This window comes from Pipistrellus kuhlii, unplaced genomic scaffold (assembly GCF_014108245.1).
Source record: "Pipistrellus kuhlii isolate mPipKuh1 unplaced genomic scaffold, mPipKuh1.p scaffold_m20_p_11, whole genome shotgun sequence".
NCBI classification, from domain to species: Eukaryota; Metazoa; Chordata; class Mammalia; order Chiroptera; family Vespertilionidae; genus Pipistrellus; species Pipistrellus kuhlii.
Window position 1 is genome coordinate 14,151,609 of NW_023425416.1, and position 969,405 is coordinate 15,121,013.

The 969,405-nt window shown below is 43.8% G+C and overlaps 2 protein-coding genes, 1 non-coding gene and 1 pseudogene across 5 annotated transcripts; 3 read left to right on the forward strand and 1 right to left on the reverse strand.

Moving 5' to 3' along the window:
• Positions 1-12,735: 12,735 nt before the first annotated feature.
• On the reverse strand, positions 12,736-786,400 carry CACNA2D3 (calcium voltage-gated channel auxiliary subunit alpha2delta 3). Of its 3 annotated transcripts, none has more exons than XR_004986777.2 (38): positions 786,118-786,400; positions 785,369-785,450; positions 626,602-626,718; positions 563,044-563,103; positions 492,168-492,330; positions 451,696-451,827; positions 441,952-442,012; positions 441,708-441,858; positions 429,209-429,283; positions 395,169-395,258; positions 386,593-386,706; positions 306,332-306,410; positions 296,492-296,625; positions 248,687-248,704; positions 228,142-228,213; positions 226,073-226,153; positions 218,041-218,115; positions 193,594-193,677; positions 185,948-186,019; positions 185,621-185,682; positions 184,181-184,248; positions 180,300-180,345; positions 180,046-180,143; positions 177,334-177,427; positions 173,744-173,839; positions 172,102-172,223; positions 169,005-169,085; positions 110,019-110,080; positions 109,007-109,051; positions 100,803-100,865; positions 95,252-95,322; positions 81,289-81,364; positions 78,009-78,061; positions 76,402-76,457; positions 70,354-70,465; positions 15,495-15,605; positions 15,214-15,279; positions 12,736-13,145 (listed from the first exon to the last, which is right to left on the reverse strand). XR_004986777.2 is itself a non-coding variant. In XM_036430833.2 (38 exons), exons 1-38 carry the CDS (start codon positions 786,240-786,242, stop codon positions 13,053-13,055), a joined length of 3,279 nt encoding a protein of 1,092 aa, XP_036286726.1. In that variant the 5' UTR covers positions 786,243-786,399; the 3' UTR covers positions 12,736-13,052. The 3 variants fall into 3 exon arrangements, 2 of the variants coding, with proteins under 2 accessions (XP_036286726.1, XP_036286728.1); XM_036430833.2 differs by having other exon boundaries at positions 15,214-15,296; positions 15,493-15,605; positions 786,118-786,399; XM_036430835.2 differs by lacking the exon at positions 248,687-248,704 and having other exon boundaries at positions 15,214-15,296; positions 15,493-15,605.
• On the forward strand, positions 145,321-154,596 carry LRTM1 (leucine rich repeats and transmembrane domains 1). Its single transcript, XM_036430836.2, has 3 exons — positions 145,321-146,005; positions 148,098-148,694; positions 154,000-154,596. Exons 1-3 carry the CDS (start codon positions 145,918-145,920, stop codon positions 154,431-154,433), a joined length of 1,119 nt encoding a protein of 372 aa, XP_036286729.1. The 5' UTR covers positions 145,321-145,917; the 3' UTR covers positions 154,434-154,596.
• A 72,145-nt stretch (positions 786,401-858,545) lies between the features above and the next one.
• On the forward strand, positions 858,546-899,098 carry LOC118715730 (annotated as a pseudogene).
• On the forward strand, positions 859,634-859,767 carry LOC118715858. Its single transcript, XR_004986997.1, has one exon. It is a non-coding gene; the product is annotated as a small nucleolar RNA SNORA8 (small nucleolar RNA).
• Positions 899,099-969,405: the final 70,307 nt, after the last annotated feature.

The window sequence follows — 969,405 nt, forward strand, 5'->3', positions numbered from 1 at the left end:
CTTCAATTTCCCCTTCAATTTTGAATGATAGCCTTGCTGGATAGAATATTCTTGGATTCAGTCCCTTGCATTGCATCACTTTTTTTATTGTAGTTAATTTCTAATATTATACCATTGTGATCTGAAAAGATGTTTGATATTATTTCAGTCTTATTGAATTTGTAGAGATTTAGGGTGTGTCCTAATAAGTGGTCTATCTTTGAAAATATCCCTTGTGCACTTGAGAAGACTATATATCCCATAGCTTTGGGGTGAAATGTTCTGAAGATGTCAATTAAGTCCATCTGATCTAGTGAATCATTTAGAATTGCTGTTCCTTCATTGATTTTTTTTTTTTTGTCTTAAAGATTTATCCAATGATGTCAATTGAGGTATTAAAGTCCCCTACTATGATTGTGTTGCTGTTGATCTCTCCCTTGATCTTACAGAAGTTGGTTTTTTGTTTGTTTGTTTGTTTGTTTTTAATGTATTTGGGTGCTCCTACATTGGGAACATATATGTTTACCAGAGATTTATCCTCTTGTCTTATTGATCCCTTTAATGTTATGAAATGGCCTTCTTATCTCTTATTATGGCCTTCACTTTGAAGTCTATTTTGTCAGATATAACTTTTTTCATTTCTGTTTGCCTAAAAAAATATTTTTCCATCCCTTCACTTTCAGTTTGTGTGATTCCCTTGTTCTGAGGTAGGTCTCTTGTAGACAGCTTATATATGGGTCATGTCTTCTTATCCAGTTAACCACCCAATGTATTTTGATTGGAGCATTTAACCCATTTACATTTAAGGTGATTATTGATAAGTACTTGTTTGTAGCCATTTTTATTCTTTATGCCTGTGTTCCTTTCCTTTCTAATTTTTTTTTTTTTTTTGCAACAGTCCCTTTAGCATTTCTCGCATGGTAATGATAAACTCCCTTAGCCTTTTTATGTCTGCAAAGCTCCTGATTTCCCCTTCAATTTTGAATGATAGCCTTGCTGAATAGAATATTCTTGGATTCAGTCTCTTGCATTGCATCACTTTGTATACTTCATTCCATTTCCTTCTGTCCTGATGTATTTCTGTTGAGAAATCATTTGATAATATAATGGGATTTCCCTTGTAGATAACTCTCTGCCTCTCTCTTGTGGCCCTTAAGATTCTCTCTTTGTTATTAATATTTGCCATTATGACATGTCTTAGTTGGTTTATCTTGTTTGGGACTCTCTGTGCTTGTGTGATCTTTTTCTTCCCCAAATCAAAGAAGTTTCTGTCATTATTTCTTCAAATAGGTTTTCTAATCCTTACTTCTCTTCTTATCCTTCTGGCATCCCTATTACGTATATGGATTTTACTTTGTTACATGTTGTCCCAAAAGTCCCTTAAGTTTTCCTGCTTTCTATTTTTTTTTCCCCCTCCAATTGCTGTTTCGATTGGGTGTGTTTTCTATCCTGTCTTCTAACTCACTAATTCGGTCCTCTGCTTCTTCTGATCTACTGTTGAAACATTCTATTGTGTTTATTATTTTAACTATATCATTCTTCATTTCTTTTTAATTCTGAATATATTGGTAACTTTCTGATCTAATCGACCCTTTTATATGGCCCTTATTCTGAATTCTTTCTTTGACATACTGCTTGCCTCCATGTCATTTCGTTACTTTTCTGGTGATTCCTCCTTTTCTTTCTTTTGGGGGTTTATTTGCCCATTTCCTCCTCTTTTTGGCACTGGGCTCCTTGCTTGAGGTTCCAGGAGTTGAAGCCCCTAGTAGTCAATGATCTGGGACTTGCTAGATGGGATGTTGGGTCTGCCTCTAGTTTCACACTATTTTGAGTTGTATTCCCTTCTCCCACTGGTTCTAGTCCCTCCATTGTCCACTTCAGATTCTTAGGGTCGATAGCGATGCATACACAGTTTCTATGGTGTGCAATTCCCTGTGAGGGCTGGGAACCCTCTGGAATCCAATTTACTGTGCAGCCCTGGCACCCAAGGCAGCGCACATCCAGCATGTTTCTGTGACCGATGGCTGGGCACACCAGGTTTTACAAGCAGCTCTAGCATGGGCTGGGGATAGTGTATGCACCAGACTGAAGACTCTGACTGTGTGGGCAGGTGGGAGCCCATGCTAGCCCAAAGACTCTTTTCCTGTCATGAGGCAGAGCCTATGTCAGCTGAAGGCTATGTCTGTGCCTGAAGCAGAGAGAGCACTGGTCTGTGGCTCTGTACTGGGACAGGGGTTTGGGTAGGAGTGGGGTGTAGTTCTCTTTATATAACAATTTAATCCTCACACAGCTCTATGAAATAGGAACTATTATCATTCCTTATTTTACAGATGCAAAATTTAGGAACAGAGGTTAAAAGGAAGATCCAGGATTTAAATTAGGAAAGTTGGGTTCAGAACTAGTACTTATTACCATTAGTCTGTAGTGTCTCATGGAAGTGCCATCATTCTTTTAGCATTTTGAAGGGCTGGACTAAAGGCAAGGGTATGAATTATGCTGTTGAAAGAGTCCAGAAGATGCAGGATTAAAACATGACCTTGGCTTTGATAGTGGATTGATCAGGATTTCAAAGGTCTGGATGCATACAGAAATGAAACATTGCTTAGTTTTTAACAAAACCTGAGGTAGATGATAAGAAGAGAGAAAATTTAAGAAGAGTTGGTGTCTGCCTTGGTTGACCAGTTGGCTGACTTGAAAATACTTACAATTATAAAGTGAATCTGGTATAGAGTAAAAGTGGATACAAAATTTAGTTTTGGATTCAAGAGGTTTAAAATTCTTGGAAACATCCACAGAGAAATGTGAAAAATTTTGTAAGCTAGATAGATGCCAGGAATTCTAGGGAGGAAGCAACATAGTTTACCATTTAACAAACAAACAAAATAGACAACCCACAGAATGCACAAAAATATTTGCAAATTATGTATCTGAGAAGGCACTTATAACTAGTATTATACAGTACTGATACAATCCAACAATAAAAAACCAAATAGCCCAATTTTTAAAAATTGGCAAAGGATCCAAATAGACATTTCTCTAAAGAAAATATACCAACAGCCAATAAGCACATGAAAAGATGCTCAGCATTATTAGCCATCAGGGAAAAGCTAATCAAAGCCACAATGAGATACTACTTCACACCCACTAGGATGGCTATAATAAAAAGAACACAGTAATAAGTATTGACAAGGCACTGGAGAAATGGAAATACTCATAACAATGGAGACAATAAGTTCCACCCTATGATTTTTCCAAATGAATTGTTTAAAAAAACTCATGAATGGTATCTAGAATTACAGAAAAAGCTCCAACTCTCATAAAAATTGCTGGCAACCAGCAAGCAAATGAATCAAATTAATTTTAAACTGGCAATTTCAAATATTTACAAAGTCTGTCTAACTCGCATTGTGTTTGAAAGTGGTATGCTGAAGGACTTACTGAGTCATGATTGCATAATGGATTCAAGTGGTAGGTTAATGGTAACTGGAAAGGACTCAACTCAAATTAATCTAAACCCATAATTGTAGGAGTTTACAAACAAAGGTCGCACTGTAATTCTGGTGGGCTTAAACGTTCTATTCCAAAGACCTGTCCTTTCATGAATAGCAGCATCTTCCCCTTCCGCACACCAAGCTAATTTTCTACCATCAGCTCTTAGAATAATTTCTTTCTTTCTTAAACCAAAAAACGGTCTCATGTCCAAACTGCAATTCATTAGGAGAGGTTTCGTGGTGGTTGTCAGGCCTCCTGCCACGTGCTTTCACTGAAATGGGTTTCATACGCTTCCATGGGGTAATGGTCTGCATTCACTTAAAATGCCCAAATGTGGCTGGGAATTTTTATTTGAGATTTGGAAAGGGAGGAATGTGAGGTTCAGGCAAGGACCTCTGTGTTCATATTGTGTCTGTGGGTAGCATGGATAGAATGCCCAAGAGCTGGTTCTCGTGTGAATCCTGGGAGGATATGGTGAGTCAGAGCATGACCACAAGCTAAGATCTTTGAGCTTTTTTTGTGTGTGTGTGGACATGGGGGAGCCCCTTGAGATGTTTAAACAGAACAATGGAATAATCCAAGATGACTGTTATTTGATTGTATAAAATCGATTTGAATAATGGATTATTTTAGTGAGCACTTCCTGTGTGCCAGGCACCACCTTTACACTTGACCTACATGACATTTCCTTGCTATACTTGCCCTTGTAAGGATGCCTTTTATTATACCTGTTTCCAGGTGAGAAGACCACATTTCAGATAGGTTAAGACAATAACCTAAAAATATGGAGTTTACTCAGTAAACAGCAAAGCCAGGACTCAAATTCCCGCCAATATAACTCAAAGCTTTACTTTGCACATCCTTGCTCCTCCATAGATGGAGCTGAGGCAGCTTGGCTGGGAGGCTGTCCCTTCAGTGAGGAGTGACAACAGCTTGAAGCACATGGTAAAGAGGGACTGGTGTGTAGGACATAAAGAAAGGTGGATGGGACTAGGTGATTAACTCAAGGGACCTTGCATTCTTTCACTCTGCCCCCAGCCACTGTGTGAGCAATGGGACATAAACCATGGGTCTCTCCTCGCCTCAAGGACTTCCTCTCTAGTCCTGGGATGGGACCCACACACTCAGATATCAGGGCTAGGCTTGCTGCATGATTGGCACAAATGCTTAGGAGAGATGGCAAAAGCTGGAAGGAAGGTCAGGGTTCCTCCTGTCAAGTTGGTTTCAGAGATGGGTAAGAGGGAGGGTTTTGACACCAGATCAAGTAATTCTACCCTACACTTGCCTCTATAGCAGCCATTGTGAACCAAGTGCTAGTGACAGGCAGGGGACATTATAAGCACATAATAAATGTTGCTTCCTGGTTTCTTCTTATTGCTCCCATCACTATTATCACTCCTTGTCCTTGGTCTGGGCAGGTTGACTTCTTCTGGTTGGCTTTAACCCAGAGCTGTCCTTTAAATCTTTTGGATTGACTGAATACTAAACCCTACTAAGAAAAAACTTTCATTTAAGACAAAATCTTGGAGAGTTGGGGCTCCCACGTCTTCTTTATCCATTCATTGGTAGACTTATACTTAGGTTTTTTCCTTGTCCTGGCTATTGTAAAAATGTTGCATTAAAGATGAAGTACAGATATCTCTTTGAGGTAGTGATTTCCAAAAAGCTATTTTGAATGCAAGCCCTGGAATAGCTCAATAATGACGTAGGCATTGATATATTTGCTTTAGAAATAAGGTGACTGAGGCTATGGAAGTTAAGCTCCATGTGTATAATGAGGATATGTTTCTATCTACTTCACAGTGATTGTTGTAACAATTTCTCAATCACAGACAGACATTTTAATGAGTACTGGGGCATGAGAGTTGAGACATCAAATTCCTGTTTTTATTTTTATTTATTTATTGTTAATCTTTACCCGAGGATATTTTCCCATTGATTTTTAGGGAGAGTGGAAGAGAGAGAGAAAAACAGAGAGAAACATTGATGTGAGAGAAACATATCAATTGGTTGCCTCCTACATGCACCCTGACCAGGGCCTGGGCCAGGGAGGAGCCTGCAACCAAGGTGTGTGCTCTGGACCAGAATCAAACCCGGTATCTTTTAGTCTGCAGGCTGCAGGCCCACGCTTTATCCACTGAGCCAAATTGGCCAGAGGCAAATTCCTGTTTATAATAGAACATATTTTGATCAGTGAAGATAGACAATGAAGGAAACAGAACAGAGTAGGTAATGATAAGGGCTCCAATGAAAATAAAATAGAGTTACATGATAGGCACTTACTGGGTGAATATTTAGTTTCAATGGCCAAGAAAGGCCTATCTTAGATGGTAAGACATCAACTGAGACCTGAATGATAAAAAAGATGCCAGCTACAAGAAGACCCTAGGGAAGAGGTAATCCTAATACCGCAGTTGTGTGTTTCGGGCTCTTAGCTAGATTAAGGGAGAAGTGAAGACAGAGCAGCGCAAATGGACAGCAGAGGGGCCTGGGGGTGGAAGGACAGAAATAGCAGCAGGTAGGTAAGCTGACCATCTTGAATGTCCGTGGATGGGTCATGCTGAGGTGTAGCAATACAAGATTGTTGCTCATTCTTCATTCATTCGATTGGCTGAGTACCCAGACTTTGTAGCCAACTAGCCTGGGCTCAAATTCCAGTTCTGCCACTTTGACCTTGGGAAAGGGACTTTCTCTCCTTGTGCCCTTGTTGCTCTTGTTTCTTAACCCGCAATCACATCCAGTCCCTAGGTTTGTTGTGTGGGTCACAGGGGTTAATCAGACAAGCACGTTATTCTATTCTATTCTATTCTATTCTATTCTATTCTATTCTGTTCTGTTCTGTTCTATTCTGTTCTATTTATTTTAATGGAAGACAAATGTGTTTATTATCTTTACAATTTCATTGTTATCCATTTAAAGGAGAATTGTGAGCATGAAAAACATTTTGAGAGTACTTTCCACTCAGTTATGTTTTGTGCCTAAACTCTAAAAAATAAAGCTTGTTATTTAAAGAAATGAATAAATAAAACATAGTTAAACCAATATTAGCCTAAGCCTCTTGAGAAATAATTACATTATTAGGTAAAATAATTTGTTGTAATCTATATTTTAGTTAAGGCTATCCATGCTACCTAAAAGGAAACATAGCCTGGCCATCTTCTTCTTCTTTTTTTCTTTAAGAATTCTTTATTGTTGGAAGTATTACATATGTCCCTTTATCTCCCCTATCCCCACCCCGCCTCCCCGCCCCAGACTTTCAGCGTCCTATTGTCTGTTTCCATGGGTTATGCATTCAAGGTGTGTGGTTGATTACCTCCCACCCACTCTCCCTGCCTTCCTTCTGAGATTCCGCACTCTGTTCCATGCTTCCATGTCTCTGGGTCCATTCCATTCATCAGTTTATTTTGTTACTAAGATTCCACATATGACTGTGATCATGTGATATTTGTCATTCTCTGACTGACTTATTTCACTTAGCATGATACTCTCTAGGAGGTCCTCAAAGGGTAAGATATTATTCTTTTTTACTGCTGCATAGTATTCCATGGTATAAATGTACACAGCTTTTTTATCCCCGCATCTACTGATGGGCACTTGGGCTGTTTCCAGATCTTAGCTATTGTAAAGTGTACTGCTGTAAACATAGGGATGCATATATTTTTTCTGATTGGTGTTTCAGGTTTCTTAGGATATATTCCTAGATGTGGGATCACTGGGTCAAATGGCAGATTCATATTTAATTTTTTGAGGAAACTCCATACTGTTTTCCATAGTGGCTGCACCAGTCTGCATTCCCACCAGCAGTGTACCAGGGTTTCCTTTTCTCTACATCCAGCACTTGTCATTTGGTGATTTACTGATGGTAGCCATTCTGACAGGTGTCAGATAGTATCTAATTGTTTTTATTTGCATCTTTCGAATGATTAGTGACTTTGAGCATTTTTTCATATGTCTCTTGGCAATCTATATGTCCTCTTTGGAGAAGTGTCTATTTTGGTTCTTTTCCCATTTTTTAATTGGGTTGTCTTCCTTTTGTTAAGTTGTATGACTTTCTTATATATTTTGGATATTAATCTTTTATCAGATGTATCATTGCCAAATATGTTCTCCCAATACAGTGGGCTCTCTTTTCGTTTTGTTTATGGTTTCTTTTGCTGTGCAGAAACTTTTTATTTTGATGCAGCCCCATTTGTTTATTTTTTCCTTAGTTTCCTTTGTCTTATGAGATGTATCTATAAACATATTGCTCTAAGATAGGGGTGTCGAACTCAATCAGAGAAGGGGCCAAAATCTAAAATCCAGCCTAAATCGAGGGCCGAATGGTTTACTGAACAGTCATAAACTGTCATTGTGATGGAAACGCAGCGGAGTGCAGTGATGACAGCGCGGCGCGGGCCACATTGCAAGGCCTGGTGGGACGGATTTGGCCCTCGGGCCTTGTGTTTGACACATGTGCTCTAAGAGATGTCTTAGATTTTGTTGCGTTTGGTGTCTTCTAGGATTTTTATGGGTTAACGAGTAAAATTTAAGTCTTTTATCCATTTTGAATTTATTCTTGTGTATGGTGTAAGTTTGTGATATAGTTTCATTTTTTGCAAGTATCTGTCTAATTTTTCAACACCATTTATTGAAAAGACTCTCTTGACTCCATTATATGCTCTTGCCACTTTTGTCAAATATTAATTGAGCATAATGTCTTGGGTCAATTTCTGGGTTCTCTGTTCTATTCCATTGATCTATATGCCTGTTCTTGTGCCAGTACCAGGCTGTTTTGATTACCGTGGCTTTGTAATATAACTTAAAATCTGGTATTGTGGTTCCTCCAACTTTTTCTTCTCAAAATTGCTGCAGCAATTCATAGTCTTTTTTTATTATTATATAGAAATTTTTGAAGTATTTGTTCTAGCTCTGTGAAATATGCCATTTGTATTTTAATAGGGATTGCATTGAATCTGTAGATTTCCTTGGGTAGTATGGGCATTTTAATGATTTGATTCTACCAAGCTGTGAATATAGTATACACTGAGTGGCCAGATTATTATGGTCTCTGCACACATAATAATCTGACCACTCAGTGTATATCCTATATAATAAAAGGCTAATATGCAAATTTCCCCCTTGACCAGGAGTTCAGCCAGCAGGCAGGCCGGCCAATTGCCCATGTCCCCTCTCCCTGGCCAGGCTGGCCGGGCCCTACCCATGCACAAATTCATGCACCAGGCTACACACACACACACACACTCATTGAGTGGCCAGATTATTATGTGTTCAGACATCATAATAATCTGTCCACTCAGTGTATTCTTCCACTGGTTTATATCTTCTTCTATCACTTTTTTCCAGGTTCTGTAGTTTTCTGAGTATAGGTCTATTGCCTCCTTGGTTAAGTTTATTCCTAAGTATCTTATTTTGTTGTTGCTGTTGCAATGGTAAATGGGATTGTTTGTTTAGTGTCTCTTTCTGAGAATTCATTATCAGTGTATTATAAAGCCATCGATTTTTTTTTCATATATATTTTTTATTGATTTTGTACAGAGGGGAAGGGAGAGAGATAGAGAGTTAGAAACATCGATGAGAGAGAGTCATCGACCAGCTGCCTCTTGCACACCCCCTACTGGGGATATGCCCGCAACCAACGTACATGCCCTTGACCGGAATCGAACCCGGGACCCTTCAGTTCCCAAGCCGACGCTCTATCCATTGAGCCAAACCGGTCTTGGCAAGCCATCGATTTTTTAGTGTTGATTTTGTATCCTGTTACATTTCTAAATTCATTTAATAAATCTGGTAGATTTTTGGTGGGTGTTTTCTATGTACATTAATATGTCATCTGTGAATAATTAGAGTTTTATTTCCTCTTTTTCAATTTTATTTCTTCTTGTCTAATTGCTGTGGCTAGAACTTCCAATACTATGTTGAATAAGTGTGGTGAAAATGGATATCCCTGTCTTGTTCCTGTTCTTAGGGGAAATGATTTTAGTTTTTGCCCACTGAGTATGATGTTGGCTGTAGGTTTGTTATACATGGTCTTTATCATGTTGATATATGCTCCCTCTATTTCCACTTTGCTGAGAGTTTTTATCAAAAATGGGCATGGGTTTTGTCAAATATTTTTCTTTATCTATTGATATGATTAGTGTGATTTTTGTCTTTTAATTTATATATGTGATGTATCATGTTTATTGATTTGTGAATATTGTACCAGCCTTGCATCCTTGGAATAAATCCAACTTGGTCATGGTGTATGATCTTTTTAATATATTGCTAGATGTGATTTGTTGAGGATTTTAGTATTTATGTTCACCAGAGATATTGGCCTGTAATTATCTTTCTTTGTAGTATCTTTATCTGATTTTGGAATTAGGATAATGCTGGCCTCATAAAAAGAGTTTGGAAATGTTCCTTCCTCTTAGATTTTTCTGAAATAGTTTGAGGAGTATAGGTGTTAGTTCTTTTTTGAATGTTTGGTAAAACTCCCCTGTGAAACCATCAGGACCTGGGCTTTTGTTTGCTGGGAGTTTTTTGATTACTGCTTCTATTTCATCCATCATTGTTTTTTTATTACTGCTTCTATTTCATTCATAATTATTGGCCTATTCAGGTTTTCTGATTTCTTCTGATTCAGTTTTGGGAGATTGTATTTTTTCCAGGAATTTGTCCATTTCATCTACATTGTCCAGCTTGTTGGCATATAGCTATTCATAGTATTTTCTTACTATCCTTTATATTTCTGTGGTGTTGGTGGTTACTTCTCCACTTTTGTTTCTGATTTTATTTGGGTCCTCTTTCTTTGTTTCTTGATGAGTCTGGCTAATGGTTTACCAATTTTGTTTATCCTTTCAAAGAACCAGCTCTTGGTTTCATTGTTTTTTTTTTGTGTTATTTCTTTAGTCTCTGTGTTTTAATTTCTGCTCTAGTTTTTATTATTTCCTTCCTTCTACTTCGGGCTTTTCTTATTTTCTTTCTAGTTCCTTAAGTTGTAGGGTTAAATAGTTTATTGCTGATTTTTCTCGTTTTTTGAGATATACCTGTAACACTATGAGCTTCCCTCTTGGGACTGTTTTTGCTGTGTCCCAGAGATTTGAGTTTATTGTGTGTGCATTTTTATTTGTTTCCAGAAAGTTTTTTATTTCTTTCTTGATCTCAATGGTAACCCATTCATTGTTTAATAACATGCTATTTAGCCTCCATATGTTTGAATGTTTTGGGGTGGTTTTACTGTAGTTTTCTGTTCTGTGATCTGAAATGATGCTTGATATGATTTCAATCTTCTTGCACTTGTAGAGACTTGTTTTGTGTCCTTACATGTGGTCTATCTTTGTGAATGATCCATATGCACTTGAGAAGAATGTATATCCTGCTGCTTTGGGGTGAATAAATGTCAATTAAATCCAGTGTATCCTTTGAAATTCTGTTTCCTTGTTAAGTTTTGGTCTGAAAGACCCAGATTAGTCAGCAAGGTGTTAAAGTCTCCCCTACTATGACTGTATTGTTGTTGATTTCTCTGTTAGAGTCCTCTAGAAGTTTTTTGTATATATTTAGGTGTTCCTATATTGGGTGCATATATGTTTACCATGGTTATATCCTCTTGTTGGATCGATCTCATTAGTATTCTGTAGTGACCTTTGTTCTCTCTTATGATGAGCTTCATATGAAAGTCTATTTTGTCAGACACGAGTATTGTTACTTCAGCTTTTATTTCTTTTCCATTTGCATGGAAATTTTTTCCCTATCCCTTCTCTTTCATCCTGTGTGTATCTTTTGTTCTGAAGTGGGTCTCTTGTAAACAGCATATAGTTGGGTCATCCATTGAGCTCATAAGACTCCCTGTACAGTGGGCTGAGGGGAAAACTCGGAGGAGGGCAGCTTCAGGGTTTTGGTTTGAGAAGCTGAGTCAGTAGGAAGAAAAGAGTATAGTAGAGAGAGATCAAGGTTTCTGCTTTTGGCACAATTCAATAGAGTGGCCAGTTGTTTGAAGTCATTGAGGAAACATTGAGGTACTGTGCAGGGGGGTCATTTACATGATGGTGATGTTTGACAATGTCCTGGTCAACAGTGTGACTCAACTATGCTGTCTTTATGTCACAAAGATTGTACTCAAAATGATGCCATTCCACTCTTTAGAATGTGATAGGGAGTGAAATTATAAATATTCATGTTGCACAGATTTTACACCATTAACATGAAATTATGGGCATTATAATGTAATGTACTTGACTTATTGTTGCCAGTACTTTGGAATTTTAATGGAGAATGGTCATGAAATGTTATTTTTGTAAAAACATTACTTTATAATTGGTTAGTGCAAATATTGTGCATTTTAAAATTTGTGTGAGCAACATGAATTCATTCATTTATTTAGTGCATGGAAGTGAACAATATTAATGACCACAGTGGTCACAGTATCAGGGCCCCATTGTTGTTAAATTTTGGCAGCTTGGCAAGTGATAGCATTGTCATATTATTAATTTAAAGAAGTACCACAATGTAGTATTCATATTCCTATAAATATTGGCATCATTTTAGTATAAAGTAGTATGATCACATCAATTTTTCTAAAATATCAAAGGCATAATGTGTTTAAAAAAAAAAAAGGTTTAAGGGGTGTTTTCCACATGGCTTTTAGATGTCTGTCCTACAAAGCAAAGCATCTCCATCCTACCTCTGCACGGAAATTATTTCACTTTATTTGGTAACCGTGATACAATGGAATCTATTTTCTTTGGTCCAGGATGCAGGTTTTAAGGAATGCTTACAGGTCTGGGTAGTTTCACATCTTGTAATATTTGAGATCTAATTTCATCTCTTGTTTATGGGAAAAGCCAGAAGCCAAATGCTCAAGCAATAAGCTTGGGAGTCATTTGTAGTCATTGTTCCTTTCCTTCTTCAAGCCTTCTCACAATGAATTCCTAGGATTTATGACTTCTTTATTCCCAATGCCAAATAGTTCAAAACTTGCATATTATGAGAGCATGTGTTCTCATCCATATTATGATTTCTATTGAAGTTCAGTTCAATAAAATTCAGGATTCTATGTCATAAATTTTCCCATGTAGATGATATTTTTATTTCCTTCTGTAAATATTTTTATAACCGAGATTGGAGCATCAAAACAATTGTTAAATATTTGCCTAGAATCTGCTTTAGAGCAAAGTTTCTGCCAACAACCACGTTTCCTGGTGTCTGGAATGGGTAACTTTTTCATACACTTTGCAGTCTGTGTCCTCGGTGATAGAGTGTTGATAAAACCCAAGCAAGGAGGTAATGATTTTAATATACTTTATTTAAAAAGTACACAGTTTTAAATTGGTTTCAATGGGTCTCAAGCAGAAGGTCACTGCCTACTGGCAGCCCTGTTTCTGATGAAGGGTGGTTATCATGTAGCAAACTCACATTTACATGACTGGCAAAGTAAAAAGATAACAGTTTTGTCAACATGTCTTTAAGAGTTTATATCACACACAGTTTAAAATCATGAGATGCTGATGGTTGGACTATATTTCATGTCTCCTATGTCGCACCATATTTTGGTTCACAGTTTATCCATTATTTAGCATGCCAGGAGAACATCTTGATCAGTGTCACCTTAAGAAGAGCAGCAGAAGCAGAGGGGACAGGATAAGGACCATCTTGGCCTGAAGGCTGGGTGCACCCCCACATTCCCTCGCATTTTCCTGCAGGGAAAGGCAGGGCAGGCGGGTCAGAGAAGAGACAGTCCTAGATGGGTTAAACTGGGCAAGCTATTTCGAGTCCCCACTCTTCAAGTGTTTGAACAAAGTCTCTTAGGACCTAGATAATTCAGGGAAATTCACAAGTCTAAATTTCATCAAGTTAGCGATGGGAATCTGATTACAGCTGTAAATGTATAACATATTAAAATTTACTCTTTGCATACTATTATGTAGAATATTCAAGGGGTAAAGAACTATTTATTGGTACAGATGTCTATTGGGATCATATTATAAAGGCAAAATATTGGCTTTCTAATCTCCCCCCACCCCCACCCCATCAGAATGTAAGTTAAAAAAAAAAAAAAATCACATCTTTGGCTCTGAAAGGTTTTGTTTCTGAAAGGTTTTGTTTCCTCTTTTTATTTGGGGGAAGGAAGGCTCTGTTTTACAAAATGAAATAATATTATTACTTTCTGTAGCGTGCTTTTTATCCAGTGACTGATGAAAGTTTCTTAGAAACTCCATTATTCTATTTCATTCAGCTATTTTCTTATTGATGGGCATTCATTTTCTCATCTGTTCTTGCTGCTACAAAGAATGCTGACTGTGGGTCCTCAACAGACGGTGATATGTGCCCCCGCCTGTGGTAGAGATGCCAGGTCTTGGAACTGCAGACCTAACAGGTATTTTTGCCTTTCATGGCTATAGCTAGATATCTCATTGTTACCGTATATTCAAATCACCCACTGACTTGTATCTTTCTCGTTCATGGTTTATTTTTATATTTGTTTGACTTAGAAATCAAATTTTAAAGAGCACTTTTAAATTTATAAGTATATTTTTCAAGTTCTATAAATTGGCTACTGACTTCAATCTTTTTCCATAGAAAAGTTATAATTTTTACATAGTTAAATAAATCTGATTTTCTTCCATTGCTTTCTTATCTCATATAGGAAGTACTCTACAATCCCTAGGATTTCTTGTGAAACTCTTACTTCACTACTTAAGTCTAATTTATATTCTTCCTTTTGAATCAAACCTTTGTCATATATGAGTTTCTATTCTGTTCTATTGACCTCATCTTACTACACCCAGAAACTTACAGAAAAAAAATACTGATTTTTGAAAATGTCTTGTATCAAGTAACCAAAGCAAATTATCTTATTAACAACTCTATACTTAGACAACTAGAGGCATGAGAGTAAAATCATCTAGAATTCTGATTTTGACTGAAGTGATTTTAGTGTTTGGGGAACTATTGTGTGTGTTTGCATAGAGCTTTTATCATGGGTGATCACTGAATTTTACCAAAGGCCTTTCTAGCATATGTAGGTATAATATGTTGCTATTGAACTTCAACTCCCATTTGAATATAGAAGCAAACATTCTCAATAAGTTCTCCCAAGTTCTTATTGGTGCTATACTTTAAAATCTATGCTACATGCTTAAGTCTTTCCTGGGATTTAGATAGTTTAATAACATTAAACTCACTTGCTATTTAAAGTTGAGATTAACACTCAACTGGCATTTTAAAAAACTAGTTTTCCAGTTTCCATATACTAATTTGTCTAGGCACGCTTTTCATATTTTCAGGGTGTGTGAACTTAATTTAAAAAAATATTTTTGTTAAAGTTTTTGCTCACAGTATTGCAGGAGGTATATAGTGCCTTTATAGTCATGCCTCCATATGGCTAGGGGTTTAGAGGCTTGTCACCCCCCTCCATACACTGGGACCCTCTGTCGGGTATAAACATTGCCATGTTTGCTTTGTGTAAAGTACTTGTAAATATAAGCTGGGGGAATAATTCTCACCACAAGTAAACTAAGATTATCAGAGCTACTTCATAATAGGTGATAATATGACAGCCCTTCCATGGGAAGGAGGCTCCTGAATATATCATGGACATGAGAACAGGCAATTTGCCCAGACAGAGAAGGCACTGAGGGCCGAGAGCCAGCAGCCTTCCTAGACGCTTCTTTGATTCACCTGAAAGAGATGGTTTTCTCTCGGGTAAACATTTTAGCTATAATGAAATTCTCATGGCAAATCCGAGTGCGAAATCAGACTGACCTCAGGATGGAAGCCATGGCAAGATTCCGGACGCCTTCTGATCTTCTGGGCCTTTAAACGCTCACACTTAAGAGATTCGTTATGTTGACTGTAGTTAAGGCAAATTTCCAAAATGGTACTTCCCCTTATTCTGCATCAGCATTGTGCGTTGGCACTAAAACCCCTAGACAGTTTCTTTCTCTCCAACAGTGGGAAGTTATCATTTACTCCTCACCCAGGTTTCCCGACTATTGATCTCCTTACCAGCAGCAGAAGCTGGGCCTGCACACGGAAGGATATACCTGATCTCGATGGGCGCCATGGTGATGGGGGCCACGGACTCGCAGAGGCAGCTGCTGTCCACCACCACCATGAACAGGTTGCTGCTTGGGATTTGCTGGATGACAAAAGACCTGGGGGAACAAGAGGCACAGACATGGTGGGGTCATTTACCTTTCCTCCTGCAAGAAGCCATGAGGAAAACTTTTTCCGGGGGTAACTACTATATTTTAGAAAACAAGGTTCCTAAAGTTGCCTTTCTCATTGGCTTTTCACATTCAAACACCGAGTTTCACTAAGAAGACAATAGCCTATTTGTATAGCCATGCACAGCTCACCTTGGGAAGACTGAATTTTATGTGTACAAAATATCAAGGTCAGATTTGGCTAATTTACCTCCATTTCCAAGGTCTAAGAAGTTAGGCTTTTCCTTAAGCCTGCTTTCCTTCCTAAACATTATCAACAGTTGCATTTGATCTTCTAAGTTGTTTTTCTCTCCTTTCCTCAGAGATAGACTGAAGCTGTGTCACATGGATGACAAAAGAGGAAGTAAACTTCCTAACCCCTTCGAGGTACCGCTCTGTGTGATGTTTGCTCACAACAGAGGCATGGTGTTTGGAGGGAATGAATGCTGGCCCCCAGTGCCTCACCACCATTAACAAACCCCACCCTTCTCAAGTCCACACTGTGCAGGCCCCACAGCGGCTCCGACATTCTGGGTCCATCGGTACAGCTTACAGACTGACACTGCTTCTTCATTGCCCACCACAGGGGAATGCCAAAGCAACGCCGCTGTAAAAACACTCCTTTCACAAGAAACAGTGATTCTTTGGATGAGTAACAACTTAGAGACCCAAATCCCACATTCTTTCAGAGCCAACAGGGTAGGTAAGTATTTAAACCCAGGCCTAGAATCCCGGTCACTTAACTTTTCATATTTCATCCAATTCAATTTAGCAAGATGAAAGAAACTATAAAGAAACTATAATATAACCTAACAAAATGTTCAATTCCTCCATGAATTTTACTTTCATCTTTCAGAAAATTTGTTGTGTTTTCTAGAGCAGTGGTCACCAGCCGGTGGTCTGTGAGGTCTGAAAGGTTGGCGACTGCTATTCTAAAGTGTATTCCCACGCTTTACAAAAAGCGTTCAATGAAGAGGCATCCTGCTGTTTTGAGGGAAATTAGAAAGAAGGGGATGGATCCCGGTTACCATCTCATATGTTGTAATACCCAAGAATGCCTCTGAGATGACAACACAACCAGCTTCTTTTCTACATATGCCCAGTGCCTGTTCATTGTTTATTTTTTCCCACCATAGCAGGGAGCAGGGGACACCACTGTTCAGCACTGTTCCCCCCAATGCCTAACCATCATCCACTCTCTGGGATAATTGCTCTCTGCCCTTTCTGTTCTCCACAACTACAGCTGGCCTGGGGGGAGGGGGGAGGGAACTAAACCGTGCTAACTATCTCAATAAAACTTTAAAAATACCAAAAATATCTGCTTTACATCCCTCTTTTAGCACCAGGTGTCTTCTCACCTATGCAAATATATTGCTTTAGCAGCTGGCCTCCGTAATGGATTGTGCCTTTGAGGATTAAAATAGCCTACCTGAGGTGACTCCCATCAAATGATTTCCAGGTTGGAGGAAAGGTAACAGACTCAGAACAATGCAAAATTAAGATCACACAATTCTTTAAAGGACAAATGGTTGACTTAAAAATTAAGCCAAATGAATCGACCAGATGTGCAGTAAAGGAGAAAGAGATGTAAACATGAAATAGAAGTTCCAAAGGGAAAGAATGTTTTCCAATTGATTTTTTTTTCATAGAAAGGGCTCAGCATGAATGAAACTTCAAATTATTAAAGCTATAAACCAATCCTAATATCTTCTCTAGAAACAAATTACTCAAAGAGGAATGAGGATGACAGCAACTTCTCCCTGGGAATACTTAAGATGAAGAAAACAGAGTAGAGTAACATGAAGTAAAATGTATGTCAGGTCCAGGGGAAAATTGATTCTAGGTAACTGTAGATAATGATAGAAAATTATTTTTTAGAATTTAAGGATAATAGCTAAAAATAGCATGGTAAGTAATATATACATATACAGAAAAAATTGACAATATTAGTCTAAAATTACCAATCGCAACAAATGTGAGGTGATTAGATTCACAGAGTAAAAGGCAGAAACTCTTAAATTGCTTTGACAAAACATCAGCATTATGATGTTTGCAACAGACACTCCTAAACCAGAATGACGTGGAAAAGATGTCAGATGAGATGTTAAATGACAGGAAAAGTTTCCCAGGAACATGCTAACAACACAAGAGAGAAACAGGTTAATATTATAATGCAAATATTCAGATGCAATAAAAAATAGTTTATATGATCTGAGTAATTTTTCATATTAAAATAGTATAGCAAGGAATGACATGGACTTTTATGATAATAGTGTTCATACTGATTAGAAATACCCAAGTGATTGATGAATGCATGATCTATTAAAATGTGGAACAAAATCCCTTGAGATCTAAATGTAGAATTTATTTTATTTATTGGGGTGACACTGGTTAATATTATTTGGGTTTCAAGTGTACGTTTCTATGATGCATAATCTGCCTATTGCATTGTGTGCCGACTACCCAAAGTCAAATCATCTTCCATCACTATATATTTGGCCCCCTATGTTATTTTCAAACACTGGAAACCTCAACAAATCCCGAAGAGCAGAACGCGTCACCTGCATATCCTTCTTCATGGTATGGTAAAATTATAAATGAATAGCAAAAAGATATAAGCGATGGAAGTTGAGGTTAAAAAATATATTCAATTAATGCTTGAGAATTTGAGAGCAACCCAGACTGAAATCTGTGCAGTTTGATCTTAAGTCCTTCTATGGGGAAAAGAAATTTGCAAATAAATGAACTCCATTTTTTTCATTGAGAAGCTGGCAAAATAAAGACAGAAGCTGCACCTGTGCCCTACTACCTGGCCTTCCCTCTGTACCCTGGGCTCAGTGTTGATGCCCTTCTCCAAGGTTGGTCCCGGATACACAGGAGGTGACTGATAGGAGGCGATAATTGCACAGATAGCCCCCTTTGTTTACTAGCCATGCCCTTCAGGTTACAAACATGCCATCCCATCTCCCATCTCAGGAAAACCAAAACTTCCTCTTAACCTTACCTCTAGCTACTGCCCTGTTTCTCTGTCCTTTATTGTAAAAATCCTAAAAAGAATAATCCACCATGTCCCTCTCTATACTCTCATTTCTCTCTAATAAGACTGGAGTCCTTACCACACCACTTGGTTCTCAACCTTTTTTCCCCTCTGCCTGCTCCTTCCTTGCTGACTGCCCCCTCACAACAGACTGGTTTCCGGAGGTGGAAGGCTGCAGCTGTCTGCCATGGTTATCCATTATCCCCAGCACCTACAGTTGTGCCTGGGACACGAAGCCTCTCAGTAAATACTTACAGAATTAAAGGCAGAATAAACTTATAAAGATAAAAGCAGAAGAATAAAATGCACATTAAAATATGAAGGTAGCTGAAAGAACTGGACTCTGGTTTAATAAAGAACATTGGCATAAACCAACTTTTGATGTTCCTGATCAGGAAGTCACAAAGTCATATTAAAACTTGGAAGATAGACTAGACATTTAAAACATTTTAAGTGACTATTATGTATATTATTGCAAACAATTTGAAAACTAGAGCGAACACACTTTTAGGGGTAAAATATAAACTTTCAACATTTGGCCAAGCTGTAAAAAACACAGACCCATAGCCATAAAAAAACTGAAATGCTCATTGAAAAAATGCCCACAAGTGAATCCTACCAAATCAAAGAACAGATACTATGTTAATAGAAAACTCCTGTGAACTCACTGACCAACTGTTAGAATAAAAGAACTCAGCAAGCTGACCAGTTACATAATCAGAGTATAGAACCATAGCCTTTCCCTGACACTGATAATGCCCAATGAAAAAATATGAAAAAATATGAGATAAAGAACCAATGACAATAACCAATGACAATATCAGTAATCACTAGGAAATGCACAAAGTTAACTCTAGTAAAAGACACCTCTTTTTGAAGAAAATGACCAAACTTTACTGCTTTACTGAACATAAAAAATGAACTAATAATTGGAAGTACAAAGGTTGTGAAAATACACACACACACACACACACACACACACACATATATATATATATATATATATATATATATATATATATATATATCACTAAAGAGAAATATAAAATAAAATGCACTCTTCACAAGCAGATTGGCTAAATTTTAAGTCTGTCTTACTATCACATGGAGGAGAGTCTGAAGAAGTGATTATTGGACACTGCTGGTGGGAATGTGACTTTTTATGGCCATTTGTATTATATTATAATGGAAATTATTTACATCTTTAGATCCTATTTTTTTTTTCAGTAGTTTTAAATAAGAGAAACTCTTGCTCATGACCCCAAAAAGCCATGTGGAAAGATGGTCTTGATAGCCTTGTTCTTTGAGAAACAAAAAAATATGAAACCCACCTGCAAGCCCACCAATAGGGGGAGGATTGAATAAGCAACACTATGTGGCTCTGGTCTTCTCAGCACCAGATGAAGGATCAAGGGTAAAGCAGATCTCTACTTACTATCAAGAAAGGGCTAACCGAAACACAGTAAATAGAAAAAGTATGTTGTAAAATTAATAATAAGGTATGGCTATTTAAGCATATGTAATTCTGTTCCAGAGAAGGAGAAAAAGAGACGGGATGGGTAACTTATCAGATGTTTTGGGACTAGAAACCAACCAGTAAGCATTCCATGACCTATGTTACACATAGAAAGAATAAATGCACTAAACAATAGGAGGTAAGGTAGTTGAACACACATACAAAGGAACATAAGAAGCATCTTCCAAAAGGTAAGAAATTGAAGTGACACTTAATATTTATAAAGCACAGACTATGTCTTCTCCTAACTGATAGGTCTCACCTACATCATCCTTAAATCCAGCACTGGCCACCACCCTTCCCTGCCCGACACACACAGATAAAGCCATGGCTGCTCAGAGGGTGAGGGGCAAGCTACAAACGCACCCCAGCATCTTTCAGCAAAGCCAGCTTGTATGGGCTCCAGGCACCTTCTGCCTGCTGAGCCCCCATCCCCACCCTCAAGTCTGATCCTTCCACAGCATCATCAGTGGAAGAGCAAAGGTGAGGGGTGAGGTAGGGGAGTAGGCAGGAGACTGAGGCAGTGGAAGGGAGAGAAGACTGGAAGAATACCGGTAATTGTCAAGGGACACTTGAACTGAATCTGTAATGCTGAGGTTCTTTGGAGAACTAGAGGCCTGGTGCACGAAATTCGGGCAAGGGGCTCACTCCTCCACTACTCAACCCCCCTGCAGTTTCACCGGGGAGGACATCCGGTCTAACTATCATATTACGCTTTTATTATAGATATGTTCATGTATTCTTAGAACATTTAGAAATGGAACATTATGCTAAAGGCAAAAAGTATCAATGTTCTCATGTTACTAACAAAAACACTGGGACTCAGAGAGGATAAGTACTCTTAACAGAAGCTATATGAATAAGACATGGTTGTGCCCATTTTAGAGATGGGGAAAAGAGAGATGAGTAACTTCCTCGAGTAATAGGGGCAGAGCTCAAGCCCCTGGCACCCAGGCCAGGACAGACCTCTGTCTGTCCTGGAGGGCAGATCTAAGGAGATGCTGAGCCACTGAGCCATGGGGAGGGGGGGGTTGGGGGGCGCAAGGGGGGTTTTGATAACCAATAACCACCATTCGAAGCACATGCCCCCTCTGGGTGGAAGGCTCCCCAAGGGTTGACAGCAAACTCCTCTGTATTTCCCTAAACCCTCGGAGATGAAAAGCCCTGCCTGCAGCAATACTGAAGCAAAGGAAAACAACCCCCGACAAAGGATTTGCCAGCGGAAAGATTAACTGCTTTTCCATATTTTAAAGACTTACTGTCTGCTTATTAACATGGTGCTGCGGCGGGGTCTGGGCAATGTTAGCTGTACATTTATGTGCACAACGTATATTTATGGCCCAGGGTGCAGGGTTGAACTTCATAAAACACACCTCCATCCAGCTGGGCCCCGCAGCCAGGCTGACGTCACCTGGGGAAGAGCCGTGGCCTGGAGGGTTTGCCTGGGGGGCCAGCACCGGCCGGAGGGAAACGCTTCCAGGCAGCACCTCAGCGGTCACTGCTAAGCAGGGAGGGGTCAAGATGCGTGAAATAAATTAGGCCCTCCGGGGAGAGAGGAGGGATGAGGGAAGCAATTGTGATGAGTCCATTGCCAGAACTGAAATAACCCAGTCCTCCCTTCCCTGCTCACTGCAGGCTGAGAAAGACTGCAGGGGAAATGATGGGATTTCAAGACAGCCTCCCTGGCTGGGGAGAGCAGTTGCCTCGTGCTATCTACTGAGAGGGGCTCTGTGGTCCAGAAGAGGACATAGACCAGGCCGCTCCCTTAATGCCTCCCCAGAAAAGCACATGCGATGGGAGGGACCCACGGACAAGATTCCCAGAGGACCCCAGGACACACATTTGGGGGACTCGGTTGGCTGACTTTTCATTGATTGGGTACAAAACTGTGGCTTGAAAACATTGTCAGGGCAGGACAGAACCTTAAAACATTTGGGAATCCTTTTGTTCCCGGGTTTCGGCACCAAAAAAAAAAAAAAAAAAAAAAAAAAAATTGGGAATCTTTGGCCCTTTACAGATTTTCACTGTTTGTAAAATGTCCAGGTGTTACCCTGGGCACTGATCCTGTTCTAGATGCTACTGGATTCCAGAGTAGGGAGGGTGGGTACCTCACCATCACCGTGGATCTCCAACAGGATCTGATTTTCTCTGAAGGTGGGGACAGCCTGTCCTCCCCCAACGCGCCCCAAAATGCATTACATTGACCCAGGCCCAAAGTTGTGAAGAGTGAACATTTGGTGAAGAGTTGTTTAAATTCAAACTAGAAGTTAAATATTGAGGCTGTCTCGTAGCATAATTCTACAGCCATGCCATGGACCAGCATGAGGGAGCGAGGGGAGCAGCGGCTTGGCCCAAACCAGGTGAAGACAGAGTAGGGCCTCACCTACTCTCCATGAAGGTTGGCAGGCCTGGGGACTTCACGTCAACACTGAAACTGTTTCAGAGCACAGGGAAAGAAGAAAATATTCCAAGTGTCTTTTATGAAGGACCCTGATCGAAAACCAAGACTATGTATATGAAAAAGCTGTGGAATAATATCTTTTTATGAATATTGAGGCACAGATATGGAATAATCCCTTTTTTATGAATGTTGGCGCAAAGATCTTAAATGAAAGACAATAAACAGACTTCACCAGGATATTGCAATAGTAACACAACAGGCCCCAGCGAGGAATGACCTAGAAATTCAAACGAACAAGCTTACTGAGCTGTCTCAGCTTAATAGAAATAGAAACACGAAACAATTCTTTTTTTCCCCAGTCTCTGTTTTCCACTCTCCCGTGCTGAATTCTGCTTTCTCATCTCTAAATGGTATCTCTGTAGAGATTCCGTAACTTCCTGACAACTTCAGGTTAATAAAACCTGTCAGGTCTAGTTTAATACTCGAATCTCATATCTCCTTCAAAGCTCTGTGCTCCCTCTTCTTCCTTCTAGCTTCCGGGTTCTCGCTTCCTCAGTAACGTGTTTCCCCGAAAATAAGACATCCTCTGAAAATAAGACCTACTTACAGGTTTCCTTCTGAGTGAAATATAAGGCATCCCCCCGAAAATAAGGCCCCCCCTAGGCTAAACATAAGAGATTTGGTCCACTGATTCTGAAAGAGATGGAATCACAAGAAATTCACCAGGAAATTCAGGAATTGGATTGTTATGATGATGTTCCAGAAGATGATGTCATGATTGTCATTGAATGAGTAAATTCTTGATACTGTATAATTCACAGTTTGTCTGGTTTGTGTTGACAACTACCGTACTACTGTACCGTATACAGGTAATAAATTTCCTTTATTTTCATTTAACAATAAATGTGTACTGTATTTTTCTTCATGGAAAAATAAGACATCCCCTGAAAATAAGACCTAGCGCATCTTTGGGAGCAAAAATTAATATAAGACACTGTCTTATTTTCGGGGAAAAAGGGTAGTTTGGGAAGTGGGGCAGCGAAGAGGTAGGTTTTCTGTGTACCAGGCCACGGTGAGATTCTTGGCCACATTTTCTATGTATGGGGGTGGGAGGCAGTGGAATTCTCTGGCCACGTTTCCTATGTATGGGGGGAGGGCCACAGTGGGATTCTTGGCCACGGCTTGTTTCCTTACAACACAGATTGGTCTATGATATCCTGCATGTGGCTCAGCATCCCTGAGGTTTCCTTGTGAGGTTATCACGGATTCTTCAGAGGACATGATACTCCTCAACACAGCCCCACCTCCATGACCATGCAGCTCCGGCCCTCAGAAGTCACTCTCCACAGTCCTTTGCCCTCGGGTGGAGAGCCTCCCCTGGAGAGCCGCCCTCTTGTTGGGTTTAGGCAAGATGACAGCCATCTTCCATCTTCCCTTTTGTCCACCTGACCCTGAGAAGCATGCACCTTTGCTGGCCCAGCCACAGGCCACTTCAGTGCAGCCCCTTCTCTAAACCCTGACCTCTCCCCCCAGGTCCCTTTGTCCCGCTGAGAGAGGCCAGGAATAGATGGCTGCCTAGCAGATACTTCTACAGAGCTGGACTTTCCTTCTATCAAGCGCTCCTGAAAAGATTTTATCAATTCTGTTCTTTACAGGAAAGCGTCTCTAGGAGCGTCCTCCACTGCCCCTCAGGCTCCCAGCAGGAACACCACCCTGGAGGGATGAACCTCTTTCCATAAACCCCATCTCTTCTAGGTTAGGCCCCCTCACCAGTCACCAGTCTTCACATGGCAGACTAAAAGTGGGCCAGCTGTCTACCCTCAAATAAGCTTGGGGGAGGGGTGGGGAAGGGGTGTTGCAGGGAAGGTTTCCAACTCTAAATCGGTGCCTGCTAAAAGGCTGTTCTCTTTAGAACCTGTGGTGCCTAGTGTCCTTTTGTCCTCGCCTCAATCTGGGACTACACGGGAACTCCTACTTGACAACTGTTCTGTCCTCCCAGTCAATGGATTCATGTAAGACGCCCTATACCTGGCTGGGATCTGTTCAATAGGGGCCCCAATGACAAAAATCCCATCCCTGAAAACAGTCCTGAAGAGGATAGAAATGGGCTCTTGATTCTGAACCCAGTTTAGCATCAGGCTTCAGAATGAGACACAGAGTTAATTAGAGTCAGAAGTGGAGGCTCACAACCCCTCTGTTATTCCTCATTGTTCAGAAGGTGCCAGCCTGTGCAATTAGACCAGAGAAAAGAGGGGTGATTAAGTATTGGAACAAAGGAAGTATTCACAGGTACCTAAACCATGCCCTGCCCCCACTCCCAGTACTCGTTTCCCCCTTTCCCTGTACCTCTTAGCGGAGTCACCTTCTATTGAATGACACAAGCAGAGAGCTTGAAGTCATTATCCACACTCCTCTTTGACATCAACCTGTCCTGATGTGACCGTCTCTTCAACCCCTTTCCTGTCCATCCCTCCATCTCCTTTCCTCGGGCAGCTGTGTGGCCGGGCACTAATGCAGTCACAGGGGACATACTCTCAAAAGTTTGTATTGGGCATTTACAGCTCTGCAGGCTGGATCGGCTTGAAATTTTTAATTTTATCTTTGATTTTGTGTTTTTAAGTGAAGTCCAAGGGACAAAGAGCATGTGTGGGGGAAGGTGGAGGGAAGAGGTTCTGAACTGCATGGCTGCTGCCCCAGCCCAGCAAACCCACGACCCTCCAGCCCTGGCTTCAGGCATGGCAGCAGTGAATCCAAGGGTCCTATGATTTTGGTTAAATTTAGTTTTAAACCCTAGCTCTAAAATCATCTTGCTCTTTATATATCTATCTATGTCTATGTCTATGTCTATGTCTATGTCTATGTCTATATCTATAGGGTATGTCTATATCTATGTCTATGTCTATGTCTAGGTCTAGGTCTAGGTCTAGGTCTAGGTCTATATCTATATCTATATCTATATCTATGTCTATCTCCCTCTCTGTCTATATCTCTCCCTCTCCCTCTCTATCTCTATACCTATCTATATCTAGATATCCCTCAGAGACCCAGCCTTTCCCCTGGATAACCAGAAACCCTCAAGGCAGCAGAAGACAGTAGCCCAGACCTCGCTAATGGTCACAGGCTAGGATCTATGGCACAATAAAGATGACATCCTGATCTAAGCTCTAAGTCCTAAGGTGGAATGAGCCCTGGCTACTTTCCCCTGGTATCAAACAGAGGGACATGGGGACAGACCTCAGAACTGTCCTCAAGATCCTAAGAAAGGCTTCATCACCTGCAGCCAATCTGCTCCTAGCACAACCCAAACCCCTAACCCAGGATGTCTTGTGATTCTGCCCTCTGCAATCTGGAACCCACACCCATCTGGAGTTGAGTCTTTAGGCTACACTCCCATCTCCATATTGGCCAATTCAAAATTAAACTATCCTGCGAACTCCTGTTTGGGCACTTCTTTGGACCAGTGCTACCAAGGTGGGTGACCTCAGAAAAAAACATAGGGGTTCAGGAAACAGCAGCTGGCAGAACCCCAACACATGCAGCCTGTGACCCAGCAGGTACCAATGTGACCTGGTGCTAAGATGGAAATCCTTTGTCAAGTGGCTGTCCACCATGAGCTGAGGTGGTGAGCCTGTGGGAAGGGGAGATTGAGTCCACCCCTTTAAGCAGGACATGGACCTCAGCATCATGGTAGAAGAAGCTGCACACCCCACTGAGCAATGGGGGCAGGACCCAGGGGTGCCTTTGAGGGTCTGTATTGACCCAGTAAGTGTCCCTGCAGTGGAGGAACAGAGTGTTAAATAGAAAAAGTATATAGATACAGATTTGTACATGTACGGCAGGTCAGGAGAGGCCACGGAGGCCATCTTGAAGTGGGGAGAGGCTGTTATTAGAAGCCTAAAAATCCAGGGAATCTACACCACCACCCAGTGAACAGCTGTGAACCCAGGAACACTGGTCCCCAAGCAACGTGAACATACAGATTTGGGGGAGTTCTAGACCTTCTCAAGGAAAATTCAGATTTCACGTAGGCCAGTGGTCAGAAAACTCAGCCAAATATAAACAGTAGAAAGATTGAAATTTCTATTGAGAGCTAAATTTTTTAAACTTAAATTTATTCTAATGCCACCTCTTCAAAATAGATTCACCCAGCCCTTGGTATTTTGTGAAAGAGGCCAAAGAGTCGCATGTGGCTTGAGAGCTGCAGTTTGCTGACCACTGGTCTAGGATAAGGTGAGGTCTGTCTGTGATCAAGGCAGGAGAGAGAAACGTGCACAATGGGAGCTAAAGGATCTGGCGAAGTTTGCCCACAACAAAATCCATGGCTGTTGCCCTAACTGGTTTGGCTCAATGGATAGAGCGTCAGCCTGCAGACTGAAAGGCCCCAGGTTCGATTCCGGTCAAGAGCATGTACCTTGGTTGCAGGCACATCCCCAGTAGGGGGTATGCAGGAGGCAACTGATGGATGTTTCTCTCTCATTGATGTTTCTAACTCTCTATTCCTCTTCCTTCCTCTGTGTAAAAAAAATAAAATTATATATATATTGTATATAAAATTTAAAAAATAAAAACCTTCAGCTTTTGGGGCTAGCATGATCCACAAATGTGGAAGGGGATCCGCAGGGCTGCTAACAGAAGGAAACTCAAAAAAGCAACCCATAGCTGAATTGGGCACAAAGGGCAGCCTAAAAATTTTAACAGTGTGCCAGCTGATTCAGACCAAGGGGAAAAAAACTGCACAGACTTGCATGCAGGGCCGAAATTCACACACTCTGGCACATTTTTTTTTTTTTTTTTTTTTTTTTTTTTTTGTCTCTCTAAATCCTTGCTATTGATTACTAAACCCAATACATAGGATCATCCAATTGGGGACACTCTAAGTCTAAGAGACCGCAGAGGAAAGTTGTTTTTATAGAACTTGGGGACCAGAGTGGGGATAATGATCAGAGAACCATCTTTGGGGCAGCCCATTCCCCCAAACCAATATTAAGTGCCACAGGAAAAACAAAATCTAAAAACTAGTTAGAGAAGACCTATAGACCCACAGGTCAATCCAGAAACACTTCCACTCAGGGGTTGAATCTCAAATTGACTCTTGTGTAAACACAAAGGAGTATAAGCAGCAAAGAAGGACTGCCTGCTTGAAAATCAGAACTGTGGTTTCCAACACTGTCAATATTGTCCTGAGTAGGAGACAGGTGTGACAGAGAGAACAGCAGAGGAAGTGAAGGAACTTCACTACTGCACATTTTTATTTTTTTCAACTTTTACTTAAGAAACTATTTTTCTTTTCTTTTTTCCTCACTTGATTTTACCTTTTTAATGATTACATTTTTATTTTTAATCAGTATTATTACTACTACTATTTCATCTTTTTTAAAGAAGTGTCATTTTCTCTTTATTTTACTTTGGGATTAGTGTTCTACATTCTATTTTCTTCTTTACTTTAGCATCATTTTACTCTATCTCAACTTTGCCTTTATGCCAACACCCTCTTCCTCACTTTTCCCCTTTTGTTGTCTTATTTCTCACCCCTTAGTCCTGCTTTAGATTTTTGTTATTCCTTCTTTTTACCCTCTAGTAAAATTTTACCCTACTTATATATCTAATTTCCAATCCATATACACCTCTCTCTTCTCTTTCTTCACTATCCAAATTTTTTCTCTCTCTGCCTTTTGCTATGAGCTTGATTATTGGTTATATTGTTTTTTTATGCTTAGTGAGATTGTTTTGCTTTTTTTAAAAATTTTTTGTTTTGTTTTATGCTTTTATTTTCCCTCACCTTGTTTAATATTACTTGTTTGTAGTTTGCATTCATTTCTAGGTAATTGTTGCTTGCATTTGTTGAGATTAGTGGCTGTTCTATTGGGGTTTTCTCCTCATATAGTTTTTCCCCCTTTTAAAAATATATATTTTATTGATTTTTTTTACAGAGAGGAAGGGAGAGGGATAGACAGTTAGAAACATCAATGAGAGAGAAACATCAATCAGCTGTCTCCTGCACACTCCCTACTGGGGATGTGCCTGCAACCAAGGACCATGCCCTGGACCGGAATTGAACCTGGGACCTTTCAGTCTGCAGGCTGATGCTCTATCCACTGAGCCAAAGCAGTTTTTGCCCCCTCTTCTTTTTTTTCCTTCTTTTTCTTTTATCTTTTACTTGTGTTTTCCTTTTCCAAATATAATTTTTGCACTCTTTTTTTTTTCCTTTTTCTTCTTTCATTCTTATCCCCTAATTCTCTTTTCTCTGATGGTCACCTTCATTTGGGGTCATTAGGATCATGAATACATTTGTGTTCAGTGCCTTGTGTTGTATTTTGTGCCTTTAAATCAACGCAGGAGAGAACTACATAACCAGACACATGGAGAAGAGAGATCATGGGGAGACAAAGAAAAAGCTCACATATGAAAGAAAAGGGGCATCACCAAAAAAGGAATTAAATGAAATGGAGGCAAGCAATCTGTCAGGGAAAGAATTCAGAGAAATCGTCATAAGGTGCTGAAAATAATAGAAGAAAAATTCAACAATATGTGTAAGAACCAAGAGAAAATGAAGAACAAAGAATAAATGAAAAATGACATCGCTGCTATAAAGAACTCAATAGAAAGCATCAACAGTAGGCTAGAAGAAGCAGTAAGGTAGAAGACAAGGTAGGGAAAAATACCCAAGCAGAGCAGCTTCTAGAAAAAAAAAAAAAATTAAAAAGCAGGAAGAGAGCCTAAGGGAACTTTGGGACAACACAAAACGAAACAACATCTGCATAATAGGGGTGCCAGAAGGAGAGGAAACTGAGTAAGGAGTAGAAAACCTGTTTGAAGAAATAATGATAGAAAACTTCCCTGATATAGGGAAGGAAAAACCCACACAAATCCAGAATCCCAAATCCAGCTAACAGAATCCCAAGCAAAATGAACCACAAAATCCTACACCAGGGACATTGTAATTAAATTGGCAAACACCAACTACAAAGTAAGAATCTTAAAAGCAGCCAGGGAGAGGCAGAAAGTTACCTATGAAGCATCCCCCATAAGAATAACAACTGATTTTTCAACAGAAACACATCAGGCCTGAAGGGAATGAAATGAAATATACAAAGTCATGCTAAAATAAAGGGTCTGAATCCAAGAATACTGTACCCAACAAGGCTATCAATCAAAATTGAGGGTGAAATTAGGAGCTTCACAGACAAAAAAGGATGAAGGGAGTTTATTACCACCAAACCAGCAATGTAAGAAATGCTAAAGGGTCTTCTGTAAAAAGAAAAATAGGAAGTGAAGAAGGAACACAGGGGTAAAGAATAAAAATGGGGACAAACAAGTACCTTTCAATAATAACTTCAAATGTAAATGGATTAAATGCCCCCATCAAAAGACATAGGGTAACTGATTTGATAAGAAAACATGACCTATATATATGCTGTCTATAGGAAACCCACCTCAGAAAAAATGACACACACAGACTGAGGGTAAAGGGATGGAAAAGGTTTTTCAGGTGAATGGAAATGAATAAAAGCTGGAGAAGCAATACTTATAGCTGACAAAGTAGATATCAAAGTGAAAGACAAAAAGAGAGATAAGGAAGGTTATTTCATAATACTAAAGGGAGCAATCCAACAAGAAATAACAACTCTGGTAAACATATACACACCCAATATAGGAGCACCCAATACAGAAGCACCCAAACTATAAAAAAAACTTCTGGAGGATATCAAGAAAGAGATTGACAGCAATCAATCATAGTAGGGAACTTTAATACTCCACTATCACCATTGGACAAATCCTCTAAACAAAAAATCAGCAAAGAAACATCAATCCTAAATGACTTGCTAGATCAGATGGAAGTAATTGACATCATCAGAACATTTCACCCCAAAGCCAAAGAATATTCATTCTTCTCAAGTGCACATGGGTAATTTTCAAAGATAGACCATATATTGGGTCACAGGCAAAGTCTCTTCAAATTTAAGAAGATAGAAATCATATCAAGCATCTTCTCAGATCACTGTGGCATAAAACTGGAAACCAACTACAATAAAAATAATCCAAAAAAATCAAACACATGGGGACTAAATAGCATGCTATTAAACAATAACTGGGTTACCAGAAAGATCGAAGAAGAAATAAAAAACATCATGGCAACAAACAACAATGAAAACAAAATAATCCAAAACTTATCGGACACAGCAGAAGCAGTCTTGAATGGGAAGTTAATAGCTCTACAAGCCTACTGCAAAAAAACAAGAAATAATGATAATAAATTATCTAACCCTACAACTCAAAGAGTTAGAAAAAGAGCAACAAGAAAAGCCCAGTGTAAGCAGAAGGAAGGAAATAAAGATCAGAGGGGAGATAAGCAACAGAGACAAAAAAAAAAAAAAAAAAAAAAAATCAACAAAACCAAGAGCTGGTTCTTTGAAAGGATAAAGAAGATTGATGAACCTCTAGCCAGGCTCACCAAGAAGCAAAAAGAGAGGACCCAAATAAATAAAATCAGAAATGAAAGAGTAGAAATAAACAACAGACCCCACAGAAATACAAAGTATTGTTAAAAAATACTATGAACCACTCTATTCCAACAAACTGGACAACCTGGAGGAAATGGACATATTCATAGAAAAATATAACCTTTCAAAACTCAATCAGGAAGAATCTAAAAATCTCAATAGGCCAATAACTATGGGAGAAATTGAAGCAGTCATCAAAAAGCCTCCAGCAAACAAAAGCCAGGAGCCAGACAGCTTCACAGGGGAGTTTTACCAAACATTCAAAAAAGATCTAAAACCTATCCTTCTCAGACTATTCAAAAAAATTCAAGATGAAGGAACACTTGCAAGCTCATTGAAGCCAGTGTCACCCTAATACCAAAACCAGATATAGACAACATAATGAAAGAGAATCACAGGCCAATATCCCTCATGAACATAGATGCCAAAAGTCAACAAAATTCTAGCAAATCAGATCCAGCAGTACATCAGAAAGACCATACACCAGGACCAAGGAGGATTTATCCCAGGGATGCAAGGATGGTATGATATCCGCAGATCAATAAATGTGATACATCACAAACAAATTGAGAGATAAAAACCAAATAGTCATATCAGTTGATGCAGAAAAAGCATTTGACAAAATCTAAGACCCTTTCTTTATAAAAACTCTCAGCAAGGTAGGAATAGAAGGATCATACTTCAATATAATAAAGCCATTTATGACAAACCCACAGCCAACATCATACTCAATGGGCAAAAATTAAAACCATTTCACCTAAGAAGAGGAACATTTGACATAGTACTGGAAGTATTAGCCATTGCAATTAGACAAGAAGAAGAAACAAAAGACATCCAAAATAGGAAAGAAGTAAAGCTGTCCTTATTTGCAGATGACATGATACTGTACATAAAAAAAACCCTAAAGACTCCATTAAAAAAACTATCCTACCTAATAAGAGTAATATGCAAATTAACCATCACTCTGCTATACCCACCAGCCAATCAGGAGCAATTATGCAAATTATCCCAACCAAGATGGCTACAGCCATGGAGAGAGCAGGAGGGAGGCTTGGGTTTCTCTGATAATGTAGGAAGCCAAGCTTTATGCAAACCCTGGCTGGCCCAGGCCTCCGCTTAAGGCTATAAAGTTTCAATAATAGAAGATAAAACTCAAGAAAAATGGTGGCAGCCATGGAGCAAACAGAGCACTTGGCTCCACTCCAGGCTATAAAGTTTCAATTGTAGAAGGTAAGTATATCCCAGATACCAGGGCCTCTGCTTGGGTTGCCGGGGGCATGGCCAGCCTGCAAACCACCACAGGCCCCTCGCTCAGGCCGCTCCATGCCCCAAGGGAACCCCTACACTGATCTGAGACACCCTTCAGGGCAAACCATACGGCCCCCATCCATGTGCCAGGCCTCTATTCTAACTAATAAAAGAGTAAAATGCAGATTGACCATCACTTCAACACACAAGATCAAGATTGCTGCCCCCATGTGCTCAAAGTTCCTGCTCCCATATGGACACAAGATGGCCACCATAAGATGGCCAGCAGGGGAGGGCAGTTGGGGGTGATTAAGCCTGCAGGGGAGGGCAGTTAGGGGTGACCAGGCCGGCAGAGGAGGGAAGTTGGGGGCAAAAAGGCTGGCAGGGAAGCAGTTAGACATCAATCAGGCTGGCAGGGGAGTGGATAGGGGATGATCATGCTGCCATGTAGAAGTGGTTAGGGGCAATCAGGAAGGCAGGCAGGTGAGCAGTTGGAAGTCGCAGTCCTGGTTTGTGAGAGGGATGTCCGACTATACAGTTAGGGCAGTCAGACATCCCTGGAGGGGTCCCAGCTTGGAGAGGATGCAGGCTGGGCTGAGGGACACCCCCCTCCCTGTGCATGAATTTCTTGCACTGGGCCTCTAGTTAAACTTAATAAATGAATTTGGCAATGTAGCAGGATACCAAGAAATCTATGGCATTTCTGTACACCAATAGTGAACTTACAGAAATAGAGACTAAAAATGAAATCCCATTTACCATCACACCAAAAAAAATAAATTAAGATGCCATGGAATAAACTTAACTAAGGAGGTAAAAGATTTATATGAGGAAATCTAAAGGACACTGAAAAAAGAGATAGAGGGAGACATATACAGGTGGAGGAATATACCATGTTCATGGGTTGGTAGAATCAAAATCATTAAAATGTCCATACTACCCAAAACAATTTAAGATTCAATGGACTCCCTATTAAAATAACAAAGGCATATTTCACAGACATAGATAGAACTCTACAAAAATTTATCTGGAATTAAAAAAAAAGACCCTTAATAGCTGCAGCAATCGTGACAAAGAACAATGTAGGTGGGATCTCAATACCAGATTTCAAGCTCTATTACAAAGCCACTGTTCTCAAAACTGCCTGGTACTGGCACAAGAACAGACATATAGATCAATGGGATAGAATAGAGAACCCAGAAATCAACCCAAACCATTATGCTCAATTAATATTCAACAAAGGAGGCATGAACATACAATGGAGTCAAGACTGTCTCTTCAATAAATGGTGTTGGGAAAATTGGACAGATAAATGAAAAAAAAAAAAAAAAAAGGAAACTAGATCACCAACTTATACCATACACAAAAATAAACTCAAAATGGATCAATGACTTATACATAAGACAGGAAATCATAAAAATACTAGAGGAATCCACAGGCAGTGAAATCTCAGACATATGCCAAAGCAATTTCTTCACCAATAACACTCCTACATCAATGGAAACTAAAGAGAAAATAAACAAATTGGACTACATCAAAATAAAAAGCTTTTGCACAGCAAAAGAAACCATCAACAAAACAACAAGAAAGCTCAATGTTATCGCCGATAAAGGTTTAATCTCCAACATTTATAGGGAACTCATACAACTTAATAAAAGGAAGATAAATGATCTAATAAAAAAAAATGAGCAATGAACTTAAAAAGATACTTTTTGAAAGAAGACAGAAGGAAGTCCAAGAGACATATGAAAACATGCTCAAAGTCACTAATTATCTGAGAGATGCAAATCAAAATGACAATGCAATACCATCTCACAGCTGTCAACAAATCAACAAACAAGTGCTGGCGAGGATGCAGAGAAAAAGGAACCCTCCTGCACCGCTGATAGGAATGCAGACTGCTGCAGCCACTGTGGAGAACAGTATGGAATTTCCTCAAAAAACTAAAAATGGAACTCCCATCTGACCCAGTAACCCCACTTCTAGGAATATATAACAAGAAACTAAAAACACCAATCAGAAAGGATATATGCACCCCTATGTTCATAGGAGCACAATTCACCATAGCTAATAATTGGAACCAGCCTATATGCCCATCAGCAGATGAGTGGATTAGAAAACTATGGTACATCTACACAGTGGAATACTACACTACTGTAAAAATAGAAACAACTCTTAACATTCACAACAGCATGGATGGAACTGGAGAGCATTATGCTAAGTGAAATACGCCAAGCAATAAAGAAAAATACCACATGATCTCACTCATTTATGGAAAATAAAGAACATTATAACCTGATTTAAAAAAAAAGATAGATAGATACAGAGGCATTAAAGCATCGAACAGATTGTCAAATTACAGTGGAAAGTCTGGGGAGTGTTGGGGAGGGGGAAAGAGATCAACCAAAGGACTTGCATGCATGCATGCATATAAGTGCAACCAATGGACACAAGACACTGGGGGGTGGGATAAGGGCATGCGACAGGGGTAGGGGAGGCTGGGGAAAGGTCAATGGGGGGAAAAAAGATATATGTACTACTATTTGTAATACTTTAAACAATAAAATTATTTTTTTTTTTTTTAAGAGAGAGGAACAGGAAGGAAAAGAGTGTTTTACCTATCAGTACCATTAATGAAACTTTTCCCTGCTTCTTAAATTAGCAGCCCACATGTTCATTTTGCAGCGGGCCCACAAATTGCATGGCTGGCTGTGCCATCCTGCTTCATTTCTGACATCTCTTCCAACTGGTTTCCCTACTGTGGCCCATCTCTCTTCCTGAGGTGCTCTAGCTCTTCCCAAGTTCAAGACTGATCATTCCAGCTCCATTTTCACACATTTCCACGACCTCCTTATACTCTACCAGGGGCTGCACCTGAGGGCGCACACCAGGCCCTGTGTGACCAGCAGGCTCTCTTCCCCGCTGATGCCTTCACCCGTCCACACACTAAGCCACCTTCCTCCCTGAGGACCAGGCATGAGGGCCTACCTTGGGCTCCTGAATGCCTCACGCTGCTTCTCCTTCCATGCTCAGATCCAGACTGAGCTCTGTTTCTAAGCCTGGGCTGCTCACTGGAATCCCCTGGGGAGCTTTTTCTATTATTTCATTCACCTGTGTTTGGGCCCCACCTAAAACCCATCATTAGATTCCCTGGATGTAGGGCCAAGCCTTCTGCAGTTAGTTGCTTTGTGATGGATTCCAATGTGCTGCCAAGGTGGACACCTACTGGTCCAGGGAGCGTTCCACAGACCTAAGGCACTTACAAATGACCGAGGGTCTAGTTGGCATGTACTGCTGTTCAGGGGGTCTAGAGTGGGGCCAGTTTGTCTGTCTTTCTCACCTGCTCCCAGATAATTCTCACACTGCTGGTGCCAAGACCACCTCTTCCCAACCCTTTGAGAGTCCCAATTTGATTCTAAAAGGCTTGTTGAATGTTCCTTTCTCCAGGAAGCACACTCTCACTAAGGAAGAGTGTGGCATGTTGCAGGTACCTACGTTACCCACTTAAAACACGTTCACTTCTAAAGGCGTGTGGATAAAATTCTGATAGCTGTTCCCACCCTGGTACTATCTACTGCAATGGCTCTCAACCTTTCTAATGCTGCAACCCTTTAATACAGTTCCTCATGTTGTGGTGACCCCCAACCATAAAATTATTTTCATTGCTACTTCATAACTAGTTTTGCTACTGTTAATGAATCGTAATATAAATATCTGTATTTTCTGATGATCTTAGGCTCTACAGCAGCAATTCTCAACTTGTGGGTCGTGACTCACAGGTTGAGAACCGCTAGCAGGGTCGCCTAAGACCATCGGCGGTCACCACAACATGAGGAACTGTTTTAAAGGGTCGCGGCATTAGAAAGGTTGAGAACCACTGATCTATTGTCTAAGGACGGAAGGATAGTCACCCACACTCCAGGTCTGAGAATTGTGAGCTATGAAACCTGTAGAAAGTTCTCCATGGCCTCTCAGAGGAGCACTTACAACAATTATCCTCTAATGCAATAAACATGGGGCTCAACAACTGGCCCCTCTGGATGTCAGCGAGGAGGCGCAGGTCACACTCGATGAGACCATGAACAGAACAAAGAAAACAAATCTTGAGCTCAACACAGAAGTCAAGAGGGCAGATGCTTCCCATTGCAGTTGATAGGACACTAAGCTGCTGTTCTCCCAGGAGTTGCTTGTTTTAAGGTTGGTGGTGGTAGAGGCTGTTTACTCAACAAAGCAATACAATACAGCGAGTAAGCTGTGACTTCTCTTCGTCCCTCCTTTCCTCCCCACCCTTCTCTAGATAACCAGACAGAGAGCTATTTCATTTTTAAATTTGAGTAATTTTGTCTCCTACCGGGCTTCTGAGAGCAAGGCGCAGGCCTTTTATATATATCAGCTCAGAACTTAAGCTTCTTGAATGACAGTGGGACATGAGTGAAAGTTAAAATTATAATTCAGAAAAGCAGAAGCTCCCTGGCAAATAAATTGTACAGAATATAGTACAAGAATGAATCAGCCCAGAACCCTTTACCCTGACATCTTTTCAAGATCTAAACCTCTTTGGTGCTGGTTGAGTTCAGAAAAAAAGAGGGCCCTGCCCTCTACATTGGTTTCCTTTGATAACCATCTCCCTTCTCTTGCTCCCAGTAACCTACTCTTTGTTCAGGAATCCACCCTTCCTCCAGGCAGCCCAGGTGCTTCTAAAGGCCTGGCCCTGCACAGGCATGCCACTTGGGCTTAAGCGATGGGTCTAATTCCTTCCACTAGAGAAAGCAACTGTTTCAGAGATGGGCATTGGACCTGTTATTCCAATCAGACTGAAACCCAGAACTCTTTCTCTTACTGCCAGCATATAAAATCACGGACACTTTCAGCCTTTCAAGCCACCGGGAGCCTTTCTGTGCTCATGCATGGAAATGCTGCTGAAAAATGCACGTAGACACCCACCCCTTCTCACCCTCTCCCCCACACCCCCCACCCACCCCATCTTGGTCCTAATCTTTGGGACATGAGACTAAGCCTTCCCTGAGACCTGTATTTCATCTTTTCTCTTTATTGCTCACACTTGAGATGAGCCTTCTGTTATTTGTAATGAAAGGGGACTAGGTGACGCGTTCCTAGATTCCTTATGCAAGCCACCATGTTATCTGATCAAAGTGCAGCAGGAAAACGTAGGCTTTAGGGACCTGAGCCCTAGAAGCCAGCAGCACTGTGCCTACGGGGTACACCTCGGCAGGACTGCCAGGCACCAGGTGGGTGCAGGCCTCTCCTGCCCCACATCTCCAGCGTGGGAAATGCGCCATGTTTTCACAGCTAAGAGCTGAGATTAAATGGGATGAGCATGTTTTCTTTGTTATTCTTACTTATTCAAAAATGTATACAATGGACACATTATAGCCTTCCATTTGTGGCTCCATTTGTGCCTCGGTGATGGGGAGAGGACACAAAAAGCTCCCGCGATGCTTTGTCTGCGGGGCCCAGTGTCCTGCGGTGGAGTTTATTATATGGCAGACAGAGTGGAAATGGGCCATCATAATGACTTCCACTCATCCTCGGCCCCACCAAGGATTTGCTGAGATTGACGGTGTGGACCCAGAGCTTGACAGCAACTTGGGCAGGAAGTTCTTTGGCATATTAGCCCAAGGCAGGTGGTAATAAATGTTATGTTATTTTGTATTTGAAATATGGGGCGGGTGGGGGGAGGAGGGGGTAGACAGAGCCCCATACAATGAAAAGCAAGAGGGACCTAGTTTTCTTTCTCATCTCAGAAAAAGAAAATCTCCAAAGAGCTGACAACAAAAGATATTTTCAATACTTGGCTATTATTTTAGCTTTTTAAAGTTTTTTTTGTTTTTGTTTTTTTTTTGTACTAGGGTTTTCAATAAATCCTTTTAATTATGACATAAACCATTTTCTTCTAAGCCCTTAAGAAAAGTCAGGAATTTGTTAAATAGTTTCACTGGAACTATTAGTATCTTTTCTTATAAATAATGAGAAGAAGAGCTAACATTTATGGTGTGTTTACTCAGCGCCAAGCACTTTTCTAAGCAGTTCCTCTTTAATCTTCACACCAACTCAGAGAATTACCATCTTCCTTGTACAGATGAAAACATTCAAGCTTTGAGAAGTTAAACAAGTTTTCCAAATCCTAACACCCATCAAGTATCAAAACTCAACAAAACCAGGCATATTTCATCCTAAGCTCTTCTTTTTAACCATTATGCTATAACTAATCACCATCATCATCACCACCCCCCTCATCATCCGCACCATCAGTCATTCACTGAGCACTTGCCACATGCAGTCATTGTATGAGGTCTTTTACCTAAATCTTAACTCATTTCACAACTCTAGAAGGTAGGTAGCATCATTCCTAAATTATAGAAGGAACACCTGAGGCTTAGAGAACTTGAGTTATTTGGTCCCATCTTGATTTGAGGTAGCACAGGTGATAGATATCAGAACCACGGTCTGGATTTAAGCTGTCAGACTTTACAGCCTGCCATCTTATCCATTAAACAATAAAATTCCATGTGGAAAAGTGTTTGGGCAGTAGTAATGCAACAATGCACGGATAAACTGAGACCAGAGAATTTGTTCCTGGATTAAAGGGGGAAAATTGACATAGCCTTGGACTTAGTTGCAATTTCCCACTTTCTAGTGTTACACTTTCGTCCACCATCCCCATGTGAATTGTAAGGTTTATTCAGCAGATTAGAATAGCATTGTAACAAACCATCAGGCGGCCTGAACAGACATTAACATACAAAGAATTCATGGAGGAATTAGAAATCTTATTTTAGCCCTGGCCTGTGTGGCTCAATTGGATGAGTGTCATCCCATGCACCAAAGATCACCAGTTTAGGGCACATGCCTCGGTTCTGGGCTTGATCCCCAGTAGGAGGCCTGCAGGATGCAGCCCATCGATGTTTCTCTCTCACATCAATGCTTCTCTCTCTCTCCTCCCTTCCTCTCTTTTTACAATCAATAAAAACCATATTTTTAAAAATTTTATTTAAATGACCTGGACAAGTCAGATTCTGACCATCAATAATTGCTTTCTAAAAGGTTGCAACATCTTTCATTACATGAAAAATTATTTTATCCACCTTACTATGCTCATGGGAAGAAAACAATTTAGGCTTAGCCTGAGGCCAGTTTTGCATAGGAAAAAAAAAAAAAAAAAAAAAAAAAAAAAAAAAAAAAAAAAAGGACTGAAAGGAAATACAATCATTTACATACTTCTACTTATCACCCATTTTACAGATAACTTGCAGGAAGTTATGAAACTAATGAGACCTGAGCTGGGCTTCAAACACAGGCCACCTGGCTTTAGACATAAGTATGCAAACTCCCTGCCTCAGTCCTGAGATTGCATCTGCTTTTTATTTTTTTCTTTGTACATTTTTCTATTAAATTTTCTACAATTATTAGGAATTACATTTTAGTAAGGACCAAAAACCATGGAATGATAACTTTCTATTCTTTAGACTATAGACATACATTATTTGTAAAACTAAATCTAAGTGACCATATTTTAAAAAAATAAACTTTTATTGATTTTAGAGATATAATACTATGGAAAACCCTAAAGACTCCACCAAAATACTATTAGAACTGACTAAAGTTGTAGGATTCAAACATAATATACAGAAATAAATTATGGCATTTCTATATATTAATAATAATTAGGTCAAGATATCAATAATCTCATCTACAGTAACATCAAAAATAATAAAATACCCAGGAATAAATGCCATTCTTATAGATTGGAAGAATTAATTTTTTTTAAATGTCCCTATTACTCAAATAGACCTACAAATTCAACACAATCCCTATCAAAATATCAATGGCATTTTTTTTTCACAGAACTAGAACAAATAATCCTGAAACTTACATAGAACCACAAAAATCCCAATTGTCAAAGCAATCTTTGGAAAGAAGAAAAAGCTGGTATTGGGAATACAGGACAGATAAAAAAAAAAAAAAAAAAAAAAAAAAAAAAAAAAAAAAAAAAAAAAAAAAAAAGAAAAGAAAGAAAGAAAGAAAGAAAGAAAGAAAAAAGAAAGGAAGAAAGAAACTGGACTATTTTCTTATATCGTATACAGAAATAAACTCAAATGGATGCAAGACTTAAATATAAAGCCTGAAATCATTAAACTTCTTGAAGAAAACATAGGCAATAAACTTTTGGATATTTCTTAGCAATATTTTTCTGCATATGTCTCCTCAGATAAGGGCAACAAAAGCAAAAAAAACAAATGGGAATACAATAAGATAAAAAGCTTTTGCACAGTGAAGAAAAGCATCAACAAAAATGAAAAGAAAACCTCCTAATGGAAAAAGATATTTGTAAATGATATATTCTATAAGTAGTTATAATATCCAAAATGTTTAGTATATATAAAAAAATTTGTACAACTCAACAATAACAACCCAATTCAATATATCATCTCACATCATTCAGATTGGCTATCCTACCTAATAAAAGAGTAATATGCAAATTGACCATCACTCCAAGACACAAGATAGCTGCCCCATGTGGTCAAAGATGGCTGCCCCCGTGTGGACACAAGATGGCCTGTAAGGGAGGGCAATTAGGGGTGACCAGGCCAGCAGAGGAGGGCAGTTAGCGGCAATCGGGCTGGCTGGGGAGCAGTTAAGTGTTGATCAGACTGGCAGGGAAATGGTTAGGGGGTGACCAGGCTGGCAGGCAGAACTGTTAGGGGCAATTAGGCAGAGGCAGGTGAGTGATTGGGAGCCATCAGTGCTGGATTGTGAGAGGGATGTCCGACTGCCTGTTTAGGCCTGAACTCACTAAACAAGCAGTTGGACATCCCTCTAGGGTCCCAGATTGGAGAGTGTGCAGGCTGGGCTGAGGGAACTCCTCCCTTCCCCGCCCCGCCACCCGCCCCATGCACGAATCTAATGCATGAGGCCTCTAGTTGTAAAAGAAGTCAACAAATAACAAATGTTTAGGAGGATGTGGAGAAATGGGAACCCTTGTTGGGATTGCAAATTGGTTCGGTCACTATGAAAACCAGTATAAGATTCCTAAATAAATAAATAAATAAATGGAACTACCATACAATCAAGCAATTCCACTTCTGGATATTTATCAAAAGAATATAAAAATCACTAATTTGCAAAGATATATGCACCTCTATGTTCATTGCAGCAAGTAACTTAGGTGTCCATCAGTAGAAGAATGGGTAAAGAACATGTGGTACATATGACGATTCTCAGGGAAAAGGGGAGTGGGGGTGCGGAAAGAGACTGAACAAAAACTGTGCACCTATGGATGAGGACAGTGGGGAATGGGGAAAGGACAGAGGGTGGGGTGGGAACCTGGTGAAGGGGAGCAATTGAGGGGGGGAAGAGGATCACATTTGTAATAATCTGAACAATAAAGATTTATTAAAAAAAAAAAAAAGAATAAAATCTTCCATTTGAGACAATTGGAGAGTATTATCCTAAGTGAAAAAATTCAGACAGAGAAAGGCAAATAGTGTAGGATTTCATTTATATATAGAACATGTAAAAAAGAAAACAGACTCATAGATACAGAGAACTAACTTATGGATACCAGAGTGGAGGGAAGTTAGAAGATTGGTGAAAAAAGTGAAGGAAATTAAAAAGGTATAAACCTTCAGTTATAAAAATAACAGTAAATCATGGATATGTGATGCAAATCATAGGAAAATAGTCAATGTTATCATATTAACTTTGTATGGTTACAGATGATTAATAGACTTATTGTGGTGATCACATAATAAAGAATATAGCCCTGGCTGATTTGGTTCAGTAGATAGAGCATCAGCCTGTGGACTGAAGGGTCCTGGGTTCAATTCCAGTCAAGGGTACATACCAGGGTTGTGGGCTCGATCCCCAGTAGGGGTGTGCAGAAGGCAGCTGATTAATGATTCTCTTTCATCATTGATGTTTCTAACTCTCTCTCCCTCTCATTTCCTCTCTGAAATCAATAAGGGTATTATAAAAAAAATGAATATAAATACCTCTATATTTAGTGACCCTAAAACTATATTGTATGTCAACTACACTTTATATTTTAAAATTCTGAATGTTAAATTAACCTAGGTTGACACCCGTATTACCCCTTCCAACTAGTGCATAGAAATTCTATACATAATTAGTATAAACATTTTTTAGGTATAAATACTTTATCTCTGATCTAGGGGCAAAAATGAAGCACTCAATTACTAAAGCCTAAAACCAAGCCACCAAATGAGCAAGGAACTTTACTTGTAATTTAAATGTATTGTACAATAAAACCTAATATTCTTCAGAGGAAGATAACATTCAGGGTATCTACGCTGTACCACTCACAGTAAAACATATACAAAAATTACTGTGTGTGAAGAAATAGTAAAATATGACAGTCAGAATAAAAATGTCACTAAAAACAGACCAATATAAGACCCAGATAATATATTCTATAAGTGGTTAATATTGTAGATGATAGTTTGAATTGGGTTGTTATTTTATTGTTGAGTTGCACAAATTTTTACAAATTTTTTGGATATTAGAATTATTAGATGAGATTTATGTGTGTTTCTGTGTGTTATTAATAAGCCTAATAAACCTAACCCATGTATATATTGAACAAACAGGTGTAGTAATTTCAGCAGAAATCTGGAAACTAAATAAAATAAGCAAATGCAAATTCTAGAAAGAAAAAGTATAAAATACTTGAAATCTAAAATTCATTGATTGGTATTAAAATCAGACTATATACAATAGAAGAAATGACCAATAATCTTGAAGCCAACTCAATAGCTACTACTATGCAAACTGAAGAGAAAAATAGAAAAAAAAAAAAAAGATTGAAATGAAAATGAACAAAACTCCAATAAGCAATGACACAGTACCAAGCAGTCAAACATGACACAGTACCAAACAGTCAAACATATACTTGGAATTCCAGAGTTGAGTCAAGAGAGACTGGGCCAGAAAACAACAGAAGAAATACTGATTGGCCTAAATTGGAAGAGAGGAATTGGGAGCATATAATCATAAGATATGCAAACTACACATGAAATAATACAATATTATTTTAAAGTTTACCATGAGAAATTAAAGACGTATGTTGTAAACTTTATTATAACCATTTACAAAATCTTTTTTTAAAAAGTATTAAAAATATGCCTGTAGCAGGAAAAAAAAATTGGAATTGCAAAACACTCAATATACAAGAAGGTAGTAGAAAAAGAGGGAAAAAAATAAACAAAGAAGCAACAGAAAACAACCACACCAAAAAAAAAAAAAAAAAAAAAAAAAAGGTTGATTTTAAGCCAAACATAGCAATGACTATTTTTAAATATATGGCCTAAACATGCCAATTATAAGATAGAGATTGACATCCTGGATAAGACAAAGTCTGCTCCAACTCCATCCTGCCTAGGAGGAACCCTATAATTACGAACACAGAGATAAGCTCAAGGTAAAAAGACTGAGAGAAAATATACCATAAAAATATAATTCAAAAGGAAGTCTGGGTGAGCAAAAATAGGTTTACAGTTGTGTGTAACAGAACATAGTTTATTCTTGCATTACTATTTATAATTAATTATTGCATTTTTTCCATATAAACAACTATAAGCCTACTTTGCCTATCTTTGTATTAATATCAGATAAAGTACACGTACGACCAAAGAATATTACAAGTATAAAGAGGGATATCACAAAACATTTAAGGAGTCAATTCACCAAAAAGTCTTAACAATACTAAATATGTATGTACCTAACAACCAAATATCTAAATAATGAAGCAAAAACTAATACACACTTAAAGAAAAAAAATGGGCAAATCAACAATTGTACCCCACGCTATATATAAATTATAGTTGAAAACTGCAACAGTCTATTTTTGGTCATCAATAGAATAAAGAGAACAAGTAGAAAATTGTTAAGGATTTAGAAACAAGTTGCTTAATTGATATGTATAGAACACTCTAATCAACAACAGTACAATATACATTTTCTTCAAGTGCATGTGAAACATTCATCAAATTAGATCTTGTTATAGAACCTAAAGAAAACCTTTGTAAATTAAAAAAAATAAAATTATACAAGAATGTTCCCAAACAATAATGAAATTAAACCTAAAATCAATGACAGAAAGATTTCTGGAAACTCCCCAAATATTTTGAAATTGAACAACATGCTTCTAAATAACCCTAAAGTCAAAGAGGAAATTGTGAGGAAAATGAGAAAATATTTTGAAAATACTATTTATTAAAAAATAAAAAACAATTCAGATAAAAAATTTATGGGATGCAATTAAAGAGTGCTTCAAAGAAGATTTCTAGTATTACAGTCTTATATTACAAAAGAAAAAAATGTTGCAAATCAACAATATAAGTTTTCACCATTAAAAATAAAACTAGAAAAATAAGAGGAAAATTCAAACAAGGATAACAAAGAAAGTAATAAAGCTAAGAGAAAAACAATAAACTTGAGAATAAAAATCAATAGAGAAGTCAATAAAAGTTGGCTCTTTAAAATGATCAACAAAACCAATAAACTTCTAGTCTGTTTTTCCTATTACCAAGTATAAAAGAGAGATGACTCAAACTATTGCTCATAGATATGAAAATGATAATAGGGAATAAAAAACAAAAAGCAGTATGTCTATAAATGTGACAACTCAGATGAACTGCACAAATTCCTTGAGAGACATAATCTACCAAAGCTTACCCAAGAAGAACTAGGTTAACCTCAATAATCTTATATCAATTAAGGGTCTTAAATTTGTAGTTAAAATTTTTTCCACAAAGAAATCTCCTAGCCCAGTAGTCTCCACTGGGGAATTCTAGTACAGATTTAAGGAAGAAATAATAGATTCTACACAAAAGCTTCTAGAATATAAGAGAAGAGAAAGATTTAGTTTATCTTTTTAGAAGGCCAGATTATCTTAATACCCAAATGAGACAACAATATTACAAGAAAAGAACATATTACATATAAATAGACCATGTTAACACAGAGCAAAAATGCCACAACATAATATTAGCAATCTGAATACAGCAATATATGACAAATCCAGGAATGCAAGAGAGTTCAACATTTAAAATCCAATGTAATACACTATGTCAATACTAGTGTAATAAAACCATATGATTAACAAAAAGATTTTTAAAAAAATGTTTGACAAACTTTTGTATCCTTCCATAAGAAATCCTATTGAATAAAAGAGTAATATGCAAGTTGACCATCACTTCAACACACAAGATGACTGCCCCCATGTGGACACAAGATGGCCAGCATAAGATGGCCAGCAGGGAAGGGCTATTGGGAGGGACCAGGCCTGCAGGGAGGGTAGTTGGGGGCAATCAAGCCTGTAGGAGAGGGCAGTTAGGGGTGAGTAGAATGGCAGAGGAGGGAAGTTGGGGGCAAACAGGCTGGCAGGGGAGCAGTTAGACATCAATCAGGCTGGCATGGGAGTGGTTAGGGAGTGATCAGGCTGACAGGTAGAAACTGTTAGGGGCAAACAGGAAGGCATATAAGTGAGCAGTTGGGAGCCAGTAGTCCTGGATTGTGAGACAATCAAAGGGGTCCCAGATTGGAGAGGGTGCAGACTGGGCTGAGGGATACCACCCCCCCCCCCCCGTGCACGAATTTCATGCACTGGGCCTCTAAGTACATATATAAATAAATAACTATAGCTCAATTAGGAAAAATAAGAAATGTCCTTAACCAAATAAAGGGCATCTAAAAAACAAACAAACAACAAAAAAACTAATAGCTAACACTAGACATAATAATAATTCCAAGTGCTTTCTCTCTCTGATTGAGAACATGGCAAAGCTGTCTGCTCAAGGTTTCCTAGTAAACATCTCCCTGAAGGTACCAGTAAGTGCAATAAGGCCAGAAAAGAAAGAAAGATTGTTCAGTAGAAAGAAAAAGTATAATAACTATTTCTGTGTACATATGACACTATTTGTCTACATGTAACATCTCTGAGTAGCTATAGGAAAAATAAGTAAGATTAATAAGTCAGAGTCATAGGTAACAGAATATACGATCAATATAGAAAAAGTCAATCATATTTCTATATACTAGCAATGAACTGTTGGAAATCAAAATGAAAAAGTATCATTTAAAATAGAAGCAAAGAAACAACAAATAGTTAGGAATAACTTTTAAAATATTTGAAAAACTTGTAAGCTGAAAACTATGAAACATTGATGAAAGAAAAAAAAAAAAAAAAGACCAAAATAACTGGAAAGACATAGCTTGTCTACACATTGAAAGACTCATTAGTTTTACGATGTTTATTCTCCAAAGTGAGCTATATAGTCATTCCCGTTTCAAGCAAAATCTCAGCACAAATTTTTATATAAATTGACAAGCTTATTCCAAAATTTACATGGAAAGGTAAATTTACTAGGATAGACAAAGTAATTTTGAAGAATAAAAAAGTTAGATTTTTAATGCCTGATTTCCAAAAGTAATAGAATGCTACAATAATAACGATGGCATGATATTAGAGAAAAGATACATAAATTCACTGAATAATATAAGGTCTAGACACAGATAGACACTCATATGGTCATGTGATTTTTTAACAAAAGTACAAAGGCAACTAAGTGAAGAATGGTCTTTACAACAAATGATAGTAAAATAACAAAATATTTGTATGCCAAAAAAATCAATTTGGTCTCCATATCATATATGAAAAAAATTCTAAATGAATCACAAATGTAAATATATAAAAGAGTAAAAAAAAATTAACATAAAGTATAGAAAAAAAGTACTGGTAACCTTGGGATAGGCAAAGATTTCTTAGAAATTAAACAAAATATGTTGCATGAAAAAAAAATCAATGAATGAGATCTGAATAAAATTAACTGATTTGAATAAAATTAACTGATTTCTGCTCTGTGAAAGATACTACTAAGAGAATAAAAAGACAAGCCACAAGCTTGAAGAATATATTTTCAAATCACAAATACCTATAGAATACATGTACCTAGATATGCAAAAAAAAAAAAAATACTACCACTTAAAATACTTAATTAAGAAACAATTTTTATAAAATGGGCAAAACATAACGCAAAACCAAACAACCTGTTTTCACAAAAATAGGCAAAGGAACTAAATACGCACTTTTTGAAAGAATACATAAGCTATATGGCTATTAGGTACATGAAAAGGCACTCGATATTACTAATCATCAGGAAAATGCAGAAAATAGGGCATTCTATAAAGGCAATTTCGTTCTACTTCAAACAAATAAAAAATGAAAACACTTGGAGACATTTGGAGAATTTTGAATATACTAGTAGATAGGGTATAAGAGAATATGCATAAATTTCTATTAATCTTGCAGGGTGTGATGATGGTGATTAAATTTTTTTTCAAGTCCTTATCTGTTAAGAGATGGACTCTAAACTATTTACAGATTGAAAAATATAGCCCAGCCGGTATGGCTCAGTGGTTGAGCATTGACCCATGACATGTACCAGGAGGTCAGGGTTAGATTCCTGGTCAGCACACAAGTCCAGGTTTTGTGTTCAATCCCCAGTTGGAGAGGGGGGATGCGGGGAGGGGGGGTGTGCAGGAAGCAGCTGGTAATGATTATCATCATTGATGTTTCTGTCTCTCTCCCTATCCTTGCTCTAAAATCAATTAATTAAACAATCAAAATATATGTTGTCAGGGATCTGCATTAAAATGCTCTAGGAAAATAATAATAGTATTACTACTAATGATTTCATAATTATAAGAAGAATGTAGCTGGGGTTAATATAAGACAAGTTTGGTAAAATGCTGACAATTGTGGAAGATGTGTCATTGGCACAGAAGTCCATTATACTATTTTTCTTAATTTTGTATTTTTATTGCATTACCATAAAAAAGTTAAAAAATGAATCTTCTATGGTGTCTATTAAAAGATCAAAAAGAAATTTATGTGTCAAGTTTTTCTCTGAATTCTGTCCCTTTTTATATATTTCCCTTTGTCGATTTCCAAACGATCACCTGTGATAGAAAAAAGAATACCAGAGTAGAGCAGGCGCGGGTGTGTTCTGAGAATGAACATTATTGCAAAGGTCTGACCACAGTTCTTTGGATCCTAGGATCCTAAGGAAGAAGAAAGGAGCCCTTATACTTCTTTTAAGTTTCTCTGTGGTTCTACTTTTAAGAAATGTATTGAGAAGGTGCTAGAATAATCTCCTGTATAGCCAATGTGTCCTTTGTTTTTGTGTGTTTTTTTTAACTGAACAGATGAGGGCAGCGACTCTAATTCACATATCAGACAGACAGTTGCTGCCTCCCTTCCCTATGGCAAAAGGCTCTAGTCTAGTCTGTCCAACTAAACTTCCTAGCTAAATAAATGCACCTATAGATTAGTATTTATATACTTAATATATCTATACCTGTATAGATAGACATAGGTATAGATATAATTATAGATATAGATATAGATTTTATATATATAATTATGGATACACCCAGCATCCTGGCTCCTTCATATATCTTAGCATTATGCCCAAGGCATGTAATAGCTTATAAATATCTCGAGAGTCATGATGGACTTCTCATTCAATCTGTAATTGAAATCATTAGCCTAACAGAGTGCTTCTCAAGACGGGTATTATGAAACTATTCTGCCAAACATTGATGAATGTTTGGTGAATTTCTGGTTAAAATGAGCTCAACAGGCTTGTTTATCAAAGGACTTCCCAGAAACTTTAACAGGTTAATATGAATTCTAACTTTCTAAGAGGAATGAGGAATAAGAAGGAATAAAAGCCTTTTCTAGTTGTGAATTCATAATAATCTATGCATATACCACATTTCATATCTGTGAATATCATCAAACACATGCAGCACTTTATTTTATGCCTATAGATGTATATTCATATATCAACACATAACATTTTATTGAATTCTTGTTGATGGATATTTGCATGTGCATATATAGCATCTCATGCCATAACCTGTGACTACATCTTCATGCAGCACTTCTCAATCTCTGTGGACAAACATGGCTTCAAGAAACCCAAGCTATGTCTCCAGCATGAAATTTTTACAATGAAAATTTCACCTTAATAACTTAAGGGGGACAAAAATAAAGTTTAAAAATAAAATGAACACACTCAAGGACCTTCCCATGCATTTCCCTCTGTTTCTTCTAGGTAGCATGACCAAAATTTCCAATCTGAATGGAGTTGGGTTGCTTGAGGTTTTCATGTCTATTTGGACAAAACAGCCTGACTTTGAGAAGCAACTACGTACCTCATTATGGATATTAGTGAGAGGGAAGGAGAGTCTTAGAAATTAGGCAAAACAGGTTGTTATGGGGATGCAATGACTCCTCAGGAAATTCATACAACTAGATTATAAGCTTAAAGGCAAGAGCCCAATTTATATGATTTTTAATGCCTGGTGCTTACCACTGTGTCTGTCACCACGTTTACTTTCTCTCTTTCTAAATTAAAGGTGATACATCCTGGCTTTGGTCTGTAGTGGGCACACCCCACTGCAGGGAGGTATTACCTGTTTTCTCCAAGATCCTAGGACACTAGTTCTGAACTGCTTCCTCCCCAAAGAGCCACTAACAGATTCTGTCCGGGTCTTTCCAAAGCGCTGCTTCACAGCTCATTTAAGGTCACTCATTCCTTTTTAACTGCCACTCATTTTCCATAAACTCAGCTTTAAACACTAGGTTGTCCATCTTTCTCCGAGCCGGGTGCATGTATACCAACACCTTCAACACACAATCGTGGGACATCACTACACTCATCATCTGAACCTTTGGGGAGGCTGAGTTGCCGATGAAACTTTTGGCATTGCTTTACCCTTGGTTAATTTTAATATTTCCCCCTTAGTTAATTCTGGCTTCTTCCTAGTTTATGCCAATAAGAAAAAAAGTGAGAGAATCAAGCTTTTGGCAACGAAGTCCAGGAAAAGTACTGTCACTTCCTATTGTGTTATATCCTTGGAGATCCTGCAGAAGTCTCCCAGCCTGACTGTTCATCAGAAACACCTGGGGAACTTGGCCAAAATACAGATTCCCAGACCCAACCCCTGGAGACCAGGAATCAATTGGTCCAGGGCGAGGCCCAGGAACATACATTTCTACATGAGTGTCCTCCTGTGCTTGAGAACTACCGACAAATATTCTGAAAAAGAAAAAAAAAATGTGGAATATGACATTACTTTAAAAAGTGAAAAGTGAAATCCCTTTGCTCTTGGTGACCATCTTAAAAAGAAATCACAAGGGGATATTCTAATAATATCAAGATAGGAGATAATCACAGGATGGCTAACTGGCTTATTATTTGCTTAATAGTCTAAGCAAATAGTCTCATGAGACTGCATACAGGTACAGATGCCCCCAGAGGAACAGCCATCATTTTGATCTTGTCCAATTCTACTTTTTAAAACAAGTTGAGACCACTGTTGAGGAAACAGCTGATGGAATTGTTGTATTCACAACAGCCAAGTTAAGTGGAGAAGTGAAACTAATTTCATTCAATGCCTTTCCCTTGACTCATCTCCATCACTGGGGCCAGTTTATTTTAATCTCTACTCTAGCCCATGAATTATTAGGTGCTTACCAGAATTTATTCATATAACATGCAAAGGCAAAGTTTGAAAGCATTTCTAGAATTATCCTAAACACTAACCATTCAACCCTCCTTTTCTAGTCTGCAATTTCCAAACACAGAAAACAATGTTGCATATTATGTGTTTTGCCTCCTTTCCCAAGAACCAGTTCTGTTTTTAGGGTGGAATAGGCATGCATTTGAAGCCAGAGCTTTTTATAATGGAGCAATGACATAAGAATAGATGAATAGGCCAGTCAGGAAATGGCTGGAATCAATAGCATTAGCATAATTCATTTGAGAGATTTACTGTAGACTGAAGTAAGCATTCTGGAACCCACAGGCCTGCTCTGAAAACTGTGTGACTTTTTATAAACACTGAGCACTTCATCCTGTTTTAATCAGGGCTCATTAATCCCAACAATTTTTCATGTTGCTTTAATTTTCCTGATTAGTTGTACTTATAGCCATGCTCACACATTCAAAAATTGTTTCTGAAGCTCATTTTTTCTGTGACCCCCTCAACACGCCTGTGTAATGTCATTTTAATGTTGCTTATTATTAACTTGAAATAATTAGCTTGGCACCGTGCTAAAAGTCAATACCTTTTCTTAAAACTGGACTTAAGAACAATAATGTAAGGAGATTTATAAATAATTACTAACAAAAGCATTAAGTGTATAAACCTGTCTATCATTGCTGAATTTCCTATTTTTCTTACATCTTGGGCTAAATTACAAACAGGCATCTCCCATCACCTTAACATGAGAAGTAGCAGCTCACACCACTTGCACTTTCATACTCAGTCGGCACAATATTTTCCTGGGGAAGTTGGTCAGGAAAACAACTTCTACCTACTGTCTCCTGTGCCTGTAAGTCATTTCTTATGCCCACAAATGAGCAAAACAGAAAGGAATCAAAAGAAAAATCAACATTTAATATCTATACTGTGTAACTAACCCTTTCAAGATTCATCTTAATAAAGAATTATTCCCAACTATTTTACTAATCGGAACAGATACTAAAAATATCATTGCATGGCCAAAGCCGGTTTGGCTCAGTGGTAGAGTGTCGGTCTGTGGACTGAAAGGTCCCAGGTTCGATTCCGGTCAGGGGCATGTACATTGGTTGCGGGCACATCCCCGGTAGGGGGTGTGCAAGAGGCAGCTGGTAGATGTTTCTCTCTCATCGATGTTTCTAGCTCTCTATCTCTCCCCTTCCTCTCTGTAAGAAATCAATAAAATATATTTTTAAAAAATATCATTGCATGAATACACAGCTTTAGGAGTATGATGGCATTACTTATATAGCAAATATTACAAACAGCTTAATTGAGGTTAAAGAAACAAGGAAATATGCATACGATGTGGTTATTTTTTTAATGTTTATTTTTTGATTAGAGAGAGAGAGAAACATTGATATGAGAGAGAATAGAAAGCACTGATTGGTCACATTCTCTACATGCCTGACTAGTGATTGAACCTGCTCCTTTGAGTGTATAGGACAATGCTTCAACCAACTGAGCTATGTAGGCCAGCGCTATTGTTTCAGTTATTTATGCATCCACTGGTTGGTTCTGAGCTACCTGGCCAGGGCCCAGTGTGGTTATTTTTAAAAATTATGTTGTGGAAATATTTAAGGGCAATGAAATATGCTTATGACATTTCAAGTTAAAAGAGGGCATATTATAAAACAACATTTATAATATTGTGCCAATTTTGAAAAACAAAACAGAAAACAAGAATGGAAGCAAATACACCGAATGTCATCAGTAGTTTTACTTCCAGATATAAATAGTAGAGACTAGAGATAATCGTCTACCATTTTCATAATAGCCATTTATTGTCTTTATAATTAAAAAAATAGTTATAATAAACTATTCTTCTAATGCAATAAATAGGAAAATAGTTTTCTTATTACATTAGGTCAATATAAAAGTCTAAATCCTTAAAAAAAAAAAAGAGAGAGAGAGAGACTAACAACGGAAGAGAAAAATGGAGGAAAGCTATAATTAGAGAGTACACCAAAAGAGAAATAAATATCAAATATAATATATTTAACCATAGTCATGAAAAGTTAAGACAACAATGATTTCCCTTTTTCATCTACCAGATTGGCAAAGGGCAAAATATTCTGGTAAGGCATTGTATTTGTAAGAGTAGAACTATCATATATTCTCATAAATTTGTAGAAGATCAAATCAATTTAATATCTTCAGAACATATTGGTAGCCTCTGTCAATATTAAAAACATGCATACCTTTTAGCCCATCAATTCTTCCAGCAATTTATCAAATGCATAAATTACACATTACACAAGGATATTAACTTCTATTTTGTTTCAAGTAGCCAACATTTTGAAACAAAAAACGTCCAATTTGTGTTAAATGAAAACATCCTCCAAAGTGGAATTGCAGGTAAAAATAAGTAAATAAGTAAATAAATAAATAAATAAATAAGGCAAACCTATGTAATGATGTGAAGATAGTTTCAGATATATCAAGTGTGTATAATATGCTATCATTTCTGTAAAAAAAAAAAAAAAAAAAAAAAAAAAAAAGTGGTGAAACATTCAATGGTCCTGTATGCTTATATTAGCATAAGGCATCCCTAGGGACTCGACTAGGACTGGACACAAGCTCTGTTCCTCTGGAGAAGTTGCAGGATCATGGGTGAGGGGAGAATAAATTCACATAGTACATATTCTTATGTACTATGCATCCAAATTATTTACCATGTGTGTGTATCAGTATATAATATAGGTAGGGCAAAAGTAGGTTTACAGCTATTCCTATGGAAAATAATACAATAATTAATAGGTAATAACCTAAGAATAAGCTCTGTGTTTCGTGTACTTACAACTGTAAGTCTCTTTTTGTCCCATCCTGTATTTATTTATGTATTGCTTTCCTTAACTGATAGTTATTTAAAATACTATCGGCTATGCCAGAGAAGCAGTGATACAGAAACAGATTCCTGAATGGCAGGCTGCCTGCTGAGCCTGGGGTCTGGCATCAGCAGTTCCTTCCCTCTGGGGCCTCAGACAAGCACCCTCCCCACCCCCTTCCCAGGACCACCTTCTCTTTTCCTAAGGAAAATCACCAAGTTCTCTTTTGGCTCTTGGGAATCGGAGCTTCTAGTTGTTTTCAAAACAGATACTTGTTTTCAAATATCACACTAAATAGCAGGTGTCTCAGCTACTTGAATTACACACGCACACCCTCCCCTGTGGCTCACACTTTGCAAGGTTATGATTCTCTTGGGAAACTTTACCTCAATCAACAATTTCCTGACCACTATTTTATATACAAGGCCCTGTGTTAAGTGCTAGGAATAGAGGAATTAAACATGACATGTCCCCATCTACAAAGAATTCAATATCTGACTCTGACTATGCCTCCGCCCCCTCCCCAGCCCCCAGCTATTGAGTAACAGCTAAATGCCAGATGTTGGAAGAAGCCTTTTTTTTTTATAATTGTACCTTGTGATGCGCACATCAACCCAACCCCCTGCAGGTACTATTAGCATCTTCTTTTTACAGTCAAACAGTTGACAACTAGGAGGAGTAAGTTCCTTACAGGCAAAGATGGCCCAATGAGGAAGTGATGGCATGAAGAATGCAAACCCAGGTTTATATGACACCAAAGCCAGAACTACTTTAGCCACTGTGCCAGCCTATTTCACCTGCTTCAGTGAGGGAAGAAGACAAATAAACAGATGCTTCATCCGAGGAAGCAAGTGCTGCCAGAGAACCCCCTAGCAAGTCTGATAGACATTTGCACGAAACTGACAATCAGGAACTGCATGGCTCTTGCCAAACTGGATGTTTGTAGATTTCTTCCCATAGGTCAAGTGAATGGCAGAATTGTCAGTTTCCAAAGCAAACCCTGATAGTGAGATGAACCCAGTCTGATGTGTGTCTACATATTAGGTGACTTGGTATCATGACAGAGAAGCATCTAACTGATGCCATAGGAAGTCGACCAGGTTTCAGAGTCAGGCAGACCTTGACCCAATTCAGATCATGCACTTAGTAGCTCTGGTCAAGGGACTGAACTTCTTCAATCCTCACGTTGCTACATGGTAAATGCAGATGAATTGAAAAATGTGGAAAGAAAAATAAATGTGGAGATAGACACGAAGTTCTTGGTAAAAAGCAGGCATTCTATAAATGGATATCACAGATGAATTCTCATGTAAGCTTGGAGCCACCAAAATAACCCAAAGTTGCAGGGGCAACCTACTCCAGTAGAAATGGAATCACTCATGAAATATATAATTTGTTTTCTAAACGTCAGTGTGGTCTCTGATACGATGATTCGAGCCTGAGAATTTCTCCCACATCCTTCTCACTTTGATCATGCACACCTCTAATTACTGTGGCTCACGGGTGACTCTGATCCTCATTTCGTACCCTCTCCACCCACTTTTCTTCCAAATGCACAAAGACCTTGGTCATCAGCCAGGAGCTGATGTGTTTGTTCAGGTTCCGGGGCCACGTCTTCCTAGGCATGAAAACTGGATTGAGATTTAATGCCTGCCTCTGCCCTAGGCTGCCAAGGGGATTCTTGTCAAGATCATGAGTTATCCTAAAGAGGTGGGAGTGGAGGTCACCTGAAGAAAGAGAGAAACTCCAGACACCAAAGAAATGCTGATCACTAAAAAATGAATTTCCTTCTCGAGTATACAAAAATGCCCCGTGAAAAAGTGGTCTGTGTCTAGAGATTTTATGTCTATATTCAATATGCTGCATTTCAAGCAGCATTCTGCTTTGATCCTTTGAGCTCCTTTAATACATCAGATGGGTTTTTAATACCCATAGGAATACAGAAGCTCTTTCCAAGCTAAACAAATGGAGGGCAAGCTGGAGAGTTAATAAACACACATCTATAGGGTCTTGGCAACTTGCTAAGCCACTTCAGGTGCAGCCCAGGGCAGCCCACGGGAGGAATACAGACTGCTCTTTGAGGTAGGAATGGTGGGCGTCGCAGCACAAGCAGCCATTGGGACGAAGACAATACACCGCAGAAATGCAGCTAGCAAACGTCAATAGTGTGGGTACAGCTCTGCACCCCTCCACTCCACATGCAAATAAACATTCCAAAAATACCCTCCAGCATGGAAGAGGAAAGCCTCCCTGGGTTGTGAGCCCAGCCAAACTCACTTGGGCTCCCACCTCGCTTTCCCACACATTAAGAAACGTACAAATGGGAAATTGTTTGCGAGACTAATTCATGGCAGGTAGAGACCTGCCTAGTCATTATAGACATGCGCCCCTCTCATTTTGCATCATGGATTCGTGAGGGAAAACAGTAATTTACATTTCCTGTACTAAAACCTCTCCAAACACTGCTTATCAAAGGGCCCATAAAGATAGCAACACTCACACAACAACGGCCATTCTATGTGGAACCTCAAAGTGGTAATCATCCTTGGGACTAGAAATAAGGGCCCTGTTTCCCCCTGAGCATCTAAGAGAAAATCAGGGAAGTCCAGTCTCTCGCAAAGCGCTCCATTGATCCATTGGATTGAGATTGAGAATTGGTCCGAAAGTCAAAAGGTTTTCATCCCAATTATTTTCACACGTTTGGAATACGTTTTCGCCTCTGACACTATTTCAACAGCTCAGAATAAAACTCCAAAGAGAAGTATTTACCTTTCCTTGCCTTTTTTAGCTACCACCAGCATACAGCCCTAACTAGGCTGTTCACTGTAAGAGCATAGTATTATTCAAACCTAGCTCCGGATCCACAATATACAAAGGAAGTAACCCGGATGAGTGGCATGTCCTGAATGTTATAGGACACATAGTTGAAAAGCTTTTACGTTTGATAGTCATATTTTAAATGTTTTGTCATGGAAAGAAATCACTTTCAGCATCCAGTCGTTATTCCTACCATCTTCCAAGATGCAGGACAGGAAGGAACAACATGGAGCACATGTGTCAAACACAAGGCCCGCGGGCCAAATCCGTCCCACCAGGCCTTGCAATGTGGCCCACACCTCGCTGTCATCACTGCACTCTGCTGCGTTTCCATCACAATGACAGTTTATGACTGTTCAGTAAACCATTCGGCCCGCGATTTAGGCTGGATTTTAGATTTTGGCCCCTTCTCTGATTGAGTTCGACACCCCTAACAGAGGAAGAAGGAGGATGTTTCCCCCACCGCATGGGCAGGATGCAGTGTAACATGATTTGGGTGACCCACTGCTCTGCCATCACCAGCCTCCACCAGAAGGTGCAAGGGAGTGAGTGATACCCATGGGAACCCGGAGGAGAATATAAACACAGAGCCCTCACACTCCAAAAGGAAGAATTTGAACCTTGGTGTTCATCTTATCGGAGAGTGGAAAGTTGAGTTGTTTGAAAGTGAACTAAGCCCATTTGAAAGGGCCAATGATTATTTCATGGGAAATTGAATCACATTTATTTACATGTTTTAAACAAGATTGAGTACAGTAGTTTGGCAAGAATCTACGGAGCAGGAGATACAAAAATATTTCAACAAATTAGCGTATACTTGCAGATTAAGTGGTTAAAAACTGTTATATTTTAACGCCTACAAATTATATTATTCATGACATGAATGCACACCCACTGGCAAACTCCATATGTAATTTGCGTAATGAAGTATCTGATCTCTGTTAAATGTGCAGTCCCTAATTTAGAATTCCAATTTATTTATTTTTTTATGAACCAAGAGCTCAAGTAGATCTAGGAAGTGGTAAAAATCCAAGATCTACTTTATCTAGGACAGTTTCCTTGGAGCAGAAAACCTCACCAACTACTTTTCCTGATTGAAACCATTAGTTTTACCCTCCAGGCTAAGAAATCTTGCAGAGGGGACTGAATGGAGTCGTGTGGTTTTCTTCCATCCTAGTCAACATAGATGGGTTTGTGAATTGTGCTCTGTAAAAATAACTCCCATTTCTCAGGCATTTACTCTGTGCCTAGCACTGTGCTAAGTACAAGAATTATACTTTTTTTTTTTTTTTTTAACCCACACATAGATCTCATGAGACAGGTATTATGTCCCTTGCAGAGATGAGCAGACTCCATCCCAAAATGTTAGAATAGCTAGTTAAAATATTTGCATTGTCACCCTAGCCAGTTTGGCTCAGTGGATAAAGTGTCAGCCTGTACATCTGTGGTCTGAAGGGTCCCAGGTTCGATTCCGATCAAGGGCATCTAACTTGATTACAGGCTCCTCCCCGGTTTGGGCCCTGGTGAGGCAACCAATGGATATGTTTCTCTCACATCAATACTTCTCTCTTTCTCTCTATCTTTCCCTCTCTCTCCCACTCTCCCTAAAACAACCAATGAAAAAATATCCTCAGGTGAGGATTAAAAAAAAAAAAAAAATCTTTGTATTGTGAAGTGTGGTAATCCAGAGCCCACCTTCTCAACCTTTACTCAAGGAAGACACCATGTCCCCGCTGCTCAGTGGGTCCATTTTCCAGGTCCTTTCCAGAAGGCCCACTTGGTAAGAACACCTGCAGGACATTGCCGAGAACAGTCTGAAGACTTGTGGTAAATGGCCCACCCAGCGTGAGACCTCAACAGGAAACGGGAGTAGTTTGGAGGAAAATGGAATCCCTGAACTATGGTTCTCTGAACTGGAGCCCACGAAATATGTCAACACAGCTTCGAGACCAATTACTTTCTTTCCGCTTAGCGGGTAAATGAAAGGCGCTCGGGGAGAAGTGATGAGAGAAGAGAAGTGAAGCCACAGCTTTGGGGGCTTCCAGAAAGATGAGCAAAACTTGTGTTCAGATCCCAAAGTGAAACTGATGGCAGCATAATTCATGTAAGAAGTGATGAGTGATACTACCAAAACAAGAGACACACTGAAAAAACCCACAGATTTGTCTTAGAAATTAATATCTTGTCAGCATTGAAATGTGACAAGATTTTTAAAGCTCTAGCATGGCACATGTTATACATTTGATTGATTGGTTAAGTTTTTTTTTAATTGGCTATAAGTATTTATCTCGGTAATTGATTTTCATTACAAAGAAACATTTGTAGCCCCTTTTCTCAGCAGAGGTTGAAGGGGTATCGAGAAGAAGAGTAATGTATTGGAAAATAGTAAAACATTAAATTACATTCTTTTTAGATATCCAGTTTTGGTAACTTGTTGACAGTCACAAATGCCCAGAAAATATGGGCTGAGTTGTTTTTGATTGCTCTTTGAATAGCAGATTAATTTAATAATCAGTGGGATATTGAATGACGAAAATGATTGGTTAAAGCAGCCAAGCCACCAACCCTAATGACATTCTTATGTAAATTCGTATTTTCTTTTAGGCTCCTGCATTCTTAATGAACCCTATATTTTTGAAAATCCTTTTTTAAACATTGCATACTGTCCCTCTGTTATATCTTTCCATAATATAGACAGATAAATGTCCACTTTTGGACTTGCCAATTTGAAGGTTTCTATTTAGAGCCCCTGAGTCACCTCTTGATGTATTTTCCACAGAAAACCATCAATGAATTCTGGAAATAGGACACAGAAATGGAGTTGGGAGCAGCTAGTCTTCAAAGATCATTGGAGACCAAGAAGACTTTGACTATACTCTAGGCTAGAACCATATGACTCCGTTTCCTGAATTCTAGCCAGGTGTTCAGGCACCCAGGTCATCAGACTCCTCTAGGAGTTGGGAAGACAGTTAAGGGCCGTCCCAAGAGCACTGAGACTGTTCCCGTGGGAAGCAGTTCTTTGGGATGGTTGCTTTCTGGTTGGCCATCACTTGTGGAGGAAAGTAATCGCTGCCTTGAGGATGGTTTGTAATGGCCATCACTTTGTATGTTCCATTGCGGGAGGCGAGATGTTTTTCTTTGAAAGAGATCTTAGTGCGTAATTTCTGAAATACTATAATTTTCACCAAACTCAGTTTCCAACTCACCCCTAGCCAAATGCTGTAGAACTGTGTTATTTTTGAATGTCACTGCCCCTGGCCTGAAGTTACCTATAATACAAAGTTAGTCAGAAATTAGTAACTGTCTTAGAGAACTGGTTCTGCAATGGTTGACAAATTTCTACCAGATTCAGATGTAAAGGATGCAAATTTGGATTTCTGGTTTCTATCAAACATAATGGCTATTATATTGAAAAAATCAACTGGCCATTGAGAAAAGAGAGATGACAAAGTCAGTATTTTTCTCCTTACTATATTACATTCTAAGAATACAAAGATCACACAGAATGCAAAATGTTATCTTCATAAATACTTTCCCAAATACTCAGATATATTTTCTAATATATTTATTTCATAAAATGGAGCAAAGAAAAAACAGAAAGGGATATGCAAAAGATAAGAAGCAGAGGGCTCCATCCTTCTCAAGCCTCCAAAAAGACTATTTGTTATATCCTAATGTCCAATATCTGATAGGCAATTGAGAATATTCACTGAAGGCTTCTAATCAAGATCTTGGAGTAAGTAAATACTGTGCTTTCCTCCTCTCAAGACAACAAGATTACAACTACTGAACAAGCATCATTGAAAATCACCTGAAGTCTAGCTGAACAGAAGTCCTATAACTAAGAATATACAGAAGAAATCATATTAAGATTGGTAGGAAGGGCAGAGAGATGAACAAGCTAGTCCCAAACCCAGGAATGGTGAATAAAAATCAGGAGGGAGCCTAACAGCAGTGGGTTAGTGCTTAAGCACCAAGCTATGAACCAAGAAATAAAGGTTAAATTCCCAGTTAGGACATATGCCTGGGTTCAGAACTTGATTCCCAGTGTGGGGTATGCAGGAGGCAGCTAATCAATGATTCTCTCTCATCATTGGTGTTTCTCTCTCTCTCTCACTATTCCTTCCTCTCTGACATCAATAAAAAAATATTTTTAAAAAAAATCAGGAGGGACATCTCAGCTTTAGAGGTCCCCCCTGAGGAGCTCAGTGCCCCAGCCCCACACCAGGTCCTCCAGCGTAGTTCCAGCAATGAGAAGAGAAGTCTCCATAACTTCTGGCTGTGAAAACCAGTGGGGATTGTGACTGAGATGTAGGACTGCTGGAGTCAAAAGCATTCCTTTTAAAGGGCCAGTGACAAACTTACTTGGACTCCCTTGCTCTGAATTCCAGCACTGGGACAGCAGGTCTAAAGGTACCAGGGACAACCAGGAGAAACTGAATTTTCTGACATCAGGGAAAGGAAGGGAGAGGCAGCTTTTTTCCCAGACAGAAGTGCAGACAGCTGCCATTGCTCCTTTGCTGAGCCCTCTTTCCACCCAGCCTGCACAGGTGTGCACCATATCTGAGTCTCTATCAACCTGGCTAACACCATTCACCCCTCCCTACTGATTCCCTGAAGCTTTCCCCAACCCAACTTGCAGATGAACCCAAGCCACTGCCAGTAGCAAATGGCCTATCTGGCTCATGCTTCAGAATTTCCTAAACTTTCTCAAAGGCTCACAAACCCCAAATAAGCAGCATCTTGCCTTGGGGTGCCCTTTACCTCTTGCTAAGCAGTCCCAAACCCAGTACAAGTAGAAAAATCTGCAGGTCACTTTGAAGCTCAAAGTGGCTCCAGGATGGGCACAGACAGTGGCTGACCTTAACCTGCACCAATGCTCCTCCCAAGAGGCCCCAGAACCAACATATCCAATGGCCAGCTACAGACCACACCAGAGCACCACTCAACCACCTCCACAATTGACACACCCAAATGGCAGACTTGGTTGGTACAGAGTCCCACCAAAGTGAATCCTTCTCCATAGAGTGAGCCTCTATACAACAGCTTCTCCACTACAGTCACAGCTAGTCCTTACACCCAATCAGCCTGAGGGTCAGTCCCTCCCATTGACATACTAAGAGAAATCAAGGCTCTTACAATAAGAAGGCACACACAACTCATACAAGAGACACACCTGGAGTACCAGGTTCAGGTGACCAGGGAGACTGTATCACTGGATCTTATAAAACACCTACTACATAAGGCCACTTTAACAATAGCAGGAGTTGTAGTAGCTCTACTTAGTACATAGAAACAAACACAAGGAGGTGGTTAAAATGAGGAAACAAAGGAACATTTCTCAAATAAAAGAACAGAATAAAACTCCAGAAAAAGAATTAAACAACATGGAGACAATCTACCCGATGCAGAGTTCAAAACACTGGTTATAAGAATGCTCAGTGAACTTAGTGAGAACCTCAAGAGAGATAGGAAAAATAAAAATAGACATGTAAAATATAAAAAAGAACCAGTTAAAAATATAGAATATAATAATTAAAATGAAGATACATCAGAGGGAATCAACAATAGATTAATAAAGCAGAGAATCAAATCAGCACTTGGAAAACAAGGTAGTAGAAAACATCCAGTCAGAACAGTAAAAAGAAAAAAGAATACAAAAAAATGAGAATAGTTTAAGAGGTCTCTGGAGCAATTTCAAATATAACAACTTTCACATCATAGGGTAGGAGAAAAAGAGAGCAAGAAATGAAAAACTTTTTGAAGAAATAATGATGAAAGACTTCCCTAACCTAATGAAGAATATAGCCATACAAATCCAGAAAGCACAGAGAGTCCCAAACAAGATGAACCCAAAGAGGCCCACACCAAGATATAGTTAAAATGTGAAGGGCTAAAGACAGACAATCTTAAAAGCAGCAAGAGTAAAGCAGTTATCTACAAGGGAGCACCCATAAGACTGTCAGGTGATTTCTCAGCATCAACCTTCCAGGCCAGAGTGATTGTCCAGAAATAGTCAAAGTGATAAAAATCAAAATTATCATTCAGAATTAAAGATCAGATAAACAGCTTCCAGACATCAAAAAGCTAAAGGATCTCATCACCACCAAACCAGCATTATGAGAAATGTTAAAGGGACTTCTTTAAGAAAAAGAAGAAGAAAGATTAAAAAAATATATATGAATAATTGCCCTGGCCAGATAGCTCAGTCAGAGCAGTGTCAAGATACACCAAGGTTGTGGGTTTAATCTCTGGTCAGGACACATACAGGAAGAAACTAATGTATGGATGGATTAATGGAACAAGAAATCAATGTTCCTCACTCTTTCTCTCCCTTCCTCTCTCTAAAAATCAATAAATGAAAATTTTAAAAATATGTGGATAATAAAATAGGAATAACTGTGTACTATCAAAAACTACTTTAAATGCAAATGGTTTAAATGTTCCAATCAAAAGACACAGGGAGGCTGAATGGATAAGAAAACAAAACCTGCCGAAACCAGTTTGGCTCAGTGGTAGAGCATTGGTCTGCGGACTGAAAGGTCCCAGGTTCGATTCTGGTCAGGGGCATGTACATTGGTTGTGGGCACATCCCTGGTGGGGGAGGCAGCTGGTCGATGTTTCTCTCTCATTGATGTTTCTAGCTCTCTCTCTCCCTTCCTCTCTGTAAAAAAATCAATAAAATATATTTTAAACAAAACAAAACAAAACAAAACCCTTACATATCTGTCTATAAGAGGTTCACTGTAGATATAAAGACACACAGACTGAAAGTAAAGGGACAAAAAAGGTAATTTATGAAAATGAAAAACATAAGCCAGGGTAGCAATATTTATATCAGACAAAATAGACTTTAACACAAAAGCTATAACAAAAGATAAGAGAATCTAGAAATACCACTTCTAGTCATTTATCTAATTAAACCCAAAACACTAATTCAAACAGACATATGAATCCACATGTTCAATGCAGCATTATTTACAATAGCCAAGTTGTGGAAGCAACCTGATGTCCAGCAATAGATGAATTTGTGCCTATATACAATGGAATATTACTCAGCTATAAAAAAATCTTGCCATCTGCAACAACCTGGATGGATCCTTGCTAAGTGAAATAAGTCAGACAGACAAAGACAAATACCATATGTTTCACTTATATATAGAATCTCTAACACAAAATAAATAAAACAGAATCAAACTCACAGACACAGAGAACATTTTGATGGTTGCCATATGGGAGGGAATTGGAGGATGGGTAAAAAGGGGGAAGGGATCAAGAAATACAAACTGATAGTTACAAAACAGTCGTGGGTATGTAAAGTATAGCATTGAATATAGTCAATGATAATGTAATAACTATGTGTCCTGCCAGGTGGATGTTAAACTTATTGAGGCGATCACTTTGTAAGCTATATAACTGTCTAATTATATGTCGTATGCCTGAAGCTAATATTATATTGTATGTCAACTATAAATGAAAAATAAAAAAAATCATTTAAAAAACCAGTAATGTTCACCAAAGTCCTAAATTATGTTTAATTTTTTTCCTCAAGGCCCTATCTTGTTTTCCAAGTGAACTCCTTAGAAACCTCCCTCTGTCAATAATATATCAGCTCTCCTGTCTTATTAACCAAATTGCCATCTTACAAGTTGACACTGGAAACAGGTAAAACCAACTGTGATATAAGAAATCAAGGGTGGTAATCTTATGGCAGGTGGGGCAGTACCTAGAAGGGGGCAGGTGGGGGGGCTTGAATGTTCTCTCAGTTCTTAGCCTGAGTGTACATTATTTAGACATGTCCACCTTGTGAAAGTTCATCAAGCTGCAAACTTATGGTTTGTACACTTTTCTGTATGTGCTAAACAGAGCTTGTTTAAAAAAAAAGGGAAAGCATAGTCCCTCTCCTCTCCCCACTCAGACCCCTGAGCTGTTATTGTTTTGCTTCTGTAGTGCCTGACTGAGCTGCTGGGTGGTGGTCTGGAGATAAAGCTTGGAAAGGACAATCCTTCAAAGCCTGCAGTGCCTTTTCCCTGGGGCCAGCAGCACGTGGTAGCAGGCCTCACTCAACTCCCCAGCCTCCTGGGAGTCTTCAAGCCAGCGTGGAATTTTAGGTCTGAGACAGGCTGGTCAGGTGGTGCAAACACCTTCAACAGCACCTTTCTATCGTGGTTGTCCTTGCATTGCCCAAGGCTCCAGCGATTTCTGGCCACAGCAGGAATGCAGCGACCTCCCACTGAATGTCCGGTAGTCTTCTCATTAGTATGAAATCATTAGGTCACTTCTTCTAATTAAACTGCACCCATGTCAGTTTCTAATTACGAGTCAACAAGGAAACATGTGACTTGCCCTAATAGTTATCTGTCTTGGTTTATATGTTTTCTCATTTAGAACGGAAATAAGAAATCTAACAATCTACTCAATATGATCACCTATCACTAAGAGACACTGGCCACCTGATGGAGTTTGTAGCTATGATGACTGGGAATATGATATCCACATTACAACAAGCTTATGCTATGCTCGCTATTATTAAGCATAATAATAAGCATAATAATATGCTTAATATTATTATACTTTAAAATATTAAGTTATATTATATTATTTAATAACAATATTTAAATTATTCAATTTAAATACTTATTTAAATAAATTATTTAAATATATTTAAGTATTTTAAAACATAAGGCCCAAGTTTCCCAGGAGAGGCTGAGACTCAGAGCAGTTAGATTCTTGCTGGAGTTCACACAGTCAGCAAGGCTAGAGCTCAGACCCCATGGCTCCTGCACTGAAGAACTACCTCCCTGCTTGCTGAGGCTGCTCGCAGAAGTCCACAGTGAGAAGGGAACTGTGACGTGGAGTTTTGGCAGGTGTGGAAGCCATTCTGTTCTAAACACTTCGACGTGCAGGATGGAATAGTAAAACTAAAAATGCATATTTAAATAAAAAATAAAATGCTTACAAGAGAAGATACTAAAAGCCAACTTGTACATTTATAGCTAAGTGGTGCTGTCTGGGGCTCTGCTATTAGCATGAGAAATCAAACGTTATGCCTAAAGTACATGCTGCCTAGGAAAAATATTTACTGTAATTATATGATACACAAACTCCTAAATGCAGAAGCTTACATAACAATGATTCCCAGGCACAGTCAATACCAATAGGATACATGATTGAAGCCCAGATATAAACCTCTCATGAAGAGAAACTTAAACTCTATTCTGTTCCCACAACAATAATAATTAATAGTAAAGATCAGTTTACAGTCAAAAATGACAAAACACATGGGCAAAATCTGCCATTAAAGACAGCAGACACAAGAAATAAGAGACTGGTGCCCTAAAAGTTTAAACTGCTAAAATAACCTTAAGAGTTCTTTATAATTAAGTATAGGGCATTTAATAATAGGACTCTACATAAAAGAATACACATATTTTTAAAAGAAGCAAATGAACCTTCTAGAATAAAAGGAAAGACATCTATATTAAAAACGCAATGCAGCAGACTAGACACAATTAAGTGGAAATTAATGAACTCTAACATAAGTTGAAGGATATTATCCAGGATAAAGTACTCACACACACACACACACAAAAACAAAACAAAACAAAAAAAACACAACCAAAAAACACCCAGAAATGAATTTATATCTAGATATAGTTTAGTGTAACTTCAGAACATTAAAGAGAGGGTAATGCTTTAAAAGCCATCAGAGAGGGAAAACCCAGCCTATTTATAAAGGTGCAAAACTAAAAGTCAGAAGACAATGGAATAGTATCTTTAAAATTTTCAATTTAGATAGTAGATAGTATGAAGTTAAATTATCTCTGCAGAGTACCTATGAAATAAGGTGTTTTAAACAAAGAGTGAGAGAATGTATCACTCCCAGAACATTCTTGGAAAAAACTTCCAAAATACTCTAAAACAAACAAAAAAAAAGCAATGGGAAAGAAAAAAAAAAAAAGCAATGGTGAGTAAACAAATTGTAAACATTCTATTGGAAGAAGAAGAAAGAGGAGGAGGAAGAGGAGAGCAAAGAAAAAGAATGAAGAATAGAGAGCATATAAAACGGAAATAAATCCAGACTTAAATCTACCAACAATAGACAGGTATTTCAAATCCAGCTATATTCTATTTATAAGACAAATCCTAATGCAAAATGACAAAAAATAATAATAATTGAAAATGGAGGGAAGGGGGTGGGAAATATGCCTAGGAAATGTTACCAAAAGAAAAACTACTATGCCTATGCTATTAGCAAATGAAATAGACATTAAAGCATAAAGCACTTTCATATAGAAGGCTTTACATAATGATAAAAGGAATGATTTATTAGAAAGCTGTACCAATCCTGAACAGAGATGTCCATAGCAACACTGCTTCAAAATATAGAAAGCAAAATAAATTGAATGACAAGAATGAGTTGAAAAATCCCTAAGTCTGGCAAGAGACTAATTGCCATCCAAAACAGATGCTCCCTAAATATTGAATGTGAACTCTAATTGAAAATAATTAAAATTAAAATAAAATAGACACCATTTAAAAAACTTTGAAACAAAGTAATACATCTGAGCCAATAGTTACTTATTAACATTTGTACCCAGCTATCTGAGAATGAAACTTGCTTTCAAAAATACATGGATAAGTAATAGAATACAAAGCAAGTCTCCACATATTCTAAAAAACACGTGTTATGCAGATCACAATGCCATTTAATTAAACATCAATAATGATAAAAAGCCTCAAATCACACTTGTTAGGATATCTAAAAATATTTTAAAATGTATTAATATTAATAAAAATTGTGAAAATTATAACATTGCTAGAGTTAAATAATAATGAAAGCTTTATATTACATTTATGGAGATAAACTGGAATGAAGAAAGAAATTATATATATTTGGATGAAGCTGATAAAGGTAGGCAGCAATCAGAACATGTTAGAAGAAAAAGGGTAAACTCCCAGAACACAGAAGAAAGGTAATAATACAGATAAAAAGCAAAATAAATACAATAAAAATTCAAAGAAACAGCAGAAAGAATCAAACAATCTAAATGATTGTTCTTTGAAAAGAGTAACAAAACAAACATGAAACATGGGTGGGGAGGGCTTTAGCAAGAGAGAGAGAGAGAAGAGAAGAAAAGTGGGAAGAGGAGAGAAAAGAAAGAGGTTGATTTAAAAGGGGGAAAATCAGCAATAAGATAGCATTTTTAATCAAATGATAATACTATGACCAAATGCATGCAATAACCTTGGAAAGTGAGATGAAATAGGCAATTTTCTAAGAAATATAATCACCAAAGTCATTTAAAAAAGAAACAGAAATTCCAGAGAGATAGCTAACCACTAAAGAAACAAATGCAGTAGTTGAAAATGTACTCACACAAAAGCAATGAACAAACAAAAAACCACCAGTCACTGATAGTTTCATGAGTTTTACCAAACCTACCAGAAAATGATAACTTGGTCTTACACGAAATGTTAAGATATTCGAAAGGGAAAATTCTCCAAGTAATTTTGTGATGATAAAATGAAAGTAAGAGCAGTACAAGAAAGGAACAGTGTAACCTGCTCTCCTTTTTGAGCACAGATGCAAAAGTTCACCATCTAATATGAGCAGATAAATCTTGAAATATGGTGTTGGTTTTTGTAATCCTGACAATGAAAGTCCATCATGGGAAAATAAGTAGATTTTTATATTCACCAACCCATCTACTATTGAAGATATCTATGGTATATATGTGTCATGATTAAAAAAAATAATTATATCCGTGTAAGTCAACATATTACAAATTAAAATTATTTTAGTAATGTATGTAGAATTTTTTAAATAAAATTCAATATCCATTCAAGTTTCATGTAAAAACACCAGCAGCACCAGACACTCTTGAAGAGGTCTTTTTTAACTTAATAAGTGGTTATCTACCAAAAACCTACAGTAATTTGGGAATGGATAACAGTTGTGGGTACACAACACTGTGAGTTACTTAATGCACTTGAATTGTACACTTAAAAATGGCTACAGTGGTAAACTTTATATTATTTATATTTTACTACAACTTTAAAAACCCTCTAGCAAACATTATACTTAACATGGATTATTAGGAGCAATTCCTTTAAATTAGAAATAAGGCATGGTCACCTACTCTCATTGCTTCTATGTATCAGAATTCTGATGTAATAAAACAAATAATTAAGTATAATGATTAGGAAGAAAAATTTTCACAGGTGATATTACTTTCTATGCAGAGAGCCCAAGAAAATCTATACACAAACTGTCAGCTCTTAAACAGCATCTAGTAATTTGTGGGACATAAGATACTCAATGTGCAGAAATCAGTGATATCCTCATATGCTAGCAATTATCAATTAGAAAATGTAGTTTCAAATATGTACCATTTATGTTAGCAAGAAAAACTCTAAGCTAAGTATAAATCTAACATAAAATTATAAAACTGTATTGAAAGGCACAGAAAGAGACATATAAATAAGTAGATATATTTAGTTTATAAGGGGAAAGGAAGGTCCAATATAAAAGATAGCAATTATCTTCAAATAAGTATATAACATAGCAAATTTAATTGAAACCTTAGCATAAGTCATGGAAATTAACGAGCTGATTCCAAAATTAATATGAAAGAGTAAAGAGGGAAAAATAGCCAAGATGATTATGAAGAAGAATGAAATGATATTTGTTCTAGAAAACAAGTCATATTATAAAGCCATAATAATTAAACAGACAGGGTCCTGACAGAGGTATTGACAAACCATAAAACCTGGGCCAGATCTGCATATAGATGGGAACTCAGCCATGGCACAGGTGTTATAATAAATCTATTGGAAAATAAAAATTATTCAATATAAAGTGCTGGTTACAAAGCCAAGTACATAGAAAAGACCAAAGTAGACTCTACCTCATGCCCCTATTCATCCTCTTCATCCTCTCTCTCTCTCTCTCACTTCCCCCCCGCCACGCAAAGGGTTTAAAGTCCTAAATGTGAAAGGCAGCCCTTTACAAGCATGCAGAATAAAAAAATGTAGGAATAGCATTATAACATTAGGGCAGAGACTAATTTTTAAAACAAGATACAAAATAGAGAAATCATAGAAGAACTAATAAATTAGACTACAATAAAATAAAAGTAAAATAAAATTTCTGTTCATCTAATGCCATCCATAAATGTGAAGAGCCAGACCCAGGAATAGGAAGACACATACAAACCATATAACCAAAAAAAAAAAAAAAGGATGTCCAAAACATAGAAAGAAAACCAAAATCAGTATAAATACATATGACCAATAAAGCTGTTTCAAAAACAGGCCCACCATATCAGTAATCAGAGAAACCCATAGTAAACCACCAAATATCACTTTCAATCCATCAGACTTCAGTGAATCTGAAGATTCTGTGCTTTTGGTAAAGACACCTGGAACAGGTTGCTGAAATTGCCAACTGTCAGTTAGGGAAACACCAATTAGGACTTCTTCCAACCATCAACAAACAGAATTAAAACCTCCCATACTCCAGGATGCATTCTGAACGCTTCCCAAACTCTTAGCCATCTTTCTAATAAAACCAAGAGACGTTTCTTCCAAGCTGATGGAAATACTCCCTCGCACAAGAGGGCAGCCATGTTTTCTTCTCTTACTGGGGAATCCTGGGCATGCCCCTCGCAGCAGCCCATCTGGGGAGGTTCTCACTGAGCAGAGGTGGGGGCTTACTTGGAGCAATCTTCACAAGCAATGTTCCCTGAGGTCTCCTTGATGGTGCGCTCAGAGACAAATGCTGGGTACTCAGTATCACAAGGCTCCAGGGTCTGTTTCAATTTCTGGGCTGTAGGGATAAGGAAAAAAGGGAGGAAGAAAGATAAGGAACACAAGGCACAGGCTTTATTGTGACTGTTATCCCATAGGAACTCAGAATGCTGCTCAACTCCCACGGCTCTGAGAGTTTTCTAGGCACAGCATAATGCATTATTTTCTAATTAGTCCGGTGATTTCATCTGCCAAGCAACTCTATAAGCTATAATTCTTCAAGCAGTTGCCTTGGCCTGATCAGCTATCATTTATGCATCGTAATAATTCTACTTTTCTGGGACAACATCAGTCAACTGAACTCAGCCTCACTTGAACTTAGCAACAAACACATATGCATATCTAAATAAAGGTCTAAAATATAAGTTACACCATATTATTTGGGGTGAGACCCAGGTCATGATACAATTGCATGGTTTTATTACAGAAACAAAATTGAAATATGGACTAGTAAAATGCGTAATGCCTTTGAACCAAAGCCACGAGCCTAATCCTACTATTATGAAGTGCCTTGTCCAGTAATATGGCACTAAATAACCCTGTACATAAATGAGTTCATAGTAGGCACTTGGTGAAGGCCCTGTGGTTGATTAAATTATCTAAGGAAGTTATGTCCAGTGGGCAAGTGCCCAAACCTCTCTAAGTCTCAATTTTTTAAACATGTTAGTTGGGGATAATATAGGTTTTATCAGAGGTTGATGTGAGAAGTAAATGATACCATGTTTCCCCGAAAATAAGACATCCTCCAAAAATAAGACCTACTTACAGGTTTCCTTCTGAGCGAAATATAAGGCATCCCCCCGAAAATAAGGCCCCCCTAGGCTAAACATGAGAGATTTGGTCCACTGATTCTGAAAGAAATGGAGTCACAAGAAATTCACTAGGAAATTCAGGAATTGGATTGTTATGATGATGTTCCAGAAGACGATGTCATGATTGTCATTGAATAAATGAGTAAATTCTTGATACTGTAGGATTCACAGTTTGTCTGGTTTGTGTTGACAACTATCGTACTACTGTACAGTATACAGGTAATAAATTTCCTTTATTTTCATTTACAATAAATGTGTACCGTATTCTTCTTCATGGAAAAATAAGACATCCCCTGAAAATAAGACCTAGCACATCATTGGGAGCAAAAATTAATATAAGACACTTTCTTATTTTCGGGGAAACAGGGTATGTGTGGAGTATTTAGTGCAGTACCTGGAACATCATGAATGCTAGGTAAGTGTCAGTTAATTATAACAGTAGTAATAGTGAATAATAACAAAACAATGCTAGCATTCCAGTGAGGCCATTGTGATATAAAAATAAGGATGGCAGAGTTTATAACAGCAAAGATATGGAAGCAACTGAAGTGTCCATCAATATATGAATGGATAAAGAAGTGGTGCATATATACAGTGGAATATGATTCAGCTATAAAAAAGAATGAAATCTTGCCCTCTGCAACAACAGGGATAGACCTCAAGAGTATTATGCTGAGTGAAATAAGTCAGACAGACAAATGCCAGATGACTTCACTTAGGTGGGATCCACAAAACAAAATAAACGAATAAGCAGAACAGAAACAGACTCCTAAATACAGAGAACATTTTGACACTTGCCAGAGAGGAGAAGAGATTTGGGAGGATGGCAAAAATGGTGAAGGAATTTGGAAGTACAAATTGATAGCTACAGAATAATCATCGGCATAGGGAATATAGTCAATAATATTGTAGTAACTATGTATGGTGTCCAATGGGTACTAGGTTTATCAGGGTGATGACTTCATTTATATATATATATAAAACCCTACTATGCAGATAGACCAAACGACAGAACAACCAAACAACTGGCCACTATGACATTTGCTGACCACCTGGGGGTGCATGCAGAACATGCTGGGCATTGGCTGCTGCAGGATGGTGGAGCAGGCGAGTGGTCCAGAGCCATTCATGGCGGGGCTCCAGAGCCACTGCTTGCACCTACTGCCAGTGCTGGCCCCACTCGCACCCTCAGCTGGTGCCAGAGCTGCCACTTGCTTATTGCCACTGTGTTTTGTTGAATCCTTCAGTGAGAAAAGGCAAGCAGCCGGCTGTCTCCCTGAGTCCTGACTCCACTAAAGGTGAAGCGCTGATAGCTGCTGTGGCCCTCAGAGAATGCTCACCTTGATCAATGATCACTATTGACTTCAACAGCAAAATCACTGCCACCTTCACAGCCAACACTCACTAAGTGCTCACTACGTGCCAAACACCACACTGGGCCCTGTGCCTTGACGGGGCCATCACACAGTGAGCAAAGCCTGCTGCTCTCCTGTTTACAGACCAAGAACCTGGAGCTCAGAGAAATGCGGACAGACGCTTGCCCCAGTCACACTGCTGGAAGCAACGGGGGCCAAATACCCACTCTGCCACATCCTGGAGCCTGCTACACTCTTCGCCATCACACCCTCTCCCTCCCACCCCACTTACACTGGACATCTATAGCCGAGGCCGCCATGACCCATCCCTCACTCACAATGAAGCCCCCACACAACTGAATATCTTTAATTTCCCCTTAGCAACAAGTGTCCCTGATGAGAATAACCGACTCGAGTTCACAGTAATTACATGCAGACAATCCGGAATGAATAGAGTTGCTATGTGAAAAGCTTTCCTCTCCCTTTGTCTCTGCAGGCACACCCCCATTCAGAACTGGGTGCTGGCAAGCCCCTTCTCTTTGTGCAGCTTTGCCCAAATGATACCTTTGTGATACTCGGCAGAAATGGTTTCCACAGCCCCCTCATTAAGGAAGTGAAGCAGATGAACAGTGCAATTATGGATTCCATTTTTAGCAGGACAAAGAGGTACGTCTCTCAGCTCAGGGGCCTTCGCTAGGGAGCGGATGGTACGTTCTGAACGAAGAGACCTTGCCAGTCAATGTAGGATGTGCTCAACACTTTTCTCTCCTTACACTGGGTCTAAGAATTACATTTAACAAAGATATCCATATGATAGCAGCTCCACAGAGGAGTTTACCCTCATTTGATGACGTTTCTTCAATTCTAAAATGGAAGTCACAGCCATGCCCAGCAGAGGGCTATAAGGCCTGAATGCAACAGTTCCTGAGCAGCAGCTAAGGTGGCCAGGGGCCCTATCTCGCTCTGCTGTCTGGCAGAGGTGGCAGGTCTTGGGTGAGATCTGAGCCCATTCTCTCTGAGCTGTCTGACGTGGGTGCCTTCGGGACAGATCTAGCAGCCCCCACCTCTCAGGTATGTTGAAGGGTCTGAAGATACTCCGATGTCAGCATTCTGCTAACGGAGCAGCACTATTCATCCCAACATGCATCCACAATGTGATTACTGGACAAGGTCTTCCTCTCGATTTTGTGGGGAAAGGTCTCAGGGTGTGGCAATGGAGTGAGGTAACTTGGAGGTATTTATTAAGGACCTTTTTTATAAAGCTTCCTGAAACAGAAGCAGAGAGCTGACGCGTAGCTGTATTCCTCTGAGCGGAAATGCTACCCACAGTGAGTCCTGTTGCGCAGGGAAGCAGGGGAGAGGGCAGGTGACACAGAACCTGCACACATTTTGTAAGCATCATGGGTGCAAAGCTTGCCGGCCCCTACCCGACACTCCTTGGTCTGCACTAGGGTTTCTCAACAGTGATCCCCCCTTATCTGCGATTTCAGTTACCCACGGTCAACCACAGTCCGAAGATGTTAAATGAAAACTCCCAGAAATAAACAATTCATAAGTTTAACTTGCACAGCATTCTGAGCGGTGTGATGAAATCGCACCCATTTAGTAGGTTTCTTCTCATCTCTCTTTCCCAAATCATGTGCCATATTTTTTATGGCACATTTTTCTCTGGGGGGGGGGGGCAAGAAAAATGTGCCATAAATTTCAATTCATATCTTGGTCTCTGCTCATTGGCTCACCATTGGCATACTGACTGTTGGTCCTAGTTAACCCTACCCTCTCCTCTCCCACTACCAAATGTTTTTGGGGGTATATACAGTTTTTGTATGTAATTTTTGTTATATTAATTAATCTCATGAGCATTTTCAAACCTGGTAAAATTTTCAGGAACAGGATCTTTTAAAAAGTTTTTATACCTTCCTGCCGAAACCAGTTTGGCTCAGTGGTAGAGCATCGGTCTGCGGACTGAAGGGTCCCAGGTTTGATTCCGGTCAAGGGCATGTACATTGGTTGTGGGCACATCCCCGGTAGGGGGTGTGCAAGGGCCAACTGGTCGATGTTTCTCTCTCATGGACGCTTCTAGCTCGCGCTCGCTCGCGGGCGCTCTCTCTCTTTCTCTCTCTCTCTCTCTCCCTACCTCTCTGTAAAAAATCAATATATATAAAAAATAATAATAAAAATAAATAAAAATAAAAAGTTTTTATACCTTCCTGTGAATGAGTTGTAATTTAGCTTATAATGTCCCGTAGCCCTAGCTGGTTTGGCTCAGTGGATAGAAGGTCCACCCTAGGATTGAAGAGTCCCAGGTATGATTCCAGTCAAAGGCACATACCTTTGTTTCAGGTTCAGTCCCTGGCCTTGGTCAAGGCCTCTGGAGGAGGCAACCAATCAATATGTCTCTCTCCATCCCTTTCATTCTCTCTAAAAATCAATGGAAAAAAATAACCCCAGGTGAGGATTAATAACAACAAAATGTCCCTATTGTTCATCATTTAAAGAGTTGCTGGTATTTGCAGTCCAAATTCCCTGATGATCATCCTACATAGAATCCTTTGTTCCCACCTCAGTTTATTTCCTTAAGGCTATGTTTGTAGAAGTGGGACTACGGGCACTCGCTGTCATTTGAAGATGGTACCAACCCAGCAGGAAGGGGCAAGTACCAAGCCCATGACCAAAGTGTCATCAGATAGTGTGTGTGTGGATGAAGGCAGAGCATCTGGGCCTGGTCCACGGGGTTGTCAGCTTCCCAGGACAGAGCCGATCTGAACACACATGGATCACATTCATTGTTATTCATGCTGGTATATCCATGCATCAAACTCTGCATATGTTGCTGCATCTCATACTCTAACAAGCACTTAGTGAGTTTCTGAATTTAGGAAAAATGGGCTAAGTGTAATTTACAAAGCTATGATGACAGTGTCTATAATGGTTATACCTGGCCAAAAAAGAAAAAAAAAAATAGGGTATGTAGTAAGCAAAGATTGAGCACCAACTATTTTTCTTACTGTGAGGAAACTGAACCTTACCCAGATCAGCCAGCTTGTCAAATGCCAACCTTGGAGCCAGAACTCAAGTGCATACTGACCTAACTCCACAATTCATGCCTGTAAGAGCTTCTACTAATTACCACTCAAATCATTAAAGGTTTGGGGGCAGGGCAAGTATATGATTAGATTTATATTTTATGAAGGTAATTAAAACAAAACAGAGCAGTTATCTCTCCATTCAGCCTGAGAAGTCACCGTGTCTGTCTCCCTCAGATTTCAGCACTGCCCAGCAGCTTCTTGATGATGTCACCTGTGCAATTATGGCCTCTAAGCCTTGGTAAAGGACATGGGTCAAAGTGCGTATTCCACCTGGGCTGAATGAGGGCTGTGGAATTTTTTTAAAAAAACATTTTTTAATATATTTTATTGATTTTTTACAGAGAGGAAGAGAGAGGGATAGAGAGTTAGAAACATCGATGAGAAAGAATCATCGATCAGCTATCTCTTGCACACCCCCTACTGGTGATGTGCCTGCAACCAAGGTGCATGCCCTTGACTGGAATCGAACCTGGGACCTTTCAGTACGCAGGCTGAGGCTCTATCCACTGAGCCAAACCGGTTTTGGCTTTTGTCAAACTGGATGGCATTGCACTCAGCACAAAGGGTGCCTTTGCTGCCAGTGCCAAAACTCGTCACTTTGTCCTGAACATTTTGAGCGAGCGCATCCCTGATGAAAAGCAGCCAGTGGACTCAGGGTTCACCACTCTGAGCGGGAAAGCAGAGGCCAGTGCTGCTTACCTTTAGCTGTCAGATCCGAGTGCCACCAGCTGCAGAGGTTAAACTCCACCAGGAACCTAAAAGCGACAGAGAAGCCCAATGTTACTTGGCCATCCACACCCTGAATGGAGAGGGACATGTGCTTCCCAGCACGGCTCACCTGCTTGGAAAGAGGGCATCGCAATCTGGAGACAGCGACATGGCTGGTTAGTGACTGCCCCACTATCACCGGCTTTACCCCGTATGGGAAAGGCTATTTTATCACCAATGCCAACCAGACCCAGGGATCAGGTTTTCCTAGACTCGAGGACTCTGCTGAGAAATATTCTGCTTTCTAGGCAAAATAGTTTCTGGTTGTAGTCTGAGTCCATAGAAAAAAGTCAACTTCTAAAGGGCTCCCCCTGCCTGATCTCAGAAATACAAATAAAATATTCTATAATAGACTATGATCTGCAGCAATAAAGGAAGCTTTCAAAATTTATACTGCAATGCAAGCTTGTTCAGCCACGTGTGTGTGACGTGTGTCTGAGAGACATTTGTGTGTGTGTGCAAGATGTGCATGGGTGTGTGTGTGTGTGTGTGTGTGTGTGTGTGTTTAGGGACAGATGGGGCAAATTTCTCTTTATGAAATTAGACCACAATGAAAATTTTAAAAAATTGAAATTTCTCAAATGCTCATAAAGAAAGCAAAAGTTATATATATATATATATCCTCCTCCAAAATGAATGGTCACAGACCATTTCTTTTTCAGGCACATAGCTAGTATCTCCAGCAACTTACTCTCAATAAAAATCCTGCTGTTGTCTGTTACAGCATTTTTTATCTCCTTTGTACATGCAGAGCTTACTTCCCACTTGAATTTATAAATTGTTCAATTAATGTAGGTTACATGAAAGCAATAGAGAAGATAATGTCTGTTCACCAAATGGCAAGAAGTCCGCCTAAATCCACAGAACTGGAACCTTAGAGGAAAATAAGAATAAGCGAGTTTGGTGTAGCTTTCCAGATCTGGCCTCCATGCTGTCCATGAATTCCTCTTACTGTGAGATGCAGTGTTTTTGTAATGTATCCATCATCTCATCTGGAAGTCAAGCCTTTCACCCCTGTGCCATTTCACCCTGACCTGGGTCACGGAAGCATCCTCCAAACAGGATGGCAATTTGACAGGGTCAACAATTAAATCACACCTGAGAAAAGCCCCCAGCCCGTGGCCCCTGACTGCACTGGCCCCATCCCTATCTGTGGCTATCCAAGGCAAGGCATCCGAGTAGCGCAGTGGGCAGCCTTGGCAATTTGTCCTTCAGCCCACAGCCCACCCAGGCTGCGTTAACAGCAGTCAGACATCTATGTTAAATTTCACAGTGACCACAATAAATACATTTGTTTTGTGCATTGCAAGCTGTTCGTCTGCTAAACAATGATATAAGGGCATGAGCAGTGACCGTGAATAACTTAATAAAAGGTAATTTTTGGTCTTAGCTTTCGGTACTTCGAGGTTTTCAATGAGATTACCTCAAAGTATTATGAATCTAATGGTCATGGAAAGCATGAAGTGGAGTCTCCCAATTCACATAATAATACACAAGAAAAGCAGTCATATTCTTTTAAATGTAGCAATTGTACTTACAAGACAAGTTCTGTCATTATCCATTTTACTGCAGCAAGGAAAGCATTATAAGGCTAAAGAGAAGAATTCAGGTCATTCCAAAAAAAAGTATATCACACATAAAATTCGCAGTTTAACCTAAGGCTTTACATCAAGACAATGCTATTCTGCTATTCTTTGAGAGAGATTGATACTGATATCAGGTGAAGAACCAGTGGTGCTCTAGCTAAAAAAAAAGAAAAAAAAAAGAAAAGAAAATAGTATCCCATTTTAAAACTTTGAACTCCCCTGTAGTGAGAGGTGATTTACTAGTAAAATAAACGTGATCTAATACCTGGGTTATCTCTGGGAGGAAGAAGGAAGTTCAGCAAAGGATGCTTAAACCTTTACCCTTTAGGGACTAATATTGCACAGCCTACTGCTGAGGCACTGGAATCACAGGACTGATTTCAAATTTACGCATCTGCTCTCAGAAAGGTGATTCCCCACTGTATGTCATTCATGGAAACAAGCAAAAATTGCATATACTTGACTTTAATGCTGCCCATGAATTATGTAGGATTTAAGCTGCCTTTTCTCACACTTACATATTTGGACTTGAAAAAAAAAAAAAAAGATAACCATATAAACATGTGATTTTATCCTTGCAGAAAATCCCCTTCACTCTATAAAAGAAGGCATTGACAGCCTAATCTTTATTTCAGAATATTTTAATTAAAAAAAGCAGTTGGGTTGTTTACTCTGAGAAATTTCCTATGTGGATAATTCAATTTCCTGGATTCTGGAAAGTACTATGTCTCCCCGTCAGTCAGTTCTTTGTACCCAGGTATGTCAGATATGTGAGTGGTGGGCAGATTTGAAAGACAGGCAAAGACACTGGCAAAGCCTGGGCTCCAGATGGCAGGTCTGGAAAAATCTCAGAATCCTTTGTGGTTGCATTTAGATATCATCGAATTGAAATTCCAAATCCTGCTTTCCTCAGTGAGGTCTGTTTAATCCTACTTTCTGAGCATTTTGATGATAAAGACTAGAACTAGGCATGGGGGGATTATCTGGTTTTACATAAAACAAGAACCAATTTATATATCCCCAAACCATTCTTGAAACTTCCCTATTTCAAACCAACCAGGAAATAAACAGAACAAGGAAAACCTACTGGGGTCGCTCCCCAGCCCACTCAGATTTCAGACAGCATCTCTGGCTCTGATTTGACAGTGTCTCAGCGTCATTTCCTGAATCGCAGAGCCCTCAGGATAAGGGTCAGATAAGGATAAGAACCATTAACTATTTCCTCAAACCAAATGCAACCCTGCAGTCCTGTGGTTTTGCCGTTACAATTCTTGGGGCTTGAAAAAAATAATCATCTTTCTTTCAAAAGTCCCAGGTCACCTGACCATGGGACAGTTCTGTCTCTGGACGTGCTGGGATGGATAGTGAGTGACCTTTCAGAGGTCCTTGGTAGTGTGGTCCAGGAGGAGAGAAGGAAGAAAAGGATTAGGAGGCTTTGGAGGAGAGGAAGGGTGGGGGGGGGGGGGGATCACCCTGAGGCCAGGGGGAGGAACACTCAAGCATTTCCTGCCAGACACTGGTTCAATGAGGGGGAAAGGGATGGATTATGTAAATACGGGATTAAAACATTAAAATGCACATTATCATTCAGAAGAGTAAAGCCATTGAGCTTTTAAGCCTAATGATGAAAATATATCTTGGGAACTTTCTAAGTCTGGAAATAGTCATGCTAAGGTTAGGGAAGTTGAGTTTGGAAAGAAAGGCTGATTCTCACTGAAAAGCAGTGTTTCCAAAATGTCCAAATCTTAGTTCCTAGTGGCCTCTTGAAAATTTTCTAGCTTCGAATCATTTCCTGTGCCCTGAGTGTTTGAGAACCATGTTAAATATTTAGTTTTTAAATAATCCCCTGGCAAGATTGTACATCTGCAAATGAGAAGGCGTGTATTTATATTTTAAAACCAAAATGACTCTTAAATTTTGTGCTTCAAACAAAATTCTAGGTTAATTTTTGGAATTTACAAAATAATAACATACAAGGGTTATGTTTATATACATATGCTAGGCTATATTGAAGTATCTATATCTGGGTGTTGGGGTTTTTTTGTATGTGTGTTTTTAAGTTATTGGTGGCCAAACTTACATTGCTTGCACATTATAAATTATATTTTAAAACTGGGAGTAGCCCTGGCCTGGGTGGCTTGGTTGGTTTGAGTGTCGTCCTGTGCACCAAAAGGTCACAGCTTTGATTCCTGATCAGAACACATGCCTAGGTTTAAAGTTTGATCTCTGGTGGGAGTGTGTGTGGGAAGTAACTGATCAATGTTCCTCTCTCACATTGATGTTTCTCATTCCCTCTCTCTCTCTCTCTCTCTTTCTTTCTCTCTCTCTCTCTCTCTCTCTCTCTCTCTCTCTCTCTCTCTCTCTCTCTTATAAAGTCAATAAAAACATATTCTCTGGTGAGGATTTAAAAGAAAAAAAAAGAAAAGAAAGAAAAAAGCAACAAACTGGGAGTAAATTATAGCAGTAATTTCCGCAGTCAGAAAGCCATTTTCTAATGCTACAATAGCTACAGTGATTGATCCTCAACATCAGCCATGGAAACAGCACCAGGGAAACAGCACCAGGGAACTGATGGTGAAGGTCAGTGGCAGCGTGATTACGGGTGAGGATCTATTTTAAAAATGTGAACTTGGCCCTGGCTACAGTGGCTCAGTGTTCAGAGTATCAGTCTACGGTTCGATTCCCAGTCAAGGGCACTTACCTGGGTTCGATCCCCACCCCACCCACCCCCTACAGTTGAGGTGCCTGTGGGATGCAACTGTTCCATGTGTCTCTCCCACATGGATGTTTTTCTCTCTCTCCCTCCCTCCCTTCTACTCTCTCTAAAAATCAATGGGGAAAAAAATGTCTTTTGGTGAGGATTCAAAGGGAACAAAAAGTGGATTTGTTCGTAGGCTAACAGCTCTATCACAAACTAAAAGCAAGATTTCCTTTGAACCAAACCAAATTCTCTTTTATATCATAATAAGAAAATCCTCAAAACTTCTCCCCTTTCCTACCCACCAAAAGGGGGCTGCTGCAGTCATCCATCCAAGACTTTAGATGTGTTTGTCATTTGTGTAATCACTGAATTTGGCTTTAAACAGAAGTGACTTTGCTCAACCAGGAAAACCAGCAAATACATTCAAACATTGCTGGTTTGGAAAAGATAGCTGATTACCCCAACGGAAAAGGTCGGCTGGGCTGGAGGCAGCCGGGTGCAGCTGCTGGCTGGGTGACTGGCTGTACTTACATCCAGGAGGCCCCGGGCGGCGTCGCTGCTCTCCTTGTTGGCCCTGCACATGGCCTGGTAGTCATAGAGGGTAATTCTGCAGGAGAGAACGGAAAGGAGCTTCAGGAAGTGGGAAAACACAGGAACCACGTGATGCTGTGCTCGGCAAGGTGAACTGTCACTCACACTACCTCAGGATAGCAGTGACAAACGCCCATCTGTGCAGGCCTAGCAAGGACGACAGGCCAGTGAAAGGGACCGAGTTTTGCCACCCCACCATGTGCTTTTGGGGATATTGATTTTAAGCTGTTTCTTAAGGAACAAAAGACTCAGAACCTTTGACCCTGCTTTTTCCTGCCCAAGGGAATTCAGATGGAAAGGCCGGCTTCGGGAAGGGCATCAGCATTCTTGCCTTAGCGTGTGTGCACTGAGTAACAAAGACAGGACGGATCCGGGCAACAGCTGTTCTGCTGGGGAGACCTCTGTCCCCTTGTTCCTGGGTTGCCTAGCAGGAATGTGTTTGCCCTGTGTCCTCCTTTTCCCCTCTTCCTGTCCATTACCCACCTTCCCTTGGAATTCACAAACCCCTGCCCCCTTCACTGTGAAGAATGGCACATAAACCTCAACTGTCCAATGCGCTTTGGATCACATTCTTATAGACTCCCGGATGTACACGCATAGAATAAACTTTGAACATTTTCTCCTGTGAATCTGCTTCTGATCATTTGGTTATTAGCCCAGCTAGAAGGAGGTGGAGGAACGTTATATTTTTTTCAGCCCTCACACCAGAAACGTGGCAACTTCCAGGACTGGAGATACAGGCATGTGCTCTTGTATAACCACAGAACCAGCTCAAGATGCTCCTTCTCTATGTAATGAGATGCTGAGTTGCTTTTCAGAGACAACAGACACATCATGCAGGCGAAGCAAGCACAGAGAAGAGAACATTGGCCTCCAGCTGCACTAGAACCAAAGCCCCACCCCTGCTACCCCAGCCCCATCTCCCAAGAAACCAAAGGGCCAGGACATAACCGCAACTTGCACACCAGAACTCTTTCAGAAGCAGAGGGTCCGCTGTCTAGGAACGTTCCCTACTGATGCCCCTCACTAGACGTGGCCAAGCTCCAAGGTCCTCCAAAAGAAACTTGCTCTCATTCCCTTAAAAACCCACTTCGGACCCTCGAGTTTGTGCTTCTGTTTTCCTGGGTGGCACCATTCATAATAAACCCGCCCATCTTTCTCTACTGCAATTCTCAGTGTTTAGTGTTTGCCCCTCCTAGTGCTGGGTGGACAAACTCGTTTTGGTCTGTGACACTTGGAAATTGAAGAAGACAGGGACTAAAGGTATTGGGGCAGTGAGGGGATAGGAGAACCCCCAACACTGATGGGACAGTCATTCTGGGTTGTCAAGGATGCTGTGTATAAACCAGGATACCCACCAGGGAATAGGCTGCTCTGAACTGCATTCTGAGCCCCGGATGGAATCCCTTTTGGCCACATCTCCAAGGTGGAGGGGAGCTGGGAAGGGCCAGCTTGGATTAAGGAACATTGAGATCCTCTGTCGCTCTCAATCACCAGGAGACATGCCTGGACCAACACCAGCCCATCACGTTGACAATGTGGTGCAAACCATCTGGCTCATTGGTTGTAATTCCCACCCTAACAGTGAGGATATTCTTACTTTTGAAATCAGTGCTATTTATGACATAAGAAAATGGACATTTTTTTCCCCTCCACTGATGAAAAAAGTATAGCTTTTGTCCCAATTATGACCTGTCCTCAGAATTTCTACTTTATAATTGCCTCAGATATTTTAATTTCCCACCAACAATTCTACAAAGCACAGGATAATGACAGTTTCTAGTAGCAAGTTAACTGCTATTAGATGTAGCAAATTACCCTCTCCCCAAGGAGGAGGTGCGGCCCATTCTCCCCGCAGGTCCCCTCCCCCATCCTCTCAGGAGCGACACTTAAAGTCCAGGCTGGGTTACACAGCAGCTGCCTGATGACACGTTAGCACCGCAATGCCAAGTGAACTTCTACGTGACTGCAAGGCATTCGCCTCACAGGAATCCTTTTCCAAAGTAATGCAATGTTTTATGCGGAGCATACTCAGTGCTGTGCTGGCAGCAAACCGCCAGCTTAGTCTCCGGCTTGGGGAAGTCCCAAACTTCTCACAGCCATCACCAGCAGCCCTGAGGGTAACCCAGCCACAGAATCTAACTGATCCCTGCCTGGCCCACCGTGCCACAGTCAGCAGACTCGCCCATGGGATTCTATAGGATTTTGCAATAATCACCATTGGCTTCATCCTTCTCCTTGGCCCAATTTTGTCTATAGGATGGAGACTTGGGCAGGAGCTGGGGTGCGAGGTAACAGAGGTTGAGTGGAGCGTGCGAGGGCCTGGGCCTTGGTTTTAGAGGTTGCTTCTGCCATTTTTCCAGGGTGGGATCTTGAGTAGGTTGCTTACCCTCTTCTGGGGCTTCATCTTCTCTTATGAAATGACTGTGGAGCTATTCCAGGATTTAAATGCTCAGGCACGAGGAAGTATACTGAAATGTGGTGACCTGGGCCTGTGATGATCCTTTGGACAGAGGCCTATTTTTTTTTCTTTGTTAGCATTTGGGCTCTTAAAACTCCTTTAAGATGGAGCAAACAGCTTCTGATTCCCAAAGTCCCAGGTGAGAGCAGTGTGGCCTAATTGTTAAAATGCCAGCTTTGAAGTCAGTGACACCAGAGTTCCGAATCCTAACTTATCTACTTATCACAATGTTTTGTGTGTGTGTGTGTATGTGTGTGTGGTTTTTATACCTTTTTGGTGCCTCAGTTTCCTCATCTGTTAAGGCTGAGAATCATGGCTACCTCTCAGGGTGGTGCCAATGATTCACTGAGTTACAGGCCCTGCAATTAGCACAGGGCATGATGCAGAGGAATCGCCTGGCCGAGGGCAGGGCTGCTGTCACGTGTGTGGTGTTCACTGCCATTATTAATTACGGGGCTGGTGTTTAATGCAATGGGAATTGACTCAGGCTTTTCCCAGCTGGTGGGAAGATGGACAGGCCTCCTCATTTTCCTAGCTCATTGGCACACATGTCAGGGTGTAAAATTCACACATCCTTGCAGTGCCAGGCACCCCGAGAAGCTGTGTGGGGTCACTAAGAGGTGACACAGGAACTTCTGCTCCTGGGCTTCTTAGCTGAGGGCTAGGACAGTGGTCAGCAAACTCATTAGTCAACAGAGCCAAATATCAACAGGACAACGATTGAAATTTCTTTGGAGAGCCACATTTTTTAAACTTAAACTCTTCTAACACCACTTCTTCAAAATAGACTCGCCCAGGCCGTGGTATTTTGTGGAAGAGCCACACTCAGGGGGCCACAGAGCCTCATGTGGCTAGCAAGCCGCAGTTTGTTGACAATGGGGCTAGGAGAACAACAGCCAGTAGCTTTTGAGCCTCTATTGAGAAAACACGAGCGAGGTAGTCTAAACCCTGCAAGACAGCTTCCTAACTGGCCCATTTCTCAGAGGTGCAAGCCAAACCTCAGCCAGCCTAGCCACGAGCCGGGGTTCACATACCTCACTTGTGGCAGGGCCAGAATCAGATAGGGGCCACGCTGTACCCACCTCGCTCTGCTCAGCAGCAGGCTCTGACAGGTTCCAGGAAATGCCTGGAATTCTGTGCCCCATCCCAGAGCCTCTTTGGAATGTCACAGGAAGTGCTGCCCAAGATAAGGTCTCCTTTCCAATGTCCAGAGTCAACTTTCAAACCCCAGCTGAGGTGCTGTGGTGGGGTCACTGGGCCAGGCCGGACCAGCTGGCCTGCCGGCGAGAGCCCTTGCCATGGCAACCGCCCTGACCGCCAGATGGCAGGAATCTCAGGGTCCTCCGGGGATCACTTTCAAAGGTCGTAGTTTACATGTCGGGCCAAAGGCAATTGCTGGGGGGCAGCCTCCCGGGCCAGGGTTCCCACCTTTCATTTCTCCAGGCAGCTCTCCGATCCCAGACTCCGTGGCCATCGCGGAGGTCACAAAACCAGCCTCCTCTGCCTTCTCCACACTTAGCCAGCTTTAACTAGATGTTACCGAAAGAGAGACTTCCAGATTATTACCCTTTTTGAAGTGACTTTGTTACTGTTTTAAATAACTCCATTTTGTGGCTACCTGTATCCTGTTCGGCTGATTATAGTTAAAGAACATGATAATTGCCTGCTTTCATTTGGCTCTAAAATAAGCCTGGAGCGTTGGGCCCAGCCCAAGCTTGGTGCTGCTTTGCTGCCCTCAGCAGGGGGAGTTTATCCTCAGACAGATAACATGCCTGCATCCCCATGACCTCACCGGCAGCCCCAGCAACCTCAGCCTGCAGCCCCAGCCCTTATCACCAGCATCACTCGGCTCCCCAGCCGGCTTGCTTTGCAACTTTGACGGGAGGCAGATATGGTCTGTGAAGGAGAAACTCAAACCCAGGCAAACAGCCTGGGCACCCAGTGCTCCGGCTCTGGCACCAGGTGAGCCTCAGGTGATGGTCCACGGCCTTAGGACTTGCTTTAAACTCCTTTGCTGATTCCGCTCTTTCCCAACTAGACAAATACAGCCACCAAGAAAAACATTTCTTCTAAGAATTAGAAGGTTGAGTTCCAAAAGCATGAGCTCAGGCTACTGTAAGCTTGATAGTAACTGTGGGAACTGGTATTTATGAAACACCTACTGTGTGCCCAGGAGGCCAGGTACTTTACCTGCAGCGACTCAGGGAGTTAGCTCACGTTGGCTCACTGATTACCAAAACCCCAATCTGGAATTAGCTTTGTGTTTGCAAATACAGCCCTAAAAGCAGGACAGGGAGGCATCTGACATAAGAGACCCACCGTGGGGCGAGTTTAAGCCATTCGGAATCTAAGGTTATGAGAAGCAAAGTGCCTCAGTAGGGTAGCATGTGAAACTACGTATTCTTTGTCGAGCCGTGACATGTGTTCTCTGGGGCTGCTTTCGACTTACCAGTAGGTGGGCATGGAGCAGGAGCAGGACGTTCTTAACAAAGGGGCTGGGGCCAGGGAAGCCTTCTTGCTCTTGACCTCTCTGAAAGCCAGGGGAGTGGGAAGCCCAGTCTTGTGATTCGAGGGCCAAGCAGCTGCTCTGCCTGCTCCCCTTCTGGCAGCGGTCACCACGTCCTCAGAGCTCACCCTGTCCTTGAGGACCAGCAGAGCACGGCCGGCAGTGGAGGTGCTGAGTGTGCACCGCCGGCCCCGCTGCCATGAACGTGGAGACTGGAAATCACTAAAACAAATCTGGTGTGAGCACCTGTCATTAGCAGCGAATTAGCGTCACGTGGCTGCATGGCCAGGTGCCCACGCACAGGGTGCTGGGGTCACTCAGGGTCCATGCAAAACCCCTGAGAGGGGGCCCGTGAGAAAAGCCTCACTCGTTCTGAAGATTAAGCAGAGGGTCTATCAGCACCACGTGTTTTTCATCGGCAGGTGCTGATAATATTAAAAAAACAAAATAGTTGCAGATACTGATCACGTCAGCGACTCACTCAGGTAATAAAAGCAGCAACACTAAGATATGAGCAATTACTTTCTGCATTCGCTCTGATGTCAGGGGCATGGTTATGTTTCATAGGCGAGGACGTGAGGCTCAGGAAGGTGAGGTCACTGCTCCAAGGTTATTCCCGCACTGCTAAGTGGGGCAGCTGGGATTTCGCTGTAGGTCTCTTGTTCTTTAACGCTGTGCATGTAAACTGCTTCTCAAGCAAGGATCCTCACAGGACAACCTAAGAGTCTCATGTGAACAGGTCTCAGCCGAAGAGTCTAGAAAATGGGATGTACACTCACTCTCCATTTCCAAGGCCACTTTGCAAACCTACTGGTTGCCTTTGTTTACAATAGCAACTCTCAAACCTGTCTGCCCTTTAGAATCACCTGGAAATGCATTTAAAAAAAGAAAGGAAAAAAAAAAAGTATATACACGCTGGTACCCAGGCACCACCCTTCCCCAAGATTTCATTGGTCAGGGTTAGGGACTTGGTATCAGTTGTTTGTCTGTTTATTTGTTCGTTTGTTTTTTAAACGTCCCAAAGACGTTGAGAGCTGTAACTTTTAGAATGGGATGCACCCACTTGCTGCTAATTATTTCTCCTGGGTGTGTTTTTCCTCCTCTTATAGGCAGAAACTGGAACTCATATGAACCGGCAACTCCTCCCAGGGCTGGGTACCAGTCTGGACATAGGTAGGGGTGTGTTATGAGCTGCACTGTGTCCCTTAGAAAGTAGAAGTTGAATTTCTAACCCCCACTACCCGAGAATGAGGCTGCTTTTGGAGACAAGGTCTTAAGAAATGTGATTACATTAAAAGGAGGCCCTTAAGGTAGAATCTACTCTGATTTGACTGGAGTCCTTATAAGAAGAAAACATTTGGATATAAAGACCATCTTGTCCCGGACAGAAGCCTCGGGGGAAACCAGACTTGTTGACACATTAATATTGGACTTCCAGGCTCTGGAACTGTGAGAAAATAAATAGGCCACCCAATATTTTGTTATGGCAGCCCTAGCAGACTAACACAGGTACATGCTTCACTCACCAACTAGATCGGTGCCAACTGCGGACCTCAGGGGTGAACAGAATTTCTAATCACCCTTGAGGGTAGCAGTGATTTGATAAACAAATGCGAGTCCCCCAGAGCCAAGACCAGAGTGTCCTCTGAAATAACATGGCCCTGGAGAGCCCACGAAGCCTCCAGAATCCTGGGTCAAAGGATAACATGCATGCAGGCCCAGGAGGTGCACCCAGCCAGCAGCTTGTTTGCTCATTCACCTGTCCCTTCCATGAAAATTAGCTTTGCTTGTTAAAGAGAAGGGGAAAATGGAATCATGATTAATCCCACAAAGAAAGGATTAAATTTCTTTTGCTTCTTTAAGAAGTAGAAAGAAACAGTTGAAGTCTGCTTGGGGAATGAGTTCATGCAAAGCCCATTTGAGGCTATAAACTTGGGTGCTGGGGGAGCTTTCATAGGCTCTGCCAAGTTCATGAAGCCTTATCTACATTTCTCAGCAACTACACCGCACTAATGCCTATGCTGCACTGAGCACAGTGTGTTGCTCATACCTGAGGCTCAATACCTCAGTACCTAGGAGTGTTGGTGTTGCCATTAATATTATAAGTGAAACCCAATAGGCATTATTGAGTGAATCTGCTTTCATTGTTTGGGACTGAGCATCATGGACAGAAGAGCTAGAAGTTGGCTAAAACCATTTGTGTTTAGGACTATGCTGGGCATGTGGGGTGTGAGGGAATCTAGAAGTTGTGAACACAGCCTCAACTCTGGAAGCTTTTCAGAGTGGACATCACAGTAAGTCAGATGCAATATGTAAAGGACTTGTGTGGTCTGGAACAAATTGGGGCAGGCTGACTGGCAGAGATGATCATGGTTTGTCAATATCCATTCACGTCTTTGTCAAGCTGAGCTCTGACTTTTCAATATGCACATGTTCCAGGTTCCTGTGTAGCTAGGTGAGGCCATGAGATCAAGCAGATGTATTGTATGGGAGTAAATATTTTAATAAATATACCTTTCATTAATAAACAAAATATATTTGTTAAAATCGATTTTAATAATGAATTTTACTTGGTCTTTTGGACCTCCCTAAATCCTCCTTCTGCCAACCTAGGGTGCAGATGTGATGGCTGGTTCTCAGTAGCTCTCTTGGACCATGAAGTAATCTTGAAATTAAAAGCCAACTTGGAGGAAAATAGAGAAAAAAAGATGTAATCATACATCCATGATGACTACATGAAGCCCCCAAATTAGTATTTTCAGACTATCTTCACATAAAAGAGGAAAAGACTCCTATGTTCAAATCTCAGAGTCTCTGCACTCCAGAAGGATTGGTATTTTGTGATTTCCTATCATTTCTAGTAGAACCAGCCATTAATTGATCCATTGGACTCCACATTTTGTTGAGAAACTTTCTTTCACTATTTCCTGAAGCCAAACAAGCCTGACTGTGAATAACTGTCTCTGCAGAAGCCTGACTGTGAATAACTGTCTGCTCCAACAATGGGAGGGATAAATAGTGATGAACCAACTATGGTCTAGAATCTGGAATCCAAGAGACATGAATTCAAACTCCATCTCCCTCCCTCACTACTGTATGTGAACTTGGACAAGTTACTAAAATGCTTGGAGCCTCTACTTCCAGTTCCTCTTTTGCAAGTGGATATAATGGTAGAAGTTATTTCATGGAGTGATTATGGGATTAATTGAGGCAATGCTTGGAAATGCTGGAATACTGCTTTGCCTGTAGATAGTATTCAATGCATCAGACATGCTGTCATTCTGAGGAAGATGAGGGCAGCCATTGTTTTGCAGTAATCGGGCATTCTCAAGCAGCAGCGTTAGGATGTTAAAGAGCGATGCATGGAAATCTCAGAGTCTCTGCACTCCAGAAGGCTTGGCCCAGAAATACAGTTGTCCAAGCCAATCTGTCTTCTTGTCCCTTCGACACCACCTTTGACAAAGCATACTTCTGTGGCCACGGTCAGGTCAACAGGAAGCCAAAAAGCCATTACATTCATTACATGAGTTGTTGAGTATTAGACATCAGCAGGGCAGTCGGCATTAAAGGAAAGCAGACATCCAAACATAACAGACTTCTCTTTTAACACTCTCTAGACTCCAAGGCCAGGGCATTTGCTGAATTGTAATGTAATTACCCAGGACAGGGAAAGCTCCCAAGTCACCATCTGTCACTGAACCGAGGCAGCTCCATCATGTAGAGACTGGGTAGAACTGGTCCAAACTTTGAATTCTACCTGATGGGCCACCTTCCTAGGAAGGCAATGGAAATAGCAGAAGGAGCCACCCTAGGGAATTCTATACAAGCCAACTCCATTAATGAAAGTGTGGAGGGCAAGGTGAGGAGGACATTCCCCAGACCCACAGGGAACGTATGAATGTCTCATGAGGGTGAAAGCCTAGGCATGATACACCAAGGACATAAAACAAAATGGGGAAAGACACAGCCGAGAGAGACAGGAACCATCAGTAGATCCCAAGGCAAAAACAAAGTATTAGCAAGCAGTTCCTTTCTCCGCAAGCCCAAGGTCAGGTGGGCCCAATTCGCCTTTCCTTCCTCAAGCTTAATTAGGTACACAAAGAACAAGGGAAGACCCCTTGGCGGAAACCACAAGAATGTTTGTTAAATGCATGCATTATGACATTTCAGTTCCCTGTTGCTACAGAGAACATTGAAATGTAGTGAGTTAAAGTTGCCCAAATTCAAGCAGCTCTGAAGTGGCCAGCATCTAGACTAGGGGTGTCGAACTCAATCAGAGAAGGGGCCAAAATCTAAAATCCAGCCTAAATCGCGGGCCGAATGGTTTACTGAACAGTCATAAACTGTCATTGTGATGGAAATGCAGCGGAGTGCGGTGATGACAGCGCGGTGCGGGCCACATTGCAAGGCCTGGCGGGACAGATTTGGCCCGCGGGCCTTGTGTTTGACACATGTGATCTAGACTAATAACCGGGTATCTTCAACTTAGTATTTCTTGATCATGCCTGCACATGGGAATCACGTGGGTGCTTTTATAAAGCATCGACACCTGGGCTTCATCCCCTGAACTAAACATGAATTTCCTGGATGCAGCCCGGCATAGGTGTGTTTGAAAACCTTCTAGAAGAGCTTGGCAGAGGCCAAGGCCATACGCCCACCCTGAATGCTGTGCTGTGGAGGTAACTGTTGTGCAGTGACCACCTTTGTCGGGGAGGGAAGGGTCATTAATGACAAAAAAAAAAAGAAAAAAAAAGAAGTTCTCAGATTTTGGGAACTCTTATCCAGAAGCTGATCTGACCTCCTGTTTGCAAAGCTTTCTAATTTGCATGGCATTTTCAGGTCTTGTTTTGGTTGACAAAACCACCCTTCCCCAGTCCATATGTTGGTGACAAGGAAACCAGAGGCTCAAAGAGACTGAAGAATCTGTTCGAGTCCTCATGGTGGTGATTCTGGTGCTCGATCTGAGTCTTATTTCAAGTCCAGGTATCACCAAGGCCCTATCAGGAGCCTTGGATTCTCTCCTGCGACTGGCTATGTCCATTTCTCCACTTTCCCTACACATCTCACATGGAATTTGCATCATTCCAGGCAAGGAAATGAGGAGGAGTAAATGAATTACAATAAAAGTATTTTGAAGCATGATAACTAGATTTTCTCTCAGTAGTTGTCAGAAGGGAGATGCCACTGCCGATGACATGAAGGGAATCACAGTGTGTGCATTCTGAGAAACATAAATGTAAGGCACTTGCTAGACATGAACATGTGTGAAAACGCAAAACAGCTAAAATGAAAAGCCCTCAATGAGTCACCACTCAGGGAGTTCACTTACTTTCCATGATAAGGAGGAAGGAGTATTTTGAAGCTCTCTGTTTGAAACACAAAAAGCTGACCAGGCATACAGTATCTTATGAGAAAATGCGTGAACCCTGGGAATATGGCTTGGGTCAGTGTTTTGTCAGCTTCAGCTAGAAGAAATCTGGGGGATCACATCACTCAGCGGGCCCCCCATCCTGAGAGCTCTGCTTGCCCAGATAAGACACTGCTGAAACAGCATCCTCCTAGGCCATCCTCCACTTCCCAGAGAAGCTCAAGGAAGCTACAGGCGCTAATTTTACATAGTACCAGGACAAGGATGGAAGTTAGAAATTTCTCTCTGTGCTCAGACCACAGAATGTTTGAATCTAGCTCAGGTACACAGAGACTTAGGGCAAGTTCTTAACCTGTCCAAACCTCATTATTTCCATCTATAAAATGGGTATATTTATACCCAGAGCTGGCTAAATGGGCACACTGGCCTGTGTCACTGCATAGAACCCTCACTGAGAAGGGCCCTGTGCTTGGTTCAATGCCTTGCTGTCACTGTCTTGAAATTCTTGACACTTTGGGAACATAGGGCCCACCTGGTCATTTTGCATTGTGTCCCTTTGATTGTGCAGCCGGTCCTATCTAGACCGATCTCACAGGGTTATTGGAAAGGACTGTAAGTGGTAAGATCTCTCAGGTGCCATCCAAGCCTGTGGAAGGTGCTCAGGGAAGGTCGCCGTGGTGGTGCTGAAGCGCCTGGTATATTATTTGGCCCCTGGATGCTATGTCATATGCCAGCTGGAGGCGGCCAGAGTCATGTCAGAGACCCAGCTAAATGACCAACAGTGACCATCGTGTCTGCTAGACTGTTTACACATACTTCCTCAAGTTGATTGTTTGCTCAAGCAAGTCGGTGGCTTCTCTTTCTTCTATAGGGGCCTGCAGACACGGAAGTGGGTGCCCTTTCCTGCCCCTTTCCTGGTGGCACTTTCCTGCCCTTTCCTGGTGGCACTGCTAGATATAATGGGCACCAGGTCACCAGGCAAGTGGCCAAACATTCCAGGAAACAGTGCACTGCCACATGGGCAAGCATCAGGGAGAGGCAGCACATAGGGGCCAGAGGAGGTCACAGATGGGAGGTTGGTAAAGGGAAAGGGTGCTCTTCTCTTTGAGCGCTCTTTCTGAAAACGATAGTTTGTAGGGTTCTTGTATATGGAACTCATTTGTTTAAGACTGGGCATGAGCAGATCAAAGGAAAAACTTAGTGCCAGCTGGGCACTGGTCAACATGCTAAGATCAAAGGTCACCTCAGAGACCTATTCCTGAGCTTTATCTGGGCCCGGCCACGTCGCCAGAGCAACTCTGCCTCCATGTGCACTAGTCTGGGGTGGGGGTGGGTCTCAGATTAACATGTGCACGACCTCTGTACCAGACCACTGATGGTTATTTGCAGCTACATCTTGTAAGTTGGTTCATAGGTGTTGCTTCTGAAACACAGGTCTCCTAATGCAGGGGCTGTCCACCTGTGCTGTGTGTAAGCACTGTGTGCTGCAAAGGGCCAGGGCGGGGATGTCTGATTTCAAGGACTGCAGGGCACCGACATGGGAGACGCCATCCCAGGGGTGGTGGGAAGCCTGTTGTGAGGCGTGTGGATGCAGAGGAAGCATCACCTGAGGCCAAGGCTGAGCCAAGATCCATAGCGACCAAGGTCATAGCAACAGCCAGCAATTATAGAGCCCTGATGTATGCCAGGCACCGTGTCAGAACCTTATGCTTATCATTACCTTATTAACTCGGACAGCAACCCGTGGAAGTAATTAGCATTATCATCTCCATGCTCCCCATAAGGAAACCAAAGCTTGGCGGGGTTATGTGTTCTAAGTCATGCAGCTAGTCATGAAGCCTGGATTCAAACCCAACCCATCAACTCCTAATCCCAAATTCTCCTGGTCCCCAGGAGGGGCCCCTTCCAATAGGCTTAGGAGTCTGTCAGCTCACTCCCAGATGATAGCAGTTGCTGTTAACAATGAAAAAAAGTCCCCAGCCCTTCCCTTTTTACAAATACATTAGTTACTCTCTCATAGTGAGAGAATGTTCTAGATTCATGTCAACCACACTTCACCCACATTAAGGAGAAGACTAGGAATTCAGAATTCCACTCTACAACCATTCTTTCTCCGACCAAACCGTGTGAAAGACATATCCAAGAGGAAAAAGAAAAAAACAGATTTTGTTAAAGAAGTTGAAAAACTCTGCTTTCAGATGAGAAACGGGTATGTGATTACTCTTCCTCTTTGGTCTCCCCCGACTCCCAAGCTGAAAACATGCTAACACGATACAAATGTACACACCCACATAAAGACAGCAACACCAGCGGTGCCCTGGGCGGCAGACACTCCAGGAGTGCCCTGGACGCTTTAAGACATCCAGAGAAACTCCATAGCAACCCAGCCCGGCTCCCAGCAGTTTTCACGCATGTGCACCCTGACTCCTGGCACCCCAGGTAAAGCCTGTTCTTGAATTCCAGAGAAGCATGAGCGGAGTGAGTCAGAGATTGCAGAGATTGTGGGCCTGGGAGCAAGTGTGTCAGAGATTGTAGAAGGGCTGGACTTGGGCCAATTTCTGTATCATTTCTTTTCCCCCTCTTTCTGGCACAAACAAGCTATGGAATCTCAACAACTGGGCCATCACTTTTGAATTCCCTGCTTTCAGCAGAGTGCTCAGATGGTCCTATTGACTGGTTTCAAAGTCTGACTTCCTGAGCTAACACTTCCTGGCCATTCAGCTGCAGGAGTGTGACCCACGGGGAGACTGCCCTCCCTGCCAGCAGCCACTGGTGCGTTGAGGCCCATCCTTGTATTTCCTGCAATTCAACAGCACCAAATATGCCCATGAAGGCATCCCTCCAGAGGCCTGGGAGGCCAAGGGAAGAGATACAGTTTGACTCCTGGGGGACATTCCTAGCACCCTGATCTCTTGGAGGTGATGGCTTTTCCCACAGGCTTTGGTGCCCCAAGAGCAGGGCTGGCCATCCTAGGACAGACTGTGAGGAAGCTTCACTCAGGTCCCTGAGTGCTCTCCGGACCCAGTTGCGTAGTACATGCCGCCAGCGGAATGTGGCACCATCTGGGTTTGCTTCTAGCAGCAGATTTAAACTTACCTCCAGCTGGGAGCAAGTGTTGAGACCTTTCACTTGATTTCATACAATTATATCATCAACTCTCTAAATATCACTTTCCATCCCTGAGGTCCAGCTCTCCCTGGCTTGTCAATTGGAGACAAAATGCACCCCTTTTTGACCAGGTGAAAATGTTTCCTACTTTTTTTTTTTTTTTTTTTTTCCAATCACTTGTTTGAGACTGATATACTTGAGTCCCAGTGCAGGCTCCAACTTCAATATTGGCCTCCAATAAACTCTGGGCTGGGTGAACAGGAAACTCATTGTGAGCTGAGTTTCTGAGACTCTTAACACTCGCGAAGAGGCATCGGGTTTCAGCGAGATCTTCTGGAGCATGAACACAAGTGCAGAGCAGCCACGGGGTCAGTCCAGGCTTGCTTTATTTGACCTTGGTTTGTTTTATTTTATTTAGGCAAACTTTCTCCGGGGGGCGCAGGGGGTCATAAAATCTTACCTTTTAAAGGAGCCCATTGTTAACAATTTGTGCATCACAGCTCCCTCGATCTCACCAAAAAAGTCCCCAGTCTGCGAGGAAGAAAAGAAGACCCATGAGGAAGCATAGAGAAATAAGGGGCCCACACACCAGAGAAGGAAGAAAAATGGACACAGTCTGCATCCTGGAACTGACAGGAGCAAAAGGCAGGTTTTCAGGGTTTTACATAAAAGTGGGAAAGGTCTTCATAGTCACAAGATGGTGTGAGCAAACTAGTAAGCAGATGTGAATGGTCTGCAGTGTGTGGCAGGGACGGGGTGGGGGGTGTTGTATTGCATAGCACATGCTGAATGCTGGGATTACACACAATACACACATACACACCAACTACCCTGGATAGAGGAAGCATTAATCTGCAGGCAATCCCTTGTGATTAAAACACTACTTCATACAGATAGAAACAGGCTGTGAAAAGGCTTCCTAAGCATTAATAAAAGAATTGTTTATAATTCCTGGATGACCTGTTTAGGGAAATATAGCAGTTCTCTTCATCGGCCCTCTACCATTTCCAATAGCTGAGAACATGCCCTTTCTCAACATCACTTTCTGAGAAACTCTCTTTCTGTCCATGGGCAGGCAGTGCATATGTGGATAAAATAGGAGTCAGCCCCTTGAGGAGACAGCTTGGCAGTCAGATTCCAGTGGCCTACCCTCCCCCTACCTGGGGCTGTCTTCAGGGCCTCTGAGGCCCAGCAATCCTTCCCACCCCAAGTTGACGCTTTCAAAAATCTAGTTGTTGATTGAGATTCCCTAACTTTGAATGAAGGTCAATGTCCTCCCGCAGCCCTCATCCCTCCAGTGTCCCTCAGGGGAGGGGCATGCAATATGGCAGACCAGCCTTTCCCAGCCCTGGCACCAGCCAGTGTCCACCAGGAGAGAACCCTTCTTTTTACTGTGGCTGCTCCGAGGATTTATAGCTTCTGTGTGGTTGTGTGGAGGGCATTACTCTAGGACAGTGGTCAGCAAACTCATTAGTCAAACAGAGCCAAATATCAACAGTACAATGATTGAAATTTCTTTTGAGAGCCGACAACCGACTTCTGCGCATAGGCCACGAAGTTTCAATTGCACTGTACATGCGCACCCACACATGGTATTTTGTGGAAGAGCCACACTCAAGGGGCCAAAGAACTGCATGTGGCTCGAGAGCCGCCGTTTGCCAACCACTGCTCTAGGAGGCTGAATTAATATGGTCCATAGGCTTTGTGTTAACTTAATCCCGATTCCTTTCGCAACTGAGTGACCTCAACATACTCCTCAGAGTTTTCAGACAGAAAAGCCTACGTGCACTTTACCAAAGAGTCAGGAGAGGAGGAGACAGAAATAGGAAACATTTCTCTGCCTGAATATTGAGCACTGCCTTTTCACTAAGGCACATGTGTCAAACACAAGGCCCGCGGGCCAAATCCGTCCCGCCAGGCCTTGCAATGTGGCCCGCACCGCGCTGTCATCACTGCACTCCGCTGCGTTTCCATCACAATGACAGTTTATGACTATTCAGTAAACCATTCGGCCCGCGATTTAGGCTGAATTTTAGATTTTGGCCCCTTCTCTGATTGAGTTGGACACCCCTACACTAAGGGACACTTGGTGAACTGGCATGTGAGGCCGCTAGCAGCGAGAGGACTTTGGTGTAACATGTGTGTACGTGGGCCAGTGCCAATGGAACTGGTTCCTAGTTGAAGAAGAATTATCCTGCCGGAACTGGTTTGGCTCAGTGGATAAAGCGTCGGCCTGTGGACTGAAAGGTCCCGGGTTCGATTCTGGTCAAGGGCATGTACCTTGGCTGTGGGCACATCCCCAGTGGGGAGTGTGTAAGAGGCAGCTGATCGGTGATTCTCTCTCATTGATGTTTCCAACTCTCTATCCCTCTCTCTTCCTCTCTGTAAAAAATCAATAAAAAATATATTTAAAAAAAGAAGAAGAAGAAGAAGAAGAATTATCCTAATTGGGGTGCAGGAAAGCAGACAACATCCAACAAGCTCAGGTAGAGGCAGGCTCCCAGGACAGGGCTGCAGGCCTCCTCCCCGGAGAGATCCTGCTGGGAGCAGAGCCCATGGGTAAAGCCATGGCTCTGCTAGTCACTATTTCATGGTTTACGTTGTTGGCTGGTCCAGGACTCACACTGGAAGACACCCCACCCCCTCCATCCCCCAGGATCAGGCTCCTGTCTTGGCCCTTCATGATTCTGGCAGAAGGACAGAGCTCCTCCTCACTGGTTATTAATTTGGGTTCTTGTTCTATCAATGACTCTTAAAAAAAAATAAAATTGTGCTAACATTGGTTCATAACATGTAAGTTTCAGGTATACACCTGTTGGGGAGTATGAGAGACTTAGTTGGAAAGTTGTAAGGAGGACATTCTCAGAAAAGGGAAGTGTGTGGAAGGCTGTCTGCCCCGTTTATTGGAATTCCAACTTAGGGGAGACTTAGGGGAGTGTCGAAGGTGGTATCCCTAATTATTCCTTGACCTTTCCAAACAAGTCTGTGTATGTGCAGACCCCCAGGTGTTTACTGGAATCCTTCATCTTCATCTTTGGGTGCCCTTGCTTAAAGGAAACTGCAAACACATGTGCCTCCCAAGATTACTTCCCCTACTGACTGTATCTTAAAGATATTGTAGCTGTTACAATAAAAAGCTAATGAGGCAGGCAATAAATACTGCTTGGCCCCTTGAGCCAGGCAATCCCTTAGCCCTCTCTTTCATAGTGAAATAGTGAGGGAGTAATCTGTTCATCCATTATTCAGGGGCTGCTAGTCAGCCCTGGCATACACCATTATAATATAGTATCTGTAACTAGAGACCCGGTGCACAAAATTCGTGCACGGGGTGTGTGTTCCTTAGTCCAGCCTGCACCCTCTCCAATCTGGGACCCCTCGAGGAATATCTGACTGCCAGTTTAGGCCCGATACCAATAGGAATCCCTCTCACAATCCAGGACTGCTGGCTTCCAACTGCTCACCTGCCTGCCTTCCTGATTGCCCCTAACCACTTTTGCCTGCCAGCCTGATTGCCCCTAACTGTCCTCCCCTGCAGGCCTGGTCACCCATAACTTCCCTCTCCTGCAAGCCTGGTCCCCCCAAGTGCCCTCTCCTGCAGGCCTAGTCCCCCCCAACTGCTGTCCTCTGCAGGCGTGAGTCCCCCACAATTGCCTTTCCCTGCAGGCCTGGTTATCCTCAACTTCCCTTCTCTGCTGGCCTGGTCACCCCTAACTGCTCTCCCTGCAGTCTTGGTCCCTCCCAACTGCCTTCCTCTGCTGGCCAGATCACCCACAACTGTCCTCCCTTGCAGGCCTGGTCCCTCCTAACTGCCCTCCTCTACTGGCCATCTTATGGCGGCCATCTTGTGTCCACATTGGGGCAGTCATCTTTGATCACATGAGGGAAGCCATCTTGTGTGGTTGAGTGATGGTCATTTTGCATATTACTCTTTTATTAGATAGGATAGAGGCTGGGTGCACTAGTGGGGGCCAGCTAGTTTGCCCTGAAGGGTGGCCTGGATCAGGATAGGGGTTCCCTTCGGGTGTGGGGCAGCCTGGGTGAGGGGCCTATGGTGGTTTGCAGGCTGGCCATGCCCCCTGGCGACCCAAGTGGAGGCTTTGAGATCTGGGATTTATTTATCTTCTATAATTGAAACTCTGTAGCTTTCAGTGAAGGCCTGGGCCTGCCAGGGTGTGCAGAAAGCTTTGCTTCTTCCATTGCCTGGGAAACCGAGCCTCCTGCTTGCTCCATGGCTGTAGCCATCTTGATTGGGTTAATTTGCATACTCATTCCTGATTGGCTGGTGGGCATGGCTTGTGGGTGTAGCAGAACGATGGTTAATTTGTATATTATTCTTTTATTAGATAGGATGCTATAGCATGCTCACCACCAAAGTCTAGTTTCTGTGCATCACTATACATTGAATATCTAACTGTTTCTCCTCCCAGCATAATGGGTGTATTACCACAAGCCTATGGACTTCCAGCTCCCTCTGAGACTGACCTTATTTTGTGGGCTTATTCTTCTCCTCTTATATAATAGCCATTAACTAGCCAATGTCCAATGATGTTCAGCCTCTGAGGAGATGGGGTGTGGGCAGTTTGAGTGTCAACAGTATGAGTTTTCACCCATCAAAGGTGTATTTAAAAATCCCACAGTAATCTCATGGATGGAAAAGAAGAAAGCACAATTCTACACGCTATCTATGGCCTGTATTTATACATTAACTAGCATTAAGCTCTGACCTTACGAAGCCACACTTAAGGACAATTAATTAATGTATTAAGCAATAATGGGTCTACTGTATTGTTGGCTACTAAAGAATTTCAAATTATTTAAATGGGAATTCATTATAAAATGTCAGCATCCTCAATATTAGAGTTAGAAGAAACCAGATGTAGTCAACCATCCTCCTTTCACCGAGCCCACCAGGAGGTACAGGTAGGTTCGGTGATGTACACAAGTTCTCAAACCTAGTTAAGGAAGAGAGGTCTCACCAGGACCTTTACCTGTACATTGCACAGCACTGCTACCCCTGTCTGTATTGTATCTTCTTATAATATATAATAATATGCTAATTTTACTTCTAATTGCAAAAAAAAATAAATAAAAATAATGCACAAAATTTTAATGCCATGAATTTTAACTTTTATTTTGATTTCTGAATACACTGGAGACTTCTGTGCTCAGCCCCATAGCTTGTTTGTTTCTTTGTTTTTCTATCTCTTTCCCTCCAGCCCCTGCACTGCACATGGTTCCCTCAAATGAAGAACATTCTTTGTCTACCCGTATTTTCCGGCGTATAAGATGACTCCCTAATTTTACAGTTAAAACATATGTTTAGGCCTATATTCGCTGTATAAGACTACCCCCCCACTTCAAAGAAAGGACTTACTTTGCCGTCAAGATCTGCAGGTAATTTTTGTGCAATTTTGGTCTTTTGCCCCCGATTTTCGGTTGACTTTTTTTCCGTTTCAAAAGTCGTCTTATACGCCTGAAAATATGGTATCTCTGGATCCTTGTCCCTCAGTGTTGAGAGTGCAAGTTAATCCTTGAACTCAGATTACTGATTTTTAAAAAGCAAAAACCAGAAAAGAAAGCTATAAAGAATAATTATGTTGGAATATATATGTATATATCGGTGTCTGTGTGTATATATAAATTATATATATATATGAAGATAAAATATCAAAAGGAGGAAACCTCCTTAAAATTGCCCAAACTTTTTAAGGCACCTCTACCCTTGAGGCATGGAGTTCTATAAATTGAACATTTTATGAGTGAGTGAGCAGACCTTGGGCTCTGCACCGCCCCCATCCACCCCCAGACCCCCCACTGGGAGGTAAAAACTCTTTGGGGCCTGCTGAGAAGTGGGCTGTGACATTCTTAGAGGGATGGAAATAAGGGTTTATAATCTCCTGCTATTACCTCTTAAATATAGATCATTGTCTCAAAGTTTTAACGCCATAATTTGCATTCCCTGACTCAAGCACATCCGAGCTCCTTACCCTCAGCTGATAGGAATTTCTCACCTGTGTGTAGTCTTCAGACACCAGAATAAATCCATTATTGTCTATGAGGTAACAGTTCACGGTCTAGAAAACAAAAATACCACAATTTCAACTCTGTGTCCTTGGACTGCGTTCGCACAAAAGGACGCACTTGCAATGGGAGAGAAACCCATTTTGGGTTGTGGTGGGCGAGTGGGAAAGGCCTGCTGATTCTAGGAGTTAAGGCCATGGTTTATATAACCCCGGTGTTTACTTTGCAAAACCCAAAAACAAAAATTAAACACCAAGCAAGCCTGGACATCCCAGATTAGGAGAAAAAGAAGACGCATTAAACATTAATGAATTACAGCTTGCCTTCCATTTTTTCTTTATGTGGATAATACTTCCCAAGAACAAAGTGTGCAGAGGCCCCGAGCCTGTACTCATAGTGGTTGAAGTGCAGGCTGGTTTGAAAGCAAAACACCAGCACAATGTCATTACTCTAATGATGTATTAATGAAAACACCGTGTCAGCTCAGAAGACCATCAGGGGACCAGGCAATATTTTTTAATTTGTTCATAGACTTGGGCAGGGGTGGGGGAAGGAGCAGACTTCTGTTAAAGGGGCCCCTCAGGCCTCCTAAAGGTTTTCAAACTGTGTTTTTAATTGGGAGCTGGATTTGGGGGCAGGGCTGTTAGCTTTTGGTAGCTTAGACTTATAAATTGTGGAAAGCAAGGTAAGCCCAAACCTCTGCTTCCCCCACACTACTTTAATCTCAAGTGAATGATTTGCTACAGGCTAAGTTTTAATTACAGTGCTGTGGAGTTTAAACTTAAGGTTTAATTCCGTCCTTGATGTAACTCAGTTTCTATTTATTGCAGCTTTACATACCAACTGCAGCATTTAATTTGTAACATATCTTTACCCTGAGCTGAGTTCCCCTCGCTGCAGGCCACCGCAGGGCTGGTGTTTTCAGGGACGTTTACCTATCCATGGGGTTGGTTTCCATCAGGAACAAAAAGGTGCAGCACCAAGCTGCTCAGAGAGACTCATCCCTGATGATGTGGCAGTGATGGGGAATTAGCAGAAAATGAGAAGCTTGTAAGCACCTTCTATGAAAGAGTGGGTGGCTCTGGTGAGCAGTGGGGTTTCTTTCCATTACTCAGAGGGGCCAGATGAATGGCTTGGGTAACCTGGTCACACTCCTGCTATTTGAAGAAGCTCTTAGCTGCATGGATATTACTCTGGCCCTGCTGGGAAGCTTGACCAACTTTGTCCTTTTATTTTTTTGTAGACAACATTATGGAAGCCACCTCATAGAGCTGTGCTGTCCAATATGAGCTACATGCAGATTTAATCTAATGGTAAGCTAACGAATTAAAATGAAAAATCCAGTTCCTCGGTTGCACTAGTCACATTTCAAATGTTTCATACCAGCTATAGCTAATGAGTCTACTTTTGGACATCCATCACTGTAAAAAGTTTTTTAGGCAGCAAAGTTTTTTTTCAATAAATAAATTCATTTTCTTTTTTTAAATATTTTTATTCATTTCAGAGAAGAGGGGAGAGGAGAAAGAGATAGAAACATCAATGATGAGATAGAATCATCGATTGGCTGCCTTCTACACACGCCATCCTGGGGATTGAGCTTGCAATCAGGGCATGTGCCCTGACTGGGGATTAAACCGTAACCTCCTGGTTCAGAGATCGACACTCAACCACTGAACCACACTGGGCCTGTGTGTTCATCAATCGTTTATGTTATTGGGAAGGCTTCTGATCAACGATAGGTTGGGGATCGAACCCGAAACCCAGGCATATGCCCTGACCTAGAATCAAACTTGTGACTTCTTGGTTCGTGGGTTGTTGCTCAACCACTGAACCACACCGGCCAGGCAACACACACTTTTTGAGTTAATATCTGAAAACAAACAGATATTAACTGTTTGATTTCTGATTTGGACTTTGTCCAAACTGAGCTGAGGGGGGTTTTTTGTGCATCCCTACCACTTGTAAAGGAATAATCTAGGAAAGAAAAAGAGCCCATTATAGGCTAGAGTTTAAAAATATACTTGATGATCCACCCAATTTGGTCCAATTGGTATACATCCTACTAGTTGGTGATGGGAAGAGGAACAGGAGGAGTGCTGGCTCCGGAGGACAATGTGCCTAAGCTTCCCTGTGCTCCAAAGGACCTTGCGTCTGGCTCCAGCATAGCAGGCACGCTCTCCTTGGTAAGGGCTGGGGTGTCACATTAGCTTTACACTGACTACCAATTGGTGCTCACTTCTTGGACCATACTTCCATTCAACATTATTTTTAAATTCATATCCACCCTCCTTAAATTAGGTTTCCATGACAGGAAGAAATGGCAGAGAAGAAACCATACTGTTTATGAGTAAGTTTGTATTTCAAGGTTACACCGATTATTAATAGACTTGGCCCCACTATTAACCAAGAAACAGATACTGCCAATGTTTCCATTTACAAATCACTCAGAAAATCACAGGTCAAAAGTAAGGATGCTGTGTCACTGATGCAGACCTGGGTCGCTGACTCTGACAGGTGCTATTACATTTCGTAAGCAACGCTTTCATGTTAGGTAAATTGAGTCACCACCATGACTTCCTGAACAGACCTCCCTTCCAACAACCACTTGGATATAATTGTTATTGGGAAGTGCGGTGGAGTGAAATAAGCTCACTGGAACCAGGGGAGCAGGATGCTGGGTTTTGGAATAGTTGGTACAAAATCAGCCAGATTCCAGTCTGACCAATTGCTTCCTCTATGTCTCTTTACAATAAATAATAGTCAGTGGACTTTTCCATATCCCTCCCCAACAAAAGGAAATAGAGGAGACATTTTCTTAGCCTTCCCTCACTAGGCTACTTTCCCCCTAAAATTAAGCCAAGTATCTTGGAAGGTGTCTGGCCATCTCCCTGTCCAAGCTGAAATCGGAGAAATTTAGCTCTAAGTTTTGACAGATATTGTGAGCACCTACTCCAGAGGTGAGGTTGTTTGGAAAATACAAAGATAAAGACAGAGAGGAAGAGAGGCAAAGAGAAGTTTTTTTTGTTTTTTTGTTTTTTTTAGGGCATCTTTCTTCAATTATTTGGTGACTCAGTATTGCTCAGAGGAATCCGATTCCAGGGCACAAAGGCAGATGAGTCAGAACCTGAGGATGAAGCCTGGAACAAGGCCATGTTCACTGGGTAAAATCACAGAGAGTGAGGAAAGCTGGTGAGGAAGGGGCCTGGGCTGAGAAGCAGCACTGAGCTTGTGTGGGATTAGCCCCCGGAGGCTCAAGTGCTAGCTGGAGAATCATAGACTCTAACATTTGGTATCTGTAACCTTGAGCAAAATCTGTTAATACTAAGTCTTAGTTTTCTTATCTGAAAGATGGAGATAGCAACACCTATTTCCTGGGGTTGCTGAGAAGATTAAGTGGGAGGGGAGTGCCCAGTGCTGAGCACCTGTGAAGAGCAGAGTGCATAGGAAGCCCTCAAAGAACTTGTGCCCATAGGCATTCAGCAAATGATGTTTATTGGTCACCTACTGTGTGCCATCAAGTGTCTTAATGCTATACACTTAGAAAGGGAATTTGCTCCATAGTTCATAGCAAGATGCCTTGGAGGCTGGTTGGTTGAGCTTGGTTGCTTTTTTTTCTGTCTTTTGTTGCGGGGGAGGAGGGTGGTGGTGATGGGGTTGACTTCTCTTTGCTTTGATTGGTGCAGGCTGAGTAATGATTGCTTGCCAGCATTATACTGGCTGTTGTTTTAATTTGTAAAGAGAGAGAGGTAGGGGAGAGGGAAGGGGAGGGAAGGAGAGGGGAAGAGAGGGAAGGGAAGAAAAAAGGGAAAGGGGAAGGGAGAAGGTTGGGCTCTTACATCTGAGGATGGGGCCTGAATCTTTGCATTTCAGCCACCTAAGGTGACATTTCTTACTACCTTTTGTCCAGGTCTCACAACCTGACCCCTAATATATTGAGTGTGGAACAGACTGACAACTTTCTTCCTATCACTTGAGGTATCTTTTCCTCATAGGTCAACTATATATCAAAATACTTTCTTTTAAAGATAATTAAAAATGTTTTTCAATTACAGTTGACATACGTACAATATTATTTCTGTTCCACGTGTACAGTATAGTGCTTAGACATTTATATAATTTATGAATTATATAAATTCATAAATAAGTCTAGTACCCATCTGACACCAGGCATACCATGCATAATTATCACAACATTATTGACTATATTCCTATGCTGTACTTTACATCCCTGTGACTATGCTGTAACTACCAATTTGTACTTCTTCATCTCTTCACTTCTTTCACCCAGTCCTTTCACCCCTCTCATCTGGCAACCATGAATCAGTTCTCTGTATCCATGAGTTTGTTTCTTTTTTGTTTGTTCACTTATCAAAATACTGTCTTTTGAAAAATTGATTGCAAAGGGGTCACTTTGAACAGAAGTGCCAGGCGGGAGTTACTGGTGCCCTTGTACTCAATAGCTATTCCACTGGCTGGGTGGGTGGGTGCAGAGATGTAGGCACCTGGATACTTGACTTAGCTTTTTCCCCAGCTTGTCATACATCAAGGAGGTCTTTTAGATTCCAGAGGAAATGTCTAAAAGTCTAGTCATGACTATTCATCTCTGTTCCTTTAGAACAAGAGAAGGTGGCGGCTGATTTTTAATATAAAATATTCTACCTTCTTGCTGCCCTCACACCTTCTGCAAATGCCTCACTAGGAAAGAAACTTCTCATCTTCCAATGTCTTTGCAAAACTGTGCCTTTATCAGGAGATGGTGGAAAGGAGTGGGAGAAGAGAATGAGAGGAGTGAGGAGACAATGGTTTCTATGAATAAAACACACAAATGGGCATGCCCCTCCTTCTCTTTTGTCTGAATGCCAACCTTATTTCCACAGACCGCACTAACCTTTGACCCCTCAGCACCCTGCATGTGGTGAGCTCTGCCTGTAAATGGCTTCTTATGCCTTGAGATGTCATCTCTGTCTTCATATTCAGGTGACTTAAATATTGCACCTCAGAGAAGTCTTCCCTGACCACCCACATTAGTTGAATTCCCAGCACTTGTCACAGTTGATAACCACACATGCTGTCTCCCTGCTAACTAACCAGTGAGCTCCCATGGGATGAGGTTCCATTTCTGATTCTGCTTACCACTGACTCCAAGGGTTAGAGGTAACAGGCACATATGCAGGCTCAGTAAACATGTCTTGAAGGAATGAGTGAGTATATGAATATCACCTCTGTGCGCTCTCTGAAGCTAACATTCACCCTCAGTGGAATAGAGCTCCTTAAAAGTCTCCAGTCAGGCTCAGAGGCAGTCCCTCCAAGGCACATGGCTCAAGCATTGCCTGAACCAACCAAAGATGTATTTCTACAAGACATGGTGATATCTGGTCATCCCGACTCCACCCACCAGCTCAGGGCACTCAGGGAAAGCCCATGGAGTGCACAGAGGGGTGAGACAGAGAGGCGAGAGTGGGTCAGAGGGGTGGGAGTGGGTCTAAGCAAAGCACGGCTATAAGCCCAGGGGGTTAAGCCAGATCTTCAGTGCAGAGAAGAAGCCATAAGCATGTGAACTTAATGAGCCCCCGCAGCTGATTTTATGAAACTGATCACTTGAGGGCAGGTGAGAGAGAAGAGGGATGAAGTCTTGAAGGCTTAATCAAAAGTTATGAAAGGAGGAGGACACATGGGAAGAGTCATCAGAAAGGTTGGAAAGGGGCCTCACTGGCTTTTCCACTTAAAACTAAGTCAACTGGTCTTCTGAAGCCAAAAATCAGAGTCACAATGGGAAATGGATGCTAGTTTCAAAGCCAAATGAGGACATTTGAGCATCAGACCAAGTTTAGAAATCAGAGAAAATGCAATGCTTAGTTTTCAAGCTATGTGAAACTTTAAATGACATTTGAATGTGAGGAGGGCATCTTACCTGTGTTTTTTGGGCCCAGGAGAAATGTTCAGTTGCCTAAAGTGCATGTGCCACTGCTGACTGAGGTTTTAGAATCAGGTGAATAGCTACTTGAGGGCAAGAAGGAAATCGTAGACATTTTTGGTTTATAGTTCACATTTACAAAGTGCTTAGAATTTGCCAGGAGTTGTGTCACACATTTTTTATATATCATCTCATTCACTCCTCACCAGTACTCTGTGAGGTAGCTATTTCTATCCCCAATGCAGAGCTGAGGAAACTGCAGCATAGAGGTTCAAAAATGTGCCCAAGTTCTTGTGGCTTATTACTGTTAGAGTCACAGTTTGAATCCATCCGAACTCCATAGCCTGCTCCTTTAACTGCCACACTCTGCCACCTGTGAATCAGTCACTGGACAAAAAATATATTTTGGATGTTTCTAAGTGGAAATCCATTTCCACTTTAAAAAAAAATATATATGCTATTTCACCTGCCCAGTGTGGCTCACTGGTTGAGCATTGACACACGAACCAGGAGGTCACTGTTTGATTCCTGTCAGGGCACATGCCCTGGTTACAGGCTCATACCCCAGTGGGAGGCATTCAGGAGGCAGCCGATTGATGATTCTCTCTCATCATTGATATTTCTCTCTCTCTCTTTTCTTCTCCCTTCCACTCTTTGAAATCAATAGAAGCATTTAAAAAATAAAAAAAAATATGCTATTTTAATTGTGGATTTGATGACTATTCTAGTTGTTATTTCCACTTGTTTTGCACATTGTCAAAGTGGGTTGTAAGAAAACTACTGTTAGGCTTTTATTAATAAAATTGTTTAACCAACTCTCCATCTACCATCAAAACAACCAACTAGTAATCAACTAATCAACCAACCAAGCAGCAACCCACCCAATGAGCTAACGAATCAATCAACCAACCAAACAACTACGGCCAAACAACCATGCAGTACAGTCAACCAACTAACCAACTGACTGTCCTCAGTTTTCTTACAGCAAACTGAAATTAGTAATTGTATCTACTGAGCAAGTTAACAGTTTAATTAATGTTATTATTGAGCTGTCTTATTTTGAGCTGAGAACTCCAACATGGCATTAAATGTCCCCAAAAAGGGAAGAGGTTTGAGGCCACATGTCTATCCTCTGACTGGGAGTCCCAAACTTACTGAAAGGGTATTGGTCATAAAACATCATAGGAAGCTCTTTGCTATTGGCTATGGGAAAATTCTTTTTTTTTTTTGTTTGTTTGACAGAAAATGTTGGGCTTCTTCTGAAAAGCTGATTGTTTGGCTTTTACTCTTTGACTCACTCACACAATTATGATTCTTTTTTGTTTTGTTTTTTAAACTAGCAGCCACATCTCTGGGGACTGAGCATTGTGTGTTTTAACTTCCTCCCTTCTACAGTTCTCTACTTGTTTTTCCTTTGCCTACGTTTTTTTGAAATGTACTTCTATGTTTTCTGTTCGAAATTCTGTTTGGCTAGGATTTCTTTAATCCTTGTGGTAACCGGCAGGAATATAAATATATGATTATTTATAAGTCCCCGTTTATGTATTGACTAATGTTTAGCTAACACAGGAGACAAAAGCTACCAGAGCCAAAGGGAGAGGCCACTACACATCTGCTTGCTCTAAAGCACGAGGCAGAGGGTGTGTGGGGTTGAACGCTGTAAAAACGTAAGTATGACAGACAGACTTATGGCAGCGGTACACTTTTTTCTTCTATTGCTCATGCGTGGGATTTAAATTCCTCTGAGAGAGAGAGAGAGAGAGAGAGAGAGAGAGAGAGAGAGAGAGAGAGAGATGGGAGGAGAGCTGTAGGAGGGAAGCACTATGCTAGAGTAAAAACTTTGAATTTTCACTTCCTAGGTTTTCAGCTCATTTAGTACATGAAATTAAGCACATCATTTAATTTCTCTGCTCCTCAGTTTCTCCCTCTGCAAAACAGGATAACCATTCCTACCCCTTTCACTGGGTTCTTCGGAAGATAAAAAGAGATGGCACACAGGGGAAAAGGTTTGAGAATTGTAACGTGAGTTTCAAATGGCAGTAATTTGTAGTTTTTCCTATAAAATGCCAGAATTCCAATAGTGCTGCCATGAGACATTTAAAGCACATTTTTCTGGCTCTCATAAATTATCTGATTGGGGGAAGAAAGAAGAAAAAGGAACAAAGCAAGCATCCCTGGGTGTTTTGGAGACTGGCTCAGATCAGTCCCTGAGTCAGGCTGTTTGAGCAGCACTTACTCTGTGAGAAGGGACCCCCCATCACCTCCCGGAGGCCTTCTTACCTCGTCATCGCAGCTGATGGAGCATTTGCCATCCAGAGAGGCGCACTGCGGGAGGGGAAAGCAAGGGGAGATGTGTTACTGTGACACCCCAGGTCCGTTATGACCACTGCGCTACTCAAGGACAGACCACCAAAGTCCTTGCCTATTATACAAACTCCAAATTCCCTCTAAACAGAATTCCCCACACTGAGTCTTATCTGCCCTCTCTTGGATCAATATCAACATACCAACTCCAAGTGGTAATATAAAAGATAATAGGGGGGAGAAGAGAGTGGCTTTTTTTTTTTCATTTTAATCTATGTTGTTATTTAACATGGATATCATCTTAAGAATTCAAACATCTTTGAGTAACAAGAAATATAATTATGTAATTATTTATCTTTAAATGAATGAATCACCAGGGACTTCTTTACAAACGCCCATCTGTGTTCTTAGCCTATAGTTTCCTAAAGTGTCTTCATTTAAGAAAGGATCTGTCATCCAACATTTAGCACAGAGGCCACTTATGTGTTGCCATTTCTGCCAGGTGACTGGACAAATACCACTTGAGGTTAGGCCCAGGAGAGAACACCCCTAGATTCTCCAAGACAGAGGAGCCCTCTGACCCAAGAAGGTAGATGGTGCCTCGCCAAACCCAGTTTATGCAGAGTCCTTCCAAAGCGCAGTAAGGAGTTCACAGGTAAACAGCCAGGTGTGACAAGATTAGAAGGAGACACTGACACTGACAATTCACCAAAGTCCCCGACAGTAAAAGAAAACATGGATCCTCTAGAAGGCCACTCTCCTGCTCTCATGATTATTAATCAATTTTTAGGAGCTAAGTCCCCGCTTCCCAGTGTCTGACATGCGGGCAGCCTTTGGTCCGCAGAGAAATGAACAGTAATCTGAGCAGCTGGCGGTTCATTTTACAAACATTCATCGGAAACCTGGCACCGTGTGGCTGCAGGGACCCACGTGTGAGCACCTGTATCATAGCAGCGCCCCTGAGGCTTCCGTGCCGACCGTAACTCACCTGTCTGCTGGCGGTCCAGAACTTCCTCTGGAAAAATTCGAGTTTCATCTGAATGCCGACAGCTGGGAGCAATTAGAAAGAAAACAGGGCATTAGAGATCCCTGTCCACAACTCTGCAATGCTGTCACTGAGGGAGGAAGTGGATAAAGCACACAGGATAAAACCGAGCACAGACTACATTTACGTGATGTGCACAGCGATGGCATGTAAGGGGTTCCCAAGGGGACCTGCACTCACAGAATTCCTGCTACAGAGCAAACTGAGCATGGGGCAGGTGACTTGAGTATTTCTAAAATTCATCATTTCTTGGTTACCTCTTCCCCAACACAAGCTAAATACAGAAATGGGTGAAATGGCATTCAGAAGATCACTGTTTCTCCAAGAGTTCCCGATTTAGAAACTGGCATTTCTAAAATGTGTACTATCCGCGTGTTAGTGAGATGTGAAGCTTAAAAGCCTTTGTTGTAAGGCTGGTCTCCGGAAGTGAGTCTGCTTCACATCTCAATGATCTCCCCCAGAAACTCCGAGGGAGTCACACATTCTGGTGGTCTGTGCAAAGCTCCCTCCAGCAGCAGGGACTGCCAGGCCTCGCGAGAGGAACAGAAAGGGAAGAAGTGATGTGAAAGTTTGGAAAGTGGAATTGGGTAGAACCTCAGAACTAGGAAAGAAACAAGCTCACACTATTTCTCTCCATGAAGCGAAGACCAAGTACCAACTGCACCATTCCAGAGAGTGCTCAGGTCAGGGCAAAAAGTCTCTTGGAGTGGTGAGAAAGCTTCAAAGGAGTTTGAAAAGAAAAAATGAGACTCGGCTGGGAATACTGGGCTCCCTGTGGGACACCATTTATTCCAGGGCAGTTTTGCAAACTTCAGTCCATTGCAAATAATCCCAGCCTCTCCCCGCACCAACAATTCTGCCATGTCTAAATACTACCAGTATTGTTATCTTTCCATGCTTTTTTTTTCTTTTACTTACATATATGAGGTAACCTCAACCTAAGTAATAATATCTATCTAAAGAATTACACAACTACAAAAAAAAAAAAAAAAAAAGAGTTCACACGATCCTCCTAAAACTTGTGGGACTCCCCACTTGGGTATTCTGGGCTTTGTTGGCTGTGGGGACTGGAAGATTCATGGAGGCCTTGGGCTGTTACCCTTACAACTATCAAGTGCATTGCTGTTTTCTAATCTACTTTTTTTTTTTAAATTGATTTTGTACAGAGAGGGAGAGAGAAGGATAGAGAGTTAGAAACATCAATGAGAGAGAATCATCGATCAGCTGCCTCTTGCATACCCCCTACTGGGGATATGCCCGCAACCAAGGTACATGACCTTGACCAGAATCGAACCCGGGACCCGTCAGTCTCCAAGCCAACGCTCTATCCATTGAGTCAAACCAGTCTCGGCAGCATTGCTGTTTTCTAAAGACATCGTTGAAGGAAGCCCTGAGAGTGATGGCTGGGAGCGACTCGTCCTCTGTCTTTGCACCCAGAATGTCAGGGCTGTGAGTAAGAGGTGAACCCTAGGATCACAGCCACGCACGGCTGCAGCATGCAGAGTGAAAAGTCTCTGAGAGGAGCCATTTCAGACTCCGGCTCCATCCTGCTTTGCCCTGGGTGGCATCTGCCCTCTAGACCAGAAGCTCCCTGAGATCCTGCAGGGTCTCCGGCCTGCCTTGGCACTGACCTTGGCCCTGGGAGACGGCCTTAGAAGTACCCACCTGCTAGGCTTGGAGGGAACCAAGGCAGGCCTGAGACCCTGCAGGTAGTTTAAGAAAAGCACCCCAAGTGACCCGAATGTCACCCGGTGTCCAGCACACCTCTCTACAGGCCTTGGTGTGTTGGCTGTCAACAGCCTAAGTTGTTGGCAAACTGAAGCTCAAGAGTCACATGCGACTTTTGAGCAACGGTTTGCTGCTCTGTTGACTAATGAGTTTGCCAACCACTGGCCTATGGTGATGTCAGACGACACCAGCTGCTTTGCCCAGCCCTGGAAAAAATGCTAGAGAATACCCCAGGGCAGCTGATGCTGGAGGCAGGGGGCTGTTGAATGCTCTTTCAAGTAAATCTTGCCTCCCAAACTGTCTGCCAGGCCCATCCCTGTTGGGAGGAGCCCTCTGAGGAAGCTGTGGGCCAGGGTGCAGGCTGGGCCTGCTGCAGGCAGAGGGGAGGGCGGCCCTGTGCTCTCAGGAGGGGGTTTGGAATGAGTATCTGGGGTTCAACCCAAAACTGGGAGGCCAAAAGCATCCTGGCTTCGGAGCAAAGGGCCTCCACACTGCCCTGGCGTCCAGTCACTGGTCTCTAAGAAGAGGGAGGGACTGTCTCTCTCTCTGTCTGTCCCAGAGGCACCACCCTCCTGCACCCTCTCCAGTCAGTCCTCCCAGCCTGGCAGGCGGGCACTTCTGAGGCCACCTCCCAGGGCTAAGGGCAGCACCAAGGCAGACCTGAGACCCTGCGGGATGAGAGAGAGGGGTCTCTAAAGCAGTCACCCCATGGTGCTTCGAGCTCCAGCAGCCCCACTGCCCCCGGCCCACCCCACATCTGAGTTCCTCCACGGTCACGAGTTCCTTCTCCTGGGATGGAGCCCTGGTTTCACCTCCCCAGTGAAGCCAGTGGCTCCCTCCTGGGTGTTTATCCATCTCATACTTGCAGCCTGCTATCATCTGCCCCTTCCAGTCTGTACCCCAGCTCCGAGGAGCGCTTTAATCTTTCCTCATGAGTCAGTCCCTCCGTCCCATTAATCATGCGGGCTGCTTCCTCTGATCTCACTCCAGCAGGCTGCATCCTCTCCCTGGTCCCGATGCCCTAAACTAGACACGACTTCCCTTGCCCCTGAACTCTCTTGTCTGGGCCGTGAGGTGGATGCCAGCGGGCTCCCAGACGGTCCTGGTGCAATGGGTCCTCTAGGTTCTAACCTGGCTCTGTTTTCGCTCCCTGATCCTCATACCCCCTCAGCCACACTGACCCTGGCTTCCCACCACCTGGCTGGGTTTGCACATTCTCACCTACATGTCACTCTACTTCCCTGTGATTCTGAGACTCACCAGCCCATTGGTGGGTCAACTTCATGACCATTTGTTCAGGGGCCTCTCCAAGCCGAAGTCCAGGCAGGGTACTAGGGAAATGAGAGCACACGCTCCCTCAGCATCTCCCGGGGAGTAGCCACATGGGGAAGGGGACATCAGAGGCCTAGACAGAGCCTGTGGAGGATGGGGGGGAAGGTGTGACCTTGACCTTGGGCAGTGGGTGAGAGCTTTCTGTAAGGAAATGCACTGAGATCCAACCCACATGAAATGTAAGAACAGAGAAAAGATGGTAATTCATGTGCAGAAGCAGCACAGGCAAAAGGGTGAAACCTTTTAAAAGACCTGATACCTTCTGAGGTTTTAAAGAATAGAGGGGGTATGAGGTCATGGTTGTGCAGACCGAGGTCAAATGGCAAGAGGTCTAGAATGCCAGGCCAAGGCATCTGAAGGGATCCTGGAGGCCAGGGGTCAGCTCTAGCCCCCCCCCCCCCCCCGCCTCTTTCTGCAATTGGACTTCTATGGGAACCCAGCCACTCTCACCGGGTCCCGCTGTCTGCGACAAGGCAGAGACCCAGTGGCCACAACGCCTAACATCCTTGCTCTGTGGCCCTTTACAGAAAAGGGTGCTGCCTGCTGTGGTGGGGTCTGAGAGCCACTCGGGCCCTTTACCCGGAGAAGTGGCAGAACCTCAGACTCCGTTTCAGAAAGTCCACGCGGGAAGCCTGGGGAGGATGCATTGAGACACGGCCCAGATGGCGCGGGGCCAGGAGGATGCTATGAGTTTTCGGCAGCCGCAGCCACTTGGGCATTTGGTTAATTACCTCAGCATGAAAACAATGTAAAGTAAAAACCAACAACAATAGAAAAACACCCACCAAAGCAGCCAAAATAAAAATACTCCTTCCCAAACAAACATCCAGGGCTCTATTCCAAAAAAATATAGATGAGCTTCAAGACACAGACAGGTATCTTCCTTTCACTGCTTCCCCACACGGTGTTTTCTTGTCTCATTTTTTTTTTTTAATTTTTTTTTTATTGGGCAAACAATCATGATGATTCCGGCAAGTCCCACTCTCTTCCTCCTCCCCGCTCCAAATGGAACCTGAGGTATTCGTCATGCCCGTTCATTTTGTTCTTTCAACAACATTTCAAGCCATAACAGTACATTCTGGTCCAAGTCAATCTTGCTAATTGAAGAAAGAAAACAAAGACAGAAAATGCCTTCGTAAAACCCAAAGAGAAAGCAGAAAATAAAAACACCATCCCTGGGTCTGAAATGTCTTAGATGGTCCACAAATCATCACCATATTTTCCTGGAGTCAGTGGCGTGCCCCACTTCCCTCTCCTTGAGACCCTCCAAGCTCCCTATGGGGGACCCTCCTCAGGAGGGCAGGGGCAAAGCCCCCTTCCCACAACAGTGCCTGGTGGTACCTCACTCACCTCCCAGGAGCAGGATACACCCTGGAGATCAATCCCCATGTGCCAATACATTCGGGTGATTCTCTTAGGACAGTGACCCTGAAACCCAGCGATGGTCTTTGGAACCCAGCGAAACAGCAGGATCAGTGTTAGGAGAGCTGCCTTCCCCCAAACCCCAGAGCCTTGCAAGTGAAATACTCAGGCACCTGGAACACCAAGGTTTCTTCTGGTAATTCGGGTACCTGTTCCTGTGACTCACGGCAATACTCTAAGATTTTCATCTCTGCAGTCCAGACCACAGGCCCCCCATGAGGTATCTAACTCCCAGACTTCATCTTTCTCCAACTTCCTAACTTCCTTTCCACCGACTTTGGATCTCCTTCTCCTTCCTCCCAGGTTGACCAGAAGCCCAGTATGTGCTGAGTGGTGAGGACATGAGATGAAGACACAAGGGATGCAGCAGCAGGAGTGGGAGCTGGGGAGGGCAGTCCGATCACTGAGGAGAGGTCACACTAAAGCTCTCAGAACTGATGGGGAGGAGCACAGAGCATCACCCAAGCACCAAAGCAGAGAGGCCATTCCATTTGCAGAATGTACTGATCACTGCAGTGGAACTGGGACAGACAGCTGGCCTCAATCACATACTCTGGTCCTGCGCGGCCCAAATTGGTAGCCACTGGCTGCGTGTGGCTACTTAGATGAAGAGGAAATAACATGAATAATTTAGTTCCTGGGTTGCAGGAGTGACATTTTAAGTGCTCAGTAGCCACAGGGGGCTAAGTAGCTATTGCCCTGGACCACACAGATCTAGAACATTTGCTCTGCACCAGGAGTCGTCTCAGACAGTGAGCCATGATAACAACAGGAATGAGAGAGAGGGCCTAGCACTTCCCAAGGATGGAAGGTAACATCTGCATGCTACCCACTCCCTGAAGGTGGGAAAAAGGAGGATGACTTAGGTCTGAGGATGTAGGTCAGATAGACCTGCCCATGTGAGAAGACCTGGATTTGCAAGGGGAAGTTAGTAATTAGCTTGAGAGAAACCCAAAGAAATCAATGCAATATGCTCAATGTGGCTACCACCCCCAAGATTTATTTATTTTGCCTTAGAAAATTTGAGAATACAAATTACATTTCCAGTGCTATTATATTCAAATGTATTCAAGATGAAATCATGCATGCATCTCATATCAGGTTAATAGACATGCATTCGAGTGTAATCCGAGACTCACCAAAGAACAATGCTACATGCAAAATTAGAAATAAAATAACTTTTTCATATTGTATTCATTTAGAAATAATTTTCTGTGGGCTTAGTCCCCAGTTGCAACATACCCCTAGGAGCACAAATCCGGTTTGTAAAATAGTGCTTACCATGTCTGGTACGCAAGCTCACACAAACACCCCCACTTCCATTAGCCCAGCCCCCCAGCCAGCCCAGGTGTGCACATGCCCGTGGAGTACTCAGGCAGGACACTACCACCATCCACACGTTATAACCAGGAACATGTTGCTACCAGGAGAACTGGCTTCAAACCCTTTTTCTAAGGCTCCTGCTCTGGGCTCTTGGATATTAACTCACCTGTCTGTCTGTCTGTCTATACAAAGAGAGTCACACTAGCTTTCCATCTAAACAGAACTTTTGTGGGATGCAGATAAATAATACAAAATAAAATGATGTGTAGTAGGACACGCTAAAGGCTTGATAGAATTGTCAACATCTCAGTTATGATTTGTTCCTAGAACGTTTATCCTTCTTTTCTCATATTTCACCACCAAGTCAACCTTACATGCCAATGTAAGGAGACCGAACTGTAATTCATCCATGAAAAAGTCATACTGTCGACTGCAGGCCACATCCTTCAGGGGGTAAACACTCTACAAAATGATGATAATGAAGAAAGGGGAAACGATGACGTGAACGCTGACCAAATGAGGCAGAAAACGGGAGACGGTTATCTTTTAGCCGAGAAAGCTTTGGGGATGGATGTTTCTCCCCTCTCTGACCAATGGCCAGTGTGCTCCCGCACCCACACCCTACCACTTACCCCATCTGGAACTGTGATCATTCACGAATACTCAGGAAAAGGCTAGGCAGGTCAGCCTAGAGAACCATGAGGATTATTGTCCCAGTACGGGCACCATCAGCTCCGTGTGCTCTGCAGCCAGGCTGCCTGGCCACAAAGCTTCCCACCTGGCTGGCTAGTGCTCCACAGCATGTGGACAATTATTTCACTCCATGCACAGGCAGAGAAACAGGTCCCAGAGCTGCTCTGGGCTGGTGGCCCATAAGCAGGAGGGTTTTCTTCCAACAGAGTCCAGTCCATGGGTAAGGATATGGTAGAGACAATAAAACTATATAATAAGGTAATAAGTAAAATACCTGCTAAGGATTTCTCATGTAATTCATTACTTGGGAGTGGTGCCAGTTTGCCTCAAACCCCGATTCTATAAGTAATTGCTGGCTATACATGGTCTCATGCAGAAAATGAGCTCCTACTGGTCCCCTTTCTCAAGCAGGGTAGGGGCTATTTTCTAGGACACGGTTAATCCCTCCTCCTCTGTCCTCAGGCCCCCTTTGACAGAGCCCCCAGATTTTCCTTCCTTCGTGTACCATGGCAAGGCCCGCTAGCGGTGATAGTAACAAGGCCTGGCATATTTAGATTCCAACTTGCCTTAATTAACGGTCAACTGCAATAGCTGTTAGCCAAGCCACATTTGTTTAAATGTTTCTTCTGTTTGTTTTCAAAACAGTTAATTGCGAGTAGAACTAACAATGCATCTGAATGTCACTCTTTTGGAATATTTCACGATTAGCTGGGGGTTTGGAAGGAGGCCACCGCTCCGGGCCTCGAGGAAAAGAACTCTAACCGTCCTTACATCAAATGGGATGCCATTCCCGAGGTCTGCTAATGTCCAGGATAAATGACTTACCACATGAATAACCATTTAGAACTGTAATGTGAATTATGACATAGCTCATCTGTTAAATATTTCATGTGAAGATTTTAATGAATTGCATGATGGAATGTTGGACAAAAAAAGACAACTGAAACCCTGGGACTAATTTGAGTAAAATTGAGAACAGAGCATCCTCGCGAAGATGGGGGGGGGGGGGGAAGCAAAGGCAGCTGGGCCCATGTCCCTCCTGGGTGTCAGACTGGCGAGGCTGGAGGCTTTCTTAAAGGTTGATAGGGGAGGGAGGATGATCAGCAACCACCTTTTGAAAAATATTGAGATCAAAGCAATATCCGTTGGTTATAATCTCGGTAAAGCCTGAACATTAATCTCCAAGGTATGGTATTATTTCAAAAATTAGGGATGGGGAGGGAGGTGGTGTGCAGAGAAACATTCTCACCGCAGCAGACTCACCTCATATGTTAGCCTCTGCCGGGTGAAGAAATACAATTACAAGAGGGGAGGAGGTAGTTTAAATATAACCCCCTAACCGATTGCATAGTTCACTTCTGAAGTATTCTCTGTGGTATGGGGGGGTGGTAATCTTTCTTGTACATGCTTTTAAGTCACAAAGAGCTCCGTGATCTATGTCTGCGCTGAGAGGAGGGAGGGGAAACAGGCCTCATTATCACTTGATTGACAACTCGATAGCAGAAGATTTTCTTTGAAGATTCACAGCTTCGGAGGCCCATTCTAATCTGAACCCGTCCCCACCCTCTGTCTGGCTTGGGCTTCTGGGGACGTGTGGAGGAAGGCCTGGTCCCGTTCTTTCATAATCACTTGGTGTTTGCCCTGCCAGAGTTCTCGGGGAGCAGTCATCTTGGGTAAAGTATCTTAAAGGACAATTATAATGCTTCCTCCATTTGGGTTCTAATTATTTGATGGAATCAACGTTGAAAAGAATTAGCAGGGCCTCGGGATGGAATAATAATTTTCTTTTCACCCCTGAGCTAATCTGGAAGTGTTTTCCAGGCTTCTTCTGCAGAAACCTATATTCCCTCCGCTTTCCGAGGCCTGTGGAGCTGGCATCAAAACGTTTTTGTCAGATCATTTTATGCTCACAAAACTCTTCAAATAATATTATTTCAATAGGGCTTTCAGAGCCAATACATTTTTTAGAGTCAACTCCCTCGTTCTTTCAGCCTTTCAGAATAAAACATGTAAGCCTCTGGCTTCATTGTATTTTAATCAGGGTTACACCAATCAATGTCCATTAAGAAAATTATAAGCTTCCAAATTATAGCTCCCCTGTTAACAATTTCTTATTAGGTCACCACCTAATAATAATTACCGAAGAAATTATAACCAAATCAAGGTTCGGGTTTCCAAACATTTCAAAACCCATAATGGAATGGTCACGTGTATTTGCCAACACCTCCGTGCTGGATGTGACAGTACGGGAGGCCAAGCAGTGGGTGGCTCCCGGAGCTGGAGGCACGTGTCCAGCACCTCTGACTCTAGAGCTTATTATGTCCCAGGGCACAGAGAAGGAAAGGGACGCATCCACGCACACTCAGCCCACCCAAGGGAGCTGGGCTCCCAGAAGCAGGTCCTCCAGTGGCGAATGAGAAACCGCTCTGGGCTGCTGTAAGGAGAGCAGCTCAGCTCAGCTCAGCTCAGCTCAGCTGATGCTTGGAAGGAATGTAATCTGGATATTGTGAAATATTCTGACACTTCAGGAGAGGTTGAAAATGTTGGTTTAATATATAGACAAGTTATTGTAAAATCCAAAGCACTCCGAGAGGCTGGCCAGATAAAAATGTTCTAATTTGCTAAATCTGGCAACCCTACATGGAGGACCACATGGCAATGACCTGGGGTGACCTCTGTTGCACACTTAACCCTGAAAGCATGGAGATGATTCAGGTCTGCAGCTCCATGTCAGGACTGGTAACCGAGGCTGCCTCCATCAATAGGACTGTACTATTTGTTCCAGGAAAATCTGGCCTAGAAAGCTAAGACTATAAGGTAAAAATACTTCATGATTTCCTTGAGCAACATCCCCCAAACATATTTATTTGAACAACAGACTACCTAGGACAACTGATGGCTCAGCTAGGAAAATTGGCCACTTAACCAAGCAATTGCTGATTTATTAAGACTGGAGAGCTCCACCATTCTTAGAGTAGCCAGATGTCAATCAGATTCCCACACCGGGGAGAGCAGCCCAGACCCAAGGATCCTTTCTGTATCTGTCTGACCTTCCCTTTCTGGGACACCTGACAAGGTAGAGTTCTCCCTCACAGCAGTAGGGAATAAATATAACTATAAATATAACTTTGCTAGAACTATAGAATATTCCGATATATATATATATATATATATATATATATATATATATATATATATATATATATATTTAGACACTTAAAAAAAAGGTCATCGGAATATTCTATATAATATATAATTTTATATAATATATAATATATATTTATTTATTTATTTCAGAGAGGAAGGGAGAGGGAGAGAGAGATAGAAACATCAATGATGAGAGAGAATCATTGATTGGCAGCCTCCTGCATGCCCCCTACTGGGGATCAAGCCCAAAACCCAGGCATGTGCCCTTGACTAGAATTGGACCCTTCAGTCTGCAGGTCTACACTCTATCCACTGAGCCAAACTGGCTAGGGCTGACGACCTTCTTGTCGTTAGTCAAACCTGCTTTATTTTTCTTCAAAGTATTTGTGGATATTAGGCATTAAGTTATATTATAGATTATTTATCTTGTTTCATTCCCACCTGACTAGAGGTAAGATTCTTGATGTCAGAGGCTATTCTGTACCTGTATTCCTTATACCCAGAAAAGTGCCCAGCTCAGGCAGGTGAGTGGTTAGGAGCCAGTAGTCCAGGATTGTGAGAGGGATGTTCAACTGCCAGTTTAGGTCAGAATTGAGCCTAAACCAGCAGTTGAACATCCCCCGAGGGTTCCTGGATTAGAGAGAGTGCAGGCTGGGCTGAATTTCATGCACCAGGCCTCTACTATCACATAATAACAATGGTAGTATTGATAATTACATTTGTTAATACCCTTTATGAACACCTCCCCCCTTCACTATATGCCAGGCATCTGCTAGAAGCTTTAGATACTTTATAGCCAACCTTTACAACTCTGTGCAAGGTGGGCAGCAATCCCCGCCACACTGTATAGAAGAAGACCAAGGATGAGGGGAGGAGTGAGTGACAGGCCTAAACTCTCCCTACTAGGAAGTGATCTTCACCCTTGCTTTTACCTCACAGAGTATAGCCTAGGAGGTTTCCACAGCTGTGAGTTCTAGCAAGCTCTCTGTTGGTTGTTTTTTGTTTTTTCTTCTTCTGTCAAACAAAATGCAGACTGGAGGCTCCAGGATAAGTCATACCTCATTCTCTATTTAAAGGATCCAGAATATTTGCAACATTCATAAGAATATTCAAATTGCTGCTGTCTTTTCCTGATTCTGATGACTGATCTGTTTAGGTGATTGGACCATCACCTTAAGGTGACTCTGAGGACACACTGCCTTTCCTACAGTATAGTTAGGGACCTATTCAATAAAGAGGCAGGACCTGTAGGATGAGTAAGAACTCACGAGGAGCTAGGGACCAGGTGAACAGGGAGGATGAAGAGAGCATTTTAGGCCACATGCAAACCCCCCAGCTGGGAATGAAGTTGGCGAGTGTGAGAACTCTCACAGCTGATAAAAGTGAAGCAGCTGCCCCTGACAAGTCTTTACGGACAGTGGCCAGGACCCAATCAGGAGGTGCAAACAGACACTGCTGACTATTTGGGGGATAGCTCATCACAAGCAGAACTCTCATTCTGATGGTGAGTCATTGAGACCACCAGTCCCAACCTCCATTTCAGATGCCTGTAGAAAGGACAGCAGAAGCAGGCGAGGGACTACCACATGCTGAGTGCACTCAGGCACCAAGGCAGACTGCTAGGCCAGTCCAGCACTCCCCGGCACTGGTCCCCTCTGGCCACCTAGAGATCTATCTCTAAGTCAGACACTTTGGGGGCACACATGGCCCATGGCAGATTCTCCTGGAACAGCTGCAAACAAGGCCATTGTCAGTGGGGAGGGAAAGGGGAGTCGGGGAGCTTTAATGAGAGGGGCAGACAGCATTTTGGAGTAATCAAGCACTTTTTTCCCCCTCCATCTCTTGGAATTTCAGGAGTTTAGAATATTTGGGAATCAGCTTTGGAGTGAAGGATGCCAGTTTTGTCCCATAAATTAATCAGGCAGATGTCAAGGATGGGAAAGCCATCTTCTGTCATTAAGTGATTGCTCCCAAACATGCGCTTGGCAACACGGGACCTCTCATCTGGGCTCCTGAACAGGCTTTCAAATAGGCTGCCCTGGTCAGGTTCCCTGCGTGTGGAGGGTGGGCTTCAGGGCGGGGCAGGAGCTTCCTTGGCTAATTTGGCAGGGAAGTCCAAATCCTTCTCTCAAGGCCCACCCCAGGAGACCTCTCTGTAGGCAGAGGCCTCTGTGGTGAGCCAGGCTGCCTGGCCTCAATGTCTCTCAACTCAGACCCTTATCCTTTCCACAAAGGCTCCTAGGTGCCCAGCAGGCTCTCAAACAAAACTGAATGAAGGGATGAATGAATGAATGAATGAATGAGTGAATGAGCAAATGCACTGCACTCCAGACAATAGGCAGTTAATCAGTTGCCTCTCATGCTTTCTGAGGGATAACAATTTGAAATGCAATTGTTACCAACATCCCTGCCAGACTTTACTGGCACCCCCTGGCTCTTCTCCATTCCCTCAGCTAAAGCATTCCATGCTCAGGGCCTCAGGGAAGGGAGGCACATAGGAACTTGGAGAACAAAGGAGCCAGTGGAGTCTGGATGTCAGAGTCTCAAAAGCTAAGGCCCCTGGGAATCTCAGGACTGGAGGGCGGACTGGGGAACTGCCTGGGTCAGTTCTTACCCTCTTCACCTGACCTCCAGCCTGAAGGAGACTGCACAGGAAGGAAGGCCTGGCTGGAAAAGCAGGGAGCCCAGGGAAGACAAGGTGATGGTGGCTGCCCGAGAGACCCCCGTGCCCATCTTCCTGCTCCTACCTGGGGTCTAAATCCCAGGTCAGGGTGGGTGGGAGGGAGAGCGGATGCCCAGAGCAGAGGGGAATACCCCCCAATACACCGCTCCCGCCAGCAGGCATGGGAAGCTGCAGGGCCCTGGAGCTTGGCTCCTAATAGCCCTGCCAGTGCTGGGAACAGACAGCCTGGTGGAGGCACAGTCAGACCCAGTGAAGCTCCCTGCAGGTTTGTTGAAGTGAGGCCTAGGGACTGGCCAAGGGACTGTGGACTGATCACAGAGGGCCAGAGAGGGCTGCATGACTCGGGAACTGCCACGTCATTGGACCAAATGCCTCCTCCCACCCTTGGCCTCAGGTGGGCCCTGGGGGAGAAGAGAGACACCAGATTCAGGGAACGCTTCTGCTAGGACCCTGGAGGCTCAGGAGAGAAATTCATTGTAGTTCAAATAAAGCTTCATTGATTACCCACTTGAGATGTGAGGACTAAAGTTTGTAGCCCTTTCTCATTTGTGACCCCCCTAACCAAGGTGGGAGACCTCTTGAGTCCGATCCAATGCCTGCCCTAAGCCTCTCCCACAGCCACTCAGGGCCAGTCCTGGCACAGAAACTAGGCACTGGGCTCCATCGCCTCCTCTCCCATGATGCAAACAGCCTTGGGAGCCCTCTCAGAACATCCTGCGGCGCCTGGGTGTCCCAGCAGCTTCCTCCATAGGCCAGGGGGAGCTGTGAACTCCTCAGCTTTATGTTAACTCCACCCCTGATTGGGGAATCAGGCCTTCAGCATCCACCAAAGTCTCCAAATGGAAAAGATGGTGGGGTCCTCTGAGGCCCCCACTGTACTGACCAGTCTCTCCTCTCTACCCATGTCATGAGCCATCTGCTCACCTGTGAGGGGTCTCCATGGTACCCATGACCTTGGCCCAATCCTGTCTGGACCAGGAGTGGGGGGCTTCAGGAGTCCCACCTCTACAGGGGAGGCTCAGCAATCTTATGAGGCCCACTATGTTAGTTTCTTAGTGGCCATCTGTGTTTGTTTCCTTATACTTCCATCCCAATTGAAAAAAATGTCCAGTGAATTTGGGTCTGAGTCCTGCCTGTCTCAATACAGGCCATGTGCCTCCCAGTCAGTGTCCTGACCTGCACAACAGGGCAGGAGTCACATACACCATAAAGGATCATAGTGCAACTTAAATGAGCACATGCGTGTCCGGGGCCTAGCGTAGTGTCAGGCATGTAGTGAGCAGTCAAGAAATGTCACATGTGCACACACATGGGAACAGCAATGTACATTTCAGACATGCTTTGAGTAAACCAGATATCCTGTAGCTGAGTCTCCACCCAGTTTTTCCAAGACTGAGACACTGGGTCACTCAGCCATCTGTCTGCTAGGATGCTGAGGTCCCTCCCGCAGAGGCCCTGGGCTTCACACCGCCGAGGGAGGCTTCGTCTTTTCTCTAAGAGGTAAGCAAGCTAGACCTGGCATAACCCCAACTGCCCAGAACATTCCCCACTCTGCGGGGAGTTTCTGAAAGGGGACATTTGGCAAAATCCTCCCAGGTGGACATTGTCACTGCCACCTCTATCTCAAACCTGAGGGCACGGAGGTTTCTTTTCTTTCTTTTTTTTTTTTAATATATTTTATTGATTTTGTACAGAGAGGAAGAGAGAAGGAGAGTTAGAAACATCGATGAGAGAGAGTAATTGATCAGCTGCCTCTTGCACACCCCCTACTGGGGATATGCCCGTAACCAAGGTACATGCCCTTGACCGGAATTGAACCCGGGACCTTTCAGTCCCTAAGCCGACGCTCTATCCGTTGAGCCAAACCAGTTTTGGAAAGGACACAGGGGTTTCTGAGAAGCCAAGCTGGAAGACTCGTGACAGAAATTTCCGATTTAGAAGTCGGGAGAGATGCTGCGGGAACCAGACCTTCCTGACTTCTAAGTACAAACTAAAAACCAACTGCCTAAAATGTATGGACAAAAAGTCACGTGAAAATTACTTAAAAAAAAAAAAAAAAAGACTATTGTATTTAATAAGACTATCTGTATAGAAAAGGCTAATCTCTACTTATTAGATGAATAAGCCCACATACTAAATTCTCACTCATTTTGCTTTATGTTAAATTTTTTCTTTTCAACTTTTGTGAACTGATCAGTTCCTTGGAGGCCAAAAGGAGCCAGACTGGCACCTTGCAGAGCCTGCAAGCTATGCTTGCTGCCTCTCTCTGAAGGAAGGAGCCAGGAGAAGGTCTTTGGAAACAAAGTGGCAGAGCAAATGAAGCGGGTGCCCCTGGCCAGCGCTGCAGAGCAGAGGCAACAGCCTTTGTCTCTAGGAGACAGGTGACGCCCAGGAGACATGGCCCTGGGCACTCAGGGCTGCAGGTGTGGTCCTAGTCACAGGCAACCCAGGGAGGCACAGTGGGCCAGGCCCTGATCACATATCTCCCACCGGAGCTGCCAGCCATCTCTGGATGAAGGAAATTCTCTCCATTTTCAAGAAAACATGCAGGTAGTTAAGTAACTGAACTGGACGCACAGCTGCTGGGACCTGGTGGAACTGGGATTTGAGCCCACAGCCTGACTCAGAAGCCTGCTGCCCGGTTGGTTTCCCTGTGGTTCTCTGTGGGACTGCATCACCCCCTAGGGGGCTGTTTGGGAAATCTGTAGTTTGTCACAGTGACTGGAAGGCCTCCGGCTCAGGAGATGGAGATGGCTCCCAGCAAAGAGTGGCCCCTTGCTCTCCGGGCTTCAAGGCTCTGCCTTGGAAAGCATGTGCCCCATCTAGGCCTCTGTTTACATTTCAATACAAACTACGTCTTGCACTTGGGATTTTTGAGAAAAGTAACCTCAGGCCAGTGAAAGAGAGATGAGCACATGTTGTTTTGCCTGCAACTTGCCTATTTCAGAGAATCCCCTCAGCCAGGAGGCCTGGTGTGTGGTGGAGATGTCCAAACAGCATCTGGCTACGGCCTTCTGTCTCTCTCATGGCTGTGCCCAAGCGCTCACACACTAAAATATATATTATCCTGCTATAAACGACTCTCCTTTGATTTCTTGCTATTTTGGTTGGAGCAGTCTATAGATCTTTCTCTCGTTTTGTGTTTGGCAGCCTGTGGAGAAACAGGTTATATTTTCCACGGATTTCATTTTGGGATAGTAAAGGGGATATTGCACACTATTATACAGAGGGGCCTTGAGTGGGATGGGGATGAGGACTATCCCGGCTCCAGTTTCCCTCCTGCCCCTGAGTCTGGTGATTCCCCCCCCCCCCCTTTCTCCAACACCCCCGGCCCCCGACTTTGTCTGTGGCTGCCCTGCTCTCATCTTGCCTTGAAAGCATAGATTTGGCTGGGTCCAGCCTCACATGTGGCCATGGCTTCCTCTGTGCTTCCTTTCCCGTTTATTTTGGCTTCCATCAAGGTGTAAGATATTGGTATCTGAGGCTCAGCCCCGCTGATGGATTTCCCATCTCAGAGGCGAACAGTCCCTGAGCAGCACCCTCCGCACCCAGAGCACCGAGGTCCTCGATTAGGAGCTGCGCCTTTTGGGGCTGCTCTGCTGAGCCGAGAGCTGGGCAAGCCAGCTCCCTGTTGCTGCTTTTTTCTTTCATCAAGCCCTATGGTTCTGAATTCCAGGGAAAGGGAAGGGACCCTTGCAAACTGCTTTTCCACGCACAAAGCGTCTTCATTTTAATTATAATCAGCATTCCTGTCACTGCCCAGGGAGACGGAGAAGGGAAGGGGGATGCTCTGCAATGTCACAGAGTACACCAGCTCCCCGGACTGAGGAGGGGGCATGTAGAGACTCAGAGAGCCAGGCACAGAGCCCCCAGTCGACTAAAAGGGCCTTTGTAGTGGCTGCATCTGTACATTAAAATAAATCTCTCCTAGCACTAAAATAACATCTACATTCATTTGGGCCGGTGCCACGTTCAGCATTTAAGAAATCTGACAAAACGCTGCTTGAGCATGTTGAGGTTTGCCAGCTCACAGCAAAACAAGAAAGCTGCCCTGGCCGCATGGAAACACTTCTCCGACTCCCTTCCTTCACTCCCATGTTCCGGCTGCACTTAAAAGAGAAAGGCTGCCCTTTTTTCAGGTGCCAACCACTTAACGTGGCCCTGGAATGGGCAGCAATTGCCCCTGGAGGTGGTAAACTTCAAGAGGAATCTTTTTCGTTTCCCCTAAAGGAAACTGCTCGAGACGCTGCGTGCCTGATAAAGCCTTTAATAGCTGGAGAGGCATTATGCGGGGTGGCCCTCAGGTAGACTAGACATGAATAATGCCTCATAAAAATAATTACTCCTGCCCAGAGCGCCGTATACCAGATGAGTTCGGTGGGGCTGTTTCCAAAAGAATTTTTAGGCAAAAGCAACCGTCCGCCCATGCTCCCGCAGGCTCTGCCTGTCTGTGTCAGGGACCATGGTCACTTCTGGGGCATGTGTCTCTTCACAACCAGTTTTGAATATTTCCGAGTCCCTAACAGACAATGTTGGGAGATTTTTCAGGCCATTTTGATTTGTTTGTTTTGTTTTGTATTACTGCTTTCTGACACAATTTGGCCTGAAATAACTAACCGATCTACCCCACTTGGCTGAGGTGTAGACAGGTTAATGTGCACACATGTAGAGGCGGAAAGGTCAAGTGGACCTAGAACCCACCCTGTTTATTGCACAAACGAGTGACCGGAAGTCCAAAAAGGTGGGCAATTTGACTGGGTTGATGCAGAGATGGCCTGCACTAATTCGGTTGTGCTGGTGTAACAGAGAGCTTTTGCTTTAGCTAGCTGGGCATGCATGCTTTTTTGGGGAGGAGAGGAGATTCGCAGAGCCTTACCCTCTCTTACCCATACCTAATAGTACACCCTTTCCTTTAGGGGGCTGTGCTGCCTTCAATTTCTCTCCATGTGGTTTGTGTGGAGTTTGCCCCCTACGCAGCAGGCACAGGAATGCATCCCCTCCTCTGCCATATGGGCACCTACCGAGCTTTGCCAATGAGAGCCAGGCCCAGGACTTTGAACTGGAAGTCAGGAAGTCAGAGGATTCTTTCCATTGAGTTTACCAAGCCGGTGGATGTGAGCTGGGGACACTGCCGGGAGTGGCCGGCCTGAGAATAAGTCTGACACAGACAAGCGAAGCAAGAACTAAAAACCTGGTGCCCTCAGCTGAGCCCTGTTTCCAGCTGTACCTTCAGCTTTGGACTTTTTACTTACAAAACAGTGAATTTCCACTCACCGCAACCATTTCCATCATGAGACTTCCTTTAATTTGCCTATTTTGCTTAAGCCACATCAAGTTTGGTTTTTTTGCTTGCAATGGATGGTGCCCTGATAAATGCAACTGATGGCTCCTTCCAACAGGGGCTGGGCAACTTAGCTGCATGCCCAGAGACCCATCCTTTAAGCAACTCCTCTCACACAGTCCAACACAATAGCTGAGGCCAGCATTGCATGGGGAAATCTGGGGTGTGTGTGGCCACCTTCCTGACTTTGTGTCAAACATCACTAAGGAAGCCTGGTGCTCCTTCCTGGGGGGCCTTGCCATGGCCCAGGGAAGCTCCCCAGGTAACCATGGCCACCGTCCAGGGGCAGGGCAGCAGGACCATGCTGCTGCTCATGGTAGGAGATTACAGGGAGCATGGTACCTTTTCCCTGACTGGTTGAGCACACAGAGGCCCTTCACTGCTCTCAGATGCCACAATGTGAATAATGAAGAAGGCCAGCACAGGCATCCCCAGGAAGGTTCAGGAGTATTTTCACTTCTTACCATTAACCATTATCAAGAAGTTTTCAATGTTTACTGCAGCAGCATGCGAGTGGATACAGTGAGAGAGCTACTCAGCTTGGTGGGCTCTTGGGCGGTCACCTGGAGTGGACCCGAGGCTCACACCACACCTAAACTTTCCCAGGTAAAAGGTTTCCTGTCTCCCCTTTCACCAAGACAAGCAGAGGAAATGGGGTGGCAGTGGGGCAAACAGAAGGCCATGGTAATTGGATGTCATAGAAAGTCCCAGGTATTTCTGAGTGATATTCGAGTGGACATCATCACCTCCTCCTTAGGAGGCCTGTCTTGCCTTAGGGAAGAGAATCTAGGACTGTATTTCCCAGAGTCCCCCACCCCTGGATGGTTCTAGATTAGAGTTTGCCAAATGAGAGAGCTAGTGCTGGTTTGAGACAGAGGTCATGCTAGTCTGGAGGCAGTTACAGGCAGATGTGCTGGCAGATGTGAAGTCTGGAGAGCTTTCAAGCAAGTTCTTGAGAACCATCTGCATTCATGCTTCCCAACCCACATTCTCCACCCGCCAGTAATTATAAAAGCTTCTGCTTCCCTATATTCAGGCTCTTATTGCTTAGAATATCTAGAGTAGCTTCTGTTCCTAGGTCAAGTTCTGGTCCATAGAGGGTCCTCACATGGTGGAAGGAGCTAGGGATCTCTCTCTCTCTCTCTCTCTCTCTCTCTCTCTCTCTCTCTCTCTCGTTAATCCTCACCTAAGGATATTTTTCTATTGATTTTTAGAGAGAGAGGAAGGGAGGGGGAGAGACAGAGGAGAGAAATATGTATGTGAGAGAGACACATTAATTGTTTGCCTCCTACACACATCCTGACCAGGGCCAGGGGTTGAGCCTGCAACCTAGGTACATACACTTGACTAGAATCAAACCCAGGACCCTTCAGTCTGCAGGCCAACTCTCTATCCACTGAGAAAAACTGGCTAGGCCCCTAGGTCAAGTTCTGATTGATGGGGCAGGATCCCCCGTTTCACTGGGTACAGCCAGAGCAAAACCCGCCATCTAGGGGTTTTGCTAGGTCTCCACCATCTCCACACTGTACATGGATCCTTCCCCAGGGCACCTGGCACCTTGGGGACACCTGGCACTCAGGATGCTGAAGATTGATGCTGGTACTGCATGGACATGATAGTCTCCTGTAGGTCTTTGGCAAAATGGTCCAATGATTCCTGCAGAGTCCTACCTTGCATTGGGAGCCCAAATTGGCTATGAGACTCCCTTCCTTTCTCCCTGTCCAGCAGGTCCTAGCTATAGCTTTTGTATTCCTTGTTTTCTGTTGTTGTTTTTTTGTTTTTGTTTTTTTGTTTGTTTGTTTTTTTTAGGTTTGTCTTAGTACTTTATGAAAGATCGCTCCACCCTTTTTCTGTTCCTTGGTCTACTGAAAAACCCAAGTGGCAGCATGGAGTAATGATGGGCGCAGAATTAGATTTCAGGCTTAACCTTCCTATGCTTGTTTGTAAAAGCTTGACGATAAAGTTGGATCTAGCACAGCGCCTGGCACATAGTGTGAGTTCAATAATTGATAACTTTGGTATAATAATATTCTTCTAGGATGGATGATCACTCTCCTTATGGAGTTCCAGAAAGGATTAAATGTGACCCTTCTGTTGGCCAGATCCACAAAGTCCTCTTGGAGAGTCTCTCTCTCTCTCTCTCTCTCTCTCTCTCTCTCTCTCTCTCTCTCTCTCTCTCCCACCCCCATGCTCCTATAGCAAAACATCAAAATCCTCCTTGAATTGTTGCTATGAGCAGGCAAAAGCAAAGAGCTGCTGATTTCCTCATCTTAAGTGCACTATGGTACAGGGAGATTAATGTCTCACAATGCTTAGCTATTTTTATCAACAGAGTATTGCAACTACTCTCAAGATCATCCACACTTGAGCTCATGCCTTAAGAGTAATCTCAGTTGGGAACTAAATGGTCCCAGGGATTTTTTAAAATAAATTGTTTCTCCTCCCAAAGTTGCATTTCTTACTTTCTTTTTATCTCTTCTTTTTTTCAAGTGTTTAATAAAGGACTGGATTATTTCCATTCAAGGGAGAAGAGAGCAAAGCAGCCTATTTCTCCAGTGTTGGGCAGAATACTCACTCCTCCTGGGTTTGGAGCCTATTCTTGAAGCTCCATGGCCGCTGTTGGTATTGGATATTCTGGAACAAGACATGAAGCAAGTGAGCTTGCTTTTCTTCTATGTTAAATCCAGATCCCAGATGCTGACAGTTGGGCTTATATCCCCCAAGTAAGCTTTAAAGCTATTAACATTTTATAGGCCATGTCTTTAAATTTACTGGGTTGTATTGATTTACCAATAAGTAAGTTCCATTGATAGAGAAATCTTTAATCAACATTTTAGTGCCTCAGTCTTAAGTAAGAACTAAGGCTATACATATTTGTAGAGATCCTTCAACATGACAAAGAAGGATAAAACTCACACACACAAAAATGATCTAGAGTTATCAGCACAGACAACAAGAAAAAAAACAAAAACAATCAATATATTCAGAGAGATCAAAGAAGATATTGTGTCCTCCAAACAAGAACAAGCTGCTCTAAGAAAGGACACTTGGGAACTTAAAAGACTATAGTCACCATAAACAAATAAATTTAAGAGTAAAAACAGTTGGAAAACAAAAATTCCCCCAGAAAATAAAAATAAAAAAATTCTGGAAAAATGACATAAGGAAATTTCCTAGAACTGAAGGAAATACATTTCTAAATCAAAGGAGCTTATAAAATGTCCAGCAAAATAAACAAGGGCCAATGGCATCAAAGAATTTCAGGACACTAGGAATAAGGATTCCATTCTAAAAGCTTCTGAGTTGGAGGTTGGGCAAACCTGCTCATATCAAACAATGTGCTATCAGATTGTTTTACAATAACACTGGAATTCCAAAGACAATGGAATAATGCTTCACGATTCTGAGAGACAATGATCTCCAGCCTAGAATTCTATACCCAGCCACAAGATTTCATGTGTATGAGTGGAATTAAGATATTCTCAAACATACAAGGACAAAAAGATTTTACCTTCCTTTTTTAGAAATCCAAAATGAGGAATAGGCAGGAAAAGAAAGATAGGGTCTAGGGGTGTCGAACTCAATCAGAGAAGGGGCCAAAATCTAAAATCCAGCCTAAATCGCGGGCCGAATGGTTTACTGAACAGTCATAAACTGTCATTGTGATGGAAACGCAGCGGAGTGCAGTGATGACAGCGCGGTGCGGGCCACATTGCAAGGCCTGGCGGGACGGATTTGGCCCGCGGGCCTTGTGTTTGACACACGTGGTCTAGGGGAAAGAAGGCTATGACCACAGCAAGAGGGAGTGAAGGAGAATCTCCGGAACTCAGCTGCCCAACAGGCCTGGAGAGCAATTGTCCAGATGGATAGGATGACAGAGGGTGCAGGGAGCAAGGTCTCGCCAAGAAATGATGAAATAGGCAGAAATACTTAATATTTAGAAAATATTTAATATTTAGAAAATAATAGTAATGAGCATTTTAGATATTTGATTAAACATATAGGGAAAAATAGTAGTGAGTAGAATGAAAACTGAGCAAATAAACACACAATAGCACTCTATGTAACATAGTAGGGAATATACATAGATAATCTGAATAATATAGTCATTGTCTAATTAATCAAAAACTATAACATAGGTATATATTATATAGCTATGTTGGTGATATATATATATATATATGTATATATATACACATATATATATGTATTTATATATATATATATATATATATATACATATATATATATCGAGAGAGAGAGAGAGAGAGAGAGCGCACAAGAAGGGCTGGTGTAAAAAGTCTAAAGCATTCAGGTGTTAAAGAAAGTAAATAAGAAATATTTGAAAATAAATAAAATCTGGTAACCTCAGCTTGCTCATGAAAAAGAGATGCTAAGAATGATAGAAGTGATTGCCTCTAGGTTGCCTATAGAAAACTTTGTAAGCTTTGTAAGTGCTATTTAATTTTTAAAAACCATATTCATATGTTATTTTGCTATATAATTGAGTTAATTAGAAATAAAAAAAATGAATCATTAAAGGGAGCAAATAATCAGCAGATTCAAGCTCCTGACACCAGATTCTGACCTGAACCTATTTCTCTCCTTGTCTGTTTCTTTCTGTACCCAAATCAGAAGGTGTGCACACATGGAAGATGCAGCCATTCTGGTAGGAGGATGGGAGAGCCCAGGGCGGAGTCAGTTTCTGCTCCTTGGGGCAGGGTCTGAATCAATGAGTTCTGTCTTACTCTGCTTAGCATGCTTCTGTCCAGAAGGTGAGCCTCAGACACTCTGTGACCTTAGGACCCATGCCCAAGCACCAGGGAACCTGGGCGATAGAGATATGCAGACAGACCTGTGCAGGGGGACATTCACTTCCAGCTGTCACGCAAGTCTTTCTGCACATGCTCTGGGACGCCATGGCTAAGACACCAATGACTGCCAGGCTCTTGCTAACAGTCACCCAGTAACTATTCTATTTTAAGTTCTTATGTGACTGAGGACATATTTTTACGATACCCAAACTGGTCACACAAATGCCACCTGTGATCTTTTCAAGGTGGAACAGAATTTCAAATAAATCAAGTTGGTTTACCGAAAGACAGCGGTCATTGCCATTCCACAGGCTGAGGTTTATCCCAGGGTGAGCAGTTTCCATTTTTACTGCACTCAGACAGGTGCATACAAACAGAGCCACCGACCAGGGCGGCGGGGAAGCCAGGGCACGACCTTGAGCCTCTGCTGGGGGTTCCAGGGACACTCACCCCGGCTCCTGTTCAATATCCCTCCCTCCAGAGGGCAACGGAATCCACGTGAAACTGCATAGTTAGAATTCTACCAAGATCCCATTAGCAGGGCGAAATTATTATATTCATAAAACTTAATCTTGTAACGTCCCACAAGCCGTTAAATATTATGGGTTATCTTCTCTTGTCACAAAAGACAATGAAAACAATGTGGGTGTTTAGGGGGAGTAGGGATACACACTGAAAACTCCAAATGCCATTACCCACATAGTCCCAGCATTAGAAAGAGGATGAACAATGAAGGGAAGTGGGGGGGTGAGGGGGTGGGGGAACAACACACAGAAACTGGAATCTTAAAGCCCCACCCCCGCACCAGTAAGCAGTTTGAAAGGAGTGCCCGTCAGGACCCATATGTTTTCTGCATGTGTAAGAATACTCTCACACAGGGGGCTTACTTCATAACCGAGATTCTTTTTCATTTAATTCAGTCATATTAGATTATGGGGCTGATTATGATCATATCCACAAATCAGTATTTTAACAGAGTTTCCATGGAAACACTATAGGCCCCTGTTTTTCAACTTTTTGGACAAGGCTTTGCCTGTTTAACAACTTGAACAAGTTTGACGAGGACAACATGTTTTGTTTAAGTTACATTAGCTGGGGCCAATATTTCCTAATTGCATTACCAGGAGAAACATTCGCAGCATTGCTCGTACCATGGAAAACCTCCCCGAGCCCAGCCCTCGCTCTGCTTTAATCACCAGAGAACAGGAAACATACTAGGATCGCCTTGTCTTATCAGGTTTTCAATGTGTTAACTGGTTTTAAATCTATGAAATAATCTCCCTTATTAAATGACAAAGTTAGTCTTGTTAAGAGGATCGGCATTTACAGCTACATCCATTTCTTTCTGAAAATGCAAACAAACCTTTGGCCTCCCTGCTTACAGGGGTGAACTCATTCTGCATAAAGGCATATCCTTTTTTGCTAATGGATTTAAAACATAAATATTCTACTCCTTTAAGTCCCCACCCCCCCAAAAAAATGGTGAGAAATGTACCAAGCACAATACTATCAAGCACAGAATAAATGCAAAAGTGATGTTCAGGAAACATTCTTGTGTAGCATTCTTTGCAAAAAATCACTTTTTTGGATTCACATCCACACAACCAGAGAGATTTGCTTCCAACAGTCCACAATTTGGGAGATACCTGTAGCAAGTTTTTGAAAATGCTGTGCTTAAAAAAAAAGCAAAAAAAAAAAAGCGGGGGATGGGGCTTTAGGGACCAAAGTCAGAGTTCACCCCGACAGCATATAAAACATACGGCCTGAAGCTCTGTAAGATGTCTGAGTCTGAAACGCTGGTGGGACTTCATAAAACATCAGCGAGGAATAGTTTAATTTTACAGCATTGGGCATCGAGGCAGTAATTGGAGGGGGCAAACTGCGTTTTAATACATCAAAGTATACTGCACGACAGGGAAGCTGACTATATTTTTAAAAGACAAGCACCCCCTTTTCAGAATTACTTGATGCAGAAACTTTCCTTTCTGAAGGAGGAGCAGTAGAAAAGTCAGTCTCCTAAGAGCTCCCTGTCTCACTTATTAAATGGTGACTGTATCTCCAAAGCTGGCTGCTTAGTTTCTGGGCCAATGTCTTTTATTCAGGTGTAGAGTTGTGGATGGAGACTGAAAACCCACGTGGCGATTGTGTGGTTCTTTTTTTGGGGGGGAGGGGGTGTGATTTTTTTTGTTTGCTTTTTTTTTTAATCCCCACTTGAGGATATTTTTTCCAAAGGGAGGGGAGAGAAACAGAGAGAAACACTGACGTGAGAGAGACACACTGATTGGTTGCCTCCCACACGCCCCCAACCAGGACCGGGAGCCTGCAACCTAGGTACATGGGACCCTTCAGTCCGCGAGCCAATGCTCTATCCACTAGGCTAAACTGGCTAGGGCCTGTGTTCTTTCCTGCATAGAAGTCCGGCTGTCAGGTGGGATGGCTGTCAGGTGGGCTCAGCCTGTCTACCTCCTGCCCTCTCTTTGAGTGTTTTATCATCTGCTGAGGCCTGAGTTCTGGCATCCTCTTTGCATCGAGAGTTCTTCAGTGCGAAGGAGCTGCCATTCTACATGGATTCCTTCCAGGGCTTGCTCTCTTGAGCCAGGAGGCTCTAAAGCAAACGTGGCCACGGGGCTTTGTTCGTGTGACTGTCCAAACACTCACCCAGGCTGCCGGGCAGGAGCGGGGCCACAAAACGCCATGCTTCTCTTGCTACCGGCCCTGAGATCAAAGGGAGTTCCGCCCTTCCTGCCCAGCTAGGAGGAGAGGGTGGGCCTGTGGGGGCAGCTTCTGAATAAGGGAGCAGCCATGACAAATGTGTCCCAGATCTGACTGATAGCGCGTTCCAGGGATGGACCAGATTAGTGCTAGCTCCATGCACAGAAGGCCCGCTTCCCTCACCTCCGCCCAGAACCCTTTCTACCTGTAGGCACAGCAGCCAGGCGCCAAGCCCTGCTCTTCTCTAGGTGGCTCTGGGCATGGAGAAGTACTGAGCCCAAAGACCTAAGGTCATGGGTAGGGCTGGTAAGGTCATTTCTATTAAGTCTGTTTGTCTGGGCTAAGTCTCTTTCAGGCCTTTCCTTTGTTTTCCCCTGATGAAGGGGAAAAGGCCAGGAAGAATAGGATGAAAGAACAAAGGAGTTAAATGGCTTCGAGATCAGACAGAGGCAGGGTCAAGTTCCCGCCCTATTACTTACAAACTGATCTCTGGTTAGTGACTCATTCTCACCCCTAATCGGGTGTGTTTGTTTTTTTCTTCTTCTGTAAGATGTAAGAAATTATTGTTCCAATCCTGGAATGGCGAAGGATTTCCTGATAGCCTCTGGGTAAAGCACCTGTGTCTGAGCTTTTCTGAGATTTCCATGAGTTTGAGATGTTTTGATTCACCTTGAGAATGTAGGGACTCCGTTAGTCAGAGCAATCTTATTTTCTAGACAGAGAAACTAAACAGAACAAGCTGCTAATTCACCGTGCCAGGTCACCTCAATGTGACAGACGCATAGAGAAATTAATGGGGAGCTAGAACAAGCTGCTAATTCAGTGCCAGGTCACCCCAAATGTGACAGATGGGTGGAGAAATCAATGGGGAGCTAGTTCACAGTTTCCCCTTGGTCCTAGTCTGCCGTCCAACATTTATTACCCTTTCAGACACTTCCGGTTCTTAAGCCCATGACCGTGCTCTGCTGGGCGAGTTTCAGGGAGAAATTACACGAGGCTCAGGGCTAACCCACCCAACCAGCAAACCCTGGTGGGAGCCATGGACATCCTGTGCAAGTGACAGGCCATAACTTAACCCCTTTCGACATGTCCTGCAATTTTGTTTCTTGTTCTGGAAGACCATTTTTAGAAATAAAGAATTAACTTATATATAGAGACAGTAAAGCAACAAGCAGATTGTCAATTACAGCGGGGAGGGGAGGAGGATCTGGGGGAGATAATAGATCAACCGAAGGACTTGTATACATGCATATAAGTACAACCAATGGACATAAAACTATGGGGAGGGAGGGGATATGGGGGAGGGAGGGAGGGGGGCAAAAAAATTATTAAAATATGTAAAAATAAATAAATAAGTAAATTAATTTTAAAAAAAAAAGAATTAACTTATTTTATAACTGGAGGAAAACCACTGTCTCCACGAAGACAAGGAGAAAACACCAAGTTTCCATCAAGATGTAGATGTTGGTGGGTGGCTGGGACTCATAGTAGCTTCCTAGCACATCATTCCAATTCTCCCAAGATGGTCCTTGGCTTTGCATTCCAGATTGCTCAGGGAAATTTGCAAATAAGGAGGATCTACTTCAGGAACAGCTGCTAGGAGGCCAGCAATTGTCTGCCATTGTTTGCAGGGCACACCGGGCTAGAAAGGATTCCAAGGCCCTACTGGGTTTCCTGGGGCTATTGGGTGGGGTCACTAGGCCCCCACAAAGCAGGTAACTGCAGCACCCAAGCACTTATTTGCTACCCTTGGCCTGCTGGCTGTGCTATCCACACTAACATACACTTGAACACTCAACAGGGAAGGTTCTGTCCTAGCAACAGAGCCTCTGAGCCCAGCAGGGTTGGCCCTTCCCGCATGGCACTGGGTCACGCACTGTGCGGGGAGGACAACTCCCTCCTGCCCCTCCCCAGGTACCTGTGGAGTGGACTCGCTCACAACAGCAAACTGTAGGACGAGCTCAGGCTTTGATATACATGTACTGAGATTTTGTACTCCTTCTACATTGCAATCCTCTCTACCCTTATGGAGGGCAGCAAGATGTATCTCCCCACTTACGGGGAGATGGCGGAGCTGCCAAAGGACACTGTAATATTAATAATGCAGTTACAGTGAAAGGTGGGGTGGGAGGCTCAGCAACCGGCTTCCTCACGTCGTCCCCAGCATCTTCTCACCGAGCTCTCCTCACCTTCTGTTAGCCACACTGGACTCCCCGTAGCTCCCAGGGCACTGTGCCATCCCTCTGCCCTCTCAGCCCTCCCCATGCCATGTCTTTACCTGGATGGCCCTTGTCCCTCCCTCTCTCTGCAGTAAATTCTTGCCCATTTTTCCATGGCAGTCAGGTGATAACATCCACCAGACGCTGCCCCGGGCTCCCACATCATATTCCCTGCCTGTCTTCTCCCACGGCACCAGGGGCTCCTCTTCCCCACACTCCCACAACTTGAGTTTTTCTTATTTGGGAGTGGCCACATCATAAATGTCTCCTTGCTAGATTGTAGGTCCATTTGGATTGTAGGTCCATTTATTTTTGGTATAATACTCAGGGGACATTTAAAACACCAACAAGTACACATCGGCACCTACATTGCCCATTCTTGGGGATGCCTCGGTAGGTCTAACCATCCTGGCTCCTGATCACGCAGCAGCAGCAGCGCACAGCTGCCTTCCCAAATGTCTTCATGGGAAGCTCATCGGAGCCATGGATCGAAACTTATAAACATCAGCTGTGGCCGCGGAAAGCCGTGCACTGAGTTTATTTTCTCCTCTGCTCTCATTAGAATCACAAATGAAATGTTGACAACACATGAAGGAGCCTGCTTGTTGAACACAAATGTTTCCACTCCTATCAACCTCGGAACCCTGATAGTCATGCTTCATGATGAAAGCTAAACAGCCCTGGGGAGATGACTACATGCTTTCTTTAATTAGGCGAGGATGGGGAAAGGGCCTCCTACCAGGGAAGGACTGCCTCGGAAAGATCGGTAGGTAAACCTTTAAAATGAACAGTACAGGCACACGGAAGGTGGCCCACGATGGGATTTGTGGGTCAAATGAAAGGATGAGAATGTTCCCAATTGCACCAAAGTGGGAGACTGCCCTTCCAAACTGGGGTGGGGGCTGCATGGAAGTCAACGCAGGGCCTTGACTTTCCTAACAAACGTCCCTCATGAAGGTTCAGTCACATGACACCAAAGGCAAACTTTCTTTTGTTTGTGGAACTGTTTTGATGACAAGCAGAGATACGTAAAGCACAAATTCACTTAGATTCCAGCTGATGCTAGGAAAATACGCATTCCCATGCATGTTTTATAATCCAAAAACCTGGTGAACTCTGTTACACAAGCAAAATGCTCCTTTGCATTTAACTAGCTTGTTTTTCTTCCAAACAGATCAGTGCAAATAGATACAGCCTAAGTGCCTGGTTGATATATGCCATACAGACACAATAATAGAGAGTAAACCAGCTAATATATATTGCTATGTGCAGCGGCATTCTTTTCTCTCTCTCTTTTTTCTTTTTTTTGCTAAGGTTCTTGCATAAAAGTATTTTTAACCCTCCCTACAAATCTGACAGTTTTGCCAGGGTTCCTTTGTACAGCTGATTAATTGAAGATCAGAGGGGTTAAGTAACTTATTCAAGGTCACAGAGCCAGTAAAAATTGGATACAGCATTGAACCTAGATGGTTTCACTTCATATTCCATGCTTTCATATCAGGGACACTGTTCTAACATTAAACAGTGGGTCAGATGAAGGCTGGAATAAGGATTCCTAAAGCTCAGGGTTGGTACTTGGTGGGTCAGAATGTAAGTCCTGCTTGAGATAATTGTGCTGTCCAGAACATTTTTAAGCTAGACATATCAAAGAGCTAACATGGAGCAAACTTTAAAGAGGAAGAGGCAAGACCCAGATTTATTATTGCACCACAATATACATCCACTAAGTTATAATTTGAAAATATGAAAAACACATTGTCATTTGTTTCAGAAACTGAACTATCATGTTATAATAAAAGTACAAAAGCAAATAAAGATTCACCAAGAAGAACTGCGCAAAACATTCATTTTTATGTATAACATGAGCAAACAATCAAACATGAATTTGATTCCAATTTATATTTTGGGGCAGGGACAAAAGTAGTCAATCAAAAGATCTAAGTGAAACGAGTCAGTGTGAGGCCTTGGCCAGGCTTCCTAAGCTGCCATGTTTCTTGCTCCTTTTGTTTCTTTCATTAGCTTAATATCAACCAGCATCTGCCTATGTTTATTCCGCCAGCTGCATGAGCTCACTAATTACCTTTAATCATACTTATCTGAATGCATCTTTATCTTCACATGCATCCTGTATGCACACAAGCTAAGTGCTGGAAGGCTGAGAGGTTGGAGAGAACTTGGAATAGGAAGTCTGTACTTCCTCTAACCTGAACCAAAACAACAACAAACAAAAACCCCCACACAAATCTGCCTCTAAGTCTGCCTCTGCTACCAGCCAAAAGACTTCTGAGACTTAGTTCCAGAGAGTTGGACAGTGTCAGTGTCCAACGAAGTCATATGGTGATGAGATGATCATCACAGAATCTGACACAATCAATAAGAATTGCTAAGTAGCACTCTACAAACTGTTAAGTTCTTTGAAGAGCCAGAGCCGGCATACCATGTCTTTACTAGTTCCCAAAACACCTTGCTCAGCTCTGGGCTCCGTGGACAAGTGTGATTCTGAAAAAGTATCATACATTTTGGCCACTGTCTTCCTTAGCTTTAAGGAGGTTGAAGGCACACATTTCATTACTACCACTCCACTAATTTTATTTGAAATCCACTGTTCTACTAATTTTACCAGCCATCTTGAGGCCAGGTAAAGGGAGTTTAAATTCTACTGAGAGTCATGTAAAGTAAATTTAATGACCAGAGGTGGCCCTTGAACTTGGATTTTTTACCTTAGCAAGAAGGCTAGAAAGAACAGAGAGATGCACATACCCTCCCACCTTCTCTCTAGAGACTTGATTCTCCACTGAACTCAAAAGAAAATGGTATTCTTCTCAGTTAGCTAGAGCTTCTGGATAATTAAATTTGCATCTTACTGTCAAAAAATGTATTGTATATAAAAAGAAGACCTCAAGACATAAAATATATTAAACTATAAGTTCCCTGAATATTGTGCCTAACATGGATACTCACAATCCATGTGTTTGTAATAAATATGCTGGAGACTTTGGGTAAGTTACTTAAATTTTCTGTGTCATTCATTCATTCAGCATTTGTTTTATGAACCAACTATAATGGGAATAAATATAAGAAATCATTGTAAGCTTTGAGCCTACCAAGCTGCTGTCACCTTTAAGTGAGGTAACACTAATAAAATGTGGAGGCAGAGATTACTAATGCTTTGCAACAAGTATGACTCTTCTTCTTCCAAGGCATGCAGCTAGACTACACTTCCCAGACTTCCTAGCTGTTAGATATGGTCATGGGATTTCATTTTGGCCAATGAAATATAAGCAAAAGTAATAAGTACCATTACTAGGGTTGGCCCCATCAGCCAGGCGATGAAGAAAAATCTGAGAACTAAGAGGAAGACCTAGTGACAAGATGGAGAATCTGGGTCCATGAATGATGGCATGGAGTCTGGCCCCCATCCATCTGAAGTGCACTGTGTTAAGGGCAATGAATAAGCTGTTGTTAAGTTAAGCCACTGATATTTGGGTTTTGTTACAGCAGTTACATTAGTTTAATACAAATCCTTAGCAATATTGACCCACTGCAGACACTAAATCAATTATATGTTTATGTTTTAAGATAAATTCTTAGTTCTCTTGCTATATGTTTTATAAGACTAAAGAGGGAGGGAAGAAGGGAGGCAGGGGGAAAGTAGAAAGGAAGAAAGGAAGAAAGAGCTTTTCTTGTAAATAGCTCTTTATAGATTTTATACCTGGTGCCATTTGATCATCCACAATTCTTAGGGAAAAATTTTCCAAATTCCCTATTTCCTCCACAACTAAATGAAATTTCTGTGTGGATCTGTGGTGCCAGGGCTTCCTTCCTACTATCTCGGGCTGCAGCTGTCCCTCAATTTGACAACCTTCCTCACATCAGATCCTCAAAGCACCTGCTTTGGATGGGGCCCAGGGAGAGGGATGGGAAAGCCCTTTGCCATGACTTCACCAAAGCAGATGACAGCACTGGATGACGTGCTTGTGAGCACTATATGGTCTGCTTGCAGGCCCAGATCACTGGGCAGAGAAAGACACACCATCAAGTTCTGGGTATGCTCTGTTTATACCTATAACTCAGCCAATACCTGGAAAATAAGTGATCTCAAATACTCTAGTAAAAAAAAATGCACCTTTACTTGCTACTTAATAGAAGTCAGCTTTTCTTCTTTATGTTTTTAAGATTATAGATGTAATGCATGTTTGCAGTAGCAAGTTGAATATGCAGAGGTAGAAAGAGAATATTTTATTTTTCCTTTCTTCTTCTAAATTATCCCTGCCCACTGGATAATCAGGGTATTTCATCTTCAGACAAGCCAATGCACATTTCCCCCCCAACATAAATGGGATTATACAATATGCATTTCCATTCAAATTGCTTTATTTAACAGAACAATTTATTATGAGTATCCTTCCAGGTGAGTATATCATATTTAACTCTAATATATTCTTTGAAAATAACTGAATAACATTACCTGGGAGGAAATACTATTTGTTGAATATCAAGACATCAACAATTTTAAGAGTTAATAATTGTTGATCCTTTTTTTTTTTAGGGAAGTGTAATGTTAAATAGACCGATTTACAGTAGACAACATTCTTACTTAACATGGGCGAAAGTGTATAGGAAATATATGTCTATATATTATACACATATTGGAAATATAGAGAAGCTAGGAAATTGTGGCAATCTTGGTATCATGGTAACCACAATCTCTGAGGGTGTGTCTGAAGCACGTTTCTGCATGGGAAACAAGGTTCTTGACTAAGTCTTGGTACCAGGAGCACCTCACCCTTCACCGTGGCATCCTCCCCTCTGGGGTATGGCTTGACCTGACCTGACACCTGGCATCTCTCCTACTTTTTTGCATGCAGAGTTGACTTGATACTTCTGGGATCTGGCTGATGGAGGGAAGGAGGGGCGAAGGGAGGAAGGAGAGGAGGGAGGGAGGGAGAGAAGATGCTGCAGGCATTAACATGCAGATCACAACCCTCCCTTTGTTCTCTGGTCTGAGGTCAGATGGAATTAATCACTCAGCCTCTGCATGCAAAGTCCTTCTCCGTCCAAGTGTGCACTGCCCACTTCAAAATCAACAGTTAGAGTCAGCAGGAGCAAAGGAGAACCAAAGGACCTCTTTGAGCAGCACATCACTGCTCCAAGGAACCTGTAGCTGTGGGGGGGCTTTGCATCTTCTCAAAGTCTTCACATTTTAGGTGGGAGCAGCCAGTCTAGACTCTTTGAGGTCCAAGAATACAATTTGCTACTAGAAATGTCCACTTTTGATCATCTGCTGCATAGGTCTCTTCCAGACATAAGTGCACAACCTAAGCTGTGCACTTAATATATATCACTTAATCCTTCCTGATCCTTTATTATTGTTATTATTTATTATATTAAATTTTTATTGATTTCAGAGGAAAGGAAAAGGAAGCAAGAGACAGAAACATCAATGATGAGAGAGAATCATTGATTGGCTGCCTCCTGCACGCCCCACACTGGGAATTGAGCTCACAACCCACATACAGGCAACCCCTTGACTGGAATCGAACCTGGGACCCTTCAGTACAACACTCTATCCACCGTGCAAAACTGGCTAGGGCCTTGCTGGATCCTTTGAGGAAGATATTATTTACATGCTACAGATGAGGAAGCCAAGGCTCAGAGAGATTCTGTGGTTTGTCTAAGACTACACAGCTTTAGGGTATAAGCAGCATGGAAGTGTGCTTCCTCATTTAGCCACCAGCCTGGTATCAACTGCAGGTGTCCCCAGATGTCTGAAGTTAGCCTGCAGGTGCCCTGGCCTCCTGCACCAACTTTGCTGTCCATGTATTCATCTTTCAAGATGTGGACCCTCGTTGGGCCCTGCAGAAGGAAGCTAAATAGCTCTGCTCTAACCCAAAGAGACACTCAAAGTCTTTGTTTGTTCAAACTCCCTGAAGTCTGTAAATACAGGGCCTTTCAAGTCCACTCGGGCATTCTGACCATAATGAAAAGCTTTTACACATAATAGAACCCTAAGGATCATCATCCTCAGACCCTCATTCTATAGATGAGCAGATGGGGTGGGTGACAGGTGATGATGGTGGAGCAGGGACTACATAAAGGACTAGAGCAGGGTTCACAAATCATGGCCTGTGGGGTGACTGGGCCCTCCACCTGACTTGGTAAATATGGTTTTATGGGAACACAGACATGCCCCTTTTTATGGATTGTCTATCATTGGCTTCTCCCTATTTCAAAGTGGAACAGTTACCACAAAGACCGTAATGTATTCTAAATATTTAATGTCTAAATATTTATTTATTTATTTATTTTATTTTATTTTTAAAATATATTTTTATTGATTTTTTACAGAGAGGAAGAGAGAGGGATAGGGAGTTAGAAACATCAATGAGAGAGAGTTATCGATCAGCTGCCTCCTGCACAGCCCCCACTGGGAATGTGCCCACAACCAAGGTGCATGCCCTTGACCGGAATCAAACCCGGGACCTCTCAGTCCGCAGGCCAACACTCTATCTACTGAGCCAAACCGCTCCCGGCTAATATCTAAATATTTATTATTTGGCCCTTTCAAAATATGTTTGCTAACACCTGGAAAAGACAGCAACACACAGGTTGATTTGAGTTATTGGTAACTTTCTAGTTCTTAGAGTGTTAGGTTCACTGGTGTTTGCTATGTTGTGATGAATTAATGACCGAAGGCTATATATGGATCGTCGATAGTCATGTATAACCAAGGAATGATAATTATCAAATTCTCTGCCCCTGAAAATAGACCAGATGGTGGGAAAGAAGGGAGAAAGGATGAGGTCGTTTATCCCACATTAAGATTTTAATGGTTCCTTGTCACCTACACCTGACTTTCCACTGTTGTATCTCCCATGCTCCAAGGTGTAGGAGGACAAAAGGTGTCGGATGAGTAAAGCAGGTGTTTCAGGGTCACAGTGAGCATGTTGGGTTCTATGAGATGGGAAGGGGTTTGGCTGAAGACGAGGCTATTAAGGACAGTCACAGCCCAATTTTTCCACTTCATTCACAAGGGGCCTTTTCCCTGGGTACCTCAGGAGTGGCCTGAGGGGTCAGGGCTCCAGGTCTGTTGTTAAGACCTCCCTCTACCTGTCAAGTCAAGGTTGGCCTTTAAAAGGCAGCAGCATGACGGTCCTGTCAGACATCCCCTTGGGTAATTATGAGCATGAATGAAGGCACTCTGGGCCATGACATGTATTGCTTTAACTCCAAAACAATCTTGTGAAGCGAGGACCACTGCCCTCCCCATGTTACAGATGAGGCTGCGGGGCTCCTGGTGCACAAGTCACTTGCCCAGAGACATAGAGCTGATGAATGATGAAACCAAATTCAAATCCAGACTCATCTGACTCCAAAGCCCACACTCTGCAGCCCCATGACACTGGCTGAGGCCATGCCACCCCAAGAAAAGCACGTTTTCACCATTCCAACTAGTCACCGTGCCTCACAGAGCATTCCAGCATGTTGAAGGGCAGCTTGGGCCATCTCCACCCTGGCAAATGTCAGGGGATTTGCACATTCAAAGAAATGTTCCGGTCCCCAGTGGGAAAGTTCCCAACAGCTTCCATTAGACAACAGTCACAGTTCATTGACCCCCCTGAAGCTCACAGGGGCGGTTTTATTGCTTTATAGGTGAAAAGTCAGGGAAACGTGGAAAGATTGAGAAGTATTTCCAAAGTCACATGAACCAAAAGGTCAATTGAATGGGGGTGGAGGCGGTCGGAGGGGGAGGCGGAGAGCAGGCAGAGAGGCAGCTGAAAAGTATTTGTGGCACCAGGGAGAATAGACTGGGATGTGCACGAAAGGGAACCGTGGCTATGAATTTCAGGGCATCAAGGCCCTGTCAACACAGCTAATCCCCACGGATGTTGGCTGAATAAGCCTCCGATGACCAAACAAGCACACTGTGGAAACCGTGTCAGCCTCCAGCAGGCCAATTTGTCCTCATATTACACACTCTGCTGGCTCTGTTGCCAGACCCCCAGCTCGAGGATCCACGGTGAGCGTCCCCCCAACCCGCCAAGGGTTGACACAGCACAGTTACTAAGTCAACAGCATTCAGAAACCACGACCGGATTAAGCAGGCGGTTTTATTTTGGTGGCCTGGACTTCAAGCAGATTAACTAATCAAAAAGCCCCAGCCATCGGGGTCATGTTTGAATGCTACAGCTGTTCGCCGAGTTGACAAATGTTCTTTCTGTGGCTTGTCATCTGAATGGGACGGGCAGGGATGATCGCGGGGAGGTCGACACTTTCAGAAAGAAGAGGGTCGTAGTCAAAAGACCCCGTAATGGAAAACAATCCCCGCCAGATGGAGACGGGCAGAGGACTGCTTGAATAAGGGTCTCCTGAAAGCCACAACTGTCTCTGCATTGAAGAAAGCACAAGCAGGCAGCGGGAAAAGCGAATGAAAAGCTGGACTGCGAGTTGGCATGTGGATCTGCTAATTAATAGAAGGGCTGCAGGTCAACATAGGACGCCTGCAGTCATGAAAGGTGAGCCATGCTGTGTCCATCCCCTCACCCCTCAGAGAAGTCCCCTGGGGAGGCATGGGATCCCCTCAAAAAGGTGTCGGTGGGAAACCTAGTTTCATGTTGTCTGTCTCTAGAGACCAAACAGAGCAAACAAATGTCTCTGAGGGAGAATGTGTGCTTGCCACATTGGGTCAGAGGCAGGCATGGGGATGAATGTGCCCAGCCATGATCAGACATGCAGATGCCATGCCAATCGCCATTTCATACAAAACACCATGCTTCAAGTTGGGGTCCATAGGTGGGTGGAGTGGGACAAAAGAAAGAATGAACTAACTGGCTGCAATTTTGGAAATATAAGCCTTTCATTAATAGATCAGTGGGTTTTGGGGAAAATGTGTTCTCTTGATGAAGATTTGGTTTCCTACAGCCAGTTAATGCCTGAGACCCACAGCCAAAGTGCAGATTGTTGACTAATCTTGGATGGAAAGATGTTTGGCTTTGAAAGGAATCATTTAGGTTATTTGTAAGAATTAGAAAGGAAAAATGAGGGCTTTGCTCTTTTTTATTTTGGAAGAGGGAAGAGGCCATGATGTCCTGCATCCCCTGAGCTCAACTACACTGAGCAGAACCTCCCCAGACACCTTTCCTTTGCCCCAAAGCACTGCTCACATCCGGAGAGAATTCAAGGGACGGGATGCAAGGCATTTGACAGCCAGGCTTTATTTTCCATAGTTCAGGCCCCAAACAAACAAACAAACCTCTTTCAAGACCACTTTTTATGAGGAGGTAATTATTTTGAGTTTTCAATATAATTGCGTGGCCTTGTGAATTCCTGTACCAATTGAACAAAGTGTCCTTGTCAGATATTTGCCCTATTTTGAAATTCAAATCTCAGCAGAAAAGAAGGGATGATACAGCTACTCTGGAGAAGAATCAGGCAGTACTTAGAAAGCTCCCATCCTCTGAACTTTCTGATTGATTCCCGAGACCCTCTTCCACATTTTTTCACGGCCACATTCCTCACAGGCAGGGAGCTCTGTGCGTAAGTGCTCTTTGCAGCATAATTTCTAACGAGGGAAAAAGTCAATGACTCAAATGCTCATCAGTAAGGGAGGAAATAAATGGTAAAAGACATGGTCCCACCATGGAATATTGTATAGCAGTTAAAAGAAATGAATTAGCGCTCTGTGTATCCATATGAATAGATAACTTTTGAGTGACTAGAGTAAAATGCAGAATGAAACCTGCTGCTGATTATATTTACGTAGGTTATTATAAACCACTATATAAAAAAAACAGTATTATGTATATGCTTTTGTGTGTGTGTTTGTGCGTGTATGTGTATAAGTATTTGACAGGCAACAAAGCACAGCAGGTAAGAACCCTGACAGGCTCTGTAAGCAGAGTGCTTGGGTTCAAATCATGACTCTATTACTTATATGTGTGACCTTGAGCGGTGATTCGAAGCTGTTCTTGAAGCTATTGTCTTTGCCTCAGGTGCCTCACCTTCAAAATGGGGATAATAGTAGAACCGAATGTAAAGGTTAAGAGGGGTATGCATATTCTGGCTGGGTGGGGTCCAGCCAGCCCACGCTGATTGGGGCCAATTGGGGCCTGACTGGCTGGTGGGAGGGGCTGTGGGAGATGGGAGTGTGGTAAGTGATCAGAGCCGCAGTTCAAGTCAAAGCAACCTGTCATTTTGGTTGTTCTGGCCTTATGGTCGCTTGTCATACGAGCGACCATAAGGCCAGAACAACCTTCAGAGAGAAAAGGAGATAAAGAGAGAAATAGAAACATTAATTATAGAGAATCATAGATCAGCTGTCTCCTGCACACCTGCTACTGGAAATCAAATCATAACCTCCTAGTTCCTAGGTCGGAACTCAATCACTGAGCCACACCAGCCAGTCTGTAGGAACATGTTAGACCTGTCCTATCCAATGTGCTACCCATTGGCACCATGTGACTAGTCACATTTAGATTAATTAAAATTAAATGCAAATAAGAATTCAGTTCCTGGGCTACCGTTGTCACCTTGCAGAGCTCAGTGGCCATATACAGCCAGTGGCTACCACACTGGACAGCAGATGTAGGGAGTTTCTGTTTGCCCTAGGTGAGCTGCTCCTGCTCTCCAGTGTGGTTTTCCTGCTCCGGGTGGCTTGTGGATGCCCTGAGAAGTGCCATTGTCAACCGACCTTGAATTCTGTAGACTGCAGCTGCCGGGGTCTGGCTGAAATCCCTCCCGATCTGCCTCCTCAGACTCTCACGCTGCATTTACAAGATAACCAGATACACCAGCTCTCTGCTTCTGCATTCAGGTCAGTGCCACAGCTCATGACCTTGAACTTGGGCAACAATTCGCTTTCCATTCTGGCCCCTGGAGCTTTCCATGGACTTCAGCACTTGCGGGTCTTAAACCTGACCCAGAACTCCCTACATTCCTTGGAAAGCGGACTTTTCCATTCCCTCCCTCAGTTGAGGGAGCTGGATGTGTCATCCAACAACATCAACCACCTTCCAGCCGCCTTGGGTGAGCGCTGGGAGAACCTAACCCTGTTCGCCGTCCAACAAAACCAGCTTCAGCAGCTGGATCGGGTGCTCCTAGAGTCCATGTCCAGCCTGAAGCTTCTCTTTCTCAAGGACAACCTCTGGAAATGCAATTGCCACTTGCTGGGTCTCAAACTCTGGCTGGAGAAATTTCTCTATAAAGGTGAGTAACATCTGTTTGGAAAGCCCAGCTGTGGGTCACTCGCCTGGGGTAAACCTCATCTGTTCTCTGTATTAGAGAGAACCTTGTGGGGTGCACGAGGGGCCCGTAGAAGCTTTGTCCTCATCGGTGTCATGTAACAGTGTGGCAGAGACATGAGTCACTAAAAGAGGTTTACATTCAGGTTTTTTAAGTCATTTTACAAATCCGGTTCATGGAGATAACTTTCCACTTTTTGAGTGACAACAGCATTAAATGATTTATCAGGAAACTGGGGGCCCTTAAAAAGGAGGGAAATTTGGTCTCCATCTGAATAACTGCTGACCTCCAAACTGGAATCACATTCAGTTTTCAAATGTGATCCGCCCGTGGCCTGGTATCTGTCCCTGGGACATCCCCCCTGTGTCTGCCTCCACCCACCGGCAGCTACACATCCTCCCGAAGGCGGTCCCTCTGGTTAGCAAGTACCAGTTACTGAAGTTGGGTGCAACAGGGCCCCTCTCTAAAGTGACTATTTCTTTAACTAGATGTCAAAACCAAAGCAAGCAACCCTAGAATATTAAAGATGAGGGGATCTGGAAATCCCCCAGGGGTCCGCAAGCAACAGCCCGAGGGCCAAATCCAGCCCTCCCCCGTTTTGGTAAAGAAAGACTTTTGGTAAAGAAACACACCACACCCATTTGTTATTTATTCTTTGTGGCTGTTTTGCACTCTAGTCTAAGGGCAAACTTGAATAGTTTTGATAGGATATATACAGCAAAGCTTACCATATTTGCTATTGGCCCTTTAGAGAAAAATTGGTCAATACTAGCTTGTAACCAATGGGAAACAGAAGCCCAGGGAGGCTCAACAACTTGCCCAAGATGACAAACTGGAAGCTCAGAAGAGAAAAGAGTGAATGGAATTGAGTCTTGGCCTTAGGTCCTCCCTCTATACCACAGTGGTTCATTTATTCATCCTTATATTTGAGTGCCTCTTATATGCCTGGCATTTTTCTAAGCACCAAGAAAAGGCAAGTGAACAAGAAAATCCCTATTATCACAGAGTTTATGACCTGGTGGTAGAAACAGATGGTAAATAAGATATCAAATATCCATGTTCAGAAAGCAGTTAGTGCTAGGGAAACTGAGGCAGGGGAAGGGGAGGGAGGGATGGGATGGAGTTCCACTTTAGTTAGGAAGGCCAGGGAAGGCCTCTCCAAGGAGGAGACATGGGCCAGCAGAACCTGCTCAGGAGGCAGGAGCTGTGAGCTAAGTGGAGGAGAGAAGCAGTGCAGAGGGCTTGACTGGGAGTGAGCTTGGTTTGACTAAGGATGAAAGAGTGCTTGGAGGAGAGGAAGGGAGTGAGAGAGAAGACAGAGATAAGATAACACAAGTACTCAGGGGCCATCATGTAGGAACCAGAAGAGTAGGCAGAGGCCTTTGTATTTTATTTTAGGCGAGATAAAAATCTCCTGAATTTTACTTAGAGGAACAATGTGATCTGATTACAATTTAAAAGGTCACTCTGTGGACTCTAGGGAGAGCTGACTGAAAGCTACCAGAGAAGAAACAGGGGAATGAGGGGGACGTAATCAGACATCCTGGGAAGAGGTGGAGGTGGGCCAGACCAGGCTGGTGAGAAGTAATCAATGTTGGGAGACATTTGAAATACTGAACTGACAGAAATTGCTAACAGGTTGGACTGGAAGATGAAGGAGAATAATCAGGGAAAATTCAAATTTTTGTCCTGCAGGAATAACCAGATATAGGATGTCAATAGTTTATAAGGGGCAGACTGGGGAATGGGAAAGGAGGAAGTGGGTGAGTGTGTGTGAGAGAGAATAAATAACACCTGAGTTGGGGGAAGATCAAGTTTGAGATGCACATTTCATGTCCAAGGAAGCTGTTGCATTGGTGGATGTACATTTAAGCCTCTCTGATACAGGAAGAGAGCAGAACTACGGATGTGAATTAGGGACTTAGCCAAGTTGGATGGTGTAGCAGCTAAGAGGACAGAAGGAAGCAGGTTAGAGCTCACCATGAGTTCAAGTACACAATGTCGAGTTGAGACTCCCTCTCAACAATGTAGAAGCAAACAGCTTATCACTAAGCAGCTAATCTTAGAGTTGACCTACAACAGGGACTACATACAGTGGTAAAAATCTTTCTTACATCTAGAGGTGAAGTTGCTTCAGCTATTGTGTTTTAGACTTCATGGTAAACATGAGCCAAACAGCCATAAAAAAGATAGTTTTTATCAAAGAAGAATATTTCTTGACAAAGAAAGAAGATAGTTCCTAGGTTCAGGACACTAGAAGGAACGTGGGAGGGAGGGATGCTCTGCCACAAACTTGCTCATGAGCATTGGACAGCCATGCACCAGCTCTCAGGTCACCAGGTGAAACTGACAGTGCTGAGCCAGGAGCTCCTGAGACCTATTCTGATCCTGATTCCGTGACTCAGTTCAACACCCCCTCATGGCAGAGGTACCTGGCACAGACAACAGCCCTTCTGTAGAAGGTGGAATGGATTTGGGGGTCACAAGATCTGGGGGACCCAAAATAACTAGGAAACTGCCCACCCCCCTCCAAATAGATGCTAAATGTAGGAGACAATCTGACTTATTGATTTAATGAATAAAGGTAAAACGAAGGGCTAGGTACACTGGTCAAGACCTTCTTTACAAAAGAAGCATATATAGACACAAACCCTAGCAGTGTTAGTCAGAACAGGCTGATTGATTGACACCCATCTCAGTGATGCACAGGATAGAAGACATTCGTGTGAGTCCCAGGGAGTTGGGGGAGGAGCTGGGATTGGTGCTTAAGTCCTTCAGGGACTTAAGCCCCTTCCAGCTTTCGACATTTCCAACTTGACCACGTGGCCGCTAAGGTTAACACCAAATGGGAACAAAATGCTTGGAGAATTAAGCAGGGGTTTGGGGGCCTAGAAGTGACATTCGCTGGTTCCAGTGGCTAGAACTCAGTCACACGGCCCCAACCTGACCACAGAGGGTGGGGAAACTTCATCATCCTGTGGGTCTCAGCCAAAACACATGCTGTGGTGAATACTTAATAATGTCTTCCCCACAAAAACATGTGCATAGATTTTGTCATTAGTATTCCTCCCTCTCCATTCATAAGTAACAAATCACTTTTATGCTAATAGCTGTCTGTATTAAACATTTATTCTGGGCTAGGTATTGTGCTAAATACTTGATATAGGTTATTCAACTTGATATATGTTAGTCTTCAGAGCAGTCTTATGGGGTGAATTTCATTATTTCCCCCTTCCACTTTCCAGATGAGCAGGCAGAGCACAGAATGGTCAAATATTTTTCTTAGAATTAACTGCACAGCTAATTGATGATCAGACTCAAGATTTAAATCAAATTTCTTTCAAGACAGTGGTTAAGAGCTACCAGTGGCCAGATGGGGAATAACAAGTGCTTGGCAAGCTGGAGCTTCTTGCCTTGTCAGCTTCCATGAGTCTAGAGGGTGTGGGACTCTCAAGCTGTCAGCAGACATGCCTCCTGGGTGGAAGGCTGGGACGTGAATCTGGGCTGAGGACACAGGTGCACAGGAGGCCATGGGGCTCTTGGTGGCCACAACCCCTGCCTTCCAGGCATGTCCAGGGCTCTAGTGTGTGTATTTCCTCACCACCTGCATATCCGCTCAGAAAGGAGGACATTCCTCTGACACCTGTTTACTTTAGAGTTGGGGCTCTTGGCTCAGGGGGTTACTGATGAAGCCAGGGGGGCGGCCAGGAGGCTAGCAGGTTCAGATTCAGTTTCAAGTAGCGGTAGCAAAAGAGGTGTGGGGTGAATTTTGTCAAAGCTTCTAACCCCGATGTGACCTGGGCCAGATAACCCTTGAATTGCAGAATGTCCCCGTCTACTAATGGGGCCACATAGGACTCGGCTTATAAGGCTCAAATAGAATGATGTGAGAGAAGGCATTCCCCAGTCACTGCAGTGCCATGAAAGGGAAGGTTTGATTCCTACTGAAGTGACTGCCTCCTGCGTGTGACTTTCCGGAGTTATTTCAGAGTTCACCTGTGGCATGCACAAAGAACCTGTGGTCTCCCTTGGCTGAGAGTGGTATCAGGCTTCACAGCCATCCATGGGGGAGGAACAGAAGAGTTCAGGGCAGCCAGGGGAACCGAGTCACTGGTTATGGGGGTGGGACTCAGTCCCAGCAAAGAAAGGCTTTACTGAGGGTCATTGTGTAACTCCGCTGACCTTGGGACACGCCAGGAAGGAGGAAATAGAGAGAAGGAAGGAAGCAGAAACAGAGTATAGTGGGGAAATCTGGGATTAAGGAAGTGAGCTGGGTTTGGATGTTCTGTCCCCTTATGACCTGGGTGACCTTGGACAAGAATGACCATTGTAGCAGAGTTGTGAGGACTAACCTATCAGTGATTCATAAACGATCAAGTTGGATACAAATAGATATTTTCATGGCAAAAGCTGCAGTCAGAGAAGTTGATTCGCCTGAGGTCACATACTAAATTGGTGATCAAGCTTGGCCGGAAGGAACCTGTTAGCCCATTGCTCTTTCTAGAAAAGAATTACTAGGCACGTGGTCTACTTATCTCAGGAAATCAGTCACCTTACAGATAATAGAAACTGAATCTAAAAGCCACTGGAAAGTTCAGTACACCCAGGTCTAAATGTTTCAAAGCAAGGAAGAGACATGTTCATTACCCTTAATCCCATGATTACATTTAACTAATGTAATTACCAAATCTTCAGATATGCAAAACACTCAAAGACCATGACCTCCCATTTGGCAACATGGAAGAGTGTTGCCAGACACATAGGGTCTTTGTAATTAACACATAACATCACAACAAAGGAGGTTTTTTTTGTTTTGTTTTGTTTTTTAAGATGTCCAGTGGGAGTTGGTACAATCGGTTTGGTTGTGCAGAGGGCTTCGTTAGGGGCGTGAGCGCCCTCAGGTTGGCCTCCGGTGCCCCTTCTTGTCAGCTTCGCATTGCTTTGCCTTCGGCGTTTTATAAGGCAAAGGTGACCTGGCTTTTAATGAATTCTTGGTCAGACATAATTGCCAATTTAGTGTGACTTTTTTAACATTTGGCCAATTTAAAAATCCTAAAATCATAAAATGTAGTTGTTAGGTTCTTTGACTTCGGGAGGCGGGGAGGAGGAGGAGGGGAGAGAAAAGATGCTTTATAAATTCCATCTGCCGAAATTTTCACAGGTTGAGGCTTTGGAATTCAGAACTAATCAATTGTGTCAGGCTCTGTTATCATCCTTTGCTTTTTTTTTTTTTTTTTTTTTTTTTTTTTTTTTTTTTTTTTTTTTTAAGGGGGAGTCATGGACAGTGTCATCTGTGCGTCACCAGATACTTGGAAGGGAAAGGACCTCCTTAAAATCCCGCACGAGCTGTACCAGCCCTGCCTTTCTCCCTCTGCAGATCTGGAGTCCTGGCCAGGGCAGCCGCTGAGTCCTGCCCAGCAGGCTGTCCTGAGGCCTCCTAAGAGCCACAGTGTGGAGGAGCAAGACCCGTCCGACTGTGAGCTCAAACCCAAGCCCAGGCCCGCCAATCTGCGTCGCGCCTTGGTCACGGTCATCATCGCTGGGGTTTTGTGCGGGATCCTGTGTCTCATGATGCTGGTGGCCACCATCTATGGCTGCACCTATGCGGCCATCACGGCTCATTATCGGGAGGCACCTGTGGCTCAAACCATCGAGCCTGCGAAGACGGAAGAAAAAGAGCTGCTTGACAACCCACCAGCTTGAGTGCTTTCGTCTCGAATAGGAATAGTCACTTTAGGCCAGAAGATAGTCTCTGAGGAGGGCTGATATGTCCACTGTTCCGGCCCCGTTTTGCTTTTTCCAAAAGAAAACACAAAGGATGTGTCTTTAAAAAAATATTTCGGAGGAGAAATTTATGTTGAGATTTTCAAGTTTTAAATACTGTACATGAACTAGAGATGATACTTGTGTTCTGTGCCTGAGAAGTTTCTTAGACTTATTCTGTGTGGGAGAAGGCCGTGCACAGAGGAACGGGGGCTACCATCTCTTTCAGGTCCTCTTTGGTCCATGAAGTTGCTTTTACAGAGCACGGAAAGGCAAACACGTGTGCCAGTCAGCATTCCTCGGAGCTTTACGGTCCATTGGAAAGCTGCCCGATTGTGAGCGCCTGGGAAGAGGCTGGGGAGCTTACCCAAGGGGCACCGAATGCCTCTATAATTCAAGTTCATGCTAGATCGGTGATACTTTCAGATGTTGTGTATGTTACATATTTAATGGGAGCGTCTGTTGGTCCGGAATTTCGTAGCCTGCCACAAGAGTCAGATTATACTTAATTTTCTAAATTAGAAAACCATTTGGGGCTCTCTAGGCCACAGAGGAAGAAGAGGGTTTCATGTCTGCGTAATGGGACCCGGGCCCAGGGCCTGGGGAAGGTTTTAGATGTGAGGGTAAATAACATATAAACAAACACAAAGAACACGGGGAGCTGGAATCCGGGGCACATCCCATGGAGAGGCCATATCCACCAGGCGAGGGGAACCTTCCATTGGTAACTCACAGCAGGAATGAATTTAGGGTGGGCTGGGAGCGAGGGAAGGGCTTGAGAGTATCTGCATCCACACCAGAGTGCAGGAGTGCGCAGACTTGGGCAGCCACACCCACGCGTAAACACTCGCGGAGCAATCAGTTTACCCGCTAATGAATCGCAGCCGTGGCGTGGTGGAAGCCAGCAGCTATTGACCACCACCCAGATTGTCTACTCAACACTCTGGAAGAGGAAGGAAGAAGGAAGTCTGAAGAGAGTGGGAATTATCAAGAGACTGGAGCTATGTGGCAGCAGCCACCCTGAACAGCATGTAGGCCGTGGTTTAAAACAATCAGGTGGGGCTTGCTTTGCTGCACAGACACGGTCCTGGAGAGTTGCATGCAAAGTGAATTTCTGTAAATTGAATCATCGTTTTAATGCAGTAGGGGAGCTCGCTATTTAAAGGAACCTTTCATGGAATCTTTCTGTAATGACAATAATGAGCTCCAGATTTATGCATTTTGTAAATTTGCATTTTCTCATGCCAGGTTTTCTTAAAGTGGAACCTACCTGCTCTCTCTCCTGATGGCCCGTCTCATACTTAGTCACCTGTTAGTATTAAATAAATCACTTTACACCGAAGAGTGAAAGACACATCAAAAGCACACAATAGCAACTAGAGAGCAAGCTATCCCTTCAGAGACCTTGACAGACATTGCTAATCAATCCCAGCACTCTTCCCAGCTGAGCCTCTATGCACTACAGATGCCTTCTTAAGACAGCACTGTAGGCAACCAGAACTAATCAATTGAAGTTGGTTCAAAGGACAAAATACATTTGCCATTCAGGGTACTGGCTCCACATACACTCCTTCAGGCCATGGAAAAACTGGTTTGAGTCTTAAATCAGTAGTTCATTCCCTGACCTGAAATGTGAATGGGAGGTCTGAACATGCAGGCGCAGTGACTTGTCTGATGTGGCCAGACCTCTACCCAGCAGCATAAGGAGCTGAGGAAAGCAGATGATGAACCTACCACAGCCTACCCTGCAGGACACACACTAACCTGCCCCTAACCATCACAGAGGCCATCTACCTACCCCTGCCCACAGTGCTCCACAGCTAGTGTAGGCTTCACGCACACACACAAGCTAATGATGGACCATCTTTTCGAAGGAGCAATTTTGCTAAATGATTTTTCTGGGGGGGGAAAGTATAAACTTTGATGTTAATTTTCCTGAATATTAAAATAAATCTGGATATGTTTGGATTGAGAAATTAGCATGGATTTTAAGATCAAAAAGAGACCCCAGAGAAAGCCAGCTGTTCCATCCCAGTCCTGGTGCCTCCTTCTGGCTCAGTTGGCAAGGCTGAACATCCGGTTGAAGGATGTGGTGAAAAAAAAATCTTCCTTTCTCTTGCCCTGGAGTGCGAGTCCTTGGACGAGAAAGCAGTACGAGGAAGGAAACTTAGATGATCCTTTTTCATGTCGTCCCCATTTCACCAAATGTTTCCAGAGCTTGCACTATGTACCAGGCATAGTGTGAGGCGTTCTCTCGAGCATCTGTCATGGAATACTGGCAACCACCCTGGGAGATACTTGAACAGATATTACATAAGCTGAGATCTACTGAGGCCAATAATCCATTTCCTCTCGCTGCTGTGATTTCATACTGTCAGTGCTCAGGGCTCTGCCAGAGGTTTGGTGACACTGCAGGCAGGCCTGTCCCCTCTCCACAGTAATCACATGGAGAGCATCCAATACACCACAGAAAACCCTGACTGTGGCTAGATCCTTCATTCGTCAACACCCGTGTCCTCTTAGATTTCTAAGTACAGATGATAACTCAGGCAAACAGATCCCTGCTTTATAAACAGTCTTTAAGAAAAATGATTAAAATGGTGCATACGTACATTCTGATTTATATCTTTTGCCTACGCATCACCACAAACGGCAGTTGGCAATGAAAATAATTACTTACCCTGAAATGTCAACAGCTTCTCAGCACAGAAAAATATAAATCAAATTGTTTAGATTAACAAATGCAGAGTTATCATTTGTTAATATGAGAAATGAAATGTTTCAACCGTAAAAAACATCGCAGATGAAAGACCCAATTTGCAGGGTATTCTGCGAGAACCACAAATTATCTTTTGCAACCACTACAGTGCATGAGGGGTAATTTGCAAACGCCTCACAGATTACTTTCAGCTGTTTATTGCCACTGTCTTGTCATATTCATAGATTCCCCTATAAAAATGGCCTTCCATCAAGAGTCTTGCTGAGGATACGCTGTGAACAAAAAGCACATAGAGTGTTGACTGTTTCTGAGAAAACCATCTACAATAGAATTTTTTCACCATATTTCGTGGAACAGTGTGATTATAGACTGGCAATTTTTGCTTTGCCAGAAATCACAGATTCGTAAGAGCAGGACCCAAGGATGCTTGTAGCTCTCTGAACTGAGGCCAACAGGAGGGAGTATAAAGAATGCACCCTGTCATGGAGATTGTGGAGAAAGGAGACCAAGTATCAAATCTATCCCGAAAAAGCTTTCAAAATTAAGGCAAAGGTCCCTGTCCCTGCAGGCAGAATCTTATGCTTACAATGATAAAATGCCAATGGGCAAATGGAGATTTTCTCTTTCCTTACAAAAATAAAAGACAGAAAAGTGATTCACAGCATCTCTTAAAGATTCATGAAGATCAAATCTCATTACTTGAGTTAACCAAGTTATCCCAGAAATTAGTCACTCTTGTCTTAACTCCTAAATATCAAAGGAAGTGGCTAAATCCATATAAAAGAATTGATATGGAGCACACATTAATACAATTATGTGTTAGAAAGCTATAATGTTCTGTTATAGATCAGTAAATAAATGTTTCCAGTCTGGTCAAACCTACCAGTGTGTCCATTGCTTAATGCTATTAGACAGAAACCTACCAGCAAATGATATTCTAACCCCACAGGGCATGACTGGGCTGTAATGTGCAACTTCAGGGAACTAGACTGTTTTCCCTCCTAATGAAATGCTTTATTATTATTTTTTTAATATATTTTATTGATTTTACACAGAGAGGAATTGAGAGGGACAGAGAGCTGGAAACTTCAATGAGAGAGAAACATCGACCAGCTGCCTTTTGCACACCCCCTACTGGGGATGTGCCCGCAACCAAGGTAATGCCCTTGACCGGAATCGAACCCGGGACCTCTCAGTCCGCAGGCTGACGCTCTATCCACTGAGCCAAACCAGTCCCGGCGCTTTATTATTTTTTTAATGCCCAAATTGCATTGAGGTCTCAAAGAAAACCCCATCCCATTCAAAAAAGCAGCTTCATAATCCACCAGTTTCCTTCACTATCCATACCTATTGTTCACTCTGACAACATTGAATGTTCATTTTGATGAATAAGATGTCACCCAATTACAAAGGTCCATAAATCAGACTCAAAGAAAAGATCAGATGATTGGGAATTAGGAAGGTCTGTTGAAAGCATTTAGTCTACATCTGGCAAATTTTTGGATAGCTATGACTAACCTCCCTACCAATTTCAGACATTGCTAGTAGATGATAGAATGCATATCTACCGAGCCTCGCCAAGGCTTCAGAATCCTTTTAAAACTATTTTATAGGTATCCTCTACTGACTAATTGAAGTCCACATATCAGATTAAACCTACTTGCTACCCCGATGTTCTTATTTTATAAATTAGAGGCCTGGTGCACAAAATTCGTGCATGAGTAGGGTCCCTCGGCTTGGTCAATGATCAAGGCTGATCTGTGGGGAGACTAGAAGGTCAATTAGGGTCTCCACTGGCACCTGCCTTGGCCAGCCTGGCGCTGCCTGTTTGCTGGCCCCATCTCCTGCTGGCTGGGGGCAGCTCCTGCATTGAGCGTCTGTCCCCTGGTGGTCAGTGTGCGTCACGGTGACTGGTCCTTCCATCTTTGGTCGATTTGCATATTAGGCTTTTATTATATAGGATAATAAAAGCATGGAAAAGGAAAGAAAGTTTCCCAAAGTCACACAGATAATTAATCACAGGCCTGGTAAATACAGTTGTAGGAGCATGGAGTTAGTATGGATGGTTCAACTCAGTCCCCGCCATTCTTTATTCATTCTGTGTGAACCACAATGTCAAGTCTATGACAGTATTATATTAACTGTTTGGATGAAGTACTATAATTGTACCACCATAAAAACTGACAAGTACACAATTTTGTGCTGGTTTCCAAGTGTATTACTGTTATTTTTTCTAAGCCTCTTATTGACCAAAACATGAGGGCACTTTGCTGCCAGATAATAGATGAAGAAATACAACTATTGAATTTGGGTCACTTATTCAAAGCACTAGTAAGTAATAAGTAGTGGAATAGGCATTCAGATACGACCTTCCTAAGGCCAAACTCTCTGGGCACTTTAATATACTGATGTAAACAAAGTGAAACACTGAAAATGATACTTTTGGGACAATTATAAATCTCAACACTGACTAAGAAATAGGTAATTAGAAATTATTATTTTAGATGTGGTAAGTGGTATTGCTATATTAAAACACAAAGTTCTTATCCTTTAAATATGTATACTGGTATGTTTATGGATGAATGATTTAATGACCAAGATTTGATTTAAACTAATATGGGGAGGTGTGGGAGTATACTGGGGTTTGAAGGGCACAATGGCCATAAGGTTGAAAGCTCCTGCAACTGGGTAAAAACACATGGAGTTTCTTTTTATGTTTATGTCTACTTTTGAGCATATTCAATGCTACCCAAATAAATCTTAAAAAATGACTCCACGGTCTGTGGACTTATGAATGATTAGATAACTAGAATTACCTAGATCAGCAAGACTGCGGAGGAAGAGCAGAGGTGAGGGTGTAAGTGGAACTGGGACTTCAGCTTGGACTCTATTGCATTTGATAGGCCTATCTGAGAAGGAGTGAAGCTGTTGAGTAGTTCAAAAAGAGTCAAGTTAGAGAGCTCTGGCTTGTCATTTAAATGCCATGAATGGGCCCTCAAGCATTAACAATTAGGGAGATGAGGAACCATCAAAGGAGACCTAGGAGAGGTAAGCAGCCAGGTAGGCAATACCTCAAGGAGAGCATGGCCAACATGGCCAAGAGCTGCTGACAGGCCAAGAAAAACCAATATAGAAAGTTCAATTTTGGATTCGGTTATGTGGAAGCTATTGTTACCCTTGATGAGAAACGTTCCACTGTGGATGAAACCTGATTGGAGCGGGTTCCAGAGAGAATGGGAGACAGGAAGGGGAAAAGTCATTTAGTATAAAAGAGTGACAAATACATAATACAAATAAACTAACATGATAAAAAAGTAATTCTGGCTTAAAAACCTGGATATATCTGCAAAACATCTGGAAGATGGAGGAAGAAGGCTAATAAAGTAAAAGCTTATAAAATGTCCATGCACTACATTTTCATTCTGAAATTCCTTTTTTTTCATTTTTAAAGACAACTGTACACTCCAATGTGCCTGAGCCTGGTCACATTTAATTTGACCTTGAAGTAGAAATGACATGCAGACACTAATCCTGACCTCATGCAGATCATTTCACCCAGAGGAGAACCCAGGGATTCTCGGTGAATGCAAACTTTGGGAGGCCAAGGGAATAGAAAGCATTTGATCAGCTGTCCCTCTCCCAGCACAGACTGGCCAGAGCATTTCTGTGAGCAAGGGAATCTACTCACAGACTGTTGACACGATTATGCTCCTGGTGCAGACTGCTCATGCTGTCCCTCCTTCCCGGGAGGGAAATGCACGCCAGCTCACTTATCCTTTATGGCCTTTCACTTAGCATGAGCCACATATACTCCAATCTTAACTGAGATCAAAATCCCAACAAGGTCACTAGGAGATTTGCCTGGATAGAGGCAGCTAAATCAGCCCCCAAATCTCTCATGAGCCCTGTTAGAAAAAAAAAAAAAAAAAAAATCCAGAAGCTGTTTTCCACTAAAGCATGTGAGGGCATTTCCAATGTTCTACCAAGCATTATGCTGATTACACTGTTCAGAGGTTTATAAACTGGAGCGAAGATTAAGTAAATCACTGTCTTGACTGACAATGAGAGCATGTATTTTTAGAAAGCTCAGGATCTTAGATTGGGATTTCTGTGTAACCACATATACAAAAACAGTAGGCACCACTGATGGACAGCATCGGATACATGAAGCTCTGTCTTCAACATCTACTTACATGGCCTCTGATTAAAATACCCACTTCACTTTGTAAGAGAGAAAGATGGTGAAAGAAGCGAACATGTCAGCGTTTTATGTTTTTATGGACTGTTATGTATTCTCATCTAAAGCAGGATTGGCAAGCGCTTTGCTGTCAAGAGCCAGGTTCTAAATATTTTGGGCTTTGGAGTCCACATAGTCTATCCAACTACCCAGCTCTGCCATTTCAGCAGGAAGGTGCCTATAGACAATGCAGGCATGACTTTCTTTCAATAAAATGTCATTTACAAAATCAACGAACCATTCTTGAGCACTCAACTAGGAGCACTAACCAAATACTTCATATGTGTAAAAGTTTTACTTATATAATGAACATTTGTATCTCTCACCTCTCACCAGCAACTACAGGGGCTCCCTAAATCCAGACCAAATCTGAGTGTAAGAAATATCCCATTATTGGTTAATCATGAAACAAATATCCATCTTTAATACCAGGCTGTTAGAAATCCAAACAAAGCACAATCAATCTCATTTTTCTTTTTCTTTTTATATATGTTATTGATTTTTTACAGAGAGGAAGGGAGAAGGATAGAGAGCTAGAAACATCGATGAGAGAGAGACATCGACCAGCTGCCTCCTGCACAACCCCCAATCTGGATGTACATGCCCTTGACCGGAATCGAACCTGGTACCCTTCAGTCTGCAGACCGATGCTCTATCCACTGAGCCAAAATGGTTTCGGCTCAACCTCATTTTTCAAACCTGAACTCAGGCCCAGAACAAGAGGGAGCAATGGCCCTGTGGTCACTTCTAAATCCTCTCTGTTCCCAGTAATTTTAATGTTCAAATCTCACTGTGACCTCAATAAGAGGGGTCTTAACTTGCCCATATAGAACACACAAGGCAGGAATGAGGAACTGTTACCCTAAAATTCTGCTGATGATCTTTCGGGGAAGGGCTTGTTGAGCCTTTGACTCATGATTATAAAAGGATGGTGACTCTTTGGAGTGAGTGCCCTGGAGAGGGTGCATGGAGGATCCAGTTTCTCAGCACTCTGGACTATTTCTATTCCTGGAGCAGTAATCCTCGCTGTGCTCCTGACCCTGACTACGGTGGTGTGTGGAGCAGCAGATCTACATGGTCAACTAGAATTCAAATTCTAGCTACAGATTTGTAAAACAGCATAATTGGGAGCTGCATCACTCATCCTGGTCCATGAAGATTGCTGTTGTCAGTCCTGCTGGCTTAGACCTCCTTCTGCCCCTGCATTGCACCCATTTGTTAGCTTAATCAAAGAAATGCCAAATACATAAAACCCCCATCTCATAGTTGACATTTAGAGCAAAGATATGCCTTGTGTTCCCCACCTACCCAGGTCACCTGCCATCTGCCCATCAGCCCTGCTTTTAGATCCTAGTAAGTAGTCCCCAAACCTGAGACTCATTTGTGTCTCGGAGTACCCACCTGGAACACAGACACGACATGTATGAAGGATCTTGTTCAAGATTCTTGGAGAAGTCTGATCCCTTTGCCTGGAATGCTCTTCCCACGATCTGTGCATAAAGGCTGCGTCTCATCATTTCAGGACTCTGCTCATGTCACCTCCTTACGGATCCCTTCCCTGAGCCCTTACTCATAATCTGGAGGGACATTGTCTCTGCCGAACACCCAGACAGGGGTATGTGTGAATGTGAGCTTGCATCCTGCCTTTGCCACTGCTGAACACACTTCATCTCTTTATCCTAATCTGTTTTTTATAAAGATTTTACCATTATCGGAAATTCCCTTTCTCTCCTTTCCTCCATTCATGCAATATTTATCCATATCCCATACAAATGGAAGCTCTCCATTGGCAGCCCTGGATCGAACTCAGTGTTGCAGCATTTGGGTGGCATGGTTCTTGGGACAACTGTTACCTCAGCCTCTGGAAATGGGATGGCAATAGTGCCCTCTCATATAACCAACAGTCCCCCCATAGTCCACAGTGTTCCCTGGGGTGCTTGTTTATAGGTGTATCCCCAACACTAGGTTCACAGTAGGTGCTAGATGTGTGTTTACTGAATGACTGAATTACAAAATGAAGAAATGAAACAAGATCTTTCTGTAAAATGAAGAAATGAAACAAGATCTTTCTGTAAATTAAAGGAAACCACTGAATATGAAGGCAGGAATTGGAGTTTGACTGTCCACCTATACAGCATTTCTCAATCTTGCACCTACTGACACTTTGGATGAGATAGTTCTCTGTTGTGGGAGGCTGTCCTGTGCTTTGTAGGATGCTCAATAGCACTCAGACCTCAACCCACTAGATGCCAGCAGCATCCTTCCTAACCAGTTGGAACAATAAAAAATGTGTCTAGATGTTGTCAAATGTCTCCTGCAGGGCAAATTGCTCCTGGTTAAGAACTACTCGTTTCATCAATAAGTATTAATTTCTGCCAAGACAAAAGACCCCTTTTGCTCAGATCTAACTAAGTACTAGTAGAGGTTTATCCATGCACACTGGATACATGATCCTAACGTATTAATTAACTTGTGTATACCAAATATGTAAAACCCCACCAAAGAAATGGTGTCAAGCTGAATGTTTGCCCATACCATTTTGCCAATATTATGTATCCAGTTCTAAATAAGGGTCCATGTTAGTACAGTCAATTTAAACAAGTCATAGCTGACAATAGCTAATTATCAGAGATGTTAATCAATCTCTGTCCTATTTAGCTGGCTAAAACGGAATCTTTTGTCCTATCACCAAGCATTTATCTTTATCACACTGCCTAGAATTATGCAAATGAGACCACAATACTCACTTTTTCAAATTTCCCTCAATGAATGAATTAGTATATCTAATGTGGTCTGTATTTCTTGCAAAAGAACAGACTGGCAGGTCAGAAACATTACCCTTACTCAATTGAGTGTTATACTTAAAACAGGTAAAGAGGTGGCATGCAAATTAAATCTTAATAAATCTGTTTTTAAAATTTTCATTAAAAAAGTAAATGCCTCTAATACTATGATATCTCTCTGATGCTAATGAGATAAGCTGTTTTAAGCATCATGTTTTATGCTTGGACCTCAGAAAAGACATCTGCTAATGCAGAGGTAACTACTGGGTTAACATAATTGTCATTATTAATAAACAGTTTTGTGGGTTTTTTTATTCCTTAAAATACCCAGGTTGGACTATATCATATCACCATGATGAGGATTGGTGTTTTGACTGCTGAGTGCCTTTCTTAGTTATTTTTGAGTTGAGTTCCATAAATTACCCAGATAATGGTATTAATTTTCCACTCTCAATGGAAAGACTGGGCCCCAGTGACTAATAGTCCTGGGCTCTGTTCCATTGGCTGGAGAGTAAATGTCACAAGGTTATGTGCCTACATTCAGCAGGTAAAAATGAGTCCCCTCTTCCAGAGGCATTTGTTCAGCCAATGTTTTTGACAAATCCACTACACATGAGCCCTTGTACTTAGCACTGTGAGTTACAAGTTGATGGGGTCAGTCCTTACCTTTGGAGAGTTTACAATTTGTTTAGGAAATCAAACTGGAACATTTTTAGAAGAGATTTGAGATTTTTATATGTTAAAATTTACATTGTAAAGCACCTGCAAATAATTAGACATTTATTATCTATTATTTTAAAAATCCAGCATTCTGATAACAAAGACTAAGACTGGGTATGTTGCATTTGTCAGAAGGAAGGTCTAGAAGGAGAATAGTGAGGTCAGACAAGCACTTCAGGAAGGGGAGGCAGTTCCCTGCACAGTCAGACCTCCAACCTGGCTAAGTCTCCCCCATCCCCCCACATTTCCTTTTTTCTCCAGGTCATTTCCATCTGAGCATGGAGGAAGCAGAGCCTAGACTGTCACTAGGGCCCAGTCTCTCCATTGAGTGAAGTGGAGAATTAACACCATTATCTAGGTAATTTATGGAACTCAATTCATAATAACTAAGTAAGAGCAGAATAGTTGCTACAAGCTCAATTCAATTAATAGACTTCCTACCAAGGATTGGTCTGCTATGCTTCAGATACCATTGGGTTATGCAGCGAGGGCCACATGATGAAAGGAACAAAGTCTTTGACATCTACAACCTTTTAGATCATTGGTTAGTTTTTCAATTCATTTGCCCTGTGTAGACATGGCTTAAAAAGATAGCGTATTTTAGTCTCTGGGGCAAAGAAGGGTATGTCATTTACAGGGCCTGGTTACAATTTATTTATATCTAGAGTGCCTGGTAAAATCAAGAATTCCAAAAATATTTATTGAATAAATCAATGAATCAATAGATATGCTGTGTATATATAGATAAAAAATGGGTTACCCCAAATCCTTACATTTGTATACATCTTCATAGTCAGGTATTTTCTTGTTCAGTTTCTCATTTTATCCCCAAGTCAACCCAGAGCAAGGTGAGCAAGGCAAAGATTTCTATCTTATTTTAGATTGAACTTCAGAGACCCAAGACTACACATTTAGCAAGTTATAGAGTGAATGACAAATCCATGTGGGCCTTATAGGAATTATAAGCTCTATCCAGCTTAAAATCATTTGGGAACAACAGAAAAATGGGTTAGGGGCCTGACACACACCAAAGGTTCCTGGGCCACAGAGACTTGGTAGGTCAAAGCGAAAGTCCGACCACGTCTCCCTTTGCAGTGGGAAAGCAATTAAGAGAATTCAGCATATTAGTGGCAGCTGGGGAGCTGGCAGATTCCTCAAGAGAAGGACTGTAAGCAATGTCATATAGGCCAAGAAGATGGATGGAGCCCATTTATGCACCGGGGCTGACATAGAAATGGAATCCTGCCCGGTTTGACTGCCTTTTCTTCAAAGATGTCATTGACAGATGAGTATCTAAATGTTTTTGTTTAAAAATGAAAACAAGAAAAAATAAAAAGGAGAATAAAACAAAACAAAACAAGAATCTCTTTCTACTCCAAATAGACACATGTAGCCAGCATGCCTGAGAATGCCCAATGGGATATGGGAGCCATCCAGGCCTTTCAAAGGAGTCCTTGATAATTATTTGCAAAACTGTTCACCTTCCTTTTCAGATAAATTTCAACTTAACGCAAGGGCTTCATGGAAACCCCAGATGACTGCCAGTTGGCTGTATCCCATCTGCTGGTGGGGGACAAGCCTGCTCACAGATGCCACGTTCACCTGCCAAAACAAGGCTTCTTCCCCAATTAAAAAGCCCTTTTTATTTTGAGAGTGGTAAACAATGTCTACTTGATTTGAGGAAAACACGCAGAAGAAAGTGACAGAACCTAATCACACAGTGACATGATGGGTGAGTCAGAGTCGGTGAAACTTGGGTGAGTGCTGGCCGGCCGGGCCCCTCTGCCTGTGGAGACAGAAAGGTCCCCCTGAGGTCATTGCCTTCATGGTGCTGCATCCGTGGCGGCCTTCAAGATCAAACCGAGCAATTCTGTTTTATCTCATGTTTACCAAACACACTATAAGAGGGAAGATTACTAATAATCACCTTTTTTAAAAGGTAAGAACTAAACACAGTTCCTCAGATAACCTTGTGTCTTTATCTTGTTCTGGAATTATCTTTTGAAAATGGGGACACTTATCTTTCGCTCAGTTGACACTTAACTGTGAAGCAATCAGCAGGAGGATGTGTTTTCCACCCACTCAAGGTGGGCCAACCCTGCCTGTGGCCTCCGGCCAGGTGTGAATCTCAACAGCAGATCAGCAAACCTGGAGAAGTCACGTTCTTCTCCAGACTGGATGTGCCATGCCCAGGCCAAGTTCGTGTTTCATCCTTACTCAGCCACACAGACATTTAGGAAATGCAAGGTTTTTAGAAACTTTTTGGGCATAGTTTACGAACTTGGACAGAAGTGGCTTGGATGGGTACAGTCACCTTAGGGTCAACACAGAGCATTCTTTGTGATGACTGAGTGAGAAAACCAAGGAAAGGATTTTTAAAAGAAATTTCAGACAGATAGACAGACAACCTAGGTCAGACCATGTCACTGACAGGTGTTGTATGTGGCACTGGCTGCGGGAGATAACACACCTGGTTCAGCCTGGAGGTTGGCAAGTCTGCCCTTCTTTAAGCACAAGTAAATATTGCTGAGTTAAAATAATGATCCTGTCTCCTACTTTTCTCAAGGAACATGAGATACTAAGTGACAGATTTTGAAGACAGCATCCGTGAATCCTCAGAGTCCTTATCTCCTGGCTGATTAGTTAAAGGTCTGCCTTGTTTGAGATGAGCTACAGGTCAGATACATAAGACTGTCTGCCTTGCTATGCCTAACAATCCATTAACATCAAAGCAACTGTCCCCAAATCTTTCAATGCCTGCTAATATAATCATGATGCATAGGCTAAGCCGGAAACACAGTGGGGGGAGAAAACCCAGTGTTTCCCAGCCAAAGAACAACCACTTCACACATGCCTGCTCTGTTTGCAGTCCTTCCCACAATCCTTTGGGAAGACACAGAAGTTGATGTTCATAGTCACCTTCCAAACTATTGACTCCCTTTGGTATATCTAGCCAATGTCAGGATGATGCTTGGAAGGTTTCACCCATCCATCAACCGATGGATTCAACAATGATTTATCAACAATAGATGATGTGTCATTTTTCTCAGCAGCTGTTCTCCAAGGAGGGCTTGTGGAAAGCCGCAGCCAGCCACAGATACCTACTGACATACCTACCTTGAGAGTGAGAGAGATGGAAAAAGCCAGATACAGGGTTTTTCTTTTTCACTCTTTCTCTCTTTCTCTCTCCCTTTCTTTCTTTCTTTCTTTCTTTCTTTCTTTCTTTCTTTCTTTCTTTCTTTCTTTCTTTCTTTCTTTCTTTCTTTCTTTCTTTCTTTCTTTCTCCTCCCTCCCTCCTTCCTTCCCTCCCTCCTTCCTTCCCTCCCTCCTTCCCTCCCTTCCTTCCTTCCTTCCCTTCCTCTTCTCCTTTCCTTCCTTCCTTCCTTCTTCCTTCCTTCCTTCTCCTTCCTTCCTTCCTCCCTCCCTCTCCCCTCCTCCCTCCCTCCTCCCCTCCCTCCCTCCGTTTCGTTCTTCCTTCCTTCCTCTCTTCCTTCCTTCCTTCCTTCCTTCTTTCTTTCTTTCTTTCTTTCTTTCTTTCTTTCTTTCTTTCTTTCTTTCTTTCTTTCTTTCTTTTTTTCTTTTTTTGACAATTTAAGACTTAATCATAAAATGTCTTGGCTTTTTCAAACGCAGCACCTGCAGATACATTTAACTCTAATTCCTCCAGGGGATTAGGATGATGAAATCTCAGGCTAGCTGGAGAAGGGAATATTTTGGCTTGTATTTGCCACAAACAAACCCACAATCTCCTCGTATGCCCACTGTGATCCTAAGGATGTGGAAGTACGCTTACTTTAAATGCTCATGCGACCTACTGCCAGGAAAGCCTCCGCACAGCCAACAATGTCTTAGGGTTTATGATTACAAGCCCTGTGTTGACATCACATATAACCAGCTGTCAGAACCCTCGGTTGGAGGAGATGACACCGTGGAGTGATTTAAAATTGTTTTTCCTTTGAAAATCAACTTTCTGTCACCCAGAAGTAGTTGAGTGGCCAGAGAACTGGATGCTTCACTTGCTTTATATTCACACATTGAAATCCACTGCTTACCTGCCACCACGGGGGATTTCCGCTCATCCAGGAGCTGGATGGAGGTACTCGCTGTCACCACATTGCTTTTGTTGACTGTTCCTGCAAGAAGAAAAGCCAGAAACGGAGGGAGTTATAGTGCACATGTGAAGAGAGTCATCATCGTAGTGGCTCACAGTCGCCGATTCCGCAGATGCTGCTGGGGCTGGTGCCCCAGAGCCCAGAGCTGGCCTGCTCCCTGCACAGGTGCTGGGCAGCCAATCTGTCCCATAGGAGGCATCAATGCCAAGAGAGTCCTGACCACCTGGACTGGGCTGACTGACCCCTGAGGAGGGGCCACATTTTCTCTCTTTTGTGGTTACTAATTGCAGTGTTTACTTGCATTGGTAATCATATCTATACTGTGCTTCTCTGAATATAGCCACGGAGAGCTGCATGAGATGAAGTTTTAAAATTATTTTTCGAGTTGAGGACTTTATATCTGGTTTAATGGCTGAAACTTGACTGACTTACAATATTCTAACTTTAAGTCCAACTTTTTCTGAGCAAAACCATTCTACACAGGTTTAGAGCTAGATCCAATCCTGACTCCAAAGTCTTCTGACTGTAGTAAGAGTAAGGCATCTGGCCCTAACTGGTTTGGCTCAGTGGATAGAGTGTTGGCCTGCAAACTCAAGGGTCACAGGTTTGAGTCCAGTCAAGGACATGTACCTTAGTTGCAGGCACATCCCCAGTAGGGAGTGTGCAGAAGGCAGCTGATTAATGATCTTCTCGCATTGATGTTTCTAACTCTCTATCCCTGTCCCTTCCTCTCTGTAAAAATAAATCAATAAAATATATTAAAAAAAAAAAAAGAGTAAGGCATTGGTATGAAGAGATTTTCAATCACTCACAATGGTGCAAGCCCATGGAGTAAAAGATGCTGAGCCCACAGCCTTTGCCAGTTCCTGCCTTATAAAAGGTGCTCAATGAATGTCAGCTAAGTGGAATCAACTGACTCGGGAAGCAGGCAGAAGGCAGACCTGAATTTGAACACCCCTATGACCAAAGCAATGGAGAATTTCCCCTGGCACAAGTCTCATCTGTAATGAGAACCAGCTTCCTCCCCAGTGCCCGCAGGTCTTCAACACACAGTCAGAACACGAGAGGAACTCCACTGCAACACTGGTCATGCTTAGCATTTCCCCGGATCTAAAAGGGGCATGACATCTCTGCAGATATTATATCATCCAGAACTTCACCAGGAAAAAGGTAAATCCCTTTGCATTGATGAATTCATTGAAAGTTCAGTGAAAACCCCACTTTCCAAAAGGCAACTAAGCAAAGCCTTCATTAATCAGAGTTAACCGAGCAAACTGAAATGAGAGTCAGTCTCTCTCTCTCTCTCTCTCTCTCTCTCTCTCTCTCTCACACACACACACACACACACACACACACACACACACTTTTGGGGGATGCTCACATCTCCCACAGCTCCCCTCTGTCCAGCTTTGGGCAAAAGCTACTTTGTCACAAAGAATAACTTCGAGATTCCAGTCCAGATTACATAGAAAACCAAATTCTGTGTGTTTTTTCTTGATAGGACCATAAAAAAGAAAGTTTTATGAGACTGAATGATAAAAGGAGACATTATTGGTAGGTGTGCAGCAGAATGAGAGCATCCATGGTCTTAGTTGATATTTTCAGCAATAAACTGTGATGCTGATAACAAAAAGAGAGAGCTCTAGTCATCTGGAAGCTTGTGTTTGAGAACACACATGTGCATGGGTGTGGCTAACACAGGCCTGTCAGCAAAGGAGCCCAGACTCCAAGAATCTCAGTTCAAACGGAACCTAATAGATAGTCTTTGTTGCACAGCAGGGGAGTTTCTATAACAAAATTTCACCTTTTCTTAAATATCTTCATTAATGAGGGACCCTATTTTTACTGAATCCATTCAACTAATTATTAGACAACTCCTGTCAGCATGTCTTATGCAGGCTTCCAGAGAACTTTTTCTGAGGTGTTTTCATTCGTGGAAATGAGGGATTTTGACACTAAGCATTACAGAGCCTCCACTGGGGCTCACTTAGGCACCCTCGCATGAGGTTCATACAGAGGCCCTGATATAAAACATAAGTACTGACTGAATGTCCAGAAACGTCCAAGTTCAAGGAGCTGGCTCACATTCATCTCTGACTTTTCTATGATGCACAGAGCCGCACACTCACACTACTGCATGCTTGAGACAAGAACATGCCAAGGACAATTAGAGAGATTTCTAGATTGGCTTGCTTCTGAGCTGGTTGAAATAAGACAGTGTGCAATCCTTTTTGGTGACCTTATCTTTTTTTTATTTTTATTTTTTATTGCATGATTAAATCCTAGGACTGGAGAAATCATTGGCTACGGGCCCAGCAATGGCCACTGCAGCCTCTGTCAGGAGAGTTGAGGCTGTGCATCCTTACTCCTGCATGTCCACTTACATCAGGGCCCTTCTCCTGGGGAACATGGGCCTCCAGAGGGATGTGACTTGCTAAAGGTGTTTTTTGTTTGTTTGTTTTTTAAATATATTTTATTGATTTTTAAACGAGAAAGGGAGAGAGATAGAGAGTTAGAAATGTCGATGAGAGAGAAACATTGACCAGCTGCCTCTTGCACACTCCCTATTGGGGATGTGCCCGCAACCAAGATACATGCCCTTGACCGGAATCAAACCTGGGACCTTTCAGTCCACAGACCGTAGCTCTATCCACTGAGCCAAACTGGCTTCGGCTTTGCTAAAGGTTTTGACAAAGGATGCTCTGCCTGCTCAAACCTCTCCAAATAGAGCCATGACTGTATTAAACAAAATCTATTGGACAGTTGGCATCCAAATTCCACATGGTACAAAATAACAACTCTGCTTTTGAAACCTGGTTAAGGGGGAAAAAAAGCCTTCATTTTTTATTTTATTTTATTTTATTTTATTTTATTTTATTTTATTTTATTTGGGGCTGTTGCACATATAGAACAGGTCACTGCTTTAGCACTAGGCTGACAGCGTTGGCTCCCAAGGCTGACCTTGCCTCTGCTCAGCATGCAGGCCGATCCCCCATACTCTGCAGGCAATGCCCAGGCCTCCCGCGAGGACATTCACCTGTGCTGAAGGGGATGGAGTAGACGAAGCTCCCCGGAATCTGCTCGGCAGCTCTTCGGTACCAGAGAGGGAAATGGTCTGCATTAAAGATGTTCTCCTTGTCTCCAGCTTGCAGAAAGTCCCTTGAAATGGAAAGGAGGAAGAGCATGCCCACTCAGCAAGGAGAAGCTGGCCATGGGTGCATCCCAACAGCCATTGTTGGAAAAGAACAGCATTGGCCACTGAGAACAGAACTCATAATTGTAGGCATTTCTAGCTTCCCAAGGTAGGGCTTTAATCTATCTTTTTTTTTTTTTTTGCCCTCACAATAACTCAGGGAGATCATTACCCCCATTTCTCAGATGCACAGAGTGAAGGGAATGATGAGACAGCCAGCTGCTCATCCCAGCAGTCCTGAGCTCGTGTGGTCATCTTTCAACTGTCGTGACAGCAGAGGTAACAGACTGGCAAGGTGCCACATTTGGTGGTTGTTATTTTCTTGTTTATTTTCATCTCAAAACAAACATCAGTCTTTCTCTCTGAGCATTATACATTCTTCCCTATTTCCCCCTTTGTCTCTCTGGGTCCTAAAGGGGTATATACATCTGGACACTCATTTCTTTCTAGGAACTTGCCTGCTGCAAAAATACTGTCAAGGGTAAAGGGTGAAAGAGGATTTGGAAAAAGTCAAGTAACAACTATAGTCAACTTCCCAAGTGACAAACTTGAGATGCTGAGGATGAGAGTTCTTGAACAAGAATGAGAAGCAGATTCACAAAACATCTACAGATTGATGGACCTGCCACACAGCAGACTTGGTTTCATAAGGTCATTGGTGGTGTGAGGTTCTCTGGGAACCTCTGAACTCCCACACATGCACATTGCAAACTTTCTGAATCACAGGCTCCATTTGTCTCTGGCTTAATAAGATCTCTTGCTTCAGAGAAAAGAAATGGAGAAAACTTATTAATGGCCTCAGGAATACCATCCCAGGTCCACTCCAGCTCTGGACAAACACCACTTTGAAGAGTTAAGGGCCATGGCTCTCTGGAGACACAGGACAAAGCAGTGATGTTTAGGGAACCTGGGTCCTGGGTTCAGCAAGCCCTACACACTGTCCATCTCGGTGTCTTTGGAAGCACAAGGAAACATGGTCCAACCAAGTGGCACCAGCCTGCCTATTCCTGGCGTGGGGCTCAGAGCAGACTTACAAAGGTCTCCCAAAATGCACACAAACAAATGGGTACTGATTTTCTGACAGACAGGGACAGACAGGAATTCTTCTGCAGAGCTGTGTGCGGAACAGTTGAGCTCCCTGAACCCACTTGTCAGGGAAGAGCGGTCCTCCCTCTGGCTGCCCCCCAGCAGCCACACCACGTCCAGAGTTCCTAATTGACTCACCAGGGTGGGAGAGGGTGCCAGGATGGTGGACAGAAGCCAAGAAGCCTGAGGAACAAAGGGTTATGAAAGGGCCAACAGGCAGGTGAACACACATACTGGGGCCCCCGTGGTGGAACAGAGGCAAAGTATCAATAGGCCTGGGTTGGCCTGAATGTCACTTCAACTAGTGGTGGGATCAGGACATTAAATAAGCTTCCCTTTTAACTTCCTGCCTCAGTGTCTCTATCTCTCTGGGCCCCACAGAGGAACCCCTCCAACTTACTGATTGGTGAGCTGCTCAGCCCCAACAAACAGGTTGATCCGTGAGAGGCCAGTGCGAGTGCCAAGGAAGGCGACCTCCACGCCCTTGTCAGAATTCCTGAAACAGAGCAGCAGGGATCAGGGGTCCTTCCGGATGGTAAACAGATAACCACTTTTGCATTTTAAGACTCATGGACCCTTTTATGAATTAGTACTTTCGCAACCTGAAATTGGAAAAAGAAATTATAGAAACGCACATACCAGCACAGGATGCAAACTCTAATCACTTGTATAAAATAAACGTTTTCATCCTAATTCTTGCAAGAAATCTAAGAACTCCATGACAACAAACACATCATGAGAAAATGCATCCCCAAAGCTAAATAAGCACACCTTTTCCTCAAGTTCCTGGGTGCAAGGTTAGAGATAGCAGGCTCAGAATGGGAGCAGCTCTAAGGAGAGGAAGCAAGTCCTGAAAGCGAGCTTTCTGCATTGACGTTACAAAGTCTCTTTTTGGTCCTGAGACCATTGGTGGGATCTGTCATTAGCAAAAATAAGCAAGTGAGGCACTGAACCAAAACTGCAGCATCCCGCAGATGTCTAGGACTTGAATTCAACACCATCTGGGGGCACCAACTTGTGACTTTTTTTTTTTTTTAATATATTTGATTGATTTTGTACAGAGAGGAAGGGAGAGAGATAGAGAGTTAGAAACATCGATGAGAGAGAGTCATCGATCAGCTGCCTCTTGCACACCCCTACTGGGGATATGCCCGCAACCAAGGTACATGTCCTTGACAGGAATCGAACCCCGTGTCCCTTCAGTTCCCAAGCCGACGCTCTATCCATTGAGCCAAACCGGTTTCGGCTCACCTTGTGACTTTTACCAGAGCAGGGGCCTTATCCTCACCTCCAGCACCAGAGAGATGAGTAAAGAAATGGCCTCTTCAAATAGCCCTGCGGATGCCATTCATAGGACCCGGAAGAATGGCCTTAGCAAGAGAAGTCATGTGAAAAGTCACTGAACATTTATTTTTCAACTTTCAAGTTTATTTTTATGTTTGAACAAGTTCTTGAGGGTATTTGCAATGCATACTCCTTTTGAAAAAACACACAAATGGTTTTCTCAGCCAAGGCATACATTTATTTTCAATAAAAGTAAAAGGAGAACACTGATTATTGATTTTATATCCCTGCCCTAGATGCTAGTAACAATTGGATTGGAAGCTTTATCCATGTCATCTGCAGTATATGATCATTTGGTTACTTGATCTTCGATGGTAGCCAAAGTGGTCAATACTACTTTTAAGTGTTTTAGGGTGAATAAAAAGCAACACAATGCACTTGTTTCTGCTCGTAGCCAATATGGAATTGGAGAGCCAGGCTGCCCGATCAGTTACAGATGTGGACTGCAAAGCAAACTACCATTTTGGAAATCTTTAGCATGTGTGAGGAGTGAATCAGCAGTCTCTGCACAGGATTCTGAGTTTCAGGGAAGCCTAAAGAAACATTTCCATATCCACTAGAGCAGTGGTTCTCAACCTTTCTACTGCCGCAGCCCTTTAATACAGCTCCTCGCATTGTGGTGACCCCCAACGGTAACATTATTTTTGTTGCTACTTCATAATTGTAATTTTGCTACTGTTATGAATCGTAATGTAAATATCTGTGTTTTCCAATGGTCTTAGGTTGACCCTGCTAGCAATCCACAGGTTGAGAACCACTAGCAGGGTCGCCTAAGACCATCGGAAAATACAGATATTTACATTACGATTCATTAACAGTAGAAAATTATAGTTATAAAGTAGCAACGAAAATAATGTTATCGTTGGGGGTCACCGCAACGTGAGGAGCTGTATTAAAGGGCATTAGAAAGGTTGAGAACCACTGCACTAGAGGATGCAATCCCAGGAAGGGCTGTGACGCTCTCCCAATGTTTCCGGGAACAACCCATGTAGGTAATCATTCCAAAAACACCCCAAATCTAACGAGAATGGCCATCTTTCTTTGGCCTTCAGGCTCATGTAAAAAATAAGCTACCTCACATCTCCACTTAGGAGACTTTTAGTCAGTGCAATCTTAAAATGTCTAGAAATGAACTCTGGTCAATCTAGTCCCAAACCTGCTCTGTGTTGTTTCCTGTCCTAGGAAGAGGCACTAAGCTATTCATGTCATACAACTGAAAATGATTCTTGACAGTTCAGCTGCCCGCCCCCCGCCAGCCCCCAAGTGCTGGGGGCCTTACTTCTGAAGCATGCCACCTGGACACCTTCTTCCTGTGCCTGCTGCCACTGCCCAATCTGAGTGGCAAATCCCTGGGAATGCTGTGGAGCCTCTATTGTTCTTACTCCATTACCATCCATTCTCCACACAGCAGTAAAGGGATCTTTAAAAATACAAATCTCATCATGCCCTTATGAAAACCCTTCAATGATTTTCCAATACTCTGAGGATAATAATCCAAAACCTTTAACTTGACTCCCAAGGTCCTGAACTACCTGACCCTCTGCAAACTCATCTGGAGGTGTGTTCCAACTGACCTTCTGTTCACCTTTTTTAAATCCCTCAATGCATCAAGTGCTTTCTTACCTCAGAGCCTTTGCACATGCTGGTCTAATTCCCTTGAATGCTCCCCAAGCAAGCTAGTGCCTGCTCAGAGAAGCCTTTCCTGTCTTCTATCTCTACTCTAGGTCTTGTTACAATTTATTTTTTCTTCAACGGTTATCACAATTCTTCATGATATAGCACACTATATACCACAGGTATCATGATGGCAAGGATCGTGTTTAATGGAGTAACCACCATTTACCAGCACCTGGCCTCATCCCTGACATATAATATAGTCATCAATATTTGATGAATGAATGAATGAATGACTGGAAATGAGAACAGAATGAATAATGAACAAGCTAGAAGAGGATATATAGAAGGAAACACAAAAGAAAAGGAGAAAAAAAAAAGGAAGAGCAGAAAAGGAGAGAGAACTGAATAAAGTATGATGTGAAGATATCAGAAAAAGAAATTATTTCCTTATTATTTTTAATCTTTAAACACCTACTTAAAATAGTAGCAATAATAATAATAATAATAATAATTAATAATAATAAAAATAAACTGCTGAGGCAGTTCTCACCATAGTCTTTGACAACAATTCCCCTTGCTGGCTCCCGTCCCCCGACATCCTGCACTTCGGGAGTAGAGCCACAGGGTTACATCTGACACCCTAATGAAGCAAAGTCCTACTTCCTGTCCCGCTCACCAGCAAACCTGGCCTGAATCCCAACTCCCCAGCCTGCAAAGCAGAGGCAGCCACAGCAGGGCAGGAAGCACAATGCTCCTTCTGCCCCCCGCCCCCTCGGAAGTGTCACCCTACCTCCGCATACTGAATTTCATGTAATGTTCAAACTCAAACAAATTACATGTCAAACCCAGTAGCTTGCCATCCAAGCCCCAGCCGCTAATCTGCTCTAGCTCTTGTGGTTTGGAGCTTTGGGGAAAATTAAAGAACTTTAACACCAAGCTTCTCAAACAGTTTAGTTCTTAAACTATAACCATATTTCGGACTGTTTGTGGGGAAATGGCCATGAAAGGGGGACACGTGCAACCACTTACTCAGATTTGTTGAGGGCAAGGCTGGTCCAATAGGCTTCAATGGGAGCGCTCACCACAGCATCGAAAAGGACCTCCTGGATCAGTTCTTTATCACCTGTTGGGAGGGGCAGGCCTGAGAAGATGTCTCTGGTCGGGTCCCAAACTGGAGTTCAAGAAGCACCCAGCAGCTCATTTTGCAGTATCTGCAGGTCACTTTCTCACACAGTGTGCTGCTTTATATATTACTAACCTCCTATCAGCAGAAACTATGAAACAGTCTGACCCCTGACTTGCCAGAGATCCAGAAGCCCCCTAAGTGTTTGGGTGAGACAATAGTAAATGGAGAGTCTTGGGAATCTCACACTTCTGTGTTCTGTATTCTTTCTCCATCTCCCTCACCCCCCGCCCCACCTAGTACAATAGTTCATAGACCCCAGACGAACCATGGGGTGTGGAGACCAGAAGCCAGCAGTCCTTGGAGAGTTTATTCTTTTCATCCCATTTCTGTCCCCTGTCAAAGCCTGTGGGTCTTCATGGCCCTGATTTCAGTCAGTTGCAAGAAGGGAGAGGGATATGATAACCTCCTAACTCCTGGGACTCTGTTTTGTGATTCTTTTCATTAACCCGCTCTCCCCACTTCATTTTAGAGGGGGAGATAAGTCCCTATGCAAAGGGACTCTCGGCAGAGTTCCAGGGAAAGGACTAAGGAATCAGAGGGATATCCCAAGTCCAGCAGAGGCATCCTAGAGCCCTCCAATCACCTCACAACAGGGACGACTCATTATCACATAAAGCAGGTGAGTCTCATGTAGGCTGGGGGGAGAACAAGGTGGAGCTTGGGGTATGGTCTGGCTAGAAGGGGTCAATGTGGGGAAAGGGAATGGGACATATATAATATTTTCAACAATAAAATTTTTTAAAATTCAAAAGTAAAAATAAGTAAATAATCCATCACCAAAGATGGATAGAAAAACAAACAAACAAAACAGATAAACTAAAAAATTATCATGCAGTGGAATATTATATAGTAATTCAAACAAATGAATAGGAGCTAAATAAGCAACACAAATGCATCTCAAAATCACAATGAGTGACAACACAAGTTGTGGAATAATGCATATAATATTACACAATATATAATATGTATAGTATACCATCTACATAAATTTTAAAGAAAAGAAACATGGAAAAATATATAGGGTGTCCTAAAAATGTATTCGGAAACTTTGAATAGTTACAAAGCCAGTGTTAATTAAAATGAATTTCATTTTCAAAATTGAGCTATCAGCTGTTCAAGTGTGTACACAGTTTTGCATATTTTAACATAGAAAATAATATTTCATATTTTGGAGTTCTTTGAAACAATTTATTTTCATATAATTATTTATTAGTTATTGCATTATTTTCCACTCAAACAACTGTAAACCTACGCCTGCCCCACCCTGTATATAGTTATGGCGTAAAATGTATGGGAAAGATGAACAATACAGGATGGAAATTCTCTCTGGGAAAGAAATAGGACAGGACAGGGGTACTCGGGCTTCAACATTATCTGTTATGATTTATTCCTTAAAAATGTGCAGAAAGAAAGTATGGCAAAATATTGACTTGTAATGTAAATGGTATTAAAATCTAATTTATATACTTTTTAAAATATGTCCTGCAAAAAAGTTAAAGTAAAAAAAAAAAAGGGGGGGTGCTCCTAGGATGTCCATCTGACCCGTTCTCTATCAGAGCCTACCCAGAAAAGTTAACCCATTCCATGAAGATGTGGTTTAGGATCTGGACAATCTCCTTACACTTCCCAGGGCTGCTGTGCTTATTCTATAAGACAACACATGTAAGGGACATTTCACATCACTGCATAAGTGATATCTGTTAAGGGTCAGGGCAGGGTGCCATGCTCAACCTGGACGAGTCTCCCTGTGCCCAGACTGTAGCCACTGCAACTAAGAGTTCAAGAAACATCGATCAGATGGTCAAATCTCAGAGGGAAGGTAGGGGAGGGTGGGAGTAAGAGGGAGAGATCAACCAAGGGACTTGTATGCATGCCTATAGGCCTAACCATTGGATACAGACAACAGGGGGGTGAGGGCATAATGTCGGGGATAAAGACACATATGTAATAACTTAATCAATAAAGAAATTAAAAAAAAAAGATCTGATCTTGCACTTGGTGAGCGCCAGGCCTGCTGCTACTCTCCCTGCCCCTCCCTCTTCACGAGTTGGCTGCCATTTCTGACTCACTGAGCTCCCTTTGAGGGCACCTGGTGGGAGGAGAGGAGCAGCGCATACCCTGACAAGAGACGGCATGTCAGTGTGGCAATCCCTCGCTGGAGAGAATCAGGAGACCTAGATTATGACCTTGAATAAGACAAGTCCTATTTCCAACCCTGCTTTACCATTTATAAAATAAAAGAGCTGGATGAGCAGATATATACAAAACCCTTTCCAGTTGTACCATTTTCCTCTTGTTCAGGTATTTGACTAAATGGTTTGGTATGGGGATAAATCCGGTGTAAAGGGTTAATCTGGGATTGGGAATTCTGCATGACTCTCCATAACTCACACTCCTCTTGTTCCTGCAGGAAGCAGACATTTGGCTGGATTTAATGTGACTGATAGTCTCTGCCAAAGCAAAGTTCCCCTGGAAAACTGAAGCGACCGATGGTTTTGCGTTCACTCCTCACCACCACCACCACATGCACACACCGAGTTTGGAAGCACACTCACATTGGAGCAGAGGTTCTTTGCCTTTGAGGTAGAGCTTAATCGCTTCTAACTGAGACAGATGGCGGTGCTCTGGGTGCAGATCCGTGTTGCAGTAGGACCTACAAACATGACATGGCCCAGACAAGAGCGTGTAAATAGTCACAGCATCACAGTCCTTTGCCTTTAAAACAGGAGAACTGAGCACGAGAATATAGAACACTTGAGAACAAAGCAGGCACCAAATACCAGTACTGATGAAGGATTTTAATTCTTACCATTCATCTGCCAAGGACACATCGGGGTGTTCTAAGTCATGCAGGCCTGGAGGTCAAGGAGAAGACGTTAATGACTAAATGCCATCTATGTGGGGCACTGACCCTCCTCATCCTCTCATGTGCTTCAAATGTCCTTGGGTGGGGCCTTGGGGTGATTAAGGGTAGACATCAACCCCAAAGATATCTGCCTCAGAAAAGGGACTCTCATCAAAGGAAACAAGTTATTTTCTAGGAAAACTTATTCCTCTCTCAGCCACCACCTTCCACAGCTGTGTATCCCAGGAAAGCCTCAACTCCTTGCAGAAAAATGATGCACCAGTGAGTCGTGGGAGAGGAGCTTAGCGTGATGGTGGAAACACTGCCTTTGGATCCCGATGCAGCCTGAGCTGGGGACTGAGCCGGGCCACTTAACTCCTGTGTCACTTTAGCAGGTTACCTTACTTTTCCAAATGTTCTCTCTTCATGTGCAAAGCAGGAATAATGATAACAGTCCCTAACTGATGGGTGGTTGTTAGGGTGAAATTACAAGTTGAATGATATGAAATTGCCAATACTCAACTGACCAGCAAACATGGCTTGTTGTTACAGAATCCTAAGTAAAAATGAGTCATCGGTCTGGAAAGGTAACTAAGAGAGCAGGGGCTAACAGAGAACTTGAGAATTTTCACAGAATGGTCCAGAACATCCCAACTCTGAAATCAGTCTCTTTCCTTGTGTGTTCATGAGACTTGATTTCAGTGCGTCATCAGTTGTGGCCATACTTCTGAGTGATGACCTCAGGGACTCCAATGGTGCCAATAGCCTGTTTTAAAATGTTAGACTTTCTCAAATGACCAGCACTGTCTCACTGCACAAAGGATTCAAATTTTCTCTTCAAATACAAATGTGTAAAATACAGAAAAATACTAGACTGATCAACACACACCCCTGCTTGATTTTCAGGAAGTAGGGGATACATTTGATAGAATATCATTGTTTATTATCCAAGTGACCAAATCCTGGCTCCAGCACCTACTGGTTGAATGATCTTGGGAATATCACTTCAACTCTGAGTTTTATCAGCCAGAAGACACAGGTGAACATGCCTAACAGACTCCAGGAGATGATTAAATGGGATAGTAAGGGTGAATAAAAAGCAACACATTGTCAGGAGGACAATTCTTCCCTTCATTTCATATGTTCACTAGTGAAGTGCTATTCCAGGCCCTAAGAATATAGCAGTGAACAAAACAAAAATCACTTTTCTCCTGATATTTACCTTCCAGTGGCAGGAAAGAGATAAGTAAATAAAATTAAAATACATAGAGTATTAGTTAGTGGTGAGGTCTATGAAGAAAAAGAGATAATGTAACAAGGGTAGGGAGAAACAAGAGCTAGTAAGAGTTGAGAAAGTTTCAGTTACAGCCATGGACTGTCAGGGAAGTCTTCACTGAGAAAATGACTTTTAAGCAAAATCCTGAAGGAGATGAGGGAAAGCCAGGTAGATACCTAGAGAGAGTGCTCCTGGCAGAAGAAATTATGAGTGCGAAGGACCTTATGTGGGATCTTGCCTTCCTGGAATATGGGGTTAATGATGCCAATTCTATCTATTTCTTTCTAGTTTCTCTTCTCATCAGCTTTGATCCACAAAGCCCACTCTGGCTATATTTCATAGGACCTATACATGAAACCCTGAAAGAAAGATCTTTTTTATTTACTGCTTCCTCTTGGAGTTTCTAGGGCACCAAATAAATTGAACAGTTTTTAAAATCTCCCACCTCTTATTTTGGTCCTCCTGACATAATTACACCTACTTGTGATTGCTATTGTTGACAATGAGATAGTCTCTAATTTACTGAACAATCATTATGTACAGTAGATATTAAAGATGTAGAGAAGGTGTCAAGGAGATTCATAAGAGGAGCAATTTCAGCAGGTAGTACTACAGTCCATGACTTCAACCTCAGTAGTGACTCCTTACATTTGGAGCAAAGTTTATGTGTTCACCATCTTTGTAATATTTGCAAAACACATTAAACATGCCTACATTATCTGGGGAAGCATTCCTTATGGAGGATCCTACAGAAGTGAGGTTGTCCTCCCAGGGTTCTTCCTTCTCTGAGAAGGAAACAGCATACCAATCATGCCTTGGCCCTTAGTAATGACAAGAGCCTCTCCTAGTTAGCCCGAAAGGAAGCAGATTTCTCAGGCTCTGTGACTCAGCACAGGTGGCAGGACTGCAAGCCCTTTTATTCACAGAGGACCAACAGAGAGAGGAAGATCTGACCTCATTTTTGTGGATAACCAGACACTTTCCCCCTTGCTGAGGGTTCAAACCAATTCCTTGCATGGTGGTTACAGTTAGTTCTGAAAATATCTCTACCTGACTCTCAGCTTAACAGCTGTGGGACATACAGGGAAAAGATAGTGACTAAAAAAATCATCCAAAAGATCTTGCAAAACAAATTGCAGACCATGTATTGAGGATTTGACTAAGGTAATGGATCCAGGAGAAGCCAATAATCTACTCATAATCTCTCCAATTTTTCTGACCATGAGCAATTTCCTCAGCTTGACTTCAGATGGCTTAAATATGTATTTTCTGGCTTCATAGGTAGTGATATCCACAGAGCTACACATGGCTCATTGAGTCAGAAAATTCTAAAATTAAAAAAATAATAATAATTTTGGAGAATACATCCTATTGAGTATTTTGTCCACATCACAAAGTTGCCCGTTTTCTCTTGCATGTCTCTGGGAAGATTGGGCACGCTCTGTGGGCACGCTCTGAGTTCTGACCAAGCCACTATGACTTCTCTTCCCTCTCCTTCCTATTCCTTGAGATGACATGATTGTTTGGGAGATAAAAACCAGTACCTGTGAAACACAGCACGGAGAATCAGCAGTAAACCAGAAGACTGTCTATAACTAGCATCTCAGGGACAACCAATCTCATGCTTCACTCTCAGCTACATCTGAGCCACAAGGTGGTCCAGCTGCTGGAAATTCTTCTCATTTATTTGTAACCAGCTTTAATTAAAACCCGATTTGAAACAGACCTTCTGCCCTTGGCCATACCCCCTGGGGACACCCACACAGAGCACTGGTTTGGCAACCCAACTCCTTCTGAGTGGAGATGCGAAGCTGAACACCCAGGATGGGAAAGCGCTGCACTCAAGGCCACCACTTTGGGAGTGAAGTCCTTCAGAGGCCAGCCCACCTCTCCCTGTGAGCTGCTGAATCTGAAAGGTAACTTCTCTGAACTATCAGATTGTGGGGAGATGAAAAGGACAGTAAGGGTGTGACAACTATTTTAGTCTTAAAGAGCTATAACAACTGCTACCCATTACTAGGAGTCTACAGTGCTTTCTGAAGACCAGAGGACCTGGGAATCTGTAGGGGCCACTTAGGCCTTCTGACCTGTGGAAATCATTGAAATAAGCACAGTTCCCTTTGAACCTTTTGGACCCAGGCTGCCATGAAACACAAGTGACATTTGTGGCTCAAATGTGTAGGAGACCAAGGCTTGCATATTTTTGTTTTCATTTTTTTCCTTGGCTTGAGTTTTTACACTAATTTATATTTTTCTTGGGACTGATTTTTATGGGTGAGAAGCATATAGTTAGAGCGTGATTCCTATGCGTGGCCTCCACCACTCTGTGGATTGAAGTAGAATATAAATAAAGTCTCAAGGAAGGCCCCACTGGTTGGGGTTCCCACCATTCAAAATCAGTGTAGGAAAGCAGGTGAAGCAGGTGACACCAAGTGGCAATTGGTTGAGTCAAATCTCCACGGATTGGCCAGAGTGTTGGACAGATGCCCAAGTCCTTCAGTGAACCCACAGCAGGCGCCCGGGCTTCCTTCCCACAGTAAGGACAAGACTGTGCACCACGGCATCTTACCTTCTTCGATGGTTACATTTCCTCGGAAGAAATACTTCCCATGGCCCCTGGAGAGCGCCACACCTAGGCTGTGCAGAGAAACAAAGCAGACCTTGAGACCCATGGCATCGACTGGAATAGACTTGTGGGCTAACTTCTTATTTTCCATTTTCATATTGCCATTTCATGTTCTGTAAACAATTTTTCCAACAGTTTATTTTCAAAACCCCACTGATTATAGTTGGTGTTGGTTTTTCTTAGGTTCAATAAGCTGCTTCAAAGTACATCTTTTGATTGGAAGTGCCCGCAGCAATTGGCGGCTCTCGCGTGTTTACAAAGAGGTGTGGCAAGCTGCACAGCCCCCTCGCAAGCCCTTTTCTTGGACACCCTCAAAAGGGTCACTGGCCCTGCTCTTCACTACCACCTTACGCACCCTTGCGTTCAGCCAGAGGCAGGCCTCTCTAGACCTTAGAGTTTGGGACTAGGGCAAATTAACTCCTTCCCAAGGGCAAAAAGGAAAACTTCTACCACCACTTGAGTTTAGCCACAAGGACTGTCCAGTGGGCTTCTTTGCTCCACTCTCTCACTAGCCTAACAGCATTATCACATCCTTATGGGCCTGATGTAAGTTACTTTCTGCATTTGTCGTAAGAGACCATGCTTTGAAAACATCGTCTCCTCATTTGGCAAACACCCTTAGGAGCCTAGTGTTCCCTAGGCTGCTCTGGTTCCAATGGAACCTACTCATGATAACTGCCTGGCCTTATGTGACAGCAATCCATCACTTAGTTTTCAGATTAATCTAAAGCCAGTAAATTCTTTCTCTCCTTAGCCCTGCAAGACAACCATTCGGGAACAGGAAGCAGCCCCACTGAAATCACTTTTGACGTCAGAATGCCACGTACGCATCTGGAAGCAGGCAGGAGGCAAAGCCATTTCCCAGGACTGTTACAAAGAGAAATCACAGGGTTCAAAGGTGGACAAGCACAGAAGGACAGTTCAGAGAAATTAAAATGGAAGTACAGCATGTGGTGATGGGTATGTTACCTCCAGGTTTGAAGGATTCTTTTTTTTTTTTTTTTTTTTTTTTAAATTTTGGGTCATGGAAATAAAAGGTGGAATGAAACTCACTAGGCAGCTCGTCAGATGGTTAAAGACCCTGGTACCCCTCGGAACTTGTCTCTCCCCGCTTAGCTGGGACCCCCAAAGGTTATTGGCTGGATAATGAGATGCAAAAGCCAAGACACTCGAGTGAGTGGCCCTGCGTGAGCCTGAACCATCTCCCCCCTCCTGGAAACCAAAAACCAAAGCAGCCTGGCAGAGGCCCTTCCTCACTCGCTCCAGCCTTTGGGCAGGGTGCCTGGTTATCTTCAGATGATGAGCTCTGAGAGTGCCAGCAGGTTTTGTACAAACACAACTGATGGGTCTGATGGAATGTCCATGTATTATGGTCAGCTCTACCTGAAAGGAGTACCCTTGATGTCTGTATAATAGTAGTCATTTGTCATCACCAAAACCCGTTTCTAGATTGAAAAAAAAAAAAAAAGGACGTAGAGAAAAGAAAACATGGTTAGTCTGCGGGGTGACGTTTTCAGAAATAAATAAAAATAAATGGACACACTGTGATCAGGTTAACAGTACTACATGAATCTTGTTTGAGATAAGTAAAGACAAGAGAAAAATGATCTCGGCGAAAGATATTTATTCCAGATAGAGGCTTTCAAAAGCTAATTTTTCACAGCGGTTTGTTTTAAATTAAGCGGCAAGAATGTTTGAGAAAAAATGTACCCCTTTGTCCACTGTCTTCTTCACCTCCATGGAGAACTTCCCTGTCTTTCGATTCACCATGGCATTTCGCAACTAAAACGATAAAAAGAAACAGTGTTAGTGCTTCCCTGGGTTACCAGGTCCTGGGGACACCTCGCACCCTCCAGCTCGGCGGCACAAGGGAGGCCGGTGCAGAGCAGAGGCAAGATGGATCTGGGCTGCTTCCTGCCACATTGTGGCTGCTTCCCTGGTGAGTCTGCATGTGGCACTCAGACCTCGGAAACAGGGCCTCTGCAGAGTCAACACCCAATGGCTGTTGGTCCAGAGGAGAGAGGCTAACGGCAATAAATAAATAAAGGACTCTTAACTTCCATGTGGGGTGCTGGGGTAAACCTCAGGCAACACCGGCAGAAAAGCCTATGCAATGTTGAGGAGTCCAAGGACAAACCCCCAATACCCTCAAGGAGCAAGGATATCTCCGGGGATAAGTTCCATTCCCCTAAAAGGGGCATCAGTTTGTCATGGAGAAATAACTTTGCAAAATGTGCGTGAAAGGTGTTTTCCTACACAGTAGTTTCAAACACACACACACACACACACATACACATACATACGAGACGCCAACCGCTTGGAAGCCAGGGATTAGCTTTTCATAGCATGAATCATCACCAAATGCTCTTGGACAAATCAGGGCCAATTAATGGCTTCGCTGACACTGACAGGCAGGAAGCCGGGCGACCTTCTATCTGATTTCTGGAGGTCCCCTCGGAGCAGGGAGCCTGGCTCCCTCCCCCGCCCCCGGCTGACCTCTCCTAATTACGTGTGGCCCTTCCGTGAGTTCAGAGAAGGACAGCAGACACAGTGATGAAAGATGTGCTGTCACGGGCACCAATGGGAGACGACAGGGAAGGCTGTTTAGTGGAACAGGAGCAGATGTTGACGTGCCACGGCCTGTCAGGAAAGGCTCCTTCCCTGCCCTGTGCTGGGTTTTCTTTCTGGTTTGCTTTTTGCATCCTTGCCCCACTTTTCTTCGTCGAGAAGCCTGAATAAGATCTAGACGAGAGAAAACTGCAATGCTTGCAGGCAACCTCAGTTTGATTCGGGGCGTCTAGAACCGGGTTCATGCATTCCCATCCTCTGTGAGACTGGGCAAAAGCATAATTTTTATCTGGAGGCATGCATAAAATAAAACATATATATGAATATATATATATATATATATATATATATATATATATATATATATTACTCTAGATATTTTTGAACAACACATAATGGGCATTTCTGGAAATATTTTCCCATTTTAACTTTTGCGGTTTTGGATGGGGAGAGCTGGTCCTCGTTAAGTCTACTTTCTAACTTTTAAGAACGGCTCCATTTATCTTTAACGTGGTTTTCATTTTTCCTCTTTCTGGTGCCTGCCTAAAGCCATTTGGGACCTTCCCCTCTCACATTCCCCAGGCAAGACAGAGATTAGATAAGCGTCCCCACCCTCCATGCTCCCCACCCTCCTGCCTCCCCACCCCACCTCCCTGTAGCACAGAGCGGTGGGCAGGGGCCTGGAGGATCCTGGGTTAGGGTCACGGACACTTTCTGGAGGCAAATGCTTAGACGATTAGTCTGGTCTTCCCCTTTTGTTCAATACAAATGAAAGCAGGTTATACTTGCTGAACACTGCCCTGTGGGGCAGGATAGCACAGTAGCAAAGGGATGGACCCTGGAACAGGCTTTGTGATCCTATACCCATCAACTATCCCCCTGTGCCTCAGTTTCCTTTATTCAAAATGGAATTAGCGACAGCACCCATCTCACAGAGGTTTAGGGAGGGTTAAAGGAGTTAATATTGACGAGAGCGCTTGGTACCCCATTGGCATTCAGTCAACGTTGGTTGCCCTCCATTGACATCAGCAGCATCTTCCTGATCACCCCCTCACTTCCTTTACCGTCAGACCCCTCTCCATCGCATCATGAATCAGAGTACTTGGCACTGATGCCCGTGCTGTAAACCAGTGTTTTCAGCCTTTCTTGGTGGTGAGCCATGTGGGAACTACAGCTTCCCTGACGCAGCCTGCTGTCTCCTGGCCTTACAGATCCCCCATTGCTGCTCCCTGCTGCTCAGGAACAACCTAAGGAGTTTGGTGACCAACCCCTCATTCCTCAGGTTGAGAACTGCTGTTCATAGCCACCTCCAGGTTGGCACCATCTGAAAAGAGCCAGCCACGGGAAAAAGAAGTAACGCAGGACGTCACAGCTCACGTGCCAGGCTTTACCATGACACACACTACTGTCCTGTGACCTCGCTGTGACTCTGGTTCCTGGCTTCATTCATCCCGCCGGAAGTGTTCATAAGTGAGGACCTCCAGACCCCCAGGGGTCCTGCCAGGTGCTGTCTAAACCATGTAGCAGGCTTAGGAGGCTTGGGTGATATGGCAGACACTGAGCTCTTAGTATGTGCAAGGCGCAGGTTTTAAGAGACTCAGAATCATCTCTTAAGGGGTCATTATTCTCCCTGCTTTCCAGGTGGGGAAACCGAGGCACGGCATTACGACACTCACCCACGGCCACACAGGCTCCCTGCCCCCTGAACCCACGCTGTTACTTCTGCTTTTCAAATCAGGAGAGAAAGCATTTGGACAAATTTAAAGCATTAATAGAAAAGTTGTGTAGTATTAATAGAAAAATAATTTACTGCTATTTCTGGCCTTTTTTTATTTATTTTTTAATCAAAGGAAATGTTTTACACATTGACCACGCAGTAAGCTGAGGGCTGGTCCCAGCAGGCTCTCCCACAGGCTGAGGCCCTGCGGCCTGGGGCTGGCGGGAAGCTGGTTTTCCGTCTTCACTGCCAGAGGACGGAGGGGGCTGGTGCTTTTCAATAGGCGGAACAGTGACAGTACAGCCCTGTGCGGCTGGAGCACAGCAATGTCACTTTTCCAGCCTGGGGGATTGAGGCTGCAGAAGGGGACTGACACCCCAGTGCTATGGTAAGTCAGGGGTACACGAGCCCCAGGGTCTGAGTTCCAAGGTGGTACCCAGAGAGGAGGCGAAAGAGGAGGGGAGTGACAGTGCTATCAGTCCTCACCCAGCAGGAAGGGCATGGTCAGCAGTGCTGCCCTGAGTGTCTGATTTCCCTGGACCCACCACCATCTAGATTACAGCAGGAGCAACTAAAGCAATGAAGATGGCATGGTGAGGGAAGCCTCTAAAGGAGTTGGGGTGTGCTCCTCTCAGAGAGTTATGTAGCCATTAAAAAGTCATTTGTGCAGCACTGCCAACATGGCTCAATGGTTAGGCATCAACCTGGTCAGGGCACATGCTTGGGTTGCAGGCTCGATCTTCAGTGGGAGGCAGCCTACCAATGATTCTCTCTCACTACTGATGTTCTATCTCTCTCTTCCTTTCCTTCCTCTCTTAAATCAGTAAAAATATATTTTAAAAAGTCACATGTGCAAATGTTCAACTTGACATACAAAGAAAGGCAAAGTAAAACATCAATGATAATATACTTTATGTTTCCCTATCCGAGAGCCAGCATTTGCTAGTGAGTCCATGCAGTGGGCATTAGAACAGCACTCATCCCAGCATGGTCCATAGGATACAGGACATACCTCTGCAGGCTGAAAACAAGAATCTGGAACCACCCCCTTCCCTGGCCCGGCCTTATCCAAATCAGACGTGCTTCCGGAACCCCAGGTCTGTCTCTTTCACCTGCACCCCGAAGCTGAGGCAACTTTGCTGACCACTCAGCACCCACTTGACTAACAATGACTGGTGGCCACATTTCCAGTTCTACAGGGAGCCTACAGCTTTCCTCTGGTGTCAGAGCTCATTAAGGAAGCTCCCCCCAGAGTCCTGATCACCTCAAGTTTTGTGTTTAATTCTAGAAAGAGAACTCATTCTCCTAATTGGAGGTTCATCATCTGCATCAGAACAGGAGTCTGACCTTTGAGGATGCAGAGGAGGCAAAAGCTTCTGGCCCCAATGGGAGTGAGCCTGGCCAAGGCAACAGCTTCAAGGGGAAGGAAGACAGTGGTTAAACCGGTCTGCTATTCCTGAGCCAGCCTTCAACCGGGAGGTGAAAACAGACTCAGGCACAGAGCACGTGTACGACACAATCCTCTCTCTCCTGCTTCAGCCTGGGCTCTCAGGCATGCTGTGCTGGTTTGGAAGCCCAAGGCTCAACCATGAGCTGAAGAGGTACAGGAATGAGTGTAAAGAACAAACTAAACAGCCAAAGGCCTCAGAGAAGAGGTCACTAGGGCTTTGGAAAGAAAGGTATCAGAGGAATCTTTCCATCAGCATTATGCCAAGTAAGAAATTAGTTTGGGGGTGGGGGAGAGGTAGGGCTTACACTGCAACACAAGGGGTTTCAGCTGGACTCACACCACCAGCAGAACCAGATGGGGCCATACTCCCACCGCCACCGCAGCATTTGTTCAGCAGCTATGCACCAGGCACACCCCATCTTTTCTGCACCCCTTAGGGAAAGATGACACACATAAGGCACTGATACAGGATGTCTCTATGGACTCTTGGATTCAGGGGCTCCTTCTAAGTCATAATAACATGGTCAAGAGCATTGGGGCCAGATGCCTGGCATGGAATCCACACTCAGTGCTCTTGGGCCATTACAGCAGCTCTGCCTGTTTCTTTAGCTGTAAAACGAGGACAGCAATCACATCAACGTCTCAGGATTGTCATGGGGAATAAACAAGTTGGTCCGCACACAGCACTTAGCACAGCACCGGCCTGTAGGGAGAATTCAGTCTGTGGAGTTCCTACTGATATCAGCTTTTTTCTGTTAATAGAAATAATCCTGCTCATGATGGAAAGACTGGGAATGAGTAAAAAATAATAAGAATAAGACAAGATTCTTTCAGAATCTCTGGGGATTTAAAGATACCACTTCATTCTAAGAGGTGATCAGCACCGGGATTCAGTCTGAGGTCTGCATGTGTCATGCTCACTTCTTGGCTCACCGTGCCCACCAGAGCGGTCCCACTCATCGTATCGTTGACATGGTGCCTGGCTCACCCTGGAGCCAGAAGTCTCACTCTCTCCTGTAAATGATTTCTGATCTTAATTTTTTTTTAATGTTATTCAGTCTTATGTTGCATGTGTTTAAATAGTACATGTAAATAAATAAATAATAAATAGTATATGTGGCTCACACCTTTTTTGGAAGTACATAGGATCTGTGTTATAAACGTGGTCATTACATTCAACAAAAGCCTAGTTGCCCAGAGAAGGAGGCTGCCTCTTCCAAGAAGTTCTCTGCAGCCAGGCAGCCTCGTGCTGCTTCTTCCTAAATGGCTTCTGATTGCCTGGTCTTAACCTAAAGCCCGCCTTTTGCTACTTCATGCAAACACCGATGGTAGGCACACGGGCATATGGGACCTTGGTTAGATTTCACAAAGATGCTTGGTGCAGATTCCAGAATTCTCCAATCAGTGGAGTGCAATTTTCTGGGAGAGAAATGGCGACTTGGACTTTTCCACTTGAGCATGTTGACAGTGAAGAAACTCACATTTCAAATGTACTGTCTCACAAGGTGACAAGACAAGACAAGAGACCCAAACCAAAGAGACAACCGAAGACCCATCTGTGCAGAGCAAGAGACTGGACTTTCAGGGGATGCAGGAACTCTTTGGGTGGACTATCAGACCCAGTTGTGAGTTGGATAAAGGTGAAGGACACGCACAGGGATGGGAATCTGACATTCTGCAGCTCCCGTGACAAAGGAGGATGAGGCAAGGAAAGAAAGGCATAGTCCAAACCATCCTTAGTAAAAGGAAATAGCACCTCACTGAAAACTAACTGGGACACAGGTGATGACTAGGGTAAGCCATGTAATAAATTTCCTCAAGTCACAGACCCAGGAGAATGATGCTTCCTGGACATGGGGCTCTGGAGGAAGAACCAGCATCATTAAGTCCACCTCCACCTTCATTAAAGTGGGAATGAGGAAGGGATGGGGAAGCATGTTGTTAAGTTCACACCTTCTAGGAAAGAAAACTTGAAGGTCCAGTGAAGGCACAATGGACAGATGAAGTGAAGGTGGAGGAGAAAGGAAACAATGGGAGGCACGTTTGGAGATTCCTGAGACAGTTTAGCCACTGTAAGTCCACAGGACAATGGCTGCTGAGAAGGTCTCCTGAGGACTGATGATGATGACAATAACAGTGGCTGCCGCTCATAGTGCTCCTCATGCCCACACTTGGGCACTTTCATTTATATGGTTCAACATATCAACACATTTACTATTCAAAACAGCTCTCTGAGGTAGTTACTATTATCACTAGACTCATTTAATGGGACGAAACTGAAGAACAAGAAACAAAGTTGAGGTGCAGACAGGATCATTGCTGACCTCGGGGCCAGCAGCCAGCAAGCAGCAGATATCTGAACCCAGGCTGCGCTCCTCAGGACGGGGCTAGTCTGATTCTTGGGATCACAGGTTGAAAAGAAACAACGTATACATTAGGTGCAGCACAATCCAAAGAACCTGACATGAATCCTGATGACAAAGTGTAAGGATGAGAAAATGTAAAACTCCATCAGGCCACTGACCCCTTGTGTGTGTGCTAAAGAGAACAGATGAGGAAGTCACTTCTTATCAAACAACAAAATCATTTTGTCTGAACCTGGGTTTACAAAGACTTGGTACAGATGTAGAAGAAAATAGGTTACATTATGAAACAGAAATGGTTTTGGCATTTTGTAAGCAAGAAAGAAAATCAGTGATTTATGCTGGATGAGGTGTCCAGGGAGTGAGAACAGGAGAAGAAAGCTACAGCGAGAGAACTACCAGGCCGGCCACATTTCTGGAAACATGAGAACCCAGCCTGCGGACTTCAATGGCTCCCCCAACAGCCCTCTGGAGAGCAAGACAGAGTGAGGGATGGGGACAATGCCAGCCCAATGGTGACACTTAAGAGAGGACCCTGACAAACCGGGGAGGATGCGGGCAGAAGAACATGGCCTTGGCAGAGAGGCAATAGGCAACAATGGGAAGAAGGTGAAGGGCAAGAATGTGGACAGAAACACCAGGTAGCTATGATTTAAATAAGGAGCATCCGCCTGCATTCACATGAGGAAGCCATGTCTAACAAGTCTGACTTAATGAGGACGTATCACAAAGGCTGGCAGGGCTAAGCTGTGGGCCCAGGGAAGTTCTGGATGCAGTACCAGCATCTGAATCGGTATGGGAAATGGGCATGTGGCTTTTGCAATGGCCTGCGAAGGAGGAAAGGCTGATCCTGCCTAGGAAAGGGGGTGGCCCACCAAGCAGAAACATGAAATCCTGACAGGTGAACTCTGACCCTGACTTTGCCCAGGACAGAGTCCCCCACACAGGCTCCCTGACAGGGATGGTCCCACCAAGTGCACTGAAGAGGCCTATGGATTCATCAGCTGCAGAAGGGACCAGAGCCCACCAGGTTGCAGATTGTGCAAAGCAGGCTGGTGGCTGGCCTGTCGGCACCAGTCTGACCAGCGGGAGAGTTATAAACTCCAAACTCAGTACAAGGGCCCATTGTCTCCGCGGCCCTCTGGTGGCCAGGTGGCCCCCCTGGTAGGCCTCTTGCTGGCTTCTGGGGTAGCCTCCAGGTTCAGAAGTGGCTACAGTGGAGCTCCCTCCTCATCAGGCTTGATAACAAATCACTTACCACATCGTCTCTGTCTTCCCACTCGACCTCGGAGAGGTCCACGCTACTGTAATTAGGTTTCCTTCGCTTTTTCCCTTCTTCGTACTAGCAAGGGGAAGAGACAAAAAGAGAAAACACTTCCATGAGATGACCAGGTGGGCAACTTTTTTTTTTTTTTAAATATATTTTATTGATTTTTTTTTATACAGAGAGGAAGTGAGAGGGATAAAGAGCTAGAAGCATTAATGAGAGAGAAGCATCAACCAGCTGCCTCTTACACACCACCTACTGGGGATGTGCCCACAACCAAGGTACGTGCCCTTGACCAGAATCGAACCTGGGACCTTTCAGTCCGCAGACCTCAGTCTATCCACTGAGCCAAACCGGTTTCGGCAGCTGTGCAACTTTTATCCTCCAGAGTCCTGTTCTGAGGATGGGGACCATGAAAGGAGGGATGTCAATGACAGGCCCAGCTGGGTACCAGGCCTAGAAGCTTGAATGGCAGGAAAGTTGAGGCCAGACGTCTATGAACATTGGCTCTGAGCTGGGAGAATATACAAGTCCACTCTTTGCTTGATAGGAATTTACCTAGTGAACCTCATGGCTCTAAATCACTAGGTGCAAATCAGAGTGTCCCCTCCTCAGAGGGCTTGTTGTGAGATGGGAGGGAGTCTTTCCTCCACAGCAAAGCTCTAAAACCACCTGTTTAAAACACAGGAAAGGGCGTCTTACATATGGTACCAAACACCTAGTGTCATCCTTCTGTTTTATGCTTCTCCACTCTACCGCCTATCTCAGTGTACTCCACACTCTTGGCTAGGCTACCAAAGCACCGATCTCCACAGTTGGGTTCAACATCCTAGTCACATTGTGCAGACACACAGAAACTCCTTCCTGCAACCCCAGTGGCCCCGGCAGTCCCAAGCTCAGCACGCTGCCTCCCCCAGCCTGGATGTGGGTGTTGGGAATCGCTGCCAGATCTAAAGCCATTCGGGCATTTCTCTGAAGAAGTGGGCATGAGGTTTCAGGATTTCCCTCCTCAATCACTGGCATTAGTCACCTCCAAGCACACCCTTTTATCAACCGGATGTTCCTGGTCTGGACACTCCTGTCTCTGGTCTTCAGTGTTGGCTGGTGGGCGCTTATAATGTGGGAAAGTCTGCCCTCTACTGCAGGCCTAGGAGAAGCGACCCCTGCACAGTAAGATGTGGCTAACGTCAGACTGGGGAAAATATATGTATGTAGTCTTTTCTTGTTTGCCTTTCTCTCTAAATTGGCCACCTTTGGGTTTAATTGGTAAGATTCTAAGACTCTGAAACCACAAGTTACCATTTTGAACATGGGCTACTGTGGAGACTGAGGGCACATAGGACGTGATGGAGAAAAATCTCTGTCCAGGTGGAACCAGATAGGTCCAACCTGGTCCCAGTGACATCTAATGGAGAGAGACCAGACTGAGAGCTTCTGTGGGGCCCAGCAGGGTCAGGTGGTCCCCTATCCTCTTGCCTTCTTCATTTTGACTGCAATTCTGGAACCCCAAGACATCTCTGGAGATTGCCCACCCCCACATCCGGGAAGGCCACCTTACCTCCAAGGGGCAGGGCCCTGACAAGCCCAGCTCCCAGCCTTCCCACCCTGCCCGCAGGTTTCCAATTAACAGTGTTCACGGTGAGTGCTGTGACATCAGACCCACTCCAGATGAAGGGGAGGGGCAGTGGTTCTCTCAGAAGCTGCTGTAAGCGATAGCAGACTCTCAGTTGGATCCTGTTACTGAAAGTCTGTGTATGCAGGGCAGCTCTGTGCTCAGGAGAGCCAGGCCAGCTGAATGGAAGGAACAGGATGAGGGCAGGGAGCTGTTGCCTGAGTCTGAGAATGGGGTGATGGGGGACTCAGACATTCTTGGACCATTGTTACCTGTGCTAATGGCCCAAGTCCCATTTTAGTAAGAGCCATCACAGAGCCACCAGGCACTCCAGAAATTCATGAAGCCTAGATTCCAGCTGCTAAAGGGGTACCTTCACAATTTCTTGGGTAGCCTAATGCTAAGTCTAAACTGTGTTTTTGATGGAAGTACTTCCTTTGGTCGCTTCAAAATGTCCCTTTATTCAGTAATTCAACCTCCATTATTGGACATTCTTCCCTAAGGACTCCCTGCCAGTTTATCACCTTCTGCCTCTGGAAGATCAAGTCCTTGCCCATTATGCATATAGGAAAATGGGCTCTAACATGTTAAATAACACATCAAATGACAAGATAGATGAGATCATATAGCCAGTACAGGGGAGGCACCCCCACCTACCACAGCCCCTGACCAAAATGTCATGGCTAAACCTCCTGTTATTTCAACCACTGTTAAAGAAAATTAAAAAAAAAAAAAATCCCATGGTCCAGAGCACCAAATGCCCCCTCAGCCTCAGAAAAAGTATCCACCTGTCTTCATTAGAAGAGGGGAGCACAGTGGTCCTGCCCCTTATCAGGCATGTGACTGAGCAAGGTTCCAGCTGCTCCAAGCTCCCTTTTTCTCAGTCACCAATGGGAAACATAAGGGCACTTCCACAGCCAAGGGAGGTTAAGAGGATTAAATAGAGGCTGTATGTGAAGTGGAGAACACATTTCCAGGCACAAAATAAACCTTTAATATATATATCTAGTATGATTCCTAAAAACCCTGGCCTTCTTGGTGAAGACATAGGCTCACTATATGCAACTGGCTAATATTTCATTTCCATGAAATGAAGGAGACCCATGCAACAATTTTGCAGATCACTGTTCTGCAAACCATAGACAGGTTTAGAAGATTTGTTGAAGAGGATAATATCAGATAATCACACACATATGTCTTCACCTGTTGTATGTCTTTTTTTTTTTTTAATATACTTTGATTTTTTTACAGAGAGGAAGAGGGAGGAATAGAGAGTTCGAAACATCTAAGAGAGAGAAACTTTGATTAGCTGCCTCCTACACACCCCCTACTGGGGATATGCGCGCAATCAAGGTACATGCCCTTGACTGAAATTGAACCTGGTACCCTGCAGTCGGTAGGCTAATGCTCTATCCAGTGAGCCAACTGGTTAGGGTCTGGTGTGTATGTTTCAGACCAAGTATTATATACCATGTTGGGACTCATACACTCCTGGTAGAAATATGGGTACTTGTGCTAAAGAACCCAAGTCCTTTTAGATGGCACCTGGCACAAGTGGAACTACAGAGAACCCTGGATTTCTGACCATTCCTAACATGGCTTTTCTTCATTGTCTAAATAACCACTCAAGAAATGCAGTACAATATATTCCTGGCATTTGTGAAACTTGAAGGGATTAGAGTCAAGGGAAGTAAAATTTCCCAGCATAGGGATCAATGAGCCACTATAGTCCAACAAATCTCCATAACTGAATTTCACTGAGCAACAGAGAGGGCTGGGTCTTCCCTCCGGAACCCCATTGTAGGAATGGCCCTCTGCAATGTGTCCTTAACCCGGCACATGTAACAGGTCTGAACCACTTTCCATGTGGGTCTTTAGTAATGCATGAGCTCCTTTGTAATATAGTATGTAACCAGGTGATTAATATGGGTGAGAAAAAGAAAAGACAGTGGTCTGATGCACATATGAAACAGGTTGGGAATGATGAGTAAGCTCTAGCATAATTTGTCATGTTCCCCATTAAGAAACATATTAAATGGCCAGAGATTGGACCTTCGTTAGGAGGACACTTGTGCTATATGTGTCACTTCCATCCCTCTTTCCCCCACATAGATGGTAATCTTTCATTTTTTCCTATAGGAAACCCCTTGACCCTACTCTCAATAAATAAAGTTTTGGTGGAGGTAAGACCTTCTTGGTTCAGAGGTAGGCAAGTGACCTGAGCATGGGAGGAAGACCCAGATCCCTCCAGGACACGGAGACTGGTTCAGAGGCCAACCCAACTGAGACTCTATGTGGGATGCTTTCCTGGATTTGCCCAAGAGGCTCTCCATCTGCCAGCATCACTAAGGTGGGAGGATGTGAACTTGAACTTGTTGTGGTCACTGTGGCCACTACTTCCTAGGAATGATGTCGGGGCAGAGAAAGCAGAGAATAGATATGAAACAAGTCCTGAAACCAGGTATGCACACCTGAATCAAGCTGTGCCTGAAATCCGTATTCTTTCAGATGTTTCATGTACTGACTGATACATTCTCTCCACATGACCTTCCTTACTTTTTTAAAGATTTGTAAAAGCTGGCTTAAATTACAAGCATAGGTAGTCAACAGGGTTCCAACTTGTATAGAGTGTTTCTTAATTTTTTTTTTCTTCTAAAATGAACTACTTTAAAAGTACGCTTTAAGTGAACTGTTCACAAACTTTAATGGTTATTTAGGAACATGTGATTTGGTGTTCCTATAGGGAACCCCTCGATTACATTAATGCTAATCGAGACAAATTACATGTTGAAACAGGCTGATCCTCTGTACCTATTTTCCCCTTGAGAGGACGAATGTGTGTGGCCACAGACAGAGAGAGACAGAAAAAAGAACCAAATTCTCAAATCTCCCAGGCCAGCTCTCCCCTTTCCCATGGGACCGGGCCTGGGACAAACCCCAGGTCCACCAGCCCCTCTCCCTCTTCCCTGCGTGAGGATCTTGTTACTGGAGCTGAGGCACCGTATATGGCATTTGTTAGTGTATCTGTAATCTGTAACTTCCTTTGAAAATGTGATTAACGAATTGCAAACGGTTTCCAAAGGTTTATAAACAGATACTTTGAGAGCCACAGGTAGGTTTGTAGTTTTTGGTGCCTGTTTTTATGAAAAAAATATGTGAGGGAGAATTTAATAAGGAAAGATATTCTGTGCTATGAAATACTTGGAGGTGGAGTTTTAAATAAAGGCCAGATGTGGGGAACACACAAGCCAGCCTGTGGCCTAGGAGGATGGGACCAGAGGGGCACCCATCTGAGGAGGAAGCTGGAGCCATCTGGGGGCGTGCGGAGGGCCAGGCCTTCCTGCGGCGGTGACTGTCTGGATCTGAGTGCCTGTGTTACCTGCAGACCCGCTTGGGAATCACAATGGGATGGGCTACAGTGTTGGTTTGAAAACCCCCAAAATGCCTTTGGTTTTTCTGGGTTCTTTTGGGACGGGCCAGAGGAAATCAGCCACACACATCCATGTAGCCTCTGTGAAACAAATATTGTGTGTGTTAATAATTGGTACACGGTACGTGCTGCGCTGTGCTGCCAACAGGAAGGAAGGAGATGGGGCGGGAGGCCCACAACTGGAGAGGAAGAAGCTTTGCCCAAAGCGAATGCCATCTGCAGAAAGGGTATGGCCATGGGCTGGGAGCCAGCCATTGTCTGGGCAGATGTTTCTCCTCCAGGGCAGCCACGGTCCTCATGGCCAAGATTCGAGCATCCATTTTATTTAGGTCAAGAACAATTACAACATATTGAGTGAGCACAGCGAGCTAAGTATCATGCGAGTCACAAGCCCAATGTACAATGTCTTATTCTAGGACATCTGATGACCAAAACCCAACGCTCGGCTCAGAGAAGCCATGCAGGGCCCGTTGACACCAATTGGGCTTGGGTGTCCATGAAGGTCGTGCTGCCCCTCGTGTGTGGCCCCACAGTGGGCTCCACAGGAGGAGGTGCATGCCTGGGTGACACAGATGGAAGGCCAGGGAGGGAAATGCTGATGATTCTGAATTCGCAGCTGAAGTCCTTCCTGCTCAGAGGGAGATGAGAAGCCCAGATATGGCGGAGGGAAAGCAGGCCACGAGGGTGCGCCCCGAAGCACCCGGAAGGTGGGGGAGAGGCAACGGGGCATGTCCAGACAAGGAGCCTTTTCCTTTTTCTAAAAGGTACCGCACGCTTATTAATTAGTGTTTTTAAGTGTCTCAAAGATGAAACGTCCTTCGTGCTCTTACTGTGATTACAAAACCCTTTTGATCGCTGTAAATCTAAAACAGCTTTGGTATTTTTTAAAGAAACAACAATTAACAGGCTGCTTTGAAAACCCAAATGACCTTTATCTTAAATCAGTGTCCTCCAAGTCCCCGTGAGTCAGAGGCACTGTGTGTGGGGAGGAGGTGGCCGGCCCCACCGCCACTCTGTGGGTCAGACTCGGCTCACTGCTCTGCGGCTGGGTTTCAGTCCCCTTCTCCAAAAGCCAGTCTGCCCTAGGAGAGCCAGTGAGCCACACAAATGAAAACCATGCTGAGGGGGCCAGGTGGGAGGGACTTGTGCCAGCAAAGGGTCCGGGACAGGGACCCTGACGCAGGGAGGAGAGGGGCCTCTGCTGATGGGGCGAAGGGGCGATGAGCTAGTTCTCAGCAGAAAAAGGAAAAGCATGCAGATGCTATATACAAAGTAACGGTGCCTGTGGGCCCTGGAAGCCAGCTCCTCCCATATGATACGTTAGAACACCTTGAGACAAAACCCACTCTAAAGTTTTCCGAGCAAAAGGGGATGTAAGAAAGACAGCCTTCCGAAGGAATGCCGAAGTTTTAAGCAGACTTGCACCCAGTCCTTGAGCACAGACATGTACCATGTGCCAATTGCATTCCCTGATTCATATAAAGATTTCAAATACCACTGCCCTTAGGCCCATGGCCGGCACACTGCGGCTCGCGAGTCACACGTGGCTCTTTGGACCCTTGAGTGTGTCTCTTCCACAAAGTACCACGGCCAGGGTGAGTCTATTTTGAAGAAGTGGTGTTAGAAGAAGTTTAAGTTTAAAAAATTTGGCTCTCCAAAGAAATTTCAATCGTTGTACTGTTGATATTTGGCTCTGTTGACTAATGAGTTTGCCGACCACTGCCTTAGGAGGTTACATCTACGATTTGAGCGTTTGTATCTGACATTAGGCAAGCAACTTTTTATGTGCATTTGCAGAACTTTATTTGACACAATTCCTTTGAGAAACTAACTACGTATCAACAAACAAACAAACAAACAACAACAACAAAAAAAAACACCCTGGAGTATGTGGAAACCGCCAGACAAGTTCTAGTTTAGAAACTGTGAAGACAATGGATTTCCTTTTCACGTGAGTGAAATCAGAAAATAGTATCAACCAACATTGAAACGCCACGTGTCAGCCTTGGAACTTGCTGGAGAGGGAGCCCTCCTGTGGGTGGCTTTCCAGGCAGTTACCTTCCCCGTGCCCCTCCCCAGCCCATCGCTGGGGGAAAACTCGTCTCCCCATCCCGGCTTGTAGGGATGGTGGTCAGAAGAGAGCAGGGAGATCTCTCAGCTTCAAGGTTTTTGTGCTAAATGACAGGAAGGGCAGGAAGCTGGCAATGAATCTGCACGTGAAGTAGGAGGAGAGATGCAAAGAGGGAAAGGGATCCTTCCTCCCAATCCATGATGGGTGGATGCCTATGACAGTATCACCCTATGTCTGAATGCTCTGCCTTCATCAATTAGCTTTATTTTGTTCCCCCATTTTCTGCTACTTTTTTCTAGGTCGTTGTGAAGAAGAGAAGACAGACAGGGATCCATCTTTGAGGCCACGTCCTCCGGGACAGTTTCTCTGATTCTCCCAGCTAGAGTCTCTCTCCCTTCCTCCTGGGGAGGCCCTCACTCTGAACCTTCCCCAGGATACAGGGTTTTGCAGTATACACACGCATGTGACATCCCTTCAAGCCTCCTGCTCTCTGCCCTAGCCACTCCTGACCACCAAACTCAGAAGGCTCTCATCCATCCTGGGTCCATCCAGACCTCTGGACTGGTGACTAAGCAAAAGGTTTCCTTTTGATATTTTTTAATGTGATCCTCAGTTCTACGGATATATCTTAAACACACACATACACACACACACACACACACACACACACGTTTCTGGATGCATGCTAGTCTGACTAAGCCCAAGAGACCTCTGGCATCACTCATGACTCAGAGGAAAACCAAAGGCCCCTGGTAAGGCTGACTGAGTCCTCTGGGACTTATATTTGTCTGTGATCACAGATATGTGGGCAGAGGCTGAAACAGGCCAGTATAATCAGAGAAAAAGGCCAGTGGGTCCTGGCAAAGCAGACGGGATGCAGCAAACTGCCACATTGATTGCTTCTAAGTAAGTGTCTCTTGAAAGTGAATCACATCTCTCCATCCCTCCAGCCATCAGGTAGTGTCAGCCCCATGATTCCTCTCTCCTTGATGGGGGAGTGAATGGTGCTCTGGCCTCTTTCTTACCACTTCCTGCCCCTCCCCATGCTCCCTAGCTACCCTGAGCCAGCTGAGAAAGGTCATTACCATTCTTGCCTTCAGGCCTCTGCACACACTGCTCCATCTATTTCCAACCTCTTCATCTCTACTCAGAAGTCAAGTGGCCCCTCAGGACTCGGGGGAGAAATCAGCTCTCCGGGGAAGCTAGCACTGGCCTATCCTCGGTCAGTTCAGGTCCTCCTGCATCCTCCTCTGCCTCCACACCCACCACACTGCCCTGCTAATTAGGTGCTGACTCACAGTGCCCAGGAGCGTGCTGGCAAAGAGTAGGCTTTCCACAATATCTGATGGATGAGCGAACCGAGTAAATGAACAAATGAGGGTGTGATTCCCTTATCAAACACAGGTATGACACTTACTCTGTGCCTGGCCTGTTCTAGGCATTTTTTTGAACATGAACTCATTTAATCATTACAACCACCCTATGTAGTTCATACTATTTTTGTCCCCATTTTTTCAGCGAAGGAAACTGAGTCCAGGGAGGTTAACGTGTCCAAGATCACACAGTTGACATTAGTAGATGTTGTCCCCAGACACCTATCCTCAGAGATGCCCTGCTCTGTGGAGACCAGGTACCTGCGGACCTGAGGTTGCTCCTGGTGCCTGCCTGAGATGACTCCTGCCAGGGCATGGGAAAAGGATGATGGCAAGGTGACCTATGGTGTCATCAACAATTGCCCTATAATTCCACACTGAGCAGAGCTGAGTTTCAAATGACCTCTCAAAGGAATCTTTCCATTAAAAATTACACACACACACACACACACACACACACACACACACACAGAGTCTAGAGGCCTGGTGCATGAAATTCATGCATGGGGGAAGGGTCCCCTCAGCCCAGCCTGCACCCTCTCCAATCTGGGACCCTTTGAAGGACATCCCTCTCACAATCCTGGACTGCTGGCTCCTAATCGCTCAACTGCCTGCCTGCCTGGTCACCCTTAACTGCCCCCACCACCAGCCTGATCACCCTCCAACTGCCCTCCCTGCTGGTCTGGTTGCTCTTAACTGCCCCCTGCTGCCAGCCTGGTCATCACTTACTGCCCCTTCCTGATGACCTGGTAGCCCCCAATGGCCCCCTCTGCCGGCCTAGTTACTCCTAACTGCCCCCCTGCTGGTCTGGTCACCCCATGCAGCCTGCTTGTTCAGTCAGTCATTTGGTCGTCCCTCAGGAACTCCCCTCTTAGCCTGTTCGTAGGTAGCCATTTTGTGAGGGTGTAAGGGTCAATTTGCATATTACCTCTTTATTATATATAGGATACATATATTTATATACACATACATACATAAAGGAGGGGAAAAGTAGGTTTACAGTTCATATGGAAAATAATACAATCATTAATAAATAACAACACAATAATAAACTGTGTTTCCCATACATACCACTGTAATCCTACTTTTGCCCTTGTGTGTGTGGGGGCGAGGGGGCGGGGAGGAGGGGACTTTGATTTCATAGTCTCTGGCCCCAAAGGGAGAAGTCTGTGTCTATGGCCAATGCCCTCCTGACTTATTCCTCAGGAGATCTCCACCCACCCAGGGAGTGACAGGTACAAAAAGCATTGAATTTCACACTTGGCCCCAGAGCTACCTGGGTGGGGCTGGCAGGGCAGTCTGTCCTTTGGGATTTCTGACCCTGGCCAGCTGGTGCCCAAAAGCATTCAGTCCTGTGAAATCCGCAGCCCCAGGCCAAAGGAGTGCCAGCTACAGAATGACCTCTCAGGCGATCTATTGTGTGTTTGTGTGTGTGTGGGGGGAGGGTGTCATTAGGTCAAGGGCAGGGGTAGAGCCCCTCCCAAGGAGAAAGAGGCAAGTGAGATGGAGAACTTCCAGCTAAAAACCTGACTGGCTTAGCCAAACCACTTTCTCGTGTCAATATTCCAAATGTGCGAGTGCCTCCTTTGCCCGAAGGATGCCACCGAGGATGTGGCAGCGGCACCTGAGAGGTGTGTTTCCAAACACACATGCCTGTGGCAGCTGCTGAGGAGCTCACGGCCAGGCCCCTCCTCGGTGAAGTGCAGTGGGCAGTTCAGGGTGTGGCAGGCGTTCAGCTCTTGGGCCAAAAAGCCACGGTCTCAACCTTTTTATTTGCATTCTTTGGGTCTTATCATTTAGGATTATGTAAAAAATGGCAGCTGCTTATAATTATTTGGAGGTTTGAGCTGCAATAATTAAAAACAGCTGCCTTTATCTTCCCACTACCAGACGTAACCCCGCGAGGTTGGGTCTACTGAACTTCAAAGGAGGAAGCAAGAAATAAAAGAAAACTCCACACATTACTAACAAATTTCTAGTGATTCATTTAAATGGATAACCAGCTATTCCAACAGCCGTCGAACCTTTAATTATCTTTTAAATATATATAATTTGGGACTGCTAATTAGATAGCAATTTAATGCTCTCATGGGGATTCAGATGCACTGTCTTTCCGAAATGTAAACTCCCGGAGGGACAGGCACTGGCATTCCAATGATTGAATTCTTCAGATATTCAAATGAGCTTGGGCATTCACTGTTGGGATCATTGGGATGTGCCCAGTCAGCCCAGACTGAGGGTAAGGTTGGGCTTTCTCCCAGTCCTAGTCCAACCCTCCGGAGAGAACCAAGTCAGGGCCTGGAGACCTAAGCTCCCTCTACAGCTCAGTAGAGCCTCCTCTCAGGTGCAGGTGGCTCTGTTTTCTGGGTTTAAGGAGGAACCCTCTTTCCTGGAGTTTAAAGTTAAGGGAGCTTTAAAGCTCCCGGCTCAGGAGTCCTCCATACTGCTCCCCTTGGGCAGTTGCCGTTTTAATTAATAACTCTCTGTCCCCACAGGCTGCTGCAGACGGAGGAGGTGAGGGCTGCACTCTGCCTCGAGCTTCCATTTCCTGCTTATTCCTGCCCGCTGAGATGGTCCTTTAAATTATATAAAGATGTGTATTGTATCACGTGGAGAAAAGTAATTGATCAATTAGATGACATTGGGCAATGACAGAAGCCAGCGCTCCAGTCTCAGTCTAGTGGCATGGCGAGGGTCTGCATTCCTGAGTGTGTGTGTGTGTGTGTGTGTGTGTGTGTTTGGGGGGGGGACTGGGGTGGGGAGGAGCTAGCAGCTGAGCCTCATTTCCCCCACCAGGGGAAGGAGGTGCAGACAAATCTATAGGAATTTTAAAGAGATCATTACTCAACACATTGCATGTAATTACATTTTGATGAGCTTTTTATTGCTAATTCATCATCCAAGATGGGGCACTCTAGATATGAAATTAATCTAGTGAAACAAAGGTCAGAGTGTGTCCAGTGCAAAGAGGGGCTTTGTCCTCATCAAACTCTTCTGCCAAACAACAAAGCAGCAGAGAATCTTATCTCTAAACCAGATTTCCTTAAAGCGCCTTCTCGGTGATGAATGGCATAGAGATGTGTACTCTCCAAGCAGGCTGGGGTGAGGTGGAAACCAGTGCAGCGGCCTGGGACAGAGTGGCTCATGTGCCTAATGCCGCCGTGTTAATGGGAAGGTCCGAGTGGGTGCATGGAGGCCTGGAGTTGAGGCTCTAGGCCAGAGCAAATCGATTTCTGCAGAGAAATGTGGACACACTGGTGTCTTAGCTTGGCTTCTCTGTGAAGATGGGATCTCAGGAAATGCCTGCAGGGCCATGGCACAGTGACTCAGAGACAGAGAAGGGCAGGCACCCAGCACAAGGAGCAGCCCAAGCACCATAGCACTGGGGGCTCCGGGGGCCAGTGTGGAGCAGCAGCTGGAGCTACCCCACCTGCGCGGTGCCCGTGCTCGCCAGTCTACATGGAGGGACGCTGACCCCACACATCTGGCCTGCTGCTCGCCTGAGAGAAGCGGGCCCCAGGGGCCAGAGAGTGTCTTCCCCAGGTGCTGGCAGCTGCAGGCAGGCTGGCATGGAGGGGAATGGTCGGGACTGAGGGCAGACAGGCAGGCCTCGGGCAGGCATCAGCAGCAGCTGCTTTGCTAAGCATGTTTCCAAATAGAAACGCACCAATAAAACCTCAGGCCGCTCTCCCTCGTCTTTGGAAGTCTGTTCTAAGTCTGCCAGCAGGTTCCAGAGGACACACTGAGCATCCCCACCGCCTCCAGGTTTGCAGACACGGTTCCCTCCGCCGGGACCAGTCTCACGGCCTTGGCACAGCATATTCTCTTCCTTCCCTCGGGAGATTAGGGGTCAGCTTAAAATGTCTCCCAAAGAGACATCCAACTAAGGGGTGCCTCTTCCTACTTTTCAGTTTTCTCAGATCGTGTTTCCTCTGGAAAGTTTATCCAAAATGTGTACAACTATTTGTTTACTGATCAGCTGTAAAAAAACAACAAAACAAAACAAAACGAAACAACAATACATATCTTCCCCATGAGACTGCATACACCCAACCCAGTACAGGGGTAATTCTGCCTGTCTTGTTTCATCATGAGATCCTCAGCATCTAACAGGATGCCTGGCATATGAGAGGAGTTCAATAAATACATGCCAGATAAGTAAAGGGAGTGGGGAAGGGGGGATGAGGGAGGGCAGTAAAGGAAAGAGGGAGGGAGGCAGGAAGCAGTGGGCAGGAGAGCGGGAGGGCTGCAGAGGCACATTCTGGTGCAACCTGGTGTCTGCAGAGTCCTTTGCAGCTCCTGGTAGTGCTGGACTGTGTCACCCACTGTGATCTCCCACTTACAGGCTGCAAACCGGCTCCCTGCAGCCTTCTCAGCCGCCCCTTCCACAGCCAGACACCATGTCCCTTTACAAATGCTACGTTTCTACCCTGGTGCTTAATAACACTCGGTCATTGTGTGGTCAATCTCCTATATGCTGGTGTTCTCTCCCCATTTATTTGTTGTTTCATTTCCTCTACTAGGCACCTTACCAGGCCCTGTGTGCACAGGGTGAACAGACTAACCTGCCCGGAGTCTTCAGATTGCTTGCTGTGAGTGAGGGAATGCCTGTGTCGAGATATTTCTATGATATAGTGAAGCTCAAACTCTAAGGCCTGGGCAAGAGGCCTGGTGGGAGGAGCAGAGACCTCTGGGAGTATTGGGGTGGCTGAGATAGAGAGGGAAGTTTTTGTGAGGGGGAGGGAAGAAGTGCAGACTGCCACACCCAGCAGTGGTTCCCAGATCCATGGGTCCTGAGGGTATATCAGCTAGGCTGCTCCAATTGTAAGCAACAGAGACCAATTCTTTATCCCTTGAACAAACAGGAGGAAATCCTATATAATAAAGTATCCTATATAATAAAAAGCTAATATGCAAATAGACCAAATGGTGGAATGACCTTTCGGTATGATGTGCAATGACCACCAGGGGGGCAGCCACTTAATGCAGGAGCTGTTCCCTGGTGGTGAATGTACTCCCACAAGGGGAGTGCTGCGCAGCCAGAAGCTGGGCTCACAGAGGCAGTGTTGGGAGCCTCTCCCATGTCCGAGGTAACGCTAAGGATGTCTGACTGACGCCTTAAGCCCGCTCCCCATGGGCCTAAGCTGCCAGCCGGACATCCCCTGAGGGCTCCCTGAGAGGGCACAGGCCAGGCTGAGGGACCTTCCTGAGTGCATGTATTCCATGCACTGGGCTTCTAATAAATAAATAAAGGAACTGATAGAGGGCATTTTCCTCTTGCCTTTTCTTTTCCTCCTTCCCTTTCCCTCTCTCTCTCATTTCCTCTTTTACTACCCTTGCCTTTCCTTTCTCCTTCCTCCCATTCATCCTCTTTTCTCTCCTTCTCTCTGGACAGAGAAAAGATTTAAGAAAAACCAGCCTTCCATCTACTCATACCTTTGTATCAGCCAGGGCCCAGCAGGAAGCACACAGCATAGTCAAGCTGGCTAATTAAGGAAAGTTTAATAAAGGGGCTATTATAACGGTGTAGGTAGGGCGTGGAAAGCTACATAAAAATGTGGCAGTGCCCTGGAACTAGAAGCAGTGGGGACCTTGTCCTCCCTATGAAGGGACAAAGAAAGGAGCAGTCCCAGGAGTCCTCAGAGAGCAGGGAGGCTTTGTGGCTTTAGATTGCATGCAGCCAGTCTCAGGGGACACCGGGCTGAATAGATACAGCCCCCACCCTCCCCTCTCCACTTCTTTCGGGTGGCCCCCGGAGCAGTCCTCCCCCCGCCTCACAGCCCAGGGCCAAGGAGCCACTGCCGCGCTCCACACAGGTCTGCAGGTGGGCGGGCCGGAGCCAGGGGAGAACTGGGGGCTGCGGCCAGCCAGGAGGCTCTCCAGCCCAGCTTTCCTCTTGTTAAAGAGCCTGGCACATCCCAGCTTCAGAACTGAGGGAGGTTCCCCCAATTGTATCGGGTTAATCTTATGGAAAACGACAACACCCACAGTCATCTTTTCCCCCTGATGATTGACCTCATTGTACTTTCTAATGGACACCGTCTTGGGCTCAGCATCAGTTCCCATCTCTGAGATAAAACACTAACATTCAGGATGCTGTCAGAACGTAGGAGGCAAAGCACACAGGGTGTTCAGCATTGTATATGAGCCCTAACGCCCGTAGGCACTACTGCTAGCCCTTTACTTGCTAACCCCATCTATGCCCTGAGTGCCTAAGTACACACCCGGCCACAGAATTTGGGGACTGAGAAGCTGTTGAGGTTCACAGCCTGGACAGAAATCCAGGCGCCACACAGGAGGGGTAAGCGTCCCCAGTTCTGGGCAGCGATGCTTCCCCTCAAGTGTTCAGACCCGCGCGGAGCAAACAGTGCCCTCCACAATGTCATCAAGAGGAAGGCATGTGAGGCTCTGTGTTCTCTTTTGCCAAATGATGTATTTCAAAAGGAACAGGCTTGCTACGTGGGGGTCACGCAGTCTTGTTTATTTTCTCTCCGGGAACACGCTCCTCTGAGCAGATACATTTACTAAGCATCCGTTAATTCTTTCTTTTAAATGAAATGGGATGGATTCAGACCAGGCCTGTTCAGAGAATGTGTGCTGGCAGGCACCTCAGCCTCCACACAGGGGCACACGGCGGTGCCCGGGCGCCACCTACTGGGAATCCTCCTTCAGTTCAGCAGCCTGAGCAAAGGGCCTGGAGGCTGGAAAGGGATTTCCAGCATGCAGAGCCCCTGAAAGGTTTGTAAAGGATACCATCCCCACCCCACACACCCGGACAGGCTGGGGCCAGCAGAATGCCTGGTTCTGAGACCAGAGGCAGACGTCATGTCCGATCTGATTGGAGGACAGCCGCCCTGGGGACAGTGTGGGGCCCCTGCTGGGTGGGAAGAAGGGTCTGCCAGAGTGGAGAAAGGATGCAGTTGATGTGCTTGCCACCTCCTCTGGAAGGTCCTCCTGTATCACAGGGTGTCCTTCCTTGAGCAAAGGAGACAGCCCTTTCCCCTGTGAGCCCACAGACCTTCTACCCCTCTGGCTGTCGGGGACTCTGGCTTTGGTGCATTAAACATCTTGTGGGCAAACATCCTTCCACCTGTTTCTGTCCCCATTGGCCAACACAGCGTTCGACCCCAGAAACAGCTGACACTTGCAGGCCATCAGGGAGAGGCCGAAAGAAGAGTGTTTGATATGGACTGTCCATGTAGTATTGACTGACCAAATGCCTTATTTCTGCACCTGAGGTAGCAAGGACTCAAGAAATGTTTCCTGGGCAAACATGTGGCACCTGCACTCCTAATTTATAGTGGGGAATTGGTACCCAGACATCTAATCATCAGCATTCTTCAGATATCATCAGGATCATGCCACGGATATTCACTGACTCTCTTCTGTGCAGAGCCAACTCCCAGGCATTCACAGGGGACAGCAGCGGGTAGTTGAGCATATAGACCTTTCCCAAGTTCCCAAGAGTGATAAGTGAACTAAGGAAACCAAAGCAGGGACATGACAGGGAATGACAGGGGAGGAATGTGGCTCCTTTGGGCAGGGAGCAAGGACACCTCTGTATAGGGGTGACTTCTGAAATGAGATGTGGGGGTGGGAACCAGCCAGTCGCGGTGTATCTGGGTTGAGATTATAGACAGAGGAAAGAGCAGGCACAAGGATTCCACTGGGGAATGGAAAAGGGCCAGAGCTGGCTGGAGCATGGGGGAGAGCAAACAGGCCTGGCAGATCAGGTCATGGAGCCAGATCTAGGGCAGAGCTGGGGTGATGCTGGGAGTTTGTGATTTACTCCAAATGCCAAGGGAAGCACAGCATCCGAGTGATGCCGGAGGAGGACCCTCTGACTGCTGAGTGTATGGTACTGGGGTGGGGTGGGGCAGGTGCCCAGAGAGGACCTGAAAGAAGACTGAAGTCATCTAGGAGGGATGGCAAGTGCCCTGAGCAAGGGGTAGTGACAGAGAGAGAAAAGTGGGCTTGGAGCATTTGGGAGCCAGATTCCAAGTGGACATGAGAGTGGAGGACTTGGGGAGAGGTCCCGGAAAGCCACTGGGGCGGCCACACCCACACCTGTTGAACTCAAAAGAACCCTTAGCCTTTGCATTGAGTGGCTGTGGATGGGCAGAAGAAATGAAGGAAGGTTAACTGAAGCACTGTGAGTTAAAGAATTATACAGCAAAAGAAAACTATTAGGTGTGGAATGGAAGAAGGTCCTTACATAATTGAAGATCTGCATGATGATACAAAAATCACATTTAACCTCGCCTGGTCCATTGTTTGAGCCAATCAGTGGGTTCTGACAAGGATTTTAATAGTGCCCCTACCTTTTAAGCTTCTATTTAAACTTGCATTCAATATGCACTGTCCATGTAGCATTTAACATACATTTACATGTGTCCATAGGAACATCCACTTAATCCATATGAGAGGACAGTGGTGCAGCAATGCTCATTAGCATGTCCACATGTCATTTGTGTATGGACCTTGTGCCAGGGTCCATCTGTAACCCAGTGCGGTTACAAAAGGACATGAAAACACAACTGCCTGGTGTTCCCAAGGACCAAGCAGTGGGAGTGGGATCAGTGTGCCGAGTGAGGCAGGGATAGTCAGGGGGCAACACAAGCGAAGGCAGTGACCCTTGACAAAGCTCAGGCTGTGGAGTGCCCAGGGCTAGACTACCAACAATGCTGACTTCAGGAAGAGAGGGAGGCTCTGGAATGGGTAAAGAAGACAGATGATCCAGGTATCTGCAGAGTGTGAGCCCCTAAAGAGTTAACCTGAGTTTTACAGAACGAGAGAAGTTGTGTGTGTCTCAACATTCCTACTGAACAACATGAAGGCCCAGGCTTACCCTGCCCCCTGGCTTGTGTCACAGAGTTTGGTTAAGGATGCTGACATGGCTTAGGACTGAAATAGTCAGAGAAACATGGCCACCATGGGGAGAGCACCTGCTCATCTGCCCTGGCACTGACTTGATACTCTAAGATCTGGACAACTCTGCTTCCACTCCCAGGAGGCCACAGCCTAAGGCCAGAGGTAGGGATTGGGGGATTGTGAAGAAGGAGGTCACAGTGGAGGAGGCATAGACTACTCAGATGAAATAGTGACCGGTGGTGGTGCCAATGTTTGTTCTCATTCACTTTCAGGAAAGAGGAGCGCCTGTAAAACAGCATCTTGTTCAGAAGGGCCCAAAATATTGTAGCTGGCCATGCTCTAGACCTGTGCTGTCACCCGTGGCTCCTGAGCACTGACATGCGACTGGGTGTAAAATACATACTGGAGCTCAAAGATTAGTATGAAAAAAGGATGTGAACTATCTCATCAATCATTTTCATATTCACTGTATGTTGAAACAATGTGATTTTGAATTTATTGGGTTAAATGAAACATATTTTTCATTTCACCTATTAAATTTTTTAAAATACCCAACAGCTCATCTTTGTGGTTCCCATTATATTCTCACCAACAGCGCCAGTGTAGACAGATTTTAACTATAACAACCCATGATTACCCTGTTGTTCATCCACGTGGCTGTAGAGACCAGGCCTCTAGGTCACTCCCACCCTCCAGCCACTGTGCTTCCCGTCTCCTGAAGCACCAACCCAGGTAGCGGGTGAATGGAGCACATCCTAACTGAGCTGAGTCAGAGCTCTGGGTCCGGCACTTTCTAGTCACTGACCATCTTCTCGTTTATTTAATGCCCACTTCCTGCAGGGAGCCTGTGGTGCCTGCCTGCTTTCTGCACAGAGAAGCCCAGCTCCTCAGCCTGGCCCTCACAGGTGCCTGCAGTCTTTCTCCAAGTGCCTCCTAGATCCATCTTCCTCCCAGGCCTGGCACACACACACCCTTCCCAGGAGCCCTGGGACTCTCCACCCATCCACATCCTAAGCTTGCTATGAAATGAATCACTGATTAAAAGCTTTAACACATGCAAGACACATCAAGCAGTGTATGTCACATAACAAGGAATCAACACATGTTAAAAAGAAAATACTAAGATCAACAATACAAACATACAAAAAATGTTGGTAGTGTCTATAGTGCCTTATTCTCCCCAAGTCTTAAATCTTATCTGTCTGTCAGATTTGGGGTTCTTTGAGGCAGGACACTTCTCTGTAGCCACTCCGAGCAGCTTGCTTAGGCCTGGACCTCCAGCAAATGTTGAAGGAATGAATGAAGGTTTCTCTCCCCAATTTCCACCTCCCGTGTTCTCCACCAGCACACACAGGGGCCCATGCAGTTGGCAAATTTTCAACCAGAACAGAAACCTGCCAGCATCCTTCCCCACCTCCCAGGCTTGCAGACACACAACAGCCTTTGGCGAATGCCCATGGGCCTCCTGGAAGCAGGTCTCAGGCTGTGCCCGCTCCAGGCTCCTCCGTGAGTCCTGCCTGTCCTGGGGCCCCCTTTGTTCTCTCTTGGTGGTGTGAGCAGGCCCACATCCCAGGCCTCCTTGAGGAAGGACATCAACTCAGATGTAATTTCTTCTAAAGGGGGAAAAGAGAGAGGGAGGAGGATCACCAAAATCTCAAAACAAAAAAAATCAGGTCATGATAAAGGTGATACCTTCCCAGTCTTATCTCCCTCAATGCCCTGCTGGGCAAAAGAAAGACATATTCAGGGTTCCACATTTTCAAAAAATCCATTAAGCTCTCAAAAGCATGGGAAGAAGGAAGTGCACAGCGAATCAACCTAGACAGTACTATATGTGACTCTACTATAAAATATTTTTAATCTGAATGTTAGAGTGGTTGAGGCCAAGAAAAAAAATTCCATTTGCTTAATAATGACTCAAAAGCACTCCCTCCACTCCGACTTGAATCCCTCTTGCTGTGCTGTTGTCCTGTTTCCCACCCAGAGGATAAGTAGGGCCCCCACCCGTGGGACGGCCCCCAGCCCACCCGAGGCCACATCAGCCACTAGTCCAACAGAACCCTGCACCCCAGGCACCAGGCAAACTGTCTGTGGAGTCCATGTCAGTCAGCTTACCAGCAGTGACAAACTGGTGGCAGAGCAGAGTGGCTGAGAAATAACTGAGGACAGACTAAGGGTGGCCCAGTTATCAACGGGAAAAGTGTTACTTTAGCAGTTTTGCCAATTAAACCAAAGCGAGTCGGCTGAGTAAGGCTCCTACGTCTGCGCTGTTTTTGGAGACACTTCATGATTCACACCCAAATCACACAAGATTAAAGAAAACATTGGATAAAATCAAGCCAAACATTAAGTTCAGGGGGGAAATCTTATTGGACAAATTAGAAAAATATTGGTATTGTGCTTCAGAGAAACCCACTTCTTTCCTCCAGCTGCAGGGGGGAAACGGCCTTGGTGGCAGAGAGAAAGAGAATATGAGTTGTTTTAAGGGAGTTTGCTCCACCCTCTCATGCTGGCCCCAGCCCCACACTCACAGGCAATGTGCTAATCGGTGGCCTCGGCCAGAACTGAGGGGAACATGCATCTAGAATAAGGATTCTGTTATATGGCTGGGCTCTGGAGAAGGTGCATCAGGTTGGAATGAGGCTTCCTAGCCTAAATCCCGAGCTAGTCAAGGGAGCTGCTGGCCACTGGTTGTCCCCAGCCATGTGTGAGGCTTCTGACCAGGGTGATCATGTCTGGTGCAGATGCTGGTTTCCAGGAGAAGCTCACAAATTACATCATCTGGATAACAAAACATGAGAAATGGTGAAAACAGTAGGTTTGCAGGATGCCTTCATTCACTTCCCTACTATGTGCTGGTGGTGAGGGTGAGAGCAAGGGAACACTTCCAGCTTTTGTTGTTCAGATGGACAAACACACATACACACACACACACACACACAAAAAAAAAACCAAAACAAAACAAAACAAACAAACAAACAAAAAAAACAGAGATGAACCAATGACTTGTATGTGCCAAAGCTGGGAGAAGTCCATCCTTGTAGCCTGACTCTTAGCATCATCTCCTCTTACTGTACCCTTTAGTACTATTCTTATTGCTACTTTAAAGACAAACCACAGCAATCCGCATTTTCATTTCCTCATAAGATAGGGCTCAAATAGAACCTTATACTAGTCATATAGTTGTTGTCTGTCTTTAAGACAAGAATTGGCCAAGAAAACTGAGTGTGTGTGTGTGTGCACCTATGTGAGAGAGAGACATGAAAGACATATAGAGACTGAGAGGGGATTGACAGAAAGTCAGGCACAGACAGGCTTAGCTCAGATTTCCCAGAGGTGATGGCAGACAGAAATGAGGATTGAATCATTGCATGATTCCAGTACTCTGCATCTGTCTGGGTGTGTGTGTATCTGTGTCCACAATCCCTCACCAATCTATAATAATAAAAGCACAATATGCAAATTGACCAAACGACCGAACAGCGCAATGACTGTCCAGACAGCCATCCAGAAGACTATGCCATGACCTGCACTGGCGCCAGGCCAGCCAAGGTAGATGAAATGTGATTGGTTGGGGGGGGGGGGGTCTCTGTGATCTGTCCACCATCACCCCTGCAGAGAGAGGCCCAGGCCACCCTCTATAGTGAGATTGATCGGGAGGGGGCTCAGTGACAGGTCTCCCTGGCAGAAGGAGGTCCAGGCTGCCCAGGTGGCAGCACTGTGGCAGGTGGGCAGGGCCTCCCTCTGCAGGACAACCACTCGCAGGGCTCTTGGACTGTGAGAGGACACAGGCCGGGCTATGGGGATCCCCCCCCCCCACACACACACAGAGTGCACGAGTCTTGTGCACAGGGCCTCTAGTGTTTATCATAATAATCTGATCCAAATGAATAATCAAAAAGTTTTCTTTAGATTCCTCCTTAAGCATCTGCCACCACCATGTCCTCTCAAGCTATTTTCTAGCATCTGAGATCAGATCCATAGAGCCAATAAAACACACACAGGTGCAAGGTTAACTACCGCTGTCCCCACCATTTCCTGGGCCTACTTTGTCACACAGAGCTCTTGGCTGCCATTATCTCATTTTCTCTGACAACCAAGCTGAGATACAGCACTATGGTCATGGCAGGAGTGTAAGAGTAATAGGTGCTACCCTAACTGGCTTGGCTCAATAAATAGAGCGTTGGCCTGCAGACTAAAGGGTCCCAGGTTCAATTCCAGTTAAGGGCATGTACCTTGGTTACGGGCACATCTCCAGTAGGGGGTATGTAAGAGGCAGCACAATGATATTTCTCTCTCATCGATGTTTCTAACTCTCTATCCCTCTCCCTTCCTCTCTGTAAAAAGTAAATAAAATACAATAAAAATTTTTTTTTTAAAGTTCCAACATCAAGAATCAATGGTCTCCCATGAAAGAGAGAGAGAGAGAGAGAGAGAGAGAGAGAGAGAGAGAGAGAGAGAGAGAGAGAGAGAGATAATTGGATGCTTAGAGAGGTGTGTGACTTGCCCAAGGTTGCACAGCTGGGATGTGGCAGGACTAGGAGTCAGGGTAATGTCTGTGTTGCTAAAGTTGAATTCCTTCCACTTCCCTGCTCTCTCTTTCCCAGGATGAAAATGCAAACCTTGAGGCACAGTCAACATCCACATATCGATCCCATGCAGATGGGCATGCTCATGTAATCCTCTAAACCTCCTCTAAAGAGCTCATAGCATTGGGGTCAGAGGTAGACAAATTGCCTGGCCATTCCTTAGGTCCTCATCACAGGTCAACTGCAAATGGTTCATCAGGATTAGGTTTTCACAGGTGAGATTGGGGCATGTGGGTGGGCCACCCCTTCCATGGGAACTTGACCCTGGTTACCACTTTTGGTAAAAACCATTCAGTACATTGTTTCAAAAGCAAGGAGAACAGAAATGGTCTGTGTTTGCACTGTTAGGATGAGATTGGTGCTGGCTGGGTGGCCTGATTTCTGAGAGCCCTTCCACTGACCTCTCAGAGGCCATAGCTCTCCAAAGAGCATCACTGCACTGTTTGCAAACAGACCCTTCACCGCAGGACCAGAGGATGTAAACGAGCAGAAAGACCTGAGGCTGGCTGTGCAGATGGGAGCTGCTGATCCCTGTTGCCACAGAGAGCGCGTAAGTGCCGCGGTGACTTCTGACATCTGGTTCCATTCTGTCCCTTCTTTAAAAGCTGATAAATAGGAAGCTAATTCACTCACTGGCAGAAGATCCAGGTTTGATTGTTTCATTTACTCGATTCCACTCCCACTTGGAATAAATAAGCGGTAGGAGCCAGACTGAGCCGCACCAAACACACAACTCGTCCTGCTCCCCACAGACAATCCCAACTGGGCGGCTCGGAAATGGGCAAAGCTTTTAGGCCTAAATGCTTCCAGACTTAAATATCCTTAGAAAGTTGGTATCTTTTTCAATCAAACTTTTCAATAATTCGGAGTTACATTTGGAACTAGCTAACCAGTGAGCCCAATCTTTTTCTGATAAAAAGATTGTGGAAATCAACTATTACCGTAATTCCCGTCTTAACACATGCATATTGGATCCACATGACGTGGCCATGACTCCATTAATACCAATACCGGGGTGATTAGAGCGAAACCGGATGATGATGGAGCTCAAACATGAACTTTTCTAAACAACGAGTCAAGCAAGGAGCAGACTGGTCCCCACAAGGCTTCACCACAAACATTTGCGTAGCAGGCACTGCCGCTCTTTGCTGATTTTGATGAAAGAGAATGAGAAGACTGGGGAGAATGAGAAGTCCGGGTATGTGTGAATATGTGGGTGTGCATGCATGGATTGCTATAGGAAACAACTTACACTTTCTTAACTTCCAAATGCAGCATTTACTGTATTACTCTTTTATACCTTTATAACTTTCTGTAAAATAAACTAAACCCACAAACCGAAAAGGCTGCCCTTTTTCAACACATTCCAACCAGTCAAAAGATGGCAAAGACATGCCCCTCTCCCTCGCTATCTTTGCCCCATGGTGCCCACAGGAGATGCCACCAGGAGAGTCTAGCAGTCTGGCTGCCCTTCAGAATCCTCCTCAACATAGGCTCCAGGCAGCACTCCCCCTCCTCCCCCCGCACAGCAAAGCCAGGGAGCAGGGAGGACTGTGAACCCCTGATCTGTCCTAACCCCACTCACTGCAGAGAAAGTGAAAATGTTGCTGAAAGAAAATGGTTTACAGGTTGGGTCACCAGCAGTGCTACCAGATATGGCTTCGGCAAGAAATGGAGAAAATCTCAACTGTTTTATGGAATCAAAAAAGGTGTTGTTGAATCCCTTCAACACAGGAGGCGCTGGACTTAGGCAAGGAGTGTGGGGGAAAGTCTTATGGTAATGAATTTCCAGGGATCCGGGGTGTAGTTTATTGTATCAAATGAAACTTGCAACAAGTCTCAGGTTGGAGAATCAGACCATTTGTTGTATAAAGGTAGCCATTGTGATGTGTTTCAAATAGTCCAGAGTTTAAAAATCTCCATATATTTGCATCTGTGAAATAAATGCACTTAGATGCGTATGGATCCTACATAATAAAAGGTTACTATGCAAATGGACCACCGAACTGCGGAGCAACCAGTCATTATGATGTGTGCTGACCATCAGGGGGTAGATGCTTGGTGCAAGAGCTGCCCCCTGGTGGTCAGTGCTCTCCCACAGAGATAGTGCTCTCAGCCAGAAGCCAGGCTCATGGCTGGTAAGCACAGTGGTGGTGGCAGGAGCCTCTCCAACCTCCGCTGCAGGTGGACTGTAAGGAGCGAGGGGTCCCAGACTGCAAGAGGGCACAGGTCATGTTGAGGGACCCTTCCCCCTCCCCCTGACCCCAATGTATGATTTTTACACACCGGGCTTCTAGTTTATATATACAAGCATGAAAGTAACTGTATCTACCCAACATTATTTACTAACTGGGAAAACCACCTTTAGGAGATAATATTATCAACTGAGCTTTTAATGTGAACACAGGGCTGCCAAGTGTCATCCCTACAGCAACAAAGAAAACCTTTTAAAATCATAAAAGGAGAAACACAGAAAGAAGCCTTTTTCTTACCAGTGGTCTGAGTTCTGGATGCGTCAGGATATATCCATTATTTGTGATTGCAAAGGCATAACCGTGAATTCCTAACTGTAAATGGAAGAGAGAGAGAGAAACCTTCATTAGCTTGCTCCCCGGTGCATTCACAAAGCATAAAGCAGCCCGGCGTTTAGTAATTTACAGCTTAAACTTGGCATTCATAACCCTTATCAGCACAATATTTCATTAAAATGAATGCGAGGCGCTGATCCTTGACATTTGGTGGAAATGAAGACCTGTCACAGGAGAAGCTCAGCAAATAGCACAATTTAAAATGTCACACCCCCACAAGCTGGCATCAAAGGCTTTACTTTGATTTATTTAAAACAAAAGACAATTACATTAAAAAAAATAATGGCTAATGTTGGTGGAAAGACCTTTGTCCAAGTGCACAGAATTTTATCACCCTGGGTGTCTTCTCTCTTCTGTGATAAGGAAAGAGGTGACCTCATTCTGATGCTCATGTAGGCTGCCTGCAATTCCACACCCACAGGGGCCACCTCAAGCATGCACTCTCCTAGGCAGTCATTTTTTATCATTCTTCAAGGATAAAAGTGTCCCCCCACCCCCGGCCTGCAGAGGAGCCTGCCAACCCCTTTTATATCCCTTTGTCTTTAAATCGTGAGGTTGCCAAGCTTCTCCATGCACGCTTCCATCCGCACAAAGCCTGGGTAATTTTCTATGCAGAGCCTCGCTTAATTTATGTGTTCTGACTAAATGGGACTATGGGAAATAGTTTGAGAGCAATGAAATGTTTTATTAGCTTTAAAAAGTATGTAATCAAATTTAACACTGCACTTATTTAAATAATAATCCTGGCTTTTTGACAATATTTCTATTACACAGTTGATTGCACCCATTGGCTACAATAAATTTACCTACAAATCATTCACGTATTAAAATGGCCTTTGGCATAAAACCCATACTGATCTCTCTCTCTCTCTCTCTCTCTCTCTCTCTCTCTCTCTCTCAGAAAATGAGCAGTAAAAGGGAAGAAAAAAAAAATCCTACATTTTTTTCCTACAAGTTATTTCATAGTTCTGAGCTCTATTACTTTTCTTTAAAATCCTCTGCTGATCACGTTATTGAATATGATGCTATTAAACAATCCAGACAACAGAGTTTACAAACCAAGAATGACCCAGTCTGCTTCTTAGCTTATTGTCAAAGTGACGTGAAATTGACTTCAGAGAATTTAACACTGGCAATGAAAAGTTTCCTTTGAATTAATTACATAAAGCAAACATGCATGTGGTAGTCAAGGGCAACAGGCATTTTTCTCCTGGACTTACCTTGCACAGCAAGCTTTAATTAGATTCTACTTGAGCCTAATGATAAAAGTATACTTCATTATGCTGAGAAAGATAAACCAGAGATTTCCTATCCTTTGAGATGTATATTGTCTCTTTCATCTTGTCTCTTGGAAAAATGTCAGATACAGTCAACACTGCATTAATTACCATTATTATGCCCCAGTTTAATACGGACTTGAGGGGTCAAAAAGGACTAGGGGAGTCTGACTTTTCCCATTAAAAGCAAAAGTGGTATTTCGTTGGAAATCCGAACTCCAAATTAAGTCCAACAAATGATATTTTATAGTCAGCTAATACAGTCAGTGCCTTCTAATGTACATTCCTTCGGGTCTTGGCTTGCTTGTCAGAACTAATACTAAAAGGAGGATAGAACTCTTTGCATATGCTCCCTTAATGCCCTCTACTTTTCCTGTATTGCACTTATCAAAATGACAATAATCGATCATTGGTGAGTTTGATTATTATTTATCAAGGCATCAGTCAGGGGCTTTGATGATTAATATCTGTCTCCCTAAGGGTTCCATGATGGACAAGGTCACGCCATGTGGGTCAAAATATGTGGAGGCGTGGTTGGAAGGGAGAGAAAGGGAGCAGGGACACCAGGAAGAGTAAAAGGAGGAAGTGGGGGAACAATAGAACTCATTGAATTGAGCACAGATTCTACAAAGCTACCCTAAACTCTCTGCTCTCTCCCCTGGAATGAGGGTCTGAGCTGACCTCCCTACCCAATGTACTACACTTACTGTGTCATGGTTATCTCTTCCTTGTTTTCCATTTATGCCCTGGATGACTGGAATCTGCATCACCCACCAAGATGCCACCAGAAAGCCTTTCCCCACAGTTGCCAATGGCATCCTAATTCTCAAACCTACAGACAGCTCTCTCTTGAATCTTTCTGGTTGTGTTAGTCTAATGTCCCCTCTTCCTTCACAATATTCCCTCAGCTCCCAGGGCCCAGGTTCCTGGGTTTCCTGCTTCTCATCCTCCACCCTGCTCAAGCACTCACTTCCTCTCATTTCTCTCCCAGTGCCCTGGTCTGTTTTAGCTCTCCTTCCCCAATCAGCTCCAGAAACCACCTGGATGCTGTTATCTCCAGATCTGTGCTCCAGACTTGGCCCCTCCCCTCAGTGGCAGATCCACATGCCCAGCTGTGTGTTGGTCATTTCTACCTGGATATCCCTCAGGCACTGCATCAACACCACACCCAGAGTATCTCGGGGATTTCCCCCTTCCTGTGGCTCTTCCTGCCCTTCTCTCTCTGATGGTGGCACCACCACCCATCCCAATGCCCACATTAGACATTAGAGCATCATCCTTAAATTTGTTTCTCTCTTGCACTCCCAACTTGTTGATCCAAGTAATCACTAATTTTTATTCTAGAAATTACCCACTTTCAACTCTGCCTTCCCACCCTCCCACCCATGTAGATTTAATATAGATTTCCACACTTGTCCTAACTATTCTCCTGCCTCAAAGCTTGGTCCCAACCAATTCCCCTCAATACTGATCAAAGGCAACTCTGGCCCCGTTTCTCCCTTTTGTAAAACCCACTAAAGACCTCTTTTTGTGTAAGATGAAACCCATGGGAGTGTCCATCAGGTCTCCCTGGGGTCTGATCCCTACCTACCCACCCAGCCCTGCCTCCTTCCACTCATTGCCTCTCAGAGCACATGGCAGTGACAACAACCCCCTGTGGTTTTTCTCTCCCTCCCAGACCTTTACTCACACAGTGCTAGCGGCCTAGAGCACTACTCCTCCCCATCTCCCCCAACTAATTTTCATCCATGCTGTAAGCTCAGCCTCAGGATCATCATGGCCTATTAAAAGTCTATCCTTACCAGCCAGTATAGCTCAGTGGTTGAGCGTCAACTCATGGACCAGTAGCTCACTGGTTCGATTCCTGGTTAGGACACATGCCCAGATTGTAAGCTCCATCCCCAGTGTGTGTGTGTGTGTGTGGGGGGGATATACAAGAGGCATCTAATAGATGTTTTCTCATCACTGATGATTCTATCTCTCTCCCTCTCCCTTCCTCTATGAAATCAATGATAAATAAATAATAAAATAAAAGTCTCTCCTAACCTGCCCAATTGTTTCCTCCTTTCCAAACCATGTTTCCATAAAACCCTGAGCATTTCTCCCTTGCTACCTTCACCCTTATGCATGAAACTACACCCTTAATGCCCTCTACTTTTCCTGTATTACACTTATCAACATGATAATAACCAATTATTTGTGAGTTTGATTATATATTACCAAGGCATCAGTCAAGGGCTTTGATGATTTAATACCTCCCTCCCAATGTTAACAGGTTCTTTCTCCTTCCTCTGCCCTGTTCCAAATAAGCCAGTGCCTCCCTGTCAGAATGGGCTCTTGGTGGGGAAGGCGCCATCCCTCTCATCTTTGACTTCTGCACCCCCTGGCATTATGTCCTGGCATTATGGTACATAGCAGGTACTCTGGTTAAGGTCTGTGTATACTTAAGATGTTCTTCACTTTTTGACTCAAATATTATCTAATTCACCTTTAAGGTCTAAACAAAAGTTAATGTTAGAAATGAGCTGAAAAGGCAAGGCTGACTTTGGATGGCAGGTGTATACTCCCTCCTTCTCAAGGCTGTTCTTGAGAAGGTCTTCCTGACATTCAGAAACCATCTGGTGAAAATCCTTCCCAGGAAACCAGCCTGGGAGAATAACATCAGAACGCTTTGCTGGTTGGTGGGTGGCGCATGGATAGAACCTAATGTAGATGGACGAAGACAAACTCAGAGGAGCCAATCCCCAAACACCTTCTGTGAGTGAATCTTTCAAAAAACTGAAGGCTTATAATGTCACATGTCCAACATTTGTTTTTGGCCACAAATCAATATACGAATGAAATATCTCATATTTCATCTGAAATAGAACCAGTGTTCCTGTGCAGTCTTATGGAATAACAGAACACAGATAGGCCACAGGCGGTCCGGCACTTGGGGCTGCTCTGGGGGCCTTGCTCCTGAAGCCTCCCTCCTGGAGGCCAGGGGCCTCCATCCTGCAGCCGGAAAGGAGGTGCCTCCCTCCACTCCACGTGCAGGGCTCTGGGCTAACGAAGTGAACCCCATTATAAAATGGCTCGTTACCTTAACAGGCTGCGGTGTCTGGAAACTTTTGCCGGGGGGTCTGAATTCTTCATTAAAAAAATTACAGGAAGTCTGATTACCTTGTGGGAAAATCTACACAGCGAAGGGAAAAGAAAGAATTCTATCTTTGGGGAAAGCCCCACCAGCCAAGCGCTGACTCATCTTTACTAGGACAAGGTGTGGGTCAGGCCGGAAGGTGTGAGCCGCACTCTGCTCCCCCGGAGGGGCCTGTTCCGCCCTGGCTGGGCCTGGCTGACACGCACCGTCTCCCAGAGTGTTTGTGGGAATCAGAGGAGGAATGTCCTGCCTGTGTCTCCTGTTCCCAGCCTACCCCTTGGGAAAGCAAAAAACACATGTGTCCGTATGTCAGGCACCACTACAGCTGACCTTCCTCTAGTCTCCTGCTACACTTTGTTTCATTCATTGCTTACTAGATGAGTTATGTTGAGAAAGTTATTTCACGTTTCACCTAAAAATGGGGCCAAGGTGTACCCACTCCATGGGAGCCTAATAAGGATTCAGTGGGAATCGTGCATATAAATAATTTTTATCATGCCACATAGTAGCAAGTTCAATAAATCTTACATTGTTTTATTTTAGCTATTATTGTTAATGTTATCAACTATTATTTAAACTATGATTACTTATTACTGTCATTTATTATTCTTAATGGCTTTACGGTACTAAATAGTGGGTAAAACCATGTCTCACTAGCCTTGAAAGTTTGCGAGATATTTCCATTTTCTGGGCCTCAGTTTCTTGAGTTGTAACATGAGGGTACAGCAGTGTCTGTCTCTTATTAAGTGAGAACATGTGACAAAGAGTGTAGCACCTTCCCTGGCAGAGGAAGCTTTGAGAAATAAACTCACAGGGTGACTAATATCAGTTTCATATTATGCTCACAGTTTCTTGATTTGTTGGGCATGTATCAAGTCGTTTCCACATCTTGTCATCCTATATAATAAAAGCTTAATATGCTAAGTGCCTGGTCATCCAGTTGTCTGTTCAAGCAATCAAAGTGTAGTATGCTAATGACATGCTAAGGCCACTCAACTGCTCATTATGACGTGCACTGACCACCAGGTGGTAGACAGTCGACCAGTAGGTTAGCTTGCTGCTAATAGCTGTTAGCAGGCTGTTTGGAACTGAGAGGGATGGGCTGGACATGCCCTAGAGCCCTCCCACATTCCTCCCTGGCCCCTATCATGCACCAGTGGGGTCCCTCTGCCTGGCCTGCGCCCTCTCAAAATCTTGGATCCCGAAAGCAGCTTCATGCAGTCAGAATCCCATGTGGAGAAGACTGTATCAGGAGGCTGCCTATCACAACGGTCCCCGTGACCAGTGTGCTATAATTGTTTTCAATTAATGATAGTAGCCAATGCTTCATGCAAGTCTAAAAGCAGGTTCCATTGTTATCACATTGGACAGACAGGAGTTGGAGACCTGTCCACACTCAGCTCCGCAGTGACGGAGGCAGGGCCCTGTGTGTGCCTACCCCAGAGCTCTATGCTGAGCACAGGGAAGGCCCAGGGGCCCCTCACAATGGTGATGAATCAGGTTCAGCAGGAAAGAGGTAGTAAGGAAAGGGGCCCTGCCAGCCAGCCAGCTAGCCAACATTCCTGGCTGAAAAAGCTTGCTTCAGTCCACACGGGGGCAAAGGGAGCCCCTTTCAGTCTATGTCAGGGCCCGAAATGAAGAAGGGGAGCCAATCTTCTGGGTGCTAGGGAAGAGGAGGCAGGTATGGTCTCAACCCTGTGTAGTCAGGGAGTCATGTCGGATCAGTGAACACCCCTCTTTGGACCAGGAGCAGGGTCCTGTCTGCCCCACCCGACCTTCCACGCTCACATGTAGTCCTGAATGGCTGTGATGGGGCTGAGGACCTTGCCTCTTCCCACACTTTGCCCTGCTTTTCTGAGGGGCCCCCACTAGGCACCAGGTGAGAGTTTTCTGTGTGGGCTCAAAGATCTTGGTCATCTTTTTATTTTTTATAAATATATTTTATTGATTTTTTTTATAGAGAGGAAGAGAGAGGGATAGAGAGAAACATTGGTGAGAGAGAAACATGGATCAGCTGCCTCTTGCACACCCCTTACTGGGGATGATATGCCTGCAACCAAGGTACATGCCCTGGACGGGAATCGAACCTGGGACCTTTGAGTCTACAGGCCGACACTCTATCCACTGAGTCAAACCTGTTTCAGCTGGATCATCTGTTTAATAATGAGCCCAGCCATGTCACTCCCCTGGCTAACCTGTGTTTCAGAGAATGGAATGAGCACATCTCCACTTGTGCTTCACATGTGATTGCCAGGCAGAGGTTAGAGGAGATAAGCAAGAGAAATAGTGAGTCTGTTTACATTTAAAAGGACCTGCGCGGTGGCTGTGTGGGCAGCGTGAGGACAGGCAGAGTGTAATGATGGTGAGTGCAGGACTGCAATCTGAACAGCATTGTTCTAAAGGAAGGTGAATGTCAAGTCTGGGGGGAAACCAGGCTCCTGGTGTGGCCATTGCTCTGATTTCATTTGCGTGTTTATTTCACCACAGCAGCATACCTCCCATAGCCAGAGAACATAAATACCAATTAAAGTTATCCCCATGGACCCCAGCATGACTACTGGCACCACATCACCTCCATAGGAACTGGGTGCCCTCTGTAGCCAGCCCCAGAGGCAGAGCAGTTCATCAGCTTTGGGTGGGTTCCTGTGTTGGGCCTATCTGACTCAGACAGAGCAGACACCAATCCACAGACCACTGGGGAGTCCCATGGGAGTCAGGATGCTTGTTCTCATGGGAACTGGAGTAGGTGGCACTGGGACTCATGAGAGCCCTTCTTCTCCCCAAATGTAGTGATGGGAACAGGACGCTGGGCATTCTGTATGGCCAGGCAAGGGGCAAGCATGACTCCTCTCCCTGATGCAGGCTGGCCTCACATACAAAGCTAGGTTCCAGCCTTTCCACCTCCCCTCTTAGAGTCTCTTCCATCTAGTGCCCCTTCTCCATGGCCCCTGCCTTTTAATGCCCCTCATTGTGTTCTAAACTCCCAAAGCAGTGGGCCACCAAGGCCTGTTCAATCTTTGTTCAAAACTACCTATTTCACCCTCCCCAGTTACGTCCAACATTAAAGAAAGCCTTATAATTCCCTGGGGCACGTATTTTAATTTAGCATTAGGAGATGAATATTCAAGATTGCTTGGAAATGAATATACCCCATTGTCTTCTGAGACAGAGGAAACACTCTTTCAATATGGTCAGTGACCATTTTTCCCTGAGCCACACTGGGTTTCTATGAAGAAGTAACAGATCTTAGAGGGTCTTCAGACTGAAGTTAGGACCCTCTCATATCTGTTACTTCTTAGGAAATACCTAGAGAAGTTACATCTGTGGAGAACTGCATAGACTTGTGTAGGTTTCCATAGGCCAGACAAGTCTGGGTGGGCATGCATAAACTGCTTCAGATCTTCCCCTGCAAAGCAAAGCCTTCCAGAAAGAGAAAAGAAGGGCCTCTTTACTCTGTGTTTTAATATGTGAAGTTGTCTTGAACATCTGGCCCTTGACTCTTAAATAAGTGACATGTTACCTTATATTTGGGGATGGTCTTCAGCAGTTCTTTCACTGGGACATCTGTGCCAACCACGCCTAGAAGAATGCCCTTCGATCTCTGTTGAAAAAACATTAAATAATAACAACAGTAAGTTAATTTGGCAGAACTAGAACCTTCTGAGAAGCCACATGCTATAGCTCACTGTCTGATGCCTTCTCCAAAATGATAGAAATTGAGGATTAGCCCAGGTGTCCAAGAGGAACCCTCTTCTATTCCCCATCCCCCACCCAACATGTTACCAGATAAGCCTGGTAGCTTCTCAGGCCAAACATTAACAGCTATAACTCTCAACACACACTCATACCAAGACAACCTCATTCTCTTCCCTCTCCTAAAAATGAAGAATTGATGTGCAGAAGCACTAAAGTTTCAGCAGCTAAGGCCTGTGATCATTAATCAGTTTCTCTTATAGAAGCTTTCTACAGGAAAGACTTATAGTGTGTTAACTGCTTTCTCAATTTACACTACCATCTGGTGCCCAGGAGAGAGAGATTCAATAGCCAGAGAAAAGAGAAATAATCCAAAGACTGTTAAGCAGCCAGTTGAAGTCAAGAACTAAAGTGAAGAAAGAGACTTTTAGGGTCCCCGTTTCCAAGGTCGCTGTGATATGCAGAAACTTTCCAGTGTCAGAAAGGCTTTCCGGAAGAAGATATAAATGGCTACTGCCTGTTGTTTTCCTTAAATACAAGTCCACGCAGAGCCTCACACTGTGACCACATTTGGAAACAGGGTCTTGGCAGGTGTAATCAGTTAACCTTTTAACCGGGCGGGACCTATAAATACATCAAATGTAAACAATATCGGGAATAAGTAGGACATATGAATACGTCCTTGAAATACATGTTGCACCCCGAGAAGAACGGTATATATTTTTGTAATATATATTTTTTTATATTTTATTGATTTTTTACAGAGAGGAAGGAAAGGGGAGGGATAGTTAGAAATATCGATGAGATGAGAGAGAAACATTGATCAGCTGCCTCATGAACACCCGCCACTGGGGATGTGTCAGCAACCAAGGTACATGGTTGATCAGAATCGAACCTGGGACCTTTCAGTCCACAGGCTGACACTCTATCCACTGAGCCAAACCGGTTTTGGCTATTTTTTGTAATCTTTATCACTGTTTGTAAAATTTATAATTTTTTAATTTGACGTGTCCATTTTTTTTTTGTCGGTATTCTTTTCTATTTTTTTTTTGTAATTTTGTATTTTCCTTTGTACTTTATATATATATATATATATATATATATATATATATATATATATATATATAAATATATATATATATATTTCATTTATTTTCATGAAGTATAAATAAAATAAAATAAATGAAATTACGTCCTCCGGGCATGATGTACTGACACGTCCTAGTGAAAGAGTACGCGCCCGTTACAGGTTGTGTCATTAAAAAGGGAACTCCCCGGTTAACAGGTCTCGAGATGAAATCCTGGATTTAGGATGGGCCCTATATCTAATGACCGGTGTCTTTCTAAGAAGAGGAAAGGACATGAGAGAAGAAGGCCATGTGAAGACTGAGGCAAAGGTTGGATTTGTGCTGCTGCAAAGCAAGGAAAGACAGGGCCCAAGGAAGGATTCTTCCCTAGAGCCTTTGGAAAAAGCATGGCCCTGCCAACACCTTGATTTTGGACTTCTGGCCTCCAAAATTGTAAGAATAAACTTCTTTACTCTGAGCCACCCAATTTGTGGGACTTCGTTATCTCAGGCCTAGGAAGCTAATACAAGTTTGGCAACTTCAAATCGGAGACTAGCCATCCACCATAATCAAGGAGTCTTTCTGGGGTTTTCCTTCCTCTGGTCATTTAACACTTAAATGTTGTAAAAGTGCTGCACCCTGTAACGTGGTGCCTGCTTGAATTCCTCCCATCTCTGCTTGATTTCATGATTCTAACAGCAGGATTAAATGTGAGAGAACATGATAAGCCCTCTGTCCTTAAAATAAATCAATTAAGTGAAGACCATCAGAGCTTGAGCCAGAGGGGTCTCAGAAACCAACCCTCCTGGCATCAAGCAGCTGTACTCACGGTTTCATTCTGCTTACTAAACACGGGCATGGCGACTGTGGTCATCAGGACAAGGCCCTGATCATCGGCAAGCTAGATGGAGAGAGAGAAGCCAGTTACCTGAGACTGACCTGGAAGCGCAGGGCAGGAGCCACCTCCGTGGCTGACCCTCCTTCACAGGCCACGGGCGTTGGGAGTGGACGGGCACCCACTCGAGCCCTCAGCCCTGAAGGAAGTGCAGAGCCAGGATTTGGATGAGGATCTGGGCCCCTGGCTGGGGAAACAAAGTCAGTCGCTCCAGATGATCAGTTCACTGCATTACACCATTTGGGTTCAAATAAAGCCTTGTTGAGTCTTAGTGATTCATTTTATTGTATTAACGCAGATTGCTTTTACAATTTTACTTGGTAGACATTTATGTTCAATATGTACAATGTTAAAGCTTCTTGTATTCTGGAAATTGAGGATCAGAAAGCATGAAGGTAAGGGTTCTATACGTGGCCCTGTTGAGAAAAGTGGAATCTGGAAGCATTTACTCTCCCCAGAGTAGTTGAGTTATGGGTATTTTCTGGCGTATAAGACGACCCCCTAATTTTACAGTTAAAACATAGGTTTAGGCCTATATTCGCCGTATAAGACTACCCCCCACTACCGACCGAGGCAACACCAGTTCTTTTTTTAATAGACCGCCTCTCTGATTCTGGCCAATCTGAGCAGGCTTTTTACTAGAACACAGTGTAGCTTCGGGTACAGAACATGTATCAATATAATTTGCATGCATAAAAAGCCTGCTTGGATTGGCTGAGTTAGAGAGGCGGTCTATTAAAAAAAGAACTGGTGTTGCTTCGGAAGTGGGGGGTAGTCTTATACAGAGAATATAGGCCTAAACCTATGTTTTAACTGTAAAATTAGAGGGTTGTCTTATATGCCGGAAAATATGGGGTAAGACCTTTTTGGACTTCTACAGATCTTTGCATGCCAGTCCCAGTTGAAAAGTACACACATACACACACACACACACACACAAAAAAAAAAAAAAACAAAAAAAAAAACACACAAACACCCAAAAACATAGCCATAGCTGGTTTGCCTCAGTGAATAGAGTGTTGACCTGCAGACTGAAGGGTCCCAGGTTTGATTCTTGTCAAGGGCACATGCCTGGGTTATGGCCTCAATCCCCAGTGTAGGGCGTACAAGAGGCAGCCAATCAATGATTATCTCAACATTGATGATTTTTTTCTCTCTCTCTGTCTCCCTTACTCTCTGAAATCAATAAAAATATATTTTAACCACACCCTCCTCCCACCCCCCCGCAAAAAAAACACCCCATAACTTTTGATCATCTGATCCCTGAAATCACTGCTAAGAAGCTAAACATTTCTCCTGAAGGAACAACTCTTCAAATGTGGCAAGAGCATGCTTTGTGACACTCTGATTTGCACACAAATGCAGAGACACACCGCACATCTGCTTCTCACACAGCTGGGAAACAGGCCTTACCACAACACAAATGGAGAAACAGAGTCCTGGACCATAGTAGGCTTTGGTTCAAGAAAGACCTGTTCTAATTCTCAACTTGAGTCTTTATTAACTACATTAGACAACTTCCATGTCCTCAGATAAAATAATGCCAATTATGCCCCAGTTTTGTTGCCATGAAGATAAAATGTGAACAGCCCAGCATGGTACCTGGCATAAAAAGGGGCTCGAAGAATTCCAGTTCCTTCCCCTGCCTTCTAGGCCACATGGCTAGTAAGTAGCAGAGTCCAAAATGAGATCAGGACATGTGGCCCTGCTGATACCGTGTTTCCCCGAAAATAAGACATCCTCCAAAAATAAGACCTAGAGCATGAAAAAATAAGACATTCCCTGAAAATAAGATCTAGCACATCTTGGGGGGGAAAATTAATATATGACACTGTCTTATTTTCTGGGAAACAGGGTAGGAAGCAAAACTGGCAAGGCAAGTCCGGTAGGAGAATGATGATTTCTGGTTTCATAGCCCATTCAAGTCTCAAGTCAGGCAATTTGTGAAGGAGACTCCACTATTTTCATTCTAGAGAGTTTTCTGGCCTTTGGGCACCTCTCTGTAGTTTTAATTCCATAGCAAAATCAGGGTGGGCTTCCTCAGTCTTCTCGGGAAGAGGTTTTATAAAGAGAATATCCTAAAATCTAGAGGCTCCCATGGAGTGATGTCCCTGTAGACTGGCTGTTCTCTTAAGAAAGGGTCATTGAACCCAGCCCATCTTCCATCAGCCCTGTTCTTCCAGTAGATTCTTTGAGCTACAGAACCCCACAATGCCTACTGTGATATAAAGACTAGCGGTATCAGAGTAGCCCCACTCCAGACCTGCTGAATCTGAACCTTTATTTTAGTAATTAGTATGCATATTATCATTCAAGAAGCACTGTGATACAGCAATCCTTTGCATCATCAATAATCATGATGCCAAAGAAATGCTTGTGTCATTGGGACAAACTCCTAATAGGAATGGAGGGGGCCATGTTTTTATTACTTTTACACACATATCAAGATGGGCTTATATTCCCCCATAATAAGCAAGATGAGAAAAGTCTCACAGTCCCTCAAGACTGGGGATTCATGGTATGATGGTTACTTTCATGTGTCAGCTCGGCTAGGCCACAGTGCCAAGTTGTTGGATCAAACACCAGACTAGCCGTGGCTGTGAACAATCTTTTAGACGTGATTAACATTTAAATCAGTAGACTTTAAGAAAGCAGAATACCCTCCACAACACATGTGTCAAACACAAGGCCCGCGGGCCAAATCCGTCCCGCCAGGCCTTGCAATGTGGCCCGCACCGCGCTGTCATCACTGCACTCCGCTGCGTTTCCATCACAATGACAGTTTATGACTGTTCAGTAAACCATTCGGCCCACGATTTAGGCTGGATTTTAGATTTTGGCCCCTTCTCTGATTGAGTTTGACACGCCTACTCCACAACATGGGGATGTTTTCTTCAATCAGTTCAGAGTCTTAAGAGAATAAAACAGATCCCTCAAGGAAGAAGGAATCCTGCTTCCAGACTGGCTTCGGACTCAAACCCTTCCTGGACTCCCAGCCTGAGAACCTGCCCTTCAGGCTTCATTAGTGTCCGCCCACAGTTGTGTGAGGCAGTTCCTTAAAAGAAATCTCTGTCTCTAAATACATACAGGGGGAAAAAATAGAACAATATACATACAGAGTGCCCCAAAAATGTATACACGTTTCTTTCTGATACTCAATAGATGTTTCTTTCTTTTCAGATGTAACCCATTGGAAATGAATTTTTGGGTCACCTTATATGTATCTCCTATGCTTCTGATTCTCTGGAGAACCCTTACTAATACACACGGTAATCCTGTAGTCTATTGTTTGGGGCAGCCTAATTTGGTTGTTAGAATAAGTAAACAAAACATTATCATAATTAATAACTAAATCAAATGGACTATGAGATGATGTTGACAGTTATTATTGCCAATAACCAGGTCAAACAGTTTGTGAAAACTGGGTTCCAACCTCTTGCTAAAAGTAGGGCATGATATTGCTGTCATTGAGGACACACAAGGCCATTTTCGAAGGCAGAACCAACGCACAGTAAACATCTCTCAGAATCAGAAATCTTCCCAAACCCTGAATCCTTAAATAATTCTTAATGCTGTTATAAACTGATATAAGTTGATTCATAATACTGGGGAACTTCCACTTTGCAACTCAAATAAAAATTTCAAGCTATGCTAACATATATACCATGCATGAAATAAAAACATAACATTGGCAATAATGAGAAATGAAACTTTCCCCACCCCTCTGCAACCAGCAAAAATCAATTCTAAATCACTGGTCATTGTTCTGTTACAAACACAAGATCATGAGAACCTAACTTCTCAACATGAAGCCGGAAAACAGTGTCAACTCCATGCAGGGGTTACCGTATTTTTCAGACCATAAGACGCACCGGACCATAAGACGCACCAGTTTTTAGAGAAGGGAAATGAAGAAAAAAAGATTCTGAAACAAATAGTGTCCTAAATTATTTTATGTGCATTAAAACCCAACATTCACAGTCATAAACACATGTAATCAACCCTGTAAACAGCAGCATTTAGAACCATTTTAGAGCCGGGCAAGCACACAGAGACCACACAGAGCCGGGCAAGTAAAAAAACTTTTTTTTTAAAGTATATGTGTAGGCTATATTTGGACCATAAGACGCAGGGACTTTTCCCCCCCACTTCTGGGGGAAAAAAAGTGTGTCTTATGGTTCAAAAAATACGGTAATTCCAAAGGTAACGACTGCATCATCGTTACCTAGAAAGAAATCCCCATATTTTATCTGAAACCACTCATTTGTAACCTACCCCAGGTAAACAGAAGGAATGCAGTGAGCTCAGTCTAGCCACTATGCTCTGAGCTCACCTATTCCTCTCCTAGGGGCAGCTCTGGCCCAAGCTGGGATGCGGTTGGCAAGAACCCTAACTTGGACCTCCCCAGGCTGTAAGCCCATCATATGGCCATGCGGGCTAGCTGGGCCTTGGAAATATCACTTGCATGCTCTTCATGTTATTCTGAACCCACCAGCTCCTTCTTCCCCAGCCTCCACAGGTCTGGCTTTTGTGAATCTTAAACATTTCATGGAGCAGGAACATCAATTTGAAAATTAATTTGCACTGTAAATATTTTATGATAGAAAGGCATTCAGTACTCATACCATAGGAAATAGAAGCCAGTGGCAAAAGTTTTTTTTCCAGACCACCAAGCAGAAGTTAGGCAGCCAACCACAGCCAGACACCCTCTGCCCCCAAACGCTAGGGGGTCCCTGCTTTTCTCTGGCCCTTTAACCTGTAGCAGCTGCTGAGGCAAGAGCTGCTTATGATTCATACGCGTGGCTTCCAAGAAAAACGCAGACGTAGAGTCAACATTCATTTTCCAAAGTGTAGGAATGGGAGAGGGGGGTCACCATGGTCCATCTCAGCAAAATCCCATTAACTCAAGTCCAAGTGGGAACCCTAAAATGAACTACCATTCAATTACACTTGCCTAGGCTTTGAACAGGCCTCCAGAAGGCTTGGTTGTGGGGCTCCGTTGTTTAATACGTGTATATTATTCCATAGCCTTCATTTCCTGTGCTACATAATGGGGACTGTTCTAGTATCAAAGGAAATGATGAATAATAATACTGAACACCTGGTTTATAAAACGCAAGCTTGCTCAACAGATTGACTGCTTCCTGCTAGCTTCCCAAGTTAATCATGCATGTGGTCCATATGAATATGCATTTGGATTCATGTGTGAGGCGCAGGCAGCGATGCCAGGCCTCTGCTCCTCCTGATTTGCTTCCCGTGGGTGACACTGCAGATCACTTTGGGTGTGGCCCGGATAAAACAATGGCACCACAGTTGTGGCCTGACAGTTTTTGCTGCTGGCCTAATTGTTATTATTCATTGATTCCCTTGAGAAACATTCTCTGAGCATCAGCTTTGTGCCAAGTTCTATGCTATGTGCCGGAAGTCAGCTAGGAATGAGACATAGGTCTTATCTTCAGGGAACACAAGTCTGTCAGGGGAGAGCAAGACTAAGGAGACAGAGGGCGAGGAGCCGGCCGGGATGGGCACACTGGCTCTCACTACATGAGCAGGGAAGCTGAAGTAAAATTGTCTGGACTTTAGTGATCCCTGTCAGGCATTGAGTGACAGATTCATCCAGTTGTTTTATACTTAAGATTATTTATGAGTGAAGGAATATATGAAGACCTTTTTAAAAACTGCCCAGCCCCCTTTTCCTCATCTTTTGTAAATATCACCCCCTTCACCCATTCCACCCACAAGTTTCTCTTGGCAGCTAAGCTCTTCCACCCTGCTTGTGACTGGGCATCAGACCCAGGCTGAGCCAACCAGAGCACTACACACACACACACACACACACACACACACACACACAAGCACATACACGTATGCACACATATGCACACACATGCACATTCTCTCTAGGCCACATTGATTGGTTTATTATTAGGCAATAATTCAAGGTGAGCTACCTTGGCTTTTTTTCTTTTTTCCTACCTGGACTAATAGGTAAAAACCTCTACTCCTATTTGTGGACAGTTATAAGAATGTGATACTGACAGCCATGCCCACCTTCCCTCCCCCACAGAACAGCCACTGAGGACACAAAGTCACCCCAGAGAGAGGAGAGATACGAGGGGTGTGTGTGTGTGTGTGTGTGTGTGTGTGTGTGTGGTGTGTTATGGGGGAAAAGGAAAGGGAGAGAGATTAAAACAGGAGAAAGAGAGAGTCCCAGCCCCTGGATGCCCTCCTTCCTAAGGTCAGCTCTCCCCATGCTTTTTGCCATGATTGGGTCATTTGAAGCAGTGTTTTTTTATTTTGTTTTGTTTTGTTGTTTTGCCCAAATGAGTATGGATTGGTTTTGTGACTTGTGACAGAAGAGTCCTGAGTGGTGCAAGTGCCAATATTAGCCATAAATGACCCAGTAAGCTCTAGCTACCCATGGAGGTGGTCCTTCCCACCAGGACATAATGTGAGGACACCCGGGGAAAGGACAGTCAGGGAGACGGGCGCAGCATCACCAGTGTCCAACAGGCCCTTTAGACCAGGGCATCTGCTGTGGTGCCTTTCTCACCTCTCCCCTCAGAGAAAGCTTGCCAGGCCAGTGGCACAGCCCTCGGGTTGTCCTGCAGCTGGAGCCTCCTGCGGGTGCGTGCCAAGCCCCAGGGAAAGAGGGCGAGCTGGGTGCCAGGCCCTAAGAAGGCATTTGAGCAAGTTAAGAGCTGCCAGGTGGTTTTCAGCAGAGCCTTCTGCCAGGTCTGCTCAGCCCTGGAGGCCTTGGCTCAAAGAGGAGGTTGTGCACAAATGGGGAAGCGGCTCAGGAAGGGGCGGGCACTAAGCCAAGATCAAAGGCCAACTCAGTGTCTCTCCTCAAATATCACATTCCTCCTGTACTTTGCTCCTCTTAGGTTTCTATGTTTTCCTTTTTCTTATTAAAGTTGATCAATGTATTGACCATTTTAAGAGTACATCGTGTAAGTGCGGGACATAATACAAACACATTTCATAGACACATGCATGTAGCTGTATTTCTGCAGTGCCTTCCTTCCAGTACCTGAGATGAACGCCAACTTGCGCTCCAGGAAAAGACACTGCCGCTCCCTAGTGGAGGGTTGGGGGAATTGCAGGCACAAGGTCCTGGGAGATAAGCCCTTTTCAGAATATGGCCTTCCCAATAAAAAATGTATTTAAATGACAGCCAATGTCACTTAGTTCCTCTCCAGTGGAGGAAAAGATAGACTGTATCAACTCTTAGTTCTGCCAATAACCCTTGTCTTAATAGGAAAATAAGAGTACTAGGAGGTGGAAAAACACAGTTGTGTACATCTTTCCATAGCAGATGAAATGTTTAGAAAGGACTAACACTGATTCTTCAGGTAAGCAGGACCTGAGAAGGTGACACGGGAGTGCTGGAAATGCAGCTTGAATGAAAGGAAGCCAACTCCTTGGCATTTTCTCTTCTCCTCTCCCCATGAGCTTAAGTCTACCAATGACATGGGAATCCCCAAGGGCCATACTCTGGGCATCATATGCTGAGGGAAGGGCAGTGGGACTGGATGGAAACAGATGGCACCCAAGTCCTCCAGTTTTCACACTCCAGAGCAACTAAGAAGAAAGTCATGGGAAGGACAGTCTGTGCAGATGGGAGCATCAGGGAGAAGAGCTGGGACACATGAACAGAAGAGGTGGCTAGGAAGAAACTCTCTACACATGCAAAAACTCCCTGGGCCTTCCCACCTATCCCTGGACCAAAAAGTCCTCTGTACCTATCCCTTCCATGCCTGCCTACATCTCCTCCCCAACCTCCCACCCCTGCCTTTATCACAGGAGCCCTGATCCTCAGTACTGGGAAGAGATGTCAGGGGGGAATCCCATAAGAACCATCCTCAATGACCTATCCTCACCTGTACTTTCTGTTTTGGGGTATAAGCAGAAGTGCCTTGACTCTGAGGACACCCCCTGGTAGGGAAACAGGCAAGTTCCAGAGAAGAACACAGGTGAAACCCACTGAAACCTGGAAACAAAATCCTACCGGCACATCTTACGTGTGAAAGGGGAGCTCAGGATCATTAACATCACCTGATTGGCTAATGGTAACATTATCTGATCCTGAATGTTAGTCTCCTTGAGATTTCCCCAGCTGATCATGAAACCTGCTGGTCTGTTTTAAAGGAGAGGCTTTACACATGTCTGCAAATGTCAAAATCAGTTTACTCAGTAGCCCAAGAAGTCATTTTAAAATGAGAAGGGTAATCGAAGGTAGGGGAGGGTGGCAGCAAAAGGGAGAGATCAACCAAAAGACATGTGTGCAGGCATATAAGCCTAACCAGTGGTCATGGACAATGGGGGGGAGGGTGGGGAAAATATGTGGGGAGGGGTTTGGGATGGGAATGGGGGGATGAAGACAATTATGTGATACCATAATTAATAAAGAAATTTAAAATAAAATAAAATGAGAAGGGTAAGAAAGAATAGTTTTTTCTACAAAAGACTTCTAAATCATGTATATTTCTGATTAAGTGTTTTATACTTATCTCTTTTTCGTATGATTGAAGTTTTTAATAATAAGAAAATCCCCATAAATACTTATCTACAGAAAGCATTTTATAAATAAAACCACCCAAAAGCATATGCTTGCAATGAATATTAATGCAAAAAAATAATGATGATAATAGTTCTTTTAAAAAAATAAAACAAAACAACAACTCCTTTTTGCATGAAGAACAAAACAGCCCTTTAAAAGAACAACTGTAACACTTTCACATGAAAAAGCTATCAGAATAAAGTTTTGTATTCTTGGTTCAACATATTACATATGACTATCAGTATTTTGGATGCTCTTTATAGCAAGAGGTTTTGAAAAAGCAGGCATTGTTATTTTTAATTGAAGAGCTGGTTCTTTCCATGTAAGCGGTGAAGCGTCTGTCTTTTCTAACACTCCTCAGATGAACTGTTTCTCTTTGAAAATCTAGACAAATTATGGACAACGGACATTATTTAGATTCTCAGTTTGCACTGGCATTTTTCAACATTTTTGCAAAATTCCTGAATCCTCAATAGCAGTGGAGCATAATCATAAACTTGAAATAAATAAACCTTCAAGTGAAATGCTCCCTGCTCTGCCTGTGATTCTCTCGGTAAAGTGTAGTCACTGGGTCCCAGAGAGTGTATGTAAATGTCATCTTTTAAAAAATATATTTTATTGATTTTTTATAGAGAGGAAGGGAGAGGGATAGAGAGTTAGAAACATCAATGAGAGAGAAACATCGATGTGCTGCCTCCTGCACACCCCTTATTGGAGATGTGCCCGCAACCAAGGTACATACCCTTGATCAGAATCCAACCTGGGACCCTTCAGTCCGCAGGCCAACGCTCTATCCTCTGAGCCAAGCCAATTAGGGCCATAAATGTCATCTTGCTTCAGCCAAGGCATTTCTTTGTCTTACTGAGTCACTGCTACTTGCACCTGAGATCTGGAGAGCATGCATTCTTTTTAAGTTTTGAAATTTTTAATAGATTTTATCAGTTATGCTTCAAAACAGTTATATCCATCTTATACCTACACCCTCATCAAAAGCCTCAATTCTCTTTTCTTAAACATTTTTTTTCTTTAGGGAAAGATCTTTAGAAGCAGATTTTTATATGGTCTCTTCATTTCTAATCCAGTTCCTTCCAATCTATTTTTAATTCATCATACAGAATAATATATATTTTAATTTATCTTTATTGTTGAAAGTATTACAAATGTCCCCTTTGTGTTTTGTTGTTGTTGTTGTTATTGTTGTTTTGTTTCCCTTTGTCTCCCTCCACCCAGCACCCACCGCTTCCAGGCCTTCACCACACTATTGTCTGGGTCCATGAGCTATGCATATATGTACCTAAGTTCCTCAGTGGTTAATCTCTACCCATCTCCCACCCCCACCTTCCCTCTGAAATCTGTCAGTCTGTTTCATGCTCTTATGTCTCAGTGGAGATCCTTAATTCTTACAAGATTCACTATGTTTTAAGTTGTCTAAACACAAAAATAAACAGATTTCCCTTTTTGAACTTTACCTGCATCTTGCATGAACTAAGTCCCTGAATTTGTCGGTTCTCTCATTCTCATTTAAACAACCTGAGGACAGCATGGCGGATGATAAGGCTGATGTTGGAACATCTGTGTGAGACTCTCCAAATAACTGTCTTCTAATAAAGTTGTTATTGTTCAGGAAAACGTTTCCTTTGTTTTCTTTCCCCCCCCCCAGGGTTTCTAAGATGTAAGTCATTAGGCAGGGAATGTGCTTATGAGTAAACATGTACATAGAAGAGGATGCTGCCTTTGAGCAGGGACACATATAAGTAAAGGCCTGGCAGGAGGATATGACAGATGAGCATGTCTGAAAGCTGTCTTGGGAAATGGCTGTGTTTGTTTATTAGGGTAGAACATGCTTATTTCAAGAATTCCCCAAAATAATGAACATGAGAATTATCATGGGGCATTAGGCTTTGGCCAGTGTTCACAACGAGCTAGGACACACAACTGATCCCCACCCCCTTCGCGGACAGACATTTATATGTTCACAAACGTGGCGTAGCCACCTCTCCACAATCGATGCCTGGAAACCCAGCCAAGTGTGGAGCTTCGGGGCTGAGACAAAGCCTTCCCCTTGTTTAAAGACCCCCTGAAATGCCGCTTCCTCCATAAACCTTCCCTAACGAAGTGGAAATGGGAACCAGATGCTCTCCAACCTCACTACAAAGATAATCATATTTACTCTACAGCCCAAGATACCATCTAGGACCAGGTCTGTGCAAACTGTTAATGCAGCAAAGTCACTGAACACGCAGCTGGAAGGCAAGCTGGGGTTCAGTGGAGCCTGGGGACCCCAGGGGCAGAAGCTGGGATGCTTTCTCTTTTCACCCGCAGCATTCAGCGTGGAGTTGTTAAATAAGGAGCGCTCAGGAAACACTCTTGGAAGGAATTTACCCCAACCCCATCCTTTTATTTAGCTTAAAAGTGAGGTCCGGAGAGGATGAGGAGTCACAGAGGACTGGGACCAGCATTCTGACAGACTCTAAGGCTACTGCTGCGGCTCTCATGGTGGGCAGCCTCTGTTCCCGCCTTCTCCTTGTGTCTTTGCTTAGTAGGTTCTGGGAAGCTGATGCCTGCATGCAGCTGCCACCCATAGGGCAGAAGGCTTGTGATGTCCAGCTGATGTCACAGAGCTTTTTTTTTTTTTTTTTTTTTTTTTTTTTTTTTTTTAACAGCTTAATTAAACACTGTCATCTCCTTGGAGAGCAGCACAAAAGGAGAAATGGTCTGCAGTAGCACATAGACTGTATAACATCCCAGAGCAGGCTGTTCAAACTGGGGTCATTTTCATCTGTCCATCCTTTTATCCTTCCTTCCTTCCTTCCATCTATTCTTCTATCCATTTATCCTTCCTTCCTTCCTTCCTTCCTTCCTTCCTTCCTTCCTTCCTTCCTTCCTTCCTTCCTTCCTTCCTTCCTTCCTTCCTTCCTTCCTTCTATCTAACCTTCCTTCCATCTATCCATCCACCCACCTATCCATATCTATTGCCAAGTACAGCTTGCTTTAGCCAAACTTTGCTTCAAATGTTTTATATTTACATAGCCTTATTTAACCCTGACACAGACATTGCAAAGGTCTTGCAGGTGAAGATTTTTAAGATAAAAGAGCAAAGTACCTTGCTCCTAGTCACAGAAGTTGGCAGGGTCAGGTTTTGAGCCTTAGGCTGCCTGATTCTAGAGCCCCTGTCCTAATCACACTATCCTCAGCTTCCTGAGTTGGGGGGTATGACATGTCATGTTGTGACAAATGGCATGTGATGATAAAGGCAACCAAGCAAATCACCTGAAAACAGAAAGATCCCCCAGAGTTCTTGGGAGGATAAAGTAGAATTATAGATGTGAAACACCCTAGTACAGTGCCTGGCACATCTGTCAAGTGCAATTAATCTCACAAGGAACATTCTAGGCTTGGGGAGAGAAGTTCACCTCTCCATTCATATTACATAAACAATATAGAATACTATTTCTCCTTTATACCATGATAGAACATCATGGCTTTAGAAAGCAGCCGGGTAGGTGAGAGTTGTGATTGCCAAGAGTAAAGGCGGTGGGAAGGATGCACATTGGGAAGGTCATTGCTGGGGACGGAGAGGGTCACGGAAGAAGAGACAGATGCTTCAGAAGCAGCAGCTCCGAATCATCTCCTGTGTCCCCGGTCTGGGAGAAAGTGTATGGGTCCCATTGACACAAAAAGGGCTCATGATTCAGCCAGTGGTTCGACTGAGTGAGTCATTTCTGGAAAAAGAAAATCCATACCATGGCATTAGTCCCTTGCCTGACATTTTTCTACCTCGTGAAACTAGGGTTGGTCCTCCTCCCTCCCCCAAATCCTTCTTGTTAATTTGAAGGGATAAACATGGAACTCTCTGTTTTTGAACTTCTTAGTAGTGTTGCTATGCATGATTGCTCAACTGCTTCAGTTTACCCAGAGGGTCATTTCAGTTGAATCCTTTGGCAGGAGATGTCTGGAGGCTCACACAGAGCCATCCCTCCAGGGCACTCAGCTACATTTGCGTTTGTAATGAAGACATATCCATTAATTAGGGGTCTGACCAACAAATAATGTGACTGGAAAAAGGATCAGGCACTGAACCAGACCAAGAAATATGTGGATGAGCTTAGGAAGAAAAACCAAAAAGGCAATTGCTTCATTAAAATGACCAATTTCCCAGTTAAAACTTGCAGAGATGATACAAGTAGACAAATTCTGCTGATGAAAATAAAAATTGTTCCTATCCAAAAAAAAAAAAAAAAAAAAAAAACCAAAGAAAGGAGAGGCTACACCTGAGTCACTGGTGCTGTTTACCTATTCCATCTGCCACACAGAAAGTCTCCTCCTGTGAGGACCTGAAAATTCTGACGAAAATTACCAGTGGTGGTTTGACATTGATTTGATATAGACTTGTGTTAGATTTCCATTTTGACATCGATTTGATTGTCAAGTTAGTCTTGGACTTGTATTGACTCTGATTGGTGGTAATGCTATTCTTTGGAAGGAATGCAAATATAGTAATGAAATCAGAAAAAAAATGCATTCTTGACTCAGGATCACATGTTCTGGGTTGCATAGCTCTTTACTTCGTTGAGGTATGCCATGCAGTTATCCTTTAAATGATTTTCTCTTCCAGTGTCTTGACCAATACAGTGTAGATGCGTATACTACTTTTTTTCTGGAAATGTATCTAAGATGCCATGTAATGGATACTGGTGCTCTACATCTATCAACAAATAGAGAGGAGACCTCAAAATGGCAACACAAGTTTGAGTTCAAGGTCACCGTGGGGTCAATAAGAATGACCTATCAGATGACATCCAGAAGCAAGGGAATCAAAAGATGGCCTGTCCTGGGCTGTTTTCCTCAAGACTTCCCCAGAACTTAACATGGGTTATGCTGACATTTGATGTCACACAAGTCATCTGGACTCTTTTGAAATATCTTCTTTCAATTCTCTGCCTTCCTTCCCTTATAAAAGGAAGAAGGATGTATATATTCATTTTGAGATGTAAGAACAATTGTAAATAAACATTTTTTTAAAAAGATTCCACTGCTTTTTTTCAGATTTTTCTTTGACTTTCTAAAGAAAAGGCAGTTTCATTTTAGCAATGTTATGAGTAGCTTCGATTGCTTTAACTCCTCAAGAGAGTCATATTTCTTGGTTTTGCTTGATTTAAAGAAATAGTAGAAAACATTCACATATTTTAAACCATGAGATTTAAAAAAAAGATTTTAAATTCCTAAGACATTAAAAATTAAGCCTGGGACTACAAAGTGCTGGTTCTTTGTCTTTACAAATAACTAGTTATTTTTTTCTAAGAACACCAGGCTATATCGCTGCTTTCAAACAATTTCTGCTTGATCTTTAACCATTTATCTCTAATAAGCAAGGCATAAGCCTATTAGCATCACTGCCTGAACAGCTTCAAGCTGAACACTGGGTATGGATGTCTTGACTGTCTGCTCATGTGCCTTCCTCTCAAGAGAGGCCTGCAAGAGGGATGTTTTCACCCCAAGAGGAACATGAGAACACCAGGGCTAATCATAACAGCATCTGGGCCAGGTTACCAAGGACAGCTGGCAGGGCTGGGCCTCTCCCCTACCTCCAGCTGACCCTGGCATTGGCCTCAGACTACTGGGCTCTCCTGATTACACCATGAGGGTGGACTAGCCCATTTTGTAGTGTGACCATAGTACAGAGGGCTATCCCATGCAGTATGCTATGTAGTGACCACACTCTCAGAATAGCATTGTGGGCAATGCTGTTCTCACCAGCTCCATTTTTCTCAGTTTTAAGCTCAAGGTTGCCTTTACTTCCAGCCAACTCTCCAATGAGGTGTGAGTGGAATAGGCATATTATTAAATCTCCTTTAGGCCCATAATTTTGTACTTGCTTCCTAATATACTATCTCTCGGGACTGCTGTAACTTTTGCCATCCCTTTCCTATTGCTGGGTATGTTGGCTCTTCTTTTTTCTCATAATAAATAAATTTGTAAACCGCTGACCAATTTAGATAAGATTCTCCAAAAGAGAATTATTGGGTTAAAGCATATAAGTATGAATAGTCTTCAAATGTACTGGCAATGTTTTCTTGAAGACTTATTTAAAAACTAATTTTCATTCTTAAGTGTAAAACCTAAAAAAAAAAAAAATATTTTTTTTTCATAATGAAATAGAATCTCTGTAATTTCCTTGCCATTTTCCCTATTATAAGATAGTATATAAGTGTAACAAAATTTAGATAAGATTTAGATAAGATTCTCCAAAAGAGAATTATTGGGTTAAAGCATATAAGTATGAACAGTCTTCAAATGTACTGGCAATGTTTTCTTTTCTTTTTTTTTTTTTTTTTAAATATTTTATTGATTTTGTACAGAGAGGAAGGGAGAGAGATAGAGAGTTAGAAACATCGATGAGAGAGAGTCATCGATCAGTTGCCTCTTGCACACCCCCTACTGGGGATATGCCCGCAACCAAGGTACATGCCCTTGACCGGAATCGAACCCGGGTCCCTTCAGTCCCCAAGCCGACGCTCTATCCATTGAGCTAAACCGGTCTCGGCTGGCAATGTTTTCTTGAAGACTTATTTAAAAATTAATTTTTATTCTTAAGAGTGTAAAACCTAAAAAAAATAAATATTTTTTCATAATGAAATAGAATCTCTGTTATTTCCTTGCCATTTTCCCTATTATAAGATATGATAGTATATAAGTGTAATAAAAGGTCAAATATATATATATAAAATAGGGTAAAACTTGGATATTTTTCATACATACAAGTAGACATACATTATGAGGTTGTTTAAAATTAACAAATTCTTTCCTTTAAATAAAGAATGCCTCCACAGAGAGTTCGTGTTCCCATCCGCCGACGGGCTTCAGCTGGCCTCTGTATACTGTCCGCCGGCCATCCCACCATCAGGAAGCCATGCATCTGAGCCAGAGGGTCTTGCATTCATTTGTTTATGGTCTCAAACACAGAACTGGACAGGGCCATGTGGCCCACACTCACATGAGTAAGAAACTTGCAAAGCTCACTTACTCCTTCAAGAGCAGAGCAGCTTGTCTGGACTATCACAGACACTCTCATACAGAATCATAGCTGAGGACAAAGAACTTGGCACCATTGTATGGTTGAGTACTATGCTGTAACTCCAACTTCCAGCATCCATCCCACTGGCCATGGGAAGAGCTGAGAACTGGACTTGCCTTGGTTTCCAGTTCCCATGCCCAACCACAGAATGAATCTTCTAAATTAAGCTGCAGCCTACTGCTGCCTATGTATTTGATGAAAACATTTAACGATCAGGTGTGTCAATATTTGCGTTATATAAAGTGTTGAAATTCATGGTCCATAAATGATCTTAGAAGTGCTTAAGAGTCACAAGAAAAAGCATCTTCCAGACTTGGAGTCTCATCAAGCTTAGCAGCCCCAGCTTGAGAATGTGTATAAAACATGCCTATATGTGTTCCTATAAAATGGTGCATGATAAGGGGAAAATGGGGTTCTCATAACAAGATGTAATAGTTTACACACAAGTGAAGGTTAAAAACAAATGAGTCCTAAAGCAGAACCAAATGTAAACAGTTACCACCTTAGTCTTGCACTTCATTTAGATCGACTTTGCTGGGAAATGCTAACCTCACTAGACCTTCAGCTCTATGAAAACAGCAGCATTGCGCTTTCAATGTTCTATTTTCAATGATGGTTAACTCAACATTTCAAAGTATAGAAGTTATATGAGGCCAAGAATGATAAATAACACCTCACAATTGCTGAAATCTGATTACACTGAGATAAGGGCAGGCCAAATTCTGCTCAGACAAGTTTACACCTAAAGAACAAGGGAAGGAGAGGGAGAGAGAATAAAAAGGGAAGAAAACTTTAGATTAATGAATGCTTCCAGTTACTCCTCTCGATTTAATATAAACAAGAAAACAAAGAAATGAATTCAGGATCCCATTTGCACAGAGGGGTGGAAATTAATAAAACAGTCCCATCCTGAATGAAAAACTAAAAATTGACTTCCATTTAGGAAGCTAATTTATGCACTCCCATAAGCTAAGCAGCACAGACTGTCCCAGCAGGCGCAGAACAACAGATCTAGAACCCTGCTGTGTTTGTTCAAGAAGCAAGTTAAGCTATTCCTAACAGGAAACAAAACAGGCAGCTGGGCTATTAAGCAGGATCCTTGGCCACACTGGGTGCATCAATTGCTTTTCCAAGCAGGATTGGAGGTGTGGCTGTCTTTAACTCTGGTTTTGAGAAGACTGCAGTGCCTGCTCAAAATTCTCAGGCTGATAGTAACTAATACCAGGCCAGAAACACATAAAGCACCTTCAAAACCTCCAAGAAACTGTCTTTGACAAACTCCAAAAGCATAGGAAAGCAGCACACAATGAAGGCAAGGATACCAGTGTGTGCAAAAATTAACCCCCATAAACAGCCAATGAGTATTTTTGCCTTTCAGTATGCAAGGCCCCACTCGACAGTGATTAAGTTCACCACTGAGTGAATATCTGTTGTTTAGTTTCTACAGACAGAATCTACTTGAATGAATAGGCAGCTTGAAAAATGGGCCGCCCCCCGCCCCACCCCTAGGTATGACTATTGATTATGCCTTTGCAATGGCGCTGGGGAATTCTGCTATATTATTATAATAAAATATGATCATCCAGATATTTTTGTTGAAGTCAAGAAGTACCATGTAAAGAAAAAAAGGGCAAATCTTTCTCACATATAGATGTTTTTTCATTATTGAATTCAAGGGCAATCAATACACTGGAGAAAGCTGTTCAAATTCCACCAAAAAAAGAGATCTGTGATAGCCTGAACGCATCGGGTCTGCACACTACATGATTTTTAACCAACATTTCAGGATGCCGCCTATGTATTTGGTGAAAACATTTAACAATAGATCAGGTGTGTCAACATTTGGGTTATAGAAAGGGTTGAAATTTATGGCCCATAAATGATCTTAGAGGTGCTGAGGAATCACAGGGAAAAGCTAAACAAAACCATTTGTTTGCAAACAATTGTTCCAGAAAATAGTCATAAAGGGCTAGGAGATAAGTTTTGAAAGGTCCTCAAAATATTAGACTCATAAAACCATAACTTATAGACAATATTCATTAGTGGCTGCTACATGTAAGAAGGACATCCAAATAGGACATTTTTAATTGTAGATCAGCAAAGAGATGAAAATAAGCATGTTTATAGAGACATAGCTATTTAAAGTATTTATAGAGGAACAGTTGCAGATGATACAAGATGGCACAAATACAGACACCATATGTCCAATGTACGCACTCATGACCTGGTGTGAAAAGCAGGCCAAAGAGGAAGCAGCTGGAGATGCCTCCCTCTTTTCCCAGAACAATAAACTCCTGAGTTTGGAAGGGGCTCATTATAATCATGTCCACAGATGGGTGAAATCTACAGGTAATGTCAAAAAAGTTAGGAAGAAATCTCTCAAAAACAATTGTCTCTTGAAGCATTTGCTTTGTGGGGTGTCAAACCCAATCAGCATGTCTTTCTGACTGATGTAAAGGGAACAGTCAGGAAATACACAGAGTTTCTAACAAAATAGGAGGAGTCCAGCATATCTTCTAGAATCTTCTCTCATCTCCTGATTATCATCAGGCTTGAGTCAGAACCACAGAACACTGCAGAGGTCCCAGACTTCATTATCACACAAGACTTCTCTCTTGACCTTCTTTAGAGCATCCTTTGACAAGCAAATAGTCACAGGACCTCTAAATTTTGTGAGAGTCCAGCATATGTCAAGCTCTGTGCTAGGCACAAGTGAGAGAAATAACTCTCAAAACCTAACTGCAAAGTTAGTCTATCGCTCCTGTTAAATAAACAAGAATCCTAAGGCTTAGAGAGCTTAAGTTACTTGCTCATGGTCACAAGTGAATGAAGGTGGGAATGGAGCCCACCATATTTCTTTGCAGGGTAAGTGCAAGACAACCTATTTGAGGGGAATTAATGATTGTAAGAACCTCATCTTTCCAGTAAAGGACTCTGCGAGTGTCATTGTGGTAACCCTGGGGAGGGCAAGGAAGGGTGAGAGGGGCAAGGATGCTCAGACACAACCAGTGGATACTGGTGGTCCTGAAGGAGGATGCTTCCATCCGCAGTGGGCCTCCAATCAACAGCCCTCTCCTTCCAGCCCAGATAGCCAGAGGTTTATATTTGGTCTCCTCCAAACTGCAGAATTGCTCAGAAACTACCCCCAAAAAGTTCTGAAACCATTTTAAGCAGGGTTCTTAATAATTTCTAATACTATTTGAACAGAGAAGACAATTTATAGGTGAGCAATGGGAGGAAAAGCTATTTCATGTTATATAGGGCTACAGAACAAGGCCTTGCGTGGCCCAGTAGGTTTTGGAGACAGGAAAGCCACTGGGAATTTTCCATGACTCTGAACTTTGTATGATCACAATAACATGCTTCCCTTCACAGGGCATAGGATGTGAGTCAACGCATGACAACAGAAGAAAAGAGTTCAGTGGACTAAGTGCTGTTGAAGAATCAGATGTCCCAGCAACAATTGTTCTTACCATATCCCGCGTTGGTTTGCTTTGAACTTTGTTTAAACTTCCATGGCTGATGGCAATTCAAATTCACGAGGAATCTTCTACAACAGAATCCTTTTGTATATGGATCAATGGAAAGTTGATGAACAAATGCCAGTAAGTTGGGGCCAGTCCATTTTTAGGCACTGAATTTATTAAATCTCTTTAAAAGAAATCTCAAATGTGGGCAATTAGAAAAGTGTGACCTATCAAAGATGCTAAGTCTTCCAGATACTCTGGAATTCTGACCATATATTTATCCTGGAAGTGGTTGCTCTACTCAAATACTTTTAACTTTTAATGAAGTGTTCAGTCCTTTTGTGATGGCACTGGAGTGTAATCAAACATCACCACAAGCCAAGTCACACACTAGCATGTCTCGCCTTGTTTAAATACTCAAATACATTGTGTAATGATTTCTAGGCCTCTGGTTGTCCATATGGTCTGAACAGACTGTCTTTTGTAGAGCAGTTGTGCCATCTCCCTCAACGAGGAAAAAACAAATTATCTCTTTTCCAAACTGGAGAGTTGGGGAGGTGCTGCTGAAATTTCGGACTGGCACCCTTCCTCAACTCCTGAAACAAAACCACCCTTCATTTGGCCCCCGGAAATGACTGTGTCTCCTGGAAATCTTTCTCAGGTTTGTGAAACAGACAAGAACAAGGCAGCAGGCATCACGTGATATGTTTTCTGCCATAACTGTCTTTAGGATACAATGACATGCCATGGGACGACACAGCAAAGCCAGCACTGCAACCACATGGAGTCTTTCTGGACAGAGAACATTCTAGATGGTGGATCCAGGTCATCTCAGACAGACAATGAGGACCAGTGAAAGGGTCTGGCCATTGGTAAGAACTCTGTTCTAATGTTTTCTGGGTGACAAGACAAGAGAAGGAGCTGTTGATTTTGTAGCTAGTAAAACCCAAGGGGAGTTTGCAGAGATTTGGCTTCAGAGCCCAGAATCTAAACTTGGTCACTGGGCCTTACTAATTTATTCACATGATATGTCTCTCTAGGAAAGTTCCCCAGGGAAGATCTGGAATGCGATGTTTGAAGGAATGTGCCAAACTTTACCCTTGACCTATTATTTGAGAATTCTTAGCAAAATGGTTGGGCAGAGATTTGCTTCCATATCACTGTCTACTACAGGGTTCCTTGGGGGGACTAACAGGATGACAGGGGACAGCTGACTCAGTTGGCCTTTTTGCTCCTGTCCAACTTCAGGCTGCTGAAGTTGTAAGAGGAAAACCATTTCACTGGTCATGAACAGTGCTGAGTGCACAAGACCATGGAAACATGCACAGCTCGTGAGCTCTGGGGATGACTGGAATGCGATGGAAAAGAGTTTACCTTTTGTGCCTGAGGGAGCTGAAAAATAAGGGGAAAACAAAACAAAAAGAAAAAAAGCAATCATTATATAAGAAGTGAAGATTAACTGTAAAACTTTGTTCAGCTGCATTGGCAAATGAAAAGACCATAATTGGGAGAAAAAGAGGAAAATAAAACTAAAGCCAAGTCATTTCCCAAAATAAAGCTTCAGTGCTGATTATTGCATCTGCTGTCTGAATCTGTAGTGTCAACAGATCGTTGTGAGCAGGCATTTTGGGAATCTCCATGCCCAGCCAGTTTGGTAACCTCCCTGCAAAGCTGGACATGAGGTTCTGTTCACTAGCCCAAAACACACACACTTCCAAGACCCAATCCCTTCTTCCTGTAACCATCAGTTCCCACTGGAGGAGGGCTCACCAGACACGTTTGTGGTTGGGAGAGGGAAGGCAGCAAGACCTATTGGTCTCTAGTGGTTACAGATCAGGGCTTAGAATTATCTGGGCCACATGGTGATAGTACCAAAGTTGAGAAACCCTGTTGTATATAAAGGTAAGACTATTAGAAGTACGTTATGCGTTTAAAGCCCATTTCTTTGCTTTGTGGCACATTAACCATTCCCTTTATTGGTGGTTAAGAAAGCATGCACAAGAATTTGTACTTCTGAACTAAAGCTGATATTCTTAGAACAACAAAAAGGCAGTCAGTCAATGCATAATATCCAGCATAATCGCTTTCCCAATGGCATAGGCAAGAAACTGAAGTCATAGACATGCAGAAAGATGAATATTGATAAGATGTGTTTGTCTATTTTTCTACATTGAGACTGTCAGGCTTAATGCCACATTATTTGTGACATTATAGTACACAGTGTTTTAAAAAGCATTTTTCTAATCTGGAGTAGAATTAGTGTTATCTGCATATAATACCAAATCTAAGAATTCATTTTTAAGACAAACTTATTTCTTAGAGATTAACATTTATTGGCTGTGAATTCATCATCAGGCACCATATTAAGCCCTTTCTTTGTATTATCAAATAAAATCACAGCAACCCGATACTAGGCACTCATATTATTCCCATTTTACAAATGACAAATAAAATGAAAATTAGAAGTTATGTAATTGTACAATATCCCATAGACAATAAATTACAAAGCTGGATTGCCTGTCTTTAAAACACACAAATTCAATGAAACTCATACATTAACAAAGGCCACAAACACTTGAAAATTGTGACCACAAACTTCCTGTCTCTAGACTTCAATATGTTTTCTTTTATTATTGACTTTGAGAGAGAGAGAGGAAGGGAGAGAGATAGAGATAGAAACATTAATGATGAGAGAGAATCATTGATCACTGCCTCCTGCATGCCTCCTTCTGGAGATCCAGCCTGAAACCCAGGAATGTACCCTAACCAGAAATCAAACCATGATCTCTTGGTTCCTGGGTCAACAACCCATCACTGAGCCACACCAGTTTGGCCTCTAATGTTTATAACATCAGAAATACTAGAAGGTGCAAGACAACTAAACCAGACATCCTAGGGCCCCCATTTGGATCTTATTTCTTCCCATTCTTTTTGGCTTTGGAAGAATGCTCTCTCTTCCCATGCACCAAGATCAGGGCTTTCTTGAACCCACCCTACAGCCCTGACCCTGTATAGGAGCCCAGCAAAGGGCAGAAGGATAAATCCAGACCAAGATGTCTCAGGTCTCAGAGACTTCTCCAGGATATAGAAGAATGTCCATGAAGGGCACATGTTGAGTGAACCTCCCCAACACATATTTTCCACGCAATTTTATCCTGAAAGGTCTTCCAATTTAAGAAGACAGGAATACAGGCATGCTTTTTGGATTCTTTCCTCCCAGTTAAGGCTGTGACTAGGCAAAAGGAAGTTCACGAGTTCTTCCAGTGCTTCTCAAGAGGTTGGGGAAAATATGTATGGAGAGGTGAGAAATCGAGCTTAAAATGAGGAATCATTTAAAGAAAAGTCTCTTAAATATTAAACATCTTTTCACACAATGGAAAAGAAACCTTGGAGATGCGAACATTAGGGGAATGATGAATGTGTGTTTCCTTAGGAAAGCATTTGCCCTGAATCACAGCTATGTCATATGAAATGCACGGGGGGCTGTGAGGATTACAAATGTTTGAAGAACTATAAAATAAATACCAAAGTTAAGCCCCGTACAAACTGCTGGACTTGACAGGCCTCTCTGGAAGGAGACTTCCCTCTTTCTCTCTCTCTTGCTCTCTTTCTGGAAGTTTGATCTTCATGGAGCAGAAAAGACCACTTTTTGCCTCACCCGGTTGAGAAACTCTGGGAAGGAAAATGAGAGACCAGGCCTCTGTGGTGATGTCCTCTGCTACAGCTGCCCTCAAACTTTCCACAAAACATATATTTTCCTCAAGAAATAACTCATGAGAACAAAGAGCAGCTTTCCTATCGGAGCTTTTAAATAACATAAATTACAGCTTGCAATGCCCTAAACAGGTTGGACCACTGAGAAGGAGCCTTGGAATAGAACATAACAAATTCAGATCAGATCACTGGCAGCCACAGATGCTACTGCTTAGGAGTCAGCCCTGGAGGACATACAGTTCACTCAACATGTGCAAGCAGTATGCAGGGCCCCCCGCTGGGAGCCAGGTCCCAGACCCTGGGTCTGCCTTTGCCTCTGGCTGGAGTCTTGTGGCCCATGCCTTCCAGCCATTGGCCAAGGTGCAGTTCCGTAAAAAGAAATGGTGGAGGGAGGGCTGGGGAATGGGCCACATCTTAGATGGCCAGTAGGTGTTGCCTTGAGGGCCAAGTCTGACTGATTAGTAATGGCTGTCTGGAGGAGATCAACCTTCTCACATGTTGAGAAGGATTCTGAAGTTATGTCTGAGTTTTGTTAGAAAGAATGTAACAACCAATTAGCAATGTCTGTTGTGGGCTAAAAAATGAGGAATAGCAAAAACATATTCCTGGACATGATGATTTCGGAAGGTCTGAGCGCATCTATAACTTTTTATGTAATTATTTGTTTCATGTCTCTCTCCCACGAGATCACGAGCTCCATGAGGGCATGAGGAAGATATCTGCCTTGTATGGAAGTCTCCATGAAGTTCTATAATCTGTGCCTGTGACTGGTATTCGCCTGTTAAAGAAGGCGCCTTATTATTATAGGGCACATGTGTCAAACACAAGGCCCGCGGGCCAAATCCGCCCCGCCAGGCCTTGCAATGTGGCCCGCACCACGCTGTCATCACTGCACTCCGCTGCGTTTCCATCACAATGACAGTTTATGACTGTTCAGTAAACCATTCGGCCCGCGATTTAGGCTGGATTTTAGATTTTGGCCCCTTCTCTGATTGAGTTCGACACCCCTATTATAGGGAATACCCAGGGTGGATGTAAGAGAAAGATAACTGAGGTAACTACCTGGATGTCACAGCCAACTGCACCCCTACACACCATGTCGATAACCCAAGTAGATGGCTTTCAAGAAGAAAACAAACATCTCTGCCACAAGAATAGGTACGAAATGTTTGGACTCCCATATGCCTGGCACAGGCTTCTGCACATATGTTCGCATTGTCTCACCAACCCATGGATGTGTATAAAACCAAGATGGAAAATTCCCCACCACCATTGGGTCTGAGGGGAGGCAACTTCTCTCCCACAAAGACCTCTCCTTCAAGGCCACCTTATCAGGCACTGCCTACCCACGTTTCACTCTCTGGGTCTGTTTCCTCACTACAAAAACAGTCTACACAGGTAACTTCAAGTTCCTTCCAAGTCAAATGTCCCCAGATGGGATGATTCCACACCAACTGTGTACACCCTCCGGTCACTTTTTTTTTTTTTTTTTTTAAAGCGTGAGGAAAGAAGTCAAGGTGTGCTGCTAAAGGAAAGCTGGGTGCAGGATGCATTCATGTGGCACTTCATGTTTGAACACAGATGACTGAGAATGTGTCATTCAAAAAAGAAGGAAGGAGAGGAAAGTGATGAAGATGAAGGTGACAGGAATAATAGAAACAGCCACTCTTCAGTGAATACTCTCAATGAACCAGGCACTTGGCTAAGTGCTTTACCATGGTGAGCAATGCTAGTTCTCACAGCGGACCTCTTGGTTAAATATTAGTATCATCCTCAGTTTATAGATGATGAAATGGATAATACATTTGGCCTTTGAACAACATGGGTTTAAACTGCATGGGTCCGCTTATTTGTGTTTTTTAATAAATGCAGAAAATGTTACTTTTTCTTCTTTATGATTTATTAATAACATTTTCTCACTTACTTCATTGTAAAAATACAATATGTAATAATATGACATATACAAAATAGAATGTGTGTTACTTGAAATTTTATGTTATCAGTAAAGCTCTGGCTGACAGTAGGCTAATAGAAAAATCAAATTTATACGCAGACTGTTACTGTTGACGATGCAGGAGTGGGGCACTTTGGGGTTAATACTCAGGACCCCTGCGCTGTTTAATGGTCAAATGTATTTAGAATGACTAAGTACAAGTTCACCCAGCCAGGAGATGCTTGTGCTAAAGTTAAGTCTGTCTGCAGCCTACCTCCGCTTTAACTGTCAGGATAAGATGCTGCTTCCCATGGAGAACAATGGGGCATGGCCTGAAGCCTCTAAGGAACCTCTCAGGCCATTGCACTGGGCACCTCCCATGTGAGAAAGGTGCAACGAGTAACCCTGGCACCACCTTTTATGGGAGAGTCTGGATGGAGGACAGAGAATCCAGCCTATCAGTTCTCTCAGCCTATCAATTCTCTCATCCACTGTACACTGGATGTACAATGGAGCCTAAATATTCACCACTCCCTCTCCTGTCACAGACAGGGTCACATGCTCTCTCCTCCTCCTGGGACCCTCCCTCCCTCACCCCCTCCCCTAGCAAACACCTTTACTTCTCTGGTAAGTTGTCATTGTCACAGAGAAGCCTTGCCTGACCTCACATATCATATGCCCTGATAATACCATGCTCATCCTATTTACAGTTACTGCCAATTGCAATAACTGACATTCTGCCCCTCCCCCCCTTTTTTTGTAACAGAAATCCAACATTTAGGGAGGCTCAGCTAAATGACTCTATTAAAGCATGCTATGGCTAAGTGATTCAGACATGGCCAATGAGATATCCATGGAAATGGCTATCCGAAATGGTAAAGAAAAGGATTTCCTCCAGCCTACTGCCAGAAAGGGAGTTATGATGGCTGCCATCCTAGTAGCCATTCTGAACTATAAGGTTATCTTGAGGATGGAAACCACACACTAGGATGTTTCGTATAGCAGAAATGACAGCCAACTACTCAATATAATAGCCATCACATGCTATGCAACATTCTAAGTCCTTTACCTATATTAATTTATTGAAAACCCAAAGAAACCTTATTAGGCAAGTACTATTATCATCACACTTTTGCAGAAGTTACAACTGTAAAGTCACAGAGCCAGAGAGCGGCAAAGACAGGATTGGAGAAGGCAGAATAGGGAGAAGGCTATTAAATAACCTAGATGAGTGATAATGGACCAAGGTGCTGGAGTTGGAGGTGGCAGGCAGTGGTGTCTATTTATTTGAGTGTAGAGAGGATGGACTGGATGATAACTGAGAGAAGGAGAGACATCAAGGATGTGTCCAAGGTATGTGGGCCAGGTAAATGCAGGAATGAAACAGCCATTTACTGAGAAGAGAAAAACTACGGGTCAAGGATATTTGAGGGAAAATATACAAAGTTCAGTTCTGTATGAAATTGTCAATTTTAAGATGTTTCTGAAATTTGCAGGCAGAGGTTTATGGTAGGCAGTGTAAGCTTTGTCAGGGGGCGGACAAGGCCACCAAGGGAGGGCGGTGAGAGCCCACATCCAGGAACCGCATCATGGGGGATTCCTCTAGCCGCAGGTCTGCATGCTGAGGTGGCCAGAAAGGAGCTTTGGGGGGCTGCAGGTGAGTAGAAGATCGGAGCACTCTCTGAGTCCCAGAAACTATAAAAAGGTGTCCCAAAAAGAGACAGCACTTCCATGAGGAAAGGGCGTGCTTTGTTTTAACTTCCCTCATTTACTTCGTTTCTACCTCAGAGTTGTACCCAGAGCCATGGGGACAACTGAGAGGACACAAATTGCTCTTTTGCTCAACCCAGTTCTGGGATTGAGTGGACTCCTTTTTAAAAATAAACTCCAATTAAAGATCTATTGATCAAAACAACACATTTCTCTATAAAATATGTAAAGACCAAATGGGAAACAAAGTGTTTTCCTGCCAACTGTGTAGAACAAAAAAAGCCTGGCCTACATATGTTTATCCTATTTGGGAAGCTGGCCCTTTGCCTCAGGCCGTATGAATGAGCAATACACCCCTGCTTGCTGCAAAGGTTCTTTGTGTTCATTTTTTTTTTCTTGTACATGTTTGCATTTATAATCTTCCATTCTTCTTCATTAAGCAATGTGGATAAAATCCCTACTTGTCTATATATAAGAGAAAGTTCCTCTAATCACCTCCAACTCCAAAAACTACGCCAAGCAGGGGAAGGTCTCCAATGAGCTGAGATTTTGGCAGCATAGGTTCTGTCCCACATCCATCCACTCCCACCATCGCACAGCAAGCCACCATTGTTGCCCACCTGCCTCCCTCCAGTCCTTTCTCTTTATTGCATCCAGAATGATCTGGCAATATAAGCCTGTTACTTTCCCAGTCCTGATGCCCAAGCCTCTTTTGCTTGCCTCAAAGCCTTTGTGTGGCTCTCTCTAATTGGTTGATACTCCATCCCTTGGCCATGTCAATTCCCTGATGTCCCTTCCTTCACGGATTCCTACCCATCTATCAGATTTTAGCTCTGATGGCACCTCCTCTAACAAGAGCCCCTATATCAACCTCAAGTGTTTTTCTATGACATCGTCTTGTTTATTCCTGTTTTAGCATTTATTATATTCTGTAATCTTATTTGTTACCTCGCCACCTGAACTCTTAAGATCCATCCAAATGCCATATCTGTCTTATTTAGTTTTTTCACCAGGGACTAGGCATGTGCTGTATCTGGCCCTTGGTAAGAATTTAGTACAAATGAAAGAGGGAAAAAAGAAAAGGAAATGTGGATGAAGAAAGAATGGATGGGGAGAGAAAGAAAGGAAACTAAAAAAAGAGATAAGACAAGAAAACAGGAGGTAGGAAGAAAAGAAGGAAGGAAAAGGAAGGGAGGACAAAAGGAAAGGAAGCAGGAAGGAAGGGATGAAAGAGGGAAGGCCTTGAAGTTTGGTAGGCTAGTTTCAAATCCCACCCTACCACTTTCCAGCTGTGAGGACTTGGGCAGCAACATATCTCTGGCCTCTGAATGTCTCACCTGTCAGACAACAGTAACAACACCATTTCATAGGATTGGTGTGAGGACTAAATGAGATAAATACATGCCCAAGTCTCCTGCCTTCTATTAATCCCCTGGCATGGTGCTGCCAATGCCGGAGGGAAGAATGGGAGCAGTGGCAGAGACAGACAACTTTTAGAGTGCAAGATGAGAACAAAACAGGGTCAATAAAAGAAAATAAATTTAACTGAATTTTCTATTTTAAAATTACTCAATTCCCCATTTAAATTTTTGTTCCATATTCCCTAAGTCAAGTCCTTCAAACCTTGTTAGAAAGACTCAGGTGAGAGAATGGTATGTATGTATAATATTCCAAATTGTCTTGCTTTTGCCAGTTTGGGTGTTATCTTACATGACCATAGACCAGCAATTTTCAACTGCTGTGCTACAAGTATATTTAACAATGCAATACTTGACTATTTAGTCAGGGGCACTGACCTCTTTTCATTTAGACTGCCAAAAAAAAAAAAAAAATACAATAGCCAATATAGCAATAGCCATCCAGTGTGAATGAATCAAAATTATACTTTTTTTTATCAGATGGGCAGAAAATATAATTTTTGGTGTGCCACAGGATTTTAGTAATTACTTTATTTGTGCCATGAGATGAAAAAGTTTGAAAAACACTTCCTTAGACAAGTTATTATTGATTTCTCAACATCTAGTTTGGGGTATAGATGAAACTTTTAACTCATTTTTCCAACATTATATATATAAAACAATATATATCTTTGCAACACCCAGATATTTTAAAGTGTTCTTTTGAAAAAAAAATCTCATAAGCAATGCATGTTACTTGTAGAAAATTACATATAAAAGACAGGCAAAGAAGCCCTTTAATGCCACCTACGATTCTAATATCCATTGCTGACCTTGGGTAACATCATGTTAAATGACTGTACAGTATTCAATTATTTAAATATATAATAAATTGCTGAAACCGGTTTGGCTCAGTGGATAGAGTGTCGGCCTGCGGACTGAAGGGTCCTGGATTCCATTCCGATCAAGGGCATGTACCGTGGTTGCGGGCAATTCCCCAGTAGGAGGTGTGCAAGAGGCAGCTGATTGATGATTCTCTCTCATCGATGTTTTTAACTCTCTATCCCTCTCTCTTCCTCTCTGTAAAAAAAAATCAATAAAATATATTTTAAAAAAACAATAATAAATATATAATAAATTACTTATTGAATTCCTTGTTATTAACTATCTGAATTGTTTTCACCTTGTCACTAACATGAATGACACTGTAATAAATATCCTTGCAATAGATGTCCTCATAGTGAAACTAGAGGCCCAATGTATGAAAATTCATGCACTGGAGGGGGTGGGTCCTTCAGCCTGGCCTACCCCCTCTCACAGTCCAGGAGCCCTCGGGTGGGAGGCGACCCAGTGATTGGGAAGGCAACACCCCATCACACCTCTGCTTCTGCCACTGCCAGCAGAGCAAGCCTAGGCCAGCCCTAGTTATCTGAGCCTCGAGGTGGCCCTGGATGGCTGGGGGACTGAGGGGACTGGGGAACTCCAGAGGCAGGTGCACAGAGTGGAGCCCCCTGGTGAAGCTGAGGGGATTAAGTGTCACCATCTTGTGGCTATGGGCACCGCCACCTTTGAGGGCATGGCAATCAATTAGTATATTCCCTCCTTATTGGCTGTGGGCAATGCCATCTTTGAGGGTGTGGCAGTCAATTACCATATTTCCTCTGTATTGGCTATAGGTGCCACCATGTTTGCGATGGTGTGAGGGTCAAGTCAATTAGCATATTCCCTCTTTATTAAATAGGATTGTTGTATATATTTTCAACTTTTCAAGAAGCTGAGTTACTAGTTAAAGGACATTCTATATTTTAGTTAAATGCCCCAAGAAAAGCTTTCTCAGTTTACATTCTGAACAGGATTCTGTCTTTTTAATATTCATCTCACCATCCCTAAGTCAACACTATATATTATTATTTTAAAAATTCTTCCAGTAATTAAAAGAAAATAAATTATATGGATAGGTCTTTTCCATGGTCCAAATAAGTTACAGACAGAGAGAATACTCAAATTTAAATTTCCTGAACAACTAGTTCTACTGCTTGGCCCACTGCAGAGTAGCTACCACGTGTCATTTAGGAGGAAAGAAGTGGACTGATAACTAAAGATCAGATTTTTTAAAACTTAACTTTGGATGAAAAAAACCTGTTTTGTTTTTTTTTTTTCTTTTTTCTTTTTTTTTCTTTCAGCAGGAGAGCCATGCCTGGATGAAAGGCAAGGCTGCATAGATTACTCACTTAATGGCAGACATTTTTTGGGGATGCTGGAAAATGTGGATTATTAATGGGCAGACCATTAGCTATATGTAACAATTCTCACATTACATACAGCTAAGCCTATCAGCTGGAGGAAAGCCCCAGACATTTTGCTCATTATAATGTTCTGAATATTCTCACAATAAGAAGTCATTTCTCATCAAGCTTGAACTCTGCATTGTATTGGGAATACAATTGTCATTCCTCACCCTTATTTTGGGTGGTCCTTTTGCAGAAAAAATTATCTGGAGTTGGGGAGCCCATGCTCCTGCTTGTTTCCTGTGAGAACACAGGTTGGTATAATAGAATCAAAAGAAATTTGACAAAGTTCAGATGAAACCCCAGCGATGCGTTTGTATTTCCTGCTTGGAAACCACATTGGTTCACTTGGCAGTCCAGGGATCAGTTTACATTAAGGAGAATCTGATTGGAAAGGAAGTTCTTTGCTGCAGGATTCATTTTGGAAATATCTGAACAGGATACAAAACCATTCAGACCTTCTCCTGAACTCCCATCCTACCAGTGTCACTTTTCAACATTGTGACTACTTCCAGTTGAATGCTCTAAGCTTCTGGTTTTAATTAAAACTTAATTTGCAAAAATGTCTCATAATTTATGCATGTCATGTAATTCCTTTGAGACTATAAACTTGGAGCCAACACGGGGACATATAAGGAGACATTTTACTGAGAAGGTTGGGGGAGAAAAAGGAGGTAGTAAGAAAAGTACCAACAGGGGTGCAACAGAGGAAGGTACTACTACTTTTTTTCAGCCTCCCACAACCTAGATCTGAAGCCACCTGGGAGAGACATGGGCCTTGATGTCTAAAAGCAGAGAATACATATGGCATGTCATAGTCTCAGAGAAACAGAAAACTCAGGAATGACTAGAAGGCCCTCCAAGGAAGACCTATCATGGGATATGGTGATCCAAAGAATTTGAAACCCTTCAAAATAGATGAATAAGTTCCCCTCTTCCATAATGGAGGCATAAAAAAACCCTCAGAGGAGGTGCTGGGATCAATGGGAACTCTCTCTGTGGACAGAAGCATTAACTGGCACCATTATTTCTTTTGTTGTGATCTCCTTCTACTTGGCTGGCCCAGTGTGAGCAGGCACCAAATCTGTCCTTCTCCATTATCCTGGCTAACACCATTCACCTCGCCCTGCCATTCCTTGAGATCCAGCCCCAACCATAGCACTGGCCATAGCCTCTTTCAAGTGTCTCCAGACCCCCCAAACATAGCAGCTGGCCTTGATTCTCACCACAGGCTTTCTCAAGTAGTACCAAGCTCAGCAAGAGCATCATATAGTTTCAGCTCACACTACAGCCTTTTTCCAAGTTCAGCATAAGCAGGAGTCTTCCTTGATTCACAATGTAGCCTTTCTAAAGCTGCTCCAAGCCCAGAACAAGTGCCAGCCATCATTGGCCCATACTGGAGCCCCTTCCAAGAAGCTCCAGATGAGAAACACTTCCAAGCCAGCTTTGACCCCCACCAGAGCCCCACCTAAAAAGATCCACAACACTCATACTTTATAGGGGATCTGAATGGCACCAAAACAGCTCTCTCTCTAGAGCCAACTCCACACACCAGATCATCTAGGGTCATCCCCACCTACTGGAACACCAACAGTGATTGCAGTTCTATTATAAGAGGGGGACAAATACAACCCACGAAAGGGACATGCTTGGGGCACCTGGTTCTAGGGAGCCTAGGGCATCCTGCTACCGAGACCCACAAGATGTCCCCTACAAAAGGCCGTTTTTTTCAATACTAAGAGATATAGCAGATCTACCCAATATACATAGTAACAAACACAGAGAGATAGCCAAAATGAAGAGACAAAGGAATAAGGTCAGGACAAAACTCCCAAAACTCCCAAGAAATAACTAAACGAAAATAAATATAAGCAATCTACCAGAAAATAATACAAAGAGATGGTTATAGAAATGCTCAGTGAATTCAGGAGAAAACATGAATTTAGTGAGAACTTCAACAAAGATAGAAAATGTAAAAAAAAAAAAAAAAAAAAAAAAAAAAGGCCAATCAGAATTAAAGAACAAAATAACTGGGAAAAAAATGCATTATAGGAAATCAGCAGCATATGAGATGATGCAGAAGAATGAGTGGATCAGCAATCTTTATGACAATGTAGTAGTCATAAGAACAGCAAAAAGAAAAAGAAAAAGAACAGCAAAAAGAAAAAGAATAAAAATAAAATAAATGAAGATAGATTAATGGAACTCTGTACAACATCAAGCATAACAAAATTCATATTATAAGGGTACCAGAGAAAAGGAAAGAGAGAAAGGGACAAAAGTCCTATTTGAAAAATTCTCTAACCTGGTGAAGAAAACAGCCATCCAAATCCAGGAAGCATAGATAGTTCTAAACAAGGCAAATACAAAGAGTTCCATACCAAGACACATCATAATTAAAATGCCAAAAGTTGAAAACAGAGAGAAACTTAAAAACAGCAAGAGAAAAACAGCTAGTTCAAAATAAGGGATCCCTTCCCCCCAAATTAGGCTATCAGGTGATAAAAGAATAAAATCCACAGCCAAGAATGCGCTAACCAGAAGGGTTATAATTCAGAATTGAAGGAAGGATAAAGAATATCTCAGTTCTAGCTGGTTTGGCTCAGTATATAAAGCATTGGTCAAGGGCACATGCTCAGGTTGTGGGCTCAAAACTTAGTAGTGGGTGTACAGGAGGCAGCCAATCAATGATTCTCTCTCAGCATTGGTGTTTCTATCTCTCTCCCTTCCTCTGAAATCAATACAAATATATTAAAAAGAGAAAATAAATTTCTCAGAAAAGTAAAAGGTAAAAGAGTTCATTACCACCAAACTAGTATTATAATAAATGTTAAAGGAACTCCTTTTTAAGCAGAAAAAAAAGGCCACCACTAAAAATAATAAAATATAGAGAAAAAACAATACCATTGGTAAAAAGGCAAACTTTTATTAAAAATTGTAGATCAATCAATTAAAAAGCTAGCATGAAGGTTAAAATAGCTTCGTGTGTGTACAATAATAAAGAATACACACACAAGCTGTAAAATACATTGCCAAAAACATCCAACATGGTGTGGGATGTGAGTAAAAATATGTATTACATTCAAATATAAGCAACCATCAACTTAAAAATAGACTACTATAAATATAGGTTATAATACATAATTCTGATGGTAACCACAAACCAATAACCTATAATAGACACACACAAAAAATAGAGAAAGAAATCCAGTCATTATCACTAAAGAGTCATCAATGTACAAGAGAATAGAGGAAGAGAAAAAGAAAGGCAGGCACAGAAAATACCAAGATAATAAATGAACAGAGAAAACCTACAAAATTCACCAGAAAACAATTAATAAAATAGCAAAAGTATATACCTATCAATAATTACTTTAGCTGTAATTGACTAAGTGTTCCCATTAAAAGATATAGGGGGAATTAATGCATAAAAAATATGACTTGTGCATATGCTATCTAAAAGAGACTCACTTTTAACTGAAAGACACATAGACTGAAAAGGAAGAGATGGGAAAAGATATTTCATACAAATGGAAACAAAAAGAAATCTGGGGTAAAAATACTTATATCAGACAAAATAGACTTTAAAACAAAGACTAATGTAAGAGACAAAAAAGGGTATTACATAATGATTAAAAGATAAATTCTATAAGAGGATCTAACATTTGTAAACATCTATATACTCAACATAGGAGTATTTAAATACATAAAACAAATATCAATAGACATAAAGGGGGAAATTTATAGTACAAATATTAATGGTATTTAAATAAATTGATAGATCACCCAGGTAGAAAATCAATAAGGAAATATTGTCCTTAAATGATACATTAGATCAGATTAACTTAATCCATGTCTATAGAACACTCCAACCAAAAAACCCCAGAAAACACATTCTTATTAAGTGCACAAGGAATATTCTCCAGGATAGATACAAGTAAGCCACAAAACAAACCTCAATAAATTTAAGGAGATTAAAATAATATCAAACATATTTTCTGATCACAACAGTATGATGCTAGAAATCAATTACAAGAAAACTGGGTGGGGGGAGAGAGAAAGAAATACACAAAAACATGTAAACAGCTAATCATGATACTAAACAACCTATGGGCTAACTATGAAATCAAGGATATAAAAATATCTTAAGACAAATGAAAATTGAAACATAACGATCCAAAAATCAATAGTTGAATGGATACATACATGCAATAAAATATTACTTAGCCATAAAATATTCAATAGAATGAAATCTTGCCATAAGCAATTACATAGATGAACCTAGAGGGTATTGTGCTAAGTGAAATAAGTCAGACAGAGAAATACAAATACCATATGATTTCACTTATATATGGAACCTAAATAAAACAAACAGAGACAGACTCATAGATACAGAGAACAAAGTAATGGTTGCCAGACAGAAGGGAAAGGGATGGTGAAAAAGGTGAAGGGTAATTAGAGATGCAGACCTCCAGTTGAAGAAAAATAGGTCATGGGTATGTAATGTACAGCTAGGGAAGAATAGTATTATCATAATAACTTTGTATTAGGACAGATGGTACTAGACTGTGGTGATCACATGGTAAGGAATATAAATGTCAGATCACTGTGTTGTACACCTGAAACTAATATAATATTGTATGTCAATTTTACTTTAATAATAAAAAAAACCTCAGAAAAAAACTATAATGAAAACTCAAGAGTCTGCAATGAAACCATTACTTCACTCAACAGATGTCTTCAAGAGAAAATTTTCAGATCTGCCAAACTATTGAGACACAAAGAAATCTGTATAGCAACTTAACTAGAAATATTGGACCCCCAAGAAAGATGGCCAGAAAGACCCAACCCTCAACACAAATCTTTTGTTAATTGTAAAATGAATGAATCTCAAGTCACTCTGCAAATCTGCAATAGCAAGAGTATATACATGGACACCATATAACATGGGATAAATTTGGAGGGGCTAATAAAAAGGGGTCAATTTTCTCTTGAAGGTAAAACACACTCCACACAGCCATGATGTCAGAACTATATTTTTTAGTGGCCAACCTAGTAAATTAGATATTTCAGTGTAGATAATCTCTATCTCTACTTCATCTCTTTTTCTATAACTCAGAGTCAATTTGGTCCTTTCATTTTTCTGTCTCCTACAACAGACTTAATAAGCTATGAAATAAAAGCTGAAGGCTACGTAGTTCTTTCACTCATTAAGCCTGTATTTCACATGAGTGAGCACATCATAGATAATCAAGGGTAAAGGTGTGGGCTGTGAGTGACATACAATCCTCTGAAGGGTAAAGGTGTGGGCTGTGAGTGACATACAATCCTCTGTTGGTGTTTTCAATTAAGGGATACTTCAGGAAACTTCCAGTTCTGTGATTCTAGTCTTAGAGTTCTTTTCTATGAAAAACTCTATGAACATTTCCTTCTCTTACATATTGTTTCACCTTGGCCCATCAGCAAATCCACCTTCTGTTCATCTGAACAGAGAAAAAAATGCCAAAGCCATGTGTTGAATATTAGTTCTCTTTTTTGCATCCAAGAATTGTTCAACTCAAGACAGGAGCCTATTTACTAACAATGAGAACTTTCACACGCTAAGTGTTCACTGTAAGCCAGGCCAGTATCTAAGGGAAATCCTTATGATAATCAAGGGGTCAATTGCAATACCTGTATATATTATAAAAATGGAAAAACTGAGACTGACTCCAAACCTTGTTTTTTGACCCAACAGTATAAACAACTCAAATAATCCAATTGGTCCTTTACTAAAAACATAGAATAATCTATTTGTGGATAATGAAGGGAACACAGAGTAAAATAAAGTTGTCTGCTTGCCAGCAGAGGAAGAGAGGACTTTATCCTCCTCTTAAGCCTGCTGACACAATGATTTCCCTACTCCTTCAGACTTGTTTTGGTCATGTCTAGAAAAGAGAAGAAGGTCTATTAATATGCTGGGACTGCTGATCTCTCAAACTACATTTTGCACCCCAACCCCCAAACCTGGGGTTTGGCAATCCTTAAAGCACATTTTGCCAAACACATGTTCCTATAATTTTGAAGTCCATGTGTATTTCCATTGGAATTTTTCTTATGGTCTTGATTAACTTACAATTAAGTCATAAAACAGAGTAACTTTTTTTCTCTTTGTTAAGAAAGTCAGGTCTTAACAGTGACACTTGGGTCCAAATCTCAGAGGCCAATATGCTTCTGAAGTTCTCACTTAAAAACTAGAGGAATCCAAATGCTGAGACCTGAGTATAAAAGTATAAGACTACTTATAATGAATACATAAGTTAGGTACCATGGTTAAACATTTATTTTTTATTTTTTAAAATATATTTTATTCATTTTTTACAGAGAGGAAGAGAGAGGGATAGAGAGTTAGAAACATTGATGAGAGAGAAACATCGATCAGCTGCCTCTTGCACCCCCTCCCCCCCCCACTGGGGATGTGCCCTCAACCAAGGTACATGCCCTTGACCGGAATCGAATCAGGGACCCTTGAGTCCGCAAGCCAATGCTCTATCCACTGAGCCAAACTGGTTTTGGCTGTTAAACATTTTTTAAAAGAGCATAAGAAGAGGGCTATCTCACAGTAAAATTTGACTTAATATAGTATCATATGTAAGTAAATATTATCTCAATGTCATATCTAATAAATTGTCACTGTCTTTAAAAGTTTATTTTTTAAGATCAGCATACTTATCTGGTAAAATTAATTCAAACCCAACATATTTTTAAATGTTGAATATAAATAAACAAATGGAACAATTTCATTAAATAACCTTGAAGATAAACAAACTAATCATCATCATCATTTTATATTTTAAATTTTGATTATGGTCACAGAGGAATAACTAGTATTGGAATAGCCCTTCTGACACAAACAACTTGATATCTGGACACACACACACACAAAAATCCTTTGATATTGGTCAACAATTAGCACAGATTTTGCTTTATAAATGAATGCAAAAAGTGAGGTTAGACTCAAGATCATTGCAATGCTCTCTCTAGAGTTGTTTATAAGACCCTAGAGAAGGGCTGGTGAGCCCAAGCAGAGCTTGGTGGTTGTGCTGACCTGAAAAGGAATGAATCAAAGTTGAAGCCTGAGGTGGCTTTAATTGGCAAGATGGAACACCAGAGAAGAAAAGCTATACAAATAAAGAGATCCATAAATCTACTGAGAGGACCTCTTGAATCTTCAATTTAAATTTAAAATGAGCATATACAGGGTAAGACTCCATGGGGCTGGGCAAAGCGCAATTATTGGAGGGAGGAGAGAAGAACTATTGTAAAGCTGTAAGTGAAAAATAAATATCTACTGGGCCTCAAACATGGCTAGGAACTTACAAGTTTCAACCAGCCAGTACAGATCACTTAGTTAAACACCTGGGGCATTAAATAGAAACCCCTAAAAGTTCATGCCTAGGTTTAGAACTAAGCTTACTCTCAAGTAAAAGATACACCATACATGTTTAACAAAGCCTAAAAACAAGTATTGCGTGGGTTAGTCAGATACATAAGTTAATTGACAGTAGTACTCAACACTTTTTGAAGGAAAACAATAAAATCCAAACACACAACAACATAATGCCCATTATCACCATTGAAAGAGAAAACTATAACTCATAAAAAGAAAAACAGTCAGTAGAAATATACCCAAGAATAATATAATTGGAAAACCTGGACTATAACTCTACTATTAGAAATGTAATCAATAATATAGGTGAAAAATGAACATTATAAAGAGAGAAATAAAAACTAAAATCAATGTAAAAATCAAAACCAAATAGGACTCTTAGAATTGAAAAGTATATATTTAAAATGTCACTGGATAATGCTTAACAACAAGTTAGACATTTGAGAGGAAAAAGCAGTGAACCTGAAGAGAACAATGAAAGTTACTGAAACTGAAATGTAGAGAGAAAAAAGAAAGATGAAGAATTTAAGTAACCATTAGGAAAATATCAAGGGGATAAAAATATATGTGCAATTAAAAGTCCAGAACTGTGTGATATTGGGAAAGTAAAGAAGAATAATTGAAGAAATAATGGCTATATATCTTAAATTTGATAAAACTTAAAAACATGCCAATCTTATAAGTTTAATGAATTTCAAGCAAGATAAACACACACAAAAACAATACGTATTATTTTTATAATACATTATAAAATGTTAGATACATTATAATAAAATTGCTGAACATCATAACAAAATCATAAGGACAAGCAATACAATAACAAGCAGATAGACATAGGGGATGAAAGTTAATTATCACTGATTTCTCATCAGAAAAAATGCAAGAAAGATGATAATAAAGCAATTATTTTTAAGTACTATAATAAAAATATAAATGTAGAATTCTGTATCCAGTGAAAATATCCCACCAAAACAAAGTAAAATAAAATATTTGCAGATAAAACAAAATTCTGAGGAAGTGTTTTAAATCACATATAGAGTAGCACTTTAGAAAATATTAAAAAAGTTCTTCTGGTCAAAGGAAAATGTTTCTAGATGGAAATCTGAATCTATACAAAAGAATAAATAACACCAGAAATGGAAAAAAATGGGGTAAATATGATATTTTTTCTCACTTTTTAATTAATCATTTTAAGCAAAATGAAAAGTACATTGTGTTGGGATGATAATATATATGAAGTAAAAATATAATAATAGCACAGATGATGGAAGGAGGTATGGCATATACTATAGTGAGTTGCTTCCATTACAAAGAAGGTAGACTGTAAAAAATTATAGATGCAAATTGTTACATCAGAGCCACAACTTAAAAGTCACAACTAAGAAGTATAGCTAATAGGCCAATAGTGAATACATATCGCAAGCAACATTAGAAAATAGTTTGAAACAAATGAAAATGAAAACACAACACATCAAAAGTTGTGAGATGTGCCTAAAAATTATTAGGAAGCAACATATACCTTTGAATGCTTATATAGAAAAAGAGAAAAGTTTACTATCAATGCTAAATGCTTCACCTTAAGAAGTGAGAGGGGGGGAAAGGTAAAATTAAACAATATAAACAGAGGGGAGAAAATACTAACTAAATAAATAAATAAATAAGAGCAAAATTAATGCAACACAAAAACAAACTAACAGAAGAGTAAAAACTAAAGGTTCTTTATAAATGGTTTCTAAAAAAAATATGTGATGCTGGCCAACAAGGCTCAGTGGTTGATCACCAACGATCATGGTTCAATTCCTTGTCAGGGCACAATCCTGGGTTGCAGGCTAGATCCCCAGTGTGGGGCATGCAGGAGGCAGCAAATCAATGATTCTCTCTCATCATTGACATTTCTCTCTCTTTCTCCCTTCCTCTCTCTTCCCTCTCTGAAATCAATAAAACACATTAAAAAAAATACCTGAAAAAGTGTACATCTAGACTGATAACAAATTGCCAATATAATCAATAAAAGAGGAGATATCACCATATATCCTAAATACATTAAAAGAATAAGAGAAGATTATGAACATCCTTATGCCAATAAATTCAACAACTTAGATAAAATGGACAAATTCCTTAGAAGGCAAATGAGAAAAGAGGATATAAGAAGAATAAAATCTAAAAAGCCCCATGTCTACAAAAGAAAAATAATTTGGAATTAAAATTTTCTCCCTCAAGAAAGCTCCAGGCCCAATGTTTTCATTAATAAATTCTAACAATATTCAAGGATAAAATCAGCAACCTTACACTAACTTTGTCATAAGATAAAGATGGAAATACTTAACACATTTTATTAGATTAGTATTATCAAACTTGACAAATTAAAAGAAAAAAACAAAAAACCACTACAGATTGAAATCCCTTGTGAATATAGAAACAAAAATCCTTAACAAAATGTTAGCAAACTGAATTTAATATATAAAAAGAAAAAAACAAACATGATCAAATACCGTAGTGTTTATCAGAAGAATGTAAGATTATAATCTCTCTATATATATAAAAGCCTAAGCAACTGAATGACCAAATGACCAGGCAGGCTATGATGCACACTGACCACCAGTGGGCAGACACTCAACACAGGAGCTGCCCCTGGGTGGTCAGTGCACTCCCACAGCCTGCCTCCCAGGGCCAGCCAACCTCCTGCTGTCCCTCCTCATCTGGCTGGCCAACCTCCCACAGTCCCTCCCCTCAGCCAGCCAGCCCTGATTGCCAGTCAGGCTGAGGGACCCCATCTTTGCACAAATTCATGCACCAGGCTTCTGGTATTTTTAAAATTAATATTAATTTGCATAATTTACCAGATATGGAAGATTGCATATTCCAGGGTGAGCCATAGCAATATCTCCCGGGCCATGCTCTATTTACCATGGAATGTTGTCACTCCTATGAAGTACCGGGATCTGTGTCCCCACCTCTTGAAATTGGTAAGACATTTGTGATTGCCTCAATCTAGAGAGTGTGGGGGAACTTCTAGAGATAGATTATAAAATGTGACTTCTAGAGATAGATTATAAACATGTCATGCACTCCTGCCTTGCTCTGGAGACCCAGCCCCCATGCTATGAGGAAACTTAAATTAGTCCATGCAAAGCAACCACATAGAAAGATGATGTAGGTGTGGCAGGTAAATATACAGCTGATAGCTCACCTGATGCCCTAGCCATCAGCCAGTATTAACCACCTGACATGGGCAAAAGGGTGCCTCTGGGTGATACTAGTACCCAGCGATCCATGCACCCTGAGCTTTGTGTCTTCTCAGCTAGGACCCCAGATGTCTTGGAGTGGAGCTTAGTTAACCTCAATGTCTCCTGTCCAGATTACTGTCACAGCATTTGTGAATATCTGAAAGTGGCTGTTTCACACCACTCTATTTTGAAGTATTCTTTAAGCAGCAATAGTAATAGAAAGTAGATACCATAACTTCCATTTTAAATAGGAAACTGTACCTACGTTAGTGTGGGTGGCAAGTATCAGAGCCAAAGTTTCAACTTAGCTTTCTTTGCAAGGTCACCCCACTCTACAGGCCTAGACCAGTGATCGTCAAACTCCTCAGTCAACAGAGCCAAATATCAACAGTACGATGATTGAAATTTCTTTTGAGAGCCAAATTTTTAAAACTCAAACTTCTTCTAATAACACTTCAAAATAGACTCGACTGGGCTGTGGTATTTTGTGGAAGAGCCACACTCAATGGGCCAAAGAGCCACATGTGGCTCATGAGCCGCTGTTTGCTGACCACGGGCCTAGACAATAGGCTCCTGGGTGTGACACCAACTCATTTTATTCAGTTCTAGCTCAGGGCTCATAAACACTTCGTCCTATCATTACCAAGATTATGATCTGGCCCCCTTGTAACCCTGCTTCTCTCAGGAAGACACTTGAAGTCATGGTCTTTCATATATGGGTCACACAGCAAAAACCACCTCACTATTAAGCCTTAGCAAAGACATATCGTCCATGTCTACATTTGCAAAGCTCAAGTAGCTCAATCAGCCATGAATTCTGGGCATTTATACAAAAGTTGGTTGAAACATGAGCTTCAGGAGCTCTTGCCAAACAGCTGCAAAGAGCATAGGAAGCAGAGGAACAAAACCTGTTACAGTCTTGGCTCCCACTTCAGTGCTGCTCAGGAGATATCAGAGGGGGACCAGCGAGTTTTTATGGTAACAGGACAGAAATAATTGATTCATTTCCTTCCTAGAAAGATGACTGTGTTCAGGAGAGATGAAAAGGGTCAGCATTTACTATTTCCTATTGTCTTTTCCTCTGACCTCCCCCCACCCTCCACCCCGAACCTCACATGTCCTTTTTCCCTTTATACAAGCATCAGTTTATTCTCCACAGAAGAACAGGTCCTCTCCCACCAAACTTGAACAAAATCTCCACAGATGCGGAAGGGAAGTAGTAGGATGTGATTAGACTCTGAGGTTGTCAGATGTGGAAGGGAACTAGAGGGAACAGCTGCTTTTTGCCTGAACAGAACCTGCCCCTTCTTTTGGTGGGAGCACTTTGATTCACCTGTGAGACAAAACCTAGCCCCTACTCTCAGGTCTTGTGGTGGGATTCGGGGATGACTCCAGATCTGCCCAGGGCCAATCAGAAACACCCATCCTGCAGATCACTGTGATTAGTTCAGGCAGAGATAAGCTTATAGCTGAAGCCATGAGTCAGCACCAGGGCCTTAGCTAGTACCGCAAGGAGAGAGATTTCTTCTTCTGGAGCAAAGAGCTCCCTCCACTAGTAGGAATTGAGCCTGGTGCAGTTGGGGTAGTCTTGACGTAGCAAAGGGAGAGGAGTTTTACTTGAGAATAAATCCACACAGAGGAAAACAGAGCCGAGAGATGGCTAGAAGCAGATTCCTGACAACATCTGGACACCTGGATCACCTATACAAAGGGATATGCACTCTGACACTTCAGTTTTAGATTCAATAGATTCAGAGGAAAACAGAGCCGAGAGATGGCTAGAAGCAGATTCCTTACAACATCTGGACACCTGGATCGCCTATACAAAGGGATATGCACTCTGACACTTCAGTTTTAGATTCAATAGGTTGTCCCTAAGCACCCAAGTTTGGCTGAGCTGGATTTCCTGCACAACCAAAGAGTCCTGATTCCCTGAGACAATAGGCTGTCCCCTATCTGTACCAGTGGTCCAGGAAATTTGCTTCATGAGCCCCAAATTCTGTGAACCCAAGAGACTGAGCAGCAGGGGCCCAATTTAATCAGAGCTGCTCTTTATTTAACATAAGATGACTGTTAGGATTTCATTTAATAATAGAGCTTTGTTAATTAAGAAGGGGTTGGGGGAAGGCAGCTATTCATTTTAGCCACGTTATTTTAGAGGTCCAGGAAACCTGAGCGGCTTTCACAAAGCAAGCTACGGACAGGAGTATGCCTGGTCTCTCCTGATCCATCCATCAACTCCCCCGCCCCTCTACTCCCCCCTCCACCTCCTCCCCTGCCTCCTGCCAGTTTATCTCCTGGTGCCAAGCTACCCAGGCTGCTCAGGTCACCTTTGGGTCCTGCTTCTGGGATGGAGGCAAGTCCGTGACTTCCAGGCAACTTCACCCCCAGCATGTAGGATGGCCCAACATGGATCTTGGCATTGGTTACCTTCATACCCGTGAGCGCATGCTCTGGGAAAATATCACAGGTGCATTCTTCCCAGAGTGTCATGCATCGCAGATGCCCAGGGAGCCAGCCAGTAAGTAGAAGACAGTAACATCCATGATCATGGTAGGCTTCAGGGAGAGCCCACCGCAGTGAATGGTGAAACCTTCAAAGCACCAAGGAGATACAGTTCCTATCTTTGACTCGTGCTGGCAGGGAGCAAACGTTCTCTGTACCCACTGGCTGTCAGAGAAAAGGGGAGGACTCCTTGTCAGTATTTTCAAATACTGGTTTGATTTTGAAAGGCTATTGGAATTTACCATCTTTAAGTTTTTTTTAAAGAAAAGCAGAATCTGGTCAGCTTTTGAGACAAGTTAATTAAGTTCCATCGGTCTCCACGTGGCTGCCCTCTATTTTGAAGTGGGAAGAAAAGAGAGAGAATCCAAACATGCAATAATGTCCTTTTAATTGAATAAACCAACAGTTTTCTCATCCTAATGAGCATAAACTGTTTGCAGAAAAGATTTTAAATTACCCAGAGTGATTACTTTAAATGCACAGTTTGGTTAAAAGCTACAGTCATAAATAATTAATTTTTCCTTTTAAAAGAATTATGCAAATTTAAGCCATGAGGCTAAAAATGGAAAACGTCTAATCACATGTGAACTGAGCTTGCATTTCTCTTCCTTGCTACTTCATCTCCATTTTTCTGCCTTTGCAACTGTCCTGAATACAATGGATACCTGTCCTCCTTCACCTGGGCCAGGATGGTTCCTATGCCTTCTGACAAGTCTTTACATTCCTACTAAAAACTGAGTGAGACCAGGAGATGGGCCCGAACAGCTTTGCATCCTGCCCCAAATAATGCCATTAGCATGGTCTTATTGGTGGAGGGAAGGCAGCATCAACTGATCAGGACCTGTTTCCTAATCATCTACACTGCACAGCCTTTCTGCTGAGCAAGCAGACCTCAGAGGAACACACTCCTCTCTTTGGTTTTGCTACCTAGGTTAATCTTCACCTGAGTATATTTTCTCCACTGATTGTTAGAGCGAGATGGAGTGGGGATGGGGAGAGAGAAAAAGAAACATTGATGTAAAAGGGACACATTGATTGGTTGCCTCCCACATGTGCCCTGACTGGGGCTGGTGATTGAACCTGCAACCCATGTATGTGCCCTTGACTGGGAATTGAACCCTGAGACACTGTGGTGCATGGGCCAATGCTCTAACCACTGTGCACACCATCCAGAGCAGAACAGACTTCTCTTTAAGGAACTTCATAGACTATCCATAATAGAAAGGCAGATAAAAACATAAGAACAAAGTTTAGACAGTGAAATCTCCAAGTCCCTGGAGGTAGTGGCTGGTTAACAGTACGCAGTGGGAGACACCATAGAGCCCAGGGTTCTGAGTTTGGGGTCAGACAACCTGAGATGCCACAATCTCTTTCACTCTGCATGGCACTGCCTTGCAACAGAGACGCCCCTGAGCATAGCCAAGAAGCAGAAGCCCTTTCTGGATAGGGCTGCTGCCATGAGACCATAGGACACACGGCAGGGCCAACTTCACGGGGAGCGCTTACAGCAGTAGCAAGACCAGGCCCCAGCGGGGTGAGCTCCAGTACAGTGACGCTGAGATTTGTTCCACTGCTATTCTAGCTGGCAGAGACCTTGTGTGCAGGCAGGGAGGTGAGGGGCCTTCAATCACTGAGGAAGACAGAGGTGGATGCTCGAGGCAGGAGGAGAAGGGGCGGAAGGAAAAGGTGTGAATGGTAGAGTCAGACATAGGAGTTTTCAGCCCCAGCAGGTTATCTGTGGTTTCATTTAGTCATCAGCTGTTTTTAAAGGAAAATGAATACCTTTAAATGGTGTGTACATGCTGTAGGTCGCCACATCCCCCCAGCCTCAGGCCCTATTTTCTTTAAAAATATATATATATTTCTTTATTGATTTCAGAGAGGAAGGGAAAGAGATAGAGAGCTAGAAACATCAATGATGAGAGAGAATCATTGATCGGCTGCCTCCTGCACACCCCCTATATGGGATCTAGTCCACAACCCGGGCATATGGCATTGGCCGGAACCGAACCTGGGACCCTTCAGTCCACAGGCTGATGCTCTATCCATTGAGCAAAACCAGTTAGGCTGCCTTATTTTCTTATACTCAGTTCTCCATGTGCTCACTTGGGAACATTCACATTTGCAACCCTGAAATGGGTGGTAAACAGCACGTGGATATGAACGTGTCAGCTTGCAGTAGCAGCAGGCAGCCTGCTGCAAGGGCTGCCACAAAACCTGCCAGTGACAGGGGTGAAGGCAGGTCCCAGGAAGAGGACAGGGCATCAGTTTTCCCTACAATGTCCCAGCAGGGCAAGTCTATCATCATCCCCTTTTATAAGTGATGAAACTGTGAGGGCTGAGCCAACAGTCCCAGGGGGGATACCTGCTAAGTGGAGAGCTTTGGAACCCAGGCCCTCCAGCTCCTGGGCTGTTTCCTTAGCCAGCATGGCGTACCCCCTTCCCTCCCTCCCCCCAATCAGTGACACAAATAACTTATTAGAAAGGAAAGAGAAAACATTCCTCATCATATGAGTTTATTTGACTCTCCCTAAACTCCATCATGCAACCCTTTGGGAGAAGAGAGGAGTGGATCTCAAAACAGAGGAATGGTGCCAGTGCCCACCAGGTCTGCCTGCCTGCCTTCACTCACTCATCCTGACCTGCAGGGCCCTCGGCCCTATCTCTGATCGCTTAGATGTGACTCAAATTGGCCTCGCTGAACGTGTCCATAATTCATTTTGGTTTAGGGGCGCTTTAGAGAAAGCTCTGGCAGCTCATATAGCTAGAACTAAATAGCAGTTTAATGAGTAAATGAATCAGAGGCTCAGATTAAATTTCCATCCAAATAACCATAGGTTTCCCAATTAAGACTGGGGGAGCGGGGTGGGGGTGGGGGAGAGGGCTGCTTGGCCAAACAGTGTGATTTGGCTATTGCCAGGTGGATTTTCCCAGCCTGCTGACTGAACATGCAGGGCACAGAGATCTCGGAGGACTGGGTCACGAATGTGCTTGCAGCCTTATTCGGACCCAAGCCCACAATGACGATTCAGTGTCAGTGTTTCCACTTGGTTATCACATGGGGTTTAGTCTCTCTCACTCTCTGTTCATCTGAAAGCCACCCAGGGTGTTCAGCAACCGAGTGTCCCAAAGCTCAAATACGGGCTGGTTTTATGTTAAAAAAAATGTACATTCTACTGTGGAGAGGACAGTTGTTGTTTTAAAAATCAATTGCCTCAAATGGATACTTGGGAAAGTTGCTCAGCCTTTCATGCCTCAGTTTCATCACCTACAAATGGAGATAATAACATTACCTATTTGTAAGGCTGTTGTACATTTACAGTTAATGCTGAACTTAATTTTATATTTAACTATTTTATATAATAATTTTATATTAATGTTACATTGTTTAGAGGTAGTTTGACCTATAGTTATGTGTCAAGCTCTTTGAACTATGCCTGGCCAATAGTGAGTATTCAATAAATGTGAGTGATATTATTATTATTATTATTATTATTATTGATTGCTCAATCAGTTATTCCATGCACCCAGGAAATATGTATTTTTTCACTCAGAAAAAGCTTATTAAATGTCTCTTACATACCAGACACTGAGAATTGATGGAGAAACCTTTTAGAACTAAGCATCTGGGAATATTTGCAGGGGGCAAATCCAGTCCCCTATTCCTTACTATAATGGCTACCATAATGCTAATGTTTAAAAAATTCACAGTGTCATCACATCAACTTTGTGTTACACATTACAGTTCATGGGGCATCTGACTCTGTAGGTAGGAAACTGATACCTGGAAAGGGAAGTGATTTATATTGGGGTGCATGGCCATGTGGAGCAGAACAGGCTTGGACCTCTGTTTTCAAACTCCAGTGTTTCTCTTCCCAATGTCCGCTCAGTTGTCGAGAGCTCAGAAACCCGGGGGTGGGTAGTCACGGATAGTACAGAGAGACAATGGTCAGTGCCTCAGTATCCCCAGGCTTCCCCTTCTTTAGGACTGAGGGAATTTCAAAAGGGACTTTTTGGAGACATCTCTGTCTGATCCCCTATGGCTACTAAGAGGGAGGCAGTCACTACAGAGACACAGGTAGCCTTGAGGGCACTGAGGTGCGAGTGTACCCTGCAGTGTGCCCAAGTGTTCTCCACACTTAGACACGGAGTTGTACTTTGGCGGTAGCGGGACTTTCCTGAACAATCAGACAAGAGATGTCCCGGCAAAGCTCTGAGTGGGAATCAGCCCAGACTGAGGCATGGTAGACGGTGATTCACCATTGAGGTGATGGAATAACCTTCCTTAGATCATGGATGCCCATCACTGGCACAAAGATAAAAAGGACTTTCAAGCCCATATCCCACAGCTATGTCATGATAGACACAGAGATGAGATGGCTAAAAATTTACAGGGGATAGGGCAGTCGGCAATGGTCGCCATCAGAGACAACAATGAGGCATAGGACTTGCTAAAGAAAAAGAGAACTCTTAATAGCTACCTTCCAGTTTCATATATAGAAAGTATTTGTATTTTTTATCTATTTTTTAAGGGAAAATGAAAATTTGTGATGATTTAATTAAAAAAATTTAATGGTGCCCTAAGTCAATTAATGATAGGTCCTAGAAATATTTTATGAAGCAATGGATTTGGGCTGATGAGGTGGTATAAACCCAAGAAATCAGGTCATATTGTTACTTTGATAGCTCATTACCCATAACAAACTCAAATGAGCTACACCAGAATCCAATTGCTCTGAAACTCAAGGCAATTGTCATTAATGTGTTGTGAGTTTTGTAAACTCATTCAAATATGTGTGCATGAAACACCCACAAGAAGAGACAGGCTCTGAAACAAGTATGTGGCAATGATAAATTTGGTTGTTTTCATCTTCCTTTGTCAATGGAAATTAAAACCCCAGAGTTTTTTCAAATAACAATGCTTCCACATTTCCAAATGGGAAAATCTACTATAATCTAATATAAGATACATTTAAGTCATAGATTCATAAACACATTCACTTAGTCACACAATGAGCATTCATATAAGTATTGGGAATGCCGGCCACATGCAAAGATAAATAATATACATGCTCTTTGAGGTGTCACTGTATATGTCGCCAGTTTAATATTCCATATGTAAAATCAGTCGTGTTTCTTTTTGAACACAAATGGATGAGATGGATGTGAAATTGCTAAGTGTTTATCCACTAGGTTATAATTGAATGACAAGCATCACATTCACACTTTTTTTTTTTTTTTTTTTTTTTTTTTTTTTTTTTTTTAGTTTTGAAAACATCATAACTAATAATATAGTTCTTTGGTAATTACCAACTAAATATCTATTAAGCATCGGCACTGGGGTCAGAGAAAAACAGTGGACATAAGCCTTAGGTATTACTCTGTGCTCTAGTGCTACAAACTGGGAAGACCAAAGAGTAGTATAACTGGGCGATGAAGCCAGAGCAGGGAAGGGACATAGAGACTTGAAGAATTAATGTGCTAAGCAAGTAGATTCAATTACAATAAGGATTGAATCAGGTTCCCCCAAGGAGAGGCTATTTTACCAGGAGGGGGTCAGAATATATGGCTGTAAAATATGCCACTTTGGAATAGGATTGTTTTGACCCTGAAGATAATTGAAAAACAGTAGACTGGGGAAAAGCTCTATACCCTCTCCCTTCCTGCCTAAAGACTGGGTATAACTTTCCCTTTTGGGAGGTGCCCACCTTCCTCTCTCATCACAGGAATAGGAAAATGAGTCCTAATTGTGGGAAATATACTTATCACCCTGGATTCTGCATGCGGTTGAGTCTGCATAACAAACCTTGCTAAAATAACCCTCATCTTCCATTAGTGGCCCCCATATAGTTACCTTCATTCTGTCTGGGAACTACATCTTTACTCCCCTACATGCACACCCATCTTGACCTTCCTAAGAAGGTAGAGTTATAGAAAATTGGAACTTTTCTATGCTTTCACCCCCAAATCCCTTTTCTGATGCCTTGGAGAAAATGTGATGGGCTTTTATAAGGTGTAGGGGGTTACACTGCAGCAGAAAAAATAACATAAAATTTCTAGTAAGTAAGAGTTACTCCTGCCCTTAAGAAGATCAAGTCACCTTGCCCATCTGGAGTCAATCCCCTCTGCCTCCTCCTCCCCCCACCTTGCTAAGGCTGCTGTACCCTCTCTTACCTCAGAAGGCAAGACTGTTTTTCTCACTTGTCCTCTTTTCTTATACAGGGCAACTGTGTTATCCCTCTCTTTCATTCTAGGCACTGCCCTGGGGCCTCTCTTTTACACTTTAATGGCCCCAAATCTCTTCGGAGGAATTCTGATTTGGAAGTGAACATTGGCAGTGATTGGGCATGGAGGGAAGAAGGTAAATTTGACCATCTATTCTTAAAAAAGAGAACCACATCCAATGGAACACTACTCAGCCACAAGAAAAGATGAAACTGCCATTTGCAACAACACCAATGGATCTTGAGAATATTGTGCTAAGTGAAATAAGTCAGAAGGAAAAAGTCAAGAATCATGTGATCTTGCTTACATGTGGGCTATAAAACTGAAAATAACAAATGAACGAACTAGACAAGCAAACACTCACAGACACATCAGTATTGTGGTTATCATAAGGGAAGGATGGGACTGAGGGCAAAAATGGGTAAAGAGGGTCAAGTATATGGTGATTGAAGGAGAATTGACTTTGGGTGGCAAACACACAATGCAACATACAGAAACCTATATAATTTTATCAACCAATGTCACCCCAATAAACTTAAAGACAAGAAAAACAACTATAAGTTGATTATTGGGGGGGTGGGGGAGGGGTGTCAGTAAAATTCGTTAAAAAAAACAAACAAAAAACAAACAAAAAAAAACTCCTGATGACATACATCACTGCTCCCCTCCTGGTCCTTCCACAGCAGTCTTGGAGCAGAGATTCTGAGATATATCAACTCCTAGCCCTAAGGTTAGTTGGAGATCCTCTTGGAAGGCTTGAGCATGAGCACAATCCTGAAATGTGAGGGTTCACCTTCCTTCCCTAAGTTCAAACATCTTGTTGTGGTTGCCTTCAGAACACCTTGGCTTGTTTGATTGCTCATCTGAAGTTTGGATCTACCTTTTAACCTGCTGCTTCACTCGCCTGATTACCCATGAAAGTGGCCAGACTTTCTAAGTCATTCCCAGTGTCCCTAGGAGTTTGATTCAGGACATTCAATTTCCCCCAGGAGAGAAGCTCTGTGTATATCATATCCTGATTCTGACAGAGTGACAGCATTTGGAGCTACATAAATGATAGGATGTGTTTACAGTGTGAGCTGTGATACCACCATCAAAATCCTGTTTGTGATGTATAACACATTCAAAATGCAAATTCCTGGCTTTTTAAAAGCCCATTAAATAGAATTGTTTTGCCTCCAGATTTAAACCCAGGAATGCTGCGGCTTCTTTTACAAGTGCGATGAGCTGCGTTTTCCTTCTGTCATTTAATACAGCACAGAGAGCTCTCCATGGGAGAGGTACATGCTGAGAAATTTAAAGTTTCCTATCTTGGGTTGCCAACACCATGGGGAACATAATTTGGGACAAGTCGAGCTTCAGTGTCTTCACAACACAAAGCAGGCACCATGGGCTTTTCAGAATTCAGTGGAAGCAACGGAACTCAGGCTTGTGGGAATGGCAAGGACATTTCTAAAAGCATACCAGGCATTTTAAAGGCTTTGGCCCTCCATCGTGCAGTCTGGTGGGCTTGCTCCTCAGCAGAGCACAGACATATGTGTCGGGAGACCTTCCCAAGAGCAGCATCACATCAAAGAGCACAGACCGCACACCAGGCAGGCAACCTAGGGCTGAATCCCATTTGTTCTACTAATTATCCTATCTCCTTGGACAAACTCCTCTATAACCCTGGGTCTCGGTTTCTGTGTTTGGAAAATGGAGATAAGAGAAGCTACTTGACAGGGATACAGACACACCTGGCACATGATGTGGTGCATTCTAGCGCCTGGCCTACTGCCCTGGTGGGAGGAATGCTTCTGAAGATCACGGTTTCTGAGTTTTCCTAGCTGAGCCTTTCCCCACAAGCTTCTTGGTTCACACTGGCTGGTCATCAAGATTAGGAAGGTGGCAGAGTCCAGCACAGTGATGATTTCTTACTCTAGTTGTTTCTACAAGATGTAGCCATAAAGACTTCTAAGATAATGGGAGAAAATGACATTGGTAGTTTTTTTCCTTTTTCTTTTTCACTCCCAAGCATGGAATGGAGATTCCAGGCAGGACACACCATGCATTGTAGGTAGCACAGCTGCAAAGAGTGAAGGTGACTCAGGGATGCCTCTCTGTTGGGAAGGAAAATACACACACTTCCTCCTCTCTCCCCATCCTGAGGGTGTGAGTAATAAAAGAGAAAGATGCAAATTGACCGTACCTTGGTGACAACCACCAGCCAATCAGGAATGGGTATGCAAATTCACCCAACAAATATGGCAGGTTAATTTGCATGCACAGGTGCCCAGCAGCTAGGGGTGGGATGCTTGCATTGTCGCCATGGCAGCAGACATCCTGGGCCTCTGGGCAGTGTGGGAAAGTGGAAAGGTGGCTCAGGGCTGGAGCAAAGGTAGAAAAGTGGCTCTGGCCCAAGCGAAGGCAGTGCAGACGGCCCATGTAATAATATTATTTTTAATTTCTAAGTAATAAGGATTACCCTTTATGGAGGACCATATGCCTGGCATGGTGCTAAGCAATAGTGTGTTTTTAAATCTTCACAACTCTATGAGATCAGCAATATTATTATTCCCACTTTACAAAGAAGTACCTTGATTGTAAACAGTTTAATGCTGTTATGTGGCATGTGGTTTATTGTAGACTTCAACATAAATGTGTGCTATACATAATTTTAATCTGTATCTCAGAAGTGGTTAATTGCCCTGATTAGGAATATACATTTCAACTAGTATTCAAACAAAAGCTAACCTACAATATATTATTTACCTGTGACCAATAAAGAGGTTTAGTCAGTTACTCTACTAAACGTAAGACATGATTTTTTTTATCAGTAAATTGGAGGTGCCCACTCTGTGTAGGTTGGTTGAATAGATTGCAGAGTCCCTGCCTTTCTCTGTTTGAACCACATAAGGACTTTGGACTTTGGGGGCTCAGTGGCCTTTATCCTTAGAAACAGTGCCCTCAACCTAAACAGACTTAAGCTGCTGACTTAGGCTTCCAAGTCACCTGCTTCCAAATAGAAGGTAAACTGACTCCTGCAAATAACGCATTTGTTCTGATGCAAGACAAAGAGCTTGGGCTTCCTTAAGCTTACACAACACTTGGCTGGATTTTGTGAATGCTGCTAATAAATGTTTGTGTGAATGGCAGGATTTGTTTGAGACTTCTTTCTACCACATCCTGGTAATAGGACTGTGAGGAAGAGGACATGTAGTTTTCACCACACAATGTTGAAGGCCACTGATATCTACCAAAAATAATATAATAATTTAAAATTATATGATTGGCTTGGATTGTTCACTACAAATTTCCTGAAATTGGAAGCTATGACACCTTAGTGCCCAATGTAGGGACTGGACTTCAGCTTAGTAGGTGTCTGGCCAATAAACTCAGTAACTATACATCTGGTTCCACACATGCCTAGAACAATGACGGCCAACGAATCAACCCTCATGTTTGCTGACAACTAGAGAAGGAGCAATCCAGATGGACAGGAGGGCCTTGAAGTCCATACATTCTGAGTGCTCCTCATTCAACCCTAGGCTGGATTGTCATGGCAAGAGAAATGGGAGATTGACAAACCTGATCTAGATTCCATGAAGTCTGGGGAAATCAACAGACCTTACAAAAATGTGTGGCTCTGCCAATACAGCGAGGGGCTGCTGTGAAGCTTTGTACTGTGGCCAAGGCAGACCTCACTGCCTTTCAGCATTCCCAGCCACTGATTTGCTTTTCCAAGTTTGTTCTTGCTTGCATTCAGTTGTACTGGCCTGCGAATCTGTTCTTAATAATATTAATAGTTAAAATTAAGATTATTTTAACCTCGAAATAACTTATGTTTAAGAAAACCACATTATTTTCTAAGTAAAATGACCCACACATTTCAATAACAAAATTGAAAGTCAGTAATCTCACTTTAAAAGGAGAGCTTTTTCAACACAATACGGTTTCGTTACATGTGTATTGTCATGCAGTGATCAATATTTCTTAACTTGAGAATTCCATGCTTTTACATAACAGAAAACTAAATAAAAAACAGATTGTCAAGAGCTCTGATGGGGAGCAGCTGCCAAAAAATCTCTTATTTCCCCCCTCTTATTCCCTTAGTATTCTATTGCAAAAGTTATCCTGAAACACTAACTCATTAAGAACTTCCCAGTATCTTCTTCAGAAAACACACTCCCATTCTATCATATCAGACTTTCTGGGAATATTCCTTTCCAGTCTGGTCCGCAGTAATTAACTTGGCTTGAATAAGGATGGTAATTAAAAGCAGAAAGCATCTATATTCTGATGGAGAATTGAGTGCTAATTCTAAAGAAGCTCCATGGACCTGAATATTTTCCCGGGCCTCTCCCAATATCAAGTTTCTCTGGAGTCCACCTAAATTATGCTGATGCTCTACCAAAAAAATCACATTCCACTCTACATCCATAAACCATATCTTTAGCAAGAAAACCACTGTTAGGAACTTTTCCATCAGACCTAAGTAATGTAGCATAAACAATGTGCCTTAAGTAATCAACCCTTTCCCCAACATATTGCTTTTAACAACATTCATAGAAAGGGAGCATTGCAAAATCTGCTTCACCCCTGAAAGTTCCCTGTTCTTCCATCTAACATCAGTGACTGCCACTGAGTAGATGAGGTTGGTATTCAAGAAAACCAGTTGCTTCAGACCTGAACTAGACCATTCAGCTGGATTTTAAAAAAAGGAAAGACAGATGAGACAGTTGCATTTCAGGGAAAATATTTTATAATCTATGTTGGTGCCACCACCTTCTTTGTAGCTAATATTATTTATTATTTCTTCCCTAATTGTTTGGTGTCTTGCTGTACCTTTTTCAGAGAAGTATAGTATAGAGTGGGGAAAACATACTCTAGTGAGTAGTAAAAAGAAATTGCTGGTGTGACTAAGAACAAGCCACTTAGCCTCCTTATGTTAATAATGAATGTGTGGTTCTAGGGACCCAGTACTGACTTTGCCTCAGCCCTTACATTATTGTTGGGCAGGCAGACAATAAAGAATTTTTAAAGAGAAAAAAATCAAAGTGCTTAATTGAAATAACTATAAATGACTATAACTTCTATGAAGGAAATTCATAGGGATCTGAGATGGAAAGTCATTGGCACATGAGGGTGACACTTTAGCTGAGAAATGGGAACTGGAAAGGGTCATCTCCCTCAGTAGGGAAGCAGAGTGGGAGAGCCATGTTTCCAGTTCAGAAGGAAAAACATCTTCAAAAGCCTAGAGAAGGGAGAAAGTGTTGGGGTGTTCAAACAACAGGACACTGCTGACCAGCATGACTGAGAGGTAAATAGGAGTCAGGTTATAAAGTGATTCAAATGCTTAGAATTTAGGTTCCCCTGGAGGATTCTGAGCCAGTGGGGATTGCACTTATACTTTATTAGGGGTGTCGAACTCAGTCAGAGAAGGGGCCAAAATCTAAAATCCAGCCTAAATCGCGGGCCGAATGGTTTACTGAACAGTCATAAACTGTCATTGTGATGGAAACGCAGCGGAGTGCAGTGATGACAGCGTGGTGCGGGCCACATTGCAAGGCCTGGCGGGAAGGATTTGGCCCACGGGCCTTGTGTTTGACACATGTGCTTTAGATCCTCTAACTTATTGGTTGATAGTTAAAATGATTAGACCATTTGTGAAGCCCTTTCAAACTGGGCCTTGGGATGTTTTTCAGAAGCAGTCAGAAAGGTCATCTAATTTGGTGTAGTGATGGCCCTGCTCCTGTAAGGTGTGACTGCAGTCCTGCCCATGGGTTCCTTCTATTGGGATACCATGGGGAGATCAATAGATAAACAGTGCGTGTAAATCCTGTCTTCTCTAAGGAAGGACTCTTCAATGGAAACAAATGCTCCTTTACATTGGGCTGAGTGAAGGAGAAACAGAGAGAGGAAGTGAGGGAAAGAGATAGAAACATCAGTGATGAGAGAGAACCACTGATAGGCTGGATGGGTACTCAGCTCTTGCTTCATCTCAGACCATCTTTAATTTAATCTCCTCAGATAGTACCATAATGAATACCATCTCAGAGGAGAGATCAAATAAAAGAGTGTCTAATAGTTGTTCCCATCAATTGGCAAAGATGTTGATGTTCCACATTTTTGGATAAAACATCATGTAAATTGATTTGAAAACCTGTTCCATTTGCCTGAATAAATGATCGCCTTTGCTTTTCCTTTCATTGTTCAGAACAAGAGAGAATTTCCCCCCTGAGGAACTGGTATTGGGAATCTTCAGCAGAATGAGGCTGAAGGAGATTTTTATTGCATATCTCTGATACACAGGTGTGAAAGGCCTTCAAGGAATAATCTTTCCAAGTAAGACAGGCTATTTTATTTTTATTTTTTAAATATATTTTTATTGACTTCAGAGAGGAAGAAAGAGGGAGAGAAAGATAAGAAGGGAGAGATAGAAACATCAATGATGAAAATCATTAATTGGCTGCCTCCTGCACGCCCACCACTGGTACTTGCCCTTGACCAAAATCAAACCAAGAACCCTTTAGCCCCCAGGCCTATGCTCTATCCACTGAGCCAAACTAGCCAGGGCACTAATTTCAAATAGAAGCAGTTTAAGAGCACAAATCAGGTGAAATGTTCTTATCTGTGGTATCTTTGAACCATGGCCCTATGGACAATACATTTATAATTGGCACAGTAATCCTTATGGAATAAGAGTAAAATAATTAACTCTTCTACATGGAGGAAATTCTTTATACAGCAAGAGAAGAGAAACTGGCAGCTGATATCAAACCACAGCTTGATTCTCTGGGATTATTTTAATTATTCTTCATGCTGCTAGTAAAAGGAATGTGTTCTTTCTAGTTTAAACCATGTCAAAGCATGAGAATCAGCTCTAAGAATCTAGGTTGCCCAAATATCTGGGCAGTGAAGGAGAAACAGCAGTACAGCTTTGGCTTTGATGGCCAAAATACCTCCCTTTGTTCTCAGAAGACACAAGAGAAGGATTCCTACCACCCATGTAGCAGAAAGGTGGATGGAGGTCAAAGATGTGGGAGGCAGGGCTAAAAAGAAGCCATGAGCCTAGGTCTCAAAGAAGAAGAAAGAAGACATGCTCCTAAGAGTTATTAGTATTAGAGTCCAGCTTGAAATATAACTTACAGAAGCCATAGATGAAAAGACAGAGGTCTAGAAATGCCAACTCCTACACACTCCAATTTATCCATTTCCTTCTACCATACCCCTTTCTTACAGATTCTGATATTACAAGCCTGGCTGAGCTGCTTTTATCATATTACCTATGTCACATGACCTTTCCCTAACCACAGCTGATTGGTTAAGTGGCAGGCATCTGACCTCAATGGAACCATGGGCTAGGAGTAAGTTATGTAATTTGCTGGTAAATGAGCTCGGATACCAAAACACTGAGTTCATCTCTACTGGGTTTGAACTAGGACACCATGTAAAGTAGACTTGGAGGAGAACATGTGTTCCCCATGACAAGAGAACTGGGCTACAGAGAATTAAAAAAAAAAATACAGCTGCCTGCCTGATATGGCTCAGTGGTTGAGCATTAACCCATGAATCAGGAAGTCATGGTTTCATTCCCAGTGAGAGTACATGCCTAGGTTGTGGGCTTGATTCCTAAAAGGGGGCATGCAAGAGGTAGCCAATCAATGATTCTCTTTCATCATTGATAATACTATGTCTCTCTCCCTCTCACTTACTCTCTCTGAAATAAATAAAAATATATTTAAAGATATATAACTGACATGTTAGAAGACAGGCAGGAGGCTGTGTGGCTCCAGAAAGAAAGAATAGAGAGCAATTACTTGCTCATGATGGCTTCCTACTCTCTTGATGATTCTTGTTCCTGCTGAGGCTGTCCCTGTATCCATCTAATAAATTTCTCCTAAAAAAAGAAATTCCCCTAGTTTAAGTGCGTTCTCTCCCTACAGCCAATGTGTCCTAAGAGGTGGTATAAGTATGGTGATAATAAACTTTTGATTATCTTCAGTAATGAAGATAAATAAGGCAGAAATATTATTATTATAACTTTTTCAATTTGGTTTTCTACTATATCCAAGGATATATCCCCCCAGTCCTTCTACCATATTTCCTAATTGGACCCAGACCAGTACTTGTTGTAAACTTAGGGGCACAGAAGATAACCTACACTAGAGAACACCACCCTGAAATTCAACGATTACCCAGAATACTATCTAGACTCTGCTGTGCCAGGAAGGAGCAATAAAAGTGCTTCAGAGCCTCCCTCAGTACTCACTTTCCAATGTCTACCAGAGCAGCCCTGCCTCTATATGTTTTATACATGAAGGGGCCATGGAAACATTTGACTAGATAAAGGGCTCTGCTGGTTGAAAACATGGTATTATAATGACTACTATACTGATGGGATACATGATCTTTGGCTTGGATGAGTTTTGAGTTCTACAAACAAGTTCTATGTAGGACTCTGTTGCCTCTCAGTCCTCCCAGGATCAATTTTCTTTGGGACTGATTTATTCCCCACTATAAGATTTGGGCCATCAATTAATAACTCCATCTAACTTCTCAATATGGTTTTTTGACCCAAACAGGTCTATCATAGGTTTGATATAGACGCTATAAGAGTAAGGGACTATAAAGATAATGAAAGGTAATGGAAGGTAGAGGCCTTCATTGCCACCCTTTAGGGAGAATATACCTGGGAAGCTAGTATGATTCAAAGGAGAAGTCTAAATAACATGGGATTGGACCATAAATCTAGTCATACCTCAAGACAAAACTACATATGTGTCTTGGTTCTAAGAGTCAACAAATTCCCTTTTTGACCTTGGCTACTTTGAGTAGGGGGCTATCATTTATAAACAAAGAGTGCTAAATGATCTATCATACTAAATGATTATTTAGACTGAATGGTCTCATCCATTTCTATAAGGTCTTAAGTCTATCTCTAGAGGCTGTCCTTTCATTATAGACAACTGCAAATTATTATAATAATACCATAACTAGAGGCCCAGTGCATGAAGATTTGTGCATGGGTAGTGGGTCCCTCAGTCTGACCTGCACCCTGTCCAATCTGGGAGCCCTCAGGGGAGCCCTCTCCAATCCATGAGGTTTTTTTTCTGTCTTTGCAATCATATGAGCAAATTGTCCGAGGCCCCAACCCAGTTTGGTTTGTTGTTCGCAGAATAATAGAGGTTTGTTCTTTTTCTTTGCTTCATTGGTGGATTTTCTGGAAGTTTTAGGATATCTTCCCTTTAATTTTTCCTAGACACTCTGATTTTACTTATGTCTCTCACCTTTGCTTTCCCTCCATCCACAACAGTAACTTGCTCCAGGCTCACTTTGCTATAGTGTCTAGGAGATTCGTCTGCCACCAGAACTATGATTCCCAGAATCCCTGGTGCTCCCTGGGCTCTTGGTTTTCCCTTCCTGCTCTGTCTCTGTTCCATGGCCTCCCACTCTGCCAAGTCCTCCAAGCCGCCAGCTCTCCCTCTCTGCTCTCTGTTTGGTGGCTTGGGAAACAAAGCTCCCCAAGCTGCTCCACTCTCCAATGACTCTCCTACTCTGCTCTCCCCCTGGCACCTGTGTATGCAAATTAACCTGCCATCTTTGTCAGGTTAATTTGCATACTTACTCCTGATTGGTTGGTGAGTGTAGCAGAGGTACAGTCAATTTACATGTTTCTCTTTTGTTATATAGGATAGCAGAGACAACAATAAATCTAAAAATCAGAGGGGGGAAAAATCCCACGTACTTGAAATATATTCTTTTTCATTTTCAGCTTGAAGCTTTTGGATTAATTGACTGTCATCTATACAGGGTGTTAGGACATCTTCCCTGAAGTTAATAATTTTATGCTTTTGATGCATGTTTTATAACACTAACTCATAAAAAAAAAAGGATACTCTTAGGAAAAAAACTAATAGAAAAATATAGAACCAAATGGAAGAGGAAAATAGTTAGATGAATATAAATGGTACCAGAAAACAGGGATGCACTTATTTTTAACATCATCATCTCCTGGCAAAACAAAAAAAATAATTATTACAGTAATCTGTTTCAATGGAAATAAAGTACTGTAATATTTATAGTTTGTGCCAGTTATAATGACTGCAGGGCCAGAAGTGAAGTGTCACAGCATGCTCCACATGTTTTTAACACGGTTTCTAAAGGCTCTGGAGGCTATTAAATTTAATGAACCCATCTGCTATGAAATAGAGGTCCCAGCGTAATCAGCTTCCTCCATGCCATGTGATGCAGATGGCACTCTGTTCCACAGCCCAGCAGGACCGTTTATGTTTCTCTTTACGTGTGTCTTTTTTTGTTTTGACGATTTGAACTTCTTTGATATGCAGCGGTGTCTTGGGAAAATACTGTAAATTTGGTTTCCAACCCCCAACAACTTTTTTATGATGCCTTTGACCCCCTGAGTAATTGCTTCTCAGCAGTAAGATGTAGCTTACAGCAATCACCCAAAAGCCTCCTAAATGACCTAGGTGCTGTTCTTCCTAGATGGGAAAGCAAAACAAATGTGCAATTTATAAAATGCAAAGCATTTTCTCCAACTTGGACTTAGTGGGGGGTGAGAAGGAGGGACACAGGTCCAATTTGCAAATGCAACTAAATTGGTTTGAAAGTTCCTACAAATTGCAGACTGAATTGCATCACCAGCAAAGGGGCGGGGCAGGAGGGCTCCAGTAATGAATTCTCATTATTTTAAACGGTCACATTCCCACTGTTTCTAAAAGATTTCTTTGCTCCTCTTCTGTGTGTCACTGTGGTCTATGCAAACTCCCTGGGAAAGACACGTCCGTCCTCAGTTTAAGGCAGGCTCTGCCCTGCACAGCAAGGTACGAGGCGTTCCCAAGGTGATTAGAATCTAGCTGGAAAGTATAAGCCATTTGCCTGCAAAATGGAACGAATCCCTTTGTTAGCGCTTATTTTGCTCTGCACCTAAGAGATGATGACTGTGTGTGACTTGTATTCAGATAAGAAGCCCATGAATTTCAGAATTCCAGTGTTTGCTCATTTGTCAATGAATACATGAGCTTTATGAGATGAAACATAATTAATGTTGTGAACATCAATTCATATATTTGGGCTTCACCAGGAAAGCAAATTGAATAGAACACCCAGGCAGAAAATAGGATATCTAATCAGACTGGTAGTAGCAAGGAGGGCGAGGGAGGGACGCTGAAGGAAGTCTCCATTCTAGGTCAGACTTGGGTAAACACAGCTCCTGACTCTTCGTGTGCTAGAGTCCAAACTCAGCTTCTGTTCGCAAACGCTTATCTTGAGCTTGTTCAGACCCAGAACTGTATGAATCAATGCATAATTAACAAAAAGGGAAAGCCCTGTACTGGTAGGTCGTCTTAAGCTATTCATTTAAGCATTAAATCACTTACATAATTATATTTGTTGCTGCTGGGTTTTAAGCCACAATCACCGATGAGTCAAGCAAACAGAATTCCTTTTGTCTTTACCACTAAACAAGGAGAAGGAAGACTTGTAAGACCATATTAAGCAAACTTGAGGGAATCAAGTGTCCAAATTCATTAGTCAATGAAGACCTATTTTCTTAGATTTTGGTAGGAATTACATAAATCAGAGGTCTCTTGGTTCCTGGAGGAATCAAAAACCAATTTCAGAGGACACTGCCCCTGAGGGCCATGCCCCTGAGACCCCTGGTGAGTAGAGATGTTCCGACTGAGAGCGCCATGGCCGCCCAGGCAGTGGTGACATTTCCTTCTGGGTTTTCTTTCCCTCTCAGACCACAGCACAGAACTGAGGCTACTGCAGTACATGGAGCTCTAAAACACTCGCTGGATTTCTGCCCCAACGAATATATGTCTCTTAAATCCCCTCCCATGGGATGTCTGATGGAATATCACTCCCATGCTCAGTTCCTATCATTGGCCTCTGAGTTAATGAAAAGAGAGGTTATCCTGGGTCAGCCCGACCTAGTCAGCGGTGCCTTTAAAGGAAGGGGAAGGTCCAATGAGGTGTGTTCTTGGTGGCCTGGAAGAAAGTCAACAGCATTGCCTGAACTGTTCCACGTGGCCAGGAACTTTGGATTATAGGAGCTGAGAACACACCTTGGGGACAGGAACAAGAAAACGGGAACCAAGGTTCCGCGACGAAAAGGGTTGCATCCTGCCAGTGATCTGAAGGGGCCCTGAGGGCAGATGAGAAATGCAGTGCAGCCAACACTTAATGGCAGCCTGTGAGACCCAGAGCTGAGGGCCCAGCTAGCGTGTGCCCAGATTCCCGACCCATGGGAACCATGACACAATATGCTTGTATTGTTTTAAGCAGATAAGTTTGTGGTAATCCGTTTTTGCAACAGAAAACTAACACAGCTGTCCCGGCGATGCTGACCCACACGCAGTGTGTTGGCAGTTCCAGCTGAGAGTCCCAGCTGCTCTCACACCAGGTGGCGGCCCTCCTCCTGGCGTCTGGGAGGGTCACTCTCCTTCACGGAGCACACAGCCTTTGGGTTACCAAGGGCAACAAGACACTGAGCAGAGGCTACCTTAGCCGCCAGGCCTACACCAGCAACCCAGGATGAAACAGACTAAGCAAGGTAAACGACTCTATAGGAAGAAAGAGAGAAAAGAAGAAACAGGAATGAAAGGAGGGAAGGAGGAAGGGAGGGAGGAAGTGGGAAAAGTTAAGTGTCAGTATCCTTGAGTACAGGGAAGACTTTTTCTCCATCTTTCATGATTGCTTTGTCCATACTTAGCACACCGGTAATTTTTCTCTTTCCAAGGCATTTACGTACACAGTCACAGAAGTAACCACTTCCTTTTCACAGCAGCAATTACAGGGTAATGAGCACAATTCAATGGTTTAAGTAATAGCTGATGTATACAGCTAGGCAAAATGACATCTGCCATCAGTAGGTCAGGGATGTAGAGGACTGGCTTCTTCTGAGCATGCAGCTCGGCTGGGGGCACAGCTGTGTGGGAATTTGCGCCAGCGTGGCTTCCAAACCGAATGCCCCGTGTGCTGTGGGCCACAGACTGCTCCAGAGCAGAGAGGACACTGAACCGATTGAGGGGCGGCCAGTTAAAAGGGTTCCTGCCACGTCTCCCTTTCTTTGGGCGAGGCATCCAGCTTTCACCTCTATAAGGCTGGGGGACTCTCCTGGGCTAGTGCAGCAGCACAAGCGGCCTCTCTTAGGGACACTGACCCAGGCACCAACGCCACACATTCATGCCTGACCACAATACGTAATGGCAGCAACAGGAACTCCAGAGGATTCAAGTTTATCTCTAGAAGAACAGTGCTTTCAAGGTGCTCATCATTCTTAAGTCCAAAATTATATTATCTAAACCAAGCATATCAAATTCAATGGCTAACATGGGCCAAATAAACAAGGTTAAGCTTATGTGGCCGCAAAAAAAATCCCAAAAGCTTCAATTTTCATAGAAACGTGGGTTTATTTCAAGTGAGACATACTGAATACAAAGGGCTAAAATAAATGAGTAACCGTTAGAATAAAATAATAGAACATTTTGATAAAATTTAGTATTTTTTCTTGAACATTAACTTACCAGACATTGACTAACTGCACAAATTAATAAGCATAATGCAAATAAACCTATTTTTTTTTTGTTCTCCAAAAGTGAAATATTTCCTGCTTTGCCCACCAAACAAGTCAGTACAAGACTAATGACTTGACATTGGCTGCTAAAATATTCGCTGCTAGTATCAGTGGAGAGAAATGGTGAGCCTGCGAGTAAGGCACATAAGGGAAATGAATGCAACACGATTATTGTAATCAGTCATTAGTGAACACTGTAGTTCGTTATTAATAATTATGTATAACAGAATATTGTAAAAATTAAGTTACAAAATTTTTATTAAAACGTTTCTCACATACCGTGAGAAGCCATATTATAACTACCCTGAAGTTTCTTGGAGACCCAGCTCAAAGGAAGGAGAGTATTTTTTTTTATTAACTTCCGACAACCAAGGAGAAACATTCCCACTGGATTTCCTGAGATTGAGAATGATGATAGGCAGTGTTTATTGCACTTTCTCCATGCAAAGACATTTAATCCTTAGAGTCAACTTAGGGTTGCAAATGAGGAAAGCAATACACGAGAAAGCTAAGTCACTTCCTTACAGTCACAAGGCTGGTATGGCATAGAATTCAAACTGAGGTGTAGAATTCAAACTGACACGATTCTTACTCTAAATGCATGGCTTTAGCTACGATACTAAGGTAGATTTTTAATATGTTGAAATATAAAAAAATCCATAGGTGCTGATCCCACCAGCACATCAAATATTAAAATGGAGTCCGCAGTGCCAATGCCGAGTGCTCCTGCACCTGATCTGATTTCAGGCTGGCTAGACTGTCCTGGCTGTGGCAGGGCAGGCAGGATCTTGCAATTGCTGACCTCCACATCCCATCCCCATCGTTTTCTGAGTTGTTCCCAAGTTGGTGGGTTCATCTTAGAATTCAGACTCTGCAGACAAGTTCAGCATACCAACCCTATTTGGACCCCACATCAATGACAGGGGCCTTTGCCCTTGTCCTGGAAGAATCCAGGCCCAGATGAGGTTCAAGAGATTGTTGCCTTCCAGCCCAGAAACACCTGTGGGAGCAGCAGCTGCCTCTGCTCACTGAGCAGGCTTAGGAAAGAAGGAGGCTAACTCCTATGTGTCCTCACCAACCCAACAGGCTTCTCAAGACCCCCAGGCTCAGAAGGAGCCCTCAAAGCACTCTACAAGAGAGGTGTTTATCAGGCTGCCTGCAAAGGTACACAGAAGCTTAGAAAGCACAGATGTGATGCTGATTTGTCATTTCAGGGACAAACATGGTCTGGGGGTTAGTTTTATGTATGGCAAAGGGTCTGGAAGAGGTGGAATAAAAGAGCTCTGTTACCCTGGCATTCCATTTTACTCAATAATGAGCCATTTAAACCATTATTTTGTCTTAAAGTAAGTAAAGGTGATTATGGCACACAAAGCAAATTTCACGTAAATGTTTAAGATAAAGGACAGGCCTTCAAAGACATTGCTGTTGCAGCTGCGCATCTAGAGCTGCTCCCCATTTCCTTTGCCTCTGCTGTCAAAGTTCATACACGAAAATATGTATGTTTGTATGAATGCAATTAATAAATCTAAAACAACTGATTTAAGTGATTATCATTATCTATAGCAAGACACCATATTAAAACAAAGCCCAGATATAGTGGATCAGGGGTTGAGCATTGGCCTATGAACCAGGAATTCAGGGTTGATTCCTGGTCAAGGGGACATGCCTGGATTCTGGGCTTGATCCTCAGTAGGGGGTGTGCAAGAGGCAGCTGATCAATGATTCTCTCTCATCATTGATGTTTCTATCTTTCTTACCCTTCTTTTCTGAAATCAATTATATAATATATATTAAAGTCTGTTAAAAAACACACAACAACAAAACATAGCTTAATCTGCTTCCTCCAGGAGCTCCAGGTGACATATCCCAGCCAGAATAATCTAGTGATGTGTCACTTTCTGAAAGCACACTCCTCATAAGTGACACTAATTCTGATGATCCACTCAAGATTTTTGTTTTGCCGTATATTGCTTCTCTCCAACTTGTAAAAATATGGAAGATTTTTGGGCGCTGGCCCGGGGCCTGGCGGAACGCTCTGACGTTACGTTGCTCTAACGGGCGGTGGCTCTTGTGTTCTTTTTTAGACATTAAAGAGTACGATTCAAAGATGCCCCTTCTTCCAAGCATCCCCCTAGATTTAGCATCCACTGATGACCTTTGCCCTAACTACTCTTGACCAAAATGGTTGCAAAGTGGTACTTCAATTCTGATACCTTCAATCCAGTCTCATCCCACAGGTCTGCCTTGTCTCCCCCCATTTACACATGTGCTCAATTTACCACACTCACAAAACAAATTCAGAATGGCTATACCCACATTACTACAAATGACACCCAAAGTTTAAAATTTACTTACAGTTCTTTTTTCCCCCCTTAGCCTGAGGTAGGGGGAAAAGTACTTTTTCAAAATGTAATAAAGTGTGCAACTACTATATTCAAAAGGTTGCTTCTTTCTCCTACTTTTTGGGATATATATATATTTTTTTTTTTTTTCTCATTTGAAATGTAGTTGAATTCATTTGCTTCTGTTTGCATTCACTCTTGGTTTTGGCCCATCTTTTTTACTTCTCAATTTTTGGAAAAGGACTTTGTCAAAACTGTGCAAGAAGATAACTCAGATGTCTGTCCCCTCCACTGTCCCTTCTTCGTGGCACTCCTCCCACTTCTTGGGGTAGCCAGTTCTATTGGTTTCTGACTTTTCTTTCTGTGTTTTTTTTTCTTAATAAGCAGATACACATGTCTTCTTATTCCCTCTTCTTTCTTATATGAAAGATAGCACCTTGTTCATAGACTTGCATTCAGCTCATTCTGCTCAGCAATATATCCTAGAAGTCATTCCATATCAACCAATAGAAACCATCCTCATTCTTGTTTCTAGCATGAAGACTCCAATGGAAGTACTACAGTTTATCCATCAATCTCTTATATTTAGGTATTTAGGTAATTTACAGTGTTTTGCAATCATGAGCAATTCTGCAGTGAACAAAATGTATGTGTTTTTATGTTTCTGGGGTTCATCTTCAGGGTTAATTTCTATAATTGGGATTGCTGGGTAATAGTGGGATTGCCCATTCTGTCTTCCAGAGCAACATATGAATGTCCCTTCCCCTCAACCTCACCAATACAGTGTACATACAGTTTTGCTTTTAGTTTTTGCCTGATAGCTGAGAAATGGTATCTCACTACATTTCAATGAGCATTTTTCTTATTGTGAGTGAAGTTGTACATCTTCCATATGTTTAAAAGCCATAATTATTTTTTTTATTAATTTTATTACACACATGTCTTTTGCTCATTTTTTTTTCTATTGGAATTTTGAGATTTTCCCTTCCATTAAAAAAAGTTCTTTACATATTAGGCTTATTAGTTCTGTGTGTGTCCTGTATGCTGCAAATAGTTCCTCCTATTTTGATCATTTGCCTTTGACTTCACTTATAATTGTTTTCAACTTACTAAAAGTTAGATTTTGCTTTGTTTTTATTTTAAGTAGTCAAACTTACTTATCTGTCTTTTTATTACATCTGGATTTTGGAGTCATTGTTAGAAAGCCTTTCTCTGAACTCAGGTCACAGAGGAAGCAACCCATATCTTGTTCTACTGCTTGTATGATTTTATTTTTTACATGTTAGGTCTCTGATCCTTTGGGATTATTTTTTTTTTGGGGGGGGGGGAGTATGATGTTAAGAATAGAACTACTTTTTTTTTTTTTCTAAATGGCTATCTAGTTTTCTCAAAGACATTCAGTGCAAAGCCTATTCTAGCTCCACTGATCTGCAATGCCACATTTATCACACACTACATTTCTATCTTCTATTTCACTGATCTGTCTGTCTATCCAGGTGCAGGTACTGTAATGTTTTAATTATAGAGACTTTGCTTAATATTTTTTAAATTGGTGAACAAATAATGTGACTGATCAAACTGGCTCTTAAGGGTTTCTACACAAAACCACTGGGTGACTTGATGGCTTCGATCCCGGCTAGCCACACCCCTCTTCATGCTCTTTGCCTGCCTTCCTCAGCTGCATGGAAGAAGGGATGAAACCATCACTGTTATTGTTATTGTTATTGTTATTGTTACTATGGTGCCAACATAAATGAGTGGCTTAGTTATGTTATCCAGGATTCTAAATCAAGCTGGTGTCAGACCCTGACAGTGATACAGGCCAAGACCAACTTGTGAACCAGAGAGGATTTTCACCCTTCCCTATGCTCAGCGTGATTCTCCTCAGGAAGGGACACCCCTTCGGCACCATTCATATTCCCATGGTCCCACTGTGACCCGGAGGCCGAGGAGGGACAGGCTGCTGCAGTGCCCCCCGAGCTGGGTTCCCACATGCCGTCCGCAGCCAGCCTCTGCCTGTTGCTGCCAGAAACACCACAGGAATGAGACTCATGGAGAGTAGAGCCGGCCCACAGCAGCCATTGAGACCACTCTGGAGAACAGCTATGTCTGGGTTACAGTGATTAATGTGATGTTAATCCCAACAAAAACGATGGGAGAGAAGCCCTGCGCGAACATTTACAATCAATTAATGAAAAATGCCACTCCCATCAGACCCATTATCACTATGAAAAATCACCCTGAACATATACAAGCAACCGGGCCATGGAGCCATTGTTTGGTGATTGGCAACGTTCCTCCTTTTAAAACTACTTCAGCATCAGAATCCTGTGCTTAGAATTCAGCGTTCGAAGGAGCCTTGGCTGGAGTTCCAAAAGCAATCCCTGGCCTATATCACCGCCACCGAGGCAGATTCTCACTCATCTACAGGAAGAAAACACAGCTGTGGCCTCTGCCGTGGCTCTGATTCACTGGGAGAGCCAAGCTCGGCCACCTTCCCAAGTTCAGATCCAGAGACTGATCCCCAGGACTGGGCCTCTGAGATGGGGGACTGAATCTCACACGCCCACCGTCACTGCTCCAATGACAGCATTTGTAAACACGTGGGAGGAAACAAGTAGCTAGAGAAGACACTCAGAAAGTGAGCTTTGTGTGCTGATCAGACACCTTCCAGAATGCTGGTTACATTTTCACCAACTTTGTCTGCAAACTGTACAACGAAGGAAAATGTCACTGAACCCCATTATAGAGGAAGAGCGACCCAATCATTGCCTTCTGAAATGAACACAGGGACAAACCCTCAGGCGCCCTGGGGCCCGTGACTCACAGTGCTGTCGATGTAAGCTTCAGTCCACACCACGTCGTGCTCCTGGTCGATCACCTTGGGCCGGCTCAGCACGTGGAGGTATTCCATGACGTTTTCCTGCACATCCGCCAACGTGGAGATCTGGGTAAAGAATCCTGCCGAGGGAAAAGCAGGTCAGGAACAGACAGGAAGACTGGCAACCGGGGAGCCCACATCTGCCACACCTTCTCAGCCTCTCACTAATTTCTTCCTCTTCTTTTCCTTTTTATACCTTAGATGTCCCCACTGCCATCACCCGCTTCATGAGTCATGTGTTCATGCTAGAAAATGTCAGCAAGCGAAGGAATACAATTAAGATCAATCATAACCCCCGCTCCCCAGAGGAAGCCCCTGTTGGCCCTGTAGAGCAGCAGTCATCAACCAGTGGTCCGTGGACCACCGATGTCCCGTGAGGACCAAAAGGTTGGCGACCGCTACTTGAGAGCACCTCCCAGACTTTTTCTCTGCATGCACATGCAGACCTTGCCGGCAGGAACGCGCAAGGGTCCTTTTAGATGCCATTTTGTAATCTCTGTCTTTTACGTTGGTGGATTTATTTCCAATGGGAAAATTATACCCCTCAAAATTGCAAGGCTATCCATTTTTATCACTATAACAATAATAGTGATAATTAATCTTTGAGTGCTTACTAAAGGACACAAAACTTGCCACTAAACACTTGAAAGGCTTTGTCCCATTTATTCTTAACAACATGATGAGGTGGGGAAGACTGTGCTCCCTGTCAAGAGAAGACGGAGGCAGACCGTGGGTATGTGTCTCCCCCACATTCCCACAGGTTTCCTGTGGCAAATACAGGAGGTGAGCCCAGGATTGGGAGTCTCTTCATCTGTGCCTTTTGCTTTTACAGATTGTTGCCCTTATGAGTTTGAGGCTGACATGGGGGTTACCAGGCCTGCCTTTTAAATACGCTGGGTGGACCTGGTTGCTAAGCAACAGATATGTCCTAGCCATGCGATTGTCTCCGGCTGGGGATGCCGTTTCGATCTCAAGTTCAGGGCATTGCTGTGTTCCTCTTCAGGATGTGCTCCCGGTGGCCTTCCTGTGGGTGCGTGGGGAGATGTTGGAAGGGAAGGGGTGACCTGGGGCCCTTCACCCAAACCTTTATGGAAGGCTTTGTTGGTGCCTAGCCCTGGAGAAGCAGGGATTCACAGAATGGGCGGGACCCTGCCTCCTGGGCCTGGGGAGTCTGAGTAGAACAACCACAGAATAGCACAGTCAGTGCTGCCCTAAAGCAACGGTCATGAACCTTTCGGACCTCAGGGACCACCGGTGGAGGACCACTGCCCTGAACAAAGCAGAGATAGCCAGGCGCTTGGCAGCCCCACGGAAGGGTCAGCACCACTAACCCTGCAGGTGAGGACCAGCAGCTGGAGGAAGAGGGTTAAAGGGTGTACAGTAAAGCAAGGAGTGTAAATAAAGGTGAAGGGCAGGCTCAGGCCCCTGCTGGGAACTGAAAATGGCTGGAGTGACTGGGGTAAGGAGCTGGGCGGGAAGGCACTGGGTGGTATAAGATCAGAGGAATGCACAGGGCACCTTCACTCAGGACCTTGGGAAGAGCTTAGGCTTCATCCCACAGGCAGGCAGTCATGGAGGATCTTAAGCAGGGACACCGGATGGACATGCCATGTTTCCTCCCTGCCCTTTAAACGAGGACCCTTTAACGAGGCTCATGCCAGCTCCTGGTGCCAACACATCAGAGGGGGAGGGTGCCTCTGGAGCCAGGTCTGTCGCAGCACTGGCTACAGTGTTTACAGACACTGTGGCTAACAGGGCTCAGGTAAGGAAATGCCAGCCCTTCTGTTGTCCAAAGAGGGCTGTACCCTCTAAGGGAATTTCCAAACAAAGCCCAGCTGGTTTGAATTTGGTGTGCCAACCCCAAACCAGGTCAGGACCATGTGGCTTCTGGCTTCCTGATGACAGCTCTGCACAGTGTAATTAACATGCATTGTCACTCCTGTCCACCCCCACCCTCCCTGCCAGGGCCAGGGCCTCACCCATCCCAGGGAAAACAGGGCCCTGAGGAGCAGGCACTGAGCTTCTGTTTTAGTGTGCAGCCCAAGAGTGGGGCCCATGGCACCTTGGCCTCCATCAGAAGTCAGGCACCAATGTCAGGGGACCCACTGGGGCACTCCCAGATGGCTCCTCTTAGAATTCGTTGGAAAGACAAGTTTTAAAGAGAGTCACTGGATGAAAGGGGCATCCATAGTTACTTCTCCAGGCTCAGTGACTGCAATCAGTGTTTGAATAAGAAAGAAAATATTTCATCTTTAGTGGACAAACCATGTTCTGAGGGAAAGGTCTTAGAAAATCAAGGCAAAGAGGACAGTTAAGGGAAGTGTTGCCATGGTGATAAGAGGAGGGGAGAGCTCCACGATTCTGGGCTATTAGAGAACATTGGTTCATGACTCTCGGAGAAGAATTAATTCCTATTTGGGGTTCCTTTGCAAAATGTGCATAAAGACAGCAACTCTCAGGAGGAGTTCTTGGTTGTCTGTCTTTTCTCGATCCTCAAAGCCAACAATAAAAATCCTTGATTTGGATTTTCCAAAACAGGGCCAAGAGAAGAAGGGGAATGAATGTGAGAAGAAGGATGGGAGAGACAGGTCATTAGCATAGAGGGAGTGGAAAGGAAAAACCACCACACACTTGGATGAGGATGGAGCTGAGATCATCCTCACTTGGCACTGCTGGTCACAGTCAACATTCTGAGAAGCTACAAAAAGCTGGCTGCTACCCAGAGCTCCAGACCCACAGCCAACAGTACACCTGACACTTCCACAGGATGACTAACAGCACTCTCAGACTGGACTCCCAAGCCAACTCCTGGTTCCCTCACCAAACGCATTCCTCCCCCGACTGCCTCTTCCCATCTCAGCAAATGGCGCCACTCCCCAGATTAGGCCAGAATCATAAGTGCTATCCTTGACAGTCACCCCTTTCTCACCCCAGCCCATGGCTAATCCACGAGCAAGATCTTCTGGCCCTATCTCAATAACAAATCGGAAACCCACTTCCCCCTCTCCTCTGCCCCAGCCCACTCCTGACTCCAGAGTCTCTCCCCCAGAGTACGGCAGCACCCTCCCCACAGACCCCCTCCTCGTTATCCTGCAGCTGGAGGGATCATCTGAAAGTATAAAGCAGATACTCATCTCTCTGCTAAAGAGTCTAAAACTGGTTCTATTTAGAGTGAGAATAAAATCAAAATGTCTTAGCCACACTGCCAAGACTCCAAGACACTCCTTCAGCTGCCTGCCCCCCACCTAGATGACCTCACTCGCTTTGTTTCCTCACCATTGCTCTCGTTGTTTGGGCTCCCTGGCCTCCCTCCTCCTCTGGTAGGCCAAGTTCATTCCCCTCTCAGGCTTTGGCTCCTGCTGTCCCCTCTGCCTGGCTCTTGTTTATCATGCAGGGTTCAGCTGTCTAAACTCACTTCCTCTCACTTCGCCCTGCCTTCACTTTTTTCGGAAGATTAATCTGGTGCTGAACTCTGACTTGCTTGTTTACTATGTTTTCTTTCACTGGAATATTAGCTCCATGAAATATTACAAAAAACGGGTGCCTGACTTGTCAGGAGCAGAATTCCCAGAGCCCGCATCTGGGTTAGCGATGTAGGACACCCACTGGGGTCTTACTGGCATCCACCTGGCCCCTGTGTGCCTGGGCAACTCATGGACTCCCTGTATCAGGAGGAACCAGAGCAGGGAACTCAGTGACTCGTCCCAGATCAATTCCAACCCAGTTTCATCTGATTCCAGAACCTTTGCTCTTGACCACTGAGGACACTACTTCTTTCTGCTTCAGAAAAGAACAGGCACACGTGGCTGCTCAGAGGTCCTCCCCAGGAGGTCACCCCTAATGGGCTGTCTGTATCTCTGTGGCCAGGACAAGTTGAGGATGGGGTGGGGAAATGCCTGGTTCTCCTTGGGGTTCCTGGGAAATGCTCAATAATTAGCACCAAAGGGCTATTCAAAACCCAGGCCATAGTTCTAATTTATATTTCAAAATATAGACCAGGCATGCAGATGTATAGATTGTAAGAGAAGCCGAGATTATAAAAAATAATATTAATAACGTATACTGCAAAGCTTCGTGCAAATTTAATCATCTAACTCCAACCCATTAAAATCTCCAACCTTTCTGAAAGACTCTTTCTTGCTTTTGAATGTTTTCAGCTAAGTTTTAGTTAACAAATGTACTTTTGATGGATAACAGGAAGTTGCTGAGGGCTGGACGCTTTGGCTGTAACCATAGACGCTTCCCTTGTTTTCCCTCTGCATTCTCTGAACTGGCTCCTTTCCCTCCCGCCCCCCCCCTTTTTTTTTTCTTTTAAATTCTAGCTCTTGAATGTTTATTCTCTTCTTTAATGAGCCTTTTTGGACGTCATATATCATGTAAGAAAACAGAATCAGCAATCATTCGGTAATTACCAAGGAGTAATTAATGCTGTAATTAGCCACCTATTACAAATGGTCTTCTCATTTTTCTACGTAACATCTATTTATGTACTTTATTCCCTTGCAGAGACTCCTGTGAACTCCGGGTTACAACTGCTCCCTGTGATCAACCACACGCAGCCTGGTGCTTTGTATTTCTGAGATTCCACCACCCTCACCTCTACATTTCTTAGGAGTCCCTTGTCTAAGAGGTGCCTGTAGATGCGATGCTCCATCATTCATGACTCCGCTTTGCAATGACGTCAGAATGGAGAGCCCCAGTTGGCTCCTCAGTGGGAGACCCTGGCCATCTATCTCCCACGCCAAGTTCCCATTCACCTTGTCTGTGAGGCACCGCTCCCTTTGCATACACTCCCCTCTGCGTGAGACAAAGCTCAGGTTTCAGTCTCCTCAGGACAGTGGAGGGGGCAGTGAAGTCGATGGTGTGACCTCGTTTGCCTCCTGTCTGGACAACAGTGTTCCCATCTTCCTCCTCCCCGTCAGCACCACATGCTACTGACAAAGCACTTATTTCTGAAAAGAGATACGCAATTTATAAACAATGTCCTACCTCCACCTCCCCTCGGACCTTCGCAGACATGCAGCAAGAGGTCTGGTGGGCCCTGGAGCCCAAGGGCACATGCCCAGTGAGTTAGAAAGAAATGAACATGACGCCAGGGACCTACCCACTGCCTACCAGAGAGTGGGGGTCTCCAGTGTGATGCCATCAGAATCAGCCAGACTCTCAATTCAGAAACAAGCCTTTTCCTTTGTGAATAACGTTACATTTCAAATTTCATGTTAGAAAAGGTCATTTAAAGGATCACATGACGGAGCTAGGAATGCTGGCCTATCTGTAGCTTTGTCGTAGCACCCACACCCCAAACTGCCTCATCTCCTCTCAGAGCCTTAATGTCCCGCTTTGTAAAACATCAGAAACTGAACCACATGCCCACACAAGTGGAGGCAGGGCCGTTTCTGGAACACACACATGCTGGGTAGAAATCCCACTTGGTCTTTATTAGCTGACAAATTCTTTCCTCCGCCTCTACATTCATTTTCCTAGAGTCTCAAACTCTGCAAGAGATATAGGAGTCCTCCATGAAACACCACTGACATCTCCCCAAAGAGAGGTGACCTCACAATCTGGTGAAGTGAGGCTCAGGCTTCGGATCCACTGGGCCAGCCTCCTGGCTCTGCCACCTGCTAGCTGGTAACCTGGGGCAAGGAAACTAGATCTTGTCCAGCCAGTGTTGCTCAGTGGTTGAGCATCCACCTATGAATTAGGAGGTCATGGTTCGAGTCCCTGTCAAGGCATGTATGGGAGATCCAGGAGACAGCCAATGATTCTCTCTCATCATTGATGTTTCTATCTCTCTCTCCCTCTCCCTTCTTCTCTGAAATCAATAAAAATATATTTTTTTTTTTAGGAAAAGAAAACTAGCTCTCATTTTTCTTCCCAAACACCTAATAGAGCTTTAGTGAGGGTCAAGATATATAAGTCACAAAAGTACTGTTGCATTCTACCTGCATAGTTCATCCTTATAACCACTAAGGGTGACACTTCGTTGGTCATCCTTAGTTGTTATAAACAACAGGGGCAACATCTTCATGTTCTAATGGCATGTACACAACTTAAGTGTCCGTCAAAACACACACACACACACACACACACACACACACACACATACACAGTGGCGTATCATTCAACTATGAGAAAGAAGGAAAGTTTGCCATTTGAGACAAGATGGATGGAGCTGCAGGGTATTATGCTATGTGAGGTTAGGCAGACACAAACTAATGCTGAATTAAATCCCTTATAAATAGGAATCCATATGAAACTTAAAAAAGCTGAGCTTATAGACACAGAGAATGAAATGGTGGTTACCAGGGGCTGAGGGTTGGGGGAATTGGGGAGATATTGGTCAAAGGGTACCAAACATATTTCATAAACTTATCTGAACAACTGCCATTTGTGTCTTCTTCCACTTGTTCCAAAATAGTGAAGGTTTGATGGCCACTTTCCCCTACCCTCACCTGCCACCATTCTGGCCTCGAAATGTGAAGCTACCTTTTAGGGGCCAAGACACTTGGAAACAAATGTAATGTGAGGGTAAGAATTTTTTCATGGAAAAAAGGGCTAAGGGTCTGAACTTCTGAGGAGGGCTCAGGCCACTAGCTTGCTTTCAAATAAGGATGGAATGACCATTAACCTATCAGAAAGGGACTAGCAGAACAGACAACCAAGGGACACTTCTGTGGCATGTCCATTTGCCCTAACGATGACTGATGGGTTGAGAGCCCAAACAGTGAGGCCTGCTCTGTTTGCACAGCTGGAAAGCACTCCCTTCACTGATTTCCGAAGGAGACGTGGGCGGTGCTTGTTTAAAATCCTGGCACGCTGAGCATTAGAGAAGGTCATCATGGCTTTATGGCATATCAGGGCGCGTCGGCCCCTCTCTTCAGTTTTCCCAGTTCACTTATTTACCCAATAGTATGAACTCGGAACTGTGTATTCCACCAGCCACTGTACAGTGGCAATGATCACTCTAATGGATTTTAAATGGTGTGCTGCTTTGCCTCATTAGGGCCATTTCCCTCAAGATAGGACCTAGTTGTGCATAAAATGAGACAAACCAATGAGCTCCAGGCTTCTGGTTTTGCTAGTACCGGTAGATCGGAGGAGGCAACGGACTCCTGAAAGGGGCATACACGTCCCCAGATACTCATTTGCAGGGGACATGTCTGAGGTCCAATGGCTGAGAATAGTTTCCATGGCTACCCGACTTGCAAGCAAGAAATTCTGTAGGGAGGATGGCTCCTCGCCCCCTGACCGGGGAAGGTGTGTGGGCCCAGCTCCTGCTCCTCCCCAGGGCCACCTTGGCCAGGCCCGGCCCGGCTGCCTGCAAGCTTCTCTCTGGGCTCCCCTGGGCTCTCCCAGAGTCTGCTCTGGCCCCTGAATGTTAATGACTCATTTCACTGAGGCACTTGTCTGAGTCAGGATGAAAATATGTAAGGGGGGGGGCCCTCTGGACCTCATGTCACTTGAGATGAAAAATGTTATGCTGCCTCCATACTATAACAATCTGAGACTATAAACAATGATTTAATTAATGACCATAGAAGAATACTTGCTCACTGATGTTACGTGGTCTAAAACCCCATAACTGACGCAACACAAAGCCAGTGTTTATATGGGCACAGATGACTGGAACCTAACGTTTTGATGGCAGCTGCTACTTTGAAGAGTGGTAAACAATGACATTTTATTCCCGAGGCCCTTCAGGAGAGAAGCAGAGTGAGGAGGTGAAACTTCTGAGAGGGCCTGGCCCTGGCAGGGGAGGAAATGACTGGATTTAGACAGGAAGGGAAGGAGAATCACTGTGGAATCCAAGGCCAGGCCAGCTCAGCGGCTACTATTACTTTCTTGGATTTTCCAAGTGTCTGTACTCAGAACTTTTCAATATAAAGGGCTGCATGCTATAGCCAGGCCCTGAAATACTCCAAGTTGACTAAACCATCTTCAAAAGGATGCTTCAGAGATTCTTATAAACAATGACTAAAGCTAAATTATGGTGTAATATTAGTTGATTAAGACAAGACTTCAATTCGAGTAATTTTCATCAGCTGGACACAGACAGTGGTAAAAACAATAACCCATGACTAACTGCATCCTAGCCGATGGGAGAACTGCAACTCAACGTGGCAAGAATAACAGCAACATTTAAAAAAATAAATGGAAAAGAACTTTTTTTTTTTTTTTAAGACCGCAGAATAAAGGGGAAAAGAAAAACAGGAAAAGTGGAGCTCACTCAAGATTTGCAAATGTCAACAAAACTCCAAAAATTGTTTCAAGAATAGACCCTTTCCCCCAAGGAAACAGGATGCCTCAGCTTCCACCCCCTCCTGCCCGCGGTCCTCCCCTGTGTCCCCTGAAATGGAGCCAAATGCATTAGCTCTGAGATAATCATATTACTGATACCTATAGTGAGGGGAGCCAGCCAATACACTAAATTAATCATAGAATATGTTATTTATAGCTTCAAGGAAATGTTGACTTCCATGCAGGTCTCCACTTGCTCATTGAGGGAAATGAGACTTGCTTAAAATATTGTTGCAAGAAGAAGCAGATAATTGAAGACAATGCCAAGCAATGGGAAAGATAGGCTGAGGTTCATTTGCCTGGCCATGGCCCTATTCTATGGGAACTTCCTACCCCCACCCAGTTCTGGGCCCCTCAGAGTGCATATGTTTATCTCTGCCCACACCCGAATCAGCATGGCTGAGGGAACCTGGACCAAGCTGGGATCATGATCATTTTTGAGGGGAAATTAGGAGACTTAAAAATCAGAATTTAAGTTGCAGACCAGTCTGAAATGGAGAAGATATAAAATCTTATCTAATATCATATCCTGCTGTGTGCATAGCGTGGGGATATCTGAATATGCCCATGCCATAGCAGAGAAGGTCTACCTACAGAGAGGAAGAATGCACAGAGTGTAGAAAAAAATCAAGAAGGGGGGGAAACAGACACACAAAAAAAAACATAGCTCCCTGGTCCTCCTGGGACACAAGCTTCCTTTCTCTGTCTAGATTCTGAGTCACTCCCCTCTCTCTCCAAAACACTCTTCTTTTTAATTTTAGGGAACCACTTTGGTTGCTTGCAACTAAAATAACTTTGTTTTAACTCAAACTAGACTTAACTGGTTGTGTAGGCTAAGTCATGCTATGGGAACATCGGAAACCGGAAACCCTCGTGGCTCAACACTAAGGTTCCTCACACACACTATGTATGCAGTGTGGGCTGGCCTGTGGCAGGGGGCAGGGGGAGTGGAAAGGCATTCGCTCCATGTGGTGACTCAGGGCCCCAGGCGGATGAAGGCTGTTCCTTTCATGACTATTCCATTATGTAGTTTCAGAGTTCACAAGAGCCAGAGTGTAGATACCACTGCACCAGCTCTTAAACGCATTATTCCAGAAATGACCAGGTTGGTTTTGCTTACAGACTATTGGCCAGAACCAGTGTTGAGGCCCCACTGGGGCTCAAGGGACCAGGAATGCTGAGCAAGCAGGTGGATATTTGGTGCACAGTAAACTGCTCTGCCACAGTAACTCTCCCAAGGCCCCTCCGCTACTGAGCAGTAAAGTCGAGAGGCTCAACCACTCTGCTAGACTATGTCCTCAAACTTTATAAGCATATTTTGGGAGAAGTTGTTACAAGTTTATAAAAAAAATCATTTAGAAACACCCAGACCTTATCTTAGGACTCACAGCCTTTTCCTGGAATTCTCCACTTCCTCGTGACTATCTTGATTTCTGCACATCCAAGGAGAAGGCACTGAGAGCCAGGCCCGACAGAGGGACCTACCTTTGTTGGCACAGGCCATCCACTTGAGGTTGTCTGCAAAAGCAGCCTCCCGTCCAATGAGGTACGTGAAGATACGGACCTGAGGGGAAGGCAAACACACGAATCAGCGTTGTTCCCTTCCCACTGTCCTGCACAGACCACATCCCGGCTCACGCACATGTGGTTTACCTCCTTAATGCCCCATGCTTCCCATCTGGAGGAACATGTTTAAAACATTTGAAGTACAGTCAGCTTGAAATATATTCAGAACTTGGGCCTTTGATCTTTGAAGCCATGTGGCACTGGTGGTGGTTGTTTTTCGGTGTGGAGCTCGCGACAGAGGAGAACAACGTGAAATGGGAGATTGGCAACATTGCCAAACGGGTTTGCTTGCACACATATGGACAAGGAGTATCCAGGTCTGGCCCAGATCTGCACAGGAAATGCAGCGTGTGCTCTTCTTGGGAATAAAAATGCCACTGAAAGACCCTCAACATTTCTCCCCAGTGGCGAGGACAGGCTGCAGACACTCTCTTGCCATCTGTGGTCCTTGGTTTGATCTTAGGAGGTAAATAACTGGGCACAGCCTGCAGCCAGGAGACAAACGGGGACCCTCTCAAGCTTTCCTAAGCTTCGATTTCAACACATGTAAAACCCTGGCTCTGTTCTTTTCTATTGTTTTCCTAACTCTCTCTCATGAGGGCAGAATACGTTGTTTATTTTTTATTATAGTTGGCATACATTATATATTAGTTTCAGGTGTACAACAGTGACTCGACACTATATTTCTCATGATGTGATCATCACAATACTAGTGACCATCGGTCACCATGCAAAGTTTATTACAATAATATTGACTATTTTCCCTATGCTGTACATGTCATCACCATGACTTTTATCTTTAAACTCTTATTCCCTCTCACCCTTCTCACCCATTCTCCTTTTCTCCTCCCCTCTGGCAATCATCAGTTTGTTCTCTGTATCTAAGAGTCTGTTTCTGCTTTGTTTTATTTGTTTTTTGTTTTAGATTTGACACATAAGGGAAATCATATAGTATTTGGAGAAGATGGAGAGAAAGGGGAACCTTTTTGCATTATTGGTGGGACTGTAAATTGGTGCAGCCACTACTGAAAACAGTATGAAGGTCCTTCAAAAATTTAAGAATACAACTACTATCCAAACCAGAAGTTCAACATCTGGGTATTTATCTGAAGAAAACAAAAACATTAATTTGAAAAGATATACAGGGTGGGGCAAAAGTAGGTTTACAGTTGTGAGTACTCAAAGCACAGTTTATTCTAGTATTTTATATTATTTTGTATTATTTTCCAGATGAACAACTTTTGTCCCACCCTTTATGTACCTATATAGCACTGCAGCATTATTTACAATAGACAAGACGAGGAAGCAACCTAGGTATCCATCAATAAGTGAGTAGATAAAGAAGATATGATATGAACAAAGAGAGATAAGATATGGAGAGGAAAGGGGGGGGGAGAAAGAGACAGAAGGGAATATTACTCATCCATAAAAAGAATGAAATCTTGCCATTTGTAACAACATGGATGCACTTAGAGAATACTGTGCTAAGTGAAATAATCAGAGAGAATTATTTTAAATAAACCACAACCCACCTCCCAAAGTGGTACTTGCAGGTTACATAGAAGAAAGACAAAGAATTAAAAGTGTTAAAAATCCTTTCATTCAAATTGAAAGTGAGATGTGGGTCCATACTACATGGTCCAAATAAAACTCCTGGCAGGCCAATTCAGTCCTTCAGTCACAACCAGACCAGGTTGGGCACACCCGCTGCTCCTTTAGAGTCTTTTTTCCACTGTGGTTGACTAATATCTGTGTGGTTACCTCTGTGATACTGATCTCCATCAGACTAACCACTTGATGAGGGGAAAAAGGGGCTAGGTCTCTTGCCCCTGGCCGTGGCCCCATGGAGCACAGTGCTCCTAACATCACAAATCAAGATATGAGTGAATAAAAATACATGAGTGCCAAAAATGAAGATTTTCTTGTAATTAGTTATATGTGCTTAACTGGAAATTACAACTTGAAGACTAGTTTTAAGTGATGTTTTATTTCCAACTAAAAAGGTGTTTAAAAATATACATTATTGTTGTGTAGCCATAGCCTGTCCTCATTTTCCTTTGGTGAGGCAGTCATTCCCCCAGGACAGCTCCTGCGAGGGCGTTTCCTGGTGGAGGAGCCAGCGGGAAGTGTGGCCCCTCTCCACTCTCTTCCCTCCTCCCCCCACTATTACCACTGGGGTCTGTGTAGCCAAGGTGGTTACCACTGACCCTCCAACACAGAGCTGTCCCCTGTTCACTTTGTCTGTTTGCCCACTGCTGGCATTACCTGATGTCTGATTTAGTGGAAACTGAGGCCCATTGAAAGAAAAGGATTTGATTAGTTTCAAATCCTGATCTAATCAGAGTTCTCTCTGAGCCCCGAGGCCTTAAGTCACACTGGGGTCTCCTCTTATCCCCCCTGTAGACGCTGGTTCTGCCAACACAGAAATCCCCACCCAGCTCTGAGGTCCAGAGCCAGCTCCCACAGGAGACCGACTGGACTCCAGGCTCTTAAGACCCAACCCAGGCTGCTTCATAACACTTTGTCATCCATTTCCCACTTAAGCTATTTAAAGGGGAAACCCTAGATTGATAAAAACTTGCATGCCCACTGGCTCTTAACCAAGCAGAAAGCATAATAGATGGATCTTAGGAAATGCAGCTATGAGTTTGTCTTGTAGGCGAAGTGGAAAAGACCCGACACAAAGCAATCCATTTGGTTTTGGCTAAAGGTGCCTGTAAGTGCCAAAACTCCTCTGCTCTCCAGATGAAGAGCCACAGGATAAACTGAGTTTTCTCAAAGGCATAGATAAAACTCCAGAACAATACCGTGAATCACTCCATAATTCCTGATTTTAAAAGATGGCAACTCATTTGGAAAACCAGTAAGATTGTGCCAAACGTCAGACCAGACATGATTGCATTGCTCAAGAATAATTGTGCTAACAATCATCACAATAATGAAAACCAGCCCCCACCCCCTCACCACCACCACCATTGTGGCTTCTACTGTCAGCACCTTCCCCTGGGTCAGGTATGTTGCTAAGGGATTTATGGCAGTGTATTTGTTTTGTTGGCTTGTGAAAGAAAATCAGAATCATCTTTAAAATTTCCATTGATAACCATTCCTTGGCTCCCAGGGGACTGGCCTCCTTATCTGAGTAGAAATGGCGTGGAAAGACTTATTGCATCTCTGCCTATAAAATAAACATAATCAAACGATGCTGGGCTCACACCCTGGACTTCTCACAATTCTGCCTTTCAACTGGCAACAAAAAGGAAAGAGATTTCATCCAAAATAAATATTTTGAAGAGCAATTTAACAATAGCAATTGCATTTTATGGCTATAATGTTTTAGAACCAGTAATTCTACCTCTAGGCATGTATCTGATAGCCTGGATGACAAATGCAATGCCTCTGGGGGCCAAGGTGGTAACAAAGATGACAGGAAGGGGTAGGAGAACTGTAGAGTGCGTGACCTCTGAAAGCCCTGTAGCTCTGTTTTATACATTTTCACAAATATCCTGAAATGATAAAATACAAGAATGTTCAGTGTCATTATTTGTAATGGTCAAAAACTGTTCAAGCTTAAGTATGTCATGATAGCTGATTGGCTAAAAACGTATAGTCTATTCATGCAGGGGAACACCATGCAGCTACGTATTCATGTAGAAAGACATCCATCAGAAATTGGTAAGGGGGTAAGGGGGGAAAAAAGCAGGTTGTAGGTGATATTCTGAAACCTGGAATCCTATTTATTCTATTATATAAAGAGACTTACACTTATTACTTCCAAAATTTCAATTTCATTTGAATGTCTTCACAAATGAATAATTATTGGTTTAATAATTAGAGATTCTGCCTGACTGGTGTGGCTTAGTGTTGAGTCAAGTTGTGAAGCAGGAGGTAGAATTTCTTTCTTTTTTTAAAAAAAATATTTTTTTATTGATTTCAGAGAGGAAGGAAGAGGGAGAGAGAGATAGAAACATCAATGATGAGAGAGAGTCGTTGATTGGCTGCTTCCTACAGGATCCCACTGGGGATTGAGCCCACAACCCAGGCATGTGCCCTTGACTGGGATCAAACTTGGGACTCTTCTGTCCACAGCCAATGCTCTATCCATGGAGCCTAACCAGGTAGGGCACATTTCAATTCCTGGTCAGGGCACATGCCCAGGATTTGTACTCAATCCCAAGTAGGGGGTGTGCAGGAGGGAGCTGATCAATGATTGTATCTCTTCATTGATGTTTCTATCTCTCTCTCCCCCCCGCTCTCTTCCTCTCTGTGAAATCAACAAAAACAATTAAAAAATAATTGGAAACCCCTTAAAATAAAAAGGAAGTAAGGACACCCCTTTTTCGGAACCCATTCTGTAAGGATATAGGAAGCATAAACGTGGAAGCGAACATCAAACACAGAAGAGACGATATGTGTCAATTCAATGTGGCCTCACACCTTCCCGGGTGGGCTGCTCAATTAACTGAGTGTGAAACCTCTGTGTAACAGACTTAAATTGTTCCTCGTTTCCATCACTGACAGATCCTGTTGCCTGATGGATTTTATTTCCAAGGGTTGGAGAGTTTTTCCCCTAGGAAGTGCCATCAAAATAACTTTCACAAGCCTGCCTTGAGTCCGACCACTTTTCTGTTGTGGCAAGTTGCCTTAGCCGATGGAGGGTGGTCCTGAGGGCCAGGTGCGTGCCATGAAAAGGCATCAGGGCACAGTGCAGCCAGGGCCGTTGTCAGGACACACCAGAGTCCCCCGGAGAGCCCGGCCTCAGTGCTCATTGGCTACAGGCACGAAGGCACCACTTTCATTAACCGGCACAAAGGCAGGGCGGAAAAAATGTCTGCACCAACCTATTAGTTCATTTTGATCTTCCATTTAGGTTTGGATGTCTTTAAATGTTCTTTAAACCCAGTTAGGCTTAATAGGATGTTAAGATGTGGACATTTCAGTCACTTAACTTAATCTACTTAGTATAAAAGTTCCCAAATGAAACAAACAAAAACACAACCCAGTTTTCCCAAAAGAATAGATTGATGCTTCTTTCTCATATAGATGCAATTCCCAGCAAAAACTTGAGAGGGCATCATTCCTTTCAACTTTTGGTGAACAGAGGTAGTTTTATTCACAGGGTTTATGGGTCAAATCCTCTTCTTTCTACAACCATTACCATAGGGGAGGTGAAGCAGCTGCCAGTAAAGCTATCAGAAGGCACCGCATAGCCAGAACACAGGCTGCTGCCACTCACAGGTCCCTAGTAATGAGTGGCAGGTCACCAACGCCCATGTTTTCGAGACAGTCCAACAGCAGCAATTCACTATCCATCACAAGGAACTTTAAGCACCTCCTGTGTGTTGGGGATCCAATAAATAAATAAAACAAACTCTGTCTTTGGAGAGTTTGGATTTTTGTGAGAGTGAAACAGCTAATAAATGGCAAATTCACATAGAATGTTTATTTGTTGGATTAAATGCTTATGAAGAAAATAAAACAAGGGAAGGCAATGGAGAGCAATGGGGGCAGCTGTTTTAGGAAAGAAGGCTTCCCTGAGATGGTGATATTTGAGCAGGAATCTGGACCAAATGGGGTGGCGGAGCAAGACATATGGCTTTTAGGGACGAATGTTCCAGGCGAAGGGACCAGATGGTACAAAGTCCTTGAGATGGCGATGCTCAAAGATATGGAAAAAACCAGCAGGGATGAGTGGAGTCAGCTAGAAGAGGCCGTAGGGGATGAACTTAGACAACAGAGGCCAAATCCCGTGAGTCTTTGTGGCAACTGTTAGACAGTGGTTTTTTTGTGTGTGTGTGTGTTTTGTTTGTTTGTTTTTGTTTTGTTTTTTTTTCCTCTAGCAAAAACAGAAACCTCAGGGGGACTAGGCAGAAGCTTGACATGAGCAACATGTAAAATTATAAAAGGCCCTTCTGTCTGCATGTGGAGAATAGCCATGGACCATTGCGATCATCTTGGCAGCCATGGTTTTCCTGTGATGATATAACTCTGAATGCTCAGGTCCCATCTCAGATCAATTAAATCAGGCAAGGCCCGGCATTTAATCTTCTGATGGAGTTGCAATGTGCAGCCAAGTTTGAGAACCACTGCCACAGAGAGATAAGGGTAGAAACAGAGACGCTAAGTGGGAGGCCACTGAAATGTTTCACGTGAGAGGTGAAGGTGGCTCTGGCCAGGGTGAAGAGAGCTGTCAGATTTCTCTGGGCATCAGAATCACTAGGGACTTTCCATCACATGTGAAAGGTGGTGCCCCCAGCACCCACCCTCCAGAGATTCAGATTAAGCCCAGGCATCTAGATTTTCCAAAAGTGCTCCTGGTGGGTCTGACAACATGGTCTAAGTCCAACACATTAAAAAAAAAAATAGTACAAAGAAAAGGAGGCCTAGCAATGGAAAGTGGGACTGGGAATTAGAAATCACTGGAATGTTGACCAATGTCATACAATTGATTTAATCAATCAATCAATCAATAAGAAAAAAAGGAAACACTGGAACCATTCCCAATAAAGATGCTTCTATTGAGTGTCAGCGTCCAGGCTGAAAAAGTCCAGTGGGTGGTTAAAGAAAAAGAGAGGCACTGGCTCAGGATGGCATTTTGAAAGAAGCTTCTGTCAATCCAACCAAACAGGACTATCAGACATCAGCCAGCCTGGGCAAGCAGGAAAAGGCAGACCTGTGCCCGATGCCGTGGCTGCTGAGTTGGTGTTCACACGCAAAGCACTGCATCTTGAGATTATAATAAGCCCACTCTTCCCCCCAGATGCTGGAGAAAGGGCCCGCGCTGGGGCGCTTAGCAGCCTCTGGAATATCCAGAGGCACTTGCAGGCACCCGGGAATCTACTATCCGGTCTTTCCTGAGCTAGGAGTGAGAAACAAGCTTCTATTTTAAAGTAATGTTTAACTATAGACCCAGTATTTCTACCCTTAAAAACCTACAAGGTATATGGGTAAAAGATATAAAGATATAAATGAAATTTGCTCAAAAGAGTCCTCCAGTATCTACAGGTGCCCACGGGTTCTGAATTTTAATTCAGATAAGTGGCAGCTCTGCCAGTGAGCCAGAGGACTTACCTGCACATGACCCTTCTCACCGGCTCCTGACCCTTCCATCTCACTGCCCAAATCAATCATTTCCTAAAATACCTCCAGGATTTCTCAAAAAACGGTGCATGACTTCAGCTTTAGGGAGATGTCTCCTGATGTCGCTATGTTTTAAAGTCAATTTGATGTTGCTCAATACATTCTTCATCTGTATCTTCATAAAATATAGTCCTAACCCACTTCCAGTATTATTTGCTCATTTCTATGATTGCTAGTGCAGGAAAATGTTTCTGAATAGGATCTTTAATCTCTAAGTAGAAGATGAAGGTCAGGCCTCGATTATTCTCCAAAATGCTTGATAAATCACTGCCACCAGGTGTCTTCCTGAAAATGCTGCCCTAGCAGAGGTGGGCTCAGGGAAGGCTGGCACCTTTGGGAACAGTTCTATTGAGCAGGCGGCTTTAATCTGGATGCCATCGTGGCTCGTAATAAAAGGAGAAACATCCTCAGCTGGAGGATGAGGGAGGCAAATAAGATAACGCTGCCCCGAGCAGCAGTGAAATGGGAAAAATTGAATTAAATTACAAAAGTAATAAAATTTCAACAAATGAATATCATAGATCATTATGAAAAATGAACTGTCACTCAGGGACGCTCTGAGAATCTGTAAAATCTCTGCTCGCTTGAGCACAGTCCCTGATACCTCATGTGTGTGGTATTGAAAAGATCCCAAGTCAGAAAAAAAAAATCCCAGCGAGGGGATATGAGTTCAGTTTCATGGTCACGTGTTTGGTCAAAGTGGAGGAGAAGGGGGTCCCTGGGTCACAGAGCCTGTGGCCTGGTTTAGCTTAGGAAAGCAGAGGAGATTACACCATGTAGTGGATTTGTAAGAAGTCAGGCAGCAATGCCCTCAAAGTGGGGGTGATAAAATTCATCCAGGGGGCAGGATCAGTGAGTGCCCTGACCATGTCTTTTTTTTTTTTTTTTTTTTTTTTTTTTTTTTTTTTTTTTGTATCTCTGATGGCCTGCTCTCTGGAGCCATGCTACTGTGGAGGGATCGCCTCTCCCAGGCTGGCTAATCCCTGGGGATAGTAGATTCCCGGGTGCCTGCAAGTGCCCCTAGATATACAAACCAACCAATCCAGAGCCAAAGCCTCCAGCCTCTCAGGTGCTCCCAGCCTGGGCCATTATTCACTTGTCCTCATCACCCGAGGGCCTGGTACCAGGCAACTAGGGGCAGCCCCCACCCCCCAGAGCCCGCCGTTATATTCAATCCTGAACCTGCCTACATTGCTTTGCCTCTTTCTTCTTAGGAGAACCACGGTAAAGTCTTCAGCCCACCAATCCCCCCCCCCCCGCCTCTGTCTATATCTGGCCTTTGTACTGCCATGTGGCTTTTTGTGGTGGGGCATGACCTTGGCTTCTAGGGACCTATGAGTATAATAAATTTCTTTCCTCATGACAGTTGTCCCCATGTCTGCGTGCCTTACCATGTCAGATTAAAACAAACCCTGAGTTACCTTCAAAACAGCCAGGAATCAGGAGACCTGGGTTCCAGGTAGCTCCAACTCCACACTTAGCACTAGCGCAAAGATCTGAGTAAGTTAGTTAAACACTGTGAGCTGTGCTTTATACCTCTAGCAGGTGGATCACTGCCCCCTCCCCATCCCACTTGCTGTAATTAATACTCAGTGAGATAATGGATAAAAAGACGGGTCAGAAGCAATGAATTCCAGTAAGCTAGGGCTGCATTCCACTTGTGTGTCAGATTAATTTTTCTTCAATACCACCACACAAAGTGGGCTGAAGAAAGTTGAATCTCCTGTCCACAGATGCTCTCTCACATTGCCCAGAGGGTTTACTGAAGAGGAAATGGATTTTTGTGGGCTAAGAAGAGGATTTTCTCTAGGGGAGAGTTTTGACAAATCATCACTGGTATTTCTCTTTAACAGGGACAATGGGACTGCCAGTTCCTAACACAATGAGAGGTGGAACAATGACAACTTCTATTAACCTTTGGAGAATCATTAAGATTCACTGAGAACTTGGCCAGGGCTATCTAGGCTCATTATAAGAGGGAATTTCCAATGGTTCTTTTCGCCTGGACCCTAAAGAGAAATTGTATAAGAAAAGAACAAAGAGTGCAAAGCTTGAAGGCATGACTTTCTCTGGACCTGAGCGAAAAGTTCCTTTTTCCTTAGTGTTCCTCACCTCTGAATCTGTCTTTGCCTTCCTCTGCCTCCTGTAGAAGGGTGTGGATCAGGCAACAGAACCTTATTTGCCCTTGGGCACAGATGTGGCCCTTGTGAGTTGCTACTGGGATTTGGGTCAAAGCCCCACAGTAAGAAGCAGCCTGTAGTGGAGTAAGCACTCACTCCCTGCCTGACCTGCTGCATCAGCACAGCAGAAGGTCATAGGTCAAGGATTGGGATTTGGAATTCTCTCCAAATCATTCTCAAATTCATTAAAACCAACAGCTGTTGTGAATTCTAAGCTAGCACATTTGTTTTCTTCCGAGGTTCTTGTCACTTCTATTTTCAGTTTCTGACCTACCACCTTCTGGGGCTCACTGTCAGTAAGATGGTCAAGGACTCATCAGACAACTGCAAGTATATTGTCGAGGACAGTGTTAATTCCATTTACCCGTGATTCTCTAAGACGCAGACAAGTAGGGACATGGCCCTGGGGGGTCGGGGAGGGGGAGGGCTTGTGTATCAGAATAATTGGTGGGGTTTGGTAATCTATAGATTCTCATTTCCTGGACACCAACTTCTGCCCCTTCCAGGGGTCCAGTGTGTTCCCAAGACCTGGAACACCCACTATGGGAGCATGCCCCCTGGGCGAGGGCCCCTATTTTGGCATCTATGAGTAGTAGCCTCAGATGATGGGGCAGGAAGGCACGTGAAAGCTCTGGAGGAACTGGGGAGAACATTATCTTCTCTCTGAGGAATTCCAGGGGAAATTTATACTTAGTCTTCAATCGGGAAGAGTTATCATTTATCCTAAGCAACTGTTATGTGTTAATCCTACAGACTAGGAATCTTATGGCTGTCCAGGACTCCTTTGCATTGGTTATCCTCAAGCAGCAGGCTCAAACACCTTAGATATTGGGTATTTTGGCTCTATGCTTATATCCCTGCATTTGGTATCCCTTTTCCCTCCCAACTGACTTCTGATTTGTGTAACCTTTTGGTTTAATGTTTTCCATCCATCACCTCCTACCTACTCTTCCATCCATCGAGTATTAACTGGGTACCCACTAGATTCTAAACCTCCTTTTCAATGCTAGAGACACATGGGGTGAAAAACCCTACATGGTCTCTACCTTCATGGAACTTGTAAATTTTCTAAACCCATTTTATAGAATAAAGAAGGCAACGATACATAAAGAAATGAAAGAACATAGGGTGAAGGATCTGTTGTTCTGTTATTCACTACCCCAGACTTCTCAAAGGATGCTGGCTGAGATCCCCCCTCAATTTTTTATACTATCTCTGTCCTAACTATGTGACCCGCACTGAGGCTATAGCTTGCTTTCTCTTTGAGAAAGGGGTCTGTCATAGAACCCTAAAGAGTACTCATCTTCCAGAATTGCTTCACACCCATCCCACCAAACAGCCTGGCTTTCTTGAATAGGACACACGCCACTGACAGCTCTGGCTCAAACACCGGTTGACAAGGAGAAACTTGGTGTGTTTTTTTGTCTTCAATCTATAACTTACTAGAGGCCCAATGCATAAAATTTGTATAAAAATGCCACTAGAATTTTGCTATTTTATTAAATATGTAGATTTATTACAGTAACATGGGCATTTCAATAATATTAATTCACCCAATTCACGGAACACAGCATACCTTTCCACTTATTTATGTTTGCAATTTTTTTTGTCCATGTCATAGTTTTGAGTATACAGATTTCTCACCTTCTTAGTGAAATTTATTCCTAAGTATTTTACTGTTTTTATGCTATTGTAGATACCCATATTTTCCGGCGTATAAGACGACCCTCTAATTTTACAGTTAAAACATAGGTTTAGGCCTATATTAGCTGTATAAGACTACCCCCCACTTCCAGTTCTTTTTTTAATAGACCGCCTCTCTGGCTCTGGCCAATCTGAGCAGGCTTTTTTTTTGTTTCAAATAAGCTGGAAAATATGGTGCAATTGTTTTTTTTTCTTTGTCAGATACTTTATTGTCAGTATATAAAAATGCAACAGATGCCAAAACTGGTTTGGCTCAATGGATAGAGCGTCAGTCTGCGGACTGGAAGGTCCCAGGTTTGATTCTGGTCAAGGGCATGTACCTTGGTTGTGGGCACATCCCCAGTGAGGGGTGTGCAAGAGGTAGCTGATCGATGATTCTCTCTCATCAATGTTTCTTACTCTCTATCCCTCTCTCTTCCTCTCTGTAAAAAATCAATAAAATATATTTAAAAATAAAAAAATAAAATAAAAATGCAACAGGTTTTGCTTGTTGATTGGTTATCCTGCAACTTACTGAATTCATTCTATTAGTTCTAATAGTTTTTCAGTGGATCTTTAGAGTTTTCTTTATATAATATCATCTCATCTTCAAACACACAGTTTTAGTTCTTCCTTTCCTACTGGCATGCCTTTATTTCTTTTACAAGCCTTTGTTTCTTCGCTGACTGCTCTGGCTGGGGCTTCCAGTACTATGCTGAAGAGGAGTGGCGAGAGCAGACACCCTGTATTGTTTCTCATTCTATGGGAAAAGCGAACCCTGTGTCCCCAGTGTTAGCTGTGGGTTTTCATATGTGGCTTTATGATGTTCTGGCATGTTCCCTCTAGACCCAATTTATTGAGAGCTTTTACCATGAAAGAGTGTTGGATTTTGTCAAACCTTTATATTATAAAGTCATCATATTCCTTCTCTCAGCTTTGGGCTAGAGCAGGTGTCAGCAACCTGTGGCTCCGGAGCCGCATGCGGCTCTTTTTAAGTGAAAAAATCCTTTCTCTGCACGATCCGGTATATAGCATTAAGGTAAGAAACAATATATGCAGTGTTAGATTTATTTTAAATGTCGCAATGGTTTTGCGGCTCCCAGGTTTTTTTTTTCCTTCGAAAACAGGTCCAAGTGGCTCTTTATGTCTTAAAGGTTGCCGACCCCTGGAGAGCATACTCCAGGCCAAAGGACGCGTTCTTAGAAAGGAACCCTTATTTCTTTTGCTTTTACCCCCTATCCCTCTCTCTTCCTCTCTGTAAAAAAAATCAATAAATATATATTTTTAAAAATCACCTCCCCCAACCCCATGCTCTGGCCTGTTCTACCTCCCACCTCTGGTTGACCCCCATGCCATTGCCAAATTCCCACCCCATCCCCTTCCTCCAAGCTGGTCTTTTTCCGATTTCTTGAACACATGGAGTTCTTCCCTGTCACAGGGCCTTTGCATATGCCACCCTTTCTGCACCAAAACATTTTAGCATGGCTATCTCCTTCCCATCCTGTAGGTTGCATCATAAAACTTTCCACCTCCGAAAGTCCCTCCCTCCTCATGTTATCTAAAATAAGTACCCCTTTTATTTTCTGAGACCCTAGTGATTTACTACATAATATTTGATGCAACTTAAAGTTTTATTTGTCTGTTGCATGGCTATGTTCTGTTTGCTACACACACACACTCACACACTCTCTTACAACACATATGATAGAAAGCGTAAGGTTCATGGTAAAGATACAATAGCAATTGTGTTCACTGCTGTTTCTTTTCCAAACTTCTAATCCAGCACTTGACCCAGAGGAGCTGCCCCCAAATATTTGTCAGGTAAATGAATTAATATGGACATCACTCATTCATAGGGTCACCAGGAGATGCAGCTTACTCAATGGCACATGACATCCATGGTTATTGCAGGAAATTAAAAGGTATAAGCAAAGGCTAAATGGGACAACCCATCACTTAATATGGGTAGGAACATGCTAAAAGAAATAGAGAGGTTAAATGAGTACTCAAACATAAAATTAAGAAGGTGAAGCATTGGCCCATTGCCAGGACCTGCACATGATTGCAATGAGGGGGACATTATCATTATTATCATTTAACAGATAAGAAAGCTGAGACCTAGAAAGGGTAGTAAACTGCCTCAGATCACACAGCAAGTAAGTAGCAGCTATTGAATCCTTTTTTGTTAAGGCACATAGGACTCCAAAGATCATCTTCTTTAACTGCAACACTGACATGATGACATGGTAATACACCAAAGGACATGGACCAGTAGGTCACAGAAAAGAAAATACTCATGTCAACAAAAGCAAACAAACAAAATAATAAAACATTGAAACTTGTTTTTAAGCACAAAGACAAATACAAAGTTAAATAAAAATAAGAGTTTGGGGTATTTTTGTTTGATTTTTGCTATGTACATGAAAATGACTTGTTAATGACAATGGTAATATTGGGAAATAACCCTTCTGCTGGTAGGAACATATATTGTCATAAGCTTTCTAAAGATAACTTGGCCATAACCTTTGATATGGAAATTCCACTTATAGGAAATGACGTCTAGGGAATTGTTTTTATCGCAAAGTTGAAATTTCTTACTTTGCTAAGATGTATAAACAGAACTAATATAACAGTCCATAGTCCATTCTATGGCTTCTAAACATTTATCCATTGATGATTTCCATAAGATGCTATTATCCTTCACAGTTCAAGGAAAGTACAGATGCCTGCTAGTCTATGAAAGTCCAATTTGCCTTCGTTTCTAACCACCAGATTAATTTGTCTTTTCAGAAGTTTTGCCAGATGTTTTCTTGTTTGCTTCTCCATGCTGCCCAAGGAAATTATCATACAGTGAAATAAAGATTTAATATAAAGAATATATGTTGCAGCACTGTTCATATGAGAGAAAAATTGCAACCACTTAAATGTGCCCACAGAAGCAATTTTAAAAAAATATATATTTTATTGATTTTTTACAGAGAGGAGGAGAGAGGAACAGAGAGCTAGAAATGGTGATGAGAGAATCATTGATCAGCCACCTCTTGCACACCCCCAACTGGGGATGTGCCCGCAACCAATGTACATGCCCTTGACCGGAATCGAACCTGGGACCTTTCAGTCCGCAGACCGACGCTCTACCACTGAGCCAAACCAGTTTCGGCCAGAAGCAAATTATAGTACATTCATTCAATGAACATTTATGAAGGCATTGCAAAAATGGTAAAGTTGATCACTTAATGACTTGGAAAGATATCACTAAATGAACAAAATAGATGCCAAAAGGCTATGTACAGTCTTATCCAAGCTATAAAAAAAATCAAAATACACATGCAGAGAAAAATAATGGAAAGATGTATGCAAAAATATATCTAATGCCATACTGTTTGGCAGTTGGTTAATAGGTGATACATATTTCTTTCCTGTTATCTGCTTTTTTAAATCAGTTTTCTATAGTGAATATATATTTTTGTTATAAGAAAATATTATCTTGCCCTAACTGGTTTGGCTCAGTGGATAGAGTGCCGGCCTGTGGACTCAAAGGTCCCAGTTCAATTCTGGTCAAGGGCAACTTTGGTTGTGGGCACATCCCCAGTAGCAGGTGTGCAGCAAGCAGCTGATTGATGTTTCTCTCTCATCAATGTTTCTAACTCTTTCTCCCTCTTCCTTACCTCTGTAAAAAATCAATAAAAAATATATTTTAAAGAAAATACTATTTTCATAAAAAGTCAGTAAAGAAATTTCCATTCAGCAAATACAGAGCATCTATTATATGTCAGGCTCTGTACAAGGAACTAGCATTACAATGTTGATGCAAATAGCTAATTCCACCTACATATCACTCAGGTAGGAAAATATTGTTTAGAACTTAAGCATCACAGAAGTGATATGCTATTAAACAGATCTCACAAGATGTTCCACTGAGAATTAGGAACAGTATCATTCCATAGGACATAAAAAATGGATTCTACAATAGTTACATGAAGGATTGCCCAGAACTGGTGAGGATAGGCAAGCCCTAATTCTTCTGCATGTTTGTAGCTGAAAGCTTATTTCTGTTGGTATTCTGCCATCATTTGCTGTCACGGTTCTCTTCTTTGCACAAATTCTGACCTGAAAGATGCCTCGAGCACAAGGAGACATGTCAACACTAAGCGTGTATGTGGGTGCCTGAGACCTGCAGCAGAGCCTCCCAGAGGCCATAGATCTGAAGGCCCACTGTCCACATTTATTGTCCTAAAGGAATGAGAACAAAATCCAGACTCCACCCTGTTCTATGACCATATAAGACTCCCCAGGCAATAGATCTGCTGATAAGAAATCAGAAAATGAATGAAGCCACTCTCATTTCAGGTCTGCAGTGACTGTGGTTAATGCAGTGCACTCTGATTTTCTTCAGAAGTGAAAGAGCAGAAGAGAAATGCTAGCACGCTTCTTGTCTGTCTCCGTGCTAGTGCAGAGAAGGACCAGAGTACTAGTTCCAACCCGAGCCTTGCATCCCCAGGCCAGAGGCCAGCCTCTGCCTTAGCAGGTAATGAGTTTGGCAATCTCTGATAGTCTTTTCTAAAGGTTAATCCTCATCACAGAACTTCTATAATGCATGATCTAATTTAATACACCTGGCAGACTCACCAGCAGTTCATTCTCTTGTTATGTAATAGCCCAAAGTGAAGTCGAGGGTGGTTAATGCTCTGACAACCAGCTATTATTCCCAATAACAGGCGATTTTCAAAGGATTATTGCCGTCAGAAACCATTTTGTAATAACTGGCAAATGGAAGCCAATGTAGCAAAGTAAGATGGTCTTTGGGAGTTGCCATTTATTTTGTACAGATCTGCTAAAGATGCTTCAAGCACCCCCAAATGGACCAACTGGAAGAGTGGTCGTGTTTCACAGGCTAAGCTAAATCTCCTCACTACAAAAGTGCCAGGGATGCATGCCTCAACGTCACTCTTTGGAATCTTTCTAAATTTATAAAGCTTTTTATCTTCCCGCTCATATTTATCCCTATTCTGGAGTCCTAAGAGCCTGCTTCCAGGTAAGGTACGGAAGTCCTTGGAGCTTTCCATGAACTGATTTCCCTTTAAGATGTTTTGCCTGTGTCCCTGTGTCCGGCACCAAAGGAAGACCAGTCATGGCATTGATTCTGAAGGACTGGCTGATGACATACACATCCTGACTTAGCTGAATCTCACTTTGGGAAGATAATTTGGGTTGGGTTATGACAAGAGAAGAGTAACTTATCATCCTCAGCAAGCAGGCGTTTGGCTACCAGTCTATGGCAAGGTCAGATTTCATTCCACACAATTCTACCCAGTTCCTGATGAGTCCTCTCCCAGGAGAAAGACCTGTGGATGATGCATCTCCTTAGGATAGTTCCCAAACACATTCATATCCTACAAACTCAAAACCCAAATTCTGAAACATCAAGAAGTTGGTGGGTATTTTTTTTATGTCACTGCTATGATAGAAATCATCGAGCTCTTTATACTTGACACAGATGCATAAATCCCAGCTGTATGAACTTGGGAAATGTGTGCAGTGATAAAGTTAAACTGACACCATCTTGCTTTGTCTTGACAGTTCAGACGACTGGAGGCAATTACCTCTCTGGCCATTAGGTTGAGATAGTCAGGACTAAAATCATTATTCTGCCTAAAGTTTACCTTTGATTAAAAATTGAACTTAACTTCCCTTTATCATTTTGCTTCCCCCAACAACATCCACGTGTTCTTCAAGTTCCATCAAGATGGGGGACTAAATATTTAATAACCTGTTCTAATTAGCTACAACGTTACCTGATTTCTCTCTGTAAATGAATGTGAAAGGGCCCGGGAGGCCTAACGTTAACCTTCATCCACTCTCGTTATAAGAGAGAAATTACAGGCTCTAATTAGATGCTTCGAGTTGCAAAGAAATAGAATTTTCATAACCAGCTTATTAAATTCTAAGGCCCCTTTGGGATAGGGCAAATTGCTTCTCCTCTGATCTGCTTATCCTTGTACAACACCATACAGAAGACGCGTGTTGTCTGCCTCACACAGCTCATATTTCTCCCAAATTAATGAGTACTCAAATTATTCCAGCTGCCCTCTTGGCACAAGGAAAAATTGAAAATCTATGGCTGCCAAGTGACGTGGATAACTCAGCTGCTACATAAAATATGCTTAAGGGGACGCAGCTGCTGGGGTGCCTATTTACATTAAAATTACTAAATCCATGAACACAGAACAAATGTCCCAAGACAGCTAAACAGTGTTCAACACTCAGGTTAACCCTTTTATTAGTTCAGGCCCTTGTGGTGAAACTATCCCACATAGAGGGGCAGAAACTTGATGTTTTTACCCAATGATTTATATTTCCCCCAACAGATCCCCAAGTGTTAAAGAGAGAGGAGCAGTGGAGATGGTCCCAAGGAGTCTCCGCTCTCTTGCCTGGCTTTACTTCTGTTGATGTCTTGAACAAGCCAATTAAAGCTCTCATTTCTCCTAAAATTAAGCATAAATTTTAGATTTGCTAAATTTTGACATTTCATACATCTTTAACGAGATTCTCTCTTCTATGTTCTGTCCTCTTAATTGTTTAAAGGGTCCAATAAAGCTCAGATGACTAAGATATGAAAGTCTTAGAAAATGGTGCCCCCCCCCCCCAAAGGTCAGCAGGCAGTGAATGGTATCTCAAATAGAAGTACACAGCCATTCGGTGGTACTTCATAAGGATGCTTCTGAATAACCAATTCCGACTATGGAAAGAACAAGACAGCATAGCCAATAATAAAGAACAAGAACAAAGCATGAAGGTGTGGGGGAAAGTCCAAGTATATATTTATTCATTAGGTTCTCATTGGCATGAAATTAATAACCTTCCATTACTATCTCAAAATTCCAGACACTAAGGAATTTTGTTCAAGTGTCTTCAAAATCCCTATCATTAATGACATCAACTCTTCCATATAAAAATTCTTAACCCAGAGTTCAAAGGCTAACGCCCCTTCCAGACTCATGTCTCAAACACACTCAAATATTTAAGAAACCAAATACCCTCAAAGTCATCTTGGGCCATCAAATAATAGATCAGCAAGAACCACCTTCTCTCGTTAGATTTGTACTACATTAAAAAAAATAATAATCACAAGTTATAGTCTGGGTTCTCTAGCTAATTACAAAAACATGTTCTATTTGCCGTCCTGAACATTCTGCCCTGAACACTTTGCATTGTCCAAATCATGTAAAATTATAGAGTGATGTCATCCAATAGATCAGGCTCAGGGGAGACAGATGAAGATTCTGTAAACATGTTTCACCCTTAAACACGTAGCCTAAACAGAACACTTCCTCTCTCTGCAAGAGAAAGATGGCAACCAACGAGATTTAAAAAACAGAATGGGGACATGTGAACATCAATCCACAAACATTTGAAGATGATTAAGGAGGCACAGACATAAATGAAGATAAGAAGGACAATAATGCTCTCAGAAAGGAAGACAAAAGAGGCAGAAGGAACCCAATCCAAGTCCGTTTCAATTCGATCTATGCCATTGCCATACTTGCTCTTGCTTGTACTGAAGTGTTTGCCTAAACACCCGAGTGACTCCATGGAGGGCATATCTGCTTCTGGACATTCCTGCCTCAGTTAGACTCTGAGAACACAGGCATTTCAACACACGGTCTCAGAGTCCCTGGTCCTACTAAGAAATAAACCCCCGCCCCGTTCCCCCCCAAAAGACAGAATTCTTCCAGGTCCTTTGCTGTCATATGTACCAGGACACTTTTGACTCTTCTGGGACCACTACAACTCCAGGGCATGTTCTGGATCAAATGCAAAATCAGAACACTCACTGTGACCTCAAAGAAAGAGCAGATGTGAACGACTGTGACCTGGAAAAGCATTTTTAGTTTATCTTCCTTTGATACCTTTTAGTATCAATACAACATGGTCTTCAACAACTTTTGGGGTTACATAGAACCTTAAAAAAATAGCTCTGATATAGAGGCTCAGGCAATCCTGCGACACAAGAGTGAGAGAATCCAGTGGCAATAATCCATGCCGATAGCAACAGTGCCATGGGTCAGATAAAACATCACAGGTTCTCAGTGTCTGTTTCATGGTTAGATATGTACATGCAGTCATGCAGATATAGAATTATAGACAATCACAAGACACACTGACATGCAGTCACTGACTAACTCTCTTCAGATTCTTTTATCTTACTTTTTGCCAAGTCGGCTCTTGCAGGATGATAGCCAACCTAGTTCTGTAAGAGATCAAATGGACCCAGCGTCTTTAAAGCATATTTCCCTATCGTTCCATGTGATGACACTGCTAGCTGATCTTTTGACAGTTTCAATTTAGAAAATCAAACCCAAAGATGCATTTAAAGAGAATTTAAATTAATTTTGTTTCTGTGAGGCAGCGATACTTGCTGAAAAGTGTGACAATGTACAGCCAAGAGCCAGACCTCACTGCGGTAAGTTAAATATTCTGTTTCAATCTGATATATTCCCCTGGGGAGGCAAAGCACTCAACAGTGACCATTTCCATTAGATATTCTTTCATCTACAGTCTCTCGCTAGAAAATAGAGTCAATGACCACTGGAAGCAAGAATAAGGCCCAGCAGTTGTCCATAGAGACTAATCTAACTCAGTGTTTCACAAACATGTCATAATAAAAATTCTAAAAACTAAAGGAAAAACCTTGATGTCAGCTAAAAGAATAAAGGCAGTGCACTCTAAGAGAGCAATAAGACTGACAACTCTATTCTCAACAGAAAAAAACAAAAGGCAGAGAGAACAAAATACGTTGGATTCTGGGCTGAAAAATCTGACAAAGGGTCAAAAGAATCTGTGTCAAATTAGAATTTTATACTTAGTAAAAATATCCTTTAAAATGAGAGTAATATTGAAAGTTTTAGATAATTTTATTTTAATCAGCAGAATTCAAAGAAATACTTTAGGAAGACCTCACCTTTTTAACTTTGAAACCTTATAAGTACAATGTAACTGTAAATAACATTATTTATCTTTTTTAAAATATATTTTATTGTTTTTTTTAAAGAAAGAAAGGGAGAGGGACAGAAGAGAATCATCGACCAGCTGCCTCCTGCACACCCCAACTGGCGATGTGCCCGCAACCAACCACTGATGGGAATCGAACCTGGGACCTTTCAGTCCACAGGCCGATGGTCTATTCACTGAGCCAAACTGGTTCTGGCACATTATTTATCTTTTAATAGATGTAATAGTGAAAGGGCTGATTCAAAAGGAAAACATAGCAACCCTGCATCTGTATACTGATAACAAAGTCACAATATATAAAACAAAAACTGACTGAACTAAAAAAAGAAATAGAGAAATACAACATCATAGTTGAGGATTTTTTGTTGTTAATCCTCACCCAAGGATATTTTTTTTCATTGACTTTTAGAGAGATTGGAAGGAAGGGAAGCAGGGAGGGAGCAGGGGAGGGAGAGAGGGGGAGTGGGGGAGAGAGAGAGAAAGAGAGAGAGAGAGGGAGAGAGAGAGAAACATACGTGACAGAGACACATAGATTGGTTGCCTCTGCACACATCCTTGTAGGGACTGGAACTGAACATACAGCCTAGGTATGTGCCCTTGACTGGGAAAGGAAACCATGACTCTTTGGTGTGCAGGCTGACACTCTAACCATCAAGCAACACTGGCCAGGGCATAAGGGAGGATTTTTTTTTTTTTTTTAACACACCTCTTTGTAATGGCTTATTTGTAAAATAAGCAAACAAAGCAATCAGAAGATCTGAATATTACAATTAGTCAGTTTGGCCTACTTATATATAGAACAGTGTAATCATTAACTTTAGAATACATTTTGTTTAAAAGTACCCAAAGATCACTAACCAAAAACAGTCCTAGCTTGTCTATAAAGTAAATCTAACTGTATTTGAGAGAATGAAAACCACACAGTATCTGTTTAATATCTCATTTGCAATAACTTAAAAATCATAAAATATTAACTGGAAAATTTTGAACCCAAATTGCTTTAAAAATATATAATACACTTTAAATAATCCATGGGATGAAGAAGAACTCAAAATGAAAATTAGAAAATAGTTTGAATTCAATGATAATGAAAATATGGTATCTAAAAACATGTGGGATATCACTAACGCACTCAAAGGAAATTAACAGCTCTACATGCATATAATAAAAAAGAAGGCTGAAAATCAACGATCTAAGGATCCACTATAATAAGCTATTAAAATGTCAAATTTAACTCAAAGAATGTGTAAAGAAGGAAATAAAAAGTAAGAATAGAAATCAATGACACAGAAAACAGATGTATGCCAAGAGTTGTTTCTTGAAAGTCTAATAAAATTGATAAATTCTTTAAAAGAAGGATTAATGAAAAATGAGTGAAAACACAAGTTAACCACATTAGAAATGGAAAACAGAAAGTCCTACAGAGCTTTTACATATTAAAAAGAAAACGAGGGGAAACCACACAAAACTTTAGTCCAATAAATAAGGAGAATCTGAAATAAATGAAGAAATTCCTCAAAAAGCACAATGTATCAAAACAGATTCAAGAAGAGATTTAAATATCAGACTATCCTACATCTATTAAAGTGATTAACTTTGTAAGGAAAACCTCCAGGTAGCCCTGGCTGCTGTGACTCAGTTGGTTGAAACATCATCCTATCACTGAAAGGTCTCTGGTTTGATTCCATACCCAGGTTTTAAGTTCAATCTCAGGGCAGGTTGGGGGCAACTGATTGATATTTCTCTCTCACATCCAAAAAACAACAACAACAAAAAAACATGAAAAATGAATAATATTAGGCATGAAGAAAATGCAAATTAAAATGACACTTAGATACTAACACACACACACACACACATATACCAAAATGGCTAAAACTTAAAAAGTTGAGAATATCAAGTGTTGACAGAAGTACAAAAAAACTCTCCTTGTTTCATTCACTGTGGAAAACTTTGGCATACTCATGCCTACCATATGCATAACTTATGAGCCAGTGATTTGGCTCCTAGGTATAGTCCCCACAGAAATGCATACAAAGTGTGCAATACAAGGCACATGGAACAATTTTATAGCAGCATGGTTTGAAGTAGCCAAAATTGGAATAACCTATGTGTCCATTTATAGAAGAAAAAATAAATAAATGACGATCTATCCCTTCTACTGGGTGCAACACAGCGATGATAAGAACAAACCACTGCCACACACAGCAGCCCAAAAGAATCTCACAGATATAACACTGGGCAAAAAGAAGCTAAGCATGAAGAGTATATGGATGGTTCCATTTATAGAAGGGTCGGTAACAGGTAAAACTAATCCATGGTGATGGAAGTCAGAAGAGTAATTGTGTTTGGGGGACATCGTGACTGGAAGAGGCATTTTGAGGGAGAGGTTCTGCAGGTGCTGGGGGTACAGTGTTCGTTCACATTGGGGTGGTCCTTGTTTAAAAACATCAGAGAGCCCCGCACTTAAGTTGTTTTGTACCATATCCCATGTTATAACTGAAACCTCACTATATAAGGTCTTTAAAACGTTAACTGACTATACCTACTTAAGATTGTATCAGTAGGAGAAAGGGTACAAAGGAACACTCTACACTTCATGTTTTTCTTGTGAGTCTAAAATTATTTCAAAATAAAAAGGTTGTTTTTAAGTTAACAGCCTTTATGACAATCCAGTGCTAACATCAGCCTCATGAATATAAGTTTAAATGAGCCATAGCTGATGAACTGGCCTGGTGAGGAAAGAATCTAGGGTTGCAATATACTTGTCAAAAATGTGAATATAACAGGGAACCTGGAAGAGGGGACTGAATCACAGTAGCCCTACCTGAAACCGACTGACTTTACCAATTTCTACTTTCCTTTGCTTTCACTCTTAGAAATCTAAAGAATAGCCCTGGCCAGGTGGCTCAGTGGTTGGAGCATAGTCCCATACACCAAAAGGTTCAGTTCCCAGCCAGGGCACATACCTAGACTGAGGATTCAATCCCTGGCCTGGGCACATACTAGAGATAACCGATCCATGTTTTTCTCACACATCAATCTTCTCTCTCTTTCTCTCAAAGCAATAAAAACATATCCTCAGGTGAGATTTGTTTTTTAAAGAAAGAAATCTAAACAATATGTTGGAATCCTGAATGTGGCTAAGAGGCACAAAAAGGTGATTCTGAGGCTTGTCTAGTGGGTCAGCCATCCTGACAGGACAGCTCGCTCAGAGGCTCAGAGGATGCCTCAGCCGCAGAGCGCAGCATCCCAGCGGCAGTGCATGTGCTGGATAAAAGAAAGAGCTCAGCTTCGATGACTCCTTCAGAGCTTAATCTTGAATAAATAAATGCCATTGCTAATCTTGCACAGATGAACAAAGGCTGTCTGCAAACAATAGCACTCTTGTTTCCAGGCCCGGTGACATTAAAATATCATCTTGTCTTTCATCATCTTTGTCTTTATCTTCAGTTAGTCCCCCGATGGGAGGAAAACAGCACAAGATATTACTCCTGCAATATATTTCTTTCCAACCAAGACATTGGGGCTCTCTGCTGTCTGTCCCTCAGCCCAGTTGCCATAATCCACTTCAACCAACAAAGTCAGCCTCCTCCCTACGAGGAAGATTCAAAAACCATCATCACGTATGTAAAACTTGAACAATGGCTGTATTCATTCTCCAGACCACATTTTCATCTCATAATTACATATGATGCAACCTGGGGAGGGAAGTTTAATGGAATAAACATTTACTTAGATTTAACTACATGAGGATAAAATTTTGAAGATAACACTCATAATCCTTCTAGCTTGGCCTCAGACGAGCAGGAGAATGGCTCTCTCAACTAATTATTTCCAGCGAGGCCCTTAGTGCATAGGAAAGAATCCAGAGCATCACCACCTGACAACCAAGGTGGGGGCCTCTCGGTGCCAAACTCTGGGCTGTGTCTGCTCATCTAGTCTTCATCTCATGTTAAGGTGAGTGCTGTTTTTATCCACATCTGACAAATGAGGAAACTAAGGCTTGGGGTCACCCAACTACTGGGAAGCAAAGGAAGTCCAACTCCTGAGTCTATTATCTTAAGGGCATCCTGGACTCCGGTTCCTTCACCAGATAATACAACCCATCCGGGGCAGCGTGGGTCTTCACCTTCCCACCAGCCACGTCCTGCTTGGATCTTGCCCAGTTTGTGTTATTCTTGTTCTTCATAAAATTGGCTTTGCATCAGCCACATGCTTTCTCTGAAGAATCACATCATTCCAAAGAGATCTCAGACCCTGAGCTTTGGCTTTGAAAGGCAAAGGGCAAGCCCTAAGGAGGAATTGACTTTTATTCTTTTTAAAAATATATATTTATTGATTTTTTTTACAGAGAGGAAGGAAGAGAGACAGAGAGTTAAAAACATCGATGAGAGTCATCAATCAGCTGCCTCTTGCATGCCCCCTACTGGGGATGTGCCTGCAACCAAGGTACATGCCCTTGACCGGAATCGAACCCGGGACCCGTCAGTCCACAGGCCGGTGCTCTATCCACTGAGCCAAACAGGTTTTGTCTTGACTTTTATTCTTCTCTGTGTCCTTTTATCATCACTTCTAGTGTTGAGCAAGGTAGCAAACAGATTCTTCCTCGAGACAGAGGCCAGCAGCCTGTCCCTCTGCAAAACAACTTCATTACTGGTTCGGCGTAATGGGGTCATGTCTGACATTTATCGAGCATGTACTTATGTGACTGGCACTATTCTAAGCCACCAGAGGAGTCACCTTACTTGACAGTCACAACATCCCTGCGGGGTAGTGTGGTAGGCAGCATAATGCTGTCCTTCTCTCCCGACAGGATGTCTACATTCTAATCCCTGGGACTTGTGATTATATTATGTTACGTGACAAAGGGTATTAAAGCCGCAGATGGAATTAAGATGGCTAATCTGCAGACCTTGAACTAGAGAGGCTATTCTGAATGATCCCCCTGGGCCAGTGCAATCACAGGGGCCTTTTAGAGTGGCAGAGGGTGTCAGGATCAGAGCTGTGATGCGAGAAAGACTCCAGGGGCCATTGCTGGCTTTGGAGAAGGAAAGAGACAGGGAGCCAAGAAATGGGGTGGCCTTTAGAAATCTGAAACAAGAAAAGAAATGATCTCCTCGGGTCTCCAGAAAGGAATACGGCCCTGCTGACACTTTGTATTTAACCCAGGGAGCCCAGTGTCAGATTTCTCACCTATGAACTACAAGTTAATAAATTTGAGTTGTTCTAAGCAACTACATTTGTAGTAATTTGTTAGAACAGAAAAAGGAAGCTATTCCAGGTGGGTTTCATTATGATGGTGATCTCTATATTACAGATGAAGAATCCAGCACTGAGAGTTTTAGGATGTTGCATGTGGTCATAAGTAATTGCAGCAGAATTTGACTTTACTGTCCGGAGTTCTCACCATAATATTATGCCTTCTCCCCAAGGCAGCTTCTCCTGCTGTCAAAATTGTCCCTATTATTTCTTTCATTAAAACAAAGGCTTTGTTTGACAAGTTTAATATTCCTTGTGTAGCATTTGAAAGGGAAGGGAGCTCTAGCTGGTTTGGCTCAGTGGATAGAGCGTTGGCCTGTGGACTGAAGGGTCCCAGGTTCGATTCCAGTCAAGGGCATGTTCCTTGGTTGTGGGCACATCCCCAGTAGGGGGTGCGCAGGAGGCGGCTGATCGATGTTTCTCTCTCATCGATGTATCGATGTTTCTAACTTTTTATCCCTCTTCCTTCCTGTCTGTAAAAATAAATAAAATATATTAAAAAAAAAAAAAAGAGAGAGAGAGAAAGAAAAGGGAAAGGAGAAGAGGAAAACAATCTTTAGTTTTCAATGCATAAGTCTTTCACCTTTCACCTCCTTAGTTAAGTTTATTCCTAAGTATTTTATTCTCTTCTGTGTGTATGTGTGTGGGTGTGTGTGTGTGTGTGTGTGTGTGTGTTTTGATTTCAGAGAGGAAGGGAGAGGGAGAGAGAGGTAGAAACATCAATGATGAAAGAATATCATCAATGATGAGAGAGAATATCATTGATCTGCTGCCTCCTGCATACCATCTACTGGGGATTGAGCCCAAAACCCAAGCCCTTGACTAGAATAGGACCCTGGATCCTTCACTCTGCTGACTGATGCTCTATGCACCGAGCCAAACCAGCCATTAGAGTATCATCTCATTTTGATGCTACTACAATATAATGAGGTTGTTTTTCTAATTTTCTTTAGATAGTTCATTGCTAGTGCATAGAAACACAACTGTTTTTGAATATTGATTCTGTATCCTGCAACTTTAATTTATTATTTTTTAATCCTCACTCAACTTTATTATTTTTTTTATTGATTTATAGAGAAGGAATGGGAGGGAGAGAAAAAGAGAGAAACATCAATGTGAGGGTCCTGACCAGGATCAAAATTGCAACTTTTTTGTTGTTGTTGTATAGGACAATGCTCCAACCAACTGAGCACATGACCAGGGTAGTATCCTTCAACTTTATTAAATTTATTTGTTCTAACAGAGTGTGTGTGTGTGTGTGTGTGTCTATGTGTTGGAGTCTTTAGGGTTTTATACACATAAGATTGTATCATATTCAAGAGACATAATTTTATTTCTGCCTTTTATTTCTTTTCTTGCCTAATCGGTTTGGGTAAGGCTTCTAGTATTATGTTGAACAGAATTGGTGATAGTGAACATTATTGCCCTGTTCTTAAAAGCAAAGCTTTCAGTCTTTCCACCATTGTTAGCTGTGAGTTTGTCATATATGGCCTTTATTATGTTCTGTTCCTTCTGTACCCAATTTGTTAACAGTTTGTTTTTTGTTTTGTTTGTTTTTTATCATGACAGGGTATTTAATTTTGACAATGTCTTTTGTCTATCTATTGAGATGATTGTACGTGTTTTATCTTTCACTGACTTGTGTATATTGAACCATCCTTGCATACCAGGGATAGATCTTACTTGATCATAGTTCATGATTGCTTTAAAGTGCTATTGGATTCAGTTTGCTAGGACTTGTTGAGGCTTTTTCATATATTCATCAGAGCTATAGGCCTATAGTTTTCTTTCCTATGGAATCTTGTCTAGTTTTGGTATCAGGGTAATGCTAGCCTCACAAAATAAGTTTGGAAGTGTATCCTCCTCTTTATTTATTTATTTTTTTGGAAGAATTTAAGAAAAACTGACATTAGTTCTTTAAATACTTAATAGAATTCACTAGTGAAACCCTCTGATCCTGGGTTAACAGGTTTTTGATTACTGATTCAATCTACTTACTAGTTACTGCTCTGTTCAGACATTTTACTATGACTCAGTCATGATAGGTTATATGTTTCTAGGAATCTGTTTATTTCTTCAAGGCTACTCAGTTTGATGGTTTATAATTGTTCATAGTACTCTTTTATAATCCTTTTTATTCCCGTGGCATCAGTTGTAATGTCTCCTCTTTCATTTCTGATTTATTTGTCTTCTTTCTTAGTCTAACTAAAATCCAACTTCATTTATCTTTTCCAAAAGCCAATTCTTGGTTTCGTTGATTTTCTCTATTTTCTATTTATTTTATTTGTGTTCTAATCTTTATTATTTCCTTCCTTCTACTAAATTTGAGATTCATTTGTTCTTTTTTTTTTTTCTAGTTCCTTGAGACATAAAGTTTGGTTATTTATTTGAGATTTTCTTTTTAATATAAGTGTTTATCATTACAAACATTTCTTAGTCCTGCTTTTGCTACCCCATAGGTTTTTGCATGTTGTATTTTCATTCGTCTCTAAATATTTTCTAATTTTCCTTTGATTTTTTTTATTTTACCCATTGGTTGTTCAAAAGTGTGTTGTTTAGTTTCCACATATTTGTGAATTTTCCAATGTTCCTTCTGCTATTGATTTCTAGTTTCATTCCTTTGTGGTTGGAAGAGATACTTGGTCTACTTTCAATCTTCTTAAATCTTTTAAGACTTGTGACTAAGCGTTTGCTCTATCCTGAAGAATGTTCCATATGCTCTTGAGAAGAATGTACATTCTGCTAATGCATACATTTAATATTCTAATTACTGTGCTTCTACAGAGATATACTACCAGAGCCTTTGCTCTAAATGAGGTCTTCAACTTAAATCAAGATGTTCACCAATCCATTCCTTCTTTCTGGGCCCTCAGGAGAACTGCATTTCCCAGTCTCACTTGCAGTAAAGTTGGGCCCATGTGGCTAGGTTCTGGCCAATTAAATATAAGCAAAAATGATATACCCACTTTCTAGCAGGCCAAAAATATGACTATGTAATATTCCTTAGTCTTTCTCTTCCTTCTGTCACAGTTATGGAGACCACATTTTGAAGTTGGTGGTACCCAATAATTTAAGGAAGGTGGATAGTCACCTCCTAAGAGAACTAGTCAACCTGCATAATTACAACCTGGAATGTAAGAGGAAATAAACCTTTGCTTTCATGAAGCCATGCACATTTATTACTTGTTATCGCAACATAGTCTAGCCTAACTTTATTAATACAAATCTCTCATAGAGACATTTACTTTTCCTACATTATGTTTACCACAATTTGCTCTAAAATTTGTAATTTAAAGATTTTATATTTACTTCCTGATCCTCACTTACCACAGTGCATCTGTGTTATCCACTAGGTATTAGTTCAATGTCTGATACAAAATAGTTGCTCAACAAATACTTATTCAATGCATGAATAAATGCACGTTTAGCAAACAAACGAATCCACTCTGTGATTTTTGTCTAGCACATCTCTGGCCATTTTTGTCGTTGTTGTTTTTGTTAAAGTCAAAGGCACATTTCTTTTTGGAAGACAGCATCCCTACCATATGCTAGGCACTAAATTTCTTTTTAAAAAAATTAAAAATCCTTCTGCAACTGCAATTAAAAATTGAGGAAAGGTGTGAAGTCAGATTTTAGGGTTATAAATAGATGTAAACAATACTTATTTAAAATCAGTCTCATCTCTTCATACCAAAATCAGTGGAAAACTAAAAAAAAAAACCACATATATTTTCAACTGATGGAGTCATAGAAAAGGAGGGAATCTTAAGATATAACACTAAGAAACCAAACTATGCTTGTGAAAAGTGAACGAGTAACTAAAAGTCTATGTAAGCTTGTTAGGACCTCACTCCTTCACCATGAACTCAGGTGTTGGAGGAAATTCTAGGGTCTCCAGAGGTTTGGGCATTGGAATTATGGCTTAACTTACAAATGTGCATTTAAAAGCATTCTTCTCTAAAAGATTTAGTTATCTGTCTCTTTTCCAAATAGCCCTAGCCCTCTACCTCTCGCATACTTGGGTGAAGGCTGGGGGATATTCAGCTTTCATGAGTCTCTGCTCAATCAACACGCACCTACTATAAACAATCCCAAATCCAGTTTGGCAGTAATCCCAAAGTCTCCAATCAAAAGGATCTTATTCAATTCCATCCTTTGCAAAAAGTGTTTATTTGGGTTATTTTCTGTCACTTTGTCTTTGGAAGCTCTACAGGGTAAACCAGCTATTCATCTGAATCTTAAAACTTATCTCACTGAATGGAAGTTTCCATTTTTTAATATAATATGCAGGCAAAACAGAGGTGGCCCAATATCAAATTAGATAACACATTTGTATATATAATGTGATACCATCCAGCTACTTCTCATTCTCAGAGATTACACATTGGTGAATTTGAGTGGATTATTCTGTTTCAAACCCAGAAAAGTTTCACTTGATTGTTTTATATGTTTGAGTTGAGGTAAGGAATATAAGGCCCCCAGGCTCCTTAAATTATGTCTTCCACATCTCTGACTTTTAGCTTCAAATAAACAATTACCCTTTTCAGGCCATAACCCTTGTCTACTGTTCAATGTGGGCAGTACTTCAAAGCTTTAAATAATGTGTACCTGCAGCCTCTCTGTGGATACAGGTGGACCTGAAGTTACCCACCCAAGCCTTGATTATTATAGTGAGATCCGACTCCAACAGGAAAAAGGGAATGAAAACAGGATTCGGAAGAGCCTTTCCATCAGATGAGTGATCCCTCTGATAGACAAATACAACGTGCTAAGTCCCATGCTCGCTACCCTGCTGAAGCCAGACAAGCAAATGTAAACTCGGGCAGCAGTGTCTCCAGGGGTCCCCTCCCTCCCACCATCCCACACAGTGAAACTCCTGGGTGCGCAGACCATGGGAATGCAATAGGTCAGCAAGAATCCTCTGAAGTGCTGCCCTTACTCAAAGGCTTTTTCATAGCATCGCCTTCAGGTAAGCCTCGGAGGCGTTAGCCACACCTTGGTACTAGGACTGCAAAGAAAGTGCCAGAGATGAAAGACAGGCAAGGTTCTTTTCCAGTCGGTCTTAATCCCATTCACACCCTAGGCTGCTCTGTGAATCCCTCTTATACACCTGAACAAGGTGTAGATAGCTCCTGCCTAGAGGCTTTGGATAGATGGCATGAGGAGCCAGGGTGGGCAAAGTTATCTGATTTTTTCCTAGAAATTAAAAGGCAATGGGCACATCCAACGAATGTAATAAACTTAAATATAACATGTGGAAAACACACATGACAAACTTCAAATCAGATCTCTCCTCTAACCTCCAAAATGCCAAGAATGTCACCCTTAAAACTGGACTGGATTCTGGCTAATTAGGTCTGAATGCATGACATATGTTGGGGGGAATGGGCTTTGGTCTGGACTCAGCCTAATGAATTGCTGGGCCTTCATGGAAATTCTCTAATGACAACATTTTTCAGAAAGTCGCTGGCTCTTGGCTTCTTTCACTTGTTCCCCTTTATACACCGTCTATGCATTGCTTACATGAAGGGCTTTGAAAGGAGGCCTTTGTAAGGGAAGAGCTGGGGCAGCAGAGCAGCAGAGCGTGAAATCCCCATCTGGATGGTTGGCTCCTTCACAAAATGGGACCAAGAATGGAGAAGCCAAAAACGGAGGTAGGGACCAGAGTGATGGAGCTCACAGTAGCTGATGGAAAGTTTCCCAACCATATCATGATGCTTGGCCTGTGCGGGGCTCTAAACAAAAATCCATTATGTAGCCCACAGAGCATGGGATTCTGGCACGGTCTGCACAGAAATGTTCCCCTCTGTGAGCTTTCAGTTTTCCAGCCTCCCATTGCTCTCATTCTGGGAGTGGGGGGCCAAAGTTGAAGAGCATCCGTTCCCACAGTGCTGCCGACCATCAGTCACAAGATGAATTCTAAGGGAACAGAACACAGAGCTTCGGGAAAAGGCACAGTCTCCTGAGGCCTGTCACTCATGGCAGCTGGGCTCAAGGGCATCAGGCTCTGGGTCATGAGGTGATTAGTATCTAACTTTAAATCCAAGCTCCAAAGTCTGAAAACAGGTAATATTTTTAATAAATACAGATAGATTTTGGTCAAACTGCTATCACCAGGCCCACTTGCATTCTAAAGGATGTTCCTGAAATGAAGGGAAAGAGGTGAAGGATGCATAACCCTAGGCAAGCATTGGCACATGCCATATGTGGCAGCATCATGCATTACTTTTTTCATGGTAGAAAATATGATTGAGATTTGCCACTTGTTCAAGAAAAAAAAAAAGTCCTCTTTGGGGGTGAAGCACCCTGTGCCCACCTTCCACTGAAATGTCAACCCCAGGAACAGAGTCCGTATGTGGCCTTACCCAGACTGTATTTTAGCTGAAGAAAATGAAGAACAATATCTCCTTGTGTGGAAAAATAGCTTTGCTTGGATACCATAAAATAATGCATCGTTGGGTCCTGATGGGCACGCTACTAGTCAGAGAAACATTGGGCATGTGGGAGAACTGGACTTAACTCAGAAATGAGGCTCCACATGTGAGTGAGCTAGTGATACTCAAAGGAGGCAGAGAAACCAGAAGAGATCAGGCTGTGCTTTGATGGCAACTGCATGATGGAAAAGGGCACTGTGGTCTTCATCTAGTCACCCTCCATTAAAGACGATCTTCAGTATCACTGACATACTTGTCTATTCTCAGGTCTGAGCAAGACGGAGGACTTCAGCAAATTGCAAGCTCATTGAGCTGGGAGCAGCGCATTATGTGAAGAAACTTACATACTTCTAAGGAGGAAGATGCCCTGCTATTTTACAGTTATGTCAGATAATCCAAACAGAGTCAATTTTAAAGTATTAGTTATAGAAACATTATTTGGAAGGTTCAGACTTTTGAATTAAATAATCACAGCCCTGTTAGAAAACACTCATGGAAAACATTGGTCATTAATGGCAAGAGAGATCTGATATTTGAAAGTCTATCCGAAATGCTTGATTAAATGGAATTTTCAAAAATGGGTCATCCACTCATTCCAAACAAACAAACAAATAAACAAACAATGACAACAATAAACTTGTAGGGACCCACTGCAGCACTCACCATGTCACCAGAAGCTGGGGACAACAAGCTGGAAGAGGCCAAGTTTTTGTTCTCAAATGTGGAGTCTGCAAGGAACTACAAGGAAGTTACCCTGTATAACTGTCATTCAGTAACATACTCCCTAAGACTCTGGTACAAAGAGATATAATTGGACTATGCCAAGAGCTAACTCTGCCTGGAAAAGGAAATAATGTGACACCCCCAGAAGGAGGAAGGAAGTGAGGACCGGTAAAACTATGGCTGAACGATTGAAATAAATATGGCAAAATGGGAGTATTTACTGATTCCAGGTAGCGGGTATTTGGTACATTTAAAATATTTTGCAAATGAAAAACAATGGCTGAATCTTTTGCAGACCGAGCCACTTTTAGAAATAAACAGGTGGGAAGACCAATGCAGGTGACAGTGCAGAGGCTGTGTGGGCCACAGCTCCAGGGTCTCAGTAGCCCTGTGCCCAGCCGGCATGAGAACACTGCGGGGGACAGGAAGTGTGTGTCACCTTGACTTTAATTCACTCTTTACTGTCTACAGTGATGTTTCCCCTTGAATGTATATCCCACTTGGTTCAAGGAAATACAGTTTCTGGAGAGGGGGTTGAGGGATCTGTTATGCACATCGAAGACAAGTGGCTTGGGGTCACTTCTTTCTAAAGGTAGTGAAATAAGAGATTTAAAAATATACATATATATATATATATATATATATATATATATATATATATATATTTATTGATTTATTACAGAGAGGCAGGTAGATGGATAGAGAGTTAGAAACATCGATGAGCTGCCTCCTGCACACCCCCCACTGGGGACATGCCCGCAATCAAGGTACATGTCCTTGACCGGAATTGAACCTTGAACCCTTCAGTCCACAGGCCAATGTTCTATCCACCGAGACAAACCGGTTTCAGTGAAATAAGAGATTTTAAAGAATGGGATGGGAGTCCCACAGTCGATCCATTTCCTCACATTAGGTGAGTGATGCCCATGTCTCAGCCTAAAACACATCCTGATGAAGGGATTCCACCACAGTAAACTGTGTGCTATTTCTGATCCCCAACATCTTCGAGATCGGGAACTGCTCGCTGTGACATCAAAAAGGAAAATTACTAGCTCACAAAATTTTTATCAAGGCACGTAGCCTAGAGAGATCACTGAGGCTGCAGCAAACAACACGGGGGAAAGGCAATTTGCCAGGTATCAAAAATCAGAAAAGAAATGTAAGCAATGGAAACGACTTCTGGACTGGGGACCCAGCAATGCCCCTGGTGGAAGACTTCAGCCGTCCTCCCAAGTCGGTTACAGACGCTCAAGGAACATGCTTGGACTGCAGCATTTCTAATCGGCTGTCACACACAGTTAATGCAGAAAAGATGTATTTTTAAATGATCCGGTTACTCTGAGGGCTTCGGCTTCTAACAGCCTTTTTATTGAGATTCTAAATTCCAGTCTGAATAACCTTTCAATTTGTTCCAGTAATTTCCCCCCCTCTGCATTTGCATTGGCAATACAGCTGGAGCCATTTCAAAGCTGGCCCTGAGCACAGGGCCTTTGTACCCAGTCTCCCCCTTCAGCAGAGATGGCGGGTGCCAGATTTGACATTTCTATGAAGCTGTTTGCACAAGCAAAACCACTTGCCTTTCAAAGGGCAAGATTAAAGTGAGCTTAGGAGAAGAAAGAGCGCATGTAGGGTTTCTCATCACGCTTGTGATTACCTGGGGCTGGAGGTAGGCGTATGGACTGCACATCCAGTAACTGAGAGATTCCTTGAGTAGTTCAAGTGCTGCAAACAAACACGCTCTCTCTGACTCAAGTGCTTCTGAACCTGGAGCGTGAGTAACACTCATCCTGAAACTTCGACTGGGAGACATGAGCAATGTGTAAATTCTATCGCTTTTCAGGTGACATTTACCTCCTAAGTACTGAGGAGAAAAAAACAGGCCCTTGCAGAGATGGGAGTCATGCAGGAGATAGAAAATTCCAACCAGGTAGGAGGATAGAAAATGTTGATAAACCCATGTAATATGTCCAGCATTGAGCTACATGCTTTTAGAAATATTTCGGTCCTAAAGAAAACATCTGAGCAGCAGGCCACCACTCATTGTGGAGACACTATTTTGAAGTGTAATACTATCCCAAATCTTGAAACTACTTTGACATTTAATTTGTTAGATAGGATTAGATCTATAAAATTTTCTAAGATAAACTGTATCACGTGGTTGAAATGAATCGTGGGCCGGTTACTTTGAATAACACCAACTTCATGGCACCTTGTCTAACTTAAATCTTTTCAATGGCCATTTATAGCGAGTCGAAGCTTACTACAGGTATTCACATCTTTAAAGCACTGCCTGTGAGCAGGAGTTAGCTACACTGGGTACAGAGAGATGGGGAGCAAAGTCCGGTAGAATTCCTACTACTTGTCGCAAACAGCTGTTAGGCATCTTTCACATAGTAGGGCTCATTTTATTTTCCTTAAGATCATCCAGGTTTCAAAACCTTGACGACACAACCAGTTTCTCATATAAATGCTTTCTGATCCACTTTCAAACACAAAATGATCATTTTTTTTGGCGGGCTGCACACATTTTTGATTGTAGAGATAAAGAACCAGAGATGATTTTTGAATCCTAGAAGGACATTCCCGTTTGGTTGCCGAGCTGGTTTCTTTCAAGAATCAGAGGCACATTAGCGCAATGAAAAGAACCCCAACTTCTTTCATTAGCTGTGGCCAGTTCCACTGAAAGAACAGAGAACTCTGCTGCCCTGCGGTTAGGTCAGACAGCGCACACTTTCTGAGACCAGGTCCGATAGTGCATACATTCTGTCACCAGGCTGTGATTTTAGGGAAGGCAGTGCAGTGGTTCAGGGCCACCACTCTGGAGTCCAGAAGGTTGGTGTTGGGTCCACATTCCTCCACTGAACAGCTACGAGTCCTAGTGCACGTGGCTTTCCTACCCTCTGAACAGCAGACAAAGCATCTGCCTCTGGGGCTGCTGTAAGAATGACATGAAAAAACTCATGGAAAGCACTTTGCATGGAGTCCAACACATAGAAAGTCAATAATTTCCAAATATAAACTTTTTATAGTATAACTATCATTCTTCTACCAACTGGTTATCCAGTGTCTCATCAGTTACAAAGCCCCAAGAATATAACCTTTATGTCAGGAAAAAGAAAACAGCATCCTGACTGTTACTTATTTGAGGCTTTCTGTGGAGCAGTGCTGGCCGATAGAGCTTTCCACAATGATGAAAATATCACAAATCTGTGCTCACACGGCTGCCAGGCACTAAATGTAACTACTGAACACTTGAAATGTGGCCAGTGTGATTAAAAAAATAAATTTTAAAGTTAAGTTTAACTAACTGCAATGTCAATTTCAGTAGTCCTGTGTGGCTCATGGCCACCACATTGGACAGCACAGTCATCCTGGATTGAGAGAAAAATCACTGAAGAGAATAAATGGACAGATAACTAAATATTCATGGAAAAAGGCTAACTTGAATGTTAGTGATCACTTAGTACTCATCGAGGGAACATCTGAGCTGTCTCATGGGGTTAGGCAGGTGAGGTTGAGTTGGGAGTCAGGCTGTCCTGAGTTTGAATTCCAGATCTACTGCATATGAGCTGAGTGAGTCTGGGCAAATCTGTTAGCTTCTCTAAGCCTTGGTTGTCCTGGCTGTGATGAGGTGATGTGGGTAGATAATTAAGGCCAGGAATGGGCTCTGTTACTTAAGGAAACCCGTTGGTGACACCTTGTGTGTGTCTGAGTCACACACAGATTACCCACACAAACACTCAATTTCACATCATGGTTACTATGAAGGTATGGGTTGGCATATTTGTTTGGTGATTCATTGAACAGGGGAATAAATCATCTAATAAGCACTGTTGCTATGTGGTGTGACCACAGAATAGAGGAAGAACTTAGCTAATGTTGCTTAACACATACTGAGTACTCTCCATGCACCCCCTCGCTTCCTCTCACAGCAGCTCACGATGGAGTCAATACTGTGATCTTCAGTCCATGGAGACTATAAACTGAGGCGCAGCGTGGTCCAATGGCTCACCAAAGGCACTGAACAGAGCAGGAACTAAAATCCAAGTTCATAAAATCTCAATTCAAAAGAACCACTGCTGAGAACTAAGACAATAAAAAGAGCAATTTCTTATAGAAATTGCTATAGTCTATAATAGGGAAGGGAAGACAAACACTAGACAAAGTAGAAGGGAATACACACTGTCACCGGGGAGAAGAGAGAAGGCTGTTTACTGGACAGTTTGGAAGTGGAACAAGTGGCTGAAGGAACAAGCAAGTTGTTTTCCAAAGGAGGGAAGACTCTGGTTCATAAGGACAAGGAAGAGCTCACATCTCGGCTCCTGTCTCTCTCACTCCTCCGCACCTGCCCAGTCCACTCCCTCCTGCTCCTCCACTGCCACTGCCCCTCCCAAGCATCTATCACCCATTCTCTGGCATGAGGTCGAAAGGAAGTAACAAAACTTTGTAAACTGAAAACAGATGCCACCAGTTCCATAAGACACGAATTTCTTTTTCACACTCTTGGGTTTGGCCCCGCATTGATGCCTTTGTCTAAGTTTCATCTTAAGTCCTTTGGTCAAGTTCAGGGTCTTCTATGTTTCTAATGAAGCACAGGGTGGACAGCCAAGAATCTTAAATAACAATAGTAATTGCACCCTTCTTATCCAAACATCTCCTATGGTTTCAATAATCTCTAATTCCAGACTAAAACCTGGGCTGAGCTGCCTGCACTTGCATGGTTCTGAGTGATCTGTACAAGCTCTCAGGCTCTCCAGTGCATCCTTGTACTTGCACAAACTGTTATGTTTGGGAGAAAGCACAGGCTGAGAGAATTCATGCAGGCCATTGTCCACGTGTCAATTTACAAAATGCATCATAAGAGATGAAAAGTGTAAGGCAGACGTACTTATCGTTTCGATGCAGTTAACATTTCCCCAGTCACATTGCATCTCCTTCCCCGAATGTCCTAATCATGTTTTATTCCCACTATTAAGGATTCTGCTTACTCGGCGTTTTCAGCTCCTCTGAGGTGACTGCCAGCAGGAGGCAGAGCTTCTGCAGAATCCTTGGCTCGCCCTCCCCAATGCCAACTGTTTGCATTCAGCATTTCAAAATCAACAGGGACCATGAGCACATCAAAATGAGTATCGGATCGTCCACGGCCGAATATTAAACATGTCTTCTGTTTGTCTAAGGCAACTTTGAAAAACAGGACTGGCAACAAAGCGAGTTGAAAGTTTATGAAAACAGACAACTCTCGCTGTATTCTATTTCCCTTTGTCTGGGAGCCAGCTCTTTTGAAAGAGTTCAAAGGAAGACAGAATTGTGACTCATCTTCTAAACAAACAACGTTATCCCTGTGTGTCAATAAGTTGACCTCCCCCAAGATTCTAATGTCCAAACTTATTCCCCCTAATTTGCTATTCACATTCCTGAGACTACGCCTTGGTTACAAATCTGCTGTGGTTGCTATTAACTCCACATCCTGGGAAGCACCCGTCCTGGGATCCGACAAGTTTGAAGACGTTGTTGGGCTTGCCGTTGATGGTTTTAAATGAAGGTAAGCAGAGAGCAGCAACAGTGACAGCAGACAGCTCTGAGGGGGCAATAAACACGAGTTTCTGTTTGTGGAAAGTGTTCAGATAACATATTGTGCATAATTAAAAAAAAATACCAGTGAATGATAGGCCAAGAATGCAGATCACCATGCCCACCCATGAACTGAGACACTAGAAGAAAAAATGTTAAGTCTGGCTAGGGGAAAAATCAATTCACTGCTAAATACCTTAGAGATATTTAGCAAATATTCTTCTTTCTTCTCTCCCAACCCCTTCCAGGCAGTGTCTTTGGCATCTATTAACAGAATGATTTGAATTCATGGAGGGTAGTCAGGAAAGGGCTAGAAGTCTCCTGCCTGCAGCACTCTTGCTCCAACTCCCTGTCTCTGGAATGCATGAAAAATGAGTTAAGTGTGCACACCGCTCCATCCTTTCCAGCCCTCGGAGTGGGGTGCCCTGTAGGGACATTGCAGGAGAGGGGAAAGCAGTTATAGGAGAGGGGAAAACAGTTACAAGAAAGGTCATGAGCATGGATAAACGTGAGCAGGATTCCCATGCAATTAGATGGAGAGATTTTCCTCCACAAACTCGGAATCTCTACTTGTCGCTTGAAACTGGCGGGATTAGGAAGAGCTGATGCTTACAGCTCCCGAGAGACCACCTTCAAATAGAAGACTGTTTGGCTCCATCTGCTTTGAGGAAATGCAGATGCTATGAGCCTTGCTGGAAGCACAACGACTTATTTTTCCTCTGAGTCTCAGGCGGGAATGCACAGAAGATGCCAACGGATCCCGCTCTCGCAGGAGGTGCCTCCATCACTTGTTAAAAACAGAGCCACTGTCTCCTGTGAGGCCTTTTCTTCCCCAGAGTGGTCTAAGCCCCGCCCAGGTGCAGAGTGGTCTAAGCCCCGCCCAGGTGCAGAGTGGTCTAAGCCCCGCCCAGGTGCAGAGTGGTCTAAGCCCCGCCCAGGTGCAGAGTGGTCTAAGCCCCGCCCAGGTGCAGAGTGGTCTATGTCCAGCCCAGGGAAAGCGCCTGCACTCGCCAGTACAGCTTAATCACGTACCTCTAAATGTGGAAGGGAGGCAGGCAAGAAGAGCCACATGACCTCACCAGAACCATGGCTATTCTCCCACAGGGTCCTCTTATTTCCCCAGTCCCTGCACCTGACCATCCTCCCAGGAGGCCTTAGTGAAGAAGAAAGCAGTCGTGCCACCCACAAACTTCAGAGTGAGACAGAGCTGAGTCTGAGGCTGGTGGGGTCTCCCCCAAGGAGGGGTGTGAGCCTGTTCTTACTTACATTCTCCTCGGGTGTGAAGTGAGGACAGATGAGGAAGAGAGAAAGAGGGAGGGAGAGAGAGAAACATCCATAATGAGAGGGAATCATTGATCAGCTACCTCCTGCATGTCCACACTGGGAATCAAGCCTGCAACCCGGGCATGTGCCCTGACCAGAAATTGCGCTGTGACCTCCTAGTTCTTAGATCAACACTTAACGACTGAGCCACGCCAGCCAGGCAAAGGATGGTTTCTAACATGATACTGCTGGTTAACTGAAGAGACTGTGTCCTTTAAAATACGATCTGCACAGTTTAGTGGGCAGAGTGGGTCTTTCATGAAGGGGAACCACAGGAAAATGGTATTTCCAAGTGACGTGAGAAAGGTGGGTGCATGTAAATCACAGGCTAAATAAAATCACCAGAGAAACAAAACCTTTCCGAAGGAAACATCCAAGGACCAGGAAAAGCAAACAAGGGAAGTAGACAATGAGCTGATGAATGAAGGTAAACATATTTCTGTGCTTTGCAGATAGCATTGTGCCTCAAAGGCATTTGACAACAGCTTTTTAAATTATTGTGGCAGGAAGTAGGCATACCCCCAGCCAACAGAATTCCAGTGCTCCTCAGAAGGAAACCTTCTCACCAACCATCACAAGATGAGCTGTGGAGGCCACAGGAGTCCGCCCCAATCTGGGGAGGCGATGACCCAATACACAGATAGCACAGCTACAATTGAAGCTACTAAGATTTTTTTAAAATCTGATTGTAATTACAGTTACTAGAAGTCAAAAGCCCAGAATGGTGAGGAAACACAATTATCGGAGCAGTAGACAAGTCAAACCAGAGGAAAATAATACCAAACAGAAGCACACCCACTCCTTACCCTGAGTCAGGCTACTTTCTTCTCTCCCAGCCCGTGGACCACAGTGGGGAGAGAAGCAAAGAAAGAAAAGGAAAGAGAGGCAGGAAAAGAAGGGAATAAGAAAGCAAAATCCTTTTGCAGCAACATTAGCCAAAACAGAACTAGACAGGCAATAATTGACCATCCGAATTCACAACATTTAAAAATTTTGACATGTTAATAGCCACCATAAAAATCAGAAGGCAAACAGAAAAAGAGAAAAGTGTGTGTGGATGATGACAGAGTACTGTCCTTATCTATAATAATAAAGGCGTAATACACTAATTTGACTGGACATCCTTCCAGAGGGCCTTCCTGATGAAGCCGGGGCATCGAGGGAAGCCCAGGTCCCGGGTGCCAGAGGGAAGCCAGTGCTGGCAGCCAGGGGAAGGAAGGCCTATTCTTGCACAAATGTCATGCATTAGGACTCGATTATAAAAATAAATCAGTAAGGATTGATACCAATTAACAAGGAAACAATGAATTCATTCTTGATTTAAAACAATGGGAGGCAATAAGTCACTTACAGAGAAGAAAATACAAATGACTATATAAAATCATACTAGTAATGAATGAATTTCTACAATCAGATTGGCCAAGGTATTTATGTTTATTAAGTATAATATAGAAAGAACTACATGCCTTTAATGTGTACAAGTTGAGGAGTTTGAACATAGGCAAACACCCATATACCATCATCACAACCGAGGTGATAAGCAAATGCAACAGCTAAGGTTGTTTTCAAAGTTCCTTCCTAGCTACAGCTAGTGGGCAGGGGGCAGGTGCCACGGCCCCCTGCACAGGGACATGTGCACTTGGAGGACCGTCCCTGAGGCCAATGGGACTTTCAAAGACTCCTCTTCAGAACCAGTCTGTGTATCCTAGAAACAATGAGTGCTGTGCACAAGATGGTAATTTTGTTTAAAAAGCAAAGAGAAAAAGAAAACCTAAAAAATAAAATACAGCTCCTCACTGAAATTATGGGGGTTTTTTTGTTTTGTTTTTGTTTATATTTTTTTATTGGTTTTTCACAGAGAGGAAGGGAGAGGGCTAGAGAGCTAGAAACATCGATGGGAGAGAAACATCGACCAGTTGTCTCCTGCACATCCCCCACCTGGGATGTGCCCGCAACCAATGTACTTGCCTTTGACCGGAATCGAATCTGGGATCTTTCAGTCCGCAGACTGATGCTCTATCCACTGAGCCAAGCTGGTTTCGGCTGAAATTATGTTTTTAAAAAGCATTTCATAGCATGTCAAAGTGGCACTGATACAATAGATAGGTAGAAGTAATCAAAATATAAAAGTATATAGTAGGATCCTCATTTTGTGAGAAGCAGGCATAAAAAAAGGCTACCAAAACGACATTAGATTTTAGCTCTGTGTTCTTTCAGAGAATCATTATAAGAAGGTTTTATTTTTTCCCCTTAGATTTTCCCATCGTTTCCTAAAACAAATATATATATATATATATATATATATATATATATATACACACACAAGTTTTAAAAATATACCAAGAAAGAAAAGAGAGGAATCATCAGGGAAGCAGGCAGGAAGAGGGAGGAAGCACAGGAATGGTCCTCTGGAAGGGAAGGGAGGAACAACCTACAAGTCTTTCTTAAAGCAGCAGCTGATCTTTGGAGTGTGCTGACCAGATAGCATCCACAGCTGTCTGTCATGGGAGCTGAGAGGTGGCTTCCGGGGCCCTCCAACACTGTCAGCAGAGCAGCAGGACTATGAGATCATGTCCTCACCAGTCCCAGGGAAATGAGGAAAATAATAGGCATGTGCTGACTTTCCCATAAAGTCAAATGAGTTTATTTAAGGATTATCTTTTATTCTGAGATAATATCCTGCCTCTATTTTATTTTATTTTATTTTTTGAAATATTTTTTATTAATATCAGAGAGTAAGGGAGAGGGAGAGAGAGAGGGGGAGAGAGAGAGATCAATAAGAGAGAATCGTCCATCAGCTGCCTCCTGCATGGCCCCCACTGGGGATTGAGCCTGCACCCGGCATGTGCCCTGACTGGGAATGGAACTGTAACCTCCTGGTTCGTAGGTCGAGACTCAACCACTGAGCCATGTGTCTGAGCCTGCCTAAATTTTAGTGTTCAAATGTCCAGTATTCTCTAAGATGTTAGATAATGATTATTGTTCTGTTTTGCTTACGTTAACATCCTGACCAACCAAAACACAAATCTGCAACCCTATGCCACCACACACTTCTTTTTTCTCTTGATATTTTACTAGTCCACAAAGTGCAGCAGCCACATCTCCCATCTACAGGCCCTCACTCAGAAAGTGTTGGCGGTTTCATTTGTGGGAACCAGCCCTCAGAGACATTTTACTTCAGGCCGTGGCTGGGTAAATTCTCAGCAGAGGAAGACAGATTACCCGGTTCAAGTGGGACAGGTTTGGCCAGGCACAGACGTCTGTGAAATAAGAGTAACTCTTTTCAAAGAGGCTGTGAGAGACACGGAACCTGCCTGCAGAATGAAAGGAGCTGGTACCTGGGCTGCAGCCCATCCTGGCTGCCGGTGAGTTAAAGCAGGGACGTGGGCTGGAGTCCACCTTGCTTGCTGATGTGTTGCATGCAGGGAGCTGCTAGGAAATGTCAGGAGAACCCAGAGCTGAAATGGAAACTCAGCTTGAATGACTATCTGGAGAGTCATCTGACTCTGACCCGAGAAGAAAGGAAGCCGGGAGCCTGGGAGCCCGGCACGCAGTCCGCCTGCACAGCTGTGCAGCTCCCGCTCCCTCTGCAGGCACAGTGACCGGCCGCAGGTGGGACAAAGGAAAGGGCACTTGTGTGCTGAAATGCTCCCCTCCCTGCACGAGCTGGGTTTAAAGGTAATTCTTAGGAGGGCAGAGAGAAAAACAAACCTGCGCACTGAGTCAGTGTAAATTAAAATTATTAATTTGCCTGATTATCAGCTGTTTGTGATGAAGGACACCATGGCAACTGGTGGGGTATTCACAGAGTCAAAAATAAAAGATAAAGGAAGATGGATGGACCCCTCGATTGCATTCTCACCCAAGAATCAGCTCTCGGGGCTTAAAAACAACCCTGTTAACATGAACACCTTAAGAAGCACACTGAATAAAATAAAAAGTATTCGTGCAGGCAAAGAGAGCAATGCCCACCTCTCACGGGCCCGAGAGAGCCAGCCCCTCTTCATGCCACTGGGGTCTGAAGGAATTCAGCTTTTGCTCAGTTTCATGTTGATAAACTAGGCCCTCTGAGCTAGAGATTACTATCACTGCTTTTCTTTCTAAGCTGTGTGCTGGGAATATACTTCCAGCACCTTCCTGTGGAGTTCTGATAACCTCTTCCCGGCAAGGCAAGCCAAGTATGGCCAGGCTTCCATCACACACCTCTCTTCCCCTTCTCGCTGAACTGACTGTCTCGGCCACATGTGACTGGAAGCTACTCTGGTGTATCCACAGTCTGTCCCTCTGCAGGTCATCCAGGTCGAAGAATTGCTATGGCATCCCAGAGGATCCAGATGTTGCAGCCCCTGAGGGTAGATGGCTAAAACATTTGTAATGCCATCTTTAAACACATTGAAAACCAGAGGAAAGCTACACTGACAAGCTTCAGATTTCCTGGTGTTGATAAGCCACTCAATACCATACAGTAGGATTACTCACAGGGCGATACAACAGGACAACCCCCGCTGAGTGGGGCTTTGCTACATTACCTCCAGAAAGGTATCTCTTCCAGAAGAGTAGCCTGAGTCCTTGCAGGGCCAGCTTAGCGTTCTTCCTTCTTATTTGAGGCACGGTGGAAATGAAAAAGCAACACGAAACCTTCGAATGACACAAAATCTATTCAGCCTGCCCTGATAAATTACACCTATGAGGTCACACTTTTCTAATTTCCCTTATGACTTCAAATGATTCATATTTCTGTCTCAATCAGATACAATCCTTCTATCCAATCACAGGCTGCATTAAAAAAGGGTACTTGGTCCAATTAATCATCTATATAACAATGAAGATTCAATACTCATACCACTAGCCAGATAATCAAATTGTGATTATAATGATTTAACAAATATGTATTGAACATTTATTACGAGTGGGGCCCTGTTCTGAACACCTAGGATTCATCAGTCAGAAAGCTAAAAAGATCTCCGTCCCTGTGCTACCAACATTCTATTGGACAGGAATAAACAACAAACCTTACAAATAAGTTGTTCAATTGTGTAGTATGTGAAAAGGTGAAAAGTGAAAATACTATGAAGGGAAAAAGCTAAAGCAAATTAAGAAGTACCTGGAGTTATCAAACCAGAGTCAGTGGGGAAATGCAATTTAAATAGGGTGGGCACGGGAGGCCATATGGAGAAAGGGAGATCTGGGCAAAGACTTAAAGGAGGAGAGAAAGTCAGAGGGAAAAGTGTCCCAGGCAGAGGGAAGAGACAGTGCAAAGGTCCTGAGGCAGGAAAGTTCTGGCTTACCTCAAAGGAGTGAGGAGGCCAGCCAGGCTGGAGACACAGAAATGAGAGGGGAATGGGAAAAGAAGTCAGGGATGCAGGTGGACAGGGGCAGCAGCGCATGTAGGGATGCAGCTTTTTATAAGAACTTGGCTTCTACTCTGAGACAATGGGAATCTGCAGAGGACCATACGCAGAGGAAACTGACTAATGGTTTCCATGGATTACTCTGGCCACTGTGGGGTGTCAAAGAGGCAGAGAGACCAGGTAGGAGGCTAGCATAGTAGTCAGGTGAGTGGACCAGGGTGCTGGCAGTGGGGGAGGATGTGTGTGTCAGGGCCCAGGAATATCTGAAGTGAATTTCTGATTGACTGGGTGGGGCAGGGGTGAGAGAGGGAACCAGGGACAAGACTCTGAGCTTCTGGCTGTGCAACTAGGCCAGTGTTGCCATCAAACACAGGTGAGGTGGCTGAGAGGAGAGCAGGCTGGGAGGCAAGTGAGGAGCTGAGCTTTGGATAGAAACCTGGGATGCTCATTCGACAACCAGGGAGAGATGTGGGACACAGGTTGGATGTACAGGTCTGAGCATCAGAAAAGATGTACACCCTGGGACTATAGAGGGTGGGCAAAAGTGGTCTATAGTTGTAACACATGGAACATAATACAATAATCAATAAATAAGAATAAACTACGTGCCTGGTCAGTGTGGCTCAGGTGATTGAGCATCAACTGTCAACACGTGAACCAAAAGGTCACAGTTAGATTCCCATTCAGGCCACAGATCTGGGTTTTGGGCTGGATCTCCAGTAGGGGTGTGTGGGAGGCAGCCGGTCAATCATTCTCTCTCATCACTTATGTTTCTCTCTCTCTTTCTCCCTCTCTGAAATCAATAAAAACGTATATATATTTTTTAAAAAAGAACAACTCTTTGCTTTGTATACTCACAACTATAAGCCTATCTTTGCCCCACCCTATACGTTCGGGAGTTGTCAACAGGTACACGGCATTGAGACAAATGAGCCCAGATAAGATCACCTTCCAAGGGAGTGAGCGTAGATAGAGAAGAAAGCACCAAGCACTGGCCCTGGAGCACTGAAGAACAAGGAAAGGAGAGGGAACTGGCAAAAGCTACTGAGGGGGAAAGGCTGGGGAGAGGAGGCAAACAAAGAGACCTGAGCATCCTGGCAGCCAAGTGAAGAGTGGAAACTCCAGGAAGGGGTGAGATCAACTGTGTTAAATACTGCTGCTCGAAAAGCCGGGGAAAGATTGTAAGTCAACTGCAAGATTTAATAACTGTCACTATCATTATTAGCATCAGTGAGGGCACATATGACTTTGGAGCTCTCTGTCAGTATCTATATCAATGGCTGTATGGACATTACATCATTCAGTCTTTCTTGCAGCCCTTTGAGCCCATTTCACTGTCACCATAAAGCAGGCTGGAGACTGAAGACTGGCGAAGTGTAGGCTGCTACGCAGGGGAAATAGGAACAAACATAAACCTCACCCGAGTCCAATGCTCGTGCTCCTAACAGCGGTGCCACTGGGCCTTGTGCTTCCTCTCTGAACTGCCTGGGCATTCATGGGAGGAATAGGGGGTGGAGAAAGACAGAAGGGAAGAAAGGAAGACAAAAAGGAGCAAGTGAGAAAGGTAACAAATTAAAACAATGCCTATGGAGAAGAGGGAGGAGAGAAGGAAATAAATGAAAGTCTCTTTATGGATACAAATGGCTTCTATTTGGCGAACATCAGCAGGTAATTTAGAAGACATAGGATATTTATAACGGGGTTCAGCCAGTTAATGGAAAGAAAGGAAAAAGAGCCCCATGCTCTGGGGAACAAAACAGTCATTCATTAAGGATTTATCTGCTAATCCCTTTCTTCCATTTTTAAAGGCCAGTGTGATTCTTGTAAACAATAAGAAAATATGAACTCTAAGAAGTTGCTCCTACAACATGGGAGAAAATAAAATGGAGAGAGGTATCAGTGCATATCACTGACTAAGAACATTCTGGTTAAAGGCAAAACATTACAGAGTGTTTCTCATGGGTTGGAAAAATCCCTCCCTGGGAAAGGGGTTGAGACAAAGGATGTTGTCAGGCATCTGTATAGGGAAGGATTGATCTCTATAGGAGAGTTTCCAGGGATCATGTGCATCTCATGCAGGGTGACTGCTCTGCAGGAGCAGCTAAAGATCCCCTTTGACAATCAATGCACCCTGTGGGGTGTGGGAGAGATGCACAGCCTTTGGAAGGCCAGGCTGCTTCCTCAAAGTGGCTCCTACAATGCCTCCTGGAAGCACATGCCTTTCTGCTCAGTGGCAGGGCTCCAACATAGAATAAGCATTACATTATTATTGATTGATGGAGCCGAATTCAAGTGACTCCTTTTGGTTTAGATACTCACTCAAAAATGCCGGGGCATCTTAACCAAGTAGTTATGAGTGGACTGATTTCCTGTTTTCCCTTCTATATACCAGAATTTTCGTTTCCTTTAAAGAAGATTTGGAAATGGTTTATGCAAGAAAAAGAAAAGTCCCACTTGACTATCAGAATATACTGAGTGCTTCTTCCTGGCATTCAGATGCCCTGCCATAAAGAGCACAGACCAAAGGTGCCAGACCTTTCCCAGGCCAAAAAACCCACCCATTCTGTTTTTTAAGAAGTTACATCTTAACTTAATAGGCGTTTGAAAAAGTAGTATTTTATACCATCCCTAAACAACCAAATTTACCCCTGATGGACCAGGCACCAGCTCTCAAGCCTTGAAACCAGACTAGAGAGTAACACCCCCATTTCCTGTCCCACATTGATTTTCACATAGCACTTATGCCTTTTCCATCCCAGCCACTGCCCCAAACTCATCCTCACAAAGATGTGACCTCACTGGAGAAAAAGCAGCATGATACAGCAGAACTCACAGTTTCATGCGAGGTCAGTGTTGAGTGTGCTTCCCTTGGACATTTAAAATACAGAGCTGCTGGGATTTTGCTGCCATGCCCTAGGATGCCTTGGTACACAATTTGGGAACTGTAGCCATGTCCCAACCTTAAGTTTTAGTGTGTCTGAAACCCACAGTGAGAACTGGTGAGACATTTAACTTGAACCTAGTCATTGAAACTATCTTGGATGCCCTGTTGGCCTGTAGATTCCATCTGGACATTTCTCTCATGCTTGACCACAGATCTTAAGGGGGAAGACACTTTCTGTCATTGTGCACAGTCTGAGTCATTGTATGAACCCTCTACAGTTTAGTAAGTGTTAGTCTGGGTACTGAGGAAGAGTTAGCCCGGGTCTACCAAGTTCTTCTGTAAATATTTCAGGCTTTGTGGGCCATATGGTCTCTGCTGCAAGAACTCGACTCAGCTTCGTAATGAAAAAGCAGCCACACAGTATGTAAAATGAATGTGCATTGGCTGTGTTCCAATAAAACTTTATTTACAAGAAGAGGTGGAAGGCCAGATTTGGCCAATAGAGTCTACTTTGGAAACCCTGGTCTAGCTGAATAGTCAGTTTGCTCTATCCCTGATTTGAATTAATATAGTGCTGCTATGAGAAACAGGACAATTCAAAACATTTCAGGAAAAAGCATTTCTGACCTCGCCAGATAATTCAGCAAATACTTGCTGGTCACTATCTGGGGGCGGGGGGTAATGGGTTGGGATACAGAGAAGGGAGGGCACTCCTTGCCCTGCAGCATCCCACAACCTACAAGGACGAACAGGTATATGTTAACACTTACAAGATGAAAGCACAGAAGAATGTGATGACTTTCACCTAACAAGGTGGAGAAAGGAATCAAGCAACAGTAACTGAAAAAAACTCCACAAAACACAAAATATCTGTCTGGAGGTGGCCTCTATGAACAGTCTTTCTGCCATTGTTTGTAGTGCTAGCCAGCTGCCAACAGTCCTCATGGAGATATTCTGAGTCAGCCACCATGCTAAGCACCTTATTTTCCCAGAGGAAAAGAGAGGTTAGGCTTACATTGCACCTCAACAACAACAACAGGACTTGAAACTAAGTGTTTTTTTCTCTAGAAGCTGGCTCTTACACACTGTACTATACAGTGTCTAAAAAGAGAGAGAGAGAGAAAGGAATGAGCTTCTAGAATATAAAATGAAATGTAGAAATAGCTTCTAGACACTAGAAGGAAAAAAAAAATCAGATTGACTGACTCATTCCAGGGGTTGGCAAACTATAGCCCATGAGCCAAATCTGGCCCACTGCCTGTTTCTACATATAAAGCTTTATTGGAACCTAGCCATACCCAATTGTGCACATATTGTCTATGGCTGCTTTCATGCTACAATAGCAGAGGAGGCACACTGCAGAAAAAACTTGGAGGACCCCTGATTCATTCATTCCAGGTGTTTCTGCTTGTTTGTTTGCTAGCGTGTTTGCTTTGGTTGTTTTTGTTCTTTGGCATGTTTCGGAGCCAATCCATAGCACTGGGCACTCTCAGAGGCTGAGCAGTCCTGACACAGGCCATGGGCCTTTGCTCTGGAAGGTTGTCGCTTCCCATATTTGGCTCAGATGCTAAGACACACATGCAGGAGTCGACAGAATGTGTAGGTGACATTTCATCCAAGTCAGGGCTTTCTGTCTTCTGGATTTGAAGGTAAGCAGATGTCTCTGCAGATTCCAATACTCCAAGCAGGCTGGATGCATGCAGCCAGCAAACTGAGGGGCTGGAAGGATAAGGCAGCTTTGCAGACCCTCCTCCTATCTGGCTGTGTCTCACCAACCAGCCAGGATCCTTCAACAAACTGACCTCACTGGTCTGCTTCCCCATGGTTGCGATCAGCTGAAAGCTTTTCCACACAGAGAAGTTTACGAACATGTCAAGCATTTAATAACAGTTTCCAAGTTTGTATGCTGTCTCCTGAGCCTCACAGCAAATGAAGAAAGTACGAGTATTCCCTGCCTTTTTGTCAGGTATCTACAAAATTTATTCAACCACAAAACACATCGAGGGAACACAGGACAGAATGAATACCATGAAGAAGTTGCTAACCCAATGCTAGCTATGGGCAGGATCCACTCGCAGATGACAAGGACAAGATATGCAGCTGGCAAAGCAGGCGATGGTAGAAAATGCATCTGACCTGGGATTCAGGCAAGGCTCCCTGGGGGCTAAGATAAAGTCGGTGTTTGTTTGTTGTGGGTTGGATTCTGCAAGGCCCTGATCCCTGTGATTTTGGCCTTAGTTAGAAAAAGGTTGTTTGCACTTGTAATCAAGGTAAAATGAAGCCATACTGGATGGAGGCTGCCCTTAATGCAAAGGCTGTTGTCCTTGTAAGAAGAGGAAAGTCTGGGCACAGACACAGAGAAGGAAGAGGGCCATGAAAAGACAGGTGGAGGTTGGAGTTCTGCTGCCACAAGCCAGAGAACATCAAGGACTGTGGGCAACCACCAGACACAAGAAAGAGACCCTCTCCTGGAGCCTGCAGAGGGAGCGTGGCCCTCCTGACAGTTGACTTCAGACTAAGAGAATGAATATCCGTTCATTTAGACCCCATTCATGGTATTTCACTACAGTAGCCTAAGAAACTAACAGTGGTGGTGAACACAATTGGGAGAAGAGGGAGAACAATTGGTAGCAAACATTGAAGAAAAGCTTCCATGCCCAAGCCCTCTGCTAGATGTACTGTGTGCACTAATTTAACCTCCACCATCCTATTTCCTCATGGAAGATGAAGAAACCCTCCCTAGAGAGCTTGTCCATGGTCTCAGGGCTCCGAAGTAGCAAAGTCTGGATTCAAATGCTGGTCAGACCCCAAATTCATGCTGTGACCACTACTTCGCACTGTTACCCACGTCCACTCGGAAGGGTTTAGTCTGTGTGTGTCTTTATGTGTTTATTTCAGGACCTAGCAAACAGATCCACAGAGAAGCTGGCTCCCAGAGACCTGACCCAGGGAGCAGAAGGTTCAAGGCCCACACAAGTTATCCACCAGAAATTCCAGGCTGCTGGCATCTCCGAAATTCATGTAGAAATCTGACGCGAGTGTTCAGAAATGAACTTCCACCCAGCCGGTGAGGCCCAGGGGTTGAGTGTCTACCTGTGAACCAAGGGGTCATCAGTTCAATTCCCGGTCAGGGCACATGCCCGGGCTGCAGGCTTGTTCCCTGTGTGGGCCGTGAAGGAGACAGCTGATCAATGATTCTCATCATTGATGTTTCTATCTTTCATGCCTCTTCTCTCTCTAAAATAAATAATAACATGCTTTTAAAAATAACTTTAAAAAATGAATTTCCGATTCTTTTTCCTTTTTATTCCTGTCAGTGAGAAACTCTCTAGAGAGAGTGCAAATGGAAAGAACACAATCTATATTGGTTTGTTTATAACCAGATAACCGGGATTCCGTTTTCACTTTTCATACTTCATATTTCGCTTTCCATATTTCATATTTCATTTTTTGTGTTCATATTTCACTGCACTGTCATACAATTTAAGGGACTCTGAAACTAAAGCTCATAGTTCAGCTTCAAAGCCGTCATCTGGGCTGGCCTAGCTGTGCACAGGGCGGTGGGTACTGGTGGGAGCACAGCCAGTCCCCACGGGGTCTACAAGCAGCACACACCCAGCAGGCACCCTGGCTCTGCCCGGCCTGCTGCTTTGGAAGCGCTGTTGATGGCCTTGTGGGAGAAAACAAATCTGCATTTTCAGGTTTCCAGACATGTTTATGAAAAAGGGTATATTGAAAGCCCATTCTGAGACCATTAACATTTCCTTCCTGAACTTAAAATTATTTGACTCTACTCCCTATTGATATCGTTGGCAATGTTCTAAAGAACTCTTAGTCCACACAAACACACTAATTCTGCTTCTCCAATTTCTTCCTCTGTCTTTCGTGAACTACTTTTGTTATCATTACATTATTGGGGTTTTGGTGTGTGTGTGTGTGTGTGTGTGTGTGTGTGTGTGTGTATGAGCACACCTGTGGTGGGGTGTTTTATATAAATGAGACAGTGAGGACACAGCACAACACACAAAAACTTTGCAATTATGCCAATGTTAATTAAAATTCTGAGTTCTAATTTATTAGTTCTGTGGCTTTGGGCAAGTCACCTATTTTCTCTGAGATTAAGCTGGTCACAGATGAAAAGCTTGGAGCATATAGACAATTAAGTGTTAATTCACTTTCTCTTGCCTGTCCAACCTTCCTCCTACTTCACCTTGTGCCTCTGTTTTCTATTTTCACTGTCCTGTGTCTGCACAATGGCGACCTGGTGCCCTAGACGAAAAACCTGAGAAACAGTCAGGACCTCATCTGGTGTTCCCTCTCACCCCTGGGTTGTCTCATATACTGGAATAGAAAGGGGAAATTTCAGATAAGAACTTCCTGTGGCCCTCCTAGCTAGTTTAGCTCAGTGGATAGAGCATCAGCCTGTGGACTGAAGGGTTCCAGGTTTTATTCTGATCAAGAGTTATGGGCTCAATCCCCAGTAGGGGGCATGCAGGAGGCAGTCAATCAATGATTCTCTCTCATTGTTGATATTTCTATCTCTCTCTCCCTCTCCCTTCCTCTCTGAAGTAAATACAAATATATATATATATATATATATATATATATATATATATATATATACATACATACATACATATATACATATATATATATTTAAAAAAAGAATTCCCTATGGCGGTAAGGTTTTGTATAGAAAAGGCCATTTGATAATAATTGAACAAACAAAAAGCTCTCCCAGTTAGAACAGACCAGGGCAACTCCCCCATCCCCTGGGCCATTGTCTACCCCTTCCCACCACTCTCCCCTCGTGGCCAGCACAGCTCCTGGAACACAACACACCTGGGGAGTAACTGAGCCAGAGGAAGGTCTCTCTCACCTCTACCCCCTGTTGATCATAATTCCATTTAAGAAATTTAACAAAATGGTTATAAAGCCCTCAAACCTCCCAAGCATCCCATTCAAAGGTCCCTACTGTCATTGGAAGTAAATGTTCTTCTCTGTAGAAAATGACATAACGGGATGCTCATTGAGGACCACTTTTGCTGGGCCAATCCTTGCCGTCCAAGGGAAACCCATCCAGAGCGAATCCAGCCTCTTGGGGTCCTGCCATTAACTTCACAAAAGCCAGTTCCCCACTTCAGTATTTTAATTACAGTAGCATGTGGGGGCACCGATCAGGGAAGCCCTGAGGATACTAAGACAGTAGAGTATGTTTCCTCAGACGAGACCCAGGCTGGGGGTCAGGGTAAGCTGAAGAAGCTTAAGCACATTTTTTACTATCTGAACGCTACATATAAATTCGGTAAAAATGCCATTCATCAGCACAGCTTCAGAAACTTGCAAACATATAAACACACCCGGAAAAATTGGAAACATCTGTGCAGCCAACAGAACAAAACCTTAAAATAAAAAGGAAACGTTGTTGAGCTGAGCAAGATTATCAGCTTCTCCTTTTCCACAATTAAATGAAGGCGGGTCTTTGGAAGTATCTACACATTTGATCAGGACATAGTTAGTGATCCCCGTCCTTCCCACCCCCCACTAGTAAACAGTTTTTTCACCTCTAAATGAATTTGCAAGCTGTTCTACAACTCCATCCTTACCCAATCATGTCATATGCACCCCTGCTTACAAAATTTGTCTGAGAAAATTATCTTTATTCCCACACAAAAGATGAAGAACTGAAATATTTCTTTCTATTGTTAATAGTGTTCATTAAGTGTAGGTTTTAGAATTTAAATTAAACAGTAGTGAAAAAATTTCACTCTGATTCCCCACACTGGTTGGGACAGGCACATAATCTTAAAGCAGATATTTCTTTAATTATAGCCACTTTACTCTTGGAATCTCCTCCAGCAAAACTGGAAAGGCCATTCGATCCTGGGATTCTCTCTGGCCCCTCCAGCCCCCTGATGTAAGTCCCTAGAACTTTTTTCTCATCCCTCAATTCAGATAATTATATTCAACAGAAATCTTCAAAAACAGAGTCCATCTATAGCTACCTACTTCTATTGCCCCATCTTAAAAAAATCAGCCTATTTGTCCTATGAATCTTTCACCTCTTGCTTCATTTCTCACTCAGTCACCAGGTTATCACTCTAGATTCTAAAGGTAACTCAACTTCCCCTTCTTAATACTATAGTCATTTACCTTTCTCTGTCTCTGATGAACATCTATTTTTAAGACTAAATTTATTCTGTCCTTTCTTCCTATTTCCATGGCTTAAACAATCAAACTCCACTCTTATGGCCACTACAACATGATTTTTAATATTCTCTTTGGTTCAGAAGTTTGAATTTTTTTCTACCCAAATAATGAATCAACTGGGATAAAAAAATTAATATTTCATAATAATAAAACATAATTTATAGCATGTTCTTGGGACAGGAGAATAAAAGAGAAAGCATTTTGGCTACAAAAGACAATTTTTCAAATCCATCAAATTGTTTCAAACCATTACTAATGGAATTTTCATCTATTCACTCTACACCATTCATAATTCGCGCATTGTTTTTGAAGGTATGTTACATCTTGATGCTTATTTGAAGATAATTTAAATCTATTTGTCTTGAAATAGAGGCCAATTCTTTTTATTGAAGATTACCATTTGTAAGCTCAGGTGATGAAAGCAAAATTTTTTGTTAGTTCAAATATCAAATCAATCTTGCCATTTACAGCTCTTGGCCTTGAGAAAAGAAAACTTGGAAGAGATCACATATGTTCAGGTCTGCCCAATCCCCTTTTATTCCCCCACTATCCTATAGAACTACCAAAATCAGGCTTCCTTGTACAAAAGAAGCGATTCCAGCCTTCTAGTAAACGGCTATGAGGCTCATGGGACCAAATACTCTTACCCCTTCCTCTTAAGAACATCCAACATTACAATGATTTTAATTTTAATATGTCAAGTTGCATATTTTGGGATACAAAACCAAACAAAACCAAAACAACACAAGCTTTCAAATAAATTGGATAAATGTTATTCCTGAGACAACATTTATTTATTTAACTGAGTGGGGGGAATCTATGCTTAAGGGCACATATATATATCAACTCCTTTCTGACTCTCAAATACCTCACATCATTTGAGTTTAAAAAATAAATATAAAATTTAAAAAATGCCATAGCTAGCTCCCTAAATATGCAGAACTTTGCAGTGTGGATGTCAGACAACCTACCTGGTACCAAAAATAATTTCTCTGCTTTAGCCATTTTGGGGGTCAAAGTTAAATGCAAGAGAGATGGCCGAAAAAGTCTTAGCTCTGGCCAATCTATTTTCCCCTACTTACAAGAGTAATTCCAGTTGAGGTTTATTTTTAGTTTTAATTAATCCACTCTGCCCTGTCTTTGGCAGGCAGCTGGCAGTGCTCCTCTGACCTTCTTTGGCTAACAGAATGTCAGGAGTACTCCTTAGAGAAAGTGATCTTAGACTCTGCTCCTTGCAAGAACAATCCTGATGACCTAGATATCAAGATGAAGCAGAAGTTTGTTTTCCCAAATTCTGTCCACATGGCTCATTTATCTGAACCCTTCTGTCCTGCCAACAGCCCAGCATGTAGGGCCCATGACGACCACTGTTCACCACCCCACAACATGTACCCTGGTGATGAGGGACTGAGCAATTCAACTGTGCCCAGGAACGAAGTCAGAATCCATCAAGGTCCTACCAAGACTTAGGCACAAGCTGGCAAGGACACCAATGCATCTATTCCAACCTCCATTAACCATTGCTTTGATTGGCTCTGTTATGTGTAAAGAGCATGATTTCTTTAACAGAAGGAGTCTGTGATTTAAGTCCAATGTCAAGCTGCTTGGAAGAGGTGAGGAAAGGGAATAACATTTAATGAGGAGTATCTATAAGCCAAGCATTGAGTCAGGACTTTTATGTGTGTTAGTGCACAGTTCCCACAACCACTCTGCATGATCCATTTATCAAAGGGAAGCCTGGGGAAGTAATGGATGGGAAGCTGGTGGTCACACTGGGATTCAAACCCAGCACTTCCAGGAACATGTTTCAGAGAAGACTACCTCTGCAGAAGATTTATCAGGTTTCTATGAAAGATTAAAAATAAATAAAAAAAGCCATGGAAAATTTATACCATGGAATACTCTGCAGATAAAAAAAAAAAAAGGATCTTTCACCCTTTGAGACAGCATGGAAGGACCTGGAGAGTATTATGCTTAGCAAAATAAGCCAGTCAGAGAAAAATAAGCATCATATAATCTCATTCATATGTGAAATCTAATGAACAAAATAGATCCAGAGATATAGAGGCATGGAACACACTGAAGAATCTCAGAGGGAAGGTGGGGGTGAGGAGTAGGTGGTGAGAGATTAACCTGCGAACTTATATGTATACATGCATAATCCATGGACAGAGACAATGCTGAAGGCCTAGGAGGGTCAGGTCCAGGGTAGAGGGGATCACTGGGGAAAAAGAGGGGGCATCTGTAATATTTTTAATAATAAAGTTACATGTTTTTTATTAAATAAAAATTGATCCAAAATCTAGGATATAATCATGGATGAAGATGTTTGAGATGGACAGAGGACATCACCTTCAGGAGGGATCATATTAAGAAATTAAGCAAGGATGTTGAATGATCCATCTGTGTGGATGTTAGATAAAGAGACAGTGAGCCCAATGCTAAAGTAGCCAGGAGTGGTCAGGAGGTCAGGAGATGGCAGCAACAGGTCACAAAAACTCATTGTCACTGTCAATACTGTTAGCTCCAAATCTCGATCTTCTGCACTCGTTTTCAGACAACCAGCCTATCACCTGCCTCTTATCTTTATTTCCTTCCTTACCCACCTTTGATTCCAAGGCTCATTTCCTGAACCCACTCTCAATTCCATTAATTCTCCTTCCATATGTCTTGTTCTCCACCCCTAGTTAGATACAGCCTCCTACCTCCTCTGCGATGGTACCCAATCAGCTAGTACAGCTGCAGAAAAACACACAACTGTGTTGACCAGTCTACTTTAAATTATAATTTAAAATCTCAAGTGGCCCCTCCCATTGCTAAACATACTCTACATTTCCCTTAATCTATTCTCTGCCTCACTCTCCTAAAACACTAATTGGCACTCATTTCTTTCCTCAAATATCCATCCTCCTTCCCATCTTTACTCTTAACCTCCAACACTCCTCTCCCTCCTTTCATGAATGAATGGCAGGGGCCTGCACTTCGTGGGACCAGTTTGGGAAACTAATGTTCTATGTCATCCAGTAGAAGAAAGGAACATTGGAGACTAGATCTATGTTCCAAGAACAGAGCACATTCTAAGTATTTGCTTGCTAAAAGTTACCCAAAGTTACTGTACAGCATAATTGACCAAAAATATAGTTTCAATGACCTTCAGGGATAACACAAAAGAGAAAGTTATTTATTAACTAGTGGTCTACTGCACAAAATTTGTGCACAGAGGTAGGGTTCCCTCAGCCTAGCCTGCATCCTCTCCAATCTGTGACCCTTCAGGGGATATCTAACCGCCAGTTACCAACTGGCAGTCTGACATTCCTCTCGCAATCTGGGACTGCTGATTCCTAACTGTTCACCTGCCTACCTGCCTGATAATTCCTAACTGCCTCTGCCTGCCAGCCTGATCTTGCCCCCAACTTCCCCTGCTTGCCTGATCACCCTTAACTGCCCTCCCCTACCAACCTGGTCTTGCCCCCAATGGCCCTCCCCTGCCAGCCTGGTTGCCCCAAATGCCCTCCCCTGCTGGCCTGATCTTGCCCCTAACTGCTCTCTCCTGACTGCCTGATTTCCCTAACTGCCTCTGCCTGTCTGATCAGCCCCAACTGCCCTCCCCTGCTGGCCAATTTGTTTCCGATTGGTTGGTTTCTCTGCCAGTCAGTGTCAAAGCTCCACTTTTCAGGCAGCCCTTAGCTCCTTACAGATCACCCATATTTGGTTCTGATTGGTCAGTTTCTATGCCAATCAGAATCTCCAGGCCTATCTCTGGGCCTGATCAGAGAGGTGGGGATGATCAGAAGCTCTGGCAGAGACCTGGAGGCGTGGCTGTTGGTGAAGCAAGGAGAGAAAGAGAGAGGCAATGGCTGATCAACAGCTGCCATGGAGGCTGTGGATCAAACCCTGGCTCTCTCTTTAGGCCTCTCTCTGGGCCTGATCCTCAGCCCCCTTGACAGTCAGTGCTGGATCACTGCACCTTCACCAGCAGCAGTCAGTGCTGGATTGCCACAGCACTGACTGACTTCCGGTGTTTGGTTAGAATTTACCAATGATAAATCAAACCTTCAGATTGCAAGTACCATCAGGCTGCTTCCCTTGTTAACCTCACCTGCATGGGAGACACAGAGGCTGGCCTGGCAAGTGTGAGACATACTGGGGCTTTTCCTTGCCTCTCAGGCATCCTAGACAGGATAACAGGCAACTGGAGTCTAAGGTAGAGAAGGAAGAGTGTCTCTCATCCCACGGGTCCTTGGGAAGTTCAATATTGAGAGAAAAAAGTGTTTTAGCCAAAGAGGAAGCCAAACATACCAGAATGACTCGCAACTGAACCTGGGATCAGAATGAAGGGGTTCTAAATACTAAGGATTACTGTTTCACCAAATATAACATTTGGTATTATTCGAAGTTGTTCCAAGCAATGAAGAATCATCATTTAAATGCACCTTTTAGGTGTGCTTTTTTTTTTGTTTTTTTTTTTTTTTTTTTTTTTTTTTTTATAAGATTTGAAAAATTCATGGTGCAGAGAGGCAGTCATTAAATTATCCGAGTTTTCAAGATTTACAGATTTCAAGACTTTGGAGAGAGAGAAAAAAAATTGGCCCATGGGAATAATCTAGTTTCTCAAAATCCATTCTGTACAACATTAGTTTCACAAGTTGCTATTGTTATAAAAGCAAATGTGTTCATGATCAGGTACATTTGGGAAGAATGTCCCTAATTGGAATTTTTAAGCACATTAAAGGTTCTGACAAGTCCTGTGATAAGGAAATATGTCTTAATTTGTTAAATTAGACAGAGCATTTCCAAAATCTACTCAAATATCATTTTCCCTACTACCAACCCCTTCTACCACCTCCAAGAAAATGATGTGGTCCAACCTTCCCATGTTTCCCAGATTACACAGCTATTTGAGGCAGCAGTGGAATGTTAAGGAGGATAACATACCAATGGCTGCCTAGCAAATTCATGGTGTGTCATCCTCCTTGATTCTATCTCCAAAGGCAAATATCCTTAACTGACTTCAATGTTCTTCACTAAGCCCGTTAGCATTCTCAGAATCTTGCTTAACACAGTCTCCCATTGATAGGACTTGGCAAATGAAATTAAACCTATTTGTCATTTGTAAACTATCATCCTGGTCTTTGGATTCTCCTCCATTCTCCAAGTAACAATATCATTATCATCATGGTCATGACAGCTGTCATCTATTGAGTATGGACTTAGTGCCAACCACAGTGCTATCTTACAGGCATTCTTAGCTTTAATCCTATAAGCAATCCTAAGAGCGAATTAGCAAGACAATCCCTATTTGCACACAGGAGAGCCAGGGCACAGATGAGTTATGCCTCTTGCACAAGGTCATCTAGTTTGAAAGTGGCTTAGCTGGCATCTTGGCGATGCCAAGCATGCAGCTTAGGACAGACCCTCAGTCCTGACTAGGCCATAAATATGCTGCTGAGTTAAGCCTGGGAGAGCACAGACAATTCCCAACAAACTCTTTTTATCTTTCATTTTTCTTCTACAAAACGACCCTCTAAGGCACATGTGTCAAACACAAGGCCCTCGGGCCAAATCCGTCCCGCCAGGCCTTGCAATGTGGCCCATACCGCGCTGTCATCACTGCACTCCGCTGCGTTTCCATCACAATGACAGTTTATGACTGTTCAGTAAACCATTCGGCCCGCGATTTAGGCTGGATTTTAGATTTTGGCCCCTTCTCTGATTGAGTTCGACACCCCTACAAGGGGAGGCTGGAGTGTCCATCAGCAGATTTTAGGGAAGAGAAATGGGGTACATGAACAAGTTCTGGGGTCTGTCCAAAATCTCAGAGGAAGGGAAATGCCTAAGTGGGGTTAGAACATGGTGCCGGGGCAGGGCACTGAACCAAGTGAGATCCCCCTGGCTGCTTCCTCCTTTTGGCCTCATCCCCTGGGACACACAGCACCCCCAGCTTGCTCTCTCTCTAGATCCTCTTACCTAGAACTGCAAAGTGGTCAACCTGATTAAGAAACTCTAACCAGTAACAGCACTATTTGCTCTAGTGCAAAGGTGCAATTACCTTCCAGGGCTCACCCACCTTCAAATAGAAACCTTAAAAAAATAATAAAGCCACTGTGTATTCAACATTCAGAACCAAACGAGCTCTCCGGACACACTCAGCCCTGAGCAAAGTATGACATGGCAGGTGCCTCAGTTGGTGCTGGGACCCTGATAAAGCAGGATGGACAGGACAACTTTCCAGGTACCGGGAAAACCCCTCTGAAGGGCCAATTTTCTTTTCCCTTGGCAGAGCACAATCACTTCAGTCAAGACATTATTGCCCTATCAGGTCTCACTAACCTTCCCATCACAGCCGGGGAGACGGGGAAACCCACCCGTGGCGAAATACTAATTCCTGCAGGATTCTACTTTCTCCCTGAGTCTTGGGGTGCTGGGCCTTGGCAACCCCTAATTTGCAAGCAGCACTTGGCTTTGAGTCTACATTTCCACATTTCCAGGGCTTTTTCAGCTAGGGAGTGACTCTGCCTCCTCCCTCCTTCCTTCTCTCTCTTCTCAGACTTTTGCATAATTCTGCTGGGCGAGAGGCCAAAACCTCCCTGCTGCCTGCCCAGCACAGCTGTATTTCCATGCAGAGTCCGCGACCCTCACCTGGCCACTGGCTGGGGAAACTGGGAGGGAGGTGTCCTATGAACCTGAGAGGAACCCAGGCTGAGAGGGGAGCTCTGCCTTCCCTGACACTCAGGATAAATCACGAACTCCCTTCCCCTCTGCCTTCCGGGCAGCAAAGAGATGGCCGAAGAAGCACCAGGAAAGCCTTTGCGGAATGGAACAGGCACAGCCTCTCTGTAGACACAAACGTGCAGCCAGGGCACCTCCCAGCTCCCAGAGCCCTAGGAAGGGCTGGAGCACAGATCAGCTGCGATGGAGAAGCAGGGAAAGGCAAGATGATTCCTTGGCTTAATTAGATGTAGGTTTTCCTCCAGTGAAATGAGAACCCAGTTACCTGGTCCACAGGAAATGATCAGTATTCGTTGACTTCTAAAATGGGTGATGGGTTTCCTGGTGAAAATGCATAAGCATCCAAAACAAAGTTCTCACTTATTTCCAGGCACTGGTTTTTATAGGATCCCCCTCCCCCTACAACAAACACACACACACATGCACATTCCTCCTTGTTTTTAACATCTGGTAAACCTCCACTAGAGACAAGTTCATTTCCTAGCCAGAATCATACATTTCTGTCCATCACAACATAATTAATAATAATTTCCATATTTACTTGGCTTTCATCACACATCTCTTTGCACTCGTGAGGGAAGGCAGAGAAAGAAAGTGATCCCTGCGCTTCCCCTCTCCCTCCCCCCTGCCTCCCCCACACACACTCTGCTTGGCAACCATTCCCAGTGAGTGGAGAGTGCACCTTATTAAGATAATGGGACGTAAATCAAAGTGAATAGGCCCACAGGCCACGCTGAGGGTGTGTGTCCACTTGCAGTGCCTGCCAGACAGCAAACAGGTCTGGAAATTAAATGTGAAAAATCAGTGAAGACCCAGGGCCCATCACAGGCGGGAGAACAGGGCCCTGACAGCTCAGCTAATGCCTGTAATCACAGTGATAAAGGCTCCTAAATGGCTTCATTCCACCTTGTCACTCACAGCCCTGGCTGCCACCACTCGCTCCTGCTACCTGCAGTGACCTTTGTCACGCTCGAGAAAACAGCTCCCGCTACGTGCTCTCCCTCACAGAGTGGCCAGATGGGGCGGTTTTGCTCCATTATTTGCGCCTGTAAAAGGGAAAACGCCAACAGAAAGATTCATTAGGGCCCAGCCCATCTCCACAAAGCTCCTCTGATTTATTAGGGCATAAACTGCTGTATGGCTGTAATGAGACATATATGTTCTGGAAGGCCTGTGAACTCCTGGAGGAAGCGCCTTGCCATCACACTTCTGTGCACCTAATTTATTAACAGCTTGTGCCGGCATGGCCTGGGGAACCCTGCCAACTCGGCCATCTGCGGCAGTCACCTTTGGGGTGGGCAAGCAAGGGAGAAGGGAGGAAAATGTGTCCAACTCAGAAAGTGACAGAAAACTTATGGGCACGCTGGGCGAAAATAGCCAGGTCTTGCATGTTTCCCAACCCCCTCGGCAGACATTCGTCCAGGGTTCTGTGTGAGCAAGTGATGGATGTTCCAACTGGCCACGCTGTTAGCTGGGTGTTTCCTTGGCCCCGAAGGAGCACTGGGCAAAGCGCTTGTACGAGTTTTTACCTCGAGGAGCCCCAGCCTCTGCTTCTACTGTCTCTGCCATTTGGGAACATTTTCCCCAAGGCAGTGTTCACCCCAGCTTATTACAGCACGCTCTGCAAGATGATTAGCATTTTTGCTCTCTCAACTTCACCCTTTGGGTTCTAAAAATAGGACGAAAAATTAACAACAGACCAGCCCATTTTTATACTTCCTTTTGTACAACCAACTTTCTTTCTTAGATCATAATATGCACGTCTCTTAAATTCAATGTTGGCTGCACGTGCCAAGCTTTCTGAAAAGAATCAGATTAAGTAGTAAGCTGCCAAGAAAATATATAGCATCCTGACTTGAGATTGGGTATTAGGCCCTGTATCCTTCATGCCCTAATGACGGGAAATCATCTTTTTGTCTCCGAAATGCACATTTACACAAGGCTTCTTGAGCCCAGACCAGGTCCTCCAGATCCAACAGGACCAGACATGGCCCCAGACCGACTACATGATTTGTGGGGCCCAGGGCAGCATAAAATTGGTGGGGGACACTGTTCAAAAAGTACTAAGGATTTCAAGACCTAACGGCAGAGCATTAGGCCAGCATTGGGACCTTCTGGACTCGAAACTCTGAGCACAGGGTGGTAGCATGCCCCTGGAGAGGGCCGGACTCTGCCACATGGAACACTTATTGAGCAAAGGAGCCAAACAATAAGATGAAACCACTGAAGAGAAGGTCAGAAACAGACATTAGCCGAAACCAGTTTGGCTCAGTCGATAGAGCATCGGCCTGCTGACTGAAAGGTCCCAGTTTCGATTCTGGTCAAGGGCATGTACCTTAGTTGAGGGCACATCCCCAGTCGGGGGTGTGCAATAGGCAGCTGATCGATGTTTCTCTCTCATCTATGTTTCTCTCTATCCCTCTCTCTTCCTCTCTGTAAAAAAATCAATAAAATATATTTAAAAAAAAGGAAAGAAACATACATTAATGCTCAGAGAAGAGGGGTGTTATCCTATTGGAACATGTGACAAAAGAATATGACCCCACTGGGGCACAGGTGGTAGGACAGCAGGCCTGAGCTGAAATCTGAAAGGTGTGTTTGTTGTTGAGTGAGGGACAGGAGCATCATGAAGAAAGGATAAGGCAGCATATGCAATGGCCCCTGGGGAGGGAGAGTGGGACCCCAGTACAGGAGAGCCCAGGCGTGAGGTGAGGCCTGAGGGAGACTGGAGGCCAGACCTCAGCAGGGCCTTGTGGGCCACAGGAGGGTGGTCACCTCAAGCACACGGGTGGACTCGCTCCGCATCCATTGTGTGGGTCCTTCTGTCCAACATCAGTGATGGACAGCAGGCCCCTGGGGCACGGAGAGTGGTGCTCTGCCCAGAGAAAACCCAGGTAGAAGGAGAAGCTGGAGAGGCACTCTGGATGCAGTGAAAATACTTATTTTGTAACCCCAGAAGCAGCAGTACGATTTTTTTTTCATTTAAAAGACAAAGAATTCCTCCTGCTGCCAAACAAATGCTGAGAGTAAGCTCACAGTGCATTTCTACACCTGAGGATGAGCCTGGTAAACAGTGACTGAGCCTTTGTCACTGTAATTACACAGCAGAAGCCCAAGAGCGCCTTGCGAACAATACAGAACCTACCCACACATGAACTTCCTGGTTCTGTGCCCAGCACGCTGGACCAGTCTTCCTAGCAGCACCCCTTCTGGCAGAGCCCAGCCTGTGGACCTGCCAGGCTGTTTGCACTTGGTGAAGTTTTATTGTGTGAAGGAGGAAGGCAGGTAGGGTCTTTCCTCTCTCAGCCACATGCTAATGACTCAGCATGGAACACAGTGGGAACTCAAGGCATTATATGTTTGATTGACTTACTTTTTTTTTCTCCATTGCACCTAATTCGATATATGTTTTTAAAGCATTCTTTCCACACTCAGGGGGTTTACTTTTTTGGACTTGAATCTTGAGGCCTACTGATGATATTTGTTCTTAAAATATTGTAGAAGTTTTCCTTAAACACGGAATAATAGAGAGCTATAGGTAGCCCTTGGATTTTTGAAAACAAAAAAAACAAAAGAAAAAAAACCTTTTTTTTTTATGTCAATTCTGCAATTGACTTTTTTAATATATGGCCCGAATATTTATCACAAAAATTCCGCAAACTAGACTGTCTCTTCTTGTAACTCAACAGGGAGCAGTCTGTTGATATCAGACAGTACATCAGTTTTCAGGGTTCAACATAGTGTCATTGAGTGAAAGTAGGAATGCTGTTTTTTGAAAGAACAGAAACAAAATAAAAACATGCTCATCTAATCATTGCAAACGCATGTTCCCCACCAATGGCGTTTGGCCTTACTCTCACTGCTTCCTCCCAGCCTCTGCCTTTGAAGGCGGTTACTGATTATGCCTCGAATAGTACAAAACAAAACAAAAGTGACCTGCAGATGTCATATTTAGTTTTAAAAACGGATTCATGTCTTTCACTCTTTTAAGGTATCTCCAAATCCTTGGGATCTAGGATTCCAACATTATGTTTGGAAACACAGTTCACTGAAGCCTCGTTTTCATGTGCGCATCTCATGAACAAATCCAATTCAGGGGTTTCTGGAGCAATGTTCCTGCAGCCATTCTGTGCCAGCCAGAATGTAGATAAATGAGCAACATGAGGCGACCTGCTCTTCAGGAACTGAAGCCACAGTGAGCTGCTTCTGCCGAAAACAGGAATGCACTAACCCTTTGGTCAGCAGAGTTCATAAAGGCTCTTTTCATGTGAGAAAAATCCAAACCTAGCGCCAGAGAGCCTCCCACAGCTATCCCACTGGAATCCGGCCACCAACCACGTGGACACGTACTTATAATGATTCTGCTGCCCCAGGTGCTTGGCCACACAGAAGGTGTTTGATGGCACGAAGTATTTTCAGCTGGACTGGGATAATGCAGGTCCAGGCTCCCTCACACTGCCAGGTAACCCCCAGTCTCCCTGTATCATGGGTCATAAAACAAGACTTATCTTTGTCATAAAAAAACAACAACTTTGTTTAACATCTTTTCAGGCCTTGCTTTCTATAGTTTCAAGGGACAATGTTGGAGATGACATAGCTTCACAGCAATCAGCAAAAATGCCTTTGGTGCCTATGGCCCTCAGAGGAGAGTCGTCGTGGCTTCGAGTCGGGAAGAAAAGTCAGGAGGCAGCTCTGCATCTTCCCTGTGGCTGAGTCAGCAACAGGATGGGAAGTCTCCTCTTCCCACTGAGCAGCCTCATACTAAATGCAGAAACTGAGGCAGAAACATTCCAAACTTCACTCCTACTGGGATCTTCTTGACTTGAGTTCCAATCACTGTTGTGCTATGGAGCAATCTGCATTTCAGGGAAATTTAAGCAGAGCTTTGTCCTAACTCCGTTTAGTTACCCAGGACTTTATTTATACTCTTATCTTATTATTTATAAAGAATGGATTTTTATCCTGTGGTTTATGCAATTGGAATGTAAGGATATCTCTTACCTCGTCTGTCTCAGAGATATGCCTTCTATTTTCCTCCATGTCTACTTTCCCTACATTGTTACTTTATCTCTCAAAGCTGTCTATTGAAAAATTTAAAGAATCTTCTCTTTTATTAGTAAAGAATTATTATAAAAAGAGCCCCTCTTTTTCTTCATAATTTTCTCTAACAATCATATACAGAATAACACATTCAAAAGTAGACTTTCCTGTGTTAGTTCTTTTTCACCTTTTTCCCTTTCCAATTAGTCATCCATCCATTTAAGTACACATCTGCCCTCTTATCCAACTGTCCACTCACTTATCCATCCATCCATCCATCCATCCATCCATCCATCCATCCATCCAATTACCCATCCCCCTATCTATCCAACACTTACTAAGTACGAATGTTGCAGATAATGAAATTCAGAATCAAAGAACTCATTCCCTTTGTCCTTGTCATTATTTCCTTTTTATCTCTGGCAGTTTTTTTGGTACCATGAGCCTTTGTAATGCATTTATGGTGGAATCTTTATGTTTTAGGATTCATATAGCTCCTTTACACATGGCTATTTACCAGTAGATAAAGCTAAGGAAAAACGGATTTTGTTAGAAAAAGTAAAGAAGTACATTGCAAAATAACTTTGCATTTCATTTCCGATTTCTGTGGCTGTAAATAAAGCATCATGCTTTGAGCTTGAAGGTGAACCCCAGAGGAGTGACTAGGAGCTCGGAGCTAAACGACAGACGGCCGGCCAGTGAGATGGATGCATTTCATTATCTGGAGCCTATTCCATAGGCATAATTAGAACTCCTCTGAGAAGTCGCCTAATTATGTAACATCCAACAAAATATGTGAGGGCTTCATCCTGGCCTTATGCGGAATCTATCAAGCTTGTGCTAATTTACGATTTCCTATTAGAAGAGGAGCAAACAGGACGAGTCATTTCCACAGCCATGGTTTCTGATTAGCACCACCAGATAATATGAATTTGGAACATCTATCTTCCCCTTGGGGCATCGCTGGAGCAAAGGCAGCTTAGATCAGCCCAATATATTATTAGACGTCCCCATTGTCCTACGGAAACACAGCTGCAGGTGTATTATTTCTGGCTGGGACAAGGGCAATGTGAGGGATCAGAAGCGACATCAAAGGAGGAACCTTTATGGCTGGCTCTTTTCCTTTCTCTACAATAGTCTGTAGGGAGTGGGGAGACTTGGTCCCAGCATCTGGGGTTTCAGAAGAAGCCTCCTACGCCCAGCCCGTGGTCAGCACCTCCATCGCAGCCACCTCTCCTTGCTGAGCTTCTGCTCTGACAGGAGTTTAACAACCTCGCTGGCCTCACAGAGAGAGTGCCAGCCTCTATACCCGCCTGTGCCTCCTTGTCCATCCTCAGGGGTCCCACCTTCCAGACCAGGCCCAGGCAATGGCTTTGACGCTTTTTTCCAGAAGGCAAGGTAAAAGGAATGACATTGCCTAACTCTTTAAACTGCATTCTGAGAGTTTCTCAAGTCTGTTTTAAAGAAAGGCAAAAATGGAGCAACAAAGACATTTTTCAACTAGAGGAAAATAAGAGGCACAACCAGGCAGTTTCATTTGCAGGTAACTTGTAAAATGAATGTGACTCCCCCAACCCCAAAGCCCATGTTACTTCAGATGATGCTTTAACAGAATGGTGGGGAAGGACGCTTCTCTGGGACTGCCAAGCAGCCAAAAATGGTCTAGTAGATCCTCGAAAATGTCTAATGATAGAATATTCTGGAAGATGTAGAGACAGCTTTAAAGGTTCAGAAAGTCAAGGTTGGGCCTTTGAGATACAAAGAAACCACAGAGAACAGAGATGGCAGACACGTGGCATGAGGGCTACCACTGGCTTCTAGCACAAGGCAGACACTCCTCACTGGCCATACACAGCCTGTCCTCCTTCCAGACAAATGAGCCATCACAGACCTTCCCCCATCAGCGCTCCAAGTCACCTCCTAAGGCCTGAGCTTAGCCCAGGACAAGAAACCTCCTTGCCATCTTGAACTGGGTGCCGACAGCTGGAGTTAATGAAAGAGTTAATGTGATTTTCCACTCTCCCCACTTGCTTTGAGGGACTCTGGCCTGATCAAATCACCTTTAAGGAATGGAAAATTCTCCCTCACCGCACAAGAAGGCAAGCCTGGAGAGGAATGCTGGAGATGAACCAAGGAGGGCCGAGCAGCATCACACCATCAGGCCGCAGAAAGGAAAACCAGGCTCCCGGGGGAGAGGTGGCAGGGAGCAGCCATCTTCCTGACTGTGGGGGACGGCCCCGTCTCTCTCATGTCCAAATCCCTGTCCCAGGGGTGCGGGTTCAAGGCCTGGTGTGCACATGGCGAGGAGCGGCCCGGCCCCCATTCCCCTGAGCGTCTCACAGATGTGTCAGCTGGTATGAGTTACCAGGCAGTGACCACATTTTGGGGAGAAATCATCCATTGATTTATCACAGGGGCATAAATCATAAATGCATTTAGTTGTCTTCATCGCCTTTCTTGTCATCCTGCCCCTCTGAAGTGCAGTGAAGAGGCAGATGTATTATCTGGGATCAATTCCAGATCCCTTTTGTGTTTTAAAGGGAGAAATCCAGGAAGGGATGCACACAGCCCTCTGCCATAGGTTGATCAAAGTCTCAGCGCCTTGAAGGCCCCGTCACCACAGAGATGTAACTCCGAGAGGCCTGGTGACGAGCGGGTGGACGTCCTGCTCACACCAGCCCCTCAGCCCAGATGGGCCTGAGGACGACAGGAGTCCCTGCACTGTACATAAAACAGCCCTAGTCACCTAGGCCACAGCACTTCCTTCAATGGCCCGGGCAAGTCATCCAGGGAACAGGGACAACAGATGGTGGTCAGTCACGGTGACATTTAAAATTAAGTCAATGAGAAATCTGGTCCCAGCCAGGGCAGAGAGGGATGCTTCCAGAAAGGCCTAGAGGATTCCTCTCAAATGCTTGTCATTCTCAGCTCCCACATTTCTTCTAGGCCTCTGCAGGGGTACTGCCTCAGACACCCCCTTCTCCTTCCTCAAGAATGTTGTCCCATTTCCCTCGCTGGTTCCGTGGACCACAGGCACTGCCATGTACCTTTTCTCGTGGTTCTTGCAAGAAAAGTAGTAGGGAGTTACTATCCTGTTTCCCCGAAAATAAGATAGTGTCTTATATTAATTTTTTCTCCCAAAGTTGCGCTAGGTCTTATTTTCAGGGGATGTCTTATCTTTCCATGCGCTAGGTCTTATTTTCGGAGGATGTCTTATTTTCAGGGAAACACGGTATTACTAAGGCCATTTTACAAATTAGAAGCTTGGGGGAAACTGGGTAGCTTGTTTGAGATCACAGCTCAAGGACAAGCTGACATCACAATGTGCTTTTCTGCCCTTCACACCAAGACTGTCCGACTCTGGGATACCCCACTGCTTCTCCTGTCCTACATCAGCATAGAAAAGCAGTTTCCTTTCCTGCATCATCTACATACATGGACACATTCCACCAAGCACACCTACCAGGTGAGCCTGCACAGCGCTGTGTCAGGTACTAAGCTTTGGGGAGAACCAAACAGGAACTAATCTCGGGACTACTGGAGAAGATAAACATTGCAGAGATAATGGCACCTCTGCTCTCTAGATAGTCAGGGTGCTGGAGATTGCACTACTGGGAAGCTTTCCCCTGGGCACTCCATGTCTTCCCAAGGAAGCTCCAAGGGAGAGGCCTAGGCAGGCTCTTACCACCCCAGGCTCAGGTCAGGATGGGGTTTTGGGACACAGGATAAAGCTAGGACTTTGGAGTAGAATTACTTAACCTATTCTCGAGTCAGTTTCCTCTCCTATAAAAGAGACATACTATGAATACCTATACTGTAAAAGTTCTGGGAGAATCAAATGAGATTCTTGGCAAAGTCTGGGTGGCATTCACTCCTTCCTTCCCAAAGGCTCCCGAGAATGCGCATATGACAGGCAGATGGGGTACATCAATGGGAAGACAGATCCAACACGCTGTTCTCATACCATCATGCTTCTGATGAATGAGACAACAAACACTTTACTTCCTTGTGATGTTTATCTAATATGTTACAAGATGAAAAACTCTACCACTGAAAGGAAAGCAGTAGCTAAGATTGCTGGCGGTTAGGGTCAGGAGTAACTTTAAATCTGATGGTCACAGTAGGTGTCCCTGAAAAGGGGTGAAGCAAGCCAATGTATATCTGGGTTACAATGTCCAGGCAGAGGAGGCAGAAACAGCAGACTCATCAGAGAGCAGCAAGCTGTCAGAGGGCATGAGGGCAGGCAGTGGAGAACAGTCCCAATGAGCAGACACCATCAGGCCAGATTTGTGTGCCTCTCTAGGGACCTGGGCCTAACCTCAGCATAAAGTGGGGAGACGGTGGAGGTTTAGGGATTCATTGGCACAATTTACCTGTAGTTTCCAAAGTGCCCCACTGCTGTGTGGAGTGTCTACTTCTGATAAACAAATCTGAGAATTGGGAAGAAATCTGATTTGATCACAATTTACATGTAGTTGGAAAAGTGGCAAGGGCCAGGGAAACAGTCGGCTGGCAGATTCCCTGCACAGTAGGCACCTTTCTGGATGGCATATATTTTCTGCCTTCCTCTGCACCCTGCTAAGTCCCCTTCCTGCCCCATCCAGCAGGGGGTTGCAGGAAAGTGGGCACAGCTTAGCGGGTGAGATGGTGAACTTCAAGGGCATTTTTTTGGCTGCTGGAGGCTCCAGGGCCTCTTAGAAGAGAGAGACCTGCATTTATTTGGCCAGACCAGTTCCCGATCCAGGGTCCCTCACAGACAGGCTGCTGGGAGCTTCCCATCAAATCATCTGTGGTGGGAGGTTAATGAAGGGAGCACGTGAGGTAAGAAAATAATGTGAGGCTGCTTAAGAGAAAAACGAGCCCACAGATACATACCACAAACTGGTGGGCACCAGGAGGAAAGAGGGGTGGGGAGGGCTAAACTAGTAAATGGGGTCAAATGGATGGCGACAGACAGAAACTAGACTTCTGGTGGTTAGCATGCTGTCCTGTATACAGACATCCTATATAATAAAAGCCTAATATGCTAAGTGTCCTATCATCCAGTCAACTATTCAACCAATCAAAGCATAATATGCTAAAGATATACTAAGGCTGCTCAACTGCTCATTGTGACTTGTATTGACCACCAGGGGGCAGATAGTGGACCAGTCCACTAGTCGCTATGATGTGCACTGACCACCAGGGGTAAGATGCTCCAATCAGTGAGCTTGCTGCCATGGTCTGGCAATCAGGACTGAGTGAGATGGGCCAAAGCACCCTGGAGCCCTCTGGCAGTCCCTCCCTGGTTGGCCAACTGCCCGCATCCCTCCCTGGCTCCAATCATGCACCGGTGGGGTCCCTCAGCCTCCCCTGCACCTTCTGCAACCCGGGACCCTTCAGGGGATGTTGGAGAGCTGGTTTTGGTCTGATTCCACAGGCCAGGCAAAGAAACCCCACTGGTGCACAAATTCATGCACCAGGCCTTTAGTAGAATTATAATGTTGTACACCTGAAACTTACACAATGTTATTAACCAATATTACTTCAATTAAAAAAATAAAGCTAACCACATAATAAATATACTCTCAGGGAAATAAAAAGGATTGAGCACTTCCAAACCCCCTCAACTAGCTACCTGTGTTCCCAAACCCACCATGCCCAGTCCCATGCTCTTGTTTCACAGCAGGGCAGGTGGCCTGAGGAGGATGTGTAGGTGCATCTGCCAAGCCTGGCCCAGAATCCATAGACCACAGTCTCTTCCCCATCGCTGACATTCACTGTGCACTTGCTGTCCCCAAGGACCTGCTAGATTCTAGGCACTACTCATTTGCCCCCCACAACAACCTTGCGAGGGCAGCACAGCTCTTGTCCCCACTCCCACCTCATTTCCGGGAGGAAGAAAGGAAGTACAAGGAGATCCAACCACTTGCCCAAAGTCACACAGCTCAGAAATGGGCAGGTATGGACCCAGTCCAGGCAGTCAGAATGTTGGCCACCAGTATAGGGATGCTAATATAAAAGCAACACAACTTTTCAATCTCTGTTTTGCATTTCACTAATACAGATAGGCTGCTCCTCTCAGTTGAGAAACACTAGCTCTTATGTATCATTAATTAACTATATTGAATGTAACACATTTTGATAGGTGCTACAAATGTAGATATAAAGGACACTGCATACATATTTATTCATTAAACAGGCAAAGGCAAGGCTTAGACATGATTTAAAATGCAGCTGAATAATCTTCTTAGAAGTCAACCAAGACACCACATAAGAGGAATTCAGATTCAGGGATAAGAAGAGTACTTTCTATTTTCTGCATCTGAAAATATGCTGCTATACCATCTTGAATTCAGCCCATACAACTGCATTTTAACTATAATGTTAAATAAAAGTTTTAGCTATGCCAGTGGTTGGCCATCATGGTGACAATGTTAATGGCACAGCACTGCGTGCTCCCCTGACTTTGGGCCCAGCACTGAGTGTGGTAGCACATTCTCTTTCGTTCTGAACAACACTGCAGGGTGTAATTAGCCCCATCACAAGCAGGAGGGCAGATTTGTCAGCATCCAGACACCACCCTCTTCCCAGCAGGCAGCATGTCTCCCTGACCTGCCCACTCCCCAAGAACCCTACTTTTAATTCAGGAGAAATAAAACCCAGGAAATAAGAACCAGATAAGCCATTAGCCTGCAAATAGTGCTGAACTCACTCAGCAAGCTTCCAGCTATGACCAAGCCTCAGCCCCAGACACCCATCTTTGTGAGGCTGGGCTGAACTCTGTAACCCACTTCTGCCTTGCTCCCTGCTCTGGCCAGGCTGTGCCCACAGGGTCATGAGGAGGAGGCTGCAGGGATGGAGGAGGGAGAAGGGACTTACCCTCTCCACCTCACTGCCTGCTGGCCTCTTGTCCCCAGCCCATCAGCCCAGCCTGGATGCTTGCCCCAGTAGGGACAGTTTATCCCAATAGAACTGAATGAATCCACCTTTCAGTTTTTCCAACACTCATCCTTTTTAGAGCATCCTTCCTCAAAAGCCTGGGTCCCAGCCCCACAGCACTTCCCAACCAGGGTGCCCTCCTCAGAGGTCTGGGTCCCTCTGAATTTTAACAATCTCTTCCCCTCTCTGCCCCTCTCCTATCCTCTTCCTGGACCAGCCACTGGGGTGGTGTTTGTATATTGAAGTCACTTCTTCCATGTCATCTGAGACTTCTCTTTTTGCCCTTTCTGGTTAACATGAGTTCTCCCATTAAAATAACTGGTGGGGCCCTGTAGGCATGGTTCAGTATTAAAGTGTCAAACTATGAACAATAAGGTCATGGTTCAGTTCCTGGTCAGGGCACATGCCCGATTGCAGGCTCAGTCCCCTGTGTGGGGCAAACAGGAGGCAGCTTATCAATGATTTCTTCTCATCATTGATGTTTCTATCTCTCGCTCCCTCTCCCATCCTCTCTGAAATCAATAAGAATATTTTAAAAAATAATAACGGGTGGGTTTTTGCCCTGCCTGCTCCAGTGGTGACATCACTGTCCCCAGTGGCATTTCCCAGAGCACCTCAGCTGAGATGCTCAGTCGTCACACCCAAGGCCATGGAGGGCCATGAAAACTCTCATGACTCACCAAGTGTGGTCCTGAGCCTCCTATCACAATGCCGATTCCAGGGCACATCATCTGCACAGAAGGGAACTCAGGAAACACTATGTACAAACCCCTTGGCCCCTACCACCGCCCCAGACCACCAGCTCCTCAGTCTGAGATCATAGGTGTGGGGACAGTCCGACATGGCTAAGGAGCAAAGCCCCCCGCTCAGAGCTATGTGATCAAGTGACAATTGAACCGGAGCCCCGTGCCCTGCAAGAGAATGATGACAGGAATGTCCCCCTGGGCAGGGCTAAGGATGAAACGAGAGAAAGCAAGTGAAGTGTTTGGCGCTGCACCCACCTAGCATGGGGCTGGGTTTGGGGGGACTTTTCTGCAGAGTGGCCTTTGATACCCATCTACTGAGGGCAGTGGGGGGGCGTGTGGGAATGGGCACGGTCCCCACATGCCTTCTGGTTGTGGGGAAGAGGCCTGCGCTGCTGTGGCAGGAGGTGCCCACAGCTGTCGGGAGCCCCCCGGCAGGAGCTGGTTTCTTCGTGGCTGGCAGCAGCCACGCACCAGTGGGCTCCGCTCCTGACTTGTCTCGTCATGTTCTTGCCCGAGTCACAGGATGTCTCATCCCTGCAGAAATAATTAAAGATACGCTGGGAGACAGCGAACCACTGAGACTCCCCCTTCGGCGGCGAGGGGGGCCCGAGTGAGCTCTCACTGCTGTGACAGAAACGCCTTTTCCTGTCACATTGTTGACTGACCACGAGAGATGAATGTTCCTGCCATTTTCCTGAGACAGCTTTAGGATTTCTCACCCTGGAAAAAATACAGCCATGACACAAACTCAGCCCAAACTTTCAGACCCAAACGGACTTCAGTCAGGGAATGAGAGACAGAGAAGTGTCACCACCCTGAGCCTGGAAGGAAATCAGCAGGAAGAACCAGGACCACCTGGAAGCAGTCACAGGAAGTAAAAGAAACCCGCCCCTAGTCCCCACCCACTGCAATCAATGATGATGAAGAATGTCAATACCCAAACTGCAGACACAGCTCAGGCCCATTCCTGGTAGCCTGTCCCCCATGCAGCAGAGAATATCTGAAAACAACCAGCTCAGGCCTCTCCCTGATCAAGAACCTCCCATGGCTCCCCACTATCCTTGGATCCCAATCCCAGCCTCTTACTGTGCCCATTAAAGGCCAGAGGAGCTGGCCCCTGGCTGACCTGTCAACCTCTCCCATGACACTTCTATCCGGCCACCTGCCCTTCCTCCAGCTCCTCACACTCCCACCTTCTCCTGGGGCCTTTGAAAGTGCAGTTACGGATAGCATTTATGAAGATGTCACCTTCCAGGCACTGGGGGCAGCCCCAGGCTGGATGCCACAGCTCGCTTTCCTTTGAGGGCAGTGCTAAAGGAGAAGGAGGGGGACAGAAAGGACTCAAAAAAGCTGAAAGAATGGCTCCAAAGATGGAGGAGACATACCTATAGCATAAGTAGAAGTATCTGCCTTCAAGCTTCCATACCTCCACCATTTAATATGTGGCCAGTATTGTTATTCAAGTAGAGAAAAACTATAGGTACATAGGAAGAAACTGCCCCCACCAATTTGAATTTAGCCAATGCATACAATTCTGAGGGCATCTCAGCGACTTCCAACAACACCCTGTTGGTGCCTTTAGATCAGGGGTTGGCCAACATGTTCTTAAAGGGCCAGATAGTAAATATTTCAGGCTTTGTGGGCCACAGGGTCTCAAATCTTCAACAGTAGACAACGTGTAAACAAATGTGAATGGCTGTGTTACAAGACTACTTTATTGATGGGTAGTAAACTTTATTTTTTATACTTCTCACACATTAATATTGAATATTATTTTCCTTGGGGTTCTTTATTTTCACATTTAAAAGTGTGAAAAGCCATTGATTCATAGCTTATAGGCCATGCAAAATAGGCAATGAATCAGATTTGGCCTAGTTTGCAATCCTTTCTTTAAATCACTTGCCATTTCATAATGATTTTGAGAGGGGGGGAAGGGGGAGAGAGAGAGAGAAACATGGACCAGCTGCCTCCAGCGTGCCCTCTACCGAGAATCAAGCCCACAACCCAGGCTGTGGCCTAAAATCGAACCAGCAACCTTTGGTGCACAGGATGACGCCCAGTTAACCGAGCCACATCAGATAGGGCCTTCCTCACCGTTTCTTACTATCCATTCTACCTTGCACAACAGGGAAAGTAGTGATAAATAATTGCATGAGCTTTTTTTTATTTTTATTATAGTTCACGTGGAAGAACAACTACCTAGGTGGCAGGTATAACTATTTTTCTAATTTAAATGTAGGCAGCTTTATTTCTTGAGCAGATCCTGGAATGAGTCCCTTTCATGTTGAGAAGTGCATATTTTATTCCAAGTGTACAAGAGCTGACATTAAGCCCCAAACCAATGGATATCAGGCAAAGGTAAATGGCACCCAATAAATGAATAAATAGCTCCTCATTTCTGCACTCAGAAATACAAAGCTGGCAAGGGACATATTGCATCAGCAATTGCTGCCTTCATGGATTCGTAGTTAAATTACCAGCGATGCATTCCTTCCCCCCACTCATTCTAAAATGATTTACTAATCAGTTGCCTTATGCAAAGCCCTGGTTAGGTGGTAGATAGTCCCAAGAGCTCCTCTGGTCTGCTCCCAATGTTCCCCCTGCCTCCCTTTTTGGGAACCCAGCTACCATACTGTAAGGAAGTCCAGATACTATACTGAGGAAAGTTCACAGGTGGCCCTGGAGAGTTACGCACCATGAGCTGAACAGAATGGAGGCAGCCCAGCCACAGTCCCAGATTAACTAGAGAACGTACCTTGCACCATGCAGAGCCTACTGGCCACACAATTAATGCACAGAATTGAAAAAAATAATAAAATTGCTACTTTAAGCCATTAGGTTTGGGTATTTATATTATTGCTATATAAGTAATTGTCTTTCCTTTCTCTATTTTCCTTGCTTCTTTTGCTGCATAACAAGTAACCAAAAAATAAAAATAAATAAATAATAATAATAATAACAGCTTAAATGAGCACACATTTGATATATCAGTATATTTGGGTCCAAAGTCTGGACACAGCTTAGCTAGGCCCTCTTATCCTGATTCACAACATTGCAGTCCAGGTACTAACTGGGCTTTTTGCATCTGGAGGTCTGAGGCTGCCTGTAGGCTCATTCATTGTCAGCAGGAGACATTTCCTTGTGGCTGTAAGAGCGAGGGCCCAGCTCTTTGTGACTGTTGCCTGGAGGATGCCCAGGTCCCAGAGGCTGCCCTCGGGTCCTGTCACAAGGTTTCTCCCTGAAATAGCCACCCACTTCATCCAACGGGCAAGAAGAGTATCTCTGCCCATCAGGGAGTATCCAGGCCCTCTTTAAGGGTTTCAAATTAAACAAGGCCCGCCCTCAATAGAACTCTGATGACATCAAAATCTACTGACTTGAGGCCTGATTACAACTGTGACACCCTCACCTTTACATACTTTATTGGTTAGAAGCAAATCACGGGTGTCGCCCACAGTCAAGGTGAGGAGATTATACACGGTGTAAACACCAGGGAACAGAATCTCAGCACTAGGCGAGGGTGGCCAGGCCACGCTTCTCAGCAGGGCTGGCATACTGGGATATGGTGCATGGTGGTGGGACTGTTCAGAGATACAAAACCTGTCCTCAAGGACTCACCAAGCCAGTGAGGATGAAAAACAGGCCGAAAAACTGTAGTCCTGGCCATGAGGCTACGCTCCCTTAGGACAATTCTGAGGGAGTCAGAAGTTTAGGGTTCAGGCAATAGAAGATGGCCTCCAACTGGAGTGGAAAGAGGAGAGCTCAGGGCAGGCCCAAGAGAAAGGAACAAGTCCCCCAAGGCTGCTGATACAAGCCACCCCCTTGAGAAACAGCAAGTACCTGCTGGCCAGCACCGCATCCCTATGGGCATGGAAAGCTTATGGGTGAAGTGGGCTCAGAGGAACTGACAGAGTGGTGAGGGTCTTGGCCAAATAGAGCGTGCATCTGCCATCTAAGGAAGCAGCCACTTCTCAGTCCAGCCAGTTTTTTGTTTGTTTGTTTGGGTTTTGCGGTTTTTTTGTTGTTGTTGTTGGTTTTTTTGTTTGTTTGTTTTTGCTTTTTGTGTGTTTTGTGTGTGTGTGTGTGTGTGTGTGTGTGTATTTCTGTGTGTGTTTGTTTTTTGTCAGAGGAGAATGTTGGCTCCCAAGTGCCAAGTGTATCCATTTATGAGAAAAACTAAAACTTAAAAATTGCATATATTACAGCCAGGTTTTTAAATAATGGTCAGTAACTGGCAATATTTTAAGCAAAGTATGGACCAAGAAACGTATACCTGGACACTGGCTCTGACTGAAGGGACAGGCCCTTGTGAAGGTTGACAGAGGGGAGCACAAGTGGCAGAGCCCACGGAGTAACCTCACCCACTCCCTGGACTCCATGGTGGCGGTTCCCCATGGGCGCTGCTCCTCTCCCAGCAAAGGCATCACCGGGGAACTGGTTAGGAATGCTCACTCTCAGGCCACAAGGGGCCCCACGAAATCAGCATCACTGGAGATGGGTAAGCAGGGATTGTGGGAAGGAGGCGCCAGGAGGTTCTCCTACTCGCTTTCTCAAGTTTGAGAAAGACTCTCTCATGGGACTCAGGCTCTACCTTCAGGACATTTTTCCTCTTCCTGAACCCATTTTCTGTTTCTGTCATCTGGAAGCTTACCAACTACCTCATGACACAACCCTCTGCTAATGTTTAAAATAACAGAGAAAGATGACTGTGTAGACATTGCCCATCACCTCACTTTAACACAGGGTGCAACCACATAGGGTGTTATATACATTTATTACCTGCATCTTCATGGAGAAGAGACTGTATGTGTACATGCATGTGTATGTGCATGTATATGTATGTGTACATATATGTGTACATGTATGCTATGGAACTCTCCAGAATGGAGCAGAAAGGTGTCCTGCTATGAATTTTTAATCATAGAAAAAGACCCTCTTGCTACAGAAAGAAATCTGCTTCTGCCTGATAGTACTTTCTAAGTAGATGAAACTGTTTTTGTGCACCGCTGAAATTTCCAGGACTCTGGTTCCAATCAATCCTAGGAAGCACCTGGCCTAAAGTCAATATTGTTCCTTTGGAAAGACATGTTAAGATTTGTGTTTTGTCTGAAGAATTATGACTGTGCAGCCCTCATCCTCTACCCCTCTCTGCAAGCAATGCCATGATGTTACATAGACTATTCCGGCAACTGCTCTCCATCAAGTATCACCCAGCGGGAGGGATTCATGTGATTCTGTGCATGAGACTCATATGACCACACATTAGGTGTTGATGGAGCTGCTTATTAAAAGGTCCCTTCACTTTCTTATTTTATTTAAGATGGTCCTATATTAGTCAAAATACCCTTCAACCTGCTGTGAGATGCCATGGCATCCGTGAACCTCCTATTTGACTGCACCCCCATTCACTGGTGCCGTGGCCTCCCTCTCAGCCTTGTCACTTACTTAGCTGCCCTCAGGGTTGGGCATTAGGTACCAGCCACGTGCCTAGCACTGTGCCGTGTGCGCTAAAGGTGCACATGTTCCCAGCCTGTTCCTCCTTTCACGTCACATACACTTATAGGGAATGGACTCTGGCTTCCAAATGTCCCCAGAAATTGTTACCAGAAATATAGCATCTGTGTCTGAAGTCAGTGCTTATTGAGGAAGTTTTGTTCAGCCAAATGTATTCCTGGATAAGTTAGGCAGGTACCCTGTCAGAGCCCTCTGTTCTCTTAGTATACCCAGCACAGCTAGCTTTTCCTCCAGCCTCAGAAACAATGGCTGTTTCTAAGGGTAAGCCCCAGGGAAGAAGGTGGTGACCATGTGGGAACCAGGTTGTACAAAGGTGTGTACATTTAAAAACCAGACTCACACCTGGTGAGGTAAGATGCCAATGTTATCATAGATGCATGGGGACCAAGAGTCAGCGAGGGAACATGGACCGAATCTCACATCCCTCCAGGGTCCCTGCTCCCCAGATATGGTTGAGCACAGTTGTCATTAGCCTTCTGTTTATTTTTTTTTTTTGTCAAGTGTGCATAGTTAGTTCAATTCCCAGAAATTGAACATACAAAGCAGAACAAGCAGGATGGACTTGTTCTGGATGGTCTCAGGCACCTATAGAGGATGCCGTCTGCTCAGGATGTAGGAGAACACTTTGTAATGCCCCCAGGTTAGCGCCCTGTCCCAGTGATTTCATTTCGCTGCTGAAATGCCACCCTTTAGGTAAGACAGCGATCCCCTGCTGCCCATCTGCTGATTGGTGCCCACCTGAAGAACTGATTGATAACACAGATTCCTGGGCCATAACCTCAAAGATTTTGATTCCGTAGGTGTAGAGGGGGGTTTGCACATTCACAACTTAGGAGCTGTCCCCAGCAATTTCAAAATGGCTAATAGCTTGAGGAACCTCTGAGTTAAGTACTCAAAAGGCATCAAAAATATTAATATCCAATCCTAGCACATGAGTTCAATAGATACGTAAATGTCAATTGGAGAACAAAGTAGTAATTAGAATAGAGAACATACTCAGACATGCATGGGGAGCAGCACTGGGGGAGGGAGGGATAGCGAGAAGTTTCTGGGTGGTCACAAGGGCTCAACAAGGAACTGCAGCAACACAGAATATCATAAAGGAGATGCTGCAGGGCTGCCGGGCTGACCTCACCATCCACGAATGCTGGTCCATCAAGCAACTCTGGCTCATGGAGAACGGGAGAAGCACTGCCCCAAGTGGACAAAGCATAGGTCACAGCAGATCTTTTCCCTGAACATGTCTTTACGGGGCTCTTCTCTCCTCCAAACATTTCATTTTGAGAACAAGGAAAGCCATAGTTTCGTTGTGGTGAACCAACAAACACAAGGCTGAGAAACCAGAGGCCATTATGAGATTAAATCTACACGGGACACTTATCTGTGGATGATCCGGAGGTTTCCACACAGCAGAGATTCTGTATGGACTGCACTTCGTGGCTGGCTCAGCATCCACTTACCTTCCGCTCGGGCCAGTTGTATTTGGCAAAGATGGTGTCGTAGGTGTCCACTGCCCCGTCGGTGATGAGCATGATGGCCTGGCTGCAGATGCTGCCTTGTCCTGTGTGGTTGAACTGTGGAAAGAAGTAAGTGCAGAATAAAACAACTCATCGGAGATACTCCTCTGTGTATCTGCGAGGCTTCAGAAGCAAAAGGCTGTGGGCTTAGGGAGCCTTTGGGAAGGAGAGCACACGGGCACCACCAGTGCAGAACCTGCAGGGGGTGATGCTCTGACAACTAGGAATGACATACAGACCACAGAAGGGATTTCTGAAAACCAGGTATGAGGTGGGAAGTGATTTGAACACATCTAACCTTGATCACCTCCCAGTGTGGAGGCCTTCAGAACACAAGCCCAGAGGAGTTGGCACGACCTGTCAGGGACACATTCTACGGGTGGCAGACCATGTGCCAGGCAACATCTCTTTCAAAATCTGAGTCTGGTTTGAATGGGTCAATGGGTACAAGCTATTCTATATAATAAAATCAAGTAGGTTTTGGACATATAGAGAATAAAGTCAGAACCATAACAATTCTGATTAGAAGTTTAAGCACCCTTGGTTTAGGGCTTGTCTTAAACATATAGCTGAAAGTTTGTAACATTTGGTAGTAGTTTATGCATGTGAGTATGCGTAGCATGCTCAAATTCCAAAATTGTGCCCACTTGTGTGCAGAGCCTTACATGTCCTCAGCTTTCAGTTTTACATAACATTGAAGAGTCCCAACCTTGGTGAGAGGTAGGCTGGCAGCAGGGGTGGGAGGGCTAATTGGGCTTGCCAGAGCTTCATGTCCTTCCCCAAGTCAGGAGTGAAGACTTCCCTCAATGACTGTCATTCACTCTGCAATTCCAAAAACACCGTGTCCTTTAAAAACCCTACAATGATGTCACAACGCCAGGGCATGGGAACCACAAAAAGTCTCTAGCTTCAGACATCAAACTCCATCCACTATAACCTCTAAAGTTTTTTCACGTATTGTCAAATTATTTACTAAAAGCCCACACAGCGCTGGCAATATAACATACAAAAATCCCTTCCCTTGTGTAGTTTATATTCCATTTGGGGAGACATAGAAAAACAAAGTAAATTATATTGGATGTTTGATAATGTGATGCTAAGAGGTGGGACAAGAAAAGAGAGAAAAGGGATAGGACATGAGAAAGGGGTACCTTTAGAAAAAGTTGTCAGGGAAGACCTCACTAAGAAGGTGACACTTGAGTAACTTCTGAAGGAAGTGAGTGTCTGGGGTAGTGCATTCCAGAGAGGGAAAAACAAACAAACAAACAAACAAACAACAGTGCATAGAGCCTGGCTGGTGTGGCTCAGTGATTGAGTGTTGGCCCATGAACCAGGAGGTCACAGTTTGATTCCTGGTGAGGGCACATGCTGGCTTGAACCCCAGTAGGGGGTGTATGGGAGGCAGTCAATCAGTGATCCTCTCTTATCATTGAGGTTTCTATCTCTATCCCTCTCTCTTTTTCTTTCTGAAATCAATAAAAACATATTTTTAAAATCACAGTACATACAATGGCACTCAGTGGGACTGTGCCCAGCATGTTCAAACTGTTGACCATGAAACTGGAAAGGGATAGAAGCTTTTTTTGGGTTGGCTGCTGACTCCTGGTGAACCAAAGAGCTAATAAAATATTCAAGTTGAAGTTTAATGCCCAGTCTTCATGCACTTAGAAGTCTGATATAGAGATTAAAGTTGTAGTAACTTTAAAGAAGACTATAATTGATGGATGGATGGGTGGATGGAAGAAAGGAATGACTTGCCTTGTGACCACATTGGGACAGAGCAAAGCCAACTGGCAACATCCATGGTGTATCATAACATAATGGAAAGTGCTGAATCCCATCTCAGCACCACAAGCTATGTACCTGGGGTGAGTTCTCACTTCAGAGTGTCTTTTTCTTCATATATATGATGGAAATACCATGCTTACATGCTTGCTACAATACAGGTTAAATTTCATTATATACTGGGTTATAAGTATATACTTAACCTTTACTAAGACCTCTGAGGTAGGTAATATCATTATCCTCATTTTACAAGGCAGGGAAAACTGAAGCACAGAGAGATTAGCTAACAAGGTCACACAGCTACTACCTGCCATAGCCAGATTTCAATCCAGGTAGTCCAGCTCCAGAATCCACTCCCAGATTCAGCACACTCTATGGCCTCCCAATAAGATCCTTGAGCAGATAGGGGTACATGGTAGGACTCCACAAATATCCATTTCCTTCTCCTGTCTCCATCCTGTCCAGGTTTCCAGGGTCACTTGGCATTAACAGGGCTACTCCCCTGAGAGTGAGTGAGTCTGCCTTACATTTTGTGCCCTAGACACTGATCTCATTTAAGTTCTGGCCCTGGCAGCCACTCCTGCATCTCAGACTGAACAAGTATCTTTGAATTAATGAGCAGACATGGCCCATGACACAAATGAGTAGGTAGAAATCCTGACAACCAAAACCATCACACCACAAAGCTTCACATAACTACTATCCTATCATCTTTATTGACATACCAATATTCTAGAAAACTCGCTGAGAGAGATAAAAATTGCAAATAACATTATCTACCACTTCTTCCTGAAACTTCCTGAAAGATCCATCATCTCTTGAATAGAAAGCATCAAAGGACAATTCATACCTAAGACTCTTTGAACTCCCATCTCAAAATCCTCCCCTTGCTGCATCTACCAATCCCACTAGTATATTAGGATTCTTACTGGTTCTTAACCAGCCTCTTCCTTCTCCCCCACCTAAAGGACACTCCTTCAGTCAGACTTCAGTCAGTCTCAATAAAGGACTTTGTCTTTTCCATATGAGACACCGCTAAGATCTTATGGTCAGAGTGTACCTGGTTCCTTCCTGCAGGAAGGAAAACAGCCTTGTAGCCTTGTCTCATCAACAGGTTGTTCCGGAGATATTTTGGGGAGCTTGCATCCAACACAGCCTTCAAGCCACTGAATAAACCCAGTAGCAGGCCATGGAATAAAGGTGATCTATGCTTTAAGTCACAGAGGCTGCAGAAAGGCAAAAGACAGGGTAGCTTGGGGATGTTGTTCATGCAACACTTTTGAAAATATCCTGGAAAAACTCTCCCAAATAAAAGGCAAGAAAGAGGGGGGAAATGAAGTTATCTGAATAACGCAGACGAGAAGAAGGATGCCCAGAGCTGTTTATTTAAAAACATCATTTTCCTCTCTGGCTGCATCCTTCGTATTCTCTGCAGCAATCTACAGTTGGAGAATTTGGGAGAACGCAATTAAATTCAAATGCTTTGATGAGTACTATCTCTTCTCTTCATATTTGTCTAGAACTTTTTTTGTGTGTGTTGAATAGCAAGAGTGATGAAAGTGTTTTCCATAATAATAACAGTGACAAGGGCCTGATGATGAACTACAATTAGCTCAGTGATTCATCAGTTAGCGGAGAAAATTTCAATGCATCCTGACATTTAAAGCATTTGGTTGTGATTAACAGTCTTTGAAATGTCACCGAATTTTATTTAATTGGCTAAGAAAAAATTTTTTTTAAAGGTAATCACTGCAAAGATCATATTCATCGCCAAAAAGATAATTGCGGTTGTCACATGACAAGGTAGATGCTAACTACTGTAGCAAACTGGCTCTGGGTTCTTACAAAGCCAGCCGAGATAACAGCCAGGAGGGTCTTAACAAGGGTATCTGAATGCTCCTTTCAAAGCTGTTTGTACAGTAACTGCAAGCCTTTAAGTCATCTGAGCAAATATTGAAACTGAAAGGCAGGTAAATGCAAAACAGAATTAACTGCATTTGGTTATAGTTACCTATGAGCTATTCTAAGTTCCAGGCACAGTCACAATTTCAGGTGTGTGTGTGTGTGTGTGTGTGTGTGTGTGTGTGTGTGTGTGTGAGGGGGTGGGAGGGAGGGAGGCTGGGGGAGAAGTGTGTTTATGTGTTTGAGAAATAACTTTTTATTTCATATTTGCTTTTAAAGGCAGGCATAATACACAGGAAGAGAAATCCATCTCGTAAAGATCATATCGGTGAAGGAAAAAATAGCTAGAGTTTCATTTCATGAGAGATTAACAACCTCTGTGTTTTTCAAAGTGTTTTTCTATTTAAAAGCCCAATGGCAAGAGATAAAATGGAAATGTCTTTCTCTATGGGATAAATGTGCATTAAAATATATATATATGGTGCCAACTGTCAACCAACCTCAAGTAGGGACATTTTGTACCTTTTGTAACATTTTTTGTATCTTCTGTTTCTTACTTTTCAGATTTACATTTGGCCCATAACTTTCTCTGATTGACCAGGCCCTAGAGGATTTTTCCAGGTGAGTCAGAGCAGGTAGGTATGTGGAAGGTTTTCCTGGTTCAAAAATACTTCTCTCAGCAGGATTCAAGGGAGGAAATCTGCCATGTGTTGGTGAAGTCTCTGGATTGTAGAAGTGTTGGGAGGGTAATCCACCCTCTTGGAGTACACAAAGACCCCATGCCTGAAAGTGCGCTCCTTAGACTGTGACTTGTGCAAGATTCTAATCCTATGGGTATGGCATGATATAAAGGGTTCCTGGGTCACTACGTTTGAATACTGGCACAAACATATTTCAAAAGGTCGGTTCATTGCAGGACTTCCAGGCCTTTAATGTGTCCAAGTGCACCGCGTATCTCACGACCTTGATCACAGCACCTATGGGGGGGCATCTTGGAAGGTCAGCATTCAACTGGGCATGCAATGGGAAACACTGGCTTAGAGGTGTCTGAGAACAAAATGGGTAAGTGGAAGGGAAAGGAAGAGAAAAGAACCGGACAAGAAAAAGAAGAGAGGGGAAGATGAAAGGGATACCATTGTAATTAGTTATTAAAAATAGGAAAGGAGCAAGGGGGACACCAGATATTAGAGGTGTGTCATTTGGGCAGCTTTATCGCAAAGCTGCAATTTCACACTGCCCAGGGAACCACCAGCCCATTCCCTGCAGATTGCTGGGGAAGGTGACTGGACAAAGTGGAGGGTAGGTGTGTGCACAGTGAGTCGGGCCGACGTCAGGAAGGTGCTTGCTGTCAGTCAATCCTGGGAACAGTGATCATTGACCAGAATGGACAGGGCCACTGTAGCCCATGAAAATCTGGGGATACAGACAAAAGAGCTCATGCTCTTGACTTGCTCTTGGCTCTCTGGCCCCTTTGGCTTTGTTTCTGCCTATGTTCTCTTTATAGACCCCACAGGCAATGGACTGATGGATCTCAATGAGAAGCACAAACTAAACTAGCCTGGATTCAAGAAGCCTACTCCACTAGCAACCAGGACCTCTCCCCACCAATAACAAAGGATGTTCCTGAGGCCTTGGGCAGAGACTAGGACCAAAGCATCTGGAGTGGGAGCTACTCCTAGAAACCACAGGCAGCCTGGCAGAGTTGAGGCAGCCTAGTGTCCCTAGTCAGGGAGATGGAGCTGCTAACTGAGCCCAGCACCACTGAGAGGGGACCAGGCACAGCTTCCCATGCTGACTTCCCAACCTCCGTCTACCAGGCCCAACTTCATTGGCCTGTGATGTGCACAGCTGTTCAGCGCCATACACTTGGCTTAACCCTGCTGTCACGCTCTTAAAATTCTTAATAACTTTCCATCAAGGGGCTTGCATTTCATTTGGCACCGGGACTACCAAATCAGGAGGCCAATGGTTGGTCTACGCCTGCCCCCATTTCACAGGTGAGGAAAGTAAGGAGAAACTGAGCACAGCTTTCTCAAGGCCACAGAATCAGGCTTCTCAGCCCAGCCTGCCTGACTCCAGAGGCCACAAACGTCACCAGAGAACAAGCCTCTTCTAACTCTCACTCCTGCATCACCTCTGCCAAAGAGCAGAAAAACAGAAGTCCACTGCAGGCAGGTTCCCAAACAGGGACTCCCCGGCTCAAAGTGGCCTTCCCCTCTGCAGATATGAGGCTTTGGAAATAAAAAAGAGCCAATTTTCCAATCGTGCCAAGTCCTTTCAATATTAGCTCCTAGAAGAGCCTGCTGAGGGCCAGAGCTCCGCATCTCCAAGCCCAGAGAAGGCATCTATCCAGGTTCTAAGCCAGAATTTAAAGGTGCAGCTTGGTCCTTTGCTCAGGCCAGGTATGCTTCCAAGTTATTAATAAGCTGTTAACAAAAATGTACTGTCCTAAACAATGAGGCTTGCATAAATGTTAATTATCCCTAGCAGACAGCCCCTTGGGGTGACAGAGGGAGTGGCCTTAGTGTGGCACCTTCCCTTCTTATTTTTCTCTTCTTTTCAGTTGTGGCATTGGCTCAGTGCTGAGGCCAAATGGCCTTCTGGGTGCCAACAGCTGTTTTGGTAGAAGGGAGTCTGGAATCAAGCCCTATCATTGGCTTGAGAGGTCAGTGTAGCTGAGTGGGAACAAGTCAAGTTTGGGAATTAGCATACCTGATCACCACAGAGGACGTGTGCAGTGTTGGCTAGATGCTGCCACCTGGGCCAGCCGGCCCCACACTGCTGCCTGGAGGCTCAGAGCAGTGAGGTCCCGAACCTCTGCAGGTCTCCCAGCTCCTGCAACACCTCAGCACAGTGGCCACCCCATTTAGGGCCTGTTCACTCTCAGCTTCACCCCAGGCCTTTTTCCTGAAAACCATGTTCCCAAGTCTCCCTAGCAGTCTTGATAAAGTTTATCAGCAGAAGAATACTGGAGGACACCAGGAGAAGCCAGGCTTCTGAGCGATTTCTCCCTTCTCTCTGCTGTAAGAGCGTGGCATTTTCTGGCAATGGCTGAATCTCCTCCAGCACTATCTTCTCCATGCCACACCTTTCATGGTTCTGCCCCTCTGGTGGGCCACAGTTAGTAGGCACCCTCCTTTTGTCCCTTCTAGCCTAGAGAGGAGTGCCTCCTGCTGGCATTCATCTGTGGATTGTGTCATTCCCTGTTTGATCTCAGCTTTTCCATCCCTGGTGCAACCAATTCTCAGAATTAAACTCCTGCTGTTTGAAATACCAAAGTGCTTTCTATTTTTCTGCTTTTTACCATCTAAACTGCTGCCTCCCTGATCCAAGCCATTATTATCTGTCACCCAGATGATTGAATGGCCTTCCTGCTATTGTCTCTGCCCACCTACATTGCTTCTAAACACAGCAGCCAGCCAAATGCTGCTGAAACCCAATGTGCCATCCTCTGCTCAGACAATAATGACTCCATCCCAGCCAGAGGGAGAGCCAAAATCCTTGCCAGGGTCTACAACGCCCCACATGGTCCTGCTCCTGGGACCCCATGACCTCATTCCCTAGCACGATCTCTCATCCTCACCTTGTTCTTGTCTCCTCATGGTATTATAAAAATACCAACCATCCCTGCCTCAGGGCCTTTGCATTCGCTGTTCCTCTTGCTAGTAGCTTCTTTCTGGAAGTATGCACATGGCCACTCCCTCACTTCCTTCAGGTGTCTCCTGCAACATCACTGCATTAGAGAGACCTTCCCTGGCCTCACTGTACAAAACAGCAACTGCCATCATGCTGACACATGGTGCTACCTTCCTCATAGGAAACATACCTCATCTGTCTTTGCTCACTAGAACTGGGATCACCAAGCACCTTCTGTAAAGGCTGATATAGTAAGTATTTTAGGGTTTATAGGCCATGCAGTCCCTAGTGCAGTTAATCAGTTCTACCGATGTAGTACGTGAGTAGGCACAGACAATACACAAGCAGGTGGACATGGCTGCATTTCAATCACACATGCAGGCTGGATATGGCTCATGGGCCAAACTGTGCTGACCTTTGCACTAACATGCAAGGTAAATGAAGACAAACAGTTGCCAATTCTGTTCCCTACAGTCTTGTCTGACATTATAAAGCATACAATACATGTTATCTAAATAAATGATCAGGAACTGCATTGATGAAGACAGTCATCATTTTCCCCACCACCCTCTCAGAGTAATGGGGACACAAAAGTCGCATGTGGTTCTAGCTACAGACAGGTGGATTCAAGGAAAAGAATCACCTGCCAACACCAACACATTGCCTGGGATGCTAGCAGGTGCTACTTGGAAAAAAACCAAAACAAAACAAACAAAAAAAACTCTTTGTTCAAAGTGTGAGACACAGCTGATTACACAGAATTCTTCCCTGGAGTACTTATAGGAGATTTGGCTATGGTACTGTTTATTGGGGATATCCAAGGGGCTGGAAGAGAAGGGAGGAGAGGTATAGCACACCCTAAACCTCGGGAACATCGTCACACTCATGGGTCTACTCTAGGAAGACATGGAGTTTCTCAGGTGAAAAGAAATCTGCCTTATAAAGTGTCGGGATATTTCTGCATCCAAAAGCATGGCTGGTGGGTCCAACCAGACTGCACCACCAACTCTGCCCAGCAGAGGGCTGGTTTGACCACCCCACTGGACCTGGTTCCCCAGACCTCACACATGGCTGGCCACCTCACCCTCCAACCCTGTGCGTGGACACTGCTCAGCGACAGCCAGGCCTAATCATAATGCTGGGCCACAACTAACATAAACCCCATCTAGTCTGTTGGACAAGAGAGAGGAGCTTACATCGCTGAGAATGTTGAAGGCCTCGTTCAGGGCGATATCCAGCATCCCGATGCCTTTGGCAAAAAGTTTGTCCAGGTGCTCCCTGAAGTGCTGAAACAAAAAGCAGAAAACCCATTAGTGTTTGCCCTGTTATGAGAAATGCCCCAACAAATTTGTTGCTGCTCCAACAAATGGGCAAGAGGAGCCCAGCACGTGCCCAGGGATGTGTTGAGTGTGTGTGATGTCCACTGAACCAAAGCCTCTGTCCACACAGAATAGGTGCCTGGCATTCTTTTTTAGCTGACCCATTCTGAAACCATTTATTTTGTATTGAAGGGAATTCTCTTCCCAAAGGCATCCACTCCGTGTGTTGGGAAAACGGGTCAGAGAAGTCACCAGGAGGCAGGAAGGGTGGGCTCATGGAAAACCTTTGCTGGCGGTTTCCTGGGTCTATGATTATTTTTCTTTTTTCTTTTGCAATGCCCTGGTTCCAAATAATGCCCCAAGCATGCCATCAGCATTGAGATGGTGACACCCACCCATGGCACATCTGCCATGGGACCCTGAAACTGATCACAGAATCTGAACAGGTCATAGGGACGGATTCTGGGTCATGGCTAATGGTTCTAAGACACTGTTCTGCCTGTGCTCCCTCAGGAAACACCAGGCCACTGTCACAGGGATGGACTGCAGGCTTGCCGGCCAACGGGACTAGGGCTTCAGTAGGCTCCTCAAGGCCATTCAGCTTTAATGACACCCAGGCCGAACACGAATCAAGGCTGGATTCAAAGGGGATCATTCACCCTGGGGCTATTCATACACCCGCAAGCCCTTCGCCAGCCCACCTGGCCCTCACAGTAACCACACCCCATGTTCAGAGCAGCTCTGGTTATCAAAGCCTGCTCCATGTTAGATTCTTAACTACCAGGTCACTGAGTCCTCAGAACAATCCTGTGAGGTTCCTCACCCACCTGTCAAATGGGGAGACAGTGGCTCGGCACCATGCCCAAATCCACTCACCTCCTAGCTGCCAGGCCCAGGTTCCTCCCATGTCAGCTTCACCCACTTTAATGCCCTCCTTCTTTCCAATATACACCTACTGCTTTTTTTTTTTTTTTTTTTTTTTTAGAATTTTGTATGTCAGGTACTGGCCATGAGCTTGGCATACACCTGGCTAGTCTGGCTACAGAATGCTCTTTCTTCATCCCTGTGTCTGAGCTGTGGCCAAGTCTACAGGAGATTGTCACTCAGATACTTGAGTGATGGGGGAGAGAAATGCTAAAGGCCCTGGAACCAGAAAAACCGCAGTGTCAGGAACCGAGCTCTGGGCATATCTGTTCTTCCTGCCTGGTGCTCACAGCCCGGCAGGACACGGAGCACCTGGCATGCCCTACATGAACCCCTCGTCAACAAATCCGGGCAGTTCGGGGGTCTAAGGAAGCCCAGGCGTCCTGGCCACAGAAGAATCAGGAAAATCAGAACAGATCGATCCACCTTCACCAAGCACAGCCATCTGGAACCTACTTGTGGGGGGTGGCCACCGAGAGGACTCGGGATTGGGGAGTGTCACATGCACGCCCAGCATGCCTTTCGCAGAGGCTGCTAGTTAACCAGCCCCATACTCCCTCAGCAGTGACCAGAGCCTGCTTTGACAAGTTCATTCTGTTCACTGATGTCATTTCTGTCAACTGCATTTCATTGGGCTCAGTCACACCGTTTACACAGTATTGTGTTTTTTTTAATAAGACAGCAGCCCTGCTTAGTTTTCCTTTCAATCCGTGTGTATCTGCGTGTCCTGTGGAGAGAGCGCTCCTGGCGATGGTTGCTTTCATTACTGGACACTTAGGAGTAAAATGCAACAACATGTCATGGGATTGGCCTTTGTAACAAGGTCAGTTGTGACTTTGTTTTTTCCTGGTACAAATCTGGTCCGTATATTAGACGGAAAAACAATTCCTCAGGTTAAGGGTTTCTAAATGGTACCACGGATGAAGAGCTTGCTTTTTGTTTCCTTCTCTCCCAAGTCCCTCACATCCAAGCTGCCTTTGGTCCTCCCCCATACCCTCAACCCAGTCAGCTTCATTCCCCTGGACCTCCAGGCTGCATTAAACCCTCAGCACAACTCTCCTGTTACACAAAAACCCATATTGCCTTTCAGGAAAACTTCTCCCCTGATTGGCTTTCACCAGGAGTGCTCTGTCCACCAAGGTAGCCATGAGCTACATGGAGCTATTTACATTAAATTCAATTAAAATTACCTAATATTAAAAACTCAGCTCCTCTTTCTCCCTAGCAGTATTTCAAGGGCTTAATAGCCCCATGTGGCTAGTAGCTGCTGCATGGGACAGTGAGGAAGAAAGAGCATGCCCACCATTGCATAGTTAGTTCTTTCAGACAGCACTGGCCTAGACACAGCACCTGTTTCTCACCAAGCCAATGACCTACTGTCAGTCAGAGGAAACCCTAAGGCTTGCAGCCAGTGGATACGTGTGATTTCTGCTTGTCCAGCATCCATCCCCTTTCTTCTGATTTTCCTTCTCCCCCACCGCTCATAATTTATGTGGTGTAGGTATGGCTAACACCTTTCTCCCTCCTTCCCAGATCAAGGGGTGGACCCATGTTTCAGGCCCGACCAATCTGTGAATTCCACCCCATCTGCCTCAGTCAGGCATGGGCACAGGATACAATCCCTGGGCTTCCACTGACATGTGGGGAAGAAGATGTCCCACTGAGATGGCAGGTCAGGGAGGGAGGCTGGTGCTGCCTGCAGCCATCTAGCCACTGCTCAGGAAGAGCTCACCTGAGGAAGGTAACAGCCACACAGAGTAGAGCGTACGATAGAGGGGGCAAGATGGCACCAGGAGAACATGGCTGAGCCCCTAGACCCAGCTATGCTTAGCATTTTCAGGTATGTGAGCCAACAGATTTGCTTTTTGCCCAACCAGATCTAGCAGGATTTGGGCCACTTAATGGACAGGACCTTGATGACCACGACCATCACATAAAGTTGGCTGAGACAGTACCTCCCAGAAGCTCCCCCTGCATTACAATGACCGTCCTCATGTCATCTATGCCACTCCCTCCACCCCCTCTTAACCACTATCATTGCATCTTATGGTTTTCACACAAGGAGCAAGGCACTGCGTACCCAGCATGCCCTGGGTGCACTTTCACTACCATGACATGGAGAGATTGCTGGAGAATCCTAACCACATGCCCCCAAGGGTTGTGTCTAAAAGGGAACGAAGAAGGCTTTTGGCTGCCCTGCAGCCTTCTCATCAGTACGATTCCTCTTCTCTACTCCTAGTTGTGACTGATCTAGATTCAAAAATTGTTATATTTAATGCGATCATATTATTATCATTGCATGGAAGCAGTTGGTACATAGACCCTGTGGACCTCCAGAAAAAACAAAACAACTGCTGAACTAGGTTGCAGGAGACTTCCTAGTTCTGGTTACAGCATTTACCGGCTATGAGGCCCCGAGGCAAGTAGCTTTGGCTCTCAGGCCCTAGTATTGCCCCCTGTGGAATGGGGATGGGACAGCTCCTGCAGGGATGCCTCAGAGAAGCAGGTGGGAGCCATGGCCTGAATTCCAGCTCCTGACTGGTCACTTGCCCTGCTATCAGCCTGTGTAAGACACTTCCTTCCTGGGAGCCTTCATTCTCCCCTGATGCAAGGGGGCTGGGCTAACCTCTCACGGATATCACAGAAAAAGAGGAGTCATCTGAAAGACTGTGATGGCAGACAAATGGGAGACTTAGAGTTTCATACTCACTAAAAGCAATACTTTAAAAAAAAAATCCTACAAAACTCCCTCTCTGCCATCTTCCTGGTTTGCAACTTTACAATCTAATACACCTTGAAAAATGACTCATCTTGCCCTTCCAGGTCCAGGTTTTATTAGACGGGGAGAGGGGCACGTGGTTGATGTCAGGGACACCGAGACCTGTGTGTCTCCCAGAGCCGGCTCCAGAGAACAGAGGACTCAGGTCGGCCCGAGCCAGGCAGACGCTCCTCAGCAACTGTGTGCCAGAAGGTGGCCAGCTTCCATTATTTTTCTAAATTAGAATAAACAATTTATTGGAAGTGGTGACAGTTCCGTTTTATTATTAAACTTCAGTGAAGGGGGAGGAGGGTGGCTCTTTATCTTTGCTTCAGGCACGCAGGCAGCATATGCTTCTGCCCGGGACCAGGCCCGGCTTCCAAAGCAATTACGGCGGCTTACTGCCTGGGGAGGTGCAGCGACATGAGCGCCACGGCTCCGTGTGCCCGAGTGCCAACCGCACAGCCAGGCCGCTTATCTCCGTGCAACACACACAGCATCCAGGCCGCCGGGGGTCCTGCTGGAATAACCCTCTCCCGCCCCGGCATTTGATTTCCTTGAATCAACAACGATAACGCACTCGGTGATAACAGCAACCGTGTTTTTTCCTGTCTCTGTAATTACAGGGAATGCTCGAATCCTGCCAATTAAGAGCAGGGGATTAACATGAAAGTGGACAGAACCGTCCCCCATCCAAGACCCCTTGAGTAGCAATGGTCCTTCCATTGGGGAGACGCAGGGGGAGGCTGGCAGCCCCTGTCGGTGACTGCTGTCTGGCACATCTGAGTTTTGTACCCGCATGGTGTGGTCGAGGGCACTGAGGCACCTCAGCCTTGGGAAGGCTCTCGGACTGCCGCCCAGGTCCTTCGGTGGCAGCTGCATGCCAGGCACTGCTTTTCCTGCATTGCCTCACAGATCCTAACTCCCCCAAATTGCTATCATGTACCCATGTTACATACATAAGCAAATGGAGACTCGGAATAGGGAAATTTTTGCCCACGATGTCAGAACAAGCATGAGGAAGGCAGGTTTCCAAGGACTGATCCCGATATCTGAACCCCCAAGCAGCAATGCCCCCCAGCAGGGGACACAGCCTTCAAGGTTCCTATAAAGCCCAGCATGCAGGGCCCAGAGCCTGCCTGGTCCTGCGCAAAGCCACCATGCCATGCTCAGAAGGTGCCATGCTTGGCTTAATGCTTTGCAGCCATCGCCATGAAATCCTTAATCATTTTATGTTTGAGTTTGTGATGTGTACATGAAGCCCAGTGGGACAAGAGCACGAGTGATCACAGGAGCTCTGTCCAGGAGTCCGCCTTTCCTCCTGGGGTTCATCAGCACATGGGTGCATCAGAAGCGCTCAGCTGTATGCGGTGGTTTGCACCAAACTGAAATGAGGGAGCTAAGAATAAGCACGCCCTGTTGAGGCGCTCGTTTTCAGCTCTGTCAGGAACGCACATGGCAGCACTTGCCTTCTTCTAAAACGGGATATTGCTAACGTCAGTTCATTCAGTGTCCCAACGGTCACGTCCATCTCACTCTGATGTCAAATTCCTCACTGAAATGTCTAAGGAAGCCTGTGAGCTGTCCCATCAGCACTGAGCACCAAACCCAAACAGCAGAAACCCATTTGCCAGAGGCCCGGAGGGTCTGCGCGCCTGTCTTCTGGCCTGACTAGGGTACTAGACCACAGATGATTTAATATAAATATGGACTCAGAGTTCTCATATCATTCCTCCTGGCAACACCTTCCCAGCCCCAACCCTGGGATGACTCCCCAGGCTCCAGTATAGGCTGAGCAAACCCCCGGCTGGATTTTCCTGCCTATTTCATGCACATGCAACAGCGACAGAGGGCGATGCCCAGTTAATAGAGTTTCCAGGAGAGGCAACCATCTATCGACGCTGATACCTCAAAGCGTGGGCTCCGGTGAATCTGATTCTCATTTGATTCCAGTGGGGAAAGCAGACGGTGACACCGTGTTTCTCAAACATGAAAACAGAATGGCCCGAGAAAGCTGGTGCTCAAGAGGCAGCCCAGATGTTTGCAATTTAGGGGAGAAAGTGCAGACTCGGGTGGGGCCTCGTCTGCGCCGGTCCCCGTCTCTCCTTCATGTCGTCTAGAACAAATTGAAGTGTCTGAGGGTAGCAGCTGTTTAATGCAAATGCCAAATTAGGGAGGAGATCGATCTCCTGGATGTGAACAGTGAGTGTTATTTCATACCAGGTAGTCAGATTCGCTACAAGCTCATTTCCATGGCAAGAACACTAATTGGGCCATGTGTGATGGTGACTGAGCCCGGGACTGGCGATTCTCTCCAATCTGGAAATATCAACAGCGGAAAAGATGCCTCCACCAAAGCGGTCAGTTTGTTCCTCGCTCTTCGGGGGGTAAGGCTGGGTCCCAGGGACTGGCTGCCACTTCCCATTAGCTCAGTGTCCTCCCAGTCCCATGTCTGAGGGAGCGGCTCCATGAATCTCTGAGAGACCGATGCTACGGAAGCATCTGCTTTGTGTCCAAGCTGAGCATGAGGGCATGTGTGCAAACAGAAGCCTCACCCTTCACATCTTTCTGACAATTCCCAGTGACCAGGTTCATCTTTTATAAACTTTATGAAGACCTTCATTGGATTCCAATGTGTCTCTTGAAAGGAGATTGCTTTTCTCGGTTGCATGGTGCGGGAGCAGACAGAAGTCACAGTGCCAGTCCTTTCCCAACGAGACTCCGAGCTCTGTGGAAGCCTGGACGCCAAGCGATGTGACCTTAGAGTGAGTGTCCAGGGAGAGTGCTGTGCAGGCTCATCTTCATCAAAGCATCCCCTCACAGTCCGGGTGATGGCCTTCACACCAAACACAGAGCTACAGCCCAGCGAGGACAGTGTGGGGTGGTAAGGACACTCATTCGGAGTTTGTCCAGGGGTTGGTGGATGTGCCCTACAGTGGCCCATTCAGGGGAGGCCACATTTATTTCCATAAAGGCTTGGCAAAGGTGTGTCTCAAAACAACAAAAGTGCAACTTCTTCTGTATGGCCACTTGCAAGATTCATATAGATTTATAAATCTTGTATTTACTTAAAATGTATTTATTTTAGTGGCCTCTGTATTTTGCCAAATTATATAAGTATTAGCCTTAATTGCCTAAATTTCTTCCAATCTCATTCAAGTCTGTGAATAAGCTAATACCCTCTAGAATGCTGTGACATTTTTAGACATAGATCAACATTTATTTAACCAGTCTCACACTGATGAAAATTTAGGTTTTCAGAGTCTTATTTTTTCAAGCATTCCTACAGTAAACATTCTTTGTATACACATCAGAGGGTTTTAGTGCATATGTATACTAATATCAATGTAATAGCTTCATAGAAGGGAAGCTATTGGGTCAATATTTCTGTAGTTATACCACATAGAGTTACTCTGACAATTTAATGACATTCAGACATAGTCCAGCATACAGAAAGAAATCAGTAGAGGGTAGGTCTTAGTAATAGGGCAGCAATAGCACTGTTTTTTATTGTTGTTGTTGTTGTTGTTGTTTGTTTTTTTTTGCCTATTAAAGTATCCAAATCAAAATTTTAAAAACATAAGCAGCCCCTCCCACCGCTCCTCCCCCGCCCCGCACCTCCCCTACACCTCTATATGTAACAAAAGAAAAGTTATGTGAAAGCCTGGAAAGGCAAGCAGGGACCAGGGATTCCAAGGCTGGGTCCTATGTGTTGAGTACCTGGTTCTGTGTGTCCTGCATTCCATCATCAGGCTCCTGACCACACAGCTGCCCATTTCATAGGTCTTATGTGTTCCTGGCCTCATCTGCCTGCTGGTCAGAGCTGGAGTCACCAGACAAAATACAGGATACCCAATTGAGTTTGAATTTCAGATAAACAACACATAGTCTACTAAAACTGTATTTATTGTTTATCTGAAATCCAAAGTTAATTGGGTACGCTGTTTGTTTATTTTTTATTTTTATTTTTTGTTTGTTTTTCTAAATCTGTCAACTATACCAGACCAATTTTGGCAAAATTTTTATCAAAAAAGTTCTGAGAGAATCTGATTAGCAGAGCTTGGATTTTATGTCTGGTTCTAAATCGGCCAGATGGCCAGAGAGGAGATCTTTGGCTGACTCAGGCCTGGACTATACGCACATTTCTGAACTTGAGGTTGATGGCAAGAACCGGGCTCAGTGTTACATGACCTTCACCAAGTGAATGTCTATGGACAGAGGAGGGAGGGGAAGCTGGACAGACAAGAACTATGGCTCAGTCAACTTAGACAGAGCTTGTGAGAGAGGTGCCGCATTCCATGGGCTTAGTGAGCTGTGCTGATAGCTTGGGTAGCAAAGACATCACACTGACATGTCACACACACACACACACACACACACACACACACACACACACTGAGCATGTGCTTTACTCTGCAGCATGTTGAGGGGAAAACATGCATGGTAAGGAAACAAATAAATGGTGCCCTTCTCAAGGAACATCATAATATGCATCTAAAAAGTAAAAGGAAAGTGTTTCCAAAAAATTGGTGATCCTGGGATGGTTTGAGGCTTAGCAAAAACAGAGAGACTGGGTAAAAGAGAAGATAACACTGCTGACAACTAATATTTATAGGGTACTTTCTACATCCCACTTTGGCTTGAGACTCCTGACTGGTGTCTCCTTCAAGCCTTACAACTACCTGGAGGCACTGCACCCTCACTACCCTCATGTTATAAAGGAGGAAACAGGTTGGTGTGTTTGCCTGGTGCTCACCGCTAATGAATGGTGGAGTGGGGGCTTAAATCTAAACATCGGGTCCTAAAATATTTATTTTGTGGTTTTCCTAAAAACAAAACAAACAAAAAACAAACAAATAAAAAAAACAAACAAAAAAAACCAACAACACATTATAGAAAATTCCCATGACCAATTAATAGAGACTCTCATCTTAGTGATGTCCCACCACTACCTAATTCCATCTCCCTGTGGTAGCCATCTCCAAGCTGGCCTCCCTGACTCTCACCACCTGCCATCCATGCCCATACTGTGCCAGGGCTGGCTCTGTGACCAAGAGAACACAGCTGAAGTGAGGGCATGCCATGAGCAAAATTAGGTGGTAAACGACTCTGGTTTTCCATTGTGGCTGCTCTGCTGATCTCCACTAGATAACTCGCTCTAAGGGAAGCGAACCACTTTGTTATGAGGGGCCCATGTGGAGAAGCCTAAGCTTCCAACCAACTGCTATCAGGGTACTGAGATTTCTTGCCAGCAGCCACACGAATGAGCCCAGAAGCAGCTCTTCCATCCTAGGCCAGCCTACAGATGACTGCAGCCCTTGGCCAACGTCCTCAGAGAAGCCTGTGTGTGACCCTGAGCCAGAACCACCCAGCTAAGGCACTCCCACCGTTCTCTCCCTCAGAAACTGTGCAAGATGATAGATGCTGTGTAATAAGCTATTAAACTGGGAGGTTGAGAGTGGAGGGAGGGGTAATTTGTCACACACAATTGATAATTAATACACCTCAATCCAGATTATCTTGAAGCACATCACAGGCCCATCTTGTTTAATTTGTGACTATGGCAATATAATATGTCTCTGGAAGAGAAAGACTTTTAACAAACAAATGCACAGTACACGATTCACCTGTGTCAAGCAGTCACACCATCTGAATCAGGATTCAAATAAGGATCATGCATTGTGATTGGTTGAGGATTCACTTAAGTATCTCATTCTAGACTTCCTTCACTATTATTTTACTTACTAGAGGCCTGGTGCAGGAAATTCATGCACAGGGGTGTGTGTCCCTCAGCCCAGCCTGCACCCTCTCCAATCTGGAACCCCTTGAGGGATGTCAACCTGCCTGTTTAGGCCCAATCCCGATAGGATTGCTGGCTCCCAACTGCTTGCCTGCCTGCCTCCCTGATTACCCCTAACCGCTTCTGCCTGCCAGCCTGATCACCCCCTAACCACTCCCCTGCCAACCTGATTGATGTCCCTGACAGCCTGATTGCCCCTAACTGCCATCCCCTAAAGTCCCGGTCCCTCCCAATTGCCCTTCCCTGCTAACCATCTTGTGGCGGCCAACTTGTGTCTGCATAGGGGCAGCCATCTTGTGTTGGAGTGATAGTCAATTTGCATATTACTTTCTCATTAGATATGATAATTTTTTTGTTGAAGTAATAAAGTTGTATGTCATGAAGAACACCTCAGAATCTGAGTTTGGCTCATTGCATTCTTTGGCTGACATTTAACATGTCCCTCTGGCCCCTATATCTTAGTGTATTGATCAGATTTGATTTTGACTACTTATGCATGCCTGTCGCAGGTAGACAAAAAGGTAAGCAGGTATCCATTTGACATGCACTTCATTGAGGATGCTCTTACTCCCTTCAGACTAATGTCTGGTAGTCTCCTTGTTATTCTGGCAGCCACTTGTCCTCAATGCCTAGGTTCATTAACTTATTGGGAATGACATATTATTCCATCACCCCTATTTATTAGATAAAAAATGCCCAGAAATTTCTAGAAATAGGAGCCTCTCCTCTTATACAATTTAGTTATCTGAGGAACCATTTGCAGTGGAAAGTTGGATAAATGCTTGCTACTCTTGGTTTGTTTACTGGTTTTAAATATAGAACTTGATCCAAAAGAGGAAGGAGCTTCCTCTTTTTTCTTTAGCATCATTATGAACTGCTCATTTTCCCTGTGTCATTGTTTTAGTGTCAGCATGAACTGTAGCACATATTTTGTGTTTCAGATTGTTGCTCATTTGTGGCCGGTGGGAGCCTGTTCTCAGGTTGGCATCCAAGTCCTCTTACGCCAGTGGTCAGCAGCTTCCTGCGGCCACAACATGCATGATGTTCCCAACTCATCTTGTTCCTTTTCCACCCCTGACCTATTGTAGAATTGGCCATTTTCCTAAGAGCCCAATACAAGCCCCTTCTTAACCACTCACACTCTGCAGCCTCTGTGTTTCCCTTGGGTACACACCTGGGAAACAAGCGGGAAGGACAGAAGAAAGAGCACAGAGGGGCCAATGGAGGGGCAGAGGAGTAAAGAACAGCCTGAGAAACTCATAAAGGGCACACAATGTGGTGGGAATTCTATTACGATTACGTGATGGACAGAAGGACAAGGAAATAAGGTGAAGAAGTACTTTCCAGACACAGCTCAGGGATTTACTCAAAGGACGGGAAGGGAAAGAAAGGTTGGAGTCAGAAGAATTTGATGAAAGAGGCCAGAGGGGTATGTTCTATTAAGGCAGAAGCTGTGCTAGGCCAGGGCCATAATAAGAATTCAAATTCCCTGGCTCAGGAGAGGAAGGGCATCTATGCGCTCCAACCCCATCTGTTCTGAATGAACTAAGTCTGACTGTATTTACCCCACAGCTTCACTACCAAGGTCTCTCCTTGCCTTCCTGATAGTACACCTTTATCCCACTATCCTAAGCCTGCTGGCTTGTATGCATTCATCAAGAATCAATCTGATGTCACATTCTGTACTTAAGCAGTGGAGCAAAAGCAGATTTGGTCTCTGCCTATAGAGTTCCCATGCAGCCAGGGGAGACAGACCACAATGGACCAGCACACCGATACACAAGAGTAACAAGTGCCATCCAGAAAGGATCGTGGTACTTTGGTGGTATACAATAGGGGCACTAAGAGAGGGGCCAGGAATTACAAAGTCAAAAGGACTGGGGCATGAGAATTGTGGAGAAACAGCATGTGCCACGGTCCTGTGGCAAGAGAAAGCGGAGCACACATAAATGAGTTTAATAGGGTCCCTGGGGCCAGAGCACAGAAAGGGAAAAGGAACATGGTGTACCATGGATCCAGAGATTCAAGAAGGAACCAGAGGAGGCAGGAACCTGTAGGCCACATTGAGGGCTTGTGTTGAACAAAATTATTAGCGAGCATGATTGCTTAAGGATGACAAGGACTCAGAGTTGAAATGGAATGGCAGGTTGGGGGTTTCATAACATAGACTTCCAGGTCAGGAGCAGGTAAGCCATAGACCTCACAGAACAGAGGGACAGAAGCCTAAGATCATTCACATGCTACAAAGCAAAACAGCAACAATCCACAGGAAATTAACAGGTGGATTTTCAATCACAGGACATGAAATTGACAGCAAGCCTTAGAGACAACATGCACGCTCTCAGTCAAGGAAAATCAGGCTTCACTGGCGAGGTGAGTAGAACAGCAGTGCTCTCTCCAAGAAGGAACTTTATGACCCATGAACAAAGGAAAATTTTTAAATGAACTATCATTGTAAGAATAAAGATAAACTTCTGTGAATACCCATTGTAAGAATAAAGATAAACTTCTGTGAATACCTTTGATGAGGAAAATGCCTCCTTATAAATAAATGTGCAGTATGAAACTACAAATTAATAAACAGGATGGATATCGTGAAAGGTCTTAATGATGCAAAGTCACAGATGAGCTAAATATCAGCCGTGCTAAGGCCTGCTCCTTTGATCCCCTTACTGTGGGCAATAGTCTATGATGTTTCTTATCCAGATCCACCTGCAGATGCCCTGTGCTCCTCTTGTTCACGTCCGGCCACAGAGGCAGTCCTCAGTCACAGTGCTTCACTGAGACACTCTCTTTGTTCCCAGCCCCTGGGACTCAAGTGCCCTTCCTCAGCACACAGACTGCTGGTCTGAGGAGGGCAAGAACTACTGAACAGTTATACCTGCTACAGTAATCCCAGTCATTCCAGCTCACTCAGAAATCAGGTTCCCGTGTGTTGAACAGCCACCAGGCATCCTCCAAGTAATTAGCTGGCCTTTTCCTTCCCACAGCTGGCTATCTTCCCGATTGTTAGGGAATGTTCCCAGGCCCCCGGAGTGGGAGTATTGGGGGTGGGAGGGATGGGATCTGCTGCTCAGCCTGGTAGGCAGGAGGTTTCATGAATTTAATTAGCACATCTCTACTCACCTCTAATTGAAATTAAAGGAACTTTACAAGGAAAATCATTAGGTTCATCATGCAGAGAAAAATAGCAAAATGTGCTAATTATCTGACATCTGGATAATGTTCCTTATAAAGCTAACAAAGGCAGAAGCTGGAGTAAGTTCACAGTGTGGGGTTCAGACCCTCCCTGAGCCCCCTTCCTCTACCCTCCTCCCCCCAACTTCACCTTCACAGTCTACTTGGCATTGTCCTTTGTTGCTCAGGGTCTTCAGGATACTTATGGTTTTGGGTGGGCTATGACTGTGAGTCACCAGAACAATGACTCATGGGATGGTCTGGAAGCATTCTGGAAAGAGTTTCCTGAATCAATCTGGAGGCAAAGGGCCATGCAGCCTAACTCGAGCAAAGGTCCCCTGACCGGGAAATACCTGGCCAGTACAGAAGAGGAAATCCTCCTTCACCTGGAAGCCACCTGGTCAGTTCCCTCTCCCACTCTGAGTCCCACGTCCCTTCCCCGGGGCCCTAAGAAGAGTATAGGGAGGGGAAAATGGAGATCAAGCCTGGGATGAGACAATAAAGGCACAGTTTCTTTAAATCTCACCCTTTAAATGTAGTTCTTCCTAGATTCATTTAACAAGGAAAATGCCACATGATTTCAATAGGAAGTCTGCAATAGGCACCACGTTTCTTTTTTTCCAGCCTTCTCCCTCTGCATCCTGCCAAGATCTGAATGTCACTTTCAAGGAAGGAAGCCCCAGGTATGAAACACTGCATTCCCTGAGCTGGTAATTCTTGTCCAAATGTGCAGACACTCCTTGGTACCAAGATAGAGAGGAGACTGAATACCCATGTGCCCCAAGCCTCATCATTCCATGTTCCTAATTTGATGGGAATGTCTCATGTGAGCACGAGAGCAGACATTCAAAATTAATAAAATGGCTCTGCTGGTCAGCCCTTTAGAAGAAAGATGACTTCACTGCTGGATGATTAGTCTAAGTGGCATCCTGAGGATCTTGAGGACAAAGACAAAAGAGCCTTGGCTAAGGAGATGCTGTCCGTGAAGGAAGTCATTGCAGAAGTGAGACATACAACGAAAGGCAGAGAATTTAGGGAGTCATTTCAACACTGCTTATCGAAAATCTTTCAAGTAACTTCCTGGGAAAGAAATACAATCTGAGAAATGGTCAACAATTAGAAATGTTACATAACTCACAACCACAGCTCAACTCTATGAGATCCCCACTCTTGGAATGCCATGCGCACCCAGCTCAACTCTAAGCAATTGCCACTCACAGACACCCTGCCCACAGTACAATTTTAACACAGATTTCAGTCCAGCCTGGCTGTGTTCACACTTTGCTCAGGCCTGCAGATTGAGCTCACTCACCAGTGGTCAGCTCTAAGGAAAAGCTCTCAAAGGTTATTAATGCAACAGACTTGTTTAATCTGTCATTTCTCACCCTCCCTGTTCACACCAGAACATCTATTAACATCTTGTCATGGAGCTACTGTTTCCTCAAATATATATTTGGCCAATAGAAAAAGAGAGGCACTTGCTCTTTCTAAGGAACGTGTTTAGACACAAGATTGCCACCCACACTCTTGTCGCTTGATATGCAAGCAGCACTTCCTACTTTTCTAATATGTTCAGATCCTGTACATGTTTGCTAGGGCTGTGTGATATTGTAATTTATGATAAGAAATACATATTTGGTCTTCATCCTCATTTCTGGCAGAGATCTAAAACTCTTGGGATGTCCTAAATCACATGTGTCAAACACAAGGCCCGCGGGCCAAATCCGTCCCGCCAGGCCTTGCAATGTGGCCCGCACCGCGCTGTCATCACTGCACTCCGCTGCGTTTCCATCACAATGACAGTTTATGACTGTTCAGTAAACCATTCGGCCAGCGATTTAGGCTGGATTTTAGATTTTGGCCCCTTCTCTGATTGAGTTCGACACCCCTATCCTAAATGATAAGAGCTAAAAAGTGATGGCAATGTCTTTTTGTTATTTACATAACAAGCCCCTTTCCACCACACCCGAATTTATGTTAATGGGGTGAATAATGGAAAGCACTGAAGGATGTGGAGCTGGTTGCCAGGGAAACCAACCAAGAACAGGGGGTTGGAACTTTCAGCTGTTGCCCCCTCCCAAGTCTTCCAGGGAAGGGAAAGGGCCTAGAAATTGAGCTCAGTCACCAGTGATGCCTACTTAACGAATTCTCAATAAAAACACAAAGGGACAGGGTTTGGAGAGCTTCCAAGTTGGTGAACTTGTGGAAATGGACATGTAAACATGTGGAGGGTGCAAACCCAGAGAACTGATTCTGTGACTTCTGGAAGTCCCTTGGGCAAAGTAATCAGATCTGAGGAGCCTCCCTTGTATATCCAATCCATCAGAAGCACAGGTTATAACCTGGACTGGAAATTGGTGTCTGGAGTGGGTAGGAGTACAATCTTGTGGGACTGAGCCATTAACCTGTGGGATCTGACACTATTTTAGGTAGACAGTATCAGAAGGCAGTTGGGGAGACAGCTGAGAATTGGAGAATTGCTTGGTGATGGGAAAAGAACACACATGGGAGGCTGCCACAACACAATCCCACCCTCTTGGTGGCTTCCATAACAAAAATGTATTTTCTCTATTTTTTCACAGGCTTGAAGGTTGTAAGTCCAAAGAGCAATAGGTGATCAGGGCTGGATTCTCCTAAGGCCCCTCTGCTTAGCTTGCAGATGGGAGTTAAGGCTTCAACATATGGATCTGGGGGGCAGGGAGGGGTGTTCAGTCCCTAACACCCTTTCAATTGCTCAGTTAGGGACAAAAGTCCCTGTTTTGTTGATAAGAAAAACGGATAAAAAAGGTTAATTGCCCAAAGTCACCAGAAAGTGTCAGAGTCCAGATCACAGCTCAATAGCCTCAAAGTCAAGAGCTCCTTGCACCTCCCCACAGTGCTTGACCCCCTACTCCAAGAAATCCACTTCCATTGCCAGGGGGTCTCTGATATCATGTGTCTATATGAGATTATGCATTCTTTTTATTCATTCTTGTTATTTTATTGTGTAAAGAAATCTGAGCCATGACACTTTTAAACTTGCAAGAGCCATGTTCACTGTAAGTAAGCCGGAAGCCACATCTTTCAGCAACACCACTGAGATCCCCAGCAGGGGTGGTGTCTGTCTGTATCAGAGAGCTTGGTACAGGAGAAAGGACCTTATAGTAGTTAAATGCACAGACTCTGAAGCCTGGCTGCTGGTGTTGAAATCCTAGCCCTATTGCTCTTTATCGCATTTAGGATATTGGGGTTCTCCCACCAAGAAAAAGGGGAACACAGAGCACATCAGACATGATGATTAGGACAGTCAAAAGAGATTACAGTACTGAGAAATCAGACACTAGTGAATAGTCAGAAATTATTTGCTGCTATTAAGGGAATTATTAAACCCTTTTATTTTTAAGTAATTATAGACTCACAGAGAAGTTACAAAATTAGTAACAGAGTTTTGATACGCTTTATCCAGCTTCTCCTAATGAATATATATATATATATATATATATATATATATATATATATATATATTAGTATAATTATCAAAACCAGGAAATTCAGAGTGGAATAATACTATCAATTAAACTATAGAACTTATTTGGATTTCACCAGTTTCCACACACATTATTTTATTAATGGATGGTTTTATGGAGTTTAATCACATGAATAGTTTAGTGTAACCACCACCATAATCAGAAATCCCCTGTACTATCTTCCCATTTATATTCACTTCCTCACCATCTCCTACCCATGGAACCATTGATCATTCCCTATTGCTGTGATTTTATTTTGAGACTGTCATATAAATGGAATTATACAATATTGATTGCAGCCTTTTAAGATTTCTTTTCACCAACATAATGGCCTTACATCTATCCAAGTTGTCCCATACATAAATAGATCTTTTTCTGTTAACACCATTGAATGAATACACCACCATCTATTTATTCATTCACCAGCTGAAGGATATGTGGGTTGTTTCCAGTTTGGGCAATTACAATGAAAACTCTTATGAGCATGCTCAGACAGGTTATTTTATGGGCATGTTTTCATTTTTTCTGGGCTACACATCCACACACAGGATTGCTGAGCCATGTAGTAAGTGTAGCTTCAACTTACAAACGATTGTCAAACTGTTTTCCAGAGTGACCACACCATATCATGTTCCCACCAACAACCTATGACAGATCCAGTTGCTTTGCATCCTCGCCAGCATTTAATAATAGCAGAATTTGGGGGTGGGAGGGCATTCTGAAAGGTAAGTGGTGATATTATGGAAACTTTAAACCATTTGGGGGGTGTGGCTGGGGATCTGAGGAGACTACTATAATTCAGGGAGCCCAAATGAAAACAGCCGCATGCCAGGAGTCATTCCACAATGAGAGCCTGCCATGCTGTGCTCCTGGAGCAGCTGTGGAGTGCACTGATAAATTTGGGGCCCTCGCTGAAACAGTTTTGGCTCAGTGGATAGAGCATCAGCTTGTGGACTGGAGGATCCCAGGTTCGATTCCTGTCAAGGGCATGTACCTTGGTTGTGGGCACATACCCAGTGGGGGGTGTGCAGGAAGCAGCTGATCTATATCTCTCTCATATCAATGTTTCTAACTCTCTATCCTTCTCCCTTCCTCTCTGTAAAAGATCAATAAAATATATTTTTAAAAAATTGGCACCAGGAAGAGAGAAATCCACGGGGAGGAGAGCATGCCCACTGCACAGCCCCAGATTACTCTGCCCTGGAACTTCTCCAGTGTTTAATCTCAATGGCAATATAAATGTTATTTTAGTGACAGCCTTAAAATTGCATTTTTGTTCACTTTGCTCCTCTGGTTCCAAGGACTAAAATGGGAAATTTTTTTAAATGTATTTTTATTGATTTCAGAGAGGAAGGGAGAGGGAGAGATGAAACATCAATGCTGAGACAGAATCATTGATTGGCTGCCTCCTCCACACCTCAAACTGTGACTTTCTGATTCATAGGGCAACACTCAACCACTGAACCATACCGGTCGGGCCCACATGGGAAAGAATTTTAAGTTCACTTCGAAGACAAACTAAACATGCTCTTTCCCCAAACCCATGCCAGGCAGTTAACGTCTGAATGGTATTAGAGCAAAGCGCACGCAAGTGTGAAGCAGAGGTCCATGGAGGAACTGGGAGGCAGGAGCCTTTTGTTTAAAAGGATGTAGAGACCAAGCAATTGTGTTCACTTTAGCCTTTCATGCTCAGAGTTGATGCCAAGAAGGGTTGGGAGGGGGTGAAGCGAAGGGTCCAGGCTGTGTCTTCTCAGGTTCAGGCCCCAGGGATCCAGTCCTCCATTTGTGCTGTGCAAGGCTACGTCTGCAGGAGTACAATGCAGGCAGCATGGGGCACAGGAGGCCTCTGGGAATGCGACTCTCTTCATGTGCCTCGGAGTCCTGGGCTGAGTGAGGCTTCTTCTGTGGACCACTGCACCTCCTTGTACCAGACTGACTCCTGCAGCCCAGAAATGCTGCTCCCCATCACTCCTCCCCAAGGGTAAAAAGAGCTCAGAAAGAGAATGCACTGGTTGCTGTTATGTGACCAATGAATGGAAACTATATAAAAGGAGAGAGTGATCCCAACCCCTCTTGGCATCAACTCTGAGCGTAAAAGGCTAAAGTGAACACAATTGCTTGGTCTCTACATCCTTTAAACAAAAGACACCTGCCTCCCAGTTCCTCCAGGGACCTCTGCTTCACGCTTGCATGCACTTTGCTCTAAAGCCATTCAGACCTTAACTGCCTGGCATGGGTTTGGGGAAAGAGCATGTTAGTTTGCCTTCAAAGTGAACTGTATGACATGGTCAAGTGAGAAGAGCAACTGATTCTAGACTAAGCCCCCTTTTCCTAGTTTTATGCTATTGTTCTGCCTTAAAAACCAAGACAAGGAGGACTGTTCCAAGGCTGGAGAAATTGACCAGACTCGGTTCGCATTTCAGAATTAAAGCGCACTTTTATCTACTATCAAAGGACCGTCAGTTTCAAAATAAAGGCATCTTGGAAAACAAAGTCATTTAAGTGAGCTGGGACAAAATTTCACATATTCAACAACAAAGTAAAGTTCTTTGCTTTGTTGTTGGTACTTGATACACGACTGCCAGTCAATTCTTATTCTGTGGCAATTCACTTAGCTGACTCTGACAGTGAAATTCACATTGTTCAAATAAAGGGCTAGCACACACTTTCTTGGGATCTTTACTTGTGTTTACTGAGCATCTATTATAGATGCTGGGAGAATTAGACAAGGCTTCTGGCCTCATGGAACTTGTGCCCTTTTTGGTGGGGGGGGGGGCAAGAGAGGGACACAATTTAAAATTTAAAAATAAAATAATTTGTGATGAGAGTTCGGTAGAGTGGGTCTGGTGGGAAGCGTGAACTGGGGAACACGGGCTATATTGAGTTGGGTGGTGAAGGATGTCTCCCTAAGGAAGGGAAGGAGTACTCCAGGCAGAGAAGAGCTGAAAAAACCATAGTGTGTCTGAAAGGCAGCCCACACTCCTCTAGTATGAAAGAGCTTAGAAGGTGAGTCCATATGGTACAACGTAAATGGGGAGGGCCTTCAAACTTCTTATCATTGCCACAGAAGTATGGGTTTCAGCCTGTGTCACGGCTTGAATTGTGAATCAAAAAGATATGTTGACATTCTGCCAAGACTGGTTTGGCTCAATGGATAGAGCGTCGGCTTGGGGACTGAAGGGTCCCGGGTTCGATTCCGGTCAAGGGCATGTCCGTTGGTTGCAGGCATATCCCCAGTAGGGGGTGTGCAGGAGGCAGCTGATCGATGACTCTCTCATCGATGTTTCTAACTCTCCATCTCTCTCCCTTCCTCTCTGTACAAAATCAATAAAATATATATTTAAAAAAAAAAAAAGATATGTTGACATTCTAATCCCTGGTATCTCAGAATGTGGCTTTATTTGCAAGACCCCTGCAGATCTCATCAGTTAGATTACGATGAGGACATACTGGAGTAAGGCGGCCCCCTAATCTAATATGATTGGCATTTCTTAGGCTAAAGACTGCACGTTTGCATCTCCTCAAAATTCCTATGTTGAAACTTAATTCCCAGTGTGATGATATTGGAGGTGGGGCCTTTGGGAAATGGTCAGTTATGAGGGCAGAGCCTTAGAGAAGAGACCCCAGAAAGCTCCCTCTTGCCTTTCCCACAGATGGCCATTGATTACTCAAGGAAGTGGGCTCTGGCCAGACTCCACTACTGGCACCTTGATCTTGAAGTTCCCAGCCTCCAGACCTGTGATAATAAATGTCTGCTGTTTAAGCCCTCTGGTCTATGGGCTTTTTGTTACAGCAGCCTGAATGGACTAAGACATCTTAGAAGAAGATGCCATGTGAAGAAAGACAGTAACACAAGGAGAGCAGCATTCGAAGACAGATGGAAGCAATGTAGCTACAAGCTAAGGAATGCTGAAGGCTGCCAGCAAACTACCAAAGACTAGGAAGAGGCAAGGACATATTTCCCTACAGGTTTCAGGGGGAGCATGACATTGTGGACACTGATTTTCATACTTCTAGCCTCCATCACTTTAGGCAATAAATTCCTGCTGTTTTAGGCCACCGAGTTTGTGGTACTTTGTTAGGCAGCCCTGGCAAATTACTACAGCAGCGTGGTTCACGCTCTATGATTTTTAAGATCTCAGAGAAAGTCAAGTCAGTGAACTCTGCCAACAAACCCCCTGGCGTGAATTTCTCTGAGATCTTAAAGAGCACACAGCGTGAGGCATTGATACATCCCATATTCCTTAGCCTCGGCCTTCTAGATTTGGCCCGTGAGAGGCCCAAGTCTCACAGTATTCAAGAGCCACCCTCGTGTGCACACACTAAGGTTTAGAAGCAGGAAGCTGGAACTCATCTCCCTCCCTTCAGAGAAGCTATGCAAAGGGCAGCAACATACTGAAGTGGAAATTGTGCATACACTTCCAACTTCTTAAAAAGTTCATTTGCCAGCGTGTCCGCATTCTTGATTGCAAGCAACAGAAAGGAATTTGGTGCCGCTGCCCATCAGACAGCTTTTAGAATCAATGGGGAGAAGCAGGTGCCAGGTGCACTCAGGGACCACACTACAATGAACAATTTCCTGCCCCGAATTCTCAGCACGCTGGACACACAGTCTCATCAACCTCTTTTATGAAGGAGAAAAAGAGACATTGACTTCTCAGAGTATGGCCCTGACAAGATTTCAAACTAAGGGTTCTACAGAAGGGGACAATGGATGTAGGGTGGCCCAATACCCACAGATGACAAGGATGAAACTTGTAAGGGAGCTCAGGCCATGAGAAAGAGTGTCCTGTGGCTGGTGGCTCTTCAATCAACAGTCCTTGATGACACTTACTTCTCAAGTTAAAAACTCAACTAAATAAGCATAAGGACAACCAGGGGCCACGTACTAACCTGACTCACTCAGGTAAGTCATGCATGATGGCCTTGCAAACTCCAGAGACCTAAAGTAACCACAAAGGATGGTCTGAAGAGAAAACCTTTTCATTACAAAAGCAGCTTATAGTGGGTAGTCATGGCTGAGGCTGGTATCTTCCCTTACAAAGATCACCTTTGATCTTTACTGAGCCTCCTGTCTCTTTGCATCTAAGATATCATAACTGTGGGATGTCAGGGTAACTTTTAACTTTCCTTTTTCTGGACCCCTCACTAAATGGCTCTAGGGCGCAGACCACAAATTCCCTCATTGTTAATTATCTCATTAATTGTTGACTGTTAACCATCCTGCACCCACCTATGTAAAAAGAAGTTTGTGTCTATCATTTTACTTTTTCATCCAATCCTAGAGTTTCCCTCCCCTGCTCACCCCCTTTGCTTTCTCCCATCTCCCTAATTTGTTACTATTGGATTTTATGTAACCCACTTACGTCTCCTCCTTTGATTGTATAAAACTAGGTGAAAAAAACCACCATTCTCCGGAACATTACCTTGAGATTCTGCTACCAGGCAATCTTTGACAGTTTGGCTTAAATAAACTCACAATTTTTTACAGGTTTGATTTTTTTTTTTTTTACATTAATAAGCACATGCTTACTATTTCCCTCTCCTGAACAACCATCATGACTCCATCACAGACTTTCAACATCACAATTCTTCAGTTCTTCATACAAATAATATGAGTCCCCCTTTTCTCAAACATCCCTTGTTTTAAAAAATGGGCCTTTGAATCTGTTTTTTAAGCTGGTAACTTCCTGATGTTTATTTACTTGTGAATATAAGGCCCCTCTTTCCCTGCAGATCCTGAGTAATTCTGGAGGGTGTGTGTGGGAGGGAAGGGGGTAGAAGAGGATCTTGGCTCATATTCTTGTAGGTGAGCCTGAAAATGATATGTGAAGATCTGAGGGGGGGGCCTGGCCTCTGGCAGGTGGTCCTCTCGTTTCTCCCTGCACATGGATCTTGAGTAAATGTCTACAGTCATTTTTCAAAACTTCAAGGCAGTGACCTTTTCCCCATAACCCTGGCAATAGCTTTTCTATAAACCTTCAGAGATTTTCAAAAGTCGTTACTAACTCATTGCAAACGAATGCAGTCTTCCTAATTAACAATACTGCGTTTCACGCCTAAAACAGATTAAGAGCTTTTTTTGTAATTGTTTCAGTAGATTAAATGAGCCTTATTCTGATTTAGTGGGATAAAATGTAAATGTTGAATGCATCCTACCTGTTTCTGAAATTGCTTTTATGAACCCAAATTTAGTTATAATCATGGCAACAGATATGTTAATGTTGGGAGCGATCTGTCCTGTTGATGCATGAATATACAAATTACCCACTAGTGAAATCAGCACCATTATGCATTCATTTATGATTAGGTATACCAGAGAAAGGTTGCATCAGTCATTTGCACCAATCTGGTTCTTTATAGTTTTTTACATCCTTTCACATATCTGGTCCTTTCAGGTCCCTCAGTGTCCCTTTCTGTCACTCAAAGAATCACATCTGCATCTTTATCTACATGTTACCATACTCCTCTCCTTCCACATTTTCCTCCCTATTAAATTTATTATTTCCATAAAGAAAGAGTCATATTCCTTGCTGAACCCCAGCTCTCATCTTTCCTCTTCCCAGGAGAAGTTTGGGGGTGATATAACCTGCCCTGGTTGATCCTCTTCTCCCTGGGATTCCCTATGCTTCCTAATGTGGACATCAGGACAATGAGAAACTCTACCTGGAGGAAAGAGGAGGGCCATCAAAGGTAACCAGGCTATTCCCCTTTGCCACTCATCTGCATATAGTGACATAGTGTATGGTATGTATAGTGCAGTGTATGTTCATAGAATGCCTGGATACTCAGTGATATGTATTCATAGAGCACATATGAAAAGTCAACCTCACCAGGGCATGGGCATCACACCCATGACCATTAGAGCTAGCACAGTCTCCCTGAAGGATACACACACCCTCTCTGTCCACAATAAATCCACTGCAAGCCTATCTTCAACCCCACTCACTATTCACCATCTCCGCTAGCATCATCTTAGTTCAAGGCACCATTCTCACATACCTACGCTCAGAGAAGGACTCTCCTGGGATCACCTGCTTCTATTCTGTCCTGACATGACCATTCTCCTCACATCACTCAAAGGGATTCTTTAAAAACAGACATCACATCCCATCCCGCCGCTCCCCTATAGAACATCCCATTGGCTTCATGGCCAAGGCTGGACCTCATCCCACCTGACAAGGCCCCCGGGATGTGGCCTTTTCTCACCCAGGTCTCCTCTCAATGTCTCAGAGAAGGTCCCTGACCACCACCTCACCCCCTCCCCCCCGAAGTCACATTCTGCCCCCTTATCCTGTTATATTTTTACAGCTCTTGGATTTTTATTTCCTTTTTGGCTTGATTTACTCAGTAGTATTTATCAGTACCTGCCATGAGCCAGGCTCTCCTGGAGTTGTATTCCAGTGTGTGAGGGAGACACTATGACTGAAAAGGGCTCGGAATGAGTGTAATACAGAGCAAGAGGGTAATGCAGCTGCAGTTTCAACAGTGAGGTCAGAAAGGTGGCTCTGAGCGCAGCCTTGGAGCAGAGACCTGAGGGGGTGATAGATCTCATCACATGGCTATAAGGAAGATCACCCCAAGCACCAGCAACACAAGTGCCAAGACCTTTGGGAGCAGCAAGGCCTGCGGGTCCAAGGAACAGTGTGGAGCAGGAGAAGTTGAAGCTGGGTGAGGGGAGGTCACAGAGCGATGGGCACTGAGAGATGAGGGGTGAGCAGGACCACAGTTCTCACTGGTTTTATTCTACCTGGAGCCACTGCAGGAGATTGAACACAAAATGGGGTGGCGTGGCTTTTACTTTAAAAGCTAAAGCATCATTCTGCCCAGAGTGGAGAACAGACTAGATGTCAGGAAGAGTGAGGAGGAGAAGGGTGGAGACAGGGAGTCCAGTTAGGAGGCTATGGCCACAGTTGAGGGAGCAGGATGTGGCTCAGCCTCTGGTAGAAATGGCGAAGTGCCCGAGTGTGGTCAGATTCCAGTTGTTTAGAAGATTGAGGTGGCAGAACTCGCTGGCAATTGGGTGCCAATCCTCTAGGGAAGGAGAAGAAACAAGGAGAATGCAGTTTGGGCTTGAATCTTACTCTGGAACTGTCACTTGCTAAATTGAGGACAACTTGAGGGGCTAGCAGTTTTAGGAATTAAAGCGAAGGGTCTTGGTTTGGGATGCAAGAAACTTGAGGCTGCTGGTTGATACCCAACAGACCCCCTGAGTAGGCAGGGCTGTGATCAGGGCTGGATGTGTGAGTGTTGGCATCATCAGGGTCTAAGGCGGGGGCCTAACAATGGCTTTGGTATGATCTGTCTCACCAGAACTTAGCATCTCCACAGGAGAAGGTAACTTCATCAGTCTTGTTCACATTATACCCCCAACAGCAATGGTGCCTGGCACGAAAATGTTTGTTGAATCAATGAACAAACTAATACATAAAAAAGCCTTACATGTGTGCAAAAGTTAAATATTATTTGACACTATTTAAATTCTTTAAATCTATTCTAAAAAATAAGCATATATTCAAATATTTAGGTACAGATGCTCATCACAGCACTGTTTATAGTAACAAAATACACAACCCACCTTATTTTTTAAAGCACATATATCTGATATGATAGTCTTCAGGATAGACACAAAAATTATATAGTTGGAGCTTTTTGATAACAGTGCTACAATGTGAATTTTAAAATGTTCTTCCTATTGCTTATCCATATTCTTGATTATTTCATATATTACAAAATAATTTTAAAATCTCTTTAAAAATGTGAAAACATCATTACACAGACAAGCCTCGCTGCTATGGATGAGCCCCTCTTCTTGGCAGGTCTGTATTTGGGGAACAAATCCATATCTTGTGATCTTAGCCTCAAAGCCACTCTCCAACCTGCCAGCAATAGTTTGCTCTATAGGACAGACAGACAGACAGACATGCTATCAAGTACACATTGGATGCCTGACCCTGGGCCTAGAACAGTGGGGACAGTGGAAGCAAAGAGGGTCCATGCCTTCAAGGGAGACAGAAAGACCTCCAATGGCACTTCAGAGGGGAAGGCCCTTGAAAGAAAGGAAGAGATTAGATAGATGGAGTGAAGAGAGTCTGGCAGATCGGAGGGATTCTTGGAAAGTAAGAGCAATGAAAGCAATGGGGTAACTCAGCAGCCCGAGAGCCTTGCCAGGGCTGTGCTGGCGACAGGGCAGGGCCAGCGTTGTCTGGGTCTCGGAGCCCAGCTCCTAATTGATTCTGCCTGTGCTACAAATGCAACGGACTCGCAATTAAGGCAGAGCTCACTGAAGCTTGCCTGCATCTCTGGTTACTTCTTCTTTCCACACGTTTGTTGATAGTGACACCAAACAGAGGGGGACCACCCACCAACACCTTCAACTTCAGACAGCGGGAATGTCTAAACAACGCAGCCCCTGCTCTGCTTCAACTCCAGTTTGAAATCCCAGGTGATGGGGCTGGGCTTTGTTAAAGGGCTCCCACCGGGTCCCCTCTGCTCTGGGTATGAATGAGGAAGAGGTGCCTCCCCTAGTGGTCAGATAAGCTTTCACATCACAAGTGAAGTGAAAACCAGTTTGTACAAGTTAAAATAATAATCTTAAAACTCAGTCTACCTACCTCAAAATCTCTACAATAATTCAGGACCCTTTTCTCCTATTACTTAAATATTCTCTTGACAGCATCTTATAAACAGGTAGGAAAAGAGGATATATTTATTCTCAGCTAATAAATTTGGGACAGATTCCAAGGTTGGTCTCACACAGGAACCTGTGTTTAGAAGGGTTCAACCTTTGGTTCAATGCTCTTCTGTTGCCATTTTTGAAATTCTTAAGTTTTGAACCAAGGGCCTGAATTTTCATTTTGCACCAGGCTCATCAGCCAGTGCAGGAGGGCAGCCCCAAAACAAATACAGCAGAGACTCCACAATGAGCAGTTCCCTCGGTGCCTCACAACACAGAGTATTACCTGCAGTTTACAAAACCTATCCGAGGAAGAGCCTGGCAGGCAGCCTCAGGAGAAATCAACTCCAAGCCAAGGCTCCCAGACTTGTGCTGGTGCCCCCTTGGAGGACCCAGCGAACTGCTGAATGAAATCAATCCAACTCGACCCAGCACAAGCTCGCTGCAAATACCCAAGAACGCTGCTAGACTTCAGGCAGATCCTTGAAGTATCACCGATATAAGAACATCTTCTCTCTAAAGATAAGAAAGAGCCAGCGACACAGGGAAAATGCCTTCTGCTTTGTGCAGGGGAGATATTTAATGAAGAAGAGATGGCTTCCAGGTTAAATGTAAGTGAACTAAGAAATCAGAAATCAGTTAACTGGCAAATCTATGCAAGGTTGAAAGTCAGCCCAAGGTTGTGATCCAGCCTCATTTACCAACAGAGTGAACATGAGAGGAGTGAAGAAGTATTAGCTCATCTACTCTAGCTCTCAACCACCGATTTCCAGGCCCTTCCAGAAAGATTTTACCGGAGCCCAGTGTAAGTTCTTTTTTTGGTAACAGACTTCTCCTCTAGTCTTGTCCACAGTCCACACTAGGGGTCAGCACCACCCAGGCTGGTACTGATTTTTATAAATAAAGTTTTATTGGCACACAGCCACCTACCCACGTGTTTCTGTATTACCCATAGCAGCTTTCATGCCACAATGGCAAAGCTGAGTAGTTAGAGCAGAGACCACATGGTCCATATTTAGTATTTATATCTAAATTTAGTATTTATCAATAGATTTAAATACTAATACTAAAATATTTAATATCTGGTTCTAGATCCCTAATCTATACTCATACAAGGGTTCACAAAGCACACTATATTAAAGTGAAGACAACAGAAATTTTAAAACTATATAAATAGTTTTAACCCAGATTATGCATTGATAAATATTCACTAATCTAAATAGTTCCCCAGCGGTTGTTTGACTGTCTTCAAACAAGTGAATATAATCAAAATTAATATAAAGACATAATGGAATGTAAAGGGGAACATAATTGAGGATAGTTTCTAGAACACATCTCCCATGGCAATAGCCTCTGGTCATCATTTTGGTAACTTCCTCTCTACAAAGCTGTTGCACAGAAATCAGGAGACATTTGCTTTATGAATCATTGGAGTCACTTTAATGTAGCAATATTCACGTAATAGGGTGACATGGATTTAAAATATGACCGTATCTCTTACACTCAATAAGCAGAAATCAGGAAGGATGCTTTCTGGAAATCAGCAGGAGGGACATCCTCATCTCATGGGTGAGTGTTTACAGACCCGCACTAATTGCTTTTTAAAAGACATCTGTATTAATTCTAAGAATAGAAAATTGATATTAAAATACTATATTTCTGACTGCAAAAGTACTTTGGGCTCTGGGTATAGACATTTGCTATTCAGCAGGTATAAAGTTTCAGCTCTGCGTGATGAGTAAGTTCCGGAGACCTGCTGTAGATACCAGTACTATATGGGACACACAACAATTTGTTAAATGTTGTACAATGTTTTTAGCACAATTTTTTAAAAAATAAAGGTATAAATAAACTTCCTAAATCCTTGCCCTCCCTCCCTCCTTTGCTCCCTCTCTCCCTCCCTTCCTTCCTTCAGTTCCTTTCCTCCTGTTATTCTCTCATGGTAATATACATAAGCCTACCTTGTTTCTGCTTCAAGGTGCATTGTGCTAAGTTATACTGAATCTAGAAGAATTTATTTACATTTAAGTTGTTCCCAATTTTTTCCTCGGTCAGTTACTTTTAATGTACTCACGACATTTTAAAAGCAATGCAATTCTAACTACCTCTTATTAATAAGTTTTGAATTGAATACAAGTAGATTAATGTTCTGCAAACTTTGTCTCCCTTGGTAATTCATTTACTGGTGTGCAGCAGGGCTACATTTTTTGGAGTCCAAATATGTTTTTATTAATTTTAGAGATAGAGGAAGATAGAGGGAGAGAGAGAGATAGGAACATGGATACATCAATGATCTGCTGCCTCCTGAAAACTCCATACTGGGATCAAGCCCAAAATCAGAAATTAAACCAGGGACTCCTTGGTCCATGACACAATGCTCAACCACTGAGCCACACCAGCTGGGCAAGAAGCACTACTTTCTGCCTATAGTGCACATCACGCCCCGCACCCTCCTATCACTGGCACACCTTGCACTGGAGGCTTGAAGCCAAGAGAAGTGGGGAGTTGTAGAAACCGAGGCTGTCTCCATAACAAACCTCAAGCTGGAAGAAGCAGTACTTGGGGAAAATCCCACAACTCAGATGTGCACTTTTGTTAATTCATGGACATTCAGGAATCTCATGGGAAATGATCAAAACTGCCAGGAAGATGAGAGTTGCATGGGTTTCTAAATGAATCCTAAACAGAGCCATGGCATTTGGTGGATTGCAGAACAGTTCCATTATAGACCAGAGGGAAAGCACAGGGCTCCCCTTCCTTCCCCTCCCCAGAGAGACCACAGGAGGTTCCCGTGGAGGGCTGATGAATGGTTCAGAAAGCCTGAAGTAGATTAGGATGCAGTGTACTGGTTTGAAGTCTATATTTGAGCCCCAGGCTCAGCCAATTTGTCATGGTTTCTTTTTACTTAAAGAAAAATAACAAAAGTGAGTTATTTGGTACATAAAGCAGCAAAACAACATTTTCTCCAGACAGTAAACAATACTTTCCGAAGCCAAAAACAAAAACTCAGAGCCTTAAACTCACTTGCTCAGGGAGCATGTGTCATGGGCTATTTCAAGCAAAATCACAGGAAATCTTCAAACCACAAGTTAGTGTGAATGAGGCCAGCAATTTTACCCTGATCTTTTCTTCTACCCCGATGCTCATTAAGATTTTTCTCACAACTCTTTCAAAATTTTAAATGATTTTAATTAAATACTGTTTTTTTATAGTTTTTTTTTAATACATATTTTTATTGATTTCAGAGCAGAAAGGAGAGGGGGAGAGAGAGAGAAACATCAATGAGGAAAGAGAATCATTGATTGGCTGCCTCCTGCACACACACACCACCCCCTACTGGGGATCAAGCCTGCAATCTGGGCATGTGCCCTTGACAGGAATCAAATCTGGGACCCTTCAGTCTGCAGGCTGATGCTCTATCCACTGAGCCAAACCAGTTAGGGCTTAAATACTATTTTAAAATTATCTAGTTGTGATTTTGTAGGCAGTCACCTGCATGTTGTAAAGCCAGAATTAGCAAGCATAGGGCTAAAAGTGCATGACATAATCATCCCAGATATCACCCTCTCATGCCCTTTCATTAACTGGAGGTAACATCACTGTGGTCACCAAGGAAATAGTCATAAGTTGAAAAAGTATAGAAAAGAAAGTCTCTCACTTATTTAGCCATGATAAAAACTCATCATGATACAACATGGATATTTTAAGTGAAAGATGAATGTCCCAAAGGATTTGGCGCAGTGTAGTCAGAATTCTTGAACTTGGAGGGTGGAAGGCTGGCATCAGTGTGCACTGTGCCATTTCTATACAGGTTCATACAGAAGTCATCATCCTCTGTCCCCAGTTCACAAGGAACAGGAGAAGGCTCCCAAGCTATCATTTAGGGGATTTGGCCTGAACTAGACAGACTAGTGAGGATTGCCACTCCTGGAATCAGATCATTTCACCCACAGTCTGATTCAGATTATCTCAATTATATTAATACTAGAGGCCCAGTTGGCCTGGCCAGTGATTGGGACTGCCTGGGTGAAGGGACAGTGGGAGGTTCGCCATGGCAGTGCACTGACCACCAGGGAGCAGCTCCTGCGTTGAGTGTCCCCTGGTGGTTCGTGCATGACATAGCGACTTGTAGACCTGTCGTTTGGTCAACTGCTCTTGTAATGTTTGCTTAGGCTTTTATTTATATACTGGAGGCCCAGTGCACCCTCTCAAATCCGGGACCCCTCAGGGGACGTCCAACTGCCAGGTTAGGCCAGATCTCAGGGATCAAGCCTAAACCAGCAGTCAGGCATCCCTCTCACAATCCTAGACTACTGGCTCCTAATCGCTTACCTGCCTGCCTGTCTGGTTGCTCCTAACTGCCCTCCCCACTCCCCCCACCCCCCATTGGCCTGGTTACCCCCAACTGCTGCATCCCACTAGCATGGTCACCACTGAGTGCTCTCCTGCTGACCTTGTCACCCCCAATTGCCCCCACAACAGTCTGGTCACCCCTCACTGCCCCCCATGCCAGCCTAGTCACCCCCAACTGTCCCCCTGCCAGCCTGGTTGCCCCAATGCAGCCTGTTGTTCAGTTGTTTGGTTGTTCCTCACTAACCCTCCTGCCGGCCTGGTTGCCCCACACAGCCTGCTGCTTGGTTGTTACTGTGATGGTGTCCTGGACAATTTGCATATTCCTCTCTTATTAGTATAGATAGATAATGAGTGAGCTTCATGCTTTTGCTTTTAATGTTTTTTGGACCATCTACTGAAACAAACAAACAAATGTTTTCAAAGAGCATCCTCTCCCAGGTGGCTCATGTTTTCATTCATTCATTCATGCTCCTACTGAGCACTTTCAATCTAGATAGTGGCCCAGATGCCCAGTTTTTTTTCCTGATGGAACACTGAGCAGGTCTGTTCAGCACAGGTGTGCCTGCCTGCTAACCACAGTTGCAAACACCTTGACCAGGATTCGTCTGAACTGCTTCACCTTCTTTAGATACAACTATGGATCCAGAACAGACAGCCTCAATCCAGTCCACAGAAGACACGTGGGGAAGGAGGCTAGAGAGAGGAGGCACGACTGCTGACATTGCATTTAAAACTTTGGGCACCGACTTTTCCACCCCAGGACTTTGCAGTTAGGTGGGCTGATATATACTCCCATTTTTCTTTTCTATTTTCTGTCCCATGCCTCAGAGTGAGTCCTGAATCTATATGACCTAACATCCATCTAATGATAAAAATGGAAATGCTTCAAATTAGCCAAAAAAGCTCACTTTTGTTTTTAAATATCCCAAGATTTCAATGAAAACCAAATAAATGCCTTGCCTTCCGAGAGTTTCTCCAAATAAAATGAGCCATAAGAAAATTGTAACTTCAATCACTATTTTTTTACATACAGTAAAAGCAACCAAACACACACTATTCGACTGTTTACACTGAACGAATAAAGCCCCCATTTAAGTGTTCCTCATATATGTCAGATTATTTTTAATCAAACTTTTATTTTGAGGTAGTTACTATAGATTCCCATGCAGTTGTCAGAAATAACACAGAACAGTGTAATATGTCCTTTAACCAGTATTCACTAATAATATTTTACAAAACTATACAACCAGGGTGTTGACATTGATTTTGTTGGATTCTAAATGGCCTCATCACGGTGGGATCCCTCATGCTGCCCTTTTACAGCCACTGGCCTCTCCCCACTCTAACCTCTAACCCCTGAAAACCACTAATCTGTTCTACATTTCTATAATTTTGTCATTTTAAGAACATTATATGTAGTATATTTTGTTTGGGGATTGATGTTTTCTTTACTCAAAATAATTCTCTAAAGATTTAAAGATTCAACTAAATTATTGGATGTAGCAATCAAAATCTTTTTTAAATTGTTAAGTACTGTTTTTATATATATATGAGGTTGGGAAAAAGTTGGTTAAATTACCAACTATTATAACCTCAAAGATAAATAATAATAAGGATATGGAATAATAACTATAAGAATACAAATAATACAAATATTGTAAATAAATAAGACAAGAATAAACTCTGTTTCATATACTCACAACTTAAATGCTTTTTGTGAATTTAAATCTACTTTTGTTCCCACCCCTTAAAATGTGTGTGTGTGTGTGTGTGTGTGTGTGTGTATGTGAGAGTGCATGCGAGTGAATACACACTAAGTGGCCAGATTATTATGATTTCTGGACATAATAATCTGGCCACTCACTGTGTATTCTATATAATAAAAAGCTAATATGCAAATTGTCCCCCCATCGACCAGGAGTTTGACCAGAAGGTAGGCTGGCCAACTGCCCATGTCCTCTCCCCCTGGGCAGGCTGGTCAGACCTCACCCATCCCGCCTCTAATATCCTACCTAATAAAAAAGAAACATGCAAATTGACCGTACTTTCGCCATGCCCACCATCCAATCAGGGAAAGTATGCAAATCAACCCAACCAAGATGGCGATTAATTTGCATATCCAGGCCAGAGCGAATACTGAAGACAGGGTAGAAAGAATCCAAGTGCTGAATGAAGCTGTGAAGAAGCAAGCAAGAGGAAAAGGAAAGAAAGCAGGTAGGGCTGGGAGAAGGCACAGAAGCAGGCAGGGCACCGAAGAAGGAAGGAAAGCAGTGGGCTGGGGGAGAAGGGAAGAAAGCAAGCAGGGCAGCAACTGCAGCAGGAAGCCCTATTGCAGGAATCTTCCTGCAACCGACCTTTAGTGTGTGTGTGTGTGTGTGTGTGTGTGTGTATAAATATTTACACACACACACACATACTGGGTCATACCCTAATTGTATGTTTAGTTTTATAGGAAACTGCCAAATGTGTTCTAGAATAGCTGCATTGTTTTACATGCCCATCAGCAATGTATGGAATGAGTGAGCTAATTTCTCTACAAGTCACCAGCATTCATTATTTTTCATTCTTTTTAGTCTTTTATTCTAGTCATTCTAATAGGTGTGTAATGATATCATTGTGGTTTTAATTTTTATTTCTCTAGCAGCTAATGATATTGAATATCTTTTCATGAACTTTCTTATTATCTCTATTTTCAGTAAAATAGCTCTTCATGACTTTTGTCCATTTTCTAATTGGATTATTTGTGTTTTGAGAGTCATTTATAGGTTCTCTATGTACTTGTTCTTAATCAAATATGTGGCTTGGGAGAAGATATTTGCAAATCATATATAGTTTCATTCTTTAAAACAGGGTCTTTCACATTGGGTAATTTTCTTCTAATTTTGATGAGATTCATTATGTCAAATTTTCCTTTTATGAATTATGCGTTTGGTGTCAAGCCTAAGAACTCTGTCTAGCTGTAGAGCCAAAAGATTGTCTCCCACATATTTTTTTCAGATAGTTTCATGGTTTATATTTCACATTTAAGTCTTTGACCTGTTTGAATTATATTTTATTTAAATTGTGATGTGTGAGTCAAGATTAAGGTTGTTTTATTTTGTTTTGTTTTGTTTTGTTTTGTTTAGTGTGTGTGTGTGTGTATGTGTTTCACACTTATGAATGGTCAACTGCCCTGGCACCATTTATTGAAAAGAATATCCTTCCTTCAGTGAATTGTTTTTATCCCTTTGTCAAAAATCATTTGGGCATATTTATATGGGTATATTTCTAGCTTCTCTCCTCTATTCTATTGATCTATATTCTACTCATCCACCAATACCACAGTTTTCAGTAGTAGGCCTTAATCAATTATAAAAGGCAATAATAATATACCAAGTGAGACTTAAATTTTCTTTAAAATCTCAGCAACAGTCATATTGTTTTCAATGGTATCAACCCAAGTGCCAAGCACAACAGAGGATGTGCTTTAGAGCAAAAGAAAGAGAAAACCAATGTAATTGTTTTGCCATTAGCAAGCACCTGAAATCAATGCAATCATTGCACTGCCATGATTTCATCCTGCCTCTTCCTAAATGTTCACACACAAGGGTTCTGAGGCCTGCAGGGAAAGAGCAGTGTGTTTGATGAGTTTCTAAAGGTTAAGACATAATTATTATAAGTGATCACCATGGGCAGACGGGTGTGCCAGGCCCCCTGACGCGCCCACCCAGCAGCAGGCCTCACCTCCTTGTTCGTCCTGTCGGCTTGCACCAATGTCCCATTCAGGCAAGGTTCCACATAGTGAAGCTCCTCGTTATACTGCAGAGGGAAAAACAGCCAAGAGGAAACAGTAAGCATTTAAAGGGTCCAGTGTAATCATTTAAGGCCACACACATACAAAACAGAAAAGCAGTATGATCACAGGCTCAATTCATTCACCTAAGGTGGCTTTTCCAATTGGTGCCCCTGGAGAAACCATGCCTATGTGCCAAAGATGGCCTTGTTTCTTTTCTAGTTTGAAGAAGAAACTTCTAGAGCATGTGTTGGCCTGGCAGTGTTCAGGGTGTACACAGTTAAATGATGATCCTTCAGGGGGAGCTCTAAACACCAAGCTCCCTGGGCATGGCTGACAGCACACAGCCCATGTGTAAGGTGACCAGATGTTCCGCTTTTGGCGGGACAGTCCCGATTTTTAACAATTTGTCCCGCTCCCCGCGGCATTTTAAAAAAGTCCCAATTTTTTTTTTTTTTTTAAAGAATTGGGACTTTTTAAAAATGCCGCGGAAAGTGGGACAAATTGTTAAAAATCCGGACTGTCCCACCAAAAGCAGAACATCTGTTTACCTTACACATGTGGGATCTAAAGGGCATCCCAGACTTGGGCAAATAGACCTCCAGCTCCTGCCTTTGGCTTCCTGGAGCCAGGGGAGCATGTGTGGGTCACAGGTATATGAGGCCAGAATAGAGGAGAGGCCTTGATGTTCTCTGGGCACCCTGGGGGGCTGAGGTGTTGGTCACAGCATTACTATGCACAGTGACAACGGCTTCCAAGAGGCCAATGCCAGCCTTCCAATCATGCTTGATCCCAGAATACACAGAATAAGACCATTTGATTTTGTCCAAATCTTACAACTATGAAGTTGAAATGTGAGTGTTCTTCTCTTCATTTCTCTTATCAAGCAGGATTCTCTGCACTGTAGCTAGTCTGGTCCTTCCAAATTATAAATCTGACTATATCATCTCCCCTCAGCCCCATTACAGCTCCCACTGCTCTTCAGATAAACCTGCCCAGGCCTTGGCAAGGCTCTGGACACTGGCATCCGTTGACCTTTCTAGCACCTTAACTCAGTAGTCTTTCCCCATGAACTTAGCACAGCCAGTCCTAATTCCCTCACTCTGGCATCTGCTGGCTGACTCATGCTCATCCTCCAGCTCAGCTCATTCCTGCCTCCTCTGGGAAGCAGCCTGGGGGGCAGATGTGGCCCCACCCCTAAATCCTCCCAAATCCTAGTTACCTGGTGCCTAGTTCCCTCATCATAAGGCAGGGCCACATTGCAAGAATCCATGTCTGATTCTGTGTGTTCCCTGTGACAGCACGGGGCTGAGCCCACAGCAGGTGACCAGGAACATGTTCAGTGAGAGGGTCAGGGCACTACATGGACCAAAAGCCAAGCCCAGAGTCCCTGAGGGCAAGAGCCAGAATCATCTCACAAGCCCAGATCTCATGCAAAGCCTGGCTAAGGAGTTTGGGCTTTAAACTTGAGGACACAGAGGACCATGGAGGACTGTGAGCTGGGGTGTGAGGGAAATAAAGTGAATAGCTTGGAACAACTGCTCTGGACAAACTGCAGAGATGACTCAAGAGGACCAGACCTGCAGTCTCTGCTACAGCTATGGAGACTCATCAGTCCCACGTGCTGAGGTGCTTACAAGCAAGTCGGAGTAGTGATAATGCTAACACCTACTTCATCTACCCACAGGCTAGACTTCATCCACACAGCATTTTCACCTCAGGTGGAAGCACTTCCAATTACTTTCCCTTCACAGATAGGAAAACGGGGCAGAGCAAGGGTGATCCACTTGTCCAAATTCATACATCAGGGGTGGAGTCCAGATTCAATTCCAGACAGTCTAACCCCCTAGTCAGCAAACTGAGGCTCTCGAGCCACGTGCAGCTCTTTGGCCCCTTGAGTGTGGCTCTTCCACAAAATACCACGGCCTGGGCAAGTCTATTTTGAAGAAGTGGCATTAGAAGAAGTTTAAGTTTGAAAACTTTGGCTCTCAAAAGAAATTTCAATCATTGTACTGTTGATATTTGGCTCTGTTGACTAATGAGTTTGCCGACCACTGGTCTAATCTCACAACCCCTGATCTCAGGATGACTACACCCCCAGTGCCTCCTCTCTGATCCCCAACCCTCTATGTTTATCATCAGTCTGGCTTTTGCTCCTTCTTTAACCTTTGTTCTTAGTCTAGACCAGTGGTCGGCAAACTGCAAACTGCGGCTGGCTGTGAGTTTGCCGACCACTGTCATATACTACCCTTTACCTCTTTGCACATAATATGTCACAATTGCCTAATCCTCACAGCTTCCAACTACATGGTAACATATAGTCTACCTGTGGTCAGCAAACTTATTAGTCAACAGAGCAGCAAAACCGAGGCTGGCTCGAGAGCCACAGTTTCCCGACCACTGGTCTAGACATACAAAAGCATTTGAAAAAGTATAGCTCCGTGGTCATAGAGCTTAGATCTCTTCTGCTGGAGCATGGAGAGAAAAATATATTCATGCAGTTCTGAAATGCGCCATTGACAAATGGGAGTGTAACTGTTCTTGACCAAACAGAACATCATCTCAGGATCCATTAAGAGAGGGCACAGTCCAACCTGAAGAAGCTTCCCCAACGTTTTCAGTTCATGTCGGACTGACGAAAATAAAACAGCCCTACCCTCTGCCTCTGCCCCTGCTGTTGACTGATTTGGTTCAGGAGGACAATATGTCTATTCCTAAAGCCTAATGCATAACAGTCTGAACCAATCACAGCTATCGGGTCCCCTCTGCTGGATGCACACTTTCATAGCCTGTGGGTTGGTCAAGTGACTCCTTTTCAGCCAGTGAAACTTGAAGGGGTAGTTTTCTGGACAATTTCAATGAATTATTCTCTCCTCATGAAAGGAAAACTCATCTATATCCATGCCTTCTTTCTCACTTGGGATGCTCTGATGCAGTTGCAAGTCAGCTTGTAACCATGAGGGGACAAGATGAAAAGTGGAGAGCAAAGTTCAAGGGAGACAGAGTGGGAAGAGGGAGCCAGTGTGGGTCCCTGAGGACACTGCTGAGCCACTGCCTCTGCTGGCCCTCGGGCTCCCCCCTGGGAACAGGAGGTACCTAGATGCTGCAGCAGTCTTCATTTAGTCTTCACACAGTCAAAAACTTTCCAACTCCATTTCCCAGCTAAACGTAAACACTTCATCTGTGTTCTGCTTAATACACACTCTTATAGTTGATTCTTGTGGTTTACACTCTGAACCGGAAGTCAGGACACACCTCTAGTTTCTACCTTTGCCAGGTACTCACTGTGTGGTCTTGGGAAAGTCACTAAACCTCTCTGATCCCGAATTCTGATGCATAAGAAGGTGCTAATTCATCTTCTGTTTATCCTCCAGGGGCCCCTGTGAGGATCCAATGAGGCCACAGACCTGAAACTGCTTTGCTAATGCAAAGGCCTGTGCCTGTGGGGGGCTGAGGAGAGGACTTAGAAGTAAAGGAGACCAGGAAGTTCTTGCCCTCATCAGGAGGAACATGTGCAGTAATCAAAACCATGCTCACCCTCTGTGGGAGCCTGGGCCACAGCGGAGGAATCTGCTCTTCTGAATCCCCACCAGCTTATTAGTGGCATCATCCAAGCTTGCAGTTGACTAATTTCCCTTGACTGCATCAGGATAAAGCCACGCTGAGCAATCTGGTCTGTGCACCAGAGGGAGCTGGCTCAGCCCTGTGCAGGAACAGTGCACCTCTGGCAGCTGAGCCAGGGGGCTCGCTGGCTGTGCCAGCTCACCATGCTACCCCAGAGCTCCTCCTATCCCAGCGCTCCTCCGGGGACACCTGCCTGTGGAGCTGCCTCCAAGCGCCTAGCTGCTCTCCTTCACTTCCGTGTTTGTATGGATGTTCCCTACATTTCTTCTCTGTGAGACACTGATGTGGGGTGGCCATATTAATTCACTACTGCAGACCCGGGCACCTCAGTGCTATGCATGGTTCTCCTGCTGCCTTACTTAAACAGCCAGAGAGCAGTAGTCTAAGGAAGAAAGGATGCAGTGCACATTGTCACTGGCAACACAGAGTCTGCTTCTGGCATTTGCTTTTTTGCATCTCCACAGCCAGGACTGAAACTAGAGAGAAACTTGACCAGTCCCCTTCTCCCCAAAAATGCAAGTTATTCCTCAAATTTCTGGGACACGGGTAGAGTCTCTTAGCAGAAAAGGAGGGGGACCAAGCAGCCTGGAGATTGTCTGCCAGCTCACCAACCACACTGTGAGGAGATGGACAAAGCACCTTCTCCCCTTAAGAGCTCAGAAACAGCCAGATAGACACAGAGCTTCAGGCACTGTTGGTTTCCTTCTGCCCTCTTCTCATCTGATTGGATCCTCTCCTCTCCTCTGGTTGGACCCACTCCTGTCTTCTGATTGGATCTCCTTCTCTAGTCTGATTGGATCCCCTCCTCTGATTCGCAAAGGCTAGGGCAGTAGGAACTAATGCAACTGAGGCTGACAGGTTGGGTTCAAATCCTGGCTCTGCCACACACTAGCTGAGAGCCTTCATGTTTGTGTTGGAGAAACTGGGGATTGAACTAAACCTCCCCATGATCTCGCAGTGAAGATGAAATGAGATGACTCAGTAAAGACTCAACATAGATGACTCAGTAAAGACTCAACATAGAAACAGAAAGAAAGCAGCTGACACACATGCACAGAAAGAAAGAAACTACAGTTGTGAGTGTGATGTGTTCCATGGACACAAAGACCATCATGTACCCTCTACCCGCTGCTGGCACGTGCTAAGCAGGAAGCGATGTGGGGGGTGATGGCAGTAACCCATTCTGGGGAGCATCTCACATGCCTGACTTCCTCTGGAGAGCACAGACTCTACTATTGGAGAGAAGTGTTTCACCAGTAGGCACATGCGACTGTCTAAATACCCGAGACAGAAATCACCAGGTGTGTGGTCACACACTATCCCTCTCTGTGCCACCCTCTCAACCCTCTCAGTGACTTGGGTCTCTGATAGACCGGGAGCCAATACAGTGCAACCAGCTCATTGTCAATCCCCTTCCAGGCAGGCATTTGCTAGGGAACCAACCCTTTGTTCCTGTGTTTGCTCAACGAATGTTAACTAAGCACCTGCTATGTGCCAGGGACATAAAATACTGGCTAAATTTCCCCATGATCATCACTGTGGAATGATCACGAACCACATTTTGTTTCTGCTTTCATCAGGAAAAGAATATGTTCATTACATCTGAAGATAATGTCTAACTTCCTTTTCAGAATAAAATGTGCTTATCTTGATGCTGCAGTGATCCATCCAAAAACAAAAGCAGGCTTGAGATAAACCCCTGATCTCGTTCATTCTTGGACTTCATCCCACCAGTCTCTTCTCACAGCAACTGTGCCTTTCTCTCCTCTGTGCAACCACCACCCTCTATGCTCTGACACATCACCACCCTTTATCTTTCTGCTGTACAATCTCTGTAAGCATTCCTAGCATCTCCTGTTTTAAAGGTACAGCCAACTCCTCAATGGGAATTTTAATGATGATCTCAACTAGGAAGGGCAAGTTTTAAGTTGCATTAAACAAATGGCCAGAACGTTTTGGAGACGAAGAAGCAATGGACTGGACGTGCCCACCAAGATCCATGCAGCTCCAGCACTGGTGTGGTATCATGCCCCGTGCTGATTTGTGTGGGTCACAGCTCAGAGACCAGAGAGTGGACAGCTGACTGGGTTCTGGATGATACTGAGGATGCTGAACCCTGCTTCATTTTTAAAAGCTGGACTTGATCAATGAAATCAATGGAGCTTTCAGGCATAACAGGTCATCTGTTGCCTAAAAAGGAGAATGAGCGAAGACATGGGACAGTGGAGACTTTAAGGGACCCTCTCAACACCTTCCTGTGCAGCTGAGACTACTTCCACGTCCACTGTCTCCAGACAACATCCCAGGTCTGCACTGTGGCTGAGCACACTTGCTGGATCTGGGCTGACCCGCCAGGCCCCTTCTTTCCATCATTGCTCCCAAACACCTACTCCATCTCCTACAGTCACCCTAACCAAGCCTGCACCTCCTGGGATGGAAGAGGAGTTTCTATAACATGCAGATAGTACTTTCCTTCTCAATACTCCTTCCTCCTGCTCTGCCTCATTGCATATGTCTGGCTAATGTCCAACTCCTGTTCACTTAGTCATCACTTTGGCCAAGAAGCCATCACTAAGTCCGCAGCTGGTTGCATGCCCCAGCTCTGCCCTCCAGGCCTCCCTTGCTGCCCCTCTCAAGACTGCACTGACCATGCTACTGGGAGCACCTGCCCCTGATGGCTCCCACATCACATCAATGCCCACTGCTTAACTGTTAGCACTCAACAGTATTTGTAGAATGAATAAATAATCAGAACAAAGAAACAAGAGGCAAAGTTGTAGAGAAGTTTACTGACAGAAAAGAAGAACAAAGCTTATGAAAAAAATAGTTAACATTGAGACAAGAAAAGAAAAAGAAAGGAGAATTTCTACCTTAAAAAAAATCACAGTTAAATAAACAAGTAAACAAAGTACGTAAGGACGTTTTGGAGAATCCCAAATTCCACAAAAAGCCCACAGAATTAAAATGCTGGCATGCTCATAAGATACAAGAAAACCGATGTGGAATTGCTGGAATGCCATTAAATATTTGTATGGTTTTATTGGTGCACTTTTGATTAAATAACCTTCAGAATGGAAATGTGTAGGGCTTTATGTAAAGAAGCAGATGAGCCCACAGTATTTTCACCAACACAAGGAATCCCAGGGAGCTTTTGCATTACAAAAGCTTCTTGTATAATTTGAAACACGCCTGGACATAATTAGTAGAATAGAACAAATGAGCACTGAAAGAAAATACCATCCTCATACTTTTAATACGGAATCGATTACTTTAAAAAGCAAATCTACAGCAGGCAAAGCACTGGAAAGAGGGTTTGAAAGAAAATCTTGCAAATTAAAACCAGGGCACAGAAAGTTCTGGGGTGAACTAACAAACAATGTGCTTCTCATAAACACGGGCTGTAAGAGGCATTTAAGCTGATTTAACAATATCAGCCGGTTAATGCTGTATTCACTTAATGCATGGCTTTAGAATCCTGTAAAATCATTTTTCAAATTTTAGCGTCGGACAAAAGTGAATTATCACCCTCATTTCTATGATAATATTGTTCATTTAATGCATGGCTTGGAGTGCGACTTCAAAGTGAATCAGAAAAAGATGCCTTTTCTCTTGTCGGAAACATCTCTTCATGCACCAGTGGCTGGACCTTACATTTTAGCTTGGAATGCACAAAATCACTCTCACATTTCAGCTGTCCTTTTATAATTCAATCATTTAGTTCATCAGTCTTAGGTAGATTCTGTAATACCCTGCCCATGAAAGCTAAAACCATTTTAAACGTCATCTTTTCATGTGTATTCTCTGGCAACACCTGGACTGAAAGCTTTTCCATCTAATACAGAAGATGCACTTAGCAATGAATTTAATGCAAACATGCAAAGATGCCTGGAATGGCCAAGGAAAGCCGTTTCTACCCTTTCAACCTCACTCCTCCTGTCCCCATAATGGCGCTGAAAATCAAAGCACGAGGATGAGTTAGGTTTGTACAAACAAATGCCCACAATGCATGAGGGCTTATGACACTGAACATAAAGACTGTTTTCTGTACTTTCTCTCTAAAACACTGACATTCCTCCTCAAACATCTACCCGGCAAGCGAGAGAGAGCTGACAGTGCAATGAAGGGTGAAATGATAATGTCCTCTCCCGTAAATGAAATCCAGCCCGCAGAACAAGGGACTCAGACAGATTGGCAGGGCGTTCTGGAATTCTCGATGGAGTTTCAAACATTCACCCCCTTGCCTGTACAAGAGCCCACAGTAGGGGTCCCGTCTAGATAGAGGTAAGTGAATGTTTTAGAGATAGACGGAAGAAAAGCTTGCACCATATTACTGCAGCAATCCTGCTACAATGGAAACGGGAGAAGGTGATGGAGATAACACAAAAGGCAACAAAGCAATCCACCGCCACAATTCGGCAAGGCCAAATTGGTAAAATACGCTTAGGGTTGGGAGAGACAGTTCAAGAGAATGAAAATAAAGGTTTTCCGATTAGTACCAATCAAATATTAAAAACCCTGGAAATGTTGGTATTACCAACTGAATGTTTGTGTCCTCCCCCCTCCCCCTTAAATTCATGTGTTGAAGCCCTAACCCTGATGTGCTGGCCTTGGAGATGGGGCCTTTGGGGAGTAATAGTTAGATGAGGTCATGGGGGTGGTCCTTCATGAAGGAATCATGCCTTTACATGAGAGCGCTCTCTCTCTCCCTCCCCCCTCCTCTCTCTCTCTCTCTCTCTCTCTCTCTCTCTCTCTCTCTCTCTCTCTCTCTCTCTCTCTCTCTCTCTCTCTCTCTCTCTCTCTCTCTCCGCCCTCCCTTTCTCCCAGAGCACATACAGAGAAAAAGCCATGTCAGTACACAGAAAGAAAGTGGCTGTCTACAAACCAGAAAGGTGATGCTCACCAGAAACCAAATCCTGCTGAACCTTGATTTTGGACTTCTTAGCCTTTCGAACTGTGAGTAAATTTCTGTTGTTCAAGCCACTCAGTCCTATTTTGTTATGGAAGCTGGAGCTAACTAACACAGTTTCTAAGTGTGTAAATATTACACCCTATTTAGTGTATTCCAGTAATACCTAACTTTGGGTATGTCCTTTGGTATAGCAATTTCACATCTAGATTTTACTTACTAGAAGCACAACCAACCCTGCAAAAACACATGCAGGAGTCCATTCACTGTAGAAAAGAGATCAGTAACAGCATATGCCCAGCAAAGGGGATGGATTAAAAAGTTAATGCCAACTACAGGTGACAGAATGCCCTGCTTTGCAAATACAGATTATTATAATATGAGTTATAAAGGCAAGTTGCTGAATATTTTGAAAAATGTGATTTAATTTTTGTAGAAAAGTTATATATGTTCATGTACGCAGAAAAAAAATTTAAAATATATTTTATTGATTTTTTTTAGAGAGGAAGGAAGAGAGATAGAGAGTTAGTGATATTGATGAGAGAGAAACATCAATCAGCTGCCTCCTGCACACCTCCTTCTGTGGATGTGCCCAAAACCAAGATATATGCCCTTGACCAGAATCAAACCTGGGACCCTTCAGTCCGCAGTCTGATGCTCTGTCCAAGAGCCAAACCAGTTAGGGCTGCAGAAAAATTTGAAAGAATAAGTGCCAAATGAAAAGGGAATGGGAGCCGAAGCCAGTTTGGCTCAGTGGTAGAGCGTTGGTCTGCAGACTGAAAGGTCTCAGGTTCGATTCCGGTCAAGGGCATGTACCTTGGTTGCGGCGCATCCCCGGTGGGGGGTGTGCAAGAGGCAGCTGGTCGATGTTTCTCTCTCATCGACGTTTCTAACTCTCTTTCTTTCTCTCTGTTAAAAATCAATAAAATATATTTAAAAAAAGAAAAAAAAAGAAAAGGGAATGGGAAAGTTTCTGAACTGTTTAAAAATTTACACATATTGTCTATATTTAAAATAAATCAATGTGGAAAGGTTATTGTTAAGTAGTGATTCATTTTATGATCTCAGGCTTTTGATATATTAATTAAATCCATTAACATATTTGGTCCATTCCTTTATCTCTTAGGGAAGCAAAGTTCATGATTTTACTGTAGAGACTTCATATAAAAATGTTCAGAGTACCTTTCTAGTTATATAAATAATTATATGTATAATTATTTATATAATTAATTATCTATATAATTATATATGTAATTATATAATCAATATATATAAAGTTATATATATTAATTATATATAATTAATTGCATGTATAATTATATATATAATTATACATGCAATTAATTCTGATCATTTATGTTGAAAACTAACAAGGAGATGTGAGAGAGGATTAATGGGATTTCTAATAGATTTCTTTACATAAAGGGACAATTTGGGGTAAAAAATAATTTTTTTTCTTAAGTGTTCTATAATAACTGGCATGTCTACTTTTAATTTTCTTAATCACCCTCTCTTCATTATTGTGTTGACACTGTGTGTATATCTTAATGAATTTACAGAGATTATTTCAATAGATTGGTTTTGTTAACAGAACAATAAATTCTGACTGATAAGAATTCAGGATGTAATTAGTTAGCTCTTCTTATTATGCAAATTTCTGATACTTCTATAATGAGTAATTAAAGATTAATAAGAAAGATAGTCCCGAATTAACTGCTTCTTATCTGTAAATGCTTTAGGATGTGTGGGGATCAGGCTTCATATGCATATTCTCAATGACTGGTAGCCAGACAACTACCATGTGAAAGTCTCCTGGGGAAAATCCCTGCCCCTGGCCATGGAGTTCCACAGGAATGTGGCTGAACCCTCAACTCCATCCTCTTCTCTTCTGCTCAGGAGGTGGGAGGTAAAGCCAGACTATTTCTGAGTCCTCACTCTGCCCCTCTCTCTGGCTACGTGATCTTATGCCAGTCCCTTCTATCTCTTGGTGCTTTTGTCTCTATGCCACCTAGCGCACAGCTGGGAGAGGATCCAATGAGGTAGTCCACATAGGATACTTGGCAGGGGCTTGCACACAGTGGGCGCTCCGTGGAAGGCAGCTGCTAGTATTACTCATTCCATAAACACTTAAACTCCTGCTATTTGCCAGGCACTGTTCTAGGCAACAATGACAGTTAAATGAATTGAACAAGACTAACCCCTACTTTCATGGAATCTATGATCCTCTTTCTTTTTCCTTTCTTCTTCGGTGCTTTGTAAAATCTGAACTCTAAATCATGAGGCCCTGTGGTTGTGTCTTTTGCTCAGAGTCTCATCACAAGCACACACAGTCAAGCAATCCTCTTTACAAGCCCAAGGCCACTTAAACACCATGCCCTCTGCCCAGCAAATCAAAGCAGGTGTCACGCAGGAGGCTGCCAGAAGTAGGGCCCCTTGGTGACACATCTGCTCTGGGGCTCAGGGGAGCCCAGCAGACAACAGCAACAGCATTCCCACAGCATGATACCGCTCTTCAAATAGCACTCTTCCACCAGCCTTGGAATCCAGGAGCACCCTGTGGGCCATGTGATTCTGTCAGCTTCACAGCTGGCGGACGGTTTGCCCCCATATGCACAACTGTATGTGGCAGAACCGATTCAAAATTAAGTCCCAACTCCAAAGCCCAAGCTCTGTCCCCCTCCCTCACCATGCTGCCTCCCTGCCTGCCTCCATGTCCCAGATAGAGGCGATGAGGCACAGCTCAGGTGGCCCCACACAGGAGCACCAGGTTAAGCTCTCCAGGAGAAGGACCAGGCTCACTGTGGCTATCCTCTTTGGGAAGAGTGACAGGGTCATAAGGGACCTGACGAAAATCACACCAGAGAACTGGGGAGCAGACGAAGCACTTGGAGATGGAAATGTGCAGCTGAATTGGTTCTTACCAGAGGGATTGGCCCTGCATCTCCCACTTCCCAGAGCTGTGCCCTCAGCTCACTTACTGACACCCTCTCAATCCCAGCAGCTTTGTCTGAGAAAATGCCCAAACCACCCAGACCACCTAAAGTTGCTTTGAGCAATAAAAAGAATGCAAATATGAAGAGTAAATGGCACACAGTAGGCACTTACCGTATTTTTCGGACCATAAGACGCACTTTTCCCCCCCCAGAAGTGGGGGGGAAAAGTCCCTGCGTCTTATGGTCCAAATATAGCCTACACATATACTTTAAAAAAAAAGTTTTTTTACTTGCCCGGCTCTGTGTGGTCTCTGTGTGCTTGCCCGGCTCTAAAATGGTTCTAAATGCTGCTGTTTACTTTACAGGGTTGATTACATGTGTTTATGACTGTGATGTTGGGTTTTAATGCACATAAAATATTTTAGGACACTATTTGTTTCAGAATCTTTTTTTCTTCATTTCCCTTCTCTAAAAACTGGTGCGTCTTATGGTCCGGAGCATCTTATGGTCCGAAAAATACAGTAATACATGCCACTTTGGTTTCTGAAGATGAGATACAGTGTTCTGTGAGTGAGTCTATGATGGCTCTTCACTTTTTCCTCATTTTATAATCACGATTGTTATCACTATCGCTGTCTTCAGAGGAATCTAGCTTAAAGTAAATTTCCACAGGAGAAAATCTAGCAGTTTAAGGAAAACCTTGCCAGGTCTAATTCTGCAGAGGCTGACAACCCAGGAAAACCAAACCTGGTGCTGCCCTTCCTGATGGCAGCCGCTATCTGTGCGGTTTGGAGAGAAACTGCTCACCAGCATCCCAGTCTCCCGGAGCCCCTCCACCCCCACCTGTCACTGAGCTCACAGGGGACTAACCCGTCCTCATCCTGGGCATATAACGCTCCACACACAAAAGCAATAGGCTGTGCAGCCTTGCTACTAAAAGATCAAAGGGACCCGAAGGGCACAGAAAGCACAAGCAGCCGCACTCACAGCGATGATGTTGAAGAAGTCATCGTCCCCCAGCGTGTCCAGAATAGACGAGACCGTCTGCTTGGCGATGGTCAGGCGGAGCCCCTTCATGCTGCCGCTGACGTCCACTAGGATGACCACGTCCTTCGGAGAAGTCGCTGCCTGGATGTACCTGGGCCAGGGGGACAGACAGGGACACTGAATCTTGACCCTCTCTGCAAGTTTTCCTTTTAAAAGCTAACTGAGAGGTCTGGCCATTTCCTACCATTTTCGGTTCCTGCAGTCAAAGGCAATGACTCCATTCTCATCTGGTTCCCATTTAATCCCTAGAAGAAAAATGGAGTTATAAGAAACCCAGCAACTTCAAATATTTATTCATAGCACTTCAAGGCCGCTCTGCTTTGCTGACTGAGTGGACAGGGTGACAAATCACAGGCGAAGACCAACCCTGGAGCTCATCACGTGCTCCGTCACCCGCTCTGGGAGCAAGCAGCCTGAGTGCACTCCCTCCAAGGTCTGATGGAGGTGGTGACGCCTTGAGTAAAGCGCTGTCCATTGAGGAAGGATGGGGCTGCAGCCCCTTCAAGGCTAATGTTGAATTTAGCCAAAGTCGTTTCTCCCTGTCCCTCAGATTGCTGGACCTGGGGACTCATTCACAGGTCTCCGAGCAGAGGTGGGTGCATCCTTGGACCTGGGTAAGTTATGTCTATACCATGGGAGGTAGCAAGCATTTGATAGGTTTCTATCTCAGAATATACACAGGCCTGTTCTTTCCTGACTCCTAATTTAAAATCAGAAATTTTGGCCTGGCCTTCAAATGAAATAAAATGGCCCTAATTGTGCTGTACAATGGAGTGTGAATTTCAAGCGTGGAGGCCTGGAGAGATTTTCTCAAGTGTAAAATGGGATCCAGCACCTTTTGCTTCATGGTTTGCAGGCAGCTGACATTCTCTGTTTACAACTTAGTTTTTAAGAATAAAACTTTTTTTTTAAGGGGTTTTGCTGCCTAAAAATAAGATACAATCTCATTGTTTTCAACTCTCAGTGGTAATCAGAAATGGAGGATTTGAAACATAGGCTTTGGAGTTAAGAACGTTACAAAAACTATATTCTATGAGAACATCGTGACTCAGATTGTAGCACTGAGAGCCTCCTTTCCAATTAATAATGGCCAGCCTTCCAGACCACACCAGGCTCACAGGCATGAGCTTAAGAAAACGCCCCCATGTTATTACACAGATAACTCGGAGAAGGCAGTGTGTATTCCAATGAGTCATTTTGTTCTGTCTTCTTTGTACCTACATTTCCCATCTGCAAATGTGCCAAACTTAATGAGTTCCCTGTAAGAAGTCAGAAAAAAGTATGAGAAGCCACTGCCAATGGAAGGCCATTAGGTAATGAAGATAAAATAAAGCTGGCATGCTATTGTACACTAAAGGACAGGAATGCAATTTGTTTTAAAAACATCTGACACACAGCTCTGTACAGAGCCAAGTGCAGCTAGATTCATACAGTCTTGACATATAGGCAATTACATCCTTGGTGAGGCGAGGTAATGCTCCACACAGCATTGGTCTGAGTCCAATATAAAGAGAATTTATCTTTCAATGTGTTGACTCATGGTAGGCGGTCAGTGGGTGTTTCTGGAGTTGAATTGTGGGTGGTGTTCTTCGATGGCAAGCATGTCTGCCATCCACCCTGCCCATCACGGGGCTCTTCTAGAATGAGAACATGGTCCATTCTCTCCTCCTGCCCGGCATTTATGCCTGGGCCTGGGGGATGGGAATTGATGCCACTGCATGCTCTCCTTTGGACGGAGATCATTTCTCTTCAAGTGGCACTGTCACTCCTCCCAGTCACTCTGATGAGTAAAGGGCAGACAGCAGTGACTAAGAAAGATGGGCCCAGCTCCTCCTGCCCTCAGGAAGCCTCACATCTAGCAGAAAAACAGACGCTAGAAATCACAAGAACCAGAGATCTCAGGAAGGACAGTACCCGAGGTTATGTGAGTGTATAAAGGTGGCTCTAACAGGAAGAACCTGAGGCTCTATACCTGAGGCTATGTTAGTGTGTAAAGGTTGGCTCTAATCCTGAAGATGAAGAAGGCTCTTCAAGCTGAGAACAGAATGATGGCACATGAGGACTGTTGTAACAAAGGCCTACCAACTGGGCAGCTTGACAGAAGTGTATGCTCTCGCAGAGATGGAAGACAGAAGTGCCCCCTCTGAAGGCTCTAGGGAAGAGTTCTTCCTTGCCCCTCACCTTCTGGTGGCCTCAGCAGTCCTTTGTGTCCCCTAACTTAAAGCTGCATCTCTTTTTCATCTTCCCATGGCTGACTCCCCCTATGTCCCTGTATCTACTTCTCTTATAAGGACACCAGTCACCTTGGATGTAGGTCCCACCCAAATGCAGTATGATCTAATCCCAATTTATTTAATTATATTCAAGAGACCCTACTTTCAAGTAAGGTTATATCCTGGGCTCCAATTGGGCATACAATTGTGGTAAAGACACTATTAAACCCACTAATTGGTTAGACTCATAAAACGTAAGGGAGGAGTGGCCACAGGGTGAAGAAGAATACCCCAGGTAGAGAGAGCAATGTTTGCAAAAGGTACTGAGGCTGAGAGGAGCACATCAAGTTCAAGGACCTGAAGAAATGCTGGTGTGGCCGTGCCCAGTGCACAGACATTTACACAGAGGAAAGAGCCTGGCAGCAGGAGGAACCTGAGGCCCAGGCTCTCCGAGTCAGGACATCAGTGCCCACTGAGTGAGGATGCAGGCAGTCCTAGGCATCGCTGCCTCGGGGGTGACAACAAAAGTCAACCTGTTCTGCAAGTCCAGACTGGATGCACTTTGAGGGATCAACTTGCTTAAAACTGACCTTTGGATCAAAACCTTCATTTCACAGCAGGGAATCCAAGGTTCTCAGAGTTTAATAGCTTTCCCTGAGATTTTTAGTTAGGACGAGAACTTGATGTCCAGCGTTTTCATAGGGTGCCCCATGAGAAGTTCTCCAGGACGTTAGCATGAGTTAAGTGGAGAAAAATAAACCTGGTTCCCATGCCACGGAGGGACATCTGAGGGCCTTTAACCTGCTTCCACACATCTTCAATCTCAGGATTGGAACAGCAGGGGCAGCACTCACCAAACTAATTTGACCACTGAGCCCCTTCTCCCCAAAACAGTCTCACAACAAAATATTTTAGGAGAGAAACTTCAGGAAACTCTATTCCAGATGGTACTATCTCCCCAAGGACATATCAACTTTTTAGTATATATGTTTTTGCACAGGTAGGTATTTTTAAAAATATTCAAGTAAACTTCAAATCCCAGACATAATAATAGTTGGCTCATTTGACATGCAGGGAATTTTGTGATGCAGGGAATTGTGTGTTAATCAAGAACTACTCCCAGGAGCCACATAACTTCTGGGAGTGCTACATGCCTTTGGGGACCCACCCAGGCCAGTAGGGCATGAATCCCCGGACAGGAGGAAGGATGAAGCTCAGCAGACTTAGCTGCTTCTCCCTGGGCCTCTTGGCTTCATTGGCAGCACCAGTGATTGCCAAGCTGCCTTCCTCAGCTTTCAGAGGACAGTCTCCAGAACATTCAGCACATCCCTGAGGTGAGACTCAAAAGATTGTCAGAATCTCTACTGCAGACTCCAATGCTCAAGTCTGACTGAATTGAAAATATTGTACAACATTCTTATACCCCATAGTTGGTCCTCGAGAGTCATTAAAGCTAATATTAGAGTGAAATTAATTTCATCTAAAACAACATATGACTTCATGTACTCCTTCAGCGCATGCAAATGAATAGCATAGCCTCATCCAGCATCATCTGAAAGCCGAGCCACATGCTGCCAATATAATTTCATGTGACAGAAGGTTTAAGACAGTCCAAGAGCACTAAGAACTACAACAAAGAGCACAGCAAAACTCCAATTATCTTTTTGGCCTCTCGATTTATTTCTGCCCTCTTCCTCAACAAAGGGTATCTTTGACCATTGCTTTTCTTCTCTCCTTAGTGCCAAGCCCTTTCCCCAAAACTTCCCTGGAGCCACTAAGTCATCTCCACAACCCACCACCTGACAAACACTAGCACATTGCAACCTGGGATTTCTCTTCCCTATCTGAGAATAAAAGTCCAGAAAGATGAAGAAAGAAAGAAGGAAAATCAAGAGGCAGCAGATGTTGATTTATCCCTAACTGGTTAAGTTCTGCCCAATTGCTTCCTCAATACTTTTTACTCAGTCCCAAATCTTGAGTTTAAATAAATACCTCCCAATATAACTTTAGATCTAAAATAGCTGTACTACAATGCAATGCTAGCTTAACATGATTGAGTTGTAATCGAATTTGGATTGTCTTCTAAGACAATCCTCCAGTATCAACCACACTTCACCTACTGCTAACCCTTGGTGAGGAAGATGGGCAAGAGAATAAACACAAAGTAATGCTGTGCAGAGAACCTACTCTTGTTTTAATTTCTTCATTGATTAAGGCATTACATATGTGTCCTTATTCCCCATTATTCCTCCAACTCCCCCCCACTCATACTCTCATGCTCCTGTTGTCTGTGTCCATTGGTTGGGCTTATATGTATGCATATAAGTCCTTTGGTTGATCTCTCCCTCTTACCCCCAGCCTCCCCTACCTTCCCTCAGATGTTTGATGGTCTGCTCGATGCTCTTTTATCTCTGGGTCTGTTTTTGTTCATCAGTTTATGTTGTTCATTATATTCCATAAATGAGTGAGATCATTGTGATAGTTATCTTTCTCTTTTTAACCTATTCTTACTAGCCAACAGCTTGCAGAGTGCTCTTTAGTTATCCAACCTTGTAGAGAGCTCCTTAGTTAGCCATCTGTCCCTGTCCTTGAAGCTGTACTGTGAAACAACTTTCACCTTTGTGTGGCCCAAAAAAATTATAGTTGAAAGTATTACATATATCTCCCCCTCCCACCCGCATTGAGCATTGACCTCCTTTAGCCCGCCCCCCCACCTTCCTCCCCAGGTCTTCACCACCATATTCTCTAAGTCCATGGGTTATGCACACCTGCATACAATGAACAGAGACTTTTAAAAAGCTCATTAAAAAATCATGACAAAAACAAGAAAATCAGTTTCCTTGGTGATCATATAGTCTCCTACTGGAATAAGCTCTTGAGATGAGGCTCTGAGATGGGGAGAGTCTGACACTGGGGAAGGAACTGATCTTATCATCATGCATACACTTAATTGTTTTCTGTGTTCGATTAGCTACTGATCTGTCTATGACAGTTTTCTCCCTACATATATATTTAAGGACAGCCATAAATGATTGTCAGTTAGCCATATCATTGTGGATAAAGGGAAGAATTGGCCAGAACACGAAGGATGGATCAGCACTGGAGGCCCCACCCAGATAGAAACTGGGACACACACAAGACTGTAAAAGCATGAACTGACAAGGCTCTCAGAATATTCACTGTGCAGGTATGACTCTACCTCCTGGGAGGTGATGAGTCTGGAGTACCCTTTTAACTATAACATGATGGTCATGAGGCATCATGAGGTAAACGACCAACAGAAGGGGGCAGCCAGTGTCCTGGACTTGGTCATTATTGGGATAGAAAAGACAAAGGCTTAGGAGGACTTGGAGAAGAGGGAGCAATGGGGCATGGGAGGTGAGGCAAAAGGGGGTCATGGCTCCACACTGTATTTATGCCCATTCCCTCCTTGGTCACTGGGTCCCTTAGACAGAAGCCAATGACCAGCTTCCTAGAGAAGGAGCAGGTCTATTGTTCCTGGGGAAGGAAGGCTGCTAATACCGGTGTGATGGGAGATATTAGATGTGCTGGATCACACTGGTGATCAGATATTAGATATTTGATCCACTGGTGTTAAAATATACATTTAACAAATACATGCCAAATACCTACAATGTGATATTCTTGTGCTGGTGACAAGTGATGGACTAAGCAAATGGCTCTGTCCTCCTGAGGCAGGTATCCCAGGAAAGGAGTCAGGGATTAAAAGCCTTATGTCTCAGGACTATAGGCCAGAGTTCATATTCTATAGGGTAACAACCACCATGAAGAGCCAACAACAACAAAAAGAGGTGGTTGAAGCATTAACATCATTGTCAACTCCATTTGACCCTGTTGGTATGTCATGGGTTAGTCAGTTCATCTCTAGGCCTCTGTTTTCTCATTTGCACAATGGGTATTGCAGGAGCTTCAGCTCAGAAGATCCTGTGAGTTTAAAGCAAGCGATGCTTGTATGAGCAGGCAGCAGAGAGCTCAACAAACAGGGATCACCATCACTATCACCAGCATGAGTGTTACATTCACAGCACTCCCAAAGGCTCTCGGGGATGAAACTGAAGTAAACAGAGCTTCAGGAGCCCTGAGGAAACAATCCTGTACACCCCAGAGGCCCTTTAACAGCAGTTTTGTTGTTGTTGTTGTTTTCTAGAAAAGCTTATCTGAAGTTCCCTGGCCAGTGAGACCCTTCTATAACACTAAAAGGCAATGCCAGTAGTACCTTGAAAACTGGGCATCAGATTATACAGGTCTTTTTCTACAGAGTTAATACTGTTCAACACAGTAGCTACTAGCCCCATGTGACTATTTCATTTCACACTTAAATTAATTAAAAGTATAAAATTCAAATCTTAGCTCCTCAGTCTCACTAGGCACATTTCAAGTTCTCAGCAGCCACCTGTGTTCAGTGGCTACCACATTAGACACTAGATACAGAGCACCTGGGTGGTCACAGACAGTGCTTTCAGACAGCTCGACAGAACTGCTGCCACCTGCCCATACACACAAGGGGAACTTGCGGAGGCCTATGTGAAGTCATGCGGAAGTGGACAAATTCATCACAGGTGCTGCTAGGCTAATGCTGATTAAAATTCTCCTTCCAGAAAGAATTTCCTTCCCCCTCCAGAGATGGGATTGGTGCTCCTTTTCTGTGATCCCCCAGCACTCTCTATTTCCCCTACCTTAGCATGAAACACACTGTACCACAATGACCTGTTCATCTCTCTCCCCATGGTGGTCACTGTCCCTTCATTTAAATGCCCTCTCCAGGCAAGGCCACAGTATCCTCCCCAGTCTCCATGGTTTCACTTGACTGGCCCTACCCACTGTCCAGTGTCCCTGGCTTCCCTGTGTGCACATGACCCAGACCAGGCTAATCTTTGGACTTTCATCCAAGCTACTGAGATAGATGCTGTCTCTTCCCGGGACCATAACTGAAGAATGACCTTGCAAGTCCTCAACCATGTTCTCCATTGAGAGGAGGTCATCTGCCGGAGGTGAAGAATGAAATCAAATAGTCAAAATCCAAATGGCATTGCTGACTTCTGGAATCCGGCTACACCTCAAAACTGCACAACCATTGGGTTTTGAGTTACAAGAGCCAATAAATGTGCCACTTACTGGAGCTAGTTATAATTGGGTTTCTGTCCCTTTTAATCAAAACCCCTGATGAATGCATGTTCCAACAAGAGGGACCTGCACAAAGGCATAGTCCTTTTCTGTCCAGTTCCCCATTTTATCCTCAGGGTCTCCCACAGAGCTCAAAACAAAGCAAGAACTCAAGATATACTTTAGTAAGAATACAGAAACATCCCTTCTGTTTAAAAACATGCATGCTGATACTGGTTTGTTGTATTATATTGCTCTACTCATGGAAAGATGCATCCTGAAAAGAAAAACATCCTAGCAAAAAATGCCCCTGGATCCTTTTTCCAATGATCATGTTATGTGCTCTCTGTTCAGAACTCAGCACCGAGTGACCTTGTGACATTTATCAGACAATGAAATTTCTTTGGGGGACTGTGACCTATGTCTACATCAACATAGAAAAGATGCAGAAATTTTACAAAGTCAAAATTCTGCTACAAATATCATAAAAGAACTATTTCTGAGTTAACTGCTCCGACTAACGAAAATCTTGTATGTTATTAATTTCACCTATTATATAAACTCTCTATTAGAATCCCCTTTTATTATAGACTGACTGTTTGAGTCAACTCCCCCTTCCCCCAATCATATGTTGAAGCTCTAACCGTCTGTGTATGTGATGGTATTGAGAGGTAGAGACATTGAAAAGTAATTAGGTTTAAATGAAGCTATGAGGATGGGGCCCCATGATGGGATTAGTGGCCTTTTAGGAAGAGTAGGAAACACCAAAGCCTCTTCTACCATGGGAGGACTCAGGGAGAAGGTGGCCATCTGCAAGCCAGAAAGAGGGTTCTCACCAAGAACTGAGTGTGCTGGTACATTGATCTTGGCCTTCCCAGCCTCCATACCTATGAGGAATAAATGTCTCTGTTTCAACCTTTCCATCTATAATATTTTGCTATGGCAGCCCAAGATTATTTATACACCTTTATTTTCAAATTTCCTCATGACCGTAGTTTGAGGGCTTCCTGCTGGTGGAGACAACAAATGACCTCCGGTGTCTTCTTATCCTCTCCACTTCAGCCAAATGCCACATGGAAAGATGAAGAGCTGTCCTTGTGGCTTCCTTAATGGATCAGCCACCCACCATGCTCTCATTTCAGCCACATCTGTGTGAAATTTACTCTCTGTTGGCGTGTTTCAAAGCAGACTGCAACCGGGTGATACGGGAACTTTAACAGACCGCTGTTTATTATAGTGTTATCTTTAATAAGATACTTATTGTTTAAATTCCTGTGAGCTGCAGGAGGAACATGCATGCCCTGCTGAACACAGCTCTTGGGAAATGGTGAATAATCTGGCAAAGCAGACCTTGGCAGGCAGGTCTCAGGGGACAGATGCTGTGTGCAAGGCAAACAGCTCCTCGGGGCGGAGGCTGGCAGTCTCTGTGCCTCAGAGCGGGAAGACATCAGGTGCCTAGTCTTACTTAATGAAAACATAAAAGACTCCACTTAATTGCTCCAAGATTATGCAGGGTGTTTTTTCCCCTTCTTTTAGGTTGAGCTTGTTAATTTGTACAGCTGTGTTGCTGGCACAATTGCAGCCTCGAGTCCTGTTTTCACAACTTGTAAGCAAAATTAAAACTTCCTTTTTTAATTAAAATTCAAACCAAACCAGAGTTAAATTCCTATTGCAAAGTAGAGGCCTGGGAAGGCTCCCAAATGAACACCTGCTTCGCAGCAAGATGGCCAGACTCTGACAAACGTACTCATTGGGAGGTGCTGCTGGTGGCCCCTAAGGATAGGTTCCCGACATCGTGGCGCTTTGGCCATTTCAGCCCCTTCTTCCAAGGGCAGTTGGCTCTGGAGGGGGAAAACTCAAGTTCAAATTTTCCATTTCCTACTCCTGTCAGTCAGAACTCATCTCCTCCAAAGATGACTTGTTCCTTTCCCCAATTATAACAATAGTAATAGTAATAATAATAATAATAATAATAATAATAATAGAAGCAAACCCTTTTGGAGAAGTTTAAATACGGTCTGTCTCACACCACCATTCCCCACTTGGGGCAGCTCTGTAAATGACTGTATTGAGAAAGATGCCTGGTGCCTGTGTACGAGTGGGTGCAAATGCCACATGGCCATTCCTGTCCTGCACCTGACAAGGTTTTTAATTGGCACAGAGTTGCCATGCAATATTATATTAATTTCAGGTGTGCAACACAGTGATTTGACATTTAAATACCTTACAAATGATCACCATGGCAAGTAATGAACAAATGTCACCAGATAGTTATTACACCACTACTGACTGTAGTCCCTGTTGTACAGTACATCTCCATGGCTTATTCATTTTATAACTGGAATTCTGTTCCTTTTAATCCCCTTCACTTATTTTTCCCATGCCCCCATTTCCCTCCCCTCCGACAACCATCAGTTTGTTCTCTGTATCTGTGAGTCAGTTTCTGTTTTGTTTTGTCTGTTCCTCTGTTTTGCTTTTTCGAACATTTCATGTCTCCGAAAGGAAGGGGGAACAGTTTGAACCGCGAACCCTGAAGGAACATACCCCATGTCCCTTTGTCCGAACCATCACCCTCCATGCAGGATACTCACCTGGATACTGCCGGAAAAAGCCCTTTGCACTTCCAAAGTACTGCCATATGAGAGACGGGTCACGGTCAAAGTTATCCACAAAAACTTTGTTTAGGGATTCAGACCAATAAACACCATTGACAATTGCTGGGTCTGGGGAGAGAAAAAGACAGAGAGAGATTACAAACCAAAGTGAGCTAGAACCAGGCTGGCATTGCATAGCTGGTGGTGACCAGCATGAGGCCACCCTGCAGAAAGCGGAGAAGATAGTCACAGCCCCTGGAAACTCCATACATCAGGGTTTCCCCATCCTGCCCAAGCCCTCCCAGCAGGCCGGGAGCCCTCCGGATGGCTCCTTACCTGAAAGGCACATCCCTTTATTTGTAACTTTCAATCTCCTGTAGCCCACAGCTCTCAAGGGAGCAGAGAGAGACCTTCTTAGTATGTTTACACTTTCCCCGCCTGAGCCCGAACTCAGCTTAACAATAGGAAAAACCTGTGTGTGTGTTTTCTCACTGCAGTTACCTCAGCCAACACAATCTCGTTCAAAGTCTCTGCACCTCAGCCTTAGAAATTTGCTTTTTTTAAAAAATAATAGTTAAGTAAACTGGTACTGTGCAAGTAAATCTCTCCATTTCTTTTGTTCAGCAGCGTGAGCGTGGGAGGGAAGGCACCACCTCACTGCGCTCTTCTGCTGGACTCCTCTGAGAAGCACGTGGCAGAAACTCCAGAAGTGAACGGAGTGGTGCAGAGATGGCTGGGTGGCTGGATGGGTGATTAAAACACAGATTACAGACAGCTGTCTGCTCTCTGACCAGCTAACCCAGGAGCAAATCCCTCTTCCTCACCCTGGGCCGCCCAAAGGTAATCACTTGCCCTCTGTCCACAGATAAGAATTAAGGGCAAGGACACCGAGGGAGAATGGGCAAGATTTCTTGAACATCGGTGGAAGCAGGGTGGAGCAGCGAGGCTGTCATGACTGTCCACTTTTTGTTTTTTTTAATCTCTGAAGCTCCTGTTTCAAAATGATACGACATTAGGCATATTCTGTTCTAACTGGGGAAATAATTGTCCAGTCCCAGTATGATGAGGGTAATACTAACAATCGGATGAGCATATTAATAGGGAGAGGAGGAGGAGGAGAGAACTTTAAGTCCTTCCTGTGGGACGGGCACAGTGCTATTTTATCGCCTACCACCCAACCTCAGTCCTCCAAGACAGACTACCTCACTGCTCTGCAGGCTACACAAGTGGAAACTGAGCAAGGAAGGTTAGTTTCCTCCTATAGGCACCCCGCTAGGAAGTGAAAAACCTCTGATTGGTGTTTTCCTTATTTGTAAAATGGGGGTAATAGTGCCTGCCATCAAAAGGTGCTTGGAAGGTTAAAATAATTGGCAGAAAAGGACTAGTGGCCAACGGCATTCCCAAAGACATCAGTGGAGGTACTCACTGGCCCGGAGTCCCAGACCCTCCCCAGAGCTCCTGTGGGACTCCAAGCCACAGCAATCCCATCATGGCATTCTTATTCCAAATGCTAGTCCTCACAAACAACTGAGGGAATGAGGAGAGATTGGGTCACTCTGGTCCTCAACCTCATGGTAAGACAATGAGATAAATCATGTCGGAAACGTTCATATAAATTAGGTACACTGACTTGTTTACTATAGTGTACCCCATACCATACCCCTCACCCTCTTCCACATGGTCTGCCCTCTGCCAGCTGGCTGCCCCCAACATATTCATCTGGAGAGGTCCCAGCAGCGCCCACGATGGTTCCTGACTTGGTGGGCATGCATGGCGCCCTATTTTATTGTCTTACCTCTGGCTGCCTTAGTTTTTCAGATCACTTACTAGGACTCAATAGGCAATTGGGATTCTGACTCTCATTCTAACTCATGTGAACAATAATAACCACATCACAGGCGAGGAGAGTGAAAATGACCAATTCAACCTTTTACCGCAAGTAATTTCAAGAAGGACTTGATCTTTACAATCCTGGAGAATAAAGCCCTTTATTGTTCCTGTCCAAGCTTGACAAAAATTATTCTGACTCACTCTCTAGTACAAAAGCCCCTTAAATTAATCCTCAAAAATGCAAAGACAATAATGACACTGGGGGGAAAAAATCTATGGTTCTTGCCTCCTCCATCAATGGCCTCAATTATGTTAGTGTCATATAAAAACCTTTCACAATTAGAAGCAAAAATTCCAATTCACCAGCTAACTGTCTCAACATGTTAAGGAGTCAAACAGTTTCCAGTTAGAGGATTCTTTTTTCTTGGGAGTGGTTTCTTTGGGGGTGGGAAGAGTCAGTCCCTGCCTCCAGGCGGTTCTGGGAACCTAAAGTTACCACCTGGGGTAGAAGTGAGTGCATTCAGAAATGGTGGTGGTCTGAGGATGGCCTAGCCCACTACATTTGGACCTCATATCTTGCTATGAAATTATGCCTCCTCAAGAAAACGGGGCCTCAACTTTCCTAAGGCGTGGTGAACTGGAGAAGCAGAACTACTGAAAGATATGATCTAGTTAAAACAGAGACTGTTGCACACACCTATTTCATCAAATATCTCAAATAACACTTCCTCTGGCCTGTAAAATGGATTTCACAAGCTTGCTTAGCAAGCAAATTAATAGAAGGAAAAAATCTTGAATTGCTGTCCATTGTTACCATCACCTAAGAGGTAGAAGAGGAAAACAGGAAAATGATGGCATTATGAAGTGGGGCATTCATCTAGGTATTTGGAATTTAAAAATATTTCAGTTAAAATGGTTTTCCCAGCTCACTGCCAGAGAGCAGAAGTGAAGGAGCCCCGAGGGTCATGCAGCCCATGTACCCAGGACCGCAGCCTTTTCAGCATTGACTAAGGAGGAGGTAGACATTACACCGGGGTGTGGACAACTCCCCGGCCTGATGTTCCCTCCGTGTTTGCTGAGCAGATTTGCTTTCTTAAGGTCACTTGTAAAAATGACAGAAACTTCCTTAGTGGTAGGTGTATATGTTTTGTTTCAAAATTTGTTTAAAAGCCCCCTTTGCTTCATTTGGGATTTTCCAAGATTAATTTGAGCTTTAGCTTTCACCTCCACCCTTAATCTTCTTAGGGGTTTAATATACTGTATTTGCTTCATGTGGCTGCTGTAACAAAACACCACATACTAAGTGGTTCAAAACATAAATTTATTCTGGAGGCCAGAATGCCAAAATCACGGTGTTGGCAGGATTGGATTTTCCCAGGATCCCGAGGAAGAGTGTGTCCCATGCCTTTCTCCTAGCTCCTGGTGCCCCCAGCTACCCTTGATGCTTCTGCCTTGTGGATGCAGCACTCCAACTCCTGCCTCCATCTCTATATGGCCTGTCCCCTCTATATGCCTTTTTCCAATCGCCTCTCCTTTCTTTGAAAAAAACAGTCATTGGATTCAGGGTCCACCCTCAATTCAAGATGATCTCGTCTCACAATCTTTAACTTAATTACATCTGAAAAGATCCCAATTCCAAAATAGCTCACATCGGCAGGACATACAGGAGGCCACTGCTCAACCCAGTACAGGTACTCTCTTACTCATCCAACAATACACCCATATTCCATAGTTTGTGTGTATTCCTTTATAAATACAGCTTAATAAATGCAGGTTTTCTACCCTACAAAGGATGTTTAAAGGCCTTCTTCTTTTTCTTCTTTATGGGGACAATTCAGATTTTTATGTCTGTATTATAATTTTATGAGCTTCCTGACTTGTGCCAATGGGTCTAACCTGAAATGTACAGCGTTGGGTTAAAATATTTTCCTTAATGTCTAGTGTATAAGTCAATGTTTAGCCTTCTGTGCTCATTATAGCGAATGCCACATAACACAGTCATTTTATCCGATGTTCCTGCCCATTCCACATCAACTTACTATTCATGTTGGTCAATACAAAGTCCAGGAATAGTGGTTCTGCTATCTCCTGAGAGATAAATCCCTTCCGATGCCAGTCAAAATTTTTTAAGATGTTCAGCTTTTAGTAAAATAGATGACTAGCAGATGTTTAGAGATTGAACGTCCCACACCACCTCTGTGATCAATTTGCAATTGGTATCTGAAAAGCATCTCACACATCTCTAATCTGTCTTTCTAATGTACCATATAATCCAGCAAAAATCACCTTTGCAGCCCTAGCTGGTTTGGCTTAGTGGATGGAGTGTCAGCCTGTGGACTGAAGGGTCCCAGGTTTGTTTCTGGTCAAGGGCACATGCCTGAGTTATGGGCTGGATCACCAGTGGAGGTCATGCGGGGGGCAGCCAATCGATAATTCTCTCTCATCATTAATGTTTCTATTTCTCCCTTCCTTCCTGAAGTCAATAAAAATATATTTTTAAAATCACCTTTACAGTTTCTTTCTTTTATTTCCCTCCAAATAACTGCTCTCCCTCATGCTTGGCAGTTGGTACAGGGGGGTCACCTGATGTTACACATGGCTAACGTTCTCTCTTCACACTCCCTCCTACACACAGTCACACAACTTTCCATTTCACTTCTTTATCTTTGAAGGAATAGCCCCTCTGTCCCATCCTCCTGAGTCCTACCAGAGATGGTCAGACCTTTGGTCAAGCAAATCAATGGACATGCACATACAAAACGCTCCCAAGGGGGGGGGGGGCTGTTATTTACTCTGTGCATTAGTAAATGAATAGATAAGAAGGACTCCCAACTTTTGTCCCTGTTCTCTACAGAGGGTGTCCCCAGGCAGCACCCTCCCTACAGAGGGTGATCCTGGGCAGCAGCCTCACAGAGCTGAGAACCAGTCTAGAACTCAGGCTTTGGAGCTGGAGTTCAGGGTATGAGTCCTTACTGAACACTTGTCAGCTAACAGCTCTGAACTTGACAACTTCCCTGAGCTTGCATCCTCATCTGTAGAAGGAGATAGAACTGGCCCTCCCTCAACGGGTGGGAGGCCTCTTAACCCTCCAAGGGTGCTGCACTGGTCTAATGCAATTCTGTGATGAGCCCCAACCCTGGGGAAGCTCAGTGGTTCTGAGACTATCCAAGTGGGGTTCTCCTAATCTCATCCACCCTTCCTCAAATTATCAGGGCAAGGCCCTGTCTGTGAACCTTTCATTCATTTGATCTATCAAGGAATACTGAGCATCTAGCAGACATTCAGCACTAAGCCAACAGACTGTGAAGCTGACATTTCAGTTTGAGAAGGGAAGAAAATGGACAAATAAGGAGAATTCCCAGTAGAAATGGGTGTCACCAAGGCAACAGAAAGGAATGGTAAGCTACTTGCATGGAAAGAAGGAAGGGGAGTGACTCAAAATGGATGGTCAAAGATGACCACTTTGAGGAGAGACTGGAATGCTAGGTAGGCATCAGCCCCAAAATGTGGAGGCCCACAAGAGCTTTCTTGGCAGAGGGAGCAGCACTTCCAAAAGCCCTGAGCTGGGAGGAAACTGGTGTTTTGAGAAACAGCACATCAGAGCGTGTCTCTGGGGTCAGGGGAGAGGTGCAAGATGGGATGGAGGGCGGGCAGGCCACAGTGAGCATGGGTTTTCTGCCAAGCATACGTTCCTAGGAGACCTGACCTGTGCTCCACTAGCACCAAGGCCCCTCACATTTTTACTCACAGTCTTCAATTCAAGTCCCATTTCTTCTGAACTCTACAGTGAGCATGGCCTGCTTCCTCTTTCCAGGACACCCCTTCAAGCAATCAGGATCTTCATGGAGTTTTCTCTCCAGACCTCAAAGTCATTGATACCCACTCCATCTTTTCCCTCAATAGTATTTACTTTCCAGTGAATTAATAGTACTGGGTTGATTTAAACTTGCCATTTTCTGCCGCAAAAGATGGGTCCATTTCTAGAGAATCTGAGTATATGAGAGAGATTATAGGCTAATATAGAACTACTATTACCCAGAAACCATTGCTTGAAGGGAAAGGACAGAGTTCAGGTTCAACTAGGGTTTGAAGTGCGGCCTTTGTTAAAAAAGGCATTTCCTGCTTTGAACAAGGCTGGAGGAAGGAAGGACCTTGGGCTTTTCTGAGGTCTTTGAAAGTGTGTGCCTCCTGAATTTGAACTGGCATCCAGCCCAGGTAGAGGGCTTGAGCCACGCAGGAGTTGTCCTCAGCACTGCTTGTTGGATCAGATTCAAGAGGAGAATGGCTGGATAGTTTTCTTGTCTTTCATTTCAGTGAGTAAATGACATCTCTCCTATTCATTCTATATAGATCATAGATTGAATAATGAATAGGTTCTACAGTCAGGCGTCTTCAAACTAAGGCACGCGGGCCACATGCGGCCCGCAGAGGAGTCTGATCCGGCCCGCCAGGTTTTTTGGGCAGTGAGCGCAGCCGAGGTGTTATAGTAGGAATTAGTAGTTCATATAGTCCGGCCCTCCAGCTCTCTGAGGGACCGTGATCTGGCCCCCACTTTAAAAAGTTTGAAGACGCCTGAATTATCAAGTACTTATATATGTATTGGAAAATAGCCCTTAATGTATGTTGAATTATAAAGTAGGCTTATTTGCCAAACATTTACCGTTCCTCTAAACTCTGATTGAGTTCGACACCACTACGCTAGATATTAAATGCAGGTCTCACATTTAATTCACAAAGCTGGAGCCAGTTTCTGCCAGCCCTGGTACTGAAAGGATGAGGAGAACTCATGGCCCAATGCTGAACCTCTCTAGATGAAGCTGAGAAGCAAAATGAATGGTAAACAGGCACCCCTACCAGCCTGGCAAGTCTAGAGAGTGCTCTGGACTCTCAGTGTGCTAGGCTTCAGAGGTCATTCTCAGGTCACATCAATGACTAAAGTCTTCTGTTTCTTTGCTTTTTGCCTTAAATATCTGAACTTTAAAAACTTTAAAGAGTCCTCCTCCCTTAACATACTATAAATCTTCTTCTTGGTCACTCTTTATTCTCCCAGAACAAACCATCCCCCAGTCTTAAGAAGAAAAGTATATAATAGAAATGAAAACAGTGATGACGATAATGATAGCATCAGAGATTGTCATTTCTGGAATATTTACAATGTGCCACGCAATATGCAGGACCCTTTTCAGATAGGTACAAACAATTCTCACTAGCCCCATTTACATATGAGAAAACTGATCCTTGGAGCACTGAAATCCATTGCCTGAGAACATCACCTTTCTGAGGTAGAGATGAACTAAATTCCTTGTCCAAACTATTAGATGGAAGGAGACTTGAGGGGAGGCCTCCCAGAGAGAAGCAGGGGGAAGAGGAATAGGGTGGCTAGAAATGTACAGCCTGGTCACCAGGGAACAGGTGGCTCATAGCAGACTGAATGCCCCCACTGTCAACAAATAAAATGGAGGTTGCTGGAGAGAGGGACTGGGATTAGTCAGTCTTAGGGCCCTGACATAGTGGCTCTGCACCTGATACTGGGGACAGTGAGCTGAAGGGGACATGGTGGGTGAAGACAAAGCAATGCTGGGGACGAGAGCCCTTCTTCAAGAGCCCCTTACACAGCCGCCTCAGCATCTCTGTGCAAAGCTGCCAGCGAGGCTATTCTGTCACCACAGGCATTTGGAGTTGGGGTCTGGAGTGAAGATGAGCACTATCAAGGGCTTCTGACTCTAAAACAGCATTTAATAAATTGCAGTTAAGCTGGTACTCACTACTATTGTAAGACACACACACACACACACACACACACCCCATGACATGTGATATTGTCACACTCACTGAGTCTCCCTGGAGGCCTACAACATAAAGCTAAAAAAGCAGAGCCTACCCACTTCCTGAGGGTTTGCTCTGGTTGGAAAGAGAACAAACTTCTCTCAGACACATTTGGCTATGGGATGAGCAGTCACCCTCCTCCCACCAGATGCATTACAGCACCAACTTTGCCTGGCCCTCACAGAGGCTCCCTGGAACTCGGTGTCCTTCTCTTAAATTTGCTCTACATACCATGGCCAGACCACCTAGCCTGCCCAGACACAGCGGTAGTTCCTGCCATGCCATCGTGCACACTACCCATCACTGCCTGGTGCTCCAGAACACTGGGATCCAGCCCAGGATCCCTTTCAAATCTGCTTGCCCTCCAACACCCAACTACATACACCCAGGTCAGCACCCTGGCCAATCCCATTGAGGCTTTTCCTTTTTTTTCTTCTAATGATTATATTTATAGTAGCTGTCACTACTGCCATTGGACAACCTGCTGAAGGGTATAAATCATGGCCTGGCCATTGTGGTTCAGTAGTTGAGTGTCGACCTAAGAACCAAGAGGTCACAGTTTAATTCTGGGTCAGAGCACATGCCTGGGTTGTTGATCCTCAGCAGGGGGCATGCAGGAAGCAACCAATCAATGATTCTCTCTCATCATTGATGTATTTTTATCTCTCTTTCCCTATTCCTTCCTCTCTGAAAGCAATACAAATATTTTTTACTATAAAACTCAACACCAAACAAACAATCCAATCAAAAAGTGAGCAGAGGACCTGAAAATATACCTTTCCCAAGAAGACATATGAAAAGCCAATAGATATATAAAAAGATGTTCAACTTCACTGGTAATTAGGGAAATGAGAATCAAAACTACAATGAGCCAAAACCGGTTTGGCTCAGTGAACAGAGCGTCGATCTGCAGACTGAAAGGTCCCAGGTTCGATTCTGGTCAAGGGCATGTACATTGGTTGCAGGCACATCCCCAGTGGGGGGTGTGCAGGAGAAAGCTGATAAATGTTTCTCTCTCATCGATGTTTCTATCTCTCTATCCTTCTCCCTTCCTTTCTGTAAAAAAATCAATTAAAATATATATTTTAAAAAAACACAAAACTACGAGATATCACCTTACACTTGCTAAAATGGCCATTATCAACAAGACAAGCAATCACAAGTGCTGGAGAGGTTGTGGAAAAAAGAGAACCCTGATTCACTGCCAGTAGGAATGTAAACTGGTACAGCCATGATGGAAGCAGTTTGGCCATTCCTCAAAAAAGTAATAGAGCTACCATATGGCCCAGCAACCCCTCTCCTGAAAGGAGACAGTCTCCTCTCATTTCAACCTTTCAGAAGAGAGAAAGAAATTTAAACAGCTCTTCCTTCCATCTTATGGACAGGCCTGGCTCCCAGAAAAATAAGATTTTATACTAAAAAAAACCCCTTGAAATCATGTATATGCAACCCTATGTTCACTGAAGCATTATTCTTGGTAGCCAAGACATGGAAACAGCTGAAGTGTCCTGTGATAAAGGAATGGATAAAGAAGATGTGGTAGCTACTAGTATGCACCATGGAACACTACTCAGCCATAAGAAAGGACAAAATATTGCCATTGGCAACAACATGGATGGACCTTGAGAACATTATGCTAAATAAAATAAGTCAATCAGAAAGAGCTAAGAACTATATGATTTCACTCATATGTGGGATATAAAACTGAAATTAATGAACACAATCAGCAGTATGGTGAGTGCCAGAGGGAAGAGGGCGGGGAGAAGGGGACCCTAATATAAGGTGACAGAAGATTTGACTTTGGGTGGTGGGCACACGGTGTAATATACAGATCTTGCGACAGAAATCTAAACCTAAAACCTATATTTTCATGTTGACTAATGTCACCTCAATCAATTTAATAAATAAATATTTTCAGGTAAATATTTTATATGTATATGTGACACAATGTATATAAAGGGTCACATTTTCTAATATCTCAGGAGCACTTAGCCCCTGTTTTGGATGTAGTGTGTGTTTATTCATTCATTCAGAAAATATTTGCTAAGTGTTTACTATGTTTCCATGCACTGAGATAGGTGTTGGGGATAAAGATTTGGGCATAACCAGACATAGATTTTGACCCTATGGGACGTACAGTCTATGGGGGAAGCAAGCTCCCTTGCTTGGTGCTTCTATGTGCCCACACAGTGCCAATGGCCCTACACCCCTCATTCTCCATCATGTTCACTGTTTTTTTTGTTTGTTTGTTTGTTTTGTTTTGTTTTAATATATTTTATTGATTTTTTTACAGAGAGGAAGAGAGAGAGATAGACAGTTAGAAACATCGATCAGCTGCCTCTTGCACACCCCCCACTGGGGATGTGCCCGAAACCAAGGTATATGCCCTTGACCGAAATCAAACCTGGGACCTTTCAGTCCGCAGGCCAACGTTCTATCCACTGAGCCAAACCAGTCCTGGCCATCATGTCCACTGTTATTGGGAAGGCCCACACTGTCTCAAGGGTGAGGGAACCAGGGTCCAGTGAGGGAAGACCTCACAGCCAGTGAGAAATGAGGCCGTCCTTTCACCTAAGATTCTGGTCGGAGGAGAGCTGGGCACTCTCCCTCAAAGGAAAGCCAAATGCACTCCTACACATTCGGTCAACACACCTAAATATGTCGAGGGCCCTGAAGCTGTGCCCTGTGGTCCACAGGGGGCCCCACAAAGAAGCAATTCTGGAGAAAACAGATGTTATGACAAGTCACACATAATCAAGGACAGCACCCAGTCAGAGAACACAGAGCTGCCAGCATTCAGTGAGAACCCGTTCCCAATACAGTCTCCTCTCATTTCAACCTTTCAGAAGAGAGAAATAAATTTAAACAGCCCTTCCTTGCATCTTTTGGATGGGCCTGGCTCCCAGGAAAATATGATTTTGCGAGCCTGCCATCTGTGCCGATGTTATCAGCTTTTTATTGATATTTAATATAAACACAGCCCTGAGGCCAGCAGGTACCTTGACAGGGTCTGAAATATAATTGCCAGGGAACTGTACAAATGTGTGTAGCAATTAAGGAGCTGTCAAGGATATTGCTGGTGGGAAGACGCAGAGCTGTGGGTTAGACAAGGCAGCAGGCTCCAGGTGGGGAGGGAGCCAGGGCTGCAAAGAGGGACCGGGCGATAGGCCTGTATATCACTGCTGCTGTGGGCCCAGACATGGCACACAGGGAGGAGATAAGTGGATTATGGGCACTCAGAAAGGGAAATGGACCAAGTTTAACTGCTGTTTGCTTTCAACACCCACAGGCCAAGAGAAAGCCAATTTTTCTACCTGCTGTGACATTTATACTGCAGAGACCACATGCAGCCTTCAGCCCGGGTCTGCAGAGAGGCCCCGGTGGGGGGACATGAGGGCCAGGTGGAATGGGAAGGAGGCCCTGTTTCTAAGAGCTGTCCCAAAATTGAATTGTGGGTGAGAAAGACAAGGTGGATGGGAAAGAAAGGGGAGTTCTGAGCAGGGAAGAAGGAAAGATATGCCCACTGAAGGCAAAGGTCCAACAGAAAGGAGATTGAGGTGAGCCGTGAGTAGGAAACAAGAATGCCATAGTGCCATGTGCCAGTGCAGGTCCTGTCCACACCTACGCTGTGACTGACTCCACAGGCAACACTGGTGTTGGGGACGGGGTCATCGTGGTGCTAGGAGTGGAGACACAGTTTCCCCTCTTCTCTTCTTCTGAGATGTCCATTAGCCTTGATGTTTGTGCCTGGAAGAGGTGGAATGAGGGAGTGATGCCTTAATGAATGGCCTAGCTGTGCCTTCATTGGTCAAATGGAATACTGCTGCCTGGGCTACAAATAACTGCCCATTGGGCAGTAGGATAGAGAAATCTTGGTTTCTTCTTTACTAAAAAGGAAGGAATGGGTGGAAGAGACGTTTGCCCCACCCTCACCACTTCCAAAGACATACACACTCCACAACCCAGCGTAGGTAAGTGCTTCCAGGTAGTACACAAAGAAACTTTTAAGTCTTTAGGAATTATGTAGTTCATGATGTTAGAGAAATTTTAACCAACACATTGCACCTAAGGGCAATCAGATTATTGTGCAGAATGAGGCTACATTTATTTAGATAAAAATAAAGTAGGAGTTAATTTAAAGAAAAGCATTAAGCAATTATACAGGTGTTGAGTAAAAAAGAGATAAAGTCATACACGTGGCCCATGAGTGACAGGCTGGGGACGCAGCTCCAATGGCTCAAAGCAGCAGCTCATGGTCTCCTCCCAGCCTCTGCCCCACCCCAAGGAACTCACAGGCAAACATTAGCACTGTCTAGGCCTGTGTGTGGGTGGCAGGTGACACATGAACACAGTCATTGTATAAAGACAATCCTCTATGTCTTCCAGCTCAGAGGCTGACAAATTCCTGAAGCCATTCAGCCCCGAGGATATGAAAATGTGGATGTGGTCACAGAGTAAAGGTATCTGGCTCTATACCCCTAGTGAGGCCTGCGAGCAGAAGTCAGGAGTAGGACTGAGAGAGTGCAGAACGATGCTCTAAGAAGCAGGCATATTCTCTGCAAGTAACGGCAGGGAAGACCTGCCCTCTCACAGGCCTCCAGGAGCAAGTCAAACTCCTGCCTAGGTGGCTCTGATGGTTATGGCACAAGGGAACAGGGCTCAAGATGACTTTACTTTTGATGCCCAATTTCATGTGAATATCTACAGGTCATAACCCACCGCCCAGGATTTTATCACTGGAAGTTCAAATTCCCAAAGAGCATGATGCACACTAGGAATAATGCCAACTTCCAATAATATTGGCCAAGAATTATTAACAAGGCGGCTACAGACATCTTTCCACCAGACTTCACTCAACCTACAGATTCTTTTGTCAACCATTTCTTGGGCTTGTTAAGCAATATAGTTGGAACAAATTAATTGAGGCCAAATGATTGAGTTTATGGACCTTCAATAGCTGGTGCACCCTAACTCTGAGTGGCAGGGACCCATGACTAAAGGTACCTCCTCTTGTCACAAATAGCTCATGAAAAATCAAAGTGCATAGGTTCAATTCTATTAAGTGAATTATAAGTAGGATGCCCATGTAATTTATCAACCAAACTGGGGATTAAGGGGTCTTTTCATTACTATATATGGACTACCACTGTAAAGGAGGTCTGTTTTTGGCAAACCAAAATGGATGGGCACCCCATTGAGAGCTCACCTCATTTCATAAGGCATAGAATTGGTTGACTCTGTATACATTTGTGTATCTTTGATGTGATCATGCAGTTGGTTGATTAACAAAAATGAAATAGGGCAAAAACTCATTTTTAAAATAAGACATCAAATGCCTTCTTTTTAACTCTTATTCAATGATTTCCTGTAAGACCATGGCCTTTTGAGTATTGTATGCAGTCAACTAGCTATGGACATTCAGCATGCCCTAGACACCAGCCTAAGTGTTTCACTGATGGGAAAGAAATGAAGAACATTAATTGATCCACTATATTGCTTAACTTGAGGTTACTTAAGAGTTTCTACTATAATTATGTCAGTGCAACCTCTACTTTTTCAAGTTGGGCATCTGTCCAACTGAAGGAAACAAACCCCCTACTCCAAATTCTTTAAGAAATACTGGGCCACAGAACTCAGAAGATGAGGAGTAGGAATGGCTTAAAGGGCAGGCTGATCCAGAGATTAGCAATGGTTCCATCAAGGACTTGGCTTCCAACTTTCTATTTTGCATCCTCTGAATTGGCTCCATCCTGAAACCCATCTCACACACCCTGGCCTTTCAACCTATAGCCCTTGCCCCAGCAGCTGCAGTCAATCCCTGAATAGCGCCAGGAAATTGCTGCAGCACTCACAGCCGGCCATCTTTCCTCCATACTTCCCATGGGCTCTGACCATTGTAGACCCGTCCCTGAACCAGTCTACTCAGAAGTGGGATGAGGCATGATGAGTGATTGCTTAAATTTGGTAAGCCTTGTGTCTGAATGCAAGCCCCTTAGCTATGAAAGATGGGGTCCTAAAAGAAATTCAGGGTACCATGAGGGGGGAGTGGAGGTATGGACACCAAACCAGAAACATCTCCTAGTTCCCAATACGGTCACAGGCAGCCAAAGAGTCATCTCAGAGGCCACAAAGCCCATGTGACTCAGGACTTCCCCAAGCACTAATTCAGTTAAAGCATTTAAATCAGGCAGAACTATACCCCAAGTGAAGCATTTCATAGCATACTATGGTACAAGAAATATGTTGAGCATTCTGAAATTGCATGCCAGATAGAAGGAACTTTATCAAGGAAAGTTTAATGCCAAAGACAGATCCCTGGGGATGAAAGGAAAAATCAAAGAAGAGAAAAAGAAGTGCTTCATGGGAAATAATGATTCCAGACCTGCTGATAATGCTACAAATAACAATGAAGAAGAATAAAATGCCATTTCTACTAAAGTAAAACCAAACAGGCCATACATATTTAACAGGAACTGCAGCAAAAGAGAAGCTGACTGCTACAAAAATGATGTGTGACAAGGACAGGCCTTCAGAGATGGAAGTTGATCTCCAGAAATCTTCAAGGACAGAGCTCCTTCCAAATTTTAGCTGGCATTGTTTAAATAAAATAAGAGAATGCTTTTAAGTCAAGGTTTGAGAAATCTTTTCTTAAAAAATTCTGTAGTCCAACTGCTATTTTCATATTTTAGAAATAAATTTATTTAGAAAGAGCTAGCAATAAAGATGGTAAGATTTTTATATTATGATGGTGGTCTGATTTAATTGTTTGGAACATATTTTAAACTGCCAGAGGTACAGAATAAATTAAACCTACAGTAACATTTTAGAGTCCTAACACATTTGATGACAAATTTTATTACGGTGGCTAAATAGAAATAAGACAAGTCATCTATGCAGCTCGTATCCAATTAAGCTTTTTTATTTAATCTGCCATGATTTTACTCTTTGGTCTGCGTGATTATTATTAAATAGCTTGGTTCTATTTTGTATGTGAATTAAAGGACATATAAATTTAAAGTTGCTGATATTTCGATAGCATTAACATGATTAGAATATAATGAGATGTTTGTAAGAACTGAAAGCTATATTACTCATGGAATGTCCCAAAGCTAGGACCATCCATGATGCCAGATCAAGCATACAAGGTCAAAATAAAGAAGGCTGGCATGGTCACTGAGAGATCAAGAGATAGGCAGACTTAACAACAACAACAACAACAACAACAAAATGTGAAGAGAAGATAATAAGCACATTCCAAAGCAACAGCCCATAATAAAGGGCAGAAATATTTAAGAGAGAACTTATTATTTAAAACAGAGATTTGATTTAATGTTTAGTTGCTCAATATTTGTTCTCAAAGACATACTATGTATTTGTCATGTATTTATGGAGATCTCATCTCTTACAATTGAATTAGGCATGAGCACAGTTCATCACATATGGGATCAGTATACATTCATACCAGCAAGGCCAATACAATCCTCTTGATTAATGAAAATTCTATTTCAGAAGAAAAAGAAAGGGGGGAGGGAGGGAGGACAAGAAAAACTGGGCCCTTTTGTCTTGAAAGTAGCGGACTATGGTGCAATGAGGGGTATAAGAAAGTTAGTAACTTTCTGAGTCCTTAACTTTCTCCAGACATCATCTTTAAAGCAAGAGGAAAAAAAGTTCAAATGCTTAAAAATCTCCCCAAAACTATTAGCAACAACAATATGGAAATATATAACAGATGCACAAAGGCATCTTGGGATGAATATATTAAGGACCCACAACTGCAAATTCTAAAATCTATTTAATTGTGCCAAAGAAGAAACATAAGAAAGACCGTTTGGTAAACAAAATGCAGACAGTATATATATATATATATATTAATATCTTCTGTTTTGAGCCAAGAACGAATCCTCAGTTGGACGCTTCAGACACTGACTAGACTACCAGACAGGTCGTGCTGTCACACTGGCCACCTCTGAAACAGAGACAGGGCTCCAGCCTCGGCCTATGCGGTGAGAGAGCGGAATGATAGAGGTATTCTGTGTGAGTTTCCACTTGGCGCTTTTTATCTTAAACCAAGCATAGAGCCCTGTTTGGGGGGGAAGAGAGTGGAAATCACCCTCTAAAAATAGTTTTATTCTTTACCTTAAGAAATAGCATCTCATTTAATTAGCAAAGATATCCTCAATATTTGAAAAAATTAAACGCTCAGAAAGAAAATGAAAGTCCCCCTCATCCTATCAATAACTGGGTTAACATCTTGATGGGAAACTCTGCCCCCTTGTCTGCCTGTGGTTTTTATTAAGACATTTTGTTTTTATTAAAATGCAGTTGTGCTGTGTGCACTCCTTTACACCTGGACCCTCACTTTATATTCCATTTGTCAATTTCCCAGGCATGTGCACCGCCCTCACCTGTGATAGCAGTGAAGCGTGCATTTCCAATGTGGAGAAGCAAGAAGCCTGTCTCCATGGGTGGAGTGTTTAGTACCCAGAGTACTTGGAAGGATTTGTTTGAAAATAAATTTAACTTCTTCCAAAGTGTAAAGAGAGAAATGTTGGTGAGAAACGATGCCTGTGTCATTACTATAGAAATGTACGCAAGGCAGCTCACCATTTTATTATGTCCAAAATAATGCCTCTGACCTCTTTCCCACCCATCTTTCTCCTGTAAAACCGACAGTATCAGTGGTTTAAATTTCCCTTATGAAATACTCCCAAAGTTTAAAACAGTTGTAAAATGTGTAAGAAAATAAATTCCCATATACTCTTTACCTAGCTTCCCCAAATGTTAACCTGCTCCTGAACCACCACAGTCCAATAATCAAAACCACACTGACACTGATAACTAGCACCTACTCTACAGCTCTCATTTAGACTTGAGACACTTGTCTAAAAGGGCCCAGAAGAGCCCTGACTCGTATGTAGATTCCTGGTGCTGCCATAACGAACTGTAACTAACTGGGTGGCTTTAAGCAACAGAATTCTCTTCTCCCACAGTTCCTGAGCCAGGAATCTGAAATCAGTGTGTTCCTAGGGCTGGCTCTGTCTGGAGCTTCTGAACGGGAAACTGGCCCATGTCCTACTTCTACCTCCTGGTGGTTGCTGGCAATCCTTGGCATTTCTGGGCTCCTCTATGCATAACTGCAATTCTTCTCTCTCTCTCTCTCTCTCTCTCTCTCTCTCTCTCTCTCTCTCTCTCTCTCTCTCTCTCTCTCTCTCTCTATTTCAGAGAAGGAGAGAGAGATAGAAACATCAATGATGAGAAAGAATATTGATTGGTTGCCTCCTGCATGCCCCCCAACTAGGAATTGAGCCTGAAACCTGGGCATGTGCCCTGACTAGGAATCAAACCATGACCTACCTGTTCATAGATCGATGCTCAACCAATAAGCCACTGAGGCTGGGCCTTCCTCTCTACTTCTAAGGCCAATTGTCATTGGATTTAGGTCCCACCCTAAAATTTAGTGTAATCTCATCTTGAGGTCCTTAATGAATTACATAGGCAAAAACTCTATTTCCAAATAAGGCCACCATCTGAGATTCTGAATGAACATGAATTTTTGAGGGAAATATTATTCAACCATGACAATGTCCTTCAATTTATTTCTTTAAATTGATATTTTTGGCCAATAATATAGATTTTTGTTGTGAGTCCAGATATACAATTTCTCACATTAACTTAATATGAAACAGCAGGGGCAGGTAAAAAGGACCATTTTATGCCTTAGAATGGTATCGAACAGACTCAAAACACCCATTGTAGGGGGAGATGATGGCAAATTAAATTGAGTTTTACATTTGGTATTTCAATTATAGCTACGACTCAGCAGCAGCCCCATGGCTCCCTGCTGTTTCTCACTCTGGGTGAAAATGTATCATCATCAGTCTGCTACGAGCAAAGAAACATAAACACTTTGGTCCAGGGAGGCATCAGGGCTTTGATGCTGCTTCTGAATTAGATGTTCTTGTAAGAGATCATTATTTCCAAGAACTGCCAAGATGCTCGCTCTGCCTCACAGGCCCAGGGAAAAGACAACTGCCACTTGTTCAATAGCCACTGCCACCTGATTAGAGAATGAGATGAGGTTTGCTTTGCAGGATTAGTTCCCCGCAGAAATCCCCAGTGGGGAGACAGCAGCTCATCCTCAAACTGGGCCAGCGGTGACTTCACTGTGACCCCAGATTTCCACACTGAGTAACAGGAACAGTGGTCCATCCCTCCAGCACAGCCCTGACAGAGCCTGCTCTGCACTGGTTTGCACTCCTGGTCCTGAAAGGCCCGGCCACAGACTGGACAACTCTCAGATTGCTCCCCAACACATCGATCTCCAAGGTTAAACATTTTTATTTCTCAGCCATTTCCTCAACCAAGCAGAGGAGACCCCTCCTGCTCACAATTTCTGAGATGCCTGTCCCACCCTCCAGGCTACCAATTTTGAAAAGATAAAGCTTGGGAAAGCGAGACAAATATTGAAAGCACACACACACAATTAACCTCACACCATCATACATGTGTTCATTTGGATTGAAATTTCTGGTCTGAGAAGTCAAAGCAGAGAAAGGCAAAAAGACTCAAGTGTCCAGATGGAAACAGGTGAACACCGTGCAAATGCTCTGGGAGCAAGGGAAAGCATTTAACATGCACTCATATAACACACACACACACACACACACTCTCACACACTCAAATTACAACCAACTGTCCACAATATTGATGGTCCTGGAAAAGGTCCATACACTGTTGACCAGGTTTTATTTTATTTTTACTTTATTTTTTAAAATATTTTATTGATTTTTTACAGAGAGGAAGAGAGTGTGATAGAGAGTTAGAAACATCGATGAGAGAGAAACACGAATCAGCTGCCTCTTGCACACTCACTACTGGGGATGTGCCTGCAACCAAGGTACATGCCCTTGACCGGAATCAAACCAGGGACCTTTTAGTCTCCAGGCCGACGCTCTATCCACTGAGCCAAACCGGTTTTGGCTGTTGACCAGGTTTTAGTGGAATAAGAATTAACACGGGGAAAGAAAAAAGTTGGCTCAATTTCAAAAAACACACCTCCCTAAACATAAGGAGACTGGCCACGTGTGCAGCACTTTCTGTTTGCCTGGCTAAGCATGTTCCGTGTTTGGGCTCACTGACTCCTCTGTCACATGGGTCCTCTGTGCCCATTTACCAATGTGGACACAGGGGCACTAGAGAGCGTCGTTTGCACAAGGAGACACCTTTGCAGGGAGCAGATCCTGAACATAGTCAGCAGGCACTGAGCACTCAGGATGTGCCAGGACATCCATGGATAGGAACACATTTGATTCTCAAAACAACTCTAGGGGGAGTAAGGACAGAAGCTTCATTTTACAGGTGGGGAAGCTGAGCTTATGCTTCTGAGTAGCCTGCTCAGGGGCTCCTGGCAGCTCTTCTTGACCACACCAATAAACAAAAGCCAAGGCAAAAAGAGAAGAAGCAAATACCGTGTCAAATGTCCAAACGTTCTAACTAAAACAAATCCCCAGATACGGCATGTGAACCCTCTGGGTCTGCTGAGCAAACGCAGCAGCGGCAGCCTTGAGAGGCGGCCTCAGATCTCCCACACGCCAGTGCGCCTGGAACAGAGCCAGGAGGACCCTGAGAAGCCTGCGCATCTTGGCGGGACACTCAGGGGAATGGAAACAGAGCAGCTCGGACAGCGCATCTCTCAGACACAGGCCTCCTCTGTCAGGAGACAGTCTTCCCTGGAGGGAGCAGCGAGGAACAGCAGAAACTTGGCCTCCTCTCTTCCTGCTCCCTCACCAAGGCATGGTGGTGAGGGCCCCACTGCACAGGTGACTGAGGTTAAGTGGCATCGCCAGAGTGACAGGTGCTGGGCACCCGTGAGAACTCAATGCAGAGCTCCAACCACCTACCCTCAGCCTGCTCGGCTCACAGAGCAGCAGCCACACGAGCAAGGAGACAGGAGCGACAGGGGGACACAGTGCTCATCACTGGTCTGCTGACAGGCTGGGGTCTGGAGGAGTTTAAATCAGTGCAGTGGGTGACTCCAAACTGGCCTGGAGATTATCCTGCTCCCTCTCTGGGCATCGCAGTTCATACACACATGGAGAGTGGCCCAGCCCAACCAAATTCACTTCCCAATACTCCCACACGGTCTTTAACAAGAAGTGTGCCCTGCAGAAACCCAGAAAGTACAGAAATGGGCAGAGAGGACACTTAAAGCCACCCTAATCTGATGGGCAGGCTCACCCTGGCAAACACCCAAGCTGCTGCATGAAACGGTGCCCTCAGTGCACACAACTGCCCGCATCAGCGGTGACCTTTACTAGGATGGGGGTAAGGGGGGTGAAAACTAGACGTTTTCATAACCTTTTTCTGCTTGAGGGCCATTCGGGTGGAAAGCCCACATTATGAGATGGAATACGCACAGCTCAGCTGCAGACATTCCCCTGTAAATAGCTCTGAGCAGTGACATCTCCGAGAGATTCTCTGGAAGTTGGAACTTCTAATTTTCCAACAAATAACCTTTTAGTCCCTTTCATTTGGCCATTCTACCTGCTGGCCACTTCATCTGTTCTGGAGACAAGAATGCATTCAGAGCTGACACTGACAAACTGCCTACTCTGCGAGCAAAGGTCTGCTCACACCAGGCATTACTCAGCATCCTGACAGGTGACCCATCCACCCACTTCTATTCTTAGCGGGTCAGTGAGGCCTGGCATGCACCCTGGCTGAGCCAGTTCACCAGCTCACACATCTTATATTCTCTCCACTATCTATATCTATGGAGAGATAGAGAGAGATGTGGAGCTGCTAATACTATTTCCCCAACAACAGCCATGATCAGAAATGTCAAGCAAAGAAGGCAGCAGCAGCCTACAACAAAGGAGGCACGAGGGCCAGAAAATAAAACAGAAGTTATATCTTAACTTTTAATCCTCAGAAAGCCCAAACTTGAAATATTCACACCATTTTAGTGAGAGAGAAAAAAATATTTTTGTGGAATAGAATTTTAAAGTTCTGAATCAATAAGGCAATAGAAATTGAGTATTATAACACAGGCAAGCAATTAAATATTTGTTTGTTTACTTAAGTCTTTCTTAGAACTTAACTCAATCACTATTTGAAAGCAGCAATTTTCACATTTGAAATCGTACCTGAGTCAATTGGAGGAGTTGTAAATCACAGATTCTCTGTGCCCATGCCCTCCCTCTGGGAGCTCAGAGTACCTGATTTTATAGATCAGAAAAGAACCAAGAAATTTTCATTTCTAACAAGTTCCCAAATGAGGCTGACGGCTGCCATTCTGAGACCGCAGCCTGAGAAATACTGTTCCAGGCTATGGAAACACAGAAGAGACAAACCACAACCCCACCTCCTGGGGCTTACCTTCTATCAGGGTGATAACAATTAAGCATAAGATAATTTCTTTAGTGGCAAAATGATCATTCCTACCATGAAAAACTGAAGTAAAAAAAAGAATTGAGATTAAGGGAGGAAAAAGGAGTCATTTTTTAAAACAAGAAGGTCAGACAAGGCATTTCTGAGGAGGTGATCTTCAAAGAGTGAAGTCACATCTTAATGATGTATGAATAGAGGGGAAGCCACACAAAATCAAAGGGAAAGGCATTCCAGGGAAAAGGGGCACCTCAAGGGAAGAACCCCATGAGCTTGGAGTGCCCAGCACAGCAAGACCAGCCTCAACAGAGCAGAAAAAAACGGGAGGGGATGAGGACTGAGTCGACAGGAGGTCAGGTCAGACTGAGAAAAACGTTATCAATGGGGAAGTGAAGTGATATTATCTGTGTTATAAAAAGAACCCCTTAGCTATTATGAGGTGTGGAGACTACAATTGAAGCAAGAAGACCAGTCAGTGAGGAGGCAATTAGAGATGGCAGCTTGGACCACCAGCTTCAGGGGCCACCAGCAGACCTGGCAGGGAGGATGGAGATGGAAGGCGTCCTGCAAGGGAGCCAACACACTCCCTGGGGGAGGGGGTGTGTGTGAGAGTGTGTATGTGTGTGTGTGGGGGGGGGGACCTCCACGATGACCTTTGTTTTGTCTTGATTATATTGGGGGTGAGGGACAGCAGGCTGAAGATAAAATATTTTTTGGTAACATTCTCAAGACCAAAGAAAAGCTGCAAAACTAAAAGCAGCATGAAGACTACCTATTAACCTTTCTATATTCTCCCACTTTCAATACTTTATCTCATTTGTTTCAACCTTTTCACTCTACACACACACACACACACACACACACACACACACACACACACACACACGTGCACAATTTTCCATTCCCAGCCACTGAGAACAAGCCACCCACACCATAGCCCTTCCTCCCAAAATTCCTCAGAACCACAAGGTCTCAAGCTCTACATCCAGTTGTACCTGTGCAGCTTCTCTTTCCAGTAGTCATGACACTGAGCTCAAGAGAAAACACACCAGCCCATGCTACGTCCTAGCTCGGAGCCATCACACCCGGACAGTGCAAGAGAGACATGAGCCCTGCGTGCATAACCCAGCGAGCTGTGTGAGAGCTGGCAGAGGGCTGGCAGGATTCGGGAGGCTTTCAGGAATCTGGCAGAGCCCCCAAGGAGGCTCGGTGGCTTTGAAAGTGGACAGGATTTAGTCTGACATGACCAGGCTAGGGGCGGGCAGTCTGCACAGACCATGAAGAGAAAATGGGTCTGGAATACACAGTGGTGGACAGAAGGCCACACTGTGCTGGCAGGAACTAGGTGGCAGGTGTAGAAATGAGGTCAGGGAGGCAGGTGGGCACATCAGAGAGAAAGGCACTGACAGCCACCCAAGGACAAGCTGCAACAGGGGGCAGCTCTGAGTCTGCTGGTCTCAGGCCTGACCACCTGCGGAGGGTTTTAGCTTTTGAACAAGAAACTTGTCCTGACTCTTTCAGTGCAAATTGACCAAATTTCCTTTTCTTGCCAAAGCTGTAAATGTGTAATATTATCTCCTCTGCCTCAGAGTTCTCTTGTCAGGGTCCTACCCAAGCAATTCAAGTTCCTTGGTGACCAATCCTGCTGCAGTCTGCCCTTGAGTGATGAGATCTGGCGCTCTCACCTGGACTTCACAGAAATGCCTCCACTTGGCTTCTCTTGAACTCCATAGGCTGTTCTCCTCCGAATGCCATTGCCAGAGCCCACCTCACTGCCAGGCCCAGAGATGAGCTTCCTCACTGCAGTGGGTCAATGCAGGCATCATCAGAAGTTCTATTTGCACAGAGTCTGCTGAGGGTGTAGAGGCAGCCCACAACAAGACTGGAATGAGAGGAACTACTGCCATTTTGGGAGTTAAGTAGGGCTTTTTAATTTGTCACTTAAAGGAAGCTATGACACCCTTCCATCGTACACCCCTATCCAAGAAGCAATTGGGCCAAGAGTACCTTAACTAGGAAACCCTGAAACTCCCAGCCTGAGTGTATTCCCCATGGGGGTCAGAGGTGATGATCAGCAATATGTAAACATCCTGTTCTGGAAGGTTCAGGATGCAGGAATCAGAATCGGATCTATGGCTAGAGCGTGTCATCTGTTTCCACAGCCAACACAGCACAATCTTTCAGGTGTCCATCTCCTACAAAGGATTTCACAATCAGGCAATAATGCATATGGTTGAGTATTTAAAAAAGCTGTGGGACCCTGAGCAAGACTCGATGTCTCTGAACTCTATCCTTCACCTATAAAATTATTATCTAAATAAAAGAGCTGAACTTCATATAATTGCTCTGAAGATTTAAGATGTACATTTAAAACATTTAGCTTGGGGCAGGGAGCAATGGTATATGTACACAGATAATAATTTAATAAAAAAATAAATTAAAAAATAAAACATTTAGCTTAGAGCATCATATGTCCTTCAAAAAGGTTATTATTACACCATTTGAGTTCAACTTTCCTATCCTACTTTGAAGACACAGTAAGATAATCAACTATAAGATGATGGCCCTTTTTCCCCTTTAAGCTCAAAATTCACCAATCCAAAAAATAATTAGAGTTTTATTATTACACTAGAGGCCTGGTGCATGAAATCTGTGCCCAGGTAGGGTCACTAGGCTTGGCCTGTGATCAGAGTCAACCTGTGGGATGACTGGTGGGGCGATTGAGGGACCTCCATTGGCACCTGCTGTGGCTGGCTTGTTACCGCCCGCTCGCCAACCCCAACCACAACTGCCAGCCCCATCCCAACAGCCACCACCGGTTGGGGCCTGTGGGCTCAGGGCAGCTCCTGCATTGAGTGTCTGGCCCCTGGTGGTCAGTGTTCACCATTCGTTCAACTTGTATGTTAGGCTTTTATTATATAGGATAATATGTTGTTATATTATGTGTTATAATATTTATATGCTTCACTGTGTTACTCATTTAACCCTCACTATTTTTATAAATCAAGAAACTAATTCAGCCATAGCCAGTTTGACTCAGTGGATAGAGCATTGGCCCACGGACTGAAGAGTCTCGGGTTCGATTCTGGTCAAGGGCACATACCTTGGTTGCAGGTTCCCTGGACTTGATTGGGGTGCATGCAGGAGGCAACTAATCAATGTGTCTTTCTCAAATAGATGTTTCTCTCTGTCTCTCCCTCTCCCTTCCACTCTCTCTAAAAATGGAAAAATATCATTTTTTCTGGGTAGCAATTAACAACAACAACAACGAAAGAAACTAACAGGTAAGTGACACTGGGCCCAAGAGCTATGATGCGCATCCAAATCCATGCTCCTATTCACTTGCACTGATAGCCTTCATCCCGCTGCACACCCCAACCTCCTGGGGTTATCCCAGCCCTACCCATGCCTCAAACTCTGCCTTCCCAGAGGGTGTTCATTCGGGCAGCATCCTGAGAGCTTCCACTTTTACCACCAGGGAGGAGGAGCTCCTCAGACTTGCTCTGCAGTGAAACTGGCAAAGCTATTTCTACAAGAATCACTTGAAGTTTCTAGAATGGTCCCAAGTACACACAGCAAGGAAAGGAACATTTATTCAATCGATGTTACTGAATGTCCGTCAGAAGAGCAGTCTATTGTATTTGAACCAAGACCTGCTTTCTCCCTCTCCCTTCCCAGCTCAACCAGACAGAAACTTCACTCTGGACTGGTACAGCCAAGAACTCAGGATCTCTCCCCACACTGGCAACTGGGGGCATTCGTCCCAAAGAGCTAAGACACTGGCATTTTTCATCCTGCCACAAGCTACCTGTCACATGAAATTGTGCTTGAAATCATTAGTCACCATGGACATGTACATCAAAACCACAATGAAATATTATTTTCTGCCTGGCTGGACTGGCTCAGTGGTTGAGTGTTGACCTAGGAACCAGGAGGTCATGGTTTGATTCCCAGCCAGATCACATGCCCAGGTTGCAGGTTACATCCCCAGTGTGGGGCATGCAAGAGGCAGCCGATTAATGATTCTCTCAGCATTGATGTTTCTATCTCTCCCTCTCCCTCTCTGAAATCAATAAAAGTATATTTTATAAATTAAATAAATATTATTTCTCACAAACAAGGGTGACTATGGTAAAATAAATAAATAAATAAATAAATAAATAAATAACAACTATTAGCAAGAATGTAAATAAATCAGAACCTTCACAAATTTCTGGTGTGGAGAATGGTACAATCACTTCGGAAAAAATCTGGCCACCCTCAAATGATTAAACATAGAGTTTCCATGCGATCCAACAGTTTCACACTAGGTACATACCTGATAAAAATAAAAACATATGTCCACGCAAAAACTGGCACATGAATATTTATAGCAATAATAATAGTCAAAAGGCCAAAGCAGACTAAATGTCCATTAACTGACGAATGGAAAAGCAATCTGTAGAGTATGCCTACAATGGAATATTACTCAACCATAAAAGGAATAAATACTGATGTATGCTACAATGTTAATGAAACTTTAAAAAATTATGCTAAGTAAAATAAGCCAGTTGTGAAATACCACATATTATATGGTCATATTTATATGAAATGTCCAGAAAAGGCAATTCTATAGAGACAGAAAGTATCGATAGACTGATGGCTGCTTAGGGCGGGGAGGGATGGGGCATAGGTGGGTAACCCTTAAAAGCTGCAGGGTTTCTATCTGGGATGATGAAGATGTACTAACATTGACCGTGATGATGTGCAAGACCATGCTTGCACATATCTGTGAATATACGAAAAACCACAAATAGTACATGTAGTGGAAACTGTATGTGAATTATAAACCCATAAGCTGTTTTCTTTTTAAAACAGAAGCTTGGAGTGATTTTGATCATTAAGTGGACAGAGATAAGAACTATTGCCCTGCTCTCTGGTCCCTGGAGTCTCCCCAGGTTCTCTCTGGACAGCATTTCTGGTTCCTGCACTTACATGTTGCAGGCTGGGGACTGAGTGAGTGCCGGCTTCTGTGAACTGCTGTGCTCGGGCCAAACACAATGACAAATGAGCTGTGTGAAGGCCCCGCCTCCACTGCTTCTAGGACCAAACCCTGAGGCCAGAGCTCTGGCTTCTGGGCCCAGATGCCAACCTCTCAGCTCTCGGGATGAAGAGGTGCCTCTGACGAACAGCCACCTCTTCTCGGAGCCTCGTGTGATCCTTGTGAATGAAGCTGGGAGACTGCGTGGAGGCACGTGTGAACTATCAGCTGCTGCACAGGTAATGAACTTCAGCCGTCCCAAACATGCATGCAGAGGGTGACTGCACCATTGGGAATTTTATCTGTTACTTTCATGAAACCAGCCTTCTCACAAGTTGCCATTTCAACATCCACAGTATGGCTTCCCCCCACCTAGAGTTTTCATTATTAACGCAGATGCACCAAAACAGAGCAGCTGTGCACATACTCCTCGCTTCTCTTCTGGAATGGCAATGCCCTGGCCCCAGGTGTCCTCCCACCACCACCCCTGAGCCTGGACACTCCAGCAGATGGTTGTACTTCTCACCAACCAAGTCAGCACTCACTCCCCGTTTAAACTCAGGCCTTGGCATGATTGACTTAGATTTCTGTCAGCTGAGCTCATGTGAACCACATCCCTCCAGAGACAACCTTCTCTGCAACAGTCTCTCCGTTCTTGGCCATCCTTTGGACAGAAATGCAGGTCGCAGGCCTGCGTGTGGAGGATAGAGCCTTCCTGGCACAACCTGAAATGCATTCCGTGTCTCCCATGACAATGGGAAGAACAGACGAGCTTTGCTGTCATACAGGCTGAAAAGGAAGGGGGGAGTTCAGAGCAGACTCCCCACCGTACTGTTCAAATGTCTGACTTCACCAGGAATTCACCCTGGTGTGGGTCTGCTGGTCTCTAGATCCCGATTCTATGAACAGGGCCACCCATGCCCTCCAAAGGCTGGGACGTAGGAGGCAAAGCAGGGTGAGACCCTAAGGACGGAGGGGACTGCCCACAGGATGGCATCTGGGCAGAAAGTCGGCTCCTTCCTGGGCAATGCTATTATCAACACCAGGAGGCAGACCTCTACGTCACAAAGGGTCTCTGAGGAGCAGCTTCCCTAGGGTAAACCCTGGCTGTGGAAGAGCTGACCTTCATACAGACAAGCTCCAGAGGTGCCTGCGTTCCATATCCCACCACCTGTCAGCCCGCTGGCCCCACACCCAGGAAGGCTCCTTAGTTCTCTATCCTTGTCCCCTAAGTCTATTTTTGGCTCCAGGTGACAGTGTATTTGTTAAGGCTTCACATTAGCTGGTGAATGTCAATTTCTGACATCTTATGTGACACTGAACCTGAAGGATGAGGACGGCTTTTCCTGTGTAAGTAAAAGAGTAACCACCAACCCTGCCTCCTTGTGATCAACTCCAGTGAGACTTGGGAGGGGAACCAGGGGGAAAGAGTGACAAAGGGATTTCGTATCTCGACAGTTGAAACAACTTCTAGCCATATTTTCTTCCACGGACTCCTTAGAATGAGCTACAGAGGGAAAGAAATCTGAAATTCTAGACTGAAATGTGTCAGGATAAGAGAGTATTTCTGCTGTCAGATTATCAATAATACCAGCCACAAAAATAACCTACTAGGTGACAGAGGCTGAGGGACCCTGGCGCAAACCCTCTCTCTCTCCTCCCCGTCTTCCCTTCCCCATCCCTCTCCCTTATTCCCTCTTTCCCTTCTTCTCACTCTGCTCCCCTCCCCTCCCTCGCTACCACTCTTCTCTGTGCTCCCAGGTGCTCCTGGCCCCTCACCATGGGGATGAAGGCCTTGTAGAAGTGAACTGATTGGCAGAGGCTCAGGAGCTGATAAGGTCAACATCCAGCATATGGAGGGCAGGACTGGACTCCAGGCCCACACTCAGAACCTGCACTGGCTCTGCATCTGCCCGGGAGAGAGTCCCCGCCCCGTCCACCCAGTTTCCAACAAAGAAGTCCCTGAGACCAGGCCACTCCCTGAAGAGGATCCATCAGCCCAGCTCTGGGAGCCCACGGCCCTTCCTTAGGAGGACCCCAGAAGATCCACCCCCACAATGGGGACTCCAGGGATACAGAGCACTTCTAATGGGGTGCAGGGGGCTGTCCTGGCCGCTATGCAAACATTCCCTGGGCCACCCTAGGCTCCACCCTCAAGTGAATGGGGTCCTGGCCCGATAGTTCTGGGGAAGCCCAGAAGCCCCTGAGGTCTCGCCCGGAGAGTATGGGGGGAGCGGGGAGGGGGTCAAGGCACAGGAACACTGGGACAAGACTAGGCAGCCACAGGGAGCATTCAGAGAGACAAGGTGGAGGGCTTGGCCCCACTGTGAGGCTCTCAGCATGGCCCTCAGAGAAAAGTTAGAGATCTTGGGGGTGCAGAGGGATTGTACCATTCCCCAAAGCTCAAGTACCTTCTGATGGCTCTCACCTGGCTCATGGCCAGCCCTTCCGGGCCCCATAGTTACTTTTCTGATTCCCACAGAGGGGCAGCCGCTCCTGCTGCTGCCGCTGGGGGCCAGCCCACCCTTACCTCCTCTGAAGACTTCCGGACACCCCACTTTCTCACTTTCAGAGTCCCTGCCCCACACTCTCCCACCTGGATGCCGGCTCACAGTTTAGTCTTTCTGTCGGACACACTTAACTAGCAATGACTCCCTGCCTGCCTACCTCCTCCTCTCTTCATCTCAGGGGGCACAGTGCCTTTACACCTGGGCAGCAACACTCAGGGTCTGCAAGCCATATGGCACCTGCCACAATGGGCAGAAATGGCAGCTCTGCAGAGGCTCCCCTGGGTACCAGCCCTTCAGCTGCAGGGAGGACTGAGTGGACAAGGAGCACTGGGAGGGGCCTGGGAGCAGCGGCTAGCCACCAACTGCACACATTGCTCCAAAAATAAGCCACACCCAGCTACACTGAGACTTCCTGGCTGGAGGCTAGACTGGCTGCAGGACAGCTGTAAGAACTAGCCATGGCGACACTGAGAGGGCTGTGAGCAGGCTGACCATGAAACCCTTTCCTCGGTGTCAGTGAGGAGCAGCAGGCGCTGCTCCCAGGCCCTGTCTTGGGAGGCTCACCTGGCACCAGTAAGACAGCTGGCTTCTCAGAGGGCTGGACCTGGATTCACTCTTGGCAGGTAACTGAACCTCCCTGAGGCTCAGTCTTCCCATCTGTGAGTGGGTGAGCATGAGCAATGACACTGCCTGATGCTTTCTTTCTAGGTCTACTAATATATCAGAGTCTGTGTGTCTCCTTGTCTGAGTCTTTCTATCTTTCTCTCTGTGTCTCCCTCTGTCTCTCTTTTAGTCTCTCTCCTCTCTCTCTTTCATCCAGTCCTTAAAAAATGCCCTGTGCTGAGGTGGGTAGTTATTCTCCCTGGGGCTGAGTGGTTCTGTGTCTTGTCTGAAATCACACCACAGCTGAATAGTGGAGCCTGGATGCTAACCCAGGCCAATTGGGATGGGAGCCCATCCACGGTCCCACCGACCAGCAGGCGGCATTACTTCCAGCCCCTGTGGGTGCTGCAGGCATCCAGGGAGCCCGTGGAGCTGGCCATCTGCCAGCACCTGCCTGTCGGGCACAGCATGGTGGCGTCCCGGTGGCCCTGCTATCTTGGGGAGACAGTAGACCTTATGCTGATACCTGCTGGTGTTGTCGCAGAAAAAGAGTGAGCAGAAGAAAGCTTCTGGCTGAGATAAAACAGTGTTTCTTACACATAAAACTGAGAGCTCTAGGCATTAGTGCTCTACCTTTTATTCCATACTGTGGCCCCAAATTGTACTTACAAAGCCAGTGCCTTTGGGCACAAAGAAATGGTCCCTCAGTCATGGGCTAGACTCTGCACAAAAAGGAGGGAGGAGCAAGAAGGATAAAAGAAGAAAAGACCTTTTGGCCCTTCAATACATCTGCCTCAGATCCTCTTTGAAAGAAGGGAGAAAACCTGCAAATATTATAAGAAAAGAATGCAAGGCTACAAAGTGATCCCTTGGAGACCAGCAGATGCTCTGTGGCAGGAGATGAGGGGAGAAGGGATGGGGAAGGAGCCAGAGGCCCATGCTGCCAATGGACGGGAGAAAACCAAGATCAGAACAGACACTATGAGAACCCGTTCTTAAATCCAAGAGGACCTTCTGGAAAGACTGTAAAAGATGACAGGGCACTAAGCCCTGGACAGTCTTTAAATCTGCTTTGTGCAGAAGCAAACCAGCCCCACCCACTTCTGGTGCATGTCCGAAGGCCTTGATCTGGTCTGCTCTTTTCTTGGGGCTCCTCTGCTGCCTGGGAAACCTCCCTACACTCTCTCTAATGCTAGTCCATCGCCAGCACCCCAACTGGTCCTGAGCCTGCACCCCGACAGAGAGCCCCTCACCACCTCTTCGTCTGGGTTACAGAAAAACTTGGTCCTGCAACTTCTCTCCTCCACTCTGCCTTTAACAGCGGGGAAACCTCACAGGCAAAACCACCCCAGAAAGTCTGTGAAGGACAAGGATGATCTGTCTCCCTGCACCTGGCACTGGGCCTTAAGTCAAGCAGACCCCAGTGAGGATGCGCCCTCGCGGACTCCACTGCGAGGCTCTGCTTCCAAGCTTCGGTGAGAAACCACAGATTTGGAGCTGGAAGACTTTTCCCTCTGAGTCCCGCCATGTAGACCTCCATGCTTTCAGTTTCTCTGAGATGTGGGTTCATCCACCTGACAGAGATGAAGTCACAGCGTGTTGCCTCTACCTGCCTGGAGGTATGACCCACACATGACCCGGCAGTGGTTGTTGAGATAGAGGTCACCCAAGAATTGTTCTACCCCCTGAAGAGAGAGGGAAAAAGTAATCTGATCAGAAATGTAGAAAATCACTCTCCCACATCCAAACAGTGGAGGAATGCCTGATGATGGCCTTTGGAGATTATAAGACAGAGCTGCCATGCTGCTCAGAGAAGGATGTCTCCAAAGATAAAGAAGGAAACCACAGCCATTTTTACTAGAAACCCATCCTAAGTAAGGGAGGCATGGGCTTTAGGCTGTCACAGCATTCACAAGCAGGCATCTGAGGAACTGGGGGCATTGAGCAAAGAACACAGCTGAGAGTGGTACCCTGTCCCCAAGATCTACCTGTGCATCCTTCAGGAGGTGAAGATGCAACCTCTGGCCTCTACCCCCATGACTCATGTCACCACTACAGGCCAGGCTTGAAGAGGGGTCTGTGACAGATGGTCAAGCCCCAGGGACCGACTGGGGCACATCCTCATCACTCAGCCCTGGGCCTCTGTCAGGCACCTCCCTCCCCTCTAGCGTGTCCCTGAGGCCTAGGAACAGCTGCTTCAAAAAGCCACCAAGCACGGACCCTAAGGCAGTGCCAGTAAGAACGCAAGCAAGACTCACGACCACCTGTCTTTGGCTTGAGTCCAGCAACCCTCGCTTCTAATCCCATTTTCAGGCTGACCCCTGGAAGCACTGATCTATATTGTGCCAAGTGTAGAAGATTCCTCCGATTTGAGGAAGGGCATACTCATGCCTGTGACACCTGCCCACAGGTGACTGGAGTATTATGGAATCATTTTAGAGGGAACCGTTTCTCCCTATCCAGGCCACATCACTTGGATGAACATAACTAATGCCACCGAAGGGCACAGTATGACACTAAAGGCAATCTTCAGCAGAGTCAGCGTCAGCACATAAACAACTTCCTCCATGGTCCTCTGCCTCAAGCAAGAGTGTGTCAGCCATGCCCACCGCAAGCTGAGAGGACCGTCAACCTGAAAGCCATTAGCAACCAACACACAGCTGTGCTGCCTCTTCTCGGATAGCTGTGTACCTGAAAAATACGTGCAGATGAGCGGCTTGTGTGAATCAAGTGCTTTTGTTCTTTGGTTTTTAACTCCTAAGAAAAGCAACACTCTTGTCCATGGGAAAACACTTACACTGAGGGTGGGACATAAAACATAAGTACTTTAATTTCCTGTATATTCTTAGAGAAACGTTCTGCATATCCACCACTTATGAATGCCCTTGAAACACGCACGATGTCCTATGGGCTTTCCTCGGCACCTTGGCCCCTCATTGGTGAACATCTGAGCCTCTCCACCTGAGCCCTCGGAGCTCCATCTCACTCATGTCTCCCAGGCAGTGCCCTTGCCCTCCGAGGGGCTAATGCTGTGTCTTATAGAGCACGCCGTAATCAGGCAAGTTTGGGCAAGCTGACTCATATGGTGCAATGGCCTCCTCCGGGGAACAGACTTGTATTCCTTGAATATCCTGTGTACACAGTGGGTCTAGAGTGGCAGATTTCACATAGCATCCCCTCCCTTATTTCACCCCAAAACATGCTTTCAAGGATGCTTAGCAACATCCGTTCACCGTGACCTCTCTGCCTGCAATAGCCCCCCTCTTACCACCCCGCTAAGTCCTTGGTTATTATTTCCCACCACCACCCTTCAGATGGCAGCCAAGCTCATCTTCCTCAAGAACTTGTCCTCTGGCCATGGCCACCCCCAGCCCTAGTTCTCCCCTAGTCCAGACTGAACTGGTCTGGGACACAGCCTGGCAGGACCACAGCCCCCTCCTCCACGGCCTTTCCTCTGGGTGCACCGAGTGCTCACTGTGTGTTCACCTCCCCTCTGCCTCCCCACAGGCCTGTGAGGCCCAGAAGCACATGGCAGTGTCTTCCCAGTCATCACACCTTCCTATGCTAGCCTCTGATGTCGGCACACGGGAATGTTTTGTGAAAATCTATTAAATCAATATATGATGGTGGTGTCGAATCCAGCTCAGTGCTGTCACCCCAGTCGCTATGGTGAAGGAATTCACTTCTAAACCCGGACGCCAGGGAGCCAGAGAGCCGTTCTGCGCTGCAAATCATATTCCCTTGCCAGGTACACATCCCTGTCTGGCAGGTTTGTAGAATTAGATGTGCAAGCATCTCACCTCCAACAGAAATATCCTCAACGTGTGAGCAGCTGGAACCCACTGACATTCTGATGCAGTTTGTTTTACATTTTTTAAAAGATTTTCTGCTACAGCCTTTATTTTGCTCAGGGGAAGAGATTGGGAGTGTTTATTTTGTTTGGTGGTTTTTTTTGTTTTTTGTTTTGTTTTGTTTTGTTTTGTTTTGTTTTAGAAAAGACTAGTTTTCATTTATGATGGATTTTTACATGCTGAGAAGAAAATAGCACAATCTGACAAAAACATGGCCTTCCTTTTGCCACCCAAACAAAGTGTGTGTGTAAATAGGCGTGACACAGCTAAGTGAACACCGGGGCACAGCCACAGGTGGATATGGGGGAACGTAAACACGATACCAAAAGGCAGTGTGTCCTGGTGATTCTGAAATAAAAGTGTGGGGGTGTCATATGCTGACTTGCCCATTTCACTAGCTGAGTCATCCCCAGCAAGTCTCTAAGCCTCGGTCCCTTCCTCTGTAAAATGGGAACACAGTCTCTCCTACTTCACTGACTTGAGGGTGGGATTATACTGTCTCAGATCATGCTTGTGCCTGCACTTAGTAAACACGACATCCATGTTATCCAAAGGAAGAACACTGACGAGGAAGACATCCGTGGGCTCATGCACGGGGGAGAGCCTCCAAGGAAGAGGAGTGTGTGTTCTGGATAGAAGATTCCATTGGCGTAGAGCAGGGGATAGAAGAAAGAGAAGTGGAAAGAAAGATGGCCTTCATGCCCCAGACATGACCAGCACCAGCGGACTGCTGAGGGCCCCAGGACCCCGAGAGCCCCGAGTCCCTGGAAGAAGGAAAGCCCAGAGTGTCATTTGGTAGTCCTACAGCAATTAACTGAGGACACCACGATTCTCAGCAGCCATGTGGCCCACAGTAGGATCTGAACACAAGGAGGCTCCCAGGTCTGAGCATGAAGAGCAAAGAAAAGGCGAGTGAGCATCCACAAGCAACTGATGAGGTCAACATCCAGCACACGGAGGGTCAGGACTGGACCCCAGGCCCATGATCAGAACCACCAGACACACACTGCACTGGCTCTGCACTTGCCATCGGCTTCTGACACCCCAAGCAACTCTGGCTCCCCACTGTGTTCTGTGCATTGAATGTCCAGTGGTAAAAGGATGTCCAACATTCAGAAGGAAAAATGATGTTACCTGGTTCAGGGTCACACACACTCCAGGCACAAGTCAGCCACTGTGGGGTATTCACTAGCATCACTAACAGAAGTGACACTTAGTAGGCATTTACCACATACAATCCACAGTGCTAAAGGCTGAACATAGTGTGCTGCTTCATTTAATCCTCGCAAACTTCCATGAGGTAGATGCCATCATAATGTCTGCTTTACAGAGGAACAGGCAGCAGAATCCTTGTGGAGGCAAAGGTCAGCATTGAGGCCACGCATATATCATTGGACCACATACCCTTGAACAAGCCTCATGGCTGAGCTGGTGCAGCCCAGGGAGGGGGCAGAGGAAGCCTGGGTCCACCTGCAGGACAATATGCTCACCTCTCTGCAGGGCTAGCCCCCATATTCTCAGCCAAGCTGCCCCTTGCTCATTCTCAGGGCCCTGTGGCATCTCATGGCTGGTGGAGTCAGTCCGGGCACAGAGGTTCTAGTGCTATTTCCCCCGCTGCCTGCCCAGGCTGCCCACACAGCGCTGTGATTTCCAGGTATGCGAGATGGCCCCAGCTTTCCCCTTCCCCATCACAGCACAGATCCAAAGCAAGTGCGGAGGCCCAGCCCCTGGAAATGAAAACAGATTCAGAGAAAGGGACACTCATCACCACCATCACAGAATGAGGAATCAGTCTGTTACAGTCCAGTAGGTACTTCTGAAAGCCCAGGCAAGGGCAGCGGTCTATGAGGCGGACTTGGGCCCTGTGGGAGCAGAGCTGGTGCAGTGAGGGGGACTGGGCCCTGTGGGAGCAGAGCTGGTGCAGTGAGGGGGATTGGGCCCTGTGGGAGCAGAGCTGGTGCAGTGAGGGGGACTGGGCCCTGTGGGAGCAGAGCTGGTGCAGTGAGGGGGACTGGGCCCTGTGGGAGCAGAGCTGGTGCAGTGAGGGGGATTGGGCCCTGTGGGAGCAGAGCTGGTGCAGTGAGGGGGACTGGGCCCTGTGGGAGCAGAGCTGGTGCAGTGAGGGGGACTGGGCCCTGTGGGAGCAGAGCTGGTGCAGTGAGGGGGACTGGGCCCTGTGGGAGCAGAGCTGGTGCAGTGAGGGGGACTGGGCCCTGTGGGAGCAGAGCTGGTGCAGTGATGGGGACTGGGCCCTGTGGGAGCAGAGCTGGTGCAGTGAGGGGGACTGGGCCCTGTGGGAGCAGAGCTGGTGCAGTGAGGGGGACTGGGCCCTGTGGGAGCAGAGCTGGTGCAGTGAGGGGGACTTGAGCCCCTGCCGTGGGGATGGGCAGGATCGCTCTTGCTGGATTTGTCAGATGTCTCAACCTATTTTTCAAATGTTGGGTTTGATAAAATGCAAAGTGCATTTTGCCAAGCACTTTTCCCCTTAATTACATGTGTATATTTTAAGGGGAATTTAATCCATATGTTTCTGATTTGTTTACACGGAAATCATTAAAATGTTTTCTAAGAGTTGTTTGACGTGTAAGAAGGCTCATGGACCTTTAAAAATGCTGTGTTTAAGTTTTTTTTTTTTTCTTCCCCTCACTGCCGCTAGCTCTGCTCCCAAAGGGCCCAAGTCTGCCTCATAGACCGCTGCCCTCGCCTGGGCTTTCAGAAGAACCTATTGGACTGTAACAGACAGACCGATTCCTCACTCTGTGATGGTGGTGATGAGTGTCCCTTTCTCTAAATCTGTTTTCATTTCCAGGGGCTGGGCCTCTGCACAGAGCCCAGTCTTGTCTGACTAGGTTCCCTGACAAGAAGATAAAGGGTTAGCCTAGGCCAGTGGGCGGCAAACTCATCAGCCAACAGAGACAAATATCAACAGTATAAGGATTGAAATTTCTTTTGAGAGCCAAATATTTTTAAACTTAAACTCCTTCTAATGCCACTTCTTCAAAATAGATTCGCCCAGGCCATGGAATTTTGTGGAAGAGCCACACTCAAGGGGCCAAAGAGCCGCATGTGGCTTGAGAGCCGCAGTTTGCCGACCATGGGCCTAGGCTGTGTCCTGCAATTCACACCTCCCTTAGGCCTGTCTGTCAGGCAGGCCACCTGTCCCCATGCCCTCCTTTACTGCTGGAGGAGGGGAATCACGAGGGAGAGTTATTTCGGGTGTCTTTTCTTCATACAAACAAAAACAAAGTGTTTTAATTTGCACTCTTCTTTCCTTCACTCACCTTGCAATAAATATTTATTGAGCCCCGACTATGTGCTAAGTACCAAGCTGGGGCTGAGAAATCATGAGAAAACAAAACAGATAAGGTCCCTGCCCTCACGGAGCTAATATACTTGATGGAATATTCTTGCTGTCTGGGGCCCAAGCCTGAGAACCCTCACCTTGGTCATCCAACGGGCCAGGCACCATTCCTCTCCACCAGGTTTTCTCATTCTGTGTCCTGGATTCCTTCCCTCCCTTCTGTCCTCTCCTTCAGTGTGGGTGAGACCAGCGCACACCTGTTCCAGCATGCACCTGTCGCCAATCAGCCAATCAGATTGTACCGTTTCTCAATGCTCCAGTACCTTCTGGTGGCTCTCACCTGGCACATGGCCAGCCCTCCGGGGCCCATAGTTACCTTTCTGACTCTCACAGAGGGGCGGCTGCTCCTGCTTCTGCCGCTGGGGGACAGCTCACCCTTGCCCCTAGCTGCAGCCTCTCAGACACCCCACTTCCTCGCTCTCAGAGTCCCTGCCCCACACTCTCCCACCTGGATGCCGGCTCACAGTTTAGTCTTTCTGTCGGACACACTTCACTAGCAATGACTCCCTGCCTGCCTACCTCCTCCTCTCTTCCTCGCAGAGGGGCCTGTCAGTAAGTCCCAGGACCAGGTCAGCGCTGCACTCTGCCTTTGCAACTCCTGTCACACTCATCATATCTTGCTCAGTACCTGTCTTCTCCGACTGCTCGGGGCAGGGCCCATGTCTGTCCTGGTCATGGATGGATCTGTAGAGCTTGGCACAGTGTTTGATGAATGAATGAAGGATGGAAGGCATGCACAGAGGAACAGATGAGATATTGTACTGAGACAACATATAGTTTGTTCTCCCTGCTCTCTCCCCCTTTCTCTCCCAGGCAGGTAGTCAGAAACTCTGCAGTTCTTGCTCTCAGGATGTTTGCGGGGTTGACATGTGTGAGCTACATAAATCAGGAGCTCTCTCCAGTCAGTGTGGGGGTCTCAACTCAGAGCAGTTACCGGGCGGGGAGCCACGGTGTGCAAAAGGGAGGAGGCAGAGGGCAGCCAGGACATGACGCTGGAGATGGATCTGCGGTCTCACTAGAGCAGAGCCTGTCCCCACCCCCTAGCGGGAAAGTTTGTGCTTGAGAAGGAAGGCGGACAATGGACCTGCAGTGGTGGAACCTAAGGCCTGGGGCCTCAGCCTGTGCAAAAACTCCCAGCCCCCAAGGTGACCTGAGAGTAGCCGGGGGGGATCCTGAGGGACCAGATTCTTATTTGCTCAGACCTCACCCCCAGAGAGGCAGCGGAGTAAGTGGGAATTGTCACCAGAAAATCGAGGTCCAGCTTGGCACAGCGCTTCCCAGGCACAGCAGCTCCCAAGCAAGTCTCAAACCACTCTGCCATGCACCCCTCCCCAGGGTCCAAGCTGCCCCATGGGAGAGCATGAGCGACATTGGTTTCCCTTGTGGGGAGTAAGATGCCTAACCCCGGAGCATCATAGCCAGGGATCAAGTTCTGAGCATGTGTGCTGAGTACATGTCATCAATAACTGGATCAGAGCTGGAGGATCCTCTAAACATAAAATACATCTCTGCAGCTTGAAAAGAAAAAAAAGACAGCTTGGGCTGGTTTAAATTAGGTAGAAGGGAGACAGGAATTTTCCTGAAGCCCCTCCCCTGGGCAGCTCCTCGCTGCCTAGCAGACTAGACAAGGGATAGAGCCTGGCTGACCCCGCTGCCTGGGACCAGTGAGTCTGGGTGGGGGCAGTAGGCAGACCTCAGCGCTGATGAGAATGACTTTAAACATCATCACCTACCTCCTCAGCTCAAGTGAACTGCCTGTTTTTTAGATTCGCCTGATGAGGCTCAGTCCCTGTGATCAGTGGCGGTGCTGGTCCCTCATGTGCTGTTGCCACCGAAAGGTACAATTATGCCTTTAAAGCATACGGTGCAATTAAATCTCTCTCCACAATGGTGCTAAGGGCTCCAGCAACCTTGAAGCAGCTGTCGTATTTTTTAAAAGATCGTTCTGAATGGTTTTATGTCTGAAATTGCTCTGTAAAGTCTTGTTAATTTTTCATCTTCAGCTGAGTGTGTATTTAATGCTGAGAGGATGGCTTTCTTCCAGCCACGCTGCACAAAAGGAGCCTTCCTTCCTCGCTGACAAGACTGCCTTAGAGGATTCAACCCCACCAGAGATGTGAATTCAGCAACTAAGGCTTGGAGCTCAGGTATCTGCCCTCTAAGGAAGAAGCCAAATTGAAGATTCGGTCACGTGGCCCAGGCCAGAGCCCAGTAGAGGTAGTTCAGACTGACATCACTTCCTCCAGGAGGGAGAGAAAAAATGGCGAATGTGTGGCTGCCACATGAGTGAGTGACAGGGTCCCTCCACTGCCCCTGGCTTTCCGTAAAGGTGACCGCTAGCGAATGATCTCATTACCTGTTTGCTCCCCAAGTAAAGTGCGAACCCCTCAGGAGGAGGGGCTGTGTCTGCTTCACCACGTGGTTCCCCAAAGTTTGAACCAGGGGTCCTCAAACTTTTTAAAGTGGGGGCCAGATCACGATCCCTCAGAGAGCTGGAGGGCCGGACTATATGAACTACTAATTCCTACTGTGACACCTCGGCTGCGCTCACTGCCCAAAAAACCTGGCGGGCCAGATCAGACTCCTCTGCGGGCCGCATGTGGCCCGCGGGCCGTAGTTTGAAGACGCCTGCAACAGAGTCCTGCCTCCACTGAGGATTAAGGGCGGGTAACAGGTAAACAAGGAAAGGAAGACACCAGGTGTCCAGCCACAAAGCACAGGCAGGAGAATCATGCTTCAGAGGCAGTGAGGAGCAGGTTCTTTAAGCACTGACCTGCCTTTGCACACAGGGACCTAGAACAACTTAGAAATGCAACTCACGGGCATGTTATTTCCCAACAACAGTGGTGGCAGCTAAGATGACTGAGGTCTCTCATGAGCCACTGTTGTGAGAAGGCTGCATCTATATCGTTTTACAATGGCCCTCCAAGGCAGCCAGCATCCTCATCCCAAGGGGAGACTGAGGCTCAGGATCCAGCGAAGGAAGGAGCAGGAACCAAACCCACAGCCTTCTCTGGACCACTGCGCTCTTGTAGGTGACACGGAGCTGGTGGGTGATGGCCCCTGGCCCCTGATACTTTTGAAACCTCAATGGCAGGCAACCCGGCAGAATTTTACTTTGAAGATGCCAGCACTTCCTGACGTGTTTTTCTGAGGGAACGGCTCTTTGTCTAGGTGCCTCCCAGGGCTGACAAAGCAGAACAAAATCCAACTCAGTGATGGTGATGGTGACAAGGGCAATGTCATTAACGTAAACTTTTATTCACACCCTCCGTTAAGTCCTCACAGCCACCCCATGAGTTAGACACAATTATTATCCACATTCTAGGTAAGAGGAAACTAAGGTCTCAGGAGAGAAGGTGGGCCCCCAAGGTCACATCCATTCAGAGGTGAAACCCTGGGTCTAACCAGAGTCCATCTGCTGCCAGAGCCCAGCCCTTGGCCAGGATAATCCCAGCTCCAATGGGCATATGGGAATTTGGGGAAAATATCCCTTGACTCTATGTGAAGGCTGGATTTGAAGGCCACAAGCCTGAAAACAGGGAGCCCCGTGAGGCTCCTGTTACTTTGTACTCTAAGAAAGACCACAACTGATTCTGCTGCAACCCCCGGTGTTGCTGAACACTTAACTACTATTACAAGGAACAGAGGAAGAAGAGAGAGAGATTATACCATGGATCAGGGGATGGCCTCCTACAGGTCGAATCCAGACATTGTTTTTTGCAGGTGAATGTTTTACTGAACCACAGCCACACCCACTGATAACTGTCACCTCGGCTGTGTTTGTGCCAGAACAGCAGAGTTGAGTAGCTGTGAGCAAGCTAGGTGGCCCTCAAGGCCAGAGATATTTACTATCAGGCCTTTTACAGAAGCAAGTTTACCAACCCTGGACTGGCTGTCAGAGCTCCTGCAAACAGCATGGGGAAGTAGCAAGCCGAAGTCTCCAGGCTGATCCAGCACACACTGCACCTATCCAGGCTGACATACCCAGAGTGTAATTGTGGTTTTGAAAATAACATAATGTCCCAAATCGGCCAGCCCCGCACCCTCTCCACCCCTGAAAGGAGGGCCCCAAGGCTTACCTTTGTTGTACATGTTCGTTGGCACCTGGACGTCACTAAGACTGATGTTCACAGGCAGATTATTGAAATGGTCATTGGGGGCCAAGATGAATTCCTTTCCCAGCTCCAAAAAGTTCCCGTCTTTGTCCCTTTCATTGATCAGTACGGCATTGAAGTATTCGTACTGAAAGAGAAGGCCAGGAAATGTTACATGTGGCTCAGGCAGGGGGCTGTGGTCTCAGGCAGACCAGGGCTAAAGCTGCGGGCCATCTTCACACTGTGGATCCTACCCTGGTCTTGTGGGCCCTTTTAGTCTTCCATATCCTCTATGGCAGCTTTCTCAGGGGTGTGATAGTGGTATGTAAGTGTCTCTCAATGTCATACAATATTCTTGGGGGGAAATGGAAGGAGCTGCACAGTACTTCCTTTTGTAAATATAGAGAAAGCTGCCCTAAAACCATTTTAATTTTTGAAAATCTGAAGACAGACCCTGTCCTTATACAGCCTACGTCTCAGTTGAAGGAGCCTGGAGAGAATTAAAAAATAACAAGTAAACAGGTAATTTGTGAGACAGTCATACTTGCTAAAGAAAAATAATAAAGCAGGGCAAGGGAACATAGCAGGGAAGGGCTCTGCTTTTATATAGGAGGTCTCACTGCTTCAGGGACTCGCACACAAGCTGAATGAAGGGAGGAAGGGAGCTGTGTGGGCAACAGCACAGACTGAGTGGACAGCAGAGCAAAGGCCCTCATGATGCGAGTGTGCAGACACGTTTTAAAAATGGCTGCATCATCATATCATCACCATCATCATCATCATCATTATCATGGAATCTATGTATATAAAAAGCTAAAATGCTAAATGACCGCTTGGGAGTTTGATGGGGAGACCGGAAGTTCTACCACTTGCTATGTGAGCTGACTACCAGGGGACAGCGCAGAATGAAGGAAGGTTCTGGCTGGCAGCCAGCAGCAGGGAAGAGAGGCCATAGCCAGCAGCTGGGAGGAAAGCTGTGGTCCGCAGCCAGAAGGCACCGATCAGTTCTGATCAGGTTTAGGGACCCTACCTGAGCATAAATTTCATGCATCAGTTCTATAATATATGTACTGAGTGGCCAGATTATTATGATCTCTGAACACATAATAATCTGGCCACTCAGTGTATATCCTACATAATAAAAGGCTAATATGCAAATTGTCCCCTGGACCAGGAGTTCAACCAGCAAGCAGGCCAGCCAACCACCCATGTCCCCTTCCACTGGCCAGACCCCTCACCCATGCACAAATTCATGCAGTGGGCCTCTAAAATACGCGCGTGCGTGCACACACACACACACACACACACACACACACACAAACACACATACACACACACACACACACAGAGTGGCCAGATTATTATGCCTTCAGCAATCATAATAATCTGGCCACTCAGTGTATACAGAATGCTTACATTAATCTAAGTGCTTTTTATCGGTTAATTCTCCTTTCATGTGTTGATGTTCCTAACAACTCAATGAAAAAGATTTTATGAGCATTCCCACTTCACAGATGAGGAGACTGAGGCATAGAGAATTCAGGTGCCCTGTCAAAGATTAATGTGCAGCTGCTAAGCAGAGTCAGGGTTCACACACAGGCAGTCTATTTCCATAGCATGTGCTCTTATCTTATAAAATTGCAAGATGACAGACGACAGTGTGGTCAGAATGATCAGATTGGGGATAAAACAACTGTGATTAATATGCTCAGGACACTAATGGAAAAAAATAGAAAACAGATAAGAACAAGTGGATAATGTAAGCAGAAAAAAAAATGAATATTCTAAGAAAGAATCAAAAGGAAACCCTAGTAACCAAAAACTCTGTGACAGAATGAAGAATGCCTCTGCTGGCACATCAGCAGACGGAACACAGCTGAGGATATAATCAATGAGCCTAAAAATAGCTCAATAGAAACTCCCCAAACTGAAAAGCAAAGAGTGAAAAATGGAGAGAAAGAAAAGAAACAGAACATTCAAGAACTGTGGGACAATTACAAAAGATGGAACACGTGTAATAAGAATACCAGAAGGAAGAGAGACTAAGAAACGGAAGAAAATTTTGACATAATAATGGCTGAAATTTTTCTAAAATTATGATGACTACCATACCACAGATCCAAGAAACTCAGAGAGCACCAAGAATCTGACTTTAAAAAAAAATCTACACCTAGACATATCATATTCAAACAGCAAAAAAGTCAAAGAAAATCTTTTTTAAAAAGTGAGGAAGTGAGATTTGAAATATGTATTCATTGATTTTTAGAGAGAAGGGAAAGGATAGAGAGATAAAAACACCCATGAGAGAGAAACATCAACATCTATCCGCTGTCTCCTCCTGGTGGAGATCAAACCCACATCAGGATCATGTGCCCTGACCAGGAATTGAACCATTGACTCCTTGGTGCATGGGTCTATGCTCAGCCATTGAGGCACACCAGCAGTATTGTCTCTGGTAACAATAGGCTAATTTTAGAAATTAATATATGATAATGATAAAAAAAACTATCAATGATATCTAAGAAAAGTGTATGCCTAGAAAAACCCTAAGGATTTGGAAATTAAACAGCACAGTACTTAATAATATATGTGAAAAGAAAGAAAATATTTTTAAATGAATGATAATAAAAATTGTCAATATGTATGAGATGTAGCTAAGAGACTTTACAAAAAACCATAGATTTAAAAGCTTATGGAAAAGAAGCACATTTTAAGATGAATAGTTGAAGATAAGAACAAATGAAACTCAATATTAAAAGAAGGAATAAAATGATAGAGATAAAAGCAAAAAGCAATAAAACAAAAAGCAAATAACAGAAGGGGGAAATCAATAACATTGAAAGTTGGTTCTTTAAAATAGTTACTAAGCCCTAACCAGTTTTGCTTAGTGTTGGCCTGAGGACTGAAAGGTCCCAGGTTTGATTCTGGTCAAGGGCACATGCTCAGGTTGTGGGCTTGATTCCTTAGTAGGGGGCATGTGGGAGGCAGCAAATCAATTATTCTTTCTCATCATTGATGTTTCTATCTCTCTCTCTCCCTTTCTGAAATCAATTAAAAATATGTTTTAAATGGTATTTAAAAAATAAATAAATAAATAAAAGTTAATAAAATTATAAAACTTTAGTTAGATGGATGAATTAAAAAAAGAAAGCACAGAATACTAGTATCAGGAATGAAGAAGGAAACATTATTATATATTTTAGAGACAATGAAAAGATAAGGAATTAGTACAAACAACTTTATGCCAATATTTGATAACTTAAGTTAAATGTCAACTTTCTTTTAAAAATAGAAATTACCAAAATTGTTAAAAGAAGATATGGCTGGCCCTATACACACAAAGAACTTAAGTTCTCGATTAATAGCCATGCTAAAACAAATGACTCCAGGTTCTGATACCTTAAATTATGAATTACATCAAATATACATGAAAAAAACCCCACAAACTCTCTTAAAAAATTAGAGGAGGGAATATGTCTCAACTTATTAAATGAAGGCAGCATAACCCTGATGTCAAAATCAAACAAGAAAATGTTTTTAAAAATTATACACCAATATCCCTCATTAACCTAGATATAAAAATCTTAATAAATTATTGAATCAAATTCACCTATACTTAAAAAGATGACCAACTTGGGTTTATCCCAAGAATTCAAAGTTGGTTTCACATTTGAAAATACCAGCACAGTTCACTACACTAACAGAATAAAGAAAAGAAAAAGAAAAAAATCACATGACCAAATAAATGAAGAAAAATCATTTGAAAGAATTCAACTTTTATCAAAAAACTCACAGGAAATTATAAATAGAGTAAAATGTCCTCAACCTAATAAAGAGCATTTATAAAAAAAACCTACAGCTAAAATTATATACATGATGAAGCACTCAATATGTCCCTCTAAGATCAGGAGCATGGCAAAGATGTCAGATCACTTCTATTCAACATCACACTAGTGGTCCTGGCAAATTCAGTAAAACTAACAAATAAGTGGTCATAGAGATTAAAAAGGAAATACTCTATATATATGCAGCATGATTACCTATGTTGCAAAACCTGAGGAATCCACATAATCTACTATAACTAGTGAATTTAGCACAATCATGGGAAACAAGACCAATATATAAAAATCAGTTGGTAAATACACTAACAAAGGACAATTGAAATTAAAATTGAAAGGAAAAATAACATTTACAGTAGTATGAAAAAGATGAAATAATTAGGTATTCCTTTTCTAAAAATGTATACATAATGCCTGTATGCTGAAAACTACAATACAGAGTGGGGTAAAAGTAGATTCACAGATATGAGTACATGAAACACAGAGTTTATTCTTGTATTATTATTTAATAAGTAGAGGCCCAGTACATGGCTTCCTACACCAGTGGGTTCCGTTGGCCTGGCCTGTGCTCTCCCACAATCTGGGACCTCTCAGGTTTTGGCCTGATCTCCACAAGGCAGGTCGAGGGACCCCACTGGTGCAAGAATCCCTGCACCAGGCTTCTAGTATGCATATAAGATCTTTGGGGAATCTCTTCCCACACTCTCCCCTCTCCCTTTCCTCTGAGATTCATCAAGCTATTCCATGTTTCCATGCCTGTGCATTAAGCATTTGCCCTATGGTGATCAGTGCATGTCACAGCTACTGGTCAAATGGTAAATGGTCAAACAGTCACTTAGGCTTTTATATATAGAAAGTGTGATATTATTTTCCATTCAAACATCTGTAAACCTATGTTTTCCCTATTCTGTTTATTGCTGTGAGAAATTTTAAAAGGTTTAAATAAATACAGAGAAATAGCTTGCTTATGGATTAGAAAATTCAGTATTAAGATGCTAATTCTTCTGAAATTGATCTATAAATTCAACAAAACCCCAATCAAAATCTCAGCAGGCTTTTTTTTTTCTAGGAATTGCCAAGTGCATTTTAAGTTTTACATAGAAGTAAAAGGGATCTATAATATTGAAAACAATTTTGAAAACAAAAAACCAAATCCAAGGAGTCACATTTCCTGATTTTAAGTTTTAATACAAGCCTAATTAAGCAAAAACAGTATGGTATTGGCCTTAGAAGAAATAAAGAGATCAATGGAACAGAGAGTCCAGAAATAAAACCACAAACATAGTTAATCGATTTTCCTTTTTTTTCTTGTTTTTAATATTAAACAATGGTTTACTTCTTTATTTTCAGAAGATTATCGTAAACATTACTGTTGTCTGGAAAGAGTCATTGTCAGGCTTTCTTTTTCCTCTTATCATCATGAAGCAACATTTTCCATAATATCTATTTTAACTCATAAATTATGATGACTGATTTTGCCTTTCCTGCTTTGTAACTCAGAAACCTATTATTTATTGAGTAACATTAGTGATAAAATTACATAGGTTTCAGGTGTACAATTCCATAACACATCATCTGTATATTGCATTGTGTGTTCACTTCCCCAAGTCAAGAGTCCTTCCCTCAACATTTATGGCCCTCTTTACCCTCTTCTTCCTCCCCAAAACACCCTTTCCCCTCTAGTAATCAGCATTCTGTTGCCTGTGTCTATGATTTTGCTCATTTTTGCTTGATAACATTTTCACCCAGCTTCCCAACTCGTCTCCCCCCCACACATCAGTCTGTTAGTCTGTTTTCTGTATCTATGAGTCTGTTTCTATTTTGTTTATGAGTTTATTTTGTTCATTAGATTCCACATGCTAAGTGAAATCATATGGTACTTATCTTTCTTTGATTGGCTTATTTCACTTAGCATAATACTCTTCAGGTCAATCCACACTGTCATAAAGGGCACAATTTCCTTCTTTTTTTTACAGCCAAGTAATGTTCCATTGTGTAAATGTACCACAGCTTTTTTACTTGGCTGTTTCCAGATCTTGGCGATTGAAAAAACACTGCAATCATCACAGAGGTGCATATATTCTTTCGAATCAATGTTTTGGGTTTCGTCAGATATAGTTCCAGAAGTGGAATTGCTCTGTCATAAGGCAGTTTCTTTTTTCCTTTTTTTTTTCTTCTTTTTTTTGAGTTAACTCAATACTGCTTTCCATAGAGGCTGAAGCAATCTACATTCCCACCAACAGTGTACGAGGGTTCCTTTTTCTCCTCATCCTTGCCAAACTTTTTGTTTGTTGATTTATTGATGATAGCTATTCTGACAGGTGTGAGGGGATATCTCATTATGGCTATTATTTGCATTTCCCTGATGATTAGTGACAGGCATTTTTTCATGCTCTATTGGCCAGCTGTATGTCTTCTTTGGAGAAGTGTCTATTCAGGTATACATTTTTCATACTAATCCTTATCGGATGTATCTCCCATTTAGTGGGTGGTCTTTTCACTTTGTTGATGGTTTCCTTTGCTGTCCAAAAATACTTTAGTTTGATGTAGTCCCATTTGTTTAATTTTTCTTTTGTTTCCCTTTCCGAAGGTCATATATCAGGAAAGAAAAATGTCTACAAGAGATGTATGAGATGTTATTGCCTATGTCTTTTTCTGGGACTTTTAGGATTGTGAGTCTTACAGTAAAGTCTTTGGTCCATTTTGAGTTTATTCTTAAGCATGGTGTAAGAAGGTGGTCTAGTTTCATTTTTGTACATTTCTGTCCAATTTTCCCAGTACCATTAATTAAATAGACTATCTTTACCCTATTGTAGGTTCCTGCCTCTTTTGTCGAATATTAATTGACCATAAAAGCATGGGTTTATTTCTAGGCTCTCTATTCTGTTCCATTATTCTGTATGTCTGTTTTTATGCCAGTACCATTCTATTTTTATTTCTATGGCCTTGTAGTATTTAATATCCAGTATTTGATAACAGTGATTTTTCCAACTTTGTTCTGTCTTGTGAATGCTGTGGCTATTCGGTGTCTTTAGTTGTTCCATATACATTTTGGAATATTGGTTCTAGTTTTGTTAAATATATCATTAGTATCTTGATAGAAATTGCATTTAATCTGCACATTGATTTGGATAGTATGAACATTATAATGATACTAGAGACCCAGTGTTCAGAATTCTTGTACTCGGGGTGGGGAGAGGAGTGTTCCTCAGCAGGATGGATTCTTGACTTGCCCATGAACTGCCCACACCAAGGGGAGGCCCTTCTTCTAAAGGGATCTGCTTTTGAGGTAACATGTCAGCGGAGTTTCCTCTCATAGCTCCATGCCGGGTAAGGTCTTAATCTTCCACTGACCCAAGTGCTTCCCAGAATATTATCAACACTTTTTAAAACTCAAACCTTCAATGCTATTGTCTCATTATAACTGGATGTTAAATTAACAAAACAAAGCCTCAGCCTGCATGGTAAAGGCCAGTGCAATCACGGTTCACACACAGGCCCTCCAGAGGCCAGGCCGTAGGATGGAACAATCTGCACAGCCCAGAATGCAAATGAAGGAAGGATGGAAAGGCAAGCAGGCTTTTGCTCAGTGGCACTCATCATTTCCCACATATGACTGTGTATTAGTATTCTGCTTCTCTCAAATCCGTTTTTCCTTATTGATTTGGAAAAGGCTGACTTGGTACAAATAAGAAGAATCATTCCTCAGACCTTGGAATTAATTGCTAACATTATGAGGCTCGGGCGTTTTGTCCACATGATCAAGAAAAAATATGCTTAGTTCAAGTCACCTCAGTATTTCTGAATCTCATGGAGTAGAAGCAAATCAATTATATTGTGACAAGATCTGATCACCTACTAAGTGTGATGGGGTACAGAGGAAACTAACCCAGGGTACAGACTGTGGCATACATAAGGGGTGGGTGTTTTGGGCACCAAAGCCAGGCCCAGCACTGGCTCAGAATGAGGTGGTCTAGTGAGTGCCTCAAACAGACTCATCCGGGCAGGTGCAGACACAGTTCTTCTATAAACATCAGATAGTAAGTATTTTAGAAGTTGTAAGCTATAGGGAAGTAGCTGTGACACCTCGACTTCCCTTACAGCACGGCAGCAGCGCAGTGTCTAAACCAATGTGCATGGCTGTGTGTCAGTCAAACGTAATGTAATAAAATGTGCAAAATTACAAAAGGGACTTGACCTGCACTATAATTTGCCATCCATTTTACTAGGGTGCTATGAGATTTTCAAGAGACATAAATAAAAAACCTCAAGCTGGAAGGAATTAAGCATTTCTTTCGCTAAAAAATTATCGAGTACATATTGAAGGAAAAGAATAATGTTGGAGGACTGATGCTACCCAACTTTAAGACCTACTATAAAAGTACAGCAATAGAAACACTGTGGTATTGGTGGAAGAATGGATAAATAGATCAGTGAAGCAAAATGGAGAGCTCAGAAATGGAATCCCATAGATACAGTCAACCGATTTTTGACAAAAGAGCAAAGATAGTCTCTTCAACAAATGGTGCTGGAAAATCTGAACATCCACATGAAAAAAAAAAAAAATAACAAGGAGAAGGAGGGGAAGAAAGAGGAGAAGGAGGAGAATCATAATCTAAACATGGAGCTTAAACACACACACACACACACACACACACACACACACACAAAAAAAAAAAAAACCTCAAAATGAATCATAGACCTAAATGCAAAACAAAAACTATAAATCTCCTAGAAAATAACAAGAGAAGCCTAGATGACCTTGGGTGTGGTAATGTTTTTCAGGTACAACACCAAAGACAAAATCCATGAACGAATTATAAGCTAGACTTTATGGGAATGAAAAACCTCTGCTTTATGAAAGACAGTGTCAGGAGAATTAGAAGACAAGGCACAGACTGGAAAAGACAAGTGTGATAAAGCACTGTTATCCAAAATATATGAAGAAAATTTAAACCCAACAATAAGAAAACAAACTCAACTTTAAAAAATGAGCCAAATGCTTTAAAAGATGCTTCACTAAATAAGATATACAGATGTCAAATGAGCATATGAAAGATGCTCCACATCATGTGTTATCAGGGAAATGTGAATTAAAACAACAAAGAGGCACCATTACATGCCTATTAAAATGCCAAAATCCCAAACACTGACAATACCAAAAGCCAGTGAGAATGTGGGGCAACAAAAACTCTCTTATATTGCTGGTGGGAATCAAAAGCAATACAGCCACTTTCAAAGACAGTTTGGTGGTTTCTTACAGAATTAAACATACTTTTACATGTGATCCAGCAACCATGCTATTTGGCATTTACCCAAAAGAGCTAAAAAATGTATGTCCTCACACAGATGTCTATATAAGCTCTATTTTAACTTGGAACAAACTGAGATATCCTTCAGAGGATAGACAAGTAAATTTTGAACCTCCAGACAATGGAATGTTACTTAGAACTAATAAGAAATAAGCACAGCTGGCATGGTCGGTGGTTGAGCGCCAACCTATGAAACAAGAGATCCCAGTTTGATTCCACGTTGGAGCACATACCTGGGTTGCAGGCTCAATCCCCATTATGGGCTTTGCAGGATGCAGCCAATCAATGATTTTCTCTCTCATCATTGATGTTTCCATCTCTCTCTCCCTCTCCCTTCTTCTTTGAAATCAATAAAAGTATATTAAAAAAAGAAATGTGCCATCAAGCCATGAAAAGACATGAGGAATCTACATACATATTACCAACTGAAAAGAAGCCAATGTAAGAAGGCTATGTATTGTATGATCCCAACTCTGGACATTCTGGAAAAGGCAGAGCTGTAAGAGACAATACAAAATCAGTGTTTTCCAGGGGTGGGGTGGGAGAGAGGAATAATAGGCAGAGCATAGGATTTTCAGGGCAGTGAAAATAGTTATGTAGGATATAATGAGAAATATGTGTCGTTATACACTTTTCCAAACTCGCACAATATAAAATACCAAGAGTACCTCCTGAAGTGAACAATGGGCTTGGGTGGTGATGTGTCAGTGAAGGGTCACCCTTGGTGAGTGACGTGTGGGAGCAGAGGGCAGCTCTCTCCGTACCGGCCTCTCAAGTGTGCTGTGAGTCTAAACCTGCACTAAATAAACGCTCTTTGAAAACATGTTTTTGATCAGCATCTCCTAGATACATGTTTGTTTATAACATATGTACTGCTTACCAACCATTATATTAACATGAACATTCTAAAACAAACTACAAAGTATACAGTAAAATTAAAGGGTACCAGTGACATGTTCTCTTTGGGGCGTCCCCTGGCGGGTTCTTTGCATCCCTGGATGCAGCACTTCTGGGCAGTGTCCCAAAGCAGCATTTCCAAAACATGATGTGTGCAACAGAGAGCCACGCCACAGAACACTTGCAAGGAGCGATTTTTAAAATGTGTGCCGTGGTGAGCAAAGGTTGCGAAATGCATGGAGAGCCAGAGTTTGAGGAAAGGCAAAGAGGTTTCTCCATTTCAGAACTTCTCAAGGCCTTGAACTCCTTGAGACTATGCTGTTAAGTGTGAAGGTTGGGGGGCAGAGATGCTGAATGCAGCATTGTGCAGACACAGCTGATCATGTTGGTGTCCTCCCAAGCACTTGCCAAAAGGTCATTGTACACATACCTGTGTGACTGTTTTATCAATGGTGTCTCCCCCAAGACTAGGTCAGCAACTCAGGAATCACATCATGTTAGGCACTGCTGTATCACCAGGCCCTTGTTGGTTGACTGACCAACCAAATAACCAATGTCAGGATCCACTGGGTTACCTGTCTTCACAGTCAGCTCTCCAGGCCATGTGGTACCCAGGAGCATTCTCAGCGGGGAGGGAGGATGATACAATAGACAGAGTCTTCCATGGCCCAGGGAAAGGGAAACTGGAGGAGGCCAAGGTCATACTGCTGCACTGCCAGTCCCATTCAGGGAGAAGAGTGTACAGAGTAATGGGTGAACGTGACTCCACAAGTGACCCAAATTGCTGATCGGTGCAAATCACCATAAGATGAGGACAAGGCGGTAGCCCTGTGATACCTCCAGGAACCGCAGCTTCCCCAAGGGCTGGCTGGGCACCCCACCCCCACCCCCGCGGGCGGAGGCCCTCTCCTGCAATGCCATTGTCACAGAACATGGCAGTTTTCAGTTCTGATAGGGTGCACCAGTGAAAATAGTTCATTGCTCCACCTGTCTACCAACTAGAATCCAACAGGTAAGGCCTTCTCACTGGCCCAGCTGTACACCTGCTGCCATGCAGAAGCAAACCCCCCATAGCCCTGAGCACTCCTCAGCCCTAGTTTAGAGGTTGGCACAGTATTTCTAGAAAGAGCCAGGTAGTAATTATTTTATTTTTTGCAGGGCAAACACTCTCTGACCCAACATTTCATTCTGTTGTTTTAGCAAGAACACCCAAGTGCAATACATTAAAAAAAAATGGGTGTGGCTGAGTCCGAATAAAACTTTATCTATAAAACATAGACACCTGACCTCTCTCCTGCTTCCTCTTCATGTTTATAGTGAGAGGCAGCTGACCTAAAAAATCCAGATATCCTAGCAGTGGTCAGCAAACAGCGGCTTGCAAGCCACATGCGGCTCTTTGGCCCCTTGAGCGTGGCTCTTCCACAAAATACCATGCGCACATACAGTGCTATTGAAACTTCATGGAGCATGCACAGAAGTCAGTTTCCCTGCCTGGACGAGTCTATTTTGAAGAAGTGGTGTTAGAACACTCGAGGGGCCAAAGAGCCGCATGTGCCGACCACTGTCCTAGGGCAATACTTTTCAACCCCAGTCTGGGAGCTTTCACATCATCTGGCCAGATCTCAGGGCAATTCTATTTAAATACCCAGGGGGTGTTTCTCCGGCCTCCGCCAGGTGATTCCAGGGTGCAGTCCAGGCGGAGAAGCAGAGTTTCTGGGGTGACTTCCGTTTCCCTTTTTGCGAGGTGAGTTGCATACCAGAACGACAGGGCCTACTGCAGCAGCCTGCCTCAGGGGCGGGGGTATGTGCTCCACACATTTAATTAAATCCCGCCTGGAAAGCTGGCTAATTGTTTTCTCTGTGTTTGTGCTGCGGAACCACCCAGCTGTAAACTCCGCAGCAGGCGGGCCTGTGCTTCTCTGCTCACCCACTGGCCACTGAACCCCAGTCTCCCTCCAAGTCATAAAACGCAGCCTGAGGGTGGAGCCCAGAACAGGAGCCATTAGCAAAGCCAGCACCCACTCAATAAATGCCCAGATTGGTCAGAATGTTCCAGAGAAATAGACCAATGGGGGGGGGGAGGGGGGTTGAGCTTTATTGATTTGGCTCATTTGATTGTGGCACTGGCAAGTCCAGATTCTATAAGGCGAGCTGGCAGGCTGGGTATTTCGGTAAGTGTTGGTGTTGAGCGTGGAATCCAGATTGCACAGGGCAGACCGGGCAGCCGGGACAGGCAGGGTCTTCATGTTGTCCTCACCCTCGCCAGGCAGAATTGCTTCTTTCCTCAGTGAACCTGTCTTTGCTGTTAAGGCCTGCAGCTGACCGGAGGAGACACCGCCTCATTACAGACAAGGGGACCTGCTTCCCTCAGAGTCTGCTGATTGTAAATGTTAGTCACACCTAAAAATGCCTTCACAGACACATCAGAACTGGTGCTTGAGCAAACAAACAGCTGGGTACCACAGCCTTGCCAAGTGGACACATGACCTGAACCGTCACAACTGTCCTTCTCAACGGACTGTGGTAGCAATTTGTCAGCTGGACTCCCAGTTGTGCCCTTGTCCCCTGTCACCCGTCCAGGCAGCAGCCAGAGGGATCGCTTAGACAAGTGAGTTGGGTGGCGTCACCCTCCAGGGGTTCCCTGCCACCCTCTGAATAAACCCTTCCCCAAGCTCTGAAAGGCCCTGTGGTCCAGCTGTTCCCCACCTTGTCCACTGGGTCTCCTCCAGTGACCAGCCTGCCACCCCACTCCAGCCTCCCCGCTCTCTTGCTAGGGTTCAATCAGGTTTGTCTCCACTTAGGGCATCACAGGCAGGCTGAGCCAGTGCCTGGGGCTGCCTGAGGCAACCACTCCCTGCAGTATTTATATTAAGCTCTCTCTTTTCCTTTATCAGATTTGCTGTTGGCTAAGCCAGTGGGCTTCTGTTACTTCCAAGCAGAGTCTTAACTTGTACATTCATCACACCCTGCTGCTGAAGGCCCTCCAGGACCCCATAAGATTGCTCTCAGCATTGCCAGGCCTCAGGTGGTGGAAGTGTCCCTCGGGCCTTGGTGCATTCCTCACACGGCCCTGTTACTGGCTTCAGACTCTACCTACCCAGTCCTGTTGGTCTATCATCCCTACCTTTCTCTACCTGATCTTTACATGCCTCTATTTCCTCACCTAGAAAGCCAAGCAACTATGAACTTCAAGCATCCAGCATGGGAAAGAACTCAGTAAAGGGCACCATGGTGAAGGGCTCAATCCCATCTGCAGGCCCAGGGCTCTCTCTCCCAGTGCCCCAGCGCTTCCTCCTTCCCAGTTATCCTACCTCCTCTAACCCCCTCTCCTGACTCAGGAAATCAGTGCGTCCTTGGGCCTTTCTTCATGGGATTTGCTTCCCTGGAAACCCGAGGAGGGTTAGCTTTGGGTGGTGAGTCACCAAAGGGCAGGCAGGCACCCATACCTCCCTGGATTTCAGGAGTATCTCACCACCCCAGAGACACCCCACCTTTCTCACCTCTACATCCCTGGCACCAAGCTCAGTGCCTGGGTTCTCGGTCAGGTGGAAGGGCAAATAAACAAATACAGTAACCAGGTCTGCACCACTCAGGGAAACATCTTCATGCTCCATCACCAGCTGGGAGGAGCCTTCCCTCTGCCAGCCCAGAAGGTAGTGCTACGTGGCGACAGAAACCTGCATGGACCTCCTGATTCCCATCCCTCCCCCTGCCTGGATTTCACCATGTTCCATTCATGAAGCCACAAGCCAGCCAGGATGGCAAGGAGAGGAAGAGATGGCTTTGGAGCCTGGTGCCCAGGGTTGAAAGCACACTTGCTTCCAAAGGGCACTCTACCTTTCTACAGCTCTGTTTCTTTCTCGGTGCAGAGGGAATGGCGACACTTCCTCTTCAGACCTTTCTGAGGATTGAGTGGGATAAAATGTACAAAAGCATCGGGCACAGTGCCCAGAGCAGGCTCTTAATATGTTTTGGTTCTCTCCTCTTTTCCTTATTATTTTCCCCTTCCGTGCTCTGGGATGGCAGCCAACTTTTTACAACTTAGATTAAAAAATAAAAATTAGTAAGAATATTAGCTCCAAATGAGGCCAGCAAATACCAAGTTCTCAGTGCACAGGCATCCTATGGGGATGTGACATATACCCTGCTCCTCCGTGGCCCTCTCCGGTGCTATCTGTTACTACTCAATAATCCCATTTTCTCCTCATATGTGAAAATTGACTTTTTAATGATCTGTTCCAGAATATTTCTAGGTATTAATGTTACATTAACTCATTTATAATTCCCCAAGCACTGCCGTTCCTTTAAAAAGCAGATAATGAATATCCTTCTCCCAGCCATCTGGAGTCTCTGGCCTCTGAGAATGCTCAAATATGAGTATTAATGGCCCACTTAACAAGCTACTTATGCAGTCCTGGACCGCAGCGGTCTGCAGGTCTAGCTGGCTACTTGGCATTTAACTTTAAGAGCCTTGGAATGGAGTATATAACTCAGTCATGCTGGGTTCAAATCCCAGCTCTGCTGCTTAGCCACAACATCCCAGTTACCTCGTCCATCTGATGGGATCACAACCACCCACGTTATAGTGGAATCCTGTTGAGTAACAAACACATAAAGGATAAAAAGCACTCCGTTCACTGCCTTACAGTATTAGGTTGAATTGTATAACAATGGTATATATTGGTAATTTCATGCGCTTTCGCCCAACAGGGTTTCGACAAATAAGAGCGGTTACTACTGTGGTGGAGCTGACTGGCAGACCGAGGGCAGAGAGAAATGCATGGAAAGACAAAGCAGGATCACCGTTATCTCACTCACTGGGGATGGTTTCCCAGGTGCTCCCTCAACACCTACTTTGCCCATCCCCCACTCTCATCTCCTCAGTGTGAGCTTCCTGACTGGCCCCTGACCTACAAGAAATCCTCCAGGGATTTCCCAAAGTTCTTAAGACAAAGGACAAGTTCCTTATCATGGCAGGCAAGGACTCCTAGCTCCGGCTCCTACCCACACCTAGAACTGACCACCTCACTGAACTGCTCACCTCATTGGTCCCCGTTAGTGGCTCCATTGCTCCATGATCCTAGGTCCATGTGGCCACTGGCCATACTGTTCCCTCCTGTCCAAAAGATTTTATCCAGTTGACACTTTCATCAACCCCATCCCCCCTTAGATCCAGTTCAGTTATCACATTCTTTGGGCAGCCACCTTTGACTTCCCTGATTGGGGCCATTCCTATTGAGTGCCCTTGAAGTCTCATGGGCCTCTCGTGCACAGCACTTATCCCAGAGGTCACAGCACACTTATCTGAGCAATTATTTAGTTTCAATGGCCTCCGCTCTACATGGTGAGATATATGTTTGCAGGGACCACTGCTGCTTTTCTTGTGCCACTGTAACCCTAGCATCTAATTCAATAACAGGTACTCATTTGGGCTGTTGGAAGGAAGATGTAGGGAGTTGATAAAATACTGAAGCAGAGCCCTGCAGAGGTCCTCAAGACACAGCAGGAGCTCAGAGTAGCTGAGGACAGCCAACAGTGACCCAGGCTCTGCCCCTGAGAGATGGAGACAGTGCAGGGAGCACATAGGGTCTGAGTGCTCAGGATCCTCTGGGATTTCTCTGATGACTGCTCAGTCTAACACAGTGACAGGGAACTTCTTGAGGCAGCTGGGAACCCCTCTTTGGGCTCTGTCAGGGCCTTGAACCCTAGCAAACTAACATCAGGCTAAAGGACACCCTGGGCTGGCTGGGCCTTCCATCAGTTTTTACTTTCGTCCAGCAATTTTGGAGGTCTTCTATGTGCTCCTTCTACCATTGATACTCTTCCCCCAACAGCCAGAATGATTCTTTAAAAATTAAGTAAAAATGTCACTATCTCAATAACTCAAGCAATGGTTTCCCACTGTGTAGAATACAACCAAAGGTCATATCGATCTAGCTCTTTCCTGCCTCTCCAAAGCAATCAGAGACACTGGCCATCTTTGGATCTTCAAATAGGCCACGCCTATTCCCATCTCAGGTCTTTGCATGTACTGTTTGCTCTTCCTGGAATGCTATTCCTTAAGATACTTGCATGGCAGGCTTTAGGTCTCAGTATAAATGTCAGCTTCACAGCAAGGCCTTCTCTGAATAACCCTGTCTCTTTCCAATGTGATAGAACTTTATGCAGTGATGGACATGTTCTATATATGCACTGATGAAGTAGCTTACAGCCCCTTGTGCTGACTGAGCATATGAAATGTCACTGGTGTGACTGAGGAACTAACTTTTTAATTTGATTTCATTTACATATGCTTTAATTTAACTTTAAATATCTACACACACAGCTAGTGGTGACCAAATTAGACAACAATAGGCCCACTCCCCTGTTTTATGTTCTTGATTGCACTCAATATCTGAAGTTCTTTTTTTATTTTTTCATAAGTTTATGTCCATCTCCCCCATTAGAAACTTGAGATCCATATGAAGACTGAGATTTTCTCAGTTTTGTTCATAGCTGGAACCCCAGTGCCTACAACTTTGCCTGGCTATTGGGAGGCACACAGATGTGCTTTACTAGTACACAGGTAGGCAGTGTCAAAAAAGATCTTGGTACAATTATCCTCATAACATCCATCCAAGAGCAGGAACCTCCACCCAGTATTTGTGCCTCAACAATTGTGAAATGTGTCACACTTGTTCTCACTAATGGTGGGAGTACTCACATTTGCAAAGGACTGACTTTTCTAATTAGTTAGAGTAGATTTAAGGTTATCTGAATAATAAGCTCACAGCCAATCACCTATATCCATATTTATTTTCTTGAGTGGGAGGGAGATGACCAGCTGGTGGATAAAAGTTGCATACAGTGCGTGTCACACATGAGTATCATCTGTCACTTCTACTCAAGCAGAGGAATAAAAGTAAATGTGCTGAATAAGTTGCTTTGCATGACTCTTCTCAGCTTCTCTTCTCCCTTGTTTTAGTAAGGGAACCCCAAATCTCTGATATAGGGGGAGATGCCAATCAAGGGGCCCTGTTAGTCACTCTCCAGCATGTGACACAGGCTGGCCAATCACAATGCTTCTTTTTAAGGCAATGCTATGAAAGCTGGGAGACTGAGCTCCCCAAGCCCTTTATCAATAGTCACAAATTACAGTGTTGCTGCTTTGGGCTGCCAGTGGCCACTTGCTTACCCACATCCAGAGATCACTCTTCTGAGGACAAATCCACACAACAGAGCCAAGAGTTGGCAGAAAAGAGTGAGGCTTGATGAAATGACTCTGGTACAATCCTTGACTGCAATCATGGTTAAAGACTAACCTTGGAATGCCCAGGTAAGTAAGTAAAAAAATTCACTGGCTTTATTTTTTTTTTGTTTGTTTTTTCATTTGACTTGGGTTGCTAGCGTCCTGCTTGAGTTCAGAAACACTACCATCAACACTTGCAATATGATCGGCTTCCCTGAACCTCAGTTTCCTTCACACACAAAATAGAGACAAAAACAACTACTGATGTTAGTTATTTTGGAAGTGATAAAAGGTATTCTAAGGTATTAGAGTGCTTGATGGAATTCAAAGAACTGAACATAGCCAGGTCTGAGGAAAGACCTGGAACTACAATCAAGAGAGCCATCAGGGCCCTGGGTCAAGTTCCCTCACTTGTCCTTTCTATTTTTCTCCATTGATTTCCAGAACAAAGAGAAATACCTAAAGCTTCTGCCTGTTTACACCTTTCTATTCAGAGGTTAGCCCAGGCTAAAGGAAACTGTGATCTACAATAATTTCCAGATCCTGGGGAGAGGAAATCTAATTGGTCCACCATAAGTCAAAAGACCACCCATGGTCCAATCAACTGGGACATGGAAGGTGGGAGGAGGAAGGAGTCAAATTGTATAAATCCTCATGAGTAAAGGACTTTTTGGGGAGAGTCACTGTTAGCCTGGCAGAGACTTCAAACAATGTCTATACTACACTATCGAGGGTTTTTATAAAAACTTACTGGGCTAACATACACTATATGAAGTCATCAGTAAGACTAAGTAAAATTGTTACATGGAAGACACTCAAGAACTATAAATGGAATATGAACATATGGACTTTAGGTCCAAAGCAGAGCCCCAGTTTACAAGACTAACTATCCAATAATGAGCTCCTGTACTGTCCAATAACTGGAATTCCTTGGTTCCAGGAAAAAAAAATCATCTATGAATTTGAATCTGAGCAGCAAAATGTGAAAGAACAAGACTCAATTAGGGTACTTGGGCTTTAGAGCATAGTACTTTAAGCATGACTCTAAGGCAAATCCATATTTTTATGCTGCATATTAGTGGTATTAAACTATATTTAAAATTATCTACCTAAGTTGTTCTTTAAAGAAACTCTCACAATTCTCATTAGACTAGAAAAAGTTTCTTCACAAAGCCCAACTGAAGTAAGAAATAAATTATCTCCCCTCATTTCCACATCATAATAACATTGCCATTCCCACTTAAAAGAGTTAAGAAGCAATTAAAAGACAGGCAGAGAATATGTGGCCTCATTATCATGATTATTACTACAATTTAGAATGTTCTAGCATTTAATATCGCAGCAGCTCGGTTGCTCTGGTGATTTACTTCTGCGTTTCTCACAGGAAGTTAATTAGGGGAAGCGATATCCAAGGCCACAGCATACACACCGTAAAGAGATGGCATCCATCTCTGGTTTCCAAGGTAATATATTATATTGTCTTTTCCATGACTCCTAGAATCTTAAACACAACTGCTTCTCTGATAAAGAAAAAAAAATGTGATAACTCCATAGTGTGGGTACCACCAATGTGTCCCAAGTACAGTGCTGGATTTTCCAAAGATGACTAAGTCTATCCTTGGGGTGGGGAGGGGACAGGGTGAAGAATGAAACAGAAAATATAAGCTTTTAGACATATCTAGAATTTTTCAAAATCTAGAAAAAAATGTTATTTCATTTTCAGTACACCCAGGGCGATCTGGTTATTGAGCGTGATTTGTCCAAGTACAATAGTGTTTCCTTGCTTACACCTCTTAAGGTCTTCCTCAAACTCACCTACCCATCTTCCCCTCTGAGGAAACTGAAGCTCAGTATGACTGAGCAACTGTCTGAAGGTCACACAATTAGGAGGTGGCAGAATTACACTGGAAACCTCATGTGACCAACTCCAATACCTACGCCATTTTTGATGACCTGGAGTTGCTTTCCAAAACTGTAACTTACCAAGGTATCACAGAAAAGCAGTCATCTATTACAACATATCTATGTCATACATTGGATTGCATGTAGCGAATGTCCTGAATATGTTTCAGCAAATTGACCTATTATCTGAATTATAATAAGTTGTGGGAATGAGATGTCAGGAGTCAAGAAAGCAAAAACTAGAAATTAACACAACGGCATTCCTTAAGGATTCTGCAAAAACTACTCAGGAACAAGATTTAAAAAAAAAAAATAAGTAAGGCTGTCATCTTTTTCTCATTCAGCCTTCCCTGTTTATTTTTGTTATTGTTTTAACCTCTCACGACAATAAACAAGTGGGATAAAAAATTAAACATCAAAATAAGAAATAATACAAGACGGTAAATCCATTTAGTGCCCTGACACCTCATTTGAGATAATGCCCTGGAGAAAATGGAGAAGCTTCTCTGTGCTGACAATACAGATTGGGGACTGCTCTGCAGACAGAGAAAACGGCTTCAATGTTGTCTTGTCAACGGAGGTTAACCTTCTCTGTAACCTTAACAAGCTCCATTTCCACCATGCACACCATGAGGGGGGTTCTGACACACCTCCACCTAACTGACTACAGGATGCTGTTTGCTTTAGAGGCCTTTAGGTTCCGAAAATGAAAATTTTCAGGCCCCATGTGTCAGTACCTCAAAAAAAAAAAAATCATTGTGCAAAGCAGAGATATCTAGACTTCAACAAGCAATGAGCTGCCGTAGCTGTCAACGTACACAGAACACCCTTTAAAGTTCCTATTCCTCCAGCTATTCTTAGTCCCTCCTCTGTCAATTTAGGATGCCAATTTAAAATGACTGCCAAATTGTTTCGAGGATTCATTATTAACTCATTTGTTCTCTCAGTTAACATTTGCTAGGCACCTGTGTTGTGTTGTGTTGTGTTGTGTTGTGTTGTGTTGTATTGTGTTGTGTTGGGAATCCCTGGAGAGGCAAACATGAGGGCCTCGTGCTATCTCGATATTCCTAATTGCTCCTGCAGTTGGTGTGGGGCATGGCTAGTGTGGCCAATGGGCAGTGAGTAGATGTGCTATGTGTCATTTTCTACCTACACTATGAGGGATGAGTAGCCCACATTGTATTCCCCTTGGAGCAATTCCTGGGTCCCCAAGTCACCCACTGGAAGAGAAAGCCCCAGGAAAACTGGACCCATGGGGGGCTTCTCCATAAGCAATAAATAAATTGCCATGTGTTAATCCCCTGAGGTTTTAGGTTGTTATACTGACTAATGCAGCTGGGAACTGAAAAGAAGAGAAATGATATAAATCCCTGCCCTAATTTATTCAAGTCAAAGAAAACTGAAAATAAACATATAAATTATGGGTATTAGTCTTTTTATAAAAATGTTTTCTCAGATTAGTTTGAAACCACCTCAATTCACATTCAGATCTCCCTGCTTGGGAGTAATGAAGGCATTCTATTTGGTTGAAAGCCTTCCATTAGTTTAAAAGCTCCAATTGTTGAACCATCAACGTCTATAGGAGTGTAATAAAGGACAGAACACCAAAGTGTTATGTAAGCAGAAGCTATAGCCATATTAACATTCATGAGTTTACCCACCACAGTTCCATTCATAGCCATTTAGAAATACAAATACAGTAATAAAATTTCCACTTATAAAGAAGCCAAATGCTTCTCACTTCCCCTCCCCACTCCCCTGAAATGACAACTAAGTCATGGGTATCAGTTTCTTTCCTGACATCCCAATTCTGTTCTAATTATTATGGAAAGGAACACTATTAGAGAGTTACCCAATTCAGCTAACGCAATTTGAGGGGAACTCTAATTATAACTTACATACTTATTGATGCATATTCCTCCCAAATGTTACCTTTAAAAGGGAAAACATATTTATCTGCCAACACAACCCAAAAGAAACATAAATATCTGGCTTTCCAAAAGGAAAAACCCATTTTAGAAATCCCCATGTGTTTATCTTAGCATCCCTTAATGAAAACGTTGTATAAACTAATAGAGCCGATATGGTATCATGGTGTTGAGTACGTTTACACCCCTAAAGACCCACTCCTATAAATGAACACAAACATGGCTTACCCCCTCAAAGTATAGCTTCCCTCTCCTCAGACAACTACACATTAATTCCAATGCATTCAATTCGTAAGGTCTAAGCAAATGGAATTCAGATAAACTCATCTAGCAGCAGAGTGGCCTGTAGTCGCGGGTGGAACAAAATGAGAATGTCTATTAGCGCTTCAACCGCTCCGGAGAATGATTGCCATGGGCAATTTTTGGAAAAAGATGTAAAAAGGCTGGGATTGCAAAAGCAAATAGCTGTGGAAGAACAGAACGTGGTTCCCAATCGCTCCCCATGCTTGGGCTGTTCTGAGAAGTCTTTGATCTGGCCCAGAGAAGCCGGGGAGGCCAGGTCACTTCGAAGCCACCCCAGATTCCACGGCCATGGTGGAAGATCAGCCACAGGCTTTCCAGAGGGTGGGAATGAAGATCACATAACTTATCCATCTGCTTGAGGTTTTCGAGAAACCCTGCGGGCTTCCTAGAAACACTTTGAAAGAACAGCTCCTCTTGGGTTGTGCAGATACAGTGAAGGTGTGGGGGAATCTGGGGATCGTCCCAAAGCTTTGGAAGAGAAAACATGTGTTTGGCTTCTCATCTGATGTCTTTCCTATTTCATCACCTCGAGGCGGCCTCGCCAGAGGCCAGGTTTTCATGTCTGACCTCTTTCTTCCCTTCCTGGAAGCAAGAGCAGAAGTGCTGGCCACCTCCAGGGATTCCCAGAGGCCACCAAGGAATGAGAATTCCCAGACCTTGCTGCCTCCCCACAATGGAGGCAGAGCCACACACAGGATCAGAAGATGCCCCAGGACCAGGGATTCCTGTGGTCATCGCAGGAAGAGTGATCTCAGGCCTGAGTCAGAAGGCTGGGATTTTTCTGTCTGGATTGTTTTTTCACCTGGGATGAGTCTTTAACTTTCTGAGCCTCTGTCTCCCCATTTGTCAACGAGGCCTTTCCATCAGATGACCCGAGGGGTTCCCTCCCAGCTCCCTTCACTTCAGATTCTGGAGTTTGTACCCAAGCCTTCCAGGCATTTAACACCATCTGTCAACCAGGCATATGGAAACCTAAGTCCAGGTTTCCTACCCAAACCGCCCCACATGGAAAAGAAGCTAAAGTGATCCTGGAAATCAGGAAGCGGCCCCAGTTGGCAATCATTACATCCCTGAAAGTTGCATGTTTAAATTTTAAATTTCCATGCACCTTTTAAATTCTATAACTTGTTTGTGGACCCTTGTTTGTTTTATTCTAAGTCCCTGTTTCAGGTCTTACTGCCCAGGAACTGAAAGCAATGCTGGTGGTGGAGCAGGTCAGTAAAAGAGGAAGAGAAAGCATAATGAGGTGGTCCCAAATGGAGAAACTTTTGCATGTGGATGCAGGCTCAGTGGCTGCAAATCCCCAGGCCTCTGCCAAGCAGCAACAATCTCAACATTCTGTCTTCAAAACCCCAAAAGAGAGTGACATGGGGGATGTATAGAGGAAGGACTAAGTGAGGCCACAGGGAGAAGATGGCTACCTGAGAAACAGAGAGGCGCCAGAAGAAAACAGCCCTGCTGGCGTGTTAATAGTAGACTTATAGCTTCTAGAGCTATGGAAAATCAATGTCTGTCATTTAAGTCCCTCTTCCTGCCTCAAACAAAAACACAAGAAGATGAGAAGTTAAAGAATGCATTCTTAGAGTCAACACTCTGAGTGCAATTGTTTTAGGAGGAGCACTGGTATTGGAAATGAGGGGTTAGGAGAACCTTTTAAAACCCTATTATGGTCTCTGCTGTGGGAGTCTGTGTAAAGGAGTTTGGGAGGAGCAGATTCCTGGGACTGTCATATTCTGACAAACAGTTGAGAGGAGAGAAAATGCCCCTAGGGTTTTATAAAAGTATTCCCCAAAAGATAAGACAGCCTGCTAAGCAGAGATGGATTTCTAGTTTCTGAAAGTGGTATGATGTTTGATTGAATAAATTACTATAAAAAGCTTGACAAACAGTTGCCCAGTGAGCAATTATTACGGTAAAATCTTAAAATTCACAACTCAATCATTTTCTTGTCCACATATTGAACAACACCATTCAAACAATTTCTGCTTCAAATGACACTGTTTAGTAAAATAATGCCTATCAGTGACTAATCCGTGCTTGCAGGACACATGGACTAATACAAAGCCTCCTCTCCTCTTGAGTTCTCATGTCTCCAAGAAAGGAGAGAGAGGAAGGTGGGCCCCACTGCACAGCTCAGGACACCATCAGTTTCAAGAGATGATCTAAAATGGAATAAATATGGGAGAATTGAGGCTGGCAACGCAAGCAGGGAGCAGGTTCCAGAAAGCTCTCTAATTAAAGTTTTCCAAATTCCAGTCTTTCTTGTACCATGATCAATTTTTGCTGTACTATCTCTCCTGTGTTTTTTATTAATAATTTTATTACACTTTTACTTTAATATTTAAATACTAGAGGCCCGGTGTACAATACTTGCTGGCCATTAGGGCCAATCCGGCCTTCCTTCCCCCAGCTGTCGGCTGCCAGCTGGGGCCTTCCTTCAGTCCATGCCACCCAGTGGTGGTCAGTGCACATCACAGCCAGGGGTCGAACTCCTGAGGGGAAAATTGGCATGTTAGCCTTTTATTATAGAAGATTATATAAGATAGCCCTTTTAAAAGGTAACCTGGTTATTACTACTATATTTGGGAAAACTTGTATCATAAATCAAAGTAGAAGAAAAACCTAAAAACACACTAAGAATAAGCAGTAGTATTAAATTTTAGCTAACCACAGCCATTTCCTCTCTCTTGGTTAAAAATGGAGATAATAAAGAATTAGAATATAAACACTAACTTGAGACTTTCTTCCTGAGGTTGTCAGAGGGATTAACTGAGGCGGAATAATTCAATCACTGCCAGTCAAGTGTCCCTTCCTGTGAAAGTCGCACACATTCAGTGACCATGTACAGGGGTGTACATTGTGGGGGAGACAGCTCTCCACCATGAGATGGAGGATCCACTGAGGAGATTTACCCTCCAAAAGGACCAGACTTGAAGTACAGAGATCTCCCTGAACCACGGAGATGGGAGTGGAAGAGAGACAACTAGAAGACAAGCAAGGAGAGGGAGGCAGAAATACAGGCGAGAGACAAGGTGACTTAAACAAGCTAGCGGCCACGAGGTGGAGAGAAATGGGCAGGTGAGAGAGTAGCGGGATGTGAGGTTGGACAGAAGTTGGTGACGGAGGATTCATGGGATGGGCACAGGAGGTGGCAAGTCAAGGATGATTCTCTGATTTCTGGTTTGTGAAGGTGAATGGCTGGTGGGTGGGCTGTCCTCTGAGGCAGGAAACACAAGAAGAGAAGAAGGTTGGGATGGTGGAAAGGATGAGTGCTCAGTTTTCCACAGTCTGTAATGGGGATAGTCCAGCATGGTGGGTAACCTAAAGTAGGGCAGCACGGCTTCAAATCCCTGCTCTGCCACTAACTATGTGTTATTACAATGACCTTGGTCAAGCTACTAATCCATTTTAGGCCTCAGTATCCCAATCTCAAATAACTGAGGATAGTTATTTCCTCACAGGCAAGGAGGTACTATATATATATAGCAGATTCCTTTCTAATCACTTTACATATGAGTATTAGCTGTTATCATTCCTCATAACCCAACGTACCCTGAGAATATTTTTGTGGTCAACAGATTTGAATCACAGAGATCTCCCTGAACCACAGAGATCAGATTGGAAGAGATCATCCCACAATGAACAATATGAACCCTGGGCTGGTCTCCACTGACCTTCCCAGCAGGCCCAGCCTCCCCTTTGTGCTTCCTACTCTCCTGTTCTTGAGGCAAAGCAGAGCTTGCCACTGTAAAATATGCCTTTAGGGATATTGATTATTTTAGGGTATTGATTATTTTAAGCTGGTTATTTTTAAGAAAAGAAAAAAGAAACTCAAGAAAAACTTTGATCTGTGTCCTCATTGACTAAAATAATTTAGATAAAAGACCTGCTACGGGAAGGGAGTTATCATCATAGATAAGGATAGTTTAATATGAACTAGTGTGATAGACAGTGAGGAACCTAGCAAGGCCATCTGTTGCAAGTCCTCACTGTGCCCCACGGTTAAAGATGGCCCAGCAAACATTCATTTTCCAAACATTGTCTTTCCTATTTCCATGTGAATTGTCTTTCTGCCTTTTGAAGTCCCAAACCATGGCCCCCTTCTCTTTAGCTCAAGATGGCATAGAAGCCATAAACGGCCCATCTGTCCTTGGGTCCGTATTCTCACATGTAATAATTTAGGTCATTTTTTCTTCTGTTAATCTGTCTCATGTTAATTTTATTATCAAACCACTTGGAAGAATTCAGAAGGACAGAAGGAAAATTACTCTTTTATCCCCCAGACCATCCCATCTACTGCTTTCCAACAGCCAGACTTGAGAGAGGTGTCCATATTCCCATGTATCATGATATACATCTTGGAAAGTGAAAAGAAAAAAGTTACTGAATTTTTAAAAATGTATGAAACTGCCTTCAAATCTAGGCAAAGGGTTTAGTTATAAACTAAAAACTTTGTTTTTCTTTGGTTTGCAGGTAGAGAATAATAGTCGACCTTGGTGGTATGAACCCCTACTCCTCCCACATGACCCACAGAAAGCAATGAGACCTCTCAAGCATGTTGACCAACTTTCTTAAAAGGATATGTCTTCATTTGTTCCAAATGAATGTGTTTCTCTACCAAAATCTCAAAGCAAAACAGAGAGGGGAGGAAAGCGCATTTATTCTCATTTTTCCCTTTGCTGTGAGAGACTTTACACACCATTTGCCATTTTGCTGAGGGAGGTAATTCCATTATTCTCCAAAAGCCAGAATCACAGGAAACCTTGAAGGTATTCCACCCCCGATTAAACCCAAACTTCACTGTTCCTGGAGTGTGTTCTTTCCTTTGCAAGTCACAATGGGGACAGATCCAGGGGCAGTAACTCTGGGAGGGAAGCTCAGTGCTGGGGAGGAGCACAAGCCAATCCCTCAGTCCCAGGATCCCTCAGGCAACTCCCCTGAGACACTTCATTCATTTCCAGGGAGATCCACTATTCAAAGCAGCATTTCACTTAGATTTCTCTTTAATCAGTCCTCCTGAGAGTATGTGCTGAGTGTTGGAGTGAAAAGTTTGATGCTAACATCTTTAGTGTAGAGTAAGTTGGCAAATAAATTGACTGGCAATTATAAAAATATTTCCCAAGGCTACACTAATATCACCACTAGAATACAGGGACATCCTGTGGGTTGCATTGGTCAGTCCCTAAAGCTTCACTTAAAAGGTAGAGAAACTCAACATCCAAAGAGTTTAAGCAGTAAACAGTGTTCATCCTAGAACTCAGCCTCTCTCGGGCAATGAAATATCAATTTGAACTTAAATTCTTCTTCTAAGTGCATTGAATCCTGATAAACTAGACCACCTCCTTCTTCTGTTTGCCTCCAACAGTATCATTTCCCCCTATTCCATTTCTTCCTTCTCTTTTTCTTTCTTTTGCTCTTAATCTTTCCTGCTTCTTCCTCATATGAATTCCCTTTAATTACAGCCAACATTTGCTAAGTACTTGCATGCCAGGTGCTCTATTAAATGACTTTATGGATCACGTAATGTAGTAGAGAAGAGGCATTGTTTTAGTTCATGTGGATAGCTATAACAAAATATCTTTTATAAGTCTGGGTAACTTTTAAACAATAGGAATTTATTTCTCACAAATCTGGAGTCTGGGAAGTGCAAGATCAAGGCACTGGCAGATTCTGTGTCTCATGAGAGCCTGCTTCCTAGGTGACTGTCTGTGTTATGTCCTAACATGGTGGAAGAGGTGAGGAAGATTTCTGGAGTCTCTTTTGTAAGGGCACTAATTCCATTCATGAGGGTTCCACCCTCGTGATTTAATCACCTCCTAAAATCCTTCCAAACACTATCACATTGAGGATTCAATTTCAACATATAAATTTTGGTGGGAGGGACACACATATTCAGTCCACATCAGATATTATTATTATTATTACTATTATTATCTCTATTTTCTAGATACAGATGCCATAGTTTGAGAGATCAAGCAACTTGCCCAAATCTTGTTCAAGCTAAGATTTGAAGCCCAGTATTGCTCACCCCATAAATATCACTCCTCATCAAATGAGCTTCTCTCTCTCCTTCACTTCCTCCTTCTCCTTTTCACAAGTCCAAATGGGTTCAGGAAGCATTGATGTATTTCCAAGACTCTTTCCAGGTTTACAGTTCACAGCACAGAAAAGATCCCACGTGGGTTCTCAAGGGCACCCACAGAATCGGTGCCTCTTGCCAAGTCCAACTGGTTAGACCTTCATTCAGATGCCATTTGGTACTCTGCTTTGAACTTATTTTCCTGGAGACAGATCAACTGAGGCAGACAACTCTTGCCAGCCAGAACTCCTATTGCTGTTTATTTGATATAGAGAAAATCCTGCCTGGGACCTCTCACTCTAAAACAACACATGAAAAATAGTTGCTTTTAAATTTAAAAGTTAATTAAAGCTGATTTTCAGTACTGAACACTGCATGGTGCTTCCAGCAAATAGGCTGCAAGCCACAGAATGGCAAAATCTACCAGGACTCTAAACTTTTCTTTCTGGAAGATTCCTGTTTCTCAACCCAAAGATAACACCACAAAATGATGAAGCAAACCATTCAACATTGGATGGCCTACAAAATCCCAACCAACCATACCAAACTTTTGAAGGGCACCCATGTTTCTAGCTCCACTTATAATTATAATGTTGGGCAACTAATGAAACTCAATATAGTTCAGAAATCACAACATTATAATGAGGTGGTTCCTTTTTTACAACTATTTTATATCGGTCATACTAACCTTCTTCTTTTAAACTTTTCTACTTGTTTAAATTCATTTTCTTTTTTTTATCCAAGACCCTCAAAGAAATAAACACTATATATGAAGAACACTTGTAATGCTACTGAGCAGTGCCAGCCATTGAGGGGAAAAAGTTGGCCCAGATCAGCAGATTTCACTTCCTTCCAAAACTAAAAAAGGCAACAACATCAGCATAATTTACTGGTTTCTTTGTTTTGTTTTGTTTTTCTCTGTTAGTTTGTGGTTTTCTTAGTCACAACAATAGGCAGTAAAACCAGAGTCACACTGATATCATATTGAAAAGGGCCTGAAATTAGCAGAGGTAAAATTTAATTAATTTGGTACTTTATTTTTTTAAATGTCCTACTCTCTCCTTGATTCAGTACAATAAACAAACAAACAAACAAACAAACAAATACATTTACATAACACCTACTATGGTGGTCAGGAATCTAAATATGGCCCATCCAAAATTCCTGTCCCCTAATTATTCAATTAAACATTAATAGGGGGGTATTTTGTTGGTGAAAATGAAATCTCAAGTCAGGTGATCTTTAATTAGGAGATTTGGGCCTGACCCAGTCAGGCAAGCTCTTTAAAAGCAGAGAGTTTTGATAATCAAGATGGCTGTGTAGGCAAATGCCTGTATTTGCCCCCTCCCATAACCGCATCAAAATTACAACTAAAATACAGAACAACCATAATCCAGAACTGCTGAAAGCTAGCTGAATAGAAGTCCTACAAAAAAAGAAAGAACAGTGAGACTGGTAGGAGGTGCAGAGGTGTAGATCAGGCGTGCATCTTTTTAAATCAGGAGGGAGATCATCTCTGAGGAGGCTGCCTAGAGATGTAAGGGGTCCCAGCCCCACACCAGACATCTAGCCCAGGGTCCCAGAGCTGGAAACAGAAGCCTCTGTGACTACCAGCTGTAAAAATCAGTGTGGACTGCAGCTCAGTGACACAGAGGCTGTTGGGGACCCAGTTATTCCTTTTTAAAGGCTAGCCCATTAACTGAACTTACAAGGTCCTACTTCTTCTGAACTCCAGTGCCAGAGCCAGGCTTTGGAGGATACAGAAACATAGGAGGAGGAACTGTATTGTCTGGGCAAAAAACTAGAGGTGGATTTCTCCTAGAAGAAGGTGCTCTCAGGGGTCACTGTTCTTATGCTGGGACATCTGCAGATTGCGGGGCTGACTGTCAGTCATTTTGTTTGCTCTGCCCTGGCTATTTCCTGAGACCCTGCCTCATCCTACCCAGCTGTGTGCTATGGCTTTTGCATATGAATGGCCTGTCCTTGCTCAGGCTAAAATCTCAAACAAGCTGCAGCTGGGTCAGGGATCCCCAAACCTATAAATAAAAGGTCCAAGACATGGCACCAGCACCAGCCTACCTTTCTTCACAGCTGGGCCTTATAAGGGCACTTCCAAACCCAATACAAAGAGGAGGACCTTCAAATCTCTCTGTAACTCCTGCTGGGTGGCCCCAGGCAGTGGCTGAGTTTGCACCATCCTGGAGACCTAAGAGCCAGTGTAACCAGTGGTCAGTGTCAGAGCATACCAGATTATAACTCTACACATCCATAAGCAACACACTCAAGGGGCAGACTCATTGAGCACCCAAGCCCCACTGAAGCAAGTCCTGCTCCATAGGGGGGTTTCCTGCACAGCAGCTCTCTCACTGTAGTCACAGCTGGTCCTCACAGCCAATTGGCCTGGAGGGCAATTCTTCCCAGTGCACCAACAGAAGTCAAGTCTCAACTACAATAAGACTATGCCCGCACTCCACAAAGGGGTGCATCTACAGGGCCCAGCTGAGATGACTAAGGAGGCTGAGCCACTGGACCCTCCAGGACACCTACTACATAAGGCCACTCTCCCAGCTCAAGGAAACATAGCTGCTCTCCCAATACATACAAGCAAACACAGGGAAGCAGCCAAAATGTGGAGAAAAAGAAACATGTCACAAATGGAAGAAATGGAAGAAAGCCCTGAATATAGGGTTCAAAACCACCATTATAAGGTTACTCAAGAATCTTCTAGAAACCTCTAAGGAACTTAATGAGACTTTCAAGGATTTCCATGAGAATGCCTCCTCCCTCTAAAAATGGAAAAGGACCAGACAGATATTAAGCATACATTGATTGAAATAAAGAATATTATACAGGGATTCAACAGTAGAGTAGAGGATTCTGAGAATCAATCAAGGATTTGAAATATCAAGAAGCAAAAAACACCCAAGCAGAAGAGCAAAAAGTAAAAAGAATCCAAAACTATGAAGATAATGTAAGGAGTCTCTGGGACAACTTCAAGCATACCAACAGCTGGAATATAGAGGTACCAGAAGAAGAGAGAGAGCACGATATTGAAAACCTATTTGAAGAAATAAAGAAAGAAAACTTCCCCTACTTGCTGAAAGAAATAGACTTACAAGTCCAGAAAGCACAGAAAGTCCCAAACAAGAGGAACTCACCAAGACACATTGTAATTAAAATGCTAAGAGCTAATGACAAAGAGAGAATCTTAAAAGCAGCAAGATAAAAGAATTTAGTTACCTACAAGGGAGTGCCTATATGACTGTAAGCTGATTTCTCAACAGAAACTATGCAGGCCAGAAAGGAGTGGCAAGAAATGTCCAAAGTAATGAATAGTCAGCACCTACAACCAATATTATTTTACCTAGCAAAGCTATCATTTAGAATTGAAGGTCAGATAAAGAGCTTCACAGACAAGAAAAAGCTAAAGGAGTTCATTAACACCAAAACAGTATTATATAAAATGTCGAAGGGTATTCTTTAAGAAGAAGAAGAAGAAGAAAAAAAAAAGATCAATAATATAAAAAATAAAAGGGCAACAAATACATGTCTATCAAGAACTGAATCTAAAAATCAAAATAAACAAATAAGAAATCTAATATCAAAATAAACAAATAAGAAATCTAATTAATAGAATAAGCCTGTGAAAAAAATAGAATCAGAGACATGGAAATGGAACAGACTGACAATTCTCAGAGGGAAGAGGAAATTTAGCTGAGAAATCTTCAAAGCAATAGGTGCAAGGTGTGGCCTTGGTTTCTCCTTGCTGCTTATAGTAAAATTCAAAAACAAAACAGATAAATCAAGGATGAAATTATTAAACAAATGGAACCAGCTCTTGGTGACCTGGAAAATTGTTGGCCTGTCTAGATAAGAAAGAAGAGGGAGATTAGGCATGTGACTCATGGGTCCAATTGCCTATCTAAGCAGACACAGGAATGGAGACAGGGTTACCCAGGAAGAATGTGTGGAGAATGCTCCTGGGTATTGGCATGAATCCCCTTGACATTCAAGGAAAGCTACAAGATTTTTGACAATTATATTCACAGAAACACTGTCAGCCTGGCCTAAAGGAGACAGAGATAGGAAACTAACTCAGATAAAGACTTGAGTAGCTCCCCAGAGCCAAGCAGTGGCACAACTATCAACTGTGAACCTGCATTATAGAATGATTTAGCTTATGAAGGGGGGGAAAAAACCTCACAAGTTACATGAGTATTTTAATAACTATTTCTTCTACAAACAATTGGTTGTTCCAATTATTGCATTTATAGACAAAATGCCAGAGAGAGGAGACGAATAGCTGAGTTTATGTGCAGTATATCTATGTAGAAACAGAGCAACATAGAATTGGCACTGAGGTTACTACTTTCCTTCATAAAGAAAAGCAAATTTGAAACAAAACTTAAACACTAAATTAGCACATCTTTTTCACTGAAAACATGAACACACCATGTTCTTTAAATGGCGTGAATTTGACTCACCCTATATGGAGACAAATTCCTATACTTAGCTAATTGCTTTGTATTAGCCAGCAGGAACAATTCTTTTCCTTTTATACTGTTTATATCACAAGAAGCCAGAGCTCCCTTCGCTGTGTTTTGTACAGTCCACTCTATAGAGGTATTAACTGTGACTAATCACATTCTGAAATCCAGCTCCCCAGCTACATGATAGTCTAACACCGCATGCATGACTGAAGAATTTAAAAATTCAGTTCAACTATGACATTAAAAAGCAGTTTGCATTTTCCTGTTTTTCACTGACCAGTTGATGAGTGATACTGACCACTCTAAAATAAGTACATACGAGATAAAGACGGATATGGTACTCATTACTGAATTCATCTTGAGTTAACAGAGATGTGAACAGACACAGAATAACTGAAGATGAACCAATCTCTGCAGAGATGACGTATGGCTCCCCTGAGAAATAGAAGAACACAGATCACCCTGTAGTTAAAAAACTAAGATACGCTAATGAGAAAAGAATGTAGCAGTGAGGCCCCTGTCCGAAGACCTGAGTTCTGGACAATAGAAACAGCTGGGACCACTTGGTTCCCAAACACACTGGAGGTCTCGGGTGGTTTGATACAAGGTTCAGTGATGACCAAAGAGGTGAAGACAGATCACACTGGAGGGAACATGAGCACTGCTCACTCATTTCTCCACTTGTTAGCTCATTGGCACGTTTCTGTAAAGAACATCTGTAGGTGTGGGCCTTTTTTGGAGCTCTTGTCCTACCTTTTGTTTCAATCTCCAGGTTTTTGGAGGTCAGCTGGGGGCCTGAGCAGAAAGACATCATACAGGAAGAAATGGAGAGACAGAAAAAGGTCCTGGGACTTTGTTCAAATGCCTGGATGAAACAGGGTCTGGCCTAAGGATTTGGAGGGGATGGTTCCTCCTCTCCCAGGGGAGCAGCTCCTGATCCAGACCTCAGCAACCAGTGCCCAGTTGTCAGCTCAGAGCTGGGCATGTGACTTAGGCTACATTTGCTGGGTTAGTCAAAGGCAACCAGCCTCAGTTCTGAGTCTTGTGTATTGAGCTTTCAGATGTAAATTTTTCTCTTGCACCTTAGTTGTCTGGGAAGATATGGGGCTGGTGCCCAGCCTACTTAACAATGGACTAACTAGGCAGATGGGACTGAAGCATGAAGACATGCAAGCAGGACGCAGGTGTTCTTATAACATCTTCCATACCAACCTTGTTTGAAGCCACATACCCTTTGAAATTTTTTGAAAATATTGTTATGCTACTTTGGGTTGAGTTCTCTGCCACAGCCAAAACAAATATAATCAATAAGCAAGGCCTTTTCTATTGTTAAATTCAGCAGGAGCTAGTTCTTTCTGAAATCCTCTCCCAGAAGTATTTATGAAGGTCCTAAATCCATAACCAAGTATTCCAAGGCCAAAATTAATATTATTCTGAAATGACCAGAAAGGTTATCTAAAATAGCTCAAAGGTTGGTTTACAGTAATATGTGTCATTATAAGAAAGACTAATCCTCACACCTTCCTTTCACAAATGCCAAAGCCTCATTTTCAAAAGAATAGTTATGTTGGGCTTTCTGGCCCACGTTTGCCTTGATGTACAATATAACTGTGACTTAACAGGAACCTAGTAGGCCTTGCCAGAGTGTCAGCAGGAGCCACAGATGGATGCCCCTTATTATCATTCAAGGCCAATGAGAATCTAAACAAACAAAAGCTCCATACAGCTCTCGGCCACAGAGGCCCCGCCGTACCACATGAGATGTGGAGGCTTCACTTCCGTGGTCTGGCTTACAAGCCCTGTGTATACTCCGTTTGACTGACATGAAAACAAAACACTGGAAATAGTTCATTTTTCTGGAAACTTCCTCTCACAGCCATTTGAGGTTCTCAGACTTGAACCAACACCCTCCCTGAAATAGCCTTTGCAACTGCTGATGTTCTTTTCAGACAACTGCCTTTTCCAGGATTTATCCTTTGTTTTCTTTTTCATATTTTCCCAATTTTAATCATTTTGGTGAAGAATCCATCACTGGTATTTTCCCCTGGTATAATACAATTTCTCAGATTTCCCTCCTTCAAATAGATAATTTTTTTTAAGAAAAACAAAAGTCTACAGCTGCCATTCAAGTGGTGGTTTTCCTCTATTGTGAATTGGAGCAGATTTGCCTTCAGACACGTTGTGGAACACAGATCAAAGAAAAATGAATTTGGAACATCTAGTTCACAACTATCAAAAACAAGGACAGTCTCCTTGGCTGAAAAAACTGCATCTTGTGTAATTAACTAAGATGTCAGAGCTAGGCTAACAAAATGTTCCTCCCCAGATCCCACCTTGGAGAATCTGCAATATGGAAGAAATCTCATCCGTGGCTCGGACAGTTCAGAGTCTCCTTTCCAGGAGGCTCCACTCCAATGATGCAGAGAAACCTTGTAGAGGCTGGGAGGGAATGTGAGGGTAGACACATCAGAACCCACACCCTGCAGGTGCCCAGCATGGTTAGAGATGTGAAGAAGTCACCTTCAGTGGATTCTGAGATGGCTTAGACATCATGATGCCTCCTCAAATACCATTGTTCAGGGATCCCATTATTAGGACTACACCTCCAATAAGATTTTGGGGTGGGGGGAAATAGTACTCCTTAAGGAAAGTTAAAAAAAAAAAAAAGACACCCAGAAAAGTGAAAAGGACAAAAGGTAAAACATCCATTTATTCTGGATGGTAATCTTGGTGTTTGCTATATTACTCGTTGTCTTTGTCTAAATGATTTTAAAGAAGCAGCATGGTGTGAAAGAGTCCTAACTTATGATGGGCCCAGACATCTGGCCTTTCCCTTTCCGGTCTCCCTCAACCACCTGCAATGCTTCACTAAGTCAGGTCCCTGTTCAGGCTTCACTGCGCCCATTTGTGTAACCAGAGGTCTATCTTCTCTCCAGGATCTATGGATGTTTCCCATCCATTATTGTTCTTGATCAAACTGGCCAAAGTTTTGGAACTGAGAACTGGAACAGGTAAGGGCATGTATTCTGATCATGTGTGTATGTCCAAAGAAGAAAGATTCCGGTCAAAGGCATGTACCTTGGTTGCAAGCACATCCCCAGTAAGGGGTGTGCAAGAGGAGGTTGATTGATGATTCTCTCTCATCGATGTTTCTCTCTATCCCCCTCTCTATCTCTATAAAAAATCAATGATATATATATATATATATATAGAAAGATAGCAAATAAATTAGGAGGCATCGAAAGCATCAAACTTGATGCATCTTATAAAATGGCAGATCAGCCTGGCTGGCATGGCTCAGTGGTTGAACATCAACCTATGAACCAGGAGATCAGGGAATATGCCCAGGTTGTGCTCAATCCCTAGTGTGGAGCATGCAAGAAGCAGCTGATCAATGATTCTCTCTCATCATTAATGTTTCTATCTCTCTCTCCCTCTCCCTTCCTCTCTGAAATATATAAAAAATATATTTAAAACAAAACAAAACAAAAAACTGCAGATCAGCAGACATCTTTCAACAAAACATGCAATTATCTCTTCTTATGAACACAGGTGGGTGAAACTGTGTTGGGACAATTATGCCATCAATGCAGGTAGTCCTAATCTGCGCTTGGATTCTTCATTACCAGAGCTGCTTCTATCAACCTGCTTCTGTCATGCCTCAGTCCTCTCAGAGCACACTGATGGTCACCTATGTACAGGGGAACTTCTATGACAGGCACCAGAGACAACCAAAATAAGGAGCTCTACAATAAGCAGGCCTTGTAAACACCTTCCCTATAGAATAGGGGAGCGGCTAAAGGTAATACAGCATTATCAGGCCCCTGCTCTCCTCCCATTTTCATTGTATCCTTTTGTTTTTCCTGAATAACAAAGAAAGACACGCTTATAACTAAAAACATACACATTACAGAAATGAGATATTAAAAATTATAAGTATCCCCAACATGTCCCCACCTTCTCCCCTCTGGAGATAACGATGTGGATTCTCCACTTTCTCTCCATAAATGTGTGTGTATGTGCATGTATGTTTATGTGTATTGATACAGTCCATACATGCATGTCTACAGGTAGATAAAGAGACATATGTAGGCATGGATAGACATGCATTCTATGCATGCTCTTCTGCCAGTAGCTTTTTTTTCTGTTAATTACTATAACTCAGACCTAGTTCCTAAGTAGTACATAGGTCAAGAATTCTTGAGATCCCAGTCTATGTTCAGTCTGCAGGCATGTTTTGTTTGGCCTAAGTAGTGAGGTCTGCACAATGTTTAAAATTTCAATTTGTTTAGTAATGGGATCATTCATTTCAAATATGGATGTTCAATTCTGACAACAGCAGAACTACCTGTGCACGTGGCCACAATGGCTGGAGCACAGCAGTGTGAGATCCCAGTCCCTTTCCTTGCCACTGTGCCCCTCACCTGAGGCTCAGAATTGCTATCATTTGCCATTGGACACCTGGCCTACTGGACTCCTACCTGCCCCATGCCTAGCCTACGTGGGTTCTGGAGTCTGTGTCCTTCTGCGCATTTGGTTCAGGCTCGTTCGTGGTAGGCAGACGCTCACTCTGTGTGGGTGAAGGGGAGAGATGACAAGAGAATATTTCATGGAGGACATGAAATAATTTGGGCTTCCCTGGGAGAGAAAGAGTCTCCCCAAAGAAAGAATCTTTATCTCTAAAACAACAGCAAAAGGAATTCAGTTATTTCTAATAAGGAAAACATAAAAGAAATACTGACTGAACAACGAGCTAAGTTCTTGGTAAGGACTCATTAGCCATGTTATTCAGAAATATAGAGTTCCAAGTGCCTCAAAATCCAGGCCAACCATTCTCTTAAAACCAGCAAAAGCAAGAGCTACATGCTGTTGGCAGCTCTGAGAGCCTCCTGGAGAGAAGAGGCTCAGCTCACTAGGGCCCTAATCACTGTCACTTGGTCTCCATGTTTGCCATCTCAGGAGGGAGCGTCCATAGACAAAATGGGACAGAAATTGCAAGAAGAGGAATGGGCCAGTTTATGAAAAGGCCAACTGCATTAGCCAGGATTCTTTGATTTCAAAAAGTACTCATTGTGGCCATTTAAACCAAGAGGGAATGCTTTGGAAGCATGTGGGACCTCACAGAATGAACAAGAAGCCTGGAGAACACACCTTGAGAAAGAAGGAACAAAGGCCACTGTGGATTTCCAAGTGTCAAGAATTATTCATCGTCATGGTCAGGAAAACACAGGAGAAAGTATCTGGGACTTTCTGCTCAAATTTCAGTCTTGGGAGAGGCTGACAGGCCAGGAGTTTCCCTCTAGCTGAGGGGGGTGGGGGGAGTTGGGAACCTTGATTAATACAATAGTTTTAACCAATAACACACACTGAGGAAGCAGCCAAAGGAAGATGGGAACAGATGGAAAGGGGAAAACAGTGTGTCATGCTCATTGTTTCGTTATGTTAAAGGTGGCCAGGTCTCCACTCTTTCCTTGCCTTGCGGGAATAAATCAGGCGCCACCTGTAGCTTCAAGTCTACTGCCAATGTCGAACAACATGATAAGGAAACCCAGAAGGAAAGAGAGCTGGAGAATATACAACCAAATATTCAGCCTGCTCTCCCCAACAAAACAAACAAAACAAAACAGCATGTTTTGCAATAGAATTCTATGAAGCAACGATGACTTTGTGGCCACTTTGATCTGTGACCCATGACTCAGATGAAAGGAGGAAAACCGTGAAAGCCATTTTCCTTCCCAATCTCTTCTATCTGCATGTGTTAAAGGCAAGACGTGGCAAGAGACAGACATGAAGGCTGAGCACACTGTGACCGACCCTGGGAGGAAAGGACGCCAAGTCCCTGCAGGCCAGTTGCAGATGGAGGGCAGGGCACATGTCAGGCGGTTTGTCTGCAGATCTGCCTCTGCTTCTCCTGATAAATACTGGGCGGGCTGACAGGTAGGTGTGGGAAAGAAAGCATCCCCAATGAAGGTGGTCCTTCCTCTCACGGCTTCCAAATTCTTCAAGCGAAGAGACCTTGAAGAATCAGCAGTCCTAGACAGGGCTACCTTATATAGCCATCAGTATACAAAAACTGGAGCCTTCCAGTCAAGAATTTTGCAACACATTCCCCACAATCTAAGACACTGCCTAAAGGGAAGTGTTCTCATTGCCATGCCTGCCTGCCCACCTCACCACCACACACAGACAGGCCCTGAGACCGTAAAACTAAACAACCCGGGGGAAGGCAGACGGCTGGTGGTATGGAAGAATTCCTGCTCTAGCCTGATTCCCTAGAGACTGGTTCTGGCACAGAAAGCTGTCCCTGTCCCCTGACTCATGTAGTCTCTTTAACCAAAAAAATGAGGGGCTTCTCTTCATCAACAGTTTCCCTTAGCTTCCTTCCCTCCTGACTTCCATTCAACACCTCTGTGTTCAGAACATATATTACATCTTCTTTTAAATATATATTTTATTGATTTTTTACAGAGAGGAAGAGAGAGGGATAGAGAGTTAGAAACATCAATGAGAGAGAATCATTGATCAGCTGCCTCCTACACACCCCCTACTGGGGATGTGCCCGCAACCAATGTACATGCCCTTGACCAGAATTGAACCTGGGACCTTTCAGTCCGCAGACCGATGCTCTATCCACTGAGCCAAACCAGTTTCGGCCAGAACATATATTACATCTTTACATATTCCATATAGCCCTTCATGATAGGTAGGTATTGATCTATTGACAAGGCACCTCGGGGAGACGTGGCTCATGTTCAAGTTCCCAAGCAGCTAGCAAAGAGTGGGATGACTCCATGATCCACCAGAAGCCCAAGTTCTTCCCCTAGTGGGTCTCTGATCTTCGTCTCAGCAGCAACTGATGAAGTGGCTTGGCCATAAGTAAGATGGGGACCTTTTTCTCGGAGTACTGGGCCCAGTGCTACACATACATAGACCTCGACCTGCTCATATGGATTAAATGGGCATACAGATGGTTGATTGGCTTAATGAAGGATGGATTAATGGATGAGGAAGTACTGGCTTAGGGAGCAACTGAATTAACTACATCATCCAAGCATCCTGATTTTTATCACTCTTCAGCTAATGATTTGATGCTGCTGTGTCAATGTCAGTCCTCTGACAGTGCATTTAACCACAAAAAAGGAGAAAACCAGTGAACCTTGGCTTAAACAATTATTCTTTGTTCTTCTCATGAATAATGGTAAATAGAAGGAGGTACATAAGGGCAGGGGCAGTTGTTCAAGAACATCACTGAGGTACCAGTTTTCCCCATCTTCCTAGTCCACCATCCTTAGCTTATGGCTTTCAATCTCATGGTAACAGAGTGGCTGCTGCATCTCCAAGCACAGCATCTGCCTTCTAGGAGGAAAAAGGCAGTAGGAGAAAACCCTTCTCTTTAGAAATCTGTGTGTGTGTGTGTGTGTTTTAAGTATATAACCTTCTGTATTGATTTAGAGAAAGGGGGAGAGAGAGAAACATCAATGTGAGAGAGAAATCAATCAGCTGCCTCTCATGTGCCCAACTGGGGACCAAACCCACAACCTTTTGATCTGTGGGGTTTGCTCCAACCAACTGAACCACAGCAGCCAGGACAAATCTCTGTGTTTTTAACTGATGAGAGAAACCATCTCTTAGAGCATCTGCCTATTCCCCTTTGCCAGAACAAGGTCACATGGGCATCCACAGACACAAGGGAGGCTGAGGGATCATGGAGAAGAAAAGGAGAAGGACTTGAAACAGCCTCTGTAAGCCACCCTATTAAGTCTACCATGATGGGTTCATTACTTAAGTCCATGTCAATAATTTAGGCAGATTCAAGCAAAGGGAAAAGTTCTTTGCGGGTTTCTTTGTTCCAGAGCCAGTATGAAACCATGCATAATTAGAGACTTGGAAGTAGAAGATTTTGTGTCATTACAATGCCAATCAAATATATCATCCTTCACAATTTATTCACTCCATGGGCCTTTGTTGGGTCCAGAATACTTTTTTCAAAGAATGATATCTGACATATAAAAGGGAACGTAGAAATGTTTACTGAATGGAACTATGTCACATTTATCTAATAATGAAGAAAAGCATTTATTTAGTGCTAAGCACAATGGATTTAAAAAAAAAAATGGAAACACCATTCCTACCCTTAAGGAATTTTCAGTCCAGCAAGAGGACTCAGGAAAAGCAGTGTGTACTATGCAGCAGTTACTTGCTAGACTGTGTTAAGGAGACAAAGGCAGACTGGAGATAGCAAGGGTGAGTGTGGTTTGGGTGGGCTTCCTGGGAAAGGCGGGACTTCACGTGGGCCTTTAACAAAAGCACCTGCTGCTGCTGCAATCTTCCTAACAGAGCTGTCAGGCCCAGGAGAGAAGCTCAGAGCTAGCTCCTCCCCACACCAATCCTTCAAGCTAGGCATGACTCTTCCCGCTCCAGATGCTTAACCCCAGGTCTGCCTGGGCTGGGCCAGATCTCTAGCTGGAGAGAAGAGAGGTTAGGACACCTCAGACAAGGAGCAAAGCAGAGGCACAGGTCCAGGTGGGGGAAGAAAGAAGTGGACAGCCAGCCAGCCCTGCTGGGTGCTGGAATGGCCCACAGTGTAGTGAAGATGAGGCTGGCCAGATAAGGCCAGAGAGCCATTAGAATGCAAGAGAAGGCCTGGACTGTGAGGGAATCAAAAAGACCCTAGCTTACTAGATGTGACAGTGACATGATGTAAATGTTATACTGGAGAAGCATATCAGACAGCTGTGTGGCAGGGAAGAGAGGAAGGAGCAGCTGAAGGGGAGGAAAACAGTGAGAGCCAGTTCCAGCCTTCTGGTTCTAGAGCAGAACCTGGTCTTCCTCGGTGAGGGAAGTGTATGTGTCAGTGATCAAGGGCAGCCATCAGCCTTCTCTGCAACTGCCTTCCCTGAGGTATGCTTTATGTCATGACATGCACCTGTCCTCCGGCCGTGGCGGATTGAAACAGGGATGGATGCATGATCAAAACACAGCCACATTTTCTCCCTTCTAGGAATCTGGAGTTGGGACACAAACCCCCTAGTCCATTAGTGGGCAGCACTGGTCTGAGAAAAGCATATAAGTTCAGGACTGGGACCCACATTCCTGGCAAAGCAGAGAAGCCAGTTCTGCAAAGAGGTTAAAAGGAAAGCAGCAGATGCCAGTGGGTGGGAGAGAGACAGCCTAGGTTGCTAGGAACTCCCCTCAGTTCTACCCCAGGCCCTCAGGAGGCCTAGTTATTCTGCTACCATTGGGTTCCACAAGCTTTCTATCCTGGGATTTTTTTTGTTTTTTTGTTAAGTCTCCTTTATACAGGCCACCTTGAGTGGGTCTCTTTCATTTGCAAGCACACTAACCCTATGGGAGACAAAGATATTTTGAAATAAGACACAAGATGGCTGGACAAGGTGAATCCAGGCTCCTAGCTGTGATGTCCAAAAGATGAAAGATGAGCATCCCCTGTCATAGGATCAGTTGTGTGGGGCACTGGGGAGAATAATGAGGCTATTTCTGTAACTGTTGAACTTGAGACACTGCAAGGTTTCTTATCTTGGCAGGTGAGTATATGGATCCATCTACAATTTGATACTAGTATTCCCATGTATCTTACTCAAAGTTATGGAACAAGCACAATATGTATGCTTGCTCATTTAATTCTTAACAGAGCTACCAGAAATATATATATAAATGCCCAGGGGCCAGAATGGCAGAACAACCAGAACTGTTGGCTATGACATGCATTGCAGCAGCCAACCAGCCTGATCCAGGCCCCAATCAGCCCTTGCCCCCAGCCAGCCTGGCCCCTGATCAGCTCCCAACACCCCGATCGGGGGTAGGCCAGCTGCCAACCACCCATAGCCCCTCTCCTACCCCACTGACCTGATCCGATGGGTCCCCATTGGGGCCGGCCAGCCAGACCCCACCCATGACAAATTCATGCACTGGGCCTCTAGTGTGTGTGTGTGTGTGTGTGTGTGTGTGTGTGTGTGTGTGTGTATCCTACATAATAAAAGCCTAATATTCAAATAGACTGAACGGCAGAACAATTGGTGGCTATGATACCCACTGACCACCAAGGGGCAGATGCTCAACACAGAAGCTGCCCCCAGCCTGCAGGCCCCAGGCCAACCAAGGTGGGTGCCAGTGAGGACCCCTGATTGCCCTGCCAGTTGCCCTGCAGAAGGAGGCAACCAGTGGCAGGGGGTAGGGCTGGCGAGCAGACAGTGCCAGGCCAGCCAAGGCAGGTGCCAGCAGGGACTCCCCCCCCCCCCCCCCGACCATCCCACTGGTCACCCCACAGATTAACCCTGATTGCAGGCCTAGGGACTCTACCTATGTGAATTTCATGCACCTGGCCTCTAGTGTGTGTGTGTGTGTGTGTGTGTGTGTGTGTGTGTATATAGTTTTGTGGGGGTTTTTTGTTTGTTTTTTACCGAAGTAAAAATGGCAGATTAATCTTTTTGGTGTTACATAAAGTTTAGATCAAGCACATCATTTGTAAAGATGATCACCAATCTATTAGTGCCTCCCTTAATGATTGTTAAATTGCCCCTTTAATGGGTAATTAATGCATTTAATGTCTCTCACTATTATGATTATTTTTATGCAAATTTAGAATGATAAGAGCTGACAAATACAATACTCCCTTTATCATAATTTAGCCATCTAAATGCCCTTGATACAAAACACAGGTCACCTTAAATGCTTTTAATAATATTCAATTCAGTCTCTCCCCTAAACAAAGTACTATGCATTTAATTATACTTTGATTTCTCAAAGAGCCTTCCCTCTCCCAGGGAGTTGCTCTGAAAATCATCAACAAGAGGTCATCCTGATTTCCCAAAGCAACATTTTTCCCCAGGCAGGTTTACAGAATGGAAAATTATTTGTAAAAGTCCTCATGTCCCTTATTTGGTGGCTGATAAAGATAATCACCCAACTAAGGCATATCATGAAACACACTTTAGTAGTTGAACCCTCTATATTCCAGATTTCAAATTATTTTACAATCATATTTAAAAAGTAAGCCAAAAGGAAGTTAAAATAATTTACTTAGAAACCAACAGATTTTCCTCATGCAGACAGCATTGTAGTAAAAAAGGAGTGATTCTGTGTGTGTGTGTGTGTGTGTGTGTGTGTGTGTGTGTATGGCCAGATTATTATGATCTCTAAATGAATAATAATCTGGCCACTAGTGTATATTCTATATAATAAAAGGCTAATATGGAAATTGTTCTCTTGACCAGGAGTTCCACCAGCAGGCAGGCTGGCCAGTTTCCCATGTCCTTTACCCCTGGCCAGGCTGGCCGGACCCCACCCATGCACAAATTCATGCACTGGTCCTCTAACACACACACACACACACACACACACACACACACACACACACACACACTGTCTGAGTGGCCAGATTATTATGTGTTTAGAGATCACAATAATAATCTGGCTACTCAGTGTATATACTGTGTGTATATACTAGATATATATTGTAGATATCTACGTCTCCGTATTCTCTCCCAACCCCACCAAAGAGCTGTCCAGCATCCATTTTCTATGTTCATCCTGACCAATGAATGATGGCATCCCAACTTGCAAACACTCTCAATCAAAAAGCATCTGTCTCCAGTGCTACCTGAGGCAGTGTTGGCACCCCTGGCTACCATGCCCTTGTTTTCCTGATGCTTTGTTTAACCATCTTGGCTGGTGCAAGGGATCATGTCCATCTATGCTGTAAGTAATCAGGAAAACAAAGAAAGGACTATAACTGAGAGGGTTTTTTTTTTCTTTTTTTTCTTTTTCTTTCAATAATGAAAAAAATACACCACTTCTTCTGGCCTCAAGTTTCAGATGTTAAATCTGCATTGATTCAAATAGGTGTTCCCCTATAAATAATAAGTTAATTTTTTCTTTACCTTTAGTTTTCAGAAGTTTGATGCTGATGTATCTTCATAAAAATTGTTTTGGGTTATACAATGTGGAATTTACTCAGCTTCAGCTTCTTGGTTCTGCAAATTTATGTCTTTCACCAAATTTATGAAGCTTTCAGGCATTATTTCTTTGAATACATCTTCAATCTCATTTTCTTCTCTCCCTTTATCTCTAATGATATAAATATTAGTTCTTCTCATTTTTATTTTCCCACAGATACACTCCCACACCAGGATCTGTTCTTGCCACTCCCAATCTATTTTTCTGTTTTTCAGCCTGAATAATTTAATTTTCATCTGTGCCCAAATTCCAAGTTCACTGATTCTGTCGTCTGTCATCTCCACTTCACTACTGAGCCTATCCAATAAGTCTTTATTTGGGTGGCAGGAGAGGCGGGACAGGTGATATATTTTTCAATTCTACAACTTCCATTTCATTCTTTTTTAATAATTTCTATCTTGTTTCTATTTTCATTCATTTCAAAAAAAAACTATAATTGCTTGTTCAAGTATTTTTATGATGGCTTCTTTAAAATCCTTGTACAATAATCAATTAACTTTCTACTTGTGATTGTCTTTTCTCACTCAAGTTGTGATTTTTCTTGGCTCTTGGTCTTTAATGGTATCCTGAACAATTGGATATTATGGGACTGTCGATCCTATTCAATCTCCTCATTTTACAGCCTTTCCTTCTTTGGAGGTGGAACAATAGGCTGGATTATCATATATTGTCACTATCTCAGCACAAGGGGTGCACTGAGTCACATTGCTTTATTGCATTCAGGTGAGATGGCAGGGCAGCTTGCCCTTCAGCCTTGCTGACATCTTCCCAGTTAAAGTGGAGCTCCAACTACATTCCCCTGTTGGCCCTGGGAAGACTTGTAAGCTCCATTGCTGTTAGACTGCCACTGGAGGTGTGCGGGAGGGGAGAAGTGACAAAACTCCGTTGCTGAAATGGACACAGAAGCCCAGTTCCCCACTGGGTATTACTAACCCCAAGGGAAAGGGGAGAAGAGTACAGCCTGCCTCTCACCACTTTACACCATTCTTTTGATGCCAGGTGGAGGTGAAGGCTCAGCTCCTCACTGGGTCCCAATCACAGGGGCTGGAAACACTGCAGTGCTAATAGCCTCACCACACACCACCTTGTTCAGTCTCACTGATGTCACATGGGACCTCACCAGCATTGATGGGAGAAAGGGAGAACCAATCAGCTCTGCTTTACACCGTATAGTTCAGTCTCATTGCTGCTGTGTAGAGGTTAAGCTTCCAACTGGAGTGAAAGAAAGGAGAATGCTGATGAACCTCAGTTTGCTCATTCAGTCATGTTGGTGCTGGGCACTCGGGGTACCCCACTGACAGAGCCCTGGCAAGGAAGTAGGAACACTGCTGTCCACCAAGCAGGGAATGGAATATCAGGTCCCCACTCAGTCACACAGATGCCACCCAGGAGAAAAGCTAACACTCTCTACCTGCTTCAGCCAGACAGGGGTAGGAGGGCAGCCCCTGGCTCATCTCTGAGGGGAAATTGGAGCACCATTACTTGATTCTGCTGGTTAGGTCCATGGGGTGGGAGATCAGCACTCTGCCTGGCCCTGCTAAAAACATCAGGAAGGGGAAGAGGTGATTTTTTTTCCCATTGGTATTTGGCTGTGAGGCCATCCTTTTCCCAGTCGTGAGGGAACGGGCTTTCCTTACCATCTGTGCTTGTTAGCCATCCAGGTGGGAGGCTTCTGGAGCGTTCTGTCCATGATGTATGAGAAGTAATAGGAAACCCAGGAAGCCACAACCAGGTGGTCCCTCAGATCTGAAGGTCCTCCAGCAGTCCATCTTCTTCCTTCTACCTTTCAAGTTCTTCCTATGCTCGTTTTTTATATCATGTCCAGACCTTTCTAGTTGTAAGAGGGAGGACCTGGGTGTAAGGAGGCTATTCCATCTTGGCTATAACTGGATGTATCAATTTTGTTCTAATGTTTCTTACGGAGATTGGATTCAGACATTTTCAGTTTTCATAGTCCAAATTTTAATTTTAGGAAAGCTTAAGACTCTTTGTTGAAAGGAAAACTAACTCCTGGCAGACATATTAGAAAATGACAAGTCTATTATTTCCAGAATATATTCATTCAGTTGATATTTATTCATGGAGCATCTACGAGTTGCAGGAACTGGCTAGTATCTGGAGTTACAGCAATGAAGAGGATAACAGATGCTGTCTCCATTCTCATAGAGCTTACAACTACAAAGAGAGACAGACATTGAATAAGTACTTAAATACCCAGCTACTCACAACTTTGATAAGCAACAGTCATTGTTCCATGACCTATACTTGTTGCTCCTCTTCCAACGTTAAATTAAGCTCAAAGCAAAATCATTTTATCATCCATTTCACAACTGGATTTGTGTTCGTTTCTTGCTCTGAATCAAAACATCAGCTCATAATATACTGATTAAAATGTGCCTGCTTACCCAAATCAAAACCTTTTGATTTTCTTTAATTAAAAAAAAATCAACTACTTAATTATTTTGGCCCAAGAAATGGCATGGTAAAAAAGGTTATGGCATCAAGCAAGACCCAGTAATCCTTAGTCTTCATCTGCAATTGGAAACCAGAAGATACAATGCAGACATGTTAGGGGAACTTCCCCAAATGTCAACCTTTACTCCATTCTCATTTTATATTTTAATTAAAATAAATTGAATCCAGACAGGCTTTCTTAAAATTAATGCCTGAGGTAACTTAGGAAAAAAATCCATAATAAACAGCAGCAGCAATATGTGTATGCAGAAAGCCTCACATTCCTAATATATTTGTAATGTTCTGATAAAACTTTAACAGAATCTTAAGTGGGAATCTGAGTGGGAAGAATCGTGAAATGAATGGGTCTACTGGCACTGAAGACTTTGAGAAGGTGATGTCAGTGCTTTTGTTTCCAGGGGGAAACTCACAGTTAGTTAGGAGAGAGCATGTTTTACTTCTTCCTTCTTTAAAATGAATTACAATATTTTGGAGAATGATGTATTCTAAAATTCATTTGGTTCCAGAAATGAATCTGCATATTATGCTCCAGTTATATTTTGATAGCAGCATCTGGAAATACCAAGTAAATTGAGAAATCGAAAAAAAAAAACGACCTTCATTTCTCCCCAACAGGAAAGAGCTTCCTTATTTATTTTCTGATAACAAAATGTATCTTCATCATAAAAATAAAAAGCTCCTGAAGGACCAAAACATTCTAAATAGCTATAATTTCTACGATTCTGGCAATACAGAGCTTTTAGATGTATATCTGTGAACACACACATTTATAAAAAATAGGACCCCAGGAGTAAAGCATATTTTGCATTTCCTATTTTAATTGTGGTTTTGCCTGAAAATGCAGCATAGCCATCTTGCATATTAGTAGCATAGGCCCACATCATGGTTTCTATGTCTAGAGCTGATCTAAAGAGTCCCCTATAGGACATGAGGTTTGAAGAAACAGCCTTTTCAATCAATACATTTTATAAGGACATATGCTGATAAACTATAAGGCTAGGTTTCTTTAAAAATATATGAGTTATTTCATGAACGAATTATTTCTCAAGAAAATTCCCACAATAATCAAATATATGTAGAGAACCTTCAACTGACAGTATCTTCAGAGATTTAAAGCACTCGCTCTAGTCCAAAAGAGCTGGTCTTGCTGTGGTCATTATGGGTATAGAGGAAATTCAAGGGTCCAAATGGTTTTAGAACTTACAACAGGGTAGACCCTGGGCATATCTGAGGGACCTAGGACACCCAGGGCCCAACAAAAAACAAACCAGGTCTAGAAGCAGGCCAACTTTTAAGTATCGATATGTGAACTTGGAAGAGGAGCTTCAAGAAAAGGTATTTTTTAAAAATGGTTACTGGGTGGTGTGAATTCCAAATGTTGGCTCTGAGGACAAAACGTTATAAACTATAAAAGTCAAACAATTCACCGGGGCTCTTACTAACATATGCACAAATAATTCTGAATAAGCCTAACAACTCTATCAAAACTGTATTGTTGACCCAATCCCAATACTTTGAACACTTTGATTGAAGGGGAGGGAACAATAACCGAATTTTTTCTGAAAATGAAAAATTAGCAACACTCCGCCTTGGTAAATCTTCAGAGAATAATCTGTATTGGAAGAGACACCTAGCAAATAGCAAATTCCCACATACAAGCTCAATGTAATACTGGCGTTGGGCTTGGGAATTTCTCACGGTTTCCCACAATTTACACAGGAAGTTGTTGTATAGCAAGGACATAATTAGTATCAAATATGATTAATTCATATTGTGAGGGAACTCAGGAAGTGTTTTGTGTTTAGATACTGCATTGTGGCTTCTTTCCCCCCATCTCCATCCACAGCACAGTCGACTAGACATTTTTAGGATATTCATTCCCTGAAATTCTAAACAGAATGTCAGATTTTAATCAGGAAACTTAAAAAAAAAAAAAAAAAAAAAAAAAAAAGGCCTGCCTTTTTCTTCCAATGATTGGGAAATCTAAACCTCTTAAGATGACATTATTCTTATTTCATGGATGTTAAATTTTCTGCAATATAATGAAATCCATAAAAGACTATTTAAAAATTAACTCAAGCAAATACTTCATTCCACCATCCAAGAAAAGTCCCTGGCAAAAAAACAGCTACTTTACATTTTAGGGGGCTGCATATTGCTGGATGCCAAAGTAGGCATGGGAGCTGAACAGTAGAGTTTGCCCTTCACCATACAATTGTCCACCAGGGCATAACCCTCAGGAAATCTTTTAGTCTCATCTCACTCTTTTTTTTTTTTTTTTAATATATTTTATTGATTTTTTACAGAGAGGAAGGGAGAGAGAGATAGAGAGCTAGAAACGTCGATGAAAGAGAAACATCGACCAGCTGCCTCTTGCACACCCCCCACCGGGGATGTGCCCGCAACCAATGTACATGCCCTTGACCGGAATCGAATCCGAGACCTTTCAGTCCGCAGGCCAACGCTCTATCCACTGAGCCAAACCGATCTCTGTTGAGCCTACTTTTAAAGAAGTCCCTCCACCAACAGGGCTCTGCTGTAAAGGCAGGATCTATAGCCAATTCCTAGTCTAATACAGGGCTCTGATGCTCCCCTCCACCCGGGTGGTTTGCTATTTCAAAAGTAGGAACTTCTCTTAAAAGAGAAAGAAAAAAAAGAAAAAAAGAAAGAAAAAAAAAAAGAATGGCTTGCCATTATAATACTTACAAGAGAACTTTCCATGGGTCTCAAGCTTTTCTAAAAATTAGTTTTATGACTTTTTTTTTTTTTTTTGTTGATTAAAGCTAACCTTACTCCCTTTAAACATTCCTTTTTTTTTTTTTTTAATTTGAGGATTCCATCCCATATTAGCCATGCTCTGGAGGAAAAAAATGTAGCTCATTAGGAGTGGAAATCTATAGCAGCTGCCAGTCTTTCTGCTTTTGAAATTGTTGCCCAGCCTCGAACTAACCTCCACGTCCAGCCCTCCCACCTTCCCTCAGGAGCATCCCTCCAGCGGCAGTTTCTAAGCCAGAATGGCTGACCAAGGAGTCACCCTCCTGGGACCACAGCGGCATCTGATCCCTCCTACTGTCAGGGGCCAACCCCAGGGTTACAGATGTCCTCCCTGTTCAAAGCAAACCGAGCATAGATCTGTAAGAGGAAAATCAGCTTCACTGGATGTAGGAAATCCACTGGAACTTAGATAAGTTGAGTTGGTACGCACTAACCAAATTCATCAAGGAAATGAAGTCTGACGAGTTTCACAAAAATTTTAAAAAAGCAACATACACCAAGAGTGAGATGGTTTAAATACGACAGCCTTTCTTATCCTCTTCAACTTCTTTGACAACTTTAGAAAGATAGAAAAAAAAAGATCATGGATGGGAGAAAGAAGGCCCATGTGGATGAACACAAAGAAGATATGAAAGAGGAAAAAGGTAGAAAAAAAACAAATACTTGGAAGACCCAGCTTTTTAACTCTGGGTTGACAGTGTCAAGGACTTAAGTGGGCTTGCAGTGGCACTGGTGTGAATCATCAGCGACATCTAGTGGCTGACAAGGTTACGGTGTCTGGCTGCAGCTTAGATTCAAATCAGATCTGGGACCTCAGTGCCTCGCACCCTATCTTACCATTTTTTGTTTGGGGGTGTGGAGAGGGGGAGAAATAGGTGACCTTCATTTACTTTAATTCAATACGTCTGTCTGAGTTTAGTCTGAAGATAAGAACCTGGAAGAAGCTGTTAGGTTGCTTCGTCAACCTGGCTAGGATCATGCCTATGAAGAACCTGAGAAAATCTCACTTGTCCGCGCTGAGACCTGGGTTGTATAAAGCTGCGTCGTTGCTCAGATTGATTTAATTCGAGTGGAGAAGAAAGACCTGTATGGTAAACAAACACCGAGGTAGTAATTACGTGACTATGGCCAATGCTGTTTCACCCCTGTCAAGCACATTATGCTTCAGACATTTTTCAAAATGACTTGACATTTTTTCTGCGTGACATGTTTTGGGTTCGATACAGTGAAAACAGCTGGTTGCCTCCTGCTGCCTGGAAAATCCAGCCATGGAGAAAAAAGTGCTGAAGACTTCACTTCCCGGCAGGATCTCTTTAAAAACCTGCAAAAGGAGCTCCTTGCTGGTGCACGCAGGCCAGAAGGCAGGAGGGTCGGGTGAGCACGGGAGAAGCCTTCACAGGTAGCAGGGTGGGAGCTGAGATCCTGGTCCTGACTCCCCACTCCCTTCCCCAGCCTCCAGGCCCTCCCTGTCTGACCTTGGGGTGGATTACCTGTTAGTCCTCCTTGTGAAGTGGGAAGGCACCATCCCCTTCCAGGGTTGCTGGGCCATGTTAAGTAATCAGTGTAACACCGGACTGAGGTCAATAACCTGCAGTGAGGATGACTAGACTACAAGCTCCATACTGCACGGAGCACGTCTCATGTGTTTATGACCACAGATAGCGTTGCCAGGATAACAATGAGAAACAGGGCTAACAGCCAAATTTAAATTTCAAACTTAACTGGGTGCCCTATATTTTATCTCCCAATCTTACCATTGGCCTAGGGTAGTCCTGCTTTACAACTGTTATCCCAGAGTGATTATCAATAATTCCTCTTTCATTTTGAAAAGTATAACGGTTTAAAGATAACTACTTTGGGCCCTGGCTGGTGTGGCTCAGTTGGTTGGAGTGTCGTCCCGTACGCTGAAAGGTCTTGGGTTTGATTCCAGTAAGGGTGCATACCCATGTCGCAGGTTCCTCGGTCCCCTGTCCAAGAGCATAAGGAAGGTAACCAATCAATCTCTCTCTCTCTTTCTGCCTTCCTCTCTCTTAAAAAAAAAAAAAATAACAAAGATCCTCAGGGGAGGATTAAAACACACCAAACACAATGTCAAGCATGTAAGAGGATCTTAACAATGCACATCTTAAACAACCAAATGAACAGTTCCTTCCTGGACGTGTGGCCAAGGGAAGCAAACGTGTCCTGGATGTTTGCTAATGTAAAGACTGCTCTCTGCTACACACTTTGAAAAATCTGTTTTATAAAAAAATCTATTAGTCAACAAATATGTCTTGATAATCCACAAGTGCAGGACTTTCTGGCACTTGCAAGGTCAATGATGGGCCAGAAACCATCCCCAGTCCCTCCTGGCTGAGCACAGCAGGCATATAAGTAAACACTCCCAGTTCTGACTTCCCATAACCCTTTCCAAAGCAAAGAAAGGGGACAAAGACATAAAGAAAGGAAGGGAAAGGAGGGAGGGGAGGACAGAGGAAAGAAAGGAAAGATAGAGAATGAAAGGGGTAAGAGAGACAAAAGAAAAGGGGAAAAATCAAGACTAAAGGAAGACACAAAAGTAGAGATGGTACAAGTGGGCATGTTAACAGGGAGCTATACGGCATACTATCCTTGAATCAAGAAAGGATTTTATAATTTAACTGAATGAAAAGAAATCAAAAGGGTAAGATTTTGCAAGCAGACATCATTGCCAACTGTGGTTACAAATTACTGTATAAAATGGGGGGAAATGCCAAAGTGCATTTATACGCAAATGGAACTATTAGGCATTCAGCTATGACAGGTGACACTCAGCTATTCCCTGGGGAAGGACCCGGCATCCACCGCTGTTTGCTGCACTCACACGTCACTCCCCGGCTGGTTTCACGTCTGCACACTAATTGGGGCTGGTGTCTATGATGGGTTAGTGACAGAGCCGGTGGGAAAGCCGAAACACTATCATTCACATCGCCAGGGGAGAATAGCTCAGCAGGCTGTGCATCGTAATTTATGTCACCTAAAAAGTTATTTCCAATATGTAAAATATTTAAGGGGAGAATTGGTGGTGCGTTTAATGCGAAAAAAAAACAAAAAGCACGAGTAACTGATTCCAAAATATCTGAACCCATTAAAAGGAGTGGGAAGGCAAATATTATGACATGCACATAAAATACAGTTTATAGCAAAGATGGAAAGCCGAAAAGGATCAAATTACTTGGAGCTTTAAAAACCACTGCTAGCTTATGACACTCTGGAAAATCAGTATGCTTTAAATAAGACTTTGGTACCTGAGGTACACTTTGCAAATATCCTACATCTTTAGATTACAAAAAAAATGTCTCCCAATGAGCAAGTCTGTGATAGTCATGCCCCTGGCCTCTCCTCTCGGCCCTGTGAGCCAGAGACAGACATCTGGGTGCAGAGTTGCCCAGGATGCACCCTGGGGCTCTGGTCCTCACCTGAACTGTCTGACCAGGAGCAGCAGCTCAACTCTCATGCAAACCAACCAATCTCCCAGGCGCCTTGGGTGGTGGTGTCTCCAAGGCTAGGGACACCCTGATCTGAACGGCTCTCTTGAAACCTGGCTTACCAGCGAGCCCATGTGTCAATCTCCAACCTCAGCCTCAGGGAGGTCAGTGAGGTCACTCATGGAATCAGCTCTTCCCCAGGCTTTGCTCTGATGGTGGAAGCTCTGATCTTGGGCTTCCCTCCCTCTGTGGTTGCTGTAAGGCAATGGGTATTAACCCAATAATCACTTCTTCATTTTCTCTCCAAAAAAAATTTTTTTTAATTCAATTTTGATTAGCCCAGATAATTTCCTTGTAAAAATTGAATAATCATCCCAAATAAGATCCCCTTTTGGTCAAATGTGGCGGAGCTGTCTCAGGCCTGGGGCTGGCCCCTCCCCCACCCTCAGTGCCTGAACTGGGACCTGGCACCCCAGAGTGCTTGTTCACAGAAACAATGCTTGTTCACAGAAACCACAGCAATACTGGGGCCCTCCCATGAATGATAATGTGCCTGGATTTTCCCACATTTCAGAGGAAAACCCGAAGCCACTTCGCCTTGGCCATTCCTGGTGTCCTTAGAGCTGTCCCAGTAGTGCAGAGCTGGGGTGGGAGAGGAGACAACAAGGATGCTAGTGGACAATACCAGAAAAAGAGAAGAGCAGCAGAGGAGAAGGTGCTAAAACAACTCTGAGCCTGATGCCTTAGATCAGTGGTCAGCAAACTCATTAGTCAACAGAGTGGCAAACCGCAGCTCTCAAGCCACAGTTTGCTGACCTTAGATCCCTCTTTCCTAGCATCCTCAATCTGAGGCTCAGAGTTAAGTAACTTCCCTAAGAACTCATCCACCTGTTAAAAGGTCACACTGTGTGTTGAATTTACAAATTTCAGACTTCTAAATCCATGTCCCTTCTTTAGGTGAGGCCGCTTCAGGCAGGGGCAGGAACAGCTATGGGAAAGTCTCACCTCCTACTCCTCCAACCAGGGTCCATGGTAGGGCCCAGTGCAAAGGCAACGCAGGGCCCCTTGTTCAAAACTATCAATAATTTCAAGACGACAACAGCAGCATGTTAAACCACACATGGGCTCCTTCTAAGTATGGGCCTTGTGTGCCCACACAGGCTGTGGGACCACAAAGGTCAGAGCCAAGCCTCCGCCTGGCTATGCTGGCTGAGCTTATGTGAACCTAGGGCTTATCCACAGGGCCCTCCGCATCTGAAGCTGGGGCACCCTCTGGCTACAAGGCAGAAGATAATCATCTATTGCCAGTTACATGGACACACTAAGACCTCCAAGTTCAGGTCCTCGGACAGGCACTATGCTGGGGCTGAGGAAGCAGGGGAGGAAGACACACAGATCTGCCTGATCTTCATCAGAACCCTCTCGGGGAAATGGGGTTCTAAGCCCCAGAGGAGAATGAAAACGGGGTGTTAGCATTCCATGTTAGAGGCCTGATCTCTGGCTTCCCTTGTGGCTACTGTAAGGCAAGAAGCAGACACTAATGGATATTAACCCACCAACCAATTCTTCATTTTCCCTTTAAAAGGCATTTTAAAATTCAATTTTGGTTATCCCAAATAATTTCCTTGTAAAAGCCAAATAAGCATCTCAAATAAGACTCCCTTTGACCACCCTGTTAATCTCAGGCCCTTCTTACAGATGCTATGCACAGACCTTCCCCCTGTAATAACAAAGATATATAGATTCTCAATATATGAGGATCACTTTTCTGTTTAACATCAATTATATCACATTGTATTATAAAAAGAACTCTAACCCTGCCTTGGATTTGCGAAGTTAACAATACATGTTCTGGGCATCACCTGTAGGTCTGCCTTATTCCTCCTATAGCTATGCCCTTAGTGGTCGGCAAACCACGGCTCGTGAGCCACATGCGGCTCTTTGGCCCTTTGAGTGTGGCTCTTCCACAAAATACCACGTGCAGGCGCGCATGCACAGTGCGATTGAAACTTCGTGGCCCATGCGTAAAAGTTGGTTTTCGGCCTGGGCGAGTCTGTTTTTGAAGAAGTGGCATCAGAACACTTAAGGGGCCAAAGAGCTACATGTGGCTCGAGAGCCGAGGTTTGCCGACCACTGCCCTAGAGTCCATGGATCTTCCAGAGTCTCACCAGCCTTTCCCATACCAGTAAGCATTTATGCAGCTTGTGGATTTTTGCTAAGTCCAGCGATGCTGGCTTCTGCTGCACATGAGCCAGCATTCCTGTAAGTAGAGGTGAGGTGTGCAGCTGAATGCCCACAGGGTCTGTGCACTCCAGTTTACAAGCTCCTTCCAGGTGGCCGCACCATGGAATCTTGTCTCCCCAGGCCTTACCTGCATTGGATACCACCACCACCACCACCACCACCATCATCATCATCATGATTGTTTTTCCAGCTGATTGCTAAGAGTGGTATTCCTCTGTGTGAATTACTGTTCCCTGACTAGCAGTGGGTTTGAGCCTTTTGTCTCTGTAATCCACTCCTGCCAGTGGGCTGCCATCTCTTTGGCCCGTTCTGCCGCTGCTGCTTTGCGATAGATCAATCTGGAGGAGGTTTTATTGTGGCAGTTCTGTGACTGATGTGGAGGAGTCCCATGTCAGTCCTAGGGCCTGGTCCTGCGTCTGCTGTCTGTATTGCAAACACGTTCCTAAACATTTCAGGATCGATCACTGCCCTCTGAAGTCTCGGGGATCAGAAACGGGTACAAACCTAGGAAAGATTACCAGTGCCCGCAGTTGGGGTCTGCGGGACACAAACCCTGGGTGCTGTTTCCCTCTGGAAAACCTTCTGGGTGCTGAAAACACCCCGAAGGAGGACACAGGGGGACCAGCACAGCCCCGGGGTATCTGATGGTGATTGTTACCGGGTTCAATTAACTGCTTTACAAAAGCAAGGCTCATTCTCCCCAGCCAGTGAACCCTGACATCCACACACCACGATTAGAAGCAAAGAATAAATCAAAAGCATGTCCTCACCGCCACGTGGAATACTGTGCAGAGGGCAGGGCTAATCACGGTTTTTAAAGCTGCAAGTGAATTACACAAAGACAATGGACAACCCTGAGCGGTGATTCCTCTGGCTCTCAGTGAGAAGGCCCACCCGCCTGCTGGTAGAAGCACAGGGAAGGCATATCTCTCTCCCCGATGCCTCTCAGACATCTTTTCTTTTACAATCCTGTGAGATTTACTCCCCCAAATATCTCACATCCCGAAATGGGAAGGGCCCAGGGCAATGCGAGGCTCAGTGGCTTGAATCTCTTCTTCTCATGTGTATTCATTAAATCCTTATCTCCCAACCCTCCCAGCATCAGAAGCAGTTACCTCTCACAGAAAAGCAAACACACAAACAGCCCTTCCCCCGCCCCTATGGAGTTCAGGTGAATGTCTCAAACCCAGGGCTGGCCTGTGCCACGTTAGAAAAATGTACATCAATAATGTGAATCCTGCCCTGGACAGTTGTTAGAGCATCAGACCAAAGGGTTACTGGTTCGATTCCCAGTCAAGGCATGCACCTTGGTTGCAAGTTCACCAGCCCCAGTAAAGACAAGTGTGGGAGGCAATCAATCAATGTGTTTCTCTCTTGTGGATGTTTCTCTCTCTCCCTCTCCTCCCTCCTTCCCACTCTCTCTAGAAATCAATTGAAAACATATCCTCGGGTGAAGATTAAAACAATAACTTGAATCCCATCAGCAGACACCCCCCAACGGACCCCAGGGCCCCCTTGCTCAAGAGCAGCGTCACCTGCTCTGCCCTTTTCCTGTCTTTAGTCCATTAAACTGAAAGGCAATAGAACAAAAGGCAGAGCAAGGGAGCAAAGAGAGCTTGGCCTGTCTGACTGGCTGTGCCAGGATCCTCCAGTTGTTACCGGCTCCCTGCCTGCTGCCGCCAGTCTCGGGAGAACATTCTAGAATCTTTTTCTTTGCAGGCTGACTCGAGAAAATAATGAACCAATTAATAAATAAATCAATCAGAGTCCTTGGTATAAAAGTGCTTCATATTACAGATGCTCCCACATGCCACCAGCAAGCTCACTGCATGGTCATCTCGCCAAAAGTGCCTCCTGCTTCCTCTGGGAGCAGAGCACCGGCCTCCTGGCGAAATAGCATATGGAGTGAAAAGGGCGACCTCAGGAGTCACAGGGACAGCATCACAGTGCAGGAGACATCGTGCAGGAGATAAGCCCCATGTGCACGAAGGTAAGAACACCAACCTGGCCCATCTGATAGTCTCTCTGCTTTTCTAATCCATTACAACTTCCAATCACCTGTCCATACCAGGTCAAAGGAAGACCTGGGAACTGAACATTCACAAAGTCTGCCTTCTGGAAAGTGTAACATTTAAGTGCTTTTCATGGAATGAAAACCAGTTAATTTCTCATCATAGGTCTGCCACATCCTCCCATGTGACTTGGGATATTTTATTTAACTTATATGAATATCATCACTCCCGAAGTAAGGACAATCATATGGTACATACTCCCCTGCCCCACCACCACTACCACCACCAAATGGATGCCAGGATTAAATGAGATAGTCATAGCCCTCAAAATCCTACCTCACCTGACAGGCACACCTTGTAATGCTGAGTCAAGATCCTGTAACTCCTCTCAAACCATGACCTGAGACAGGGTGTCGCCCTATCTGGGATGTGACTGAGAGTCAAGGTCAAACCCTGCCCTTGGGGCTGGGGCATAAGAAACCTGTAAAGTACAACTGAGAGGGCCTCAAACCAAGGAGGACTTTGCTGATTTTAATGGCTAATGATGCCTTGAAAAGTTGAATGAATAGAACCCAGACTCCAGACATCCATCTTGCTAAGACATTTCTAAGAGTGTGGTGGTGTGTCTGGACATTTACACAGGAGGGTGTGCCTCTCGAACCACCTGCCCTACAGTTCAGTGTCCCTGTAAGTCAGAAGGTCCCAGAAAAAAATTGGCACACAAAGCCAAAAAAAAGTGAAGAATATAATAAATGGCTGGCATTTAATAATGACGACAGAATGCTTATGGCAGTTACAAGAGATTTCCTTGAAAGCCATTAATGAAGAGGAACATAAACCATGTCCTAGCAGCAGCCTCTTGTCCAGGGTCCTCCTCTGACACAAAAAGATTAAAACAACAACGAATCCAGCTGGCTGACAATTCCAAAGGGGAAGTTGCTCCAGGTCTTCTGTCCTCTCTGCCATCTTAGATGGGAGCCTCTCCCAAGATCATCCCCGCCCCACCCCACCCCCGCCCACCCAGAAGAAGGCAGGTGTGGCCAAAGATGGTTAGAGTTCAGCCCCTCTGTGGACAAAGAAACACCCACTCCTGTGCCCCCTCAGATTCCCAGCCTGGACACCCTCCTGCTGCGAAGGTACCATAATTCTGCTAGCAGCATTGTATTATCTTTCTCTTTGGCCAAGGCTGCTTTTAACCTCCTTCCTAATGGGTGTCTAAATCTTCAGATGATCCTTCATTTTTTTCCCTTCAGTCATTCAGTCCTTCCTGGAATATATATTGAGTGCCAGCTGTGTGCCTAAGCACCAGTCACAACACCGAAAAGCAGATGTGGTCCCTGCCTCACGGAGCTCACAGTCCCCAAAGGAGGCAGAGGCTAAGGACGCAATTATAAATAGAATCAACCACTCTGTGTTTGCAAGAGTGCAGGCCAAAATAATGATAAGGCCCAACTGGGGTCATCTTCTCCAACAGTGTGAAATCCTTCATGAAGCTAAAGAAGCCCAGGAGGCCTGACACCCTTACAGGAACAGCATCATCATCTTAATAATACAAAGGAACCAGAGACTCCAATGAGCGAAGAAATTTGTAAGAAAAAAAAAGAGCAGTATTTAAATCTGTGTTTTTCTGTCTTCAGAAGATGTTCTTTCAACAGCTAATATCTACCTCATCCAGAATGTTAATCAGCAAGATAATCAGACATAAGAAATCCTCTTTTTATCCTTGTAATCAAAGGGCCATTGTGACCAGACAAAAGCTGTCTGTGGACCTCTCTTCTCTTGACCTGGGTTTCGGAAAATATTACTATGAAGCTGTAATTTCTCCTCCTCAAGTCTTGCTCCTTTTTAATCAGATCAACTTCTATGTGTCAGCCAGTCTCATGTAAAACAAGGTGACAAAAGGCTTTAAAACCCAGGGGGAAAAATGTTATGGCTGTATGTCCTGTCACCTGAAATCTTTTAGGAAACAAGATAAATTAAGAATACACTTATAGCCATGACATAATCACTTCCAAATAAGTCAGAGCAAAGGTTTAATATGGTTCTGAATTTCTTTTATCTATACAGCAAACTAAGGTCAGGAGTAAAACAAGTGATTTCAGTTCCAGTTATGTTCTTAGCATCACATACACACACGCACGCGCGCACACACACACACACACACACACACACACACAAGCGCGCGCACACATGTCCTTTATTATTCATAAGATTCCCTTTCAATCTAAACTGATAAAATTATTTACCGGGAGGAAAGTCTATGAATGATCCAATCAATCAATCTTGCCTTAAAGTTACACCTTTTCAGTGTTAAAGTAGGAAGTTTATATCTATCTTGAGGGAGAAAAGAATATAAAAAGAATTTCACTTTCAGAGATGCTTCCCTTAGGACAATGCTATGTCTGTAGAAGTTGCTGAATTTTCTAAAAAAAAATAAAAATAAAAAAATTGAGTGCAACCCCTCTGGGAAAAGAACTGCTCTCTCTCCAGGAAAATAAATCACCAGATCAGAGTCTTTGTTCTGGGTCAGGGCAGAATGTCACTCAGTCCCCACCTCACTCACCTGAGGGAACAGGAAGTCTAAAAAGCACATGACTTGCCCAAGGTCAGACAGAGGGCTAGCAAAACTTCCAGGCACCCGGCTACTAATGTGAGACTCCAAGGAGGAAAACCATTTTTTTATTTCCTTCTGTTAAGGACTACCAGCAAGAGAAAGGACTTTTTTTTTTTTTTTTCAAGATTGTTTGTTTATTTGATGTTGTTTTGTTTCTCTATGAACAAGTGAAATGTAAATTCTATGATGTTCCATGAGAGGCTGACAGCATAGCATGTGAAGATATTCTAAGGAGATGATTATGAAAGAAGTTCACTTTCTGCTAGATACAAAATTCAGATAGGACCCCAATGCACACCCGTTTTTGCTGTCAAATACTCATTTTCAGAGCCTGGTTATATCTCCCTCCAAACGCCCACTGTATGGAAGAAGCTCCTCCTGCCACAGGCACATCGAATCCCCGGCTCTGGCACTGACGGCTAGGAAGTGAGTGGGAACCTGCTCGAGAGGGGAATCTAAGTTGCAAGAGCTGTTTTTCATCCAATTTTTCTCCTTTCTAATTTTAAAGATGTTTTCGCTATAAAGATGCCTCTTTCAATAAAAATAACTAAACAGCTATTTATTTAATATCGTATTAAGTAAACATCATTATGTTCATAATTAGTATATTCATATATTTGTAACTACATATTAAAGAGCAGAAACATATCATTAGGATGAGGAAAATTAGCAATTTTTTTAAATTTACTGCAAAGAACAGCAAATGCCAACTGTTCCTTCCACTAAAAGGCCGCCATTAGTCTATGAAAATGTCTTTGATTATTACTGCAAAAACTGCATCACTTCTGGTAAAGCATAAGTATTCATTTTAAGGAAGAATCAGCTTCCTGCATTACTGACAATGCACAACTCTGGTGATCAGCTGTGGGTCTTAGTGTTGTATCACCATCACACATTTCGATGGATTTTAACCAATATCTGTGGACATCTGACTAGTTGACATGTGCCTACTCTTGTGGAGCTTATGTTTTGCAGGAGAAGACATAAAAATAAATAAATAAATCTTAGGGGGGGGGGGTAGTGAGACAGGAGCACAGGCTGGAAGGAAAGAGTTGGAGGTGACTATTCATCCACATGTAATGCTGGGAAGGTTAGATAGCGCTCCATAAGGTACATGAGGAGTTCAGATCTTATTCTTAAACCTAGTTGTGTTTCTGTATTTAGAGGATGGATCCAGTTGCCAAATGAGGGAGTGTTTCCCTTATGTACACGTTTCTATCATAATAATATCAGTAAACTGATGTGTAATCATTTCCACTGAATCATTGCCTTTTATTGAGCTTTCTTTAATTTCATAGATATCTGGGTCAGAATTTACGAGTCTGGAAAATTCCATTTTGAAGTATTTGATAGACCTTTTAAATAAGCCTATGATAACTTAAATTTATATCCCTATACGATTGTGTCCATTGCAAATTAAGATTAATGTTGTAAACTGCAATTCCATGAGCCAACGTAACTTATTGGTCTTTGGAGCCAGATAAACCCAGTTGTAAATTCTGACTCATTCCACCCACTGCTGCATGACCCTGGGCCCAGCATGTGGCCTCTCAATCTTCAGTTTCTCAGTATGTAAAACGGAGATAATAGCAGCACACATCTCACTGGATTGTGAGGAGAAGAAAAAAATGAAATCGTGCCTGTGGAGCACTGAAGCCATTGCCTGCATTTAATACATGTTTTATAATGCCACCTATGACTCTTAGCATTGTTACCAAATCTATTAGTGCTCATCAGCCAACAAAGAGAAATGTCCTAAAATCCTTACTCATGAAAGGAGTTTTAAATGGGAGAATGAGGATTATCATATCCCAGGTGTGTGCTTGGAACTATGCATATATTATGAAAGCCTGTATCACAAACAAACCTGAAAGTAGAAAAAGTAAGAATTCATTCATCTATGTACCTATCAGGTACTTTAATAATAAGCTTAAATAGAGGTTAGGGAATTTCAAGTTGAGTTGTGTCCTTTCTGGGTTGCCATCAGAGTCAAGTTTAAAGGATTCAATAGCAGTTGGCAAATCCCTAGATCACAAGACCCTCAAGTGAAAAATCAGCAACGGAAAGGCATTTCCATTGCTTTCAGATGCTGCTACTGAAAGATCCTGATGCAATTTCTGGGGCTGCCTGTGACCTCTGTGGTCAGCCAACTTAATGAAAGACACCACGGTTTCTGGAAATGTACCGTGGGACTCTGAGTATTATGATTAATGAAACCACTGACTGTTTACTTAATTAATGTAGATATGCAAACATTGTCTGGTGTCCTAAAATGCCCCATTCCAACCTGGCTGAAGTTTGAAACGCCAGAATCACACTGTGCTTAGGAAAACAATAAAACTGAACATAAAAAGTATTTCTTAATTGGAAAATTTAATAAATTTTGAATTTGTGGTTTTTATAGTGTTTTAAATTATTATTTAAAACAAATGTGTCTTAAACAAATATTTATTTAAAACAAATATCCCCAGCTTTGAGAAAGCCCAGTTAAGAAATCCAAGGATCTCATAAGAACCAATGACTTTTGGGTAGGAAAGAAAGTGCTTTCTACAGCAATCATTCAGAATTCCGTAGCAAGCATTGCCTTCAGTTCAGTACGCATGTTCACGATAAAGAAAAAAAGGCTGCAATGAGAAATTTGAGGACAATGAGGAAAACACTTGGCTGTTCATTATTGATGACATTAGAGATAAGTGACCCAGAGTTTCTAAACTTACACCTGTTTTAAAAAAAGGTCTTTCTAAAGAACCTCTAAAAAGAGGGTTGCTAATGTGGGAATGTTGTACATGTGCATAAAAGGTAACTTTGGAAGAAGAAGTAATGCCATTATTTCTTCCTGAACTATAAAGTAAGATGAATATGCAAAGAAAGCCATATCAATTATCATTGCTGTAAAATTGCACTTTTGTCTTTATTTTGTTAAGTCTTTATTGTTGAAAGTATTATATATGTCCCCCTTTTGCCCCCCATTGACCTCATCTAGCCCACCCCTGCCCCCACTCCCCAAGGCCTTCTCCACCCTATCATCTGTGTCTACAGATTATACATCTATGCATACATGTTCTTTGGTTGAGCACTTGCACTTTTGTCTTTACATTTGTTAATATTAATACCTTTATCTGGATGGTACTAATACAATTGATCTGTAGAAATTATAAACTTTTGAGAAACAATGTTTACATTTCAAGATTTTATTTTAAAAATTCATTTTTCTCTTTCTTTCAGAGGAAAGATGGCCTTGTATGGTTCTTTTGGAACAAGGAAGACAATATTGTACTCACAGCTTATGTGATGCAGAAGATCAAATCACTGTGGGCTGCCCTGTTTTGTGTGGTTTATCATCATTTTCTTTTCTTCTTTTTAATAATGGTTTCTTAATACCAATTTAATTAGATTCAATAAATTTGGTATTTTTAGAATACCTACTACATGAATCAACCAATACTAAGTTACAATAAGGAAATTTATAAAAATCAATCAGAATAACCACAATGTCCATTACAGAACAAAAAATAAGTAGGTATGTGAAGAAGCAAAAAAAGTACATTTAAAAAAAGGCACTTCAAAATAAGAAAGCAGTAAACAATACAAACATGACTCAGGTACTAGAATTAGCAGAGAAGGAATAATAATAATAATAATAATAATAATAATAATAATCTACTGTAGGTATGTTCAAGGACATAAAATAAAACATAAATATAACTGGTGCATGTAAGGGGAATTTCAGCAGGAAATGGAGAGTATAAAAAGTTGAATTAAAAATTCTAGGACCAAAAATATAATATATAAAATAAAATATTGACTGGATGTGTTTAACAGCAGATTGGAGATTACAGAAGAAAGGGTTAGTAAACTTAGAGACCGATTAATAGAAAGTGGACCTGTGGGATAATATTAAGCAATCTAACATAGATGTGACTTAAGATTCAGAAGAAAATATAAAGAGAAATAGGTAAGATTTTGAGAAAATAATTACTTAAAAATTTTCAAATATGTTGAGAATATTCAAGAATCCTGGCAAACTCAAATCAGACTAAATGCAAAGAAAATAACATCTAGGAACACCTCTAACTTATCAAAGTTTATAGTATATTAAAATCAAAGATAAGGAGAAAAATCTTGAAAGCAAAAGAGAAAAATGATACACTGCATTCAGTAGTAGCTTAGCACCAAAAGGCGGACAGGCACAAAAGCAAAAGATCTGGATAGTAAATACATGAGGCTTTATAGGCCTTATGGTGCCAGTTACAACTACTCAATTTCCCCACTGCGGCTCAAAAGCAGCCAGGACAAGATATAAATAAAGGGGCATGGTGTTATTCCAATAACACTTCATTTACAAAATCAGGCACTGGGCTGGATTTGACCCAAGGGCCCTAGTTTGTAAACTCCTCTTCCAGATCAAGACTGAATTCAAGTGCACTATCCATATAGTTATTTGAGGTGATTCCTTGCCCATAGACTACAACATCCACTATGTGTTGTATAAATATTGAATAAATCATTCTGTGCTGTATCCAAAAAAATAAAATTAAACTGAAAAGGAAGATTACTATTTTCCTGAAGGATAAGGGTTACCTCTGAGTTTGTAGCTGTCCCTAAACTCAGTCCTAACATGTACTGAGTTCTGAATAATGTTAAATTTTCACAAAAGTACACTTAGAGGAATAAAATTAACAGGATAGGAAGTAATAAGCATCAGAAAAGGCAAAAATAAAATATCTTTAGAGATTATCAAGATTATTATGTAGAGAAAATCATTTTAATTTTTCACTTAAGGAAAATAAAGATAATATGGATTCCTTGTGTCTAGGGAAATTTCTTCTAACTGCAGTAGAGGTGAACCTGGAATCTCCCTCCATCAAGGCAGCTCTTCAGGGATTTGCTCCGGTGCACCTTGGAATCCCAGACTGGGAGAGGTCTCCTGTCGTGCACTGTGATAATACCCTGTGCTCCCCTTTCCTGTCATTTACCATCGTCAAAATCTAATGATTATTCCTGTTGCCATGTCTTTATCATTTCTCTCTCGCATTCGATGGTGAGCTCTGTAAGAACAAAGACAGCACCTGCCGAGCTCACGGTCATATGCACAGCGTAGTGCTGACTACAGGAGGTCACTGATAACTCTTCGTTGAATGAATTACAGGACATGAGACGGCTGAGGTCTTAGAAATTACCTAGATTCTACAAGCATGTCATTTTACAGCTGAGCAAAGAGACCACAGCAAACAGATCTTGGAGCATGTAATGACCCAGTTGGGACTGGCACTACCAGAACCCACATCTCCAGGTCACCAGGCCAAAGCTCTCTCTGTTGGATCAAGCTGCTGAGCAGTAGTCAGTGAGCATAGCACGTGAGCACCAAACAAGTGAATAGCACAAACCTCCAAGGCACGGCACTGGCCTTATGAGAAGTGATGATGTTCTAGCTAAATGAACAAGAACAATAGTGTGTGTGTCTATGGTTTGTAACAACTGAGAAATGACTTTGATTTTAAAGTGCTCACACGCAGCGTTTCCTCAGAAACTATTTACACATCAGTGCTGGGAATTAATGACGAGTGGCAAGTCCTAACTAAGAACACCTAATGTAAGATCGTAAAATGCAGAGAAATGTGACCGCCCCTGCCAAGCTGATAAAAAGAGAGGAGAAGAAAAAAGAAAAGAAAAAAGCCAGAGGCATGCCCCATAGTTGTATCAGGAGAAAAGACTGATTTTAATACAAAGAGCCTGAAAATGTCCTCTCCTCATTGATTTCTCCGATAGGTGCAGCCCCATCTTTCTTCTTTACTGTACAGAACCAACCAGCTGTCTCCATACAGTCACCACGGAGGGAACAGAGTCAATAACTATGGATGGAGCCAGGTGGGCACTGGGAATGTCAGGGGGAACACTTTGCAAAGTATATGATGGTGTAACCACTGTGCTGTTCACCTGAAACCAATACAAAATAATATTGAAAGCAAACTGCAAAAATAAAAATAATAACAATACATTAAAAAAACAAACAAACAAACAAACAAAACACCCTCCATTTCCAATTCCAGAGCCTCTGTGTCCACTCCCACTTCATTATCCCTTGGACTGTCACCAGGCTTTTTTTTTTTCCTATCAATAAAGAGGGAATATGAAAATTGACCATCACACCATCACAAATATGACGGTTCCTGTAGCCACAAGATGGCAGTGCCCAGTCCTCTCAGCCTTGCCAGAGTCCTCCAGTCCTTTCAGCCCCACAGGAGGGTGGGGGGATGGGAGGTGGCAGGCACACGGTATAGCCAGACCCACCCTCTGCCTCCTAGCCACCCAGGGCCAGTCTGAGGCACAGGTAAGCCTCAGATGCCGGCTTCCCAGCTGCCCAGGGCCACCTGAGGCTCAGGTAACCAGGGCCAGCAGAGGCTTGTGTTGCTGGCAGTGGCAGCAGCAGAGGTGTGTTGGGGGCATTGCCTTCCCCTGATTGCTGGGTTGCTTCCTGCCCATGAGGGCTTCCTGACTGTGAAGGGGGACAGATCTGGTTTAGGGGCCCCACCTACAGTGTATGAATTTTCATGCACTGGGTCTCTAGTATACTATAGAAAACGCTGTAATGGAAAAGGCTTCTGCAGGATACACAATTCAAAACCACAATTTTCCCCACTGTGCACCAGGACTGTGCAATTGGCACTTATTTGAGGCAGTTTTCAAAGTAAATATGTTTTCCATTCAAAGATAATCAAGTTTTTAGTAAACTGTCAAAAAAAACACACAAACAAACAAACAAAAAAACTTAGGTCTTCTTCATAGCTGGCAGAAAACCCAAAAAGGAAAAGTAAGAGGGGGAAGAGAGTCTGAGTTATACTGCATGTGTAGACCTAGTCTTCTGGAAATCCATCAGTAGCTAAGATAATCAGGGCTAGGATCCATCCCCACCACCCCGCCCCAAGCCCAAGGAAGATTTTGCCATCAAAATAATGAGGGTGAAACCCTAAAATAATCGTGCGTGATAATTAAGACAGTGTCTAAAGCTCTGTTTTTATCACCATCATTAACCTCACATGTGCTGTACATTAAAAACCTATGTTCATTCAAAACACAAACTATAAAAGGGAAGATGCCACTTTAACAAGGCCTGTGTTGACATCAATTATAACTGAAAGTCGCCCTAATGGAGGTATCAGGGAATAAAGAACAAAAGGCCCATCGAGAACCCATGGAGGGCATCTTAAAGGGGACACCAGAGGCTGGGATGACACCAGCATCCACACAAGCTTTGCAGCCAGTGACCACCGGGTAGCCGTGCTTCCTCCGGAGGACGCTGCACTGCGGTTGCTCACACGCGCTGCCCTTCAAAGGCTGTGTTTTGCTTTTGGCAGATACAGTTTTTGTTAGGAACTATTATAACAACCTGATGCCAGACTTAGGGGCCTTACAGAAGGGACTGCCAACTTCCAGGCCATACGCAAACCCCTGGGGAAAGTGTTAAACCTCTGGAGAGACAAATGAAAAACAAAATGCTGGCAACAGAGGAACCATAACTTTCCAGTGATAACTTTCGAAGATTCTGCCAAGAAAAACAAAACTTCCACTTTTAAAATACATGGAGGTACAGTGGCACAAAACCTCCAAGCTGACGGAAAAGAACGGGCAGATGCATCAACCCTTTGGTTTTTGGAGAGCAGAGGGCTCAGACTGTATAACATGAAACAACACAGGTTAGGAAGTTCCACAAAAACATTCTTTAAAAAACAAGCTCGCAGCTCCCTTTGCTCTTACTGAGCTAATCGTGCGGAGACCTTCTCAGCATTATTTTACGGTGAGCAGATGGTAGCCTGAAATTTTTTTGATATCAACAATCCACTGCCAGGGGTTGCCAAGAGGTCAGCAGAACCCAGATTAACAATTGATCAGCTCTAATGGACTGTCATAGCCATAAACTCAGAGCCCGTGCACAGACCTGCTACCCCAGGAACAGCAACGGGGCTGACACCCAAGCTGTTAACAGACTAGTGCTTACTAGCACCGCCCTGCAGCTTCAAAACCTTCACGGAAGCCGCTGGGCATTCCTCAGTGCACATCCATCCTCTGGAAGGCCTCTCTCTTTCAGCCTTCCACGAAAGCGCGCGGTTTACTCTGACCGGGAGATTTCACGGAGGACTGAGGTCTGGGCAGTGAAGGACACTCTGCAATATGGACTGGTTATTTCAGCATCCACTCTTGTGTTCAGACCACAGCTGAGCCCCTGATATTTCTCATGTCCTCATACAAAACAGACGGCAGGGCCCCCCATCCTTGTTCCCAGGAAAACAAAAGCTGTAACACTTCGGAGACTCATTTTCTCGTGCTCTGTTTTCCCCCCCAGAGAACTCCAAGGCTGCATTTGTGTTTACAGGACTGCCTCTGACAAGGAACCGCTTGTGCTACAGCAGGGTTTTATTGTGAAGCTTCAATAATGGGAAGGAAGTCAGAACACTCTGGGAAGATAACAATAGCTCCAGACAAACAAAAAAGAGCGAGCGGATCAAGGTTAGTTGCGCTAAACCACAGAACATGTTTCCGCAGCTGAAGAACAGAAATCCCCTAAAGTCCATTAAAGTGTTCCCTCCCTTGCCCATCTGCCTGGACTAGACAACTGGTCTCAGCATAAAACTGACTGGGAGACACAAACACCAGATTTTACGAAACAGCCCTGACTTCCAAGAATCCTCTCTTGCCCTCCTGCAAACTTACTCCTTCCAATTGGACCGATGGATCCAAATATTTAGTCCAGAGAAACCCAAGAACAAGGACATTCTCTTACATAAACACAATACAAGGCTCAAAATCAGGAAAGTCAACATTGATGCAATATTATTGTTGAATGCATAGCCAATATTCAAATCTTTGCTTTTGGTTCAGAATCCAGTTTAGGGTCTCACTTTGCATTTAGTTGTCATGTGTCTTTAATGTCCTTTAGTCAAGAATAGGTACTCAGTGTTTTTAGGTGTTTTTTTGTTTTGTTTTGTTTTGTGTTTGTTTTGTGGTGTGTTTTTGTTTGTTTGTTTGTTTGTTTGTTTTTTTGTCTTTCTTGACCTTGACTTTTTTGAACTGTCCAGCCAGTTACTCTGTGAAATATGCCTTAGTCCAGATCCTGCTGGCATTTTATCATGATTAGATGAAGGTACATCTTTGAGACACGCTGTGAAAGAATTCTACATGAGCAGCATTGCATCTGCCCTGGTTATCACATCTGGAGACTCTAATATCATCTGATCTCATCACTGATGATGTTAACTTTGGTTACCTATTCAAAAGAGTGTCTGCCAGCTTTTCCCCTAATAAAGTTGATATTTTCTCCTTTGTGATTAATGAGTAATTTGTGGGTGGATGCTTTAAGACTGTCAATGTCCTATTCTTCATCAAAGTTTTATCTGCTAATTTTAGTATCAACTGAAGATTCTTATCTCAATCAATCAATACCATAATTTTCTAACTCCACCATTTCTTCTATAGTTATTAATTGCCATGAGGTTGTAAGAGCTTCCCTCCTCATTTATTTATGCATTTATCTTTTTATCTACCTGTTTATTTATTATCAGAGTAGACTCATGGATTCTTAATTTATTCAGTGTTATAGTCTAAGTTGATAAGAGATTAGTTTCTGTCATTTAGTACCAGAATATTCCAGAAAAGGCTTCAGGAACTCCTGAGGAGAGAAAGACAATTTTTCCTTGGCAACACATTCAAGAGATCCTTACAATCGTCACTCTTACAAAGGTGCTTCCTGATGCTTTCATTAAACCCGCCGTGGCCACTCTAGAAAGTCCAGATCCTCCGAAGAGCAGGCACACGGAAGTCAGTGTGGCCAGTAAATGGCCCTGGATCTTCCTGGAGCCTCCACATGGTTGTAGCTATAGGAAGCACAATGCTTCTTGCTAGATTCAGCTGATTTCTCTGTTCTTTCTCTTGCAGTTCTGCTCAGAAACCTGAGCTGGCTTCCCCATCCTTCTCCAATGTTACCAACAGTGACTAGAACAATTCCACCTCCCCCTGCAACTTCTTGTGCTTGGCTATATTCCAGGCTCTATTTGCTTCATATGTTGGGGTTTATGACTAAAAATGAACCCCAGATAGTAGATTTGACATTTTCTGCTTCCCCTTCAGACCTATTCTTCACCCTCTTCACCCAGAAGGCTGAATCAAGTCAACTATACTGGCATGTGGATTCAGCCGATGGTGGGTACCCGCAAGATATAAGAAGTCTAGAGATTATTGTTGGGGTATCTTTCCCCAAAACTGCCAGATCATCATGGCGGCACCCCTCTATCAAGTACCCTTTCCATATAGCTACTCTCCCTGGCTATTAGAAACCTCTCAGTCCCCTGGCTCCTTCAGACCAGGAGTGTGGCTTGACCTGGGGTACAACACTATACATGTTGGTTTCATTTACCACACATTTGTAAATATTCCCTTTATTAAACTTCCATCAATTACCACAGTAGAGTGTTCATGCTTTTACCCACAAGGCAAAAAGAAAACCAAGGTAGACAGTAATGATGACAAGAGGTAGACCCATGGGACAGAGATACAGCCAAAGCCTATCTTAGGTATCACTATCTTTTCTTTCTCCTGTCTTTAACTTTTTCATATATCACTATTTCCCAATTGTCACCACTAAAAGAGTTATGTTCTATCGAAATACAGACTTAAGGATTCAGGTTTACTCCCTCTGTTTTTTTCTAGAAGTAAGGAGAGGCCACACAACTCAAGAGCGACAATACAGATAAAATCTCCTCCAGGAGAGACACAAAGGAACCTCCAAGTATTATTCACTTCACTGTCCCCTACTACTATGTTTTCTCTCTACAAGACAACATCAAAAGCCTTCTCAACCAGACACAGGGTGCCATGATTAGATATGTGATTACTACATGAAATTTATTAAATGGATGTTCAAATCCCACATCTTTGAAGGACTGAATTTTTAGATATAATTAAAAGTCAACTTAACATTAGATCCATCACAACATTCCTTTCAATCGCGTAAGCCAAGGAAATGTCTATATTCTGCTATCTATCTTATCAATTTACCATTAAGAGCTCTGGTGATTAGTGTTAGTTGGCTGATTAACTCTCCCAGAATTGGGGAGGAATCCATCAAAATCTGGTTATGTGCATGAGCTTGTGTTATCCCACTGCAATTATCATGGTGGACAATGGTTGAGTTCCCTGTCTTGCCTTATCAAAAAATAGACACATTTATTCCAACTCAGTGTCATCCTCTCAAAGCCTTTCTTTCCCAGCCACTGACCCCTGGAATTCCTGGTACACTGAGTGTTCCTCCTTTGGCAGAAAACAATGAATTTGAACTATAATCACGTACCTGCAAGTCTGCATCGAATTCATGTTTCAGGTGTGCTTCTTCCGCAGCCTCCACCAGGCGCTGGAAAGACAGAAAGCAACAGGAAAGATTACAAGTGTGGCCTGGACCCCATCCCACAATATGAAAAGACTGAGCTTTCTCTGCTGCCCCCAAATGACAGAGAATATCATGTTCATTGTGACTGGTACCTTGACGCCCATGACACTGAAAATGGTAACATCAGTGTCAAAATTAGCTTTTGCCTTCATTATTCAACCATAATTCTTCCAACAGATATTTCTTGTTATGGGTGTATAAAGACACACACGTTCCACATCCGTTTTTGTATAAAAGACATTGGCCCTGGAGGCCAGATATAGACTCCAAAACCTACCTAGAAAGCACATTCCTTGGGCAGAGAGGGCCCTTAGTCAAGATTTATTGAACTGAACTGACTTCAATTCTAAATGGACTAACTTCCCCAATGCTTTGAAAAACACTACTTATTTTAATTGCCTGCCTCAATCAAGGTCAATCTTTTTCTGCACCCAGTTCCAGTATGTAATTATCAGGTGACAGTTATTTGAATTTTATGGGACATCAATGCCATTTTGACAATCTTCATCCCAATAATAAAATCACTGAAATTAAACATACAATTATTCTTCTTGGCCAACTAAATTCAACCACTTCATATTCTTATGAAAACAACTTAATGAAATTCCATTTAACAATTATTCAACAACCAAAATCATTTCACTTTAATTTGAATTTGCCAGTAAGTTATTTCCCACCAAGAAAATGCAAACAAGAAGATACTGCAGAAAACTTATTTGATGAAATAATATTTCACTGAAATTTCATTGAACTAAGAGCAAAATCTTTCTATCCAAATAAGAATTCAACCATTTCTGTTTTTCCCATGGTTAATCTTGTAGCCCATGCTACCTTTAACTTGCTTCCGCTTGACATTATATGGACCTGAATTTAAAAGAACATGTTTCAACAACAACAACAAAAAAGATAACATTGGTATTAATCTCTAAATGATCACAAATCCACAGATAAATGTTCCATAAACAATTATTAAATTGGACATAGAAATGTGCCACCGTGCCAAAACTGGTTTGGCTCAGTGGATAGAATATAGGCCTGCAGACTGAAAGGTCCCAGGTTCGATTCCTGTAAAGGGCATGTACCTTGGTGGTGGGCACATCTCCAGTAGGGAGCATGCAAGAGGCAGCTGATCGATGATTCTCTTTCATCGATGTTTCTAACTCTCTATCCCTCTCTCTTCTTCTCTGTAAAAAAATATCAATAAAATATATTTTTTTTAAAAAAGAAAGAAATGAAGAGGTTGAATATGGCTGGGTAACTTTGGGCTCCTTATAGAGCATTAAAGTCTTCTCTCTTCATAGGGGCATACAAGGAAAGAGATAGGCCAGCCAGAGACCATGCTGTCGCAGACAGGAATCTGGAGAGCTGGATAATCTGGCACCTCACACTCCCTGCAGGTGGTCAGAAAGTGGCTTCTCCATCTCTGGTCCTTTGAAGAATAGCCCCCAGGAAGAGGACAGGGCTGGCGACCGAAGAATGTGTTCTAACTCCAGCCACGATGCAACACCCTACAACTGTGAGATTTGGGGCAAGACCCTTCCCCTCTCCGGGTCATTTCTTCACCTTATGCACATGAAAAGGTGACCCTGGAGCAGAGGTTCTCAAAGTGTAGTCCCCCATTGGCAGCATCAGTTTCACCTGAGAGCTTGTTAGAAATACACCTTCTTGGGCCCCCTCCAGTCCTGCAGAATTGAGAGCTCTGGGGGTGGGCCTGGCGGTCTGTGTTAACAAGCTCTCCTGGTGGCTGATCCACTGGCTAAAAACACCACTGAGCCCAGATCATACCTCACCCCGATGTCTTCCTGAATGAGCTCCACCAGTCCTCCGAGGTGCATCAACTCTCATGTATCTTTTCAAAACCTGGGTACACATGTATGTTCACCATAAAACATAAAGTATTTTATAGAAGAGAGGCATACAATGGAGAGGATGAGACACAGAGGGAAAGAAAATTAAGAGACACAGTCTCTGTAGATTGGATGTGTTGGTCCAAAGCTCATATTGTGTCAGCTTTCAATGGGTGGTGGTTTTCTCAGAATTGTCCCAGTCGATGAAGCTTGTCAATCTCCTGGGATCACAACACACAATTTGCAAATGGATCGATGTGGACCCCGACAGAGTGACTGACAGTGATATATCAAATCAATGTTTTCTTGAGAGCTTATTCTTTTAATATTTGTAATAGATTTAAAAATTGTATGCATGTATCATAAAAATCAGTCACATATTGAATGTGTGTAAACATTATGCATGTCTGAACATTTACATGATCTAAAAGTCATGCATTTTTATTATGTATTTACTGAAACACATAGAGGTTGTTTTTATCTTGGTGCTTAAGCATTCTGAGAATCCAGAAATGTCCACAAAATGTACAAATGATCAAAAGATAGAAACAAATTAATTTCACAATGACCCGGACAGATAATATTGAAAAAAAAAGTGAAGAATTGGAAATGTAGAAAAACACAAAAGCAGTATAGGACCAACACATTAGAGAACAAGATGGAAATGATAGGCAAATAAAAATCATGACAGAGCATAGCATGAAATGCATTTCTTATATTTGTGTGTTTGTATGTATATCATTCACACCATATAAAATGACGAAATATAAACATATTGTGAAGTATATTTCAACCACAAATACTACAATGCATGGGGTACAAACAGGCAACACACTGGAAACAATTCAATGAAAGTGTACTAATCACTGAGATTAGCCAGAATACTGCTATCAGTGTGGAGCAGTGAGTACAAGAGAATCTGAACCCTTCTGGCCAGTTTAATGTTAGGTTCATTTTCAAATTAGGTTGCTGCATGCCTTCTTCATTATCACAATCATATTTCTGATCACACTCACTGCAAAGCTTAGGAAATAAGAGTCAGGAAAGTACTCTGGAACAGAGCTATTTGAAAGAATATACTCTTCCCACAATCAACCATGGGGTTATCCCAACTGCACCCTGATGTCAGTGGGAGACAGGCTTATTTTTTACGAGAGAATTCCGGAGGAAACCCCAAGAATAGGATCAGCTTTTGTGCACAACAGTAATGACAAGCAGGATATCAAGAATTGTGTACCTTTTGAAAGGAACAAAGGATTGTTTATCTTTCCTCTGAAACACTCATATAAAAATAAAGGAGTTAAAAAATTGTATCTAAGAAGAAAATCATGTGTCATAAACTTGCCTAAAACAGGCTTCTGTGGATAGAGGTTCCCCTGTTAATAAAATAAAAATAAATTAAATTATCATTTTTAAAAATCAAGACACACTGGTCAGGTAGCTCAGTTGGTCATTTCATTGTCCCAATATGCCAAGGTTGAGGGTTCAATCCCTAGACAGGGCACACACAAGAATCAACCAATGAATGCATAAATGAGCAGAACATTTCCTCTTTCTAGAAAATCAATATGTTTTTTTAATTAAGACAACTCAACTTTAACTCTGATGCTTGCCAGTAAGTAAATAGCATAAAATGTCTCTTTCCTGCACAAATATCTCTATCTAATTCAAATTAAGTATGTTTTAAAAATAAGTTTAATTATCACCTGCAGGTACAAAAAATCAATTTAAATGTGCTAATATTTTAGTTATTATATAAAAAGCTGCCACTAAGCCTGAGGAAAACTGTTATTCTATTATATCTATTAGAAAGGCAATATGCTTTTAATAATAATAAGTTAATTTTCTCTTTCATGAATTCCCCTTTCGGTTGTGCAGATGGCTATAGAATTGTGACTGTGGTTTTTAATTAAAACTGAACACTGGAAATAAAAATGGCTTTAAAGACTAGTATTCAAAAGTGTGCTGCAAGGGAAAGAAGAACAAAAGTTTTGTCCACAGCCCCTTTAATGCCAAATTTTCCCCTCGCCCTTTAATGCTGACAGTTTTCCTTATTCAATATAAATGTAATACACTGGGATATACACCCTGGAATTAGAACAAAGCACCTAAATGCACAATGTTGTAATTCACAAGTTGATGTACTGTTCATTGACTTTTATATTTCTAAATCACTCTTCCTTTTCAGTGAAATAAATGTAAACAAAAGCTACCTTTATAAATAACAAATGTTAGAAGTCATGGACCCTGGACAGTGTTTATTGTCAGGGTGAAGTCACCACTGCCTAGGGGACTAGCAGGGATATTCAAGCATTTCACTTAATATCGCATCTTATCTCTTGTTCCAACAACCCCACATAATCCCTACAACACTATAGAATGCTGTCTTCCATCTCCTCTCCCAAAGCACTGGAATAAAGACTAGAGTTAAAGACATCTTAGAGGTCAAACTTCCTGTAGTGGTCCAGCAGGGGGGAATAGGACACCAGGTCAAAGTGAAAATTCACTCAGAAGAAGAAAATAATCTTTTGTTCTGTCTGTATTTCATCTTTTTGTTCCCGGTCATTCTGGCTTTCTAGGAGGAACGAAAGGAAGATGCCACGAATGTGGGAGGGAATGGAAAATGTAATCACACAGCCTCAGTGACCTACTGTTGGACTCCTACTGGTTCCATCAGGATGAGCAAATTGTGTACAAATGAGAAAAGTTTCAATAAATAGTCCTAAAATCGGAGGGTTTATTATGGACAAAACTCTTAAAGCAAAAAAATATTAAAACCAAAAAAAAAAAAAGGACGTTTTTATTTCTCCTGCTAAAGCTGAAAAGTGTTGCTTTGTAAATGCTGTTATAATGGAATATTGGAAAATGCCAAAGCGCTTACTATGTTTAATGGTTTTCATTGAATGTTTTGCAACAATACATTTAATACTCACACCAGGGTTTTTATTGCCATTTTTTCTAGAATGAATACATAATTCTTTCTTAAATACTGTTTAAGCTCCACTAAGGGGATAACCGGGAAAATCCATAATCATTAACATGGATTTAAGCTGCATGATGATTAAGTTGGAGACAGTTTTGAATTGTCATTAATACCAAATCAATAAGAACTAAGTGTGAAGGAAAATAGCCCAAAGGAGTGATCCAAGAGAAGTAACCATTTCCACCACAAGCACACCCGGTGTGGCACGTCCTCTGTCCCTCACGCTGGATTTAGTGCCTTCTGTCCTAAGGACTAGCATTTAATGGAATGAGAGTTACAATACTATGTACATGGGATTGATGCTCTCCTAGCGCCAAGGTTCCTGGCAGGCTTGATCTCTGCATGCTGACCATCTACAGAGGTGAGGACAGAGAACACCCATATCCTCTCTATATTCACAGATTTCAAACTCAGTGGATCTTTTAAAACAAAATGAAAATTCTCCATCCTCATTAAAATGAATATAAGCACAGCACAACAGCACATCAAAAGATGTCTCCAGTAATCTGGGCAAAATGAGACTAATTTCAAGCACTCTTCTCTCCAATAAGGTCAGGAAACATTTAGCTAAAAAAATAAAAAGATGTTAAAATGTACATCATCAATTCTTCTGTCACTGAGGATAGAGTTTGTATCACTCTGTAACAGTGTAGATTAATCCTTGCTGCTTTTGTTGCTAGAGTTACTGAATGATGATTTCAATAATGTGGAACCTACTACCATGAGCCATGAAACAACAGGAGGCGGTTTCCAGAAGGGTGAGGGACAAGCACAAGGCAAGTAGCTTTTCATGGGAAGGGATGAATGACAAAGAACATGGCAGTAGGTCAGGAAGTTCCCAGAAGTGGCATTTAGGCTGAGCCCTACAGGAGAAGGGAGGTTCTTCCAGAAGGAAAGATGCTGACAGATTGTTCCAGTCTGGAACAATGGAAACATTGTCAACAAAGCTTTGGAGGCAAAAGAAAAGTTCTGGAAACAGCTGGACCTCAGAGACCTACACAGAGGCCACAGCCTTGGCTGGGTGACCATCAGGCAAGACCAGAGCAAAGGAATAACCTGGAGAGATGGACACAGTTAACAAGAAGAAACCCAACTCATTTTCCCCTCCCACTCTGACATGCTGAATCTGCCGGCAGAGTCCTATCTGAGAACTTAATGATATTTAGTAATCCTTCCTGATACAAGTGTTTTTACTTTGCAATTCCAATCGAAATGACCCATATAATTCACCAACTATCAAGATGATCGTTTCTTTAGAGAAAAACAACTTTTAAGGAGCCTCCATTATTTCTTTGTTCCTTGGAAAGAAAGAAGCTTTGCTGCACACGAATGAACATTTTGTATAAAATGACCTTCTGCTTGAAAGCCACGAAGATTGCTTTGGCTTTAGAAATAGCAAACATTTCAAAGTGGATTAGAAAAGCTAATCTATGAAGTTTCCAGAGAAAGCAGGTAACAGAGCAGTAGAGCAAACACATCTCTGTCTGGGTGGGAGCCCTCCTCCTCCCCTTCCTGTCTCTTTCAGGTCACAGGAGGCTACACCAGCCTTTGACAAGACAAACTAAGCCTGGAGTCGACATCAGAAGACACAGTCACGATCAATACCAAATTATCTTTGTTTCCACCGGAGAAACCAGTTATCAATGTGAGGCTGCTTAAATGAATACCTGTTATCAACATGAATGGCCTGTTTCCAAACCAAAGCCATCTGGCTCTACATCTGAGGCTGTATTGGCCCAAAGTGCAGCATTGGCAAAGCTTCCGGAGATGGGAACAGCCGAACTTTGCTGAAAAGGCTGCCCACGGGCCAAGGCAGCTGGGGTGGAGACAGGGAAAGAAGTCAACCTTGTCTTTCAGCCCAAGTAATTTTCCCCAGTGATGCAGCATTTTAAGGAATGGTCTTCTGCTTAGGTAACCCTCTGGGAATTGTTTAGGGTTGATAATCAAATAAAGGCTATTTAACCATAAACCTTAGAAAGTCCGCTCAGGGCCCTTCAGTTCTGAGACAGCTGACCTAGTTCTTCTGTGGACAATGGAACTGTCACTCATTTTCCAAGGGCACTGCTTAGGATGAGCCAGACTATGGCATCCGCTTGAGGATAAACATTTGTTTTACACACTGGAAACCATCTGTCCCTGAGGGCTCTGACCATGGTGAACATAATTCTGTTGCTGCCCTTAATTAGATCCTTTCCAGCACCTCCTCAGAGGTTTGGACCGGAATCCGCAATGGCGGAGCTTTGAAGGTATGGACCAACTACATGGGGACATCTGCCTACAGTAAGACAGGTAGAGCAAGAAAAGGCACACCCAAGGTAAGAGGATGATAGTCTGGGTGGAAAGTCTGTCCTATGACAGTTTCCATTCCTGATGGTGGTGACACATGCCCATCACTTCCATTCAATTTAGTTTAACAAGCATTTGTTGAGAACCTATGAAGTAACCAGAATGGCAAAAGAATTGAGTGGGACCCCGGAGATCAATGACTTCATCTTGGCCCTCAAGAAGCTTTGGGTCTTTTAAGCTTTATGGCCCAGTAGGACCAGACCCGTCTCCGAGCTCAATGACAGGGTCTGAATCCTGGTCATCCAGTTCTCTAGCTGCTCAACTCAAAACTGTTCTTCTCTCTGGGCCTTGATGTTCTTATCCGATGAACTAAAAAAAAGATCCTCTTTAGTTGATTTTCCACATGTGAATTTGATGAGAACACACAAAAAAACATTTCCTCCAGCTCTGCATGAGTGTGAGATATTGTTGCGACGGGCTGGGGGAGAGGCAAGGTTTTCAGGCACAGCACAGCTTGCCTGGAACAAGGAAACGTCAGAGTCTGTGCCTCCCACACTTGGCTCTCAGATGGGGAACTTGGAAGAACTCCTCAAGTTCACAGTTACACGGAGGTTATGTGAAAGTTAATTCCGCTGCCAAGGAAAGGACTCCAAGCCTGTGTTCTCAAAGGCGAGGCTGAGCACCTGTTCCTTAAAAACTGGTTTTCAGAATCCAGCACTCTCTTTCTCAGCTTCAGCAACAAAATCTGTGATCAGTGAGGCTGAAAATGAACTGAGGCAAGGGCCTGTATCGAAAGGCTTGACTGATGTCCTTAGAATGCCGCAGGCACAATGAGTAAGCTGTTTGCCAACACAAGCTCCTTTGATGGATGGCACTGTGAGACTTAGAGTGTGACAGGATGGTGAGTGTGGCAGGACCAGTGAGTGTAGCAGGCAGCTCCCAGCCGCTGACCCCAATCACAAGCCAGGAAAGGAAAAATATACCCTTCTCCTTGATCACGGAAAAATGAGGAACAATTTCCATGTCTACTCAGACTTTACCTGCTCAGGATGGGTTTTTGTGTAAATCTGATGCAGAAAAAATGCTATTTTAATTTCCTTTTTATTACTTCCTTCTATCTATGCTTCCAGATACTTGCGAGGCAACTTCAGTTTGGGAGGGAACATATCATATTCGTCCAGAGAGCAGCCCTGGGTCATACAACTTGACTAAATCTTGGCTCCAGCTACTTAATGAAAATAGTCTGGGCAAAAGTCCTTAATACATAGTAAATGTCCATTAATGTTAAATTCTTATTATTGTGAATGGTGATGATGATGATTAAGTATGTGAGAAGAATTATGCTAGAGGCTTGGGCCAGGAAGACGACCAACACACCCATAGTTTAGCTGGAAGGAGATGAAATTAGACAATGTGACATGGGCTATCTTAGAAGGTAACATAAGGTGATAATAACAATAAATTATTGGGGTTCACACTTCCTCTCCTAGTGCCAACTGTTTTAGTGATTCAGACAATTAATCCAGTTAATCCTCACAAATGTCTTATGAAGGAAAGCACAGATATCATCCCAACTTTACACATGGGGACATCAAAGGGTGGAGAAGTTCAAGTGCTATGAAAACTCAAAGCAGAGAGCAGACAACTCTGCTAGGGCATTGGGCACCAGTGGGGTGAAGATTTTATACATTATGTGACAGTGAGCCTGAGGAACAGGACGAGTGGAAGTCAGCCAAGTGTCCCAGGAAAACTATGGGAGAATGAGCAGCAAAGGCCCTAAGGTAAGAGGAGCCTCATGTGTCTACAGCATGGCATGCGGTTTGAAAGGGGGAAGGCCAGTGTTGAAGAACATAGTGCGAAAAGGCAGGCAAGTGAAGTTCAGGTGAGCAAGGGCAATGAGCAAGGCTAAGGAATACTATTTCTGTACACAATGGGGGTGAGGAGCTAAAGAGGTCTGATTGGGCATAAAAGCAACCAGATCAGTTCTGAAATTTAAGTCATCTTTAAATTAATCTGGTAGCAGGGAAGGAGATAAACCTGAAACAGAGAGAGACTGTAGCAGGGAAACCATTTGCTTTAATGCCACTAATTCCACAAATATTTCAAGCCATCAGTGAGTCCTGTAGACCCTCTCTACAAAATATGGCCCATGTGTTACAACTCTTAGCAGGACCTCCCCTGGAACAACCCCAATCAAAGCATCGCTATCTCCCCCTGGAAACGCCAGCCTCCTAACAGGTCTTCACTTTCTTCTTCAGGCCCCACAATCAATTCTTCATACAGATGCCAGGCAGAGCCTTTTAGGAATAATTCTGATATCATCATTCTCCCATTTAAACCCCTCAATCACTTCCCATTAATCATGACCATGACCCACAAGCCCTACACAATCTGACCTTGCATCCCAGCCATCTTTCTGAACCCAGACCACCACATTCTTGTCTCTGTTACTACTGCTGTTCTCCTGGCTTACAATATTCCTTTCCTACAACCTCAGATGTCTGTCCACTCCTCCTCCTTCATTCTGCCATGAAAATGGCTCCTTCTTAGAGATACAGTCAAGTCTCAGTTCTAAATATCTCTCTTTTTGAAAAATTTAGTCCTCAACGAAGTTGTTCAAGAAAAAAAAGGGCTTGGTTGTTGAAGGAAACTTCAGTTCTCAGCCTGACAATGCTTTTATGCTGATACCTCAGCATGACAAAAAGCATCCCTCAGGCCACAAACAAAGGAGAGAAACCTCATGTGGTTAATATCTGAGGAAAGTGTGTTGTGAATATTTTTGTGGGTTTGGGGTTTTGGTTTTTTCTGTGTATGGGGGGGAGGGGTTTCTGCTTTCGCTTTTGTTGCTGGCAAAATGGATGATTAGTACAATTTTAAAACATAAAGAGGCCATCAAGAATGCTAATGTTGCCGAAACCGGTTTGGCTCAGTGGATGGAGCTAGGCCTGCGGACTGAAGGGTCCTGGGTTCAATTCTGGTCGGGGGCATGTACCTTGGTTGCGGGCACATCCCCAGTGGGGGGTGTGCAAGAGGCAGCTGATCGATGATTCTCTCTCATCGATGTTTCTAACTCTCTATCCCTCTCTCTTCCTCTCTGTGGAAAATCAATGAAATATATATTTAAAAAAAAAAGAATGCTAATGTTGCTAAGGGTGTGAAAGAAACAATGATCACAGGCAACTGGAGAGGTATAAAAATTGTTATTGATTTGTATAAACAAAAAGCAGTTAGCTAGTGACAGAGTTTCAGAGGCAAAGACATGTGAAAAAGCAAAGATGCTCACACTGACCTCCTGAAAGACAGCCCCTGGGTGAGTGCTGAAAGTGACGCATTTAGGTAGGGGTTGGTTTGATAAAGGTAAGGAAAGAAGTGTTTGTTTATAGATTAAGCAGTATATTAGACATGCACTGTATATAAGAAAGGTCAAAACAAGGAATCATTTGGAGGTCTGGAACGAATAAATTTAATTTACATTATTTCTAATGGGAAAAAATGATTCGGTTTTCAGGCAAATCACTGCTCAAACAGCCTTCCAGAACAAAGTAAGTTTGAGACCATGGCTCCCCTGTGCAATCCCCACCCCAACTCCAATGAAATGGTGACTTGATTCCTGCTAAAATGTCATACAGAACATGCCAGTGCTCAAAATACAGCTGCGAAAAAATTAAATATCCTACTGAGTGAGTTCCAGGAACTGTGTTTGACTGGAACTATAAAGTTTATAAGAATTCTAAGAACTGTGTTTGACTGGGAACATAGAGTTTAAAAGCGCAGTTCCTTCCTTTGAGGATGCTATAGTCTAGGCGGTGAGAAAGAGACAAAGAGGCAACCACCACTCAATCTGACAATGATTCCAAGAGGAGGGCTGAAACCAGTTTGGCTCAGTGGATAGAGTGTCAGCCTGCGGACGGAAGGGTCCCGGGTTCGATTCCGGTCAAGAGCATGTACCTTGGTTGCGGGCATATCACCAGTAGGGGATGTACAAGAGGCAGCTGATTGATAACTCTCTCTCATAGATGTTTCTAACTCTCTATCTCTCTCCCTTCCTCTCTGTAAAAAAATCAATAAAATATATTAAAACAAAAACAAACAAAACAAAAAAAAAAAGGTTCCAAGAGGAGGAAACAAGGAATACTGTGGACATCTACTGAGAGGTCAACTAGACCAGGCTCAGGGGTACAAGGAGGTTTCTCATCTATGTTGAGACCTGAAGGCAAGAGCTAGCCCAGAAAACAAAGGAAAGGCATTCCAGGATGCCGGCAACAGGCCCTAAGGCAAAAGAGAACAAGATGCATCCAGGCAGTTATAGGCAGGTCAGTGTAGGGAGGTATTTAAAGGATGGATTGACTGCATGGGGATGGAGAGTAGCAGGAAAGAAGACCAGAATGATTTAAGTAGCTGAATATTATTGAAGTTATCTAGACTTTTAAAACTATCAAATGGCTATCCAAGGCAATAAAGAGAAAGACTTTAGAGAAGGCTTGCTAACGCTATTTAGGAAAGAGAAATTATAAGAAACAAGGCGACCAGGAAGAATGAGGGAGAAGGCAGAGTAATAGTCATTAGCTCCGCTGCTATTAGCCACTGCCCAGTTCTGTGCCAGAAGCTATCCAGAAATGATCAAAGAGGGAGCTGGAGCTCACAGAACATTTGAGAAAAGAAGGGTGGGCAGGAGCTGCAAATATCACAGTAGGACTGAGTAACACAATGATAAAAAGCTTGGCGATTAAGGGTACATTTGGGTGGTGCTGCTGATCCTCACCACCAACCACAACGTCCCATCTATGGCAGGGGCGATCCCAATATTCTCCAATCAAAGCGGTGGTCAAGTATGTGGGCATCTGCAGATGGCAGGTATCTTTTGCCAGTGCCACCCAGGTGCCCTCTTGGGAATTACCCACTGGGCCTGCTGACAGCCCAGGCCATTAGTGGTGGCTCCCTGTGTCTGGGGCACTTCCCCAGTCTATGAACTTGGGCAGTGGCTTCCCTGACCCTCATGCCTCCAGTTCTTCTAATGATGAAGAAAGCTTTTAATTTAGAAGATTAAATCCCTGCCTACTTGGAATACATAAAGCGTTTTTGTTTTGTTTTGTTTTTCTGATCAAACATGACTGAGTGAGCCAGGGGGTGACTATGTAAGATCATTTCAGAGCAGAGGTAGAAGCAGGGGTCAAAATGCAGGGAGCAGAGAAATTGGAGTGAGGGAAGTTGGGGGAAATAAATCTAGATCCCTATTTAAAAAAAAAAAAAAAACTCAGAAAAAAGGAGGGAGAGGAGGTAAGTTAAGGAAGGCTTTGAGTTGAAAACATACCTCTTAAAAAAAGCAGTAATAAGAACTCTCCTTGGAAGCTGCCTATGGGCCCAGGCCTCCATTTCAAGGGCCTGCAAGTTAGACTCCACATTGTCTCCTAAAGAGGTTATAGGTATAATCACAGAGAAACCATGGAAAGAGGCACTGGAAGGAAGCCTTGTTTAAAGTTGCCTCCCTTTCCTGGACCACACGGCCCATGCCACATGATCATTTTTCTTTATTGTATCCTTAATTTTCATGGAAAGAGCCCAATTATATTGTTTAGGCACTGTTTACCAAAAGGCAGCAATTTGTGAGTGTAAATATTTACTATGACTTCACTTTTTTTTAATCCTCACCTAAGGATATGATTCTAGAAAGCTTATTTCCAATAAAACCAATAACAATAATAATAATAATAATAATAATAATAATAAATAATATATAAAAGCCTAAGCAACCTTTCAACCATTCGACCGGTAGCAATGAAGTGCAATGACCATCAGGGGGCAGACACTCAACGCACAAGCATGGAAACATGGAACAGACTGAGAATCTCAAAGGGAATGGGAAAGGGTGGGAAGGCGAGAAGATATTAACCAAAGATTTTATATGCATACTAGAGGCCTGGTGCATGTATTCATGCACTGGTGGGGTCTTTTTTCCTGGTCTTTGGGGATCGTGCCAAAACCAGAAGTCTGACATCCCTCAAGGAGTCCTGAATTGCAAGAGGGCACAGACCAGGCTAAGGCACCCCACCAGTGCATGAATCCATGCACCAGGCCTCTAGTAATAATAATAAATAAGACTGTTCCCAAAATCGTGATCCCCACACACTTTACACAAGGTCCTTGTTCAATGTCCTTAGAATAGGCCTTCTTCCCATAACATAAAAATAAATTCCTGAAGCTAGCAATCTGATTCTTGCTGACACTTTCAAGAAAAATGACAGCTTCAACTCAAAACATGGGCAGTAAGGAGACCAGCCCTCATGATATAATATTTTGTGTATGAGCTCTTGAGTCCACAGGTTGCTGAGTTAGCCAAGGGGCTGGTTCTGAAGGAAGAGTGTGTGCCTTAAACTCATCTTTTTGTTACTTTCCTATTTCTCACACATGCCTTCCTCTTGCATTCAAGAAATGACATTTTTATCCTCTGGAACCAGACTTAACATTTTTAAATTTCCAAGGATGAAAAGCTAGCTTAAAGGATAGACTGCCTGTCCCTTTTTTAATGCCCAGGTAATGAACTAAATTACATAGAAGGTTTGAATTTTGATGGAAAGTTATTCATAGACTTTATTTTCTCAGCATTAATTTTTTCTCCTCTGTCAATTCTTAATTATAACTTTATTTCAAAATGGCAATGTAATAAGCAGATATATGAACACATGCTGGTGGAAAAAGACTTACGGATTTTTTTTTTTAACAAAGCAAAGGCAGAACTAATGAAAGACTAAATCCATTTTGCTTAAAAGAAAACCAAGAGCAAAAACGTAAGTTCCCTCTGGCATCTATGCAGTGTCTCATTTGTGTGCCTTCATCCTCTGTGCATTCATCCGGCTTCGCTCTCACACCCTCCTCACTGCAGAGTCCTGTACCTTCCTGATGCGCTTACAGGACCAATAAAATGGAGTCCTCATTTCAACACAACCCACCGATATTCCTCATTCTCCCTTCTGTGAACACCCACACCCTTCTTTTACTGTGAAATAGACTCGGAGAAGTGGTAAATTCCTACTTTGTGAATCAAAAGCAGTTGAATATCAGCAATACTACATATGAACAAACTCATAAAATTTATTTGGACTTTAATGGCGTTTAAGTTCCCTTTAATATTCCAAAGTTGCTAAAAGATTTTGAGCCAATTAAGAGTCCTAGGAAGGCCTAGCCCAGTTTTGCTCAGTGGTTGGAAGGGTCACGGATTCTATACCAGGTCAAGGGCACGTACATTGGTTGCAGGTTCAATCCCTGGCCCTGGTTGGGCCACGCGCAAGAGGCAAACAGTCAATGTCTCTCACATCGCTGTTTCTCTCTCTCTCTCTCTCAATCTTGCGCTCGCGCGCTCTCTCTCTCTCTCTCTCTCTCTCTCTCTCTCTCTTCTCCCCTCTACCCTTCCACTTTCACTCTCTCTAAAGATCAATGGAAAAAATATCCTCTAGTGAGGACTAAAAAAAAAAAAAAAAAAAAAAAAAAAAATGAGTCCTAGGAAAATGGAGAAGATAGGAACAGACATGGTCAAAAACCTTCCCTGTGTCTGGTGCTTTATAAATATTTGCCCATTTAAGTGATAATAAGCCTTGCAAAGTCCCTCACCCCACTGCACAGATGTGATTTCTTGAAGTGAACCAGTGACTAAGTTATGGGATGGGGATGAGAATGGAACTCAGGGCACTGCCACTTGGTTAAACTGTTGTGAAGACTCAGAACACAGATGCTAATGTGGATACACTCCTGTATCTGGAGTGATACAGGCCCTTGGAACCACAGCCACTGGCAGCTCTCAACTGGTTCTTTAGAGAAGATACTGAATCCAACAAGCAAATAAACTGAGGCTGTGATGTCTTGACTGAAGCCTGCCTGCCATCTATGCTTTAAAACCAGGTGTAAAGTGAGGGGCAAAGGGACTAGACAGGAGGAAGTTATGCATCCTCAGATCTTTTGCATTGTGTCAGAAAGTATGCCTGCCACCTATTCATCTACAGACTAAGGAGAAAAGCGAAAAGGAGACTGGTGTTCTGGTGACAACGTCCTTCCTGTCCCAAAAACAGGGATGAAAATCTAACTTTGAAGAAAAAACAACAATCTGAAGGCTGATGATTGCCTAACTGCCAATCTGTCCTTTTTTTGGGCCAGGAGACACATAGAGAACTCCCTGTCTCTGTCTCCATGGCGACAGGAGGTGGGACAAGAATCAAGACCAAACATTTACTTTTGATGTGCTGGGAGAGGCAGCAGCCTTATGTGTCTGACAGCAGATCTTCAGCAGCATTTTTTAGGTCAAGTCCCACTCCACCCCCAGGAGGAACCAAGCACAATCAACTCTGTAGCAACAGAACATGCCAGCAGGGACACAGGCAGCAATCAGGAGAAGAACTGTGTTAGATCACATCAGGTAAGCATGGATCATAAAGCAAGGTGACACCATAGAGAGTGAGGGGACATGCATGTTTGGGTGGTCAGGAAAGGAATCCCTGCCTCTAAAAACAAGCAGAAGGTCAGAGAAGTTCTGGAGGAAGTTTCCTGAGAAGTACAAGTGCAAAGGCCCTGAGGTGCTGGCTTCTGAAAGCAAACACAGGTTTCCTGACAGCATCTGGTGGCCTTGGTCTGGGGATGCTATGACAGTTCTTTATTATTTAGACTTTAGAAAGATAAAATGAAACATGTATCACATATTTATTACAGAGCATCCCTAGTGAGGGTGAGGGCAGCACTCCATAATCAAATACTCTATTTCTGTAGTAAGGCATGTGATTAGTCATGCTAATTAAAATAAATGTTATTCATATTGTACATATGTCTGTTTAGGTCAGGCTTTTTCATCAAATGATTTATGAAAAAAATTTTGATTTTTGAAGCTTTCTAGGTTTCAAAATTACAGAATGGGCTTGTGAACCTACTGGGGCTTGGAAAAAAAATGAAAGTGAAAGAAGTTTCTCAATTTTATGCTTATTAGTCACAAAGTTTTCTCAGCCCTTTGGCTCAGCTACTGCCTGGCCCCCAAGTCACAAAGTGAAGTGAGTGAGGTCAGATTGAATACCTGGCAGCAGGAGGCGACTTCCTGATGATGAGGATGCGCACACTGCGATGTGCACCAGTCACCACATTGCAGTGACACATGCACAACCCAGAATTCTACTAAAGCCGCTAAATTCTACGCTGAAAATGGTGACTTGTATTGACGTTAAATGTCAATAAAGTTGTTAGAAAAACATCAATGAGAGAAACTCGGGAATGTGAATTAATGGATCTGTTTTTCAAATGCAGAAACCCACCTCCGGGTGATGTGATCCTATTTTATCACAGTAAACGTATTCCAAGTGCCGTAAAATGACAGCCACTTTGGAAAACAGTCTGGCAGTTTCTCCAAAGGTTAAACACGTGAACTAGTAATTTCACTCCTAGGTATATCCACACAAGAAAAAGGAAAAAAAAAATCTATGTCCACACAAAAACTTACACACAAACGTTTGTAGCTGTGTTAGTTATAATGGCTAAAAGTGGAAACAACCCAAATGTTCATCCACTGATGAATGGATAAACAAACTGGGGTATATCCATGCAATGGAACATTATTAGGCAATCAAAAAGAATGAAGTGCTGATACACACTACACCATGAGTGAAACTTGAGAACATTATATTAAATGAATCAGTCACAAAAGACCAATCTTATATGATTATGTGTACATGAAATATCCAAAAGAGGCAAATCCATAGGAACAGAAAGATTAGTGAATGTCTAGGGATGGGGACCATGATGAAATTGAGGGTTAATGGCTAAAGGTATTGGGTTTCTTGTGGGAGTGATGAAAATATTCTGAAGCCAATTGTTATGATGATTGTACAATTGTAAATATACTAAAACCCACTGAATTTTATTCTTTATGTGGGTAAATTACATGATATGTAAATTATATTTTGATGAAACTGTTATCCCCAAAAAAGTGTCTTTGTTAATTAGGGTGAAATTAAATATATATCATTGTCTCCTGTTTCTCAAAGCACGCAGTGACTCAATGGTACCAACTTGCATGTGTATCTTGCCTTCCCAGCATGACCTGGACCACCAATCACCATCAGCAGAGGAGTCCTATCTCCCAACCGTGAGACCAGGAAAGTCTGTGCCGAGATTCAAATCTGCTTTACAGATTTACTTACTTGGTTCTTCATTAAGATCTTTTACGCACCTTTAGCACAACAACCCATTTCAGATTAACTAGCAAAATTACTGGCATTTGCAATAGCTGTGATTAAAAACAGTAAATAAATATTACTGAGGTAATGTAAGTTAAATATATTTGATCCTGATCCTGAGAAGTGTGTTGTATTGTCAACATTCAACTACTAGAGTCTAATAATTAGAACTCGCAGGAAATCTAGCAGAATTTGAGGTCAATCCGGAGCTAATAAAATAGTGCTAATTAAAATCCTTCTCACTCCTTGGGAAAGGAAACACCATATGAAGGAAAAGATCATGGAGTTGCCATATTATAAAAGGCTTATTACAGTGTATTACAAGTCATTTTTATCCCACCACATTCCAAAAAGATTTTCCCATTGTTTGTGTGCTATATCAAGAAAAAAAAAAATTCCCTCAATTATTAAGCTAATTAAGAATATCGGATCTTTAATTAATTTTTTAAATATTTATCGTTGAATGCATTACATACGTCCCCTTGTTTCCACCATTGACTTCTAGCCTGCCTCCACCATCACCCCAGGCCTTCACCACCCTCTGTCAATGGGTTATGCATATATGCATACAAGTTCTTTGGTTGATCACTTCCCAACCACCCACCCACCTTCCCTTGCCTTTCCTCTGAGATTCAAAAGTCTGTTCTATGCTTCTATATGTCTGGATATATTTTGTTCATCAATTTATTTTGTTCTTTCTACATGTGGTGAGATCAAGAACATCTGATCTTAAGGGGCATGAAACCAATTAGTTAACAAATATTTATTAAGCATCCATTATATACAAAGAATGTGGCCTGGCACTGAAGAGAGGTACAAAATACTTAAGACAATCTCTGCTCCCTAGGAATGTGTAGTGACCTCCAGCAATAATAATGAATTACTACCCCTGATGCTGTTGCCAATTTTCAAATAAGGCATCCAGTTAATAGGAGGGGTAAGAGTTGATGAAGGATGACTTCCCAATACTAAGGCCAAAAATTTGAACTAACATTAAAAGGTGCCTAAGACTCAGCCCCAATTTGTCCCACCACCAGCTGCTTGGAGCAGAGGGTACCTCACGGAATGCCATGCAGAAGGCTCTTTCTCCAGCACAGCCACGGCTCCTCATCACTGTCAAGTCTAATCACAGCCATCAATAATGAACACAGTCCTATTCTGCACTGCTATTTAAAAGATGTTTTGTGTCATTAAATTATTTTACGAGTTTTTAAAAAGAACAATGTTCCTTGGGGGAGGGAGAGAAGACAACCTTTTCAATGACTTGGCATAGCCCTGAGATAATGATGTTATATGTATGCATATGTGTGATTATTTCTATGATGTTAATTAAGCTTTCACAATTAGGGAAGGAAAGTAAGCAGGATAATTAACGCAGAAAGAAGAGTATGTTAAAAGGGAACCAGGCCCCTAAATATTAGCTTGCTTCAGAACATACGTGATAATTAATAACTTAGTACGGCATATATGCCGGTTATATTCTAAAAATTAAAATGTATGTGCACCAGAAGAGATAATTGACTTACCTGGGTTTTCTTTCCCTATCTGGATCTCTCAAAAGTTAAGTTCAACCATTATTTATTAAGCAAAGATTAACAATACATAGCCCTTCCTCTTGAAGATTGCACAAAATAGTAAAAGAGGCAAATATGCAATCAAACAACCACTGTTTGATGTGATGAATGGTATAGGTAACTCAGATGTGGTTAGTTCAAATAAGTATTAAAATGATAACTGTTAATAAGTCAAAACAAGAATATCAACTTGTCCCTATGTGTTCTGTGTACCAAAATCTTGCTCCTTGTATAATTTCCCTCATTTACCAATACATCTTTAAGACAACCCACTTAATTGATACTGTTTAATAAATCATAGTTTTTAACTAACAGGTACTCAATGAAAACCATCAATAGTACATCCCACTTTGCTGACAACTAATATTATAAGCAACAGCCATGCAGTGGATGCTGAATCACCTGACAGCCCAATACCAGAGGTCAAGGTGGGCAGGTATCTCAACCATGCAAATAGCAGGGAACATTTTACAAGGTCAAGGCCAAAAGCATGTTGCAAAGTCCAAAAAAAGCCAATAGGAACCTGACCCAGGACATTGGGAAAACTATGATGACGAGGCAAGACCCTGGCTCAGTTAAAGCAAGTGTAATGTGGGGAGACTGGCTGGCAAGGTTCATCTAAAAAGGAGCTACTACAAAACTCAGTTGAGCTCTTGTAGGGACAGAGTTGTTGTCAGGGCTCTTGCCCCAACTCCTTGGGTCTGTGCTTTGATCCTTCTTGAATGGGTTGCATTCTCCAGGAACCTTTATTCTGAACTTGAACTAGGAGCTTTTGACAACTGCTTCTTGTGATCCAGTGATGGGTGGTCAGATCCAGACTCTTCAGCTTCCCTTTCTCTAATGGCTGGCTCTCAGCAAGGCCACTTGGCTTTGGAAACAATGTCTCCAGGGACAATATGGTGAGACCACCTCAAACAAGGTATGGGCCCTTGAGTACTGATGACCAGAGAACCCAGTGCCCACAGTGGATTGGGAGTGGAGCTGACATTCATAGAAGTTGTCTGCCCTTTGGTAATTTAATTGTCTTCAAAGAAATGTCTTCCTTGGTGGAGGATCAAGTAAGTGAGTGCATTAATGGGGAAAGGGGAGGGGGGACCATGAACTCTAAGCAATCTGAGTGGACAGCTGTTGGAGAAAATTATTAGAAAAGGTAAGTTGGTACTGAGAGAATTAGACTTGGCAGTTTATCAAATGTAAACAGGAGAGGAGGGATGAATTGAAAGTGAATAACCATTTTATCATTCTTAACAACTTCTACCTGGCAGGTGCCTGGAACCCAGCCACATTCACATGCAAAATGCGTTTGCTTTGTCTCCATTTTCTTTGCTCTTGGCTTTGTGTTTGTAGCACCCTTCTGGATTTTTGAGGTCGGTTTTCTCTTTTCCAGCATTGTAGCCTCTTGTAAGACTCTTAACCATAATTGTTAGATCATTTGAGATAATACAAATGTGTATGGAGTTAAATAAGCAGCTGCCTTTTTCTCATCAAGAGACATCTGGGAAAAAGGAGGAAAGTTAAGAAAAGCTGAGTCCAAAATCCAGGGACCATATCTATTGAATATTTCAGCTAGTGGTTGCCAAGGTGAAATGCATAGGCTCTTCTCAAAGATTTCTCCCCCAATTTTTCAGTTGTATCAAAAGCCTTACTCTAGTGTATGAGCAAAGTGCCTAAATAATTTAAAAAAAAAAAAAAATCTAGCACATATGTGGAGCTGGCATACCTCCTGTGAATCCAATTGAAGCCCCTAATCTTTGCATCCTAATGGACTTAAACATTTTCTGACAAGGGGAAAAATGTATTTTACATTTGCTTTCCAAATTTCAGAGAAAACTATTTTCTAGCCCTAGGGTTACTAATCCTCAGAAGGGAAGCCTAACTCCTCTTTCATTTCGAGAGGTTATCTAGATTAAAGTGCAGAGTAGTGAGAGAAGTCAGGCCCACGCCATAATCATTGCACACTGCATGGCAGATTCCAAACCAGCAACAAGCAGGTAGTCTCCTCCATATGGTGTGCCTTTGCCTGGACTCATCTCATTCTTGCTCAGTAGCCCCCAATTCCCCCTCCAAAGCCCTCATCCAACATCTGCTGCTCTGTGAAATCTTTACTGAACCCTCCTAAGCAGAATAAAAGGCTCCTCACTCTGGGGTCTGAGACCTCTTTCACTGGAACGTTTGACCAATCTGTACTCAGCTGAGATGCTTTGCCTGTACTGCATTGTAAGCATCAGCCACAGAGCTGATCCTTCCCCCCTTCTATGCTTGGATGCCTTGGACTTGTCTACAGCTGTGTTCAGGGGATACGTGAGAATCCTTGTCTGGGGGTACTCCATCAGTGGCTGCTTGACAGTGAATGACCCTTCCCTTCTTTGCCCGGCCCACCCCTCTTTTATTAGGCTGAACTCTGGGATAGCAGACTGTCTATCTAACCTCTGGCACATAGTAATTACTAAATATAGGCTAAATGTATGAGTGAATGAGCTAACGGATAACTGCAGAAATATAAAAGCAGCAGTGTCCAGTCTCCATTTGACACATTTGTTGAGTTAATGGTTACTCCCTCCTGTCATCCCACAGCTTCTACCTTGTATTTTAGAGGTTTATAGACACATCCTAACTAGATGCAGAATAGAAACCCCCAAAGGTCCAGAACTGGTTTGACTGTTCAGGACCCAGAGTGGAGCATACTGAGCTCAGAAGTCCTTCAATGCCTGTTGACTAAATAGTCGGCCAAGATTACATGAGAGAGATAACAGGGTATTTGAGGTGGTCCCACTTTACTCAAAGTCTAACTTCTGAGCCACGTCAAAGGTTCAATAACGTAAGTTGGTGAATTGAGTTCAGATTGCAGAAACAAATTTCACTCTAATTCCAGACCACAAATCTCAGTGCTTGCTGCCAGCCACTTCATTTCCCCATTTCTCTCCTATCAGACAGAAATGACACAAAGTTGTTCTCAAGCCACTGTAAAAAAATAAATGGGAAATGCCTGAGGTGGTATATATTAAGAAATCCGAGCTTCTCTGACAAGAGGAGGTCAATATGTTATTAGTCAAATACAATGCTTAGAAAATATGATTATTTACTCGATAGTTATTCATCGGTGTCAAAATTGGACTTTTCATTCACCTCCTTCCTCGTTCCACTTCCTTGCACTTCCTTTTGGCTGAGAACAAATGTATTCTGTGAATTAAGATCTATACTGTAATAAACAGCTGGAGAGAGTCCCTGTAATCAAGGGAAAAATAATCAATATTGTAAAATGTGATGATCTTCAAAAGTCTAAAATTGTTGTATAATTGGCTTTCTTCCATTTGCCATTCTTTTTTATTCACAGAATTTTTTTTAGAACTGAAGGAGTAACTTGACCTACATGTATTCAGAGGAAAAGAAGTCATTTAAGTAGCAGCAAATGAGATATTATTATCACAATTCAATATAAAATCGCCATCCATCTTTTAAACAACTTGATCTGTGTCAGGGACAGGAAATTTCCATAGACATTCTTAAAAGACTACAAACATTTCTCAAGCCATCAAATTAAGAGGCGCAGAAACAATTAGACGTGGCCCAAGGTCTTTCTATTCTGAAGGGAGAGATGTTTCAGGAAGATAAAATTGTGTCCCTGTTGTTTTGATATTTGGTCTTAATAAAAACAGGGCCATGTTTCAGACATGATTGAGCTACAAAATATCACAAAGCTCTTCACTAATTATTATTTTTTTTAGGTAGCTAATCAACATTTCCTACATGGAGAGAATGTTAATGTGTCCTCCTGAGGTCTAGATATGGGCGGGTGTAAAAGGCATTCTGCAGTATCTGCCCAGCCAGCCTCCCTGCTCTGAGCCAAAAACCCCACTGAGGGGCCCAGCTGCCACACTGCGTTAAACAATCTTGTCACAAGAATGGAGGTGGGACCAAAAGGAGCTCCTCAAGACTTTGGAATTAGAGGCTTGAGACTTTCGTCAGCTTCTGTGGAACATTAGAAGTAAGACATGTGAGCTTAGAAAAGGGGCTACTGCTGCCACCAACTGCAATGTACCAGAGACCCAGAGAAAGTCAGGTGCTGAGAGAAGAAGGGAGCAAGAGAAAGAGCAGCAGAGATGAGAGTGAGGGCGTCTCCCCCAGTTCTTGCTCATGGCCTGGCCCCACGTCTCCCTGTCAGGCTCCACCACACACCTCTGCTGCTGCAGCATCAAATCCTCATTTCACCAGTGCTATTTCCTGTGGGGTTTGGTGACTTGTCACCAAAAGAACCTTGGGACAACTTTGACAATTCACCTGAACCGCTTGGTAGACCAGCAGAACAGCTTCTCTATAACCTCTAAAACCAATGGCACAGTCATGATCAGCAGGGCTTCTGAATATTCTGATTCAAAAGGCACCCCCATCCTTGGGAATTCAGTTTGAGCATTTTTAGGCTTCACTGAGCAAGAGGGGATGTGCAAGAGCAAAGGCCAGAAAGAGCTATCCAAGGTCTCAGCTACTTCTGTAACCCAAATGGTCTTCTTCCTGTGGATTCATTCTCAGCTCTGGAACGAGCAGAGAGGCACTGGGGCCTTATCGATGCCAGCAGGATTCCTCACACTACAAGTGGTCTGAATTTGGGGTTTATTGGTTTTTGTTTCTTTCTGTTGTGTGTTTTCCAATCCATCAGAGTCCAATACTTTCGTAAAACACAAAAGTAGAGTAGGCTTGATGTCACAGCAATGTCATATTTGATAACTATTTCCAAACACTAATTCTCAATTTCTGTTCTTATTTTATTGAGATAACAAACAGTTCCTTGAGCCAACACCAGCCCATAGCCCACACTCTGAGGAGCTTTGGTCCACACTGCAGTTGTCCCCTCCCAGTACTTTCTTAAAGACTTGTGACATCTCCCCCAACATCTTGCCTGGGAGGCTGGTGGTAATCAAATCCTGTTTTTCCCTCACTGGCTCTGTGACTCAGAGCTAGGAATGAAACTTCTTTGAGAAACTTCTCCCATTTGCAAAATGGGGGTGTAAGGTAGGCAGACTTCAAATATGGCATCCCAAGATCCCCATACCCCAGTCAACAACCTCTGCATAATCCCTCTTCCTTGAGAGTGGGCAGGGCCAGTGAATATGGTGGGGTAGCCACTCCCTCAGTTAGGTTTGAGGAAGTATGCTGCCTCTGTGAGAAGGCCATGTGGCTAGGACCTGAGGGGGGCCTGGAGAAGCAGAGAACAACCCCTGGCCAACAGCCAACAAGAAAACAGGGACCTCGGTCCTAGCACCTCACAGACTGAATTCCGTCAACAACCTGAAATTGGAAGAGAACCCCTCAAATGGGATTGCGGCCTCACCAGCCTTTTGGTTTCAGCCTAGTCAGACCCGAAGCAGAGAACCCAGCCAGCTACACTATGTCACAACTTCTGACTTACAGATAATAATAATAAATGGGTGCTATTGTCTTTTTTATTTTTATTTTTATGCATCAAAACAAAAATAATGCAGAGTGGCATGCCTCTAGCTGTGGGATTGCTGCAAGGACTGAGGATATTTTATGGGAAATGCAGAGCACATCATAACCATTTAGCTCACAGGAGCTGTTATGCCCATGTTACTGATTACTTTTCATAACCCATGTAGGCCCATTTACAGTGAGTAAAGTATGTGTATGTACAAACACACACATTCACGTACAAAAAATTCCCACAGAGGACAATCTGCCTATCATTTTCAAAACCTTTACTTACATCTCTTAGATCCCTCTCATGCATGTGTGCCTGCCCCTCTCTTTCTCTCTCTCTCTCTCTCTCTCTCTCTCTCTCTCTCTCTCTCTCTCTCTCTCTCTCTTTCTCTCTCTCTCTCTCATCCAGGTCCCTATTTGAGCTGGGCATGGGAAGTTAAGCAGCCATGGGAGCAGGAGACTCCCTCAGCAGGGGTGAGTATTCAGACCCCTGCAAAGTTGGGGGGGGGGGAGGGAAGGTCTGTATCCCACCTCAGTTCACCCCCAAGTTCTCTCCTGATGGCCTTTCTTTGTGCCTATCTTAGGTTGTTCCTTCCCTGAGGAATCTTACCCATCTCTGGCTAACCAGCCATCCTCTGGGGCCAAGCAGGATGATGAGAGGTTCAGTTCTGACTCCTTGGTATCCTATGCCCCCGTGGCCTCCACGTCCAGCTCCTGCCTTAGGATCCCCTCGCCTGCTGGCGGGGCCCCAGGTCTGGTCACATATCTTGGGGAACTCGGGTTCATCTCTCTTTTGATCACTGTCAGTAGCCTGGGAGGCAAATATTATACTACCATTTCCATTACATCGGGAAAGACCTGAGGCTCTGACTCGGCCCAGGATCACCTAGCCAGTTGGCTCATAGCACAACCAGACCACAGTCTTGTCTTTTTAATATCTACAGCAGCCTTACTTTTACATACAAAGATTTCTGCAATCAGCTGCCTCAAACACTTTCAAAAAATGAATTTTTTAAACATCAGAGATATCAGTGATTATCATCTAGGTCTCTGTCGTGCTGAAATCACAAGGTAAACTCAACTTTCTGGTTTTCACATGAAAAATAATAATGTGGATATTCCCGTAAGCAAAATCCTAGAAGCTGAATTGGACCTAAAAGCCATCATTCTCAGACGAGCACTAAACACCAGAGCGGCCGCCGTGGGGATGTGAAGAGAGGCAGGCCAGTGCACCGGCCGGACCTGCTCTGCAGACCCACGGACGGTCTCAGGTCTCTGGTCTGCCAGCCAGCCAGCCAGGCTGTTTCCAGTTCATCTCACGGGCCCCCAGCAACCTTCGCACTTCATTTACAACCGCCCATTTTATAAGCTGTGGAACTCACTGCTGGTGCTTAACTTCCCGTAAAAACAAATATTCAAATCATGATTGGATGTGAACGTTTTCCCTGGCATGTTTCGCAGCTAAGAAACATTACCTCTTTATGTTTTCTGTGCAGCTCTCTGAAAATTCTCTTAAACACTTGCTAATACCATAAGGTGACAAATACAAGCAATTCTTCGAGATTTTGTTACAACTAACTTTCCTAGAGTCTCCAACATATCAACACCACCGAAACAATACAGTTTCAAATTTTTAGATCGCTTATGCATGAGAAAAAATAAAATAAAAGAGAGCATGTACTGGGTGTTGGGTAGCCAGGCGTTGAACGGACCACATAAATCTGTTTTGTGGGAGAGATGGAATTGAATGCCTCCACTCTACCTTTTGGGGTAACCACATACTTTATCATTACAAGACTTTATATTATGCATGCTATATAAATATATGTGCCCCGAGAAATATGTGTAGAAAGATGGTCTCCCAGGGAGAGAGTGGACAACGTCTGCCAGTATCAACAGTGTGCTGGGGAAACTGGGCTCAGAGGAACCAGAAACTGCAGCTGGATTCCTAAGGGTTGTGACAGCTTGAGGTTGTGCCAAGGGAAATGATTGATAGCTTAAGGCCTCAACATCTGAGGACAGAAGTGGCCTCTTGGTCCCCTGCAGCTGGGTCCCACCAAGGGAGGGATACACAGCCCACCAGAGACAAAAGCAGGTCTCCAGTTTTCTCGGACCTTCAGAGCTGAAAAGGATGATGCCCGTGCCTGCCCCTTGCATGATGCTTTCAAGTCAGGGCTGACTCCTAGAATCTGGCATTTGGAATGTTGTTTGTATATATTTGTTTGCATTCATCTGTTTGAAGAAACTGGAACAGAAAATCCCTGATAATTCCCTTCCATTTGCATAACTAAAACTAATCCAATCAACCGCTCAGATCAAGGGTCAACAAAAGTTTCTGTGAGGAACCAGATGGCAAATATTTTTTCGCTTTGTAGGCCACATGGTCTCTACTTCAGCTACTCAACTCTGTTGTTATAGTTGAAAAGACAACATGGAAAGGAATGGGTGTGACTGTGTTCCAATGAAACTTTATTTATAAAAACAGGTGGTGGACCGACCAGATCTGGCCCATGGGCTGCAGTTGGCTGAATCCTGAGCTTGGTGTCTGAAAACTCACCTAGGACCCGCATGATGCTTGTGATGTCACAGCCTTGGGTTCTCATAGTGGTGCTCTAACAGATGTCCTTCCTCCCCTCCATCCTCCACCTGTTACTGCAAAGGACCAAGCTTAAGCCTCCCTGTCAAACCTTCTGTGCCCCAGGGCCTGCAGCAGCACCTAGGATCTGCACCAGGGATTCCCTGGTATTAACCCAGGTAACTAGAGGCAAGTTTCACACACAACACCCCATGTTTGAGAAAAGTCAGCATCAGCTTTACCGCGGAACCTGTGAGGATCGCACACCACTGAGCATCACGCACCTATAAAGGCTCAAGAACCGTTTCTCACACGTGTGCCCATGAAGGCCTTCATTTCCACAGACTACCCCTCAGCACTTGTGTTTGGGGAAGATGTCTTGGGAACTACTCCCACATTCCTTAGCATGACATGAATTACCCTTTATAATCTAGCCCCAAGTATACTGTTTCCATTTTGCATCTGCCCGGACCCCCCAGCGTATCCTCTACCCCACTCACTTGAGCTGTGCATCACACGCCAGGGTGTTTTATTTCTCTATGCCACAACACACGCCACAACGCCACCCACACCCCAGCAATTCTACACTGCCGGGACCAGCTCAGTGCTTAAGCAGCCTCTCCTCCCAGGCCTTCCTTGGGCCCAGAGAATATTTAAAATAATAATAACCCCATACATTCTGATTTATTCCTAACCTGATGTTAAAACAACATAATCCTGAAAAAAGTGATACTTCCCATTTGACCTTGACTACCTAAGTTGAGGAGAGACCCTGAATCTTCTTCTATTAGTTTCTCTAATCTGTTGCAATACATTCAGTTTGCTAAAAGGTCACTTCTCCCATAATGCACATGTTATGAATATATGAAGTATCCTCTTTCCTCTCTCCCTCCACCCTACGTTGGTTCCGGGGGCCTCCTCAGACAATATAAAGGGATGGCTGAGTGGAGGGATACAGGAAATGTTTATGGAAGGAAAAAATGAGGTCATGAGAAGGAAATTATCCTAAAACATGTCCAGCGAATACCAAGTATAAACTATTAAAATTAATTACCTTATTTGTTCCCCTGATTTTTCCCATTACCTCTTGCCTTTTAATAACTGAATATTGGCCTTCCAGCTCGCTTCCGGTTGATACCCAATTTGCCGTGTTGTTGATTCATTGGTAATTTCACACACTAAGGACCAGGATGGGAATTACCGAACACCAGGGCCGGGGGGAACAACGTGATCGTTTTTCAGCTGAGGAAGCCACGGGCCAGCAGGGAGGCGCCTGGCCCCGCAGCCCTCCCATGGAGGCCTCACATTTCAGGAGATTGCTCAAGGGCTGTACGATGCCCCTCTTCTCCTTGCACAGGCCTCTGATTTTAAGTATCCTCAGGCATTATCGTCCTAATTTTACAGTTGATGAAACCAGGGCAGGGGGAAGATGATTGGCCCACCGGAGCGACTCACTTGAACGCTGAACGTTAATGCCAAAATGTTACAATCAGTCCTCCTTGCAGCTGTGGCCTCAAAAGTAGAACATTTCCTTTACTGAAATGAAACCGCATATTCTTCTCTACAAAGAAACAATTTAATGAATTCTGGATTCAGATACACATAAGGCTTTTATTTTTTATTTTTTTATTTTTTTTGGTAAATCCAATGGTAAAAAAAAAAAAAAAAAAAAAAAAAAAAAAAAAAAAAAAAAGACATGATCAGCCCTCTCCTTGCAGTGTCTTATGTTTCCATAGCATTTTACTTTTTGAAAACTAGATTTTATTTTTTAGCACCGTTTTGGGTTTACAGGGGAAAAAAATGACAGACAAATAAAGAGAACCCCCAAATAGCACCTCACCTCCCTCACACGCAATTTCCCCTATTACTCTATCTTGCATTAGTATGATGGACAGGTCACACCAGATGAGCCAATGCATATTATTTACTAAAGTTCATAGTTTACATTAGGGTTCATTCTTTGTGTTGTACATTCTATGGGTTTTGACAAATGTAAAATGACATGCATCGATCATTACAGTATCACACAAAATAGTTTCACTGTTCTAAAACTTCCCTGTACTCCACCGAGTCATCCCGCCCTCTCTCTAAACCTCTAGTGACCAGGATCATTTTACTGTCGCTATCGTTTTGCTTTTGCCAGAATGTTATAGCGCTGGAATCAGGCAAGATGCAGCCTTTCACACTGGCTTCTTCCACTTACAACATGCATTTAAAGTGCCTCCAAGCCTTGTCATACTTGACAGCTCTTTTTTAAAATCTCTAAACAATAGTCTGTTGTCTGGATATAGCATTTACCCACTCACCTATGGAAATATATCTTGGTCATTTCCCAGTTTGGACAATTATGAATAAAGCTTCTATAAGCATTCATGTGCAGGTTTTTGTGTAGTGTTTAGTTTTCAGCTTAGTTGAGTACATACCAAGAAGCACAATTGAACTGCTGTTTAGTTTAGTAAGCAAAGTCCAAACTGTCTTCCAAAGAGGCTGCACCCTTTTGCATTCCCACCAGCCATGCACCAGAGGTCTTGTGACTCCACATCCTCACCATCATTTGGTGCTGCACGTGTTACATTTTTATAAAAGACGTGAGTGGGATCACCTCAATTTATGACAGCCATTTTTAGATTACATCTGTTACACGCCAAGGTCAAGATTTGATATTCAATATGCCTAAACCCATATAATAATGATGTTTATTCCAGGGTCCTAAAGGGTGAACCGTACCCACTGACCACATATCACTCACTGAGCTACCTCCCTCTTTCCCCTCAGCCAGTGCACTGAGCACCACCATGGCCCTGAGAGCAGAGTGCTTAACAAGACGTGGTCTTGCACTTGGAGTTCCCGGCCTGGCAGACACGGCAGTCAGTACTCCTGGGCATGTCACATCTGGACCAACCAACGGGAGGCAGGAGCTGGGAGTGGTCACCTCCCCTGGTGAGCCCTCCATCCTGGCGTCCCACAAGGAGGAGCCCTCTAGGATGACAAAACAAATGGCCTTAACCTCTTTTTGCCAATTTGCTCTGCCAGAAAACCCGGGGAGAAAAGTGACATAAGAGGTGCTCAAGGTTTCTGAGTCGAGAGTGCAAGCCACCCCTGAAAGGCCGCAGGAATGCAACTATTTTTTTATTAATACCACTCTTGTACCTTACAGATTCATATGGGCCATGTGCACTAACAAAAATTTTTTCAGTATTTTTTTTTTTTTTTGGAGGGGAGCATTCATTAGCATTACATACGGAACACTCCCTATATTTTAAGGCCACCACCCCATCTGCCCTCTATTCTTTAAAGCCACTCACAGACTGCTGTGCTGAGCATCTCCGAGCCAGCCCCGTTATTTATATAGAGTTTCACAGGAATGCGGTGCCAGAGCATGGCTGCCAGTGAATAACTCACCTCACTGTGCCAAGGTTAGACCTCGGTGCCAATTGATTCATTAGGTACGAAAAACTGAATCAGCAGTGTCTTTGCATTGACCTGAGCCCTCAAGTTGGTGCAGAGCCCTGGATGTTCTCAGCAAAGAAGAAAATTAAGACTGAAAGGCAGCTTTTTAATTCACATACAATAGGACAGCAATAGGGACCAGCAGCCCACCCCAACTGGGATGACCAAAAAGGAAAACTAAGTGACCTTAAGGAAAGCCACCCCACTAGCTCACCTCAGGTTCCCTCCACCAGCCCCCTGGGGAATGACAACTCGCCTACACTGTATTGACCCTGGCCCTGAGCAGAGCTGTCCAGATTTCATCTGGGAGTGCCCTCCTGATCTGGATGCTGGAGGAAGTCATCACAGAGCACTTCAGAAGGTGCCTCTGCCATTTGTAAGGAAATCACACCCAGATGTGGCCGATGCAGCCAGTCCTTGTGAATCTCTGAATATCTGACTGACCAAGAACTGAGCAACTCCTCAGTGACTTTCCAGCCTTCAGAGCAGCCGGCCAGAGCAGAGCAGTGAGCGGCAGGACAATATCTGCTCGTGTACAGTGGGGTTTCCAGTATGACCAGCATTGTGAGGTGAATGGGTAGCAGTTCAACCAGGTACTTTTCCTCTCTCCCACATCTGTAAAAGCGCCCTAACATGACTTACTGTATCACCTATCCGCCAGTCCTCCCAAGCTTCCATCTTCAGCCTGGACTCTTGCCCTTATAGAGCTAGTGGCATATTTTACATCTCCACTTAGATGTCTAAAAGACATCTCAAATGTAAGGTGGCCAGAGTTGAATGGAGGCTGTAAAGCAAAGTCTAGGAGGTGTGTGTTACTCTCCTTTCCTTAGGACCTTCTGCGCACGCTGCCCTATGGCCAATCTGAGCAATTCCTGATGACTGACTTCCAATGTCTCCTGACCACACCTCTCTCCATCTCTACCAATACAACCCTATTCCCTGGTCTCTGCCCTGGTTAATGCAAGAGCACCCTAGCTGCCCTGTTTCTACTCTCACTCCCTTGCATTGGTCTCCACACAGCACCTGGGGCAACCTGGACATAAATCAGGTCGTATCTTTTACTGTCTGAAACCCTCCAACGGCCTCCAGTCACACTTAGTAAAATCCATACTCCCAGCCCTCGCTTGCAAAACTATATACAGCCCAACCCCTGCCCATCTCCTCAATCTCATCCTTCTGGCCATGCAGACCCCAATGTCACATTGTCAAATACACAGAAAGACTGGACCTGATCTCCCATATAAAGAGACCACCACCCAAACAGTCTCTCATATCTGGTTATTTTCATCTTCTGAAGTATCCTTATCACTACTTTACACACACACACACACACACACACACACACACAACTGTAAAGTTTGTTTCCAACAGGATCTCCACTCAGGACAGAAGAGGTCCTCAGTAAATATTTTGTTGGAGAAAGAGACAATGATATGCCATCGCTCAGTAAGTCTAGTATAGTCATTTTCCTCTCTGGTGTTGCAAATGGTTTTTCGGTTGTTATTGCTATTGGGTAAAAGAGGCAGTAACTAGCTTACATGTATGAACCATGTTGTACAAAAGATATTATCATCAAATACTGGAGTCCCATTCAAAGGAAGGAGAGGCATGCGAGAACCAAGCAGCCTGACAGGTCCAGCAGACTGGCCTTAGATCTCACAGTCCAGCCACTGAGCAGAATGACAAGTAGAATTAAATTTAATATTTAAACAGTTGTGTCTTTTTTCCCCCTTTTATCTGATTTTGCATGAGTTAAACTGGCTTTGCTGAGAAGTAAAAGCACTGACAGAAAACCCTGTATGCACAATAAAGAAACTCAATGCACAATAGAGACTCAGATACTCAGAGAGTCACAGGGAAGGAAAGCACTGGAACCCCGTTAAACGGGCAGCTCATCACAGCGCTGTTTGCCATTTTTTATTATACTTGCATTGTTTTTTTCTTTTTTGGTTTTAGGCCTTAAAAGAACTTCCATACTTTATAAGATGGAAAGTAATGGAAACACTAGTCATTGCTGACTTTTGCCCATGCCTCAAATTCAATTTAAAGAGATACCATCAGGGGGCTAAAAGGCCCTGGGCTGCACTTAGAACAATAGTAAACCGGATTCTGTCTCCGGAATTCCCTCTGTGAGTGTGTTTGTGGCCAACCTATAAAGTGCACATCAATGCCAGTAATTCCAAGGAGGAAAATTCCTCCGCTTCCAAGACGCAATCCAAAGCAAACAGTGCATAGCATGTACGGGTAGGTGTTGAGGGGCTGGAAGGCTAAAGATTTATGTGCAAAGATGAAAAGACCCTGCGTGTGTATAGCTTGGCGAAAGAGACATGATAGCAGCCCTTAAGTGTCTGACTGAGTAAACACCAAAAGGGAAGGGAAATAATGGCTAAAGCTACACAAAGGAGGCAATTAGGGGTAACGGGAGTCCTGGGCAAACATGATAAAACGCCATCCTGGCAGAAAGACTTTCTAGATGGAAGAGTAGTTCTCTTTCTTCCAGGACCAAATACCACCCAAGGGGCCTCTGCAGGTCCCTTCGCCCCTTCCCGCCCCCCCCCCCCTCACTTCTGCTGTGAGGCTGGCCCGCTAACTTTCAGACTGGGACAGGATGACCAAGAGCCCAAGTCTGCAGGGAGGTAGCTTGGCCTGTTGCTCAGGCATCTCATCACCGCACTCCCCTCTCCTCCTGAAGCCTGCCAGGGCAGAGGGGAAGGTTTCTGAGGGGCCAATTCAGGCTCCGAAGTTGAGACTGGTGTTTTCATACATTACTCTGGCCCACTGCATTGCTGGTTCTAGCATGCTCACCGAAAAGTCCCGCTGCTTGTGCCAACTTTGCTTAAAGCTGTGGTTCCCAAACTCTGCTGACCAGCAAAACTACTGTGAAGGGGGAGTAGGATGGCGACTTTGTAAAAATACCACTCAGGACCTTCCCACACCCGCACCTGCTGAGCCAGCTCATCACATCACTGGGACAGGGAAGAGGTGGGACTCAGCCCACGTCAGTCTGGCACCAAGACTGCACTGAGCTGCTGGTGATGGGCCTTGAGGGGCGGCTTCCTTTCCTAGAAACTTCAGATTTGATCTCTGTTTCTTTCAGAACTACATAGGAATTCTGCAGCCCTGCCTGTCCTGCCGTGTCTGACTTTGAGGAAGAGGCTGTATCAGTACGTTAACCGCATGGGATGACTTCACTGTGATGACTAGAAATCACCAGATGTTCTGGCCAGAACGTATCAGGATTCTCTACTACAGCGGTATCACAAGCTCCCACACGTGGCTATTTCTAACTTTTGTGCATATTTCCTTAGAATTAGTACCAGCACCTTCATACCCATTCACATTTAAATGTGATATATTTGGTCCTGTCTAATGTGGCTCAGTTGGTTGAGTGCACCAAAAGTTCACTTGTTCGATTCCTGGTAAGGACACATGCCTAGGTTTCGGGCTTGATCCCCAGTAGGGTGCATGCAGGAGGCAGCAGATCTATGTTTTTCACATCAATGTTTCTCTCTCTCTCTCTCTCTCTCTCTCCAAAAATCAATAAAAACACATTAAAAGTCACACACCACACATGTATGATAGTACCATCCACAGTCAGTTCTACTGTTGCCCCAGTGACCAGGAGATGCCTGGTCTGGGTGAGTGGAGCCTTTACTAACCTACTGGTCACTGCTTTCTTGTTTGTGATCTTTCCACGTGTTGATTTAAGTGTTGGTGATCCTGTAAGTTACAATCGACCTTCCCCAGGTTTATGCCTATGTTTGGCACACACCCAATTTTTCAGATTCAAATCATGTAGACATATATTGAATAGTAATATTTCCACTAAGAATAGTGATAAGAGGAATAGTAATATTTCCACTAAGAATAGTGATAATAATACAACCACTATCTTTAATTGTACTGGAGCTTGGGGCTCTATCCTCACAAGGATCCTATGAGGTGGGAGCTACCATCACCTCTATTTTGTAAAGAACTCAATAGTGCCTTGTGCATATGAAATAGTTTGCACCGTGAGGGGGCAAGAGGCAGAGCCAGAGGAGAAATCAGGTGCACCTGCTATGCTCTCACCCTCATGCTGTATGACCTCCCACTATGCCTAGTGCAAGGGGATTATAAGAACAAAGGAGAGCACTCTAGCTCACAGAGGGCCTGCCATGACTGAGGTAACAACAACACTACATATATCCGTAATGATGCGCTACAGGCATCAAACGTAAAGCACCCAGAGCCATGAGGGCTGGGGGCTCCAGCAGAAGCACAGCAAAGGGGATCAGATTCTAAAGCAAGCATGTCAAACTCAAAGGCTAACATGAATCAAATAAATGAGGCATGCAGCCCACGGACCACGAGTTTGACATGCTTCCTCTGAAGAGAGGGGTCTGATGTGAGTTAAGGTGAATTAGGTGAGTAGCCTGGGACCTTTCTGTGGGAAGCTAGAAGGGAGTTGAGAGGGATGATATAACTGGACTGTGCTTTAGAAAGTTCCAGCAGCGGGCACAGCCATGAGCATGGGGTGAGACAAATGACCTCTGTATACCTTACCAAGTGATTGTGCCACAACTAAAGGATGTTAAAAGTCCTTAATAAGTCCACAAGAGGAATATTAATATAATACCATTCAGGTAGGCAGACAGGGAGAGAATACATTCAAGACATAGATCCCACAGAATTCATGACATTTTACAAGGCTCAATGCTTCGAGTATCTCTCCTGCAGTACATTTACCTGAGATGAGAGCAAGAGGATGCAATATGACTAGGTTGATAATAGACATGGTGAGCCAGTCATCCTGAAACTTCTAGATGTGCTCAAAAGAGTATGTATAAAACGTGAAAATGCGAACTAATAGTTTGCAGTTAGTAGAATCTAATATACTCTACCACTGTGCCATAGAGTCTCTGTGTTCAATTACATTAACTCGCCCACCACACAGACTTTAAGCTGAAGGAGGGAAAGACCATGCTTATCTTGTTCGCTTTTCTATTTCCGGGGGTGGCACAGAACCTGCAGTGTCATTGATGCTTAATGAAGGTTGGATTAATAAAAAGTAAATAGAAAATTGACTAGTATCAATCAGGAAAATCCTACACTTATCTGAAATATCCATTTAAACAAATAAAATAACTAACATGACACTGAGCAACAGAAAATCCATTTGGAATTTTGAAAGTTATTTGAACACCTCATATTTTATTAAAGAGAGGAGGGAAGGTGGTCTACTTCCCATCCAAACATCTTCCTCTCTCTCTATCCCCTCACAATACTAGTTGTGAGGGGATAGAGACTGGAAAGGAAGGGGGCAAGAAACACTGCCCACCAGGCAATCAGTTAAGTGTACCCTGATGAGCAGACAGGGCTGAAGATATAACTGAAGTCAGTTACTTTGGTCATAAGATGTCAAAGACCCGCACTAGCTGGTTTGGCTCAGTGGATAGAGCATTGGCCTGTGGACTGAAGGGTCCCAGGTTCGATTCCAGTCAAGGGCATATGCCTGGGTTGAGGGCTCAATCCCCAGTTGGGGGGCATGCAGGAGGCAGCCAATCAATGATTCTCTTTCATCATTGATGTTTCTATCTCTCTCCCTTCTCCCTTCCTCTCTGAAATCAATAAAAATATATGTTTTTTAAATGTCCAAGACCCACCACCCATAGCCAAAACACAGCACAGCTCTCTGGGCAACATCTGAACCAAAGGACCCTATGGTCAAGGCAGGTGTTAAAGAGATTTCACACTATGGCAGCCAGCTCGTACCCATGCACCGCCAAAGGCAAGCAACTGTCCTGAACAGGGGGTGAAGAATAAAGGTTTCTGATGCTCAGGCACAGGGAGGAATTCTGAAGAAAACTGAGGGAAGAATTTGAAGAGTCATGATTGGTCAGAGCATGACATCCATCCTAACAAAGAAGAGATGCCAGGACTGGGCGGTCCATTCCGTAACAAAGGGAAGCGATGGGCTGCCATGATGAATGCCTGGGCGCTGTGATATTTCAGGAAGCTTTGTGGACAAAGGGGGCTTAGAGCTAATTAAAAAGAACGAAAGCAACTCACTGGTGATTTTACAGATAAGGAAGCGAATAATGAAAAGTTAGATGGGAAAAATTAAAGGAGCAGAGTGAAATAAAGATAAACAGAGCAATGCTCTCCGAAGATAAGGAGCCAGCAGCTTGGTTCAGCCAGGGGAGCCATTAGGAGCTGCTGGGAGGAGAAGTGACAGATGGGGCTGGTGCTGACAATGGGCTCCATGAAGTCTGTGCCTCGAAATTCCTGAAAGGAGCTTCCTCTTAAGAATGTCTCCTAATGAGAGATTCCTAATGAGAAAGTGCAATGTTCAGAACAAATGGCTGCAGGGGGTTGGGCCTGGACAGATTCAATCCACAGGCTCGGTGTGCTCTGGGTAGGTGGGCGCTCCCTGCCTTCTTCATCTCCCGTCCTCCCGAGGCCCCCTTCTCGGGGCCTGCAGTGTGATTGGGGAGTTGAGAGGTGCAAGGGGGAAAACCGCTCAGAAACTCAGCTCCCCACTCCCTGAAAAGCCTTTTCTTTTTTGTTGTCTCTTTCCCCCACTCCCATCCTCATCACCACCCCAACCCCATTTTCTCTCTCCTCTGTGACTGCAGGCAGCCTCTTACTTTCTACAGCAGGATGCTAATCGAAAAAGTCACAGTGACAATTCGGTGTGTTTCTAATACAAGGATCTCTCTTCTCAACAAAAAAGAAAGATGAGCAAATAATTTTAATGTTATTTGCAATAATCCACTGAATGAGAAAAACCTGTCTCGGGTAAAGAAATAGCGGCGTTTCTCCTACGAACAAGAGGCTCCTGATCATGTGCCTCAGATTTCCATTTAAAAGGAAATAGATGTTTCTGCAAGTTCATAGAATCAAGCATTTTATAACTGAAACACAACATTGCACTGGCAATAGCATTACTAGAAAATTACCCATTTTGACTTTACTATAGAGATTCTGTAAATTAAAAAAAATATTTTATCTTGCAGTTAAAATGTTTCAATGAATCATGGATCACAGTTCTTTTGGTCACAACGCCAGCCAATGAAATAAAAAAATACAAGCCCTAGCCAGTGTTGCTCAGTGGATTGTGCATCGTCCCACGCACCAGGAGGATGCTGGTTTGATTTCTGGCCAAGGGCACATGCTTGGGTTGTGGGCTAGATCCCTAGTTGGGGGTGTGCAAGGAGGCAGCCAATCAATATCGAGCTCTCACATTCATGTTTCTCTCTCTCTCCTTTTCCCTTCTTTTCTCTCTGAAAATCAATTAAAAAAAAAACTATTAAAAATAAATAAAAGTAAAATAAAAAAATGAAAAAAACCTCACCAAAATGGTTAATATGTACTCAGGCTCAGAACAAAGAGCCAAATTCCAAAAAGAACAGTAATTGGCTATGTCGAACCCATTAACAGGGCAACAGAGGGGTCTATGGTAGGGAACTGGAGTACAGTGAAAATTTGGAGTTTATTCCTGGCTAACACCCTGGGTGTTCTTGATGAAGCCTTGTGCTGCAATCAACTCATCATTCCAACAAACCCACAAGCAGAACAGTCTAGGAATTTTCTTTCAAGAAATACTAACTTTTTTGAATTTACATATGAGAGTCGAATTAATGTAAGAAATGAGTTTTTATACCCGTGCCTGCTTTGAAAAGCATATAGCTCTCTACGGTGAAATAAAAAGTTATTAAGTGCCTAAGGTGTACCAGGCCCAGTAGACCAGTCAGCGCAGGGAAGGGCCCAGAGGCTGTGTGCCTGTGTAGTTCCATCTGGGATGCAGCAGGAGCCTTGTGTCATCTAGCCATGTCCAAGGAGTCACCTGACAAATGTCTCTGAATAAAAAAATTCAACAACAACAACAAAAATTCAGCCAAAACAAATTATTTCTGATCCCGACACAGCATAATCTCATTCTTTCCTCTGTGTCCCCCAAACTTCTAGCATTTAACATAGAAATAAGCATGTTCTGTATTAAGGGTATATATTACATGTGTCTATCAAATCTGCTGGAAACACAAGTAACGGGGAAACAAAAGCATCATCTGTGGTTGTTACATAAAGGACTTACTAATAAGGCAGCATAAAGATCTCCATCTCAGCTGGTCGCCAGAATAAAAGGGCGTGAGCATCACACCCTCAGGAGAGCACTGCCACCTGGGTTTCATCAGGTGCCACAGTGGCAGGAAAGTGCAGGGTGCAGAGGCTGAGATGTGGAGGTGGGCCACAGGGGTTTTATCCCAGCTTTGCCATTTCCGGGTTTATTGTCCAATCTCCTTCTCCTTCCTCATGGAGTAACATCATCTGCCTGTGAGTACTCACATGAGAAGTTAACGTCTGCATGTGAAAAGGGTGGCCCAGGCTCCATGCAGTCAAGGCTCTGTGGGCATCCGACATGACCGCAGGCATGAGCCATGTGTCTGGCTCCGTCATTTTCCTCATCATCTTTGTAGATTCAAAGTCAGCCACCTGCCTGAATCTAATCCCCATTGAACATGCATGTGAAGAAACTGTTAATGGTTAAAGTAGTAAATTTTATGTATATTTTACAGTAATTTAAAAAAATATACAGAAATAGGGAAGATTATGGAGACAGCAAAAACATCACTGGAAACACAGCAGATTTTTAGGCCATGAAGTTGTTCTGTGTAACACTGCAATGCTAGATCCATGACATTACACGTTTATCAAAACCCATAGAGCTGTCTGCTCTAGAATGCATGTTTGTGTAGAATGCAAAATTATATGTTGAAACCTAATCCCCAATGTGATGGTATTTGGAGAGCGATTAGGTCATGGGGGTGGAGACCTCATGAATGGGATAAGTGCCCTTATAAGAGGAGGCCCTGGAGAGCTGACTCGCTCTCTTCCCACCATGTGAGGATACTGTGAAAAGTCAACGATAAACCTGGCATGGGAGGACAGATGCCATAGAACAAGTGAAGTCCTTCGGGCCCCTTATATTTATTAAACTTAAAAACAGCTAGCAGAGACACCTGGTTGTGATTCAAACACTAAGCTGTGATTCAAACACTAAACATGCAATTTTGAAGGAAAAAAAAATAAGCAACAAGAGACACCCCATAACCAATAATGTTCTATCTAGGGTAGAAAAGGCCTGGCATCTTCCATGGCCAGAGGGAGGGGCCTGGGAGGTGATATGGGCTTCAGGTGCTTTGGGGAGTGACAGTAGGTGGCCACTAGACACCCTATTAAATAACACTGAACCTCGCAGAGCGAGAAGAGTTCTCTTCCAGTGCTCCCTCAAGCCTCATGATGAAAGATGAGGAGCAGGAAAGTCTTAGCCCAACATTTAGATCTCTAACCCCTTTCCAATCAGGACCCATCTCACCACAGGCCTCGGGCTCACCCCTCAAGCCATGGCAATGAATGAGCACTGAGCAAGCCTGTTTGGGGTTCACTCTACTTGCTTAAGTCTCTGCTTCATGGCTTTCTGTCAGCACTGGTGAGTGCTTTTAAAATACTTGTAAGAAAAAGGGAAGTCAATGTAAAGAGAACATCCATCATTACTATAGGTGCTACTCAGATTAGGCAAGAATTATGAAGGCAAAGCTGGAGTCTGGGTCATTCCAACTCCCTCATTCACTGTTTGGGAAATGAGACCCCAGAGGAGGAGCATAGAGAAAGGCCACTGAGACAACCAGCAGGTGAGCTGGAACCCAAACAAGGTCTAGTGAGTCTGCGTCTCCATCCCGAGAGAGGCTCCCTGAGGAAGGAAAACCTGGTCAGGGGCCATATTAGCCAGAGAAGAATGGGACAGGGATAAATGGTTTATTGTTGCCAAAACACAATTTGCTCTTGTTTTATGGTCTCCAGCATGCCAAGGGCGATGACAGAAAGCAATGGATAGAGTCCTTCCATCCCACACTCATTCAGTCACCCAATACTTGGAGAGTCAGGTGCTGATGTGGGTAGGGACACTGGGCTGAATGAAGAGCTCCTGACTTGAAGCAGCACATATGTAATCAGGGGTCCGGATCCCAGGGAACGCAGTGCTCCCCGCTGCACCTACAGGAGGATGAGCCCAGGGTGCTCCCAGAAACAGGGAGGCGAGAGGGAGAGGCCCTGTAGTACACCTTAGTAACACTTGTTATTCACACGTTACACATGCAGTATGCAGCTCCATTACCATTCCCTCCTCTCATTATCTGTGACACGGCACGCCTGGCCTGCTTCAGCAAGATGAATCCTAAAAACTTCCTTTACACTAACTGCCTGAATTTTAAAAAAGGACATTCTTATCAGCAAAACAGGAAACAGTGAGCATATGCTTGCAAATAGGTACATTTATATACACTTTATATAAATATCACTATTATGTACATTATGGCAATGTACTATTGCTCTGCTTGTACATCATAAAACACACACAACAATGGGTATTTGAAAAAGAGACATTCTAATACTTTCCGCCTGCATGGCAGAGAAGCATCTAGCCCGCCCTCCTTCAGAAGTTATCATCTGGCTCCAGGCTTCTCAGAGGGAGGCCCCTAGACCTCGGGACTGGAGTCTGCCTGGGATGTGAGGGTGGGTAGTGGCAGTTTCACAGTCCTCTGAGCTTACTGAACGCGCCCTCTAAGCAGGGCCCGTGAATTTGCATTTAACAAACTTCAAGGTGGGGGGAAGCACTTAAAGTCAGTGAAGGTCTAGAAGCACTATTCTGGATTGAATACAGTTTCCTAAGAGGAAACTTCTTTAATGCATTCAATATATTCCAGGTGTTTTCTATACAAACCCATCACCCTGAACAGCAGGGACAATAGCAAACTGTTGGATGTGTGGTGATGTCGGTCCACACAGCTGCACCAGGCGGCCTCCTGGACCCGGAGCTCCTCAGCCCCAGACCACTAGAGAGTCACAGCCTGGAGGCTCCCCACTGGGTGGTTCCAGCCCAAGTGAGGCTTCAGCAGGAACTTCTTCACCTTTACTGGTAGCCATTGTCCACCTTGTCAACCTCAAAGGGGTCCAAGCCAACTACCTCAGACACGCTCTTTATTGATGTCAGTTTAATCTCCTGGGATCCAACATTTTCAAAGTTCAAACCGGTCAGTAACTTAAAATCTAATCAACTGGTTTGGAGGGAGCACAAGGCTCCGAGGACTGAAGCACCAGTTCTACACGGTGCTCCTAAGTCACCGGCACCTACTCCCCTCCCGCCTCCAGGCAGCCCACAGGGCACCTGGTCTCAGAGCCTCCCCGGCCTCACAGACCAGCATCTCCTGTACGTCTCAACAGGATGTGATGTCTTTAACAGTCAGTCAGTCCTATGGCCTCCTAGGACAGCTTTGTGCATAGATTTCTATCACTTCCTCCAGTCTATAAGCTTCTTGGATCTTTATACTGCCTTTCTCATCTTTAAATCTGATCATTTACACATGGTTCAAGAACCATTCGGTGGATAAGCAGCCTATGCTACTCTGTTATGAACACTTTAAAAAAATATATATTTTATTGATTTTTTACGAAGAGGAAGGGAGAGGGATAGAGAGTTAGAAACATCGATGAAAGAGAAACATCGACCAGCTGCCTCCTGCATGCCCCCCAGTGGGGATGTGCCCACAACCAATGTACATGCCCTTGACCGGAATCAAACCTGGGACCTTCCAGTCTGCAGACCAATGCTCTATCTACTGAGCCAAACTGGTTTTGGCATGAACATTCTTGATATATGTTTAGGTGACACAGTAACATTATATGACTTTTACATTATTTCATTATTAATAAAGAAAATATTATATAGATTTGATGGGCTCAAGTCCAAGCTCATCCATTTGCTAGCTCAGTGATCCCTGGCAAGTAGCTCACAGCTTTGTGAGTCAGTTCCCTCTTCCAGGAGACAGGAAAATAGTTCTACCTACCACCTTATTATTATTGTTGTGATGCTTAAATAAGTTTATATATAACGGGATTAGAACCATGCCTGGCCATTGCAAATGCTCAATACTTATTATTTTGTTAATTTAACAATTATTGGCTATTATTATTGACTCAGGCGGTATGCTGAGTATTTAGACTACAAAAAAAATAATAATAAAGACCTCACTCTAGCTTGTAGAGAGAAGGAATGTAGTCAATTACATGCGCAATGCAATTGCCATGCGAGGAGCTAAGCCAATGTACAGATTTGGAGTCTCCCATAAAGATCAGTAGATGAAGGGAGAGAGTTCTCAGTACCTTGTGCTTATCAATTGCTGGAGATGCTCCAAACAGCTCCCGCCTCCCCAGGCTCTGCCTAGCGAAGGGTATGCAGCCGAGCTCCCTTTCCCAGGCTTCCCTTTGTTATGCCATCTCATCTGCGTGTACCAGATGTTCAGTGACCCAGCTTTCCTGGTCCCTCCAGGTCAGAGGAATCAGTGGGTGCCTCCACCCTGAATTTATCTCTACATCACACCTTCAGGTCTCATCCTCTCTCCATAAGGCCTCCCACGAACCTCCATCAAGTACCCAGCTGGGAGCCCATGGACACTAGCTCTGCTCAGACAGTAGCTCGGCTATCTGCCCGGGGCTCCACTCTGGGGAGGCTGCATCAGCCACCATGGAGTCTGAGGGCAGGAAAGCGTGGTGGAAGCCAGAACACACAGGGAAGGAGCCTGGCCAGAGGTAGCAGCCCTTCCTGGACCTCTTTAGCAGTGAGAACAAACTTCTCACTCCAAGTGCTATACAACATAGGGAATGTGTTAGCTCAAGTGACAAAAGAGGCCAGAGATGCTATCTTAGTGAGGTTGACCAGGAAAGATCTCTCTGAGAACTGACATTTGAACAGGGACCAGAATGAAGTGCAGGACAAGCCACTTGGCTGCCTGTGGAAGAACAGATCCGGTGAAGAGACAGCAGACAAGGTGGGAGGTGAAGCACAGTGAATAAAATGGTAAGAAGTGAGGCCAGGGAGTGATGAGGCAGAGATTGTACCCACGGTAAGAATCACGACCCACTGACTAGACCATTACTTCCTCTGTATATGAGCATTACCAGCCTTCTGCTCATGCCTGGGGTCTGCTCCATGTAAACCATATGGACTAAGGAATGGGAAAGGGCAGGTTCCCACAGAAAATCAGGAAGGAGAGTACCAGGAAGTAGAGTAATGGATATTGTACAGGAAAACAAAAAAAGGGGGGCAGTGGGGGAGGGGGGAAAGTGCAGCATCCTTTACCAGAAAAACAGAAATCCAAGTCAACTTCAGTTAGAACAAGCACGACTTTCCCAATGGCATTACATTTCATAATGATCGTACAGCCTGGTGATGATCTGAGTCGCAGCACTAACACAGACCTCTCTCTACATCATGCAATTCTGAAACAAGGTCAATGCCCCAAATGGAACACACACACACACACACACACACACACACACACACGGTCTGACAAAGCAACTTGGTGAAACAGACATGAATAAGACAACAGTGATTGTTTCACAGCTTTGTTTTTGCAGACTTCTAGTTATGCTGCTTATCCCGTACAAAGGGCTGGAAGCAACACAGAGTCATGTCTGTTTCCATGTTGGCGCTGTTGAGTAGATGATCTGCGCTTTACACCAGCACTTGGAAATAAAGATGTGATTGTGTGTGTGGGTATGATCTCAGCCAGAGGCATCCAACAAGAGGTTAGCTGAGTCCCATTAGCTCAATGTTCACAATGTAGCCAGGATGCCCAGGTGCAAAACTTAAAGAAATTTTGAGGCTGAGGGGGCCTGTGCAGAGAACCCTCATGCAAGTGAGGTTCAGTGGGACCCCTAACTTTCACAGAGCTTTGAGCAGTCACAGCCCAGTGGTAAATCCTGAAAGCAGAGGGAGTAGCTGTTCATTCATTCAAAGTAGACTAAACTCCAGTGAGGCTGAGCTTACAATTCCGTGAGGTGTTAAAGAGAAGGGCGCCAAGCTGGCTCTGGGGGGATAGCCCAGGAGGGCACCACAGAGGGAGGTCTCAATGCAGAAACATCTGTCCATGTCCAGAAGAGGTGCCCCATGGTGAAAGCTTGGATGGTTTCTGGCCTTTGTGTTGTTGATTTTTAATGAGTGGTATATAGGGCAAATTTAGTTACAAATGACAGATACTGCAAATGGACTCAATTTGTAAGAGGGGAGAGGTGAGTAAGTAGCTCATAAAAGTAAAACATCCAGGCTAAAGCTAGCTGCATCCACAGCTGAACTCAGTGTCAAGTCCTGTCACCACGTGCCTCCAGGTCTGCATGAGAGAGCCTGCACACATGGCCTGCATCATGGCCGTGGGCTTTCACAGGCAGGCGCTCTCCCTATGGGGCTGAGGGAGCATGGCTGAGGCACCTCCACACCCTATCCTAGCAGCTCAGCCAGCGTGGTGCAAAGAGAGTGCCACTCTTCTCTTCTTCCCAAACAAGGCCCTTATTGGAGTTTCTTTGGGCTGACCCAGGTCCAGTGCCTATCCTGAGACAAATGACTAAGGCAGAAAGGTGAATTATGCAAACTGTCCAGACCTGGGTCATGTATTCATCATCCCCACCTCTACCCATGGCCTAGAATGAGGAAGGAAAATAGGGTACAGATGCCTGAGCAAGAGGGACAGCTACTTGGAAAACAGAACATAGCAGATAGCAATGCCAGAAGGATCAGGTGTACTTTGAGCTCAAATCTGTCCAAAATGTGCATTAACCTGACTGTGCAGCTCTAACATGGAATCCCAAGAAACCCTGAGGGACAGGGGTTGAGATATAAATGATTTCCCTGGGCTCCAAGCCAGACATTCCTGCCCAGTTAACACAGCCCCACGTCTGTCAGTCTATCATTTCCACTTCATTCGTTTGCATTTTGGAAGGATCCCCAGTCCTAGACCCTTAAGATGCCATTTGAAAACACATGCTTTTGGGAGGTATTATTATATACTAAGCTCTTTTTTTACCAGTTGTTTATCCATCCATCCAATCACATTTGTTTTGGTGAATGTAAATTTATTAAAATTCAAAATGACAGAGAACAAGTCATGAATTTTAATTCTGAACATCTGCAATAGCAAAATACTATTATCTCTATCACCAAATGACACTAGAATACTACACACATTCCATGAAAAACCATTAAAGTGACTGTTAAATAATTCCTGTTAAACAATTGCAAAGGACTACTTTCTCAACATTCTAGATATACTATTCTAGATGTAAAATTTTCACATCGGCTTCTGATATAATATTTGTTTAACATCTTGGTGCTGATTGTTGGTAATGTGCTTGGCCCGATATCTCAGGGGGATGGTAGCCACAGAACTACATTTCCCAGAATCCTCCAGGCAGGGTCCAGGTTAGATTCAGTCAGTGAGAGGCTCTCCTGGGAGATGCTCAAGAACTTGAGGAACAGGCAGCAGTGTCTTCCGGGGGCAGTGAGTCACAAACAGGTACTTGGGCCTCAACTGAAAGCAGCTCTAGGCTTTGACAATGGCTTCCAGCAAATTCCCCACCCCAGTGCTACAGGCAGCTGAAACCGTGGTGGGGGGTTAGCCTGGGATCTCTTCACTCCCCAGTTTCCTAAAAATTAAAATTGATGATCTCTGATGTTTGTTTTCTCAGTCCTTCCAACTGTTTTTCTAAGCCTTAAATTCTCTGTGTTAAAGCTCTTCCTGTCTGAAATACCAGGAGGGATTTCTGTGTCTTTCCTCATACTTAAAAATTCTTTAGGAGTGTATCTGTCTAAGACAGTGCACATGATAATAGCAGGTCACATCAAACACAAGGTTAGAGCCCAAGAAGACATTGGATGCTGTCTAATAAGGCTGAATAATTTACTAACACCATTTTGAATTTTGGCATTAAATATATTAGACGTATATCAGCCCAACTTCTACAAAAACATGTTTCATTTTCAATGACAAATGGATTATTGAAAATATCATCAACAAGTCTGCAATTTCCTTTAAAATGCACTAAAAACAAGTATACTAGTGAGTGAATAAAGGGATGGCTTTAAAGAGAATGCTCAATGTCGATGGTAGAAAATGGGTGATGGATATATGGATTTTATGGTGAAGCTATTTCAATTTTGCTGCTATTTGAACATTTTCATAATAAAGTGGTGAGAGTGGGGAACACTATCAGCCCAAAACTAAAAAATAACATTGGTGAGAAATTTCCTAAGTGTTTTCTTTTAATCTATAGGATAACTTATTTTAATCTAAGTTTTCTAAAATCATTTATCTCTCCATGTTGTCAGTTTTCTCTGTCTTTTGTCACCCTCAACAGTGAGATAACCACTGTGACTCATCACTTTTAGAGAAATATTTACCTTAAAAATAACTGTACAGTATTATTAAATAAATACATGTAAAATTCAAAATTAATTTTCATTAATTTTCTGGTCATTGCAAATTATACTCTTTAAAATCATGAGAAAATTCAAGTTTGACTATTAAAGTTCATATTACTTTCCACCCTATAATTCCCTAGAGCTAGTGGTATCATCCGTAATTTTAATTCTACCCATTAGAGTGCATCTTACAACTCACTCACAAAGAACAATATTAATGCCTAAAACTTTAAAAGACCATTAATTAATGAGGATTTATTTAAATTGCTTGTGTTTCTAATGCTTTTGTATAATAGATAAAATATTCTGATCTTATCTGCACAAGAGAAAAACATGCACTTCTCATTCAATAGATACTTTTTGGGTATCTGTGCTATAGAAGGCTCTGTTCTAGGTGAATTGGTCTCAGTCCTCTTCCAGGGCCTTAAATTCTAGCAGGGGAGTAAATTAAAGCCAGATATATGAAAAGGTAATTTCAGATACTGAAGAGTTCCATGAGACAAAGCATAAACAAGGCTATGGGAAAGAAAGTGACAGGGCAGTGGGAGGGAAGGCAAGGAGGGAGCAAGAGGTATTGTGTAGGGTGGGAGAGAACCCTCTCTTGGGCAAGGTGGCCAAAAAGGTTGCCTTAAAAAGAATCTGGGGTGAATCTTGAATAACAAGAAGGGACCAAATTATGGCAAAGAAAATGTCAGTCAGAGAGAACACAAGGGCACTGCAGAGAGAACAGGCTGGGAATGTTCAAGGGACAAGTGGGAGGTAGATGTGAGAACTCAGCAGGAGAGGGATTGAATAAGGCAGGCAGGGTCAAGATCATGCCGTGGCCTTGCCAATGGGTGTCAACTTCATTGTAAATGAAGTGAGAAATAATGGAGGACAGAAAATTCTCTGCAATAACATCAACTTCCAGCATTAACATGGTTGCTTTAATGTATAAACTAGAAGCCCGGTGCCTGAATTCATGCTGGCCCTTCTCAATGGGGGCTGATCAGGCTGGGCCAGCAGGAGGGAGGGGACATGGGAGGGTGGCTAATGGGCTTGCCCTTAATCAGGGTGGGAGGAGGTGATCAAAGATGGGGCCGGCCAGGAGGAGGGGATGACTCCAGCCAGGCCCCCAATCTGACTGGAGCTGGCCGGAGGAAGGGGCCGCTCTCCGATCAGGCCGGTTGGCCAGCCACAGTGCACATTATATCAACCAGTCGTTCAGTGTTCTGGTTGTTTGGCTTTTATATATAAAGGCCCCAAAATAATTCTACATTAGAGATAATAATGAAGCTCTGGGGATACCAGAATATCTGTGGTGATGCTACCAATTACTGCTTCCACCACACAATAATGATGAGCAGGGACAATTATTAGGCACTATGTGACTAGTGTGGGGTCGCATTTTATGGGCCCATACCAGTGAGGCAAATCACTGCTCCCATTTACAGTTGATAATCTTGAGGATCAGACAGAAAAGACCTTCTCCTAAGTCACACAGCTATCAAGAGGTAGAGTCCGGATTTAAACCAGAATTTGGACAGCTCCAAAGCCCATCTTTTCACCACTAAATCAAGTGGCTATGAAATATATAAGGCCTTGGGTTAGCATTCTAGGGAATTTCAGAAAGATTGCATCTGTAAGCTGTTAATCGCTGGGGTGTGCATCATTCCCTAGTTAATTTTATCTTAACCCATCTCAGCCTCGGTAGATAGACACACACACACACACACACACACACACACAACCACAACCACAGAAACACACACACGCATGCATACAATATATGTGTGGAGAGGAGACAGAGAGAGAGGAAAAACATAGCTGGAAGTTGTCTTTGGTCAAGTTTATCATCTTTTCCTGTGGGAACAGCAACCTGCTTACAACCTGCTTGGTTCATAAAAGATAAAGAGAGTGCACACCTCGCAGTGGGCTATAGTTCATATTTTCTTTTCTGGTCCACAGTAAACAATTCACTGCATTTTATTCCCACACACCCATCACCCAAGCCATAGGAGAAAAACATTGTTCCCAAATGTTTTCTTGCTGCAGAGCCTTTGTGCATTGGTGATTGCTGTAATTTAACCTCCATAATAAAACAGAATCCTCACTGGATGACAATTTATAGCATGGTTTCAGAACTGTTTACTTCTTCCATCGGTGCTCCATTGTGATTGCGATTTACTGGCGCTGTCTGCCCTTGGGGAGCGCCTGCACAGCCCTGCCAACAGCCATCAGGCCAGACAAGTGCTCAGTTAAGGCACTCAAAAGCTCCGAATGCAAGAACTGGGCTACATCTTAATGACCAGGACAGACTCTGCGGCTTGATCTAACTCCTGCGGACAGTGAAATAAACTATAAAGCATTCTGAGTGATTCAGCTGTCCACTGTAGAATCTTGCATCTCCCTGCTAACTCATGTTGGAAATACTCACTTGGAAGCCCGGTGTTATGTAATCGCCTGCTATAAGCAGGAAGCAGGAAGATGCTGTCTGAAATCAAGCCATTTGCCTGCCTGGCTCAGGGCGAGGAGGATGATACTGCAATACTCCCTAGGCCGAGGAGATATATCAGCAAAAATATTGCTAAGAGAGATGTCTGCGATTTTATTGCCTATGCTTTCTTCCAGGATTTTATGGTTTTTGTGACTTACATTTAAGTCTTTTATCCATTTTGAGTTTATTCTTACGTGTGGTGTAAGTTGGTGGTCTAGTTTCAGTTTTTTGCATGTACCTGTCCAATTTTCCCAACACCATTTATTGAAGGGACTGTCTTTACTCCATTGTATGCTCTTGTCTCCTTTATCAAATATTAGCTGAGCATAAAGATGTGGGTTGGTTTATGGGCTCTATGGATCTATATGCCTGTTCCTATGCCAGTATCAGGCTGTTTTGATTACAATGGCCTTGTAGTATAGTTTGATAACTGGTATTGTGATACCTCCAACTTTGCTCTTTTTTCTTTTTTCCTCAAAATTGCTGAGGCTTATCAAGATCTTTTGGGGCTCCTTAATGTTTTTTTTTAATATTTGTTCTCGATTTGTGAAACATGCCATTGGTGTTTTAATAGAAATTGCATTGAATTTATAGATTGTTTTGGGTGGTATAGACATTTTAATTATGTTAATCTTTCTAATAGATGCTTCTACTTATTACATTTACACCCTCCAGCCAAAAAAAGGACTGTGGAGCTCTTATCTTTTGGGACAGCTTGGATGCACCTGGATATTACTATGCTAAGTAAAATAAGCCAGTCAGAGAAAGACAAGTATCAAACGATCTCACTGATATGTGCAATCTAATGAATAAAATAAATTGACAAACAAAATAGAACCAGAGGCATGGATACATGAAACAGACTGACAGCTGTCAGAGGGGAAGACGGTGGTGGGCGGGGAGGACTAAAATAAGGTGAAGAGATTAGCCAAAGAACATATAAGCATAGCCCATAGACACAGACAACAATGTGTTGATGGCCGGAGGGAAGGGGGGCGGGAGCTGTTTGGAGGTGGGCAAAGGAGAGGGTGGGAAATGGGGACATTTCTAATAGTGTTAACCATAAAAGTTTAAATAAAAGAGTATAGGGAAAAACACATTATGCGAGTGAAGGAAATCGGTCACAAAAGACCACACATACTCTGCATGGCTAAATTTATATGGAAAGTCCAGAACAGGTAAATCTTTGGCAACACAAAGTGGAATAGGGTTTGCCTAATCTTGGAGGAAGAAAATTTTGGAGGGAATGCGATGTGGCTACTAATCAGTCCAGGGTTTTCTCCTTGGGTCGGTGAAAATCTTCTACAGTTGGCTGGGGTAATGGCTGTACAATTCCGTGGATGTACTAAAAAAACACTTAACTGTACACTGGAAATGAGTGAATTGTATCATACATGAATTATATCTCATTAAAACTGTTAAATAATGGCAAAGGTAACTGAGTTAGGCTGTTGATTAGATAACTATTTTTTAAATGCGAACAAGTCAGTTATTAAGACACGTTATACACATGACAAACATCAGAGGGGAGATGTGAGAATCTAATTTAAAATCATCGACTATGCAAATGTGAAATTTCAAAATATGTAAATGCACCACACTGTGATAAAAAGGAAGGATATACGCGGCTAATTTCTTCCTGTTAATTCTGTTAAAATAACTCCTTTATTGTCCTGTTGCTGCCATGGTGAGTGTTTGATGTTGTTGTTGATGAAAGCTCTTTTTTCTTGAGCGAAGTTTGATGAATTATTTTTCTGTAAGGGGCCTGCACAGAGAGATAAGTGCCACATATTCAAATGTAACCACTTTGAGCATTTTTCATCCCCTTCTCCTGGTGAGAGATATTGTCTCAGTCATCATTCTAGCAGGAAAGTGTGTTCTGGGGGAGGGGGTTGTGAGAGAGGGCACCACTGTGATTTTTTGTTTCCTGATTCTGTGAATGAGACCAAATTGGTAATTATTTACATAGATCAGGTCTTCTCGGAAATGAGGGGTGGGCGGTGGAATACAATAAAACAAATAGGACTACTTGCTGTTAAGAGCCTAAAGCAAGGGCTACGTTGCCAAAATATTAAAGGAGAAGAAATAACCTCATGTGGTGGTTCTCAAAATGAGAGAGAGAGAGAGAGAGAGAGAGAGAGAGAGAGAGAGAGAGAGAGAGAGATATGCTGCCCTATCCTTTCTTATCCTGTGTCCTGTGAATGACCTTTCTTCTCCTCCCTCCCAGCCAAGAACTTCACAAGGTTGTAACACTGATAGGAGATAATATACTATATGGAATGCACCACATAGTGTCTTGGCAAATGAGAAGCACTCGTTAATGTGCCGAGGATAACAATGACAAAGACCCCAGCTACTGTCCCTGGAGTGCACTGTGAAAGCTCTGAGCATCCCCCCAATGAGCGTTCAAGTTTCAAACACTCAGACTCTCTCTCTCTTTCCCTGAAGGGGCTGTGGCCCTTGTCTGATTAATCCAGGGTTTGTAAACTCAACGCTTTTGGGGGTAAAATAAATGTCTGGGGAACAGCATGGAAATCAGCAAACTTCTGATCATTTCCACAGGACAGTTCATGCTGGTAATTGTCCTGTGGGAATGGGGACCCAGGATGGCTACCCCTCTCAATTTTTCAAGTTTTAAATCTGGGTATATTTATAAGTGATTTCATTCTTTTATTTTAAAATATATTTTATTGATTTTTTACAGAGAGAAAGAGAGAGGGATAGAGAGTTAGAAACATGGATGAGAGAGAAACATGGATCAGCTGCCTCTTGCACACCCCCTACCAGGGATGTGCCTGCAACCAAGGTACATGCCCTTGACTAGAATTGAACCTGGAACCTTTCAGTCCACAGGCTGATGCTCTATCCACTGAGCCAAGCCAGTTTCAGCTGTGATTTCATTCTTGTCGCAGCCCACGTGGGCCCAGTGAAGCCTCTCTGTGGCCAGGACTGGCCTGGGGGCCATGTGCTTCTAGCTGTGATGCAGATGCTTGCTTCTGACTCCCCATTGCCCCTGAAACAAGTGTGAACGACCACACTCCACTCTGTACTCATGTCCGCCCAGGGAAGAGGGTTGAACATGCTTCCCAGGGGTAAACCTTCTCCACCATGTCTGGCCTCAGAGGCCACTTGATTTCCTGGTGAGAACAACACTGTTCCCAGACCATGGCCTCGGGGACTACTGCAACAGCAGGCTCCCAGCACAGCCCGGGAGGGGTGCACTGAGCAGGTGGGGGGAGTCCTCATGGAGACAGCCTGCGTGACTCAACAAACCCTCAACAAGAGACCACTGCAGAGCTGGCCCAAGAGCTGCCAGCTTGGCCGTGCTGGGGCTGCCTCTATGGCCCTTTGCAGCTGGCACCGTCTGCTCACCTCTTGGTGAAAATGCCAAGACCAGGACCTCTGCCAACCTGAGGTTCTTCCAGAGGTGCCAGCTTGAGAAAAGGAGACTCCTCCTTGCCTCGGCGGTTAGATATTTATAAGCAAACTCCCCATCATGACCGAGATAAGGGTCTGCTCTCTGATGGCCACCACAGGCTCCTCGGGCCCCTGGACAAAGTCCTCTCTATAAAACCCATCCGACAGAGATGGGCAGCTAGGGGATCCTGGGCTGCACAGTGAGGGAGGCTCTCTAGGTCTATTCCTGATGGCTTTTCTCCCCAGTTCACATGCAAAAATTCAATTACAAATAACACAAGAAAAAAAAAACAAAAAACAGTCCACCTTTGCCCCGATGGTACAAAGCTTTGTGTGGTGTCTGCTCAAGCAGCCAGCATAGCCTGGGATGTGCAATCAACAATATCCCGGCTGATTGTTAACAAAGACTCTGATTACCAAGAGGGCCGCCATCCCTCCCCTGAATGCAGGGAAAATGAAATGCCAATGAATCCCTAATTGAGAAAACGTAAATAACCTCCCTGCCAGCGCAGGGCCAGCTGTTCCTTACCTCCACAGAGAAAACTGAGCAAAGGCCAAAAAACAGACGACTCACACCATCAACACATCCTTGGTTAAACATACTAACTATGCATTCACAATATTTCTGAATACCTTTCATTTGTTGCCAGTAATTTATTCAATTATAGCCAGTGGCCTATTATTATTATTACCAGAGGCCCAGTGCATGAAATTTGTGCACGAGGGCGGGTGGGGAGGTGTCCCTCAGCCCAGCGTACACCCTCTCCAATCTGGGACCCCTTGAGGGATATCAGACAGCCCGTTTAGGCCTGAGCACACACAGGCAGTCAGACATCCCTCTCACAATCCAGGACTGCTGGCTCCCAACTGCTCACCTGCCTCTGCCTGATTGCTCCTAACTGCTTTTGCCTGCCAGCCCGATCACCCCTTACCACTCTCCTGCCAGCCTGATTGATGCTTAACTGCTCCCCAGCTGGCCTGATTGCCCCTAACTGCCCTCTCCTACTGGCCTGGTCACCCCTAACTGCCCTCCCCTGCCGATCTGGTCACTCCTAACTATCCTTCCCTGAAGGCCTGGTTTCCCCCAACTGCCCTCTCCTACTGGCCCGATCACCCTAACTGCCTTCCCCTGCAGGCCTGGCCACTCCCAACTGCCCTTCCCTACTGGCCCACTCACCACTAAATGCCCTCCCCTGCTTGCCTGGTCACCCCTAACTGCCCTCCCCTGCAGACCCCCCGCCCCAACTGCTCTCCCCTGAAGGACTGGCCGCTCCTAACTGCCCTTCCCTGCTGGCCCAGTCACCACTAACTGCCCTCCCCTGCTAGCCTAGGCCCTCCCACCCCTAAATGCCCTCCCCTTCAGGCTTGGTCTCCCCAAACTGCCCTCCTCTGCTGGCCCAGTCACCCCTAACTGCCTTCCCTACTGGCTGATCACCCACAACTACCCTTCCCTGCAGACCTGTTCTCCCCCAACTTCCCTCCTCTGCTTGCCAGGTCACCCCTAACTGTCCTCCCTGCTGGCCTGATCACCTACCACTGCCCTCCCCTGCAGGCCTGGTCCCCCCCAACTGTTCTCCCTGCAGGCCTGGTTCCCCCCCACCTGCCCTCCCCTGCAGGCCTGATCCCCCCCAACTGCTCTCCCCTGCTGGCCTGGCCTCCCCCAACTGCCCTCCTCTGCCAGCCTGGTCACCCCTAACTGCCCACCACTGCTCTCCTCTGCAGGCCATCTTGTAGCAGCCATCCTGTAGCCATATGGGGACAGCCATCTTGTGCCTGGGAGTGACAGTCAATTTGCATATTACTCTTTTATTAGATAGGATTATTATTATGGCTTCTTTCTGTCATTTGGACCTATTGAGGGTGACACTTTGGTGAAGTACCAATTTCCTTCCACCCATAAACCTTTTAAGATTTCCTTTACCTTGCCGAGTGTAACTCCTATGGCAGTGTTTTCTACCTGGCCTGCTGAGCTGAAATGACCATTGCTGGAAAAGCCAGCAAGCACCTTGTTGCAATATTGCTGTTGAGCTTTCCATCCCCACCATCCCCGATGCATCCAGTCTGGTCCAGACAATGCTGCGTATCTTCCCCTGCAGAAGACACCTTGGCCTTTCAGTCCCAGCAGGTGACTGGGCTCCCTGATGGGGCGTAGTTGTTCCTTGGGCCAAAGGCAGGGACCTGCACTATAATTTCACACATGGTCTTGTGGCCTCTCTTCCCTAGGCTGCTTGGTCCACGCGGTCTTAACCAAAGTGACAGGAAATCTTTCAAAATAGATTTTTTTAAATGGAAAAGAAAAACAGGCAATGAAAATAGAAAATATGATTTTAAATGACAGTTTACTTTGGGTGCAAAAAGTAATTCTTTCATTTTCTTTATCATGGTGCAGCACAATCCAAATTCCATGTGCGATGCAAAGGACAAATGAATGGTTTCATCCGGAACAGTGGGCGGGGCAGGCACAGGCACACGGGAAGTGCTTGGGACCTTACCCAGCCCTGTGTCCTGGTGATCAGATGGTCATCCTTTGACATCACCATTACCAGCGGGACAGGTTCATTCATGGACACTACCTGAGCCCTGGGGACATGAAAGGAAACATGACCATCATGGTCCCTGCCCTCAATTCTAGGCAGACCCTGGCAAGCTGCCAGTCAGCACTGAAATAAAGAGGAAGCACAATGTTTAAGACATGTATAAAAGGAGACAGCAGGATGCTGTGATGGACAACCTAGTGGGGTGGGGTTGGGTGGTTCTAGGTGAGTGTCCCGGCCCAGCCATGCCCCAGCTGGGACAGCACCATGCCGCCAGCTCTACTACTCTCAGCATCGCTCCAAAACTCTCCTGCATGACATCACTCTCAGATGTCATGAGAGTTTTTTGTCATTTACGGCAAGCCTCTCCAACCTGCTCATAGCATCGATTTGTGCCATCTCTTGGGGGTAGCAGGCTGCCTGTTCACCACCTGCCACATGACGAGAAACATCTGCCCAGCCCAGAGGCACATACCCCAGCTTTAGAGTCCAGCTGTGCATTGTGACCGAAAGCTCACTCCATCAGGCACCGAGAACACCAGGGTGCTCGAGGCTACTTTGCTAAGTCACAGCCTTACAACACTGATTTCTCCTCCCTCACCTGCCCAGGAATCAAGTCTTCCTTTATCAGTTCCAACCAAGTAGGAAGGAAGGAGGGAAGGAAAGAGGAGGGAGGAAGGATTGATTTCAACCTATGGAAATCATTAACCTTTAATTTCCACTTTGAGCAGCTGGCTGGTATCTGCCTTTTTCAGCTCCTCCCTTCACCCAGTTCCGGGAGCAGGTCGTGGGGAGGACTGAGCTGAAGCCCATAACCAGCGTCCAAGCAGACTGCAGCACAGAAGCCTCATTTAAATGGACAGACAGTGAGGGGTCTAGAAAGCCCATGAGCCCCCACAGTTTCTCTGCAGGGAAGCTCGAGTCCTTTTCTTTCCCCTTCATCATTTGGGAGTTCTCTGCAATCTGTGATCACTCTGACATCCAGGTACCCTGACTCCAAGGTGAAGGTCTGTGAGTCAGTCAACAAACATTTCATGAGCATTTCACTGGAGGTTCAGACCCTGAGATAGGTACTAGGGCCAGCCAGAGTAAGGACAAGCTGAGATAAGGAAGAAAAAGAGTATAATGTAGGTGGTGGGGAAAGTTATTAACAGGCAGTTTATTAAAAGGAGGAGGATGGCAGGTGGGGGAGGGGATGGGGGGGAAGACATGACCCATGAACCTATACAAAATGGTCAATTCTCCTACATGGTCCCATAGGAGAAGTGAACCAAAGTGACTCAGGCCCTCAGTCTGATGTCCCAACAGTGAGCCACCTGGGAATAGGTCCTTTCCCAGTGAGAGGGGCTGCCCCAGCTCACGTTTTCTTGGGGCTGGTGACTTTCTCTGATGGTGGGGTCTAAGCCACCTGAGTACCATAATCCTCAGGTGCTGAGCCACTGACAACTTTCCCAAACAACTGCACTCCAAGTCCAGGCAGCTTGGTGCTGGTCAGTGTGTCCCCAGCCCCCATACACCCACCAGGCTGTGCTTGGACATGCTCCAGGAAGGGAGAGGGTACTCGCCTCTCCATGGGATGGCAGGCCGCCAGCACCAGGTCCTCTCTATGTCACAGCACCCAGGCCCACGCTCTGAGACCCTGGGTGGTTTACTTCAAACCCTGGTGCAGGGCCCGAGAGCCATCATGGCTCACAGTGAGTTATTACCGAAACAATGTAAAGTGAGCTGCTCTTGCCTGTAAGATGGACAGGGACTAAAAGACTAGCGGTAGTCAGATGCCAGAGCAAAAAGTAAAGAAATGATGGCTTTGCAACCACACAGGTGGGAGCATGAGTGAGCGGATGCTGCCTGGGGGACAAGCCGGCAAAGGACCAAAAGCCTGGATCTACTCCTAGAAACACACCCCAATGGATGCATCGAAGGAACGGACAGAAGTTTCTCTGCAGGAGAGTGTATCGCATGATCGCTCATAGTGGTGAAACACTGCCAGTGACATCAGTGTTCACCAAGAGACAACTGCTGGACTGGGACGCCCCGAGAGAAGACGCTTATGCAGTCGTGCAAAAGAATAGAAATATGTCTTCCTTAGCATGGATGCATGTCCACAATGTGTACAACTTAAAAAGAAAAGAAAAGCTGGTTACAAGAAACTATAATCCAATGTTTTAGAAGTTAATATAAACACAACACATGTATGCATATGCACATGCCCAAACAGAAAAACATATGGACAAATAGAAATTAAGATGGCTAAAAGCAGAAGGTTCTGAAAGATTGTGCTGCTATCTCTATTTTCTCCTTGATCATTTTTTCACATTTTTCTTTTCTTTTATAATAACCATGTATTGTATAACCAGTAAAAAACAAATAAATAAATAAATGAATGAATGAATGAATGAATGAATAAATAAAATAAAATAAAATAAAATCTTAAGGAAAGAAACAAAACATGGTTGAGGTGAGTTACATAGAAAATCCCAAATTAAGGGGTTTTTTGCCTGTAAGATGGACAAGGACTTACTTCTATATGGCTCTGCACATGGAAAACATTGAGTCAAATATTTGGGAATGGGACAAAAAAGTCCATGAATTTGGGGCCAGTTTGGCACAGCGGTACTACCCACAAAGATGAACTCTTTCTATGGGTCAGCATCCCAGAACTGCAGGACCACTCAATACTGTTCACCAAGCCAGCCAACTTCCAGCACTCGAGGTGGTGGGAGAAGGGTGGGTCTCAAAGAGCTAGGAGACAGATGGCACAGACACAGCCCAGCAGTCCTCCCTGCCTCCGTTGGCAGAAAGAAGCTCGTACCCTCAGGAGGCAGGGAGCTCTCACCTTCAGTGTGGGTGGGACAGCAGCGGTGTGGGCCTCCTGTGAGGCTTGGGAGTTCACCAGCGGAAACCCCACCCTCATCCATTCGGGGCAAGCTCCAGGAAGACCACGTGGTTCCATGTGGTCTTACCCTCAACCATTAGCCAAGAATGGCTTGCTGACCTCATTAGAATTGGTGTGGCCAGACCACTGCTATTTTTTGTGTCTTATGGTTTGAGGTTTCTGCTCTAAATTCTCTTACATATATGTAGGAAATTTTGCAATCCAGTTTGGGGGGGGGGGGAGAGAAAGAAAGAGGGAGAGAGAGAGAGAGAGAAAGTGAGATGGGGGGAGAGAGGAAGAGAGAGAGAGAGAGAGAGAGAGAGAGAGAGAGAGAGAGAGAGAGAGAGAGAGAGAGAGAGGAGAGGAGAGGGAGAGGGAGAGGGAGAGGGAGAGGGAGAGGGAGAGGAGAGGGAGAGGGAGAGGAGAGAGAGTTAAGGTGACGGGGAGGGAAAAAGAAAAGCAAATAGAATAGTCTTTTCCTTCTTTACTTATGACTTAAAACATTTGGTTTTCTCAGAAACAAATTTACTCCTCTTTCAAAAAGCAAATTTTGAAACTTTGAGATGAGATCAGCACATGAACGCAAGGCGGGAAATGTGCTTATGTATGTACAGCACCTCCACGGAGGCCACCTCTGCAGCTCATTTTGGACTTAATATCCAAAGAGTCCTCACAATCTAAGAGTCCCTTTATACAGGGAGGACCAGTTCTGCCTTAAGAACCTTTCCTTAGTGTATACATTTATAAACAAAAATGGTTGATTTCATTTCCAACTGAACGGGGATCCTTTTGAAAGCATCTGCACCAACAATTTCACCTGGCCTGCAGAGATAGATGGTTTTTGTTTTGTTAATCCTCACCCGAAGATATTTTCCCATTGATTTTTAGAGAGAGTGGAAGGAAGGGGGAGAGACAGAGAGAAAAACATCCATGTGAGAGAGACACATTGACTGGTTGCCTCCCACACACAGCCTAACATGGGCCAGGGAGAGAGCTTGCAACCCAGGTATGTGCCCTTGACAGTAATCAACCCGGGAAGTTTCTGTCCATAGACTGGCACCCTATCCACTGAGCCAAACCAGCTAGGGCGATATAGATAGTTTTTAAATCAGAAGTGTTCAGATAGCCCTGTAGATAGCATATATTTAACCCCTCCCACAGCATATACTTGTGGTACAGAGCATGCTTTCCCTAGGCACACCCAGCTTGTCATGCCTCGGTGTACACATATTTACATAAAAACAAAGATGTGTTTTGTAGTAATACATATGTAGACACACCCTCATCAAAAAAACATCTAGAGAAAGATGCTTTAATAGTCCCCTCTAGCTTTTTGGGAGACTGGTGTAAATCTTTTCTGCAGGGGGAAAATATCCATCTTTGGGGGAAGGTAAATGTTTATTAAATGCAAATGCTGGTATTCGCTACCCAGGAAAAACGTTGTGCTGCATGTGGCATTTCTCGATAAAAGGCCTTCAAGTCCCAGGTCCCTCCAGATAAACCCCTATCGGTGAAGCGATGCGTGAATGCCCTGAAATTGAATTACTGTACAACAGCAATTACTTTCCTCGGTACAGCTGTAATGGGAGGCAGCTCTGCGGTGCACAGCAGGCGGCTGCAGGAAGGGGGCTTCGCAGGCAATCTAGTCTCTCCAGCCTTTCCCCAGGAGCAAGCGCGTTCATTTTTAAGCAAAACACTCTTTCTTTGAGTGCCGGATTTATCCCTGTATCAATATAAATAAAAAAATAAGCGAAACAGGATGAAGTTTTATGTCCAGGCATGAGCTTCTGAGCGCCTCCAAAATTTACTCAATGGCTTATCCAGGGTTTGAAAACAACAGACGCCTCCACACTTTGTGAGTTTAGCTACAACCTGCTTTGTGGGTCTCAGCGCTGTCCCCATTGCATTTGAACAACAGATAAAGTACTTAATGCTTTGGCTGATATGTGGCCGGAATAGATATCAAGCCAGTATTATATGAAATGCTAAAAGGTGTTCTTTAAAAAGAGAAAAAATAAGAAAAAAGTAAAGGTAAAAATTATGAACAACAAATACATATCTATCAACAAGTGAATCTAAAAGCCAAGTGAATTAAAAATCTGAGGAACAGAAGAAACTGGTGAATACAATAAATCAGGGGCATAGAATGGGAGGGGATTGATAATTCTCAGGGGGAAAGGGGTGTCTGTGTGGGGGGTATGGGAAGAGACTGGACAAAAATCATACACCTATGGATGAGGACTGCGGGGAGGGGGCGCGGGTAAGGGCAGAGGGTGGAGTGGGGACCAGAAGGAGGGGAGATAAGGGGAGGGGGGGAGGAGAGAATAAAAAATTATAATAATCTGAATAAAGATTTATTTTTAAAAAATAAAAATAAATAAAATAAAAGATACCATCCTATAATCCCCTCTCTCTGGAGGGAGGCCTGGACTCTCCAGCCGCCACCTCCCGGATTTGTGAATGCCACATGAGTCGGTGCCTTCCCAGGAAACTGGTAACTCCTGAGACCAAGACCAAAGGAAGTTACTAGTCTGACCCAAATCAGTGTGACAAAGGGAGTGCCACCCCAGAGCCAACAATCAAAGGCAACAACCACTCAGGAGAATCCACCCTTTCTTTGAACACCATTCTGGAGGACCCTAGTACTCATTTATATATTCTCCCAAGTCCTTGTTGTCATTTCCTGGTCACACCTTGTGGGCTGTGCTGCTCACCTGGAGCCTGTGGGCCATTTCGGAATCACAAGACCATCACCTCCCCTGGCAGTGCTGGAGTCTGTCCCTAAAGTGGGTCCCTACAAGCAGAGAAGCCTGCAGCGGCCTGGTCACTTCCTACAGTCTCCTCCAGCTACACACGGCCCTGTGCCCGCTCGGAGGTCCCTGGGGCTCAGATGGCCCTTCCAGCAGGAGGATGGTTTGTGGTCCTCCCAGGGGAGGCTGGGATCTCAAAGACAAAGGAAAGGCTGGGCAGCCCACCCACAGAGCCAAGGCCATGGGGGCGGGGGGCATCCTTGGCCTTCTCCCTCTTCTCAAATCAGGGAGAGGAATTGGTCACCATCAGCAAGACAGGAGAAAGGAGAGCTGTGTCCACGGTGCTCCGTCAGTATTTCACAGGTGCTCTGACCTGTGACGAGCTGAGCATTTCCAGGTGTCACGTGGGAAGGCCCCCGGGAGTCGTCAGGTGGCAGAGGACTGAGACCACCACTTCCTGCCTGTCCAGCATGTGAAATATCTCCTTGAAATGTTAATGAGCTGAAAGCAAATTGATTCCATGCCTTGTCCATTTATAGGACTTAAAACTTGATAAACCGCTCAGCAGCACTAAATGAGGACTTGGTTGCATGAACGCGTTTGAACAAAGAAGTTGGGAGATAAGGCTGAAGGCACAAGTGTGATCCGAGAGAGCAGGGAGCAGCGTGGCTGCATCAAACTTGATTTGGTTCTAAGTCAAAACAGCCTGTCGCCAGCCTCCAAGAGGGTCTGGAGAGATGATTTAAACTGCCAATGGCATTAAAACATGCTAGATAGTATTGGTTAAGAAGTGATGCCATCATGATGCCACCATTATGTTAATGGCAATTATTAAAGCTAAGGTTATTTGTAATTTGCTGGCCTGGAGGAGGGGAAAAAGTTACATACAATCCATTACCAACCAGAGGACAGAGGTTATGAAATGGGCAGGCCACTTTAGGTTTCCCATTTGCTTCAGACATCTGACGGGGAGAAAATGGGACTGTCTGTGATAGGATAATTGCATAGTGGAGAGTAATTCAAATAGGGGACGAGCATGATAAAATCACTCTGATTCAACTAATCACTGGGGAAAGCGATGGGGTAAAATGCTGAAATCAAGCCAGAGGGGACAGAAAGGATCAACACTGCTGAACAGCCCAGGGACAGCAGGCCTGGGAGGACGGGTCTCCTTTCCCCAGGGACGGGCTAGCTGAACGGCCTTCGCAGATGAAAGGTGCTAGTGCAGTTTTCGAAATTGCTGTTTCCAGCCTCATAAATATTGTATGTACATCCATGGAAATGTTAGCACACAGCGCTGTTTGTGACTCCGTGTGCTCACTCAGGTCCCCGCATCCTCCCGGCTGCCCACCACTGATGAGCACTTGGCGCTGCCTCAGTTATTGGCAGGAAGACACTCCAGAGGCGCTGGAACCTCCGACCTCCAACCCTGCTCAGGTTGCTGAGGGTACAGATGGGCGCTTGGAAATGGGAGACCGTGAGGTGTGGGGCATCCTCAGTGATTGAGTGACTTCTAAAATGTTTGTTTTGTTTTTCTCCTGGGCCCTTTGAGAAGAAGGCTGCTGCTCTGTGGGTGGCACAGGGAAGGAAGGACCCACGGGCACTGAGTGTCTTCTACAGCAAAGCTGTAGATAATGCTGGACTGCAAACCACAGGCACATCGGGATGGGAGAGGGAGAGGGAGAGGGAGAGGGGGAGGGAGAGGAAGATGCCCGTAAGTCCCACCGGCAAATATTAACTGTTCCTATTCAAGAAGTGGGGTGCCATTATAGTAGATGAAAGTCACACCTTCTGCTTCCCTGGTCTCAACACCAACCCACATCCAGGAGATCTCTCAGTGGTCACCACTTATTCCAAACGTCATGTGGTTCACAACTGTGGCCAATAGAGCTGCACAGCTGACAATGAGAGCAGGTCAATCACAAGGATGAAGCCGGCTCCACACCAAACCCCAGCCTGACACACAAGCCCTCTCTCCTGTTAAGACTGGGAGGAGGAACCAGTCACCCTAGACTTTGTGGCATCAAGTGTGCTTGCAAAGGGCCATCTATTTTAAAGTACATGACATACACATTTCAGAGCACTGTGTATATGCCTGGGTCTGTGCTAAGTGGCTCTAAAGCATAACTTTGATTAATCTTCACACCTCTTGTTTCCCCATTTACAAAAGAAAGAAAGTTGTTTTTCCAAAGGCCAAAGCTTAGGAAGTGACAAAGGCAGGCAATGAACCCAGGCCAGACTCATGCTCTTACCTAGTAATCTGCAATCCTTCCTACTGAATCAAATAGTACAGAAATGGCTAGAGTGGATCAGCAGTTGAGCATTGCCCTGGGAACCAGGAGGTCACAAGGTTCGATTCCTGGTCGGGGTACATGCCCAGGTTTTGGGTTTGATCCCCAGTAGGGGACGTGGAGGAGGCAGCTAATCAATGATTCTCTCTCATCACTGATGTTTCTATCTCTCTCTCCCTCTCCCTTCTTCTCTGAAATCAATAAAAATAAAAAAAAATAGCACAGAAAAGTTTCAGGGTCAAGCAAAAGTGTAAGGTCATCAGGTTGAAAACAGAAATAAACTTGTGGAAATTTCTGTGGCCAATTAAGTGTAAGAGAAGCTAAAGTCAGAAGTGTCCTTTCTAACAAAGTGATTCTGGAGATGATTATTAAAACTGAGTCAACTTTGGTCTCCGAGAGTTGGGTTCACCAGGGCCAGTTCTCTGCAGCTGCCTTATGTCTATGGACCATAAAGAGCTGAGGCCGAGGCACTTACCCGCACTGCTTCAGACTTCTTGTGAAACATCTCCTCCATGTTCTTTGCCAGCTTCTTCACCAGCTGGAGGCCATCGATTTCTTCTATGGCAACGTCCTTCTCATACTCTTTGTATTTCTGTAAGGAGGGAGGGGGACAATGAAGGCTCCAGATACTGCAAACACCTCGCCCCTGCCTTCCCAGCATCTCTACCTACAAGGAGTCTGTAAAAGTGAAGTTACAAGATGATTGTCTCTGTTGGCTTTGGGGAGATGTGACTGTATTTTGTAATTATTGAACCAACTAAAGAGAAATGTAAAATTTGGCTCTGACTCTCCAGAAGCTTAACTAGCACCCAGGAAAAGAATAAACTGTGAAGCAAGTAAACACTACCATCCATCCTCTTCAGTTCCTGGAATCAACACTATTTCCAATCTGCGCACAGTCAGCGGTTCCTCAGAGGGACTGCCTGCAGCCAACACCACTGGAAGCTGACTATTCCAGATGTGTCATAAAGTAAAAAAGAAGAAACTCAACCTTTTTTTTGTTTGTTTGTTTTATTTTTCCTTGAATATCACTAAATTTTTCACAGCTGAAGCCTGAGGACTTAAGGCAAAATAGTCTCAAGGCTAGGACCCTAATGTATAACTACCGCAGGAGCCAGCAAACTAGGACCCTTCAGCCAGATCCAGGCCATCACCTGTTTTTATGAATAAAGTTTTGTTGTGACAAAGCCATGCCCATTTGTTTACATATTCTACCAAGGTAAGTAAGTATTGTATAATAGTCACACAGAGACCAGAGGACTCACAAATCTAAAATAGTTACTCTGATCCTTTATGAAGAATACATGTCATCTAAACCAGACTAGAAGTTAAAGAAAATAACGGCAGAGCATCTTAAAAACACTTTATAACAATGGAGCCCTTGCTATGGATTTCAGCAATTCAAGTCAGTTACTGAGGACGTCAGATGTACCCTCCCCGAGCTTACGGAAGGAGCATGTGCGACAAAACCATAAAAACAACACTTTATGTAAGATTTCTTAATCTGTTCCTCTATTCCATAGAGACTGATTTGGCCCACAGTTCACCCAAATTCTCACAAACAATGTTTTGTTTAAAAATCATTCATGCCCTGGTAACTGGTGTGCCCAGGCAGTTCTCAGAGTGGTCCCAGCACGCCTGAGGGGTCTCTGAGACCCAGGCCGTGGCCCTTTTTTCCAACATCAAATCTATGTGAAGCCAGATTTTCTTCATAGATTTCAACAAATCACCACAGACTGAAACCAGAAGCAGAGGAAAATCACCTCCCCTCTTATACACAACATGACAGGCATTTGCAAAAATGAAAAAAAAAAAAAAAAAAAAAGGCCAATCCTCTAAATGTTCTGTTTTAGAAAATATGTTTGTTTTTCATAAAATATGCTATGTATGTTAACATGTAAGAAGGTCTTACGTTTTGAATAATTTTTAAATTTCTTAGGTTTAATTTCTAACATGGTAAATATCAATAAACATAATCTATATAAGCACAAGGTCTTAGTGATCTCTTCAATATTTTGTAAATGGAGTTCCAAATACTGTTAGCGTGAACAGGAATCACTTCCATTCATGCAGCTATAAAGGCTGGAAACTGAAAATACTGGGGGCTTCTCATTGACTCTTGTTTGTGGGGAGAACTAAATCAATTAGTAAACCTCTCACCACAAGATCCTAAGGGCTGCGCATCTTACCTGGACTCTAGTAACCTTGACAGTCAATTCTTGAAGTGAAAAATATAATGACTTTTTAAAAATGAAGTCACTCCAAGGAAGGGGGAGTGAGTGTGTGTGTGTGTGTGTGTGTGTGTGTGTATACACACACACGCCGGTGAGAAAACACTTCCCTTCCTAGAGCCCATTCCCACATCCTTTGAGGCAAGAATACTTGTGTCTTAAAAAAAAAAAAAAAATTAGAGATTAAAGACAGAGGGAGTGACTTTAAGGAAATGCCGTATTTTTCGGACCATAAGACGCACTTTTTTCCCTCCAGAAGTGGGGGGGGAAAGTCCCTGCGTCTTATGGTCCAAATATAGCCTACACATATACTTTAAAAAAAAAGTTTTTTTACTTGCCCGGCTCTGTGTGGTCTCTGTGTCCTTGCCCGGCTCTAAAATGGTTCTAAATGCTGCTGTTTACTTTACAGGGTTGATTACATGTGTTTATGACTATGATGTTGGGTTTTAATGCACATAAAATATTTTAGGACACTATTTGTTTCAGAATCTTTTTTTCTTCATTTCCCTTCTCTAAAAACTGGTGCGTCTTATGGCCCGGAGCGTCTTATGGTCTGAAAAATACGGTAAATGTAGAGGGAATTCCTCTGATTCTTCACACTAAAATGCATTTCCTAGAGTCTGGGGGCTTCTGGCCAATCAGAATCCCCAGGGCCCACCACTGGACTCTGGAACAGGCAGGAAGGGACCTCAGCCTGGGCATTGGGCCTCTCACCTGGACATCAGGCCCTAGGGCTTGGTTTCTCAGAATTAAGGTAACCTTAACATAATAAAGTGCTATTTTGGACCACCTGAGTCTGGACAAAACAGATACCTGCTTGATTGTTTATAAGATGCTCTGAGGTGCTCTACGTGGTCCCATAATGGACCTTGAGTTGTGACATGTTTCTCCCTGCTCCCTGGAAACATCCATAAAAATCTTAAGTGTTTGTATCTAGAGTCTCGCTTATATCTCACCTAGAAAACCCATATTCCTTCTTCTAACTTTCCCCTCCGCCTCACCAAGGGGGGTCCTGGCTCCCCAAGACAAGGAGGATGCGCCCTCCCTCTGAGGCCCAGAGCACCCAGTGTTCTCTCTTCTCTGCAGGTTTTGTAACGTCTGTGGTCCAGGGGGTGAGAACAGGTCCCCATGGCCACCCACCAGCCCACAACAGACACTCACAGGACCTCTCCGGGTGAAGCTTGTGGAAGAACTATTGTGGTGTTACAAGACAAGCAAGAATCCGGCAATGCAGCTGCGCCAGCCTCTGGTTCTGTAAGGGTGACCTTCCAACCTCCGGGGAGGTGGACTGGATCAACCTGGGATGTGGGACTCCAGCCAGCCCACGCCTGCCTCAAGCTAACAGCGTCCTCTGCTGTATGGAGAAAACTTCAATGGCAATTCCTGGAAACATTCCCTAAGTTCAAATGCAAGCCAGCGTCTTTGGAGCCAAAAATCCTGGGGGTTCTCTGCTGCCCGCCAGATGTGCTCTGAAAGCCAGCAACGGAGACCAGCTCCTGGCCAAGGCTGATTCTCTACCAAAAACACAGAGTTCAAGAAGTGAGTGAAACAAAACAAAACTAATGTCCGTCTAGTATTTACAGAGGCAGTGAAATCAATCTCTGTCTTAAGTAATTCTGAAACCAGCGTTGATCTAGAGATTTAAGATAAATAAAATGGATTTTACCATTAGCCTTTACCTGAATCTTTTGATTTTTATATAGGGGAGCCTTTATTCTGGCCATATCTGTTCCTTGCATGTGTTTCTCTCCCAATTGAATTCTAAAAGGGAATCAATTCATCTCTCACCATCCTCCCACCCTCAAGATCTTCCTGTGTCCTTTCTCCTTCTGAATCTGTTCTGTGAAAGGAGCCACTGACTTTTGGAGGAGTTGTCTGGGTGCCTGGTGACCTCGCTAACCAATCTCAGCATGAAGGTCTTGCCAAGCCAAGGACCACAGATGTGGGACAAGCATAGCCATTCACTGGGTCCCTTCCTCTGCCAGCTTGTCTCCGCCTCTCCTCCCTTCAGGGCACATGACAATGCGTCCTCTCTGGTATGAGTCAAGCACATGCTCCTTTCTCATCACCCTGGGGAAGTTAGTCCATAAGTTAAAACACACACCCTGCTTTTCAAGATGTGTTGATGCCTGCTGGAATCAAGTCAGAACAACGTAATGCCTTACTCTTACCAGGAAACACTACACTTTGCTGGAATCAAAGGATTTTCAAGAACAGAGAGATCAACCCAGGATAGTCATTAATCAACCGCAAGCCCTTAGCAGTTTAGAATGCAACATCAAAACCTTTAAAAGTGTGCCTCAGTGTGAAACCAAGTGATCTGACCTCCAGCAACTGGAGGGAGTAAGCTCAACAGTGCAAGAGAATTCCACATGGCCATCCCAAAAGTGTATGGAAGAAGGCAGGAATTGTGCATGCAATGTGATGTGATATGGTACAGACAGTAATCGGTGCTTTTTATTTTCAGTTACTAACCTGCATGCATACACACACACTCACACACACACACACACACACACACACACACACACACCCTGCTAGAAGAAGGTGCCAAGTGTTCACAGCTGGCTGTACAATTACAAATGGGTTTCTTCCTTTCTTTTCTTGCTTTACCTGCGTGTTCTCATTTTTACAATGAACACGCATTGGAAATTAGAAAATATAAAAGTTGTAGTTGTGTGTAGAGTAGCATATGGGCACCTCATAAACAGATTCCTGCAGGGGAACGTGGTCCCAATTAGAAGCTGTGTAATTAAGCAGCACATCTTCATTAGCAGAGCCTGAGGAAGTCGGTACAATGAGTCAGTCCTCCGCCTATCCCAGGCCCAGCACGGCGCCAGAAGCTCTTCACAAATTAATTCCTCTCATCCTCACAGCCACCCTGGGAGGTTGGCATCATCCCCATGTTGCAGATGGGGAACTGAGGCACTGAGAGGTTTAGTCATGTTGAAAGGCAAATGGTTAGAGTGAGTTTTAAACCCAGCAAGGGCTAACTTCTAGTCGCTTGGTCATTTGAACTTAGAAGTAAAGGGTAAAGGAGTGACACCCTAAATATTTGCAAGTTTGTTTCTGAGGCTGCATTTCACCGAAATAAAACTCCTGCTTCACTGACTTTTGTAGCCAATAGTGGCTTGGACTTGTCAAGGGAGTCAAGTGGCAAAAACTAGAGACATGGCCGAAATACCATAGGTTTGGCTCAGTAGATAGAGCGTTGGCCTGCAGACTGAAGGGTCCTGGGCTCTATTCTAGTCAAGGACATGTACCTTGGTTGAGGGCACATCCCCGGGGGATTGGGGGGGAGGTGCAGGAGGCAGCCAGTCGATGTTTCTCTCTCATGGATGTTTCTAGCCCTCTAGCCCACTCCTTTCCTCCCTGTAAAAATTCAATAAAATATATATATTTTTTTAAAAAAAAAAACTAGAGACATGGTCAGTTCACAGGGTCTGCAACGGCTCCCAGGCTGCTCCAAGGGAGCCAGAGCAATGTGGCCAGGGCCCACTGGGTGTCCCAAAAGGGGGTGATATTCCACCACAGGGCCACCGAAGGGTGAGGTTGAAGCTGGCGTTAAAGGAGCAGATGCAGCTCCGGATAATAAAAATACCCTGAGGGAAATGAGCAAGCCTCCTCAGAAGGTGGCCCTGGAGCCTTTATTATAAGTAGACACCAAGGCTGTGTTTGGGCTACAAACCCTCTTTTGTTCTCTAAGGTACAAGGACTGTGCTGGAGACAAAACACCTCAAGCTCCTTTCCCTCCAGGTGGGCCTCCCACACAGCTGTACAGGCAATGGCTTTGTTTCCTACAGCTTCAAGGGGTGCCTTAACAAGTACTTGTTTCATGTAAAAGCAGTCCTCCTTTCACTGGGAAAAGAATTAGGAAAGTATCAGCAGGGCCCTGAAAACACAAAGGAAGCCAGAAGGGAAGATGAACATGGAAGAGATCATTGTGCCACCCAATGAAAGGTTCAGGCCGGCCTGGATTTGAATACTGTCTCCAATGCCCCATTTACGTGTTCTGCAAACATCTTTTTTGTGTCTCTGGTATGCTGGGTGGAGGACTAGACACCCAGCACAATGAAAAGTAAAGCAGAACTGAATAAGGCTAGCATTCTAATGGACAGGAGTGTTCTGATGAGTAAACAGGCAAAGAAGGTACAAAATAGCAGTAGGTTGAACCAGTGGGGTGGTCAATGTAGTGACTCCCATATGACTGGGCCTTTAAAGGACGACTAGGCTGGGAAGGTGGGAGATACAATAGGGGATGAGCCTGCCTGGCAGAGCGAGAGGAAGGTATGGAGGTCCAGGGACAAGAAGCTGCTTGGGGCTCAAGAAACTACCCGGTTTCACTTTGTTGGCACATGGATGGTCAGGGTGGGGGTCTCTAATGAGAGATGAGGTTAGAGTAGTGAGCAGAATCAAGCCATCAAGGGTAGTGTTCTAGGATGTAAGGGTTTGGACCTCATCTTGATTAGGGTAGGAGGGTGGGGTGTGGAGACAGGCAACAGTCAGAGCCATTGAAGGGTTTCTGGGTAGTACTGGGACTCGATGATCAGATGTGTCCTTTTGAAAAATCTTTGTGTGCACAATGGGTAGGAGAGAGTAAAGCTGGATGAATACAAGGAGTTAGGAAGTGGACTAGGCCAAAACTTGGGACTCAGCAATGGTGAAAGGCCAGAAGAGTCACAGGAATGACAGGTGGGCTCCCAGGAGACATGCAGAAGTTTGATAGTCAGACACAGCAGCAGTTTGGGAGTTTGGCCATGTCACTTCGAGGAAATTGCTTAGTCTCCTGGGCCTCAGGGTCCTCATTCAGAATGCTGAGAGGGTTACTAGGAGGATGTCTGTGAAGGCCCCCAGCACAGTGCTGGCACATAACAGGCCCTTCCAATCCTCACAGGCCTGGTTTTCCCTCCAGGAATTTCTGCTGCAGATGATTCTAGTAAGTGTTGTGCTTTCGTACTGATGCCTTCCTGAACTGAAGCTCACATCCAATAGGGTGCTGTGATGTCGATGCTCTTCACTCTGCCACCTTTGTCCTCTGGGCCTCCCCAGCTCCCTGCCCCAGGGCTTGGGGCCATAGCCTGGGACACCTGGGCAGCCCAGCCTGCAGCTTTAGCCAAGACCAGGGAGAAGGCAGAACACAGCCCTCCACAAGAGCACCTCTCAGTATGCATGACAGAGAAGGCAGGCGAGCCTGAGGGACGCTTTCTTCCCTCCGTCTCAGGAGAGCCTCCGAAGCCCCCACTCCTTCTGTTAGCAGAATCAGCATTTGGCAAGAAATCTCGTGATGAGCCAAGAACATTCATCATTGGCGAAGGGAGGCCCAGAAATGCATTATTTCTGCAGCATCTACTTTGCCAGATCATTTCACACAAACACCAGGAAGAGAAAAGCACTACGTCACTGTCAGAACACTTAATGCTGTTCATACATTTGGGTCATTTTTCTCCTACGTGATGACGGCGTATCTAGAGTGACTCACCTGGGGCAGCCTCAGAGAGGGGCTCCAGCCAGGAGGCTTCTGACCAATCACAGTTAATTGGTATAAGTGCCAAACATGAAAGGGGGGCTCTGAGGACACTCAGCACAGTGAAACATGCCCTCCTCAGGGAATGGATGAAGGGGGATCATAAGCCAAAGAGCCAGTGCATCTGAACATGGTCTCTTGGCCAAATTTTTCATCAAAAACTGCAATTTCATCTCCAAAGTGGGAAGACTTAAATCACTAGATAAGGGCTGACAGCATATCCAGGAAGAGCAATAGCAAAGCAAGGACTTGCTCAGCCCCTAGTGAGAATCTGGGGGGGTGGTGGGAGTTTACCTCAAAGTCAGAGAGAATGACCTGCTTCTCCATCTCTCCCCTAAGCCTGTGGCAGTTCAGTTGAAATCCCTGACCCAGATCCACCAATAAACTCTGTTCCTGGGAAAGCACCCAGAGACTGGCTACGCCCCAGCCCTCAACATGAGCAGAAGATGCTTCCTGTTCCTACCTTAAATTTCAATTGTCAGTCTTACTCTCTAAAATAGCAACGGTGCAGTTGTAAGTTCATCAAACCAACCATTTAAGTAAGAATCACACCAACACAAAAAAGGAACCTAAACTGAAATCACTTTTATTTTCATTCATTCAATGTGCCAGATTGGGGGGCGGGGGGGGGGGGGGCGGGGGGGGTGTTAGCAAATACATATGCTCCCCTTGCGGTATAGCGAATCTAAATTTTGGTTCATTTTATTAAAAATAAGTAATAGTTTTGGCTGGGTGGCTCAGCTGGTTGGAGCGTCTGCCAATACACCAAAAGGTTGCAGGTTTGATTCCAGCTCAGGGCACATAGCTAGGCTGTGGGTTCAGTCCCCAGTTGGGGTATGCATGGGAGGCAACTGATTGATGTTTCTCGCTCATATCAATCTCTCTCTCTCTCTCTCTGTCTCTGTCTCTCTCTCTCTCTCTCTCTCTCTCTCTTTGTCTCTCTTCCTCTCTCTTTCTAAAATCAATAAAAACAACATGTTATCAGATGAGGGTTTTTAAAAAAGTAATAAATAAATTGGATCAGAGCTACACGAATCATTTCAATCTAAACTTGAGCCCTGATATTCCATCCAGCAGTCCTGTATGTCTCTTCTGATGTCACTCCTGTCTTCAGTGCAGGTAAATCACTTATGCCAGAGGCAAGAGCATGTTGTCTGTTCTGCTGAATGTATAACAGTCTATAAAGCACAGACCTATATTTCTTCCAGAGCAGGGAGGGGTCAGTCTCAGGTACTGTGAGCAACCCAGCAGTTCTGTCAACAGTGAACACTTGACTAGGAACAGGAAGGACGTCACAGTCATTGAGTAGGAAAAGGGTCCCAGGAAGGTGTGTAAAACAATAAATGAGCCAAGGTCCCTGGAAAAGGGAATGACTGGGAAGTATATACAATCCCCTGCCTCCTGAGAGATGTTGATGGAGTACCTCGTTATTTAACAAGACAGTCTTGAGCCAACACAAGGTGGCTGGACTCTGAACAAGCTTGATGGGAGAGTGAACACCACAGGAGCAGGGGAAGCCTTTTCAGGTTGCATGTAATCCCCTTCCTTATACATGTACATGTACATGTGAGCATGTATGCCCCTCCATCAGGGAGAACAAGAGGCAGTTTTTGTTTTGTCTTCTCTGTCTTATCGCTAGCAAAGAAGGCTGACCACGATGGGATGAGTGGAAAAGAACCCGCATGAATTTTGCTGCAATACTATTGATTTGGAGCCTGGTAGCATCCTCCTCCTTGGTTTAGAATAACCTGCCAGAGCTCAAGTCAGAGGAAGATCATCAATATGCATCCCACTCTCAAGGACATTTGACATGGTACTAAGACCAGGGACTCACTAGCCAGAGGTGCTAAGTTCAAGTCCTAATGTCCTCACTTACTAGCTATGTGACAAATTGCCTGACCTCCATCAGCCTCTTTTCCTTCATCAGTGAAGTGGATGATACTAGGCCTCAGACTGTTGTTGGGATGATCAAATGAGGTCGAGTGGGTCAAGTACCCAACAGAATGCTGGACACAAAGTGCTCAAAACTGTCATGGTGAGGGCAAAGGTTAGTAATAAATTTTGACCTTTGGTCTATAACTCCTGAAAAATGTTATTCTCTTGCCTCAACAGTAAGAAGAAAGTATCAATCGACATTCACAGCCTAACAGGTGAACTAGCTCTCATTGCTATTCTGGGATTAGCAGTTTCCAGGGTCTTCAACAATAATTCTGAGGATGGCTCCTTCTGCAAAAATTGGATGATAGGAGCCTACATTTGTGTGTGTGTGTGTGTGTGTGTGTGTGTGTGTGTGTGTGTGTGTAGGGCTGGAGGATGGTGGTTTTTAGATGTTACTAAAGATGTTGCCACACAAACAAATCATCTGCAATTCTTAGAGTCTCACCTTATAGGCAGTGTCATTTTCTTATTGTGACATAAATGTACTCAGTATTCCTCTCGACTCAATTACCGCATACAGTGTCACTTCAAATACAACACTCCAAAGCAATTATGCTTCCAAGTAAATATATTTCTAAATCCTTTAAGCTGATGTTAAGAATGCTCCTTTTTAACCATAATAACAACACACCTAACTAGACTCATGGAACTCTAGGTCACAGAAGGCTATTCGAATACTTGAAAATGAGAAGAGCCATTTTGTACAAACAATTCTGTGTCACACAGGTGTTCTGATTAAGTGTCTCCAAGGTCAAAATTAAAACAAAAACACCCACTAGTGATTCTGTGCTCTCTCAGACCCAGTTAAGTTTGAAGAAAAAATCCTTGAAGAATGCTGTTTTTCACTGTCAAAACCATCAGGACAAGAGGCAGTTTGCATAAGAAGAGGCTTTGGTTTAGAAATGTCAGGAGAGGAAGGAGGACAGGGTATTAAATTACAACCCAAATAGCAGAGGAGGCAGGGAGCACTGGGCCCCACCTTCTGCAGGGCTGTGGCACTCAAGGAATTTGGGATCATTTTTTACTCCATGGGGTGAGAAGCATGGACATGGGCTGCCACTGAGGGCAGAGCTTTTAAGAACTTGTAGCTGGGAGTGGAGGGGAGAGTAAGTGTGGTTTAAATTACTTATCAAGGTACCTACTGGTACTCTAGGAATTATGGGGACCCCCACACCAGTGTCCCTGGGGCTCACTGGGTGGAGTGCCCTCTTCTGGAGTCCCAGGGAGACTGCTCTCAGAGCAAAGGGCTCCACAGGGGGTCCCCCCTGAGAGATTCTACTTCCAGATTATCAGGTGCTGATGTAACAGAGGAATATCCCTCCTTTCCTGGTTTACTGTCTATACTTTAAAAAACAAAAAAACTCTTGATGAGTCTCATAAGCTTTTACTGTTCAACACAGTCAACTGAACAAATACCACTGATAAATGTAGCTCTATGATGATAAAACTGAGTGTGAATGCTGCATCGCACTCCCTATTCTATAAGGAAGATTAAGTCAGAGGCAGGCTACTCAACCAGCTGTTGATACAGCCATCCTTGCCTGGTGTGGTGCGGAGCACACTGCTTTAAAATTGGGAAACCCATCTGTCTACTAAATAAAATCAAATGGTCTCAGTGATTATTGAAAAATAGCATTCCTGGGTATTTTCAGATCACTGTTTGGAGGGATCTGAGGCTCTGAAAATAACTATTTATGGGGCACATACATCCTCACAACATTAAACCCCAAAAGAATGATTACAGGCCCATGTGTGTTAAAGAAGAAAAATCTCCTTGTACACATCATTTATGGGTGTGTTTTATGTACACCAACCAATTTAACTACAGCCAAAGGGCAAACAATAAAACATTTATTATTTTATTATTATTTATTATGATGACAAAGCCTGTACTACTTGGTATAGATTATTTTATGCAGGCTACTTTTTTCAAACACGTGACTCAGGGACCCAGGATCCTCCCGTGAGCCCTGCTCTCCTCGCAGGCCTTGCACCTTCCACATTCAGCCAGCAAATGGGGGTACTGGGAGTGGAGAAGACACTCCCCCTTGCTGAACTCCATGGCCTGGAAGGGACAGGCATCAGCTCTGCTCACTTTCCACAGGCAGGAACTGACCCAGGTTAGAGAGCCCAGGAAACGGGCCTGGCAGCTGGAGAGCCATATCCAGGCTCTAAGTCAACACTATGGAAATAGATATGTAAATCATCCCGGGGGTCTGTTAGCTGCCTGTTCTGCTGTCATAGAAGCAGGATTCAAACCCAGAGTCCACACTCTTTACTGCCACACTGGAGTATAAAAAGCTTGATAAACTGTAGACAGGTGAAACCGCCAATTAAAACTTGTCTTGGAATCACAGGCAAGATGGATACTCCAGAGCTGGTACAATCAAGCTGCAGGCTACAGGAAGGGTAATATCACCCGAGTGCTTGGACGTAATTATGGCCAGGCCCACGTGTTAAAGGGCAAGTTAGTGCAACGCAGAAAGAAATACATTCTAAACAATTCTGAGACCTTTTGTACGATTTCCTTAATCCCAGCTCAAATAAAAGTGCTATTTGATTAACATCAATGACCTTCTCAAGCATACGATATTAGTCGCCCAGGCCCCAGGAAAGTTAATTGGCTTAACTAAAGTCTTTTTAATTCTACGGCCAAGATGTCCTGAAAATCGAAGGCAATCAATGAGTGAGTCTGCAAGATCTGTAACAAGCTTAGAGCTAATGCTATTTACAGCTGCTCAAGTGGTTCCTGTACTCACAGAGCCAAAAGCTGGAATGAGTGTTAGGACCCTGCATCTGAATGGATCTTTAACTCCATAAATTCCAAACTAAAAAGAGAGACACCAATGTATGGCACTGTTGGACCCGCCTTTTTGTTGGAGAATGTAGAGAACCATGGTGATGTTATTGGAGAAAAACATGCTCGTCTTTTCCAGTTGCTAGTGGGAGTGGGGTTCACAGGGTACAGCTGGAATAAGACTTCCCAGAGCACCCCCCCACCCCCGCCAACCCAGGAGGATGAGACATGGTAAAAAGCTCTATTTCCATGGAATTATACCCGTGTTTCCAAAGTCCCATTTCTTTTAGTCCAGTCATAGAAGAAGTGGAGCTGGGGGTTCAATGAGGCAAAAAGCAAAACCAGTGTCCAGGGTTTCCTCTCCATGTTGGAGCTGGGTCCAATTCAGCATCAGGCTAGATACAGTCCATTGGTGCACTGTGTGTGGCAGCCACATAGCTATGGGCCATGTGGGCAAATGCAGGGGAGCAGGAGCAAAAGAGCCCCAAAAGCCCAGAGTCACACAAGTCCCAAGAGAGCGACATCCTCTTGCCTCACCTTGCCATAGTTACTCTTGGAGTCAGCAGTAGGTGACCCCTCCCGCTTATCTGCCATCACAGTACCAAAGAGTGACAGGTGCTTGAGCACAGCCATCCCCTTGCTGAGATGCAAAACATAATCCGAGCTTCCCAAGAATTTAAATGTCACCAACTTCAGAACTAAATAATTTTGCTGACATACTTCACTGAGCCCAGCACATAGGATTTCTCCCAATATCTTGAAAATCACAGTGTTAGAATTCGAAAGAAATTTGGAAATAATCCATTTCAGAAGCAACAAACTCAAACACCTCCAGACGCCAGACAGGTCATTTCAGGTGAGGGGGATGGAGCGAGGCCAGGCCTGTGGTGAACAGCAGACCTTCATCTCATCCTAAAACAATGGCCACTTTTTGGCTGATCTTTGTGGGCGGGGGGTACACTGTGGTTATTCAGTTTTCCTTTTTTTAAAAAGAAGCCAGAAATCTTTGTTTTTATGTGAAATCGCCCACTGTGTCCCTTTCTTTGGACCCTCTGGCACACAGATACAATATGTCAGTAAACATCCTCCACCTCGTTCCTCTTCATGTAAGGAGACTGAGACAATAACATGGTCTCCCACAAGGCAATGGGGTGCTGGGCAGTGTGGGGACGACTTCCAGGAAGCTATCACTAACCCTAGGACCAGGCGCTGCTGTGATCTGCACTGTGAAATGAAACACTGTGAGAGGGCAGAGCCAGCTCAGGACTAGAAGGGACCGATGCTCCCCTGACCACCAGGGTCCCAGGCACCGTGTCCCCTGGCCTCACAGGGGCTCCGACCTTTAGGCTGCATTCCCTAAAGACCCACATGTCAGACCAAAAGCACTGGATTCCTCATGCGCTTGGGGTTGGGAGACATAAAAACAAGAAACTGAAGATGAGGACGCTGAGCAGATTGAGAGAAGCCCACAAGTTACTCTTAAAAAGGCGTTTTTTCCTTTGCTAGTTTGAAAAATACTACACTCCTAAAAAAATGTTAATAATACCCCCACCTCTCTCTCTCTCTCTCTCTCTCTCTCACACACACACACACACACACACAATCACACAATGCTATCAGTATTTGTCTCCTGAATGTATTTAGGAAAATATAAGGAAATTAATCAATAGAGCCACCCTATTCTTATTATCATGCATAATATGCTTTTAAGATGGGAATTTGAAGGAATTTGGGAGAGTGGCTGCTCTGGCATTTGGTGAAGCCCACAGACCCTTTTCAGAATGATTTTTTTTTTTTTTAGAGAGAGTGGAAGGGAGGATGGAGGAAGAGGAAGAGAGAGAGAGAGAGAGAGAGAGAGAGAGAGAGAGAGAGAAAGAGAGAGAGAGTGAAATATCAATGTGAGAGAGGCACATCAATTGCTTGCCTCCCTCATGCACCCTGGCTGGGGTTGGGGATGGGATCTGCAGCCCAGCTCCATGCCTTTGACCAGGAATCGAACCCGTGACCTTTTAGTGGGAGGGCCCATGCTCTAACCACTGTACAATCGCAGCCAGGGTCAAAATGGTATTTTAATTTTGAAAAGCAAACACACAGGCATGAAACCAATTACAGTGAAATTCAGTTTAAAATGTTTAAAGCATAAATTTGTAATGTATGTATTTTTTCATCAGTGCATTAAATAATACTTCCTGGTAAGTGTAAACTGCCATCAACCTGGGTGTCAAGGATAAGCAGCAACAGCAAGGAGATGCCTGCCTCAACTATGACTTGATATGAAAATATCTGTGGTTTCTGCTGGTGACAAAATCACAGGCACTGCCGCGGCTTATTACCATGTGTACCATAAAGGAATACATTTTGGTTAGAGATCAATGCAAACACTGATGTCATTTTCCTCCCACTAGGTTCATGCCCCCCGAATTGTCCCCAAGGCTGTGGACCCAGGTTAAGCCCTCCTGTGCACTACCCAAGAACAGCAAGAGGGCCCAGGAAAGGTCACGTGGTGTGTGAACAGTGACAGGGCATCTGCCCCAATTCATGTACAGCAGCAGGATGTTCCCCACCTGTTGACAACTGCTGGTCTGTGTCACGTGTCCTGTCTGATCATTAGCATATATTTACAATCCAATGGGAGCTTTCTGTATATTAAACATATACATCAAATTATGGACATTTTCGGCAATAACTTTGGTAGACGGTTTTGCTGTTAAGTATAGATTACAGCTTATGAGGTTCTCTGGGGCCTCTGTCAATAACAATTTCTCAAATGGATCAGGGAAGGGTAAACAACTAAACAGTATTTATCTGGAGCCAGGGTCTTAAGGCACAATAAAGGGGAACTATGATGTTTCCCTATATTATACTGAACTATTAGAATTCTTCACACAGAGCATACACTCGTGGTTTATGTGAGTGATTAAAAATATATAAAGTGTCAAGTTCAAAGAAATTTAGAATGTCTGACAACATGCAAACCACAAATGTGACTGAGTCGGGAGGTTCAAACCAGAGACATGAATTAAGCAGCCCATTCAACAAGCCTGGCCATTGTCCACAGCTATCAGATGACCGCGTCAAAAATTAGTTTCATGCAACATACATGTAACTGTGTACGAGCATGGAAATCTGTTCATGAAATAATGTTAAGTGAAGTGCACTACATTTATAATTAAAGCCATGTAAAAACACAAATCAAAATTCTGACCATGGCTGGGTTATGGTGGCAGAATTTTGCATAAATTTTCCAGTTTTCTAAAAGAAACTTTTGTGATAGCACTTTTCAAATGGGGGGAGTAAAGTCTAATACGGAGAAAAATGAAAGAGGAGAGTGGGATTCAAATCCACGCAAGCTGGTTCCATAACCCATGTTCCAACCTCTCTTTATAATTCTCCTAACATAGTTGATGGTAAGTGAGAGTTTTTACTTATTATAAAAGCAAAATATTATCACTTCAGGAAGAATAATCAGAAGTAGACATAAGCAAAGAGATGGAAAACAACAACAACAACAACAACAACAACAACAAAAACATTAATCCCAATTCCTCAAAACACCAGGGAATACCTTTTGGTTCATACCTCACAGATTTTTTCTTAAAAAAAAAAAAAATGTAAGACTTTAAGTGTAATTGTGTCCTTGCAATCAACATAATATCATCCCATACATATCCTATACATTACAATGGGATATATTTTTCAAATTATTTCCCACAAAACTAAAGTAACAACAACAACAACAACAAAAAAGGACGAACTCATCCTTCAGACCACCAGAATAAGGAAGGGGGATGTTCAAGGGTCCAGTCACAGAAGCCCTCACACCAGTGCCCTGGGGCCCTGGGGATGGGCTTCTCCTGAAAAAGAAAGGCTATGCATTCAGAGACTCTGTGTTCTCACCAGGGACCATTTTTGTCCCCCAGGGACATTTGGCCTTGTCTGAAGAGAGCTTTGGTTTTCACCACGGAAGCAGGGGAGGAGGAGAGAGTGGGCACAGGCCAGGGAAGCTGCTATATACCTTATGTAGCACAGGGCACTCTCCACAGCAAAGAATTACACAACCAAATATGTCCAAGTATAGGGGTTGCAAAAGCCTGGGAGAAATAATCATTTCCAACACTGAATGCACATAACACAAATCTTAATGACCACCTCCCTGTGGCATTTTCTACATCAAGTTTATCACCTGCCGACAGGACATCACATCCCATAAAACCTTCATCAGGTAAACTGCCATGTTCTGCTGTCAACAGAGAGGATGAGTCCCAGGACACTGCTCTGAAACCAGCAGAAACGTGTTCACAGAATTCAGGTGGAATGCTGGGAGGTAAATGTGAAATGAACAAAAATCCAATACCGGGTTCTTATTGAAAGAACTTGCCTGATTAAAAAAAAAAAAAAAAAAATATATATATATATATATATATATATATATATATATATATATATATATATATTAGCTTCTATTCCAAATGCCCGAAAGATGGTTGAGAATCCTCCCCATGAACCAAAGTCATGTTTAGAACAGACTCCTGAACTATCCCAGCCTCTCCCAGGTCTCCATCCCTTACCTCGCACAGAGAGACTGAACTCTCCCAGGCGCACATCAGTGTCAATGCACCTGTGAGAGGCTGGGATTGTTCTCCGCACAGAAGGGGTAAGGCCAGCAGCCTTGACTGAAAGATCACGCTGGGAGAGGAGGCTGTGCTGCTCAAGTCCACAGCTCTGACATAAAACTGAAGACCATGCACAGGGTTTCCAAGAAAACTGAGTTTGGTGTAGATGGACCCGAATAAGAACAAAGTGAGACAAGAAAGGTTCAAGTTGCCTGTTCATTTGTTTCACACACTCTTGTATTATAGTTCAATTTTAGGAAAGTATTTTCTTTTCTTCCCTTGAATTCCATATTCTGTAATCTGCATAAGAAATCTTAAACAATGGTCAGGTGGGAGACACATGGCTGCCTGCTTGAGTCACATGACTCACCTTTTCCAAACATGGGTTGATCCAAAAGCAACATAGTTCCAAGAGAACATCACTCTCTACATCATCCCAGAAAGGTGTGTGTCCATGTGTGCACGCCATGTTTCATGTTTCATGAAGGGGATAAATTAGCAGAACAAAGAAAACCAGAACAAGTACAGAAAATGAAGGGCTATTTTATTTTATTTTTAAAAAATTTTTTTAATTGATTTTCCACAGAAAGGAAGGGAGAGGGATAGAGAGCTAGAAACGTCGATGAGAGAGAAACATCGACCAGCTTCCTCCTGCACACCCCCTACTGGGGATGTGCCGGCAACCAATGTACATATCCTTGACCAGAATCGAACCTGGGACCTTTCAGTCCGCAGGCCGACGCTCTACCCACTGAGCCAAACCGGTTTCGGCATGAAGGGCGATTTTAATTGGTAAAATAACCAAGTTTTGTTTGGAAAAGCCTAAGTAATAAATGCAGTATCTTTGGAATTTTAGTAACATTAAATAATTCCTATTAAAATTATTATATATGTAAAAACCCTGTATAATATTAGATCTGTAATTATAGTCTGTCTATTTGTTAAATATGTTTCATTTCCCTTTTTCTACCTGTGAACATTAATAATGACAACTTCATATAAAGAGATCCATTCACCCAATGGGTCATCAGATATAAGAACTAATGACAATGACATTATTGGTAACATTTGTACCCAGAAAGCAGCAAGTCAAAAGCTAAATACATAACGAGACACCCATTTCCTATATGAATAGGAAGAAAGAACAAGAAAGGGACATGAATGAAAAAATAGTAGGGTATTGTAATTAAGTCAGGGGGGAGGGGGTAAACACATGGTCACTTTTGTCTTCTAACAACCTCCATCCACTCCCTGCTCTGTAGTACAGCCTACATCCCAAAGGCGAAGAAGCTATAGATCATCGGAAAATCAATATTCCTTTGTGAATTGATGAGCCCAACAATACAGCCCAGCATTCTCTGGAAGGGTCAGATACGGGAATCCAGGAAGGGCCATTTCTGAGAATGGGCCACGTGGCACAGATTGCCTGTGGCATTTTCTACATCAAGTTTATCACCTGCCGACAGGACATCACAGCCCATAAAACCTTCATCAGGTAAACTGCCATGTTCTGCTGTCAACAGAGAGGATGAGTCCCAGGACACTGCTCTGAAACCAGCAGAAACATGTGCACAGAATTCAGGTGGAATGCTGGGAGGTAAATGTGAAATGAACAAAAATCCAATACCAGGCTCTTATTAAAAGAACTTGCGCTGATTAAAAAAAAAAAAATTATTTTAGCTTCTATTCCAAATAATGTTTGTTAAGTTTTAAACTAATTCCTTTGATCAGAGGGGAAATCCTTTACATTTCTAAAGTAGAAAAAAAAAAAAAAAGTGCACCTGAGACATACAGAGTTAAACACCAAGGGAGAAATCGATCTGGCAGCCTTTTCATAGCATCCACACCAGTCCGTGTTCATCAGCCATAAGATTGTCATGGAGCATAGTTCCACTGGGAAAATCACAACAAAACAAAACACTGACAGCTTTCAATTACCAAATATTTATCTCCCAAATAAATCTCGTGTCTTCTAACCCTTAACAGAAAATCGATTTGTTAATTCACTTCCATTTCATTCTGTAATGTCTTCTTTTGTTAATCCTCTTTCCCCGAGGGACCCTTTTCAAATCTTGTCACTTATCCTTTACCGGAAAAAGTTCCCTTTTCTGAATTCAAGGTGAATTGTAGTTAATAAACGAGCCCTGAATTTATCTGCCTTTTCTTGCATTCATTTTGTGTTCCAGGGTCTCCCTCTTGAACTGAAGGTTTTTTGAGATGTTCCATTTCTGTGTTATTACCAGGCTTCTTTAATTCATTCACCTTTCATTAAACATAGCAAGGGGTGGGCAGGATGGGTTACATAAGGTTAAACAGAAAAAAAAAGTAAAACGCAACCTCAAATAAACCTAACCTTAAAAGCATGATGTATACATTACTGAAGAAGCTCTCCAATGTAAGGCGCTTGTGCAAACACTCTCCCTGCTAACAGAATTGAGGATAGCCACCCCATACCCCCAGAACAGGAGTGTGGCCTGTGGCCCTGCCCCCTGCTCCCCCTTCATTACATTTCAATGAGGTTATAAGGCACTGACTTAAAAAAAATGATGGAGCTCTAGCCAGTTTGGCTCAGTGGATAGAGCACTGGCCCTCAGACTAAAGGGTCCTGGGTTTGATTCCAGACAAGGGCATGTACCTTAGTTGTAGGCTCAACCCCCGGCTCTGGTGGGGGCCCTGTGGGAGGCAACCAATCGATGTGTCTCTCTCACATCAGTGCTTCTCTTTGTCTTTCCCTCTCCCTTCCACTCTCTCTAAAAATCAATGGAAAAATGTCCTCAGGTAACAACAACAAAAATTATGAAGCCACATATAGCTCAGGTAGATAGGTAGCATGCATTTCATGATTTTCATTACAAACCAAGTTTTCCCAACAAGAAAGGGGAAATTTCCAAAGCTACATGTCACAGATTAGGAATCTGAAGCTTCTAGCTGGCCCAAGTTTCCTCCAACAATGGCAGAGTGTAGGTCCAGACCCAGATGGAGGGATTCCAAAGCCACCCATAGTCTTGCCTCCTTATTCTCAAGGAATCCATTCATTGCAAAGTGGTAATAACTCTCCATCTGGTTATGAGTCCACATTTCACATATTAGCGTTTTGGGGAGCAAAGTACTTCTGCATTGTTGAGAAATTATTTCATATGACCCAAGCTCATGCCCTGTGTAAATGCTAAAAGAATTCAGGAAATGATAATAAATGCAAAAAGTGAAGGCAGGTCAAATGATCTTGCCATCATTGTCTTTGTCTTGAGAAAGTCCCTCCCTCCATTTATTTGCCATCACTCCTTCTCCTGGCAACTCCCACTCCTCAGTCAATACCCTGGTCAGGGGTCACTCCTGGAAGGAAGCTTATCCGTCCCTCAGGGCACGGCTTTGGTGCTCCTCACTGGGACTCACTCTTTGGTTCAGTGGGAGAATGGACAGGTGAGTGGGAGATATCACAGCACTTGACATTTTAATATGCACATAAATCTCATGGGGAGTTTTATTAACATGAGGATTCTGATTCAGATCTGGATGGGAATAGAGATCCTGTATTTCTAGCAAGCCCCAGATAATACCAATGCTATTTGGACCACAATCTGAGTTCTAAATGACAGTGATTTTGTTCTTATTTCTGTATCCGATGCTTGGGCAGCAGGGGGGCAGGTAAGGAGGAGGCTTGCTGAGGGAATAAAGAATAGTTCTCATCTAGGTAGGTCAGGAAAGCTGTTTTGTGGTCCTGCCTTATGTCTAGCTTTTAAATTTCTTTTGGCATTCAACATTAATTTTTTTAAAATCCTCATTTGAGAAGATGGAATGTATACACCATGGCCTCAGTCTAACTCACAGTGATTCCTCCCATAGTCAGCAGGTTCAAAGGGTGCCACCAACTTCTGCAGCTCAGGGAGCTCAAAAGTTAAAAGCAACAGGTGGGACAACAGGATATTCTGGGGGGAAATAAATGAGGTGTCAATGTTCTCTGTAATCTATGGCTCCAACATGTGGCCTCCCTTCCCCTCACTATGGACTGGGTTATGTAACAACACTTCCCCACCTGTCCTAAGTCCTCTGCCAGGACTCTCCCTCAGGGGCTAATAATCTATAATAATAAATCATAATATGCTAATTAGACCGGACAGCCGAATGATCCAGAAGTCCTTCCTGAGGAAGCCGGGTCTGCGAGGGCTGAGCCCCTTGCATGAATTTCATGCACCGGCCTCTAGTAATAACAGTAATGACCACAGCAGCCTAACCTAACACCCCATGCCCATGCAGGACTCTCAGTGTTTCACATAAAGGGTAAGCAGTTTAACCCCACAGCCACCCTGCAAAGTTGGCTACTATTATCACCTCCATTTTCCCATCGGACTATGAGGACGCCTCGGTTTGCCCAGGGTCTGAGCTGGTGCTCAGCAGCACAGAATTCACACCTAGGCTGTCTGACTCCTGAGCATATGTGTGAAGAGGCACTCTTCACCAGGTAGAATGAAGGAAAAGGTGACCCGGGAGACAAATCCTGGATCACAATACTAAACAAGAAGTGGGGGGTATTCCCTGGGGTGGGCACAGGCCTCAAAAGATGCTGGATTCAGCCCAGACACCCGCCCAGTTCTGCCCAAGTCAGTGTGACCATCGGGTAGTCCGCTGATCTCGTCTCGCTCATTTGCTCCTTACTTTGCATGGAACACATCTCTCCTTTTTTCCACAATACAATTTGTCTCCTTCTCACTTGGCTTTTTAGTTAAAAACAAGAGAGATGAAGCTTGAAACCTAATTAAGGAAATGGCCCGTGTACAAAGAAAACAGCCAGGGATCATTATTCAAACAGCAGCCTCTCCTTTTACTTTTGAGGGAAAGCTAATGACTGCTCTGCAGCCCAGTGGCCTCTATATCATATCAAGTATACATCCCGTTATTAGAGGATAATGCCAGCAATTGGGAAACACGCTGGATAAAAGCAAGCCTGGATCCCTGTTCTCGCCTAAATGCTGTTTCAATGATTTAAAATAAAGCCAAATGTTATCCTGGGAAATGCAGAGTTCCCTTGGCCAAGCCCATCCGTCTTATGTTAGTAAGCTTCCTTTCCCACAGGTCTGGGTCTGTGTGGTGAAGGCCAGGGCAAGGAACAAGAAAGCAACAAGACCCACTGCCTCTGCTGGCCTGGGGTGGTTGGGGAGGGAGAGAGAGAAAGAAGGGAAGGGGGGGAGAAAAGGCAAAAATATAAAAAACCCTCTGGAAAAGGTCTGGTTGCATGCCCCCACTGGATTTTGCTGAATCTGTTCACTTCTAACCATTCCAACCACCAGGTCCAACTCACACTCATGACTCTACCTCAGTGGCCAGGCACCTTCCCAATGTCCTCCAAGTCCTACCCTCTGAGTCCATCCTCTCTCTGGCTCCTGCAATGTGCATCCTAGATCACATGCCCCTCAGAAGTTTGACAAAGGCATTCACAGCCCACGGGATCTCCTCCATCCGAGCTCCACCAACCTCTCCCTCGTCCATCATCACACCCATCTTATACCTGTGCTCCAGCCACACTGAGCCCCTTCCTCTCTGTCAAATATCTGGGACCTGGGGAGGGAGATGCTGCAGAGCTCACTCCATCTGGATGTCCTTTGTGCTCCACACTCCCATCGCCTATCTGTCTCCTACATGGCAGGCCTGCCCTCGGGCACCGCTGCCTCCTTGCACCCCCAAGCAGCTGAAGCCTCCATCAGAACCATACAGCCTTAGAAACCCCAACTCTTCCCATCACTGACCTCACCACTCTTCCATGGGTTGGGGCTGTTATGAATAAATCTACTATGACCATTCAGATACTGGTATTTGTGTGAACAAAAGTCTCCATTTCCCTTCAGTATGTGCCTGGGAGCGGAATGGGTAAGTCATATGGTGCTACATGCTTAACTTATAAGAAACCATCAAAGTGGTTGCACCATTTCACAGTCCCACCAGCAGCATATGGTAGTCCCATTTGCTCTTCACCCTCACCAATATTGGGTCTTTTAAAATTTTGTGGTTTCGCTTTTTTGAGAGAGGGAGAGAATATGAGCCATTCTCACAGGTGCGTAGTAATATCTTACTGTATTAACAGACACTTCTCTAATGACTAATAATGTTAAGTACATTTTCATGTGCTTATTTGCCATCCATATATCTTCTCTAGCAAAATGTCTTTTGAATCTTGCCCAATTTAACGGGGTTGTTCATTTTCTCATTCTTGAATTTTGAGCGTTCTTTATATATTCTAGATACAAGTCTTCTATATGCTGAAATTTCAAATATTTTCTCCCAGGCAGTGATTTGTCTTTTCACTTTTTAAATGGTGTCTTTCACAAAAAAAAAAAACGTTTTAAATTTGGGTAAATTTTAATTTGATTTTGTTTTTAGTGGATAGTGTTTTGGGTATAATGTCTAAGACCTTCATGCCTAATCCATAGTCACAGAAATGTTTCCCTATATTTCCTTTTGAAAGTTTTATAGTTTCATAATTTACATTGAGGCTTATGATCCATTTTTATTTATTTTTTCTAAAAAGATGTGAAAGTCAATGTTAATTTATTTTACATATGGATATCCAATTATTCCAAGCCTCATTTGTTACAAACTCATGTGTTGTTGTTTTTGTTTTGTTTTGTTTTGTTTTGTTTTTTTTTGGGGGGGGGTAAAGGAGGTTTTAAAAAACTTAATGCTAACACATTTATAACTCCTTTTTGTTAAAAAAAAAAAAGAATAACAAAATTCTTATAATTGCCAATAAATTAAACATATTAAGTAAAGCAAGAGAATTTTGAATAAAAATTTGACTTGGAAAAATTTAAGGTTCCTCTCATACTCATCTTGCTTAGGAGAGGAATGTACAACTTATTTTTGTGTGTGTGGTAAAATATACATAACATAAAATTTGACATTTTAACCATTAAATGCACCATTCAATGGCATTGAGTACTTTCATCACATTGCAACCATCACCACTATTCACTCCTAGAACTTTTTTTCATCCCAAACTGAAACTTTCTACCCATCCTATTTAATAAAAGAGTAATATGCAGATTGACCATCACTCCAACACACAAGATTACTGCCCCCATGTGGTCAAAAATCCTGCCCCTATATGGACATAAGATGGCCATCACAAGATGGTCACTAGGGAAGGACAGTTGAAAGGGACTAGGCCTGCAAGGAAGAGCAGTTGTAGGTGATCAGGCAAGCATGGGAAGGCAGTTGGGAGGGACCAGGCCTGCAAGGAAGGGCATTTGGGGGCAATCAAGCCTGCAGGAGAGGGTAATTAGGGGTAACCAGACTGGCAGAGGAGGGAAGTTGGTGGTGACCAGGCCTGCAGGGAAGGGCAGTTGGGCAGGACCCAGGCCTGCAGGGGAGAGCAGTTGTGGGAGACCAGGTCTGCAGGAGAGGGAAGTTAGGGGTGACTAGGCCTGCAGGGGAGGGCAGTTAGGGGTGACCAGGCCTGAAGGGGAGGGCAGTTAGGGGCAAACAGGCTGGCAGGGGAGCAGTTATGCATCAATCAGACTGGCAGCAGAGTGGTTAGTGGGTGATCAGGCTGGCAGGCAGAAGCGGTTAGGGGCAATCAGGAAGGCAGGTAGGCAAGCAGTTGGTAGCCAGCAGTTCTGGATTGTGAGAGAGATGTCTGACTGTCAGTTTAGGCCTGATTCTTGTGGGTCAGGTCTCAACCAGCAGTCAGATATCTCCCAAGGGGTCCAGATTGGAGAGGGTGCAGGCTGGGCTGAGGGAAACCCCGCTCCAATGCACAAATTTCATGCACCCCACCTCTAGTTCAATATAAAAGGAAAAAAGAGGAAAAGATTTTATGATACAGATATCTATGTAAATACATACCTCCGAACAGTAGTAATGAAATCTCTTCCCTGGGGATATGTCTACACACAGAAGCCTCTCTGATGTTAGAAGATTAAGAACAACACGGTCATTATCAGCTTTCAAATTGTACAGCGGGAGTGTGATACCCCTGAGATTTATCCCAACTCTCAGAACTGCTCAAAGACACAACACTTGCTTTCTGATAACATTGATTAAATCATATCCCCAGAACCTTACTCTGTGCGATGAAAGCCAGGTACTCAGAGTGAGCCATAAAGCAATTTCTTCCCCTTGCTAGGAACACTTTCTAAATAGTTTATCTGCTCTTACTGTGAAGTATCTAAACTCAAGACATTTGCCCATTAAGAATCTTGTTCTCTTGTTTAACATACAGATAAAATAACCCAGAAACCCAAACTTCACATTATATTCTGTGACCAAAAATACTGGCTAGCATCATTGTAAGGTACCAGTGACGGGAAGATCCTGAAAGTCTATCTCTTCCTACACTGAGGGACTCTCACCCTGTTACAAGGAGGGACCTACTTCAGGGAGGTCAACAGCGGGTCCAGGATCAGAGCCCAGAATTGAGGAAAGTCAGACTGGCCTCTTCTCCCCTACACAGCCCGGCTTCCCTATTCTTTCTCTTTGGACAAGACTTCTCACAGAACTTTTGCAATGTATATCCTAAAACTAGAATCACATTTCTAAGTCCTGCTAACCCAAAGCCCAAATCAACCGCTTTTTAAAGATAAGAATGACTTTAGTGTCACGTAAAGCCACATCCTTCCATACAAAACTGCTTCATCACAAGGTAAATTTGCCTCAGAAATAAAGTCCTGTTTCTCCCTGTTTGATAACGGAATTTAATCTACAAGCACAGCCAGTGCTAACTACCATGATGTACTTTGTGATCCAGCAAATAATGACCATATTTGATTGGGGGGGAAAAGCCAAAACTGAGAGTTTGTGCTCATCTGAGATGGCTAATTACTAGAGAAAGGGGTGTCTCTTGTTCTCTCTCCTTGAATTGTTTTCTTTTTCTTTTTCTTAACACTTATCACAATTTGTAATGTTTAAATATTTATTTGTTTAATAGCTTATGAATCATTACACTATAAGCTTGCAAAGATCTAAGTGATCGCTGTGTCCCTGAGCCCAGCACACAGACGGGAGACTTGGGAACTGAGGACAGTGCATCCCTGGGCACAATCGCTTTTTCTCCTGGGTCGCTTTAGATGCTGAGAAATGTACATGACATTAACAGGAAGGTGTCTCCGATCCCATTCCTGAGTGCACAAGCACATACTACCACTCTCTGAGGGTGTCAGAGCTCCAGAATGACCTGCACCCAAGCCCGTGACTCGGTGTTAACACACCTGTTCTTCCCATCTCATGGTTGTCACTAACCAATGGCTACTATCCAGAGGGGCTATGGAGCATGGCAATCTAGTCTTAGAAGGTGGCAAAAAGAGCTTGTCCTTACTCAACTCCCAAGGCTATTTCACCACACCTTTATTAGCTTATTAAAATATTAATAACTTCTTATTGAGAAAAAGAAAGGTAAATAAAACTAGAACGCATGGTAATAATTCCACTAACCTGCCACCACACACACACACCAAAAATATTTAAAAAACACACAGGGTGGGCAAAAGTAGGTTTACAGTTGTGAGTATGTAAAACACAGAGTGTATTAGAATGTATTCCTGTATTATTATTTATTAATTATTGTGTTAGTTTCCATATAACTGTAAAACCTCACCCTGTATATATGCCATTTTGTGAGGTATTTTTTTACGTATGTGATGAAAAGCTTTCTGTATCACTCATTTTGTTGTCACCATTGCTTTTGTTAGTCATGCATTGATTTCCTGTTATCAACTACAGAATAAAGCCTTTCTGTTTAACATTTCAAATGTTGAGAGAGAGGAAGAGAAGCAGGGGGAGTGCTGGTTTACTCGCTGCCACAGGGCAGCAGGCCTTCATGCTGTGCTCTCTGGTGAGCAGTGTGAACAGGACAGGACAACATGGTAGAAACCCCTGTCACACGGTCACATGAGACCCACTGGGACCACACAGCTCCAGAGGCACATATCCATTCCTGACTGCCGGGGACTTCTAAGACCCGGTTCTCCTCGCCTCCTAACACACCGCCATCGCACAGAGCTTCATCCCCTCACAGGGAGCTTTAATCCACACAACAAAATATAATCCACCTGCCCAACCAGAGTCTGCAGAGGAGGGAGGCCATCCATAAAACAACCACACAACTGGACATTCTGTGGGTGTCTCCACATGACGGCATGTGCAGTTCTCAGCTGTCCAGGGAATGAAGAATCACCTCATTACAGAGCTGCCATGTTTGAGTGAGCTCTGGGGTCCAGGGTCTCCCTCCTCCCCAGAGGCTGGCCATCCCCTCCCATCATGGCCCATCAAGATGCTGGGGAGGGAGCGGGAAGAGGGAGGTTTGCCACGCCTCCCTGCACACCACCCGCTTGGTCTGACACAGTGTGCTTCTGGGCCACCTGGATGCACAAGGGAAAAGATGAGAAGCCACAAAAATGTGTGAGAATCTGCATAAAATAGTGACGCCTTCCTATTTCAAAAGCCATGAAACATTCCTGTGAGCACAGAGCCGGGGGAGGGGCACTGCTCTGCAGGCTGTTTTAATCTACAGGGCTTTCCCGCATCTGAGAGGGTAAATGATCCCCATGCACAATCAAGCTGCTTGCAGTTCCGGGCCGCTTCCGCTTCCTGCCCTCTCTCAGCTCCAAGTTTTCTAGGAGCCAAAGTGCCATCCAGCACTCACAGGCCCACATCTATGTGTGCCAGCCACTCTTAGAGTGGACGCCAGAGGCAAGAATGAGATGTCCACGCTCCCTGCCCCGGGGAGCTCACAGACACATCAAGGAGAAAACCAAGAAAGTTCCACCCATGACAAGGGAAGTGCAGGATGTGCAGACCATGTCTGGGAGCGACCCCCAGTCCAGACCTGAGGTCACCAAGGGCTGCCGAGAAGAAAGGTGCCTAAGCTAAAGGATGTTTAGCAGCTGCTTAAGAAAGATGAGGATGAGAGGGAATTAGAGAACCATGCAGAAAAGGTAGTTTGGGAGGAGTGTCACCTCCAAGCTCAAGGGGAAACTGTCAGAGAGACAGGCACAGCAAAGATGGTGACAATCAGATCTCAGCTTCCATGTCACCTCTCTGAGGTCTGCCCTGACTGTCTTGACTGCCCCCCCCATGCCAGCTTCTCTCTCTCTCTCCCCCTCTCTCTCTTCCTCTCTCTCTCTCCCTCTCTCTCTCTCTCTCTCTCTCTCTCTCTCTCTCTCTCTCTCTCTCTTTCTCTCTCTCTCCATAGTGCTCATGGACTCCACAATGCCTCACACTTTGTAGTTACCATTTACTTGGGTTCTCTCCACTGGACTAGAGCTGTGTGTTTATCCTCACTGTATGCCAGTGCCAAGCCTGAGACACAAGAGGCATAGCACTCAACAGTGAGTGTTAAACAAACAAGTCATCTTTTTATATTCATTTAGGTATAATGAAGCATCAGAGGAATAACTGTTAAAATTACTCTATGGGCGGAGTTTATCCTGGATTGCCTCTACTATTGAAAACTCAGGGTATAAAATGCCAATTGGGGAACCTTTGCTCCAGGCTACCCCAAAACCAAAACTAAATGAATGACTCTGGTTATACCCTGACCACACTGAGTAACTGAAGCAACTCCTCAAAAACCAAGCCAAAGCTAGGTCCTCATCCATGGGTATAAGGGCAGAGACAGCTCCATGCACAAGATGCGAGGGCTCAAAGAGTTTCCATTCTTAGGACTAATCTGGAGTTCTGCTTACATAGTCCAGCCTGGATGTGTAGTGTTACTCACACTACATAATGCTTTTTAATATTAAAGACAGCATGATGGAGAAGGAAAGTTCTAGAAAATAAAACAATCCTCTTGCAGACAAGGGCTCTCTTTGAAAGCCTTGCCAGGCCCAAGTTATGTGCAGTCTGGGCACAGTCAAGGTCATGTCCAGGCAGGGCACGCAATCAGGGAAAGAGAGAGACAGAGCTAGTCAGCATTCCAATATTTAATAAATCCACCGTCCCTTGAGAAATTACTCAGCTCTACTTAGATATGCATCATAGTTGGGCCATGCTGTTTGGTCCACCCTCAGCCAAGGTCATAACTACCTGCCCGTAACCATGGCCTAGAGGTGCTGCTGAAATTGCTTGTGATGTTTCAATTCCTGAGTCAGAATCTGCATCTCATCCTTATTCTGCACTTGCGCATTCCCCTCATGTAACTGGAAATTAAATGAGTCATCAAAGTGACACGGCCAATCTCTTCATCGCTGGAGCCTCACAGGGGAGGAGCAAAGCTTTGGGGAGTAGGAAATAAGTTCATTTAGAATGGTGAATTAAATATCTTCACAGGACCCAGATACACTGAAGAATGCTGATTTAACTGTTGGCTCTGTGGCTGGGCTGGCGATACTCGCCTGGTTTAAAGCAGCAGGAAGAGTGCAGAAGTTTTCAATGGCAGTGGCGTACTCCTGCAGGCTGGTTTTGATCTGAAGGACAGACAGGGATGGTCCAGGACATTTCTCAGGGAGACCCATGGGCCTTTATCTGGAAGTACTTCCTCCAAGTCATGGGGCAGAGCCTAAGGACTATAACATCTGGAAAACCATGGTGCCCAGAACTTGAAACTGGAGCTGTAAAAAAAAACAGGTGGGCATCCAGACTTGAGTCTAGAGCCTTGGTACATCAATCCTGGTCCATACACATCATCACAGTACATGATCATGAGTGAGCAACCAGGCCAGGACACCTACTCCATGTCAGCTCTAGCAGAGAGACAGGTTTAAATACACAACAGTTGACAGCTAGAAAACACAAGATTTGAATTTTTACCTCGGTCTCATAGATAAACACAGAAGAATATCTTCCATATCCCCGTGCCCTAGCTCTCATATTTTCTCTCTCCTGCATACCCTGTAGTCTTATTTCTACCTCTCACCCAACCACGGTCTCTCCATTCCCGGATGCAGAACACAAAACCCCCAGCCACGCAATCAACACAGACAACCTTATCCATCACGTCTTCTTCCATTTTCTTATCAAACTGCTCTTGCCATCCTCATATTTCCAGTGGAAACCCTACTGCCCCTTCCACTTTCCATCAAGAGGTCAGGTAAGGACTCCTTAACCTGGGGGTGGTGCAAAGTAGAGCATGAGGAAAGAAAAGAAGACGAAGGGTATGGGGAGGCAGCTAACCCATTTCTGTAGGTGGGGTTCTCAATCAGGATTCAGGATGTCCAAAAAGAATCATATCTGGATTTTTCACTGCTATCTCACTTGATTTTAAAAAAATATATATTTTATTGATTTTTTTACAGAGAGGAAGAGAGAGGGATAGAGAGCTAGAAATATCGATGAGAGAGAAACATCGATGAGAGAGAATCATCGATGATCTGCCTTTTGCATAACCCCCCACTGGGGATGCACCCGCAACCAAGGTACATGCCCTTGACCAGAATTGAACCTGGGATGCTCTATCCATTGAGCCAAACCGGTTTCGGCTCACTTGATTTTTAAATAATGAATAAAAGTTATATTAGGAGAAGCTAGCTTTATCACTAATAGAAATCAGATATTTTCCTACCACAGTTAAGTTGTTGTCAGTATCTTAAAATGGCATTTACTTTCATCACTATTTTGAAATTAAACCTAATACTGGATCTTGATATTTAAGATGTTAATAAATAAGCACATATATTACACATATGGAGGGTTATTTTGATAACTGTATTTCATTGTAATTTGGTCTCCCTATCATTCCATGCATGTCATGTTATGCACTTGAAAGTATTTTTTTCTAAGAAAGAGTAAGTATTAGACTGTCAAAGTGGTTGATGGAATAAAAGAGGTTAAGCACTGCCTCCCTAGTAGATGGTCCATCAATTGAGACTGGAAGGACTGAGAAGAATTATCCAGCAAAGGTGGGGGTGGGGCAGAGGTCACATGCTATGAAAGCCCAAATGGTCACAGCAAGACAGGTTTCCAAGTGCGTGCCTCAGGTGCACAATGCACCTGACTAAGCTGTGGAGAGAAGAGCTATGAGGTGATCGAGCAGGGCTCTGCTCAAGATGAAACACAGTCCAGTGCAGGAGAGACATAAATAAGCCTGTCTGTGTAGGCAGCTTCTGGGATGGCCTCCAATGGTCCATCCTGCTTCCTGGGATTGGTGCCTTTGGGTAACCCCCTTCCCCTTAGTGTGGCTGGAACTGGTGATTTCTTTATAACCAATAGAATATAAGAAAAGTAAGGTAGTACCACTTCCCAAATTAGATTATAAAAGAATCTGGCTCTTCTCTTGCCTGCCTCCCTGGCTCTTTTATGTGCTCACTATGAGGGAGGCCAGCTGCCCTGTAATGAGCTGCTCTACAAAGAGGCTCACATGGTGAACACTTAAAGAAAGCCACCAGCCAACAGCCAATGAGGAACTGAGATCCTCCATCCAACAAGCATGCCATTGATCTGGGAGCAGACCTGCCCCAGGCAAGCCTTCAGATGAGACTGACCCAACTGATACTTCAATTATAGCCGGTAGCAGATCCTAGGGCAAAAGACCCAGTTAAGCTGTGCTCACATCCCTGACCACAGAGACTCTGAAGTAGTGACCATTTGTTGTTGTAAATCACTGTTTTTGATGATCTGTTAATATGATGACCCAGAGTATACAATGAAGAGCAGAGGAACCAACATTCTAAGGATGCTAGGTTATGTCTTTTAGTCAGGAAAGTGTCTGAGGATTCTCGTGCTTTAAGTTGGCCACAAAAAAAACAAACAAACAAAAAACAAAGATAACACACAGACAAATTCATCAGAGGATTTTTAAAAAGAAAATAAAAATAAGGTCAAAAGAAAATAGATAGAAATGATTATAGTCAGGTGATGGGTTTTTATACTTTTCTGCCTTATACTTTCTATATTTCTTGGATGGTTCTATTTAGATAGAAATGATTCTATGAATACAGAAATACATATTTGTTTTCCAGATTTAAAATGGGAAAGATTTAGATTTCATAAGAGAAGGTCGCTTCCAGTAGACTACGTGACAGAAAGACCAAGGAACAGATAAGGCACAGAGAATGATTTAATTCATCTGGATATTTGTTAGGTTAAAGAAACTACTGGGATATCAATCAGGGAAGCTGGAATGGGATCAGAGGGTGGAGGAGGGCACGAGAGTAAGAGAGAGACGGAGAGACAAAGAGAGGTAGAGAGACCGAGAAAGAGAGGGGAAGAGAAACCTCCCTTTTTCAACAGTTGAAAAGGAAGAAGAGCCCAGCAGTCAAAAGTAATGAGATGGAGCCAACCATTCTTTCCAGCCAATAAGCACAGCTGGATTAGAGGAAAGAACAAACCTAAGACCTTCACAAATTCCACAGTTTTCCTCACCAAAAGATGTCCTTGTGTTGAGTATACGGAACCACAAAAATCTGCTTTCCCTTCTCAAGTGACATGTTTACAATGACCATGACAGGATAATGACTGAAAATGTGAGGTGATGAAGCAGAGTAACACTTTCATGTGCTCATCAGGAGAGGCTGACTCACAGCAGGACCCACAAAGAGTGAGTCCAATGCTTGGCTTGGAACTTTCTGGGACATAAAACTTGGAATAAACTAAGCCTGGGAAGGATGGAGTCAGAGGCAGTCAGGGCCATTTCTGTTCACTCACCTGCTCACCAGGGCCCAGACTGGAAATGCTAGCAAGCTCTCAGGGGAGGACAAGCAGTGTCCCTGGCAAGGAGCCCTGAGTCCTCACCATCCGGTATTGGCCAAGTCAGACAGGATGATGGGAACAAGAGAAAAGCTTAAGGAACATGAAAGCAAGGGAACCTGCACCTCCTATTCCCACCGCAGTGTAGGAGCCAGCAGGATTCCACAGGGCTTCTATAACCAGTACTGTTTTCTTTAAAAAGAACAAGAAAGTTATTTTTCCCACTCAGTTCTGGGGGCTTTGATGTCAAATCATACATAATTTGAGAAGTACCAGAAACCTTCCTAATCACTGTGACCATCTTAACCGCCACCTCTACAGGGATCTCACTGCCAGGCATTGCTGGTACACCAATCATGAAATCCCTAGTAAGATATGTTCAAATAACCACAGGTCTCCAGCATAAAAGCTGCTTCTGAGTGAGTCTCAATGACCAGCATCTGTCTGATTTTCCAAGCATACACTGATCCTCGGAGAATGAATTGCCTCAAATATCAGCTTAGTGTAAATACTGCATGCCCCTGCTGTCAAGAAAGTGGGCAAAAGATATACATGTGTGCTCCAGGTGTGCTAAAGAGCACAGGCAGGCTCAGCATTTGCCCAAGCTGGACAGGTGGAAGAAGAACAGAAAGCCTCCATCACTGGCTGAAAGCAGCGTGAGCAGAGCACAGAGCTGGCAACCTGCTCAAGAACTACAAGGGAGGGTGGGGAAATGTGGAATCAACTAAAAATGAATCAACAACTGTGGTAGCTACTGGCAATGCTCACTTGACGTCCATCTCCCCCCACCCCACTCTCTCTCTTACACACACACACACACACACACACACACACCTCTCCCTCTGGATGGGAGGGTCCCTGTACCCAGTTTTGGCCAGTACATATGAGAAGGAATTGGTCACATCCAGACCAGCACATTTAAGAGTTACCCAATGACCCTCCAGCTCAGTCTTCTCGCCTGAGAAACTAGAGACCATGTGCTGAAACAAGACAGCCACGGCTAGCTCCTTGATCAACACATGGATGAAGGATGCCTTGGGTAATTGCCCACGTCATGGAGGACTTTGAGCAAGAAAATGACTTAAGTTACTGAATTCTGGGGGTTAATTCACTAACGTAGCCTCTGCTGGACAAAACCAACACCTGGGAGCCAGGATGTGTCCACAGATGCCATCACAGGCTGGTGACAGCAAAGGACCAGCAGCCCCTCCACCCCAGGCCCAGGCTCCACGTGGCCCGTGGAACTTGGAACAACCCCAAGGAGAGCCAGAGGGAGTACCAGGACTTGACTGGGATTTCATTTCAACAACTTGGCAGAACAGGGACTTAAACCAGAAATGAAGTTCAATTAGAGAGAAGGAAAGTGATTTTTTCTGCACACCTCAATTTTGTGGCTTGGAATCTGAACCAGCTCCCCAGATGTCTGTATGACAAGCAAAGCAAAAGCCAACTGGCTCTCCTCTGGCTGGCTGCAGTTGGACCGAGGGAGCTGACATTTCCTCATTTCAGAGAACCACCGCATTTCAGGATGACAGGAGGCCTCCCAGTGCTGGGATGACACACGGGTTTCAGCTCCAAGGCCAACTCCAGTGGATTGCTGGTGACTTTCTGGAGGGCCGCGTCAAAAGGATGCTAGAACTGCATCCAGGCTCAGTGGGGAAAAGGAGGAAAGTTGATTTACAGAGATATTCTGGGGAAGACAGAATAAGAGTGGGAGAGTCGAGGGGAAGGGAGACAAATAAATCAAGCTGACCCTAAACACCAGGCTATCTCATCCTACAGATGGTGAAATCAAGTTCCAGAAAATGTGCTCAGGTTCCTCTGGACACAGGGTCCCAGAACCAAGACGTGGAGCCCCATCTCTCAGGTCCCATCCATTGGGGTGCTATTACCACCAGCCGTGGTTTACAAATAATTACTTCAAAAAATGCAAATCAGATGCAGCCCTCCTGCTTTTCTCTAGAGTTTTTTGGTAGCTCGCTGTTCCTGCTTTTATACAAAAACAAAACATGAAACTAAATCATCTCCCAAAAGCAGAAAATGTCCTCTGACTGGAGACAGAAGGGGAAGCCAAGGAGATGGGAAGCTGGAGGGGCCCCATGCACTGTTGCTGCCTCTGAAGAGGACGGAGCTACCTGAAGCATTGAGGGCAGCAGCCTTAAGGAGACAGAGACATCCTCCACTGAGAGCCAAGGAAACAGAGCCCACAGTCCCATGCCTGTGAGGGTCAGACTCCCGCTGACAGCCTGAGTGAGCATGAAAGAGCGAACTTCCCTGAGCCTCCAGATCGAGGCCCAACCAGGCAGCACCTGGATTTTGGCCTGTCCAAATGCCAAATACCGAAAGCAGATCTCACCAGATGAGCGATAGGACTGTGAGGTGATAAATGGAAGTTGTTTTAAGCCACTGAGTTTCTGGTAAATTGTTAGGCAGGAATAGAAGGCTGACATGGTTGGCAGGTGACATGTGCCTCCTGTGGATGCTGGCAAAGGTGTGTTTGAGGAACGAGGACTGTCAACATCTTGTTAAGTGGTGGCAATGCAGAAAAGCGACTTGTGTGGTCAACTCAAGAAAGGTGCCAAGATAGTGGCTGGATGAGGCCAATTAATTACTGTAACACTCATTACATAGTATTTTTACATCTTAGATTTAAATAAAGTAAGGTCTGCACAATAGCAACACACACACACACACACACACACACACACACACAAACAACAACAACAAAAAAATCCAAAGTGGAGGCTAAGAAAAGCAGAGGAAAGAGACTCTTTTTCTCATTCATATTTGCAAATTCAACACATAGGTAATTCTGCTAAAGGCTGCTTCAACCATCAAATCTGCAGGACTCCTGAGGAGGATGCTAAATGCAGGGAGAATAAGGCAATTTCCAAACCACTTTTAAGCTAAACATCACCAGGTCTGAATGAAACGGTGTCCACATATGACTCAGCCCGGCCTCAAACTCAGACCAACTGCTGCTGGTGCTGATATAACAAGCTGACAAAAGCTTTTGTCTGTTCCCCGGGCCAAAATCGGATCGATACTAATGTTATTATTACTAAACAACAACCAGCAGCTACCATGTATTCTGAAGTATTTTTTCAGAGGCCAGGCACTTTTCTAAGTCTCTGACATACTGTTTAAGTACCCTTCATCCATCAAATCCATGAAATAAAACACAAAGGGTTTAGGAACCACTGCCTCCAAGGTGCTTTGTTTCCGTGTGTTGACTCCTGTGTCCTATCACATAACGGTGAGAATGCAGACAAAGGCCCAGGTTCAAGCCCCAGCACTGCCACTCACCAGTGAGCAGCCTCGGACCAGTTCCTTTCCCCTCTCCAAACCTGTTTTCTCATCTCTAAAATGGTGAAAAGAACTTTCCCTCATTCACATGGTTATTGTGAAGGCAAAGGGAGATCAGTCACACCTTAGCTCAGTGGTCACCAGGTGATTGCAGCTCAGGGAGGGCAGCCACATGCCATGATACCAGCAGCGGTGGAGTGACCCCTGAGTGGCCATCACAGAAAGTTGTCCCGCCCCGGAGAGACAAGCAGGATTTCTTATACACAGGCAGCAGCCTCTTTCTTATTAAAAATGTGTCATAGGAGCCTTTTCTTTAAACCTCTTTTCCAAGTTCCCATGCCACGGTACAGAATATTAATATTCCCCAACTGCCAAAGCCAGCACACTGTTCTGTTCTGAGTATAAACACATACCGCGCCTAGTTCCAGACCATTAACTTCTTTCCTTTTTCTTCTTTTTATTTCATCATTTTTAACTTGGAGCAACCAGAGAGATTTATGTTTTAAACATTATTTTTAAAATACCCTGAAACATTTCTTGCTTCTAGGCTGAAACCTTTCTGTGCCATTAGATTAAGCCAAAAAATTGGTATATGAATGAACTGCAAACCCTTGAAAATCACCCATATTTAGGATGGAAAAATTACCCAAGGAAGTGAGGTATAGAATAATGACTTAGAAAACCCTGCCCCATGGCCATCAAACATTGCAAGTACCTCCCAGGTATATTCCATTTAGGATATGTTTTGTAACGTTTAAGTAAAACTTAAAACAGCCAGGGATTGGCTGTTCCTTTCCCTATTTCAGACTCATATCCAACTTTGGGCTCTCAAAAATACAGTGACTAAATTCTATTCCATTCTAGAAGGATACCTTTAATTTGTTCTTGAAAAATAAAGTAATATATTTCTACTATGGCTGACCACGTTTCTGAAATTTGCAAAGCTCTCATCCCAGTGGCGGGAGGAGAGGGTCCAAGCGCACCTGCAATAGAGACTATGAACTCCCTAGAAATTTAAAGTGAACCGAGTACTCAGAGCAGGAGCTTCTGGGTGCCATAGCCTCCTCTGCCACTCCAACAAGTCACTGTCATTGAAAAGGATATGGGAAGGGTTAGTAAGAAGTTCACATTCCATACTGGCAATATCACTGTACAACACCCAAGCCTTAAAAAGTGAAAACACCCACCTGATATGAGTGAGTACACCAAGGCATGTGTGCAAACTTCAATCACTGGTAACAACGTCATATTTAGATTGACTGAACACACCTGAAATCTTTGTTTTTTAATAAAGTCACACTTTCTTCTTACTGTCTATGTTAGCTTCATCCTTAATACCAAATGACAATGACATCATGGTTGTGCTAGTTATATTCCCCTGTCCCCCATTTCACACGAAGTAAATGCTGTAATGTAAACCATCTGTGGTCCATGCTCAGGTTAAAGCTAAGAGGAGGTGCATAGAGGATGAAACCATTTGCATGTGCTCATGTTCCTGCTGATTGCGTCACCTGGAACCACAGAAATGAGAATGAAGTGAACCAGTCACATATCGACGGTGCCTGAGAGCTAGCAGAAGGCCTGGTCAGGCCGGATGTCATCCACACCTTAAACTGGAATTAAAAGGTAAGAACGGGCAGGCACTGGCTGACTGATGGCCCACGTCATGCCCTCCAGCCTGGAATTCTGTGTCTTCCACATGGACGAGGCAGCTCCTGCTGTCATTCATTCAGGCACCAACTGCCCGCTCAGCACATGTCAATCTACATGAAAGCCCTAACGGCAAATGACCTGGACCAAATGCCTGTGATGTGCATGAGCAAGACGTTTCCCGGGCCCTGGCTGTTGGTGCTCCTGTAGAGAGTGCCCACTGTGAGCCAGCTGTGCAGCCTCAGAGCCCTCTGTTCCCCACAACTGTAATCCAATGCCTTCAGTCGAAAGGCAGAGTTAACCTCAGACAACATTCCACTCCAAAATCCAAAACAAGCTCATTCAGGAAATCAGTGCTCTTAGGGAAAGTTTAGAGAATTCCTTGATGTCTTATCTCATCTCTCTCAACCTTATTTTCCATTTCAGTTATCTGGAATGATAGCCATAGAAACCCAGTAAATATTATTGACAGCAGCTGGCAGACAATTCAATTCCAATTATAAGAACTTTTACCAAGATGGCATGTTCCAACATTTTGCATACTAATTTCATTTGTCATAGAACTGACTAAAGGAGTTTTCACTTCTAGAAAGCTCAGGCTGAACTGGTCCATTTTCTGTGTTTAGCAACAACCAAATTTTTCCAAGAACCACTGATTTAAGTCCCAGTTCTCTAGACCTAAGAACTTTTCCCTCCGCTTTTAAATATGATTATTTATAAAGAAAAACCGGCCCATATTTTTCTAATTCCTGTGTCCTTCATTCATCAAATGCTTTCTCTGAGAGCCATTTGATATCCAAGAAGCCTTCTGAGTATTTTAAAAGTCTTTAAATGTCCAATCTCTTTGAACTAGGAAACTGCCTTTTTTTTTTCCTAACAGCAAACTAAATTTGAACCTCAAAAGGCATTAGGTCAGTCTGAAATTTAAACCTCCTCAAAGTACAATATGTTTTCTTCTTTTAAATATATGTAATTTTTCATTTCCCCCTTATATGCATAGCAAAATGAGAAAAAAGTTACTTAGAAGGACAATGTGTCTCTTAAAAATGTGGTCTTTGCCCTACCTGGTTAGGCCCAGTAGATAGAGTGTTGGCCTGCAGACTGAAAGGCCTTAGGTTCAATTGCAGCCAAGGGCACATACCTAGGTTGCAGGCTTGATTCCAGGTCCTGGTCAGGCTATACACAGAAGGCAACCAATTGATGTGTCTCTCTCACATCAACATTTCTCTTTCTCTCTCTCTCTCCCCCTCCCTTCTATTCTCTCTAAAAATCAATGGAAAAAATATTCTTAGATAAGGATTAACCAGCAATAAAACAAAATAAAAATGTGGTCTTTAAGCAATGAAAGAGAACTTGATAGTTTTTGGTTCAACAAACTAAACAGTAGAAAGTCATAATTTAATTTACCTAAGCGTTCCCAAAATAGATAGATAGATAGATAGATAGATAGATAGATAATATGGCCAACATTTCCTTTAAGCTCTACTTTATTGTTGATAGCAAAAAAAAAAAAAAAAAAAAAAAAAAAAAAAAAAAAAAAAAGTGGCCCATTGGACATTCTCATTCCTAAACTAAAAGATTATTCTTGGTCCAAGTAAAGAGAGAAGAATAAGCACATTCACTTCATCTAAGCCTTCAGGACAATTAATGTATCCTTGAATTCAAAGCTAAGTGGTTTATACTTCCTTCTGTCCTTAAATATTCTCCTGATTGTCAAAGAAAAAAAAAAATAACAGGCACTGATTATCCTTCATCATTATACAAGACACACTGAACATTTCCTTACTTTGTTTTTCAACACAAGAGTAGAAACGTCAACCCACAGAAGTGATATGAGGACAGGAAATAAGAGCAGTTTTCCGAAATGCCTGGCAAGCAATCTTTGTAATCAGGGGAGGACACTACCCACCACATCTGGGTGGGCACCAGAGGCAATCATGCTAATTATGATTGAGCTGGATGAATAGCAAATCTGTCACATTGTGACTGGGCAACAACTGGGGATAAAGCGCCAGGGTCCAGGACATGCTGCCGGACAGAAGGAACGCAGAAGGCAATAATGCCACCACAGAAAGGCTAGACTCTTCCAAATGTGCAGAAGGACCCATGTTAAAAACGCAGTTTAACAAATGCTACCAATGTGCAAGAAAATGAAACAAAACAAAATACATAACCCCAGAGGGGACAAGATCCGCACTCGACCTGGTGCAGACATCGCGCGTGGCTTCCGTAGGTGGTCATAGCATCATCCTAGCTCACTGGGAGCTTCCTGAGGCAAGCTGTGACTCTTTGCTGGTTGCTGGGGACTCACACAGAACCCAGCACGCAGAAGGTGCTCAACAGGTGTTCCTTGAATCAATGGGTTGACAAACATGCAAACCACCCCTCGGTGATCCAGTACCATCCTGTCACACACTGCTTTGTTAGTAGCATTCAACTAAAGTCCCAGAAACCACAGAGGCCCAAAAGAACCAAGAAATATCTGGCTCTAAAATTGCACTACCTGGCTTCAAATCTTGACATCATTGTCTAGCTGTGTATCCTTTGGAAAATTACCTTATTTCTCCATGCCTCAACTTCCCTCTTATAAAATGATGGTAAAAACAGTACTTAGCCCACGGAGGTGCTCTCATGAATAAATGAGATAATCCATGTGAGACTTAGAACCATCAGGCAAATCTTGAGCACTCAACACACCCAAACTCCTTCTATCTATTACTTTTGCTCTTCCGGGTCAGTAGGCTGCCACCAATATACAAGGTGCTAAGGAGGCGGATGAATAAGCATAGCTTTCAGTAATTAAAATTAATCCAGTTCATTTCCAGATATCTACACGAACTAATGTAAAAATATACTATGGAAGAAAAGACACAAGTTGCCCAATAATGTCTGCATAGCGTGTGCTGCACTTGGGTTAGAATAACATAGTCACTTTTCACACACAGTGGAAGTACAGCAGAAATCCTCTGCAAAGCCAGACCATAGATCTATCACAGGAGCTGTCTGGGGTGGGGAAAGTCTAATGGAGCTTGTGTTTTATCTGTAATGTTCTAATTACAAAGCAAGTGGGTTCCTGAGTTTGTTTCTTAAATTATCAAAAACTGAAAACAGACTTTTAAAATGTAGACCAGGAAGAAAAACAAAAATGGGAAAAAGAAAAGAGAATCGTCTCCATAGACAGGACCCACAGGGAGAAAGGGTGCTCTCCATATGGCTGCAGGGGAGGGAACTGGAATTACTGGGATAATGGCTCCTTCTTGGCTGACCACAGGTTCTGCCTGGCAAGGAACCCACCTGCCTCATCATATTCTTGTGTCTCCAGCACCTATCACAGCGCTAGGCACACAGTGGGCGCTCAGCATATGTCTACAGGCCAAACAAATGCATTTAGAAAACAAAGTTCAAAATCCTTTAAGCAATTTGATAAGATCTTTTTTTTTTTAACTATTTTTTTTTTTTTGAAAGCCTAAGACACTTCTGGTCAGGGTTTTAACTGGCATATTTAAGTCACAGATATTCGCCAAATAATGCTCCTTGTATTGTGACTCCCCTGCCCTAACCCCCAGAATCTCACATCATGACCTTGGAGACACAATAAATAGCTTTCCTTCCTTGTCCCACCGAGGCCTGAGATTGTGATATGATATGCAGACGTGGTCTGCCGAGTCTTGCAGCCTGGAGCAAGCACGTCAGCAAAACTACCCATCGTTGCTATAGATTTATGTCGGTCCAGCAATTATACAGGCTGTCACGGGTTCTGGGAACACACAAAAATGAACTATAGAAGAATTCCTTAGAGAGCAGCAGCAAAAAAAAATCAAAACTCGTGCTCCCTTCCCCCAAACCCCTCTCCACCTCCACTGAGGTCACAGCCCCCAAAGAGACAGACCCTTGTGGTGTTGCAAAAAGCCACCTGGCCTGTTAGGGTGGGCCAGATTCAAGCACTATGGAGGGATCTGTGCCTCCTAAGGGGGCAAGTGCAGGATGCTTCCAACATTTCAGCTTGCTGCCCCTTATAGCACATTTGTATATTTTGGACCATGTCCCTGACTATCAATTTCCATAAATTGTGGGTAGGGTGAGAGAGAATCTAAGACTCCATATCACTAAATACACAAGACTACATTTCTTTCAACCCCTGCAAAAGAAAAAGTGAACAAAGAACTTCTAAATGTTCTCAAGCCATGAGGAAACACAAATGTGTTCAGAGGGAATTCTGTGGTCACAAAATCATGTATCCAGACCAGGCAGTTAGGGATTCAGCCAGGAACCCCCTCTGCCTACCCTCATCACTGGCCCTAAGCCCCTTTGTCTGAGTCATGGCCCTTTTTGCGCTAAGCCCTCTACAAAGCTCAAAGGGTCCAGCAGTCCTACAACCATGCTTAAAGGGGAAGAAGGCAGCACACATATACAACTGACCCTTGAATACAGGCTTTTCAACTGTGCAGGTCCACTTAGACATGATGCATCTGCTGATTCAACCAACCACAGATCAAGCCTGTATTTTTAATCCACAGCTGGGAACCCACAGATGTGAAGGGCCAACTGCATGCATTGTTCTATGCCATTCTGTATAAGGGACCTCCATTCCACGGATTTTAGTACCCATAGGGGATACTGCAACCAATCCCCTGTGTAATTGAGAGTGAACAGTAGTTAGTGTTTATGGAGTCAAAAGTTATACATGGATTTTTTATTGCATGGGGGTCAGTGCCCCTAATTCCTGTGTTATTCAAGAATCAACTGTAATCACAAAATCAATTGATCCTCTCATGGTATCCAGAGCCAGGAAGAAATTCAGGTGCCAACAAGTGAAGCCAGACTCCACATGTGGAAAGAAGATGGGCTTTAGTACTGTTGGCTCCTCGGGCTTCTGTAAGGATTAAATGAGAACATTGAAGCATCCAGCTGAGTGTGGAGTTCCAAACTTCAGTATAGCAGTCCCCCTCCCTCTCTATATCAGAGAAGTGGGGAGGAGGAGAGAACAAGCTGGAAATGAGTTCAGATTTCAGACAAAGTTATTATGGAGAGAAGGAGCGGACCACATGCTATGGAGTTAGTTACTGGGCAAGGATGTTGGATCACCTGTTCAGTGCAAGCTGCTCTGTGGAGATAACATGTGAGCTGAGACCTGCCTGGTGAGCCAGGAGGGCAAAGGCTGGGGGAAGTATATTCAAGGCAGAGGGAATGTGAACAGCAATGTGCTCAGCATTAAGAAGTTGGTTTCCTTAAAGAGGAAAAGGAAGGCCAGTGAGGACAAAGCCTTGCTGAACACTCAGGGAAGGAGTAGGAGACATACTAGGAAAGGAGACAAATCCTGGGGGCTTTGTAAAGCAAGGTAGAAATTTGAGGCACTTGATTCTAAGGGCCTGGTCTGCAAAGAAAGAAAAGATGAATATGAAAGATTCCAAAGAGTGACATCTGAGCGTGAACACAATAAATATCTAGTTTCTGTTAGAAAGCAAATTTGTCACATGCTAATTCCATATGAGAAATGGCTCAAGTAACTAAATAAATAGCTGACTCATTTTTTATAAGCATCAAACGTTACTGGGTTCAGTTCTTGAAAGAAGCAAGGGCTACAGATCCCGGCTCCCAAGGAGGAGAAGGAGGAAACGTATTTATTCGAGACTCCCCTGCCCATAAATCACTGCCTCTCAGCAGAGCAGCTGGTCCATAAAATTCCCGAGCATCGCAAAAGCTGAGCGGCTGGAAGGCAGTGGTTGGCTTAAACAGCTGCAAATTTTGTCTCTCTTCTCAGAAGTCCCTATTTTGCAGCTACATAAATGTATGGGCAGGCTTCTGTGTTAACTATATGGACTCTAATTTTGTGTGTTTCCTTCACAGGTGGCCTTTATGATACATATTTATGATGCAGTCATCATAAAAGTCGCCAAAGAGAACTTGCACCCACAGGAAGTGCTTCCGGAGAGCAAGCTGCCGGGTTCCAGCTCCACATCCCTCCCGGGAGAAATCTTTCAGGCCCACTGCACAGTGAGAGCACTGCCACCTGCTCCCCAGACAACAGGGACAAAATCTCACCAACATGGCTTAATGAAGTGGAAGCATATTTCAATTTTTTTTTGTTTTTAGAAGATTTCCCCCCATTAGATTTGTATACTAGATTAAACAAGGCAATCTAAAGAATCAAGAGCCCACAACTGTGGCTTGTCTCAACACCTGCGGTGTTTATTTCCCTCTCCAGTACAGCTCTTAGTGTTGCCTGACTTCCTTCTAAGCAGGCCATTCCAGTGGCCTGTTCACCCATGTAACCATGCCAGACTCCCATCCTATCAGCTTAGACACACTGGCAGGAAGAGCACCGTTCTTACTGGCTCCTGGAGAGAAGTTCAGGAAAGCTCTGGTTGGCCTACCTAGTCTGAGTCACAAGCCCTTTTTGAGGCGATTCCTGTGTCCAGAGAGGTCTGTGACCGTGGTGGGGTGAGCTTGGGCATCCTTACCACCTTGTGGCTGGAGCTTATAGGGCTCTAGCCTCAAAAGGAAGGAGGCTATGATCCCTCAAAATGGAAGCTAGGAAAGCATAATGAGCAGGTTAATACTACAGCCATCCTTGGTCCCCTATGGTGGAGATAGGAGTTAACAAGGTTACATGTAATTGGATAATATGAAATCTCCTCCCTAAGTAGTATTATCTGGAGTTTTACAATGCTCTAAGTTTTACTTTTGTAGGTTATTTATTATTCATCACTCCTGGTTCCTTCAGGTGTTTTGAAAGTGTTCAATAAATACTGTCAAATACTTACATGACTGAGCAGAAATTGAATCACGTGCCTCTAAAGCCATCTCCAACATCTCAGTTGGGTTTTTTATACTTCTTTCTCCTGCACTGAATGCTAATAGCTTGAGCTCTCCTCCTTCCAAAGTGTAGAAGGAAACTCAGCTCATCTCAAAGACAAACCAGGTTTAATGGGGAAGGTGGCTTTAAGCCTCTGAGCTGGGTTGGATTCAAACCCACTTCACTTACTCTTCCTTGGTCTTAATTCTCCAACATCAGACAGAGTTGCCACCATCTGTATAAAGTGCCATCCCTAATATCATCTGAATCATCTTATATATTTTAGTATACAGTTATTATCTGCTTTCTTAATTTTCCCCAAGAATGTAAGCTTCCAAGTTGCAGGATGTCATTTCCTTAGCTAGCCCCGGCGCCTAAATAGTGCTTACACAGAGCAGGTGCTCAGGATCTATTGGTTGGCTATAGGATCAGTAACCCATAATAATCGGATCTTAACTTGGAAATGCTGTCACAGACAACTATTAATTCAAAAGGCATTGCCGAACCTAGAAGTCCTAGCTTCTAACTAATCCTAGAATCTAGGAGTCCCACCTCCAGCAGGACATCCATCCACCCCTTGAGGCCATGAAGGGTTCTGTGCTCTGATGCTCCTCCATTTCTATGGTCTTTTCCCTTCCTGCACCTGCTGTGAGTGTGTATACTTGATATTCTTATATAAACATTCTACACTTTTCTCAAGTTCAATTGAGGTCCTGATTTCATCCGATGGCCAGCTGGCTGAGGAGGACAAAATGACCAGCCCCTACTGAAACTGCCTCCATTTTCCAATCTACTCAGTTGTCATTGACTTCACAAGAGGTGGCCTAGTGGTCCCTCCATCCACAGGTCTCTGAGGGCCAAGTCTATTCAGAAGATTCTCAGCAAAAGGAGCACTTCCTGAATTAGCCTATCACAACCCTGGCCATTTGCCTAATTGTCTTATATTCTTGGAAATGCTTTTCAGGACTTCTTGCTTTTGTGTCCGCCAACAAACCTTCTCTTTTTATGAACAAGCTTTTCAGAAAAAAAATAAAAAATAAAAAAATAAAAACATGTACTCTAGCTGCAGTCACCCTTTCTAGGAGAAAAACATTCTCTCTGACATGACAAGACCCACTAACAAACAGCAGCAGGAAGAGCAGCTGTACAACACTGCTGACACCAAAAGAGGAGAAAAAATAGCTGCGGGGGGAGGGGGAGGGGAAAGAGGGAGGGGCGGGGGGGCGGGGAGAGAGACTAAGTCCATAAACATTGCAGAGGCAAGGCTCCCCCAGCTCTCGCGCTACATGCAGCAAACAATTACTCTCTCCAAAGAAGAATGCAGGTCTTACATGGAGTGGAACAATTAATTTCACGCTTGTCATCCTGGCCTCAATAGTAAGTTGATTTGAATCAGATATTTGCGGTACATTACAGCTTGCAGGGGACAGTCCGGGTGCCTCTGGAGCTGACGGACTGCCTTGATGGCTACCATTGTACAACAATCCATCAATAAGAGTAATTATGGTATCGATCAAAGCGCTTGGCTGCTTCAGACTGGAATCAATTCTCAGGAGTTGCTGGGAACAGGAACGTCTAATGGACTATTCCATCACTAGTCACTGCAGGGACTGAAACGGCTAATATTCTGGAAAGTTCTTAATAATTACTCATCGAATCTGCATTTCTGCTTTGTTGGATATAACGAGACCCTGCTTACTGTAGCCTAAAAGTCAGTCCAAGTGGATGAAGGGAGGGCCAAATGCAGACTTTTAAGGGTCAGCGTTGGCCAAAAATATAGAACATGAAACATGGAAAACTATCTTCAATGGTTTCATGGTGTTCTAAGCAGAGAAGGTCATTTCTTTTTTCCACAGTTTCTGAGTGAGAAGTTTCTGGGGGGAGGGGGGGAAGGAGGAGGATAACGGGGAGAGAAAATAGCTTATTTTGCAGTTGCTGCTCTTAAGGTGGTCCATGGCAGAGAAGACAATTCTGCATGTCCTGTTGATGATACAGAGTGCAATGTCACTAGTGTGAGATTCTCCTGTATGTGTCACCCACCATATTCCAGCTCCTGCGGGGAAATGTGTACTCTCTAGGAAACAGCATAAACATGGGGATACCCACAATAGTCCACAAGCCTAAGAAACCTTTCTTCTCCCTCCCTCAGGGGCCTATTGATGTAGGAGCAGGCTCTGCCACAGCCAGGGAGCCCCGACATGGAATAAGAAGACCCCGGCAGCTGCCACACTCGTCAGATGGCCCCTTGCTCAGCACAGTGAGAGAAAGGGCGGCTGTCCAGTCCGGAGGACTTCTTCCCGTCACGGCCAGGCTTGGCACAGCTCCTCCCAGCACCAGGGCAGAGAAGGGGCACCTCCTTAACGACTAGATGGCAGGTCCAGCCGAAAAGGTGCTGTGGACCTCAGGCTTGGGGCCCTCCCTTTGCGGGACTCGGCCCAGATAGCCTTCCTCCAGGCTGCATTCCAACGGAAAGTCCTCCCAAAGCCTACATCTCACGGGGGCATTCTATTTGCATGGCCATTAAGTGTTTCCTTGCTCAGCCCAGCTATGATGCTGAACACATGTGCAACCTGGGTAAGTTCCTAACCTCTCTGTGCCTCTGTACATCCCTGCACCCCAGTCAAGACAGGTGGGATGATGACATCTGAGGGCAGAGTGTTAGAAAAGGCTGCTCTGAAAGGCAGTGGCGATGAGCCGAAGGGTCCCACAGTGCCAGCGCACCTGGCCGTGGAGGTGGGGAAGGGGCTGTCGGGCAGAGCAAACAATGTGAGCAAAGCCTAGAGGGGTCCATGGGCCGACCAGAGTTGTCTCTGCACAGGAGTGCTGGGGGCAGGGGAAGCAGACACAGAAGGGCCTGAAATGCAGAGATCTGTGGCTTATACTTCTGTCAGAAGCAGCGGGGAGCCACAGGGGCTTGTGAGCAAGGGAGCGAGCTGGTGGGAACACCGTTGTAGAAAAGGTAACCCAGAATCGTGCAAGATGGACTGAGGTAGAAAGGGGAGAGGAGCACGAAGACCAGTCAGGAGGCTGCCGCAGTCTTTCAGAGGCGAGATGATGATAAGACACCAAATTCCTCGAAAATAAATCTCCTGCAATCAGAAGAGCGCATTGATGAATACGCGCGTGGACATCTGCCAACGCACGCCCCTGCACTGCATTTCATTCTGTTATATTTAAGCCGCAAGCCCGGCCGTGATGTTGTTAGGAATTTACAGGATCATTAGTTGTCCACCTCTTACATTTCAAAGCTCCGGCAGACGCCTGAGTGGATTCCAAGTTCAGTTTGGAAAGTTTCAAGATAACAACAATATATTTATTTAAAGGCTTAGAAGGTTTTAACGCCAGGATGACTCTTAACTCTCCTTCGCTCTCTGAGCATTACCATTAAATCAAACAGGATTCCATTTTTAAGGGGGGCGTTGGCGGGGGCATGGGTTTCGACAGTTGTGACCTGAGAGAAAAATGTGTGCAAGAGAAACCAAACAGCCATTCCGCAAGGGGAAAGTTACAGATGTTTGTCTTCCCTCACACCCAAATATTAATTTCACTGATGGCCAGATTAAGGAGGCAGACAATTGTCAACTGGGATTACTCCAGAGCTTTTATCTGGAATTGGCAGCACCTCTGAGCCGGGGCTGGAGGACAGGAAAACGTCCTATTAACACTCTGCACAGCAGATTGCCTGATAAAGGCTCCTCGCTGCAGATAAGGGCTGAGCTCGTCCCAGAAATTGCACCGACTCCCTCAGAGCATAAGCCGCTGTGTAGAGGGTTCTCCCATCTTTCTTCTTGATTCCTATATATTTCTGGCAAAGATTTTTACTTTAACTCAATAATTTTAGCAACCATAATAATGCCAATAAAACTACTGGCAAGTAACCCTTCCATAGCACTTATTACATGTGAGGCTCTATTCTCAATGGTTAGCATTTAATGTTTATAACATCAGGTACACTTATCATCTTCATTTTCATACTGGGGAGCTGAAGCTCAGATGTTAAGTAACTGGCCCAGGGTCTTATCTTCTCCATGAAAGCACACAGGCACACACATGTAACCCCCGGAAGCCAACAGAAGATTGCATTTGGTGGGCACATCATTGCACGCCTACAGAGTAGGTACATCCTATGGTTCCAAAAAGCAACAATAGGTTATGAGAAGCTCCTTGGCAGTTCTCACTGGTCCCCCGGACAGCTCCTGGAAGGGGAAATGGAAGGAAGCAGTGGATTGTGAGATAAAGAACCGTCACTTAACCTCCATTTCTATCTGGAAATGGAAAATGACCTTCGGCAGATCAGACACATTCCTGGCAAACCCAAACCTGCCATCTGACGGGTGTCAGCCCTCCTCAGAAAAGTGCTTCTCACGTGTCTCTAACAGGGCTAGCCAACATCGGCCAAGAAAATGGAAAGCTCCACACATCTGAGCCCAGCCCAGGCGAGCCCAGGGACTCTCCAAGGAAACACGGGAAATTATCCTTTTTAAAAAATATATTTTTATTTATTTCATAGAGGAAAGGAGAGGAAAGGAGAGGGAGGGAGAGAGGGAGAGAGGGAGAGAGGGAGAGAGGGAGAGAGGGAGAGGGAGAGAAACATCAATGAAGATAGGGAATCATTGATTGGCTTCCTCCTGCACACCTCCCTCTGGGGATCCAGCCTGCAACCCAGGCATGTGCCCTTGATTGAAATCGAACCTGGGACCCTTTAGTCTGCAGGCCAAGACTGGGAAACTGTCTTTTAAACAAGATCCCTGCATGGCTGTCTGAAGATTCCCAGATTAGAAACTGAAGTTACCCTGATCTCGCTGCCCAAGAAATCTTCCAAAAGGCACACACACATAAAAACACCGGAATCCTCTGAATAGAAATGGGGAACAAGAATGTCGAGACCCACTCACAACCCCTTATTCACGAGTTAACTAACACCAGGCTCCTGGTGCTGAGCTAAGACATCCCTTAAAAATGCAGCATCCATACAGTATTTCAAAATGCCATCTGACATGAAGACGTCCTGAGCAATCGCTCTTCAGAGATCTGGTCAAACTCGGTTTTGAATCTTCACTATTGAAGGTCTGATTGCAGAGATGTGTGTAAACAAGACAGGCACAGAATCATTCAGTGAGAATATTCAGTGAAATCCTCACAGCCAAAACCGCAGGGTCACAGGAAAGGCAGAAGTTATGTGAGTCGAATGGCCTGCAAAGCCTCAGAAAACGCGGACAGGTTGCTGCGGCCTGGAAATGATTGAAGGCAAGACCCATGAAGCCTGGAAGCTAAGCTCTGCTGCTGGCTCTGCTCTGCCTGCTGCCCCCACACCTCTTCTCCGCCCCCCCCCGCCCCCCATGCCTCATGGGCCCTTAGCCAACAGCAAGCTCTAGGACAGTCGGAGCATAGTAGTGCCACTCAGCAGCACAAAGAAGCAGGGGGGTGGGCCGCACAGACAGAAGGCAGAGGACAGATGACAGATGCCTGGCCCTGGGTGAAAACACAACAGAGAGCAGAGAAATGCAGTTCTGGGTCCCAGAAGACACCAGGAAGAGGTGAGGGAAACTGCTTGAGACAAAAAGACCTAATTCTAAGAAAGTCCTAGTGACATAGTCACTGGCCAGTTAAGTCTTTACAGAAGCCCCTAAAATGCTTAAAATAAAGGAAATGTAACAAAAATAAAACCCAGTGGACATGAGAGAGGCAAGGCCCACAGCGCCTGACCACCGAAATGAGACAACGCGTTGCTCACAACTGATTCCAGGCTCCATCGCGTTTCCGTGACAGGCGGGGCTAACATCTTCCACCAGTAAGTCTGGAGCATGCTCGGTTATTCTCATGTAAAATTCAGGGTGAAATCCACTATAAGAAGCTCAGTCTACATCCAGGGCTAGTTTTCCAACAGTCTATTCATCAGACCATCTGCAAGTAGACAGAGGTTTTTCCTGTAGGGATTGCTTGTCCGTTAGCAAAACTGTACAAAGAGAGGGGAAATTATACGAGATTATTGTACCAAAATGGCAGCTTTGCAAAAAAACAGAAATGAGTGTCACATAGATACGACACATTTTGGGATCCCAATTAAGACGGGTTCCTGGAGAGCTTGCTGCATGGAGAGACTATTTATAAAGCTGTTAGTAGAGAGGGCTTAGATACTGGGAGGGAGCAGACTTCCATGGGAGAGCTGGAACAGTAAAACACGGGGCTTTCCTGTAACCTAGTGGATCCCCAAATTTCACACTGTTGTCTGACCTTAGAAGTGAAACCACTTTACGACAATATCATTTTGATATTTCTCTAACTAGTCCCTTGGAGCCGGGTCACTTAATATCATCTGTGCTCCCTATCAGTGCCATTCTCACGTTCCAAAAGAAAAGCACTGTGAAGTGTCATTGTCACCTCAAGGGTGGGAGTGGGAGGCAATGCAAAATATGAGGCTCTGGATAAAAGATGGGAGGGCACCCCTGGCCTAAGGTCAAAGGCCCTGGCCCTCAAGTATGAGCCAAGCATAGAGCCAGGATTCTGCTTTCTCTGTTTGGCACAAGGTACATTTGGATGGTTCCAGCCAGAGAGTCCCCAAAGAAATGATCACTTATATACAAATACACATACATGTACACTGACTCATTCAGAACCATTACAAAAAAAAAAAAAAAAAAAAAAGCCAACAATCCTGCATTCTTCGACAAGCCTGCTACTTGTAGGCTATGACCATATATGTAATTTATTATTCAAATGAAGACACTGTTGACCATGAAAGGGACTGGCAATAATTATTCAAGAAACTGGTATAAACTGGCACAGTCTTGGGTGAATCAGGACAAAGGATTATCCCAGGTGTGGCCCACTCAACATTTTAAATGGCTCAAGTGTCCATGTAGATGGGCACCTTTGAAAATTACTGGTATATTCAATAGGTGCATCTTTTTTTTTTTTTTTTCCTTCAACCAATCAGTGAACAAACCTTTGCTGAGCCCTCACTATGAACAGGGCATTCCTCCAGACCCTGAGGCCACAGTGGTGACTTTGGTCCCTGCTCAGGGAAGTCACCAGCCAGTGAATCTTCGGCACAAATGCTGTTATTTTTAAAGCTAATGAAGCATTTGATAGTTTGATTTAATAACAATGAATATATATTGCGTTTCATAGTTGACAAAGTTTGAACATAATCTCATTCGACTAATAGCTTTCAGTTCACTTTAAAGTCAAAGAGGAAACGCCGTTCTTCAAGATCACCTCCAATGCCAGCTGCTCTGGTTCCCAGCCATCTCCCAGGTCATGGGTGTGAGCATCTTCTCACCCTTGCCTCGATCCGTGCTGCTCAACTATAGCCACTGGGGCTACTTCTCCCAGCAGCTGAGTGCTAACTGCAGCCCTGCTTGGATTCCATGACTTCTCCAGTTCCTCCCCTCAGCACCCTCAGTTGAGAAGGACTGAGGGGCACTATTAGGCTCTGGGAGAAGGTGCTGGAATGAATTGTCAGGTCATTCTCCAGCAGGGGATGGGGGAGTACTGTCACCTGAACCTGTATCCCGTGCAGAGGGGAAGCAGACACTCAGAGGTTTTCCCCACGTGGTGTATCACAGACACACGCCACATGTTAAAAGCGCCTTTTCCACATACTATTTCCAGCTGACAGTATGCTACAGGTACCACACAGCTCTACATCATGAATGTGCCAAGCTCTGTGACCTGGGGGTGGGGGTGGAGAAGTATGAATCAAAACCTGTAATGTACAATTTGGAAAGAGACTCTGATACATTCTAGTTTATCTTTGTGAGTCCAGTGAGGAAGGAAGGTAGATGTCATTGTCCACAGAGCTAAGGGAAGTAGAAGTTGGAGGGTTTAGGTCTTGTCCAAGGTTGTGCTGGTAGGCAGGCGCAAAGCTGAGTCAGGGCTCAAGATCTTCTCCCCAGTTTCAAGCTGGGATCTGGAACCCAGAATCAGAAGGACTTGGAGCTCCACCTCCTTGAAGTGTGTTGCAGGGGGTAAGGGGGGGTGGGGGGGGTGTAGAGGAAGAAATGCTTTGTTTTGTTTTTATGTATTTTTCCCCTTTTGATCTTAATTAACTCATCATTTTTAGTCAGAGCTATCAAATGTTTCATCAGCCTTAAGAATGCAGGTAAGGATGACAGCACCATTATTTGCACAGAAATATGAAGGACGCAGTTAGATCCTCCTGGAGCTGAGCCATCAGCAAGGCTCCAGTTTTCCTCCTCATCCCCTATGCTCCCCAGCGCTGGAGATGGCTCCACAATCGGCTTGAAAAACAGGAAGGCAATGAAAAGCTAAGGGCGAGAGGAAAGAGGGCTGAAAATAATTCGGAACCATGTGAACACACAATAGAAGACTAGAATCAAGAGCACCCACTCCATTTCTGACCAGACTCACCTGGCATCGCCTGGGGTTTGCCAAGCATCTAAGGGCCCCTCAATCTCAAGTCTTTCCACACACCCCAATTCCGTACCTGCCTGGCAGTTAATCAACCACCCAGCAGCCTGGGGGTCCCAGGGCTCCACAGAACATGGGGGTGAGGGGGAGGAAAAGCATTGCTGAGCTAAAGAATAAAAAAACTGGAGGCAGAGGGCACAATCTCAATGAGATCTGGACTCAGGCACCTGGTTTAGGATCAGAAACTGGCATTCAAGCTGTGTTGAAGTTGCCTGCAACCAATATCCTTTGGTCTCTCTGTTGTTAGAAAGTGTGTTGTCTAAGAGCACTTCCATATTTTGGCAACTGGTAGACGGTGCTTTACTGTCAATTATCTTCGCAACTGCCTCTCTGTCCCAGTGGCAAGCAAACAAAATCAACCACCTGTCAGTCTGCATGCTTCACATGTTCCCGGCCTTGTGTTCAAGCTTCTACATGTTTTCCTTCACTTAATCCTCACAACAACCCTGTGTCACAGATGGTCTTATCATCCTATTTTAGGTGGGGAAACCAAGGCTTAGAAACTTAAGATAACTTGTCCGAGGTCACACACAGAGAAAGCAAGTGCTGGAACAACTACCAGTACACTCAGAAGCTGGCACATGTGTCCTCAGAGCCCAGGGACCAAATGACCGCCCCACCATGGCACCCTCTGCCATAGAAGCTTCCTACATATTGCCAGCCCGCCATCCACTCCACCTGCCGACCACCTCCCAAACAGCCACCTGGGCAGCATGCAGTTGGCAACCAGCCTACAGTGTCTGGGTGCAATGGGAGTTGGGCATGCCCAACATGGCCTCCACGAGTCCCAGTCTGCTCAGACTCTGTTCTGCAGGCCTTTTTTCATCTCAAAGTTGCCCCCAGAGCCCCTTTGTCATGAATATGCTTTCTTTGAGGACTCTGGAGCCAGATGGCTGGGGTAGAAACCCTGGTATCCCCACTTAGAGGCTGTGTGGCCTTGGGCAACACACTTAGCCTCACTGGGCTACTTTCACTCAATCTAACATAGGCTCATGATAGTATAGAACCCCCCCACACACACTCAGAATGCTATGAGGATTATGGGAAGTTTTGCTCTGAAGCGCTTACACCAGTGCCTAAGAGGAAGGCAGCCCTCAGTCATGGTCCCCTGGACAACAACACTGAGACTTCCTAGACAAATGTTTAGATTTCTCTCAGAGACAATGTTTGACAGCAAATAAAAGATATAGCGTGGTCCCAAATGCCAGCTCTTAGCTCCATGTCCAAGGAAGCCCATTTGCCTTTGGATTCAAGTTCCATTTTGTGGTCACCAGAAGAAATCAGAATTGGACAAAAGAACAAAGACTCCAACCTGTATTTCTAGAGAGCTTTCCCAAGGAGCTGGAAGATAACAATCAGCCTGGATCCTACGAGATTTCTTTCCTTATACCAAGATGTTTCCAAGAACGACAGCACCTGCAAAGTTTCCGAGCGAAGGGGCAGCTTCCCCCCTGCTGTGGCTGCTCCAAGCATCTCTCTCAACAGAAGGAAAGAATTAGGAGCCTGAAGTCCATGTGGAGGATCACGCCATAAGCCATAAAACAGGTAAGTGGAATTCTTCTCCCTACTACTCCCCTCCTCAGTTTCACTTACCAGAGGGAAATGCAACTCCCAGGGGCTGATCCCTATTCCTTTCGCCTTCACCTAATTAGCATTCTGAGTGGATGCCTCTCAGAATGGAAAATCATCACCCTGCAACTTCTGTCGCCCTGATTATGCTGAAGCAGCAGAGGGTTTTCAGTAACCACCTTTGACAGGCATTACTATGTCTGGTAATTACTGTTCTCTTGGGTAGATTGGAACAAAACAGACTTGCTTATCATCACTGATCTTTCAACCTAACTTGCTGGGCTTTTGACCTGCAACAACCTACCAACAGGACCCGCCAGTACCTGCCCCAACATTCTACTTTGTGACCCCTATCTGGATTGGTTTTCATGTCAACGAAAAAAAGAAAAAAAAGTCCACCTAATATGATCGTCACCAGTCAATTCTTTTCTCATATCTTGGTGGGTTGAATATTCCAAATTCCCTCTTACTCAGAGAGTCCCACTAACATCTTGAACCACTCCAAATAGTCGTGGATAGTTTGTCACAAATGCCAAAAGGATAGATTCTATTTTAAAATTAGGTATTACCTTCTTTAACTATATAATCCTATTCTCTAGTCGGTAAACTTTATTTCTGGCACCAAATAAAATTCTACACATGTTGTTTACAGTGATTCTTATAGCAGCTAATGTTTAGTGAAACATTTATGCTATGCCTAGCTAGCGTAAAGTGGATTGATTTTAAAAGTGTCATCTGATTTTATTCTCACAGAAATCAGGTTGGTAGTTATTATAGTTGTATGTATTTTCATTATCCCTATTTTAACAATGAATAACGTGAAAATTAGACACTCAAATAACCTGCCCCCAAATCCACTATGTTTTCCTTGAAGTCCTGATGTTTATTCATTATATCCTACTAGAGGCCTGGTGGACAAAATTCATGCAGGGGGAGCCGAGGGGTAGGATGAAGGGCTGTCCCTCAGCCCAGCCTGCATCCTCTTCAATTGCACCCTCTCCAATCTGAAACCCCTCGTGGGATGTCCAACTGCCAGTTTAGCCTGATCACCCACAACTGCCCTCCCCTCCTGGCCTGATCACCCCTAACCACCTCCACCTTGGCCTGGCCAACATGGCTTTGTCAAGAAGGACATCCAGAAGGTCTTCGAGTCTAATTAGCATATTACCCCCTTTTTTTTTTTTAGTATAGATTATGTCCTATGCCATTAATTATATCAAGGCTCAGATTATCTGATTTTTAGGAAGTAGAGTTATGATTCTGAGCCATGACAGCTGGAAAAACCACATTTGTTTTTCCCAAGCCTACTCAGCACACCACAACTTTCCTTCTTCTCATTCAGACCTTTTGACTTGGACATATTTGGCAACTAGGATCATACAACAGACATGATAATGCTCTTCAAATGCAGTTACTGAAAACCTGGAGCTGCTTCGGCATTCTTTGACTCTTGCAAAGGCAATGAACTTTTCATGCGTTTATGTACCATTTCTCCACCTGAATTATAAAATTGTAAAAAGCTAGAAAAGTTAGGTTCATTGCTCTACACCCTTCCTTTGATTTAATGGTTTCTCTGTAAATACCTACTGATTTATTTCCACATTTAATTAATATAATAAAGGCATTTAGTTTGCTTATAATTTGAAAGTAATGCTTCTCAAAAAATTCAATCCCACCCTAGCTGGTTTGGCTCAGTGAATAAAATATTGGCCTGTGGACTGAAGGATCCCGGGTTCGATTCCAGTCAAGGGCACCTGGGGTGGGGGTGGGAGGGGGGAGGGCGTGAATGAGGCAGCTGATCAAAAATTCTCTCTCATCATTGAAGTTTCTATCTCTCTCTCCCTCTCCCTTCCTCTCTGAAATCAATAAAATATATTTTAAAAATTAAATCCTTATTTTTTTCCTGTTCTTCAAGAAACTGGGAAAGGCATTAATCACATTCCAAGCCAAGCCCCTCTCCAGAGGTAGGACTTAGCTGACTCAATAATTGCTGCCCAATATTGCCTTGTGTCTACAGTTTAGCCACAGGGCCAGATTCCCACTCCATTTTACATATCAGATAATAATATTGGACAAGTGTTAGGAAGAGTGACTGATAATGAATTTATGGGCATCACATCCCCAATATTTTTCCATTTGACATCAATAAACACAATGGTTGGTTTCTCTGTTGCTAATAAATAAAATATTCAAAACAATCTAAAGACCTCAAATGAGTTTATTAGTGTTGTGGCTTGCATTTTGGGTAAACAACACTTTGGTGGGCATAAGAAAATTAATTTCTTTGAACCACAGAAAGAAAAGAATTGTACTGAATCACTGGACTATGTTCTGGCTGGCCCATCACCAGTGGTTCAGACTGCATGAAGGAGGTAACTCTCTCACATTCCAGGGTCTTCTCAGCAGCTCTTGCAAACTTTTTTTTTCTTTTACACTTAAAGTGGGAATGTACTTTAGCACTTTTCCTTTTCAGAAAATCAGGGCATATTTGCTTAATTATATCAACATCTCTACTAGGTACTCCCACATACAAAAACTGATACCATAAAAAGTAGATCACTTTGAGATTTACTAGGAAAAAACTCTATGCCAAAGGAAAGAAAATATCTTAGCAAGCGCATTAATCTTTTGAGGGTTTTTTTTTTCTATTAAAATAAGTCCACATAGTGGGATGGCCATAAGAAAGCAATTATAAAACCCAATTGGATTTTTTTTGGCATAATCATTTGAGGTGATTTGCTGAACCTCTGGATTCAGCAGCAATTTGCTTCTGCCCCCTTATTATTCACAGGTGACTGGCAACCCACAAATGACAATGCAGGCAATTATGTGACAAAAATAAAACCCAAATTCTACAGAGGTTCAACTATACTACTTTTTTAATTACAATCATATATATTGAGGAAATAATATGCAGGAAAACTTAATAATGTGTAAATTATGCTAAAGATGGCTTGTAGGCATAAGAAAGACAAGTCTAATGAGTACAAAGAATTGAAAAAAAAATAGTATGAAACAGTGTGTGTGTGTTTTTAAATAGTATGGAGCAGTGTTGTTGTTATTTTTTATATATTTTATTGTTGTTTTTTTTTTTAAAGAGAAGAAGGGATAGAGAGTTAAAAACATCGATGAGAGAGAAACATCTATCAGCTGCCTCCTGCACACCCCCCACTGGGGATGTGCCTGCAACCAAGGTACATGCCCCTGACCAGAATCGAACCTGGGACCCTTCAGTCTGTAGGTTGACGCTCTATCCACTGAACCAAACCTGTTAGGGCTGGAGCAGTGTTTTTAAGTTTGTACTTTCAAACACCGACCCCCTCAGTATCAAGCTGCAGACACTCTGCAGAAATCAGATTTCACGGGATTTTGGAGATGAGCACTCTCAGAGAATCACAACTCACATCAGGGAAATCAAGGTTCTGAAAGTCCTGTATTACAGAAATCTGCTTTTTAACTTGGCTTAAGTCTGTATTTCCTAATCCTACTGATGCATGAAGCCATCTTTTTTCTACTTCACCCTCATGAAGCTTTGGGGAGACCCTGATATGAAAAGAGGAAAACCCTGGGAGACATAGCCAAGGGAAACTGAGGCAAAGCTGGGGTGCTTTGCTCTATGCAACACGTGCTGACAGCACAGACACTAGGGCTTTCAACTGAGGTAAAATGTTCATGATTAATAATTCTTGAGAGGCAGAAAAGAAAGGCAATTAAAAAGCTGAATCTATGAAATAAAGTCTTGGTGAGTCAGCTAGAATCCCTCTTCAAAGAAGTCAAGTTCCAGAGGCAGCTGCTACCATGATAATCAGTTAAAAAAAAAAAAAAATGTATTTTCACCTCCATTCCATTGGTACAATTTAGATAAGTTCAAACTACATGAATACTTAGATTAGCAGGGAATATAAAATACTAAGAGAAATAGCAAGAGGGTGCTCCCTGGGTGGATGTGGGTGGATTTGGGAGGGAAACTGGGTGCCTTTGCCCTCCTCTCTGAACCCTCTTCTCTAAACCTCTGTCCCAAGTGACCCACGCTCCGGCATGCATCATTTCCCCTGCACAGCGAACCTTGTAAACGCTTCCACGCCAGATGTGTTCTTCCTCCTGGGAATATGAGCAGCTTGAAAGAGGTATGGCAATGTCTAACACACGTTATTTAACACAATTAATTCTTCCAAGGGGAAACAGAGGTGTTGATACCATGTTTTGTAAGAGAAGACCTTCCTCCTGGGCTTGCAATCAGATCAAAGTAGCCACTGGCGTCATCTACGGTCCTTAAGCAGAATCATTAGACCTGAGTCAATGGAATATTTTTTACAAGTTAAAAAAAGAAAAGAAAAGAAGTTATCAGCAACCATGGCAGCTGTCATCTAAGAAATAGTAAATGTATCCCAAGTACTGTGCTGCTTTACATGCATTAGGCTCACCTTCATTTTATCCTGGAAATCATCAATGATGCAGTGCTACTGTGATATTTGTCTTACATAAGAGGAAATTGAGGTTCAGAGTGTAAAACTGCTTGTGCAAAAATCTGTTGGCTAGTGTGACAATTGGCTGAATTTGAACCCAGGACAGCATGGCTTTGTTACTATGTTGTAGAGCCTGCTTGGTTTGACCTGCTTGGAAGAATGGTTGTTTCAAATGAGCTTTGCATAGGTTTAAGAATTGCCCAATTGGCCCTGAAAAGAAGTTTCCACATCCTTGAAGACTTCCATGCACACGGTCTGTATTTGAGCTAAGATTTTTAAGCCATTCCTCAACTTTCATCCACAGAACACACATGGGCATGCTGACTGGCATCTTGCTATTCAGTCAAAAGTGACAGTAACCTAGAGTTTAGCTCAGTGGGTATTTTTACATTAACTTTTTGTCTTAGAATAGTTTTATGTTTATAGAACAATTGCAAAGATAATACAGATTTCATACCTATCCCCTGGCCAGTTTCCCCTGTTGCTATTCTTTACATTCACAAGGGATATCTGTCAACACTAAGAAACCAACATTGATATATTATTAACTAAAATCCATACTCTATTTAGACTACTTTGGTTTTTACCTAATGTCATTTTTCCTTTCCAGGACTTCATTTAGGATATCATGTCACACTAGTAATCCTGTCCCCCTAATTTCCTATTAATTGTGATACTTTCTCTTAGACTTTCCTTGTCTTGATGATTTTTGGCAGGAGTACTGGTCAGGTATTTTGTACAATGTTCTTCAAATGGGATTTCCTTGATGTTTTTCTCATAGTTAAACTGGAATTTATGGGTTCTGAGGAGATAAGTGCCATTCTCATCACATCATGTGACTCATCACTGTTGACATTAACCTTCATCACCTGGTTGACATAGCGGTTGGCAACCTGCTCCACTGTAAATTTATTCTTTTCCCTCCCTTTCTATCCTGTACTCTTTGGTAGGAAGTCAACAGATGAGGGATGGAGTTCTGCTCCACCTCCCTAAGACAGAGCAGCTGCACGCATTACATGGAATTCTTCTACCTGGAAGATTTGTCTGCTCCCCATTTCTACAGATCTTGGATCCTCATACTTTGGGTTACAATCTAACACTACTTTATTTATTTTTGTTACTGAAATTATTCCATTTCGGCCACTGGGGGCTCTCTCAAGTGATTCCTGTTTCTCTTTGGCATACACTCTCCACTGTGTTTTTATTATTTGTTTCATGAGAATTTGCTTATTACTTTCTGACAATACAAATGCTCCAGGCTCATCTTATAAATTCCATGCCCTGGTCCTAGAATCTGCTCCTTTTCCAGGGAGCCCTGGCTCCTTTTATCGGGAGACAGTATTAGAAACCAAGATCTCAGAGAATAGGTATTTTCCTAAATGTCCATGAAAACCTGCTTCGTTTTATTTATACCAAAAGTCAACACACCCTTAGTCTTCCAAACAGAATCAGTTCCTATCTAACTGAGGCATACAAGACAAGTGAGAACCAACTGTGATCATCAAGTAGAAAATTTAAATACTTCATACTAAAGATTCCCTTTGAGCTGAGAAAGCGTCCAGGTCTCTTGCTTGCAGACACTCCTCCTTAGATTAAATTATGAGGCAGTCGGCTATGTCCAGACTGCTCATTTTGCTAAAGTTATGAGAATTCTGTCCCAAAGAATGGACACCACTATACTCTATCAGGAAGTGAGACCCAAAGAGCAGGAAGCCAGCAGATGGCTAACCTAAGAACGGACCCCTCAACAGTTTGACTCTGTAGCTGAGCTCTTCCGGTCAGACAGACACTCACAACGCATCATATATATGGAATACACACACACACACACACACACACACACACACGTGTTTACACAGATGAGGCTACCATGGCACATAGGCAGTCATTCCCATGAACCGTGTATGTTCCTGGATAGCGAGGCAGTGGACCCAAGCTATGTCACATGGGAACAAGCAACTCCAGGTGTGCCATGGGGAATGGGGCACATCCAAAGCAACAACCTGGGTCCTGCTACCCAAGTTCTTGTGAACTTTGCTTCCACCTCACCCCAGGACCACCCTTTCTGTTCATCATGCAGCTGCTTGACATTTGGCAGCTGCCTGTCTTCGTGCAACGGAATAAAATAATCGTGTCTTTACAACCCTGCAGCCCATAACCTTGGCCTTGACAAAGTTATGTACTATTAACAATTAATGCCTGTGCAAACCATTCATTCTTACATTCGACAAATGTATGGAGCCACTAGTACATGCCAGGGACTTTTATTACACACTGAAAATATACATGGGAATCTGAACAAAAATCTCTTTCAGCTTCAAGACAACATTATAGCAGCATCTGAAAACAACCTTACAACACATCTGCACATTAGTTATACATATGTGTTAGCCTCTTACTCACAGGCTGTCCTGCTTTGCCAGCAGATGCTCACGAGTATTTGACAAATCAACCAAGTGGAGAAATAATATTACGTGCAATTTTTTCAAGGAGCTCTGACTATCATAGTCACTTCTACAGGCTCCTTGCCTTTACCTTGAAAGGTAGAAACATGTAACATTGCCCCTACATTACAGAGGGTGGGCTGTTGATTCCATGGGGTTAGCTGTCAGAGGAAGGACCAGAAGGTAGGCTTTCTAATTCCTGCTTAAGAACTTCTTCTACCCAGCAAGGTACAGCATTTTGGATTTTGACAAACAGAAATTCTTAAAAACACCTAGATATCTGGCAGCTATGACATTTGAGACATCCATTCCCTAGAGACCCATACCTCCAACCACTGAGTTCCCCCTTGTCACCTCAACGTGACAGCACCCTAAAGACATCACATGAAATCGCTGACCAGTGAGCCCTGGCTTACATGCTGGCAGAGTGGATAGTTTCTGTAAACCTTACACTGGCCAGCACGCTCAGCTAGAAACTAGAAATGGAGTCCACCCAAGTCACCATGTGTCCCCATCACCATCTATCATGTTTTCCAGAGCTGGATCTCTCTTGGCAACAGATTCAATTTACACAATTAAAACGAAGCTTGGAAATTTTAGATCATTTAATTAATCTTTATGTATTTTGCCTTATTAAGCAGCAGAGAAAATGTTTACAGCTCAATTGAATGAATTAGCATTTATAATTCTTCCTTTTGCAAAGACACTTATTCACATCTATCTATATAAAATATTGACATAAAAACGTCAAATCTAGATTATTTGGCAAGATAAGAGGAATTTTATAAGACTGAGAAGGTGACAGGTGGCAGGAATAATCTCTCATACAGATTTATAGGATTTCTTGAGCTGTAAGTATAACATGTTTAATGAAGCTAAACATTTGCAACCTGTCTCCCACAGAGTCCGGCAGAGTTTGCCTTTAGAAGCTCCTGTGTCTAACTGTGGCTCAGAAACTATTTACATGCTAAGATGAGCTTTTCATTTATAGATCATAGGATAGTCTTCAAAATTATCTACAAAAATTATTTTTTTCAGAAATTAATGACCCGAACAATTTACCAATTTTAAATATGTGTTGGCTTAGATAATTCTTGATTTGGGAAACACTTTGGTAAGGTAAATCGGTGTCTCAGTCAGGTTGGGCTGCTATAACAAAAATCCACCATAAACCTGGTGGCTTAAACAAGAGATGTTTCTTACAATTCTGGGGGCTGTGGAGTCCAAGATCAAAGTGCCAGTACATTCAGTGTCTGGGGAGGGCCCTCTTCCTAATTTGAGGATGGCCACCTTCTTGCTATATGCTTTCGGCAAAGTGGGAAGTAGAGAGAGCAGGCAGCTCTGGTCTCTTTCTAAGGGCACTCATCCCATCATGAGGACTAGAGCCTTATGACTGAATCTAAACCTAATTACTTCCCAAAGGCCACACCTCCACATACCATCACGTGGGGAGAAGGGTGGTGGAAGAGACTCTGACATGAATTGGAGTGGAGGAGGGGTGGACGCAAACATTTAGCCCATAGAGGTCAGTCAGGAAGGAGAATTTCACCAGTTCTTGGGGCTTCATCTTTCAGGGAAGCCTGAAGAAGCCAGAAAATACTCCACTGGCAATAAAGGAGAAAAAATAAAATCTGGCATAATTTCCTGCAATAAAACTATGCTCCCTTTTAAATTCAGGTCTGTTTTTAGGACCAGAAACTAGAAACACTAATAAGATAAAAATACTTTAAACCACAGGGCAGGAAAAAAAAAAAAAAAAAAAAAAAAAAAAAAACCAAGCCTTTCTAAAGTCAGTCCCATAGTAAATAGGTGTGTTTTTTCATTCATTATTATTATTTTAATGTTTTTGCTCATAATTACACTTAGCTTTGGACAAGTTTTCAGCTTGCATAATACTTTCCCATTATTGCAATGTTCCCTTTGCCCTGGGCTATTCAGAGGCATCCTGTTGAAGTGACAAAGAACAGACACAAAGTTCCATCGAGATGAGAAAGGAAGGGGGTGGGAAGGGTCTCTGTAATCTGCATCCAGCCAAATGATTAACATTTCCCTCTCTATTGAAACGAGTGCTCTGAACAAGATACAATAAAATGGATTCCAGTTTAAACTATATAAAAAGCTTGCCAACACAACTGATACTCAGGGGGAACGCTGGGGTTTTTATAATTGGGTAACTGCCATATGAATAAAACAGCACAAGAAAGAAGGAAAAAAGCAGAACGGGATCCAGCAAACTCCATAAAGGCTCCAAATTTCCTTAACTTACCCATAACTTTCAAATCTGGCCTAGAAATCACTAGCCCTTGCCGAAACCGGTTTGGCTCAGTGGGTAGAGCAACGGCCTGCAGACTGAAAGGTCCCATGTTCAGTTCCAGTCAAGGGCATGTGTGTGTGTGGGGTGGGGGGGAGGGCAAGAGGCAGCTGATTGATATTTCTCTCTCATTGATGTTTTTAGCTTTCTATCCCTCTCTCTTCCTCCCTGTAAAAACTCACTAGCCCTTTAGGCCTTCTAAAGAACAGGTAACATCGAATCCTGTGTCCTGAGACAAAAGGTCCAAAGAAGAAAGAGAACCCAGGCTCTCCAGACTGGACCCAGCAGCATTGCTCTTCTGATTCAACCCTGATGCTTCTGCAAGTACAGGAATCTCTGCCACGGGAGCCACACAGGGCCCCACAGCAGGTGCAACCAGCCTCCTCACAGACCTCAGGGTCTTCTGTGAAAACATATGTGAGCTCCTCCAGGAGAGAAAGCAACAGAGCAACAGGTCACTGTATCAATACACTCTGGCATGTGCAAAGCCCATATGCGAAAATCCAAACTAAAACCCAACTCCACCCTTGAAAATACAGGCAATAGTGTCTGTGAAAGGGATTCTGTCATTTCTCAGTTCAGGCTGTGAAGGTGTTATCTGGTCACCACAGCAAAAATCTTCCTAAAGATCCACAGGGACCTACTAAGAGCAAGAATTGGGAACAGAGTAAAGTTGCAGGTATGTGAGTCACAGGTCTTTGGTCTCACATTTCTGACTTCAAGGTCTGAATTTCATGAATGAAATAAAGGACTTGAAATAAAAGACCAGAATTTCTAGAAACTTGCTAAAGAAATCCCTGCTAGACTCTGGCCACCTCCTCAAAGACAGAGCCCATGTTCCCAGAGTCAATAGGTATTTGTTCAAATCCTAACTACCAAGCAAAATAGAGACAGAGTCATAGAGAGCAGGCGGATAGCTAGGGGTGGAGGGTGAGGCAGAATGGGTGAAGGTGGTAAAGGGCATAGAGTGGATAAAAGATGATGGGAAAAGTTAAATTAAATTAAAGAGGAAAAAAGAAATATTCATTTAATCTTTTTTAGCCTACTTAATAGTGTCCTGGGATAGGTAATTTACATACCACATGTCTAACTCTCAGTGCAAGCCAAGTATTATTCTCTTTGTAAAGGTGAAATAAAAACTCAAAGTGATCAGATCTCTCCATAAGATCAGTGACAGAGCTAGGTTCTGAACTCAGTTTCTGCCACCACATCCCCCCATGGAAACCAAAGTGGAGATCTACTAAGGCTCCAGATTTAGAGCTTTCAACATGTCTTCTAATCTATAAAACCAGGAGAATGGACCAAATCTCTTTGCATCCTGGGAGTTCTGAAAGGTCGGATGATATCCTGTAATCACACACATTTTACATTGAAATAAAAGTGGAGCCACATAGAGTACCTGGAACAAGCTGGACCAAGAGCATGCAAGTAAGCTCCTCTTCATCCAAGCTTCGCTGGCTCTGAGAAATGACTTCTCTCCGGATTGGTGAAAGGGTGTAGGGAAGGTGACTGAAATAGTCCTAGGCAATAGCTGAATAGTTTGTCTTTCTTTGTCCTCTTGCAAAACTCCAGTCTGAATAATGCTTGTATGGGGTGGACTCAAACCCATGTAGCAAAGGCTTAGAGAACTTAGCTGAGATTTGAATAACCCAGAGAAGCTTCAGAATGATCCATAAACTATGCATGCCAAGGACAGATACAAATCAGCATTCTATAGCTTAGAAAGCTGCCTAAGATGGGAACTATCATTCAATGAAATGAAAATGGAGTTTATAGTTTGAATCTAATTAGATTCATTTCCTGATTTTTAAAAAATCAATATTTTTTAGAAGATTCTAACTAGACCGAGAGTTTACACAAGATAACTTTCAGAATGTTCAGGATATAATCCAAAATTACTTGAGAAAAAAATCCAGTCAACAGATGCTAATTCCCATGTGAGAACTATCGAACAGAGACTTTTAAAAGTGCTATCAAAACTACAGTTCACACCTAACAAATAAACAAAACAAAAACAGATTCACTAAAACAGAGGACAAACTGATGGTTACCAGAAGGAAGGTGGTGGAGGAGTGGATGAAAACAGGGAAGGGGACTATAGTCAATAATATGGTGGTAAGTTTGCACAGTGATATGTGATCACATTGTAAGATACATAAATGTTGTGTCACTATATTGTACACCTGAAACTAATATAATATTGTATATCCACTATACTGAAATTTAAAAAGAGAGATAAAGGAGAACACAATTGAAATAAATGAAAATATAAGAACACTAAGCAGAGAAATATAAACCACAATAAAAGACCAAATGAAAATTCTAAAACTTAAAAACACAATATCCTATATAATAAAAGGCTAATATGCAAATAGATTGAACAGCAGAACAACCAACCAAACAATCAGTGCTATGCCATGTACTGTCCACCAGGTGGTGGGAGTGGAACATGGCAGGCATTGGCCATGGCGGGATGGGGGAGCAGGTGAGCAGGGCGCTCACACCTGCTGCCTGTACCAGCCCCACTCACATCTGTAGCCAGTGCCAGAGCTGCTACTCACACTCACTGGTGCCCGGTGCTAGTCCCAATCACTCAGCACCATCAGTGGGTGCAAGCAGCAGCTGCCAGACCTGATCACTCCTGAGGGCTTCTCCACCTCCCCCTGCTCCTGAGGGGTGATCAGGGCAGTAGCCGCCTCTTGCACCCACTGTCAGCACCGGTCCTGCTAGCACCTGCTGCTGGCACTAGCTCCAATCACTCTGTGCTGTCAGCGGGTGCAAGTGGGGCTGGTGGTGATAGCAGGAGCAAGGCTGCTAGAAGACAGGAGACCAGGGGTGTGGTGGGAGGGCCTGGGTAGGGGTGCAGAGGATGGGCTGAGACCTGCTCCAGTGCCTACCACAGCCTCATGGCTTACAGTCTCTTTCAAGGTGCGCAAATTCATGCACTGGACCCCAAGTCTTAAATAAAAACACATTAGAAAGACTCAAAAGCAAAATGAAGATGACAGAAGAAAGAATAAGTGAAGTTAAAAGAGAGATCAATAGACCCACCTGGTGTGGCTAAGTGGTTGAGCATCAACCCATGAACCAGGAGGTCATAGTTCAATTCCCAGTCCAAGAATTGGGCTATGGGCTCAATCCCCATTAAGGGGTATGCATGAGACAGTCAATCAATGATTCTCCCTCATTAATATTTCTATCTTTCCCCTCTTTGTCTCTCTAAAATCATTAAAAACATATTTAAAAAAAAAAAAGAAAAAAAAAAAGAAAGGTCAGTAGAAATTCCCTACTCTGAAATACAAAGAGAAAAGCGATTGGGGGGAAAATAGCAGAGCCTCGTGACCTTTGTGACAATATCAAAAGGTCACTGGAGTCCTAACAAAATAGCAGAAAGAGATTTGGGAAGAAAAATATATTGAAAAAAATAATTGACAAATTTGTTCAAATACTTAAATTTACAGATGGAAGAAGCTCAGAGCTTCGGAAACAGGATAAACTCAAAGAAAACCACATCTAGACACAGAATAGTCAAACGGCTGAAAACAAAATACAAAGAGAAAAATCTCAAAAGCAGCTGTGAAAAAAATGATACATTATATTTTTAAAAATGCTTTTAATCATCACAAATTTCTCATTAGAATCTCTGAGTTTCTCATCAGAAACTATGGAGATCAAAAGACAGAAGAACAACATATTTTAAATGCTGAAAGAAAGAACTGTCGCCCCAGAATACTTGAAGGTCCACTACCTTCAAGAATTGAGACAAAATTAAGACAATCACAGGTGACAAGAAGAAAATTTGTCACCTATAGACCTGCTCTACAAGAAAGCTTAAGTTCTTAAGCCAAAGGTAAATGTCAATAGAGGGAAACTTGGATGTTCAGGCATGATAAAAGAAAAATAGTAAAAAGCTTTTCTACTCCTGAGTACTCTAAAACATGCATGACTGTTCAAAGCAAAACTGTTAGCATTGTCAGCACATATGACAGCTATAACAGGAGGTAAAGGGACTGATGATTGCAAGTTTTCTGCATTGTACATGAAAGGGTATTCACTCTACGCACATTGTGAAAGGTCAGGTGTGTGCTCTCAGAATTGCAAAATACACAAGTGAGTGAATAATTGAATCAATAAGAAAATAATTTCTTCCAGAATTGTAAATTGCTAAATATGTCAACAGCATATCTTTATAAAAATCTTACTAGGAAAAACTCACAAATACGAGAAATGAATCTATAACATGTTCATTTAATAATAAATGTGTTTCAGTGGATTTCAGTTTAGGTGAACTCTCATGTAGGTATACGTTTTCATATCTCAAACAATTTAAACAACGCTCATTCAAACCTAAACTACCAAGTTAGAAGCTCAAAGTTACAACTGTACCTCGGAAAAATACTCAATTGTGAAAGAGGCTGAATTAATCAGCTTTAAATACACATAGGAGAGTCAACTATAGCCATGAAGAATGCTGCTTACCCAAATTAGAAATAAAATAATCAATGGAATTTTTGGTCATGGCCGTACCATTCCCAAGATCCCACCCTCTCATAGCTAACAGTTTGATCGTCTAGGCTGCGTGGTGTATGGTGGCAGGCTTCCCTGATTTTGACCTGTATATCCCCAGCACCCAGCAAAATCCCTGCCACATGGTAGCTTCTAATGCCTACTGGATGAATCAAAGACTGCCTCCCAGGCAGAAAACAACGTGCATTTTAAAGCGCTTCATCTGGTGCCTGGCATGGAGCAGGCAGGATCAATGGTGCTCAGTTGGATGGCAAATGCCCTCACCTCAGCCTCCCACTGCCTCTATGGCCAGCTAAAGCTGCTCTCATGCAAGGCCACCTCAGCGGTGGTACTGAGCCTCCCAGCCGCTCAGCCTGGAAGAGGCCCCAGGCACGGTGGGGAAACACCCCCCGGAAGTGGAAGTCCACCCTGAGCCTTGTCTTCCAACAAAACAGCCCCTTGGAAGCCTCTTGTCATAGCTGAGGGGGGCTTGCTTTTCTAAGCTAATCACCTGTCACTCTAGGCCACCTGAGCATCAAAGCTTTTGTCAATTTAGCACGATTTTGGTCAATCCTCACTTTTAAATAACTTACTGAAAATCCTCCGCTGTGAAGGGAATATTAGCTAATAATTACATGTCTAATTAATGAGGCTTTACTGAAAACCTAACTGATAGGAGCGATTATGTTCCAAACATGCTTGCAATGCATGTAATGAAAATACTATTCCTGTCACAGCAGACTGGCTGTAAACAAAGCTGGAGGAAACCTTCAGAGCAGTCACCAAGAAACAATTAACTAGATATTGACATAAAAAGAAGGAAACCATAGCTTTCTAATATTTAAATAGCCCATTGTTTGGAAGTTCTTAATCAAAAAGTTGCTTGAAATTCCATTAGAAAAGAGAATAGGAGCCGAAACCGGTTTGGCTCAGTGGATAGAGCGTAGGTCTGCGGACTGAAAGGTTCCAGGTTTGATTTCAGTCAAGGGCATGTACCTTGGTAGTGGGCACATTCCCGGTAGGGAGTGTACAGAAGGCAGCTGGTCAATGTTTCTAACTCTCTATCCCTTTCTCTTCCTCTCTGTAAAGAAATCAATAAAATATATTGAGAGAAAGAGAGAGAGAGAGAGAGAATAGGAGACACAACTTGACAGATTCAAAAGGCACGGTGAGCATAATGAAATGCCAAGTGCAAAAATAGGGGTGAGGTTCTGTGAGAATAGTTACTCTACGATAATGTCTCGGTCGGTAAGGAAAGATGGTTCTATTAAGCAGAATCCTTAGAGAATTGCCACCCTTGTCAGCATGCTTCCTTCTAGATGAGCCCTGTTCCCCCGGCTCCGGGGGTCACTGGGGAGGGTGGTCGTCCAGCTCTTGCAGAACTGCATAGGTTTGTCAGAGTCCAAGCACTGGGAGGGACACTGCGGCCTCCTCACAATGGAACACACAGGCCATTAGCCCCAAATGCTGTGAAGGAAGGCCATTAGGCTAAAGCCAGCAAATACGTAATGTTTGCCTTATGCCAGGAAAGAACTGCAATGCCAACCAGGAACAAGTGAAAATCTCTGATTCCTATGAAGGAAGAAAATGCCAAAGGGCACATGGTTTATTATCCGAACTACAGAATTCAGTCAATAATGGTCTCCATACCAAGGTATCCATAATGTATCTGAACAGCCATATCCATTCCCCCACCTCACCCCCCCCCAGAATATGAGATGACAATCCACAGAAAAATGGGCAGAGTTCCCCAGAAAACAGGAACCTTAGCCTGAATGGAACAGGTGAGCATCTAGCATAGGGGTGTCGAACTCAATCAGAGAAGGGGCCAAAATCTAAAATCCAGCCTAAATCCCGGGCCGAATGGTTTACTGAACAGTCATAAACTGTCATTGTGATGGAAACGCAGCGGAGTGCAGTGATGACAGTGCGGTGCGGGCCACATTGCAAGGCCTGGCGGGACAGATTTGGCCCGCGGGCCTTGTGTTTGACACATGTGACTAGCATCTAGCTCCCCAGCACAAAGAGCAGAGGTGGGGGCGGGAAAAGGGGTGCTGGGAAGGCCTGCATGTCGCATTTGCTGATGTCTGTGGTGTGAATCCTCTACCCTGGTCCATGTCCAGCTACCAATATGAAGTCACTGATATTAAATTGGGAAGAGTTAGACACAACTGGCTCTTTTTTTAATTTTATTTTTTTAATTACAGTTTACGTTCAGTGTTATTTTGTCTCAATTTCAGGTGTACAGCATACTGGTTAAATAATCAGATACTTTACAGTCAGCTTTTGAGAGCTGGTCCTGACCAGCTCCAGCACAAATCAGAATGGGTAAGAGGGAGACGAGGCAACCATGAGGGTTTCCCTTGGAGACCTACAGGTAAACACAGGTTATTGACTGATGACGGAAGAGATTGTGATGGCTCCTCAAACATGTCCATGTCCTAATCCCGGCAACCTATGAACATGTGATCTTACTTGGAAGCAGAGACTTTGCACACATGATTAAGATAAGGGTCCTGAGAGGGAGAGATTGCCCTGGGTTATTTGGGTGGGCCCAGTGAGGTCACAAGCTTCCTCATAGGGGAGAGAGGGAGGTGACAGTCTGAGAATCGGTCATGAAGAGAGAGGCAGAGGTCAGAGTGGGCCATGAAGTGGGCCATGAGCCACCAACAGCCTCTGGACGCTCAGAAAGGCAAGACCCAAACTCTCCCCAGAGCCCCCAGCAGGAAGAGCGCAGCCCTGCGAACACCTTGGTGATAACCCTGTAACATCTGTTCTGCACTTCTGACCCCCAGAAAGGTAAACTGGTACATCTCTACTGTGTTAACTCACTGTGGTCATTTGTCACAGCAGCACGAGAAACTAATATACTGACTAAAATCCCAATAAGACTCTCAAAAACCAGGGTGGAGGTTACTAGTATGCTGACCTCTGGGACAAATCAAAACTAGAAGACAGAAATTATGAAAGAGAGCCCTTTGCCAGACCCGCAGGCTAAACACTTGAGCCAGCTTTCTACACCAAAGTTCATGTTTCAAAATCAGATTTTCAGGCTTGTCTGGGAAAGCTGGGACATCTGACCCCACTGGCCCCACATCCCATAGGAAACATCAGCTGAGGAGATGTACAGCCACTGGGGCACGCACAGTCCAGGCTGCCAAGTGTCCCTGCCCACCACCCTTACCCACAAGCTACGACCCCTCTCCTTCCCCCTTCCATCAGCATCCACCATGCTGGGGGTTGGGAGCTCGAAAGAAGAGAGGAGATGACACCCCCTCCCTTTCTCCCGAGGACTTGCAGTGGTTTCCTGTGATGTCTGTAACAAATCGCCACAAACCAGTGGCTCAAAACAACAGGAGTGTATTCTCTCCTAGTCCGAAGGCCAAAAGTCTAAAACCAAGATGTTAGGGCCACACTTCCTCCAAAGGCTCTTGAAGAGCTGTCCCTTGCCTCTTCCAGCTTCTGGTGGCTGCTGGAATCCCTTGGCATTCTTTGTCTCTGCCTCACCTCTTCTCCTCTAGTGTCTGTAACTCCCTTCACCTCTCCTTTATACAGATGCTTATGATGGCATTTAAGACCCATCCAAAAAATCCAGGGCAATCTCATTTCAAAATTCTAGCCTATAACACCAAAGACCCTTTTCCTAAATAAGGTGGCATTTACAAATTCCTGGATGAGGACCTGGTATTGGTCCTCAATTTACTTCAGTGCCCATCAGCTCCCCAGCCCAGGGCAGGTGTGGGGTGGCCAGATGGAACCAGGAAAAGGAATGCTGCCACTGGCTGAGGCTGCCCAACAATGGGGGGAGGGGGTGCTCAGAAGCCTGGCTCTCTCTGCCTGAGCCCCTAAACCCCACCTGCCCTCTTAGTCACTGCCCTGCTGAGCAGTCCTCTAGCTGCTTCCCCATGGCACCGGAAAGAAGCCCTGCCTCCCTCTCAGACCTGAGGGCGACCTCTCCCCTCGTCTCCCCCTCTCCCCCAGGTTCCTCCCTTCATTCACCAGAGGTGGGCCCTCCTTGCAGCCCAGATGGGACCCCTCTCCTCAAGGCCTCCCCCACTTTCGACCCAAGGTCCTCACTGTCTTCTCTTTCCTCTCCCAGGCACTTGTCTACCCGGGCTGACGCATCAAGCTCTCTTCTGCCTTCCTCTGGCATCTCTGGCCTTGTCCTCACAGCACCCGCCCAGCCGCCAGGCCAGGGACTCCAAACAATCGGGCTCAGTAGGCAGGTTCCCCATCCCAGGCACCTGGTCACTCCCGTCCCGCCTGGGACTGCTGTCTTCCACCTGGCCTTAGTTCTGACAAACACAAAATGAAGTATTTTTCCTGGGATTCCTTCAAATATGCTCAATTAAATCACTGATGTTAAAAAGCTTTTCTAACCAGACAATTACGCTGGTGCTGCCTTCCAGCGGGCGTGCAAGGGGCCATTACGCTTTCTTCGAAATGCTTTTCCCTCGCCTAATTAGTTTAAAATGTTGACATTAATCCAGAGTTCAATGGCAGCCCCAGCACTCTTAGCCCAACCCCACACACTTGGGGAAGGACTGCTTACCCTGTCTGTGCAAACCTTAAAGATAAGCAGAATATTTTAATAATAATTATGCTACTATTAGCTTTTGTTTATTTGTACATACATATTTGGAATATTTAAACATCATCAAAGTGTGAATTTTTTTAAATCGCCGAAATGTGAAAAAATGTACCATTGCAAGAAAAATGGACATTAAAAAGGCTGTTAGTTTGGAATATAAAAAATCCCAACTTTAAAAGCCTTTGCTTCTGTAATTGTAAAACATCTTCTGCAAAGAGTGGGTGCCGGGCTTCTTAACCTGTGCCACGCCCCACCCCCCAGAAACTAAGCGTAGGAAACTGAACAGGGGTGGCCACACAAGAATGGACAGCTCTCAGAGGGTCCGTAACCCAAAAAAGGGGAGGACTACCTGACTTGGGGAACCAGCATGGGATTGACAAGTTTTTTATTTAGCAAAGTAAGATCATTGAAGAGGAAATACACGCACACTGTCTTTTATTACGGTCATTTCAGCAAGGATATTTTAAATCAAAAAAGAAAAGCCAGCCCAGAATAAAAAAGCTCGGTCCTTGCATGAAATATATTTACATGTATGAACGCCTCCCTGCCTTATCCTTATTTCTCTTTGGTCAACTGAGACCAGAGGAAATCAATTTCACACCCACGGGCCCTGAGCTGTGGACCTGAGCTTGGCAATTACATGGGAGAAGCTGTGAGAGAAGAAAAAGTAAAGAATGGGGTGCCCCACCCCCTACCCTCAGCAGCCTTGCTTCCTTGAAAGGAGGGTGGTCTCAGGCAAGGCACTGCACACCAAGCAAACAAAGACAAGGTAAGTCTTCGCTTCTCAAATCCAAAGGCCACGTCCACACGTATAAGAATATTTGAAGGATGATGGGGGAAGGAGAAATCCCAGCAACTCTGGGCTCCAGGGCTGCTTTGAGGAGCTGACTTCAGCTCAGAGGGAGAACAGGGAGCACGCACAGTGAGGGGAGGGGCTGGTAGATTCCCCAGCCGCCTCTCAGCTGATGGCTAGATGCTTGGTCTAGGTCACACCTGAGGCTCCCTCCTGGAGGGCACTGCATTGTACGGACTATCTGCTCCCATCAGGCTTGTTGGAGAAACTCCAGCCAAAGGACAGAAGGTCTGCCTGGCTCCTGCATCCTAGCCCCTAGTTGACGTCAGCATCTGAGCACCAAATGACAAGACACAAGCACCAAAATGACGAGACAAAAGTGCCTCGATGAAATGACCGAAGAAGTACACGTTCTTTGGTCTGGTATCGTCACCTCTGGACACTGGCATGGGACAGGAGCGTAGCAGAGCTGCTTCCTTCTGACTGGGCTGGGCAGCCTTGTCACACTCTGGGAGGCTGCATGACCAGGAAGCTGTAAGCTGCTCAGAACAGGAGAGCAAACCCCACACACCTTCCAGCTCTAACGCAGGGGCCTGTGTAGTTCCAGGGACGACCTGAAATAGAAAGGACTGGCTGGTCCAGGGCCACAGACCCAGCGGACAAAATCCACTCACTTCGCCAACTCACCGTTAGCGACAGCCCACTGCGGACTGCCCAGGTCCTGCCCGCCGGCTCCAGACTGTGTTCCTTAGAGACAGGGAGGATGGGCCTCCCATTTGCTCTCTTGGTGACTGTGATGTAAAGATGGACTTTATAGCTCCTCTGTGTGTTTACCAATCAAAAGAAAGGCACTTGGAAACACGTGCAATAGACAAAATGTCAATGCCGTATGCTCAATGCAGGTTTAACAAATTGATGAACTCGGTCAGAGTCATCTGGAATGTGGGCATTTCCCCATGAGAATCTTTAAATACCAGATTCATTCTTGCCAGAGGCATCTCTAGACTTACAAATGCCAACAAAGCTTAACCCTCAGGGGGCAAAGGGAGCTCAGCAAATGCCTTCTTCCTGGTGTTTCCATTGGCAATGACAAGGCTCAGACAATCCCCAGCAGGGCAGGGTTGATCTGGTGCTGGTGGTTCCACATCCGATCTGTGCATTCAGCAGCCTGAAGACAGCAGGCCACCTCTTACATTTAGCAACAGGGTCTCTAGGACGTCTATATTCAGCCTACATCCTCTGTGGACCGCAGGGAAAGGAACCATCCTCCCAGCGAGGGCCACCGAGGAGGGAAAATGCTCTTATCCTCCACCAGCAGTCAGATGGAGGCATCCATTAAAGAACAATGAACTGTGACCCAGGCACACCACCAGGGAGCGATTGTTCCTGTATTACCACTGTTCCCCAGGGGCTGGGGCCTTTAATGGCCCAAGCCCATGCTGGTAAATAGCCACATTAGCATTACAGAAATATACTAATTAATACAGCCAGAAAGGACCTGAAGAAAAGAGGCTTTCTTATTTCTACTTAAGCTATCCCATTAACAACCTTTCAAAAGAGTGAAAAATAAGGTTTTTCAGGAAGCAACGACCTGAGCCTTTTCCTAAAGAAAGGAAATATGACCCAGTTTCCGTGGCCAAGAGCCATTTGTGGAAGCATTTGTTCGCTTTGGGCCCTCTTTCTAGGCCCTGATGCGGGTCATCTGGAGGCTTCTCAAGGAAAACTGAGGGTGGATATTCTGATTTGGATCATCAATACAGGAGCCCACAGTAGAGGCATGGGTTAAAGGTCATTCGTGAGAAACCATCCTACCTAATAAAGAGGAAATATGCTAATTGACCATCATGCCCTCATAAAGATGGCAGCACCCACAGCCAATAAGGAGGGAATATGCTAATTGACTGTCATGCCCTCAAAGATGGCGGCACCCACAGCCATAAGATGGAGGTGTCCATTCCCCTCAGCCCCACCAGGGTGGAAGACACAGTGTCATGCCCACCTCCATGTGGGTCCAGTCACTCTGCACACCTGCCTCTGGAGTCCCCCAGTCCCCTCAGCCCCCCAGTTGCCCAGAGCCAGCGTGAAGTGCAGGCAAGCCTCAGATGGTGGCTTCCCAGCAGCCCAGGGCCACCCGAGGCTCAGGCAACCAAGGCTGGCTGAAGCTTGCACTAACAGCAGTGGTAACAGGAGAGGAGTGATAGGGGCTTCGCCTTCCCCTGATTGCCATGTCACCTCCTACCCCTGAGGGCTCTCGGACTATGAGAGGAGGTAGGCTGGGCTGAGGGACACCCCGTCCAGTGCATGAATTTTCATGCATGGGGCCTCTAGTGAAAATATAAGAGCAAACCTATAGGGAGGGGTATTGAGGAGCCCTGGAGGCCTTCTGATCCCAGGCACTGACTAACTGCATCACACACCATCTCTTTAATCCCAGTGGAATATCCATGTGCAGGGTTATCATCAGCCCCACCCATTTCACAGATGAGGAGACTGAGTGCTGGTGGTTCCACATCCGATCTGTGCATTCAGCAGCCTGAAGACAGCAGGCCACCTCTTACATTTAGCAACAGGGTCTCTAGGACGTCTCAAGCCTGGAGCCTGAGATTGAGCCCTCCCTGCCCACACACCTATCTGTGGACAAAATAGAGGCTCTTAAATCTAAGTTAGCTGATCTCACGACTGGCTGAGGATATTTTTCCATTCCTTGAGCCTTCAACAGTAAGGCTTCAAGGTGTCTGAGGGATGCCTTCCTGAGACACAGGTGGGTGGAGTCAAGATTTCTAGTGTTCCCTACAGTAGGGATCAGAAGGAACCAGACCAGGATGGGGCTCTGGTATGTGGATTACTTTGAACTAAAGACAGTCAAGATCTGTGGCATCAAGAGGAACTTTTGCCTCTCCCTTTCAGAATTTAAATTTAGGGTTTCCCCAGAATAAGAGTTATCATCAGGAACAATTTTTTATGACCTAGCTATAGGGCAGGGCAGACTTCTAATTACTAAACATCTGTTCTTCTTATCCTCCTGCAAATTACCGTTCTCCCTTCTGAAACCTCAGGCCTCTTACCTAATTCTTTAGTTAGGATTCCACATATACTTCATGTCATCTTTCTGTCCCTGACTCTCGCACGTATGTGGGGTTCCTATATGTACATCTGTAATTAAATTCAGCCATTTTCTCTTCATCTGTTCCATGGTGATTTAATTATTAGACCAGCTGAAAGAAGCTGGAAGGGTAAAGTTGTTTTCCCCCAATACAAGCCAAGTAAATTCATCTGGCTTCTATGGTGTCTTTGCTTCATTATGTACCTTGGCCCTCACTTTTTTAAAGAAATATAACCCCTAAATTTTAAGAAAAATAAAAATTAATAAAATAATGTATATCTTATAAATATATGTTTACAAAGAAGTTTGTAAGTAGCTTTAAATAACAGGCTCCCTTTCGTTAATTATGCATTCATTCATAGATGACAGAGAAAATTAAAACTAGAAAAATGAGTCACTGTCAACTAAGCCAGCAATTAAGAACACCTAGAGAGTCAGAGAAGAGGAAGCAGTTTGTAAAAAAATAAATGGGTCTGAGATTTGCATCCAAAGGTAAGGAAAACATATAGCACCAAGCAGATTACAGTGTCTCCTAGGAGTAAGGCTCCCAGATGCTAGTCACCTGTTCCTGTGGGAACATGCAGAATAGACAGGACTTGTCAGTCCAGAGAACACAAGGGGAATTCAGGAAATCCCCCTTCCTCAAAACTGCATCCCTTCTTACTTATCCGGTGGGAAAGGAAATGTTCACAAGTTCATTAGCACAACCTCCCAGCAAGACTGTGGGGAAGCATCTTATTCATGGCTGGTGAGCGGGTGTGAATTAGTGCAACCCCTCTAAGGGTTAAATTAGCAAAACATATCAACATTTCCAGCACAACCAGCCCTTACCTCTACATTTCCACCCGTAGGGATTATTCTGAAACAAAGGTGAAATGCTATCTGGGAAGGTATCCACAGGTGAAATGCTATCTGGGAAGGTATTCGGGGTGGCATGAAAGCAGCAAAAGACAGGTCTGTCAAAGGGTGTGGTTAAAATTATACTGACCCATCATAAATGCCCTACTGAACAGCTGGGGGGAAGCACATAAAAGTATGTGTGCTCTAATATGAGGAGGCTTGCAAAATGGATAGACGCAGGGATTTAGCAGCACATATAATATGCTATCACATATAAAATAGAGGACACAAGAATACATATTGGGCGTGACTGCATGTGCATAAAAATATATAGAGAAGGATGAATAAACTGGTATCAGCTATTTCCTGTTTGGGTGAGGATTCAGAACCAAGGAAATGGAAAACAGAGGTACTTTTTCTGTACTCCTTTTCTGTTTTTTGTTTTTGTGTTTGTGTTTTTTTTTCTCTGTGCCCCTTTTCATATTCTATTGATGCCCCAGTCAAGTGCATTATCTATTTTAAACACCGAATAAGATCCAATGATCCCCCATTATTATATATCTAGTTCTATTAACATACCCCTCCATTAAATCATCCATACCCAGCCAGTCCCCCTTCTCAGGATACAGGCTATCAGTCATTTTCTCACTGTGAAGAATGACTGGCTCAAAGACTCAGCACAGGCTGGAAGGCTGGAGGGTGAGCCTGGCTGGGCGACACTTCAGAGGACAGGCAGGCCTGGAGGAAGGCACATAATGAAAACAACGGAAGGCAGGAGCCCCTGGAGACAGAAGCCTATGGTTTACTATCTCCTCCCAAGAGGCTTGTATGGATTACTGGGAATCCCACAAGGCCTTACTGCAGGACACATATCCTTGGGTGAGAATTAACAAAAAGAAAAAGAGAAAGTGAAAGTGAAAGAGAAAGTTAAAGAGAAAGAGGAAGAGAAAGAGGAAGAGAAAGAGGAAGAGAAAGAGGAAGAAAAAGAGAAAGGAGAAAAGAAGAGAAGAGAAGAGAAGAGAAGAGAAGAGAAGAGAAGAGAAGAGAAGAGAAGAGAAGAGAAGAGAAGAGAAGAGAAGAGAAGACAAGACAAGACAAAACAAGACAAGACAAGACAAGACAAGACAAGACAAGACAAAAAAGACACGGAAGTCCAATGTCCAACCAAGTTGACATAACCCCGGATTAAAAACACAAACGTTTCTTCTTAGATCAATATGAGCTATCCACCATCATAAGATATGTATTTTTGCATACTGTGTAGATTTGTTTTACTATGTTTGTTAATTCTCCTACTAAGAAATAAACTAGACAATCTTATACCTACCTAAGAAACAACAGCTGTTAAGTTATAATGATAACTCACTATTCAAAAAACTTAGAAGTAATTTCCCTGCATCCTAATTTTACATGATGCAAAGTCAAGGGCTGACCAGCAGAGTCACAGGTGCCACCTCTGGATAACGCATTCCTAGCCCCACCCCCTACATCCCCAGGTTCTCCTAATCTTCCTCACCTCTCCACTCTTTTTCTCCGTGTTACTTACCACATGCTACAAATTTTGTGTTTCTTAACTATTACTCTTCTCTTTATTATCTGTTTTCTCCGCACTAGAATATAGGCCCCACCAAGGCATGGATCTTCTCTCCTGTTCACTGATGGAGTCTAGAAGCCTAGCACAGTGCATGGTGCTTACTAGATGCCCAATAAACACATGCTAAGTACATCTCAAATTCAATGATCAAAAATCCACATAGGCAAAAGAGATATACCTGCAGCATTCACCTCTAAAGGAATTTTCATTTTTTTAAACAAACTTCTTAGATATTTGGTAAGTGACAAAAGGCAAAAAGGCAGAGAAAATTTACACAGTAAAATAATAAAAAGTTTAAGATCAAAAAGGTTTTGGAGCGCTAATATATCTTTAGATTTTCCTCTGGAGGAGTCTATTAAGGTTGTGTTCCATTAATATAACCCAACAGACTGCCTGCATCCAGGTTTTAAAAACATCTTTGTTCTTGGAACAGATGATGAGAGATTCTACCATAAATGACTAAGGCTCCTGTCTCTCTTTCATCAGATTTAAAAGCCTTTCACATTACGCTTTCTTTAAATAAAGCTGCAAAGGGACATACACTGGAACAGAACACTGAAATGTAATTTAATGGGTGAACTCCTCTCAGCCTCACGTGGTACAGAGCGGAGGCCGGAATAATTACTTTTGACCTGTATTTTCATTAGTTGCGGGTTCTATAGAAAGTTCTCTCATGTCCCCTGACACACAACTCCAGCCAGAGCTTTCGTCTGCAGCAGATCACCAGGTGCAAACAAAGGGGCAGGAGGGAGAGGCGTGATGGACAACTGACCTTATTAAAGGGCTTCTCTAAGAGCGAAAACGACCTCCCACTCTTACTGACATTCTCGGGGTCTCCAATCATTTCAATGCATAACTTGAAATCCTCTGAAAATTGTGTAAGCCCTTGGTTCAATATGGTCAATCAAATGTTCATCAAATATATCAGTATAATTGGAAAAAATGTATTACCACCCACACAGTAATGTTCTAAAACAAGGAAAGATCTGTATAGACCGGAAGTGGATATGTCTGTTCAAACTGAAAGCTCAACAAAGGACTTGCATGCATGCATTTAAGCATAATCAATGGACACAGATACTAGGGGGGTGAGGGCATGTGCTGGGGGGTGGAGGTGGCAGGGGAGAGGTCAATGGGGGAAAAGGGAAACATATGTAATGCTTTAAACAATAAAGAATTTTTAAAATAATGAAAGAAGCAGAGAAAAGCCCACTGGAGGGCCTCAAATTGCCTCTCATTGCCAAGAGCAGACACTGGTGAGTAACAGAAGCCTGGCACCAGCAAGGCCACTCTGAGACTAGGACCAGAAATGTCCTACCTGGTGAAAGTGAAGGATGGGTGGTGGAAGTGCCACCCAAGTCCCTGGTCAGGGGTGTAGGCTCTCCAGGGCCAAAGGAGAGGCCACTGAAACCAAAGCTTCCCACACAACAGGAATCTTCCCGAGCCAGTCAGAGGTCCTGCTGGGGACCCAGCTCTCCCCAGAAGGCCCCTGAGGAACACCAACATCTTAAAGGGCAGCTGGAAAACGAGAGTAGCCAATTAGAGAAGTTACAGAACACACTCACCACTCATGGGGTTTAGAAAATAGTAGCGGAAATGCATCACCAAATTGAGTCAACAACACCAAGTTACCTCAACTTCAAAAGGGGGCTCTGAATCACTGGACTCAACTTACAGGGGAAGAAAAGCAGAATTCACAAGATCAGAAAAGTTATGTAGCACTAATATATCTTTAGATGTTCCTCTGGAAGACTCTATTAAGGTTGTGTTCCATTAATATAATCCAAGAGACTGCCTGCATCCAGGTTTTAAAAACATCTTTGTTCTTGGAAACATCTTTGTTCTAGGCAGTCACTCAGCCAGCTGTGCTGTGGATCACTTTTCAGTCAACTGGGTAAGCGTCGTGAGAACAGACACACCCGGGGAGGTAACCTAAAGTAATCTTGTGGAAATGTTTCCCATCAAGCAGCTCCATCTCATGGCTCCCGTGATGAAATTACAGAGCAGAGTGATTTGTCAACTTCCCCTCCTGCCATCAGCTCTCTCCTCACTAGTGACCATGCTCCGTGGCCCACTCTCCATATGGTGCAGTGGTGCGTGGAGCCTGGTCTCTGTCATTTCCCAGGTAACGTAGACAAATGCAAGTTGCTCCTCACTGCTGGCCCGGAAGACTGCCACCAGGAATCTTACACCAACTTCCATTCATCCAAGAAGGTTAGCAGTGGGTTTGGATAAGGGACACTGCTTCAAATATCAGACACAGTATGGAAAAGAACATAAGAATGGGTCCAAGAAAGATTTTAAACTTGGTTATAAATTTTCTCACAACGCTCTTTTTAAAAGAATAAATGATTAAAATTCAAGTAAAAGACCATTCAGGATACAATGCTACCAGATCATGAATAAACCCAGATCTCTCAGTGGCTAGCTGAGCTGAGTGAACTTAGCAAATGGCCATGTTTCTGAGCCTCACTTCCTGGTGAGGAAGATAGAGACCTCAGAACACATCTCTCAGAACTAGTGAGACAGTGTATGTAAATAGCTTAACATGTTGACACACAATGAGAGCTTCACACACAATAGCTCTTGTGTCAGACACTGCCCAGAGGCTCACCTAAACCCATTTCTCTTCCTAGGCACTCAAAAAGACTACATTTCCCAGCCACCCTTGCAGAGAAGTGGAGGCCATGTGACCAAATTCTGGGAACAGAGGTGATGTACATCCTGTTCTGCCTGATCCCTATGTCTGGTCACTGTTTGTCCATGGCTTGCTGGCAGAGCAAGTCCTGCCAAGGGCTCTAGCAGTCCCTAGAGAGCAATGGAGCCTCCAGATAAGAGGAGCCCAATGTTGACCATTAAACAAAGAGGACAACCTCTACTCCAATCCTCCTTTTCTCTTTTTCTGTCCTCTATCCCACTCTCTGCCTCATTCCAGGCCAAGAGGCAACCACTTTCAACCACTTTTTACTCCTGTAGCTTCTTACATTGGCATTTGCCTCCATGTAGCTAAATAACAAGAAGAAGCAATATAGGCATATTATTAATTATAGACAGTATCAGTTGACATCCTGTTGTAAATGAAGAGTTTTCTAGCAACACAATCCCCTGCTTTCCCTCCCTCAATCTTTCCAATAGAGTTACCATAACTTTTCAATCAATGAGGCAAACCCTGACTAAGAACAATCCTCTCATGTCCTACCTGGTGAGCTCACTCCTTGCACTGAACACTCACCCTCCCCAAGGCCCAACTTGACCATATAATCTCCTATTCAACCAGCGACCCCTTGGTGAGCAAAGTTTGGAGCTGTCTACTAGAAACTGAGGAATCAACAGAATTCTTTCTTTGTATATATTGTTTTTCTTTCAACAAAAATGAATCCAGGTTTGGCTCAGTAGATAGAGCGTCAGCCTGCAGACTGAAAGGTCCCAGGTTCGATTCCGGTCAAAGGCATGTACATTGGTTGCGGGCACATCCACAGTAGGGAGGTGTGCAAGAGGCAGCTGGTTCGTGTTTCTCTCTCATCGATGTTTCCAACTCTCTATCCCTCTCTCTTCCTCTCTGTAAAAAATCAATAAAATATATTTTTAAAAAATGAATCCATGTATTAATGAAATAATTGAAATATGTGTTCTGATTGTTTCCTCTCTACTAATCATAGTAGCTAAACCACATGAACTTTTCTCCTCCTCATGAAACCATGTTAAAAAACAGTAAAAGAATAAAGTGAGTATACAAACTCACAGGATAAGGGATAGGGAGGGGGACTACAGCAAACAGCATTCATTGATTTTAGAAAATGGAATGAAGAAGGCATGGTAACTAGAAGTTAGGGCTGGATTCCTCTGTTCTATTAACTGCTTGCAGCATGAGGGGTCCAGCTGTATCCTGGACAATAAGTACCCCATATTCCCGGAGCCAGAAATGAGGTGCAGGGCACAAAGGGAGCAATTGGTTGAAAGCCTATTTGCAGGGCAAAGCCTATTTGCACTATATTCAGACACGTGACTACTGAACTCTTACCATTCTGTCTCCTTCTGCATACTGGGTTTGCCATTCCCAGGCCACATGTTGCCAAATAAAACACGGTATGCCTAATTAAACTTTAATTTCAGGTAAACAACATTTTTCAGTAAAAATAAGTCCCAACTATTGCAAGATTATATATTAAAACTATTTGTTATTTATCTGAAATTTAACGTGTTATTGCATATTTTCATTTGTTACATCTGACTGGCAGGGACAAGGCCAGATGACTTCAGTGTTCTGATGTCCATTACATGTGGACTCCTGAGCCTTGTAGCTTCAGGGGGTCATCAGAAGCTGAGAAGAGTTTCCTGTTCTCATATCTTCATAATTTTTTTCTACTGATTATTTCGAGATCAAATATGCATTTGACTAGATAATATTCTAGTTCTTTTCAATAATCTAGTGTCTTAGATTTATTTTCTTAATCTATCTGAAATTTATCTTAGGGTGTATTATAACATTGGGTTCAAACTCAAATCTTTTACCAAATAGTTAACCACTTGGGTTGTTTATTAAATAATCTTGCATTAACCTAATAACTTGAGGCCACTTTTACATTGACTGAACACAAAGGCCAGAGTTGGTTTCTAGGCTAGATGTTTCAGTCCTATGATTCTTGAGCCAATTCTCACTCCTTTTGTTACTATTGCTTCAAACACTATAACAATATTCTTCAGTGTCAAATAAGTCAAGCTTCCCTATCATTGTTCTAATTGCTCAAAATTTCCTTAATTATTCTCATCTTACTCTTCAGTGCTTTCCAAAAATAAATATATGATAATTACATGTATAATTTAAATTTTCTGGTAAATACATTAAAAAGTGAAAAGAAACAGATAAAATTAATTTCAATAATATATTTGACTTACTCCAAAGTACTCTCATTTCAGCATGTAATCACTGTTTTTAAAGTATGACATATTTTACATTCTTTTTCTTGTACTTTGCTTTCAAAATTCAATGTCTATTTCATATTAGCATGGCATCTCAGTTGATACCAGCCATATTTCAAGTACTCAATAGCTATCTATAGCCCAGTGGCTATCGAATTAGTGTAATTCTAAATAAAACACAAAAGCATTTTAGCAAGTTGCCTGTACCACATAATATTACTTTGAATTATATGTTTAAAAAAAACCAAAAAACTAAAAACAAAAACAAAACAATATTTTCACTTCAAAAATCTTAAAATCTCAACCAAGAGAAATCTTATTTTCTTAAGCATTGCCTAAAATACAAAAAAAAAAAAGGGGGGGGGGACATCAGAAAAGTCTATGAGTCAGTACAATTTCATGACTATTCAACCCTAAGTAATCAAATGGGATGAGTGCCCTCCAACAGTTTACTCTGTAATTGGCAGGAATGGATACTGAAAGGAGAAAACTGCAAGTTTATGCTAAAGATCTCTTACAGTTTTCTTTTCTCTTGATGCTTTTCTCCCAGCTGGGTAACTGCCACAAAAGCTAGAGATCTAATTGATATCTCCGAGTAAAATCATCTTTCTTTGGTGGTAAATTATCCAACTTCACAAATATGGTTCTTGTCTTTGCAATTACTTTTCTCCTAGTTGGTATATTAATTTGAGGGGCTACAGCATCAGAAACTTAACACAAAGAATTTTGTTCTAAATTATTGAAAACTAGAAATTATTTCTGCTTTGGAATCAACAAGTGTCCAACACAAGGCTTAGGTGCTTAAAGATAGTAACGCAAGGCCTGGGGTGGCACCTTATTGTGGGAAAAGTCCTAGGATGGGAGGAAGAGGCTGCAGAATGGATTGCCACCCCCGGGCATGTGACCCAGGACGAACCTTCCCTCCCTGGGTCTTAGCTACATCAGCCACAAAGCAAGAGACATTTCTCAAAACATATTCTCAGGTGAGGTTTTGTTTTTATTTAAAGGAAAAAGGGAGGACAGAAAATGTAGTGGGGGTGGGGGGGCAGGAATAAAAGAAATGGATACATTTCATAAAGGCTCCCATTCCACAGCAAAGGTAAGGAGCCAGGCACTCAGGAGCTCTTGCCAGTTGCCATCCCTCAGTAAGGGAAAGTCAGCTGAAGAATAAAGGCATTGATGAGTGACCTGCACCAACCAGAGGGTGCCCTGCAGGGGCCTCGCTAAGCCTGGGGCTGAGGATGATGTCACCACCCAGGCCTGACAGCAAAACCAGGGTCTGGGAAGGACAGATATCAACCCTTGCATTCCTCTGAGCTCCCAGCTGAGTCTTCCTTTTAAATAATCCCACGTGAGGCTCCGGCTCCGGGCCAGAGCAGGAGAACAAAGCCAATTAATGTGCTAGAAATGGGCCAATTTAATTTCATTGTCCAAACGCACTGGAACTGAAGCATAAAAAAAAAAAAGTGAGCAAATGGTGTCAGTTGGCAAATAGAGCCCCACAGAGTGGCAGGCCCATCAAATGCTCCAGCTGGTGAACAGAAGTGCCCTGGGCCGCGGGGAGCCAGAGGCGCTGGCCTCACCCCAGGCTGAGGGGGTTCACAGGAGAGGGTTCCAGACACAGGAAAATGCCCTTGGAAAGGCTAAGCCAGCAAACAGGAGCTGGGCCTTGCAGGTTCAGGGCCTCAGACCTCTCGTGGTCCTGGTCGCAGGGCAGAGCTTCAGGGAGCCCATTAGGAGGGGCTCTCGGAGGCATTACAAAGGCAGAGGCGCACAAAGGCGGTGGTTCACCCCTTCCTTGTTATGCACAGGAAAAGGACAGAGCCAGCCTTTTAGATTAAAAAAAGAAAAGTCTGACAGGAAAGAGGCATCAATTTAGCTTCTGAGATCTCCCTTTCCTTGGAACTTCACACATGCTGTTTGACTTTCATTGTGAACATAGCCAAAGACACGTGCAACGTCCCTGTGCTAATCAAAGCCAGCCCCTAAGGGAGTCTCCAGCACCTCTAACTTCAGGGTGGAGATGGTGAGGAAATGGGGAAGGAGAAATAATAACCTGTGAAAGAATGCGCAGAAAGCTAAGAATGGAGGTGTGAATGTGGAAAGAATGGGCTCAGTGGCCCACCCGTCAGCCCTGCTCCCCCAGAGCCCATGGCCACGTGTAGGCCCGTGGCCTGCAGATTAAAGATAGGCGCTCCTAGGTAGAAGCAGTTCTGAAACTAAGAGTCTGAACAAGTGTAAGATGTTATCGTGCTGACTTGCCACAAGAAATGGACACGCACAGCTCCAGGAAGACATTTCATCTGTGAGCTCATCCTGCTTGCTTCCCTCAAGAGATCAGTCCGTATAAGACCAGAGGGAAATAGCGGTACCAGGGGAAAAACAAAACACTTCTGGTAAGTTTTCATATGGAAAAAATGACTCCATATTGGAGTCAGGCATTACAAATTTTCCTAGAAACTGAGAAGGAATGAGGACATGCTGTAGATATCAACACTTTCCTGCAGATGCGCAAATAACCGTGGCCTGGACCAGCCCACGTGGAGCCAAAATGAAGACCTTGCCTGCCAGCCCCACGTTCAGCTTCTCCGGGACTCGGGCCACCCAAGACATGTCCAGTAACCCTTGTAACAGGTCCCTTTTCTGCTGAAGAATTCATGGGTGGGGATGAGGAAGCCTGGGCTAGCATTGACATTAAAACATAAACAAATTTATTTGTGTAATAAGTGTTTAAATTGTTACAAGTCCCACAACGGCTTTTACACAAACATTAGCAGAGGGGAAAAGGAAACACGTTTTACATTAGATCTCATAAATAATGCAAAAGGTCTAATTTACCATAATCAGGTCTGGCATTTATGTTCCGTCAATACTGTATCGGGCACATACGTTATTTTATATAAAATAAAGTGCAGCAGCAGGACGGCATCTGTGTGCAATTCAGTAAATCCCAGTAACCTTTTAGCCTCTGAGCAAAAATTGCCATCTCTGAAGACATCCATCTAGGCAAAGGCTGGAAATGTCATTATTTTCCATATGAAATTAAGTGAGAAATTACTGAAAATGCAATTTAAATGAGGATTTTTTTTTCTGAGACACACATATTCATAACTTAGGAACTGACAAAGCCCTGCAGATACCATAGGAACCACTTTAGCAGAAGAGCTGATTCTTCCAGATTCCCTTTGTCAGTGACAAGATAATTTTCATAGCAACAAATTAACATCTCAAAGGGAACCAGGAGGGCTGTGATGTGTGGGCAGGAGGCAAGCTGAGGTCTAGCAAAGGCACTCCAATGCTTTAGATTTAACCACTTTCCCTACAAGGATCCATCCATTCAATGCACCTCCTGAGAACTCACTGCCCTCCCCTGACGTTTAGAGAAATAGATTTTAATTGATGAGACCAAACACCTTCTTTTCCAATTATCATTTGGTGATGTCTCCTTTACTATCCTGAAAACTCAGAAAATATCATATTCCTGACCTATAGTATAAGAGAGAATCAAAGGCCACCAGTTTATAATAAAATAATGTATATGTCCATAGAGAAGAAGCAATAAGGCACAACTACACTAAAAACATAAACAGTCAAATCTCTGTAGAATCGCCACAAGTTCAACAGCTACAAACATTGGCAGACACAGGTGTGCCTTTTTACTTTTCAATTAAAGTTGACATAAAATATTATCCTAGTTTCAGGTGCACAACGGTAATTAGACATTTATAACTTACGAAGTGATCACCCTGATAAGCCTACTACCCATCTGACACTGACTGTATTCCCTACGCTGTAGTTTGCATTCCCGTGACATGAGTCTTAATGGCTATTAATGTGGCTGTCAAAGATGGGACTGCTCCAAAAGCAATGAATAACTGTGGTGATTTGTGGTAGCCATGCTCTAGAAAATTCACTGCTTATTAAAACCGTGAAGTAAAACAATGGGTGTTTAACTTAGATTCTAGGCTCAAATCATGATGGTCAGGGTTTTCACCTGCACGAATGAATGTCCAGCAGAATTCCCTGCTGGGTGTGAAGGATGTGGGACGCTGTTCCCGTAAACAGGGCTGACGTACACACTTCCGGATGCCCATCATCCCTGAGCTCTGCACTCTGAATGGCAGCAGTGTCCTCCAATCCCTGTGATGTGACAACCCAAGCCAGTGCTGCAAAATCCAAAAGATGGCACTCCCACCACCCACCCCACTGAGACCTGGACTACCTGGGCTCCTCCCTGGGGTGAGCAGCTCAAGCTCCCAACACCTGGCTTTCCAATTCCATAAAAGTGGAGACCATCACTGCTCTGGCCTCCTGGGGCTCTGGGAGTAAATGGGGAAAGACCTGTAAAAGCGTGCACCAGCACATGATAAGCCTTGGAGGAATACTAGATATTATGAAACTTCTCGCTGTCATTGCATCTTCATGTCAGTCTCTCCTAGATCTAAGTCTTCAAACACGAAGCCAGGTGAAAGGGAAGCAGAGGCAGGGGACAGAAGGGTGGCCTCACAAAGACAAAGAGGCAAAAATAAGCCAGTGTGGGAAGAAACACACTCGGAGAAGAGTCATTTGCCCAAGACCCCAAAGTGGTGGCAGTGCTGGGACCTGACTGAGGTTCCCACACTCAAAACAACGTGCTCTGTGATTTTTCAAATGCCCCAAGAGTCTGTTTGGGCATTGATGTGGTTTCCATGTTGTTACCAAAGATTCATGTGCATATGGCAGGAGCCCCATCTCAGTTAATAGTTGTCACCTACATGGGGCATGAAAAAACGTTTGCAGAAAGAAAAATAAGCACTGTTTGTAACAGCAAGCATTTCCCTTAGCATAAACTCATCACAGTGATATATTTTTTCAAAACACATCATTTGTGGTTAAAAAAAAAAAAAAAAAAAAAAAAAGGCAGCAATCTAAAATCTTCCCCTCCACCCCCAAGCAGTTTTTAAAAGAAAGAACTTTCTGGAAGTGGGAGGATGAACGACCACCCACTCTTGAATCACTCAGTACTGCTGACTGACAGAGAATTAAACACACACACACACACACACACACACACACACAAAACACAGCTTCCCAGTTTTTATGATTCTGGATGGATGGAATAAGGTGGTCTAAAGAAATCTTACAGGGAGAGCATGAATGCACTAGAAGGCAGTGGGTGGGTCCCAAAATAATCCAAACTCCCTCCAGCAAACCCCCTCCATGTAGCTGTTTCCAAGGACCCTCCACTTCAACATTCAGGGTAGAAACAGCAAATTAGGTATACTGCATAGTAACTAATAAATAGAAGGCAGATGTCAAAATCCAGCATTATCCTTAAATATCAGGAAATAGGCCTAGAGAAGTTATATAACTTCCCCCAGTTGCTAAATCCTGACACCCAAACCCAGCTCTCCAAAGCCACACTGTCCATAGAGGAGGCTGGATCCCCACCGGCACACAACACACACCGATGAGCAGAGAGCGTGTCTCCACGTCCCACATCCTCGGTCAGCTCAATGTGGAAACAGACCGAAAACAGCACATCTCCCAAGGAGCTCCCTGGATACCCGATTACGACGCCCATTTAACGGTTTGGCTGGCTCAGCGTGAGTATAAAACCTAAATTACTAAACTGAGTAGTATTATGATGATGTGGCTGTCGATGATGTTAAAAAAGGAAAAAGATAAAAGATGTTAGAACATTAAATATGGCCAGAAGGCAGAAAAATACTCATTTTAAAATCATTAATCTGATGTGCTCTCGCATTACAAAAAGACAGTGAAGATTGCACATTTGTCCCAGAACACTGTCCCTGCTCACTGAACTGAGCAAGTTCTGCTTCTGTTTCAGAGGACGGAGATGGCTGCGTCCATGCTCCAGGGCTACCCTCCACCCCCCAGAGCAGGCTGTGCTATGGCTTCGTATGAGTTCTGCACAACTGTCCTTGAGTGGGGTTACCATCGTTAATGAAAACAAATCCAACACAATAAAGGGATGTTTTCTTCAGCTTCCACCAACTTCAGTCAAGAAGCAAACCACACCATGCCCTCTAGCTGGTTTGGCTCAGTGGATAGAGCGTCGGCTAGTGGACTGAAGGGTCCCAGGTTCGATTCCAGTCAAGGGCACATGCCTAGGTTGTGGGCTTGATCCTCAGTAGGGGACATGCAAGAGGCAGCCGATCAAAAATTCTCTCTCATCATTAATATGTCTCTCTCTCTCTCTCTCCTTCTCTCTCTCTCTCTACCTCTTCTTTCCTCTCTGAAATCAATAAAAATACATTTAAAAAAGAAGAAGAAGTAAACTACACCAAATTCTGACTCTGCCCCCCATGGTCCTAAGAACAGACATGGAGGGTTTTCTCTTCTTTTATTTTGGACTGAGATCCCCATTTTATAGATGAGAAAACTGAGACCCAAGGAGGTTAAATGTTTTTCCCAAGATCAGATGACCATCAAGTGGCAAGGTCAGAATCCGAACCCCACTCTACAGATGCTAGCCCTGAGTTCTGTTCACTGGACCTTAACACCTCTGTCATTACGAGGGCCCTAAAATGTTTCCAGATTAGTCCCATATCATCCAACAAGGGAAGTCAGATGAAAGAGAGTTGCTCTTCCTGGGAGCAGAATGGAGTATTGCCGATGGCATCACTGTACAAGAGAAGATGAGAAAGCCCTGGGAGGATCACTTTGAGGCTCACGTTCAAAGGTTTCTAAAGACAGAAACCCGGATACTGACATGCTTAGAGATTTAAGCTGAAGCTAAAAGCCAAAGGTGACAGTGATGGGAGGCTTTAAATCTCTAGATTTCAGAAGGAACAAAGTGGGGTGTGTGCTGGTGGCAGGGCAGGGAGAGGTGTCACTTACCTTGAACATAACCTTGTAACCATGGGCAGGAGGCCCTAAGCCTTGTATTCACCTATTGCCTTTCTGCCTTCTGTACAGGGATGAGGTTTTAAGAAACATTTCCCCTTTCTTTCTGGGTACCTCACCTTAGCTGCTGCTAATAATTTGTAATAACCCCATCTCTAGTTAGGAATCCTGCGGAAAGCATTTATGAGGATAGATTATTGTATGTAACAATTAAAAGGTAGAAAATTGTGTGTATTCATCATTATTATAAGAATAAACAATTACCTTTGTAAAGCATCTAAGGTGAAGGTGCAGAGGGCCTGAACTCAGCAGATCCCTGCGGGATCAGGCCTCTGGCTAACTCGGCCTTTCCTTCGTGCCCAGTGAAGTGGGAAAGGGTTTCTAGCAGGTCTCTCCAAACTCCTACAGCTCCAGACAACTCCTTTCTGAAGCTGCACAAGAAGCATCCCTCACACCAACCCTATGCCTAGAGATACCTAGCTTGCCAGCCTGCTCAGTATCTTGTGGGGTACTCACCTGCTGCCACCCAACAGGACTGTGAGCCCTGCTAAGTTGCCTCCTGGGCTATAGATCTCAAAGGATGGGATAGGGGCTTGGGCTACTCTCCACCCCCCAGAGCAGGCTGTGCTATGGCTCCATATGAGTTCTGCACAACTTTCCTTGAGTGGGGTCCACAGAGACCTTGACTGGGAGTGAGAAGTAGGCTGATTTAAGAGTCATAAGACCACTTGCTGCCTTTGTGTTTAGCTTTCATTCTTTCTGTCCTGGCCTTATGCTAAAACGATGTCCTGTGGAGGACAGTCATACGACCTACATTAATGGGTAGGACATCTATTAAAATCCATTGTCTCCTCTATGGATCCTACAACGTCCCTGTACTCCAGATGTTATTCCCTTTCCACACTAGATTATGTCAGGACTAGCCACATAATTTACAGAACTGGATGCAAAATATAAACGTGAGGCCCCTTGTTCAAAAATGAAGAACTTCAAAAGGTTGGCAGCAGAACATTAGACCAAACAGGGGCCCTTCTGATCATGGGGTCTGGCGTGACTGCACAGGTGGCACACTCATAAAGCATGCCCTCATTATGCCAACCCCAGCAGTGACCCACAAAGGTCCATGAGCACAAATAACTCTAGGGAGTTTCTTTTCAAATATCACGTGCAGGTTTGTTTTTGTTTGTTTGTTTTTTTAAGGAATAAGCCAATTCAGACCAGAGGCACCACGCACAGAATCACTGGGCTCATTTCACGGATAGCCTCTGTCTAGCTATGACTATCCAAGCAAACATGAGCATCCATTGAGTCTCTTTGTGGAATCAACTCCACACACAAAAGCTTTCCAGTCAACAGCCTGGCTAAGTTGGAATGAAAAAAATTAGGGTTTACAGTTACACACACACAAAAAAATCCTTGAATACATTTGAGCCCTCATTTCCAAAGTAAATGCAAAGGGGCTGCTTTAACGAATGCTTCCAATAAAACACAAAGTCTGGCTGGAGGCTCAGACACCTCAGCTGCACTTCTGGCTGAGGCTGGACACTTTAAGGGGAGGTGGAGAAAATTCTGCAGACTTGTCAAAGTCAGTCAGAGGCCAAATCCATCATCCTGAGTTTCTGGAGGACAAACACCCCAAATGACACAGAGTGACCTGCCAAGTACTAAATGAGTGACGCTCTATAGCCTACAGAATTTGGCAGTGAATTTCACCACTGGTCTCAATCCACTAGTAAACAGAAAAAATAGCCATTTTGGAAATTTGGGATCTGCGGGTCTATTAGAGAAGAGGCCCTGTGATCATTACCTATGACCCGGAAAAGGCACAGAAATTCCTCATGTGTAAAGGAACTGCAAGTAACACAATAACCTTGAGCCAACTGCCTGGCAGAAAACACAGTGAGAATGGCCTTCCATCTGCTTTGAGAGAACCCTTGTGGTCTGATCCCAATGTCAAGGATGTCTATACCAAGAAAATGTGACCATGATGCCCTTGGCCTCCAGGACAGGGGTATCAGAATTCAACCTATGGTGGCCTGACCAAACTCAGGTGCAGTCCTGAAGGCATGATGAAACAGACTTTGCAAACAATGCCATTCGTTATCACATTCAACACCTGCAAACCATCAGCAGAGGACTTTCCAGGTCCAGGAGTTGGAAAATGCTGTGTCGCTGTCCTCAGTGCTGAAACATCACTGTTCTCAGCAGGGTTGCTCCTTCCTGATGGTTCCTACACAGCCTCTCCTACTACACAGTTTTTTGGTTGGCTGTTAAGTTCATCATTTACACTTAATAAAAGTTAGTCTAACAATGGAAAGATGAAAGAATCACAACCACGACTTAAGTTTAGGAATCTATATGATGAGCTCCATGTGTATGAAACAACTACACTAAACTTTCTTCTGAGTGTCTGGTTGAGAAAGCACATCCCCTATTACTCCCCTAATTCTGTATCTGCAAACCTGGACATTATTGAGGAATTCTACTCTCTTTGTGAGGAACTCCTGGCACCCTGCTCTTCAATTTGGTGAATACCAGGTCATTCTTAAATACTCCAGTTAATCATGACCTCAGCTGGGAACCTCTTCCTGACTGTCTAGTCCCTATTACAGACAGACAGACAGACAGACAGACAGACAGACAGACAGATAGACATACAGTGATGCCTTCCTCCAAACCCCCTCAGTGCTTTATACATGCCATTATCCCACAGTCCCACAGTCCTGGGTTTGGGTGTCCACATCCTTTAGTCATATATGACCTCCTTAAAGAAAGGGCCTGTGTTTAATGAATAACACGATTGTGCTGTCCAATTATTTCCATTATCAAGGCTTTTAAATCTCTGCAATTTCCTTTATGCAGCCCTAAGATCAGAGTGAGAGATAGGCATGGTGGTATTTAATAGTCAACTGTGTACATGGAGTTTTGTTTGCTAATATTGAAGATAACCCAGGAGGTCAATCCATCACTCCAGACAGATGGAGTCATCCAGAGGCTGAAGGCCAAGACGTCAAGTGACCCCATTCGTCAGCAGTGGCATTGAGATAAGCCCTGCTCTGCCTGCTAGGACTTTGAAAGTCACTGCACCCTGCGGGGCTCCTGGGGACAGCAGCAGAAGGGGGCCAAATTGCTGAGAGATAGGGGACTCTCAGCATTGGACTCTGGGAAAGTCATAGTGTCTCTTCTAGGGAAATGCAGTTGAAACCTTATGGGACATCAAGCCAGCCTTTCCCTTCTGTTCCTCCCTCACCAGGCCAACTCAGGGACATGGGCATGCCTTGAAGTCAGTGGGGCTTCCCAGCAGAAAGGCAGGAGAGAGCACGTCTATGTTGGCCTCAGAGAAGGAGAGGCCAGCCTTTGAGTGAGCATTTGGGTTGGATCTGAGATTTTAAAGGCTCATTCTCTTTTAATTCACCTACTTTATTTTAATATTAACTCAGTTAAAAAATTTTAGAAGGCGTAAGAAAGAAGACACATCATAAATCGAGATACTGTAGAGAGCACATTAAAAATGCAGTTCTATTATCTTAAAACTAGAGGTGTAATTAGAGCAGTCATGTAATATGAAGAGAAATTGCCAGAAAAAAATATTTTAAAAGACCTGGGTGAAAAATAGAAAAAGGTCTATATCATTTAATCTGCAATACATGGAGAAAGAAGGAGAAAAAATACGCCTTCAGATCTTTCAAATGGATCCCCATTGCCCCCTAAATTATCATTTTCACTCAGCTTTTCTGTTCCTCATGCATAATTTACCACAGTGCACAAGGGCCTCATTTCTTCCTTCCTTCACCAGAGAATCACAGATCCTGGGAGGACTTGGAATTCATCCTCAGATTTATCCAAATGACCCGTGTCTTGGGGGATTCTTGAAATTTTTATTTGGAAAGAGCATTTCCTCTTGCTGTACTTATTATTAACTCTAAGAATTCACCCAAACAAAAACAAAAACAAAAACAAAATGCTGTGTCAAGTTATCACATCAAATTCATCCCACAAGCTCACAGTGAGTTTCTGCATCAGAGCTGAAGCTGCATACAAGCAATAAGGCATTTTCCCTAAAGGCTCCCAATGGGTTGGGGGCGGGTAAGGAAATGAAAGATGGCAGCTGAGTTGCTTAGGGCTATGACAGAGGAGGCCACTGAGACTATGGGAGACATGGAGCTGTCCTGGGAGTCCAAGGAGGCTTCTGGGGGAAGGGTGCCTGAGCCAAGTTTTGGAGATTGAGTAGCAGTTATTGAATCAAGAGTGCTTTACAGCCAGAAGGAATGGCACAGAAGAGCTTAAGGGTGATCCGGAGACCAGGGGTCTGACACAAGATGGGCAAACTATGACCCACAGACTACATCTAGTCTGCCTGTTTCTATAAATAAATGAAGTTTTATTGCAACACAACTATATCCATCTGTTCATATATTATCTGTGTCTGCTTTCATGCTATAAGGGCGGGGTCCAGTGTTGCAACAGGCCTCATGGCCCACAGAGCCCAAAATATTTACGATCTGGCCCATGAGAGAAAAAGTTTGTTGATCCCTAGTCTAAAGGATTTGGCTTTTAGTCTGTAGGCTAATATGTTCATAAATAAATATAATTCAACCCTTAGATGTTACGTGACTGACCTCTAAGTATCTAAAACCCCTTCAGGCAAATTAAAATCCAACAAATAAGGTTGGGAAATACCAGGGTAAAATGAAACAGGTTTCTTTCTTAGAATTTCTCAGTGCCTTAAATTCACTGAGTGGCCAGATTATTATGATCTCTGAATGCATAATAATCTGGCAACTCAATATATTTTATATATATATAGTAGAGGCCCGGTGCATAAATTCATGCATGGGTGGGGTCCGGCCAGCCTGCCAAGGGGAGGGGACATGGGCAGTTGGCCGGCCTGCCTGCTGGTCTAACTTTTGGTCGAGGGGACAATTTGCATATTAGCCTTTTATTATATAGGATATACACTGAGTGGCCAGATTATAATGTGTTCAGAGGTCATAATAATCTGGCCACTCAGTATATATTAATGCACAATCACCAAGAAAAAAAAAATTGCGAAAGTAGAATTTCCCAAAGTTATTTGTTCAAAAAAACTTTTTGTGAAGTGTTCTTCTATAGGAAAGTCATTTAATTCTAATACAAATGTTCCTTTGTGGATCTAGAGCTTATGTTGGGACAAAGCAGAACGAGGAAACCGCCGGACTCTGTGAAGCCTTTGGAAGAACTACAGTCTCACAAGAACAAGAATCACAGCGTTGTGATACTGACCTGGCACCCACTGGGCTGGTAAAATAGGCTTCCCATTACCTCAGCTTCCAAACCAGTGGGCTCATTCTTGCCTTATCAACAGAAAATCCCAATGTTTATGAATAGAACCTATAGGAAATATATGCAAACCCTTCCTGCTCTGGCACGGAGGGCTCTGACTTGGGACCATGCAGAAGAATGCTCTCTACTTAGGCTCTACTGCCTAAGTCACTGGCCCTTAGAAGCCATTCTCCTCACCGGAACTGCTAGCGGCTGTGATTCTCACCTCTGAATGTTGCTGACAGACAGAAACACTATAGCATTCTGCTATTAGCTCCGGAAAAACGCGGAATCCAATTCCAGAGAAAACCTCCCTCCATTTTCACCCACATTCACGACTCTGAATCAAAGGAAAAATAAAACCGTGAGCCAGGAAAGAAGGGGAATGGGCATCACAGTTAGGAGAGGAGCTCATCTCCCAAAATGGGTCCAATTCCACCAGGTTTAATAATAACGCATGTGAAGCACAATGTACTGTATATGTGATGGCTCTTTTCATGTAGGAACCAGCCATAAGAGCAAAGGGAAGATGAGGTGGGCAAGGGGGCAGCCCCAGGACACACATGTCCTGTTCCCATATTGTGGGTGCTGGGCAGAGCCTGGGTTCAAAGCAAACTGAGGGTCTCTGGGCAGGTGATCTTGGACACGTGACTCAAACCTCATTTCTGTGCTCTTATGATTGGAGAGAAAGGGTCCTAGACCTTCTCAGAGAAACTGTACAGTGTCTGGTACACAGTGACCAATCACAGGAGTGGGTGGTATTTTCTCAAATAGGAGATAAATGCCCATATCCTGGGGAAGCAGCAAAGACCCACGCAGCACCTGCCCTCAAAGATTTGTCAGGTGGATGGCAAATGTCCAGACACAACCTTTTAGGGCTCTGGCTTTCCCCAACCACCCTGAATCTCTGACCCTTCACTTCCCCAGCTCTGTTTCCTGGACTCAGAGACTGATGACATGTTCTTGTGTTCATGAAGCCGATGCCGCCATGAACTTAACCTCTGATAACTGAGTCTCATCTAAGAAGACCATCACAAATGCACAGAGACAGGTGCCCTGGGAAAGGCCGGTGACTGCCGTATAGGCAATTCCACGTTCCCTAAATTGAAAAGAAGCAAGTTCAAGACGAGAGAACTGTCTCCATCAGTCACTGCTGAAGTCCCTGCTGAAGTTCATTTATTTTGCAGCTCCTCTTAGACTCAAGCAAATGTGAAACTTGACACTGAAAGAACACAATACATTGTGATATAAAAATTTAAAAAAAGTGGGCTTCTCAAAAGAAAAGTTTTAGAGAGTCAAAAGCAAAGTCACCAAGTATATGGACCAGGATGCAAACCCAGCCCTGGGCCTGGTCAGCCATTTGAGTCTCAGCACATGACCTCTCCCCTCTGGGCTCCAGGCTCCTCGGCCACAGGAGGGTGTGGGACAACATAAACTCCACAACAGCTCATCACCCTCAACTGACTCTGAACTGTAAACCAGAAATGGGTGCAAATACTTCGGAATTAGGGGTCTCCCTGCATTTCCTTCAGCATATTTATTTTTGAATAGCAAAATAAATGAATTTCTTAGCCCTGGTTCTCCTAAACCCCCACTTTCTTATTCACTGATAACAATGATGGCTTTTATTCCAATTCTGTTCGGTTGCAATAAATTACATTTCACAGTGGGAAAAATATCCCTTGCCTGGGAGTGAGTATGGGCGGGGGGACACACACACACACACACACACACACACACAAGGTCAGCTTCAGGGGGAAAAAATCCCAAAGCTTTGTCTCTGAGTATTTCCCATGAGCATATGTAGATTATATCTTTTAAATGGAGATGAATCGTGATTTTAAAAAACGTTCCCATAATGTGCTGTGAAATAAACTCAGAAATAGGCTTTCCATCCAATGCCTGACGGATTAGTTCCTCTGTTCGTTAAGAATCTGGGCCCGACTGTTATTTTCAAATCGTCACTTGAGCTGTATGGCGCCTTCGGGATTTATTTTCTGTCCTGGGCCACGATAAGCCATTTCTGCCATCCCAAAGGAAGCCCGCAGTGAGGAAGTGATCACCAGGGGACCCCTTCCCCTCAGTCCTCCCCGGTGTGCGGAGGGCCCTCAGCCACAGTGAAGTGGAACCAAACCAGAATTAATGGTGAAAGTCATCCAATTTCACCCACTCCAAATCAAATAGGGTGGCAACATTCACTTCGGACCTCAGCATCGAATTTCTCCAAAGTGACCATCCACATCCTCTTCCTGTCCAAGAAGAAGAAATGCCTTTGTTTGTGCCAATGACAAACAGGCTCCTGGCATCGGATTTCCTTGCACTAGCTCACTGCACAAAGCTGTTACCTCTTCTTTACACTTACAATAAAGGGTGACAATATTTATCAAAAACCTCATTATTATGTGAGACAAAAAGCTAAAATTGGATTTTCAAAATAAAAATAGCAATCAAGCAAAATCTCATTTAAAGTAAATAGACTTTTCCACTCTGCCTGGGCGACTGAATGCTGATGAGTTCTCAGGGGGAGCTGGGAGAGGCTGAGCTGCTAAATGACTCATCCCACATCCCTCATTGCTCATCAGTCCTGGGTAGGAAATATAAGTATTGGCATTAAAATTATAACTTCAGCTTTGGGGCAAAATGAAGGCTAACTTTGATAAATATTATTGCCTGTAAACACATTCCCAGGCCCACCAAGTATTCAAAGTATCAAAACCAGGCTCCAAATTTAGGTATTTGCCTAAAGCCTCTGAAATATCATTTTAAAAATTATATTTCACCTGACCTGCCCAGTTTGTCTCAGTGGTTAGAGCATCAGCCCTCAAACTGAAGGGTCTGGGGTTTGATTCCCAGTCAAGGGCATGTACCTTGGTTGACTGCAGGTTCTATCCCCAACCCTGGGTGTGTGCGGGAGGCAAACCAGTGCATGTTTCTCTCTCACATCAATGTTTCTCTCCCTCTCTCCCTCTCTCTTTCTCTCTCTCTCTCTCTCTTTCACTCTTTCTCTAAAGATCAATGGAAAATGTGCTTTGGGTGAGGATTACAAATAACTAGTTCACCTGTTCAGACAGCTTACTATGGCCAGGACAGCCATCCACTACCCTGAAAGCATGCCATGAGGGACCCCATCACAACATCACTGGGACAGAAGAGAGAATCGACTCCAACGCCTGTGTCAATAACATATATGCGAGACTTGGATCAGTCTACAAAACTGTTTAAAGTGTAAGTGAGACAGTTTATAGTGAAACACCTGAAAAACATTTTCAAGTTCAGGTGATGAGTTCAAATTCTAACCCTGCCCGGTCAGCCGTGGCACTGGAACAAATCGCGTGATTCTCTAAGCTCATGAAATAGATTAGGACATGTTTAATAGGAGAATACATTTTATATCCAATAATTTATTCATAATTAATTTAACGTATTAGCAATGTATCTTTCTGTTGGTATGCTCAATCATAACTGTTGTTTAAATACAGATTTGTTTCTAACTTTTGTAAAAGGTCTAACTGTAAACAGCCAGTGTACTTAATGGAAAGTTAATCATCAAATGGTATAATTCATCCTTGGGGAAATTTATTCACTTTTACAATCCCTCATGGTCGCTGTTACCTCTAAATATGAATATCTTGATGGATAGCGGCCACATCATTGGTGCCCAATACCTATTCATTACCACAGCTCAATTTCTTTATAAAACACCTTCTTATATAATAAATAAGACCTTCGTGTTCCATCTGACAGCTTGATTAACGACCCTACAATCAAACCCTTTACACAGCAAGTGAACAGTGAATATTGTAAATGTCAGCTGTTCTGCTGTTTCCACTCAGGCTGGAACCATCCACTTGTCACAGAGAAGAGGGATGAGTCCAGACATACCTGGTTGGGGAGTGGAGAGGGACCCTAAGAAGCCTTTGCTGTATATCACCATTGGTCAACCAGATGGTCCACTAGCTCACAGACTCTGCTCAGAGCTCATATCCACAGGGTATCCTCCTTCTGCGTACTTAGCACCTGCTGAATGTTAGGGTGGAAGTTGCAGCCCTTCTCCTCAAGTGCCTCCTAAGCCAGGAGGTCAAGCAGGCAAGTACAGACTTAGTGCTTACAATGCACCCAGCTCTAGGGCCACAGACCAAGCACACCCCTGCACACCAACTGGCAGGGGAGCAACCAGGCCTGCTGAGGAAGTAGGCAGACATGGTTCTTGGAAGATTCCAAAGAGGAAGGACACATGACCTTGGCCTTGAAGGAAGAGAAGACAGTAACCACATAGAGAGCTGCTAACAAGAAGTGCGAGTGGGAGCATCTGGGAGGCTCTGTGGCCGGGTCTCCTTGGACTGAGGGAAGTCTCCAGTGTCCACAGCGAGGTCATGAATGTCACTGGCTGTGGGTGTAGGCCTTGTGGTTCACAGAACTGGGCTGATTCCAGTCAGGAGCCTCAGTTTCCCTATATGTAAAATGCAGATGGTAACATATTCACTCCCAAGACAGACCTTAGTGGTGTGCCCACTCAGGATCTTGAGCACTAAGCGAATTCACTCACTGGTGTCCCATCTGGCACAAAGCAAGTGTGCAGTCAACTAGCCTGTGTGCGGTCCCACCTGGTAAACTGAGCCTCACTCACTCCGCCAACCTCCCGGCACTTCTGAGTGAGGTCCCAGGTATGTGGAGTTACTACGTCAAGGTAAGGTTTTTCTTCATTTTACATCCACATTTCTAGGAGATTTTCCTTTCCTGGTTAAGGTATAACAAAAAAAACAAAAAACAAACAAAAAAAAAAAGCAAGAGGGGGGTGGGGAAAGAACATAAGTCAAAACACAGAACGGAGAGAAAAAAAGGAAGGGAAAAAAATCTCAGAAACTAAAGCTAAGAAAACCCAGAACACAGAGAGAGATGGCCCTGACCATAAGAGGGGTCCAATCTGCAGACCCAGAGGAAGAATTTGGAGGATCTCAGAGAATTCCACCAGATGTGGCTCCTCCACCATCGAGCAGGAGGGGGGCAGATGCAGATGGCTCGGCAAAGCACCCTGGAGAATCAAGGTCAGCCTGGGTCAGAGCTGGGTAGCAGCAGATTCCCATAGAAGAGGAGCAAGAAGAGAGCAAGGATGCCTGAATCCCAGCTTTCCAGATCTTTCTGCACGCCAACAATCCACATGCAATTCCTGAGGTGCCAACAGAGACACATGAGGTCAAGTCCCTTCCTGCAGTCAGTTTAATCCTCTGTGTTTCATCGCTATTTTGCATCCCTATTTTTTCTCTTTTCGAAACCACAAAGTGGATTGCCCTCTGATGAAGAGCAAATGACATTCCCAGGATAAGCTACGTCTGTGCAGCCTCTCAGGGAGGGGGGGGTGTGGAGGGGGGAGCTTTAAGCCACTACTCTCCCCTTCTCTCCCCAAAGGCTGGCAGTGCAGGCAGAGATGGTACAGGCACCACAAGCCACCAACTCCAATCAGCATGCGTGTTAAAGTTCCAGAAGCATATTTGCTATGCAAAGGAACCTTCAAGACTGTCATCTAATTTCCTTCCTATCACGGGAATCCAGGGATTCTGGAAAGCAACCCCTCACGGGATAGCCCAACCCTTCCAGACTCTGCGGTCCTGTAGCCCGGAACAAAAAGCCCTGGATCCAAAGGAGTGGACACCACGCGAACATCCTACGTATTTTCAGGCGTATAAGACGACTTTTGAAACAAAAAAAGTCAACCGAAAATCAGGGGCAAAGACCAAAATTGCACAAAAATTACCTGCAGATCTTGACGGCAAAGTAAGTCTTTTCTTTTGGGGGGGGGGGGGGTCTTATACAGCGAATATAGGCCTAAACCTATGTTTTAACTGCAAAATTAGGGAGTCGTCTTATACGCCGGAAAATACGTTATTTCATCCTTATTCATTTCAAAGCTGCTTTCTTCAAAGGACACCGTTTTTTTTTATTTTGACACATTATTTCTGTGTATGGTATCAATCGGTTCCCAACTAGCTGCTCTGTGAAAAGCCCAGGCTGATTGGACTTCAGTGAAAGCACAAAGCTAATTTCCTCATTTCCAGGCAAACAACCAAGACAGCCCTCGGAAAAAGCAAAACGCGGTTCATGACGACGCCACGCCACCTTGCCCTTTCTGTGCTTGCATCTGCCTGTGAAAGCAGACAGAAAATGTGAAAGAAAGTGCCTGCCGGTGTGTGGACTCAGGGAGGCCGGGCTCCTGGCACACAAAAGCCAGTGTCTCTCTCTGCCTGTCCGTCCACCTTGGGAGACCAGAGATACCAAAATTGCCAGGCAATCAACGCCTGATTGTCTCAACTGCTTTCGAGCCCATTCTAAAGAGGAGGCAGGGGGTCAGGATCCATGGGGCTGGGGCTGGCTCTGAAGACAAAGAGAAGTGTGGAAAACAGCAGAGCCTCTCAGCTTAGGACGAAGGCCATTTTTTTGAGTAATAACCATCGGTTTTCCAGCAAGTACCAGAGTCACAGGGGGTTCATGACCAAACTGAACATGCAGCAACCGCCAGAATCGGTCTGGACCACAATCCACGTGGCAGCTCACTTTGAGAATCCTTTTTACCTTGTCTTCACCAGTGTTGTTTCCATCTCTATGGAAACTGGAGTGGGAATCAGGAGCCAGCCCTGAAAATGATCGTCAGAAACTATCTCCTAATTCTATTTCCATGGAAACAGATGACAGATCAGTGGAAATAAGGTAACATTTTTAAAGAAGGTAATCATTTTAAAAAGTTCTCCTTCCCTAGTTTTCCAGCAATTTCATAGAGCTGAAATTTTAGAATATACATTGCTCATGAGCTACAAAAGCAGCAACATTCTCTTAAAGATAAAGGTAGGGGACAGAGAAACAAGAATCCGACCACCCAGAAACCAGTGAAATTAAGAAAATATTGTCTCTGCAGCAATCACAGGAGCCTGGAGTAGGATATTCCACACCTGTCACATGGCTTTGACTCAGGCCCTCTGTCAACTTCAGCAATAGCATCATCACCAGGTTATGATGGTTTTCACTAAAGAAAATAAAATGTTTCCTAAAACTTAACTCTCATGGAAGCTTTAAAATGGGAAGAAGCAAGTGTGGGGACATGATTCTTCACTGTGGCCAAGAATTCTCCAAAGCTAACTATCCCATCAAAAAGTCCAAGGAGTCCCCACCACACAGCAAGATTAAGAGACACTTCCTGGACAGGCAGCAGCCTGGTCCTGCAATGTCCCACCTACCATTTCTGTCACCAAGAAAGCTGACAACATCCTGCCAAATCTCCTGTGAAATCACTCTGGGTCCAATACCCAAAATAGCAAGCCACAGGTAAGGAACCTGAGTTTGCAGGCTGAAAATGTAATCCATCTCAGCATTTTGGGTTGGAAATGGACAGGGCTAATGGGAACTGGCATATTCAGACAGATCAGTGGTCGGCAAACTGCAGCTCTCGAGCCACATGCGGTTCTTTGGCCCCTTGAATGTGGCTCTTCCACAAAATACCATGTGCGGGAGCGCATATACCATGCGATTGAAACTTCATGACCCATGCCCAGAAGTTGGTTTTCGGCTCTCAAAAGAAATTTCATTTGTTGTACTGTTGATATTTGGCTCTCTTGACTAATGAGTTTGCCGACCACTGAGATAGATGGTATTTGTCCTTAAGTAGATGGGAAGGGATTCATCCACCTTCCTGTTATCATGGTAACAGCTCACGCTTATGGGCACTCTCCCAGGCATATACTGTACTACTAGACAGTGATACCTTCCAGGGAGGTATTGCAGAGAAGAACCCTTAGGCTCAGGGTCACCCAGACAGGGAGTTAGGGACACCAAAACTCAAGCTCTTCTGATTCCTGACTCCATGATCCCCAAGCCCTCAGTAGGCTGCCCAAAATTGTTCACCTCCAACCAAAGGAAAAGCATAGAATCTAGGGAGCAGGCTTTGCACAAGCCCATGCAAATGATAGAGGAATATTTGTTGCACACAGAAAGCATTGAGTACATGTTTTTTTGTTTAAAAAGTAAAAATATATTTAGAAAAAAAGGAATAAAAAAATCAAGAGGGAAAATGGTACATAAGAGAAGCAAAGCATAAATGCTTCGTATTTCAAAATATATATAAAGCCAAGGTTATTAAAAAATAAACAACAATGAACAAGAGAATGCTTAAAATCACCTGTGATAAATGTAAAGCACATAAATTAATACAAAGTAGTTTGGGAACTGGATATAAATATGTCAAAAGAAAATGCTCTTGTATTTGATAACAGAGAGCTGACAGTGACATCGCAATGCTACACAAGCTAATGATCCCACAATATACAGACTCAAACCATGTGGGAAACAGATTTAAGGCTGAATCAAAGAGAACAACTCAGGTGTGTATGCCATTATGTTTCCAGCATAAGCTTCGCATGAGAAGGACTGAACTAAAACATTATAAAATGCAAAAATTGGCCACCGTCATTATCCCTTCAAAAGAAATCAGAAAATAAGATAATAGCAAGGAATTGCTGTGACACAAAGAAGAAAAGCCTGAGGATGTGAACAGAAACACGTTCTGAAAGCAGCATTAGTCGGTGCATTCTTATCTGTTGTCCAGAGGAACTATTTTCTCCTTAAACACATTTTTGAAAAATTAAAACTAAGCAAACCATTTGGAAAAACAGAATATTCAAACAAGGGAAGCGGAAAAGCTCATAATCTGGTTGGATGTATGCAGTTGGGACAATTGAACCCCAAACCCAAATGTAACATAACAAAGTATGTAACAGTGTTCTCTAATGCTCAGTTCTAACCCATAAAGAACAAGGCCCCCCAAAAAAGTGGGGGTAGAAATATTTACATCTGACAAAATAGACCTCAAAGTGAAGGCCATAACAAGAGTTAAGGAAGGCCACTACATAATACTAAAGAGATCGATACAGCAAGAGGATTATAACCCTGGTAAACATATATGTACCCAATGCAAGAGCACCCAAATACATTAAAAAAAAAACCCTCCTAGAAGATATTAAGAGAGATATTGACAATAATACAATCTTATTAGGGGAGTTTAATACCCCACTGACATCACTGGATAAATCCTCTAGACAAATAATCAGTAAAGAAACAGCAATCCTAAATGATTCACTAAATCAGAAAAACTTAATTGACATCTTCAGAAAATTTTACCTCAAAGCCATGGAATATATGTTCTTCTCAAGTGCATATGGGACATTTTCAAAGATAGACCACTTATTGGGTCACAGGCAAAGTCTCTCCAAATTCAACAAGATTGAAATCATATCAAGCATCTTCTCAGATCACAATGGCATAATATTAGAAATAAACTATAATTTAAAAAATTAAACACTTAGAAGCTGAATAGCATGCTATTAAACAATGATTGGATTACCAAAGAGATCAAAGAAGAAATTAAAAAAACATCCTGGAAACAAATGACAGTGAAAACACAACAGTCCAAAATCTATGGGATACAGTGAAAACAGTCCTGAGAGGGAGGTTTATAGCTCTACAGGCCTACCTCAAAAAAAAAATTTTTTTTAATGGTAATAAATCATTTAACTCTACAAATTAAAGAATTAGAAAGAGAGCAACAAGAAAAGCCCAGAGTGAGTAGAAGGAAGGAGATAATAAAGATGAGAGAAGAAATAAATGACATAGAGTCAAAGAAACAACAACAATACAAAATATCAATGAAACCACGAGCTGGTTCTTTGAAAGGATAAACAAGATTAATGAATCTCTAGCCAGGCTCACCAAGAAACAAAAAGAGGACCCAAATAAACAAAATCAGAAATGAAAGAGGCAAAATAACAACAGACCCCACAGAAATGCAAAGGATTGTTAAAAAAAAAAAATACTATGAACAACTCTATTCCAACAAACTAGACAACCTAGAGGAAATGGACATATTTCTTAAAAAAAAAAAAAAAATACAACCTTACAAAACTCAATCAGGAAGAATCTAAAAATCTCAGTAGACAGATAACTATGGAGGAAATTGAAGCAGTCATCAAAAAGCTTCCAGCAAACAAAAGCCCAAGGGCCAGAAGGCTTCACAGGGTGGTTTTACCAAACATACAAAGAACTAAAACCTATCCTCTTCAGACTATCCCAAATAATTTACAGGGAACTCATGCAACTTAATAAAAGAAAGATAAACAACCCAATCAAAAAATGGGCAATGGACTTAAATAGATACTTTTTGAAAGAAGACATAAGACCAAGAGACATATCAAAACATGCTCAAAGCCACTAATCATCTGAGAGATGCAAATCGAAATGATAATGAGGTACTATCTCACACCTATCAGAATGACTATTATCAACAAAAAACAAGTGCTGGAGAGGATGCAGAGAAAAACAAACAAACAAACAAAAAAAAAAGGTGCAAATCAAAACAACAATGCGGTACCATCTCACACCTGTCAGAATAGCCAACATCAACAAATCAACAAACGACAAGTGTTGGCGAGGTTGCAGAGAAAAAGGAACCCTTGTGCACTGCTGGTGGGAATGTAGGCTGGTGCAGCCACTGTGGAGAAGAGTATGGAGTTTCCTCAAAAAATTAAAAATGGAACTTCCATTTGACCCAGTGATCCCACTTCTAGGACTATATCCCAAGAAATGAGAAACACCAATCAGAAAGGATATGTGCACCCCTATGTTCATAGCAGCACAATTCAAAATAGCTATGATTTGGAAACAGCCTAAATGCCCATAAGCAGATAAGTAGATTAAAAAACTGTGGTACATCTACACAATGGAATACTACACTGTGGTAAAAAAAAAAAAAAAAAAAAAAAAAAAAAAAAAAAAAAAGAGAGAGAGAGAGAGAGAGAAAGAAAGAAAAAAAAAGAAAGAAAGAAAAGGAGGAATTCTTACCATTTGCAACAGCATAGATGGAACTGGAGAGCATTATGCTAAACGAAATAAGCCAGTCAGAGAAAGATAAATATTGCATGATCTCACTCATTTGTGGAATATAATGAAAAACAAATTGAAGAACAAAAACAGATCCAGATACAGAGAAGCACCTATTAGACCATCAAACCTTAGAGAAAATGTAGGGGAGGGCAGGGGTATGGGGAAGAGATCAACCAAAGGACTTGTATGCATGCATATAAGCATAACCAATGGACACAGACACGGGGGGAGGGAGGGCATAAGTGAGAGGAGGCAATAGGGGGGATAAGGACACGTAAGTAATACCTTAATCAATGAAGGAAAAAAAGATCAGGAACAAGATAAGGATGTCCACTGTTACCACTTTTATTTAATAGCACTGGAAGTCCTAATCACAGTAATTAGACAAGAAAAATAAATTAAAGGCATTCAAATTGGAAAGAAGAAAAAAAAACAAGGCCCTCTTTTACTTCAAAAGCCTTTTAGAAGCTATTAACAATTAGCTACCATAACTGTTACACAGAATGTACCATGGCAGCGTTTGACAATGACAAGAAAATCTCAAGTTGTTGAACTTATTTGCACGCCCAGAGAAGAGTCCAAATGATCTATGAATACAGACATAGATAATAACGCAACTCTGACTCCAAAGACCAAGCCTGAGAGACAGAGCAGGCATGTGTGTGTGGGTGCGTGTGTGTGTGGGGGGGGGGGGGGGTGATGAAGAGGATGGAGCACGTTGGGCAGAGAAAAAGAAGGGAAACAGTGCCTTTCAAATCAACCCCTCCCCATCACTACCAAACTCCCATCTCCTCCTTCAAGAAAAAGCTGCGATTTTTCTACAGAACAGATTCAAGTTCTCCAACTCACTTCTGTTCTAGCCCCCAAACCAGGAAATCAGCTCATCCACAATTACTGGGGTGGTAAGGAGGTCCAACCCGCTATAAAACTCATAACCACAGAAAAATGGCTTGCCATCTGATCACTCCTAGCTCCCTCCCGCCCCTTCCCCAGCAGAGGTTTTTTTCTCCTTTTGTCTGTATTCAGGTGAGAAGAGAAGATATCTGGAAGGGTGGTTGACTTTATGCACAAATGCCTTTGACAGTAGCAGTCCCATTACATGGGCCATATTTGGCAGATCCTACAGCAGGGCCAGCAAACTACAGCCAAGGGCCGAGTCCAGCCACTGCCGTCTTTATAATAAAGTTATATGGGAACACAGCCATGCCCATTTCTTCGGGCATTGTTTATGGCTAGTGTCACACTGCAATAGGCGCAAAGCCTAACCTATTTGCTATCTGGCTCTTTCAAGTTTCCCAATTCCTAGAGCAAGCATCAAATTCAGCAGAGTTTGTTACAGAATCAAATCCCAAGACCCTCCCCACGATAGTTGAGATATTCGGACTCAATGGAACTGGAGAGAGGCCCAGAAATCTGCATTTTAACAAGCTCAAAAAGGGTTGCAAAGCACAGTCTGAGAAACTAGAGGCTTAAGAGGCGTCCTTTAAAAATATAAAGCTAGTAACCATAATATTAGGGATGACTTTCCTTTTTAAAGTAAGGAAAGACTCACAACCTATGCTTGCTCAGCTCTTTCCAAATTAAAATTTTCTAGGGATGAAAAGTGCAAAGGCCAAAAAACACCTGTTCAATCTTCTAGGCTTACCTGTACTTCGCAAAGCTTAATCATTTCCACTAAAGTTTGCTCAGCCGTGCTCTCTAATTATTAGCAAGGCATTGCTCTCAGAAGGAGAGACTGTTTCCGTTTCCATAACAACTTGGCTCAGTCTTTGGTGCAAAAAAACACTCTCGTAGAAAGAGGTGAGCAGCCAGCCTGACTGCCTGTCAGCCAGGAAAAATAGCCTTGCGGTAACTCACAGCCCTCCACAACACATTAGCAACCCTTCCGAAAAACCTTTTAATCCCAGATTGCATTATTGCGAAATTTCCCTGTGATGGGCTATTTTAATATTAATAGTTGCGTGAATCATGGATCAGACTAATAATATAAGGTAATAACGTGCACTTTAGGATAGAGAATGCTGCAATTTTCCCCCCAAAGCACAAAGAGAGGAGAACCCAAAGATGTTCGAAGGATGTTAAATACAAAAGGAGCTCCAAGGTGAAATAAATTAGAGAAATCCTGCTTAAACAAAGTTAGCAGCTTCCTCCACTGAATCGTCCGGAGCTTTTCCTTTGCTGATGTGCTTTGTTGCCTCTTCCAGGTTGGAGGTTGGCTTTATTTCCAGGCATAAACTTGTTAACAGAGCTGTTACCTTTGGAAGGAGCCACCACTGCAGGATGCCCACATAATCCCGTCCCAGTTTGCCCAGGACTTTCTGTGGTATCACTGAGACAGTCCCAGGCAAACCAGAACTTCACGGTCAGTCATCCCTCAGGGCCCTGACACATGGACAGACTTTCCTTAGAACACCTGACATTTGCACTCAAATTGGTTGAGTGTCTTCCTGGCTAGAGGGCAGGAGACAGACTTGATTTCTCTTAGTAGCCCCAACCAACACTTACCCAAAATGCTAAGCATAGGAAACATACTCGATAGATGTGCCTTGAAAAAATGAATTAATGAAATAGGGCAGCAAGTCCTTTTAAACCAAGCCCACTCCTCCTATTCCATACTACTAAGTTAAGCCATATGAAATTGCCATTTTAAAAAAATATGTATTTTATTGATTTTTTTACAGAGAGGAAGAGAGAGGGATAGAGGGTCAGAAACATCGATGAGAGAGAATCATTGATCAGCTGCCTCCTGCACACCCCCTCCTGGGGATGTGCCCACAACCAAGGTACATGCCCTTGACCAGAATCGAACCCGGGACCTTTCAGTCCGCAGGCCGACGCTCTATCCACTGAGCCACACCAGTTTCAGCTGAAATTGCCATTTCTGCAGGTCAAACAATGGTCAAATATCAGGAATTTCATGCTTCAACTGAACTTATACACTTGTATTACAGAACTGAGGTTTTAATGTGCAAAATATGTTATATAGAGTTGGTAGCCACCTTCTTTATGTAGTCAGTATTAGGTACTAGGGCTAGGGGTGGGGAACGCCCTGCCCTCAGGCCATATAAAGCCTGAGAAATCATTTGGTCTAGCCCTGTTAAGGCATTAGGGGTAAGATAATTAAATGTTTGACCAAATATGGCAGGCTAATTTTTAAGGTAATAATTTTGCATGGCCTGGGAGTGATGTTATAAATATCCCAATGGCCCTTGGCAGATGAAAGGTTCCCCACCCCTTACTAAGCCCACGGTAGGTGCCAAAAACATTGCCCAACTGGATCTGCATCTCCCCAACCTACATTAAAGGGCCATTCAGGCAGTGAAACCGCCTTTGAATGCACCAAGTATGGAGCGGGAGCTCTTTATTTAGAAGCCAAAGAGAAAACCCCACAATTCTGCCATGTCCAACCAGCATGTAGCAGTGCTGTGTGTAGGGCCAGAGCTTGCCAAGGACTACAAGTCAAAGGCTCAGCAGAACACATGCACATGGGCCTGATAGAAATAACATGTTTCCTGCCAAATCAAATGAACACCTTTCACCAGAGGTTTACACTGGCAGCCCAGGCAGCGTAAACAGCATCGCAGGCTTGGAAGGGAGGAGGGGAGGTGCTGGATGCCTAATGACGGGCACTGGAGGGCAGGACCGCAGGGCAACTATCACTAAGGATCCCTCAGCTACGCAAGAGCCTGTGTGCACTGGGCATGTCTGATGGACCACTGTGCTTTCTCCAAAGAGAAAAGCTTTCTCACTGGCCATTTAGCAGGTCTGCCTCAGGTCAGGAGAAGAGGAAGGACAGAGCATAATCTTTGCTGGGCTCTGGCTGTGGAAGGAAAGACTCTTAAGGACAGGACAGAAATGAACATCAGAGAGTCAAATAGACAGGAAGAAGAGAAGAGAGAGGGAGATGGACAGAACGAGAGATAAAGGCATAGAAGGACATAGGCATGGGGAAAGACACCAGCGACCTAGGATCTCAGCCTAGAATAAAGCAAAGTTCATGGGAAAACACCCCCAGGGGAGTAACCTGCATTTCTGTAACAGCCACCAGCCCTGGACGTTCCACTACGCATTCTGCGTGGAAGAGAAAGAGCTCTGTTGCTCAGATTCCGGCTGGAGATCTGCGTGTTTTAAACCTTTAAGCTACTTGTGAGTCCCACCTTACTGGATAGTCGGTACTTCTTTAACCTTCCTTTTTGAGTGATCATTTCTTAAATCGTTTTGGACATAAAATTCATCATACGTGGAATACAGAGCTTTGTAAGCAACCTGCCATTCTGATACAGTTGTAATTACCTATAATAGTATTCACAAAAAGAAAGGAGTAAAGAGGAGGCCAAATATTATGTCACCTGGGCCACTTGGTCAGGGAGCTACAGCTTTACTCCCTAGGGAGCTACCGACCCCTGCAGATTATTGGAGGAAGGGACTGGACAGGGGAGAAATAGACGCATGCTCAATAAACTTAAGTGGGACTCGCAAAGGTGCTTGCTGTCAGTCACACCTGGGAAGAGGTCACTGGCCAGAGTACGTGTGGCCACTGCAGGTGTGGGAAGATGTGGGATACTTAATCCTCCAAACAGAGAAGTGTGCTCCCTTGGTTCCTCTTTGTTCCTCTTGCTTGACTCCCGGCTCCTGGGGCTCTTACGCTCCTGCTCCCCTGCATTTGCCCAAAGGGCTCCACACACAACGGACTAATGGACTGCCATGAGCCTGATGCCCAGCTGGACTGGCTGCAACACGGATGGAAACTCTGCACACTGGCTTTGCTTCCAGCTCCACTGAACCCCCCTCTGCACTTCTCCCAGGACTAGACTAAGGAGAATAGGGCTTTAGAAACACAGGGATGTGATTCCGCACAAATAAAAGTCACTCATCCTCCCATGCGAGTCCCAGAACATTATTTTTCTCAAGATATCGTGAGAACTCTACCCCCAGTACTCAGTGGGGAAGATGATACCCCAACTTCCCCGGTAACACTTCCTCTCTGATGGTAATTTTTCTGTGTGTCAGAATGGCCTCGGACAGGTCAGAATGCATCCCGGCATGAACCATCCCATGGCCAGGGATAAGCCCTGCCTCCAGGAAACTACAACCACAAAGTGCCAGGCCTGCCAGGATGTACCTGGAGCCCTGTCAGGTCAATCCTTGAAGAAGTCACCGGAGCTCCTGCTTGGGCTCCTCTCCCAGTGATAGCTTTGGCATAGCAAGCTCATTGATCTCTCATGACAAGTATCAACATGTGAGTTACAATGCAGTTACAGAATTCAGAAAAGTCCTCATCAATAACCTCACTGTTCATTTAGTTATTCCTAAGAAATGCTTCCAATCTTTGAAAAGGAAACAGAGGGCTCAAAAACAGTTCTGCAAACATGCCTAAGATAGATAATCCTCAAAGCTCTGGACTTCGAGGTTCTTTAAGGGATTTCTGATCCACAGTCCCTCCCTCTCCCCTGTAATCATAGTCAGATGGCCTAGCCAGTCTTTCCATCAATACACAAGGTCTCCAATCATTCAGTAAAAGGTTTTTTATTAAAATGACTCCATTTATATTTTTAGTTTAAAATATCTGACAGTCTAGAGAAAGACAAATCTATTGACATGGCAAAAATAATAAAATCTACTGATCTTTCCAGCTGAATTCACATTTGACAAAATTTGGATTCTTAAATAGAATAGAAGCTTTAAAATGGACACTTGCTGGCCTTCAAATAAAAAGCTTTTACTGAGCAAAATTGATTCCAATAGAAGAAAGGTTTACTTACTGATCTGCTCTTAGGTGATATTGCTGAAAAGGGGGAGGAAGAGAGGGAAGGAGGAATGGAGAAAGAGAGGGAGGAAGGGAGGGAGAGAAGAAGGGAGGGAGGGAGGGAGGAGAGAGGGAGGGAGGGAGGGAAGGCGGACGGGAAGAAGAGAGGGAGGAAGGGAAGAAAGGAGGGAAGGAGGGAGGGAGGGAGGGAGGGAGGGAGGGAGGGAGGGAAGGGATATTTCTTGACTCTTCGAGGACAAAATTATCAATACAGAAGAGGTCCACAGCAGCAATATTTTGAAATTCCAAACTGTGTCTCAGATGCTCAGTATTTTAACCAGGGATATTTTTGTCATGTACATTATTTAATTTTTACTTGTGCTTTGAATTTTATTTATAACCTGTTGTGTACTAGGAACAGGCAAACTGTGCTTCTAATGGATCTGATGTGAAAAACTCTACCTGGAGGACAAATTGTCTTGGTCCCCTTCTCAGAGGGTCTCCTGGCCAAGGCTGTTATGGTAATAGCACATTCTCAGGCCACTTTCTCCCTCCACTCTTTACCTGGATAACTCAACCTCACCACTCAGATCTTGATTAATGCCACTTCTTTATGTTAGAGTAGGCAGTTAGACAGACATGAGCAGAGCATCACTAGTCATGTGCAGACCCCTTAGAGGAGGAACAAGGGGACTGGAGAATAGCCTCCTAGGATGCTCATACAGGCCCTGGCACGACCACTGCATGGAACATTAAGCCCTCAGGGCACTGAGGTTCTCATGGCATCAGATAACCTTAGGAAATAAGCCTCAGGTCTGTTGACCACAGAGACAAAGTTTGGGTCAAACTAGAGATAACACTGAGATCTCAGTTGTATTTCAGCTCCAGGCCCAGAAAAACAGCAAGGCCAGGTGGCATGATGGCATGATTGACATCAGCACTGGCCAATTACTAGAGACCAAAATCCGAAAAGACGTACCTGGAAAACTGATGGATATTTTATTGAGATCCTCCTTAGACCTCCCCTAAAATCCCTTCTTTTAGAGAACAGATAAAACTCTTAAGAGGAAAGACCCAATGTGAGAGTGTGCTTTTCTCTCTCCTAAGCTCCAAGGGCCTTCTTTTGCCTCTACAACTTGTTTCCTGAGTCCACGCAGTCCAGCGGGCTCACTTCTCCCACAGCTCACTTCACCCACTGTGATTCCTAAATAACTTCTGCTTATATTTGAGTTCCTTGGCTCTGAATTATTTTCTTAGCCAAACTCAAAAACCAAGGTTGCTAAACCAAGGTCCAACTTCACAGGTAACAACTGGTTCCCTTTTGCCATTAACATTTAGAGAGAGGTCTTCCTTCCCACCTGATACAAAACATGTTCCCCCCACATCAACACTATCACTATTTTCTCTCTCCCTCCATTCCTCCCTCTCTCCCTCCCTCCCTTCTTCCCTCCTTCCCTCTCTCTCTCATACACACACACTATTCCCTATCACTGTTCTGTTTCTTTATTGTATGTCACAATTTTACTTATTTTTATATTTTTGTTATTTATTTTCTGCTTCTCCCAGTAGATAGTAAACTCCATAGGGACAAGTGCCCAGCTCACAGAATTGCCACAATAAACTGTATAATAAACACATGAAGGAGAATAATAAATGATGGCCCACTGAACAAAATGTAACTCAGGTTCTTTCCAAGGACCAGGGGGCATTATTTTCAGTCTTTGGATTCCATGAAAAAGCTCTATATCCCCAAAATAAACCCCCTTTCCTTGAGTTGGATCTGTCTCTTGCCACCCAGAGAGCAAGGCCAGCTCCTTGGTCAGGCTGCTATTCTATTTACTGGATCAGGCACTATTTTTCAGCCTTGATTCTCTTGCTGAAATTTGAATTACTGTGTTTTTGTTCGTGTTGTTTTTTAGCTTTTCAGTTTTGTGTTTTTAAGACTAATGGTGCTCTGGGGTTCTCTTTCCACAACACACTAACAGCTCACAAGTCTCCCTCAATAAGCAACATCCCGTCTATCTGTTCAGACTCCTGATCATATTCCTGACCATCCTGAACTTTCCACTTCAATATCATCTTGGATGCGAGGCAGTGCATACAAAAACTGGAGGGAAATTCATGCCAGTGTCCAGGACTTCCTGCCAGGACAGTGAGGGTTCAGAATACAGCCCTGGGGATGAAGCACTTACATCATATTCCCTGGCACTGAAATCAAAGAAGGTTAAGGCCCCAAACTTTTCTCTGCTGAGCCTTTGGGAGTCCAGGAGCACTGGCCCAGGCCACCCGAAGGGGCCTTCCTTGCTTCTCTAATTTGCATCAGTTTGTGAATTCATTTGCATAAACAAACTCCAGCGAGTGCACAATCCTGCTCTGAAAGTAGAGCCCTGGCCAGGTGCTCCTGGGCCAACCACGCAGGAGCGCTGAGAAGGCTGCGGACTTTGGCAAACATGCCTGGAGTCTCGTTTGGATTGTAAATAGAACTGCGCCAGGCTTCACGAAGCAGCTCCCGGGCACCCAACGCATCGTGGGAGGTGAGCATCCTTGCATTCCAAATCTGGGATTTCCATTTAAAAACTGCAAACAACTCCCATCCTGAAATCACCCTGACTTATGCAACATTACTTCTAGATTATTCACATGTTAAAAGACAAGCACCCCAATCAGACGAGAGAAAATCCAAAGAATATTTTTGCATGGATAAACTAAACAGAACCTACTCGCCATTATGTAAATGTGAAATAATGTCAGCACGAATGAATGAAAGTGACAAACTCATTCCTTCCACAAACATTTATGGAGAACCTACAGCGTCCCAGATTCTGCGCAGGAGGCTCCCACTGACCTCATTTTCATTGTTTGCCTTAACTTTTCCCCCCTCTCAAGATCTATTCCTTCTGTCATAAGGAGTCAAACATAACAGTCCTATGTTGACTCTATTGAAATGTTCACTAAAAAGGACAATATAGGAAAAAAGAGAAAGGATTAGAAATGAAGATGAAAAAAGGAGTGAAGGAAATTAGGACAAAATGAAAAGATAGATTGAAGGCTGGACTTAGCTTGTGTTCCCAGCTACAGTCCATTGCATTTGGGGTCCACATGGCCATGGGCCATGCAGCTGCTTAAGGCCACGTGATGGGAGAGGGAGAGAGTATGAGTCATGGAACAAGAAAGCAAGAGGTCACAAGAAGAGCTCAAGAGAGAAGGAACTCTGTGTCTGGGGATTTTACCCTTCCAAGATTTCACACGCTTGCAAGGGCTTCACCCTCCTAGCCAATGACCCCTTTCCCATGCTAGACTGACAGGCAAGCACTTTCCCTCCAACTTCACTGTATATATGCTCATCTCCCACTTTGTTTGTTTCCTTTCTCCAGGGATCTGTGGGAGTGAACCAGTGGTTCCCTAGAAACTATGAAGCTGTAGCGTCCTAGTGAAGTAGCCCAGATAACCATGCTTATAATGTCTGGCCTTCCCTTTGCTCTTTTCCTATTCACTCACTAGCTAACAAAGTAACAAAATAACCTCACCCTGCGGCATCTCCCCCACCACCAAATGAAGGTGATGAACAGCATGAGCTCAAAGCCTCTTCCCTGCCTCCCACGCTCTCTGATTCTAAAAATTGGCTCCATATTTAGTCAATAACCCACAGATCTGAGCATGGCCTTCCCACCAAGACCTCACTGGAGCCCACCATCTTGAATGCACTCTTTCCCAAGCTTGATCTGTCACCGTAGGTCTCCTCAGACTGTGTTATGTATGTAAGGAACCCACAGAGATGCCACATCTCAACAGGAGGAAGGTGGAAAGATGGGGATGAATCATCAGAGTTGGAGGTTATCAGGTGCAGTCTGACCTGGTCCCCAACAATGCCTTTGCAGGGCTAGGGAAATCACACATTTTCCCATTTGACAAACCTTTACTGAAAACATTCTACTGTGGGCCAACTATGATGTGTCTGACTTGGGGACATCTAAACACTATTGGAGAGTTTACAATGTAGTGGGGAGCACAGGTGTCTCAACTCAAAGAGATGATGGAAGAGCTCAGTCAGAAAACAAGGTGGAGAGAATGAAGGGGCAAAACAGGAACCAGCAGACACTGTGTAAGTAGAAATTCTAATTCTATATAGGGATTGAGAGAAACTTCAAAGACTGAATCACAATTCTTTTTCTCAAAACTATCTTACTAGACTTCTTATAATTAAAAAAAAAATAAAAGCCTGTAACCCAGGTAATATTATAACTCAAAAAGTCTCCCCCAAAATGTTAACTTTCACCAGGATATCTTCGATAGGAGGAATGATCTAAAATATATCATTCAAATATAAATGAAGATTTTGGGATTCTTCAGACTATTAAGTCAGCAATCTTCATCTCTCCACACTAAAGAGATACACAAACCATCTCAAAAAAACTCATTAGCAATGTTCCCAAAGGTTCAGAAAATTATCTGATAAATGCAACAAACTCTTGAAAATTCATCTTCTATAAATTAAGCACCATGGAGGCAGAGGCATCACTAACAGCTTCTTAACTAAAATGCTTGGGATTGAGGAAGAAAGGAGAACCTTTCCCCAAATTACGAAATTTGAGTAATTTAATTAAAGAACATCCAAGGATAAAATAAAATAAAATAAAATAATAAAATAAAATAAAATAAAATAAAATAAAATAAAATAATAAAGGGGGGCAACAAACTCCCCTATCTCAAAGAGAATATCTCTGTATTCTTCCAGCCCATATTCAATTAATAATGAGCTCTGGACAGTAGGGTATTTTTCTTTTCTATTCACAGAATTTCAAGGTGAGCGGCTAATAACTTGCAGTAAGTTGCTTGCTTAAGATTAATGATATTCGGCAAGTGGCATTATAATTTAGGGCTGTCAACCTCAGGGGAACAAATGGGCAAAGGGACATGATGGACTCGGGCTGCCAATGGCCCTCGGGACCGCAAAGCACCAGCTGGAAAGGAAAAGTCCGCCAAGGTCAAATGTCCAGCCTTGACCTTCCTTTCCAAAATGCTGAGACAGGCCGAAAGGAAACTCGGCCAGCTCCACACGGATCCACACTGCGAGTTTCAAGGTTTTGAACAAAGCCCCTGCCCATCTCTACAGTTCTTGGCAAACAAGGCGACGGGGACCGCAGGTGCTCAGCTGCGGTCACTGCACACCCAGCTCCTCTCTCTGCAGAACACTCGAGGCACCTCTCTTTGTGGATCCTTTTTCTAGGTCACATACTTCAAGTTACATCAGTGGAGGTCAAATGTATTTTCAGTGATCACATGGCTGCCTCTCCACCTTCCCAAGAGGGTGTCGTATATCAATTGCCAAGAATGTGACCAGGGGACAAAGAGGGATCCTTAGGACAAAATCAGGCTTGTGTTTTTATCTGTTGGAAACCCCTCACTTCCTCCATTTGTGGGGGCCCAGAAGTTTCTGAGTCGGATCCTGTCTCAGGATCACAGAAGCAGAGGCCCCAGGGAACTGCCCTATCTCCCCTGCCGGATCCTCACTCTGCCACTGGTACAGGGTGTCAGACAGCATGGAGTGCAGGATGAGCTGGTTCAGGGGTTCTCAACCAGGGGCAGTACTATCACCAACTCCCGGGGACAGCCAGAAATAATTGGTGATAGGGAGGGCTGTTTGGGTTTGCACCGATGTGGGGGAGGCCACTGGCACTTAGTGCGGGCACACAATGAAGAATCATGCCACACAACCAGGAACTGTGCCTCCCCAGATGCCATTGAAGTTTCTGGTCAAGAAGACTGAGCTCATTCATCCATCTTGTTTGACAGAGAGAAAAATGAGGTTCAGAAAAGAAGAGCATCTTGCCCTAGGTCACCCAGCTCCTTAAGAGCCGGAGCTGAGACTAAAAACCAGGTTTTCTGGCTCCTTGCTCTACTCGACTTCAAGGAAAGGGAAAAGCAGTGGTAAAGGTGATGTGTGTTGTTTACCCAGGCCCTGGTTCAGGGCTTTGCACACTAAATCCACACAAGGACCCTAAGAGAAACCTAAGTCACAGACAGGGTCTGTGGCTTGTCTGAGGCCTCACTGGAACTGGCAGGGCTGGGCTCTCACTGTTCAGAGATGAGCACGCCTCTGTACACCACCCAGAGGGCAGAAGGTGAGGATACGCCAAGCCTTGGCACAAAGCACCCAGCTCCGGGAAATGCAGCAAGGACTAAAAGACTGCCATACCTTCCCCGCCAGAACTTTTAAATAACCTAAAAAGTGACCCCAGAGGACAAAGGCTTACGAACTGTCTGAACAAAGGCCAGATATATGAATCTGAAAGGAAACTGCAAAGTTGAGAGAGCAAAATGACAAAGATAATTCCAACTGAGTGCCCAAGAGGAGGAGAATGTGAGCAGAAGTCCCATCTCAGAGGGAGCTCCGACTGCTTGCCCAGTGTGCTAATCACAGGTGGTGAACTGTTTGCTCCATACTTCAGTAAAGTAGGCAGTTTCCTAAGTTTGAAACTTGCCGATATAATGCATGTGGAATCAATATGCCTACCAGATAAACTTGTGGAGCTCCTAGAAGGACAAAAGAAATGGGAGGGCAGGGTATAAAGTCCCACAGAAAAGGCAGGGGACACGTTGGCCTCACACACAGAGAAAAGGTGACATGAAGCATCCTTCTCACCTGAGAGCCTTTGCTGATGCTAGTCCCTCTACCAGGCGTATCCTATTCCTGCCTCCCAATTGTCTCCTCCAGACCCAGCTACCTCCTTCTTGATGCTGAGTCTCCACCAAGAAATCTCCTCTTGCCTTGACCTCCCGATTGGGTTAGGCACTCTGGTCAGTATTACCACAGCCCTCTGGGCTGACCTCTATCTAGAAGCCAACCAAACTATGCTGAAACTGACTGTTCACCGGTCTTTTCCTCAACTAGAACTTGTGGTCTGTGTGGGAAGGGGCTGAGCACCTCCTGGAACACTTGACATCATGCCCGAAGGCTGGGTGTGTAGTTAGTTGCATTGACACCTCCCCAGCGTGTAGGTCTCTGGGGACCACAGCACCACAGCACTCTCCTACCTCTCTCTCCGTTCAGTGGCTGTATTACATTTGTTTCTCCAGGAAATCTAATGAAAAGGCAAATTAGATGTCAGTACCACTCCAAAACCTTCCATGGTCTCAGACTCAGAGTGTGCTTGTTTATAACTGTTTTCTACCCCTCCTCCTGGGAGGGTTGGCACTCCCACCCCACTGATCTCAGGCTCGGCCATGTGACAGACTTTGGCCAATGAAATGTGAGGTGTGGCATGCTCACTTCAAAGAGACAGCTTTATGTCCTATCATAGATTCTACCTTGACTCTTTCCTTCCACCACTAGGACAACATCTCCCAGAGAAAGGTGACTCCCTCGGCTTAGATCCTGGGATAAAGGGGATGTGCAGCAAAGTTATAGTCAGCTTTTGAAGGTCAATAACCATGTGGGTCTTGACTGAAAGTTTGAAAGGTGGGCTGCAGCCACTCCTTAAGGCTTCCCCTGAGATTTTACTTCACAGTACTTATTATCAATCGTTGCAGTTGTAGGTCACTGAGATTTGGTTGTTACTACAGCAAAACCCAGCAAAAGCTGACAAACTCCCATTGCACTCGGTATCAAATCCAAAGGCATTACCACAGCCTGGTCCTACAACATCTGACCCTTAAGACTTCAACCTCATTTTCAACCACTCTTCTCACTTGATCTGCTCCAGCCATACTGGCCTCCCCGCCATTTCTCAATCATGCCAACAATATTCTGCCTCTGGACCTTGTACTTGCTCTCCCCTGCCTATAATGTACCTAATCAGTGAGGCCTTCACTATCTAAAATAGCGCCTCCCCTTGTTCCCTATCCCTTTACCTGATTTAGTTTTTTTTTCTCTACTACTTACCACCACTTGGCATTACATTTTATATTTATTTTAACTCTTTCCTGTCAGTTTCTGCCACCATCTGGGAAGCTCCATGGTCAGAAAGCATGTCCATCTTATTTATCTCTGAATCCCCATAGCTGAGGACAGAACCTGGGACATTGCAGGTGCTCAACAGATATTTGTTGAGTAATTCAATGCCTGACGGCCTTGCCCACTAGGTTATATGTCTCAGAAGAGCAGCACCTGGGACCCTCTGAGTCACACTGTGTTTTCTAAAGATGGCGACATTTCCCATGCTACATGTTCTTTTTAAAACCTTCTCACTCCCTCACCTTGAACTTGGGTTCACAACATGGCAGAGTAATGCCAACCGACTTGGCAGTCTACATCCTAAAGTAACCCACTTCCTTGTTTGACTGTCACATTAAAGTCCGAGCCATCCTACACAGAGACTATATAGGAGGCCACATGCAGGGTTTCAGATGACAGCCCAGCCAAGGTCCCAGGATGTATGCATAGCTGAAGCTGCCTCAAGACGATCCCAACTCCCCGCCACCAAGTCATCCCCAGACTCCAGGTTTTCCCAGATGAGGTCCCAGTAGAAACAAGTCACTCTGCCCTGTTCAAATCCCCGATCCCAGGACCCATGAGTATATAAAAATGCTTATTTTTCACCACCCAGTTCTGGAGGGTGTCGTTACTTAGCAGTAGTAGCTGAAACATCTCTATGCCACACAGATGAACCCACTCAGTAAACACCCCTGAGTGACAGATTTGCTCTGGCCCTACATCCTCGCCTGCAGATTAAGACTCATTCCATATTTTGCCTTGACCTGAACCCCTCCAGGATTCCTGGGACCCCATACATCTTGGAAATGACCATGACCATGAATGTGCACCCAAATTATGAGCCCATGAGCCTCTGAACTCATGGCTGGGATGGTATAAAAACACACAGTGGCTACTCCCTGAGGAGCAATCATCGCTGTCCTAATGTCAGGGACTGATGAGACTTCCTAAGGAGGCTGGCTCTGGTCCAGCCTTTGCTAATTTCCTAAAGGAGCCTCCTGGCGGGGAACTCAGTGGAAACAGGATGGCAACCCAAGAATGATGCTTTTCAATATCGTGACATTCCACAGGCTGTGAGGCTGCACCCTCAAAAAGCTACAATCATTTCTCATACAATGAAACTGAAGGGAAGGCACAAAAGCTTGAACTGTTTCTTAAGGTCTTAGGGCTGAAACTTTGTCATCAGTAGCTCTTACTTATTCCTTTTTAAGCCTCAATTGGACCAGCACACGTAACATTCAGTTACTAATTCATGTACAAAAGCAGAGATGGATTAACCATGACGTATACTTTTGTAAACTTAACAAAAGTTACTGTAACCTCAAATGCTCCCTCTCGTCTTCTGTCACCCTCCTCTTCCAGCAGGTGCACAGTGCGGCCAGGGGTTTGTTGGGAGGCAGTGAAGAGGAAGTTGAGATGGAGATCTATTGAGGTTGGGCAGAGAGGGCCATATGCATGTCTTATTTCCATTAGAGTAAGGTGACCAGATGTCCCGATTTTTAACAATTTGTCCCATGTCCCTTGGCATTTTAAAAAAGTCCCAAATTTTTTTTAAAATATATTTTATTGATTTTTCACAGAGATGAAGGGAGAGGGATAGAGAGTTAGAAACATCGATGAGAGAGAAACACTGATCAGCTGCCTCCTGCACACCTCCCACGGGGGATGTGCCCCAACCAAGGTACATGCCCTTGACCGGAATCGAACCTGGGATCCATGAGTCCCCAGGCGCCACAGGACACGGGACAAATTGTTAAAAATAGGGACTGTCCCACCAAAAGCAGGATGTCTGGTCATTTTACATTAGGGGCATTGCTGGTTAGCAATAATCACAGAAGTAGGGGCCTCTGAAGAGAATACTCTTAACACCGCATGATATTGTCTTCCACATGCTTATCAATCCATTCCCCAGTGCTTGCCAGCACGTGGCAGTTTCCTACCTGCACTCAGACTTCTCCTTTTCCTGGTGGCACTGCCCACTGCTGCTCCACTCACCCACTGTCCTCCATTCACACAAGACTGACCTCTTGGACCTCACTTTGCTCACACTCTCCCTCAGCGGAAATGGCCTTATCCAATCACATTTCTTTAGGCCATTCAATTTCTTATTCTGTTGGCACAAAATACTGACCTCAATAAAAAATAGCATAAAACTTGTAAAAGGCCTGGAGAATGATAGCACCAATGACAAAATGGTCAGTGAGTGTCCTCAATTGCAAGAACATTTAAGATTAGTCACTGCACAGAAAAACTTAAATGGCCTAAAATCTCACAAATCATGTATGAAAGAAACTGGTAGGGTTTTTCCCAAATATGACAAGACAGAAAATATATATGACAATACTAGTAGTGAAGCTGAAAGAAACTTTTCTGAACCATCTCTAATTTCCATCATCCATCCTTAACTATGGTTCTCACCCCATGCTTTTACAAAAGACTAATGCCTGGGTCCCAGCAATTCTGAATTAAGTCATTTAGGGAACATCCTGAGCTTTGGGATTCTTAATAGTTTCCAAATTATTCTATTGGGCATCCCATGTGAAGAACTGCCAAAAACAAAGAATGAATCATCTTTCTATTCTCTCCATATAAAATGGATGAAAAGCAGATCAATGAACATTCTGCCAAAAACTGTAGGAAAAAAATAAATCTCTTTTTTATTATAATTATAAAACATGTCAGCAGTTAATTAAAATAAAATAGTAATAATAATGTTATGTTATGTTCTGGATTTTGTAATGTTTGTGGTATGTTTGTTACATAAGTGACACTTTCAACTGTTAACTTAAATAATGTGCTGTTCTTCGTTTTGCATTCAAAATTTTGTGTGTGTTTTTTTTATAAAGCGCACTCCCAAAATTGTACAAGCTTGAGTCCTCCTCATAGAGAAGAGAAATGTTTGTGAGTGTTGTTTTTTAAAACATGCAGGTTCCATGAGCTAAGTAAGACAAAGAACTTAGCGGTAACAAAACCAAACTAGTCCCAATGGGATTAGATATAAAATAAACATTTATTTATCAGCAGCAGGCCTGTAAGAATATCATGGTATTTGCTTTTGCATCCAGCACAAACGTGGTACTGTACATGGGAGGCACAAGTGAGAAATTTTTTCTGATTCTATTGCTTAAGTTTTTTCATTTAAACTGTACCCTATTACATAGTCATTAAAAGGAACTCTTATGAAGAGTGTGTAATAACACTGTGGATGATATAACCACCATGAGAAAGGACATAAAATTATACATACCAAATGACTATAATCAAGTTTAAAAAATCTGCACTGAGCGAGAAAAAAATCTGAAAACAATGTTTATATTAATAGCAGTGGTGTTTGGGTATAAAATTAAGATTTTTTTTCTCTTCTTTCTATATTCCCCCATTTTCCAAATGTTCATGAGTGATTATGTACTCATTTAATGATGGCTGGATCCAACAGGAAATAATGAAGCAGGAAAATTAGGATGACCTGAAGAGGATTTGATCCAGAGGGATGACTTAAAACAAAGGGCTAGACAGACCTTCTACCGCCTAATAACACTGCCGTTGCAATGCAGGGTGATCAGACAGAGGACTCGGGAACTTCTCCCAGAAGTGACACACATCACATCCACTTACATCCCACTGGCCAATGGAAGGTGATCTGCCACACTTCACAGCATGGCAAGTGAGAGTTAACACGTGCCCAGAGGGAGGGCAAATGCAGTATTTGCGACCATCACAGAGAGCCTATTCTTTTCGCACTGATGCAAATGGTGAGAATGACACAAGCTCCAGCACCAGAGTTTTAGGAGTGCTTGCTGAGTGACCAAATGAAACCCATTCCCCAAGACAACGTGTCCTCTCTCCACCACCTCACACAGCACAAAAGCAAGCCCAGCAGAGATACGTGTGGGGCCTCGATCAAACCTCAAAAACAGCAACAGGAAACACAGGGCCACGCCTGGAAGGCTGAGAGCAGCCCTCTGATTCCGAGAAGCTGGTTCTGCATCTTCCCTCTTGTTATTCGAGAGATCAGATTTTATGTGCAGAGGACAAGGTGGTTTATACTGGACAGAAGATACACCGCAGGATTCTGCCTAGGACGGGCTGGCTCAGGAAGCCCACTGCACTCTGCTCTGAGCGTTCGAGATGAGTCCTTTTTTCCTGGCAAGCAGTGAGCGCCGGTATATTGTTCAAAGATGCAATCGATACTGAAAACACTTTCCAGCCGGCCTGGAACAAAATCTCCACAAAAGGCATCTGCAATAAAACAACTCACAAAAGGCCCTAAATTAACAGGTACGGAAAACACACCCCCTAGAGAAGACAAATAAAAGGACACAGAAGTAGCCGGCCAGGGGGCTGCTAATGCCATCCCATCTCCTGCTGAAGAACCGCAAAGCTCTAAGCAGCCAGACTGCGGGAGCCAGAGATTACAGACAACACAGCGCGGGGACGGTCTTTGGCACCTCCAGGGCCCAGAGCTGCTCTGTTTCCCACCCTGGGCGGCAATTTCCTTCTGAAATAGGCAGCTCCCTTCAAAATTATATGTTGCTTCTCCCCCCTTCCCAAAGAACTTCTGAATGCAACAATTCTCAGGAAATTGCTAACTGGAAAGAGTCCTTGCAAGAGAATGTCTCCCCTGTCTTCTTTCTGCTGCCACCCAGGCCGCCATCTTTGGTAAAACATGTCCAGCATCCATCACTTGAAGGGTAGATTCCTCCAGCACAGGGCGAGGGACCTCTGCTGACTTGCAAATCACGCCACGGCTTTGGTGAGTATGTTAGTTGCCTATTGCTAAATAGCAAGTCACCCCAGAGCCCAGTGGGTGAAAACAGTCATGATCATTTCTTATCTCTTGTGGCTTCTGTGGGTCAGGAGTGGGGGAGAGGCTCAGCTGAGCAGAGCTCACGTGCGGGTCTCTCAAGTGGCTGCCATGAGGTCTCAGTTGGGGATGCTTCACTTCAAGGCTGCACGAGGTTAGAGCAACGACTTTCAATCCGTCTGCTGCAAGGATTTTTTTAAATGTACAATACTGGACTAGTTAGTCAGGGGCACTGACCTCTTTTCCCTTAGATTGTCAAATTGAAAAATGACAACAGTCAATACAATAGCTGTCTTATATAAATGAATAAATATTATACTTATTTTTTGTCAGATATTATATATTTTTTGGTGAATTGCAGAATTTTGGGAATTGGTTTATGGGTGCCGTGAGATGAAAAGGGTTGAAAATCGCTGGGTTAGGGGCCTCATTTTCAAAGTGGCTCACTCATCTGGCCATCAAGTCAATGTTAGCTCTAAGCCAGCGGCCTCACCTCCTCTCCACATGGGCCCCTAAAAGCACAGTGATGGGCTACCCCCCGAAGGAATCCTAGAGACCGAGGCAAGGCCCACGCCTCAGAGATCACATCCCTTCTGCCAAGAAGCGCCAGCCCTGATTCCGTGAAGGAGGTGGTATAAGAACACGAAGACCGGGAGGCAATGAGGGCCATCTTGGCATCTGGCTCCCTGGGAGTCAAAGCACTGACCATTAGACACTGTGGGTATAGCAGAGGCAAGATGCCCCACGTATGTCCACCCAACTGCCAACTGGGCAGGCAGTGCTAAGGACTGACCGCTCCCAGGGGCAGCTTTCAAACATAGACCAATGGGCATCCCTGTGTACATGCCCAGCTCCTCACCCTGGATCATTCCATGGAGTGTGTACTGCATTGTCTCCCAGAGGCCCCAGCACATCACACTGCAGTTGTCCACACGGTGACAGGCTTGAGAAAGCACCCTTTATTGTCTTCTTTTTCATGCCCTCACTCCTCTGCTGGAGTTCCTGCGTTCTTCATATAGGTAAGCTATTTGTACTCGGGTCACTAACTCAGATTGTGCCAGTGTGACCCAGCCCAAGGCAAAGAGGGGACTGAAAAGTTCCCTGTATTCACAGAGCTTTCACTCAGCTGGGGGATAGAACCTATGCACATAAGCCAGGCTGCATAGCTTCAAAAAGCAAACTATAAACAAATATTGGTAATTATGCTCCTAAAGAGAATACTGTGTTTGGCAAACCCTTAGTAAGATCACATGAAAAGCAGATTAGTGGGACAATAAAGTTGCACTGTATTTTTAAATTACAGCAAATAAAAGTTCTGGAAGATAACTATTTCTAAAACAAAATTTGTTCAGGTTGAATATTAGCTCCGGGAAGAGGCCCTGCTCCTGAATGACCTTCCTCAATTGTCCCATAGTCCTGGCTCTGGTGACAGGGCCTGCTCACCCAGGCCTCCCTGCAGACCAGACTGACAGATAACCCAACGTTAAATAACATTTACCCAGGCCACAAAGGAGGTTTCCTCCTTACAACTAGTTCTTTTGCCCATGTTAAGAAAGAAAAAAGCAACCTCAATGTTGTATTATGAAAGGTTACCTCTAACAAATTACCCGTGTGTCCCTTTTTATTTCCCAACGCCCCCTGCTGCTAGCCTGAAGCCAACTAGTTCAGCAATGGATCTGAGCAGAAATTATGTGTGTCCCCTCTCCTCCTTCTCTTCCCCTTTCTGCAGCAACCAGATAGGACATGGTGTGCGGGGAGAGCCAGACAGGAAGTGGCCTGCAGCCCTGAGTGGGGACTGAGGATGGACACTGCTCTGGGGTGTTGTCCACCCCCAGCCAGCTCTGTGAGATTCCGAGGTGTACTTATTATTGCAGCACAGCTCAGCCTAGCCTGACCAATAAAACCACCTTTCCTAAGTCCCTCTCTAAGAGAGAACAGGACTCAAGCCAAGAGCCTTCCACAAGCAAAAATATCCAGCTGGATTCCAGTCCCATTGTTTTGTTTTCATAGCAGTCGCTTCCATTATGGCAGGTGATAATGGTTTGATATTTATCTATGGTGCTTCTACAGTTTCTATTTAAATAATTTCCTTGAAGTGAGAAAAAAAGTTAAGTCAATTTATAGGAAAACAGTAAATAGTAGATAAGCCCATGAAGGTAAAACCAAATGATTGAAATGGAGGAGACATAACATCAATCTCACAGAGGAAGAAAAAGATCTAGAAATTGAAATACATGTGATCTGCAGTCCTATAGTGAAACAAATCCCCGTATTTGGCAGCTGCAAAGCTGGGCTGGGTCTAGAACTCAGTATTGGTAGTAGTCTACCACGTTACCTGGCCTCTACTTCTTCACTGGCTGAATGCCCATGCTGCCAAAGCCGAGGCTCTGAACGAGTTCAGACGGCATCACTCTTTAGCAGGAGGAGTGTACCAGCCAAACCAGCAGGAAAGGTTCAGTGCTGTTCAAAAGCTTTTCAGGCAACAAGCAACCCAATAATAAATAACAAAATCAACTTAGTGAGTTAGAACTACTTTTTTAATTGACTTTAGAGAAAAAGGATGGGGGAGAGAGAAAGAAACAAACAAACAAACAAGCAAACACCTATGTGAGAGAAAAACATTGATACATTGATTGGTTGCCTACTTTATGCACCCTCACCAGGGATCAAACCCACAACCTGAGTATGTGCCTGACTGGGAATAGAACCTGCAGCCCTTTGGTGGACAGGAAGACGCTCCAACCAACTAAGCCACACAGGCCAGCGCAGCAGAACTACCTTTTTTTTTTTTTAATAAATAAAATAAAACAATGCAATGTGCATATAAGAAAAAACAATTACTATACACACAAACACAATCAGTTTGTGGATCATATTATAAAGTTCAAAAAATGCACTTCAGCCCTGTAAGTTTTCTCTTCTTTAATCACTATATATTTATTCCTTTTTTAGCATCTATGCAATCAATTCCTCAGCCCCTCCCCAACTAAATTCAGTGAGGCCACATTTGTGGTCTTTATCATTCATAAACAACAGCATGATCACAGTGACTGACACACTGCAGGTATTCAATAGTCTTTATTGAATAAGTGAGATTTAAGTTATTCCACAAGCCCCTCTACCCTGGGGTACCCCCATTTCTCAGTTTGACTCCAAAATACACTTGTGTGCGTTTCTCCTTTCCTATCTCCTGTCACTGTCTTGAACCAAGGGATTCGGGTAGGCTGCTGGCATTGATGTGTTTCTGTATGAAACGTAGAGGTCAGTGCTTACCTATGTGATCCTAACCTTCCCCAGAAGAACAGACATTTTACAGGTGTGGACACTGACTTTCACAGATGTGGACACTGACTTACCATGTGTCTCTACAACCCAATCCCCCAGGCCCTGAACAGCCTGTGGGTACTGAATACAGAAGAACCGGCCTGCATTCTCTCCCAAAAGGAGTGGGGTCTCGGTGGACCTACGGCCTATTTACACAGTATAACGAGCACGTGAGCAAACTGGAGGGGGATGCAGCTCTCCTAAGACCTTGGGTCCCTGGCTACATCGCTTGCACCACCTTTATGAGTCTAACGTACATTACGCTTCCTCCCAACGGACCTCTTTGCTTCTCCGACAGTTTGCATGCACAATGAGGGTCAGCCTCGGCAATCTGCTCCCAGGAAGCAAGCACCGAGGCAAACAACCACACATTTTTCCCCTCGTTCTTAGATAAAAATTCTTCTAGTATTAAAAAGATCAATCACGGGCTGCACTTAAAAATATCTATAAATGTCTCTTTAAAATTGTTTCACCATGTGTTTTTGTTCTATAAACACTATTAAAAATTAAACAGAGAAGACAGGACAATTACATTCCGAGGTTTTATTTTGCCTCTGCCTCTCCCTCCCTCTCTCTCTCTCTCTCTCTCTCTCTCTCTCTGCAGCCTTAAGTGATTCACCTCTTTCTCAGTTTGTCCACTCCCCCCACCCAAGTTCCCTGGGACACAATGTGGGCACATGAATCAACCTCTGAGAAACATAGTAGGCCTCTCAAAAAAATGGGAAGCCTACTATGTGCTAGACTGTATGAGAGTGGGGTTCACGTGCATTTAATCAGAAAAGGTTTTGAAAAGAAGCCAAACACTAGTGGATTTTTTTAAGTGAGCACCATTTTAAAGTCCTACCAAATAAGAGGACCTGTTGATAGAAATGCAATTTTTAAAGAAACAGTTTTGATATTTGACATAAACTTAGCCACAGGACAATGTCCCTCTCCTGAGAGGGGAATGTTTCATTTAATGTCATTTCCTACAAGCATAATATTGACCACTATATGTTGTTTCCAGACCACATGGAGGACAGAGGTGAAGTAGGGGGTCCCTGATTACCAAGAGCTCAGTGTCTGGAGACAAATATCAAGGGCATAAGTAACCAAACTCAAGGCAAACTTGACTCAATGTTCTAAAGAGCCTGTTAGAATGGTGTAGATATATCTTGCAGAAACACAGTAAGAGTAATCCATTCACTCATCCATTCATACACCTATTAATATCCTTCCAAACATCCATTCACTTGCCCATTCATCCACCTAAAAACAAACCATTCACTCTTCCCTCCATCCAACTACCTACCCAATTACCCATCTACCCATCCACCTATTTAGTCCTTCACCCAACCATCCATCTATCCACCCCTTCCACCCATCTTCCCTCCTCCCTCACACTTAACATCCTTTCATCCATATACTCTCCCATCCATCTCTCCCATTCATTCATGCATTCACCCATCCTTTTTATTCTCCCTTCCTTCATCCACTTATCCATTAATCTATCACATATGAAGCACCAATTCTATAGCTACTTCAATAGCTATTTCCGCTTAGAATATTCCCCAATCCTAAATGAATTGTAATCATCACTTTGTTTATTCCTCTTAATGTTTTTGTTGTAATATGTGACTTGTGCCTCTCCCTGGAAAATGTGGCCTTAGCTCTACCATATAAGGGAATTGAGTTATAATAATTACAATAATAAAAAATAATAATAATGTTACCATTTATTGAGAGTTTACCACATCCCAGATTTTTGGTGAGCCCTCATAACATCTCTAAACTACATCAGAACCATCCCTTAGGCACTATGGGCCCATTGTGTTGAAGAAGCAAGACCAGAAAGGGGTGCCCAGGCCTGTTCAAACCCTGCCCATGCCTGGGTCTCATTCATTCTCATTCTCCTCCTGCCCCAGAATAAAACTATCCCATCTGCCTTTCATTTCCATTATATTTTTCCTTAAAAATCCTCAGAGCATTTCCCAAAAGGTTAGACCTTTAACACCTATAGTAAGAACTAAAAGGGAGAAACCAGAAAATGACAAATCCTGGAGTTTTAGGGGATTTTCATATTTTTGTTTTATTTTTTTATCCCCAGGGACGACCAACATTCTTTTTTCTTTCTACACAGGGAAGCAGATCCTGAAAACTGGACTTTCCCAGAGAAAGCAAAATCTGCTTCTATTCTTTGTATGTTTGTATGTGTCTCCACATATGCATGAGAAGGAGGAAAAGAGGGAGGGATAAAAGAGGGGGAGGGAAAAAAATTGATTTCGTTAAAAGAGTTTCACCGATCAGAGAAAGACAAGTACCATGTGACTTCACTTATTTGTGGAATTTAATGAACCAAATAAACTAACACACAAAATAGGATCAGAATCATAGATACAGAGAACAGACTGACAGCTGACAGAAGGGAGGGGGTCTGAGTGAAAATAGTGAAGGGATTAAGAAAAAAAAAAAATTGAATAACATCTCAGAGATAGAAAACAGCATGCTGGTTACCAGAGGGAAAGAGGGTTGGGGGGAGGTCGGAGAGGAGAAAAGAGGAATGAAAGGCGATAGAAGGAGACTCGGCTTGGGTGGGTGGTGAACACACAATATAATATACAGAAGATGGTATAGTACAGAATTGTATTTAATTCTATATAATTTCATTTACCAAGCTCACCCCAATAAATTCAATATAACTAAAAGAAAATAATAAAAACATTATAAATAAGAGAGAGTCTCTATGTTACTTAAATAATACAAAGTGCATTTTCTCAAGAGTCGGGCACCAAATTAATCCTTCTCTTTCCTAGACTCTGGTAAACCACAGAGCACCGCCGGTACTCTGGGATGTCCTGTGGGCACCCGGAAGGGAACATGTCTGGAACCACGCTTGTCATCCTCGCCCTACAAAATCCTCCTCTCCTTGTGTTCCTTGTTTGGCTCCAATCACTGCCGGCCCTGCCCTCATAACCCTGAAGCTATCGATTTTCCCATTTTACAGATGAAGAGTGAAGCCACGTGCCCTGGTGGCAGAGCCAGTAAACAATGCAGGGGACTCACAGCTGCACCCTTAAGCCAGCTTTCTCCCGGATTGATTTTGTATCTTTGTTGGTAGCTGCGCACTGGTTCTCTTGGAACAGGACGGGTTTGGGACACAGAAAGGACTAAATAGAAATCCAAGTATATCATTATCCCTATTCACTAAAAGGGGGGATTTTCATTCTTCCCTGAACCTGCAGTGCAGGCAAGACAAGGCCATGAGTGATGCTGAGCCCGGGCTTGTGTCCTGCCTGGGAAGAGGCGGGAGGAGCCACAGAGGCCAGAGGCTCTGTCCTGGCTACAAGGGAGCCCAGTGCAGCCTCCGCATCTGACTCTTGCTGCCACCCTGTGACCAACTGTAGCAATCGCAGGCAGGGAAAGGGGGGCCAACCAGGCGACCAGAGGACAGAGGGGCCCACAGCATTGATCCCCCCATGGCGAGTCCTTTGGGGTTTCCCCAAGTGACTCAGAGGCTCAGGTGGCGCACAAAGACCCATGGGTGGGACGTTCCCTGACCCCCAGGGAAGCAGGTCCCAGCTGTGGGCGGGAAAGCTATGGGTCCATCTGTGCATGGGGACCAAAGAAGCCAGGGGACAGGGAAGCCCTCGCCTCCTTTGCTGGGCACCCAGGGTCAAGTGCCCTCCAAGGGGTGATGCCCCAAAGCTCCAGGGCAGGATCTCGGGCGCATAGCCAGATGCCATCACAGAGACCCTAGAGACCCTGTGACCTGCTGCCCTGTCCTGTGAGGGAGTGAGGACGCCCCACTGCCCAGCTGGGGGGAAGGGGTCACAGAGGACACCACTCCTGCTGGCACCATACCTTTCTGGAAGAATTCTCCTACCACACCTCTCCCTAAACATACTCTGCGACATGAACTTTTCTCACAGCAAGATGAATCAAGACTATTACTCTGTTTACTTCTTTACTCTGTATTTACCAGAGGGGGGAGCCCAGAGCCCTCAAGGACTAGGAAAGCACTCGGGTGTAGCCCAGTGCCAAACAGCAAGGGGCTGAAGTCAGGCCTTGGGAGCTGAACAGAGCTGAGTGCAAACCCACCCTGCAGACTGCTCCCCGTGTGCCCTGGGCCGGCCGGCCGCCCTCTCCACACACAGCTCCTGGCCTGCGCCATGGGGACCACCACACCTGCTCCTTGGGTCCTCAGGAGGATGAAGTGAGTGAGTCTGATGCTTTCACGCAGTGGTGAGAAATTAATTACAGGTTCCAACAGCTCCAGGCCAAGCTATTTAAGTCACCCTCTTGTCTCGCCTCTGCCTCTCCAGGTTCAGGCTGACTAATGGTGGGACCCTGAGCCAGTGACTTAGCTCCCGGGGCCTCGGTTGCCCTACCTGCAAGACAGACCACATAGGAGCAGAGACACCTCAGAAGGATGCGGGTAGAATTAACTTAAACAGTGTAAGCTCAGGGAAGATCACACCGCTTTGCCCAGAGAAAACTCTATCAATGAAAGTCACTTCTGATGAAGAATGCCACAGCTTCTGAAATGCAGGGTACAGGAGGGCTATGGAGGGGGATGGGGGTGCAAGCTGCAGCCCCAGTCATTGGCGGGAGGAGAGCCCGGAGCCAGGTCTCCTCAAAGCCCCCTGTCAGAATTCTTCTACAGAGAAAACGGGGCTACAGCTTCCTGTCCACTCCCAGGGGCTCCCACTGCGTTAACGACAGGGTTCTGGGCTTGTCCTCAGCAGGAGAAAGGAGCCATGTCTCCCCGCCAGGCTAGAAACTGTCTCAGCTGGATTTGCTTCCACAAGAGAAAAGAGATTTGCATAACATCAAAGAACAACTGAGCATCAGTGGGAAGAGAAAGGAGTGGAAGCCAGCGGATCCCAGCCTCAAAGGGCATGGGTCACCCGGAGGGGACTCCAGGGTGGGAATCACTGGGCCCGGTCTGGCTTTGTGCGGTCAGTTTCTCTCTCGCTGGGCTTCAGCTGCTTAACCCATGGCAGCGGTGTGACAACGACCCCAGTGCTCTGAATGGTGGGCTCTGCTGGCCCAGCTTACAGGTAAGGCAAGGGCACTGAGCATATTCAACAGGATCTGGGCCACCTCCAAAGCTCTCCACGCAGCGAAGTGGCCACGCAGGTCCCTGGCAGGGCTGCAGAGCTGACGGCCAACATCAAGGTCTCAGCCCCCAAGGCAATGTACAAAGGGCCGCCTGGAGTCACTTCATCCCCAGAGCAACCCCCTTCCAAGCAGGTGCAACCAGCATCTTAGTTCTTGAGAAGTCTCAGAGATTCCCTGGAGCCCTGCTGTACACAAGGAGGGCACTGTGTGGCATGGAAATGGGACCATCACTCACATAAAGGGACCAGGTGAAGGGATGCTATAGTCACCTGGCCACACCAGGCCGCTCTCCATCTCCCCACAGCCACATGGCAGCCCACAAACAGGAACGTGCACTAACCATTGCACCCTCTGGCCTCACCATCCCACTCACAGAGAAGTCAAGTCTCTCCTCCTGCTGTTCTGTTGGTGTTTTTCCTATCCCTTTCCCTGCACATGGTGGTATTCAGTGGCAGACTGGGCTCTGCTAGTTCCCACTACCTAGCATTCGGAAAGCACCTCAAATTGTTCCTCTTCTCTCTTATGTTAGTGATATCAAATGGATAAGGGAACTCTTCCCTGAAATAAAAAAAAAAGTATGTTTTTCTTTATAGTATCAAGAGCCCATATTTTTTGTTTTTATTTTTATTTTTAATTGAATTTATAGGGGTGAGACTCGTTAACAAAATTATATAGGTTTCAGGTGAACAATTCTACAAAAGCCCTGAGGGTGTTTTTTTTCTTTCTATGTCCTTATTGAGATTTTAGAGAGAGAGGAAGGGAGAGATGTGAGACAGAAACGTTGATCGGTTGCCTCCCATATGCACCTCAACTGGGGACAGAAGCCAAAACCTGGGCAATGTGCTCAGACTGGGAAGGGAACCCGCTACCTCGCAGTGCATGGTCGGTGCACTGGCATGACGCTGCTCCCGCCAACTGAGCCACACGGGCCCGGGCACAGCCCATGTTGTCCAAGCTAGCGGTAAATAGCTCTAGTTCGGCATCCAGGTTCCAGAAGACCAGACATAAGCATTGTGGATGTTTTTATTATCAAACCTCAACCCCTGGCCTCTTGACAGTGTGCACAGCACAAGTCATGTCTGCAAATATCTCCGTGTACTCTTGGGTTTAGATGCCACTACAAACTTGGCAACGTACCTCATTTTATAATTAGTCATTGTTAATTCTAATTTACTTGATTGCTGAAACAACTGCATTTGGGAGATTAAGGAGACAGCTTGCACTGCCAGCCAACCCTTAGATCATGATCTATCTCTTTAAAGCCAGATTTTTAAGGCGAGAAGCCAATCCAAAATCCCAAACTCTTTTGGGGTCCCTGTAAACTGATACAGGATGCCCGACACCCTAAATGGCACTCAATACCCTAAGACCTCTCTCTAAACCACACAGACAGTAACAAAACACACAACTGATGTCTACACTGTTTTAACATTCTATTAATATGAATAATAGTTTTGTTACATGAAACAAATTCCTACAATCCTAAAAGCTAAAAAGTGAAGCAGAATAAATGGTACAAATGAACATTTTCCATTATTGACACTTTGCTATGTGTTCACTTGGCACATACTATTTGACTTAATCCTCACAATCTATACTAACAATATGTTAATTAGACCAAGAGATCTTCAGGATGTCCTGCCAGACAAAACCATAGTGGCGGGGCCAAGGCGGAGACAGTTAGGGGCAAACAGGCCAGGAGGGGAGGACAATTGGGGGCAATAAGGCTGGCAAGAGGGGGCAGTTGGGGGCAAGAAGGCCAGTAGGGGCAGTTGGGGGTGAGCAGGCCAGCAGGAAGAGTGTTATGGGTGATCAGGCAGGCAGGCAGGTGAGCAGTTAGGAGCCAGCGGTCCCAAATTGTGAAAGGGATGTCCCAGATTAGAAGGGGTGCAGGCTGGGCTGAGGGACACCTCCTGTGCACAAATTTCATGCACCAGGCCACTAGTAACTTCATAAGTAAATATAATTTTTCTCTCAGCAAACTAAGTTCAAGGCGGATGAATAACTTGCTCAATTCCACACCTCCAGTAACAGCAGAACCAGGATTTGAACCCAAGTACGCCTGACCCCAAAGTCATGCTTTGAGCCCTGTGTCAATTGTCTAGCACAGTGGTCGGCCACCTGAGACTCATAAGCTGAGGTTAGCCGCTCTATTGACTAATGAGTTTTCTGACCCCTGGACTAGACTGATGTTACCGTGTAGTTGGAAGCTCTGAGGATTAGGCAATTGTGGCATATTGTGTGCAAAGAGGTAAAGGGTAGTATATGACAGTGGTCGGCAAATTCATTAGTCAACAGAGCGGCAAACCGCAACTCGCAAGCTGCATGTGGTCTAGCACATGTAAGAAAAAATAAGTTCAGCCCAGCCAATGCTATCAGATGAGCTGAAGCCATGGACCATGGAACAGAGCTTGATGCTACGGGAGAGAAACAAAGAGGAAAAATGAGCATGTGCATACACACACACACACACACTAGCAGCAAGAACAGAGAGTGCTACTAAAACTCACACCCTTTAGGAGTGATGTCCCCTGCAAGAATGGCTCTGAGGGACATGATCAGAATTTTGGAGCCAGGCAGAGACACACATACACATACTGTGTTCACACAGTATGTGTATGTGTGTGGGGAGGAGGGGGGTTGATCTGGCATCAATGTTTGTGCCCATCATTGAGGAAAGTTACACCACATCCATGTGGTGAGATGTTTTATAGCCAGGAAGCACATCATTTTGAAGAATACTAAATGAAATGGGAGCATGTCCACGCCAGAAAGTTAGGGGGAGAGAGGACAAAATGTCAGATCTGTAGTTCAATTATAATGTTAAGCAGCCTAGAATAAATGCTGCAGAACATGAAAGCAGTTATTTTTGCACTGTGAGGTGAGAAATAATTTTTTTTTATTGTATTATTCAGTACTTTCCAATTTTTCAAAGAATAGGACGAACTTTATTTTGTAGGAAAAGAATTATTTTAAGTGGTCCCTACACTGCCCGAATCCACTCCAAATGTCTTGCCATTATAAAACAGTTGGTACAAAACGATCCCATTTATGTAAATATATATATATATATATATATATATATATATATATATATATATTCATAAATATATGCATAAACATTTTCAAAGAGGAAAAGTCTGGAAGAAATACACCAAAATATTAACTGTGGTCAGGCCAGAATAGCAGTTGTTTTTATTTGTATTTCCAAGAATGTCCACAATAAATAGACAACACTTGGCGATTTAAAATGCTACAGTTTATCACAGTTGTTATTTCATCCAGCGTCTACGGTTGAACACTGCAATGAAAGGAAATTCCTGTCTCTGCCAGCTTTTGAAGCCCTGAGGTCACACAAAGAATTTGCACCTATAGTAATGACCCTGGCATTTCCATGTCCTACACAGTCTGGACTGGTCTAGGGCCTTCTTCAGTCCTGGGAAGAAACCAATCGGAAAAAGAATCTGGTCAGAGCCCAGCAGGGTTGTGTGACCAATGCATCAACCTTGCCCCCTACCTCAAGGGATAGGAACAAATTCTAGAACACAGGAACCTAGTCAAGGACCCTACCTCTTGCAGCACCTGGAGGGCCAGTGTTAGCGAGTTACTCCTTTACCACTCAGGGTTGCTGTACTTGTGCACACTCTGCCGGAGGGTTGTATTGTATGTCACTAACCAGCACACTCATTTCACATGTACAACCTGGCAGGTGCAGGCATGCTAGGAAAAGGTGAGGTGTGGTGGTTAAGACACTGGAGTCATGGTGCCCAAGCGGGAGACCTGGCTCTAACACCTTCAAGCCAAGTGACTTTGGCAAAGCTAATTAACAGTCTCCATGCCTCAGTTTACTTCTTCAATTAACTCTGGATACTCACAGAGGAGCTTGCTCGCAGGGCTGTTGGGAGGATTAAATAAGCTCATATGTATTAGGTGTTTTAAACACCATCTGGCTTGTGGTAACTGTTCAACAAGCATCAGGGTGTTGTTATCACCATCATCATCATCATCATCATCATCATCATCATCATCGTCATCACAAAGCTTTGTCCTAGTTAGCTTTGAGGGAAACAAAAATTAAAGTGATAGGAGGGCTTCAAAGAGCTTATGGAGCTGAGGAGAAGACCCAATGGTGTTATCACAGTGATTAGAAGCCAAGGTCATCTATGATGAGCACAGGGATGTGCAAAAGGCAGAGGAAGACAGAGACCGGGAGAGGCTTCCTGAAGGCCACAGCAGCTGCGGGCCCATCACTGAGCAACCGCCAAGCAGGAGCTCAAAACCATTCGATGAGTTAGAGAGCCAGGCACACGGACTGAGAAGTCTACAGGCAGCTCTGGGGTGAGGGGGGTCATTAGGGCAATAGGAACAAGAGAAACAAAGGCTGAGAAGAAAGTATGGGATGAGCTTTGAGTCCTAGATTCATGCAAGGAGCTGAAGCCCAGGCCCAGGTGAGGGGGGAGCTGAGCTAGGATGGGTGAGGAAGCATCACAAAGGGTCCAGGGTCCCTTCTGCTACCTCTATGTCATATTAATTCCTGCTTTCCCCCAGTCTCAGCTAAAACTCACCCGCTCTGCAAAGCCTCCTCTGACCCTGGACCACGCAGGTCACCACAGGGAGACTTGCATGAGTTAGTCTAATTCTCTTAGAAATGCCTGATTCTTGCAGGAGGTGGTAATCTCCATGAGAGTGTGGACTGCATCTTATTCTGCCTGCTTGTCCGTAATCCCCAGAGCCAAGCGTTACACCTGGAATGGAGTAGCAAGATGCAAAAAATGTTTGTTGGGTGAGGAATGAATGAATGATGAGTAGATCAAAGACGCTGTCAAGTGCACACTGTTTTCTCATGCTCCTGCCTGGGCCCAGCACGCTCTGAGGCAGCGATATTCCCTCTGGAAATGCCCTCCCTTCCTCCTCCATGTGAAGTGGAGAAATGGAAAAAGAAACACACTATTGATGTATTTTGACATCCTGGACTAATACCTGCTACAGAAGAAGCAAAGTAATAATAGCCATCATCTCTCCAATCTATACTGCACTATTCAAGGGCTTAATTCAAGGACTTTTTTTAAAAAAAAGAACAGTGAGTGCTCCTCTTCACACTCCAGCCCATCTGCTGCTCCCTCTCGTCCTCACTTAACCCCGTCGTCTTGCCTTCAAAACAGACCTGAGAAAGAGGAGATGCAGTGACGCTCCACAGCCCATTGCACAGGAGTCGGAGGGACTCTGCAGGGAGCAGGGAGGTTTAAATCTCCATTGCAACATGCGGGAGAAGGATGGCATAGACACGAGGGTCAGTGGGAAAGCTCTCCTCTGCCAACTCCCAGAAAAGGCTCCTCAAGCCCTAGCTGGTTTGGCTCAGTGGATAGAGCCTTAAGCCTGTGGACTGAAGGGTCCTGGATTGATTCCAGTCAAGAGCACATGCCCAGGTTGGGCTCAATCCCCAGTAGGGGGCGTGCAGGAGGCAGCCAATCAATGATTCTCTCTCATCATTGATGTTTCTTTTCTTTTTTTTTTAATATATATTTTATTGATTTCTTACAGAGAGGAAGAGAGAGGGACAGAGGGTTAGAAACATGAATGAGAGAGAAACATCGATCAGCTGCCTCTTGCACACCTCCTACTGGGGATGTGCCCGCAACCAAGGTACATGCCCTTGACCGGAATCGAACCTGGGACCTTTCAATCTGCAGGCCTACGCTCTATCCATTGAGCCAAACCGGTTTCGGCTCATCATTGATGTTTCTATCTCTCTCTCCCTTTCTCTCTGAAATCAATAAAAATATATTTTTTAAAAAGACACCTTGAATGGGGCCTTGATGGAAATGGGCTATTTCAGCATCCTGGTGGGACTCTGTGATTCAGAACACAGGAGCTTTCCGGAAGCTTTTCTCCAAAAGAGAAAGCTGCCCTAGCCGGTTTGGCTCAGTGGATAGAGCTTCGGCCTGCAGACTGAAAGGTCCGGGGCTCACTTCTAGTCAAGAGCACGTACCTCAGTTGTAGGCTCTTTTCCTGGCCCCATTCAGGGTGCGTGCAGGAGGCAGCTAATTGGTGTGTCTCTCTCACATTGATATTTCTCTCTGTGTGACTCTCCCCCTTCTCTTCCACTCTCTCCAAAAATCAATGGGAAAATATCCTTGAGTGAGAATCAACAAAAAGAATTTAAAAAGAGCTAAAGCTTACCAGTCTGTCATTTTGCCCCAGAATGAAAACTGACCAAATAATTAGTTTCTAAATAATCATAAGGCTACATCTAACATGACCCACCTTCTGCGGATGCCATGCTGGAAAATGTGCATGCACAGTGAGCGCTCACACACACACACACACACACACACACACACACACTCTCCTCAGATCGCAGGGACAGATGGTATTCCTCCTAGGAATGTTGGTAGCATGAAAGAGGGGAGCCAACAAGCCCCCACTAGTTGATGGCCATGGCTGAGGACCAAGCAGACCTGGCATGAATCTCTGGCCGACCTCTCTGGGCCTCAGTTTTCTCAGCCTCTGACGTCCCTTCATTTGCTGCGCTCATTCACTCATTCCACAGATACATACTGACAGAGATTATTATAGAAGCCAAAAATAAAGCAGTGAGCAAGCAAAGGTCTTGCTCTGGGGGATGGGGGTGGGGGATGGGGGGGGAGACTGACAATGCTCAGAGGGCACGTGCGTAAGGCAATGGTAAGAATTAAAACAATGGATGCTGCCATTCACTGAATTCCTACCTCTGCCTGACACTGAGCTAAATGTTATATTCATGCTCTAACGTCACCTTCACAACAATCCAGTGAGATGGGGATCACTTACAAAAGGTAAATTGTGAAATAAGAATTTAAGCAGCTGCTCAAGGCTATCTACCATCCACAGGATTCAAACCTATAGCCACGTACCAGCAGCTTAACCCTCAGCTCCACTGCTTAGTTCTGGCCCCATCAGCTCGTGGTCTCGGGATGTGCAGGCCCCCTTTCCTGAGCTGCTCTGGTTCCATATCAGCCTTCCCTCCCCTGAGATCTCAGCTCCTCCCGGCTCCAGCAGGAAAGAACACGGCACACTTGTTGAACAAATGCTGGCTTTTTTTTTTTTCTTTCACTTTGGCAGTTTAAAGCAATTAACGTGATTTAGTCATGCATGTTATTAAGTCAACATTCAAGGGAGGGTGGATCAGGGGAAATGAATATATCAGGTTATATAAATACCAATTTACTCACTGTCTAAAATATCACAGAACTTCATCATATGTCAAATATTTTAGTCCCTTTTATTTTTGCCTTTTATATTCAGAGATGACTCCATTCCCCGACACGACTCTAAAAACAGGGCTTTGGGTACAACAGTTCCTGGGAAATAACGTCGGCAAAAATGTAAAGGAGGATGTACGGAGAGGGGATGTCATCTCTGCCCCCTCCAACAGTGGCGCGGCCCTGCTTTCTCTTGGCCACGCAGCTATGTCTGTCTTGTCTTCCCCAGAGCTGGCTCTGCTGTGAGTCACTGCCCCCACCACATTCCTGCGGTAGGGCCAGTAGTATCCCACCTCCCTCTACTCGAGCAGGAGCTGGTGCAGACAGAGGCGAGGGCAGCAGATGTTGGTTGGACAGATGGCTATTGGCGCTGAATGAAAAGAGGGCCCCATCTCCAGGGGGAGCAGCCTGGGGACTGAGGCAGGGCCCTGGCTGTGCTGAGTCGGCGCTGAGGGCCCTTGGAGCTTGGAGGAGAGCAGGCTCAGGAGAAGCCATGTCGCAGCCAGAGCTGGAACCTGGACCCAGACTCCCAGGCAGGGCCTTGGCCTCTCCAGCCCTGTGACCACTGGTCCAGCCACATCACACCTAAATAACCAAAACACACCTAGGAACCAAGCTCAGCAAACCCAGATCCAGATGTAGGAAAGCACATTCTTGGGAGGTGGGATAACCAAGTTAATTTTCCAAAAACAAACGAACAGGCCCATAATAGTCATATCTGCGCCCAGGGGTGGTGTTCCTCCATCACTAGCTTCATAATCTCAGGCCCAGTTCCTCAAATGCAATACTAGCATAGACCACTACTCATGGGCTACCTGTAAGGAGTAAAATAAAGAACCCAGCCATGCACTCGCACATTCAGCAACGCTCGTGAGGCCTCTCCTTGGGCCAGATCCCGGGCATGCCACGATGCCCTGGTCAGAGAAAGAGATGAGAAAACAAACTGCCCAGCAGGTACAATAACAAATGCCAGATGCAGTGGACACAGTAACAGGCAGTGGCCAATAGAACACAGGTGTAACTTCTGTAAGTGCTGGGTATCATATCAGAAGTTTGGAAGACCACAGCTCACCCTGTGCTTCCCTACCTTCCCTCTTCCACTCTCCTCCCTTTCTCTCCCACTTCCTCCCATGGCTCCCCATGGTGCCATCCCCATACTGTCCACACCGGAGCCCAGTGGTCACATGTAGGGCCAACTCAGGTGGCTGCTGGCAACAGGAAGAGAGGTAAATGCAGACACAGGTCAAGCAGAGAGCTCACAGCCACACAGCTCTGAGTTCAAGAACCAACGTATCAGCAATGTGGCCTTGAGTTAGGGTCCTCCCTGACCCTAAGTGTTCTCGTCTACAAAATGGGGCATCAGTGCACCTTTCCCTTGGGATTGCTGAGAAGGTGAACTACCACTCATATAGAGAACTTACATTGTGACTGGCTGGTAAATGTTAGCTATCACCACCTAACATTATCATTGGGGGGAAACACAGCTTTAGTCTCGAGGATCAATGCTGTAGCTCCCAGAATAAAACTGAGCCAACCTATAATCTACCCTAGTAACATTTACGGCCCTTTTTTTTCCTTAGCACATTTATTAGTTTTGTGAGATCAATGTACTGTTCACAGTTAGCCTTCTAAAATGAATAGAATAGAACAGAACAGAACAACACAACAGAATAGTAGAAAGGAGTATAATCATATAGAACAGACCAGACTTCACTGTAGAGAGTAAGGCTAAGCAACGTTCCATAAAACTTGTGTTTCACGTGTGAAGTTGTGTGCAGTGGGTTGCAATGAGCCATGTATTTCTTACTGTGAGCCATGGTCAAAAAAGTTTAAAAGCCACTGGCGTGGGAGAAAAAATGCAGTTCTGTGCCCAGCAGACCCCTGGGGGAGCAATTCTTGTACCGGGCACATCAGAAGCAGCCTTCTGTGGGAAGCAGAGGATCATACTGACCCTTGTTTGTAAAAGCGTTAGTCACCACAGGTCCCTCTCACCTGTTTGGTGAGAAGAAAAGCCATTGGTGACAGGTCAACAAACTCCCGTCCAACTCACAAATTGGAGAATGGCCACTTCAAGTCTGCTCAGTGACTTCTAAATGTACGGCTTCAACAATCAGACATGCTCCTCGGTACCTTCTGATTGAGACACAAAATGCCTGACGTGTTCCAAAGCTCCACTCACGCCAGGTACACCAAGGAAGGCGGCATCCGGGGCCAAGGCCGGGCTGGGGTCAGAAGCCGAGCAGCCTCAGACAGCCTCTGGCCCAGGACAACACAGATTTCATACACAGATGCTTAAGCAAACCATGTCTCTTTCCCCTAGCAGAAAAGACAGGGAATGAGGGGGTCTCTTTAGGGCACGCCAACAGCCTTCCCAACAATCAGAAATAAGCAACATTTCTCAAAGCCTGGGCCATGGGCCACCAGCATCAGAATCACCTAGCTTGTTAGAATGCAGGTTCCTAGGCCCTAGGCCAAGCTTACTGAGTCTGAATCTCCTGGGGTAGTACCCTGGAGTAATGCATTTTATCCAGCTCCCTGGGTGATATTTCTGATGCTGAAGTCTGACATCCTCCAGAGTCAGGCTCAAGCGCCAGACAAGGACAATAGGGAGGGTAGTGTAGACAGCAAGAACAGCACGGGCCGAGGCATGGAGGCGTGGCTCGGCCTGCTGTGTTTGGGGACTGTGAGCAGTGAGGATGGGAAAGGTCGCCACAACATGGAAAAAGATTTTGGTTCCCAACACGCTCTGCACACCTCATTGAGTATTCAATAGGTATCTGGTGTAGCAGGAAGAAGAGGAGGCGAGGAAGGAAGAAAATATTTCCAACATTAGGTTATAGGTCTGCGAAGACGGCTAAAGATTTTCCCAAACCATAATATTCTACCCCAAAGGAAGCATTTGGTCAGCTGAACCTCTATTGTGCAAAAGGAGGAAGGTGAGGCCTCAGGTTTTTGCAGATGGTTATCAGAGCTCAATAAACATGTGACGAATGGTTCTGTCTTCTACTTGCTTCCCATATGCAGGCAGTGTTAATAAGGAGAATGTTCCCCGATGACACGCTGGGACAAATATTTTGGCTGCTAAAAAGAGATCCATTGGGAAACATTTTCTGTAGGTTAAAGTCCGGCTTAAGAGAGATTTAATCCCAGGAAAGGTTGCAAACCCATTTCTCCTGCAGTCTCTGACATGAGGCCTTCCTTCCCGCTGTGGGCTCCATGCAGGACCCCGCCTGGCCTCCCCGATTCATGGTGACATCTGGGGCAGGCCACCGAGTCTCTCAACCCCCAGGGGAGGGGCTGGTTCTCAGGGCGATCTTCCTCCAGCCCTGAGGTCTCTCGTTCCCATTCCCTTCGTCTCAGTGAGTGGCCGGGCGCAGCAGGAAGGCAGAAGTGAGCATAGGATTCTGGCCACTGCAAGGCCACGGGGCAAATTCCAGGTGTGATGCAACCCCAGGTGCTCCTCTGGAAGCCCCCCAGGCCTCAGAGAATGACATCCCGAGGAGGAGGTGAATGCAGGAACCCTCCAGAAGCCTCCACGTGCCACACTCTGTTGGGTCTGACACTGGGAGAAAGGAGGGCTGGAGTTGAACATCTTTTGGCAAAACTGCCCCCCATTAAACCCATATAATTTAATTCCCACTTTGCAGCCAGCTGCTCCCCCATCATCTCGGAGGGGCTGTGCTTGGTGCAGGCGCTAGGCAGCTCCTGGGACTGGGCCTGGGGGAGAGAGCAGGCAATGGCACCTGCAGGACGCAAATGCAAATGCGTATCGCCCAGCCTGGATTTATGGCCTCTCCCAAGGTCTCCTCCTGCACAGAGGCGCTGGGCACAGCCATGTAGGACACAGCCAGGATGCGGTCCAGGAGTGGGGAGCGCTGCTCTGTGGATGCTGCGGGTACATGCAACAGACGAAGCAGCAGCTCTGACTGCCTGCAATGCACACACTCAGAAACCCAGTCCCAGGGATGTGAAAAATAAATAAATAAACAAACAGAAAGTCAAAGGAGGCCACGCTGAGGTGAAATCATGCTCAGCAAACAACGTGCAACATCTCGAAACCGGCAGGGCCTCGGAGAAGGCCAGGCTATGGCCCTACAAGAAGGTGACGGGGACGGAAATAAAACCCACGTCCCTCGGAATGTCCCTGGAAATGTGGCATTGGCGCGCTCCGTGGAATCGGCTGCAGCAGCTTCCTAATTGCCTGTGCAGAGCTGCCTCCCCCAGGTTGATGGCGGCGGCGGCAGCAGCTACGCGGCCCCATCAGTCTCGCTTGGTGCTCCGCGTGCACCCGCCCAGCACTGCGGTGCTCCCGTGGCAGCTGCCGGCTCAGTGCTGCGGAGGCACCCGGACCCCTCCGCCTGGCCCGGAGGCTGCTGGGGGAGGCCTGGCCTTGTTTTCAGGGTGCTGACCGAGATGGGCTGGGATGCTCCTGGGACGAGAGGAGGCTGCAGGCTGGGAGAAGCCAGGACCAGCTGGCTAGGCTGTCTGGCAGTCCCTGCTGGCACCCAGGGAGGAAGGGCGAGGGCTGTGGGTGAGGGACAGGCTCGCAGGGCTTCAGAGCTGCATTGCTGTAGCTGGGAGGCAGCCCCCAGCTTCTGGTGGCATCCATGCCTGATGCTAGGGACCCAGAAGACCCAGCATTGGAGAGTGAATGAAGAAAGGGATGTGAAGGACCTTGTTCTTTTTTCTTTTTTCTTTTTTAATGTATTTTATTGATTTTTTACAGAGAGGAAGGGAGATAGAGAGTTAGAAACATCGATGAGAGAGAAACATCTATCAGCTGCCTCCTGCACACCCCCTACTGGGGATGTGCCTGCACCCAAGGTACATGCCCTTGACCGGTATCGAACCTGGGACCCTTCAGTCTGCAGGCCGACGCTCTATCCACTGAGCTAAACCGGTTTTGGCAGGACCTTGTTCTTAGCCTGTGCTCAACAGCTTTCTTACTCTCATGACTAGCGAGTGAGCACCAGAAAAGGCTCCCTGCCCCCCTTCCCTCGTTCATCTGTACATCCACACATCCACAATAGCCCCTGAGGCCCACCCCGAAGACAGCTTTGTGCACCCTCTCCTCCCCAAAGAATAAGCCTGCCCCCCAGGAATGTAAAGTCTAGCGTACCTGCCTCCTTCTCAACCCTCCCCCCGCCCCCTACGGAGAGAGATTAAGGGGTCCTCGGGATATCATCCATCCCCAGACCTGCCTGGGGCATGGACGGATCTGCCAGGCTCATTCCATGCAAAATAGAACTGACCCTGGTGAGTCCAAGGCTGTGGCCTTCACGCTAGCTGTCACTCATGCAGAACAGTAGCGTCCCAGAGGGAAATAAAAAATAAAAAATAAAAAATGAGCATCCTCCAACATTCAGGAGAGAGAGAGATGAAGAATGGGAATAACGAGGACCCAGGACTTAAAATGTACGAAGTACTTTCCGAACGTCCAGCTCTGCGCTAAGACAGTTACAGGTCAACAAAGCGAGTCCTCGCCGTGACCCCAGGTGACAGATAAGGGACCTGAGGCCTGGTTGAAGAGAAGCTAAGCTGGTTCTCAAAGCCAGATCAGTCTTGTCCCAAGGTCCCAGAGCCCACGCTGGCTCTCCCACAGAACCATCCATTACCATAATGGGAAACGCACAAGAGGAAATTTAACCAAACTCAATGAGCTCCTCAGAAAGGCTTCTAAGAGTCAGACCTAATGAGCTGAAATCGAAAGATCGGTAGCATCATTTTATTGTAATGAAAGAGAGAACTGTAAAAAGCTAGAGGGCTTACGGGGCCCTCCCCTCGGTCCAGCTATTGCCCTTTTAATTCTGCATTATGAAAGCAAATGACTATGTACCCAAATATTTAAGAATTCGGTTGGGGGAAGGATTAGAGCAGGAGCAAGCCTCTAACAACCGCCCGGGTGAGCCAGCGCCAGGCTGTAAGGAAAGCTCAGGGAAAGGCTGGTCCTGGGAGGTATCCAGATGCCCTTCCTCAGACCCCAGCCCAGGGGCCCAGGGTTCCCATAACCCAGGCTCCAAACCCGCCTCTGCCACCAGGAGGGATGTGGCCTGAGGCAGTCACGCTGTCTGTTCCCATTGCTGCACTTCTGTAATGCAACCTCAGCCGGCTGGTGTGGCTCAGTGGGTGAGCACGTTGGCCTGCACATGGGAAGGTAGCTGGTTTGATTTCCAGTCAGGGCGTGTCATGAACCTGAGTTGCAGGTTCAATCCCAGCCCCAGTCAGGGTGCAAGTGGAGGCCACCAATCAATGTTTCTCTCTCACATGGATGTTTGTTTCTCTCCTTCCCTTTCTCTCTTTCTCCCTCCCTCCCTTTCACTCTCTCTCTCTCTCTCTGAAATCAATGAGAGAAAAAAATATCCTCGAGTGAGGATAAACAAATAAAAGAAAATGCAGCTGAAACCGCTTTGGCTCAGTGGGTAGAGCGGGCCTGTGGACTGAAAGGTCCCAGGTTCAATTCTGGTCAAGGGCATGTACCTTGGTTGCGGGCACATCCCCAGTAGGAGGTGTGCAGGAGGCAGCTGATAGACATTTCTCTCTCATTGATGTTTCTAACTCTCTAGCCCTCTCCCTTCCTCTCTGTGAAAATTCAATAAAGCATATTTAAAAATAAATAAATAAAAGAAAATGCAACCTCAGAAGTAGTTGGGAGGAATTAAATGAAATAGTACAAATAAAGTGCATGGCACAAAATGCAAAATCACTGCATCATTTTGGGATTACTGCCTAAGGAGCACTGATGGGGCTCTGTGCCGGGCAGTGTGAGTGGTCGCAAACAAGGCCTGCGGATGGCCTATTAGCTCTTCCCCACATGAACAAACTGCTATCTTCAACAGCAACATGCCCTGGTACCTGACCGCAGCCTCTGTGGAATAATAATCCTAACAACAGTAACCAACAGTAATGACAGCCCACCTTTTTTTTTAATTAAGGTATTATATGTGTACTTCTTTTTTTAAAATATATTTTATTGATTTTTAAAAAAAATTTATTTTATTGATTTTTTACAGAGAGAGAGAAAGAGGGATAGAGAGTTAGAAACATCGATGAGAGAGAATCATCGATCAGTTGCCTCTTGCACACCCCCTACTAGGGATGTGCCCGCAACCAAAGTACATGCCCTTGCCCGGAATCGAACCTGGGACCTTTCAGTCCGCAGGCCGACGCTCTATCCACTAAGCCAAACCGGTTTCGGCTATTTTATTGATTTTTTTACAGAAAGGAAGAGAGAGGGATAGAGAGTTAGAAACATCGATGAGAGAGAATCATCGAATAGCTGCCTCCTGCACACCCCCTACTGGGGATGTGCCCGCAACCAACGTACATGCCCTTGACCAGAATCGAACCAGGGACCTTTCAGTCTGCAGGCCGATGCTCTATCCACTGAGCCAAACCAGTTTCGGCTATATGTGTACTTCTAAACACTTCCTAGAAGGCACTCCTGGCTAAGCATCCTATGTGCGGCTCCTCAGTCCTACCTCTCCACTCCACCCTAGAAGTTAGTACCACTGTGCCCATTTGACAGGTAGGAACACTGAGGCTCAGTGACTGATATGTCAGGGTCAGATGACTTTGATTCTGATCCAGACTCTCACCCCTTCACAGTTCTGCCCTCCCAAGACCTACCACCTCTCTTTAAAGACTTTCAAAATCGCGGAAACCAGTGGCCTGTGGACTGAAACGTCCCAGGTTTGATTCTGGTCAAGGGCATGTGCCTTGGTTGTGGGCACATCCCCAGTGGGGGGGGTGCAAGAGGCAGCTGATAGATGATTCTCTCTCATCGATGTTTCTAGCTCTCTATCCCTCTGTCTTCCTCTCTGTAAAAAATCAATAAAATATATTTTTTAAAATAATAATAAAGACTTTAAAAATCAATAAACTCTAATTTCTAACTTTACATATTTTTCCTGTCATTCATAAGATATTTGTTTCATGAAAAAAAAAAAAAAAAGAAAGAAAAAAAAACAAAACCTGAAAATCTTGCTCTTAAAGTAGGAAATCCAGCGTGGGTCTGTGATTCAGAAATTCCTGTTCTGAGAAATGTGCGCTGCTGGTTGTATTTTGAAAAGGTTAGTGAGCAATGAGCCCTTTCCTGAGAGGATTACCTCTTATTTCAGGGTGACCAGACGACTCCTGATGTTCTGAAATACTTGAACTTGGACACAGACCCTGGGATTTTCACAGGGTTACCAGTTTTTATCAACAAAAGGAAATAACCCATGTACATTAAAACACCCACACACACATTCGCCCATGCGCACACACACCCGTGCACCTTTCAAGATTGCCTGACGGTGATCCCCTTGCAGTGTGCCCTCAGCCAGGGTGCAAAAGTGTAGCATTCCAAAAGAAGCCCGGACCAGCACCGAGAAAGAATGTTCAGACTTCAGCGTGACCATCCAACGGTAGAAGCCAGGCGACTACCATGTATTGGTCAGTGGGGCAAAACCCTCTGCCTACCGAGCTGTTTGTACATGATGCGATTATATGGTGCTAACAGAAATTTCTCTGATAATGGAAACTGGCAGGGAGCTAAGAGCAAAGCTGTAAGTTATGACTCGTGGCCGGACTTCCTACCTCCAATGGATTTATTGCCTCCCACACCTATTGTTCCTCCCCACAGTATTTGTCCGCCTCTGCCTCAACGCAGCGCAATGGAAAAGATGGTATGGATGGCGTAGGGTCACGGCCAAAAGCCTGCCCGGTGCTTCTGACTCTCACCTTGCTTTGCAAATTACAGTACAGTGGTGTGGCAGGAACAAACTTGAATCCCACAACTGGGCACTTATACTGAGTGAGGGACAGGAGGAGGAAATTTGGTGGGGGGTAGGGAGGCAGCGAAGGAAGGGGCGGGGGGAAGGATTGTTACCTCCACAGGGACATAATAAATGTGATTGTTTGCCATTGTGCCCATCACATTAAGTGTGGGTGACACGTACTGCCTTAATTTTATGAACTCATCATTGGGATCAAAGCGACTACAATTCCAGGCATCTCTTGTTCTTCATTAATAATGAAACAAGACTCTCTAAATGAGAGAGTAGCTGGTGAGCTACCACTCCCCACGTGCCACGTGTCATTCTAAACTCTTCCTGTGTTATATCATGTAATCCTCCCGGAGCCCTCTGACACGGGGCTTTCGTTATTAGCTCTGTTTTGCTGATGAGAAAGCCAAGGTAAAAATGGTGCAGCCCGCGCTTCCTTTCATTATTGACTCCTGTCTCTGGGTGCTCATTGGAATGGCTTGATGCATAAACAACTTTTTAAAGAAGTTATGCAACGACAAGAGCATCCCTTTCGTGGTCTCAAGATGCGGGTGCCCATGTTTACACAGAGAGGGGTGGCAAGTGTCACTCAGTCAGACTCTTTAAGGAGCTCAGCAGAGGACTGCAGATGCTCCAAGGCCAAAACACAGCAACAGAACTCGTCAAGGAAGCTCCGGAGAGGGGCGGGCAGAGGCAGCGGGAAGAACCAAGGAGCGTGGATGCCCTTCAGCGCCTCCCTGTGACAGATGGCGGCCCGCGTGCAGTGCGGCATCTCCCTCCCTGACTGGAGGAAAGACTCCCTGCCCCAGCGAGATGCCTGGTCCCCAGCTGGCCTCTTCCACTGCTCCCCAGGAGCGAGGGAGGAGAAGCCCAGGGTCCCCCAAGGCCAGCAAGAAGAATCTGCACGGGAGGAAATGCCTGGCCTGCTATCCTAGAGGATACCTGGATTGATGCATGTCTGCAGGGCTGCTGGGTGCACTTTCACAGCAGGGAAAGCTGCTGGGCGCTCCGGGCTGTCCCTCTGGGCAAGGCAGCAGACACAGGCATTCCTCCACCTGGCCCTACACAGCAGGGTGAACCAGGAAGGAGTGACAGAAGACACTCCTTTGTGAAGGGCTCCTCTGAGCAACTCCCCGGCCCTCAGGGAGAAGGATGCTGACCTCCAGAAGACTTAACATCTGGACAGGGGCTATGTCTGCTGCTGCCTCCTCCTTCTTTGAAGTACTTGGTCTCACGGGGTCCTCCCCATCAAGTGCTAGGTGGACTCACCTGCCTACACCCAGCCCCCAGCCATACATGCACTTGCTTGCTAACTCAGCCCCCATGTATGTGTGGAGCCACGCCCCATGAGTGCACAATGGAGTTATGCGAGGAGCTGGTATTTGTGTCATGCAAACAATCATGACCTCAACAACTCGCTGGCATGAAGCGCTTATGTGCCAGGCACTGTGCTGGATGCTCTGAATATTTCATTTTATTGAATGCTCACCACAGCCTGTAAGGTAAAAGTTATTGATCTCCTTTCACATTTGCAAGTACGAGTTCAGAAATGTTAAGAAAAACAAGGTGACCCGGCTAGGAAATGGCAGATCTGGGACTTCCATCCAAGTTGTGATTCCAAGCCGCATCCTCTCAGCTGTTATCCTGGGCTCTAATTGTTTCTAAAGTCATTTCCCAGATGTTATCTCATTTAATCCTCCCAAACACCCAGGCGGTAGAGAAGTGCAGGTACATTCACATTTTTTTCAAATGGGAACTGAGGTCAAAGAAGAGCACACAGAGAGGAGAGGCCCCAGCACCCTGACTCTGCAAGCTCAGCCTGGTCGCCTTGGGGCGGCTGCTTAACCTCTGAAGCCTCAGCTTCTAAATCTGTAAAATGGGGTGACTGATAGTCTCTGCCTCCTTAGAGTGTTGGGGAAACTGGAGGCATGACATATGGAAAGTCCTTATCACAGTACCTGGAATGCAGGGACGCCCAGCGAATGCTGTTTTTCAGTATCTGACTAGAGGCTCGGTGCACAAAATTCATGCAAAGGGGCTCAGCCCTTACAGCCCTGGCTTCATCGGGAAGGTTGTCCAGAAGGACATCCAGAAGAACATCTGGAAGGTCATTGAGCTGCCCAGTCTAATTAGCATATTACACATTTATTATTATAAAGATAAAATGCCTAGAGAAAACATAAAAGGATGATGCCACTGTTCATAGGCCAATGACTTTACCTTTAACAACACTATATCTCCAAAGATGAGTATCTCTGAAAATGCTCTATGCTCTCCACCTAGTATAACAAAGATGAGCAAAGGATGCCCCCTACGCCGACTGCAGCCAGGAACCTTAAATTAGACTGAGAGGACCATGACTCAGCAGGAGGGGGGCGGGGGGGAGCCAAACTGAGGACAGCAGCCTCTCGCACCGTGGGTTTTCCCAGGCCCAGTGAGTCCTCGGCTTGCTTTAATGCTCTATTATTATCTTGAAAGTCTTCATGACGTTTTAACAAGAGGTCTCATGTTTTCCTTTCACACTGGGTCCTGCAAATTACGTAGCTGGTCCTGGCCTAAGCAGATCCTCAGCTTCCAGCTGCTTACAAAATCTCCGATGCTGGACAAACGCACTCCTGGCGGACCGGGTCACCAGGTTCTGTCCTCGCTCCCTGGTGTGCTCCCTCAGGCCCCGCTCTCCAGCAGCACAGAGGACAAGAACAGTCCTCCTGTCAGCAGGCAGCATCTGGCACATTCTGTTATGAGCAGCATCCGTTCTTATTGGAATACACACGCACACACAAACTTAATAAGTATAATGGCAATGACATGTGCAAGCCCCGAGTACCGACTGATAGTGCCTGCACAAGAAATGGATAACCCGAGACCATCCACGGCCCTGTCCAGCCTGCCTGTCCAGGGCATTTGCATGAATAGCATCTCTTTTAACCCTGGGAGGGTACAGTTTTCCAGCAGCAAATGCACAATGTGAAGAAATAGCCAACCATTTCTTGTCGAGAGATAATACTCTCCTTTCCAATTTGGCCTTGAAATGCCCGCTCATAGTTTGGTTTCTGAGTTCTTTTCATACTCTTGATTTGGGGTAACTGGGAAGCTATGCAACATGTAAAGTTAATACACCCTATAAATGTGACGCCATAGTGAAACTGCCTTGGGATGAGCACCCAGAGAGTGTTGTTCAAAACAAGTGAAAATTGAGACGTTTGCCACTTACTAGTATTGAAAACATACTAGACTCTTTACAAAGTTGTATTTGTAAAGTAACTTGTTCCTGAAAAGCCGATGCACTGGCTGTGCAGGTAGAAATCGCCTAAAACACATCAGCTGTGCAGATGCCTAGTCCGCCAAGGGTGGGTGCGGCCCAGGGAGAGGACCGTGTCAAAGGGGGGCCCTTAGGTCTGGCTTTACATTTCACACCCAACCCCCTCCATCTGCTGGTCTCTAACTACTCTGGAAAATCAAGGGACAGCAAGCACCCTCCCCTCTTCCTCTACCTCATTCTCTCCCCTTGAAGGAGAAGCTGACTTTAGTGGACCAATATGGGCGGATGAGGATTCTATGTGTTGCCAGGTCTGAGGCGCTTCTCTCCTTGAATGATGCATAAAAGCATCACCTGAGTCACTCAAGATGAAACACAGGCCATGTGTCTCTTGTTTAAAAATTACATTAATACGGGACAGAGGGAGTCTCATATGTAAATTCATAGACTGGCATTTATAACATCTCGATTTCATTTTCTTCTCAGTCTCAGCCATAGCAAACCTCTAAGTCACATCAGAGTGTCCCAGGCACACACAACCTGTGGACTCCGGAGCCTGTTCCAACAAGCACTGTGAATGCAAAAGATAAGGACGGTGCCTGAAATAAATGCCTCCGAGGTGCAGGTGTGTGCTTGGATAAAGAAAAGGGCCACTAGTGGGCAGCTGCAGTGGGAAATCTGGATTAATGACAGTCCTGAAGCAAAGGATCCCTGTGAGAAGGCACGCTTCTCTAAGTAAGCCCAACACCCCAAGCCATTCAGTGACCAGCCTAAGTGGGAGCATTAAACACCACGTGAGGTTCAATCAAAAACTGAAAAAGGAAAAGGCTGAACCCCAAACTTGCACTTATTTGAATACAAAGGACTACCGGGTAGGTGCTCAGGGTAATGGTTTTATTCATCCCGATGCACAGCTATGTCTTTATCACAGAACCAGAAACATTAATTGTGCTTGCCTGTGCCTGACAGATTTCATAATTATTAATTAGGTGGCTTGGTATTGATGTGTTTGCCTAACAGCACCCTGGTATTAGAATAAATAAGATAAAATACAATATAAAGGAAAACCAGTTTGATATCACCATGGTAATTGATCACAATGGATCAGCACGTGGAAATAAAAAGTTGAAGCTTGCCTCTGAGAAGAGCACCATGCCTGTATTTTCATTTTCCTTATCTGACTAGCATGCGTAAATCTGAGCAAGAGACTGTAGCAGTTCCTAATGAGAGAAAAAGCAGAGAGAAGTATACCTGGCCAAAAAAAAAAAAAAAAAAAAAAAAAAAAAAAAAAAAAAAAAAAAAAAAAAAAAAAAAAAAAAAAAAACTGAGACGAAAGAAAGAGAAATGAACAAAAAAGGCTCAAACCAAAACTGAGCAAAGCCATAAAAAAAGGACTTTCTCTGAACAGCAAGTGACTAAGTACCAGTTTATGGATGCAAGTAGATATGCATGGGGAAGATGCTCACACTGAATTTTAACTGGTTTGCCCTGCCCTGCTAATATCCTGACGATTGGGGTAATGACACCAATAAACTGCCCTCAAAGTTTGACAACTATCATTTCCACTCAGCCGGTGCGGTTAAGTATCGACCTATGAAGCAGGAGGACACAGCTGGATTCCAGTTCGGGTACATGCCCGGTGGTGATGGGCTCAATCCATAGTAGGGGTGCATGCAGGAGGTGATGGATGGATGGATGTCTCTTTCCTTCTCCCTTCCTCTCTCTAAAAATAAATAAAAACATATATTTTTAAAAAGTAAAACAAAACAAAAAAAAGGAAAAAAAAAACTGTCATTTCCAAGATTTCAGGACTTAAAAAAATAATCTGCCAGGGAAAAGTCCAGTAATTGAAGTGGTGCGGTGAGTTAAAGCATCGGCAGCATCGGGGGAATGCATTAATCTTGCAGGATGACAAATAACTATTTATTCAACAAACATTCTCGGCTAAGTGGTACCTCCCCCATAAAAGCAATCTGTAGGGCGAGCTTTGGGCTTCCTAAGAGCAGCAAGTACAGCTCCCCAATTCCTGACAAGTGTCTACTCCTATTTCATTATGCAAATGTCCATCGATTCCCACATTGATAAAAAAAAAAAATATGTCATAATTATCAAAATGGCTTAAAGAGCTAGCCTTTTACTCTGCTGACTCTGCCCTGTGGAAAGAGACATCAAGTTTGTGTGTGAAAGCCGCTCTCTCAAAAAATAGTGGATAACACAAAAACCTAGTTGTACATTCCAAGAGGGGCTGCACGAGGCATCCAAGGTAAATGTCAATTCCTTCCCAGCATCAAGGCCACAGACACACATTACCTGTATTTCTGCTGTGTTATTTATCAACGCGATTCCGGGAAATGCAATTGGAACCCTTCATTCCCACGAACACGCATTCCCTGAATGCAGGACTAAATAGAATGAAACACCCAGCTCCTACCAAACTGTCCCCAAGGAGGATGAAATGAGAATCGTGCCAGTTTCATGCCCTTTCTTGTGACTGTGAGGGCTGGGGTTCCCGGGAATTGAACAGCCTAGGTTATCTGACCTGCTAGACTGCCTCCCACCGAATGCCCGGTATTAATTAGTGGGGTAATAAGCCATGCCTTCCCCAAAGAAGCCAAACAAAGCACATTCTTTAAGGAGAATGAAGCGAGATGGAGGGGCTGAATCCTGGCATGAATATATCAAATAGAAAAGTTAATTAAAGGGTGAAGTGAATCGAAACCCCTGCAGTATCTGCAGCTCAGGAAGGCAGCATCCAGGCACACGGCCACACGCCAGCACCTTCCTCCCAGGGCCTACTCCCTAAGCCATGAAAAAGCCTTTCAAGATTCATTCCGGCTCCAACATCCACGCCCCACGTCCCCCATGCTGTATACACAACTTCGCTAAAACACGACTACTGCATTTTACAAAATAAAAAATGTCCTCTTTGTCAGGAACTAATAGATTGCTATTCCTGTGCTCAGCAAAGACAAAAAGGAGGAAAAAATAAGAAAACTCTGGTAGACAATACCTAATAGATTGTCATAAGCTAAAGGAGCAAGAGCCATGGTATGGAATATAAAAACAATTAATGAAATACTCTCCTTTGTGAAGCCACAACAATGAGGCACATTATATTAAATATGTGTATTTAGGTTGAAGTCAGTGATAATTCTGCTACCTCCCATTAAATTACCTGATAAGAACCTATTACCAAAATGGCAGTTTTCCCTGTCTTCAAACACCTTAAAATAAATGGCCAATTATTACTTAACTTCCGTTCACAATAACTACTTTGTAAAGTTTTTGCCTTAGTGCAAAAAGTCCTAATGTCCCATGCTAAAAATATGAACATACTACATCAATCACAACGTGAAGTGTCAGTTAGAGAAACTACACAATAGAGTACAAAAAAAATTATACAGTGGCCTGCAGTACACCTCACTTAACTGAAATTCAGGTTTCAATGTCCTTGCCTTAAACACGTAATTACGGTCTATTATACAACACAGCATTGTCTCCTTTGAGTCCCCTTAATACAATGTTGATGCATTTTCAACCAAGTTTTCCCAGTCATTTTAAGAATATCTTAACTGTTAAAGATGCAATGCTTCAATGGAAGGATGCATGGAGTTTTGACTTAGAGAAGTAATTTCTCATGCAAACGGCCAGAAACTTGAAAATAAAGAAGAGGAAGGCACCCGACTCCTTGTTTTTCCAAACGATGCTATGCCTTCCACACTCTGAGCACCTCAGATCTTTTCCCATTCATCCTCTGAACTCTCTAAATCAATGTTCTTTCCTAATTATTAAAATGGTCCTAGTTGGGGGCGATGGAGTAAGACAGCCAAAAGATAACTGCAAAAATGCTCCCCAATGTGCATTATCTCATGTGCCTGCCCATCATTCATGGAAGTGCTTGCCCAGCAAGCCAAAGCCCTGGGTGCCTCAGGACTCCATGCCGGTGATTGCAATCCAAGAGCCAGAGCAGATACCCATCCTGAACCTAATGCTAAGCAGCGCCTCACCTTCCCTGCATCAGATTACCAAATGCCAGGCAACAGCAAGAACTGACAACAAAGCCATCAACAGCTGGAAATAATTATGCAATTGTCAAGCTGCAAACATGACAAAAGCAAAGCTAGGCTTGCGAATTCACTCTCAGAAAGGATGCTGATGAGAAGGTAAGAGGAGCATTTTAACTGTTTCCAATTTGCTATTATAGAGAAGCCAATAATATGGTTGATGGGGTTTTGTGCAGTGTGTGTGAATGTGTGTGTGTGTGTGTGTGTGTGTGTGTGCGCGCGCGCGCTTTCACTTCAGAGAGAAGAAAAATATATATTTCACGTGCTCCTACAAAATGTGAAAGAGAGAATATGTAAGCACAACCAAGAAAACAGTCACAGGCTCTGAAGTAGTGCTTTCTGAGTTTGCTACAACTCAACTACAACATGCAGATGAGAACTATTTCTTTCGGGTTATACAAACATTCTCTTATTTAAAAGCATAAGAAAAATACACAGACAATGTGATAGTCCAGAACTCTTCCCATAACACATCTGACACATGGGCAAAACGCCAAGGCAGGGTACAGACTAGCCCAGAGTAAAAGAATAGGAGCAGAAGAGGCAATTCTTAATTGAGTGAGAGGAGGTTCACAGATATGTAAATTACCATCATCCATAAGGGCACATCAGCGCCTCAAATTTTTATCTACTGCCTCTAATTCAATGAACTCCTTTCCCAAATAATGGAGTTGAGCAAACAGTCTGCACAGTTTAAAAGAGTGTGGCTATTGGCAGTTTTTAAACCAGAGTAACGTTCTATTATGGGCTGGCATTTTATTACGATATTTAAATTTCATGTGACAAACTGTTTCATATACCGTACCCAAAAATGCTACTCTCTGAAGCGGTATGCCATAAATAAAATACGTACTTGGTTACCAGGCAGCATGCATAACACATATGTTACATTGGCCCAAAAAGCACATTTTAAAATGCTTAAAAGTTAACAATTTAAGCTGTTTGCACCCATTTTTCAGAGAATTCTCCCCTCAAAGCCAATTTGGTTTTCTATCTTTAAGAGAATACTTGGATTAATCCTGTTGATTTGTTAACTTGGGACTCTTTGAACCCCTCTAATCTCTCATTCCCAGACCTTTTATTCATTTATTTATTCTTTCTTGTCTTCTTAGAGAGTAGGGCAGAGGACCATATATCTCACAATGTAATTTTAAACAGAATGCTGCCTGTCTGGATTAAAATTGATGCCGCTCCTGATAAAAGCCTAATAATCAATTCTCCATTCTCATTACTCTCCAGAATTATGTGGACGCAGACCAATTTCTCCTTAAGTTTGCGGACCACTCTCCTAGGTTATTACCCGGCAGTGCAGCTGAGTGGAAAGATAACCATATTCATTCTCCTTATCTGTAATGATGTAATGCATCCCCAGCCTTGGGTCTTGGTGATTGGGGAATAATGGGATTGTTACAACTGCGGGGATGACAAACAATAGGGCAGCGTCTCTGTCTGATCCACTGAACCCCAGACTCCCAGGCAGGCGCGGTGGAAAGGAGCCACCATGTAGGCACGGAGTCGGCCCCTTGGATGAAGTTAGCGTTTTTTTGGCTGGAGGAGCATCTGCTCTGGCACTGAAGCAAGCAGTACCGACACACCGAGAGGAGAGGAGAGCTGTGCAGAAGCACTGAGTTTCAGAACCCCAGCCAGGACAGTGCCCGTGAGTAAGTACCCTGCTTTTCTTTGTGTTCAGAATCAAGTGTCATCTAAAAATAACCAGCCGGGTAGGGAGAAGTCACCGCACCGGGCATTGCCAAGAAACCTGGGATCAGGGACACCTCTGCTAACTGATGCTCCCTCCCGGGGGCTCACGTTTGTTTGGAAAACTAAAACTGCCTCCATTTTCTGTGCTGGGGGGGAAAAATCCTCGCTTGCTTGAGCTTCCTGCCACCGCAGACACCTTACCTTTTGCAGAAGCTGGGAGCCGGAGTACTTAGCGGCGATGGATTTTATCTCCCCGCCGAAAGCCGAGGCCCAGAGCTTCACCCTGCGAGGGAAAGGGCACAGGGGCCGATGGAACACCCGTGTCACCACAGCCAACGCGCTCGCACACGCACCCGCGGGCTGTGGCTGGAGGAGCCCGAAGAGAAACACCGAAGAAGGGGGGGGGGGGGGGGGTAAAAGAAAAAGCCCCAAACTGCACAGCAGCGCGGCGCGGGAGGGGGCTGGGAGGGGGGGTCCCATCGTTCAAAACGTGCAAAGTCTCCCAGGCTGTCTATAAAGATCACTGGGCTCTATTGGAATAATTGCCCGAGAACTTCCCCACCCCAAATGGGTATCACCTGGCCGATACTAGTTGGAAGAAGCCCACCCATTCCCCTCCCCCAAAAGAAGCGAAGGCAGCCAGGATGGGGGTAAACACACGGCCCGTGGAAGTTGGGTTCAGTAAACAGGCTTCAAAGTTGGCGCTGTCCCTTGAGGTGAGCCTCTTCCAGGTCTCCACTCGCCCGCCAGCCCGGGGGTCGGTCGGGGCTGGAGGGTCCCACCCCAACCTCACCCCAACCGCTCCGCTGGGCTCCGCTCCTGGAAGGAGTGCAGGTGCCAGAGGCGAGGCCGCCGCCAGCGAGACCCGCCGCCCGCACCTGCCAGGCGCCCAAACTTGAGCCCCGCGGGTCTCGGTCCGCGGTCCCCTCCGGGGCGGGAGCCGCACTTACACGGAGAGCGGGATCTGCTGCTCCGCGCGCACCGCGGCGCCCAGCGCGGCGGCGGCCAGGAGCGCGGCGGCCAGGAGCGCCCGGGGCCCCCGGGAGGCGCGGCGCGGCCAGCCCGGCCCGGCCATGCTGGCTCCGTCCACGCGCGGCGGCGGCGGCGGCGGCGACACGAGCGGCCGCGGGAGCTGCGCGGGCGGCGGGGGCTGCGCGCTGGGTGCCGGCTCGGCGCTGCCCGCCCGCCTCGCGCGCCCCGCTCACTTGAGGAGCAGGGAAGGCGCGGGCGGGGTGGTGAGAGGGCGGGGAGGAGGATGGAGGAGGAAGAGGGAGGAGGTGGAGAGAGAGCAGGAGAGGAGGAGGAGGAGGAGGAAGAGGAGGAGGGAAGCGCGCCTCTCGCAGCGGCGGCCGCGGCCCCGCCTCGGCGGACCCGGGGAGCCCGGCGGCCGCGGAGGGCGGGCGGGCGGGTGGGAGGCGCCGCGCGGGCGGGGACTCGCCAACTCGGGTGTCCTTGGCCGCGGCGAGCGCGCCCTGCCCCGCCCCGCCCGGCCACTGCGGCCCGAGTTCCTCCAACTCCGCAGTCCCCGCCGGGCGCCTGGGGCCGGCCGTCCGCGCTGGGGCCAGCGGGCGGGGGCGCCGGGGGAGGCCGGGGCGGGTGACAGCTCCCGGCGGGTCCCCACCCTTCTCGGTCCGGGGCAGGGGCGGCGGGGCGGCGCCTCGGAGCCCAGCGATAGCGCGACCCCCGCCCGCCGCGCAGTTTTCCGGAAAGAAGGCGGCGAAGCAGCAAAAGTCCGGAGCAGGAGCCGGGTCGCCCGCGGGCTCGGGGCTCCGGCGGGGGCGCGGCTGCACGGCCGCCCGCAGCGCTCCTCCCGGGCCGGCGCCGGCGGGGAAGGCGCGGGGGGCGGCGCGGGGACCGGCGGACCCGCAGCGGAGCCGCCCGGACGCGCCGAACCCGAACCCGGGCGCGGGCTGGCGAACAGCTGGCACCGGGATGGGCCGGGCCGCGTCCGCAGGGCTGCGGGAGGGACGGGGCCGGGGTGTGGGCAGCAGGTAGGGCAGACTCCTTTGGTTTGGGAATGAAAGACCCCTCTGAGAGCCAGGGGTCCCCTTCCCCACTCGGACCCTAGCCACCGGGTGGGAGGGGGGGAAGGCTCACTGGGGCAGCCTGCAGAGGAAAGGCAAGGAGAAAGAAGTCGCGGGGGGGTGAGGGGGGGAGGGTATCCTCGGCGCCCTGAGAACCAGGCTTTCCCGAGGCCTCGGGACCCGGCTTTGGGGTCCCCTGACCCCCGCGCGAAGTCCGGAGCGGGAGTGGGAACTTTGCGGAACCCTCCGCCGGCCCGCAGTCAGGGGCCGCTAGCGAGGCTGAGTCATCCAGGACCGGCCGCGCTCCCCACCCCGAGGGGTCTCCTGGCGGCCTAGGCACCAGGGCCCGCCTGCTCCTGCCCCGCCTGCCACCTCAGCACCCTCAGCTCCCAGGGAAGGAAGGGTGGGCTGTCTCTTCTGCCCGGGGATATCGTCCAGGATTCTGCCCAGCAGTCCCTGGAAAAAGTTCCCCCAGCAGATGCTGGGCTTGATCTCAGAGTAGGCAGCGCGGGGGACATGAGCCATTGAGCCCCCCGCCCACCCCCCACCCCCACCTCCACCCCCACCCCCAAATTCCTGTGGGCCCTTCCAGCTCCCACCTAGGGGCGCAGCGCGGGGAACAGGCCCCACCCAGGAAGCGGCAGGTGCGCCCTGCCCACGGGCAGTGTCTACAATCTCCAAGGATGACTAACCGGTTATAATGAATTCTCCGCTTCTGTGCACACCTCCCATCTCTGGAAGCACGCTAGCGGTTCCCAGTGAAGCCAAGTGCGCCTGACCCCAGGGCAAGTGGTGGGGATGGCTTTGCCACTTAAACGTGGGGGGGGGGGGGGGGGAGCGGCGGCGGGGAGGAGGCTGGAAGAAAAGTAATTTTCCTGTCAGAACCCAGAAGTCCCCCCCGCCGAATGAATAAGTGAGTGAGTGAAAGACTCCAATCCGTTACCTATATGGTGTCTACATAACACCCTCATGCAATCCCTGACTTATCCAGTGATAGGATGGTAGGATATGCTCAGAGACCTGCCTTCACAGAGTTAATATGCAGAGACAGACAGACAGGCTTTGCCCCCAAAGCCACCGTGATAAATGCATAATCATAAACTTTGACAAAGGGGTCAAACATAGCATATGACAAAATGGTACCTGTAGCAGCCATCCTGTCGTTATCCATATTCACTGATGGGAAAATTGAGGCACAACAAAATAATACAGCTTAGTCATATGTGAACAGCTATTGGGTTGCTAGATTCCATTGAGAGCCACCTGGGCACCAAGGTCATGAGAACATTTTATAGCGAAGTCATTATGGTCCACCAGCCTGAGCCACGCATTAACCTTCACAGGCAGCTAGAGAGTGACCAGGAGAGGAGCCCTAACACAGGGCATCACCATCAGTCACAAGAGAGTGGCTTCTTTAGCATCTGAAGCTTACACACAGACTATATCCAACAGAGCATTATGCATGGTATGTTTAGGATGGATCCCACTAACCATCCCCTACTCTCTCAAGAATAAAAATATTTTAACTATCAGATCATTAAACTCAGAACTCTCCACACAAATTGGGGGTTTGTGCCACCACATCAGGACAAGTGACCAGGAGCACTTCTCAATATGCCAAGTGCAACACTGGGCACTGGGCCCTACTTGCTATTTTCACACACAAAAAAAACAACCAACCAAAAATTCTATATTTCAATACCCAGCCCTCAGTTGAAGCATTGAATCCAGCTACTGAACCTGCAGACACTGTCCCAGCTGAGGATGCTGCATCCATCCTGCAGCAATGAGTAGCTACCATCGGGATCTGAACAGAGTGAAACGTGATGAAACAGAGATGACTTTTTCAGAAACCTTCACCGAATCCTGCTGTATGGAATGGATTCCAGAGGAGACTCCACAGCAGTGGTTCTCGGGGGCAGAAGGCAGAGAACAGCTGGGACTTTTCACTTCCTCACACTGGCTGGGAGTCCTCCTGGCATTTAGTAGATGAGGGTGGGGCAGTGCCACCCAGGGAAGAATGGTTCTGTGTCCCATGGGACTTTCAAAGGTCCCACTGGACATTGGGGTGGGAGAAAAGCCTGTTTATAATCACCTGAATGGAGAACTTAAGCCCATTTTATGTATAAACGCAAAGGAGTGTTTGCACGGTTTTAATAAACACTGTTTTTGGGAATGCAATTACTGTGTAAATAAAGGGAAGGTGGTCTTCTGTTTTGTTCAGAACCTTACCAAGGGGGTTGTTTGTTTGTTTGTTTGTTTTACCATTTTGCAAAATCACTTCTCCAATGGCAACTGTGCTCACAGGTCCTGGATCACTAGCACATCAGTGTCAGTGCTCACTTGGGGAGTGGCATCCAGTTAGTCCAAACATAGGCACAAGCATCTAATGACGTCTTACATCTTGCAGTGCAGTCTTGCAAGACCATTTAACAGTGAATTATCTTTTATTTTATTACAAATTGCTTTTATTTATTTTCTTTTATATTACTAGATAAAGCATCATATTTATTTTTTCTTTAATTTTGACTTTGAGTAGGTTATGCTGTCCTAGAATTTCATATCCGGATGGTGAAGGGGGTATTGGGTCTAACTGCGTAAGCTCTACTACTCTGGATTACAAAGACACCAGATACAGGGCTGTGATACTGCTGGTAGGGATAAAAAATGGTTCAACCCCAAAGAAAAAGTGATAAGAGCTTTAACCTTTGACCCAGAAACCCTGCCTCTGGGAATGTATCTTACAGTTACTAAATGACATACAGATAGGGTTATTCATTATCACATTATTTCTAAGAGCAGCAGATTGGGAACAACCCAGTTATCAGTACAGAATTGGTTCAAGAAACTGGTGTATCTTCACAATGGAGTATTAGATAGCAATTTTAAAAGTGAGGATACTTTCTACATATGGATGTGGAGGATCTTTAGCTTTATGAAATTTTTTAAGTGAGGTACAAAACAGTGTATACTCCATGCTACTTTTGTGTAGGAAAGGGGAAATGATACATATTTGTTTAAAAACAGTGCAAGGTACCAAGAAACTACTAATAGTTATTACCCGTGTAGGGACTAGGAAGAACAAAGTAGAGAGGATGAGTTTGAGAATGACATTTCTCAATGTTTACTTGTCACTTTCTGTCATCTTGAATTTTTTAGCCATGTGAATGAGATACTAGTACTTATTCAAAGTAACAGAATACAAATGTTCATAGCTCTGTAACAATTCAGATTCTGGGGCCTGAGCTGGAGTGGAGAGAGGGATAGATTGTTGGAAAGAAATGTGAGAAACATTGAAAGTGCTTGATCCTTGCCGAGGTGATTCTCAAACCCCCAGAGGTTCCGATTCAGTCATTCAAATCGGGGCAAGAAGTGGAGTGGGGATCTGTATCACCACTTTTGCAAGCACAGGGCTTCTCTCACTCCAAGTATAGTATAGAGCTTGGGGGTCATGGATCACCCTAAATCCAGGTCATGGATCATCCTCACATTAGCTGGGGAAGTTCCTCAACCTCTCTGAGCCACCCTTTCTCAATGGCCAAAGACGGTAACCACAGAGCCATTGCCCAGACAGGAAGAGAATGAAATGGGCTAGTACAGCTAAGTATTACACAAATGTTGGTTCCTACTTTCATTCTGTAAGCATTGCTCTGGCTCTCCCTCAGAGTGCCAAAGCCATGGAGCCCTTGGCTGAAGCCCAGTTTCCTGCTGGACTATGAACACATGGGCGCGCACACACACACACACACACACACACACACAGACCCCATCTCTCTGTGCCTATCGCACTGCCTGGCCCAGACTTCCATCATATCCTCTGTGGAATCCTTTGACTGACTCCTAATGAGGCATTCCTTCTAATAGGGGTGTCGAACTCAATCAGAGAAGGGGCCAAAATCTAAAATCCAGCCGAAATCGCGGACCGAATGGTTTACTGAACAGTCATAAACTGTCACTGTGATGGAAACGCAGCGGAGTGCAGTGATGACAGCGCGGTGCGGGCCACATTGCAAGGCCTGGCGGGACGGATTTGGCCCGCGGGCCTTGTGTTTGACACATAATACATTCCTTTATAAAAAAAATATAAATAAATAAATAAATAATCAAATCATAGGCATTCCACTGCTAGAGATCTTCCCATGGTTTCTGTTTTAAATTAAAATTCAGACTCCCTACCAGGGCTCCCAAGGCCCCTGACTGGCCCGCTCCAGCCTCACTTTCCATTCCTCTCCCCATTGCCCACTGTGCTCCAGCCAGTCTCCTTGGAGCTCCCAAAATGCTGAGCTTGCTTCCACCTGGGCCCTTGCGTATGCTGTGCCCTCTGCCTGGATTATTCTTCCTCCAGATGGCTCCCTGGAGTTATCTCACTGTGTTCAGGTCCCTGCTGACATGGCTCCTCCATGGTGAGAACTTGACCCTGACCACCCCAGGTAAAAGAGAAAAGCATACCCTGGCTTTCACACACGCCACTCTGTTCCCTAGCCTTGCTGCATCTTCCTGCTAGCAGTGATCACTGCCGATAGAGTGATCGATTTGTTTACGCTGCGCCTCCCCATTGGATAGGATATGTCCTTCATCATTCTGACTCTAATGTCTTCTGCAAGGACTTCAGTATTATGGGGACTCGATAAACATGGGCGGAATGACTAGAAAGGACGTCCGTTTGAAAACCCTGTCTCCTAACGTCCTGCTTATTTCCTTCCTCCTCGGGCTCCAGTACTCCTCACCCCAGACACGGAGCCTTTAAGAAGGCACTAGATTTGCCAAGAAGGAACGACTCAGGGAAGCTGCTCCTCTGAGGAGAAATCCTCAGTAACATCCCCGTGGGAGGGTGCTGGCTGGAGGAAGACGAGAGGCAGAGACAAGGGAGATTTCTCAAGTTTAAAAACACTGTGAAATGCCGTGCTGAGTGCTGCTTTTTAAGCTGTCAGGGGGAAGAAACTTACTGGTCCTCTCCAGAACTCTGGGTACTGTGTAACAGCAACATTAATGGGGGAAGAAACTTACTGGTCCTCTCCAGAACTCTGGGTACTGTGTAACAGCAACATTAATCCTGGCCCCTCAGAGGAGCTCAGGGTGCAGGTCTGTGCCAAGGAGACCACTGCGACCACAGAAGAATGTTCTACTCCTGGGAGCAGTTTGGGTGTGACCGAAATGCAGCCCTGGGGGAAGATGGCCCTGAACAGTGGTGCGGGGCTCCCTGTTCAAGGCCTCTTGCAGGGAACAGGCCTTGAAGCAGCTTCAGCTGAATTCAACCAAACTAGATGGTCCTTGCAAACATTTCTAATTCTTCCACTGAATTGGGGGGGGGGGGGGGGGGGGAGAGGGGGGAAAACAGGGCTTTTGAGTCCCCAACACAGAAAATGGCAATGGGTAGGCCTGCAGGTGCTTTGTATGAGATGTGCCCCTTCTACCTAAGAGCCCTTCCCGACTCTGAGAAGCTTGTCCTGGGCAATGGCACAGGCCTAGCCCAGAGGAAGGTACTTCTAGGAGCAGCTGGCTGTGGAGCAGCTCGCCCAAACCTAGAACCTATGGCCACAGAGGTCAGAGCTGGCTTGTCCAGCCCTACTCAGTGTGGGGACGGAGCTTGCAAGTCTGTTCTCCTCCAGCCCTTTCCTGCCCACGCCTAACCCCTCACTATGAACCCCACAATGGCTTACTAAATAAACATTCTCTATGCATGTATGTACATACATGCAATGTATATCACACATATATGTATGTATGTACAGAATATAATTTGGTGTAAATGTATAATGTATCAGTATAATGTATCAGTATTGTGTGTGAGTCTGTATGTGACTGTGTGTATGTGACTTCCTTATATGTGTGATTATAGGTGTGAGAATATATAGAATGCCCCCAAAAATTACTTACTTTGAATAATTATAAAGACAGTGTTTATTAAAGTACATTTCATTTTCAAAATTGAGCTATCAGCAGTTAAAGTGTGGACACATTTTTGGGGGGAACACCCTATATATGTGATTCTGTGTGCATGCATGTGGATACATAAGTGTGCATCTGAGTGCAATAATCATAACACTGCAGTCGTCTTGTCTGCAAAAGGCAGTAGTCCTAAGGTTGGGCAGGCCTAGCATGCAATTGAGGAGATTCCATTAAACCAACTTCTACCCTGAAGAACATGGCTTCACACTCACACAGCTACACTCACATGCCTAATGGCACATTCTCAGCCACCCTTCTCTGGGTAAGAGAAGAATGCTCATGTGAAACAAGGAGCTCTTAAGTGAACAGTTGCAACATATGCTGAGGCTACTATTTTCGTTGTGATTTACATTTAAACCACCCAGCCAAATGGAGAAAAAGAAGGAAGTGCTCATGTATAACACACCTTCTAATTATCTGCATCCAAAGTTGCCTGTTTTCATAGAGGGCAGATGCTTTCTGGAGGTCAGGGGTGTAAGAAAATATATTTCCAGGATCAGATTCATTTCTTTGGGAGTCAAGGTTTGTAAGTGCCCACCAAATGGGAAGTGGTTAAGTTAAACACACAAGGAAATGTCATAAATCCATTAAAAAGGATAAGGTGACTCCATGGCTGGTGTTTCTCAGGTGGCTGTAGATCACATGTGTCAAACACAAGGCCCGCGGGCCAAATCCGTCCCGCCAGGCCTTGCAATGTGGCCCGCACCACGCTGTCATCACTGCACTCCGCTGCGTTTCCATCACAATGACAGTTTATGACTGTTCAGTAAACCATTCGGCCCGCGATTTAGGCTGGATTTTAGATTTTGGCCCCTTCTCTGATTGAGTTCGACACTCCTACTGTAGAGTATCATCCCGTACACCAAAAGGAGGTGGCGGGTTCAATGGGTTTGATTCCCGGTCAGAGTACATACTCAGGTTTGTGGGTTTGATCCCTGGTCAGGGCACATTTGGGAGGCAACTGATTCATGTTCTCTCTCTCTCTCTTTCTCTCTCTCTCTCTCTCAACAAAAAAATAAATAAATAAATAAATAAATAAATAAAGGATAAGGTGACTTCTATGAACTGAAGTGCCCATATGGCAAGCTGTCAGATGATAAGTACAAGTCCTAAATGGAAAAACTAGGTTGTAGAACAATGTCTAGTATAAACCGATTTCTTTAATGAAAAACAAAAAAACAAAAAAAACATAGATATAGGCATAGATGCAAGTATAGGGGTATATACCTATATATATAAAAGGCTAAGTGACCGACCGTACATCCTATCCACTGTCTAACCAACCGACTGGTACATATGATGCATACTGGCAATTTAAAAATAGATGTTAACTCACACATTCATGATACATATAAAGCTCTCACTGGCTCCAATTGCACAAGTGTGTTTTGATCTGTCGTTGTCAATCACGAAATCATGAATTTGGTTGTTTTTGTTGACATTCCGAAGCTGAAAGAAAGCATCGTCGTCGTCGACAGAATATGTCTGAAGACCAAACATTGGCACAATGTATCTCTGAAACCAAAGAAATCAGCATCCCTGTCTGGCACTGGTCTCCCATTTAAATTAATTCGAAGACAGTTTCCCATGATGCCAGCATTTGCAATGACTATTAATAAGTCACAAGGACAAACTCTAAACAGAATAGGAGCATTCCTACCCAAACCTGTTTTCAGACACGGTCAGTTATATGTTGCTTTCTCTCATGTTTGATGAGCTTGTAACATTAAAGTGAAAGTGTAAATCCTTCCTCACAAGGAAAATTAGTCAAGCATTCTGAAAGTGTTTTCACTCTTAATGTGGTATACAGGGAGATATTAGAATAAGTTTAATCAATTTCTCAGTCATTGTTCTTATCAATGTTGTTTTTATATCATGTCTTTGTTGTTATATCATATTGTTATTGTTTATTAATAAATTTATATATTATTTTCATATACATTTTGCTAATTTTCTTTCATCTCTGACACTGCTATTACAGAGAAAAGGAAAATAACAATATTAAAATGTTTCTTCTAATTAATTTCCTTTCAATATGCACAGATCCATGCACTGGGCCACTAAAATCTTCTAATAATAAAAGCATAATGTGCTAATTAGACTGGATGGCCAAACAGCAGAACAACCCTCTGGATGACCTTCTTACTGAAGCCAGGACTGTGAGGGCCGAGCCCCTTGCACGAATTTCATGCATCAGGCCTCTAGCATACTAGTGTATGTATACAATTATATCTATCCTGAGTGTGTAAGCATGGAATGAACTGGAAAGTCGCTTGATAAACTATTAGTGCTGGTTACCTCTAGAAAACAGGATTGGGAAATAAAAGTAAAACATTTCACTTCTTATTTTCAACATTTTTGTTTGTTTTAATCTTTACACAAAGTGTAGAGAGTAGAAGTTAGTATATCTGGAGGTATTAACACAATCAGCATTTGAATATCACAGATGTTCCAGGAAGATGACTTGTGTGTGATCACCTGTTTTTTAAATCATGATAAGGCAGGAGAGGAAAACACGTTGGTGGTAATGAATGAGCAGGGGAGAAGAGGTGGCTCCTCAGAGCTCAGACCTGACAGGAGGAAGTGACACATGTCTTCTAAGTTGAGAAAAATGACCACGTCAGCAGGCCCAGCTGGTGGTGTGGCCCAGGCAGTGCCCCTGACCTCCTTGCAGTGTGTGCACTTCTGGCTTTTCCCTATTTCACTGATGACTACAGTTGTTGAAATGATGAATTCCAATTGTGTGAATTTCTATTACACTTTAAAACATTTGTTTAAATAACCATGTTTTGTAGACCTAAACTCCATGAATATCAATAATCAAAAAAGTAAATTGTTTACCTTTGTATAAATATAATATTTTAAATTTTGCATAATATAATCAGGTTTCAAACCCTCTATTTGAAGCCAATTTTTTAATGATCCACTCTCAACTTCTTCCCCAGGTAAGTTTCCTCAGTGCCATTCAGCAATGCCTTCCACTACTCAATAAGGCTACACTTTGGGAAATAACTCAATTTTTAAATAAGGTTTTTTTAAATTTAGTTTTATAAATGATCTATCTATTTAGGCATACCCACATAAACACACACACATACACTCCAAGAGCAAATATAAATATGAATGAGATTAGCCATTCATGTTTTAAGTGCTCATTGTCAATAATTCCTTCTCTCTCTCTCTCTCTCTCTCTCTCTCTCTCTCTCTCTCTCTCTCTCAAGCATGGACTAAGGTTGGCAGTAAGAGCTAAACATAACTTCCTATTGGGAAAAGAGGACTTCTAAATCCTCAGCTCATTTATATAATATATATTCAAATAATAATCCAATGCTTTAATATAGTTATTTACCAATGAAAACACATAATCAATTAAAAATTCCTCAAAATATACTTATTTCAGTGAGATTGCTTTGAGGTTTTCCCCCCTCTTTTTTTTTTTTAATATATTTTTATTGTTTTTTACAGAGAGGAAGGGAGAGAGACAGAGAGCCAGAAACGTCTATGAGAGAGAAACACCAACCAGCTGCCTCCTGCACACCCCCACGGGGGATGTGCCGGCAACCAATGTACATGCCCCTGACCGGAATCGAACCTGGGACCTTTCAGTCCGCAGACTGACGCTCTACCACTGAGCCAAACCAGTTTCTTTTTTATTCAGTCATTTATTTTAAATGATAGGAACAATATGTAAACATAATTTTTAAAAGACTTCAACCGGTACAGAAAATTTAAAAATGAGATGTGTAGTCTTCTTTCTTTCCAAAGAAAATGACTTTAAATAATTTCTGGTTTTAGTTATTTTTGTGATTATCATTGTCACTCTAAGTGGTATGTTTTATATTTCTATATTTTTATTTGCTTAGTCGTCAGCATAGCCATTTTTTGTGGTGCCCTTACCACATGCAGCTATGATTGTAAATGCCAAGGACGTGAGAGTGTGTGAAGCTGGCTGTGCCCTCGTCGAGTTTCCTGTCCACTGGGTTAACCTTACTCCCCAGTGCTGTGTTACCCAGCATCCTTGGACATACCACAGTGGAAGTTACTTTCCAATCTGTGCATTTCCTCTCCTTCTTATGTTCTCTCCACCTCACCTAGAAATATTGGCAAATATATGACTACTTTTACATTGTCAAGGTTTATAATGTTTACATTCTATTTTATAAGTCATTCTCCCAGCCCTTAGTTCTAGGTTAATTATAAAATTTGAGAGCCAAAAGTCACATTTACAGTAACATATGGGTTTGTACTTATCATTATTAGTCTCTGTGAAACCATGCAGGCTGTCTGGATCCACAGAGCAAGAGGGACTTCTGGTATGAACATAATTCTATCAATTCAGCCATTTTTCTTTCTCAGAGAACTCAAAAAATCAACAAAGATATATTTTACCCATAAACTACATTTTCATCAAAACTTGAAGGCAGGTGTAGTCTGCAAAGTACAAAATATAAGTACATACTTTCCACAGGAGCAGGTGATGCAGAAGCTGAGGATGGAGGGACAGAAGAGCAGAGGGGTGAGGGGTCCCAGCATTAGCAGACACCAGAAATCATAAGTGCCTGAGAGTTAAAAGCACTTCCTATAGTGGCAACATTGGATGCAGAACTTAAGTTGAACACAATTGAAAGCAGAATATCTCCAAGACTCATAGTCTTGAAGCAAAAGATATGGTACTGCACAAAAAAATCACACAGCCATGTTACATTGAATAGACCATCATTACAGCACCAGAACAGGGAAAAGTTTTGGGGTAGTGAAGGAAAGCTAACTCAGTTTATTCCCAGGTCTCCTACCCATAAACACATACTTAAAGCTCTTGAAAATAGTTATGGATCTAGAAAATCAACTAACTCAATGATGAATGAAAGAAGAAATAAAGGGAGGAAGGGAAAGAAGATGAAGAGAAAGAGGCAGAACAAGGGAGGGTAGGAAAGGGAGGAGAAGAAACAACTAGCCAACATCAGTACAAAAAGTCTATTCTTTAAAATGTAAAAAAAAAAAGAAAAAAAAAAGAAAAAAAAAAGAAAATAGCAGAATTCATCAAAGAACAAAAAACACTCACCATAAAAATGTTGCTATAGAGCAGATGAAAACCGTTACCAAATATTTCACTGTGAACTTTAAAAACATAAGAAGCAGTCCCCCTCAGTGATGGAAGATCACAACAAGAAATACAAGCATTTGGGGGAAAGATGATGAAGACAACAAAAGGGGATGAAACATTAAGCTTGCAGAACTCAGGGAAGAATGAGATGAAAAAGATAAAATCACGAAAGAAATCAATATAAAATTGAAGGGACATGAAAAAGAATATATACTGCAGAAAATAAAGTAAGGGACATAGAGAATAAAACTTACAAAAACTAACAAAAATAAAATGGAAATAAATAAACAAATAAATATTACCTAGAAAATGAGATATAGGCAGGCCAAGATTATCAAACATATTATTGTAGTCTTCAGAGAAGAAACCCAAGACAATGAAAATAGAACAAATATTTAAAGATATAATTCAAGGTAACAAGGCAAATGTAAGAAAACTTGAATCTATATACAGCACTAAAAATGAATCACTAATACATGCAACATGAACCACAAAAAGATTTTGCGTAAATGAAATGAGTGTATATACTATAATGGTTCCAAAACATGTGAAGTCCAAAAACAAACAAAAACTAATCTATGATGACAAATCAAAAGATGCTTGCCTAGTGGGGAGGCATCGTGTCATTGTCTAGAAAGGACACAAAGACCCTTTCTGAGGTGATACTAATGTTCTATATTTTGTTTTGCATGGTGTTTGCACAGGTGAACACTATTGCCAAAACTTCTAAAATGTAAGATCTGTGCATTTTATTGAATGTAAATTATGCCTCGATTAAAAAAACAAAACAAAAAAACTATGGTTATAAGATTTCTCTGTACCATATTGTTTCCCAGCAATAAGACTGTTGTTTCTAAGAGATGCTGATGGACCACCTTGCATTGTGATAACTGTCTTTTTGTATTGTAACTATTTGTAACTATAAAATCTTCATAAATGTGACCAATTGCAATAATAAAGTTGTGAAATATTGAAATATGACAACTGGTAGACTGGAGATATTTGCAACTCACAGACAAAGGGCTAATTACCCTTACACATAAGAATTCTTTAAAAAACTTATTTTAAAATACCATAAGTTACCAAAGTCAAGACAGCTTTATTCTAGGAGTGGAGTGTGTTCCTCACAAGTGGATTCCTCTCCTGGGTGTGGCCACTGTTCCTGTTTCTGTTCTCATTTCCATTTCAATCCCATGTCCAATGGAAAAGGGAGAAAGGAAATGAGGAACAGAACAGGAAAAGAGGGAGGGAGAGAAGGAAAATAGAGCTATTCCTATGTTTATAAAAATGCTATGTAGAAATATCCTATATTAATAACAGAGAGTAAAATTAGGGGACCCTTTTCTTTTTATGGATTATCTGTGTTTTCTACAATGACCATATATTACTTTCAACCTTTATAGGAAAAGCTATCATGCAAATGAGAACCATTTCTGGTGAACCTATTATACTTACAAGTACTTTAAATAATTTTCATGGAGTTTAATTTATGAATTGACATTTTATTCCTTCAACAGACAATGCTTTTATTATTCATTTATCCCCACCCACTCACAGACATAGATGAACTAAGAGAGCTTCATGAACTTTTACTTATAAATGCTGCACAATTTTATATTCCAACAGCAGAGGACTTTTTAAAGCGATGTTAAATCTACCTAATTTGTATTTGTAGTTGTCTTCTAAAGTTTCCTTCAGATAATGGTGTCCATATTGATTTTTCAAAATAGGTATAGAAAAGGATTCTACTAAATATTTATTTTCCTTTAAGAAGAAAGAGCTTTTATATTATACTAGGGGCCCAGTGCACACCTTGAAAGGAACTGTGGGCTTCGAGGCTGCAGTGAGCACAGGGGCGGGTCTCAACCTATCCTCTGTGCCCCCACCCAGCCCCTCCTGCCATAGCCTCTGGTCCCCTATCTGCTGGCAGCCCTGCTCCAGCTGCCACCATTCCCACTTGCAATCACTGACAGCACACAGCACAGAGCAATTGGGGCCAGTGCCAGCAGAGGGTGCAAGTGGTGCCTAAGGTTTTGACCACCCCTCAGGAGCAGGGGGAGGTGGAGAAACCCCCAGGTGTGATTGGGACCCGCACCAGGCACCAGCAGCAGGTGCGAGCACTGTGTGGGACCATGGCATGCAGGAGCAAAGAATTTTCAGTAACCACCAGCAGGTCGCCCCAATGACAACAACCAGCACCCTGCCTTGGTCTGGTGCCCCCATTCCCCTGCTCCACCATCCTGCTGGAGCTGAGGCCCACCATGTTCCACACATGCCCTGTGGTCAGTGCACGTCATAGCTACCAGTTGTTCAGTTGTTCGGTTGTTCTGCTGTTTGGTCTATTTGCATATTAGGGTTTTATATATATAGATTTCAAACACATAAAACAGATAATTATTTAGTGAAACATAAATATAACCTAGATTTAATAAATAGTTTGCTGTACTTGTTTCACCTTTTAAAAAAAATAAACTATAGGCCTGGTGCACGGATTTGTGCACTGGCAGGGTCCCTTAACCTGGCCTGCACCCTCTCACAATCCAGTATGTCAGATAGCCAGTTTTGGCCCGATCCCCACAGGCCCAATCTCAACCTCCACAGGCCCTATCCAGACAGGAGGGAACCCAATCCTTTACATTGAGCTTCTGTCCCCTGGTGGTCAGTGTGCATCATAGTGACCAGTCGACATATTTGAGGTGATTCGGTTGTTCAGTGTCTTAGGCTTTTATATATATATATAGAGAGAGATTAGACATTATGACATTCCATCCCAAAATATTTCAGCATGCATTTCTAACATAACAACAACAACAAAAAATTTCGCCTCTATCAAAATTAACTATACTTTCTTAATATCATCTAATACTTAGACCATATTTAAATTTATCTAATTTATCCCCAAAAGATATCTTTGCAGACTTTTATTCCAACTAGGATCCACATAAGGACCAACTGCTCATTTCATTTCTAAAAGCTAGTCTTTTTAAAATCTAGAAGAGTTTCCATTATCAGCACCATTTTTCTTCTTTTTCCTTTTTTTTTTTTTTTAATGTTATTGACTTAAAGAAACTTGGTCCATAAAGTGTTTTCTGGCAATATAACGAGTGATTTGAGAAGAACTCATTACAAAGAACTCATTACAAAAATCACCCTCTCTAAACTCAACATCACACATATTTTAACATCTACATATTGCAAATCTTGATCTCGGACATCAAGAATATAATGGGAGGGCATTAAATATTAGGGGGAAAATGCCTTTAAAATAACATACAAGTAGACTGATCTAGATCTTCTTGTATTTGTTATTAAAACCCTGATTTTAGGAAGAAAGCTGCCTTGGCTTGAAAATCTCTAAACCCGGAAGAGACATCACAGTTTCGCTTCTGGCCTGAAGGAACATGAGCTTAATGTAGCTTGCAGGAAGCCTGATTTCAGCTAGCTCTAACACCCCAGAAGGAGTTAAAATGTGACAGAACAGCACTTTCCCACTTAGGAGGCCCATCTTATCACAGACAACAGGGGTAAGAGGAAGCATTTTAAGTTAATGATGTTTACAGCTAACCAGATCTGGTGGAAGCAATTCATTGGACTCCAGTTTGCAAGTCTCATTTCTTATAAGGTTCATTTATCTTGCAATGCTCAACCACTAAAAGTACCCTGCCTTCACATATCTCTAAATATTAAACTAGACAATGAATTCTCCCAGCTGGTTAACTATCTTTAACCCCCCAGGCCGCTACACTAGTGTGTGTGTGTGTGTTAATGCAACTGCATTACAAACTCTCCAATATATTTAAAAACAACAACAAAAGAGACAAATATGAAGCATAATAAGTGGAATATTGCTAGCAAGATTTTTATATGATGCAAACAAGAAAGTTCTCCATGTATAGAAGGAAGATATCCTATTACTGTACATTGAGTCATTCTTAAATGACTCAATGTACAGTAATAGGATATCTGCTGAGTGGCTGATGCTCCATCTCTATACTGGACTGGAAGAGGGTGTGGCTTTCCTTGTCAGCCCTGGGTCACCTGCCCATCCTTGAGGTCAGAGATGAAGTCAGTTTCATCCAGTCCTAAATCTAAGTAGTAAACAGATCCTTCCTCAAAGTAGATCAGAAAGCAGCTACTAACAGAATGAATCCTGGGCAGGCAACACCAGCAGATGGTATCTACAGAACCAGGAATAATGAAAACAAGGTTCCACAAACAGAGAGAAAGGGTCATCACTGGTGTGTGTCTCCTCTTTCCAGTCCCTAGTATTCTTAGCTCACTACCCTCAGCCCTTCTCCCAGCGGCATCCCAATCTCTTGGGATTCTGAGTTTATCAGGTTTGTTGGCCTATTGTGCAAGCTGCTGAATGTATCTTCTCCCCAAGGCAGACAAACCTTATCTCCAGCTAAATGCATTTTACGAAGTCTTTAATAGAAGGTGTATTGGTCCCAATCCCTGGAAATACATGATAGTTCAGCTATCTGCTGAGTCCAGCCTTAGTGGGAGAAATCATTTCTTGATTTGGTCCTTCTAGATGTTGGAAGGCAACAGAAGCAGTCGTTTATTTTTACAGTGAAAGATGAAATGAAATGGAGGTTGGGTTTTTAAAGACTTTTTTAGAGCAGTTTTAGTTTTACAACAAAATTGAGAGGAAGGTACAGAAATTACCCCTGTATCCCAATACCCACAGTGCATAGCCTTCTCCATTATTGATATCACTCACCAAGATGGTGCCCTTTTTTTTTCTTTTCTTTTTTTTACCGAGAATGAACTTACATTGACATATGATAATTACCCAAGTCCATAGTTAACATAGGATTCACTCTTTAGACGAAAGTGCAGTGACAGATACCCATCATCATATCATAGAGTATGTTCACTGCCCTGAAACTTCTCTCTGCTCTGCCTGTTCTACTCTCCCACCTCTCCTTCCCAGAAGCCCCCATGGCAGAGAGTTTTCAAATCACTACACAGACTTAACTTTCTAGTAAAAACAATGCCTCTTACAGCCTTTCTAGCCTAGTGAGGTTGCTAGTCCTGCTTTGTGTTTTTGTTTTTGTTTTTGTTTTTCCTTCTCTTCCCCTCCTACAAGCAGAGGGAAAACTCAATAAACCTGGCATAGGTTCTCCAGTCCTCCCACAGTCTGCATGTGCTGAGAGAGCTATGGCAAATATTAAAGGACAGCAAGTTAAAAGTAAAAGGAAAATGAGTAACGTTTGCAAGTGAATTTATGTTTACACAAAATATTTGCGGAAACATGCCTTTCCACTTTGGAGATTCTGCTAATCCATCACCATGACACTAATGTTGCAAGAAGCAAATCCGTCAGGCAGCGGTGACCATTACTTTTTAATAGACCACTCCATTCTCAGCAATCACACTAACAAAATGAGGACATAGCCTGGCCTGCTTGCAGGAGATGCAGACTCTGAAACGCTTCACAAATGTGCCCCCCAACTTCCCTTCCCCCCTCCTCTCCTTCCCCCTCACCCCTACAGACACAGAGGGCTTGCTCACAGGCTGTCAGGAGGGAAATGTCAGGAGAACCTCCAATAGGTAGAGTCTTCCAAAGCCTGGCAAACATCCATGTGGGGCCTGAACACTGGTGCGAGTTTGGCTTTGCTTTTCACAAAGCTGTTCTCATTTTGCCCAGAAAAGCTCGACTCCAGGCCTTTATATAATCTGAAAGCAAAGACAATACCATATTTATAAGATACTAAGACACATAATCCGGGTGACGTAGGTCAGAGGATGATTTTAAAACCTCTTACCAACGGGCTCTAAGAGTGCTTTCATTTTTTTCAGTTTCTGATATATCTGTGACTACACTAGCACACCCTTCATTCATTGACTGGATGAGCACCTCCTAAAGGGTGGGGACTGTGCTTGATGTTATGGGATATGAATATGCATAAGTCATGGTCCCTGCTTTCAAACAAGTGGGAAAGGCGCAACTGGCCATACTAAATATCAGAACTAAGTGCGAAGCCAGATGTACAAGTAAGGGTCTATAAAAACATAGAGAAATAAGCAATATATGAAGCTTCGTGTGAATCCAGAAAAACATCAGGGAGGGGATTTTTTAAGACCTTGACTTTGAAAGACAGCGAAGAGTTACTATTTTATCATTGCCTTGTTTCAAAAGTAATATGTTTGTATTATAGAAAATATATACATAAGCAATACCCATAACCCTACCACTCACATATAACTACCAGTGGTATTCCCATTGTTTTTATAGGAATGTAGTTTTCATAAAAATGTGATCGTGTTTCATAATTTGAGATGTAAACGGCTTAACCAGCCATGTGTGCACACACAAGTGCTGTGATATTACAACGGAAGTTCTTATCTGACATAATCAGAAGTACTTGATAGTTGTTCAGGAAAAAAAATTTAATCAATGGGAGTAATAACTAAATACAACAGAAGTAATGCCTGAAACATTGCATTTTACCTTAAAAAAAGGAATCATATTTCTTCGTTCACCACTCTTCTGATGCAGGCTGAGGCTGTTCCTTTGGGTGTGACACCGCTAAGGGGAGCACCCTGTCAGTTGTCTCCATCATGCACTATGTGCCACTGCTAGTTTCAAATTCTTTACCACCAGGGAGAGTTTAGACGTATTTACAGCGCAATCTGAATGCAGAAGCCTTCTAGAATTTTACAACTCTTTTCGGGTGTCTCAGCTGCCACCCCCACCTAATTCCACAGCGTTTTTCCGTGGCCACCGTGACCCAGTCATCCTGAAGCATTCATCTTCGTAGAAAGATGGACCCTCTTCATGTGCACTTTTTACGTCCCCAGTTGACATGATACTTAAACACATGTAGTTATATAACCAACACAACTGTGGCCAGGAGGCTGGGGAGCCAATGACTGAGCCAGCAATAGCAGGAAACAACAGCAGAGGCATTCAGTCTGCGATGGGCTTCAGTCAGCAGTTCTTTCACATGGAATCTGTGGAGCCCTGCAAGCTGATTAGAGGTAATTTCTACCATTTCTTTTTTAAAAAAAATATATTTTATTGATTTTTACAGCGAGGAAGGGAGAGGAATAGAAAGCCAGAAACATCGATGAGAGAAAAACTTCAGCTGCCTCCTACACATGCCCCACTGGGGATGTGCCCACAACCAAGGTACAGGTCCTTGACCGGAATCGAACCTGGGACCCTTCAGTCCGCAGGCCGACGCTCTATCCACTGAACTAAACTGGTTAGGGAAGTTTCTGCCATTTCTGACAACTTTCTTTCTATGTCATTGCATTCGTTTTCTAATGTTATTAGTAACCAATTACCACATCTCACACTTCTGGGGGTCAGACATCCGGGTGGACCCCATTGGGTTCTCCCTTTAGCATCTCACAGGCCAACACTAAGGCAGCAGGGCTCTTACCCACAAGCCCTGGGGAAGAATCCACCTCCCGGCTCCTTCAGGTTGGCCAAATGCAGTTCCTTTAGTTCTAGGTCTGAGGTCCCCATGTCCTGGTTGTCTGCCAGCTGGAGACTTCCCTCAGCTCCTAAAGACTGTCCACATGTCTTGGCATGTGGCCTCCTCCACCTTCAAACCCGCCACGGTGTGTCACATGCCCCTTGTGCTTCAGAGTTATGAATGCCCTTCTGCTACCAGAAGAGAAAACTCTCTGCTTTTAATAGGGCCCAGGGGATTAGGTGAGGCCTACCCAGATAAACCCACCAAAGTCAGCTGTGCCAAAGAAAAGAGCATCATCCCGGGAGTGATCCCTCACCACCTCAGCGGCTGCTGGGGATTACAGCAGTGGCCTCTGGGGAGCCATGTGTAGAATTCTGCCTACCACAGTCATTACATTGGGGACAGAAGCACAGCGCTTTCCAGGCTCAGTGAAGAGCATCAGAAAAGACACCAGGGAATGACAGGGCCCCGGATGCACAACTTGGAAATGGCAGCACTGTGGCCCCTTCAGTCCCAGCTTCCTCTGCCTCCAATGTCACAGCTAAAAATGGACAAAAGAACATGAAAGAAAATGAGGAATTCACTCATGCTGACATGTCAAAATAGTATTTCCTTGGGTTGCTTCCTAATTATTAGTTTAAGAGACGAGTAAAGACCCTAAGGAAGTATCTATGCATTCTTCCCCCAGAGAGCAGGAGCAAAGACTAGGAAATAACACGCATTTGTCTACTGATACGATGACATCCGAATGCACCCACTTTCCAGCTGTCCAGAGAGGAAAAAACTTAAATGAGAATTCCCAGTGCTCATGGGTAAAACTGATATGGTGACAATGTGCAGAGCAAATGAATGCAACTCATTAAGGATACAAATTGGCTAGAAAGGAAAAAAAATATTCTTGCCCCTTTGACCTCACTTTTGGGACTTTATACCAAGGAAATAATCCAAAAAAATGTTTTAATTGTGCCATAAAAATACACTTTGTAGCAATATTTATGTACTATATTTCATCTAAATGTTCATAATCATAAATGAAAATGGTCTCACCATTCAAAGGAATATTTGCAGATGTTAGCATTTTAGCTGTGAGGACTAAAAGGAAGTAATGAAAAATGTGTATGCCACCTTAAGTTTAAAAGTAAAATGCAACCTTTCTCTATCCCACTTTTACAAGTGTGTGAAAAAATACTTTTATGCATAACCAAGATTTGAAAGATGAAATAAATTTGAATAGGATTGTGGATGAACTTCTTCTTTCATTTTGACTTACCAGTGCTATATGGTTGTTGGCACAATAAATAATAATAATAGTAAGCATTTTGAAAAAATCATATATGAACTTTGAAAGACTGACAACTAAGAATGTTACTGCACTCTCACTAGTTTTAAATGGATCAGAGACAGATAATCAAATAAACAAGATATAGGTTAAAAGTCAGAGCCACTGCAAAATGAGCTCTCACCTCTGAGCTCGATGTCCGGAAACAGCTCAGTGAAACAGAATCTCAAGTACCTTTCCCTTCTGTGCCTTTTTCATTTGATTTCAAGGAAATAAGCACATGTGAAGCAATGAGGAATGTGAGAAGGTAAAGAGCATCAAAATAATTCACAATTTCTGGAGAGAGAGAAAAAACTCGGTTTTTGGAAGACAAAGAAGAGGTAGTTAAGGCCCCTTAACTAGACCCGTCATCTGGAGAGTGACAGAGAGGCTGTTTTTCATTCGGGAATTCTGGTTGAAACATCTCTTACAAGAATTCACATTCCTGCCGAAACTGGTTTGGTTTAGTGGATAGAGTGTCGGCCTGTGGACTAAGGAGTCCTGGGTTCAATTCCAGTCAAGGGCATGTACATTGGTTGCGGGCACATTCCCACTGGTGGATGTTCAGGAGGCAGCTGGTCGATGTTTCTCTCTCATTGATGTTCCTAGTTTTCTATCCCTCTCCCTTCCTCTCTGTAAAAACTCAATAAAATATATATATATTTTTTTTTTTTTTTTAAATTTCACATTCCTAACCTGAGCTGGCAGACATTACATTCAACTGCTGGAAAGTAATTTAAAAGCAAACAATCCAGCCCTGGCCGGGTGTGGGTGTCTCAGTTGGTTGGGGCGTTGTCCTATACAGCAAAAGGTTGTGGGTTGGAATCCTGGTCAGGGCATATACCTAGGTACCTAGATTGTGGGTTTGATCCCCAATCAGGGCCCACATGAGAGGGAACCAATTGATGTTTCTCGCTCATCTCTCTCTCTCTCTCTCTCCTATTCTATCTCTCTCTCTAAAAATCAATAAAATATATTTTCGGGTGAGGATTAAAATAAAAAAAGCAAAACAAACCAAAGTCATACCATTTAGCCATTGGTTGAAACAAACTAACCAGTCTATTGTATCAAGTTCATTGTTTGCAAATATCCAGGAGCGTTGTCCTATACAGCAAAAGGTTGTGGGTTGGAATCCTGGTCAGGGCATAAACCTAGGTACCTAGATTGTGGGTTTGATCCCCAATCAGGGCCCACATGAGAGGGAACCAATTGATGTTTCTCGCTCCTCTCTCTCTCTCTCTCTCTCTCTCTCTCTCTCTCTCTCTCTCTCTCTCTCCTGTTCTATCTCTCTCTAAAAATCAATAAAATATATTTTCGGGTGAGGATTAAAATAAAAAAAGCAAAACAAACCAAAGTCATACCATTTAGCCATTGGTTGAAACAAACTAACCAGTCTATTGTATCAAGTTCATTGTTTGCAAATATCCAGGAGCAGCTAGCTCTTTCATTCTGGATGAAATTGATTTTTATTCTGTCTTGCTGGGATTTGGCCCTTTTTTCTAATGGGATTTGCACCACCCTGAACCTCCAGTCCAGAAGTTCCCTGGAGGAGAGGGCCTGGTGGGGAGAAGATCACAGCCCCCATTAAGGTCAGCGATTGATCAGGGAGCATTGACCTTCCTCGTCTCTGTTGGCTTCTAATTGCCTCTGGTTTTGTTTCCATTAAAGAAGCAAACATTTACCAGACTTAAAATTCCTCCACTAGTCAGCTGCACTCAGGAGAAATTCATGTCTCTCCAACGCTCGGGGATCTATTGCAAATCCTTTAAATTGTCATATTATCCTCTCATTTGCTTCTCTTTGAGCAAAGCGGATGATTAAAAATTAAACTTTCATTTAGGAGCGTAATTATTTTAGAGGATGTCAAGGCTTCGTGCTAAACAAGTTTACCTCGGCAAATAGAATGAGGATTTGGAATTCGATTGAAGAGTTAATGAAATAACCATAATTTGGTTAGGTGAATCAACCTACATCATCTTATTTATTTTAAACAGATTCCTTCTCCTTATTCAGTTGTCATGTATGTAGTGTGGATTTTTATTCCTTCAATGGATGCCTTGGCTTCATACAGTGAATCAGAGAAACATTTTTATTTTCCATCGGGAAGAGGATCTTCTACACATAAGATAATGAAGTCATGTGATCTCCCTCCAAGAGAGCGAAGGTGAGTAAATTAGGAGAGTAGCCATAATACTAAACTAACTTTCTAATCCTTAAAAATCCCCCATGTAACATGAAATTGTGACCTCAGTACCTAAGATAAACTGCTTCAGTGCTATGAGTGAGAAGGCCAGTGCCCGGTGCCTGAGAAGCTCTAGGTTGACTGAATGAATGAACGAATGGACTAACTGTGATGGACAGCCATCTGATTGCTTCCAGCGATCTCTGCCTCCTGTATTCACACTTTTGTGGAATCCCCTCCCCTTTGATAGAGGGGACTTGCTTCTCTAAGGTGTAGAATGTGGCAAAGTAATGGAATGTCACTTATGAAACCAGCTCCCCTGTTTTTCATACTCCTCCCCTCGTCTTCTCTCTTGCTCTGATAGAACAAGTTATTTTGAGCTGCTCTCTGGAGAGGCCAACAGAGTAAGGATTTAAGAATGTCCTCCTGCTAATAGCCAGTGAGTCCAGTAGCCCACCAGAAACAGAACCCTCTCAACAACCATGTGGGTGAGCTGGGAAAGTGGATCTTTCTGACACGGAGTCTTGGCATGACTGCAGTTCTGGCCAACACCTGATTGTAGCCTGTGGGAGACCTCTGTTCACGCAGATGCTTGAACTATAGAAACTGTGAGATGATAAATGTTATTTTTTTAAGCCACTAATTTTGGGGTAACTTGTTATACAGCAATAGATAACTAATACCACTAGCTAATAAATCCATGCCTGACAGAGCATCTCTCCCAGGGACACATGCATATTGAAGTGCCTGGGCTCTATCTAGCAGCTAATTCAAAATTATTTCAGATGATATGGTCTCCATACTAATTTAGACAACTGTCTAGGCAGCTGGTGCCATGGTGATGCATCCAGGAGCTGGTGGGGAGGGATGCCAAGGTAGAGACCACAACAGATAGACAATAAAAGTGCCACCTCTTTGTCTCTTCTACCTTAAGATTGTACCCCTCTCTCAACAATCCAATAAGTCTACTAGATTTTATTGGGGGCCAGGGTGTTAGCCTGGCTCTAAACTCATAGGAACTGATCAAAAGTACAAATAAAAGCCCACAGACTAAATGTTAACATATTTAAAAGTTACAATCAATCTGTACCCAGAGCAAAATGCAGGTTCTCAGTGAGAGTTCCCCCATCCTCACTCACCAGCCCACTTCCCGGGAGGCCAAAGGGGTCTGTTCTGTCTCTAGTGCCCGGACTTTATCCTGGGAGCCTGAGAGGGGTCACGGACCTGCCGGGGCAGGGCAGGCTGGAAACCAGGCTGGACTCTTGAGCTGTGACTCAACTGGCCCCAATAGGGAAGGGAACAACCTGGTTGAGCTCCCCGGGGAGCCAGCTCTGACTTAGGAAACCAGCAAGGACTCATGCTGAAAGACCAGCCAACCAAAGTAGGGCTGCACCCCTGCCAGCTCATGGGAAGAATTCCACTAAACCCCCAGCAGCCCTTTGCTAGAGAAGAGCAGGTCAGATGAGTTCAGTTCATCCTTCCCAGTCACCATGTAATCGCCACCACATTAGAAGGCCGCAATTCAAAGGAAAGCCTGGGAGAGGCTGTACTAAGCAGCAACCTTCATGATGAGAGTGCAAGACATCAGTTTACAATCTATGGAGTCCTTCACACCTATTCAGTAGATGTTCTGAAGAAGCCATGCTTTCAGCCAAAAAAGTACAATGCACAAGTCTACTTTTATTCAAGAGAAAATACATTTTATAAAAGAGTAATAGTGAATGCTAATATCCACTGTCACTTACCCCGAGCCAGGTACTGTGTTGCCTGCTTGCTCTGGATAACATCATCCAGTCCTGGGGACAACTCATTGGATGGAGACAAGTACTGTAAGAGGAGGAAGCAGAGATCATGAGGGGTTTATTCCTTGCCCTGGCAAGTGGCAGAGCAGGGAAGTCAACATTATTCAAGACTGTGCTCTTAGCCTGGACACATACCCCTCTGGCTGACTGCTTCAATCAAATAGCCTAAAGCCTAAGAAAAAGGTGGTCTACTAGCATCCTAAGATACACATCTCCCGATCCACCACTCTCTGCTCCCTGCTCACCCCTGGCCCAGCCAGGGAAGCAGAGCAGAGCCCTTGGCAGTGAGACCACCTCAGCCCCCTCTACAGCTAACTTTCTGAGAGAGCCTAGCAAGATTCTTTCCCTTCCTCTTGCCTCTCTTTCCATATCCACACATGGGCATGGTGGTTATGTGTTCCTTTGTCTAAAAATCAAGCACAATTAAACATTCCCTTTCTACTCTGTACACTTTTGAGCACCAAGAATGTATAAATCCTATACAAAATAGGGGTCCAAACAAAGTTTCCCCATAAAGCCCAATGTTTGGCATAGTTTTCTTGTCCATTATTAATAGTATACGGAAGAGTAATATGTGACAAAAAGGCTAAGTCACTTTCCTAGAATAAAAGTTAACAGGACTATAGTTCTGCCTAACATTTAGTAGGCATTCAACGAGTACTTAATAAATGAAAAGTAATTTTAAAGCTTAGCTTATATATTAAGATATAATTAGATTGTGTATTATACTGTCAATATGTTCAGTTTTATTTTTTTTCAAAGTTGACATTCAATGTTATATTAGTGGTTAGACATTAAATAATTTATGAAGTTATCCCCCACTAAGTCTAGTACCACCTGACACCATACATAGTCATTACAATATTATTGACTATAGTCCCTGTGCTGTACTTTACATCGCCATGACTATTTTTTATTTATTTTTCATATATTTTCATTGATTTCAGAGATAAAGGAGAAGAAAGAAAGAGATCTGTGATGAGAGAGAATCACTGACCAGCTGCCACACTGGGAATCAAGCCGGCCACCCAGGCATGTGCCCTGACTAGGAACTGAACTGTGACCTTTGACTCATAAGTCCTGTTCATGCCTCTATACTAGCTCTGTGTCCTTGGACAAATCGTTTAACCTCTCTGAGCCTTAATTTTAATCATAGGCAACATCATTTAATAATACTTCCTATTTGATAAAGATGCTGTGGGGGCAAAAAATAATATGATTCCTCATTTATTACGCTAATGTCTGAAATAGAATGTAAGTGTCAGGGATTCTTGTCTGTTTTGTTCACTGAGGAATCCAAAGCTCCTAGAGAAGCCGGCCCTCCACAGGCATCACGCTAATACTTGCTAAATTATAAAGTGTACACCAAAGGTGGTGAAATGGGCTCCTGAGTCACAGCCACCGGCTGTAGAGTGCAGCCTTGGCTGGCTACTCCAATGGCCAGATCTTTCTACCATATTTCACATCTTTCTATCATCTTGACTAAGTACAAGCACTTTGCCTCACCGGTGGGACACACCTCAGGCAGCCTGTGAGGTAGTGGAAGGTGGAAATGTTAAATAAAGTTTATTTTAATTCTTGATATCACTCAAGGAGAAAGACTTGTTTGGGGGTTGTCTTTGAGTTCTCCCTAATAATTTGTTAGAATCTGATTTTAAGAAAAAGAGAATAAACCTTAGGCTCAACAACTGTAGCTAGGAACCGAACCAAACCATAATTTAATAATATGAATTTGTCTTTAATACACTCACTTATGGCAAACAATACTATTTTGCCATTTATGGTAAGGATCTAAATTTTCCTTCCATTTGAAAAAGTGGGTAGCTTTAAATAAAATGATTAAATCCTGGGTTGGCCACTGGAGGCCGGCTTTCTCCCCACTTCCCTTAGCCACCGGGCTCAATATCTCTTCTTAATGTCTCCCACTTGGGTCAAAGAAAGCTTCTCTCCTCCATCTAAGGGTTCACTGTCCTGGATGTGGTGCTGATTGGCCCAGGCTGGTCACACTCCAATCCCCTAGGCCAGGGCTAAAATGTATTGATGGATTTAGGTCCAGCGAGCCCCTCCCTTACCTCATCAGAATGAAGTCACTGCTTTGCAAACCTTGTGGGAGTAAAGGAATTAGATTCCCCAAGAAAAATCCCAGGAATAGTCACTGTGGGAGCCTGAAGCTACTCCTGAGCTCCCTGGGCCCTGCCATTTCACTGACTTGGGGTAAGATGCGTGTATCCTGGAGGAGATTCCTGCAAGTCACACTTCCATGGCGGGTCCAGTGAGAACTCAGCCACACGGAACTGGTCAGAGCCCAGTGCACAGGAGATTCTCCGGAAGAATGTGATCATCAGAGAACCCATGAATAATAGTCCAAGGCTGGCGGAAGTCGCCTTGTTGTCCGGTCTCTGTATTTTATGGGGTGTTGACAGCTCTGCCTCCTTCATTTATTAAAAGCAGGGATGGTGCTTCCTAATGTGTTAGAACTGGGAGACTTCACTCACACTGGCTCAGGCAGCCCTGGACCTGGGAGTGAGGGGCAGGATCTTCCCAGGAAGACTCGCTGCTGCCATTCAGGGGCGCTCTGTGCACCTGGTCCACGCACATACTACTGAAGGCCGCCTCTCCCTCCTAGTACTCCAGTGAGGGACCGCAGGCTGAAGAGGCAGACAGAGAATTGGGAGGTTCCCTGCTGGGAGGGGAAAGGAAGCTCCTCCCAGGGTCCCAGATGGAGCAGGGAAGAAAAGCTATTAACAAGGAAATAAAACTGCAGGTCAATTAGCGATGGGCTTGAGACACAGGAGAATTAGCTCCCCTGTGCAGCCCCAGGGAATCACCCTAGGGGACGCCTGGAGGGTGGTCAAGGCAGCCCCTCAGCGAGAACACGAGATCCTGGACCTCAACACCCCTAAGTGAAGCCGCAGGTGTGGACTCTGAGTCTCCTGGTCTTGGCAGCTCACTCATGTTCTCTCTCTCTCTCTCTCTCTCTCTCTCTCTCTCTCTCTCTCTCTCTCTCTCTCTCTCTCTCTTTCTCTCCCTTTCTGTTTCTTTCTAACTCTCTCTCTCTCCTAGTTATCCTGGCACAGAGCTTCTCCCCATTTTTTTTCAACGTTTTTCTCATTCTAATCTCCTTTACTCCTGCCCCCAATGCTCTTTAAGTGCATTTATTTGGAGGAAATTTTGACCTGCATAAGTCTCTTTGCATTGTACCCAAGTCATTATGTATTTAACTTCCTAATGGCCCTCAAAATCCCCCTAGGCCGCTGCATCTAATAAACCAAACCTCAAAAGTGAAAGAAAATGGTTTTTGGCCCTGTCAATCCTCCAAAAATCGGGACTTAACTAGAAGGCCCTGTTGGACTGTCTAGGGTGGGACCTGTGGTCCTCATCCATCCTGAGCAGCGGGAACAAACTGCAAACCAGCTTCTCCTGTCAGGCGTGTACACAGCCATCCTAGGGGCTGATATCAAACCCATTTTACAGGAAAGTGAGGCCTCAGGATGAGGGACCTGCCCAAGTTTCCCTCCTTTGTAAGCTGGAGAGTTAGGTCGGCAATCCTGGCCTGTGGGCCTTCAAATGCCTGTGAACCTCTTTTCACGCTCCTGAGAGCCTCCCTGGGTGAGTCTCAGTGGTATTAGCAACCACTCCATGTAATGAAATCAGCCACAAAGAGAGTGACTATCGTTTTAGGGACGTTGCACCATTGCAGGCCTCTCGCCGGCAGTTTCAGTTTCTGGAACACATTAAATCTGGTCTTTCTTCATTGTGTTGACTCTCTGTGGTGGAGGCAATGGCAGTGGTCAGTTTTCCTACGACCAGAAAATCTAAGTGCAACATGGCACTCACATGGGTGCACTTTACATAGAAACTCATCTGCCTGCAGTGATAGCAACACCACACGGAGTTTAGCATCACGGAAGCATATTTACTTGCTTACATTTTCTCTTAGTCAGTGTCCTTGGGCTTAAAGCCTTCGGAAAGCATTGTACTCTAAAGGTAATGCTATTGAGTTTAAAATGGAGTGTCTCTCAATGTCTAAGATTTAGAGCACATCTTTACCAATGCTCCATTTTTTCCCGTAAAGAAAATTTTCCATTCTCTTAAGACCTGTTCATTGTGTCAGAAGAAAAGTCGCCTATTTCTTTAGCAGAATTTCTTCTTTATTTTGCCTTAGTCCTGGGGTAAATATAAATGCACCAATAAATAGCTCTATGTCACAGAAGCAGGGAAAACAGGTCGGGCAATCTAAAGCTAAAAATTAAATTAAGACCCGTAACTGCTGTAAGGAAAAAATATTTCACCTCTCTGTGTTTATTGAGTATCTATCATGTGCCAGGCCCAGGTCTAAGCATTAGAGAATAAAACAGACTCCATCCCAGCCTTGATGGACTCACAGAGAGGTGGGGGACACAGATCTGAGACCAGTGGTCACTAATGATTAATTAAACCCCACAGGGAAATATGGTAATACTAGAGGCCCAGTGCATGAAATTCCTGCACTTGGAGGGGGTCTTCTACCCCAGCCTGAACCCTCTCACTGTCCAGGAACCCTCAGGGAATATCTGACTGCTGTGGAGGCTCCACCTGTGGGAGTGCACTGACCAGCAGGGGGAAGCTCCTCATTGAGCATCTGCCCCCTGGTGGTCAGTGCATGCCATAGTGACTGGTCCTGGATTGTAAGAGGGTGCAGGCTAGGCTGAGGGACCTCACTGGTGTATGATCAGGGGCCAGGAAGGGATGCAGGAGGTTGGCCAGCCAGGGAGAGACTGCAGGAGGGCTCTAGGACATGTCTGGCCCATCTCGATCAGTCCCAATAGGCTGGACCCCAGCAGCAAGCTAACCTACCCTGGTCAGAGCATCTATCCCCTGGTGGTCAGGGCACATCATAGCAACTGGTTGAATAGCAACTGGTCCACTGGTCAATTGTCGCCCCCTGGTGGTCACTGCACATCACAGAGAGTGGTTGAGCGGCCTTAGCATATCATTAGCATATTATGCTTTGATTGGTTGAACGGCTGAACAGATGACCAGACACTTAACATATTGGGCTTTTGTTATATAGGGTATAACAAGAAGATTGACTCTAATCTGGGGCCAGGGAAGAAGCATTTCAGCTGAGTTGAAAAGGATATAGCCAGACAAAGAGCAACCCCAGCCATGGAGAGTATATGCAAAGACCAGAGGCAGCAGGATAATCTGGTGAGATGGAAAAATGGAGAAGATTCCAGAATGACTGATGAGGAAAGATTTGGAAGAGAGTGGTACCATCCTATTAGTAAACATGACTTTGCCATGGGAATGTACCCCACTGGTGTAGACCACAGAGGTAGATATGCTCCATGAGAACAGAGACCAGGCCTGCTTTTGCTTGCCATACTTGGCATACTCCCTAACACAGCACTAGCACATAGTAGGTTCTCACAGAATAGCAGGTATTTCTACATGATTGTCACACATTCCCATGCATAATAATCCTTCTTTCTATTTCTTTCCCTCCTTCAAATTAAATGTTGCTTCTGTTTCTCCCATTTTCCTTTTCCTAATTTGAAGGTCATAGATTCATAAGTCTTCTCTCTACCTTCCATATTCTTCCCTCTTCTTTCTTCCCATATTGCCGAATAATGTATTTAACAATTCCATGCAGTGCCAAATGGGGGAAATCATCCAGCCAGACTACTGAGGGGAGAAAATCCAGGACATTCTTGTCTCTTAAACAAATATCCATTTGCTCCAAGGTGGCTCATATCTGGACACGGCTGGTGGATATTTACATAACCAACTGGCAAAATAAGGAAAACTTTCCAGTTCGTGCTTTAAGTGATAGGTAATTTATACCCCAAGATTGTGCTGCAATTCATCATGAAGTTCCCCTTTATTGATTACAGTGCCAAAGCCTGAGGTGGCACAGAAAATGTTGTGTGCCCTAAGTGCCAAATTGGTCCCTCTGGGACTGGAAAGGCATTTTGGAAACCACAATCAAGGCCGGTGTACACACAATTTTGAGTCATCAATGCTCATCTCTCTACTGTGGCAGAAATCACCAATAGCCTTGGCTTCTCAAAAAGAATTGGCACCATGTACTCTCCAGATACTCATACATATGTTGTGTTTTGTTTTGTTTTGTTTTGTTTTGTTTTCAAGTACTTTGGATTCCAGGAGATCTTCCTAGAAACCTACTTAATAAGTAAATCTTCCTGAGGTTTATCTGAGTTCCTCCGCCTTCAGGGACAATCATCCTTTGCTTTAATATCCAACTAAGATAACTCACACTGTCAGCGCACTGTTGGTACAGGTCCAAAGGTTTCCCTTAAGAACTCAAGGACACAGGTTCCAGTCCCCTCCTTCTCTTAGTTCCTGCTCAGAGCTCACATCTGCAGCCCCTTCCCCCAAGCGTAAGCAAGGCCACCTCACCTCCCTTTTATTTCCCAAGTGCTCTGTGTATAACAGACCTTATGAAATCTGGAGACAGCAGAAGGGAAGTACAGCACGGGGTCAGGGTGAGAGGTGAACCTCAAACTGAATGCTGGGCATGGACAGGTACTGAAAAGCCAGCCACTTCCCTCTGGGCAAGACTGTCCCTTACTGGCTGAAGTCTCTTTGGGCCCTTGGGTCAGGGGCCTCTTTTCTCTCATCTCCCAAAGCTTTTTCTCCTCTCTTTTTCCGCAGATGAATTCTACCACTATCCTGTCATTCAAAAAGCAACTATAGATATTTCATGTTCTTAATTAGCTGTTATTTCCTCCCTGTTGCACATTTACTTGAGATTCTCTGAGAAAAGGACACTGCCTTTGAAAGTCAAAACCTGCAGCCGTAACCAGTTTAGCTTAGTGGATAGAGCATTAGCCCGTAGACTGAAGGATCCCAGGTTCAATTCTGGTCAAGGACATGTACCTTGGTTGCAAGCTTGATCCCTGTGTGTAGGAGGCAACCAGTTGCTGTGTCTCTCACATCCCACATCTCACATTGATGTCTCTCTCTGCCTGTCCCCCTCCCTTCCACTCTCTCTAAAAGTCAAAGGAAAAATACCCTTAGTTGAGGACTAACAACAACCAAAAGTCAAAACTTGGAACTTTAGTTTCAAAAATTCAATAGCTCCCTTAGAGCTGAGACTTCCCAGGCCTCCATGCCTCTCACCCCTTGAGAGTCACAGTTCTAACATTAAGAAAGGGCCCTATAGTTGCCATTTTATGAGAACTTTCTAGGTACCAGGTGCTTAACAAGCCTCATTTCATTTCATCTTTATAATGGCTCTCTATGATTAGGGAGAGCTAAGATTTATGGAGTGCCCTGTGCACCAAGCTCTGTGCTAAGCACTTTGTATGCACCACTTTGCTGAATCCTCACAATTCTACGAAGTTTGGGATCATTCCCATTCTCATTTCACAGATGAGGAAACCGGGGCTCAGAGAGGAGAAATGATGGGGGTTGGCAACATCCAAACAAGAATGGACCCCAGGTCCCCGTGACTCCAAGCCCTGGGACTTTTCACCACATCACTTTGCCTTGGTATGACTGAGCTCTGGGAATTCGGAGAAAGTGCCTATAGAGGTCCAAGAGCAGTGATGATCTTCCTGCACTAGCTCTGAGCTCGCCCAGGGGGTGCCTCAGCGCAGGCCTTCAGAATTAGTTGTCAGATGAACGAGGGGTTCCCGTTCTGAGTTCAATCTTCAGGTTCTCCCAGGAGCACCCCTGCTGGAGAAGGGGGCTTATTCTTCACACTGGGTCTGTGCTTGGTTATCTTTTGGCATCCCCCAGAGACGATTCCGTTGGGGGAGTGCCCGGCAATGAAGACGCAGCCTCCTTGCTGAGAGTGCAGCATTAAATTTTCATGGGGACGAAGAGGGGGGAACAGAATTGTAGCAAGAATACACTAGCCTGTGTTCTAACAACACCCCTGCCACAACCACCCCTGATTTCCTTGGGTGTCTTCGAAGAGGTTGGACGGTGGCACGACGAAAGACCCTGCTGGCCCAGAGAGACTGATCATCCCAGTGCTCCCCAGTCAGCTAACAGGACCTGCGCTTTCCCAGTCTTGTTTCCACACTGGGTCGGGAATCTGGCACCCTAAGCACCCAGAGGAGCATTGGCCTGGTCCTAATGGGAGCAGGGGGTAATTCTCTGGGAACCTGAGGTTGAGAAAATGACATTCCTGGTCTCTGCAAACCCAGGGACTAGGTTCAGAAGGCGGTGGAGTGTGTGGGGCTGGAGGGGCTGGTGCTGTCTGGTCATACCCATGTCTGGAAGAAAGGTTTCCTTGCCAGGGAGCTTCCCGGGATGGGACAGGAAAGACCAACATGACCCCTTGCCCGATGCTGCTGGCTAAGCTGCACACCTCCCTGTCCTTCAGATGGACGAAAGTGAGAGAATCCTGGTAACAGCCAGGACTGGAGAGAAGCTAGAGGGCTGAGCTCTTTTGAGAGTGAATACCAAAAGTCAGTCTGGCGATGGGTGTCACAGAGCTTTAAAAGCCTGCCTTTGACCCATCCATTCCACCTCTAGGAATTTATGCAAAAGGAATGATTTAGAATGTGCAGTGTTTTCACTCTAAGAATGTGCATGCACTCAGCATTTTTATAATAATGTAAAACTGGAATCAAACTAAGTGTCCAACAACAGAAAATTGGTTCAATTAATTTGGTTCCTCCTTACAAGAAAACACCCGGCAGCCATTGCAACAATCACCTGCAGTTCTGTTTGTGGACAAGGAAAGATAGGACATAACATTAAAGTGGATTAATTCAGTCTGCATTCCATTTGTGTGTGTGCGCACTCGCGCACGTGTGCAGTGGTTATGCCTTAGTGGTAGGATTAGGGGAGTTTGTTTCTTCTTTACCCTTTTAGATAGTCCATGAGAATTTTGTAAGCATGAAAAGATTATAATCAGGAAAAGAATCATTAAAGATACTTATATTTTTTTTAAAAAGGACTACCAATGCCGAAACCGGTTTGGCTCAGTGGATACAGCGTCGGCCTGCTGACTGAAAGGTCCGAGGTTCGAATCCAATAAAGGGCATATACCTTGGTTGCTGGCACATCCCCAGTAGGGGGTATGCAGGAGGCAGTTGATCCAAGTTTCCCTCTCATCGTTGTTTCTAACTCTCTATCCCTCTGTGTAAAAAATCAATAAAATATATTTTTAAAAAATAAAAAAGGACTATCAAGAACCCTAAAGACAAAGGCCACTCCTGGCAGGTTCCCTGAGAAGCTAAGGGAATCGGTGCTGGACATGCAGCTGGAACTGAGTTCGTGCCTCTGCTCTTGACCAGGAAAGCATCCCCTTTCCCACCAGACCACCTGGCCAGCATGGCTATGGGCAGGGCTCGGTCTGTGATCTCTCAGCTTTCTGCCTTGAGGCCTGGTTCAAGGTTCAACTATCCTACTCCTTGGTGTTCTACCCTCACAAAGCTGCTCGTCCTTTGAGGCTTCACTGAGCGCTCACCCTGTGCCGGGCCCTTAGCTGAGCATCTGGGATCCAGCAGGCAGGACAATATAGTTCTGTTTAGAAGAGAAGCTCCCCTAGGTGTGAGCATTCCCACTGAGTGTCCCCCAGCATATGATCTACATTTTGAGGGGCATCTTCCCTTCCCAGCTTGTTTTACCTTTGTCTTCTGCTTCTTTCAATCAGGCCATCTGTCCCCTGAGAGCTTCTTCTTTAAATATTGTTGATATTTTACAGAGAGGAAGGGAGAGGGATAGTTAGAAATATCAATGAGAGAGAAACATCGATCAACTGCCTCCTGCACACCCCCTACTGGGGATGTGCTTGCAACCAAGGTACATGCCCTTGACTGAAATTGAACCCGGGACCCTTCAGTCCATAGGCTGACATGAGAGCTGCTTATGAATCTCCTAGGAGAGTGAATGGCACATAGCTGCAGCTCAATAAATATTTATGGGATGAATGGCTAGATGTAATTACTACCAGAAAGACATATTCCCTTTATTTAAACTTATGTGAGTCTGATGTTTGACATCCTGGGCCAGTTAGAACTCTTTTTAGATGAGACAAAGCAAACAAACAAATGCAACTTAAACCCTCTTGAGCAAAAAGGGGGCTTTATTATCTCCCATGCCCGAAACAGATAAGCACAGCTTCAGCTGGGTTTAAGGCTCAAACAATGCAGGGCTTGGTCTCCCTCTACCGCTCAGCCCTGTCTTGTTGATGTTGGCTCCATTCTCAGAGAAGCTCTTCCCTTGTGAAACCAAGAGGGCTCCCAATAGCTCCAGGCTCCTGCAGTCCCAAGTCTAACGGGAAAGAAAGAGTGCATCTCTTCTGAAATCCAAGCAAAAAATCTTCAGATTGCCTGGGTGGATGTGACTGGCTGGTGTGGATCATGTGCCCATCCTGAACCAATCACTGAGCTGGAGGATACCACGTCCTGACTGGCCAGGCCTGGGTCATGTGCCCATGTCTGCAGCACCTCAAGTACTCATAGTGAGGCAGGGGTGGCTGGCTCCCCAAGCCCAATCGGTGTGCCATTAACAGGAGAAGGGAGAGGAGATTCGGAGACTAAAACTAATAATGTCTATGAAGCTTTTCTTCCTGACAGAAAGCAGATCTTGCCAAAGTTTCTTGGGCCCAAACTCCAAGCCATTTACGTTTTCTCTCCCTGCCTAAGCAGCATAATTATACTCAAGTCCACATGGGTAGATATAACTGTTTCAAAAGACACCTCCTCACTTTGGCCAACGGCTGCCATGGACTTACGTACCCATCTCCCAGGGTAGTCTTTCTCCATCAACCCAGGTTGCCCGTGGGATCACGGGAGATGATGAGGCCTTCTAAAAGATGCCCGGGTGCACCCTCCTCCATTCTAATTCAGGTGGTCTGAGTGGGACTTTTAAAAAATGTTTTTATTTTATTTTATTTTATTATAGAAAGAGGATGGGGGAGAGATAGAAACATCATTGTGCGAGAGAGAAACATTGATTAGCTGCCTCCTGCACGCCTCTCCATTCCCACTCCAAGAGATGTAGCTTGAAACATGGGCATGTGCCCTGACCAGGAACCAAACAGGTGACCCCTTGGTGCATGGGACGAAGCTCAATCTATTGAACCACACTGGCTGGGCTGGGTGGGACCTTTCATGTCACCCAATCACCACCTCCACTGTGAATTACAGAGCAACAAAGGGGAGACAGCCTTGGTTGTGCATTCAGACAGTGCTGAGAGCAGGACCCTGCCCTGCCATTTACCAACCCAAGGACAGTGAACTGATATTGCTGAGCCTCTCTTTCCTCATCTGTAAAATGGGAATGCTAGCCCCTGGTTTGCAGGAATGCTCTGAGGATTAAATGAGATAAGGCAGACAACATTCAGGCACTAGTAGGTACTTACAAAGTCTTAGATGTAGGTTCCAAAGAAGATTGCCAAGGGGGATTTGTTACTCCTCCATGCAGAAGTGAATCTTGCTTTGTTCCCGACTAACTTGTTTTTCAAATGCCAGCCACTCATTCCATGCTTTACTCAGGAAGAGCAGTTTGTCAAGATGCTTAATGCAAGAAATCCCTCTTAATCGTATCACAATGTGAAAGGCATTTTAGAGTGTGTGCCATGCTCAGATAGCATGAAGTACAAAAGAGGCATGCACTTGCAAATTAGCCTTACAAAAAGGTACTCCAAAGACACTTTCTGAATAATAAATGCAAATAATGGTAAGAATGTTGGTTACCCAAGCACCGCACCACACCAAAATCTGTCTTGGAAACTTCAAACATTTTTTTAAATATATATATATATATATATTGTTGACATTCTATGAAAGGAAAGGTCACAGGTGAAATGTAAAAAGATTTTTACTGTTTGAGACTGTGTTGCAAGATCAGCCTCCATTAATATTGGAATACCTAGGAGGGATTAAATGTCATGAACAGTCTCAAATTATTGCAGTGGATTTGCAGGAAGAGGGACCTACAGGGTCTTTTTCATTAAAAATGTTCTTTGATTCTCAGTTGGTGTTATTGGCCAGGGAGTGATTGTAAGGAGATGTTTCTCAGATGGTGTGGGGAGGCAGGGGGAGACACAGAATGGGGAAGGTATTTGGGGCAGTTTACACATCAAAGGAATTTCTGCTCAAAGAGAAAGTGCAGACAGCCCGCTGAGCTCACATGTAGTCATTTCCTTAATTTCTAGGAAGAAATAATATTGAAAATACTTTGCAGCATCCCCCTCCCCCCAAGGAAACCCGCCTAAAAATGCTGGGAGGCCACCACATCAGGGTGACAGGCTGCACCTGCTTGCTTGTCCCACAGACACTGGCAGAGCTGCGGTGCAGGCCTAGGGGTGTCAGCGGAGATGAGGCAGGGCCTCCAAGGAGCTCAAGGTCTAGCAGGGTCTATGGAGCTGTAGCAGTTCAGCCCATAACCGGACCCTGCTTTTATAGCCCAGAAGAGAAAGACAAAGAAATATAAGCAAGATGAGTAAGACTAAAAACTGTTCTACAAAGAGGACATACAGACGGCCAATAGGCATGAAAAAAATACTCAACCTTACTGAGCCCTGGACAGTGTGCTCAGGGATTAGAGTGTTGGCCTGAGCACCAAAGGTTGCAGATTCAATCCCCAGTCCTGGTCAGAGCACAGCCAATCAATCACTGTGTCTCTCTGTTATATATATATTATATATATATATATATATATCACAGTGATTATATATATCTTACTCTCCTTTCCTTTAACTCTCTATAAAATTCAATGGAAAAAATATCCTCATCTGAGGATTAACAAAAATAAAAATAAAAAAAACAAGCACCACAATGTGATATCACCTCATACCTGTCAAAACAAACGTGTTGGCAAGGATGTGGAGAAAGGAATCCTCATTCACTGTTTGGATTATAAATAGGTGCAGCTACTATGGAAAACAGTATGAAAATTCTTTTAAAAATTAAAAAATAGGACTATCTGATAGCCCAACAATTCCACTTCTCATTATTTATTCAAAGAAACCCAAAAATACTAATTCAAAAAAATATATATGCACTCCTATGTCCATTACAGCATTATTTATAAGAGCCAAGATATGGAAGCAACCCAAGTGCCCACCGATACATGAATGGATAAAGCAGATGTGGTTAATATATACAATGGAATATAAAAAAGAAAAATTTTACCATTTGCAACAACATGGATGGACCTAGAGAATATTATGCTAAGTGAATTAAGTCAGGCAGAGAAAGACAAATATCACATGACATCATCAGTATATGGAATCTAAAAAACAAAACAAACAAATAAACAAACAAAACAGGAAAAAAAAACAAGAAAAAAAAAAAACCCTCATAGCTACAGAGAAAAAAGAAATGGTTGCCAGATGGCAGGGGAGTTGGGGAATTGGGTGGAAAGGTGAATAAATTAAGAAGTACAAATTGGTAGTTATAAATTAGTCATGGGGATATAAACTATAGCAGAAGGAATCTGTATAATAAAAGCCTAAGACCAGAACAACTAGTCTCTATGATGTGCACTGACCACCAGGGGGCAGACGCTCAATCCAGGAGTTGCCTCCTGGTGGTCAGTGCGCTCCCACAGCCAGAAGCAGCAGTGCAAGAGGTCCCGGACTGTGAGAAGGTCCAGGCTGGGCTGAGGGACCCCCGCCCCAGTGCAAGAATTTCATGCACTGGGCCTCAGTATAATTAATAATACTGTAAAACTATATAGAGTGCCACACGGATACTAGACTTATCAGGGGATTCACTTCATAAGTTATATAAATATCTACTCACTATGTACACTCGAATCTAATATATTATTGAATGTCAAATGTAAGTAAAAAAAAGTTTCTAATTAAAAAAGAAAAAGGAATTGTTCTCCACCCCCCACTGAGGACAGACTAAGAGGAAAGGGAAAGATTTTGGTTAGCAGTACAGACTAGCCCTCTTTCTACTAGGACTGAGAAACAAGGGGACATAATAACAAAAGAGATGGCATCACCATCTCTAAAGACCCTCAAATAGGATTCTTTGTGTAAAAGCAGTGGGGTGTCTAATGAAGGTGCTCGATAAATCCTGGCTAGGTAGGTCCGAATGTTACTCAAACACTGATGTGAAGATCACTTTATTCTCCTTAGTCAAATCAAATCTAACTCCCAGTTCCCACTCACCAGGATGGTGAGAAATATCGTAAATTCCATCTCATGTGTATGTGAGGCTTCCTCCTAGCACTCCTCTCCTTCCACCAGGGCCCTCTGAGGGTTCAGATCATCTCTGGATTGGAATGCATAAGGAGGACCCGTCACCAGTGGTCAGTGCTGCTACTCAGGGCCAGGCCAGCCAAGTCTATGAAAGCAGAGGTGTTATTGCTTCTCTGCCCTGTCTGGACACAGGGATCCTGGCTGAGGAGGGAGGTCACAGAGCCTTGGGGTAGAATCCACCCTCCAGGACCCCTGTGCAGCCTTTTTCCTCGGCACTGTGTCCCCCAGAGAACAGGGTATGAGCCCCCACTAACACATGAGGAAGAAGAGTGAAGATCCCATTCCTGGAAGGCTAGGGGAGTGAGGTCCCTGGCTACCTCAGCAGAGTGGAGGGTGGTGCTATGACCCGAGGCCAACCCTGAAGCCAGCAGACAGACCAAAGCCGCAGGATCCAAGAGCCCAGCAGATGGACAGTGCACCATGAACACCTGACTCTGGGCTGGCCCGTGTGGCGGACTTTGCTGGGTTTCCACCTCTTAATCGTGCCTACATTTCCCTCTGGTGAACTCTCTCCTCTCCCACGGAAGCCCAAGAGTTTCGGGTGGAGTTTAATCGATCTCTGGTCACATTCCTCTGGCAGGAATGACTGGTTCAGGAATTGGCTTGGGAACTAATAAGTCAGAGATGCGGTAAGATTTCCATGGTGATGCTTAAGAAAGAAGTGGGCCCTCCTTCCTCACTGGGCTTGAACCTGCCAGATGTGCAGACCAGTCATCTTGCCTGAGAAGTGGACACAGAGAGCACAGATCAGAAATGATAACTTTTTTTTTTTTTTTTTTTGAGCTCCTGGACCCAACTGAGCCTGAAACTAATAAGCCCTATGGTTTTTCAGTTCCCTCGGGCGGGTTGTAATAGGTTTGCTGTGACTTCCAAGGTAAAGCTTTCCAGCTGCCCAAGTCTTCCCTCCCACATGGAGCCTGTGCCTCCTACCTTTCCTGCCAGACCTCTCCTCCCTGCCACACAAAAAGGTCCCAGAGCTCCCTTTCTCCTCCTGAAGCTCAGATCCTTGCCTGCAGAGTCAGGAGAAGCCAGCAGCACCTGCCTGGTGACCCCCTTCCAGGAACTGGTCACACTGGAGACTTGAGCCATCTGCCAACGAGGCTCAGGCTCAGCGATGAGCCCTGAGGTTCCTGCCAGGACCAGCTGCAGGCGTTCCCCGCTGAGGACTGGCCTCCCTCCTCAGGGATCCGCCTGATGGGAGGAAGGCAGACCCAGGGCTGGACAAACAGGCAGTATGCGGGTTTCAGGTAATGCATCTTTCACTAACAAGAGCAGGCATGGTTCAGAGCAATGGCCGCAAGCCAGGCTCTGGGCTGAACCCCGTCCTCACAAACATCCCTGGTGTTGGTGCTATTATTGCCCCATTTCTCAGATGAGGTAAAATGATACTTAGAGAAGAGGGAGATTTGTGGACCTCTCTCAGCCTTTTCCCAATCCATTAAAACTCTGCTTGTGTAGCATTATTTTTTTCTCACCTTAAAAAAAAAATTCTAATAAAAGAGTATGCAAATTGACCATCATTCCAACAAGCAATATGCCCACCCCCATGTGGACACAATATGGCTGCCCCAAGATGGCCAGCAGGGGAGGGCAGTTAGGGATGACCAGGCCTAAAGGGGGGGACAGTTGGAGGGGAACCAGGCCTGCTGGGGAGGGCAGTTGGGGGGGAGGACTAGACCTGCAGGGGGAGGGCAATTGAGGGGAACCAGGCCAGCAGGGGAGGGCAGTTAGGGGCAATCAGGCAGGCGGGCAGAAGTGGTTAGGGGCAATCAGGCAGGCAGTCAGGTGAGCTGTTGGAAGCCAGCAGTCCTGGATTGTGAGAGTGATGTCTGACTGCCCGGGCAGTTGGACATCTCTCAAGGAGTCCCAGATTGGAGAAGGGTGCAGGCTGGGCTGAGGGACACACTCTCTGTGCAAGAATTTTGTGCACTGGGCCTCTAGTAGGTATTATCAACACATACTCTAAAAACTCAACCAGTACAAAAAAAAAAAGTTCAGTGTGAAGTGTCCTTCTTCCATCTCTGTCCCCCAACCCCAATATTTTCTTGTGTACTTGCAAGTTCCAGGCCCTCTGCTAAGCATTTTACATTCCCACTTAATTCTCAAAACAACTCTACATGGCAAGAATTACTATTCTTATCCCTGTGTGTGATGACGAAATTGAGGCTTGGTAAGATGGTAAGGACAGAGCCAGGATGCCAACCCTGACTCTTGCTTCAATGCCCATCACTTCAACCTCACCTGCACATGGAGGCCCCTCCCACTTGGGCCAGGACATTGGCACTGCAGAATCTGTTAGCAAAAGGTACTGCCAAGCCTCAAGGTCACTTGGCATCTGTGAATTTATTTCAGAAATAAAAGCAAGTTGCTTTCCACTGCACCAAAAAGATCTCTGTGTACCTCCCACTATTCCCAGCACCATACCTGAGCTATGTCTGTGCCTTTCCTCGGCCTGTGGCAGCAGCTCAGGATGACTAGACATAGCATTCTGAGCCTCCCTGTTCATTGCTCAGGACATACTGCTCTGCAATAACCAGGGTCTTATTTCAAAGCTGCTGGCACTTTGCTATCTCCACCCACTCTGGCAGCCCAGCTGCGGATATGGAGTTCGGAATAGTCCAGTTAATTACATTCTCCAGGACATCGCAAGTCATGTCATGCTATTCCTCTGGGTAGAGGGAGCCAGCAGGTGGAATGCCTGCATCCCTCTGGTTCATAGTTGGCAGGGCAGAGAAGGTTCTCGTGAAGTCTTCTCGGGAGAGGTGAGAAGAAGCGTGGAATTGTTTCCCCACGAAGCTGGTTGGTCCTCATGCCATCTGCACTTAGCTGCGAGTGGCCCAAGCACTGAAGACTTGTCTGGGTTCTGCTTAGACAGTGCTTCAGGGGAGAGAGGGAGTGAGAGGGAGGGGGGAGGGGATGGGAAGGGGAAGAGGAAGGAGAAGGAATGGTATCCTAGCTGCTCCAGATGAATTAAGTTATAAAGAGTCAAATGGAAACACAGTGATGACGATAGGCCTGTGGGTGAGTCAAGCGTCTCCGCCTGGTGGGAACAGGCTGGGAACCTTTGCTGGAGGACCGTTATTAGTAAGTGGGTGAGAATGCTGACCAGCTTCTAGTCTGCAGGCTGCTGAGTGGCTGGTGGAACTGAGGTGCCTTTTGTGTTCTCCCTGGCACCCCCCTAGGAAGCCGCCTTCTCCAGCACCCGAGGGCAGCAGAGTGTAAATGCTAACCTCCAGATCTTAAGGAGGAAAGCCTTGACCTGTCACACCTGCTGAGCTCTGAGGTGCACGCTGGCCAGGCCTGATTTCAGGCCCACAGTGTGAAGTCACGGGGAAGGGGACCTGGGGAGAGAGGTGCCACAGTGACAATGACACATATCAGACAAACGTAAATGACCCCGAGAGGGAAGCACATGAAAGAACTGGGAAGTGGTAAGTTCTGAACATCGATTGCCTTGGTTTTTAATATAATTTATTTAGTTGCAAGTATATCTAATGTAATGTTTAATAATGGTTGTGCTTAAAAACCTCTTGGTAGAATTCTTGAAAATCTAACAACCGGCTCTTGTGAGCTGGTACGAGCCAGTCCAGCACAACACTAACGGGTGAGGAAAGGCAACTGCATTTGGGTCATTCAGATTTCAAGGAAGAGTCAGACATGGGTTACCCCAGTGATGGGATGTGGTGCAACGATGCTGCAGGGAATGACAATGCTGCAGGAACGGCCCCATTGCCGCAGGCTCAATGGGGTTTCTCAGAGCACGATGGATACTGGGCCTGATGGGGAACTGGAACCATTAGCTGAGCCCCATGACCCAACTCTGAACCCCTAACATGATGGAATGCCCCTATTGAGAAGTGTCCCAAGTCAAAGGTGAGCTGGCCTCCCTGGATCTAGAGGGCACAGTCAGGCGGTGCTTGATGGTCCAATAGGCAGTGCCTGGAATCACAGGTGTGGTCCCCTGGACCCACACAGCCTGAGTCTCACGTGAAGCATGGCTGTGGGCATGGCAGGCCTGGCACACCACAAATCTCTTATTATACCGAGGCTCCTTCATCTCATCTCTCTTGGGGGCTACTTAAAGAGTTCTGGCTTATTTGGTTTCATTACTAAGTTTTTCTCTATTGCTGAGTAAATAGAGAGCTAGATGCTGCTAGATACCTTGCCCTCTGAAATTCAGATATGTGGAAGCAGAGGCCTCGTTTCCCATCACTGGTACACTGTGAGTAGGAAAGAAATGCCCCCACTTTCAAGTACAAAGTTAGAGTCACTCCCTCCCATGCTGTCCCAGCAGCTCAGAAATTCGCTATTTACCTTCAAACCAGCTCCGACTCACGTTCAGAGCATTTGGCTAAAATTGAAAAACAAGAAACAACATAGTATGCAAATGCAACCCCAAAACTGGATATGGACACACTCACACATACCATGAAGAGGACAGGAAGAACATACATGCACCAAAGCAGGATTTCTTTCTGTGTGCTTTTCCTTTTTTTTTTTTTTTTTTTTTTTTTTTTTTTTTTTTTTTTTAACATTTTCTCTACTGAGCATGCTATTAGTTTTGTGAACAGGGAAGGGACTCTCCCTCATCTTCTCTGTGAAGCCTTCTGCCACCCCTGCAGCAGGTGGGTCTGTCGGTCTTTTGTACTGTCTCTGTCTTGTGCATCAGCCATCATTGCCTGCACCTCAGTGGATTGGAATTAGCCTTGTATTTCTTCCTATTTTTTCTACTAGACATGAGCCCCTCAAAGCTCAGGGCTTGGCTTGCCTACTGCCGCCTTGGTGACTGGCCCTTTGCCTGGTACGAAGAAGTCTGGTTGAGTGATTTGAGGATTCCACTGGCTCAATGCAAAGCCTCACATGAAGACCACTCCAACCTGCACAGAGGGAGGAATTCACTCTTTGGGAGAGAGTCTCTGCCTGAATATAAGTTACACTATCCTGTCAAGAACAGATATCATTCATCTTAACGTTTTTATCTGTGCTCTTTAGAGATAAGAAAACCGAGGCCCAGGGTGGTCTAGAGCAGCAGTTGCCAACCTCTTAGACCTCACAGACCGCCAGTGGTCCAAGGACCACAGGGTTGATGACCACGGCTCCAAAGGTTTCCTTAAACCAGCAGTCGCCAATCTTTCGGACCTCACGGACCACCAGTGGTCCATGGACCACCGGTTGGCAACCGCTTAGTCTAGAGACTCTCCCAGATCACATAACAAGTAAGAGACAGAGCCAAGTAGAAACCCAGATTCTCTAAGACCTCATAGTTTCTGTCTCACAAGCGAAGAGTGTAGAGGGAAAGAATAGGGTGCTAAATAACGGAAACAACCGTTAGCATTTATTGAGGACGTCCCATGTCCCAAGTCCTCTGCAGGGCCTTTCTACCACATTATCTCATTTAAGCTACACAGCAGGCACTACTGCCATTCTTTGCACTGATGGTCAGAGAGGAAGGGTAATTCCCAAGGCTGCAAGGCTGGTCCAGCCTAATGTATCCCAGGCCCAAGTCCCTGTGGTATTAGCAGCTAAAGAAACAAAAAAGCAAGAGCTGAGTGACATGAAACTGCTGCCTTCAAGGAAGGCATGGGTCCCCTGGAGGCTGTGGTGGAATTGGGTTCATGACAATCAGATCCAGGCTGGGGAGCAAAAATGCTGTTCTGCCAAACCAGACGGGTCGGAATCGTCGTTTTCTCTGACAGAGAAAAGCTGAGAGGAGCCAATTAAAGCTCCACCACCTCCCAGGTGCCTTTCTTCTCGGTGTCTTCCTTCTCTGCTTCATTATTTTGCTTTCCTTTCCAACCAGCTTTCCTCCGTGGCTTCTCCCCTCTCCTCCCCCTGCAGTCTGCAGGGGACTCTCCTCATTCTGAGCTGAGATGGTGCCTCTTGCACAGAGCACCTTCTTAGAGGTGCTGGTTCTTTTACTCCTCTGTCTCCCCCTTCTTCACTCAGCCCATGACTCCTTTGTTCTTATGCCAACGACTCCGATCCTAATCTGAGCATCCATCACATCACCCTCCAAAGAGCCAAGCTCAGCACCTCTGATGACAACTCCCAGGCCGTTCTTTGGCTGAAAGACTGCCTCTTTTCATCCCTGTTATTGGGAGCTCATTCCAACAGCCTTTCTCTCTCATCTTCAAATCCTTACCCTTGAGGACTCTTTCTCGTTTAGTATGATGGACAAAACAGAATTATGACTAGTACTTTTGCATATAATAAAGTTGCTCCAGTTTTACTAAAGTTTTTTTTTCTAGATGTTTCCCACATGGTTTGTCTCCTCAGTACACTGTCCACAGGACTCAGAAGCTGTAAGAATATGCAGCTGTTACTAAAGTTGTTAAGAGGGGAAAATGCCCTTAGAAATATTCCTTAACACACACACACACAAAAAATCACATTTCTGTACTTGGGAACTTTTCCAGGTCCTCGTGTCCAAGGGAGAGCATTCAGCGTGCAGTACTGACAGTTTAGCAGACCTGGTCTGCCACTTCCCAGCTGTGTGACGTTAGAAAGAAAACAGCGTGTCTGGGCTCTCATTTCCTCACCCACCCGATAGAACAATGTCTGCTCTTCAGGCCTCTGCAAGAGTCTGAGAAGATGCCTGGCATGCAGTGAGTTCTTAAGAAGAGCTGCTCTTGGGAAATTCTTATTCCCTGGCACCAGTGGTTTATGCTGTGCTCGCTACTTTATATACTAAAGGGCATCTTCACTTCCACTATCTAACTTAGGCCCATACACCCACCAGGATTCAGATGTAGAATGTAAAACATACTCTATCAAGTATAAAAAGAAGGGGTTTATTTTAGGGTACTAGATGGCTTACAGAATATTTAGATACTTGAAGAAAACAACTTAAGTATTCTAGATTATCTGACTTGGACTGTCCAAAAATATTGCTGGCTGCCTCTTCTATGACAAGGAAGTGCTACCTGATCTGGAAATTTCCATTACAGTTGCTGATCCCTTATCATGATCAGAGGGCCACTATAGTCAGGAAGTCTCCACTACCTCTGCCAACTCCACAACTGCACAGCCAGTTGCAATCTGTATCACCAAACTGTGTGCCCTGTACTCTGCCTCTTAGCAGACTCAAAGCCAGTGAAAACCTCACCACCACCACCCCCGCCAAGCCTCTACACATAGCTCTGTCACTATTGCTGTTGGCAGAAGCTGTGGCTTCTGCCTCATTTCTATTGTACTTCCTGAATCCCTCCTGAGAGCACATGTTTGATGATAGCTGGGTCACATCTGGAAACCTAGCTGCAAGGGAGTCTGGGAAATTCCATCTTTGATTTTCCAGCCTTTGCAGGACAGGAAGGCACACTGGAAGTAGGTCAAAATTGATGCCGAACACTAATATTCCATCTTCACAACAACCTAACAAATGATCTTCTAATAGAAACCCTCTAGCATGGTTTCCTGTTCGATTGCTCTTTCCTCGATGGCAGCACTGTCTGGTCGGGAGTTAAGGGAATTCACAGAGCACTGCCTGCTTCTGAAAGCTGGCCATCCCCAAGAGCACAGCTTTCCTGCATGTCCCTCTGGTGAGAAGTTCTTTATCTTTCAAAGGCAGAGTACCTATCCTCTTTGCTCCCCTCCTCTCTCTCTCAAAAAGTCTCAACTTCTGGGGAGCCCATATTATCCTCTAATTTCATTTTAAAAAGATTTTTAAAAGGTTCTTTTGAGTTTTTATACTATTTTTGACTCTTCATAGATTTTAACACCTTGTTCATCTTCTTCTTCTCCACCTTTACTCTTTTCATCATTCTTATGACTTCAACACCTACACAGCTGATCCTCCAGCACCCTAGCACTGTTCCCTGGTCTTTACTTCTCAAATTCACTTCAGCCACATCCCTCATCCTACCATGGACCTTGTCATTTCCAATATTTGTACCCTCTCAACATCTGAGCTCATCCATCCTGCTTGCTAAACATCACTTCCCAAGCTTCCAGTTCACTCACTCAATAACCCACATTCTTGGAACCCACCAGAAGCTCCAGTCCATTAACCTTTTTGCTTTTTTATTATTCATCATGCCATTTCTGTCTTCACTTCTCTGCTTAGATATGACAGCTCATCACTACACAAATTCCTTCACTCTACACCCAATTTCCTACCTCCCTATCCCTTTTAGCAAATTCCTTAAGCAAAACCCCAAACCTAGTTAAACCCAGCCCACCCCCACTCTGCACCTGAGCAGCTAAATTTGGCTATCTAGAAAGACCAAGTTAACAGGTCTCTTTTTAACTACATTAACTCCGTATCTTACCACTGCCTAACAATTTCCCTAGTAAATCTGCTTCCCAGCCCTTGAGACTATTTTCGGAACTTCTCCTTTCCCTTTAAATGATCCAGTTTTCCCTCTTGGCTTATTATGCTGGATTTAGAAAACCATTTAGATCTAAGGGACCCTGTCACCCCCACATCTAGTGCACCAACTTTTAGCTGGGCCATGTATACTGCCTTCCACTTTCTATGGATGGCCTATTCCCACCTCTGTTTTCACTTTCTCCCTTTTTATTATTCCCTTTCAACTCACTCCAGTCAGGGGGAATTGCACTCCTGTCAAAGTCACCAGTGACCTCTATCTTGATGAAGCTGATGATCATTCTCTGTGCTCATCTGTCCCCGCCCCAAACAGGAACTTGCCTCTCTTGTGGGAGCTGTCCTTGCTGCCTCACCTCGGGAATACCGGGAATACCATTTCCCTCTAAAGACATTTCAGGTGGAATGGAACACTTCAGCCCATAAGGTCACACCCACAAGCCTCAAGTGGCCTGTCTTTTTCAGAGGCCCTGTGGGCTGGATGGGGGGGGGGGGTGGGGGGGAGGGGGGAGGATTAAGTTCACACTCTCTGAGAGTCGTCCTACCAGGACCAAACTGCCAAGCCAAATGTCCTTTTTGGGGCACAGCCATGGAGTTCTCTCCAAACAAATGGATTTTTAGAAAGTGGAATTATTGGCTTTCAGGACTAGAGAGGACCATCCAATCTAGTCCTCTCATCTTGTGGAAAAGGAACATGAGGCCCTGAGATGGAAGGGACTTGCCCCAGGTCACACAACAAGGCAAGGTGATAACTGCTTTGGGAAGGATTCTTTCAGCAAATTAACACACTTACCACACTTACAGGGAGTGAACTTAACACAGTGGCTGTGTCTGATCAGGCTCCCTAGAAGCAGAACCTGAGAGGCGATTTGTGTAGACGACATTTATTAGGGGAGCGACTGTAGGAGAACCTTCATGGGACGGAGGGGGCGGGGGAGAGAAGGAGAAGGCAGGGAAGATGAAATTAAGGAGAGTGCTTTAGGTCACTCTAGCTATCGCCTGATTCTGCAGAGTACTCTAGAGCATAAACTGCATCGCAGAACTTGAACCACATACAACAGGGTTGCTGAGCATGTGTACCTCTCCCCTGGCTGGTTATTAGTGCTGTGCTATTCCAGGATGGGGTGGTACGTCCATGTAAAGCAACTCCAGTCTCTGAAGGACAACACCCAGAAAGGCTTCAAGTGTAAACTACTAAGAGCAGTCCCTCTAGCACTGGGGACAGGCGCACTGACTGATAAAAAGGATCACAAGAAATATAGGCAGGAACCAAGGTGTCTACTGCAGTGGCTAAATGTCAACTGTGTGACCTTGGGCAAGCCACTGCTTCAGTTACCAAATCTCAAAATCAAGAAAGTAAGTGTCCCTTTCACTTGTGAGCATTCAGTGACTAATGCATGCGAAGTGCTTAGCTCCGTGCCTGCATTTAGTAAGGATTATTGTAATTATTAGTAGTTATTGTTAGTAATTATATTACTGTAATTCCTCACAATAACGATGATTAAAATCAGCGACCCAAAAAGTGGAGCTATCCGAAGGCACCATCCGTCTCCTACTACATCCTAGGGAACTGTCCACACCTCCACCAACAAAATCAGAATCACCATTCAAGGACTGGCCTTATTTTTATCCACATGGTGGATGTAAATGCGGGCCTCTGGTGCTCCCAGCTCACCACTGAGATAATTAACCAGAAACAATTACAGTGCACTTGGCAAATTGCAGCTTTGCCCTCTTTGAGAGGGACATGTTTTATTTATACTTCCTCCCTCGCGGCTGGCTGATTGATCATATTCCAAGTCCAACGTTTAAAGGCGAGCTGCTGACATGGACCTCACCTGGGTTTCCCAGGGTTCTCACACACCGGGGTCTTGGTAAGAAATGGCCCCATGTTTTACAAACCCAGCTGACAGCTCGTCCCGGTGCCCACCCCAGGCACTGTGGCAGAGCATCCCCAGAGAATCCATGCCGTGCCCTGCGCTAAACACCTCAGCTCCTCTGCCTGGACTGATCACATTTCAGAATTGCAGTGAGCCAACACACTGTTGAAATATTGAATTCACAGAGGCTTTCAAAGCAGGACGTTAAAAGTGGAGATCCCAGTCACTTTATTTCTGGAAATCTGCCTGGAGGACATATCCTGGAATGTGGATTTATACCATTATGTGCATAAGAGATGGTCATTTAAGCATTACTTAATCTTAGGAAGGGATGGGGGGAAAGTGAACGACCTAACAATTTAAGGTTAGATCTGGTGTGCCCAGGCAATGAGATAGAGGCACACACTAAAATAATACGAAGAGTGTTAAAGGATACAGGAAAATATTAACCAGTGTTCTTTTATGTACAAAAGGGATTTCCTCTATCTATTCCCCATGGCCATAATATTTGTATTATTATAGAAGTTTGAAATTAATTCTTTGAAATCTAGTGAGATAATAACATTTCAACAAACAATGCTCTTCACATATAATAAAGGTTCAAAACATACAAACTCTTTTATTCCCTAACATTTCACCTTGCTGGGGGAAGTGGGAACTGAGCTGACATTTGAAGGATGAGTAGCAGTTAACTAAGAAAAAGGAGAGGAAACATGTGCAAAGGCCCTCAGGTAGAGAATACAACCATCTCAATAGAAATAGTGTCAATGACAAAAAAATTTTTTTTTAAATATCAAGTAAAAGAAAGGTAGAAGAAAGTAAAAGAAAGATATGGAGAAATGTGGTGCAAAGTGAGCGTGGAGGTGTGACTAGAGTAGGCAGGAGTGACACTGTGAGGGGCCCATTCGCTGGACTATGTTGGATGCTTATGCAGCATCCAGCCCACCTTTCCCATTAGAATCCCAATTTTGTTTAGGTATTGAGCCCCCTCCCCTCCAGCCCATGTGACACACGAGCAGATGATACCATCCTCAGCTCCAGGTATGGGTTCCAGGAAATCCTTTCCGATCCCATGTTTAAGCAATGCAGGAGACAACTACTAATGGTACCAGGGTAGGAATATAACTTAAATTGGATCAGTCAGACCCCCCAAATATTGGAGAGGCCTTTCTCTCTCCCTCTAGGCATAAGGAAGGAAGCCTGTTTCCCAGACAGTGTGGCCCAGTAGTTGAGCATTGGCCTATGAACAAGGAGTCCACGGTTTAATTCCTGGCCAGGGCACATATCTAGGATGTGGGCTAGATCCCTAGTGTGGGGCATGCAGGAGGCAGCCGATAAATGTCACTCTCATCATTGATGTTTATATATATCTCTCTCCCTCTCCCTTCATCTCTCTAAAATAAGAAATAAAAAACATATTTTAAAAAGAAAAGAAAAAAAGAAGAAAGTCTGTTGACCACAATGCTGCTTACAGCCATGGGATGAAGCCAATTGGGTGGACAGTGAAGAGGAGAGATGGGAAGAACTATCGTCCTTACTGTAACCTCTGAATTACCTCAATACTTCCGATGGCGTGAGATAATAAATGTCCTTGTTGTTCAAGCCAAGGGAAGCCAGGTTTTCTGACACTTGCTTCCAAAAGCATCCTGCTGTATACATTCTGTGTGTAAGGACTACCGCCTTTATCCCAAGCAGAACAGTGTTCTGGGATTTGGGTGCAGAACACATAATTATAGGAAAAAAGTTATGGAATGGGTCCTGGTACATTTCTCACCACCATCACCCAAAATATTCTAATGCTAAATAAAAAATGTAAAAAATTAAAATTCCTTATATATGATCCCAGCTTTATGAAGTAAACGTGTGGGTTCCAAGCGCGTGAGCGCCTCTACCCTTCCCCACCCCTCCCCCACACACACACCTAAAAGATTGGTAAGAAAAATACTATGTGAAGCAATTGTTCCTACATAGGAAAATTATTAATAGGTTTTTAATTCGTTTTGGTTTGGTCTGATTCTTAATGTTATTCAGTACTTCCTGATCTACACTATATACTTTACTTCTATAACTAAAGGAAATAATTGTGTTTTTTATCTAAATTTATACTAATCATAATCTATTTTTATTTTTTTAATATATGGCCAAAGGTATACATTATGTTGTAAAAGAGAAACATAGCTAGTTTTTATCTATTGTATCCAGACAGCTAAGGATGTATTATTGGTCATTTGGTAGAATAAAATATCCTGAGAGTATATCTAACTTTCATTTTATTTTTATAATCTTTATTGTTGAAAGTATTGCATAGATCCTCCTTTTCTCCCCCATTAACCTCTCCCAGCCGCTCCTGACCTCTCCCTGCCCCGCCTTCACCACCCCATTGTCTGTGTCCATGGATATGCATATATGCATACAAGTTCATTGGTTGTTCTTGCTCATTTCTAAGTCCCATTATATAAAATATAGACACTTGCAAATCTTGAGACCCTCAGGAGATATCACTTAGCATCTTTGGAAAGCATAATATTTAATTATCATAGCATGAGGTACTTTTAATAGCACATTTCAACATCACAACTGAACACTGATTTCTGAGAGGAAAATTAAGTGATATTTCCACTCATGTGCCTTATTTAAATACAAACTACATGCATAATTATCCTTGATCCCCACTGCTGCTTAAAAATAAAATACTAAATACCCACAGAGGTCTTTTCTCAGTAACTAGAGTCACCAAAAAAGTGATTTTACCAAGTACCTAAATAGTTTATGTGCGCCTAGTAAGGTGACCAGATGTCCCACTTTTGGCGGGACAGTCCCAATTTTTAACAATTTATCCTGCATCCCATAGCGTTTTTAAAAAGTACAAAAGATTTAAAAGAATCTTTCCAAAAATCGGGACTTTCTAGAAACGCCTCCGGACAAATTGTTAAAAATCGGGACTGTCCCACCAAAAGCGGGATGTCTGGTCACCTTAGCCTGGGTTTGGGAGCCCTGTTTGCTGGCTAGTACCTATAAGATTCCAATGCCAAAGCTCGGCATCCTGCTGTCAGAGATAAGCTTTATTCCAGTAAAAAAAATAAAAAAAATAAAAAAAAAGATGGTATCATTCTTATTAATTACCTTTAAACATAAAATTTGCACTTTTGTTCAATCTTTGCTCAACTATGCACCTCTTCCCTTTTTTCCTGAAGGTAATACATTGACCTCCCTAGGCTGCATTACCCATTTCTCTCTAAGAAGGCAGAGGCATTTTTAGAGAGAGAGCAAAGCCAAATGACCTACCGGATACATCAGAGACAGTATCTCCCCTGGTAGGTCCTGCATCTGTAATGAGTTGAGAAATGATCAAGGAAGAAGCTACTGGAGCACTGAGGCTGGTCACAGACATTCTGGTTCTCCCCTCGGTGGGCACAAGATAGGACTGCCCTTCTTTTAAAATTAGATGGCTACATAACTTCCCATGGCCAATGGTTTATATATGAAAGTGGTGACTATCTTCTAGGTTGAAGGTTAGAGAGCCAAGGATGAGTCATAACATCCCCTTCTCTAGTCAGAGACAGGGTAGAAACACACATCAAGTTGAAAACTGCATCAGCCTGTGACCACAATGAGCAGAGGCCCACTCCCAACTAGACCTGGAGAAATGCACCTTTGCTGAATCAAGCCACTGCAATTCTGGGGTTTGTTTGGTACTGCTACATAACCAAGCCTATACTGACTGTATAAAACAATGACAAAAATAAAAGAAAAACAGATGTTGAATTTCTTCAAGGCCCTTTGGGCTACTGTTGAAACATGCATCCCCTATTTGATAAACTATAAATAAGCTCAATGAACTCCTTAAAAAAGTACAAAACCCTCTTTAAAAATGCTGAAAGGTCATTGTATTATAATCAAAGCCTTCTTATTATAAGCTTGAACTAAGTGATTTAACTCTAAACTCATTTTTACTAGGTTACTGGAATAAATGTATGAGTACCTGTGAAATTTCTAAAGGGGAGTTTTAAATTTGGGCTTTCGTGTTAATGATAAAAATATTAGTATAAGCATTTTTGTATCACCTGGATGACTCACCTGTCCAAGGGAAAGCCAAGACCCAAGTTTTCATTTGTCCTTCCCTTTGTCTTGCCAACAAATGGCACTGCTTTGTCCAGGGCTAGGGAGGAAAGAACGGAGCACCCTAAAGCCAAGGTGGTCAGCAACTTGTTTTGAGCAATGATTTCATTCTAGAAAAACCACATCATCTTTCACCGTAATCTAAATTTTATTGGTTTTACTGTTTGATTTTAGTGTAACCTGTAAATTTGTTCTTCACCTTATAGTTTTATAAGAGCAACAAACTTAAGCAGTTTTATTTACTTTTCTGCAATCTATGGTTAAGTAATATTGTAATATAATCAGTGAAAGTCCACTTTTTGGTAGTGGTAAGGGTGTGACTCTAGGATGATTTTTCCTTAAAGAGACCCTAAACATCATTCATTTCAGACCCAGCTCAAAGTAGTTTCTTCCTCTGAGTAGCTATTGGTTATTTCAATTTATTCACCCAAAGTGTATTCACAAGAGTTATCTAAAAACAAATGAGCTGGCTCCAGGGCTCCATGAATCTCCACTTCATGCTTTTAACAGAGAAAGGCAGAGAGAGAAAGTAATGAGATAGGAGCTCTTAAAACCAGGAAAGAATCAGAAATAATGCAATAAAGGTATCTGCTGCTCTTTTCAAAGGCAAGACCTGTTGCAGCAAGATAGATCTCTCTTTGTACTGACATTACTGGGCTGCCCTCACCCTCCTCACATACCGTGTTCTTTGCTATCTTGTTCAGAGCAATGAAGGACTAACGTGAAATTTAAGACTGGGACTATTCTCCACAGAAAACATTGACCCCACAACAGGGACAACACAGGGTATTCCAAGACTCAATATAATGTTTAGACCTTCTTTTTACTGAATATCGTTTGAACTAGTCATTTTTGCTAAGTGATTTAACTACTAGACACTAGCTTTGTTTCCTGAGACATGTTTCTGCACTGCACCACAAGGTGCCCAGGCCTGAGGATGTGCCCAGAGAACCAACAAAACCAGTGGCAGGTGCGAGAGAAGAGGGGCCGACACAGACTCCTCTCAGACAGACAGCACAACTATGTACCTCCAGGGCGACCTGCTGGAAAAGTTCTTAGAAATCAGCACAACCCTATCTTGGCATAAAAAGAAATCAATGGCCCTAGCCGATGTTGTTCAGTGATTAGAGTGACAGACCATGCCCAAAGGGGAATGGGTTTGAACCTGGTCAAAGGCGTGATTTCAGATTGCCTCCCTGCCTTGGTGGGGCACCTGTGGGAGGCAACCAATCGATGTGGCTTCTCTCACATCAATCTCTCTCTCTCTCTCTCTCTCTCTCTCTCTCTCTCTCTCTCTCTCTCTCTCTTTCTCTCTCCCCCTCTCTCTCTTCCTCTCTTTCTCCCTCACTCCCTCACTCCACTCTCTCAGAAAAAGCAATAGAAGAAATATATAACCTCAGGTCAAGATTAACAAAAAAAAGAAAGAAATCAATAAAGAAGAAAAATATGATGATGAAGACAATGATGGCCTGAATTTTTTCATGAGTCCAGAATCATTTAGTGTCTCATGCCATGCACTAGGCATTCTAGGAGGATAAACCAAGTGAGACATGCATTTAGTCCTCAGTGAGCTTGTAGGCCAAAAGGAGAAGCAAAGCAGGAAAATACACACTGAATGGCCAGATCATTATGATCTCTGAACGCATAATAATCTGGCCATTCAGTGTATGTTTTTATAATAAAAGATGAATATGCAAATTGTCCCCTTGACCAGGTGTTTGACCAGCAGGCAGGCTGGCCAACAGCCCATGTCCCCTCCCTCTGGCCAGGCTGGCCGGACCCCACCCATGCACAAATTCATGCACCGGGCCTCATGTATATATATACTGAGTGGCCAGATTATTATGCATTCAGAGATCATAGAAGTGTATACATCATAGAAGAGAGGAAAAGACAGATTACTATTTTTATTTTTTTATTTTTCAATTACAGTTGACATACAATATTATATTAGTTTCAGGTGTATACCCCAGTGATTAGACATTACATAACTTACTAAGTGATCATTTGGATAAATCTCAGATCCATCTGACACTATAAAGAGGGGTTGCTCTTATGCAAAACAAATGTTTTTAGCCATTTGATTTTCTGGCCTAGTTAGAGGGGGCCTTTTCACAGAGTCTAGTCTCTTGGTCACTGTGATGGTGAAGTTTATGTGTCAGTTTTATGGAGTGTCCTGATTAACATTAATTCTGTTCCCGTGAGTTTAGTTCTGGGTGAGATTTGCATTTGAATTGGTAGACTCAGTAATGTAGATGCCCTCTCCAATGTGAGTGGGCATTATCCAACCTGGTAAGGACCTGAATAGAAATAAAGGCAGAAGAAAAAGGGAATTATCCCCCTCCCCTGGCCTCACTGCTTGAGCTGGAATAACTCAATTTATCTTCTTTTGCTCTTGGCCTGGGATTTATACCATTAGCTCCCCTGGTTCCTGGTTCTCAAGCCTGGGGTCTCAGACTGAATTCTGCCATCAACTTTCCTGGGTCTTCAGTTTACAGAAGGCAGATTGGCATCCATAATGGCACGAGCCAATTCATCACAATGCCTCCTTCTATAGTAATACTAGAAACCCGGGTGCATAAATTCATGCACCAGTGGGGTCCCTCAGCCTGGCCTGCCCAATTGGGCTGGAGTCAACTCTCTGACATCCCCTGAGGGGTCCTGGGTTGTGAGAGGGTGCAGGCCAGGCTAAGGGGCACCACCTGTACACGATCAGGGATGGGGAGGGACGTGGGAGGTTGGCCAGTGGTGAGGGAACGCGGGAGGGCTCCAGGGTGTGTCTGGTCTATCTCACTCAGTCCCGATTGGCCAGACCCCAGCAGCAAGTTAAGTTACCAGTCAGAGCAACTGCCCCCTAGTGGTCAGTGCACATCATAATGACTGGTCAACCGGTTGACTGTCTGCCCCTTGGTGGTCATTGCATGTCACAGTGAGCAGTTGAAAGGCCTTAGCATATCATTAGCATATTATACTTTGATTGGTTGAGCGGATGACTGCATGACCAGATACTTAGCATATTAGGCTTTTATTATATAGGGCTAGAGGCCCAGTGCACAAAATTCACGCATTGAGTATGGTCCCTAGGCCTGGCTGGTGATCAGGGCCAATCAGGGCCTTGGTTCCCCTGGCTGTTGACTGGAGCCTTCCTTCGTTCAGTACTGCCCTCTGGTGGTTATCACATGTCATAGCAAGCAGTTGAACACTAAGTCAAACTCCAGAGGGGACAATTTGCATATTAGCCTTTTATTATATAGGAGTATCATATATTTAAAAAATTATATATTTTTAATATATATGTAAAATTATATATGTGTGTGTGTGTGTGTATACATACACACACACACACATATATATATATAGTTGTGTATACACACACACACACACACACACATCTTCTCTTGGTTCTGTTTCCCTGACAAATATCAGCACCCTTTGTCAATGTGGGACTGATTCATTCTCTTCCATGTCACCGTTTATGATTTGTTGTGCTAGCACTGTGTTGGGCAATGGACAGGCACCCAGTCTCTTGAGATTCAGCTTCATGGAAGTCACAGCAGAACTGTTTGAGTAGAACTGCTTCCTGCCCTGGCCACACTCTTCTATATGCTCAGGAAGCAAATTCTCATACATTCCCCAAATTACACAATCTGTCTTTGGTGCCAATGTACAGCCAAATGGCACCTTTGACCTCTTCCTAGCAGGCAGTAGCTTGCTGTGCCCTCGGTTTTATATTCTGTCTGCTCAGGGTTGCTGTGTTGGGAATTTCCTCACTGTAGAAAACATTAACTTCACACATTCATCAAAATTTGATGGTTTACCTGTAAGGAATGGAGGCCAGACACCCCAGTTGAGAAATGGTGCCCATGCTCTGAGCTTGCTGACTGCCACTCAGAATTCTGGGTTTGAAGAGATGCTTTTGCAATACATTGCCCCCATCACCTTAAATCTGTTCAACTCTGTATTTTAAAGGGAAACCATAATTCATTGAATCCTGATTTGTTTGCACTTAATTCATCCCAATGTTGTTGTGAAGAAGCTGATGTGCAAAAAGCCTTTTCATCAGCTTTTTGAAGAGCTTTCTCTTCAAGGGTAGAAAAGACTCAGACAATGCTCACCAAAGGAAAACAAACCAAAGCCTTCAAGAAAAAAAAAATCCCAGTTTATTGCTAAAGCCTGCACTCACCAGAGGTCAAGGGGCTTTGAGAGCCATAGGCCTGCTCCCTCACTTGGAAAAGGCGTGTGGCTCAGAACCAACCCTCAGCCTTCCAGGCTGAGACAGGGGTTTGCCACAGCCAATAAACACTCCTAATGATGCTCTCAACAAAAGCCCATCTTTTGAGCCTTGTTTTCTCTTTTCTTTTCATGTTGTTCTCCCAGTGAAAAGATCAAAGCATAGAGGCTACTTTTTCTCCCCTCAATCAGGCGGAGTTCTTTGAAGTGAATGTGCTTTTTTCCTTTCTTTTTTTTTTTTTCTTCCATCAGGAAGAATCTTTATAATCAGAGGCTGACTTTGTAAATTTCCTAACACTAGTCCCTTCGCAGGTGCACGTGGGCCCTGGAAGCAGAGGCTGAGCTGCATTTTTTAGGGGTTCCTTCTCTTGTGTTCCTCTTGATGAAAAGCCACAGGGTGGGCTCTGCTGTGCCCAGGAGAGGTGAGGACGACATCACCCACTCACCAAAAACATATAAAGAAGAAGACACAGGAGTTCGGCTGAACAGAAACATAAATCACAGAATTTTGAAAAAAGTATTTGTAGTTACAGTTTAAGGCTGTCATGTAAAAAATAAAAAGGAATCAAAATAATTCCATGAATGATCACCTCAGAAGCAAAATGAAGCTGAAAGCTTGTTACTATGGTTCTTGCTTCCATGGGGAATTCAAACATCTCATAAAAAATAATAAGATGGTGAATTAAAAAAAAAAAAAAGAGATGGCAGCAGTCAAGTGGAGCATGATTTCTTCAGGAGCCTTTCAGTGGCACGTACTGTACAAAACCAGAGACTTTCCAAGAATGGGTATTTTTCTAATAAATAATTCATGGTAGTAGCTAATGCAAATTGAGTGCTTACTATGTGCCAGTCATTGTGCTAAGTGCTCTCATGCATTATCTCTTCTCATATTCATACAAACCCAGCCAGGTAGGTGCCCTTTTTAGTTCCATTTTGCAAAAGAGAAAAGTGACGCTCAGCCCAAGGTCAACATGAACTGAAAGTAGCAGCGTTAGAACTCAACCCCAGATCTATCTGACACCACAGCCCAGGATCAGACAAAAGTGTGTGGTTTCTCGGGAGCCTGTTCCTCACATTCATTCTGGAGCCTAGACCTCCTCTGGCTCCTCAAAGGCTGGCGTCAAATCTCTCCTGGTGAAGCAAACTAGTTATTTTGGACAAACTCCATTTTCACTATTAATTAACTCATATAAAGAATCCGTTTTACAGAAGTTTCCGGACATTCCCTCAACACTTCCCTTTGTATAGTGGTAGCACAGACCTACTTCTCTGCACATTGTCCTCATCAAAAATAGAATAGGACTGTTATATCTCATCAAACTATGCACCTAAAATGCCAGCATTTTATCATTTGTAAAATATACCTAAAAAAAAAAAAAAGTTGTCTCAAAAATAAATATCTCAGGACATTCAGTGGGAGGTGCTCCCCAATGTTTTTGGCTTCATTAGCCAGATTCCATGTCAAGCTGTCATTAAGTCAAACTATGTGAAACTGCCATTTGTGCGTGTCAGCTCCATATAGATCAACTTTGTAAAGTTTTGAATTACTATGTTTGTGCCATGTCATCTGCAGCTAATCTCACTTATTGTCTCAGTAATACATTTTAATTTAGATAAAAGTTTTCTTTACCAGCAAATGTACTATGTCAGTGGTCAGCAAACTCATTAGTCAACAGAGCCAAATATCAACAGTTTGATTGAAATTTCTTTTGAGAGCCAAATTTTATAAACTTAAACTTCTTCTAATGCCACTTCTTCAAAATAGACTCACCCAGGCTGTGGTATTTTGTGGAAGAGCCACATTCAAGGGGCCAAAAAGCCGCATGTGGCTCACAAGCTGCAATTTGCCAACCACGTACTAGTTGAATGGAATTTCTTTCATTGTCTCCCTTTCCTTCCTTCTAGGTGCCCCTACTCCTTTTGCCCTCACCCCTCCCCTCACACACACACACACACACACACACACACACACACACACATGCACACACTCAGTTCACTTAGTTGGACTACATTTCCCAGTCTCCCTTGCAGTTAAGGCATAACCTTGTGACTGAGTTCTGTCCAGGAGAGTGAGAGCAGAAGTGATGTGTATACAAACCTCCTACTATCTTCAAGTGAAGAATTCTAAGGCCATTGGCTGAGGCACCAGACAGAAGAGACTTGCATCTCTGAATCAGACTGAAAAATCACCTGCCCACCCAGCACCTGTAGAGAAGCCAGAAGTAACTTCTGTTGTGGGGATAAAAACATGGGGACTTACTATCACAGCAAGTGCTACCGTTACCAATAGCCCCCCCCCCCCTCTCTCTCTCTTTCTCTCTCTCTCTTTACTTTCTTTCTTTCGGTAATATTCATTGTGGATGTTCTACATCCCTCTGAGACCAGTTCAATGTGCCAAAATGAAACAAATGTCTCCTCAAAGAAATGCTATAGAATGCTGAGAGAGGGGGATATTCAGAGTCACTGCAGAAAATGAACTCCTGCTTACCCATCACTCATTCAGCCTCTTTTTCAAGACAAGCTCCTTCTATTTCCTTTGGGAAACCACCCTCCTCCATGCTCAGCCATGTGGTTTCAGTGATCCTGGAATCCCCATTAGCCCATGGGCCCACATAGGCTTAGGCAAACCAGGACTCCTGACCCATGGGCTACAGTAATTGGCCAGTGAATCAAAAGAGAGTGAAGAGGCATCACTGAATCCTTCTGGCAAAGAAACTATTTCTGTTCCTCTGTAAACACCAGTGCAAGAGACCTTCTCTCTCCACCTGCAGAGAGTGCCTTGCAATGATGCTGAAGCCTGGAACTACTTTTTGAAAGACTTTTTTTTTTTTTTTAAGAATAGTTTTAGGTTCATAGACATGTGATGTGGAACATCTTCCCATGTCTCCATTGGCCTCCTACATACCTTCTTTGGTAAAGTGTCCTGTAACCAACTTGCTGCCACCAAGAGAAGCTGGCTGCCAGGTCTACTGGGTGAAGCCCTCAGATGACGATGCTGCTCCCTAAAGAAAACCCGAGGGTTTGGCAGAAATGGATCTTGGAGGATCAAGAGTGACCTGACATCTGGTCTTCTGGACTTTTCAGTATTATGGAGTCTTGCTCTCTAAGAGTTTAACCAATTTGCATTGAGTTTTAAGTCTCAAATTATGTGACTTTGTTATTCATTCAGTCAGTCAGACAGTCAGTCAGTCAGTCAGTCAGTCATTCTTGATTTGGCTGAGAATGGAACGATAAAAATTCCTATGAATTTAAAAATGGAACAAGGCCAAGACCGGTTTGGCTCAATGGATAGAGCGTCGGCTTGGGGACTGAAGGGACCCGGGTTCGATTCCGGTCAAGGGCATGTACCTTGGTTGTGGGCATATCCCCAGTAGGGGGTGTGCAAGAGGCAGCTGATCGATGACTCTCTCTCATCGATGTTTCTAGCTTTCTATCTCTCTCCCTTCCTCTCTATACAAAATCAATAAAATATATATTTAAAAAAATAAAAATAAAAAAAATAAAAATAGAACAAGGAAAACACAATACTTAAAATGCTTGTTGAAATGTGCATATAATTTTCTAACTTTTTGAAGGCCACTTTTCTTCTCTGACAATTACAAACACTTCCAAACTGAGACTAACTCTAATGGCACAATCACTCCTGCAATGATAATTGCACCTCAGCATTCAGGAAGAATTCACACTATAGACCACTGCTGATTGTCAAACACACTATCACATAATTTACAGGTATTGCATTTATTTGTACATCCTGTATTGCAATACATATTAATTATGTAAGGGAAAATTATAATCATTTGTTCTAATATAACACATTTTCAGAAGTCATATAAAAAAAAACAGGTAATATTGTAACCCTGAGACCTTTCACTAACTGCTCTGTTATTTTGGCTGAATCATATAGTTCACTCTCTCCATGACTTCAATCTCCATGGGTATTCATTCATTCACTTGTTCTGAAATTGAGTGGATAAGGATTGATGGCTTAGAAAATTGATTGCAAAACAAACCTATGATATTGAGCACGCCACTGAATCCAGGGCTGCTTTTGTTTTATTTTCATCCAGTCCTTCCTCATCTTTGCTGCCTATATAAGTCAAAATTCTTTTGGTGACAAGTGACAAAACAAAAACAAAAACAATAAAAGAAAAAAAAAACAACCCCAAATGACTTAATGAAAAGAGGGAGAGAATGTATTGGCTCAGGCAACTGGAATATCCTGGGGCAAATCCAGCGTGACTGAACCCTGGGACAGATCATCCCAATCTTTCTCTCCCTGTCACTTGGCTCTGCCTTCTTCCTTGGCCACTCTCTCCTCATGTGGTAGACCTTGCCAGCTTGCACTCTAACCACAGTTCCAAATCTAGCATAAAAGATCCTTCCCCAAAGACTCTGCTTGGCTCGAATGTCCATTTTTATACTAGTCTTTGTGGCTGGGGGGATGCAAAGCTCTGAATGACCAGTTCTGTATTACTTATTGGGTCGGCAACTATGTAATTGCGGGTTCCACACATATATGGCTTCAGTTGAATTTTTAGGTTTGCAGACGTAGTACAAATGTAAAACACATTTTGTTATTTGATAGTTGGCTATTCAGCTGTTAATCAGTAAAAAAAGTTTTTTGATCTGTTTTGTAGTTTTCGTTTGGCATTCGTTGAAAAATGGAAAATCAAAAGGAACATTTTCGTCATATTTTGCTTTTTTATTTCCGCAAAGGGAAAAACGCATCGCAAGCTCATAAAAAGTTATGTGCTGTTTATGGTGACGAAGCCTTAAAAGAACGGCAGTGTCAAAATTGGTTTGCCAAATTTCGTTCTGGTGATTTTTCACTCAAAGATGAAAAACGCTCTGGTCGTCCAGTTGAAGTTGATGACGCCCTAATCAAAGCAATAATCAATTCGGACTGTCACAGTACAACACGTGAGATTGCAGAGAAGCTTCATGTATCACATACATGCATTGAAAATCACTTAAAACAACTTGGCTATGTTCAAAAACTCCATACATGGGTTCCCCACGAACTGAAAGAATCACAGTTAACGCAACGCATTAGCAGCTGCGATTTGCTAAAGAAACGTAATGAAAATGATCCATTTTTAAAACGACTGATAACTGGCGATGAAAAATGGGTTGTTTACAACAATATCAAGCGGAAAAGATCGTGGAGCAGGCCAGGTGAACCAACTCAAACAACATCAAAAGCTGATATTCATCAAAAGAAAGTTTTGTTATCAGTTTGGTGGGATTACAAAGGAATTGTCTACTTTGAACTCTTACCACCCAACCGAACGATCAATTCTGATGTCTACATTGAACAACTAACGAAATTAAACAATGCAGTTGAAGAAAAGTGGCCCGAATTGACAAATCGAAAAGGTGTTGTATTCCATCATGACAATGCAAGGCCACACACATCTTTGGTCACTCGGCAAAAATTAATGGAGCTTGGTTGGGATGTTTTACCACATCCACCATATAGTCCTGACCTTGCACCATCTGATTACTTTTTGTTTCGATCTTTACGAAACTCCTTGAATGGTAAAAATTTCAATAATGATCATGATGTCAAATCGTACCTGATTCAGTTTTTTGCTAATAAAAACCAGAAGTTTTTTGAACGTGGGATTATGATGCTGCCTGAAAGATGGCAAAAGGTCATTGATCAAAATGGGCAATACATTACAGAATAAAGTTATTTAGTTCCATGAAAAAATTGTCTTTGATTTTCTTTAAAAAATACGCAATTACTTAGCTGCCGACCCAATATATATCCTCTGGAGTATATGGAGGGAGAATGATGCTGTTTCCATGGGAAAAAGGAATGGACACTGGGTAGCTGCATTAGTTGGAGTAATTAGCAATTACCGGTAGCTGCTATAACAAGCAATCCCAAATACCTGTGGCTTAACAATAAGTTGTATTTTTTATTCATGCAAAGTCTAATGCAGAGATGTTCTGGTTGGGCAGCTCCCTTGGCAACTCTCCCCCAAGCACTGACTCAGAACTGCAGGCTTTTCCATCTCAGAATGCTGCTGTCCCTGTCATACAGTCTCCAAGTTTGCTGTGGAAGGAACAGAGTGAGCTGGACAGGCATAACTGCTCTCAGCTGCCTTGGCCTCAAAATGATACATCAATCTGCCCTTGCATTCACTGGAGAGAACTTAGTCACATGGCCCCACACAGATGCAAGGGGGCTGGGAAATACAATTCAGCTGCACGCCTAGAAAGAGATTTGGTGGCCACCTGGCCAGCCGGTGATACAAAGGCAAACCCAACCCATATCGAACATACAGCCAGAACTGCCCATTGGCTGCCCTCTGCTCAGACATACATTTACTAAGCCAGGGCCAGCAGGGTCTTGGGAAGTTATATGGTTATACCGTCTACTTGGACAGATGGGGAAAGCAAGAAACAAAGTGCTTTTTCCCACTGATGTAGTGAACACGGATGTTACTAAATGTCTCAAAAAGGAATGAAGAGGAATACCTCCCTCCCCAGATGCCAGAAGCACCTTCCTGTCCTGCCCCCGGCCATAGCTGCCAACTTACTGAAGTTTGCTCTTATCAAGCATAGGACAGAAGAAGAGTGGCTGGTGTTACAGTCAGATGGACCTGACTTCAAACTCTAGTTCCATTTGTTTCTAGTTTGGGGAAGCAGTTAAACTCTCTGAGCTGCTCTTTACTTGTCGGTCCAGTTTACTCACCAGTCTAGTCTAGAGACAACGTCTAACAAGAATTAGATTCCTGTTTTCTTCTCATTATCTTTTTATTATGGCACCAATGATACCTAGAGTTTTCTAGGAGTCACTGATATTAGTCACCTGAGGGTCCCTCGAGTATAATATATTTTCCCAACGCTCTGTGGCCAGGGCACTAAAACTAACCATACATCCAGTGAAAACTGTACAAGCTCGAGAACAAGAGAAACTATCCCTTCTTAGAGGTAAATTCACTTTCAGGTAGTGAATATTTTACTTCCAAAATGTACTTTGCTGATTCAGTCATCACAGCTCTACCACTTGGCTAGCTAAGCTGGAAATGGAGAAATGGAGATGGACTCGCCCCTCTCCAGGACCTGAATGAGGATAACAGTCTCGTCCTGGGAGGAAGAGTCTCTTCAGAAATGACTGAATTCTAAGTGCTCCGCAAGCCCGTGCCTCAGGAGACTGCCACCGGGCAGCAGACCTCAGCTTCTCCATTTGAACATGTAAGACCCCAATCCACACTCCTGGGTTGTAAACAACATGCCCAAAGCTTTAAACAGACTGTCTAACTCCGAGTGACCACATCCTTTTAACGGAAACGACGCAATTTGCAAAAACAACGCTTTGACCAGTTCAACTATGGCCAGACCAAGAGACTAGCTTGGTTTCGATGCCCCAAATAACCGGTGCTCCTCATTACAGAAGGTTCCCCAATTCTCAGACTGCCCCCCAACCTCAAGAATTTTTTATCTTCCTGAAGTCTTCAAAACTTATCTATTGAATGGCTCATTCTTTCACATCTTTGCCAACCACTCAGTCAGTCAACCAACCTGATAATGTAATTCATGGTCTCATCAACATATATTCCTGTAAGCAGGGTCTCTTTGAGACATACTACCTGCCTCAACACACACAAAAGAAGTAGGTGGGGGTCATTATCACTGTAATAATTTCATCATTTTATGCCTTTGCTTTCCAGGATACAGGAAAAGTCATTATAAAGTTTCTTTGATTTCATTAGAAAATTTTCAGAAGGAAATCTCCACTTTTTCAATCCACACTTTTAGAAGCATTATAGCTTTGTCTTCCTAATACAAGCTTTTTTTTTTTTTTTTTTTTTTTAGAAATTTCTTTTTTCTTTTCTGTTTCCTTTCGCTGACCTTCAGAGACTGGCCCATAAAAGTGTGCCTGAAGCGCAGCAAGCCAAAACTGAAAAGATACACATATTCATTTCACCTCTGGTTACTCTAATACTTTTAATTCCTTATTTTAAAAGTTACAGAGCAGTATTACTACAATAGAGACTTCTGTTCAAGATCCTGTCTGACAGACTATAATTCAGAGCTTCCTGAGAAAACAATTACGTAACACACCCTAGAGGAGTTTACCACCTTCCCAAAACCCCAAATCCTAGTGATTTGCACCCCAAAATAGATCAGCACACATACCTCACTGCTGCCTAATTTGAGTTCCAGTCACACCTGGATCTTACTTGCATTTCATAGACACTTAAGTTTTGGGGACATTTCTTAGAAGCAGACCTGCTTAAACTTCTATCGGGCTGGACAGAGAGATGGCAACAACATGGCTGGAGCTGAGGCTGCCAGTTTTGAGAACTGACCTCTAAATAGCAAAGGCCCTAATTTTGTCCAAGTTAGGAGGCATTCTCTGTTCAGACCTCTGCATGCCTCTGCCATCAGACAGCTCACACACTGGAGAGCCCTGGTGGAGGTGTCAGGAGACCTTGGACTCTGCCAAGAACCAGACGTGCTTGCAAAATGTGGTGGGAAGAGAACTTTTCCCTTCCAAGAAACAGGGAAGAGGTATGAATCCTCTCCCTAGAAAAAAACAGAGAAGCAAAATGTTATCTAGAATTGATGGTCCAGGAGTATCAGCCTACAAACTCCCCAGCTAGACACCCTCAAAACTTCTTTGTCCTAGTAAAATGACAACAAAATTAATAACTGATTCTCCTTTGCAAAACCCTGATGGTCATGCTTAAGTCTTCTCTTTCTCTCACCTTCACCCCCACCCCACCCTCACATTTTATCCACCATGATTTCATGTATTGCTAACAACACAAGATAGACCCCATGGGTCCACTTCTCTCCACCTCTCCCACCTCCACCCTATCCATCCAGGCGTCTCTCTCCCAGACACCTCTCCCTCGGGCCTCCTTCCACCCATCCTCATGGACCGCTGGGGATGGCTCCTTCACACCTGGGGCTTCTATGCCCATCAGTTCCTGGAGGCGTTGAGCGATGAAGCTCCAGCTGGATCTCCAATGGACCCACCCCCCACTCCTCTGCCCACTGCCACACTCGCTTTCTGTTCCTGTATTTGCCAATTTTCTCCCTATTTGTATGTCTCCTCTACCTGCACTTTCTGTCCCAGAGCTTCACGTGATGTTAAAGTCTCAACTCAGATGTCCCTCCTCACAGAAACCCATCCTCAGATAAGTGTTTCCCTGCCCTCCTGTCCTGGCGGTTTCATGGCATGTGTCATGGAATGTCTGTGTATGGCTTCATATTTGTGTATGATTTTCCTGTTCACTATTGGTCTCTCTTTCCTCCCTTCCCACCTCTATCACCAAAATACAAGTCTTGCCAGATGAAGCTCCTTGCCTGTCTTGTTTACTCTAAATCTCTACCATGGTGGTTGCTTACTAAGTATTTGTTGAATTCATTAACTAAAATAATAGTTAAGTCATTCTTTTGTGTTATAAACTAGCAGATTGGCTCCTGTTTTAAAAAAATTTTCATTGATACTCATGAAGACATCATGGAATGTCATTAATTTTGCCCCTGCAATGTAATTCTCCAGATTAAATTACTCTCCTCCTCTGAGCCTTCTCACCAGTTTTACTCTCAGGCTCTTAATCGCTCTGCAGGACCTTCCCTCGAGGCTCTCCAATTTCTCCTCATCCTCCCAAGAAGCCCGTAACCTTGTTCTTAGCAGGATCTACTGTGAACCTGCAGATGAGTTAGGGCAGGAATTCCATGAGGCAGAGGACTCAAGAGCCTGGGTTTTTTAAGCAGGCCTAGCTTCAGATCTAACCCCTTTCTGGCTAGGTGACCTTGAGGGAGGCCCTCTCTCAGCCTGGTTTCCTTCTCTGTAAAAGGAGGTGACAAAAATATCCCACGGGGTTGTCTATGATGATGCTTCAAGGAGCTTCCTTCCTCCTACAAAGCACTCAGCACAGGGTGTGGTGTGCACTGAAACCTCCGTAAAGACAAGTATTACCAATAATGAAGTCGAAACTATGGCCAGTTGAAATAAGCAGAAGAGCCGTGAAAGGGAACTGAGCTGCATGCAGACGTCGCATTATATGATTTGGGATTTTGTAGGGGGAAAAGACACATGAGGGAAACGGTTATTTATTAAAACTGAATAAAGCAAAGGGGAAATGAAAAATGCCTATCTCCTGGCATGAATGACACAGACAATAGCAATCATAGGGTGCACAGTAAAAGACCAAGCCAAACAGGAAACGGAAGCAAGTGTAGGGGGCAGAAGGTGAAGCCGCTAGGAAGGAAAGAACACCTCATTTCATTGGTGGAAGATGAGCTAATGCAGGGATGTCCACCAAGGTTTCTCACACGCAGGGAGCTCTTCAGTGGTTGGAGGAATGGCAGGGGCCTGGCTGTGCTCCCTTCAGTGGCCCCAGGACCTCCACGGAGACTCTCAGGAGCCATGCTTGCGAATGGAAGGCCTTGGAGGTCTATTTGGCTGTGGAAATCCTTGGGGATACACAGCACCAAGCGCAGAAAGACTGTTTGGAAGGGGCTTATATTTAGAGTGCATACTCGCACGGTGACAGAGGACATGACACAACTGGGCCCAGCCTGGAGTCCTCCAGAAAAGATGCACTTCAAACGAAGGTGGCAAGCCTCCAAAGCCCTAGAGATCGAGTTTATCAGTCCACCCACCCAACGGAACACTAAGCAGCCATGAAAAAAAGATGACTCAGATCCCTACACCAAGTTGTCTAAATGTGAGGTCTAGTGACCAAAGCAAGAGGTAAAACTCTCTACCTCTCCTCCTCCTCCTCTCCACTCTGCACACGAATGGAGGAGATCTGCAGCTAACACCTCCCATCTTTCACTCCATGCCCCAGAGAGCTAGTCACCATGTGCACCATGTATCCTAGAGGGAGAGGAGTTGGGGAAATGCCCCAGGCCTCCTGGACCTTGAACTGCCTACTGCCAGGTGTGGCAGGTACTAGTGCCACCTCTCAGGCTGTTTTCTGGACTTCCATCCTAGGTGGGGAACCAGCAGAAAAGGGGCAAAGAAAGGTGAGCAGATCCATGCTCCCCTGTCTCTGGTCCAGAGCCTCCTCCTGCATCTGGGAGTGGGGATCAGGCAGGCATGCCATTTGGCCTTACCCTAAGCTAACTGCTCCAATTCAGGCATTACCTGTTAAAAAAAAAAAAAAAATATATATATATATATATATATATATATATATATATATATATATATATATATATGTTAAAGTAAAAGTAATGTGGCAGACAGACTACAGGCATGACCTTCAATGATCCTTTGCTCCTGGCATTTGAGCACATGTGTAATCTTCTCCCACTGAATGTAGGGCAAGGTTACATGACCAGACACAGCCAAGCCTCAGCCTCTCTGGGCCTTTGGCCACGTGGTCTCTCTGCACCTCTGCTTTAGGCTCCTCTGAGCCACTGGTAGGAGGTGGTGACCATGCTGTTTGCACATTAAACATCCAACAGAAAGTGATTAGCTACTCCGTGTCCCAATTCCAAATTTCCTGAGGAAAGAATCTGAGTGGTCAGATGAACACTCATGTTCTCTTAGGGAGAGGAATGCAGTGTCCCCTAAGATAAACTGAACCATTGGGACTACACCAGGCAGGGGCAGGACAGGTTGCAAAGAGGAGAGGGGATGGGCATGCCCCAAAGGTATCTATTCCAAGTCCATTCCTTCTTTTTATTAAGAAATAGCAAGGAGCCCTAACTGGTTTGGCTCAGTGGATGGAGCATTGGCCTGTGGACTGAAGGGTCCCAGGTTCGATTCCAGTCAAGGGCATGTACCCTGGTTGCAGGCACATCCCCAGTGGGGGGTGTGCAGGAGGCAGCTGATAGACGTTTCTCTCTCATTGATGTTTCTAACTCTCTATCTCTCCCTTCCTCTCTGTAAAAAAAAAAATAAAAAAAAAAATTAATAAAATATATTTTTTAGAAAGAGAGAGAGAGAAAGATAGCAAGGAAATCTACAACAATGTCCAAGAAGCTTTTAGAGACTTTAGACAAGAGATTGTGTTTGCCACAAACCGTAGAAATCACTAGAAATCTCTTATTTGGAGAGAAATTTAGTAAGTTATTTTAATTAGATATACTCATCTTTTCTCCTTGATACCCTGATCCATACCGGGTTGCTGCTGCCCTCTTGGGCATAAAATAAAAGGTAAAAGGGTGGTTTTGCCCAGTTAATACTCTGCCTCAATCTAACAAGATTCATGGAGCCATGGGATTTGGTATTTACCACGCCAGTCAGTGGACCAGGGTGCACGATAGCCATAACCCAGCTCAGGGAAGAGAATGTGTCCTCCCTGCTCAAAGTAACGGCTACAAAGTATAGGCCCAAGTCCAAGGCAGACTCTGTATCTCATACGCTGATGCTAAAGATGAAACAGACCGTTCAACTTCAATTATACCTTGCTTAGTAGAAACATTATCTCCAATTAGCATAATTATCTAATGAACATTCAAAGGGGAAAAACTAATTACTAGACTCATAGGCTCTCTGGTTGGAAGGAAACTCATGGGTCAGTATAAATGCCTGCCCGCACACCCCGCAGCTAACCCCCACGGATTTTAGGATCCCCTTTACCACGTCCCTCCCAGGTAGATGCCAAATCTTCTTCATATCTCCATTAAAGAGCAGTTTCCATTTCTGGAAAACTACAGTTATCAGGAAATCTTGACTTGAATAAGACTAAAACTTGGCCTCCTTGTAACTCCTACCAATTGGTACACATTTGTCCAAATTTTACGAGTTTCAAAAAAAAAAAAAAAAACCAACAAATCAAAACAAAAAAAAAAAGGCTCTTTGGCATATCAAGAAGAAATATCTTCTTATATTAAAAAGTAAGCTATGCCCAGTGGCAGGTACATGGAGTTGCCCACTCAGCAACCATTCTGCACACCTCCTCCTTCTGGACCAAGAAATCACCGATTTTGCTTCATTATGATTTGGAAGGCAATATGCTCAAGGGACGACATCCCTTCCCCAGCCACAGAAATGAGGTCTAGTCAGGTTTTGAAACTGAAGGACTAGCCGAAACCGGTTTGGCTCAGGGGATAGAGCGTTGGTCTGCAGACTGAAAAGTCCCAGGTTCAATTCTGGTCAAGGGCATGTACCTTGGTTATGGGCACATCCCCAGTAGGAAGTGTGCAAGCAGCAGCTGATCGACAATTCTCTCTCATCAATGTTTCTCTTTATCCTTCTCTCTTTCTCTCTATAAAAAAATCAATAAACTATATTAAAAAAAAAAAAAAAAGAAAGAAAGAAACTGAAGGACCATAGGGATGGTCACAAGACACAACCTGGCCAATGAGATATAAGGGAAGCCTGCTAGGAAACTTCTGGGAAAGTTTTTGCTTCATGACAGCAGTGTGTAATGTGTTTGAGAAGAGCTCCCTGGCTCTAGCCCGCCCACTTTTCCCTGCCTTGAATGTGCTTGTGTGAAGTGTGGTACTTGGAGCAATGGCAATCATTTTAGTACCATGAGGTGACAAACTTAAGGATGAGAAGCCAATTTGCCAACGATGCAGAACTTAAATCTAGAAGGAGCCTGGGCCTCGGATATCACTAAGCTCCTGCTGCTCACCCTGGAGTGGCCTACCTCTGCACATATGGTTTTATGAGATACTCACATCTTTATCACAAACCACTGCTAGTTAAGCTTTCTGTAACTTATAATGGAATATGTTTTAACCAACAACAGCTCACCAGAACTTCAGATCTCTAGGATCCCTCAGCTGAGATTCATATAATATTTCATACCCCCACCTCAGCCCTACCGTCCTAACTTCTCTCCTTACTACAATCCCTATTTGTAAAGTGTGGTGAAGAAAACTCAACCCAAGCCCTCACTGAAGGCTACTCAGAACAGAGCTGTTTCCTTTTCACTTTACCACTTCTATCCCAACTTCACTTTCTTGGCAGCTTTATCTCGCCTTGGGGTTACTGTGACAACTCTGACTCTTTCCCAGATCCTTGGCCTGAGTCTCTTACCTGCCATCCTTGATCAATGTGTCATTCGTACCCAAGCGCTAGACTTTGCATTGGTCTCTGTCATGGGCCAGGTTGCTTCCTAGCCTGTCAACATTGCTTTGGCTTATTCTTCTTTCATCCAGTCTATTAGCTCCCTCACAGCCCATGGCAGCCTGGAAATGTGATCACTATGCTATCAATGTACTCACCCACACAGCTCTGAAAACAACAACAAAAAACACAAGAAAGCAACCAGAGACTAAATGCAAACACAATGCTAACAGTCGGTCTTGACAACGATAACAGCCCTGTCAGTGTCTTCAAAAATACACCAACTTGATACCCATTTGGACTGAACCTTTTCTAGTATTAGTGCCAGCAGGAGAAAAAGGCAGGATTCATCCCCCAGGAGCTAAAATTGCTGAAGAAGGAATGGTGATGGGAGGTCGACATATCCCGCGGGTCATTATTACGGCAGTTGTCAGTCTCCCCATTTGGGGTGTCCTACAATTGCAGCTTGTTCGGTCATGTGCAGCACAACACAAGTTGAAAAGAAGTCCTGGAGAGTTAAGAGCCTTGCTCTGAAAAGACCGTGTTTTATGGGATGCAGGCATCTGCTTCATAATGATAGGACATAGTCCTGATTTATAAAGCAAAGCAAAGATATATTACCTGCCATACTAATAATATATGTTTTTATTCTAGACATAATAATCATATCTGAAGTAAGGAGGTATCTGTAATACCAAGAATTAGGAGGGGATAATGAGAAAGAGAGAGAAATAACAGGGAAAAGACAAATAAATTCTGGAAAAGCAACCAGAATAACTGTCTTTGCATTTCCCAAGATCTGATTTTTCATCTTGCCTACCACATTCAAGTTCATGTCTAACACCCTCACTGCTGCTGTGACTGTCTTCACCACCAACCCCATCACTACCACTACTACCACCAACAGCACCGATATGGGCACCACCATCATCAACGCCATCACTTCCTTACCACTGTCACCAGAAATGAAATGTATGGTCTTCCCTGAGCACTGCCCTGGGTACTCTAAAGGATAAAAAGATTTCTAACGTTAACTTTTAACACCACTTGGGCCTAATATCAAAGTAAAATTTTATTATTCTTTGATACAACTGGAAAGTTAAATAACAAAATGATAATAAAATTGAGTGTCGCTGAGGGCATAACAAGGCAGGCAGGCGCTTTGGTGTACTGACCGCCATTACTAAATGCGTTTCCAGCACTAGAGACACAGGTGTGTGAGGCCAGGTGCTGAGGTACCTCCAGCCGCTCCTCTCAGGCTAAGGCTCTTACTACACAGGTAGGGTTGTTCACCTGCTGCCATTCTCTCACTGGAAGATTGGGAAGCTGGACTTGGTGGGAAGAGGACCAGCTTGATGTCTGAGGACCTGGGAATGAGTGCCCCTCTGCCCCAAACCAGATGAACACCCTTGGACCAGCCACTGCTCTCTGGTCTCAATGTCCTGCTCCACTAATGGACAGGAATGAGGTCTCTGGGTCCCCTTCAGCTCCAACGTCCCTGCCTCAGTGAAAGGCCAAACTCCTCTTTTCTTCCTCCTCTGGGCATCGATGCAAGAGTCTAACCCAATTGTTTTGGTCAGAAAGCCCTCTACTGCTTAAATTATGAAAACCAAATAAAAAACAAACACCTAATTTTGCTTTAAGTGGTGACCTTCCTTACTCATGTTCAGAGGGGGAATTTTTTCTAAGCAAGGCTGGTGAGATCTTCAATGCCTTTCACATGGGTTACCACGACTTCACAAAGCCTTTACCTGAAGAACTAGTTCTACATGAAATTGACTATCAATGGGCTCAATTACCTGGAAGTCCTGAGTCACCATGGACTATAGGAGAGACATGGCCTTCCCACCCCATTCCACTCCCAGCAGAGTGGAATTAAGCCAGGATGGAGAACAAGCTGGGACTTGGTGTCCAAAGCTGCAGAAATGAAAATCCCCTTGGAGATGTTCTCCTGCGTTCAGCAATTTATTCAAAGGACAGTGCAATTTAAATGCAATATCTGGCATCGTTAGTTTTCTTGGCTCCGTGCATGTTAAACCTGATATTTTTACACTAGAGGCCTGGTGCACGAATTCGTGTATGGGTGGGGTCCCTTTGCCTGGCCATTGATTGAAGCCTATAGGGGAAGGGGGCTGGCCAGCCCTGGGGAAGGACCCCAGGAGGTTAGCTGGTAAGTCAGGGGGGTAGGGGGAGGGGATTCAGGAGGTTGGCCAGCCAGAGGGAGAGGCCTCAAGAGGTTGGCTGTGAGTGCACACTGACCACCAAGGAGCAGCTCCTATGTTGAGCATCTGCCCCCAGGTGGTCAGTGTGTGTCATAGCAACTGGTTGACCAGTCATAATGGTCACTTAGGCTTTTATATAGAGATTATTTTAAAAAGAGAGAGATGCTCTCACCCCTCCTCTTTCCTTTCTCTCCATTAACCTGGCTCTCTACCAAGTTATTCTCAGGATCTTGGGAGACTGCAAAAGTGGTTCTTATTCATTGTCCATTGAATATTTACAGACACTGTTCTGAGCACTTTCCATGTATTAAAGTACATAGCACAGGTACATAGGGATTGTTATTGTCCCTATTAATGTTGGGGACACTGAGGCTCAGCAAGTTCAGGGAGTCAAAATCTCAGCTCCACAAACACAGTGGTCCACAGCCCTGGCCGGTCCCTATACTTGAGAAGTCAATGTCTCAAGTGTGGGGCCAGAAAATGAACAAGAGAGCAAATGCGATATTTTCTGCAACAAATAAAAGCAGCGAAAAGAAGAAAGGGTGGAGATCAGTCCCCTTTGTCCAAGGTCACACAGCGCCCAATGGGTGTGAGGCTGGGCCTGGAACCCAGCTCTCTGATTCTGGGCCCACCTCTGGGCACCCATGTTGTTCTTCTCAAAGAGGCTTATCTGTCACTCCAACGTGGCTCTTTTTGGAGGAGTTAACGTGAATTATCACTTTAATTCACTTTATATAATCACTATACACTTTATGTATTACTATATGTAATAACTGGGTGAATGAGAATCCTCTTAGCTACATACATTCTTAAGCTCTGCAGGCAAAGGGATGGGATTTCTGGTTCAAAGGTTTCACAAAAATCACCCTCAAAAGAGAAGAAAAAAAAATATATCGAAAATACAGATTCTTGTTCCTATGAAATTATTCCCAGAAAGATAAAACCTATATAAACTTCTACCAGTGTCTCTACCATCCAGTGCTAAACATGGATATAAATCTTTGACAATTCAGTGGCAGGAAGATGGCATGTTGCTGACCTCCTTTGCATTTTTTTTAAATGATTAATATAGTTTTTCTGAATCCTTATCTTATACTTGTCTCCGACTTTAAGAGAAAATTTGTAAACTCAGCCTGTAGAGCATTCATAAAAGGGATAAGCACCACATATTTCTAACTTAATTACCACACCATTAATACGAGCTCCACACAATGCCTCCGGAAATGGCTTTTGTCTGGGAAACAGAGAAGAGTGTGTGTGGCTTCCTTTCCAAATCAGACAGCTGAGCGCTCGGCCAAGTTGTGTCCCAGAGCACAGACTATCCTATCCCATGTGCCACCCACCCTGGGGAAAGACCTCCCAGGAGCGCCTGTGCCCATGCTTCAGGGCACTGTAAAGGCTTTTGAGAAGAAAGAAACAAGGAGCAGGTCTCCAGTTTGTAGAATGGCTAATTTAAGATGTAGTGGCACAATAATACTTTTCACTTGAATAGCCTTTAAGCTTCATTTTGAAAACAGCAGTAGCCATCTTGAGACATATTTATGGTGAGTTCTCAGCACTCCACCAGTGGGGGTACAAAGCAAAATTCTAAAATAACTACTTATAAAGCTTAAATGAATTTAATTAGGCTGCTAAAAATGAGAAAATGCTAAATTACAAACCACCATAGACATGATTAATTACATTTGCATTATGCACAAAGCTCAGGACTGAAACCAACCCCCCAGCTTACTCCTCCCAGAGGGATGTGTGGTTGCCAAGAAGACAGCTCCCAGCGGAGGCAAACCTAGATCCAGAGTCTGCAATCACAGCAGGGAGGGTTTGATCAGAAAGGTCCCCTGCGGCCTCTATGGCCTTGTGACCACTGAGTGGCTCCTCCTTTCTGGATCAGTCCCTGAAATCCCTCCCTGCAGGCTTCCTGGGTCAGATTCCAAGGTTTCCCAGACACCAGAACCAGCCCTTCATCATTGCTTCCCAGCCCCTCAGGACCCCCACACGCACCGTTTCTGGTCTGTGCCGCCCAGCAGTCATTGCAGTTGGTGCTCACTAAATAAGAGCTGTTTGAGTGAACAGACAGTGACAAAGGGAAGTCTTTCCCAGGGGGAGATGAGAATGACAGACAAGAAGTCCATGACCCATGACATGGGAAAGAGCAGATTATCAAATGGTGTGGAGAGAGGATAATCCTATTTCAAACTTTATACAAAGGTAAGGAAAAAGAACAAATTCTAAAAAGATACTTTCACCTCTCAGCATTCAATGGCGATAAGCAGAGGGCAGATGCAGACCAGGCCTCTTTCCTTCTGTTGGGGAATAAACATTTCTCTAAAAATCCCCAGGCAGCCTTCTCCTGAGTTGGTGCGATGGCCGCCCACAACTGAAAGCAAACTGGGACTGGGAGGGCAGGGCTTGTTCAGCCTCTATCAGTGGGAGAGGGCAAGGCAGAGGGAGTTGGGAATAGGCAACAATGTTGGCCCCGTATCTTCTCAGTCATTTGTTCAACAGGTATTTATTGAGTACCTGCCATGTGCCAGGCAATGTCTGGGCGATGGGCTATAGTAGTGAAACAAAATTCTAGGCCTCATGGAGCTTACGTTCTAACAGAGGTCCAAACAATAAATGTAATAAAATAATAAATCGTAGAGGAGGTTAAGTAAAATAATGAAGGGGAAGCATAGTGAGGAGGGCCAGAGGGTGGGATTGTGAGTCCACACAGAGAGGGAAGCCTCCAGGACAAGGTGCTTCAGACTAAGCGGCTCGCCAGGAGGGCACCTGGGAAGAGTGTTACCAGCAGAGAGACAACAGGGCAATGGGCCTGGGGCAGGAACACCTTGGGCACACCTTGGGCACAGTGAGAGGCCAGCGTGACCTTGCAGGTGAAGACACTGGAGGCCAAGTCGCCTGGGGCCCGGTAGGATGATATGAGTCATCAGGATGCGGGTCCGAGGAAATTGGTGCTCCTTGGGAGGATTTGGAGCAAAAGAGTAAGAGAATCCAAGTTACACTTTTTAAATGGTTTGATTGAGATATATAATTTACAGACAATACAATTCACCCATTTAATGTATGCAACTGAATGACTTTTGGTATATTAAGAGGGTAGTGCAACCATTGTCACTATCTAACTTGAAAACATTTTCATACCCATTAGCAGTCACTCCCTCCCTCCCCCTCCAGCCCTAATCTCCCTCCTGTCTCTGTGGGTTTGCCTCTTCTGAACATTTTACGTAATTACAGTCATAAGACCTGTGGTTTTTTGTGACTGGCTCCTTTCACTTAGCATAGCTTCAAGGTTCATCTACGTTGTATCAATTCTACATTTCTGTTTATTATCAAAAAATATTCCATTGTATTTTCCATACCACATTTTCTCTATCTGCTCATAATGAGGAAGCCAGTTGATGGAGACTTAGGTTGTTTCCACTTTTTGGCTATAATAAATAATGCTACTAGAAGCATGCATGTACAAGATTTTGTGTGGATGTATGTTTTTGGTTTGTTCTGAGGAACTACCAAACTGTTTTCCAGGACGGCTGCACCATCCCGCATTTCCACGGCAGTGTATGATGGTTCCAATGCTTGCTGCTGTCTTTTTTTTTTTTTTTTTTTTAATTATAGTCATCTTTGTGGGTGTAAAATGGTATCTCATTGTAGTTTCGATTTGCATTTCTCTAATTATTAATAATGCTAAGCATCTTTTCATGTGCTTATTAGCCATTTGTATATCTTCTTTGAAGAAAAAGTCTATTCAAATCCTTGCCCATTTAAAAAATTGGGTTATTTGTCTTTTTATGACTTGTGTTTTAAAAGGCTTATTCTAAGTGCTGTGTTGAGATAATAGTGTGTACAAAAAGGATGCATTCATTTTGAAAAATAAAAATTTGTTAAATATCTAAAAAAAAAAAATACTGGAATCAAAGGAGCTGCATCCAAGTTTTGGTCCTCACACTCCACCCTTGACCAGGCCTGGGTTCTTGACCAGGTGTAAGGCCCAGAAAACCACATCCTCTCTGAGTCTCAGTCCTAATCTATAAAATAGGAATGCTGGGCCTTCATTAGGACTTAACACTGAGGGCAGGCTCATAATGAGGAAACCAGGAGGCCGGGCCTTGCACATCCTAGCACACGGTTTCAGTCTTGCACAGAGCAGAGAGAGATGGCTTCATTGTCCTCAAGTCCCGAGAGCCTCAGACACACCTGATGATACTGTGTGCACTGCATTCTGCCCACCGAGTGCCTGAGACCAAATCACAGAAGAGGCATGGAAATGGGTGGTGTGCGGTTTGACCATTTCTAGTTTATATTGTTCTGGAAGCGATGGTGAGTCTGGGCTCGCCATTCCCAACAAGGGATCATAAAATATGAGGAAATGAACTAAGGGGGGTCAGTGCATGAAAAATGACTGTAGACATATTCATAAGGAAGGAACTCAGGAGGAACTACGCTGTAATAGTCAGGGAAAGCTGCTGAAACCAAGGGCACAATAATACCGTGGCCTGTAAAAGAAAGAATTTTACTTCTCTCACACAGGACAGGGCCAAGATGCCTAGTGCAGGAGGTGGGCACCTCTCCGTCCATTCACACTCCCACCTCCGACACTGGCATCGCAGCATGGCTGATGCTGGGTAGACGGACAGGCATGCAGGTTCCAGCCAGCAGGAAGGTTAAAGTGTGGAGGGCTCACTTCCACTGCCACCCAGACCCATGGCTGGTCTACATTGCTCTACTCCATGGCCAACAACCAGGTCACCTGTTCACATCTCACTGCAGGTAGGACAGCCAAGGCCTGGCTGTGACTCTACTCCTACGCAAAGAGAGAAAATGGCTTCTGCCTCTGCCACATACAACACACCGCTCAGGTGGCTATGACTGTGAAGAGCGCTTTCCTTTTTTGTGTAGGTATCTGGATCTTTCTAAAATCTTCATATTAACCCCAGGTGATGTATAAAATAAGGATTATGGCTCTAATCTCGGGTTCTGAAGTCAGACTGTCAGGATGCAACTCAGCCTTACAAACTGGGTAACCTTGGACCAGTGACTTCCCCTCCATTTCCGTCAGCCATATCCTGGGAACAGTAGAGAACCCACCTCGTGGCAGTTGTGAAAATTGAAAGACCGGAGATCTAGCTACAATGTGCTCAGCCACAGTCACTGTGGGTGGATAGTGTTGGATATCACTAGCATTGCCATGATTACCATGATAATTATTAGCACAGACCACCTCATACCAGCCCCTGGTTGTATCTGGGGCATCACTCCCCATGAGCTGCTGTCTTCTTTTTCTTCTCCTTCTTTCCTCCGCCTCAGCCCCTTCAACAAATTCACGTACTTATTATATACCCATGGCTCCTCTCTCTCATCTCTTCCACTGCCCTAATGGCCATTCTCTAACTCCGCCGTCTCCTTCACCTCCCTGCAGTTGTCCAAGATACAGGGGACACTCAGGAGTCCTCCTTGGAGTTAAAAGTGGTGACTAACTCTTATGGCCCTGAGTTATTTAGACCTGATAGCAAGAGTGAAACAGTGCTCCCATTAGAATCCTTGGAACATCCGAGAGCAGTGGTTCTCAACCTTTCTAATGCCACGGCCCTTTAATACAGCTACTCATGTTGGGGTGACCCCCAACCATAAAATTATTTTTGTTGCTATTTCATAACTGTAATTTTGCTACTGTTATGAATCATAATGTAAATATCTGTGTTTTTCGATGGTCTTAGGCAACCCTGCTAGCAGTTCTCAACCTGTGGGTCGTGACCTGTGGGTCTCAACCTGCTGTAGAGCCTAAGACCATCAGAAAACACAGATATTTACATTACGATTCATTAACAGTAGCAAAATTACAGTTACGAAGTAGCAACGAAAATAATTTTATGGTTGGGGGTCACCACAACATGAGGAACTGTATTAAAGGGTCGCAGCATTAGAAAGGTTGAGAACTACTGTCCTAGAGAGATGCTAACCTGAGCTGGTCCCATTCCTGTGCCCAAGTACCCAGGGCTGACACCACATCTTCTATCTACTCCACATCCTCTATCTATCTTCCTTTCATTTCCTCCCTACTTCCAAATGTGGGCAAGCTTGGATGCACACAAGTTGAGGAGCCTCTTAAATAGCTCATTAAAACTATTAAAAGCTGAAAATTGACCTTGGAAAATGACTGTGCAATAGCTTTATTAGATTGCTTGGGGAAGGGAGGGCGGTTAGAAAGCCTGGCTGTCTTACTACTGATTTCTCAGCGCTCTCCATACAAACTTCTAAACTTGGATCTTAAGAATTATTGAGCCCTAGACGATTTGGCTCAGTGGATTGAGTGTCAGTGATCAGACTGAAGGGTCCCGGGTTCGATTCTGGTCAAGAGTACATACCACAGTTGCAGGCTCAATCCCTGTGCCTGGTCAAGGCACATGTGAGAGGCAACCAATCGATGTTCCCCTCTCTGTGTCTCTCCCACTTCTCTTCCACTCTTTCTAAAAATAATAATAATAATAATAATAATAATAATAATAATGGAAAAACATCTTTGGGTGAGGATTAACAACAACAAAAAGAATTATTGAGCTTCTACTGGAGGGGAAAAAAAAGGAAGGAAAGAAAGAAAGGGAAAGAAAGAAAGAAAGAAAGAAAGAAAGAAAGAAAGAAAGAAAGAAAGAAATTTTCTAGCTCTTTCTCCCAGAATTCTGGGAGAAGGCAGAGGCCAGGATTTTAGATTTGGTGGAGGGAGGGTCATTGTTGTTTATCTTTTTGTGAGGATTGGAGATACATAGAGGGTAGAGGAATCTCTATTAAACTGGCCTTTACAATCCTGAAATACATTTTTCCAGACAGACAAGGTCGATAGGACATGGGAGGTGGACAAAACACCTAAAACCCACCTATTAAAGAAAAGCAAAGGACTCAACACATATTTCATAGACAAAGGCACAGAGGCAGTTCTTTGCTCTGTTTTCTAAAAGATGTGTGCATTAGGCACTTGCAGAAAAGAAATGGGCGTGAGCTGAGAAGATACAAGAACAAATGCCCATGTGTGCGTGAAGGGTCCAGGGCTGGCCTGATCCAGTGAAATGGGGTCACAAGCTGGGTTCTAGGCACCTACTAAGAGCGAGGCAGGACACAGTGCTCCTCCCCACCCAAACATCCCATTTTTAATGAGAAGAATGAAAGCTGGACCTCCATGATACCCTCATTTCTAGCAGTCCCTGAGGCTTATTGGATCAATATTATCAGCATTTCCTGAGCACCAACTATGTGCCCCAGGACTGCCCTAACCACGTCATTTGCCATTTTTGTCTCCACAGTGGCAGAAGTATCATGTGCCCCGCCTTCCAGATAAGGAGACTGAGACTTAAAGAGGGAAGGCAACTTGCCCCAAATCAGAGAGCCATAAAGGAACAATACCATGTTCAAATCCACCTCCTCCGAGGCTCAGCTCAACGTTTTACACTGTGTGGGGTGGGTGCGGGTGTGGACACATATGTGCTAACAGGAGAAACGTGGCTTGTGACTTCCTTTCAGTTTAGTCACCCAATCGTATGTCTCCCTCTCCCCCTCCCTGTGTCCTTCTCTGGATATTCCCAGTACCTAGTCCGGTGCTGAGGAGTGAGGATGGAAGATGAAGAAAAGGACCTTCTCCCTCTACTAGTCAGACTCTGCGCCAATTCCATTTTGTGGAGGATCCTGGCTACCACTCCCCGAAGGCACTGCATCCTGCCTAGGCTTCTTCCAAACCTGGGGAGCCCTGAGGGCTCTGCACTCAGGCTCCTCCTCCAAGGAGTGGCTGGACTGAGAGTTGCCACACTCATATGCTGGAGTAACATGATGCCAAAACTAGATACTCCGTGTGGATAGCAAAGTATGCCCATCAAAGGGGGGAAGGACACTCATTAGAAGTCTAGATTTGATGGGTGCGTGTTTCTGAGTTAGTTCCTCTTTGCTAAAATCCATTCTTGTTTTATTTTCATCTCCTCAACCCCCACCCCCCCAAAAAAGCGCCTTCGCCAACACCACACACACACACACACACACACACACACACACACACGGAGAAGGAAAAGCATGTCTTTCTAATATCCTAAGAATAGGGGTTTCAAACCAGCACTGGCACAGTTTGCATGTGTGGCTCCTCAGAACTCGAGTTCCCATTGTCCAGGTCGCATCCTCCTCAGCCTGAGCCCTCGTGGCCATCAGCAACCATGAAACCAGCTGCTGGTGGTCAAGGAACAGCCTGCGAGGTCCTTCTCCTGACCCTCTGAGCCCCCAGGACAGGTGATCACCATTGCCAGAAGCCCTGTAAGCTGTCCCCAAACAGGAAAGCAGGAGTGGGTCACAGGGATGCTCACGTTCTGGGGTGGCGCTGTCCTCAGGTGAGCAGAAGAGCCCCCACGCAGGAGACTGTGGCTCAGATCTGGTCTCCACTTCCCGGCCATGGGGCCCTAGACATGCGTACTCACTCATCCCTTGCATGCCTCAGTTTCCTCCCTTTGAAAAGCAATATGACTCCATATTTCTAATTAATGGTTTGAGGATTAAGTAAAATAAAATAACATACATGCTGCATGGTTGTGGGTGATATTATTATTTCTATGCAAATTGCGTCTTTCCTCTACAGACTCAAAATTCTCCCTAAGCCCATTTCTTTTGAAATTTAATTTAAAGAAATGAAAACTTACAATGAAATACCACTTCTCATCTATCAAGTTGGAAAAATCCAGAAGTTTGACAATAGAGTCGGCTGTGGAGGCTCTGGGAAATGGCCGGCTCTCTCGTGGCCAGGGGGCACACTGCTACAGCTCTAGACATGCGTACTCATGCCTTGGAGGGGAATTTGGTAACATCTAGCAAAATCACACATGCCCTTATCCTTTAACCCGACAAAGTCACTCCTAGCAGTCTATCCCAGAGATATATTGCAAAAATGCACCAAAAGACATGAGAGACATATCAACTAATTGCAACATCTGGACCTTATTTGGATCCGGATATGAACAAACAACTTGCAATTACAAGGCAGGGAAATGTGGACACTGACTGGGCATTTGATAATTCTGTGAAATTATTATTAACTAGAGGCTCGATGCACAAAATTCATGCAAGGGGCTCAGCCCTCACAACTGCAGCTTCATCCGGAAGGTCGTCCAGAGGATGTCCAGAAGGTCATTCAGCTGTCCAGTCTAATTAGCATATTATGCTTTTATTATTATAAATACTTTTAGGTGTGATCATGGTATTACAGTTATGTTTTTCTTTAAGTGTCCTTATCTGTTAGAGATACTTTCTGAAATACTTATGAATGGAATACAATGTCTGGGATGATCTTAAAAATAATCTATGAAGTAGGAATGTGTGGGTGACAGGTATTTGAGGGTCTATTACAGTGTCCTATTTTTATGTTTAAACTAGAGGCCTGATGCACAAAGATTTGTGCAAGAATGGGCCTTCCTTCCCCTGGCTACCAGCACCATTTTTGCTCCAGACAAAGCCATCTTTTTGCTCTGGCCCAGAGCGGCTTTTCTGCCTTCCCATGCTGCCCAGAGGCCCAGAGTGGCCAGGGGCAGGGAAGGACATATGCAAATTAACCTGGCATCTTTTTGGGTTAATTTGCATACTCACTCCTAATTGGCTAGTGGTTGTTGTTGTAAAGGTACAGTCAATTTGTATATTATTCTTTTATTAGTGTAGATGTTTCCATAATAAATTAAGATATAGAAAAAGCTGAAATCCCCTTAATGCTATTTAATCCTAGGACCCTCCCCTTCTCCAGGTAACTGCTGTTATAGGTTTGCTCTGAAGTCTTCCAATTTTCTGGGCAGTTAAGTACTATACACATACTCACAAGGGATAAAGGATAGTATTTTTTAATAACTGCACTTTTATCCCATTTGTATCAGGGGTATCATCCTGACACATTGTCTTACCTCATGCCTCCTTCCAGTCATACATCTTAGAGACAATCCATGTAGCCCAGAGGCCTGATCCTTTCTCCCACTGTTGCACAGCCTAGCATGGGGAGGGTGTACTCCAAGTTACTTACCCATCCCCATAGTGATGGACATCTATGTTGTTTCTGATTGTTTTATAACTATCACCATTGCTTCAATACATATCCTTGGGTGTGTCTCCTCATACAAGAGAGAGTGTATCCATAGGACAGACAGTAAGAAATGGAATCAAGTCCTAGGTTGTTTTCAGCTCTGTGTTCATAGACACTAACCCTGCCTTCCCTGTACCCTGCTTTCTATCACGAAGATCTCGAGGCCTGTTTTCTCGTCAAAGGGCCACTCAACAAAGAGGAGATGCTATTTTTATTGTTATTGCCAGCATTCCTATTATTCCATCCTTTTGTCCCCACCTTCTTCATCTTTAGAGCTATCTGTCTAGGCTCACATCTCTACCCCTTGCCTTGTGATGTGATCAGCTCAGCTCTTCCCCACCCCCATGGCCCTCTCCTCCCTTTCTCTGCAGGACCACTTGCCATACACCTGAACCCTCTGGGCTCTCATCATGGCCCCTTGCTCTCTGCCCTTCGGCCACATGGGCCTGACTCTCTTCAGATGTTCTCTGAGCCCTCCAGGCTTTTCACACACTGTTCCCTGTGCCTGGAATGCTCCTCTCCTGCCCCACCTAGTGGCCCAGCTTATTGTTACCTCCCGAAGGCAGCCAGGCCTGGCTTCCTGCTCTGGAAGGGCTCCGTGCCTTCCATGATGGCACTTAGAACAAATTGTTTATTATCTCATTAAGGTCTGTCTTTCCTGTTAGATCTCAAGCACTATGTGGACAGAAATTGAGTACATTTTTGCTCACCACTGTACACCCAGCATCTATCACAGTGCCAAGAACATAATAGGCCTCAAACAATAGCTATTAAATGAATGAATCAATAAGTGAAGGAATTATGGAATACTTGCTCATCCATGGACAACTCCCTTTGTTTGCACAGTTTCTCTTGACCTCCCTCTTCTATGAAATAACAGCTCACCCACGCGGTCCAAACCATGAGGTCCACTGTCATTTGGACCTCGTGGGTGAACTGTCATTTGATAGAAGAGAGTAGGAGAAATCCCAGCCCTTAATGGGGCTTCTAGCCGGCAATCCTCTCACAGCCCCTTTGCATATCTGAAGTTCCCTGTTTTAACAACATAGAGGTACCTTCCTGACACACTCCCCTGGCTGGAAGAGAAGTGTCATGGCTGCCCCTCAACTCCTGCAGCACCTCTCAGAGCATGGTTAGTGTTTAACCCGGGATCCTACCATTCGGGGTCAGGCCTCTGGGGCTATTGCACCAGGTGGTCAGAGTCTGGATCTGAGGTGTCTCTGCCTCCCCTGGGCCTGATGGCTGCACATCTCCTAATGAATATTCAATAGCACATCACTGAGCGAGACAGAATGAGCGAAGGAGTGACTGCAGGGGCCTTAAAGACCACGTCTCTTCTAACTGTGGATCCCGTTGAGTGCTGGTCCAAAAGCTAGAACATACCCCAAAGTACTGACACACACACACACACACACACACACACACACACACACACACAGAAATCCCGGTAGTGCTGCTTCCTCTCCGCAGCTCATTCCACATCTGCCCGAATGGACTGCCATCCCGAAAGGCTCTTTATTCCCGCAGTGCAATGTGCGCCAGCCTGCCTTTGCACAGTCCCGGAGGTGTTTTGTGAGCAGCATCTTCTCTCCATGCAGTTCCTTCTGTAACTTAGATGCCAGGATGTTTAGTGCCAAGTTTTTCCAGGCAAACGCAGCAACTTTTGTGGCTGGCATCATCCTTTTCTTCCTCTTATTCACCTTTATTTTTCCCCCTTTGAAATCCTATTTCATAAATTTTTATTTTAGGAATCCTTTTCGGTAAATTGCTTCAAATTCAACCAAGAAAGAACAAGCCAGGTAAGTATCCTGACTAAAATTTTGCATCCAGCCTCCACTGGGTCTACCATTTAAACAAATTAAAAAAGAATTTGGAAAGAATCTGAAGATCAAAATGACTTTAGGCAACAAGTGCACCTTCAGAGATGTGCAGCCTTCTTTGGAGAAATGAAGGACACCAGGGCAGGGACAAGATGACCTTGGAACATGGGTGGCAGAAAGTAAGGAAGTGCTCAGAGAATGAGGAGGAACATGCTGAAATATGGCCCAGCTTGAGGGGCCGAATCTGAGACAATGTCAACATCCCAATCAGTTACGGTAATTAAGAGTATAACCTATTGAATAAAATAAGAATGAATAAGCCCACACTCCATTAATTTATTAATTAGTCGGGGGGAAAGCTGTCTTCCTTACAGCCGAACGACAACAAGAAATATAAAAGAAATGATGGAATTGGAAAATCACCCTTTGGCAACCCCCATATTAATAACTTTCCAGCAAGATTCGCCCATGAATAAGAACGCTGGTGGGGAGAGTCTGGGAGTAGCACGGTCTCCAGTAGCACCATCAGTAAAGGAAGGATGGACACCATGATGTGCTGAGAAACAGCAGCATCCTTCCCATGGCATTTCTGCTAAAGAATCATAGCCTGAAGTCTAGCCCTGGGGAAACAGACACATCCAGGAGGACGGCCATCCTAGAAGATAACGGGCCTGGGAACTGTGCGTATATAAAGGGTGAATCCTACTGCATAAAGATAATACCTCGGAAATGCCACTGTCAGGGAAAACAAAGAAAAACTAGGAACTAATCTGCTCTGAAACAGACTGAATAGACAAGCCAAGGAAATCCAGCATGTGATACAGGGTTTTCTCTTTCTAGAAAGAACATTGTTGTGATAATGGGCACCACCTGAATAAGATTTGTACAGCGGCAGTAATGTGGCATAAATGTCATCTCCTGGTTTTGATAACAGTATTATGGATATATAAGAGTAATCTTGTTTTTAGGAAATAGACACTTTAGTATTTAGCAGCAAAGGGGCATCATATCACATCTACATCTTACAATTAAAAAGTAGGGAGAGAGACAGATTAAATGGATGGATGGATGGATGGATGGAAGGATGGATGATATTAAAATAAAATAAAATAATAAAATAAAATAAAATAAAATAAAATAAAATGGAGACGAGGTTTGAAGATTCTCCTAGCAGGAAAAAACAAAAACAAAAAAAAAGCGCAAGTTAAGTCCCATAAGCAAACCTCCTTATCGAGCTTATTTCATGATTGTAAGCAAAACTTAACTTGGGCTGTTTCTTATAAATGCCTCTAATAATCCTAAACAAACCTTAAGTCACCTTCCTAAAATGATATAGGAATCACTGTTAACAACCCCTTTCATCTGGAAAACGCTACTGAAATAACCAATCACTGAAAAGGTTAAACAGCTTCCTCATTTTCACAGGAAGAGCCATCCTGTAATGTCAGGCCTCTGAGCTTCATGTCACTTTTGAGTTTGTTCATCTTCATGAATGTTTTGTTTCTTGCTCAATAAAAATATTCATGTCTAGTAAAGCTCTCTGAATCTCCTTTTGACAATGGATGGACGGATGATAGATAGGCGGACAGACAGATGACGAGGTAAAATGTGACATCTCAATGACCTGGATGAAGGGTACATGGGAACACTTTATGCTATTCTTTCCATTTTTTTTTGTACATCTGAAATTATGTCCAAGTAGAAATTAAAGGAAAAACTCTTAGAAAGCGGGAGAGAGAAATTTTGCATGCAAAGCACCTGCCCTGACAGGTGGACATCCCCTGATCTTTATAACCCTGAGGGGCAAATTGCCCTACTCCCTGAAGCCTACATTAGCCTCCCACAGCACTCTACTTTCGGTAACACAAATTTAAATCCTTTCCACTATCACTTAAACCGTCTCTATTCTGAATGTAGTCCAGTAAAACCATAGAGCTGTAAAATGATCCTCTCTCCTGGCGTCACATTCCTGTCCCTCATGGCTCAGCTCCCGCTTGTAATTCTACATGGATTTGTGTCATCTTTGGGTCCATGTGTGTCTCTCCCGCTGTATCACATGCTTCTGAAAGGCAGGGATTGTGTCTGGTTCTGTCGGACATGGTACCCTTAGTGCGGGGGTCCAATACCAAATGAAAACGGAGAGCCCAGGTTCAAAAATGATTAGGAATTTCAAGATGGCAGCCATAGTGCATTAAACCGAGCTCAAGTCCTGCCAACCACAGTGCCCTTTTCGGATGCCCAGACTGCACACCCAAGGAGCTGGGCTGCTAGCACAGCCCCGGTGCAGAGAGGAAGCCCAGTAGACGTTTGCCTCACAAAGGGATGGATCAGGAAAAGCTCCTTGAACACAGTTCCAGCCGGTATAGAAAGATCAGGTCTCCTGCAGCCAATATTTTTATATGAATAATGGACATGGGCCTTCATAAACCAACCCTGAATGGAGTCTGGACTGCAGGGAGCGCCCACTCCCGCCAGGCAGCAGGGGCAGGGAGTTCTTTGTGAGTTTTTTTTTAATTTTTTAAAATAATTATTTAAAGTATTACAAATAGTAGTACATATATCTCCTTTTTTCCCCCATTGACCTTCCCCCAGCCTCCCCTACCCCCTGTCCCATGCCCTCATCCCACCCAACCCCTCCCTCAGTGTCTTGTGTCTACTGGTTATACTTATATGCATGCAAACAAGTCCTTTGGTTGATCTCTTTCCTTCCCTCCCCAGCCCTCCCCAGCCTTCCCACTGTAACTTGACAGTCTGTTCGGTGCTTTACTGCCTCTGTATCTATCTTTTTGTTCATCAGCTTATAATGTTCTTTATTTTTCATAAATGAGTGAGATCATGTGGTATTTTTCTCTCACTGCCTGGCTTATTTCACTCAGCATAATGCTACACATCCCCCTCCCTCAGCAGCGACCTGGGACATCACCCTGGGCCCCCCAACCTCCTTCCAGGAGCACAGCTCCTCCTGCTCCCCCTGTTTCTGCGCCTCCTGTTTCCCGCCCCCTCCTCTTCCAACTCAGCCCTGGTGCAGAACATTCTGAGGGATGCCAGCCCCTGGATACCGTCCCCCTTAACAATTCCCGGCTCTGCCAAACTGGGCACTGAGGAAAAGCCACCAAGCCCCTTTCCACTTGTGACCTACATTGCCACTGGTTCCATGGACTGCGCATTCTGCAAGTAGAGGGGGAAACGTTACTATGACAACAGCTCCTGGAGCTGCAGGGATGCAAAACACCTACTTAAAAAAAGTTCACTTACCCATATGGCAAACGGACTTCATTAGTTGTTTCTAAATCAAATATTCAAACAAGGTGGGCTGAAAGGAGAATATTTTTAAAGGGCTAATTCAGATTGTGGCACCTAGGGCTACCTGCTAAGAAATCAAAAATAGAGTGCCATTGGTTTTTTGTTTTTGTTTTTATAAAGACAAATATTTTTGAAAATTGGCAGTGTGCTCACTGGCTCACGTGAACTTCCCCATAAGAGGAGAAAACAGACATCTACTCTTTCTTCTGAAAATCCCGGTCTTTGGTGGTTCCTATCAGGGTCCTTCCACCCCTCCACCCAGCAAACGCTGTGCGTGACAGAAAGAGAATGAGGTTCTTAGGTCTGAATTCCAGCTTTGATTTGCAGCTATATGGACTGATTTCCAGACATGGATCCATGAATGATCATCATAAAGAGGCAGTTGTGCCAAAACCAGTTTGGCTCAGTGGTAGAGCATCGGTCTGCGGACTGAAAGGTCCCGGGTTCGATTCCAGTACATTGGCTGTGGGCACATCCCCGACGGGGGATGTGCAGGAGGTGGCTGGTTGATGTTTCTCATCGACGTTTCTGGCTCTCTCTCTCCCTTCCTCTCTGTAAAAAATAAATATTAAAAATAAATAAATAAATAAATAAATGAGGCAGTTGTAATAAGCTCACTCTGGCCAGTTGTAATAAGATCATGAGACCTGGGTTAACTCACTTTCCCCCCCTCAAACCTCATGGCATGTGTTTTTGGCCGTATCAGAGTATCACTCTATTTATGAGCTGTGTGATCTCAGACAAGTCATGTCTCCCATGAGGCCCAGTTTCTTCACAGGAGACATTCCATTATCCATTCATCCAAATGTTCACAAATGTTTCTTGAGCAATCGCCATGTGCCTGAAGCAATAACACCTCCCTTGGGGGTTGTGTGGCCTGAGACTACTGTGAGGGGTCAAAATCAATGAAGAAACAAGGACCACTCGTTACTGTCACTCCTTTTCCGGAGCCCGTGTCCCAGCCCAGGTGAGTGACAGCTCCTCTGACTTCCACACACCAGGTCAGGTGGGATTGGGGATGCAGTCACCACCTGATTGGATTGGCTTACATGATTGACTAAGTATCTGTGTCATCCACTTACACTCTCACACGGTTCCATCCCAGCCCTGTGCCCCCAGGACCTGGCACCAAAGCTTCCTAAGTCAGAGCCTATATAATTAAAGTGGCCACTTGAACCAGTGTCAGGAAGTAGTTTCACATTTTTCCTTGGGTGATCAATGAATTTAAATCACCTTCCAGGAGTGGTTCCCCAATTCCCATTGAGAGAGGTGTTAAGGAAGGAGCACTCTTGTGTAAGTGGCTGCACTGGGAGGGACCATTTGGGGAGCTTGAAGTGGCATTATCGTGGGAAGCAGTCTGTGTGGGGCTTGGATTATTGGGGGGGGGGGGGTTAACGTGGGCAGGGCGTTCGGAGGGATTATGAAGGACCTTGAACCCCAACCACCGTGGAGTCCCCAGTTCTCATCACCTTCCCGCTGAGTGTTCTGTTATGTGAGTCTGTGCATCCCACAAAGTGATGTGACAGACCTCACCACCTTCCTCCAAAAGACATCTTTCTTTCCTTTCCTGTCCTAGCTGAAAGCCTTCCCCACCCGGGGAGCTCTGCAGAGAAGAGAAAATCAACATAAAACAGGGCATCCAAACTCTAGAGATGAGAACCTGAAGCCATGTCACCCTTCCTTCATTTCAGAGCCTCCCTCTCTCCCCGGCGGGCCAGGGGGGAAAAGTGGAACATCACTCCCCCGATCGCTTCCGGACAGGATTATGTTCTGGTAACTGCCTACAAAGGCCTACTTGGTATTTCTCATCTCACTCTGATTGCATTCAAAACTTGATTAAATTCTATTGATTCTGTCATAAAAAGTAAAATTGGCCCGCTTTTCCCCCTGAAGTCTTTCGCTTGCTTAATATAAAAATCCCACCTGTGCCTCATGGGCTTAAACCTACATTTCTTTGCTCCGCTCCACGTCTAGTCCTTTCTCTCTCCCTTCCCGAAGCTGACATCTCCCCTCAGTCTTTTGCACGGGCTTTGATTTTTATTGCAGTTATTTGCTGGGCTCTGTCAGGGCTATTTCCTGCCCCAAATACCAGAGAAGAAAGGAGAAATATTTCTCCAATTCCCAGATAGTTTCCTTGGCCAAACTGCTTTTCAATGAATTCTTCTGTATTTATTGGCTGCAAGTGCTATTGCTTCCCATTAGAAGCAATTTCCCTTCTGGTGACGGAAAGGTTGACTGTGACCTGTGCAGGGGGTCAGCCACCCTGAGGGTCTCTGTACCCTCTCTCTATTAAGTGGAAAATGTGTTCACTTATTTTTAAGACCCAAATACATGTCCCTACTGTCTGAAGTCTCCCTTACTTCCCCAGACAGTTGAAAGCAGGTGACAGAGAAGCAAGAAAACCAGACTGAGGTCCCAGACATGGATTCATGAATAATCATCATAAAGAGGCAGTTGTGAAGAATTCACTCTGGCCAGTGACCATGAGACCTGGGTTAACTCACTTTCCCCCCAAACCTCATGTCATGTGTTTTTGGCCATATCTGAGTATCACTTATACTCTCAATCCTCCTATATAATAAAAGGCTAATATGCAAATTGACCAAAGGGCAGAATGACTGGTTGCAATGCCACACACTGACCACCAGGGGGCAGATGTTCAATGCAGGAGCTGCCCTGCTGGTGGTCAGTCACTCCCACAGCCAGGCTCGTGGCTGGTGAGCACAGCGGCAGTGGTGGGAGCTTGTTAGTCAGTCAGACATCTCCTGGGGGATCCCAGACTGCGAGAGGGCACAGGACAGGCTAAGGGACCCCTCTCCAGTGCACAAATTTCGTGCACTGGGCCTCTAGTTATTTATAATTTTTCTTAATACCTACTTGCTTTTTCCGCTTTAAAATTTATTTTTAAAGAAACCTTATCAGAATCTTTTGCCTCTTATCAGAAGGTAATTAGATAAATTTTAAAGATAAGTACAGTGAAAACAAAACAATGGCACTAACTTTTAGCCTGCATGGACTCTGACCCTGAGGGCTGCTCTCTCCTTGTCAAAAAGAGAAGTCGATGTTAGATATTGAGGATATCCCTGCCCCAAACTGAGACTGGCTCCTTAAAAATATAAGAAAACTGAACAAGAATTGAAAAGGGAATGACTTTCCTGGCCCTCATTGCTCAGTGGTTAGAATATCAGCCAGTGCACCAAAGGCTCAAAGATTTGATTCCAATCAAGGGCACATACCTGGGTTACAGGTTCAATCCCTGGCCCCAGTCTTGGTGCCTGTGAGAGGCAACCAATTGATGTGTTCATATCACATCTGTCTCTTTCCTCCTCCTTCTCCTTCTCTTCCTCCACCCTCCTTTCCAATCTGTCTGAAAATCAATGGAAAAAAATATCCTCAGGTGAGGATTTAAAAAGAGAAAAGGGAATGATTGTCTCATCTTGTAATCCATTCCCAAGGAAAGCAACCTAAAACATCACCTCCTGGAGTGCCACCTGGAACTCTCCACATCAGTGGGTCTTATCCTGCACTTTAAGAATGAAGAACAATCAGAAAAAATATATGCACCCCTATGTTCATAGCAGCACAATTCACCATAGCTGAGATTTGGAAACAGCCTGAGTGCCCATTAGCAGATGAGTGGATTAAAAAACTGTGGTACATCTACACAATGGGAAACTATGCTCCTATAAAAAGGAAGGAACTCCTACCATTTGCAACAGCATTTATGGACCTGGAGAGCATTATGCTAAGAGAAATAAGTCAATCAGAGAGATAAATATCACATGATCTCACTCATTTGTGGAATATAATGAACAACATATGGTAAACTGATTAACAAAAAAAGATCCAGAGATAGAGAAGCATCAATCAGACTGTCAAACCTCAGAGGGAAGGTAGGGAGGGTGGGGGTAAAGGGAAGAGATCCACCAAAGGACTTGTATGCATGCATATAAGACTAACCAAGACACAGACAACAGAGGGGTGAGGGCATGAGGGGGAAGTGGGGCGCAAAGAGGGAATAAGGACACATATGTAATACCTTAATCAATAAAGAAAAATTTTTTTAAAGAATGAGGAATGTGCTTTTTATTTTTATTTTTATTTTTCTAAAATATATTTTATTGATTTTTTACAGAGAGGAAGGGAGAGAGATAGAGAGCTAGAAACGTCTACGAGAAAGAAACATCGACCAGCTGCTTCTTGCACACTCCCCACTGGAGATGTGCCCGCAACCAAGGTACATGCCCTTGACCAGAATTGAACCTGGGACCTTTCAGTCCGCAGACCGATGCTCTATCCACTGAGCCAAACTGGTTTCGGCAGGAAATGCTTTTTAAAAGGTTGAGTCCACACTCCTCAGAAATTTCTCCCACATTCCATGAGCTTCCTAACCCTTACTTGAGGTTCCAGATGTACAAACCCTAGAAACCTAAGCTCAGCAGTCCCAGAACATCTGGCCCTTCCCGGAGTGGCCAGAAGCTAGGCCAGAATTATAGGCACAGACACAAGATTTAAAAAAAAATTAATTGCAAAAATTTGTTTAAAAAAAAAAAATCCAATTCAGCAACAAAACCATCCCTTCTCTCTACCCTTACTATTTACTCTTTTTTTTCTCTTTCCAGAGTGTCCCACTATCGCGTTCCTTAAACTAGAGGTTAAAAAGAAAACAACCACTCATGAGAATCTGTGCAGGTACTACTCCACAAGTAAACAAAGCTTCATATGATGGGATATCAATAGACAACAATAATGTTCATTCTGAGAGTCAAAATAGCAAAGATGCAAACTTCCAGCAATGGTGCATTGATTCTCCAGGCCATGGGACACCCATACAATAGAATGTTATGCAGTTATTAAAAGTTGTGTGTTCGGAGAATGTAACTCACATGGTGAGACATTTACACCCTAAAATCAATTCAGACAGTCCCTCTTGTATAACTATACAGGCTAAATATGATTTGGACTTTAAGAGCAAATGTTCCTCAATTTCCTTGGCTTGCGTGAAACACTACATTAGTTTCCCAAGTTAAGAAAATAAGAATTCCTTGCTCAAGTACATTGGGAAAAACTCTAAATAAATCAAGTGAAATGAACTTCCTTATTACCAAATTTCTCAGATCTTTGAATATGCTAATGCACATCATGAATCTCCAAGAGGAGGTGTTAGGGTGACCCACTTTCTAAATGTATTTAATCATGAGATGTGTCCTGAGGACCACTCTCTGGGGGGAAAAAATAGCTAGATGGATGATTGAATGCATGATTGTTAGATCAATACAGAAGTCTAGAAGGCACACACAAAAAGTTAACAGTAATTCTACCTGGCTATTGGAAATACGGGTGGCTTTATGGGTATAGTACTACTATTATCTTGTGATTTCCCCACACTGAATGTTTCTGCTTATATGATTTTAAAATAACAAACTGTTCTGTTATTTTTATTTTTTTAAGATGTCCAGATAAGGAATAGAGTTAGGGAGGAGCGTTCACTCACTCAAAGCCAGCGGGGCCACTGCCTTTACAGGTGCCAATGATAATCATTGTTCTTCTAAAGCAGTGGTTCTCAACCTTTCTAATGGACCTTTTAATACAGTTTCTCATGTTGCGGTGACCCCCAACCATAACATTATTTTCATTGCTATTTCATAACTGTAATTTTGCTACCATTATGAATCATAATGTAAGTATCTGTGTTTTCCAATGGCCTTAGGCTCTGCAGCAGCGGATCTCAAAGTGTAGGTGATCTACACTACAGGATCACCTAAAACAGTAGCAAAATTACAGTTATGAAGTAGCAACGAAAATAATGTTATGGTTGGGGGTCACCACAGCACGAGGAACTGTATTAAAGGGTCGTGGCATTAGGAAGATTGAGAACCACTGTTCTAAAGCAACAAGGCAGATTCCCTGGAGGACTTTCCCATGGTTCCCACTGGCCCTCATGGAAAACGATCTGTGTTCAACTGGAACCATCATCGGCATCAGCATCATCAAAAGTCAGTTGTTCACTCATATGCTTTTCTTTTTTAATGTTTTATTGAAGGAAAGTTCACCTAACATAAAAGTAACCATTTTAAAGTGTGCCATCCAGGGGCATTTATTTCATTCACAATGTTGTGCAGCCATCCCCTTTTTCTAATACCAATGGATGGGCATTTGAGGAGGATATCTAGTATTGTACCTTGAATTTATACCCCCTCACCATTTTTTTTAAAGAATTGAGGTGGGCTATTAAAGGAACAGATACATACAAAGGTTAATACAGCAGAAAATAGGGGCCATACAAAGGAGAAGGGGATGAATATACCAATCATGAAGTTTGTAGGATGTTTGAGATTAAGATCAAAGGCATCTCTGAACTTTCTGGCAGCCAGAGAAAAATGGGAAACACAACAATAAATGGCTATTATCAGACAGGAGAAAGCTTGGTGTTTTTCACATTGATTTCATACATAGACATTAATATACGTAGCAGGCAGTGTCCTTGACTATAATTTTATCACAAATGCACAAGGAGGGATTTTTCCAATGGTCACTTTTCAATAAATATTTACCAGATGAATTAGATAAATGAATAAATGGATGAATAAAAGATAACTCTTGGCTCAGGGGCATTCTCATCACAAAAACTCATAAATTTGTCAGTATGAGAGAACTAAATGCCCAGTGAAGATTACAGTTGTTGTTAAAATAATAAAAAATATATATATATTTTAAAATAAACCTAAACTGTATGGGAGGTATTAATTATTTTAATCAAATAAAATATTAGTAAAGTCCGGTTATCTCCTGAGAGCAGCAATAATATAGGGAAACCATGAGTCTCTGAATGCTACTTAGTTGCTTTATAATTTTATAGAGTTTTTAGGATGAAGTGGTCTCCATTCTTCATGCTAGATATGCAATTTTTAGTTAAAATGATTTTCAAGCATTCCTGGAAGATATCTACTTTGTAGACCATGGAAGTATGAGAGCTAGAACAGCCACGCGAGCATAATGTTGCCCTTGACACTGCCTAATTCTGCTGGTGGCGTTAGCGCATTCCATCCGAAACTGCAATTCCTCAGTCATTCTTATCTTAGGTGTCGAAAGAGGAAATTCTGCCACCCACCAGTAGTTTTATGATCTTCTAAGCTCTAGTCTCAAGACTAAGGCTTAAGAACAAAGTATTTCTCCTTCCTCTCTACTTCCCAGATAAGAAAAACATCCTACAGGTTCCTTGTGAAGGATTTGCAGAAGAACCACAGCCCTAGAGGAGTTACTGGCCCGGGAAGGTATGTCCAAAAGGTCAACTATGGGTTTCAGGGAGTTCACACCTCAGACTTTTTTTTTTATCTTAGTGTTTTGTCCTTTTCTGTATTCTCTGCTTGTTCTATAATAAACTTTATTACTGATTCACAAAAAGTTGTTTGGTTTGGCTTTACTAAGAAAGAAGCATGGTTGATGCCGAGACCGGTTTGGCTCAATGGATAGAGCGTCGGCTTGGGGACTGAAAGGTCCCAGGTTCGATTCCGGTCAAGGGCATGTACCTTGGTTGCGGGCATATCCCCAGTAGGGGGTGTGCAAGAGGCAGCTGATCGATGACTCTCTCTCATCGATGTTTCTAACTCTCTATCTCTCTCACTTCCTCTCTGAACAAAATCAATAAAATATATTAAAAAAAAAAAAAAAAAAAAAAAAAGAAGCATGGTTGAGAGGACAGATTGAAAGTGAGAGGGGCCTGGTGCAGACTGCTTGTCTGCCCCCCCAAACTCGGGGGGGACTCCTTTACTCCCTCACCCCTTTTACCAGGGATTACAGATGTACTGGGAGGATTAAATGAGATGATGCAGAGCTCTGGGGCTCAAATTGGTCATGCACTGATCACTATATCTATATATCGAGAGAGAGAGAGAGAGAGAGAGAGAGAGAGAGAGAGAGAGAGAACGCGCCCCAGGGGCCATCACTACCAAAACAACCAGACAGATGACTAAACAGGCTTCGTGGGGCAACCAAGCCAGCAGGAAGCAATTAGGGGTGATCAGGCTGGCGGGGGGGGGGGGGGGGGGGGGGGGGGGGGGGGGCGGGGGAAGGGCTGCGGGCAGGCAGTTAGGGGCAATCAGGCAGGCAAGTGAGCAGTTAGGAGCCAGCCAACTGTCCAGGATTGTGAGAGGGATGTCTAACTGCCGATTTAAGCCCAATCCCAGGGGTTGGACCTAAACTGGCAGTCGGACATCCCCCGAGGGTTCCTGATTGGAAAGGGTGCAGGCTAGGCTGAAGGGACCCTTTCTTCCCCCTCCCCCATGCATGAATTTTGTGCACCAGGCCTCTAGTCCTCTAGTATGTGTATGTATGTGTGTGTGTGTGTGTGTGTGTATATATATATATATATATATATATATATATATATATGATCATCCAACCATCCTACTGGTAGGTATGACGTGCATTGACCACCATGAGCAGATGCTCAATGCAGGAGCTGCTGAGCTGCAATGACTTGACAGCCGTGGTTCTCAAGTGATGCACCCCAAAACCAGAGAGGAGGGAGCCCGATTCCTGGGTGCATCATCCAAGAACCGCCCTCTTGCAATCTGGGACCCCTTGGAGGATGTTGGACAGGGACTGAGGGAGGTTGGCTCCAGGGTGTGTCCAGCCCGTCTCACCCAGTCCCGCCCCTCCGGCCACCTTCTAATTAATTTCCCTTCAATGTGCATGAATCCATGCACCAGGGCACTAGTTGTTAATATAATATCCCAATGATATTTTAATTTTGCATGATAGTAGAAACATTAGCACAAATGCAAAAAGAAGAAAAAGTTGCCTCTAATCCCACGTCCCCAACTAACCAAGCCATTGTCACTTGCCCACAGCTTTTTCTTGTCCTAACCCATGAAATTCATACATAGTTATAATCATATTGTTAATGCGACTTTGCATTCTGACTTCTTTCACCTAACATTATATGATAAGTATTTTCTGCTACATCTGAGTCATTAAATGGTGACTTTAAAAGCGATATGTGTTCAGGGGCAATAAGATTCAGTGACTCCCCCCGATAGCATAAGCAGTCACCTTCATTATTTTCTAAATTGAAAATCCCTCAAGATGACCCCTGCTGGCCCTTGCAGTAACCAAATTTCATGTAATGAAACCAGCGTCACAAGGAGTCGGGCAAATCAGGACACTTTGGGCAATGAGGGAGCATTAACCTTTTATAAGCTTGAAAGCTGATGGGTTTCACTTTCCTACAAGTGAAATACGGAATACGATCCAAGGATGCACTGCCTTTCTGAAAGCCAGTGCAGTCTGACCTCCAGAATCAACAGTAAATGAAGCCTGCAGATCAAGGAAGGCCAGCCTGGCCTGCAGGCTTCTTCTCCCCACCCTACCCCCACGCACCGAAGTCTGGGCAGGCAGAGGTGGAGGAAGGACAGAAGGACAGGCCTAGAGGTAGGGGAAGGACAGAAGGGGAGGTCTGCCAGAACAGGAAGTGAGAGGGCCCAGAACTTGCTTAGGAACAGAGATCACATGTAGGCAGGAAGAAGAGGGGGCACAGGAAGTATGGGGAAAACACGCTGTCAAAATTGATTGGCCTAGAAAATGGAAAGCCTTGAATTCTGCTATGGGGTTTTGAATGCATTTAGGTGGGCACCGTGAAACCCCTGAGAGCTCTTGTATAAGGAAGTGGGCCAGCCACGGCGATAAGTTGGGAAGAGACGCAACAAAGTGGTGAGGGGTGACAAAGGAGAAAGCAGCTCTAGGGTACAGAAGAGAAGGAACTATAGAGATGGTGGTTGATGGGCATGTAGTGCTGTGTCCGAGCTCTGTTCTGTACTTGATGTGTGCTCCGTAATTTAATTTTATAGCAATCCTCTGATTTGTGTACTATTTTCTGTTTTCCAGATGAAAAGTGGAGCTTCAGAATTATTAGGTGACTTGGGAAACGTGCCAATGTCACAAGTAGCCCCAGGGTGGGAATCCAAGCAGGCTAGCTCTGCAGCCTGAGGGCCTCTCCACCCGAGGACCATATATTCAATAGAAGCAGGGGACCTGGGATCCGAGAGGCCACCAGGTGAGTGGGGGAGACTTTCAGGCAGAGGTGACAACACGCGTGCAAAAGCAAAGATGAGAAACGAAGGGCTACTCACAGGGAAAGGCAGAGTTCCAAGGATGCAGATGGACAAGCCAGAGAAGGAAACTTGTACTTCAATTTTCTATGACTGGCAGCGGGAAGGGACCAGTGACAAAAACCAGCAAGTTCTGTGACCCTCCTTGTTCCCTGAGATAGTTGTCCCCAGGAACTTGAGTCATACGCTATACTGTGGACAGTTGGTAAGGACTATTTTTGTTGAGGCTGCCCCCATTCTGGCTGGTCTAAATATGGTCACTCATCCATCTATCAAACATGTAATTTGTCATGTGCTTTTCAGTGCAGTGTACTGACTGTGCAGAGATGAACAAAATTGTCCCATTGCCTACAAAAACCCATACCCAAGGAGACTACCCATCCCCATACTTCCTTCCTCTCCACACATAACTAGTGCCAACCACCTTATTCTTTCTTGGGAAAATCTCATCCTACGGAGCAGCAAGCTCACATAACCTGCTTCCTGCTGGAGAAGACCAGGTTTCACTTGCTTATCACTGATTAACAGCCAGTGTAAGTAATTCACCTTGATTACAGTGGCACAGGAAACACATCACCCATGCCAGTGTTTTCCTTGTTACATGCAGAATGCTTCAGCCTGAAGCATATCCAGGAGGCCAGCCTCTCCTCCCTTTAGGCCCCTGAGCTATGGGTCCACGGAAGAGGGTTCTCTCCATGGTGGACTCTAACAAAGCCAAGATACAAAGCTCAATGGTTCCAGAAGCTGGACCATCCATGGGAACATCTTGAAAACTGCTACTCTGAGCGGGCTTTGTTCAGTCTCCCCACTGCCCCATGCTGTGAACATCCACCTGTCCGTTCTCTAAACCACTGCTCCGGTTTCCACCGGGCTCGAGACCCTTCGGGTGGCATCGTCAGAACTGGGGCGGGGGCTGGGGGGAGTGAACTGGCACTGAGTGGAGCCTCTGTATGAGCAATAAATGGCCCAGATGCAGCTCAACACTCCGATGAGCAATTATCATGGAAATAATGGGGCATTTAGAAACGCAGCAGTGGCGGCAACAAAGACTTTTCTAGCACAGGTTTACAAAAGAACCTACATCTCTGCTCAAGAAAGACTGCTTCTTACATAAAATAAATCTCCCATCTGTCTAAAAATCACTTATATAAAGTGCCCCCTTTCCCCACCCCCCTACCTCCAGGGTCTTCATCTGAGGGCCAGGTCGGGCTTTTGGCCAGCACTCCCCAGGCCAAGGGGTCATGGGTGCATAGCCACATGTGGCCCAGAGCTAACTGCTAGGGAGAGAAGTCCCTTAGCAGATAGCTTGCTCTAAACATGCATAGTGCAATCCTTAAGTGGGGAGCTTGTTTTGTCACACCCATTAGCATATAGCTCCATCTGCACCCCATGCTGTGAGCAGTTTGGAAGCAGATAAAATCTGAAAATATTACATGTATATGTCTGTACATCCCCGGAGCATGTCCCTGAACAAAGTGGATGAGAAGTGACTTTCCTGAAAGGACTCACATCTTCCCTTCCTCTACCTGCATACACACTCGTTTGTCCCTTTATAAGATGATGGTGCTGAGTTGGACCTGCAGACTCCAGGATAAGCTGGTGGCCTGTTTGCGCTTATATCCCAGAGGCTCAGGAACAGGCCACACATACCAGCCAGCAGGAATAAGTGAGCATGTGTGTCTCAGAGAGCAGCAGAGCTCTCCCAAATTTCCCCCAATGTCACCTTCTAGGCTGACCTCAGGCTCTCTCTGTCCTGCTCCTCCACGCTCCTGTCTGGGAGAAGCCACAGTACAAGAGTGAAAGGTGAAGCCACCAGCAGCCGGGGCTTGGCATCAGGCAGAACTGGATTTAGGCCCTGCATTTACTATATGAACAGCTAACTTGATCTCTGTAAACCTCATCTTCCTCATCTGTACAACAGGGACAAAAATGCTTGCCTATCAGGTTTTTGTGGGGATTGAATGAAATAATACATGCAAAAAGTCCTTTCAAGGCAGGGCTAATTGTTTACTACTGCTATATTGCAATGGATAAATATAGTTCCAGGCACATAGTAAACAGTCATTAAATACTCGTTGAATGTGTTAAATGCATAATTAATTATAGACCTATATCTTTAGTACCTGTGATGAGTAATTTTGTATGTCAACTTGGCTAGGTCATGGTGCCCAGGTATTTGGCCAAACATTATGTGGAATGTTTCTTTGAGAGAGTTTCTGGATGAGATTAACATTCAAATCGGTGAACTCTGAGTAAAGCAGACTGCCCTCCATAATGTGGGTGGGCCTCATCCAAATGGCTGAAGACCTTAAGAGAACCAAGACTCCACTAAGTAGGATGGACTTCTGCCAACTGACTGCCTTTGAACTTGAACTGCAACTCGCTCCCGAGTCTCCAGCCAGCCAGCATCCCCCGTCAGATTTTGGGCCCACGAAGCCTCTAAAATCAACTCCTTAAAATAAATATCTCTGTATAGATAGATATGGATATGGATATAAATATGAATATGGATATACAGACACATATATACATATATCTGAATCTGTATATCCATATATACATATATAAAAATATGTGTGTGTGTGTGTGTGTATATATATGTGTGTGTGTGTGTGTATATATATGTATATATATATATATATATATATATAGAGAGAGAGAGAGAGAGAGAGAGAGAGAGAGACATCCTATTGATTCTATTTCTCTAAAGAACCTTGACTAATGCAATAGCTAATCTGCTAATGGAAAAACTAGCCACAGGAATGTGTATTTACCCTCCTTAGCCTGGGAAACTGGTTACTATCAGTTTCAAGTTCCATAGCACTTTTGTAAGCTTAAATAGCCATTAATCACACCTATTCAACCCAGTTCTCCCATTTGATCCTCACACAAGCTTCATGGCTAGGAGTCATGAGCTCTATTTCAAAAGAAAGGGAAAATTGGGCTCAGAGAGGTCAGTTAATTTTCCCATGGTCACTCAGTGTAATATATTATTAAAATAACCTAGTTCTTCACCTCTTCCTGTTTTCTAAGCCCTTTGCTATGTAAATATGTATGTCCATTGACTCCAACTCTGGGTTCAGCCATTTGACTTTATTTGGCCAATGAGATGTTAGCAAATATGATGCACTGCCCAAGGCTTTAAAAGTACTTGTGTGAATGGGCCTATTCTCATTCTTGACCTGCCAAGCCAAGGAAGTATGCCCAGACCAGCTTGCTGGAGCCGTGATAGGCAAACTGTGGCTCACAAGCCACATGCGGCTCTTTGGCCCCTTGAGTGTGGCTCTGCCACAAAATACCACGGCCTGGGCGAGTCTATATTGAAGAAGTGGCGTTAGAAGAAGTTTAAGCTTAAAAAATTTGGCTCTCAAAAGAAATTTCAATCGTTGTACTGTTGATATTTGGCTCTGTTGACTGATGAATTTGCCAACCACTGGGCTAGGGGATAGGAGCTATGTGGCACAGAGTCAAGACACCCCATTACCCCAGCCTAGGCCATCCTGGATGAGTGGTCAGCTAGTGTTGAATAAGCTTGTTTAAGATCAACAGAGCTGCTCAGCTGACCAACCTGAAGCATGAGCAATCAATGCTTTGTATGCCATGGAGGTTTTGGTGGGTTTTGTTCCATGGCATGACCTTCACAATAGATAACTAATACACAGATCTAACAGTTAAAAAATTTGATCAAAGGTTGTCTGAGTCCACAGTCTGCGTCCTCCCCAGGATACTAGACAATGTTGAATGTCGACCTGAAAGCAGGCCTTCCAGGTGAGACAAAACGTCTAAGACGTTGAGAAGAGGTTCCTTTGCCGTTTAGCCATGAGAAAGCAGCATGCTGCCAGGCATCGGGCTTCCCAACAGGCAGGTGCCAGGCACAGCCGAGGAAAGCAGGGGCAACAGCACAAAAATAAGCAACTTTTTTTAAGAACTTGGTATTTCAAAAAATAGGCACTGAAGTAGTCATCATAACTTTTTCAGAATTCCTTATGCCTTTTTATGGTTTAGATTTTTTTTTTTTATTTTTTTGAGAATTCCATCTTGCAAGGTAGGTGAGTCCCCAGAATCTGTTGCAGGTTGAGTCTCTAAAGTAGGGGTATCGAACTCAATCAGAGAAGGGGCCAAAATCTAAAATCCAGCCTAAATCGCGGGCCGAATGGTTTACTGAACAGTCATAAACTGTCATTGTGATGGAAACGCAGCGGAGTGCAGTGATGACAGCGCGGTGCGGGCCACATTGCAAGGCCTGGTGGGACGGATTTGGCCCGCGGGCCTTGTGTTTGACACATGTGCTCTAAAGAGTCCCTAAAGGGTCAGTGTGCTGCCTGCTCCCTAGGGGTTTTGGAGGGCTGGGAGGGGACGGGGGGAAGATGAGGCAAGGACTGCACGTAGCCTGAGTAGCACTGCAGGGCATGCAAGAAGTAGCATATGAAGTAGCTTGGGGGGCGGAGGGTGGGGGATACCCCAGTAAGGGAGCTGGGTTCTGCAATCTGTTTCCAACTGCTTGTGCCTATGAATCATCTACAGCCACACTCCCTCACAGCCCGCATGTTACATAAATAATGTACAAAATGAGCAAAATCCAGCCATCACCACGAATGAGCTTGACCTTGGGTTGTCATGGAGGAGCCAGGAGGAAGGGCCGCTTGAGAGCGCGTGGGCTCTCCGTTAGGGTGAGTTTTGTTCGGCTTTTCGAAGTCACGAATAGATTTTAAAAAGTCAGTCACCTTCAAGGCCCAAGCCCTTAGGAAACTGTCTTTCAATGTCAATTTCTCACCTGGTAAAATCTCTGAAGAGGAAAATAAAAGTAGGCTTGCATCCCAAGGAGAGCAAGGAGCACAGAGCAATCCCAGAGGGCTTGAAATGCTGGTGAAATCCAACCTGGGGGCATGAGGCTGTGGGAAAGGAATGGCCACTCATTAAATGAGCAAAACTGTTAAGTGCTGGACCCGTGTGTGAAACGTAGGGATATAAATCTGTATGTGTTTCCTCTGACTATCCAAAGGTTATGCAAAAATGTTATTGTCCGGTAGGGCTGAACAATGACCTCCAAAAAGTTGCCCAGGCTCTAATTTGCTTCCAGGGAAGATCAACTGAGGAAGTGAGCAAGAGAAAACTCCAATGCCAAGGTCATTGAGCAGGGAAGAAAAGAAGGGGGGAGGGGGGAAGGGAAGAAATTTTTATTCAGCATTTACTTTGTACTAAGCATTATCTAATTCAATCTTCCCAACAACCCTATGAAGTCATTATTACTATTCCCATTACAGGAATGAGAACATTCAGAGAGCTTAGGTAATTTAGGCAAGACCACAAGCCTATACACTTCAGAACTGGGTCTAGAGGCCAGAGTCTCTGTCTTATAAATCCCATGGGCTGAATTATGGGCATCTACTGACTTTACCAAACATCTCAATTACCTTGGCATGTATTTAAATGTTTCTCACTTCGAGAAATGCATCTCGAGCTGCAAAGCACTTTATTCTATATCAACATGCGAACTGGTTTACTCTCAAGACACATTTACTTTTTAAATACACTTTGTTTAACAGAGTCTTCCTCAGTATGCCTTAAATAAATACCATACAAATTTATTTGCTAGAGAGGCCTCCTTCCTTGTCTTGAGAATGCTGTTGACTTAGATGGTCCTTCATTCATTCAGCACTCATTCATTCACTTGAGAAATATTTACTGGGCACCTACTGAGTACTAGGCACCCTGCTGCTTCTAGGACTTGACTTGAAGGGGCTCAGAGTGTGTGTCTGGGTTTGTTCAAGAGGAAGCCCCAGAACTGACAGTCTGTTGGTGAGATGTTAGGTGTCAGAAACAGATTCACAGCACAAGAGGAGATTCTGGGAAAGATTTTCAGATTTCTGACCAAGTCATCAATATTCAAAAAACAACAACAGCAAAAAGCATTGTCTCCGAAACCGGTTTGGCTCAGTGAATAGAGCAAAGGCCTGCAGACTGAAAGGTCCAGGTTTGATTCCTGTCAAAGGCATGTACCTTGGTTGCGGGCACATCCCCAGTAGGAGGTGTGTAAGAGGCAGCTGATTGATGTTTCTCTCTCATCGATGTTTCTAACTCTCTATCCCTCTCTCTTTCTCTCTGTAAAAAAAATCAATAAAAAATATATTTTAAAAAAAAAGCATTGTGCTCACAATTCACTGCTTCCTCATTTGATTCCACCAGTAGAGCACAGTCTTAAAATAAAACCAAAAGGGTCAAGCATTTCAGCTTTCAAAAGCTGGACCAAAGCCAGAACACTGGGCTACTGCTGTAGAATAACCAAGATCCTTTCTGTAAACCTATAAATAAATTCCAGCAGATGCCTGGACTCAAAGAATCCAAGTGGAAAACCAACCCTCTGGTCCTCAGAATCATGCAAGCTGCCTCCTTTCTTGACCCCTCGCCAGCTTTAGAAAACTGTGCTTTGAGAGGCTATTAGTGCAGAAAACCCTGCACTATTCTGACAAAAAAAAAAAAACAAAACAAAAAACCAACTTGGTATGATGTTGCTTTATTTACTAAACAAAAGACATAATAGTGAGCTACCTACTCCTTTTGCTCCAAAGTGATTTTTTAAAAAACCAGGTGTCTATATTTGTATATAAGAATTTCTGGTACCAAGAATTAACCAATTAGATACAACCTTGTTATGTGACATGACCAATAAGATGCAGCTCTATTACTGTGTTTCCCCGAAAATAAAACATCCTCTGAAAATAAGATCTACTTACAGGTTTCCTTCTGAGTGAAATATAAGACATCCCCCCGAAAATAAGGCCCCCCTAGGCTCTGTCTCAGAATGAAAATTAATTTACCATAAACTGGTCGCTAGGGCCGCCCCGACTGGCATCTAGCAACCAGTGACATTACGCAGAGTCCTGACATCACTGCTGTGTGGAGGCAGAGCAGAGGTCTGAGTGAGTGGTGAACGCACTGGGGTGGGAGAGAGGAGACTTTTGCAGATGCAAAGAACAGGAGGATTAGAACGGATGGGACGTGGCAAAGGTGGTGAGTGACACTACCTGGTGCTCGCGGCCGCCCTCATGATGACTGAAGGTTCTCAGTCAGTGGCAGACCCTGCTCCAGCCCAGATCCAGGCCCCAGCAAGCCCAGTGACAGTCCCCAGGCAGGCCCCAGGGGGTAAATGTCTGATAAAGGGGTAGGGGGGATGTCTGGTGAAGGTGATCAGTGGCACAGGGGTGGGGGGAGGGGGATCACTTAAAATGACACAGGAGGATCAGAGTGGGCAATCAAAATGACACAGGAGGATCAAAAGGGGTTACTAAAATGGTAATCCCCCCTCTGATTCTCCTGTGCCATTTTGATTCCCCCCTCTGATCCCCCCTGTGTCATTTTAAGTCATCCCCCTCCCCCTACCTTGATACCCCAATTCCTTTTTTTTACCCCTAGAAATTAGCACAAAAAGAAAAAGCTACTCCATGGAGTACAAGAAAGGAATCGTGGAAGATTCTTGGGGCCAAAACCTTACTGCTTTCTGCAAAGAGAAGATGTTGAGTATCCGATTGGTCTGAAAATGGTGAGCAGAGTATAGTAACTTCATTGAACAAGTGGACAAGGGAAATGACAGGAGAACAAAGGCTTTGGTTGTGAATAGGGCTCAGATTCAAGAATTTGCCCTTGCAATGGCACCACAGTTTGACATAGCCTCCGAAGACTTCAAAGCATCACGACACTGGCTGGATAATTTCCTTCAATGAAGTGAACTGTCTTTAAGAAGATCTACAACATTGTTTAGGTTGGAAGATAGTTAAGTTATTAAGCGAGCACTTGCATTCAAGTCCTTTATTGATGATGCTGACTTCTCTAAATACAATCTTTCCAACATGATTGCTATGGATGAAACTGCAGTGTTTATGGGCCAATCATCTCAAACAACAATTGAACAGTGGAGTGCCTCCTTAGTGTACATTCCCTCCACTGCTTACGAAAGTGTATGTGTTTCCTGTATTTTGGCAATTCATCTGGATGGCACTAAAATCCCACCTTTAATCATTTCTAAGGGCAAGAAGGAAAAGATTGAACGTGTTTTGGGTGTTTTTATTCTTGAAACTGAAAAAGCCTGGGCCACACAAGCAGTTATAAGGAAGTGGGTCGATTTAATGCTGCCACTTGTTATGTGAGGGAGCCAAAGAGGTCTGCTAGTCTGGGATGCAGCCAGCACTAACTGCGCTAAAGACATGAAGACATTTCTTCACGAAAGAAAAATAGATCAGTAATGATTCCCGCAGGAATGACAGCCTATCTCCAGACTCTTGATATTGCAATGAACAAGCCATTCAAAGACAATTTGCGCATGGAAATTAATGACTACATTGAAAATAGAATGAAGAGAAATCAGTGTGGAAACTTTGTGAAACCTAAACTGCAAGAAGTTGTGACTCAGGTGAAGAATTCATGGGAGAAAATCACTGACAGTTGCATTGCAAATGCATTGCAAGCAGGCTACCTTGACAAGAAGTACTCATTTAAAGATAGTGCTATTGCTAAACATGAGAAATTTGGTCCACTGATTATGAATGAAATGGAGTCACAAGAAATTCACCAGGAAATTCAAGAATTGGATTGTTATGATGATGTTCCAAAAGATGATGACATGATTGTCATTGAATAAATTAGTAAATTCTTGATACTGTAGGATTCACAGTTTGTCTGGTTTGTGTTGACAACTACCGTACTACTGTACCGTATACAGGTAATAAATTTCCTTTATTTTCATTTAACAATAAATGTGTACCATATTCTTCTTCATGGAAAATAAGACATCCCCTGAAAATAAGACCTAGAGCATCTTTGGGAGCAAAAATTAATATAAGACACTGTCTTATTTTCTGGGAAACAGGGTATATGACCTATATGTTTATGGTTCAAGACAGAGCATTCATATCTGATGGTTATTGTTGTGCTGGCTGTTGTCATTTTTTAATTTGATAATCTAAAAAAAAAAAAAAAAAAAAAAAAAAAAAAGAGGTCAGTACTCCTAACCAAATAGTAAGGAATTGCATGTTTTAAAAATTCTTGGCAGCTCATGGTTGAAAACTACTGACTTAGAATGAGGAAAGAAATTGCCACAAATTACAAATGTAAAAGTATTACAAATATCATAAAATTGGAAAAATCACAGGAATTTTTGTCATCTCTCTGATATAACTCTACCATATTTTTTTCTTGCATTGTTGGCTACATATTCTATATAAAGAGAACAAAAGATAATTTATCTTTCCTGTATTGTGGCTGATCAAAACTTGCTTTTATTATTGACTAGGGGCCCAGTGCACGAATTCCTGCACCTTGAAAGGAACTGTAGACTAAGAGGCTGTGGTGGGCACAAGGCTGGTCTCAGCCCATCCTCAGAGCTACCGCCTGGCCCCTCCCATCACAGCCTCCAGTCCCCTGTCTGCCAGCAGCCCCACTTCTACCACCACTCCCATGCACTAACAGCTCCAGCCCCACTCGCACCCACTGACCATGCAGAGCAATTGGGCCCAGAGCCAGCAGCGCATGCAAGTGGGGTCGGCACTGTCAGCTGGTGCAAGCGGTGGCTGCTGCCCCAATCGCCTCTCAGGATCAGGGAGAGGTGAAGAAGCCCTCAGGGGCGATTGGGGTGGCAGCCACTGCTTGCACCTGCTGATGGTGCCGAGTGATCTAGGCCTGCACCAGACGCTGGCAGCAGATGCGAGCAATGGCTCCAGCACTGGCAGCAGGTGTGAGCGTCTAGCAGGACCGTGGTACGTGGGAGCAAAAATTTTCAGTAACCACCAGAGGCTTGCCCTGATGACAGCAACCGGCACCCCACCTTGGCCTGGTGCTCCATTTGCCTAATCCACCATCCCACCATGGCTGATGCCCACCATGTTCCGTGCTCTGCTGCCTGCTACCAACACCCACCATGTTCCGAGTGCACCTCCTAGTGGTCAGAGCACGTCATAGCAATCAGTTCGGTTATTCCGCTGTTTGGTCTATCTGCATATTAGGGTTTTATATACAATGAGTGTCCAGATTATTATGATCTCTGAACACATAATAATCTGACCACTCAGTGTATATACAGTATAAGTATACACAGTATATATATATACAGTATATATATATATTAGAGGCCTGGTGCATGAATTCGTGAATGGGTAGGGTCCAGCCAGCCTGGCCATGGGGAAGGGACATGGGCGGTTGGCAGGCCTGCCTGCTGGTCCATCTACTGGTCGAGGGGACAATTATACACTGAGTGGCCAGATTATTATGCATTCAGAGATCATATATACTGAGATCATAATAATCTGGCCAATCAGTGTATATAGATAGTTAGGGAAATAACTTCCAGCTTCACAACTCATTACAGATGCTACAAGGTAAGTCCGTAGGATTGTCAAATTTGGATAAAAGCTTAATCAAGTTTCCTTCATTTCGGAGCCATAAGATTTTAAAGTATTTTAACTTTTCTTGTCAATGACTAATCTTTAATCAACATCACTGAGTTAACAACACTCACAAACCTGTTTGCCTGACTATAGTGACTTAGGAATTTCATGTGGTCTTTGATCTGTGACACATAAGCAAATAGCTTAAATCTTTTCCCAATATGCTCATATTCACTCCTCTCCATTAATTACATTATCAAAACATGTGCTGTTCATTATTTCTAGTCAATATTTCTTTCTAAATGAGTGGAAAAAAATTACTCTTCCTGCTAATTAATAAGTTTAAATGACCTGAAAATTTTTGTTATAATTTGCTTCTTGGTATCTATTGATTTTATTGTTCATCTTTGTCACTTCTATTTCACATTTCTATCTTTCTATGAATTTTCTTTCAGTTCTTTAAGTTTAAAGATGACCAAACCAAAAAAGGACAATTCACCTTTGTTCAAATCAGAAGACTGTAACTTCTCACTTATTCTATTGACACATTTCAAAATGAATTTTCAAATTGCAGTTAAAATGGAACTGTTTTTATTAATTTGAGAGAGAGAGAGAGAGAGAGAGAGAGAGAGAGAGAGAGAGAGAGAGAAAGAGAGAGAGAAACATTGATCAGTTGCCTCCCACCTGGGCCCCAAAGGGGGAACAAACCCACAACCTAGATATGTGCCCTGACTGGGAATTGGACCTACAACCTTTTGATGTATGGGATGATGTTCCAACCAACTGAACCACCTGGCCAGGGCAAAATGGCATATTCTTTACTGAGCTTACCCTTGGCAGAGGAGGGAAGTTGGGGGCAACCAGGCCTTCAGGGAAGGGCAGTTAGGAGGGACCCAGGCTGCAGGGGAGGGCAGTTAGGGGCAAACAGGCTGGCAGGAGAGCAGTTAGGCATCAATCAGGCTGACAGGGGAGTGGTTAGGGGGTGATCAGGCTGGCAGGCAAGCAAGCAATTGGGAGCCTGCAGTCCTGGATTTTGAGAGGGATATCTGACTGCCCATTTAGGCTCGATCCTATGGGCAGTCAGACATCCCTCGAGAGGTCCCAGATTGGAAATGGTGCAGGCACTAGGCCTCTAGTTAAAGATATAAATGGAGTATGTATTCTTTATCTCAGAGTCACCAAGATATACATTCCATGTGAACATTTCTCATTATAAAATTACTTTATAATTCCACTTTAAAAATCATATTCTTAAAATAAGAACTCCACCTACTCATGCCACTAAGGAATTCACTGTTGATAAAGCAGAGAGAGTGTGTGTCTACTCTGAATAAATTCACAATTCAGCAAAGGAGTAAAGACATGAGCACAACAAATACCTATAACATCATGCCAACCGACAGTGAAAAATAGCCAAAGAGTGGACCTGACACAGAGCTATGGGGGCTCAGAAAAAATAAATTTCCAAAGAAGGAAGGCTGGGGCATGAAAAGCAATATCCATCATCTCAATCAGAACTGTATTTAAAAAAAAAAAAAAACTAATACAGTTCAGAGAACTTGAAAATATCTTGAAAAAATAGAAAAAAAAAAAGGAAAGATGACAAAGCACCCTCCTTTCTTCCCCTTCTGCAGGTGATGTTTACACAAAATCGATACTGTATTTATTCCGTGTAATTGTGCTTCACTAATCAGAGATCCTTTCCTATCATCCTCTCGATTATCTTGTTTTCCTGCCTCATTTGCTTTCTGCTTCCAAACTCTGGCAATATTATCCCACAACATTACAGCAAAGTAAATTTTAACTGAATTTGCAATTTGAAATCATTGATTTTTTTCTAAGTTTAAACAAACAGAAGCTACTGCTTCTGTTTCATAAGGAAAACCTGAGAGTATTGGGTTGTTTCATGGAATCCCAGTCTGGAAGGAGAAATGCTAGTTAAGAATGTGAATTTTTTTTTTTTAATGAATGTGGAAAATGAGCCATAAGCAAAGGGGTATGGAATAGAGAATCCTCTGATAGCAAAGGAATTAGAGATGAGCCTCTTTTACTCTTTCATGAGGCGCTTTGCAAAACTGTTCATATGTCCTGTTACTATGCTTGGCAGTAGTCTGTTGTTAAGTGCATTGAATGGGGAGGCTGTGAGAAGATTTGGGAGCAAAAATATGAGGAGCCTAATACTCGAATAGAGGGCTCACTACCTCAGCAGGGATGGCTTTGGCATCAAGATCTACAATGGTGAGATCTGGATCTGTATAAGCCCAGGACACCAAGCATCCTGCAATCCAGCTTCAACACGTTCCCATTACTGGGGCGTGACCATGCAGCTAGCCCAGCCCTGGTGCTAGGGGTGGCCCTGTGCCTGGGGAGCGGCCAGCCCCTGCTGCAGGCCCCTGGACACTCCCTCTCGGTGCTGTAGAATGTACCTTCAGCACACAGCAGGGCCCACTTTGGCATGCACCTGCCGCTAGAGGCCCTGGGCGTCACAGCCAACCATGGCCAGAGTTACGATGACCAGAACATCACCATCTTCTACAGAAACCAGCTCGACCTCTCTCCTTACCTTGGGCCCAGAGGCAGAGCTCACAAGGGGGTATCCCTCAGGCTGTTCCTTGGGCACCACCTGGCCCGGGCAGCCTACCAGACTGGTAGTGCTGGACTGGGAGGAGTAGTGTCCACTTTGGGCTAGGAACTGGGGCTACTTCCTCCCCCCTCCCTCCCCCAGGCCTATCAGGCAGCCTCTAGACTTGAGGAGAACCAGTATTCCTGACCTAGGCTCCCAGGAGCAGCTCCACAGGTCTGTACTGGATTGAACAGCAGCCTGTGCACTGATGGAGGGCACGCTGTGGCTGGGCCAGACACTGCAGCCCCGTGGACTCTAGGGCTTCTATCGCTTCCTGGCCTGTGGCAATGGCTGGCACAGAGTGGCTTCCAATTACACGGGCCACTGCCACCCAGCCACCCTTGCCCACAAAACTCAACTGCTTTGGCTCTGGGCCACCTCCGGAGCCCTGTTGCCCAGCATCCACCTCCCACCCAGGCTGCCGCCTGCTCACCACCAGGCCTTTGTCCAATGCCACCTGGAGGAGGCCCTCCGTGTGGCAGGCGCTGGGCACCCACATCCCTGCCTGTCCTGGCTCATGCCTGCCTCACACACCAGAGCTCAGGGAGGTTCCTGTTCCAGGAGAATTGCTGGCATCTTCACGACTCCCTGGGGACCCCTATGTGATCAGTGTGACCAGGGTGGCCACAGCCTGCAGTCAGCACAGTGCCACCGCTACGGGTGCTGGGCCCGGCGAGTCCTAGGACCGCTGGCAGCCTTTCTGCACCTGCAGCCAGGTGGCAGCCTTGGAGCTTGGGAGGCCTTCAGCTGCCCCTGCCACTGGGGCTGGGCAGACCCCACCTGCTAGGAGGCTAGACCTGAACTTGGGCCTAAAAACAGTACAAAGCCAAGAGTCACCTGCTGTGAGCCTCTTGTCCCCACTGCCATTTCTCTGTCCTGAAGGATTCTGTTGTATTTGGCTTCGCCGGTCCTCCCAGTCACACACCCTACTTTTCATAAGTTCCCTGGCGAGTACAAGGGGCCAGAAAAAGACATTCACACCATTTCAAAGCCAGAGGCCCTGTGATATTAGCTAATCCCTCCTAACAAGGAAGCAGCCCCAAAGAGTCAGGGTTCCCCAGGGTCAGGGTTGCCAGCCCAGGGCTCTGTTCCTACACACACTGATCTGTGGAGACGTGGCAGGAGACCTGACCAAGGGCAGGGGGGGCCCAAGATCTTGGCCAAGGTCTGTATGTGCTAAACCACATGTGTCAAACACAAGGCCCGCGGGCCAAATCCGTCCCGCCAGGCCTTGCAATGTGGCCCGCACCGGGCTGTCATCACTGCACTCCACTGCGTTTCTATCACAATGACAGTTTATGACTGTTCAGTAAACCATTCGGCCCGCGATTTAGGCTGGATTTTAGATTTTGGCCCCTTCTCTGATTGAGTTCGACACCCCTATGCTAAACTGTTATCTGTCTTTTGCTTTCATCAGAAAGCCACTTTTTCTTACACACACACACACACACACACACACACACACACACACACACAGAAAACCTTTAGGTTTCAGTTCCTCCAGGTCTAGCCAGAGCAGAAACACAAACTCTTGGCCCTCCCCTCCTGGAGGATGTGTAAGATCCTATTCAGCCTGAGAGATCTGAACCATTTTAATTCTCAAGCACCAGCACGGATGTGAGAAACTGAGTCAGTGTGATGGGAAAGAACAGATCCTATTCAGCCTGAGAGATCTGAACCATTTTAATTCTCAACACATTAGTGATTTTCATTTGCTGCACACACACACACAGAAAATCCACAATGATGAGGAAGCACCAGCACGGATGTGAGAAACTGAGTCAGTGTGATGGGAAAGAACAGTTAGGAGAATCGTCAATAGCAACAGCAAAGGGCCAGTGCAGAAGGAAGGGAAGGAGCAGGGAAAAAGAGGAAGCAGTGGTGAAAGGGGCAGGCAACTTCAAGGACAGTTTGAGGAGAATCCCAGAGCCCCATCACCAGTGCCCATGTCCCTCTCACTCCTCGGTAGCTCTTGTTCTGGAGGAAGGAAGAGAATGCAGACAGCCTGAGCTTCCCTGGCCCCTGTCCGCAGAGTCCTGTCTAGGTTCTTCTGAGAGATCCTGAGGTGTCTTGCCCGAGTCACAAACAGCCCTTCAGTTCTCTTTGAGCCCCTCGTTGATGTCAACTCTCCACAAAACCAAGAAAGGGCCAGACTCATTCCCACCACTGCTGCTGGCTGCCCTCCACGGGGAACACTGTTGTCCATGCCAGGGTGCTAGCTGAAGAGAGCCCAGAGCGATTCCCTCTTGGTGCCAACACAGAGCCAGGTGCCTGGAGCTCTCACTGTGTCAAAGCAGCTCCTTGTGGCACTCCCTGTCCCGGTCTGTGCTGTCCTCTGTGCCCGGGCCCTCAAGTGGCACTGCTGGCCCTGCCACAGGCCTCAGTCCTAAGGAAAACGAATGCTTGGCTAGTGCCTGCCGCCCTCTCCACGGGGCTCACATGCGGTCCAGGGGCCTGCTGGGAGGACTCGGGCTCAAAGCGTATAACATGCTGCTCTCCTGTCCTCCCTTGTCCCCAACTCTTCTCTTAGCAAGTCTCCTTTGCGATGCACATTAACTATTTTTTAAAAAGACATTTTTATTGATTTTTTAAATATATTTTGTTGCTTTTTTTACAGAGAGGAAGGGAGAGGGATAGAGAGTTAGAAACATCAATGAGAGAGAATCATTGATCAGCTGCCTCCTGCACACCCCCTACTGGGGACGTGCCTGCAACCAAGGTACATGCCCTTGACCGAATCAAACCTGGGACCTTTCAGTCCACAGGCCGATGCTCTATCCCCTGAGCCAAACTGGTTTTGGCTATTTTTTATTGATTTTAGACAGAGAGGAGGGGAGAGGGCAAGAGAGATAGAAACATCAATGAAAGAGAAACGTTGATTGGTTGCCTCCTGCATGCCCACAGCCCGGCATGTGCCCTAACCGGGAATTGAACCAACACCTCTTGGTGCATGGGATGGTGCTCAATCCACTGAGCACACTGGCCAGCCTACATTACCTCTTTCAGAGAAACACAGGTTGGTCACCTGTTCCAGTAACTCAGCGGACACACCCTGAAATGTCAGAATTCCAGCCGCAGGGCCTGGGGCTCTGGCTCCTCGGTTAACAACCATCCTTGTGAAGACAGGCTCTTCGATAAGACACAGGGGACAGGGAAGCGCAGGGAGGGTGGGTCCGAGGCCCCTCTCTCTAACACAGCGAATGTGAACTTCGGATTGTGTCCAAGAGCGTTTCACCCACTACACTGCTTGGGCATTCCAAAAGGGTGAAAAAGCCAGGCGAAATTGTCTAGTGCCAGCATCATTTTTTTCAATTCTAAATTCGATACTAATAATTTTTTGGATCAAACTGGTTTTCCCAAATGCACCACAGCCCACCCACTGATCACCCAAATGCACATTACAAAGAGCTTCCTGGGATTAAACTAAAACTCCAGGGAAGTGAATTCCACTGATGGAATTATTAAAGCTGTTTTGCTTGGACACTCATAGAACCTGCCAGGCCTGGATGAATACGTGGTCATTGATATTTATGAACAATGCTCTCCACAGCTGGGAGACCCTGGCTGGCACATGGCAGGCCACCCACATCTAGCACTAGGCCTCACGTCCACGCTCCCTCCACACCCAACTCACCCGCAAGAACCCTGCCGGTGAGTCCCAGAATCCTTTGTTTGGCTGTTGATCAGCCCAGTGATGGAAGCCAACGTGGACATTTTGGCCTGAGCATGTGTTCCTGTTCCCCTCCATATCGCCCAGATACTGTGGATGGATGCTTGTCAAAATCTTATTTCACAGGAACAGCCTGCACCAGATTCCGTGGCATTCTCAGAGATCTGGGATGGAGAGTCAGCTCTTCTGCCAAGACCTCAGAAATAGCACAGGATGAAATCTGCCAGCTTGTGGCTTTAAAAAGTCCGCTTACCTTTCTCAAGAGAAATTAGTGCGCAGCAAATGAAAATCACTAATGTTCCTATTCATCTGGCATATTACTCCCCCTGGATACGAAACGGCTCTTCTTGAGGCTGCAACTAATGGATGTCTTGACCTCCGATGCCAAAGCTTGGGAGCGACTCACCGTGTCAGGTCGTCAGCCCAGAAGGACATGGAGGACGGGATGGGGAGGGCAGAAGGGGCACCTGGACCTGCAGCCCTGGTTTCAGCCCCGCCATTCACTGCAAATTCTACACCAGCCCTTTCTTCCTTTAGGTTTCAGTTCCTCCAGGTCTAGCCAGAGCAGAAACACAAACTCTTGGCCCTCCCCTCCTGGAAGATGTGTAAGATCCTATTCAGCCTGAGAGATCTGAACCATTTTAATTCTTAAAAGTCAAGAGAAGGAATCAATGGCTTGCTGGCTGCTTGGCCTTGGGTAATGTGTATTAACCCATCTGCCTACCCCGCCCTCACCTCCCATTAACTGGAATTGATTTTGGGGGTGGAGAGAGGAGAGAGGATGTTCTGGGAATATAAGACTGACCCCATGGCAGAGAGAATGGAGCAGGGAAAGCCAGGGAGGTCCTGTTATATTCTGGCTACTTTAATATTTGAAAATGTAAACAACACACACACAAAAAAACCACCATGTGATAAATACCAATTACCAATACATTTCAGTGCTTTCATTTTTGGGCAGATTAGGGGAACCTCTGTTGATGGTCGCCATCACTGTGAGCTAATTGTGGTGTCAGGTGTTTTAACTTTGCTGATCTTCTTTAATTCTTTTAACTGCCCAGATAAACTGAGCCCCATCCAGGCCAAGTAACCTGCCTAGGGCTCCCAAAGCAATAAAGCTGGTAGGACTTTAACTCTGGCTGTTTGGCTTCTAGGCTGCTGTTCTTCCCACAATTCCACACTGCTTCTCAGGCACTGGGAGGCTTTATTTGAATTAATAAATGTTTAGGTGTCTAGTTTGTGAAATATTTTCCTAAAATTAGGCATAATGTAAGTTAAAGAAAAATAGAATTCTAGTAAAACAAAAACGTTGTCTACATATCTGTCTCTGAAACCTAACGATTGCTGAAGGGGAGGCTCCGCCGTACTGCTTTACTGATGGAACACACTCGGGTTGTCTTAGCTCCGTGGTCGGCAAACTACGGCTCACGAGCCACATACGAGTTAATGTACACTGCCGCTCTGTTGACTAATGAGTTTGCCGACCACTACCTTAAGGAAAAACACTTAAAAAGCATTTTTATAATGTACTAATGTTTTTGTTTTTGTTTTGTTTTTTAACAAATAGCCTTCTCAATATATATATATATATATATATATATATTATTGATTTTTTACAGAGAGGAAGAGAGAGGAATAGAGAGTTAGAAACATCGATGAGAGAGAATCATCGATTGGCTGCCTCTTGCACACCCCCTACTGAGAATGTGCCCACAACCAAGGTATATGCCCTTGACCGGAATTGAACCCGGGACCTTTTGGTCCGCAGACCGACGCTCTATCCACTGAGCCAAACCGGTTTTGGCAATAATGTACTAATGTTTTTAACCTGAAGTCAAAACTTCTGGGTAAGGGTAATGCCTTACAGCAGTGGTCAGCAATCTCATTAGTCAACAGAGCGGCAAACCAGCTCCCGATCCACAGTTTGCCAGCCACTGTCTTAGGTACTGGGCACAGGCCCTGTCTGGGAGAGGGCGGGAGACCACCACCTCACCGACTGCCCGCTTAACATGGCTGGCTCTCAACACTCGAACTTTAATTCCAATCCAACACAGAACTTTTTCATGTTCCCTGAGAAAACACAAAGTATTTGTTTCTTGTAAGTGGTAGCACTTACACCGTAGAGAAGCCCTCTAGGAAAAGATAGATTTGAATGCATACAATGTTTTCACGTTACATGACAATCACACTGTAAATAAGGTTAAAGACAAGTGACTACTTGAAAAATATTAGAGCACATGATAATCACCAAGCGAGTATTCAATCTATAAAGGAATCTTTTAAAGTTATCTTTCAAATGAGCACTTAGAAAACTAGGCAAACGATCTCAAGCAGGTAATTGGTGAGAAATCAAATAAGTACAAATTAACATGTTTTTTTACTTATCAGACTTGTTGATAAGACAACAGGGCAAGAGGGAACAGGTAAGAATAGAGGGAATGCCCCCTCTGAGCGCTGCTGAGTGTGGAATGGCACCACACTTCGGAGTGGCATTATGCATTAAAACAGCTCATGTTTCTACCGCATTTGGATTGTTTTTCAAGAACCATACGCTGCTTTTGTGATAACAATAACAAAAAATAGGTAACATTTTTAAATGAGCTTTCCCTTAACCTGACCCAATTATTTTCTCAACATAAATTCTAAGGAAATAATCATGGATGTGTAAACTTATTTAGCTAGAAGAGATGGATGACAGCATTGACTTTAAGGGCAGAAACTGGTGTGGCAGAACCCACTAGTCGCTCCTCGAGATCCTTTCTTTCCCTTTCTGCTGGGCAGGAGAACTCTCTGCCTCCCCTTCACAGCCACCCAGCGGCTGAGTCTGCCCAACTACAGGAAAGTGGGGGTGTTGCATGGGACTTGAGGGGCGCTATTTAAAGGCAGCTGACTTACCTGGGGAAGAGCCCTATGGACCCTTCCTTCCTCTCTCCTCTGCACTGCCTGGAACTTGGACGTGATGTTCAGAGCTCCTGGCGTCCTTTGGGGCCGAGAAGTGACTGAGGATGGAAGCTCTCCAGGAAAATGACAGAGCGGAGAGGGAGAAGGAGCCGAGTCTCTGGGTGGCGGCCAGCCACCCGTGCCCTGCTCTGGACAGCCTTCGTTCGTTAGGAGAAAGAATAGCGTCGTGTTTAGGCCACCACCCTTTGGAGTGTTTTGTAAACAAAGCTGAACCTAATCCCAGCTCATGCCTGGGACTAGAACCTGAAAGTCCAGCAGAAGAAAACTACTTAAATAAAAGATATGAAATTCACATAATAAAACCTACATAGCCCTTTATAAGAATGAGATATGGATAGAAGCCCGCAATGTATTAGTATTTGATTAAGGCAGGATTAAAAACAGTGTGTAGGGCCGAAACCGGTTTGGCTCAATGGATAGAGCATTGGCTTGGGGACTGAAAGGTCCCGGGTTCAATTCCGGTCAAGGGCATGTACCTTGGTTGCGGGCATATCCCCAGTAGGGGGTGTGCAAGAGGCAGCTGATTGATGACTCTCATTGATGTTTCTAATTCTCCATCTCTCTCCCTTCCTCTCTGTACAAAATCAATAAAATATATATTACAAAAAAATAAGTACCATAAAGATATTAAATGCTTAAAAAATAAATAAATAAATAAAATAAAAATAAAAATAAAAATAAAAAAATAAAAACAGTGTGTAGGGTATAATCTCACTTTTGTAAAAGATGAAACTTGATAGTCATGTACTGAAAAAAGTCTAGTGAGTTATTTATACTCCAAGATAGTTGGTTACCTATGAGTAGCTGGACTACAGTGATTAATTAGTGTTTTGTTTTTTTTATACCAAGTGGCTATTAGTTTCATATCAGGAACAGGTATTATGCAACTGACCCAAGTGAGACACTAACTACCACCTGAAAACCTATTCGCTTACAGTTAAACACACACCCAGAGGAACATTTAGCCATACCTTAAGGCAGTGCTGCCGAATGGCTCAAGGGGGACTTGGAGGGAGCTATGGGTAACTTTCAGGAGGTGTATTCACTCTTAGAGATTGTTGGGGAACCTTTAGCTACGTTAAAGCTCAACTCCATGAAATAGTTCCTTTGAAGGCCCCAAGGGTAAACACAAAGGCACATTATTTTTCAGTGGCCAGATGTGTCTCAAGCAAAGGAAGGAGCCTGCGGAGTTGCTTCCAAATGTTCAAAGACTTAAGTTTCCAGGTCTACAGCTGGGCTTTATTAGGGGGCTGCAGGCAATATCCATAAGAATTTTGGCATAAACTTATTTGAAAATATGCTAACGTGCATTGGAAGCGGATTTAATATGTATGAGGAAGGGGGTTGGTCCTATGCTGTATGGAACACAGAAGCCCAACAGCTTCATAGATGTTTTCAAATGCTTTCTATGGGTCTTTCCCAACTAGGATGGTACCTTTCACTTCTCTCCCCATGGAACTCCATTTCCCGACAGAGGAGGCACGGCTGGCTGTACTCAGCTCAGCTGAAGGGACCGCCCAAGAACCCTGTAATCAGTATTTCCCCTCAACAATGCCATCACGAAAGACCTCCTCCGAGGCTTCTATCACAAGCTGCCTATTTTTAAAAAATATTTTTAATTGATTTTTTTTTTACAGAGAGGAAGATAGAGGGATAGTTAGAAACATAGATGAGAGAGAGACATCGATCAGCCACCTCCTGCACACCCCCCACCGGGGACGTGCCCGCAACCAAGGCACGTGCCCTTGACTGGAATCGAACCCGGGACCTTTCAGTCCGCAGACCAACACTCTATCCACTGAGCCAAACTGGTTTCGGCACAAGCTGCCTATTTTATAAGGGTTCTGAATGTTTGCTCAAGCATTTCTTCCTTTTCCTAAGCAGAAGCAATGGAGCTGACGACAGGAACACACGGGCAGCCCCTCTGGGGCTGTGGTCAGATCATGTGTCAGTCATGTGAAGACCAACAAGGGAAGACTGTTGGGGTTTCCAACAGCTTCGTGTTCCCATCTGGTATCCAAAAAAGGCTCATTAAACTCAACACGGCCACATTTCTCAAACACCTGATTCTTCATCGGCATTCTGCTGGAATAAAAACTTCTCCCAGAACAAGAACGCGTTCTCAGTTATTGTTTAACCATTCATCAGTGTGTGTGATGCGTGATGCTCCCTGTCCATGTGTGTAAGTGCTTGGTGTGGCACTTGGGAGCTAACAATAACTCTAACACGGCCACTACTGTCACTTCTGCATGGACTGAGTGCTCACACTCTGTGCTTAGTCCTGGGTAGGGATTTTACATCCTACCTAGTGAGCTAGCCATTGTCATCTCCGTTTTTAAAATGAGAGATCAGAGGTTTGGAGATGTTAGTCACCTGCCCACTTTATACAGATAGGTGACAAATTGGGAATTCACACCTGTGTCTGTCTTTCTCTTCAAGGTGCCAGACCTTTAAAACACGAAGTTCACCATTTCAACCACTTGCAAGTGTACAATTCAGTGTCATTAAGCATATTCACAGCTTGTATGACCATCACCACTATCTATTTCCAGATATTTTTCATTATTCAAAACAGAAATTGTGTAACCCAATAAGTCCCTATTCCTCCTTCCCCGGCCCCTGGTAACCTCTACTCTGCTTTCTATCTCTATAAATTTGCCTATTCTAGGTACCTCATATCAGTGGAAGCATCCAATATTGGTTATTTTGTAACTTGTTTCTTTCACTTAGCATAATGTCTTTTAAGGTTCATCTACACAGCATGTGCAGTATCAGAATTTCATTCCTTTTTATGGATGAATTATATTCCATTGCCTATATTTCACACTTTATCCATTCATCCTTCAATGGACATTTAGGTTGTTTCTACATTTTTACCACTGTGAATAATGCTGCAATAAACATTGATATTGAAGAATCTAAGTTACTTTTTTTCATTTTGGGGGGTATATACCTAGGAGTGGAGTGTTGAATCATCTACTAACGCTGTGCTTAACTTTTGATCCAGACTTTCTCCATGTATAGTCCCAATTTTATATAGATACTCGAGGCCCAGTACATGAATTCGTGCATGGGTGGGGTCCCTCGGCCTGGCCGGCAATTGGGGCCAAATGGGTCCAATTGGGACCATCTCGCCCAGTCCAGGAGGGAGGGACTGTGGAAGGTTGGCCAATTGCAAGAAGTTGGCCATGGGGGCAACTCCTGTGCTGAGCATCTGGTGGTCAGTGCTCATCATAGAGACCAGCTGACTGGTCGTTCGGTCGACCAGTTGTAATGGCCGCTTAGGCATATATATCTCACACACATTCAAATAGAATCTTTTGTTGATTCAGAGGGGAAAGAGAATGCCTTTTGAATCAGACAGACCTGAGTTTAAATCCTAGCTGCACCACCTGCTAGATCTTGAGCAAGTCATCTGTAAAATGGGATTAATAAAATATGTCTTGAGGATATGGCAATTTGATTTCCATTGGGCAAAATGACTATTATGTACCTGGACAGAATGGACAGTGGATAAACTGTAATTGTTTTCCTCAGTTTCATGAAACAGAAGAAGTCACTATTTTTAATGTGTAAAACATAATGCCTTTTTAGGTCCAGTTTACAGATGATGAACAAAAGTAAGCCACATAAGGACAAATCTGGGAACGTTGGATGCCTCAGGGAGTGTGAGATCCATAGTTTACCGGCTGCTGCCTGGGGCAGCGATGAAGGGATGGACACACTCGGCTGGCCATCATTAGCTCCCCCTGTGCCTTTCCCACAGCTGAGGGATCACGACTCAATCAATACAGTTATTCAATAAAGCTCTCTGCACGTGTCACGAAGCGCTAAACAACTAAATCCAATTTACCTGGAATACATACACATGTTACAAGTCCCTCCGGAAGAGAAAGAAAGCCCTTTAAATAAAGAGATTATTTTTTAATAGATCTGTGGGTCCAAATTGATTGGAGCCTGTGGAAGCACTGATGTCTTGAGCAATATAAATGGAATCTATGTGGCCAAGGATCCTGTTTTCTATCCTCTTCCCCTCCACCCCAACCAAAGACCAGGGCTGCACCCAGCTCCAAGTCTGCTGCCCTTGAAGAAATGAACCTGTGTCCAAGAGCAGTGATAATGGGCACCCAGGGTCCACTTCCAGAAATGGGACTCGAGGAGGGTGATTAACTCTTCCGCTCAATTTTGCTTTGGGTTCATATGCATTTAATGACTTTTTATTCCATTTAATGACGATAAGGCTGCTTAACATCATCACTTGTTCCTCAATGTCGACTCTGCAATTTTGATCTTGCTTTGTCAGTTTCTTCTGACTTTCTAAAAGACTGCTATGGATAGGTCTTTTATTTCCTTTTGGTAAAACATGAATCCACATTAGGAAATGAAAAATATTCTCAGGATATGAAATTGACAGCAATTCAAAATGTCCAAACAATTCACTAAGTACAGCAACAGATAGAAACTACTTTGAAGAGTTCAATTCTCACCTTAAATCTAAAGGGTTGCTTGTTACTGTTTACATTTAAAATTACAGCACTACAGTAGTCCTCCCTTATCCAAGGGGGTTAAGTTCCAAGACCCTCCATGGATGTCTGAAATCTGGGACAGTGCCCCATATATATTATGTTTTTCCTATATATACTTATGATCTAGCTTAATTTGTAAATTAGGCATGGTAAGAGATTAACAACAACAATAATAAAATAGAACAATTATAACAATATGTTGTAATAGAAGTTATGCAATTGTGGTCTGTCTCTCTTCTTCAAAATATCTTATTGAACATCACCCTTCTTGTGATGATGCAAGATAATAAAACACCAAGTCTATTCCTGAATCCGGGGAGCCATGCCTTACTTGCAATAAATGACTTGATGCCACTCATTTCAGGAGATGTCTTGCTAGTCTTCATGAAGGCTCAATGCTTTCTGGCACAACACGTTTTCACCCACAAATGTAATGCTTTTTCATCTTAACTAAGTACTTACCACAGACTGTGGCTGTAACCTTAGCAGTCTAAGATGCAACAGCAAAACTAGTATGAATTTTTTTTCTCCTTCTTCACAATTTCAGATAGGATATTCATTCTTACCATAGATCTTAGCAACCTCAGCATTTTTTTTTCTTTCCTTCTTACGTTCAGAACTTTCACCTTTTCACTTAGAGGAAGCACTTCACAGCTCCTCTTTATCATAGCTGAGTTGCCAGCATCACCACTCTTGTGCTTCAGAGCCATTATTAAGTAAAATAAAGGCGACTTGAACACCAGCACTGCAATACTGCCATAGTCGATCTGATAACTGAAATAGCTAAGTGACTAACGGATAGCATATACAGTGTGGATACTCTGGACAAAGGGATGAGTCATGTCCCAGGCAGGACAAAGTGAAGAGCGTGAGATTTCGTGCTCCTTAGAACAGCATACAATTTAAAACCTGTGAGTTGTTTATTTCTGAAATTTTCTATTTAATATTTTCAGATCATGGTTGACCTCTGTATTTGAAACCTCGGAAAACAAAACTGAGGATCAGGGGGAACCACTGTAATCAGACACTGTGGCTGATGAACTGCTTTAGTAACTTCCTGTGTATGCGGATTCCCTGTCTTGGCTATTCCTCCATCAATGAGGCCAAGAGAGGGTGGAGGTAGGCTACCAGAGCTGAATGCCCATGTTTGGGATAACATAACAAGGTTCAATGCATGTTGTTTTGTCATTTCTTCCTGCCTCTAAGTCTAAAGATGCAGGCTGACATTTAGAGCATGTGACTACAACTTCAACCTCCATCTGTAAGCAGAAAATAGTTCATTAAACAAGAGTCTGTCGGTAGTACAGCTTGAATACCAAGTCTGGTGTTTTATTCAGCCCTGAAGTTTTCTAAAATAATAATGAGCTTGTTCATAAGCAGCCTCATCGTGTTAATCCAGATTCCTTCAGGAGCCACCTGGATAAAGGCTGGGGCTGACACAACCTATTGGTGAATGAACAGGAGGCCCTGCCCTCGTATAGGTATATCTGCCATGCATGTTGGTGTGACTGAATGCTTGGTTCCTAATCTTTTGAGCTGTTCCTTCATTAGACATGTAAAGCCCACCCTGTCTTCATTTGGCTGGAAAGAGCATGCAGATAGTTTGTATTTTAGGAAGAGCAATGAGCACCCAGGAATGTGACTGGAATACCATTGCTGGGCTGATCAGAGGAATTACAAAGCTGCCTGTGTCTGCTCTGGACAATTCTAACATGGTGACTGCTCCCTGGGCAGCTATTAGCATGAAGAAGAGGATCAAAGCATTTAGAACACCTCAATCATAAGTTCCCAGCCCAAACAGGTGGTTAAGGGTAATACTAAGTAAATACTGTTAGTTGCGTGGGGTGGGGGGGGGGGATGTTTTGAACTCTAAGATTTACAAAGAGAATTACATTTTTTATGTTTCAGATAATCTGTGTAAGAAGGCAGTAAGTGTATGTTTCAGAAAGATATCTCTCCAAAATCACTAAAGAAAAAGAAAAGATTTAATACTCTAAGAGGTAAATCCTCAGCCAACCAGAAAACATTACTAGCTAAGTCAAAACTTTCCATCAGGGTTCCAGATAGTACATAGAAAGCTAACCTTGAATATCAAGCTACTATTTTGAATAAAGGTAGGTCTAGTGATCAATCAAATAATTTTTGAATATATAGAGTACATTATAATTCTATATAATTCATATGTATCCATGTCTCACAGAATATCAGACTATTTATATATGACATTCTACTTATATATAGTCTGATATTCTGTGAGACATGGATTCTTAGACATAAATTCCTGAGGATGTTTAATTAACCCTGTATTGTAACATGAAAGTTCAAGTTCATTGTATATTCCCTTAAATGTTGTCCATCCATTTTGTACAGGTTTTTTAAATATTATAACTCTATCCTAAGCTTCTCAAGGTTTACAGATGCATTATACCATAATCTATATTATTACAATTAGGCTTTATAAGGCACCCATCTGCATTGTAGCCACTGGAACACATACCAAGACAGAGACAGCCTCTGCCCCAGGGGTTCCATAGAAGGCCAGGGTAATTCAAAGGGAAAAGAAGAACAGCGCCATTTTTATCCTTGTTTCTTTGGGAGAGATAAGGTGATTTAAAATGCTGAAAAGCAGCAGAATCATAAAATCAGAGCATTTAAGAGCAAGAAAGAGCTTTGGAGACCTTTTAATCCATGAGGGCTGAGGGTGGGAGGAATAACCGCACCCAAACCCCATGGAAGGGTATGGTAATGGCTTCATGCATTTTCTGAGGGAGAAAGTCCTGGGTGTTTATCAAATTATCAAAAAAGCTTATGAATCTTTGTCTAATCCAACTCTCTCATTTGGCAGATGTATGCATTTTAGAGCTAATAGGACTCAGATTTTCAGTGTGAGTTTTCTTTAGCAGCGGAGAAGGGAGGCCCAGGGAGGAGACAGGATCTGTCCAGCCTGGGCAACTAGAAGGTCAAAAGAAAAGCTGGGAAAGGAGCCTGATTTCCCGAACTTGGTCCTGGGTCTCTCTGCCCCACCTTGTTGCACCTGCCTGTTTAAAAAAAATATGCTGCACCTACCTGTTTAAAAATGACCACAAGTTTAGCTAATCAAATCAGTCAGACATAAGGAGTTAATGTTTAGTGGGTGGTCAATGATTTTTACATAAAACATATCTCTATCCACTTGTCCAAACCAGAAATATGGACAGCATCTCTTCTCCTCCCATCCCCTCCCCCACATCTAATCACTCACTAACTCTCCCCTGTAACTCTGCCCTAAGTAGCTCTGACATGGTTTCCATTCACACATCCAGGCCTCTGACCTTGACAGCCTCCCTAACCTGAGAGGTTGGCAAGCAAAATATATAAGGAATTCAGCATTCACGAGAAGGTAAAGATATTAATTTAACCCAATCAAGTGGTGCCAAATTAGCTGCTGCATGGGTGGTCAGAGTTGAAGAAAGTTAAGAAAAGTCCTGAGCCAAAACCAGTTTGCCTCAGCGGTAGAGCGTCGGTCTGTGGACTGAAAGGTCCCAGGTTCGATTCCAGTCAAGGGCATGTACATTGGTTGGGGGCACATCCCCAGTGGATGTGCAAGAGGCAGCTGGTCGATGTTTCTCTCTCATCGACGTTTCTGGCTTTCTATCTCTCTTCCTTTCTCTCTGTAAAAAATCAATAAAATATATTAATTAAAAAAAAAGAAAGAAAGAAAAGAAAACTCCTGAGCAGCGGTGAAAGACGCCCAAGAGAAATGGACGGCACTGAGTTGCAATAAATCCCAGGGAAAGGAATGAGCTTGGAAGTCATCCGCCCACCATAAAAGACAGACCTGCCTCAGACAAAGGGCTAGGCATACTCCATGGTGGCATGGGTAGAACCATCCAGGAGGTATGTAGTACCAGGACCCAGGTCTCGGTCTCAAATATAATTGGTAAGTAAAACACCATGATCCTAAATTTTTCACCGAGTGCCAGAGGTGGCAAAACTGATCCTCTTTATTGGGTAACTGGTTCTACAAACTGAGATGGTTTAAAACAAACAAACAAACAACAACAAAAAAAAGCCTTACATCTGTAATGTAATACTGCGAACTACAGGACTAAGTTTTGCAATCTTTAGGATACTCTGTGTATCATTATAATGATACAGTGGTTAATATGGTATATTGATGAACCTGTGGTTTATTTCAGATTTGGTAGTTTTTAAAAGTCTATAAAAATTTGATTAGGTTGCCGGGACCGGTTTGGCTCAGTGGATAGAGCATCGGCCTGAGGACTGAAAGGTCCCGGGTTCGATTCCGGTCAAGGGCATATACCTTGGTTGCAGGCACATCCCCAGTAGGGGGTGTGCAAGAGGCAGCTGATCAATGATTCTCTCTCATCGATGTTTCTGACTCTCTATCCCTCTCTCTTCCTCTCTGTAAAATATCAGTAAAATATATTTTAAAAAAATAAAATAAAAATTTGATCAGGTTGATAAAGATTTGGGGAATGTTCAAAAGAATGTGCTTTGCAATGTATATAAATATCAAATTATTATGTTGTACATCTGAAATGAATGTATTATACATCAATTATACCTCAATTTTTAAAAAATTAATATTGTTTGCGACATTTAAGCTTTATTATTGAATATATTTGAAAAAAAAATGCTTCAATATCTAGGAAGTTGTTGCCTGTTAGGGTTATAAGTCTCCCCAACCAAGTATTTGAAGTGCTTGGGGAAAAGTCAGATATAGTAAATAAATCTCTAAATGTGGTATGACATGTCTAAGATCATTTCATTGTCTAATTGTATAATTAGGGATCATTGTCGAGGGGAATTTAATACACATTAATGAAAGTAACTGCTCTTATCTTCACTTCTGATTTCAATACCAGCCACTGTAACTAGTTCTCCCCGATGATCCTGACAGACTGACTGTACAGGCAGCAGCCAGGCCACACGTAAAAATAGACTCTGACCTACCACTTGCAGCTGCCTGCCCAGGAGCCAGCCCTTATCTACAGTGACCAGCCCGGGAAGCCAGCCTGCTGCATGTCAGACCCACAGAAGGCCTGGCTGCTCTCTCTAGCAATAGCCCAGGAGGCAACAATAACTCCTGTAACAATGGACCCAAAATGGCCATGACTTGATGAGCCACTGACAGCTTTCCTAAATCTTGTCCGCGCTTCCAAAGTAGGACCAACTAGAACAAGCCAAATGCGCTCCTTTAATCAATCACACTGGGTGCCCGGCTCCCACTTAGTCTGTGGACAGCTTCCAAGTGCCCACTGCACCGCTCAGGGCACACCTGAAGCCTCCCCCTTTCCCCTAGCAAAGCCTTCCCACTCCTCTGCCTGCCTGTGAGTCTCCGTCAACACCAAGTGATGGTGGCTGACTCCCTTGTAGAGTGAGGGCTGATAAAACAGTCTTCGCTCCTTCGCATTTGGTTGATCTTCATATATTTCCACAATAAAATGCTCCCTTGGATATTAAGAATCCAAACTGACCCTAGTGCTGGTCTCTTCGATTCATCTTCCCTGATGCAGCCGGACCACCTTGCATGTCCCCCTTCCCCTCCTTTGAATTCACTGGAAACTCCTCCACACGTTATCAGGTTCTCTCCCAACTTTCCCCGGCCACCCTCTGCCACCGCCTCTCCCCATTCTATGCCTTCCTCTCTGGACTGTTTCTTGTCCTAGACCCCCGCCCACCGCACTGCCTGATTCACTCCTCCTGGTCCTTCGTGTCTCAGCTCAGACCTCCGATCTGCTCCTGCCCTGTGCTCCATCCCACCAGCACCTACTCACTGCTATCATTTCTTCTTCTTCCGTTTTGCCCCTTGACTGTAACTCCACAGGAGGCACAGCCCCACCTGCCTTGCTCCCAGTATCCCCAGCCACCAGCTCAGTGCCTGGCACCTGACCGGCCCCGATAAATGAGCTCATCCGTGGGAAGCCGGCTTCTCCAGATGGCCCTCAGCCAGGAACACGAAGTAATTGTTTTAATGAACTGTACTAATGCGAGGATTTTTATAAGCAGAAAAATCCACACTGTTTCCAAAGTGGGAAACGTTTATAGCTATTGCAATGTATCAAACATTTTCTGAGTGCCCCCGAATGCCAGTCCCCGAACCAGGTGCCGAGGATGGGAAGGAAATAAAACGTGCCTCCAGCTGTCAGTGGCTCTGCTGGATGCTGGGGATATACAGATGATAGAGATGTGCTCCCTGCCAGCAAGCGGCACGCCAACAATGGTAGTAATAGGCATGAAAACAAATGATCACCACATACAGAGTGAGACAGCTCAAATCGCAGCAATGCGGACGAGGCTTAGGGAGCAGCATGCATGGTATGCCCACACAAATCACACCCGTCTACCTCCCTCTCTGCACCTATTTCCCTGACGTGTTTGCAAACCAGATCATTTGAAATGCCTCCAAGGTACCTTTCTGTTGAAAGAAAGCTGTGATGAGCCTTTTTAAAATCAAGTCCTCATTTAATGCTTTTGTAAATTTGACACTTAAACAATGTAATTTTTTTTTCAAAAAGTAGGTCACAATTGTTATTACATTCTAAGGAGCCAAAATGACCATGTGTGGGGAAACATGGTAAACTTTAAGAGAAGGAATTTTCGCTTGGGAGCTTCCCTGGCTGCATTAAAAATACACCATTAGCCTGGCCAGTGTGGCTCAATGGTTGAGCGTCAACCTATAAACAGGAGGTCACAGTTCGATTCCCAGTCAGGGCACCTGCCTGGGTGGCAGGCTCGATCCCCGGTGTGGGGCATGCAGGAGGCAGCCGACCCATGATTCTCTCTCATCATAGAGGTTTCTATCTCTCTCTGCCTCTCCCTTCCTCTCTGAAATCAATAAAAAAAAATATTTTTTTTAATGCACTATTAGAAGAGGCTGTAAAAGGAGGGAAGAAGAGGCAAGCTCAGCCTGAAGGCTCAGGGCCTGCCTGCCCTCTTCGTGCCAGCTCTGGCCCTGACTGGTTCAGTCACCTAGAGCAAAGCATGTGCCACTCCTGATTGCCTCCGTCCCTCCGGGTGCCTGTGAGAGAGCTGTGAACCACACCACGTTCCCAGCACAGGGGAGTTCTCCCATTACACCCCCAGCGAGCAATTCAAACCCAGAATCTGTTTTCAGAGGCAGCCAGTGACCGACCTTCCTACTACGGTCTTAAGGTTCAGTGACTGAAAGGGCAGGGCGGGGCTAACTCCTCAGAATGAGAGGGCAGGGCTAACTCCTGATCCTCCATTTTGTAACTCCATCCTAACCCTCACCCAACCAACCAGGGTCAGCCAAAGATGTGACATCACCACACCTATAAAACCCATTGATCTGTTGAAGCTTGCTCTCTTCTGCCATGCTGCTGTTGGTGGGACAGAGCCCATGCTAGCATGGAATACAGGCTTTCTGCTATTGCATTGGACTCGGCTCCCTGGTGGTCCTTGGGAATCACAAAATCTGGGCATAACGTGACCAGGAAGCTAATGGTCTCAGTCTCCAGCCTTCTGGCATTTTAGGGTTTCCTGAGACATCTCATGGGGAAAAGAGTACAACTGGAGATAAGTTACCCTTGGGAGCCAGATACCAGCACAGAAGCTCTGCCCTCCTCCAGATGGGACTGGGCGAAGAGAGGAGAGCGGTACCTGGCTTGATACAGTGCCTTACGGGGCACACGCTTCCCTCTCCTGGCATGCGGAGCCCAAGCAATGGAGCCACAGTAACACCCTTCTCGGACGTGCAATAAACACAGGGACTCGTGGGGAGCCTGTGGTTCTGTGTGTGTGACTGCACTGCACACACAGTCCGTTCAGGCTGCTATAACGTACTACAGACTGGGTGGCTTACGCAACGAACGTTTATTTCTCACAGTTTCAGAGGCTGGGCAGCCTGAGATCAAGGCACCCGCTGATTCACTGTCTGGTGGGAACCTGCTTCTGGTTCATAGACAGCTATTTTCTCAGAGTCCTCAATGGCAAGAGGGGGGAGAGAGCCCACTGGGGTCCCTTTACTAAGGACGCTCTTTTGTAATCCCATACTGAGGGCTACACCCTAGTACCTAATGGCCTAACCGCCTCCCAAAGGCCCCACCGCCTACAGCCATCCCCTTGGAGGTTAGGTTTCTATATATGAATTGGGCGGGTGTGGCGGGAGGGGGGGTGGGGGGAGAGAGACACAGACATTCAATCTGTACAGAGTTGCTCAATAAATGGTGGCTATTAATACTCCATACTCGTCACCGAATATTCTGGCTCTCCACCTTCTCAGCACAAAGTACGATTATACTTCCTGATCCTCAGCAGTTGGGCAGGAACACATGACCAGTTCTGGCCAACGAGCCAAGAGCAGAAATGCTGTGTGTCGCTGTTAGGCCAAGCGTTCCGTGGCTGAGAGGAAACCCTCAGAGCTCCCTCTGCCACAGCCACAGCCAAGTCTATGAACCAGAAACCCTGGATGTGGAATAAGCCTTGCAGATTAGGATTTCAACTCATAAATTTTTTTTTTTTGGGGGGGGGGAGGGGGGTGTCAAAACTTCCCGTCTATAGCAGGGGTGCTACTTTCACTAAGGTGGTCAGTGAAAACCACTCTGAATTATAAACATAGTGAGGTGCCCAGGACAGAGAGATTGAACTTTCTTGCAAAATACTTTTCTAAAAAACATATTTCACTCCTTATTTTGCAGAAATGATTCCAGTTTTTTAGAAGCACATGGGTATGTTTGTAAAGCTGGAAAAAGGTTTGAAAGGATGCACTTCTGATAAAGCATGATTATGTGGGGGTTGGCAAGACTTGCTTCATATTTTTTAAACTTTTTCATTTTTCACATTTTTAATAATGACAGCAGTAAGGTCCAGTGGAGTAGGCTAAAAGCCAGACATGGACACTGTATAATTTGGGTCAATTACTCTGTCTATACTTTAATTTCCTCCTACATAAAATGAGGATGATATAAAGGCCTATTTTATAGAGTGTATGTGAAGATTAAATGAGCTAATCCATATAAGACTTAAAACCATGCCTATACATGGTAAGCACCCATAAATGTCCATGATTGTTATTTATGGTAAGGCATGTAGGAACCCATGGTTCAGAGGAGGTCCTTGGGAAGGGGTGGGATATCCTGGGTCCTTCGAAAGGAAAAAACCATGAACATCATCTTTGAGGTTCAAAGTCATAGGCACATAGTTAGGCCTGGAGTGGCCATAACCAGAGCTGTGGGCTGAGAGAGTCAGTGAAATTACCATCAGCTTGACCCTGAGGGTCCACAGAACCGGGCCCAGGCTCTTGGGTCTCAAACAAGGCTGTTCTGCCCTGCCCTGGCTCTCATGGAGATGGACATTTCACCTCCAGGAGCTCAGTCATCTCACTAGAGGGCTGTAACCTGACTACCTGCTGCTGGCCTGCAGTGCCCACAGCTGAGTGGACCACTGGCAAGGGAGAAGGGAGGCTTCCTCCTTCCCACAAACCCTGAGAAAGGCAGCAAGACCAGAGATAGCCAACTTGCCCCTCAGCCTGCACCAGGCCCTGCAACAGGCAGGGGGCTGCCCAGGCCCACAGGACTCCCTGTTTCCTGCTGTGGCACCAGAGGCAACGTGTACAGACCCCCTGGGCTCTTGGACTTATCAGGAGAAAGGGGCCTCAGAGAGAGGAGTACAGGCCTCCTGCCAACATAGGGCTGTGGGGGATGGGACACCGGTGTAGGCATCTGTATCATTACCTTGGGTCACTTTGGGCCAAACTGTAAAGCAGAAGGCCCCAACTTCTCAAGTCGAAGCACGACTATCTTACCTTGGGCTTTTCAGAGCTAAAACACATGGCTTCAGATCATGAATATTTCCCCAATTTCTTAAGCCAATTACACATCACGTCTATTCATTCCTTCTTTTCTACCCAGACAATCTGATCCATGATTGCCTTCTCACTATTATAAACTCTCACCAACACACACACACACACACACACTGCCTGTGAAGAGACACTTTAAAGACGTAGCTGGCTTATAAAGAGGGGGAAATGCATTCAACACCCATCTCCTGGAACACAGAGGCAGGTGCCAGATGTGCGGTGAGCTGCGGTGCCAGTTCTAGCAGGAGCACATCTCACAGGAGCACATCTCTCTGCTCCACAAAGTGCCACACACACGTATTCCATCAGGAGGCCTCACCATCCACGAGCAGGTCCGTGCCCTCCTGGGCACCTGTGGTTCCGGAGCCTCTCTGTTTGCAATGAATGCCTTTCTGAGGAGGTGAGTGACTCCTTGCAGGAGGCTTGCCTGCCAGCAGCAGCGAGGAAGCCCTGTGTGCCTGCTGGCTGCCTCCTCCCAGCACTCACACGTGGGGGCGGGCTTCACGAGGACCACAGCCTAGTGACCCTCTCCCTCCCACCGGCCAGCACTGAGGGCTCTGACTCACAGGGCAGTCGCTGCACCCCAGGACCAGGCAGGGTGCTGGCAAAGCGATGTAACCGTGAGCAGTGACATCACCTTCTTTCCCCTCATCCAACTCACAGAGTCTAGTTGGGTCACAGACAGTTAAAATAAGGCCCTTCGGGAGCTTGTGTGACCCTCTTTCCACAGTACAACACTGTCCCTGGGTGGCAGCGGCCCCTGGCCGTTAGGCAGCCCACGTTCATGCCAGCGGGATGGGAGCAGAAGGGAGGCAGGATGCCTCCATGTCAGGACAATAAGGAACCGATGTGCCTGTCCACTACTGTCCCCCTCCTGCCCTGGAGGACAGCAGAGCCACAATATGGAAAGAGTTTGGGGCCTCGGTCACCCTGGAGAGAGCAGTCTAACCGTCAGAGCAACTGCACTGGATGCTTAGCTGAGGGAGAAGGAAGATTCTGTCGCCTTAGCCACTCAAATGCTGGCTTTGTCTCAGCAGCTGGCGTTTTCCTAACTAACCCAGTGCTGCCATTGGAGACGGCAACGGGTGCTGTGGAGTCCCCAGAGAGGCGCCTCTAGGACCAGTCCCCGGAGGGACTCATTTCTGGGCTACACCCTGAAATACAGGGTGGACAAAAGCAGTTTTACGGCTGTGAATATGTGAAACACGGAGTGTATTCTTATTTTTATTATTTATTAATTATTGTATTATTGTATTATTTTCTGTGTGAACAACTGTAAACCTACTTTTGTCCTGCCCCACAGAAGTAGGCATAGGCCAACCTAATGGATAAAGGGTAAAAACAGTTTTCCAAGAAGATGGAAAAGCAGGTGTCTGGGCCTGGGGAAAGAAAGAGAATATGGAAGTTCAAGGAACTGAAGAGTGTGGACCACTAAGAGTAGCAGAGGGGAGAGGAAAGGAGGGAAGAGGAGGGGAAGGGCTGTGGAGGGAAGGGGAGAGGAGGGGAGGGGAATTAAGGGAGAGGGAGGGGAGAAGAAGGAAGAAAAAGAAGGGAGGGAGGGAGGGCTGGGAGGGCAGAAGGAGAAGAGGGGATGGGAGGGCTGTAGAGATCAGCTGAGCATCTGCTTAGCCATGCTACAAGCCTGCAGCTTTATCCTGAAGGGCCCAGGGAAGCCATGGATGGGCTTTCACCTGGGTGACCTAACGAGATTTATGTTTTAGAAAGACCACAGCGCCTGCAGTGTGGAGAATGAATTGGAGTCTTCTTGGAAAGGCTCATGTTCATTATTTCCCCTTTCTGCCAAAAGTGACCTAGGACGATGCCGCTGGGGAAATGTGAGTGGCCACTGCTGGGGCCTGGAGAGGTTCCCACACGCCCCTGAGGCCTCCGCGTTCTAAGAGGCAGGTGCTGCGCTGCGGGGGAACGGCACTGGCAATCTTTGTTTACAGCGGATCAGGAAGCCAGATGAGCACCAGGGGCCCCACGAGAGGCCTGCACGCCGGAGGAAGCCTGAATGAAGACATCACTTATGGCGCAGGGCCCTGGCCTTACACATCTCAAACGGCCCTTAGGCACCACTCTGGGTCCTGGGCACACGGAGGGAGTTTGCTCTGCCGCTGACTCACCAGACCTGGCACCGGTGAAGGCAATGGGGTAAAGAGCCAAACTGCATGTGCTGGGAGAGGACTGTCCCCACCCGGGAAAAACCTGAGACCCAGCAGCACCAGGACTCTGCCCCCCGCCCCCCATCCCTGTGACACATCACACAGGCCACGCCCCTTGCTTCCTCCCAGAACCCCTGCTGGGCCTGAAGGGTTCTCCTTGGAGAGCTCCAAACACAAGAAGGAGCCAGAAGCTCGCTCCCAGGCCCTGAGCTCTCTGAGAATGCCTTCCACTGCTCACCCTTCACTAAGGCTCCGGGAAGGACACACACACATTGAACTTGTGCAGAGATCACTGAGAAGAAAGTGTTTGTAGAGGATCGCTCACCCATCCGTTCATCGGCAAACTGCGACTCGCAAGCCGCATGCGGCTCTTTGGCCCCTTGAGTTTTTAGCAAAGGCCAGCTTAGGAGCACCCTAATTAAATTAATAACAATGTACCTACCTATATAGTTTAAGTTTAAACAATGTGGCTCTCAAAAGAAATTTCAGCCGTTGTACTGTGGATATTTGGCTCTGTTGACTAATGAGTTTGCCCACCTCTAGGCAACCTAAGCCTTGGCCAAACCAGCAATGCATAGAGAACCTAGAATACATCGCTGTGATCATCTGTCGAGGGTTTTTGCTGGATTTTGCTGGTGCTGGGTGTGGCAGGCCCATACTGAAGGATGCGGCAAGACTCAGCCCCGAGGAGTCTGTTCTTTTTCTTCCAGGAAGGTGCTACTGAGGGCTCCGCTCTCCGAACTACAGGGGTCCTCTTTACAGGAGAGATTTCTCTCTGGGAAGTTCCAGGAATTATTGTGCTATTTCTAACCAACCGACCTGTGACTCATGAGACCGATTATTTTCTCCCCTTTGAGCAGATTGCCAGACAGCCAGGGACAGATTTGGGGTCCACTCTTAAAAAGGCTCAGGGAGCACATTTTGTACTCCCAGTTTCTTATTTTTTCTCACCTTTATTTTCCATTGGCCCTAAATTCCTCACTTTGCCCATCTTTGTTTTACCTTGTTGTGTTGCATATGTTTTTGCAACCCACATTAAATCCTTTTCGTGGGAGTGAAGATAAACAGAATTATTAGCTAACTTTTGTCATCATTATTGTAAAGCAGCTACTAATGATGAAAATATAAAGCTCTTGAGCAGAATCTAGCTTCTGATAACCAGGATAGGGAGAAGGGAGGAGAATAATGACAGGTGGCAAGGTTAACATTAACAGAAAGGAGCTTTTAAAGTCTAATTCTGTACAACGCAGAATGTGAGCACATAGAAAAGGATGCTTATCTGTAGAAATTTTATAGGAGATCCATGATTGCTAAAATAAGTCAAGCTGAATATCTACCAATTGTGATCTTTGGGGCTGTTCATTGAGCAGTCTTCAACAGTTTTCTGTTTTGAACCAAATTCTTGTCTTTTTCTATATGTTCCAGCTGCTGGTTATTCTAAACTAGAGGCCCTGTGCACAGGATTCATGCACTGGTGGGAGGTGTGGCCTGTGGGGATCGGCCTGCTGTGGGAGCACCACTCATCTCAGCCAGACGAGTGGTGCTCCCGCTGTGGGAGCACACTGACCATCAGGGAGCAGCTCCTGTGTTGAGCATCTGCCCCCCTAGTGGTCAGTGCGCATCATAGCGACTAAATGAGTGGTCATTCTGGTCGTTTTGCCATTCAGTTGCTGGGCTTTTATTAAATAGGATAACAACTTTGTTGTATTTAACACTCTTTGAGAATTTTTTCAATGAACTGAAATATACACGTATATTTCTCATAATTGTTTTTCATCAATTTATATGTTTATTTATAAACTTTGCAGTAACACATTAATGCAAAGATAGTTTTGTAATTCCTAATTTTTAAAGACTATGCATTTTGGATTGCATAGTCTTCCTTAGAAACTAGGAACTTTGCTATTCACATTGGCTACACCCTACCTAGATTCAAGATAGAGAGGTTGCACACAGTATCCATAATCCTAATCTCTTTTCTCCCCTTACCAAATAAAGCATCACATACAAAAGCCATTTTCTGGCATACCATCCCCAACCCTCAGCTGTTCAAAAAGCATTCATCCATCACTCCTCTGAATACTTGCTATATTTTAGCCATAAACTCTTAGTTCTTCCAAGGTCATGTGAATTTCTGATAAAATTGGTGCTTTCTGTTTTCTTCTTCTCCTATTACTCTGCACAAAGTTTCTCAACAGATTGACAAACATATTTATGAATAGGATAGAAAAGATGAATCTTTATATTTTCCCAGAAAATGTACTTTTACAGCTTTCTGTCTTTCCTTCGGGAATATTTGAGGCTATTTGGGAGGATACTGACAAGGAGATAATGTAATTCTATAGTTTCCATGCATAGTCTTCCAGGAAATGCCTTCTCCTGCCTCTATCCTTCTAGAAAAGTCATAGAACATGTATTGATTTCTTACTGCTGCTATAACAAATTACCACAAACTTAGTGGCTTAAAATGATACAAGTTTATCATCTTACAGTGCTAGAGATGAGAAGTCTGACATGGGTTTCAACGGGCTGCATTCCTTAGAGGCTCTAGGGGAGAATCCATTTCCTTGCCTTTCTCCAGTCTCTAGAGCCCACTCACAGTCCTTGGCTTGTGGCCCCTTCCTCCATCTCCAAAGCCAGCAAACCAGCCCAAGTCTTGCTCCTGCTGCCATCTCTCTGACCTCCTCTTCCACCTCCCTCTCCTTCTTTAAAGGACCCGTGTAATTATATTGCTCATTTTCCCTGAGCATCTCCCATGTATACATGAGCTATACATGTTAGTGAATAAACATGTTTGTTTTTCTCTTATCAATTTGTTTTTTATTACCGGGGTCCCAGCCAAGAACTCAGAAGAGTAGAGGGAAAATTAACCCTACAGTTGCCGAAACCGGTTTGGCTCAGTGGATAGAGTGTTGACCTGTGGACTAAAAGGTCCCAGGTTCGATTCCGCTCAAGGGCATGTACCTTGGTTGAGAGCACCTCTCCAGTGGGGGCTGTGCAGGAGGTAGCTGATCGATGTTTCTCTCTCATCGATGTTTCTAACTCTGTATCCCTCTTCCCTCTTCTCTATAAAAAAATCAATAAAATATATTTTATTTTAAAAAAAAGAAAATTAACCCTGCAGTTATCCTAACAAAATATTGCCTACCTTGTTTGGTACATGGCCCGCATCAGAACTAGAAGTGTCCTCCTCAATATCACCACCAAAAGAAGGAAAATAACAGCAGTATCATTTAAGGACACTATTGGCAGGACACTCAAGCTGGAGTTTCTCTGACACACTTCCCAAGCTGTCAGATTCTACTCTTAAAATATTTATGAGAGTCCACTGCAATGTGGTAAGGAACAAATATTAATCTTCATAGTCTTATATTAATAAACTGAGCTTTGGAATTCCCTACAAAATATTCTTTGCTTATAAACAGAATGCTGATGATGAACTTAGTCATAGTTGATAATCATAAATGATGATGAACCAAAGATTCAGGGGAAAACCTTTTGGTTAGGTGGCTCACTATAAAGTGCTGACAAATATCAAGCAACCCGAGATTTTAAAACATTGACAGTAGCCTGTGCTTGGGATCTAGAAAACAATTCCATGTTAAAGCGGAGTTAAGATTTTTATTTTTACTTTTTTACTGCTTAGCTAACAACCATTAGAATGGTTGGTGCTCTGGGCCCAGTGGTATGTACACAATAAGAATCTAAAAAATATTTGAGTGATAGAATGATCATGATCTTCATGACACTTTACACCGAGAACAAGTCTATTATTGCAAAGGAACTACCCCAAAATAAAATATTTGCTCTATTGCATGCCTCCAGCACTGGCCACAAGAACACCAAAGTACTGATACTGAGCCAATAGTTCATTCCATTGTAAGCCAAACTTCTGCTCAAAGCAACTTGCCTCTTCCTGTTGACTTAGGCTTAAATGATCGAACCAACCACATGGAATATTAATTTCACATGCAAATGAGGCATTAGTAATCACTGAATAGTGTGAGCAGTGAGCCATTTATTATTTAGCAAACACAAGATTAAGAGATAGTCTATTAGATTAAAAGTCCTGTTGTAAGGTATTTTACCTCAATAAAAACTTCCCTAATTTTCTAAAGGAAAGAGAATGAATTGGTCAGTTATGACATGACCCTCACTGCCTGAGGAACTGAGCTGCCCTGGAAACTGCAAATCAGGGTGCCTGCTGCAAGCCTCAGGCTGCCAGGGCATCTCAGGGGCAACAAACAAGAGAGGAGGAGCTGGCGGCCTTGCAGAAGGACACTGACAGCATCGTGAGAACACTCACGCACACCTGCTGAGCCGCCTATCCCTGAGCATGTCTCAAGTTCATGAATAGGCAGGACATCCACATTCACACAAACAGGCCAATCAGAAGCCTGGCCAGGGGCGAGGACTAAGGTGTCTACACTAAAGTGGGGCCCCACAGGGACAGGAATAAAACCCTAGAGCTGGTAAGGAAACAAGCATCTAAAAATGGAACCCATATTGCCCTAGTTCAGTTGTTGGCAAACTCATTAGTCAACAGAGCCAAATATCAACAGTACAATGATTAAAATTTCTTTTGAGAGCCAAATTTTTTAAACTTAAACTTCTTCGAATGCCACTTCTTCCAAATAGACTCGACCAGGCCGTGGTATATTGTGGAGGAGCCACACTAAAGGGGTCAAAGAGCTGCATGTGGCTCGCGAGCTGTAGTTTACCGACCATTGCCCTAGTTCATTTTGCTAGGTGGATAGAGCTTTGGGTCTGCAGGTTCCATTCTGGTCAAAGGCATGTATCTCAGTTTCAGGCTTCAGGCCTGGGTTGGGCGTACATGCAGGAGGCAACCAATCGATATGTCTCTCTCATGTCTTACATTGATGTTTTCTCTGTCTTCCTCTCTCCCTTCCACTCTCTCTAAAAATCAATGGAAAAATATCCTTGGGTGATGATTAACAAAAAAAAAAAAAATTTTTTTTTTAATTAGAAATGAAACCCATATGTTACCATCTTCTCTGTGCATTTCATGTGTTCGTTTAATACTGTTTCGTTTGTCATGATTTCCCAGTATGACCAGAAACAGCAGCCTCCACCTGGCCATGAATGATAGCCATGTGTCGACTCTGCCTGGCTTTCCTCACTTCGGCTCTGACCTGGCTGTGTGTGCAGCTTGGCCTTTTCTTCCCAAAGGCTGCTGAAGCTAATGCATTAAGGAACTAGCAAAATTCACATGAACACTGCAAGTCAGAGGCATTCTTTTTTTGAGAAGGCAACACATTTCAAAAACATCACTCGCAATTATGAAGCTATTATAAAAACGTTTTAAGAATGTGGAAGTACATTAAATCTACTCAAGAGAACAGGCACATGACACGGCTTAATATCGTCTCTTGGAATAAACTTAACGTGTCAAAAGTTGCTTCATTAAAAAAAAAAATTTCATGTTCCAAAATGGTGTAAGGCATTTAAAAATTAAGTGTCTATATTCAGGAAAAGAGCAGATACCTGTTCAGGGCCGCCTTAGTGACTAATATAAATTGTCAGATAAGTACTTGAGCCTCCATAAGAGAGGAGAAAAAATGAACAAAATATGCTTTTGCATACAGACACAGCACATAAGCTGTAATGGCCAAGTATGAAATCTTAGGTGATTTTGTCTACCTCCAATTCCATATATCAAATTGCTTTCTATGCTACATGGGTAGCATATACAAATAAAATGAAGCCTAGAAAAATGGGAACTTCATTCTGAATCTCTCTAAAACAGTGGATCTCGCTGAAACCGGTTTGGCTCAGCGGTAGACCATCTGTCTGCGGACTGAAAGGTCCCAGGTTCGATTCCGCTCAAGGGCATGTACATTGGTTGCGGGCACATCCCCAGTAGGGGGTGTGCAAGAGGCAGCTGGTCGATGTTTCTCTCTCATTGACGTTTCTAGCTCTCTATTCCTCTCTCCTCCTCTCTGTAAAAAATCAATGAAATATATTAAAACAGTGGTTCTCAACCTTTTTAATGCCTCGACCCTTTAATAGAGTTCCTCATGTTGTGGTGACGCCCAACCACAAATTTTCATTGCTCCTTCATAACTGTAATTTTGCTACCATTATGAATCATAATGTAAATATCTGTGTTTCCCGACCCTACTAGCAGTTATTAACCTGGGGCGTGACCTTCAGGTTGAGAACCGCTGTTCTAGAGCCTAAGACCATCGGAAAACACAGATATTTACATTAAGAACCAAAACTGAATCTGTTTGGGTTTTCCTGGAACTCGGAACAACTCAACCTCAGTTGTGAAATCTCTCCTGTAGGCATTCAAGCAAACAAATTATTTCATCTTCTCAAAAACGAATAAATATCATTGTAACAATTCAAACGTTCCCATCCAAAACTATCGGCAGTTTAGCATGTATCTATCTAAACTGTTTTTGCTATACTTTTGTATTTTACAAAATTGGGTTTCTACTATACATCATATTGTGAACATGGATCTTACACTTTATCACATATGTATAAAAATCAACCTTATTCTTTTCAGTGATTGCCTAGAATTCCATTAAAGGAGTGACCTCTTATCTATTTAACCAGTTTCTTACTGCTCAATATTTAAATTGCCTATAGTTTTTTTGCTGTTATAAACATGCTGCAGTAAACATCCTCGCATGCTTCCATGAGTAGTTCTGTGTATAGATACCCAGCAGTGCTACTGCAGAAAACTGATGCTGGTTCAGAGTTAGGAACTTAAACATTGGATAGACATTGCCCTCCAAAACAGTGGTCCGTGAGTCCAAATAACTCTCTTAAGCAGCGCCTTTTAATGTGCACGTGATCCTGTCCCACTTTGGGGGGATGGTGGTTAGAGGACGTCTCCCAACCTTTTCCCTTCTTCCCTGTCCTCTTTACTTTTCCTGGTCTACTCTCCACTTCTGTCTACATCTATCTCACCATCCTTTTACTGCCTGATTAACTGACTATAACATGACATAAGAGCATATTTTATTTTATTTTTTAATATTTTTTATTTATTTATTTTTTATTTATTTATTTATTTATTTATTTATTTATTTATTTATTTATTTTACAGAGAGGAAGGGAGAGGGATAGAGAGCTAGAAACATCGGTGAAAAAGAAACACTGACCAGCTGCCTCCTGCATACCCCCCACCGGGGATGTGTCCACAACCAATGTACATGCTCTCGACCGGAATTGAACCTGGGATCTTCCAGTCTGCAGACCCGATGCTCTATCCACTGAGCTAAATTGGTTTCGGCCATATTTTAAATCTTAACATATTATGAAAAAAGTTTTCTGTTTCCATTTGTTAAATAAATAATTGGGTAGTTTTATTTTTTCATATGTCTCCCTAAAAAAATAGTAACAAAGCATAATAACATTACTTTAATGTGGCCCTTGATCCCCGTGACCAATGGCCAGGGAAAATGCCCCCCACCCCCACCCCCCTGTACCCTTTACACACAACTCTGGTGTGCAAAATGTCAAAATCCATCCATATAGAATGTTTCAAATTCAGTTCAGTATCAAGTATTATTTCTGGTACATGATTCTAAAACATGCAGATATCTGTTGTTATAAAGATATAACAGGTTGTTATAAAGATATTTCCAGGTTTTAATTATATTCAGTGTTAGTAGTTAGAATAAGGTACAGACAATCATGATCACAGAAAGCCCTTGCAAAAATTCATTTTTTCCAACAAATCTTTTGAATAGCAGAACAATGATCAGGGAGAATCTGCTTGGCTTTCATTTCTGCATAACCAACCTCTCCAATACCTGTCTCATATACTTATCTCCCCTTAGGAGTCAGTAAACTGCCCCTGGGCATACACACAGAGGGAAGGGCAAGGACTTAGAAAACCATGGAAAACAAATCTTGGGGCCTTTCAGTTTATGTGTCCAGAAAGTAAAACACAATTTGATTTTCCACTCCTACGATAAACATTATAGAGAGAAATACAAAGAGTTAACTTTGATGGGGAAAGAGAAAAAAAAAATCTATGTGGTGTGTAAAGCAAACAGCAAAGTGAAAGGATAAATTCCAATAAATAGAAAAGATGAGATTTCCCTTGAAAGACATATACAAGGTGGGGCAAGTACAGGTTTACAATTGTTCATATGGAAAATACTACAATAATTAATACATAATACAAGAATAAACTCTGTGTTTTACATGCTCACACTATAAACCTACTTGTGCTCTCTTCCTCCCCGCTAGGATAAGAGAGGGAGAAATCACATGTGCATGTGTGTTCGGGGAGGGAAGCTGTTTATGTTCATTGTAAAAGTCTAAAAGGATATGCATCCAAATGCTAACATTGGTTATCTCTGGAGGTTGGGATTACAGGCAGTTTTTTGTCTTGTTTTTTTCATTCTGCTTGTCTGCACTTCTAATGTTTCTTCAGTAAACACAAATAACATGTGCAAAGCGAAAAATATAAATGTTTGTAAAAGACTCAAGACATTTGAAAGTTTTTGCAAACTATATCTAAGGGCTCTGTCAAACTCCAAATACCTGACATCTGACCTGGTAAATTTTGTTAGACCCCAAATTCCCACACTTGAACAAGTGAAAGTCTGTTCACAGAGTTGTCACAATGGAACAGAAAAACCCCCAGAAATACTAATTAAAAATAATTAAACCATTTGGTGGCAGGCATTAAACAAGTCAATATTTACATATAACGGTTAGTAAGAAATGGCATTGACTATCAAGGACTTGTTTCCAAAATATTTTAGGAGCTTAGAAAAGTGAACACTCCCAAAGGGATTCAAACCAACAGGTAGCCCAAACGGAATATCTTCACAAACAGTACTGGATCGGTTACGTAAGCCATCGCTACTAGCCTGCCTTGCCAAAGAAAGGACAAACTTATTCAGATGCCAAGGAATGGTCAGAGCTTGCAACTGCATGGCGACACATTGCAGCAGTAAGTATAATAGCAAAAACCTGGAAACAACCCAAATGATCATCATTAAGACACTGGCTGAATAAACCGTGGTGTCTACACCGTGGAGTGAGTGACATGCCACTGGAACAAAAGAATGGCACAGTCAACAGGATGTATTGTTACCTATTCCTGAGAAAGGGGGAGGGAAGAAATTAAAAAAGGATAATGCAAAAACTAAGAAAAAAAATTACCTATAGTGGGAAGGAGACAAGGTAGAGGGAATGGGGATATCAGATGTGTAGTTTTGACTCTGGAATCCTACAAATCTACTTAAATATTACCTCCTTATATATTAAATTTAAAAAATATATTTATTGTGTCTTGATTGATGTTTAATTTGGCTAAGAAAATCTTCCATCTCTACTGAGTTGGAACTTCATAAATAGAAATAATAAATCTTCCTAGTTTCATTATCCCTTAAAATGAATGTTTGCCTATTCGACCTGGGAAGCCAAATTTTATGCTTTCTATACATTTTTCTTTTTCTTTCCTACCAGCTGTTCTGTGCTACAGATAGACAATTTCAGGTTGGAAAAGAAATAAGTTGGGTTTGGTTTTATTTTTAATTGTTTTTATAAAAATGACCTTTTCAGAATAGCTTTAGGTTCACAGCAAAAACGGGTGGAAGGTTGGAAGAATTCCCACATAGTCCTCAAATACACACAGCCTCCCCCATTACCAACTTCCTCCATGAGGGACACACTCATGTGGGCTGATGAACCTACACAGACACATCATTATTACCCAAAACCCACAGGTTCACCGCTGGTGTCGTACATTCTGTGGGTTTGGACTAATTAGCAATACCATGGACCTATTTTTATAGTTTCATACACAGTACTTTCACTGCCCTAAAGACTTGTTCATCTTAGCCTCCTGCTCCCTGCTCCAGCCCCTGACAACCACCGTGGTTCTGCCATCTCCAGAGTTCTGCCTTTCCTGGAAAGCCATATACTCGGAATCACACAGCCTGTATGTAGCCTTTTCAGATTGGCTTCTTTTACTTAGTAAAATGCACTTAACGTCCCCCGTATCTTTTCAAGGGGTTTTTAATATGTCAGTATTGCCCATAAAAGAAAAACTTTTCTTATTCTTTCAGACCTTTGTCCTGGTGTTTCAAAACAATCATAGAGGCCAACGACGTACTCGGGGCCGAAACATCCAAGATGCAGGCCACCTGCACATGGCAGTCACTGCATAACTAGCGCCACCTGCGGGGCTTCTCTCCTCGTGGCCCGGCCTGTGGGCCCCTGTCCCGTTGACACACCGGCCGGCCGCTGCCCTCGCCTACAGGCATGGCCCCCGCCTCCCCCGCGGCTCCACTGCGGGCTCCAGGCCTAAGTGCCCAGGATGCTGCCCACCACCTGGACGCTGCCTTTGCTGCCAGCCAGCACGGAGGCCCCAACGCGGGTCGTGCCCATCCCAAGGTGGGTGCGCTCCTTCCCCGGCCCGCACAGCACCGGCCCGCACACCTCTAGCCTGCACACAGCACCAGCCCGCACACCTCTAGCCTGCACACAACACCAGCCCGCACACCTCCAGCCTGCACAGAGCACCAGCCCGCACACCTCCAGCCTGCACACAGCACCAGCCCGCACACCTCCAGCCTGCACACAGCACCAACCCATACACCGCCTGCCCGCACGCCGCCTGCCTGCACGCCGCCTGCCCACACTGCGGCCTGCGGCCCCTGTGCAGCTCCCGCAGGGCGTGCACCCTAGTACAGCTTGGAAGTGTGCGGGCGGGCGGCTGGCTCTATGGCTTCATCCGCATCCCGCTCTACTTCAGCTGCAGCCTCCTCACGGCCGCGCTGGGACAGCTCCTACCTGGGCGTGCGTCCTGCTGCGCGTCCAGCTCAAGCTGTGGCGGTGGCGGTGGTGGTGCTGGTGGTGGTGGTGGTGGCGGTGGCGGTGGCGCTGGCGGTGGCGGTGGCGCTGGCGGTGGCGGTGGCGGTGGCGTTGGCGGTGGCGGTGGCGGTGGCGGTGGCGGTGCTGGTGGTGGTGGTGGCGGTGGTGCTGGTGGTGGCGGTGGTGCTGGTGGTGGTGGTGGTGGTGGAGGCGGTGGTGGTGGTGGTGGCGGTGGCGCTGGCGGTGGCGGTGGCGGTGGCCGTGGCGGTGGCGGTGGCGGTGGTGCTGGTGGCGGTGCTGGTGGTGGTGGTGCTGGTGGTGGCGGTGGTGCTGGCGGTGGCGGTGGCGGTGGTGGTGGTGGAGGCGGTGGTGGTGGTGGTGGCGGTGGCGCTGGCGGTGGCGGTGGCGTTGGCGGTGGCGGTGGCGGTGGCGGTGCTGGTGGCGGTGGTGCTGGTGGTGGTGGTGGTGCTGGTGGTGGTGGCGGTGCTGCTGCTGCTGCTGCTGGTGGTGGTGGAGGTGGAGGTGGTGGTGCCGCCGCTGGGCCTCGGGCGGGGACTTCCGCCTGCACCAGGAGCTGCTGGTCTGCGGCGTCCACGTGACCCGCCGCTGGCGGGCGGCCGGGGCTGGCGCTCCAGTCTCCGTGTGCAAGCGAGTACCCAGGGCCTGGACCGAGCTCGGTTACTGTGACCAGTGGGCCCGAAGCCTGCGACCAGCCTCTTCTTGACGAGGTAGATCAGGGCCCTGGTGCGTCAGTCGGGTAGCTGGGTCTCTGTCAGGAGAGGGACGGGCTGCCACTTTAGTGCACAGACGCAGCTGCGGGGCCCCAACGCAGATCGTGCCCACCTGTCTTTACTTGGAGAGCCTCTGTGCCCCCATCCATTTTTCAGGACATTGGCATCTCCAGTGGTTTAGGGTTTAGGGGTTCCCCGCCCCCGCCCCAAAAGAGTATGCTGCCCAGGACCAAATCTAGAGAGGCCCTCCAGGCCTGTCCCCTGCCCCCAGCCCCTGCTCAGCCTTAGGGAAGGGTCGGGCTCCACACTGCCACGGGGCTATCCGTGGAGCACAGCCTACAGACCTTCATCCGCTCTGCACCCTGAGAGATATTGGGGTCTTGAGTCCTAGCCAGTCTTCAGGGTCACAGTGGAACCCTGCAGGCTCAGTCCAGCGGGGAGTCAGGGCCCCAGCAGGTGGTAGACTGGGGTCCGGCCCAGGGCAGATCCGTCTTCCTCCTGAGCAGGTCGGGGAATGTCAGGCCCCTTCACATGTGGATTTCTGGGAGGCACCTCAGTTCCTTCCTGGCTGTGGGGGCTGCTTTTGGTCTGTTCCTTTGAGGGAACACAGAATTGGGACGTGTGTCTGGAGCAGATGTCGGAAGTCTCCACACGCTGAGAGTGCACCATGAAACATGGGCACACCTGTGTTTAAAGCACCACTCGGAATCCAGGGGTGGCCCAGGGCTGGATCTCTGGGCGAGGGGCCAGGCCGCCCCTTTGCTCCTGCCCTGGGGGCTATTACAGCAGCTGGGGAGTGAAAAGCAGAAATGAATGTCGGCAGGGACGCTGGCCAGGACAGAGCAAAGGGCCGGTGGTCCTGAGGGGCTTTGGGTCACAGAGAACACACTCCCGAGCCAGAGTCTGTCCAGACCCTTCCTCTGGCCTTCTGCAGGGAGGGGGACGGGGTGGCTGTGTCACTCAGTGGCCATCGTGGGCCTCCTTGGCAAGTGGGAGGGCACTCTGAATAATTCTGCAGGGACAACAGGCAGAGATGGGGGACAGGACATGGGGCCGATGCTGCTTCACCCCAAGTTCTCCCCTTCCCTCCCTGACCATGGCCCTTTTGACTCTGCCTGGCCAGGCAGGCCAGTGGCCCAGGGGGGCTGTCAGGACAGTTAGGTGCCACTGGGACAAAACCCAAATCAGGTAGGAAAGCAAAAAGCACTTGGCTGTAACCGTGCCCCTCCGTTTGCAGCCAGCTCTGCTGAGCGGTTGCCAGCCTGAGGTCAGTGGGAAGGCCCCTTGAAGAAGGAGCTCGGGGAGGTGACCCGAGGGGCCCCCCTTCTCAGAGCTGCGAGAACCTTCTGCACTAAACCATGCTGCTTTAGCCCTGGCTGGTTTGGCTCAGTGGATAGAGTGTTGGCCTGTGAACTGTAGGGTCCCAGATTCGATTCGGGTCAAGGGCACATGTCCGGTTGTGGGCTCAATCTCCAGTGAGGGCCCGTGCTGAGGGCAGCCGATCCATGATTCTTTCTCATCAGACATAATTCTATCTCTCCCTCTTCCTTCCTTTCTGATATATATATATATATATATATATATATATATATATATATATATATATATATATATATATAATGCTGCTTCCTAAAAGCTTTGTTTTGAATTAACTCGTGCTACTCAGGTCCTTTGAAGTCCCCTGACTGAGATGGGCATCTGTGCACACCATGGGGATGGTGGGAGGGGTCTGGCCATGTCTGCATGGGAGTGCTAGGAGTTGACCCGCTCAACGTGTAGTTACTCATGGTCTCAAGTGTCTGTGAAATTCTTTATGAAATGAGCCACCTACATTAAACTTATTTTTTTTAATGTGAAAAAATATAATCATAGAAACCAATCCTTCTCAGAGTGGTTACTATATGATAGACACTGTCACTTTAAACACAGGGTACATATGTTCTCACTTGATCTGCTCAGTGACCGTGAGGTACTTTCCCTGTTCCCCACTTTACAGAGGAAGCCAAAGCATAGAGAAGTGAGTTACCTGCCCGAAGCCGCATGCTTTTTCTTTCACCCCTTATTGGGGTATATTTCATATAGCATGCATTCTCTCCAGTGTACAGTTCAGTAACTTTACCAAGCGGTAAGCCACCACCATAAATCAGTTCCAAAACATTTTCATCCTCCAATAAGATCCCTCGTGCCCACTTACATTTAATCCCTGTTTATACTCTGAGCCCCAAGCAAACACTAATCTAGTTTCTGTCTCCATATTTCTGGGCATTTCATATAAATGAGATCAGGCTCTAGGCGGTTTTTCTGTCTGGCTTCTTTCATTTACCATAATGTTTTTGAGGTTCACTCATTATTAGCATGTTAGTAGTTGGTTGTTGTTTTTTATTGCCGAATAGTGTTCCATTGTGTGAATACCTCATGTTTTGTCTATCCATTTACCAGCTGATGGGCATTTAGGCTGTTCGAGTTTGGAGCTATAATGGATAACATGGTCATGAGCATTTGTGTGTGCAAGTTTTCATGCGGGCTTATGTTTTCATTTCTCTACGTAGGAGAGGAATCACGTGGTATATAGTAGTTTTATGTTTATCTTTTTTGAGAACACAGCCAAAATGTTTCCAAAGTGGCCGCACCAAGTGGTTTTTGCATATGGTAAGAGGTCAAATTCTAAGTCTATCTTTTTGCATTATGGATATCTGATTATTATGCCAGCACCACTGTTGAATAGAGTATCCATTCCTGAGTAAATTAGCTTGGCATCCTATAAAATAAAAATAAATCAATTAGCTCTGGATACTGTATAAGGATTTATTTCTGGATTCTCAATTCTGTTCCTTTAGAGAGTGTGTGTGTGTGTGTGTGTGTGTGTGTGTATGCCAATATCACACTGTATTGGTAAGTATAACTTAATAGTTATGTTTTTGAAGTTGGGAGATGACATTTTATTTTTCACAACTGTTTGCATTTCCTTATAGAGTTTAAGATCTGCTTGTCACTTCTGTCCTCAAAAAGCATGCTGGAATTTTGACAATAATTGCGTTGTAGCTATAGATCCATTTGAAGATAATTGACATCTTAACAATATTGTGTCTTCCAATCCATGGACATGGCATGTCTCTCCATTTACTTAAATCTTCTTTCTTCAGCAAAGTTTTATCATTTCCAGTGTGCACATCCTGAATTTCCTCTTTAAAATGTATTCCTAAGTATTTTAATATTTTTGATACTGTTATGAATGGAATTATATTCTTAATTTCATGTTTTAATTTTTAATTGCTTCCTGATCCAAATACAACTGATTTTGATATATTGATCTTGTATCCTACAACCTTGCTGCATTTGTGTGCTAGTTCTAACTGTTGTATTAGTGTGTGTGTATTCCTTAGCATATTCTATATTCGTATTTTGTTCAGAATCCCAGCAAGTTATAAAAGTCATTTTTAAGAGGCCTTTGATAAATGTTTGGTTTCATTTACAAACTTGGCTAAACTCCTTTTAAATTGCTTTTATAACTTTAATGTGTTCAATGTCCTTTTGAGTACTGCAATTATCTGACTTAACAAAACCTTCCTGAATACTTAAATAACTCTTATAAATCTAATACTTATAAATATGGTAAATCTTTAGTTCTATTAAATTATTCAATTCTGTAATAAACTTATTAAAATTTAAACTTAAAATCACAAGTCTAAATCAAGCACACATTTAAAATTAGAATCATAAGGATGAACTCCTGCTCCATTAGGCCAAATTCTCTTAAACACTGTAAGTTGAAATATGCCAAAATATAAATGCCCAAAATGCACAGATTTCTTAACCTAAAAAATATTAATACACCACATTTGAGAGTCTTAAACATTACCGCATTTATTTTTAAATTAAATGACCATGCCGTCCTAAACAATCATCCTCTCTTTCCTTTTTCTCCTCTGCACAGTTTCCCCCCAATCATCCTGACTACATTTCTCTTTGTGGTCTTTTTTTCCAATATAGTTTTATTGATTTCAGAAAGGGAGAGAGAAATAGAAACATCGATGATGAAAATCATTGATCAGCTGCCTCCTGCATGCCCTTCACTGGGGATCGAGCCCACAACCTGGGCATGTGCCTTGACCAGAAATCAAACCATAACCTCCTTGTTCATAGGTCAATGCCCAACCATCGAGCCACACTGGCCTAGCGTCCTGACTATATTTCATGACTGCCTTTCCATCAACTGCCTGTGTGATCTAGGATAAAGCTACTACTATCCTCTTAGGATTCCTATCTTCTTTACTTACTTAAAAAAATATATATGGATGATCTCTAAGGTCTTAACTAAATTCTGAAATTCATATTTTTCTGTTGGTTCCCACCTATGATTTGCCATTCAGGCTAATGGGGATGAGCAAAATTACTGAAAAGCAGTGCATCTACTGCACATGAAAAGCTAACATCACAGCGAATGTTCGTCATTGCACATACAGTCATGTGCCACATAACAGTGTTTTAGTCAACATCAGACTGCATATACCATTGTGGTCCCATGAGATTTAATAGAGCTGAAAATTTGTATCACCTAGAGACATTGTAACTATCATAAAGTCCGATCTCACTGCATTATGCACATTTGTGGTAATGCTGGTGTAAACAAACCTATTTTGCTGCCGGTTGTACAAAAGTATAGTATAATACGTACAGAGTACAAGCTAGACCTGTGGTTGGCAAACTGTGGCTCTCGAGCCACATGCGGCTCTTTGGCCCCTTGAGTGTGGCTCTTGCACAATATACCACAGCCTGGGCGAGTCTATTTTGAAGAAGTGGCTTCAGAAGAAGTTTAAAAAATTTGGTTCTCAAAAAAAAAAATTTAATCATTGTACCGTTGATATTTGGCTCTGTTGACCAATGAGTTTGCCAACCACTGGGCTAGACCATCTAGGTTTGAGTAAGTGAACCCTGTGATGTTCTCCTGACAAAACTGCCCAAAGACGCATTTCTCAGAAAGTATCCCTGTCATGAAGAGTGCATGACTGTAATAAGATTTGTATCCTAAACTTAAATGCTTAAGGAATTCAAGTTTTATTTTTTAATTCTAATTTTAATAAATCAAAGATTAACTTAAAAATCAAAGTTACTTATGAATAATCTCTTCTATGCTCAAAAACTACCAAGGACTTTAAAAATATAATTTAACAAGTTAGAGCAGAATACCCCTTGGGTGTGCTGGGCTGTCATTCAACAGGCAAACACAGGTGCCTCCTGCATACCAGACAGACACTGTCCTGGGAGCCAAGGACTGCAGAGCTTACAGGCCCTGGTGGTTGTGCTCCACCAAGACTCTAAAACAGCCAAACTGCCGAAACCGGTTTGGCTCAGTGGATAGAGCGTCCAACTGCAGACTGAAAGGTCCCAGGTTCAATTCCGGTCAAGGGCATGTACCTTGGTTGTGGGCACATCCCCAGTAGGGGATATGCAAGAGGCAGCTGATCAATAATTCTCTCTCATCGATGTTTCTAACTCTCTATCCCTCTCTCTTCCTCTCTGTAAAAAATCAATATATATATATATATATATATATATATATATATATATATATATATTTTTTTTTTTAAGAATTCCAATTTAAAAAAATAAAAAAATAAAAATAAATAAAAAATAAAACAACCAAACTGCACAGCCAGGTTGCCAAGGGCATTGAGTTGCTTAGCATTCTCCATAAAACAAAGCCATGCAGCCATGGCAGGAAACTATTTTGAAATAGAACATAACAAATACAAGGATCAATGCTTGGCTTTATGAGTTTCAAAGGCCTCTCCTTAAAGACTTGCAAGAATGCATGGCAGGAGATGGCTTTCCTGTCCAAAGTCCTCCTCCTCCACGCCAGGCTGGATCAAAATCCCGTCAGCTTGGTGGGAAGGAGCAACTGGAGAATAAGAGAAGAAGAAAAAAAATCATAGATGCTGACGCATCCCTGAGAAATGCTCCTGCACCCCATCTCTCTGAGCCAAATTCCTGTTGACGAGGAAGACAGATCTCCCCCAGATCATTCTGGGCCTTTGAAAAGGGAGAGCTTTGTTCTTCTTCCCAGGAGGTAGCATACCCAGAGTTCCCCAGGCCCTGTGTGCTGAGGTTTGTCGAGGCAGAGAGGTCTGAGGTGGCCTTTTCAAGAGGCTGGAAACGTCAACAAGATTCCAGGTGGCCCTGCAGAGCTCAGAAGTGGGGCTGCTCTCTTGGCCCTGGGCTGAGCACCTTCCAGGCCAATCTCATTCCACCCTGACAGTGGCCCTGGGAGAGAGGCACTCTCCGAATCTGTACTTGACAGATGAGGAAGCCAAGGCTCTGAATTAAATGACATGCTCAAGGACACAGCTCGACAGTGCTGGAGCTGGGACGCCAATGCATTCCTAGCTCATATGCCCTATTCTTCCCCATTAAAATACCCATACTGCCTGTCACCTTTCTTGAGAGATGGATGCGATGGAGACCTGTCGTCATGCCGGTGGCATGCAGAGAATGGCAGCAAGCCAAAGGCAGGAACCCAAGCAAAGGAGAAGTAAAAGTAACACAGGCCCTGACTCAGGATTGTTCTTGATGACAGTTAAGCTAATGGAAGTTCCAAAACACAGCCAAGAAAGTTCTTTTTCTCCTTTTGCTGAGTAGGATTTGGCTATGTGAGAGGGTCATTAAAGGACCTTGGCATGTGTTGTTAACAGTGAGCTTTCTGCTACCTTTGTACCCTTCTTCGCACCCACCCCCCAGGCAGCAGGGAGAACCTGCAAGAGGGGAGTGAGGGGGGTTACCTTAAAGATGAAGATAAACTTCCAAGTGTATTGTTAGGGGGGGGGAAATAATTACCAAATAAGACCTGCAGTGGGGTCCACTTTTGCCAACTACCCACGTGTGAATACATTTGCACAGAGAACGGACTCTCTCTGGGCAGTAAAAGCATGAGTACTTCCATCAGCTTCAGGGCTGTAGTGGTTAAGGGGTTAAGGTTCAAGTTTCCTGAGCCAAGCGGTCTGGGTTTGAATCCCCACTCTGCCACTTCCTGGCTAAGAGACTTTGGGTGAAGTGATTGAACCTCTCAGAGTGAAAAAGTTTTCATCTGTGAAATAAGGGTATGAGCAGACCCTGCCTCACAGGGCTGCGTGAGGATATCAAATAGCCCCTGACCTGCACTTAGCATATTACTAGGCACATGGCCAGCACTCAGTTATAGGTAGAAAACATTCCCATCTGTGGTCAGAGGCCATAATCCAGCGCTCTGATGTCACTTCTCCTGTGCAGATCACCTGCCCCAGCCCACTTCTGTAGAAATGGGATCCTACAGCCAGCAATCCACTCACCATCCCGCCTCTCTCCACATCCTCGGAGGCCTCTCTCAGGCACATTTTCTACATGAGGGCCCCTTACAAGACTTCCCATATCACTTTCTGTCCTCTCGGGTCTGAGCACTGAGGAAAAATCTAGCTGTAAACAGCTGTGTGAAGGACATCCAAACAAACCCTGTCAGAAATTCTTATTTGAAAGGAATTCTTTTCCACCTAATTTAAGGCACTGACAACTCAGACTATAAAGAACTGCAGAAACTATTGCATTGCTATAAGAATCATGTCACAAATGTATATTGTAAAGAGAAATAATATATGAGATCAAGAGAGGGAAAACGGAATCTAGATGCAGAGACAGAGACTTCTCTCGATGTGGAGGTTTGTTTTCTACATTGAGTCCCCCGGGTATTTAATCAGGAGAAAGAACTCGAGGAGACTGTCTCCAGGATCTTACACAGAAACTCCCTTCGAACATGTAGCACAGCAGGATGTTTGAGGAAAAACAAGGCAGGAATGAGTATGAATAGACACTCTTAAGAACTGTAAGTCTGAGTGCTATGAAAGTAGACAGGCCTTGGTTTGAATGCCTGCATCTCCATTTGCTGTGCAATCTTGGGCAAGTTACCTAACATCTCTGAGTTTTGCTTTCCTTACCCAAAGAGGATAATCCCTAACTCACAGGATAAATGTTAAAAATAAAAAACAATACATAGAAGGACCTGAGCACACACTGAAATCAAACAGATGGTAGTTCCTTTACTTAGGAAACTACATCCTAGCCAAGACCGGTTTGGCTCAGTGGATAGAGCGTCAGCCTGCAGACTGAAGGGTCCGGGGTTCAATTCCGGTCAAGGGCATGTACCTTGGTTGCGGGCACATCCCCAGTAGGGGGTGTGCAGGAGGCAGCTGATCGATGCTTCTCTCTCATCGATGTTTCCAACTATCTCTCTCCCTTCCTCTCTGTAAAAAATCAATTTTATACATATATATTACATCCTAAAATCAATCAGCAATTTCTGTTTAAGGCTTATCAATGTCGTTTCATGATGATTTCCTTCCTAGGAAAATGCATACACACAAAAGTTAGAAACCGAAATTCTCCCGACTTGTGTTTAAATCCTCTTTATCATTCACTACCACCTTGAACAAGCTGCCTCAGTTTCCTCAAGGGTAAACTGGAGCTGATCACAGTACCTCAGAGGGATTAAGGCCAACGCTTGGAAAGTGTTTGGCACTGACTGCTACCATTTTGAAAATGTTGGCTATTTCTTGTTTTTGTTTCTGTTTTTCTGAAAAACATTCATGTGATCGCCGGGTGCCTTTCCTTCTATGTATGCTTGTGGTCATGGCTACAGACTTTGCATTTCCCAGCATGGCACGGCTCCACTGCACAAATTTAACCCATATAAAACTCCAACAAAAAAAATATGGAAATGTTTACTTCGATAAGCCCAAGGAACTGACATGGAAATAAGAAAGCCAAACAGCTTCTTCATTTTAAAAGCATCCTGACCCAGACTAAGACAGCTCAAAGGGTCCATCTGCAGACTAGAATGGAGAGATTGCAAATACGTCCAATCGAAAATTACTGCTCAGTCTGCTCAGACAGAGTCCATAAAGACCCTGGCAGCCCAATTTAGTATGAGCGAGGAGAGGATTAATGTTTATTAAGTATCTACACTGTGTCAAGGGCTACACTTATATTCTCTTGCTTATCAGTCATACCATGGCAGCCCTGTCCATCACAACTAATACTGGGCACAGTGGGGTTCTTTGTTCTGTTCTGTCCTTTTTAAGCATTTCATTGGAAAGTTAACAGATACTAACTTGTCAAGTCCTCTCAATAACCCTTTCTAATAGGGTTTGTTATCAGCTATTTAGAAGGGAACTGAGGCCCTAACCGGTTTGGCTCAGTGGCTAGAGTGTCAGCCTGTGGACTGAAGGGTCCCAGGTTTGATTCTGGTCAAGGGCATGTACCTTGGTTGCGGGCACATCCCCAGGAGGGAGTGTGAAGGAGGCAACTAATTGATGTTTCTCTCATCAATATTTCTAATCTCTATCCTTTTGTCTTCCTCTCTGTAAAAAATCAATAAGATATTTAAAAAAATAAAAGGAAACTGAGGCACAGAGAAGTTTCATAGGTCTGCCCTAAGTACTGGAGGCAGAATTAAACCCTAGCACTAAATTACCCTGCCAGGCTAGTAGTACGCATACCCTGCTATGAAGCAGCACCAGCCGAGTGCATTAGCACTGGGTTAGGCTACCGGGTGAAAATATTGTATCTTAGATGGCTACAATGATTTCATTGCACTGGGAATGTGCGTTTTTCTTTGTAGTGGAGAGAATCTGGCTTTTATTAATATTCCTGCTACGATGGTTATTTGATTAGTTAATACATTCCTGCAGTTTAAAATGCCGAAGGTACAAAAGGCATGTAGTAAGTATCCTCTCTCCCAGCCCTGGAAGCCAACGGTGCTCCTTGGGTATCTTTCCAGACATTTCATAGGCACATCTAAGCAGATAAATAAATGCACACACACTTGAGGTAACGTATTATTCACGCTTTTCTGCACCTTCCTCTTTTCCTAGGAACCTACATCTGGAGAGCATTTCACACACAGAGAGCTTCTTCATTCTTTGCAAGAGCTGCCAACTAGCTCATTGCGTGCTTTGTCCTCCATTGGACATGGAGGTTGTTTCCCGTCTGTTGCTGTTACCAACAATGCAGCAATTAATAACTCTGCCTATAGATCATTTTTTCATATTTGGAAGTATATCTGATAACATCCTAGAAGTGGAATTGCTGGGTTAAACAGCGTGTGCATTTGATAGATAGTCCTTCCTGCCCCTCCATAGAGATTACCTCAATTTCAAAATGTGTGATCCTTGTCACTCTTACATATGAGTATCTGGATTGGGTTTATTAAAGTGCCCCTAGGATTTCAACTCTTTTTTTTTTTCTTTTTTAATATTTTTATTGATTTCAGAGAGGAAGGAAGAGGGAGAGGGAGACAGAAACATCGATATGAAATGAGACTGAAACATTGATTGGGTGCCTCCTGCACACCCCCTACTAGGAATCAAGCCCACAACCCAGGCATGTGCCCTGACCAGGAATCAAACTGTGACCTCCTGGTTCGTGGGTCAGCGCTCAACCACTGAACCACGCCCCCATCGGGCAAGATTTCAACTCTTATCTGCATGACCTGAGGTGCCGATGCTGATGAAAGGGCCATAACTCACAATTTAAAATTTTCATCTTCATCAAAACTGTTATCTTCCACTGATTGGCAATTAAATAAAAATTTAAAATTGGAATAAACAATTCTTATATCAATAAGACACTTCTATTTGCTTTATATCTGCTTTAGAAGTTGGGGTGCTGCCCAGGCACCACCTGTGGTTACACAGACAGTGATGCAAACAGCACCCCCTAGATTTGTGCACAACTACGTATGGCAAGTTGGGCACGGTTACTTTAACCAATGCTGCTTGGTGCTAATGATGGTGACCGAATCTCCGTTCTCCTCCTGAGAGTTCGCAGACTCACAGGACATTTTTTTTTACAGCAATCTCAGATGACCTATGTGAAATGAAACTTTAGGCCTTGCACCAAAAGGAAGCTCAGATGTCATTAGCATCTTGTCCTTGTCAAAGAGCAGAACACAGAGTAATCACTGACCCCTGGATGTTAAGTCCTTGTCCCCAGAAAGCAGGATGGAGGCACCAGGGGCATCTGTCTTGGAGCTGGTAGGGGTCAGCCTCCTGGAGCTAGGCTTCATCAGACTTAGATACATTCCCAAGTGCTTACCACTCATCCTGTGAGAATCACAGAAGTAGCTGTGTTTTATTTCCCACCTACCGTCCCGCTGCCCTAAATTAGCTTTGAGATCAAGCTGATACTCACTGCCTGGCCTGGGAGGCTGATGTTCAGGGAATAGGGAGGATCTTTTATACCAGCAGCAACCAGCGGGACAGCTTGGCCGCTGGGGCATTGGAAATGCCATGCTGTGTGCTGAAGCCGGTTTGGCTCAGTGGATAGAGCGTCGGCCTGCGGACTGAAGGGTCCCAGATATGATTCCGGCCAGGGTCATGTGCTTTGTTTGCGGGCACATCCCCAGTGAGGGGGGTGCAGGAGGCAGCTGGTGGATGTTTCTCTATTATCGATGTTTCTAGCTCTCTATCCATCTCCCTTCCTCTCTGTAAAAAAATCAATAAAATATATTAAATTTAAAAAAAAAAAAAGGAAATGCCATGCTGCATAGCCTGCCACATGGACTCCTCCCTTACCCCTGGCATCTTATCTTCGGCTTCACAGAGGAGTGACCACGAAGGAGGCTCCAGGAGGAGGAAGGATGTGAAAGCTCGGTGGATGGAGCAGGATCATGTCTAATCCCCAGACGCGCAGAGAGCTCAGCGCTGGTGATAAAGGGATCTAGCAGTAATCCAACCTCTCAACAACCAGATACTATCCTGAGCAGTGAGATCCACTCAGCCATGCGGGGTCATCAGCCGATATAATCCAGACAGGTTTTTTACGGGTAGAGTCAGTGACGATAAGCAACTCTCTGCGTGGGCTTCCAAAACTGATAGCGTTGTAAGAGAATGGATGAATGAAGTAACTTACTTTATGGCCTGATTTTATGTGCTATTCATATCTTAAAGATAGAGTTTATTACATAAACTAACTAGACCCAATCTGCTGCTAACCTAAACACAACCCTTTATTTCTCTAGGAGCCTCTCACCAGAGGTCATGTGCCCTCATTACTGTGTAGTGTGGTGACACCTAGTGGGAGAAAGAAGGAGAGCACCCAAGCAGGAGCCTGAAAAAAAAAAAAATGTATTTCTGATGACTCCGTTTTCATGAAGGTTGTAGAAACTGCACCTTGGGGTGGTCAGGGCCACCAGTTCCAGTTGAAAAGCTCTGTGGTGTTTCCTCCAGAGCTGATAACAGGTGTAGCCTTATCTCCTTTTAAAACTTTGTGGCCTGCCAGGACTGGTGTGGTTCAGTGGATAGAGTGTCGGCCTGTGGACTGAAGGGTCCCAGGTTCAATTCCAGTCAAGGGCATGTGCCTGGGTTGCAGGCACATCCCCAGTGGGGGGCGGGGGTGGGGGGTGTGTGTGTGCAGGAGGCAGCTGATTGATGTTTCTCTCTCAGCGATGTTTCTAGCTTTCTATCTCTCTCCTTTCTTCTCTGTAAAAAAATCAATAAAATATATTTTTTTTTAAAAAATAAATAGAAATAAAGAAAACTTTGTGGCCTGAATAAGGCAGAGAGGTGAGAAGTGGAACTCTGTTCTGTCCAAGTGGAACACTTCTCCCATAGAAATGGCACCTGCTCTACACCTGAGAGAAGCTGAAGGCAGCCACTCACAGGCTGCAGTAACCATGTCACTCCAAGCCACTGGCCCCAGGGCTGGCCAGGGCGGGTTAAGAAAGGGTAGACTAGGACACAGCCTATGCAGCCTAACCCTGGGGGAGCGGGAAAGACTTGTCAGCCTCTCAAATTGTTCCTTCCTCACCCACATCCAAAGCGCTGGTTGCCACCCTTTTGTGGCTCATTCCTTTGGCACCGGAAAACGCTCTGCAGCCCTCGGTAATGCATACTAGGTGCCAATGACCTGACGTGGGTAGTAGCCTAACCCTTCCTAACATTCCGAGGAGGGAAGGTAACTTACAGCCGGGACGAACTGACTACGTACTTGTTAAAGAAGTGAGACGGGGATGTGTACATACTGGGTCAAACTGGATGACCTCCAGAGGCCCTTGTAGGGTGACAGCAGCTACCTGAGATCTAGGCCCTGATGGAAAGGAGCAACTCCATTGTGGAAGAAGGATCGGACTTGGGAGGGGAGAGATGGGAATTGACATGAGAGGGAAAGTAGGAGGAAGGTGGGGTGCATCACCCTCCCAATACATGTATGCATTAACCAACCCAGAGGCTCTCTGAACCCCATCATGTGTAGAGTTTGATGGAGGTCCCATTGCATAGGCATGATTGCTTAAATCATTGGCCATCGGTGGTTAGCTCCCCCTCCTGCCCCTCGCACTCTCCCAGAGGTCTGGAAGTGGGCTGGAACCTCCAAACCTCTAACCATGCTTCAGTCTTTCCTGTGTGGCTACCACTTCCTACCCTGAGGCCATCAAGGAGGCCCCAGCCATAAATTCACTCCTTAGCAAACAAAAGGCACTCTTTTATTTATTTGTTTGTTTATTTTTATTGATTTTTTTACAGAGAGGAAGAGAGAGGGATAGAGAGTCAGAAACATCAATGAGAGAGAATCATTGATCAGCTGCCTCCTGCGCATCCCCCACTGGGGATGTGCCCGCTACCAAGGTACATGCCCTTGACCAGAATCGAACCTGGGACCCTTCAGTCCCCAAGCCAACGCTCTATCCGCTGAGCCAAACCGGTTTTGGCAAAAGGCACTCTTATCACTCCAGAATTTCCAAGGGTTTTAGGAGCTGTGTGTCCGGAACTAGGGACTAAGGCAGAATGTTTATTTTTTATTGTATCCTACACTCCCATAGTCTTTCTTGCTCGGGTTCTGGCTTTAACTACTCAGGGTAGCTTTTCTTTTTTTAATCTTTCTCAGTAATTTCTGCCATGTCCAAACTACTCCACTGAGCCCTTTTAACTTTTTATAAAAACAGAAAAATCACCCTCAAAAGCTGAAGAATAGACTTGTGAATTGTATAAAATATTTGAGTAAGAGAATATATAAAAGAGCAATAGATCATGATCAAGGGTGAGTTATCTCAAGATGCAAGATTCCCTTAACATACAAAAATTAACCAGTGTAACTCACAGTCTGAAGGCAATAAAGGAGAAAAATCCATGGAACCATTTTAATAAATGCAGGAAAAGCACTTGACAAAACCCAATTTATGATTCTTTGAGAAACTTTCAGAAAACTGGGAATAGAAAGAAACTCTCAATCTAATAGAGTATCTATGAAAAACCTGCAGTTGACATCAGACCAAATAGTGAACTATTGAATGTCGAGATTGTGTGCAGGTGACCCCTCTCACCTGTGTACCAGAGGCCATCGCCAGTGTTACGAGGCAAGAAAAAATAAATTCAAAGGCATAGATTGAGCTTGAACTCCAGGCTCCTGGTCTGGCTGCCTGGCCAATAAGCCTTTCTCTGTGGAAAAACCTGTTGCCTCAGGCTTTGGCTTTCTGTGCAGGTGGCCAAGGAGCCCACTGGTTCCGTTTGGTAGCAAGGGCTGGGCCCGTACAAAAACCCACTAAAATAACCTTTATCTTCCACTATTTCCCCCAAGTATTCCCTATCACTGTTCCACAATCTCCTGCTCCTGGACCAAGCCCCTTTGTCTCGTTACATCCCCACAATTGAATGTTCTTGTTTAAAAGATATATAAGCTTTGGGATCTAATGGCTTCTTCGGGTTTTCCATTTTCCTCTGAAGACTCATGTGGACATGTAACAATATACAATAAAGGGCTTACATTTTTCTCCCGTTCATCTGTTCTCATCTTCATTTAGTTCTTAGGTTCACCACAGGCCCTAAAAGGTAGAAGGAAGTTTTTCTTTCCCTCCATTTACATAGAAAATCCTACAGAATCTACAAAACAGTCACCAGAATGAGTAAGTGAATTTAGTAAGGCTGCAGGATACAAGGTTAATGTACAAAACTAAATTATGTTTTCATGTAGAAGAGCAAACAATTGGAAAATAAAATTTTAAAACAATTCCATTAGCAATGCTATGAAAAAGATACTTAGTGATAAATTTAACAAAACACATGGAAGACTTCTATACCTAAAACCATGAAACATTCTGAACAAATTTAAAAATAACCTTAATGACTGAAGACACATACCATGTTCATGAATTGGATGGCCCAGTTTTATTAGCATGTGAATTCTCCCATCAATTTATATATTTAATTCAATTTCAGTTTTAATTCTGGTAGACTATTTTGTAAACTTGGCAAGCTGATTAAAAATTTTATATAGAAATGCTTTATAAAGTATATGATTGTCTAACCACTATGCTGTATACCTGAAATTAACACAAAATAATATTGAATGTAAACTATAATTGAAACATAAAACTTAATAATATAAAAATATATAGAAATGTAAAGGACCCAGAATACTCAAAGATATTTTGAAAACCAAGAACAAAGTTGGAAGTTTTAAATTAATCCAAAAAAATGAAATACTGATGGATGGCTATAAGGATGGACTAATAAAGAGATAAAGCAAGTATAATTAAACACACACATACACACACATACACACACACAAACAAAAACAAACAAAAAAAAAACAGTTGAAATCAGGAGGTAAGATATGTATGTTTGCTATAAGGTTCTTTAATTTCTCTGGATATTTAAAAAAAAAAACTTCATCATAGAAGCTTGTATTGTCTGAGTCTTTATTGATGGCCTTTTGGGAGGGATATCTTATGTCACACAACACCCAGAAAAACCTTCTGGGTATTTATTCTCTACTCATCTATTTCTTCAAAGTTCCACACGTTGCTTATTGTTATAAATATGAATTATTCTTCTGTTCTAGCATGTAAGAATATGTGTCTACTTTTTTCAATAAAAAGGGAGATCTCAAATGCAGATATCAAAGGCAAAGTCAAGTGAAAATACAAAGACCTAAAGCAAGTAACAAATTGCATTCCTTCCTCAGTAATTACAGGTTTTCTCTAAACCCACATGTTAATTTAGACTTGGTTCCAAGTGATTACAAGGTGTATCCAAAAATCAAATTTACCTTCAAAAGATGAGATCAGTCGAAACCAGTTTGGCTCAGTGGATAGAGCATCAGCCTGCGGACTGAAGGGTCCCAGGTTCGATTCAGGTCAAGGGCATGTACCTTGGTTGCGGGCACATCCCCAGTAGGGGGTGTGCAGGAGGCAGGTGATCTATGTTTCTCTCTCATCGATGTTTCTAGCTCTCTGTCCCTCTCCCTTCCTCTGTGTTTAAAAAAAAAAATCAATTAAATATATATATATTTTTTTTTAAAAAGATGAGATCATTCCACTAGTAAGGAAATCTGAAGTAATATGACTAAGACTATGTAGAACATTCCTAAGGAAGAGTTTCAAATGTGTTGTACATTGTAACTGCATAGTTAGAGTAGTATAAAATCCCCCAAGAGAACTATTTGAAGAGGATCAGATCCAATCAGAGGTATACACTAAAAGAGCCCTCTAAATTAATTGCATTATTTCACATTCTGGCACAGAACAATGTGCATGTTCATAATGATAAGTTTGATTATCAAGATTAAATTACAAGTAGTATACTGTCTACCACAGGCAAGATAAATAATTTTGAAAGACTTACAATAGGAAGAATAAATCATTAAAAACTCTGATGCTTGGACATCAGCTATCTGAAGGATTTACTATGTAGAATAGCTCAGTCTTCTTTTAGAATATCATGTATTACTAATTCCCTTCTGGGTAGATAATGACATTTTGTTTCTTCCAGCTGGGATATAACCTTCAAGCCTTGATCCCACAACATCAGCTATCTCCATAGGTGTATTGAGAGACATCACCAGGTGGCCACCACAGATTCATTTTCTAGCAGCATCAGGATGACTAAGAGAGAAGATAATTATGTTTGCTGTGTTTGAACAGTTCGTCAAGCTGCTAGTAAATCCAATGAAAAGACAGTATCTCCAAATGTTTTGTGTAGTTTCACATTTACAACGTATTCCTAAGAATAATGCTTTTGATGCTGTAGATGTGGATATCTCTCTAACATTCACCTTTTTTTGGTCCTTTGGATCCTGGTGAAGATATTTGTAATACACTTTACACAGTGCCTGGTACATTAGGTTAATAATGCCCAGTAAATGCAGCCTACCATTATTTTTTTATGAATTGTGGCGGCAGCATTTTAAAAAATGTAACATGAGTGGCAGGAAGGGGGAAAGAAAATTATGCTTCTGTTAATCAGAAGCCACTTTCCAAAAAAGCATTTTCCAAAAAAGCTTTCAAAATGTTTGGTGTTAATTACCCAAGTATTGTTTTCATTTCAGTTCAAGATTTATATTTTACCTTCATTTGATTTTAAATGACATAATACAAATATTTCTTAGTTGGCAAAAAAAAATCAAATCAAATCAAATCATATGGAAGAATATAGGATAAAATACTCCCCTCTCTGCCTCCTAATCCTATTCCATGCCCTCCCGTATCTGTATCCCTCCAGTCACTCAATGTGAAATAGCATTCATATTCCACAGCCTAATCTAGTTCTAATCACTGCACAAAACTTTCAAGTCCTCCCACAAGGCAAGTTCCCTCTGCAGCTCTGATCTTCTTGGTAACTTGGAAAGGATCTGGCAAGCCCATCTCCCCCCATCCTCATAAAAACACGTATCTCTGGGTTAATGTCGGAATTCAGAAGACCCGACTATACCAAAAGATTTTGGAGGCCCCAGTCTATTAAAAACAAACACGCTGGAATTAGGAGAGTTGAAAGTTCACTGCCAACCAAGTGAGTCATGTGATCAGATGGAACCAGCTACTTCCTCCTAGGCCTGCTGCACCTGTTCTACTCTGAGGAATACAGTAAAAGATGGGCCACGATTTCATACAAGTCTCATTGAGAGATTCCACAAGGCTGGGAGGCCTCTCTCTTTTTCGGCCTATGTTAGTTAGCATACAAACTGTGGGACGTAAAAGAGGCTTCCAAAGTGAAATGATTCCATAGCAAACATGCCCTGTAAATGATTAAGATTCAGCAGGCTGCACTGGCTGCCTTTCCTGCAGGTGGTTTTCCAGGCAGTCATTATATTTTGTAAGCTCTCTGTCCTGTAGCTTTTGATGTTCTGGAAGGAATGATGGCATCCATTTCCTTTCAAATAGGGCAATTTTCAATGTGGCTATATTCAGCAAGCTGCAAATCAGCCTGCAAGGCACTGTGAGGGTGCTGGCTTCCCTGGCTCTGTTGCAGGCGATTCTGCCGAGAACCATGAAGGAGATGCTCTGAAATCTTTGATGAGTCCTAAGTAGAACAACATCAAACGTGAGCTTCCCTTTGAGCAAGATACAGCCTCACATCACAGGACTCCTTTTAAATAATGGGAAGAAATGAGGCAAATGCAATGTTTAGTTCCTCATTGCTTAAGATCACTGAGAAGAAGTGCATGGCATAGAAATAATCTATAAATCCTTATGAACTTTAAAAATGGCAAAATTAAAATAGTCCCCAAATATTTCCATTTCTATAATCTTCTATCACTTCATTAAATAGTTGTTGGCTTCAAAAAATCAATAATATATCGTAAGTAATATATTAGTTTGCTACAGCTGCTGTAACAAAGTACCACAAACTGGGCTTGAACATTAGAAATGGATTGCCTCACAGTTCTGGAATGTAAAAGTGCAAAAGTGAGGTGTCAGCAGGGTTGGTTCCTTCTGAGAGCTGAGAGAAGAATCTGAGCCAAGTCTTCCTCCTGGACTTGTGGGTGGCTGTCTCCTTCCAATGTCTCTGCACACAATCTTCTCTGTGCACCTCTGTGCCCAAATGTCCCCTTTTCCTAAGGACACCAGTCATATTGCATTAAGACACGCCCTAATGATCTCATTTTACTATTACCTCCATAAAGACTCTGTGCCCGAAGAAGGTCACATTCTGAGGTCATGAGGATTCGATCTTAAACACATGAATTTGGGGGTGTACACAATTCAGCATATAACAAGTAATTTGTAGGCTATATTCAAAATGTTAAGTGTCAACCCAGAATCCTGTATCTGGCAAAACTGCCCTTCGAAAGTGAGGGAGAAATGAAGGCATTCCTATATAAACAAAAGCTGAAGGAGTTCACTCCATTGTATAGATATACCACATTTGGTTTACCCATCAGTTGATGGAAATTTGAGTTGTTTTTACATTGCGGTTATTATGAATAATGCAGCTATAAATATTTGTGTGCAAGTTTTTTTATGGACATATGTTTTCAGTTCTCTTGAGTTCACACCTAGGAGTTGAATTACAGGGTCACACAGTAACTCTATGTTTATCTGTTTGAGAAATGGCCAGGTTTTCCAAAGGGGCTGTACCATTCTACATTCCCATCAGCAATGATAAGTGTTCCAATTTCTTTACACCCTCAACAGTTGTTATTATTTCCTCTTGTGTGGTGTCACAATGAGTTCATTCACTGTGGTTTTAGTTTGCATTTCCCTGGTTACTCATGATGTTGAGCATCTTTTCCTGTGCTTATGAGCCATTTGTATATCTTTGATGAAATGTCTATTCGATCATTTGTCCATTTTTAAATTGGGTTATTCCTGTCTATAGGTCATACTTTCTTGTTTCTTTGCAAGTCTTACAACTTTTTTTGTTGAAAATTGGACATTTCAACTCATATAATGTGGCAAATCCACAAATAAATCTTCTCTTCCCTCCAACTATTATTGCTCTTTATTGTTATAGTGACTTTTTTTAACTAATTCTGAAGACTGTATTTTCATGGGCGGCCACTAAAGTCTCTGCTCAGCTTAGTGGTCAGCTCACAGACTCCTTTAAGTGTTTGGAAACAACAAGCTTCCCACATCTGTTGAAGCACTGTATGTTGGGTCATGCCTTCAATGGTCAGTTAGTAATACTGATGTACCCTTCACTTCCTGCTGTGCAGTCTCCAGAGCATCTAGAGATGAGTGAGAGCTTAGGGCTTCTCAGATCCTTCCTTCCTTCCTTCTTTCCTTCCTTCCTTCCTCCCTTCCTTCCTTCCTTCCTCTCTTCCTCCCTTCCTTCCTCTCTTCCTCCCTCCCTCCCTCCCTCCCTCCCTCCCTCCCTCCCTTCCTTTCTTCCTTCTTTCCTTCCTTCCTTCCTTCCAGAAAGAAAATGTAAGAAAGAAAGAGGGAAATATCAATGTGTTGTTCCACTTACTTAGCCATTCATTGGTTGGTTCTTGTATGTATCCTGACCAGAGATCAAGCCCACAACCTTGGCTTATTGGGACAATGCTCTGACCAACTGAGCTATCCGGCCAGGGCTCTAAGGTCTTTCTTGAGCATTCTATCTCCTGTGGGCATGTGCACAGCCTTACTGAGACAAGTGGCCTTCTAGATTCCCAAGAACATGCCAGAGCCTTTCAAAGTTCCTATGAACATTCCATTGCCCATTTTTTAAGTTAAGCTTTTTGGTTAGTGTATTATTTATCCTAACAAAAGTGCCTGGGCCTTGCCTGCACCCAGGTGTGTCACTCCTGCTTTGTTGTGCTTCGAAGGCTTGTTGACAACAAGAGACAACAGTGAACAAAATTCATTACTTGAGTTTCATGAATGTATGGTGAAGCTATACGTCGAAAAAGGTCTATAGTGCTGCTCTCCATTTGGGCCTCAAAAATAAAAATGATTTACTATAACATTTCACCCACCTTTAAAGCATTCAAGAGACAGGAAAATATCTTATCCAAGATTTGATGTGAATGACAACATTTCTAAGGTGATAGTCTACCAGCTAGCATTTAACAGGTAGACAAGAAATCTCAGTCAATGACAAAACAATTGTCTTTCATAAGATAAGCTATGGAAACAGGATGCTTTCAAAGTCAGTCAATTCAAGTTAATCCCATCATAAATCTTATTAGATGTGAGATGTGTGATCACCTGGGGATTTGGCTGAAGTGAAAGGATTTCTAAATGACAGATGCAATCCCATCACACATCCTTCATTTCATTTCATTTCATTTCTAGCTCTTTACTGCTCCTCTCAAAATATTCCTTATCTTACACGACGCATGTCTACTATCTCTTATAGGGAATCTTTTCCTGCTTCCCTCCAGGTAGCATGCATTCTCCCTCCCCCACATCCATGGGCATTTAGCATGTGATAATTTTATGGCACTTGAACCTCAGTCTTATGTCATCTGTATTACCTCAAGGTAATTTCCCTTATAACAGAGACACCGCGGGCTGCTGTCTGACTCCTGCCTGGAAAACATAAAAGGTGAGGGTTGGTTTAAAAGCAGGAGGAAGACATTGTGCTGGGTTGGACGAGGCTGGCAGGCCGAGCATTGGTCAGGCAAAAGATGTGAGAGGGAGCTGGCAATGATTGGGTGGACCTGGTCCTGTCTAGATGGCTGCCTGGTAGGGCGGAGGGACATCATCTAAAAAGGCTGGAGGTAAACTGGATTACCAGGAACAGAGAAAGGAGCAGTTTTACTATTACTTAGACTGGACTTTCTTATTATTAAATGGAGACAGAGCGTGTGCCTTGTGAGAAATCAGAGAAGTCATGAGGCTTGCCCCATTCTTCATTTAAGTACACAGGAGAGCCGAAACCGGTTTGGCTCAGTGGATAGAGCGTCGGCCTGTGGACTGAAAGGTCCCAGGTTCGATTCTGGTCAAGGGCATGTACCTTGGTTGCTGGCACATCCCCAGTAGGGGGTGTGCAAGAGGCAGCTGATTGATGATTCTCTCATCGATGTTTCTAACTCTCTATCCCTCTCTCTACCTCTCTGTGAAAAATCAATAAAAAATATTAAAAAAAAGAAAGAAAGAAATGACGAATAGTAAAGACAGTATTTAAAAAAAAAGAAAAGAAAAGAAAAGAAAAAAGAACACAGGAGAATGAACTCCAAAAGAAAAGAAAAGAAAAAAGAACACAGGAGAATGAACTCCAAAATATAAAGAAGGGGTGGGAGGCAAAAATAAAATTAATAATCACAATTCATAGTCTTATTTATTTAATACACTGTTTACATATGGAAAGTGCTTAGAACAGCATCCTGCACAAAGTACTAAATAAATATTAGCTATTATTATTATCTGCGCCACTGCCTAGCATGACTCATATACAGTAAGAGCCTAATGAATGTTTGTCAAGTTTAATTGAATTACCAGGAAGGATCCAGAACAAAAGTGGCCCTATCTTTTCTGAAGCTCTCTCTATAGCTTATTAAAAAGGATAAAAAAGAGAACACCTTGAAGCAACCAGAGATGCTTTTTTGTATTGTGTGTGTGTGTGTGTGTGTGTGTGTGTGTGTGTGTGTGTTTCTGGCTCATATCATAAAAACTAGGCAAGCTCATAGATAGACCCCGTATCACCCAGAGGATCAAAGAAAACCATTTTCTTCCCTAGTCTTAGATTTCAAAAATAATTTCTTTATCCTGATAGCTGAAATATTGCTCATTTAGGAGTGAGAGCTGAAGAAAACAAACTGCCCATAGAGGATATTCCGGGCCACACTTGGTGGGCACTGTGTGGCCATATCTCCCCAAATGAACCAGGGTCTCTGCAGCCCTCTTCTACTGGCTTTTGTTTGTTGTTGTGTTTTGTTTTGTTTTGTTTTGTTTTGTTTTGTTTTAATTGGTGAGAGAGAGAGAGAGAGAGAGAGAGAGAGAGAGAGAGAGAGAGAGAGAGAGATGTTGTTCCACTTATTTATGCATTCATTGGTTGGTTCTTGTATGTGCTCTGCCTGGGGATCAAACCCACAACCTTGGTGTACCCAGACACACTTTAACCAACCAGAGCTACCCTGTCAGTGCCCTATGCTGTTTTCAAAGGCAGTTCATCTCTTGCATTTTGCTGTATCCATTCTTAAAAGAAATTACTTAGTTTCAGCATTGATTCTCTGCATACTATTTCCAGAGAGGACCTTCCAGCTGAGAGGGCAAAAATCAATTAGTTCAAGTCTGTCTTCATCCCCTGAAAATAAGACTCAGTTGCCACAGTGTATTTTTTATGCCCTCTAAATTCTATTACTGGAAGGCAGGTTAGAGCAAATGCTCAAACAGCAACCTCTTGGGTTTGTTTTTTGTTCATTTATTTTGAGGATTTGTTCAAGTTCTTTGCCATCATATCAAATTCCATCAATTTTTCTTGTTCATGGGCCTTTTTTTTTTTCCCCAGCATGTTCCAAATACTGGTAAGATGATTCCACTGTCTATAGACAATCAGCCAGCTTCCCAAAGGACTAACGGTCTGCAAAGTTTCATAGCCCTATTTGAACTCTTTAAAAAAAAAAAAATTTAGAAGTATGATAAGACTCTTGGGGGAAAAAGCACATGTTTAAAATGAATGTTTTTATTCAGTAACTTTGCCAATACATTATTCACAATATTTGAACATATAAGTCTTCAATTTGACCAACAGTCAGGATTAATTACTTTGAGCTCACTGGCAAGGACGTTGGAAATATGTTTACTTGGTTCTTACTACTTTATTCACACTTAGGGAAAACCGAAGCACACTAATGCACTTGGGTGGGTGCTCATGTGTGTACTTAGGGGTTTAGAAGCAATCAAGAAAAGCAAGAGCAGCTTTATTAAATAAAATGGCCTTTAAAAGGTACTCCAAAATTTAATAAGTACCTGAGTAAACTCGTGGGGTTTTTAACCTCCTATTACTTCTGCTAGAAAAAAATATATTTTAAAGAATTTACCGCCGAAACTGGTTTGGCTCAGTGGATAGAGCATTGGCCTGTGGACTGAAAGGTCCCGGGTTCGATTCTGGTCAGGGGCATGTGCCTTGATTGCGGGCACATCCCCAGTGGGGGATGTGCAGGAGGAGGCTGATTGATGTTTCTCTCTCATTGATATTTCTAGCTCTCTATCCCTCTCTTCCTCTCTGTAAAAAAAAAAAAAAAAAATCAATAAAATTTTTTTTAAATAAAAATAAAAGAATTTACCATGTCATTAAAATGAAACTAGAGATGAGTCCTCAGTTCTAACAAATGTAACTTAAACAATTATTTCTAATTACAAAAAGATTATATATTTATTGTCCAAAATTTGGGAACTATAGAAGAGCACAAAGAAAAAAAATTACAGCTCCCATAACCCAATTTTTAGTGTATTTCCATATACATGTACACATTTCTGGTTTTGCATTATACTGCACATACTATTTTGTAATGTTTTTACTTAATATGTCATGAATAACTTCCCATTATTTTTTATATACAGTGTGCTATTATGTTCCAAATTTTAGCCATTCTCCCATTGTTGCAGTTATATGGCTTTTTTTATTTTTTATTCCAACAATGGGGTAAATATCCTTGCATATAAATCTGTTTGAACGGCTCTCATTGTTTTTTTTTTTTTCTTTTAATATTTTTATTTATTTTTAGAGAGGAAAGGAGAGGGAGAAAAACATTGACATGAGAGGGGAACATCGATTGGCTGCCTCCTGCATGCCCGCTACTTCTGCTAGAAACAAAAAAATATTTTTAAAAATTAACTTGGTAAATTGCTCTAGTATGTGGATGCCACTGGATACATGACAAGAACAATGTACTTATTCAAATCCACTGGCTCACCTGCCAGTTCTGGTCTGCTGCCCACACAGCAAGTTCACTGGCAGGGCCGCACCAGAGCAGCCTGACATGCCTGGGAGCAGACAGCCTGCCCCCCGTGGTGCCCTGCAGCCACTGCCACTGCCGGCCTTGGGAAAGCAGCCACCACAGGAAGACCCAGTTTTTGTGGGCTGATTGCTCTAAACACACCCCTCAAAATCCCGCCTGGTCCCAGCTGGTTTGGCTCAGTGGATAGAGCATCGGCCTGCGGACTGAAGGGTCCCAGGTTGATTCCCAGTCAGGGGCACAGGCCTGGGTGTGGGCTCCACCCCCAGTGGGGGCCGCGCAGGAGGTGGCCGATCCATGATTCTCTCGCATCATCGATGTTTCTCTCTCTCTCCCTTCCTCTCTGAAATCAATAAAAATAAGAGAGAGAGAGAGAAAAAAAAAATCCTGCCTGAAGGGCCATTCTTGGGGAAGAAAGATTCAGGTGCAGAAGTTAGTGGAACAACAAGCTGATGTGTGGTTTTTTTTTTTGGTTTTTTTTTTCCTCTCTCTCTCTCTCTAAAATCAACAAATAAAATTAAAAAGTAAAAAAAAAAAAAAAAAAAAATTAACTTGGAATTCAGCCTACAACCCGAGCATCCAACCAGCAACCTTTTGTTGCATGGGATGATATGGGAACCCCTTTTACATCCCGTGAGGTTCAGGGTTCCGGTTCAGGGTTCAGGTTCTGGAGAAGGGCCACAGGCAAATTAAAGAGAGACTAGAAGAAATTTAATTTGGTGATAGGGAGGGCCAGGCAGGAGCCCAGCTCTAGTGGGAGGACTGCCGCTAGGCTCTGGCCTTGCCATCCCTTTTATTGAGACTATGGGATACACCCATTACCCTTTAGCAGGTTTAGGATACCCATAGTGCTTAGACAGGTAATAAGCAGATTATCATATCAGTAAGAATTTACATGATTACAAGATGGGGAAGTTGCCTCAGTTACCATCGTCTCAATTAGATAGGGAGTGGTTGGCTCTGACCTTTCAGAGCTTCAAGGTTTCGGGGCCTTTTACAAATCTTTTCTCTTAGTGAGACAATGGTCAGTTTCCGGCAGGATGATGCCCAACCAACTGAGCCACACTGGCCAGGGCACTCTTTGTTTCTTTAGAATAAACTCTAAAAATGGAAATGCTGGGTTAGGAATATGAACGTTTTCAAGGTTTGTGATGGAAAATGTAATTTAGCAGGGATTCTTTGGGGTTTTACATTTCTAAAAATAGTGACTCAGTTGAAATGGTGAGAGCTATATTCTGGGTGGCTTCCTCGTGCAGGCAGTCCCAACCTTAGATCCAGACAGCCTGGGAAGTCCCAGTGTGAACGGTGCCACCACCACAGCAGCAATAAGCCTGGGTAACAGCCTCCTGTTCTATGTGCCAGCCCTGCTGGCGGCCTCTGTCTCTGCTCCCCTCCCTTGTCAGTCAGCTCACTATGGCACAGAAACTGAAGAAACCAATCAGGTCAGCAACCCAAGGTGACTACATACATCTCCATCTTTTCTGCACATATGGTCTCCAACACACTTGTGAAATGTCTCCGTCTGAATGTTAAGGACTGGGCACCACTAAGAACTAGCTAAATGCGTTCAAAATGAAAGGAGAAAATAATATCAAGAACAGTTTTTCAGTTGCCAGGCTCCGTTTTCAGACTGTTTCATACTTCCCATCAAAAATTAAGTTCAAATGCTGGCTGGATAGAGTTCATTTGGTTAGTGTGTCATCCCGATATGCCGAAGTTGCAGGTTTGCTCTCTGGTCAGGGCACACACAAGTATACAAGTAGCAACCAATGAGTGCATAAATAAGTGGAACAACAAATCTCTCTCTCACCCTTCCAATCTCTGTAAAAAAATAAATAAATAAAATAATAAATAATAAGTTTAAGGTCTACAGCAAAAAAGATGAATTACTGATAATTATGAAAGAGGATATTTTAAAAATGAGAACCATATTTGACCTTGGGTGATATTAACCAAGCTCCTTGTGTTATATAATTAGTAAGAAAAATAAAGTGATATTGAGGCATCAGCAACAGACAGTCTAACCATCTAGGTGAGGTCATAGCAACCTCCCTATCCTTTTGAGTCTAGTTAATCTTTCCAAGGAATAGTCATCACTGGTCCATAAGGTTCTTTTCCCTCAGATACTATAAAATAAACCTATTTGCATCAAACCTACCATTAAAAGGACCAACAATGGTGCAGTTGATTGATTATCATCCCATGGACCAGGAGATCACTGGTTTGACTCCTGGTCAGGGCACATGCCAGAGGTTACTGGCTCAGTCCCCAGTAGGGGGTGTGGAGGCAGCCAATCGCCGTTTCTCATAAATGTTTCTATCTCTCCTTCTCCCTTCCTCTGTCTAAAATAAATTTAAAAAATAAAAAAATAAAAATAAAATAAAATAAATAAAAAATGTATTTTTAAAAGGATAGAGGATGTCAAACCAAAGTAAGGTTTATTCATCTGTCTGGGATTGTAGAAAGATTAAAAGCAGAATGTTTATTGGCAAATTAAATAATTTTAATTAACCACACATTTTAATTTACTACTCATAATGATCCTTTCTGTTTATAAGTAATAATGTGTTTTGACTATATTAGGAAAACAGCAGTTGTTCTAGAAATTTTATTTATACATAAATAACAGAAGTTTTAAAGTCAAAGGCAAAACAGTGCTCAATCTAAGACTAATGTAAATTGTCATATTGATTTGGTTAAGTAAATACATCAACTTCCACTTCTGTTACCAAGGATTAAATAACTTGTACTAACTCTCCTTTTAAGGACAACTAAAAAAATCTGGACAAAATAATGAGGATAATGGCCTCACTAGTGTGGCTTATGGTTGAGCAGTGGTCCATGAACTAGGAAATCACGGTTCGATTCCTGGTAAGGTCACATGCCTGGGTTTCAGGCTGGATCCCCAGTAGGGCAAATGCAGGCCACTGATAGATGATTCTCTCTTACCACTGACGTTTTTCTCTCTCTCTGAAATCAATAAAAACATATTTTAAAAATTAATAAATAAAAGGGAAAAAATCTTTAAAAAATAGATAATGGGGAAAATATTTGAGAAACATTAAAGAGCCCTGGCCGTTAGAGCAGTGGTTAGAGCATCTGCCTGCTGACCTAAGGGGTGTGGATTCAATTTCTAGTCAAGGGCACGTACCTTGGTTGCAGTTTCAACTGCCAGCCCCAGTCATGGGGAAGGCAACCAATCCATGTTTTTCATATTGATGTTTCTCTGTCTTTCTCTCCTCCTCCCTCCTTCCCTTCCATTCTCTCTAAAAATCAATGGAAAAAAAAAATATCCTCTGGTGGTGATTAACATTAAAAAAAAAAAAAAAAAAAAAAAAAAAAAAAAAAAAAACAGCTGAAACCGGTTTGGCTCAGTGGATAGAGCATCAGCCTGTGGACTGAAAGATCCCAGGTTCAATTCTGGTCAAGGGCATGTACCTTGGTTGCGGGCACATCCCCAGTAGGGTGTGTGCAAGAGGCAGCTGATCGATGATTCTCTGTCATCGATGTTTCTAACTCTCTCTTCCTCTCTGTAAAAAAAATCAATAAAATATATTAACAACAACAAGGACAAAAAAAACAAAACAACACCAACAAAAAAAAACATTAAAGGGATAGTGAGAAATTGTTTGGCCAAGATACAAGAGAAGATATAACTTCAGATAGGTGAGCCAGTCATTAAGCCTACTACTGCCCAAAAGGAATGAGGCTACTACTGCCCAAAAGGAATTTGCCATACAGTGCTTATATCAGCCTTTATAAGCTAAAGCACATGTGTCAAACACAAGGCCCGCGGGCCAAATCCGTCCCGCCAGGCCTTGCAATGTGGCCCGCACCTCGCTGTCATCACTGCACTCCGCTGCGTTTCCATCACAATGACAGTTTATGACTGTTCAGTAAACCATTCGGCCCGCGATTTAGGCTGGATGTTAGATTTTGGCCCCTTCTCTGATTGAGTTTGACACCCCTAAGCTAGAGGATCAAAATTTAGAATCGTGGAGCACAGGGGAACATAGGAGACTTGCTCTTCATATAATATCCATTTATATATTTATATTTTGTATAAATATTATTTTCAGGAATCACCTTAAAACAAACAAAAAATATCTAAGGACTATCAAATACTCTGTTCCAAATCATTTTGTGAGTAATAATGATAAATCACATGTTCCTTAAAAATCAATGGACACACATTTATACTCTAATTTTTCAAAATATAAAAATCAATGTTATTTTGAGAATTATAAACAGTAATAGACTATACACTTGTTATATTTCTTTACTCCATTTTAGGGATCTAGAGATAATGTAACCAGACATAAGAAGCTAGGAAAATCCATGGGCAAGTGGAATGGGGAAATTGAGACAAAAATATTTATTTACTTTTTTTATATATATATATTATTGATTTTTTTACAGAGAGGAAGAGAGAGATAGAAAGTTAGAAACATCGCCAAAACTGGTTTGGCTCAGTGGTAGAGCGTTGGTCTATGGACTGAAAGGTCCCAGGTTTGATTCTGGTCAAGGGCATGTATTATTGTACATTGGTTGCAGGCAATCCCCAGTAGGGGGTGTGCAAGAGGCAGCTGGTCGATGTTTCTCTCTCATCGACATTTCTAGCCCTCTATCCCTCTCTCCTCTCTGTAAAAAATCAATAAAATATATATATATTTTTTTTAAAAGATAGAAAGAAAGAAAGTTAGAAACATGCCCTTGACCGGGATCGAACCTGGGACCTTTCAGTCCGCAGGGCGATGCTCTATCCACTGAGCCAAACCAGTTTCAGTGACAAAAATATTTAAAAGGCCAAAATGTTTGGGCAGCTTCAAACCAGCTTGTGATGTGCAAAACCTTATCTTCCCCAACCAAGGACACTTGAGAACGAATGGTTTATACCTCTCCTCCCTAATCAGAAAATACAAAATTTAAGTCACGCTGGCCTGGAAAAATAGAGAAAAAAGAGCCAGTTAATGCCATTTGTACCAGCTAAACCCAAGGACAGATGAAGTTGGGGAACAAATAACAGAAACCCCATTAAAGCCAGACAGTCCCAAGGTAAAAGTAAAATAATAAAACAGACAAAAGAACAATCCAAAACTCCCCTAGTCACTCATTTTAATACATCAGCATATTAAAAATGCAGCTGGAAAGCTGGTGAATATTCTCCTGAAACTTCCCCTAAGATTCTCACAGGCAGTAGGAGGCAGCGGATCAACGATTCTCTCTCATCATCGATGTTTCTATCTTTCTCTTCTTCTCCCTTCCTCTCTAAAATCAATAAAAATGTTTTTTAAAAATGCTTGCCTGCAGAGGAAAAAAAAAAATGGATAAAAAGTCCTCGGAGCAAAGAATGTGGACTCGCTCTAGAGCATGTCCAAGCCCCTTCCTGGGCACGAGCTTTTTATTTCTAAGGGTCCCTATGAGACTTGCAGCCAGGGCAGCAGTGGGCCATGGCACCTCAACCGGGGCACACCCCCTGATCCTACCTCCAAGGCCCCCTTTTTCTCTGACTTCGCAGTGAGCTAAAGCAGCCCCGCCTTGGCTCACTCCTTTCCCAAGTCATTCCTAGAGAACCAAAGCAGAGCACTATCCAGGCGCTCCCCTGTTGTTTCTTCTACCCTACACTGAGTGGCCAGATTATGATCTCTGAACACGTAATAATCTGGCCTCTCAGTGTATATTCTATATATAATAAAAGGCTAATATGCAAATTGTCCCCTTGACCAGGAGTTCGACCAGCAGGCCAGCTGGCCAACTTCCCATGTCCCCTCCCCCTGGCCAGACCCCACCCAGGCATAAATTCATGCACCAGGCTCTAATATGTATATATATACCGAGTGGCCAGATTATTATGCATTCAGAGATCATAATAATCTGGCCACTCAGTGTATTTTCCTCCTTTGTTTCATTAATAAAAATACTCTCAAACCCAACTGGACTTGTGTTGTGAAATCTTTTCTACATAAAGTCAAGAACCCACACGCTACAGGCCAGCCTGAAGCAGACCTGCTCCAGCCAGCCCCTGTCAGGTAACAATACGACTTAGAAAGAAATACTTTTTGTACTAGTAGCAGTGCTAATAAAGTGTTAATTAATAGTGTTAATATGAAATTAATTATTCTTTCTTGGGGTCTACCAAGTCTTACTGATTGGAAGTCAGCTGTACTGAGTGATACTAAAAGAACAGGAGCTAGGGTGCAATTCTAAAAATATTAAATATTTGCTTTAAATGATCAGTCAGTGCCTCTGGCATAGAAGGCAACTAATACCTGAATCTCTGACGGCTTTACAAATCTGGACAAGCATTCCCCTCCATTTATCACTGTAACAGTTTCCATTACAGTTATCAAGATTGCTAAAACTGAGATGCATTTAAAAGATTAGAAATTATAATTGGAATACTGTTTCTTTTCCTGTAACGAAACCACAAAATTGAATTTATATTTTCCTTCATTTAAAGATAAGACTGTTGCCAAAACCGGTTTGGCTCAGTGGATAGAGTGTTCGTCGGCCTGCGGCCTGAAAGGTCCCAGGTTCCATTCCGGTCAAGGACATGTACCTTGGTTGCGGGCACATCCCCAGTAGGGGGTGTGCAGGAGGCAGCTGATCGATGATTCTCTCTTATGGATGTTTCTAACTCTCTATCCCTCTCTCTCCCTCTCTGTAAAAAGAATCAATAAAATCTATTTAAAAAATAAAAATAAAGAAAAGACGGTTAAATTTAATAACACAGGCTCACTAATAAAACTGATAATTAACTTATTTCATGATACACAAACTTTTTAGTGGATCAAATTCTCCCAGGAACATAGCACTGTAAATTTTTATGAAAATTTCCCCATTTTGATACAGAAAATGAGTTTGATGCAGAAAAAGTAGTTTAAGAAAGTGACTTGTAAAAATATAACCATCAGTTCAGCTGAAGGGCAGACACTTATTGGTTAAAACAACAACAACAACAACAACAACAGCAAACACCCTGATTTGCACAGCATGTCCAGTCTGAGGCTGCATAACTTAAAATAAAATTTAAAAAATTACTGTGAAAAGAAGCAATAAAGAGTATAAGGTAGAAAAATGAGGCAATTAAAGAGCTAAGATTTCTGAGTGTAGATAAAATTAGGACTACAAAGGCAATAACTATACGAACAAACACATAAAAGAAACACATATAAAGAATATAAGTACCATCTGCTTTTTATATTCCCTAAAGGCAGTATTGAGGGCATCTTGTTGTTTTTATGTAATCACTCTCTGTGGTAAACACCACCCTTTCCCCTCCACCTCCCAGGCCACATGGCTTGCTTAAGTGGAACTGACTCTGGCTCCAGCTCCAGAAGTAGCTGTCATTCAGGATCACCCGTCCCTCTGACCAAGGTACTGGCCCAGAGATGGGAAGATAGTTGTGAGATCATTGACTTTGTGAAAGAACAAAACTCAGCAGAGTAAATTTGAAGATCTGATTGCTTTTATCAAAGGACTTATGAATTGGGCAGCATCCCAGCTAGCAACTAGAAGGGTGCTTGGGGAAGGCAAAGGGTCTTTTCTGGCAGATTTCCTCATTAGTGCTGACCAGAAAATTCCAGGCTGATTGTTTTAAAATTCCACCCTTTGAAGAAGCTGAAACTGCATTCAGGTTAGGCATGAAGTCTTGGTGGTGCTTAGCAAAAGTGATTCAGTTTTTAGGTCTGTTATCTCTTTTTAACCCGATGCTTAGGGGAATATTATCGGGGAAAGAAAAAAATGTGGGAAGCTATTTTGCAACTTTGAGAAAACTGAGATACATTCAAACAGTATCCAGAAACCACCTCCCCTTTTTTTTTTTTTTTTTAATATACTTTATTGATTTTTTACACAGTGGAAAGAGAGGGATAGAGAATTAGAAACATTGAGGAGAGAGAATCATCAATCAGCTGCCTTTTGCACACCCACTATTGGGGATGTGCCCGCAACCAAAGTACATGCCCTTGACCCTTGACCGGAATCGAACCTGGGACCCTTCAGTCCGCAGGCCAATGCTCTATCCACTGAGCCAAACTGGTTTCGGCCTGCCTCCCCTTCTATACTGTGAGTTCCACATTGGATTATATCCCCTATTTCAATACCTCGCTTACGTGTGGAGAGGCAGCAACAGCACAGGAGTTAACAGCACAAACTGTTGAGCCAAACTCTTGGGTCTTAACCTCAGTTCTGCTTACTAGCTATATGACCTTGGGCAAGACACTAGAACTCTTTATGACTCAATTTCCTGTCTGTAAATGAAGATCATAGAAACTAGTTAATAAGGCTGAGGTTTAAATGAATGAATACATGGGAAGCACTGAGGACATTTCCTGGTACAGGATAAGTGCTATATAAATATTAACTATTATTGTTGTAAAGAATAAATAAATTAATAAGTGGGATGTGCTTATAACAGTGCCTGGGACATAGTGAACCCCATTACCCATTGTTGAGAACGTTCATTTATTCGTCTATTTCAACAAATATTTAATAAGTGCCTTTCTTGTGCCAGGCCATTAATGTCTTCATTCTAGATCCGCCGTGTCCAAAAGAAACAATGTGAACCATAAATGTGATCCAAGTATGGGTCATAAATGTGAGCCAAACATGTAATTTAAAATTTTTTGGCAGTCACATTAAAAACGTAAAAAGAAACAAGCAAAATTACTTTTAATAAAATATTTTAATCCGATATCCAAATATTATTTCATTACATAATCAGTATAAAAATTGAGGTATTTTATTTTTCATTCTAGATTATTGTAATCTATGATAGCATGTATTTTGTGCATACAGCATATCTCAATCAAACTGGCCATATTTCAGCTGCTCAACACCATATATGGCTAGAAGCTAGCATGTAGTACTTTACATTAAAGGTTAGGGAAAGAGGAGATATGCCATCTTTGTCCCTGACTCCATCTTGCTACTAATTACATAATTTTTTTTCAGTTTCTTTTTTTTTTTTTTTAATATATATTTGGGGACCCTTCAGTCCCCAAGCCGACGCTCTATCCATTGAGCCAAACCAGTTTCAGCCAGTTTCTAAAGTCCTTTTACATTATTTCATTTGATAAGAACATGCCTCACCTTGAAGGATCAATTATGTTATAGGAGGTGGGGAAAAGTCCCATCAAGAGGAAACAAATGAGTAGGAGTAACAAGGAAGGAAAACCAGGGTTCTATTAGGAAATTGGAAGTCAGGGAGAGAAACCTAAGAAAATGTATCAGGGAAGCCCTCAACAGTCTCCATTCCAGGCAGTCCGGGTGTTATTTCTCAGGTAGTGGGGAGAAACAGGTTGTCAGCAGGAAAGTGGCAAGATGCATCAAATGAGCAGCTAAATATAGCAGGAAAAGGAGTGAGAGAGGCTAGAGGTAGTTCCTTAGGAAATTAAACCTCGGTACCCAGAAGTTCCCTTCCTCGTTCCAACATTGTTTTAAGAGCAAAATATAACTTCTGGAATGTAATTTTCTTTCTTTTAAAATATATTTTGTTTTTTACAGAGAGGAAAAGAGAGGAATAGAGAGTTAGAAACATGGAGAGAAACATCGATCAGCTGCTTTCTTAACACTCCCTCCTGGGGATGTGCCAACAACCAAGGTACATGCCCTTGACCAGAATTGAACCTGGAACCCTTAAGTCTGCAGGCCGATGCTCTATCTACTGAGCCAAACCGGTTAGGGCCAGAATGTGATTTTCATTTACATTTTAGATAAGGTTATTTAGGAACTTTTCTGAGATCAGACATGATGAGAACTGAGGGGGGGGGGGGGAAAAAAAAAAAAGGAAAAGAAAAAGAAAGAATGCAAGCACCCATTAGGAGCACTCCACAAAAAAGAATAGTCAAGTCCAAAGGCCTTGAGATAGCAACCAACTTGCCACACCCAGGGAACAGAGTCACCCAGTGGATGGTGCAGTGGTGTAAACACACAGCAGCACATATTTTGTGGTCCGTACTTAATGAATGAATGAGACATAGTTTATTATTCCTGTCACCTCTGCAATGCTGGCATGCAGTAGCTATGGATGAGGAATAAGCAGAGGTCTAGGGCAGTGGTCGGCAAACTCATTGGTCAACAGAGCCAAATATCAACAGTACAACGATTGAAATTTCTTTGGAGAGCCCAAATTTTTTAAACTTAAACTTCTTTTAATGCCACTTCTTCAAAATAGACTCTCACAGGCCGTGGTATTTTGTGAAAGAGCCACACTCAAGGGACCAAAGAGCCGCATGTGGCTTGCAAGCCACAGCTTGACGAACACGGGTCTAGAGTATTTTTCAGTTGCCTCACAATGTTACCAGAAAGGAGACCTGGCCAGTGGTGTGTGGGTTCTTGATGTCGTGCAGGAAAAATTTCACATGCGTCCAGATGACTATGAGCATCTGTTACAGCTGGGGACATCAAACAAGAAAGGGCTTAGAATAGAAGCAACAGAGTCTAGGCTGGGCTGCCCTAGCTCTCTGGGAAGTCAGAAAAGGGGGCCTTGGGAACAGGTTCAGAGCTGCCATTGCCGCTGCCCATTATTCCCCAGGTTGCAAGTCTCCTGGGTTCCCATAAGGTTTAGGAGATGCATGCCTGTGGGGCAAGAAGTTGGGGGAAAGACAAGAAAGGGTGGTGAGGCTGCTCCCCAGAGAGAGCACACACACGGGGTTCTTTTTCTTGAGGCTTTATTTCCTTCTGGAAGGTGGGAAAGTTAGGGTAGGTCTCAGGGGAGGATTTTAGCAGAATATTCATCAGTTTTCTAGGTGTGCTCCTCCAGGTGCATGGTCTTCACTGATTGACCAATGTCAAGGCAGGGGGTCATCCCTCATTGCAGCTGGTCCTGGTGTCCACCCACCTGGTTTTGAGGTTTTTCTGGGCCTGAGCCTAGATGTTATTTCTAGGGGCATGATCTTCTGTGTCTGCTGTAAATTACTCTGCCAGTTTGTTGAGCTGTCTCAGTTTCCCTATTCCAGTTGTCCTGGCTTACTGGCCTGTCTCAGTAAGAGCTGATAAAAAACACCAGCTACTTCTGATGACCCAAGAACAGAAATACTGGCTTAAAATGTGTCAACATAAGAATCATCTAAACCTGTAGGAAAATTTTACCAGTTTGAGTCAAACTGATGATAATTGCCAGGGTACAAAAATCTCAAAAGATTGAGAAAATGCTTGGAGAATGGCACCTTTACTGCTTATTTTACACATTACAATCAAAGGAAAGCCCTAAGGGGAGTTACATGAAATCCACTGGAGGGTATGGAGAATGCAAAGGCAGGGCAGGGGGAGGGGGGCGGTGTCTCTGGGATTGGATAAAAAAATGGAAAGACACATTTCTTTTACAGTGCTGGGTACAAAAAAGCTAACCTTTACAGCACATAGAGATAAAGCAACAATGAGGAGTTCTGTGGTCGCCCACTGTGGTTCAGGGATTGTGCCCTGAGGGGCCTGGGAAAAGGAATTACTCTGATCTTTCAAGGGTATGCTATCCTTGGTGCAAAAAGCCAATAAGCGGGATCCGTTAAGGTAAAGACCCACCTCTGTCAGGGAGCATACAGGCCTAGGCCCAGGATGAGAATGCCCGCATGACTTGCTTTAAATTAGTAAGTTTTCTTTTCAGACCATATGCAGACCCACTTGGGTCCGAGTCTAAGGCCCGCCATGCAGGCTTTCCGGGAGCGTGTCAGGTTTAGTATGTGGCCCTTTTCGTCCACAAACGGAATCAATACATCTAGTGGGTGCCTGTCCGGGTACTTCCAAAGGCTTAACAACAAAGCGGTTTGGCTCAGTGGATAGATCGTCGGCCTGCGGACTGAAGGGTTCCAGGTTCGATTCCTGTCAAGGGCATGTACCTTG

What these genes read in the sequence shown, in the direction of transcription:
- LRTM1 (XM_036430836.2), top strand. Translation starts at nt 145,918, where the DNA reads ATGAAAAGCTGGACTGCGAGTTGGCATGTGGATCTGCTAATTAATAGA. An exon ending in GACGCCTGCAGTCATGAAAG is followed by an intron (nt 146,006 to 148,097) that starts GTGAGCCATGCT and finishes TGTTTGCCCTAG; the next exon opens with GTGAGCTGCTCCTGCTCTCC. An exon ending in GGAGAAATTTCTCTATAAAG is followed by an intron (nt 148,695 to 153,999) that starts GTGAGTAACATC and finishes TTTTTTTTTAAG; the next exon opens with GGGGAGTCATGGACAGTGTC.
- CACNA2D3 (XM_036430833.2), bottom strand. Translation starts at nt 786,242, where the DNA reads ATGGCCGGGCCGGGCTGGCCGCGCCGCGCCTCCCGGGGGCCCCGGGCG. An exon ending in ACAACTGGCCCGAGCGGAAG is followed by an intron (nt 306,411 to 386,592) that starts GTAAGTGGATGC and finishes CCTTCCCCTCAG; the next exon opens with GTCCGTATCTTCACGTACCT. An exon ending in GATGGCCTGTGCCAACAAAG is followed by an intron (nt 296,626 to 306,331) that starts GTAGGTCCCTCT and finishes TTCCCTCGGCAG; the next exon opens with GATTCTTTACCCAGATCTCC.